Source organism: Neodiprion fabricii, chromosome 4 (assembly GCF_021155785.1).
Source record: "Neodiprion fabricii isolate iyNeoFabr1 chromosome 4, iyNeoFabr1.1, whole genome shotgun sequence".
In the NCBI taxonomy this organism is placed as follows: Eukaryota; Metazoa; Arthropoda; class Insecta; order Hymenoptera; family Diprionidae; genus Neodiprion; species Neodiprion fabricii.
In genome coordinates, this window is record NC_060242.1 from 40,616,844 (window position 1) to 41,770,276 (window position 1,153,433).

At 40.2% G+C, this 1,153,433-nt stretch overlaps 64 protein-coding genes and 3 long non-coding RNA genes across 177 annotated transcripts in view; 33 read left to right on the plus strand and 34 right to left on the minus strand.

Moving 5' to 3' along the window:
• LOC124179919 (palmitoyltransferase ZDHHC5-A-like) overlaps positions 1–7,750 on the plus strand; it is a 13,374-nt gene extending 5,624 nt beyond the window's left edge. Inside the window, exons 2-3 of the mRNA XM_046564794.1 lie at positions 3,109–3,336; positions 6,094–7,750. Of these exons, the coding sequence (XP_046420750.1) occupies positions 3,109–3,336; positions 6,094–7,263 (1,398 nt within the window). The 3' untranslated portion in view covers positions 7,264–7,750. The remainder of the gene's footprint in view (positions 1–3,108; positions 3,337–6,093) is intronic.
• Positions 7,751–24,638: 16,888 nt separating this feature from the next.
• On the plus strand, positions 24,639–31,170 carry LOC124179331 (protein SMG8). Of its 2 annotated transcripts, none has more exons than XM_046563572.1 (15): positions 24,639–24,795; positions 24,922–25,066; positions 25,158–25,432; positions 25,504–25,731; positions 25,813–26,006; positions 26,130–26,233; positions 26,328–26,521; positions 26,608–26,847; positions 26,947–27,150; positions 27,235–27,347; positions 27,570–27,743; positions 27,855–28,119; positions 28,200–28,511; positions 28,611–28,790; positions 30,491–31,170. In XM_046563572.1, the coding sequence occupies exons 1-15, from the start codon at positions 24,755–24,757 to the stop codon at positions 30,609–30,611; spliced, it is 2,790 nt and encodes a 929-aa protein (XP_046419528.1). In that variant the 5' UTR covers positions 24,639–24,754; the 3' UTR covers positions 30,612–31,170. The 2 variants fall into 2 exon arrangements, with proteins under 2 accessions (XP_046419528.1, XP_046419529.1); XM_046563573.1 differs by having other exon boundaries at positions 27,582–27,743.
• Positions 31,171–32,181: 1,011 nt separating this feature from the next.
• Positions 32,182–42,632, minus strand: LOC124179330. Of its 2 annotated transcripts, XM_046563569.1 has the most exons (7): positions 41,334–42,625; positions 39,976–40,807; positions 35,924–39,788; positions 34,960–35,821; positions 34,507–34,884; positions 32,599–33,858; positions 32,182–32,529 (listed from the first exon to the last, which is right to left on the minus strand). In XM_046563569.1, the coding sequence occupies exons 1-7, from the start codon at positions 41,755–41,757 to the stop codon at positions 32,276–32,278; spliced, it is 7,875 nt and encodes a 2,624-aa protein (XP_046419525.1). In that variant the 5' UTR covers positions 41,758–42,625; the 3' UTR covers positions 32,182–32,275. The 2 variants fall into 2 exon arrangements, with proteins under 2 accessions (XP_046419525.1, XP_046419527.1); XM_046563571.1 differs by lacking the exon at positions 32,182–32,529 and having other exon boundaries at positions 33,702–33,860; positions 34,508–34,884; positions 41,334–42,632.
• Positions 42,633–42,752: 120 nt separating this feature from the next.
• LOC124179347 (transcription elongation factor 1 homolog) lies at positions 42,753–43,670 on the minus strand. Its single transcript, XM_046563598.1, has 2 exons — positions 43,418–43,670; positions 42,753–43,323 (listed from the first exon to the last, which is right to left on the minus strand). Exons 1-2 carry the CDS (start codon positions 43,531–43,533, stop codon positions 43,191–43,193), a joined length of 249 nt encoding a protein of 82 aa, XP_046419554.1. The 5' UTR covers positions 43,534–43,670; the 3' UTR covers positions 42,753–43,190.
• Positions 43,671–43,866: 196 nt separating this feature from the next.
• Positions 43,867–47,085, plus strand: LOC124179333 (glycine--tRNA ligase). Its single transcript, XM_046563576.1, has 4 exons — positions 43,867–44,393; positions 44,635–46,315; positions 46,418–46,605; positions 46,748–47,085. The coding sequence occupies exons 1-4, from the start codon at positions 44,145–44,147 to the stop codon at positions 46,856–46,858; spliced, it is 2,229 nt and encodes a 742-aa protein (XP_046419532.1). The 5' UTR covers positions 43,867–44,144; the 3' UTR covers positions 46,859–47,085.
• An 84-nt stretch (positions 47,086–47,169) lies between these two features.
• Positions 47,170–49,036, minus strand: LOC124179343 (proteasome subunit beta type-6). Its single transcript, XM_046563593.1, has 5 exons — positions 48,862–49,036; positions 48,546–48,613; positions 48,278–48,409; positions 47,512–47,786; positions 47,170–47,427 (listed from the first exon to the last, which is right to left on the minus strand). Exons 1-5 carry the CDS (start codon positions 48,943–48,945, stop codon positions 47,300–47,302), a joined length of 687 nt encoding a protein of 228 aa, XP_046419549.1. The 5' UTR covers positions 48,946–49,036; the 3' UTR covers positions 47,170–47,299.
• A 145-nt stretch (positions 49,037–49,181) lies between these two features.
• Positions 49,182–51,527, plus strand: LOC124179337 (nucleoporin Nup35). Of its 2 annotated transcripts, none has more exons than XM_046563581.1 (3): positions 49,182–49,497; positions 49,602–49,712; positions 49,960–51,527. In XM_046563581.1, the coding sequence occupies exons 2-3, from the start codon at positions 49,602–49,604 to the stop codon at positions 50,827–50,829; spliced, it is 981 nt and encodes a 326-aa protein (XP_046419537.1). In that variant the 5' UTR covers positions 49,182–49,497; the 3' UTR covers positions 50,830–51,527. The 2 variants fall into 2 exon arrangements, with proteins under 2 accessions (XP_046419537.1, XP_046419536.1); XM_046563580.1 differs by having other exon boundaries at positions 49,183–49,437.
• LOC124179342 (glucose-induced degradation protein 8 homolog) lies at positions 51,517–53,355 on the minus strand. Of its 2 annotated transcripts, none has more exons than XM_046563590.1 (4): positions 53,037–53,355; positions 52,778–52,905; positions 52,277–52,671; positions 51,517–51,818 (listed from the first exon to the last, which is right to left on the minus strand). In XM_046563590.1, exons 2-4 carry the CDS (start codon positions 52,896–52,898, stop codon positions 51,630–51,632), a joined length of 705 nt encoding a protein of 234 aa, XP_046419546.1. In that variant the 5' UTR covers positions 52,899–52,905; positions 53,037–53,355; the 3' UTR covers positions 51,517–51,629. The 2 variants fall into 2 exon arrangements, with proteins under 2 accessions (XP_046419546.1, XP_046419547.1); XM_046563591.1 differs by having other exon boundaries at positions 51,517–51,806; positions 53,037–53,351.
• Positions 53,356–55,437: 2,082 nt separating this feature from the next.
• LOC124179338 (27 kDa glycoprotein-like) lies at positions 55,438–59,131 on the minus strand. The gene is made up of 10 exons (XM_046563582.1): positions 59,049–59,131; positions 58,625–58,711; positions 58,337–58,493; positions 57,979–58,227; positions 57,112–57,245; positions 56,433–56,876; positions 56,114–56,285; positions 55,834–56,001; positions 55,580–55,694; positions 55,438–55,465 (listed from the first exon to the last, which is right to left on the minus strand). Exons 5-8 carry the CDS (start codon positions 57,149–57,151, stop codon positions 55,836–55,838), a joined length of 822 nt encoding a protein of 273 aa, XP_046419538.1. The 5' UTR covers positions 57,152–57,245; positions 57,979–58,227; positions 58,337–58,493; positions 58,625–58,711; positions 59,049–59,131; the 3' UTR covers positions 55,438–55,465; positions 55,580–55,694; positions 55,834–55,835.
• A 1,016-nt stretch (positions 59,132–60,147) lies between these two features.
• On the minus strand, positions 60,148–66,809 carry LOC124179340 (27 kDa hemolymph glycoprotein-like). Of its 4 annotated transcripts, none has more exons than XM_046563584.1 (6): positions 66,725–66,809; positions 66,601–66,644; positions 65,891–66,361; positions 65,515–65,710; positions 65,387–65,406; positions 60,148–60,493 (listed from the first exon to the last, which is right to left on the minus strand). In XM_046563584.1, the coding sequence occupies exons 2-6, from the start codon at positions 66,638–66,640 to the stop codon at positions 60,351–60,353; spliced, it is 870 nt and encodes a 289-aa protein (XP_046419540.1). In that variant the 5' UTR covers positions 66,641–66,644; positions 66,725–66,809; the 3' UTR covers positions 60,148–60,350. The 4 variants fall into 4 exon arrangements, with proteins under 4 accessions (XP_046419540.1, XP_046419543.1, XP_046419541.1 ...); XM_046563587.1 differs by lacking the exons at positions 65,387–65,406; positions 65,515–65,710 and adding exons at positions 60,628–60,814; positions 60,948–61,154 and having other exon boundaries at positions 60,148–60,513; positions 66,092–66,361; positions 66,725–66,808; XM_046563585.1 differs by lacking the exon at positions 60,148–60,493 and having other exon boundaries at positions 64,990–65,406; positions 66,601–66,660; positions 66,725–66,785.
• Positions 66,810–70,432: 3,623 nt separating this feature from the next.
• LOC124179334 (vacuolar protein sorting-associated protein 33B) lies at positions 70,433–73,667 on the plus strand. Of its 2 annotated transcripts, none has more exons than XM_046563577.1 (7): positions 70,433–70,534; positions 70,654–70,921; positions 71,005–71,216; positions 71,329–71,835; positions 72,072–72,302; positions 72,367–72,692; positions 72,840–73,667. In XM_046563577.1, exons 2-7 carry the CDS (start codon positions 70,764–70,766, stop codon positions 73,101–73,103), a joined length of 1,698 nt encoding a protein of 565 aa, XP_046419533.1. In that variant the 5' UTR covers positions 70,433–70,534; positions 70,654–70,763; the 3' UTR covers positions 73,104–73,667. The 2 variants fall into 2 exon arrangements, with proteins under 2 accessions (XP_046419533.1, XP_046419534.1); XM_046563578.1 differs by having other exon boundaries at positions 70,441–70,921; positions 71,329–71,413; positions 71,597–71,835.
• Positions 73,668–73,809: 142 nt separating this feature from the next.
• LOC124179344 (GTP-binding protein Di-Ras2) lies at positions 73,810–82,634 on the plus strand. The gene is made up of 3 exons (XM_046563594.1): positions 73,810–74,639; positions 77,212–77,430; positions 78,049–82,634. The coding sequence occupies exons 1-3, from the start codon at positions 74,502–74,504 to the stop codon at positions 78,280–78,282; spliced, it is 591 nt and encodes a 196-aa protein (XP_046419550.1). The 5' UTR covers positions 73,810–74,501; the 3' UTR covers positions 78,283–82,634.
• A 1,920-nt stretch (positions 82,635–84,554) lies between these two features.
• On the plus strand, positions 84,555–88,718 carry LOC124179336 (doublesex- and mab-3-related transcription factor A2-like). Its single transcript, XM_046563579.1, has 3 exons — positions 84,555–84,850; positions 85,290–85,491; positions 86,724–88,718. The coding sequence occupies exons 2-3, from the start codon at positions 85,291–85,293 to the stop codon at positions 87,837–87,839; spliced, it is 1,317 nt and encodes a 438-aa protein (XP_046419535.1). The 5' UTR covers positions 84,555–84,850; position 85,290; the 3' UTR covers positions 87,840–88,718.
• A 2,925-nt stretch (positions 88,719–91,643) lies between these two features.
• LOC124179345 (deoxyuridine 5'-triphosphate nucleotidohydrolase) lies at positions 91,644–92,582 on the plus strand. Of its 2 annotated transcripts, XM_046563596.1 has the most exons (4): positions 91,644–91,865; positions 91,991–92,152; positions 92,263–92,466; positions 92,520–92,582. In XM_046563596.1, exons 1-3 carry the CDS (start codon positions 91,750–91,752, stop codon positions 92,438–92,440), a joined length of 456 nt encoding a protein of 151 aa, XP_046419552.1. In that variant the 5' UTR covers positions 91,644–91,749; the 3' UTR covers positions 92,441–92,466; positions 92,520–92,582. The 2 variants fall into 2 exon arrangements, with proteins under 2 accessions (XP_046419552.1, XP_046419551.1); XM_046563595.1 differs by having other exon boundaries at positions 92,263–92,582.
• A 1,197-nt stretch (positions 92,583–93,779) lies between these two features.
• LOC124179332 (proline-, glutamic acid- and leucine-rich protein 1-like) lies at positions 93,780–97,750 on the plus strand. Of its 2 annotated transcripts, XM_046563575.1 has the most exons (8): positions 93,780–94,038; positions 94,611–94,791; positions 94,873–95,271; positions 95,410–95,756; positions 95,841–96,020; positions 96,116–96,380; positions 96,500–96,697; positions 96,802–97,750. In XM_046563575.1, the coding sequence occupies exons 2-8, from the start codon at positions 94,678–94,680 to the stop codon at positions 97,645–97,647; spliced, it is 2,349 nt and encodes a 782-aa protein (XP_046419531.1). In that variant the 5' UTR covers positions 93,780–94,038; positions 94,611–94,677; the 3' UTR covers positions 97,648–97,750. The 2 variants fall into 2 exon arrangements, with proteins under 2 accessions (XP_046419531.1, XP_046419530.1); XM_046563574.1 differs by lacking the exon at positions 93,780–94,038 and having other exon boundaries at positions 94,404–94,791.
• Positions 97,751–98,326: 576 nt separating this feature from the next.
• On the plus strand, positions 98,327–100,908 carry LOC124179341 (protein-S-isoprenylcysteine O-methyltransferase). 2 transcript variants are annotated; one of them, XM_046563589.1, is made up of 4 exons: positions 98,330–98,438; positions 98,636–98,716; positions 98,962–99,441; positions 99,615–100,908. In XM_046563589.1, the coding sequence occupies exons 1-4, from the start codon at positions 98,397–98,399 to the stop codon at positions 99,795–99,797; spliced, it is 786 nt and encodes a 261-aa protein (XP_046419545.1). In that variant the 5' UTR covers positions 98,330–98,396; the 3' UTR covers positions 99,798–100,908. The 2 variants fall into 2 exon arrangements, with proteins under 2 accessions (XP_046419544.1, XP_046419545.1); XM_046563588.1 differs by having other exon boundaries at positions 98,327–98,716.
• A 145-nt stretch (positions 100,909–101,053) lies between these two features.
• On the minus strand, positions 101,054–116,702 carry LOC124179346 (basement membrane-specific heparan sulfate proteoglycan core protein-like). The gene is made up of 3 exons (XM_046563597.1): positions 116,678–116,702; positions 101,660–101,901; positions 101,054–101,568 (listed from the first exon to the last, which is right to left on the minus strand). The coding sequence occupies exons 2-3, from the start codon at positions 101,793–101,795 to the stop codon at positions 101,399–101,401; spliced, it is 306 nt and encodes a 101-aa protein (XP_046419553.1). The 5' UTR covers positions 101,796–101,901; positions 116,678–116,702; the 3' UTR covers positions 101,054–101,398.
• LOC124179328 (basement membrane-specific heparan sulfate proteoglycan core protein) lies at positions 103,790–232,566 on the minus strand. 29 transcript variants are annotated; one of them, XM_046563541.1, is made up of 62 exons: positions 232,026–232,566; positions 183,021–183,177; positions 182,560–182,654; positions 182,338–182,476; positions 182,037–182,205; positions 181,771–181,931; positions 181,229–181,402; positions 180,532–180,807; positions 179,244–179,756; positions 178,350–178,469; positions 150,932–151,039; positions 149,931–150,158; positions 148,460–148,576; positions 147,750–147,869; positions 147,092–147,211; positions 146,678–146,791; positions 145,585–145,689; positions 140,547–140,663; positions 137,909–138,139; positions 136,097–136,222; positions 135,420–135,539; positions 133,978–134,091; positions 132,692–132,799; positions 132,246–132,401; positions 128,489–128,596; positions 128,014–128,283; positions 127,151–127,204; positions 126,845–126,859; positions 124,980–125,207; positions 124,618–124,755; positions 124,254–124,502; positions 123,282–124,176; positions 122,846–122,967; positions 122,573–122,753; positions 122,096–122,306; positions 121,614–121,754; positions 121,184–121,483; positions 120,845–121,047; positions 120,537–120,762; positions 120,022–120,395; positions 119,525–119,807; positions 118,979–119,414; positions 117,363–117,499; positions 117,075–117,255; positions 116,436–116,708; positions 115,799–116,344; positions 115,240–115,651; positions 114,557–114,728; positions 114,148–114,421; positions 113,766–114,029; positions 113,361–113,624; positions 112,166–112,324; positions 111,217–111,489; positions 110,764–110,915; positions 110,363–110,670; positions 109,782–110,254; positions 109,511–109,676; positions 106,577–106,970; positions 106,126–106,513; positions 105,835–106,036; positions 104,835–105,185; positions 103,790–104,198 (listed from the first exon to the last, which is right to left on the minus strand). In XM_046563541.1, exons 1-62 carry the CDS (start codon positions 232,110–232,112, stop codon positions 104,162–104,164), a joined length of 13,635 nt encoding a protein of 4,544 aa, XP_046419497.1. In that variant the 5' UTR covers positions 232,113–232,566; the 3' UTR covers positions 103,790–104,161. The 29 variants fall into 29 exon arrangements, with proteins under 29 accessions (XP_046419497.1, XP_046419495.1, XP_046419494.1 ...); XM_046563539.1 differs by having other exon boundaries at positions 135,420–135,530; positions 180,532–180,861; XM_046563538.1 differs by having other exon boundaries at positions 180,532–180,861.
• A 15,995-nt stretch (positions 232,567–248,561) lies between these two features.
• On the plus strand, positions 248,562–270,809 carry LOC124180158 (PDF receptor). Its single transcript, XM_046565282.1, has 16 exons — positions 248,562–248,590; positions 248,752–248,821; positions 258,580–258,960; positions 259,171–259,469; positions 260,401–260,508; positions 261,186–261,388; positions 262,801–262,904; positions 262,984–263,128; positions 263,560–263,662; positions 264,644–264,761; positions 264,828–264,897; positions 265,599–265,684; positions 266,556–266,739; positions 267,594–267,708; positions 267,859–267,967; positions 269,245–270,809. Exons 4-16 carry the CDS (start codon positions 259,334–259,336, stop codon positions 269,255–269,257), a joined length of 1,494 nt encoding a protein of 497 aa, XP_046421238.1. The 5' UTR covers positions 248,562–248,590; positions 248,752–248,821; positions 258,580–258,960; positions 259,171–259,333; the 3' UTR covers positions 269,258–270,809.
• A 1,718-nt stretch (positions 270,810–272,527) lies between these two features.
• Positions 272,528–276,386, minus strand: LOC124179471 (45 kDa calcium-binding protein). Its single transcript, XM_046563868.1, has 4 exons — positions 275,000–276,386; positions 274,410–274,673; positions 273,585–273,766; positions 272,528–273,494 (listed from the first exon to the last, which is right to left on the minus strand). Exons 1-4 carry the CDS (start codon positions 275,523–275,525, stop codon positions 273,315–273,317), a joined length of 1,152 nt encoding a protein of 383 aa, XP_046419824.1. The 5' UTR covers positions 275,526–276,386; the 3' UTR covers positions 272,528–273,314.
• Positions 276,387–276,597: 211 nt separating this feature from the next.
• Positions 276,598–283,475, minus strand: LOC124179467 (sodium-coupled monocarboxylate transporter 1-like). Of its 4 annotated transcripts, none has more exons than XM_046563858.1 (9): positions 283,341–283,475; positions 279,752–280,171; positions 279,405–279,630; positions 279,251–279,318; positions 278,689–278,984; positions 278,391–278,609; positions 277,915–278,098; positions 277,549–277,845; positions 276,598–277,453 (listed from the first exon to the last, which is right to left on the minus strand). In XM_046563858.1, exons 2-9 carry the CDS (start codon positions 280,094–280,096, stop codon positions 277,211–277,213), a joined length of 1,878 nt encoding a protein of 625 aa, XP_046419814.1. In that variant the 5' UTR covers positions 280,097–280,171; positions 283,341–283,475; the 3' UTR covers positions 276,598–277,210. The 4 variants fall into 4 exon arrangements, with proteins under 4 accessions (XP_046419814.1, XP_046419817.1, XP_046419815.1 ...); XM_046563861.1 differs by having other exon boundaries at positions 283,404–283,422; XM_046563859.1 differs by lacking the exon at positions 283,341–283,475 and adding an exon at positions 281,593–281,925.
• Positions 283,476–283,878: 403 nt separating this feature from the next.
• On the minus strand, positions 283,879–289,469 carry LOC124179468 (putative sodium-dependent multivitamin transporter). 3 transcript variants are annotated; one of them, XM_046563863.1, is made up of 9 exons: positions 289,328–289,469; positions 287,759–287,931; positions 287,090–287,311; positions 286,343–286,683; positions 286,138–286,257; positions 285,685–285,902; positions 285,344–285,561; positions 285,003–285,259; positions 283,879–284,904 (listed from the first exon to the last, which is right to left on the minus strand). In XM_046563863.1, exons 2-9 carry the CDS (start codon positions 287,870–287,872, stop codon positions 284,577–284,579), a joined length of 1,818 nt encoding a protein of 605 aa, XP_046419819.1. In that variant the 5' UTR covers positions 287,873–287,931; positions 289,328–289,469; the 3' UTR covers positions 283,879–284,576. The 3 variants fall into 3 exon arrangements, with proteins under 3 accessions (XP_046419819.1, XP_046419820.1, XP_046419821.1); XM_046563864.1 differs by lacking the exon at positions 289,328–289,469 and having other exon boundaries at positions 287,090–287,397; positions 287,759–287,888; XM_046563865.1 differs by lacking the exon at positions 289,328–289,469 and having other exon boundaries at positions 287,090–287,330; positions 287,759–287,860.
• A 1,355-nt stretch (positions 289,470–290,824) lies between these two features.
• Positions 290,825–293,036, plus strand: LOC124179470 (GTP-binding protein 10 homolog). The gene is made up of 4 exons (XM_046563867.1): positions 290,825–291,068; positions 291,635–291,938; positions 292,019–292,237; positions 292,320–293,036. The coding sequence occupies exons 1-4, from the start codon at positions 291,027–291,029 to the stop codon at positions 292,925–292,927; spliced, it is 1,173 nt and encodes a 390-aa protein (XP_046419823.1). The 5' UTR covers positions 290,825–291,026; the 3' UTR covers positions 292,928–293,036.
• A 12-nt stretch (positions 293,037–293,048) lies between these two features.
• LOC124179469 (probable tRNA N6-adenosine threonylcarbamoyltransferase, mitochondrial) lies at positions 293,049–295,308 on the minus strand. The gene is made up of 5 exons (XM_046563866.1): positions 294,850–295,308; positions 294,485–294,743; positions 293,943–294,071; positions 293,514–293,870; positions 293,049–293,433 (listed from the first exon to the last, which is right to left on the minus strand). Exons 1-5 carry the CDS (start codon positions 295,077–295,079, stop codon positions 293,119–293,121), a joined length of 1,290 nt encoding a protein of 429 aa, XP_046419822.1. The 5' UTR covers positions 295,080–295,308; the 3' UTR covers positions 293,049–293,118.
• A 284-nt stretch (positions 295,309–295,592) lies between these two features.
• On the minus strand, positions 295,593–298,062 carry LOC124181120 (jerky protein homolog-like). Of its 2 annotated transcripts, none has more exons than XM_046567361.1 (3): positions 297,349–298,062; positions 295,937–297,010; positions 295,593–295,831 (listed from the first exon to the last, which is right to left on the minus strand). In XM_046567361.1, the coding sequence occupies exons 1-3, from the start codon at positions 297,704–297,706 to the stop codon at positions 295,662–295,664; spliced, it is 1,602 nt and encodes a 533-aa protein (XP_046423317.1). In that variant the 5' UTR covers positions 297,707–298,062; the 3' UTR covers positions 295,593–295,661. The 2 variants fall into 2 exon arrangements, with proteins under 2 accessions (XP_046423317.1, XP_046423318.1); XM_046567362.1 differs by having other exon boundaries at positions 295,593–295,853.
• Positions 298,063–298,149: 87 nt separating this feature from the next.
• On the plus strand, positions 298,150–310,730 carry LOC124181118 (RNA-binding protein 33-like). 6 transcript variants are annotated; one of them, XM_046567356.1, is made up of 12 exons: positions 298,150–298,483; positions 298,977–299,076; positions 302,412–302,947; positions 303,151–304,040; positions 304,153–304,367; positions 304,449–304,625; positions 304,747–304,791; positions 304,957–305,292; positions 305,376–305,538; positions 305,666–305,781; positions 306,980–307,540; positions 309,973–310,730. In XM_046567356.1, exons 1-12 carry the CDS (start codon positions 298,470–298,472, stop codon positions 310,144–310,146), a joined length of 3,327 nt encoding a protein of 1,108 aa, XP_046423312.1. In that variant the 5' UTR covers positions 298,150–298,469; the 3' UTR covers positions 310,147–310,730. The 6 variants fall into 6 exon arrangements, with proteins under 6 accessions (XP_046423312.1, XP_046423310.1, XP_046423313.1 ...); XM_046567354.1 differs by having other exon boundaries at positions 298,151–298,483; positions 305,663–305,781; XM_046567357.1 differs by having other exon boundaries at positions 298,151–298,483; positions 304,963–305,292; positions 305,663–305,781.
• A 1,414-nt stretch (positions 310,731–312,144) lies between these two features.
• Positions 312,145–315,636, plus strand: LOC124181123. The gene is made up of 5 exons (XM_046567365.1): positions 312,145–312,748; positions 313,135–313,252; positions 313,412–313,633; positions 313,799–314,008; positions 314,091–315,636. The coding sequence occupies exons 1-5, from the start codon at positions 312,594–312,596 to the stop codon at positions 314,145–314,147; spliced, it is 762 nt and encodes a 253-aa protein (XP_046423321.1). The 5' UTR covers positions 312,145–312,593; the 3' UTR covers positions 314,148–315,636.
• LOC124181121 (D-3-phosphoglycerate dehydrogenase) lies at positions 315,186–322,404 on the minus strand. The gene is made up of 7 exons (XM_046567363.1): positions 322,177–322,404; positions 320,609–320,754; positions 318,147–318,298; positions 317,311–317,663; positions 317,008–317,226; positions 316,265–316,696; positions 315,186–315,943 (listed from the first exon to the last, which is right to left on the minus strand). Exons 2-7 carry the CDS (start codon positions 320,741–320,743, stop codon positions 315,696–315,698), a joined length of 1,539 nt encoding a protein of 512 aa, XP_046423319.1. The 5' UTR covers positions 320,744–320,754; positions 322,177–322,404; the 3' UTR covers positions 315,186–315,695.
• A 7,779-nt stretch (positions 322,405–330,183) lies between these two features.
• LOC124181122 (trissin receptor) lies at positions 330,184–403,540 on the minus strand. The gene is made up of 4 exons (XM_046567364.1): positions 402,950–403,540; positions 375,740–375,953; positions 333,602–334,253; positions 330,184–331,355 (listed from the first exon to the last, which is right to left on the minus strand). The coding sequence occupies exons 2-4, from the start codon at positions 375,927–375,929 to the stop codon at positions 330,950–330,952; spliced, it is 1,248 nt and encodes a 415-aa protein (XP_046423320.1). The 5' UTR covers positions 375,930–375,953; positions 402,950–403,540; the 3' UTR covers positions 330,184–330,949.
• Positions 403,541–413,776: 10,236 nt separating this feature from the next.
• Positions 413,777–420,967, plus strand: LOC124179593 (sodium-independent sulfate anion transporter-like). Its single transcript, XM_046564149.1, has 11 exons — positions 413,777–414,128; positions 415,378–415,556; positions 415,641–415,836; positions 418,405–418,625; positions 418,774–418,918; positions 418,984–419,148; positions 419,239–419,400; positions 419,582–419,722; positions 419,895–420,040; positions 420,463–420,624; positions 420,734–420,967. Coding segments are annotated over exons 1-11 (1,665 nt in total). The 5' UTR covers positions 413,777–414,127; the 3' UTR covers positions 420,881–420,967.
• An 853-nt stretch (positions 420,968–421,820) lies between these two features.
• LOC124179594 lies at positions 421,821–427,584 on the minus strand. The gene is made up of 3 exons (XM_046564150.1): positions 427,063–427,584; positions 424,890–425,031; positions 421,821–422,618 (listed from the first exon to the last, which is right to left on the minus strand). Exons 1-3 carry the CDS (start codon positions 427,200–427,202, stop codon positions 422,397–422,399), a joined length of 504 nt encoding a protein of 167 aa, XP_046420106.1. The 5' UTR covers positions 427,203–427,584; the 3' UTR covers positions 421,821–422,396.
• A 50-nt stretch (positions 427,585–427,634) lies between these two features.
• On the minus strand, positions 427,635–435,762 carry LOC124179592 (autophagy-related protein 9A). Of its 2 annotated transcripts, XM_046564146.1 has the most exons (8): positions 435,528–435,762; positions 434,833–434,941; positions 433,012–433,328; positions 432,334–432,800; positions 432,048–432,232; positions 430,929–431,879; positions 430,352–430,732; positions 427,635–429,927 (listed from the first exon to the last, which is right to left on the minus strand). In XM_046564146.1, exons 2-8 carry the CDS (start codon positions 434,884–434,886, stop codon positions 429,772–429,774), a joined length of 2,511 nt encoding a protein of 836 aa, XP_046420102.1. In that variant the 5' UTR covers positions 434,887–434,941; positions 435,528–435,762; the 3' UTR covers positions 427,635–429,771. The 2 variants fall into 2 exon arrangements, with proteins under 2 accessions (XP_046420102.1, XP_046420104.1); XM_046564148.1 differs by lacking the exon at positions 434,833–434,941 and having other exon boundaries at positions 435,528–435,761.
• Positions 435,763–437,582: 1,820 nt separating this feature from the next.
• LOC124179693 lies at positions 437,583–437,938 on the plus strand. Its single transcript, XR_006870136.1, has 2 exons — positions 437,583–437,651; positions 437,822–437,938. It is a non-coding gene; the product is annotated as an uncharacterized LOC124179693 (long non-coding RNA).
• A 564-nt stretch (positions 437,939–438,502) lies between these two features.
• On the minus strand, positions 438,503–448,133 carry LOC124179691 (mucin-5AC-like). Its single transcript, XM_046564363.1, has 9 exons — positions 447,794–448,133; positions 443,554–443,690; positions 443,124–443,475; positions 442,869–443,055; positions 442,451–442,767; positions 442,044–442,356; positions 441,437–441,978; positions 440,689–441,322; positions 438,503–439,938 (listed from the first exon to the last, which is right to left on the minus strand). Exons 1-9 carry the CDS (start codon positions 447,832–447,834, stop codon positions 439,573–439,575), a joined length of 2,889 nt encoding a protein of 962 aa, XP_046420319.1. The 5' UTR covers positions 447,835–448,133; the 3' UTR covers positions 438,503–439,572.
• A 19,356-nt stretch (positions 448,134–467,489) lies between these two features.
• LOC124179692 lies at positions 467,490–473,450 on the minus strand. Its single transcript, XM_046564364.1, has 5 exons — positions 473,249–473,450; positions 468,691–468,865; positions 468,471–468,625; positions 468,237–468,353; positions 467,490–467,983 (listed from the first exon to the last, which is right to left on the minus strand). Exons 1-5 carry the CDS (start codon positions 473,266–473,268, stop codon positions 467,803–467,805), a joined length of 648 nt encoding a protein of 215 aa, XP_046420320.1. The 5' UTR covers positions 473,269–473,450; the 3' UTR covers positions 467,490–467,802.
• A 7,144-nt stretch (positions 473,451–480,594) lies between these two features.
• LOC124180225 lies at positions 480,595–643,602 on the plus strand. 18 transcript variants are annotated; one of them, XM_046565467.1, is made up of 24 exons: positions 480,595–480,873; positions 499,908–505,702; positions 557,784–557,831; positions 578,375–578,673; positions 581,599–581,625; positions 582,097–582,268; positions 582,604–582,814; positions 582,900–583,095; positions 619,311–619,473; positions 623,142–623,267; positions 624,349–624,520; positions 625,168–625,317; positions 626,066–626,208; positions 627,037–627,090; positions 627,222–627,269; positions 627,875–627,964; positions 628,331–628,393; positions 628,901–629,126; positions 629,197–629,316; positions 629,438–629,545; positions 629,873–630,055; positions 630,164–630,350; positions 633,522–633,574; positions 637,576–637,843. In XM_046565467.1, the coding sequence occupies exons 2-24, from the start codon at positions 499,939–499,941 to the stop codon at positions 637,703–637,705; spliced, it is 8,733 nt and encodes a 2,910-aa protein (XP_046421423.1). In that variant the 5' UTR covers positions 480,595–480,873; positions 499,908–499,938; the 3' UTR covers positions 637,706–637,843. The 18 variants fall into 18 exon arrangements, with proteins under 18 accessions (XP_046421423.1, XP_046421424.1, XP_046421425.1 ...); XM_046565468.1 differs by having other exon boundaries at positions 630,254–630,350; XM_046565469.1 differs by lacking the exon at positions 633,522–633,574 and adding an exon at positions 636,821–636,922 and having other exon boundaries at positions 637,576–637,709.
• On the minus strand, positions 583,699–596,882 carry LOC124180230. The gene is made up of 8 exons (XM_046565481.1): positions 596,752–596,882; positions 591,978–592,264; positions 587,948–588,053; positions 585,803–586,017; positions 585,634–585,733; positions 585,230–585,444; positions 584,744–585,130; positions 583,699–584,455 (listed from the first exon to the last, which is right to left on the minus strand). The coding sequence occupies exons 2-8, from the start codon at positions 592,239–592,241 to the stop codon at positions 584,054–584,056; spliced, it is 1,689 nt and encodes a 562-aa protein (XP_046421437.1). The 5' UTR covers positions 592,242–592,264; positions 596,752–596,882; the 3' UTR covers positions 583,699–584,053.
• LOC124180233 lies at positions 608,545–616,878 on the minus strand. Its single transcript, XM_046565485.1, has 5 exons — positions 616,660–616,878; positions 611,759–612,601; positions 611,127–611,232; positions 609,961–610,169; positions 608,545–609,569 (listed from the first exon to the last, which is right to left on the minus strand). The coding sequence occupies exons 2-5, from the start codon at positions 611,948–611,950 to the stop codon at positions 608,874–608,876; spliced, it is 1,203 nt and encodes a 400-aa protein (XP_046421441.1). The 5' UTR covers positions 611,951–612,601; positions 616,660–616,878; the 3' UTR covers positions 608,545–608,873.
• On the minus strand, positions 642,729–647,744 carry LOC124180231 (DEAD-box helicase Dbp80). Of its 2 annotated transcripts, none has more exons than XM_046565482.1 (8): positions 647,543–647,744; positions 646,785–647,005; positions 646,518–646,610; positions 646,216–646,433; positions 645,955–646,132; positions 645,632–645,869; positions 645,287–645,449; positions 642,729–645,190 (listed from the first exon to the last, which is right to left on the minus strand). In XM_046565482.1, exons 1-8 carry the CDS (start codon positions 647,603–647,605, stop codon positions 644,937–644,939), a joined length of 1,428 nt encoding a protein of 475 aa, XP_046421438.1. In that variant the 5' UTR covers positions 647,606–647,744; the 3' UTR covers positions 642,729–644,936. The 2 variants fall into 2 exon arrangements, with proteins under 2 accessions (XP_046421438.1, XP_046421439.1); XM_046565483.1 differs by lacking the exon at positions 647,543–647,744 and adding an exon at positions 647,103–647,232.
• A 51-nt stretch (positions 647,745–647,795) lies between these two features.
• On the plus strand, positions 647,796–649,337 carry LOC124180235. Its single transcript, XM_046565488.1, has 5 exons — positions 647,796–647,973; positions 648,230–648,606; positions 648,717–648,852; positions 648,936–648,992; positions 649,077–649,337. Exons 1-5 carry the CDS (start codon positions 647,971–647,973, stop codon positions 649,335–649,337), a joined length of 834 nt encoding a protein of 277 aa, XP_046421444.1. The 5' UTR covers positions 647,796–647,970.
• A 65-nt stretch (positions 649,338–649,402) lies between these two features.
• On the minus strand, positions 649,403–652,566 carry LOC124180229 (actin-related protein 8). Its single transcript, XM_046565480.1, has 8 exons — positions 652,374–652,566; positions 652,043–652,210; positions 651,209–651,700; positions 650,758–651,102; positions 650,506–650,652; positions 650,136–650,355; positions 649,910–650,038; positions 649,403–649,839 (listed from the first exon to the last, which is right to left on the minus strand). Exons 1-8 carry the CDS (start codon positions 652,401–652,403, stop codon positions 649,667–649,669), a joined length of 1,704 nt encoding a protein of 567 aa, XP_046421436.1. The 5' UTR covers positions 652,404–652,566; the 3' UTR covers positions 649,403–649,666.
• A 231-nt stretch (positions 652,567–652,797) lies between these two features.
• LOC124180232 (vacuolar protein sorting-associated protein 37A) lies at positions 652,798–656,535 on the plus strand. Its single transcript, XM_046565484.1, has 5 exons — positions 652,798–653,107; positions 653,911–654,100; positions 654,186–654,303; positions 654,570–655,109; positions 655,204–656,535. The coding sequence occupies exons 1-5, from the start codon at positions 653,019–653,021 to the stop codon at positions 655,548–655,550; spliced, it is 1,284 nt and encodes a 427-aa protein (XP_046421440.1). The 5' UTR covers positions 652,798–653,018; the 3' UTR covers positions 655,551–656,535.
• Positions 656,536–656,914: 379 nt separating this feature from the next.
• Positions 656,915–669,017, minus strand: LOC124180228 (procollagen-lysine,2-oxoglutarate 5-dioxygenase). 4 transcript variants are annotated; one of them, XM_046565478.1, is made up of 10 exons: positions 668,981–669,017; positions 668,359–668,606; positions 664,123–664,354; positions 663,703–664,043; positions 663,146–663,599; positions 662,606–662,833; positions 658,258–658,579; positions 657,987–658,091; positions 657,705–657,851; positions 656,915–657,302 (listed from the first exon to the last, which is right to left on the minus strand). In XM_046565478.1, the coding sequence occupies exons 2-10, from the start codon at positions 668,477–668,479 to the stop codon at positions 657,018–657,020; spliced, it is 2,235 nt and encodes a 744-aa protein (XP_046421434.1). In that variant the 5' UTR covers positions 668,480–668,606; positions 668,981–669,017; the 3' UTR covers positions 656,915–657,017. The 4 variants fall into 4 exon arrangements, with proteins under 4 accessions (XP_046421434.1, XP_046421432.1, XP_046421431.1 ...); XM_046565476.1 differs by lacking the exons at positions 657,705–657,851; positions 668,981–669,017 and adding an exon at positions 657,524–657,670 and having other exon boundaries at positions 668,359–668,807; XM_046565475.1 differs by lacking the exon at positions 668,981–669,017 and having other exon boundaries at positions 668,359–668,787.
• Positions 658,910–660,715, plus strand: LOC124180236 (immunoglobulin domain-containing protein oig-4-like). Of its 2 annotated transcripts, XM_046565490.1 has the most exons (5): positions 658,910–659,047; positions 659,358–659,550; positions 659,614–659,763; positions 659,949–660,089; positions 660,370–660,715. In XM_046565490.1, exons 2-5 carry the CDS (start codon positions 659,365–659,367, stop codon positions 660,370–660,372), a joined length of 480 nt encoding a protein of 159 aa, XP_046421446.1. In that variant the 5' UTR covers positions 658,910–659,047; positions 659,358–659,364; the 3' UTR covers positions 660,373–660,715. The 2 variants fall into 2 exon arrangements, with proteins under 2 accessions (XP_046421446.1, XP_046421445.1); XM_046565489.1 differs by lacking the exon at positions 660,370–660,715 and having other exon boundaries at positions 659,949–660,363.
• On the plus strand, positions 661,249–662,489 carry LOC124180237 (immunoglobulin domain-containing protein oig-4-like). Of its 2 annotated transcripts, none has more exons than XM_046565491.1 (4): positions 661,249–661,386; positions 661,618–661,797; positions 661,929–662,078; positions 662,173–662,489. In XM_046565491.1, exons 2-4 carry the CDS (start codon positions 661,624–661,626, stop codon positions 662,329–662,331), a joined length of 483 nt encoding a protein of 160 aa, XP_046421447.1. In that variant the 5' UTR covers positions 661,249–661,386; positions 661,618–661,623; the 3' UTR covers positions 662,332–662,489. The 2 variants fall into 2 exon arrangements, with proteins under 2 accessions (XP_046421447.1, XP_046421448.1); XM_046565492.1 differs by having other exon boundaries at positions 661,353–661,464.
• A 763-nt stretch (positions 669,018–669,780) lies between the features above and the next one.
• LOC124180234 (guanine nucleotide-binding protein subunit beta-2) lies at positions 669,781–673,159 on the plus strand. Its single transcript, XM_046565486.1, has 6 exons — positions 669,781–669,993; positions 670,115–670,260; positions 671,042–671,341; positions 671,423–671,624; positions 672,010–672,226; positions 672,606–673,159. The coding sequence occupies exons 1-6, from the start codon at positions 669,925–669,927 to the stop codon at positions 672,710–672,712; spliced, it is 1,041 nt and encodes a 346-aa protein (XP_046421442.1). The 5' UTR covers positions 669,781–669,924; the 3' UTR covers positions 672,713–673,159.
• Positions 673,160–674,775: 1,616 nt separating this feature from the next.
• LOC124180227 (neuralized-like protein 4) lies at positions 674,776–684,724 on the minus strand. Of its 2 annotated transcripts, XM_046565474.1 has the most exons (18): positions 684,474–684,604; positions 684,234–684,369; positions 683,924–684,139; positions 682,651–683,091; positions 682,265–682,465; positions 681,957–682,182; positions 681,729–681,828; positions 681,418–681,594; positions 680,971–681,279; positions 680,606–680,799; positions 680,185–680,474; positions 679,703–680,096; positions 679,306–679,627; positions 678,982–679,175; positions 678,675–678,880; positions 677,125–678,593; positions 676,758–676,910; positions 674,776–676,668 (listed from the first exon to the last, which is right to left on the minus strand). In XM_046565474.1, the coding sequence occupies exons 3-18, from the start codon at positions 684,137–684,139 to the stop codon at positions 676,476–676,478; spliced, it is 5,085 nt and encodes a 1,694-aa protein (XP_046421430.1). In that variant the 5' UTR covers positions 684,234–684,369; positions 684,474–684,604; the 3' UTR covers positions 674,776–676,475. The 2 variants fall into 2 exon arrangements, with proteins under 2 accessions (XP_046421430.1, XP_046421429.1); XM_046565473.1 differs by lacking the exon at positions 684,234–684,369 and having other exon boundaries at positions 684,474–684,724.
• A 589-nt stretch (positions 684,725–685,313) lies between these two features.
• Positions 685,314–689,919, plus strand: LOC124181156 (phosphatidylinositol N-acetylglucosaminyltransferase subunit A). 3 transcript variants are annotated; one of them, XM_046567441.1, is made up of 7 exons: positions 685,314–685,464; positions 685,770–685,926; positions 686,143–686,322; positions 686,471–686,705; positions 686,900–687,197; positions 687,274–687,634; positions 687,710–689,919. In XM_046567441.1, the coding sequence occupies exons 1-7, from the start codon at positions 685,439–685,441 to the stop codon at positions 687,800–687,802; spliced, it is 1,350 nt and encodes a 449-aa protein (XP_046423397.1). In that variant the 5' UTR covers positions 685,314–685,438; the 3' UTR covers positions 687,803–689,919. The 3 variants fall into 3 exon arrangements, with proteins under 3 accessions (XP_046423397.1, XP_046423399.1, XP_046423398.1); XM_046567443.1 differs by lacking the exon at positions 685,314–685,464 and having other exon boundaries at positions 685,769–685,904; XM_046567442.1 differs by lacking the exons at positions 685,314–685,464; positions 685,770–685,926 and adding an exon at positions 685,949–686,057.
• A 3,211-nt stretch (positions 689,920–693,130) lies between these two features.
• LOC124181152 (GRB10-interacting GYF protein 2-like) lies at positions 693,131–705,286 on the minus strand. 5 transcript variants are annotated; one of them, XM_046567428.1, is made up of 16 exons: positions 705,103–705,286; positions 704,386–704,430; positions 703,360–703,591; positions 701,363–701,573; positions 701,016–701,279; positions 699,962–700,175; positions 698,461–699,472; positions 697,995–698,336; positions 697,600–697,911; positions 697,406–697,498; positions 696,623–697,062; positions 696,309–696,507; positions 695,989–696,186; positions 695,328–695,766; positions 693,841–694,073; positions 693,131–693,669 (listed from the first exon to the last, which is right to left on the minus strand). In XM_046567428.1, the coding sequence occupies exons 2-16, from the start codon at positions 704,415–704,417 to the stop codon at positions 693,544–693,546; spliced, it is 4,347 nt and encodes a 1,448-aa protein (XP_046423384.1). In that variant the 5' UTR covers positions 704,418–704,430; positions 705,103–705,286; the 3' UTR covers positions 693,131–693,543. The 5 variants fall into 5 exon arrangements, with proteins under 5 accessions (XP_046423384.1, XP_046423385.1, XP_046423386.1 ...); XM_046567429.1 differs by having other exon boundaries at positions 701,016–701,238; positions 701,400–701,573; positions 703,351–703,591; positions 705,103–705,284; XM_046567430.1 differs by having other exon boundaries at positions 701,016–701,238; positions 701,400–701,573; positions 705,103–705,283.
• Positions 705,287–705,855: 569 nt separating this feature from the next.
• LOC124181158 (transcription initiation factor TFIID subunit 10-like) lies at positions 705,856–706,860 on the minus strand. 2 transcript variants are annotated; one of them, XM_046567448.1, is made up of 4 exons: positions 706,503–706,860; positions 706,373–706,437; positions 706,277–706,282; positions 706,083–706,218 (listed from the first exon to the last, which is right to left on the minus strand). In XM_046567448.1, exons 1-4 carry the CDS (start codon positions 706,620–706,622, stop codon positions 706,152–706,154), a joined length of 258 nt encoding a protein of 85 aa, XP_046423404.1. In that variant the 5' UTR covers positions 706,623–706,860; the 3' UTR covers positions 706,083–706,151. The 2 variants fall into 2 exon arrangements, with proteins under 2 accessions (XP_046423403.1, XP_046423404.1); XM_046567447.1 differs by having other exon boundaries at positions 705,856–706,282; positions 706,503–706,847.
• Positions 706,861–707,014: 154 nt separating this feature from the next.
• On the plus strand, positions 707,015–709,074 carry LOC124181157 (uncharacterized protein C1orf50 homolog). Of its 2 annotated transcripts, none has more exons than XM_046567446.1 (4): positions 707,015–707,166; positions 707,562–707,674; positions 707,868–708,086; positions 708,205–709,074. In XM_046567446.1, the coding sequence occupies exons 1-4, from the start codon at positions 707,154–707,156 to the stop codon at positions 708,391–708,393; spliced, it is 534 nt and encodes a 177-aa protein (XP_046423402.1). In that variant the 5' UTR covers positions 707,015–707,153; the 3' UTR covers positions 708,394–709,074. The 2 variants fall into 2 exon arrangements, with proteins under 2 accessions (XP_046423402.1, XP_046423401.1); XM_046567445.1 differs by having other exon boundaries at positions 707,091–707,447.
• LOC124181154 (dnaJ homolog subfamily C member 11) lies at positions 708,470–712,263 on the minus strand. Of its 2 annotated transcripts, none has more exons than XM_046567435.1 (8): positions 712,072–712,263; positions 711,464–711,593; positions 711,094–711,337; positions 710,699–711,012; positions 710,385–710,592; positions 709,708–710,269; positions 709,448–709,577; positions 708,470–709,345 (listed from the first exon to the last, which is right to left on the minus strand). In XM_046567435.1, exons 1-8 carry the CDS (start codon positions 712,141–712,143, stop codon positions 709,323–709,325), a joined length of 1,683 nt encoding a protein of 560 aa, XP_046423391.1. In that variant the 5' UTR covers positions 712,144–712,263; the 3' UTR covers positions 708,470–709,322. The 2 variants fall into 2 exon arrangements, with proteins under 2 accessions (XP_046423391.1, XP_046423389.1); XM_046567433.1 differs by having other exon boundaries at positions 710,699–711,015; positions 712,072–712,262.
• Positions 712,264–721,327: 9,064 nt separating this feature from the next.
• On the plus strand, positions 721,328–753,091 carry LOC124181155 (forkhead box protein D1-like). 5 transcript variants are annotated; one of them, XM_046567436.1, is made up of 9 exons: positions 721,328–721,868; positions 727,294–728,151; positions 731,466–731,610; positions 749,229–749,867; positions 750,311–750,515; positions 750,822–750,873; positions 751,263–751,341; positions 751,422–751,577; positions 751,765–753,091. In XM_046567436.1, exons 2-9 carry the CDS (start codon positions 728,083–728,085, stop codon positions 751,926–751,928), a joined length of 1,509 nt encoding a protein of 502 aa, XP_046423392.1. In that variant the 5' UTR covers positions 721,328–721,868; positions 727,294–728,082; the 3' UTR covers positions 751,929–753,091. The 5 variants fall into 5 exon arrangements, with proteins under 5 accessions (XP_046423392.1, XP_046423393.1, XP_046423394.1 ...); XM_046567437.1 differs by having other exon boundaries at positions 751,768–753,091; XM_046567438.1 differs by having other exon boundaries at positions 751,443–751,577.
• Positions 753,092–761,869: 8,778 nt separating this feature from the next.
• On the minus strand, positions 761,870–769,776 carry LOC124179729 (coatomer subunit beta'). Its single transcript, XM_046564430.1, has 8 exons — positions 769,435–769,776; positions 768,677–769,028; positions 767,631–768,569; positions 767,265–767,500; positions 766,795–767,133; positions 766,083–766,682; positions 763,986–764,345; positions 761,870–762,129 (listed from the first exon to the last, which is right to left on the minus strand). Exons 1-8 carry the CDS (start codon positions 769,435–769,437, stop codon positions 762,091–762,093), a joined length of 2,868 nt encoding a protein of 955 aa, XP_046420386.1. The 5' UTR covers positions 769,438–769,776; the 3' UTR covers positions 761,870–762,090.
• A 2,375-nt stretch (positions 769,777–772,151) lies between these two features.
• Positions 772,152–774,026, plus strand: LOC124179522. Of its 3 annotated transcripts, XR_006870087.1 has the most exons (4): positions 772,152–772,204; positions 772,715–772,790; positions 772,886–773,138; positions 773,297–774,026. It is a non-coding gene; the product is annotated as an uncharacterized LOC124179522 (long non-coding RNA). The 3 variants fall into 3 exon arrangements; XR_006870085.1 differs by having other exon boundaries at positions 772,715–773,138; XR_006870086.1 differs by having other exon boundaries at positions 772,715–772,953.
• Positions 774,027–783,537: 9,511 nt separating this feature from the next.
• LOC124180052 (aquaporin AQPcic-like) lies at positions 783,538–822,361 on the plus strand. 8 transcript variants are annotated; one of them, XM_046565045.1, is made up of 6 exons: positions 783,600–783,726; positions 787,168–787,382; positions 816,983–817,170; positions 818,847–818,990; positions 819,448–819,900; positions 820,047–822,361. In XM_046565045.1, exons 2-6 carry the CDS (start codon positions 787,220–787,222, stop codon positions 820,053–820,055), a joined length of 957 nt encoding a protein of 318 aa, XP_046421001.1. In that variant the 5' UTR covers positions 783,600–783,726; positions 787,168–787,219; the 3' UTR covers positions 820,056–822,361. The 8 variants fall into 8 exon arrangements, with proteins under 8 accessions (XP_046421005.1, XP_046421001.1, XP_046421000.1 ...); XM_046565049.1 differs by lacking the exon at positions 787,168–787,382 and having other exon boundaries at positions 783,538–783,726; XM_046565044.1 differs by lacking the exon at positions 783,600–783,726 and having other exon boundaries at positions 787,069–787,382.
• On the minus strand, positions 820,990–824,364 carry LOC124180053. The gene is made up of 2 exons (XR_006870196.1): positions 822,692–824,364; positions 820,990–822,591 (listed from the first exon to the last, which is right to left on the minus strand). It is a non-coding gene; the product is annotated as an uncharacterized LOC124180053 (long non-coding RNA).
• Positions 824,365–826,378: 2,014 nt separating this feature from the next.
• On the plus strand, positions 826,379–912,329 carry LOC124180048 (alpha-mannosidase 2). Of its 2 annotated transcripts, none has more exons than XM_046565036.1 (6): positions 826,379–826,626; positions 863,048–863,971; positions 881,207–881,299; positions 894,808–894,980; positions 896,062–896,195; positions 907,177–912,329. In XM_046565036.1, the coding sequence occupies exons 2-6, from the start codon at positions 863,687–863,689 to the stop codon at positions 909,786–909,788; spliced, it is 3,297 nt and encodes a 1,098-aa protein (XP_046420992.1). In that variant the 5' UTR covers positions 826,379–826,626; positions 863,048–863,686; the 3' UTR covers positions 909,789–912,329. The 2 variants fall into 2 exon arrangements, with proteins under 2 accessions (XP_046420992.1, XP_046420993.1); XM_046565037.1 differs by lacking the exon at positions 826,379–826,626 and adding an exon at positions 862,332–862,524.
• Positions 912,330–919,756: 7,427 nt separating this feature from the next.
• LOC124180047 (sterol regulatory element-binding protein cleavage-activating protein) lies at positions 919,757–929,922 on the plus strand. Of its 4 annotated transcripts, none has more exons than XM_046565033.1 (13): positions 919,757–920,351; positions 921,751–921,972; positions 922,191–922,424; positions 922,508–922,688; positions 922,890–923,035; positions 923,131–924,229; positions 924,316–924,589; positions 925,075–926,114; positions 926,212–926,371; positions 926,451–926,634; positions 926,790–926,929; positions 927,080–927,291; positions 927,384–929,922. In XM_046565033.1, the coding sequence occupies exons 2-13, from the start codon at positions 921,857–921,859 to the stop codon at positions 927,561–927,563; spliced, it is 3,966 nt and encodes a 1,321-aa protein (XP_046420989.1). In that variant the 5' UTR covers positions 919,757–920,351; positions 921,751–921,856; the 3' UTR covers positions 927,564–929,922. The 4 variants fall into 4 exon arrangements, with proteins under 4 accessions (XP_046420989.1, XP_046420988.1, XP_046420990.1 ...); XM_046565032.1 differs by lacking the exon at positions 919,757–920,351 and adding an exon at positions 920,520–920,900; XM_046565034.1 differs by lacking the exon at positions 919,757–920,351 and adding an exon at positions 920,520–920,900 and having other exon boundaries at positions 927,080–927,180; positions 928,487–929,922.
• A 3,572-nt stretch (positions 929,923–933,494) lies between these two features.
• Positions 933,495–941,085, plus strand: LOC124180051 (facilitated trehalose transporter Tret1-like). 2 transcript variants are annotated; one of them, XR_006870195.1, is made up of 6 exons: positions 933,495–933,824; positions 937,586–937,812; positions 937,945–938,358; positions 939,498–940,075; positions 940,256–940,690; positions 940,756–941,085. XR_006870195.1 is itself a non-coding variant. In XM_046565043.1 (5 exons), exons 1-5 carry the CDS (start codon positions 933,790–933,792, stop codon positions 940,577–940,579), a joined length of 1,578 nt encoding a protein of 525 aa, XP_046420999.1. In that variant the 5' UTR covers positions 933,496–933,789; the 3' UTR covers positions 940,580–941,085. The 2 variants fall into 2 exon arrangements, 1 of the variants encoding a protein (XP_046420999.1); XM_046565043.1 differs by having other exon boundaries at positions 933,496–933,824; positions 940,256–941,085.
• Positions 941,086–943,343: 2,258 nt separating this feature from the next.
• LOC124180050 (ATPase family AAA domain-containing protein 3A homolog) lies at positions 943,344–947,185 on the plus strand. Of its 2 annotated transcripts, XM_046565042.1 has the most exons (5): positions 943,344–943,418; positions 943,521–943,763; positions 944,295–944,769; positions 944,997–946,020; positions 946,100–947,185. In XM_046565042.1, the coding sequence occupies exons 2-5, from the start codon at positions 943,541–943,543 to the stop codon at positions 946,232–946,234; spliced, it is 1,857 nt and encodes a 618-aa protein (XP_046420998.1). In that variant the 5' UTR covers positions 943,344–943,418; positions 943,521–943,540; the 3' UTR covers positions 946,235–947,185. The 2 variants fall into 2 exon arrangements, with proteins under 2 accessions (XP_046420998.1, XP_046420997.1); XM_046565041.1 differs by having other exon boundaries at positions 943,376–943,763.
• Positions 947,186–948,329: 1,144 nt separating this feature from the next.
• LOC124180049 (neprilysin-2) lies at positions 948,330–968,763 on the minus strand. Of its 2 annotated transcripts, none has more exons than XM_046565040.1 (10): positions 968,479–968,763; positions 955,602–955,753; positions 952,986–953,096; positions 952,665–952,910; positions 952,385–952,596; positions 952,123–952,299; positions 951,530–952,024; positions 951,146–951,437; positions 950,813–951,063; positions 948,330–950,491 (listed from the first exon to the last, which is right to left on the minus strand). In XM_046565040.1, exons 1-10 carry the CDS (start codon positions 968,508–968,510, stop codon positions 950,153–950,155), a joined length of 2,307 nt encoding a protein of 768 aa, XP_046420996.1. In that variant the 5' UTR covers positions 968,511–968,763; the 3' UTR covers positions 948,330–950,152. The 2 variants fall into 2 exon arrangements, with proteins under 2 accessions (XP_046420996.1, XP_046420995.1); XM_046565039.1 differs by having other exon boundaries at positions 952,986–953,129.
• A 15,540-nt stretch (positions 968,764–984,303) lies between these two features.
• On the plus strand, positions 984,304–987,453 carry LOC124179997 (DNA-directed RNA polymerase II subunit Rpb4-like). 2 transcript variants are annotated; one of them, XM_046564941.1, is made up of 3 exons: positions 984,311–984,461; positions 986,796–986,976; positions 987,080–987,453. In XM_046564941.1, the coding sequence occupies exons 1-3, from the start codon at positions 984,398–984,400 to the stop codon at positions 987,252–987,254; spliced, it is 420 nt and encodes a 139-aa protein (XP_046420897.1). In that variant the 5' UTR covers positions 984,311–984,397; the 3' UTR covers positions 987,255–987,453. The 2 variants fall into 2 exon arrangements, with proteins under 2 accessions (XP_046420896.1, XP_046420897.1); XM_046564940.1 differs by lacking the exons at positions 986,796–986,976; positions 987,080–987,453 and adding an exon at positions 984,658–986,774 and having other exon boundaries at positions 984,304–984,461.
• Positions 987,454–993,252: 5,799 nt separating this feature from the next.
• Positions 993,253–1,100,042, plus strand: LOC124181383. Of its 6 annotated transcripts, none has more exons than XM_046567904.1 (11): positions 993,253–993,492; positions 994,167–994,408; positions 1,038,719–1,038,768; positions 1,067,673–1,068,071; positions 1,079,416–1,079,540; positions 1,079,633–1,079,840; positions 1,083,847–1,083,961; positions 1,093,859–1,094,096; positions 1,094,184–1,094,570; positions 1,094,647–1,094,898; positions 1,094,975–1,100,042. In XM_046567904.1, exons 4-11 carry the CDS (start codon positions 1,067,918–1,067,920, stop codon positions 1,096,715–1,096,717), a joined length of 3,222 nt encoding a protein of 1,073 aa, XP_046423860.1. In that variant the 5' UTR covers positions 993,253–993,492; positions 994,167–994,408; positions 1,038,719–1,038,768; positions 1,067,673–1,067,917; the 3' UTR covers positions 1,096,718–1,100,042. The 6 variants fall into 6 exon arrangements, with proteins under 6 accessions (XP_046423860.1, XP_046423857.1, XP_046423858.1 ...); XM_046567901.1 differs by having other exon boundaries at positions 1,038,719–1,038,762; XM_046567902.1 differs by having other exon boundaries at positions 993,253–993,459; positions 1,038,719–1,038,762.
• A 2,739-nt stretch (positions 1,100,043–1,102,781) lies between these two features.
• LOC124181386 (cytochrome P450 6k1-like) lies at positions 1,102,782–1,105,409 on the minus strand. Its single transcript, XM_046567908.1, has 6 exons — positions 1,105,263–1,105,409; positions 1,104,258–1,104,784; positions 1,103,814–1,104,191; positions 1,103,467–1,103,651; positions 1,103,117–1,103,405; positions 1,102,782–1,103,039 (listed from the first exon to the last, which is right to left on the minus strand). Exons 2-6 carry the CDS (start codon positions 1,104,775–1,104,777, stop codon positions 1,102,876–1,102,878), a joined length of 1,536 nt encoding a protein of 511 aa, XP_046423864.1. The 5' UTR covers positions 1,104,778–1,104,784; positions 1,105,263–1,105,409; the 3' UTR covers positions 1,102,782–1,102,875.
• A 1,931-nt stretch (positions 1,105,410–1,107,340) lies between these two features.
• Positions 1,107,341–1,110,103, minus strand: LOC124181385 (cytochrome P450 6k1-like). Its single transcript, XM_046567907.1, has 6 exons — positions 1,109,847–1,110,103; positions 1,109,220–1,109,749; positions 1,108,763–1,109,140; positions 1,108,512–1,108,696; positions 1,108,132–1,108,420; positions 1,107,341–1,108,053 (listed from the first exon to the last, which is right to left on the minus strand). Exons 2-6 carry the CDS (start codon positions 1,109,737–1,109,739, stop codon positions 1,107,884–1,107,886), a joined length of 1,542 nt encoding a protein of 513 aa, XP_046423863.1. The 5' UTR covers positions 1,109,740–1,109,749; positions 1,109,847–1,110,103; the 3' UTR covers positions 1,107,341–1,107,883.
• Positions 1,110,104–1,114,287: 4,184 nt separating this feature from the next.
• LOC124180747 lies at positions 1,114,288–1,124,138 on the minus strand. The gene is made up of 12 exons (XM_046566493.1): positions 1,123,928–1,124,138; positions 1,122,808–1,123,340; positions 1,121,905–1,122,270; positions 1,121,553–1,121,737; positions 1,121,115–1,121,403; positions 1,120,863–1,121,023; positions 1,117,228–1,117,280; positions 1,116,038–1,116,567; positions 1,115,601–1,115,963; positions 1,115,121–1,115,305; positions 1,114,745–1,115,033; positions 1,114,288–1,114,657 (listed from the first exon to the last, which is right to left on the minus strand). Exons 2-12 carry the CDS (start codon positions 1,123,325–1,123,327, stop codon positions 1,114,479–1,114,481), a joined length of 3,120 nt encoding a protein of 1,039 aa, XP_046422449.1. The 5' UTR covers positions 1,123,328–1,123,340; positions 1,123,928–1,124,138; the 3' UTR covers positions 1,114,288–1,114,478.
• Between the last annotated feature and the right edge of the window lie 29,295 nt (positions 1,124,139–1,153,433).

Below are 1,153,433 nucleotides of genomic sequence, written 5' to 3' on the forward strand. Positions count from 1 at the left end.
GTGTAATTTGAAATTTTGAAAAAATGAACATGTAAAGTGTTGTACAGAGTTTATACATGCAGTAAGATCGAAGGAGTGTAGATTGAGAGTGAGAGAGTGTCGGATGTAGGCAATTTATCATCCTTCCGGTATCCATGATTTCCCTGCAATTTTAATGTATCTAGAAAGGACGGAAAGAAATAAGGAAGACGGGTCCGATCGGATCGGGGGCAAACCGCAATTACGAATAGAACGGCAAAAATGTCTGCGGTCTGCAGTTTGCCCGACTTTTTCCCACTTATTGTTAAATGGCTGGTACATCCTATGTATATATATATATATATATATATATATATATATATATATATAAGCGTTTGACCAGTAACGCGACGTTGAATCGTGCCGTCATCGGGAAGCAATTTCTCGTTGACGATGAATAGTTAACGAGTAATCAGTCTGAAGTCACTAACGTTAACGTACAACGAAGCTTCACTCTTAAAAATCATCATAGTTGGGCAATTTAAAAATTACTTTTAAGGAATTGACTTTTCAAAATTAAAGTATATTTTCTTCATAGTGGTTTACCAAAAATCTCGGATATTTCTAAAGATGCGAAGTAGCGGTTTTTCTTAAAACGTGCATCGTTACAGTAACGTTAATAACTTCATTCCCATAACGAATATGAAAAGAAAAGCTGCTTCACACTCAGGTTGTGCGGGAGAATATTACTATGTATATACCTACTAACAATAAGAAAAGAAAAAAAAAAAATGTGGCGACAATGCGGATCAAATATTTTTATTCTTCTTCCTTCAACGTTGAACTTATTTTAACGTTTTTTTTTCTCCAAAATTCCAGAGGTTAGGGCAAAACGAAAAAACAAAATTGCTTCTCTCTTATACATTTTAAATATCGGTATAAATATGTACCGTGCAATATATTTCAGATACGCATGGAACGCCCGTGCGATTAAAAAGAAGCGTCTTTCAATAAGATAAGGAAGAAAATGCGACGGCGTCGCACGGATCAGACCGGCCGCGACTCATTATTATCGGTCGTTCGCTATCTCGAGGGGGCGGCACGCGGTTCGAAAGCTCGACCGTTTCCGCGAGCTATGTTTCGCGGCACGCACGGCACGACCGGACGCTTAACTTATTGGGGAGTGAGTGGGCAAGGGGGGGGGGGTTAGAATTCAGCATCGGATGGTTGAAAAAGGATGGAGAAGACAGAAAGACCGAGTCGCGCGTGGCGCGGCGTGACGTCAGCGGCGTCGGAACTGCGCGGGACCAGAATTCATAATTCCGTTTTGTATTCTAGTCCTTTCGAAAATATGTAAATAGAAAAGATAAAGCGCAAGATCGTGTCGGCCTCCTTTGCGCTTTGCGCGGGTTGCCGTACGGGGGGAACGTCTGTATAATTGTGTATACCGGGACAATCTCTTGAAACTTTATGATGAACCGCGCATGCGCGAGTTTTATCGGCTGTTCGCGCAGGCTGGCCAACCCGAGTTTCAGCTGTCAAACTGTTTCTGCCGGCGATGTGGTTGATACGAATTTTCGAGGTTAGAATCTCAAATAATCGAGGTAGCGACTCGGAAAGGTTTGGAAAGCATTTGTTATCGGGTCGGAAAGTTGATTCTCCAAAGAAGGGTCGGAATTTAATGCTTACGCTTTTTGAAAATTCAAACGTACACATTTTGCGTATACGTTGGCCCGCCTGCATCGCAAGACAAAAATATCGCTGCGGGAAGATTTCGCCGACCAATGAGATTGAAGTATTTGGCGCATGCGCGGTTGATTTTCAAGTTTCAAGAGATTGTCCCGGTATAGGATGTGTATTACATTATAATTTATAATACAGCACGAGCTGCACCCTGAGCATTTCTCTCTTCGCGCGCGGCGCCCGGCACTCTGCCATCCTCGGGCCACGCCGCCTCACCTCACTTCACTTCACTTCACTTCACTTCAGCTCACCTCGTCTCGTCGCGAGGGGGCCGGAGGAAGAAAAAGGCGGACAGTCGGTCGTCGCCCGTCACCGTCGGGCACCTTTCGCGTATCTACCTCCTCATATAATACCTATGTGTGGTGTGCGCCTGTACGGATATATCGTACATAGTCCGACGGACGAGTCGGGAGGCGAGCGCTGAGGCATCGCGACGGCTTCTCTCGGTTTTATTGTTAGACCGTGTGCATGTGTACATACATGTGTTTATGATACATAGGTGTAGGTAATATCATGGGTTCCTAGAACGGCTCGACATCGGCATGCTGCATTTGACCCGCGGGCTCTCCGACAAATATACGACGTCGCAACGCGTCATCGTCGTAGATTCGAATTTTTTACCTTCGACTGATCGATATCGTTTATATATCATACATGTAACGTAGATCGTATGGGTATATATACACGCCGAGCATTGATATATCAATATTCTTTACGGTACATACAAACGTCACGGACGTGTTTAAAAATGTATGTAAAACGACTGTACGCGTATTATATGTATAGGCCGCGTACCTACGATCTCGGCATGCATGGTGTGATAAACGAAGTGAACAATTTTTTAATCATTCTTATTACTTATTATACATGTACACGTTACACATCTATCTCTATCGACGAAAGTTTGATCAACTTATGGCAGTAATTGAAGACAGCATTGTATAGTATAATATTGTCCAATTTGGTGGGAGTTAAAACTTGGAAGGATGAATATTTGGAACGGCCGATATATCGAAATTGTTATTTTCGCATGTTTGAAACTTCGATATATTCCAAATATTCATCCTTCCAAATTTTGACCCCCACCCGTTCAATTTTCACTTTATTTAGTTATACATGTAATTATACGCATCATTTCGACGTTGTAGCTTTGTCACGCTGTGCAGGAACTGAGAACTATATAGAACGTTGAGAAAAATCGTGTTATACTTGCCGTACTTTTTGACCGGTAACAAACCAAAGTTAGAATTTATTCGATTCGTTTATTATTCGGTGTAATCTTTTTTGCAAAGATGCAAACGGTGCAATCAAAGTTACGCCATTCGTATCACCCCGCAATCTTTTAATATTCTTCTCTTCTTCGTACTTGTTGTCAATTTTTAATTTTCATTTTTCATTTGCTTCCAGGCAAACAAACCACTGATGGAGAAGCGACGCAGGGCGCGAATAAACCAGTCGCTGGCCGCGCTAAAGGCGCTTATCCTGGACAGTGCTCGGCTGGAGAACACGAAGCACAGTAAACTCGAGAAGGCAGATATCCTCGAACTAACCGTCAGGCATCTTCAGAGACAGAGATCTCTCGCTCAGCCAGGCCTCTCCAGGTACAAGGCCGGCTATCAGGACTGCTCGAGAGAGGTTGGTACCAAAGGAAAAGAAGAAAAGAACAAACCATAAAGAATCTTTTATATATATTCATTCATACATGGGTATTTATGACGGGAACTTGGGTCACATTCGAGTTCCGGTTTTTTGTTGTTTTTTTTTTTTTTTCTTGTTGCTCGTTTTATCTTCGGTAAAAATTTAGGCTGCGTATATAATTAACGATCGTATTGCGTAAGGATAAACTGGTACATGATATTATATATTTGTTGTACGTCGTCGCTGTAACGACACCCCGATCGAATACCGCGACAGTACCGTGCAAACTAATTCAATACGCGCAGCCTTGAGGACCGGTAAATGGTAATTAGAAGCCGGTGGCGATGTGGCGTGTATACTAAAGTATATAACACGATATGTATATGGATATGTATGTAGCGAGCAAAAGCCGGTTGCACGAGAGCCGAAAGAATTGTTGCAGATGATGAGGGCTTTGAAAGTTATAACACACGTGCCGCGACGTACGTATCGACACCGCGTCTCGGTGATTTTCATTTAAATTCTTGTGCAAAAAGCGCTGTACGAGTTTTAAAGAAAATTTATAAACGACTAAGTTTAAGGGAAATCTTCGTGGTTCGTGAAATTTCGTCACTTTAATATCGTGTCCAGGGTCCTGGAATTGTTATTGAATTTGTTCCGGATTTTTTTACTGGAGATCGTGTTTAGGTTTAAACGGTGGATAATCGATTCTTAAAAAATTGTTGTCTGCGGGAGGGTATAATAACTATAAATCGCGTGATTGATAAATTTTGAACATTTGCAAGGAAAATATTCACATCTGTAGTTTTAATTTGTCAATTTTTTGTAATAAAAGTTTGAAAATTTGGATCAAATCGTTAGATCGAAGAGAATCAAAATATAACGTATAAATATATATTTAGGGTGGCCACGCACTTGAAAAACCTGGAAATATCAGGTTATTTAAAAGGTGCCATGAAAAACCTGAAATTGTCAGTGGCTTTCTAATTTGGTAATTGAAAAAACTGGAAGTATCAGTTTTCTATCATGGTAATTGGAAATAATTGTCTGAGGTAACAAGTTTCCTTTTTTTCGTCAAGAAAACAAATTGGCTTAATCTGATTTATTTTTTTTTTTGTTTTCTTCACACTATATTTTTCGTAAATTCGAATTGCATTTGAACCGAATATAGAGTTGTATAAACCGAACGATTCAGGTTTCAGTAACGTTCGAGAACTGTAGAAATGTCAGAGAAGACTAGATCTTAGGTCCTGGAAAACTTGGAAATGTCATGAAATTTTCTTTCAAAAATATTTGTCGGCCATCCTGTATATAACGATATAAAAGTAATGGAACGGGAATAAGAACGGTCGATACATCAATTCTGATTTTTCGATTTCGTTGCGAATATACAATTGCGAAGCGAATCTGTTATATCGCGTTTGTTTTTCTCGACGCCTAGATGCACCAAGATTTCCGCGGCTTTCTGTACGCGCCGGCACATCTCTCGAGAGATGCTGGCAATGCAAACCGTGACAGAAGTCGCTTGTAATATCGCGAGAAGAAAGAGAGAGAGAGAGAGAGAGAGCCGTTACCGCGTTGCTCGTCTCGACGCGTCTGCGACTCGTCTCGCGAGACGTCTATTTATATACCGTGTTGGTCGTCTCCACCTCTTCTCCCTCCCTCCCTACCTCTCTTTCTCTCTATCTCTCCATCTGTCTCTCTCTCTCGACTCTTCTCTCTCTCACCTATACAAGTTCTCTGCCACCTACGAAACACGGATGGACGGTTTAGCGGTTGAGCAGTTGAGCACGGCTGCAGCCAATTTTATTTTATTATCAATGCCCCCCCCCCCCCTCCCCCCCCCCCCCCCCCGCTATCCTCGTCCTCATCCTCGTCTTCGCGCGCTTCGGGGAATACGGTCACGTATGTTACCCCACATACGTATACCGTATATTATACTCGATTGCCGCAAAGAGAGAACTAGAGAGAGAGAGAGAGAGAGAGAGAGAGAGAGAGAGAACGCCCTCGAAATTTATTGCGATAAATCATTTATTCGAATTAGAATACAGCTATAGATCGTGTTAATACGTGGGACAAAAATCTTTCGGGATGTTTTGTATTTGCGATAAAAATTTGTGCAGATATTACAAACGTGTATGTATAACAATGTACTGATCGGTGTTAGACGATTTAAATTCCAGTTACGAAGAGTGAATTATGTCGTACGCATAGATAAAAATCCTAAATATCCCAGGTATTGATAATTGTTCAAAATCCATTTTTCAAACTCGAAAAATCCTGTGACACGGTTGTATCGCGAAGAAAAAAGGGAAAAGAAATGCCGTTGTTTATACTGTTAAAATTTTAGCCGAGGTGTTGGAAAATTCGTATTTTTTTTTAAATTTATAACCGAATCGCAGCCGCACTCCAGTTCTCGTTACACCTAATTAGAACGTGTATTTCTCCAAACCGATGTAGTATAATTTATTTCCTAACCGAGTGCGTAAAATTCGGTTTTGCACACTCGGTTAGACAAAAAATAACGTTTACACGTAGTTTAATAATTCTGTAATTCAATACGTTTCTATAATTCTATACGTGCATACCCTAATCGGAAAACCATATCCACGACATAAAATAAAAAACAAAAGCGGACCGATTATCAGCGTTTTGACATCACAGTGCAACTCGCACGAGTACAAGTCTCGACAAAAATCTGATCTAAAACGCATCCAGCCTGTCTAACCCCCCATCGATATTGCTTGTCCTCAGGTGAGCCGATACCTAGACGCCCCTGACATAATAACCGGAAACTCTACGCCGCTGGATCCGGCCGTGAAACAGCGTCTTCTACGGCACCTGGACAGCTGCGTATCGGAGCTGGACCTGGACCTCGGTTCCCGTCCGGACAGCGGGCTGGGCAGCAGTCCCGGAAGCGTGACGGACAGGGTGACGGGGGCGGCGAGTCCCGGTCCCCTGGAGCAGCACCACGCGGTGGTGGCGCCCCACTGCAGCGGGGGTTTGGGGGCGGGGGCGGCGGGGGTGGTGCAGATAAAGTCGGAGCTGCCGGAGGTGATGGAGACGGCGCGACCTGACAGCAGCACGACGGCCGGCGACGAGAACAACAACAGCAGCAGGCCGACGTCGGCGTTCAGCCAGGTGAACCCGGGGGGCGTCGGGACGCCCGAAGCCTCGACCTCCGCCTCCCAGCAGAACCCGAACATGCTGTCGGTCGTCCAGGTTATACCCTCCCGACTGCCCGACGGTCAGGTCGTCTTCCTCCTACCGAGCCACTACGTCCAACTTGCGGCGGCCGCGGCGGCGAACGGAATAAGCATCGGGCCCAATCCACCGACCGCAATTTGGGCCGCGACGAACATGTCGCTGCTGAAGGCCACCGACAAACTCGTCGCGAAAAGGCCCCACGACGAATCGGTCGAATGGGGTGTGCCTGGTGGGGGGGATAATCACAAGCCGAGCAAGAGTCCCAGGATACAGGAACGGGGCGATAATTCGGGGCCCGATGGTGTTATGCAGGCTGAGAACGTGAACAACAACGACAGCGACAACAACCATCATCATCGTCATCATCATCATCATCATCATAATCACAGTCGTATTCATTCCGAGAATCAGGGGCACGAACAGCCTCTCGATTTTACCACTTCGAAAAAAGTCAACGGAAATTCGATGACAACGACGTCGACGACGACGACGACGACGGCGATGCAGATCACGGCCGAAAGAACGAGGTGTAACACAGCGGAGGGTGAACGCGTCGATCATCATCATCATCATCATCGTGAGATGGATACGGCGACTGCCGACGAAAGACCCAACAGTAGAAACGAAAGCGAGGGCCTTGCGGCCCCGTCTTCACCTTCCCTGCATCAACCTCCCCAACCCCCTAAAGACGAGGAGGGAATGTGGAGGCCGTGGTGAATTCCTCGCTTCTCGCTTTCTCGTCGTTGAAAGTTTTCTTATTCTTTCTTTTTATTTATTTTTTTTTTCTCTCTCTCTCTCTCACTTATCCCTCCTATCATTTTTCCCTCCCCTGAATTCTATTTCTTAATATTTATATAGTCAACAGAGTGATACGAATGTGAAAAATAAAATGTACAGAGTTGTTATTATTATTAACTGCAGATTCGCGCGTTGATTAGGATATGTGTAAAATAGACGATACGATATGTCCACTTTTCGTCGGTGTAATATACGATATATACACATATGTATGATACATGTATATATATATATATATATATATGATATGTATATGAATGCGAAAGTCAAGAGTGAGAGTTAGAATTTAGAGTGAAAGAAAATATACACCTACCTTTCATTTCGCTGAGATTTTCTTTTCTTTCTTTCTTTCTATTTGTTCCCCTCCATCTTCTATTTATTTCTCTTCTAAAAAATTATATATATATATATATATATATATATATATACTCGTATATACATATAGATAAAGACGCGCGGTATCGCACAGATCATAAGTAAGTAAGAGGTATATACGTGTTATAATAACGAGGCGTTACCCGGTTGTGGTCACTTTCTCTGCAGGCATCTAAATTCCAGTTCTACTTACAAAAAGCTCCTGAAACATACACCGTTTCGGAAATCAGAAAAAAAGAAAAAAACAACGCGTCATTATGTATATAATACTAAATAATTTGTTGAATCGATCAGAGAACCGGTTAAATATAACAATTTCCATTCTATTCTTTTGATATTTGTTTCGTATTCCGATCGAAAAATATCGCATGTAGTTTGTGAAAAATTAGAAATATATATCGAGAACAATTATGAATCAGTCGATAACTGGCGCATCAGAAATTATAATTTACGGCTTTCATGTACGTTTTAATGCGTGAAATGTATAAAATGATGGTAAACAAGTATATATTTATTTATATGTATATATAAATATATAGTTGTTGCTTTATGTACACGTTATATATATATATATATATATACATATGTATGTATATAAAGGCGTGTACATAAAGCGATAGAAAAGATTAAAGAGTATTTAACCCTCGTTGTCTTTTCCGCGATTCTCATTGTAAATAGAATTTAAAAAAAAAAGAAAAAAACCTTGTACCTACACCAAGTCGAAACAATTACTATTATTATAAATATAGATTTATTTTGATGTTATCTATATGCGATAAGGAGAAGGATATTAAGGTTAAATATTTAAAATAACAAAACACACGAAAAAAAAAGAGAAAAAGCAAACAAACAAACACAAATATATATATTATATTACATTAAAGTATTGCCATGATTAAACTTAAGCATACCGCTAATGTCCTTCGGATCTGATCCATATTCAATGTACTTAGTTGGGCGGTCAATAAATCTCTTATATTGATCGCAACGTATAAATATCATTGAAAGGAATCTCATTGATTTTTTTACAAATTTTTACTACCCTTTCATCCTTGTATATGTAATAATTTTTCCAGTATATTTCCCGTCTGTTTGAACCTCGACCGCTGTATCAAAATAAAAAGTCAAAACTTAAATTTCCACTTCATCGATGTAGCGATAAATTTTTCTGCCTAGAAAACGTTTTATTTTAATAAAAAACATATGTTCAGGACAATCGTACGGATATGGGAAAATTCTCGTACGTACCGAACATTGAAAACTAAGGCTGCGCCGGAATTTCTGCAGATAAGTGTTTACAAGTGTTATATATAAATAATACAGCCAGTAAGTATAATGATGTTAATATGGTAATAGTATGATTTATTTTTATATCAAAAGAGCGAATAACGAATACAGTGACGGTGCTTGTAAAATATCTTATCAAATTGTTGGTAAATTTTTAATCACCCTAGAATAGTTTGTAGACAAGTGCGCAGCTACAGTAGGCATCGTAATAATTTTCGGGTCACGCCCGACTAAATTCGTTTATATTCAATTGCTTTACGAATCAACAATTCCGTACAAGCAGCAACCTAACAATCACTAAATCGTCCAAAATATCCTGCTGTCATTATTCAATGATACCTGTGTACAAAATGCAAGTTCAAAGGCACGAGTTTGCGTTTAAAAATTTTTTTTAACTTCAATTCGCAGCTTGTTGAAATATTTTTATATTTCGGATTATTTTGTAGAAAACTTTTGTCGTACCCGAGAAGGTAATACTATAATTTTATCATAAATCTGTTTTTGTTTATTTTTTTTTTTAAATAATCTTCGAATCAATAATAATAACAACAATGACTAAACGGCCGATTTCCATTCACCCCTTTATTCCGCTCCGTTGAATTCCTCTTCCTTCCTTCGTTTCGAGCCTCATTTCTTTCCTTCGCTCCTTCATCCATTCGTAATTCGCAGGGTGCATAACGTAGAAAGCGCGAAGCGCGCCTCGCGTCGAACGATCAGACTTCCCTCTTTATTATTAACGACGCTCCTCTTCCCGCCTCTGCAGGTAGACGTCGGGCAGAATGGATTCCGCCGTCTCCGTCCCGACGCCCTCGACTCGTGTTTTCACCCCTTGGACGCTTCCGGTGCACGAATTATGCTGCAAGTGCTTTCCTGCACCGCTCTGCAGACGACTCATCGATCCGTAGTTCAGACTTCGATGCGGGATGCTGAACTGTGAGCTGAAACCGCGGTTAGAAATTACACGCCTATAAGTCGTGGGCGTTTCATAGACACAGTTTTTTTTTATGAAGTATACGTACGGCGATCTGTAAAAGAAAAACGGAAGTCATGATCAATCCTTTTTTGAATTTCAGCAGGCAAAAAACAAAAAAAAAAAAAATTATAAACGAGAATTTTAGCTACGAAGATCTGCTTCAGCGATCTTTATTCAGACGGTATGACAACAGGAATATGGATAGTTAATTCTGGAGAATAGCCAGTTTCGGTTGAACATGACTACGTCTCAATTCAAGAAAACAAAATTTCGTAAATTTCAGTACATGGTCTGAATGGTAGAAAATTTTATCGATAATTTATAGTTTTATTAAAAATCTTTTCCAATTTCAGAGAAAAATATTCATTTATCTTTCACTGCTCACATCAAATACTTAGTTGGTTAGTAAGACAATGATAATAATTGATATTCTAATCACATAAATCGATATTGTATCGCGTCGTTCATGGGAATGAAAAACAAAAGCCGATTGCGAGGAAAAATGATCGACTGTACTCGATTAATCGAGAAAAAATAATCGATCATATCTGGTAATTCTTACAAAACAGAGAAATCGGAAAAAAATGTCAAAACGAATCGACGTCTAGTTCGAAATAATGAGATAGATTCTCGTTGAGACTCTGGAATCGGTCACGTGACGCCAAGCTTAAAACACCTTGCCGAAATTATATCATGCCTATCTTAACTTCCATCGAGTTTCACGGAGCCTCTCGATTTGGAAAAAAGCCCTCCACTACCCTCGGGCAGGTAACGAGATTTTAATATCTGCGGTTGAGCATCGCGCGCGTGCAGCGAGAATTCTAGTTGGACGAGAAGCGGAGAAGGAGCTTCCAGCTACCTCATCGGGGATCGGAGGAGGCGGTATGCTAATGCAACGCCTCAATTAGCGGGCCGACAAAGGGGCGGAAGATCGTGCCGATTTCTTTAGAAAACGGCGCGTGCTCGGGAAGGCGAACGGGACCTTCTTCTTCCTTCCTGCACACGTCGAGAATATCCGAGCGTAACGGAGTCCAGATTGAAAGCAAGATTGACGCCGAGAGGAGGATGAAACCCCGGACAAAGGACCCGGCTTCTCTTCTCGCCGTTCGGTGGCGGTTGACGGACCGAGAACCACGCCCGGAGCAAACCGGCCCTATCAATTTTCACCGCTCTCTAATTTTACCGGCAACCGAAACGCCGCGAGCCGAGAAGAGAGGAGATCTCGACACCTGAACAATCAGCTCGAAATGCTGCAAGGACGAATCTTCGCGGAGCCGAAATTCGACCACTTTATCCTTGTCTCTTGGTATTATCGTACCTGAGAACCGGAAGTTCTTAACGAATGGATTTTTGTACCGGGAAACCAAGGTTCGTACACGTATCGGATCATTTCTCATGCAGAGAATACGTGATCGGTGAAACTTTATAATTTTTCGATATGATTGAAATTTGAAACCGTCACAAAGGTTCGTAAAACAAGTGGTTTTCATCTGGTTTTAATCAGTTGTTTTAACACACGTGGCGAGATATCATTTGAAATACCGTTAAAAAGTGAGATTTTTCGAAAAGCTCCTTGCGGTATAATTCTTACAAAAGTTTATAAAAATTCCACGGTTATCGGAGGAGCGTCAGGGACAAAGATTGTTGCGATCTAACGATTTACCACCTGATTGTGTCAGTAATTGGCCATTGGCTTCCAATTTTAATCCACAAACATTTGCGTGGATATTGTCAATTGTTGACCAAATAACCGTGGAATTTTAACGAAACGGAGTTTAGGATATTTTCATTAATTGTTGAAATTAAATTCATGCTATATATTCTGACAGCCATGTATGAGCGATCCAGAAATTTTCGCAAACTACTTGAAACCTAAATCCGGCGTTTTGACATTTTTTTAGTCTTTCTCACAGCAGAGAAAAAAAATCTGATCACCGCGATGGGCAAACGTTAGATTTCGACAAGTTCTTTACTACACGTATTCAACTATAAAATATTAGTCAACTAGCAGAATAAAATATTTCACCAACTCTTTCATCTACTGCAACGAAACATTCAATAGAATCAACTGATAATTGTAATAAATTACGAGAAAGGTGCAAATTTTGTTATCACATTCAAATATCACCTATCATCGATATGTTAGTCACTCATCGATTTGATGTACAGCTGATTTCGAGATTACAAACATTTTATAGGACTTCAATACATGTCAGACGATATCAAAATTTTACAAAAAATTTCAAAAGATGGAAAAATATTTCAGACGATTTCAGAAGATTTCTCAACAATTCAAAGATTACAAAAGATTTTAACGATTACAAATCATTTCAAATATCACAAAAGTTTTCAAAGACGAATGGATTTCAAAAGATTTCAATGAATGTCGAGAGATTTCAGCAAATTTCAGGAGATTTCAAGGGATATCACAAAATTCACAGAAAGCTGCGCACCAGATTTAAAGTGTGATCAACCCTTCGCCCATCGTCAATACAATAAAAATATACGTATTACAATGTCTGTCGCATGATCCGCACCAGATCATTTGATTTACAAATTGCAAATCAACTAACATCTACGTTTCCAAGCCCCTTGTGAGCGGCCGTACAGGTTCTCTTTTCGTCGCTTGAAACCTTCTTCCTCCGTAAATTTCTAAAACGTCAAAATTATTCGCACCAACCTCGAGATATAAAAAATTTATCGCGAAGCTGATCACGTCGCACCTGCTTCTAATTTCGCGCATCCGGCGTCATATACGATGCCAACGCATCTCGTTGAATTGGGCATCATCCATCCGGAGAACGGTCAGAACGTCGTCTCGGTCCCTCTTCCTCCCCTCCCTCCCCCCCCCCCCCCCCCCACTCGCTCTTCCTCACGGTTCCGGAGTTTCGTCCCTATCCCCGTATCCCCCCCCCCCCTCCCTCCCTCGTAAACTCCTCCTCACGGTAATCGGGACAAATTGGCCTCCCGCGGGTGGAAGCAGCGAGGCAACCGGGAACCGGGCTCTGGAACCACCCCTGAGCGCCCTGTGATCTGGAGCGGTAATCGGGTGCCGACCCGGTGCAGGCTACAAGGTGGATCTCGCAGCAGGTGCACGATCCGGGAGTCGGGCGAGGAGGAATTAACCGGGATGAGGAGGGGGGAGGCCTAACTGCCCGGGGTGCGGTGGCGGTGGGCTAAATAGATTCTCGTTATCGCGCAAGGCTAACGAAACTTCGAGCCGCGTTCAATCCGCAGCAGCTATACCAGCCTGATTTTCATTCGGGTTTGATGTAAGGGTATTTGTTAGACTGGTAGGAAAAAAAATTGACGATTCTTTTAAAATCCTGTGTCACGTGCTTAATAGTTGCGAGAAGACGAAATGAGACGCCGTTTTACAATTTCAGCCGTTAGTAGTAATGTTTAAATGGGATCCCGAAGGCAATATTCCATTTTCCATTTAATTGAGAAGAGAAAATAATTTTTAACAAACAAATTCTCGATACGTATTTTTGTAAGGAATTTAACGCTCTGCAAAATGATCTTATTCTTTCAAAAGTTATTCAAGGTTACAGTCGAAATCATGTGAAAATTCACTTTTTGCCAAGATTAACAACGAAAATATTAGAGGTTTTTTTTTTTGTTCACACATTTCAACCGTTGTAAGAACATGTCATTCGATTAATTTTCAACCGAAGCAAATTAATTTTGTTGTTATTACAAGTCATAACATGTAATATATGTTGTTTCACTTTGAAAGCATCTTTTTTTTAGAAAAAAATTAATTCCCTTCCTTTAACTATTGACTATGAAAAAATAAATTCTTAATTTTTTTTTGGTACTAGACTAGTATTTATATCTACTCGGAGATGATCAGCCGCCGTGAGTAGCGTGTGCGGATCTGCTGCTTATGGATCCTTAACGTATACCTGATGCCGCTCACGATCAGCCTGGTTCTCGACTGTTTCCAGATTCTAACCATATTTCAAAGCTTTAACCAGCCGCACCGAATTCGGTTCTTTTCACGCCGCTCCAATCACGGGATAACTACGAACCTGCGCTTTAACGCAGCTGTTAAGGATCCATCGGGTTTAGGTACAGTATCGTCAAAATATTACCCAAACAAAAGGATAACCGTTTTTAAAGACGCTGGAAGTGCGAATGCGGTTTATCAATTTGAAGCAGTTCAAGTTGTTATCTCAAAATAGAAAAACGAAGAAACAAAAAATAGGTACGTACCGAAAGAGATCGATCGTGATAGATTTTTCAAAAGTCGTACTATTCTGACTCTTTATCATGGAAAACTTATGCCGTAAATTCAATTTTCATGAATTATTGCTCATTTTGTTTTGGAAATTTATCCGGACTCGAATCCTCATTCTATTTGTTCAATTGACCGCACAAAAAACAACATTCGTAAAATAAGTTAACGCTTCATTTTAGAATGTATTTACGTCATCAGCTATGAAGCTATTTTCTCATTTATTCCTTGAACTTAGGTTATCTCTCTGTCCTAATTTATGTTCAACAAGAATTACTCGATAATGTTTACCAGTCGTATGCAATATCATTGACTACGTACCGAATTGTTTGCAGATAAATTCATGGTTTTCAATTTCTTTCCTCACCAAGGAGCTAGTTTTCTCATAAAACTATAATCAAAACTTATAATTAATTCGTTTATTAAATCTGAAACTTGGATTTAAAAATTTTATATTTCCACACTTTTCGATCGAACTGTACGCCTGATACATCCTTGCGGTGTTGTTTACGATTATCTTAAACGGATGTGCAAGGTGCGCATCCCTATAATTCAACTTAATTACTAGCTGTCGAAGTTAAACGATATCATTATACTTATTCAAGCTTGTCATTAAACCTGGACGGTGTTATCTGTACCTTATACATTGAAAACAAAAAACTTGGTGGTAGAGCCTGAATTTTCATATGTTACGCGTTTTTTCGTGAAACACGAAATTGAGGTTAGGGTCGCGTAATGTCAGATTTCTTTGCGACAGCGCATGCGCACGGAATTGAAATGGGTCTATTCCGCACGCCGCGCATGCGCATTCGCAGACTCACTATAACCTCATAGAAACGGATAGTTTGTGCACGGAAAACACGAATGAAAAGACGCGTGAAACATGCTCGCATTATATAAAGAAATATAGTTAATTTCCATGCCTATGTAACTTACTTAGTATCCTGGATGTAGCTGATTTCGTACCTATCTATAGAAATTGGAAAACTTCCCGTAAACCTGTTGCGAAAATAATATGCAGCTGCCCGTCAATCATGTCCAACCCACGGGTAAGTGTATCACAGATCCAGACTGTACGTATAAGTGGCCAGTGAGAAAAGATTAGACGCTACGACCGATTCGAGAAAATCTAAGAGGGAAAGTGTGCTATTTAGTTGGATACGAACCCCCTTCCTCTTCCATCCTTCGTTCGCCACGCAAACTTCCGATTTGTATAATAGGAGTTTTCCGCCACGCTATGCTTTACAAGGCGTAGTCTCGTGGTCCACGAAATGTGAAGTATATCGGCGCCAGATCCGTGCAACCTAATCAGATAACGATCTTACAATTCGTTCTATGACAGGTATTATAGGTAACTCTAAGGTTGAAGGGCAGCGGAGATTGTGATGTATGGGTATGCAGCATTTGGTATGACGCATTGCGACATTTCCGGAATTTTGGTGAAGTTATTAAACTTTCAAAACCGTATCGTTCTGACAAATTTTTAATATTCTAGATCATAAGAATCTATGATCTGTGTAGCAATAAACAAAAATCTTCGATTAAACATCGTCATCTTTTTAAATATCGTCAAATACGTCCAACCGTTATATTAATTTTCGAAATATTCCAACTTATTTTCGAGTCAATAACAAACTCATGTAATTGTTACAAAGTTGCGGAGAAGATAAAATTGTGTTCAAATAGATATTTTCAAAAATTCAATGAAAAATACTTCGATCCTTAAATCCATCTCGTCGAACGATATGATTTCGTCGCATGTTTGTAACAAAGTTGAAAAAATTATAAATTACTTTTTCACAATTCTATCGAAACGTTCAAACATTGATCTATGCGAAAAGAAAATGTTGTTATTCATAACCAAGTACTTATAATAAAAATACTAAATAATAAGAAGTTTAAAAGCAACACTTCGACGAAACAAAAAAGCGTGATATGAAAAAATAAAGCACTTGGAAAAACTGTACACCTTACCTAGCAAAGCCTTACAATCACCTCGAAAAATCTTTCGAAGAAATAAATAATCTTCAGGTCAAAAGTATCATACACCTACCTGTGCATACCTGTATAGGTATGTATACACCCTGCCTATGGTACGAACGCGTATAAATATATGTGTGTGTGTGTGTACGATGTATAAATATATCCCCGGCACGAGGATGCGGCTGACGAGTTTCTATCCCCGGGTTCGAACCCCACCCACCCTCCTTTCCTCCAGGAACGACCCTCGTCTGACGTCTCTCGCTATCGCGTTTCTCTCTCCTCTCCACCTCCGGTGATTACCGCCCGCCAACCCCCCCGCCCCTCCGAAGCCGGGCTTCCCATCCCCAACCCCCGTCGGGTCTCCGACCGAGCGGCGGCACTTTATCGCCCCCAGCCCGACCCGACTCCAGAGCCAACCCAGCCACCCTTGCGCGCCGTCTCCACCCCGTCTCGACCTCGACAGCGTCCGTGGATCAAAAACAACCCTTTCACGTTTCGGCTTTCTGGGCGCATCCATCATACGCTGGGCGAGGGCGAAAGTGCGGAGAGAAGAAGACCCACGATCTCCTTTCACGTTATACCTATATTCTATCTATATATATATGTATATGTATATACACGCGTGTCCGCGCCATAAACCTTCCGACGCTGCTGCACTGATTGCGGAGGGGTGAGAAGGTGGGGGTTTGTGGGGAGGGGGGGGGGGGGGGGGGAGGAAACCGCCTTCCTGCTTCCCTCGCTAATTGCGCGTTAAGGATCGACCGTTTTCGAATTATATACGACCCCATCCTCCGACGACAATTGTATTATACTGGTAGGTGTATGCTGTACGTGTATATTGGCATGCAGGGTGAACAGATGTAGATTAGGTGAACCTACGCTCGTAGAGCTATTTGGAATACCTAACCTGTTGTCAAATTGCCGTATTTGTTACTGTAAGATCGCGATATCGACGACTATTGAGATCAATTGTGGTAAGGAAAAATCGTACGCAAAATAGAGTATGCAAAGTATCGGGTAATCAACGTCGAAAGATATGACAAATATTTACTTGTATTGTATATTCAACCGAGTGTACAGCTATATATTTTATTTTATATTTTTTGAACATCGTTGGTATATAGTAGTGATGTAACGAATATTCGCATCCGCAGATGCAGAAATCGTGAATGTGATTGTCACAAACAGTTCATAGTTTGCTTACAGAAATTGTGGAAATAGTATTAAATAAGACAAAAAAACATTAGTTTTAGAATGAATTTTTATTATAAAAGTTTATCTTCAAGTTTCAGATTGAAAAATTTCAATTCAACAGGCGCATTGGGTATGGGATACCTAGGGTTGAAGTCGTATTTTAACAATGTTTAATGACTTCTTTTTCATTCTTTCTGTTATATCAACAATACTCTTGTTTTTTATAATCATTCCGCAAACATTATCTTTTTGTACACCGTCTGAGCTTTCGATAGAAAAAGTAACCTTCAAATTCATTAATTTAATCCTTAGATATAAATGATTAAAGACACACGTCTGCGACATACCCATGTGCTTTAATTATCAATACTAATAGTAGTAATAAATAATACGTTATACAGGATAGATTCGAATAACATTTAATGATCATTTTTTTCGCTTAAGATGTTCGTTGTGACAAAGAACGCTTTTCCGCCATTGGGCTATCGTGACGTTCCGTGATGTTCGTGAATTGGGATTCGAGATCAGTCAGGCCCTGTGATTTCAGATGAAGCCTGGCGCGGTGGTACCCCATCCACTTCGAGGGCCAGAGGATCCTCTTCGTCCGAGTCCCATTCGAGCCAAACAGGACCAGCGGAAGCTCGCGTTTCGTGTGGCGCCTACCAAAATCTGGAATTCCATTGACATGTCGATCCCTTCCAGTGACGATCATTCTCCACGAGGGCATCAACTGCGGGAGGATTTCTTCCCGGATAATCGATTCCCGCTTCTCAAAATTCTCCGTGATGGCAGCAGGCGGCTTTGGTCGAGGTATCTGCGTCTCCAGGATCCTCGAATCCTGTGAATAGTCGTGCCATGCGGAAGGTTTCGGGGTCGAAACCGAACGCCGGACGATCCTACGAGGTGCAGAATCACTTTCCCTTAACGAAGGGCCGCGATTTGCGAGTTTGCGGTTATTTTCTATCCCCTTTTTGCAGGGTGATTCGAACGACGGCTCGGTGAGTCTTCGACTTGCAGGCCTTCGCCCCATGCTGAAGGGACTCAGTGTGCGGACCAGCGGATGCCGACTTTCGGTACCGAAACGACGAAGCACCGACGCATCGTCCCTGAAGACGTTCCCAAGAAAGTTCCGACGTCCCGATTGTCCGGGGGCCGGAATTTCCCGAATGATCGCGGGATCGCCGTCCATCCTTTGTCGGCTTCCGCGAAGCCTTACCGGCTCGATTTCCGAGGCAAGAGCTAAATTCTCGTCGGTTCTAAGCTGCCCCTGAGGATGCCGGTGAACCGAACTCCACGGCCAGATTCGGTATCCCGATTCCGCGTCGGTAAAACAGTTTTTACCTGTTTTAAATCCGGGGTCGCACCACAACCTTGCCAGATCCTCGAGAGCCTGCTCGAACATGCTAGTCCTGAACTCGACTGCCGACAACCGTTCTTCGATGAACGTCAGTGCCTCGTTCCGCTTAATGCTTGGCTCCGATTCACTTACACGGGCCGCTCTACTCCACAACGTCGCCTTTTCCGCTTCCTTGGCGTTGTCCTGATCTGCCGAATGGTCGTAACTCGACTCCTCGTCCTCCTCGAGGTCCACCGAGGTCTGAATCTTCCGGGGACCAGTTGATATCTGAACGTTGACCGTCGACTCGTCACCTTGGTTCGTAGTCTCGGTTGCAGATGTGTTCACAGCATGGAATCGGTCTTCCTCCGCGTATTCGCGATGCGCGCTCGCACCGCGGATCAAAATCTGCTGCATGTTTTCTGGGAAATCGCGTTTTTCCCGGTTAGTTTTCCAAACATCTCGAAATAACGTCTCCGACGCGGCCGATGCGCTCATGAGCGACGCGACCGTTTCCTCGTCCACCAACGAGTCTGGATCCCACCTGTCGACCACATTCAACAGAACCTCAAGCTCCGACAGCAAATTTCCGGTATAAACCAGTTGGAACCGTTTATCGTTAATGGAGATCGCGGCTACTCGCCCTATCGAGTTATTCGATGGTAATGAGAGCGTTAATTTATCACTTCTACTCCAACAGGCCTGTGTTCTCTTCATGGTCAGGATAGAATCCATCGTTGCTTGCTCGTCTTTGTTGTCGGTCGGATCGTCGGTAGCAACTGTCGAAGGAGTGGTGATGCTGGTTTCCGGAAAATCAAGCTCACCATGGTAACCTTGGCCGTGACCTTGGTCATATGGACCATCTTGGGTCTCAAACGTTCCGTTATCAGGAACCTTGTTCAGCCGCAGATCCGCCACTTCGTGTCCAAATACGGTAGACAAATCGAGGCTGCAGGTGAAGTTAGTGCAGATCAACCCCTCTTCACATCGGGTCGTCGCAAGGATGATGGTGGTCAGTTGGGAAAATTCGTCGAGCCACACTGAGAGCTGAGAGTCACAAGATTGACCCAATCCTGATGGGGCAGAAAGTAATTTGCAACGTATAAAATAAAGGTTTTCAACTTTTTTTTATCACCATTCGAAGTGACATTCGAAGTTATTTGATGAAACTTTTCAGCATGACGCTACCGCAGTTCTAGGACTAAATCTCCCTGGACTGAATTTCCTGGACAACATCCGCAGAAAAAAAATTAGCCCACTCGGAAATTTCCCCGGACATTAATTTTAATTTATTCATTTATTTTAAGTTTCATAAGTTTCTTTGTACATTGGTTGTTTAATTTATTTGTTTTTTATCATCCTGGAGATCTTAGCCGAGGGGAAATTATGTCCGGGGGGATTTCGTCCGGAAAATTTAGTTCACGGAGATGTAGACCGGACACCGGCTAGCGCAAATAGACAGATTAACACATTTGTACCACGTTGTGCGACGCAGGAGGAACAGCATCCGCAAAGATCTGCTCCCGACAGAGGCTCTTCGTCTCCCTGCAGACATCGAGGTCGGGAACGCAGACGTTCTGCAGCCCGGCATCCGGCGCACACGTCCCTCTCCTCACACCAAGTCGTCAGCGTTTGCTGCGTGGCCTTATCGTGTACTCCAACTGACGACGTCCTCCCCGGGGCTTCCGCCAGAAAGATAAGAATAACTGCAAGCACCAGCGATGTATCTGTGCCTAAAGCCAAAGAAACTTGTACAATCTCATCCACGACTAGACGGTACCAGACTTGTAGAAACTGTCCAAGTCACGATCCGCTCCGAGAAAGTCGCGTCCAAGGTCGAAGCAGGTCAAGTTATCAGTACCAGACAAGGTCAGTGGGAATGGAAAATTGATTCAGGTCGTCTGGTAAAATGTGTGTACGAATTATTCATGATTTTGGTGCGAAAATCGTCAGGTTAACTTGTGAAGAAACTATTACAATGCACCTTGGCTTTGGATCCATTCAACGCGGAAATATTTCAGCTGTACTCACCGAAAGTTAGAACTCCGCATCGGTGCATCTTCGACCACTTCTTAGGACATGGGGCTAGAGAATATGTTCGAGAATGAACGTGGGTGTGATATATAAACTCAGAGACAATGAGTGTTTGCTGAAACAACGCTTGGGTTACAATCCACGCAAAGAAACATCCTCTTACTCGCAAAGTCAAGCATACAGTGAAAACAAATGAAATAAAATAGAGTGGATCAGCTTTCCAGGGTATTCATTACCCTGTTGATATTTGCATACTTCTAATGACTGACTCGATCATCGTTCTACACGATTTTCTTTTCTTTATTCAATGCCAGGCCAATTCGTATCAGAATCGCTGGTGACCTCCTCTCGCATGTTCTTACATAAAAAATGGAGACTCTAAATTTATTCGTACAAATTTCTAATTATACATCGTAAAATTATTTCAATTTGCGTTATTAGATAATTTAAACCATGGATGTCAGTACGCAAACATATTTGGATGACGATAGACTAAGACATGAAAAAATCAACTGCTTTTACTGACATCCAATACCGCATTGTGGTTAACCCGCTGACATGGTGTACGGATAGCTGTCCATAATGGTGCCATGGTAAGAAAACGATTGGTGTTGAAAAATCATGTCTCCTATCCCGCACCTCGCACTCTCGAGAACTTGGAAAGTTTATTCTATGTTTTTCAGAAGTACTTTAGAAAGTTGTGCGCGATACATTTTACGGAGTTCTCTTAGGATTTCACCAAGATCGCTCTAGAATTACCTTAAAATCACATCATTGCGTTCGATGTCAAAAAAAAAATTTCATTACCGTGATTTATTTCAAATTTCAAGTTTCAGTATGCGTACAGTATTTTACGAAATGATTATGAACTCTGTATACAGCATTATCACTGGTTCCTCAAAATGATTAGCTATTATGATCATAGAAATCTGTGATAAAAATTGATTCCATCTTTTTCCTATTCTGTTATAGCTGAAAGCTTACTGCATACGTTATATACCCACAATACATTCCAGTGCAGAAGCATCCCTCTCTACGTGGCAATCGAAATCCTCATCTTGAAGTGAAAACTACTTGCGTTTCGAGGGATTCAACGAGGCGATAGAACCACGTCGATGATGAGCGGCATCGAAGAGGATCAGGAGGAAAACCCGGCTGAGCCAGTTCCGGACGTCGCGACGGTAGCGGAACCTCCGCAACCCCCGGAACCGATCGCTGAGGAGGAAGAGGAGGCGGAAGGCGAGGCGAACACCGGTTTGTTTCCGGCTACCCCGTCACACTTACAATCAGCTCTTCGTACCGCGCCTCAAGTAGTTTCCGAGGGGACGTTTTGCTGCGTTAGACTTCGCTTTCTGTTTTCGTGTCTCGCAGCAAAATCTCCAGCGTCTTCGAGCACGGAAGATGTCGAACTGATCGATGCACCGCGGGTACCCGGAAACGATGCGAGCAAAGATATCGCCGGCGGAATTATACCTCAGAACGAATGGGAGGACAAATTTACCCAAACATTTGTCAAATACACAAAAAACCTGCCGGACAAACGCCTCGTCGAGATAATCAATACAGTAATCGATCACGAGGACAAGACTTTGGTCTTCTACTGCACGTCGGAGGAATTACTTCGAAGTTTCGAGGAAGGATTCACGCCAGGGATAAGTTAAGGAAACACTAATGACCAAATGAAAATCGATTCTTTTCAGGATTTCCGCTTCCAAATTCAATGTACCTTACTACTAAATTCGAAACAATGATTAGAAATGTTTCCCTTACACATAAAAAAAACAACAAACTTTTCAGCAGATTTTTATTAACATTTATTCGCTAGAACTTTCAAGATTACAACGTTTCTTTGTATTCCGGAAAAAAGAAGATACGCCGATCTTAATCAAAAAGATCAAAAAGTGAGTATAACAGAAAAGGACCACCTCGCTGGGAGATCGGAGGCAGTGGAGCCCTTACGGTTTTGTAGCTCGGAATATCTCGGTAATTCAAAGAGATCGGCCGCGTCTGATCTGGACGCATCGTGCGAGGATCTAGAGCCAAGATCCAGTCGGTGTTCCGCTAAATTATAGAGTAGAAACACCGAAAGTGTCAGCCAATTACTAACCAGCAACTTTCGTCTCGTAATCTGAGCTAGATGAGCTACGACTATCTTTTGACTCGTGCCGCCACATACGAGATTTTTGTTGTAATAGACACTGGCGTCAAACTCCGCATAGAAGAATACCCGCATTAGCTGCTTCGTTTTGATTATTCCACAGGAAGGAAACGTTCCTCAACGAGATTGAAATTCTGTTTTTTAACTCCTAGTTTTATTAGTACTGATTTGCGGATATGTATGAAAAAAGTCTCTATAACTTTAAAACTTCTCTCGAGGAGACCTACACGTAGAGTCGTTCGGGTCAAGTGGGCGCACTTAAGGATTTAGGTTCGTGTAAAAATTAAACAAAAAGAAATAAGGACAAAAGAACCCATGCATATGATAAAGCATTTATTGCACTAATAATTAAATTAAGTAATAACACATAAAACGTTGACAATTAGAAAGAAAAAATGGTTAATGAGAAAAATTCAAACGCGTAACAAATAAAAATTCAAAACGGTAAGTGTGCGCATTGTTCTTGAATAGTTATAGTCTTCTTAATAACAAATTATTTTGAAGACTAGATAAATAAATAATGCGAGATCGACTTATTACAATAAAATCACGTAAAATCAAATGCCTAAGAATGAACTTAAAGAAATTTTAGAAATTTAAAAGAAACTTTAAAATTAGTTGATAATTTTACGAGGATTATTTGTGGCAGCGATCACATTCAAAACTACCTCCTTCATAAAAGGTACATTGTTCATGCCACCAATCCATGCATTTAATACATTGTATTCATTCTTCGGTTGGAGGTTTTGTGTATTGCTCCCTGCAAAGTGTCAATTTTTTTACAACAACTTCATTGCTTTCTCACATAAAACAAAGGGAGTAAGTGTGCGAACACGCACACTTACCCGCGCACACTTGCCCCAGACCGAGATTTTTGATAGATACTCATATAACTTTACTCATACTAAACATAACCTTACATTATATACAGAATAGTAAACTTAAATAAATCACTAACATAAAAAAAATTGATTTACCTTGGTAAACCTTATTATATTCAGTTCGATGTGACAATATTTGTCAAGATGACAAAAATTATAGTTGGAGCGTCGAATTCTTTTTATTTTTATTAAAAAATAAATGGACGACACGATGTCGCAATCTTGTAGATGAATTAAGTCTTTGTTACCGTACGTTTCAGTTTCGTACGCACGACTTTCCCTTCTGCCCTTCGTGATATTCTTCATGTAAAAATTGAGACGACTTTTTAAATACGATCTTGATAATTGAGGAATTTCGACCACTATTAACCGATAACTGAATTATTACAATTGAGTTGTCTAAAATTCTGATTGGAGATTACTATTATCTCAAAAAGTTTAATAAATCTGCTTTTTCCGTCAGCTTTCATAAAATTCGCGATGGATCGTCATATCTCTGAAATAAAAGAAGACTAATGAAAAAGCGAAGAAGTTGGGTAATATATCACAAGTATCAAATAATGTTCTTTAAATCATTTTAGTATTTATACACAACAATGTATTTGGTAACCATATTCTATTAAAAAAATCATGATTTTGAATACGGAATTACGCCTTATCACAGGCAACTCATATATCATTTGATATAACATAATTTGGACTTATAGTTTACAAATACTTTGTTAGATAGCGCCACTAGTCGACAAGATTTAAGTTCAGATGATATTTATTATCTTCAGAGTAACAGAAGATAATCAGAATGTTGGTTACAGTCATAAGTTCAGCCGCAATCACCAGCGATGGCACAGATGTTTGAATTCTTTAAACATATAACCACACAACAATTTGAACTCTAACCTAAAACAAGACGACTTACAGAGCTATCAAATAAATTGTAATACGAAATAAAATGAGGCCTCAAAAATTTAAACTCCCATTTAACACGGACAGGTAAATATATTCGATTAAGTTGCGAAAGAACGGAGGCAATCTAATTAACATAGACTTCTTCAACCAGTTGAAACCCTTGTCTGTAACTTTCAAACCTCATTAAATTTGAAATCATTGTTTTTATAGCTTACCAAATGCAGAGAGAAAAGTTGTTGTCGTCTCTGTGTTTGGAAAGTCACACTTTCGTGCCAAAGCATGCAAAACTGAGATGCTCAGTTCTATCCTACAAACGAGTCTTTTGGATGATCCCACGGTGGACGAGGACGACTTGGTATGGACTGTAGCCTTGAATAAACACATGCAGTTCCAACACCGTAATTAGTCCAATGTAAGAAATTCTACCATTTTTATCTATTCCGTAGTGCGAAATAGAAGGATATCATGATGCGAAAGATCGTGTGGTTTACCTGCACGTTCGAGGACTCCTAGACACGCACACGTTGATCAATGCCTATGATCAGTTCATCGACAAGAGCGACAGCAAAGATTTCCTAACTGCTTGGGCTCATATGCGAGAAAAATACTCCAGAGCTCTGCTCGTCCTGTTCCACGTTTCTCATGTACTTATACTTACTCACCCTACCCACAGTTTTGATTACAGCTATGTTCACTTGTTTAGAGCGCTGGATGTTGTCAGGTTAGTTAATTTCTAATAAAAAAATAGAATCTGCAACATGGAATTTTCAATGTCAACGATTTTTGACGCAGGCAGAAGACCTCAGGACAAGTTGGAGAAATTCTAAGTGGAATTCCAGGACTTCCTAAGGATTGGGCTACAAATGCGAGACCATGTTCACCGCGGGTGCTTTTCTACTTTGAAACCTGTCCTTCGTCATTCCGGGATTCAGAAGGTGGCAACATTAAAAAGCTTGAACATTCGCTTGAGGATCAAATATATCATATATTAAGAAAAAACCGAATAGTCACTAATATTAGGTATAGTCATGGTTCATTGTCAATAACGAAAATTTGACGCGGCCAAAGCCTTCTGATTATGTTCGAACTTTCTGTTTTTAGCACAAACTCGCTGTTTGCAATCCCAGCGAATCAGGAATTTGTTTATGTTCACACGGGGCCGACTGAGTCCAGAGACATCCTGGGTCACATGGTCAGGAAGCTAATTCAAAGCTGCAAAGTAAGCTCAGGTGGCGACACTTCCAGAAGCTTAGCCAGCGTGGATTCTCTATTCTTATCGAATGACTTAGAAGATGGTAAAATTGATTAGAAACAAAAAATTCTCTCATTTGTTTTGTCAAGAATTCTTAACAATCAAATCTTGAATATACTACTCATACAAGTTTGCCTTCACCTAAATTAAAATCATTTACTTCTAGAAACACATACCTTCAAGTCGTTCCTTCAGCAGCACATAAGCTTAGCTTTTGCGAAAGGTTTTGACGACAACGTGGGGCGGCTTGCAGCACCTACTCATTTCCAAGTGAGAACAAGTATTTCTGAAATTACAAGGATCGTGTATCCTCTGATAGAAAAAATAAAATTCAGTTAAATTCATGTCAAGTATTATTGAACAGATACCAACGCTGTCTCTCTTCTTTGAAGTTGTGAATAAGCTCATGGATTTCTTTGTCAAGAGAATGGACAGAGAAACTTCAACACTCCATCACTTACTTGACACTGATGTAAAGTTTAGTAAGAGCAGGTGCAGCAAGGTTCTGCCAAGAGCACTTCAAACATATCAAGACGGTCTTCCACAACACTACACCAGGTCTGAATTCTGAAACTGTTTGGTTAAAAGGCTTTACTACTTTCACCAGTAAATTTTCCTCGACCGATTATTGTCCACATTTTCAGAGCATATCACGAAACTAAACTAGCACATGCCATGGCAGTATTTGAGATGCATGCACGTGGCCCACTGTTTGAAGAGTTCAGTGAAAAACTGCAGCAAGAATGTGACAAACACTGGCGGGCAGGCAAACAAATGTGCGAGGTGCTTTCATTGACTGGGAATCCTTGCACAAATCCAATCCATAAAGGTGGCAGTGAAGGGGCAGGAGGTGGAGAACAAGTAGAGCCTAGGGATGATGATGGGTAAAATAAAGAGCAATATCTCATTCACAAGCAGATTATGTAACACCGATCTTGGATTCAGATTGATTAATAATCACAAAACATGTTTAAATCTATCAGCGATCTACCAATAATGGAGCATAGCAGTGGCGTAAGATACGTGTGTGCTTGCAACTGTGGCAGATGCCAAGGGCCAAGAGAGGATCCATTCAGCTTAAGACAGGCCAACTATGATTATTTTCAATTATTGGCCAAACAGTGTGGATGTTCGCAACTAGAAAGCATACAATTTCCAGTCTTTCAGCCCAGCATACACAATTTCAGGTTGGCAGTCTCTCATATATCAAGTATCCGAGTTTTATTGAAATTGAAATGACTAATCAAGTCGCTTTCCTTGACAATTTTCAGACCAGCACAACTATTTCCTGTTACAAAGCGAAAAGACTCATTTTCTCGTATTGAGCTGTCGACTCCACAGGGGCAAACGCAAGCTTGTAGCCTTGGTGTAAATACACTGCATGGTAAGGTCCATATGTAGGTTTTATCAAAAACAAGATCATTGACATCCTTTAAGTTCTGAAATAGAAAAAGACTATCGTTATTAAATCCCTCAAGAAATTTTTCATCTGATTTCTTGTCCTGGATTTATCACATACCCCGACCTTTCTTGCATAGCAGATTTTTCCATCAGATATTATACAACATTATTTTTTGACGCAATCTTTACTTTTCAAAACAAAAAGATGACGTTCCAGTGTTTGGCAGTGGACAGTCAGCGCCTACAAGCGATTTAATAAACGATGATCATCAGAGGCTCAGCAACAAAGCTAGTCTCACTCCGGGCGACACAACTGATGTCCCAGATGCCCACAATGTGGTTATCGAAGTGTGTGATGTAGACCTAGAAAACAACAAAGGTTTGTTTGCGAAGTGATAATCACCATAAATAGATGGATGGGTATTGTTATTCAACTGCATTGCCTTTTGGTTCTTCATTCACAGCAATAATTGCATAATTCTTTTTTTAGAACCTGAACAGTTACATTGTTCAACGCCTGAGGTTAGCGACGCCGAAGCATCAGAAAAGTCGCTTGTTCGACAGCCATCGACGACAGAGTATCTACCAGGTATGCTGCATACAGAATCCCCTGTTGGTCTCCTGCCGCAATTCTCCAGCTGGTCACTAGTCTGCCTTGGGCCTAGCAGTCTTTACTCGCACAACCTTGGACTGCAGCATCAGACCGGCGTATTAGCGACGTCAGCATTTTTACTACCCTGGGATGTGACGGTCAGGTAAATGGGGGACAACATTAAACAATATATCTGTTTATTTAATTTCCTTTCAATTCTGACGAGGTAATAAAATGCTGCAGACTAGAGCACCAGAAGGAGAGAGGATCTCTGTGGCCAATGGTTGGCGACAATCCAAGTCACAGCTACAATCGGGGAGGTAAAAATTTTCAAAATATGAATTCGATACGCGGCCGTAAATCTAAAGGGGGCAAGGAATTTGTTGTCAAAATATTTGTCGGCGTTGAATACGAGTGTCCACGAGGCCACAGGTTTATGGCATCTGCTCCTGATAAAGTCCTGAAGGCCACTGGAACTGGCATTGTCAAGGACAGCGGGAACAAAGTTACATCCAGCACGGCAGATATGCCTCTATACTTTCCGTGTCCCTGCAGGTACTGTTGATGGACTATTCTTATCACATCATATTCCGAATTTCCTGCTTGATGTATTTTTGTTACAATCAAGCAATCGAACTATAAAATCTATTCTAGGCAAACAAAGCCGCTAATGGCACAGTTGATGAGAATACATGTTGTAACGCCCAAGGCCCCGGTCCATGTCACCTTGAATCCACGGGTTCAACCAGGTCCCCCCCCTTGTCCGATTTTCGTCACTGGTTGCGAGGAACCAATAAAGTTATCGCAGAGCGCCTACTGGGTCCTCAGACTTCCGTATCCTTTTTTTCTGGCAATTGTGTACCGTGAATGGGAAATTTCAAATCTTCAATCACGTTGATCAGATGTGTCTCAAGGTTTTCAGAGATCAAAGATTTTTCTCTTTTACAGGTAATCACAGCAATCAAGTTACTTGACAATATTTGAAAATTTTTTGCAAAACTGTTTGAAAAAATATTGGATATACAAGAATTGTTTCAATTTTTTTTTTTTTTCATCTTATCACACACTCTATACCGTGCATATTTTTAGTGACGACAATTTTGCTCAAATAAAATTCCCTGACGTTTGCTGTCAAAAGATTCAGAATTCCCTGACGCTTTTCCACGAAACTTAGGTAATATTGGGCAGCTTTTATGACCAAAAACTCTAGAAGCTAGTCCGGTCAATTTAGACATTTCGAAACACAATAATTCCGACAGAGCTGAATTTTGGTAGAGATCTTGGGTTTACTATTATAAAGAAAAAGAAAAAAGTCCCCATCGATACCATGTGTGCTAAAAAAGTTATTCAAGGTCAAAGGTCAAAATTGTCGGTTTTTTCGATTTTTCTCGTTAACAGTTAATTTTATCAAAAAAATAGCGAAATTGTAGGTCATAAAATTATCCACAAAAATGGTCTCTATACTTTTTTTCCTAAGAATTATCATTTCTGAGACATCACGATTCTAAAAGTCGAACGAGTTACATTCTATATAATATGCACGCATATTATATATGTCACGGATATACATAGTATATATATAGTATATATTAGACTGCCTCAAAAAAAAAAAATATGTTTTTTTTTTGCATCTCCACCTTCATGAAATTATAGTTTATAACATAATATTAGACCTCGTGAAAGGAAATCGACGTGCGATTTTTTTAAGAGGTGCCACATCGAGATTTTGTAATTTCCACTTGATTAACACACAAGAAATCCAATTCTGACGGTCGGAGGGAGATAATCTATGCATATATATACGCAGTATATATACTATACATATACTATAATATATACTATATTATACTATATATACTATACATATACTATGTATATCCCTGACATATACAATATGCGTGCATATTATATAGAATGTAACTCGTTCGACTTTTAGAATCGCGATATCTCAGAAATGATAATTCTTAGGAAAAAAAGTATAGAGACCATTTTTGTGGATAATTTTATGATCTACAATTTCGCTATTTTTTTGATAAAATTAACCGTTAACGAGAAAAATCGAAAAAACCGACAATTTTGACCTTTGACCTTGAATAACTTTTTTAGCACACATGGTATCGATGGGGACTTTTTTCTTTTTCTTTATAATGGTAAACCCAAGGTCTCTACCAAAATTCAGCTCTGTCGGAATTATTGTGTTTCGAAATGTCTAAATTGACCGGACTAAGCTGTATACCTTGAATATATAAATTTGGATCCAAAAAATACATAGTATTGCTTTGTTTCAATTAAAAATTGAACACTACCATTTCGGAAAGTTAACTTAACTGAATTTACGAAGCATAGCAGACGTTTGAATACGGTTAACGAAAAAAAAAGCAAAGTTATCCTTGTGGTTCGTCAAAATTTCCTGACTTTTCCTGGTTTTCGCGGTCCGTCGCCACTCTGATATTAGGTACGACAATCAAGACATGTTATTATACATTTTGATGTTTGAGGAGATGAAATTTTATCATCCTTAACAACTAATGCAGATATGTTTACATGGGCGAAAAGGGGCCTTATTTGGCTCCGAAAGAACCAGTACCTATAGCCCATGGCAGACTTTTAGCTGGAATGTACGGAATCAGTGAAGTTGTTCCAGAAAAGAAATGATCCATGTCACATGAACATCTGTGAAAGGATACGAATTCAGCACGTGGAAAATCTCAACGTGTATTTCAATTCAGAAGTGAATACTACCCAGGGGTGAGACTAATCGGATTGTTTGTACATCCGAGGCTCTGGAAGTTTAATAAATCCAATGCGGGATAGGTGTGTACACGATTGTACACAGGTTGTTTACAGTATTGGGTGATTTTTCCTGTTACTTTTAGTTTAATTCCAGTTTAAAAAAATTTATAGTTGAAGTAACAGTTTATTACACCAAGCATTTACATGCGCAGCTGGTTTGTAATAAGAACTAATTTATTGGTCTGGCATGATTAAATGTTTCTCGTACAGTGAAAATAAAAAATATGTATTGTATGTAATTTTTTATCAATTTTTTCTCTTTCTCTCTTTCTCTGTTTTCAACAATATTCACTAAAAAACAATGTGTATTTTAATGAGCGTAAACAATTTATTTTACATAAGTGGAATACTCTGACATCAAAAAAAAAAGCAATAATAAACGACGATGTATAATAATAAATAAAGTATGAAATGTAAATAATGGGTATTTACAAACATGTAAGTGGCAAAAAAGCTATAACAGAGACAAAGTATTCTTTGCAATCGTTCGTAATCTCTATCCTACAGTGCACCCTATCATTTCAAAGCAGTGCAAATGGCGGGATCATTCTTACTATACAACGTGTAACCGTATGTTCATCGGAAAATTTTGCACAAACCCAGCGTGGTTCTTTTATTTATCACCATGCTACTTGATATTGAAATCATGAAATGCACTATAGATTTAGTATTATATTTACCATGATAATTCGACTATAATATTCTTCTTTAACTAAGTCCCAAGATAGTTATTAGTAATAGGACATTCCTAATTAACAACGATCCTACATGCTACTGTAAGATTACCTATTTTGTTAAGAAATCGTAACGATTGGTAGTAACACGTAGTCATGTACAACTTGCTAACGATACGGTCGATTCTTTACTGGCTTTCAAACTTGAGTGATTCAATACTATTTGTATACTGCATATTGATTCAGTCACTTGTCACAAATGCACCAATCAAGATAATTTTCCTGAAAATGCGGGATGGTTACAGACTTACAGAAACGGTCTCTGAATCATTTTGCATTCAGACTTGAGACAATGACTCTTTGTATTCTATTGGAATGTTTTCCACTTGCAGACAAGTCAGAAACCGACCTTAGATCTATGAGATTTCCAACAAATATGTTTCTTTTTTCAATTTCTGTAAATAACAAAATGTCTAAAACTGTACTATTCCGCATTTTCAGAGTCTCCGTGCATCGGGTATATTCCGTCCAAAATACCGTCGAGAGTATTCCTACTGGTAATTGGCTCGACGTCAAGCTTCGTTCGACACGACTAAAGAACTTTGTTTATCTCCTGTCTTCTCTGACTTGTTTTGTCACCTCGATTTACTCTCGCAGTTCTTTCAAGCATGGAAAATGATAAGACATCAACGAGTGCATCGCGTTTGTCAAACAACAGGTATACATGTTATGCATGTATAAGATCAGCGATCAGCTCCAAGGTTTTCTTCAGATATATTCATTGGCATTCGCAATCTATAAATGTATTCATACAGTTTCTCTTTCTTCGACTTAAACACTAATCAATTAATCCTATTGCGCAGGGGGCTGAGGTTCGCTGGGTAGATTTGGATTCGGATAAGGTGGCAAAAATGAATAATTTGGATATGGTGGTGGCGGTGGATGTGGAAACGGAGGATAATAGTTCGTTGGGTGCGTAGGAGGAGGTGGATAGGCCCTATGCATATACGGATCGGCTGCTGACGGTGGACCGTGGAAAGCTGAGTAGACTCGGGCGTATTCAGCATCGTACGTCGGCCCAGCAAACGCTGGAGGATATCCAGGAGCTGTTGAATCATACGTACGACATTATTTCAACGTGCCTAACGTGTCTACCCTAACGATGTCAGACTTACCACCAGCTGTGTACGCTGAGGACGATCCAGGGGCGGCTGGATAATGCTGCGAGTAAGCATCGTAAGGTCCTGGCGGGTACGGTGCTGGATACCTGGCATTTGTCGGATGACTGAATGCGGTCGGTGCGTGGGTCTCTTCTCTGGTTTTCGCCTCGGGAACATGCGACTTGACCTTGCTATTTATTTTATTAGCATCGTCCACTGATCTGGGATTTGTACTGACTGGCGGCTGTTGGTAGGGAGTTAACGCAGGTGCAGAAATACTCGCAGTTTCTTTGGGCTTCTCGGGTTCGATTCGTGTCTCTTTCGCCGGTTCAGGTGGCGGTCGGAGATTTCCGGTCTGCGGCGATACGCTCGGAAGATATGCTCTGTACGGTGACGCCAGCGAGCGTGATCGCGGATCGGAATAATCGTAGTATCCGGAGTACTGGGAGTAAGGATAAACTTGGGGCGTTGCTTCCGGTACTTTTGGCGGGGTCGGATCGGGTCTGGGCGTCGTTGGTGCCGACGTAATAGAATCAGCAGTATTGTGTGGTCTGTCTAAAACCGGCTGAACGGGCTCAGGTTCTTCTAGTATAATTTCGTCCGTATTCGCGTCATCCAGCGGCGCCTTATGACTCGGGAAGTTGTGTCTATAATTTTTCAACGATGGTTTTTGCGGCTCCGTCACGGGTGCGGTCGCTCGACAGAGTTGTTCGCCAGATGGGGAACATTCTTCTTGAACCTCATTACTGACGCGCGTGTCTTTGTTGTTAATATCCGTGGAGAAGGACTCGTTTCTGCTCTCCTTTTCTTCGGACGGTTTCTGGGGTGTCGGTTCGGAATCGGTGTTCGAGGAGCGATTCGAGTCAGTTCGAGTATATTCTGAGTTTGAACCGGCCTCTGCGACAACATCCTCCAGTCTCACTTCTTCCACCCTTTGCTCTGTTCTCATCTGACTGTCGGAGGAGTTGGAATTATCACCGAGAGACGAGGAGTCTATCGGTTCTTGCTTGACTCTAGGAAGCCGCGAGAGAGAGACCTGGTTCGTGAGGCTTACTTGACTCGAATATGGCTTGGCTGTTGCTGTTGCAATGGGCCTTGGCCTTCTAGCCATCTCTTTATCGGCGAATGGCTTAAAGCCTGTACCGCTTGGCGATTTTCCAAGCGGTGGTCGACCAGGTGATGTCGATGACTTTGGAATGATCGATATTGCGGAATTGTTTCTCAATGGAAACCCAACCTCTGCATTATGCTTCCTTTGCGACAACGAGGAAACACCTATTGGTGATATTCAAGGAACATTAGTACAAACGATCAGGGTTCGATTAAAGTAGAAGAAAATATTGGAGCCCAGCCTGAGTACACAGACAAGCCAACTTTATAAACTAAAAAAACTGCAATAAAAACTACGTTCTCTCTGAAATGCGACTACATATACATTTTTTTAATTCTGAAAAAAATTCATAGCTTGGAAACCAAATCCCGGCCCATGATAAAGTTTACACAAGTTTTTGAATAGTAAGAAAGGAACATCCTCTGAAATTTTTGTCGCAAAAAATTATCCCGCTCTTGAGAAATCTCAAAAACTAATATTCTTTGAGCTTTTACGGGCTTCCAGCGGCCCCAATAACTTTTTGCATAATTTAGCGTTGCAGTATACTTAAAACTGAAACTTTTTCATATGCACCGTTTTTTTATACAATCAATAGTTTACGAGTAATACTTAATTACACTTCGTACGTTTCCGCTTTCCGCACATATTATACCGAATGCTAACATCTAAGCGTCGTCGAGGAAGAATATAAAAAATATCACAAACACTCTCGACAAGTAACAGAAAGTTGTCACAAATTTTAAACAAATTCGAGGAGGGTCAGGCTTTTGGGCAGGTCGATCTGTCGTGGAAAGCCCCACATATAATGTTACCTTTTTTGGGTTCTTCCTCCCGTTTTTGCTGATTTAGTTTCAGCGCTGTCCTAATGGCAATGATTTTTCCCGACTCTAGCTGCATGTAAATGCCTTTGGGACTTTTGAGGACCATAACTCGCTGGCCAGCCTTCAGCACAATGCTACCTTTGTCGGGTGAATTTGTCGGAATAACAACATCCAAAGGTAAAGTCATTTCCTGTGCGCTCATTCCCTGTCTCTGCCAAACCTCCGCTGGAATCCATCTACTTCCACCGACAGTTCGGGTCCCTCCAAGTCCCTCAGTACCGCGTTGTTGCATCGGCCTCACAGAGGCCACAGGTTTTGGAGTTCCGCCTGCATCTCCTCCTCGTATGGCACGGATCTGAAGCCCTCCCGCTGAGAACAAAGTGAAAGTGTTAAACCAAGTCTCTTGGATATTTCTTTTGCTGGAAAATAATGTACGGAAGTCACCTCTACTCGCCGTATTTCCTGGAATGTAGTTGTAGCTTGGCCTGGAACAATTTGCGGCCATCTTTTCAAGCTCGTAGCCGCGTCGCGCTAGCCGTTTTTCGGCCTGGCTCAACTTCTTGTCCTTTCGATCGACAAGGAGACTCTCGTGTCTGAATGGCTGCTTGGTGAGCAGGGATGAGTGCTTTTCTAGAAGACTATGCATAACGGGATCGGCATATCCATCCTTAGCCTGAGAAAAGTCCTGTACTTGACTGTCCTCCTCCCAGTCCCACGACAATGTTGCTGCCTCCTTGAGAGACAGATGGGCGTCGGGATTACACTGATCGACGACGCGGTCTGCCATTCCTTGTTTGCTGATTTGCCTGTCATAAATTTTTCGCTCGAGACAATTGTCAGTGACTAATCTGTATACAAAACAGGGTTTCTGTTGACCATATCTATAAACCCGGCACACGGCCTGCGTATCATGGCAAGGGTTCCACGAGGCATCAAAGACGATCGCTCGATTCGCTCCAACCAAGTTTATCCCAAGGGAACCGGCCCGTGTCGAAACCAAAAACAAGTGTATCTTTGGATTGGCATTGAACTCGTTGATAAGCTTTTCTCTTTCCAGTGCACTGGTGCTTCCATCCAAGCGGTAATAGTTGACATTCTTCATCCAGTCTTCCGTTCTCCCATCTGGATGCTTCAAGCTGTTCCGTGCCAAAAAGTCTTCTACTAAATTCAAAGTGAAAAGTGACTGAGAGAATGCCAAAATTCTATCCCCAAGACGCACTGCCTCTTCTAGGATGCAAAAAAAGATGGACATCTTTGCAGATGCGTCAATGAGCCCTGGGACGTAACCTTTCATGAGATCTGTCGCCTGAAACAAAAACACATTATAGATAAGCATATAAGCCTTACATGTTTATCATAATTTTTTTGCTTTCAAAGTGGTTATTTTCTGTCTAAACATGCCACTTACCCAATCGTATGGAATACCAGGATCTTCTTTTGCCATGGGTGAACTCTTTGGGTCTTTGTCCTCATCCTTGTTTAGGATTTCGTCATCGGATTTTTCCTCCCTTTCCTTGTCCAACAAATCATCCCGCTCGCGTTCTTCATCCTTATTCGAGTCGATCTGCCTTATACTGTTTGTGTTCGGTGTCACAAGCCCATGAACAATATTACGATCGTTGTTTTGTGGCTGAGGAGATGGAGTAATGGGATCGACTCGATTTGGATCTGTACTAGCAGGGTAGCCTTGAGAAGCAGGGGGAACATTTCGTGCTGAGTTCTGACTCTGGGCAGTAATGTTGTTTCCATCTTTGTTCCCTTCTTCAAAATTGCCCTTAGTTTGCACTGGACCAGAGTTTCTAATCGGCCCACGACTTGCCATTTTTCCATCATTATTCCCGACTCCCTCCATCCCTGGGGTTTGGTTATATTCATATCTTTGGCCCTGAAAGCCTTGCGATGGATAATAATTGTTCTGGTATCTATTTGTTACAGTCCCAGTATAGTAAGGGTCTCCGCTAGCATCTTGCCTAAAATTTTGAGTGTAATTATTCTGCTGCCAGTAAGGATCCTCAGACTTGAATTGGCTAATTTGATTAGCATGGGTTCCAGTCGCTGAAGAATAGTTGGGCACGTTCTGTGTCTGCGCAGTTTCATGATTGGGTGGATAAGCTGTGGTCTGATTCCCAGCAGAATTCCTGTTTTGCTGGTCAGCATTATAATCATGCGATTGAGTCTGATTCTGTGGACGTACGAAATTTTGAGACTGATTATCTGTTCGTGAAAATATCTGGCCCGTCTGATTTGACGCATTTTGGCTCTGTTGGTTGGCTGTATAGTTTTGTCCTTGGCTTTGCGTCGGCGTTGGAAAATTTTGATTTCCCGAGGTGTCACTTCGTGGATAAATTTGTTGGTTGACTTGATTTGATGAAGGGGTGTAGCCCTGAACAGGATTCGTCGTTGGGTATGTCGGGTACTCGGACATATTTGACAAACCAGAAGACTGATTAGACGACTGGGTCTGATAGCTTTGTGGATAATTTGATCCCAAGTTAGGAGTGGCCGTGTAATTTCGAGTCTGATCCTGGTACGGGTAACACTGTGTCGGGTAAAGAGATGATGCATTATAAGTGTTCCCTGAAGTGGCATCTGTGCGATACTCGATATTGTGAGAGCTTGGTGGGTTGTAGTTTTGCGTTTGACTTCCAGCAAGTTGATCATTCCCAGAAAGATAGTTTTGGGCCTGGTTTTGGTACCCCTGAGGATTATTATATCCAGAGCCTTGAGGAAAGGTCTGAAAAGACGGGTTGGTGTAACGTTGTTGTCCCTGATTTGAATAAAATTCTCCATATTCTCCTTGCTGTGCATTATTTGTACCCCGACAATAATTGCTCTGATCATTCTGTTGTCGATAGTTTTGTCCCTGTCGGCAATCATAATCTGAATTCCTAGCGTATCCCTGAGGGTATGTATTAGGAACAGCAGGGTTGGAGTAAGCTGTGTTTTGCGGCTGCTGCATCGGGTAGTTCTGATAATTCCCTGTCTGATTCGGATTTTGGTGTCGATTTTCACCCTCTGCTATGTCATTACTGGATGAAGATGAAGAGTTTGGCTGGACACTTGCAGCAGGTTTGTTTTTAATAGTTGCGTTCGCTTTTTTACCCTTTTTAGATTCTCCTTTAGCCTGGCGTGCCTTAGTGCGTTTGGTACCTGGAGCAGGCTTCTCCCCCATGGTTTCTTCGAGGTCCAAATCATCTTCTTCATTGGCCTGACGTTTCTTAAGAAAGTGGTACAACACGTCAGGGTGATTCCATATTTTACAGCACACAGCAAACGCCTTGAGGGGATTGGGAACTGCTCTCGTCTTCACAACTTGTGTCATAAAGGTATCGTAAAGCTTTCGCTGGTGGGGTGTCATTCTAACAAGAAGGATGTATTCTTCCTTTCGCGGGAGTGATATCTGCAACACTGAGTGAGATCTACGCTGGACAAATCCCTCCAATAAAGCATGTAAGACATGTGCCCTATAACGCATAAGCCGTATATCTTGTGGGGTAGAATCAATGCATTGGCCATTCTGGATAGGACGCTCAAACATATTGCAGAACTCACTTTTTGTGCCAAGGTAGTTTGGTCTTACAAAATCCACCATACACCAATACTCAAGTAAATTATTTTGCAAGGGATACCCGGTGAGCACGATCCTACGTTTGGTTCGCATCTGCTTTAGAGCAAGGCTGATACTGGCGTGAGAATTTTTTATACGGTGGCCCTCGTCGCATATGACGAGATCGGGCCCAGGACTGACTAAAGCTGAGTGCATATCGTCAAGAAGTCCTTTGTTCTTGTCATCTTCCTCAACATCCACCATGTCCTTGAATGCCTGTCCGCGTTTTCGCTTGGCTTTGTTAGGCTTCTTGAGGGACAGCTGCCGGTACAATTCGTATCCAATTAGAAGGACACCTCCTTTCTTTTGCCAGTCTTGAATAACACGCGCTCTAGCGGCCATGCTTTTATGAGAGTCATTCAAAATGTGAAGCTGAAAATGGCGTGGACGCAGCTCCTGACCAATAGGTGAATCCACACTGTATGGCGTTTTAACTGTTTCCACTTCCTTCTTTTCCGTCGCCCCTGCAGCAGGCACTTCCTTAGCCGCACCAAGTGTCCCACCATTTTCCTCCTTCTTCACTCCATCAGTGCCCTCCGTTGTTCCACTGCCATCAGTCTTAATCACTGACTCTGTGGTTGGGGCAAATTCCTGCTTTATTTCCCGATCTACTCCCATCATGTTACAGGAGTAGCTGCCTGGGTACATCGGCCCTGGAGAAGCTGCAGGCTTCGACAAGCCGGAATAATCCAGCTCAGATTTGGCCGGATCACGATCAAAGGTAGGTACCGCAGTAGGATGGTTTCCGTACATCATATTCATGGGCATTTCGTTGCGGTAATGAAAGTTTTGGTCACCAGTAGGGTCCTTGTGGATGTTCTCTTGGACTCTACATTGTAGCGAGCTTAATGGATCGTAGCCTTGATGAGGAGTTGTACTATCGATAATAGGCTGGTTGCAGGTACTGTCTTGGGGCATTCTTGGTGCAAATTCAGGATTTGACTGCATCGGAAGTCGCGACGCGTCGCTGTGCGCTCCATTTTCCTCTTTTATTTCCTGCTTGACGTCTGGTTGTGACTCGGATTTAGGGATGGTCTGATTATGTGGTGGAACATTTGCTTCGTATGGAAGCCACATGTTGAATTCGGCTAGCCAATTCTGCAAGGTATTAATTGGCATGATGCACAGAACAGTTTTGGCTGTCGTGCATCTGAAGAATACGTCGCAAAAACTTGCGACCTGCAACGTTTTTCCCAGACCCATACTGTGCGCAAGGATGCAACCGAACCCGGAACTAGTCTTGTACCTCTCAATGCTCTCGACAATGTTGTCATAGAGAAAACGAATCCCACCTATCTGGTGGGGTTTTATAATACGTGCTACTTGCGGGGCCAGAAAAACATCCGGCTCTGTTTCTGGGTGACCGACGTTGACCAGGACTCGACCGTGCTCGTCAGGGACGTTGTAGCGGTCATTGGTATGCATACCCGAATTGGATGGGTCATCTTCATTATCTGTTTCCTCTCCACCACTTGGATCACTCAACACAATGCAGTCGTCATCCGAACTCTCGCTCGAGCTTGATATCGTCACAACATCTTTACCCTTTGCCGGTTTTTGCACCCTGGGCATCCCAGACACCTTCCTCAATGTGTGCATCTGCTTCTCGCGCAGCGCTTCGTCAGCCTCTATGTCAGAGACTTCAGACTCCGAGTAGTACTCTGATCTGCAATGATAAGAGCAATGATTTAACCTATTTTATGCTACAGAAGTCAGAGTTTCACTTTCAAATGCGATCCAAGAAATGACAAAGATGTGAAGCGGAAGTCTATTCCACATTACACTACTAACAAGCTATGATAAATAACTTAAAATGAAAGATCGATGAAAAGAAATGAACACGAATATCACACCTATTATCGACTGGTTCCTTCTTAGGGACAACTGGTGAGATGCTCACAGATGGTGTCATCATCCGAATTCTTTGTTGAAGAAGATTGGTATTTCCAGAACGATTCGGAACTCTAGATATAGATGTCTGAACTCCAGGCAGAGTGCTTCTTCCTTTCTGCCAGCGAGCTGCTTCCAGTGCTTTTCTTTGCTGTTGCTGAGCAGCTTGAGCCGCAGAGCTGCTATGAGTACCTTGTCCTGTTCCAGGTCCTGACGCTGACCCAGACCCAGACCCCGACCCAGAACCAGAATTTAATTTCAGTAGAACGGTGTTAGGCAATCGTACTTGGGATGATGACGATGGCGATATCGTGGTTCCACTTTGGCTCTGTTTCCCTTGAAGAAGACTAATCACACGAGTTTGAGTTTTACTGTTTTGTCTGTTGATAGCAATCTGTCTCTGCACTTCACGAATGATTCTCTGTTGTTCTTGTACTCGTCGAAGACGCTCCATTTCTTGTCGCTGTGCAGCTAGAGTAGCTTCGTCCAATTGATTCTCATCCATTACTTCTCGAATGTTTCGTCTCATATTTGATATTTTCTTCTCAACTTTTGTCTCGCACTCTGGGCCTGAACTGTCACTCTGGTCACCCTTCTTTTGCTTCTTCTTACTCGAGTCAGGGTTCTCTGGATCGCACAGTCTTTTGTTCCCCTCCCCTTCGGCATCTTCGTCATCAACATTGTCATCCATCTTTTCAATTTCATCTTCATCACATTCTGCTTCGTCCATCTCCTTGGACACAGATTTTCCAAGCAGATCTGCCTCTGTCACTTCTTGTCCCTCGATGGGTGCGCCTGTGGAATATAAGTACTTGATTATGATCGGAAGGAATCAAATTTCTAAATTTTAAGCTACATACACATTGCGGGAAACCATGTGGGTATTTACATAAGAGTGAGTAATTGAACTTTTAGTTTTTTCAAATTACAGCAATAGTTTTGACCCTCAGACTTGCTCAGAACCTTACAGAACTGATACAATTATGGTTTACAGGCATCGTGCTTATAGTGATGATATAATAGAAATTGTTTTAATAAATTTGTTACTTCTAAACGAACTCTCAAAACTTCAATAACAATGTATGGTCAAGCCAGTCTTCTATTTCAAGAAATGTCAGATTATAAATAAGAGGATAATCCGTTTCTGTCCAAAATTGATTAGCATTAGTCAAGTATTTGTTTTCAAGAATCCAAAAAAGGTTACAAGAGCCAAGATAATATTGTGATTTTGTACCTGTAAAAAGAGCTGCCATAAGTAAGAAAAATAAAAACAAATCTCAATTAGAATCTAAAGAGGTAAATATTTTACGTGCAGACGAACCTTCCAACGGCAAGCTATCCAAAATGTTGACCCCTTCAATATCTTCTTCATCTTCCAACAAAGTTTGCTGCTTTTCATGGTCAAGTCTGACGCCAATCTGACTGTCAATAGTTTCGTCAAGATCCATGTCATCGCCAGATCCCTCCGAGTGAATCCTCTCAATTTCCTCATCAGGGAAACGGTCTTGTCCCTTCTCTCGTTCCCTGTCAAACGATTCGGCTTCAGAATCCTCTGAGCTTTCATCATTGCCGGTTACATTGGCGGGAGAATTGGAGCCAGGTGGTAGACCCGACGGGTCCGACTGCTCAGCTGACTCCTTGGAGCTCCGTTCTGGATTAACACGCTCTATGGTGACATCCCCAATCCTCGTCAGAAAGCTGTCCATGTCAGAGTTTGACATGTTGGTAGCGGGATCCTCATCCATGACTCGTGTTTAAAAATCACTTTCGCCCCTTTAAATCATTTTGCAGATGGAAAGGGTAAAGGGGTAGGCTGAAATTTGGGGAAAAAGACAGAGGGACGGTGTCGCGCTGTCCGAGATGAGGAAATATCAGGCTTGAGGCGTTCAGCTGTCAGATGAGGAAAGAAGAGGACCGGACGTGTGAGGACGGTGAAAAAGTACCGACTTGGGTCCGTTAACCGCGATTATCCACTGCGGGATGACCGAATATTGTCTATTGGTGGGCGAACTGCGGGCGTGAAATACCGCCGACGACTTCAGAACATCATAGACAGAGCAAAAATGTTAATTGGTAGCACTAATTAAAAGTGAAAAAAAAAAAATAATAATGACACACCGATGGACGCCATAGCGTCGTTGTCGCGGCGTTCGCGGGTGCTGCTGCTACTGCTGGTGCTGCTGGCCTCGCAGCAGCCGAAAATCACAACGTAACTATTACCCCGGTCTCTGGTGCCTTCCCTACGTGTAATGTGCGGTTCATTTATATGACGTAAAATCGAGACGCGCTAGAATTCTAGGGACAAAAGATTTTCCCTTATTTATTTATCTGCCAGCCGCACGCGTCGCTCTTTCTCTCACTTTCCGCGGCATTTTTCATTCCCGTTTTTTACCAAGTCTAATACCGAGACAGAGATCGGACCACCCGCCATCTTGTCAACACCGCGCGTACTTCCGCCTAGCAGACCGAGGAGGGAAGGGAAAACAGAGATCTTTACCAATCGATAGATAGATGCACCCACGGATATACCCTATTCTTCATTCCCAGAGATCGATTAAACGATCCTTGTATCGTTTATTCAATTCACTTTAAAATTATTCAGATTATCTCTACCCATTACGCACGTTTATTGACCCTTGCACGTGTGGGTGACGCATTATTTCACTAATATACAAGGCACTCGCGCGCGCACGCACGCGAAGCAGTATGGGGGCACAATGTACAGAGTTACGGTTATTCATTATGGTTTTGCTTCATTTATTGAAATTCACGCATACATACATTCCAAATTACTTACACTCGTGCATACACTCAATTTGTACCCGCGCAAATTGAAATTTTAAATGTGCAGGTATCGCAACACCAAAATGTCAGCCTCTTTACAGTTATCAATACTATTGCAAGATACTTATGTTTGATTATACTGGCAGAACATTTATAGATCAACAAAAGATCTACGCAAATGTGACCAGTCTCCTGATATACAGCTTGTGTACCAAGAGATGATAACCAGAATGTGGCATGACTCAAGTAAAAGAGGTATCCATGGCCCTTGCATCGTATTTCGAATACCATCGTCAGTTCTGAATCTATAATTTAGTCCATCATGCTTTAGAGCGAAATATAATTTAGTGTTTTAATCTTTGTCTTCCGTTTTTTCTTATGCTACAATTGCAGTTTAGTTGGCAGTCTCACAGGCATCAATCCAATCATTATAGACATCAAGAGGCTCTGATAATAGGTTTATGGTTGTTTGAAAGTCCTCCATACATACACGACACGTTATTCTGGCCGTGTTCCTTGATTTGTCCCTGAAAAAAATTGGCCATTTAATATGATAATCGGTTTTAAAGTGACAAATATATCTAACAACAACGCAATTATCCGTATCTTGTGTTTACTCACATCTTAACCTCGCAGGATTTTTCGTGGTTGCAAAACGGACAATTGAACTGGGTGTCAAGCGGTTCGATCGCCTTTCGTTTACTCGGCGGTTTCCTTTTGCTCTTTCTACGTCCCATTGCGTCTCAATAACCAAAGTCTTTCTTCCAAATACAAATACTTAATGATAAACTCTGTTTACACTTCTCCCCGTTCTTTCAGTTGTCACCGGCTGCCCGCTGACTTATCTGAACGTCGAAGTAGACGCTTCAGTTGACAGTTCTGCCACTACACCGGGTACTAATTTCTCAGCAAAGTACTTCGTACGTTCCTAAAGTATAGCCAGGTACAAAGTGAACTTCGAACAATGACGTCGTATGATACGAATCCAACTCGTATATCCGAACACGCACAACGATTGTGACCGGTCAGTAGCTTTGCTACTGTTTGTTGCACTCAGCTGTATTCAACAATCGCCAACCATAGGCAATCATGAACCTATGCCAATTCCGAATATGATCAATGTAATGCAACTAGCACTTCAAAGAAGGAATAATTATGTCTCTCCGTCCTAATTCCGTTCTAATTATTAGGAAGAAAAAAAAAGGATTTTTCCCATCTACGAAGTCTAACCTTTCCCATTTATTTTCATCTTACTCGTGCTGTTTCCGGTAGAATCTGACAACTGTACGGTAGTCGGTAACCAGCGTGCCAATTCCCCGGCGAAAACTGGGGATCGAGATCGCTGCGAATGCAGATTTTTCTCCATACTGTGCGAGCCACATGCAAGTCTGGAGCTCGGTACGGGATCAAATATCTCAGGTTCCTCGATCAAATTTCAAGAAATCTTGCTGTTAGTTCGAGGTTATATTCCGAAACTCCTCAGTGGGGCTCGAAGAAGAAGCACAGAAAAGTAAAGCTGCACTTTCAGCTACAGAGTATGGCAGATCCAAAGATAGAAGAAGTCCTCGCGCCCCTTCGATCAAGTGTCAAGGAGCAGGTGAGTGCCATATGGCTTCAGATTTTTACTCCAAAAAAGCTTTCATTAACAACACAATGTTTGGAAACTTTTTGTATTTCGGTTTATTCAAGAATTCGCGAAAAAAAATTAAGAAAACTGCATGTATTTCCCCTCTAACAAAATCCGTCTGTGTATTGCATCAGAGTAAGCATGGCTTTCTTTCTTCTTGTCCAATAATCTTGTCACTCTGGCTTATAATTTTCTTTTTTGTTTCTTAAAGGGGGACCTGGTCCGTAAACTTAAATCTGATGGAGCACCAGACTTTGATGTCAAGAAGGCTGTTGCAGAGCTCAAGGCACGTAAAAAGCTCCTTGAGGACAAGGAACTGTCGCTGATCCCATCGGCGTCGTTTGATCGTGCAAAAATGGAGGATCTTCTGAAGCGAAGGTTCTTTCTTGACCAGTCGTTTGCCATCTACGGTGGGATAACAGGACAGTATGATTTCGGTCCAATGGGATGTGCCTTGAAATCAAATTTCCTTAGCGTCTGGAGAAGCTTCTTTGTTTTAGAGGAACAGATGCTGGAAGTTGATTGTTCCATCCTAACGCCTGAACCGGTTTTAAAAGCTTCTGGACATGTGGACCGATTTGCAGATTTAATGATAAAGGATGTAAAGACCGGAGAATGCTTTAGGCTAGATCATTTCATAAAAGCACATTTGGAGAAAGTTTCATTGGACAAGAAAACTGACGAAAGTTTGCGCGCTGAGTGCCAAGACATCATCATCAAGTTGGATGGTATGAGTAAGCAAGAACTAGCAGCAGTTGTGTCGAGATTCAATATGAAATCACCGATAACTGGCAATGATCTAACGGAACCTATCGAATTCAATTTGATGTTTGCCACGCAGATTGGCCCATCTGGACTGATCAAAGGGTTCTTGAGGCCGGAAACTGCTCAAGGAATTTTCGTGAACTTTAAAAGGCTGTTGGAATTCAATTCAGGCAAGCTTCCCTTCGCCGCTGCACAGATTGGTAATGCTTTCAGAAATGAAATATCACCGAGATCCGGACTCATCCGTGTCAGAGAATTCACAATGGCTGAGATTGAACATTTTTGCGACCCCAACGATAAAAATCATCCGAAATTCGAGTCTGTGAAGCACACTAAGATGCATCTCTACTCTGCATGTAGCCAAATGGATGGGAAAAGTGCAGAATACATGGAAATTGGAGAAGCTGTAAAGACAGGGCTGGTAGACAATGAGACTCTAGGATACTTCATGGCTAGGATCCAGCAGTTTTTACTCAAAGTTGGAATAGATCCTGCTAAGTTACGCTTTCGGCAGCACATGGGCAACGAAATGGCGCATTATGCTTGCGATTGCTGGGACGCTGAATGCTTGACGTCCTACGGCTGGATAGAGTGTGTTGGATGCGCAGACAGGTCCGCGTACGATCTTACTCAGCACACTAAGGCGACAGGGGTCAGATTGATCGCTGAAAAGAAGCTGGCTGAGCCAAAAGTCGTTGACGTTGTCGAAGCATTCCCGAACAAGGGTGTCCTAGGTAAAGCATTTAAAAAGGAAGCCAAAGCAGTTTTGGACGCACTGGCTGCGTTGAATAAAAACGAAATCGCGGTGCTTGAAGGAAAAATAAGTAAAAACGAGGACTACGATCTCGTTTTGCATGATGGGGCATCAATCAAAATTACAAAGGACATGGTCTCGATAAAACGTTACCAAAAAACTTTACACGTTGAGGAAATCACACCGTCTGTCGTTGAACCCTCATTTGGTGTTGGTAGAGTCATGTATTCTCTCTTTGAACACAATTTCCGGATGAGAGAAGGTGATGAGCAAAGGACATACTTGAGTTTGCCTCCAGCAGTGTCACCCCTGAAATGTTCTGTCTTGCCACTCAGTGGTAATACAGAATTTACACCATTTATTAAGAAACTATGTAAGTTCCACCCATAATTAATGGGTGTAAGCCAACAATTTTTCACCTTGTTCAGATATCTTTTATGTGCTATCTAAAATTGACCTTATTTTGTCATTTTAGCCCAAGATTTGACTGCATTCGACATATCCCATAGAGTAGACGACTCTTCAGGCAGTATCGGTAGAAGATATGCTCGTACAGATGAAATTGCCATACCTTTTGGCATTACAATAGACTTTGATTCTCTGAAGACTCCGCATACAGCAACCCTTAGAGAACGGGATAGCATGGATCAAGTCAGAATAAATGTAAGTTTCTTATATTGATCAGCCGGCTGTAATGTGCTATACTTTTCTTACCAAACCAAAATTGAGCTTTTGAAAACATCTTTTTTTTTCCATATCTTTAAAACGTTTTGGGAGTTTAAACATGTGTTCTTCTCTGTTTCAGTTGGACGAGCTCCCAACCGTGGTGAAAGACTTGTCTCTATGTAAAATAACATGGGCTGAAGTAGCACAAAAGTATCCCAAGTTTGAACAACAAGAGAATGCAAAAGCATAGAAATCAGCATAATATTTAAAGTAAATTAGGCAATGCATGTTTTTTTAAAGTCATTATGCAAATGCAAATGAAATTATTAAGCCTTGGAAGCTGAATTAAGGGTTAGAAACAAAATTTTAACCTTGAGAATTGACCTTGAATGCTTGTTGGCATAATGGTATGTTATTTTTAAAATGCCTTGATAGAAATTTCATGAACTCCATAAATTATATTCATCAATAATTGAAGCAAGTGTTGGCTCTCTTTCCATGCGAAATAAATTCTTAAGAATACAGCTGGAGATTGTGAGGTGAGTAAACGTGAAAAGTTGATTTCGTTTCCGTCATTTATTTACCAAAATTGAAGGAAAACCAGTTAAACAGATTACAGCTGAACAGCTAAAACAGTACACAGGGCACTTTAAGACATGTAATGTAATAAATGGTTGTAGAAATAATTTATTTATCCCTCGTAGAATTGAGGCAGCTTATTACCGAGGATGACTCGTCTTTCAACGCCTTCTTTAGTTATAACACCAAGTCTTACGACTCCACCACTGCTACCGTCACGTGACATGGCCAATGACAGTGCTGCAAAAAGAAATAAAGGAATGCAGTGATTTAAAGGAGATGAAACACACCAAACATGGAGCAAATAAGAAATGAGTGACTTACTGTTGCTGACCAATTCTATTGTCTGATCCTTGGTCATGTTGGGCTTATAATGCGCATCTACGTAACCGTAAACGTAGCTTGAACCAGAGCCACCGATTGCAATTGGTTGGCGCACGCACATGCCTCCCAAAGGAATGCTGTAAACTTGACCACCTTTACGACGATCCCAGCCAGCTACCAAAATGCCTGCCATAAGGGAGTCTCGATAGTTGTAGCACAACTCACGAAATACATTTGCACTGGTCTCGACTAAAGGTGGTTCACCAAGTTCCATTCTGAGAATTCAAAACACGAATTTGATTATCACAGTGGAATTTTTAGCTTTAATTTCCTCAAATATTTATTGACAGGTCCCAGAGATGAAGAACATACAGCATGTGAGGTATTAACTAGGATCCCAAAGTGATTTTCCCAAGAGTTACAAGTAGTTCTTTCTGGTCCACAAATAATTTGCAGATGTTTTGTTCAATTTCCCATATTTATAAAGTCATTTGAAAGTTTGATTAAAATTCTTCAGCATATATGAACATATTACAAATAATAAGACCATGTGGCTTCAACTTTTTTGTTTCATTTATAAAAGCTTAAAATTATTTGTGGATCATAACGAGTAAAATATTGATTATCCTTATCAAACAGTGCTACAAAACATTTGAAATGTATTAAACTCCAGTTTACTACTCTGAACCCCACGCTTTGCAGATAAATTAAGAATTATATATCTCCAGTAATTCGAAGATAATGTCAATCTCGTTGATAGACTCACTGGTGGAAAGCCAGGTGGTACGAAACTATATCTGAGATAGCTTGGGTGTCTGCAGCAGAGCCTGAACGACAGCAATAAATGTGATCCGTCACTTTGGTGAGCTTGTCTGTGACTCGATTGGCGATGTAAGCGCTGAAAATCAGTCAGTGAAATGTTATTTTGTGCCTGAAGAGGACAAATAACCAAATTTTTTCAAGGTAAATTTACTTCAAGAATCACAGAAAATAAAAATGAGAAGTTTAGATCTGGGTTACATTGAACAACATACCCTGTAGTGGTTCGTGAATCAGCACCGATTACTACACCGCCTTCGAATTCACAAGCCATGATTGATGTCTGGAAAGAGGAATGAATAAATACCAATTTTTAAATGAGGAAAAACAAGATGTGTCGGTTGCTTGTTTTCGGAGGTGCAAGAAGACTTTTCTTAAGCGTTTACATCCATTCAAAATTGAAAATACTAATCATGGGTGATGGTCAAAGAATTACATGCACCGTCATTCTAACCTAAGTGAACGTCATATAATAATTTCAAACTTTCTTGTACGCTAAACGGCTGATTTTTAACTCGAAGGCGAACTTACGCCGGTACTGTGTTCGGCTGAAAGCCAATCCGGCACCATCGAATCCATGGTTTTTGATTGAAAGGGGGCTTCGACAAATGCCATACTCCCAAAATTTATCCGTAATATTTTAGCGACGTTTAATATGTTCTGTAATTCTACCGACAACTCCGTGGTCACTGTTGCGACGCCACGAAAAAAGTTACCCAGATAGATCTGAGAGTCGCTGTGTTATTACAATGACAATCTCATTCTCGCGTAACGGCGAAAACCAGACGACCAATGTCATGTAGTACTTCTACCTAACCGACCGAGCAAACTCACCCCTTTTCTTTTTATATTAAACAAATGAACGGAAAGAGTTCAAATTTCGACACTGCATCACTCTTTCATAGCGGATTTGAGGAAAGTAACTCATACCTGGAAATCGTAAAAAAAAAGTGTGGTTTTTCTTGAAGTATTGTAACCCACGGTTAGGGATATGGAGGGATAAACTCCATACTTCACCGTTTAAAATTTTCGGCTGTTGATTTTGATTGCAATCACTTGTCAAACGTATTTATTTATAGCGAGAAGAATATTTTACAAGAGATCAAGGTATGGTGAAGTTTCAGAAATAGCTCAAGTCTAACATCTGAGCATTTCTCTTTCTACGAAGTATAAAAACTAATTATTATTTAGATTATAACCTCTTTTGTTAGCCAACTTTACCTGTATTGTGTATTTCTGATGGCAAATTGAATGAATTTGTGTATTTTTAGATGGAGCCCATGACCCTTGGATCTCCTGTTGGAAGTCCAGTCCAAACACCAGGAAGTCCAGGACCAAACTCCACATATCTACCTAATTTCCTATTGGGAGATGCTAATCCTGTAAGAATCTTAACAACTCGAAGTCGTCTTGTAACGACATTTCAATTTTTTTTCTCAAAAAAATAATAATTCTGTAATTCGTCAGTTCTGTAAACTCAAAAATTTTTAAGAAGGCAAACCTGTAACCTTGTTCATTCACTTGCAATTTATTTGTTTTGCTGTAAGCCTAGATCCTGTTTGTATTTTACAAGTGCGAATTCTACCAAGCAGCATCTCACTTATTCGTATTTATTTTGTTCTGCTTCAGACCGCTAGATTAAATATAATGAGTCCCCAAGGTACCCCAAGAAATACACAATTCGGATCTATTACCAGTGGAGGCTTATCATCACCTAGTTCGAACTACTGCACTCCAGACTACCGTACGAATCGCCAAAAAGCCATGTTTGGTAACGTAACGAGCCCCAGTGGTCCACAAATCAGCTCACAGGGGCAATCTGGTGGTCCTCCAACTAGAGGACTTTTTGATACACTTGAAACTTCGCAGTCAATGGTGCCGCAGAGTCCCAGTGTGGGTCAGAATGTTACTAGTAATCAGTCGAGAGTGTTGACGGGATCAAATTTGAACAACACTTTGTTCTTGGATAGTCCTGCAAACCTTTCTCTTAACGAACCGTTGCAAGGACTTCAGCAATGGGTCACAGTCTTTGGTTTTCCTCCAAATGCTATAAACGCCGTATTATCTCATATATCCAGCAGAGTCCGTGTAGTTGAGAAACGTGGCGCTCCTCACGCTCAGGGTAATTGGATCCATCTAAAATGTGCGTCAGAGCAAGATGCACACAGAGCTTTGGCGTGCAATGGCAACATTGTTTCAGGCTCTACAATGATAGGCGTTGTTCCTTGCACAGATGAGGGAGTAGTTTTGGGATCAGAAAAAGATAACCTTTCCAAATTGAGTAGTGGCACCAGGTGCTTTTCTACATCAGATAGAATAAATTTTTCATCTCCTGATTATGCGAGTAGTTTACCACCTACTTCGCCAAGAATACAGAATGCCCGTCCTTTAGCGGTAGGCTATAACCAACATTTGAGCCCCCAAGCAGTTGTAATGCCTCAAAACGTGCCACAGAAGTCGACAGGGTTCTTCTCAAAAATTTATGAATACATTTGGTAGCTCGATGCAATTCCACCATACTGCGTTTATCTCGCAACTCCATTCGGTTTTTACTCTTCAATCTGACGAATTTTAGTATAATTTTGTACGGTTGTTTTTTTGTTCGCATCAAGTGATAAATATTAATTTTTGTAATTGAGGGTGCAGTAAAGTCGACTCGTTGTATTCAATTAACCATCTTATACCATCATTGTCACGCTACATCGATATGGGATCGATTCGTATGTTTGAATGTCCAACAATTAACAGTAAATAACAAATGCCAATGTCACTTTTAGAATATAAGTATGTAATTTGCAAAGATATATTTTCTAACATTCATGACGTACTCTATTGTGTAAAGAATTGGACATGAATTTTTCCGTACTAACTTGATGTCATTTAAAGTTACGGTACACTGCTAATTTTTTTTAACTTTTACCTGTAGGCAAACATCATGTAATTGTGTATAAAATAAAGAAAACAGATTTTTTTATTCTGTATATCATTATCCAAGTCAGTCAAGGAGCGTGTATTAATAACTCTTCAGATTTGTCATAACGTGATGGGCAGTGCAATTCAAAATTTTATTAACATTTTTCTGATCCAAACACACACAGGATCTGGGTGTTTAAGAATGTAGTAAAATACCGTGGTGGGGTTTAAAACTTGTAAATATATTTTGCACGAATAAAAAGTTGAGTTGAATACAAGATAAACATTTATTTTAAGACTTAATTTAATCACATTACCAAGGATATTCCTATAAATAAATTTCTGAATTCTGACATGTCTTATAACATCATTTTACTTAATTAATACTACTTTGGATTTTCGATTGTGGCACTACCCAAATCTGTCATTTTGGGATACTTCACTTTCTTGGTATCCAGCTCATCCTGAGCCCAAAGTATCATTTTTAATAAATTATTTAGTCTAGGGCTGGTAGTCTCGCGGTGTTCCATTTTTAAGATGGCGGCATTCAGCTCGCTTGCAATCTGCAACATATATTAATATTAAGAGGACATTGGGTTTAAAAAAAAAATGAAATAGCATGTAAACAGAAGTTTCATCAAGTCATACTTATCTCAAAAAGTTTTTTCAGTTTATAAACATATTAATTTGATGTAGAAATGCTAAAAGGTTAAAGTACTTTTTGTGTCAGTTTAGTCGCAGCTGAAATGACTTAAAATGTGAATGCGGTGTGTATCTGAGCAATTTGCATTCGGAATATACACAAACAAAAGTTTTCATGGTTTCCTACCGCTATTTAGAAAAACCTAGTTGCGTATCATTATTGCAAATAGTATGTAGTTGAAAATATGCGAGATGGATTCAGAATAGAATACAGTCTTCAGTAAGTTCTTAAATTTAGTTCAATTGTAAATACTGTGGGTAAAACTCTTGACTTAGGATATTCTTATTATTACAGATCTTCAATCAAGTTACATGGCTTACGACAATTTACCTTCTGTCTGTGCGTTGGGTGCAGAAGATCACTGAAGGGACTTTTGTGTGGTTCATCGAATGCTAGCAAAGCCAAGGTACGTTCCAGCTCACTTAATATATTGTCATCAGATTCCCCAGCTTCGCTCAACTGTTCTTGAGCAAACTGGAGAGCCTCTTCGATTCGGCCAGTACGTATCAATTCTATAAGGTGAAGTTGCTGCAGGTGGAAATAAAGATATCTGTCATTATCCAGAAGCTCTGGATGTAGCTGATTGACCAGATCAGTGGCTTCTTGAATTCGGCCATTTTGGATAGCATCTCTAATACGAATTCTATCATCCAAAGAATTTAGTTCAACCGTCGGCCCGACTCCAGATTCTTGTTGAAACTTTTCCGCTGCTTCTTTGAAGCCTTCTAAACATGGAAATAAAGTGTGGATTGAGAGTTTGTGTGAATCCCGTACTTGCTTTGGTTCATTTTGTCATATTAAATAAGATCTCAAATCGTGACTTGAGGTTACCTGTGACAAGGTAATTCATTATTAGGTTATTCATGGAAACACGTTGTATGTGGGACCCATCCTCGAGTTTGGCAACCCACTCGTCTTTTGACATGTCGTCCTGGTTGTCTGGGAAACTCATTTTTTCCCTACGAAGGGAAACGCGGAAATAAATATTTTAGGGGTCAATGAATTGTGAAATTTGACAACAATTGAACTGCAAGAATGTACGCGCCACCTGTGACTCGGTATTTTGGTTGTAAAAACATCTTCAACCTACCCGCCAATCGTCGTAACAGAATAAATTAATCGATCCAACTGGTATAACAGAAAATATCGTCGAAATTTAGCTCACTAAAAGGTTTTCGCAACTGTCACCACGCCAGAACGTCATAAACAACGCATTCGGATTTACCAATGATCATAGAAACTATAATCTTTATAGATAGACCAACTACTTTCACCGTTTTTCTGACAATGTGTTCAGTATTCTTCAGTCAACGCAAACACTTTGCAGAGAGAAACCTTCTGCACTTTGCATTTCAGTTTGTGCCTTTGTTGTGCAGAACGGACCCTTGAGATCTTTGCTTAATTGTAAGAGAGGCCATGTCGGGTTTTTCAGTAGCGTTCGCTGACGCGAACACTGATGCTTAATATGGCAGAGTATTGGGCGGTTACCGACCGAGCACATCAGAATCTAGTTTCAATAACCTATTTCGTGTCAGAGGATGCTACTAATTGCGAATGATGAGCGCAGAATATTAGACATATGAAATTTTCCCTCATATCATCGATAATTGTGCAGCCGATCGCGACCACTCGTTCCCGCAAAGCAGTGTATGTAAATCTTAAATTATTTTATCGTCGGAATTCATAACCATAGAGAGTTGAAATAGGCCCGGAATACGGTTTTTATCAATTTTAAACAGTAGCCTAATATATGAACACTGATTATCCCACATCACTGCATATTCTTGATGGCTTCACAACTCATTCTTCCATGATGATATAAATAAATTCAAATTCGTATAGCATGGAAACCTGTACGGATAATGTGTCGGGTAGGAAAATGCATACACTCGTCGCGGTTCCAGAAATGAAATTTTATTTTGCGTTATTACAGGTATTCAACCGATTAATCGCAGCTAACATTGAAGATTATACCAGTAAATATTTTCTGAACGTATATAGGAATACATTGTACTATGATAAATCAATCTTTTATGTAGAACAAAATTTCCATTGGAAATTTCATAGCGAAATATCTGCACTAGAAATTTTCCTAAAAAATGAGTGAAAACTAATTGTAAGGGGTTCACGGATCTTTTCGAATGAATCGATTTTGATAATCGATTTGAACCGATACATAACCGATCAATTCCTGAATCGATTTCATGACAAAAGATCAATCCCGCCAAGATCGAAGTATTTTTGAACTTTTGAAAAATACAAGAAATGATATGCAAAACTCCTCAAAATACATACCACTGGTGAACGAGAAATTAACAAACTCCCTAAAACGATATACCATCAACAATCATTGCAATCTGTAGGATGTAAAGATTATAAAGCACAGGCTTGATCCTTTTTGAAACTGTTTGAAACACTTTTGGTATCAAACAATGTTACCATCCTTTCTACACTTTCGTGCCGGATAGGTGATAAGCGTACTCTTATTATCACGCTCTGAAGTTGCATCAAATCGATCTTCAGCATGAAGAATCGATTCATATGATTAATTGACAGCACAGAATCAGTACAAAATATCAATAATTAGTAGCTAATAAATCGATTGTCAAAATAATCCATTCAGATCGATGCATTTTTGCAAAAAAATGAGGTTACAGTAAAGTATGTTACTAATTGCAGGTTTTCGTAACTGTTTATTATATACTCACAGCTCAAAGCCGTATACAATTTATCGAAAAATATAAAATGCTATTTACAATGTGTTTGCTTATTTACTGACATAGTTATAGCAAAAATATATAAGTGTTATTTGGAGTACAGAATTTTCTCATTTCCGTTTACAAATATGTTCGAGGTTTGCAAATGAAGTGTCTAGTATGGAGTATTACATCGATTACGTTTCTCTTGATTTACGACTCACAATTAATGAACGGGTATAATAATTTTAAATTGGAAAGTAGCTGCCTCCATCGTGATAGTTTATTTGGTCTCTCAGGTCTTTCGCTTTACGAATATGCATTACTAATACAGACTCGATCTGTCGAAAAACTAAAATTCGAGCTTTGACTATCATAGTGTTCGCTATCATACGTCGCTGCTCGTAATTAATGCTGTAAGCAATATCAAATAAATTTACGAATTATGTATGCATCGCGAACGTTTTTTTTTTTTTTTTTTTTGCAAAAGCAACTCCTACAAAAATTCTTTCAATTTTCATTTCAAACGACAATGAATATTTACTCGGAATGGAGTAAAATATATGTTATGTATCTACAAGAGGAATAATCGCTAAAACATTGACTGTTTAGTTGCAATAGATTTATTACATAGTACCATGAACCAACATCTGCGCGGTACGAATGCTATATACTTATGAAGACGATTTTTTTCTTGACCTTGGTGAATTGTTGAGTAATATTATTCTTGGATATGAAGGTCGAGACATCAAAACACTTTTTTATTGTGTTAACGTTTCAGCCCTGATGGGGGCCCTCCTCAGAACAATTTTATTTAAAACATCTGTCACGAACAGAAATAATAAAATAATGTACAACTCCGTTATAACAAAATTAAACATAAGTGGTTTAGATAATAAGCAGGGATGTTTATGCAGATTTAAATGAGAGGAATTACCTAGTGTGGGATGACATTTTCATTTCCCGAAGAACAGGAACCACTAGTAGCATATACTTATCTAGTACTTGTTGCAGTATTAGGGATGATGGCATGCTATTTTAGCATATCACTCCTGTAACATTGTGTTACTTTTATACTTGAGACATACTTCGAGTATACAGTCTAAGTGACAAATTAGTGAGTTTGAGAAGAGTTAATATATAACTTGTAACACATTGCACTTCAAGCTTTGTTAGATTACGTATTCTTACATTTACGGACTGTTTGCAGTAGTATTTGCTGCAATCCCTTTAAGTATCGTTTCGCACCCTAATCCCTTTTTGTAAATATTCCAAAAAGTGTTGACGAATTTCGAAGCTCTCTTTTGTTTGCACTCGTTCAACCTTCTAACGGAACAATTTTGCGCTCTATCTATATCACTGTTGAAGAAGGAATAATTTATTATAAGATTGAGTCTATATTGAAGGGGTGTACAGGAATATTCATACGAAGAATTCACCACAGGTTTGGAATATGTCCAGTTTTACTTACGTGCACAAGATCGCCTGTATGGTGGCTGTTGGAGGACTGAATACCAGTGGAATATTAGTATTATCAATGTGGGTGGTGAAATGATTAAAAACTGAATTGTTGGCTGTACAATCATCATGTAAATCATTCAATTTCTCGTTCAAACATTCAACTGCATTGGTCGCGTAAAATTCTATAAGAAATTAAAAATGCTACAACAATCAATGGTGAATGTTTTACACATACTAACACAACATGCATGTGGTTTGGAAGTATTATGAGAATGAAATTGTCACAATGAATAGTCTTTTCTGTATTCTGTATTCCAAAATTCACTTACCGAAGAGGGAACTTCCATTGTTCTGGCAAACATAGTCCACTGTTGAAAATGAAACGTTCACGTTCAAATCGAGATCCCGGCGTTCCATCAGGTTCAAGCAAGGTTTGATTGTGTTCGCGGTCGAGTTTAGCAAGTCATTTACACTCTGCATAGAACGACAAACCTCTGCGAAATCCTTCTCCGTTTGCCCATCAACGGTAGTGTTTATACTGTTTATTATGGAGTCAATAGAAATTCGAAAGCGTTCCATGCCTTGACGGATAGTATTGTACGCGCTGGGTCCACCATTATTGTTGCACTTTATTTCTATCTGTTGATCGTCAATGTCACTATCTTTTCCATTGAAATGGTGAAACTTCGTCTTAAGAAAACTGACCCAACGCAGCTTTATGCCAGGTGCAGGCTTTGGATCTTCCGCTTGAACGATGTTGGCGTTTTGGATTGCTGTTGAGGAAACAGGTATTGACGAAAATACGCGAATCAAAGATCGTAAGAGCTACTTTGCTGAACAGTTTCACGTAACTCACTGACGGGCAAAAATTTATCAGATTAAATAAAAATGTATGATTCTCAATTTCTAGATGGTGAAGCTAAACGAAAGCCAGAAATTATATTTCATGCAAGGACTATGGATTAGAAATTATATCAACTAGACCTTCATGTTAACGGAGGAACTTACCAGCAATCAAAAAAATCCCAAGAACAATGAGAATCTTCATTTTTCTACAAAGCAGACCGATTTGTCTTTCAGAATGATTATATACGATGCTACAACTCACAGACACGTTGTTTTTATTCTTCGCCGGTCGAACTCTAGTGTGCATGTGGTTTTAAGTTAGAAATTGACTGCATTTTATACTGACTTGGCATCCACAAGCTGATCTACATATCCAAACGTAAACACATGTGTTTATGATACGGATTCTTGCAATTATCGACGAACGAAGAGTCAGACCTTATCTTGTCGATACGTCTATGGACACTTTATTATCACAGTGTTACTACGCTTACCGAGAAAATTTTTGATAGTAAAATAATGACAGTTCGGCTAAAGAGAAAACAAAGGTGATAACAGCCAAGTATGATCAGAAAGTTTAAAGTTCGATGTACTTTGTATGATTGATATCATCTGTGACATATTCGAAGATATTGCTTATTAATTTCCGGCTTTAATAACGAACGAATCAACGTTGAATTGCTCTTGCAGCGTAACAACGTATAGAGCCAGATTTTGAATTATTCAGCTCTCATTCACGGGTCAAAAATGGAAATGCTATTCGCAAATCATTACAGATAAATTTAATTAAAAACTTCCGAAGTAATTGTAACAGTGGGCATCGTTACTCTTGACGAAACTTTAAACATAATACTAACGTTGTTTCAAATAATATGCAGTTTTATTTGTAATGCGTAATTCTCTCTCTTCCATTAATGAAGCAAATTCCTCAGCGATTAAAAATTAATAATTATAGTATTAACTATTCAGTGGTATTACATCGATCATGCAACGTTCGATTCTCAATTCATTTTACATTGGAAAAGTTACCCGGTCTCTGGGGTCTTCCGCTTTACAAATATGCATCACTTCAGACATAAATTCTGCCTGTCAAAAAATTCAAATTCCAATACAGAGTGTTGATTTGTAGTATATCCTGCACGTATTTTATTGAGTAGCGCTTCACAGCCTAATTCTTTCTTGACAATATTCAAGATGGAATTGACGAGGTTCGAAGTCGTCCTTTGCGTGCATCCGTTCAACTCTCCGACGACACAATTTTGTGTAGTTTCGAACTTGCTGCGGATAGAGAGAATAATTCGTTGTCAGTTTGGGTGTTTATCGACGGCATGACAACATCCCTACCAAACAAATCCATCAGGTTCGAAACATGCGGAGTTTCGCTTACGTGCAACTTTCTAGATCTACGACAGAAGTTAGGAAAATCTCATGTCTTCGAATCTCGGCACTGGTGCCGTTGGCCTCAGTGGATTCAGTGGAAGTTGAATCGTCGAGGAAACAGACATCTATAATATCCTCTTTTGCATCGAGACTTTCGACCCCATCTGTTGAAAAAAATTCTATAGAAAATTGAAAATTTTTATACACTAAATATGCGTGTATAAGTTTGGAGGCAGTATGAGAATGTGGTTGAATCAACTAATAATCCTTTATCCATATTGCAGAAGTCATTTACCTAAGAGGTGACTTCCATTGTTCTCGCAAACATATTCGATTATTGGAATTGAAGCGTTTACTAGAAATTCGGCAAACCGGCGTTCGTCTGGAGCAAAACAAGGTTTGATTGCATCTATGTCGTGGATCATCCAGTATTTCAAACTCTGCATGGCGTCGCAAATCACTTGGGCTTCTTGTATTCTGTAAGGCTACCAAGCCTTGAACGGCAGCATCGAACGCAGTGCCCTCACGGAAGAAACCCCCAAATTGGGTGTAAATTCGTACCCCTAACTTTTTTCTTATGGGAAATTAGCATTATCTATGAGTTGGGGGTACGAATTTACACCCAAGTGGGGGGGTTTCTTCCGTGAGGGTGGGTCGGCCATTTTTTTTACACTTTTCCCTTAAGGGTGCATCATCAAATTCTCACGGTTGATTCTCACCTTTTCGAGGATTTCTAAGTAGTCCCATTCTACTGGAAGCTTCTTCGGATCTTTCGCTTGAGCGATGTCCGAGTTCAGAATTCCTGTTGCAGAAGCGAGAATTTACAAGAATGAGTGAGGTGAAAATTGTACGTACACTCTGCTGGGCGAGTTTTATCCGGCTCGTTGACGGGAAAAAAGTCAGTCGAGAAATTTTCATACTTTTATTTCATACCAAATTTCTAGATGTCAAACTCATAGACGAGCGGAAAATACACCTCACAGCACGATTATGGACTAGATACTCGCATTGTGAGGACGTTAGCTACGATGTAGTGACTTACCAAAGACAAAAAAAAAAAAAAACCGAGAGCGATGAGTATCTTCATTTTGCTAAAAAGCGATTAAACTATGATCAACTAATATGTCTTTCAAAACGATTATGTAGTAGAATTTGCAATGCGTCCCAAAGGCGTTGTTTTGCTTCTTCGTCGACCGAATTACAGTAACCGTGTGAGTTTCAGTTAGAAGTCGACTGTCTTTTACACAAGATCATGACCCACAGCCTGATCTTCACCCACCAACTCTAAATATAATACAGTTTGGTAATATGAACATAGTTGATAATAGGTCGAAACCTGGTGGTCGACTTATCTTCAATCGCTGACCCAAAATATACACAAATATTTTCAAACAACAAATACTGCAGACGTATCTTATTTATACGCTGATTGAGACAAGAACCACTGCTGAATTTCTCTTGAAAAAATCGATTTTTCAGGATTTTCAGCAGGACACTATATCCACTATCAATAGAAGATATAATATGCGTGGATCAATTATTTTTGGGGGTATACCTTAAGGGCGGTTCTTACACTTTGAATAGCCGAATTAGCACTATATTTGCCCTGCAACTGTAAATCTAATCTCGGTTGCCGATATAAACATATTTAATAATATCTCCAAACCTGACTGGTTTCAATAGCTGACTAACAGCAGATGAGTTTGTGCACCGAATAAATTGACGCCATACACGTTACATCCAGAGAAAGAAATTTTATAATTCTGACTGTTAAGTTTACAGGATAGATTTATTACATATTCGTATATACTTGTCATGTACTATTTACGCAGTTTTATTCAACGACTTTATATAATGTTACATCAGTGTTTTATATTTAACGGTGTACATGAATCGGTAAGTATTTCTTCCATCACTACTTCAGGTAGGACTGATGATAAATTAGCAAGATTGACAAGAATAATATGAACTGTTGCCGGTATATCATTTTGTTTGTTTCATTGGGTCATGTGGTCTCACATTTACAGAGCGTTCGCAGCCAGTGCTTTGTGTGCTTTGAGAATCGCTGTGCAGCCTGATTCTTTTTTGATGATGTTGAAAATAGAATTTATGAAGTTCGAAGGAGTCCTTTGCGGGCACCCGTTCAACTGTCCGACGACACATTTTTGTATAGCTTCGAAGTCGCTATTGATAGAGAGAATAATTCGTTATCAATTTAGGTGTTTATCGAAGGCATGTCATCCATCCATCTCTACCAAGAATATCCATCAGGTTCGAAACATGCGCATTTTCACTTACCTGCAATCTTCTAGATCTACGGCGAATTCCGGGAGATCGAATGGTTTTGGAATTACGGCACCGGGGCTGCTGGTAGCGACCTCAGTGGATTCAGTGGATTCAGCGGAGGTTGAATTGCCAGGGAGACAGATATTCAGACTGTCACTTTTTGCCTCGATACATTCAATCCCGCCAGTTTCGAAAAATCCTATAGAAATTAAATATGCGGGTATTTCACCCGTTTATAGACACGATTGTATACGTGTATAAGTTTGGAGGTAGCATGAGAATGTGGTTGACTCAATGAATAATCCTTTATCCGTATTGCAGAAGTTATTTACCTAAGAGTTGACTTCCATCGTTCTCGCAAATAAATTCCATCACTGGAGACGAAATGTTTACTAGAAGTTCGATAGCCTGGCGTTCCTCTAAATCCAAACAAGGTTTGATCGCATCCATGGCTTGGGTCGCCCAGTTTTTCAAAATCACGAACGAGAGACAAATTACTGCGAAATCATCAGAAATCAACTCCTCAGAGCTCGAATCATCAGAAGCGTCTGATTCAATGCTGTTGTCCGTTGAATTTATTACGGACTCAATTGTATTCTGCAAGTTTTCCAAGCCTTGAACGGCAATATCGTACGCGGTGGGTCCACCATTCTTGTTGCACTTTGCCTTTACAAGTTCTTCATCATACTCGTCACTATCGTCTTCACTGAGAGGGTTGACCTTCACCTTCCCAAGAAGCTCTACGTAGGTCTGTTTTGCGGGAGGCTTCTTCGGTTCTTCCGCTTGAGCGACTCCCGAATTCAGAATTCCTGTTGCAGAAACGGGCATGCACAAGAATGAGTCGTGTAAAAATTGCAAGTACACTCTACCGCACGACTTTCATTCGGCTCTTGGAGGGGAAAAAATCAGTCGAGAAATTTTCATGCTTTTCATTGATCCAAATTTCTCGAACTCAAACTCAAAGAAAGCCAAAGATTGCACCTCACGTCACGGTTATGGACTAGATACTCGTATCGTGGGAACGTTTAATATGATAAAGTGACTTACCAGCGATCAAAAAAAATCCGAAAGCGATGAGTACCTTCATTTTTCTAAAAAGTAGTAAAACTGTAATCAAGTAATATGTCTTTGAAAATAATTATGTAGCAGAACTTGCGACGCCTCAACTCACAAACGCGTTATTTTGCTTGTTCGCCGATCGAATTCCAGTTGATGTGTGAATTTCAGTTAGAGGTCGACTGCCTTTTATACAAGATATTTTCTTTCTTTTTGTCCCCAACTTGATCTTTGACCTCCAACTGTAAATGTAATCTCGGTGGCTGTGTCAACATAATTAATAATATCTCCAAACCTGAATGGTTTCAAAAGCTGACCCGAAATATACGTGGATAATTAAAAAAAAGAATAAAATATATCAAACACGTATCTCCTTTATATGCTGATTGTAATAAAAACCGCCGCTGAATTTCTCTCCGGAAAATCGATATTTCTAGATTCTTTAAAAATGCCATGCGTTCTTTTGATAGAACCAATTGGACATTATATCCACTATCAATAGAAGATAATACGCTTGCATCCCTTATTTTTTTGAGGATAAACTTTAAGAGCAGTTCTTTATACACCTTAAACGACCGAATCAGCACGTTCAAGAAATATGTCTCTAATGTTTTGCAATGTAGGTGCTCCAACGTCGGTGAAACGCACCTCGGGTGTTTAACTTTAACAGTGTACGGATATACACAATTTGTTATGTGTGTACATCTGTAGATGATTGATTTTATCGGAATGGAACATTCCTTGTCTGAAAAATTAGTGGTGAAGATCATTTTCACGATTAGTTTTTGGCTGAACTCTGAGACACCAGTATTTATTTTACCCCACGTATGTGAAAAATTTATGTGTAGAATTTTTTTCAGGTTATCAGTCAAGTGAAGAGTGTTTTGATTATTTTATCACAAGTCTGGCCTGCAATATGACAAACATTATCTATATTATATGTATAATGTGGTGAACTGATTAGAGGGTTTGAAAAACAAGCGGAATCTATATTCATGAACTTCAGACTTGCATATTTGTTTATCGGCACTTATGTGAACGTGTTTTCTAACACAATCTACCACGCAGTCCACGCAATCTATCCGCATTTCGGTCTCTTCTTTTGACATCATATCAAATAACTTATTGTTGGTCCAAATCAGATTTGGCATAGGGTGGCACAGTAACAAAGTCGATATTTTGCTGAATCTGAAAGATAAATTTCCGAATTACAAGACTCTGTCACAGTGTTGAAACATGCTCGCATCTCTACAAGCCAATTACTGAGCGACAATTTCGGCCGTTTTAGAAAAATACATTGAGGAATAAATCAAATTCTATCAATATCGTTTCATGTTTGCACCATGCCTTGAAAGAGGCCTGCCAAGTCTTACGCACCAATTCAATTTTTCATTTGGATTTCCATCAATGTACGAATTATTTTGTTCGTTATTCATGTTTTATTATCATTTGTAGTTGGGTAAGTTTAGGGTCAGCCTGACCCTAGTGTGGCAGCAACGTGATTCCAGAGAGATGTGGAAGCTAAAGGTCAAGGTCACGTAGTACTCCTACCTTTACCGACCGGTCAAACTCACCTTTTCTCCTTCTCATTGCATCATACTTTGTGACTGATGGAATGGAAATGTATCCCACGAAGCATACTGTTCCGCGTCATACAAATTTTCTCACATCAAAGTAATTGCCAGGCGGTCAGACTCATAAGTAGTATAATTTTTTTACGGTTATCTGACAGGCAACTCTTATTTCGTGCAAAAATATACCTTATAAACTTTTCACACGTTCGTTTCAGATCACGTTCAAATTCTTCCTTATTCATCATCTTGACTGTTTCAACGACTACGCTCCTAAAACCCTAAAAGTGAAGGCATCATTGTTCAAGACAGCGAAGCCACACTCGGTGCTATTTTTATGCCTCGACATTATTATATAGATAAAATAATCGCTACTCATCGATTTATTTCTTACGTTAGCGAACTTTTCAACACTGGCTTTGATATGCTTGACATCTTTTTATTCACATCATATGTCACGCAGCCGACGTATTGTTTACGAAATTCACCAGCTCACGTTATTATCGACCGAGCACGAGCGATCGATACGCTCTCTCTCTTGTGTTGCCTCCATAAGCTTTATAAGCGCTGTGCTTAGCCCACGACGTAGTAGGAAGGAGACTTAACACTCAAGCAGCGCTCGGCTCTAAAGTTGGTCTGTTTTTTGGAGCAACGTAACAGGAATTGTCAGGGTGTGATTTAACCGCCTCTTGCGCAATGTGCAATGGTTGAGGTTGGAAAAGCAATTACTCAGTTTTCACTCACTTAAAATGCATATTTTACGAATTTACGGAGTATATTTATAGCACGGAGGTTTATAGGTTAAGATACCTTCTTTTTTCACATTTTATCGCGAAAATTTCCCTTTTTCAATAAGAGGCGCTCATATCGCACACAGACAATTCTTCTTACGTTACCTCAAAACTGGGGACAAGTTTTATTGCAGAATAGTCTCTTTCCTACTACTCCGTGGTTTAGCCTAATATGAGATATTGTATATAGTTCAAGCGTACGTCCTATATCTAGTCCTAAGGTCTGAAAGTGGTTGAAACTTCTTGATCGAACAGACGATTTCTACAATGTTAGAAATGTCAGAACTGGTACATTTCAACTCTTAGTGCATCGGTCGTATTGATATAAGGCCTAAATGAAAGCTCTAAAAATCTAAAAGCTTACGAAACTTGTCTGATGTCGAATTTTGTCATGAGAGGGGAGGAATATGTGATCAAATTCTCGCTGGATAGGTCAAAGGCTTATGTTCGCGGTAAAAGACAAAAGTTTGTCGGCTCGCGCGCATTTATGTTTTCTTTAACGAACTTGGCGCGATCGGCGATCGCTGATCTTGATTTTTCGTACTTTCAAATATTTATACGCGATTCGTTCATACATATCGTACGTAGTAAAATTTTATCACGCAGCCTTACGTATATTGTTACGTAGTGTTGTAAATGACTTCGACCGCGTTAGACTGGCAAAACCTAATTATAGGTAATAATGTCGATTATACCATACAGTAACAGATGATTCGAATTATCGCTTCTGATCTTTATTACATCATAACTCCTATTTTAAACCCCTATCCGTCATTCATGCTCAACTTATATGAACCACATGCGTGTGAATATTATAATTCGTGTATCACAATCCGTTTGATAATCCATTACGCCATGCCAACCATTCGTAGATCACATTTCTCTTCTCGAATGAAAATTAATTTGTGTACCGCATAAACTAACTGTACATACAGAAATTTTATAATTCTGACTGCTTAGTTTACAGAATAGATTTATTACATATTCGCGTACATTTGACGTGTACTATTTATGCAGTTTTATTTGACAGCGTTACATAATCTGACATCAGACTGTGTTTTAGACTGAACAGTGTACATGAATCAGTAAGTATTTCCCCCATCATTATTTCAGGTAGGACTGACGATAAATTAGCAATATTGAAAAGAATAATATGAACTGTTGCCGGTATATCATTTTGTTTGTTTCATTGGGTCATGTGGTCTTACATTTACAGAGCGTTCTTAGCCAGTGCTTCGTGTGCTTTGAGTACCGCTGCGCAGCCTGATTCTTTCTTGATAATGTTAAAGATAGAATTTATGAAGTTCGAAGGAGTCCTTTGCGGGCACCCGTTCAACTGTCCGATGACACAATTTTGCATAGTTTCGAGGTCACTATTGATAGAGAGAATAATTCGTTATCAATTTAGGTCTTTATCGAAGGCATGTAAACATCCCTACCAAGAATATCCGTCAGGTTCGAAACATGCGGTTTTCATTTACCTGCAATCTTCTTGATCTATGGCGAATTCTGGAAGATCGAATGGTTTTGGAATTACGGCACTGGGGCTACCAGTAGTGGCCTCACTGGACTCAGTGGATTCAACGGATTCAGCGAAAGTTGAATTGATGTGCAAACAGGCTCGAATACCCTCAGTTTTTTCTTCGAGACATTCGATTCCACCAGTTTCGAAAAATCCTATAGAAAATTGAAAATGCCACGCTCGCGTTAAATACTGAGTGAGTTGTTTTACACTAAATGTGCGGGTATCTCACCCGTTTATAGACACAACTGCACACATGTATAAGTTTGGAGGCGGTATGAGAATGTGATTGACTCAATGGATAATATTTTACCCGTATTGCAGAAGTCATTTACCTAAGAGTTGACTTCCATCGTTCTCGCAAACAAATTCGATTAATGGAAACGAAACGTTTAGTAGAATTTCGACAACTTGGCGTTCCTCTAAGTCCAAACAAGGTTTGATCGCATCTACGCCTAGGGTCGTCCAACCTTTCAAAACCAGGATGGAGCCGCAAATCGATTTAAATTCATCTTCCTCCTCAGAGCTCGAATCACCAGAAACGTCTGATTCAATGCTGTTGTCCGTTGAATTTATTACGGACTCAATTGTATTCTGCAAGTTTGCCAAGCCTTGAACGGCAGTATCGTACGCGGTGGGTCCACCATTCTTGTTGCACTTTGCCTTTACAAGTTCTTCATCATACTCGTCACTATCGTCTTCACTGAGAGGGTTGACCTTCACCTTCCCAAGAAGCTCTACGTAGGTCTGTTTTGCGGGAGGCTTCTTCGGTTCTTCCGCTTGAGCGACTCCCGAATTCAGAATTCCTGTTGCAGAAACGGGCATTGCACAAGAATGAGTCGTGTAAAAATTGCAAGTACACTCTACCGGACGACTTTCATCCGGCTCTTGGAGGGGAAAAAATCAGTCGAGAAATTTTCATGCTTTTCATTGATCCAAATTTCTCGAACTCAAATTCAAAGAAAGCCAAAAAATACACCTCACGTCTCGGTCATGGCCTAGATACTCGTATTGTGGAAAGGTTTAATATGATAAAGTAACTTACCAGCGACCAAAAAAAACCCGAAAGCGATGAGGATCTTCATTTCGCTGAAAAGCAGTAAAACTGTGATCAACTAATATGTCGTTCAAAATAATTATGTAGCAGAACTTGCGACGCCTCAACTCACAAATGTGACGTTTTGCTTCTTCGTCGATCGAATTCCAGTTAACGTGTGATTTCAGTTAGAGATCGACTGCCTTTTATACAAGATATTTTTTTTCACCCATAGCGTGATCGTTGCCCTCCGACTGTCAACGCCATTTTGGTTGCTGATATAAACATAATTAATAATATCTCCAAACCTGACTGGTTTCAACAGCTGACCTGAAATATACGCCGATAATTTCAAAAAACAAATACCAAACACGTATCTTCTCTATCTGCTGACTGGGTCAAAAACTACTGCTGATTCTCTCTTAAAAACAACGATTTTTCTAGATTTTTCGACATTGTCATAAATTTTATTGACAGAATCAATTCGACATTACATCCACTATCAATAGACGATAATATACTTGCGTGCCTCATGTGTTGAGGGTAAACTTTAAGGGCGGTTCTTACACCTGAAACGGCTGAATTAGCACGTTCAAGAAATATATCTCTAATGTTTCGCAACGTAGGTACTACAACATCGGTGAGATGCACCTTGGGTATTTTCGTTCAACAGTGTAGCTATATACACCATTTTTCAAGCGTGTGTATCTTTAGATGATTAATTTGATCGGAATTGAACATTCGTTCTCATAAAAAACATTTCTGAAGATTATTTTCACGATAAGTTTTTAGCTATACTCTTAGTCGCCAGTATTCATTTTACCCCACGTGTTTGGAATATTTATGTACAGAATTCTGCCATGGTTATCAATCTAGTAAAAAATGTTTTGATAGCAACAAGTCTTACGTACAGTACGACAAACATCATCTCTATTATGTAATATGATGAACTAATTAGAGGGTCTGAATAATAAGTGCAATCTATATTGATAAACTTTAGACCCGCATTTCTTCTATCATCACTTATGTAATCATATTTATACCGTGTATAATATTTCAGATGGTTTCATCTAAAACAGGCATTCAAGATGTAAATGGCATTTTGTATTCAACATTCTAAATGTTCTCAAAGTAACCATTTACATTCACCAATTTAATTTATATTTTTCAAAGTATATTCTATTTCTCATTTCAAATGTATCTACATATAATATTGAAGCATTTTACATTTTGTCTTTTCGCAATCTACCACGCATCCGATTCATGCACTTCGGTCTTTTCTTTTGACATCATATCAAATAACTTATTGTTGGTCCAATTCAGGTTCCAAGGTATCTCCGCGACGGTGGCGTATAACACAACCGATATTTTGCCGAATCTGGGAGCTATAATTCTTAATTACAAAATTCCATCACAATGCTAAAAAATAAACGCGCACTCATGCAGCCAATTAACGAGCCACGATACCGTACGTGTTATCAGTTGTAAAGAAAACGTGGGGACTGCGACGACAGTTTACGATTACGGGTCGATTAATACGTGAAATGATACGGTTAAATTAATAGATATTAAAATAGATTAACTAATCATTGATCACTTGTGATGCGAATTACTTATAAGTATTGCTCCCAATTTTATTCATAATTCAAATTCATTAGCTTACAGTGTAGGAGGTCATATACTTCGAGAACCTTATACCCTCGAGTGACCGTGACATTTGATTTGAGATTTCATAGTAAGTATAATCAGTATATTATACCATTTGCGTCCGGAGTTGTGTGTATATATGTACATTAGGGTATCCCTTTTTAGGGTGTTGAAGATTTTTTTTCTTGTGCACCTCCCAAAACGACTTTAAACAATTCAAAAACAATTATGTGAGTTTTTCAGATTTTTATTCCATATTTAACTTGTGCCTACAAGAGGGTGGATTTCCATCCATTCAAAATATACGTGTTTTGGACACATTCTCAGCATATATTTTATTGTAAGAGAAATAATTACGTTCAAAAAATCTATAACTGCGAGGTTTTAGTGGACATTAGGGCTACTATCTGAGAAAAAATTCGCACCATACAATCTCGTGCATATATTATATATATATTTAATATGCAAATTGCACGTTCTGTAAATGGAAAAAAGTCACATTTCGAGGGTATGAATTTTTTCTCATATAGTAGTACTAATGCCTACTAAAACCTCGCAGTTATAGATTTTTTTGGAACATTATTACTCTTACAATAAAATGTATGCTGAGAATGTGTCCGAAACACGTGTATTTCAAATGGGGACATTCGCCCTTATATATGGATACGGGTTAAAGTTGAGATGAAAATGTGAAAAATTGCAGAATTATTTGTGAATTATTCAAGTTTGTTTGAGGGACACGCAAAAAACTAAATTATTATTATAATCATATATAATTAATAAATGTCAACACTCTAAATAAGGGACACCCTTATGTACATGTGTCAATACGGTCCATCGAAAAGTCCGTACTTTCCTTATTTTCATTTAACTTTCATTATTCACTTGTGATTATGTACAATATACGTACTTGAATAATTAAACATCTGAATACTTGCATGTGATTCGTTTATATTTGCCATTACACAGAAAGTGTAAATCTGTGTTTTCAACGAGTGAGTGACAATGAAAGTTTATTTCTGAACGTTTACAGGTCTACGTGATACGTATTGTTACATCAATGACGATGAACATTGACCAGTGGACATATTTTAAAATAGTATGTACTTTAGAATGTCATGGTTCGTGCCTATTATAGATTGCAAGGTTAGTGAGATATTGTCGCATGTGTGCGTAATTCGGATATTTATAGCATCGTACTAGCGTTGGGTCAACCTTATCTTGACTGCGATCACGATCATACCGTCGTTAATGAAATGATCATAGTATCAACATCTAGCAATAAAAGCAACGATTCAAGCTCTCCGATATATACATTATACAAATTAACTACAGTATCAATTATGATTTATATTAATTAGGCAATAAAATTCCTGATGGAATCTGTCCTCACAAGGTAAGCAAATATTTCTGATCGCTTAGTTTTTTTTTAGATACCTACTTCAACGTTACAATACTAACGTTTGTAAATTACATCAAGCTTTCTCGAGTGGTGATTACCTCATGCATTTCTTTTAAGCATTACTGAATTGTTTATGATATGATACATTGGAAGGTTCCTGACATTAATCTTTTGATAAAGCTGCATGCGCTTAATGTGGATATTGTTACAGACAATCAGTATATGGACTCATATCCCAAATCATAGTACATACTGATTTATCACTTTTCCGGTAACGGAAACGGAGTTGTCATTTGTCATTGTCATGCCAAGACTCGATACGATATATTTTTTTACAATTTTTCAGAATTTTATTCCAACTCACGATATGTCCAATGTCAAGAGTACGCTATCGTTAAAAATAGCGTATACAACACAAAAAACATGTCAGTTGAATTTCGCGGCTTCATTGTCCTTCACCACGGAAAATCAATCAGAACTCTTTGGTCAGTCCTTTCCTTACGTCACCTTACGTGTCTCGCCGTTTTCGGATAAATTGAGGGTGCGTTCCGAAATTAGCTGCCAGTGCTGTCAACAACCATCTATTTCTTTTCCGCTGCCGAATTCGAGGGTAGCTCTGTCTCTGTCTTAGGGAGGTTTTAACACTACTAGCTAATTTTGGAACGCACCCGCAGTTGGTGTGTAAAAATCAGTGGTCAGAATACAGAGTTTCCAGAACGCAGTCACGTGACTGATTTATTACTCATGAAAACTCATCGTCTTTCCCCCATAGAGAATAATACTTCTATGCTTGTCCCACTTGATGCCTTTGCGTTCGAAGCCTTAACCTATAAATGTGGGGTTAGGATATGTTAACGTTTATCGTTAGTTTATTAAAAAAAGATTTCAGCCTAGGTAAAATAAATTTCTAACGACAGAAACATGCTTCAATGAGAGATCACTTTAACGAAATCGTAAATCGCGATTAAGGCTTTTATTCCAACTACGAATGATGTCTATACTTTAATATTCAGGTAACTCGGGATTGCGAAGTTGTCCTTGTTAATTGGGTATCAGACTAAATTCAAATTAGAAAAGGCCACCCGTTAATACTAGGTAACAACACTGTAGCGGTGCTGAGAGAATGGACATCACATTGGATGATCGCTTAGATACTCTGCAGCAGATAAGTCAGCGAAAGCTTGTTGATATATTGGAGAATGTATCAGGAAAAAAAGACTTAATTATTGAGCCCAAGTTAATGAAAACTCTTGAGTGTTTTATAGGTGTTACAGCTCTCAGGTTTGTTAGTTGTGTACGGACAATCGACACTGATGTGCTGATTAATAAAGTGTGTATCCTAATTAGTGTTCTCATCGTTTTAGGCGTTATGGAGTTGATAAAATCTTTAAACTTGAGGAGGGGCTTAAAGCATCCAACACCCAGCGCATATTTCTAGTATCCGGTGATCTAATCGCTTGCAAGAGAGTTCTTAACCAGATACACGCCGAGTTTTCCCAAAACCGTGGACTCTCGCATCACTTGCTAGTCGTTCCGCGTATTCCGGCTGCTTTGGAACTGTTGGTAGAAGAAGAAGGTGGAGATCAGTATTGTTGAAAGCACAGACTTTCGTTATATTTCAAAGTTTTAACACTTCAGACTTTCATTCATTCCGAACATACTGAGCCCAATATTTCTCATATCCGCAGGCCTCCATGAGCTGGTTAAACTTCGTTCACTGTCCTGGGAATTCATTAGATCTGATGGCAATGTGTTATCACTGGAAACCCGGATGTACGCTGATTTGTATTATCACAGAGATACGAGCCTCTTGCCTGCCATTGCAAAGAACTTGTGGTCGCTACATATGATCGTAGGTCGACCTAAGGTCACCTTGTGTCTTGGCAAATATAGTAAAATAGTTTTGAAAATGACAGAATCAATGGAGGAGTATTTTTCGTCCCAAAATCCTGCCAGCCAGTGTGGTTGCATGATATTAATGGACAGAGCCCATGACTTACCGTCTGCTCTTCTCACCCCTGTTACATATTTGGGCCTAATGGGAGAAATTTTGGAAATTAAGGCTGGCACTGCATACTCAAAGGGCTCCCAGACCAAATTAAATCCAAAGACTGATCAGGTGTACGGGGAAGTTAGAGACAGACACTTTAGTCACGTTTTTCCATACCTTCGTGATAAGGCAAAGCTGCTAAAGTGTAAGATGCATTTTACGCAATACTTTATTATAATTATCAAGTATTTACAATATTATTTACATCTATTTACAATTAGATTGGCTCGAGACTTTCAAAATACTGCTGCAATGTTATTTAGTTCACAGTTTGCAAACCCTTTCGACCATTTACAATCTGCTTCAGTTGAGCGTCAAGTGGACAGTGTAAATTGGAGTAGAATGCAGCTGGTTTTTTAAAATTGAACATCGTATTTTCAGCGGAGCAAGAAGCTACTCAAACTATGCAGCTCGCAGAAATGAAACGCTATGTCGCAACCAGGCTCTCGAAAGTGACAGAAGCCAAGAGACAGCTGGGGTTTCACATTGCTGCATGTGAGACAATAGTTGGAGAGCTCGGAGCAGCTTTTGAAGCTTTGCAGTCAGTTGAAAAGTCAATACTTGAGTGTCGCAGGAGAAAGGAGTGTTTAGAATACATCGAAACAAACATAGGTAGCATTGAGCTCGTTTTTTGAGGCAACAAGATCGACTTGGACTTCCACATTCTCATTTTCAGATAAGCATCCTCTGCGCAGCCTCAGGCTGCTCGCATTGCTGTCTGTCGTTAGTGACGGAGTAACCCAAAGTGAAGTGAAACCGATTCAGACGGCTTACCTACATGCTCACGGTTATCAAAATATCCCCATGTTCTGGAAAATGGAACAGGCAGGACTTATCGCTTACCGAACCGATAACGTTCTCCAAAAACTTCCCAAGTGGAGCAGCGAATGGGCTACTGCTGCCCAAAGACTAAAACAACTCCCAAATCACACGAAACCTCTAGATCTGAAGTCTCCGACATGCTCGAGCTATGTTTTTGGCGGCTCCTATATTCCGACAATAGTTAGTGATCCATGATATACGGCTTTATTTACATATTTTTAAATTTCAGAATATACCTTTATTCCCTTCAATACTCTCCAGTATCTCGATTAAAGTTACTCGAATGTTCGACGGTTGAAGAAGACTCATTCATTTCCTTATTTTCAGGCACAGCTGACAAGGTTTATTCTCAATCAAGAAACCGACACGAAAAGTTTGAACTACTTACACAGTTTGCCGGATTTCACGTTAACCGGGCAACAGGAAGCCGTGCAAACGGGGCCCGTGATCATTTGCATTGTCGGTGGAATTACGTACGGAGAAATAGCGGCTTGCAGGCTGATAGAACAGTCAACCGGAAGCCGTTTCGTATTTGCGTCGGACACGATCTTCACGGGAAATCAACTTCTCGAAAGCATTAAGAATATCTAAGTATAAAATACATCTTACAGTTGCGCTGTATCGTCGAATAAAATTAGGGTTTTTTTTTTTTGGCCATATATGGCTAATGAATTTGACGTATCAATCGGAGTCATAAAAAGTCGTCGATTACTTTCATATAATAAGGCCATGAGTTTTTTGTACAGACGGGTATTAATTGTATTCGGTTGATACTACAACCGCGCCCACGTGTTTTCAGCGCAGGTACACGCATGTAACAGTCTGTGTACGTGGGGCATGAATCGAGGATCAGAATGCGCGTCTCTATGCGGCATATAAGATACGATGTCAACGTATAATAATAGCCGGCATTCGGACGAAACGGTTATTGATTTTTCTCGTTAGTTCTATCGTAGTGCGCATATGCACGTGCCTCCTACTCGAACGAAGGGAGTGATCAACCCGGTCGGCGGGAGGGACAAGAGGGTGCAGCCGTTACATTCGGTTAGCAAAATTGATTGTCAATAATCGAGTTTTGCTGGATAAAATTCAACGCCATCGAATCGCCCTGTAATAAGTAATTTGCGAAACAATAAAACCGGCGATAACATCGTATCTGATTGTAATTATACAGTGAGAACGCACACACGGGGACGTCGTTCGCACTTTATTCTCCTGCGCACGTCCGTTTCGAGGCCGTCGTTTATGCTCCGTCGATAGACAGCTAGGGAGGAAATAAACGAAAGACAAAGCCGGCGGGTTACCGTTCAACGAATTAAACCTGCAACAGTAATCATATAAACCGAAGTGTGTTTGTTGTGTCGGGGTGTTTATAGCCGCGAATTACTGGGAGAATTTGGCGGTAAATAAAATTATATCCTTAATTTTGTTCGGCAGTATCGCGCATTCATCCCCATCAGTCGTGCCTCGTTTATTTGGGTATAATTGAAAAAAGAAATAAGGGTGTAAAAAAAGGCGCGAGGATCAATTGCTGCAAGTATTATTTCATCACATATGCGTTACTTTATCTACGAAACGCGCCCAACACACGTCCGTTATCCGTATATATATAATAAATTTTTGTCCGCATACAGAAAGTGTGAATGAACGAGCGCCGTGACGTACCTGCATCGATCGATTTGCCTTAAAATAACCGCGGCGTGTTTTGAACCCTGCCAATCGGACTGCATGTATACATAATTCGCGTCATAGCTACGTCGCTGAATCGGGGTTGAGGCAGGTCCTTCTCACTCGAAAACCCTGGGCTACGACGCCGCCGGCGAAGAGGATAAGGAAGGCCGGCTTCTCGCCCACCTCGAGACCGGTCGCAGGGACTTCGGAGGGCTTGAAGGGTGCGCACGAGGAGCCGCCACTCGGTCGGCTCAAGTAAAACACCCTAAAGTGACCCCGTTCGCCGGGGGTTAATCCGTCACGACGGCCGATGTCAGGATGCCGGAGCAAAGCAACGACTACAGGGTCGTCGTCTTCGGGGCCGGTGGGGTTGGCAAGAGTTCCTTAGTATTGCGCTTTGTCAAGGGGACATTCCGCGAGTCCTACATACCCACCATCGAGGACACCTACAGACAGGTATGTATTATTAGAATAATTCAACGCCGCTGCAGTTGCCATTTTCCTGCTCTTTCGGAAAGTAATACTAAATACAGTATATATTAGGGTAGTTCATTTTTTACCTTTTTCTAAGGTGCTACTCGAAAAATTAGTGACGAATACTGAAAAAAAAACACAACTGTCGTAAAACCTGGAGGAAGTAGAAAAATATTTAGATGTCGCTACCAATTATTGTAATGTTTTATTTTTATTTTTATGTCTTCACCTTACGGACTTACAAATATACATTAGTTTATTTTTTTCGTATCGTTGTCGAATTGATCATTGTTCGTAAAAATCAGCATTGAAAACAAAACAGGGACGTTAAGGTGTAGTGATATTACTCTTTCGGTAGCAAAAACTGTTGTCAAAATTTCTCCGAGATGATTAATCTTTCGGTTAAAAGACGATAACAGCCAACTGCGGAATTGTTAGGTGTAGTTTGCTGTTGATTGGTGAACGATTAATTGGTCCACAATACAAAGAAAAAAAAACAAACTAATATATATTTGCCAGTGTCTACGCGTAAAAATAAATAAAAAATATTACAATAATTGGTAGCAACCTCGAAATATTTTCCTACCTTCTCCAGATTTGATCATAATTTCTTTTTTCAGTATTTGTCACAAATTTTTCGAGTGGTATCTTAAAAAAAAAATTTTTTAAACCAACCTCCCTAATGTAAATGCATTATATTTGTATCAAACAATATGGAGGTAGCGGAAAGAGCGTTGTCATTGTTGCATATTACACTGTTTCACAGCGATAGATAGAATAGATATAGATATTCAACCAATACATAAAATCGAATCGAACAATTTGAAATTCGCAAGAGATTTTTAGATTTTACTTAACATCGAAGATACTGAAAATGTTTAACCGCGGTCGGTTTCTTCAATTTTTGTTGTTTGTAAGGCTAACAATTGATTAAGGCATGGTCGAGTAAAGGACAAATGAAAAATCATTTTTTAGTAAAAAACATCGATGCGTTTAATGTTACAGTTCGATTTATCGTATTTCTTACTCAATGAAAATTATTTGGAACACAGCTAGTATTCCAGATTTTCACGAGCTTCAAGTTAGTAACATTACTTTAACGAAATATTGGACAAAAAACAAAGAACCATTTTCCAATTTTAGAGTGACTCAATGAGCTGGATTTTTTAAATGTGAGAGAGACTTTCTTCATTATACGGTTTTCTGAATTTCAAACAGTAAAAATTTGCGAAATAACGGTTTTCCTCAATATACATCCTGCATCGTAACGTTACTAATTTCAACGTGATATATTTTCCCATTATCATAGCTTAATATGAAATGACCGTGGTTCGGAGTTTCTTTCGAATATTCCTTCTTATTTACCACTTTCGATCAAACATATTTCAATTTTTATACCAATACCGCCTAGGAATGATCGTTCAATTTCTTCCATACGTATTCTTCGGTTTTTCCACATCATATATAAACAGAGACGAAAATCGAATTGATCGTTTTATGACAATACTTTCGAAAATGTGCACATCTAGTATGGAATCGATATAGATCGTCGTACCATTTGCAATAAAGGCCCAAGATCCATCTGTCGGCTAAATTGTATTCCATCCAAGCGTAATTTAACCGTATTACGTAATTTACGACTATTTGCACGGCTGACCTGACAAAAACCTTTACTACCGCTGGCTGGCGATGCCGGCTTTTCTAATATCTCTGCTTCTTTATCGTTGTACGGTTCACGGATTCAAAGTGTGACTATAAATTATAATTATCATGGCCTTAAGGTTATTTTTTTGTCTATTCAGCAAGTCGGCGAACGGTGTAGGAAATAATTAGGAATGGGTATAGATGTATAGCTGGTATCATCGTGATTCAAGTTTGTAGAAACACTCTTCTTTTTTTATAAAACGTCTCATGCCCCCATTTCGCAAAGATTTATACTCGTATCTTGAATTGCCATATGGTACCACGTTGACTTGTCTGAACTGAGTTGATAACGGCCTGTACAGTCGTAGTTTTCTTTTTCTTCATTTTTGTTTCTAGATCTTTTCTTTTCCAAGTATATACCAAAAGTAGTTAACTCTCAATTATTTTTGATATAAATTTGTGATGGTATGTACATAAATAGTAGCGATATAACGAATATAAATTTTTAACTATTCGCGAATGCTAATATAGATTTTTAAATCTGGCGCCACTTCTCTGCGGCTAAAAGTTGACAATTGACTGACTGCACCATGCAAGTCGCACGCGCCGCTTGCATCTTATTCCGGAAATTGCCGAGCTGATCCGAACCGAGCCGACTGCTTGTTTGATTATTTAACGAACAATTGATAACGGAAATATATTGATCTAGAGGTTAGAGTGCGATTCAAACATGAAGACAAACTTTCTTAATAAACGTTCATTATCAAACCAATGTTTTCGTCTTATTTGATCACATTCGCAAAATATTCGCACGATTTTTGCGAATTAATGAGTGTGAAGATGATTGATAACGATTCAATGAAATAAGATGGAAAAATGAAATATTTCTTCTTTTCTGTTCTATTTACAGGTGATAAGCTGCAACAAAAACATTTGCACGTTACAAATCACAGACACGACTGGATCCCATCAGTTTCCAGCAATGCAGCGGCTCTCCATAAGCAAAGGTCACGCCTTCATCCTCGTTTACTCAGTTTGCTCGAGGCAAAGTCTAGAAGAGCTTCGACCAATCTGGGCAGTGATCCGGGAGCTCAAGGGTCAAGACGTATCTCAGATACCGATTATGCTGGTGAGTATGTTTGATGCGACATATGATTGCTCTGATCGCTAGGAATTCGCATCGATTGGGGCGGGGTTGAAGTTCCAAATTTAAAAAGTTCCGGAAGCGCCTAATTCCGAATTATTTGCTGGCGAAACTTGGCGTAAAGAAATCAAACTCTGAAGAAACAACAAAGTTTCGAATGGTCGGAAACCCGACGCCTCAAAGTTCTAAAATGCAAGCTTCCGAATATTCAAGTGAAGACGGGGCAAAATTCCGAGAAATAAAAATATACTCACACAGTGTAGTTTACTCAACGAGTGGTTGTCAAAATAAAACAAAGAGAGATCAAAGTGGTAAAATTTCACCAAGTCAGAAATTTACAGAACTGAAAATCTTCGAATACCCAGAATTTCGACGTTTCATATAGATCAAAATTCTCATTTTCGCATTTTCGAAAGTTTGACCTTTCGGAACTTTGAGCATCGGATTTCGGACCATTCGAAACTTTGATGTTTCGTCAAAGTTCGATTTCTTTACTTTAGCGCTTTCGGAACCTTTCAAGTTCGGAATTTCTACCCCGCTCCCATCGATTCATTTTCAAAAAATGTAACGGTATCTTTTCTTCACCCTCTTCTAAAATATCAGGTGGGAAACAAGTGCGACGAGAGTCCGTCGGTCCGCGAGGTGTCGATGAGCGAGGGCGCAGCAGAGGCGGCAAATTGGGGTTGCGGCTTCCTCGAGACCTCGGCGAAGACGAATCACAACGTGAACGCGCTCTTCCGAGACTTGTTGACATTGGAGAAAAATCGCACGGTATCCCTGCAGCCGGTTCAAAGCAACAACGCGATAAGCCTTAAGGAGAAATGTGCCGTTATGTAATTAAGTTGTAAGTCGCATTACAATGATAATACGCAAACGGTAAACACAACCGCCATGCGTACGTGTGTGTCTGTGTGTGTACAACACGACGCAACACAGAGATGAGCCCTGCGATTCACCCCCGGATCATCGGTTCTCCCCCAGCCGTTTTCTCCTCTTCTGAAAGATTTATTCCTGTATAAATTATTTCATTTATCCTGCGGATTTACATAACACTTAGAATGTCGCGAACCCCGCGACTAATTGTAAGCAGCGAATAAATATAGTCTATGTTGAGGTAGGTTCTCGACTTCATAGACATACCCGGTATGAATTATTCATGGGCTACCGTGTATACCGTGTATCATATCTTTTACAAACTATGTAGATATTCGATCACGTGCCGGAGTTGTATGCGAAAAACGTATTCGCTGACAGAGCATATAAGAAAAGTACCTATCGGTGACGATAAGTGGAGACGACGACGTTTCCTTGTACTTCGTTAATTAGAACTTGCGGTTTATTCTCAAATTACAAATAATCCCGTCGTTGACTAACTTTTCTTTTTCACATCTGCAAGATATATTTCATTCCTGTAATTTGATGAATAAAAATTATTTGCGGGGGTGTGAATGCGGGGCGAAGGATATACGTGAATGAAATGAAGAAAGAACGCGACTACGTGAATATTTATATAAAATGTTATGCGTATATGAATTACGTGACAGTAATCGGTAGGATAAGAAAAAACCACAATAATAAATAATAGTAATAATAATAATGATACTATCAGTAACAATAGTGATAATAATATATAAGGTAATGGGACATATAATACAGTAGGTCACTCGACATATTACGTAATATTTAATTATATCGTACTTAATTATGTTATAACCAACCCCGTATGAACTTACATGTAACTAGAAACTATCCGACCCAGGTTTAGGCAAATATTGTTACAATTTCTTTCATGAATTATCAATTATTGTGATCACCGCGTTTTTGATCTGACTAATCGATTTCTTATTAATAATCCCTCAACGTTGAGTTAACATTCTTTTTTTTTCTTCAAAAAACTACTCAACAACTCGCGTATTGGGATCCAACATATGATCTTGTTGACTTAATTTTGTAACATCAAGTTGACGTGTTTTGAAAAATGTGACTAAAAATTATCATTACAATTAAATTCGATTTCTAGCTCGAGTAGTGTGTTATGCATACTTTCCACCGCCAAATGGCGCCAATTCCGATATTTTGCATCTCACCATTTTCTAAATTATATTTCTCGAGTAAATAATTTATCGGTGTATTATAGAATAATCGATATTATAACACGTAGCATAGTCGAATTCAGAGACGACGACACAATTGGATGCGGGTAAATTATCATACATGCGTGTCGCGTGATAAAAATTTCGTAGTTCTTCTAATTACTACTAGACGACGAATTCTATTTAACCTGAGAGGTAAAAAAAAAAAATAATAATAATAATAATAATTCCAATCGGAAACACTGCATCATTCGGGTTTAATAATTTATAACGTTAAACGTAGTAATGCATTTTACCCTTGGTCATTTTGGAGGAAAAACCCGCTGTAAAGTTTGAGCGTAAACACTTGCTCTTGTCTGTAATTGTAGTTGATATATATATTTATCTAGCGTGACGTTATAAAAAAAAAGGATAAACAAATAAGCAAAAACAGCGATTATAACAGCGACGCAATTTTTTCCAGTAAATTGCAGTAAGAAGATTAAAAAATTGTTACAAGATTGGTTTTTGTTGAATAGTTGTAAGGTTTTTGTATAATAAATAACGCGCTATTAGGGGTTTCTTATATAATTATATAAACGACATAAATAATAATATTATTAGTATCAATAATAAAATAGTATAAATATAGTTTATGTATTACGTCATAGAATAGAAATTTATAAAATACGTAATTACTACTTATATTTTAAACGCCATTCGAACGCAATAGAAGTATGTAATACACATATATAGAGCGAATTAGCAGAGTGCAGTATAGAGTCTTGAATAGAGTACTGTACCTATAAATACGGACTTAGCGGGCTGTTACGGATATTTAAAAAATTTACAATCTCTATCTTATGCGGTTATTACAGTTTATAAACGAGTCGCAAAGAGCTGATGTGCGGTTATACTAGTCGCTGTATTACACATACACGAAGGTTTACGTAACATGTGGCTTATACGTGTCTGTTAGGTTTCTCATCGTTTTCTCGTATGTATATATTATATATATTATGTATATTATATAGATCAACGTGATTTTTTAAATCTATATTATATATGTATAATATTATACATGGCGTAACATATTTTTAAAGAGCGGACTTCACACATAACGCGACTTAGGTTTATTTTTTATCAATTGCTGCGCTGTATCTACGCTTTGATTCTTTGAAGAACAATTTTTTTTTCTTTGTCCACCTTGACTTCTTACCTGCATAAAATGTTGTTGCATAACTATAATGTACGCATGTACTTGCTGCAATCAAAACTGAAACATGCGCGCGATGTCTTCTACGTCGGTATAGCTGCATATTTGAATTCCTGAATTTATTAACAACGACGAACTCGTTATATTACATATTGTTGTTGTAATATCAGTTCTTTCCGAAATTTACAAACGATGCTATCATATCTTATTACACGTATAGGTATAGTTCTTTATATATACATACAACGTATATTATGTTATATTATACACGAACTCTCAGTGAAAACAACATTTTCAACTTTCATTATTTCTTCATACGTGTTGCACACTTTTTCAACCATATTTGTATGATTATATATTTTATACAGTATACGCGGCCTACAACGTCTATAGAGTCGATAATTTCTATCCGCCGAATGTTGAACTATAATAGTTATTATGAGAACAAGCGAAGGAAATGAAGAACGAAAAAGATAGAGAATCAACGATAAAACATAAAGCGATACAAAAATGAATTTAAAAACAAAATACGACGATTTAATATCTATTACATACATTCATAGATATGATAAATTATACCTTACAAATATAACGCAATTACACGTCGCTAAAGAATGGATTTTAATCACTATATGATACTATTATAGCAAATTAACGAGTAATACATATCTGATAATATTCCGTACCCATTGTTTGGTACCTGCGTGTGCCATTGTACAATTATAGTATTTACTATACCAAATGCACAAAAGAATTAAGAGAACAAAAGAGAAGGGGCACCAGAATTCCGAAGAAACGACGAGGGTGAAGATAAGAATGAAAATGAGTTGCACATGCCAAGAATGAAATTAATTTAAAATATACAGATGTTCTGATCTCGGGGCCAATTGAGAGTAAGGAGATGACGTGAAAAAAAATATATATATATATATATATATATATTCTCGACATATCCAAGGGAGGACCTGCACTACGATATACATATAATATATGCATAGGTATGGAAAATCGCGGGCGCGTTAAATCTGTAATGCCTATATAACTATATACAAATTATTATTATACTTATAAATTCACGTTATCAATATATATTTATACATAATATGAGTAATTGTATCATTATTTTATAAATGGTTTCTTTCCAAGATTATTTATATATGTATTCAGTTTATCGTTAATCTGTGCATACATATAATAGTTACAATATCTGTGTATTATATTATTTCCTCAAACTCAATGCATTAGCATTAATATACTGGATCGTTTCGCGGAAATGTAGCATCAACAATTTGGCGCAAGCAGGGCAAATAGACGCCTGCGTTTATGCAATTCAAAATCAGGTTAACGAAATCCGCCTAAATTTATGCAATTCAGGATGCATTTCACACAAATGTACTTCAGGTTGCATATATGTAGGCGGATCCCCCCCTTGTTAAATTGCTTGTACCTGTGACATTTCCACGAAAATACGAAGTAACCTGGTATCGGTGTGTATATTTATGTTACGTACTCTTGTGCACATCCTCTCCTCATCTTCACGGTATTTTTATAAAATTCGAGCTGTGCTGCACATCGTATAACCCCCCCCCCCCCGGCCCGGACTCGGTAGCGATTATCCCGTTGATTGCTCCGATATCTGAAAAATATCATTTCCGCTCGAACAACATGAAACGAATATACATAGAATATACACAATGCTGAAGCATCACCGTTAAAGACCGTCACGCACGCACGTGCGAGGCATTGGTACGAAACCTGAAGGAAATTTATGTCTCATAGTTGAAAGATTATAAGAACCTTGTTATTGTGAACAGATAGCTGCTGAATATAGTGGAGGTGAAAAATAATGAAAACGATAAAAAAAAGGAAAAAAAAAAAAAAATAATAAACGAATAAATAAACAATTCTATGATCGAATCACTGTATTAATATTATATTATAATATAAACACAAATTGTTGACGCATATATTATCAATTGTTTCTTAAACACAGTACTCATACCTTATTGTACGACGCGCGAAATTTTCAAAGCACAGAGAATTTATCGAAAAATATATGTAAGGTGTAGAAATTACAGTATGATTATACCTATATATGTATGTAGAAATTTTAATTGCACTCGGTTATTCGTGCACTTGACAGTAATTTGAGAAGAATAAATAGAAAAAAAATAAAAAATTTAATAATAACTAAATGAAAACATAATATAGCGGAGAAATAGAACATGGGAAAACTATTCAGTGGTGAAATGGAATAAATTGTTGAAGAAAGAAAAAAACAACAATTGTATACTATAAATATTTCCCTCTCTCGATCGTTAGGGACGATTTTTTTTTACATTAACCCCGGGTATACGAGCGTGTGATTTATTTATTTATTTTTTTTTCTTGTACATACATTTAATTATATATTTATATGGATTTGTACATATTATAATGAACATGCATAGTATGCTCGTTTATTTAACGTTGATTTACCTCGAAACGCGATCCATCTGCGAAAAGTGATGTAACAACATCGAAGAAAAGTAAAAGTTTATGATTAAATGACTATCATTACAATGCTTTCCGACACATATCGATATATCATGGTGTTAGAAAATACGTTATACATACATGCATACATGCGTATAATTTTGTTCGACGAAACCGTAAACTCACGTAATTTGGATGAACACATATTATGTAATTATAATTATGTAAGATATAAAGTTTTTTAAAAAAAATTTTGTAACGGCGATTAAATTTTCTATATATTTTGACTGTTATTCCTCATGAGAAATTGTAATGTGTTAAATGATGATATGATATAAAACGATTGTGAATCGCAGTGGGATTACATATTACATAATATATACTCATGAATTCGATGTTATGCGCTGTTTGAATCAACTTATAATATATGATACATGTAAAATAACTATACTTATGCTGCTTTACTTTTTCGACATTTATGCTCGTTATGTATTATAATTTTGCATTGGCGTGATATAGTATAGGTATATCAATGGGTATACGTATATGTATTATGTAGAGGTATACACATGGTTTGAATATTATATCAACTATGTAACTAAAATATATATATGCAGGTACATATACGGTTGAAAAATTAACATTTATGTGTACCTCATGTGTCTCTCTTAATCTTGCATCGTAAATTTTATCGCATACTGCAGGTGTTTTTGAAAAGTTTTTTAACAAAAATTACTGTATATTTCTCTAAGTTATAACGAATAGGAAGAAAACGTAACGAAGACAAAGCGCTCACTATTACCGCATTATCACGTATTGAGAATAATATACATAGTAGAATTGAAGAAACACATATCACTATAAAAAATCGATATACATATACATAATAAATGTATATTATATATTCTAGTACATTCCATACACAAATGTAAAGATTGAGCCTCACATGAAGTTTGACCACTTATACCCATACGTATACCTATTATATAATATAAATAAATAAATCTATTACACTAGAAAAACTCACTTATATAAATACACAAATATATTAATCTATTACGGATTGTTATTCGCCACGTTCTGTACCGTTGTAAAGTACTCACATTATATAATAACGTATTATCTTGGTTCTTGGCAAAATCTTTATTTCACCATTCTTTAATTTCCCGTACAGTAATTCGAAGAGCTGCACAAGCTTTAATAACGAAGAGGAAGTTGATAATAGTCTCAAAATCGAAAAAGTAGTGGCGGTGACATAGCCCGTGACGCTGGATACCGGAGGGATGGACCAGAACATATGGGAGGAAGTGAAGGTAAACAAGCCGGAGCCAATCCGCCTGCGAAAGGGTGGTCCGCCTGGGGATTCCCCCAGACTTTTGATTGCCGCGGGAAAAACGGCGGGACGAACCAGACAAGGATTGGTGGAATTCTTTGGGAGTTCGGTGGAGGTATCGAAAATTGCACGCGCAGGATCGGCTGCTCCGACACCACCGTGATGATACCCTCGGATTTAACCTAATGCCGTCGAGTCAAGCGGCGGAAGCTGAAAGTCGAAGAACAGACCGAAATATTTAGTATAACGTACAGATCTTTCGTTTGGTTACCGAAGGTCTGGCATACGATACTCATTTTCGAGAGTGCTGTGAGTACGAAAGTTTGTCGCCTTTTTTCCATCCGTATAATTGTCGATCTTTTACAACTAATGCAGTGAATATAAAGTCTGACTGTAGAACGAAAAGAAACTATAAACATTTAACAAAGTGTACGTAACGATGTGCGCATTTTTGAGTCAGACGATTTTCGTTTTCGATAAAAATCCCTGAGAATTTAACATTATTCAAGCAATTTAGAGTTAGTCTTTGAAATTTTTACGATCTTTGCGAAGTGTTGCTATTTATTTTCAAATATGTCAGTTGATCGAGATTTTTTTTTCGAAGACTCAGATTCTCACACATGAATTTCGATTGAAGATGATTTGTTCTGAAATTTGATTATGAAAAGGGGCCGACCGTTACGAGTTTTGATTTAGCAGGATTCATCTGCTTGTTGAAAATTGAAAATTTGTTTTCTTTAATTCACAGAATGCTCCGTGGCAAGACGAAACGTCTTGACGAAGAGACGCGCGATTCCGACAGCAAGCAGAGGAGACCCAAATGCGCCCGGTGTAGAAATCACGGGTTGATATCCTGGCTGCGGGGTCACAAACGTGAATGTCGTTATCGGGAGTGCGTGTGTCCAAAATGCGCCTTAATTGCCGAAAGGCAACGAGTGATGGCTGCCCAGGTATTTCGATTTTCCCTTCTCTGCCTTATAAGTACAACGTCAGCGTTTGCTTGCTAGCGGATTCTGCAGTTTTTTTGCCTTCGTTGCAAAAATCGGACAGCCGATTGGACATTTTATGTTGATTCCTTTAGAAATTTTCCATCCCATTTAAAAATAGGAGAGCCGCGTGTACGCGATAAAGCTATGAAAGCGTCTGAAGAGCTTGTCGGAAAGTTGAGAGTTGAATCCATTAAGCGCGGTGTAGCATTTCGTAGGAATATTACACTGCGCGTCAGTCAGGGGTTTGTGTACCGATAACATTACGACGATACTTGATACTGAATCCACAGATAGACGCGTGAATTATGAAAGGTTGGAGGCAGGGGTTTCACTCGGTCAGGTTATTGATACTATTTAACTGGTATACTGCGCCAATCCTGGTCCCACTATTAGCTCCTATTTATATTGCACCCTGATTTTCAAAACCTTGACAGATATCGTTTACAACTAACATAACGTCATCAAGGCATATATGTTTGGCATTTGTACGAGATTCGAATTTCATACTTATACGGGTCCGAGTTTAGACTTAAATGTATTCAAAGAATCGGTCGTGCACTCTGGTATAAAATTGTCACTGCACGTAAAAATTAGAAACAAGCTTTCGAAAGTGTTGGTAAAAAATGTTTGCTAGGCTGAATGATAGAAAAATAAAATACTCTGGCGTTTACTTCCATTTTCTCGATTGTAATAAACTGTTGTTACGAGTTGCACGGATTTCGTGCAATGGAATGCTTATCATAAAATATAATATTGTGTAACAAGGAAGCAAACTCGGTCTTTTCGGGAGCGTAAGCTTGCAATATAAGTCGTAAGTGAGCCGAAGTCGAATACTGTGAATACGCGAGGCAAAAAGACCGTGGCCTCCTTATTGCACACGATTCTTTACATAACAAGAGTATATTATGCGTTTTTTCACGAAATACGAAATTGAGGTTAGAGTCGTGTAACGTTAGATTTGTTCGCGACAGCGCATGCGCGGAGTGCAGAAGAAACCCCGTTTTTCACACTCCTAGAACTTGAAAGTGGTCTTTTCAGCACTCCGCGCATGCGCATTCACGGACTCACTCTACCGTCATAGAAACGGGTACTTTGCGTACAGAAAACAGGCATGAAAAAGCGCGTAAAACGTGCGCCGTTATACAAATAGAACGAATAATCTCAGAGCTTTATTATCGAACGTATGTTTGAAGGTTGCTCTAAAGCGACAGCAGGCAGCGGAGGACGCGATCGCTCTGAGCATGGCGAAGGTAGCAACGGGTCAAAAACTGAATCGTCTACCGCCGGGAAAAATATTCGGAATGGCTGTGACGGAGCCTGATGCTACGGACCCGATATCGAACAACAACTCTGGCATGTCCAACAACGCAGCAGACAAAGACAAAATTCGTCAGAACGCCACAGAAAATACAGAAAGAAAAACGAGCTCTGCGGAGGAACCAGCTGGTCAGTGTGGAATCCTTCCGATCGTCGACCAGAAGACAACCAAAGCTTCGCGGGCTTCGAGTACCTCGGAAGTATGCCCTGAAGTTTGCCCTCAGTCTGCTGGTGAACGTTCTAATTCACAACGGTATAGAACGCTGCTGTTCAACGTAAACAAAACTCACGGAATTGAGAGAACTGAGTCAGCGGATTCAGGGAAGAAGCTGGAGGACGGAAATGATCCGGGATCGACCGTCTCTCAGGCGTCTGTCCAAACTCTCGCCAATTTATTCCCCAGCACAAAGCTCTCGGTATTGCAGTTGGTGCTTCAGCGATGTGGTCAGGACCTGTTGAAGGCCATCGAGTACTTTGCCGCCCAAACGGCTCTCGGGGCTGGCACCGCTTCCGGTTCCGCTTTCAGGCCCGTGCAGAATCTCAACGGCGGGATTAACCAGCCCACGCAAAGCGTCACTCTGCAGGGAATCCAAGGCGTGAACCACGGCCTCCAGAGCAACGTGCAGCAGCAGACGACCCCGGAAGTCCCGAATTTCTTCACCTTTCCGCCGACGTACTCGAGCTTTCCCCGCAATATTTACGGCGACAGTTACTGTCTGCTCAATATCGTGCCGGAGCAGTTGCAGCCGAAGAGCTCCAGCACGGAAACGGCGAACTTGACGCTCGCTAAAACCGGAAGTCCGCAGGAGGACAGCGTTGCTCTAAACGTTCAGTACAACAACTACTTCAATTCCAATATTCAACACCTTCGGGAACACATGTGCAATCAGATGATCGACCCGCACAGACAAGGCCTGCTTCATCTTCCTCCAATTTTACCGGGAATACCTTGCGTGCAACCCAACTGTGCGCAATGCTACAAATTCCCATAAATCCGCGGGTCGCAGTGTGATATGAACTAGACTTAAGAAGTTAGAGAGTTATTATTGGTACGAACAGATGGAAAAGAGCGTGAATCGTTCCTATTATGTATATTAGGGTGTTCCAGTGAAACGTCAATTTCGATTTTCTACCACCATGGTATCCCTTAAAAAGTTCGTTTGGTTTAAAAGAAAAGTTCTGTCAAAAGATCGCGCTCGGTTGATTTGTCAGCTTTATAAATTTTTTTAAATTTATGAAGTATCGTGTATAATAATTTTGTTTTTTTTATTACTTTCATCAATTGTAATATCACTTTACTTCGCAAAGAAGACCCACACTTGTAATATCAAGACTTCACCTGATATTTGAGAAGTGCGTCTGTGTGACTTTCTCATCATTAATTCAATCACACAAAATAGTTATAATGCAATTTGAACTTTTAATTTAGGAGAATAATATTCCTGGATGAAATATTGTTGTATTGTGGATCGTGATCTTTGGATTGAATATAAATGTCAGGAAAGAAATAATAATTGAAGTGCTACAACGTGCTTCTTTACAAATTCAAAAAAATATGAAATCTTCCACGTAACGAAGAACGCTCATCTTTTCACAGAATATTTCTTTTGAATTAAATAAACTTTTTAAGGGTTGCGACGGTAGAAAATCGTAAATTATTTTTTCTGAAAATATGTATTGACGATAGGTATATCGTTGTATACATCGTCCCGGGCACACATTCTGTAGCTTCATCGCCGTTAATGAAAAATTGTTTCTTTTTGATACTGTATTGTGCCTAATTGGTAAAACTGTTGTGAGTAATTGTTTCATTGAGTGATTTTGAAAATTGTTTTGCATCATGGAAATTGTTGCAATAATACACGACACTCCTCACGGTTGATATAGCGTTTCATTTATATTTATTTCGTGGATTCACGAATGTTAATAAACAAGTGTGGAAATAGAATCGACCAATTTTCTTACCTAATCAAGCTATGGTGAATACTTTTTTTTAGTAACTGTCCTGATTAAGATGTTGTGTCAATGACTTCCAAAGTTGGGTACAACAAATTCTTCTTTCGTTGAATTCATTTTACGCTCTACAATTTTGCAGTGCAAAATACACGAAAAACAATGCAAAATGTTATACCTGAAGAAAACACAAGAACCGGTTGCTACGGATTGGACAACAACGTTTCTTTGTGAAAAAAGTACTGCTAATGAATTTGTCAGTTCCGATAGTTGGGATCGAGGCAATTCAGAAGTAACGACGAATAGTCGTAAGACAAATAATTGATAAGTTTGCATTGTTTTTCGACTATATCTTTTTATCTATTGCAGAACGCAGATCATTATGACATGAACATGGTGAAAAGGAATTCTCAGAAGCAAGCTGATCCTAGTCTTGATTACAATTTCATCATTTTCAATAAAAAAGAATCACATCAATTGCGACAAAAGCCATTAATTCCTTCAGTTTGTTTTCAACACACGTATAGTTTCCTACGAAAATTATTCACACACATGTACACTTCGCGTCCACTTCAAAATCGTTTGAGGTGATTTCCCAGGCCTCTGAACGTGGATATTTAGTAAAACTCGAAGTTTGATTTCCAGGATATCTTTCCCGTAGATGTTTAAAAATAGAAGAGAGCTAGTATTATAATTAACAGTAAGGATCGTGCATTATCTCGCCAGCATTTCTGGAATTCCAAGATCTGCAATATTGACAAAATTATGTTCTTTTATATCGACATTGCTAAAAGATTGTTCATAGATTCTCTCTCTTAATTTTCCCCACAAACTGATGAGAATATAAATTTATATTGAAACTTGTCTACGGATGAACAAATTTCTGGATTCAGTTTTCGATCTGTCACGCGGGGAAATCTTTTTCCATAGCGTCGTTGGCTCGGCAGAAATAATCAACCTCTGATAATAGCTACGGTAAATCCCATCGTAGAAAAACATCGGACTACCCCAACACCCATATACGGCTCCAGAAGTTCGACGATAGAAGATCCTCCACAAATGTAAGAGTAGATCGCGTTTTCCCCTCGGGCGGTATCGGCTTTCGTATGTTTAGTAATTCAAAGCACACCGCAGAGGGTGGATGACTGGGGCTACCTCGTTTTCTCTCTTCCAAAACAAACCCCTTCGGCCATCTATCACTTGATATCACTTGATATGGGTTACTAACTGTATTTACCCGATCAATTGAACTTTTCTAACGCGATTATTTCTGCTCTATTACTTTTACAAACAGAAGCTTTGGTTTGAATTGGCACCGAGCGCCGGAACGCGGATTCGAACCTCGACGTGTTTCGTTTACCTTATCTGATCGTGTTATTCCAATTCTTATTGGACTGAGACGCATTGCCTCGTAGAAAAGCGGATTTCGGATAATACGACATCATTCGAATCATCCTAATATTAAACTGCACCTACTTTTTTAATAAATTAAAGCATTTGAATTCAGGTTTTATGTAATAATGACCGTACAATATTTTGTACAAGATAACAACACGTCATAAATTATACCTATATCGTATCCTGCACAGGCGTGTTGTACCTTTACGTAAGCCAAAACTTGAGCTGTATTTAAAAACTACGACATAGTATTTTTCATATTTTGCTTAAGACGCTATACATATACTGTACATCTATATCTCCTCGTATCGTAATAAGACATCTTGTGTAATGTTTAGTCGTATTTTTTCATTCCTTTTTGTATGCTACTTTGATTCTATTTGTTAATTTGTTAAATTGTTAATCACTGACATCCAAACACTTGCACGAGAATTAAGGCATATTGAATGAACTGTACTGGACTGGGTCTGAAACTGTGCAGCTATGACTATTTGATTTTATTTCCCGAACTCTGTGAAAATTTTGTGCAGATTTTACGTACTTAACAAAATTCGTAGCAAAACAGTGATTTTATTAAAGTATAGGTACCCGAGAGAAGAATGTGTACACATTCAGATCAGATGTACGATATTAATATATGTGATCTATTTACGATTAATACGTGATGCATACTGTCAATTTTATAATTTTCCAGGAGACAAACTAGATTACCAACAATAATACGTCTATAATATGAAAATAGCAGAATTATTTATTTCAAAATGGGACTCTATTCGACATGCGCTCGATGTATTCCACAACATTAATATTCATAATTATTCCAACAACTTTTCATTTGCGCTCTCGATCTTGAATTTACGTAGGCATAGAATCGAAACGCTGTTTTAGCTTGTCGCAAATGAAGTATCTACGTTGGGTAGAGAAGCAGAATTGTTTTTCGTAAAGTGTTCGTATGGAAAAAAATTCAGAGTAACTGTAATACATCACGGAAGCGCTAATTTTGATCGAGATGAAATGTATACTCCGTATATGAGACAGTATTTAAAGCAGTGTCCTGATTTAAAGACCTAACAAGGTGATTGTCGGCAATTTATTTATTTTTTTTGATGCGGAGAGATGGAATGAAGCTTCTTAAAACGTTGAGTGTATTTTAACACATATTTGAAAGGTACGATCAATGAAATTTATTCAAGAATACACTGTTAACTGTGAAACTCTTTGCGATCACAGAGAGTTGAGCAATATCGAATGAAAAGAGTTACCTGCAGCTACTTTCAAATTAAGCGATGCAAGCCGGCAGCGCCGTCAACGGTACGCCAACGAACTATTTTTCGGGGAAATTCTACGACTTAAAAGCTGATTGGTAGTTAGAAAAGCGCGCGAATTGCAAGAAAATATATAATTTTTCATTGGTCCGTTGGATTGCGCCCTCAATTTACGCGCCATCCGTCAGCATTTCTTGATTCCCGGCATCGATTTGTGCGCTGACTGTGTGAAGGGTAGAGGTACCATAACTGAAACTCTGGTCTATCTTGCGAAATACGGATAACTATGCCACCAAGCGGATCAGACGTCGTGAACAGCGTTTTACGCTTCGTTAAATTATCCGACAAGGCCTTCGCACCTATGAAGGGTTCCGCTGCTGCTGCCGGCTACGATCTACGCAGGTTAGCCGAGCTTGTGTTTTCATGAATAATATCCAACTTCCTTCTGTATCGATCATGTTCTGCAATACGAAAATTCCTGGGTAATCAGCCAATAACCCAAATCTGCTACCTTCTGGTCATTGCAGCGCCTACGAATACGTCATACCGCCTAACGGGAAGGAGCTGATAAAGACTGATCTTCAAGTCGAAGTGCCGATAGGAACGTACGGCAGAGTTGCACCTCGGTCAGGCTTGGCGTGGAAGCATCACATCGACGTTGGTGCCGGTGTCATAGACGCTGACTATCGGTAAGTCGATTGGAAATTTTCAAACCGAAGAATCTCCACTGTCAAAGTGTAACGCAACTTTGGCAAGGTGACTACTAGCAGCCTTGCATCAATTTCTATTTATATTGCAGGGGAAATGTTGGAGTAGTACTCTTCAATCACAGCAACACAGAGTTCAAAGTTCTACCAGGAGATCGAGTAGCACAGCTCATCTGCGAACGAATAGTTTATCCCGAATTGGAAGAAGTCAACAGTCTGGAGTCAACGGAGAGAGGAACCGGCGGTTTTGGATCGACAGGAGTGAATTGAGAAAAAGATTTCCCACGTTTTCGATTTGAACCGTAGATACAGTATTCGTCGATAAGATTGTGCCACATCACAAAAAGACTCGTACACATTGTCGTTATCTTGAAACTTTGTATCTTGGATTAAATTTCTTGCGCTTTCCTGACAATGGGTCTATTTTAGATGCTGCATACACTGGCTCATTTTTAACAATCATTACATTAGTTTAGTCAAGTTCACAGCAGCTAGGTTTCAATAATTCCTAATTAGTGTTATACAGTGTATAGCCGCAGAGTACTTCATGTTCAGCCTCTGACATATCAATTAGCCTCTGAACTTTTTTTTCCCTTATGCGGAAGGGCATTTATTTTTTAAAAATATATTTTCCAGTGCACCACTGTTAGATATCGAATGCGTTAGCTGTTTAGTTGTTACTGGAGATTTTCAATCGTAACCCTACAGTGCTTCTGAAATTATTGTTACATTTATCGAGTGATAAAATAATTTATTTTTTGAACATCATCCTAGTACATAAATATGTAATTCACAGTGATAAACCAATCGCCTTTAAGCATATATCATACTTTGAGAAATGTTTATAATGGGATACAGTACAAAATAAAATTTAACGTAATTCGCAAACAATGTTTCTAATTTATGTCATACCGTTTTTTAAAAAAAATTTTTGACTGTATTTGGATCGTCTTCCCACGTCGCAAGAATGCTGAACAAATCATCAAATGACTGCACTAGGCCAGTAAAAATAGCACTTTAACCTCGCATATAGCTCAAAAAGTATGGACATTAAAAAAAAAGTTTCAAACAAAAGTTGTGGGGAATACATTGATCTTCAAAAATGCAAAGAAGCATTTTATTCATTAATCCAATATTATAAGAGTTATCGGCTGAGAGAGAAAAACTCGTTCATTCAACGAGCCATGAATCGTAAACGGCAAGTTTTACAATAGATCTAAAACCTCGGTCACTTCTGCCGCATTTTTTCACCCATAATTCACAATTCGTACATTTTGCACATGAATTTATATGTAATTTGCTTGAGGATTTGATTATCTTTTTGCGATATTTCAGACAAGGCTTTGGAAAATCTATAAAATAATACGTATTGCCTTTAAGGCCAGGTTACTCCAAAAAACGTGATTTTTTCAATAAATTTTATTCATAGTACAAAACATGTTGAGTAATCAACTTTTTTTACATATGAAAGCACATATATGAAATTACTTGAAAAAAACTTTTTTTTTTTTTCAAAATGGCTGTTTCGAAAATCGCTGCTTAAATTCATCTGATTAGTAGATGGATGACATCATTTCTTAGAATTATCTGAAAGCAAAAAACAAAACGGTTTCATGTTCTGTATCGAATTGGCTATGGCCTCAAGCAGAATGAAACATTTTCAATGATAAACAACAAAATGGCGGACTTTTGAATTTTTTTACCCTTTTTTTCACTTTTAATTGTTTATAACTTTTTTAAATAATAATGAATATTTCTGGTTCTGCTTGAGGCCATAGCCAGACATCTAAAGAGTAAAATGCCGTTTGGTTCATATCGATAAGTGCAATAGTTTTGAAATGAGAGTGTCATCCATGAAAAAAAACGTGGTTCGGAGAAAAATCAGTTTAAAGTTTTTATTCGATTTTTTCAAAATTGTTTGGAGTAGCCTGGCCTTAAATGATTTGTACCGTGTATCACTTTTACATACTCCATAACAACAACGTTTCGTTGTTCCTTTTTTTACAAACAACACAATTATAATGAGTGGCAAAAAATGTTTTCCCATTATGTGACTTATTACTTTACTTTTTTTCAATTATTTTACGCAAAATATGCTTAAATTAATAATGTTTTATTTTTAATTGTCATATGCGGGCACTTTAACATGATTGTTTACAAAAAGCAGTACAAAAAAGATGGCTGATGCTAACGCATGCGCACAAAAAAATTTTTAGATGAAAAGGCCTATGAAATAATAAAATGAATCAACAAATACGCGACTAACCTAACCTAACCTAACCTAACCTAATCTAACATAGTTTTAGGTTAAGTTGCCCACTGTAATGTCCACGTGCTTTTTTTAAAAGTGGTCTAAGCGTTAAATTAGTAGTTCAGTTTTGCGAAAACGGGTAGTTTTTAATCACAGTGGAAATATGGGAGAATCAAACTAATCTTCCAGCTTGTGGATCCAGTTTGTGCTGTTTTTCCGTATAAAATCACTGACGTTTATTATTCAGTGATAAAAAATGGCTGATATTCTGAACTTGATTTCAACCTCAAACCAGAACAACGACGAACGATACAAATTTATTCAGGATTTGTTAGTCTACAAGTCTGATGTGCCATTCGATAAGGATGAAGTGAGAACAACTTTTTTTTTTACCCAAGATTTGTCACTCTCACCGCGTGTAACTAAATTTACGTGCTCTTTATTTTCTCAGGTCAATGCCATTCAAAATAGTCTACTGTCTTTGATCAACAACCACTTGAACCATGCGGCGACACGTCATGAAGGTCTGAAACTGCTGTTGAAAACATTACCGAGATGTTCGAGGGACGTTCTGCTCAAACATGCTATGCTGTGGATGACAAAGGCTCTGCAGAGTCTTGAGGCGGTCCAGAACGAACAGCTGCAGGTCACCACTGCAGCTAAAGTCGTTGCTACTTTGGCTATTTCTTGTAAAACGATTCCTGAGCTCCAAAAGCAGATATCCATGCAGAACGTCAAACAGATTATAACACATGCCAATAATTTGCCGGACGCAAGGCGATTTGGTGCAATATTTTACTTAGTTGCCGTGCTCCTCTACCATTATCCTGAACCCTGTGAAAGATTACAGGTTTGGTTTTTTTCTTCAACAGCATTATCTAGAATTTCACATTCTGCGGCATTATTATACTTTTGCAACACTAGTTTATTATGTACCTTTAACAAGCGTGACCAGATGTCTTTTCTAATCCACGTCTTCGTCTTCTAGGTAACCATAAGGAAGTTAATTCTGCCCTTGGTTGATTCTGGACAAGATAACTTGGTCAATGCCGGGGCAAGATGCTTTGCATTGTTGACCGCTGCGACTGAGCGTTCGTTCCAGCCTATAGCAGGGAAAGCAAATTTAACTGCATGGACTCACAGCCAAATTTTGATCTGCAATAGTCTCCATGAAACAATGGATGATCTGTTCAGCGGAGTTGCCGAAATAGAGCACATTGATATCGGGGATAAACTCACGTTGCCAATCATTCCCCAGACAGACATGATGTTGCATTACTTGGGATTAGAGCGTCGGTTCAATAATCTGTGCATATACCTCGGCATAACACTGCGGTGGGCAATTTCACCAATAATTAACGGTACAGAATTCAATAGACTGATTGAAAAAGTGTTGAATATTTCGTCTTATTATTACAGAGGATGTGGATCTAAAAATTCAGTGTCTCCATCAAACATATTCAAGATCCTTTCCCGAGGCCTTTTTATTACTCCCGCTGGGCTGGGCAATGAGAATGCGTTCAGGAAGCAAATTTTGCATTTGATTTTGCCAAATCTACATTCCAGCTTGTTGCATGTATTGGATGCCTTTGTTTTAGGGTAAGTTAAATTTTATTCCAATCATACACTGCCGTCAAAAAATAAATTGCTACGAGTATTGATTAATTGACCAAGAATTTCTTAAACTTTCATAGTTTTGGAAAAGAATTAGTGCCGTATGCTCAAACTATACTCCAATTGTTGCATCAAGTCTTAACATGGACGAAAAAAACGACCGAAAATACAAGAACTTTGGGTGGAACCAGGCCGTTCAAAAACATCAGAATACGGGTCTACAAATCCCTTTCGACATGGTTAATGCATGCAGGAGTTCTATCGGGAGTTGAAAATGTTTGTGAAGAACTTCTATCACATATTTTGAAAGATATTGTTCCAGAAAAAGACCGAGTTGTATTGTCTGTAAGTACAAGTGATCGATTCAATTTAGTACTTAAGTGGTTTTTTTATAATTGTAAAACATTTCTCGATATATTCGATTGACGTCCATACTTATATTCCAATTAATTCATCACTTTCAGGTACAAAAAACGCACAATATGTCTAAGCGAGCTTTGAAACGGCACAGAGAAAGTCAATTTGACAATAACATGGCCCAGACGAACATACTTCATGATTCTAATCCATTGGTAAATGCAGATTTAGTTGACGAAGCTTTGGTAGCTTTGCAAAATATCTTCCTAAATACAGGATGCAGAATGAAAGCATCGTTCTATGAGGTAAATAAATATTCGTTTCTTCTTCTTAATGCAGAATGTTTCGCTCTGTGTTTCACTGTGGTTACAATATTGCGATATTGTATTAAATCTTTAAATATTTTCAGAGTTCTGAGAGCACGTTGGTTGCTCTTCTCCATGATTGTTATCTGGAGACTCATGAAGAAACGTTTTACAAACGGTGTGCAACCTGCCGTCTGAATCTGGTAAAAGCACTAAAAATGTTGCAGCTGAATCCGCATCCTTTGGTACCACCGCCCACTCAGTATTGTTTAGAGATATTCCAAATGGCGCAAAATGACGCAGACACTAATGTGAGCCACGAAGCTAAGATCGCATTGGCTGAAATTGAGAAAATTGCACATCCTGCTGCCCCAACTTTGAGGCTACCGATTGTAGTGGATTTGGGTGACAGGGAAAATGAACCAATCGAACTCGATTTTGCAATGGATTCCAACATGGGCCCAAAAACCGCTCATACATCCAGCCCGAATAACGAAGACAGGGCTGGACACAGTCCTAGTCCTATTCTCGAGGATCCAGAAGACGAGAGCCTTGATACCAGAGCGAATCTTGATGAGACCAATCTCGATACTAACAACGAGAATCAGGAAAACGTTAGTGAGCTAGACAGCGCTAAGGAAAAGAGAATGAGTGATTCGACTGCGGTAGAAATTATTTTAATCAGCATTACGGAGCAAGTGGATGATTCTCGCTCGGGTGACGATAGCAGAGAAAACACTCTGGATGATTCGACGAATAATAAAGGCGATCCTAGTCACGATACTGCTGAAGCAGCGGACGCGGATGAGCCGCAGGTAAAACGGCAGAATATTGAAATTACAGAAAGTGTTTCTGGAAAGACTGCTGATAAACCTCAAGGTGAGATCGATAGCGAAGATGATGCCGCGATGCTTGATTCATTTTGCGATGCTGTGCAGGGGGAAAAATAGGTATCAGTTATGAAGTGGAATGTACGTTATATTACCATATGTTAATACGCGTGTGTATAAGTAAATTGAGTAACAGAAGTACATAAAAATCTTGTCAAATTTTCGCAGTGTTTATCATTTAAAATAACTTAACGTAGGATAACGTAGCATATCCTAATCTCTTTGTGGTAATTGCTTGTATGTAAAATGAGCGCATGTATTAGAACTCTCAGCATTATACGCATCGCGCAATGGACGTCTGATTATAGAAGTTTAGCAGAATTGAACGCCACAAAATCGAATAAAAACTGTCCAAAAAAGGAGTATACAGTGGATTAAAAACAATTCAAAATACTTTTTTGACTTATTTAATGAACGCATAGCGTATTCCGATTGAAAATTTAAAAACCATCAACCTTATTATCGCCTGAAATGGCGACTCTTATTTTAATTTTGTCATCGATTATCTTTATGTACCATAGTTTCGACGAGTATTTAACATTTGTAATGCATTCTATTTCCGTGTACGACAGTCACCGTGTACCACATCTCTCATCCTTGTAATTCCGCAAGCTGCAAAGTAATTTGTAGCTAATATTTGTGTCCCAAATGCTACTGTATCCCTCAAAAATGTGAGCCGTTAGGCCATCCCTCTGAAAACAGCCGGTTAGTATGTTGTCTGCAGTACCGGCAGAATCAACTGATATACTGACACACATTTGCTTTTTCGTTCCTCCTGCAGATGACAAGGGCCCAGCCCTTCACAAGCAATGTCAAAATATCTCACGTGTGGTCGGCGAGCTATTGCTGAGGTAGAAATGAGTGTACAATTCGTTTGAAACAACAGTTTTATCGTCTTGACTATTTACTCAAAGTATTCAACAGACCAGAGATGTTGTGTTACGAAGGAAAAATCAGTGTCTTCACATTTTTGACTGGCGTGATATTTGCGCTATTGCCAAAGTTCCTGTTTAGGTTACAATTCGAGACTTATTCTCTCTATTTTCAGAATGTTTGGTTGACTTATGTCGTATTGTACATACTCCTGAATTTCTTAATCATTATTGCTTTTCGTGGTTTCATTTATCAAGTAAGTATCTACAAATACGTATACACTAACAGTCGAACATTTTTCAAATGTTAGATTAGGTTAAGTTAGAAAAAGCAACGCTTGCAATTATATTTCAAACAAAGATCTTCTCAATTCGTTATTGAGACTCAGATAAATTTTTGTTTGTGACATTGATAAGCCTCGGCTTATCTCATTGGCAATTTCATATCGAAATTTTCACACAGATAATATATTTGAACTGATATCAGTTTCTTCCTACTTAGGTTGCGGTGCGAGCGACGTCGCTGGGTTATGCATTTGGGATTGGCATATTGATATATTTGACAGCACCATCATCATGGCAAATGTTTGGCATTTACACATCAGTAATGGCGACATTTCACTATTCAGAATTCTTGGCTATTACTTGGACAAATCCAAGCGCCTTGTCCCTTGATTCCTTCATGCTAAATCACAGCCTCGAGTATGGAATAGCTGCCTTTGTGTGCTGGATGGAATTTATCATTGAAAGATATTTTTTTCCTGAAATGAAGGAACCGCACTTTGTTTCTTGGATCGGACTAACGTTCTGCGTTTGTGGAGAGATACTCAGGAAGCTTGCTATGTTCACGGCAAGAAAGAATTTTAATCATATCATACAAAGCACCAAAGCTGACGGTCACCAACTTGTCACGCACGGTGTCTACAGTTTCTCACGACATCCCAGTTATGTCGGATGGTTCTATTGGTCAATTGGAACACAGGTATGTCTTCTGAGATTTTTCCAAAGATCTGAACAAGATCTTAGCAAGAAAAAAATATTTTAGCTTGAATGCTGCTGAAGGCGGTAACCTGAAATAGGGGAAAAAGTAATTTAATTGTCATACAGTCAAATTAGGTAACTTTGAAAAATAATCTGACTTGCGTTATGTTCCAGCTGATTCTTCAGAATCCTTTCTGTGCGGTGTGTTACACACTAATTTCATGGAGATTCTTCCAACAGCGGGTATTACTTGAAGAAATGACATTGATAAACTTTTTTGGACAAGACTATGTTGACTATCAAAAGCAAGTGGGTACCGGACTGCCTCTCATTTCGGGGTACAAATTTGACTTGTAGTATAGTACCATGGTGTGATTTCAATTATAATTATATGATACTGTAATTGTGAGATATATGACAATACTTTAAAACTTGCACATCGTGTATTGAAGCTATAAGATGTTGACCTGCGAAATTCGTACGCATACGATTTCACACTGATCAAAATAATTTGAAGGAAAAGTTCAAGAGACTTTATCCTTAGGTTACGGACATTTGAGCTAATTCATAGAAAGTTTGTGATTATTCGATTTGAGTGGGCATACATTGAAACGATTATTTTTTGATTTTTTGTTTTTTTAGCAAAAAACCCATCACATCACGAACAGTAAATACCGTTCAGGTGTAGAAAATGATAATTTTGTCTAACCGACATCTTCAGAACATTAACTTTACTCTGATTATTGATGCAAGTAAAATCATGAGTCACTTTTCTAGTCACAAAACTATATTTCATTTGTAATCAGAGAGAGTACGACTGCCACTAGTTGTGAAAATCGGTTGCGTAATGCTGAACATTAGAATAGGAATAAAAATTTGGATAGCAAATATTTGTTGAACAGTGAATAATGAACTATCTTGAGAAGCGTCGACTCATTGATAACAATCGCGTTACTATGTATTATTAAAATTAAGAATACAAAACGGAATTTTTTGTGTAATACATCATTTTTATGCAAAGTTGTACATATTGTCCAATTTAACGTCGAACGTGACGAATAAACAAGGTACATTTTTTATGGTGAGTATTAATCATGATTTGAAATGAATGGAATGATGGCTTTAACGTCGGATCTATTTCAAATCTAAGATATGGGCGTAAATGAAGAGGACTTTAATCTATTTAATTGGTAGATTATTGGAAATCGAAAAGAAATTCTCACACATTCTAGGGAGAGTGGTTCAACACCTGCGAAGTCGTATTCGAGCATTTGCAAAAGTGGATCTATGTGTGAAACTGTCGCACCAGTTCTCGTGAAATTTCCACATAATACTATTTCCATTCCAAAAATGTGCAAATATCGTCCATCAATACAACAAACCGCTATAGATATATATAATCATAAGATACCCCCCCCCCCATAACTATAAATCAGGCTGGGACACAGTGAAGGATAAGAAAGAGTAGCAAAAACAAGCTAATGCAATTAATCGTAAAACTCATTCAATCACTGATTTTTTTCAAACGAAAGATTGTCAAGAACAAGTAAGTAAAATTGATACACTGACACATTAATAAATGTGATTTATTTGATGAGTGTATACTTTTTCATAGTCCACCTGTTCCAAAAGAATTGTTAATATAAATCGCAAATAAAAATAAAAATCATTATTTAATTTTCGTGCATCAAATATTGTTCAGTTTTCCTGTATTATTTGAATATGTTGATAAAAAAAAAAAAAAAATGAAAAACTATGTTAGTCGAAGATTTCTCCATATGGCAAGAAACATGGAAAAAGTATATTTTTCATTTCATTTCCATCCATAGGCCCCCGCTAATGGTCAGCCTACAAGCCCCCACCAAGTAAATCCGGTCGTGCAACCTGTAATTTCGAGCTTAGTTTTCTGCTGATGGTTTTGGACATTTCCGGTGATTTTTATTTTTTTGTCAGACGTATTATAGGCCATTTCGCACGTCGTACGAGGTATAAACAGAATTTCCGGCCCTGGTCCAAGTGATTGTGGCATCAAGCGACGCGGTGCACACAAGTTGGACAGGTTCAGTGGGGCCACCTACCCATTCGATAGGGTCAATAATTGGTCTGTCTGGTGGTGGCTCACGGCGTTCTGTGGTAGGAGAATAGGAAAATATTTACCATCTCAATGAACAAACTTTCGCTAGGACTGAAATTTCTCGACGATGATATAATCTATTTACCAGTGATGTAGAGAATCGTTCGATGTTCGGTGGTACCGGCACTATTTCGCGCGATACACTTGTATTCATCTTCGTCGCTTTTCCTGGCGGAGGGTAGTCTCCAAATACCATTTTCAAAGGTTGCGCTGGGATTCATTTCACCTCGGACACGAATCCACGATACTTCGGGCTGTGGAACACCCGATGAATCACAGTGGAATTCGGCAGGATTCCCTTCTTCGACCGTCAAGTAACTTGGCTTGGTAATGATGGGGCCCGATTCCCTCACCTCTCAATAAATCTCGTTATTCTATTCCTGCAGCTTGGCAATTTCAGATAGGAACTGTCCGGAAAATTTGGTCCGATCGTCGATATAAAGATCGTCGAAATTACCGATAAGATCAACAACGCAAGTGCGACCTGTTGAAGATCGGGCAAGTTCACCAAAAAAATCTAATAACAATTTTTAAAATCTTGCGTCAGACGCTCTAAGATCGTATCTTTATGGACGATAAAAAAGGCCCGTTCGAGTAATCCCGAAATTACTACCGAACGACGTATTGCGCTCACTCGCTTTCCAATTGTGTATAATTACTAGTATAAAAGTTGAATTGGTCATTCGAAACTGGACTCAAGTCTCAATGAAGCAAAGAGCCCCGTATTCCCATTGGACATATTCCTATTTGACGAGTGTTACAATGTTACATGGTTTATACGTAGATAATCAGATGCGCTTAAGATCTGATTACTTTTAACATACACAATAAATATTATACAATCGGGATTGAATTTTCTTTCACGAAACTCATCATGTTTACGAAAATTATATTTATTGTCTCATTTGATGTCGGAAATAATTATATATTTATTTATACCTATATGTATATATATTATATATTGATATTTATCATTATCATCGATGATAATAATAATAATAATAATAATAGTAATAATATGTAACATTACTTTCAAACATTGCCATAATAATTGATATTACGTACTTTCTTACAGTTTACGATTATGTGGTAAAATACATATCATAATGCGATTTATTTCCGGCGTTTTCGGCTTGTCATTCGTCAGCCGCGAAAAGCATAAGCAGATAATCTGATTTCGGAAGAAGAGTTACTTCCACTTGTAGCGCAATAACTGACTAGCCGAGTAAGATCTATCAAACGACAAAGGAGAAACAAAAATAAAAAATTATTCGGCGCAAAGATGATCGTTTCAGAACTTTGTTGAATTGATCCGTTATTCACTTGTGCATGGAAAAAAATGGCATATCTACCGTTAAATTATATCCACTACAATTCAATCTGCAGTCCAATTTGATTCTTCATTGCTTAATCAATTGTCGGTTGCACAAATCGCCATATACTTTGTTGATACTAAATGGCAAATGGGAAAGAAAGCTGAAGACTAGTTTCCCTGTGCCTTAGTTATGACCTCAAGTGATTTCGTTGATCTTATGGCAACGCAAGCGAACGATGTTCAGGTCAATGTGAATTCTAGCTACATGAAAAAGTACGTAATGCGCATTGCCTGTAACGAATAGCAGCAAGTATCCGTCTGTCTAACAAGTGAGAAAATATAATTATGCGACGCTGCGTATACTCAGAGTTTCATGGAAGCTATTGTAATCTGTTAGTGTCACGATGTATCCTTAATCCGTAAACTTACTACTCGATAATAGTCACAACATCTGTACGTAGCACCAGGCTAATTCAGTTCTGCTAATTTTTCAACAAAAATTTTGGCAGTTCGTATCAGGCATTTCATGCTGTGTCGGTAGCCAGTAATTGAACAACTAAATATCACCGAAGTTACCGAAACGTACCCACGTACTGTACAAATAACATACACCGCGTTGTTTCAACACGACTAGAAGAGATTTCATTTCCGAACCATATCAGTTATCGTATCGCACCGTTATACGATTGCACGAGATTCACATATTATTCTTACAACAACAATGATTTTCCAAGTTCCGCTACCGCACAATGGCTTTGAAGTTCGCCAACTGAAATTGAAGTCAGCTTCGGTATGACAAGATTACAGATTACACTTGGTCGGTTAAAAGCACACTATCCTTGGTAAAGCTGGTGTATAATGTACAGCGGAAATGCGTCAAGTTGGACGAAAATGACAATGTAATCGGTAACCAAATAGTACTATTATGTCTTAAATAAGGTGGTACAAAAAGACTATAATAATACAAAATTACAATGCTACATATGGTATTACATTAGTATAACTATATACATGTCGTACATGTAAGTATCGTGTATGTATGTATAAAGCCTTCGTTCCTATTTGTTCCTTAATACTAATTAATCATCGCTCATCGAGAGCAAGAGAATCCGAATCAGTTCCTTCCCTCCACCACGTAGAAGATGAGTACCATCGATGTTCTTTTTTTCGCTTCTCATCCGGTTTCCCGATCGTCACCTTGGGACTCAAAGTTCGGATCCTTCGGCTCTCAATCGCGGAGACTTACTTTCATTCATCTTTGGACGCGAACTTTTAGATATCACCTCTTTTCGGAACGCTGTCGGGATCGCTGAAAAATGAGTAATTCGAAAAACGATGAAACGACGGGACGATCACGCAACGACAATATACCCCATAATAATTGTACGTAGAATACTCCGGGAATTACCTCAGTCTAATCTTGCAGCTCCAGCCACGAGTGAAGCATTAAATCGTGTGGAAATTTATTTAATTATTGACAATATTAGGATTACGGTCCAAGTTACACATTCTTAGTTGTAGGAATTTTTGAAAAATGTGCAACTTGTACGGGTGATAAAAATTATAATTAATGGCTCTCAGATTCGATTTGGTAAAATTTTTTAACGTCAACTGGAGTAACAAGCGCGTTTCGAAACATCGTAACGACAATTCTGCGCAACAATCTCACGTCCATTGCAAACAGAACCAAGTTTTGGGCAAATATGAGTAAATTGAGGTTTCGAGATCGGACGGAAGCCACGTTAAGGCTCGGCTTTGGGTGGATGATATTTACGGGCGGCGGTGGTACAAAGGCATCGAATATGTCCGCGTCGGCGTCCGTGAACACCAGGGAGGACGGAATCCACCTTGTTCTAAGCAGCGTGTAAAAGATCGAGGAACGATATGAGCCTCGGCGAAAACGAAGCCGTTTTTCTCACCGGCGAACGGCCGAAAATTGGCTCACCTGGTACACGGGTAAACGTTCCTTCCTCTGATCGCCACGTCGCCGATGTATATCGCCCCCGAGTCCTGGACCTCGAGGGTGTAGATGCACCCGGAAAACCCGTCCTGGTACCGGCCGTAACTCATCGCGTAGTCCGGCAGACCGCCGAGGTAAACGCTGCCTCTGGCGTTGAGGAGTTGCTGAAGACCGTCGCTCCCCCCGCTTTCGGTATGCTCACCGTTCAGCTCGATGCTGCCCTCGCTTCCCTGACGCTTCAGGACGATCCTGTGACGTTCCCCGTCGTCCACCCGCTGGGTCGTTACCCTGATCTTCGCGGGTCCCGATCCAAGGTCGTACTGATACTCGACGTACCTGAAATCGAAGGGCATTTATTTCAGCGCTGTTCAGCGACGACTTTCGTCCGGGTTAGGTTGACGTATCCATGGCTGGGTAGCGAAAAGGTGTAACCCGCAGTTTTCGGAAATCAATCGAATTTATCCTATAGATTGAAAAGCGGTGAGATACACCCTTTTGATTCTTGGCACTCGACGTATATCCGATCGGCTTTTGACGAAATTTCGAAAGGTACGTATAACAATAATCATACGTTTCACGTTATAGATATTCTGGTTACTTTTACGTCATTAGAGAAGATACAGAGATTTTACGGATATTCACAGAATGGTAAACTTTTTTAAATAAATTTGTTGGAATTCATTCTGCGACAAATCTGATACTTTCGAAGCATTGAGACTGTGATCACTGCAAGAGTCGGACTGCTTTTCGGCAACGCAGTTTTTATTCAACCAGAAAATTCCCCTTGAATGTTGATTTTTCGATTGGAACGTTCGAAACATTTAGCACGCCCGATTTCGTAAAATATGAACCAAATCTCTGAAAATGTTCGAACAAGGTGACTGCATTTCCGAGTCTGTAACTCGGATTTGCAGCAACTTTCGACGCGGTTCCGAAAAAGAGTATCGGCAATGTTTGTCCGATAGGAAGCGTTTTCGGAAATTACCCGTCGACGACAGCAAGCGATATGTAATCATCGGGCCTGAGATCCGCCGGCGTCTGTCCGTGCCACATGATCAGGCCGGTGCTTTTGTTCGTGGAGATTTCGAATCCCAGGACTTCCTTCTCTTCTTCGTGGGTCATCACCGACCTCTCGAGTTCGAGCCAGCCATCGCCGCGGAAAGCCACGTCCGATGCTATTTCAACGGCTGAAAAAACGACGGTGTTTAGCGGCGGAAACAGTACTGCTGGTATCGGTTACCCGAACAAAGAAATAAATCTGAAACAATGTACTCACGAATTTCGCATTGGAGTCCGTTGAAACCGAGCCGGCAGTCGCATTTGTAACCCCCGTGAAGATCGGTGCACGTTCCCGCGTTTTTGCAGGGGTTCAGCAATTCGCACTGCTTCAAAACGTTCTCGCAGTTTCTACCAACGTATCCGTATTCGCAAACGCAGGAATAGTCGAGGGTCTCCGTCTGTTGGCAGTCTCCGTGAACGCACGGATTCGAGACGCAGGGATCGAACTGCGTCGTTGACGGCGAGGTTGGCGGCCTTGTGGGAGTCGGTGTTGTTTCGTACGGCGGGAAATCGGTATGATTTGAATATTTTCCCACGCAATCTCGGATGTTGGACGATTCGACGACTGACTTGAGAATGTCGATGTTCTGCCCCGCGATGTCGAACTGTTATTGAAGCATTTCACGTTATTCGATGGTCCGCGAGTTCGATGACGATTCTTAACGTACCTTGCTTATGCAGCCTCGGAAGTTCTTGTCGATTCCCACGTTCCTGTTTATCGCAACCCTGCGGCTGTTCACCCCTCCGATGTACAAGAGAGTGTCGAGGTTCATGGTTTTCGAAGAACCTGGCGACCTTCCCTCGACTTGGGCCTCTCCGTTGACGGACAGTTTCCCTTCTTTGAAGTCTCTGCTCGCCCTTACGTGGAGCCAAATTCCTGGCTGCACAACGTGGTTCGATCTTACCACCGCCATTCCGGAGCCCAAGTCGAATCGCAACTCTACGTGTCTGTCCTTTATTACGAGGGCTACAAAGTCGCCCAAACCTTCGTTGTTCTGAGCACAGTACATCAGAATTCCGTCGCCCGAGTCCGATGGTTTAAATGTCATAGCTAGTTTAATCCTGAGATATGCGGGGTATAAATGTCAATTAGTAAAACAGTGATTGTCTTATACGGTGAATTTTGTGAAATGGTTCGATAAAAAGTGTGTGTGAAATATTCAGGACTTTTGCAACTGGTTTTCATTCCTTTTTTCATTTCAAACCGAAATTCCATCTTGATTTATTGATACCATATCACATACTCACGTTAGGCTTGGCAAAACGATATGAATATTTGAGGCATACCTTTGAATACTACATTCAATAGATTTAAACGAACACGCAATAACAATGAAAAATCTCATCTAAGTTCTAAAAAAGTTAATCAAATGATAGTGAAGCAAAACTAAAAAATGGTCAACCGTAAAGATACGTAAGCAGGCAGCAAGCTGTTTAAAGTATACAAACTAAATTATTTGTAATATATACATAATAACTGCCGGCTTCCTCCGTTGACAGCAGTTTTCTTACTACGAATTTGGAACTGTTTTCGTCTTACACATGATTCGTATCTATCTAGAATATAATAGAATCAAGAATTTACCAAATTGTGAAGAACCGAACGGGAGCATTACTAGTCTCGTAAGCAAAGAGATACTGTTACATCAAGTAACTCACGTTTGTGTACAACTGTGATTGCGAAAATGGACGAAAGTGTAATTCAAAGCAGTATAACGTTACAGCTTCCAGCCATAATTCATGCTTGGCATGATTCGAACGAAGTACAGTCCCTTCTCATTATGCGTATGCTCGAAGGTTGGTTTCTCGTAAGTTTTATACAGTATGTACATGTAATTTTACGCTGGCAGAGATATTCGCCAATCAACGAGCGTGAGGGTTTCAGAATTTGGCGATAGTTTCATCGGGAGATTTTGTTACAAGGCCGATTTCAGCTTCTCCTACAGCTTTGAAAACGGACACTTACCGAGAAGCTACCGCACGCGGAATATTCAGGACCAGAAGCAACGAACTAGGATTTTTATTAGACGAAATTTATTCTGAGCAACTGATATATGGAATGAGCGAAATTCGAAAAAAAAACAAAAAAAAAACGAAAAAATTAATAAAACAAAATCAAAATACGTTCACTTGTCACATCAATTTTTATTTTGCTCGTAGATTATTTCTGTGTATGTATATATGCATGTATTGTCAAGTAGGCTTGGCCTAGTGAGTATATATATGTAGATATATTCGAATTCATTTCAATGCGCCAACAAGTATATATATTTATATATATTTTATACATGTAGATTCTTATAGATATAAGTACAAACATATTATTCAAATTCAATTTGTTTCAATTTATTTTGTAAATGTAAGCTAGTTTTCATTTAACATTTAAATGTTCATATAATGCTACCGCGCCATATTATTACAGTTTTTCAATCGCTAAGCCTCGTACGATGTAGTTAAATGCAACTGGTGTGGCAGTGGTTTGATCGTGTCTAACTTAAAAAAAAAAATAAAAAAAAAAACAATAATAATAATAAGTATAACAGAAGTAAGTGGCTTACAGCGACGCGTTAAATGCATTAATTAAAAAGCTGTACAAAACGTTAATTAATAATTAGTAAACTGACCGAAGTTTTTTTATTACATTTATTCAGCACCGTATGATAGTTTTTTGTTGTGAGAAATTATTTTCGCGACACGAATGTGAATCTTTCGAGTACAGAAAACGTGAATTGAGTTGGAAGATAAGAAGGTACTCATGGTATCCCGAAATACAGACATTTGGCGTGTATAAAATTGCGAAACGGGATTTCGTGCATTCATGATACGGGGGCGAGATCCATGTGGTTTTTGGATGAACAATCGTACTCTTATCGGTGAACTTGCGTACATCGTGTTAAAGTGTGTTGTCAGGTAATTTATTATTGTAACCAAATATTTTCTGTACTGCTAGTTACGTATGCGTCGGATTGGTGTCAATTTCACAATTTAGTGTGTCGCTTTAGTTGGTTGTTGTGTTGATTAGCACGTGGTCTGGCTCTGATTTTTTTGAATGAGCGCGGTCGCAACTTGGACCCATGTTTTTTAGGCGTGAATCGTTTACCATGCCTGAAAATAATTTTGCCCAGTTAGGTTCATTTCACGTTATCATTTGGAAGAATTTCCAAAGCGAAGACATCGGATGATATTATGACTGTTTAACAATCTTAGCTGAATATTGTTGTTAGATTGGACGCAATTTTTTCATCCGCTCAATATTGTTTATCGAAAGTCGTGGAGATCGTGCCGTCATCTTTGAATTCGGAATGATAAAACAATTTGCAACATCATTAATCAAGTACGTATGGTGGGTGGATTTTAATTTATGTTAAAGATTTGTAAAAACATAAAAGTAATGAAATCATTCCACTAAAAAATCCTGGCACACCCTGGTGAAGAAAAAGCGAATAGCAAACTATGAAAATAGAAATCAATGGCGGATCGCGCTCTAAGCTGCATAATAAAATGGAAAAATATTGTGAATTAACAACTACTTTCAATCCAAATCTAGGGGATTTCCACACTGTTTTCAACTCAGTTATCAACGTGCAAAAATGTGTACTTACTTGCGTAATGCCTTGGGCGTTCGGTACGCTAAGTATGCATTGCTATCCAAGAACGCTGGCTCGTCAACGCTCATGTCTAATTCGCATTTGTGACCACCCCTGCCAATTGGACAGTCGCAAGTGAAACCGTCGCCTATATCGTTGCATGTACCTTCACCACAGGCCCCTGGGAGTAAGAGAATCACACAGCATGATGGAATTTGTCGGTATCAAAATTTGACACTGACTCATACAGAGCAAACGTAGCAATATGGATTCGTGTTTTGCTTACCTGGATAACATGCCTGTCCAACAATGTCGCAGAGGTTTCCGCTGTATCCTGCAGGGCAGAGGCACCTGTAACCTTCTTCGGTAGCGGCTTCCTGACAAACTCCTCTATTGCTGCACGAATTTTCGACACAAGTTTCGCAGGTAGTAGTGCCGACCCTTTCCAACTGGTCGGTGTTCAAATCGATTTCCTTTGATCCGATGACCAGCCTACTGATACAACCCACAAAGCCGTCGGATACCGTTGCTTCCGAGTCAACCCTTTGGTAGTCGGGAACACCTCCTACGTACAGCGGCTCCATCAAATCCAACGTTTGCAACCTGCCTGGGGCGGTACCTGAGTAGGGGCTTTGAGGATCGCCAACTATCGTCATTCTTCCCTCTTTCCGGCTACGATAGAGCTTGATTGTGTGCCATTTTCCTAAAGTGACAGGATTCCGTGCTCGGATAACGGCTGGACGAGATCCAAGGTTGAACCTATGCAACGCGAACAATCGCACGAAGACGGTCAACGGGTTGTGAATCCTGGGCTTGCTAATCGGATAAAATTCGATCTAAGCTCGATAAAACGTTACGATTGAATACCTGAATTCCGGATATCCTCCGACGAGGGAAAGAGCAATGAAGTCTCCACTGCCGTCGCTCTTCTCAGCATTGTAGAGAATAATACCGTCGTACATTTCAGGCTTGAACGATACTTCGATATCGAATTTAAGCATGGCATCTTGCAGGGGCCGGAAAGATATGTAACTCTCGGGGGCTTGATTGAAGTACGGCACCACGCCAGTCACAACCAGGATTTGCAGTATTTCCACGCTCGTTTGGCCGTTGCTCGCGGTGCAGATGTACGTGCCCGCATCTTCGGCTTTCACGTTCACCAGTGTAAGGTGATTCTAATGGAAAGTACAGAGTGCTGCGTTAAATCTACCCGTCATGGCAGTATTCGAGTAGTCTCACTAATCATCGGTCAGCTGTTTCATACGTACATTCTGTTTTCTACTCTCGTTCGGCAAAATACCTCCAAGTTTAGCCCACTCGAATGCAACCGGTGGTTCTATGTCACCCTTGCAATCCATCGAGAATCCCGCTCCATACGGCACAGCTGTCGTTTCTACAGCTGGTGAATCGTTGTTCCCACCTGGATTGGTGATGAACTCATGACACGGGTATTCAAGTGAACAGGAAGACAAACTTCGGTAAGATCTTAGCGGACATTTAAGACAGAGCACTTAGACGTTTATTACAGAAGACCGTAATTGTTATCTTCGAGAGCGTGACGAAATCGATTTTACTCACCCAGGGAAAATCGGTAAGCAGAGACACAAAAATATGAGTGATCCTGTTAGTAGGTTTCGTTGACTGGACATGTCTTGTCTCACAAGTGAATTAAAGTTTTGCAAAGTACAATTGAGGAAAAAAGTTCCGTTGGTCTACACTACCTTGAACTATGAGATTGTAGTCCTGTTCGGCACTCGTTTCTCGCGTTTCGGCTATACAACGATATACTCCACTGTCACCTCGAACAACATTCGCAAGTCTCAGCACAGGTCCAACCACTCTTGAATTTGGTGGCAGTGATGAATACGTGGGTCGGATCCATCGGAAGCGCACGTCTTGACCACCGGAGCTTTCACACCGTAAATCGACGGTATCTCCGATGTTGACGAGTTCACTAGTAGCTCGTATGCGGAGGGAGATCTGTGGTGCTCGAGCTAGGCATCCACAAGTTCGTTAGTTACGATGCACAGAAAATCGGGCAGAAAATCTGTTTGACCATAAACCGAAGTTGTGCGAGAATCTAGTGATGTAGATTCTCTTTACACTTTGGATGAAATCTCCAGGTTGAAACTGTTCTCATTACAATTTCGTGTAATTGTGAGTCGAAATTGCACAATTTTCGGAATGGACTAATAGATCTCTGTCCTTAATCGTTACGCATGGGTACATAAAAGTGAACAATGAGACCGGTAATGACATGTGAGGTAACATGCGATTGGACAATAAAAGCAGTACACGGGATGCAGAAAAAGTGAAGCAGAGCATGTTTCAGAATCGGAAATAGAAATTCTGATTAACCTCCGATAAACAGAATGTGTACGTATCACGATTGTATAACGGTACGTCTACTCGAGATTTTAGCGAACTGCTTACGAACTCTACTAGTACAGCGTACCTGATCACCGAATAGATGCTATCGTGTAAATTTTTTAGTCAATCCTTTGTACAGCTCGTAGAATCATTAGCGGACTTCAGATTGCACAAGTGTGACGAAACGATCACAAACACGAAAGAATAGCTTGCTAAGAGGAGGATGAGTGTCTAATCAAGTTGGAAGAAATGTTAAGATTCGATCACGGACCTCACGGTGAAACATATCTGTGTACAAACCGCGTTGCCATGGTGGATAGTGACGATATTGTCTGTTATTGCAGAATCGCTCGTCGCTCCCGTCCATGCAGTCGATCAAGCCGTCGCAGAGATAGCGCTTGTCAATGCATTCGTTGCTTCTGCATTGGATTTCGGTATCGCTGCACAACGCTCCGTACACTGGCATGCAATCCGCAAGCAAATTAACTACTAAATTATAATACGAAATGTGTAGAGGTTTTTAATCTCGGGAGCCCTTGCGAGAACTACGGTTGCACGATTCTGCAATGCGATCAGCTGAAACGACTCGCAAATATGTTAAAGAAATAATAAGCATATTGGTCGTCTTATTACGTTGGTTAATGCATGGAAACTTCTAGAGAATAGCGTGATAAGCATAAGACGGTTTTTTCTACTTATTTGATCGGTTTGGTGATTATGATTCTACGATTAAAAGAGAAAATGACGATAGATACAAGCACTGAATCGGGTACAGATTATCGATTTCTAAATTATGTACGGGGTTGTTTATCAAATACTGGCCGCGAATGTGACAGACGCAGCCAATTCCACTCACTAAGGGTTCAACGAGCAATACTCGACAATTAAGGTGACCCGAAGTGAATATTTTTAATATTGGGGAAAGTACGGTTTATTGATCTACCACATCAATTAATCCATTCTATAAGAAAGTGTAGAGCTAGAAATGTACTTTCTATGGAACCGTCCAATTTACCCGGTGATTCAACTTCCCTACTTTCTGCTATGAAACACGCTGCATCGTGACGGTTAGAATAAAAAACAAGCTATCGCATCATTTTAGTACGTTATCGTGTATTTAATACCGTCAGTATCGATCATTATTGGGGCAAGAAAATTCATCAGATCGCATTAAGCGTACTTGCTTCTTGAAAATGATGATCCGTACTGATTTGACAACTAGTGTATTTCAGGCAAGCAATTCAAAGTCCTACATAGATAATCTGTGTATTGAGAGTATTAAAGTGTCAATCTATTAAAGAAAAATCAGAGTTCTCTAGAACGATTAAGGTAACAAAGAACTGCAACGGTTCTACTATTAGTGGTTACGAAAAAAATCTTAAAGATATGGTCATTGAGGGATATAGTGCGATTTATGTAGTAGGGATGATGAACGGTCTCAACGACGGTGCTTCGATTTAAATTCAAACATCTGGATCTGGGCTCAAATACTCACATTCGACTCGTAAATTGACGTAATTCTCGCTTCTTACTCCATAAGCATCAGTGACCCGACATATATATCTTCCGCTATCTTCCGCCCTAACTTGAGGCATTTCCAGATAATTATCGCGTTTGTACGAGTTGGCCGGGAGATCTGATCCTTCCCTACTCCATTCGACAAGTGATCGACTCTGGAATGGGGGACAATCGAGCCGTACGCTATTGCCAACGAATGCGGAAACGTCTCGCTGGGTACTGGTGACAGGAGGCCCGTACTCTGAAACGGAAGATACGCAAATGTAAACGCGAGGAGAACAAATTTATCTTGGCCCACCAAGGGTGAAGCTTTTATACTCGTAACGCTTGTGAGTTTTAGTATATCGATATCTGCCGGAGGTGGTGGAATCATGATTTGTACCTGAAGTGACTGAAACTTCGGCGACCGCTTCGGCACTTCCAGCATGATTTGTTGCTGTGCAGACATATTTTCCAGCATCTTCAAAGGTGATACCGTGGAATTGGAGGACTCCGTCGGTCTGACTGACTCGATTAGAAAGACCCTGTTGACTGACTTGCCACCTAACAGTGATGGGCTGATCTCCTATAGCGCTACAATTCACGAATGGGCTGTCACCTGGCCTCACGGTCTGTCGGATCGGCTCCAACAAAATTCTTGGTGGAGCTAAGCAAAACGAACGAAAATTCATACTACCATTGATCAAACCCTAGGATCAATTCGTGTTTGTCAAGATGACTATGATATATCTGTCTGCATGTACCAGAGGGGTCGGACAACTTACTTATGATTTCTAAATAAGTCCTCGCTTGGAATTCGATACTTCCGGTGGTGCTCGTCCCTTGGCAGACGTATTCTCCAGCCGCTCTACTCGTCACAAGAGGTATAGACAGAGTGCCGTCGCGCACGCTGCTTCCTTCTGGCAAACTTCCGCCATCACTCCTCTTCCAGTCAAGATAAAGCTTCCGGTCACCGTTGAATATCTGACAGCGTATCTCAGCTCGTCCACCAACAGGAATCCTCATTGTCTCGCTGGGAATCTCCACTACAGGGCCACTCTATTCCAGAACAATTAAATCAGTTTGTGCAAAAACATCACCGTACTTCGTGGATTTCATACTTGTACAGTAGAGGTTGGATGCTAGTTTTTCTTTCCAATTGGCGCACGTCTCCAAATAGCGAATGAAACTTACCGGGTTAGGTGACGGTGGGACTATTTCATTATCTTTTACAATAAGCTCGATGCGTTCTTCGGCTATGCCCTCGCCATTTGACGCAGTGCACGTGTAGATACCCTCATCTTCGAAGGAGACTGAGCTTATTTCATGGACAGCGTCGTACGAGCGGGTTCTGCTAATGCCTGAACTATAGAAGTAAGCAGAAAAAGTTACTCTTGGCATTTGTTTGCGTAAGAGAGCAGGAATGTAATTCGATTCTCGACTAATATTGAAATAATAATACACTGGCAAGTCACTACGCCGAGAGCAGTTGTGTGATAAGGTACTTTCACTCATTAAAAACCATTAAGCCAGACAATTAGAAAATGAACGTCACAATAATGCTCCTCATTTTGCCGAACATATTAACAAGAAACCCTAGGTAGGTTGACCCTTCGGATTTTGATCTAGTTCATTTATGTAATCTACTTTGGTATTGGTGGGTGGTGTTTGAATAAGATCCGATCGCCATAAGTTGGAGTATTCAATTGGCTCCTTTGTAGAAAATATTGAACGCGATTTATTTTTCCTGTTTTCATTGGGTGATAACGGAAGACAATATAACTTCGTTGTCGATCGTAGAATGATTGGAAAAGTCTGTTCTCTTCAAGGATCGAAGGATACACCGTACATTCATATAAAAATATGAATAGACTTACTATCCGGGGCCCTTGTTCCATACGACTGTGGGCGGTGGCTGGCCAGTAGCACTGCAGGTGAACCGCACTCTCTGGCCAACTCCGATTATCAGAGGAGTTCGGTTGGATGGTGTGATTGTGATTACTGGTTGTGAGTTAATTTCGAGGACGGCAATTGTAGAGGTCGATCCGACCGCGTTTGATGCTGTACAAGTGAAGCTTCCGCCGTCATCTAGAGTAACGTTGCTGAATCTCAGCACGCCAGAAGATAGCTGCTCTACGTTCGAGCTGAACGGTCTGCCATCCTCTCGAGCCCAGATGAGCTCTGGTGTTGGGATTCCCTTTTCAGCACGGCATGCGAACATCGCTGACCCGCCGACGAGAACGCGTTGCCTCTTCTCCGGGTACAGGGCTATGACTGGCGCCTCTCGAGCTGCAAAAGCGAGACGATATAATATTCAGGTGTGGAACCGTACGGATCGACTGCAAGCATTTCGAATTGTACGGCGGTCTGACATTCATTCCGCATCATGTAATGATTTCAGTCACCTCAAACGATTCCGCGTGGTTGTGTACTCACGTTCTATTTCAATCACAGCGCTGCCCTGCGAACTTCCGCCACTGTTGGTAGCTTGGCAGACGTAAATTCCTCGATCCGAAACGTTCGGTTCGAGGATCCTGAGCGTACTTCCGACAATTTGAATATGAGCACCAAGAGGTTCTCCGCGTTTTGTCCATGTAACAGAAGGTGCAGGGTTGCCCGTCACGACACATTTGACTTCAGCTACTGTTCCTTGGAAAACGGTCTGCCTTGCTGGTTCAATTGTGACGGCTGGAGGTCCGTTCGATGATTGGATTGATATTCTCGCGTTGTTGGTAGTCGTTACTCCTTGGAAGCTGGTTGCCGTGCACACGTATATGCCGGAGTCGGAGGGACTAGGATTGTAAATTGTCAAAACTCCCCCTCGTTCGGTAGCAGAAGGTGGCAATGGTAGGTTTCCGGCCCTGGTCCAAGTGATTGTGGCATCAAGCGATGCGGTGCACACAAGTTGGACAGGTTCAGTGGGGCCACCTACCCATTCGATAGGGTCAATAATTGGTCTGTCTGGTGGTGGCTCACGGCGTTCTGTGGTAGGAGAATAGGAAAATATTTATCATCTCAATGAACAAACTTTCGCTAGGACTGAAATTTCTCGATGATGATATAATCTATTTACCAGTGATGTAGAGAATCGTTCGATGTTCGGTGGTACCGGCACTATTTCGCGCGATACACTTGTATTCATCTTCGTCGCTTTTCCTGGCGGAGGGTAGTCTCCAAATACCATTTTCAAAGGTTGCGCTGGGATTCATTTCACCTCGGACACGAATCCACGATACTTCGGGCTGTGGAACACCCGATGAATCACAGTGGAATTCGGCAGGATTCCCTTCTTCGACCGTCAAGTAACTTGGCTTGATTAATATTGTTGGCTTCGAACCTACGTTACCTAAAGAAGAAATTCTTTCATTGCATCAGATGAGACTTTTCCATCAAATTTTTTCTGTCACGCTGAAGTTATTATAACGAATTTCGGAGAAAAGAAAGGTATTAATTCTACGGCCAAGGGTCACGAAACGGTCCCTTTTTCTGCTTTTCGGATGATCCGTAACAATTCTACGAAACCGTCACGTTTACATTGCGACAACTTTTACGAATCGTGTGTTAAAGAAATACCTGTTCTTCGTAGCAGACTCTTCGGAAATGCTGCATCCGAGAGAAAATCGATTTCACTCACTAAACGTGTTATTTCAGTTGAATTTCACATACGAATACACCATTGTGATTGAAGAGCTTGATTACAATGCTGGCTTACCTTCAACAGTCAGAGACACGGTTTCGAAGGCGACATTGATTCCGTCGCTGACTTGGCAAACGTATACACCGCTGTCGGAGATCTTGACATCTCTGATAATAAGAAGACCACGAGCGTCGTCGTAGCTTCGACCAGGCGGCAGTTCCCCATCCTCCTTCTGCCACTGGATGTCGATTGTGTCCTGTTTGATTCGGAAAAAAACCTCAGGGCGAATCCGTCATTGAAATAATTTCAATTTTCATTTCATGTACGAAAATTCATTCAACAAATTACGTGGCAGGCACTTACGCTGTCCTCTGATCTTCCGGAACAGTAATATCTGACTGTCGTGCCGGCCTCGACGATTTCAAGACCGGTCTGACGGATCGTGACGATGATTCTCGGCGGATTAGGCGGCGGAGGTGTGATCGTGGTGGTGTCTGGGACTGTAATGTTATTGCAAATTTTTTTACTCTGTCCGTCGCTTCAGTTGGGTATTTTTCATCCATGTAGGTACTCATCAAAGTGTTTGTACAATTTTATAATCAAGCACATGTTTTCATATATGCTGTGGCTCAAGTGGAATGAATATGATCCAAAAATTCCGAAAGATTTCGGTTTGTGTACAAGAATTAATGGGAATTAAATTTACGCTGCTTTGCTGTTGTCTTTTTTAAATATTCATACTATTACCAAGAGGACAATGTAAGTTGTATGCAGTAATATATTCTTTTCGTAGTACACTTATTCACGCCAAACAAAAATTAATGTAACCACGATCTTATTGCATATAATATTTAGATCGGAGGTAACACGCCAATTGTAAAGCAAAAAAGTTCGTTTTGACAATAAAGTGAGCTGTGCATTACTTCGCGAAGACAACACAGTACATATTGAACACCGCCCCAATATTAAAGCCGCCGTATTAAAATTATAGTCAGCATAATATGACAATTGAGACGCTACAGTGACAACGAATATTCATTATATGTCATGGTATGGACAGTATGCGTACACAGATACTACACAGTTGTAAAAATGTGAAAGGACCCATATTAGATGCCATCAAACCTGATATTGATGCCACTAAGGTAACGAGGAATGTAATTTCTATCCTGTTCTGATCTGTCAGACTAACGAAACCAAGTTTGGATAGTTTCGGCCTGTGACTTTGCGATAGTTTTTTCGAACCTTCGGTTTTTTGAATTGATTGCATCCAGTGAATGACGTTTAACGGTACCGGATATATTAAATGACCGTGTAGTATATGATTCCGATTTCACCGAATTTCAACGATACCGCGACACGAGCACTTTGGGTACCAAGATGATGATTAGCATCAAACGGATTTTCGAATCATGTTTTTGCGCATAACACAATTCATATCTAGGTACGTGGACGGTGTTTAAGAAGCATGCCGACTTTCATCAGTCACGGATCGTGGATATCTGCCTGACGAATAAGTGCACGATATGAGGATTTGCAAGTCCACGTATGAAGCTGTTTATACAGTGACTAGTCATGATCAATAAACATATGCTCTTGATTCTGTTACAGTGTTTGAGTGTTGATCAAATCGAAACTCGTAATTGTTTTGCAAAAGATATTTTCCGATTCACTTCATTCGAGTTCGGCATCTAGGTCTTGACAGTGAACAAAGACTTGACCTAGGTACGTATTGTGAACTGTGAAATTCTTGTCAAGATATTGTACGAGTGTCCTTATTTGTGAAAGATCCAGTACTACAGTGGCAGTAGAATTATTCAGAATTCGCCACACACCAATAGCTCGGGTCCACGGTGTAATGGATCACCGAGGAGCTCATGAATATTTCGTTGCGAAAATGTATTAGAACTGTAATTTCCAAATTCGCGGTACAAAAAGAAATCCATGATCGTGATACAATGAATTCGCAATTTACTTACAGTTGTATTCGCAGTATGGTCCACTGAATTGCGGCGAGCAGTGACATTTGACATTATCGTATCCGTCGAGTTCGCAGCTTTGTTCGTTTCCATTACAAGGGCAAAGATTGCAGGATCCTAGGATACTGCGGGATCTGTCGTACTCGTTCCTATAATATCCATGGGCGCAGGTTTCGCAGGAACTTCCCGTGTATCCCAACGGGCATCGGCAGACTTCGACTTGAGTAGCGCGTCTGTTGGTTGGCACGTGTTGCACAGCCGTGTCAAGACTGACATCGCTGATATAAGTTGCAATCATTTCCTGACTGTGCGTTGCACGGACCAGAATAGCTTCCAAGTTTGCAAGGACGGTCATGAGATCCACACGAGACGCGCTACGCGGACCATCCTTCGTCAGTCGTTTCCATGCTGATTCAACTAATGGCACGCTGTATGTCTGTGAATGAATTTTAATGCAGAAATTCGTGACAACGTTGCAAAATGTCACCCCCTCTAGCTTAAATAATACTGCTACGAAAGCTGAAAATACACGATGATGATACACACCAGCGAGTAGTCTGATTGGATTTCTTCAGGATTGACCCAGAAGAGAGTTATGCCATTGCCGATAAGAACAACATCTTGATCTTTATCGATCTGTGCGCCGGCACGGGTAGCGATTCGCTGGGTCAGATTTAAATTCCCACCATAGCTCTTTATCTGGTTACCCGTTATGAAAGATGGTAATGACCAGAAAAGTCTCTGGCTCCGAGTGTCCGGATAACGGTAACCGATCTCATTTGTAGCAGTTTGAATGTCGAATCCTTCCGTTATCACTTGGCTTCGTCCGCTGTATACGGATAAACTAGTTGCATTTTTTTCGAAATATTCAAAATATAGATCAATCAGAACGTTGCAGCCTGTGCCAAGTTCGTTTTGTGCATTTAGAGTGGTGTTTGAGACTTCAAGTTCAATCACGCACCTTCGTTTATAAAATTCTATATTTGATAAAAGAAGAATAAAATCAAGCTTTTCACCATAATGGATTAATAATAAAATCTTACGTGTCTGTGAGAGTAAAGCCATGATTGGAATCGAGAATAAGGGTTGGCTTCTGAATGACATAAAGGGAGCTTTCGTGACACTCCTGGGAAACTCCGCTACAGAAACATTCATTGCAACCATCTGGGTTACCGGCGGATAGTCCGAAGGTTGATGCACGGCAGCGATCACATTCACGACCCACGACGTTAGGTTTACACGGACACTGTTCGATGTAAGAATTGGTCCCGAGAGATCCGGCCGGGTTACACTTTGTTGAGTTTCTGGAGGGTAAGTCTCGTAGCTGACAATCTTCAGGAGTTCCTCGAGTTGGGTCACCTTCGTACCCAAATTCGCAGGACTCGCATTTTTGTCCGGTTGTATGATCGCGACAATACTGGAATAGACGAAAGAAAATTGAATATTTCACCCGCATAAAAAGCAAATAAAAGGTGAGTTACTCCAGCGGTGTTGGAGGTTATGGCAGAATCGAAAAGTCTGATTATTGTAGCGTTCAATTTCAATAATTTCAACAAACCTCGCAGACTCCGGTTTCCGGATGGCATTGGGTTGCATGTCCGTAACATTCGCAGGGCTCGCACAAGCCAAGATACAATCCCTCATCGGCTCTGGTGTACCCGACGTCGCAGTCCTCGCAAGATAAGCCTTTGTATCCGACGGGGCAGCTACACTGTTCAACTTCAACCGCGCGTTCTCTGCCGTTGTTTATGCCTACCGCGGTATCCAGAGACACCGAAGAGAGTCTGAAAGGTTCCGACGTTAGCAATTCTTCCAATCGTTTGGGACCTTTTTCTGATCGAGGTTATCCTTCTCTCTCATACTTACGCAGCTTCATCGGTATGTGTGGTATACGTTGCCTTAATACGGATTGCCTGTACGTCAGCTAAAGCCATGAGAAGACTCTCTCGATTAATGGTAGTTCCGTCGATTCGCTGCCAATGTTTCTCATGTATCGGTACCGTGAATTTCACGGAATCGTTCGGTTCTACTTGTGCTGCAGAATAGTATCGAAGTTCGATATCGTTTGACTGCAAAAATCATATGGTCGAAAAATCATCACAAATACGTAGTACACCAAGTGAACAAACTTATTATGTCATATGTCAATGAGAATCTCGTGTACACAGTCTCGTGAAAGAAAATGTGAACAGCTGTATTACTTACGCTGATCAGTTCAACATCGGCAGCATTGTTTCTGGATCTTCCACCCCCTGGGGACGGAACATATCTCACTGTGTACACGAGGCTACCGCCGTAGGAGCCGAGCTGGTCACCCAAGAATTCGCTAGGTAATTGCCAATAGTAAACTTCGTTATTGTCACTGTTGGGAAAAGAGTTGTACACGATTTCTCGGCGTATGGTATTCAGCCGGATGCCATCGACAATTGGCGATGGCTGATTACCATCTCGTGGCGATTCGACTAAAGAGAAATCACGGATGGAGCTGGTAAACTCTGCGCGGATCTGAAACGGATGATTCAATTGTACAGTACCGTTGGCGAAAATTGACATTAGACATGTTTCCGTTATGTGCGGTGTTGTGTTATTGAATCTTTTCCAAAAACATCAGAAAAAAACGACAGCTATGACTTACTTCGCTTCTGTAAAAGTTCGAAGAAGTACATTTTTCAGTGATGCCCATACAGAAGCAACTAGTGCATCCAAATTCGTTTTTGGCGGCCAAGTTGAACGTGTTGGCCTTGCATTTGTTGCAGGTACGACCAGTTGCAGACGACTGAAACAGGTGTAGAATATTATACGCTGCATGTTAATGTTTGTAGCTAAAATTCTAACAAAAAGTACCAACTAGGACTCCTATTTATTATGATTAGTCAACTGTGACAATGCACTTTGGTATACTCACATTGAACATAAATCAATCCAAGTCCATCAGTAAAGGTGGTATGAACAACAAGACAAGTGAAATCAACAATATTGCATCAAAATTGTGAACTCTGGCCATGAAATGAATTTGAATCATGCAATGGTTAAATGAACGCAATGAATTCCCCAAATCGTAAATGCAAAGGTGAGCAGAATGTAGATCAAAGATGAGATGACTAATCAGTTATATACCTTGCAGTCACATTGTCCGGTTACAGGGTTCACATACGGGCTGATGCTGCCATTAGGGTCACATTCACTGACTTTCACGCATTTGTCACCAGCGGTGGAGGGGTTGCCCTGATATCCAGGAGCACACTGTTCGCATCTACGTCCAAGGTATCCTTGGGCACAATCACAGGTCGGTTGTCCGTCCGAGTCGAGGTGACAGGTTCGAGCGAATCTATGTTCATTTAAGAATCAGTTCGTTATAAAAATCATACAAGCACCATAAGGCAACTATCATTATTTCGGTTTTTTTTTTACACTAATACGTAATTGGAATCTAAGTTGGCAACATCGGTGAGTCTCAAGATCGCATGGCTGAAATAACTCGCAGAATTTCAAACACTCACAATATGATATCCCTTCAAGATTAAAAGAAACGAACCACGTTACCGACTCGAACCGTTGTGTGGATTGTATTCTAGATTTTCATTTTGAACTTACTGATTAGATGCCGAAGTTAGCGGGCAGGGGCAAGTCTGGCATGGGATGTTTCTTGATGGGTCACCGTAGGTGCCAGGTGGACAGATCGATAGCCTTTCTTCGTAGCACTGCCCTAGCCATGGGCCACTATTTCGTCTCGCAAAGCCAGATGCACAATTTTCACAGGAGAGACCCGTGTAGCCTGAGCGTACAAGTACAGATGAATGACCGAGACGAGCGGGAGGATTAAATTATCATCAACTGAGTACATTCGTATATCTGACATTAACTTACCAGCTGGACAACGACATTCTTCAACAAATGATGCAGCGTCCAGGTCTATGTTACCCACGTCAGCTGTGTCCATTACTATGTTTATGAGGGAAGTATCTATCGGTCCATCGTCATATTTGATCCTGGCGAAAGAAAGGCGAAGCTTTAAACTTACTAATTATACGAGGATTACAACCACATTGACCACAGCAGGCAGACATTAGTAAAATTAACGTTGATTTATGTGAAAAATATTAGATATCTCTTGTTGGTAATCATTATTCAAACTACAGAGTTGAACGAATTTTTGAGCTCCAATCATATTTGAAACTATAGTATGCGTTGAAATTACTACTTATGATTGTTCAAAGTATTACTCATTCACGAGTATTCTATCGAATCAGTCTCGCAGTTATTAGACAGTCCGTGATAACTTTTACTGAAAGTAATTACTTACTTAATTAAGATGTTATCAACATTTGCAAGTGTCATCATGATCTCCTCTCTTGATGCCAATCTCAACTCATCGTTTTCTCTCAGTTGCCAGTCTCCGTAGAAGAATCGCACCGCTTCGTCAGTCTCGTAGACTCGATCCACATCCTTGGCCTCGTGTAGTAGAACGTAATTGTTACCACTGAGTATGACCGAAGGCAAGCCATTGGGTCTTTTTCCTCGGCCAGCATGTCGGACGGTGTACCTCAGGTATCCACCGTAGGACTTCAGTTGACTGCCATGGTAGCTTTCCGGCATTGCAAAGTAGGGTATATCGACATAATCATTACTTTCAGGGTACGGGTCAGTGACATGAACACCGTTTTCATCGAATGGAAGAACCTCCGGCACTCTACCGGTTATTCGACCTTGGATCCTTGTGCCTCTGGTAGCGTCCACAGCGACAAGGTTGTACTGGTCGAAGGGCGATTGCAGCACAAAGGTGAAGAGGTCGGCGCTCGAACATGTGGTAGCGACTCCAAAGCAGAAGCAGGAGATGCATTCTTCAGGGGAGCGAGCGAGGGAGTTGAACTGTCCCGCAGGGCAAACGCCGTCCGGATTCTTAACGACAAGAATGGTATCGGGGACTGCGAACGTCCATCCTGGTTCGTTTGGTCCCCTCAGACCGTTCATCGCTTCGCACGAGTAAGCGCCTTGGTTTTCGATCGCAATGTTAGGGCACGTCAGAGTCCCGACGCCGTTTACAGAGGTAGTCTTGCACTTGTCCGGTATGTGTCCCCAGTTCAATCGCCAGTTGATTTCTGGCACCGGAATACCGACGGCGGTACAAGTTATCGTAAAGGTTTCGCCTACGTTTAGTTCGACCATCATCGGTGGAGGACTTTGGATGGTTACCTTAGCTGGGAATTGGTAATCATCGTACGTTAATGACGGGAATAGGTAACCAAATAATACGGTGAAACATGAGATTACTCACAGCATCCTAGCTCGTCACTTCCGTCCATACAATCTGTCTCCATGTCGCAGTGGAAGGTCTTCGGAATGCACTGATCGACACGTGTGCATTTGAACTCGCTGTACTTGCAGGGCGAGCCTGGGGGTGAAGGCGTGCAATTTTCTTCATCACTGCCATCAGTGCAGTCTCTGTCACCGTCGCATCTCCATAATTTGCTCACACATTCCTTGCTCGCACACCTAAACTCGTTGGGCTCGCACCCAAGCGGACCTGTACAATAAATTGCAGGGTGAAGCGCACGGTATTTCCTACTTGTGGAGTCTTGAACAACATTACCGCCAACTTGACGGCGATCCTATTAGGTGCTTCTTAGGAAATGACTTACTGCATCTCAATTCATCGCTGCCGTCCGTACAGTCCATCCTGTTGTCACACACCGACGATTTCGGAATGCAATCGCCGTTGCTGCAGGTAGCTTCGTCGTATTTACAAGCCTCTTTCGGTCTTGAAGAATTTAATTCGTCTGTGAAGCCCCCAGAACAATTCATAAGTTATCTCGGCGCAACGGTATGTGAAGAAGAACTTGACAAATTCGCAGATCCAGCTTGGGCCCCGAACAATAATCATTTACACAGATTTGGAAACAGTTTTCATTCGAGTCAGATCCAATCGTCCGACGTCAGATCTCAAGGTAATGACTCGCGTGGTCCTTTAACACTGATTCATCTATGAAAAATATTTACTCACACTTTTCAACTGTCACATGGGCGGTAGCTGTTCGACCCGGTGTATTCACGGGTACTCCGAGCGCTTCGCAGACGTAGTCACCACCGTGGCTGACCTGTATGTTGGGCATCGTCAAACGACCGGACTTAACAGTGCTTCCAGGTGGCAGCGGAGTGCCGTCCTTGCGGACCCAGCGGACCTGGGCTCGACGTGGACTTTCGTCTCGACATCGAATGACGACTTCTTGACCTAGCGTCAGGTTGAAAGAATCAATTAGATTTAATTTGTCATATATTCAGACAGTGATCGTTGCGGTACCCGTAGAAAACAAGCAATCCCAATTAGCTCACATACAAGTAGATGGGTAAAAAAGAGACCATATTTTGAGATTTTCTTTTTCGGAAAATAATTGCTTCATTTGATTTTTTCTTTCTTGGCGCAGAGAGTATGTATCCTTGAATGGTGTGAATTTTTCATGAAAATTTACCAACAATGAATACCGTCGATTGGCGTCGACGTAAACCCCGTTTTGAAAAATATCCTCAGCGGTGTTCACTATTTTGGGTTAACGATTCAGTTGAAACAAAATAAGGCATTGAACACCTATTTAGTTATATGTAACTCAGTTAGCTGCGAGCCGAAAAAGAAATCGCAAAATGGTGGCTACTCGAAGTCAGCCCCCGAATTTTCCGAGTGCAATTGAAGACATTAGCAAAGATTGGTCGCGTGCCCGCTTCCGTGTATATGTCTGCCTGTATCGTCGAAGGCTCGAACGCGACGTTTCATGGTATTTTGTACACTTTTCATTATAGTAACGGCACATACGTTATTCATGGATACTTATACACGAGCTGTTTCTCTGCTATTACAATGGGCTGACGCAAAACAAATTCAACAGTTCTCATAATTTTTGACGTCCATCCGACTGTCTAAGGAAAATCTAGACAGTTGATACAGTGAACAGCGGATTTTACGTTAAATGCAGACTACGTGCAAATTAATTAATCAGAATGTCAGAACCATGTTTATAATGTCAAGCTAGTTAACGCGAAAATTATTCCTCAAATCATTCTACGACTCAAGAATAAAAACCGACGTTAATTAGACATTTATCTTTTATGAAGGTACTAGATTCTCATTTAACATCTATCAATATCATGCATTGTGATCACGTGCCCTCATTTAATTTATCTCCATTAAATAAAATCCCACGTGTTAAAGGAATTCTTTTAGTATGATAATTGGATTAATTTTCACTAAATTACCACCCCTTATGGTATATATTACATGAGTTTATGTGTGACTGAATCTTAAGATATGATCAACGAATTGATGTTCATATTCTATGTGCAATTGTACATGAAGCGGCCAGAAAGATATTCTGGTAGCTATAATCATGAGCATTGTGCCGTTCAAAATCAAAATTGTTATACCACGTGCAGCAGTTTCTGTAAATTAGCGGACATACCGACTTTGTACGTGCGTACATGTGCCTGATGCTCATGACAATAGTAATTACTAATTAGAAAATCAAATTCCCGAATTAGTTGTTAAGTAAATTGCAACTGGTCGTTACATCGATGAATTCTAATTCTTCTTACTAATATTATTTATATAATATTCATGGGTGAATTACATGTGTTGAGGTTGCACCAAAATACAAAATATACTCTTATACAATACTCGTGATATTCGTGCATTAATGACTGCAAGGTGTAAACAAGCAGAAACAACTTGCTTCAACCTGTAAACTTTGAATTCTGTTGCAATAAATATTCAATATTATATGGATACAAATGTGAGACAAATCTCTCCATGAGTGTTATCGTGAAACCTAAATGAGCCCATATAGCATGATGTCAGGCTGCTCTTCGATTAAGTCTTACCTTCAGGTGGCGGTTCTGGCCAGAGCAATAAAGAAACAAAGAATAATACATATGCATTAGTATTCTAAAGAATTTTTCAACATTGTTCTAAGAGTATCTCAGTGCTGCACTAGATGTGCGAATTTTCACGAGTGAAATTTCGACAAGTTAAAGTTACATCTGTACTATTCGATCAGTCGATAATAAGATACTAGCGGCATCATAGCTTCTTGAAAACTTTCTCTCACGTTAAATGACACCGAACTAATAATTTTACCCCCAAAGAGTCGTTTTTAACTTTCAATTCAAATACAAGTGTATACTCACTTTCTTTGATCACTTGGTCCACCGGGCGTACCACGAGTTTCAGCGACTCTTGCGCTGTAACAGTTTTTTTGTTTTCTTATTAAAGCTTGCAACGAATGCAATGGAAAGTAAATTATAAAAGAGGTACAGGAGAAGAGAGAGAAGCCTTAGCCACCTATATTAATGTTGCAAAAGACACTCTGAAATAAAGAAGTCTTTCATCTCCAGATTCATTGGTAAAGCAGTTTTGCATCTACAGCTTTAGTTTGATTCACCGGGGAGGATTTTTTATTCGATTATATTTCTTCATGCCGATCGTTATCATTATACTATTGTTACTATTAATATCGTCGCTATTACAATCGGTTTAATTGCTCAAGCTATATCAGATGAAGGTAGCGAGTTTAAATAAAACAGAATAAAAGTTGTCTTTAAAAATAATCGTTCCGATGAAAGTGTTACGGTGTATATTCGGATTAGGCGACATCATTCTCAAACGCATTCTATAAGTGAAGAGAAAAAAAACAAACAAAAATCCATCTGTGGCTGCATCAGTTAAAAAGTCTCATTCATATAATATAATTCAGCTAGTAAATAATCACAAGTTATTAGGTGTCGATTGCGTAGATTAGGTAATGTGTGATTATATGCGGTAAAAGTTCGATTAACGCTCGCAGTTGAAGGATGAATAATTAGTCTGTTCGTTCGTTCAAAAATTTAGTACGCCAGGGGAAAAAAAAAAAATGATGAGTGCAGCAGGCGTGGTTCGCTGCAGCAGTCGGAAACCTCGTAGCGATTATTCGCGTTGCGCCCTCGCCGTTTGGCAAGCGTGCAAGAATAACTCAAGCAAACTGAAACGGGCCCGTTTTTTTATCTCGACTCACGGAAGGGAGGGTAAGTGGGTCGGGGGCAGTCTAACTCGTCCGAGTTGTCCAGCGGACAGTCGCGTCGTCCGTTGCACCGTTGACTCAGGGCGATGCAGGGCCCGTTTTCGCACCGCCACTGCCAAGGCTGACAGGCCGTCTGGTTGCAATCAAGCTCGTCCGAGTTGTCCAGCGGACAGTCGGGCCATCCGTCGCACCGCTGGTTGATCGAGATGCAGGGACCATTTTCGCACCGCCATTCGCTTTCCGAGCAACTCTTCTCGAAAGGAGCTTCGAAGGGCGTTTCATTTACAAGGGGAAATTTTCAAGGATCTTGTCGTCTCGTCTCGTCATTTCGAGACCGTCCAATAGTCAAATTGACCATCCGAGGCCTAGCATCCATTCACCCGTTTCATTCACCGGTCCAATCATCAACCAATCATCTACTTTCTGCCAATCGCCTGCTGTAATAACGCTTGTATAATTCTAAGCTTACCGCAGTTTTCCTCGTCGGAATTGTCGCCACAGTCGTCGTATCCGTTACATCTCGATCCTTCGCTCACGCAGGCGCGATTTCTGCACTGGAATTCGCCCCGGCTGCAACCTGGGAATATTAAAAACCGGGGGTTTAGCGGTGGCTGAAACGATCGCGGCTGCTACGTGACGAATCAATCGTCACGACGGTAATGTTGACAGAACACAGAGATCCAAAATCTAATTACGATCCATGTATAAATATTCTTTATGCGATATACATACATGTACTAGTTATAAAATATGTAACGATCTAACATTTACGATAAGTGGATAATGTAGGGATGATAATAAACATGTCGTTACGTCATCGCCCGCGACCTTTTTCTTTGGACGCACGCCAGTCTCTGACAAAGAAGTGAAAATTTTATAGCTCTTGTATTTTTACAAATTGTGAGAAAATTTATATTAATTAACAATAGCTACGTTCGCAAAGATTAACGTAGTGTAAGGTGTAGGCGGTGCGTATGAGGGCGGGTAAATTTGCCGATAACGGGGAAAAAACTGCAATTTTGCGATAAAGAGAAATGGTTCGATTTCAATTTTCTTCTTTCTTTTTTCTGTGGCATCATTTATGAAATATGAAATTAAGGTAAGAACTTCCAACAAATGATATTTATACATTACTCTACAAACATCTAGTTAATTCTCGTTCACGTTAACTGGATCCAATCACGATATCGTCAATTAATTTTACTGCGACAAAGATCGCCACTCAAATAAAATCGGATGATGTTTTGGCCAACGGTGGAAACGAATGTTCAGGGATCAATTTATCGTGAACGATCGGAGGAATTTGTGAAAGGTACGTTCCAAAAAATCATTGGGGAGAAAACTAGCTCGAGAGTGAGATGCAAAGTTTGACAAAGACTCAAGGTGTTGGTTGAATTTTTTCATACCGCAGCGAGGTTCGCTCGTTCGCCATGAAATACCGATGTGTCATAAAATTGTAGTTCCGCGTTTTTAACTTTGGCAGTGACGAGCGGATCTCGCTATTCTTTCATCAAATGATTTAGGGGGAAATAGTCTAGCTACGATGTATAGAACAGTGTATTAACGCATTTTACATATTGACTACGAATGTAACGGCGATACTGCAGGCAGAGATGCACTATCGATCAAACCGTCGAATGACCAGCCAATTAACCGACCAATTAATTAACGTTAATCGATCAATCAGTGATAAATTGGTACGTCGCATTGGTTTAGTTACCCTGAAATACAATGTATACGAGGTACACGGTTTATCGTTGGTTCGTTGGCTGAAGTTTTTAATCGTCTAATCATGTAAAATTGCATTGCATATTAAAGTCGATCAACTGGCTACTGAAAGTCAAGCGTATAATACCTTACAAACCTAAACATAAAACTTGTATCTATAATACAATATATTCGACAGCTAACACCGACTGATATTGTGACAGGTAACGAGCTCTGTTCGTAAATTTGGCACTCTAGCTCGGCTCAAAACTCACCCACCGTTGCTCACCTTCATTCGTCCTTCATCTCGAATTATTTTTTTTTTCCCTGGGTGAACTTCTCGGCACGTAAATTTGCGTCTAATACGTGAATTTTCCGATGTCTGATCTTTTTCGGTTAATTTGTGACTTCGGAAGTTGAGGTCCAAGCAGAAGGCATTTTATTTCCGCTTGATAAAATTCAGTCATTATATATGCAAGTGTAAAATTTTTAACCTCAAATTCGAGCCAAATATAAATGGAACTCGTGTAATTCGCGGATTGAAAATAATGTCCACTCCTGTAAAATGCTAGGATTGGTTTTCATTTGAATAAAATCTTGATTCAGAAGTGCGCTTGGGTGAGGTTGAGTTGAACCGGAATGCCGCGTTTTAATTGTATGTGTAGGTGTAAGTGCCTTGGGCCTTATTCGAAAATTTTATTACTTGCGTTACAGGGAAACGGCATCATCGACAGAGCTCAATGTTTTTGGGTTGGGTAATACACTTGTGTCCATTTTCGCGTCACGTAATCTCGCTAATCGAAAAGCGAAACGAGTGTATACATAATAGAAATTTCAATGGATTTATTTATCAGTCTCTTCTGTGGACTGGTGAAAAATTCCCCAAATAAGATGAAAATAATTGCTGCTAAAATCTGACGTAGGTTTCAGAAGGAAGCTGGAATATTTGAGTTCTCAGGGATCACTTACGATGAAGCGATTTCGCAATTATGTTTGAAAAACAATATCAAAAGTTTAAAAGTAATGATAATCAAGTTCACGAGTTTGGAACAGCCGAAAATCAATTTCGAGGTTAGGTTACTTCGGCTGAAATGGTGGCGTAGAGTGCGAAGATACTGCCTAACCTAAAAACGTATCACTTGTGTCGAAGTTCCAGTGCAACGCGAGTTGTGAAATCTTCGAATCAAGCCCCTTGGCGGTGATGGGTAATTGAAAGAATGAATAAATGATCGGAGTCTGACTATGGAACGAGCCTGCCTGACCGAAGCAGTATTGTTCGTCGGTAAAATCACGACAGTCGTAGAAATGGTCGCAGTGGTGAGCCGCGGGGATGCAAGCACCGTCATCGCAAACAAAGTCACCCGCGGCACAACTCCTCGAAGATACGGGAACGGTCGCTAATGTCGTTCTCTCTGGCGGCCTCTCAGCAGAAGAGGTCTTATCCAAAGCTTCTACACCTAGAAGTAACCCAATCTGAACCATAGTGTTATCCGTTCCTCGTTCTCGTTTCCGATCGTTCCCCCACATTCCCGTTTCAACGACAATTTGTCTTATAATCCGTCGCGATTTTTTATGGAAAAACTGATCGAGACTATTTTACGTTCTTACCGAATTACGATGTATTTCACGAAAGACTCTGATTACTTCTTATTGTGTTCTGATTACCTCCACGTAATACTAACGCTATTTCAAAAGTTGTTCAGATAATTTTGAAGCCGAAAAATAGTAATTTTTTTGGAATTTCTCTGACGAATTTTACAATGACGTTTTTTTTTCTAATTGGAACTCTGAAAAAATTTGGTAAAAATCTGGTAAAAATCTGTTGTGAAATCTCTTGGAAAACCGTGAAAGGGTTCGGAACCACATGAAATTTGGGGATATAAATTGGAATAAAATCAGAGATGATCACAGTTGAGATGGAAGTTTTGTAAGAATTCTCAGACACGAGATGAAACGAGAAAGAAAAGCGTCGTTCAAATACATACGACAACAATTTGCGACATTTCCAACACCGTGGTTATCTCCGGCTGGTTGTTGACAGTGTTCGGGATACTTTCAAGATTCTATAGGTAATCAAATGTAACGCTTCTATAAGGTGTTCGTCTGTTTTATATTGATCTCTTGCTCTTGCCCATCTATGAATACTTCAACGCAGACGTGCGGTGCTGACTAACAGGGAACTGTTTCGTATGCGCTTAGAATGAGGATTTGAACATTAATGTCTTTACGCTGTTTGAACTGCGAATAAAAATCGCTCGTGTCCGGATTCGAAAGTAGCCTGCAGGCATGGTAAGTAAGGAAATTGGACAAATTGATGGCGAGTTACAACTTTAAAGCACAGCGTCTGTTCCAGCTTAAGTAACACGTTAAATCCACGTTTCCAAGGCATTGTTCGACAACATCCCTTGTACAAATCTATGGGACAAGTGTTTCGTGAACGCGACAGATTAGGAGGTGAACTTACATGATCGAATGTGTAAAAAATTCCGAAAACGGCCTGCCAAAATTGTCAAACTCACCCTGTGTCGGACAGTTAAGTTCGTCGCTGGCGTCCCCGCAGTCGGTAACGCTGTCACAGAAGGCGGTTCTCGGAACGCACTCTCCACTGCCGCACTGGAATTCATCTTGCGTACAAGAAGGTGGACTCGGTGGTCGAGTCGGTCTCAAAGTGTCCTCTGCGCAAAGTCGAAAAAACCGATTAGATTTTCAATTGCGGTAGCGTCGATCTGCTGTTTCGCTACGTAGCTGTACATATATACATCGGACCCAGGGTGGCTGATAACCAACTTACATTGAGCTGAACTGATTGTAAGGCAGTTATCGCAAATCATATTGAGATATATAACGGCTTGCTTGGGAGTAGTTAATAAAGCCACCCTGAGGTGATTTCACCGGGAAATCGCTCGTCTACGTGAGCTTATCGAGTCTCTACGAGTAATGTGAAAAACGGTTTGGGAAATCTTACGGCAGTTAATCTCGTCACTTCCGTCGTGACAGTCCGTGTGCCCGTCGCATCGGAATTTCTGATAAATGCAGTTTCCGTTTGCACACGGCCACTTGCCGGCAGGGCAGGCTAGAATTCAGAGAATCTGATGAGGTCTCCAAATCATACCGAAACCCTATTTAGCATGAGGTTTGTCAAGAAAGATCAGCGAGGAAATAAACTCAGGCGACACGTACGAGTAAAGGCGTCGCATAAAAACGTGCACGGCTAATCTGTCTCTGCATGAATTTGGACCAGAAATCGTTACTTGTTCTTTTACATTTGGACAAACGTGCGTCATGCGATGCGGGATTTTACGCGTACGTGTCGTTAATTATCTCATGCAATTCCATTTGCGGTAATGGACGTAGATATTCACACGATATAAACAGACGTTTTTATGAGAAAAGGGGTATATGTAGAGAAATTTATATAATAACAATAATATTATGCAACGTCACATCAAACGATTGATGTACAGGTGCATAGGTATGTATATACCTACAATTATAATATATACACACTCAGCTGTAAGTAAAAATAAGTAAATACCAAGATATAATATTTATATATACATGTATATACCTATACGTATAAAAGACGTAGAAAAAACGGTCAAAAAATATGTTAGTAATAAACAGGCAACCTGTGCTGAAAGAGTAAAATAGACGAAAACGATTAAGGCCAAAGTTTTGAGTGCAATTTTGCCGAATGAAGATGATTTCGAACGCTAATATTTCCACCTCAGCAACGATAGAAAAAAGCGCTCTGTTATTCATCTTTATTCAGTTTTCAGTTTAATGTTATCAATCATCTTCAAACTCATTCGTTTTGCAGGTTATATAATTAATAAGAACTCGCTTCAGTCAAGTTAATGATCGTGAAAACTTTAAAGTTCACGTTATACAAGAAGCATTCCTCAACAGTAAGTACATAATCTATGATACGCCTCTGGAGTATCGACGCAGATACGGAACTGGGGTTAGACGATATCGATACACGCGGTTTAGTAAACGATGCAAAAGTTCGGCCGAACAATACGGACGAGAAAACGTTAGAGTATCAGCTAAGAGAGCGATAGGTGTAATTGTGTAGTGAAACACAAAACATACTGGCGGCAGACTAAATTACAGCAAGTAAAGGGAGGCGACTCTTAAGGTTTGTATGTACATTGCAAGAGCCAGAAGACACTGATTGCGAGGTAAAAATGCGAGCCAAAGAACTGCAGGCAAAAGAAGCTAGATTTTCAATTTCAACAATTATCATACGGCAGTTCCTCTCGTCGGATCCGTCGGGACAATCCGGTTCGCCGTCGCAAAACTTAGTCCCATCCAGACATACGCCGTTGTCGCATTTGAACGTTCCCGCCGGACAGTCGTATACTACAATTGACAACCAATTTAGTTTGAGCCGCCTAATCGTCGACCGACAAATATTGCTCCGTTATTCCTATCCCTGCCCTTCCATCTCGGATTACGACTAGGACCACAGACATGCTATGTTACACAGAATTACGCGAGTATCTTTAAGAATATTTGCTGAATACCAACGGTGTTGAAACATTCAAGATCGGTCATCGTTAGTTGTTGGCAAATCTGTTTGAGGATCGAATGTTGAGAGGATTTTGGAGTAAGAAGGTCGTATTTCACAATATCTTTGCCTCTCGTTGGTGAACAACGAAATCGTTCGTAAGTTTTCGGACATCGTATGAGGTTGCAATTTTGCTTGAGCGGTTTTTTAGAGAAGTTCGAAATATCAATGGAAGCGTTGTCGGTATATGCTAGTGGTTGACTGTCAGGTTAGCATGTTACTGCGCAGCTGAAATACATATTTTTTGCGTTTTCCATCAATTTTTCGAGCTTTAACCGAAGACCAATAATTTCCAAAATTGCTTTAAGCGATTCTACCCCTCAGGAGAACAAAAAAGTGTGAAGAACTGAGCTATCTCTGATATCCGAGACATGTTTATCAGTAAAAATCTTTTGTTATATTTTCTCTAAAAGAGAAAATCCTCGAGAGACGAAGGAGTTTGATTTCCAAACTCTGAAATATCGCTCAGGGATAAGTAGGTGTAACCGAAACCGTGTTTTTCCGACAGTCACCGTAGACCATTCTGAACGGTAAACAGCGAGTGAAGCAAAACTGTAGTCTACAAGATTATTGGGTAATTGGATCACCGGATCGTTAACATGTGTAACTGGATTACACGCGATTGAAAGAAGTTAGCGAAGAAAGTATAGGTAATTAAGTACAAAGTGGAATTCAGAAATCTATACCCGTACATACATGTTTAACACAAGGGACAAGACTATCGGAAAATCCTGTATTTTGTGCAAAAGACTCTTACAATGACCGCGTCAAAAGGGACATAAACATCCGGCACAGCTCCAATCCATTGTAAAAGAAAAGGGTACATGGTGTAGATATAGAGGTACGTAACATCAATCATTAGCAGAGTTTGAAAAATAGACGAATGCAAGAAAATACAGACTGATCGTAACAGGGTATAGAATGGGTGTAATGAACGTGCGTGTACAGTGGTAAGGGGGTTCGTTTTTAAAAAAGAGGGCAGACACTGTTGGACTCTGATTCGCACTTGGAACACTCATGGGCTCATAGTAAAGGAGCTGCGGAAATCAAGACAGTCACATGGCGGCACGAACACGGCAGGGCAGGGAAAGACGAAGCAAGCACGTTTAGCACTAGTTACCGCAGTCCAGCTCATCGGAGCCATCGACGCACTGGGTAACACCGTCGCACCTTCCGTTCTCCGGTATGCATTCCGAGCTTCCACACTTCCATTGGTCCAGTGAGCAGATCCCTTTGCGCACTAACACAGACAAAGCTCACACAAAGCTCGGTTTTACTAGGCGCCCCTGGCACCGCGGAAAATCACGGGAGTGATGGGAGAGTGGGAGCAACAGGTGGAAGTCTGGCATACGTAAAAGGAACACGCGACTCCATTACGGTGGAAAAAACTTTTTTGCTACTTTTGAACAAATGTTTAGAAAACTTGGACGTTTTATTCGTAGACTAGATGATTATATCTGAGTTTATCCTGATTCCTAGAAACCGGAGAATTCGAACGGTTTTGGAAATTTGATAAGAAGCTCTACAGAAATTTTTCGTTCGATATTTGTTGAAATACCAAAATTAAAACGTTTCTGGAAACTAAGAATGAATATTCATTTAGATAACATGGAAAAGAAAAAAAAAAAACGAAAACTAAATCGAACAACGACGTTCGATTGGTAACATTTTTTTTCCAAGCTCTTCACGACAGTTCAATCAAGAATTTTCCCATCAGATTTGTTACCGATATATTTCGTGGGTTGGGAACGAAGAACGAAAGCTCAGGGATGGGAGATGGGAGCTTGAAGCTCTTACCGCAGTTATATTCATCTGAGCCATCGTAGCAGTCAGGAAGATCATCGCACTCCCTACGAGCTAAGATGCACTGGCCATTCTTACAGCGAAATTCGGTCTTCGGGTCGCATTCTCGTACTCCGATATCTGAGAATTCGAACCAGAAAATACTGACAAATACTCCCCGTCTTCGAGGTTAATTAGGCGTTTAATCCTACCGGCCGTTATCGCATTATCTCGAGGTCTATATGCATTCTGAAATTTCTCCTCTACGTATTTGTGAAACTGGAGTCGATAAGGTAGATAGACGGTCTGTTTTTGGACTAGGTAGTATTTTCATGTACTAAGGACATCTCTTCGGAGAAAGTTACATAACCTCGAAATTTTTTCAGATACTTTAAAGACTATAATCGATATACGATCATTATTTTTTCACCATCGCAATAGGTTTTCAAGTATGGACCAGCTTTTCTAATCGATCCATAACAAAATCTTCCAAGGTTGTCACTTGCAATTTTTCATCCTGAGGAAGTTTCATCACGTTGTATTTCAGTCAACACTTTAATCCGTGGACGTTTTTCCATCGTGATGAGTTTGTAACATGTTTCATTGTCAGTTAGCTTCGCTTTGAAAAAAACCAAGAATACATTTTGAGGTTGTGTTAAATCTACCGAAAAGGATGACGTAAGCGTACAAGATACTAACTTATCCAAAAACATTGATCTTTATCTGTTTTATCGCCGTTTTATTGTGACGTTTCGGACAAAAGTCCGGAATAAGACTTCTGGGACCCGAGAGCTCGAATACCAAGGACGAACAGACGAGCTGAGAAGGCGAGTCGCTGTCTGGGCTTTCGAGTCCATTTTCTGATACAACAGTAATATATGTATTCAGCACTGATGAATTCTAAAGTGATAGACAACGACGCACCATCACCGCAGTTCGGTATATTTGATCATGGGGGAAACAGGAATATTCAGATTTTGACATCGAATACGTTGGGATTTGTTCAAGCGCTTTAGACACATAAAGCACAATTAGGCTGACGACAGTCATCGTAAAGGTAATTGGAGGTAAAACAAACCTTGGGAGAGGGGGGAAGGATAATTTCAGCTTATACGAATACCGCACGAGTTAGCGTGACACAATGAACTATCTTCACAAACTGAAAACTTGTGTTAACGATTTACATACTTGAGTAATAAATTCTGATCGGAAATTAGCGAAATTACTTATATCATTGCTGTCGACGATAAACGAGAACACCCATCTTTAGCCGACATTTTTCGTCGTGCAACGAATTATCATAACAAAATTTCAATGTGAAAATATTTCGGTTCTAAGTCACCACGTGTAAGCAATCGCACGGAAAAAAAAATGTTGTAGATTTTACATGTCATGTGGTGAATGTACGAACAGCACTTTTTTGGAGTTAAATCTACAGCAACTGTGGAAAGATTTACAAATCCGATGATAAGAGTTAGAAAACCAATAGTAAGGGTTAGTGATTTAACTCCAAAGAAGTGCTATTCGTGTATTCACCACAAAAGATGAAAAATCTACATTACAGTTCTTTCCGTGCGTGTTTCACGAGTGCGAAAATCTGAATATGGGTATTCTCCTTGTTTGATAATCGTCGCTGATGCACATAATTTGGAAGTCTGTAAAATTTCCCCTCTAGAAATTCTGCATCGAAGAATCCATGAATGTGCGTTGTAAAAATGATTTCATGGGCGAGTGTTCGAAATGCTGTTAGGCGGTAACTGGGAACTCGTCAAGTTAGCACAATGACACAATTAGTATATGTAAAGCAACGAGACACAAAAAGCATACTAGTCGTTTCGGTTTCGCCCTCAGGGACGAAGTTCCTCTCTGTAGTTCGGTCCAACCCTCCACTTCCGGGACGATTTCCGGTCCCGATTCCAGTCCCGTTTTCGCTCTTCAGGGGGCAGCCCTCCTCGTCGCTGCGGTCTGAGCAGTCGTTAGTCGAATCGCACCTGTACGCAGCGCTGATGCATTTACCATCCTTGACGCATCTGAACTCCGAATCGGTGCATGGTCTCACTGCGTTGACGGATTTTGCGGAAATACGAATAAAGCGAAAGCACGTACAAACATTTATAATGTTACATGGTCATATGGTTGTATGGTTGTATGGTCATTAGTTACGTGTACTGGACAGGTTGTTAAATCTCGTTTGAGAAACAAATATATAGCGAGTGCAAATTTCCGTGAGGAATGAAGCCAAGCTGAACACGAAAAGAAGAGGGAAGAGGAGAAGGACGAAAAGGAAGACGACTTGGAGTAGAGGAAAAGTCAGAGTAAAATTGACCGAATGCTCGAAGTGGCCGTGACGTTGAGGAAATCTTTTCACTTCCATCCAGCTTCGAGCTTTCGTTTGAATCACAGACAGAATGTAGATAGTAACTAAAATGACGGTTACTGACTGAAAAATATCAGGCACATATGTGTGGAGGACGTAGGCAGATAGGCCTACATGCCTAGGCGGAAAATGCGGGGGCAGAGAAACGTTCCCAGCTTGAACGTGCGAAATCAAACTACAAGAGGCAGGCTATCGATTGCTTGGAATCTGATTTAATTGCGTGCACATTACCTCGTCATCTAATTGAATCAGGGGAGAAGAGGTATAAATTTTTGCAGGACAAGTGACTTGAGTGATGTAAAAGTGTGGCTTGCACAAAGAAAGGAGGAGACAAGTATCCGTATACTTGCCATAGCTAAAGTAGAATAAATTATTTAAAATGGCACATACATCCGTACACCTAATACACATTATGAATACACAATTTTTTTAAATTAGTATAATAGGTATGATATATGCTTCGAGAGGGTGTCGAGAAAAATGTGTACCTAAATAGTTACTGCAAGGCGTGTGAGAAGACGTGTTGCGAGTTTAATCGAGGACTCAGAAATCAAGATCCTTAAGCATGATTTCATAAAGTATGTGCATTATATATAAACGGATACGTAAACTTCAGTTGAGTAGATGCAAATTGAATGTTTACGGGCATATTTACATATCATATTTAGATGAACAATTTATTTACGCTGTATATTAATCGAATTATTTATAACAATTATCGCTGGCAAGTTACATTACATCAACACAGCACAAGGTGGTCAATTTCAAACTGACTCGAGAATTCATGCCAATATGGTATCGTATGAACGAAATAAGGGGGGAAAAAACTGGTGTACCGTCAATTTTTGTTCTTTTGCAGAACAATTGTATTTTGTTTGATGCCCTTATGCTGCGTAGATTTTTTTTTACGGCTCTCTCAATTTTTTAAGGTCTCGATTGATGGTTTTATGTTTAAATTTTATTTCTTAACGAACATTATTCGTCACGCAGTATTTGTCGAGTGATCAAATAGCCTTAAGCTTTTTCCAAGATCAAACGTGGGCGTGACCGACCTCGAGGCGATGAACTCATTCACGATGCATGCGTTTCAATTTGCACACACCACAATTACATCAGGTTTTATTTATGGCTCTACCGGAGTATGATGCGTAGGTGTAAACATATTTATATGTAATAAGTGGTTTACAATCAGATTTATAATAAACGAGTGCCAATCGGGATCGTATCGCATATAGAAGAACGAGTAAATGGTTAAGTGGGTGAATATATACACAGATGCGGGATAATAAGTGTTTTAGAATTGTAAAAGATGAGGGCGTCGTTTTGTATTACAAAGAATCCAGCTTCGCAATTATTGTTCGTCCTTCGACTTGAATCACAACATGCTCAATCACAGGATTTGCAATTTCAGTTTATTCTTATGTGGTTTTCCTTGATGCTGGATTCTTTTCGGCAAGCATCTACTGCGAGGTAACGCATTTATGTACATAAACATAATAATACAAAATTCACAAGACGTGCGTAACTGACTCGGTGAATACTTGATAGAACGATGCAGATAAACATTCAAGAAATTGCTCAAAGGTAAAAGGCTGAGAAAATCAGGTGCGATACTTTGGGACACGAAACGTTGTCTGTACCTGAAACGATTTTATTTCAGCTAATACGGGAACGTTGCAGCAAGTAGCAATTTCTTCTCACCATTTATTCGGATTTGTGTTAATGGTGTACAAAAAGCTCCGTGTTATTTTTCACCGTGTGTAAACAAGTAGATGCGTAAAGCGGTGCGACAGAAAGAGAATGGTGAACAGATTAATGTAACGGAGAAACACGCCAAGGAAGGCTATCTATCCGGTCGTCTTACTTCCGTTTTGTTAGAAAAAATGAAACAAGTTCATCCACAGTCCAATCGTCAGTTGAGAACCTTGCGATCCTGCGTGAGGTAGAAAATCGTGGCGCAGACATCGCTGGCGAGCAGGAGTTGGTTGAAAGTAGCATGTAGCAATTGGCGGTATGCAGGCAGTGAGGTTAATTATGCGTGAAAAGGGTTCATAGCATAGCTGAAAAATTTTAAGGACGTATGTATACCGCAGTGAAGCTCGTCTTCGGCCCGCGGGCAGTCGTCGATGCCGTTGCAAACCGAGCTTTTCGGGACACAAGAGCCATCTCCGCAGGTGAAATCCATCGAGGGACAGTCAGCCCAACCTACAGGTTCGTCGGTAAGCCGGGACAACCAGGAAAACCAAAAACCAGATGGGAAAATAATGAAAAACAAAAGAGCCAGCATAATTTTCCCGCTTCTAATTGTACAAGCGCTCGAACAAACATATTTTCATTGTTTCTTGCTCATTGTCAGTGAGAAATGATTGTTCGAGTCATACAGACAGGGCACAGTGAAAGAGACGACGACGACGGCGTTCGTTCAGCTGCACACCAAGCGAGGCTTTCTATTATAAATGCGTGTTCGGTATGTGGATCAGACATACACAGAATGTCGCTAGTTTTGTCTGCCGGTATACACAAGGAGATCACACAGAAAGCAGCTTGGGTTATCGACAGGCGCACAAAAACCGTTCGAATTTCATTCAAATGATTTTTACTACCCGCTCAGAGATCAACAGCGCGATTTTAGCTACCTCTAGTACTTGAAGCGCTAGTCGTTACGCTGATATCTGATAATCGTACTAAAGAGAACTGCACAATTATATCCCAAGAGATGCTGATCCACCTCAGATACAATTGTCCGCTCACTTTGCTGGTACAGCTTACGTGCAAGTACAGCTATGTACAATGAACGACGCATGTTTACATGTTTTATTACTTGGTGAAATGTTTGATGGAGAAAAAGGAATGTGTTAGGCGTGGTGAAATAAGAAGAGATTCCAATTCCGATGGATCTGCGAAGTGAAGCTATCTCATATGGCGCAAAAATTCAGTGCTCTTTTCTACTAACTCATGGACAAAACTGGTCGTGATATCTTGTAATTAATGGACTAAAACTGATTTGCCACAACGACTTGTCAGAGATGACACAATGTTGGATGAGAATTGAATATCGTAGTCCAATCGAATTGGGAAACTCTTCAGATACATATGTACAGCGTAATGAGGTGATGCTTACGATATGATGCGTGAGATGGATGATTACGTACATACATGGAAATGTCACATGACAATGAGATGTAAAGATAACCCATTGGCGGGACGTCACAAACACGTTTTCAAGGATCTATGAGAAAACCATAAAAAGTATGGGACGTCACATTTTCCCGAAAAATGTTCAATAGATATGATCCATAAACTTCCTTCGAACGACGACATTGACCAACTACGATTGAAAATATCGGCGTTTTGCCAGAATAACTAAATACACAGATCTTGTTCGCGAATTTCCCACAAGCTTTTCAACTGTACAGCAAGCCTGGACATTTGCACCTCCTTATACAATTCGCAAGGTCTACCTTGAGTCAATTTTTCTGCGTTCTTGCACCGATAGCTGTTCCTGGCGCAGTCATTTCGGTCCGGCCAGCCTCCTCGAAAATTTACTGTCTCATTTTTGTTGTTCCGGCTTGACTCGTCTAACCCTCTTAATTTGTCCTCCAAGTCCACATTCTGTTTTATCAATATCTGTGACCACCGGTTCGCAGTTTGACTATGGTGCAAGTTCAGTTCTCTCTGTTGCTCCAAGAGTATTTGCTCCTTCTCCTCTTCAAGCCTTCTTATCTGCTGCTGACGACGCATCCACCGTTGACACAACTTGAAGTCCCTTGGATAATTATGACAGTTTACATTTCTCGAGAAATATGGTCTTCGTCGGAATATTTTGGTATTCGGCCTTGAGAACGATATGTTGTAGGCAAAGTAATTTTCTTTTGGACGTTTCGTCGTTGTGGTTCTTTGGTCAAGTGTCGCGACATGTTTATCAGAGGTACTTATCGGACGATTTTCATGTCCCGTAAGAATTTTTTGTGAGCTATAGTGCATGGTCGACATGGTCACTTGTTCAGCGGAGCTTCCTTCAGTTTTGTGAGTGGTTATTGCCTTCTCGGTTGAATTATCAGAGGGGAATTCTGTCGTGCTTAAGATCTCTGTTGAAGCATTATTAACGAGTTCAAGTTGTCGGTTCTCGTCCTTGACCTCGGGTGTCGTGGTACTCGTTGTACTCCATAGTTCTTGAGAAATTTCATCTGCCTTTTCAGCATTTGGATCCTCAACGACTCTGTTATTCGGTTTCTCAAACGATGAATTGTCCTCCGAATCACCATAATCCGTTGTGGTTTTCTGTTCAGCAGTTAAAACACTGGAGGAATCGTCTTCTGTTGTTTTCGACTCGTCGCCAGTTCCAAAAAGAAGAAAGCTGTTCCAAATCGATCTTTCCGTTGTGGTTTTGACCGATTTTCTTTCCTTCGATGTCGAGCGCAGTTCGGTAATAGTTTGACGTTTGCTCACTTCTGTGGTAGACTGAAAGTTCCCACTTTTACTCGTTGTCACCTCATCGTAGCCACTATTCGCGCCACTCCCATCGTAGTCTTCCTTATAATCAGTGTTCTTCATCTCCTTGTTGAAGTATTCGCAGTCAGCTTCGTCTGATTTGTCCATACAGTCGAATACCCCATTGCAAACTAACGTGTCGTTGATACACATACCTTCAGCACAGTGGTGATAATTGTCCGAACACTTTTTCCCGTTGAGCCTATTCGTCATTGAAGTCTGGGTAGCAGCTTCAACCTGATCTTTCTTCAAACTAAACTCACCGTTGTCGACAAGGTTTTCGTGAGAGTCTTCACCGCTCGACAATTCGTTCTCTGATGTATCGGACTTTATGAACTCATGGTCAAAGTTGGTAATTGAAGTTACAGCAGTTACACTGGTCGAAGGTAAGTCACTTCTCAAATCTGTGACATGGCCTTCATCTGGACTGGTCCAACCACTTCCGTAGTCACCTAAATCGTAATCACGATTCTTCATCACATTCAAGTAGTATTCACAAGACTCTTCATCTGTACCGTCCTCGCAGTCACGTTTTCCGTTACAAACGCGAGAGTATTTCACACATTTTCCTCCGTCGCAGTAATGCTGACCATGGGGGCATGGTTCTTCTTCAGATGTTACGGCGGTAGAAGTCAAGGACGTTGTTTTGGTTGCGGTTGTTTCCGTTTTCGTTCGACAAATTTTTGGAACATTCTTTCCTGGTCTACGATTACACTTTCTGTTACCTCTGATGCTTTTTCCTTTTATTAAAGCCCTTTTTTTATCATCCTCCGATATAATCAGCTCTCCGGATTCTGCACTTACTTTTTTCCTGCCACTTTTGTGAAATCCACGTGGGGCTTTTTTGGATCGATTATCAGAAATTTCTCTTTCGCTAGATGAAACTAGCCTACGCTCCGAGCTGTTGTTTTCTGAAGAATCAACGAGCCCAGAATCAATCCCCGTTAAATTCTCTTCAGTAATTTCAACCGAGATGGACGGTAGTGGATCCTGTGTCGTCGGCTTAATCGGAGTGCTGGTCAGCCCTTCTTCAGAAGTTTGCTCACTGCTACTTTCACCGGATTTTCCGTCGTACAGTTTCATCCAATACTTCTCACACTTGAACCTGCAAGTCCTGCGGTACATTTCCTCCAATGCCCCACGTTCGCGGATCGACTCGTGGCTCCGAAGATCTGCTTTACGGTCTTCACTCTTTTCCGTGGTGAAAGTACCGCTTGAAGCAGCACTGGTAGCAGTGGTACCTTTAACAATACCGGCGGGGAATTCCTCCAATATTTTGTATTTCTTCAGGTAAAAATTTGCCTTCGCACCGCGAGATACTCGTTTCTTATGCTTAGATTTCTTGCCACTTCTGATACCAGAATTAATTAGTTTCCGGCCGCTGTATTGTGGCAGATAGGAGAGACGTTGTGACCTGAGTATCCCATCGACCCAGAAGCAGCTCTGTTCGCTGGTTCGATTTCTTGCATTTTCCAAACAATCTATCACCTTTCGATTCCTGTTCATTTGAAGCCGCATCTCAAGGCTATCTTCATAATCTGTTCTGTCTTTTTTGCCAACCCAATTTCTCAGGCATTTTATCCGGCACTGCTTGACCCGTTCGTTGAACAATTTACGCTCCGCTGGGCGTAGCTTCGGTTTTTTCCTGAGCCTTCCCTTGGAAACAAATTGCACATATTCCCAATCATTGTCCAAGGAGGCTTGATTATCTGGCTTCGTTGTACTAGCCTTTCGATGGACGAAAATTTCATTCGAGTTAATGAATTCAACTTCTGAAGAACGATTATTGCTACTAGATTGAGTTGGTAATGTTACTGTTGGTTCGGAACTGGTAAACACTTCATCGTCCATTTCAGTCTTATCAGTTTCATTTTCATCGCTTCCGGTGTAACCTCCATCAGTCCACCAGGTTGAGTAAATCGGGGTAGTAATAATTGTAGTAGTAGTAGTTATTGTTGTTGTAGCAGGAGTTGTCGTTGTGGGAAAGCTGTCTATACTACTTTCAGTTGTGGTTTGATTTTGAAGGATATCTTTATGGATGACTTTATGACGAAAAGACTTTGTACCGTTCATTCTGGACAGTATTATTGGAAAGATCGCGGTCAATTCTTCACGAATCGAGGAGTTGTGCAGCCGAGCTAAAGACTGCAACTGTTCAATCAATTTCGGCGAAGCGTACTTGTACGGATCTTTCGCGTTATAAAAGTTGACCCAAGAAGCATTGCCTGTGACGTGATGATCGATGAATGGCCGTGAATGCAGAAAATAATAAATAAAATTAAATGAAACGATGATCAACAATTGTTATCCTTTCCACTATATGTATGGTCATGAATGGCTTTTCTGTTCAGTATGGTAATATGAAAGGGGATCTTTTTGACAGTCAAGCAGAAACCACCAACCCTCGGTAAAGATCTTACACCTCACGCCAGAGGAGGAACTAACGATGTAGAGAAAAGGAGGAATTTGCGATAATATGTTGTGCAGGAAGTGTAATATTGATTTCCTTGAAGAGTAGCGAACGCGGATTGTCCCGAGGGGTGGTGGTGGCACTACCTGCCCGTCGCGTGTGGGTCGCGGGGTGCGTGTTACGGGGTTTGGGGAAGTGTGGGTATGACGGATGAGTAATAGTTACCGCAGTCTTCGTCGGAGTTATCCGGGCAGTCCTTGTATCCGTTGCAGTGCAAGTCGTAAGCGATGCAAGTACCGTCCGAACAGCGAAACTCCGTGGCGGCACAACCTGCTCCACACACCATACTCGCACTCTTTATACGTCGGCCGAGTTGAGGGATGGTTTTATGGGTTTTGGTTAGACATACGGGTGTGATTTTGACTTTTGTTAATTATCATTATATTTCAGCTATGTGGGACGTTGGGAGGACTTGGGGTCCGTTACTGTTCTTTTTACTACAAACAGGTGTACAAGCCGTTATGTTAATCACAAACAGACGCGTGGCGTCCTCGAATTTCTATCATGGTTTGCGTTGATGTATGTACAGAAGCAGAAGCGGTATACATAATATGATATGGGGTTTTTGAGACGACAAAGCGCTTTTACTATAGCGAAGCTCATTCGTTTCACGAGATAGTTTGACACTATGGTGGGTTTGCGTAATGAAAGTGTGAATGATTGCGCGTGTCGGGGGAAGTTGATTAGTATTGTTGTAAAGTTTTTCTAACGCACGTTAAATACTTATTTAACATGTGACATGTTCGTTACCCCGCGTCCTGCAAACATCTCGTCACGAATTTGAAACATCGTTACGAGAATTCGATATTTACCCGATGGATATTCAGGTTCCGGTCATCGCGAGGAAATGGAAAATTTAAACTCCGTTGAGCGAACCTGATGAAAGTTTTCAACGTGGTTATAGAGGGGGGGGGGGGGGGGGGAATTCGCTAGCTCTGCGAAATGTTGCACTCAAAGTTTTCCTTCGGCATACGCTTCTGCAGGAAATCGATCAATGTCGATGGCAAGTTTTTCCCATCCGCTTCGATCGGGTTTAGGAGCATGCTTATCAATACGACGACCGTACGCAACTGAGTATGAATCAATTATTCCGTTGCTACATCTTCTGGTCGATTTACTTCGTTGAAGAAGTCACTTGGAACGGTTGCATTGAGGGTGAATGTGAAAAGAGACTTCATGATGGTGTTAAGAGAAATTATTTTTCTTCATTTTACGCTAGGTATTTTCAGTCTTTTCTTTATCATGCTTTTGCACTTACCGCATTGTTCCTCATCTTCGCCAGTAGAACATTCTATGATAGAATTACAACGCGCATTTAAACTCAAGCAGGTTCCATCGTTGCATCGGAACTCTTCTGAACTGCACACTTGACCTGCAAATACAAAGAGGAAATGTTGTTACCTTCGTCGAATATAACATTTAAAGTTTCGTTGTCTTTGGTACTTGATTTGCTCTGTGTTCCGACAAGTTTTTTTTACCAGATGCTGTATATTGTAAGTCGATATTTGACGGACAAATGGCTTCCGATTTCAGAAAAATGCCTCAATCGGTTACACCCGCGAGAAATTCAGAACAATGTATGGTGACCATGAGAAATAAAATTGATCCAGTAATCTGTGGTATAACCAAGAAATTATAATCACAACTTGGAAATTATAAAATAATAAAATACCCTCGGATCCACAGTTGGCTTCGTCAGAACCATCGGCACAATCGAGGACAAGGTCACAGACCTGAGTATCAATGATACATTCTCCACTGAGACACTCAAATTCGTCAGGCCTGCATCGTTCTAGAATCGCGAAAACGAAAAACAAGATAAATGAACAGAGTAAACGAAACAGGTGAAAATAAATGAGGAAATTCATAATTCAAATCATTGCACGGAATCTAATTCACCTTATAACAGTCAATATATGTATCTTAACCCACTACCAAAAACAATTCATTGAACGTGGTTCTTCGCAAAAGAATCTACCGCAAAACTTTGTTTGCATCAGCTTTCATTCATATTATTATCTTGAAAGACTGTATAATGAAAACATACATCTCGTTCCTCACGACACTTAATACAGTTGGAATAGTCGCGGTACCTGGTTGGCAAAATTTAAAGTCAATCACATCACGTATAAGGAGTTGAACAAATTTTGAAAACGAGTCAAGGTTTCGGGAACGTTAAGGGTTATTCGACATGCTTGTTGCCAGGCGAATCAGTTCATCTCGATGGCTTTAGTACCAATAGAGTAGACCACTAATCTCACCAGAGAACTGAGGAATTATATTAGTTGAATATTTGTTCTTATCGCTATCGTGCTTTTAGTCAACCGTACGTGCAGGTGGTGTACAGTTCATCTCGTCGGATCTGTCTTGGCAATCGTTGAAGCCGTCGCATCGTCGTATTTTCGGTACACAGTATCCATTATTGCACCTAAACTGGGCCTCGCTGCATGCTGCAATAGACGTGACAATATTTTTTGTATACGCAAAACTTCGATATTGACACAAATGTCTGAGGGAGAAAGAGAGCGAGAGAGAAAAAGTGAGAGTGAGAAAGGTAGAGAGAACCCATAAAAAACGGCACGAGACGTGGACGAAACGCGTATAACGACAAAGAGGAAAGTAGGCCAAATCAATTTAAACCAGAAGATCATTGCCGAGACTACAATAGACGTACGTTCTTATAGAAGAAACAGACAATCAGGTTATAGAAAAATAAACTTTTAAGAAGTACGAAGAATCGAGGAAAGTCTGTCACGACAGAAATCCAGTGATCGACTCTGAAGGGAATCAACATTATGAGCTGATCAAAGAGAGTTAACAAAGAAAGTTTGTATCCGAAGAAGAAAGACGAAGACACATTTAAGACACAGTCCAGACTCGAGGTGATGGAAGAGAGAAGATAACGAATCGACGAACGTAGCGTGACTTCAGCTTCAGAGGAAGCTGCTGAGCACGAGTGAAAGTCGTAGAGCACACGAAAAGCCGAAGCCCGATTGCGGAAGTGCAGGGCAAGGGTCTTCGTTCGAGGAGAGTGACTTACGACAGATTTGCTCATCGGACCGATCTTGACAGTCGGCGACTCCGTCGCACTTCTGGCTTATCAAAATACACTGGTTGTTATTACAAGTCCATTCCGACTGAGGATCGCAGGCCGTTCCTGGCGGTCGTTGAGTGAATCGTTGGTTCGAAATGGTCATTGAAGGAGATGCGGTCGTTGTGGAGGTTGGGCATGCGTGAGGAAAATCAAAACGTTAGCACTGCGTTACGTTGACTGTTTGCTCTCGTCTTTAGGACGAGGGCGGTGCAGAGTGGTTAAAGCTTATTAGTTGGTTGTTAGTAGCGATCGTGCATCGTGAGCTGTTATTCATCGTTCCAGCGGTGCAGCGTGCTGCTTGATTAGAAGCAATCCAAGTCCCAGCTATAACGACGATAAGATCTCCGGGAGGAATTTGACACGCATTTCAGAGGAGACAACGACACTTCTCCCAACGGGAACATCTTTACTGCAGCATCCACGGTCAATTCTACGAATGTCACACCGTCTGCTGTTCTCCAGATCAAGCGACGCTGACGTCACGCGGTCCTTGGCTATCGGAAATGGATCGGTGTTGAGTCTACACGTGTTTCTGGCGCGTCACTTTCGGGACGAAAGCCGTCACAGATACGAAAGAATTAACGAACACCCCGGGAATACATCATTGGCTGTTACGCTTCTCACTACACCCGTGGCAGTGTTTTTTGTTCTGGATTTTTTCTCTTTTGCTTTTCGAACCGTGATTGTTCAGCCCGCGCGTAATCAGGCCGAATAGGGTATTACGGAGAATTTAAAAGCAGCGGTTGACAGTCGCGCGCGATTTTAACCGTCGGATTAAAACTCGACGAGTTTGCGCGTAGCAGGTGTAACGGTAATTACCGGAGCTTGCGAAAAGAAATTACCCAGAAATCACGTGAACAGCGGGGACTGACAGATCGGCTCGCGAGATTGAAATTGTTACGAATTTATTGTGAATCTATGGAAAATTCGAACCGGATTTTCGTTGAGGAGACGCATCAGTGATACACCAAAAGCTCTTTCGATTGACTGCGTGACATTTTAACCATCAATTAAGGTTCATGGATCAAGTACTTGTCTGCAGCCAGTTTGGATTGATTACACGCACAATCAGTCTATCTTTTACGAATATTGACTCTAAATTCTGGTATGATACAAAACAAACATGGCTATTCAATTTTCAATCCGAACAATTTTTGATATCATGACTACCAAGATACCTGCGTTTTTGGAAAACACAATGAAGTTTTCACACGATTTAAACTAATATCCAAGATCATGCCGAGTCCTGTCAATCCAAGCGACACGAATCTTTACTAATGATGTAAAAACTTCACGTCATCCAAAAACAAGTTTGAAGTTTCAGTCGCGCTACCACTCAACTGGATCGACCGAATTCGCATTTTTCTTCGACGAAACGCACCGTGTTACTTGTTAGTAAATAGGGAAGCATGCATACCACAGCTGTCCTCGTCGGACAAGTCGTCGCAGTCGGGTTCGTTGTCGCATCTTTGCCATGCAGGAATGCACTGTTTGCCAGTTCTGCAGGGCCAATTGTCGATCGGGCATTCGCCCTCGGCCGTCACGATCGACGGACTCCCAACGCCAATCGCGTTCCCAAAGCTTTTATCTAACTCCTCTCCGATCGTAAAATCATAGTCCAGATCGTCGAGACTGGGCCGTTCTTCTAAATATACGCGATGATGCAACGGTCGTAAGACAACATTTTTTAATACCATCGTTCAGCGGTTATTTACGCTGTTTCTTAATCTCCAACTTCTTGACTTTTCCGAAAGTCTCTCGCAAATATGAAGAAACACCAACCGCGCCTTTGATCGTTCGATCGATTCGCGTTTATCGCTGCTATTTTCTCCCCACCACCGCGGGTTCTTGTATGACACATTAAAAAAAATCTATTCGCTATTCTCGACGGTGTTTAATTACATGCGTATTAATCCTAAAAACCATAACAGCATGCAACCCGGACAGCGTGTGGATAAGAACGTTTTGGATATGGATAATACAGCTGTTGAATCACTCGACCAGGTTTTAATCTCGCAATATTGAATTTGATCGAAACTTTTTCAGGAATTTACAAGAAAAAAGCGAAACTGCAACCATTTTTAAGTATTCATAACTCGACAACCATTTGATAAAGGTTTAAAAAAATTCAAAACAGTAAGGTTAAACCTGGTGTTTGGAGTTTGCAGGGAATGCTGTGTACACCATTTTCCATGCTTTTGTCTAAGACAAAATCGATGAAATTATCGTGAAACTCGATGTGGTGGAATAATTGTGCAAACCAATGAGCGTAAATCGTGCGTATTCGTGTAAAATGTTTACGAGTGTAAATGTGTCTTATTTGTTTCACGTTTCTCGATACCGTTAGCATCGCATTTAGCAGCCCTTGGGATCCCTGCTGTAATATCAGAGAATGAAAACACCCGTGTGAATACTTACGGCAGGTGAGTTCGTCGGATCTGTCTCGACAGTCCGGTGTTCCGTCGCACAGCAGCTCCTTCCCGATGCACTGTCCGTTTCTGCATTTGTATTCGCCGTCAGAACAAGCTGAAAGAAATAGAAATAAACAGCGTTACATACACGGAAGACGGATCTTGTTGACTAATAAATTCCAATTATTTATACAATGAACGAAAGTGCCTTTGTATCGTCGATGAAGCGCCGATAGATAACAAAATGCGTATCACGGTCGAGATTCTCACACTAATTGACGAAAGCTGGATGAAAAATCGAAGGGGGCCAACGCTGAGTGGGTCACGCGTTAAAGGACCCTCCTCTTCGGGTCATTGAAAGCTCCCGAGACTGACAACGAGCGGGTATTTAATACTCCTAAAGCTCTCCCTTCCAAAGTTTGAGCGTTGTGTTTCAAAGGAGAGAGAAAAAGCGGCGGGTAGAGTGAAGCCAAGTGCCCTTCAAGGATGGCATCTCGCCTCAAGGGAAGGCCGAGGATCGACCTCACACGATCAGCTTTCGCCGGCATTTGTGATTAAATTAGGGTTATGGCGAGGCGACGGTCCGCAGGAGAATCAGTTGCACGTTCTCCAGAAATTTAATCTCCAAACGAGGTCAATCGTTCCCGAAATATCGGTAAAGAAGCGGGGAGGGAAAAAAGCACGGAGCTTTCTCCTCCCATCGTTTTGAGCTGATTTGGATAGGGAGAAAAGCTTCGCGTAGTTCACGCTCTGCGTATATATCCGGCGTTTATAAATGTACGCGTTTCAAACCGTGTCGCAGGGGGTAAAAAAGAAGGTTATAAAAGCGCAAAAAGCTCCGGTAGCGCGCGAAGCGTTGCAGAGCTTAATATCAGCTCGCGACGAGCCAGCAGCAACCACTCGGCGAATGAAAACATTAACCTCTCGTTTCTTGCTCGTTTACGGGAACCGCAATGCCGTGCACTCTAATCTGTGTAACGGAAGACGCTGTATCCTGCAACTATCAAACTTTCGTTGTCCGTATTCGAGGTTGAATTTGCATTGTTCAGAGGCTAAAGATTCAGCCTCCTGTCGTTCGTAATTCATCGAGGAATTAAGTGATCAGCCATTCGTTAACAGATTCTACCAATGGATTATGAAAACAACCTAAGACGATGCGGATAATTCGAGCTGGCGCTCAAGAAAAATACCCATAAATCGTTTGGACAAACAGGAAACTCCGGACGATCCCGCCGGGGATTTCGACTCGGGATTAAGTTGTATTTATACAGGTATACGAGGGCTCGGGCACTTGTTAAAGCAGCAGCGTATCCCACGAGGTGTAAGTTTCTTTGGGGGATTTGACCCGGTCTGGTAAACGAGACGGAGATTGAGTTAATTAGAGCGATATGTCTAACCGTTGCATGCTTTCCACGGGTTTCGGAAACCATAGACCTGTTGATACGCGTGATCTTCCAGTTCATTGCCGACCTGAAACGTCGGTGAATCGATACAAAGCTCTGCTCGAACACGCGAACAACTACGAACATCAATTATACCTCGATCTGAACTGTGATTCGTTCATTTATTTGCCAAATGGATGTTTTGTTTCGTCGGTAAAAAGTCACCGCGTGATAGAAAAAGATCACTACTGGACCAATGGTGTACATTCTTCCGCACGAGCAACGTTGATCAGTTTTTTAACCCTTTACCTCCTTAAAAATTTCCACGTCATAACCTTGTCACAGCTTATTTACAGCTTCGAATAATATCTGTTACTTCGTATAACCCCAAAAGTCCCCCCGAGTAACAAGTTTCGCCCTGAATCATTAAATTTTGATAGTTGGGATTTAGAAATCATCAAATTCTGACATCAGATTCGTGATCGGCGACTCCAAAAAACCATGGGATAACAAAATTCGCGCGAAAAAGTATTGAGTCGTGAAACGTGCAACTAATCGGGTCAACCTTTGGATATGGATCACGTTTTTACGTGTTGTTTTTTTTTTCTTTTCATCGAAAATTTCGTCTACCACAACGTATCTCAGATGCGTCGGATTTCCAGCCGGATTCTAATTCTGTTTGGTTTTCGTCGAGTGGCTGTCGGGCTGATATTCAAATTACGTTCAAGTACGTTCGAAATGTGCGTCGGCGTCTCTCGAGGTGGTCAAGGAGCAACTGGAGCCGCATCTGAGAGGTCTACTCGATAGTTAACCAGCCATGCGTCGGACGTTTACAAGTAGGAGGGACGCTGTGCAGGCAGCTCTTTCAGCAACCCTTCGGCTCCTCGGTTTCATCCCTCTTAACCGGGGCTCAAGTCTTCCCTACCCCTTCTCTCTCTCTCTTTCTTTCTTATTTCGGCTCACATGTCGGAGGCGAAGTCCTTTCTCTGTACACGCCTCGTTAGCAAGCTCTTATGGTTCTGGAAAGAGGCGAACGGCGAAACGAGCCGCGGAGAGTCTGCGCAAAAAGGGGATAATTCAGGCCTGCGTCAGGATGGGGGTGCAATTTATAAACTTTCCCGAGTTTCCCGCCCCCTTCGGGATTATAAAGAATCGTAAAAGAATCCGCTCTGTAGGACCGTAAAAATGTTGGTGTTCGGTATAATAAACCAGATATTTCATCGCTGCGTGGAACGGTATTCTTATTTGCATGTTGTTCATGGGGTGAGTTGTTTTTTGTGTGCGCGAGTGTGTTTCTTTTTTCTTTTTTTTTTAATTTTTTAATTTCGTTCTACTCCATCCAACGAATTTTCATTCGTGGTCCAAGCACGAGTTTTTTAAAATCCGCTTAACGCGTACATTCGACACATTTAAATCGATCTCATTGATTCGTGCGTGGCAATGACCAATCGACGATAAATAGAATCGAAAAACGTGATCGCAATGTCGAATCGTCTGAAATATTATTACTGTACTGGGATAATACTTCCATTTGATCAATTTCATATTCAACATGTATACTAAAAATTTAAGATATTCAACTCGCGTGCCTTTACTTCAACTTTGCACTATACCAGTCACTGCGCAATGGTTTAAGGAGATAAACATTGGAAAAGTTTCGATTTAAAATTCATTGTACGAAATTTATAAGGCACCGGCATTTAAATTTGTGAACATAATATGCACGATCAGTGGCTTGAAGATGTAAACCTTGTAGTTTTAATATTATTCAAGAAACGTTTACCAGCAAATATTTTCAACCGAATAAGAATTTTTTCCACCAACAAGTGTTTAATCCTGTGAATTTTTGGATTCCTCTTCGTTTTCTTTGGAGACAATAAAACCTGGAAACTTGCTAGAAACAATTCAAAATATCGAAATTTTGGATTCTGGGACAGCAGAGAAGAATTTTTAATTATTGTTGCGAAACGCCTCTTGCGATGGAAGTTTATAAAAAATTAGCCATTATTCCAAAGTTTTGCGTAAATTATTATTCTCCTCACTGCCACGAAGACAGCCGTCAAATTAAACGTGTATTAATCGGAAGCAATGAGCTACCGTATTACGTGACGTACGTATCGGTACCGAATCATTTTCTTTTCTTCTTTTTTTTTCTACTTTTATGGCAAATTAGCGAAATAATCGCTCGTAGTCTGCCCGGCTTCGCGAGCCGAGTTCGGCGAGCAAATTACGAGCGCGCTGTTAAAATGAAAATTAAGATTACGACGGCTTGTTTGCCGGCAAACGGGGCGCATATTTCGCCTCGGTATTACGGAGACACGTCTGCAAGCTCGAAAATCAGTAATCGCTCGCGTGGTGGTGATTTTTTACAGCCGCTAGTATAAGGGATGAATTGACCGGACCGTCTGAATAAAAAGTTAGAACATTGGAAGAAATCGTTTCGAAAAACGCCAATTTTAATCGACCCGATGATGTTGAACAATGACGAATTGTCGACTTTTTTACTCTGTTATAGAAACGAGTCTGAGAAAGTCCGAATAACAGAAGCCAAGATATCAACAATTTGAGACAAGGTTTTATAATTAATACTTTCGAAATAATTAAATTGTACGGTTTTTGATCCGATCCACTAGAAATTCACAGAACTGAAAATGCTCGATCTTTCGGAATTTCGATGCTTCTGGTTTTTAAATTTTGTCATTTTGTCCTTTCGGAACTTTGAGCGTCGAGTTTCGGACCATTCGAAGCTTTGATGTTTCGTCAAAGTTTGATTTTTTCACTCCAAGTTTCGCCACGAAAAAGCTCGCAATTTGAGGCTTTTGGAACTGCTCAAATTTGGAATTTGAACCTCGTCCCATCTCAAATAACACGTCTGTAGTTCTTACAACCGATTCTCCCCCTCCCTCTCTCCGTAAACTTTTGACTCAGACGGTCCGACCGATTGATCCTAAAAGCGCGCGAATATATGCCTGACGACGAATTGGCCGATCGTTAGGCTGACACGGACACGCAACAGAGCCCCGGTAAATTTATAGCTCGTGCGTACAAGCGCAAGAAGTAAGCCCCTAGGGCTGAACCAGGGGGGAAATAAATAAAGGTAGAAAAATAAATTGATACACTTCCGCGCCTCGTGACGCTAAGTCGGTCGTATTAGCATGACAAGCCACCGCTCGGCGTCAAATTGCTGGACCTAAAAGCTGTGGCTGAGCCGGAGGCGACGGGAGCTTCTGCTAAATCGTCCATGCGCTGCTAATGGACTGCGGTGCGGGAAAAATCTTGTCGTTTTCCAGCTTCAGCCGGTTTTTACCGTCCCGCGGACGTTGTACGTTATACGCGTGCACTTTACCCTCCGCGATTTAATCCCGCAACCTTTCCCGGCGCGGAATTATTATCCTTTCGTAAAACTGCGATCAAATGCTGGAAGAAGCTCCACTGACACCTGCGGCCGGCTTCTTTACTGCCCAATATACTTTTCTCCCACCTCGTTAATTAACGACTTTGAAGGATTACTTCATTTTCACTTTCGCCTCGGTCTTTTTTTCTTTCGTCTTCTCACGCCTGTTTCTCACTTCTGAAATTATATTTTCTCACCTTTGTCATTTTTACATATATATATATATATAATGTATAGCTTATGTCAATAGATTCTCGGTACCGGAACTTTGGTTTGTTTAAAGTTATTGTCACATAGACGCCGGCTGTAATATCGTTATGTGAATTAACATCGATTTTACAAACGTATTTATATAAAAAAAAAAAAAAAAAAAAAAAAATGAAAATCCGAACTTCCACCCTCCGGTCATATAATCGCTATTGCTGGTCGATATTGAAGGGAGCTTTCGGCGTTTTACTCTAAACACCGCTGCCGCATCCGCATCGAGAATAATCTGATTTCATACAAATTACGAGGTACTGTGTTTGAAATAAATTCAAAATTTTACCAATTTTTCGTAGAAGATATTCAAAGGCAATGATTTGTCGCATAGTCAGATTGACTTTGTGCAACCATATCTTGTTTCTTATTCTTTGAAATCATTTCAAGCAAACGTTCAATCGGGTTTGAATATCGACAGAACTCGGTAGAAGATAAATAAAAAAAAAACAAAAAACTACTCGCTGTTTCATTTCCGTTCAAATAATCCCTACCTCACCCAAAAAAAAATCCACTCAGGCACTCCAAAAAAAAATGAATCAGCTAAATTCATCCGTATAAGGCCGCAGGCATTAGAACAGTAAATAATGTTCTGACAGTGATTGACAATCTATAACAAGAAAAAAGAAGTGATTCCGAATAACATGTTTCGCCCCTAAAATGTTTACCGATCAAGGTTTTGGAGAAAAAAAATCATACCTATACCTATATCGTCAGAGAAATTGCTACCAGTCCTGTTCTAAAGCAGTACAAAATTTGATAAAATCACGTTACATGTCATACCGTAGGAAGTTATACTATATTCATATAAGCTGTGTAAAACTATTGGAATAAAAAAAAAGGTGTGAAAAAAAAGAAAAACACCATTCTAAAACGAATCGTATTAGAAGGACGACTAGGCTGTACAATTAATATGTCGAGAATGGTCGTGTTAATTCATCTATTGCCTTACCTATTTTGCATATATGACATATCACGGTCCAACGCGCCTCCGCTCGTTAATGTTGCGAGAAAAAAAAAAAAAAAATAATGAAATAAAAAAGGAAAGGAAAAGAAAAACAAGGATTCATTTGCAGTTGACAAGAGCTGTACTCGCGGCGAAGGTGGTGGCTGTTATGATTCGGCCATTAGAAACTAGAAATTATCCTAAACAGCCAACCGCAGGATTCTTACCGAAGACAAAGCGGTAACCTTGGGTCCTGTCGGCAAAATAGTATCGGTCGCAAAGTGATACAAAGTGAGACTATCTGGTAGCTTTCCTTGACATCACAGATGCAAATTTTCCACGTCTTTGTTGCCCGCTGATTGATATATATATATATGTATAATATGCAGTTGTGTAATTAACGTCACCGGCAGAGTAATTAGGTATTATCAAGTCGCGATTCCGTGTTTCTTTTTTCTTTCTTTTTTTTTTCAAATACTTTATCTATTTTTTTTTAGCCCGACCGGGAAAATCCTTCACTCGCGTCATGAATGAAAACGCCCGGCGCGAGGTGAGAAAAGCTTCGGCAAAAGTTCAACAAATTCATTTAAATATAAAGTGAGCGTAGATACTTTTTTTCTTCGACGCTCCCCTGTTACATTTTATTTTATTTTTTTTATATCATCGTTGTTAACGTGTTTCTTTTTTGTTCTTGTTTTGTTTTCGGCCTGTTTTTTTCTTTCAGTCTTTCAATTTTCACCCTCCCCTGTTCAGCTCGTGTAACTGACGCGGGATTTCCTCCTTCCCTCGTTCCCCCTTTTCCAACTTAACGCGACCTCATGCACTCAAGTCTCCGACTAAAATATGGATATCTATGTACCTAACTATGTACATAAAATTTGAATATTTTTTTGCTAAATCGGCGAAGAATCGTGTATTTATGTGCATGTATAATATATAGGTATGTAAGAACCTAGTCTAAAATGTTCAACAAAAACGATTACTCGGACTGTATTCCTTAAGAAATCGGGAGAAACTTCACGGTTCTGTTCGGTACAAAATGAGTAGAATCTTTCTGCCAGGTCAAAATTTTATGAAATAAAAAACGTGATGAAAAAAAAAGTAAAAAAATTAGAGCTCAATTTGGATTTAGACTTGAATAATTCGGCGGTTCTTAAACTTTGCCCGCAGTACGAAGATTTTTTCGACCAACAGCACATGTCACCAGATTGTAGTCTCAACGACACCTTTCCAAATTTTGCTTAGAATATTTTTTGACACGATTGTACGTCCCATACATTCCTACATGTATAAATAAAACTTTCCACCTATCGACGGTCAAATGATGCGGAGGATAATTACGGAGCAATAAAAGCAATCGTAATAATCGTCCCAAAACGTAAGCCTGCAATTATAAATACAACAATAAGTGGCCCCAATCGATTTAACCCAGAGTCTAACCCTCGCGGGGGCAAATTGTTGTCAAGCGTTATCTCGTGCGACATTGTATAAGAATATATGTAGGTACGTCTAGGCGGTGGGCCACCGTAAATCAACAGTTTAGTGTAGCTCCTCTTTTCGTGCCGGATTCGTGGGTATCGGATAGACCGTTTCTCATTGTCAACGTGATACAATAATTGAACTTGGTATCAGGTAGCTTCTGAACCGCGATGAAAATAATCTGCAGCCCGTCTCCGTGACCCTCGCGTGTCGATCGACCTGATATAAGTTCCTCAGCCTTCCTTATTCCCTCCTTAAACCAGCACCGGCTGGTGGATACACACGATGTGTATGGAAAAGAATTCGAAGAAAGAAAGATTCTTGATACGACCAATCTTCGTGCTACTTAGCAGGTTGAACGTCCCACTGCGCATGCTCGAACTTTTTCGTCCCAGGCTGGCCACCTCAAACTTCGTCGATGCGAATTTTTTCAGGTTAAGCAGATCTCAAATCGATGATAAATTGTCGTGATTCGAGAACGAATGGAAAACTCTTATCGTTAACGAACCGATGACTGCCGTGAGTCATCGTAACTTAACGCGGAAGAATCTGACATCTGATGCCCAGTTTCAAATGAATTGGCTGCCCTGCCTTGCAGTCGACCAATAGAGTTAAATTGCTTTGCGCATGCGCAGAACGTCGCACAGCCTGCTATAAGTTTCACCGTTTCCTCTCGGTACGTTAAAATCGTTTATATTCCATCGCAGGGGTTCAACCGTCCTGAACTTTGTAATAATCGTCGAGTGCAAAGATGAATGAATAACGTTCATTGCGAGGTTATTGTATTCTCGTCGATTGCATAAAGTAGGAACACTGGGCGCCGCGTAGGATGTTAAACGTGTGTTGAACGTCAAGTGTAATAAAAATGACGCAAGCCCGCGGTCTGCCAGTTGTAAAATCCCATGTGACAAGGACAAACGTGAAACGGTCATGTCGTATAGTGAGATCATTCCCACATAGGCGAGATTTTATTATACCTATGTATGTAATCATCTAGAGTTCGCATTTGTTTAGCCCTTTTATTTTTCTCGATGCGTGAGCAGCATATATTATAACGCTTCTAAAAGGCGTTTCGTTTTCGTTACAGAGCCATTACACTAATTCGATGATTAACCTTGTAGTTTGAAACTCGTGCAGAGGAGGACGCGTTTTCAAACCGTCGTGAAGCGATCGCCTGTTTCGTCTCTTTATTTGCTTCTTTTTTTTTTTTTTTTTTTACATACCAGTTTCAATTGAGGAGAATTAATATTGCAAGACGGAGGGAATTACAATATGCGCAAGCCTGATCTGCATGAGGTACCGAAGTGAGACAACAGCCGCTATTTCGGGTTAAAAAAAAAAAAAAAAATTCATATTCGTCTCGTACAAATTAAACACCGAGCTCTTTGAATTTCATCTCACCGAGTAGCTAATGTTTCTAATGAATAACAACTCCGCCTTGCGATGACAATAATGCTAGCTTACGTAAAGCACTTCGCGTATGCAGCAGTTCCTTCTTTCCACTTCTCAAGTGATCTCATTCAATTGTGTTATTTCTGTCAAGCAGAATAAAGCTTGCGCTATTTCATTAACTTCAGACATACGTATACGCGATACGTATCGTATGCGATACGCGCTGTAGACAATTGCAAGAATATGTCACTGCACGTTCACGCGTGGGATGATTTAACGCCTGCGATTCCTGCACGCGATTTCACACGTCGATGTCCGCACGATGCGGCGGCGGCATCGTAATGGCAAAGTCTCGCTGATCGGTGACATTTGAATTGTCGCATGGAAAGGTCGCCTCGGAGGATGATGCGGACTGCAGACGACGATGCTCGCGATGTGGGTGCAGGTTTGTTTTAGCGTTTGTGGTAATGGTGCATCATGCGATGGTGCAGATGACGTTACATCGTTTCAACGAAGTGACGTTAACGGGTCGAAGGAATAAATGCGGGGGCGAAAACCGTTTTGCAGGCATGTAGAGTGGGTGGCAAGTCTCGTTTTTCTGCCTCTCCTCATATTTATATTTATTGGTCGCCAAGGTTCTTCTTTCGCAATAATACATTTATTTATTTTTTTTTTTTACTACTCCTGGCATTCCTCCGGTGACTTTTAACGACGATATCTCAAAATGTTTATTAATTGGCCGTATACGTATAACAGCGAGTATGATGTCACGTGTCGATATGCGAACAACTATATGTATACAATATTTCTAGTCACACGATTACTCGTGTCCGAGATGTTTTTCTAACCAAGGTTTTCCCTCTCCCTCACTAGTGTTCGTACCGAATTTCAAACCGCAAGAATGAACGGGTTAAGCGATTAAAAAAAAATTTTTTTTTTTCTTTCGACAATGTTTTTCCATCGACACGCAAACGGTTGCAGGATTGTCCGACGCGAGATTGTCCCAATTGGTGCAATTGGTGCGCTGCGGTATAAAGCAGACACGCGTTTCGTGAAATACTTCACGCTGTACTGATTGTCGAGCTTGACAAGCGACCATAAAAAAGCCATCAGGCCAATTACCCGGCATTTCGCGCTTGTTTTTACAATCGTTGAACTTGTTAAGCTGGCAAAATCTTGTTACTTATACGCGAACGTGACTCGACATTGTCTATAGCTCGACGGTCTTACGGCCGTTCTTCGGATTGGATCTTTGATCTTCATTTCCTCCACAATGGATAATTATACAATTAGCGATACGAATTACAGCCTCCTTCAAACACCCGTCTAATCATGGAACACGTTTTTCCTTGCGGTCAACGGCAGCAGTGCACCGCAACCTTCGTTGGAAAGTTGAGATATGCGCACTTCTACATACGTACAACGGCGCATCCATGGAAAGTTGAAGAGGCTTGCACACAAGGGTCAGAGATAAGGGAGCGAATCGGGTTGCGAGATAGGGGGATTTTTCACGAGCCGATTGCGGGGATCAAGTCCCGCGGTACAACATCCAACACCGATGCGATTTCGTTGTACGTACACGGAGGCGGTTTGATAACGCGCAAAAGTCGAGGAAGGGTGTCTGATTCTTGGTTCGTCGAGTAGTCGACTCTGCACAATTAGCCGTGACGAAGGTTGAAACGAAAAAGGAGAAATTCCGATGCAGGAAAAGGCGAACAAAGATGCGGGCTGAATTCGAGATTGGAAAATTGGTAAATTGCCGGGCATGCAGCGAGCGGACGCAAGGACAACATCCTCTTCCTACTCCGAGTCCCGCATTCTTATACCATTGCACATATTCGTTCGGCTGACAGACTTGCGGCACGATTTCCAACCTTCGTTCAGGATGAGTGGCAGGCACGATGCCGCTCGAATAATCTCTCCGGCTTGAGAATTCACTCGGGTATTCCGTCACTCCTTTAACGGGGTATTAGCCGCGTCTACTTGGAGTGCATTCGTATTATAATCGTTACCACTGCTGCATATATTTACTAGCGGTGCAACTCCTAGACAATAACTCGTTCCTGACATCCGCGATGAAATCGAATTGAACCTTCCATTCTTTTGCACGTTTCCAAGCATAGTTCTACCGTGATTGCACACATTGCGCCTAAGAGTTATCCCCAAGTTTGCATTCCGTGACCGTAGTAGAGAGAAAAAAAAAACTGTTTATCGAAACAGATCAGTTTATGCAAGTGGTTTGAAGACACATGTATGATTTTCTTGATTGGAATCCAGACCAAAAGCACCTTCACTACTAACGTTCAGGGATGAACAGTCGTTTGGTTACAGAGTATCAAGGTTACGATAACTGACATGATCGGCCAATCTGAGTTCAAGATTATGAGATTTCTTATTATTTTGTAACCATTTGGATTTCTTCACAAGTTTTAAGGAAAGAAACTCTATCGAGCAATGCTCGTATGAATAATAGAACGAGCGTTGAGCTCAGCGGGATTGTCAAATTCATTCGGCAATCAATCGAGCAGATATCAGTCTTGCATACGAAACTAGCCGATGTTTGAAGACAAATTTGCAGGCATTTGCGGTGCGCGAGCACAGAAGTGATGAGATCATCATTCGGAGATAAGTCTTCAGGTACAAGAGGATTGTTGTTAAATGCATGAGGAGTCGATGCGTGCAATACGTCGTGATGAAGCTGCACTGTAGAATATTTCCTCGACCTGAGATTGCGTAACGAAGCTGCACAACTGCCGAAGGTGGGGCTCTAAGAGGTCCTAATTCGGCCCGAGTGCGACGCAATTCTTATCAATTCTCCTATGTGTTCAGTCGGCGTTAAGTTCGTCCCTGGAATTTGCAGGTGCAACGCGTATCCACACCCACACCGCTTTCGTAATTGCAGAAACATCTCGAGCGTGTCGCAAACACACACTCGAGCCACAGATAAAACGCACCAAGTCAAGTCAGCCGTGAACGGACTTCACGTCTTTGCCAAAGACAGGAATACATTCCGTCACATACCTGAAGCAAGCCTCGCCCAGCTGCGTGCAGCTAAAGCCTTCTAGGTTACTTCACACGGCCAATGCGTGTGTGTAATAACAAAGTTGACAAATAATTTCATTTCTTCTTTTTTCAATGGTTACCAAACAATAAATCAGACGGCTCTTGTCTTCGTTGACAGCAGAGTATTTTCAATAAAATTTCAAATTTTTGTCGGTACCAAAAGTAAAACACTCGAATCCGATGAATTCATTCGTGTGAATTTGAATTGGAATCAACCGTTAAGGAATTTCTGATGAGTGAAAAATTCCTTCTACCGTGAGAACGATAAGAGCGCGTGTCCATCTGTCGGCGGCAATGAGAAGCACAGCGTGAATGTGGCGGGAGTTTGAACGTTGGGACGGTGTAGAAAATTTTCGATTGAATTAACAAAGAGGCTTATTTATCTCTACATGAAATGTACCTGATTTCGTTTCTCAGAAATGTTCGCACACTGGATTCTGCGGAAAAACGGCTTAAGCAAATTAAATCTCTTCGTTAATTACAGTGTAAACAACAGCAAGAATGAAGCAAAGTGGGGAACAACCGTCGAAAAGTAAACAGCGAGAGATGAGAAAAGAAGGAAAACGTGAGGTATGAAGATGGAGAAAAAAGAAACCGTGACGGCAGATGGGCTCGTAGCCGCAGGGTGAAAGCTTTTCTCTCTCGAGCTCGAGAATTCTCCGCCAATTAATAACCGGGTCAGTCTTATAAGTCGGAATCCCACCCATGTAAGAATATAGCAAATACGTAAGGGAAGCTGCGATTTGTCGCCGGATATTGGAAGCAGTAAATTTGGAGATCGATGGTCCAGCTGCGGAGGATCGCGAGGATTTCGTTGCCGGAATCGTCTTATCGAACAACTCTTAGAAAGGGTGAAAATAGAGATAGCTCACGCTATAGAAACCGGATTCATTTCACCCGCGAATTGGTTAATTGCGTTTTCGTGCTCGATATTAGGTGATAAAAAAATCTGTAAATTGAGATTCAGATTTTACGAAACTCGATAACGTTTATGATCGACTTTTGATTTCTTGGCGACATCTGCTTTACAACGGATCTCGTTAACGAATTCACGGTTTCAAGAGTCACGATGATGATAAATGTTGTTGTAATTTAAATACCCAATTGTAGACCACCAGGCTCGTTGTCAGTGAACGTGGCTCTCGACTGTTAAACCCGTAGTTAGCTGCCAGCGTTTGACGCGGCGGCGCATCGCCAATTTAAAATCGCTTTGGAGAGACGAACGATACGTGGGAGTTTCCGTGGATCAGGGGTTTAATGAAAGGCGCTAGCGAATCGGCAATCTTACGAATAAATACGCTTGCGGCGAATAAGGAACGGCGATAAATTGGTTCAGCAGTGATTAACCGTTTTTAGCGCGGCATTTAGCGCGGCCGACAGAAGCTGAAGCTGCGTTACGCAATGCTGCTTGCTGATTATGCAACGCCAAGTTATCACCGTGCGCCTGTGGCACGGTATCCAGGAATTTCTATACACCTGTCAAATAGAGTTTGATTGTAACCGACCGATTGAATATTCCGCACGTGTCTTCTTCTCTGCGCTCTGACGTCAAAGGAATCGAATGGGCATTTCGAACGCTGGTATGACGCAAAAAAGATACGAGATTGAAATTGGCATCGTTAACGTGACTTGGGTTTGAAAAAAGTCACCATATCGTGCAGAATTGATAATCAATTAGAGCGGTTTTTCCCCCGAGAATTTGAGCGTTTTTCGGTTGGTTTGACGATTCACTGAATTTCACATCTGTCTAGAAGATTCGATACACAACGATTTTTGATAAATAAAGCATATTATCTTGGCGAAAAAATTAATTACTCACGGACAAAGAGCGAAATTGAAAATAAACTTACCAATCATGAGAAATTAATTAACCACTTCACGAATGTAACAAACACACTAGTAATCTAATCACGTATTCTCAAGTCAAATAACGTTTAATTATTTTTCAAAATCAAAGGGTATCGTATATATTTATCGATGGTTTAAAAAATGTTTTTTGCAGTTAAAAAATATTATTGCGATTGTTATTGCAAAACATTTTCACTGGACTGCAGATTATTCTGTCTACATATAATCAAAACTGTTTACGCCCGGAGTTTTAAACTATCATTTCAACGTTATTTTATACTTAGCGGAATTCCATGGTCTGCCACTTTTTCAAAATTCATTTTACACGTCCTAAACAACGCTTTGTAATTACCTACATCCCCTTTCTTTTTTTCAACAACGAAGAAAATGTAGAAGAAAATTTGTCACCAAAATAATCGATAGCATCGAATGTCACTGGATAAAGGGGAGGAAAAAAAATTTACCCTGAGGATAAGGTGATAATAACCGGAAGCGACTTGTAACGTGTCGTTGAGGATATTTTGCGAGGTGTTTAAACGATTTGATCGCGTCTAGGGCGATGGATTTTACGGGAAACACTATTTCCCGGCTGGAGATATTTGCCTCCGCGGTTATTAGATTTGATCCTCGCCTCTGGGCTTGCTTTTCGCCCTTCGACGACGCCGCCATTCCCCAGAAGCAAACACACTTTTCGCGAGGCACACATGCCTTTCCCCCCATCGAATTTATTTATTCCCAACTTTTACTACTACCCACTTTTCTCCTCCTCTTCCTCCCTTTCAAATCCGACCAGCGGTTTCTGCCTTCGGGGCTAAAATTCCCTGAGTCTTATTTTTACTGTTTTATTTCCTCGACCCTGTCTTCACGTACGTACATATGTATATTATATCCATACGTTATTTACCAAACCACATCGTATTCTTTTGGAAAGAAATTTCACTACATCTTCCACCTCCACGCTTTTCTACCCTATATACGCCGTGTGCACGTATCGATATATTTGATACGCGGTCTCGCGCAAGCAAACGCAATTGGACGGTGGAGATTTCGTGAAACCGAACATCTTATTTCGGAAAACCCGTTATTTTGTAATTTTAAGAATTTACTAAATGCAGTAAATTATAATAAGATAAAAATATTTCATTTAATCGTCAAAACTTGGCCACTTGAGTCACTAAAAAATTGCATAACAGTGATTTTTTTTCCCCAATCTTTGGTTTCGCTAACGTAGCTAACTTCAGTCTCACAAACATAATCGTGTGCTTTCTTATTTTCTTCTTCTTCTTTTTACTTTTCGCACGAATTAAGTAATCCCCCGATTGCCTTTCCTGCAACAAATAATCCCCGCGTCCCCTGTTTTCGTACATCATAGACCCGCTTTACGTATCGGTAGGTTTCGATTTATCGATTCGGCAAATGGTTCGCCGAGCAGCGATTCAAGTGTGGAACGGAAGTACATGTCGAGTATATTATATACGAGCCGTATGACGTACATCCGACTTCCGTACAACCCTGTATAGTGTGCATCTACCTTCAGAGGTTCACAAAGATAGTTTCAACCCTCGCGCCAGTCTCCACCACCCTGAAAAAGGAAAGACGCGGGGCGATTTTTCCGCTATATTTTCTCACATAAAAGAAATTAGAAAACTGAAAGGCGGCCGGAAATAGCAAGTAATGCATTATCAATATATAACAAATAACGAGAGAAGCGTTGTAAGCTTGAATGTCGTAATCATGGATAAGTGAATATATACGTAAAATTTGTTATTTTGCTTACTTTTTTTTCATCCCTCCCCCCCCTCCCAGTGTTTTTATAGTGAAATTTTTTTCCCCGAAACTTAACACGTGCGTCACCGAGACCTTATTATCTCAGTTAGTAAAGTCAACTAGTGCCGGTCTACTTGTTAAGAGTATCAAGGGTCAGTGCCGTTAAGGGTCGAGCACATCTGCTAAAGCCATATTCGTGTTCCCGTCGCGTCTGGGCTTTGCGATCGAGAATTTTCTTACCCAACTTAACCAACTTACGTTTTTACACGTCGACCCAACGCGGCATCATCGTCAAGTGTACGTGTTTCGGTAAAAAAAACCTGATGAAATCAGGGATTGCAAAATTTGAACGAAACAAGTGAGAATAAAAGTGTTATTCATTCCAATCGGATGAATAAAAAATATTACACAGTCCCGCGATGGTCCCGCCACAAAATTGAGTAATAGTTTCGGTAGTTATTAGGTACGAGTCTATAAAAAAAATATTTAAAAAATTATGTAGCGTAAATTTTTTGAGAACATTTTTTTTCTGTTTTCTTAGTACTGCCAGAATGGACTTCCATTTTCTGTGTTAAATATATGTATTAATGGTAGTGTTGATATTTAAATATTCATCGACCCTCGGTAGTTGTTGTTTATGGTGATTTTAAGCATATTTAGAGCCACGCAAGTACCAGAGAAAAAAATTGAACAGCAGTTTTGAAGAAAGTAGAAAAAGATATTGCACATATTTTTGATTTGTCTAATTTCTTAAGTGTTGTCCAAGAATCTGTAAATATGCGTATCTTGAATAAAAATAAATCTCGATACGCTGTAAAGAAAACTTGCGCTGTATTTTAATTCAACATACCTAAATACCTAAAAAAAGAGCATTGTTACTTGTTATTGGGGGGCATTATAAGTTATATTTCGCAGGCCTGTGTTATCAGTCGCTACAAGAACTCGATAAAAATTCATCGTTTCAAAATATTTTTCCCATCGCACCGAGAGGATAGTATTGCTAATGAAGATTATCAGAATTCAACTTAGTCATGTTTTTTCCTTGCACGAATTGCGATTACAGACGTCGTGCAAAATAACTGGATTTACATCTGCATCGCATTCTCGCGGCGATTAAGAAAACCGTTCAAGTTCGTCGAGCTTTGTTTTGCTTTAGATAGGCACGATCCGGTTCCATTTCGTTCTTAAGTTCGAGCCGGCGTTTGCAAATATTGAAAATATAGAAAATATCGCTAAAAGAGAGAAAAATACGACAATAGTTTCCACTATATTTATCGAACTTCGCAACCGGATGCAGCTATGGTTATGTCAGCAGGAATTGAGCGGTTAGATCGGTCGCGTGATTTCCTCCGAGAACTACAATAATGGAAAAAGTTCAGACTTAGCCCTTGAGACAGAGGAAACAGCTCGTTTGTATGTCTTTATAATTATGTAACGACAAGTGGTAAACTCTGCGGTGATCTAAGAATCAAGATCGTGATAATTTTCCTGCGAGAAGAGACGTAGACTGATAAAAATGTAGAGAGAGAAATCGACGGGATAATTGTTGAAATTACAGGCGACCCCTGCGATTAATTGACCCAAGCTTTTATTCGTGGTTTGAATAATTATCGACGACAAGGAAAAAGAGAAATACACGGAGTTCATTTCATAGATTATACAAATTTTACATATAACGTTTAAAAATAAGAGAAAAGGAAATTGTTGTAATCGTTAATTTGTAATTGTAATCGGACAGTTTTTTTTTTTTTTTTTTTCCTCCATCACCTCAATTTTTTCTTTCATTCTTTCTTTAACAGCAGTTTCCGCCTAACTCGGAATACCTTACGGAGAAATTCAAACCTTCCCTCCACCCCACCCGTACTGGAAGAATAAGAGGATATTAGAATAATGGATTCAATTATCTCTCTGCAAGTCGGTAATTATTCTCCTAATCGATTTAACCAAACCACAATTAAATCGGCACTCAAATTACTACCGATAGATGTTTCTACGGAGCCGAAGAGCAGCGCTCCAGACTTTACTCGTGCAAAGCTATGAGGAAATTTTCTAAACTTAATCTCACACTCTGGCGGAGTCCGGAATTGGCATTTCGGTATTTTCCGTCCCGTGTTCAAAACACAAAACTTTTGTGTCGAATATAAAAGTTGAATCGAGTTGACGGGATGGGAGAAAAAATGAATTAGAATTTATCAGAGTTTACTCAAAGCTACGGCATAAAGTTTTCTGGTATTTCAAACCTCCGTAAATGCCCGCGAAAATTGTACATTTCATATACGACTGGTTTATAATTGCAGCGGATATTCGTGCCAAATTCTGGTTTTTACCTCTTGGACGAGTCCTGTTTTGCCGTCTTCTTCCCTGAGAATCTACGGAGGAAATGACGAGCAGCAGAATCAGGGCGATGTAGACGAAGCATCTGGATCCTCCCATTTCTCACAATGCTTGAGAGCCCTTGGCCCTTTACAGTTGTTAAGTTTGACGGTTGGGTTTCCGAATTACCACCTTCAAGCGTTCATTTGTTCACTTACTAATTAACACTGCAGAATTATCTCGCCTTCGGATCGCGACCTTATTTATTTATTTATTTTTTTTTTCTTTACTTCAGTTGTTGCCACCTCGGAGAGCGAGTGCAGCGCGACAAACTAGAACTGCAAGCGACTAATCCGCATGGCTTATGCTGAACTTGAAACACTGAAAACAAACGGGGGCGTGGGAAGCGGTTTAACAATTCGCTTCGGTTTGCAATGCGTGCGCGCGATTCGCGATGATCGAGACTTGGAAAATCAAGTTTTCGAACGACTGTGAAATGTCGATAAAATCGACCACTTTGAAACAAGTTCCGTTATTTTCTGTGCCGAGAATTATACGTGGTTGGACAAACATCGAGGATTTTTATAAAAATTTTATGGGATCGTTGTATATGCAATATTTATGAAATTGTTACGTTTCTAAGTTACAGAGATATTTTGAAAAATAGCAAAATAGAATAAAGTAAAATTGAAAAGAAAAGTCTGGATATCGAAGCTTCGTTCCAAATCGATTTAAAATTGTTAAACATCTTGCAGAATCATTCGATTTCATTCTACGATGGTTCATTTTATCTAGAATTAGACTATCTTACGTTTTTAGTAATAGTGAATTCAATGTCACGATTTTTTTTACGGTAATCAATACCGGTGCAATGTTTTGAAATTGATTATTCAACGATGCCAGAATGATGAAAAAAGATGTGACAGCGAATGTTTAGAAATTAGATTTCTGAACGGAATTACTAAACTCTTAACGATTATAAATTGATTTTGACTAAAGCGTCGACATCTATACTGCAGTTATTTATAATCCGAATTCCATATTTTTCACCTCGTAATAAAATAACTGAAAAGTACCGATTTTCGTCCAACCAATCTCTTTGGAATTAGACTTGAAAACTGCAGCGTCTACCGCGGTGGAATAAATGCGAATAAATTGGGTGTTTTCTTTGGTTGCAAGAGCGAGAGAATAAAGTTGAAAATTGGATCACGTAGCACCGGAACAAACACGACACAAAGGCTCTACAGTCTCTATGAAGAATTTAGAGATAAGAGGCGCGCGTTTACGCAAGTTCTCACAAAAGGTTTCAGCGCCTTAAATACACGACACAAAAATGCCGGCTGCGGTACGCGCGTCCGATTTGTTTGAAGCGTTGTGCGTACCTGACGTACTACGTATGTTGTACCTGTGAACGTAACGCGGAACGCAGCACCTGAATAATAAAAGCGTTGTTGTTACTCGAGGTCCGCTTCTCTACTGCGATTTACCTCGCCGACCTGACGCCCACCCGAGATTTTCTCGTTCATTTCATTCTCGGGCTATGCTTCTCTCTCTATCTCAACGCGCGATGATTTCTTACTTTTTTTTTTTTCTATTTTTAATATATCGCACTCAACGTCAGCCCTGCGAATAATATTTCTCGCGCTTCTTCTCCACTTGTGACTATCATTTCTATTTTTACCGCTACGAAGAGAAGTTCACTAAAATCGAACTAGCTCTATCGGTATTTCTCAACTTTGTGCAAGTTCAAATTGAAACCTTATCTTGACCGGAGTGTCGAAAGTCACGTCATACCGCGGAAAACTTGAGCTTGAACTTCGGTGCAGACACTGGCAGTGAAGAACGGTAGTAAATTACGAATCCAACTGTAAAAAGTTGTGAAAATAAAAATTCCACTAGCCGGAAGCGAAGAAACGCCGTGTATAAACGGTTGAAATCCTTCGCTGGTTCAAATTTCCCGCCTAAACTCCCAATCGGTTTACACGGAGTTTGACTCTGGCGCGCTTTCTATTCGAATTTCGAATTCCCGACGGTCTGAAACTTGTCGGAGAAATCTCGTACAATTCGCACGCAAGAATGACGATCAAATTTATCTGTGATAATGTTTTCACGCAGTTGAATGAGAAAGAAAACTATTGTAAAATCAACACGATATAGGGGGGGTAAAAAAAAACTGGTTTGTGTTTTAATTACGAGTAAGAAATATGAAATCGCAGTTAAAAACCGAAGGATTTAATCGCTCTGCCGATTTGAAAACGTACCGAAATACAAGCTGCAAAGCCGAATCGGACGGATCGAGTCAAAGCTCGGGAGAACGACTGACTGACCGACTAACTCGGAGACTATCACCTCGACGACTGACAGCCGCGAGTATGGCAGGCAGCGTCGCTGACACGACTGAGGAGAAGCTCGGTGTCAGGGAGAAAGCGACGATCGGAGTTATCGTCGGACGCATCGCATCGCATCGCAACGCAACGCAACGCAACGCAACGCAACGTAGCGTAACGCAACGTAATGTAACCCCCCGTTGAAACCACCTGAAACCGACCTTCGGCGAGACTAAAGACGCGACCTGACGTGGATTTCATACTGACAACGAACGCTGGGAAACCGCTGATCGTAATCAGCGGCGTTTGGTGCTTTGCAAGCTCGCCTAAGAGCGAAATTCGCTCTGAGGGATAAATTTTATCCACGTTGAATTTCGTCGTTTGTTTTTACAAAGTCTGAGATGGGAGCGAAAATTTATTTGAGAGTTTGAAATTTTTTTATGAAATTTGGTCTTCGTGAAAGAAAATTTGATTAATCAAGCCTTTTGAGAAATGAAAACGAGATGGTAACAAAATTTTCGAAAAAAATTTAAGAACTAGTGAGAATTCTTTCAAATAAATTTCGTCTTTACAGTCTTTGGAAAACAGCATGTGAAAGTTGTACATTGAGTAAATGAAGCCTGATTTCTTCAAAGAGGTAAATTTTTGAAGCTGCTGATTTTGTTACCGATTTTTCGTCGGAAGTTCTGCAATACTTTTCATAGTCTGCAGTAAATGAGTAGATTACACATTAATTTATGTATAAAAATAAAAGTTCAATTTCAAGACTGTTTCAAGAGATCTTCGAAGAAAAATTATCAAAGTTGCAAAAATTTGTTTGATCTACAGTTACGAAGGTGTGCATAATTAATAAACAGCATTTCGGAGAAATCCGAGAATTGCGATTTATTGGAAAATTGTGAATGTCTCCGTGATACGAGTTAAAAGATTCTTCTTTGTGACGCTGAGATGAATTCACTGTAGCGATAACTCAAGAACCGATTGAGATATCAGAATAAAATATAGGGGACCGAATCACGCTATCGGTGGTTTTCGACAATAGCTGATACGTTGAAATTCGGTTTCGTCTTATTTTACTTCGATTTCAAGGCCGCAGTTATTTGAATACTTAATTTTTATTTTCCCCCACTCTCTTACGCAATCTTTTCAAAGTCTGATACAGCATAAATTTTCCACGAATTAAAGAGTCGATCACATCGTTTCAAAATTAACGAAAAGCGAGTTGACAAATCTCACGATTTCGCAAAAAAGAGTTCCAACGAAACAAACAAAAAGTTAAAAATCACACAGAGGGCTTCAAAAATATAAAACCCACTACAGATAATAAAAGTTTTTGTCGTATTTTTTTTTTTTTTTGTTCATGTGCTTTCAACCGTTTCGTACTGAATTTGGATAATATGTGAACTACCGTAACTGCTTGTCACAGAAAACACATATTGATTTGATCAATCTAACTACAAGACGCGTATTGGATTTGAAAAAGACTTCGAAACAGTCCAACCAAATCACAAACTACGCTGTACAGTGAACTTTGAATTTCTGTTGCTGTTTAGTACCACGAATACTCTCGATTCTCGTCTAATCTTAAGTCTGAATACGTAAACGGACACCCGCGCAAGGAAAAGCTACCTCTTGACCCTCGAAGCAAAAAGCTCAATCCGAAACGCGTGGCTTGACGTGAAAGTTCCGTGCGGCGGTAGCGCGACTGACTTTGGCGCGCTGAGCTTTCGGCCGGTTTCGTAACGGCTTTGAAAGACTCGTGCGAGCGACTAAAGCCCGTCGAAATGATCGCCGAGGGCTGCGCGCGCATCTTCGGCTCGCTTTTTCACCCCCGTTGAATTCTCCCGCGCTGCGCGCGTAGCTGATCCTCTTCGAAACTCGTTGACGCGCTCGACGATCTGCAGACGAATGCCTCGCTAATTATTAACACCCGTAGGAGCGCCAAGGGACGGCTGATTAAGCCACCGCGATTCCGGGGAAGGAGATCTAGTTCACTTCTTCTTCTTCTTCTTCTTCTTCTTCTTCTTCGATTCTCGCTTTTTACTCCTCGCTTCAGCTCGCAACGAACGGAATAGATTAACGCCTAACTAAACAGGATGGAACTGAACAAGTGGAACGGGCTGCATGCTCTATTCTTTGTCTATCTCGTGCAGAATATCCAACTTCCAATTCCAACTTTGGTTGCTCCGATGCTCGGCTTTCCGCACAATGGAAACTAGGCCTCGGATCCGAGAAACTCTGTATAAGTTACCGCTCGCTAAGTAGCCGCATGCAGCTGCGACAGTCTCCATAATTTTACCCGGCTGTGTGGCATCGTCGGCATCCTGAAATCCCTCGTCTTCAATTATATCGAAATTTCGATCGTACCTATTGGCGGTTTTAGCCGGGACCGAAAACTAGACAAGCCGGTGCGGTGTGACGATTTTTTGTTACATCCTTTAGTACGACGGAGAAAAGCTCGGCGTTTGACGAGCTGCCCGCTCCAGGGTGAGAAATTTACGGGAGCAAGAGAAGTCGGAAGAGCTTGAATGTTTATATTCAAGCCGAGATTCTCGGCCACATTTTCATACTAATGGACTTCTTCAACTCGTTCGCTGAACTTCTTTCACCTCTGGTTGTACGTACAAGGTTCAAGACGCCTATAATCATAGTCTTTAACGGTAAAGATTATACTCTGCAACCTCGTAAGATATACGAATAACGAATTTTTCTAATTACCCGGGCGTAAAGGCAGTTACCTAGAACATACTAATTCCGTGTTGGATTTTTCCCCGAAGTTAGCTGCGTGTAACTTATTCTTCAACGTTAATGCGCATGTTACAAAAACTCTGCAAAACACTTGCTGGATGAAACGAGGTAACGACTGCTATTCGGAATTCGAAATGGTGAAGAAAAAAACAAAAAAAAAATCCTCTGAAAACTTGAAGATGATAAAGAAGTTGCGCTTTGAGACCGGATAACTTGAAGTTTCAGGACGATCAAGTCTCGACTTGCAAGTCTACCGACAATGAGAGTCCGATCGCTTCCTAATCCCGAAAAAAGGTTGAAATGGACTGAAGAATTGATTCCCCGGATGGATTCGAAACCGAAACGAATTGTGAGCTTGAAAGCTAGATTGAGCTGCTGATTCGGGAGGCGCTGGAAAGCGGTGTAATTTCGTGAGGTTCGCGATTGCTGGCCGCAGCTGGGCGCGAACGACAGAAACACGGGTAAAAAAGAATATGGAATGGAAAAAATGGTAACAGAGCAACAACGCAGCCACGGAATTACTCATGGAGCGCAACAACGAGGCGGGGAATTGTTGACGCCCACCAATCCGTACCCCGCTGGTTTAATCCCGCGGTTACGACACTCGTCGAGGTGAGCACCAAAAATCACGTTCTCAAATGTCGGTGAGTTTAGCTTGATGAAAACACCCAACACTTGCAGAGCGAGCCGCGCTCAATCGGTCTCAGCAATTTCGGTCGCCGCCCGTTTCTCATCCGTTTCAACGCTTGAAAGTGCTCCGATTCAGGCGGGGTTGAAATTCCGAATTTGAAAAGTTCCGAAAGCGCCGAATTCCGAATTTTTTGCACGCGAAACTTCAGGTGAAGAAATCAAACTTTGACGAAACATCAAAGTTTCGAATGGTTAGAAACCTGAAGCTCAAAGTTCTGAAAGTGCAAAGTTCTGAAAGGACTAAATCCCGAAAGGGCGCAACTTCGATAAGTCAAAGTTTCGAAAGTGAGAAGATGAGAAAATTAAAAAATCTGAAACACCGAAATTCCGAATGATCGAAGATTTTCAGTTCCGTGAATTTTTGGTTTGGTGAAATTTCACCACTTTGATCTTTCTTTCTTTTGGACTTTCGATATTTTTAAGTTCGGAATGCTGGTTGTTCGGATTTCATTCTGTTAAATTCACTGTGCCGAGTTCTATGCCATATCAAATTTTTGTTTCAACGTTGTCTTGATCTTGACAACAATTTTGAGTATGTTCATTGACACAGGGTTGGCTCAGCTTCAATTTCTAGCTTATTGACGGCCGTTACTGACATTCCGCCAACTCGTGAGTAAAATTTTTCACTTGTGAACATTACGTCGTCTTTAATTAATCAAACGATGGTCGGCGTTTGGATAAATGTGCTACCTGGGTGATAAGAAGACTGACACAGATGGGATTAGTTTTCGCTGCAAGTTGGACCGATGTACCGATAATAAAGTCATGCGTTATTACGGCGTGTCATAGCGTGCGAAAAATGCTCGAATCGATGACGGATAACGTCGACGAATCGCACGTGAAACGGAACACGACCGAGCTTTGATAGAATAAAAATTACAAATACAGGTTACGTGGAAAAGGGTTTACCGTCCGCAGCTTCGTGAAAAGCTCTGGTTATGCATGTCTGTGTGTGCGTAACGACCCGGCTGAAATGTATTCCTGAGGGATAATAGGGTAAATAAAACGAAGCTAAAGTAGCACGAGAACAATGCCAATTATTTCTATAACAACGGGAACGACCCGGGTGTAAAATCGATTTAGGAATACGATCTTTCCAGGGAGATTATTGCTTTACGGTTTAACAATACACAGAGACGTAGAATTATGGCCCAAATTTTCTTATACGATTCCGCATGTAATCTCGGTGAAATAATTTAATCGACCGACGTCGCTAGTCCTAAATAAAATTTTTCAAATCATGTTGTGATAGGGGTAAATCACGTCAGATCAAACCAAACAAATTAATCCTCTCAAGTAGTAAAGTAAGATTGTGTGTCAAGCATCGTTTGCACTTAGAAAAGAGTTCCATCTTGTTTCGCTAAATACCATGAAATTAAATGAAATAATTAGAGTATCGCGATGACGTTGATATTTTGAATATTGTGTGAATTACAGGGAAATCTGTGACTAGTAATTATTTAGTTTGATTGTAGTTGTGAATGCTACATTTTAAGGTTGTCGTAACGTCAGTTTGTAGATTCGATTAACTTGTAGGTTTCTTTGGCCTTCATCGAATCATCGGAACAGTCGTAAAAAGAGGATATAGTAGCTACCACTAACTGTACCATAAAAAAATCTAAACACAATATACTACATTTTTTGGTTATACAAACAATAAGCTAAAAGACTCGTTATTATGTTTCATCCGGAATCACATCATTTTTATTACCGATGATAACACAACTGTAAGAAATTTGTCTCCCCAAGTATTAGCTCAAAGTAAACATGACATAAAGCCGTTTAACCCGAGTCGAAAAAGCCTCACGTAAGTGCGGACATTGGGATAGGTCAGAAAGAGATCAGGACTGGAAACAAAAAACGATGGTCCGCGAACAGTGCGGGGAAAAAATCCAGTGATAAATAACATTTCTCGAACGGTTTACTCCCCTTCCTCCCTGCGAACGATGCGCTGTGCTTGTTCAGTTGGGCCCGGAGGAAGGGAAGAAGGGAGAAAGATTCACCCTGAGTAATGTCCCGAGTCGTAGAAAATGACGTTTGTCGTGGTGGTGCCTAGCGTGCGGCGAAATGCCGACTCCCCCCTCCCCCACCCCCCCCCCCCAAAAAGCCTCATAATTGTCCTCATCCTAAGCCGGTGGGTTATGCCTCCAGCTCTGGCAAAAGATCCTCTATAGGAAAACGGCGAAAAGGGGTAGGGGCGAGGGGGGGGGAGGGAGGGGGGGGGTGGAGGAGGGTAAATACTTGAATATTGATTAAGCATGCAGGTTGGAACGACGATCGGAAGAACACCACCAGCAACGAGCGTGTCCGCCGGTATTTATAGGCCTTGTAAATTGTACTATGCACGTGTATAATATAATGTATACAACACCGAGGAAAATAGAGCGTAAGACAAAGAGGCGAACGGACGTCCGTCCTTATCCTCGTAATCGAGACGTGAAATGAGTCTGCGGGCAATCGTATAATTTGATTTATACAATGAGCGGCGTCGGTCGTTGTTATCTTTGGGTCGATCACCGGTCGTTGACACACTCGGAAAAATTGGTAGTATCTACTTGATTGCGGAGGTGCTTTTTCGCGGTAGCATACTTTTTGTTTTAATTCAGCAATTTTGATTTATTTGTTTATTTATTTATTTCTTTTTTTTTTGCTATTCGTTTCACTGCAATTTCAATCAGAACTGATATCGTGGAACGTTTAGATTTTCGAGACTGCATATTATAGCGATATTTAATTGAGTAAATTGGAAATAAATTTGCACAGGTGAATATGTGAAAAGTAGTATTTACAAAGAAAAACTACAGGATAAATTTTGCAGGAACTAGAAACCGCAAGGCCTTCCTTGAAGTGAGCGAAAAGCTGTGGGAGAACGCGTGGAACAGGCTGGGAGATTCCGGGCTGTTGACTAGCCGATGATCCTCCAGCCCACCCGAACCAAAAAGAGCGTAGTCTGCTCTTGAATATTCACGAGAACGCCCTCGTTGCATAGTTTTGCATGACCTTTTTTCACTTCGCACACGTATTAGAGAACGCCGGTGATCAAGGCCTCGTCACGAATGATTTTGGAACTCAATTCCGCATCAATGCAGACCTTCTTCTACGCGCGTCGAAAACGCGTGTGTCCACTTGAAAAGCTCACGCAACGAAGTCTGAAGCTTCTCGACAGATGCCGGAGGATCGGGTTAACGAATAAAATCACGTCTCAAGATATCAAGTTCTGTGCGGCTTGTAAGATGAAGTTCGTAAAGACACGCAGATATACTGTTGCAATATCTCAAAGACAATCCCCGAGCTTTACTGATGCGTTTAGCGCTGAGTAAGCTTGGAAGATTTTACTCTGCTCGTAGGTCGAAGATGTAAGTTTATCGAACAGCACGTGAATTAGTGAATCTTATAGAGGTATATTGACACAGATCTATTCAATAAACTGAAACGATCAATTGGAAGGAATCCAACGGCGTTGGACTCGCTTTTTGCTAGTTTGCTAATCTCGCGAATTTCACCCTTGAACCGTATTGGGGTGAACGCTTACAAATGTCGATAATACAGGGAACTACTGAAAATCAGTGACGGTAGCCTTGCTGTTTGCTGTTTTAGCCTCACATCATACCGACCGTCAAATGTTTCGCTTAACCGACGATGTGTCAGGGGGATGCAAGTCAGTACCACATCGGTTGGTAACTGTACCGACATGATGGTCGGCGACTGCTTCGCAAGGAACGATATCAAATTGCATATCGAATTCCGCAGGGAAGCGAAAAACAAGCGTAATTAACGAATGGTAACTTAATTGTGATAGAAAATTGCAAAAGACTCACGTGGTGGCTCAGGACAGTTGTTCTCGTCGCTGCCGTCCTCGCAGTCTCTGTTGAAATCACACCGCTGAGATGTGCTGATGCACCTCGAAAGGTCGCAGACGAACTCGTCGATGCCGCAGGCTGGGGATGATCATACGAAATTTAAAGACAGCCATTCGTGAATTAATTATTATCAAACTCCTGATTCCATTCCATAGATTTCATCGTTACTCAATATTAAAAACTTTGAATTATAAACACACAGCCCTTAATCCACTAAACACTAGACGGAGTGTGAAATCCTTAATCACTACTGTCAATCTATTACACAAATGGTGAGCAATGTTTGAGGATTATTTGTTAAGAAGCCAGTTAATAACGTTGAAATAGGATATTTGAACAGTTTAAGTCCACCTCAAATTCGTTCGTGAATCGATGGTAAGGACAAGCTAACGTTTCCGAAATTTTCATCCGTGAGTTTATCAACTCAGTATATACTTCCGCAGTTTTAAATATTTACCTGACTTAAATAAACTGCTCTCTGATCTCATGGTTATTCTTGAAATCTGAGCAAGTATCCTCGTTTTGGAACATACCTTCAGCCACAAGGACTTGGAGTTTCACCGTAAGCATAGAGTAAACAGCAGGCCGAGATAAAAGTTTCAAGCATTTTCGGTAATAGCGGGTGACGATTGGTCACAGCGAGAAGACGAGATAAGACGTAAAGAAATTCGACAGAAGACACGCGTAGAAGAGAAAAAATAAATGAATAAATAACGTAAGAAAAATGATCGAGATTCGATTACGAGCCCTGAAATCGGCTGCGTGGATTTGGATGGATTTGGCCATTCTGGTTGCGGTCGACACAGCTTCCGAAATTCACTTGTGGTTTTAACTCTGCGATGTTCTCCGTACCTTCGTTCGAACAATTCTCTTCGTCACTATAGTCATCGCAGTCCGGTCTGCCATCGCACATCTGTGATCGGGCGATGCATTTCCTGCCATCTTTGCAACGGAACGAGTCGTCACCTCGGCATTGAACCCATTCCGGGATAGGCGAAGGTTGTGATAACCGCGTCTCATCTTCGCCACCTTCTTCTGTGCCCGGCCTAGCTGCTGGGGTCGTTGGGTTTTCATCTACTGCGACGCCTGTTGTCGGTACGGGCTGAGGCTGAGGTTCGAACAACTCTACGTCATTACCTTCCTCTATGTCTGTGTTGGGTGTTAAGGTGAATCGGGTTTGGCTTTCACCCTCTCCTCCGGAGGTTGGTTCGCGCACTTGGACTGTCCATGGGTCGTTCCGACGTTCTTCTGCTGAGGTTGATTGGGTCGGGAATAAATTTTTGAATAGCTCATCTTCATTCTGATCATAATGTTGATATGGATCCTCGGGCAATAGCTCTCCGCCTACTCTTGGTAGATTTGGAACTGCCCGTCCCGAATTTCGGTTCAGATCGATTGGCGTGGTCGAAGAACGGACCGTGGACGGATGTGTCGAGGTGAAAATAGAGACAAAAAGAAAGAGAAAGAAAACTAGACAGTGAAAATGATTCGTAAAGAACAGAAAATTTCTGGTATGGAGTATACGTTCGTACGTGAAATTTACATGCTTGCGGAATGAAGTCTGACTTGGCATTCGTTAAAATGCCTCAGATTAAGGTGAAGAAAAAAACCATGGGTGGTGATGAAGAGTTTTTCATTCCGATGCTTAGCCCATGAGTGATTCCTTATCATTCATTACAGAAGTGGGGCATCTTTTTCTTTCAAATGATTTACGGTGATTCCCATGAGACTGAAGTATGTTTATCTATATTTATCACTGCGAGCGGACGAAAAGTGGTTAAATTCAATGTTATAAACTGCCATTCAGCTGTCAAGGAAAAGGAAATAAAGCTTCAAGGTTATTTTACGCGGATCAATTTTCTTCTTACTCCCATTTACCATGGAAAACACCTGAGAACAACGAAGTTTCAACTTGATTCTCAAAGAGGGGCAATTTTCAGGGGCATTGATCCTTGACTATAGTTAAGGCAGACACGATTGCAAGAATAAGATGCATGCGGAGTGGATTAATTCGAGAGCAGAAAAGCTAGACACTGAAAGACAAGCCGATGTTTCATATTGGTTTTGTGATAATTGGATGAGTCGATTTTAATTTTTCCCTGGTCCTATTTGTGTTATTGCGTCATGAAGTTCTTCGTACCTCTCGGAGGACAGCCTTCTTCATCGCTGTTGTCGGTGCAATCTGGATTTCCATCGCATCGCTGTGCACCGGCAAGGCATCCCTTGCCATCTCTGCAGCGGAAGGTATCGTCGCCTCGACACACGATACCCGGGTATGTCGGAGGTGAGGGAGTTAGCAGCCCAGGTACATTCAGACCCAGCCGAGCCTCTTCTTCTTCCAGATCAATCACGGCTCCGTCTCTATCTAAGGTGGACCCCGGCCCATCTATGCGATTATCAGCTTCTTTCTCATCAACTGAAATTCCGGAATTTTCCACCGTTCTTGATATCGATGGCTCGATGTTCCTGTCTGCGATTGTTGTTGCAGTTGGTAGTTCGATGCGCCGAGGTGGAAAGAATGAGAGATAGTGTAGAAGAAGCAGGATCGGTGGAAAGAGGTGAAGAATTTGAAATAAATGGACGGATAGTTGTAGAAAAGAAGAGAGAAATTAATAAAAATACGTGTACAATGTTCAAGAATGGTTGTGGGTGGAAGAAAAGTAATAACTATTAATGTAAAGTAACAATAATATCATTGATTCGTTGTGCATACACATAAACTCGTCATGCGTGCAGTATGATTGGAGAACGATCAAATTGAAGTATAATTCCATCGAAAATATGTGAATATGACTGAATGATAATACCATCAAATCAAAATCTGAAGGGTATCTTACCTTTAGTGGTTGGCGTGGAGGTTGTGGCTTCAGGAGGGTTACAGTTCTCCTCGTCAGATCCGTCTGCGCACTGTGAAGTACCGTCGCATCTCGAGTCGATAGGTACGCATTCGCCGGTCATTCTGCACTGTATTTCCACCTCATAGTCGCATTGCAATTCACCTTGGTTTGAGGCTAAAGCCGATCACAAGCCGTTGAATGGAAGAAGATGCAGCGGAGAGGGATGGATTCAAAAATCGAACCAAAAATGTAAGTGCAAGATCGGGAAGAAAAGTAAACGGATAAATAACTTGATGAACATTGAACTACGTGTGAATCTACTACTAATTATATACGCTATTGCACTACGCTACGGATAACAACGTCAGTGCGAAGTACGTCATGCGTGATTCTTACCAGATTTCTCTGACGTAAGCCTTCGAGGCTATTTACTATGTACACTTCCAAATCAAAGGTTTCTCACTCCCTGACTTTGGCCAGTATTAAAACACGCTAAGGTCATAGCGACGCTGTGTTAGACATCAGAGGTATTCTATACTCACATTGCATGTTTCTAAAGCTGAAATCCTCTGGATCGAGCACTATGGCGCCAAGAGAATGGAGATTGACCTGTTTTTCGAAGACCGAGCGGACCTGATCCTCGTTCGAGTCGTTCGACACGATGTCGAGGGTGACCTGCGTCGTGAAGCGGTCGGAAGTTTTCCTGAAATATGAGTCGTCAGATAAAAGCTCTGCTCCATTGGACCGTAGGCTGACGTTAAATCGCGAGCCGAGGTGGCCGCGGAAGGATACCGGTGAAGATACTCACGAGAATTTGAGGATGGCGGTATCGGTATCGTAATCGGGTAAAGATCGTTTGTACAACCGGTTGATTTCGACAATCAGCTGTTCGCTGAGATTCTTGAATTCGGGTGTTCGTCGATCAGCGAACTCCGACTTGAAAGGTTCTGTGATTTTTACGATAACTCGGTAGTAATCTGCAAGAGATCAAATTGAAGTTACTTGTATTGTCCCTGATGCAACCAAACGCTTGGGAAGCCATTGTAGTGATGCAATCAGGAAGTTGGGCGGTCAAGGCTACTTATACGAATGATTTTTGCTTTACTCACATGTGCCGCCAATTGGTTTTGATTCTGTTACTGAATCTGGTTTAGGAGCTGGTATACTCTCGGTAATGTCGTTGGTGATCGTGTCACCGCTTCCGGATTCTCCATAGTCCTCGTCATCGTCCCCGCCGTTATCCGAAAACTGTGAAAACGTGAGAAACAATCGTGATCCATTCCTTGCGTACTTTACCCTGATATCCGATTAGAATGGAGTATTTTTCTTACCTCATTTTGGTCAATGTTGTTTTGACGAGGCGTTCTTCGTACCGATCGCTTGAATCGCTCGTTCCTTTCAGAATTGTCAAACAGCGAATTGACTTCTGGAGAAATTGGAGAAATTCATAAGCTCATTATTCTCGTTGGGTAGTGATTGGCTAATACTAATTGTCTTTCGAAAGAGATTTCGAACGAATTCCACGACTGACGTACTGGTAATTCGCAAAGTGATTTTTGTCCTTTTGCCAAATTGAAGGGTGAGAAAATCGGAGCAAACGACCTACATCACCTGACCTGCCATGGCCAGGCGATGAATACATCCCGTAACTTGATGTAAGGGAGCAATTATTATACTGTACCATGATTCGTGAGATCTTTATTCGAATCGTAAAGCTCTTTTATGGTAGAGTCGCGTCTAAGTCTGGTTAAAAAATAATGCTGTCTAATAAAATGAGCCTAAAATACTGTACCATAGCTCTGCTTATCCTCTTCAACCGATTCTTCTTGAGAGCCGCGGAAGAAGTCAAACACGCTTTTTTTTATTCTGTGTATGATAGAGGGCTGGTAGTGCTTCTGGATCATAGGAAGTTCAGCACGGTCGGCAGCATCGAAGACCAGATCATCGTTCTGCAATCAGAGCGAAAGAAGGTCGATTAGAAGAAAAGTCGACACTGCCGTGTATTCGCCAAACTTTTGCCTGCTTCGCTGAGTGCGTCGAATTTCCCGGGGCAAAGGCGTAGAGTGCTCCATAAGGCCAATTTGAAGAGAGATGAATAATAAAAGTGATTTGGATCTGTTCACTCGGCCCCGCAAGGTCGTTGTTTCTCAGCGCCATCGAGGTCTATTGGCTGTTTGCCGAGTATCACCCAGTGCTCGCACGCTTTGCTCGTAAACTACCAATTCCCACCTAAATACGCGATATAAATTCAGGATCAGAATCGAGAGTCCTTTCCCACCCTTCGCCCGCCTGCGCCCGTTACCCCATACTTCACGCCTAATGCACCAAGATACAAACCACGTGGTTTCTGAAACTGCTTCAAAGATACCGAGCATGTAAACCGACCATCCTGAGGTCAGTGACGCGACGCCCAGGTGCTACGACCCAGACAAAAGGTTCTGAACCCCACCAAGGATCAAGTAGCTGAGGCCAAATGCTCAGGGGATTCCGGAACGTATATTGACCGTGTCGAGGACAAAAATCGTTTCATCTAATTTTCAGTTCGTTAAATCGACACTTGTTGCGGCTTACGATTAAGATACTCGAGAGGAAGATAAAGACATGAAACCGGACTGTCTAAGAATTGAGAAGCTAAAAAAAGGCACTTGAAACACGTTTATTCTCAAGGAGTTTGAACCACTTAGAAATGTTTTGCCGTTCAGGTTGATGCCTGTGCTTAGATTTACACAGTTAAAAAGGTTGCTTTGGTCAGTTAAACGTAATAGTTGTACTATTCGTAAATCGTTGGATGAGTTCGTTCATTGCCAGCCGTTGTTGTAACTAGCCACTTCAGTTAGCACACCACAATTGCGATATGAGCTGCCTACAGCACAAAAGGCGTTTCATTGAACGCTGTACCTACAAAGTGATGGAACAATATTACACGACCAATATTTGTAGACCATGTACAAAGAATATAAGGTGGTCCGTCAAAAGGCCCTCAAGGTAGCTAACGAGTTGTCAAACAAGGATTGTTAGGCACGTTAAAAGCAGCTCTGAACTACGTCGGCGAGTTCTGAGCATCGGGGCACGTGGTTCAATTGCGAACCAGTCCACAAATGGATCGTCCTAATTTGCATATATATAACACGTGGCTTGAAGTTGCGCCGAATGAAGATCAAGTCGGAGGGAAGGTCGTCTTTGGCGAGACGCGTTTCGTTTCATGCAGTTAAGAGACATGATAAACGAGCAAGGCTGAAAGCGGTTCTGCCGACGCTCAATGCGAAATCCACCGAGCTAAGATTTCACTCACATTTGTAGTTTTCATTTCGTCTCCGTTCTCACCGAAGAGCCTTTACTGTCAGTTTCGACTCGAAGTCGCGGGATCCGAGCGGCGCCATCGTCGAAATACAAGCACGTAGTTGTCCGAAAAAGATCGTAGACCGGACTTAGCGCGAAAATCCTTTGCAAAACTCTTCCGGAATAACCAAGTTTCGTCGTCGTCGTCGTCGGGGAGTCAAGAGTCGAGACAATATACCTACCTACTCGCTGTAATGCCTCCACGGGGGTGAAAAGGGGAAAATGGGGGCGGATATGCCTTCCGAGGAAGGCGAGCGCGGAGGTGGGAAGAAATAAAGAGGGAGACACAGGAAAGGCATTCACCAACAAGCCAAATCGTGCTTGGCCTCGATGATAACCGCAGCGTACTCGCCTATCGCCTGTATAAATATATGTACACAAACGGATAGGGTGCTGCCCGTGTTTATTGGCCGACGCCTTGTGACACCACCTTGGAACCGGAAGTGGCTCAGCAGGCGCACCGTTTGAAAATGACCGGGAATTCGGAAGTTGTTTTACCCAGCAGTAAATTCTTACGAACTGACTAGTGACGATCTGGTTCCTTGAAATTTGGGATTTGGTCGATGAAAATTCACTCCAATTTTAAGACACAAGATACTGCAGTAAGGGAAGTGTACCAGTTGTTGACCCTGTCCCAATTATTGATATTTTTCGGTTGTATCTGTCTGATCGTTAGTTCTAAGATTGCTAAAAAATAAATTTGTACCGTCTAAGCCTCCAGCAATTGGTTTTAGTCATCGAGAAATTTACAATTTCTGCCGTCAATTTATAATTTTGAAAAATAAAAGGGTTGGTAATGGATCTAAATGTGTCAATAACTGGTATACTTACCTTAAATATTACAGTGCTTATGATCAAAGATCTCCTTCCGAAAATCTCATTCTTAGTGGAACTTTATTCCACAAAAATTATCGTCAAGTTTGTTTATTTTCATTTTTGTCGAGATCAAACCCAACGTTTATACAGCATAGCGGAAGGAAATGCAAAATCATGGTTTTAACGGGAGATGAAAATATATGTAAATGAATACACGCGCGGGCGAAAAGTCTTGTTGGAAAACGAAAGCCTTGTTCAACACGCTAGGCGCTTGGCATATTTACTCTCGGATTTACGGCACTCTACAAAAAGGAACTTTCAATGAATTATAAAAATGGCAGTGAATTTTTCCGCGGATAAACAACATGCTGCGGAAATCGGGTATCACTCGCCCATAATTATCAAAAACAAATCTGTCAAGCGTTTACAGATGATTCGAGGCGTGGGTGGGCAAGCTGCTCGATATTAGCCGCCAAATCCGGTCGCATTTTTGCATAAATTTTCGTAATAACGTATTAGATTTAAATTAAGATTTAGAATAGAAATCGGAAATTTTGCGTTACGTGCGCGACACTCTGGAATTTTAAATGAAATCGCGTATGATAATTAATAAATATAAGTAAATTTCAACTCGCAGAACATCAAACGCACCTGATATCTGGATCGAGTAGAAATGTCGGAACGTACGGTTTGAAAAGCGAATCTCGTGAATGAAACCAGCGCACGGGCAATTAGCGAAGCGGTGTCACAGAATTGTGCAAAAAGTGGGAACATCCACGCCTTTAAATGCCAAAATTTTTACATTCGAGCTTACGGTTTAATTCAAGAGGAGAAAGGTCACGCGAGATTTTATGAATGGTGTTCGGATTCTCTCTGTACGGACATACATGCTATTAGCCGTTACCGATCGGAATACAATTATGGCTAAATTGGACTTTTAGTCCAGTAGAATTAGGAAAAAGGGTGGTTGTGATTGGTGGGAAGCCAATTTTTTGTGGAATGGGTTCCTTTTACATATAGAAACATATTCTGAAGTTGCGCCATCTCAAGCTTTTCCGCACAATTATTTAGAGACGTTTATATATTCCAATTTCGGGATTTTCTCCTTTTTTAGACCATTTTTCCTCTATTACTCGTAAAGTATCGACCCTACGAGAAAAATGTATAGAAGCAAACTTGTTCAAAATCAAATTTTACACACAGATACGTTGTTTAAAAAAATAAAAAAAAATTTTTTCATCGCCAAATTAACGATTTTCGATGATTTCTTTATCGAAAAAAGTACTTTTTTCACACGTATTTTGCAAACAATTGAAATCGAACAATCTTTCTCTGGAGGGTCAGAAAGAGTACATCAAACCTTCATGAAAAAGCATGCGCAGCCCGATCGCTGTGCGCTCGATAGTTTTTTCCGAATATCATTGTTAATTAAGCCCGATTCGAGAGTTGCGTTATCGTAATTGTTAACGTGAGCCAAAATGAGGCCTTCTGAGTTGCTGCCGATTTTTTTACAGATACCTGGGACCTCCCCCTAACGTGTCCAACAAGTTTTACCATCCTATTGCAATTATTATGAACTAGGGAATTTTCCGAAAAATGACTCAAATTTGACCCTTAGCAACAAATGCTAATAAGTTCGTCAATTATTGTCGGAATCGAATTCGGGAAAGTGGAACAGTTAGAGCAAAAGAAGACGCAACTTTTGAAACAAGACTCATGGTAATCGGACAGTTTGTTTGTTAACTAGAACACTTCAAAGTCGAAGTGACTTTGTTAATTAACAAATTACGATTTCGACATTTTACGAACGCTATTGTCTTCTTTAATATCAGTACTTGATATGCCAAACAATGTTTTTCAAGCTTCTAACTGATTTCATATCGAAAATCAAGTGAACAACTTAGCTTGTTGAGGCAAAAAGTGCGCGGCAGACCGTCGGGCGCCGTGGTGGGGGGAGAGACCCGCCGCAGCCGGCAGGCGCAAAAATCGAATTCACTGTTTCAATAACGTGCGCGCGTTTTTTTTCGACAATATCTCGGGTTCTAATTAACGTATTTTGATGATTTTTTTTTTAAATCGATATGCCGAGTCGTGAGTAACACGAATATCGAATCACATTCAACAAATTCTTTTATTTAAACACTCAAAATCGGACGGAAGTATAAATCTCGATTTTTTTCGTTGCTAATCATTAGTTTATTCATGAAAATTTAGATTTCCATGCTGAGTATTCGTTCACTTTATTATTCATCATTATGATAAAATGAACAAAATACTCCCAAATTTAAAAAATTTAATAATATTATTGTTGAGTTTGTAATATGTTGCAAAAATCAGTATTATAATAAGTGAATTATTGTTAATTAATCAAATACAATATTATTCATTCATTATGTAAATATATATATATTTTATCATATGTAAACATATATATATTTTATCATATGTAAACATAATAATGAATAATATTGTATTTGATTAATTAACAATAATTCACTTATTATAATACTGATTTTTGCAACATATTACAAACTCAACAATAATATTATTAAATTTTTTAAATTTGGGAGTATTTTGTTCATTTTATCATAATGATGAATAATAAAGTGAACGAATACTCAGCATGGAAATCTAAATTTTCATGAATAAACTAATGATTAGCAACGAAAAAAATCGAGATTTATACTTCCGTCCGATTTTGAGTGTTTAAATAAAAGAATTTGTTGAATGTGATTCGATATTCGTGTTACTCACGACTCGGCATATCGATTTAAAAAAAAAATCATCAAAATACGTTAATTAGAACCCGAGATATTGTCGAAAAAAAACGCGCGCACGTTATTGAAACAGTGAATTCGATTTTTGCGCCTGCCGGCTGCGGCGGGTCTCTCCCCCCACCACGGCGCCCGACGGTCTGCCGCGCACTTTTTGCCTCAACAAGCTAAGTTGTTCACTTGATTTTCGATATGAAATCAGTTAGAAGCTTGAAAAACATTGTTTGGCATATCAAGTACTGATATTAAAGAAGACAATAGCGTTCGTAAAATGTCGAAATCGTAATTTGTTAATTAACAAAGTCACTTCGACTTTGAAGTGTTCTAGTTAACAAACAAACTGTCCGATTACCATGAGTCTTGTTTCAAAAGTTGCGTCTTCTTTTGCTCTAACTGTTCCACTTTCCCGAATTCGATTCCGACAATAATTGACGAACTTATTAGCATTTGTTGCTAAGGGTCAAATTTGAGTCATTTTTCGGAAAATTCCCTAGTTCATAATAATTGCAATAGGATGGTAAAACTTGTTGGACACGTTAGGGGGAGGTCCCAGGTATCTGTAAAAAAATCGGCAGCAACTCAGAAGGCCTCATTTTGGCTCACGTTAACAATTACGATAACGCAACTCTCGAATCGGGCTTAATTAACAATGATATTCGGAAAAAACTATCGAGCGCACAGCGATCGGGCTGCGCATGCTTTTTCATGAAGGTTTGATGTACTCTTTCTGACCCTCCAGAGAAAGATTGTTCGATTTCAATTGTTTGCAAAATACGTGTGAAAAAAGTACTTTTTTCGATAAAGAAATCATCGAAAATCGTTAATTTGGCGATGAAAAAATTTTTTTTTATTTTTTTAAACAACGTATCTGTGTGTAAAATTTGATTTTGAACAAGTTTGCTTCTATACATTTTTCTCGTAGGGTCGATACTTTACGAGTAATAGAGGAAAAATGGTCTAAAAAAGGAGAAAATCCCGAAATTGGAATATATAAACGTCTCTAAATAATTGTGCGGAAAAGCTTGAGATGGCGCAACTTCAGAATATGTTTCTATATGTAAAAGGAACCCATTCCACAAAAAATTGGCTTCCCACCAATCACAACCACGATCTGCCACTTTTTGACCTAATTCTACTGGACTATTTGTTTGTCTGGATTAAACGCCAGTAAATCGGTGTTGAAATCACGCGCGTAGAAGAAGAATTTTTACACTTAAAGAAAAATTTTGTAAATGGAACGAAAGCAGGCTTGAGACAAAAGAAAAACCGAATCAAACTAAGAAATGTAAAAAGAAACTATGTTCTTAAACTTGACCAAGTGTGAATCAAATTTCAATAACTCTTCAGTGGTCAAAAAGACGAGAAGTTTGCCATAAAACACACGTACCGAATTTTCGTGTGTAAAACAACGCTGTATAAAGATTCGCAATAACCTAACTGCAGTGAGAAAACATGATGGAAAGAAAAAAAGAAAAAAGATGAAAACCGAGTAAAGAGTTTGCCCCGTCCGTTATAAAGTTGTTCAGCTGTTAATTCTGCGGGGCGTCGAAAAGCGCCCGGTATTCTTTATGCAATATACGCCAAGACTCTCGTAATTGTTGGCAAAGGTTTTGTCCTGCCAAAGAGGAGTAGGTAGGTATAAAAGTTCTCAAGTCTCTTAAGCCTCGCGTCGTCCTCTAAGAAGGACTGCCAAGTTTATCCGGTTCAGAGCGTGGAAGCGTTTACTAAACGGAAATGCCGTTAAAGATCGGCTTTCAACTTCCGGAACACTCTGCACATAAGCGATGCTGCATATTTTTTCGTGGATTGAAAATCTTCTACTAAGATACGAAGGGTTTTAATTGCTTCCGATGTACAAATCACGGTTTTTTACCCTCCCCCGCCCCCCCCCCCCCTCCCTTCCCTCCGTGGCCTGTAATTTATTCACCGAGCATGTACCAATTTAATTAACGCCACGAAACATTCTTCTTATCCTACTTTGACGCTATCGCCAGGATTGCATAACTGTTATGATTCCAAGAAAAAAGTTGAACACGTTTACCAAAAGATTTTAACTTTAACCCCCCGACCCAAGGAATTGGAGCTTGCTAGCGGTAGAGGTCAACCGAGGTAGCTAGGAGATATGTTTATCTCCGCTAATCGCAAAACTGAAGACAACGTCGCCGCCGCTGGCGCCGTGATTACCGAATCTCTCGTTGACCTTATTCGATGCCGCTACTGGGTCATCCTTCATCTCCGACTCGTGAACATCGAGTCTCGTTTCCAGTCACGTCAACGGCAATTCAGATATTACTTGAATGAAAATTTCTGTACGGGAAGAAGTTAAAATTGCCCGTTGCCCAAATTTTTGGGACAAGAAACGCGTTACAAGAAATTACAGAAAAAAACAGAAGCACAAGAATTTTACCCTGAGTTAATTAATGAAGGAATCAAGTCATTAGTAAATCTGTAACCGAAATAACTGCGATGGAAAAATTTTTTTGATATCATGAGATGTCAGGTTTCAGAAGTTTTGATTTTGCGCTTGATTCCTCGTACCCACGTTTCATGAAAAAACAAACAAAAAAAAAAAAACCGTGAAAAACGATAAGAAACCTGAAAAATTTATAAGCCTGTAGCGAGAAATAGTGCAAGAAATAGCGTATAAAATTTTCATATTTGAAATACATTTACGGTTGTGAAGTGAAGATAGATTTTCTTTTTTGGCCTGCATATTTGAAATTTTTTAACCGAAGATGACAGCAAAATTTGAAAATCTCTTACGACACGATATCGTCGTTTATACAAGTTGACTTCGTAACAAAATTTCATCTAATAGCTTCTCTGGAATTCGAAACATCGAGGCAAATGATTAATTTGTCAATCGAATGGATTTTTTGCTATTGAAAAATTGTCTCTACACTTGTGCTGATAGTTTATTATTCTGTATAACTTACAGAGGTGCCTTAAGGATTGCAAATTGTTGTAATAACAAGATATCGTAACAAAATTTAAAAATCGAAAAAGATAAGACTCCAATTCACCGTTTCGATCCGTCTAAACAAACGTACCGAGTAATTATTCATAACCGGTAACTTTCCTTCATTTTAACGCTATATACGTTACTTCTGGAAGAGGTCTGGAATCCGGAAGGAAGTGGCAGGTGGTGTTGGCATCGCTGGGGTGAAAGGGGGGAGGAAAGATGGTCAGAGGGTGTAGAAAAATCCCCAATTTAACGGACTCCTCGAGGGCGTCAAGTTAACGAAAATATACGTCGAGTCGTCGGACGTGCGGCGAGTGCCGAGGGAAGGAAGAAGAAGACGAAGAAGAAGAAGAAGACGAAGAAGAGGAGGAGGAGGAGGAGAAGAAGAGTTCGCGGCCGATCGTCGTCGTCGCTTTTGTCTTAAGCCTTGGTATATTAATGCGAAGAACATGTTACAGGAGCGAGGAGCGCCGGGGGTGAGAGAGTCTAACGCCGGAATACTAAAGAGTTGCCCCGAATATCCGTGGAGCAGACCTCGTCTAACCGCGCCTTTGCATTTTAACAGGGCCTCGCGACGCGCCTGCTAAACTATCGCCTCTTCTTCGCCTTCCCTGTTTCGCCGTAACCGGTGTTGCAGGCCTCCCAAAACCGCCTAAATAGTTCTCGAGAGCCTCCCTTCGAATCGAGAGGCTTCGGTGAAACGAACCGATTTCCGCATCTTTGGCAATAGCGGCATTGCACGGCGTCAGAAACTCACAACCGTGATTGCGCTCTTCAATTTTGCATTCGAATGATCAGCCAAAAGTTATGATCCAATGAATTTGGCGAATTGGGCGTTTTGTGAAACCATTTTTTTTTCTTTTTTTTTGACAGAAAACTGTCGGTTATTTTCAATTCTAACTACAGATAACGATTTTTCACAAAAATTTCATAACCGGGTAACATTTGACGATTGGAAAAATTTTTTTTTAACCGTTGTTTGAGATGGTAAGATTTTTTGAGATAATTATCTTTTTATCTTCTATTTTGCGGAAAAACAAGTCGTCCGTTTCCAACTTGTGCGAAGCGATTGTCTCTGTGTCTTAAAAATCGTTGAGGCTCAAGAAAACTCGGAATTTCGTTCTCGAGCAATAACGTCGCCTTTTCTCTGAACGTAGAAAAGCAGAAACTTAATGAAGATAAAAGGACGAGAAAGTTAATCGGTCAAAGCTCCGTCTTCGACAGAAGTTGTAAATTTAATTCAGGTATTATCGCAGCTCATTGACATTTAATGGACAACATATCGAGAGCCGTTGAATCGTCGACTACACGGAAAAAAAAATTCTGTTCGGCGAGCTGTATTCTACAGCTCCAGTAACTATACGCACTCTACGGTCTATCTTGTAGTTACAGCAACTATATATTAGTCAGCTCTGATAGCTGCAAGTTGTTCAGCTCTCACAGCTGAATGGTTTTGCTCTAAGAGCTGTAAGTTGCGCTGTGCTCTGGTGCGTTGACATATTTCATAACCTTCAAATTTCATGAGTATGATTTAAATACGGTTGATAGATAATTGTTTAAATAGTCCATTCAAATATGTAAATGACACTGAATAAATAATGATAATAATGATGAAAAATAATAGTAATAGCAATATAATTATACTATTTAATAATAAGCGCTGTGAGCGGAGCCGAAAGATTCTGGTCTAGCTCTTCGAACGAAGCTGTTCAGCTGAGAGAGCTGAACAACGTACAGCTATGACAGCTGACTAACAGTCAGTTATACGAACCATGCAGTGCTCTTCCAATAACAGAACGTTTAGTTCGACGAACTGTTTACAAGTAACTATCTAATATTTAGTTCCACGAGCTGAATTTTTTTTTCCGTGTAGGCTCAAATATTAAGAGGACTCAATTATCGCCTGGAGTCCAAGAGCGCGAATTAAAAACGTAAGCACCAAATTGTATGTAGCTCTTCAAAGTGTGTGTTTTTTTTTTTTTAAATATACATAATTCAGAGGCTAAACTTATAACCAATTTTCAACCAGAATCGATATCGCAAAACGGTTTATTCGAACCAATTAAACCCGCAAAACGATGATCGTAATTTTTTGCAATTTTGCCTGGTACTTTTCTACGTATATTACGTGTATATAATTTTGTAGAAAATCGAAATTCGGAAATCTCGAGTAGCTCGTCAGAAAACGAGGGAGACTGTGGGAAGAAATCCGTCTAGCCATTCCAGCTTATCCTGTACCCTCTGATAATATGAACTCCTATATAACATCCCGAGTAGGCGGAGGAGACAGTGGTCAAATAATCCGGCGACAATCCTCCGCGCCGTCGACGTCGTCCAGCTAAATTGCGGAAACTCGGGGCTCTGATGACTTCCTCTTTTTCTCAACGGGTTGAGAAAAGAGGAGAAAAAAAAAGAATGGAAAAAAAACTAAACCACCAACCATCCGCGAATTTCTCTCCATTTGTTTGTATCCACTGAGTATTTTTTACCCACGTTTAAAAATCGAACGAAAAATTAAAGTCTTAGAATATGTACTATATCAAGGACGGGAGAACGACCTTGCCCAACTAACTGAGATGAACGGCGTAAGTCGGGGAATGATGACTAGGGTGATATATTACCGCGAAGCTTTCTTCGAGGAATACTAATTTCGGCACAAATCGAGGGGCCATTTACTCAACGAAGTTATCATCTTATCAGTTGAAAATCAAATTGTAAATCAGAGGAACGTCAATGACGAGAAGATTCTTTGAAAGGACGAGGAATCGTTTGAAATAACCGAAGCCATTGTGAATCTTTTGAAATTACACGACGAGGTTGAAGAAATCGTTGCAAGTTTTGCGGTAAACGACAAATGGTTTCGATTCGTCAATATTCTATCGTTTCCTATCGTATAATATGCTTTTCTCTATTTCCAGTCTGGCAAGTGATTATTTCCAACGATTCTGTGCAGTCCCGAAATCACTTAAAATTGAACTTACAAGAAAGGTATTCGAGGTCGATCCTTCCAATATGATTTTTTTTGTAATATGTTATAGTCGACTAAAAACTAAATGAAACGTGTTTTTTTATCTGCCATTAAACACTTCAAGATGATGAAACCACCCTTCAAAGTGAAGCATGTTAAGGGACGATTTAGCAGTTTTTTTTTCTTCTTTTTTGATGGAGAATATAACGTTTTTCATTTCTCGTTATGAGAAAACTTTCCCAGTTGAATTGTTTAAAAAATATTATGTTCTTGTGGGTGAAACTGCCAAATCGCCGCTTGGGATACCTTCCTTGTAAAAATGTTCGGAAGGCCATTGAAATTCAGAGGTGAGATTGATGATCAATGGAAAACACTCGAAATCAACACTAATGAGTTGGAATTACTCAGATTTCGCTTCCGTTTCATTCCTTCCCTTTTTCCTCTACCCTCCCTTCGACTCGTCATCCTCGTCATAAGTCACACGTGGTTCCTGAGCGACCTGCCCGTCCGGCAGTATCCGCGACAGAAAATCAGGTTGTAACCCGAAGCGGTAGCGAAGTGAGTGGCCGACTCGACAAATCACAAAACTCACTTATCACCTTGCCCTCTCTCTTTCTTCGCCTTTCAGGGCGGCGCGAGCTGTTCGAGTTCACGAAGCAACGAGGAGGGAGGCGAATCCCGAAGGATACACGTCCGCGGCGCTCATGTTACCCCAGAGAATATCTAAGCGACCCTAAACACCCTTTAAACACCCTTAAACTCCCGTTAACAACTACCGCCCGCAGTCGGGACCCTGGAACTCTGATTTTCTGGCCTCATGTTTCGTCACATGTTATGGATACGGTGTGTTAAAGAATGCCACATGTCACCGTGATATTCCAGCTAGAAATGTCGATATATGTCCAAGGACATTAACGGTAACGAGATAAATATCAAGGTGTATGTAATTTAAATTTTAGTGATTAAAAAAATAATTATTCCACAGCTCTTAACCTTTTTTCCGCCATGCATTTATTTCGGCATGTTCTTTTACTGAATTTTAGGTATGTCACGTATATCCTGAAAAGCAGAGCGCTTGATGCAACAGAAACATATGGTGATTATAATTTGACGTTGACATCGAGAGAGAAGAATATGTTCCCGAAAATCGATGAGGTAAGTGTCGGAGGCTTGAGCAGTCAATATGTGCGAACCTCCGTAAATGTTACAGGTATAATGTGCAAATATTTAACTAATATCGTTTAGGAACTTGGTGATTATTGCGTAACCGGAATTCCACGCTCAAGATATGTTGAACTTGGTAAAGAAAAAACCAGTTCCCAAGAATATCCATTCATTTGAATCGATCTTGGACTTGTTTATATTTTTAGTAGCAGGTTTTAATTGAAGCGAGTTGAAAAATCATATCAGGCAAGTCGTACAAAGTGGAATCCGACTACGTAAGCCAAAACCCCTGGTGTAAGCACTCGGATTTCTCGTTCTCAAAGTTAGAAAATGATTTATCATAGGGCCAAAATTCGCGGTGAATAAACTGCACCCTCAGTCAAGTCACGTTAGTATCTTTACAGCTATGCAGTCACGGATCCATTAGAGAGTTAGATGTCGGCCCTGCGGGGCTGCCGCAAGGCGGAGACTAAAAATACACGAAGCATCCCTTGTATTTTCAACTTCTTCGAATAATCGAGGACCCGTTTATGGTTGGGACTGTGGATAGCCTTTCGGTGTCCCGAAGAGCTTTGCAAATGGGATTCGGTTTCTCGGACTCCGGAGTCCGCATGATGTACATTTTTCGCGTACGAGTTAAAACCTTCCCATTATTTTCCACCCCGCTAACTACGGTGCTGTGTCTGAAACTTATTGTTAGTCACTATATACTCTAGACTCTTGTTTGCCGAACGCAAAGACGTCAGCTGGGCTGATTTACACCAACGATGCAGCCACCTTATGTATAGAAAAAGGACTTCCGTCCTGCGATCCCACCACCGAATCTCCCGAGGTGTGTAAATAACGCGTGATAAAAAGAATTCACTAGCAAAACGAACCGGAAGCTCCTCGAGTTGGGCTTCACGGACTTTTGTCCCGAAAACTTTGGGCTAGAAGCGACGTTAAAAATGTGTCTACTCTTCACTCCTCGGTTGTCTAATGATGAATGTCTTCGAACTGCATACTAAAAACCCTGATTCTAAACGACGGTAAGGTCAAGCTTATTTGACAAAGTTTCTGGCAATGTTTTCACGTGCAGGCTTAAGTCACAAACAAGGCAATTGAGGCCAGTGACAAGATTGATACGACGTTTAGTTGGGTTTAAAACCATAACGGAACCCCCGTTCAAAACCGTTCATTTGTTGAACCATCACTCACCGTCCGCTGTTGGTTTCATGCAGACCCGTCAGGGAACGACGATAGATAATATTCATTTGTGAGGTTTAGTTAGCTGTCGCTTTAGAAGTCGGGGGATCAACTGGTCTATCTTTGGAGATCAAGTGTCAAATCGAATTCCGTCGCCAGGCGTGACTGCCAGGCTCATTTTCATTCGCCAGAATTCATGGTAGTGGAGTGAATCACCGCCTGCAGTGGTATCCCCGACAAGTCGTAACGATTATATATAAGATACGAATTTGCTGCCGTGCGATGTTTTCTGATCGTTAGAATTATTGTAATTAATGTTCCTCTGAGAATCATCACAGTGATACATTTTCACTGGCACCATAACGGCCTTTGGCAGCGAGGTGATAAACATTCGTATCGTGATGCAGAGAATAGCGCTTACACACAATAAACTGTGTCCGAGAAGGTCGACGAGGACTTGATTTACGTCCCCCTACACATTAATATTTGTGAGAGCGTGCTCCGTGACATCATTCTGTACAGCGATAATTTCTTTCCAATTCGGTCGTCTCGTTATGCAACCGCAATCTTAAACTTTGAGCGTACGCTGCCAGCGTGTGTGCGAGTAGCCTATGACCGAAAACGACCCGCCGAGTGTTCTGCGTATGCCTCAGAGTTCGGATCAACGTGGCAGAGTCGTTTGCGTAGTATGTGAGCGTGTAACACTGTACGTATTTCGTTTGACGCCAAATATGTCGACCCGTTAATTTCAGCCGAATATTCTCCATGCGGTATGTAGACATGAATTCATGGATCCGAATCTCCATGGTTCCCATGGTTTGCACGTCATTCATACTTGACGAGATCGAATCTTCCATGCCATCGCATTACCAATGAAAGTCGCGAGAAATTTGCGCCAATTATTATATCAAGCGCGAAACGACATTTGTTCGTATCAGTTCGCGTATGATGGTAAACTAATGTGCTGACTGGATATCCCACCGCGTAAATAAATCCTACAAACGGAAGACGTGACACCGCGAGCTGCTGACACTCGCGAAAACAGCTCGAGCTGTTGTTCCATAGCGAAAACAAGTCATGGGCAGGTGGATATAACATATCCAGGAAAAAGTACAAGAAAAAAATTTCATTCCTTCAATGCTGACTTCGGTCTATAAGTTTAGATGTTGTTCCAAGACTCTGATCAACAAGACTGCGATCCTTTTACAGAACGTTTACAATGTGCTCGCCGAGTTGCTATCAATTTTTCCTTGTCTAATCGTCTTCCGGTAGACGTAGCCCGCCGTTTCAGCTAACATTTTACGTAGGTGCCACCTGGTCTTGGTTACGACGGAATTGACTTCACCGAAGATTTCGTTTTGTCCTTTCGCCGTAAAAACTAGTGCTGCTTTTAAAACAGAAGAATCGTGTGATGATTCATGGGCAGTTGCAACATTGAAGCTGACCATGATTCGCAGATGCGTTCTTGCCGTCAGATTTCGACTCAGATCTCACGTAAAGCTGGAGTTGATAAGGTTTCTGCTTACCGAAGCAGAACGCGGTTCGTAACTAGATGATTGCTCTTATGAAGAAGCGTCGTCGCTGCAGATTGCGAAAGGCGATGTACACCAAGCGGAATGTGTAGAACGACGGGTGAAGATGGAAAGCACAACTGTTGCACTTCGGATCCAGTGGAAAAATGCAGTCTGCACCTTAAATGGTCGAAAAACGCGTGAACACTGTCTGTTCAGTGCTCTTCCCTGAATATTTGATGAATATTTCGGTGATGCTAAAGGTACCTGTAGACTCTGCATTCCGAATAGTTAACATGTAAAGTTAGTCGAATCCAGGGGATTTATTTGCAAGCTCGAAGGCGCGTCGAGAAAATTGGGTCCCAGCTGTCAAGGGGCATTAAATTCCAATTGATCACGTCGTCAAGGCACGGGAATGAATCTAGAATACAGTTACAATGGAGCGTGTGACAACCGGAAATCACCGCCTCCACCCAAACTGTGAAATATTAATACGTAGTTGGTTGATTTTGTGAAAGAGCGCCAGGTTTTGAGGTCAGCCGCGCTGCCAGCTAGACACATTTTTATTATACCTTATAAGAGCAGCGGGATATTCATTTGATTCGCGCTCCTTCGCCCTTCTACCCGCCACACCGCCGTGCATGGGACCATTTATATTTCAACACGCCGGCGCATTCATCACGCATCGCATGCACAGTCAGTCAGTCAGTCGTCGTCGTCGTCTGAAAGACCCCGCCACACTGATGTTCCCTCTGAATGACACAAACTTTTCCAGTCATCCGCGCTGCACACATTATTAAGCCCCGTGCCGCTGCATGCCGGCGTTCGCATCCTCGTCTGTAGCCCGTTTGACGTACCTACCTACCCTCGTTTTCACACCAGCTTTAAATCGAGACGGTTTTGTAAGGGATCCTCGTCCCTGCACCTCAGAGTGCAGACCAAAGCGTCACGGGATAGGATTGCAGGGCATCGATCCGTCGCTGTGTGACTCCGCGGTGTACTTGAAAGTTTTAAGATTCGTACTCAAATGAGTATCGACACCACGAACTGATCTGGTCAGGTTCATTTTTCACTAGTAGAAACTCCAGACCCTGAATATGAAACAAGATTAAAGACCCTCAATGATTTCAGACCATTTCAGGATCGCAGAATTGGGTATCGCGCGGTATAACGAATGTTTCTATTCCTCCGACTCTCAGACACTTCGACAACGGACCTTTTGTTCAATTCAATCGCCTCTTCAACGAACGTTTCCATTCCGAACTTATTTCCATTATGACGTCAGTTTAGGCGTGCCTAAGACCGACCAGACAGACTGTAAACCGTGGTTTATTACTTTGTCGCGCCTTCTAGTGCGGATTTCGTAATAACATGCTTGAAAGTCGTAAACCGTGGAATGGTCTCTGGGATATTTTTCTTCTCACATCGCGAAAATACCTTGACATAATCATGTATGGTCATTCAATATTACGAACATGCGCGTGACGCCGGTTTTTAAGAAGAAAAGACCATTCGATTCCATGCGGTGAAGACGGGAAGGTATTGCAGAGATCTGGAAAAAATCATCTGACGTAATCCAGAATGGCCCGTTATCATCCTTCGACTGAACGCCGCGACGCGAAGTATGCAAATTTTCCGGACGACGCTGAATGTCGAACCCATTATCTTGGCACCAAGTATTATTCGACACTCATGTATACCATGCAGGGAATCGCGCCGAAACACGCGCAATGAACATTCAACATTTACATCATAATAGTGCAGAATAATACCACCAGTCAAACAACGTTCGAACGAAGGACATTCGAAATCACATTACCGCAGACTCGAATCTTGCTTTCTGAGTCACAATTCCACGTGTCTGGAGAATCTACGTCATCCGTTTCAGAAGCGGAAGCATGGGCTGAGAAAAAAAAAGAATCTAAAATCTCCTCGACGGACGTGATCCACGACTGTAATCCACTGGACAACAGAAAACCTGCTGAACCAGGCTAACCTTTCATTGGGTCAACGACCGGGTCTCGAGTCGACCGTGCAATGCATCATCCAGATATTCGTGCGTCACTAAAATGTTGCGACAAATTTACGGTGCTCACTTTGCTCGCGACTTACATTGTCTTCAACATTCATCTCCAATGGATGTAACACGGATATCTAGGATGGATATACAACATCTCTATTGGATACGTATATGTGAACTGCCATGATGTTTGATAGATCTCCATTAGAATTCCAATCTGTGTTCGCTATTTGTTCATCCATACCTACTAGAATGTTACGAATATGTGCGACGGGTATTTATCACGGACATCCAATGAATATCCATCATTGGCTTTGATCAGACCATGGATAGCGTGGATTTCTTTGGAAGCTTGTCGAGATCCACCATGGATATGGATCTGTGGATCCTCCACGGATCTCTATTGGACCAAATGTTCCGTGTGTCGATGCTCAGGGTCACGTATTGGCGAATTTCGAGTATCAGTCGCAGCGTTGCAGCAATGCAACGAGGATAAAGACAGGTTTTGTGCTTTCTGATGAGGATCGAGACGCCCGCCAAGACAGACCGAGGATGTCAGACAATGGACTATTAGGGCGGCGTGGGAGGTTCGGCGGTAAGCCTCTTCGCGAGTCGAGCGTTGAAGAGGCCTTCGCCTGGCGAGGGGCGGGCGGGGGACGGGGGGGGGGGGGGGGAGAGAATGGGTGGTACAAGCGTTACAAGCTCGGGATCCCGTCGCTGCTCTTCAGCCTCTCGTCCCTTTGCAGTGCGCGTCAGAGTTGAGGGTATTATTTACCCGTTAACCCCCCAAAGCCAAAGACTCCCGGATCCCGTCGCCCGGTGCAGTTGCAGCCCTCCCGTCCGAGAATCCCTCGCCACGGCTTCCGAATCGCATGTTTAAGCTCCTCTGAGAACCAATCTTGGGGTGAAGAAAGGGAAGAAAGCAACGCGTTTGAATCCATGGACGTAAGTGCTGCTGATTTCTGGTCAGCCGTAACATTCAAAGCCAGGTGACCTGCATCGTTTTGTTGAAATCGGTAAAGAAGTACGTAGGGAATTATAGATATAAGTACGAAGTTGTCGAGTTCGTACCCAGGAAATCGTGCCAAGATACTAGTAAGAAAAAAAAATTTGGCAAAATAAACTTTCGGTAAGAGTTTTTTTTATCTGACTCTACGTCCCACGGATCGTTCAGTTTCTCGCGTAATTTCCGAATGATTACTGGCGGACATTGAGCAATCTAACTGCTTGATAAATATGTGATGTAAAAATTCCGACATTTGAGATAAAAACAGTTTACGTTACGCCGCGCCACATACTTTATGGTGTATTGGTTAAACAGTTGGAGCTACATCTCAATCTCTGCTGAGAGCAGAAGAAACGTTGCTAGAATACGTATTTACGTATTTTGCTAACGATCACGTAACCGGCGGTGTGCTCATCTATTTTTAGTCACTACCGTGCCAACGCTTTCTGCATTAAATTTTCAGCCGTACTTAACAAGTATACAAAAATCCCTTCCGTATCCATTAGAATCGATAACTTCATAGATGAAGAGCTTTGATGTTCCTGCCTCTATTCCTATGCCCGTCGTGTTAACGTTAATGCATAATTTTCCAGGAAGTCCCAGGTAAAAATATTTCGACCAGCACGGTGTTTATTTCGAAAATAAATTCACCACAAAATGCTGCAAACGTGTGATAATTGCCTCACTTTGTCACACTCTAATCCAGCCGCAAACGCCGGCAGCTGTGGGTGCAGGAAGAAGGCCTTCCTGGTTCACAATTGGCGCTAATTCATCCGGGCCGTAAAAGCGGCGAAGCTGTCCGAAGGCTTCATGAGAAAAGCGATTTTTCCCCTCCTAAAACGCGTGGGATAAATGCACGCGCGAATTTTCTCGAAAATTTGTTAATTGCTCTCTCAGAATGATGAACATAATTGTGAAGCACACGCGCGGTGTCTCGAATTTCCGATTACCACCCTCTACTCCGTCTTCCCCCCATGTCGCCCCGTCGGAGAAAACTGACATAGAATATAATGTATCGATTCCGCTTGATGCTATGCAGTTTCCCGCCCTTCTATCCCCGATAAACGAACCTAATTCGGCGCTAGGTAGTTTCAGGTTTCCAATTATCATCCAATTATTATGTATGCGAGTTTTCGACGCCCACGCTGCCTACCCGTCGTTGATAGACTCGTTCTATCCCCGTGGTAAAGCGTTAATTACAAAAGGTTCTTCGCTCATCGAAACCGGTTCATTCGCTGCATCTCGCCGCTCAGATCTGGCGGCCCTTTAACTCCCTGTGGGTTGAATGACTGGCGAAAATCGGAACTTCGGCTGGGGTCAGTCACTTTCGACTTTCGACAATCTCTGGAGAAACCGAAAGGTCAGAAAATTGATGTGAATTAGAAGATACCGCGAGGCCCAGTAATTAAAATACAGTAATAATTTAACGAGAAAAAGATATATCACACCATTTGTGAAATCGTAAACTTTTTATTGCAGATATATAATTTTTCCTGATAAAATATTGTCTTGAAAATTTTCCACGAACTTAAAAAATAAGTAAGACATTTATTTGAAGAAATCAACGTTCCGATAAAGTCAAGTGAATATATATTCTGCAAGATATACTAGAACAATATGTTATAGAACAGACTAACATTAAGTACGCACGAATTGGGATCATTATATCATTAGAGATGTTTTTACAATACAGCTAAACAATTTCTGGTTTAATAGTTACAACTATAACAGAAAGATTCTTTGGCTAAAATGAATGAAACATTTTCATTGGACAAAGTAAATGGAAGTGAAATCCATTTCACCTCATCATCATCATCGTCATCATCGTCGTAGACCGTTGAAGATTAGCGCAAAACATGAGAGTTTGCACCCTTGGATCTTGGACAGGATTGGACAGCCCGAAGGTCAGCGACTTAAAGGCACGCCACACCGGGAGATAAGGAAAAGCTTTTCCTTTTTCTCGTTCTTCATCTGTTGCCAACGCTTTTATAGTTCAAGTATAGAGTTTATGGCGTAGCGGCGCTAAGGTGGGTGGATAACGCCGACACATTAACGGGCCTTGTACACACAGGCCATACATATTACACGCGGCTTTGTTTGTGGAAGAAGAGGCCTTACGTCATCTTGGGAGCCACGCAGTGACATCATCCGGCTTTTACCGTCGCGTTGCGTTGCGTTGCGTTGCGGCGCTCCGATCACGCGAAGCTTATAAACGCACAAATATTCAAATCATCGACCGAATAAATTCCACCGCGTTCCCCATGCCATCTTTGTATTCCCGACCCCCATCATCGTACGTGTCGAATCGCGCCGAGCAGTGATCAAGAATAAACTCGATCGTCTGTCTCTCCATCTTCAGGATGCAAAGATGCTTCTTTACTCAAGATCGCTGGTTGCATATTGCTTACCTATGCACCGATCATCGTGTAACATCGTCACTGTCAATCGGGCACCTTCCAATTCTTCCTATTCTCCTTTCCACCACCATTATCTCATCCATTCACCACGTGCACTGTACGATCGATCACGACATCTTTCGTTTACTGCTTAGGAAATTGCGAATTGAAGCATTTGTGCGAGAAGGTGAAGAGGAAGAGGAGGAAACTAGCGATACCCTTGAGGCTTACGGGGTACAGCTTAAACGGTCTAAAATCAAGTTGTTCCCCCCCTCTCCCTTAGTCATGATCTGACCACCCAGTACTTCATTCGATAAGCCTTGGTGTGCGGTATATTCAAATCTGTGGACAAGATGTCTACGTCTCTTGGTCAGTAAGAAGTAAGTCGCATCGCCGAAGGGGAAACGGCGATTCCTGATACGGACAGTCCATTCGCACCTCTATAAGTGACCACGCGGCGAAAATTACTTAGCGTTAGAATGTACAAAAATTACCAATACGGCGACACTAATCGATTGGCCAAACATGCCAAGCTGCAGAGACGCCGGAGTATGGGGAAAAAAATTCTTCGCCTTCCTTTTTCTCCGAAGTTTAATTTATTACAGACACGTGTAGTTCTATCAGCATGATGCACAAGCTGCTCAGTGGAATAATAACAACACTAGCAGTCTGCGCTTTCACCGTCTCGGCAAGTTGTCGCACAGCATGAGGCGATAATAAAAGAACGACCGAAAGGGGGAGGAGGGCTGGTTTGTTTCTAGCATCTAGATCTTCGGATGCAGCTTACTTTAGATCAGCTCGCTTGCGGAAAGCAGATCGAGGAGTAAAAGGTTCGTGTCACATTCGAAAATACTAAACAATAGACGTATTATGCGGTACTGTATGATTCGGTAGCCACAAAACTACAGCAAATCCCAATTGGCGGGCTTGGCACGCTTCGTTATAGGATTTATTTAAATGGATCGTACGTGAGTGCGATATCGGTAAGAAGAGACGTGGGAATAAATGGCAATCGAGTGAGTGTGTTTGCACCGAGATTTGACGTGGTGTTCTATAATTAGGTATAACATAGCTACCGAAGAAGACGCCGGCTAAATTGTAAACATCAAACATGCATATACGGTACGTGTGGTTAATATACATAAATTTATATCAACCGAGTACGTGGAACGAAAACCACAGGCTATATTGTACCTTGGCTTATAAAAAAAAATATATAGAAATATGAGTAGCGAAGAGGTCGCCGTAAATGGTATGGTTTTGCATCAGGCATATGGATACATGGTTACGAAATGTCTCATACCTACCTTCGCTTCGCGACGCGTCATCGCGGGCTGCTTTCTCTAAAGCAAACAAAACGAGCACCCTTTAACTCGTAATCTGTGCTCTTTCTCGGAGCTTTCGCCAGGAGCTCGGACTAGCTTCGCTTGTACGAACGATCCGAAAAGGGTGAGAAGTCGAAGCGAAATATGGAAGAAAGGTTTCTTCGTCTTGGCCAAAGACCAAGTCGCAGGAGAGTACGGACAGAAACTTGACAGAGAGAAATGCGAGTACGAAATGAGATAACTTAGATTGATAAATGAGGCGAATGACATCGTCGAATCATTTTGCAGAAAGATTCCCAAAAGTATGAAGAAAATGGTGTCTGCAGTCGATGAATTACATTTCAATGTGATGATTGGTCATCGAGTGGCTCTTGAAGATAAAATAATACTGTAAATCATAGTGATACACAGGCGATGAGATAAGCCGAGGAAATTGAAATCGCTAGTGGTCGGATAGCAATCGTGAGTCGTTAGATTAGAAGGAGATAAACCAAGTCATGAGAACGTTTCAATGCCAGTATATACGTCACGAAGAATTGAGGATGCAGCGAGACGGGTGTGAAAGATGGAAATAAAAAACTTGGGTCAAAAATAAAGGGCACGAGGGAATTCATCCGTGTTAAAAGCTGTGCGAGGAGGAAACTTCTGCCACTTAAATGCAACCCGTCCGTCCCACTGCAGACGATGATGAAGAACTTGTGGTAAGTACATCGCTTTCTGAGTAGCGCAAAAACTCAGGGACAAATGAGCTCTGCAGCTTATCCGTGAGATCCGTTTTCATTACTGTAACAAAGTAAGTCAGACTATGCAGACGATATGGACAACTCGAGAAATGGTTTTGAAACTCATGAATATATTCTTTTGTTTCTTGCCCAAAGTCCACTGATAATATTTGATGGTACTCGTCTGAAATGGTCGAAATTTGGGCTCTCCAGTCGTATTTCATTCATATCGGACTAATTGCTGGGCATGAATGTTCTTCGCCACTTGATTGCCAGTATGGTGAGACTTGAGAATGGAAAGATTGATACGAGGTACCACTAAAGAAGAACGACTCATCAATGTCACGGCAAGATTACGTGGTTTACAGATAATTGTTACAGGGAAGATAAACCAGTCTATTATTTGTTATCCTGGTTCTGGTGACACAGTCCATTTCCGGTACATAACTTATATAAAATAAGATCATCGCGTGGACACAAAGCTATCAGCCGATGAGATGCGTCGGTCGTGTTGGGGATTTGCGACTTTGATTACACTCACTTGCAATTCCTCGAACAAGTTGTAGTCAGCCACATGCACTCAAAGTGATGAAAGAAAAAATTAAGTAAAATGTATGTTAAAAAATAAGAGTTAACGTCCTCGCCTAAAAGGATTTTAACCGTATTTCCTCGAAGCCAACAAACGCGATTTCGTCATCGGTCGTTTACTAGCTTATTGTTAGTATAATATCAGACTTGCTTACACTACCAGCAACCCATGCGCTAATTCCAGAACCAGGCTTCAAACCGCGGGGCTGGCGTGATATAATCGCGATAAATAGATCGTCTGAATCACTTTTGTAGGTATATACGAAAGTGGAACAACCATTTTTTTTGTTTCGATCTCTCGCGCATTGTTCTCGCTCTTCTGAAGCACTCTGTTTCGGATCGGCTGATGATTTCAAAGCTACCCAAACAAATCCGTGCGTACATGGGTATTCTGATAATGGTTTTGGGAATAGATCCAAAAGTGGTGTTCTCGTGACAAAATGCCCTTGGTTAAGCTCTTCGGAGCAGGGACGGCTTGGTGAGACCTCTGAATGTATCAGGCAGAATGACATCATCTTCCAGTCGCGAGACACGCCTCAGGACGGGTTTCTTGCCTTCGGAATCGCGGCTGCATGAGCCTAAGGTCCAACTTATGGAGAATGCCTACCACATTTACACTCTCCATGGCATTTAAAGCCACCCGTACATGTGATAAGCGCTCTCAACTCGTTCCCCCGGAAATTTTTTAAATATCTCGTCTCTCTTCGCTAGCCATTCGCGAATATCAGCGCATTCCTGTCACTTCTAAACACTTTTGTGTTTTTTTCTTTTCTATTTTTTTTTTTTAACTCAAATCGTGGAATTAACTTGGGATCTAAGGAAATCGGAGAACCCAACCGTTCTTTATAAAAATAGTCGTGACCATTATTATAACTCGATGAATAATTTATGATTTTACCCGATTTCAGTTTTTACTTTGCAATTGGTGGTGCAATTTAGGTCGAAAACGTATTTTTTTTTTTATCACTGTTGTCGGTAGCTCGTGCTGGCCAACGATCTTTAGCATGATGCGACGACAAGTAAGTTGGGTTCGGTGAGTCTTTCATTTCGCGGATTGGTATTTTATTTGACGATGATCGAGTGAATATCCCTGCATTTATGCAATTCTGGGTACATTTTCACCAATCGATATTTGTCTCGTTGTAAACAATTGGCCAACTTCTCACTGTATCTCTCCAATTGTCACTGCAATTATGAACCTCGATGCAAATGTCAATCGGTAAAATGTAACCTGAATTGCATAAATGGAGGCAGACTGCGAAATAGTTAGTCTAACGTACAATGGACGAGTTAGAAACGTATGCGTATGAAACGTCCTCTCTAAATAACGAACTTTCTATGGCCGACGCCAACCGGCATCAGTTCGTAACGAGACGCGTACTGTGAATAAATGTCAAAGCCTATTATTCATCAATAAATATTATTCGTTGTGTACCGAACACTGCTGTGGGAGTTTATTTGCGCCAGATGGGCGAGTAACCTCTTCAAAATACACCACATCCTGAATAACTCAATGCCAATAGACAAAATCCCTATACACAAAAGTCCCTAGAAAATCGGTGGTTAGATTTTCACGTCAAAATCATCTCTCTCTGCATTTGTTTTCAAGAAATTCTGACTTATACCGACTTTGTGCAAATCTGCGTTCATACAACTACGGATTTGGACCAACATGCGCATTTTTTTTTTTTTTGTTTGCGGATGCGCGAGCATTTGAAACGTTTATCGCTCGGTATGAGCAGATAGTCATAGTGATACCTCGAGTCTCGACGGTTTGAAATCGAGACGTGAGCCCGCCGCGGTCGGAGACCGAGATTGAGAGGAACGCGTGCGTTATCACGGGGTGATTCTATACGCGTGCGCTGCGCGCCGGATCGTCGCGCCGATTCATCTCCTGTGACACGTTGGAGCTACGCGGCGCTCGTACGCGCCGTTCCACCTCCCCAGCGTGGTATTGGTACAGGTGAGAGAGAGAGAGAGAGATTGAGAAGGAGAAGGGCGCGAGACGGAGACAGCGTCTGAATTATAGCGTTAGATAAAACGACAATTAAATGACGTAAGCCGGGGCTACCTCGTGTCTTTTATAACAAATATAACTGCTATTCACTGAGACTCTTGTAGCCTAAATTTCGGTCTCGCGAAAGATTTTTCGAGATATCGCACAATTTTTAAATTCGAAATTTCAAACAATTTTTGTCACAATTTTCATTGTTGAGAACCAGTAATTTTTGTTCTGTTTTGATTTAAGTCGAGTTCCCTGCACGCTTTTTCACACAAAATTTACATACTAGCTTCATGGATTTTGAAAATCTACACGAAACCTACACCGTATCCTTAAACACTGAAAGTTCAGGCGAATCGAGGATTAAAAAGTCCAAGCATTTAAAAACTGTAAATATAAGATACATTCTATGTCAAAAATGCAGATAAAACAGGTTACGAAATTTTATCATCTAAATTGTCCAAACTTTTCTTGTAAGCAATACAAACCTGAGTAAATTATACGATTAATAAAGATTTTACAAAATCGATAAACGCTCTGCTATTTATTCTCTGTGTTTATTTTAATTTCTTCGGGTAATAACGTCAAGGTGAAACATGATATTTACGATCGATGTAAATAGCTACGGCTGAGCTTACCAAATTACGGTTACATCTGTACAGACTATCGTAATGTGGTGGGTTAAATTTCACGGATGAGAAAATAAAAAAATTAAAAACCTCTGATCGCGAATTTCTCTTGCTGCTGGAATAATTAGAGCACGTGGCTAATTAGCTGCGTAAGTTGCCACTCCGTGTCAAAGGTAATCGACATCGAAATTTCAAGAGCATTTATTGTAGTAACCGTGCACAGATAAGATCCGCACGTGTTACGTTTCCTAAAACGCTACCAAATTTATCGGAGAAATAATAACCGAATAAACCGTGAAGATGTTGAAATGAAAGAAAACTTGGCACCAATTAGTTGGACCGAGAATAAACCCGTTAAAAATCTCTAGGAAGAATATTACAAGCGATTCAATAACGAATTTCACACCTTGAATCGAAACGAGATCATTTAAATGGGTCATCGACTCGCCTCTGACAATGAGCCAGCTAGCACAATCGCGATTTTATCACGATCAAAGGCAAAGGTGATAACACTTGGCGCTGAACGATAAGCGAGAACGTCTATCTCGTCGGTTTGATTTCACTCGGTGGGTAATTCGATCCGCGTAATTGTTGCGTAAGCGATACTTCTCAAAAGTCAATGAAACCAAGGAAGGTATGAAAAAAATTTGTCGAGCAATCCATCGCGCTGTTCGCTTTCCGATTGTAATGCAGATTTTTTTCCTCCAGGTGTCCGAGAAAAAGGATCGTTGGATCGGATCCAGAGGCCAGCTTTAAAGCTCTCGAAGCATAACTTCGGTCAGTAGACGCAAAGTGCGTTAACCTGGCTGATATCGCCGACATCATCGCGCACACCCAGAGCAGAAGATATACACGCTTGTACAATGAAAATGGTTAATAGTAGCGAGGCCGGAATATCTCTGTTATCTAAAAAAATGTCAACAAAAATCTTCACCGCGTGATAAAAATCGAAGAGCGCGTGGCCCGCGGTTACACGTTGATAATACAGGTTCTTGGATGTGAGGAGGCGTCCAATTTCCTCGTCAAACTCAAATTTGGGTCACGTAATAATAACGAGTAAAATGGACGGTTAGTTTCGTTTTTATTTTTCTTCTCTTTTCAGCATAATTACAAAGCAGCGCTTTGTGCAATGTTGTGACTAAATAAAAATGATGAATAACTTTTCTTAATTAGATACACATTTTCGTACGGAGATGTGAAGCTGTGATCTGCAGGCGGGTTTATATGCACGCTGGTTGCTCAATTCGGCCTGTTGCAGAGGAGGAAAAGAGAAAACGCCATCAAAGAGTCTCTAATTCATTCGGCATCGGCGAGTCTGCTCTTCTCGAAGAGGAACAAATTGCCAAACCCAGCTAGCAAGCCAGGGCCAACAAGCTCGGAACGATCGTAACGATCTCCGATTACAAGTTATTGTAGGTATACAAACTCGACGAGAGGAATCGACGGGAATAGATTCACCTTTGATATAATATGCATATTTCCGTCGGCAAGTTATGGGAATATTATTATTATGTTCTAAGGATTTATGGGACGTACGATCGAGTCGATAATTTGTCGAAAGAACGTGACAAACGAAAGAATTTAGAAGTTTAATTGAATCAAATTATAATCAAGTTAAATTTAATTCAAAAGATTACTGAGATAAAAAAAATTTATTTAAATCACTAAATTTCAATTATGAACGTCTGTTATTGACGAAATCATAGAAATCACACTATTTTGCTATCCTTTTAATCAAAAAATCAATACAGTTCATCCGGTTTTAATTTAAAAAAAAAAAAAACGTAGTTATTTTTCTTCCGAATAAATGAATTCCCAACAAATCTACATCAAAGTTTTTTTTTTTCGTTTTCTTGAGCTTGTCAGTTGGTAAAAAATTTCTTGCAGATGACAAACTTGTCCGATTCAGCAAGAAATCAATTGTGATTTTTCAAAATCTAACCGAGACGATTTATAGATTATTGATTACAAAATCAATTATAAATTGAAGTATAATCTCAATCAGAATCGGATAAGAAATACTCATTTTGACCTTGACCAGAAAATCCGGCCTACCCAATTCTCAATGTCTATAAGAATTCATCAAATAGGTCCAATATTGAGGAAATTGATTTACGAAACTACCGGAAAATTGAATGATTATCGGTATTGTGCTGTTATTAATACATGTTCGCCTACAGTCCGGGCTCAAAGAAGGTGTACGAAAATAATAAAATGTCAGGTGTGGGAGGTACCCATTATGGTAAATTATGGTAAACGTGATTCGACCATGGACTGAATGTTGTACATTTCGAAAAATGTTACGTAAGCCCGGATCGTGATGCTCCCGGTATAATATAGCGAATAAAACATAAATTTGAATGTCATTTTGCATCCAATACATCGATGGGTGCTAGATTAGATATTTTTCTCTAATAATCATTAGCAACGATGATTTTGTACCGTTTATACGTATACGTATGCATGTTTCTTGATATTACACGATCGATAACATCTGCGGTTAGGTAATTAATTTATAACCCAGGATCAGCGGATCATTGTTTCCCGACGTGACAATAATCCGGATTTCATAACTCAGCCCAAATCTTTGTATGCGTGTAGTTGAAACGCTTAGACACGACGATTGTGAGATATGACGGAAGAAAATTTCAATACCAATATATGCGAGAGCGTCGTTAGGAAGTAATAAGCACGGGATAAAGATAGACCGTACAATCGGAAAAGAGCACAAGTGAACAGTTTCTTTCCTCAACTTGTCGCATTCGCGTCGGTATTATACAGCTGCTGTGCAGCAGCATCTGAATTCTGAGACGCGACGATACATAAAACGGATATAATGAGAAAAAACGAATATGTAGGTGGGTGTAAAAAAAAAAGAATAAGACATTTAGTTACACCGCTGGTAACACAAAAAGCTACAACCGCGAACGAGATTATATATTAAACACAGCTACATCTGTAAACCGAGCGGAGAAACCCGTGTAATTTAATTTCACAGTCCATGATTTTTCTTGCATATAGTTTTAGTTTCTTCTTTCTTTTTTTTTTTCTTCCCTCCCGACGCCCGAGAAAAAAAAAATCGAGATACGCTGACGAATATAAGACGCTTCGATCGAACCACGAGACAAAAAGGAAAACGAAGCATTTGGTTCGACAATGTAATTTTTAGACGTTATTGGAATGAATCGAACATTTTGCAGAAAAAATTTTACGCATTTTTATTTTATTTCATTGTTTTGGAATATACACATATCTGTCTGGTTTCTTGATCGATGTTCTTTACACCTGTTACTCTTCGGTTTATCAATTTTTTAACATGATTTTTTAATTTTTTTTTTTTTTCTCTACCTCCTAGCAATCGCTTGACGCAACGATCGAAACGATATTCGTAGAATCGTCAATAACTCAGGGTTATTCATTCAAAGGTACGATTGTCTTTGCGTCTTATTCGCCTCTTCGACTTCTTTTTCGCATTTATAATTTGGTATACAGAATTTAAAAAGCTCCGTTCTGCGAATAACTCAGATTCCGATATGTTTCTTCGACAGCTGCTTTTCTCTTTGTATGATATTATAGTCAAACAATAGTATAGTTTATCAAAGGTACAAGGTGTAAATATTATTCGCGCGTGGTATACGACACAATGAAATCTAGTCGATAATGTCGGAAGACGGCGGTCGGCCTGACAATGCAAGACGCGAAAGAATCTTTTAAATAATAGAACGATCGATGATAGATCCACGGCGTTCTGCTAATAAACTTGATGCGGGATCATCGAGTTCTGCTGCATTATACGACACATAATGACGAGCCTCGACCTGATGTCATAAGCTATATTTAACCCTAGCACGTTTCTTCTTTGCGGTTGCGGTATTAGAAGCTAATTCACCTCGACATTCCCTCCACCTCCGTTTCTGCACTGCACATGTTCATACATCGAATGCATAATCTCGTGCCAACCACTCGCCCACCCGATAACAGCACCTGATTACGCGACGAGACTGCGAACAGGCATCAGGAAAGAGATTTCTCTTCGTTCGTATGGTCTAGTGAAAAAATATGTATGAATTAAAGATTTCTTATACCTTCCGATACCATAAAAACTTCGGGAACTCAAGTCTGAAGTTTTTTTTGAGCTGCATAGCCGGCGTTAAGAGAAAACAGAAATATTTCATGTCGGAAACGGAATGGGTTTAACAAATTAAGAAAGAAGAAATTCTACTTATCGATCGCGTCTAGGGAATTTTGGTGAAATAATTTCTTTTTCAGCAATTTGTTAGTACGACTCTGTTTCCGATATATGAGCACATAATTTGATTTAGAATCTTCCGCTCTAGGCAATGGTCAAGTCATTTTTCATTCATCGATAGCAGTTTTTGAGGTAAACGCAAAAAATGTCAAATTTTACTGTTTTCGCTAAACGCTTGCTACGCAGCTCAAAAATAATTTCGGACTCGAGTTCCCGAGGGTCTAAAACCCCTAAACTCAAAAATGCAGCCATATCCCGAACATTTTTAAGTCAAACCTAATTTGCCTCAACTATATGTATAAATGAACAGAGATCTCCTTCATGTAAAAAAAAAAAAAAAAAAAAAAATGCCGGCTGGGGATCGAAAAGAAGAATATGGTTATCGAATAGAAAGGTTAAAATATCCTATTATCAAAGAAACAAAAAACCTGATTCGTGTATAAGAGTTTGAAAACATAAAACGGTAAAGTATATTACATAAATCACAGACATGGGAATAATCGTCAGAATTAATTGCTCTGCACTTTGAATTTCAGACGGAAGAGTGAATTAGAAGTCATTCAATTACCTACGTCATAATTATTCACACACACACACACATGATTCAGTTGCATTGGAAAAATCGCGGCAAAGGTTGGAGCCACGAGACGTTTCTGAAAACTGCGTGAATCGATAAGTGTGCCACAGAGATAGAAAGAGGGAAAAAGAGAGAGAGAGAGAAAGAGAGAGAGGGAAACGGGAACGGAATAAGAATTAAAAAAGAGTGATAAAAAGTAACAATTATAATAAGACCGATATAAATAATGATAATAAATGACGTCGTTATTACTGCGAGTTCGTCGATGAATCGACGGGTCTGTTTCACTTTCATCGAGAAACTTGTTTCTGCGTCTGACCTCGACGACCCACGCGAAGAATCACCGCGTCCAAGTTTTGCCCAACGCATCATGACGAACTTAAAGTTCTCGCATGATCGCGGCTTTATTAGACTTCATTGTACGGAGAAGAAAGAGGCTGTGACTTGCAAAGCTGTTGCAGCCAAACATCCGTTTCACGTCCGCGTCTCTGTTGCATTTTCAAGCTTGTTTATGCGTTTCAATACGCTTTCAACCGATCCTGCAGTTGGTGAAACTTGCAAGAACATCAGACGTTATGTTTATCGTGTCAGCAAATTATTATACGAACCTAACTTTGACAGTTTGATTTGATATTAACAAAGTTGCGAGAGAATTGAAGATCAATCTTTTTTTAGATAATCCATTTTTGAGTGTTTATCGAATTGGTGTAAATATTCGTCAACTGACGATGACGGTACTTCTGAAAAAGCATAAGCAAAACACGAGCGTCAGCTTAGACGTCGACTTTTCATTTCAATATCGGTTTGAAACGAAAAATCAGTGACTATAGTACACATTCATAGAGAAGTCACAATCGTAGCTCACGATCAACGTATTAATTTTATGAATTGTAAAAAGAAAATTACCACTTCGTAATAAAATTTACAAGAAGCTTTGATTTTCTATCTCATTTGTAAAAATCAAAATTCAACAATCTCTCGTCAAACCATTTTTCTGAAAGTTTTCTAAAACTCTGCCCCAATGTTTGAAAATTTTTTGCGAGACATCCATATAAAGTCCATTTAAATAACATCCATTAAATTACAACGAGCAAATATCAGAATTTGTAAATTTTTAAAATCCTCTGAAATATCGTCAACAAACTGTAAGTAATATTTATTCATCGCCAGGATTAGATACCCGAATGTTAATGATCCGGGAATTCCGAAACATCGTACGATGTCAAAAAATTCCAGACAATGATTTTCGCTGTCGTTGATCAAACCTTTTTCTGCACGAGCGTAAAGTTCGCTGAACTCCTTTATTCGGCTAATTCCTAGCCTACAATTTTTGTTCGATTCTCAAATTTCGCCTATATAGAAGTCGACAACGTCGGCGATCAGGCGTGGCCTTCACATGCTCGAACGATTCTGAAAGGCCCGAAAAATATCGGGTAAAGAATACCGGATCATATATATATATATAGTCGGATGGTGCAGAATATCTGAATTACGAGTTGAAGATAAGAAGGATTTATCGGTTCCACCTTCATTCTTCGCGCTCTGCAGAATTTTCTCGCTGCATCGCGGAGAAATTTGGGGGGGGGGGGGGGAGGAGGGGGAGGGGGGAATTTGCAGGGAACTTTGGACCAGGCAAAGAAGGACTTTACACTCGAGCCTCGCGGCGGAAACGATAAAAACATTGACCAGGATCGTACGTTGACGAAAGAAAGCAAACAGCAAGCTGCGTTGATCAATACGGATTAACAACAAATTACGTAACACGTACGTTAACCGACTTACAGGCTCGTTTCCTGCGCATCGAATATGCGTAATATTTGTATAATAAGTTGTGTGTAATGTGTGGAAGTGACAAAAACCGAGAAAAGAAACTTGAAGTAGTAAAAACAAGTATTTCCACGGTATTGTTGTTCAGTATGTTCTCTGTTTTATTTCTCTATGCCAAGGACGTTTTTACTTTGTGCGACAGAGATTTCTGAGTACGTGCAAGAAATATTGTACAAAATGTGCGATTCTATGAACTTCATACATCGTGAATATACAGAGTGCTTTAGTAACGACTGCATGACCGACCGTCGACTGCTAAAATTTTATGCGCATGCGCCATAATCCGAGAGCAGCCGTTTGCCAGGGTGACCAACCGTCATATTAACCTCTTCATGTTTATATTTTTCCTTACATGCGATTTACTTGAAATTTTACATACACCGGGTTTTGGAGTCACTGATTACGAATCTGAACTCGAAATTCGAAAATTTAAAATGGCGATTCCAATATGGCGGACAAACAAAAAGAACTACGAGAAATTTTTTTTTTGTGTGTATTAAGTTTGTGTTAAAATTGGCATTCGGATTTTCATGGCAGATTAGCAGAAAATACTTTTTTCCATGGAAAAGTGTAGATTTCGACCATTTGTTTACATGTGCTATTTTCACATCAACTAAACAGTTGTAACCAGAAAAGTAGTAGGCAGTTGTGCGGTAGGATTGTAGCGCGCGCGCATTAAATTTAAGCAGACGACAATCCATGCAGTCGTTAGGAATTCACTCCGTATGTACACGATATGGATCATTCCTCGTCGATGATGTATTGAGATGGAAAAGGATTTGATTGTGCGTCTAATTGCATCCCCGCCTCTCGATTCTTTCCGCTTGGTCGTTGCGTATTATATGCGTGATATATGACATGTCTAATCGAAGCGTCGACGACTGATCGACGAAACGAGCAGAACTTGAAGCCAACAGCGTCGTAGAGACTGGGGATAAATATATGTTCTCTCACTGCAGTCGGCAATCGCTAATCACCGGTTCCATTCATGCAGCCGGGGCTACTCTTCGGTCCTTTCAAACGCTCTCGAAATAAAACGGTCCTTGGACCTTCGCGACGGCCGATCGCCGCGAGATGACTGTTTGGAAACATCGATTAGGTAACACGAAAAAATATAGGAGAGAGAAAAAAGGCCGAATCTCAATTATACCTGTACTCTGACTGATACTCATTGAGGGGAAATTGCGCGCGCGTTACACACTTCGAAAATGATTGGATCGAAATTTTGTGCGCTTTAAAAAAAGTTCTTCGAAATTTGTGGCGAAGGTTTGACGATAACTTCTTGAGTAGGTATCATAATTGTCGCAAGGAATGGAGAATAGAAGAAACGTAATAATTTCTGATATTCCATTTTATAGAATTTGAAAAATGCAAAAAGTCCAAGTATATATATATAGAAAAGTGAAAACATAGAAAGCCACAATGTAGGATACTCGTAATGAATAAGAATAGAGTTGAATTTTAACCATTCTCCATTATGATTACATATTATACTCGATCTTTCTATATTCTTACTTCTATATATTTAAGCTTTATACATTGAGAAAATTCTGTAGGATAGATGTTCGCATCTGTGAAAATTTTATACTCTGCAGTTTTAACTGAAGAAAACAGTTCCCTTAATTCGAGGGGAAAAAAAACAAAAAAAAAAAACTTTAGACACTTCAGGAATTAATAATTTGAAACGGGTTACATTATCGATCACCTTCTGGTCATAATAAAATTCGTATACTTTGTCCAATTTCAACGAATATTGGTTATTTTAGTCGTAAATGAAGTGAACGTAAACAGCCTGACATGAATATTTCATAAGATGGATAAATTCCGAGACAAATTAATCGAATGGATAAATGAAAATTTGACTTCGGTCGACGAGATCCCGAGTGTTGCAGAATTCTTTCGTCATCGTCGAATACGTGCTAATTGCAATTCGCAAAGCAACGACTGCACTTTAGACCCCGGAATAAAAGGTATAACTAACAAGTTCGTCCGTCCACACACGTAGCGTATTTATGTTATACCGATTCGAAATGAACACGAGCCACAAATCAAAGTCAAACTATCGTCATGAAAAATTCAAGTACGCGGATCGCGTGATTTTTCCTCAGACTCGAGGCACGCCCTGTACTCGGGCATAAGGTTATCTGTCCACCTTCAGGGGAAATCCCTTTTCCCTACTTTCCCCTGCACCCCGCAGTCCGTTCAATTTTTCTCTTTTCATAGCACCATAACACACATCGGAGAAGTCCGATTTCCTCCGATTTCCAACCCGACAAGCGCCCTCGCTGAATCTCTAGGATTTTACGTCTGATTTCCTCTGCATTATTCACGCCCCGTTTATGAATCCAGGATTCGTTCGACGTGGCAGTCGGTTAAAGTCCTTCGCGAGTCTTTCCTAGACTCACAATCGGGACCCTGCAGCCATTTCCATTTTTTCATTCCAGCGCAATTGTGCAAGTGAATTAAGTCCTGAGCTTGCACTCGAAATCAGCCGTCCTTGTTTGTCATTTGTATGAAAGAACAACGAGTAGGAGAAACTCATTCCTTGTAAATTTATACACCGAAACTTGCGAGGTTATAGTCAGTCTTTACCGACAGAGTAAAATGTCACGTGGTTTTGACCATAGTTAAAACAAGTGACGTTTGACTCTGTCGGTAAGGTCTGCGGGCTACAGCACGATCTCAACAGTACATGTCCCAGAGTACAACTAAGTCCGGTGGTGTAAGAAATTATAATTATTCTCGTAGTTAAAGCCGCAGCATAAACGAGGTCAGAGGGGCTGACTGGTCCTCAATCTTCAAAATTTCTGAAGGGTGAGCCTTGCAAAGGGCGACGGGGAAGTTTCCGCGTTTCGAAACAAAAGAAGAAGGGGCGAAGAAAGGAGGGGAGAAACTGGAAGTCGGGACGCGGCTGCGCGTTTTCAAGTCACAGAAATTTCATCAAGCTGCCCCCACGGTCAGCATATATGTTCATGCGAATGCGTTAGAGCTCGGAGCTTGTCGCGTGTGGGCGACGAGTCAAACTGGTTTTGCGAAACGTCGCTGGGAAAAAGGGGGAAAATAAAAAAACGGTAATAATAAAAATGATCGCTGGCAGAAACTGGTCCTTATAACCTCTGCTGCCGGCTCTCTACATTTACCCGTTTTATAGTCCTTGCTGATGTTTGAACGTTAATGGGCGATTAGAAATCCACGAATTTGAAATCGGCTCATTTGCATTGGCACTACAAATTCTTTTTTTTTTCTTTTTTCTATTTCTATTATTCGAAGGCGATGTTTTCACGCGAAACGTAACGGATTTGTTTCATGATATTTCGAGCGTCTTTAATCGAAGTAATCGATCAGAAAAAAAAATCTTGAAATTTTCGTTGAAGAGTTTGAACAAACATCAACGTAAATGAAGAGATTGGTTAGCCAAAAATCTGTACCTTTTATTAAGCCTACAATTATTACATGATCAAATATTGTGTATTTAAAAAATTATTACACTTGTAAGCTACGAAGATCGCTTTGAAAATACAAAAGTAACAAATACTGGAATTATGAATGAAATATTATCGCTAGGTATCGATATCTTAGTTCAAATATCGTAAAAATTACTAATAATTGGGTAGCTGAGTACATCGTAAAGTGAGATCGAACAAATCTATTATATTTTCAACAATTTTCAAGCAACAGGAAATGAAGCATTGATATCAACACTTTTGCTTACAAGTCCACTGATTTCTATTCTTGTATTTTTAAAGAAATTTTCGTAACTTACGAAAATGTATACATACCTATAATATATTAATTTGATGAAAAAGCAGCGGACGACTATCTGGTAATAAAATCAATAGAAAGTATCGACCTCTAGCCAATCAACCTTCTCAATCGGTAAAATGCTTTCAATTTTGCATTTAAATCCTGAATGTCCAAGCTCAAAAAACAGTCTAAAAAATAATAGAATGGTAATACGACGAAATTGAATAAAAACGCCCATTTCCGGAACCTGCAGAACGACGCCAAGACCCAAGACGACGCAACCTCTCTTACCCAGGCGTCGACATTCCTACAGGGAATAATTGAAATCCTTCGAGAGCTGCAGGACAGCCGCGTGGAGTTCAATACGGGGTGGAAAACTAAGTGAACAAGGGAGGTGGGCGTTAGATTAGGTGCGTTAAATTGAGCAAAAGCGTAAATGCTGATCAGCTTTTGGTTGAGGCTCTGCAGAATGACAGGAGATGCGAAAAAATATTGAACCAAGCTAGCCGGAAGAATGGGGTTGAATTTTAGTGTGTGTGTGTGTGTGTATTTTTCCACCAGCCACAGACAAAAACGTTTTTTCACCGAGATATTTTTTTTTTTTTTTTTCGCCACGGTAGTATAAGTTTCCTCCCGATATATATTGGATTAATTTTAGTGCCGGAACGTTGGCTCGGGGGTGGAAAATAGGGGCGAGACTCACCCGCAGTTTTCCTGTATAAATGAGCGGCCGAGAGGGGATGATAATATCCTTAATATTTTAACGAGGATTATACGAAAAATCAATTAAAACTGATCCTCCCTCTCGCTCTCCGCTATTCCAACATTGATGCAAAATTGCGAGCAAAGCTCGGTTTTTCCAAGTCCGAAACCCGATCGACGATTCTTTTAGCGTTCGATACTTTTTCATTTGGAAAAATCGGCGACCGATGGTGTTACGATCAATAAGACATCGAGGCACGTTTCTCCTTAGTTTCACAATCAAGACTTATCTATTTATACTTGACCCTTTAATACACGCAGCTTTTTTTTTTACTACTAAGTCCGATGCCAATTTTTACGCAAACTTAATACATATGAAAAAATTATACAGAGTTTTTTCGAAATTTTTCTTCTTGTTGCTTTTGTTTGTTCGCCATATCGGATCAGTAATTTTGAATTTTCGAATCTCGAGTTCAGATTCGGAATCAGTGACCCCAAAAGCTCACGTATTCAAAATTTCGAGTGAATCGCATGTAAGGAAAAATGTATGCATGAAAAGATTATACCTCACACTTCATGGTCGATGGAATATCGACTCGACAATCTGAAATCATATTCCATACGCGTTTGTATATTCGATCGGCCGCAGGCACGAGAGAGACAAGATAGAGTAATTAGACATGCTCTGGTAAGCCGAAAAAGATTGGGCACAGGTATATTGACTTGTTTAAAATACACGTGCAGTGTCGCAAGGAGTTTCATCGAAGATACGTAACAAACATGGTTTATACTTATTTAGCGATGACGAAGAGTCGGAGAATCGAAGAAGAGGTCATTTCTGCAGAAATCAGAGTGGAGCAAGGGCGCGATCAGCTTATTTTTATGCACTTGGCGTTTTGATACGATGCTAATCGAGCGCAGGCTGTCTGCATCATTTGTTTCAAGTTTATCGTTTATCCTGCATACACCCACTCGTGGAAAAATAATCACCCGATTGACACTGGCGGAGACCTTTGACCCTTGCCGATGAACACCGTCGCGGATAATTAAAGCTGACCTCCGATCTGCTGCACCAGCCGTTTAAAAGTATAAACAACGCGATGCTCGTTATTCGCTTTTTCATTTCACCAACGACTGTTTGCCCTCCTTGCCGTCAAACGTGGCTTTAATGGGTCTTCAATGGGCTGACCCGCGAATGAAAATAACGCATCTACTCATACTGCGAATGTGAGACGATGATGCGTGTATAACCGCATTCGGGTGTACCAAGAAAAACCAACATGATATATCTTGAGAGAAACGAATCATGAACAATACTTCGAATAGAAATATTAAAACGTACATCGTCGATATAACATTTCTGAGAAGACACATTTGCGAAGATTGGAAAGGCGATATTAATGCATTATTCACAGCTGTTACGGGCGTACACTGAAATGTCGTCGGCGATGATAATGCAACGATGCGAGAAGATGAGGACATTGCTTATTCTGTTTCTTATTTTCACTTGAAAAAAACAAAAAAAAAATGTTTAATAAAGTGCCTCTTTTGTCGTTAAAACACAATCACGTATACCTACGCCTGTTAGATAGCATATGTAGAGCCAGAAGAACGAATTGAACGCTGTGACCTTGACTACACTATGTACAATTTACCAACATAACGATTCGCTGAACTCTCGTGACTCGCGGCAAGGTTTTTGTACCCGATAGTCAATTTATCTCGAACCTGGCGCTCGGTGGACTTTTTACAGCACTTGAATCGAGAACGGTAAAGAGCTCGCGATACGTGTACAGTAGAACCCCGTTCGTTTGCATCAACACGGCTACCCCCACCTGAAACTGAAACAGCTGACCTGATGCGCAGAAAGCTGCGCCGATGGCGAAAACACGGTTGCGCGCTGCTCGGGGTTCGACTGTGCAGTTATTCGCTTTATCGCTACCTGCAAACGTGATTGAAATTCCCATTGAGCCTTGACGAACGAGGCGGCTAGGCATGAGAGACGAGAGGTAACGGCCGTTCGACAAGCACTTCCTTCCTGCCACGTGAATGGATTATATTGAAATCGATGATTATTTTGCAGTTAGTGGTTATAGGATCGATTCTCGATTATGAATACGGGTATATGAGACGTATGCGTATGATGTGAGAAATCATCGACATTACGGTTTCATGATATTTCTGAGAAGATGTTCCGCCAAGATTAAAGTTATGATTAATCGATAACCGGTGGAGGTAACCTCGTGTTTCACGAGTCCACTAAGTGTTCGGAAAAAAAGTACTTCACCGAAGGGATTATTCGCCTTGTCGATAGGTAATCCCTAAAAACTTGGATAACCTGTAATAACGTGTGTTTGGAAGGCGTTGGCGTGAACGTGAAACATTGTTTCCTTCGTTTCCATGAAACGGTTTGAATGTTGTCACATATGTGATTCACGGTTGTGGAAACAGCGACGTTATAGTCGAAGGTTTAATCGTGACTGTAAACGAGTCACGAATCACCATGTATAAATATACATAGCGCACACTGACTCGCGACGTGGCTAAAAATATACAACTCGGTCTTGTCGGTAGGCATAAGCGCACTGCATGGTCCAGCAGATGTACAATGTACTTCAACACCCACCCGAAGAAAGTTCGAACCGAAGGCAAAGGCGGCATTGTTGACCGTTGCTACGCGCTTCTCGTTTGCCAGGGCCGTAAGAATCGGGAAGAAGAAGGGGCTGAGAGCTCCGAACTGGATTACCGATAAAATAACCTAAAAAAAAAAAAAAAAAAACAACCTGCGACCGACAAAAAATAACCGTTACATACATAACCTATAAAAGGGAAGAAAATTATAAATCAGATCATGTAATAATAATTATAACCAACTCTCAAGTTTATCTCAGAGGATGGTGTGTTGTGGTTTCGGATACGCCCCTGTTATACGGAGGCCGAACTTATTTTATAACCTTGGAATATTTAACTTAGGTAATATTGTCCCAGGTTATTATTTACAGGTTATACTGACTCTGGTTATTTTAATTAGGGTTATTCTGTCATTTCTAGGCTATTTTATCGCAAGTTATTATTTGTAGGTTATATTGACCGCATAATCTCTGAACTAGGTACCGGCAGGCAACTTTCTTACCGATCGAGAGATCCGAATCTATACAAACGGCAAGTTTTTTAGATCAAGAGCCGAAGGAAAAAAAAGTAGGTTCACAATGCAATCTTTTTCAGAAATGATTTTCTTGTTGGAAAATGTTCTTGCATGACCGTACGAATGTAAATTCAAGTGGTTCGACGTGTTGAGAGGGGAGTGGGGGGGGGGGGGGGTTGGGACTTTCAGCCGCCATCTTGGAAATTACGTTTTATCAAATAACTCGCGAACCGTGCATCGTGCGAAAAAAATAATATTCATCGCTTTCATGGATAATGAAATTCTCTACAACTTTTATTTGAAACTTTTTTCTGTATAGTGCATAGGTCTTATTTATATCGCGCCAAACTTGAATTTACATTCAGGGGACACCGCTGCACATTTTCCAATAAGAAAATCAGTTCTGCATAAGAGTGTAGAAAAAAATGTATCTAGCTCTTGGACTAATTGGCACTCTTGTGAGGAGAAAAAATAGCTCGATTAATCAGAAATACACAATTGTATTATAATACAGAGAAGGCTTTTATGCGATTTCCACCTTATCAATGATGTTCCGAATGCGTCACTGCTTATTGAGGCGTGTTTAAACTAGATAATCGTAAGGTCACGATTAAGCGTGTACAGTTATTGGTTACAACTGTTCCGATCGACGCCAAGAAAAGAACCATTATCGCATCTTCGTCGTGGTGAAAATTTATTCATAGTAATTACACGTACGAATCAGCCATTATAGCGAGAACTGACTTGAGTCAAGGAAAAATGAGTCAAGAGGCCGCTGGTCGCGCTGAGAAAAAATACTTACCCACTATAAACTGTAGCTTTGGATGTACATATGTTTTGAGAAGATTATATAATCGGTGTAAAATAAGACAGACTTGCGAAAAAAGAATGAGAAAGTAAAATAACCCTGTCATAAATCGAGCGGTTCTATTACATACAATATACACTATATTATCTCGAGCTGATGTCACCGCTGCATTATATAAGATGAAAATAATCATAGTTCTATCGTGTTTGTCATAGTCTTATGTTACCTTGTATATTTACACTGCTACAATAATTACGGATCAAAATTTATGAATGACAGGACTGGGATGCCTGCTGGTTCTACGGTATCTTTCTACAATTGTGCAAACACAAATAATAACCTAAAATTCGTATATTTTTTATTCTACCTTCGGGTTATTATACCTTGCACAATGTAACGGGACGACAGGATTCGGAAAATTTATTACCTAAGAGTCAATTAAAGTCGTCAATTCGTTGTGTCCTACCTACTTGGGCTCCCTTTCATTCCATAAAAAGCCGATGTTCTAACAGCTGAACACACATGGCTATTTGTAAATTGTTACTGCAAGCTGTGCAACGGTCCATGATAAGGAGGGACCGTTAAGAATGGATCGGGTGTATCGTCTACTGAAAAAGTGTAAAAACTGAGAAACTGAGAGACAAACATATTGAATAAATAACTGAATTAAGTTCCGATCAATTCTATGGGAAGAGATATAATATCATTGGCGATGAAAAGAACAGAAATTATTGATAACCGTGACCGATGATATGAGAGGTTATGTATCGTCGGGGATGTTTCGTTGATTGATAAATTCCTACAGTTGGTCCAAATTCAATGCATACTTTATCATCTCATTCCATTAGTAACTTGATTCCACGTAATCATTCCACCTGGAACTTCAACGACGCTTGTATATTTTGAAACGAGGAATTTGTTTGTCATACGTAACCGTTATTGATTTTAGAGAAATTATATTCGGCCAATTTAAGAGTTTTATAAATATTTGAGTTCGGTCGATTCGTAGATAATTCATTTACAAACAAAATGGGCTACGATTTATTGAGTTTGGCTGTCATTTTTCATGAACAAACGTCAGAACAGCACAATTTCCGAAAAGTTGTTAACAACCGGGCTTTTTCCTGTGTTTGAATATAAAAGAAAAATATCGTTTCAAGTCTCAATTTAGTGATTCTTTCATTCATCGTTGGTCATTGTTATTTCAAACGAACTCTACACCTGACGGACAATCCTTAAACGAGGGTTTTGGGTTCATTTTCAAAGCAAGAGAAAGAATCGTTTCAGAAAAAGAATATACAAATATAAAAATAAAACTTCCAGCAGTGCAGAGTGACGAATAGATCATCGACACCCGTTTATTTTCGAAGCAGGCGAGGGATTTATTCGACTTAAAAAACCGGCGGACGTCACGAGTGCTCGTTATTCATTTGAACTCTTGAGAGTTAACGGTTGATATTCCGAGAAAGGTGACCACGGAGTCTGCGGTCCTCGCACAACGAGACACGACTCGGATTCTCCGACAAAAGTTACAACGCATCTCGAGACAATCCGAGAGATTCGACGGTCCACTCGGGTTGGACTGCGTGGGCGGTGATGGAATCGGATTCCCGACTTTTGCGGGACAGAGTAAAAGCTCGGAATACGCAGGTAAAAATTTGCAGACACCTACAGGACGCGTGGTTGGCCGAACAAACGATATTTTCGCACTTTGATCAGAAGACGTGGCAGAGACGATTAAAGGGTTATAATTAGTCGGGATTTTTCAAAAATCTATTCTTGTGTCTTAATTTCATTTTCGTAATGTACGTATACTGAAGTATGTGCGGAAAAAATTTCATGTCGATCCGACAAGTATTCTCGAAGTTACGCGCAAATTTGCAAAGACGCCCTCTGAGCTTTTGGCAGTGCTTTTGGAACTTTGAACGCATTTTTCTCAAAACTATGTTTTCAAAGTCGGTGAGCAAGATTTCTCGGAAACGGTTGAACCGATCAGTCTCAAATTTTCACACAAGCTGTATGAATATATTTTTCACTCCTTGATCGAAGGTTTTTTTCACGCCGGTAAATATTTTCCATTTTATAAGCAACTTGGGGCGAAAATTTTTATGGAAAATCGAAATTTTTTATTGAGAAGCCACTGTTTTGTTATAAATTAATATTTCGCTTATTCTTTCCATCGAAGACCAGACAATACCTCATATTAACTAGATCTTTTTTGTTTTTCCATTTCGGTTGTTCCAGTCCAGAAATTTTCACCGCAAAACGCCTTTTTTCAGAAGTGCTTGCGGAGATCGGCTATAGCAGCTTTAAAAATCACTATTCTTACAAATAAAAAATATCAGAATCAAGTTCAATGCTACCCCAATATGTATGTAAATTTTTATATTAATAAATTCAAATGTCTCTTGATAAAAAAAAACTTCAATAAATCGCTTTTATCGGCCTCCTGATTAGGTATAAACCCTTAAAACAGACAATGGCTCTACGGCGACCGCGAATTGCGTCAGATTGACAAAATTTTAACGATTCAGCGAATAACTTGTGCGAAGTAAAACCACAACGGTTCGAAAAGTTCCATATCTCGGAATTTTATCACATATCCAGCTACGCGTGAGGAAAGCTCATTACGTGATTCTGTGGTTGCGTAGTTGTACATACAGTGAGGTCATTAACTGCTTTGATATTACAGAGAACACGGATAGATGTACGTCTATAAGAATTTGACTGATTTTACAAACTTCATTCTGAATTTCGTCATATTTCAGAGGTTTTCTTATAGATGATATAAACTGACCAAAAACTCAATCACCCTTTATTAATCAACGAAATAACATCTTCGCGCAGAGTTTATTTCGTGAGTTGAAAATTTTCGAATACACATCGAATTTTAAGACTGTTGAGAATTGTAAATAAATTTAAAAAAAAATGGTAGACAATAATCAACGATATAAATACGAGCTCATTATAGGTGGCTTCTTCTTGATTCTCTTTTTCGTACTAGAGAAGAAGAAGAAGGGTGGTGCGAACAAGTTGCATAGGTAAAAAGAGATCGAGAAAAACAATTTATAAGAAATAAGTTAAAGAAGCATATCAAGTGCTGAAAAACTTTCTTACCGCAAGTATAATTGAATCGTCGAAGATGAACGGATTCTTCGCATCTCGTTTAGTTCTGAATTCACGTATTAAGTTTGTTTTAATCTACCCTTCGAGGGAAAGAACTGCGTTTATATTGGCTCGTAAATAACTACGTGTTATGGATAAGCGATTCGTCCTACGACCCGGTCAATAAAAGCCCGGATAGTAGGGATTTTGCGATTTGAGCGACGCAAGAAGAATCGCATTCAGAACGGAAATCCTAACATTGTGTCTCGAAATCACCATATTTTTCATAAGATAAAATCTCCGTTTTTTATTGCATTCGTATAACATAAATCAAATCTTTGGTTTGCAAAAACCGTTCATGAATTTCAAGCTTCGAATTCTCTGCCTTTCAGTTTTTAAATGAAATTTGTCTAAAATCAGCCAAGTCATTCAACGGCTTCAGCACAAACAAAAAGTCCGAGAATCCATCAATTTCGAAATTCTTGATTTCTTTTTCCTTTTCAGTCCGAAGGTCGTCGCACGATTTTTATTCATCGAAACTAATACTTGAAGTACCTACCGATATATGTCGGTATTGATTATAATCGACAAATGACGATTCTAATTGTCCTCTGCAAAAAAAAAAGTAAATCCGTTTCAGTGATTTCAGAGGAGATGGTATTTTGATTAAAATAAGGCATCGGTAATTCTAACCTTGTATTTATAATTCCAGTATTTTCGGGTTTTGTTATTTTAAAAGGTATTCGTAGCTTCCGAATATACATACAACAATTTGATGAATGTCGCGCGCATTGTGCGACTATCAAGTTAAAAAAATTAATTATAACTATCGTATTCTGGCCAACCAACCTCCAGAACTCTGACGTGCACAACTAATCGACGTGACTCTGATTTGGAACGAATAATTGTTCGGAAGAAGGTGTCAACATTTTACGGACCGGCTCATAATAGCGACGATCGTCGTAAGCATAAAATAATAATCGATGCGTCGATTAATCGAGTCGAAAAAAATAATCGAACACGACTCGATTGAATCGGTAAAAATTAATCGATTGATCGATTTCTTCGTATTTTTTTTTTTTTGAAACGGTGCATACGAAACCACAAATTTCCTAAATTTCAGCACGTAGTCTTAATAGCGGTAAAGTTTTTTGATAATTTATAGTTTCATAAAAAATATTTTTCAATTTCAGGTGAAAATATTCATTTATCTTTCACTTACTATATCAAACAGGTACTCGATAAGTAATACTTGGAATAATAATTGATACTCTAATCACATTAATTGATATCGTATTGCACCGTCCGTGGGAGTAAAAAGAAAGAAAAAACGGTTGTGACGAAAAATAATCGATGATGATCGATTAATCGGGAGAAAATGATGGATTTCATCGAAAATCGATTGTTTTGTTGTAATTCTTAGCTCGTGCATTGATACCACAATTATTGCAGCCTGCAGGGCTGCCTGGAGACCTTTATCCGTCAGACTGGATGAGCGACAGGCAAACCCAAACGTGATCCAAGGTCGAGGCGTTTTACGAACACAAACAGTGCCAGACTTGGGGTGCAGATGCAGGGCAGCATCCCGTCTCGCTTAGTTTCGTCTCAAATTTCACATGGAAACATCTCCAAACTCGTCTCGATCCATTCTCTCTCATATGTACGCTTTCGATTTTTCTTTCCTTCTTTCTTTCTTTCTTCGCTTCGTCTGCATTTTCCGTCGCTTCTTTTTCCGAACGGGTTAAACCGCAGCTTGTTTCTCATCGCTGTGATTAATCTTTCCGTTTTACTCTGACGATTGCGGTCAATTGCGTGGTTTTAAACGGAGTCCTAAGGATGTGGTGAAAAAAAAGTCCTATCCGAGGCGACCGATCGTCAGCTGATTCGATTTTGCTCTTCTTTTCTTTATTACGGATTCCGACGTTTCTTTTATTTTTTTTTTTTTAATTTAAAATTTTTTTTTTTTTTTTCAATTCCCCTTTTTCCCCGGAACTCTTTTCCTTTTCATTTAATTCATCCCCGTATTTTATGTCCTGTTCGGTTGACGACCGAGGAGGCGGGATGTGACAGTGTGCAGCGCAGGGTTAAATGACGGATGTAATTCGGCTAATTGAAAAGTTAATTATAAGAGTTGGACCGGTGACAATAATTGGGACCTGGATTAGGTGCCACCCCCCCCCCCCCCCCCCCACTCCCCCTACTTTCTTGGATCACCCAAACCGGCCGAATAATATGCCATTCGAGTCGAATCGCTGTACGTGCGAATCGCGAATATAAAAATCCATACCTAACACACACACACACACACATATATATATATATATACATACATAACGCAAATATCTATATATAGACTCCGAAAAACGATCTAATTGAATTAAACTCGAATTATCGCAAATGTATAATTCCAGGCCGCATATTTTCTCTCTCCTTCTTCGTTCTCATCTCCTATCATTTTTTTTTTTATCTAATTACACCGCCAAAATGTGGTTCGATTACACAGGCCTGCGACGGTTTTCTCCCCCTAGAAAATTGAGTAGTAATTTCTGTAGGTATTAGGCACGAATCTATGAAAAAGATATTCAATAAATTCTATCACGTAAATTTTGTTACATTTCTTTTCTGTATTCTTCGTACTACTAGAGTTCACTTCCAATTTCTGTGGCAATTATATGTATTAATGGTAGTGTTGATATTTAAATATTCGTCAACCCTCGCTAGTTGCTGTTTATGAGGACGTTAAGCATATTTAGATCAAGGTAAGTACAAGAGAAAAAGATTGAACAGGAATTTTGAAGAAAGTAGAAAAAGATGTCACAAGTCTCTTAAGTGTTGTTTAAAACTAATGCCATTAATTTTATACTTAAAAAGTTTTATATTTGATATATTTTACTTTTTCATAAACATTGTTCAAAAATTTACAAATATGCGTATCTTGCATAAGAATAAATCTCGATACGGTGTAAAAAAAACTTTCGCTACATTTTAATTCAGCATATCTAAATACCTAGAAAAAAGCATTATTACTTTTCGGGAGATATTAAAAGTTCTATTCCGCAGGCCTGTTATCTTACCGTTGATTACGAAAAAGCTACGCTTCATGGAACCTTATTTTAGCGAACGAAACTTCAACGGTATAGGATATTTCGAGGAACGAAATATGAGAGCGAACTCTTTTTCTTACCTATTTTATATTTGAAATCGGTATTGATTACACGCAGACTAAGATCGAAAATAAAAACATAAATAAGCAGCTCAATTCCTCAATTTCTAAACATTATCGTTCACGATCTTCGAGATTCTTAAAATAGCATAAAATCAGATGAAAATATCGGATCCAGCTGAACGAATTATGCAATAACACTGCGAAATACTTAATGAGGAAGACCAGATGTAGCGAGTATGCGATATATATGCTATTCCGTCTCTGACTCGAGTAATTTCCGTGGGCCAATTTTCTGCCCATCATGGAAATTGTCTAATTTTGACGATCCGTCGTATTTCGGGCAAATTAATTAAGGTACATTATCAAGTATCAGACAAAGAAGAAACCTACGCTGCCTACGAGTTAACATGACACCAACCGAGCGACGTGCTTCCAATCGAGGTAAAAGTACTGCTAAACAAATTGCGGTTCACAACAATCAGTTGTGAACCGCGTTCTCCGCAAAGGTATCGTTTCAATACCGTCGGTTTTAGGTACTGGGCACATGTTGATACAGATGTTCACGGCTGCCACGCAATGGGCGTCTCCGTGTTGTTTGGGAGGTAAATCCCGAGCTACCTGTCAGTCGACCTCGATATCCAGAGGTTCACCAGAAATGCCGGACGCACGTGCTGCGATGCACGCGAGAATAAGACTTCCCCATTCCTTCTGTTCCTACGTGATTTTCCGGGTGGGGGTAGAGATTCACAGAGATCCATAAAATTCAAGGGTCATAGGGCCAAGATTTATTTTTATTTATAGTATTTTTCAAACCCATAATGTCGAAATGTGAAAAGATCAAAGTACAGAACCAAACCACGATGCAGAAACGTCAGAATGACTTGGAATACAGCAGAATTTTCTACACATACTTCGAAATCATTGTATAAAATAGATTTTCGCGTTTTAGAGAAACCGATGCGGTAATCTTTATGATTTCTAACATTTTATCCCCACCTTGCTTTTCCCTTCTCGTTAAGTAGAAGGTACCCACGCATCGTAACGATCTTTCATCTCCGAACTATCATCGCGAACTTGTTTCGACGCTTTGTCAGTGTCTCCGGGAATTTTCGCACTTTGCTACTTCCGGTCGGAGACCAGGGCTGATCCATCAGCGACAGCCGCAGGATGATTGGATGAAGGAAGCCTTAATTCTGTTCAAACTCGAGGGTGCGTCGAACTTGATGCAGTCCGAGACGTAGAAACGGATACCCCTGAGTGTGTTACACTCGAATTGCTACGACGGATAATCCGAGTTCTAGACTATATGTGTCGATACCCTTCACGTTGCCGTCGCGGCTCGTACAACGGAGGCCATTTGCAGACGTGTAATCGCAACAAGGATTTCTGCGATTCCCAAATCACAATCGCTCGGATCCGTCATCGATAAAACGAAAGCACGTGTGATTGATAGCCCCGCAGATGTAACCGCATCGTTATCGTCCGACCTAATAAGCGGCCCAGTTACCTCCTTCCCCTTTCCTCATATTTTCTATCGTACGATTCTATTTTTAGTTCCTTTTCGTCGTGATATATTGTAAAGTGATTATACAGCGGGAATTGCGATACGGTTACGTTAAAAGAAATGGCGCGGATACTCGTACTATTCAATTCTTCATATTCTCAATCGGTTTCAACCTGTTTCTAACATCTCTTTGCCTGCACTTTCGGATGGGAATAGAGCGAGACGAGTACTTGGTGGGTGATCGATTATCAATCTCTGATATTTAACCGATACCCATGTATGCGCAATTTGACAAATTTGAAAGAACAATTTATTATTCATACGGATATGGTTCTCAGGAACGAAATGTGATTGAACGCAAACGTTGACTGTTGGGTTTAAGAAGGACCCGGCACTTTTCGAGGCAAATCGTGGGGAGGGAAATACAGTATAAAACTGATTATCGATTTTCTAAAACCAGACTTACAATTCTTGTAGAATCATCGCGATGACGGTATATATACCTATATACACATACATCCATCAAGTTCTATATCGATGAGAAACGTGTGTAATGAACTCACCTCGTCGAAGGATGCCGAAGCGAAGGAAGCGGCGAGTAGCACTGCGAGAAGAGCACTCCTGAGTAAAACACTGCCGTTGGTGGTCATCTCGAAAGGGCGAATTACCGATCGCCGAACAGCGAACGGTTCGACAGCCTGGTCAAAGGTGTTATTTCTGTTTCTTTTTTATTTTTTTTATATCTATTACCGCGACAGCAGTACGAAAAACCGTCGATGGAAACCCGCGCGATGATTTCGAACCGTCAGTCGAAACTTTTCAGCGACAACGGTTCATGGTTGACGTATTTTCCTGTTTACTGGTCGTTCTTTCGTAACCGTTTTCAAATTTACCGCGCCTCCTAATCTACCCGCCGTCTCTACCTTCTCTCTCTCTCTCTCTCTCTCCACCCAGCTCCGTAACAACCCCGCGAATTTTTCGCTGCAGACCTGATCGAATCCGACTCCTTAGAACGAATCTCTCTACCGCAGACGCTGCTCGTCGTCACGCTCTGCAGCTTCAACGATCACACCACACCGTACCGGCGTTGGGTAGCGTCTGAGAGCCGTGCGCGCCGGCTAAGATAAAACATTTTCAAAAGCCCCGTGTGGTGGTTCCCTCTCCACCCGTTTCGCCTCCCCCCTCCTCCCCCTCGCCCCTTGCGGCGAACCGCCGAGGTTCAGGTTCGGCTGTGGCGCCCCCTCCTTCGTCCATCCCCCCTTCCCCCCCCCCCCCCCGTCGTGCGCCACCTCGCAAGCATCGCTTTTCGCTCCAGGAGTCGCCCCGCCGCTCCGTTCGGCAGCCGCACACTCGACGACGCGACGGTCCGATCCGATCTGTTCTGAACGCTCGGTGCGCGCGTTGCCGGTTCGGCCGGTTGCCGGTCAAGGTGCCGGACGATCCTCTTCTGTCCGGACCAGTTTACGCCAAACGGTTTAGCACCGACTCAACGGGTTCGTTCGTTCGTTCTTCGATCGTTCGATTTTCGCAACGTTGCGGAGGATTGAATATCGAGATTTTTTGGAAACGCTTTCACGGAGCATTCAACAAATTGTTACGTTCGTAAGCTGCGATGCTGGTTATTCTAGAAATTCAACGAGCAAAAAGTTGCTGAAATTATGAGACACAATTTCGATATCGATTTTATGAAAAATGTTTTAGACTTGTTCAATTTCACGCCCTGACGATTTTTTTTTTTTTTCGTTCTCGCCCTTTGAAAAATCGTTAATTAGAAATTTTCCGAAGTGGACTTCTTTTTTGTTTTTTCTTTTTTCGATGAATGTCCAATTTTTAATTGCTACTTGTTGAGCCGAATCGATGTCAGATCGGTATTGCGGAATTACATGTTTTATGGTACCAACGCGATAAGGAAGCAAAAACTGTCACGGTGGGGTTGTAGCGAAAATTGATTTCAGGATAAAATCACTCGTCACATGCAGAGTGGAATTGAAAGAATACACAAAAATTTTCGGTATCTTAAGGCAATTCGATGTAAAAAATGGTTACCTATCCTCTCTTTTGAAAATTATGTTTTACTTCTTCGAAAAAATCACCGTAATTTGATAAACACGCAACGTGCGACCAATTCGTAATAAAATTATCAGCAAGTACTGCAAATATTTAACTGTGGAACCTGCTTAAAATCACTATTTCAAAATTCATATCGGAATAGATTCCAGCATTCCGTTTCAGAAATGGATATCTTTGGATTCACACGTGTGATTTACGCTCATCAATCTTGATCCACCTATAAATTGTCATCAATTTTCAAGCTTTATAAATCCTCGTCGATTATCTATTCCTCTTTCAACTGCGCCGTGAACTATTTCAAGTGTCAAGTTCTAAACGTCTCAAATTTGTAACTGTGCAAAATAATAAAAAATAAAAAAAGATCATATATAAACTGTAACTATAAATCGCCGCTCAATCGAGGCGATAAAATGTTCGTGAAGGTTCAATCGTAGAGTACCACTATAAAAATAACTGCAAGAGCAATACTCAAACTTCGGGAATTGTTTCCGAATTAATGATAATTGTAGAGTTTGGAACGATAATCTGACCGCTATTTTAATCCGTTTACCATTATTCATACATTTATTTATTTACTTCTTCATCTCGATGGAATGCCACTTTGTATAGTGAAATCGTATAGATGATATTCATAGATATATCGCCATGTGTATTATACAGAAGCTGGCTGCCGCATTGAACGGCGAGCGTGAAAACCTATACGGCAGGCATTTAATCACCTACTTGACTGTGGGGCTAATATTAGGTATAACGTACATAGTTTTACCAGTGCGTCAGCCTCGCCTAAGAATCGCGAATATAAGGTACGTGGACCACCGCGGACGCGAGGATTCCGCGCGTGCGGAATGGCGATTTTTTTCACTATACTTTATCACACATCGGAGTTGAGCCCGAAACCGCGCTCGAAACACGCGCCAAAACTCCAGGCAGACGTGAACCAACTTCACAGCTATCGATGGTTGTTATCTGAACCGCCATATTGGATTTAGGCGCTGATATATGGGGATTGTATGAATTTTCGAACACATTCCATACAGTCAATTTCCACTTTAGTCACCTCAACTTGTGCAGAAAGCTTTTTCATTTACCGTAGAATCCATCTCAAATTTGTTTGCAATAAATGAATGCGCAGAAGCCGTTGAAATCTTAACCGAAACGTGAGCTAGCGTTCGCTTTGTGGCAAAACATATTTTACAGATTTGATAATAGTTCATTGATCAGCAATCAAGTCTAATTTGACGAGCTTCGATCTGTATTAATTGCTAGGTGTATAAATGATAAATAATTTAACGTCTAAGGTAACGATACCGAAAACCGGTTACGAAAACACGAGGGCGTTGTATCTATAACCTCAAACTTAACGACATTATACTCACATTCCGTTAATTTGTTAGGAGAAAATTAAAAAGGCTTTCGAGAGATGAATGTATGAATACAAGCTCATAAAAATAGGGGAAAAAGTGAGAACCTAGCCAGACAAATATATATATTAGTACTTTTTGATCGTCTGATCGATTTCGCTACTTTATTGTTGACGTACAGTTGATAAGTTCATCCGTATTCCAAATTTAGAGTGTATCTTACTTTTCGCGTATATCACAATTAAAAATGTGTCGTAAAGATATTTAAAAAAAACTTATTGCCTAATGGAAAGGTTACGAATACATAATTGTATGTTCCGATTTCATTGGGTCATAGAGAATTCAGAGCTTAAGAACCGAGGGGAGTGAGACACGAAGTTTACGATTACGTCTAGACAAGTTTATTGCCCAGATTTGTAACTTGGGCATTATCTTTACTTAAAAATATGCATACACGCGCAAAATACACTGGTGAGTAATAATTAAAAATTATGCAAAAACTATATCTATTCACCTCTATATTTGAATATATGCACGGTAACACCTACCGGCATTTTTCACCGATCGATATTCGTACGACGGGTTGTAAAACGACGAGCGAGATAATCCAGTAGAAAAATGTATAATTAAACAAGCTATGAACATGATAAAAATGTATCTTTATTTCTTGGACCTTGACCCTCGAATAACGGTGTTGTGCAACCAAAGTTACAACTATCTGCTACAAACATGATACATGATATAACGAAAGAAGAAGAATCATTTACAGATTCGACGAAAAATACTAAAATCGCGTTTTTTTTTTTCATCTTTCATACTGTTTTATGCCAAAAAGAATTGGCTAATTACCAGGAAAATTATACGAATGATGTAACGTTCGTTATTTGTATGAATTTTATGAAAAAATTTACACCGATGTTAACGATGCGAAACACATTAAACTTCATTTTAGTCTAATTAGGAATTAAATTGTGAAACTAATTTACCAGCTTCTGTTCGTCGCTGCTACCGCTGCTGCTACTGCAGTTTCTGGCGCATATGCAAATTTTCAATTGAGATACTTTTCAAACTGTTTATGCGCGTGTACGTATACACTAATTTGCACAATTAACATCGAGAGACGCGCCGTCCTGCACTTTTATTACATACAATTAAACCCGGTGGAAACATCTTTGCTCTTATTTCGGGTCATACGCGTCGGGCAAAGAACTGCACTTTAGTGCATGTGCGCCATCGAACGTTGCACATTGATAATTGGATGACGTATGCGTCATGCCACCGTCTAATTGTTTGCTCATTCGCTCCTTAATTCGGAACTTTGACATTGCGGTTAAAGGGCTCACTCAGCTGTTCCACTCCCCTTTGACAGAAATGGTCTCGCGACGCTCCGACTTTCGGGAATTATCTTCGAGTACTTAACCCAATTCATGATCGACTAGAATTCTTCTTTATAACCACGCTCGCGCATTCATAGTTCTTAGACAAGTTTCAAATTTCCCGCGGCTCGTCGAGAACGATCCGCGAGTCGCTAGTGCTGAATGACGTTACGACAACGGCGCGAAACTCAAATTTGAGCAGGTACAAATAGGCGGAAGCTCTGTGTTTGAGAGCCTTTGTAAGCGCGCGAGGGATCCTGGTCTTTACAGAACCGTGTCACGACCTGACGACTCGCATTATTAAGTTTTACAGCGACGAATCGTAAAGTGCGGGAACATGGACACGAGAAATGATCTAACCGTTGTTGAATAATACTCAACTGGTTCATTACTCGCGTGCATTAAGCACGCGTACATCACCATATGCCCAAGACGCAGGTCTGAAATTATGTTGCCATTGCATAGATATATTTTGTCACACACGACGCTTAAATCGTTGCGTTGGACCGTTCGATGTGTTTATTACACATCCCCAGCCCCGGATTAGTTCGCGTCATAATCGAGATTTATCGTTGACATTTTCGATTCATAGTGTCAACCATTTTTACGACTTTGACACGGAGTCAAGGCTCCTAATTCTTTCACAGCCTCGTTCTTACGTATACGAAGCTTTTAAAATTTAGGGTTACGCTCGTGTTTCCAGGCCCAGTTGCCGCTCCGCTCTCCTCTCTCCACCCGTCTCCATGACTCACTAATTCTTACTTTTATTTCCTCTGTTTCTCGCCTACCTCGCACGTTTAATATTTGCAAAAAAATCCACACCGGACGTGCGAGCCCATCGATAATATTTCTCCGGGTGATAAATCTCAGGTGAACAAATATACAAGAATAAACCGTTTCGTATATACATAGATTATGAACAATTAGCGGAGGCCTAGTTACCGGACGTAAAGCACAAAGCGAGAACAGAAAGAAATTTGTGTATTTTTGAAGGAAAAATTTATTCCACTCTGCGTACAAGAAAAGAACTAAGTACCTCGGAAATTATGCCATCACCCATGTGTCATGAATACGAATTGTTTATTTGAAGTTTCAGAAACTACACGTGCAGATGAATGTAGCATCTTTTTTCTGTCCATTCGCAATTAACACGGTATATCTATTACAAACTTTCAGATTACAATAACGTATTTTATTGTACGGGATGAAAATTTTGCCCGAGAATACAAGTTCGAACATAATTTATTGGCATTTTTTTCTTTCGTATAAAAGTAAGTACAGATCGTGTAGAAAAAACGTGAAAATATACAAGCGCGAATCACAATGCTCATTTATAAATGTAAAATGTCAAGTATTTTTTTTTTTTAATTCCTCTCCCTCGGTAACAATTACAGGCACATTCTACATATCGAGGTACAAACCGCCGAATGGTATAAGAAGATCCCGTCGAAATTTCCATTTGCGTACGTTGCGCAACAGATGCAAATTATTTGCCGCCAAATATAGATGCGGCCCAAAGTCCTTATGGAACCTGGTATGAATTACAGAGAGGGAATTGGCCATGATGTTCATGATAAAGTTCGAGTCTTACAGAGACTGCGAGTGTCTGTCCTCAATACATGCATGCATCACACGCTTGTGGCTCACATTAGCTTCTCTTTTGCATACACAACGATCAGCTCGTCTTTTTACTCTCCTTCTTTAATCTCTTCTCTCTCTCTCTCTCTCTCTCTCTCTCTCTCTCAAGCCGAGACGTCGCGCCCGCGTCGTTGTGCCTTTTATTTAGTCTGCCCTGCACGCAAAGGCTGTAACCGAGGTTCTCAGAACTTACACTGCGCCATGCCATTCGTCTCGACATGCATTAACATACATACGCATTGGAAATCTGCAACACGTATTCCCCGGCATGTGGCCGCCGTCTGCAACGTGCAAACTTCAAACCTGACCCGAATCACTTCACACGTGTGCAGTGGGTTTGGGTCTCTCCTCCTGATTCGTCATCTCCGGACAATTTTGTCCGTCAAGATCGGCCCTCGATCCTTCAAACAATCGAATCTTGAAGCGATTTCGAAGAATACCGGAAGAAAATTTATTAATATGGCGTTTCAACCGTTACATATCCGTGCAATTTTTACATCGAAACGATGCCTAACTCGAAATTTTATAACTCGTTTAAACCTCTTAATCCTTTATTCGTTTATTGTTGAGATATGCCGACTCGAATCTAGGTATCATTTACACCCCGCAGATTCCCGCAACTCAGGTTGACTCAATAGAACCACGAAGTTCTAAATATTCTAAATCATAGTTGAACACAAGAAAAGAAAATTTCATGGACTAATTCATAAGTAAGCCAAGAATATTGCAACTGAAGCTTCTGAGGGTCAAACGAGTCTCAATTTTTTTGGTTCACCTTAGAATCTCCAACATCGAAATCGAGATTTTTGCCCAGTCTTTGAAGTTCAATAATGAGATCCGAAAATTCGTCTCGGGTAACCGTTGCAAAAAATTCTGCCGATTCGCTCTACAAAGAATATTTGCGAGAGAACTGAAATACGGAAACGCGACGTGATATCTTTACAGGAAAAAAACTGTAAACGTCGAAGAACAGAGCAATCTGGCATTGTACGCGCCGATTAGAAGGACTGCGAAGCATAACTTTGCAGACTTTTCCGGTCGACGTTCCGAGTATAGGCGGTGCCGCTGAACGTAAAGTTTTGCCACTCCGACCGTTCGTTCAAATGAAAATACACGAAACGTGAAGAGGAAGAGAGAAGAGTAGAGCAGTAAGTAGGTCGTGTTTTGAGGATCTCTTATGGCCGGGTATTCTGATCATGTTACACGTAACCATGCAGAGTTCCTCATTCCCTCTATTAGCTCGTCCATACAGAAACCTTCATTTAACCGCTGCCGTAGAAAAGCAAATACGCGCAAAATATCGGACATTAATTCTCTCAAATTTTTTAGATCCCCTTCCGATATCGTAGGAATAAAATTCGAGAACAGAAAGATTTTGGAATGAACTCAACGAAGGCATCGCCATCAAAATGCTTCGTCTATTATCGGAGAATCTTATTGTTAGTCGTGTAATAAAGAAAATGAAGCAGGAGTACATAATTCGTATTCTACAAGTTCATTAGTGGAACAGCGGAGTGGCAGGCTAGTCGAATAACACGTCATTTGATATTTCCGCCACCTTTTATAGCGGCAACGATGTGCATCTGCATCTTCCTGGCGCTGCAGTATTCCTGGTACGTATATACCCGTATAATATATATTATAAATGAGGCATGTCCGCATCATTCGACACCGGATTCAAATATCACTGTTATTTCCCGCAAAATATTTCAGGCATTTTGCGAAGCAATGACTGGGCCGCGTTACGGCAGCGGCAGTTTTACTTCTGTGCCAAATAACTTGCGTGAAACTGAATCTGCGTGTTTATCGCAGTGTGTGTTATCCGTGATCCATTTGTGGTTCAGGTTTTAAAAATACAAGCATCTTTGAAACTCAAGGGATTCCCCGGGCTTAAAACTCGATAGTAGGTATTTGCTCCAACGATGAGTCAGTATCCTGTGCGATAGTCGAACCAGGGCTAGTTTTGTCCAATCTACCTTACCGATTGAAGATCAGAGCTGGCGATACCGACGGCAGCGCAACGCCGCGGCCGATAAAAAAGCCGCCAAATTCAACTTGCCGCTTAAGTCACGGTCTTCATCGCCTGGATAAAAGCCGGAAATCAGTAACATGCCGCGTTTGTTTGGCCGTTTAAATACCTAACCGAGCATTGCTGCATAACCATCATTGTTGAAGAAATATTCAGGTACTGTATTCATTAAGTTATCTCATGGAATTTGAATTTTCAACTAGGATTAGATGATCGAGTTTCAGTTCTTTCGTTGTACGTTTCATCGTCATCATGTTCCGTTTGAAACTGCTACTTATTCCTCGTTAAGCTTTTTGGCTGATGAAAATTCTGGTCAATCTGTTCGCACCAAATTTTTGAACAGCATATCCTAAAAGATTTTTCAACGTCGACCACTTAGACTCAAAGCTCGAACTTGGGATCCTTGGGAATTAATGCATGGCAACTACTCAACTATATGTATGAAAACCACAACGGATTCTGACTTCCCCCAAGGAATGGGTTTGCTGCTTTGATGTACCGTGGAAAATTCATCAGGGGTTATGAAGCGGGGAGAGAGTGAACCTTCACGAGTGTAAAACATTCATATTCACCCGTAAATAAATAGTGGCGTCATCGTTTTTTATGTACTTTGCTGGTTTCGTTTTATTCCTCAGGATTTTCAAAAATTTGTCAAAGTCAAGTTAAGCTAAGTTACACACACTATTCAAACGTAAACATCACACCTATCCAGATTTCTGAGCATCTAGCGTTTCAGAGAAATTTATTTGCAATGCTTAACTAATTGTTTTCCTGCCAAATTAAGCAACTAAGAACGTCGTGTTTCAGTTTTTAATAATCAGTAGTCAACTTTCATTTGATATTGAAGTACTGATTAGAGTATTTCGTCCATCCCGATTGTCAGATATTGTTGGAGAACGGGATTGCCAATGACTACATAAATAGGATTTGCATATTTGTGCAACTCCACGGTGTATAATTAAAAACAATTGAAGCTCTGGCAGTGAAACAAGCTGGAACAGCTAGATTCGTACATTTATGTGGAATATTGGTTGGGGTTAAAAATAATTCTTCGTATTTTAATCTCATTCAAAACATTCTGGGAATGGCAAACACGGGAAATAGATACGAAAACGTAGGAGTGGTTATACTTGCTCCGCGAAACAATCCGACCCCGTTATAAACCTACATCCGAAATTTTTTATCTTTGTCTTATTTTTTTTTTTTATGTTCCCTTTCTATTATTCATGTGACAGAAACGAAGCGGAGGCTCGTCTCCGCACGACCGAATCCACCCTTCGCCCGGCAATTCTTGTGGGTGGCGTTACATGTTGTGTTTGCACATTTCATAGCGGAAAGTCGAGGGTCACGTAGCCAAATTGCTACGAGATATTTCGCGCACTTCAAGCAGGGAAGGAAAGTAAGAAAGGACGAGAACATCGTGGCTAACTCGCTCTCCAACTTTTCCAAAATTGAAAAGACTTCTACCCAGACCTAACGGAGCGATCATTTCAAGAATTTCAAGTTGATTATACAAACTCCCTCAGAGTCTAAGCTATTATTGTACATATTTGTCGAATTTTTTTTCCAACGCGGCTCCTTTTCTACGTAAAACAACTCATACATGCACCTACCAAGTTACCAATTATATAAACGAACCGGAGCATATCGTCAGAGTTGGATCACGACTGGTCTCGACACGCGACGTCGAAAGGAAACAGTGAAAAAATTTGTCGCAGAAAAAGAAACCGCTATTCTCAGGCGGCGGCACTCAAGTCAAGAGGATGCCTATATGACCGCCAGGATCCTCTGTACGATTGTGAAAGGACCACCACGAAAAGGTCAAGCATTATCCAGACTCTGCATGAAAACCGTGAACCATTCGATGTAGTTCTCCTAGAATGTCCGCAACGGGTGCAAGTTCTTTGTGAACGGGGCTGAATTTCCTTTGTCCAAAGTCAAAAGAGCCAAGACATTGTGTTCGTATCTTTTCCCGTGAAATTCAGAGCATCTGAAGTGCACGTCTACACTTCGTACGGTCGCGCAAAAGACGACGAAGACCTTTATCGCCTGATTTCCAACCTTCTGCACTATAAGTTTCATTTTTATTCCGTTCATGCAACATGTCTGCAGCTTGCACCTTGAAGAAACTGCCATAACTCATCGTTGCATCTATCCACCAAAGATCATGGAGAAGATGACTAAGTGCTGTAACCATTGCTATGAGGTGCTGGTACAATTTTAGCTCCAACTGAGCTTGGTCTCAAATTTTATGATCGAGTGTAATAGGAAGTTCCTTGAAAAGTGTCACATTGATGATGACTTAAAAATAAAAAATAAACCCTGGCCATGTGCTGCTCGCAGCAGGTTGCGCAACTTCATTACATCGGGAAAATTCGATCACGTTTTCGGAGAAAAGAATAACGAGTATTGTTGCAGCTGGGTAGAGTCTGACGGATGTGAATTTGATTTCCATTTATTTAAAACGCGTTAGGGCTTCTTTCGTATTTCTGGTCACCAATACGATACGAATGAATTCTCGTTCCAGGTTCAGTTTCCAGCTGTTTCCGCATTGATTTCGTAACCTTGAAAATCTACTATGGTACGAATTTCAGGGCTTCGGGAGGGTATGTTTGTGATTTCGATTTGTTGTCAATTGCCGAAGTTAGTAAATTCAAATTCCATGATATTGTGTTCTGCGAGCTGAACGTTTTCGTTAGCTCAGGTGAAATCTTCGACGTCAACGCGAGGCTTCCTTTAGAAAAAAGTCTTTTCCACAGTGAAACAGGCACACTTCTTGCGTCTTATAACTCCAATTGCGTAACAACACGCTTGAGTTATACGTGAGGCTGCAACATCGTCGCTCACCTGGAGTAAAAGGCTTCACTACCAACGTACAGCTACCATGTTACGTAAGCATAAACGCAAACTTTTTTGAAACCCAGAGGCAGCTTTGTAGTAAACAGTCCTTGGATTGCTCTGCAAAAACATTAACCATCTTAAATATAGAAATCATAAATCAAGACACTGATAACTCGGGTGAAAACAAAAAAAAAAAAAATAGCGAAAATTGTAGCGAATCTATCAATTTTGATCACCCATCTACATTTCTAGAATCAGTTTATTGAAATTATTCGTTATTTTATACAAACGATCAACTTATAATTCAAAAATTCTGGGAAGAGTTGCGGAACATTCGAGTAACCTTAAGTCAGAACCGGCGTTTCAAAAAAGTATCAACGATTGCGTCGTTGCACAACGTATAGGTTAGGGTGGGCCAAAAAAATCGAATATTTTTTTTTCACTTTATACTCCGAAAACTTGGTTGGTAGAGGCCTCAAAAATATTCTCTCCAAGTATGAGCTCTTAATTTTAATAGGAAGGTCCTCCGCCTCGCAGTTTTCTATTTTTTTCTTATGGTGTGGAAGAAAAATACATATCTCGGTATCTAATATTTATAAAAAAAAAATTCGTTTCGCATTTTCGTAGGAAATTGAATTCTCTGCAAAAAAGATCTCTTACAATTTTTCTGTATACCTCAATGTTCAGAAGTTATTGAAGGTTAAATTTTGATCATTTTAAGGTAGATGTCTTCTATTTTCTTATGAATTTTACAACTCTTCAACAAAAAGTCATTACAATACGCGCAACTCATGGTTTTGTCGGAAATTTACTGCTCTACAATAACGGTCTCTTATGATTTTACTTTTTTTTTATGTTGTAAAATTTCACAAATTTGTTTACCCGAAACTCATGAATTAAATTGAAATTGTTTGAATTATTAACAAAAAACTGTTAAAAATAGTGTGCATTGAAGTTTGACGGTGAATATCTTCTGAACGGTTAATTTGATCGACTAATCATAAGAGACCATTATTGTAGAGCAGTAAATTTCCGACACAACCATGAGTTGCGCGTATTGTAATGACTTTTTGTTGAAGAGTTGTAAAATTCATAAGAAAAAAGAAGACATCTATCTTAAAATGATCAAAATTTAACCTTCAATAACTTCTGAACATTGAGGTATACAGAAAAATTGTAAGAGATCTTTTTTGCAGAGAATTCAATTTCCTACGAAAATGTGAAACGAATTTTTTTTTATAAATATTAGATACCGAGATATGTATTTTTCTTCCTCACCGTAAGAAAAAAATAGAAAACTGCAAGGCGGAGGACCTTCCTATTAAAATTACGAGCTCATACTTGGAGAGAATGTTTTTGAGGTCTCTACCAATCAAGTTTTCGGAGTATAAAGTGAAAAAAAAAATATTCGATTTTTTTGGCCCACCCTAGTATAGGTGTGTTGTAACATCGTTATAATAGGATTTGGATTGACGTCGTTAGCAGGTAATTGACAATTATCTTTTATCGAAAGCTCGTGTTTATACCTATATGGACTTGTACAATGAAAGAAAATAATAACAATAATAAAACTGATTTGAAATGAATTCTTCGAATTATGCAACCCGAGTGAACTTCCCCCTGTCATTCAAATCACGTGTGGGTCTTCTTCGTGAAAAGTCAATTTCGTACAGTTGAAACGTTGACTGCGAGGAAACGTAGATACATGCAAGGCTCGATCTCAATAGTGAAAGTGATACACTTCAACCCCGCAACAGAAAATATCAAACAGAACAAAAGTGCATTATTTCCATATTGCGACTGGATTCTATTTCCCGTATTATTGTAGATAATAATTGCATACCGCGAATTTAGTCGTACAAAACCAAGATCGATGGACCCTACCTGTTGGCTGGGAGACAGGATCAGTTGATATAATTTAGCCCAAGATTCAATTCTTACATAGAAACACTCGATCGTGTGCAAATAAATGAACAAAGTTATTCGCTTTACAGAACGATGTAGCCGATGAACGCCATTGTCATTTTCAATGGCACAACAAGCATCTCGAAACTTCTCGACGTAATATACCAAGTTCGATATGCTGTGTTTATCTTGTTCCGCACGAGTATTCTTGGGTTTACGTTATACAAGCTGCCTTTATTATGAATTACATCTACTCATCTCATACATTCTTGCCGATTGAATTGCCCTAGATAAGTATAATCTCTACGGTCAAAACAAACATGGCCGACGTTTACCCACCTCAAATTATATTTTAGGGGTAACAACGTTACCGGCACTCGTTAGTCACCGAGGGTGATTTCGCGCCAAGAGAAATGACGGCAGGCATCCTGTGTGCGCAATTTCATCCACGACGAAAACCTAACAGCTGAGTATCTGGTTTTCAAAATTCAGATGAACTGGCGGATACAATATACCAACTTGTGCATGTACGTACGGTTCATGCCGGAATACGAACTTGTTAAACGATAGTATTACAATGCCGTTGACTTGTGTACTCGTATTTTTATCAAGCTAGGGAAATCGTTCAACATTTCCCGCAGACGGTATAATGTCCGGGTATACATAACCTGGTTCAATACTCCTGTACAATATACCCAGTCTGACATCGACCCAACCCCTCAACGTTCTTTGTTTACGCTTGAAATTCAGTTCCACGAACTGTGCGAGGAAATGAAGTCAATCTCAGTCAAACCGTTTGTTCACGGACGGATTGAAATTAAATCCGAAGTACCCGAATGGCGGAGAAGTTTTTACGCGACCTCAAGACGCAGAACACGAGTAGCGATTCACGTGTACAACACGATCGGCTCGCGTTACCATGGCTCTTACTTGCTACGAAATTTCGAGACAGAGTCGGGGGTGGGAAATCTCGTTCCCGAAGTTTGTCCGACGTCGCCCGACGGACTGCACGCGTGCCTGGGAAAAGCGACGCTAGGCGTCGATCCGGTTTCCGCACCACGTGGAAGCTCCGGTCGCATGATTGGGTCACGTAGATCACGTTGTTGCCGCCACACGTGACTCAGCCAGTCCGCTCAGCTTTCGTGAAACAATCGCAACTGGTGCGCGGCGGTTGTTGATTAACAGCATTCACGGCTGCCCTCTGTATTCTATAATAATACCGCGTATTAACGCGAGGCCGAGTCCTACCGATCGTAGATTAATTTTTAATATATTAATTACACTCTCCATTCTCCGACATAGGATTTTCAGTCAACGTTCATTTGTCCGTGATACGACGAGCAATTATCCTTCCGAGTACAAAATTTAACACGCGCTTACAGACGTCGATGCAAACCTCACGCAGAGTACAACACACGTGACGATTCGGGTTTAAACTTGATTGCACTAAATTTTTTACACAATTTGTAGAGCCACGTTGCCAGATTATCCTGCTGACAAGTTGTACCCGTAAATTTTCAATTGTGTTATTGAAAATTCCGCAAGCTTTCGTAATCTTCGTATTTACGTAGACAATGTTGCGTGTAAATTTCAAGAGAATCGAGACCGGCCACCTTTGCAAATTTTTGATTTTTTGTTTTCAAAGACAATAATTAGCTGTTCGTAAGATGGAAAAAAATCAAAGAAATTTTCACCCAAAATTACATCACAAACCGAACAGTTTTCGTGAGGATAACTTTTTCTTGTGACATCCGGCTTAAAAACAGGCGACTGTCGTAGGAAGCATTCTTTCACAAAATCGTAACTTCCGAATCGGAAGTTGAAAAAATTTGAAAAAAATTCAGAGCTATTCTGTAGTATGGGGCTGTAATGAAAAAAAAGACAATCTCGAATCAAAACACCGGATCAGGGTTCGCAACCGTTCGAACATCTTACGATGAAAAACTATCCCATCTGTATTTATAGTACAGGAGAAAAGAAAATGTTGAGGTAGTATTCGTGGGACAATCACTTTTTCTCGGTATCTTCTGTTTCACTGTATATTGTACTCGTACGTTTTCATTGTGGTTATCTGTGCTATGTACATGTCAATAATGTTCATTGATCCCTGCATTCGTACAAATGAATATTTACAGTTTCACCTTGCTGGGCAATAAATATCTATTCTCGTCGTATACCGTTCCAGCTATGTCTCAGATGTAGGGATAAAATAGGTTCGTAGTACTAGAGAACTCATGAATAAATAAATATAAATATATATATATGTGTGTGTGTATGTGTATAGAGATAGACAGAGAGATAGAGATTCGATTTGATTTGATTAATTTATTATGCCTCGGCATGCCTTTGGTAAAAATGAGAAAGAAAAGATTACATAGACTGGGCGAAATAGAATAACAAAAGTGAGTAATAATAAACGAAGAAAAGTAAGTCCAGCAGGACAGTGACGCAAGCAAATTATATGACTGACGAGAAAGGTATCCCAGATCGATATCTCCGATTTCATTTCTTCTGTGATATGTCACAAGTAGACTAAAAACCACCCTCCAAAGTAAGAAATGTCAAGGGGTGATTTGGCAGTTTCACCCACAGAAACACAATATTTTTTAACCAATCAAACTGGAAAAGTTTTCTTATAACGAGAAACGAATAATGTAATTTTTTGAATTAAATAAGAAAAACAGCCGCCTCTCTTGTAAGTTGGGAGAACATAAATATGCAATAAGCAAGAGAGAGAGAGAAAGAGAAATAGAAGACCGGATAAAGAGTTGAAAAGAGGGTGAGTTTATTGAGATCAATGTGTACTTTGTGTGTAACTGTGGAAAAAAGAAATTTTCTTTTTCGCAAAAAAATTTCAAAGCGGTTGAAAAACAAAAAGTAATGATCCACAGTTATATCGAAATCGTTATAAAAGAAGATACCGCCCAAGATAAATGAAAATGAAATAATTAGTATGATTGAGCGAGCAAGTTAAGGGGATCCCCAACCTTCGTTTCTACATGGGGTATATTTCACGCAGAATTCAACTATAAAAAAATACAAAATGAAACAATTGTGGAATTTATTTAATACACTGTACTTCATTTATCCGCATCGCACCGATCAGTCGTAAAAAAGAAAGCATTCTTTGTAATTTCGAAAATTTAGTGCATAAGAGACGGAGGAGCAATAATTATACTAACGAAATGAGAGATGTGTCGAGGTGTGAATCAAACACAGACGTTTCGGAGATTTATAAAGAACCGCAAATCGATCACCGGCTTTAGAATTTTCATGCGTATAATTTAGATATTATAAAACGTGAGTCGTTAATATCGATGTGGCCGTTTTTGCCGAAAATCATCCTTCCCGTGCATGCAATATTCAAAATGTCATCTGCATATAAGATCTATGTCAAGGTTCGACTGTGACGATACAGGTTATAGATGTCAACGTATAATAAATGTTACCGGAAACATGAGTAGGCAGTAGTTAAACGGTGTGTACTTCGAGCGAAGGAAGAACGTTTTAAAGGACGAAACACCAAAGAAATACATTCGTGAAAATTACATCGAAAATGCTGAGTGAAAGAAAATATTAGAGACGAAGATCGGGGGTTCCCTTTAATGGGAATTCATACCTTGAAGCATAGAATGAGAATTAAACATTCCTCTTCTCAAATTGACGACAGCCAAATTATCGCTGAACGATGTTATAATTATAATTATCGCGTTGGATAAATATTGCACGCCAGGGGATTAAGCAGGGGGTGAAAAGGAGTCCACGTGGCCGAGGGTGGGAGGAGAGGAGAACCAATGCAGAGCGTCGCGACGCTGTGAACACGAGAGGAACGAGAGGCCGCAAGAAGCGGAACGGAACGGTTCTGCAGTTGCTGCGCGCCCTTTAACGCGACGAGACGTTGTACCAAGGTAGGCTCATTCGCTGTCAATGATCCTTGTTGAATTGAACATAATTAAAACGAATGATACGCATTCAAACGTACGAGTATAAAAATAAAAGACGATTTTTTACGCAAGAATTTACCCTAAACTCGACCGTCACGCATTACATGTTTATTGTACGTTACAAGTGTACGAGAAGAGAAACGTTACGACGGAAGTCGAGTGTGGAAAGAAGCCAGAGATAAATGGAGAAAAGAGGTATATCAAGTCGATGGTTTGTTAATTTTCTTTTCTTCTTTTCTTCTTTTTTTTTTAAAATTACGAATAATACAATGTAGAGTAATTAGATGTTTTTTTCACTCTGGTAGTTATCTTGTTTCTCTTCCTTATTCATTTACTTTTTACTTTCGCTAACTTAGAACCATACAAAACGTTTTCAACAACTGTGACGGAGAAAATTATCCCGAACATTGATTTGCATCGCGATTTAAAACACGTTGACCGTTGATAAAAGAAAAAAAAAATAATAAATTACGACTCTCGTAATTCAGGGTAGAAAATTTTATTGCAACAATTTTAAATTTTACAAATGAACTTCGAAAAGCCGACCAATATTTCTCGTACATTGGGCAGAGATTTTTATTCACTTCCCGACGAAGCTGAACAAGTTGTCATTGGATACTGTAATTCTTGTGTAAATAATCGTTAATCAATTATTTCTGTTGGGATAATTATATCGAAGACTTCGTTAGATTGCTGCAACTCCGCTTCTCTTTTTACGCGATCCTTTACCCTTCGCTTTTTCCTCTCATTTCGTTTCCACCCCTCCCCCCCCCCCCCCCGCCCACCCTTTTTTTTTTCTTGCCTCATATCAGTTTTGCAGGTATAGGTATAACATTCGATGTTCGTATTAAAACGGTAAACCGCGGGTCTGTATTATGAATGAAAATTGATTTTCGGTCAAATATTTTACGGTATTTACGTCCGTGCCTCATGATTTAATTTTGCCCGTTTAATCGTACGGTCCGCAGTTTAATTCGCTTGTATATTTTCCATCACGTTTAATTTTTGTCTGGAACACCGAGCCGAAGAATTGTCGGGACCAAGGTAATTTTACAAAATAAAATTTGAAGCCTAATTAAGTTTACGATAAATTATCGTTGATGAATATTTCCTGGAGATATAATTTTGAATCCGTGGATGTATAAATTTACCGTCGTTTTTGAACGTTTCCTGGTAAATTTCAGTCAGGATAATTGCCGCTGTCGCATCGTCTAGACGCTCTTTAGACGACACCCGGTGCGTTGATATATCGAGAATACAATCCTGGATTATAGGTTCACGGAATGACGATAATTTCAATAATTTCGAGTCGCAAATTTGCATTCAGATTTCTACGCCGTCGTTTTACAGGACAATCTTTGACAATTTCGTGAAACACGGTCTTGCGGGGTTCGTTAAATTTCGTGACGTACCTGTACGGCAGATTTTTCAGACATTTGATACCCTCCAAAAATCTTCTGAGACTTTCAACGTTGAACCTGATCAAACAATGGGGCGGCAAAATGCTTTTTTTTTATTTTACTTCTTTTTATCGCTCGAAAAAAAGGGTGCGTGGGAAGGTGAAGGACGACTCGCCGGATAATATCACCTCGATTAAGAGCGATCGTCGACGATTTTGAATCGCGTAATGGTCGGCGGATTATTACTATTCGAGAAATGAATCGAGCCCCCAGATTTCGTCTGAATGAAATTTCAAGGGTATGGCTTTGAAACTTGCTGGTGAAATCAGTCTATTCAAATTTGACTAAAAAGAACAATTTTTGTAGCGCTAAACTCGAACTCTGAACATCTCATCCAATCAACACTATCGAAGATATTAATTTCGTATTCATAACGCTTTTTTATTTTTTATTTATTTTTTTTTTTTAGTTGTTATAAACAATACAGTTGATTTTATTTGTAATGAAATTTTTCACGAACAGTCTGAGTGTATAGATCTTGAATAACGATAGTCACACGTATTTCTTGCTGCAGGTATCATAAGTTTGTCAAAATATAAATTTCTTTTCAGTTTTATGCAAAGCAACGAATTTTGCTGAATTTTCATTTTTTTTTTTTTTTTGTTAATATTCTTTTTACATATTCTACCCGCGAGTTGAACATTTTTCGCAAACATCGTGTATAGAGGGAAAAATCTACTTTCGTGACAAAAAATTTTGTTCAGACGAAACTCGGTACATTTTTGAAAATCTTGCCTTGCGAAGGCTGAAAAACGTGCCTCAGACCGAGTATATTATTCACATCACGAACATTATTACTAGTCATGTCTGTTCTACGTGTACCGACAACGCAATTGAATTTTCTCATCGGTATCGTCCGATTTCTCCGAAATCCGAAATCCTTTTTGCAAGTCTTACGTGTACCTACGCTGTACGAAAATTCGCGATACATTAATTTCATTTTTCGATAATTTTAGCACCAGAAGAAAGTGGTGAAATTCTACGTTACATTTTGGGTTTTGAAGGGTAAAAAAAAAAACAAACAAACAAAACGAAGCAAAACACATTTTCTATGATTTTTTCCCATTATCGTGATAGAATTAATTTATTATAACTTTACGAATATAAAAGAACAATATTTGAACGATGTTTTATAAAAATTTTGAAAATTCAACCGTTGAGACCTGGTTTTTGGAAGAAAAAAGTATTCTCTCGGTGGCCAGGATAAATCACGATTATTTTATCTGAAATGGAAAAATTAAATACTTTCTGTTAGTAGGTGACTACACCTAGTGATTGAACGAAGGATTTAAAAAAAACAATTAAATTTGTTTTTTTGGCAGAGTTTTGTTCAAAAAAGTACAAGTTTTGGTAAAACCTAGACCGTGTGTTCTACACCTTGTAGAATAAGTCGTAATCAAAGAAAAAAAATAAAAAATCCTTCGTTCAATCGCTAGCTATACTCACCTACTAACAGAAAATATTTACCTTTTCTTTTATCTCAGATGAATCTATCGTGATTTATCTTAGCCACCGCGAGGATACTGGTTTTTCCAAAAACTACTTTCCAGCATCTGAATTTTCAAAATTTTCGAACAAAAACTCGACAGAATATGCTTCAATTGTTTTTCTTTTATTGTATGCTTAAAATTTGAATAAAAAAAAGAGAGAAAATACGTTTTTTTCATGCCTGTTCGAACCAATGAAACCCCTTAAAAAAATATAACAGAAAAACTGTATTTTTTGTTCGAGCAAAAATGTAAATCAATGCGAAGTACAATATCCATTTGTGACTGCGAGGCCGGTTATCGGGAATTTTTAATAACAACACGTTTCACGTTGCGGTTTCGACAATTGAATGGGTATAACGATTACAGTTGGACAAAAAATTGTCAAACAGCGGTTTTCGCATGGCCCGAATGTCACTTTCATGTTTCAAGTTAAATTTCTCCGTTCTTCTTATCGGTGGTTTCTTCCCTCTGTTTGTTTCTCCATTCCCATCGGTTACACAGGTTAAAGGATTTCGCGTTTTATCTGCAGCGACTTGACAACAGGAGCCAAATCAATTCCCTGTTATGCAAGCATTTGCATATTAATGTCAAATACAGATGCACACAATTTTCGTAACAATTCTGCGAATTTCACGGGCTTACGTAAAGCTGTATCACCGAAGGAACGCCGTCAGGTTTACGTAAATACGACGCAGCGTACGATATAATTGCAAAATCGCGTCGACGATTCGCTCCAAAGTTAATTTTACAACAAATGTGGTAAACATGGTGAATTCGCATGAATTCTTCACGGCTGTGGTCTGTTTGTAAACCTTCCGCTTCTCTGGTTTCAGAGAAAAAGGATTTTATTGTAATAATCTCGGAAATGAAAAGTTGACTTTTTACCAGATCTCAACGTTTCGAGGTCCGAAATCACTCTCGACCATTTCCGGACGATATCACGAAAGCGAGTTGCCGGATTTTGATTAGACTCTGATTTTGATCGGTTCGGTACTTTGTCAATTATTTAGGTAACGAAAGTCCGAGAAATCAAATAAAAATTATGGTATCTTGAATGGATTTGAATGAAAATTCGTACCAAGAGGTTTTTTGGGTCGCTGATCGCGAATCTAAGGCCAGATTTGTAAAATTTAAACTTGACGTATTCGATAAGCTGAAGAAAAAAAAAACTAAAAACATTTGTATTTTGATGAAAATTCGTACCTACTCATCGATATCTTGAGTGGCTGATCACAAATCTGAAGTCGGATCGATAAATCTAAAATGGCGATTCATTACGGCGGAAAAAATCTAAAAATATTACGATTTTGCTAGAAATTAGTAGATGAAAGTTTTTTCGGTCAGTGATAACGAATCCAGGGTCAGACTTTCAAAATTTGTAACGGTGAATCCATTATAGTGGTTAAAAATAAAAAAAAAACGCCATATTTTCACGTAATACGGCATTCGAGAGCTTTAAAATCGTTAATTACGAATCTGAATTTGTATTTCGAAATTGGAATTCGATATTATTCTTTTTTTTTCTCTATAAAATTGAAACGTGCAGTGTGAGAGCCGGAAGTTCGTCAGCCGACTCGCGGCGAGTCTAAAGCCGCTTGTTTTATCTTGTATTAACTCCAAGGTAAAGTCCACAAGTTTTTCTCCCCAAAATCGAACGATTTTTTACCTGTGTAAAGATTTAAATGAGAAATTAAAAATTCCACCAGCCTTCATATAACAAACCAAAAACTGCATTACTCGATTAGTCTACAAATGAAATTCGGAGCAAATGAAAAGACAACGATGATTGAAATTTCATTCAATCTACGTATTCGATCAGTCTCGCGATTACTTTCGGTCGACGTGATAACGTCACCCTTTAGTAATGACAAGCCAGATACAAAATTGACCTTGAGAGTGAGGTGGAACCGTTAGATCGCAAGCTCTTTGATTCCTGATAAAGCACGATGGCAGGAGTCCGCCAAGACGGCGATTGACGTCGAGGGTTGACGCAGAAAAAAGGAGGAAGGAGGCGGAAAGAGACGCGTAGAATCCCGGTGTCCAAAATTCTTGGAAATCCTGCCTCGATAATGATACCCTGGAAATGTATCACAGGGATCGTTCGATTCCGAGAGAGAGATTCTTCACTCATGGAAATCATACATTCAACAGTGGGAAATCAAATTTTAAATCAAATTGTAAATCGAAGAAATTTGGGTAACTCAAGCATTTTTTAAAATAACGAGAAATCAATCAATGTGACAAGGACAGCTATTGGAAATTATTTTTAATCACTTGAAACCGAATAACAGTGTTGAAGAAATTATGGAAATCTTTCAAAAATTTGCGGCGAACGCTAAATGGTTTAATTAAGTACATAAATATTCTATTGATTCATACAATTTTATTACGCACCCACTTTCGTTGATTTCCAACAATTATCCGGTGTATAAATTGATTTCCAGTGACGTCTTTTGATTTCTTGTGATACTAGCCAATTAAACAATCGAGCAAAATCGCTTAGAACGCTGGGTAATCATTGGTAATCAGTGAAAATCACATAATGAAGTAGATATGAATAGAAATCACTAATTTTGAGATTGCAAAATATGGCTTTTTTAGAAACTCGGCCCAATTTCTACAGCGTGGTACAGAAAACAGTGAAAACAGTTCTATCGCCAAGCCCAAACTCCAGACCATGGAAAGCACAAAAACCAAACTCGAAATAAGTGGGTGTTGAAAATTTCATCTGCTCTCACGGTTCTCGTTTCTTATATCTGAAGAGTCGAACACCAAACTCAAAACATCAAATTCAGATCAACGATAAACTCGATAGTCATGAATCGCTGCAGATGATCGGTCAACCGAAATGATGCAATTCTTTGGATGTAAAGCATTACAAAATAGAAATTCCCGGATAAGTGACGTGAAAAATGAGACTTTTTTCACCCCCGGCAGACATATTTAATCGGCGTTTTGGGGCTGAATCAAATCGCACTCGAGAAGTTGGACGCGATAGTCGAAATGCTCCAGCTTTTGAGAGTCCGGATCGATCGATTGCCTACCTGCCAATTTTCCATCGCTTCATCACGTTCCAAGTGGATTCGCTGCTCTCAGATCCCTGAAAATCGCCATTCGATTCTACGAAATCAACGATCAGACTGATTTTTATTCATGAGCGTCGATTCGAACCCCCGTCAAATTTGGTACGTGGCTGCGATCCATTCGGTCAATCAATCGCAGTTCGTTATTTACTAGGAAACTTCGCTTCATCTTCGATTGTTCCAACTAAATAAATCCCTCAAACTCACCGTCCAACTTCTCGTGCAATTACGGCAATAAGTAGGCACTTCAACCGCTCTGCACTGCATTTACAGATCTAAACGCGACTGAAAGCAGCATTGCGATTTCATTTTTAAGGATCTATAGGACGTACAGTCAGTTCAAAAAAGACTTGAAACAAAAGAAGTGATGAAAGAATGATTTAAAAAGTGTCACCGGATCTAATTTAGTGATATTGATCGTGTGAAAAAAAGGTCCTCGTTATAAAGAAAAGAAATTTGAAATACCAAGTTCCAAGTTTTAACATCTCATTATGTAAACAACGTCATAAAAATTACATTATTCCACCTAATAATCCGTGTTATAGACAGTAACTGGTTTTTTTAGCAAATAAATTCTACAAAAATCGTCTGCATTTTGAACTTCGGATAGCAGTGACGTATTTTTTGCTGAATCGTGAGTTTGTCGTCTGGAAATTACATCGATCATCGTACACGTCAAAATTCTTTTTCACGAAGAGACGAGCTCAAGAAAAAATCCGCCTCAAGCGGTTTCTAGTAAATTCATTCAGGAACGAAACGAGATATTTTTCATTAAAATCGGGCAAACTACGAGAATTTTTCAACGGAAGAATAATAAGATGACGCAATTTCTCTGACATAGTTGAAGACAAAAAAATTGTTTACAATAGACATTCAATGTTTGAATTCTTTCTTCCGAACGACAGGAGCTTTTTCAATATCACGAGCTTAAGTCGCACTTCTGGAATATTTGATTCGTAACGTTTTTTTGTTGCGACTGATTTTTGTCCCGACTGTACTCTTCTTGAATCCGTAAATCGTGCCACACGAGTTATTTCGCGTATTTACACACACGCCAACACATAAAAACGTTCTCGAGTTTTGCGTAGGTACTCGAGAGCAGCGGTTGGCTTAAGGGAATTAAAATTTTCATCATTTTTCGAATTCTTCAAAGCCGGAGAAGCTCACTACAAAATATTAAATGCAATACAGAACGCAGACCACGTCTAAAAATACAATATGCAAACCTTCGAGGAAATAAGCCAGTGAAATTCTCCCCGTTTCAGTTCAATTTCTGCAAACTCTGTACTATACAACCGAAAACGAGAGGGAAACAAGAGAAGCGCTGAATTGGAATTATGAGGGTGCTTATCGTACATACAGTGAGGGTGAAAGTTGCAGTGAAAAATAAGAATGACCGGAAATAATCGATTATTTTTAAAACTCGACTAATCCACCGACTCGATTACTTTTCCTCACAATCGTTTTTTGTTTTTTACCCCCACGAACGACGCAATACGATATCAATTAATGTGATTGGAGTATCAATTATTAACACTGTCTTACTTACCAAGTACCTGTTTGATATAACAAGTGAAAGATGAATGAATATTTTCACCTGAAATTGAAATATAGTTTCAATTAAACTATAAATCATCAAAAGACTATTCCGCTATTAAGAGTACATACTGAAATATCCGAAATTTGTGGTTTCGTGTGGACCGTTTCAAAAAAACACGAAGTAATCGATCAACCGATTAATTTTTACCGATTCAATCAAGTCGTCTTCGATCATTTCTTTCTACTCGATTAATCGGTACATCGATTATTTTTAGCTTGGTAGCCATGGCTTGTGAAAAATTTAAATCAACAGTATATCTCATGTTTTTCACCATGTACTTCACCTATGTATATTTTACCTGTATCATCAAACCTTGATACCCGAGTGTTATAACGAATTATCGATCATTCGTGTACGCGTGTACGCGTTTTTAAAAATTGCTGTTTGCAATTTAAATTTCTGATGACCCGTCCGAGGGCACGAGAATCGTGTATACATTCTCCTCATCTTTTTACGTTATTCCGAAGTTGACCAATCACGAAAAGCTCTCCCACCCGAGCTTTATAACGCTTTCCTTGGAAGTCCGGTCCCCAGATGGAAACGGAATCATACCCGCAATACGGTTGAACAAGCGACACGGTTGCTTGAGTTTAATTGACTCGAAGCCTCGGACAGGCGTCGAAATTAAAGCTCGTGTCGGTGAGCGGCGAAGAGGGGCGGGGGGTGAAGGACGATTTGCCTGCCTGGCCACTCGGGGCGAAGGAAGCCGAGGCGAGCCTCTTTACACCTGCAAGCTCGTCCCATCGCCGATCCTTCAGCTCTGTGTACTCAGCAATTTCCCCCCTTCTTCGCACTCACGCACAGCCTCGTTGTGAATCGAGCTTTGCGTGTGGAGAAATTCGGCTGAACCTGAATCGCTTACTCGAGGAATAAGCAAGCGGTATTCTGGATCGGAATGAACAAACTCGAGTCTTCGATCCGCGACTCGAAACCCCGGGAATACTTCCATTTTACTTTGGGATGAGTGCGTTTTGTGAGACGATGCGGGCATCTATGAAGCGCGGTTTACAATCGATTCAAAGTAAATATTGCCCGCATATCTGATTTGTTCAATTGATAATTCGTGTTGCGGGATTTCTGTACAAGAATTTTATCTTTCAAGCATTGAAATTTTAACCGATTCACTTTAAAGTGATAACTTTCGCTTACTATGCCTTTGTTAGAGTAAAGAAATACTTTTTTCGGAGGGTTTTGGAGATGTTGTGAACGCGTTTCAGAAGCGTTGAGCTTCTTTGTCTTAGAATTCGCGTTTTTCTCGCAATGTGAGAATAATCGTGCAAAATAAATAGCGGTAAGCGATTTGTCAGAAAATTATAGCCCCATTTCATATACTTGACGATTATATTTAGCGTGAAGTATGCCTCGAAAAAATCGTAAGAAACGAGAATCAAGATTGTACCGTTTTTTAGTTAATTAGTTGTAACGATGTCAAAGACAATTGCGGATTAAAAAAAAAAAAATCGGAGAATTTCGAAAGCTATACAAAAATGACAATACATAAATACGGTGAGTCGCTGAATTTGACCGAACATGTGAAAAAAAAAAAAAACGGACCGTTCTAACATCATCGTGATCGGCCAATCATGATAAAGTTGTAATGTTTGCTTGCTGAAAGTTTATTAAATCAACTTTTCGAACTCTGTTCTGCAAGAGTCCGTATCACTTCACATGAATGCAGCTGTTGCTTCTTTTCTTGGACGAAGTGAAGCACGGTAGCTTCAAGTGTTCAAAAAGAAAATTGAAGCTTGAATAGCAAAGGGTTACGAAGAATGTTACATCAGAGTTTCGAACTTCTCGCAAAATGGCTTCTGACGCTTGAAAAAGTAAACTTGCGAGTTGCGCAAGCCGCCTCCTGATGTAACTAATATCAAACTAGCAACCCATCGTCTTCCTACTTCGCGACGCTGCCTTATAGAAGTTTAATCATTACCTTCAACTACTTTGAACACTTTCAAGGAGCAACGATACTCAAATAGATTGTTCGTTGACGCGTGAGTTTCGACTGAAGCACCGTTCTTTTTCCTTTTCCTGATTTCATTTCGGTTCCAACTAATTCTCTTCCACGCTCTCATGATTACGACTATTTTTTTGAAAGGGATTCACCTCAGCGTGTCTTTGCAGCTGCCTCCTTTCTCAATAAAGCACCGCGAATAAAGCTGGGAAGAGAAACTTGACAGCCTAACTTCTTCGAATTCTTTCCCTCTGCCCGATCGAAATGTCATCCAAAAGTGAGGACTGAATTTGGGTGAATTAGGTGGATCCACCAAGGGTTAACAGATCTTTGCGAACCGTAACTGAACGCTTTGTATCCTTTATGCAGATTTCATCCACGTTTGAGGAAGATGCACTTCCGGGGAAAATGAAGGTTCCCTCGTATCGGTCGAATCGTCATCGTCTTACCGGAGACTTAGTGGGCCTATCAAGGATACAATCATACGAGCTGGAGCAAAACGTAGGCTGAGCTATCTCCATTAGCTGATCCTCAGAGTCCCTGCACGCATCGTCGCTGACGACTTGTTGATCCCAACTTGACCCGCGGTAATCCTGCTGCCCGTGGTGTAAATTAAGACGGCCCAACTCTGCTGAACCAAAAACGAAATTATAGAGATAAAATGTTGGTTGGGTTCAAGGATGCAGCATCAAGTGTACAGTTGACTCGAAAAACGTCAAAATTTGAAAAGTCAAGAAACAGAGGCTCAGGGTCAGTAACTTGATCGACTTTTAACCAGTTCTATCCATTACAGTAATCCCTTTGGTAGAGAAAAAAAATTGGGGCACCTGAAAATTTCGGTTTGAGTAGTTAAGAAATTAATGATCTCAAACGGGTTACATTATATCAAGCTCATCTTACATTTGTTCAGTCTTACTAAGGACGTCAAGTTTTTAATGCATTCTACACATTGCGGATCAGTTTTCAGCTGTTCTCGATCCTGGAGCCGCGGAATTTAATCAATGCCTAGATAAAGACAAATAAAAAGCGAGAAGGTTCCTTACTTTTGAAAACTGTAACCGAGGTAGAAGTCCAGAGTCTCGGAGACTTTTGGCAGTGTCGTTATATCCGTATCTCCAATCGGATGATGGACTATCTCAACAACATGAACGCGAGCAGGACGGAGGAAAGTGGAGGAAGCCAAAACTTCCGCGACAATCAAACCGCGTCTCAGGTTACCTGCGGCCTTAGATACCGTAACTTTCTGCTACCAGCTGGAGGTGAGTAAGATATCGTTAATTCTCCTTGACTCGTCCTAATTTCATACTTCATTGAAGTGCGAAGAGACGTCGCTCATCCATTCGGAGTGAAACTTTGATTGACATTTCGCCAAACTTTACTTTCACAAGTATAATATGATATGAAAATTTCACACGGTCGATGCTTGGATGACGAAATCCAGTAATGACCGAACCAAGTTATCGTAGTCTCGATATCGGTATGAAGAACACTGCTCGCAAGGAAGGTATTTCAGATCGATCTCTCCGATTTGATTTTTTTTTTAATATGTTTTAGTCGATTAAAAACTAAGCTACACGTATTTTTTTTTATCTGCCATTAAAGACTTCAAGGGGATGAAACCACCCTCCAAAAGTAAGGCGTGTCAAGGAACGATTTGGGAGATTTTTCTTTTTCGTCTTTTTTTATTGAAAAAATTACATTTTTCAATTCTCGTTGTGAGAAAATTTTTCCAGTTGGATTGGTTAAAAATTATTACGTTCTTGTGAGTGAAACTGCCAAATTGCCCCTAGGCGCGCCTTACTTTGGAGGGTGGTTTCACCCCGTTAAAGTGTTTAATGGCAGATGAAAAAAAACACCTGTCGCTTAGTTTCTAGTCTACTGTAACGTATTACAAAAGAAATCAAATTGGAGAGATCGACCTGGGATACCGTCTTTGTCCATTGCATCACATATGAAATCGTCCACGCTTTTTACGATCCTGAAGAAAAAAATTATGCATTATACGCGGCGTATTTTCTTCTCTCAATATCCGAGAATGATTGTCATGAAACGTTATAATTTAGGGCGTGAAAGTTAGTGATTCTTATTAGAGCAAGACTTTGAGCTCGGCAAATATGAACCAATAGTGATGGTAAAAGAACGATTTGTACCCAACGGTAAATCACGGGAACGTTTCTCATTGGGTTTCAGAAATTTGGTGCAACTGGGCTTGGGACTCGATCTTATGTTGGCCACCGACCAAAGCTTCCACTTCGGCGAGGCACAGATGCCCGAGGGAAAACGGTATAGATACAACCAGTAAGTTCCGCAATATGTAACCTCGCAGGCAATCTCACTCTCTCTTTCTTTTTCTCCTTACTCAATTCTCTCTCTATATATACTCTTACGATTTGTTTGCCTCTTATCTGCATTTATCTCTTCTATCTTTAGTTTTTCTCTTCACGTTTGTTTTTACTGTATGCATACTCGACCTATTACGCCAATGTGTCATCTCTATCTTTCTCTTGCTTCTATTATTTCTATTATTTTCGTTTTCACGTTACCAACTTTGTATGATTTTTCTCCTTCTTACACCGCGGAATTTCTGGGGCATGTTAAACTATCGTTCTCTCCAACTTTCACCGCATCCAAATTACATCCCGCAGCAACAGACTACTTCGATTAAATTCAAAGGATGTTTACAATCCCTCCGTGTTTCCATTATTATATTTACCTGGTTGCCCGTTTGACGTAACGTCAATCAAGTCAAACACTAAATGAATCTACCTACATATTCTAGCCTTGCAGTAAGGTTCAAACTTGATTTCTGGCATTGATTATAATGTGAGCTGAGCACTCATAGCCGGCTACCCACTTCCAGTCTGGCATAGAAACTAAAGTTGACCTCTGTAATCGAACCAAAGCATTCAACCTAAACTCAATCCACGGAGCTTCGGATTACTTTATCACCAAAAAAATGTCTCGTTTGTTTGCAGAATTCGTGGAAAAACGGTGCGGTGAGGACGGGCAGTGGGAAGGTCGAGAAGGATCGTTTGGTGTTCGCGGTTCCCCGGTTTCGGGGGTCCCCGACAACGTTCATGGCGAACCCCACGGTTGGACGAATTACACGCCTTGCTTCACCCCAGAAATGCTTCAGCTCATTCGCAAGCTCTATTCGGGAAGCGAAGACGCTGCCAAGGTACACCATCGATCACAGACTGAATGTGCGCGTTGCACGATGGAATGGCACGTTCCTCTAATAGGCTTCTAGGTGTGACCCAAACAGATTCTGTGAGGTTCCCCCCTCTTTCAATCTTCGCTTCGCATCTCGTCTCTTTTTCGGTAAAACCGCGGTTCATTTGACACCGTTTTCATTCCAATGAGATGTTTTCGTCGCTGTTCACGTAATGCGGACAGCTTTCCAGTCATCTGGAGTTTTTCATTACATTATGTCCCGTAAAGCACAACGGGTAAAATAACAATTGAACAATTTGATTACATTTAAATAAGATGCAAGTACTAATTCATATTCGGATACGCGGAACATCGAGTACTGTCTCCAACGCTGAGGTTCGAACCATTTCATCAGCATGCCTCAAATTGGCAGCAATCAAATTTCACCCTCTCTGATACGTTTGACCGCAGACAACTGAGTAAACGTTTGCTTTTCGAAACTGATTTCATATCATGTGAATGTGCTTAATTGCACGACTCGACTTTTAATCGCGTATACAAATGTAACATGGTAAATCTCTTCAATTACACAGTCCTGCGATGGTTTCCCTCTCCCATAAAACTGAACACTAAGTTCGGTAGGTATTAGCTACGGATCTTTGAAAAAAAATTTTTAAACAATTCTATCACGTAAATCTTCTGAAACATTTTTTTTCTGTTTTCTTAGTACTGCTAGAGTTGACTTCTAATTTCTTTGTTAATTATATGTTTTAATGGTAGTGTTGATATTTAAATATTCATCTATCCTCACTAGTTTGTTGTTTATGAGGATTTTAAGCATATTTAGAGCTACGTAAGTAAAAGAGAAAAAGAGATTGAACAGGAGTTTTGAAGAAAGTAGAAAAAGATATCACGAGTCGTTTTGATTTATCTAATCTCTCGAGTCTTGTTTAAAGCTAATGCTGTTCATTTTATACCTAAACATTTAGTTTTATCGGAGATTCGATGGTTTGTAAACGGTATCAGGAGCCAATGACCGAGCTTAACTGGCCCGTATGAATTACAGATTGTTGAAACGTTGCGTGTGTATATGTTTATGTACGCATCAAATACTTTACCCGGACATGAGTTTTACAGGGTTGTCCATGCCGCAGGGAAAGTTTCAACCTAGTTGACAGTCAGCGATCGATGCAACGTATTCATGGCTGCATGCATTTTAGGGGTCAACAAACGACCAAGTATGCGAACGTGCACCCACGGGACAGTCGACAATTTTCCTTTGATCCTCAAAGTTGATTCGGGGTCCTGCATGCTCCGACTTTTTCATAGTCCATGCGAATGCTGGCTTAGAAGTAACGATGAAAAGCTCTGATGTGACTAATGCAATCAGTCTAGACGGGCGGAAGGCGACTGTTGTTTATTCTTTGATGTTGACAGGTGAAATTGGACATCGCGCAGAGAACCAGAAACCTGGAAATCGTTGGATTCAGCGTTTCTCTCGCCGCATTGCTCGTGTCTTTGGCGATATTTTGTCACTTCAGGTGAGTTTCCACGGACTTTTCTACTTCTCGCTTCTGCTCGAACCTGTCGTCGAAGCTCAGATTTTCAAATCGATTTCAGGAGCCTGAGGAACACCAGAACCCGCATCCACAAGAACCTCTTCGTGGCTATGGTGATGCAAGTCCTAATTCGCCTCACCCTGTACATAGACCAAGCACTGCTGAGGACCAAGGCTACCGGAGTCAGTCGTGGCATCGAAAACACGGTAATAACTTCAAGTTGAACAAATAAAGAAGAAACTTGACGCGGCTAATTAACAATTCGTAGTATCAATTGACGGCGGTAAGTCTTGAAGCGAATCGGAAGTAAGCAATGTTTCGCGATACGGAGCAGCTGTCGTGAATCCTGAACCTTGTTAGAACTTGTCAGGGAGCAAAACTTGTTCCTCTTGACCCGAAGCAACTCTGAACAAGTCTCTACTTCAATGGTCCTAACTCGCGACTTCGCTATGTCCAATTCGTTTCCCCCACTCATTTCGCGAAGCACATTGAACGCGTAGCGAAAGTTTGCGCGAGCAACTCTTTCGCTAGGGAACAATTTCCCCGGCACTTTGCTGCACTCGAATTGCAAGCCGCGATAACGATGCGGAATCGCAAAGGGCAGAGGGAATTTATAACGAAGACCGAACGCTTCTAGCCAGTCCTTTGCGAGGCGAGCTACATCCTCCTGGAATATGCAAGAACGGCGGTGTTCCTGTGGATGTTCATCGAGGGTCTTTACCTGCACAATGTTATTACCGGTGAGTGAGCTTTTTCCGTCTGCACTGCAGTAAAAAACACCCTACATGGCCATAAATCACGACGGTTCTCGCCGAAGTGGCGTCTTGCACAAAGAACAGGGCAGAGCGATGTTCCTCATTACCGAGAGGTCGCGAGAAACATGCACCTCTAAGAATCTCCTATTACGTGATCCACCCCCACCCTTAGACTTCGCCGCTCTTCGCTTGCCGCTGGAAACGAGCCAAACGACTTGTTGAGTGAAAATCAATTCACAAAGTGCTCGAAAGCTTCTCCAGCAGGAACCGTCGTGACACAAAATTTTCTCACGTAGTCATAAATACTACCTAATGGGACATTCCGTACCCAACGACCCGGTATCGTACCGAATTTCACCATTTCTAATTTGCTTAAAAGTTTTTAGGTGATAGAACACTTCTTATAGTCGGTATTTTTTTTTTTTTTTCTTTTATTTTTGCTTTTGCTTGAATCGAAATTCTTCGAGTAATGAATATTCGAAAGTTTTTTTTATACGCTTCTGTTTTTTTTTTTTAAAGCTCTCAAAACCATTCCCAGAAATGGCAATATTTAGGATCAATTTTTCGTTTCCCTAAGCTTCTGAGCACTTGAAATTTTTTCACCAATTTCAAACTTTTATTCTTTATGAGAATCGTTTTAAGGGCAGTTCTGGAATCGAGTCATTTATTATTATTTATTTATTTATTTATTTTTTTTTCTTTTTAATCGTATAAAACTTAAAACTTCAGAACATATATAATGAAAATAAAAAATAAAATTTATGATAAATATACCTGAATTTTGGAAAAGGGGTGAAGTATGAGAAAATTTTAACACTAACGAATCGAAGATGTTTGTACGAAAACAGAATGCGTTAGAAATATTTTTTTAAGTGTTACCTTTATCCGAAAAACTTTCAACCAAGTTAGAATTGCAGTCGTCGAGGTTCACAGCAATACGACAGCAATTTTTTTTTTTTTTTTTAGTCACCATATTCCAAGAGACATCCTACTACCGGATGTACCGTTTCGTCGGTTGGGGTTGCCCGGTCCTAATGACCTTGGCTTGGGCTATAGTAACGGCATTTTACTACCACCCCTCAAAGTAAGTCCCATCACCATTCAGTCCCCGTGCATTCGCCAAACTCCTCATGTGCGTTTTCCGTCGCAGATGCTGGTGGGGCTACAACCTGACCCTATACTTCTGGATCCTGGAAGGGCCCAGAATGGCGGTTATACTGGTAAGATAAGTGTTCTTGAATGAGATTCATATGAATATTTATTGTGAGATGGTACGATTTTAGGACTAGAATAGGTGCGAACCCCAAAACTATCGTTACGCACCCCTAAAGAGGGTGAAAGTAATCCTTACGCATTGAATTTTGGAAATCTAATGACCATTCCGAGATCTCTGTTTGTCAACCAATGAATTCCAAGCATTTTTAACACACATACGTTTATTATCAAATTTCTGCGCCAACGAATTATATTCACAGAAATACCATTTTTTCATACGTTTAATCATACCAATTGTAAACAATTATCGATTCGCAAAAAATTCTAATCATTCCAAAGTTTGTTTTTTTTTTTTTTTTTTTTCCCAAGTGAAAATGCCAAAAAAATCAGGATTTCGCATGGATAAATGAAGGGGTGAAATCGACCAAAGCACCACCTTAAACACCCCGCAAACACAGAACCAAACCTTAGAAATTTCCCGCCCTTAATTATCACGGAATTCACCTTCAACAACTTTCTTGCGCCTTTAAACTTCGCCGTGGATTTCAGACTCAATTCAATTAACCAGCACATCGTGGTTAACCAACTTGCAAATCGCAATTAGAATGTCCCACTGCACAGTACAAGGGATGACGGAAGATAATTATAACCCTGCACCCCATTCTCCGTAATTTAATCCCGCTTATCACGATTTTTCCATTCTTAGCTGAACTTCTTGTTCCTTTTAAACATCATTCGAGTCCTGGTGGTGAAACTGCGACAGAGTCACACAAGCGAGATCGAACAAGTTCGGTAAGTTGTATTTTCTTGATTACGTATGCGGACTTTACGACTTTGTAAAAGCGAAAGAAAACTTAATCAAAGTGTTTGGAAAACTTTTACCGCCAGATACGATTTTCAATTCAAGTGTACACGCGATAGTGATGAACGTTGACGTGAAAAATGGACGACGCGTAGAAGAAACTTTACGATCGTCAAAGTCTCAGAAGTATTTCTTTTTCTTCTCCCAACTGCACTACCTTACAATCTTTCGAATCCACTATTTTAACTTTTCTTCCCTCCTTCAACTGTAATGGAGTAGAATCTGTTCCTTTGTTTCTTTTCTCATCTCTTGTGTTTTTTCCTTCTTCTTCTTCTTTTTTTTTTTTTTTTAAACTTTCCGATTCGTTCAACAGAAAAGTTTCCGGACAGAACGGGATCGACGCAGACGAAGTCCGAGACTCTGCCAATCGGTACAAAATTTAAACTTAGTCGTTGTTTATATTCCGCGATCTTAGGATGAATCCGGTGAAAGTGCAAAAACGGTTGAAAAAATCTCCAGCAACGTTATTTTCCCCAATGATAGTGTAAATACGAATGAAACAAGATCCCAAATATGTAATAGTAATTAATTTTGAACAAATCCGAACAGCAGAAGCGAAGCAATTTTATAATTATAAGCCTCAAAATGATCAAGCCACGGTGGTTTCGATCCGATCTATCCGATTTCAAAGTTTTCGTCTACGTTTAGACATTTGCACAGCAGTCGTGTGAGAAAAGAAGTCTTTAAGTTCGTGGTCCACTCGGTAATAGGCATGATATTGAATTTTTTGATTATTTTTCGTCATTTTTTCGCCTCTTCCGAAACGCAGTCCCTGATCTAAGATTCGTTGTGGCATTGCAGGAAGGCTGTGAGAGCGGCGGTGGTCCTGCTTCCGCTTTTGGGAATCACGAATTTGATATCCATGGCAGAGGCGCCACTGGATAAGGCGGTGTGGGAGTTCGCATTGTGGTCCTATTCGACCCACTTCCTCACTTCGTTTCAAGGACTCTTTGTCGCCAGCCTTTATTGTTTTCTCAACGGCGAGGTGAGCCCGGCTCTTGAAAGTAAGCGACGCTTTAAACTCTCCTCGAAGTCAAAGCGATCCACCCGGTTTCCGGCAGACCTCCGTTCAACTTTTTCAACCTCCTGACCACATTAGTCAATAGAGGATCAGACCTTCAAATTGACGTCTACTCTTCTTACCTTCGACCAAAAATTAACTGTCAAATTCTCATGTATAGCCACGATTCAGACCTAATGTACACTGGGGTGGTTCGGTTTTTATAATTTTTTTTCCTTTTTTAGCGTTGTTTGAAAAGTTTGCGACAAATACTGGTCCGACTCGTGGTCCAATTAATCATCGTTCATAAAAATCTGTACCGAAAACGAAACGGGGACATCAAGGTGATGCGATACTCCTATTTCGGTAGCAAAAACTGTTATCCAAATCTCTCAGAGACGATTAATCCTTCGGCTAAAGGACGCTTAGGCGCAGTTTCCTGTCGATTAGTGAACGATTAATCGGACCACGATACAAATAAAATGTAAGTCCGTAAGGTGTAGAAATAAAAAGAACTAAAAAAATATTACAATAATCGACAGCGACCTCTAAATATTTTGATGCCTCATCCAGGTTTTACGAAAGTTTCTTTTTTCAGTATTTGTCACAAACTTTTCGAGTGGCAGCTTGAAAAAAGAAAAGATTGAAAGTTTGAAAATAAGTAACGCAGTAACGGTATCCGTTCGATGTACTCTGGAAATTCGAAAGCTCGGTAGTTTTCGAAGTTCTCAAAATACAATCCAACTCGGGCCTCTCATGGATGTTATATTGGACGTGATCCATGACGTAAGCGTCGATACAATTCGACGAGTTCGTTTTATAAAATTTATGTAATTCAGGTTCGACTCGCGCTCAGCAAGACAATAACAACGTACCTATCGTCGAGAGGAACGGATCCTCGTAACAGGAGGCAATTAGCGTACAGCGCCTGCCAATCTCATCGCATAACGGCAGGTATGTCCCATTGTTTGAAAACGAATAAATCGGTGATTTTGAAACGGTACCCGCAGCCAATTACGGCGAGGGTAAAAAGCCGCGGATGTTCCTCAACCCTTGAAGATTAATTCCCCCTCGTCTTCAAGTCTCCTAATTAACTGTTCGCAGCGATAGAATTTGAGGATCACGAGAAGACAAAGGAGCCGTTGAATCGAAGGAATTGGACACGCCTTTGCTGCCGAAAAGGTGACGTTTCGGTGGCCGAGGAGCCGGCGGAGTGAGTTGCCCATCGATCGTTTGCCTAAAGTATCATGCACGCAAAAGCCGGGCTCCTATTCAATTTTCGGTTGCCCACGAAACGTAAGCGGCAAAAACTGACTAATCGAAAACGTTGTGGTGAAAGTGGGGCTCGATTGTTCCAGATTAATTCTCAGACCAAATTGTCTTGCAGGGAATCGTTAAATCTGCATGAACGGTCCGATTAATGAACACACAGGATCCGAATTTGCGGTTTCCACCTCGGTTGCTAATTGTTTCTTTGTTTGTCTTTTTCCTACCCTGATCACGCAGCTGGAACTGAAATGATAAACGTCTCAAGGTCCGCGTACCCACGTTTAATGAACAGAATCGCGTCAAGGGGATTCAAAACAGACAGAAATGAATAAATTAACTTTACCTCAGCGATTTTCACCTTAAGGACTTATACGCAAGCAGGATTATTGTTTCTTCGTTTCTTTTTTGTTTTTTTATTCTATTCTCGTAATGTACGTATATTCAAGTATATACACAGAAAATTTCATGTCGATCGGGTAAATATTATCGCAGTTACGCGCACGTTTGCAAAAACGCCCCAGAGCCTTTGATGAAAGTGCTTTTGAAACTTTGAACGCATTTTTTTCAAAACTATGTTTTCAAAGTCTGTAAGCAAGATTTCTCCGGAACGGCTGAACCGACATTACTCTAAAATTTTAACACAAGCTTTATGAAAATATTTTTCAGTCAAATTAAACAAATTAAAGCGAACATTTTTGTGGAAAATCGAATTTTTTATTTGATAAGCCGCCGTTTTATTAAATATTGATATTTTGCGTAATCCTTCGACCAAAGATCAGATAATACCTTATACTTACTAAATCTTTATTTTTTTCTTTCATTTCGGACAATGCAGTCCTGAAATATCTTGCTCACCGCAAGACATCAATTTTTAGAGGTACTCCAAAATCCATAAAAAAATCGCTTTATTTCGGCCTCCCGACTGCGTATAATCCCTTAAAAAACTGTTAACAGTTGTTTCTGTTTTCACTCATATTTCCAAATTCATACCCGATGGTTAACCCTGGCGTGTGCAAAATCCTCGTGTCATTTTTCGAACGCAGCAATAAAAAGTTCCTGCTTAAAAGTATTCCATTCCGCACAATTCCTCACCCTGTGATTCTTCACCAAACCCTGTTAAACGACCTTCGCTCCCTCCTCCATTTTCGCAATACTGCGTCCGCTCTGATCCATTGTTCAAATTTACACTACTGGAAAGCCGCGTGGCGTTTTGTGTTCAAGGACGAGGGTCTGACCTCGGTGGTGCCGTGGATGGTGCTTCGGAAGGGGTTGGGGTTGGCGGCACCGAGTCTACGTGGTGGACGGCCTTCAGGGCTGAATTTTACGACTCTCATCCCGACGAGGAACCGCAATTGCGAACTTGAAGAGTGGCAGCGATTTTTTTCACTGATACCAGCCGCCAGTCCGGAGTCTCTTGATTATCTGCAGGACGAATGAACGGACGCCGGTAGATTTTCCAAAAAGCTACGGGAGTGAGTGAACGCGTCCTTTCGCCTCAAGACTTCGAAGGTTCGATACGCGCCCCCTCAACGTGATCCTTCCGCAGCTTTTGAAGGTCGCTTTTAAGTCGCTACGACGTTTCCAAGATCGATGCAGACGGACCGACGTCGTTGGGGTGACAAGTTCTGCTCGATTTATTCTGGACCCGAATTTCCACTATCTGGTGGTCCGTTTCATGACGAAGATAAAGAAAAACCGAGATTACATCGTTCATCTTCGAAATTGGCCCAGCGAAAATGCACCCACCCTGCGATCATTAGCCAGTCCGCAAAAGCTCCGTGGAAATCGTCGAGTCTAAATATAGAAGGGAAGGTACGCGGATACTCAAGGAATCAATTCCGAGAAGCTTTCGAGGGTCAAAGTGGAGGATAATACGATCATTTTCAACCCGTAGTTGGTCAGCTAGGTCCCTTTTTTGCTCGCGGCATTTATACGCAGCGACGACGAACTGTTAATTAACGACGATACGAAAAATATCCCGACCAATCTACATACATGTAACACGTAAAGCGTCAATTATACGTAAATGGGTGTTGTAAACCCGAATGCATGATCGCCTGTAGCTAAGCAAACACCAGTACTTGATTATTTTTTAAATTTCCTACGTTTCGCCGGCATTAAGGTATAAGATTATATAATCGATATTCATGTCTGGAATGAATAAATTTGACGAGGGGATTGATATTCAAGTAAGAATAAGCGTACAACACTCATCGTAATCGGAATGTATTCCATGATTGGGGGAAAAAAGTTATTCTCAAGTAAAAACGTTCTCATCGCTCCCTCAAGTCGATTCGGCACTCACATCTCATCTGGCTCGGTCTAATCAGTCTTAAATTGCCTCTAAATTGGGGTCAAGTAGTGTTGAAATTGAATCGAGGATATTACAAGTACGTAACTAACAGAGGCATGTTTATTGTCATGAATTGTCAGTTGATTACAGTTTACAACTCAGTGTCAAATATATTTTCGAACGATCTTTTAAAGTGTGACGGATATAGTGTATTATATTATTAATTAGAAAATTATTTTTTCATACATGGTAATCGGAATGAGTGTGATAATGTGCATTGGATAATGCGTCTGAAACAAGGGAACACGATGTTACATGTTGAAAATAAATTGTTTATTCTGCATCGCGAATCGAGGTGAATAAGTAACCACGTTGCAAAAGAGTCGTGTAGTTTAGGACTAAGACGTAAATAATAAGGAAGAAATCGATACTACTAGCAGATAATACTGAACACCGAATACTGCACATCAACGATAAATACTCGATTAACATGTGCGCAGTTGCAAAAAATAAGGTGTGCGAGCAGCCCTGACAAGGAAGGTATCCCGGAACGATATCTCCGATTTGATTTCTTTTGTGATACGGCATAGTAGACTAAAAGCTAAGCGACACATATTTTTTTTCATCTGCCATTAGACACTTTAAGGGGGTGAAACCACCCTCCAAAGTAAGGAATGTCAAGCGACGATTTGGCAGTTTTTCACTGAGAAAAATTTCAGTCGTTATAATAACTAGAAAAATTCAGTAAGACAGGTATTCTTAAAAAAAACTGTTTGAATATTGTTGGGATTACGAAAAACGAGGTACGCGTAACCATTTTGCGCTATCGTCGATCCTTTTTTGGTTATTACAACGCAAAGTCAGTTTGTGAGGTGTACTCCACTTTTTTAGTTAAATAAGGCTTTAACATCGATTTATTGTTGCACAAGCGTTAAATTTTCGCAACAGTTGTAAGAAAATATAGTAACAGTGATCGTGATGAGAAAGAATAGTAACGGATACTAGACTTTCCGGAATCAGCTACAAAACTAAATTTCATTTTCTACCTAGAACTGTATTTCTCGATTATGGTAAGAAATGCAAAATAGTTAAGAACCGAGCGGTAACCGCAACTAAGAATTTCTCTCAGTGTTTATTGAGAAAATCGCATTTTTCATTTCTCGCTATGAGAAAAATTTTTTATTTACTTGAATCGGTTAAAAAAAAATCATCTTCTTGTGAGTGAAACTGCCAAATCGCCCCTAGACATGTCCTACTTTGGAGGGTGGTTTCACCCTTGCAAAGTGGTTAATGGCAGATAAAAAAAACACGTATCGCTTAGTTTTTGGTCTACGATAACATATTAAAAACGAAATGAAATCGGAAATATCGACCTGTGATGCCTTCCTTGTAAGTGAATATTGATGTGTTGATTATTTTCGATGCCTATAACTTGTTGCGTGATGATTATGATCACACGTTGAACAACCACGTGCTTTTGCAGAATGAGCAACGCATCCTCTGTACGTACGCTAAAAATATGATTACAACGTGTTTGTTTCTTCACTGGGGAAACATCGCTTCTTCGGTAAAAATTGGACGAAAACGCTGTTTCAAGAGAAACATCGTTCGTTAATTATACCTCCGAGACCAATTAAAATAGGTACAATGTACGTGTACATACCTACAATGTACGACGTTAATCTCGTGCTATTGTTATAATCTTAATAATATTAGTTAAAAACGTCCGGTTCAACCTCATTGATTAATCCCATTTCTCATCCTGCTTACTTGCACCAAAAAAAACTCCATGCTACTCCATTCAATAGTTGTATGAAATGGTGATATTGTATTCGGAAACTTCGAGTCACAACTCGACGTGAAACTGGTTTCACGTTACGTAAACGAAGAAGACTCGTGTCCACGAAGTTCATTGACTCTATAACGCGTTTGAGGTGATAATTTATTACTGCAAACTCTTCTTCGCTTCATAGTTAACAGTGTAACAAACGATGCTGCTGGTTTAGTTTCACTTTAAATTAATTTATTCTGACAAAGCCTTCGCTTTCATTCTCTATCCCTTTGAAAATCGGACTAATTACAGCTTGTTAGTCAAAGGTCAATTCATTTAATCTATTTCCATTGAAAATTTGTCCACGAAATCATTTGCCCCACACGAAATAAGTACAGCTAGTCATGATTCGTTCGCGTACAAACTGATATTGACCAAAATTATTAACATAATTTATTCATGTACAAGGATATTTGTAACTCTTACTAAAATATATAGATGTATTATTAATTTACAACTATTTACCCGCGGTAACAAAGATTAGTTGGGGTACACATGTTATCATTGATCATCAAATGATATGCATGTAATATTATGTAAATACTGTAGTAACTGCTACGTTAACCAAACTATCACAGATTTGTTCTACGAACTTCTAATAGTTTTTTACATGTAATTTGTAAATTTCCTCATTTTTAAACAACTTGCCTTCGTCTTTCTTGTCGAGTAACAAGATTTATAATTTTACAAATGACAAGACCGACTCGTTGCAATAGCTTTTGGCTTAATTAACCGGTGTCACGTGATAAATTCGTGAATACTTCTTGCTTCCTTTTATGGATCAACGTACTTAATTAACAGTCTAAATTATGAAACGTCTGTATGATTAGTTGTTTGTCGTTATTATCATTAAACTCGATTACGCATCTATTCAATACGCTATAGGACAGACGAATTATTGTTACAAACGCGTGCATACAGCTGTCACCAGTATTTTCTCGTTACCAGCTTCGTCGGTAATTGGAATTCCCGTTAATGATCGGTAGCCAAGACCAAGGAAGAATGGCGGTCTGTGCTCGGGCACAATACGGCGACGATGACTGATGAACTGATTGATTTCTAGGTCAACGGTTCCAATATTCTCCTCTCGTGGGGTCGAAGTCGTCTTCGGTGCCGTAATTTTCCTCCCCGTCTGAAGAGTGAAAGGAAAAAAAAGCTCCGCACCAATTATCGAAACTCATCGTGAAAGCTCTTTTCCGTGTCGACCATTTTACTACCGAGGAACAAGTCGATCTTGTTCAGTATTTCCGGGAGACTCAAGTTCCCGTCCTCGTTCGCGTCCGAGAGCGCAATCAGCTGCTGTGCCTCTTGAATCGCGTGACGCGGGTTCCTGGGATCGATGTACATCTGCGGAGAAGAAGGGGGAGAAGAATATTAGCGAATTTCGCGGTTCGATGGTTCGGAAACCGACGAAAATTGCTACCAATTTATACCTACCAAAAGCTCGACGCGATCCGCTCGCCCGTCTTTGTTCTTGTCGATGAGGTGCTTGAACTCCTTTCGCCGGTCATCGCTACCCGGTATAGGCTTTTCGTGGTCATCGCCGAGGTCCAGCCCCACACCGTCGCTCGGCAGGCCGGCAAACTCGTCCTCGGTGAGCTGCTCGTCCCCGTCGCGATCTGACAATCAGAATTAAGGTCACGTAGTGCTCCTACCTTTACCGACCGAGCAAAGTCCGGCTTTCTTTCCTAATTTGAATAAACAAACGAACGGAAAGAGTTGAAATTTCGACGGTGCATCGCTATTTTGTAGTGGAATTCAGGAACGTTACTCATATCCCGTAAGTAACGATTTTTGGGATATGAGTAATTTCCCTGAAATAATATTTGATTCTTCACCCAACTTTCATCCAAATCCATGAATTCAAATTCAGTATAGATTATTTCTCACGCACGTACACAGACGTGTCTTGAAAACCGATTTCAAAAAATGGTTCTACGAGTGACGGAAATACGTGTTTCGAAGTGCAATTAACCCTAATTGGTCATTTGACGTGAATATCACCCCAAACATTTTTTGAACTCCTCGTAGAGTCCCTCAGTACTCTAACTTTTCCGATGCTTTACAATATCTATACAATCAATTTTGGCTGCGAAAACCGAGAGAGCTTTTTTTACGAATCTTAAACAATACCTAAATATTTTTTTTAGATTTTTAAAACTCATTTTTGAAGCAGGATATCACTTTTTCGGAACTGAGGTGAATTTCACCCTGTGTGACCGTTATGCGATTCTTCTGAAGTGTAACCGATATATCGTGTACCAAATTTCTCGAAGAGGTCCTCGACCATCTGCAACAGCGCTCGATGGCTGCTTTCGGGGTGTGTGAAGGCCAGGAATTCGTCGAGGGCCAGTCGTTCCGGGTCGTTCCTCGCGGCTTCAGCCCATCTCGCTCTGTCACGCATTATGCTCTCCTTCAGGGTCCTCGACAGCTCGGGATGCCGCTTGTTATGGGAGTTTATGTACTCCTCGGAGAAACCGTGGGTCTTCAAAAAGTGCGCGTGATACTCGTCCCAGGATACCTCGCCTGCAATAAAAATATTACCGCATCTTTTGACGGCGATGTTCCCGAATTAAGGATGCATCAGACGTATAGTCGTGCAGTAAAAATGATCCACTCAAGAACTGTATCACTCAGGTTAACCAAGTTGAATCAAGTTATTAATTATCGAACTAATGCGCTAACAATTTCTAAAGAACTAAATTATCGTCTATACCAAGGGGACATTTTTATGATAAAACTGATCGGGGGGGTTATTCAGTGATTGATACTAAACTTCTTTCACAAATTTTTCGTCTTGACACTCTTCTGATTGCATGGTGTATCTAGTTAAAGAAAAAGCCGCCTTTTACCATTTCTGGGATTATTGTCGATGGCAGTGAAGAGGCCAATGTTATCGGTCATGGCTCTGTTGACGTGTTCCTTGATCTTTGCGTGGATCCATTTGGCCAGTTCCCGGATGTCGAGAAGCTGGTTTTCGTCGGTGTCTGCCCTTTGAAATATTTCGGTCAGTAAATCTTTGGGCTCCTGGAGATTCTCGAGCTTCTCAACCTCCTCGATGAGTTTCTCGTCTCTCTGGTCGATGCCGAGGTGCTTGTATTTTTTTTTCGAATTCTTAACCCTACCTCCGGAACTGGTTGCCCCAGTGGACGAGCTTCTCGGCTCATCGTCAAAAGAAATACTTTGCAGTTGGAGTGCTTCGCCGGTGTTCTTCACCGCATCTTCCAACGACTCGAGACTCTTCAGCGGCATTCTTTTACTGTAATTCACGAAGAACAGGGAGAAGTATATCACAATGGGTATCGCTATCGTCCACCTGAGAAACACCAGACTGAAAAAATTCCCCCCCCTGCAGCATAATCCGCACCGCGAAACCATCTTCGAATCTCTCCTTCACTCTCCTTCACCGGCAATCAGTGAGCTATACGATCCTCGCACGCATTCGATTTTCGAATTCTCCACGACTTATGGCTCGAGCCACTTTCATTCCGCGCAATGCTCTCCAAATGGCAAATCATTCACCGTTGACAATCCGGCGCAAGGCTATCGCGCACTTTTAATATCCACACTGTCAGATCATTCCTCTCTCACCAATCGGAACTCAGCACCCCAATCACTCTTTCAGCCGCACATGATTGCCCCGGAATCTCGCATTGAAAGACACATCAAGTTTACATTTAATTTCCGCTTGAATGTTGTTTTATCGACAAAATTCGATGACCTTTCAAATTGATAACACGTTATCGTCTCAGTCGATCACGACGAGGATCCTTTCCAGAGCCAAGTAACAGCTGGCGGAGCGCGTTCACTACGGTTCTTTCGATTCCAACAGTTCCGTCATGGCACCGGCGTTATTACCAGAGCTGTAGAGAGTTTCCTGCGGTACCGTAAACCAACACGGCTCACAACGGTTTGCGGTTCACGATATGTACCGTTTACTTCACGCCGTGCACACGAGCGTTGCCCCGGCCAAGGAACGAGCATGTCCTATCGATTCACTTTCACTTGGAACCCAGAGCCGACTCTCTAGCTCATATACCAACAGTCACCAATCCTGCGCATGGCATCGACGCCTCTTGCGCCGTCGCACGATCTCTCATGGTCTCCAGTGCCTACATGGCACTATTAATCTGTGCGATATTACCCCAATTATACCCACATTCTTCGTTATGCTAACTATAATGATGGTAGAAGACCCCGTCACGCCGGAATAACAGTCAAGTCACCTTGTGGATTTTCACATATTTTCTTCATACCAACCGAGCATCGAAGTAGCTGACTCTCCGTAACTTCCTGTCTTTGGGGTGGTACTTTCTTCGTGGAAATGGTAAAACTGATTTCTTCCACGTCGTGTAATTGAATTTCGTAATAAAAAAATGAGAGGACAATAGGAGGATGCAGAAATGGTGAAAGGACAAAGCGGGTCCGAACCTGCACTAGCAGGCTACGGTTCTTGTTAACATTTGCATTTAATGTGAACATTCTCTACGTGTATAACAAGTGTATGAATAGCATATATGTACAATAAATAAGTACGTATTCTCGCAGTATCCGTTTGAATAGCAAACATATTCTCACTCTTAACATTACGATTATCGTTATTCCATTGTCGGTATTTAATATTTAATTTATCACTCGAACGGAGACCAGCGTCTGTATGTAGGTATGTATATACGTGTAAAATTAAATAATTCTTGTGTCTCTGCAAGGGCCGAACATCTACAGCGGCAAAGCGACAACGGGACTATTCGTGCTTAAAACACAAACGAGTTTAATGTAATTCAAGGAAATTTCACAAATTTTGAAAAGGGTAATGGACGATAGATAATGTGTCTGATAAAAAATAATATAGCACGTGCGTACGTGTACGTATATACATATTCTCTACCGCGCTTGGCGGTTCGATTTCTGGGCACATTCTGGCCCCGGTCCAGCGGCCATCATTCCATGCGGAAAAACGACTTCCGCAGTTTCACCAGTAGGCAAAAGCGACTGTGCGTGGACGCAGTGGCAATTGTAAATGTAATCGAGACGATGAACGCAAGCCGACTTTAACTTATTCGTTACTTTGAACCTCGCTTTGCACTGATCTTCTCGTCCTCCATGTCCAGTGCGAAGTTCGATATTCCCTCTAGATTTTTTTTTCGCGATTTCCCAAACCTCTTGTTCACCAGTTTCTGCACTGGCGGGCTCAGCAGATCGTCGTTCAGTTCATCGAGATTCTGCGGCCCCGTTGCGAAGCTGACCATCACGCCAACCACGATCGTAGTCAAGCAGCCGATCATGCTGTACCACAAGTAGCTCACCTGCAGCAACAGACAATTTACCGAATTACCGAATGATCGATCGTCGATGGATCAGCCATTTTCTCCTGGCATATAAATTGATCACGAGCACTCACTCTGTACAGAGCGAAGACCTCATCGTCATTATCCTCGTCGTCTTTGTCTCGTAGGAAGCTAGAAGTCGTTTTGTTTAACGCTGATGAACAGTTGGCGGTTGACACTGGCTTCGACTCGACGTGTATCTGCCCGTTTAAAGACGCGATCTGCGCTCCCAAACCAACCCACAACACCAGAGTCAGTCCCGTCAGAGCCCCGGACATCGCGCCCTTAGCGTTTGCCCAGGGCACAAACATCCCCAGGGAGAAGAGACCCAGCGTCACACCGCCCACCATACCGTTGAAGGACAAGGCCACCTGAAGAATACCGATGTGCCAGTACACGGAACGAGGGGAATTTTGGTACTTGGCATTGGATGTACGTACCTCCAAAACACCACCAAGCCTCTCGACGATGAAGACCAGAGCGAAGCTGACCACGCCGAAAAAGATGCTGATCCACCGGGCGTAAACGGCACCACGACTAGGCGGTAAAGCGATTCTAAACAAGCCTTGGACTATATCCTCGCATGTGATCGCGGCTAGAGAATTTAGCGCGCTGGCTACGGTCCTGCAGGGATTGAGAATGGACGAGTGAACGAACGAGTGAATGAATGTTCATTAATTGTGGCAGTAGGACAACGCATCCTCTAAGGCCACGAAAATCTGGGGTACAGCATCGCGGGGATTACAATAAGCTACTATCTCACATCTTACTGTCCAAGGATTCCAACCAAAGGCACGTGTTAGTGAGGATAGACATATCAAGATGGCCCATAAACGAAACATAGAATAAAGTAGTCTAGAATACGATGGGTACAATTATCATGGAGAATGGTGTGTACTCGGAATATCTCACTCACCCTAAAGAGGCCGCGAATATTCCGGCTACGAAGAACCCGGGGACACCGTTAAGCACTCCCATGAAGTTCATCACGTAGAACGGAAGGAGCTGATCGCTCGCTGTTATGTAGCCGGCTTGGAGCGGATCGCAGAGTTTGTACACGCTGTACAACGTCATTCCGGTTAAAAAGTTTACTGTATAGATTAAGATCAGACCGGCTGAACTGACCCAGAGTGCCCTGTGATAGAAAATGACAAATTCAAGTGATTGAAAAACCGGCTTGCGATCTCCTTGACGACAAAACACTGCACGCTTACGTTCGCGCCTGGCCGATCGTCTCGACGCTGAGGTACTTCTGGACCGAAGCCTGGTTGCTGCAGAACATTGTCGCCCAGTAAAACGTCCCGCCCACAACGACGCTCCAGAAACTGTGACGAACTGTGGGCGATGGATCCATGTTGAAGAACTCCAGCCGACCCGTTCGCTCGCTGTCCTTCCATATCACCGCGGGTCCTCCAGCCCAAGTCATCCCGTAACCAAGGATCAAAAATATGGAACCCAGAAGAACTCCGGCTTGGAAGGTGTCCGTCATTATCACTGCTTTCATACCGCCCTGAAACACTCGGCTGAATTACTTTGATCTGGTGGTGAGGAAATGGTTCTACCTTTAGGGGAGAAGTACAATGCACATAGCAAGCTGTACTAATGTCAGTTGGAATCAATTGTGGATATCTGATGCTATTTGAAGGAATGGTGAGCATCAAGCATTGGGAGAGATCGTCATTGATAGTCAACTTAAAGAGTGCAATGGGATCGGAATTCAAGGTCTCTCAAGGTATCATCCGAATCGCGATCTACACTTCTGACAATGAAGCTTACCTGAGATGCGTAAAAGATGCAGACAACGTAAACCACGGTGACGGCAATGTAGGTGTTGAGTCCCGTGACTGGAAAGTAAACAGGCAGAAGGTAGTGAGAAAAAGTGCTAGTGATCAATTGATGAAAGTGAAGAATTTTTGTATGCAAAACTCACCGCGGCTTAAGGCTAACGCAGGTGCATAAACAGCCACCGAAGTGTACAGCACCATTTGCACCATATACAAAAGACTGGCCAGCAGTCTACAGTGCCTGTTGAACCTTAAATTCAAATATTCGTAACTCGAAGTCAGCCTCAGCTTCATGTAGACGGGGAGGTAAAGCTGCGAAGTAATGGGAATCACCAGCACGAAGGCGACCGAAGTCATCCAGAATTCGGTTCCCTGCCAAAGTAAAAGGGTCATATACGTAGATCGAATAAAGATGAAAGTGAACATTTTTATACTGTATTACGGAGTCTCATTATCGCCGTATTGGCATTTTGACAAGGAAATCGTCACCCACCTGACTATACATCTCGGCAGGATTTCCAAGAAGTTCAATAGCAGTGATGAAACTGGCGGCCAGAGACATGGCCATGGGGAAGGTTCCCATGCTGGAGCCACCGAGCAAGAAGTCTTCGCTGGTCTCTTGTTTCGTTGTGAAGAAGCCATAGAACAGTCCGATGCCGCAGGAGACGATGAGCATCGTGGCAAGGACGGCGTAATCGGCCCAACTGAAGTAGTGAAGTAGCTCCGATCGCTCCTCCAGAACGTGACCGTCCATCTGTGGCGAAAGCCTCCGCTGCTCGGCGGACGACACCGAGAGTCCAATGAAGAGAATCAGTAGCTGTCGATTGATCTTGGCCATTTTTTGAAATTACTTTGCCGGTCCGTCAGCTCGACTGGTCTTATAAGTCCGGCTCCTAATCTCTCTATGGGCTTCCTGTAAACATGAATTACCCACATCATGTTCGTCTTACGGAGTGGGATTTCGCTCGACGGGATATCGCCGTGTTTACGGACGGATAGAAGATTGTATAACTTTGCTTCACGTACGCCATAAACACGTACGTTTATGAATTATCGTTTTATTTCATAAACTAAGGACTAAGAGTGTTACTTTTAACGGGTTGAAAATCTTTCCAGACGCTTTTCCCCCATTGTCCACATCTTCCATTTTCATCCCTACGTCCAACCCTTATAATGTTCTTTCTCCCTTGATTACTTTTGCCGAAATGGGCACGCGGTAATTCCAGTACCCTAAACTCGGTGGAGTCTCGTTTCCAAGAGAATCTTCCGCTCTTTCAGCCTCGATTTCAAGCTTGATAATTGGATCAGATGACTCGGGTGATTTTGTGAGAGAAAAAAAAACCTCAGATATCCTGAGTTGTGACAGTAATCGTTAGGTGATGCTAATTGCGACTATTAAATGGCGGAGACAAATTGCATTATGTTATCTTGTGTCGCTGCAGCTAGACAGGGTGTTTACTCGAAAAGCACCGAGCAATGGCGTAGTTTGCAATAATCATTCTTTAACAGCATGCGGATAAGATCAGCGTGCAATGTCGCCAATGCGTCGATCCTTCTGTTATGAGTTGCACATTCTACAGAGGGGCTGAACGACTTAATTCTAACCGGTCTCAGGCGGATCGAACCGCCGTAAACCAGCCGAGAACAGATGCATGTGCAACTATCGAGAATGCACACTATGTATGTTCACGTATTTCTGATATCGTAGCGATTCACAATTATCGTTTCATTCTATTCTATCGTGGAGGGAGGAAAATTAACGGACACCTGGATTCGAGCACTGCATAATTAAACACGAATGATCGAAACGTGCAGTTATGAACAACGCACAATATCGCGTTGTATTTACTATAGACGTTATTATAACAATACAACTTACTCGCGCATGTGTCAAACTTCGGATACTCAAGCATACCTCGGTTTCATTTGACCATGTAATTTTTTACCGGCGCATTAGCCACGTTGTACGTAATACGTTATACGTCGTATCCTGAGCAGTACAATCTCAAAATGCATTATACGAATTACATATCAAGGACGAAAAAGATCTCCAATCTCGAAAAAGTGCCTCGACAACTTGTCATTAATTTCAAAATAATTCTTCTATTGTATGAAGAAATAATTACACAACTGTTCCGGAAGTTCACCATATCTGCTCACCGGTTAAAAGAAAAAACTTTGCTAACTTCGAAATAGACGAAACGCAAAACTTGCACATAATTTGAATATTATACCTGATTTATTGTCTTTTTTTTCGAAGTATCAAACCGTGAGCAAACTGCTACAAACTGTCTAGTGACTTCACTCCTGTATAATAATTTGGTGATACTTTACCTTTCGAAATTTTGTCGTTCACTTGCAGGATTGTTGTAAAAACAGTGATTTCCTAATGTGCCCGTACACAATTCTGTTCCTACGCTGAATTACCTGCGAAATTCTATCAGAACTGAACTTTGATTGCATTTACTGGATTTCTTAGCACAAAGCATAAGCGCATACTTTATAAATGGGTTTCGTCGTGTTTTTGGGAAACGGAAACGAAAAAAATATGCAATCTGGCCGAATGATATTCAGAAAGATATTCACTTGGATAAAACTATGCACGAGACGGAAAATGAACGAATGAAACTTTAGACAACAACGGGAGGATTAAAAGAAAACAACCTTAAGACTGATGATCTTAATTGCCTTGAGTTGGTCTTTATATACCCGCCCCGGCGAGAAGGCATCTTCCAGCCATAACTCCACAATTAGAAACTTTAATCGAAATGCGTCTGTGGAGACTGTAACGTTCCTGTAGGTCCGCTATCGCATTAAGCTTATAGTTTGTCACACCGAACGGGGAATCGCATGGTGACAACTCTTCATTTCGATGTAGCTGGAGCCGCAAATTCTTAGGACCCATGATTACATACTAGCTATTAAAGAAAAAAATGTAAATTCAGTAACAGCTTGTGTCATTTTTGAAACGCGGCAAAGCAAGAATTCTGACGCAGTACGAACAAAAACCAAGCAAAAACAGAGTGGCGGACACATGTTGAGCTCGCCTTTATCATCATGTCGAATATTTCAAAAATTTCATACATGCGAATATATCGAATCAATCGGCGTCATTGTGTGTACGAATTTGAAATATCAACTTATGGACAAAATCAAACAGAGTGACAGTAATAATAATAACAACAATAATAAATTGGAGTGGTTGATGGGTGTATCCTAAATGTGAACCTGAATGAGCGCACGACACACGTGCTTCGAATTAACGAAATGAAATGACGTAATGATCTTGTAATCAATTGACGTCATTCTCATGTCCATGAAGTTAAATTCTTGGAATGCTAATTTTATAAGCAAAGCTTTTTGTTTATGGTACATGCGATGTTCCTGAATCGTAATCATAATCCTTCCGCGGTCATCAATAATTATCTCACATCGGCACTTGACGGCATTTTCATTGGTCCAAGGATGAGGAAGGATAACAATGAATAATAACAAGCAAATTTCCGGGTAATATCTCGAAGGTACTTTTTATGGTGTTATTTGATCATGTTTTTTCGCTGAGGATATGAAATGGTATATTTGTTAAAATTGATGATCCAAAAGAGTTGGAAAACGGAGAAAGCTCAAAGTGCAATGAGCATTGACCAGCGTCGTGCATATACATTGTGTATGTGTGTATTGAATTGAAACTGGTTGTATCCAAACTATACCGGATTAGTCCGGTTGACGCAGACCCGTAACAGTTCTAATTACTTAATTTGTAGCAGCCGGAATTCGCGACGATTAATTTTAGGACCGTATTTCGATTAGCCGTTTAATCCCTCTCACAACTAACTGCAATCATGTTTGTAAAGGCGACGATCTGAGTACACACAATGCGTGGCACCATGCTTCCACTTGATGGTGTGTAAAATAAAGAGCCGCGTGTTTCGTTCTTTCACCTTAGTTCCTTTCTATTTCGAACATTCAAGTAAAGTCAAACCGACAACTTTGCTCAATTTGTGTTAGCAATGTTTGCCTCGGAAAGAATAATCAAACCACGTAATTGAGTAAATCAGTGAATAAATAACCAAATTACTTACCTCGCGAACTGGAGGAGTGTGAAATAAAATCAACACGGGTTAATTACGAACTAATCAACTTACTTGACAGCTGACAATGTAATTTGAAAGTATAGAGAGATGTGCCTTTGTCACTAAACATTTCCAGACTAGCGTAGGTCAGTAATTTGAAAACAGAGGGATATAGACACAAGGATATCAACAGGGCACAAAAGGTGAAGCAGAGGTTTCAATATTTCGAAATATTTGGTATCCGAGCGCGTAACATTTGGTGTTAGTTCCATTAATGAATCAAGTGAACATCGAAATGCTGTCGGAGATTCTTTGTCTCTTTATTTTAAGGAAATTCTGTATTAAAATAAGTTAAATGAGTCAAATTTTTGTTAAGGCAAATTAGCGCACCGTGTTATAAGAAATAAATTGTTGGTCCGGCTTCAAATTCCAGTTTCTCTGCTGTGGTTTTGAATGTAGACAAGCATGTTTATACTCATCCACTTATTCCGAAACCTGAGAGTGGATGCTGGGAACAGTGCTGGGGAAAAGGTTACAGATTTTTTAATACCTTAAAAATTTTGACACCTTATTTTCGCTGATTGCGTTACAAAACATTAATATAATCGGTATAAATTCATATTTACCTGATATTATAACCTGATTCTTATAGTTAACAGACATTTAAATTATTATCATATAATTGATAATATTCACAATCACACACGCCAATCACAGCCCGTATCATACCTATGCAATTATAATATTTGAACACTAAGTAAAATGACCGAGTCGTTTACCCTTCGTTGGAAGCAATATAATTAATTGTAATCAAAAGTACAGGTCTCTAATTCATACTACGTAACATGTTTTCGTGCATTGAAAAATCACTCCACATGCTCGCCTTTGTTTGGATCTAGTCCAATTTTACAAGTCTCTAAAATCTCAATTCGTAGGGAAAAAACCATAATTGTTCCAGTAGTATTTAAGTACACTTTGCAATAACTCAAATTACGTTATATTCAAAACTACATCAGCAGATATAAAATACGTGTAAATTTTTCTAAACCCTGACATATTTTTGTACGTACGTAAGATGCATAGAATGAATAATTATTAAGAACAGATAATCGAGTTGAATCGACAAATGCTCGAATATTATATCAGCACACCGTATACTTAAATCTATCTCTCAAAACTGGAAGACGTGAAATTTAGTGCATCCTCGAGGACCGGCCTCTGATGGAGTCACCGATTAATTTCTAACTAAAACTCCGTGCTTCTTGGGATCGGCGACTCTGATTTGTCCTCGTGAAAAGTGTACTTCGAAGTGACGCTGCGCGGCTCAAGAGCCAGCTTGTCGAATGACGGTAAAAACCGCAATCGTCGCTTCCTTATGCGACCCGCTAACCAAGGAATAAAGAGATCCGGATCCAACTCCGGTTGTTCTTCCTTCATGACGATCCGCTCGACGTTGCTGACGAGCCACCCGACGAGGAAAGTCACCAGGAAGCCAATGGCACTGTACCACATGTGCGAGATTCGGTAGAGATAGAAGTAGCTGGCCGGATCGTCCTCGGTGGTGGCGTTGGTCCTGCAGGATGTTAAATGACGTGAATTTTTAAACCTCATTACTGCACCACTCCAACTGCCGATGAGGAAGAAAATTGGATGCAGTAAACGGGCTCATACCAGGTCGCTAACGTTGTCGGTGCCTCAGTAATTGTGGCATTCAAGATTCCCGGGTAAGTTGCATTGCAGCCCGCATCCGTTGTCGATAATCTTGGAGCGCCTGGACGAGGCTGGCCGAATCCAATCCACAGGCAGAAAACCAAGGCCACAAGAGTCCCGGTTATAGCGCCTCGCTGGGTCGCCGATTCGGTGAACATTCCGAGGGTGAACATGCCGAGCAAAGGACCTCCAACCACCCCGAATATCGTCAAGCTAGCCTATGAATGGTACGAAATAGCAAATGTCCGAAAAGAGTATTTATCTGTATCACGTATTCATCTAACAGTCCTTTCAGACTTTACCTGCAAAATACCGCCCAAAAACTGAGCCAAAAATGCCAGAGCGATGCAAATGATGCCGAAGGTGAAGGCTAGCAATTTTCCGAACAAAGTTGACCTGGCGAGAGGGAAATCGGCGCTGTAACATCGCTTGTAGGCTGGTTTTATGTAGTCCTCCAATGTTACCGCGGCCAGGGAGTTCAGAGCTGCGGATACGGTGCTCAACCCGGCGCTGAATATCCCTTTGCATGAGTAGAAGTTGAAGTTTTTTAATTTTGACACTACCAGCGAGATGTTCGATTGTTGTCTCGATAGTATAACCGCAAGTTTTTCAGTCTTCTACAGCAAAGCTTGATCAAGCTCACCTGCAACGTAAAGCCCAGGCAGGCCAGGCACGTGGGACATCGTGTCCATGACGTAAAGGGGCATCAGCATATCAATATTTTTGATTCTCCCCTGTTTTATGGGATCACAGTTGTAGTATCTGCTATATATCGCCAGACCAGAGAAGCTGGTGCTGAAGGAAAGGAACATCAGAATTGGCCAGTTCAGCCACAGAGCCGCTTGCGCAGCCTTCAAGCTCCTGAAAGAAACACAGAAGACATTTCAAATCTTTTCAATCGCACTAATGACTCTGCCAGCAGAGAAAATTTGTCAATTTAATCCCATGCTGGCCGGAGGGCAGTGTTCTTCAAATACTGGACAGTGGAAGTAATTCACAATATTATGTGACTGGTTGAATTGTTCAAAATGTCAAGATTCCAGCAGGAACCTTTTCCGGGAGTAAATTTTTCTGCCTGAGACGATCGGTAGCGTACTTAACGGTCAACATGCGCTGAACTTGAACCTGGTTCACACCGTAGAGAGACAGGAAAGTGAAGAGACCGCCGATTATGAGACTCCACCAGGTGTGCCGCACCGTGGGATCCGGCGATATGCTGAAAATCGAGATAATGTTCACAGTGCCATTCTCTTATCTATAGCTCTTTATTTTCGTGCATGGGGTTTCAACCGATCGCCCACCTATCAAACTCTATTCGACCCCCCTCTTCGGCGATCCTCCAGATCTCGGACAAGCTGCCAACGTCACCGACCGCAATGCCGATGACAACGAACACAGCGACGAACATCAGGATGCTCTGGAATACGTCGGTGATTAGGACGGCCTTAATGCCGCCGATACTCGAGTAGAAGGCGCAAACCAGTCCAATGGTGATAATGCTCCAGGTTTTCGAGATGCCGGTGGTTGCTTCGAGCGCCAACGACGGAGCGTACAGGACGACTCCTGTGTACAAGAGCAGCTGGATCCAGTAGACGAAGCTGGCAAACAGTCGGGCACCGATTCCGAAACGTTTTTCAAGGTACTACGGCATTTGTCAGAAAGAAGTTTGTTTCGGTCAGACCATTTCGAAGAGGCAACCACTCCTCATGTCGGGTAAACACCGTAGAAAAAAGTCCTGTGATGTCTTCGAAGTCATTTAAAGTCACGTCAAGTCTTGTGAAGTTACCGTGAACTCATCAGCAGTCATGTAAAGTCTTGAAGACCTGAAGTCAGGTGGTCAGATAATTTGGAAAAGGTAACGGCTCCTGACATCAGGTGAACACCGTAGAAAAAAGTCCTGTAATGTCACTTGAAGTCATTTAAAGTCACGCAAAGTCGTAAACTAATCTGAACTCATGTAAAGTCTTGAGATCCTGAAGTCAGATGTGTACCCAACTTCAGAAGTGGTTATCAAGTAACGCATAATCAAGTCGATGATTGAGCTTTACCTCGTAGGCACTTGTGGCTTGTAGTTTGAAAAATACGGGAAGGAATCCATAGGCAGCTATCGGAGTCCCGATCCCGTAGGATACGTTGATGACGACAAATTGAGTACCGTAGGTGTAATTCTCGGCGGAAACGCCGAGGAGAGTGACGGCCGACATGAACGAGGCCATGAGAGCGATGCCCACTGGTATTATGCTCATCGATCCATTAGCAGTGAAGTATTCCTGTGACGAAAACTTCATGCTGCAGTAAGACGATAGGTGCATAAATCGGGATAATCCCGACCCTGAAGCTCATCTCGCGTATGGTTCTTATCAACGGTACATAGACATTAGGCTGCTATTAATTACAGGCTGTTTGAACCGATTTGCGTTATCAATTAAGCGCGATAGTGTAATCAAGGAGATTTCATGCAATAAAATACCTAATCCTCCAGGGTCGAATCAGAGCAAATATTAATCGCATGGCACAATGAAATAATCGATGTCTTTATTTTTTACTGTCTCGATTTTTTCGTCTCTTCGATCTAATCTGCGCTTGGATCTATACTCAAAAACGTGAATGTAAGCAGAATTTATACTCCTACGAATATCGTGTCGTAATTCCCTAACTAAATATAGAAAACGCTGACTTATTGTTACAGGCAACGTGATACCGGCAAATATTCGCACCTGCGTGGTTTTCTGACGACCGCCTGTAAATCTGTAATAAATTCCAATTCCAGCGCTGATTATCAACATCACTCCCATCACCGTGTAATCGGCCCATCCCAAAGTTGGAGTCATTTGTCTGTCTGTTCGTTTTACTGACGAGTTGCTATTGGGTTGCTCCTTCGTTTTGCAATCTGGAAATTGAAAGAGATAATATTTAATGGCATCGCAGTGAAAATTAGCAGAAAAATCTGCATTATCCGTTCCTGAAAAAATATGATATAACCTCAGAATCTGGCGTAAATTCTTTGAACCGATTTTGCGTAAATTATACCTGGCCGAACTCCTTTCAGATAGAACGCAACGAGTTGCGAACTTACATTATTTGACACCGCGCCGGGTCAAATTAGCTAGTTCTATATACACAGAACAAACATACTAGTTTATAGACAAGGTTTATATTAGGTAAATCGTGGGTAAATCCCTCGTGTTAAGATGTCTGCACTGTATTTTTCATCTGCCCGGTTATCTCGTGATAACCGGTAAGGTTTTTAGACTTTGCTTATGTACCATTCAGAAAATACGAAAAGAAACTTTCGACCTGTAGAAATACGTTGCTATAATTGTTTGCACTGGACAGATTCAAGACGGAATAGTCTCATAATCTTACGGTTCTTATTTTTTGTTTGTAATTGCACTGTTTCGCTTCAACAGGAGCATGACCAACACAAAGCTGTACAAAGTCGGATGCGATCAGAATAACAGACGTCTCAATTATGTGCTCTAGATATTTTGATCAACTTGAATTGTCTTTCATTATATCTTGTGCATGTGAGCAAACAAATTGAAACCTGAATAATCGTTATGTTCTGTCCAAATGTCAGTAGATTTCTTAATGTTTAACGTAGTGTTGACATTTAATTTTTTTGACAAAATGTCAGAGAATTTCTTCTTTTTTTTTACAAAATGCAATGAACCTGGTTACAAAAACGTACAAGAAAACGTTGAAATCAATGTTTCGAAATCTTAACCATTATAGGTCCTATGACGGCAGGTATAACTGTTTCATTTTTTAACTTGATTAAAAAAACCATGCCCATCAATTCCATAATCTTGTACCCACCACACAATCATTTTCGTTACTTTTACCGTTTCTTCTGAAAAACCTTCAGTTGATCAATTAAGAATGTTCCCACTGTTCAACGAACGCGCACAATAAATATCAGCGCAAAGTCCAGGATTGCAGTTATGGAACACGTGATGTATGTGTAAATTTTGAGGGCTCCCATAAATGTGATGTTTGACGTACAGTTGATGTATCAATAAAAACGAAGTGCAATTATTGCCTATCTCAAAGAAAAATCCGAACGCGCCGAGATTCGAAATCCACGTGTAGAGTAATAGCGGTAAATTCATAACGGTGAACAGAGAACACTTGTGCAATGTGGGTTTCTACACGATCAATATTACACGAACACACACATGTACCCAATCGTGTGTAAAAGAATGATGTAAGAGAAACACGAGAATAAGCCGAGCGGTAAAACATTATAATGGAAATGAAAACATATCGCAGATTAATTATCTCACCACGAGCCTCGATCCGCTTGACAATTTTATGTATTCTGTAACTGCATCAACGGGAGTCAGTAGTAACAGACAGAGATGGCCCAGAGTGGCCGACCTGACTCTCCTCTAAGCTCCGTCTCTACTGGTCGTCTGGTGGTCTGACCATGCCGACCTAACCTACGCATTCTGTGAGCACCTCCAGCCGAGGCTAAGTCGAAGGTTGATAATTATCGCGCATGCGTTCGTTCTCTACATTTTTAATTTCGTTTTGTTTTTTGCGAGAAACGCTATTCGTTACAAATTCCTAGTTATAAGGTATTGGTGTATGTATGTTGTACATGCTTGCAGGCATGTCATGCCGCCAAATTTAAGCGATAAGAGACTTATCGGGTGCGGGGATAAACATGAGGCGGAGAGAAAGTGAAAAATTATAGTTTTACTATATTGATTATCGTCGGAGAAGTACAAATACGCTGAGTTTTATTACACTTTATGAAATCAAGTAAATCTTAACATAGGCAAATATCTCTCGCAGTGATATTAATAGTTATATAGATTTCTAGATTTCTGAAACTACCGAAAATCATACAGTATTATACAATCCACCAAAATTTTTTTTTTTTTTTTTTTAGTGCTGAACTGATATTATGCTGCAATATGAATCGCCCCTTAGAGAATACGAGTAGTTATGTACGACAAAACTGGTACTTCGGAACAAATCGGTAGGAAATAATTTGTGAAAACGAATTACGGTATGTTCTGTGGGTTTTGAAATTTTTTGTCACTTTTCAAAGCAGTGAATCAACATTACTGCGAATTAAATAAAAATGTCGATGATGTTCGAAAAATTATACATTTCTACTTAATTGCATCGAAATGGTTAAAAAAAATTTAGTTTCTTTCATTAGATGCGTGAAATTCTCAACATTTAGTTGTCATTCATTTTCATCATCAGCAAATTGTTTTTCAGGTATATTCGTTTGAATTAATGAATTTTGGTGTATACCCAATAACTTCCAAACTTCTGCGATAACGTCAACCAACAGTAAAAAGTGGTAAGACGGAAGCAAGCAGACAGATTGCACAATGATAAAAAAAAATACCCACCCTTTTATTTTCTGTACAAAATAATATGAAAAATAGCCGATGATATTAAAAATGTTGACAGCTGAATCATATAAATTTCTGATGTAGGGTCTCAAACACATTTTTGCATCAGTACTTTAAAACTTCACAGGAAATAGTTCATAAGACCTCGTGTTGCCACTTACGAAAGCTCGGTGAATGGATTTTAATTTTAAAAAAAGCACGCTGTGAAGTTGATGCCAATAAGCATCGGATAAAAATTATTGAAGATAGGCAGCCTTATGGATCTTGATATAACATGAATCTTCGGTACAGAAATTTCCACCGTTACCTACCTAATTAGCTGTGATGTCACAGGCCAGTCGGTAAGTGTAGAGTACTGTCATTACTTCATCGTCCTTTCGCCTACATCAAAATAACGTGAACAGTTGGACGTCTTTAACAATCAACAATCAATGCTGTTGACAACAATTTGCAAAATATCGCAAGCAAACAAACAAGCAGAGAAGTTGTGTTCCGCGAATTGTACAAAGCTGAAATTATAGACGTTCCGAACATGTTACGAAGGTTCTTTGCAAGCAGATGTAAAGTGTGCATATAGTTGATATTGATTTCCTGCGCATCAACGTAAATCATGGTCGTCTTCACACAAATTTTAGGTTATGCCGCACGTCAGGTACAATTTTTTGCGCAACCATCCAATTTTATACTTTTCGTCTGTTTGCATCAAGCCGCTTAGTAAAATAATCAGTTCTGCTTTTCACATGTGCTTCATTCTCGAGTGGATTTTCGCTCTTGCGCATGTTCAATTCGCGAAAGTTGTTCACCTTTTAGGTTATATTAGGTTACATCAGGTTAACGAAATTTTGATTCCAATAGATAAAACTAATTTGAATTAGATTGTGTTTAGCAAAATAACAAAATCAGGCTGAATACTTAGATCAGTTACTCGGACATTGCTGAAAAAAAACATGAAATACAATTTCGTATCGTTAATGTAACAACGCATTTTTAGAAAAAGTCCTTATTTCACAGCTTCAGGATTTTTCGAAATTCAATAAGCTGTAACACTGCAGTACTGAGAAACTGCTGTTTGGCAAATTTGACATTACAGGTTATTCTGAAGTTGTACAATAGCGATTTATATTTCAACATTTCGTTACTTTAACACCATTACTTTCAATCTCATGAAAAAATTGAAATATTTTATCTTTTATGTTAACAAACTTGAAATACTCCTAGGTGTCGAGAAACTATCTACGTGGCTTGTTTATGGACTCGTTGCGTCTCCATGTAAAAGGTGGAGTGGGTGGGATGGGCCTGCCTAGATTTGGAGGAATTGGCGGTCGAGGTGGTCACGTATATCTGGTGGCCAAGGAGGGCGAGACTCTAAAAAATCTTTCATCCAAATTGAAAGTGCATAAGATAATTGCTGGAGAGGGCGGTAATAGCTCACAAACACAACTTTTAGGTAAACTTGGGGAAGATATGACGATCCCGGTGCCTCCAGGCGTATCTGTGATTACCGATCAGGGTGTAAAATTAGGTACAAAAAAAAAATTTCATTTTTTCACATTATACAGATCTTCTCAGCTCACTTTATCGGGAATTTTATTATCATTTCAGGAGAATTGAATGAGCCAGGTTCTAAGCTGATCGTAGCCAAAGGGGGGATCGGGGGATGTCGAGAAACAGGATTTAGTGGGCAGAAAGGAGAAGCTCTGCATATTCATTTGGATCTCAAGTTAATCGCTGATGCCTGCTTAGTTGGCTTTCCAAATGCAGGAAAAAGCACACTTCTGAAAGCAGTTTCCAGAGCTAGTCCCAAAATTGCATCTTACCCATGTAAGTTTCATAGAAAGTTTTATTGAGAAAATAAATTTTGATCCCTCCACTTATGAAATTAACCAAACTTCTCATATTTCAGTCACAACGCTAAGGCCACACATTGGTATAATGCAATATAAGGACTTGAGGCAAATCTCTGTAGCAGATTTACCAGGGCTGATCGAAGGTGCTCACGTAAATATAGGAATGGGTCATAGATTTTTGAAGCACGTTGAAAGGACGCAATTGATGATAGTTGTGGTAGATATTCAAGGTTTTAGATTGTCGCCCAAACACTTGCGAAGAAATTGTTTAGAGACGATAGTGTTGCTCAACAAAGAGCTGGAACTTTATAAACCGGACTTACTAAACATGCCTGCTATTCTTGTTGTCAATAAAATGGACACAGAAAACGCCACGGAGAAATTAAACGAGGTGAAACCATTGATCAAGGAATACGAACGGACTTTAGCAACATTTTCAGACGAAATACGTCCCGAAAAAGCCTTTGTATTCGAAGCCGTTCTGCCCGTTGCCCTCCGCGAGAGGAATGTCGATGAAATCAAGTTGCTTAAGGAAAAAGTACGAACTGTGCTAGATCTACACGCGGAAAAAAAAGCAATGAAAATGCGAGGAGAATTCCCCGACAGTGAATTAATCGAGAAGCTAAAACAGGAGACTATGCAAAGGATACCAACGCTTGTATAGATTTAAACTATAGATCGACCAATAACCTTCAATGCGCCGTTATTTTTTCCAATTTGGCAAAAAAAAACAAAAAGCATTGCCCAATCTTATGTAACATCTTATACTTGTACAGAAATAACTTTAGTATCAGTTAATTTTGTAAATAAATTATTGAACCATTGTTTAAATCAGACGTATTTTATTGCCTAATTTCAACTCTTTCGTGTTTTAGGATAAGGAAGTTTTAATTTCACCCACTGACATCTTACGTGCGCGTTAGCCACCTTTTCTCTCCAATCTTCACCGAACTCGGTTCTTGCTACCACTTGGACATTTTCTATCTCTTCGCTATCTCTCAAAACACCTCGGTCAGCTAACCACCTTTCAACTCCATTCCAGGCGATCATAATACCATTGTCTGTACAAAGTTTAGGCGGTGGTCTGACAAATCTGTATCCCATCTGGGAAGAAACTGTTTCTAGACAGTTTGCAATGAAATTGTTGCAGGCTGCGCCACCTGAGACTACCTGTGGAAAAAAAATTGTGAAAGAATAATTAGCAAGATTGAAAACCAGCATATCTCGACGAAATTGTCTTGTTCACGTACCAAAGTCCGATTTTTTTCTGGAATGAGATTTTTCAACTCAATAAATTCCATGGCGCGTTGCGTTCTGTGGCACAAATGACGTGTCATGGCTAATTGGAATCCAGCGCATAAATTATAAATATCTGGTACTAGTTCATCCCCTATTATGCCATGTTTTTTCTCTTCTCTCAAGGTGTGTTTCAGTATAGCATTTTTCAAGCCTGAAGAGCTGAAGTTGCAGTCCTCCCAATGCACCATAGGTACCTCGAATTTGAACTGTTCAGGATCTGTGGCTCGACTAGCGGCCAATTCTACCGCCGCACCTCCAGACAGTTCAGAGAATTCTGGAATATTTCGCAACTTGAGTCTTCGAGCAGTCTATAAATACACCAAGTTATATGTGAAAATGTTGAAAATAATTTAGTAGTATGCAGAACAGTTCAAGCTCACTTTGTCAAAAGCTTCGCCAGGTGCATCGTCGATCGTTGACCCTAGCAGATAAAACTTGTCCACGCTTTGAGCTATCGCCAGTAAACAATGACCACCAGATATCAACAAGACTAAAAACGGGTAATCGATCTGAACAAAGAAACAACGTCATCATCAAGAAACATCTTGACGCAAATTCTTGCTTCTTGCTTAGACTGTTTAAAGTAACGAGGCTGCTGTTAGTAGCATTAACATATCGAAACATTGAAACAAAAATTACTACTTTTGCATCTTTATAATAACTGAAGAAATTTAATTTACAAAACCTTTATTAACGGTTTACCAAATTTCAGGTCATCTCCTAGGGTTGCAACATAAAGTTTTTCTAAAGATGTATCATTACAATAACGTTCAAAACTTCAGCCTGATTTAGAGTACTGATCTATCCAAAGAAAGTAAGTATTGCAGCTGATGTTGAGTAGAATACTTGAACTTTACTTAAAGTTACATTGTTCAAAAGTGGAATTACGCTTGCATCAAGTTTATATGTAAAGCCAACCAACGTTTTCAACCATTCTCGCAGTCAGAGCATGTGCTTCCATGTGATGTATAGGAATAAATGGTTTATTTCCAACTCTGGACAAGTACTTTCCAAAATTAGTACCAATCAACAGAGACATAACGAGACCTGGTTTGACTGTCGCAGCTATGGCATCGACGTTTGTTAACCTCAAGTTTGCGGAAAGCAGAGCCTTTTCAACGACTTTGGTAATTTTTTGCCTATGTAATTCTTGGGCAAGAGGTGGTATTATTCCACCGTTACTGAAACAGTAAAATAAAATTAACACACGTTTTCCATCGAACAATTTCACAGCTATAAATTCTATTTTTCTCATGCTTTCATAGATTTCATGATTAAAATACTAACTCAAGGTGAACGCTCTGTTGGGAATGCAAAGCTTCTCCAAGTATCGCTCCATTACTATCGACAACTGCACAACCTGTATCATCACAGCTTGTTTCTATTCCGAGTATTACCGCCGGTTTATTATTACTCAATTTTCTAATGTTTTTTCCCACCAATTTTCTTGGAGAGAAAATTCTTCCCACGCATTTTAACCCGGCTTTTGAGGTTAACATTTTGTGCAATTTGTACATAATTCGATTTCTACGATCGAAGAATATTCTTTCTTGTAAACAAAGTATATTTACAAGTTTACATATTGTTCGGTTGAATGACTCTACGATCACATCAAATCACCGGATACTTAGATACACGTGTTTACACGAACTGTTTCCACATTTTCCAATTCTCTATTTACATCGTTGTGCATTGTGCCGTGTGCAACAAGGACAGCAATTATGGGTAAAGTACTTTGCATTACCAGCCATTCATAAGTTCCAATACTCAATGAGCAATATCATTGGTTGCATACAATGGAAAGTACAAGGAATACAATTTTGTGATTGGTGTCGGTTGGAAAATTGTGTTACTTCTGTCTGAATATTTAAATGTTGAAAATTTTCATTCCATAAGTATATTCGTTACTATTTTCATTCGTGATGATAAGATTTTGCTTGTGAATTACTATCCATTGAAAGGTAATTTCAAGTTTCATACGTTGCAAATTTGTGATCGTATATAGATATAGGAAAGTACAGTCGTTCATATTTAGTTTAGAACTTTATTTGAAAATTACTTAATATGTACAATATTTACATAGCCTTAAGCAGTAATGACTAAATTTGGTTTTTTATCTGGAGTATCTTTTCTTTCACTTTTCTCAAAACGGCCATATCTGCTTTCGAAATTGCTCCATTTTGCTGAAAAAACTTTGTAAGGCATTCTGCTGCCCTGGATGCTTGCAATGGTGAAACTTGACTTTCTTCAAAGTTATCGGTGTCAGATTCTGAAAGTATTGAGAATAAAACCTATTTTTAGATACTCTAAAGTCTGAACAGTAAGTAAAAAATTGAAATCAGTTATTCTTCTCAGTCACGAATATCGACTGTACCATTTTCACTGTTATGGTTGTTCACTGCTTCAACGATGTCTTCATCGGATGGAAAGACTAGCGAAGAATCATCATTGTAAATCCAATCATCTATTACATCTAAACTAACTTTTTCCAAACTTTTTATTCTATTAGCAATTTGGTGAATTCTTTCGGAAGTTATTTCCTCTTCTGCTTCAAATGTCACATGTAATTCCTTTTCAGGAATATCCAGCATCAAATTTTTCCAACACTTTACAATTGTCTCCGAACTGGTTTCATCCCAAGCTTCACTTGCCCAAAAAACAGCATTCTTAATGTTGATTGATTTCAATGATTCAACCAACTCTTTGCCGTCACATTGGTCGTTCAATATATGCATGAGAAGTTTATTTCTGTATCTTCTTTTTACATTCTCTATAATGCCCTGATCCATAGGTTGAATTAAACTTGTGACATTAGGTGGCAAAAACCTGGTTGTGATATCGCCAACAGTTAAAACTTCCGTTGATGGATGAGATGGTGCATTACCAATCAGAAGCATAGCTTTTTGAGGCAAGCCCTTCTCCCTTAAGAAATCAGAGACTGTCGGTACGAATTCCTCTTTGAACCATTTCTCAAAAATTGCGGAATTCATCCAAGCGCTTTTTTGGCGCGTATAATAGACTGGTAGCATGTTTGGCAATAAATTTTTTAATCCTTTAGGCTTCGACGATTTCCTAATAATAAGAAGCGGTATTTTGAGCGAGCTGTCGGCATTGCAACAGAGCATTACTGTTAATTTCTCTTTATTCTGATTGAATCCAAGTGCAGGTCTTTCTCCGTCGTTTGTCAGTGCTTCATTTGGCATAACTTTATAATTGAGACCCGTCACTTCGGCATTGAATATTTGACTCGCTGTCAAGTTTTCATTTTTAATTTTTTTCGTGAACTGAGACTTAAAATTATCAGCAGATTCAGAATTAGGAGAGGAACTTTCGCTTGTAATTGATAACTGGCGGATGCCATACTTTTGTCTCCAATGACTCAGCCATCCGTCGCTGGCATAAAACTTCTCCTCGGCGCCGAATCTTTCATGGAATTCAAGAGCTTTTCCTTAAACAAATATAAATATCTAAATAATATTTAGTCGAGCTAATATGAACACTTGATTTCGTAAAATTATGATATTTGTGTCGAGAGTTGTCACAAACCCTGAGATCATTCAATTACTTATTATTCGATGAATTAAATACAAAATTACACTTTAAACTGTTTTATCACTAACTTTTACTAAACTTATTAAGATTTGGAGACAAAAAATTTATTTAAATCTTGCAATAACTAAATTGCCAGCTGGGGGCAATTCTATCATGTTGCTGCGATAATCGCGCGCATTGATGTTCGATAAATTTTGAAAAGCCGTAATTGTGAACTGAAAAGTTCAAAAATACCTTTTATAATTGTACCAGTTACGGGATAACCCTTGGCCCACATTTCGGTGAACCACATGTACAGAGCCTCGTTAACTTTTTCGGCGCGGCCAGAACGGATTCGTTTTGCTTCCGTTGATATTTCGCTACATTTTTCAATTTTCTGTCGACTATTCCTCCATTTTCTGACCGTACTTGTGTCCACGTTATTTTCCAAAGCGACCATTGTAATAGAAAAACCTTCATCTATTTTTTTCAAAATATCCAATTTCTGCTGTGCTGTAAAACTGGCTAGTTTCTTTCGTCTTTTGGAATTGCACATATTCGTCATATTATCGCTAGTGACATTTGAACGATTCTTTTCCACCATGGTTTCCATTTTCGAATTACGTCAAACTCTTTTGTTTATGTCACGTGTTTTCGCGCGTCGTTTGGAAAATAGTCGAAATAGTCGTACATAGGTCAACGTAATGAAAGCACACCTGCTTTAATTTTCCTACGCGTACGCGTTGGCTGTAGAATTAGTAGATTTTCAAACATATTCGAAATCCTTATTAATTTAACAGCATTTTTCATGCCATTTTTGCCGGTGTATAAACGGAATTTTGACTATGCATAAATATCGTGCAACAGGCGTAGAAATGTTTTCGACAAAATCTTATTCCGTCACCGAATTAGAATTAATGTTATCGTTCGTTGAACGACAAGCAGCCGCCATGATGTCGCTGTTGCTGCTCGCAGCGCCACCGTCAATATTACACACTAACGATCAACAACGAAGTTTGGACTTGCGCGAAGCGAACTATCCTTAGAAGTCGATATTGCCTCGGCATCTGTAAGCAAGCAAGCGTCAGCTGCGACACAAGGCGTCCCTTGCTCGGCCATTGATTCCGAACTTTTATACACGAACAAAACGTAAGGTTAAATCAATCGTGTACGTTATTACTGAAAAATTTTCGCATTAAAGGGTTCGGCAAGTTGTTGAATAGTTATAAAACGACTGCCAAGTTTAGTAATTGTGGATTAAACGGGCGTAAGTTCACTTACATTCAATGACGCGAGCAGCTGCAGCTATCGATACCAAAGCCTGAATCGATATATGGTCAACGCAAGAAACAGAAGCCAAGGGCTAGCTGCGTACGATGTCTGAGCAGTGGTAAGTATTATTTCATACTTTTTGGCTAAGGCGATAAAAATTCTCACTCATATTGTTTCGCCGAGACTTTGCGCGTCACTCGTATCGTTCGGTACGACAATTTTGCTTTTTGGCGTCTTCAAATTCCCACGGCTTCTAATCGTCGGTTGGACTTGGTCATTAAGGTTAGAACCTGCGGCGCTTAATGGAAGGCTCAAACGTATATTTTACCTTTACGTAGTTTATTTGAATTTATTTCGCTGGAGCTTTTAATATTTGCACATTACTCCGCTGATCTGATTGCTGTAATTATACTTTTCCCAATTCCATTGGCTCAAGTTTGATGATAATATGCGCGTCGGATTCTTGTGAAGGAATTCTCCATTTTTATTTTTTTAAGTGTAACTGATGCATAAGCCGTTCTAACGAATTTAGCTTCGCAGAAATTTCAAGCTTTACTTGAAATAGCTTGGAATATGAATTTAATGGTAATTTTTGGGCTAATTATTTTCAGTGACGAAAACTTGCTGGATGAGGATTTTGGAGATGAGGAATACGAGCTGGGAAATGACGAAGAGGAAGCGCTCTTAGCGGATGACTATGAACTTGAGACGGTGAGCTTGAAGCCGATCTACTATTTTGTAATAAAATAATTTCACTGATTACTGTTCAACATAACAGAATGTATGTATACTTTTATAAAATCAATGGATTTTCTTATTAAATGTCGTGAAACACAATAATCTGTGACACAGAAGTACAGAAGAATAAATGGATGGACACAGGAAAATATCGATGCTGCATAACGTCAACAATATCTTTAATCTTGACTTATTGAAAGTATATATAGATTCTGAAAATCCTTTCTTGGAACAAATTTTCATCATCCATAAATGTCTTACGTATGTATTACATGTTGCTAGTTCAACCTCATAAGTGTAAAGAAAAAATGGTCGTACGTTGTGTTACCGAAAGTATAGAAATACGGACAATCAAATATTCGGCCAGAGGAGAGGCTTCCGCATTTTGGTACCCATGGAGCACGGAGATAGTTTTCTGCCACCATCAATTGTTGCGATTACACATAAATGCTTGGCAAATCGATGCGACGATGTTGTCGCATCGGATGCTTTCACTTTTCCCAATAGCGAAGTATTTATATGGCATTTAGGCACGCAGGTCAATACTGATAGTTTCAAAACTCAATAGCCGCCAAGAATCTGTTGGAGCGTATCATATGAGCGAAACAAGCTGCGCAATAAAAGCCACAGAATACGTTATTATTAAGCTGCGCAAATGCTGTGTTGATTAGTGTTAATGTGACGGGATATAATTTTAAGTATGGCTGTACACCATCTTCGCTATACTGTAGTCAGTAGATTGTTTTCAGCCTCGTCTATTTCGTCGACCAAATGTCTCGTCATTTTTTAATACCGAGAACATATCGTCCCTTTACTCAAATGCAATTAAACCCCTGTAACTGATGTAAATCTCATCGATTAAGCTTCGCATCGATGCTGGATTGTTATAAAATATAGCTCCGCTTTTGAATCTATATAATTTAAATGACAATGCCGTGGTATATGCTAATATTGAATATTATTACCTCTGACTATGGCCATGACTGTTAAAACTGAAAAAATTACTCGTATGAAGCTTGGTTTATATTATCGTCTGTGAAAACAAGGTGCTCTTGCGAGTGTGAAAAAGTACAGAGAAGTAAACATGATTGCAGTCGAACAATTGTATTATTATGTAGGATCAATTGGATGTAGAGAAATTATGAATTTTGACTCACTTTATTTTCACTGTAATCGAGTAAAGTTTGAATATCATTGATACATTGAATGTACGACTGTCGATCCGCTTACTTCTGTGATTTAAACTTTTCATGCAATCGTTGGGAAGTATTTTCACTAATTATTAAATATGTATTTGGGATCTAGTGAGCCATGAATGACAATTCGTCGATTTGCTGTAAAAGTCACGTAGATTCCAAAAGAGTTTAATAGATCTCTTTACACGTACTTCACAAAGCATAATCATTCATTTTATCTGTATGCCAATATATTTATCTCTGCCAATGTTTTCAATATTATGAAATTTTATGAAATTAGTTACTTTGAATTTCGATAGTCCTAATATTTGACAACTAGTTTTTCGAATGTAAACACTTTGGAAATTACAGACATTAGGGTAAGGTTGCTGTCGATTGACCGTTAAGAAAATTATGTCGTATTTCTGTCATTTATCCTAACCAGATGAACCCAATCTTATCCTAATCTCATTTAAATTGCACTTTTTAGTGATTAAGCAATAAGGTTTAGTACATTAAATAATGCGGATAACAATTCGTTTCGTTAATTCACTCCATCGTTAAATGAAGAGTGTCGAATCACAAATGATAGTAAATCTTGGAAATTGTTTTAGTTTGTAATTCGTAAGTGAAGAAAGGTAAAGAACATTTCCATTCAATCAAGCGCTATCAGAGGATAGACTAATTCTCTTCTCACACTATAAACTTTCTACCAAGTTTCACAAAATATAGCTGTAATGATTACGAATTTCTGTAGTTCTTTGTATGAGATGTGAAGCCCAATATGCATGAGACAACACTTTGTGCACTTTAGGAATCCGTTGCCTTTTACCACCACAATCTGTATTTGCAATCGCATTCACAATACAAAAATCACGTTTTTAAATTTGGAGACGAATTTTATTTCAAATAGCTTTGCGCAAATACACCTGGCACAGCAGAGTTACTTGCGAGACTGGAAACTTCAGAGGTCTAACGATAGCAACATTATCCTAATCATAAATGAATTAAATATGTTAATTTCCGATTTATGAAAAGCTATTAATTTGACTATAGTTGAACAATTTAATTATTTATGAATACTCAGAACTAGTCAGTCCCAAAAAAATAAAATACCCTTGCTATTATAATAACAAAATTTGCGGTTTCTATATAATATTGAATGCTGAAAGTAACAATCTTCATTGAAATAAGCAGGACTAGACATTGAAATGGTGGTTTTTTTTGATAAATTATTTAGTCATTACGAACAAAACAGTACATAATTTAATACCGTAAACAAGTGGTTTATATCGATGAGTTCGAACTATGCGATTCGTTGAGGACAAAGTACAAATATTAATAATGATGTGTGAATTCTCGTGTATAAATTTCAAAATTTTTTATATACTTTAGGATTGTTTGTTTTCATTTATAAATTATCAGAAAATATCACCATTAAGCTAATAAGTTTTCAAGAGACTTGTCTCTATGTAAAACCTATTTGCAAAAAATTTTTATTAATTTCAATGGTTGGTAAACTTTACGAAAGTTTATTCAGTACTTTTAATATCCCAAGCATACGTATATATTGATTATGTTTTACAATAATGTTAAATTATATTTGAATATGGACACTGAGAGATGATAATCTTCAGTTGATTCGATTCGATTTATCCATTAGTCGAGATTATTAAGAAGAAATGAAGAAATACTTCACAGATTAGGACAATTATTAGGCTTTATTATCTCACGTTGTAGAGAATTAGACTAAAAAAAACAAAAAATTTCATTCCATACTAACATTATTATGGCATGCGATATCTGAAATATCCTATAATTGCATTGCTGAGAATATTGGAGAATATTGAAACCAATGTAACTTTCACCAATTGTTACGCTTAATATGTAATGCATGCAATAATTTAACGCGATAATGGAAAATTATTGAGGAAAAAAAGGGGAAGAAGAAATTGAGGGAAAGAGAAAATAGTCGTACGCTGGTTAAAGATATTTGAGAAGAAGAAAAGGAAAAAAAGCAAACAAAGAAAACATACATTATATTATTAATTATTGTTAGAGTAACTAAAAAAAAATTGTATTTGAATAATGTAATTTCATTACAAATATTTGGCTATTTAATTCCCCGAGCAGCAGAGTAGCTATAAGGGAGAAGAGGAAACAGATGACGTATTGGATTTAGGCGTTACCGATGCTCTCGACGACTTAGAGGGGGAGGAAGAAAATGTAAATTATAGCGGTGTTACCGATAACCGTAACCATAACAACTATTATGAAGAGCGACACGAGAACGCGGTCATTTATCATTACGGACAGCACGATTATGAAGAGAATGTCGGTGGTGAGAGTGAAAATGTTGGAAGTGTGTCCAACAAGCCGGATCTTAGAGAGAAATTACAAAAGAGTGCGCAAAAAGATTTCTACGTCGGTAACGGCCAGGGAATGGAGGACGACGACTGCGAAGAGGCCAAAGAACGGCGGAACAGATTTCAAAACGAAAGGACCATCATTTCTCCAAAGATGAACAACGAGATTCCAGATTCATTGGAAAATGTCGTCACTTCAGAACAGTCACGCCCATTATTCCGGGGCAGGGGCAGGGGCAGGGGAATCAGAGGCAGCAGGGGCGGCAGGTTTATTGTGCAGAATATTCAAACGTTCAATCCAAGGTAAGCATCGGTATTTATATTAAACTCTTACTTTCCTTTATCTCTTATTTCTCATTGATTCAATATCGAATTTTGTGTAATCTTGGAAAAAGAAGTACTTGTAAGAAGGAGAAAAAAGATTGAAAGACAGTCGTGATAAAGACAATACACAAGTTTTTTGAATTTACGTTGCATCTCTGAGGTTTTTCTTTTTCTTATTTCAGATTCAATGGCCCGCGAGTTCCAATGCAATTCGAAAACCAACGACCGCAATATCGAGCGCCGTTACTTGAGAACAGACCACAGTATGCGCCTCCCGTGCCGCGAATGAATATTCCAAATCAGCAAATAACGCCCTTTCCCCAAAATAATGCTCAAATGGTTCCACCGTACGGGCAATTTTCAATGAACGGACCTCAGCAACACCCGAGGCCGCAATTTGTAGAGAATAGACCGCCGTTCAATCCTAATCAGTTTCAAGGGATGATCGGACCACCGGGTCCGAGGTTAATGGGACCGAGACCAGAGTTCGACCCTCGCGGTCCGCTGCTTGGTACCGCGCCCCAGCAAAACTATCCGCCTAATCAGCCGCCTCCTCAGTTTATTATACACAATCAACCACAGCATTTTCAAAACCAAGGACAACCGATTCCGGGAAATCCGGGACCCATGCCTATGCAAGGAAACCAACTGCCTGTTGTACCGGTTAATCAAGGCCCTCCGATGCAGGGGAATCAGCGTCCCATGATGCAACCTCATCAGGGCGTTCCTCTTCTCAGAAATCCCGGATCGTTGATGCCGGGACATTTGCGTCCGCCGATTCACAACCAAATTCCAGTTATGCAGAGCCATCCTAATGCCCCGAATTTACCCAATCCAGTAACGTTTGAAAATGTACCACCTTATCAAGATCCGCATTTCTGTCAGGAGGCTAGACCTGTTTACGATTCGAGACCAGTATACAACGATCAACCTCCGCCAAATCAGTATAATAACGGACCTCCTGTACCTCCTGCGCAGCCGACACCTGGAAATGTGCCCAACCCACTTCCGCCTGGTCACAAAATATTGATCAACCCACATTTTCGAGGCGCTGTTCAACCAACACAAGATTGTAATTGTCATTCTTTTACTCTAGTTCTAGTTCTGCGATCAGTTGTAATGAAAATTGCTTGAGATCTAGTACAATCTCTGCGAAATAATAATACTCACATGTTATGACGCAGCACGACTGCCATGGGATTCGGCGACTCAACAGCAGCAACCACAGCAACAGCAACCACCACCTCCATCAGTGTCTTCATCGCAGATCGTCAACGAATCGTTCATCCACCAACAATCCTCACAGTTTCAAGATCAACGGCCCTACAACCAGCCATCAGCCCCGTCTCAACCGCAACGGGATTACAATCAGCCAAATGTTCAACAAAATAAAAGCGACGTCAGTATAATTCCTGGTTCCGTCAATCTTCCTAATTTGCGAATCGAATGGAGTATTTTATAACGCCATTTATGTTCTTAGGATCCCTATGCGTACTTTTCTGACGTCTGGCAGGAAAACAAACCACAAAAGACGCCATCCGTTAATCCTAGTAGTTCATTTCACAATGAATCTAGTTACAATAAGGACAATTACTATAACAATTTTGATAACAATTACAAGTCACAGAACCAGTGGGATTCAAGAGAGAGCTATCAGGTAATTACCTCTTTGGTTTGCTAGTTTGGCGTTATATTCGCGCTTTCGGTCGTACAATTATTGTAAAAAAAAAAAAGCTTGCAATCTTTTAGTAACAAAAATTTTTTTGAATTACGTCAAGACATGCTGTTCGCAAAGCACTCACAATGTTATGGACTATTCGAATGTAAGTAGTGTATATGTAGACCACTAGTTGTCACAAATTACTCATTTCCATGGTGACTCCATGTGCTGTGTTGATGTTCAACTGAAACTACCACTTTTACCTGACGGAAAACAGTAAATCGAAATATCTCATCTGTTGAAGTAACGATTACTCATTTATTCCTAGGAACAGAGAGAGCACCAACCAAGCTACCGGGAAAGGGACGTTCATTCTCGTTCAAACACAGAACGACCTCGCGAGAGTCGGATTCCTTCGACAAATTCTAGTTATCGTAACGAAAATTATGACCTTAATCGTCAGCAAAGAACGTCAATTGGTAGCAGAGCTGCGCCCAGCAGTACACTGAGAGGAATCGTAAGGTCACAGCAAAAAAGAAGTCCCGAAGGATATTCGGACAGAGGTCCGAGGGAATCAAGTCCGAAAAGACCGAAGTTAAGCAACAGAAACTTGCACGAAGTGAAAACTGTCGATACTCTGCCAGGCGCAACTGGTGATAAAAAGGTATAGACACTTATCTTATTTGCGATGTTTGCTTCGATAATACTGCGAATTTTGTAATACAACGTAATTGTTTCGGTTTTTAGACATGTGAGCCCGAGGGTCCAGAAATGAGGGAGTATCGCAAGAAGCTTGAGGAACAGAAACGTATGAGGGAAAAATTTCTACGGGAAAAGGAGAACAGGCGGAAAATCGCAGCTATGGAAAAACAGTACGACAAAGAAAAGGCCGAGATTGCCGCTGACGCTGGTTAGTATTCGTTATTATTTCAGTATTATAAAATCTGTACGAAGCAAATTACATTTGCATTCGTAGAATCCAATTCATTCATATTCACGCAAAGTATCACGCTTTTTTTTTTTTTTTCTTACAGAAGAATCTAACCAGGAAACAATACCAGTGTCGGTTATAACAGGCGTCACCAAGGACCTTAAAGTTCGTCCAGCTGTCAGCAGAGGCCGAAGCCGCCCTGTCGGTGCACAAACCACAGAGGTATAGCTCACTCCGCATGTAAAATCCTCATATTTCTTATAGTCTAGACCACTGGATTAACTTGGAGTGATGACTTATTGAGTACTACTAGCCAGTGATCTAGAACCTGTCAAATCGCATAACAACGTCAATAGAACTGAGTAATAACATTCACATTTAATTGAGTGAAATCAAAAAATACTTCAATTATTAAATTTTCTCAAATTAATCGAATTTTTTCAAAAAGAAGAAAAAAGATTAATCAAATTTTGCGTGGCTAAACTCAGTCACCGTTATACACGCGATTTGTATATCATTAAACGCAATACAAGATTGAGAAAGAAAGAGAGAAATGAAATCTTTAAATCAAAGATTGTGATTTTATTCGTATATGTATATATACGGACATATATATATATATACATATAATATGTATTAACTACTATGTTACTCTATTGTTTTATCCTGTTTTAATGCCAGATCATACTTTGTACATGTTAATTTATAATATCGTATACACAGAAGAAAAAAAATTTCAAATAAAGTATTTCCATTACACTGTGATCTACCGTACTTCATACATATTAGGTATCTTGTTCATTTAGTGTTGTGTGATGCCTACGAGCATATGCAACAGGCCAACTGCCAAAACGTAAATTGTTTCAATTTTTTTTTCTTCTTTTTTTTTTTTTTTTTTTTTAATGTTTTATTTTTAATACTCTTTACAATTCCCCCAGTATACAAAGTTATATTGCGGCAATATTTGTCGTGAGTTTTTTTTTCTTCAACTTTTTATGTATTCTTTAATATTTATACATATATGTTTAAATAAAATATATTTATAAGTATACATTGTTTCATTTATTACCTCTATTCTATTTTTACGTACATTTGTGTGTATATATATATATATATATATATATATATATATATATATATATTTGAATTGAATATATACATATGTGTATGTACATGTGTATGTATGTATGCATGTATGTATATATACACACACACATATATGTATGTCGTATCGTATATAACGCCAACTCCTCGATTTTTTGAATCTCCTTTCTTTTTCAATCCATTGTTAACGATTCGATTGATTGTTGAAAACAAATTACTTCCGAGGACTAATATTTTTGGTTTATAATTAGCATGAATATATGATTGAAGACACGTAATTTAGAGGATTTCTTGTTAACATGTTCATGTATTGTAGGGATTGGAGAGATCATCCGGTATGCGAATTGTGCGGACAATTCAGACCGTACAACCAACTTTGCAACCGACTGTCTCGAGTAAGGATGGTGAAAAGAATACGTCTGCTACGTCTGCTGTATCTACAATTAAAGTCAACGATGGAATTCTGAAGAGACAAAGCCCTCAGCAACATGGAATTCGAAGGGTAGTAATCCACAAGACACTGCCGAACACACAAAAGGTTGCCACTACGATACAGAAGACTGTGTCCAATCTGCAAAAACCGGTGCAAAAAATTGGTGGCAACGCGACGGTTGGAGTTCAGAAAACCATTTTGAAGAAAAATCTTGGAGGAAATGCGCAAGTGTCTGTGACAAATGCGAGCAAGAATTTAAATATGAACAACCCGAAGGTTGTTGTTAACACCCAGAGTAACCAGAGGGTTGTTCTTCAGAAATCTCCACAGCAAACAAGGAAGTTAACGGAGATCAAGAGCAACGTGGTGAGGATTGAAAACTTGGCTGCCAGCACAACTGAAAATCAAATTCGACGGATGTGTCAAGGAATTGGCACGCTTGAGGTGACTATATTTACCTGAGAATGCCAAAAGGCGAGAGTTACCTTTGCCATTTCATTTACGTGTCAGAAATGAGGAACATGTCAAATAGAGAGTAGAAAAACGTTACGTCGTATGATTTTGCAAATGTAACTCGAAACTTACTTAGATCTCTACTTTTTGTTTGCTTGTTTTACGTTGACATTTATATCATCTTTTTGTAATGTACAAAATTTGCTTACGTATAATGTTTGTGATAATCGTATTAACTCTGCTTTGTAGTGTAATTTTTCATCAATCTGTAATCAAAATCTACAGAACAAACGTTATTCAATGAGTACCCATAGACAGTTGATATAGATTCTCTTCATCTAGCATTTATTAGTTGTGAAAATTTCTTTCACAGTGCATCTATTATTGTTTGATGAGACAAAGCCAAAGCCTTTTATAATTTAATCGGATAAAAATTCCATTTGTGGTAAAATATATCCTGATAGTATATATTATAATGATATAAAATAATATCAGAATAACCAGAGTGCAATTGATCTTTGCAATACCAAACTCTGTACTTATTTTTATTTAGTAGAGAGCAATCGAATATTAATCTTTACCATATTTTCATCTTCGACTTGTTTCACTAGTGTTTAAAAGAAAACATTAAACTATGTATTGCGTTAGCCAATTGGAAATACTGAAAGGTAGTATGCGAGATGAAAAATCAATCTATTATCTCGTATGAATCTAATCTTGAACAGCTTTCACGTGCTTCGGTTCCTTTTGTTAATGTAATAATTCACGGATTCATGCGCGTATCTCATTATTTCATTTTTGTTATTTTCTTCTGGACTAAAACAATTCAGATTCAAATTTTTCGTTAAATTCACTGCGGTCAAAGATCCGCAGAAGTGTAACACACCATTTATGGATATAATGACACCTCTTTTATTTTGAATTCTTGTCGATCGCCTTTATATCAATCATATAGCAATCCTGTATGTGTTATGTTATAATTATAGAAAACGATTCAATTCAGTCCAGCACATTAAATATGTTTCATTTTGACCGAAGATACTTAGTTGCCAAAACTCATATAATTTCGAATCATTGACCGTTATTACATTTAGGTTATTTCATATTCGCAGTATATATGCACTCAGTATCCACCTTAAAATATTGTTTCAAAATTCATCATCATTTTCTCTTTAATCGAAATCTAAGGATATTTCGTATTTTCCTCCGAATTTTGTTTCATATCGTAGAATTAAGACATACTAATTAGATCTCGTCGTTCAAAAATTTCGGTTGAAAGTTATTGAATTTATTTTTGAATCATTAGTTATAAGAAATACACGATACATATTTCATAGTCTTCTGAAATATTTTTGTTATCATTTTTACAAAAGATTTTATTGTTTTATTTTTCTTTCCTCACTTATTGTATATCGTATCTAATTTTTCTGAAGCAATTGAGTAGCGAGATATTAACTTACCATGTACAACGTAACGCAATGATTATTGTGAAATACTATTGCAATGCAAAAGTAAAACAAAATGTCTACGCTGTTTATTCATGCCACCATTCATGCCATAAGGCTGATGTTTAAAGATTAATTGGCTTTCCAGACTCATGCGATCTTGAATTTAGATAAAGAGACTTATAATGTAATACTTGACACTCAATTTTTACTCGAATTATTCATTATGAACACATATTAATGTTTTTAACAAAGTAATAAAATTTCGACGTTGTGCATATTTTTTTTTTACATCATATCTGCATGATTGTGCATGGTAACATTTTTCATTCCTTTTATCGTTTTAATTCAAATTTTTGTAGTCTATACAAAAAAAAAAATTTACAATGCTATCGCTCATGCATTGTGTATATTATCGTACGGCATGAAATTTTTATACTTGGGCTGGATTTCTACCTTTGAAGATTGTGTGAAAAACTGGTAATTTTACTGCAAACATAAATGTAGTTATGAAAGGAGTTATGAAAAGCCTGAGAATAGTTAGCAAATTTGACAAAGTCAATCAAATCAATACTTTCAATATAGATACTTGATACGGTGAGGCATTGTGACGGAATTTTTTTTTCTTATTTTCAATTTCACAAAGCTTTCAATTCTTATAAGTATTTGTAAAAACGAATATTTGATTTTCAATTATTTTCCTTGGACTCATCGCATTGCAATAAATTGACTTGAAATATGATGATAAGATATTTAATCACCGATCGAATAATATTTTATGCTCAATTCAGGCATCTTGTAAAACAAGTACTGAAAACAATTTTTTTTATATTTCATACCTACTTTTAAGTACATATCTATGGTTACGTTTATTTTTTCAAGTATTAAATAACCTTCATCTCTGAATAAATACAGATACTAACAGATTATTAATTTGTGGATATATATATTTTTTTTTCTTACATTTTCGTGTTGTAGAGCATTCGCATGACCGAGGGCAGTGCTACAATTGTGTTTAAGACGCAGTCTGCTGCTCTTGTCTTTCACAAGAAATACCAACGTAAAATGCTCGACCTTTCATTGATAACGGTCCACCTTGTCCCACAAGCAACTGGAAACAGGCCGATTCCTACCGTTGTAAAAAAATCTTGAACATTGAATTATGTACATTGAGAAAATTTACATTCTATGCATTTTGATATGTAACAATGCAAACGAATGAGTATGTCTATATGTGTCAGGTCATGTAACTGTTTAATCCGTTCGACTAGAGAACGAAATATTATTTCCATTTTCAAATACATACAAGAAAAATGCGTTTAATTACACTGCGCTACAATATGATCAATTGGTCGAAGGATCCAGAATCTTGCATATGTTGAGAAAAAATTAGGAGCAACGGAAAGTTTATGGTCATATTTACGAATTGAGATTTTCCAAAGTGCGGGTATCGGTTTCGTGGTAGTTATGAATTGATTTTGTCAATATATGAACCACAGTGAGTTACAGTTAGTTATAATTAAGAAATATGTATGCTACACGAATATTATTGTCACAAAGATGATTCTATAAAAACAATAAATATTGGTACAGAGAAAAAATATTGTGAAATGAATATAAAGAACTGTGAACAATTTAATAAAATAGGAAATCCGTGTACCCGATACAAAGTATGTATCCATTCAATTGTGTACAAGTCCTATATATTGAATAATATTGAAAAATATTATTTTATGTTTGAGTATAGGTAAATATTTGCATGTCTAATTTTACCTGTTATCGCTTTATATTATCCAATTTATTTTTTAACGTTTACATAATATATATAATATGTAAATTTGAAGACACGTCTTTTCTCCATCTACATAGGGTATATTTGAACACATGTATGTATATAACAGTAAATATACGACAACACCGTGTTACAATAATCACTTACAAGACTAGAAATGGATTATTTTATACTCGGACTATTTTCACCTAAGTAATGTACGTACTAGTAAATTTACAATTATGATTTTCTAATGATTATGAAATTTCAAGATCTGATTAAATCGGAACATTAATTCATTGAGAAAACAGAAAAGAAATACAGTACATCAGTAGCTGATAAACGAGCGAATGTGAGGCAAAACATTAACATGCTCTCGGCGGAATCAAGTATAACGTAATATACGATGTAGATTATACGTTTCTGATTTATGATTATTATCAGCGATTTTACCGCAGGTAATGTTAAGCTATTTTAACGTTACAATAGTGTTGTAATAGTTAGCTAAGTAATAAGCTGAATAAGCATATGTTCTATAATAAATTATAACATCAATTTGAGAATTTGTTCGTAAGAGGAAACAAAGCAAGAATTTATTGTAATAAATGAGAATAATTTAAATTAGAAATTATTACCCATGGCAGAATACAAATTGCTGAGTATAATTGCATCTTTTGTTATTATTAATTGGGGTAGATTTGTGCCTATGTAGATGATACAAGAAACAAATAATAAACAAAGAGATAATAACAATAAACCCTGAATCATGGTAGAGGAAAAATGAAATTGCTTAAGGTATCTTTCAAACATATTATCAACAAGCACTATGTATATTGGTGAAGTTTTATTGAAGGGTAGTAATAATATCCTCGGATATGCAAAAAAGACATCTACAGCATCATATAAAACCGATAACTAAGAAAATATCTAGAAATTTGTTTTCCAGCTGCATATTTTCATATTTGCTGTTTGCAGCAACTCCAAATTATCATACGTAATATTTATGCCTTTCGAAATCATGTTTACCTACTAATTGTGAATATCAGTGAAAACTTATGTGATATAATTTTTTTATTTCTCTGCTCCAAGTGTCGCGACCTGTATTATCTGAGTGACATGGGAACATATTGGTATAAGTTGTTGCAACCGTTTCTTTCCGAAAGTTTACGAAAAGATATGAATCCAATTTGTTGTTTCTGATTCTCGGCACAACGGAGTAAGAAACATGAAAAGCTGTAACGTGTGTATATTTTTCATATGCGGGGATATCTTTATTAGTAAAAACATCATCTGGTAACACGATCCCTTATTGAGTTCACGTAGCACAAGAAAATCGTTTCAGACTTTCGCAATAATTTCTTTTTAATTATTACAGAATGTCGTCGAAGAAGTCTGAAAAAGAAAATATGTCATTATTTTTCGACCTAGGGAACCCTTCGGGATAAACATCTCCTGAATGCATCAAGAAACTCGATCCCTAATTAATTCATCGCATTACCTAAGTCTATCAAAACGAATTTTCATATTAAATTAATAAAGAATGATCAAGGACTTTGTTGCCTATAATAAGGCGTAATGGGGGATCGGTTAAAATTAATGATCTGTTGCGCCTCACTATAGGCAACACGTTTTTATTCGAATACGAACCTAGCGTAAAGTTTGAGAAACATATCCATGTTGGGGGATGTGTGTATTGTGTATTGTATTGTAAATGCTATAAGTTGTGTTATACAGCGATTGTTCGTAACGCCCCGGCAGATTGGGCGCTATTGTCGAAAAATACTGGACGCAACTCGGCTGTCAAACAAATTATATAGCAGATGAAAAAATGTCCGTCGACAATGCAATACTACTCATATTTGTAACGTTTTTATCATTAAATAATGCGTCCGGAGAATGCGTTGCGTCGACGAATTGCAAATGCGTTATGCCAAACGGTGAAGGTTACGACTTTTCATCAATTCCTCCTGGTGCATTCAACGGGTGAGTAACAAAATTATAACCTCTTCGTTTTTAAATCATGCGCAATAACAAGCACATAATATACGTACATACATACAATTTTGATTTGTCGTATAATTCACACCACTTTAATTTATGATAAGAATTTATTCCAAGCAAAAGGGGATATGCTGTGAAATAAGTTAGAGCATTTCAATTTGTCGTACATGGTTGTTGACGCTACACCTGAAAATGCCAATACCAAGGCCATAACCAATCTATCCTAGATGTTAATTACTCTATCGAGAGTTTGGAATTCACTTTATGTACCATTAATTGCGCACCGCCAACTAGCCAGTATCTGAGCACAAGTAGTCAGGTTTGAACCAAACCGTTCCATTTCTTTAGTCCTTCATTTTCTGTTACAGTTTCATCGAGTCGACAACGAAAAACAATGTGACATTTTATTTTCACCCGTGTAGTGACGCTTCTCTTAATGTTCCCGGAAAGAATACAATCGGCTGCATTAGTCCCAAGGGTGTTTCGGTAGGAACTTTCTCAGATCTGCACCCCTTCTACTTTAATCGCAATTTTTTAATATGCATCTGAAATTTCCATCGAATTAGCTACAATTAAGCATATTTGTAGATTGTTTATTAATGAGATTCAATTGGGGTTACGTAATATTTTATACTATAATTTCAGTTATGCATGTATAATGCAACCAACAATCAGTCCATAAGTTTGGCTACTGCTGACAAAAGTAGCCCAATAACATTAGCGTCGAACAGCGAGCCGCAGATACTCTTTCCCTTTAATTTAACTGATGGAATTCAAAGGACCGCTACCATCAATTTTCTTTGTCATCACGTCATCGATATCCCGACGGAACTGGTATTATACAATATAAGCAAGGAATTAAACTTTGTAAGTATATCAGCTACAAACCCGATTGCACAAGGCTTTTAAAAACTGATTTTCATCTCATCATTTATAAAGCATCTCCAAGAGCGAAGAAGCTTGAACAAATATTCGTTTTAATCTTCAAAAACTCTAACGTCATTTTTATTCACGTCAATCTTTTTTTTCCAGAAACTATATCTTCTTTCACCAAAAGCTTGCAAAATAGCAATGCATGTGGGAGGCCTTTCTACAGGGTCAGTACTAGTTATAATACTATTTATATTCAGTGGAATATACTTCTTGGGTGGAGCATTAGCTTTGAAACTATTGAGGGGAGCAACAGGTTGGGAAATGTTACCGAATCAAAAGTTCTGGTTCGATTTACCCGCGCTAGTCAGAGTAAGTCGAAAGAAATGTTTACAATATATGTTTTGATTTTAAAAATACATGTGCTAACGATTCTGAATTTGTTTAATTTCAGGATGGTATTGCATTCACGTTTAATTGCTGCAGAGTCGTTAGCTACAATGAAATATGAGCATCGTACCTTTCTTTTTCACTTTAAGGAAATCAGAAACACAGATTTTCCTGTGTTTTAACGCTTATTATCAATTTCAGGTAACTTTATGTGCAGAGTAGTTTAATTTTCTTCCCGTTATTGCGATTGATTAAATTATATTTTAAATATTTGCGAAGTTTATTTAAGTGGCATACATTCTTTTTTTGCAAGAAAATTAAGGCAGCACTATTATCGCGTCGTTTTGAGGCCATTCTTATCTGAGATTCGTGGAGGAATAAAAAAAAAAACATGACTAAACTAAATACGCTTATGTTCTTGCGTATATTGCAATATGTATTCTTTTCTTTCTTAAATTTGTTTTTCCTTTCTTTTCCTTAGTTTACATTTTTCGCTACGATAGGTTATAAAAACAGTTGATATGTGTATATGGATATTATATAAGTATTTCTCAGAAACTGATATCGCGAACGCAATATTGAAACATCACTTAGAAAGAAACACCAAGGGGTTTTATAACAGTATTAGAAAAGTTTGAAGAGATATATTCATCCTTCCTCCGTTATGCTGTTTTACCTCATATCAGAATCTTGTAGCTAATACAGAGCTGTTGCCAAATTTCTTGGTGTCTAGATTTGAATCTTGAATGAGGCCTTCTCTCTGTACGTACCCTAAGCACAATGTCGCACTTAATAGTTTCATACGTATCGTTTTACGTATAATATGGAGTTTTAAGCATACTTTGTAATTACATATAAACACAAACACATCAAACGAAGAAATGATGAATTTCGAAGTATGAGGAACGTACCAAGGCCTTGTTCTAAAGTTTTGCAGGTCTTGCTATTTTTTTACAAAACATCTAGACACCTTAGTTTTAAGAAATTTCGTACAACCGAGACATATTTGTATATTGCAATAAATTTAATATTCTATATTATCAATACAAGAGGCCTTTAAATTATTTTTCCCTCACGCACGTTGTATTTATCCCTACTATTATCCTATAATTTGATCGTTGTGAAATTTGATATGGATAATAAAAAACGGAAGACAAGGTTTCGCACTTGTGCATTTATTCGTTAAAAATCTCCCGATAAAAACTGTATGAAAAATTTTGTTTCAACAAACTTATTTAACAATATTTGACACTTAATTTCTTAAAGAATTACAAAGTCTCGCTCCAAGTGTATATCATCTATACTTAACAATTAGTTAATAAAAAGAACAAAAATTACGGAGACGAGATTAATACACGCTGAATATTGCTCGTCTATTACAAAACCGTAACAAAAAGTCTTGATTACGTGATATTTTGGCACTGCCAAAAATTTATCGTACAACATTCAAATATGTTCTGAAAGTACATACAAGGAATGTACGGTTCGCGATGAATCGATAAATGAAGAAAGCTTCCGATCCCTGAACGTTTCCTTCGCGTAACTCACAGGCATGTTAACGATTAATACGTACGGAAAAACACGACCTATCACATCACGATCTGACAATACTGAATCACAAAAAATTCTTCAGGTTGCAACTTATTTTATAGCGAGAGCTCGAATCAATTCAAAAGTTCTCGACGCCATCAACATTCACAGTGATCTCTTGATTCGTTTGAACCGCGAACCATTTTCCGGCTGAGTTCAAGCTTTGGATTTGAACTCCTTTCGCCGATAAGGCTGTTACGATACTCGCCAGATCACCAGGTCCGCTTCCTCGGTACAGCGAGAGATTATCGACGAGAGGAACGCCGTTCGAGAAGATCGCGTCGTCGATGGAAATTAGCAGCGGCTCATTCGCTCCACGTACAGTTCCTGATAAACGAAAAGAAATAATGATGTGAAGACTTATACTTCTGCCCGAAAATTTGATTTAATTTATATCACAATAAAGACGATAAGAAAATGAAATTTGATTAATAGTAATGTCTAGACGTTATCAATAAATTGTATAAACAAAATATCGTTTAAAAAATTTTCAGGGAATGTTTTCTTTTGTCATGTGAAATGAGTACGTTGATTTCTCTGAATGCACATCAATATAGTCGATGAGGCTCACTTATCGTTGAGAATGCACAGCCAACACATACTCAAGCATGCACAAACAAGTGATGTAGCAAAGTGTTTCTCTAATACCTTTGACTTGGTGTTGACCAACTTTGACGGCAACCGCGTTTTCGCCATCGGCGTGACTCTCTTTAATACTGACGCCGATATCTTTGGCGAGAATTGGCGCGTTGATAAGATTCAGTCCATTCTTCGTCTGCCCGGCGAGTATGCCGACCAAAACGGCCGTGTGTACGAACTTTTTCTTCTCCATATCGGAACCGATCGTTTGGCTTTCGATGCTGATACTTCCGGACCCCTTTTTCAGGAACTTTCCACCTAGTTGTCCAAGCTTCTTCGACAAATTTATCCACGCCGCATTCACGTCCGATAATGCCGCCGTCAGGATTGGCGCGTTTACTATCCCAGTCACCGAGTACGCTGTCGATCTACCAGATATTGCTAGGAATTGCTCTGCGATTTCAACCGCGACCCGCTGCTGAGCCTCCGTTGTGCTTGCGCCTGTTGATCGATTCGAGAAATTATTGATATTACTTGAAAGGGACACAAAGGCACCTTCGAAAGGATCAGGAGTCACTTGAAACGATTCCTCTTCGATAAAAAAAGTTATACATTGTCGAATTATTTACTCGTTTTGAAGTTTTTTAAAAGAAAAAATTAATTCTACCTCAAAGTTAAATTCTCTGTGCCATTGACTTTAGAGGTTCACAGTTTCGTGTATTCAATGATCAAGCGCGAGGGAATTAAAAGAGCCGTCGAGAACATTGATGTTCAACGATCAGATCAAATTAGAATATGCTTCAATTGCTGACCTAAGTGAGGAGTCCCGATGACATTCGGATGCTGAATCAGTTCCAAGGTGGCGGGATTCTTCGGCGGTTCTTCGACGAATACGTCAAGTGCGGCTCCCCCGCAATGTCCGGCTTTCAACGAGTCCAGAAGAGCCTCTTCGTCGACGATCCCACCACGAGCAACGTTTATCACTCGCACTCCCTTTTTGCTTTTCGCCAAAGTTGTGGCGTTGATCAAATCTGCATATATTGAGAAAATACCATGATAACTATATTCCCCTTCACTCTTCCGATCTCTTTTTCCCGGAAAAGTCTTACACTTACTTCTAGTCTGTGGTATGAGGGGTGTGTGAACTGTGATGTAGTCGGCAAGGGGCCAAATTTGTTCCAACTCCATTTTTTCCACGCCAAATTCCTTGGCAGCCTCCGTAGAGGTCATCGGGTCAAATCCGATCACTCTCATCCCGTAGGACTGCATCCTTATCGCAACTTCCCGACCGATGCGTCCTAGTCCCAGAACCGCGAGAGTCTTTCCCGCCAGTTCGTGCCCCGAGTATAATTTTCGGTCCCATCGACCTGCTCTCAGCGACTGAGCAGCTTGTGCGACGTTTCGTGCCAATGATGTGATCAGAGCACAGGTCATCTCGCAAGCACTTATACTGTTGCCACCTGGGGTGCTGCGAAAATAAAAATTAACGCCAAATTGTTAGCAACGTGCGTTGATTCATAATACACATGTACCTGTACGTGTCAAGCTGAATTCTCAGGATTTAGAAATTCCTCGAAGGTAAAACCGTACCACAAACTATTCTTGCCATTATTCTCTTTGGCGTAAAATATCGCTCTATAATTGGCTAGTTTTGAAAACGATCGTATGTCGAAAACGAAAACGCAGGTGAGACAACAAACGGCGGCCATGTTGATTTTATGCCAGCATTTCAATTTACACTTTCCTTATCCTAGTTCTATGACGTTTTGTGCCAATCTTTGAATCTAAATGAAAATTTCTGCAGCACTACAGGTTCAAAGAAATCTTTTTTACTAATATGCGGAGTCATGTTCAAAGATTATATTTGTTTCGGGATTCCGATAAAATTATAGAATATAAAAACCCAAATGATAACTAAACTTAAATACTTATGTCGAGGCTTTCTACTCACTTGAGTACAACGATTCCTTTACGAGTTGCAGCCTGAAGGTCAATGTTATCAACGCCGGTTCCAGCACGACCGACGACTCGAAGACTGGAGGCTGCTGCTAATACTTCAGCGGTAACTTTGGTGTCGGATCGAACAATCAGACCATCATGGTGCTACATGAAAAAAGATAAATTTTATATAAATTAGTTAGCTCAGTTAGTCATAGTCAAGACTTTCGTAGTAGCGGCATATCAGAGACGATTCAAGGTCAACTTTTGGTTTTCTTTTAAGGGGACTGTGGAGTTTCGAGATTTTGAAACTTTGCGTGACTTTGATTGTTTATAACAACGGTACAAACGAATACAACCGGCTCATACTTTCCGAGAGGATCGATAGAGAGGGGCCCGATAAAAAGATACAGACAATGAGACTCCGGATTGGTTTACCCTTTCGGTTGGAATCCTGGTAAAACTAATTTTACCTCGTTGGACTGATTGCGTTGAACCGTCCATATCATTGACCTGGAAGCCATGCCATACGATATAATAATTTAAAAATATGCCAATAAACACTCCTGAAAGTATGAGCTGGTTATATTCATTTATACCATTGTTATAAACAATGAAAGGCACGCAAAGTTTCGAAATCTCGAACTTCCACAGTCCCCTCAGTTACTCCTTCCGTCAGACTCTAACTTTTTTTCAATGACCTTTTACGTGTTATGTATGAAAACTTGCATCTTATGCACACATGTGTTCCCGCAACGCCGTGTTATCGCGGCTTGTTTTTCATTTCGTTTATTATTATGCTTGGAATTCAACTCTGTGTTTTGCTTGTCGGTTGTATCGAATGTTATGAGTATCTGCGATAGCTGCCACAGTGGTTTGAAGAATTCCGACGCAAGGCTTTGGGAATTTCATGAAGCTAAATTATTATAGGTATTTTCAAATACCTATTAAGATATGCCACTGCGTTCTAAATTTGTAAAAAAAAAGAAAAAAATAGCTGTACGAAATCTGAAAACTTTCGTTTATGATCATGACAGGTTAAACCGACTCTAGACCCGAGCATCTAAAACTCCTACAACGGTCCTGCTGTAATACATGCACACATCATACATTGCATGCAAAAGCATATATGCTTCCTGCGCAGACGTTTCTATTTATATACGTTTCATACGTACGAGACGAAATGAAGGAGGAATTTGCAAGGTAACAGAAGCTAAAACATTCGTTCAAGTAATGTGGAAGCATACCATGTTTGAAATTTTTTTATATGAGGACGTGAAAAAAAATACAAATTCATTGAATAATAATAATGATAATAATAATAATAATCAGAAAATGTCGACCCGCTGAAATTTCACTTGTCTTTCAATGACCGAGAGCGTCTTATTTCAATATGCAAATCAAACATCTGTGATCTAATCGAGGTCGCAAATGAGTAACGAGTAGTCGGGGAGCTTATCTAATTAATGAGCGCAGCGGATAATGTGGAACGTACATACATACACTATGAAGGGAAGGAGTTTTATAAATCTGTTACCGACAGTCACTCTGGCTAAATGGTCTGTGCGAACGGAATCAGCTTGGGTGCGTGTACAAGAATCGAACAAACATATATATTTACGGAAGAGAGAGGCACACGAGAAGAACGGCTCGCTGGAAAATAAGAAAAATAGTACATTGACCCTCGTTATTAACTGGTTCTCGAAGCCAGACAACTGGTTATAACCAGATTGCACGTACGTTGCATCGGCTAACTTCGAGGCATTCGGCCTACATAATAGGTGAATTCACATGTACACGTACGCATCACGCGGTTTCGATCACGCATACAATCTGACTTACGATTAGCGCGAGGTCTGTTTATGTGTATTTTATACACGATCATTTGTCCGTCTCAATCCGGTCGAGTCTGAGGGATTACCATGCAACTGGTGGATGCTCTATTGGTGTTTACCGAGCAAATAATACATACACGTCGTTTCTGCTTCAACGTCATTACATATTCCGCGATTGTTGATTGTCTTCCAGTTCGAATTGTACGAAAACATTGTTATTCTCATGTAATTGCTCGAACCTTAAGCTTAAGCCTGCACTTAGGTAAATAACATCTGCCTGCCTATGAATGAATTTTGCGCAGCCAGTTTCTCTGTTCTCAGGCGTTCGTTGATGATGAAAACACAACACAGGCGTTCTTGCCATTATTTACTTCGCGCTGGAACATCGTCCGGGAACTAGCGAGTGTTGAATGCGATGGTACCGGCGAAATGAAATTGCAAGTGAGTCAACTGGCGGCCATATTGACTGTCGGACTTGTTACCCGATCCGTACTCGTGATTCTCATTAAATATTTGGACCGAACAGGTAGCACCGTATCTTTTTATTCTTGAGAAAAGTTCGCTCTTAATACCAAGATTTACGCATGCCCAATTAAAAAACGGGTAGAAATGATCATAACCTGTATTTTTTTACACATACTTTAATCTCTTGCAGAAGTTCTTCCTTGGACATCTTGTACTTTTTTGTTACGGGGACCCCATGGCTTGTTAGTAGGGCGACGCAGGCGTCGTCGACGGCGTCGCTGATCAAAACGCTTCTCAATGCTATTGGCATCTCGGCAGTATCTGCAGGAAGTAAAAAGTTAGATAAGGCTCTTAATCCGAAACTCTAAGATTGAGTTTCTGTAGATTAATCGTAATTAAACTGTGGCGATTAAAAAAAAAAAAAAAAAAATTAATAAAAACAAAACGCGGAATGAAGACACACAAGTAATTTCCGGCTCCGAAAAACTGAAGCGGACATATTTTCCAATTCATTTCCTGGGTAATTTATGGTCATTCCGCAGCAGGCGGCATGTGGACATTTTTTTTATTAAATTTAATTGAAACTCGTTGCGTTGTTCGCTGTCAGACAGCAATGCTGTATGTCTTGAATTAGTAAACTGCAGTACGGCTCTGCGGTACGGATTGCGAAACTTTTGCATGCAATAATGCGGTTTAACAATCATAATATTATACTGAGCGGGCATGGTGAATCTAGGCGCCTGTCGCAGCAGCAGCAGCTTGCAACTGCAAGGCTGAATCTATTTGGGTTCGTTACATGAAATTGTACACCTAAACGATTTTATTACACGAGGTTCGCTATACGAGGTTGTGCGAAGCGTTATTTATTTATTTGTTCAAATTGTTACCGTTGCATTTGTACCAGAGAAAACTTGTTGAATCCGTGAGTACAATACACTATAAAATGTGTATTGAAATCCGCGAGTGGAGTTTAAAGAAATTAAAAATACAATTTTCTTTCTTATCGAACGAGCTGAATAAAAATTTTCACAAAAGTTAAAATAAACGTTGACTGAATTTCGTCCCTCGTATAAAGTGTGGCAAAGTCGAATGTTTTTTGCTCGATCCAATAACAATATCGTATATAAACAAGCGAACATGACGTCATGTATTTTCTTTAAAGCCGAGTTTATTTAGTATATTCAAAATACTCTGACACGCTACAATCACATTTCTCAAGTGTTATTATGTAATATTGAGAGTGTGCGATCAAAGTTGTACGTAGGGTAGGTAGTAAAAAAATGTTACCCTTTCGAGGGTAGAGAAAAAAATTCATTGAAACGAATAAAAACAAATGTAGAAACACAGTAATTGATGGTTACAAAAATGGAATTCAACAGCATAATTCCATAAAGCCGCGACAATGAAAATTGGATGTCAATTATCACCTCTCAAGTTTTTTTTATCGGTTCGTAGATACGACTTATAGAGTTTTAGACTATCGATGAAACCCGACGCTGTCTGACCATTCAAGCGTAGGCCAAAACATTAAGCGAAAACCGTTGGTCACTCCGAGGTATTATATGCGAGACTAGACTTTGATCGGCGCACTTGTTCGAAAATTGAAACAGACGTCGACCCCGATATTTAGCAATCTAAATATTTTTACATAAACTTTTCACGTCACGCGTCAAATTGAACGAAGAGTAATTTTCGGTTCCCACCAACGTGCGTATTTAAATGTATAGGTATAAAAAATCTCACCTTTCAGATGTATATATGTATATATATATATATGTATATATATCAGCTTCTTATCGAGCTTCTAATTCCTTCGAGTCAATCAGTTTTTCTCCAACACAATTTTTCATCGACAAATGACTCGTCTCGCTCTAATCACCGATCTCAAGTGTTGTTTTATTGAGTCTGTAGTTCCAAGCCGAACGAATCAACGTGCTATCTAATACGATGCGGTACGTATACTGGCCTACTATGGTCCCCGGTGTTGGTTATATACTTACAAGAAGGAACTGCCTCTCGCTCCGCATTTCCCTCTCCGTTCGCCGGTTGGGCGTACCAGGTCAACCAGCGTGCATTCGTTACACGCAATGCGAGTGTGTGCGAATCAGTTGAAAACCGAACGCAACGCGATTTTTTTCCTTATTTTTCGCCAACGTATGATTTGTTTATTTGCTAATATTGTTGGCCCACGGATTTACCCCAAAGATGCTGTTGACAACGTTGGATTTCGACGCCGTGACGCTCGTACGCAAACACACACGACTCGTATTTTTTTCACAACGCTCAATTGCCACTCGACTCCGTTCATCGGTCGACCGATAACCGCTAATCAAGATTTTGACAATAACAATTTACGAAACGAGCCTATGTCGTTGTGAGACGATTCTGTTGCATAGTTTGTCAGTAAATTGTTTAGTCAGTATTAATGTTATTTCAACAAGAAACGTTGCTACAAACCTGTTAACGGCATCTGGAGTTACACGTAATAGGCGCAATCGTACATGGACGTCATCGCGTGTCGGAGCAATCTGCAAGTTTCGTCATTGTATTATATGATATTGCAAAAACGTCTGCAATAGCGTTCGTCGAAAATAGACCACGTATATTATTGTTTGCCACTGTGAAATTGTTGTGAAACGTTCGGGCGATGTGTTTGCGGAAAAAATAGGGAATAAAAATAATTCACGCGAGTTGAAATATCGAGGAAACGAATTCAATGTTGTTCTTGAACCTGGTCGATGACGTTCGATTCAAATCCGTGCATCTTCTCCCGCGGTTTTTTCAGCAGCATATGTTTCAAACTCCCAGAAATTTCAGACCTTGCTCGTTTAGTCTGTCTCGTGGATTGTACCTGGAATTTAATAATTTGAAAGTAGTAGAAATGATGAGAGACGGTAAGTATATAAATTTATTCAAGTGATAGCCGAACAAATATAAAAATAATACATTGGAATGATCGATTCGCACCGGCTGAAATCACTTTCGTACTTTTTATAAGTGTAGAGACAATGATCGTTCGATGGAAAATAGATGCTAGACATTAGGCATAATTTAGATAAGTACGCCGCCTCTGACATTGGGTTCTGAATTTTTTGGTATTTACCCCAGGCCCTTAGGAATCGTTGACGCATTATATATTTACATGAAAGTCAATAAACAATGAATACTCGCACTGTACAATCCTCGATGCTAATATTGCTAATAATAGAGTCACTGGGGACGCGGGTTGTGCACACGTCAAGGATTTGATCGGGTACATAATCGGGTCGTTTGAATGTAAAATACAGATATTTCGTGGACAAACTAACAACAATTTGCTTCAAATTCCGAATTTTTTGTGGCGATATTTAAAGTCAAGGTATCGGACTTTGATGAAACGTTAAAGTTTCGAATGTCCCGAAAGCCGACGCTCAAAATTCTGAAAGTACAAAATTGTGAAAGGACGAAATGCCAAAAAGGCATAACTCCGACAAGTCAGGGTTCCGAAAAAGCCAAAATGAGAAAATTAAAAAATCTGAAGAATAGAAATTCTGAACGATCGAAGATTTTCAGTTTTGTGAAATTCTGGCTTGGTGAAATTTCACCAATTTGATATTTCTTTGTTTTGGATATTCGATATTTTTACGTTCGGAACCGTGGTTATTCTGATTTTCGGTTTTTCTCATTTTTCGCACCAACTCGTTGAGTAAACTACGCTGTGCAAGTATATTTTGATTTTTGGAATTTTACTCCATTGAAACTTTATTTTTCGAAACTTTGCTCTATCATGACCGGAATTTCCGGAATCTTGCATTCGGAACTTTGAGCCATCGCCTTTCCGACCATTCGAAGCTTCATTGTTTCTTCAAAGTTTAATTTCATTAATTCAAGTTTCGCCATCAAATAATTCGCAATCAGGCGCTTTGGGAACTTGTCAAATTCGGAACTTCAACCCCCCTTACTACATTACTATTCGTAGCCGAGGGCTGAGCGCGTTTGCTCTTCAGGCCTCGGTTAAATTATTTGAAACCTCCGTTTAAGCTCGAGCAGCTCTCGATTCTCGGCATCGACGTTCATCGTTGTATAACCTAGACATAAAACCAACGACTGCACAAACCAATGGACGAAATGAAATCAACAACGACGACAAGTCTTACGAATAATCTGCAGTCCGACCACAAACAATAAGAGCATATGTCAATAACAACTCGATGTCAGAGATCGTCTGACGCAACAGCCGCGGCACTGGGCGATAGTTGCTGGGGGTCTCCCACGAATGCGCAATGTTTCCATGCTTTTCCAACTGTATGTTCAACGCCGAGATAACTCGATGCTCTTATGAACCGCACGCGTATCTATACCCAGTTTTATTCTTCGATTACTTGAGCTGACGTAACTCGTGGAGACGCGGCCCCGTGTGATCAATGTTGCCGGTGCTCAGGGTGAGAGGGAGGGAGGAAGTCGAAGATCAGGTGTCGCGATTGACGCGCGGAACCCCCAGCAGAGAATAATCTTATCTACATGTATTGGTTAGTAGTGTAGTATTGGTACGCGGATGATTATTTTGCGCGGAAAATAACCGCTCAGCGACGAGGGAGAGATTAAAGAAATTAATTATTCGTCGCCGCGTCGATATTCCAGGTGATATCGCTACTTGACCTACCTGAACTGTTCAAAGATTTAATGCTCTGCGTGTAATCGCTCGTTTCAGTCAAATTTATCTTAGTCAGACGCAGGACATGTTCGTTACAAATTTAACGGTGAAAATATTGTTGGAACTAGAAGACAATTAGGTGGTATCGAAAATTGTAGCCGTCGATACTGTGCAGCATTAAAATTGATTGCTTAGTTTGGTAGATTTTTTTAGCCAAATTATACGGCCTTAAATCAATTTCTTCCTACACTGACATCAAATTATCGCAAGTGGTACAACAAAGTACGAGTGGCTGTGATAGAAAACATAATAATAATGATCAGTAATAAATAGTATTAGATATAGAGATCTTTTGGTTAGATCTACTAAAGTCATTTTTATTTTGTACCCAGATCACTGTTTTTCGATAATAGTAAAAAGCGACGATATTTAAGGACTGTATAATAGTGAAGACATCTAGGAATTTCTCTTATTGTGAGCTATTTAACAAATAGAAAGGTTATTATAATCTTGTTGTGTTGATCTTTGGGATATTGAGGATGTGAATTTTTTTTTTTTTTTCACTGTCCTCCAAGTTTTTCGTTTGTAAAAATGACATAGGCATAATTTTAATGTACTATGCAAGAACCTTGTACCTGTAAATGGTAAAAAAAGTTGGTAATTTTCTTGTAAAATATGAATATATTTTATCGCCTTAGGACTGTTTGGACTTCAGATTAGTCGCGTTACAGACGGGGAGGTTTTCAGAGTGTGAATCGCGTCAACTCGAGATAAACATGCTTGTCGGGTCGGTGTTTTGCAGCAATGCGCAAAACGCCGTCTCAGATTGCCTGTGTGGTATCATAACATCCTACCCCCAGCAATGCTATCTCATCGGTTCCATATCTCTATTCCCCTGCATTTACATGCCCAACGATAACACAATCCACGATGCGTGATTGTGTTTGAAAAATGTGTGTTTGTACGCGTAATACGTGAAGGCTTGGGTCACGGACGTGCATAAAAATTGAATAAAAGCGGATATTCTCGCCTTAATTTATATTACGAACGACGAGTTTTTCGGGGCGTGAAGTAGAATCCGTATCTCCGGTTTGATGAATCTGTGACACGTCAAATTTCGCGGCGATCGTCGGCAAATGGACGGAATGGCGAAACCATTTGGGATTAGATTATGCAGAAGCATGTGATGGTTTGCAGGGGAATTACACGAGAGTAAAACCCAGACGTCGAGAACCGGAGCTCTGGATAAAACTGGTTCGCCGACTGCGAGCCGTGACCTCTTGGATAGCGTTAAGAAAAATACGATAACGATTGAACGGGGCCGCATGTATTAACAAACAGTATGTTGATTCAAGCAGCGAGAGAACAGCTGACGGGATGTTGCATAAAAAATGCGGCAGCAAAGTTGGAGATTTTTGCCATATGAAAATACGGGATAATACAATGACTGCAATAAAAAATTGGTGAAAAATGGGGAGGGATCTATAGATCTCGCGGGGGATGTCTGAGGTGGTTGTATGATGAACAGCTCCTCGGACCCGGTGATCGTAGCGAGATACTTGGATCCGTGGAATTCTGTTCAGCGTGGGGTTATTGGTTGACCCGATTGCTCGTTTATCACCATTCTGAAATATATTAGGTTTTGCGGGGCCCTCGGCTTAATAGCCCTGCCTTCCCGAATTTATCTTCCCCTGCAGTGCGGGATGCTGAAAGATTAGCGCGCTAACGAAACGGTCAATGGTGATCAATGATACCGCGTTAAAGAAACGTGATCGAAACAACGCTCGCGTTCGTTTTGCCACGAGTCTAACTCTGTTTTTTTTTTTTTTTTTTTTTGGATGAAGAAACGGGGAAATAGTTGGCGAGGAATGTCGAAAGAAAGATAAATTTTCCCGCTTGCAAATTAATTGCTGAAATTGCTTGGATCTAATTTTACAGAAACACCTGCAGTATCGACCGATCTAGACGCCACGGTAAGTCAGGCAGACTTTGTTACCGACGGTACAAAACAGCAAAATTTCCCTACACAGTGCACGTTGTTCGATAGACCGATAAGCCCTGCTAGTAAAAAATCAGCCTATTGATTATTCCTCGATCTTCGAGAAGAACTTTAGAGTTTTATGTTAGACGTATCGCAATTTTCATCCTATCACATGTAAGGGCGGCATCGCCACGCTCGACGATCTTGAGACATAGACATGAATATTTTCGTCAAGGGAAATGATGTTCTCGGATGGTCCATAAAGTTACCTCAACCTACGATCTGCAGGCTTTATCGCATCCCAGAAGAGCACATTACGGCCTTACTTCCTCAGCACCATATGCCACCACACCTTGCACACATCCCAGAGTGTAAACCCTCACACAGTACATTACCTGCACCTATGTGCACCTGAAGAATCTGGGATTTAGTACCTCACATGTTGTAGACGGTTTAAAATGGAATGGAAAGCCGGAGATACCGGAAATTCTCGTTTCAAAGGTACCATTATTTGCAGTTCACCACCTCCTGAATCACAGGATTAACCTGAATTGGTTTATCCAGATATAAAAACAAATAAGCTCGTCATTAGTTACAGGCATAGAAACCACTGATCGGAATAAATTACCTGGTCAAATAACGAGAAAGAGAACATCATGGTGGTCTTAAGGTAAATCGTGAACGAAGACTTAGTCCGGATTCTGCCGGGAGCTGATGGCGAGTATTTATCAATTCGAAAATTCTATCGATCGAGGATATTTCTTCTCTCTGAGGGAACGTTTTTAAAAGATCTAATCGTAACTTTTAAGTTACGTACCTACGATACGTATATGCTACGAAGCCGCTGTTTTTTTTTGTTTTTTGTTTTCTTTTTTTAATCGGTTTGGACAAGAATTGATGTCCCATGTCGAAAAACAATGCTGGAAAAAACTTTGATATTTTCTAAATTGATATTTTTGAACGAAGAAGAATGAAGATTTCGCGGTAATTACTTTTTGACATGGGACATCATTTCCGATCCAAAACCATGTACAAAAAAAAAAAAAAAAAGAAGGAAATCAGCAGCTTTATAGCATATACCTATGTAACGTAGGATTACAATTTCATTTGCGGGTCGATCCCCTTAAGCAGATAACCGCAGTTTTACACAACTCAGTTTATTCAGACTTTGCGAAACCGCCGGCCGAGCCGTTAATCAGTGTACAAATATCACTGCCGATAGCTAATAATTCGAACTGGAAATAACCGGGTAAAAGATATTCACGTCAAGTTCTATCTTCGGCAATAACCGGTTCCGCAGCCCTGCATCGAGAAACTTGTACGATACAGGCATGAATCGGGGCACGTGCCGTATCTTATCTTGCGCAGACATTTCGTTCAAGGTCAGGGATGTCGAGGGAAGACTTGTGATTCGATACCTAGAGAGGTTCGTCGCCGGTTAAGCGTCCCCTGAAACAAGCCTGAATATCACTGACATTCCGTACCCTCTGGCTCGGCCAGATGTTCTCATCTCGCCGAATCTTATCACTCAATTTATAGTCCTTCAGATTGACCGTATCGACATGTTTTTCTCTGCCGCAGGCAATTAATTGGGCACAACCGTTTTAGTCAATCTATTCCAGATATTGGATTTGCCAGAGGTTAGAAGAAATTATAAAAAAATTTTCACGCGTTAGAACATTTATAAATACCGGTACATATCAGAGAAGAAAACGATCTTTTACGTATTCAATTTATCGAAAGTTAATAGAAAGTAAACTAGAGCTAATACGCGGTTTTGAATTCGCGCCATTTCTCTAACCTCATTTAAAGTGAGGTTAGATAATTACGGTATACTGGATAGTGACGTCACGATAATGGCGGGAAGTAGCGACAGTTTCAAACATGTCTTGATTTCAAATCGGCAGTAAATTTTACGTTTGAGCTACAATAACATGACAAATTTTGACAATTCTTACTTATAAACCGAGGTATCGTTGTTTCGAAAATTATAATAATAATAATTTCGTGGCAACTCAAAATTGGTGGAATGGTTAGAAAATCTAAGGAATAACAACAGTCACGATTCTCTTCGCTTACGAAAAAAATACTTCGTTTGACAAAACTCTTCCTGATCACTTGTTTGTTTTCTCAAGACATTAAGTTGCACACATAAAACGATCAGCTCTCACAATCAGTTGAAAGGTTTTGCCTTTGACTTTGACTTTTCTTCTGAAATTGTTTCTTTCGGCAACAGCTTTGTTTGTAATATTTCACTCACAGCAGTGTTTTTCTTCTCATGCACGCAGCTATTCACTGCAGGCTTGAGTGAGGTGAAACCTTCCCGAATACCACAGAAAGAAATTCGATCTCGAGACCTGCGTCTTATTTTCATATTCTCCCGAATTACCGTATTCTTTTTACTTTTTTTTTTTCATATCAGCATAAGATTCGGTTTCCTTTTCAGAATCATCGCCGCGGCTGTTCTCATTTTCTTATTTATAATTTTTCCCGTAGAAAAATATCTCTTCAAAGTTTTTTTGGGCTTTCGTTACTTTTGAAGAATCTCCTGTTTCTGTTCCGAAATGAATGCTTTCTTCTTCTTACTTTGGTTTCTTCGTTTTACTTTGAGGCACGCAAAGTGTTCCATTACGCTGTTCGAGCGATGATTAAGTTGCGTAATAACGGCAATCGAGGCAGCCTTGTGGGGCCGTAAATCACAGACATAGCAGCCTTTAATTGTAACCATTTCCTGCAATTTCAGCTGGCTCCAGCATCGAAACATTTCTCTAATCGCAACCTCGGTTTTCCGGCCGAGGATGATTTACTTTCACTATCGTTCAATTGGCAAGAGCAGGGGATTATTTTCCATGTGAAACACGTGCCCGAAATTCTTTTCAAGCTCTATAATGTTGAATTTGAACGAGAAAATGACCTACACCAACCTTTAAGTGTTCAAGTCTTTAAGCCGTGCACGTAATTCTTCTCAAAAGTCAATCAAGGTGAGGAATAGGAGTGGATTTTTGCTTTTTTACCGCAGCGTTTCGCTTTCTTGATTCAAATGAAGCGATGAGACGGTAAGTCGAGTCAACTGGAAACAAAAATTCTGGACGACCGAATGAATTTTGTACTCTTTAATTGTTTAAATCAAGGATCTTAAACGTCTTACAACTTAACAGCTATGCTTTTATATATATATATATATCTATATTATTATACATATACATTACTTACAGCGATACAAATTATTCAACAGGGGAGTAAATTAAACAATTTCCAACTTTAGCTCATCCCTTATATAACCTACTCTTAGTCGTTGTACATTATAAAGCCAACGTAAATATTTCACAGCCCACTCAACGATTCAGTTTCAGAAGCCTCGAGATTCTCGCAGAATCTGAATGCTTTTCAGAAGCATTTTTAAATAGGCTCAAATCAATACTCATTGAAATATTTCAACAAAGTTATACGATCCGAACAAATCACCTAACAGAGTTTTAAAATTTGTACACATATTTGCAGGTAGGTAGAATCTTGAGTAAAGGAATTCGTTAATTTTCGGACGGTGAAACTTGCAGGCAACAAAGTTTATGCTAAGATTTTTCTTCCGTACAGAATGCGGGTGTATAAAGTTCAGCCTCGAAGTATTCCTTCAAATGTAAAAAAGTACATTCCTTGCGAAATAAGACAAACAATCGTTCCGTTACCTTTTGCATCGAAGCTTCGACGACGCGTAAAAGATCTGCTATTTGCGCGAACGCATATCGCAAATTTGGTGAGACACTCACATCACCGTTTAACCGTAACAAAAGTGATGAAATTCCGAATCAATTTAGAGCCCCTAAAAGAGATGTGATTAAGCACCTAAATTACACGCGGATGAAAATGTAGATAAAACGGGTACGCGTCGGAGGCTCCTATAATCAGGTCGAGGAAGTCCTTCCGAATGTGTTTTGCCTCGTGATGGTCTGCGTGGTGTGAGTCGTGTTCGGACTGTCGTGAGCCGAGCTCAATCTGACGACAGAACTGTGGGGCAGGTTTGCGTTGTGGCCGTTTTCCTTGCGGCCAGTAATGCCAAGCCGGCTGCCCTGGCCCCGGGGGTTGCAAACCACCAGCTCCCTCATCCCCTTCCTGAAGTTACGCGAGAGGAACGCGTAGAGGAGCGGATTCAGGCAGGAGTTTGCGTAGGAGATGAGGAACGTCGAGACCGTCAGGATCGTGCTGAAGTCCGAGGTCCTGTCATAATCCGGATCCCAGTGAAGCCAGACGATCCTTGCATGCTGTGGCAAGTTGCAGACGGCGAACATGACAACGACTGCGATCAGCATTCTGCAATCACGACAGAGGGAGCCTCCGTAAATTGCGTCGTAGGTTTTTTGGGGGGTATGGAAATTATGACGTCATATGGAAAAAGCGATATTAGCATACGTGTACAAAATATTTCTATTAGTTCGGTCTCGCTCAAGTGCTGAGAGTCGGGACTGGTGTGGCTCCAATAAAGGGTAACAGATTAAGTTTCTGTAATGCGTGTGGGTCAGTCCGCACCATTTGGACCTGGGTCTGACCCTTGACCTCTCGGTTTGACTCGCAATTTTTTTATACGAATGGTCTCACTCTGAAAGACGCTCGTTTTTGTTTTGTTTTAGCTTTTCTCGACACGGTTTGAATTTTATACAATTTTTTAAAACCTATATATTATTGATCGAGGCATGGCAGTATAAAAATTTGAAAAATCGTGTATCAGATATAAAAAACTTTAAGCCTAGAGCCGGAGTGGGGAGATAAAAAAAAAATCGAGTGTCTTTTAAAGTGACAACAATCATACAAAAAATCGTAGGCCAAATCTGAGAAGTCAAGGGTCAGACCCAGGTTGAAATGGTACGGACTGCCTCATTTACTTCCGTTCATTATGCTTGTTTTAACAAATTTTGAGCCAAGAAATTGTATTTCACGCTTAAATAGGAATAGGCGGAGGGAGGGAGGGGAACAAAAACCCTTAAAATTCGACGGCGTAATTTATGGACGCTCCCAAAGGCTACGCTCGATTTTGACGACTTTTTTTCCATCCGTGAAAAACATTCGTACATCGAGATTCAATCCATTAATCGGAATATTGATCGAGATTAACTGCATCTATATTTTGGTCACGCGAAAGGATTTCCTTTGACTTGACACCTTATCCACCGTTCTTTGAATAAAGAAAATGAACGAGACTTGTATTTGGCTCGTCTCTCCGTCAGTTTTTAACGCGCGAATTTGTTTCAACGTGACGGAAATGGAAATTTTGTAAGAGATTGACGTGTAATTATATAGTAGAGTTAAGCTCGTGAGAGGTGGCAATGGGTGGGTCGTATCTTGCCGCGGGGTTTCCGGGATCCAATTTACGGTACAGATCCGGTGTAATATACTCGAGGGGGTGAACTTTGGGCGGTCCCTGTATCGTGTGTCATGCTGAAAATTTCTGTGCCCATGCAAAATTGGATATTATGCCCGTACACCGCAGAAATAGAGCGTGTGAATATTGCGTGCAAACCCCGATTGTTATAGTTTCCGATAAACTGTTCCTAATCCACACGCTATTCAACCTGTAAACAAGCCTCAGATTCCTGGCTCATTCTACCCGAAGAAATAACTCGCGTTCGGCAAGCCAACATCAACTTTCAAACCGGTATAAATCACTCTCTTCCTTTCACTGTTTGAAAATTCAACTGAATAATTGTCATTCTAAAATAAGTGTAGTGCGATCTAGAAGAAAGAAAACCAAAGTTTTTTTTTATTCTTTCTGTATGGATGCGTAACTCGTCAACTCATGCTTTTTCGATATCACAGGTCTGCATTAAAAATGTAAAATTTCAGCTGCAATGGGATGTTTTTGGTAAATGTTTCGTTTTTGATTGTGTTGAATCCCAAAATGACTTCCGTTTTCCTCCATCACGTACAGTATTTTTGCAAAATACAATGTGTTTGCACAAAAAAAAAAACAGCATAAAAATAATGAAAAAACCGCCATTTCATTACAATGAAATAAACAATATTATTTGTAAAATTAAACAAACAATTTCTTAAGAAAAGTACTTAATGTTCCGTCCTTATACTTTTTGCCTATGAAACCTTTTCTTCTCATCTTTGATTCATCTCCGAGCACGCTTCCGTTTTCCGTTTTCTGTTTCCATGTTTGTATTTATTCTCAACCCTCACCCTAATACATATTAAATGAAAGTAAGAAATCACTTTTGCATAGGATTTTTAGATTCGAGAATATGATACCAGATTTCGAGTTAAACGTGAGTTTCACTCTGAACAAAATTACAGACACGAGTTCAAGAAAAAACCTTACGTGATGGAAAAATCTGTAACAAACTGTGCAGTTTTTTGGTTGCGGAATGCCGTGCATAGCAAACGTCCGAGTTTAAAGCGTATAATGTTGGAGTGCCGACTGCGGAATGAGGTTCACGAATAAAACGACGAAGAGCACGAAAAAAAAACCTTTGAATTTGGACCAGCGATCGCAAAGATCAAATTGAACACTCCTCTCCAACTGACCGCGAAAGGCGTCCTCTTTACCGACCGATTACCTTATGACGCCTCGCCTGGCCCTGAGGACGTTCCTGCTAGAGGTGTGCACGTGGTTGACCCTGCCGTTTCTCGCCCTGGCAACAAGTCCGGGTCCTCCGAGGGCGGCACCGCTCCTCCAGAGGCCAACACCGATCCTGGTGTAGAGGCAGCACATGACGACGAGCGGCAGGAGGTAGAGGAAGATGACGTTGACGGCGTCCAGGACGTTTTTGTTGTGCTTCTTCATGTTGGCTATGCATATCACGTCGACGCCGCCGGTGTGCAGCTGGTTCCGGATCGTCTCGACGTAGATGAAACGAGGCGACGCGTAGACAGCGGCCAGGAGCCAGACCAACCCTATGACGACGCGGAGCCGACTCCTGGTCAACATCGCCCTGCATTTTATGGGGTGGACGATGGCCAGGTATCGTTCCGAGCAGACGACGACCAGGATCATTATGCTCGCCGTGTAGGAGAGAGCGTGGACGAACATGTAGACCTTGCAGAGGAAGTCCCCGAGCAGCCAGCTGTTCACCACGTAGTTCGTCAGCGTCTGGTAGACGCAGAATATTCCCACGCAGAGGTCGGCCACTGCCAGATTTGCCAAGAAGAAATTCGTTATACTTCGGAGTCGGCGCGAGAAGGAGACCACCAGGATGACAAGTAGGTTGCCTGGAACGAGAAAAGGACAATTTTCACGTCTCGTGTTCGTTGAACTCTCCACCTCTTCTGTCGTGTATATTAATTGGTGAAACGACAGCAATGCAACTGTTTTCCGCAGCAGTTACATCGGTAGGTAACGTAGAGTAGAGAGATGGTTGGTAAAGATGTAACGGAACAGTACATATTGCAGGACAGGGAGCAAGACTAATCAAGAGATAGGAAGCGCTGGAAGGAGAACGTTCTAGAGAGAGAAAAGGTATATAAAGTGGAAGAGGAGAGACAAAGGTGTCAGTCGGTGTTCGGCAAACGATATGTGTAAACGTTGAGTGAGGGTAAAGCTGATAAAAGAAACAAAGTGTCGTATTTATTTTTTTCAAAATTAATAAAACATAACGGGCGCAAACCTTGTGGAGTCGAGTTATTTATGACAGTGGTACAAGGATTTCGGAAGAGGGAAGCATCTCTTTCCGATATTGAAAAGTAGCGTGTAAATTGCTAAAGGAGGCAAACTCGGTCTTTTCGGGCCCGGCGTAAGTTTGCAATGCGAGTCGTAAATGAGGCGAAGACGAATATTGGATATACGCGATGCGAAAGGACCGTTTCCCCCTTGTTGCACGCGACTCTTTGTGTAACAAGAGTGTGTTCCGCGTTTTTTTCACGAAGCACGAAATTGAGGTTAGGGTCGCGCAATGTCAGATTTGTTCGCAACAGCGCATGCGCGGGGTACAGAAGCGACCACTTTTTACTTCTAGGACTTAAAAGTGGTCTTTTCACCAGTCCGCGCATGCGCATTCGCAGACTTACCCTACTGTCGTAGAAACGGGAACTTTGCGTACGGAAAACACGCACGAAAAAACACGTGCAACATGCTCGCGTCATGTAAACTCTTATTTCTATCCCCGAACACAAAATCAAACGGACTGTAATACCTTCGGTCTGCGTTTTTAAAATTCATTTTAATATCCCCAGAAGCTCTTTTTCACTGTCCTGTTCATTTCCCGTGCGAAATTTCATATGGTCAATGATGTTTAGTGAAAGTTTCATTCGTACGTTCTGATATTGTCATAGCTGCGGTGAATCATAGACCAAAATTCTTCTTAACATGAGACTTTACTACGACACATGTGAGCGAAAAAAAATTTCGTTTTTGTGCAACGGATAATGACCGAAAACTTTATTTCTTACTTATAAAGTTTGCTTTTGTCATTTTTACGTTGATAAATAGGGCTTCAAGTTTTTGGTTGATAGCTGATATGGGTGCTTATTCAGAACAAGGAAAACGTTTTCACCCTGATGTGATGGACTTTATCATCATTAACGTTATGAGGGGCACTATAACGAGAACATGATGGGAGATTACGTTTGGGGTTTGATACGAGAAAGCCCGTACGAAAATAGAAGAAATACGAAAAATATTCACTTTTAAACTTTGTTCGTCAATTCCATTACATTTGTTGTTTATTATTAATCATTATTTTTGAACAATAGTGATTTAATCGCATAAATGAAGTTTGTTTGATTGTTATTTACAATCAATGTTTGAGAAAATAGGTAATTTTACTTAAAATCCGAAATATCGTTCTGGTTTCTACAAAAACAAACTTCATTTAACAAGACTATTTCTTCATTTATTAATTACATAGAAGAAACCAAAATTTGAGATCTAGAATACAGATTCAAAATTCGTGTTAACTTCTGTAACCATTCCCGGGCTGTGATCTAATCACGATATATTATCTGGTTAAGAGACTCTGAAGTTGTTAGTATAAAATCTTGGACGGCTATCGGATTTTTAAAATCTCATTCTACACCAGTGATGCTGTTACAACATGAACTTTTTTTTTCCACAATTTCCCTCCAATGGCCACCCAAATGTTTCTCTATTTTTCATTTCGCCCGTTTCGCCAACGTTTACAGGCTTCAGGTAGCATAAAAGGTAATATCTGTTTTTCACGCACATATTCGCGCATTATAAAAGCAATTAATTGACGTACCGTTACCCTCTATTTGTATTACAACGCCTGTCGAAAAACCGAATACCGCCCAGATTCTCATCTCGAGGGTATTCTGGCCTAATAAATTCGCAAATTTTTTTCCCGTAGCAAACTCTCGTTAATCGAGAGTAACTACGAAATACTTCTTTTATGAATTTTTTCACCGTAGAGCGAATTGAATTATATCCATAAGTATATAGGTATGTACAATACGCGTATCCATGTAACGTAAGTTTTGAGCCAATTCTTATTCGTCTTATTCGAACATCGAGGACAAAGCTTCACTGGAGAAGGTAATAAATTGAAATTCGAAATCTCTCTAAAAACAAAAAAAACAAAAATTCCTTCTTACCGAACAGTCTTGTAATTCGCCTCGGGGGCATATTTACGGGTTTCATTTTTTTACCCGCCAAGAAATTCAGTAATTGCCGATCAGTTATTTTCTCTCTTCGTCTTTCTTTGTTCGAATATATATTTTTCACAATTGACGGAAAAATTTGTATGCTTTGGAGAGAATTGTCCGCTCTCCGTGCCTCGTAAATCAACGTCCTGTGATCAGCCGGCGGGAGTAATAAAAAACGTCAGTTTGTCAGGAGCTTTACGTAAGTTTTGAGATCGGCAAGAACCTTGCTAATTCTACCCGCCCATCAGTCTCGCCTTTGGAGTGAAATTGAATTGAGCTCATGATGCGGCTTGATGGGCATTGTTAAGCGTTGTAATTTCAATCTTCAGCTACGCTCGCAGTCGGGGATGAAAAATTTCTAATTTATTTCCCGCAGGTAAAATCCTGGGATTTATTGACACCGCTATACATATGCGTTTGCTTTATTTACGGTCCGTGTCGTCCTTTCAATCTTCGGCCGCACAGTTCGACTGACGATGGACGGAAATATGACGCCCAATTTTTTTAGTATTGGTCTGCTATCGACATGAATAAATGATATTCCCCCGAGTTACAGCCTTGACAAAATATTGATGCAGAATATCGTTTCGTCCTGTTTTTTTTTTTTTTTTTTTATTCATATTCTACGTTTAATATCGTATCGGAATCTTTTATGTATCTTTCAACTTTTTGAGCAGGGTAAATTTCGTAAGCTTATAGACTCGGGGTGACATGTTAATGAAACGTCAAACTTTGCCGATTGGCATGAAATTGTAACCACGACGAATAAAGTTTCACAAAACAAGTATTTCTTGGCAGCTTGGATTGATTTTATTTAGAATTTTCCTTAAAGATATTGGTTTAAGTACCGTTGAAAATCGGTAATCTTGAAATTTTTTTTCGAATTTTCAAACAATTCTGATTATTAGTAAAAAACAAAATTACATATCCAAACTGAAGTCCCATTATTAGCTAAAAAATTATTCCCCTTGTTTGCAATTTTTCAATATCCACTCAAATTATACACAAAATTGTAAAAATTTTTATAATCTCGAAAAATTTTACTTCAAAAATAAATTTGACATCTAATTTTAGCTTATTTATTATAGTATTTGTAGTTCAACCTTATTTGAAAATCTTTCGCCAAATTTGACAGGTGATCGTGGAATCGCAAATTTTGTTCCTCACACTACCAGGATAGCTGTGAATCTGGTATGGAGAAAATTTTTCGTCCACGTATTCTCAATCGATCGATCGATCGAAACGTTAGAAGGCACGGCTATATTCTTACACTTTTGTTCTAAAAGCGTACCTTATAATAGACCGCCAGCCCTTCGTCGGCTTCTCGAAAAATGTCAACAACACGCCTCGGGCCTTAATTATATCACCAACGAACGACGTACAATGTGATATTATCACACCGTCTGAGAATTTAATAACGAACGAATAAAAAGTTGATTACAGAATGTACGAAACCTAGCTAAGCTATTGTTCATTTTGAAACGAAGAGTATAATTTCGCCAACATCAACCCCATCTTTAATTGAATCCATTCTTCCTTTCGTTCGGCAAATTTATCAGTGGCTCGAATCCGAGATATTCCACGGTTATCGAGAATTTAAGCAGAGTACGTCGTTAGATTTGATGCGAAGTCAACAGGTGCCAGAAATTGCTTATAGATTTTGGGTATTGCCGGTTGTCTGGGGTCCAAAATGTGTAATATAATATTTTGATTCAAAGCAAGAACGCGACACGGACGTTGGACTAGCCATGAGCCCAGCCGTCGAATTTCCCGTTTTCACACCGCGGGTTCCAAGTTCACAAAGAAAAAGGGAAAGCGAAAAAACGGTGTGAAAATACTTGTACTTAATTAAGATTGATGTTAAACGAATCTTGCAGAAGTTTCTTGGCTTGCATGCATTCTCTCGTCGGAGTAAATTGATTTTGCATATTGTGCCTCTATGGCAGCTTTCTCAGACGTGATTCGAAGTGCGCCGATCATAGCAGGCTGGTTATACGATGATTGAACGTCGCGTCGCGACATGGTTACATAAAAGCTATCGGCGATGTTCGAACGGGAAATATACATACATGGGTATATGAAGTAGAGGGTAATAACGGCTGTATTGTGAATCCCTTAAAGGTAACAGACAACGCGTGATTGGTCGAGGAATAATGAGATGGTCTTACGGTGATTACATCAGAGGTGGAGGGGTAATGAACGAAGTAAGTACCGTACTCGAGAACTGAGTTAGTGCGTGGAATAATAAAGTTATCGAAGCAGAAACGAAGATGGAGACCAAAAAAATGTATTTCACTTTCTCCGCGAGGCACAAATCCATCAGCGAAAATCATATTCCACAAGGGGAACGTGTAAATAAATGAGAGAAAAAATAAATGTAAAACTCGAGAACTGTTCCACTTCACACTGCATAATGTTGGTGAGAAAGGAAAAACAAATAAATCGGTTATGCGATTAATACCAACTTGGCCGAAAAGCTGAAAAAGTTTCGCTATATGATCCTTTCTTCGGGTAGATGAATGAGAGCGAAGCCTCGCTGCTGTGTTTTGAAATTCAAATATAAATTGAAATGAGATTCGCAAAATTTACACCGCGGAAACTTTCACCCCTCGATAATGTAGCTTGGATAACGATAGAAACAAAAAACAAAAAAACAAGTTCACTCAGGTGTTCTCTTCGCTTTTGTTCCTTGGACCGTGTAATTTTAATATATTTACTTTATTCTTTTAGACCGAGCTTTTCAACCGTATATAAACAATGCGGACTCTAATATTGAGGGAAGTACGAAGGGCGTGCTCTATTGAAACAAAAAGTTAGATGAGAATATTTAAAAAATTCATAAGCACGAACCGACGTATTATATTGATGGTCGGAATTTTTTGGCTAAATTTAATCCAGCATATACCATTCCAGAAGAATTATTTATTACAGCTAGCCGACTTTCGGTTGAATTCCAAGTCTGCAGTTACGACTATGAAAATTTCTCAACGTTTTTCTTACCTCCGAATTATTGGGATTATCACTTTGAAATGGGTTATCCGGTGGCAAAAAATCAAACTATTGCAAGCAGGCTGACAACTGACCATTAACAGTGTTTTTTCGCGCGTGGATAGTAGAACAGGTACATTATTGATTACGTTTGATTAATTTATGTGACACGAGTAATTTCAAACCCCAAGAATTACGATTTGTCTCCATTAAAATTCAAAACTAAGGTTATCCGGTGATAAAATGGCGCCGACAACCAGACTCTGATGTCATAAGGACATTTAATTCTAATAAGTATGTGTAATTATTCGATCAGGAATACCAGCTGTGCCGGAAAATTATCGCTGAGGTTCATCCTCTGGTGGCTCGAAATTTTCCCCGTTAATCAAACCGCGGAGATCAGCTCGAACTGTTGCGGATGGTGCATGGCATAGATGCGATAAACAAGCGTCGCAGTAATTCTTTTGTTACGGGCACACAATCAATGGACGCATAATGCAGCAGCACACGCTGCGACATGGTTTATGGTTTACCTATTAGCGGTATAACGTCACGTTCCATCAGATAATTATAGAGCCATGCTTGGTACGATAGTGAATCATTTTTTGTTTACGCAATTTGTTTTATCGAAGGTAGACTGATAGAACGCGTGATAGTTTCCTGTACAGAGCACATTCAAAACTGTGGTAGTTAATTCACCTTTGTAGGTTATTGAAGCCGTTTGGCGTCGGCCGTGTAATGTTCGTTACTTAGAGAGGACGTCTCATACACAATTGTGTCTAACTCGTCCATCGGACCTTGGTCTAACTATTTTGCATTCAGGTTACAACACAATAGTTAGATAAGTACTCGACGACTCAGCGTGACGCCATCGGGTGATTAAATTAATCCAGGATCTATCTTTGTGCAGCCCACCTGCTCAAATGCAGAAACGGAACCGGAAACCAGGAGTGAAAAATTTAGCCCAGATTCTGGGCGGTGAAGGTCAACTGCCGGAGCAACTGTCCCGGTTTCCTCGCCTAGCCGTCACGACGTGCCAGAAATGCTAATTTGAGTAGAGCAGTTCGCCTGCTTTGAGGGCGGATCTTTGAACGTCGAGCTTTACGTGCATCGATGTATCCGGGGCTCGCGCTGCCGGTGTAGCGAACGTGCCTTTATTAAGATTCCACGCATCCTTCCACTTCCCTTTCACCGCCCCGAACCTATCTATAAGGGTAAGAATTCTCGGGGTGTAAAGTATTCGCGCAACGCAGCGTATCGGAGGAAAAGCTTGAAGACAAGTTTGAAAAACAAGCGTCCCACCGCTGCCACCAAATGTTACGCCTGAAGTGAATTTCTTGAGCACAGGATCTTTTCATCGGTGCTTTTATTAGATCCGTGGAAGAACTCGAACGGATCGTAAGATCCTTCGACTACTTTCATCTTCCGGGAATACTGAAACAATCACAAGCCGCATGTGCGAAGATGATGAACGGAGTTGCTTATCCGTAGGGTGTGGCTTGAGTGTGAAACTGTTTCGTCATGCATCACCTGTGAATAGGAATGAAGCCTCTCGCCTGGAGCGGAACTTTGGCGCTAAGATATTGGCAACAGAGGTGTCGTAATTGTTCAGGCAAAGTGCCACTGGCAGTGTTTACATTGAGCAGAGTGAGAGCACGTGGCCGTTTATTTAGAGCATGCGAAAATAAAAGTATATTACGAATTTCATTTCTTCGAGTCGATTCCAAGCCTCAGAACACTTTGTGTAATGAGGAAGTCGATGGATGGGACAAAAATTCACTCCTTGAAAATGAAAGGTGTATTCGTTCAAACTCTCGTTCCCGAAGAATGAAAGAAAGTAGTAGCAGCTGCACGATTTTAGAAACGTCGTTGCGGGCTCAGGATGATACTAATGAGACCGTCATGACGAAGGGTTGACAGTAATCCATCAAGAGACGTTGCCTCTAATGCGACATCGCGCAGCCTAACCGATGTTTTCTTCTTACTTGACTCTCTGTCTGTTCTTTCTGTTGCTTTCGCCGAGAGACGGAAGCACTGAAAAAGTATGAGAAAAAACCCAGGCTGAAACTTTTTCTCAGCGTCGTCGTCTGGTCGCCTTATCCAGCGGCAGATTATGATACCTGACTTGTTTACTACATACGAATCTCATAATCAGGTCTCAGGGAAACGGCTGTGGCAACATTGTTAGCGGAAAAGGGTCTTGGGATGTGGATCCGAAGTGCCGCATTGTAACCCATATCTGTGACAACACCTTGGTAGTAGAGATTTCTGGGTAGTCTGACGGTCTGTACACTTTCGTAACAATTTGAACTGCTCCCGACCAAGTAATTGGATGTATGGAAGAGGTTGCGAAAAAAAGAAGTAGTCAACAGCCGGGTGTGCGGGAAACTTTGGGATGCAGTTTTGGGTTCCGCGGTCCAGCAAAGGCCTTAAATTATTCTTGAATATTATATTTTAACTCGGATTTGACTGCTTTGTTTCAACGGGTATCTGATTCATCGCAAGAAGTAAATAAAGTATGGTGAAAGAGCATCGTAGAAGAGAAGCAAGGAATGCGGTAGTAGATCAAGATCTGAGGATTTTTCTGTCGTAAATGTTAGGGTATCGTAAAAAGTTCGTAACATTGTAAGTGATCGTAAACAAAAGAGTGGGCAAGTTTTACTGCCGATAAGAAATTCCTCATAAATTATGCTGCCGTTAATCTTAACGCGGGAACTCTCTGTTCGCCCACTACAGTAATTTGAGAAGATTTTTACCCTATAAATAATTAAACCAATTAACTCATCATCCTGTGGAAGAGTAGGTGAAAGTTTTTGCTCTCGTTCGTTTACTGAAAAAATGATACTCTGGTGAAGGAGGAAAAAAAAAATCGATCACGGTGTACATTGTGGCTAGAGAGAAGATTTTTTGCTTGTGTGAAACTTGAAGATAAATGACCTCGGTTACCTCTGCAGTAAATTTTTGGTCAGTATACACCGTGTAATCTTCACGAATCGTTGGGCAGAGCGAAGGGCGTTGTTGATGTTCAGGAGTAAGTTAAGTTGGTAGGCAAATATAGAAAAGACCATCCCTCGAGCTGGGTAGACGCATAAAATATACGGTCTAAAAGTGGAGAGTTTTCGAGCAGTGGTACGAAAATTATCTTCGAGAGGGATTGTCCATGGAAACTATTTGTCTGCTTTAGATGGAAAATTATACATAGCTGCTCGAGTTTTGGAACTCTAAGAAAATTACAATGCGACTACTGCGTAGAGTTTTTTTCGTAGGAAGCACAGAGAAACTAATTTCAGAGAAATGAACGAAGGGTGGGTCGAAGAATTTTTCACAGGTACCTGAACTACCGCGTATGCTTATCAACCCCTGTGAAATCTCGCTTCTGTCGGAATAGTGTGAGAAATAATAAACCGGATGCAAAGTTCTGTATTCCGCAAAACACCGCGAGAGGCATGATAAGTAGAAGCAATCTGCGCCCTGTCATGGAGACAACAAATTTCACGAAACCACTCGCGAAAGCTCCTCATTGCAGGATTGCAGACGCATCCGATTTCCTCATCCGTTCCTCGAGGATTTCCCAGTAATATCAAGCCCTCGTCCAGCCCAACTGGGACTGGAAATATTTCTCCGTTCTGCGACCTCCGCCTCGTCGCAAGAGGTCTCTGAGGACGACAAGGTGGACTCGCTGTCAACCTTAATCAGATTATCATCCGCGTACAAACGCACACGTGACTGATTAATAATTTTCCCGCGAGCATTGAAATCCCAGTCCCACATACGTGATTGTTAATATGCTTGCACTTGTGTATCGCTATATAAACTTTTTACACCATAATTTATTCCAACGAATTATTATGTTATTCTTCTCGCTGATGAATTAATCTCAGGACTTGTCTGTAAATTATTCCATACGGAGAACAGGGTAGGTCCTGAATTTTTAATCCTCGATCACTTTTTTATCCTCTTCCGATTCCCACTGTTCGAACCCAGAATAATATTGCAGTACGACCGTTGATTGGTGCCGTGATTGGTTTTCGATACGTTTGCTCCGCATGATCAGCGAATCTTAGCATCCGGTGAAAGGACCTAATTACGTACAACGGCTTCGTCGCTGCATAAATTCCCGCTTTGTGTACCGGACGGCGATACCTACCGACGTAGGTATCGATTTGCGGTCGAAATAAAAACCGAGACCTTCCCTTATAGCTGCTTCTCAAACCTCTTTTCGACGCATCGCTGGTTTCCATTTACGGGATTCCGTACACGTCGGTGAAACTTCGGGGCAACGATTTCGATTCCACAAATGCTCCGGTGCTACGTGTCGTTGCGAGATCGCGTATACGTAATTACACGTTACACGACGTGTCTACTCTTGTACCTAATTATATCCCTCGCACAAGCTATTCGATAATCAGTTCGGAACAACTTTGAACATTATATCCGAAAACTTTTCAACTTCGGGGTGAATGCTATCTCAAGCTAAATGCAATATCAATTACATAATTTACCGAAACTTGATGGCTTTCTTCTGAACGATTCACCTAAGCCGGTAAACTTTTCTCCCGTAAGTGTTCGGAGCATAAACTTATGTATCTCCAAGTTTGAACTTCAACGTCGATTGGGTAAAAGTGTATCCAATATTGCCAGTTATTGCCATTTCGATTGGGCTTTTGCAGCCCAGCTAACTTGAGATAAAAGACAAAAGTCCGGGATCGTGACTCTACGTACGATTGAAAATATTAAAATTCAGTCGTTGCAGATTATAGAATATCAAAGACCTCATAGATCTGGAATAGCGACTTTTTATTGATCGCATGACGACTTTTTCCCCTGGTACTGTGCAGATGATTTTCACAGCAGCGAGAATGGAATTAATCTCAAGTTTTAGATACACTCCTTTGAGATCTCGGGATGGTTAACTTTCTAGGACTTTTCATACCGGAGGGCAAAGGTCAGGGTTGAAGTGTTCCTGAGAATCGTTCCGCAACCCTTCGATATCGCCCGTAGCGAAATAAGATTTTTTGCCACGGCTGTCCGCCATTCGTCAATGCTGTTTTATACAGAAGGTACACCTCACCATAACCGGCTAGACCGATTTTCTGTTAGCAGCTGTCAGACGGGAGCATATTAGCTTCGTAATAACATTGTGATAGAGCCGGAACATTTGTTATAAAATGTAACAGTTCTATATCCTCTCGTAGGAACATGCCGTGGATCATATAAATGAGTGCGAAATTCATCGTGTAGCATAGCCCGCCTTGCGCGCTTGGCTTCCTTATCGGCAGCAGTGCTCAAATTACGCGATTATATGCACTTTACATGCACTGTCGCTGAGCCCGGCGAGAGGCCGGGTAGCCAGTCTCAATACTGCTTCCCGGCGTAACGCACGCTTAATTTTGCTTGTACATAAATTTAATACAGAGTTAACGCCTGTACTCACGATTTTTGTTATCAATTATAACGTAATTCTCTATATTTTGAATAAACGTATGAATATATATATTCGCTGCGTAATTTTCGCATGACAAATTAATCACATCTCGCGGAGTAACTGGCTGGATACCGTTAGTGCAGAAAACAAACAGTGAAAAACAGAATTGGCGTCGAAAACACGGAGAGACGATGTTTATCGAACCTTGGACTCAATCATTAATCTTCGGAACACTGCTAATCGAAACGAATTTGGGATAAATGTGTGCTTCTCAGATCCCGAGAGCCGTTGGCAAGCTGCGCTTTGAAACGGTGAAACTGGTGTCAGCGGTGGGATGGGTTTGGGACGGAAACTAGTAGTGAAGCATCACTAGCACGCCCATTAGCTAATTAAAGGGTCCAGCCTTGTGGCAACTGTATACGCACGATGAAGCACTGTTTTCTCATCAATCTTTGAGCTATAAATATTTTACAGGATTCATCACTCTAACGATGGGCGCGGTGGGAATATTAACCAGGGAATACATTCTCCCAAGCAAAATATGTGCCTCCGCGTACGTGACGTACATGCCTTTGCTAATCGCGTTGGAACATAATGTGATCACATGTCGAAAAAATTGTCGCCAATAAAATCCGCTGATATACTTATTATCTATCTCCTTTATTTACACTACTCCAGCCAAGGAGTACAATGTGCTTACCTTAAAAGAATAATCGAAACTTGAGAAATTAGACTGAATTCATAATTGGGTCCTGTGAAAATTTCTTCCTTTTGTGGTTTAATTATAATGTACCTTCAAACGTAATGTAATTTGCGTTTCTAATTAAACCTTTAGCCACATGTTGTACGAGTAAGTCAGTGTTTCATTATTCGGTCAGTGATCATCTGCGATTATAAAACAACCTTCCCAACTCGCAGGTGAGCGTTGGAAAAGTTTTCTGAGTTACAGCTTATAATCCGCTCGTGCAAAACAAGCCCACACGCCTCAAGCACTGGACTTTGCGAAGTTGAATTTTGCAATGTACATAAACACGGGAAAAATTATTTCCAGCTTCTAGTTTGGAACTTACATCATGAACGCTGTGCGAATTTGACAATAATAAAAGTCAAAAGTCGGACAGTGTTCACGAGGTTGAATTAATTATTACACCAGTCGACAACCGCTACGTTTTATTTTACGATATAGTTCGCGGGCAGCAGGCTATCAGGATGATGTTTTGTTTCATTTAAATTAGCGGAGTCCCTTTTTGGCGAAAAAAAATATCCTCTCTTCAGTAACGAAGCTGAAAAGTTATGACTGTAAAAAATTCTTTTCACGGTGTAATTATTAAATTCTGTCGACTACTTGTAGACAATTGGCTTTCATTTTTGTTTTTTCACGCCAGTTCACGTAGCTCTATTAATGTCAGAGTAAATTTCCGCACGCTAAAGTACCATCGCCGTTAATTATCTTTATTTCCATCCATTCTCAGTTCCCTAGCATCATCTGAAAGCTGCGGATAAACCGCGAAAGCAATATTTTTCAGATGACTGCCGCTGGCGCATCAAAAATTATGTGCACCCAGTTTTATCAAAGTAAAATAGTGAAATTACTCATTTTAAAATAAAATTCATTGAAATTTGAACAACAGATGGCAGCTTTGTCATCAAATAAGCGAAGTCCACTGAATTTTCAATGCGAAAAAACCATCGAAAATCGTTGGCCCCTAGTGTTACCGGTGCGGAAAGTGGGCGATTTCCGATGATTGTGAAATTTTCAGGGTGAACCGAGACAAGTGTTGTATAATTATACGAGTCAGGTATCATCCGTCCGCACGTATGACACACACCATTTTTTCCAACACCTGTGACGCAAAGATTGATTTGAGAAGTAACGAAGGTGTCACTGACGGTGCTTAAAATTGAAGTTAAGTAACTTACATTCAATGACACAGTGCGCAGAATTGAGTTATTCGAAAGTGCGCATGCGCCAAAGAAAGCCACAGTATGTGAAACATCGCAGTTCAGTTGTGCGCATGAGCCAACGTCGATTTACCGCACTATTCATCAATGCGACACTTTACTCACGTTCCACAGGCTTCGAAAGACGAACTTTTCAAGTGGGTGTGGGAAAAAGTTGGTTTTTACGAGTATCTCAGCCTGCTGTTCGCGCAATCTTCAGAGCTGAGTGATTTCGCAGTTTCATGGTCGAACGGTTGGTCCCTGGAAGCGAAGACTCGCGGAGCGTTTGGGGTCTACGGCTCGATCAACGCGGGTCCGAGAATTCGGTCGAACAACGGCTAAGGGTGATTGGCACATCGCCGCAATTTTCCGGGGCGTAAATAACGACGCTTTTGGTGAACCAGAAATCGGCGAATCTTCGCGTCACCTCTCACTTTTAATTGAAAGCTGTATTTCTTTCCCTCGACGCTCCAGCCCTTCATCACCAAGCCCTAGAAAAAGTTACGTAGCGCTATTATTCAACCCGGTAATTATCCCCGTTTCTCCGGTTACTCAATCTCACTCGATTGATCACTAATTGTAAATTAAATCCAATTCAACCGTGAACGCGGCGCTTTGCCGACGCTTCTTCTCATTTTTCAAACGGAGCTTGCAAAGGACTGATCCAAGAACTATGTACATTCATACATCCAATAACCATATATTCCGTATATCCAAGCCATTAATTGGTTCAATAGTGAATAATTCTTTGGTTCAGTGACGAAGTGATCAGTCGGAATCACTTGAAATCATAATTTCCACTTTCTGAATCAGCGCAGTCATATTTCCTTCTCGTTTGTTATTTTTTTTTTTTCTTCTTTGTCTTTTCTTCTTTCACTACACATTCGTACAGTCATGAAACTGTAACGTGTGCGTCGAATGGTTAAATAATCGTAACTAATTAAAGTTGCATAAGTATTATAAGTTTCAAATTTTCAAGCACATCGTTGTAAATTTAATCGGAGATATGAGCTTTATTAGGGTGTTCAAAAGTCACTGATAAAAACAGAGTCTTCATCTGCTTCGAAGATTCACGAAAAGTTTGAACGTTAAAATATAGTTTCGCACATATTTTACGGTGGTAATTTCCTATACTGTATTACTCCCAAGCTTTTACTAAGCTCTCTTACTAAATTGGGGAAGTCAAACAAGTTTGAAAATATTCGTCATTGAGATTGACAATGAGATGACGTAGAATATTTACAGTTTGACTCTTAACGTCATTCTAAATACGACGGGTGGTCGATTTTCCACCGAAATTTCAGCCTTCAAATATCTGTGAAACTTTTCCAAGAATCCCATTCCTCGTCTCTTCTAGGAGAATTTTGGCAAAAGACGTTCACTGGCTCTACAGCAACGGCAAAGGAAACTCGCAAGAAATGCATCAACAAAATTACTGAGACTGAAGAACTGGCTTTGAACGGAGACGATGCGATGTGTCGAGCCATTATTCAGAGGGACAAGTAGGAAAAGTAGACTTTCCGTTATTTGCAAAATTGTTAAGAATTTTTGACAGTTAAATTTTTGTACGTTTGACAACGATTTAAATGAAGCCAAACTAGTGGACCAAGTTTGATTCAAATCGGTTCAACGGCTACCGAGTTTTTGTTAGACAACATCATTAACGTCTTGAAAAATAGCCCAGGAACTTGTCGAATCAAATATTGATTAAGACACCAGAACGTCGTTCATAAAAATGATATTAATGATATTCCATGTACCGTAAAACGTCGAGAGCTAGTGAAAAGTGAACTTTTCACTTTCGGGGTGATTATAATAACAGCTCCTCATCCGGTTTAAATGCGGATGAGCTGGAGGGTAAAAAACGGGACGATAATTATTGGAAAGAAAAAAGTTCGATTAAACTTTTCACAAGTTTGTACAAGTATGATAATATAAAGTTAAACGAGATGGTGAAAAATTTTACAAGAACACTCGGGAAAGTCGACTCGAAAGACGGTGCGTGAGCTTTGTCGTTACTTCATCTCTCTCATTCTCCTCCCCCATTCTTCTTTTACGTTTTCACCATCATCGTGCATCGATTAATCGAACACGACTCGATTGAATCGGTAAAAATGAATCGATTAATCGATAATTTCGTATTTTTTTAAAACGGTTCATATGAAACCAAAATTTCGCAACTTTTAAAAATATTCACTTATCTTTCAGTTATTATACATCAAATAAGTAATTAGTAAGTAATACAATGATAATAATTGATACTTTGATCACATAAATTGATATCGTATTGTAACGTTCATGGGGGTAAAAAACAAAAACTGATTGTGAGGAAAAATAATCGATTGTACTAGATTAATTGGGAAAAGATAATAGATTTAATCGAAAATCGATTATTTTTAGTCATTCTTAGCTCGGTATAACGTCTCGGTGAATTGTCATCCCTGTTTTCTTTCACGGTAAACGAGGTAAGTGCATTCAGAGTCCTCTACGTACGTTCTATAATTCAAACGCAATTCCAGCCTGCACGTTGTGCCGTAAATACGTTTTACATATGCAGACAGGCATCTTGCATATACATGTGTAACACGCCTTGCCGCCTCGCTTTCTCGTATCGCCCGCTAAAACGTTCACTCTGTTAACTCGAAGGCTATCCCTCATCCTGGTAATGGGATTACTATAAAAGGAGCTTCGCGACGAAATTTATTCATTGTCAGACCGTCTAAATTCACAAAAACACGACAACGGTTTCCCATTTCGAGAATTGACAAGTTTTTAGCGAAATTTCACGAAAATAGAACACGAATGAACTGCATCTGAATGACAATTGTGTTATAGAATCGGGAGAGAAATAAGACTTTAACAAATATACAATTCCGTCAGACAAATCGAAGGCAGTATGTGAGAACGTGACATCTCAAATAGTGAAAAAAGAATGTGACATCTCAAATTTTGAAAGAAGAACGTCACATATTGACCAAGGTCAAATTTTTCATTGATACGGCACTGGAATTTTTATCGAATAGCTTCCATAATTGTTTCAACCATTTTCTCATGGCATTTATATAGCCCTCGTAACGAGGAACCAGAAACTTTCACATAACATCGAACAAACAAATATTCTTCAATTCCAATATGTTAATTACATTGAATTTTTCAATTTATGAAATGAAAACAAAAATTATATTCATTGCGGAATTGAAATGATATTTACACAGAACCCTACATTGGGCTTGCAGAATGGTCAGAAACTTTCACGTAAAATCGAACTCATTATGAAGGCTATATAAATGAGAAAATTATTGAATCTGTTGGGTAAAAAGTGCTTCGCGTAATTCGTGCGCACAAAATTCCGGTGCCGCATTGAAAAAAAATTTAACCCCAGTCGAGATGTCACGTTCATGTTTCACAATTTGAGATATCACCTTTTTCTGGCGCAATTTGAGATGTTAGGTTCTTCCATACTGCCGTTGAAATTACTGATCCATCTTTCGATTCGTCACGTTTTCTTTTTTCTTGTGTTTTCCATTCCGCATGATTTTTCGGCTTCGGCTTATCACCGCGTAACCTAAATTCTTAGATTTCATTAATGCGAATCGTAGTTTTTTATTTCTAAATCACTAATTTACACATGATAATTGAAGCACTCGTTGAACCAGCCACAAGTGTATAAACGCGGTTTGAGGTTAGCTGCCAGTCTCGTTGCGCAACAGTTTGATTTTAATCCACCAGATGGCGCATGGCGAGTCGGTAATCCCAAAGTCAAAGTAATTCAAGCTATTTCATTTATACTATCTCGAATACTTGTTCAGTTCACACCGGTGAAAATCGGTGTAATTTATAATCGATTTTGACGGGCGTTAATAGAACTTCAGACGTTGAGTAAATACGAAAGAAAAGGGATGAGACGAGAACGGTTACCCGCAGAGTGTCCAAACCACTCGAATCGCGATAAAGCAAGACAATGAAAGGAAATAAGAGGGTGAGTTCGGGATTTTATCGGAACGAAATTACTCAGCCGATCAGCCGGCCGCATCGATCGCCGAATTTAACGTCCAGCTTCGCAAAATGACCCGATCGGTGATCACGAAAAGCTGAAACCATTCTCGGCAACGAGGCCGATAATCACGGGGTAGACACACGAAGAGCGTCTGTCTGACAGGGGCGTAACTAAGAATTTGTGGCCTTGGGTTAAGGGGGCCCCCAAGAGAAGAGAGTAAAATACGACGCAATTTCATTCGGATTTGAAATCGCGATGTTTGGCTCTTTTGTTTTCGTACTGTATTTTTAGATGCATTCTGCATAAAAATTTGTTTCATTATTTACCCAGGGGGCCCGATCTGCGTCCTTGCTCCCGGGCCCCTGAACGCCTAGTTACGCTCCTGCTGTCTGGCTGGCTGGAAGCTCCGCGAATTACGTTTCGCGGAGGTCGAATTTATATCGGCAAGAAAAACGATTAGACGGTGAAAAATTCGCATTTCCGGTTTATTACTTGCTGCGTGAAAAGTGATTAATTAAAATTCTGAGAGAATACAGGGAGTTTGAAAGGTATCGGGATGATAATGAAGATGGCGACTCTGCCAAATATGCGGGTGCCGGAATAGCGGTTGGCGAACTTTGTTGATGGATTTGACGGAAATGGATGAGATGATATTCTCTCGTCTTCCTTGTTCGGCACATGTCACTTGTCGGCGTGAACCGAGCGGAACTAATTTTAATCAATCTTGAAGATGGCGAGGATCAGGGCAGCTATAAAGTTCGACAATGTCGTCATAATTTACGTCTAATTATCTACTCCTTACTCAAAACTTTATATTTCTGCTTTTTTCCGTTAAAAAATCCGCAGAACGGATTTTGGTTTTTTAGGATTTTCGTTCGATTCATAATCGGTAAAGTTGCGATTGCTTTTGGAAAAACGAGTTCTTTTCATGGTGCAGTAAATTAAGTCGTCAGTGAACCGAACTGATTTTCAGCCTCTATCGAACTCGATTCGGGCTATTGATCATCGTCAATTTTAAATTACTTCTTATAGATCCTGGAAAAAGCTCTAGAATGTATGGAGCATTCCCTGGCGATTCGATCAAGTTTTTATCTCACCATTTTTCATTCGGTTGAAAATTTTTCGGATTATAATAGAATCCCTGGAGATTTAAAAATTCTTGACATTCATCTTGCAACATACTCAGAAAACGTTCAAATATTTAGTCTATTTTTTCCTTTTTTTCAGCGGTACGAAAATTTTGGGTTTTTCAAAATGAACGATCAAACCTCTTCCACTATTTAACAAAGAATTCTACAATCGTATTTCGGTTCTATAGTAAACTGCATTTGTCAGGTATAACAAATGAAATTATTTTGTTTAAAAATCGTTTTATCATATTACCAGAAAATTTAATTCGTAATCAATTAAACCTTCTACTTGATTCGAACATTTTTATTTACCGAGTGGAAAATAATTGTGAATTTTTTCAACATTTATTATAAAATTAATAGAGTTGAAACGGGATGCTTCCTACGTGAGTTATCCATCAGGCTTTTTCTAAAAGGTTTGATAATCCCCTTAGGCGGTATGGATCCTTGAAATAATTCAGGCCCATGGGATCCCTTCATATATAATATAGTCGTATAAATTTCAACCCGAGAAACGGGCGCGGAATCAACTGCTCAGATTAAATGACTGATTTATGAAAGCAGCGGCCACAGGACGTGAGGACGTCATGTTAATTTGAATGGATGACGGACGTAACGTTGCGGATCATCTCCAAGGGCCCATAATGGGATTTCAATTTTCCTCGCTTCCTTCAATCGTTGACAAGTGTCGATTGATCTGCGATCTGCGGCTCGACATCCAGATAAGGAAAAATTACATAAAAATATGAAAAAAAATTGAGTATAATGCACATATTCGATGAATAAATAACAATGCCAGTCCATACTCGAGTGGCTCGAAGATTCTTTGACCAATAAATCATGGAGCACTTATCCCTTAATGTTTTCAAGAACGAGCTTCGCCCCCATGCTTGGGATCAAATTCCTTTTGGAAGGGAGCGAAAGCTTCTTCGTATAAAAAATGCACGATGAATTTACCACCAACGTTATTTGCGGTGTTGGGGTTGTTTCATTTTTTTTTTTAAATTTTCAAAATTCAAGGCAAACAAGGTTGGCTAAACCGTTTTTGAATCCCAAATTCACACCCGACGGTAAAAAAAAAATTCAAGATCGAGGTTTACCCTTTTTTTTTTTTTTTTTTTCCTGAACATCGTTTCGTAAAAATATGTATGTATAACACTCGTTGAGCGCTAAGAATACCGGGGATTTCATCCCCCATAAAATCTCCACACCAATAACATTTCAAGGGTGAAAGTGCTCTGTGGTAAGTGCGAAAAGTATATTATACGTGTATACGATTTTTCTTACCCTACTCGGTATAGGTATGGAGTTTCGTCCGTAAGCGTTTCACAAGTATGCATTACTGTAGCAAATGAAAATATGAAAAAAAATTGAAAAAGAGAAAAATAAAGGAATTCATACGTTTGTTTTCTTTTTTCTTTTCTTTTTTTTTTTTTTTTTGTCTCTCCAGACACGACGGCTATTCTTGGTGGGAGGATAACGAGTTTTTGACTCTCGTTTCGCCTCACCTCTTCACTTTTTTACACGCTCTTTATACCCCCACATTATCTCGGTATGGTTCAGGCGGTGCGGAAAATCACCAGTCAACGTTAATAACGTGTTAACTTCCCCCGCCTCCGCCGCTTTGGAGAGACGAAAAGAAATATTCATATCGTGAAATGAATATTTCCATATGACTGTGAGTTGTGGTGTGTATTACGGTGGTCCTTAGAAAGCTCATTTTTGAATTTCAATCGGCTTACTCCCCAAACTACTTCCAAGTAATTCAAAAATAGTCCCCTTATTTTCCTAGATTTTCATCTCAACTCTAACCCCTGCTCCAAAAAGGGAGTCCCTTGAGGGGTGCATTGAATCTACCCAACGGATTTCGGTAAAATTTGGCGTAGAAGGGTTTCTCAGGTCGCTGATTGCACGTCTGAAATGAAAATTTGAAAATTAAAAATGGCGGATCCGATACGGTCGACCATAATCCAAAAAGTCACTCAATTTTGGTGAATTTCGGTACTCGAGAACTTTTGAATTTGAAATTACAAAATTCAAAATGGCGGATCCAATAAGGTGGACCAAATTCCCAAAAGTCACTGGATGATTTGAATTTCGTAATATCCAGTTCAAATTTGCAATCAGCAGCCTCAAAAATCCTAAGCATCGAGTTTTACCGAAATCGAATGACTGGGTTTTGGTCCGCTGTATTATATCCACCATTTTGAATATTCAAATTTCGAGTTCAGATTCGTAATCAGCGACCCAAGAAACCGCCCCTTTACCAAATTTTATCCAAATCTGTTCGGTGGATTTAAAATGCCCCTAAAAGGATTGAATGGCGAAATCCACCCTCTCACAGATGCGTGTCAGAGTTGAGATAAAAATCCGAAAAAATTGGGGAACTATTTTTGAATTATTCGGAATCGATTTGGAGAGTGAGCCGGTCGAAATTTGAAAATAACCTCTTGAAGGACCACCCTAGTGTAGGTATGAATATATATACATATATATATTATTCATGTAAAACACAATGATTTCGCCGGAAGAAATTTGTTCAGCAGTTTTGGGCCCAGTTTCTCCGGGACGAAATCGATGGTGAGTGGAATTTTCCAAGTGAGCATTAAACATGAATATTGATGAAAGTCTCGAGAGGCTCCGGGATCAAGTCGACGCGCGACATCACGTAGACTTGAGATACGTGACTGAAAATTTTTGTTCCTTAGGAATATTTCAGAGCGATAGGTATATGAACTCTCTCGAGAGATATTTGTACCACATACGTGTAACGATTTGGAAATTCTGCGGTGCCAGACTCGCGAGATTGAGGATATATTAGATATGCAATATGCATACAGTCCTTTGTGAAAAGTTGGAATGCGGAAAAATGGAGTAACGCAGGTTCACAAATGAAATACTTGCGTTTATGATTAGCAAACTCTGATCATTAATTTTTTTCCAGCACAGAATATAATTTGAAAATCGTGAATTTAGATTAAAACACTTTAGTGTAATTATTAATCAGTGTCGAGTTACGATTTTTAAGCACGTTTTTTTTTATGTCAAATTAGTAGAGTTGGTCCAATTACGGTAACCAATAACTCATTTTGTTCGCTGAGTTTTTTAAATGATGAATACATGCATTTTGACGTAAAACATTATAAGTTTATTTTTTTACACGCAAACTGTGCTGATTTCATACGAGTTACATTTTTGGGAAATTGAACAGCTGAATAAAAATAAATTAAGGTTCAAAATTTAGGATGAGATGGTTTGTAGTACAAATTGATTTGCGAATTAAAAATGAGCTGCGATTAATCGAAACTTGTAGTTGTACAGTTGCCGGTTTTTTTCGTTCAGACAAAAAGGTCGAGTGACACAAAGTCCAAGGAGTTGAAGCAAATTGAGATGAAAGCAAATCGTTTGGATGTTTTTGTCCCGTTTCTCTACATTGATGGGATACCATTTTGACATAATCAAACTTAATTACCCTCAATTTCAGTTTAGCTCAGTCTTTACTTGGTTACCCTTTCGTTTGGACATAATTGTTTTGTCTAGACTTCACATCAGATGCGTTCTTCGGTGAAGATTCTACGTTTTACCTTCATTGACTGGAAAAGATTCTCATTATTATTATCCTTACAATTTGTTTTTCGACGCTCCCGAAGCTGCAGACGGTAAAATTTTCTCTTTGCATCAATCTTTGAACACTCGACTCGGCTGGTGAAAAAAAAATTCTCCAGCAGCACTCGAGGCTGAGATAAATTGCTTTGTCGAAATATCTAACAGCTAAATATCATCACCCGCATAAAGACGGAAATTGAAATCCTCTGAGAGACTGGAGGCTCGTAGTCGGTGTAATTTGGAATTAACCGACGATAACTTTTGGCAGCAAAAGTATTTAGCCCGACACCCGATAACCGGACGTTATTCAATTAGCAACATCCTTGTCGAATTGAAATACGACAGAGTTTCGTAATTGCCAAAGGGATAATTAAAGGGGGCCGATACATTCCGGGAACGCGGCTAATTGCCAATGACGTAAGAATTTAACGGAGAGACGGAGTTGCTGTTACGACGTCAGCATCACGCAGTCAGTAATTGACATTTCCTTTTTTTTCCCCGCGAAGTTGTTGATTTTTTTTTTTTTTTGTTTTCACAAAAGAGCGGTGAGTTAATATCGTCTAAAATTTTATGGAAAGTGTAAGTTCGTTTGCAATTTATTAAGGGGTGCGAACAAAGAAAACAAAAAAAAAAAAAAGAAAAAGAAAAAGAAACAAAATTCTTCTTATTACGCCTTGCGTAAGGAAAATCAGAGGATTCGGGTATAGAAATTGGAAAAAGTTGAACGCCGAGCCTTTCTCTCTTTAATTATTATTTTTTTTTTCCTCCCTTCATACCGCGCTCAGGGATTCCGTAACAGGGGAGAAAAAGTTTCGTTAGTTCGCACAGCGACTCAACCGATCAGCCCTGATTTATTTTTAACCTCGAGATCCGTAGAATTGTTTTTAATTACCTTCCGTGGCAGAGAAACGTGCCCGAATAACGAAGGTCGGGTAACAGATGCGCGCCATGCGAGCTTTTGCCTCAGCTGTGAATTCCAATTGCAAGTTTCGCCGGCTGAGATTAAAGGAAAAAAATTAACAACCTCGCAACAGGATTATTATTTCAACACGCCCGGCAAAATCCCGCGGTGAGATTAATTCCTCGGCATTTAATTTGCAGTAATCCATGGATTTCATCTCAGCCCTATTTTTGCTCAAGGTCTTGTCGGAAAAAATAATATCCGACAAAAAAATTGCGAGATAAGGACTGAATAAATCAGGCTTATGTTTATCCGGTCGAATTATTGTAGATAAGAATAATGTCCGAGAAATAAGGAGAAATGAAAGAGAGAATCTACAAACTTTTGAAATAACTGTACCGCGTATTCAATTTCAAAACTCATCACTTTTTTTTTTTTTCATCAACGTAAATCCTATGAGCTTGAATTAGCTTTTATTCAACCCTTAATTTTCCCGAAAGCTTGAGCAATTACGTAATCAGCAGAGGTTGCACGAAGTAAACTGATATTTTATTTGATAAATTTGTGTATAATTTCTTGACGAGCTAATGTCAATGGGCCGTCATTAATTCAAACTAGAAAAAATGTGCGAATTCTTCGCTATTTGACCGTCAAAATTTGAACCTTCTCCGTTCGTTTGGTTATTTAATATAGAAAGAAAAAGAGGCGAGCCTACTCGGTCGGTAAGGGTAGAAGTACCGCATGACCTTAACCGCGAAGATTTGACCGAACTCTAGGCGAGGAAATGGAAATGGAAATACCGAGCATCAGCGACAGTTGGAACCAATCGCGCAGCGAGATCGAAACGGGCGAATTGGTTAACCAATAACGATAACGTCTCGGTCGTAAATGGCCGAGACACCCGAAGTCGTCGAACACATTTTCGCCAATGCCAATATGAAATCAGGCGAAAGGAATTAGCAAAGTCTCGCTATCGCGACTGTCGTCTTCTTTCTTTTCGTCATCGTCGATTTCTTTCTCCTTTATATTCCACCACCGTTTCCTAATTTCACCAATTTTCCGCCTCTTCACGTGGCCATTATTCTCCACGAAATTTCCCCACAGAGAAAGTATAATTCGGAATAATTGCCAAGCCGTGTAAAAATCAAACGTGGGTGTTCTTCATTCATTTTTCCCGGAAGCTTTTTCATCTCGACGATATCTTTTTCCTTTATTGCTCTTTTTTTTGTTTTTTTGTTTTTTCATCCCCTTTGATTCGTACGATATTAGGTACAATTCGAACAAGATCTGAAGAATCGTCGAATCAAAATTGACGGTTACATGATTTTGTTTCTTATTCTTGTGTTCTTTCTTGGGTTAATTTAAATACGAAGGTATCTGACCACGAATTAAATTATAGAACCGACGTGAAAAAAAAAAAAAATATCCAGGGTATTCATATTTACGTGCATACTCGGGGAATAATGCGTACTACTTTACTATCGCAATGTGTTCTAGTTTTGTTGCTATATACTCGCGGTATTTATCAACGAAATCTAATTAGAGCAACGAGAGCAAATGGAGAATGTTAATTGAGAATAATATATGTATAATACAATTGCACGGTGAGGAAAATGCGAAGGAGAGTAATAATATCGTTGAGACGATGATTGTTGTGTATTCAAAGCAGAGAAACAATCAAAAATGAAATACAAAATCAGTTTCCTTTGAAACGGACATAGAATGAGAATGTAATCTCATTTAAAGCACAGGATAATTGTTTTTTCAGGATAGGCCGGATGTAAGACGTCGAAAAATAAAAGAAGTAAGTGTAGAGAATAAATTCAGAACACACACAAATTGCGATAAAGGGATGATGGAAATTTTGACGTCTATAATTTTATTTGGAACATTTCGAGACAATTTGAAGATATTTAAATAACGAACAAAAAATGTTGTGAAATGCCCTCCTTCCTTAAGTTCAAAATCAGGAAATCAAACTTTCCGAGAATTCTATGAATAATGAATCATGATAATTCAAATTGAACTTAGCAAAGTTACACGAATCGGCAAGTGATTCCGTCTGCATGGTGAGTGGAGAAAACGAGTCTCGAGTTTTTGCCGAAAACAAGAAAAGACCGTGAATCTTCGTATGCTAATATTTCTGACTCCGTATGCAGAAGTTCAGAAAGAGAATACGATTCGTTCATAATATATAAGGCATATTATTCACATGAATTTCTTCGCGAACAGCGAGTATTCGGAATAAATAATCATTTGCTTAAAAAGTAGCGAGTGAAAAATAATACATGCGACAATTTCGATTTAGCGAAAATAGGCGATCCTGATCCAAATATCTTTGGGTTGTTCGGATTTATACTTGCTTGGGTTGCACGTCATGATGTCTTCCGAATATACGGGACTTAGGAAAGGATTCCGGGGCTTAGGATTTAAAGGCGAACAAGTGTTCATCGTTCCGTGAATGATCCGTCATCGGAGGTAAAAGGGCGCAGATATATCGAAGAGACAATCCGAGACGCGATTTCTTTATAAAAGAAATTTCTGCGGCATGAGAAGAGACGAGAGAAGATCAGCCGGTTGCCTCGTTCGAGATATCGCCTTATTAATATATCGTTTGAAGGAAAATTGAATATTTCAACAAGCACCACCTGCCGTCGACGCGGAATTTTTCCACGATTTTGCGGTCTCGATAATGCTACAAAAACACGAATTACCCTAATAACGCGATTTTCTTCTTTTCGCCCCAATGTTTTTTACTCATATCTCAATCGCGTTATCGCACATTATTATGCAATTTATCAGCGATAAAAATGTGCGTCCTATTTTACGTAATGCCCAACAGCGAAAGTCTGGTCGAATTTTATCGCGACGATAAAATTGGCTAACGAAAATTGAAACTAAGGATGAACGAGACCCGGAATATAATTGTTTGTAAAATTTCTTTGATTCCATATCCGGAGATCTTTTGTACATGGTGAATAAAATAAATCGAAACGGATATTAGAATCGTACGAAAAACAGCCGGGTTTAATTTTTCATTTCGAAAATAACGATTATATCGTGTTTTCTTAAATTCTACACATGTGAGCTTGTGTTGTTTGAGTTCACTCGTATTTATTTCATGTCATTCATCTTTAAATATGAGGCATTCCACTCCAAAGCTGCCTACGTCTGACCCTCACCATCAGTGATTAAAAGTTTTTTGAGTATATCAAAAAATCTGAATCTCGGTGAACGATGTAATTTTTTGTACACTCCACACCATACTTAAAAACATAAAAAAAAAAAAAAAAACGTTGCCAATGGTTAGGGTCAAAGCTAGGTCCGTTTGGATTGGAATGCCTCATATTCAGCTCGTGCTTGTCAAACATTAATTAAATGATTATCGCTGCATCGGAAATCTCCCTCAACTCCCAGCAACAATGAGCCGAGACACGATACGCAGGGCGTGTTGAGTAGTCGAAACGAGGCTTCGCGGGTATCAAGTACACAAACCTTATTAACAGAATTAGGTTACCCTTTCACGACCCACATTCTCCTGCCCACTTCGTTGCGTTTCAAAAGTTCATAGGGTGTAACGCGTGACTGGGTAATTAACTACATTGAAAAAAAGCAGACAGAAACAAAAACATGAAAGAAAACCACGGCAACCAACACTAATTCCATTTACTTGATTAACCTAACGATGGCACAATGTTGTTTTATACAAAATGTGGCTTATTCTGTTGAAATTAAAATCAAGGATGCATCAGACGTACAAATTATCGAAACAATGTCCGAACGGAATAATTTTGACGAGGTTGATAAAATTGAATTACATGGGAAAACGTTAGAATTGAAAGTGAAAAAACAAGAAACCAGCAACGAATCAGCATGGAAAGAATAACTCAGACGTAAAGTCAGAATAGGACTTGAATTTTCTGTGTACGGACACTGGTGCGAACTTTCAAATATAAAATAAAGGTAAGCATCAAAAAATTTACAGAGGAATGAGCTGCGAAGTTAATCGTTTGAAAATTCTTCCCCCAGAGGCGAAAAGACAAAGCGCTTCTAGTCGAGTCACCGTCGTCCGGAAATTTCGTTTGTTTGTTGTTCTGAGGTAGGAAAGCCCGAACCAGCTCGCTCGGCGATGGATCTCCGAGATTCTAAAACACCCCGAAGGTGTGCGAAATCGAGAAAACGGGACGCGTTCAGCTATAAATTTCAGAGAAAGCACCCGCATGGTATTCGTTTTGAAATTGAGACTCGGCTCCTTTATTCGTCTCGTTATTCCGATCCGCAGATGATCAGGATAAAAGAAAATGAGCGTGCATATCGAATTCGGCGCAGACGCTTTCGCACTTCCTTAAAAGCTTAAAAGCTGTCGAACAATGCCCGGCACATGCAGGATGCTTACAAGTGAACTCCACAGTATGTTGGATTGCCTACCACTAAGGGGATTAAACATCGATAAAACAGACACACCGAGTCATTATCACTTGAGTCAAGTCAACTTTAACGCACTAGAGTTCAGTGCTTTAATGTGACTCCTGAATGCTTTATCATAGATTACAAACGACGAAACAATTGCTTGGCCAAAGCCACACAGTTTCAGCTCACTCGCGAGGTTTTTAAACGCGGTATATTTACCGATAAGTCGGTAGGTTTGCATTACCGATATTTGTTCCCCTCAGTGGTAGGCAACCCGACATTCTGCGGCGTTCGCATGTTTGAGAAATTGCGACGGAGCACGTTTTGGTCGTGATTTTGTCGGTGAAATTGATTTCGTTAGCCAGACGATATGCTGCAGCTGTCGAGCGGGAAATAAACTCGGTGCTTCCGGACTACTTCAGACCATAATTGATGCCAAGAAACGAGAAACCGAATCTCCGTCCAAGTCAATTCCAACGCTGAAACGTATTGGAGAAGCTTCAAGAACCTCGTCTCGATTTTACGGAGCTTAACGGCCATAGGCAGAAACATCGGTGACGTTCAGCTCCGACGTAACATGACGTCGCGGTTGAAACTAACGCCGCCTAACGACGTGATTCCTGCGATTCCGTTACTCCTTCCTGGAGATTTTGATCCGTGTCAACGCTTTTTACGGGATTCGAGGTGATGCTGCGTCGAGTAAAGTGCAGACTCCTTCTTTTATTTTTCCGTCACCCGTACTGAATTTTGTTTACTCGGTTGGTAAAAAGGACACGACACTTGAATTCAAACTTTTTCGTTTTGCACGAAATCCGAATTATCAATAACGTAATTTACGAATTAGTAGTTTTGAAAAACTCCTTGAATTCTTCTCATCAAAATTTATCATAATTTCACATATATTTTTATATCCGATTTATATTCTCATATTATCAATCAAATTTTGCCACTTACCTGATACACTTGACATAAATCGGAAAGGGAAAATAGTTTCATGATGAAGAAAGACTTTAGGTAAGAAACTACCTGAAATCCCAGTGTATTGATTTTGTTTGTTTACGTTACAACTATTTTGAAAAAAAGTTACATAATCAGATAGATAATCGTGAAATCATTAACTGCCCATGGAACTGTTTTATATTTTTATTAAAAAAAAAAAAAAAATATTCTGACGCAAGAAGCTTTCTGTAGGATACATCAAGATTTCACACTGTTTCAACCGATATCTGGCAACATGTTGAATACAATCAATTCAAGCAGGCCGGAAAATACATGCTTCGTGAAAGTTTATCGATAACGAAAATTTCATCTTAATCGAATGAGTTTGGAGTTTACCTGCCCCGTCCCTTTAAGATTCAAAGTTCTTGTTGTCCCAGTACGAAATTCGGCGGAGTTTTTGTTTGGCGAAGATACTAGTAAGATTGAAGTGCAAAGTTTACCGTATAATAAACTTTCTTCCTTTTCTTGCAACTGTATATACAGATCAGTTTATTCGCATCGCGAGTTTGGGTTGCGATTTTCCCACGGTATCGGAAGATTCTTCGGAGCATTACGTTGAGCCTGAAATACCCACTTTGCCTTGCAATTTTTTCACAACGGCACCAATCCACTTTTTTTCGCCTTCTTCTTTCGCCCACGAGAAACAAAACCTGTAGAATATTTGCCGAATTTCCATGTAACGGCCTGAAAACGAGCTTTGAACAAGGGGAAAAAGTCTCCGACAATAAGTTGGCCTTGTCCAGACAGCACGACAAAAACCAAATCTCAATTCGATAACTGAATTCCGGAATTGAATAAAACAAAGGAGGCTTTCGATTCGCGACTTCCGGTTTAGAGCATCTCTTAAGGGTGTACTGGCTATACATTCTCAATAAAAAGTGAGTCTCGTTGACAATATTGAATACTTTGTGATAAGATAAGAATCCGGAAACGCTGTATTTTTACAGAACTATTCGTCCAATGCCCCAAAAACTTCTTAATTGTAATGTACGACGTTTTTACGAAACATATCGAAAATTCGCGAGTGTTTTTCCATTTTTAAAAATTACGAATTTTCGAAAAGGATAATTTCAAAATCATGAGAAAATTCTTCAAAAATTCGTGTGTATTTAGAATAATTAACGTATTAATTTCACACGACAAAAAAAAAAAAAAACATTCCCTAAAAATTTGTTGACTACTGTTTTGTTTGAACAGTTTGTGGATAACTTTGGGCATTGTTATTAATGAAATTTAATTTTCTTACCATTCTAATTGCCGTTGATTATCTTCCGATTTTAATCTCACCACAAAAGTATTCAATATTGTCGACGTGACTCACTTTTGGTTGAGAATGTATAGCCAGTACAATGTACATCCTTAAGTTCAAGACTGAGATAACTGTCGGCGAAATTTTGAATGGCAACTTCACCCTTTCGTCAGGTACACAAAGATATCTTTTGAAACACTCGCGTTGCTGGCTGTTGAACAGTGTTTCATCCGCTCGGATGGTCACAGAAAGTTTTTCAGCCCCTTGTGTCATACCTTCGCCTTCAATTATAGCCTTGCCGTTAATGGCCGCCATAGGAGTATGCATTGAAATATAATAATACTGTATCCCAGTCGGAGGATGACAATAATGTCGTTTCTGCCTGGTGGCAAAATAACAAACTTCGGATTTAATTTTCCATTCGCAGTTTAAGTTTCCACGGATAATTGCGTTACGTAAAATAGTTGACGCGAAGAAAAACGAGAAGCGCGAAAAAAACCACATAATTTTCATCGCTGTACGAGCGAAATTAAAAAATAACAAACGATAATTCATTTGGCCCGTGTAGCAAAAAGCAAAGAAAAGAACGAGAAGAAAATATAAAACAACCGTGGGTGAAAACTCATTCGACAAAATATACCCCGAATTGCATAAATACGGACGGATTAACCAGCTACCCTCCGTTCAATTACTCGTCAGACATTTTCACGAAATAACCCGGCAAGTTCAACAGCAATTTCACGGTCAGATTGAAAATCTGTCAAACGTGAAAATGAAAAAGAAAAGAAAAAAAAAAGAAAACAAAGGTTTAAAATTAACGAAAGAGAAACTGAACACTTTTTAACCAACAGCGTCAGAATGATTAAATTATTCAAGTACTTTTTCGCCGAAAAATTTGTGCAGTTTGTCTGATTCCAATGAGAAGGGGAGCTCCTTTTACTCGGAAATGACTTCCCTGCAAAAATTCCTCAGTCTTTCCAAGCTTCTAAAATGATCACACGCCAGATTCTTTTTTCGCTGGAAACGTGATATCTCTGATTTTTCGTTTATACAATCCACTTGCCTATGGAATGTTTAATTTCATTTAATTTCATGAAACTTAGTGCGTATTTTTTGAAGAAAAAACACCTCTCAGGACGTGAAAAGGACTTTCTCGCCTGGAAAAAAATGCAGCCAAGTTGGGATTCGGGAGTCAGGGATTTTTTATTTCAAATTGACAACGAGCTGGTTCTACCGTCATTGTCAGAGATTAAGAACTTGAAAGTCGAACGACTCGTCGTTAAAAGCACTCGAAGCGAAGTACCGTTGGACAAAGTTGAATTGCACCAGAATTGTCCGAGGGTAAATAAATTTTCCTTAACAAGAATATAAATCGACGTTTCCATCGAGATAAACATCGAAATATCCGATCGCACAAGTCAGTAATGCCTCGTCGAGTTCGCGTGTCCTTCAATTTCGGGCAGGCTTTAATCCACTGATTGTCTGTAATAATCTTCAACACGCTTGACCGATACCAAAAAAGGTCGGAGCAATTTTTCGTTGCGCCGTTCGAGCTATGCTGGACTTGAAATTCCCGGCCCTCTTTGACTGGCCAACATTCTAGATAATCAGTGTCGAAGTTTCGGTTTCCCCTGCGGCTGAGCTTCGCCCGTCCCATCGACCCGCTGCCAACTTCAATTTGGTAGCGAGACAAATACCCTTTTTCAGATTTAGGAAAATGCAATTTCCGTTTTCGCGATACGGCTTTGAACAAGAGTTCCGTGCCTTCTTCCTAACTTACTCTTAATAACTTCCCCTGACTTGGAAGTCTTTAAAACGTGACTTCCTATTCACGTAATTCTCGTCTGGATGTAGTCGACTTTTGCCGCGATTCCTGTAACTCAATTCTTCCATAAGTAGTCGGAAAATTTTGTAACATGTATACGATATGGGGCATTTTACATAAAATTAACAGCCCATGTACCTCACCCTTTTCGATTTTAATCATTTCTCATTATGATGTTTATACAGACCTAAAAAGTTCTTGGAATGTTTTTTTCTCATTTTTAACCACCGATGAAATTTGTAAAAAATCGAAAAACCATTTCCAAAAACGGCATTTTTTTAAATCTGGAAAAATTCACACAGATTCTATGATTCGAAACGTTATTCTTAAAGTACCACAAGATTTTTCGTAAGTTTTTAGTTTTTCGATGTGGAAATTGAAGTTTCGTTTTTTGTTTTTCTTTCTATGCCCAGATCTAAATAGATTACGGAATCATGAAAATAATGTGATTCTGCAATCTATTTAGATCTAGGGATGTAAATAAAAAAACAAAAGAAAAAAAAACCAATGTCGAAATGGAAAATCTTAAAATATTCCCAAGACGCTTTTGCGTAGGTAAGAACGCGGTACTAAAAAATGATCAGCGTCGAAGGGGGTGAGGTACATGGGCTGCTGATTTGACGTAGAACACCCCATATACATTACGGTTTTAAAAATCCTTCCAGTTTGGAGATTATTTTCACTGAATTGTACATCTGATACAATCGGAATTTTTCACAGCTCGGTGAACCTTGATATTTAACTGTTTGAGTCGACGTAATTAAAACGCAGCCGGGTGTTCAAACGCGGACAAAATTTATCGTGGCACTCTAGAGTTGAGCTCGGATAATTAAACGCCAGGTCAACCGTGGTCAGCCTGAAGTTAAATAAAAGACAGATTTCGTAGGTAGAAAAGTTGCGCCGAAAATGACGAAGGGAGAAAGAAATCAATCAGAACGTGACCGAGCCCAATTTTTTCCCCATTTGTCAGAAAGTTGACCAACTATCGAACCTCGGAATTTCGTCTGCCCACCTCGGATGAAGGTCGTGATTATCTTCTCAAAGGTTTTACCTTGGCTGGAAACGCGAGTGGAACGTCACGTGATGTGGGAAAAGCTGCGGAGCTGGAAAATCGGAAATCTGTTAGCAACCCGCAACTTGCGCCAATTGATTAATTAAGGCGAGCGTTGTGTAAGTTTCGGAAAGTGGAACAACGTTCGTTTACACAACGCGGAAGCAATATGGAACCGGATGATGGTGAATAAATTGAGGGAAAAGTACTTATATTGGGGTATGAAAGTTTGTATCGGTCTTCAGCCTTGATTCACGGTTTGATCTACACAAAAGAAGACTGTTTTTGCCACTTTCATTACCAACGGTGACATTTTTGATGGCTAATTATCTTGACCTTAAACGAATGTCGGGGACATTTGTTTTATTCTTTTTTTGTTTCCGATAAGATACTTTTCTCTCAGCGTAATTGGCGCAGTGCTTTAACGAAGCTTGGGAACTATTCCCGAGCTTGTTCTTGAGAAGACAGACAGATGTGCTTGGATGACTCGGGTTTTTTTTTTTTTCAACGGCGATCTCGTCGGACAAAAATTTTACCCATGTTTCAGTGGCTCAGGTGTGATGAACAAGAGGTGACGGTTTCACTGGCGATACTAACCCGGAATTTGTGCTTTCGATTACCCCAAGTTTCAATTAAACTTTAAGAGGTCGGGTCACTGAAACACCGAAATTTTTTGCTTTGCGGAAAATTTCACCTGTATCAATAAAGTTTCTGAAAGCAATTTCAAAAAGTTGCAAAAAGTTTTTAAAAGACTCGATTGTGTTCGTTAGGTTCTCGGAGATACCGGTACTTCGAATAACGTTGAAAATTTGATGTCCTCTGAAAAGCTCGTTGCGTAACAACTTTTTCCATACAGATGAGTAAAAACTCGTTTCGCGAAACTTTTCTGATAATGAAAAATATCCGAATCGAAAAGTTTTGGAGTTTCACTCACATGTCAGTTTACTCGACTGGTTTTATTGTCCCTGCTAACATGATCAAACTGCAAATCAGTCAGTCATGCGCAATACTCTGGCAAACTACAGAGCTTTAAATCGCCGTAGAGTGATTAACAATTGTAATTACTTTCGGATTCTGGTCGGAGACAAGACATCGATCCGACTAGATTAATCGCGTGTCAATTTGCTTTGATGCTTTACGTACCGATCATCCAATATCTTGGTTAGAATCAAGCTCAAATAGCGCCGAGTATTGACAATCTGTATTTATACTGTGAGAGAGGAAATTGTGAAACTCGGTAAGTCGAGCGATCGACTGCGCATGCGCAAAACAATTCCACTCTATTGGTAGGCCGGATGGTATTGCAGGGATACTCTTGTCTCCAAGGCAGGTCTGAATCGAAACGATGTTACGATGACTCGTAGAATTCATCGATCACCGGTCAGCTTACGATAAAAGTTCCTAAGGTTAGCTTAACCTAAAAAAATCGGTACAACTTTTACAAGCCGCGTTTGACACCTGAAGTTTGAGTTGTCAAGCCTGCGCGAAAAGACGTCGAAGCTCGCGCATGCGCAGTTAGACGATCAATCTGCTAAGAATAAGTTCCACCGACATTTACTCTCGACGTATGACAAGCAGCTGAATTTATTACTGTACTCGTTCAACAAGTTTGTACAAATTTCGTCAACTTCTCGCCGCTGTGATTACACATTCTGCTGATCCGTTCAAGGAGCGACGTTGAAGCAGCTGCAAAATATCAAATAAAGTAGAAAAAAAAAAAAAAAAAAACAACGACGAGTCCGAACAAACTTGTCGAAGGAAAAAAATCATCGTCCATGCGCGATCCGCAAGGTATTTTCAAAATTTCATCACGATTGCGTCAGCATGTTTACGAACAAAGTTTGTCACCTGAAAATAACGGTGAGGAACATTCTGCATGGTCTTTTGCACCTAAGTCACATTTTCGAGTTTGTGTTCGCAACCCATTTAGCACCATTGACACCTATCGTTCACCGTGAGCCTTGATAAAGGTATTCCGTATGATTTCAGCCGCTTCTGCTATCCTTGTTGACCGTGCAAATGGGAATGAACCCTGATAACGAGCAGCTACCCAACCTTTTGAACCCTTCAAATCCGGCCCAAGTGTCCCACATTATCTGATAACGTATCCCGGCCGCCTCTTGATTGCTGGTTCAAGGGTCTCGGTGGAGTCTCGAGATCAGCGAGACTTTTATTGTCGAGTTTTCCGACGGTGACTTAGCTTCAAAAATTTGCATTACCTTTGTTAATTCTATTATCTTAAGGCACCGTGACGTATAATTACACAGCGATAAAAGACGACCGAAAACGAAACAAAGCGAGTTCACGGTGAAAAGTTTTTTTAACTAGATTTTTTTCTGACTTTGCACCCGCACTTCTGTCGTACGAATTAATCAGGGGACTTCTGACTACTGACGTACACTGTCCACCAGGTTTTTCAGAAGTTCATTTTATTCCAAAGCAGCAATGCTTTGTACTGTAAAAACAAATAGAAAAAGAAGAAATAGAATGAAAAAAACAATTAACTTAATTAAATTGCGTTGCACTTGTTGAACACTTTAGTCTGCCCAGAAAAATTTTATTATATCGTCCGTATTGGTAATGATTAAATTCTATGCTCTAGGTATTTTTTGTTAGCTAAAGGTTGCGTCATTCATGTTTATCAGTTTAGAAAACGCTAATGCTAAATCAAGTTGTTTCGGTCTTATTCACATTCTGGGTCGATATTATTTTCAAAATCGCTTCTCGCGTACCGTTAACGATTTATCGTTAAAAAATACATGATCCAGTAACTGTATTTTTCGCATATTACTCATTCGGAACTTTTCCTGTATTTCAAATTAATAATATGTCAACCGTATGACAAACGCCAATACAATTTTACATACACAGTTTGACGAATCGTGGGTCGAGGATTAAAATGAACCGTTCGCGACATTTGTCATTTGCAAAAGCCTTATTGATGGACCAGCTGAACCACTGTGGCTTAATAGATAGGTTTTGGGATGGAAAAAATATTGCGATTGATATCTTACGGGATCCAGCCTTAAACGCGAGACGATAAAATCAGACAAAATCTCCAGATAAATTTCACAATCATTGTAGACTGAACTGAAACTTGGAAATTTAATGTGAACGTTACACCCCGAGTACTCAAAACGTCAGGAAGATATTACAGTTCTGAAAAACGGTTCAAGTTTGTGCCTATAAAAAAAGTCAGCTCGGCAAGAATTTCAATTCTCGTGAAGCTAATTCATTGTATAATTTGAGAGATATCACTTCGGAGACCAAGTTTTGGCGGCAGAATTTTATATTTGGATACATTTTTTCAAAGCGATAATAAGGTCAACAAAACTCTAATTTTTTTATTTTTTTTTTCCAAGCGAAAATTCAAGCATATTTATGGACTTGCATTTTTTTCAAGTCCTCAAAAATCATTAAAAAAATTCAGTTTTTGTACTGCATCATTTATTCTTCCTTTTTTTTTTCAACTGGTTACAAAGTCTTACATACTTACAAAGAATGTTAGAACGGTTTTAAAATACCGAACCAATAATCAAATATTTTTCACAACACTATAACAAGCATCATATTTCTGTGTCACCAGATTCATTCTTTCCTACAAAAAGGTTAAGAATGAAAACAAAAAAAAAAAAACGAAGAACAGAAAGATGAAATAAAAAACTACCCGATCCATATTTCCGGCCTATACGCAGGCATAACAAAAGACGATCTCGTTAGTATTTGCAATTAAATGTGCGAAATGTGAATATCCAAATGCCCTAATCTGTGCGGTTTGATTATACCTAATGAATTGGTACCTCTGTATTCATTATCACACCAGCAGCCTTGAGTTAGAGGGAAATTAATAAGTGAGCCTTTGGCGAATGGCAATCCAGGTATCTGTATACCTGAAAGGATCGCCCTTAATTCCAGATTATCCCCAAAGCTTGCAAGCCCAGATCTTTCATCATTTCCGGCATGTTATTACTTCCGGAAAATCTCGCCGCTGCTGGCGTACGTTTGTTATCAGAATGTTATTGGATAAGGATTTTATCAAACGGATAAAAACTCCCTGCTGCTTGATTACACGTAAAGCTACGAAAATTCCGTTGCATCCGACTTCCAATAAATTTCCCGCATTGCACAGTAAAGAGCAAGCGGCGATCAAAGTGTTCTTCTCATTGTAAAACCAGCACAAGGATTTATATTAATCCTTTGATTCACGCTAGGACGATCAGCGTCCAAACTCTTCTTTTTTGCAGCCTTTTATTTACTAAACTACTTTTTTGGTAACAGCTGCCGAATTTTTGGTTCCACACGATTCCGGAAAGTCTAAAAACACGTGAAATTCATTTATTTATTCATTGAAAAAATAGCACCTGTAAAAAAATGGTCAAAATTCGTATTTTGCCTTTTCTGTTAATCTGCGATGAAAATCCAAATGCCAATTTTTACCCAGACTTAATACACACCAAAAACCTTGGAAATATTTGTTTCAAAACTTTTGCTCTTGTTGTTTTTGTTTGTCCGCCATATTGGATCCACATTTTGAATTTTCGAATTTCGAGTTCAAATTCGTAATCAGCGACCGCAAAAGCCCGCAGATTTCCAAATTTTAAGTGAATCGCATGTCAGAAAAAATGTATGCACGAAAGGGTTATGCATATAAAAATGCATGCATATATTAGGTATGGAAAATATTACTCGCAAAGTCCGCAAACCAAATTGAACATGTCCACTCTTGCGATATTGTATGAGGCGCTAATGCGGATTTTGCTTAGCCGAAAACGGGGCGTAAAAGCCGGTGAAAAGCTTGGGTCGTTTGGCAACGTAAAAAGCTGAGAGACTCCGGGAGGCTTGGGTCATGGCGTTACTGCATTCAGGTCGGTTCAACTTTAGGGGCGGATCTAACAAGTTTAGAAATACAGGCGGTGATCCGCCGAGGGCGGGTTTTTGCCCTCGGCGATTTACCCAGTCGTGGAGAATTTTCGAAATCAGTCAGCGGTCCTCTTTTATAGTCCCGCTTATCGGTATTCAGAGAATGGAGGTGGATTTATCAGCTGCGCAATCATCCCGAAAATGAAAATTTCAGTTCGTACTATACGTCTAGCCTTCGAATATTTTCAGACCAACGACGTCTTATCATCGGATCAAGCTGGTTGGATATTGAGAAATCATTTCTGCGGTTTTTCTCTCAATTCCTTATTTTTCGACATTAGCTCAAAGAATTTCGTATTGAAAACAGAAAAATGTACAACGCTAAAACAATTTTTCAAGTCCATTTACGTCGATCGAACCCTTCAAAACCATTTCAATAAATACAAGAAAAGGACTAAAAAAGAAAATAAAAAAAATCGCCGTCCCGCGACAAGGGTTTCGGGATTTAGAGAAGAAAAATAGAATAAGAGGATAAATTTTACGACTCTAAAAACTTCATGAATTCTCTGAAACGATTTGGAGAAATAGAAAAACTATACGAAACGCTGGTCGCGTCGGCACTGAATGACCCATATATTCCTATTTCGGAAAACGGGGAACGAAAAGTTTTCATTTGTAGCCATGCTGTAATCGATTTGACGTCGAGAGATGTATTCCGTTATGAGGTTAGGATACATTTCTTAATAGTTTTCATTTTTCACTAGGTATAACTGAAAAATATACTTCTCGTTATGGAATTAAAACAAATTTTGACGCTGTACACAGTCGGTATAGTACATACACTTGGGGACAATGAATCTAAGACGGCTAATTTTTTACACCAGACAGTTACGTTGGCAACACAGAGAAACCTACAGCGCCACAGTCGGCCGAGCGCGAAACTAACTCAATCTCAATAAACACAACATAACCCGTGACCGTCGAATCTAACCTTAGAATACCACGGGGATAATGACTTGTTGACGTGTCAATCAAGAAGTCGTTATCTCCGCGGTATTCAAAGACTAATTTTTGAGGTTATATACATCGCGGTGAACTGTCGCCTAAATTTGCGGTGGTTGGTTACCCTGGTAAACAGTTGCTCTCGGATCGTAACGCATCCGCATTGAATTTTAACAGACGACGATCTTGCATTGCTTAGGAATTCACTCTGCGTCATAAGAATGACCAAAAATGATCGATTTTCGGTTAATGTGATTAAAGTATCATTTATTATCATTGTCTTACTAAGTACATATTTGATATAATAAGCGAAAGATGAATTAATATTTTCACCCGAAAGTGAAAAATGTTTTGAATGGAACTACAAATTAGCAAAAAAAAATTTCCGCTATCAAGACTGCATACCGAAATTTACGAAATTTTGGTTTCATCTTACCGTTTCAAAAAAACACGAAATAATCGATTCATCGATTATTTTTAGCTTAGCGGTCTTCGCCACTGTGTGATGTTTTCCGTGTTTTAGGGATGAAATTGAAGAAAAATACAAGTAAAAGAATCGCGTCCATCGGCCGGCATCGCGATCCTCCGATACTGTGCCTCCTTCGTTTCTGTCATGGTATTTAAATTCGCCAGGATACAGAAGCGAAGGTTCTTCGCCTTCATCCCCCAAATTTTTGCACACTCGGCGCGTCCCGACTAATCTATTTCCACCCCACGGATCCGCAATAATAGCGATATATGTCAGGAGGATTCGGGTTTATTTTATCCCTCGCTGTACCCCGAGAACACAATAATATACCCACCAGAGATTCGAGTCAATACCGACGCTATGAATTTAATCTCGCTTATCCCGCTCCCACCGCATACCAATCGATTATGTTCCACACCATGAGAGACTCGGGTTGTCGGAGAACCTGAAGCTCGGCTTAATAGCTTTGAAAAGCCCCGGGCGAGCAGATGCTGCGTTTCTATTTTCCTGCGGAACTACCGCTCCAGAATTACCGATAAAACGGAATTTCTCCGACATTCCGTTGAATTTCAAAAAACGACAGAATTCACTTTATCGCAGCTTGACGGAACTGTGATCGACAAATATTTTATTCCCGATCTTTTTCTCGATTTTACCGGTCAGAATCAAAGCTCCATAAGTTTACAGTGCGCAGGACGTGCGGTTAAAACTTCGTCGCTTATTCGCTCAGCTTCTCGCTGTGTCATTGCTTCTCTTTTTCTACTCGTCTTTTTGCATAAACAACGGGACAGACCTCGAGGTTGTGAAATGTTTCTGACTCGCATGACCGCCCGTCGACCTGCGCGTAGACTTTCAATTTTTGCAAGACATTGGAAATTGGATGGAGAAAACTTCATCGTCGAGAGGTAAAGACTGAAAGAAACTCGTAAAAGACGTATAAACTAAGTATTGTAAGTAAGGAAAAAATAGAAGAAAAACCAGGCAGCGAAGAACTTGTATATTAAATGTTCGGTAGTCGGTTCGGACATTTTGATTGCGGTTTTGTTATAACCACTTCGTCGGTTTTATCACCAAAGAAAAATATATGTCGCGTGCAGTTGGGTAAAAGTTGTAGACATACCTGGTATACGACGGAGTAAATATCCGTCGAAGACGAGCTTTTAAGCTGTTCATTTTTTTTTTGTGTATCTATAAATAAGTACAAGTATTTACAACTTTGCTCGAATTTACAGGTCGATGCGATAATACGTACCTATATTGTATATACCGGTATCAAAAATTTGGAACACATAGACGACCCAAAAAAAAAATGGGACCATGTCAAAAGTTGAACCACCTAATTTCACCCTCAAGTATACGCGTAGTAAAATCTGAAAACCTCTATGAAAAATGAGATCGGTGGACGGTTGATACGCAGCTGAATTTTTGGATGGATCTGGTGTACAGTCCGGTAACAAAAGCGTCGATAAGCGAAGACTGGAGCAGATCTGTTAAGTTTTATAGTTTGAAATAAAGCATTAATTTACCTATTCCGTATGAAACCTGTATTGATTTTTAAAAAAAAATTTTTTCTATCAAAAAGTTGAACAAATTTGAAGTTTCAAAAATCCCTGGCGGATTCCGTGAAACTGAAATTGAACCGAAATTTCAATTAAATTTCACGGTACGGTTTAAAATTTTTTCCAATATATTTTCATTGCAATTGCATTAAAGCACTCAAGTTCCACCGAAAAAACACTGAAACAAAAATTCTCGTCTCCACCACTAGAAATAACACTGAAATCGAAAAGATTTCTTACTCCGCTGAAATTATACTGAATTCCAAATTCCTACTTGTCACTAAAATCACACTCGAAATCTACTAAAATTAAATAATGAGGAAACATTTAATTAAAAAAAAGAAACAACTTATTAGTGATATTTCGGTGATACCAGAGTGAATTTTCGAAGTGTAATTTTGGTAAAACCGGAGTGAAAAAATTTCACAACCACACCGAAGAATTGATTGGAGTTTGAGTGATTACCTGGAATAACAGTCTAATATCACTGGTTTTACGATCCACTGAAAAAATACTTTACTAATACGGATCTCATTCAACGTAAATCCACTATCCTTTCCCCTTGTTTCATTGTATTTCTAGGACACTGTTTCAACATCATTCAACCTGATCAGCTTCGGTCGCACTTGTTCACTTTATACTTATTCGTGTAGATGCCTTGACTTGGACATTGTTTTTACGGGACTGTACTAAGCCTGATACATCTTTAAGCTCGATGTAAGGAAAGCCATCAGCTTATCGCAGGGCGGGTGGTAAGGTCGTAAGACTGGATGGGTGCTTCCGCTTTACTTCGAGGGTTAATATTATATTTGTGCCTTTCGCGATGTAGCAGGACCACGTTACACGCACACCGCGAAGTCTGCTTCACAATCAGATCGAGAAGCGACGGTTCATTTTTCCCTCGTACTTTTTCTATTTTACATCCCAAAGGATGCATCATCCTCAGGTGAAACGGCTCCAGACAAGCATTGTTCGTTCTTGCTTTTCGCCGTTTCCACCTTTGCTGGAAGCAGAATTTTAAGCTTTGATCGCCGGGGGTTGAACACGCTTAATCCCTCTGACGAGACAGAAGAAGAAAGGAAAATTAACCCCGAGTATAGGGTTCGTACAAAAAATGTTTTGTTTCTCTCATCGTCTCCTCTGAAGCTGAAGGTACGTACGACTCTGCCGGAAAGCAAGTTTCCATTGCAGGAGACGCTGAATTGTCTCGTTCTTGTAACCTTCCAAGTAACGAGTCACGATTCGCCGCGAGGAAAATTAACGATTTCGAAGAATTTTCGAAACATTGACAGATTCTCATTCGTGTTTCTCGAATAATGGCGTCATATCGCAAGCCTTTGATGGTCTGAAAATTGCCGCTGGTGATTCGGTTGATTAAAATTACCTTGACAACCTTTCGGCAGAGTGAAAAGCCTAGCGACATTGACATGAAAAAAAGAGCAAGAAATTTTAGATTAACGCGAGTGTCCCAATTATCAACTCTGTCTGGTTGTATCTGTTTGATCTTTACTTCCAAGATTACCAAAAAATAAATTCTTAGCATCCAACCCTCCGCAGCAATTGGTTTTATTCATCGACAAATTCACAATTTACCGCCGTCATTTTGCAATTTTGGAGAATAAAATGTTCAATAATTGGGTCTAATCGTGCCAATAACTGGTACACGTACCTTGTAGCCATGCTTACCGAAAAAACAGCAGGCGAATACTATGGAGTAAAGAGTGATGAAGATTACTCTGACGTCCGTTCTGTCAAAGATGTATTCCTCGCTGAGGGATTCGTTCCAGGCAAACGAACGGTTTTCAAATTTCATTTCCGGTCCAGGATCGCTTGCCATCGAGTGATTCCGGTAACCGGCGTACAATCCCAGCGCCATTTTTCACGCCCGGAACAACACTCTCTGAAACAATATGACAAGTATGATTGGGTGACGGAGGTTCTGAATATGAACTGCAGCGAGTTCCGTAGAAGAACCGGATTTTAGTTGTATTTTGTACTTGAAATCCAATCATAGGTACACTTGGGGATAATGAATCAGATACGGCTAATTCTTTACCTTAGACAATTATGTTGGCACACAGAGAAACCTACAGCGCCACAGTCGGCCGAGTGCGAAACAAACTCAATCTCAATAAACGTAACATAACCCATGATCGTTGAATCTAACCTTAGAATACGTGTCAATCTAACAAGTAATTATCCTTGTGGAATTCTAAGGTTAGATTCGATGGTCATGGGTCATGTTATGTTTATTCGGATTGAGTTTGTTTCGCGCTCGGCCGACTGTGGCGCTGTAGGTTTCTCCGTGTTGCCAACATAAATGTCTAGTGTCAAAAATCGTACGTTTCAGATTCACCTAGCGACAAGAAGATATTATGAGAAAGAACTATTTGAGATTTAAATTTCGAACGCAGAGGATCCAGGTTAATCAAACAAAAAAAAAAAAAAATTGCACTGAATTGCTTCAATTTCCATGCCAATTTTTGTAAGAAGAAAATTACGGGGGCTAAGAATCTTTTTTATCCTCAAATTAGGTCCCCTTACAGACCTCGGACCACTTCGCGTTTCCGGCGGCACGGCGAACCGCAATTCGTGAATAAATACGCGGTCCATTTGTTCCCACTCTTCTCCATCTCGCCTCTTTTGGACTGGGAAATTTGGCTTGGAACGTCTCTGCCGCTACTCGTGCTGATTTTCTGAAACCTCGCTATGGTAGAAATCAGCTATCGCTGATACGACAGAAACAGCGAACGATGTTCCTTTTTCTTTGTCTTTTTCTTTCATTTTCTTTCTTTAATCGACTGGATATTATAATTTTTTTACCATGATCAATGCCGGCGCAATGTTGCAGAATGTAATATTCAGCGATGCCTAGGCGATAAAAAAAAGCGCGCTTGAATGAATTTTAAGAAAATTATAAGTCTGTTGAACGAAATGAGCCGTAGTAGAGTGAAATCGAACTAACTTGTCAGACTCTTAACGATTTTTAAGCGATTTGAAATGAAAAGTCGATATCTTCTTAAGAGTTTTGTTATTAATTACTGTGCGATTAGAAAAAATTGTAGCTTACGAATATGAGAATTCGACAAATACTAAACTATTTCGATAAAAATTCGCAGATTTCAATTTCTTTCGTTTTCAGATCTGGGTGATAATCTTACGACCGGACTGCATACTTTACATGATATATAACCCTTAAGGATCTCAGCGTATGTACAGGCTATATGTTTAAATACCTTAAATATTCATATTATTCAGGCCCATAAAAGATAGAGGTTAAGAGATTACGAAAATCTGGCGATACGAAGAAATTGGGATACTGCGTAATATAAATGATCTGAAAAAAAAAAAATTCGTCCAATTTCAAGGCGCCAGAGTTTTGTCAACCGATTGACAAAAATAGCATCCCTAAACGTGGCTTCACCAAATTTCATAAATCTAGGATTATTTAACTGTAAAACAAACACATCGACTAGCAACTCGGTGAGATGTTTTCAATTTTGTCGAAATAACTATGAAATTTCGTGCGATCATCAAGCCGGCGATAACATGGGAGATCAACCTCCTCCCTCAACGAATCCTCCAGGGCATATCCTAGCAGTTTCTTTTTTCATGGCAATCCATTGAGGCGATAAGGGAAGCCATGAAGTCGGCCAGAATACTGAATGTGCCTGATCAACCTGCAGAAGTCGATACAGTGTTGCCAACAGAGATCGTCATTGTCTCACTAGAGAGTTTCACGGATCCTACTAAAAGTCACTAGATTCTTCCTAGTTCCCAACCATCATTTGATCAACGATTTCACGATGAATCCATTACTCGCAATCTTTGATTTTGTTTAGTGCTAATCTATGTGTCATTTAATCACTGGAATAAATATCAGTCTAAAATATTACCTCAAAAGCACAGGACCTTGGATTCTGGTGAAGTCAATCTCACTCCTCTTTATTCTATGCCTATATTGCTTGGGGTTTTTTTTTCTTAACCAACAGCTTTCAACATTGTCTGTCCCTTTTATTTGCCTAGCTACTTCATTAGAACCAGATTTTTGTAAACTTCTTGAAACTTGAATTAAGGGAAGGGAGGTTAGGTTCGAAAAGTATCTGACATTCGAGATTTTTTTTTCCAAGGTTAAATTACGCTGATCATTCTAAGTTTTTTTTTTTTTTTTGTCACATCAAAGCACTCATGACGAACAGAAAATAAACTTTTAAAAGTTCATTTTGATTTTCTTTACAATTTTTACAACAATAATCAAACAAAAAGCTTCATCAGTATGTAAGTGCTATCTTGCTATGGAGTATTTTTTTTCGTCCAAATTGACAAAATGGCGATGGTTTGAACAAAAAATATCAAATTGAGCCTATTTCTTGACAGTTTTTCTCTAAAAAAAAAAAAGATGAAGATTTAAAAGAAAAAAGCTTCCATAGCAAAACAAAGAATGTGGTGAAGAATGCCGTGTCCAAATTTGAGACGGATACCTGGAGAATTCTTCCTTTGAGAGTGTTCACCATTTTGAAAAACCGCGTTACGAGAAAATCGTAAAAAAAACGTTCTCTTCTTCACGAGTGCTTCAATTTGACACAAAAAACAAACAGACCGATTAGCGTATTTTAACCATCGCAAAAAAAAATGTCGAAAATCAGCTACTTTTCGATCTGTTACACTAGCACGGTCCCTTAAAAGTCCAAAGACTAATCTCCGCATAAAACTATCATTCGCAATTATTTCCCCACTCCTAGGGGAATTCACCAAATCGCACGTCAAAATCACCAGTTTTTGCTATTCCTCGAAAAAAAATCTCTACGAAATCAGCAAGTTGGTAACACTGGACTCCGTTAAACGCCGAGCATATCGCCCTCGGGCTGCTTAACCCATTGCTTCGCACTTTTTATTCTGTCGCCTTCTGCCTCGATAGCTGCACCACCGGCATACAGATTTGTCTGCTTCGAAGAGCTGGTAAAACGTTGAGTTAGTCCTTTTTTCTATCCGTTACTTTTTATCTCGGTTTTATCATCCCTATATTCATATATATATATATATATTTATATATATATGTATACATGTATACATTTCTTTCTGTTATTACCTCAGACGTTTGTCCCTACATCTTTTATCATGCCATCCCTGACGTCTGATTCGATTTTTTGTATTCAAAGAGAAGAGAGGAGAAGAAAAGAAAAGTAAGGGAAAAAAAAAAGATAAACAAGAAGACATCATTTTCCTCGAGGCGTCGCGGTCATTCGTTTGATAAAGAATGAATGATATATTTTCACAATTTCGGGTAAAAACTGTCTCATTGTTGTACGCATTCATACTTAGGTGCGAGTTCTTGATACGGCGATTAACCAATTTTTTATACCTATTGGAAGAAATGCCTCGAAATTAATGAGGAAAAAATTTTAGCCAATATCTCAGGCTACTATCTCTATTCAAAGTTCTGTCGAAAAGACTTGGAATTTTTTTATTTCAATAATATACGATTTTCCGCATTCTGCGGAAACTTCTTTTTCCTCCAGAACAAAAAAAAAGTGCAATCAGTTTCATTTTAACTAAAGCAGCGTAAAACTTGAACGAAAAGTACAAAAAAAAAAAAAAAAAGAGGGGAAGCTCAACTCCGAAGTTAAAAAACCTTTTGAAACTTGATTTTTCATAGAATTTAAAAAATTCTGATATCTTCTCACCGTGGTGAAATTGCAATAATTAATTGTTTCGTTAACACAATGATTTTCAAACTTTCGTCTCAACATTCTCAGGTTTTCCGACGTTTTTTACGGAAAATTTGGTTAATATTTCGCACGGCTTGGATACAATTTTCATTCATACCCGAGGCTTGTCGGTAATAGCATGGCCTTGCAGATATACAGCACATCAAGAGCAGTGATCTTCTCTCTTCGAAACAATTTCCTCGAGAAATTAGCGACGCTAGACACGATTGTTTCATTATTGCGCAGTTTGCAGTCGACAAAGAGCGGAGCGTTCGTATGATAATAATTTACTCGTGGAAGGCCGAGAAAGACGTTGCGTCGAATACTCAGATTAAAATAAAAAAGAACACTCACTTTGCGTAGAAAGTTTTTATACAAAGTCACTCATCTCAATCTCTATTTTTAAACGAATATGTATTATACATTGAATCAAACAGTCTGGTGGAAAGAATTCACCATTTCTTTCGGTTAGAGAAACATTTTTCTTTACGATAAAAAAGCATTGTCTGTATTCCCAGATGAGGCCAGAAGATTTTGATATGCAGAGTCGAAGGGGAAAGGAAAATCGCTGATTCGTTTCTCGAGGATTGACGCGATGTACGCGAACGCGATGAAAAAGGAAACAAGGTGTGGATTTGTCGAGCGAAAGTAAGAGAAAATAAAACAAAGAAAATACGTTCAATAAGAACGAATTGGAAAATAAAAAACACTGTCTCCTTCATGAAACGTGAATCGAAAATCCTTCGGCACGTAAAGTTCTATTAGCTAAATATTTTCTGTCGATGATTCAATTCGACTTCGTCTCAACGGTATTTCGCAAATTATTTTATCCGTACGGAGGAAAAAGAGAAACGAAAGGGGGAAAAAATCGTATTTAAATGTTACTACGTCACACTATTCCAGTTTTAAATATGACGATTTTTTTTTTTTTTTTTTTCAAATCTTAAACCACTAATGGATTCACCATTACAAATTTTGAAAGTATGACCTTGGATTCATTATCAGTGACCCAAGAAAGCTCCTCCAACTAATTTCTACCAAAATCTGGATATTTTTAGATTTTCTTTCCACTATACTGGATTCGCCGTTTTCGATTTCGGAAATCTGACGTCGGATTCGTGATCAGCCACGCAAGAAACCTTCGAGTATAAATTATCATAAAAATCCAAATGTTTTTTGATTCGGTAGGTCTTGAAACATCGAGATCTAGTGAAAATTATACCGTTCATTTTCTGGGGGATGAAAATAACTTCCTTTTCTCTCTGAAAGTAGAAAATCGGGAGGTTAAAACGTCACCGGGGATCCTACGGAGCCTTTTTTCTACGCTCGAATTCCCACCTCGCGTTATTCGGATGAAAAATTTCCCGATACATCGATAAATCGACGCGAATTTACGTTCTTCCAACAAAATCAGGCGTTCCTCAGGGAAATATTCGCATGTGTGTGCAGTGATATCGTATCGCGATTGGAATTGTTAAAAGGAAGTTATCATTCCGCGAGAGATGCGTAGGAGAGTTGAAGAGTCGGTACACGATCTTCGAATAAACGGAACAGCGCATTGAAATGCGAATATCGAATCAATATTATCCCCCTGCGGTATTTCATGTCTTATATACATACGTATATACAAAAAGTACGTAGGGGGGGAGAATCGAAAGAAAGTAGAATAAAGTGAATTACATAATCCGGTACGAAGAAACGAATCGTATAACAAACCGTAAAGTTTTCAAGAGTCAATTTTCCAACCGTTATGTCGGCATTTTAGGAATACGCGAAAGAAGGACTTTGAAGAGAAGGAATAAGAAAAAGTAAAATAAAATACCGGCTTCAATCAAGTCGTCGTTACTTTTCAGACGAATAACGCGCGTAACACGGAAAGTAAATTTTCAACATCCGCATAGTTTTTCCACCGCGGTGAAATTCCCTCTCAGCAAACAAACTCGACACATATTTAAACTTCACCCCCCTCTTTGCATAAGTATACGATGTATATTTTTCTATTTTATTTTCCAGAAGGTTGGCAAATCTCGAAACCACTCACGACGTTGTTTGCCTGACGATCCGCGGATAGATTTACCCTTCAATCCGTCCGAGAAGTAGCAGAGATAAAGAATATTAAAGTTAGTAACTTTGTCGTAACCATTCAAGCTGAGGAAAAACCGCAATTTCGCCATTTTCGAATGTTTCATATTTCGAAATTTTAGTTACTTGAAAAATCATTCTGAAATCAAGAAACCAGTTGATTTTGTCTTTACCAATTTTACCAACTTCAACCTCGTAGAAAGCGAGCATTTGTGAAGTCCAAATCGGCCTTTTGCATTTTTTTTTTTTACTTTGCTTTTAATCCATTTAGTATATTCGAGTCTATTCAACGTATTATAATTGGAAAAAGCGTGACTTTAGAATTATTCGTAATAAAATTGCAGCGCTGCAGAATTCGCAACAACATTTCAAAGGGTTTCGTGCTTAACATTTTTCTACAAAGTCAACGTCAGAGTGACGAAAATGTGAAAAGATTGCTGGCTTCAGTCTTTCAGCTGAATCCGTTATACAAAAATTCATATCCAAGGAGATCTACCGGCAGAACTCTACTTAACGTTTTAATTTTTAATGTAAATTTTAATTACCGGAGATGTAGCTGCATTCCGAAGTGAATTGCTAATTAAGAATATCGAATAATACGAAGCTATAAAAAAGTGCACAAGTAAGTATAATTAATGTAAAAGATGAAAAAAAAAAAAAAAACAAGGTGACAGAATTTTTTTATTCAAACATTTACGAAAAGTTAGAAAATCCTGGACGCTTCGGGACGGCAATTTTTTTTTCCCCCTCCTTCAGATGCTTGCATGGAAACGAATTTTTTTTCCAGGAACGGTTTTATCTGTTCAAGACGTAATTCTATTACCTTCTTCCTTTACGACGCCCTCGAGACTTTTGAAAGGCTTAACTTATCAATAGGTAGAAAATTGTAGATTTACCCTCGAGAAAGGAGAAAAGAAGTAGCTTACAAAGCTTCGACTGTCGATTTCAAACGAGTTCCGACTCGTTGCGGAATGTCGTAAAACTTTTCAGTTCACGTATCTTCGTTTAAAACAATCTTGCCACTGTACTATAATATTTCCGAAACGCTTCGTGATGTCGCTTAATTAATGACAGAAACAGATCGCACAATCGAACCCCGTGTATTTTGTTTTAAACAATTTTCTTGTGTTGTTTTTTTTTTTTACCTTCATTTAATAGATCGTCGCTTATCACGAAACGCGCAAAGAAGAGGAGGACGAGAGTGAAACAAGCAGAACAAAAAGAGAAGTAAAATTTTTCACTCCGAGCGAAACTCGCCCTCGTTTCAACGGCAATAACGTTGAATATTTCAATTCTCTTTTAGGCCAAATGGAGTCACGTAACGTCAACCCCGTCTCCTCAGCTTCGATATTGCTTACCCTTCTCCTCTTTCGTTCCATTCGAAGTATGTTTAGGAGCATACGGTTTATATACCCATAAGGAGGTACTATTGCTCTTACGGTTGCTTCAAATGAAACGTCAAGAACAACGCGATGCCCCGAGAATATGCGTGTGTATTATATTGAAAAAATGTCCAACTCGATGGAGAAAACAAGGTTAAAGGTTACGCGGTGACTACCATGCATGAAGAACACGTCACAGGCTATACTTACCACGATCAACTGAAATTATTTTCTCATCAATGTTTGCTGAAGAGAAATGAAAATTTGCTACACTTAAAGAGGAATCGGTATCGAATTGGTAGGGTGAACAAAAAAAAACAAAAACAACCGATAACGAGTACACTTAGGAACAGCTTCTAGAATTCATTGGGAAATCAGTTCCTTGGTTTAGAAAATAATTAAAAACTATGAATTTTCATCGAAATCCACAATTTGAGATCGCTCGGGTTCAGTGAATAACAGCTTGTGTGAAAATGTTTTTTTCATAAAAGAAAGTGACAATACAAATACGCGTTTTTGAATAAACCATCTTGGATTTATAATCCGAAGCCTGTATTGATTTTAATAATTGAAAGCGCTGAATGAGTATTTGTGTTCAGAAAATTTCGAGATAACCCATTAACGAACAAAATAAACTAGGACTTATTGAAAGAGGTCGAAAGTTACTGTTTTTATTCCCGACTCGACCGTAAAGTTGACTTTTTTCACCTCAAAAGCGGGACGAAAGTGGCAGATTTAGCCTAAAACGCATTTGCGGGAAATAAAGTGCTATATGTAACACAGGGATAAAAGTCAACTTTATTCCCTTGGTACATAATCTACTATTCCATTATTAAAAAAAGCAGAATACGACATGTATTAAAAAATTTATCGATCTTTTGATCTTTTTCTCATTCTCTACATTGCGGAAGAAAGTGGTTTTCATCCACATCAACTTGATCAATCTCTCGCAGTCGGACTTATCTCATCTTTCCGTACACTTGAAAGATGTTAAAACTTTTTCCCAGCAGCTTCAAAGAGTCGAGTTTTCCGCTGCCAGACTGTACGAGTTATAAATTTCAGTTGAACATGAAATTTCTCCACGTCCACAAGGTAGTAAAAAAGTCTTCCATCATACACGTCGCAATGCAAGCAGCTGCGATTTCTCGGCCGCAGAAATTTTAGCATTTCATAGTTTATAACGCAACATCCCGGCAATATTGTACATCGTATATTGTATTTTTTATGTATTTATTCCAAGGGAAATTTATGCGTGCCTGTGACAAAGTTACACTCAACGCGACTTAAGAAGTTGAAGAAAATTTAAACCACAACTTTTTGCATAAAATAAGAATTTAATTAAGCGAGACTTGATTAAACGGAGCGAGTTTTTATCGGCGGTTTATAACGCGTAATACCTCAGTTTTCAAACACTAATCCAGCGCTTGAAGCTTGCGCCCTTAACTGCAGGGAAGAAAACGCGAGCTTAAACGACGTTGATTAACGCAGATGCATCCCGGGCTTTGACCGATTGTTCGGCTCGCGTCTTAAGGGGTGGAAGGATTGAGCGAAGGGCTTCTCTGACCGTCGGAATAGCCGGCCAAGATCGTTCGTCTTATTCTCTGAGTCAATTTTCATCCAATCTTGACAAGCCGCCGCTGCTGCCTGCCGAGTCTCCTAATTTCGAGATGATGTTTTGCTCCGATATGAACACCGGGTATATACATATCGAGACGAATCTCTGCCTCACCGGACGAATAAGCGTCGGATTTTTTTTTGGTAATTATCGTGCTTTCGAGTGTCCCGAATTCAAAAATTACTTCCATTTCCAAAATGCAAGGTGTTAGCACAAAAAAAAGGCATAGCAATAATGAAAAAACTATGATTTTATGAAATGTAATTTCTTTTCATTCTCTGTTAATTCGTTTTGCCTGTAAAACCTTTTCTTCTTCCATTTGATTCTTCTCCGAACAAGCTTCCACTTTCCATTTTCCGGTTCCCTGTTTGTATTTATTCTCGATTCTGACTTTAATACATGTTGAATAAAAGTAAGAAATCACTTTTGCGTAGGATTTTTATAATCAGGAATACGATACCAGGTTTCGAGTTAAACGTGAGTTTCACTCTGAATAAAACTACGAACACGAGTACAAGAAAAAACCTGATGTGATGGAACTTTTTGAGTATTTTTTAGAAACAGTGTAAAAAAAAAAAACTTGTGCAGTTTTCTTACTGTGTAATGGAATTGACGATATTTTACATTTTACAAGGGCTCAAGCTTCGATCTGAGTATACTTCGGTTGTCTACCGGGATACGAAAATTTTCCAATTTTACGACGAGCACGTTGATAAATTTTATCACCTTTGCGAATTGAATCATTGTCTTGGAATTTTCACGACTTCCTGCCATAGAAAAAGATACTAGTTACAGTATTTTTCGTATAAAAAATTTTGATCCTTTAAGATGTGAAATCCATCTTCATGTGAATCCTCAGGTCCTACTTCCGTTACAACACGTTTATATCGAAATTTGTAGTCCTGCACGTATGAAAAAATTCTAAAAAACTAATTCCTTCTATTTATTTTTCAGTCTCTAAAACCGTACATTTTGAAGTATACCCTGTTACTTTTACATCGGAAATATGAAAATGTGATCGTAATAAATCTGTAAAAATATTCCGGGGATCTTGAATTCTCCGAACATATTCTAATATCCCTAAAAGCGATGTTTGCGAATTCTACTCGATGAAAAAACCAGTGTTCGACCAGTCTCAGGAAAATCCATCGAAGAAAAAGGAAGAGCCTGATATCGGATGACCTTTGCTTTTCTCATTCCCCGAGTTGATCCGTCATCGGAGTTTCGCGCAAATGAGAAAAGCCATCTCGTTCAGGACGTATTCGACAAAGATTACGCTCATCCCAGTTTGAAACCCGGAAAGTCGATTGACGACTTAACGCGACATTTGCGTGTGTTCCGCTTTATCCCAGTTCACGCTTCAAAATGACATATCAATCATCTCGGCGAAATGAGACATCGAGTTACCTTCCCTCATATTTTTTTCCACCGCGTCGCTGTCACGTAATACATTTGTACATAATATTCATGGGTCGTGATAACGCAGGGAAAATTCTTGGTGAAATTAAAAAATATCATGGTCAACCACACACACATATATATATATATATATATATATATATATGGGGCATTCCATGCCAACTCAGTAAACGGTTGAACGTGAAATTTTTTAATATCGTCAAGGATTTTTCCTACCTTAGTACGATTCCTGAAAAGCTTTCGAAAAATGTCTTCATTTTTTTCATCACTCGCCTTTACCCGGTGATTTTTTAAACCCATCTCAAAAACATCCAAATTGATTTTTAAAGAACAAGAAAAAAGAAAAAAAAAAAAAAACTTGTGGTTTCCGGAATTAAACAATTTCACTCAAGATTCAGAGTCGGACCTTTTTTCTATTTTTTATAATCGTTTTCTCTATTTTCATACCTGTTGAAAATTTATTACAATACATACCGCGTCTGGGATTTTGTTACTGATTTTTTAAATTGTTTCTCCAGTTCTAAAATACAATCTGGATTTTTTTTCAAACGCGCAAAACATGCTATTTGTTACCTAAAATAATCTTTTTTCATTCACAAGGAGAGTATCAGACCTCCGGTTCACCTGGGTAACAATCATTTTCATTCGCTCGTGTCTCTCATTTGGGCACTAAAAAATAACATCGAAAGCCTTTCTTTTGTTGATATATAAATTTTGTAAGAGCGATTTCGATTTCTCTGACCAAAGCCAGCCGGAATAATTATCATTCACATAATTTTAATGTCCCTCGGTTATCCGTCAATCACATTCGTCGAGGCTTTGACCAGGCTTGATTTTCCACGTGGTAAATTGGACAGGTCACAAATCCAATTCCAAGGTTTTCGGGTCTGTCGATGAAGTTTCCCTCTTTAATGCAGATATCATAGACATGTGAAAGTATTTTTTGCATTGCGAATATTAAATTATCGAACACCACAATCGATTCACGCCAGACGGCTTTATCGGCCGAATAATTATTTTTCCATCAACCGCATTCCGCAAATACTTGAAAATTCACCCTACGCCAAGATTACTTGTTCGTGTTTACGATTTACGTATCGTTGGAGAGAAAAATCGATGCGACTGGCTCTCGAGAGCTTCTTTTTTTCCGATCGTTAACTCTCAGAATCTCTTTCAGCTTCTGGATTCAGAAACGAAACTCTAATAGTCCCGGTTAATTCACGAGCAAAGAGCTTTCTCGTGATTTATCGTTGTTAAAAGAAAAAGTTAGGCTTGCAAAGCTCAAACGAGGCGTGAAACGTGGAATTTTTTTGACCACGCAACACGAACACGGACAACAATCTTTGCGACAGAGAAAAAATCGCCTTGATTTTACTCGAAACAAATTTATCGGCAAACTCGCACAAGTCGTAGTAAAATGCATAATAAAAATCGTTCCTATAATGTGTTTTTCTTCTGCGTGAATAAAAATTTTCGATAAAAGGTTTTGTGATTTCGGCAGAAAAGGAAAAACATAAAATAATAACTCGGAGACTGATTGTGCTCAAAATTTATCGATACAGTTTCGATTTATAGTCGTACAAAAAAAATTTACGCATTTGCAAATAACTCGGAAACAACTCGGCCGATTTTGCTCTATATCTAATCAGCTCCGAGTTGAAAAAAAACCACACTGATTAAGACCGATATTACAAAAATTCGTTTATTGGCTTTCGAGATATCGACGGACAAGAAACTACTCAGACATCCAGAGATGGATTTGATCGTAGTTGGAAAACTTTGAGATCTGCAGTAAAATCCGAACATTTCATTTACGGAGTGACTAAAGTCTGCGATAACTTTTCCCCTTCTCAAGCAAAAAGAGAATTATTAGGAATTGTTGATGGAAATAAAAAAATAAAAAAAAAAAAATAATAAAGCGTACGATTCGGTTCGGATTCGTGGGGTGAAAATCCTCCCCGCTGGATTCTCAGTCGCTAGTTGTCGAACAATATAAAAATCGACGCTTAAAAACTTGGTCGCTCTGGTACTTAGCTCGCACATCTCATTTTCCCCAACGGATTTACAATCGCGGCTAATTTTATCACCCCTGCAAGTTTTTCCACTCTTAAAAAGTTATCCCGAAACTTTCGTCCTCCAGCGGCACCCTCGACTGTAATCTCGGCAAGGACATCAACAGATCGGCCCTGGTATCGTTGACTATGGCTGTGAAGGATGCGGAGCCGTGAATCACAGGGCTAACCGTCATCCACACCAGGCTAATCATGTCGCATCTTCGTCCAAACAAGAAATTGCCCGCTAATTACGCTCGTTAAAACCGAAAACTCTGTCGGCTCTGCAGAGAGGTTATTAACACCGTCGTAAAACGCTCACCGAGGGATCGGTAAGCGGCTTAAATCATCGCATCTACACGATTTGAATCAGGGGTTCGTTTTTTTTTTTTTCTCTTTTGCTACCGGCGATTTGTCTAGCTGTGAATAATGTTTGACATTAAATGAAAAAGCAAGTGAACGAAAACTCGAGCTTGATTAAGCGGTAAATTATCGTATTAGTTATCTCGTTCGGTATTTTATCCTCGACAATTTTTTTTTTTTTTCTTTTACAACAAAAATACGCGTCGACGAAGTAAATTTGATGTTTTAAAATTGTTTTTCGGATTACAGAAATTTTCCTCTTGAACCAACCTTCGACTGTACTTTCAAACCTGTATTTTTTCGTGCTTGGGTTTCAACGCTATTTGAATTTTCCGTCAGGGGAAAATCGAGAAACTGATTATCCTCCTTGTTTGACTTTCAGGGTTTCGTGGAATTTCATCGATTCGACGAACTGTCCGAGTTTTTTTTGTGAAACTTGTTTTTCTATAATCCGGGGTTAAAACTGTTCGGCCCGCGGAAGAATTCCAGGCGCCGAATAACGATCTCGAGCGAATAAACATCCAGACGCGTCCGACTCGCGGCGATCCTGCGATTCGAAACGAGAATTCGATTCGTTCAACGAGATCGAAATAAGCGTGAAGTATAAAAACCGCCGATGAAAGAATCGGAACCCAAACCGCCCACGAGTCGTTTCTAACAAGACGCGCCTTTGAAGCGTCTGTTTTTTTTCCCTAAAAGCGACCGGAAAGTGGATTTAAAAATAAAAAAAAAAAAAAAAGCGCGCTGCGAGTCTTTCCGGAATCAATGAACGCGACTCGATCATTGCGAAGAAAGCTCTGAACGCGAAAAATTCTCGACGAGCCCATTTTGCCTTTAAGAACGGGAATGAAATTACTGCAGGCCTTTTTTTTGGCTACTCGCCAATATTGTTATTGTTGAAAATTAGACGCCACGGGTTGTATGCGAAAAAAAGAAATTACAAGAAGAAGAAGAAGAAGAAGAACTCGCAGCATCCTCGGCGGCTAATCTATGCGTGAAAAAGCTTTCTTCGCATCGTGCCGATGAAGATACGCAGACAATTCACTCGGGCGGTCCAAAGCCGGAAAATTTGAGCTCCGTAAAAGATGACGGGATGTTTTATTCAGGACCTGCAAGCTCCTTTCTCATTTTCGTCAGTCCGCTCCCTGACGTAATTTTCAGCAGCTTTCTTTCCGCATCGCTGTTTTTTATTACGTTCACGCGATGTGATGATACATCACGGAGTCCCGTCGTAGATGACTGCCGGAATGGTTTGGGAATGACGGATCGCTTCCTGGTTCATATTAACGTTTAACGCTGTTAATATGGCAGAATCACGTTGATTGAAGAAGATCGATGCGCTCTGCTCAACCTTTACCTGCCACCTTTATCCGGTGTATTACATTACTCGCACATTGGGGTCGTTGAAGACCCCGACAGAAAATTTCTTGCTGTAACGAAGCAATTCGATATTTTGACTTGAATTTATTTTTTGGGTATTCACTTGAGTGTGTTTTACGAGATAAAAAAGGTCGCAACAATAATCAACCATTTTAAGATAGTAAAATACTATAAAAAATATCGTTTTTTATTAAGAAAAAAAAAAAGTAACAACTTTTTAATTTTCAAGATACAGTCAAGATATGGTACTTTTAAGAAAAATTCGGGTTTATTATGGCGGCCGAAAAAAGGTATTTATTTTGACAAATGGGAGGAAAATTTTTTGGTCTCTGAAAAAAAAAAAAAAAATACTCATTTCTGTGAAAGATGTGCACTCATTTGTTAGAAAAAAAAATTTCGTTTGACACGGAAATTGTTCGAAAAGCACAATGGAAAGTCGAAGGTAGATTATACGATATTTAAAATAATGAAAAAATAAGTACACATAACTGCACAGAAAAAAAAAACAATTCCAATCGCTTAAAACACCAGATGATGACTTTTTCTGCAAATAAATCTTGAAAACAGTAAAAATAATTCCGAACCAAGATACACTTTTGTAATACTGAACTCAGTCATATTTTCAAACTTGCAAGTTAACAAAATCTCGATTAAAGACCCTTGAGTCACAAACGACCCCAAAGTGCTAGCTAAAGGTTGAAATCGTCTCCCTTTTCTAGTTTCTTTTCACGCTCCGTAGTCGTTCGCGTTGATTCGCGAATCGACGAGCCAATCAACTAATTGCGACCCGAGGCGAGAGCGTGAAACGATCTCTTTCTAGAAAGCAACGTAGCGTTATGCTCGTTTGGAGCCAGAGATAACGCTACGAGAATTTTTCTCACTGTCGGATAAAAGGCAGGCGCGAAGAAACCCAGGCGCATAATGTCCTGAATGGTAATTTTCCCGCCTCGACCCGAAAGTCCCAAAGAACGTTAAGGTAGTCGAAACGACGGAAGAATTTTCCGGAGGGGCAAATGCGAGGTGAAACACTTTTGGGATCGTGAATTTGGGATCTTTGAACGAAATTATCGGAGACTCGATTATCGCGCGGAATCAGAGATCACGGAATTACGGTATCAAGACCGAACAACTGCAACGTATATGTATAGATTGATCAAGTTGAATTGGGTAAAAACATCGTTTTCTCAACATGGGGGAACAGAAAGGAGTAACAAAAAGCAAGAGAACGTATCATTTATCAACAAATTCGAAGGTTTTATACTATTCTTTCTTGATTTCGTTTATAGCAAAACGTTACCTATTCTTTGTCAATTTTTGCAGAGGAATCGAAGCTGATTTTAGTTTTTCACGTACCTACAAATCAGTTGAACTAAAACTTTCACTTTATCCTTCAATTGAGCGTTAAGAACGGCTTGTTCGACATCAACGAGCTGGCCGTTGAAAACAAGACCCTAGGCGACGTTGAGTCGCTTATCGAAAACGGTCCACCTTGTGGGATGAATTTAATAGATTGAAGTTAGGTGCGGACGGGTGGATGGAGAAATGGAAGGAGCGAGTCTCGCCTAGCTTGATGGATCCTGAAATGAATCTCCTTCAATCCTGGTTCACCGTGATTGGAAACTGACCTCTGACCCCGACTCCTGGCCACTCGACTGCTTCCAAATCTCGCCAAGATTAATCGAGTTTCGTACAACATGAATTCGAATCCTCAGACGCCTGGCGTCGCTCACCATGCATATGAAGAGTTTCTCCCCCATCGGTTAACCCTTTCATGCATAAATTTTTCCTCGCATACGATTCGCTTGATATTTTGCATGCATGGGCTTTTGGGGTCGTTGATTAAGAATCTGAACTCGTATTTCGAAAATCCAAAATTACGGATTCGATATGGCGGACATAAATTCAAAAAGTCATTTCATTTTGACGAAATTTCATGTCACATGGTTTGTCGGGTTACTGATTACGAATCTGAACTCGGAATTCGAAAATACAAAATGGCGGACTGACAAAAACAGCGAGACATTTCTTTAACGAATAAGATTTTATACGATTCGACACGGCTATTTTTTATCTTTCGCTCGAGGTTTCGGCGTTTTTGGAAAACAATAGCCTCGTAAAGTTTCCAAATGAGTTATACCTGCACCCTCATTGCTCGAAGACGACTCGAATCTAGCTGTGAAAGAGATGACGCCATTATGGCAGAAAAACAAAATTGTCCAACCGCGATAAAAGTCCTCGTCTCCTTTTGTATTTTCTAAGGCTATTCGATCGCTGGTGAAATCGTGATACATATCAGTGCTTTTCCCGCGGGGCTTATCTTTGTCAAATTAACTTAGTCAGTCTCAGATTACAGAACCTTGGACAAAACTCGGTAGCTGAACGAAAAATTCGTGTAACGAATTCGAAGCTCGATCAGTTACGTTCAAAGCGGACGAAACGAGCTAATTAATCCCTCGAGAGTAATAAAGGATCACCAACGGCGGTCGGCCGATACCTAAATTTGTTTTCACCCTCGTCCCCATCGATTTTCACTCCATTGTGTGTACAAGTTTGATCCCCGGTGCATTCGACGATTAGCGAGTAAACGCCGGATGAGTAATGGCGTTTTTAAACCGATGGCTGCGCCGAGTAGGTGTTCCGAAAATTTTCATTTTTTACTATCGATCGAAAACTAGGGAAATCGCACTCAGAGCAAGTTTCCTGAATTCCGCTAGAAAAGAGCGATGCACCGGCAAAGTTTTAACCCTTTCCGTTCGTTTTTTTAATTTCACATCGGAAGAAAAAGGGGGAGTTTGCTCGGTCGGTAAAGATAGAAGTACCTACGACACAGCCTTAGAACCGCAATTAGTCAACCGTGACCTGGTGATTTTTAGTACGCGTTCCGAAACTAGATGGCAGTACTGAAACTCCCTAGGACAGATGCAGAGCTAGTCACGAACTCGGCTGCGCGAAAGAGATAAAAAATTGCTGACGGCTCTAGAAACTAATTTCAGAACGTACCCGTTACAAGTGAGAGGTTATGGTTAATTGTTACTTGTCAACCGCTTGATCCTAGGGAATTTTTTTTTTTTTATGTCACCAAATGTTTGCTCGAGGCCACGAGCACGAAGGTCAGCCAATCAGAATTAAGCAAGTTGAACTGCGCGCGCTGCGAGCATCTCCTTTTACGAAAACCTCTCGTTATATAGTTTTTATGTAGTTATTTTAGTTGAGTTTACGAATATATCCTCACTACAACCAGACTCACGTCTTCTAGTTTCTCAACCGCGTGTCATGTAACGTAAGTATCAACCAATCGTAAAAAAATACTTTACTATCATAAAATTTTTTCGTAAACACGTCGAGTTCAAAGTGAATCACTTGCCGAAAGAACTTTTCCGCCCTTTTCCGCCACCGTCACGTGAATTCGGGACCGGCTAATTCGTACGCATGTATACCCTGTTCTTATACAAACTCGAGAGAGTCGTGGCAATGAGACGACTTTAGTAATTATCGCATAGCCACAGTAACAACTTCGCCAAGTTTTCGCTGCGGTCGCGGCTATGGGGGGCCGTAAATCAAAGCATCCATACAGCGAACAACAAAAACGACGAAAGCCGCTTCGTTATAGTTGCAGGCGGCCCGTTTATCCTGCGAGAAACAAGCGCATCTGTAGCTGCGCATATTGCGTCCGCATGAATTTCCACCTGACGGATATACGGGAGTCGAAAAATAAATTCCCAGCATGACAGATGGGCAAAAAAAAAAAATTAAAAAATATCCCGTCGCGGTAATGCAGTCGTTACATTGCGCACTGCAGTGTATTTGCATAACAATATGTAATATGAGGCAAAACGCGACTCTTGCCATTTTTGGTTGGGCAGTTTTTTTTTTTTTTTTTTTTTTTTTAGTAGCACATCCGAGACCCCGATTTATTTTTTAAACATTTTTGTACCGAATCATTTTGAATAATATACGAGTATACGAACCTTGTGACGATTGAACCCTTTTTTTGCAGATTTTTCAAATACGTATAAAAGTTTCATTTTCTTGTTACAATTGTTTCAACATTGATGACACGATGGTAGAAAATTTTTGTTATTTCTTCCCGAGCAATCGTGTTTTCGAATTGATTTTTCGCGTTTGCAGCATAGCAAAGCAAAATTTTGAAAAATCTTGCTGCTCTGTGACAATTGTGTAAAAGTTGGGGTGAAATTCATGTTTTTGGAATTTTTCCAAATTCACGAACAAGTGGAAACTGAATTGTAAAGTTTGATCAATCGATGAAAATCATCCAAGTGTTTCGGAGAATAGAAAATCGTGTAATTTGATGTATCTCCAGATACCTCGCAAAGCAACTTAAATAGAGAATATCAGTTTTTGTCAGTTAATATATTTTTACTCGATCTGCGTGAATTTGGGAACAATGTTGTTCCGCCATTTTGTCTAAGTCTGTTTTGTTCATTGTCTAACTTTGTTCTCGTCTTTGCCGTTTAACGTCTCAGATGGTTGTATTCTGTCCGTTGACTGAAGCGATTCTCACTTCTCTGCTCCGAGTCGGGATTTGAATGAAGAATGAAATGCAGGGGGAGTTTAAAGAGTCGCGATTGGTGAACAATGTTCTTAGATACGTCAGTGCGGGACGATTGGTCTACAGATATTGTGGATCGAATGAATAAAACACTCGGCATGCTCTAACAAGTTGAACGCGTTTATTCAAACGATCAAACATTCAATGCTAATGAGACATTTCCATTCTGAGATAACGATCAAGATTTCAAGCAGAGGCTGGAAACAGGGTTAACGACTTAAAAACTGGTGCTTTCGTTTTCTTAAGTTCAATAAAATTCTAGTTTTATTCGACTAGGACCAAGCAATGAAGCGCTGACGGAAGTCTTCCGTTCTAGGAAATGGAGTTTGTAGAAGTGTTTGCGATTCCTTTTCTCAGGTTCCTCGCGTTTTGTATTAATTTCAAAATTTTCTGATTCGATCAAAAAAAAATAGAGTGATAAAAAAATCGTTTTACAATAAAACTTAACATGACCGAGAAGAAATTGAAATTTTTCCGGCATTATCCGTAATTTAAGAAATGAGCGAACTTTGAGAAAGTTTGAACGCTTGTCTCTTGAAAGTGATGCCACGGTGTAAATAAAAAAAAAAAATAAATAAATAAAATTGAAACAAATTTGAAACAAATTTGCGTTTCAGAGATCAATGCTAATTTGAGACAATTGGTATGTAACTTCGTAAAGAAGTTCTTCGTTTAATTAGACTCCTCATGCTGCTAACTCATCGGAGGAACGATTTTCATTCGGCACGTACATCTGGATTACATTTAGAGTTGTACAAGATAATGAGTATTATTATCAAGATGAAGATGAGATCATTCGTGTACCCAAATTCATCTAGATAAGATGAATGACAGTTTCTCATACAATTATTTCTACGAAATATAAGATTATCCTAATTTTCATCTAGAGAATTAAAAACATATCGATAAAAATCGGAAGATTTTTGACGTACCGAGAAAAAAGAATTATCGATTTCATCAAATATTTCTTTCGACGTGGTGAAAAAAAACATATTGTTGTTGCGATTTGTTTTTTCTTGAGACAGCCAAATATTCGGTAGAATCAACCAGAATCGGTTGAGATTTTATCGTGAACAACGGTAGAGTTGGTTAGGATCAAGTCAAGTTCATTTCAAGTAATAAAAAATTTTTTGTTTGTCCCAAGCGGTCCTTTTACTCAGTGATTGTAGATTACGCAGAGTTTCTTTCAGAAATACGTTTTCATTGTACTATTTATCCAGAGTTTTGTCTCTTTTGTCACTTTATCTTATCTTTGTAACGTAAAAAAGATACCGATAGTCGGTAGATTTATCTAGACGAAAATGAAAGACGAACTTGACTCAGATTCAATCTTCGTAAGATAAAAGATGGCGTACATTTACCTGATATGATTATTTCAGATAATATTATCCAGATAACGTAGAATACCAGACTTACTTATACGTGTGTAAACAGCACTGGAAACGTGACAGGCAGAAATTATTCGACACAGTGAAATGTCGGAGAGTATTTGTCGTAGAAATTTAGGCCTGATTACGGACGAGTTCACGCCACTCGAGTGCCTCTGATTGGAAAAATTTCAATTGGGTGTACAAAATGTTCACCCTGAAGTGAAACGCGGTTGATAATCGTTCCGTTCGCTACGTCTACTCTTCCGTATAATTGGATTTTTTTTTTTTTTTGATTGGAGTTCAATGCGACTGATCATGCCGAGAATTCCCTGGTAAGCGAAGATAACGAAATCTCATTGGCTTCCAGGGGTAACTGTGCTTTAAATTCGTTTTGAAATTATTCGGGGAAATTTTAAATAAATACCGGACGATTTGTCTAATTTTTAAATTACTACAATTCGAAGGAAAAGGAAACCAAAGGATATCCAAGGAAACTGTCCCTTTTCGAATATGTATGCAGATACAGATATACTTAAGCGAGATCCGCCTTGTTTCAGTTGTAAATAAATTATACGCCCGATTAGCGTGAACTTAAATTTTTATTAAGGTCCGATAAAATTCAGCGAAAAATAATTCATTTTCAAAATCTATACCTGTTATCGAAAATCCTTGTGCAGAATAATTTTTCGATGATTCATTGACGAACAAAATGAGCGATTATTCATCGAAATTGCTCGATAATCTGACCAAGTCACGGGTTATCAATCACTGAACTATTTCAATGAAACTCCGCGGCTTAGAATTTTATTCCATACCGAAGCGAAAGTTTTTTAATAAAGCTTATCAGAATCTGATCAACAATCAGTTATCGATTTCAAACTTGTGTTTTTTTTTTTTTTTCTCTTTTCCAATTATTCCGTCGCAAGACTGTTTTTACCGGCCTTGAAATGTATCTGAAACGTTTTTGAAAAGGTGAATCTAGTCTGATAACATTGACGAGCCAGCGTTTCGCAATTAACCTTTCTTCGTCATAGGTATAAATGTCACGAAGCGATTCTCCGCAGCGATTGTTGTGCCAATCCCTTCGTATTTGATAACTGAGAGAGCGTCTCTCACCTATTAATAATCACTCCTCGGGCTTTATCTCACGGTTCGGATACCTCGTCGCGTTCAAAGAATATAATTATCACCCCCTGACTTGATACCAATTATTCTCGTCCCTTACCACCATCCTTGGATATATTTTTCCCGTTGCAGCATCCCGATCACTGTCACAGCCTCGCTCTTAAGGAATTCAAATTTCATATCCCAGCTGTATAATCCGATGAGTAAAATTTGCATTCGGATATCCTCTTAATTGTTTCCCGGGCCTGAGGGCCTACCTAATAATTATTCGCGAATAACAATGGATGGTTATACACATTTTCCGCTCCGAAATTAAAATTCCACGAAGATTTAGAGGGTCAGCATGAACATGGTGTTATTAGAGAGTTTTTTTTTCCATTGGATTCTAAAATCAGTGATATTAAGAAATTTTTACACTCCTGGTATCACCAAAATATGACTAGTAAGATGTTTTTTTTTTTTTTTTATCTTTTTTTTTTTTCAATCAAACATTTCCGCATTATTTAATTTCAACAGACTTCAAGTGTAACTTCAGTCATAAGTATGAATTTAGAATTCAGTGTAACTTCAGTGGTGCAAGAAATCTTTCGATTTCAGCGTTATTTCCAGTGGCGGAGACGAAAATTTTTAATTCAGTGTCTTTTCGCTGGGACTTTGGTATCCTTTCAATGCAATTACGGTGAAAATAAAGTGTGAATAAAAATTCCGAACCGTACCGTGAAATCTGAAGCGAAATTTCGGTTCAATTTCAATTTTACGAAATCCGCGAGGAAAGCGAGGATTGCCAAGCTTCTGTTACTAAAGAATTGAAAGTGTCCTCCGATACTTTGGCCGAAAAAAAGAAAGAAAAAAAATTCGGCTAATCTTCTCGTTACTTTTCTCCGCAAGAATCGCTTCGTCGAGTAAATGCTTCGTTCATCTTCACCGAAACTCGAACATGACGGGTGTTAAAATCGACCTCCCACGATTAAAGTAAATGGCAGAGACGCTATTTTTTTTTTCTTTTTTATTTTTCTTTCCTTTCAAATCTATCCAGGGTCGGCTTCGTGCCGAATAAAATATCCCGAGTAAGCTGATCGTGATTTTGGCCTTGCGATGAAAACATGCCGATATTAAGTTTCGTCCACCGAGCTTTGGCGGCTCGTTAGAAGCGTCAAGGCTCGTTATAGGCGCGGTCTGCATTCGAATGGCTGCAGACTGATCGAAAGCCCCAATTTGTTGGGGGCTCGATAAAATTCGGGTGTAGAATTTAGGGAAACCGGCGTCGCGACGCCGCATCCTCGCCGTCCTTACGACGGGACATTGATCCTATGGTTCGACCTTCGCTCGAGCTTGACCCTGACCTTGACATTGAAAATGCGTGTCGTTTGGCCCCGTCGACTAAATCGTTTCCACACTTCCTACTTCTGGGTGCTCGGAGAAGAGGGGAAATTTTTGTAAGGCAACAGGTCTGCAACGAAAAAAACTGCGCAGGTTTTTCGTACCGTTTATTGTAGATTTTCACTCGCTGAAACCGGGAAATATGCTCGAAATGTTCCATCGGGTCAGGTTTTTTCTTCAACTCTTGTTTGTGGTTTCATTCGGAGTGAAAATCCCGTTTAAATCGAAATCTGGTATCATATTTTTGATTATGAACGTCCTAAGCAAACGTCGTTTCTCACTTTCGTTTGATATGTATCGGAGCGAGACTCGAGAATAATTATACAAACAGGAAAACGGAAAATGGAAAGCGGAACCGTCTTCGGAGAAGAATCTAATGAGGGAAGAAGAAAAGCTTTCATAGGCAAAAAGAACGAACACGGAATATTAAGTACATATCGTGGAGAGATAGTTTGTTTAATTTCGTAGGAAATATTGTTTAGTCCATTGGAATAAAATCATGGTTTTTTCGTGCAAGCATCTTTAATTTTGCAAGAATACTGTACGTGATGGAGGAAAATGGACGTTGAAAAAAAACAGATGGATTGATTTGAATGAAACTCAGGGGTCCATTGATTCAACTTCATTCAACTCAGAATTGGTCAGATTTTGAAAAAAATAATCCGGGCAATTTCTTCTCTTCCTTTCCAAAACCCCTATTTTCACAAATAATGGTCTTTTTAGGTCAGTCCTTATTTCCCCTTATCGATTCATCTTCAATAAAACTGTTTAGTTTGCAGTTACACGATATTCCAAAGGTTAAAGTTTATCACGCAATCCTGAATTCAGGTTCTCTCTTATTTTTTCTCATGAAAAATTCAGGCCAATTACAGACAAATTTTATTTCGCTCCTCCAAACTTGGTATAAAGTTCTTTTTTTTTTTTTTTTATTCAATCACTGATACGATCAGTTAACATTTACACCGTTAACCGATGATATTAATCGTCATTTTTTCTCTGCACTGTTCTTACTGTAAATAAATTGTATCCCAAGGTTAAATAACTTTTTAAAATCCAATCGAATAGGATTGATTAACCAAAAACTAACTCTAGGATTATTATCTGAAATCGTTGCGCAGACTTGAATTTCAAGATCCAAGATCCGTCGGATAAAACAACGGAACTTTGAACTTTTGATCAATGCAGGAAGCGTCGTACTTGGCGAGGCAATTTCATCCCTCTCAAAAGTGGCCCATAAGAAAAAAAAAACAAAAAGAAAAAAAAAATTAAAACGGTGTATAAATAAAAATGACGAAATACTTTGTCCAAAAAAGTTTCTCTCAGAATCAAAAAACTTGCGTCCGAAAAACTTACGAGGGAAAACAATGATAACAACGACCATATTCGACGGTACACAAAACAATTGCGCGAAAATTTCACTCCGTAAATGCAACGAAGTTTATTCAAAGTGCAAGGTATCCTTTTTTTTTTTTTTTTTTTTGGAAACTTCTCTAAGAGCGGCGGCGACGCGCGGCGATTAATTATCCCGAAAGTGTGCGGCCTAATGGCAGAGACATTGTCGTTAACAACTTAGTCCGTGTAATTTGGATTAGAAAAAAAAAATGGTGTCTGCGGTTCGAGGGCCCGACTGTATCACTTCTCCGCAGCTCGAGGCCAATTTTTCAACCCCTTCAACAGCCAATCGACACGCCGTTGGATCACACTTTTAAAAAAAACCCAGAGCTCCTACAGCCTCTGGAGGCATATTAAGAGCCGTGACACGCAGATATAATTTCTTCTGAGGGTCGGAGACGTCAGCGTTAAAAGTTGCGAAATTGCCGGTGGGAATAACTTTATGCCAAGGATGCTGGAATAAAATAACGTCGGGCATCGCATAGACATGGAAACGCAATTTTGGTCCTCGCGATTTTCTCTGGCCAAAAATTTGATGCTCGTAAATTTTATCAAATCGCGGGAATGCTTCGTGGATTTTCATCTCACCCTAACTTTTTTCCTCTCATTTTTTCTGTTTTGTTTTGTCTCGTTTTTTGATTTTTTTTTTTCCCGATTTTTTTTTTTTTTTGGCGCAGATCCTTGTCACCCCGGGAACACAATAATCCCTACATCCATCAGCCGGGAAACGAGGACCTGATTTCCCGGTGCTTGAACCGGACCAGTCCTCGGTCTTCGGTCAATCCCGCATAGTTGTGGGAATGATTCACGCGCTGCAAATTTTACATTTTACAAGCTCTTCGCGGAGGCGTTTAAGCCTGGCGTGAGATGAAAAAAAAAAATTTATAAAAATTATGTTCACCACCGTGGAACGGGTATTTTTCTTTCACGCCGCCGCAGATCGAAATATATTATTCTGGCTGGAAGAGATGAGTTTCGGTCTCTTTTTCTCAGAGAAAATAATAAACATCATCGCTGATTTCGCGATCCAATCGGCCGGATGGAAAATACACCGGAATAGGCTCGGCGAGGAATTATTTAAAATGAAAATCGCGTACAACTATTTTTTCAAACCTTGTGTAAACAACAAGTGCCGGAATAAAATCTGTGATTCATATACATATACATGTGTATTGTATATCTTATGCCTGTGAATATTTTCTCAGGTATTATAAAAAAAAAAAAACCCTAATATCGTCTATAAATTTTAGACACGTATGTAATATATTACAAGCACTGGGTATATGGCAATAATATCAATAAACATTCAGCGGTTATTGCCACGCATTTTAATGCTACTCCACGACTTTCGATCCGCGTAACTCACGGTTGAATTGTTGCTTTTGTCATTAACGGATGTCCATGAAAATAATCAACGTGTGAATCCTCCCACCGAATTCCACGTTCCTTGCTCGATATCATTCTTGTATTTCAAACCAATGTCGATGAATCACCGAAAGTTTCACCGATCGATTATTCAAAGCCGTGCGGAGGTGTGAAAAATTTTTTTCCAAGCTTACCACGCAGGGAAATTAATTGAATAATCTGACCGATTCAAAAGCTCGGCCCTGATTTTTTCAAACCTAATCAGGCGCGAGTTTTGCAGACGATTTATTTACCCAAAGGATAATTTCGTTGAGGTTGAAGTTATTATTATTATTATTTATTTATTTCTATTTTTTTTTTTTTGCTGCATCTTGTAAACCTATCGTTTGTGAATTATAACAATTTTACGTGTCGACATATTTTCTTCGTACCAACTGAGGAACTGAGGAAAAAAATCTGTCTTCGGACGATTTGCACGTTATTCATTTGTAAATCGTGTGAATTGATTTTCATTGGAATCGAAAAAAAAATAAAGCAAAACTATACCAATTTTCTGTTTAAAAAAATTTTTACCGTAAGTTACGACACGTTTTTAATAATAAGGTGTTTGCGATTGAAACTCAGTGTAATTGCATTTGTTTTCTACGTTACAGGCACAGTTCTAATTTAACTAGATTTAACTCTGTCAGCCTTTGCGTTTTTTAAACATCCAGTGACCGATGAACGAATTATCCTTGTTCAGTTCTACGACAACTTTTTACCTCTGCGAAAATAAATACCTGGAAAAATTCAACCCTGTATCCCCAAATCACGAATGATCGATTACGCGATTATACGAGCTATTCCTCCGGTACATAAATTTCGCTTCACACATCTGGCTCGGCTTATTGCTGTAACATTTTTGTTGGGCTACCTTACAAGCCGGGTAAATTTGTCTGCAATTCTTTTTCGTCATTTGAATAATGATCGAGACATGTAAAGGAGGTTTAACGGACCGCGCGATAAACTCGATCGCAACCTTGCGTAAGGTCGTCGAATCGCTAATTGGCGTATCTTGATCAGGTGGTTTATTTCTTAACTTTGTACTTTTTCTCAAGGCGCCACTCGAAAAGTTTTTTCAGAAATAGCGAAAAACTAACCGTCATAAAATGTTGAGGAAGTAGGAAAATATTTAGAGATCGCAACCAATCATTGTAATATTTTTTATTTACTTTTATGCGTACACCTTACGGACTTGTGTATACGTTAGTTTGTTTTCTTGCATCGTGGTCCGATTAATTGTTCACCAATCAACAGCAAACTGCGCGTAACAATTCCGAATTTGGCTGTCATCGTCCTTTATCCGAAATATTAATCATCTCCGAGAAATTTGGCCAACATTTTTGCTACCAAAGGAGGAATATTTTCTTTTCGCTAGCTAGATTTTTATTAACGATAATTAATCGAACCACGGTATGAAAAAAATAAACTATTATACACACGTAAGTCCGTAAGGCGTAGAAATAAAAATAAATAAAAAATATCACAATAAACGGTAACAACCTCTAAATATATTTTCAGAGACAATCTTTTTTCCAGCATTTGTCACAAATTTTTCAACTCTTCACGCTACGCCTTAATGTCAACGAGCGGCGATTCGCTTCAAAATTTAACGATAAAATCGAGTTGAAAAAACTATTGCAACGAGTACTCACAATCGGTAAGTCGATCCTTGAGCTGCTGATTCTTACCCACTAAAGTTCTTCGCCTTTATCTGACCGAAGTCCTTTACAGGATCGAGTACCTTGAAGCTTTTTCACTATATCGTTTACCGCCCGCATTTCATCGCCTCTATCGCTAGGCGTCGAGATTTTTATCGTCACGTCTCACCGCGTTTGTCAGAACGACGAAAAGGACTCCTCTGGTCCTTTCTCCATCTCTACACTTTCACACCGTTCGTCCGCAGATCCGCGCTAGATTAAATTTCACCCATAAAAGCGCGGTCGAATTTAAGGTAAGACAAATCGTCCGGTATTATTTCCCAATCTAAGAAGCGCGTCGCTTAGCTTCAATTCCGCATCCTTTAAAACCGCTCTGCGGAATACACGTTCCGGGAAGAAAAGAAACGTCCCCCTTGTCACTGGGAGTTTCACTAAAAAATAGGGACGCGAGCGTGCGAAAAGAAAAAAACAACGTCCGGAAAATAGGGAAGGGGTGGAATTATCCCGAAATTTTCCCGCCTCCGAATTCATTCATGCTTTTCCACACCGGAAGGATCGGCTCCTGAAAGTCCTGCAGGTTTGGCCGCGCGGCGTCTTCGCGTGGCACTGCGATGCGCTTCGCGGCAAGTTCTCTTCTTCATCGGCAGAAACATCGCCGCGGGAACGTCGAGAGACGCAGGCGCGTTTCAAAAAGCACAAAATCACTTGTGCGCGATGACGTAACGAGGCCGCAGGGTCACGTGGTGGCCACCGATCGTCGAAAAGTGCCGGGCTTGTTTTCCCAATTTCGCAAGCTCGGGACGAACGGTCCGCCTTTCACCCACCGTTATCATTTTTTTTTTTTTTTTTCCCCTCCAGCAATGTTTCCCGGGAAATGTTGCAACGGGACCGAGAAAATGTCGCGTCCGCGGAGCAGAGAGAAAAAAACTGTCGCAGATATTCCGAGGATACGTCGAGTATCTCAATTCAACAGGTTTTTAAGCCAGCAAGCCAAACCTTCTGATATTCGTTCCCGTGATACAGCGAAGTCCAAAAATCAATATTTTGTCAAGTACTTTTAAATATCCGATACTTATATTAGGATTACACTGAACCGCATTTTTGTTTTTCTTTTTATTCACAAATGTAATTGATTACCTATAATCTATTCTATTACAATAATGAATATACTTAATATAAAATAATTCTTTCTTTTTTTATTTTGCAATAAAAGGAATACAAGATGAGGAAATTTAATCAAACGTTTCGATATCAATTTCCCAAATATCATGAAATAAAAGAGTGATTGACGGATACGAATAAAAATATATGATAACTTGTCATTGAAATCGAAATCTCTCGTCTCGTTTCGTCGTTTCAATTCCATATCTCATTTTCTTTTTCTTCCTTCTTCAGCAAATTATGTTTTCGTTTTTATCTTTTTATAAATTGTACGCACGTGCGGGCTTTGTTAAAAAATTAAATACATGTCAAACTTTATAGTTTGTTTTAGCCAACTACACACAATTCGCACAAGTCGTTTAGTCGTTATCGTAAAATTGAAAGCGAGAGTCGATGCAGACGAAGATCGCGAACGACAGAACCGAGGTCAAGCCTTTACCTGTGTTTACTGAATTGGTTAAATTATATCTAAGTTAGACGGACTTATTCGAATCGTGTACAAAAAGTTTAACACATTTCAAATCAAATCAAATCAATCAAAAGAATTCTTAAAATTTGGGTAGAAATTTTTTGTTACAAAATTTCCGAACAATTTCGCGATTTCAATCCGTTTGTTTCACACAGTGGCAAAGAGGAGATAAACCAATTCTTTGAACGGGCCGTTTAGAATTGCCGATTACGAACTCGCAGCACAAAGGTAAATTCCAGTTCGACTGACCCAATTCTCAACCGTCTACCAGATGGGATCAAAACAATGTAATAATAAAGCTTACTTTTTTACCACTAACCGCCATTCCGGCCTAACGAAATTTGACAGGCACGCCCTTTGTTTGTCGCTAAATTGTTTGCATTATTTGCCTTTAGATGCGGAAATGTTTTTACGCGAAGAACGAAAGTGTTTTTGTAATTTTTTTTTTTTTTTCAAATTTAGAATTAGCGATCCGAGAAGGATAATTCGAAGAATTGACGTACGTCAATCAATCACGTTCCCTGACAATAATCAACTTTGATCCGCTAAAGATTGTAACAAAATTATGTAATCTTCGTTCACAAGTCTGGCTGAACTTTACAAAACGATGAAATTGATCGAGAAAGGGTCGCGAAATGCGTTTTCAAAAATCCCAGGCGTAATTGATTTTGAAAAATTCCTGGATTCACGTTGTGTCACGAACCGATTAAGAATGATAAAAAATAATCGATTTTCGATTAAACGTATTATTTCATTGCGATTAATCGAGCATGATCGATTACATTTCAAACTCGATCAATCGACCTACACGATTATTGTTTCTCACAATCGGTTTTTGTTCTTCACTTCCATGAACGTTGCGGTACGATATCGATTTACGCGATTAAAGTATGAATTATTGTCATTGTCTTACTTACTCAAGTACGTATTTGATACAACAAGTGAAAGATAAATGAACGAATTTACCTGAAATCGAAAAATATTTTAAATGAAACGATAAATTATTTAAAAAACTTTTCCGCTTTTAAGACTACAGATTGAAATTTACGAAATTTTCGTCTCATACGCATCGTTTTACAAGAATACGAAACAATCGATTAATCGATTAACTTTCACCAATTGAATCTAGTCGTGTTCGTTTATTTCAGCGGACTCGATTAGTCGATGCATCGATTATATTCAGGTTAATTACCGTCGCTTAATCGAACGAATCACACGATCTCAATGTCAACTTTAACGGTGAGTTTATGCTCACACAGGAGTCTGAGAATTATGCCGGCTTTAGCTCCGAATTCCTGCTCAATCGACTCGACTCGTAATTGGTCTCATTCGAATTTTATGCTAATGAGATAAAACTCATTTCACCCCGATTAAAATCAGCTCCCTCGTTTAGCCGAGAACAATTGAACCTACGGTGATACAGAAACGCGAAGATCTTGATAATCCGCTTGTCACAGCCGTCTGAAATGTCTGTTCCGGACCGGAGCGCGATGTTAAGAAGGGATTTGGAGCGTCTTAAAGTGGACAAAATGGATATTCCAGTTGTTGGAAGGACTGACAAGAGATCCGGATTTCCTCTCGGATTGTTGCGATCGGTTCAATGCTTTACGGAAAAGCGACGTCGCTCTTTGTCTAAACGCGCTCAACCAGCGCTCGGTTACAACAATGCTTAAAGCTGCTCGCTGGGCGAATTCGAAACTCGCGTTGCCCCGAAGCAAACAATGTTTTCCAGTGAAATGTAAAGTTTGCGGTTGGATATTTCGCATCGGTTCAATATTCGTAAACGCTCGACGTTTCTGCAAAGCGCGTTATTCTCGGACCTCGATTTTCATCGTCATTTTTCCACAAATCCTCTTACGTCGAATATATCCCTTGCCTTCATGCCTACGGAATGAATGAGTTTTCCAAAATTTTACACTGAAAAATATGCCGCGAATTTTCCGAAAATTCAACGTCACGTCGACGCCTCTTACGAAAACTTGCTGGGTATAAAAATCCATGAAGACCGATTTAATCGTTCTCAATAAAATGTGATAGTTGTTACACTTTTTTAGACAGATTACGCGCAGCTTAGGTTAGAACTACTTGATATAAATATAATAAGACCCATATCATATATATATATATTGATAAAAAAATCTGGAACAAATTTAAAACATCTGTAAAGAAGCTGTTGAAAAAAAGCACACATTTTTCTAAGATCCGCATCGACGACGCAATTTCGAGGATATTTATAAATTTATTTTGACGCGAATAAACGCACCTCCGCATCCGCAAATTGACTTTCATTTCGACTATGGGCACGCCTTGAGCCTCGCAGATCAGAATGTGATTCAGGATTGTGACAATTTCTTCGCAATTGTACCTTACCTGTGAGTATAATGCAAAAGTCCTGAGATCCGTTGTGATTTTGCGATACGATGAGGCACTCGGGAGTCGATCAATCTTTAGGTAAAGCATCGCTAGTTACGGCTTTGAATAATTGATCAACTTAGCTCGGTTTCAATCAGGATGGAGCACACTTAGCCTGCTCGGATATTCCATGAATCCATATCTGGATTCGGGTGGTTAACTCTTGCTCAACATCGCTTTGTGCATTCGTTATCGTCCTCAGGGGTAAAATATTCGTCCGTATCGCACGCGAAGCTTGCGGGAATTACGACCTTAAGGAGAATGAAGAACGAAGAAAAAAGCTGATACAAAAAATGTCAGATCCCTCTGAAGTGTGAATTAAGAGCGAACGTTCTAAAATCTTACCTATTTTTTTTTTTTTTTTTATAAGAAAATGAATATACTTACAATTAGGACAATTTGAGTTTGAGGGCTTTATTATTTAAAGTCTGAAAAACATTTTAGAACTTTTTTTACCGAAATTAATAACAAAATGGCGGAATGGTGTATATAAGTAGCGAACGACCACGTTTTCAATTCGGTGGCGAAGATTCCTCGGTCAATTTTTATTTGACCGACTTGAAATTTAGACACAATGTTAAAAATTTGTTTATCGATTCGATCTCGCGGCTAGATTTTTCAATTTCAATCATAAGATTTTATTACTAAAATTTTGCGGTTCAAACGTTACATCCTCCAGACCTCGTATACTTTACCCACAATCTTATAATCACTTTACACCCCGCATCCTCTTCTTATCTTCACCGAGTCAGCAGGTACATTTCTGAACTGCAACTAACGAGTTTTCTACCTTCTCTTAACTCTTCGCTTCCAACCTAGTCACTTATAATTACATCTCTCCATGCCAATCGAAATCCTTTTTCCAAGCCGACTCCTTCGCACTGACCATTGTTATAATTCAATTACCGAGTCAACAATAATAAACCAACCGTACCATTTATATCGTCTACTTCCCTTAAAACCGATCCCTTTCTTTTTCCATCATTTCCTGCATTTGGAGTAGTGGCACGTAAGTGCATAATCGGTGTATATATATGAAAAAGAGTTTTTTTTACAACATTCGGACTACGAGCTCGAACCTGAAAAAGTATTTTGACTCAAGAAAGTTTTTCGATGATGTCAGGAGATGCGTCACCTCAAAAGCCCTCGAGTTCGGAGTCGTTCGCTACTCACATGCGCCATGCCACCATTTTGTTATTAATTTCGATGACAAAATTCTAAAACGTTCTCGAAACTGTAAACAATAAATCCCTTAAATTAAAATTGCTTCAAGTGTTTCCGTTATCTTTGAAAAAAAAAAACAACTCCTGAAAATAGGTATGACTTTAGACCGTTCAAGAGTCGTCGATAGACTCCTGCAAGGAATCTCGACGCTCTCTTTCATCGTCAACACCGTAAAGAAGGAGATGAAAAATGAAACACCAGTCGTGGGAAAGTCCACCTTCAATTTTCCGTCGTCTTAAACTTCTTCAGCCGCCGTTGACCTGAAGAAAAATTCTCTGCACGTTCGCGCGGGACGCTCTTGAAGAAAAATGCCGAGTAGTTTTCCACCTGCAACGTGCATTCTGGCTCGGTGCAATATCGTTCATCCTTGGAGGGCTGCACATGCCGTCATGTAACCGTAAAGCGATCACCCGAATCCACTCCCTTATTTAGAGCTCTAGAGAACTGGAGAAATTATAATCCAGCCGAGAAAAGAAGACGATAGAAAAGCAGCTCTGTTCATGCTAAGGAAGAACGCGATCTGCCGAGAAATGGATACGAATTTAAGCGCAATAAGTTCCATGCTGTGCTTCTTGAATGCGAGTGTCAAATGCATCGCGATTGTTTCAGCAGGATATCTCCCTGCTGTTCGTGCAACGAAAACGAATCGTATATCACACGACAATACGTCGGGCACTATACCGGGACGATCTTTTGAAACTTGAAAATCATCTGCGCATGCGCGCGTTTTATCCGCCGTTCTGCGCGCAGGCTGGCCATCCCGAGTTTTGAGCTGTCAAACTTTTTCTGGCAGCGATGTGGTTGATACGAATTTTCGAGGTTAGAATATCAAATAATTGAGACAGTGACACGGAACGGTTCGGGAAGCATTTGATATTGGGTCGGAGAGTTGATTCTTCAAAGAACGGTCGGAATTTAATGCTTATGCTCTTTGAAAATTCAAACGTACACATTTCGTGTAGGTTGGCACGCCTGCATCGCGGACAAAAATATCGCTGCGGGAAGATGTCGCCAATCAGTGAGATTGAATTGTTTGGCGCAGGCGCGGTTGATTTTCAAGAGATTTTCCCTGTATACTCCGATAGTCGTTGGCCGATAGCTGTTGCAGTATATTTCATGGCCAAGTCGTAAATTTCACCGATCTGCAATTTGTTATATTCCGATTTTGCGATTGCAGATCAGTGCTGGCCGAGTTGTTTTTGGATGAAGTACCTTGTTAACTGTCACAACACGCCGTAAGGTTTGGTTAGTTTTTTACCGTTCGTGAACATCGTAACGCGACGATATGAATAACATTTCTGCTCATCCTCTGGGCTTTGAGCTGATGCTTTGGCGCTCAAAACTCGCTGGAAATAATTTGTGATATAACGGCAACGTGTACAAGCAGTCGCTAGGCTAAGTTAAGCTCAGCCTTTTGATGTTCAGTCAATTTTCGCCGAATTTATTGACAGTAAAGGTTAATTGATGTTCAACCTCTCGTCAATTTTTACGATCACGTTTCCAGCTTAGTTGAAAGTATAACGAATTTTTCCTACGGGTTACGCGGGCTGTTGAAACGCTCGGTTTTTTTCCGGATTCCATGAAAAGAAATAACGAGTGCTGCTCTTTTACAGGTTTAACCAAGGGGTTCGACACACGTGATATATGGTGTACACTTTTCCGGAAATCTTGTAAAATCTATTGAAATCTCTGAAATTTTTTGAAATCATTGAAATATCTGAAATTTTCTTATGAAAAAATTGTTTGTAATTCCATGAAGTCTCTTTTAATCTTTTAAAATCCTTTGAAATCCCTGAGATCTTTTAAAATCCCTGATATCTTCTAGTCTTCTGAAATTATCTGAAATCTCTTGAAATCTTTGGAAATTTGTCGACGACTTTTGAAATCTTTGAAATCTTTTGTAATTCCATGAAGTCCCTTGATAATGTTTTGAAATCTCTTGAAATCGTTGTAATCTTGAAATCAGATCTACATGAAATGGATGAGTCATTAAACCCGCGGATTTAAAGACAAACCAATTCACGGGGATCGGGAGCATCAATTGGCTGATGTTTCAAAGTCCTAACGTGTAAATATAACTCACGAAAGACAGGAGCTGCGTAAAACGTTTTGTTCTGAAAAACTTGGAATGTCATTCCAATATCGTTCAGGCAGGTAGTCGCAGCATTCCTCGAAAATGAATACTTGGAAAAGCTCCAAATATTCGACTGCAGTCCTTCGCGTGCAGACGCTTGTCATTCCATCTGCAGGAACGTTGAAAATGGTTGAACCAAACTCTGATTGTAATCCGAGCAGACAAGCTGCTCTGTCCGCGTCTCGCGTTAAGCTTGGCAGGTATGTTTCGCCCCGAGTTTCTGAACGTTCAGGGGCAGCCTGTAGAGTGATTGGACACCGGATTATTTGGCATCGGTAATGTCCTTCGCCTGTCCGGCTACTCAGCGATCGAACTTACTTAACGGTCCCAACGAGGGGATGCTGTCCACCACCTATAGTGCGAGAACTCGCTAAAAGCTCCCCAACGAAAAAAGCTGGCTCAAAACTTTCCTCATACTGTGCAACAGATGCATGCTTCCGCATTAGCTACGAAATTGCGGAGTTAAAATTTACTCCCGAGAGCTGCAGCTTTTTCCTTCGAGATTTCATCAGAACTTGATAAAGTATCCTCATTCATTATGCACGTTCAGATTATATCCAACCGGTTGCAAACTGTAATATAAATCAGGTAGTCGGAAAAGCACATCGGGGGCGATGAAAGTTCCTTCCAAAAGTCCAACGACTCCTCGTTCGTGTCTAAATTTCGTTCTTCCATCTCACGTTCGTCTTTAATAACTTTCTTAGCACGATCAGCACGCGTTAGGAAATTTCTTTTTCACATAGGTGTACAAGGGAGTTCAAACGATGCGATCGTAAAGTGCAAACATACACCATCAGCAATTGCTGATTGTAGGTACAACTGCAACAGCTCACTGACACATTTTACGAGATCAGCGAACGGTGGACAAAGTTCCGAAAATCGCCTTACCACCAAGTTTACGAATCGTTTAATGACACCGTAGGTTGGTTCATTCTATATTTCGTAAGACCAATTCAGGAGCATCGTATCATAGAAAGCAACAGGTTTGCGACAACATCGATTGCTTTAACATATTCGATTAACGTAGTGTGCCTGTCGTGTAGTACAGTAAGATACGTGTACCAGTTATCGACACGCTTAGACCCAACGATCGACCCTTTTATTTTCCAAAATTATTAATTGTTGGCAAAAATTGTGAATTCCTTGACGACTACAACCAATTACTAGAGGCTTGGACACTACAAATTTAATTACTGGTAATTTTAGAACTAAGGATTAAACTGATACACCCAAAAAAGTTCAATAAATGGTACACTTACCTTATACCAGTATAACCGTATTGCTATATTGCGTCACGTTACTTCCGCTCATGCACAATGCGGGGAGATTATTCAGCGGTAAGTGAACGAATCCGAGTGTGAGCCGGGAATATTCGAGATAATCATGTAATGCACCTTGTCAGTGTAATTGAAAGGATTAAAGGGTAGCAGTTAAAAATCCGATGTTCATTCAAATGGATAACCTTTTTCGCGATAAATTTGTCAGAGCTTCAGAATTTTCTGCGAATCTTTAATCGCATGGCCGGTATTACGGGGTGCTGAATGGTGGATTATTACAAATTATAATACCCTCTTTCTGTGCTCGTTGAACATCGAACAAGTACCAGACAGCTGCTGAGCTGGAAAAATCGCGTGACCGTGGAACTTGATTAAATTGTCTCTTCTATACATTTTCTTTGTTATTTTTTTCCATCGAATCGTTTTCGATACCGCACAAGTGGGTTAGGATTTTTTCTATAGGTACTCCTTCACCGCCACATTCTAGTCCCTAAAACGTCTTCAATAGAAAGATTAAGGTGGTCCTTATTCAGGTTGTTGATAAATTTTTTCGGCCCCATCCTCCAAATCAACTTCAAATAACCAAAAAACACTTGATAACAAAGTTTTTCAGATTCTTACCTCAACTCTAAGACAGCCCGCTTTGTGATCGAAGTTTCTTGTGGAAATAAAATGGGAAAACATTTCTTTTTCGGTATATATTTTATTGTGAGAGTAATAGTGTTGAAAAATATCTGTAACTGCGAGGTTTTAGTCGGTATCAGTGCTACTAACGGTGTGAATTTTTTTTCGGACAGTAGCGCTGATGCCTACTAAAACCTCGCAGTTACAGATTTTTTCGAACACTATTATTACTTTTACAGTGAAATATATATTGAGAAAAAAAGTTCTTCCCGTGTTATTTCCATAACAAACTTTGATCACTAATTGTTTTTGAATTATTTGCAGTTGGTTCCGAGGGTGATGCGAAAAAAGTTCGATCACACCATAATAAAAAAATATTCCCTTCACTGTTTGCTATTTCAATATCACACCATTACGACCATTTTCGTTGTACATACCTATGGGTACCGACGTAAAGCATACACCTCTATCCTTGGCGGTCTCTTCGTCCCACGCTTGTTTCTAATAACGTTAACTAGGTCCCATTTCCATCCTCCCGAAGTTGGGAAGATCTTTACCCTAGTTGTTCTTGGCATTCGGCGTTTCCGAGCAAAGCGGAGGCTGGCGGTTACGGAGTCAAGGGTGCGATTAAGCCATGTAATATAGACGCGGTTGCCTTGTATACCTTACAGTGCGTCTAGTGCTCGGAACACAAACAGCCGGCAGGCAGGCAGGCAGGCAGCGCACCTAAATACTAAAATTTTATCGGTAACCGATGCTGCAGCATCCGTTATCGTTCCGGCTTTGCGTTAACCGCCAACGCTACTCCACAAAGGATTTATCCTAGACCGCAAGTTCCACCATGCACAGCAGCAAAATTATGTTCAGGTGAAATAACTGGAGAACGAAACGCTGTGATTTTGAGAGAGCAACGTTTCACGGTCCGTCTCACTCTTTAGGCACTGTACGTGTAACGACGAATTCCATTTTGGGTTGTATGGATTTTTCCAACCAAATGAAAATAAAGTCCAGGTAACGGATCCCGTAGATAAATTGAAATTCTAAACAGATTCCAGATCGGTTGATTCCGCAACTCTGGCACGCAACTTTGAGCGTTAAATTCGAGGATTGAGAGTTGGTATTGAAATTGAATTGCGCCTTCAGAAGTTCCCTCGACTTTGGTGGTAACTGATTAAAAGTTTCAATGCCAGTGTCGGGATTCTCGCCATTCTTGACACCGGGTCGAACGATGGATAAGGAATGTCTGCAGAGGGTCAAGGACGACGTATCCTTTGTCTACAAGCGATTCCTCGACGATCAAGCAACCGGATGATTGCCTCTTCAAGTTGATGAATGTGTGAAATTTAGCTACTTTGACTGATTTTCAGTAGCGAGCGTTAGCGAATTATCGCTCCAATCTTCGTAACCTTTGGACGTACAGACACGTATTGATAAGTGTTCGTTTGGAAAAGCTGTTCTTTGTACGAGATAAATAACCCCGATAAGCATTAAGGCTACATTATTTCTCTCGATCGCCTCGTCGATACCGAAAGCTGTAATTGCTGTATTGAGTTATCGTTATTCACTTTACGTCATCTGGTTCGACTTGTTTGGGAGAGAAACTGATACTGTGAAGTTCTCGACGATCAACCCTTCTGATGGCTTAACTATCAGCATTGGGATTCCGGCAGTGATGCGTTAATGATGGTGCGACTCAGATACGGTTACGCAATTGGTTATTACATGGTTCCGCGTTAATTGCAACGCACATCCATCACGCAACACGTCACAAGATTTAGATAGACTTAGATACCCGGTCAGAAACTCCGTTGTCACTACGTCCCAAAGAGCGTATCAACTTCGGTCGAAGAACAAACCGGACATTCAGCGAAAGTGAGTATACTGGTTTTGTTTTTATTGCTCAATTACAGTCCAAACAAGAGTGTGCTACACTTTTTTCTTCACACAGCCCATACTTGCTGACAATAGAGCCAGTCATTTTTGATCACCAATCCGTGCACACTGCGGTAAAATTGAAAACCATCGCGACTATAAGCAGTAGAACTTTATTTAGAAATTACCATTGATTGATAAATTACACTGATTATCAACAATTAACCGATTTCATTCGCCTGATCGAGTTACTGTGAATATTACCAACAATTGAACTCCTCAATGTGTCTCACCTCAATCTTTCCTTACAAACGATGAACCGTTTACTCAAAATTAAGTTGTACTGTATAGTCAATCGATGATATGGAGGAAATCGATCGATTGAAATATTTACCAGTGTATTCGAGGAGTGTAAGTTTATTTGAAGAGCATTAGAAGGATGGAAACGATTATTTATAAATGGCTGGAACGAGAATGAAATGCAGACGCTGGATGAATTTTTTTGTCAGTCTGTCCCCCGAGGTTTATACATCCTTCGTTCGAGCGTGTCGCCTTTGAAATATTAAATTATAAAGGAACTCTGGGAAACGTAGATAACAATAAAAGTTTTAAAAAAGCCGGGTCACTCCGTGATGGTTCTTCTTTTATGCCGGCGAACCTTCAGGTAGTAAGATTGTCCGAACTTTTAACCCCGCGACATTATATATATATATTGCACCCTCGTGCCGGTAACATCGAGACTTTATTGCCACTCTAAACTGAAACTAAAAAATGTAGAGATGTCGCGATTCGGTCCAAAGTGAGAAAGTCCAGAAGAGGATGTAAAGAATCTCCGTCTCGGAAGGTTCGTGCCACACGTAAACACTTGTTCATCCTCAACTTTGGACAAGGGTGCACGGATATAAGGTCCGATCCATCAGACGACGGTACCAAACTTCTCGCTTTATTTCGACGAAACATATGCCAGGTGGTGAATAGAGACGTACGAGCATTGGACTCAAGAGCAAAGGTTCCAAGGCACTTCGGTAAAACACATCCCTCAGTGTTTCGCTCAAGTTCGAAGCACTTTGGGAGCGTTAGTTGATTTTTCTCACCCTCCCCCTCCCCAACCGAACCAAGTAGGGATTTCCCGAGTGTATGGAGAGGGTAAAACGCTTCGATAAAGCAGAAACACGTTGTTTACCCGCTTTCCAAGGGAACAATGTCCCTGCGGCTGAAGCCAACTCACAAACATCTTCGACGCTTTCAGTGAAGCTCGGATGGACGCAATTAGCGAAATACGGTAAGCGGCGGCTGCCCATCCTCGCCTGGGCACCGGGTTACAGGCCAACATGGATCCTGCAGGATATGCTGGCCGGAATCACAGTCGGACTGACCGCAATCCCTCAAGGCATAGCGTACGGAATAGTGGCCGGTCTGAATCCAGAGGTATTATCATTGAGAGCGGATTTTTTCCGCAACGTTTCTCACGCGAGGTCAAGTAACACCCTTACGACTCTGCTTCTCTTTCAGTATGGCCTCTACTCGGCGTTCATGGCCTCGTTCGTCTACATATTTTTCGGTTCCTGCACCAACATCACCATCGGACCCACCGCCATCATGGCCCTCATGGTCCAGTCGATGGTCGCGAATTACGGAGCTGACATGGCGGTTCTGATCTGCTTTCTAAAGGGCTGCATCATCACCGTCCTCGGTATCTTTCACTTGGGTAAGCAACTGGTTTCTAAACGAACAGTGAAACGGGACTGACACGATATTCGAAATTGGGCACAAATCATTCTCACACCAGACGCGGGAAAAAAAGCGCGCAACGCGAAATCGTTGACGATTCGTTTTTTGCGTTGTGGAAATAGGCGAAGCTCGAATATCGAGTTTCGACGAAATTTAATACAGCTTCACCGAATCACTCAATTATATTATATACCGCAAAATCAAATTACACCACGCCAACACAGTTATTTCTGTATTACGGCCCCCATTACGAGATGCTATAAGCCAATTACGAGCGATTCCGAGGATTCGTCGAACGCGGTCCAATTAATTCCCATTCGATTATTGAACATCTGCAGCGTGTACCCGAATCGAGACAGGTGAGGTTTTGGTGTCCGTAACTAAACAAGGACGGAAGTTTAACGAGATCGCGGTCAACCACCCAAGGACAGAATTTCGGTTCTGTTTCTTCGGCTAAAATCAGGAACACATTTATCAATCAATCCAAACTTCGTCTGCGAGCTTACAATTAGACAAATTTCCTGGATTCTCTTTGCTGCGCTGCAGAGCGAGAAACGGGAGTGAAAACTTGCCACAGCGGACAATAATTGCGGACCGAAAAACAAATTTTGAAGAAAATTGAAAGCAAACATCTAGTAAAACTCATGACGTGTAATTTTATCACTTGCACAGCCCTTGACTCGTATTCGGTCCTCTTTATCATAGAATACATCACTTTTTTTTTCCTTTAACCTCACTGTCATTTGGAAATAATTCACGATTCTTTACTTTTCTGAGGTAAATAGTAAAAAAATGAATGTACAAATAAATAAAAATTTTACTCTTACTTGCCACTTGGGGTGTAGACTTTTTTGTCGATAATTAAATGAAGTTAAAATTAGTATTAAAAAAAAAAAGAATTTTTGTGTGAAAATAGCCATTTTTTTTTTGTTAGTTCTGTTACATTTTTTTTTTTTTTTAGTGTACGTAAATTGAATTTTTTACCATACGAACTGCGTGATTCTTGGAAGTAAACTGTCGATGTATTTTAAAAAAGATAGTTTTTTTCTATAACAATTTTTGTCACCGGGATGTGAAGCAAGCCAGTCTGACAAGCACGTGATTTTACAGGAGCGTGGCAAGTGAAGGCTGGTAATATGATTGATCGAAAATGAAATAGCAGAAGCGAAACGTCGAAAAACGAACGAAGCGTAAGACAAACGTGTTTTTTTTTCCCTCGAATGATTCCGGAGAACTGATCTTCCCTTTTGAATGATAGATAAGTAGCCCCAGTTTTTATGGACGACAGCTGAGTATGGTTAAAAAATTTACGTGACCTCGATCAATGTTTTTAGCTCGTTCACTTCGTAAATTTCAAGACTAATACAGAGCGAGGAAGTCAACCAGTCTGTTTCCGAACTGCCGTTTCGAAATTCTCCTTCACCACTAATATTCGATGTCCATTTTCTCGATTAAGACCATTCAAACGTTAAAGAATATGTAGTCGACGATGCAAAGGTTCGACATTTACTACCAAGGCACAAAAAATGCCCGAGGGATCGACAAAACGTCCATAAAATCGTCACGCCTGTGCACCAATATATGTATTGGCAATTGTATTGTTCAGTAGAATCAATAATTCCGCCAAGGCACGTAAAGTTATACCCTAACGAACCTATTCAAGTTCTTCAAATACCAAAGTCGAGTACGGAAGTTCGTTTAAAATACCCACACTGACGATGAGTGATTAACGCCTCGAGAATTCCGCGGAAATTCCTTCGTCCAGAGTTATCCTTTGCCAGACAAGACCTGAAACGCTCCCTGCGAGATAGTTGACTCGAGTTTCATGAAAATATTCTCTAGAGAATTACCTTGAGCTTCTGAAGAAGAAGAAAAGTGGAAAATATTTACAGTGAATCCGTCTTTCCCGTTCCCACAAATCACTTCCCCTCTCGCCTCTTCTACCTATTCGGTCGATGTGTCTTGTACCATTTTTTGGATGCCGTAAATACCGTCGATTCCCTCGCCGCAACCTTCCACCTTTCCTCCGAGGTACCAGCTTGGCGATATCGGTTCGGGAAAAACATTCTCGTAAGCTTTAAAATTCATCGGCTCTTTTTATCAGTGGAGATGTATGGGTATTGATCGATGTCGGGTTGTCCCTGCAATTAGGCAAGGATCAAAGGTCCTTTTTAGGCTTCCGTACCTCAAAAGGTAGAAATGGAATCCTTACAGGATCAAGTCGTTGTCCGTTTGTCAAGACTCCTTTTTCAGGAACGCGTAGGCGTATCAATTTTAAATTAATACCAAATGCTAAGATTTACGGCCCCGTGGAGGTGTAAAAAATTCAAGCTTCCAAGTCATCGCGATAAAAAGATACGACCATTTAGGCCACATGTTTTGATACTTGCAAACTCATTCGTCAAAACCTACAGGATACTTCCCGTTGACCTAGAACCATGAAATTTGGAGAGAAGCAAGAAGTCTTTACGTAGTCCTACTTGCACTTGCATCAATTCTGACGAAATGACAATCGATATACCGATGTAATTATTTCTCTCCCAAGGATTTCTCCTGGACTTCATTTCACTCCCGGTAATTACTGGCTTCACCTCCGGAGCGGCGGTGACAATTGCCTCGTCTCAGTTCAAGCCGATTTTGGGGATTCCCGGGCCGAGTTCTTCGTTCATCGACTCCGTCGTCTCGGTGTTTACAAATCTGGACCAGATAGGCTGGTGGGACACACTCCTGGGGTTCGGAACCGTCGGAGTTCTGGTCGGCCTTAAGGTACCTCTAATTCCGCACGATTAATACGATAGTACCCGAGGGTGCGCAGCGTCCGTCTAATATTACGTTTGCCAATTTCTGGCCGGGTATGAAACGCACCCCGAATCCGAGGGCAACGCAGTAATGATATCTCGTAAATCGCAATCAGAATCTTCCGGGACGAAGGAACGGGACTGCGTGGCAAAAAGTCATGTGGATGATTGGTCTGGGGCGAAACGCGATTGTCGTTGTTTTCGGCACTGGGCTGGCTTACGCTTTTTACGTCTACGACATGGAGCCCTTTCGGCTGACAGGTGAGTGATGACTCGCTCTCTTCGAATCCCCGAGATCAATTTCACCCTGTCGGCATCTTCCACAGGGAGTATGGGCCAAGGATTGCCACCCCTTTCCTGGCCGCCCTTCTCAACGGAGTTTGGAAACGAGACGCTGACCTTCGTCGACATGGTGACAGGGATGGGTACGACGGTGGTAACCATGCCGATCATATCCACCATCGAGCACATCGCCATTGCCAAGGCTTTCTGTGAGCTCATCGATTAACTCGATTATTCATCGTCAGAAATGCTACCTAGGTAATTTTCATCAACGTTGGTTCTTCTTCGTCTCTCTTCAGCCATGGGAAAGTCCCTCGACGCGACCCAGGAAATGCTGGCCTTGGGGTTGTGCAACATATGCGGATCTTTCGTTCGGTCGATGCCGGTCACTGGGTCCTTTACAAGAACTGCCGTCAATTACGCCTCAGGAGTGAGAACGCCACTGGGAGGGCTTTTCACGGGTGAGTTTTTAATCTTCACCGACTTCCTTGCACCGTCCAACTGGATGTACTCCAGTCCGGAAAGCAATTTCCGCCGAAAGTCAATTTTGGCATACCTTCTAAACTAAGTCTGGTGTAAAATTCGTTTCCACTTCCAGCATTGTTCAGTCCTTCGTAATATAACGAAATTACTTTCGCTTAGGCATCCTGGTGCTCCTGGCAGTCGGTCTTCTTACCGGCACCTTCAGATTCATCCCTCGAGCAACGTTGTCCGGTGTCATCCTCTGCGCCATGTACTACCTGGTGGACTTCCCAACCTACGCCTTACTGTGGCAAGCTAAGAGTGAGTACCGCTGTTATACCTTCGGTCAAAATTCTTTCTCTCAAACCTCGTCTTAGGATGGATTTTTACTACTTCATCAAAATATCCTTTACCATATCCCCCATTTTCTCGCCCTGGATGGGCCCGGAGTTCCGGTTCATTTGTCGTTTATGTCGACATTCGTTTGCTTCAGAGGTGGACTTCGCAATCCTCATCGCAACCCTCGTCGCATGCGTCTTCCTAGGCCTCGAACTCGGCATCGTCATAGGCATCGTTCTCAATCTCGTACCATTGTTCTATTACTCGGCTAGACCGGAGGTTGAGATGAGGGTCGAACAGGTATGAGAAAATCTAATGGATGAAATTGTCAGTTAAAACAACCAATTGGGTAAATGATTTTTCAACTGGAAACGTGCCGTTCAATTTTTGGAGTTAAAAATCTAACACGATTCCTCGACCAGAGTTTAATTATTTTTGACTTTCTAGCTATCAAACCTTTTCTCAATCTGCTGACATCCTTAGATCGTGTTATTTGAATTTTCTCATGTTCATTTCTATCACACTGCAACGGGAATATTGTTTCGCTTTCGTCCACCATCATTGGAGCAAATAACACGACTAAAAAAAAAAAAAAAACGTTAAACGTTATTTTCATCCTATTCCTGATTTTTTATTCAAACGATGAAGGGTTACACTCAATTCCACTGTATCTTAATAAATTGTCAATAATGATAAATCGTTTGATTTACGTGAATCTTCAGATCGAGGAAAAGTCGTTCATCCAGGTGATGCCCGAGGAGACAGTGTCCTTCCCCGCGGCTGAGCATCTGCGGAACGGTATTATGAAGCTGTCGGAGAAAAATAGCTCGGACGTTATATTCAATTGTAAAAACGTGAAGAGGATCGATACGACGGTTGCAAAGGTCCGTGTGATAGATTTCGTATCTAATTTTCACCATGACAAGGCATGACAAGAATGGTGGACGGTGGACCTTTCCCGACTCAATTACCAAAAGCATCCTTTCGTTGCAGAACATCAAACTCCTCGCGAAGGATCTCTCGGTCAGAGGACAAGAAGTCACGTTTACTGGTTGCGCCGAAAACGTGAAGAGAATCCTCGGAACCGTGGCTCCGGAACTCACGAATCGATTCACAAAGGACGAAGGACTCTCCGTTTGAATTTCAGGCTCACTTTTGTTGCTTGTAAAATATGTTCACAGGCCTGATAAATGTTTTGATTACGTGTCTCGGATGGTCCGCGATCCATGACTTGATTTCGTCCTTTTGATTTTCCATATTCTCACGCACTTCTCACAACGTTCGCTAATTTCCAGTTCTTCATCTCTGCGCTGAACCTCCGATGATGTACAAAGCGAGGTGCCGTGACAGGTCAGAAATGTCAACTCTCTGTAGAGCGTACAATAAATTATTACGCCGTGTAATTTCGGCATGGTACGTTACACATTAGAGTGATTATTTATACACGTTGCGTACAAAGTGCATCGCTTACACTTTGTCAGAGTGTACAGCAGGAAGGAGATTAGCGACGCAGTATCAATTCTTAATTGTAATTACCTTAAGTATTTCTCGAACGGCACCTGTGTACTAGCATTGTAACGAATGTAAGTTTGTCAGTATTCGCGAACGCGAATGCGGATGCGAGTATACATTTTTAAATCTGGCGCCATTTCTCTACGGCTAAAAGTCGACGATTGATTGAGTAACTGGTACAACATGCAAGCTGCATACACAAATTAGCGCCACTTGCATCTTATTCCGGAAATTGCCAAGCTGATCCGAACTGAGTCGATTGTATGTTCGATCATTTGACGACAAATTGATAATGGAAACAAATTAATTTTGAGGTAAGAGTGTAATTCAAACGTAAAGACAAACTTTAATAACAAATTCTCATCAGCAAACTATTTTTTTTTTTGTCTTATTTAATATTATATTCACAAATTGTATACGCAAAATATAAAGTATTTGCGACAGTCGCATTCGCACGGATTTCGCGAATGTCAAAAAATATGGGATTATTCGTTACATCACTAGTGTGTACAAGCATCGTTAACCGAATGACAGGTTATCGAAAAAAATCATACAAGTATAAGTTCGTTGAAACAATATTTAAAAATTCTGCAAGCACTTTACACATTACTTACCTACAAACTAACATTTAAACTCTTAAAGGTTAATTCACGTGCCGAGTTTACGATGCGGAAAGTCAAATAGTTACCAAATTATTATCACGATCTGTTTACCGCACTGTGATCAATTTTTTATACATGCATATATATTCTACTCGATTCGGCGTAAAGGATATACAACGACTAGGAATAATGAAACGGTGATTTTGAACTAATCGCCGAAGGTTAAACTTATATATACAGAGTGTTCCAAGTGGGATTGTTAAGTTGACTTCAAAGGTATTCAATGGTACTTTACATGATACGCGGATGAGTGGCATCAGCACGCGTTGTGAACAAGACCGGCCCTGGGCTGGGTGTTTAATTTCTGCACGTATGAGTAGTTACGTTGGCAACGTTACACTCAGGGTTCATGGATAATTATTCTGAGAGTAAGCCCGGAATATCGTACGAGATAATTAACACGTATAACACTCTGAACAAAGCATCCTTAAAGTTAGGATATTCCACATGTGCTGGGAACTGCGTTGAAGGTGGGGGAAAATTCACCGGCGAGGAACAGAGACAGACGGATTTGGGACGGGAATTGGGACCTGATGTGCTATCTGGAAGTGCTGCGTCATCGTTTCCTCCGGTTTCAGGATCCAGAAACAGGTGGTGCAGTAGGTGCCGCAATGGTACTTGACGTGGGTGGACAAAGACAGTCGCGTCGCCAATCGCTCCTGGCAGTAATTACATTGGAACCGCAGGATCTTGCGCTCCGGAATCTGCTGGACGGAAGGATAATCGTTAGCTGAAGGTTTCGATGATGGGATCCTAATCACCCGCAAACGAGATTTCAGGGATACCCAAGAACAAATGAAATTCACCTATTCGTTAATTTGAATTTAAGGAGGAGCTGGGGATACAGCTTGGGCGGACTAAAATCATGCCTATTTTTAGAAGTTTTTTTTTCAAGGAAAGGAACATACTTAGTGCTATTTGACATCGGGGGTTTTATCATTTATAGTTTCAAGAATATTCTAGAATTTAATCATTGAAATTAATAACGAAATGGTGGCATGGTGCATCTTCTGACATCACTGTCCAACTTGTAACACATGGATTTTTCTTTCAAGTCAGCAGCATTTTTTTGGATTCAAACTCGTAGACCAAATTTTCCAAATACATACGGTTATGAACAAAATATTAAATTTTTCTATTACGTCCAGCGTTCCGCCACACGTCTTTCCCATCTTCTTCGACCACTTCTTGTCTCTACCTGCTAACTCTTCCACATTCCTCATGATAACGTTATAGTTTCCATCTTGTCCTATTTCTATCCAGCCCCACGCCACTCGCTATCACCGTTACTCTGCTAATTATATTCTCCACTGTTCTGAATTCTCGCACTTTTGGTCGACTCGTACTCTTTGCCCCAAGACACTTGTATCCAATCGTCCATCAAAGACAATTCTATTCCATCCTCTATCAAGTCTACTTTATTTCCAACCTTCGTCAAATCAACTTCTATTCCTCCGTTCGTATAATCGACTTCAACTTCAACTTGCAAGTTCAACCTCAGTTCCAGTCTAAATAATCATTTCACGAATTCCTAATCGACTTCGCTCGGTTACGCAATTACACATTCCTCATTTATAATGAAGCCTTTGTCAGACAAAAGGTATACCTTCTCCATCTCATTATCACTCCTTCTATCATTCCCGGATCGAGGACAACTACGAGACCGGACCTGAATTACCCAAATAACATCGTGGGTGGGTATAGAGGTGGTTCGATAACCGCTCGTCGAATCAACCCCCCTCTATCCCGTAACATTTTGACCAGAAAATCGTTATAAAAGTATGTATAAAAAAATTTTGCGATTGAAATTGAAAAATCCAGCCACGAGCTCGAATCGATGAGCAAGTTTTAAAGATTGTGGCAAAGTTTCAAGTCGATCGGTTGAAATTTGCGCCACCGGATTGAAAACGTGGTCGTTCGCTACTTATATGCGCCATGCCACCATTTTGTTATTAATTTTAATCAAAAAGCTCTAAAATGTTCTTGAAACTATAAATAATAAAGCTCTCAAACTCAAATTGCTCTAAGTGTTGTTATTTTCTTTAAAGAAAAAAACTCCTAAAAATAGGTATGATTTTAGACCGTCCAACCTTTACCCCCCCACTTATATCTCCACGACTTACCCCTCAATCGATGACTAAAATTGGTACTTGGTAAACTTTGTTAATTGAAAGTCACTGCTCACGTTAGTCAAAACCATTAATAATACGCTACTTCGGAGCGAATTTAAATTTTATTTTTTTTTTTTGTATTGTCAACTATTAGTCGTAATTCGCGTAATCCGTGGTCAAAAATTTCACCAGGGACGCATTTATTATTGAAATTATTCGAAGGGAGAAAAACACGCATGTTTTTGAGTGAATGAAAACAATTCGCTCAACTTTTCGCCACAAACACGGGTTAAACGCGATAAATAAACGAACGTTGAAAGTTTGAAATCTACCGCGGCTTCGCGTGCGGGTAAATTTGCCGTAAATTTGTCCCGTAGATTTTACTGCTGTGGCTAAACTTCTGTTATACCTTATAGCTGTACAGCTTCTCGCAAGCGTGTTTAGACAAACACATCCTCATGCCTATACGTATACGCGTAAACTTTTCCGATAAAGTCTAAACGGGCTCTACGTTCCACCTAGGCAGCTTGAAACGCTAGTAAGTTTTTCTGGATGCGATGAATTCGATCGAAATTCAGTTGAACGTTTCGCCAAATGTTCGAAATCTAATAAGTTAGTATTTATTTTATAACGAGCCCATTTCGAAAAAATCAAACCCAGTATTTGAGTGAAAAAATTGCTAACGCTTCTATATTATATACTCGTAAAAAAGCTAAAAAAAAAGTATTTTGTAAAATCTTATGGGAAAGAGAAGATGCTTCACGGTTCTGCGGAGAGAACCCAAATTCGGATAATTCTGAATGAACGCGATGCTGAAATTTCGTAAATTCGAAGGGTTCGTTCATCAGAGTCCCCAATTCGAACCTGATCAGCGTGAGGCTCGGCGGATTCATTGATTAATTCGAGTCCCTCATTGGTCGGGATTACCGCGTAACGAGGTGGTTTTGAATCTGATCCAAGTTTCCTGCGAAGCTGAATTGGCAGGACGATCTGCCGGCGTATTTCGGTCTCTTCATCGGCCCCTGCAATTTCCTGTTTCTGAAGAATTCTTGCCAATCCGGATTGTTGGCCCGAACTTTTTCCACTTGTAATTTGTAAGTTCCGCGGCTGAATCAATCTCAAAAGGCCGACAGGATTCTTGTTTAACTTTGTCGCACTCTTTGCAGCACCTCTTACTTGATTTTCGGCAATCGCACTCGGCGTTATAAAACATCTGAAATTACTGCGCGGTTTTTTCAATCCTGACAGTAAACATTTTTCCTGAAAAAAGTTAAAACGGATGAAATAAATTACACTTCAATCTTTGCAAAAATTCGATAAATTCACTGCTTGGTGAAAAATAGTAATTTTTCATCAAAGCAGGGTGCGGAATTTTATTTTATTCATCCTTATCCGTAGACAATTATTTTTATCAGCGGTGAGGAAAGGGGATTGTGAAAGTGGTATAATATCGATTGGTTTTGCAACGGCATACTAAGTTGACTTCCCTGTTATCCCTAATTTATACCAGCACATATTTTTTCAGCAGACCCTCCGAGCCTCCGAACAATGTTCGGCTTTTAGCCTGGCGCTCGTTTTACATGCCTGTACTTAAGAACATGTTTATGCATAAACATTTACCTCGAGTAACACGATATCACCCCTGCTATTTCGGTTTCGAGTTTTTGACACTTCAGCAGCGTTGTGTAATGATTTAGTGCGTTGATGTAAAAGCCGTTGAACTGACTGACGTTCTTAGTCAACTAATCGAATTTTCGATATTGATTTGGCTCTATCTCTCGTCATCGGAAATTTAACGTAAAGATGTACGAAATGAATTCCGATCGACTACATTATGGAGAGTAGAGGTAAGGAGGACTATCTTCGTGTATAGAAAGTAGCAATTTAACGAATGTAAATTTTTAAGTATTCGCGAATGCGAATGTGCATTTTTTAATTTGGCAGCATTTCTCTATGGTTAAAAATTGACGATCGATTGACTGACAGGTGCATCATGCAAGTCGCAAGCACACATTAGCGCCGTTTGCATCTTATTCTGAAAATCGCGGAGCTGATCCGAACCAAGCCGATTGTTTGTTCGATTATTTATCGACAAATTGGTAACGGAAAAAAATAATTTGGAGGTTAGAGTGTGATTCAAACGTGAAGAAAAATTTTTACAATAAAAGTCCATTGTTAAACTAATGTTTTTTTTTTGTCTTATTTAATATTATTTTCACAAATTTTATACGCAAAATATGAAGTATTTGTGACAATCATATTCGAAAAATATTCGCGCAATTTTTGCGAATGCAGATGCCCTGCGTATGTTAAAAAATAGGCGAATATATGTTATATCACTAACAGAAAGTGTCCATAAAACAGGGTACAATTAAGATGGCGTTGCTGTAGCAAAAGTTTCACATCTAAAAAAATGCGTCAATCAGATTGAATCGTGATTGTTTATCAGCGCCATTCCGGTGACTTGTTGAACTACTATTTGCCGCTTTTTGACGGACATTTTTTCAGTTGAAAACCCATATGAGATACTTCTCCTCACCTCTACCCGCCATAGACTACATGGCCCGTCAACTGTTACAATTTAACGTGAACGTACTTTAATTTGAGAGCGACTGTCTGCCAGGGCAACCAACCGTCATAAATTTAGACGACCGTTTGCCGCGATGCATGCAACTCCGAAAGTATTGACAGTTGACGAAAAATTTATGAGGTTACATTTATGACGGTTGGTCAACTTGGCAAACAGCCGCTCTCGGATTATTGCGCGTGCGCATTGAATCTTAGCAGACTACGAACCATGCAGTCGTTAGGAATTCACTCTATGTAATTATGGACCGGGAAAGTAAAGTTAGAGAGCAAGAAGCAGAAATACATCATGCGCAAGAAACAAAGAATTACTTGATCGAAGGAAATATTTTGCATCTACAAGAATAAGATTTTAAGCTGTTACAACAGGACTGAACTTTGATGATAATTGTACAAAAAACATCCCCCTTTCTTAACTGCTTATAAGTAGAGTGAAATTCGGAGAAATCATTTTACCTTTCTCATGAGTTGAAACGGCGCCGGTATGTCGTAGACGAAATCTTTTTTGGTCATTTTTTCGCTGATGTTACGGTTACACCGTAAATTGTACTTGGACGTGTCGGTCGGTTTTAGATTTTGGAAATTCTCCATTTTCCTTTCTCAGGTAGGCCAAAGCTGTAGTCGCTTTTCAATATCGCGAAGGGAGACTCGCGTCGCGTTATTCCGACTTCAGTTGTTGTTGTTACGTGTTAATTTTGTTTCATTTACATTGCAGTCCGTCAACGCTCACCATCCGCTCGGTTTGTGCCAAATGCGATATGCGATGCTTTTCTATTGTTGCGAATCATAAATTAGCACGATATTAATATGTTGCGGTGAATAAATCCCCGAAGAATCAGTCAACGGAAAAAATTATCAGTGAAAAGATTCCAATGCCGTTCTTGGCTTCGTTGTCACCTAAAAAAATGTCGAAACAAGAATAAAAAATGCGAAAAAATATAATAGCTTTTGATAGCGTTTTTCGTATTACTTTCATTTTAAGGATCGAAGAAAAGCATAATGTGATGAAGATATAAAGCCGTATTATTACGAAACGTATTATTTATCTATACATAATATAATCTTATACAATATATGTGTACAACCCTTATTGCATTATTTTATCTACTTTACATACTACATCAGTTAAGTCGTTTTCAAAAAATCATTATACTATACGTATAGATATACGGAGAATTCGTTCGGTTAGAAAATAGCTTCGTATGTTTTTACCATGAAAGCGATTTTCACTTTCACTTCGATTAATATACTGTAAACATCCCTACTATGATAATCGACGATAGAGTTACTGTTTCCGATAAACAGTTTTAATTTACATTGTACAATCACATTTCTTATCAAGTCGACAAGATAATAGCGTATTATTTTGACTAAAATAACGGAACAGTATTCATGCCGTCTTATAAATATTGAATTAGTGACAAGTAAGTTTCGCCGTCTTCAAGTCTCGTTGTAGCGGAAGCAAAGAAAAAAATACCAGTAGCATAATAAAATCGTCTGTACAAATTATTTGACGTTTTTTTCTTTTAATAAAACAAACAAGTTTCAAGTAGAGTATGTCGAACCTTAGAATATAAATAGAAGTATGGATAGTCTAGTATTTCCAGACCAGTGGATAAATCAAAGGTGTACATAAACCAACACACACGTGTTTCATGAATTCATTTACTTCTACTATCCGCATTCGCATCTATCCCAGATGGTAGAACTGTGAGAAATCGTACCGCTACTTACGAATTCCCGGGTCTAAAGTGACTCAAGTCAGAATTAAAAATTAAATAAACATCGGACGGGGTATATTTTTCTAGAAAGCAAGCGCTTCTGTGAAAATAGCTTAAAACATACTTTTTTTGTTGGCGTTTTATTTCAATAAAATATGACGATTCATATTCACGTTGCCCCTCCAGTTTCCTGTCAATAATTATCAATGCTGATTTTTGTATGCATGTTGTACGCGGTATAAATTAGTATTTGAACAAGTTTTATATACATAGCATATATATAATAAGCCGCGATACCCTCCCGCTCGATTCCCTGTCTCTCGGCTCCTTTACCAGCGGGCCTGGATCGTATTTTTGTACCCTCATTCATGAAATCGCACGGCATTCACATTACGTGACGTATAACGTTAACTATTATCATGACTAGAGAATCGTGGCATTGTAAAATTAAGAAAAATTAATATGTCATCTAACGTAGATAGGTGTTCTCTTTCAACACGCATGTAGGAATATACGAAAGATTAGGTCTTAACAGCAATACGTTAATAGTAGTAATAGTAGTCGTAGCAGCTGCAGCAGTAGTAGTGTAGTAGTGACAGTAGTAGTAGTAGTAGTAGTAGTAGTAGTAGTAGTAGTAGTAGTAGTAGTAGTAGTAGTAGCAGCAGTAGTAGTAGTAGTAGTAGTAGTAACAGTAAAGTAGTAGTAGTAATAGCAGTAGTAATATTACACATCGCAAAAACGTAGTTTGTAGATATAATTGTCGAAAAATGCTTGGAATCGGATCGTTATTATAAGTTTTACATAAATATCTTACAACCAGTCACAGCTGCGATTCGTAGGCATAATATTTGCAACCAACAATGATCGGATAAATCCTTTGTGCAAATAATATCAATATTGAGAATAATAAGCGCAATAATAAGCAAACGCGTGTATAAAAGAATGTATTTTTTTGTTTTTTTTTTCTGTTCCTTCCTTGCTTTAAAATTCGACTGCCAATTTCTTCAAGGTTTTCTAAAAAATAAAACAAAAGTGAACAATATGTATAGAAAATAATCTACGAGGTAATCTTAAGTCTGAAATTTTTGAAAATTGTTTTCACATACATACGCGGCGTTTGAGCCAGTAAAATTTTGTCATCGTTGTGTCCAAGTGATGTGGTGAAATCAATTTTATCAGCTCAATGCAAATATAACCCGCATACTGTATGTAGTATATCGTTAAGTGGGTAAAAACATTATCGTTTTGTTCGTTTAAAAATGATACTCAAGATTTTCTTTCACTTCTTTGTTTGTTTTTAATTACACAACGCGGCTCTATACGTTATATATATATATATGTGTGGCCTACATATACACTAGGCGTATCTGCATTGAGATGGTGGTAAATATCATACACACAGGCGTGCGCGCGTATTATAAGAGAAATTAAATATTGTGCTAAGAATCCTGGCCTGAATTTCTCACGGAAGAATCAACGTGACGTAGCAGAGGCGCTCTCTCCTGTCTCACTTCCGAAAGAGTGGCCAATTCTTGAACTGGGCTTCGTTGCCATATACTTCGGGTTGCCATTTCTTGATAGCCTCGTCTTTTAATCTGAATTGAGTGAAATGTTTATCATGTATTGTGTTTATAAAAAATAATTATTAAACACATTTTTGGGCGCAAATAATCTTTGAACATCGTCTCGTATTTTTGCAAATCTAGCAGAAATTTGTCCAACCGTTGCATACAAATACTTTACAAATTTTATTATTATTTTTGTTTTTGAACAGTTTTGAAAGAATGCTTTGATAGTTAAAATAAATATGTTCATCTCTCAATCAATGTTTCTCTATATTTTTTTTAGCAACTTCACAACCATGGAGATTAGAATACTAAGAATATTAGGCACTAAGTATTTTGATTCTTGGTAATATTAACTTTATTTGTCCCAGAATCAGTGGTAGAGAAGTCAAAAATCGCGCAACGAGCATAGCCGATTTTTAGACTCGTAACATTGTAAATAAAAGCCACATACTTGTCTATGATGAAGTTCGTGCAGGTACAGTGTAGATAGAGACATATCAGCAGCGATTAGTTCCACTGGAACAGTAACTTCCGACGACAAATCGCGCCCGGAGCCAAATACCGAAGCCCCGAGCGACTGGTTTGACAGTCCTTGATGAAGACTGTGAAGGAGACCTCGGTCGTTGTGGAGGGGTCCCTCGGCTCTGTTCAGGCCGCCGCGAACAGCAGGTGACGCTGCATCGGATCTAGGGTCGTGCAGCGAATCCTCGGCACCTCCAAAGGCACTTGACGTTCCCGGCTGGGTCATGAAACTCGCGTTTACTCCAGACACGGTGTTTTGAGACTGGTTCAATAACGTGCCGTGTATTATGCTGGATACTAAATTGTTGTACTGAAAATAGAAGACTTTCATTTATTTTGTTACCACGTCGAGGAATTCAGAAACATCCGTGTTTGGTTCATCCCAGGGGATACAAAGTTGGACAATATTTAATAACGTATTCTCTTTGGATCGTTTTCTAAGATGAAAACTTGGAAAATAGTAGCCAAGATCTGGCATACCAAATTGTTACGTCCTTTCAACTCACCCCAGCCCCCAAACTGGACAAGCTGTTCAAGCTGCTGTAGAGCGGATTGATGTCGTTTGGAATGTCGCTGGCATCTTTCTTGGCCCTTTCCCTAAGCCCAGTGACGAAAGTTTCTGCGTGACTAGGAGGTCTCCACTCCGGATTAGTAAGAGTGAAATGTATGAGAGAGAGTTCCGTCTTCCCGTCTTCAGCCTGAGTGTACTGATTGGACATGGGAACGTGAATCTTGTTGAGATGGTCTCCGTACTTGTTGTCAAATCCGATATTACGCTCCTCGATGCCAGGGGTCTGAGGAGCGGTCTGCCACATGGGATTACCGTGCTTCCTAACATCCATTTGAGCAAAGCTGCAGACGTCACCGACGCCGGTAACTTCGATGGTAAAGTTTCTGTAGAAGTCAACGATGTCCAGAGCTCGTGGTCTCATTTGAAAACAGAGAATAAACGGTGTGAACAGCGGCGACAACAGTTCTTCCAGCAAATGTACGGCTCTGTATTGGAAAAGCTGAGCTACTTGAGCTCTGGTTGACATAGTGTGAGCGTGTCCTCGCCAACTGTCAGGTCTGTAATGGGTGTGAGCCAAAACTGCGGTGAGGAGTTGCTCGGGACACCAGACGAGGTTTTCGTCAGGTATGAACGCCCTCGCGCCGGCAACAATTGCACCCAGCATAGTCATTGTCGTTAAAACGTGTTCGACGGTCAGTACGTCCTCGTCGTAGATCGTCAGTATCAATAACACGGCAAGTATGCTCCCGGCAACGAAGGCAACGTTCTTTGCGATCACTGTCATCACAGGCGACGTGAATATGCTCATATACCTCGACGCCGGACGATAGGCACGGTTCAATCGCGCGTTCAGCTCGTGGTCAAGTTCGTTGAAATGGCGAAGGTACAAGCGACCGTAAAGAGACCACGTTCGAGATCCGAGAGTGCCTGGTTCCCTCTTGATTATCTGTTGAAGAGAACGAGGTTGTTAGTAATTTAAGAGTCTTTTTTGACTAATGCCAGTGAAAAGTATCATTGATTACATGAGTCACTGTTGTTCATCTGGTGTCATTGTATCAACATATGAAAGCATTTTATACTGAATCGAAAAGTTTTTACTAAAGAAACTTCTTACCTCTCCGTAGTTGAAGAAGGAATACAATATTTGCCAGAGAAAAACTAATGGACATAAGATGAAATTAACAACGCTGACCCAGAGTATGTGCTTGGATAATGTTCTTGCCAGTTCCTGTCTTTTGTTCAATTTTTTGTAGTCTTCTTTGAGGTGCCAATTGTTTTCAAAAGGCGACCACGGCCCCCCTGTAATCAAGGGAAATGGAACAAAATGATAAGCATTTTATCTATTTTTCTTCTTCTTTTCTGATAGGGAAATGTTGCAGGTGAGTTATTCGAATGCTTACAGAACAATAACAGCTCCATATTGTATTTTAGACCCCGTGTCATAAATATGACTTCTCCAATTATTGGGAAATTGAGTCTGACGGGTAAGAGTGACTTGTTGATCATGGCTACCATGTAATTTTTGAATCTCAATATTCTATGGTATATATCTAGCTCCGACAGCTCCCGTTTATGTATGCACATCTGTTGGTCGATTTGAACATCCCTAACACGCCTCTGGACTTCGTGCCACGTCAGATTGTCCAATTCGCGATCTTCGATTTTCAGTGCTGTGTTGAAAAACTGCTTTATGTCCCAGAATTGTGTCAGGTGGTATAATACTTTGACGGCACGCAACATCCAGAAGATTACTGCGACTAGAATGCAGAGCCACGTTATCAGTCCCATGGATGCTGCACATTTGCTTGGAGAGTATATCGCATCGTTTATCGATGTTTTGTGCGATGTATTGTTCGTAATGTTGTCCCTGAAAATATATAATTGAATTGAGAAAATGGCCCGCTCAAGTTTTTGAAACTATGGACGCCCTAGCGTTTCTCGCAAGAAATACCGAATTTCCTGTGGTCCGCTGATGGAAACAATTGAGTATTTGTGATGAAGCACTGTGGTCAAACTTACTTAAAAAAAATACAGAAAACATTGAACATTATTTCACGTCGTTGAATCATATTTCTTACCTAAATAAAATTGAGTAGTCAACGCAGTGGAAAAGGAAAGTTGAAAACGTAACTACAAAGATGAATTGTCCAAGTTCTAAAGTCTCCTGAAGAATCATACAAGCGAATCCATGCTTTTGGTGGTAATGATACATTCTAGTGAAGAACGAGTCCAGATCTTCTATGTGATTCCATCTCGCCTTGCCGCCTTCGGGGACGACGTGTATCATGACCCCCGATTCTTGCGGCGTTTCTTCCCCATTCCCATCCCGCGCTTCATCTTCACCTTCCGAATACGTCTCGAGCTGCTGATACCTACCATCCAGCACTGTTGTCATCTGAAATTTATTTTCAGCATTAACTTATTTTTCTAGAATGGATTTATTCCTCTTAAATTCAAAATAAGGAAAAAACTGAAAGATACATAAAATTATCAACGAGCACGAATACAAGTAGGCAGATACATGTAAATTAAAATTACACCATGAGACACCAGAATATTCACAGAAGATGATAGTTTTCGGTACACTGCTAAGATGCAAATGATACGGCGAATGAAGGAGGTAACGAGTAAATTGAAACGGCTATAATGATAGTTAATGAATGAATATTGATTTATAATCAGGATGATTAGGTGAACTTTTTTCGATTACGTTCCTTGCAAAATGGGAATTCAATGCCATTGCCAATATCAGGAGGAAAGCGCATATGAATTGGATGATATAAATACATCTTTTCAAAGATCCGTAACATTCATACGTGATAAGTTAATAGTAAGAATGAACTCCCCGAAAGTCATGTGACGTGAAAAATGAGACCGAAACAAAGCTGTTATTAACAACTTTTACAGACACACAGGCTATTTCTAATCTCACGATTCTTTGCCTGCCTCGTGTTTAGAGCACAACTTTTGACAAATAGGGTCTTCTGTCATTTGTCAACTTATGGACGCCTCTCAAATGTAAAATTCGTTTTCAAAGCTTTGTTCGTGGGAGGAGAGTGTAGCACTTTCAGATTACTACCAGTAGTAAATAAGATTGCAACAAATGCGAGGCAAAAAAAGAGCTGTAAACCATTGTCAATATATTTGCTCAGAAGTTGAAACTTTGATTTTTTTTTCAATAACAAAGTAGGGTGAAATAATAACTTTGGTATACGATGATACTCGAGACTGAAGCTAACAGCCAGAATTAGCAGCTAATCGTTCTAATGTTCATTCGGATAAAACTGATCTACATTTTTTGATTTCCAAAAAGTTTAAAACATTTAGCTGCTAACTCTGCCAGCTAGCTCTAGCTTCAGCTTCATCGGCGATACTGGCTAATTTGCAGACATGTTTTTATTGAAGACGCTATCTGCTGGCTACACAGTGCCGAGAAATTTACGCAGTATTTATCAGAAGATTGAAATTTATTCAATTAGTATTTCGAACATGTATTTTAATCCATTCTACTCAATCCTACTCGAAGGATCTACGTTAGTACAAAATAGGCGAGCTGTTCAAGTGAAGAATCAGAGTCAAAGGTCAAAGAAAGTGAGACAACGAGGGGATCAGTTTTCAATATAGTGAATATCGATTTTAAGTGTGCCGTTAAAATTCTCTGTCATGTAATATTTACTACCAATAGTGCTTTAGACTTGACACGTAAGACTTTGTATAAGATTTGCATATAAAACAACAATTATGGATTGCTTTGAAAAATGTAGAAAATTGACGATCGACTCGATTGATTCAGCATCTAGACAACGAGTGGTGCGCAGATTCTAGCACATGCATTAAAGCTACAAAAATAAATACATAATAATGTTATGCAGCGAGCGATGAATACTGGTAACGATTACCGTTTGGGCTCTGCGACTTGGCTCCAGGCAGGTAATAACGGTATCTCGTTTCATTCTTTCATGTTATTAAGCTCATTTAACTACTAGCCAACAGGTGCGCTCCAAGCATCTAGAATACATTTTGTTAAATGTATCGATCCCTCTTCTTTCATCCTTGTTTGTGCATCTCTTGCTCCTCTCAACATTCACATTGTAATCTTACGCTCTGCGCAACTCGCTTTATTTTCAAAACAGCATATTCGTACGAGCTACATCGAGGAGTATGAAAGAAATGAAAACAAAGAGAAAACTGAACAAGACGAATCATCATCGCGAAAGTTTTATATTGTTAAATATATTTTTAGGTATGTGTGTCACAACAAAGAGACCGATCGAGTAAGTGTTGCGGCAGGTGAGGAGGCCAAAGACCTTGGCAATACAAATGAGGATGAGGAATTCGGCGAGAATTTAGTTTAATATCTGCGTCAACGCGCAATTATTGGCGGCTGATAATTTGTGGCATGATTTATCGCATATTTTTTATTATTAGGTCGACTGATAACGCGTAATTTAGAAATGACCTTTGTACGACGAAAATAGAACGTGCGATAGATCTTAGATGGCGGGGAGGGAAGGGACGAAATCCGTAAATAACACACGAATGTACGCCAGGCTGTGACACAGCTGATCTTCATAAACAAAGCGAATCGTCTTACCTTTATCATCGAGTTTCGCTCGACCACCGATTCTGATTTAGGTTCTATCTCACGAAATCAATCACTTCGATGGTCAATCTCACATGTTGAACAACGATGTGGACGATCGTGCACTGCTAATTTAGACTTTTGACTGTTAAAACCGTCCGGACTTCGTCCGCCTCGCCATTTTCGCGTACTTTTTCATCACTGCTGTTCTCATTTTTCCATTTATTTCACCACTCTGCCGTTTTCTTCACTCTTTTGTCGCGACGATTGCCACTGGCTGCAGCGACACTGCCGGCCAATATCGAAACACTGTCGGTAACACAGCTACGTTGACCTACCGACTGTGTTCTTTTCGGTCGATGGTAGACGGAGTCTTCACCTTTCGTTACCCACTTAGTCAAGAGCGGAAGCTTCGCCAGTCACGGATTGCAGACTTTGTAGACAAACGTCGCAAATGTTGGAGAGTCGGCGAAAGAAGAAGGGTCACGTTTTCAACTTTTCAAATTTCATTAGTGCTGGCATATTTGATCTCAACCACCGAGGGGAAAAGATTTGTCAAGTCTCGAGGGGTCTTTGGAATTCTTGACATCTGGCTAAACTTACAGCCCAGAGTAATTGGAGCGAGTTATTACTTGAAGTTAGCACAGGTTGCAAGTATTGAAGGTGAGTTAGATGTGCAACTTTTGCTTCAGAAAATTCATGCCTCTGCACGGGGGTGTTGATTTTTATTTTTTATTCATATCTTTATCTGATTGTGAGGATATTCAGTCACACTTCTGCCTGCTTCAAATGTTAACGTTCACAGGCCGCTTACGCACTAACATAGTCTGTAATTAAATATCAGTACACTTATGCGAAATAAACAAAACCGTACGCGAGACGGACGGATTAATGGTTTGAAAATTATTGCAACGCAGTTATATGTCACATGGTTTGATTTACCGTCATTTCTACGCATGAAAAGATCAGGGTATGAGTGGATGATAGGAGGAACGGTAATCATTCGAGCATCCAGAGATGTGTTTTGGATTATTTCTTGCTGTTCATTGCTCATATTACCGGTACTTGTAAAAACTTTCAGTATGCTTCAATTATTGAAATAATATTTAAGATTCAATTGCGTTTATTGATTTTGAAAATAAAATATTAACAAAACGTTGCCTATTACTTGATTGCAGGGGTAGACTTAGTTGCACCATTTTTGACCGTGGTTACTGATAATCTGATGTGAATTAACCTCATTAATTAATTAACTCAAACCTGCACTGCTTACTCTACTCAGGCAACACTCTACTTTCTCCCCTTAATTTACGAATATAGTTGTAATGAATAAAGTGAAAACACTGTGGTAACTAAATCAATCACACATCAGTGAGAAGAGTGACAAAAATGTCATTGAGATGATCATTATCTACCATCAAGCTTTTAAATTGTCAATACATTTCACTCCTACATTTTAAATGGCATTAATTTCTTTTCAGTTATTTTGTGTACTCGTATTCAATAACCAAGCACTTATTTGTTCTCTCTGTTATCATTTACGTCTGTAATTCAATTATTCATGCACTACAAGCCTCTGTAATATTCTAATAAATTGTATCACTGAATGTTTTATTCCGTTTTTGTTTCAGTATTGAAAGTGTGACAGCAACGTTGAACCCGAATTGCTGGTACGAAAAACATGCCTAATCTGTGGAGCAACTTACCAAGAGAGTATCAGACCTTCGGATCATGGATTCTGCTTAAACTTCTAAGAGTTTTTCTTGGGTTCAAAATATGGTACTACTGATGCGTACTTATATCTACTGGACTCTTCTTCACACAGTTTACAATAAATCAGGTCGTCTAAAATTCGGAGTTTACACTTCATTATAGCTCTATAATAGTAATGCATTTGAAAACTTCAACAGAAAACAACAAAAATGGATGTTTAAGGTAAAAATATACAACAGATTTCATTTTCCATAGCATTTTACTTGCCAAATTACTGATATTATCAATTTTATCCAGAGTGAAGAAAAGCTTATAAGATGGAATTACAAATCACTGGTTTTATATTTTAGGCCAAGGAAATACGCCTAAGAGTTCGAGCAAAATCCATGCTCCAAAGGTCCGATACTGACCTTGTTGGAGGAGGTAAATATATTTCTTCAATAATTAAGACCCATTTATTTGTTTTCGAATATTTCCCTGTGCGAAACTTGGAGTAGATCAATATAAGAAAAAACAACAGTAATAATAAATTTCGAACCTGCAGATCTGTGGTAAATAATTTCCAATTTTATTTTTTCTTTTTATTTTTTCAGAGTTGAGCAGAGAGTAACATCTGAGTAACTTCTCTATGAAACGATGTTTTTGGTGAGTTGCATGTGTTTAGGTTACTGGTGTTTTTATCCGGGATTCACGTGGCGGAACGGCAATAATTGTTACAAAAATCTTCGATTCATCAGCTGCGTGGAAAGGCTCTTTTGCGATCACAACCAAGCTAGACTTCCAATTAAATAATTTTTTTTTCGCCATCGATTTTGTTAACGCTTATATGTCCCTAGAAACTTTGCACGTTTCTGTAAGTGGAATGAGCATCGCGACCGGAAATCAGTACTTGTTGAGTATTCGGGAAACGGAATTAGGTCGCAGATAATTATATAACGTGAATTTGAAATTACTAATTTTGTTGTTTAAGTTGTGGATTCACCAGACATAATTACATTCACTCGATTGTTCAATCAAATTTTCCGGGTATGGCATAAAGTAACGTCACCTCAAATTGCATGCCAATTTCTGAAATGTTTTTGTATAACTGAGAAGGTATCAATGAACTTATACAGGTGTAGTTCGTTTAAAAAAATGTCGTTAAGCATACAAAATGTTTCTAACCTGTTATAGTAAATGTTCATGCACCAATAGTCCTTCTCTAGCAGTCTTTAAAATGATATGGTACACCCTAACAATAATGGTATAAACTTGGTTTCCATGTTATGACAGAATTTCATAGTTTACTGTTTTACGTATATTTTTTATCGAAATATTTACAGGATTTTGGGGGCATTACAATTAATAATAGTGTACAACGGTAAAACGTACGGTGTTCATTACAGCGTCGCGCGGTTTCTAAAAAGAAAGAATGCAACAAAAAAATGAACTTTATGTGTAATTGAAACGCGTATCATTAAAAATTAGTTTAAGTACAGCAGTGCATATGCAATATAATAATTGTAAAAATTAATAATTAAATAGGAGTACACACACATTTCATATCGAATTAAATATACACATTAGGTATTGTAATGATCACACTATTAAAAATTGGCCCAACTATTTTTCGTAGTAAAGATTTAGTATTTTCGTTTTTTTACTCTATGCATTTTACATGTAGTTTTTCAATCTGCGTATAAAATAAGGGCCAATGAAGTTGATACGTTTAGTTTATTACAAATATCGTGATTACACTCATATGTAACTAAAATTAGCATAGTTATTCATTCTTCTTCCTTTTTTTTTCTTTTGCTATTTTCATCATTTATGAATTTTGTATACACTAGTAAAAACAGTTTGGCATGATGTATAGCATTATAAAAAAAAAATAATAGATGAAATCACTCATCGATGGCGATATACAGACGGAAAAATTTCTATTTTACTAAAACGTAATCGGTGATATAAGTATAAATACTGGTGGACGGAAAGAAGAAAGAAAAAGAAAAAAGATGATTAACATTAAAATCCATTTCATGAGTATTTCAATGGTACCTACCACCCTCATTAAAATTTGATAAATTCGGAGAGCATACACTGCAAACAACTACAGCTACAGACGAATCGGACCTCTAAGTATACTATAGATGAAAAGTAATTAGAAAAACTCCGTAGTAAAAAACTAAAAATATTCGACAGATTTAGCTATCTACTTCGAGATACCGATCAGGCATGGGTAGATGCGCATTTGATATCGTAAGCTCTCTGGTTCCGGTACCATACTAAAACGGATTCACGCCACAAGGGGTCATAAATTAGGAAATGGTACTTCGCGGTGCGTTGAAGTACCTCCTTCTTTCGCTTATTCTCTAGCGATGAGCTGTCCAGGGCGTCGAGGTGCTATCCTACGCCTCGGAGCCAGGAGCCCACTGAGACCCCTGACTTCCTCTTGTTTTTGGCTCGCGGCTGTGCTGGATTCAGTTTCCGCTTCCTCGGTTACCAGAGACTCTGCATCTTCGGACTCCTCTGCAGAGGCTTGCTCGCTGGCGGCTTCCGTTGTCGGTGCCTCCGTTGTCCTTCTTCGGGGCAAAAGAGGCGACCGCCTTGGCGTAGCTTGCGTGACCACTCGGGGAGCCTTCGGTTGAACCTGTATTCTGTTTCCCTTTCTCAGCCTCGTTAGCGGGCTTTCGGGTGTCGTAGGCTGCGGCGGACTCGTTTCCGCGGGGGCCTGAGGGTCAGAAAATTTTACCGGGTGTTCAATTGAGTAGGGTTTTAAGTCATAACGAGACAACATTATGAGACACAAAGACGCAACAAATTTATCATCATTTTGAAATCGAATTTGAGTACTTATCTATTCATCTTGAATCATGGTTTATTTCGATTATCCAATGAAGTAAGTATAAGTTCTGACTATCCAGATCTTCAGCTCTGATTGCGTTTAAAAGGATGTATTTCATTAGTGAGACACTATACTTCGAAGGTGACCTGCTTTCATAAGAAGTTCGAAAAAAAATGGCAAGAGCCAAGTAACGGGAACTTCTTTAAAAAGTCGTGACCAAAGTGAACCTTGCAAGTGACTAATTTATTTGAAATCTTGATATTACGCATCGGAAAGTAGGTATGCGATATGCCCGTACAGTATATATAAAAGTTCATGCACAGCTGGCGAGGTAGAATGACATTTGAAAAGGTCAATTAGTGAAAGTAACTGCGCGATTATCGTCTTCGGTTGATGCCAGATTGCGTGATTCGAAATGCGAATTATCGGTACCAGCTTTGCTTTTCGTAATGACAAGAGTACCCATCGAGAGATGGTATCTCGTTCGAATTATAGTTAATTTTGGGCAAACAATTTCATGGAAAAACTCGTCAAACGGCTGCACTGCTGGCATAAAAGTGAAACCGTTCGAAGTGGATTCCCGTACAAAACGCGATGAAAAGGTTGATTTGCGAATAGAAGCTGAGAGCAGCTCACCTCGTGAGATTCTTCTTCGGTGCCAGCGCCATCGGGTTCTTCAGCAGAGACTTCTGCCGTGCTGGGTGCCGCCGTGGTGGTTGTCTGCAGCCCGGGTCTTACTCGAGGGTTGATTCTTGGTCCCGGTCTGAGGGGTCTTGGTCCAGTACCAGGGAGTCTCGGTCTGACGATGGACCGCGCAGTGGTGCTGGTAGCTTCCAGGCTGCTGGTTTGTGCAGTTTCCCCTGACTCTTGGGCCTCCTCGCTGGTTGCGGGTGCCGCTGTCGTTGGTCTTCCGCGTCTGCGGTTCAGGTTCAGTCTGTTTAAGGATGGACGAACCACTCCGCGAGTCACTTCCGCGGCCGGAGTCGACGATTCTTGTGAACTAGAAACGGCTGGGGTGGCCGTCGTCGTCGAAGACCTAAGCCCAGGTCCGCGGAATCTATTGCGACTTGGAAGGCTGGGTCTCTCGGCGTTCACCGAGCCACTGCTTTGCTTCTGAACTTCTTCCTCCTCAGCTGATTGCCGTTGTCCAGGTCGTGGTCTCTTGAAACCTCCGCTCGTTGATCCAAAGCGGCTGCGAGTACGTGCTGGTGATTGCTCAGCCGAAGACGATGACTCCGTTGTCGTCGAGGTAGACCCAATGGTCTTGAATCTGATACGTTTTCAAATGAAGGATTGAGGGTGAGTTGGGTCTCAGGTAAACTTAAATTTTTTTCAAATTCAAGGCGAACCGTGAAGTTCATTTCACGCCTGAATCAGGACCTACCTGTTCCTAGATCCAATGCCTCCAGGTACTCCTGGTCTTCTGAATTTCCCTTTTCCAATCGTCTGTTGAGTTGTGGTGGTCGGTGGTTCGGTTGTGGTTGTTGTTGTTGTTGTTGTTGTTGTTGTTGTTGGTTCTGTCGTGGTTGTGGTAGTTGTGGGCTCGGCGGTGGTTGTGATGACCTCCATTGTCGTCGGGACGTCAGTTGTACTGTCGTCTTCCGACAAGGTGGTCGCATCCTCGACGTTATTTTCGGCGGTGGCGGCATCGACTACATTGTTCTGACCCTGAAGAAGGAAGGCGTAAAGGTCCAGGGCGACTTTGTCCATTGCTGAGGGGTTTTCTGTGGTCGGAACTTCGGTTGTCGTCGCATCCGGGTGATCCTGATCCTTTGAGGCGCTTTCCATGCTGACAGAGTCCTCGTAAACTTCTTCCTCCACTGGTGCGGGAGCCGAGTTGCTAGCTGGAACGATCAGTTCGGCTCCTCCTTCTTTGTTTTCCTCAACTGCAGTCGTTTGTTCATCTTTGTTCAGTTCAACTTCGACCTGAAAAAGTAGATGCATGTTGCACCGATTTCTCCTCCAAGTTCTGTGGCTTTCGATTGTCTTACCTCGGGATTGGCGGCTGCAACAGGTCGCCGTCTTTGCGGCACAACGGCTTCTTCAGAGGTTTCCTCAACGGGTGCTGCTTCCGGGACCTTGGAGGCTTTTTGGCGGGTACGGAGGGCAGGCTTTTCTTCTGGTTCCTCATTTGGGGTGACTCCCAGGAACCTTAGAGGCCCCTTGGGGAGGTTTTGCGGGAACTCCGGTCCTTCCTGATGGGTTCGAAAACTGCTGGAATCAACGAGGTCCAGACTAGGTCGTGGGCGGTTACCTCGCGCTCGGCTAGGCTCCGTTGTTCCTGTGTTGTGATTCGACCTTGACCTAGGGATAATTGCTTTCGACAGTGACCTCAGAATCACAATAATTCAGCATTCCTAAAATGCTAAATGTGTTGATTGTTTCTTCGTCAATTTACCTGGGTGGGAATCTTGTGTTTGCGGGCAGTCTTTCTTCCGGTACAGGTTCTTCGGGCTCAGCGATCTGTCTGTTTCGCGCGTTGGCGCGGCTTGGGATCACCTCATTGCTGGCCGGTTCAACGGTTGTCGAACGTTCAATAGACGAGTACTTGTTTTTGCCGGTCGACGCACCGCGTCTTGAGACTGGCGATGCCGTCGTCTTGGCCAGACCTTCTTGAGTGTTTGTCTGGGAACCTGCTTTACCTTCGTCCTCTTCGTCGTAATAATAGTACACGTATTCGTACTCGTAGTCCTTGCCGTTAGGTCCTTTTTTCACCTGATTTTAGGGGTTGGAAAGAGGTTAGCGTTAAGGAGTCGAGAAAACTAATGGGCTTCGAATTTTTTTCATTGTTTACATTTTGCTCTCAAATGGCTTACCTGGATGCGGGAATTTGATCCGGCGGGTACAAGGCTGACGTCACTGAGGTCGCCGAAGTGCCGGTCGGCGAAGGGTGTGTAAGCGTCTTTGCTGTCCTCGCGGATGATGTTGACAGGCACGAAGTCAAAAGCACGAACCTCGCGTGGGGTGGTTAGAACCGGCATCATGGTGGTCGGGTTCTCCGGGCTGATAAGTACAGAAGATTAATAGATTTATGGTTGATTTCACCGCTATGCAACTTCCGGGATTCTTACCTTACTTCAACTCCAGGGATTATAGAGTCGCGTTGAGCCCCGAAATTTGCTTTCACGATTTCAACCTTCTTGACTCCATCCTCTGGCAGGACGCCAGAGTCACTGAAATTCTCGATTTGTATGCGAGCTTGCCTTTTAGGGTCGTTCTTTTTGGATTTCACCTCGTCTTCGTAAGGCTCCGACGTTTGTTGAGTTACCTTCTTCTTATCCGTTCGCTTGTCGCGGCTCTGAACCGCTCGCTGAATCACTTCCTTAGCGAGTTCTACCTCCATTGCCAGCTCCGCATCTTCTTCATCGTCCTCGTCTGAGGGCTGCTCTATTTCTGCGGGGATTTTGTGCGCGGTTACGAAGTCTGGAAGAAAATCAATTTATACCATAGGTCAAGGGTTTTGGGGCTGTCAGGTTTACAGGCCAGGGCTCCTGGACTTACCTTCTATGGGAATCGCTCGAGCCTTCAACGGCGCCGAATCACCGAGGATGGAGTCGTAATGTACAACTTGCTGACCGGGTCGCGCTCGAGTCACGATATCACCGTCGCCCAGAACTACAGCTATCACGCTATACACCCTGGAAAACAAAATCGAGAATTTGAAGAGCGTTAAGATGTTCTCTGGAATCGCCTATTTTTAATGGTGAATTGATAATTTGCAGAATCAGTTTTTCCGTAAGAAGTTATCCTAAAAAACACGAATGAAGTGGTGATTGAAAGTCCGACGATTCACTGGCGTTTCTCTAAATACTCATTGTGAAAATTCCTGCGAATATTTACCTAGTGAATAAAAAGAGTACAGCTTCAGGTGAATTTTGTTCCAATGAATACTATCCAATGAGCAAGGAGTAGATATGTTAATAATTGTTGTAATGTAACTCGATACTAAACGCCAAGAAAATTGAATATTTTTGTATCGGTTCATGATAAACCGTTGTGAATTTATTATAGACGTTACTTTCACTGTCAAAATCAGTTAAAAAAAAGATAACTAGATTAAAACCGTAGAAAGTTAAGCCTTCGTTGTAATTAAGAGCGAGATGCGTCGTGATAAATCACGATGATTTTTCTTCTTTTCTGATCCGCGATGCCGGTAGTGCCAATTATCCCAGACCCACCTTGTGTGCCGAGCAAAAATAAATTATTCAAAAAGCTGGAGTATAAGCGCGTTAACGTAGGCGATAATTTACGAACAATTACGGTTTATTATATATAGGAATGAAGTCGGGAGATGTGAAAATTAATTCGAGCGTAGACCCTGCGGGCCTCTTCGACCTTGATCCGTCCTCCTGAAATGGGTGTATTCGATTGGGATCAAGGTGGAAAAGGCGGGGATCGACGTTACCGAAGGCTCCTGCTTCTCGCCAAGGGAAGTGACGTTCTTGTGACGTGACAGCGTGGCGGACTGGCTTCTTCGAAATATTCATTCCGTGAACGAGTCGAGTCCTTGCTATAAAACCGCACTGAATGCGGATAACGAACAATCCGCCGGTAGCCGACCTTACTCTCGTTTCACCGGCAGCCTACTACAGAACAATCCATTGTCGCCAAGTCGATCGTAATTCAAATGTGTATCCGCCTTGGCACGAGACAATTATACGTATTACACAATGACACCAGAATAAAAGAACTTCCTCCAATCAGCTACGCGACACGATATGGCGTTCGCTGTGCAGCTCAAGTACGAAGAATACGACAATAAATTATGCTGTGAATAACTGATTCCATTCTTGCACTGAAGACTTTCTTTAACCATTTTGTTCCAAATTGAAATTCGGAATCTACCCTAATTGCCCAACTTGAAGATAGAGGCGCGCTTTCTATACATGGAATGACTGATTCTGAAGATAATCAACTCACTACATCAGTTAACAGCATCAGTTTTCTCGACAGAAATAGAGGGAATCTGAAACTTGAGAGCGTTTACGACGATGCGTTGGGGATGATTTCGAATACATTCGAACCAAGTTGAAGTGGCTCGAACGAGTGGATGCGCAAATCCTTGATTTCCCCGATAACCAAAGAGCGAAATTCTCTCTTGTGTGCGCGTAAAATATCCACAGGTGGTGTCGGATCGTTCGTATATTAATATACACGCGTGGAATTCATCGAGAAGAAATCATACGGAGAAAGTAGTTTTCTACACTACAGAGGCTTGGTTGGTGCAGCCAGCAGCCGCGGCCCGGGCATACAGCAGACGTCTATCGGCGGACCGGGTTACGCAAGTCGCACAGCGCAGCGTCACCGCAGAAACCGCCTCTAACCAGCCCACAGATGTTTTAACGGCTATCTCAAAGGCAAACACACGTACGTATGCCTACAAATGTGATTTTTCATCAGCTTTTACCGCTTCGCTAGTTTTGTATCCACCTTCCTAGTGGTGAGCTGATGGCGACCGGCTGCCGGTCCTCATCGGGACGCTGGCTGGCCTCGGAGGGATGGCCAGGCCCCCGGGCCATACTTTCAACCGTTCGGCAGTCGAATGTCAAATCGGCGCACGTTACTATTGCGAAAGCTGTGGCCACGGAATGTCGAAGTGCCTTGTTACCGTAGCTCATTTCCCCGGCTACCGAGCCAGCCACCCCTGGCGCAATTTGCCCCAGGGGAACCCCATGTACGATGGTCGCGTAGCGAACAAGTAGAAGTAAAGTAGCAGCAGTAGCAGTATTAGTAGTAGTGACGGGCTGAAGTACCGTGAAACTGAGAATTGGAAATAAGTTTTGCGAGTACGGAGAGAAAGAGAATAGGTAGGCACCATGGGGTGGTCAACAGTGACGTGACAGGAAAGTTTGAGGTACCGTTATTCGATTCGCAGATATGATCGATCATTTAGCTTCTATATCCTTGGGCTAAGCTGTTCTGAAGTCTTCTTTGGGAAGAAACAGGATAGTCTGCATAAAAGATAGTAGAAAACTCCGTTTGTGATTGAATAAAATCCAGTGAAATCGGAATGCAAATTTGCAGCTTGTGGAAGTGGTATTGAAAGTTCAAACGACGAGTACATCAGTCGTGGTCCTTGAAGAAAACTTGAAACCAACATTCTGTGCATAAATTTCTTAATGACTGAATGCAGACATAACGGTTTATTTTACGCGATTGGTCTTTTTTCTACTGCCTACACGCGTTTCAACGTTACGTGGGTGAAGGGTGGAGAAGAAAATGTCTCTGACAATATTACGGTGTGGCTGCGAGGAGGAGGAGGATAAGAATAAGTGGACCTCGAGACGCGTGACTCACACGAAGACAAGCAAGCCTAACGCAACATGCCAACGAGGACTGCAGGAATCGAGTCATACACATATGTTTAGATCCTCTATTTTCTCTAAAGCTATGAAAGTGGTCAGGCTCGTCTTCCAGCGAGAGGCTGCAACTGATCTGCAGCACGCTGCTGGTTTTAGAAATCATTACTCCGCCCCATCATATTAAGCGACTCTACAATCAACCGCGATTGGTTAAGTGGACTGTTCAAACATTAATTAAATTTTAAAAGGAGTTCAACCGAAATATGATGATCGTTGAAAATATATGATGTAGACATGCTGAGAAAGAGTCGCGAAATATGCCGTATAAAATGGTGTTTTGGGGTAAAATTTGTTGGTAATTTGGAGGTAGTGATATATTGATATTGAATTGTCTTTCATGTCGCGTACAAGTTTCGGTCGAGCTCACGGGGCTACATAATCTCTACGTTTGTAAATTTATGTAAATTGTTTTGAAACATGATCGTCCGCTCTGTTGCAACATTCCATATATATATAATATTTATACATATTTATATATATTTTCTAGAAAGTAAAATTTGACAAGCATATAAACACGCACAGTTTAACGACTTCAAGTTATGCAGGTATATATGTAATGGCTAGCTTGTGTACATAATTAGTTATAACAGTCGGTATGTGCAAACATTCACAAATCCCAGGTAGTCTTGTGTGTTTACGATTATGTATATTAGAAGCGCCTAGTGCATTAACGAAACTGCGGAATGCCGATGGGCCAATGAGTCTATAATAGGGAGGGAATTGCTGAAAGAGAAATAAAACAAAAGCCGAAATGAAACGAAACACCGCGACATCTCGGGTTATTTGCACGACAACGAACGTACCTACAACGCGGTAAAAGTTACAGCTTCGCTGGAACTGTAGGCACGATAACTGATTTAGGACAAGCCGAGAGTGAAAGATTTCTATGCACATACGTAGGCTGTCGATCAGCAATCGCGTGGTTGTTTGTCGGTTGCATCATTCACGAGGGGTTTGTGAATGCGAATAAAAACAATCAGGGTCTCTCTACAAGCCAGAGGCGCTTTCCCGTCTCGCAGTCGGACGTGGAAGAACTGAACGCTCGCGTAGGACATGAAATTCCGCCATTTTTTCAGTACACTTGCAGAAGAAAACGGAATCACGACGATCAGTGAAACGAGGCTTGTACGCTCGGCTTTGTTTTATGTCCTATTTTATTCTCAGATTTCTTTTTCTTTTTTTTTTTCGTTGAGTTTGTTGCATCAATACCGCGAGTATATACCAGTTAAAAAAGTTGCTTAACGAGGTCGGAGATGACAGCCGTAAACTTTAAACTTAGGATCAGACAGTCCTGGCATATGGCATAATGTGAAGAGTAAAAACGAGTTTGGAGTTGCGAGAGTTGAACCGACTTAAAAAATTATTCCGATGGTACTTACAGGACGGCACTCTTCAGCCACATGATATTTCCGGGCCTCATTCTGCCCCGATTCTTCGTCAGTGAACTTTGAGCGAAGTTTAACGTTTAAATGATCGGTGGCACCGAGAAAATCACTTCAATCAATCTAACGTCACTGGTCACTGGCCCGCATTGCTGTTTCGAAAGCACTCGCCGAATCCGGGCGGCCCCTCTCGCACTCGGTGTTACTTCGGTGAATTCGGCTTGTCTCGGTGATCGGCGACCCCCGAGATTTAGGAGGCGGAGAAGGAGGTCGTGAACACAAAGTGGCCAAGTTTATCGCGACAGCCGGACGCAGAAGGACACGGTGAGGGTATGAGGACGGCCGCGAAGCCAGACCCCTACTTATACGCCACCCACCACGTCGACCACCGACACCCCACCAGCCTCGAAGAACGGAGTACCGAGTGTCGGACACCTCTGGAGACCGTTTGCAGCAACTTCGATGCCGCCTTACCTCTGGCCCCAGTCGGGCTGCACGCTGTCTTATGAGGAATCTGTCTACTCGACTGGATGCAGCCCGGCATTCTCGGCACTCGATCCAATTCCAGAGAATTCAAATTACACGAAGATTTACGCAAGTTACCAGCAAGTACAGTGGAATGGTCGAGATTCCCGAGAGATTTACTACAGACGAACGACATAAAAATCGTTTTAGGTATAAGTGGTATCGACAAACTTACCGCAGTAGACGTCTCATGTGTTGCTTCTCTGTGAATTTAGAAGAACCGAAATTAGGCCTAATATAAAGATGTTCACAGAAACTAGTTCTGTAATTTCCTCAAATGATATTTATTTTTGTACGCTTCTTTTGAAAATGATTAATCTTTGTCCGCATACATTACACTGGCTTGAAAAAACCTCGGTCCTTGACCCCTGGGCGGTATGCTTACTCAGGAGTTCGTTGAGAGTTCATTTGGGATTCGGGTTACAGTTTCCATAGATTTCAGTCATTCGAAAGAATTTTAAAAAGTTACTCTTCAGGAGTCGATGATTTTCATCTATCGTACAACGCACATCGCGGTGGAAATAATGAGAGGCGGCGTTTATCCAAGAATTTTAGAAAGGCCTTTTGGAGTTTATCGTGAAGCATAGAACCAGAGCAGAAAGGCGTTTTGAGGAAGTACGTTGCCGTGAGGTTTCATACGAGTTGTACTTGCTGAAATTGACTAGATGTGAGTCAGACACAGGTTATTTGGCCTGTGGTAGACCCTCGTGGTGTCAAGGTCTGTGAGAGTTAATGCGGTAAGAGTTCGATCGGGGTAACCAGAACGCCGTTAGACTGGCTTGCAAGATTCGCTGTGACGTGACTAATTTACGTAATACCGAGGCTGCTCCTGGAATCAGAGATTCTCAGTATGAGTCTGAACGTCTTAGCGAAATGGGGCTAGAAAAACAGAGACACGTTGTGAGATCGAGTGGAACTAACGACTGAAACATCTTATAATGCAGTGGCAACATCCAACAGAGCTTGTTACTTGTAAGAACTATGTAACTTTCAGTTTTGCATCATCTTGGCAATACTGTTTTTACATTTTCCATTGCTCGTAGTATTCTATCTTACTTCAACTGTTGTTTCGTTATCACGAATCTTCGAACATTTCGTTCTTAATCCTTTCAACTGCTTTTTATCGATACGTTTTAGTGACGTCGTCAGCCATGAAAATGCGACTGCGGTTCAGGGTAGGTCATGAGACCATCAATTATCATTTCATCATTGAACTCCTTGCAGGTGGGTATTGACTGTCAAGGTAAAATACTCTTGATGGTTTTCAAGGAAAAGGGTTTATTTTTTATATTTTGGTTACCAAACAATAAAATTGAATAAAAGTGATCGCAATTTTCAACACTGTCATTGCTTGAAATCTTTTCCAACGGCATAACTCCTGATTCACGAGTTGATAAATTTCATAATTTCGTTCAAGGATCACTTTCATTTATGCTCATAAATCGCCGTTTTTATAGGTGCTAAGAAAAGATATCAACTCAAAACATCGTTAGCGGCCACCTCGAATCACCATTACTTGAGAACTGGTCATTTTCGACTTCGTGGCAAACCTCAGCTATCATTCTGTGAAATCTCTCTTACACATCTGAAACAGAAGAATTGACTGTACGGGAATACCGGTTTCAAATTCTATTCGCAGAGAAGCGAGCCAGCTGAAAGGTTGAAATGTTTAGAATAATTACTTCCAAAATGTCAGCACAGGTAAATTTGTAAGTAAATTAAGTTGATCGATGTGTCGTAAAAGAGTGTCTCGAAGATATCACTCCTCGTGTATGCTTGATTCTTTTCTTTTTTTGCTTCAATACACTCCTCACATAACGGTTGCCAACTTCTAATTAAACTGCACAAACTCAATGGTTTTCCGTTTTTCTCTCGCAACATAATTGATTAGAGATTTGAGGAACGAAGACGAAAAGATTAATTCACTGGCGATTTTCATTAATTCGAAACTGTGACCTTTAATTTCACATGCATTTCCTCTTGACGACTGGCTGCAGCGACAACTACGAGCACTCGTAAGCCTTATAAGCCTCACTGTGGTTTACGGTAGATGAAGTTCCAAACGACCATCGGTAGTTGTACTCACCTCGTAATTGTAATTCATTAACGCGTCTATCGTATCCGCTGCAGGCCAGTGTCAGTGCCGAGAGGCCGAAAGACTGGCCGAATAAGGATGATTAGTGTAGGGAAATAAGACCCGATAAGGTCGCTGGGCAGCTATGCATGAGGTCGGTCGTTGATCTGCCCGAAAGAACGTGCCCGAGCACAAGATGGGGGCCCCGAGTCACCTTGAGTGAAAAAAGAAAGAATGAAACAAAGAAAAGAAAGGATAAGTCATGACTGGCAATGAGGAACCGAGTGGATCCGGATTCACTCTTGTTTTTACCCTCTCTCGAGGTTTCTGCAGCCGAGGACGACTAAAAGCCCAACCAGTCGATCCTTTTACTCAGGCCTCGGACTTGGTATTGGCGATTAATAAGCACATCGTGGCGTGTATTCACCTTCTTATGATTTAATCCAGCAGCAGATTGTCTATTGCCCGTGACGCAACCGCCATCCGATGGTCTCGCTGTTGTGAATTATGCTGTTGCCCTGCTCTGTACCAGTTCAGTAACTGATCTCATTTGAGTCACCAAGTCTAACCGGATACGAGTCGAGTGGACGAATGACAATCGCGAGTACCATGACGCACGTCAGAGGATTGGGCAATTTGATGGGGTAGGGTTGTTAAAGTTAAGCGATTGCAGTTTCTCTCAAAAATACCTAATCGAAACAAAGAGGAGCGGTGTGAAAACTGGTGACACCGGTGGGACGATCTAAAAACTCCTTGCCTCTTTTCTCGCGTTCTTGTTCGCTGTGTTCAACGACCAAAAAAGACCAGCCACAGTTTTTTGCAGTCGCGAAATAGGAATGTTCTGAACAAAGAACCATGCTCGCCCGATTTCTTTTCGTTTTATAGTCACAAATTCTGTGAAGATCAGAAAAGAATAAAAACATCCAGGGTCGGGTTTAGCCGGCTTTGAGCCACTCTTTTTTCACCTTCTTTTTGAAGGTGAAAGAAATTCGGTCGGAAAAAACTGCAGTGGAACAGTAATGGAGTTTTCACTTATTCGGAACGACTTGGAGTGACTCGACTCGACGATACCTGTCAAGTTTACTAGTTTGATTGTTTCGATGATTTGCGTCTGTCTCTTCATCTGACATTCTCGGCGCTTTTTGAACCAGACAATCTCGACGTGGTGATCAAATACGAGCAAGCTGCGAATGCGCCGTGCTCGTCTAGCTCGGTTATTCTCGCAATCGCTTCCATATATTTTGATGATTGAGAATTTATTCGGCTGACCAGTTGCGGTTTGAAAGGAAAAGGAAAAAAAATTAATCCTTCCCACACATCGAGATAGGAATTCAACGAATTCTTCATTATTTTTATTATTTATATATGAACGCGATGAGACGCCCTTGAGACTCTTGCAAGAAATCCCTTCATTCTTTCAAGGCTCACGCAATTTACTCGATGGGAGTCTACCTATAGGGACTCTCCGTGTTATTCTATAGCGTATTTGGTTGCAGCCTCAAGGACTCGGATAGAAAAATTCCCCAGTGTCAAATGGCTTGGAATTATGCTGCTGTGCATTTTTCTAACCATAGCAATCGACGCCTGTTATAGTATCGTGACAAACAAGTGAGCAGTCCTAGTAATTTCACATCAGTCGTTCTCGTCTGATTTGTTGCAACCGGTTATAATGTAAGCACTTTAAAGCGAAAGATAAGAAGAAGAAAAAAAATCAATCAAACTGTGCAGAACGAAACCGAGGAATAATAATTGCTGTCTAATGATGAGACGTTTTTCCAGCCTGCGTAATTCACTCCGGTTAGTGATTATCAATTCTAGGATTATAAACCGCGCTCAAATCCTGGCCAGGCCCAGGAAACAATAAACAAAGAATGACGTGGCTGCCACAGTCATCGACTTTCGCTGGTTTGTTCCTTTTTCTCCTCTCTCGATCGCCGCCGCTACCGCGAGGGCAGAGGCTGTTAAATGATGGAAAACCGTAACCCGCAGCTCAAGCTTTAGTCGTGAGTCATTCTCAGCGCGGGGCACGCTAGCAATATTCGAGACAAACCTCTCACCGTCGAATTGACAATGAACGATGGCGCTGTTCGATCAACGAAAGCTTCCAAGCGCGATCAGGAACTGCCACGAGCAGCTCTGCAGTCGATCACGTTGCGTTGCTCTCATCACAAAGAGGAACGACTCCCGGTAACAATCCTCTCCTCCAGTGCACCGCGGTGACAAAAGTCGAATGCGTGGTGTCGAGGTATTCAAGGTGCGGTCAAAGGTACCAAGGAATCTCACTTCAGGGGCGTGTCTCGGTTCCCCCTCAAGGTGCATTTTGGTGACGCCTTAATTCACTCGATGACGAGCAGTGGCTCGCTTTGTATTTCGAAGGATTCCTCGGAGTGTTAACGAGCTTTTCGACCGCATGAAGAGACTTACGATCAGAATTTACAGCAACTGCGGACAATATTGCACCGCCGATCGTGACAACGCATCGATCGACTTCGTTCGGGAAATTGCCGAAGTTTGGTCATGCACTTTCGAGAATACAGCGCAGCGCACTCGCCGTGCATTCAAATCATTCAACCTGCATACTTTCAAAATTTTACGTTCTTACCACTTCTCTGGCGCTCCGGCTGCTGCCGCCCTTCCACATCGGGAATGTCGACCTTGGGTCTTACCATGCCCCCAGGCTTGCAACCAGCGGCGACTTTTCTTCCAGAGTGGCAATATATTTTTCAAATTTGATATGTAAACTCTTGGTTGAAAACTGCGCAACTTTATTGGATTCAAATGACGTATATAGTCTTTTTACGAGTAGTGATTCATTAATTTATCGCACAAGTTTGAATTCGACAAAAAACAGAGCATGCATTGTTCGATTTTGGCAAAAAGAAATCGAGAAGTTGTCACCTCGGTTTTGAAATCAATTACAAGATCTCATCGTTGCCTTCCTATCACACCACAATTCGCAAGACTAGAATCGAAGACAAGTTTTCAACTCGCAATAAGCACTTGGGAAAAATACGTCCTCGAATATACGTGACTCGGCATTTTTGACACACATTATGTGCATGTTCATTGTCTTTATGTTTCCTTGTTTCTTGGAACGAGAAAAATAACACTGCGTTATGTGGCGTCCGAAGGTGACCACTTTCGACTGTCGATCGCCTCGAGACCACTGGAAAAACAAATATTTTGAATTGAAGAAAGAATGGAAAATCGACTAAAAGACATAAAGGAACAACAGCACCGTATCGTCTTCGCGTTACGCGGCACGTACGCGCTGGAACTATGTGATGGGTATTTTCTCTCGGGCATGGTGGAGACTTTGAGTGTAATAAAGCGAGTCGGGCCGGTGGGCGGGTCGCTGGGTACATGGATCGTATCATGAAAATTCGGATCATGCGTGATCCGACCGTCAGATAGCTGCTACCTTATAATGGATATTTACACACGCTCGTGATCGAACGTGTGAAGTCCATAGAGAGTGAATTTGAATCTCACTTTCTCCGCGGCTTCCTTCGAATCTCTATTATAATTCCTACCTCTACACACGTACGCTCTCGTTCTTACTGCTGTGCCTTCGTCTGAAGAGCAAGGAAGAAGAGACTGGACTAAACAAACAAGAAATATCGATTTCCCTAAAAGGACTAGTTACGGTTCTGCAAACGAGGCGGTATTCGCTTTTTGATATCGAAAACCACTTTGGAAAGCAGTTAGTTTGAAGTCGCTTGAAGTCACTTCAAATCAATTGAAATCTCTCAACTGTCAAACGATCTATAAGTGAAAACCTCCTTGCCTACAAATTTCCGTTGTTACCATTTGTGAAGAAATTTTAAATGATGTTCCAAATAGAAGAGTTTTATATTCCTGAAAAACTTGGTCGATTCTTGTCAAAATCCGGCCAGTTCTCAGTTATATTGATCGAAAATATAATGGATTAACTTACATCTGAATCGATCCATCCGTTTACAAGTTAACGTCGGATAAAGATTCAAGATTTTTGACAATAACTCAAAAAGAGTTAAAATTAAAATTAATCAAATATCGAGGCGTCGTCCTGAAAATGTCCGGAGATGATTCTCCAAAGTTGAAAACATCGAGATTTTGTTAATACTGAGCTCTTCATTTTTGGGACGATTATACTTAACACCTTCTCCTCGTCTCTGTATAGAAAAAAAGGAGGAGTTGAACATTTCTGGCGCCTGTCTGGCGACGGCATGTCTTGTGTTATTGGACTTTTACTTTCATTCGTGGATGTCGAAATATGGAAGATGGAGAAGATTGAAATGAGCTGGAACTTCCTTATCGACCTCTTTCAATGATTGGAAAATTCATTTCCAAGCTTCTCGGAAGTGGGTAATAATCGTTGCACCCAACTTTTACGCGGTCTCGCACTTACTTTCTCTCTGCGCGGGTGGATTTCAGGTGACAAACGATCGTGCAGGCTGGCATAGCAGGCGAACTGATCGTCGCTCGCTCGAATACTCAAACAAGGAAAGTTAGCCGGACGGGTTTCAATGACCTTGACTAATCCACCACGGCTGGTTGTGTGTAACGGAAATAGGCACACTGTGTTGTTTTCGTTTTTGACAAGTTTCATATTCCGGACGCTTAAAAAGGCCCAAGAATGTTCTCGCCTTTAATCCATAATTCAATCTGCTAGGAGGATATGGCATGAAAGAACTATTTATGCAAAGCATCTCGTAAACTCCGAGATCTTAAATCGCGAGAGAGGAAAGAATTCTTCGCTTTTTTTCTTTGTCCCGTTGTTGTCACGTGCCGACAAAAAGAGAGAACAAAATGTACCAGAGCTGAGAAAGAATTATAGGAAAAACAAACGGCTGAAAAAAAAAATACCCATCGTCGCCGCCGATTCCTGTGGCTGCATAAATACAATTGATTATAAAGAACCTAGCCTCTTTCGGTTACTTTTCAATTATCTACGGATTATACGATTCGTTCTACTGATTTTTAACTCTTTCTTCTAATCACCAATTGCTTCGTCAAAGCAACAAAGAGGCGTTGCACAAAAACGACAGATCAACGCTGGCGCAACTTTTTCATTCGAGAACCGTGAATTTCTTAAGGTGGTCAACCACCCTCAAGCTCTTCGTCTTGGGAGAAAAATCACTTCCAGTTTAAAGTCTTTGCAGTTTTAAAATCCGAGAATACGAATAGCAGCTGCACGCGAGTTGCTTCGAGCTCAACCGGGAGTAAATCTAGGTTTCTTATACTCGACACTGATTTCTAACAACGTTCACAATTCACGAACGTGCAAGCGACGTCATGTTCACCTAGCTCTATAGCGTAGCGCTTCCGTGTTTCAAATTACGAACTCCAATCGTGTCCAGAATCTTGCCTGACTAAATTCAACACTGGCATTGAAAATTATGCACCCAATGGCGCGATTTGGATTCCGGTCCGCGAATCGTCGTGCAGAATATGAACATCGTTCACGTATAAAGGCTGCATGAAAACAGCCGACCGCGTGATGCATACGTCATTTTGCATAGAGTTCAAGAAAATCTGCGTTTCGACTGGAATTGTTAAAATTGCAAAGGTCGCAGCAGCTACAGTAACGGACCTTGAACGGCAGTGATGAATTCTGCATAGTTCGCGAGTCTCTCGAAGAGTGAAAGGATCCTATAAAATGTCATTTCTGCCTACATTATGAGGATGTATCAAGTGTACAGTCCGGGCAGAAAACTTACAAAACGGAAAAATTGAGAAACAAAGGTTAAGAGAATCGACAACTAATTGTGAATTGAGTTCTGGTAAGTATTGTCATAAGACTTGATCGCAGAAATGTTCATCATTTTGAGACGCTTCGCATCGAATTCGTATAGTTTGCCCAATTTCGATGAATAATATGGATTCTTGCTAATTCTAAGATGAACAGGTTTTCGAATGTTAAAGCGAAATAAAATAAAACCTTGGTTTATCATCTGCAACCTGTATTGATTTTACATCAGTAGTGCAGAAGCTCAAGTTCAGGAATCTCGCGGATAATCGATTCGCAAGCCCAATGAGACAAGACCCATTGAAACGTGACGTAATTAGGCAATGTATTTCGTTTTCAAAAACGGCATCAGAAATAGTGCGATGACTAAAAAGTTCTCAACAACTGGGCTCTCTTCAGACAAATCCGTTGATACTATCTCGTTTCTCCATACATCACGATCATTGTTTTCACCTGATTCGACTTGATTAACCTCACATCCACTTAAAATCATCAGTCTTGATTTCGTAATTCCGTTGTTCAGACACTGTCTCAGATGGACCGTTCGCCTGATGGGTCTTCGATTCGTAATCCGTCAAAGCCTGAGGCCCCCAACGATTGAGAGATCGGCGCGAAGACAAGTAGCCGCAAAAAGCTGCATCACAAGCGGCGGCGCTGAATCTGCTCGAACTTTTCAATCATGCCCAGAAGCGACGGGAGTGGATCGCGATCCAGTCTCGACAGAACCGGATGTCGAACTGACCCAGATATGGAGGATAGTAAAGAGGCTCGTTGTCTCGTCCGATCGCTCGCTCGCTCACTTCGCTCGCCGCGACGCAGGAGAGAACCGCGGATGTAGTAACCTTAACATTGAAAGAATGGCCGGCCACTCGCTCCTCCGACTCCTCAACCTGGCCACTGCAGCGTTGCTGCCTCTGCGACTTTTGTCCCTCGAGCATAACCATAACGATCATGAGTGATCGTTGCGAGACACAAGCGCCAATATCTGTGCCATAGTCGTCGTTTCTACTTCGCTCAAAAAGGTTTCTGTTCATCCGCGTTCTTCGTGCTTCCGAACAACTTCCACTCCTTGTTTTATGCGACGATCTCTAATTCATTTTGAAACCGGATCGTCGCTCCAATTTCTTTTTACTTTTTCTTGTCTACCCCATGGAGTCTTTGTTCTTCGTAAATTTAGTGACGGTCTAGACGATACGTTATGCCGACTGTGCTTTCAGTTAACACCTACTAATACAATATTTAACTATCAAGATTCCTTTGATCCCGCTGATTAAGTTCATTTAATTCGACGTAAAGAAATCGTTAATCACTTCACATCGTTTTCTCCAATCGATCAGCAACATTCATTTTTTAAAATTACTTTACGTAACGGTGTCTGAAATGACATTTCTTCGGCAACATAATATCAGTAAATCATTCCTCAACTTGATGAAATGATTTATCACTTCGTAAGTTTACTCCAGTCTAAGAATAAGACTAAATTATATCGCGGAATGGAATGATCACGATTATAAGCGGTTTTAGCGATACTTTTCCCTGTTCAGATCGCTTCTGTACATAAATTCTCGTATAACGAGATCATTATCAAACTTTCGCAGGGAATCGGGATCCCGGTTGCAGGTTTAGTTCAATCTCGATCGGCGAGCTGGAAATCGAAGCGGTTTTTATTTGCTCTTGGGATCATGCGCCACTGAAATATTTTGCTACGGTGACTGCCGAGACGCTCTTAAAGCCGCCGTTTCCACATTCACAATCATTCTTACTATTTTTATTTCCTATGAAGAAAGATTCGACGTAGGTACGCGTATTTTTATAGGACTTTTATGCCAACTTTACTGTTTACTGTCAGTATCGATTTGCGCATCGGTACCTATGACACAATAACTATCCTCAGTTGACGATAAATTTTCGAGTAGAAAGCGGAGATTTCGTAGGTTCAGATCCACCCACTACTGACATTCCAGTTGCGTAAAATTGGCCGAAGCTTTTTTCGCGTCGTAAGAGCATGTTTGCATGTTGGTTATTCGCAAATTATGTTTAGGTATCGTTTGGCAAGCTCATCGTCGTGCAGGAATAAAAGAACGCAGAAACTTGGCAGTTTTTAGTTGCATGTGGAGAAGATTTTCCAAGTCATAAGTACCTACCGGATAAATTCAAATTCTACTATCCGAAACCTTCTTGTCATTACCCAAGGAGAATTTAATGCGAGGCGATTTTCTGTCTACCTACGCATATAAGCTGTCAGCACGCGATGTTCGTCCAAAAGTTTTTGCAGTCTTTCGATAATTATGATAATCCTCGGTCGGCGCGACGCGGGCGAGAAACGTTCGTGTAAGCAACTCCTTCTGGTCTGTGTATGCAACACACCGTATACATGCTTACGTACATCCAGCTATCAGGGAAAGCGTGTGTAAGGATTTCTGACCGAGTGAAAGTCCTCGGATCTCTCCCTCCCCTTATACTTCTCACCCCCGCATCGAGTCATCGTCGTGCGCTTTGCGATTCTCTGCGTACAGTATTATATCTCATTTACTCGTCTTGAATACGGGTATAAATACAGGTTTATATATACGAGTGTATGTATATATGCAAATATATATATATATATATATATCGTGTGATACATTGCATAAAATAATCATGCACGCAACTAGCGACATTAATTTTACACCCAACCATGGCGAATCGTTGACCACGCCAATTTTTACAAATAATATCAATTAAGTAGAACGAAGCTTGCGCTTTCCTGCCTCTGAGCTTTTCATGTAAATACGCATTTTTATGTGCGATTTAAGGGATCAGTCTAGGATTTTGGTAAATTCGATTTTACTTTTTTTTTTTTATTTCAAACAGTATTTTAGTGTCATAACAACAATATCCTCTTGGTCCTGTAATGAACATTTTCTTTTTTTAAAAGTTCCATTCTCGATTTTACTACAGCGCTTTGGAGCGCACGCTGAGCGCTTGTAAAACTTTAAACGCATTTTTCTCGAGAGCACTTTTTTCAAACTGGGAGGACGAATTACTTGAATACCGTTGCATGGATCGATTTAAAATTTTGACACCAGCTTCACAATCATATTCTCTATGAAAGTGCCTGGCCGTTTTTTTATTTAATCGAAACACTTTTTTTTTAATCAATAATTTGCTGCTCATTATTTGACCACAAATCGGTTCATTTTTTTAAACGTGCACTATTTCTACAAATTATGATTTAAAAAAATGAAACCTACGTAGTTCCATAGGCAATAGTATATAGATTATAAAAATTTTTGGTTCTTCGTGTCAGATCTTATACTTTACGAGAAATCCGTCCTCCCGTGAAGGAGTTTCAAAAAAAGACGATTTCAAAGATTGGCTCTGTCGCCGCCATTATTCATCAAAATGATAATAACTTTTTTTGCCATACTTCAATATGTACTAAGTAAACCCTTTGAAAAGAAATCCTATTCCTTTTTCCACACTCCCAAAATAAGTCGTCGATCAAAGTTGAGCCTTTTTCTCGACTGTTAGAGTGATTTTTTTTATTTCACCCCGTAAGTAATGAAGGAAATATTGCATATTGACCGCAGATTTAGGTTCCCGAAAAGTTTTATAAACTATTAATTCTAGTTGATAAACAGATTGTTGTATTTCTGGAATGTCTATTGAAAATTTGTTTCAAGTCTGTGTTTGAACATCGACATACATTCTTCTTGTTGCACGTGATCATTCCGACTAATTATTGCACCGAGTGATGATCAGTATTTATTGTTAAATTTTTTACCAATTTTATCTTTGCCAACAATTTTTCATGTATCGAGACGCGTTAAAGAGAAACTCCAAACCTTTTCAATCGACATGAATTTTCGAATGATTTGAAGATGTTTCACAAAACAAGAATTCTCATACCTGACTTGCTCGATTTCTATTTAGCACGTAAAGTAGTTGCTCCGCAAAATGCTCTTTGCGTCATAATTTTGCCATTCAAAAATTGACACAAATCCACAGCTATTCTTGTAGCGTAAAGCGAACGAAATGAAACCCGATTTGCAATCCGCTTATGAAATTATGCCCCGTTTTAATATTACTTTTTCGAACTCATCCTGCTTCGACAATTTCACCGTAGGCGTGAGGACGGATGCCTGCACGCCTTCGGCATCTCAAGAGCAATTAGCTTGCGTTAACTTGCACAATTTGACTCGTGGGGAAATAATAAGTACGACGAGAAGATGCGCATACGTCAAAAAACAGGCGAGACGACAATTCTCGGCACACGTGCCGCGACCCATAAAACCAACAAACTTTTCATAATTGTTTCCTAGTTTCGCAATATACGTGTTTGCGTCAGGTTATTTTCCTCCGATTTCGCCTGTTTTACATCGAAGCCGTGTTGTTACCACACGTTGTAATCGCAATTCCTGTTTCCCAACTGCTCGAGTCCGAGGAATTGTATCATCATTTTGCACAACGCAATTAGAGGTCGGAAGAGCAGAAACAAATATTCTTTTCGCAACTGCGTGAATTTTTATTTCTAACTCGCATTGTTCGAGTACCCGCGACGATCTTCGGCGAGTTTCCGGTTCGCAGCCAGCTTCTTTCCGCCGTTTGTTACATCCTCGCGATACTTCCAGCCGCTGCGGTAGCTGCGACTCAAAATAATACGGATATCAGTCGCGGCTCGTTGCTCGATTATTATAGGTCGCGGTTATCCTCGGAATCATTTGGCGCAACTGACGATCTGATGGCAAGGCGGCAGGCTTTCGGTTTTTAATATTACAAGACGCGTTACGGAAACCGTGAATGAAATCGAGGCGAATCGATTACCGCGGGAATTATAATTTCGCAACTTTGATTTGCGCAGGGCAAGATGCGACACTTTAATTTTACCGGTTTCCACTAATGCTTCTAATTTTCCACTATTCTCGACGCATGCTACTATTTGCCTCGATTTTTTTGCCTAAATTGCCAATCAACGCCACTGATCGTGACTTTGCTGGACAGAAAACTACACTTCTACTCACGTGACATACAATGTGTCTGGAAAAGTGCAAAGAGAAAAAAACTATTCTTAAATTGAGAATATTTTTGCCCATTTGTACGGAAATAATTGTCCATAACGAAGCCCATAACTTGTTGCAATCATCGATGAAGTAAAATATTGCGTAGAAAGTTGAGAATACCTTTTTTCTCAAAGATTTTTTTTGTTTAACGACCTCAAATAACAATTGATAACTAATTTTTTTCTTTAGATTTGAAGTTTCAAGTTGAAGTTGAAGTTTATCAATGACCAGGATCGGATTATTAACCTTCGGTCAGTGTTTGAAAATTTTACAAAAAATCAACTTGCGGGATAGGTCGAAAAAATATTACATATTATTTTTTTACAGTTTTCTCGAAACGGTGAATACTCTCATAGAAAGAGTTTCCAAGATACCTGTCTCAAATTTGAACTCAACATTCTTCACGCCATTCTTCATCTTGCAATGGAAGTTTTTTTTTTTTTTTTGAAGTCTTCATATTTTTTTAACGAAAAGCTTTTGAAAAAACAGACTAAATTCGATACTTTTTTCAAACCACCACAATTTTGTCAATTTTGATTAAAAAAAAAAAACACACTTCCAGAGCACGATAGCGATTTTCATACTTGTTAATGATCTTTTAATAAATTTTGTATCAGATAATATTTACGGCCACAACCGTGTTCGCCATGGGGCCTCCTTGTTTTCAAAATCATTTTCAACCTTAAAAAATAAATTAGATTAGCGTAGGTATTTGAACTATCGAAAAATGAAAAAAAAAAAACAATCGACAAAACAAGTTATTTTTCGAAACGTTACAGTAGGATGAACCCTCGTCAAGCACGTCAGGCACTGGAAACCCTGGTAAATATTCGAGACCTTGGAACTAACGCTAGGATCACCTCGAAACCGGCCGGTTTCTCGGAAAAAAGAGATTCCGCAGGCCGCAAGGAAACCTGCAAGCGGAGATTCATACCTCGCGAAGCATCCGCACATCAGGTTGACATTAGCCCAAAGGTCAGAGAAACCGCGAGTCTTGCGCGACGCGCTGGTCGATGGACCTGCAGCTTCGGGCCCCGCTGACACGAATACTCCTGCACGAGGATTTTTATTCGTCTGCTCGTTGTTTCGCCCGTCCGTTTTTTAAATTGCGATTGGGTAACGCAGCTGCGGCAATTTGTCTTCGAATTAACGCCGGCTTATAGCTCTCAGCTGCAATTGGGTCAGGTGGCTTCTTCTTCTTCTTCTTCTTCTTCTTCTTCTTCGTCTTCTTCTTCTTTTTCTTCTTTGCGATCGGTCGTTGCCACGCGATATTTTGAGCCCCGAGTCGTTTCGTAATCCCTCGATCGATCCTCCGTCTTTCCTTCGTTCTCCGGCAGAGACGTCGGAAAGGTCAGGTTGGAGGTTGCAGGCGTTCAGCTCCGACTCGCCGTCATGCTTCGCTGCTTTTTCACATTACAAAGTTACACTTCCTTCTGCGGTTGAAACTTATACGCGGAATCGCTTGAGCAAAGGACTTGTTTCTCCTTCTCTTTCTCTCTCTGTCTCTATTTATTTATTCATTTCTTTGGCGTCAGTCCCTTGATATGTGAAAATATTCGGTAACCAGAATGTAAATCGGTACGAAACGGTGGAAATCGATTATTAATGGAAATCCACCGCGACTCTTGAACTTTGAACAACGCTCGTGGCGGGAAACTTGTGAAATCAACGGAAATATTGGTCTGTAAAAATTGTTGGAAGCGTATGTTTAACGACGCTAATATGACTTTCAAGTGAATTAAGCACCTCCGTTAAAACTCTTGATTATATTCGTCCATTTTTTCAAGTGGAGAATCGGAAGAATATCATTTTTCTTTTATGCCCCTTTGTAATAGTCTAGATTCTTGATTTTTTTACCACCATTTTTGGTTTATAGATATTCAAGCTGTCTTATAACCTTCGGCAATATGTATTTACCGAGTTCTTGAAATAAAATGTAACTTCATGTCGATCCAAACATTTAAAAAAATAGTATTACTAAAAACAAGAAAAGAGTCTTACCGGTTCAACGACATAATTTTATTATTCTACTTTTTCGCGTCTTCATTTAGTTCTTATTACATTAATTCCATTTAAAAAATTTTGAAAACTTTGAAAATTTCCGTATCATTTTCAAATCCACAACAAATATGTTAAAATCATAAGAAAGGTAAAATAGATATTAGAACGAAAAAAATTGTCAAAAGTACAATTGATCAGAAATAGTAAACACAATTAATTCTACCTTAAACTACGTAATTTTAAAATGTCTAAAACTATTCTTGCGTAGTCGGTATCATTATGTATTCGAGACCTTTTTTCAGACTTTCTAAAACATAAAATTGCCCAGTGTGCCGAGATAAAGGAAATTGAAAAAATGACGATTCCATCGCCGAAGCGATTTCCAAATGATAGCAATAAGAAAAGAATAGTTTTTCAAAAAATTTCAAACAAATCGAAAACGGCGAGTCCAAAGCTCGGTCGAGTTGACGCGGAATGCCCTGTACGCATATATCCTCTGCGGCACAGATAGAGAAAATCTTTATTCGCCCCGGTCTAATTCCGGCTCGTTACTCGCTGCACCGCAGCAGCGCCACCGTGCCAACATTACACTCGCATTACCGGTAATATAATGGTCCCATGGGCTCATCGCATTCTGCAGCTCTCGATGTTCACCGCGATAGCGGCTAGTCCTTATGTATAAGTGAAATGTTCTTCTCCGCGTTTGCCAAGGCCGACCACGTTCCGTTCCTCTTACTTTCATTCTCCGTCAGCGTGATTCGAGTTCGCGGCGTTTCAACGGCGACGATTCGAGCACCGGGATGACGAAAATTTAAGAACGAAAAATCATAAAGCAAATGCCAATGCGGAAGGGTCTTGTTGATTTGGGAAGGAAATTTTCCGCAGAAACCGGGATTAAGGTCTTGTTGGACGGATAGTCTCAATCGGAAGTTGAGTCTCGGTGAGAATATTGAACGCTTCGCGATGTAATTGAAAAATAAATAAATAAAAAAGAGAAAACTGCAAGCAATTTCATCATAACCGAGTCGATAAGATAATTCGTTTTGAATAATAATAATGCCAAAAAGTTGCCGAACAAATCTGTAGTAAAATTTGTTTTGTTTCATATAAAACGAACTCACTGATTTTTCTGAACACCTATGAATTTTTTGGAATTTTTGCCGATTTTGAATAATTCCGTTTTCCAAAATTTTCTAACGATTTATTCGCGAAACTATTCGTTCCGTGTCTCTAAAACTTCTCGAGTGTAATGTATAACCGTTTATGAAAACCTGTCCAAAAATTCAGGACTTTTGATCCATTTTTCAAAGTTGAAGAAATTCTCGAAAACGCCAAAAATTTTAAACGAATTCGCAAGTGTTCGAAAAAATCAACGAATAATTGAAATTTTCAATTAATAGGGTAGGAAAAAATTAAACGATCTTGGAAAATTGATTCTCTAAAAATCACGGATCATTGTAAATGTTGAATAAATGATTCAATTCATTCCAGAACCAGGAAATATTCGTTTTTTAGTGGTGATGTGATAACATCCCATCATCGATATAAGCCTCGAGCTGGATTAGATTGCTTTTTCGATTTGACATTAAGTGGAATTCTAATGGAATTAGAGAAAGGAGGATCTATTATTCGATTATATTAATCACTTCATAATGACAATTGAAATTGATGTTACATAAATATATCACGATTTTATAATCTGTAGAGAAAACTTTTCAATAAAAATGTTCGAACCGAGCTGGAGAAACAGAAGAAGAGAACAAAATCAATGTTTTCCCGGATACGGAGGATCTTAATCGATCTCACCATGAACTTTAACAAATGAAATAACGAAAAACGATAACGGAGACGAACGGAAAAAATTGGTCCGTGATTCGTCAAATCTGATTGTGAGGTTATTGAGTAATTCGAAGCGATAGTTGAAAGCCGTTTACATTGAAAATAAAAATGGTCAACCTGGGCCTCGGGAATGGGTTTAATAAATTTTGCATATTTATCTTCGGAGAGACGCGCGTTATCTAAGATATTACGTGGCTCTGCTCTTCTCTCTTTTAGCGTCGCCGTGGTAATTGGCCCTACAGATATCGCATACCGTCTGCCGTTTCGGACATTCACAAGTTGTTAACGATTTTAAAGTGCAATTCTAAGTTCAAAGGTGCTTTCGAATACTCTGAAGCTGTCTTCAAGCCTCTGGCAACCTGCACGGCCTTCAAGGCTGCCGGCTTGCCTGGATTCTGGCGCTAATCGTGTCTATTCAAATTACGTTCCTCGATTCGCATCGCCCACGGAAAACGATCAAATTAATCGTATTCATCTTTATTCAGTAATTATCGATTTCACGGAATTAATGACGTGTCCTCGAAGAGCCTAAACGTAAATGTGAAGTGCTTAGAAACGTTTCAAACTCCTAGATAGTAGTCGGAAATATATTATCGTGTGATTTTGAGTGTTTCGAAAACATTAACATTTAAAGTTCACCATTTACATTCATTATTCAATAAAATACTAAATTCAAACTGTCTGCGAAACTGAAATTGTGCGAATAGTTTCAGTTTGTTGGATTAATTTTTGCCTTATGAAGAAAATTTTGCCTCTACCGTTGCTGTGGCATTCCTTAAACTCTGATAAATTTTGAGATAATTCGATTTCCTGAATTCACAAAATTAACATATGTATTTTCATATATATTGAGCACATATGCGCGCATCAATTTTAGGTAGAGTAAGAAAAATCAAGATGTAATTGATAATTTGAATTTTTTTTCATACTTTTTTTATTTTCATTAATTTACATTTGTACAATATTTTATGTTAATCAAAGAAGGAAAACTACTGTAGTCTCCTATTTACACAAGATTACCGAGTTATCGTCATACAAATCGCACGATTAAAAAGTAGAAAAAAATTGTTCTTTGGAGCTTACGCCTTAAGAAACGATTTAAGTTATAGGGCCCGGTATGGAAATTATATGAGGAGTAAAATCAAGTGTAACACGAAAACTTGAGGCGTTATAGAAAGAGACAAACATATATATCGAACGTGCAAAAGAATGAAATGGAATACATTACACAGCGTATCCTATACTCGGGGTCTCCTCTTTGTGCGGTGCTTCGTAGTCTCACTGTATAGTTCACTACTTCTGGTCTGAGAGTTGAATGTGTGCGTATGTTTGTACGTGTGTGTTGTGTGCCTGCGTATGAATTTATAAGACGTGACGTTATCACGTCAAAATATTTGAAAATATGGAAGAAATTGATTTAGATGACACATGGATGCGGTTAATTGGTAAGCTTATCGTTTACATTTATGAATAATATACATTTCAAATACGAACAGCTAGATCTTTTAATTAGTGTTATTATTTTTTATTAATTGATTTAATATATTTTATATTTATATAATATTTTATATTACTTATATTAACCATTAGCGGCAGACATTTTTCCTTACTTACTATCGACTTGAATTTTGTACTCAAGGGTTTTTGGGGTCGCTGATTACGAATCTGCATTCAAAATTTGAAAATTCAAGATGGCGGATTCAATATGGCGGACCAAACGTGCAAAAACTCGTTTGACGAGAGCAAAAGTTGGTACTCGGGGGTTTTCAGGGTCGCTAATTACGAATCTGCACTTAAAAGTTAGAAATTCAATATGGCGGATCCAATATGGCGGACCAAAACCCAAAAAGTCGTTTGACGAAAGCGAAGGTTGGTACTCGGGGGTTTTCAGGGTCGCTGATTACGAACCCGCACTCAAAAATTAGAAATTCAATATGGCGGATCCAATATGGCGGACCAAAACGCAAAAAGTCGTTTGACAAGAGCGAAAGTTCGTACCTAGAGGTCTTCGAGGTCGGTGATCATGAATCCGCACTCAAAAGTTGAAAATTCAAGATGGCGAATCCAATATGGCGGACCGAAAATGTAAAAAGTCGTTTGACGGGAACGAAAGTTGGTACTCAGGGGTTTTTGCGGTCACTTATTACGAATATGTACTCAAAATTTGGAAATTTTTGAAGTAATATGAATAATCCGAATAATTACAGATATATGTTTGTTTCTCTTATCATTTTGGAAAATGCGTTCATTTACCCTCTTTTTCTATTCGATATATATCATAATTATCGTTCGTGAGGAGTAAAAAACTCCAGTCGTGCATCGGAGCTGACACACACATTATTTTTTTTTGAATTCTTTATTCCATTTGTTCATTTAAAAATAACTTGCAATCTATACTTCGTGTACTCCCTAAATGATTATGGTCATCATTGTATTCCTTGTATTTTCAGTTAAAGGTTCAGTCGAAGGGGGATAAGTAACTTCGCGAAAATTATATATATTGTACATTATTTAGTATACATGTATTCGATGATTGCCACTTTGACTGCTATCACAATTCATACGACACGTCAGATCTATTATAGAATATAAAATCATTTACGAAGAGTTTATGTAACAGTTGGGGATTTTCAATTACCAAAAATAGGTATATAAAAAAAAAAGAAGATAAATGTAGAGGCTTCAGTCAAGCCATCACCCCACCAGTACTTTGGGGCTGACTTTTCGCTTCAAACTTCTGTCTTCGTTATTGCAAATTGATTATAACAACGAAATACGCTGCTTGCACGCTTGTTTAACCTCTACGGAACGGCTTAGGCTTCAGTTCAACTTCTTCCTGCTGGGTTTCTTCCTCAACCTCTTCTTGAACGGGCTTGGCGGTGGCTCGTGTGGCTCCGAATCTGCCTCGATTTGACCTTGACGCGCTGTCTGCCGCTTGGCCACCTCGGCTTCGACTGTTGTTCGACGAAATTGACCTGAAGAAAGTAAAAGGTTAGAATCATCACCCGGTTTTCACCCTGATTGTTTGTCATCGATAACGACATCTCGAGGTGTTATTTATTTCTCTATAAAGAACACTTTCGACTGAAGATACCGCTGAAAAACTATATTTCCGTTCATTTTGGGAAACTAATTTTGATGAACTTCAGAGTAGACCTTCCGCTGTAACAGCTTATAAACTCATCGATGCAAATGACCTCACAGTCAGTAAAAAACACTCGAACTCACTTTGGCCGTTGAGTTGTTGGCTCAGCGGACTCTGTCGCGGGAGAGTCACGAATGCTGTTGGTGTTAACGACCTGGGCTCTTCTCCTCTTCAGAGCGGCAAGAAGGTCCTCGTTGGATCTGAAATTTCGATACATGACGTAAGAAATGTTCCGTTGTAAAAGGTGTTGTTTTAACAGCATGTCAAAACCATGGCTGATCAGCCGAAATACCCTGAAGAGCTCTTCAGTGGCTCACCTGAAGGGTCTGACGCCTCCTCGAACCTTCTTTGGGGCTTCGGTTGTCGTGGTCTGGACCTCCTCTTCCGCCTCTTGATTCTCCGCCTCGTAATCTTCAGGGGTCCCCTCTTCTTCGACGGGTTCTTCAACGGGCTTGGCGGTCGTTGTGGTGGTCTGAAAATGCCATACATTAAGAGTGTGACAATGGATGACACAAAATCAGATCCCGGAATAATTACCGCCGCAGGTTTCCTCCCGGTGGGACCGCGTCCTCTGGTCAAGAGAGCCAGACGTCCTGCGTTCCTCGCAGGCGCCGGAGTTACCGGAGCCACTGGGGCTGCTGCAGGCTCGTCATCGTACTCGTAGTCCTCATCGGCACAGTTACACGCGGCGATCAGGCAAAGGGCGATTAATCTGAAGCAAGCATGGAAGGGAGTAAGTCTTGTAATCGATGTCACGAGATGTGTTAATGGTGTTCATGACTGTGTTCTGATGGACGACACTCATTGCGTGTCTGAGCATTCGGTCGGCTTCAAAATTTTGGAAAACTTGTACATTGTCAACGGAACATGATGCGAAGCATTTACTGATACAGTATGAAAGACTATACTTATACTTCTAGAATTTTTATTCTCTGTTCTGTATAACTGAGGTGAATAGCGACGTTGGGTAAGATCCTTAGACAGGCTAGACGATGCCTGGAAGTTGACGCCGAATGGAAAACTCGTCTCAGTGCCATCATACCGCTAGTGTCATTGTAATTATGAAGATTGAATCGCAGCCTATAATCTCGGCGCATGTCTAGCGCCGCAAATGGACCTACACATAAAAAGACAACTGTGCGGATGCCACGATCTATGTATTACGCGACTTATGCTGATGCATGGTGCAATAAATATGTTTGTTCATCACTCTTCAAGTGGCATTTAGATGTCAAGCCAGATGATCACATTTGACGTTGCGTATACTAGGACTTGATCGTCAAAAACTGCTGAAATAGCGGCTGAACTTTCGGCTGAGTATATTTCAATTTATTGGCTAACTAACATGACGATTGGAGACGCAATCGTGGTCGTGCCGTTATAAAAAATAAGAAACTGTAAAAAATAAATTTTTCGACTGGATGTCCTTGAGCCTATAACGACCCCATTTTCATATTGCTTTTCCACACTCTGCTCTGGGTTGGATCAAAGCAATGGTCTCATGACATGTGGATAAATGAAGAAAAATAATTGAAACACTCTTTACGTCGTTCCTGACGTGGACGAGCGTACAAAATGTTTGGGTATCGATATTCCTCAACTGCTTCTGCATAATTGTCTGCATTATTCATGGCCCAGTCTCGACCAACGTGACTTCTTCAAAGCTATTCACAGACTACAAAGAACCCGTAGATTCGTAACCACATAGAAACCAGATTCCTTATGCCCTATGACATTCACGTACCAAACTGACTTTCTCTGCCAGCTAACTCGGCACTATGCAGCCCCGAGCGATTCTCCGGTTCGTAGGATACGAAGAAATCACGAATGTCACCGAACTCGTTTGGCTTGATCTTTGTCTAATACGATTTTCCCAAACATCGGGAGCCAAGATTCACTTATGTTGCTCGCTTCACAAACCTCTTCGGTATCTCGAAGAATCAATGTAGCTGGTTTCCTGATTGGTCGAAACCAAATATCCTTGACATTCTACATTTATACCATACTTTCCAACAAGAATTTTTTGCAACTTATTCACACATTGGTGCACACTAATCCTGACGATGCCTTTGATGCTTCTTCCATTGTGTCGCGTGGGATGTCAGAAAATTTGGAGTCTTGAAAACGAAAACGACAAGTCACTAATAGCAATGCGTTTTCCGAAAGAACGAATAGAATGTGGTCTAGCTTCAAGGTCTCTGAGTTAGAATGTGATGAGGAGCAGCTGAACGTGGTCAAAACAAATTATATTTGAATAGCCAAAACGCCAGTTCCAACCTCAGGTATAATAACTTCTCACCTATCCTCTATGAAGCGGCACGTCTGAAACTACGTTACTGCGGCTATAAATATTCAACTTCAATTTGGATAACCAGTTCCTAGATTTCTGCACTATGGCATTTTTCATATCTCTTCAATTCTGAAATTCGTACGATGTATCCGATCCATTCTGGTTCTCACCGTCAGTTCCAATCCGCTTATCGTCTGCATAGTGTAGATAAAATACCTTCCACTTTGAAAACGAACTTGTAATCAACCGATCGGTATGAATGTTGAAAAGCGTCGTATAGCGCGTCCATTGAATTTTAAATACTGTATCCGAAAAAAGAAATGCGTTCTTCCAGTATGTCGATACCAGACCTAGGAAAGTGATGTTCCATACCAATCTATACCAAAAAACGTGGATTTCAGCTGCAGTGAACGTCGTAGGCCCGCTATTACGGAATTCAAGCAGGGTTAAATTACCACAAAACTTTTTAACAATGCGATAGTTTTTGTTTACTGTTTAATCGAACTAAACCAATACATTTTTTTACCTCAAGCATGCCTCGCGTTTTTCAATTACCCGCAACGTGGTGCGGTAAGAAAGACCAAGCGAAGCTTGAACGTGGCCCGAGTGGGACTCAGTGAAAGTGAGGATCTCTGGAGGCGGCTTAGCGCTGCCGGGTTCGAGGTGGCCTTTGAGAGATTCATCGAATGAAATCGAAAGTAGGTATTTTCGAAAGAACTTAAAACTGAGCACCATGCGATAATGAGAAATGTAAGTAGGTGCTGTGCACGAGGCAATAGCAAATAGGTTCAATAAGCGACGAAATAAGGAGATTGCGCCGATCCGATGAACTCGGAGTCACGTTGCGCCCCTTGGCGATGAGCCAATTGGTTGTAAGAAAGTTTATGTAACCGAGAGAGCATACTTATATCCCTCTGCGAACCCTCCCCCTTCTGCTGAGTCCTTACGGTTTGCCAATCGGGATTTTTGACTGTCGTCGGTTCAACAATACCGAGGAAAGGATCTGCCGTCAGAATCCTTGAGCCAATAAGTGTTAATATTGCTTAACCAGAACGCCATCATGCCATTGTCCACAACTTAAATCCTCAACTGAAAGCATCGTAATTACATGCAATCGCGAACTAAGAGCATAGTCAATTATCAGAGATTTTTTCTTTAGCAGTTTTGTAACCAGGATCAACAGGCAACGGTTCTCAGCTGCCTCGATCAGACCATCTCAGTGCCAATATTTAGCGGCCTGCGGACTCCCTTGTCTGCAGAATGCTTTGCGGAGACTTCTTCTTGGTCTCCAAAGACATTTTTCCCCGTCGTACATATCATTCAGGCAAACCAGTAACTCTGTTGCGTGTTTTCGCGCATAACGCTGATCTCAGACACTTTCGGTTGACCCCGATCAAGTGAGCATTTGGCGCTTGTCATAACCGGTAACCCTTCACCAATGCGAGAAAACCAAACTTAATCCAAGCACCGGATTTGAGCTAGTTTCTCGCCTCGATACGTAAATAATACCACGTGGTCGAATAATTGCACAAGGGCTTGCTCATTTTTTCGAATCAAGTTTTGGTTTATTCGAACCCAGGGAGAGTTCGTTGCGTGATTCATCGAAATTTTATTGTTATCGCATTCAGCTCATCCCGCTGCGTACAGATCAGAGATTGTGGTACAAATTAGCCGTTTCGCTTACTCGTTATAAGAAATTTTTCGATCTTACGCAACATATGATATAACCTGTAAACTATGCGAAACCGCATCATTATTTGTTCGGCTAAAGATTTACGGCCAAATCCGGATAATCGTCGTCTGACTGACCACGATCTTTTAATAGCCTTCACTGTAAATGTAGCCGAGACTCTTACTTGAATATCGTCGGAGCTGATGAACGATAATTGTAAACCTGTTACTTTGCGGTCGTTCGAAGCTAAGCACCGATTTTGAAGCAATGTAGCAAATTATACTAGCTCGTATAAAAATCTTGGAACCGTGATTTCCTGGGTCATTATTCACTGGTACGCTGAGAAAATTCACAAGTGAAATTGAACGCTCTGAATACTTTATTTCAGGTCATCAGCATCACATCATTTTATTTCTGATGAAATCGAGAGGTTTGGGGATTCGTAAATAGAAAGCAAGGCTCAAAGAATATGTTTCAATTATCCCGTTGTTCAGTATTTTAATAGCGGTGCCATCGTCAAAATTTCTATACTTGTTCCGGCAATCGAATTAGCCTACAGTTGTAACGGGCAATTTCAAACCGAATGATTAAATTTTCTGCCAATACGCACTTTCCATTTTGCACGAGCCACCAACCAGCCACCATATGTTTTCTCTCGATGGCCGTTCACTTTTGTAGTTTTGATCAGGTTCCCTTCCAATTACTTGCTATCGTGCATTCACATTCTGAACTGTAGCGCCATATCATTCGAACCCACGTATTCGTTTATCATAGTTTATTATTGGCTGATATTAAAAGGAGACAACAAATCGCGAATATGAAAGAAGTAAAAGAACCCTAGTAGAAATAGTTCGTTACGTAAGTAGCCGCTTTTCGAATCCTGCGGTGCAATGCGCACGGAGTCTGGTAAAATATCTGACTGACCGACTGGCCTCCAGATACCGGGCGAAAAAACAATCCATGATTATCCAACCGTGACACCTTGGTAAAAAGTCGCCAGACAACAATCGAAGATTACTACGATAGTAGAAGCTCAGCACTGATCAATCACAGATTTTTACGGACTCGGAACACAACGAGCTTCGTTGTCGTAAGGACGTTTACTTGCAGATGGTTTGGGACCATGTACTCACGTGACAATGCGGAGCCTCATCTTGGGCTTCGGTGTGTTTCGGTGAAGTCAAGAACTGCAGGTTCTCCGGAGATGTGCAGGACCCGCGGATTTCGCTATCGACGAGAGGGTGATGTCGAATAGATGCAACAAAGAACGTACGATGGTCGGAAACACTACAGACGCGGAGACAGTGTACTGCGAAGTGCACCGCTGGTTCCCCCTTCCCTCTATATATATGCCACTCTCACTCTGGCACCAACCACGCATACGTTTCCGTTCGCAGCTTGTTCGTTACACGATCGTTCCAATCCTGAGGGACTAGCGGCGCACAGCTCAACGACCACCACCTTGCCTACTGCATCGTTTCACGTCTCTGGTACTCACGAGCACGTGGACCTGTCAGAGCGCAAGTACAAGGGCTCAAAACGCTCCTCTTTGATGATGCGTTCGGGAAGAAACGAAAATTGAACATTTGGACGCGTAGCAGCTGATTTTCTGACCATCTTTACTGACAATCCCAATCGTTTCGTCCGAGGGTTTATTTGATGAAACGATTTAATCGGTGGTTACAGACTCTGCAACATTCTTTTTGAACTATGCTACATAAAAAATATAGCGAAGGTATTTTCTTGCTGTGAGAAATTCGTAAGAAGGAAATTACGTGCCTTAGAGAATATTTCGTTACATTGAACTTTGAAGCGAAGATAATTAATCGGACAGTGTTGTTTTCGAGTAATTTTATAGTTATCTGACTTGCTTACCAAAGCAACATTTTCCACTTCATATAAATTTATCAAAGATTTATCGACGATGCGAAGAAAGGTTGCAGTTATTCTTGCGTCTTCACATAAGCTTCCATCGTAGTATATATAACCTGACCTATGGAACACCGTCATGCGCATTGTAAAGTACACTTGAATGTAATAGATTTTGAAAGTAACGCTTCGTCGAATTTGTTACCACACCTTGAACTCCGCCTGCACGATTCGATTTTTATTAAATCGTTATTGCTTGTCTGGAAATTATTGATAATCATTATTTGACTACCTGGTCGTGTGGCGTAGCATGTGGTCTCGTAGTCTTTCGAAATAATTTTACGCCAAACCGGAAGCGAATGCGAAATTAGGAGGTGTGATAGAGCGGCTAGCCTTCGATTCTGATCATGTCCTTAAGTCACATGTGATGAATAATTGAACTGGGTCAAAGTTTTCTTTTCTTAATTTTTGTTTTTTTTTTTCACTTTATATTTCATTCTAAATTCAGTTTCAATGACAATCCGTTCATAAATTGTTTATGATTACGAATTTTCCAAACGCCCATGGCTTAGGCAAGAAAATTTTATCCTGTGAATTCTGAAAACTTCACTAATTTATAATCGTCTGAACTCGATCTATACCTGCATGAAAAATAGAAAGGAAGTTTCACCGACATAGCTTACCTATGTGTAACTTGCAAGCGGTAAGTATAAGCTAAACACCTGAATTACGCATTTGTCAATTTTTGTTTTACGTTCAGTTTGCACTTTGTCATATGCGCGAGGATCAACGTAATCGTTTGTGCCAATAGATTGTAACGGGCTTCCGTGTCTCGGACATTTGGCTCTTACGAATCGGGCACATCGTCTGTTAGGTGGGATAAGGTGTTTCGTAAAATAAATAAAAACCCATTTATTCCTGCTGCACCAACAATTAGCTTTCAATTATGTAAGCTTTCCCCTAATCCAACAATAATCAACGAGACAGTGTCGTTTTACGATTCTTTACGACACTGGCCAAAATCTGTAAGTTGTTTTACGAGCCACGCTGAGCATGTATTGCTTTTCCAAACACTTTCTCCCTCTCTCTATTATTTCGAATCACTTATGACCTCATGACTATCATTAAGCAACAGACAAAAATGATCCAATTTTTCAGCAATTTCGGTAAAAAAAAAAAAATTTATTTATTTATGTTCGGGTATTTAACCTTTGCTTAGTTTTTGGTCTTGCTTGTTCTACCCTTGTTCGTACCCATCGCTGAAAATTCCTTCAGCAATTACGCGGGGCTACTTCGACCTGCCTCAACCCAGAGGGAAGCTGTTCGAAGACAAAAGGAAGGTAGGTAAGTTAATTAGTTTTGATGAAAAGTTGACAATGACTCGATTACGTTACAACAGCCGAACAAATTTAGCGTCTGTAATTGTCTGATACGATTTATCCAACGCTTGCAGGTAATAAAGAAAGCGTTAAACACCCGGGAAAATTATCATAGTACCCGACGGATCGAATCAGTGCAGATATCACGAAAGAATAGTAATGAAAAAGTATCAATGCGAAATGAAAGTAAGTGTGACTGCTTCGGGATGATAGGTGAAAAGCGAAAACAAAGGGGGCCCAGAATTCGTGTCGTTACGTCGGCCCCCGATCGGATCAAGGCGTGAGTAATACTCTCGAAAGTACAGCACTCATCATTGTCAGAGTCAGGATTCAAATTCCACCCATATTTGTTGTGAAAAAAGCGAAAGTATTCGTGGCCCAAGTGAGCATAGTATTATTGCCGCTTTTACAACTTGGCCGACGTAACGCGTGGATGTCGTACAGAGTCGAGCGATGGAAAACCTTGACATTTCAACAGGCGTACGATAGGATAATCGCTGTTCGTGGTTTGTTTCTATTATTTTCTCTCCATTTTTTTGTTCATGTTCCTTTGTAACTGAAATAAATTATCCAACTGGACAACGAGCTTCTCGGATCGACAACGGGCAGTGAAAGTAATGCTGCGACCTCGCACCTAGCTGAAGGCAAGAATGCCGGCGTCTCTCGTTTCGTTACACCTTAGATATACATATGCTCGTACTATTAAAAATTTCAATATTTTTCCCCGCGCACGTTCCGACTTACGCTACGCGTCAGACCTTGATTCGATCATATCAGTTAATTGATTCACTGTCAATTGCTCGCCAACCATTCCGGAAAACATGCAAAGGTGTTCTCTCAAATTCTTCGTTTCTAACCTTATAACTCGTACCCTGTTATACGACTAATACTTCAACAGCTCAAAGTACCGAAATGTATCTTTGGAATAAATCCGTTGCGGAAAGCCTCCAAGGACAGGGTATACAGGTTGTACCATCCGTCCTTGGATTTTTTCAACGCAGGTTGTTGGATAAGATGCACAGCGTAACGCGTACCATTATTATCCTTCTCCATGACGTACCTGCGCTGCTAAGCTGTTGGTAAGAAATCAATTAACGATCAACGTTGGGAAAATGTGTCACGTTCTTTTTAAACAAAAAATTCCACTGCCGAAACGGAATCTTAGGTCAGTTATTCGGCACTGGTGTAGGTATTAGAAGTTGTTAATCACTCGTCAATTTGATGTAGGCACCTGATTTCAATATTACAAAGATCTTAGAAGACTTCAGTGATTTCAAAAGATTTTAAAAGGTTCCAACAAGTTTCAAAATATTTCGAAAGATTTCAGATGATTTCCGAAGCCTTCAAAGATTTCGGAAGATTACAAGGATTTTAAAATATATCATAGATTTCAACAGATTTCAGAAGATTTCGAAAGATTCAGATTTCAGAAGATTTCACGAAGTTTCACAAGATCCCGGGAAAAGTGTACACCAGATTTCACGAGTGATTAACCCCTCGTAAGATGTTCCGATGACGCATGGTGAAAGAATATAATACGTAGCTTTCTTGACTAGGTATTAATGTTCAAGTGACAATTATCGACATTTCATGCTGACTGCGTGTTCGCGCAGCTCATCCACCGTTTATTTTTGCCAATAACGAAGCCCGATAGTGCGGACCCGCAAAATCTTGGAGCTAAACAGAGGCAATGTGACTTGAAGGCAAGAAGTGTTGTGTGAAAGTGTGCATATGTTGCGAGTTATTCTACGTAGCGTGCATCCGACTGTTCAATCCTGCCTCCCGATTATGACCTTTTCCCAAAACCTGCCATTCTGCACAGCGCGCGATTTCGCAAACCACGATAACGCGCGGCACGCGACTTTCTTTCGTTAATTTATCTCCTCGAGTCCGTCTTTTAATGTCAACGCGCAGGTAATCCAGTTGCAACTTCGATTCTGCACACTTTCGGAAGATCGAAAGTGACTCGAGTTGTTGAATTGATTTGAATTCATCAAACCGGAGTAGTCCTAAAAACGTTTTCAGACGTTGTATCTCTTCTTGGAAAGCTTCGCTCGAGCGTCGGTGAATACTGCCTGAAACTTGTCGGGACACTGTAACGACGATGTCTTGATAATACCTCCAACGAAGGGAAATCATTTTTTTTGTTTTTCTTTTTTTGCAAAAAAGACTCCCTATGGCAAGGGGGATGATGGGGTCAGAGGCGTTGGGCGTAGCGAACAAATGCGTCCCTATTTAATTGCTCTCCATGACGCAAGGCGTCTTTGGGTCCCGGGAATGCTGGGACTGGCCTGTGTCACACGTGCATGAGTCGCTACATCTACAGAAGTGGCAACTGCCGTGGTATGTCAGCACGGCACCGTTTGCGTAATCGTTAGCAGAACAGCCTCTGGGTTGCTTTGCCTTAAATTCAACGGGACCGCATTCCTACCGAGGTGGACCTCTCAGGCGCCATTCCTGACGGGAGCCGAATTGCCACGACCAATTGAATCGCAGCTTCGAAGCTGATGGAGATTTAAATTATCAGTCGTATAACACGAATTGTTATCTGCGAGTCCGACATACCCAGCAATGAACGCCGGTATTCTCATCAGATTTATCTGCGGGCCCCGAAAAGAAAGTCCTCGATTCCGGCTCTCCTTGCTTATTTCGCCCTGTCCAGCTGTCCGTGAGTCTCTCCGTTTGCCAGGGAGTGGCCGGTCCACACACACGGTACTTCAATAAGGTCAGGTTCAATTTCTCTGGCCAAGTAGCGAGGGCTACAAACGAACGCCAAATTTATCGGGATTGTAAATAGCTATCGAAAATATTGTGTTTTGAAATATTGTTTCGCCATTTCCAGAAAGTAAGGCATGGACGCATTTACTCCAGCAGTAATCGAGCGATATCTTTGGTCAAAGTCGGTTCAGTTATGGTTTTCATATCTTTCCAATATTCTTAAAAATTTAGATTTAGTTTTGAATTTGTTCTAGCGAATTCGACCAAAAAAAAAATTCCTCAGCAAATAACTTAAAATTGTCGTATATAAGAAGTTGATTAATTGGTACCTGTTGTTTGTTTCCGAGCTCAATGCCTGTACAGTTGCACTAACATTTTCTAAATCCTAGTCAATTTTATATTACGGTTATTTATTTCATGACCATGAAGATGCTACGATTCTCTTGCAGAATGTTCTTCAACAGTTCATACCATTTAACAAAGTATGAATCCTGAGTAGATGCAGTCGATTATTGAAGGTGTACAAACGGTTTCGAAGCGCAAGTTCTTGAAAGCCGACGAAGGGTTGATTACGGGTATTAGGAGCGAGTGAGATTGGCAGGAACCGTCTGGTAAATACAGTCGGTTGCGTCTAACAGTATTCATATGTTGGACCTATACGCACAGCTTGCAGCGAAAGTTACTGTATATTACAATATACCTATAATAATGAAGTATATAACGCTGCTATCTTGACTGTATGTATGTATGTATGTGTGTATTTACGTACACATCTATGTACAAGCCACACAGAGCAGTGTTGTATAATACGCACGGCCTGTATTGATATTAGATTAACGCGTAAGAACTTGCATAACAACTAATATCACAGGCGATGGAATTGATTTCAAGTTTGTTTATTTGAAAGAAAGGCGATCGATATTGATACCCGAGCATGATGAAAGTAATATTCAAATCATGGCGTGTTACTACACGCTTGGGTCACATTTTGTTGAGAATTGAAAGCACATGAGGGGAAAGGAGTTGAGAATAATTTTCTTCTTGATTTTCAATATTGAAATTATATATACCTATCATTACTCCACCAACGTAGATTATGATCGATAATATAATATTCAGTGATCAGAAACATTTTCAAAAAGTAAAAATTTATAATTCGTTCGCTAGCAGGCTCTGTTCTGAGACAATTTTATAAGATCTTCAAATTATTTTTAATACATGGTTTTTCATTGGTCGAACGTTACCGGAAGATAAGGAACTGAGTCTTATTTTGAAGTAAGCCACATTAGAGGTTCGAAAAGATCAGTAAATGGAACGCGAAGATTCGGATTCTGATTATAAAATACGTACTTATCCCCATTCGGTTATACCACGAAGTTGAAGAAAAATGAGGCAAGACAGCAGCCTTGAAATGATTAGTTTGCAAAAAATTTATAGCTTCTGCAGTAAAATAGCACTGATTTGCCAACAACTCAATTTAAATCGTCAGAATGATGAAAATGTGTACAATTTTGGGTCGCTCTTAAATTGAAATGAAAGAAATCGAATCTAATAACACAGGCTGCGATAGTTTTTCCTTGACAAAACTGAATAGTAATTTCCGTAAGTAATCGGTATGGTTGTTTAAAAGAAAAATTTTTAAATTCCATCTTGTAAATTTTCTGACAATTTTTTTTCTGTTTTCTTAGTACTACTAGAGGTAACTTCCAATTTCTGCGGTAAATATACGTATCAATGGTAGTGTTGATATTTAAATATTCATCTATCCTCACTAATTGTTGTTTAGGAGGATTTTAAGCATACTTAGAGCTACGTAAGTAAAAGAGAAAAAGATTGAACGGGAGTTTTGAAGAAATTAGAAAAAGATATCACAAGTCTTTTTGATTTATCTAATCTCTTAAGTCTTGTTTAAAACGAATGCTGTTCACTTGATAACTAAACATTCAGTTTTACATTCATGATACATTATTTTTTATAAAAATTGTTAAAAAATCTGTAAATATGCGCATCCTGCATAAAAAGATATGTCCATACGCTGTAAAAAAAAAAACCAGCGCTATATTTCAATTCAACATACCTAAATACCTAAAAAAAAAGTATTATGATTTTAAGGTAAAATTAAAAGTTATATTTCTATTGGCTGTGTAATCAATCTGTTATGAACAATTCCGCGCGGCATATCAGACGATAAAGGTGAGATCTGATATCCGAGAAAAATCAGCTTCGGTGTCGAGATCTCTGAGCAGCTTGGCATAACTGATCCAGCACCTTCAGCCTCGAGATCTTCTCGCCTCAGCCAGCCGGTTAGAGAGGATCGAGAGGAATCTCAACGGCGCAGCAGGCATTCTTCGAATCCGTGGCTGGAGGATGGAGGTTGGTGGTTTGGGCTGCGGTGTACAGAATGCGACAAAGGAGTTGTCGGCGGGTGGCGCCGACGGGGAATCGGAGAACTACCGAGCCGTTCGTGACGTCGTCAGTCACTTGTTGCGTCGCCGTGCAGCAGCAGTCGCTCGGCTCAGCGGAACAGCGCGCCAAGATTCTACGCTTTGAGTTCACACAACTCTCCAGCCGCGTTCGAACTTCGAATGTCGGAAGTCAGCGCAACGTCGCTTCGGCGCCGCGGCTCGAAGTCACGGTAAACGGCCGACGAACCGCTACAAGATGACGTGTGCTCTGTGATTTCTGTGATTATTAACCAGAGTTTTGTGACCGAGGAGATACCCTTACCCCCTCTTACCCTGACAGAGATTTGTTTTCTTCGTCTTCGGATCGTCGCCGCCGGCAGAACAATGGTGAGCTGCTCTTAGCATCTAACCAGTATACTCTTGTGATTTACTTACCGCGACTCACAATTAAGACCCCTATGAGTTAGGGTGTCATGGGGTCTTGTTTATACACTCAGGCACAACCCTCTGGGGTTGATGTATCCCGTTAGGCTGTGATACCGGGTGTTTATTATATTGGCATCAAGAACAGCTTGCGGTATGCCCTTCTCTGCTTCCGCATATGTTTTTGTTTGTCTCTTGTACCTTGAGGCTACTTTTTCACCGCACGGTGAAATTGGATGAGACTGTTCATCAAACCATACGCTTGTTTCGTACACCGTGTTGTATTCCTCGGGATCTGCAGATCAAGTAGTTTTCAACTTCACTTTGACCTGCTGCACACATGGTGATCCCGATACTTTCGTGACAGCATGAAAGTGTCATCGTGGGGTAATCTTTTAATTACTAACCCACGGAGGAGATGTGATTAAGTATCTCATTTTCGATAACGCAAGAATGAAATCTAGACGTAATGAGGACCAGAAAGAAGATAGATTACTTCGCGTGTGGAGATAAGAGAGCAGAAGGGTAGAAAAATACTCTTTTAGACGAAAACTAAAACAAGAAGGGGGAAAAAAAACAGTCGTAGCATCGGGAAGTCGAAGATGCGTTGCATGTATCGGTCATTAATGAATTGATATGCGAGCCGGTTGGCGATGGTCAGTTTCAACCTCTTATCGGAGCTACACTACACGACTTGAATTGTAAATAAAACGTACGGTCATGTCAAGCTCGGATCACGTGCTACAAGCATCGAGGTTTCTAAACTTTCCTTCGATCCCTAATATCAAAGAATTAGAAACAGACATAACGCGATCCTCGCTCTCCCGATTTCTCATACAATCAATATGTTCAATAATTACAAGATTGAAGCTGGTGACTGGACAAAACATTGACGGACAAACTACTACTCTGCAGATTTAGGATGATTTTGAAGGAACTCAGTGTGCAAAATTTGAGCACGTTTTCGCTATGTTACGGTTTGCTCAATTTCAAAGACTCCAAAAGTTACGAAAAATGATTCTTCTTACAAATTTGAGCACCATCTGCGATTTCATGACCATTCAAATTATCTAAAATGAGATATGATCGAATGAGTACGCTTATTATTTAATAATATTTGGCGCGATGTATAAATCCTTATTAGGTTATAAAAGGCACCAACTGCGTAGCGATGGGTTGATGGTCGCTGGTACAGAAATTAAGAGGGGAAAAATAGAACAGTCGAAAAAAAAAGATGATTATTACGGTAAAACAATAAGAAGCCGCGAAATAAGCGAAGGGTGAAGGTTGTTTGCATTGACATCACGGCTTACGGAAACTCGCCTTACAGCCCGATAATTGTCGGAATAATGAAAAACAAACAGAGAGGCTGAATAATTAACGACCATTTAACGGTACAAACCTGATCAAACAATGTCTGTAAAGCATATAGACAGTGGGTGGTAGGTCTATACGCCCAAACGTATATGAGAAGTGTACACAAGTACTCGTCGCACATGTGTAATAACATCCTGTACTTTATTTTATCTCTCGGCAACAATTGACGAATGAACCAAAAACCTAAAGCTAAAGCAACGAGAGAAAAAAAACGCCACATATTTCACAGCTGTAGGATGACAGCGAGCCGAAGGCTTCGATATTTGAGACACTCGTTGGAAGTTTTACGCTAAACTTTTGATCGGCAACTTGCGGAACCGGATCGCAACGATCGATCGATTTGTCGACGTATATATATCGTCACCTGTGTTAGAGCACAAACGTGAGACTCGTCTGGCTCACTGTTTTCTTTGCGCACGCAGCACAATGCGATTCTTCGAGTCTTCGTCGTCCGTAGGCGGAGGCTGCTTCTCCGCTCCAAGGGGCCTTCTTTGCTCCTTGCTCATACCTGATCTTCCGACGTGTTGCTGTACCTGTATCGAGGTACACTTCGCGAATTCTATTCAGTGCTCGGGTCGTACAGTCGGTATAAAATTTTTTTTAAATGAAACGTGATCATGGTGCCTATTTGTCCTGGAAATGTCCTTGAATTTTCCGTGTCTTTCAAAAGTCCTGGAAACTATACTTGATTTTTTCTTGTATCCTGGAAATATTCTATTTTTAATTTTCTTCAATAACCCGAAAATGTCCTGGAAATGTCCTTGAATTTTTTACGGATTTATTACTGGAGACTTTGATGATGAAACGAAGGTTTGAAAAGTACCGAAGAAGCTAATCCGCTGTTACGTAAATAATTGAGAAAGTACCGTGTCACAGGAAAAAGTTTTTAAAACACTGAAATTCAATTCTCCACACTTCGGTGTATCAACAACATCGTAGAAGTTACTATGATGAACAGTCTCTTACAAAAAAATCCGTAATTGTTCTTTGTCATTTAAAATCTTTTTCATACTCTTAGATTGAACTTGTTTAGCTTTAATTGCATATTTCAAATCTTATTCTTGTCACATATTTTTAACCTGACTGTAGCTCCGGTATATCCTGGAGCTTTTGGGCCGGTTTTGTGTCCTGTGAGTTTATTACAACACATCTCTGAGATATACTTAAATATAGGTACAGTAAGGTCTTTTTTTTCTTTTTATCCGTTTAAACATCCTGCCAGAGCGTTTGTGTGTCGAGAATTTCTATGAAGTCGAATATAGGCGATTGATGTCCGTCACATATTCACATTTTGCTTCCCGAAAGCGTTGCGTTGGCGCGAATTACCAAACCACGCGAGTCTGTATTTCCATCCTACACCTACATTTTCGCAATGCCCGTATGTGATATGTAATAATATGATAGCAGTGAGCTGCTCGTGTTTCATCTTGAGAACGAGAACGAGGTAATCAACAAACAGAACCGCGATCCTTTTTTTTTTTTCATTCCACAACCTATACGTTGTCTCACAACATCAGCAAATCTCTAATAATTATTCATCATCGGGACAAAAAAGAATGTTGTCTCGCTAAAATGGTTCCCAGGACGAAGAGGATTTCGCGTCCTTTTCGCCTTTATAACTCGACCCTTCGTATCACGCCATTATTATCTATTCATTCGTCTGCTTCGTGCTGCAAATACTAAATACTAGACTGCGTGTATCCAATAGTCCGTACCGCAGCTTTTCTCAGAGCTAAAGGAAGGGACGGAATCGTTAATAAAAGACTTCGGGCCTCCGCCACCTACGACGGAAATAATGCTTTCTCCCCGGTCTGGAGGCTGGAACTGAAGACGTAGAGACGGCAGGCAAAGGCGCTTTATAAAGAGAACAATTCGACGCGTGCAGCCTAGGGAAACTCTGTCGACCTACACGCGGACCGAAATAGCGAACTAAGAAGATCGGCGCACCTTCTCGCAAGCTTCGCTTCTTTCGGGCTTCCCCGGGGATCGATTCGTCGCTCCCCCATTCACAAAGGGATATCCATAGTGAAAGAGGTGCTGGAGGCTCCTCAACGCCTCGTGAACAACTTCTTATTATATCTCGCGGATTCGTTGTCGGTAATACAATGGGTACATTGGTACAATTTGGCTTAGCGAAAATTTGGCAAACTTGTCATTGAGGAAATAGACGTTGATGTTGCTATGGGTTCAAAGACTGGAAGCTTCTTTTCGAAGAAGATTCTAACATCATTCGAAATCAGATCAATTATCATAATTATCAATTGTGATGAAAAGTGTTGCGATATTTGTTCTCTTCATAATTTTACAACTATCGTTAACTTTCATAACGGCCGCTGAAAAGTAAACTGATATTATTTTCGTCGATCTGAAAAATTACATTTTTCAATAATAATTCCAATGAAAATCCGTATAATTTGGAGAAAATAGCGCTCTTTAAATCCGACCGAATTTGATCTGTAGCCTCGTTTCAACTTGCGCTTCTCTGTGGTTATTATAACCAGCCTTGATATAAAAATTTAGGTTTCCTTCTAGGTATTCAACCGAGTTTTAGATTTTGTTTTTTCTTCCATTCATGTTATTTTCATCTCAATTAACGCGGCACTGCCTAAATTAAAAATGATAAAATTTTTTGTCAAATCAGACGACCTGCTCTCAAGTTTTTCATGCAAATAAAAATATTTTTCTTTCATATCCCCCATAAAATCCTGGGTATGATCCTCTTAGCCGAGTCGATTTTTTCCACTTGTTTCGTATCATGCTCGTCTAGCCGAGACCACGTCTAAACCGTCGGACGATTTATACCTGCACTAGGCCAGGTATGATACCTGCAATAATTATCTCGTATTGTCACTCCGTGCCTAATGTCTTGCCACCTGCGATACACGACGGTTGTCCGAAAGATCTAAAAGCTGGCGGTAGGTCGTCGCGCTGGCTGAAATCAACGCCACGACCGACTGTGTCGTATAGATATGCGTTAATTATCCTGCCTACTTCGTAAATAACGTGTTAACTCTTTCATGAACAGAGCCACCGGGTCTGATGGCCGCAGTTTCGTCGCTCCCTAAGGACCCTGGCCACAATGTGCAGGTAGCCATCCCTCCTTCTCGGGCACCATTAGTCCCGTGCTATAATTCGGGTGCTAGAATTTTGGACCAACTACCCGGCAGGTGTTGGGCTGGCAGGCATGCTATGGTGTATACGTGCCCATAACACAACCCTCCCTTTCCCATAACTGCACACATACCGAGACTCCGTGTTGGACTGAAAATGAAAAGCCTTCCTATCCCCGTCGTCGTTCGGTCAACGCGGTTATTACTTCTACTTTTAGTATAACGTGGTCAATTTTTGATGCACGGATATTTCGAAAGATTGTTCATCATTTCGGTAAAGAAATGTGCGAGGAACGATAAATTATGACGTCAACTGAAAATATGTGTGAACTTTTTCAGAAAAGTATGAACAGCCTTCGCTGTTAAAACGGTTTTCTAAGCCAGCTGAAATTCACGAGATTTTTTATACATTGAAAAAATTCTACAACCAAGATTTGAGGACAGGAAACATTGATCCGCGATACAAGTCTATCTGATCTCTGATAAAGGATGAATCAATGGTTTTATAACGTGAGTCGGTTAATTTCGTACCTTGGTTAGATATAATTTTTCATGCATAAGATCTAGAAGTCGCGCGCTTGTACAACGGTGGCCCGATATTAATATTTTTTAAAGGTATCGGAAGTTAGCTGCACGAGGGTATAAAAGAAAGCAAAGTGAAGATGGAAGCGCGCGGAAGCTGCGTTTACATAAATCGTGACATGACTGCCATATGGGCAGAAGTCGGGAAAGGGCGGCCAAAAATAGTCACCGTTTTGCTGCGCAGTGATTTTCATATACACGAACGAAGCGCAAGACACGCGGCGCGCTCGGAGTACACGTGCGCTTCTTTACGCCGGTTCTTCTGTTCGCCGGATTTAAATCAAACCACTTCATCACCGCATCTGTAAGGCTACCGAGTCCATTTTCGACACTGCGTGTGTTGAAAAGAAATCACTACATTTGCATGGGAGCGAAAATGCATGAATTGATTGTCCAGATAGACAAATTCTCGATTTCCAGCCTAGGCAAAGTCAAGAATTGAAATGAGCAGGAAAGATTGGATGGCATTCAATTTTTTTCCGAAATACACGAATTCTTTGCAATCGAAATGAAAGCTTTAGACAGGATTACTGAGAATCTAAAAAATAAACCAGTGACCAATTCTCAAAATGATGAATGAAGTGGGAAGAATATGATCCTTGCATGTAGCATGTTATACGAGACATCTTGTGTGAACGGGACAAAACCTTGCACGAATTTCCGAGAGTTGGACCGGGTAATTTTCTTGAAAGGAAAACTGGGGAAAAAGGAAAAGAAGGAGCTAGTGAAACATCTGGCGAGCGGTATGCAGGTCAAATCTTTGTGGACAAAGGATCACGAACGAGCGGACGGGCAGGATGAGACCTGTTCTCGTCGCTGGAAAATTTCATCATAATCCCAGCTTCCAACCAACTTCCCACGCGAATTATTTGGATGCGAATTTTGATACAATTTGCCTAGTTCGAGTCGTGTCTTGACCAAACTCCTGACCAAGATGATTTATCCAAGGATTACTTCAAACCCAAATTAAGGTCAATGACTTTTCACTCGAGAAGGCAGGTATCGTCTACAGTACCTCTTCTGCAACATAAAGCTATTCGACCTTGGAGAAGATCGTCGAGATTAATAGAGTTTGACGCGTGGAATCGATAGTTGCGGTTCGTAATAATATATTCAAACGACGAGCTTGGGCATTATGCCTCGGCGGGTTCCAGCAAGTTCCTGGTTTAAACTTGCTTAGCTATTGTCGTGGGAACAACGTATACCTGTTTTCTCTCTATTCGGGCGGTTCGCAGCAGTTGGAGGGTGTTGATATCTTTCAGTTGTTGTTCACAAATTAGAGACCATGGTAGTTTAGTAATAAGATTTCCTTCCCAAATGGCGTGACTAGCGACACCTAGGGCAAAAAGTTGTTAGGATTAACTTGAAGATGGTTGGCGGGTGCTTGACCAAAACGTCGTTTTTAAATACACGTTTCTAAGAAAATTGAACTTCCTCCACGAATTGGATTATTATCTTCCAGACAGGTTCTAGACCTTCTTTGTGTCACCAAGGTAGAGGAGGCTCAGGTAGTTCAGATTCGTTCGATACTCGCGCTGCGGGTACCATTGCAATCGTCGTTTGAGTATTTAGGAGGAAAGAAGGCACAGCTTGGACGGTCTAAAATCTTACCTATTATTAGAAGTTTTTTTTTTTTTTTTAAGAAAATGAAAACACAGAGCATTTCGAGCTCGAGGGCTTTATTATTTATAGTTTCAAGAACGTTTTAGAATTTTTTCAGTGAAATTAATAACAAAATGGTGGCATGGTGCATATGAGTAGCGAACGACCCCGAACTCGAGGGTTTTCCTGGTGGTGCATCTCCTGACGTCACTGTCCAACTTGTAAGACAGAAAAATATTCTGGAGTTATACACCTTTTCGGGCTCGAGTTCGTAATCCAAATGTTAAAAAAATTCTTTTTTTCAAATATATACGATTATGAAGAAAAAATTTCGTTTTTGATTCAAATAATTATTTAAAAAATGTTATAATCAGACTTTGGGATCGAAATTCAAAAATCTAGCCGATCTTATAATACCTTTTTCGAAGATCCTTATATGCATGATCTAAATCATCGACAAGTTCTAAACAACAGTTCCCTCATATTTGGTTACCACTTTCCTCTCTTACCAATCGAATGGTAGTCACGACGATGAGTAGCTGGTGCCCGTGTTCTCAACAATTTATCCTCATCGATCGGGTCTTCCATGCCATGCCAAATGAACGAACTCCGAACCACCAATTATCGGCCAACTGTATCAATAGTATTCTAAGTGTATCTACACAGTAGCTGACGCGGCAGGATTACGTATCTTTTCGTACAAGTCTGGCGCTCCACAAGCGCGCCAACAATCGAATGCGTGACAACTTGTAATTTATACACAGCATAAACGAGTCACCAAGCTCAGACTTTGAAATGTCACAACCGTCCAGCTGTTACCGGATGTTTCGGGCTTCGGATCCACCCGCAAGTGTTTCTTCGGTGGAAGCATTGCATCGTACCGCGATCCATATTCACCTTTCAGTGTTCTTGGAAGTACAATGATCGAGAGGTGTCTTGGCATATTTTCTGAGAATTGTTTGCATCCATTTCACGGTCTCTTGGCCCATGAATATTAACCGAGATTTTGACTTGCTGGCCCGGTTATCCGGAACCTTGTCAGACGACCGAGCCCAAATTGTTGTCTTGACAATTATGACGTCAGCCAGCGTCTGAGAAAAGGGAACGAACCGCTTGTGTTAGGTTTTGTTTCATTTGTGAAAGCCGACAAACTTCTTGGAAACTGTTCGAACAAAGCAACTTCAGTCCAAGTACTAAAAAAGAAGAATATCAAGATAAGCGAAGCAAAGAGAAACAGTGAACGAAAATAATTTAGTACTGCATCGCGAATATCCAGCGTTAAAAAATAATAACATTCCGAAGTCAACTAGGGCTTCTGTCTAAAACCAAAGTTTTGAAATGCCTTTCTATTCTATTAAGTCTTCGACGATGTTATGCGAGATCCATTAATCGGCTTATGGACATTCTACGGTAGCGAAAACTGTGTTAAAACGCAATCGCCTCGGTATGTCTCTGATTCAATCTGCATGATCTTACGTAATTACACGGTATATCCAATCTTACCATTGTGTAAATAATTCTCTATATTTATATCCCTGCAATAACCATTGTGGAATTATGGTGCTTATACGATATAACACTATTTACTTTACACTATTATGACTTCCGCACCTGCACCGACCATTCGAATTTGTGTAATTCAAAGGATTACAGAGAGAGCACATAAAGTTCTTGGATTTGTTATCGTCGTTCTTTTGTTCGAAAAGTGGAGCGCGTTGCTGCATGATTATTCCGCGTATCGTGAAACTGTCGAGCAGTTTCTATGAACCATTTACTATCTTCCAGAGTGTACATACAACGCACGTATGTGTACGTCGTGAACGTCGTGTTTATGACGTCCATTCAGTGCGCCCCAGCTCGCTGCAACGACCGACTGAAGAGCCAATTCATGCAGAACTGCGTCGATAAGAATAGTCACTCCCTGCCGGTTATACTCAGCATACAGCAATAACAACGGGACTGAAGCACCGCGGTTAGATTTTTGAAAAATGTAAATTGATTCTTTCGCTGTGTCTGGTTTTACGACTCTGGAAACGCCCTCCTTCTGAATACACGCCGTTGAATCACGTTATGCACAAGTTTAATCGAATAACCAACTTTGGAATTCACATTCATCTAAAAACAGATGAAACCCTGAAGTAAATTCATTCTGTTCTTGAGATTCTGCTTGCAAACTTTGCAGCTTTCAAGATCAATTGCCAAAAGAGTAATTAAAAGTCTAGATCTCTTTTCATAACGTCCAGGAAAGTAAAATGTCTACTGCGTTATATTATGCCAGTGCTATTGTGTATCCGATGAATTCTACATCGTATTACAGACGTTTTTGAGACTCCTTGTTCGTTCTAGATTAATTTTGCCGCCTAATTGACTGTCAGGATCAACGATCTTCAGAGCTCGGTGCTCTGCTCTACTTTACCAACGACGCCCAACCGTGAATCCTGAGTTTCGTTATCATCGTCGGTCTGTCAGTTGATTTCTCCACTTCCCGCAGAGATGAAAATAAAACTAGCGAGGGAAAGATAAGGAAAGATCGAGATAGAGAAGTAGGAAGGAAATTGAAGACAGTTGTATTAATCTCGAGGATCCATATATGAATGCTAGTTTATGCACAAGATTAATCCCTACAGTGCTGTTGACCATTATTCTCGCTGTATAACCGTAAACAAAATATGCAAAGTATGTGTGAAATGCATTATACGCCCAACCTCGTATCGTAGATCAGAATCGCAGCGTGAAACCGAGGCCTCTTTTCTTCTTTAAGCCACGTGGCAGTTGTAATACTATCTCCACATTCACTTTTTTCCTTTTCTTCGATGAAGCTTTGTTCAAGAAGAAGAGCCATTCCATTCTGTCATCGAGGTCGAGCGTAACTAAAGAGCAACCAAGTTCAGGGTCAGGTTTAATGAATAATTGAACAAACATCTCGAGTAGCTCTCGTCTCCGAACTAATCTCGATCGTAGATTTATTTCTCTGCTCTTTTTTCACCGCGTTGCTTCTCCTAAGGAAACTCATTCTTTTCTGCCTTTCGATACTGTAGTAATTATCTCGTATTCTTGAGGCGGTTATGTGTGGTTTTTCAGTTTGCACGTATCGTGTCTTTCTGCGAATATCCCATAGATTTTCCCATTTAGTATAGAAGCAGTTTTTCTTCGTTTGTCCCATTTCTTTCTCAATCAAACCGTACTGAGCAAGTATACAATTGGTGTTACTCATATTGTAATTTTAAATTCTGCCAATATTTCTAATTCACCATTTGACGAGGTATCGCTAACAATGACGGTCAAGTGTGTAGCTGCGTTGTAATGCTCCACTCAGTATCATCGCGTTTGTCTCGCTTAGCGCTCCTACATATGTACTACAACAAAACTTCCCTATCCGAACTTCTGTTCGTAGGTAAGCCTTTCTAACCTAGCAATCTCGTAACTTCACGTGCCATCAACACTGCACAAAGACCAGCCGTGATCGGAATACCAACCAGCACGAGAAGAACGCTTGGAAAATATTTCTTGCACGCCACCGATGCGGAAGAGTTTCATACCACGTATAAGTATAAGAGATGCATCGATAGATTGATGCGATAAAGGATAAAATTCAAATAAAGCCGACCGTTTCTACTCGGTATACCATCTAGAGACGTGGACAATTTCAAATTTGGTACTACAGTATGAGGTATCGCTCATTCTGATCGCATACACACCACCAGAGGTCCAAACCACTCTGCCACACAACTATACTTTTAAAGTATTGGGTTTCAAAGCGATCTGCAGAATTGAGATTTGAATGCATTGGAGTTGCTGGATTGAAGCATTCTTTATTGATACCGAACATTGATAAGGATAAACCAAAGAAGATCCGCAAAACTTGGCTGAGATATATTTCGAAATCACTATTTTAATATCCCTATTCGACTTTGGTCACGAAGGAAGTTGAATAACATTTGAATTGAAGAAAAAAGAAATGTACAGGAAAATTCTAAATTTACTGGCAAATTTTGTATAACGATTAGCGTTCTGAGCCAGAATAAAACAGACAAAAATTAATTAATTCGATGCAACGATCGGATGTGAAATCCCGTTGATTAAAGAAACAAAGAATGAAGTCTGACTTGTTACATGATGGCCGTGAGCTTCTCACATATGTAATCTTAGCCGAAAGTGATAAAAATATTATTTCTTTATTCTTTGACGGACTTTATACTTCTTCTTCATTCGCCGGGGTTTCTTCCATGTTATATGCTGGAACCGCGTTCCAGTCCTCTGGTTCAATTCACTACGACGTTCAACGAGAAATAGTTTCAATCACGAGTTGTATACCACAGCTCTTTCAGCTCCTTCGATGACTCAGCGAAAGAACACAGAGGAACGAAGAGAAATGCACTGGAGAAGTTCAAGTCAGGTTAACCCGTTCCGTCTACAAACTCAAAGCTTCCTGCTTGCGCTCTCTTCTTGGCTCGAAGAAAGAGAAAGAAGCTGAGGCCGTCATTCAAGACCATCTTGCACTTCTACTGAAGCGTTCAATGATCACCTGTGAACCGCCGGATATACATATAAAATAGCCAGAGACTGAAGCTTCACAGAAAAATTTCTCCACTAGGGTTTGTACACAAAATTTGATGAAACCTGATGGTTACGGGGAATCGCGAGGTGATGGTTAGGTAACAAACTGCAGCCGTCATGCGTCAGTCACGTGATCAGGGCTGTAATGTGATGGAATATAGAATGAATCTTGTAGAAATCGAGACTCGCTGGGCTAGCGAAATCCGACACGCCATGTGTAACGTAGAAACCCTGGTGTTGCACCTTGTTTTTGATGTCCATACAGTTACGTGCATTTCACTAATCATTGAAACCGTTTCGCATCTCTGTTTCTCTCCGTTCTTCGTCCTTACGGATATCAGACGAGAGTAAACGTCGGCGCGTTTTCGGCGTCACAGTTTCTCACTTTCTTGATTATCTTTTGTTCCCTGACGATGCGACCGGACGTCGGCCCCGTGTATTCAGCGTTGAGCCGAAAGACCGGTATGAAAGATGTCGTGATTCGTAGCTCCCCTGAGTCGTGACTTACTGAAAAACTGTACCACTCAAAAAGGAGTGACACAGCTTCACGCGATGACACAGAAGAGAGAAGGGGCTTCGATGGCCAGACTCTGATCCATCCAATTGTGACCGAGTCCTACATGCATACTAATGCCTGCTCCGTTATACATTTACCGAAATTAAAGCCGTCTCTTCGACATATCGTCACACCCACTGTTTGAACAGGAAAATATATCGACTTCTCTCTTTCACGTCTTCTTGCTTAGTTTCTCAAGCCGAAATAACATCCAACTTTTACCATTCCATGGTCCAAACCGTTCGAACGTTAATTTAATCCGGTGGCTATCCGCAGTACGGTCGAAAAAAATAAAAACCAACTGCTTGGTGCTAAGATTGAATAAAATCTCCGTGGGCGTGCTCTGTAATCATTATATCGACATTTATTTAACCTCAATTTTTGGTCAGTCAATGCATCAATAATCCCCGCATCTGATACACCGCGCTGCTGTAATTGTCTTTCACAACTCTTGTAAGAAATGATTCTTAAGTGTCTGCCCAGTCAACGACAATTTTCCTGCAATAGCTATCTTCGGAAAAAAGCTTTTCAGTATTCCTTTAGCTTTTTCCTTCTTATATAATTACGTTTTTTATTTGGTAGCCTACAATTTCAAACTTCCTCACCTCTCTGATCTAGAAGCTCATCGAATATGAACATCTCAATTTTTGTTTCTGTCGCGCGATCAAGCTTTTCTTGAGGTTTAGCCTTGTCGTGGACGAATTCTTCTTACGTTAACCATTCTACGCACGATGTGCGTATTTATTTTCACGTAGTGTACGTCACAGTTAAAATAACAGATGCCTACCTTCGTTTCATTCCGATAAGTTATCGTTATCAAGAGCCATCCGTATCGATGTGTATGTTTGTGCCTATACAATCACGTTACGCTAGCCAGATAGAATGAGGCACATGTCTCCTTATCGTGACATGATGCTTACCTCAAAGTAAAGAATTTATCTGGGTAAATTTGCAGGATATATTATACTTTCCTCGCAACGTGCACACTCCAAACTTGATTCTTTCAAGTTTTCCGAATGCAAAGTTTTATATAAAAAAAAACGTAAATGTTTGCTGTACCATAGATTCACCATTCTTAATGTTATTCAATGTTTACATCCTCATCAATTGCACCGGATTAGGAAGAAAAAAAAAAAAATTAGTGTTAAAATTAGACTGAGAATGTAGCATTCGTTGAACGAGGTTAGATTTACTTTTTTTTTCACATTATATTGATTTCAATTGTGATTATGGCGTTGATTTGAAGTAATTCCGACAACACGGTATCTTTCGGTCTAATCGGTTTTGAACCAACTCGGAATTCCTGATACAGATCAACGCATGGAACGTCGATGTGCCTTTTTTCATAATTAACTTCTAGTACCTTGGCCGAGACTTCCCCGCCGTGTTTCGCTCATGTAGTAAAGTATTCTACACGTGCATTTTTATACGCCGGACTCATCAACGTTTATTTCAGTCCGTTACATAATACGCAGTTTGCCTTGCAATGAATTTATGATAATATTCTTTATATCATTCGCCTTTCTAACCGTATAATCAGCAAATATCGGTGTAATATGGAAATGTGAATTGTGGGTTTGTTGCCTACAATCCATTCAAATTATAGTCGTTCCAACCATGGCCAACATCCATCATCACAATTGAAGAGTACATGGAAAACAAATTTTTTGACATCCTATTCGACTTAGTTTTATCGCTTACAATGCTTTTTATCATCTCCAGACCAATTACAACTAACGAAACAATTATGCGTTTTACCATGATAACCGTGATAGTCGACATAAGGTATATGATAAGGCCAAAGACGAGATGATAAACGCCGCACAAAACAACTTCATCGTTCCCTGTTACATATAGTAGATTCGTAAAATATATAGACACATTTTCTGAAGTTACATATTATTTTAGAAGTCAAGTCCACATCATTTCCACGCACGTACAGTCGGGTCACCCACCTCTTAATCTGTACCGAAAGAATTATTTCCTCGTCAGTTTATGTTATTCCAGAAGTTAATTAGGTAAAGCGAGTTTCGGAAATCGTTACAAAATATCGCATCAACGAAACTGGGGATACATCGTTTCTGGATGTAAGTAAAAGATGAGTTTAATCAGAAAGAAGGGAAGACGGACAAGATTGCCTGTCATTGTTTCTCTGCCCCAATCGGCACAGGGTCAGTCAGCTTCACACATTGTGTAACGCTACAACGGTGCAACGGCACACGGACAATGAAGTAACGAACCAGACGCGGGAACATAAACACAGGCAGACTATAAATATGTACTACTTATACGATGTTCATGATAGTGCAAGAGCATGCAGCAGCAGCAGCAGTAACAGCAACAGCAACAGCAACAGCTACACGGATTGATAGGGGTTCACGTATGCCTGCATCAAACCACCTGAGAGGTGAGAGGCGAGTGAACGCGATGGAGGGAGTTGGAATCTCTGGAAGGGGGCATGGAGAGGTGGGGGTTCACCTGTGACGACGCCAGTTCTTATCAGTCTTATTCAACCCGACGCGGGACCAGCACTCTTCACGGTTCTGTTCAACGCTTTCCGCATTTTCACGCGTGTGCTCGTAACTTTGTCTCATGGACTGGAGGAGACGGAGCCCTGCTGCCAATGCGCTTGTGATGTATGCATGTGGGCTCATTTGCGTTGGAGGTTCGGTGAGAGTCTACGTCCGCCCATCCATACTGACTGACTGACTGACTTGCAGCAGGAGTGGAGGATACTCAAGAGGAGACTCGGCTCTCATTCTCGCGTGCGTGCCCTGCCTTGCGGTATTGTGTTCGGGCTCCTCGCTGTGTACGGTGGTGTGCTGTAATTTAACGTTGTATGATGTGCGGTCAGCCAAGTCTGTGAAATCGACAGCAGGACGAGAGTTTCTGTTCGGCCGATTTTGAGTTTTTTCGGTTTGAAGTGCTCTGGTGTAGGTTGTCTCACTCCTGAAGATAATGCTGTTGAGGATTATTTGGTCAATCGTCGACTGACATCGTTGTCCTGCCATCCATCCTGATCCACGAGGTACTGAAATCAGATTCATTTGTTAACTACACCGTCTGAAGTCTTAGTGATACGCCGTGTCGCTGGAACTTTGGCAAAAAGACGTGATTACACTTTTGACGCATCATAATCATTTACGATGAGTTTTTTTTCAACACTTTGAAGATCCGTCAACCTGATAACTCTCATGCTTCCGGTTTCATTTTGGCATCCCACGGTCAGTTCTTATTCCTACTTTGCGGAGTCGTCTAACCTAGTGAATGAAAAACTTTTGACTACGGACTAACCATAAGTCATATTGCTGTCAGTTGGAGCGATATTCATCAAAGGGGTAACGTACCTCAACTGTTATCATTGGTCAGACCACTCTAACAGTCAAGCAATCCCTGTAGTTTTAACTAAAAAATCAGTGAATTGCGCTTAGAATTGTATTGATTGTTGAGTTGCAATTCGTTGAATTTCAATGTGATTATGGAAGTAAATTTTTATTATTCTTCTCAGGAATTAAGAACTCGTTCGAAAAGCACTTTGAAGATTATACTGTCACAATTCGTTTGATCCTTCGCAAGTACTTTATGTTAAACTTGAACAGTAGGATTGATCGGCTTGAACAGATTTCAGTTGAAAGCAAATCAGTCTTTTCATTTCTTACTCCTTAGCGTACTTTTGTACTCGACTGTTAGATAGGAATCATTTTGAAAACAATACAATCTTCGTTTCGATGACTTATGGAACACATTATAGGTAGTCTCGATTTGTTTTTTTTTTTTTTATTCCTGTCTACTAAGATTTAGGTGAACCCATTGCTGCAATTACGGAAATTATAGATTCACTTTCGCTCGAGAATATTCCGACTTCGTCGAAGGGAGTATTAGAATTGATTCAACTTATATTAGTAATATTATAAGGTGAAGTGAGACTTACTCATAATCCTCGACAAAACTGTTCCCCTTGACTGTACACCAAGTATAACAAGAACCAAGTTTTTTGTCGAAGCTAAAATTTTACCATGGGCTACTGTAGTCCGTAAAATCGTTGTTACTTTATTACCCATGTATCGTACAGGCTCGGTCTCTTGCACCGTTTAAGTCACGTACCAGCTTCAGTGGCTTCATAAAACGGTCGTCTCAACGGTTCCGTCAAAATCATTTTCGGTTTTCGGGGTGATCGTTCGGTAGGTGGTACCGCATGCGTGTGCGTACCTATATTTAACAATAGATATCCAGTTTCCAGCCACTTTGTCCTCTCTCTCTCGCTCTCTATACTTTTCTCTGTTTCTGCCAGCACACGCAATTTTAACCTTCTGTGAAAAACCCAAGGAAAGAAAAAGAAACGGAGAGAAAAACAGACCTCGCAGCCAAGTATTTACCGTGTTCAAATTACCTTCACCAGTCCCGCTATCGTCTTGTCACGATCAGATCGGCTCCCAGCAAACAAAGTAACCTGCACCGGCAATGTCAACGTCACCATCTATAAGGTGTAACGCGGCACAACGTTGGGCGGCAGCTATAGAGCTACGCTAGCGGTGACGCAATGCTTTCTAATCTGTCCACGCCGCGTCTGTTTCTCTCTATCCATCTCGCCTTTTGTCCACCTTCATGAACTCCCCGATTACAACGCTTCCCATACACGTGGACGAACCGCAAGCAGCGTCTGGGATACGCGATGTACCGTTAATCGCGCGCCTCCTTTCTTTATGATTGCGTTCCTCTCTAAAATAACGTCGAGCGGTGAAACAAGAGAAAATAGGAAGAGGTTGCAACGGCGGATGAGAACAGGTTGAGAAAAAATTCAAACCTTCGCATCATGGCTTCGGTATTTCAGCTATTTGTTGGTGCAAACTTTAATATCAGGTTCAATCGCACCGCGAGTTTGGCCGCATGACAGTGTGAATTATTATTAATACCGGCTGATTTATAGGCGCAGTCTGTGGGCTGTAGGCAACTACGTGGTATAATCCGATAATGGTTTGATTTATTCAAGAAACTGTGGATCCTTTGTCTGACGTATAGTGCTTGAATCTGTTGGATATAGGCATCGCGTCCTCTGCAAGTGTCGCAAGTATGAATAAGATCAGCACTCTCTTGAAGGAAACGAACACCCCACAAATGCGCACAGTTCGTGTTGTGCAATTGTCAAAGAGATCTTCATGCATCTACACACAACCATGATCGTCGAGCAGTGGTAAATTTGTTCGAACTCTTTGTCGGTGTAGCACAGCTTCATCCTGTATCTACTTTTTCAGAAGCAATCGTCCGCTTAATTGCAATCGAACTACGAGCGAATATTGCGTGCTTGACTGGACGCAGAACGAGTGACCACACTTCATAAGCTCATCGCTATGATGAAAGAGGAAACGAGAGAGACAGACACGACAGATTTTTTCCGAACTACATCCTTCCAGTTCAATGAATTTCTTGCATTGAAACATATTCGTGAAAATAAATAATTTCACCATAATTCCTCAATCGATTCTCGTGTAAAAATATAGCATAAGTCGTGTCTATGTACTCGTAGAACAGAAATGATTCCCGGAAAAAATAGTCCGAATCGATATCTGTGGTTATACGAGTACTAACAATTCATTATTTCTTATCTTTATTTCTGAGAATGGATTTAAAATCATGTTCAGACATATATGGACGAACACTTAATACTGTACTCTTACAGAAAGTGAGGTGCGCTACCGAGAGTGTTCATCTGTCATGTTAGAAGAGGCGTAGTACCGTGATAATTCCGGTTTTAAGTGGAGAAATTTAGATGATGAAAATGACGCCGTGCCTGCAGGAGAAATGAAGCCTTACATTATGCGTATGGCTTATTTACTTGATGGTTAGCTCAGCCCAGTAGAATTTAATCAGATTAACGGTAGTCAGCGTGTAATGCACTGAGTGGCAGTGGGTCGATTTCGAGGAATTGAACAAACTCTCCATTGTACCAATGCTTTTATTAATGAAGATTATCAGATCGGTGGATTCAATATTGTAGTATTACGTTGAGTTCTCGCATCGTAGGAGATACGCTGCACGCATTTTATAACACATTTATTTCATTCTTTTATAAGAAATAAATATCCAACGATAATCTGAGTTCAAATAAAGGCTGACAGAAACCACGCACTAGAGATAACACGTTCATGAGGAATGCATTATACATATACATATATCTAGGCATCACACACGTATGCTTATGTAAACATGATACAGCATATAGGCTCGCAATGAATACTACGATGAGAGGGACAAAATGTCTAATTGAAACGTTCGCGAAATGAGATTGTGTAGAAAATTTTATAATGAAACATATTAGTAGGTTCCATCTAACCAAAGACCGATAAATGAATGAGCGATGATTCAATAACTTCGGAAATTTAACGATAAAGTCTGACTCTGATCGCATTAGATTTCAGATATTGAAAAAAAACAGAAATCGGTGCTGGAGATTCTTCAAATAGCTAAATTCTAATCCATCTAAGAGCGACGGTGATTATTAATTATCAGGATGGATCTACGATCGGATTTTGAATCATGCGATATGTCAAGCTGGAGCAGCTGGAGTTTAATTATCAACGAAGAGACAAAAACCGCTCATCGCTGGCGCAAGGTCAATTGAGCGTAATTGCTCTCTCGTATTTGTTTCACGTGTCTGATTTGTACCGGTGATTCGCTGGTAGAGCAGCGGGCTTCTCGGTTGTTCCCACAGATGGAGCCACGTAGGAGTGTCTGAGATCATGCAGGGGTCGTTTACCTTCTACTGCGTGATTTCGCGTAGGTACATACAAACGTATCCCGTATCGGCACATGCAGCAGAGATCCCGACGGACGGATGGATCGAATGTCAGTTTCGCTCGACGCCGCTTTGTCACAATAGAACGGGCCAATACTTATCTTGGCCTCGAAGCTATCTACCTACTTCCAACTCCTTGCGAAACATACTTTTACTTTATAAAATACATGCGTATTTACATTCTAATTCATTTTCGGTCCTGAACTTGTTAACGTGGCCCTGACCCGTTCGTTTGCCGCCTGGTTCTCAGAACGCTGTCGGTAATGCAACTCGCTGCACCATGCAATTGTACGAATAACTGAACGAGAGATGACGACTAAAATGATAGAGTGAAGAACTTTATTTATTTATTTATTTTTTTCGACAATCGATAGAGAACCCGAAGAAATTGTCGTACAATGATGTCTCTTTGTATTTACAGGCGACCCTGAGGAAAACGCCACGGTGCGAGTATGGAGGATTCGCCCACGCCTGAGGGTAAGGATACCTCAACGACGAGCACAGAAGAGAGAGAAGTGTCAGTTGATAATCGAGAAGAGATTGTTCAGCCGAATGACGGGGTGAGAGTTGATTTCGTAGATAAAGTAACCATTGAAAAAATAGTATTTGCGGAAGATGGTCCGAGAGAAGACCTGTTGACAGAGACCGCAAGTTTGAGAAAAAGCTCTGCCTCCAAGAGCGAGAATAAGGCTGTGATTGGGGCTAAGGTGATTTTGAAAAACACCAATGAAAAGGGAGAGAAGTCTGAAAAGTCGAAGACCACAGCTAAGGGGTCGCTACTCAATGGTCTTTCGCGTTCGAAAACGAAGCTGAATTCTGGGCAAAGAAATTCTCAATTACCAGTGTTGAAGGCAAGAAAAAGTGGCAGCGTCTCGTCGCTAGTAGAGAAGCGAAGCAACCCGATCAAGCTGACCAAAAGTTCTTCCATTACTAGTATTAACAAAGAAACCAGAAACCCGAGACTCTCGAGCCCGCCGAAAGTTTCTAAAGTTCCACCCAAGGTGCCGGCGAAACCGAAAGTAAAGCGGCAAGCTTCTGCCGTCGGCTCAGGAGCCTCTTCAGGATCTATTTCTTCGGCCCCCACTTCACCAGTGACGAAAGTTTTGAGCTCAGGAACTCGGATCGCGATTACAGGTGCCGCGAAATCAGCTGCCACCAGGAACTCAAAAGGTTCGAAACTTTCTAATCCGAAATCTACCTCAGGCGTAGACACGTCTCTGCCTCAGAGGCCCAAGTCGGTTGATGGACTGGTCAAGGAGATATGTTCGACGAATGATACCGCGGAAGCTAACGCGGCTTATTTAGCAGCACAGGCCCATCTACGAAAAAGTCAGTCAAAAATCGAAGAGCTCCAACAGGGTTTGCGAACGAAGATAAATGCCGCGACCTCTGCGACCTACAAGCAACGACTTTCGAACTCCCAATCTTTTGCGGTTCAAAGTCGTCTGGTAAAAAACTTGGATCTTAATGAAAACGTGAGCCGCGAGAAGTTTGACGAGGAATTTTTAAAGAAGCATAATTTTGACAAGCAGCTTAAGATCGAGGAAAAACGGGTATTGGAAACGGATTTGGATTACGTTTCTGACACTGAAAAAGCTGAACTTTGCTCGAAATCTGAAACAACTCAAGGCAAATACGAAACTGAAAAAAGACGATACAGTAAAACTGTCTCAGAAATTGAGAAAAGATGGTCAGGTGAATTTCTCGAGGATCATCTCGATCTCAACTCGTCGGAATCGTCCAAGTCTTCGTACATCGAAGAACTCGGCAGCATATCATCCCACGAAGACTTGGTAGACGACAACAATGCAAAGTTTATCGAAGAGATAAGAAAACGATCGGAGGAACTTCCTGGGGTGGCTAAAAAATCTTCAGTCAAATCAAACTCCGAGGAGGTTATCGAAGACACTAACAGTACTGTTGGCTCGAACTCTTGTGTCGAGGACAGGATCAAGGACATCGACGGTGATGTCGATGCGGTGATTGCAAAGAACGAAGAGTCCAATGAATCGAAAGATAGCACGCTGAAGAATTCTTCTTCGTCAACAGTTACGAGCAACCATTCCAGCACTCCGAAGCATACTACCTCAGACAAACTGGTGCCATTAAACATCAAGGATACGACCATCGGCAAAATCTTAGAACGTTTGAAAAACGTGAAAAACGAAAACGTCTCTGAGGCCGTTGAAGAACTCGACGACAACGAGAATAACAATGTCAATTCGCAGCTACATCCTGAAGTAGATCAATCTATCAATAAAAAGGTTGCGCACAAAGAAGTTACTGAAATCGGCGTACAAGATCGACTACCCAATAAAGTTACAACTTTCGATCGTCAAATTTTCGATAAAGACGGCTACGCGGACTTCATCAAAACCTTCACAATGGACGCTGGTACGTCGAAACCCCCGAAAGATGAGAAAAAACGCAAAGGGCTGCGTCGGCTACTTCCAGGTCTCTTCTCGCCGAAGGACTCGCGCAAAGAGTACAAGAAGGAGCAAAAAGAGCGAAAGAAGCGGGAGGAGAAACAGTTTGGCCAGTACCAGCAAAACGGAAACTACACACGATCCCCCGACACGATGAACCTCAACGAAGACATCAAGCGAAATGTGAAGCTAAACACGAGTTTGAACAGTTCCATAATCGAGGAACGATTAAATGAAATAAAGCAGGAATTATTCCCAGAACAGGGCCTAACGACGAGCACTCCGGATCATTTTCTGCAAGCTGATCGGATCAATATGCCACGAAATAGCAGGAACCAACGATTCTACACTGCCAATTCATCATTGAGCTCGATCGCACCTGAGGATAAGTGGATCGATCAAAATATCATAAGTGGTTCCCCGGACATGCGAAAACTCAAGCAAAGGCCAACAGCCGACCCGAAATGCAGCCTGGAGAGAAAACATAGTCTTCAGGAGCCGGCGAGTCAAGCAAAATTCTTCAGGAACCATGGGCCATCCGGCAGAATCTCAGCACCACCAAACGAGCGGTTTCTCATCAGACCGAGAGCCGTGCATCCGGTGGACAGACCACTTCCGGCGATACCTCAAAAGGTCGAGTTTTCAGACTACGAAAATCACCACGGACTTCATAATTATCCCGAACGACATCCTGACGCCGAAAGTTACTCGCGCGCGCAGTATCCTCGCCAAGTGCAGAACCATCCGCAGGACGTCGGTCGGCTCTACGACGACACAAGCAACTTGGACAAGTCTGAGCAGAAAAGAAATCATAGCATTGACTCAGGCTTCAATCTAACCCCAGTATCGGCGCAGGTCAAGATCACTCGTCAGCCGGTCATAAACCAAAATCAGAAGGCTCCGCTTGTGAGACGCTCACCAAAGTACTCACCGAGCTCGAGTCAGAAGTCCGGTGACTACGCGGATTCGAGTTACACGCCGAACTCCAGCCAGAAGAGTGAGTTCTCACCGAGTAGTTCAAAAAGTGGCGAGTACTACCTAAGCTCACCACAAACCAGCGTGCAGACGTCTCCGAACGACAGCTTGACCGAGAAGAGAGAACAGATATACGAAAACAATCGCCAGTCGCCACAAATTCCGTACCCGGTTGTCTCACCTGGTGTTAAAACTGCCAACCAGATGGACCTGGTCTATGACGTCACCTTGACGCCAGAGCGAGCAAGAAACCCGCTGGACAGAGCCAGGTCACCGGTGACGTACGATGACCGTGCGCCAACGATTTCCAGGAACTTGAAACCAGGGTCTCTCACCGTCCTTCCACTCCACGCCACTTCTAACACTCCAGAGCCAATCTACGTGCGCAGAGGCTCACCGAACATTCCACTATCAGCTAATCTTGAAAAGCTCAATGCTTACGCTGAGAACACGCCAACCTCAAGATCACCGAATCTAAATTCGCCCGCTAGAAGCTTGGACTCATCTCCCAGGAGCCGGACGATGTCTCCAGTGCGAAATCACTCGCCGGCTTCACCCCAGTCAACCGCTACGCGATCCTACTGCGGATCTGAACAAGCCGCGGCTTCTCCGACGCAGAGGATGGCGTCACCTCTTAACGTCCTGCCATTGAACAATTCCGGTTCCCGATCAGCCCCGAATTCTCCCGCCGTCCAAGCCAGGCCACCGCTTTCTCCGCTTGCCAGGCCCATGTCCCCGAGCACCGGAACTGCTGGCAAAGAGTCTGACCACCTTAGGACACCGACGACCTCGCCTCGCATGAACGAGACTAGGCAACGAGGCCCCGTAAGCGGGCCCTACGTCCCAATGGCCTCGCGACGCTCCCAACCGAGTGAGCAGATTCTTATAGCCTCCCCGAAGAGAGACGCATTCTACGAACCGCAAATCCGGCGTCCGACCAATGCTAAGATTACTGATTACCCAGCGTCCCCCGTGCCCATGACCGACTCTCCAACCATCATAGTACAAGCCACTGTCACACCTGGAGTTTCGGATTTGGCAGTCTACAATGCAACCGATAGTAGAACAACTTCTCCCGTGGTGATTCCTAGCGGATCGCTGAGTGATGATCAGATACAACTCCAGGGCCATCCTGTCAGAATTCAAAGACCGGAGCCGGTTTACGGGCAGAGAACAGTTTCGCCGTCTAGGACGCACATCTACGGACAACGTGCTCTTTCGCCTGCAAAGAGACAGGAAGCTTACAGCGACGGAGATGACCAGAAAAGCGGAGTTCCTTCGCCGAAGACTCCGGACAGTCAATTCATATCTCCAATTCAAAGTTCGAGGCAAGGTACTCCCGAGCAAAGGTCGGTGCCAAGATCCCAACTACCTATGTATTCGACTGCATCAGAGAGTTTGTCAGAGAGTCAACAGTCCATATATTCCGCTAGGCAAACGTTGGGTTCAGAGCCTGTTTATTCCCCTGGAACTAACAGGCAACCTTCGCCTTCGAAGAAACAGACCATGCAGCATTTGGAGGCCTTTTACTGGCAGCAGAAGGCCCTTGAGTCTCAAAGGAAGTCAAACTCGTCTCCGTCGACTGGCTCGCGACAAGCCGAGCCCAGGATCGATCATCCCAAAATGCGAGAGGCGATCTACTGGCAGCAGCTTAAGAAGCTGGATGAAGAACAGCAGCGGAAAATATATGAGCAAAATGTTCGTGACGAAAGAAACGACCCCCTTTACTGGCGTAGGAAACTTCAAAGTCCCCCGACCTCGCCTTCTACTGTCATAGCTCCATCCAAGAGTACTCCTAACCCGAATCATCCAAACGAATATTCTCAAGGCTCCCCCGCTGAAATATCGGAGAATATTTACTGGCGGAGTAAAATTCAGCAGCCGAAAGCGGCAGTAATCAACAAGCCACCAATAATGGGACAAAAGGGTCAGAACCAGCCAGTTCTCGTTGTCAGGCCACAGCCTGTTCATCAAGAAAAGGATTTCGATAACCGCGAAACTTACACCGGACATAGGGATTTGAAGCGAAATCCGCCGCCCAGGTCGAAGAGTGCCTCACCCCTATTCGCGAGGGGTGATGAACGCCGTAGTCTCAGTCTACCCAGAAAGTCGGAGACTGATGACGGTGGCTTTTTGAGAGGGGGCAGGGAGAGAAGTAGCGTTGCGGCTTTGCGCAAGCCCGAGACACCGCCGATATACGAAGAAGATAACGAAGGTGACAAGAAACCGCCGCCGATTTTCAAAAGGGGGAGTTTAATCAGCAATTCCAGCAATTCTGTCGACTATGGAACCGGGCAGAAAAGAGTCAGCTTTTCGAATCAAACCACCAACACTGATATCGGCACTGGTATCTGGCCCACGAAACATGGTATGGCACCCGAACCTCCGACGAGACAGCACCGGCTCGATAGAGCCTCGACAACATCGGAAAGTGACTCGGTGTTTCTTCACGATGTGGAGAATCAGAACAACTCGAACGCGAACGTATACGGAAACGTCTTGGCCCGCTCGATATCTCAGACCGGCGAATCGTTTTATCCCAATTCCAAAACGCGTGCCTCCTTTGACACAAACGCGGCAGAATACGATGCCGACAGACCTTTACCGCCCCCACCACGAGAACCACTAAGATTTCTACGGCGGAGCAACAGCGTCAGAGATCAACCCAGAGTAAGCCCAGCCAACTCCAAGGTCGACTATCCTCCAGATGCTCGTGGTAAATACGGTATTAATCGACGCAGATGGCCAGCTGTCAGCGAAAGCGAGAGCGGAAGTGAAGCCAGCGAAATTCAACGGATACTCAGACGCCGAAACGGTGAGTTTTCTTTTATCTCTCATTTTTCCAGCATTCGGATACTGTGTCTATTTATAAAACTACAAATACGAAATCGAAGTCGAGCTCGAACCGTGCCTTTGAAGTTTTATTCGTTTTTCGATTAGAGTTTAAGCGATAGCTAATCAAAAACCGGAATATTAAAAATGTTCACGGTCAAAAATGAAGACCACAGATAATCACATGCTACTAAATGTTGCAATCACAAAGTTGTTGTATGCACAGAACAATGAGTAGATGACTCTTTGCTTAAAACATTGAGCTAGTGTAGAATCAACGGTAAATGAAGCCGATATCGAAGTATCGTTTCATCCCGTATTTACCTCATGTTTCCCTGCACAATTTACGTATCACTGTGCAAACACGGTGGCAGCGTATGCCACCGCATTCCAATGAGCTTCTTGCCCAAGCGTCTGGAAGCTCCTCTTGCACCTTGCAAGCTAAACAAGGCGCAAACAGACTGTCGCGGTACTCTCCTCCACCGCACCCCTGGGCATCACATGCGCTCGCTCCTTCTTGCCCTGCTTCATTACCTTCAACGGCGTGCCAACACATACAAGTAAACCATAGCAATGAGCAACACCTCACCTAACAACCGGATGGCCCTGGTCCAAACATTTACGAGTGACTTTGGCCCTTAGGATGAACACTGACGGCCAAATCTCTCTATCGTAAATATTTGTTCTGTGATTCGCCCAGCTTCCATTCTCTGTTTCTCTTGGATTCGCATGACAAATTGTTCCTGCTGATTCACACATCTTTGATCATTCGATATCTGGCATTGCAAAAAAACTGGATTGCAACCTTTTAACCATTTGTATTTTTCGTTACTCATATGAAACTTGATCTCGTGCAAATAGCGGTTTCTACTTCTCTTTTCATGAATACTTTTTGGCCGCGGCTCTAAGTGTTAGCTCGACTCTTAACGGGCATTCTTTACACCGCATCTCAAAAGCATTTCCAATATAGTTGAAAAGTATCTAGATACACAACGCTTGCCTCTTGGATCTTGCCACTTGGCAGCTCACTCATCCCTCTGAGCGCCTCTAGAGAAAGGTCAACCTGGTTGTCGAGAGCACAGTGAAAAACACAGCCCTCTCGACCATGAGTTGACAAGAAATTCCGATCACTGTTCAGATTGAACTTCGAGACATGCGGCATTCGACAAAAGCTCTAGCACCTGAACATTTAGTTTGTGTTACTGCATGCAGTACTCATTTTTTTTTCGAAAAAATCTCATTCTTCCTCGATTATGATTGTGACTACTGATTGCTGATTGCCGGTCAATTTGCTGGACAAAATGACGAATCAAAAATTCGATTCTGGTATAGCTGCAATGTTAAAAGTCAAAGATGCCTACGCCACTGTATATCTCCACCTGGCGGCTTCTAGGGTGCTGAAAAGGGGGGCACGAAGGAGCGCTAGGCGCGAAGAGCTTGCACATTAGGTATACCTTTTTCTTCAAAGAACCTTTGCAGTTTGCTGCTTATGTAACATCTAATATACACACCATACGATCGTGCGCTTTTGCATCGAGGATACACACACTTACAGACAACTTATGCAGGTTCATCCATCTATCTATGGGGTGTCCGAACACTCGGCTAAGTATTTTTCACGCTGCCATAGTCAATCGCACCATTTGGTAGACGGATAAATGAGCTAAAGAAAAATCAACTCTATTCAACATGGCAGATCATTCCATGAATCGGCAAAAACAAGCTCATTCAGCTTAAAGTGCTTTTTTGATGATACAAGTTTGTTCTCTTTCTCGTATTCTCAATTTTTAGTTTGTAGCTGAACTCATTGGTAACCAAGTAGTACTTGTGAGGAAACAAATAAAAGAGTTTAGAAAATAGAATGAAAAAATTCAGGTCAGCGATACAAGGCAGGAATATTGTGGTGTATAAAAAAGCGAAATGTGAAAATCGCTTGGTATAGACAAGGCTTTGCTTTGGTCCGCGCCCGCGCGAATCTTCGAGCAAATGTTATCCGAGGAGAGAATAGGTTGGTCCAGGTAGGAGAGGCTATGTCTGGTGAACGGTTAGTAGGCACGAGGATGTTCGGGGATCGATCCCCGACTCCCGTGACGTCACGGACCGGGACACGGCTTCTACAAGCACCGGCACGACGCGGCGCGCACCTCGCGCTCTCGAAAAGTTCCTCCTGGACCCGGTGCTGCTGTCCTCCGGTCATCGTAAAGCTTACCGCAAAATGTCTGTGAAACGGCCGCGATATTTTTACTCGTTAGAAGCGACGATCGAGTCCGACCGCGCGTTAGGATTCCTCCATTTCGCGCTCAGTGGTGAAAAACTATAAGTGAGAGGATTCGAGAATGACGCGTGACTTATTTATAGACGGGGTAATTTCGCACCTCCGTAAATCCGTCCACTTCGGTCTCTTCGTTCAATTTTCGTGTCTCATACGAGCTATTTCGTGTAGCCCCGTTGAGGATTTGCTTTCGGTTTCATGCTTGTGTTTCTCAGTTGACTTTTTTCCCATCCCCTCGCTGTTGAAGTGCCAATCAATTCAAGTAGCAATCACTACTTGATGAGAAACTCGCAACCACCCCCAACACAGTCGCGATTTGCATCCTGATTTCCGGGGTCGAGTGTCACTTTCTCGAGATGTTATCTTTGTCGAGTGTCTCGAGATTCACGGTCATTCGAATAAGGATTCGTCTTCAGTCTAACAAATGGTACCAGCTGACGAGATGAGGTTCATTTCACTTTCTGATTCCCCTACTGACAGTGCATTCTGTGACGAGTGAAAACGTCGAGTTGATTCTCGAACTAGTCTCTTCAGCTTTCTCTGCTTTTGTTTGGGCAATCGCATTTGCCTTACTAAACACGGTTATAACTAGTGCTCAGGCTGCCTTTCTATGATTAATGGTTTTTGATGAAGTCGGGAATCACGTGCTAACGGAGACAGTTCTGCCATTCTCGTGATTACATTGAATATCAAAATAATTAAGAGTTTGACCGGTGACAATAGATATTTTCTGGCCAGAGCGGTAGAATCATAAATAGTACCTGGTAAACCTAACTGCGTTTAACAAGTTTGATTTCGATCATTGCCCTATAAGGTTAATTGGAATAGACTAAAGCTGAGCCGATCGGAGACCGAGAAGTCAAGATTGATAAAAACTCTCTGCTTGAAATTGTTTTTTTTTTTTTTCTGGATACGATATGTATTAACCACGGACATTGAAAGCTATAAATTAGGATCAAAAGATTACGCACAATGTTCCCACCCCACTATATCGCTCCCCAGAACAATCACCGACCTCCATCCCACCCCAAACCACAGCCCAACTCCCGCCCTTTCATCTCTCACACTCTCCCTCCGTATCCTCACGGTTATATTTTACAGGGTGATTGGAACAGTTTGAACGCTATTCCTTTAAATCCAAGACTGGTTACAGTAAGTGGCGATGAGTGATTCAGTCAACGGTCAGTGACGACATCGTCGCAATCTCAGATTCGGAGATATTGGTTAATCAAGAGCTGATTAATTTAACGAATCGAGCATCGCGCCCCGTTTCTCACTTCTTAATAATCAACGAAGCTGTGTACAATGAGAGGAAACTGCCTCGCGGAAAGGAGCAGCGATTTTGTATTTACTCCTATTCTTATCAATCTAATTAGTGCACCACAGTTTTCAATATATTGTTGTCACCCAAAGTGGGTATGCATCGGTAACGTGGATCTCGGTCGTGAACTCGAAAATAGTTATTGGCGTCTAATATTCACAACCTTGATTGCATTACTACAACGGATTGTTTTTACACGCGGCAATAACGATTCAGGCGTATTCCTCGCCATCTTATCAGAGGTGGTGAATCCTCCAGAAATTGAAACCTAGTTTCTCTATTCAAAAAAAAAAAATATGATCTAATTTCCCCTCCTCGAGCGAATTTTAATCCTGAGACTCCGTGTAGATGCTTGAGGTCGATTCGAGCCCCCATTCAGTCCTGATCCACCTTCATTCAGTCCTTCCTTGAGGGGCGAGGCGTTCGTTGAGGCCACGGCTGGGAGATGGCGGCGTAAGCGCTGCGCTATTCTGTCCGCGGATTCTATTCCCTCGTAGAAACAAAATTTGAACATTTTTAACCCATTAACGGTGTTAAGCTTACCCTGATATCAACTAATCTTCTTACGGTCACTCCAAGTGTCTTTTCTCCTTATCCGTCTCCCGCTTGGCACCATTTTTCATCTTTGTTACGAGAGTATCAACGACCCAATTACGCTCTGCGGCGGATGATTGACAATTTTCAAGAGTTTTCCTTACCTTATGCTCCCTCCTTGATGCCGAGTGCGAAATTTCTCGTCCGTAAAGTTGATCGAAACGTGAACTTTGATTTCTAGTTTCAGACTAATTATACGATGATCAGTTTGACTATGACAGTTGTCACAGCGACGATATGAAAGTGTTTTGAAAACAGCGTGCGGGATCAGGATTGAGAAGGGTGTTCTAATAACGATTACGGTGGTCTAGATTGTCGCTGAAATGATACGGTAGGAATATTGATCAACGAATTTTACTCGAAAGATGCTTATCCGGTGGAAAAGCAAGGACAAAAGTTCCGGCAAGAGTTCATCTGGGAGTGGGAGTGGCAGCAAAAAGAAGCGGAAGTTTGGCCGAGAAGGTGAGAAGAAATCAATCAATATCTTTGAATAAATAGAGAGACTGGAAAAAAATCGTAGTTTCAAGAACGGTCAAGCGGCTCCTTGACAGAGGCGTCATTAGCGGTGATTCAACGAATTTTTTCTAGGCGATTTGCGCTAATGCAGTTCAGACAATGGACCGGACCACTATAATGCGGAACAAGTGCCGTGCCTATAGATAGACAAGGACTAAAGTACCGTTCTCCGGTGTTATAATCTTCCCTCAAGTTTATAGAAACGGGGATAAAACAATGAATTAAGCCACCTCCCCCCCCCCCCCCCCCCCCCTCTGCCGACATAATTCGTACACCATCTAATGAAACAGTGATTAATTTTCTATCAGTTATACAAGCTGTCAAAGTTGAATTTTTTGTACTCAAATACCGATTGACCCGAAATTTAATCGGCACAGATTACCCGAGTCTTTTATAAAGACGTAATTGAAATTCATTTAAGAAGTCACGGTAACTCCCTGATGGTAGCACATTTTCATCCTAATTGCTTCTTACCTTGACGCTCCCAAACATTTTTATCCTCTGGAGAAATTGATCGCCCCGTATCACCCTGTTTTACCGATATCGGTTGTCAACGGCGGTCGTTACCCGATCTCTGTCAGTAACATAGAAAACGAAATTCTTGAAATTTCCTCTCCGAATCGATCGGTATTGCTAGGATATCAAACGCGTGGTTATAAACCACATAAAGAGCTTGCTTTACCATTTTCTCTCTTCTTTTCTATATTTTCACTTTACGAAAAAAATTTCTCGTAGCTATTAAATTCAATCCTACAACTGAAACTTGCCATTGAAATATTACGCAATGTGTTTTCTGTAATTAGACCAATGAAATGAACACAAATCTCGTGTAAACTCGAAAAACAACACCTGCATCTGTTGACCAGAGGATTGTTACCCCCAGTTTAGGGGCTTAAATTTGAACGTTGCACTCGAAAGCTTTATACATAATTATGTCACGTGCTTAATCAAACTCTAGGTCACGTGAAATTTGCACTGCAGTCGGTCTTGCAGCAACTGCTTACAGTTCTATCAGATTACATATTAGAAATTGAAATTTTTTGAAACAGAAAAATTAGAAAAAAAGAGTTGATCAATAAGAGGTGATACTCGATTTACACATTGAGTAAAATTCACAAAAAGTTAAAAATTTTTCGAAAACGCAGTTTTGGAGAAAACCCGATTTTTTGCGTTTTTCATTGAAAACGATTACTTCCGATCTCAATAAAATTGTAAAATAATTATTTTCGACCAATTTAAAAAAAACCGGAATTTTTTCCCCGTTTACAACTTCTTCGGAAATGCACAGTTTTCGAGTCGTGGAAGATGAGATCTAAAATACCTACTCCCATACGACAGATGGAAAAAATCTGAAAAAATCAGAAAATGTATATTTCGTGGAGTAGAAGTGGGAAATAAGTTGGCGACCCATTCGATGGCGGTCATGGTCAAACCTTGTTCAGGTTCATTTGGAACACATACATCCCACATACGTCCGGGAGCGTCCTGAGATTGTAGTGGAGCCAAATTTCAAAGAAGTGAAGGAAAAAATAAAAACCGAACCGAAATCTGTACAGTAGAACCTCGCTTATCCAACCTTCGATTAACCGATGTTCCCGCATCATCCGAAACGCCCATCTCATTCCAGCACTTTGCATTGGCCGAGGTGTATCTTCGGATAATACGGAGAATCTTGGACAAAACGGAATAATCCGTTTTGCCTTAAATGTACAAAATAGTTTTGCGTCGCTACATTGTTTGAACACGTATAGACTTGTGAAACATTCTTGCGATTTCTAAGTACATTGGGAGATACAAACGTGAGAGTTCCGATTCCGGAGCCAAGGGGAGAATATCGTAATGGCTTTGATTGTAATGTTTTCCGTATCATCCCAGATTTCACTCATCCGAGGTTATGCCCTCCCCTTGTTACCTCGGATAAACGTGGTTGTACTGTACTTTGAAAGTTCAAAAGTTGAATATCATTCGACAGTTTTCAAGTGCCGCGCCGGTAGGTTTCGGCGAGGACCACCTTCGTTCTGTCCCAGTGCCTTTAGAGCCGGGTCTGATACCTGCTGGGGCCATTATTTTCCCAGTTGATTTGGAATCGCAGGAGAGGGCGCCTGCTTCTTCAAGTCGATTCGGGGATAGGGAGACAAGAGGAAAGGAGAAGCCTGGGCTAGTTGCCCATTGGGGCTCGAAACCATCAGAAGAAGAACAACCAGTGGAGAAGAGCCTCGTATATTTTTCATCGAACCCCACCTTCGAGGCCAGGTTCTCGCGATCAGCTTCCTCCTCGGACCACTTCGTTATACGTTTAATGACTCCTCGGTTTGTTATCGGTAATGGCTGACTCTATAAATTTTCGATATGCTTTCCAACGCTAGGATTCCACTGAGATGGTAGAACTGTACCGACTCAGTAATTAAAACTGACTCTCAGCGAGGCCGGGAGACAGTTCTAACTTCGACTATATACGCTAACTAAAATTGGTTGGGATTCTCAACCTCCCTTTTTCCGCATCCATCAATCGCATGGCCTGCTTAGGTACCTACTATCGAATTAAATGACCCTTGACGACGGGCGTGTGGTCGCGACGAGTTCCAATCTCGGGACGTGTCGACGAATATTTATTTACAAATCTGACTGCTAATGTGCTTTCTGTGTTAACTCTGCGGACGTTGTGTTCAACACTCAAGGGACAGCCTTTGGGTTGAGGCTGCGGGAATTATGGGATATTTAGGGTACACGGACACGTTTCTGCAAAACTTCGTGAATATGTTTGCACAGAGGTTTGTAGAATTGTGTCGATATAAACATCGCAAAAGAGCCTTTCAACCAGTGAGAGCTGTTCGATTTTTCATTCCATGCGAACGGTAAAAGCCGACCGTCAACATAAAGAATTGCTAAGTTTTCTTATTCAAATACCAGGAAATTTGTTTCGCTGTTACATTGTGGTATATTTTTAACCTTTTGAAGGAATAATCAAGTTGAAATAATTCTGTCGATAAGTGGACATTCCATCATTTCTATTTGTTTTTCCAAGTATCGTCAATTCACATTTCTCAAAGCCCTGTTAAGAATCTTTTAGAACCATCAAAAGTACTTTCAAGATTTGTACCAGGATTCGTTTGACAAATGCTAAAATACTCGGAAGAGTCCGTTAAATATCCGTCCGCTCCAATTACGAATGATTGCGACATTCAATGCAGGTACACAATTTTCACAAGTCAGTTTTCAATTTCCTCAGTAATCAAGTGACTTTAGCATATTCATTTAGGTTATTTAATTCTTGAACGTTATTATAACGACACGTTTTAGAAAAATTCGTTACTCTGCCACTTCACGCACATAAAAAGGATTTATTCACTTATCCAAAAATGTCGTAGTTTTCTTCTTTTTAATCAGACATTGAATTTGGTGAGCAAAAAAAAAAAATTGTTCAAAACAACTACAATTCGTGTCATCTAGTGAAAGCATATTTTACCCATGTTGGAATCAACGAAACATTTCTTTCACATTTGGTAAATTGACTAAAATTTGGTAAACCGCAGTACAGTAGTATAAACAAACTTGTTATCCATTGCAAATTGAATTGCTTAAAATAGATTCCGAAGTTATGAAATATGATTATCTTCGAACATTCCGCCATATTAACCTTACCGATGTCAACCTAATCCCCATTTTTTACAAACTGTCTTTTCACAAATTAACGAGGTATACCACGCGTTTGAGTCCCCGTTTTATAATAGGTACTATAACGGACTAGGCGTTACAGAAAAAACTAATTATGTTCCATGAGCTTATTAAGCAAAATTATGTGTTTGAAAAAATGATCAAATGTCAAAATGCGCGATTACGGTTCAAACTCTGGAACAAGACTGTTTTTACAATAATGTTTCCAGGCGCAGCGACCTTACTTGTATTTTAACACATGAAAGCTTGATGCACATTTTATCTACGATGACTGCCAGATGATTACAAAAGGGTGATTTCACCCTTCGCAACAATACACCGGCACAACAATATCACGAGACGAAAATCATCCCCGCGGTTGTTTGAATTAAACCTGCGACGAAAAGAATATGTTTATCGGTAATTGAAAAGCAGCAAAAACTACGACCTTCGTTCCCATAGCCGGTTATAAACTTGACTGAACTCAGCCGCGCATCGGGGTATACAGGAGTACCTACTTAACCCAACTGCCCGGGGGGCAAAAAAATGCATTTCGATGATAGAGCCTGACGGCGAGGATGGTGCAGGGATGCCGAGGAAGGGTGTCTTTCGGAGGGCGTGGATGGGGCGGCCAGGGACCAGGGCAGCACAGCCTGAGCTGAGTCCTCCTCGAGGCATGCGCGGACGACGCGACGCTACGCGGCGACACCGTGGCATAACCACCCTTCTGTTGGGACACACAGTACCAACAAAACACCCCACCGCGACAGATCATTATCGTTTTAACCCTCCTGCGTACTTGTACATATACACGTACACGCACCCACATATATGTATATACGTATGTACGCATGTATATCGCATGTATATGTAAATATACATACATGCATTCGTGTATGTTTGCGCGTGTCCGACCGTCAATTTTAACGCGTGGTAACGTCAGTTTTAACGCTTCTCTCATCCCCCTTAAGTAATCCTATTCCGCCTCTTCATCTCATCTCGGAGTATGATGGATCGGTGAAAGCGTTCTTCTGCCTCATTTTTTCGCACAATTATACTTTATATCATCGCTGCAGTTCTGTTCTCCCTTTTTTTTTTTGTTTCGTTGTTTACACGCAGTGTTCTCGAGGTGACCCTTTTTTGACGGGGATGAGAACATTTAAGACAATTAACGGGATCGACGATATGGGACCGAAAGATATATATATATATATATTTTTTTTTTTTTTATTTTTCAAACAGTACCAATTTGTTCCGATAGTCGATCTTAATATCCTTTCTTCTGCATATACTTACAGGCATGGGAATTTTGAACTATACGACGTAGAGTATAACGTATTACATATAAAGAAACACGTACGAAGTGGAGTTAAACGAATATAGAGTCTTGTGAAGAACGGTGAAAATTTTACACACGTAGTAAATATATATTTATATTTTCTAACTATGTAAAGAAGAGAAATATTTTTAAAAATGAACAAAACGTCGAGTAAGTTGTTGTTGTGCAGAAGCTACGGTGCAATTTCTGATTAATTAGTTATTGTTCGTCCGGCGCGATATCCGTGAGTAAATCTCTCCGCCTGTTTAATCGCCCTCGTTTCAGCATCGACGATTCTTGTTTGATTATTATTATTATTTTTGTTCTTGTTCTTTTCATTATCTAGCAACGCTTCGTGTACATTTTACGTCTGTTGCACACATATCGATAATTTTTATTTCGCCAACTATATGGCTGTTCTATAATTCGCGCGCGTGCATTTGCACGTAATTCGTGTATGGCGGGAAATTGATACGCGAGAAAGTGTGATACGCGTAAACTACGAATGCGAATTGTCAAATTGTGAATTATAGAAGTGCTATCTCGTCATTCAACGCCCAGTGAATCGCGTGGAATTTTGGTGAATAATGAATTTAAATAAAATAACAACATGCAAGCGAAAGGAAACGAACGTTGAAGTGAAAACAAATTATACATACTTGTATATCGTAACTAAAGTAATATTGCAAATTTAATATATATATATGTATATATAACATATAGTTATATCTGTATACATATTTATAATACATCTACATTTTAACAGTTGATGGAACGTTTATTTTATCGTAAATATATATGTGTATGTATATATATATTCATCACAGATCGGTTGTATAATAATCGTGTAACGCGTAATAATTGATGATATAATAATTGAGATTGTATCATAGGTATATATGTATAGCTTAAGGTTCTCCGAAAACACACATACCTGAATAAATGCTCAATCCGTGTAGATAATATATAAATAAGTTAACATTACGTAATACGTAATATCGTTTAAATGGTGCGAATTTCGTCCCGGGGACCAATTTATAAATCAAATGATCTACGAGTAAGTGATAAATAATAATTAGTAAGTGAAATAATAGTAATAATAATAATACTGTCAAAGCTTTGCCGTGTAACGTACTTAATGTATAAAATAACAACCTAAATCGATTAATTGTTTAATACGTATACCCATGTATAAATACTGTGATATCAGTCGACCTGTTAAATGGTATTAACACGCTGTTAGAATTCAAGTATACCTGCTAAAAATATTACACGCAAATACCGCTTTGAAAAATTTATGTACACGTATTTGTATCGTGCAAGAGAATTGAAAACATATTAATAACAATAATAATAATAATAATAATAATAATAATAATAATAATAATAATAATAATAATAATGCGAATGTTTGTGTGGAGACACTGCGTTTCGCTAGACGGTAAGAGAAATTGTCTTACATTATAACATATGTCCGTCAATTATGTTTGTATTATGTACGCATGGGTATCATTTGAATATTTGCCGAGATGATCAAAGACGGTTAAAAAAAAAGTCCTGAGACCTGTAATACACAATTCGAACGATCTTTCAAATATTTTTTTTTTTTTTTTATCAAGAAGACAATTGTAAAGAAGAAAATGAAAATGACTTGTCCCAATAAGGACATTATTTTCGGTTAATAAGTTACCTATCAGATGGTTATATTTTTTTTTACTCTTGAAAATATCGTCGAATTATTGATCCAAAAAATGAACCCAACACCTCCGCGCTGTTTCCAATAAATGCGAAATCGAACACATCAATCGGCCCGAAAATGTTTGCGTACCAAGTCTTAGGGAAGGACTCTGCATGCTAATCTCTCTTTCCGAAAAGTATCTACTGCGGTGGGCGTCAACCCTTTGAGTATTGCATATTACACGCGCGTTTTATACGACCATAGCCCTTACATGTATATGTATATATAATGTACGTACGTACGTATGCGCCTGCCTTCACGTATTTTTACAAAAAAACCGCGGAGGGTGTGGGAGTAAAAAACCCCGGGTCGAAACATGGAGAATAGATACTTTCGACGACCAGTCGTTTTCCGTACGAGCTTCTCCCGCGGGAACGAATGGGAAGAGGAGGGAGGGGAGGGGTTTGCCACCTGTCTTAAATATTTGATGCCCACGACTCTTTCCCCGAATTGGCTACAGGTCTATTTTCGTTGGTTATACCGGTATTTTTTTCCCCGAAATTTCACTCGAGCCCCGCCGGGGGGCTTCCGCGAAAATATCCCGAGTTAAGCCCGATGCCTCGGGTAACATTACGCGGAGCAAAGTCTCTTTTACAATTCAATTGTCCAATTTATATTAATTTTTTTTTTCCTTTTTTTTTTTATATTTTTCTCTAGACCTTTTATTTTTTCATTCCCACGCGTTTCTCCCCGTGACTGTTTTCCTAATTTTCTTTATTGATTTTTTTTTTTTTTTTATCCTTGTAATTCCATCCAGAAAGGAGGTGAAAAAGAGATAAAAACCAATGTGTGAATATTCAGAGTCAAATCCGGCATACCTAAAATTTCCACGAATATATGTACATGGATATAGTAAAAGTGAAATGGAAATAAGAGGGTACTAAAACAAACCTCGATGGCAGAGGAGGGAAAACAAAGGCAACTGCCTCATTCAAGAAATCGCTAGATTTTTCCAGGCTCATCTTTTTATGCCGAAAGTTTGTTTTAGTCGTCTTCGGTTAACCTTTTCGTGCGTACATTTTTTCCTTACATGTGATTTCACTTGAAATTTTGCAAACATCGACTTTTCCGGACGCTGATTACGAGTCTGAACTCGAAATTCGAAACTTCAAAATGGCGGATCCAATATGGTGTACCGGGAAAAACAAGAAAAATTTTGACATAATTCTATAAAATATTTTTATGTGTATCAAGTTTGGGTAAAAATTGGCATTCGGATTTTCATGGCAGATTGGCAAAAAACACTTTTCATTTTTTGTGGAAAAGTACAAATTTCGACCATTTGTTTACATGTGCTATTTCTGCTCTGCAAGTCGAGTATCAAAAACTGTTCGTTCGATCAGAGTATCAATTTTCCTGAAACTGTTGTTACTCGCGGAGATTTTTCTGCATTTTCGATAATTGTGCTGTTATTGTTGTTGTCATTGTTATTATTATTGTTAGTGATACTGGCAATGGCTTGAAAATTGACGAATGAAAATCATCTGCCGTAACTTTTTCCTTGCTTCAGTTCCCTGAAAAACGCGGTTCTGCGTTCGTCGATCTATTTATGGTAAAGATATTCCGTAATTCTCAGAAAGTGAAACGATGGTTAAAAGTCAACGCAATTATCTCTTTTTATCAGGGTTTTGCCGAATTCGAACGATTGTTGATCAAGTTCTGCTCGTCGTTGTTTCATTGAATCCGATACCACCCGAAATTCGGGTCGATCTATCTATTTGGGTAAATCTTTGACATTCACAGTTCCAGGATTCAATTTTCAGAGAAAATACGAACATGTGCGTGATTGACGAGCTCAACTGTTACGTTTTTTTCCGTAACTTCGCTTTTTTCGAACGCTCTTATTCATTACATCAATTCTAATGATCCTTTAGTGCTGATACATATCAGGTGTACATTCCAGTCGAGAAAGTGTCAAAAGAGAAACATTGCTATACACAGGCTTACGTGTAATAATTGAATCAAGCTCTGATGAGCGGCAAAGCAAAAATATCACTTCTACATATAAGACAAGTGAAAACCGTGAATTTTGAGCGCGATAATTTAATTATAATCTCAGGTGAATTGGAAAATTATAGACCAGCGTTTGTCAGTGAAATTCTTTTTTTTTAACTCGTCCGATTTTAACGAATTTAATACAGGCTTGCAAAAAATATTTTATTACATCTGCATGGAATGTTTTTGGTAAGTATTACGTTTTCAAGGTAAATACAAGGTGTTTGCATGAAAAAAGTATAGCAATAATGAAAAAACCACCAGTTTATTACAATATTTCTTATAAAATTAAACAAGCAATTTCTTTATAAAATGTACTTAACATTTCGTGTTCAGTGAACAAAAATCTACAAGAGACAGTATAAAAATAACTGTGCCGTTTTTTGTTGCAGACCTGTGCAATAGCTTATTTCGTTCGCAAATAAATTTCGGAAAAATAATCAGATACGGATTTTTGATGGCGTAAACATATTTCGACTTCGCTAACCCAGGTTGCACTTTGCGCTTCTTTCGCTTGGACATTATTTTCGGTCTGACTGTACACCTGATAGATCCTTAAATTCTTAAGCTCTGATGTAGGGGAGATATGAAGAATGGTAAAAGCTCAAGGGAAGAGAAAGTGCTATCAAGGGATGTGGGAATGCAAGAAGTGGAAAACAACCCCTGCAAGAAAGCGGTGCGGAATTAAATGATTAAAACATTTAGCAAGGTATCACGTAGGTACAGGTATAACGCCTCGGGGTTTCTACACTACACGCGCGTGGGAAAACCGGACGAAACATGGAGCTAATCAGGAAAACCACCCCTATTCCTTTGCACTGCAGCCTCGTCTGTATAATGGAGAAATAAAAGCTTCGTTCGTTTCGATTTCATGTACTTTGACGTCCTGCGTTATCTATTAGCTGCTGATTTTTACCATTTGAAAAAGAACCCGTAAGACGAAACAGAACGAAGAAAAAGAGGAATCGGTGATTATCCCTTATTCTGGTTTATCTCCTTCTGCACTTTGTTGATTCTGTTTTTTTGACTTGACAGAGATGTTTTTGAATTTCTATAGTCTCAGGGGTTTAAACGCTTTGAAGTTGATTGAAATTAAATCGACAAAACTTTCCCGAAAATTTTAGTTCTTTATATCAACTCTGAGATAGTCTGCATTGTGATCCAAGTATCGATCAACTATCTTAGAGTTTATATAGAGAGATCGAATGTTGAGGGATTTTGCATTTCATCAATTTAAAAGTGTTTAAGCATTAAATTAGAAAAAAAAAAAACAACCCTATCAATGACCACCCTAACAATAAGGCACCTACTTCAATTTCCAATAACTGACATACTTCAAAGAATCGGTAAAAATGCGAATTATTAGTACGAGACCGAAATGGATGTCGATGCGATTGCGAGGGTGAAGCAGAATCTGCGATCTGCCTCTGACGGATACTCGATGATCGGCCTTCGAATGGACGTCGTAATGAAAAAATCGAAAAAACCCGTAAATTACGTATCCCTTTGAAATATCAATCAGTATCGCCTATCGCTTGATGTCCTTGATGTCCTGAAAACTCAGAAAACGCATTGCACGAAAGCGATTGCAACAAACTCTCCGTAACTTCCTGCCCTCGGTTTATGGAGTGGGGTGTAGTTTTTCTATGAACCCGCAAATTGCCGGTAAAGTACCAACCCTCCATACTCCGGAATTTGAATAACCGATATTTTCCATACCGCGTTCGTGCAATGGTGATGTTTCGCCACGGCGTGCCGATGGTGTTGGAAATTAGTCGGGCGTTAAATTTAACCCTAAAAGTGAGACGCACCCTTCCTGGTGCGTCAGGGCAAAGTTTTTGAGGGAGGTTCAAAACAAGAGACTAATGAAGCACCACTCTGCAATGACGCGGTGCCCATAATGCCCACGTGGCGGAAAGCTCGTTCTATTTTCGCGGAGTAGACCACCCCCCATTTCGCCGTGTGAAACTTTGTCGCTGCCTCGGCGCAACGTCATTCGATGGATGTTCCTGACCACAATGGCCTTTCACCTGCATCGTTGGTCCGATCGCTTATACGATGACGCAATTTTTGCTAGAAGTTACTAGTGATGTAAATTTTTAAGTATTCGCGAACGCGTATATGCATTTTTAAATCTGGCGCCACTTCTCTATGGCTAGAACTCGACGATTGATTGACTGACAGGTACACCATGCAAGTAGCAGGCACACATTAACCGCCGTTTGCATCTTGTACCGGAAATTGCCGAGCTGATCCGAACCAAGCCGATTGCTTGTGCGGTTATTCAATGACAAAGTAATAACGAAAACAAATCAATTTTGAGGTTAGAGTGCGATTTAATTTTTGTCCTACGATGGCTGGACAACGAATCAATAGATTTCTATGAATCTTAAGATTGGTCGAGCTATTTACGAGTTGTTTGCGAAAATTTACACTTCGATTCTTACCGTGTTACCTCGTTCAACTGAAAAGTTATAAAATTTTGACCGAAATCGCTCATTTTCTTCCAAGGTTTAAATCTATCTGTAAAAAATTCTTATCTTCGTGCATAACGAGAATAGCTCGAAGCCTTAGGACTGCTTTATTTATACCAATCGATTTTTCTGTCTTGTTGTAATTTGTTTATCTCCTCATTTTTTACTCCAATTACAATGCATGCAACATGTTATGATTTCATGTGTCAAATATTTCAATCGTGATTCTTGTAACCTTATCTTTGAAAAAAAAAAATCGAATCTTACCGATAGTTAGACGGTGAAATTTTTGCGAAACTCGAACAAACTCGAGATAGTTTTATACGCGGTATTATAGTTTCGAATAATGAATATTCCTCGCTGCATGTTGTGAGGCTATATTATTCAAATTCTTCAACAAAGCTTTTCCCCTTTTTTACTCGTCTCTTTTCTTCTCGTTTTGCCATCGAAAGCCTCCCTGTACAGTGGGCGAGAGGGCGGAGGAGGAAAAAGAGGGGGAGAAGTCGGCTCGCAGGTAACGATTCAAAAAGAAACTCGTTCGCTGTGTTTCATTAAGCAAACTTGGAAAAGTTGAATTGCTAGCTTTCACAACGTCGCAAGATCGAAACTTGCAAAGAAAATGCGGAAACGATTCTTTCAAGAGAATTGGATGAATAATGGAAATGAGAAATAAAATCTCATCTCGTCTAAATACAATTGACCTTGTTCGTATCATGTAGGTATACATTCTAAGCATATATTTGCCTTTAATAGTGCGTCAAATTTTCGCGCCTCTTCATCAGCTGCATAGAATAATATGCGTGTATACTTTTTTATTTTTTTTTTATCGTAGAACGCATGCCTATAATGCGACCGTGTTTGTACGTATATGTATATATGTTGAGAAATTAATTCTTGCGGAGTTTGGAAGTCCGGGCCGAAAACGAGGATCAGGCCTGATGTATTTACGAAATACGTTTTCCGCTTCACCTGGAGTGTGCGGCCGTTGCCAGGTGAGGAGAAGAAGGAGTGAAATCTGCCTAAATATTTAAATGTTCTCCTCCCCTGGGATATAATTTTCCAAAGTGCTTTCTTCCCCGGTAAATGTTTCATACACATCCGCCGCGTTGTTGCTGTATGGCGCAGTATATTATAACAATAACAGGCTTTGTGAAATTTCAAATCCTCGACAACGAGAGAAACATTTTTATACCCCGTATTATACCGCGCGAATATTCATTTGTACGGTGATAGCAAGATTTATCGCCGAAACGAGGCGAAGAATCGAGCCTGAAGCTCCTGGATGTCATTCGAAAATGTCCGGCAAGAATTACCCTCGATATTTCGATCACAGGAAGCATAATTCTGAAAATGAATCGGGATGAAGTGGAGAGAAGATAAGAGTAAGAACACGAGGCTGAAGTTAGTAACGTTAATTTAGCGAAACATTGCAACGAAAATTACTGTTTTGCACTTTTTAAATAACTGAAGAAGTTGAATTTACAAAATCTGAGTTTGTTGATGCTGTTTTTCGAAGGTTTTTGGGGCATTTGTTCTTTTTTTTTTTTTTTTTTAACGCCAACCATTGAAATACAATTTCTGATAATTTTCACATTATATTTATTGATATTTAAACAAACTTTGTGAATTTTTCGGAGACGAAGTATTTATAATGCATATGGCCTGATAGGAACGTGTGTAAAAAAAAAGTGTAGACGTGATATCTAAAAAAGCACTGGATCGATTCTGCTCAAATTTTTACAGCATCTCAATTATACCTATTCCTATAGCGTGAACTGGGACAATCATGCTTGCTCATTTTGCTTCTCCCAACGTTTTGTCATGCTAACGTTACCAACTTCAACCTCACGTAAGAACTCCAAAGTGTAATTGATCGAGCCCGTCAAGCAGAAGCCGGATGTTTGTAGTATCGGGTAATCAGGCCGCGTACACGCGGAAAGGAAACCACCCTACGCTTCCGATTTGCTTTCGGGTATCCTGGTGCACCTGAAACACGATACGAACCGCGTTCTCCTCGATGATCCTCGGCTTCCCGAAGCTCCTCTTCACTCCTGGTTTACAAGGTTGTCGGCGTAAAGTCGCGGCGCGATCCTGCGGGAACATCGACGCTCGATTCTCCCTCTTTTGCATCCCACACGTAGTTTCTGCTCCATTTCGCAACCTGCTTGCGTCACGGGGTGAACGGAACATCGTAAAGGGAATATTGCGGTGCTGGGAGTCGGCATTTGCGGAACGTATGGGGAGAAAATGTGTACTTCTTGCGTTTTCTAAAATTTAAGTGTTTCTCAGATCATTGTAGGTGCCGGTGATCTTTTTGAAAACCTGATATTGGCTGGCGATTTTTTATTTGGTCACGGAAAAAACTAAAAAATACGAGTTTTCTATCAAGGGATTTAGAAATGATTTATTCAGGTAAAGAGTTTCTTTTTTTTCATGGAGAAAACAAATTGGCTTAAACTGATTTTTTGTAAATTATATTTTTCTTCAAAGCAAATTGAATATGAACAGAGTATGCAGTAGTACCTTACTAGAAGTGGGAAAATGTCAGGGAAAACTAGATGTTGGGTCCTGGAAAGTCAGGAAACGTCATAGAATTTTTTTTCCCCAAAAATTTGCGGCCATCCTGATTTTTTCATTTACGACGATAGTTTCGCGGACATAGGAAATAAGCAAATGATCTTCTTTAGTGTCGTCCGATTTTACCCATTTGTCAGCGTCGACTCACCCCATGGTCTCCGATGAGTTTGTGGGCGGCGGGGCGGAACGTAGGGATGAGTTTTTTGGGGCACTAATGAGGGAACGCGGAAGAGTATCGATTTTTATTCAATTAGGGTGACGAAACTTGCGCAGCCTGCAAGAGGATTTTCGGTGGGAAAGAATGGGGTAATGGAATTTAGTTAGTAAGTGAAATTTCGCCGAGGTCAATTCGATACGGTAATATTTCGGGTCTCCCTTTCACCATTTTTCAACGTTTATTGTGTACGGGGCATTCCATGATATCACGATCAAAATGGATCGACTTGGGTTTAGATTTTGTCCAAAAAAATTGTGCAGAATAATGACTGTTTAAAACCAAAGTACCATTTTAATTTTTAGATTCCGACCATCAAGTGGTTATGAAGTATAATTAAACTTGTTGACTCAAAAACATCCACTACGTAAAATCCGAGGAAATTTAAGAAAATTATTTAAAAAAAAGTGGAACGAAATACTGGAGCGCTATTCGAAGATAGAAAATTCATAGAAGTAAAATATCAATTTCGAAAATAATTTAGATTAATTAAATATTATGATCTATCTTCTAGATTTTAGATTCACTAAACTATTTCTGCAATCTTTTATATCCGAAAAAATCGATTATTCTCATTAGAATCCAATTATTTTAGTTTCGCTGTTACGAAATCGTCGTTTTCGAGTAATGCTTCAAAATATCGTTTCTCAAACGAGCGTTTGTTTTAGGGTGTACAAAATTTGATTATATCTCAAATACGCACGGTGAAAAAAATCCTCAAATATCCTGGGACTCGATAGTTCAGAAAGTGAAATGTTATGGGAAATATTACATAACAGCTAAAATATCATTGACCGGTCTTTGCCGATTCGTGATGAAATGCCCCGTATATATATGTATATATATATATATATATATATATATATATATATGTATATATTCGACGAAACTATAAGTGACGGTAAAACTAACTCAAGGGTGAAAGCACGCCGGGGATATACGCGGAAAGTTTCGATGAACATTTTCAATTAGGATGAATAGGAAGTTAGGCGAGGCCAGAAGTCACGAGATTAAGGAGCTAGGCGATCCGCCCCTGAAGCAGAAGCTACCAGCCTCGCGAAAACATTTCCGCATCAGAGCACAGCTGCCTGTTACGGAGGCGGTAAACTTGTTTTCCTAATCCCAGTCAGTTCGCAGGCTATACGTAGGTTCGAGTGCGCCCACCAAGCAGATTGTCTACGAATCCTGCACGGCTACGCCTTTAGCCTCAGACTGTAATTAACCTGAAATCCACGATCCTTCTGATGGCAAGCAGCTACGCACGTGCCTGTAAACAATTTTGTCACCGATGCGTTCATCGAACATCGACCATGTGATATTATTTTCTCCGACGAACAAACTTCGCCCACCTCACTTGACACGATCTTACCTTTCCGGTAATGATTGATAATGCTGTTAACTGAATCATATCCTTGAATGAACCTTTAGCAACTGCCAATAGCGCCAAGGGTTGAATTTGAACGAAACTGAGCCATGTGATTACGGCAAACAAGGTTGGTTCCTGATTTTCAAGAAACATATGGATCTTCTAAGAACACGTTTCAGTTTGAGATCCATTGTGCGGAATCGGGGTTAAAAAGTTTTCGAACAGATCTATCGAACCCCTATCAAATCAAATTTCACTATGAAACATGCTAAATCGACGGAGCAGTTGATCAACGTGACACGATTCTGTGATGATTTTACTCAAGCTTTTTCTTGGAAAAATAAATAACAACTACGGAATCTACCAAAACGGCGCTGCAGAATTAAAGTAGAAAAATATTCATTATCTCCGTTGATACCTCACAGGCTGCAGGGAATATCAAATCGGAAAAAAAGAACCCAACCGCGTTCTGTACGGTCGTATTTTCTTTTGTGTGTCGCCTTTCTATTCTTACTCTATTTGCCCATCAATTTTATTCTCTAACAATGAAAATTAACGTGGAAATTCTGACGCTGCGTGTCGTGGAAGAATTACGGTATACGAAGTACGAAATCTTTTTCACGGTGAACTTCCTCGCGTTCATCCTCAGCGCGGTTCACTCGCGATGGATTTACCCTTGTAAATTAAATCCTCAAACCCGTAAAGTTCTATGATACATTCGTCCACTCGTTGAGACGTTGATGGACTCAAAAATGTTTCAAGAATGTTTTGACTCGGACCCGTTATTCCCACGAAAAAGGGTTAGGCCAAGCTTCGGTCAGGAGAGGTGTGCACATCGTTTTTCCGGTTGAATATTTTACACGGAACAGCGCTGATGCACGCTGGCAAGAAGCCGAGGATCACCCCAATGGTAATAAACAACGATTCCCCAGAGGAGTCGTTTCGCTGTCGCGACGAAATACCGCAAGAACAAGAAGTAGGTACGCGTTAGAAACTGCCAGCAGGCGGATCGGTAAGGTAGATCCCTCTTGTGGTAAATACAGGACACCTACATTACCGACGGCACCGCTGCCGGGCGCCGGTAGTTCGAAGCACAGCTTTCAACGCGACGCGAGATGAACGGCTGACCAAACTCTGCTTTCACTACTGGTTCTTGGCCTACTGCGAATTTTCATATTTCACCACACATGTCACTGAATAAATTCGTCGGAGCCTTGGAAGTTAGAATCCTGGAAAAGTTCAAGAATTTTATGCTACGGAGAAAGGGAAGTTTTATATACAGAGAAGGAAAAATCATTGTGACATATGTAAATCGATGTTTTGACAAGGTCCATCATTCTGATGGATTCATTTATTAACGAGGAAGGTAAAAATAAGGTGGAATATGTCAAAATCTGTGGGACCCTGGAACGTCAAATTACTTCAATACATTTCATAATTTATACCATTGTGATTCATTGCTGGATAATAGGAAGAGAATGTATTTTTGTTTTGGAATTGAACAGTTTAAAGTTATAACAATCAATGCCTGTAAAGAGAATATTTGTATTTACTCTTTAAGGCCTTATTAGACGGACGTTCCCAACCAAAAGTGGGTTTCAGTGAGAATATTGAACACTTCGCGATGAGATAAAAATTTGAAAAAAATCAATCATAACCAAGTTGGTAAAATAATTCGTTTTGAACAATAATAATAATCTCGAAAAGTTAATGAATTGTTTAAACAAAAATTTGTATCAGAAATCTCTAGTGAAATTTGTTTATTTCGTACAGAATTAATTCATTTGACATAAAATTAAGAAAATTTCACTACATATTTGTTACACGAGTTTTTGTTTAAACAGTTTATAAACAACTTTTTGGCATTATTATTATTCAAAACGACTTATCTTAGCAACTTGTTTATGATTGATTTTCATTAGATTTTTATCTCATCGCGCAGTGTTCAATATTCTCACCGAGACTCGCTTTTGTATAGGAATATCCGTCCAATAAGACCTTAAAAAAATGATACTTCAATTACCTTGATCGATAAGTATGTATAAAAGTAGTTGAATTCAACGGTTTGAAAAGTATCGTGGAGAAAAGTGAAATCTATAAACGTCAGGAAATCTGATACGCCACATAAAATGACGTAAACGGGCTGTGGGCGTCCGCCTGCCGACTGCAATTTTCGTCTGACTCTCACTGAACGCAACTACTAGAGTCTGACAAGCAGGGCGCGCGCCTGTCGCTCTGCTTCTACTGCTGTTCATCTGTCTGACAGCTCGGCCGCTACTACTGCTGTCCGAATACGAATCATCATTTTTCACTAGATTCAGCGGCTCCGCACAGCCACGCGGGTCTGACTAGTGCTGAATATTCTACTTGACCGAACAAACCGTGGCATTTTTACGCAGCCAATATAAGGCTTACTTTCAGGAGTTATCAAACAATATCTGCAAAAAAGTTTTCCCTGCTTCAGAAAATTGCTTCTGCTGTATGTGGTAGTTTTAGATTTAGAAAGGTGGTGAATGATGAATCAATACATTCTTTAAATAATTTTATTGTGCAACGTAACACGTTCGTTGAGTAGGTATACAACAAATTTATACATTCTTAAACCACGGTCAATTTTTAAAAAAATTCAAGAATAACAAATTCTAAAATTTTAACCACAATCCCAAATATCGATTTTTCTATTTCGATCAATTTAAAATGCTTGTGAGTGTAATATATTCGTTTGATCTCACTTTGCAGTGACTAATTTTGCTCAGAAAACTATTTGTCACAATCTCACTAAGTCACTTTTACTTTATCACGTTGATGTCGTTGAATGTTCAATATTCAAAGGTTGCCCTAGTATTGATTTTAATCAACAATAAGCAATTATAGAAATTGGTTGTATTAAAATTAAAAAATTGGGTTAGTTAATCTGTGAAAAATCGTTATCTCAAACACATAAATCATCGTGAAGTAACTCAAACGAATCTGCTGGATTTTTTACCATCAAAAGCGATTAGAGATGAAATTCTAAATCCCAGCTCTTGTTCATAAATTCAGTATTTTTATTCTTCTCGCTTTTACGAATAAATCAATTTCATAAATACTCATCGTGGGTTTATCATCCAATGAAATCAACTAAAAGTATTGAAGTTCGGTTAGGTTCTACAACAGACGTGATTCACCTCGACTTTATTTACTGTATAAGCGCAATTGTTCTGAAAAATCAAAACCGACATATATCTAGCTACTGCGAATGAAATTTCAGTGACCATATTACATATACCTGATACTGACACGAATAGCTATTTGGACGGGTTAAATCTACCGGTTCGACAGATCGTTGTACACATTTGCTCTGAGAGAATAAAATAACATGTCAAGCGCAATGATGCAGCGCACCCGTTTTAGCTTGCAAGTATGCATAGCACACACTGTTCGGTACGTAAATATAACATACAGACGTATATGCAAAACTCTGACCCCGTTAAAACGCATTCAAAGCGTTATATTACCTGCCGGGAATTGCACACCTGTAGGCTGTGCATATGTGCCTATACCAGACTACTTTTTCCAACCTTTTTCTTTCCTATTATTTCCCCATTTAAACTTTATTTTCAGCGAACCGAAGCCGCTCGCCCATTTGGGATCTACATCAAGGCTTCATTTCAAACGAGAAATTATTGCGGATTACACAGTAACCACAAAGGCAAAAAATGTGGAAAAATTGATTCAAACTCATAAAACATTCATTTGCATCTATAACAATAACGACCGTAGATGAAGTGCTTTTATGTACTATCGTGTGTAGTAAATCCTCAAGTTTCAATCTACGATATTTAAAGTAAGCTAAATATATGAGAGGACAAAGTCCGAAATTTTTTTTCGGGAAGGATACAACATGTGTTTTGTTTGGAGGAGTCCAGTTCCTCCGAATTTAATGTAAGACCCCTGAACTTAATCGCAAATATCTCGCCGGAGCATCTTGATTTGGTAGTTCACAACTCCGCCGCGCGAAGTTTGTACCTGCAGTCTACCCCGCGTTGCTCCCCGGAATGCGCGCATCGTGCGCGTTTTCAACGAGTGCGCAACCACTCGGCGCAGACTCGGGTCAGCTCGCCGGCGCTCGGCGAGGTTCGGCGGTCACGTGACGCTGGGGCTCGCGGCCGAGCCACGCCCACCAGCTATCGACCTCCCAGCCCGCCATCCAGGAACCCGGAGTCGCGAGTTCAGCGTCGATGCGCCCGCTCGCTATATGAGACACGGCCGTGCAGAAGTAGGCGTCATCCAGAATCCCTGCACGACACGATAATTCTCGAGCTGCAGAAGAGTCAGTCGGATGCTTTTGTTCAGGCTCTCGTTCGAGCAGCTGTAATTGGCGGAAGTGCGACGTCTGCGTCTTTTCTTTTTCTACTTTGGTTCGTTTCCTTGATTTTATGCTGCGAAAGAATGGCTTCTCGATTTTTCTTGTAGGTACCTTTTTTCATTTTATCACTCAACCTGTCGCATCGTGAAGAAAAAATGATCACGTTTTTACTGCAGTCCAAACGTCTTGACCCTCGTCAGTTTCAATGCTTTTTCATCACACTATCTTCTCCGAAGCTTATCGGTTCTAACCCCGATCCGGCCACCTGTTAAACTGACGCAGAGGTGTCTAGCGGGTCTTTTAACTCCATTCTAATCAAATCCATGACTTCCGACTAGGGTGGCCAAAAAAGACACGATTTAATTTTTGTTTCACGTCAATTTCTCCAGCTTGCGAATCAATAAATAATCAAGCAATTCGATAAGCATTCCAGACATCCAAGAATTAGACTGAGTTTTGATTGATTAATTAATCCTCAAGTTCCAACAGGATTCGAAACCCAATTCTAAATTTCTATAATTTTCAAATTCCACGCCACGTTTCGCGATCCGATCCTGCTTTTCGAATACGGGTATACTCGTCGTCTTATTGCCTGCCGTAGCCAAGAACTGATTCGAAGCTTTTCCGCACTGTGAAAGAATTGGGTCACCAGTGCAAACGGCAAGCCGCGACCCGCGATGTCAGTTTGTTTCGAGCCGAGCTCCTCATCCTAGATAAACCAAGTTCCATTTCGGTCAGCGATGGAGGTCAGGAGGGGATCGGCTCTCGAACGGCGGTTCAATTTGTACAGTTTTTAATTCCACGAAATTACTTGGCAACTTTTTTGCCCCCCGCTCCCCACCCCCCTCACATTCTTCAAATCCCTCGGGAGTATTTATTCAGTCTGCATTACAGTTGGTGGGGTTTGATTCCCTCATTTCTCCCTGCAGGCTGCTCAGGAGATTAACTGCGGCTTTCTTTGCCGCTATTGTCAATTTTTCGTGACTGCGCAGTTCGAGACGCGGGAAAAGTTTTACTTGCATTACCCGCGAGGTTCGACCCGTTATACCTATTTTCACTCAGCTGCTACAGCCGAGCACAAAACGAACTTTTGTCTACCGGGATGAATGCTTCTCGGTTCTGTTATTGTTGCCTGGCTGCACGAGCGCCATCCTCGATCCGACTTCTGACTCTGTACAGATAAATTTCCCGAAGTTATCTATAGACGCTGGTTTAATAAACTTCAGCTTCGATTGTCAGCCGCAGTGCTTTTGCCCTGTTTCTTTATTTTTATAATATCGCTCCCCGTTTCAACTCCTTTGATATTTCTGATATTACGCCGTATCCCTGCGGTTCTCCTGTCCATTGACAATTATAATCGTATATTACTATCTGGCTATAATAGAGTATAGAGGAGTGACGATAATGAAATACGTCCGTAAAAACTTCGATAAAAAATTGGGTCGACGAGCATGAAATTACGGAGAGTCTTGTGTATGTATATTTTTCTCTCGTTGCAAGTCGAGGAACTTAATTTCAACTTTGCATTATTTCCGCGTTCCGGCTCTCTCATTCGCGTTACCCGCACTTTCCCGCCTACATTATAACTACAACATGCCTGCCTCATACCTACACACTGATAGAAGCTTTATTCCATTATAAAAGTTTGTCGAAAACTTTACTCCGGAAATTCTGTTCGTCCTCGTCATCGTTAACGCTTCAGGTATGTAAATACAACAAACTGAAATTTTCGCCAGATCCAAAAAACTCGATACGCCCAGTCCACCCTCAATATCTACGTCCGCACGTATGTATGTGCCTGTATACACGTAGATATATTTTATACATGTATATAACGTGCACGATGTGCAGATGGGTCGGAGGATTGATTAATCTCCGCGAATTTCCGCGAGGATTACCAATTTCTGGTTGCAATTCTCGCAAGGCTCGGGGCTTCGGTGAATCCCTAGTTTTGCGGGACGAAACGACGGCTTTCCTCCGCATATGAGGCATTCCGTGCCAAGTCGACCAGGATTCGACCTCACCATTTTTGTATAAGTTGAAACTTAAACAGGTCGTAAAATCCCCGATTATTTTATTTCACATTTTTTCGTACGGCCGGTTTTGAGTCACGAATATTTAAATATTTTTTCACAGTTTCGCCAGGTATTTTGAAATTCACATAATCAAGCATGATAAAATTATGTAGAATATGAAAATAAATTTGTCACTTTTTTCAATCGGGTTTCGAAAAATTCTTATATCAAACTGAAAATGACACAAGGCTTAAACCTGGTCGAGCAGGCATGCAGTGCTTCATAGAATCCTCTCCTTTCATGTATGTCTGATTTCCGCCTCCGGTCCTGCACGGAATTTTTCTCGTTTTCTCATACGACCGAGCGGATATATGACAGAAACAAGAGCAGGAGAAATAAAAAGGGCGATAACAATCGCTGCGATTTCTGCAGCAGCGAAAGAGGAGGAGGAACACTGCAGACCCGAATAGATACGGGAAACCATCTTCCAATTATCGTTGCTTGCCGAACGGGAAACAACCCGCGTTATCTACGATTAGACAGGAATAAAGATGCGGAAAAATAAAGACGAAGGTTGACTCGAAGTTCAGGATGATTCGGTTACTTACGGTCACCGTCATTCCACCCTTAAAGGGGGGGATACAGCTTGAACGGAATAAAATAATCCCTAATTTTAGGAATTTTTGGAAACACTTAAAGCAATTTGAGTTTGAGGACTTTGTATAATTTATATTTTCAAGAACACTGTAGAGTTATTACATTGAAGTAAATAACAACATGGTGGAATCGCGCATGTAAGTAGCGAACGACCACGTTCTCGATGTGGTGGCGTAGATTCCTTTCTTTGGAAGAAGAAGAAATTTAGAAACAAACTAGATTTTTGAATTTCACGTCACAAAATTTTATAAAGTTTTTTTTACAATTTTGTAGTCGACAAATGAAATTTCTTGTTCATAATCGTATATATTTGAAAAAAAATTTTCAATATTTGGACTACGAGCCTGAACCCGAGAAGGTTCTTTTAACTCAAGAAATTCTTCTATCAGGTACAAGCTTGGACAGTGATGTCATGAAATGCGCCAACGCAAAAACCGTCGAATTCGGAGTCGTTTGCTACTTATATGCGCTGTGCCGCCATTTTCTTAATTATTTTAATGAGAATATTGTATACTGTTCTTGAAACTATAAACAATAAAGCCCACAGATTGAAATTGCTTCAAGTGTCTTCATTTCCTTAAGAAAAAAAAAAAAAAAACTCGTAAAAACGGGTATGCATTTAGACCGTCCCAGCTTTAAAATCCTACCAAGCTATTACTCTTGAGCATAAACCACTCATCTTGTCACCCATTCGGAAAAAACGTTACTTTAACCCGAATAATAATCAATTTTCGTCTTGGAAGCATCAAGTGACTCGATTCTAATCATGGGAAATCTTAGCCCGCGAACACGATTTAGGACAAAATATAAAACGATTTTATACAATTCACAATTTATGTTATCGATTACAGATTGTTGACGGCATTGTATTTTTTACATCCCAAACTATTCATCGTAATACAAGATGTTGATAAAATTTAATTCTTCTTCGTCTTATCGGAACATGACTAGTCGTACCTGCAAGTTGATCTTTGATTGTTCAGGATGATGGCCACTCTTCCAAATTTATGAAATATGTAGCAACGAGATTCTTCTCCGATTTTTCGTAAACGAAACAGACGAGAGTAGGTGTAATATAATAAGGAGAAGGATAGATAGACAGGAAATTTATCGGCAATTTGTGTGCCTGTTACAGACGCCGAGTCACTTGAGTCCGTAACGCGTTATATAGATCTACATCATCGCGACCGATTTAACAGGACGATTTTCACGGAGGGTGTGAGGATTTATTTCACCAAAGTTTCATTCAAGTCGCACCGAAGCTCGGCTGCTGCAGCTCGCTTGACAAATCGCGATAAAAGTTACGACGACGCAGACCCTGAGCCTTCCTCCCCTCCACCCCTGGCTTCCAAAAGTAGAAAGTCGGTGCCCCCCGTGAGCCTCGAGACGTGACTCCAGCCTTGGTTCGATTCTTACCAGTTTTGACGCCGACCGAAACTTCCGGAGCGGTATTGAAGACGCTGGGAAGAAAAGCGGGGAAATTTACTCGATCGCCGTCCTTTCGTGATCCTTTTCTCCTTTCAGCGTCAAAACGACGGTTTTCTTTTCAAATGAGAGACACTAATTTGACTAGTCTACGAAAATTTCGTCTTGCACGCGGAGAGTTCGCCTCAGACGTTACAGATTTCGCTAATCGTACGGCATGTGTTTTTGAAAATGGTCGTACGATGGAAAACAAACTTGTCATTCGTGAAATGCGTTTTTTTTTTTTTTTCTCACCAATACGAAGTTGTCCTGCTTGACAAATCTACTAACGGGCACTTCGTATTGCGATTTTGCCGAAAAAGAGAAAGAAACACCGTCCTTCGTTGGCGCCGAGTAGGCGAGGAGCATTAAGGACGCACGGGACGTACAGTCAAGCCAAAAATTTGTAAAAACAGAACAAAAAAAAACAAGGAAACAGAAGTTTAATCCTTTGAAGGGCAGTGGGACGTATACGTGTATATTTTTGCACTTTTTATATGCGCATAAACAGTTTTTAGGCTCTTGGGTGCCTGAGTCATTGAAATTTTATGCAAAATTGCGAGAATTTATTTATTTGTATGTTTTTTTTATAAAAAACTATCGTGAAACAGCTCGTTTTTGTCTAACAAAAACCATTTTTCTTTTTTTTGTAATATATATAGCTGAGGCTTTGAAATTTTTTTTTACATATTCTTCATGTACACTTTTATAATATACATATTTGTACGGAACTGTCCGTACACTAGTTTAAAAAAAAAAAAAATTTGGAAGTTTCGGAAAAGGAAATTTCAATTTTTTTTTTGTAAATTACGCAAAAAACGCAAAGTTAGCCCAACGCAGTGACCATATTGAAACCACCATTTTCAATTTCGTAATTCTTACTTCAGGGGATCGATTCTGTAATTTCACTTTTCACATTTCCTACCATCCAAGCATTACGATTCGTCTGCAAATTTTAGTCAACCAATCAGAATGCTTGGATTGTGGGAAACGTGAAAAGTGAAATTACTGAATCGATATCCAGAATCGTAGTCAGCGACCCCGAAACTCTATAGATCACCTATGATTTTATAAATATGTTGAGTAAATAAATATGCCCCTGAAAGGGTTAAAACGTGCACAAATGAAGATAATCAAGTTGAACTTTGAACGTAACTAGATAAGATTCGTGAGACTTTTCGTAGGATTCTTTCATTACCTTTCGGTTTTTCGAGTTTTTCGAGCTGACTGTTCACCGCATTATTATACATCCTTAAACAGGGTGTCGTGCGGATGCCGTGCCAGGGAACCTTTCGGCGTCCGCATTTCCTCTGGATCACGTTACACGTACGTTGTATACACGGTACTAAACACGTATGGGAACATTTAATATTTTACGTTCGTTGCGTTTCTTCGTTCTCTGCGTTGTCGGCTGCACGCGTTGGGCGCGGACCAAGAAGCAAAGAATCGGACAAAAGTGGGCGGAAGGCGTAGAGAGAGAAAGGCGAGAATGGAGAAGGAAGAGATACCCAATCCACCGGCGGAAGTTGGCCCGCATCCAACTTTCGAGTTAATACCAAACGCGCTCGAGAATCTCTGCAGCCGTAGGAACCACTCTGGAAATCTCTCTGCCCATCGCGTTGTTAGTTTTCTTCGTTATTCGCCGGATCAGGGACCACCACCACCGAGTTTTGATGTCCTCGAGTAAAATGGCTGACGCCAGAAATACGAAAACTCAAATGTCGCCCTTCGTTTTTCCCCTACTAACGGCGATCTTGGGCGTGAAGACTTTCGTAGATTTTTAAACGTGGATAAACATCTTTTTCCCCTTGTCTTTTTTTTTTTGTTTTTTTTTTTTTTAAATAAATTTTCTACCGCATTACTTTTTTCCCATAATTTTGCATGTTATTCTCTGCCCCGGTACCTGTATAACAAAGAAATTATTTTTTATATGCAGATTTCCACACAGTCGAATCTTCAAACGTTTGGTTGTCGAGAGAGAAAAATATACCTCTAAATTGGAATTACGTCACACAGTTGGTATTATGGTGTAGAATGATTCTATCGATTGGAGTAAATTTCAACTGATAAAGCCTTTAATTAAAATAGAATACAACGAATCGTATGAAATTGTTTTAAAATCTCATTCATCTTGAGTTACAGAATTGACTTGCAATTTTTTCGATTTTTGGAAAATAACACGCTGGCGTTGTGTTTTCGTTTTTTCGTTTTTTTTTTCCCTCGCATTATATTGTACAAAAACCAGAGAGTTCTCGGATATACCCTCATCGACAAAATTCGATTTCTGCACTAGAGGGAAAAAAAGGAAAAAGAATTAACCGGCAAATTTTATTTCGAAATTCACGTCGTCGAAGTTTCTTTTTTTTTTTTTTTTTTTTTTATTGCTCTCTCGCTTCTTCCTACGTAACACTTCTCCCTTTCCCTTATCTCGCGAAAAAATGTACAGCCTCGGTGTTTCTTCCCTCGTTTGCCTCCGGGCGTAATGGAATCCTTATACGCGTAGTGACGTCACAGCGCCACTTACGCACCGACACCCCATTCCGCGCCTCTTTCTTCACCCCCTCCTCGTCGTCATTCCCCTTTTCCTCTTCCTCCGCAGCTACTACTACTACGATATTCCCTCGCAGCGAGAAAATTTACGAGCACCAAGTGCAACGCCGATGTGAGAGTTAGTTGACGCTAAAATCAGACCGAGAGCAGGAAAAAGCTCGCCCCCTCTTTTCTTATTTTTACATCTCTTCCTATCTTCTTCATCCCTTTTTCCGATTTATTTTTCCAACTGGATTTCACCTGAGTACCGTAGACGTCTATCTGCCACGGTTGAAACAGGTTTTATCTTTATTCTTCTTATCGTCCGGCTTATTTTTCTATTTCAAGCTTCTTCACGAAATTTATTCACCGAAACAGTTTGTCCGTGTCTCCTTACACCCTGACATAATATAATTTATTTCACAGTTCGTATAATATGTGATACTTATACTGAGCACGAAAAATTTCTGCGCTGTGTGAAGAAAAAAAGAAAAAAAGAAAAAAGAAAGAAAACGTTTCGGAGTAGCGATATATCATAAGCGGTAATAAATGAACCAATTACAACTTGTCCAAGCTAAATTCGACCTGCGGAGTTACAGACATTTTTTATCGGATTGTATTTTTGAAATTATGCGTATTGCAACGTAGCGAATATTTCAATTCGTCACGCATGTTACGTATCAATTACATTATTGAAGTACAAAATCGTCGTCGTCTGTGCGCGACGTTAATTCACGCGTGTATAATAATTGTCGGTTTCCTCGGCTCCTGCAGGGAGTTTTTATTAAGCGTAAAAAATGTTATAATGTTCGCACGTTCTACGAGCTGCAAGAGGGGCTGCTGGATAGGCGGGGGATGCAGGGGTGAGTGACGGCGCATTCCCCAGGAAGTGAGTCTCGACGTCTCGAGGATCCCGCCTCCTCCTCCTTCCCTGGCAAGAACGTTGCCGTCGTCGTCGTCGTCGTCGACAAGTCTGTCACTAAGGCGAATTCCCAATTATTACCCCGCCTGGGCAAATTGAGCCGGCCAAAAAAGCCCGCAGCAAAAACTGGTCGGAAAGTCGACAAAACACCGAAGCTCGCCTTTTCCGGCACATGTAACACAAGTTATCGACAAAGATTTTTTTTTTTTTTTTTATTCGGATAAATAAATTTAAAGTGGAAAAAAAAAACAAAGCTTTATTTGTCACTTATAAAATTTGTTTTTGTCATTTTTACGGCGATGAATAAGTCGTGGAGTTTTTGGTTGATGGATAATATGGGTGCCTGTTTGGAAGAAAAACGAACACGTTTTCACCAAGATGTGATCGACTTTATCGCTATTAACGTTATCAGGGACGGTGTCATGAGAGAATGATGAGAGATTACGTTTAAGGTTTGACACGAGAAAGTCTGTACGAAAATAGAAGAAGTAAGAAAAATATTCATTCTTGAACTTTGTTTATCAATTTTTTCACATTTGTAGTTTATTATTAATGATTGTTTTTGAATATAAGTGATTCAAGTGCAAAACTGAAGTTTCTTTGTTATTTCGTATCAGTAAATGCTTGAGAAAATAGACAATTATTCTTAAAATCTGAAATATCGTTCTATTTTCGACAAAAACAAACTTATGTAATAAAAATATTTTTTCATCCATCAATTATTCAGAAGGAATCAAAATTGCACATCCAGAACCCAGGCTCAAAATTTGTGTCGTGATCGGTGTAATCTGAACTTTGTACTCACCTGGAAAAATTTATCATTAAGAATGTAGAAATACTGACAAGTAGAATAGTCACATTGTGGAATTCATAAAAACCTGACAATCTGTTTTGTATAATGTTTCAAATACAGGATACTGAAATATTATAGAACAAACAAAATGTAGAACGATGAAGTACGGAAAATCAGAACATAGAATCGTCAAAATTCTGATGTATTCTAAGTCACTCTGACGTTTCTATATTATGGTTTTCTATCGTATACTTTGATATTTTTGCATTTTCACCCTCACCTTAGAAATTGAAAAACTTGTTCAGTGCAGGGGATGATTTTATAAACTCCGATGCACGTGCAGGGCTCGAGAAGAAAATGAACCCCAACTGCTTCTCACCCCGAAGACCTGCTGGGGTATATTACCCTTCGGCGATCGACCTCCCCATCGATTATCGTTTATACCAGACATTTGCAAGAGCTGCTCGAGTCTCTCGACGTTTATTAGGTAGCCAAATTTTCAATTCACCTCTCGATTAAATTGCACTTTTTCGATTGTTCTTTGCAGCGCTGCAATACAGGTCGACGCAACAAAGTAAATTCCCAATATTTCCATCGTATTACGGGGACAATTTTCGATACAGAATATTCCTGCAAAATTGGTATTACTTTATTCGTAGTATGGTTGTTTGCCAGCGAACGAATTTGAAAATAGCTGGTTTATTGGGTGCCTGGATAACCTGGTCAACTTGCGAGTTTCAAAGTGGCGAAACTGTGAATGGCACCAAAGTTTGGTCAGATGATTTCGGAGGGTGAATCCGCAATTCCCGCGAGTCAACCCCTTGCTTGGATTTCAATTAAATCGATCTAATTGCTCGCCCCAATCACCAGCTTGCGATTCCAAAAATTGTCGGGATCCTATCATCCAGTACCAGTTTCGGAATGAGGGGAAAACTAAATTGTGGAAAAACGACATTCCTTAACCGCGAAAGTAATATAAATCGCGGTGATGAAAGCTTCTAATTTTCGCAGCGCCGAAAAGCTCTTCGGTACAGATCGCAAACCAAGCAGCGATATATCAGTCAATAGGGTCCTCGATTTTTTTTTAAACGGTCAAAGTTCGTTAGACTTTATGGGGACTGATTATTATTATTATTGCTCTGTGTTTATTTTTTATCGTCGCAGATGCAGATATCTACCGCAGCTAAGGACGATATTGTTAGACGATTGCGAAAGATCCCCAAACGAATTTTAGATGACTTCTGGCAAAAGATTAAACGATTTAAAAGATTTTCGGGATTCCAAATGACGTCAGAAGCGTTCCACTGACTCTGGTTTACATTGACAGAGAGTTTTAATACTGGCTAATCCCTCGTTATCGATATTTTTTGATCGTTATTGTATTCCGCGAAATATCAAACCTGGAGATAAATATAACAGAGAAAGACGATTGAAATAGCGGCAAAGAGGAAACAAAAAACGCTGGGTAAACAAACCTCAATTATTTTTGTACTAATCGAGTCTGATAAAAATTCTCTTCAATTTTTTTCGAGTTCAAGTTACCGTCACTGGATAAATAGATAGATTTAAGTGAGATTTATCAGGTGTACAGTTTATTCGTAAACGTGTCAAATTAAACAAATCACGCAACGGAAGCTTAGAAGTAAGCGCTGAATTAAATTCTGATAAGTTTGATCGGGAAACTATCGCCTCGGTACGGAAAACATTTAAAAACCACGAATTCTCATCGAAATAGGTCAGTGTGAGACACGATGTTAGACAAGTTAGTTCTTCCGTTGGTACGATACATAAAAAGTTATTGATAACTAAGCTATTTCCGTTCAAATCCGTTATAATTATTTAGTTTTTTCTGGTCATTTTACCAAATTTAGGGAACAGGAAATCTCTTTTATTCAACTTGACTAAATAAACCTGAGCAAAATTTGTTCGGTACTTAGTCCGAACATTGTTTCCGACTGCATGGGAACTCTTGACCTGTATGAATAGTTCATTGTGTAACAAGGAGGAAAACTCGGTCTTTTCGGAACGAGCGTAAGTTTGCAGTGCGAGTCGTAGGTGGGCCGAGGACGAATATTGGAAATACGCGAGGCGCAAAGACCTTTGCCTCCTTGTCGCACGCGATTCCCCATACAACAGGATTATGTCGCGCGTTTTTTCACGAAGCACGAAATTGAGGTTAGGGTCGCGCGATGTCCGATTGTTTCGCGACTGCGCATGCGCGGTGTACAGAAAAGACCACTTTTAACTTCCAGTACTTGAAACTGGTTTTTTCAATACTCCGCGCATACGAATTCGCCGACTAACTCTACCGTCGTAGAAACGGATAATCCGTTCACGCAAAACACTCGTGGGAAAACCGTGTAAAAGTAAAACGTGCTCGCGTTTATGTAAATAAATTTTTCCCACCGAAGAAGAAGCGAATTCGATATAACAGAGTATCCCTGCACGGTAATAAAATGAAATTCGCAACTCTGAAACCGGGAAATTAACGAAGCTCGGTGCAAAGGGTAAAACGAGCAGAAGCCATAAGAGGAATGAAGGGTCCTGGAAGGGGGAGGTGGGGAGGGGGGGGGAGGAAAGGCAGAGGAGGCAACCCCGTGCAGGTGTCGCGTATATTCCAAGGAATCCCCAACTTACGCCGCTCGCCGTCGGGTCTCGCTTTACGGCGCTGGCGTGCAACGTCAAGAGTGGGCGTGGGGGTGGGGGTGGAAGGGGGTGGGGGGGGAGCCGCAGTGCTCGCCGAGACCAAAAGGGCGGGCAGTCTGCTAGGAAGACTCGACGTCGCTACGCGTCGAAGGTGACGAGGGGCGCTGGTCGCCTGCAGATAATAAAGACGCGACGGTCATCGAGGTATCGGCGTGTCTGAAAGTGAACCATTCGTTATTTAAGTGTGGAGGAAGTGTTCGCCGTCCAGTGTTTTTCGCAACTCCTGTTGGAATCCTTGACGAGAAGGAAATTATAAAAAAGAAAAAAATTTACGCATATCAGAAATGATCGAGATTGCGAGATGAAACGATAACGTCGCATTTTTTACGCATCACATATATCATGTATATTGTTATTACGCATCTGTGTTTATTTTTTATTTTTAATTTTTTTGCGCCTGCGTATTTGGGGTGATTAATTGTCGTCGTCGATTTAACGTCCTTGATGCACAAATGCAAAATCGATATTTTAATAATTAATCATCAGACACAGAAATAAATTGATCTGTTGGAAGAAATTTTTTTGCTCAACAAGAGAATTGGTATCTGTCTAACCGGGATGGAGCTGCGTCTTGTTCAGAATCCAATCGCGGATGCCTCAAAGGCCTTAAGATTTTTTCTGGGTTGCGAATGAAGTTGAGAATTCCGCTGTCAAATTGTCCGATTAAATTTTCTCTGCGAAAAAACACTTTTCTTCTTTCTCTCCGAAGTTTCAAACACTTGATGCAAAAGTTGAAATATAACGATATTTTCATCACACAACTATGCGATATATCCCAATGTCCGATGAACGATATCATGAACCGAATGATTACCTTGGTTCGTAAAAAATTCTGTACCAATCACTCAAAAATATCGCTAAACTATCCGAATCTCGAGTTCTTCGGTATATATTATTAATTATACACAACGAGTGCGATTACAGACCGAACATGACTGCAAATTATTCGATATTGTCATTTTTCAAACTAAATTAAAACTTATATATATGTATATATGTATATGAATATGAATACCACGTATCGTAATATTGCTTGCATCGAGTGTGCGGTGAAGCAAGCTGGCAAACGTGCTATACCCGTATCAGCGGGGGTAAAACCGGTGACCTTTGACCCCTCGAGCAATAACTCATACAGCGCGGGTCGCGACTCTCCTCTAAACTCTATGTACACTTGTACATAATGTATAAACCATTTATATACACTCTATATATATATATATATACATACCTGCGTGTGTTGTACGACGAGAGCGGAACGAAAACGTGTAGGTAAGCTCCGTAATAGCTTCCGTTGCCACACTGACCTACGGCTTCTTCTTCCTGGAAACGAAACAGTCGCCCGCTTCAGTTGCACAATTCACCTGCTCTTCCTGTCGCTTCCAGGTACGGGATGAAAGAAGAGAAAGAAAAAATAAAAAAGAAAAAAGAAGGAAAGAAAAATCACCAAGAGAGTAAATTATTCAAAGAAACACGACAAGAAAGAAAGAAAGAAAGAAACGTTAACGGTACAAGAAGTAATTGTCCGCCCTGCTGGAATTATTTGCCTCACTTCCTAATTGAGCTTTTGAATATTTAGTCTCGCGTTACAGCTGTCGAGATTCGAATGTTTTATATCACGTACATATGCGTGATTAGATTTTCTTTTTCCGCCAAAAAGAAAAATAAAATAAAATAAAAAAGAAAGGAACAAACAATCATGAAAGCTCGTGACACGTGTGCCGGATTTGTTAAAGAAACGCTTTTATTTAACCTGTTTAGAGAAGCGTCTTGTTTGCTGTTCGCCTCGTCTCCTTTCTTATTTCTCTTGAAATTACGCGACCAATTTGTCTCGAGCTCGTAGAATCGAGAGAATCGCGCTCTGCTCCTGATGGCATGATGCGTAAGGACTAGGAAAGTTGGGGCTGGAATGAATGATATGGTTAAGATATAAGACCCCCGCCTTACGTAGTGGGGAGAAAGTTACGTGACTCGGGTTTATATGAGAATTAGTCTTGCAGCCTGCAGCGGAATATTCGAGCGTCGATTATCACGGTTCATCCGGATTTGATATCGCATCGGGCTAAATCGACCCGAAGTTGCATGTAAGAGGACGCAAATGTTGCGGACAGAGATCCTTTCATTCTCATGTCCTTTTGATTCTTCTTCTTCTTTGTTTTTCATTCGTCGACCGAATCACCAAGTAAAATGACGCTCCGCTATTCGACGATAGGAGAAGCGAACGTAACTTCAAGCTTCATCTCCTACCACGAAAATAGGTCATGGCTCTCACGGACCTTTTTTCCGGCTTTCATTGGCTTCCGGAGAAACGACGAATGCTCCGAAATAGAAACGAGCGAATATCGATACATGCCAACTGATAACGCGATCGCATTTTATCAGATCATTTAAGGTAAGTGTACCAGTTATCGACACGTTTAGACCCAATCATTGACCCTTCAATTTTCCAAAATTATAAATTGACGGCATAATTCTTAATTTCTCGATGATTAAACCCAATTGCCCAAAGGCTAAACGCTACAAATTTATTATTTGATAATTTTACAACTAAGGATCAAACTGATACAACCAGAAAAAGGTCAATAATTGGGACAGGGTCAATAACTGGTACCTTGATTCAGCGCGTTGAGCAGAATTCTTGTATTTCGTCTGAATCGCTGGGTCGTATTCCCTGGATAATGATAACCGATAAAACAGAGAGAGAGGAAATTATCCCTGAGACATAAGAAGGTGGTCCGTTCTTTCCTCCGTCGATCGTGATCCAGGCAGAAGGGATACACGGCAATTACTTGGTCCACAATGTTCCTCTCATCCCTTATCCTTAGTCCGAGACGAAGAGGACGTCGATTTTTCGTCGATTCTTGTTGCCCGAGCTTAACGAAAGCTAGAACCTGATCGATGTTTCTTTAGGATCCACTCTATGGGAGAGAGGATGCGGTGACTGGGGAATGAATGGAACGGGGAGTTTCCTTTGCTCTTCGCATACACGCCTATCGGTAACCCAGTTTGCTTATCTCCACTCGGTTTTGGGGAGGCCACCCTGACTTGACGAACCGAATGGTCCGCCGTTTTCGTGGAACCGTAACATCGAGAACATTCTGACCAACTTGCACGTCTCGAAAACCGATGGGATGGATACGCGAGCTTCTTCTTCGTCGTCTTTTTTCACCACCGGTTGAAGTGAGACCAGCTCTGATGAAGACCGATCGCCTTGTCAGAGTGCGAAAACATGCAGCCCAAGACTTTTACTACTCCCATTTTCTAGCTGCTTCGTCGTAACTTCGTTGAAATTTCACTTGTTTACAGTGAGACTTCCCAATATCGGACACCTTCAGGACTAAAAATATTCTCTCTCATTGAGGAGTGTCCGTTATTCAGAACAACGTTAACGTGTAAATTTTGGTGCTGGAGACTTTTACACTCTCCGTTAAGAGGAGTTTCACTGTATTCTGTTGCGAAATTCAATATGTTTTGCAACACGGTCAGACTCGTGGCTTCGCGGCTCGTTGCCACAACTATAACTATTACGTGATTAGCTCCTCGTTGCTAATTATAAACTAATGGTAGCCAGCAGTCGAGTTTCGTGTGGTGATTTCATCGTTAGAAGTCGCGTGAGATGTGCTTTCTGGGAGCGTGGAAGTGTATAATATACATGTCCTATACAGAATGTTGCGAAAAAGAGGAGCAAGGCTGCGCAGTCCGTCGCCCTCAAAGTTGTACTCGACTAATGGTCTTCAAACAGATCCCATTTACGCCCCTGGTCCGGGTCGATTTGGCCTTTCCTCCGGCTCCTACAGGCATCTTGTAGAGAAATATCTGCGGAGAGGGTGATCCAGGATACCCTGCGGAGAGAAAAAAGGCTTTCGTCAACCTTTATCGTCAATCCCTGTTGTCGGCTTCGTGTATTGAACAACCGCAGCCGTTACAGTCGAGGCTTGTACATAATAACGAAATAACGCGCGCGGACCGGAGAAAAGAATTAGTGGTGAAAAACTTTCGTGGTTGAGGGAGGGCTTGAAAAACACTCTGCCGGAATAATCTTGCTCGTTTTATCTTTGCACACCACCTCGGATTCACCCGAGTCAGTAAAACCTTATTTAGCCAGAGGTGCTGCGAAGTTTGCTTCAGGGGTGTGAAACGTCCGGATCAAAGTGCTCTCCCTTTCTCTCCGCGCTTTTGCTTTTTCCGAATTTCTTTTTTCCCTTTTCTTTTATCTTCATTTCCATATTTTTTTTTCCTCTATTTTTTTGGCTTTTTACCTTTAACGAACCGCCGGCACGATTCGGCATTGAAACTTGCAACTCTGGATGCGGTAATTTAACCGAGTGAAAGGATCCCTCACCGCTTGTCTTCCTTTCCGTAATGTGGTGCGGGCGTTCGGTAACCGATTCGAAACATGATATTTCTTTCAACAAAATCTTGTTAAAATTATCCGTTCCACCAGGATTATTTCGTCCTTTCTCCTCTGCCGTCAAGCATTGCGTGACGGGTCTTTTTCTTCTTCTTCTTCTTCTTCTTCTTCTTCTTCTTCTTCTTGATATCTACGTATATGTATGTAAGCTTCAATCCATCAAAAAAGAAAACTTTTAATTGGATCTTCGTTGTCGTATCGTTATACATTTCGTGCCATACATTGTGCGCGTTTTTTGTATACCGATGTCTTGCAGGTATTCGTCGCTCGCAAACCATAAGCCAATTCTTCGTCTACTTCACCTCTTAACTTTTTTTTTCTTTTATATTCTTTTATCTCCTCTCCTCTTCCAGCTAAGGATCGTTCAGTCGATACAACCAACCGTATCTCTCGGGAGTTTCGAGGGTTCCAAGGAGTTGGTCCTTGTCGAAACGCCGTGGGCTGATTTCTCCGTTGATCCTCGTCAGATCGCCCAGCCAATGAAACTACCGCGTGAAGCTTCTTAGATGTAGGAAAATGCCGTCGGTGTTGCTGACTCGAATAACTGAATTGCTCCGCGTTTTAATCGCCATTTAGGGAGGAAGGAGTCCCCAGAAACAGCCGCTAATACGCCGGTGAAATTTGTCGTCAATTTATTCATCCCGAGGCGAGGATTTGAGATAAAAATATAGCTCGGAAATTGAACGGTCCCGAGTTGTTACGGAATGACGAGATGGAAAGAGAGAAAAATGTATAAATTAAACATTGCTTCCTAAGCAGCTACCTTTGCGATAGCTGAGCAAATTTTCACCAATCCCCGCATATTGGCCAAATATAAGTAGAGGATAAAAAATTTCAAGTGTAAATTTCAATTTTTTTTTCTTCATTGTGTTTTATTCACTGTTATATTCGTTATCAAATTCGTTGATTATCATTCTTCCATGTTCAAAATAACATTGACTTTCATATTGACCTTGAGACGTCGGAATCCAGTAAAAACCCAACTTTCATTTTCTGGGATAATCACAATAACGTCCCTTATTTCTTTATACTTTGAAAAAAAATGTTCTTGTGCCGCGTGGCTTTTCCTTGTTTCGAAAATTCTGGACCTCGCGGAAGCATCGTATTATTATAGCTGGGTTAAATTGGCTCTCCTACGATCCCGAGGCGGGTTCGCCACGACCGGGTCATCAGGCGCTAGTTAAACATTTACACTTTGGCCGAATGTTGACGCGGGATCGAGCCTCGAATAGGAAGCAGTTTGAAACACAGTTTGAAATAGTGGAGTGCTGCAAGGCAGCACCGAGCCCTGGCTTCTTCCGGGTTACCTTGGAGCTTGCGCGGAGCTTTCGCGAGGGCGAACCTGGTAAATAATGCAACGGTCCACGCGCCATCCTCCCCGAATCCCCGGGGATGAAAAGGAGACGTCGGGGCAAAATCTATCCCGGTCTTGTCAGCCCCTCGAACGCCATGCATTACCACACGTGTCGAGCTTTTCGAACAATCCCGATAGTCTTATTTCTAATTTCGACGAGGAAGATGCTTCTAAAAAGACGCTGCTTATGTCGGCCTGGAACCCCGACAACGAGATTGATTCACATCCGATCTACGCTGCATTCGAATTTTATTTATTACGAGCCTTTCAGATTCGGATTAGCTTTTTCCCATACACGGAAAGAAAAATCTGAGAAAAATTACCCTGCTGTTACTTTTTTTATTGATGCATGTTAGAAAAATTATGGGTTTTTATGAAAAAAATTACTACCTTGCTTAGAAACCATGTATTTCGGCAGCTCAAAATTTAAAATGTGACGACGCATTTTTCTGATGCAGCACGGTAAAAACCGCATTAGGTGTCTTTTACATCGCGATTATAGTAACAGCAGGGTAATTTTTCTTAGATTTTTCTCTCCGTGTACAGTCTTCGAATTGGATTCTTTTTGTTTATTGTATGCTTCGTTTTCACAAACTCTTCGCGCTGCGGGGAGAAGTAATGAATAGACCTCGGTCGGCTCAACGAACATCTCCTGCAAGTTTAACGAAGGTTTTTCTTTCTTGGCCTCTACAGCCGAGCCAAACGGTGTTTGAAATACGTCGAAACGACGTTTGAGGAAAAAATTGAACAGCAATCAGCGATGCGTTCTGCTTGAAGTTGTTTCGAGGAGTCTGATTGTGAGCGGATATCGAAAAGTGAGCTGATACAATGGGGAATTTTCAAATACGCGGAAATCAAATCGGCAGCATTAAAAAATGGCTGAAATCTTTATGTAAAATATAAACGTAGAAGTAGAGAAAAACATGGGAATGCAAAAATCAACCTACAATTTCTGTGTGCTTACTCGTCTTTATTTTTCAACCGTGCGACGTCTAATAAAAAGAGAAGTAAAAATACGGCACAAAACGTTTTGAATTGTTCTATAAATTCTCAATATTGTGACCTTCCAATCGTTGGACGTTCTACGTTTGTACCTCTGCTCTCCGGTGTTTGCTCATGGATGAATCTCCGCTAGAAGCAGCTTTGCACAGTACCGTGCAACTTTAAAGGGATGCTATTCTGATGTAACACGGACGGAACCGTGATGTCGAATAAATTTCGAACATTATTCCGAAATCTAGAACACGTAGAAAGCCACGCCACCTCAAATAAATTAGGACAAGCCAATGCGCCTCGATCCACCGTCAACGCGTTTGCTTGCTTCGACCTGTCAGCATCTTCAGGATGAAAATGCCAGAAATTTTGTCCCTGTAAGTCAGGGTCATATATAACACAGGCTTTTCTCGAAAACCTTGACAAGAAAAAATTTGAGCGCCTTCTAAACGCATACCATATACCTCATCCTTTTCGCGGTGAATATTGTGCTAATTAATAATTACAAACCATGAGGAAAATTAATAACGAAAGTAAAATTTGACCCCATCATCAATCTCGGTACAGTATACACAACAACGTTATTGTACACATAATCATAAACAATTCCGTCAGCAAGTGCAAGCAGATGATTACGCTCATGTATACCTGTAACGTGATTTGTGCAGAATGCAGAGCGACGGTAAATTTCGCTGTAAAATTGAGTGAAAAGCTTGGGAATTCGAGCTAAGTAGGCGAGGCGCAAAGTGTAGATGTTACACACACACACGTAGGCATATACCTATAGGTGTATAATGTCGGTACAGGTTCTCGCTTGAGAAATTACGATCCTAGCTGTGGGCGTGGAATGTACGCCGTGTTAACCGATATGTACACATGTACATACCACGTATAATACTTGCACACACTTTCTCAAAGCCACCCGCTTCCCATAAAGGCGTGTACATTTCGCGGCGAAGGATAGAATCCCGGGCTCAAGGCACGTACGACTTACGCTGTGCGACGGACGATGCATCTTCCATTTACACCACCTCTCTCTCTCTCTCTCTCTGCACTCGCAGCACGTATAGGAAACGCAGTCTATGACGCCATGATCTATATCCATCACCTGTTTTACCGACACCCTTAATTGTCGGTGATGCCGCGACCGGAATTATCGACGTTCCTTTCCTCGCATAGTCCAGCGGTGTTCCGAAACGCTTCAAATCCATTCAACTCCGATTATTTTCGGTTAGATTATGAGAAATATCACCCGGTCGTATAGTTACCGATTTGGATTATTTGATCGAGGATTTTTGAAAATTTACTGGCATCGCTGGAAATGCGAAAACACTAGTAAATTCGCGGTCTGCCTTACCAACCGTAATGGAACAGCGATCGGTAAACTAAGAAGGACTAACCGATGATCCTCAAACCCCGTAACAAGACTCGCGGACGTTTTCCTTTTCCCGAGCAAGCAGGGAAACTTGAAGAAGTCCGTGGGGCATAGTACATAATGTACAATAACCGAGTTACATATATACATATATTCATACGCGTCTTGTTTGCTAAGTTCCCTAAGGAAGATACGCCCTCCTCCTGCTTCCAAGGCGTTGCGCACCTGCGGATCCACCGCCTCCTGTAAGCTAATGTTCAGGAAAACGCGCGGATGCATATGCATAGGTACCTACACGTAAACTGTTGTCGAGAAACAACAAAAGTTCGTCCCCCGTTACGTTATGATAGTAAATATTAGCTCGGCAGAGCTTGACGTCGAGAGAAAGAGAGAGAGAGAGAGAGAGAGAGGGAGAGGGAGGAGGGGGGCAATCTTGCAAGGTTCTCTAATTAGAAATGCTTTAATAATGTTAATTAAACCTCAATTCGCGACGGGACGGCCTCGACGGACTTAACCTACTTACACCCGTACAAATAACCCGCTGCTCGACGTGCGGTAGGTAGCATATTATGCGCGATTCTTTTCACCACTATTTTCACCTTTTTCACCAAAGTCATGACGACTATACGACAAAAGCTTAGCTGCGTTGACTTCAACGGAGCTCCGTACGTCTTGCCGGCGTCAATTGGAAAAGATTTCACCGCCTAAGCTTGAGCTTTTCCTTCGTTTTTACCACCCTCCCGGTCCCTTTTGCAACGAGAATTTTATTGTTACCAATTTAACCGAGATTTGCAGACCTTTAACGGTCGAATTAATTATACAGTGTCGCCCGTGACCGGTTGTTTTCTTCTTCTTTTTTTTTTTTTTCTTTAGGAAAATGGCATTCCATGTTGAAATGTTGGTCCGATTCCAATGTTTCGGGATTGCAACTTTGCGGAGAAGGAAATTTTTCTGCAACTGTTGAAACCCGATGATTTTACTGGATTGAGGCTATCGATTCGACGCGAATCAACTGAATTAATAAACAAGATACGAGTCGGATAGTACTGCAATTCTTCAATTATTAAGCGTGTACACGGTCTGAGCCGATGAAGCTGTCGAGAAATTGAGGACAAAAATGTCGGAAAAGTGTGGCATAAAACTGAAAAGGAGAGAAAACGGAGGATCGGAAAATGATCAATTTGCGAGAGTGGTTCAATTTCGCTTCGTTTCGCACTCTCCAATAATGTTGAACGTTCCCGGGCCGCGAAGCCAATACGCCGTTCATTCGTGGGGTGAATTATATTGAAAGGCTCGGTGTCAAACAGTTCAACTCGGAAAGTTTAATTAATTCTCTCTTGTCCCGTCATCCGAGTTCTCATTGACAAAAGGATAATAGAAATGAGCCGTATCGAGCTGCAGGCGCGGAATAACTTGGCCGCTCCTTTTTCAGTCGAAGGACGAGTTGCATTATCGGATCAGGATTAAAACTGCCGCCGTTGATCCAGGACTCGAAGTATTCAACCTGAAATATTCGCTTTAATCAAACTTTCGGAATTCACCCGTCATGGGTGAAAATTTTCGCAAAAGAGGATCCACCGATTCGTTGCGATTCCAACTCTTTCCGCTGTGTGGCTGCGAACTATGAGAAAATACTTTCATGACGCAAAGTTTATACTTTTGCAATACGTTGAATGACCTGCGATTGCGGTATGCAAATATTCAGTATTACATAGAATATGGCGTGGCTGAAAATTTCTCGTCGCTTGTCACGACGATCCAATCCAGATTGACAAGTTATCTCCGCGCATAATAATATTTATTTACTTTTTTTTTCTACCCATTTCAAATCTTGTCACCTTTTTATTCTTCAGCGCGATGTTTCTTGCGACGGCAGTTTGACGTATAATATTTGATTTGCAATTTACGTCGAATACTGCTTTCGAAGATCCATTTGCTCCGTATAAATTTTTTTAAAACAGTTTTAACACCCCGTTTTGTAACTCCCTTTTCCAATTTTCGCGGACGGTTACGTTCGGTTGCAAATTTTTCTCAACGAAAAGCTTCGAAATGCTGCGGAACGATCTTATAAAATCCGTACCATTGACCATCTCGCCAAAGCGATTGGCTGGATGGATGGATGGAACGACCAAATTGGCGGATGACCGTTCGCTGATAGATTCAAATAGCCGTGGGTTGAACGGGAGCTTTATCGACCCCCGCATTCCGGCTATCGGTCGTTTAGTTAACAGTTCTGCAGCCGGGCGGGGCAAAGCCGCCGAAGCATCCCTAGGGGAGCTTAAATAGAAGCTTTGGAAATTTGGAAATCTAGGATGGGTATAATATACGTGTATGTATATTCTACGTGTTTGGGATAACCGCAGCTGAGGGAGATTTCAAACGTGGGAGGCCAACTTCAAGGCGATCATTGGATCCGGCAGTCGCGACTCCCACGCGCGGTTACTGACATGAGAGTTATTAATTAATTAATTAATTAATTAATTAATTACTTATTATACATTCACCCGAGTTATTAATTGTCGGACATTTTATTATTGATTCTTTCTGTTCTCGTCGCGATCATTTGTAAACGAATTCACCGATAGATTTTTAGTTATGTGTGTAAAAGAAAAGAATGAGTCTCAGAATTATTTTCTTTCTTTTTTTTTTCAATCTTACCCTGAAACATTATCGTCAGGCGAATACAGCGAAAGGTGAAAACGTGGAATGAATTGCTTTATGGACGTACAGCCTGGTCAAACATGCGTCGAAACAAAAACGCGACAAAACGGACCTTTTAAACGTGTAGAAGAATCAAGTTGAATTTAATTTTAAAAAATGGCTCTGTGATCCTCAGAAAAAAATTTTATACGCCCGATCCCGACTGTGAATAATTTAGTTTTAACAAAGTCAGAGAAATGACAAAAATTTTGTTATCTTTTCGAAGAATAATTCGTATAGTCAGTCCGATTCTAAATAAAAAATTACCCAATTTTTCATTACAATAAATTAAATCCCTGCAAGTCGTCGGAAACATTTTTCTCCTAGCGTTTATTTTCTCCCTCTGCTTTTTTTCTCCTCTATTATACATACATGTATAAAACTCAACCTTTCTCTGTCTGTCTGTCCGTATGTTCGCTTACAACTCCAGAACTACTGAATCGATTTGGATTCGTTTTTTTTTTTTTACTAAGGGTAGCTAGAAAGAAGGTCTGGCTAGGTTTTAGGCAATATTTTTTTGCAACCAGCTTAATAGATTTGGTGTCACAACGATATTTGTAAGCCAAGTCAGAACGAGATGACACGTTTAAGCGAACGCTGACTAAACTCTTACAGACGGAGGAAAGTTATGCTCAAGAGTTTCCAAGGTCTCGATAACCTCTGGAAAAAAGTTTGGGAAAGCATATGGCTGTGTCTAATAGTTTTGCCACGAAAACCATTTGAAAATATTTGCGGTCGGATCCTCCACGGGTTTCCAGACCAGTGATGTTCGCGTTCGCATTCGCATATTTCATGACATTCGCTTCCACATTCGGAAAAATCGTGCGAATATTTTACGAATGTGATTGTCACAAATACTTCATATTCTGCTCATAAAAATTGGAAAAATAATATGAAATAATACAAAAAAACGTTAGTTTGATAATAAATTTTTATTACAAAAGTTTGTCCTCACGTTTGACTCACACTCTAACCTCAAAATTAATTTGTTTCTGCTATCAATTTGTTGTTATATAATGAAACAAACATTCGAGATTAGTTCGAATCAAGATGCAAACAGCGCTAATGTGTGCCTACGACTTGCATGATGTACCTGTCAGTTAATCAATTGTCGACTTTAAGCCATAGAGAAATGTCACCAGATTTCAAAATTTGTATTCGCATTGGCGAATATCGATGACAAATATTCGCATCGGCATCCGCATTCTCGATTACTTGAAAATTTACGTTCGTTACATTACCAGTACACGCATATAAAGTACGTTTTAGCTGGGGATGGTTGGGTGGGCAAAAGCTTGCGTATCGCCAAAGGCGAACAATCGAGATTCGCCCCTGTGGATATTCGGCAAATGAAGCGAATTGCGAACTCTACAGTTGAAGCGAAGCTTCGTTCTTTCGTTCCTTCGTTCCTCTGTTCCTGCATTCCTTCGTTTCTTTGTTCCTTCGTTCGTTCATTCCTTCGTTCTTTTATTTCTTCGTTCCTTCCTGACTACTTTCGTTCCATCGTTCCTTCATTCGATCGTTCCTTCTTTCCTTCGTTCCTTCGTTGCTTCGTTGTTTCGTTGCTTAGTTCCTTTATTCCTTCGTTCCATTATTCCTTCGTTCCTTTATCGCTTCGTTTTTCCGTTCCTTCGTACCACGTCAGGCTAGCTGCTCTTCCACGGGTCAGAAGCCCATTGACCGTCGTCTAATGCCGAGTGACTTTTCGCTTAAGCGTAATTGCAATTAGTTCAAAGCCCTCTGCTGGCCCTGGCCTTGCTCGATGACCGTGTCAGTTTCTCGTTCAAACACGGAAGACGTTCACCGTTTTCCCCTCTGGCTAGAATTCCTCTTTAGAGAATTTTTACCTTCTTACGAACTCCATAATTCTGTTCAATGATCAGTTTTCCCGATACCGCAATTCGACGCTTTATAGCGATCATTCGAAGAGTATCGGACGAGTAACTCACGCGGCAGCGATCCACATTTTCATCCTGTCGTTGTAACGTCAACGCTGAATATCGCAGAAAATACCCTGATCGAAAAATATCTAACCACCCGTACCCACAGGTACAGGTAATTTTACGAAACGATCTCTCCGTGCCTTTTCACCACCGATCTAAATCAGTCCCTATTTATCCGTTGATCTCGACATGCCGAATCTTTTTCATCTAACAATAAATAGGAGTATATTTTCATCGACACGGTTTGCCGTTTTCTTTTCATCCCACTCATGGCTAACTACCTACTCTCAATTCGCGAGTGACGATAAAAATTATGCAGCTTAGGAAACTCTAGAGAATATTGCGTTACGGACAACTTTAAGTTCAATTAAAGACAAACGCGAGGCATTTTCTATCCCGTTGTTTCTCCGCAACCGAGTCTTCCTTATTTTTTCATCAAAAAGCAGCAGCTGCACGCATTCATGCGTGCAAAAATAAAAGGCCGTGTTTGCAGGCTGGCTGCTATCCTCAGGGGATTGTGTATATTACTTTTCTATGACGTTTCGCGTCAACACTACCGGGATCCGCTTCCATTTCCATTCCACATCACGCTGCGGGCGAACTCGACTCTCCTTTTTTACTTCTAGTCCAATTAGTCACCGCATACTTTGTGCACCTATGGTATTATGGATTAGTGCATCTGCGATTCCAGGAGAGTAGTTCTTTTCTAACTTCTTCCCGTCTTTTCTTTCCCATTTCCAGGCAAAACTCCGAACAAAAGCAATGAATCATTGTAAAAACTAATGTAACGTTAATAAAGACTGCATAAGTATAATAAACACGAAGAAAGTAATCAAGTGACAATAAACTGTGGTGAAAAAATTAGCAGTCTAATCGATTACAATAAACTGGTGATTAATTTGTGGTACAAAATCAAAATAACGATATTTATTCAACGATCTAAAATCGAAAGAAAAATAAATTTTTAGAAACTGGCGGAAACTCTGCTGGGATCAAACGTCGAGCTGGTTTTTACCGTGAGGTGAGAAAACCCGAGGCGTGTGTAGACTGACAAAATAATAAAAGATAAAAAATGTGCAGCAAGTGCAGCGAGTGTTGCCAAGGCTCTAGGCATAGCGTGGATGCCAGTCCTACGCCCGGCTCCGATTCTGACCCTTCAGGTAATTAATACGAAACAATCGCTGCGCCAAGCCGCGTTCCTGTAACTTGATTCCGGTTATTTAACCGGATCACGTTCCTCTGCCTGCCTGCCTGCTTGCCATCCTTGCATATCGGGGAACAACCCAGCTTCACGCACCTCTCCTATTCACTTGTATCAAGTTATTCTCCACGGTGCTCTGTGTAAACCCTTTCCGGTTTGCCTCTTCGTCTCGGTTTCGTAACGGTTAATGGGAACGAGAACGAGACCGTCCAGAGGATAGAATGTGATCGGAAAAAATTTTAATCAACTGTTAAGCACATTGCTGTATCGGACAAATTTTCATTTAATATTAGCGAATTGCTTGGTCCCTGAATATTTGTTCGAGCATTCGATGTATTGTATTGAACGAATTTCGTGATTCGATATAATTATTTATGGGATATTTGACTGTGCGGTTGAATAATTACTTTTGTGAGTCGATCGTAGGATTCCCAATGCCGACTGAAAAAAAAAAAAAATAATCCACACGATTTGAAAACTTGTGAAATATTTTTGAAATAACGAACTTCTTGCCTTGTGGGATGTTTTCTGGATACCAAAATCGTTGTAGGGTTATTCGAAACTACGATTTCTTGAACCGTATACGATTCCGTTTAACTGAGGAATCTATAATCTATAACTCGATTATAGAAAAATGGTCACCAGTGTTCAAATAACTCCACTTCATCCCATGCAAGTTGATAAAAAAAAGCAGGTGTCTCAGCTTATATCTTACAGCGTTTGAGAGAGAGAAGAGCATGCCGCGGAATAACGAGGACTCGGATTCACGTCAATAGCGAATAAAATGTAGTAATATCTTTTTTCGAGAAATTTATTCCCGCAGGAACCGAATTGATCCCTTAAAAAAGATGCGCGGCAGATATGATATCCGCCATTAGAGAGATTTTCTTTTGTCGCATATTTCGGGACCGAGAACGGAACCGGGAATTTTCCCTTACAATTCGTCATTTTTATCTCCTCTTTTCGTACAAGCCATCACTTTTCCCCGTACACGTCCGATGCACCGTCAATCTGTGCCTATTTCGCCCTTTAACGTAGCCTACTTCCCTCCGAGCCCTTCGCCTTCACGTCCGATAATCACCGCGAGCTTTTAACGAACCCATATAAGTTGCACGCCTCGATAATCTTTTAATTTCAGCTTTTCATCGATCTACGTTCAGAATAATTCTTAGTAGTCTATAAGTTACTAGATACAGTCTTTAATTATTTTTCATTTCCTTCCTCATAAACAAAAAAAAAAAAAAATATGATTCTTTGCAATAATATTGGGTTACTAAATTCTTTTCTTTTTAATTTAATTTTAATTCGACGTTTGTGCAACAACAAAGTGAAGCTGAAACTTTTTTTGACTGGGAAAATGCAAACTTGACAAACGGACAACATTAACGTGTTGTGATAGCCAGAAAATCTAGTATTGACAACTGTAATCACAACAATGAGATACTTGTATCACGTCTTTTGCTACAATCCAACAATATTTTAAACTTATGTAGCACATGTATGCATATTCTGGTGTTTCAAATGAAAGAAAAATTTCAATTTTCCTACAACCAGATGAAGGAATATGCTTGATCCCAGTATAAAAATAAGCCTCGAAAAGACTGGACACTGGGAGAAAAAATTTCCTTCATCTGCTCGTAGAAAAATCGAAAATTATTTTCATTTGAAACACTCTGATACATATGTGTATGCATGTATAGAGTAATCGAAACTGGTATAATTTAAAAAATTATTCGTTCGGATTTCCCTCGTGCGAGAATCGCAAGTTTCAACGCTTCCCGGAACAATGCTGCTGCAGATATTGCACCATGCCGAGGGAAATTTCCCGCGGGAACTTGTTTCGATCGGTTGAATGTAGAGGAATCTCACATTTTTTTAGCAATTGTAGAGCGGGCCAGAGGGACTGTCCTGCTTTCGATCTATTCGCTCGATCAGTAACCGCATTTTTCAACATCTGTCGGTAGCGACGGAACGAATTTAACAAATTCGAGAATTTTCCAGCGGAATTTGGGAATGATTTGGAAAAAGCGGAAAAGCAAAACAGCCAGGATCGAAAACTTCAACTGGTTAAGACTCGTGCAGAGCTAGCTGGTTAGATTTAATCCCGATACTTTTCGCTTTCGAAACGGTATATTTTACCGACGGCGCTGCTTCGTTTCTTAATTAATTAAACACGCCCGTTTGTAAAGTACCTTCCAGACGGTTCAGACCGTTAATTTTTCTTTCCGTAAGGTAAAAACTCAGTATTAAACGAGTTACGCAGTGTCTTTGAAAACCGACAATTAGCAGAGTTTAATGTATCTGAAGCGTGTACATTGCACCCGCGTCCTGCACTAAAGTTTCACGATTTTCTGCTTGTGAATTGAATCGTTTGCCTGAAGGGGATGGAGATGGGGTGAGGGGCGGGGGGGGGGGGGGGGGGGGGCGAAGAAAAAGTTGGGGACTCGAATGGGGACTCGAAGTCGGATTTCTTACGGTGTACGAGACGTGCAGTACAGTAAAAAACAAAAAAAAAAAAAAAACAACACCAACGTTTATCTCAATTTACCATCTAGATCCAGAAATGTGTGTCCGAATGATCTCTAAACATTTTTTTTTCTTTTTTTTTCTGTTACAGAAGAAGAGTGGAACCCCGATGGCAAAGGACGGCAATCGAACGACACGGGTGAGTGAAGTGAAAAAAGCTCATATTCACGTCGTATGCAAAAAGGCTCAAACCCTTTGCGAAACACCGTCTCATATGAGACACCTTTTTTGAATCGGTTGTTCCAAATTTACATTCAATTTTTTTTTTTTTTTTTGCATAACAAGAATCCTAAGATGTTGATTTTCATGTTTTAAAAGGAATCATGATGATTTTGCAACTATAGTGAGCGATATAAATAAACGAAGTGTTGAAAATGCTTGTGCTTAGAGAATAAATGTAATTGTCGGAAGGTTCATGGGGGGACTAAAAAAGTGGAACTCGGTAATCTTGGGGTTTTTCGGTCGCTAAAAACGAATCTTACGTAAAAATTTTGAAATTCAAAATAGCAGATGCAATATGGCGGACTGAATATTTAAAAATAGATCCTATTCGCTTGAAATTTGTTACTTGGGGGTTTTTGGGGTCGTATTTGGTGGCCCAAAAAACCCCTGAGTGTGCATTTTCGAGCCATTCCGATCAATTTCGCATTTTCAGTCCGAATTTTTGAATTTTGTAAATTTCTCAGATCCGACGCCATTTTTGAAATCGGTGACCTTGAGAACCTTAACATCCCAGTTTCAAGGAACTTGACTGCAAGGAAAAATATATATGCTTCAAAGGGTTAATTATATTAAACAGGAAGAGATAACATCGGAGTATTCCGCAATTCCGTCCTTCGTTTCTTCCCTCGCATTTAAGTGTAAATTTGATGGGTTTTGAGAAATTCGTAGAACCGCAGACGCATCGCGATTAGGAGAGGCTGAGCTTGATCCATGGGGGATTAGGCGTGTGAGAAATTTGAGCTCGTTAGACTGCAGAAACGTCGTCTAGACTCCGGGTGGCGATTATTCCCTCCTTGTTTTTCGTTCCGCCTTCCTCGCGCGGTTATTTTTCTTCATTTACCTCGTCCGTGGGCTGCTCTCGTTTTACGGCCCGGTAAGATTATGGCTAACGCCGGCTTCTCACTCCCTCGGATAAAGAATTCGCGGTTAATCCGGAAGTGAGGGCGAGACGGAGGAACATCTGCTTATCGCTACGGCCGCAGGGCTGTAAGATGAAGGCCCTAATCGCAGAGGGCGAAGGGCGAAAAGGGTGAAAATTATAATTAAAAACGGGGAAAAGACGGTCTTATTAATCGGCAAACCTGCACGTCAGCCGGGGAATTGAGGGACTCGGGGTTACGAGGTGTAAAAATTATTGGACCCCGTGCCATGCCGTTTATTACGCCTGATAATTTTAATCAATTTCTCGAGCCCGCATCCCTTGCCGGAATATTTGCCGCTTTCCGCATTTTCGCGTTTCTTCGTCGCGACGAGGGTGGAAATATATATATATATTACTATGTGTATACATACATACATATATATATATATATATATATATATATATATATATGTATATATACAAGCTAGACGACGCGACGACGTGAATCACGCCTGCGATTCGAATTGCATACCGCCTACCCGATTCGTGATTCGATTTCTGCTTGTTACACCGCGAATCGACCGTTGATTTTTCATCCCGTCGATCTTACCGCAAAACGAGCCGTTGTCAGGCTTCTGGATCCCCATCTTTGGCTTGTTGCCCCGTTTACTTTATCGCTTTGATTTCAGACATCTACGACTTTCTAATTTATACTTTGTCAACCGCCTCTCGTCTCCTATTTTATATCGATCATTTCAAAGGATCATTGAAAGACGGATCTAACGAATGTATAGCACTTTATTGATTACATTCGTTCACTCGGGATGTAACACGTGATAATCATGTTTAATAACATTAAAATTATCATTTCCGTACACAGCTTTCACGGTTCGCCAAAGCGATCGTGCTCGTTTTATTTTACCCACGCTCGTTTCACTTAAACTCCTTCGATTATCATCCTCACCGCGAATTACGGGCTTTTCAAATCTGCCGAGGCGTGTTTTATCGAATAAACAGTGTTCACCGTTCGGTCGGAACTAATTCAATAGCAAATGGTTTGGAATTGACGGAAAAACCGACCGAGTTTGCACCACCAGTAACGCCGGACGAAATCCGCAGGTGAAACGCTGACATTTTACCCAACGGACGTAGCTGTGTAAACTCTGGTGAAGAGAATGAATAAGGGAGAGATGCAACAGAGAGGGAGAAAAAACAACTCGGTAGATTTTTTTTTTTTTTTTTGTTTCTATTCTATCTTTTTCCCACGCGAATTTAATCGACTATCGATTTATGGCCTTTGTCGTTTTTATTGTCAGGAAAGGAAGCTCGCGCTTCCGGGTTTTTTGGTGTCTTTCACTTATCTCCGCTTTTTTCATCTTCTCTTTCGTTTTTTTTCGTCGTAAAACCTCGCGGACTAAAACCGCGGAAGAAGCTTGGTTATTAACTTCGAAAATTACCGTTTCACTTCCTGCAGCCGGTCGTTCAACGTTCTCAACTTACATGCCTGTTAACTTATCGCTTATGAACTGTATTCGGACAAGACGGGAAGTTGCTGTACTTAATCACTCCGGAAATTAAAATTCAAGCTTTTGCTGGATCTCGACGTTTTAAGGTACGAAAAATCATCTCCGGTCATTCCCACAGAACGTATAAACGGATTTTCATCATTTTTAACGAATTTCCCCGGGCTGCTCGCTCCTGAATTATTTATAGAAATGTTAATTTATTTGTCTGACAATATTACGGGAAACTTTGCCCACTTTAATTGTCTTCGTTCAAACTCGGAGCTGGTCAGATTTTCAAAAAAATCGGCCAAGCAATTTCGCACAATCTCTCGAGTTTTTCGCGGGAATATTAAATATTGTTTGCTTAAAATGATCAAAATTTTGCAAACACGGGGGATAACGGAGAGCATAAAGCGGGGGTGCTTTTAGTCCAATTAACTTTTCCCGCTTCTTTTATTTCGTACCTCTTCATTTTCTTCCGCTCAATTTCATCCGAGTAATGAACCATGAGTTAGGACCCAAGCGAAAATTCGAACGCAACTTCAGACCTATTCAATCATTCCAGTCATAGAAATTATGAAATGACACGCGTCAGTGAAACGGAATCGGAATATTTTATCGATATCGTCGCGACGAAAAGTGGGGATAAGTCGTCGAGCCGTCTGCAGGGTGTCGAGTGTCGCAATGTTTAGTGTAACCAACAACTACGGCTACCCTTTGTTTTTTCCTTACTTTTTTTATTTTTCAAGAAAACATACACGTGCCTATATGCATGTGTATACGCGTAGGAACTTACTTATTATGAGCTTAACTTAACCCCTCGAATCAGCGAGGTCGTTGCAGGGTTTCGAGGGTTAAATTTCGCCCCCTCTCAGGTAGGTAATTGATACCGTGCGACATCCACGAGCCCTTACATCCCCCTCGATAATCCCTTCCTCCGAACGCTATGAATTCCTTCCTGCACTCTGGCCTCTGTGTCACCTCGCCTCGCCTTTGCTTTGTCGCGGAATTTCGTCCTTTGAGGATGGAAAATCTAGAAATCGTCGGTATCAATGATAGGGGCACTTGAAATTCCTTTGGAAAATCAGGAGAAACAGAGAGGAACGTTCTTTTGTAAACCCGAAAATTGAATTTCATACAAAATATTTAACCAGAACCAAAGTCAATATTTGAATCAAACAATTTCATCCGGTTTCGGATGAGCTTTACAAGTTCAGTCTCGCAAAGAATTATCCAAGTTTTTCCACGACTGACCGAGAGCCTGATTTGAATTCTCAAAGTTCGAAGCGTCGGGTGAAAACGACTTGAAGGCAGAACCCGTCGGAATTTCAAGTATGGAATAAGAAAACTAAGTTGGGCTCTCGGTTTTGTCGGATATTGATGAAAAATGTCGAGTGAGTTTTTCGGCCGTTCCGCATAATACGTTATATCACGGTGGGCTGATCTCGCGTCAAAGTCTAGCTGATTTGACAGGGCTGTGTATCACGCCCCGTGGGAAGTTTACACACCGCGCGATGTAAATCACGACAGAATCCGAAGTTCGAACTCTTCCTCAAACCTGCACACGGCCACTCTCCTCTTACACTTCCACTTCCGTTTATGCTCGCTTCGGTTACCGCCAGCCCAAAATTGTCTCCCGCCGATGCAATCAATAACATCATCCCCGTGATTTACCACTTTGCGTGTAATTTCCGGCACCGAGCTAAACCTGCCCTACTAGTATGCAGGAGCTTCGTGTATTCGCGGTACATTCGTGTGCTCGCAATTACGGCGGCAGATCAAATTTCACTCGACGTGAGAAGAAATTTATGCTCATTATCGATCGGTTCGTGTCTCGCCTTACCGTCTGATGGTAAAGAAAATTGTTTTCCGTATCGGAAGCTCGACTGCTCCTTAGAATTCTTCACGTATTCACGGTACATTCGCTCGGTTGCAATTCTAGCAGCAGCTTAAATTTCCCTCGCCGTGAGAAGAAATTTATGCTCATTATCGCTCAGCCCATGTCTCGCCTTACCGTCTGAAGGTAAGGAAAATCGTTTTCTACATCGGAATCTCCGCTATGCGTTCAAGTTTCCTCGGCATTTTTCAGCTCTCTTGATCACCTTTCACTCCCGAATTCCTCGAATCCCGGAATCCTGCTCAATCAGAACCGTTCATTCGCGCTTCGGCGGCGGGATCGCGACTTCCGTTCCAGTCGCCGAGATCCTGGGGCACAGAGTAGCGTAATATCCGGACCCGGTGTTCGGTTGCAGGGATGATGAATGAATGACAGCGTGCCGCCATCTCTCGTTGAGCTTTTCTACGCTTCGCGTGCTCTGTCGATGTGACACGCGTGTATCTCGGGAGGATGCGGACTTCCTTACCATCTCAGATTTCGACGGGTCTAAAGTGAAGTTGCTTACTTTCACCATCCTTAAAGTCCAGTCGAAACAATACCCGAACGAAAGCATTTGTTCGATCGAAAGAATCGCAAGATCAACACTAAACGAATTAAACATTGCTCTTCGTAAAATTGAATCAACGACCCCGAAATATAGAGAGAGATGAAAAATCAACGAATCTTACGCACGGAAAGGAATCGGTTATGAACAACACTACAGACGTACTGTTTTACCTTTTTTTCTTTAGTGATAAAAATTGACGAGAGGGAAGAAAGTGATGAGAATAATATGATTTGAACCAAATTGTTACTTGTAAATTTCATAGATTTAGTTTATGTGGATAAAATTTCTATACTAGATTAAAGTGTGTTGTTTATGAGAACAACTTTTCTCCGTAGTACCTCTGCCTATGCGTATTCATATAACATGTCGGTGTGCGTAATGAAAACTTTTCTCGCATGATGATCTATGCGCCGCGGTTCTTCTCTCCTAGTCTTTTCGCACCGGCTAAAAACAAGACAATATTGTCAAGCTTATCCCGACGTTTTATCGGATTTATGGACGTTAGGCACCCGGTTTTATTTAATACGTCGAAATATGCGGATGCCGCCTATCATGCGCGACCTATAAATTTTTTGTATTACTCACAGCGCACCGCATGTGCGTTATATATGGTAAATGTACACGTGCCACGGATTGCTTGTCCCTTTTTTTACTCTCGCGACTCCACGCGATAGCATTATTTATACTCTGGTCCTGCAGCACATGCCGTAGAAGCAACTTATTGTTAGTTAGGAAGAGATTTATTTTTTCAAATTCTCGATCGCAAACTATTCTTCTTGCGTGATATGACGGTTAATTTTGAATTTTTTGAAATGTTGGAGTAGGTTATAAACATGTTTCACATAGATTTGAAAAAAAACTCGCATGAACAATTGCCAAGTTGTTACTTCAATATATTAAATTTCAGCATATCTGAAACGAAAGCATCTCGAAAAGCGTTTATTCTTACTTGTAAGTAGGGAAAATTCTGTGGCTTAAGAAAGAATTTACCGAAATAAATTTCTTCGACAATGTCCGATGTTGATCGAAAAAATAATCAAATCAATTGTGCAAAAGTTTAAATGATTTGCACGTTTTGATACCGGAGATATTGGAAGCTTCAAAGGCGACTGTGCTGAATATTTTCTGAAATGTAATTTTTACTTTGTTTTTCATTCAGACCCGTAAACTTATGAAATAAAACGATTGGAGCTTCAATAATATCAATGATAAATTAGGATTAATAAGGTGTTGTTTCTTCCTACTTAAAGATATTGGCGCATTAAAATTAATCATTTTTTATCAATTTCATCACGAGGTAATCGCACATTGAGTATCTTTCAAAATAACGTGTTCGTAAACCACGTTGGTTTTTCTAAAAATTCACGAAAACTAAACAATAAAATGATATAAACCAGAGCTTAAATATCCATGTGTCATTTCAAGTTCGTTCTAAAACGACAAAAAACATAGTTCTATACTTTTGTTAGATTTCTTTTTGCAATTACTCACTTTATTTAGAAGACCCTAATGCTCTACAATCTCAGCAAAATATTTATTCTCATCACCTTGGTATCGTGGATGATTTAATTTTTCAATATGACACTAATATTAGTTTTGATCAATACATCGTGAAATTGAATCGAGTTTAAAAAAAAAAAATGTATTTCAATAGATTTGTGGAAAATAGTTTCCTCTCCGAAAGAAACTACCATGAGAGTTCATTGAACCAAGTCTGCGAGATTTTTAACCATTTTAAAGTGACTTGAAATGAAAAATCAATGTATTAACTCTGGTTGTTTATTTAAATGTTTTCCTTTATTTTTTGCGCATTCTCAGAAGAACTATCGTATCACACAAATATATTTATATTGGAAGTCCACTGAGAAAAGAGTTTATTTACTGCGAACAAACGTATATTTGGAAATAAATTTTTCGTCATTATGTATTAAAAAATTTCAGTTGAACCAAATACGATTTGCTAAACATTAACAAAATTCTATCGATCATGATTTCGCCCAAGTAAAATTGGATAATAATAATAACGAAACACTTATTACCCCGCATCCAAATATATACGTTCGTTGAAAGTAAATGAACTCGATTCTCAGCGAAGGTACTGAACACACGACAATTTGTTGTAAATAAAATTTGAAAAAGAAGAAGTGACTTCGAACTCAGCAGCCCCCTTGACTCTCGATCGATAATTAAACACCCTGCAATAAACCGCCTCTGTGACCGTATCCACTCCACGGGCCGTCCGACACGCACAGTCCTTCACTACTCGACGTTTCCCCACGCGGAGGCAACCTTCAGAAATCGCGTGCAAGCGAGTGAAAAGCTCCGACCGGTCCGAACATGTTTTGTCGTGAAAAGTGAACCCGGCCGAGTGGCGAAGGGCGCGAGTCTCGCCCGGCTGGTCAATATTTAACCAGGTGTCGAAGGGCGACGTCGGTTGAAAGCTCCGGTGTCAGATGTCGCCAGCGCCTCGCGGAATCAGCCTCTGGCGGACGCCGGCGGTACTCGGGTGTGTTTTTAAAGTCCGAGGCCGCCACACCCAGCGTCGCGTCGCCCCGAGAAACGCGGAAAGGATTCGAGGAGGAAAAGGCTCGGGCGGAAGAACGGAGTAAAACTGAATAGAATGGAGGAAAAAAATCGCGGTGGAGGGAACAACGACTCGAGGGAATCGGGGATAGTTTTTTAATCGTCGAACAAGTATAACCGGCGACGCTCGCTCTCCCGGAACCCATCTCGTGGAGAGCTTCGATAGCAGACGATATTTTCCCGATACCGGCAGCGACACCAGACGGATCTTAGCCTGACTAATATTGATTATAAAACCGTGAGGTGCTTTTTTTTTCACTCTCTACCCGGCGGCGGCAGTGCACGCGGCTGCTTTCCGCTCGGTAGTTCGGTTCTTCTCTCCTCGGTGGAATTATAATCGCGTTTCCGGTCAGTGGATCATCATCGCAGGCACAAGTGTCGCTCGTTTGAACCTCGATCCCCGATACTCGGAGCTGTTAGTTTCTTTCTTTCTTTCTGTCTTTCTTTCTTCCTTAAAATTGTTTGTTTCAATTCGGCGATTCGTTTCGACGGCTTCTATTTCACGACGGTACTCTTAGATTACTACTTATTATCACTGGAATAAACCACCCTCTTCCCTTTCAATGTGAGTATATAAACAACTTTACTATACACATATATAGTATATAGACACCTATCAATTCGCAACCATGTTTAATTAATTGATTATTATATGGAACAAGGTGAACGTTGAAGTCTGTAATCGTACTACTAATTGCAAAATCAAAAATTGTCGTCCGTCAAAAATCACACAGTGTATGTATTTCTCTCATTATTCGGCAATGAATGAAGGTGAAAGAAAATGAGGCAAAAAAAAAAAAAAGAACCACGGGGCAAGGTGGAGATTGCGCGGATGAAGGCTGGGGTAAAAAAACGAAAAAAAAAAATCAGCTCACGATCCTCGAATTTCTTCGATGGAATTTCGCGGTCTTCTTTCTCGCGCGTGGATGGATGGATGGATGCGTGTAGCGCTAAGGGTGACGACCCGCTCCGATTTCGACCCAGGCCTGCGACCCCCGGGGACACGGGGGTAAAACAATTCGGAGACCTTCCCAAGGCTCGAGAGCGGATTTTATTCGCAACGGGAAGGAAAGGGGACTCGCTGCTCGGGTTGTTCCTGCCGATAATTTGCGAGTAATTGTGGCTGTGGCTGTAGCCGTGGTCTGACTGATCCGAATGCCTTCGCTCAGCGATACGTCATGCCCTTCGACTCCCTCCTCGGGGTCGTAATTCACATCCCGATTTCGCGAGGGTGGCAAACTGCCAATCGAGGACCGATTCCTTTCTTCCATCTTGTGCCTCACTTGTGTTCCACGCTTTTTTCCTCCTTCTCCTTTCATTCTTCCCGCTTATTTTTGTCTGCTTGTTATGTTTGTTTGCTGACTTGCTTACTTTTCATGCGGCTGAAGCTTGCGACGTTATCGTAGTGATCTACTTTTTGGAAAAAATCGTTATTTCAGACTTGCAGGGAGGATTTTGAAGACTTGAGTACTTCAGAGCCACTGTAAACTTGCAAAATAGTAATCATTCCTCTCAATGGTCCGTCACGTTAACGTTACTAACTTCAGCCTCGTTACGTTTCGCTCCTTGCCTTTTTTAGGGTATCATTTTGCATATATCATGTACTGTTCGATACCGAAATATCGCAAGTAAAGATAAAAATTATCAGACTTGTAAGACTGACATCAGCTAATTTTCCACTCTATATTATCGAATTTGACGAAGGTGTATAATTCAAACCTACGTCACAGTTTTACTAATTCATCGTATTTGCTATCTGGTTTAAAATATGGTTCATAGTCAAACATGAGGTGAATCGAATGGATAAATTCGGTATTAAATTTTGTTCGAATATTTTTTAAAAAATGGTGATTCCTTCACTCCTAAGCAAAATACTGTAGGTTCGATTTTCTCTTCCCTATACACCTTGAGTTTTCATTTGAACGATTACAGCGTAGCTTGGAGCGGACGAGTCGTAGCAGCGTTCGCCTTTTTCGTCGAAACCGTTTGAATTACTAATGATCTATCACAGCGATCGATTATATTATATGTGTCTACACTTCTTCCGACGGTGGTACTGACCTATAAGTATTGATAGAATCATGTCTATCCCCGACGCTTTTACTCCCTGCAGTATATAAATGTGTGTATAAATATTTCACGAGAAGCATCTTCGGCGTAACGATTTTTCTACCTTCGAGACTCTCTCTGTGAGAAATAGATATATATAGAATTATAGATAATGCATGTGTTTTATTTTAATTTTATTACTAAAAATCCATGAACGATTAAATCTCAAACTGTCAACTTTATGCCATAAATGAATACAAATTTTATATAAATATAAATATTACTCCGATTCTCGTTGAATAATTGATTTTGAAAAATTTCAAAGTGCTGATAAAGTTAGAAATCCGCGACAAATATAATGACAAACTGATTGCGAGTTGGTAAAATGTTGTATTGATGTTCGAACAAGGAATATCGCTTTCCTCGTCAATTTATTCTTAACTTCGTGCAAATCGATTATAAATCGAATGCAAAAGAAAACTGGAAATAAATATTATTAGTAAAGTAAGTAAAAGGGAGTGGATTTTTTTCAAACAATTACCGCTATCCTGTAAAAAACACGCTTTCAAGAATCACACGTGCCTTACGAAGCCTCTGGAACTTCAGTTCTGATAAAACGTATCTCGGTTTCCTTCGACGACGTTGCAAAGCGTCCGAAATAAGTTCCTCCGTTATCGAGGGTTCTAAATCGTACCGGCAACAATAAATAGCATCTCTTCAGCGTCCATCACTCGTCCTTTGAGTTCGCGCAGCAAGCCCTTATCGACATCCTCGATTCTCGGAGCAAGCGAGCAAAGAGATCGTTGTAAGCGGCGAAATATCCGAGTAATTATAAACTGCGGACTTTTAAGACTCACGCTAATTTTACATTCAATATACATTTCTGAGGGAAACGGAAAAATGCGAGTTGAATCCTGATTTTCTTTTTTTTCAACCTACCGCAATAATCTAAAAATACAATAATCTTCTCGAATTCAATGCTTCATTTTTCTCACGTGCGTGACTATTTCTTACAAGTTGTAAAAAAGAAAAGGTTTAATAGAGATTTAAAAAACCGTACGCCTGTTTCTTCTCTGACGGCGATTGCAGCAGGAGAACTAACAGAATCTTGTGTCTCTCTCTCTCTCTCTCTCTCTCGTCATTTCAATTTGCCAGCCGCCCCGTGGCTTCACCCTTGATTTTCATCCAATAATTCGGTCCCTTCAAGTTTCCCTCCCTCGAACAGTCCCGTCGAACCAGCAAATTCGTCTCGCCTCGTTTCGCCCGACGTACGAGGTTTTCTCTCCCAAATGTCAGCCCGGATATTTCGTGTTTTACGTTTACTTTTTTCGCCCCATCGAATTTCCCGAGTTTAAAACAGTTTGAATAAAAATAAGCTTCTTCAGATTTTGCGAGGCACCGGAAATTCCTGATCACCTGCTGCTTTTACCAACCGAATCAGAAAACTGTGATTCAACAAAATTAAACAGTCGAATCCTACGGAAGGAAAATTGAAGCTAATAGAAAGTTTGCTTTTTATACTCGTATATTATACGTTTTACCTTGCCTTTCAAAAGATTTGGTAATCACTTTAACGCGAGTGGATTTCTTTCTCCTTCCATTCGACTCCCGCTTCTAAGTCCCCGGTTTCCTCTCGTGTCTTGCGATTTATTTCCCCCAACGGTTTTATGCCGAGAATTTCGTGCCGGTGCAGCTGAAACTATTATTCGGTGTGAACAATTGAACTCTATATGTCATTGCCACTTTAAACGGGCTTTCATAGAACCGAGTGTATTTTCAAACCTTCGGTAAATTGATTCGTTCCGTTGCAAGTGGTACCAACTTTACGGTTCGTTCTATGCTCTTAATTTTCACCCCCCGATTTCAGTCACGTCCAGTTCCGTTTTACAGCCAACTTGCTGTTCCTTTTTTTCGGCCTTCCTTTTTCGGTACACAAATTTAACTTGACTTGAGGAAAGAGTAAGGAAAGGAAAAAAAAAGTTTGACACCAAAATTCTGAGGAATTATGAAAGGAATGTGAAAGAGAGATGTGAGTGGGTTTAGTTCAGCCACTCTGCGAATCTCGGGGAAAATTAAAATAAAAACACCAAACACTTTTTAGTCCTCAGTCGTGAAAATTTATTCCACTGCAAAGAACCATTTTACATACACATTTTACGTATACATGAATAATTCGGCAGTCGCTGGATGTCCCTTTCTTCTTCCTCATTCAAATTGTCGTCCCACCTCATGGTCGGAAAAAATGATAATTATGAATTCGTTATAAAATAAAGTATATAAAGAGAGATTTGAAATGTTTCTGCCAGGCATGTAAATACATTTGAGTATTATTTTTCTACAATTAGTCTAACGAACGGTAAATCGAGTAGGTACTTTTCAGAAATCTGGAAAAGCGGAAATTGTCAGGAAATTTGCACGCGTCTGAAAGAACCGGAAAATGTCAGGGAATTCGGGCATTCGCCAGAATGAAAACGTTATCTAACGTCTAATTGTTAACTAATTTCCATGAAAAGCAAGTGAGTTTGTTTTTTTTTTTTTTTTAGTAAAGTTAGGTTGAAACAAGTTCTGGAAAATGTCTATTCGCGTCTGGAAAATCGGGAAATGTCAGGGAATCTCAATTTATGTGTCATTGACGTTAGACGCGCCGATAGTCGATAGTCAATATATCGTTATAGCTGTAGAGGCAGAATTCTGCTGGAGTGAAGTCGGAAGTGGCAGGAGGGCTGAAAAGCCGAGAGAGAGAGAGAAACTGCTGCACTGAATCAACCGAATCGATAAGCGCGTTGCAAGGCCCATTGAGACAATTTAGTGTCAGTTCGAAAACAATAGTCCAATTAGAATTCCCCCCGATGTCCCAGCCGAATCCGACAATACTTAAACGATCGAATGAACGCGGCAGGACGACGTGCGGAGCAACCGTCGCAAGAGCCAGCACCTCTTTCGAGGGGGATTCGGACAATTGTTTAACGTCGACCGCGCCCTCACCGAGGCGGCGGCGTTGGCTTGTTAGGTAGATTAATACGCAGCATCAGCCATATGCCACGTTTTTCTCACAGAGAGGAGTAACAACTGGCCGTCGCGTCTCGGACATACCGGCGAGACGCGCACTCCTCCATGAATAAAGTATCTGGATGATGCTTGAGAGTGTGATTGTTGTTATTATAATTCTATTGAGCCCTCGTGGCATCCGGAAAAGCAATCTTCCGGAGCACCGCGTTTGCACAGAGGGTGTGCTAGCCTCGCTTTGTCCCAGACCGAATGCGCCACGACAACTCGACCTGTGTTCCGTGTGGACACAACACTTGTAACCAGGCATATGTGATACCCGACATCAACTCTCGCCGGGATAAAAGGGATCCGAATATTCACCCTACCTCCTTCATGTGGAGAAAGAAAGGACGTCCTTTCACGCCACCGCAGCAAAGTCGAGGAGAAAGGTTCCCGCTGATTCGGTAAAACGTCTGGTACAGATTGTTGCATTACCTACCATGAACGTCTTTCGAGTCCAATCGTCTCACCGAAGAGGAGATACGGGCAGGACAGGAAACGGTGACGAAGCGTGTACGAAGAGCACAAGGCAGGAAGAAGTGTTTCTTCCACTTTCCTACGTTTTTTTACCCATTTTTATCAGCAGAGCTCTTCTCCGGCCGCAGTGACCCCGTCAGGGTAAGGATGAAAAATGCGCGGCTGGTGATGCTCAAAGCTCGATGACGAGGAGAATCGGGCCGCGAGTCGGTGCGGATAGTGAATTGAATCGGGATATATCTTATCGTTGGAGATAAAGTCTCATCCGTATTTCAGGGATAGTCGATCCACTACGACCTGAAACTTGATGGTCCGTAAAACTGCGGGAGAGCAGCTGTACGTTCGAGCGTAAGTGGTATAACTTGTGATCGTTTAACTGGAGGAATATTAACCGGGATTCTCAGCAAAGCGTGCATGTGTAATTGCCTGACTCATCGTGCCAGTGACCTTTCTTCGTTGGTGCTTGTTACACGGAGTGGTCCAAGAACCGAGCAGCGCTGATCGCAACGTCTAGGTTTTGTTGACGGTGAATTGCCGATCTAATTATAGCACCCTTAACGACAATTTGGCAAACGAGTAAAAACCGCGTACCTCGCTTTGCCAACGCGTCACACGGTGCAGCTTTTGACGCTCTGACGGTAACGGTTCTGCAAATAACAGGAAGAATCAGAATTGAACTGCTGGAAGACGCGCATTCTGCATCTAATGCAATATGTATACCCTGCAGGGAAACGGGCCGTCGACCGTATTGCCCATTCAAATTTTGCGGGAACCAAGCCAATATCAATTCGGCTCTCCTACTATCCGACGCATGGCCATCGACATTGATTTAAACGACGAAGAGGAGACCCTCACCATTATTCTCACTCAGGCTAATCGATTGAATATATTTTTCTACAGTACTATCTGGTTATAAGAGAACTTACCCTTGGTTCTCTTATAACGAGGAGTGCTGACGATCATCGGCTATGACCCAAGACTGCTTTGTTTACACTGGTTGTCATCCAGATGCTGAATTCGCGTAGTTGGCATATGCATGCGGCTCGAACAGATGCAGAGGGAAAATTCTGTCGTGACCTTGACGGTGCAGATTTCGACACTTCTTCAGTACCCAACGTCCCGTTGTGTACAATACGTACACGGCGTATATATTAAAGAAGAGTGCAAAGTTGCCTGAGATGCTTCTCGTTGAATGTGGTAAAAATGACGAGAACAAACCGAGTTAAGCTTTAGACAACCTGACTTTTCACCCTCGTGATTCTCGTACCGGTGTCATCAAGTGGTTCAAATCATAGAAGACGCAGACATATCGGATAATTTTCTCTGAAACAGTAAAATTCTTGGTTGTTTATCTGCGCATATTTCTGCTTGTAGCTCCGATCATATAATGGTCCGATATCTGAAAAGCGTTTCACTATACGTACGTCCAGATCATGAACCGAACCACTTTTCAATCTTCGTCTTTATCGCCTGTTCGATCACTCGCATGGAATAGTGAATAGTCTGTGCCGTAGAGCTGGTTCGATAAGCGTTATCGATGATTATGTACACGTTCGTATGTATACACTTTAACGGTTGCGTCTTATCTTCTTTTGTGAGAAAGAGGAGGCCCAGTGTGGAATTCATTTTTCAGAAGGGCCGCAAGGTTCTTCGCATACACGTAGAGATGTGACTATGCTTAGGTTAAACGATCCTCCGAACTATATCGTTGGCATGAAATCAAGTCTTGCTCATACTCGATTCGCAGAATTCAACTTTGCACCCCGAGAGTAAAAAATTCCAAGACTAAACCTACTTACGGTTCAAGTCTTATTGAGAGAGACGAAACCACGCATTTATGAATCAAGGAGAACTTATCCCAGGACCACGATCCGATTGATAACAGTCCCGGTTAACTTTCGATCCTCTAACAGGATTTGCCTTCACTGATTATATTTCATTGTCTTGGCAAAGTTTGAATCGGAGAAAAGGTATAACTATCTACAAAAATCCCCCAAGGTACATGCACCACTTATTGACCCAATCCCAATTATTTATCTTTTTTGGTTGCATCTGTTTGATCCTTAGTTCTAAAATTACCAAAAAATAAATTTTCAGTGTCTAACCCTACAGCAATTGGTTTTAGTCGTCGAGAAGTTCCCAAATTGTACCGTCAACTTTTAATTTTTCAAAAACAAAGTATCAATAATTGGATCTCAATGTGTCTATAACTGGTACACTTACCTTAGTTTGTAACTTTTCAGTTGATCAGTGTGCGTCTCGAGCCTTACAAAAACCTCAAGTACTACAATTTTTGCTGTAATTTACGCTTATCAGTCAACTTATTGCCTAGCAGTTATGCAGATTCATTAGCAACATGACTAGATCGAGCAGTGTCTGGGCTCAGTGTCATCCATGTCATACGCGAACGCAGTAAATTGACATACATATGTGGAATTGTGGCAGTATGTGCAAACACGAGGTTCATTACGACGGCAGCTTGATTGACTCGGCGTAGCTACTGGTCCGAGTTGATTAGGATTTGCCTTCCGGATTTTGCGTTTGTCTTTGCCGTCTGTTAATTCGTTAATCTTCTTAGCACAGCAATTATTCGAATTTGCGTTAGTCACGGTTCGACGAACCCAACGATACGTACCCGTTGCCTCAGCTGAACTGCACTGATCTACCTGGGCGAATCACATCCCTCTCGAGTAGGGTGAGAACGAGTTCAGGGAGAAAAGTATACTGGAATGGATTCTGAGATGAAAGTGGAAACTGTAATTACCGCTCAACGCCTTGCATGGAAAAGAAATTCAATCTGACAAGAAGCCACGGGCCGCTCCTTCTTCGCAATGCGCTTTAGAACCTCACAGAGAGCTTCGTCCGCTTATGCATCGGTCCGGGAATTCCACCTTAAGCATTTTTACAGCGTATATGTATGGAGCCTTCCATACCACTTCGACCTGGGTCTGACCGTTGACCTCTCGGATTGAGCCTGCGATTTTTTTATATGATTGTTCTAACTTTGAAAAGCACTCGGTTTTTTGCTTTAGATTTTTCGAACTTTATTTGAATTTTCTATAATTTTTTAAAACGATTTTATTGATGATCGCCACTTAATTTTTTCAGACTTTTGAACTGTGTCGGATCAATAAAATCCTTTTAAAAAACCATAAAAAATACAAGTCGAATCGAAAAAATCTTTAAAAAAAAAATGAGTACCTTCCAAAGTGAGAGCAATCATATACAAAGTCGCGGGCCCAATCCAAGAGGTCAAGGGTCAGACCCAGGTTGCAGTGGTATGGAATGCCTCGCATAGTACCTAACCGTACGTTGCGAACTAGTTCTAAATCCGCGTGAATACCTTGCATTCTACATGCCTGCGTCCGATCTTAAAACTTAAATAAACTCAACGATCGAACTAAAATACTTTCTGACTTGTGATTCATTCCGAAGACCGTGAAGAACGCCCTCTTGGCGTTTATATGCTTATAGCTAAATCTTGAAGGCGAGCTTACGCGGTAATGGTTTCAGAGAAAAAAAAAGTTTTCAGCGGTTTTACACACGAATGTACAATCCAGGAAGCTCTCTTTACAAAACAATTACCAGATATTTACAAGTGCGAACGATATTTTTAAATCACTTTAGCAGACGTTCACCCGCACGATCACGCGAAAGCTGTTAGTTTAATCCACCGCCATTTTTTTGAAAGCGCCAGGCGGTAAATCGCTCACCGCAGCACATCGTTTATTACATTCTACGAAAAGATGGAACGGGTCGAAAAGTAAGGAATATGTAAAACAGTACGCGGTGGGTGGAGCAATTCTCTCGTAATTCGGTAATCGATGAAACGTACGACGATGACGCAAGAGGATCGTAAATAAGTTTTAAGAACCCACACACTGAACTTGATTCAACCCGAGAATCGTTATTAGGAACAGAGCACACGCAGGCCCGCAGAACTTTCTGGGGTAGATGGGAAGGAGGATGAGAAGGGATTGGTGGATCGTAAAACGCAATCAATTTTCTATCGCCTTATCTCAAGTGAAAAATGCGAGAAGAGCCGCTAGAGAGAGGCTTGTGGCCCGGAGAGCGAGATGGAAAAGGAGCGGTGTAGGTATATTTATATTTTTCACGCCCTTCAGGCACCGTGCGGAATGCGCCATGCTCGATCCTCGGCTCTGCCCTGAAACTTGAAAGATTAAAACGTTGCAGGCAATGGAGATGAAAAAAACAAAACCAAGCCGCGATTACTTTTCTTGGACTGGTTAATCCACGCCCCGAGTATGAAGAGGAGAAACACCAAAGGAACCTGTGAGATAGACGGGTCAGAACATAGCTGGAACATTTTTCACTCCTCAGAAAATTGCGAAGGCTTGGCGATGATTTCACGACGATTTCAGTTTTATATTTTAGTGCGACGTGCGGGTTTCACGTCACACTGTCTTCTCTAATATTAGACCAGTCGGATCAGCTGCTACGCTGACCAGAGTATTTTCAATGGCTTGATGATACTGGATCTATACGATCTAATATTACCCTGAATGCGATGCCAGAAGTAGGTCAGCAGCCCCGATACCAACGCCAGTCGAGTCGAGCCTTCTGTTCCCCTGCATTGTTGTGACCCCGCTTGCATGAATAGCTGGCACATGCTCGTTTAATTAACGCTCATTTTTAACGAGATGAGCGCCGGAAATTATCGGCTAACGCCCGCCTGGAATTAGCCTCGGAATAGGTTGACCGAATTTCATCCAGGGTGTTGAAAACTTGATTTACTCTCCGTAGGTACTCAAATTTTCACCTTTTGACGTGTTCCTCGCCTAAAACTTGATACCTACCAGGAAATGACAAACGACCAGACGTATTTCGAGGCCGAGATTAGAGGGCCGCGATTGCAGGGGTGTTCATTCGATGGTGAAACGCTAGGACATGAAAGGGAATTGCGGAAGAAAAAAAAGCTTCTATATGCAACAATTTCGGACCATGATTGTGTTTTTCGAATTGGCGCTTCCTTACAGATAGCTCTTTTTTCATTCCAAGCAATCAAACGAAGCAATCGTCGACTATTGGGGTCAACGACTGATCGACATGTGGCAACTGTAGAAGAGATACACTTGAGAGTCGTTCCTAGATTCGTCAAGGAGGTTGATTTTATCTACCCGCAGCTTCTTGGTCAGGCTAATCGATCGAACGTCATCCCTCGCGCAATCGTCAGGAACTTCCATTCTGCCGGGAATGGATTCCTCCTCGCTTTCCAAACGTCTCGAACTCGTAAATCTCCACTCACTCTCCATGGCTCGAGAGGTCAATTGCCGTCATTTGCGCATCTGAATCTTGACTCGATCGGTAATGAAATCGGGAGGGTTCTTGGAGTTGCTGCTGATACTCTGACCCTCAAACCCCTAAATCCAGTGCCTCTTGGTGTGTTTAACCCGTATGCTATCATCTGAACCGTATAGACGTCAGGAGCGGAGTAAGTCGCTTATTTTTAGAACCAGAATCGGTGGTGGCTGTTCTTCTTTACTGACACCGAATCTGTCAAGTCTAGATTAAGTCAACGTTCCTGCTGTTTCCGACACCCAACTCTGGTCACAAATTCACACTTTATTTTAAAAGTGTACCGAAATTGATCAGATGTCAAACTCTGGGAAGATTTTTTACAGAAAAATATTTAAACTTGGTGCTTGAAGCTGCGACAGAATATTATCGGAAACAGAAACAGAAACTTCCTCAAAACGTTTTGTCCTTTTAGTTGCCTTGACCACGATCAACTTCCTCGAGCAAACCAACCTTCGCAAAGTTATTACTTTCTTTCTGGCTTGTCTCTGTCTGCCCGATGACTTTATTGCTGTTCTCAGTTTCCGGGGGTTGAACTTAGGCATGTAGGTATCTACAAACCGGCAGAGCATTACAAGTAAATATAGGAATGGCGTAAACAAACCAGTCAACACACGATCGACAAACCTATTTCAGTATTCTCCTTCCGCGAAGGGTTTATTTCTGGACGACTGGGTAAGCCTTCTGCCAAATAGGCCGAGCTGCTCACTAGCCTAAAGTCTGTCTTCCATAAGTCGGCTAAAGTGCAGCTTACCGTCAGTGTAACTAACGCGTGGTTTCATTTTACAACCGGAAGTGTCGACGTAGTTATACCACCGGCATTTTTATTCGGTGTTTATTTTTGAAGTTCTTTTTCTTTATTACTTTCGAATCTTTATACATGTACGTGGAAGAATTCGCAGATATTCCTATCACTTTACAACCTTTAATTATGAGCGATCATCTCTTTATTCTTATGGTACAACACAACTTGTTCGTTTAATCTCGAATGAAACGTTACGTTTTAATGCGTTTATTTTACCGAAATTCATTGAACCATTCGAAATCGAATGGATGTTTTATTTACGTTAAGAATGCGATGTTTGGCTCGTGTAAATTATTTACTTGTACATATAATGCCGTCAGATATAAAACCAAATACATTTGAAACGAATTCTACGAAATTACCGTATTTGACCGAACAAAACATTCGTTGGAATACAACATTACACCTATCTTGGAATCAACGAACGATTTGTTTTCTTCAACAACAAGTCATTGATCAATCAATTTGTTTATGACAAATATTGGGTTTTCCATACAGTGAAAAACTAACGTGGTTAACCCAAGAATTTAGTGAACAGTTTTCCAACTGCCAGACATTTTTCTGAGCGTGAAATTTATAACAATGGTTATGGTTTTTCAAAATACGATCTTCCAAATTCTTGCAGCTGTATAAATGAACGACCTTCATACATCACTGATCTTGATAACCTTTTCAATCGCACAAAATTCCGGATAAATTTTCTAGTCTAAGTAGATAAAGAAATAAATGAGTAGTAATCGCAAATTAGACGAAAAAGTTGTCATGAAAACAAGTCTCAAAAATCACTAGTTTCCGAGATACAGGCTTCGGAAGAGAGGTGTCCAGATTTCTTACATCAATGAATTTCTTGATTTTCATGAATTACAAAGCTTCAATCAAATATGTCACTCAAAAACTGCGCAGCCGATTCACAGAGACTCCGCAGACGCGTGAAAAACAGAACAAGTCTGTTATTGCGAGAGTTGGAGGGTCTCGTTCTTCACGCAAAATCCGACGTTGCACCTCCTTCCGGTAAACCAGCGAGTTAATGGATGAAATCGATGCATCGATGGAATCAGTCACAGCTTCCTGCCTATCTTTGAGAATCAACCGTGCAGTGTTTCGAGTGATTTGTTTGATCTCAAGTACCCTTGAAGCTTTATAATTCATGAAAATCACGAAATCCACGGACATCAAAAAATCTCTACACCTTTCTTCCGAAGCCTGTATCTTGTGTTCAGGTGTCCATGACAACCTTTGATCGGGAGGATGTGTACCGTAACATATTGAAAATCCTGCCAATTTCCAGAAGGATTTACTCGCTGATCGGTAGCGCCTTCGCTGTCTTCTCACCTCGCGGCTCTGCGAACTAACAACGTCTCGATTTTACAGGTGGTTCCGGAAGGGGCGAAGGTGAGGGAGGTGCCGGTGACCTTCCGGGTTCGGGAGGCGGCGGCAGGCGTCTCGGCGTCGCCGGGGTCGGCGGAGGCGTCGCCCGAGGGGGCGGCGGAGGCGGCGGCGGCCGTTCGCGAGACGAACCTCGTCGCCACACTCTCAGCGGCGACCATCAGCCGTCCCTCCATCACCAGCAGTTCAACTCACAGCTTCACCCGCTTCATCCTCATCATCTGCCTCCACCTCACGGCCAATACGGGCCCTCGAATCGACACGCGACCACCATGGACCTCGAGGTACGATAAATTGGTCGAAAACAATTTACACTCCTTATTCACGCTGCGACGTCATGTTCACTATGAGAAAAAATTACGTTCAAGTCGGTATAACGTTGACCTGACGAATCGTCGAAAACGTTCACCATTTTTTCAACTCTCGTTAAGTGTAAGACTGTGTTTTGATTTAAGTGGCAACACCACGAATATGGGCCGAAAAAAGGCCTAACTTTTACCATTTATTTGCGGAGTATGGAAAGAGGAATAGGATTTTATTCGGATGGTTTATTTGACACATATTGAAGTATGCCTTTTTTTAAAACTCCTTCACCGGAGGACGGATTTCTCGTAATGTGTAGGACCTGGAACAAAAAATGAAGATTTTTTATAATCTATATACTATATTACCTATCGAACTGCGTAGGTTTTTTTTTTTTTTTTTTTCAATCAAATTTTGTAGAAATGGTGCACTTTCAAAGAATGAATCGATTTCTGGCCAAAGAACAAGTAGTAAATTGTTTATGAAAAAAAAGTTTACATTTGATAAAAACAAAAACGGCTACGCACTCTCAGAGAGAATGTAATTGCGAAGCTACTGGAAAAATTTCAAATTTATCCATGCGACGGTGTTCAACTAATCTGTCCATCCAATTTGAAAAAAGTGATTTCAAGAAAAATGCATTTAAAGTTTTACGAGTACTTAAATCCGTGAAATTTTTGGTCTCTTCAAATTGGAGCATTTTCACTTTTCGTATTTTTTTTCACCGTAGGACCAACTAACTATCGTTTTTATGATCCTAAAATATTGCTTAAGCCTAAAAAACAATTGAAATTTGCAAAATCGTAGAGTCGTGTTACTCCTTAATTAGCACAATTAGAATATCCCTGATGTTTAGCAAATTAAATAGCATGACTTAATTATTTCGCGTAGTGATATAACCGACGGGATTACAGAAAGCTCGCGTTCAGATTTTCGAACCACGAAACGTAGGTTTGAGATGCTTCTCGGATGAGTATAGATATATAAATAAATCATTCTGGGAAAACATTTTCGTATTCGCTTGGTGAGCAAACTCTGACCTTCTGGTCTTCAATCTACCATAACCGAAAACGTAACGCCATCTTCATTTCATTATTCCGGGTATCTACGTGTAATTTTAAACCCTGCAAATCCGATATTCCTCCGCCGAAATTCTTTAATCCGCGCTTTCAGCAAGAACTGGTTATTCATTTTTCATCCATAAACTGTCGCAGCCAATACAGGGGGGAGTAAATAGAGAGAAAAATTAACTGTTTAAATTTATCATATTAATGCTTGTTTTGAACATACGCTAAGCTGTCTAAAAGTATTCACAGAATTTCGCAATTTAAACCAACAGCAATTCCATCGCATCCTTCCGCGCGAGTTGATTTAATTAAACTAAAACTTGTGAACAAAATTCATTTCACAGTCGTAGATATGGGTATATAATTTGCGTAACTAAACTCTTTCTAAACTCCGTACGCACTGAAATATTTCCTCCGTGCATAAAATTCTCGGCTGACAAACGAGAAACAAATATTTTTTTCTCTCATGTTTACACTCGATTCACCGGTCTCCATACATTATCCAGAAAACTGCGACGGAGAAAAATATGTATATACCCATGTCTCTTTTTATCTTCTCATTTCCACACTACTTTACTCCGACAAATGAAATTCAACGAAGGAAAACTGGGTTACCGTTCACCCTAGCGTTCACTGGGGCGAAAAGAAGCCACGAAAGACACTTTCAGCTCTCAATTTATTCCCATCAGTTTTTTTTTTTTCTTGTATCTTTGCTTTTTTTCTACTTTACAATTTTTTTTACTCTTAGATATTCTTCGATGCGGAATTGGCATCGTCCGAATTTCTCAGCTCCCGCGTTCATTGGATTGAAAATTTTTATACCCCGGTTTGTTAAATTACAATTCCGACGAGCCCGATGTCCAAGTATCTGTGATGAAAAGCGCACATAAAGGAAGGCGAGAAGATATTGTTCGCAATGTGATTGGTTCAGCCCTCCAGGCATAATATGGCTCGTCGATAATCGAGCAATCGAGCATGTTAAGTGGGTCAAACTGTTGGACGAGGAAAGTGAAGCTGGGCGGAAATCTCATTACCTGCAACCCCGTGCAGTGCAGGTTGCACGGTGCGTCCAGGAGGGCGGAGGCGAGAAACGCGCAGGGCTGATTTATACTTATCATGCAGAAGTCGGCGCTTCGAGGAGGTAGAATGTTTACCCGCAAAGCTAAATAAACTTAAACCATCTGTGATCCTCCGCACGCTCCGACATCTTTTACGGTACGAAACATGCTAAGCGCGTTATGGAAAGGAGTTGGAAGAGTCACCCTGCGCCGGTTTAATAGCTCTGATTCTTCAAATCGAATAACTTCGAGTTTTCGTTTAGACAATTTTTAGAAAACTTTGCCCGGGCGTTGTAACGATATTAACGCGAATCCCTGAGCGGGATCTGAAATTATACGGATGACACAATTCAGCAATTATGCAATTATTCAGCGGCTGGGAAATTTCGCGCCAGCGAATACGAGAATGGCCCAGTTTTATGATGTGACATTCGTAAAACCTGTGTGCACACAGCTTCGCTTCGGCTCAATTGCGATAGCAGTTAAAATAATTTAAGGTACGACAGCCGTTGAAACGACTTTATGTGGTTATATCTAGTGAGGAGGCTGAAAGAAAGCAATTTTTTATGGATTTTTTACGAAGAGACATTTCAATTTATTAATGTACATATGGGGGTAACATTAAACTTCGATTTAACTACGGCTTGAAAATTCCCGTTTGTGATTTCCTCACGCTCACTCTAACTCCGCGTATGTTTTGTCAAGCTTTGATCACCGCCTCTCTGCTAATGCAAACTCTAACCAATTTATTTGTGTGTGTTTTCGTGATCCACGCTAACAGATGGGGACCAAGTCGCGCCAGAGAAAGGTAACCCTGAGGTTCTACGATCTTTTTACTAATTATAGAATGCCGTAATTTCCTTATATTTACAATTCCTTCGAGTTACTTTCCGATTCTTAGTCAAATAAATATTTGTGAAACAAACGGTGCACGTAACACTTGTCAAAGAATTTTGGACAATTTACTGATGCTGTGCAAATTTTTCTTTACGTGTATGTCGAATATTTCCAAGACTCTTTATACCAATATTCGGATAAATTTTGTCCGCAAGGCTGAAGGTAGCAGCAATAATCAACTGCCAAAAGTTATAAAGTGCATTCGAATATAAGATAGTGAAGTCCTAAAATCCAAATTTTGTAAAATACCTTGAACCCCGACACTTTCATAGAATTATCAGGATAAAACTGAACTACACTTTGTTCAATTCCAAAAATTTTATCTTTTTCACGCTTCTTCGCATTTCACGAGCGTTGCATTTTTGACGATCGGCTTTTTCAGTCGCCTCTGCCACGAGGATATCCTCCCCCGTCAACGGCCATGCTCTTCGACGACGACCCGGGCATCATGTCCGAGGTGGAAACGTCCAGCACAGGATTCCGTCGCGGTGGGAAACAGCGAAGCAGTCTCCCCGTCGTCAGAACACCAAGCAAGACCCTGGAGCGTCCACTAGGTAACTTACGATCGATCGTATTACTAACGCGTCCTTTAATTCATGCGATACGTTGACTGAAATTTTGGAAAGCTTCGTGGCCCGGTGAGGGAAACGGGTTTGTACGGATTGACAAAGGTCTCGATTTCATTAAAATACTCTACTCATTAAAGTCCCTCTTGTTTACTCCCCCTGAAAACAAGCAGACACTGCCGGTTGCTCTCTCTCTTGATTTCCCAACCGCTGGACTCGGATTCGCCCTGTCTTCCGGTCGTAGTGTAGTCCCTTGAGTATGCGTAGTGACCCGAAGCGATACCGAGATGTTTGATCTCTGACAAAACAATGAATTTCTGTGGGCGCATCCCTAGGACTGGTCTTCCTGCAGTACAGGAACGAGACAAAGCGAGCCCTGCTTCCGAACGAGATAACGAGCATAGATACCGTGAAAGCTCTCTTCGTCAGGAGCTTTCCCAAGCAGCTGACGATGGAGTATCTCGACAGTCCGCTGGTCAAGGTCTACATCCACGACAGCAACAAGGACATGTTCTACGAGCTGGAAGACATGCGGTGAGTACTGCTGTACGTGACTTAGAAACGAAGACGGGATGAGGAAAAGCCCCGTCTAAACGTCGGAACGCGTTTATTCCTCCAGGTCACACCTCAGAGACATCAGAGACAGGAGCGTTCTTCGACTGTTCGAGAGCACCGACGGGGTCGCCGGGATGCCGGGACCTCTGGGAGCTCCTGGAGGTGGGGGAGGACTCCCGCCCCACTGGGAGGATCAGAGCTACTTCAGCGAGCCGGAGTTTGACAGCGAGTACCAGCATCAGCACATCCACAAAAGCAAGGTGGGTGAATAATTAGGGTAATAGAATGGCCTCGTGTCGAAAATTATTCGTTGTTTAGAGTAAACGGGGAAGATTTTGGGACGGCAAAGTTTTGCTCGTCGGAAACTCTAACCGAAGACACGCAATGTCAGGGGCTCTCTTCGATGTCGAGTAGTTGTCTACTTAAAATTTGGAGAACCCTCGACTCGCTAATCGGTCATCCGGTGTGACGGGCTCTTCGGTACGGTATTGATACTGAATGAAAACGCAACGAAGCATCTCGATTTTTGTCGAAACGTCAGCTCAGAAACATAAAAGTCACCTCGGAGTTGAGGCTTTCGGCAAAAATGATTACGCGTGGTCGCACTGCGACGACTCTGGTAACATGTACATATAAATTTATTCATGAATTATCTTATATTACACTGGTTACAATTGCATAGATGGATGATTAATCGTGCGCATGACTCGAAGTATGATATAATTATCTTTACACAATATAAAACGGCGCATGATGAACGATAATAATTCGTATAAATAATAACTATTGATTTTTGAGCTTGCGGTCCGCGGCGACGTCTGTTTTCTTTTTTCGTTTCGTTGTTTTTTATTGTTTTTTTTTTCCTCGACAGAGAATATTTCAGTGACGAAAATTTATAACAGTGGTAAAAAACGTCATCGCGAACTTTTATGAGTATTAATATATATTCTCGACATCAAAAAGTCACTCGTCAGGTGTAACGGAAGTTTTTGGCGAAAGTATTGATTAACTACCTTCTCCGTTTGTCTTTATCTCGAGGTTTTCGCTCGCAATGAATCGAGAGAGTATATTGAGAAACATCTAATATCTTTCGACTTCCCGTTCCATTCTTCGAACCCCATTTTTATTGCCCTCTTTCTTTCTTCTCTCTTGTATTAACCTTCTGACGATGAGAATAAGGAAATCTAGGGAAGAACCGTCGTCAAATTGCTAAAGGATCTAGAATGCTTTGCACGTCTGGGCAGCGGGCAGATACAGAGCGCCGGAGTAGAGCTTTTTCGGCACCGATCTCCAACCAAGGATTAGGACCTTCTCGAAGGGATCATCGGCGCAACCGTCGCAAACGTTCATCACCTGTCTGACTTCGCCTTCGGCCGGTTCGCGCTCCTCGTCTTTGGTGTGGTGAACCGGAAGCTGAATCCCAAAGCTCGTTAACCCGGAGAAATAATTATTCTCCAATCCCTGATCGCCGAGCAAAGCATCGTTTAAAATCGATCCGTCAGCCAGCTGAATCAGACCTCGCTTCCTCTTTTCGGAATCGCGTTTTCGTAGCGCCTTTCGAACCGTCGACGTTGATGACGGCGAGAGACTCGCCTCGCCTTTCGCCGTGACAAAGGAGACCTTTCAAAAGAGGGAGAAAAAGACTTCATTATAACACGGCTGTGAATTCCTCAAACGAATCTTGTTATCCTTTATGCGAACAAGTTTTTTTTTCGCTCTCTCTCTCTCTCCATATCAAGCTGCGACGATCTTGTTTTTTTAGATCCTGTATAAAAACTCCTCGCGGATTTCAGCTTTCCCAATTAAATCGAAATCGAAGTTTATCGACACTTCGATGCAGCGTTAAAGACGCAGAACGATAGCTTTTGACCGAACATTTTCGCTCTCGTATAAAAATTATTCACTCACCTTGTCGTCGGGGATTTGAGCCTCCCTTTTAGCGACAGTCTTCTGAATGTCCTCGAATCTCGTCCCTTCCGATTCCTCGTTGCTCACTTTCGCCGCCCGTTTATAAATCGTCGGATACTGTTCGTCGACGTAAGAAAATCCAGCTTCCGGTTGTGCCTGAATTTGAGAAAGTTGGGCGACCTGCGGGATTTGATTACCGAAATACTGAGTGGTCCTACGGAGCTGGGATGCGTCCAGGGCGGAAGCAAAACCGCCGGAAACTCCAGCCGCATCCTGATTTACGGGAGGAAGTGGCTGGAAGGATGTCTGCGACTGAACGATGTTCGGATGCCTCAAGGTCACTCCGTTCTGATTGATCTGAAGTGGCGTTCCGGTATTGATTTTCACCTGTCAAATAAAGCCGACACCTTTATGCTTGCACTTTAGCCACAGTTAACAGGGAGTTCCGGCCATCAGGCCTCTCTGAAGTCTAAAATCAACCCCTACCTGGTGGTTTATTTGCCCTGCGGTGAGGAACGGGCTCTGGGGAAGCGGCCGTCCGGTAACTGGCGCCTGAGTCGTCGGTCTCGGGGTGTTGTTGCTAGTATCGTGCTCCCAGTGATGGGCGTGATGATGTTTGTGATCCTTGTGCGCCTTTCCGGCCGTCAGAGCGACGCTGTAAAGCTGAAGCATCGTCAGCTCACCCAAAAATCCACCGGACCCTGCGAACGGTGAAACCATTAAACCGGTCATCGCTCAGTTTTGGAACTTTAACACTATTGAAAAAAACATTTGCCAGGGAATGCATTTCTTGTTTGAACCCTCAATGTCAGGCCAAACGAAAGAGTTCGCCGATTGCGACTTCGGTTCGTTAAGTTCAATTGAGTTAAATCGATGTCCTCTCAACCCACCTTCCGGTGCATCAGCGCCCTCCAGAAATCCACCACCAAGTTGGCGCTGTTCCTGTCCGGAAATAGCGATTCCACCTCCTTTGATGACGTGCCCTACCAACTTTACGTACAAAAGTTTCGTTAGCTTCTACTTGGATCAAATGAAGTGGGGCTTACAACTTCGACTTACCCTGTTGTTGAATCCTCGTCCAACGCGTTCGTCGTTTACCCATATTTGCCACTCGCCGGTGACACCGTTCCAGCTCTGGCAACTGTGATACCACTTGTTCAATCTGAGAGGATAGTTCAGTCGGAACAAATTGTGACCGTCTATGTTCATCATGAAGTACGAACTCCTCGCAGTGTTCGCGATCCAGATCAGTATACCGCGTGGCTGACCATCGACTGTAATTTATAACGGACTTTCATTCGAACGCTCGTAATCCTCGTGCATGTAAAGATTATCTCGGAATCAATCATGTTTATACCCACTCTCTTCACCGCTGACAACAAGCTGAAGTGTTACGACAAAAAAAAAAAAAAATAAAATATACAACTTGGATGGAAAAAAGTGCTGCGACAAAGAATGAATATAATGGACCGTGCATAGTGAACAACTTTCTACTGTCGCACAAAAACGCTGTATAGGTACTCTGTATGCTATATTAACTCTCGAGTGGAACGCATGATGTATGCTTGGTTTCGTGCTGTTCCTACACTGCTCGCAGCCATTGGTGATCCAGAGAAATGAAAAGGCGTGCGATAATTTATCTTGACAGATTTTTATGCAAAGTATGTGTATGAAATTGAAGGGAAGTTCTCGGTGACAAGTTTGAAGACTCGCGACTCTCTCCATGTCAAATTCATGTTCAACCGATATTAGTTTTCGTTGATTAGTATCGGTTCCATTTCTGCGCATATATTCAACTCTCCGTGGAATTTAGTCACGAGACTTGCTTTCTTTTATGTTACCCTCGCTCTCCTCCGAATCAAAGTATCAGACAGGAGTAGACGAAACTCTCGGTAAAACGAGAATTTCTAACAACAAAACAGAGCAAAACAAGCCTTGCCAATTTATTAAATAAAATGGTAATAACAAGCGCCGGAAAAAATGCGGATACAATTTCACTCGTTAGTTAGTTCCAGCCGAGGGATATAACCGCATGTACCTATGTCCCTATGGTGCATGCGTTAAATTTCACTCCAACGATAATCTCGAAGGAGGCCGCAGCCTGCAACGTCGACGTTTAACCGTTAATTATATATATGTCTTGTGCCTAACTATATTAACGATCGATAATTAACCGGCTCGAGCTACACGTGTATCTATAATTAAATTGAAATTGTGTGAATATTGCCTGTGCATAATATACATGTTTTTATCATTCAACTACCCCAGCGGCGTTTGTCTAATAGCCCGTAAACTGAATTATATTTATGTAATATCTCCGCGTAGGATGGTCATTCTTTTTCTGAAACCCTGGAGTTCTAAGTTGTGTCCGAACCTTTTTACCGCGCTTGGCCATGACCATTAATCTGAAAATAAATCGTCCGAAACGATTAATTTCAAAAGAACCCGGACACGCGTAGGTACAGCGTTGTAAGCTCTAACGACTCACGACGAAGTAGAAAATCCCCCGTTCCGGGCCAGCCCCGAGAATGACCGGCTTGTTTGAAAAAACAAGCTTATAGTGTCACAGTAAAACGCGGCCTTGACGAGCTTTCAATTTTGCTATTGCACCTCTCTTCGTTCACATTCTAACATCACCCCTTCCTTGCAATTTTCTCATTTTTTTTTTTTGTTTATTTTTTTATTTTTTCATGCTCAAATATATCATTGCAAGTACGTACATAGGTGACGTATAATTTATGCACGGATTGCAGAAACTGTTGGGAACTCGTTGTATAACACATTATGGAGATTTGTCCCATGCGAGAATACCGAGTCATGCCATTTGCCGTGTTTACTCTTTCACTATTTTAGGCAGCTTGCTGCTGCCGGGAACCGTCCTGGTAACTTGACGCTTGACGCATGAGTATTGAGCACGTGTCTCTCGGCTGTAACGTTTACCTAAGAGGAAACACTTTCCAGTAGCAACAAACCGCATTTCATTACACGCTCAGACGTGTATGAACCTAGACGCATTGCAAATGACGCGTCCCGTTGAATCTTATTTGAATTTAGACCGTTTATCTCGTGAAATTCTTTTAGATATACTTAGAAGGACGGAAAACCGTTTCCATTGACATTCGGTAGCTTTTAGATACATGAAATGTTGGCACTTCCAACATGCAAATAGTTTACAACGATATTTTGTTTGGACGATAATCATACCTGCGTAGGAAAAGATCGGATGGTCGTTGGTGTGGTTGTGGAATTTCGTCCATGCGCACAACGTGAACTCTTTCATGTCTGGTAGATCGATTTTGTAGTGGATATACTGCAAACAGATGAAATAAAATTGTTAGAATCCAAACGAATTACTTCATTCACAGTCTTTACTGCTGAACACTGAATAGCAATGCAAAATTTCTGTTGTCGGTTCATTTCCGTCGTTCCTGAAATCTGAATTTTTCAACATCTGTTGGAAAATCAACATGGCTACCCTTTGCGCGCTTCGGATTTAATTCTTACTGTACAGTTTGTTTCGGGATTTTCTAGTAATCGAGTGACATAACTCGCCACAGATAATTACGGCAAGAACAATTCAACCATGATTTCAGTTTCGAAAAAATTCAGAGAACCGAGAATTTACCTTGCGAAATTTACTGACTGCACGTGCTCACGTGACTTATTGCCACGGTTCGTTCGTTAATTGTAAAACCGTATCGTTAAGGTTGCGCATTGCCGTTAATGTGCGTGCTTTACGAGTTTATAAGGCGGCCTATGTCTAGTATTCCGATTAGCATTAACGTCGTACGTTGGCCAAGAAATGGTGTTGAAAAAAAAGAATTGAAAAATAAAGGGGGGGAAAAACTGTCGCGTGTTGTGTTTCGTTTGTTACATTCAAGTGTGTAGTGAACATTTCTCCTACTACTCGTAATCAACATGCCTATAGCCTCTGAGGAGGATCGCGTGATTATAATCGTTCGGTTGGCCGAGTTTATATGTTGTATTCCGGTATAATTTTTTACCCACTTGATTGTGTAATTGCAAGGCGAGTGCTGAAACCGCCGCGAGGGTCGGGAGCTCCTTGTGTTTTGCATAATTCTCATCTACGCGGTCATCAGGTAAATCATGAAGCCATCGAAAAGCGTTCAATCAATTTGACGAACATTTAGTTCTCAAATAATTATCGTTAATATAACGCACAGTCGTATATGGCTGCCTCGTGTATTAGTCACTGGTTATTAATTATGACTGCAATAAGGCTTAATTATCGCCTGTTTCATTGAGGAATATCAACGGGCTGCGAGAAGTAAGTCAAAAGAGATGGAAGAAGCTTCGTGGATTCCGGAAGCGAGCGTTGAACTTGAGAAAGAAAGTGAGACTTGTGATTACGCGAACACACGCTTGATGCCCGGCAGCGTGCAACGAGCACTTGCCTCGTTCCATCCTGTATACCTTTACGCCATTATACCCGTACAAGGAGAATCACGTCAGCGCAAATTACGATGTGCCTACCTGCTTATTCTGGAACTCCTGCAATTTCTTCCTTACAACCCATACACACGGAGTAAACGAAGTATGTGTACATTAATACTTATCGTCAGCCTCTCGTCCCACGGTCAGAAATGCCTGGTAAATTCTACTAAAATTTCCCTGATTTACTATCGATCTAGCCGAGAACGGACTTTCGCCTCGTATGCCGTTATTTTTTCTGTTTTTTCTTGGTTGTTGTTTATTTATTTATGTATTTTTTTTCCTTCTCTCTTTTATCGAGGGCTAACTTTTTCTCTTCTCTAGCTGAACGTTTTCACCGCTGATTTGACACGAGCCCAGTTGATGCCTCGTCACGCCACGTGTGCTATACCGTGATACACAAGGACTTGGCCTTGGCAATAATCTCACATTTATCCTCCCCGAATCGGATAAATGTATGGAATGCATGTGAAGAACCAGTGTAACTGAGCCGATTATACGAATTTACGATGCATAAGCCTTGACGGTGGCTCCGCGTGGATTCTACTTCATACTTCATTCCGTTAGTCCCATATTTCAAACGCCTCGGTGGGTATGTTTTCAAATTATTTACGATCGCTCACGTTCACGTTTCACGCGTGCAGCCACCGAGTGATTGATGGGCTACGGTTTCGTATAAGGTTAAACGGGACGTAGATCGCACACGGTGCCTCTCTAAAAAAAGAATGTTTCGAGGATGACGGTTGGCCAACCTGCATCTCGCGCGTCTCAAGTATAACCTCCAAAAATAAAATTCTTAATCTGCTTGCACAAGTGATTTGCTTTTAGCTATAATAACACCGTGTATTCGGCTGCACTAACAAATTGGCTAATTAGTTGAACGACGAGTTCAGGTCACTTGTGCCAAGCGACACGTTCCTTTTTAACCTCGTTTTTGGTACAGCGATAACGAAACTGTACGCGCGTCAGTGTCATTTGGTTCATCGTTTAGTTTTAAAAAATTCTTCGCAATCGCGACGAAGTATGTAACTATTTCGAAATTAAATTACGGCACCAGGTTTTCTCGATAAGAAATTCTACCGCTCGCCCATGACGATCTAATCTATCCCTCAAAGACTTTTAAACCGTCGTGTTTTACTCTGCAGTAAACGAAATTACGGTTTTCATAGCTGGATTTCACTCCCAACGTTTAAAGCGACGGGCACGCACGTTGATGCATTATACATGTAGGAACCTAGTCGGATATATTTATCGTTTTGCAAAGCACGCAGGAGTTGTTTCCGTACGACGTACGACGGGTCGACCGCATAGGTGTGATGGCCTGTGTTTTCTCCGACTTTCATTAACAGCTGGCTTTTTGCCATCCGTTTCGCGTCGAGCTCTTCGAATCTTCGCCGATTCCAAGCCGAACACACAAAGCGACCACTGCCTTAATTCTAAACTCTTACTTTTGCAGTACCTGTCTATGCACTTTTAAGTTACATCGAAAGCATCGCAGAATAACATGAAACGGGACCTAAATCCATGTCAGGATTTCAAACGTTCCGTTGTTGTTCGACTTTCGTTTTCGACGTGCGTCGATTATGCGTGCTTTCTTATTGTTGTTATTATTATCCCGGCCGAGAAGTCTCGCTCGAGTTTCTTGTAAAAAATATCTTCAAACCCTGCAAAAGACGCGTCAAATCATTCAATTACACCATAGTTAGAAAAATGGGGATTCGTTTACAAAAACAAGCAATATCTTCGGGACGTGCTTAAATTATGCGCGTCATTGTACGTTCCAGGTAATATCGTCCGGTAGCTGTATTGCTTCAATGAAATATATTTCTTGTCCCTAAACTTGATTGCAGCACTTTCGGTGATCAAGCCGTTACGTTTATGCGGTAGTAAAATCCGAGGACTGTATAAAGACTAGGTCACTCTCAATAACGACTGCTCAGGTTGTTCAATCACTTCGGTGCAAAAGAGTGTCCAAAAGACGATGGTAAGTTGTTTGGGAAATACAGATACTTGTGTTTAAAAAATTTACCACGAGTCTAAAGTGAACATGGATCTAATCCTTTGTCTGAATAACGGGTGTGGCGAAACCGGGCGAGCAAGAGAAGCCTGACCTAAATCGAGATACGAGAAGAAAAAGAGGTCTCGTTTTGCGTAGGCTGCAGCACTGCAGGATATACGAGCTCGTGTGAATCACGGAATTTCGTTACGCAAGATGGAAAGATGGATAAGTCTACGTTTTGCGCGTGACGTTAAGTCAAGAGGTATAATATTAGCTGCACGGATTCATAATACTGTAATTTGCTTCTTCGGACAATCTCGTCTTCGACGCACCGAGAATCGAATATACCTATGTGTGACGTATCAATCATTTTCCTTCAATGATCCATCTGGCGAGTCGATATCTCGCTTGTAATTCTCACGCACCAAACGTAGATACATTTATTAAATCCTTGCGAAATGCCGATGGAAGATGTCTCGCAACAGATTCACCCAGAGTTCTGTCAATCATTTGAATAGAAGCGTCGCATTGTCACCCCAAAGTTGAACCAACCGCGAACACTAATTAACTATACATCGGAACAAAGCCGTGCGGTCATTTCGCGCGTTAACAAAGAAGAAGCAACTCTGAACTTGTCCTTTAGCTGGTGATGGCATGAAAATAAATTAGTTGCCCGGAAAATCAATTATCACGTATCGATCTTTTCATCCCTAAAATAAGTCGAAGCAGTTTCAGATCTTGCGTTCCTCGCGTCGCGAGGATCGTCGGAAAAGTGACGCTTACCTCGAAGTAGAGCTGTTGATTCATCGAGACCTTGTACAAGGCGCACTGGTCCTGTTCCTGCTGGGCCAAGGGATGCGAAACTGGCTCAGAGTCCTGGCTCAGGGGATATTGGAGAAAGGGTGACTCGTTGTTGTAGATCGCAGCTTCCTGCTGCAGAATGCCTCCGCCTCCGTGAGACGGAACGACCGGAGTCCAGGAATTGGATATGGCCATTGAGCCGGAGAAGAGGGCGCACATGAGAAACAGCATCCTGTTCCTTTTCATGTCGATCCAGATGCGGAGCGAATCTGAAAAGCGAAGCGTGACAAGTATTAACCCTTTCAGTCACAGTGGAATACACGGCGCCTCACATCGAAAATATCATTCTCACTTCGTATAACCCCAAAAACCCCCGCGTAACAAGTTTCGCCCTGAATCATCGAATCATGCTTGTTTTTTTTTCGATTTTATATCCGCCATATTGGATTCAACATCTCAGATTCGGAAATCATCAAATTCAGACTTCAGATTCGTGATCAGCGACCCCAAAATCCCGCGAGTAACAAAATGCGGGCAAAAAATACTTGGTGAAAAAATGTGCGACTGAAAGGATCAACGATAAATTTCACCTGACGGTAACCGTTATGTCCAACAAAGAAAAAAGAAGATTCTTATACATGTACCTTTGAATTTTCTTTGCCGGACAATGATGTAAAAAATTGTCGCGTTTAAATCGTTGTCGTCAACTCGGAAGTTGGATTGACACCAAATTACAGGCTACAGAAATCAGAGCCGCATTTTCTCCCAGTTATCCGTTTCCAGCATACTTACAGAAAATTCTTATTATCTTATTATTATACGGATTAGCAAAGCGGCCGGTTTCGCGATTAGAAAATCTACTAAGTTAGCTCCTGTTACAGAGGAAAGTCTTTGCTCGGATCATGCAACGACTGGATAACCTTCTTGCCGATCGGGTATCGACGATCGCTTTCCATCTTTGAAAACCTGCAGGTATGTCTGCAAGATTTTACGCTCTGAGTTGCGTGGAAACCGTTCCGTAAATACAGTGCCCGCCAATTCGCTGAGTCACAAGCCACCTGCTTGTCCATACAGAATCGGAAATAATATTTTCATCCGCAATTTGCACAACTTGGCAAGAAACGTGTCATTAAAAATTCATGTGAAAGACGCGAGAACGCGAACAGTACGCACAAGAAAAACTGGGAAAACTGAGGGAAAAGTTACCGGGAATTTCGAATTGCAAAATGCGTACGAACCCTGATACATTAGGATGGTTCATTTTGTAACTTCTTTTTTTTTTTTTGAGTTGCTACTCGAAAAATTTGTGACAAATGTTGAAAAAAAACTCGTCGTAAAACCTGGAGAAGGTAGGAAAATATTTAGAGGTCGCTAAAAATTATTGTAATATTTCTCATTTATTTTTACGCGTACACCTCGCGTACTTGTATAAATATATTAGTTTATTTTTTTCGCATCGTGATCCAATTAATCATTGTTCTTGAAAATCAATACTGAAAACGAAACAGGAACGTTAAGGTGATGTGATACTTCTCTTTCGTTACAAAAAAGAAAACTGTTATCCAAATTTCTCCGAGACGATTAATCTTTCGGATAAAAGAGGAAATCAGCCGTTAATGCGGAATTGTTAGGCGTAGTTTGCTGTTGATTGACGAACGATTAATCGAACCACGATACAAAAAGAATAAACAATTATACATATATAAGTCCGTAAGGTGTACACGTAAAAAAAAAAACCAAAAAATAATACCATTATCGGTAGCGTCCTCTAAATATTATTCCACCTCTACCAGGTTTGATTACAATTCTTTTTTTTTTTTTTTTCATCGTTTGTCTCAAATTTTGCTAGAGGCAATTTAAAAAAAAAAAAAAACAAATCAAACAATCAACCACCCTAGTATTACACGCTTCTTTCCAAGTTTCTTTCCATTTTCCTTTTTCCCTTCGCCTTCACATCGTATCACAATCATATATTTGCGAAATTTCCAGCTCACGCAAAGACAGACAGGTGTCTGCTGCAACTATGCAGTTCACACGCAACAAATTGAAACAGTCAATGGTGGTATTGCGCAATGGGTTCGGGGTGCGTGAAATCTCACTTAACGCAACTTCGTTGTCGCGTCGTATCGTAACCCGAGGAAAAACTTGAGTTATAGTAACCAAACCGAGCGTTGCTCATTGAATTTAGCGTGTATATAGACCGCTTATAAGGCACGAACAGGCTACAATTCAGTCGACTCGGCTGCCTGATTACTTGCGTCATTTGCATCATACCTGCGACTCCGCTATCATGCTTTCCCTCTTCCAATCTCCGTCTCTCTCTCTCTCTCTCTCTCTCTCTGTCTCGCTCTACTTTTATTCTCATGCTAATGGATATTTCATTTCGTCATTTACTTTTTACCAATCTAATCGTCGGTGATTACAACGCTCTTTCTCCTGCAGTGTCTCCACCTTTCTTCTCACTTCCTGTCCTTTACCGCCAGTTTACGGCCGTGTCAGTTTACTTACCGGAGCCTCGATTCGGCCGTTAAATTGCCTTGCGCTAATTATCACACGCGTGCTACAATCAACTTTTAGAGTGGTATTTTATTTCGGGAATAACCGCGTCCGTAGATTTATCCTCACCGGACGAATTTCACCTTAGGAATACACGTTGTACGCATACGTAAACGAAACTGCGGTATTGACGAGGAAAATATTCATGAGAAAGGCAAAAACTCCGAGTATACTGGATTAAACCCGTATTTTATGGACCGCAGGTATATCGAATCACTTTATACCCGCGGAAATTGTTACTACCATGAACGGGCGAAAGGTTATCGAAGCATCTTGAGCGATGATGAATAGTGTTTTGAAAATGCGCCGACGTATATACGCTATGTCGAGATAATCAAATCTTGAAACGCGTTATAAATTTCTCGTCCTCGCTGCGTACAAAACTCAACACTTTCTCTGGATATTCACAACACCGTTCGGAGGAATTTACATAGATAGATATGTAGACGATCGTTTCGGACGGGATTCTCATTCGGCTCTTCTTCTTCTTCTGTGTAGGTGCCGAGAGAAACTCGACGATGTTAAAATAGCAACTATACGTGTCAAAGAATGTGTAATAAATTTAGAAAAAATTCAAAAATTGTCGATAAACGACATTGAAATTGTGAGAAAAATATTTCAAGAAATTTTCACACCAACTTCACGGTGTGTCGTTTTTTATTTCCGATCCGAGTGTCTACGACGTACAACTGAGAACACTTTACTTTCGTTTTCGCAAAAGGACAAAAAGTATTGCGTAACCAAGAGCCTGGCGGAAGTGCGAATCGAGGAACGAAGCCCGGGTTACTTTCGGCGCGCAATCTTGATATGATATTCGAGAAGATAACCGAACCCGGCTTTTTTACCATCATATAGATACATACGTGCGTAACTGCCGGTTCTCTCTTTTTTTTTTATCCATTTACTTTTCCTTTATTTTCTCGCGCATCTCACGCTCGATTTATTATAGATTAAACGGCCTGTAATCATGCAGTTATAATAATGCCAGAGCAGTGAAAAATGTGCGAACCGTGAACAAAGGCGACAGATATACACGGATAATATTTTCCTCAAGCCAGTTTACTCCGTCGAGCTGTTACGGAAGATCCTGCAGATACAATGCAAATTTTTCTCATAACTCGTCCCGTATCCGCCCCATTCAAGATCTCCGCTTGCAAACTGAATCCTCCCCGTTGTCTACGAATGGACGCTCGATTCGATGTGTGAATTTAAAGGCGGGGGTGGGAGGGAGAGCACCCCGTTTATTTCGGTGCCAAATAACCGTTTGAAATTTGCTTTACACCCCGCGGCACGTATTTATTTGTCAGAGGCGTAATGGCGTTCCGATCGATCGAAGGAACGTGATTTCATATGTACATTGTACATACCTGCAGGGAGTTCGAGAGCGCGAACATCCGGCAACTCATACAAATCGATAGTCGATGTACAAAGCAAATTTCCTCCACCGGGTTATCGGGCGGTTTACTCGAGTAAACATCGCAACGGTTCATGAAACTCGTTTATAATTGGCTCGCACGTCGAATCATTCCCTCAAATTTTACAATTTTACGTCGATACTATTTTATTGATAGACAATCTTGCTGATCGTTCGTAGATTGTCACATTTGTGATTCGAAAATCGAAATTTTGGTCGAAAATATTTCAACTAAACTCGAAGAAAAAAAAAGTCCTCCTTCCGCTTCGTTGTATTCCGGTTCCTCGCACGCGGCTCTAATTTATTCAATCGTTAATTAGTACACCGGATACCCCGAGGTTTTGGTATTAGGTATCATCATTACCTATACGTATTGTTCTACTCTCACTTTGCCATTTTACAACAAAATCAAGCTCGGCTTTCACCGTCTATGAAACTCGATATCAAAACAAATAATAATAATAATAATAATAATAATAATTACCATAAATATTCCATAATTGCCATACAAGCCTAGAGTTACAAGACCACCGAAAACAATTACCGTTATTATTACGCCCCAGAAATAAATTACCCCACTCAGTGTTGTTCCAATTGTTATTTAATCCCCGACGTAACGTGAAAATGTAAAAACTCCCCACTCGAACCCTTCACACGAAATTTTGAATGACGAAGAAATAAAAAAAATAAAAATAGAAAAAAAATAAAAAAAAAAAAAAAACACCCCAACGAAGGAAGGGGAAAATTCTTGTTTCGGATCGTCGAACAACAAGGCGTGAAACTTACCCCGGATTGATAATTGGCGCAAGACCGACGTCGGCGATGAATACGTAAGCACGATACGATATTAAGGATAGGTCCTCGCGATGTCCGGACGAAAATACAACTGTCTATTCCCCTCGCTAAGCATACGCCTCGTAAGCTCCTTCGGAGAGCAGAGAACACCTCTTTCTCCCTCCTCCTTTCGAACGGCCCACTCCATTCCACTCCACTCCACCCTCCTTTCTCATTTACTCCTACCACCCACCCTTGGGGTCCAGCAGCAGGCTGCAATCTTCAATTCTCTGCATTCTCCGTCGGCTAGTAAAACCGGAATTTTTATAGCGTAAATTAATTATTAGGTTGACGCTGACGGGCGAAGGTTCCCAGAAGTGAACGTTAACCGCGAAGAGAATAAAACCACCGATCGTTTCTGTGAACCCAAAATACGGCGGTAATTATGTAACTGTTTCAATTCCACCAAAGCCAAAAGATTGGATCCTCGTCCTTTTCCCTGGTGTGGAAAAGCATCAGTATCGCACAATTCAAAAATGACTTTCAAGGAATTGGCTTAACCTAATTGAAGTATATTTTTCTTTTTTTTTCTAACTGGTTTACCCAAAATCTCGGACATTAATAAAGATTATGTGTAGCGGTTTTTCTCAAACATGCATCGTTACGGTAACGCTGCTAACTTTGTCAACATAAATAAGCCCGGAGACTGGTGAGAACCGCATTCCATTCGCATAATTACTTGAAAATGACTATCGATCGATATTTCCTGAAGAGAAAAAGAAAAAAAAAAACTGTTACAGCACACATTCGAGGCTGCAAATCGAACACGGGCTGATTATTCCATCGGATGGAACAACTTTGGACGGTGCGTCGAGTTCCTCCGAGTAACTACGTACAGGCAAATGCTTTCACTTCGGTAGCTCGTGCTCGGAGAGTCTCGAAGGCGAAGGCGAACCGCTGATGACAACGGCCGAGAGCCACGCGATATAATCGGGATTAAATTGGAGCGGAATTAACGCTGTTATAAGATCAGCGTTTCGAAAAACGCGATGCGGAGTTGTCGAGTTACCGAGAGTCACTCGGCACGCCGAACGAAATCGAAAGCCGTTGCAAGGTCTTATCGCGTATAATTCTACCGGTTGTTTATCCAACCCTGGGAATCGATTGGAACCCTCGATCATCGTCGGAGTCTCGAGGAACACCCTGCGCGTGGATTTAATTCCCTCCCCCGAGGAAAAAGTTCGACTATAGATGATCAATCGCTCGCGGGAATGTCCGTGGATCGGGGTAAAAACTTGCAACGGCCGACATATCGAAATATTAAACATGCGAAAGTAAAATGACGAAGATTGATGAACTGTTCGATATCTTGATTTTTGAAAGTGTCACTGATTAGACAGGCCTGATACGGTTTCCCTTTGCAATACCGAGTAGCAATTTCTGTAGGTATTAGGTACGGATGTATGGAAAAAATATATTGAAAAAATTCCATCACGTCAATTTTCTGGGTGTTTTTTTTTTTCTGTTTTCTTAGTACTGCTAGAATTGACATCCAATTTCTGTGTTAATTATGTGTATCAATGACTGTGTTGATATTTAAATATTCATCTACCCTCACTACGTGTTGTTTACGAAGATTTTAAGCATATTTAAAGCTGCGTAACTAAAAGAGAAAAAGATCGCACAAGGTTTTTGAAGAAAATGGAAAAAGACATGACAAGTCTTTTCGATTTATCCAGTCTCTTAAGGTCTTGTTTAAAACTAATGCTGTTCATTTTATACCTAAGCATTCAGTTTTGTATTCATTATATATATATTTTTTCCCATAAAAATTGTTAAAAAAAATCTGTAAATACGCGTATCTGAATCATAAGAATAAATCTCGATGTGGTGTAAAAAAAACTAGCGCTACATTTTAATTCAACATACCTAAATACGTTAAAAAAAAAAAGCATTACTGCTTTTGGGGGGAAATTAAAAGTTGTATTTCTCAGGCCTGCGTCAGGTGACCCCCACCATGTCCGTGACGAGGAAAGCCGCTCCCAGACATATTTTTCATTCACTTTGGTACCCGTAGTTTCGTTTTTTATCCACCCCGACCGCGGAAGGCGGAATCAAAGAGTTTGCGCTCCCGTTTGTCGGCCGAAGGTTAAACAACAGCCGCCACATGGCTGATTTATTAGTCAAATACGGACGCGGATTTCCAACTTCTTTCTACCCTGACCGTGCAAACTAATTCCCAGTTTCGTCGACGACGCGATAGATCCGATCGCGTCACTGTTCCGCCTCGATTTACTGAAAACTTTGTAGTGCCTTTTTCACCCGAGGCGTCAAATTAACCACTATAAGCCTTGTGAAGGGGATTCGATTACCGCGAGAATCGGCAATCGGGTAATCGAGCCACGGAAATCTTTGTCCGGTACCCGTGTACCTAATTATTACAACGATCCGTCGCGACAAAGACAACGACTCGATCGATCCTTCGCCACGTTCTTCTGAGATTATGAAATGTGATGAGATAAGAAAAAAAAAGAGCAAAGAAATATAATCAGTTTCCACAATTCATTGACCAAGAATAAAAAAGTCTCAGCATTTCATCGGGTTGCGTCTTTGTCTCAGAGGCTCTTCGCCATATCGAATAATTGAACTTCGTCCGTGATTGACGAAGTGGAAAAAATTCTTCGTGCTTGCGTTGGAACGGATTTATATATACAGCCGTTGTGATTGGCACTTGGCGTAAAGAAACCATGCGTGGATTTTGAGGTACATGTTTCGCAAGGTAGACAGGCGGGTATACTTACAGGTATAAACCATTTCTGAATTACGATATTCAACCGTATCTCGGCGCCATTGTCGTAGCTCAAAAGCTGACCTGCATCGAGGATTGTTGCCCAACCCCAAACAATTCGACGTTCAACGAACAGACCGATAAAAGTATCGGACCGATTCTACTTCGGTTCTAACGATTCTTTTACGCCCGTTTCACCATTTTTTAAAACTCGAACAATTTATCAACATCGCATTGTCCTCCAATCCGCGCACATGGCTATCGACGCGATTTTCGCTTCCTTTGTCCAATGGCAATTCAGGCGGCTGAATTAGCCAATCGGCAAAATTCCCCTCGGGGATCGAATAGCCTTGTCAATCGCAAGGCTGATAATGATAAACCGATTATAATTTTGTGTTACGCTCGCAAACTCGAAGGCGATACGAGGAACGGAATCAAGTTTTCCACTGTTAGGTATCGATTCCCCTGCGGAATTAAAATTATTTTTAAATCTCGCGTCAATGTCTCGCCGATCGTATTTCGATCGTTGCAATTCTTTACGCAATGATTGAAATTCTTACGTATATCAAACCGGCTCGCGTTACCTCTTATTATCTAATCGATGTGGAAAATAATATTTAAATTGTATCACGAGACTATCACGTAACAGAGCAGATTGATCAGGCCTCGATATCCAGCCGAGGAATATGTAATTTTGTCGATTACGTAAACTGACGTGTGTCAAAGATGTCTGTAAACTTTTTACCCGTTTTTGCTCAGTTTCATTGTAAAAAATGTCAATATAACGCGCAGTGTCACGAAAAACCGCATTTTAATTTAATCCCGTTGCCGATCCAGATGTCAGCGAATTTCTCGCAAAATTCTGATTGCTCTTTCTCTCTCTATTTTCAGGTGAGTCTTACCAACCACGTGTCGATATTTTTGTACTACTTGTTGCGGACGAGGTGAGTATTTTCTCGAGTCACTTTTTCCTCTACCGTTTATCACCTTTCCAACTGACAATGATAGTCGATATCCCGTTACGTATGTCCATCTTGGATATATACACGGATTTTACATCCACAATTTACACACGGATTTTACATCCTCGAACGAACTGAAAGATTCGAAAAATTGTATTGAAAAAATACAACAACTTGACGCAACGTTCGTTCGCTCTACAAAGCTCGAGAATTCGATGTAGATAAAAACCGTTTGCCATATAAATTGTTGAGTAACCCAGCGCTGACGAACATTGATTAATTAATCCAGCTTGAAAATGTTTTGCAACTAGTTCGACGAGATTTTTATAACGGTAAAAATATCGCAACTATGTACGCGGAATTTCGATCTCTCGCATCCTGATTCAAGAGCCTGCGGTCGTTGCGATTTCTGCACTTAAAACGCTTAATTGCCGTGAATTTTCAACTCACTTGGTGAGATCGAAAGTCCAGTTTCCGCGAACCGATGACTGACAAGGAAGTTGTCACAGGTCGATCTCTCCGATTCAATTTCTTTTGTAACATGTTACAGTAGACTAAGAACTAAGCGACACGTCTTTTTTTTTTTTTTTTATTTGCCATCAAACACTTCAAGAGGGTAAAACCACCCTCCAATTAAGGCGCGTTGAACTCACAAGAACGTGAAATACTTTTTAACCAATGCAACTGGAAAAGTTTTCTCACAACAAGAAATGAAAAATGTCATTTTCTCAGTTAAAAAATAATAAAAAGAAACTGCCAAATCGCCCCTTGACCTGCTTTACTTTGAAGGGTGGGGTTTCACTCCCTCTGAGTGTTTACTGGCGGATGAAAAAAAAAAAAAAATAAATATCTGTCACTTAGTTTTCAGTCTACTGTAACATATTACAGAAGAAATGAAATCGGAAACATCGACCTGTGATACCTTCCTTGTTAGAACGTAAAAAAGAATTTCGGTGAATAATTCAAACCGATGCTAACGCCTTTGTTCATTTTATTAACGAACTGCGTCGCGTCGTAGCAAAATTGAATTTAACCGCGATCGCGATATTTGCCTACGCTGTATAAGCAACCCGTAGTAATTCCACACCGCCAAGCCTTAACAACTTGACGTTACCTTGCACTTGATATTCATGCACCAGAAACGCAGCGGAACTCCGAACCGGCCGCCAAACGGGTCGTTGAAACCAGTTTCATCGCAGATCTCGATATTCAAACACTAGCATTTCGTATTTATCGGCATTATTATTCGATCAGAGAAAAAAAAATGTTCAGTCACAGTTCCCCAACATTGCGCAACTTTGGTTAAAATAACTTTTTTGCGTATCTTCTTTCTCTCCATTTCATTTTTTTTTCTTTTTTACTTTTTCGAGGCGCTGCCCTGTTTTATTATCCTCTGATTAAATAACAAAATTGTATTAATTCGAGCTACGTTGACGAACACGTTGATCGGATTAGGCGATCATCCATTCGCTGTGTCGACTGTGCGTACACGCGTACACATCAAACTCCCAAGAGGCTTTCACTTTTTCCTGTACTCATGACTCGCAAGCATCTCGTCGCTCCGATTTGCTTCTCGCATTGACTTCAGGCTTGATTTACTCTCTTTTGCGAATCGTACAATGTAAGGAACAATCACCGCACAGCTCGTACTCTATCCGTATAATTTAATAAATATAATACTCTCGTTTCCCCGAGGCTCGAGTCGTGTAACGAACTGCAGAGCAACAAAATACCAAACGGCGAACGAAAGGCCGGAGTTAAAATCGGAACAAGCTTTATGATCGTGTAATTTTCTTGCCCAAAAACTTTGGACACTTTGCTGTACTCTGACTCTTGTCAAAAACGGCAAAAAATTTTCGTTTACTCTGGAGAGTCCGGAAAAGAGTCGTTGAAAAATGATTAGAATTCTTTCTTCTGGCTCCTAGTTTAATTGCTTCATTCTCACTCCGAGCTCCAAACATTTCAATTACCGGTTTCTGAGGCGGCCGAATGAGAAAGGCTCGAACTTCGGTCCGCCTCCGCAGAAATACTGTCCCTTTCGCCAGGGGATATACGCTGTGAAAAACGTAAGACCATTTATCTCCTTCAAGTCGTATCTCGGTTTTAACGCGTTGTAAGTTCTCACTTAAGGGGGTCGTCTAGTGTAAAGGCTGTTTCTTTGAAGGTTTTTTCAATATTTTTTTAAGACAAACTATTGAAATAAAATTTCTCGTTATTTTCACGCTTTATTTATCGGCATTTAAACAAACTATATGAATTTTATCATACAGACGAAATATCAAATATAACCTAATTTATGCTGCCTGATAGGAACGTATGTAACAAAAAGTGTAGACGTTATATATCTCAAAAAGTACTTGACCGATTCTCCTAAAATTTTTGCAGCATCTTTATTATACCTATATCTGTATCCGCGAAAAAAAATTGAAATTTTGCTTTTTCTTTCATTTTTTTAACTCGTAAAACAAAAACTACCAACGAAGCGATCGCATTTTCGTTTACAGATGGTACTTGACTGCGGTGTCTTAATATCTTCATCCCACGTCCGATCCCCGAATTGCTTCGGTAAAAGAGTTTGCCACGGTCGTTGAAAAAGTTTCGCAACCCCGAGCCCTCGGCTTTTACGTATCCCCTTTACGGAAAAACTTCTACTACTTTGCTCTGACTCACGGTTCCACGATTAAACATTTCATTCACGTTTGATCGATCGCCTTCACAGTCTCTTCTCGTCATAAACCGCACGACGTTGAAAACACCGAGATCTTGGAGTCGTGTATGTACTCGCTCAATTCTTTCCGTACGATCCGGTAATTAATCGTGACTCTGATACGCGATTCTCATCGCGTGATGATCGATTCTCGGCTAACCGATAAATACATCCACCATAAAAATTCCGTTCTCACGCAACAACGACACAACTGTAGTTAGATGCTCTGACTCTTCGTACCTCCAGCGTATCGTCAGATTTTCATTCGCGCATTGACTCGACGTTAAATGCACCTGTCAAATTATGCACTTGGCTTGGCGCTGAAACTGAGCGGTTGAATTTGTTGCTCAACTTTAAACCCCGCGGACAAACCGTTCGTTTTTAACCCGGTTTCGTGCACGCGTAACTTTCTTTGCGTTGCATAACGGACCGAAACGCGTGTTCGCCTGTATCGATTTATTCATTCTCGCGTGTATGCCGGCACGTTATAACCGCCTGCAGTCAAACGCTTGACACTTTGATAATCGATATTTACGCGTTGTACGTACACCTGCGACTTACACAGAACTCGACCAGCTCAGCTAGCTTTCAGGGCAATTTATTTAAGGCCGGTTTCAACATTCGCACGCGTCGGCGATGAGCTCGATGACAACCGTCGAGTCGTTGCGAGATCCTCAGATCTGGATAAGACAGTTGGGAGTGAAAAAAATAAAAACAACCACGATTAATCGCTCTCCGACGATTTTATCGGTCCGATCGGTTCACGGGACGGTTTAATGACGTCGTAACCGTGGATTATGTAAACTAATATCTATGAGTATACCCTAACTGTTATTAATGATGTTTCGACGTATATCCAGAGCCACTTTACAGGCCTGCGAGGCTGACGATTAGTCGGTAATTTTCGTCTCGATGCGTTTGTAGCTTCGATTTTATTTCCAGTCTTAAGGGATTCGTCGAAAGGATTGAAGAGACGATAGAGAAGCAATCGAGCAAAGCTTTTCGCAATTCGCGAATCTCAGAAATTCAAATCCCCCAGATAAGACAGAGTGAGAACGGGTGGAACATGATCTTGGTTTGGAAGTCGAATCGGAAACGTACGCGGTGAGTCTTGGTAACTGAATTATTTACGTTCGGCAATGATCGTATCACAACCGGTGACCTTTCGTTTTCGAAAAACTTGAACCGACATCTTTACCACGAGATATCCGCGATTAATAATCATAGACGGCCAATAATATCATCCGTTGAGAATCGTTGGCTCGACTCGCAGCCGAGAGCAAGTTGCGGTCGTTAAAAAGCTGCATTCAGAAGTTGGTGAAACTCTATAATCGTGCTGATGGAATTCAGTGTTGTTCGCATAGGCGATGATTTCTAAATTCTCTTTATCCTTTATCGGCCCAAAAAAAAAAAAAATAATAAATCGGGCTGATCGAAGAAACGATTTCTTCAATTCCCAAGCAATTATTTCAGAGAATCGTGGATCCTGCATAAATATTGAAGAATTACCTGACATGCTCTGTAAGTGTGCCCACAATTACTAGTTCCATGGTAGGTTAATAGCGTTTTACACCCGAACGAGAGCTGCAATATATTTCCAAAACCTCACAAGTTCCAGCCATTCGGAAGACAGAATTTTCGTTAGGAATCTCATCCAAGATTCACGAAAACAAAATCGCACGTTCGGTATACAAGAAGGTGCCATAAATCGGAGGTATGTTTTTTGGTGAAAGTCATCCGGCCACCAGACTGCAACATCTTGCGGTGAAATTGAGGCCTATCCCCATGACCGCATAATAAGAGATGGACGGGTCGTCGCCCATGACGAACCATCGCTCTATAGGACGTTACTTCGACCCTTGCAACGATGTCAATTTCTTCGTCCAGCGCCGGGATATATTCTCAAGGACAATGTCAACGTAGCGACAAGTATGCGACAGCGATTGTCACGTCGTGAGAATTTTCTTCGAAGACGAGTTGAAGAAAATGACAACACCCAATAATCGCAGAGCGTCGGGAGAAAGTGGATCTTTTGGCTTTTTCCACGATATTAATTGATCGTTCGATCATCCGTCCCCACTCGCCGAATGGATCGGAGTTTAATCACGATATTCAGAGACTCGATCATCCGTTCTAAACTTGTTTTTATTCGACGCTTCCAAATATATTATATGTATACATATATTTCACAATCAGGTCCAGCTGTTTCAGCTGTTTTTATCTTACTCCCCTCCCCCCCTCTCGCCCTCTATCTCTTTCTCACTGTCTTTGTCACGCAAATTGGATTCATAATCGCCGTTGCGTCCGGCGCTCCTTCCACCGTTACAACGTCCGAAACTCCAAAACAACCAGCCCCCAATCTTTTGAACGGAAGTGCGCATCTTTTGTCTTTTCGAGAGATTCATTGGCTGCTTCAGATTACTCGACTCTACCCCGGACATCCCAGAGTTATTCACTTCCTTCACTTTGTCCGAAATCAAAGTGAGTGAAAATCGAAGCTCCGCTCTGCCGGATGTTACGTCGCAACGTATTATCAACCTACGGAACATAGTTTCGATAAAAATAAATCAAAAAGTTTTAAGGTTTTTAAAAAAAAGAAAAAACCAAAAAAAAAAGAAAACCGTCCCTGTCCTTGGCCTGGATGAAACATAATATCTGTGAAATCGTTTGGTCGGTAAATTTCTTTCCCTTGGAATAACGCGTAGAGAAGAAAAATCCACGGCAAACTTCTCGGGCAAATGCAGAGGAGCGTGAAGTGAAGTCTGAACAACAAGTCGACTGTTAAAGACATTGCTCATAGTTGCGAGGTAAGTTGTCTGCTTCACAGGCAAGCGATTCCAACAAGCATTAAGTACAGGTATTAATATTCTTGCTCATGTCATGCATCTTTATTTATACGATCTACGAGCACTTTCTCGCCCATCGATTAGCATCTCTTCAACGAATTTTCACTCCCGTTTCCGCATCGGCAGACTCGAATGGCGTTGAGTGCTCGTAGGAATGTGCCTGTTTATCATTTTCCTCGGTAAAAACTGTTTCACGTTTATCGGAGTCTTTGGGGAAAAATATTGACCGCTAAGAAGCATTTCGCGTGTGGAAAAACCTTTCTCACGACTTCTTCCTGACTGCTTAAATCCGTTACGAAACTAACAGCACTACCCGCTTCCTCTCGTTTCAAGTTCCGATCTTTCGCCGAGTGAAGATTCGACGCTGACTCGACGTTCGGTCTGACCTTTACCGTGATCTTGGATTGGCTCTGGAAAGTTTAGATGGTCAGGTTGGAACATGTAAATAATGGCCAAGGTTCGTGCTGGCGGCCAATGCCGGAGTTGAAAGGTGTTTTAAATTCTGAAATGAATATTTAATACGAAAATAAATTCACGAAAGAAACTGACGGGATTTCGCAATGGCCAGAAGTGTTCTTCAAGCCATTGACTCAACAGACTTGACCCACAAAGAATTTTCACGACTTTGCGGAATTCCGTCATAACTTTTTGCCTCAATTTGTATTGATGACGATCCGCCCGTCACTGGGTTTAAAAAATTTGGTCCCAGACATCGAGATTCTAGTTCACGGTTCTTGTTGTGACTACGCGATCCGGTCCAATAAATCGTCCGTAACTTTTTTCTTTCGTTTTGTCGAAGCGGTAATCGGTCCGATTGTAGAATAATTCGTTGCTTTGAGATTCTGCAAGGTGATAGTCCCAGTTATTGACCTTTTTGGTTGGATATGTTTGATCCTTGGGTCCAAATTTACCAAAAAATAACTGCGAATTGACTTGGTTAGTGCAAAATTTAATGAAATAATCGGTATTAACTGAGAAATAACTGAATTAGAAAATTAAGTCATCTTGATTAAAATTTATTTGGAAAAAATAATTCAATTGAAATAAAAATAAAATTACATGAATTAACGGAGGTTAATTTAAATTAACAAGAAATACAAAAGAATGAATTGTATTTTTTGGAGTCACTTGAAATAAATTAAATCATCGAGAATTATCCACAAAAAAAATTGAAATTCGTAAATCGAAACGAATCAACTGGAATTGAAAAAATTTATCCGAATCGGAAAAAAAAAAATTTGAAACACCATAATTAAGTTGGATTACATGAATTCATTTAAATTGATTCAACTCAAAAAATTATTGTGTCACACGACGGACTGACCCCAAACTTATCCAATTACAAGTGACAATTAAATATTAATAAAAAATAAAACAACTCATACATTGATGAAAATCTAAAAAAAAAAATTAAAATAGTAAGTGATAATTCGCGAGTCCCTTTCAAGGCATGAAGCATACATGAAACGATGATAATAGAATTTGATTTATTCCTCAAGTACCACGCACTAATTGAATAAGTTCGGGGTCAGTCTGATCCCAGTGTGGCAGCAGTGTGATTCCAGAGAAATGTGGAGGCTAAGGGTCAAGTTTCAATCATACTATTATTGTGAATTAACAAACATGTACTTGGTGGTATCATCTGGTTTGAATATTTTTTTGTATGCAATGATTATGCGCATACATTTTTGATCAGAAAAAGTAAAATTTTTTTGGATAATGACATTTTTAATGTACTTGGCAAAAGGTTTTTGCACCAATGGTGTTTTTGGGGCGTTCAGATCATACTTTTACCATTCTCCAATATGTAGTCCTCGTTTACACTGGACCTTACGTCAGAAAAAAAAGAACACAAACTGTGTTAATTAAAATGGTTGCGCGCTTGTCCGCGTAATGATTATCAAATATAACTCAATAAACTCTTGAGATGAGCCAACGAAGGCAAGCAATCGGTCTGTAACAGCGAAAAGAACGGGTGTGAAAAGTATTGGCAAACTAACGAGAAAGGCTCGATGATATAAGGACAATGCCCGCTTGTTCCGTAAATAAAACACTTTCTTTACACGTCGATTGCATAAACTTGAGTCACTGGTTCATGACGACAGGCGCGTACGTGAAACTCGGCGTTAAACCAGTAAGTATGAAACTGTCTGTAATTAAATAACCATACGTGTACCACTGTGATGATTATGTGTACAATGTCGATAGAGGAATTCAAGGGAACCGGAGCGATGCAAATCGTTTTCGCATATCATGAACAATCCACATTTTCGGTGTCGTAGTAAAATGTAAAGGAAAATTCTCTGAATACTAACCTTACACTTTTTTGGTACGAAATGTCAAACTTCATACTGTCTTCCAACTATCAAGAAAACTCCACAGAGTTTTTCTTATTTTTCGCAGAACTGGAATTGGATACAAATTTGTCACAGATTCGACGCTGCATGCGATGAAAAGAAACCGGATTTTGTGGATTGTATTAATTAACTACTACCAACGAAGTCTTCGTATAAAATCTTTTATTACAGCTAAGATATTAGTACTGTTTGACATGCTAAGTACAAGAATAATTATATTCCTTAATTAACTATTTACAACAATTCGTCAAATATGTAACGTATCGTTTTTCAAATAACGAGGTATAAATTATCAAGGCGTACAAAATCTATGGCATCGTTAACGATGCACAAAGAAGCAAAGAATCTAATGTTCACTGGTATAAATACTACATCCACTATAACGGTCAAAGCGATCATGTGACTATTCCAATTGCCTGAAAATGATTGCCGATTTCTTGAGGTAGCTGCAAAAACACCTTTGGGTTTGTCGTGTTAAAAGTTCCCGCAGGAGCTCTTCGCGTTTTTCACAATCGCGCCTCCGAAAACCTTGACCGGTGTCCTGGTCCAGGATATCAACATCTTGGAACCTCCGATGAAGGGACTACCTCTGCCGATTTCGCAGTGACTATAAGTCAAGTGCATCAGCTGTAAGCCGAGAGGCTCTTTTCCTCCACGTCGCTTTGTTCGTCTCCGCATCGTTTGCCTCGTGTCCCTTTTACTCCTGTGAACAATTTTCACTGCCAGAACTGGCCGTTGCTCGTCGCCCGTCTTCACGAGGGTCCCACCAAACCCTCCCTGATCTCCGAGATACTCCCTCAAAGTGCTTTCGAAAGCCCCCTCGCGTCTTTCGTTGACGATTTTCTTCGGATAGTCGATAAACCGGTTTGCCGCCGGTTTTGCGGTCAGCGTCTGACCGGTTCCTCCGGTCCTCCGGAAGTGATTGATTTCCGGACTTCTCTTGAATGCGAAATTCGAGTTCAACGATCCTGCGTCAATCCCATAACCCGAAGACGACAGGATCGAGTCTCGCCCGTTGTGAAAACCCTTCAGTCTGTCGAAAGCCGAGACCAGGAGAAGATTGAAGCCCACCACCGCGCCCTCGATTCCCTCTTCCAGTCCCTTGTCGAAGTCGGTGTACTCCTGACCCACGACTATGTCACCGCCGCTGGGTATCACACGACCGGCCAGCTACGAAAACAGAAAAACATTATACTTCCAGATCATCCGATGATGGGACTTCCGACATCGTCGCAGTCGGTACAAACACTGCCAAGTCATGCCAGTTTACCAACCAGCTGAGCGAGAGATTGATTATTGGGAACGTCTGCGAACCCGACCAACTTTTACGCCTACAGAGATCAAGACGAAAAGCATCCCGAGACAGTTAACTGACCCTTCGGAACTGCGGGACGAAGCTTTTCTCCTAACGCCTCGGCGTCAAAGTTTCGGATCTGAAGTGCACCATCGCACTCGACTGATCCTTTGATCCCTGATCTGTGAGGATCTAAGTTCGCCGGGTTCTAAAACGACGACTCGAAGGAGGAAGAGCTTAACCCGAATGGACGGAGAGTCTGCTGACCTCAATGGCTTGGCCCTCGGTCGCCTTCTGCCCATCGATCCAGACCGCGTACCGTCCGATCTGGTTATCCCAGCTCTGACAGACGTGGTACCATCGGTGCTCCTGGAAGCGGGTGGGATGCGCCATTATCTCGACTCCCCCGACCTCGAGGTGCATGCTGCGACCAAACGGCGATATCCAAGAACGCACCAGCCGCTCTGACTCGTCCTCTGTTTTGACGGAGAAAATACAAGTTGTACACAGTGAGGAGATAAATACGCTTCTCGCAAGGAAGGGTATCCCAGGTCGATCTATCCGATTTCATTTCTTTTGCAATATGTTACAGTAGACTAAAAACCAAGCGACTGGTATTTTTCTTTTATCTGCAATTAAAGACCTTAAGGGGGTGAAACCACCTTCCAAAGTAAGGCTTGTCAAGGGACGATTTGGCAGCTTCACCTAAAAGAACATAATATTTTTTAAACAATCCAAGAAACTGCCAAATCGCCTCTTGACATGCCTTACTTTGACGGGTGGTTTCACCCCCTTAAAGTGTTTAATGACGGATAAAAAAAAATACGTATCACTTATTGTTAGTTTTTAGTCAACTATAACATATTACAAAATAAATTAAATCGGAGATACCGACCCGCGATACCTTCCTCGTCAATGATTCACGAAATTGCAACAACGCGAACTCCGTGCTCCAAAAATGTTTGACTGGCCTTTTGTTCGTGCCCATTGTCAGTCAAGGCTGCACTTATATTAAGCAATTTCGAGCCGGACTTAAAAGGTACTGTTACCACATACTGCCCGACTCCCACGCGAGGTCAGGGCTTGGAAACAGAGCGTAAGTTACTTCTCTTTAATCACCTTAGAGCAAATCTCGTCATCTAGTTTTGGCCCCCTCTAATTCCTCGCTAAGCTCATGAGCTCAGCTGTCTAACTGTACCACCGCTTACTCGACGCAGGCAAATTGCTCTTTTTGAATTAACGATAGAGCAAAAGGAGAGCTAATCAAATACCGTTAAGTCCTGATACTATCATTTTTTCTTTTTTTTTCTTTTGCTCTTGTCTCGACGCGTTTTTTCCGCTGCGACTCGTTTTCCATTCGAACGGCTGGTAGGCTTTGCGATTAGTGACTCACAGTAACCAATAATACATGTGTTATATATTTTACCACTTACTTGAGTACGAAAATATCGAATGAGCGTACGTCAAGTTGAAGGACTTGACCCACAAACAAAAGGTAAATTCTTCGATTTCTGGTACCGGAAGCTCCCAGCGTAAGAACTGCAATTACATTACAATTGGTTTACTTTATACAATGAAAGTATACAAAATCGTCAACACGTAAATGTCAGATGGAGATAATTACTGCTGAATGAAATTATTTGAGTTATGTACTTTTCGTACCTCGATATCGCGTTACAAAACAAATGGATTCTTTTGTTCCACTGAAAAATTCAGCGTGCGAGAGTAATGAACGTTTTTACTCGACCGGAGATGAGAAGGATAAGCCGTTGCGTATTTTGAATCAGATAAACGCCCTCGCACAGTCAATTAATGAGTTTCGAGTAGATGGGCACGATTCTCGCTTCGTTTCGAAACACCAAGTCCGCATCTATAAAGATAAAAATCGTCACCCGTATTCTCCGTGTATACCGAGTACACACGTGGGTGTCATTCAAATTTCACAACTCCGTTCAAATCGTGCGAAGAATAATGCCCAGTCGGCTCTCTCGCTGCAGTTACTCTCATCATCGTCGACGGATTTCCCGCTATTTCTTTTTCGTCGTACGAATATCAAACAGCTCACCTGTATGTATCCCCTCTGGGTGAAGAGCACCTTGTGCATAGGCGTTTGTCGCTTCGTCAGGCCAACCGTGAAAACGTCGGTGATTACCGACGGGCTGGAAACGTGGTCGAATTGTCCCGCGGCTGGATAGGAGACGATCACGATCAAGGTCTGCAACCGCAGAAGCCAACCGGCGATACTAAACTTTCGCATTTTTACACTGTTGATTCGATCCTTTGTCCACTTTAAATATTGCGGATCGACGACACGAAGCACCGTTAACACTCGTGGCCAATCAAGTTTGGAATAAAACTGGGCTCGAGAGTCGGCTGTTATAATCGCGGCCGGAACTCCCGGTGTATCGCCGAATATCACCAATTCTCTATTGCCTAGAAAGTCTACAGTGAAAATAAGTCTATCTTTTTTTCTTCCTTCTTCTTATTTGAACTCGCCGATTTATTTATGAGGTTATATTTTCGCCAGATTCGTTTCCTTATATTTGCACAAACCAACGGCGATATGTCAATATCTACTTCATAATTGATATATAATGTATATCCACTCGCGAGTGGTCATCGTCCACCTCGTTGATGGATCTATAGAATAATCGATGGAATTTATCTCAGTGTCGTTTCGTAATCAGGATCCGAAGGCCTTGTTTTATTTTCAGTCCTGTTCAAGTCGGATTCACGTCCCAGTTCTTTTTTTTTACGTATGCAACGCACGAACCAAGCCTTGTTTATCTTCGCTGGATATTCTCGTTTCACTCTCGAGGCACGTCAACTCCTTTTCCGGAACGTTACGTCAGGCCAGCCAATTATTTCCGCTCTCCGTCATTCGGTCCATAAGTTAACCGTTGATCACCTGTTGGAACACTGAGTTGAAAACTGAGACACGGTCACGATATGGTGAATACGTCTGGAGTGACGGATGTTAAGGAGGTGGATGTTACGAATCGGGATCGGATGTTGGTCGATTTGTCAATTGCGGCAACTCGAGGCGCCGGTTTCCGGTCTCACGGTTTACCGAAGAGATTTACAACTCCCCAACGAATTGCGAACCTAACAATTCTTTGGTATGGGATCAAATTTCTAAGGTTACGAGAGCTCTGCGAAGCCCGTCTGATGATCATTTACTATCGGACCTTGAAAAATGACCGTGGTCAGAAACCGATCGACGGGATTTGATCACGGCGCCTTGATTTTCGATAATATCCCATCGATTCGAAAATTGAGCAATTTTATAAGGCGTGGCCGAATTGGGGTCGTGGGAACTGGGGAGAGGTCGACAGGGGTCGTAGGTCAAATCGTGAGTACGTTGATGTCGAAATTCTCACTCATTAGAACGGTTCTTTTTCTAACTTTTTTTTCAAGGTGCCATGCGAAAAGTTTGTGATAAATACTAAAATAAATGAAAAATATTACAATAATTGGTAGCGACCTCTAAATACTTTCCTACCTCCTCCAGGTTTTATGAAAATTTTTTTACAGTGGTACCATTAAAAAAAATCAAGCACCCTAGTACCTTTGGGGATCAAAATTAGACTCAATGTTATTTCAAGTTTTTTATTCACATTTCTTCCTGCTAACGCTGACAGATTTTTATGATCAACTAACTGTCCGGGATACAATTTAGGATCTGGAGACAATTTTTTAACCAGTATAATTTAATCGCTTCGATCTTTTTCTTTGTGACCCGCTGCAGGTAAATTTCTTCCTCTATTCGAAATTCGCAGACATATTTTTGGCACAAAGAAATGAAGGCGCGGTGAAATGTTTTGACATAAAAGAGGAGAAAAAGAAAGTCAATGTATTATGTACCGGATAATTCTTGAAACCTAACCGATCCGCCTAAACTTTCCAAATCTTGTGATATATCGCGTATACTCTTGCAGTATACGATTGTGCAGTTTCCCTAATTAGTCAGGATTTATTGGGTTGAAATGAGGCGAATACCGGGGACTTTACATCTCTTACGGATTTTCAAATCCTCCGAAGTTGGCGAAAGTGGGCCAGATGAATTCCAGGTTCAGTTTCGGAACACGGAAAAGTCGCTTGATTCTCGCGCAACGCGGGTGCAAAACAACTCGACATTGCTGTTTCCTCTTGTTCGATTCACGCTTGTAATACTGCGCGATTTCTTTCCCAGTTCGATCAAGCCGCGACCCTTTGCTACATTACGCAACATTTTTCTAAATCTCTCTTAAACACCTCGACCCAGTCTCTGATCGTAAACGACGACGAAATGCCGTCTACGATACAAACGCGCGTTAATATCTACGACTGTTATACGTTGTTTTGACAAAAATGAAACAATGTTTTAAACTTTTTTAAATACCGTTTCAACCGTCTTCCAAAAATGAAAGTTTACCTACTTTAACGAGAGACGTTTTCACACTGCGTCTGAAGTGAGTCCACTTTTCACCGTTGGGTCACTCGCACCTTCGATTCGCGTGAAAACCAGTTGCGAGTAAAACGAACCGAAGGCACACATACTTACACGTTCTTCTCCGTGTTGTTGTTTATTTTTATTACAGAGTGCCGGGTTATGCAGCTGATTTCCAACTTTTTTTTTTTTTTTTTTTTTTGTTGCACCATTACGCTGCTTCGACACTGATTCGATCGGTTTTCGATTTCGGTGTGGAGAATACTTGCCGAAATAGTTTGAATGACAAGGGATACGCGTATATCGAACAAGGCAAGATCGAGGCGTTCTAATCGCAAATTAGCCACTTAAGCGGGACGTGTCCCAAGCCGTAATCGATAACTCGCGGCTAAAGTGCCGGAGGCTGCGGAATCGAGACCTGCTGCAACGGCCGAGTGATCACATGCCTGTAAACGGCGATCGATTCGACCAGATTGCGATATCGGCCTGACATCAACAGATCAGTGGACGGAAGTAATCGATTTGCAATAACCTGAATGTATCGCTTTGGGAGTATGCGAATATACGCGGTGACCCTTCATCACGAGGTTATCGATCATCGGAAAGCTCCGCCTCACGGAGGAAATGACAAACATTATTTCAAATTACCGTGTTTCGGTGGGAAAAACCAGGGTACGTAAAAGGGGATTTTTCCTACGTTGCTGCGATCCCTTAAAAGCTTCCAAAAAAAAGTTTCAAATATTTTTTATCACTTGTATCAATTGAAATTTTTGTTGAAAGGTTTTCAGGGATCGTACTAACGTAGGAATAATCCTTGTGGTGGAATTAAAAAATTTTAACGGTCTACCGATTACTGAGTTGACGTGGAATGCCCCATAATTATGTCGAAAAGTTTTTGCAACATTTGTAATCGAACTGAGTGACGAAATTCTAAAACGGCGGTATATCCACAAAGGGTTCTATTTGTGCGAATAGTAGTTTATATCATTTGATAATTGGCATCGATCGCAACAGACTTCGGTTCTCCGTCACGATTGAGCCGATCGTAATTACGCCTTCCTAACAAGAGCGTTAAATTGGCAAGCCGCCTGCTCGTACAAACAACTCGTGCATACATACATACCTACGTAAAGTTCTGGTAACCGGTAATCTGGGACCGCATGCAGCGGGCCGTACATTGTGTAATTATATGAAACCCGAATGCCCCGCGGAGCTCATATTAGCGTGAAAAAAGTGAAATTTTATCCGCTTGATCTCGTAAGCGTAACACCCTGGATTATACGGTCTTCCGAAACTCTGCTCTTCGTCCTTGAATTGAACGAGCCTTGCTCTTGCTCTCGAAACAAAAATTATCTACTCACGCAACGTCGCGGGCTCGTTATTATTCTCTGTTATATACAGTTAGAAAGTATAATATAACTATGACGACGCTTCCGCCTAGCCGAGTAAACAATTTCTATTGTAATTCTGTGTTTTTTTATTTCGAATACTGTTTAAAATTTTGAACTTGCCGCTCCTTTCCAACTTCCAATAATATTCTTATTCTCTGTCGGTAAAATCATTTTCGCGCCAAAATCCAGCCGTCCCGATTCGGCGGGAGTTTTAAACTCGCGAGCATGACGCCAGAGAATTAGCAAAACGTCACGTCACATAATCCGCATCAATCAGCCGTCAACTTTTATACCTTAATTTTTATTCACGCTCGGTTGATCTGTCTTATAACATCCAAATCTCCTCTCCATATTCCGTAATTCTCAGAAAAATATGTAACTTGTAACAATAATAAAATAAAAGCACAAAATAAATGGACCGTTTTAAAGATTGACGAACGCACTTCAATCCGACAAAATCGTTGCAGCGTATTCTTTTTTTTTTCATGTTTGTCTATTACACTTACACAGTTTCGCCGAGAGACAAGAAATAAGTGATAAGAAATTTATCCACATACGATTTTCGCAATGGTTGAGCCGTTTTTCCTGCTCCTTATATACTTGTAGCCTAATATTTTTCGTGTTAGGATTATTAAAATTTAGATTACTGTTGTAACAAATGGTAAAAAACAAGGATAATAATAATAATAATAATAATCTTATTTCCTGGTCAAATTTAATACATGATTACAGTTATTTAAAATTCGTTTGCAAGTACAATATCTTCGTCGTTTCTGCTCCACGGTCAATGGTTAATGATACTTATAATATCCCTAAAACTGACAGGTTGCAGATAAAAAATACGTACAAGCGTGTATGTCAGAGAGAGAATAAACATGATAATAGTTTCTATGTTGGAATGATATTTACCGAATACGTCAACTGCGGAGTTAAAAATAATTATTGAAACGTGAAATAGGATTCAGAGTACGACCGGATAGCTAGTATCAACGACCGGAGAACATTGACAATGGAATCGAGAGGTGTCGCGAATGCAGATAGAAAGATATCCGATCGCGCGACAATGACACTGAACTCTATTAAATATTGATCAATAACCGTGGATCCCGATTCCAAAAGGTATGCAATTTGTCTGGATAATCTCACCTTTCAAATCTCGATATATGCGCAGTGCAGCTTTCTTCTCGGTGGGAAAACGGACACGATGAATGGATTCGTTCGTTGATACGACGAGTAGAGCCGCGATCACGTGAACGCACTAACTCGGAGCACCCGATTTTCACCTCCGTCGATTAACGGAGCTATTCTTCAACTAAACGGCACAATTTTAAGACAGGAGTGGTTCAACCTCGACAGTCTAGGCCATGTCTGACACTCCAAGGTTCGAGACTTCGTGGATTAGCCGCGACTATCTCGCCGGGGATGACCAACGACTTGAGTGGTGGGGTTCGACCACTTCGCCTTACAAACGTGCTATGGTGAAAAAAAAATAAGGAGAAAATTTGAACGAGATGATATTTGCTGATAATACGTAACAACACGCGAAACGCACAACGAAACTAACGAGTGACGAGTAACTTTGATATCTTGTCAAGTGGACAACTGTGGTTGCAAGCCAAGCTCTTCCAGCTCTTCCGAATGGTCCTGTCATTTAACAGAAAACTAAATGGTAATGTGAGTGTGTCTACATCGACTGTCTGCAAGAGTCTGACTTTGGAGAAACGCCTTTTATGAAGTGGTGTGAAATGATGATGCCGATGGGTGCATATCCAGTATACTCCTTACGCCAGTTGTTGGTCTCAGCGTTACTGAACGTGACATTACTTTGCATAATCGTTTCGTTCCGCGCATTCTATTAGTCTTAGCATTCGCGACACTCGTTGAGATTATTCTGTAGCTGTGAAAGCTTCGAAAGCATTGTTGTAACGCGAAGATCGTAGATTCCGTACCGTCAATATTCGAAGGAACTCGACAATTCTGCTGACTTGCTTAAATATTTTTAAACATGTTGATGGAGAATTTTAGTAAAGGCTTTCTGGGTCTAATTCAATCCCGAAGGGTGGGTCGTTGCTTGTCCGAGAAGTTATTGCATCGCAAATAATGTACCCCTTGAGCTATGCAGTGACGCGATCATAAGATCGAATTATGACTCAGGTCATAGTGCGGAGGGTTGACGAAGTGCAAAAGGGGAAAAACCAATTAGCCAAGTTTCGAGTAAGAGACGAAAGTGTTGACAAGCCTGTATAGATCGACCAGTAAAATACAAACCCAAAATACCAGACTTGTCTTCCATTTCGACTTTCGAGGGCATAACAAACGTCACTTGCGAACGTATGTTTCCAAGTTTATTATCAAGTTCAACGATTGCTCAATATTTTCAATGCTGAACTCGCCAAAAATCGGCGCATTAAAAAAGAAGAAACACGCTCCGGGATGGAATTTTTTTGCTTTCGGAGATCGTCGACTCGCAATTAGTCGCGTGATCTACTGACTTTTGCGCAACAAACCATCAGAACATTATCCAGGAATACGTATTATGCTGCCTCGAATTTATTGCAAAATTTAACCGACGTCGCACAATAGTTTAGATTTCATCTGAATAGAAAATGCGTTTGTCATTGGCGTGAGAAATTGTCTCAGGCCCACGCGATATGATTGCAAATTGCAATACAAAAGCCAGACGTCGATGAATAATAAGGAAAACTTCAGAAGAGTTTTTGACCCGGATTTACACTAAGTATGTTTTATTCTACAAAAAATTTTTTAGCGCGATTCGGAGTTATTCAATGCGGGAGTTAGAAAGTACGGTGAATAATATATTAGGTAGTGGAACTGCTTACTCTTATGTAATTAACTAATAGCATATACGTCAAATCTCCAGTGTGCTGCGATGGATTTCGAACAGTTTGAATAACGGGAACCAATAATTCATATACCACCACATATTTATTAATATCAATCTTTCAGAAAATAAATTATTACCCTCCAGTATCACTCGTATTCGTGTTTCTGTATGATTTATCGTCGAGCAGCATCAACAACGATCATATGCTTGAGCTGTTAACGTTGACAAATTATTATTGATACACAGGCGTGATTTTATCGCGTTGAATTGCTCCCTGACCCTGACTACGTATTAATTAACTAATGTATCGTACAACAAGTGAACGTAAGTCGCGTGTCTGAGGCCAGCAACGCAAACACTGTGAATTAATGCGTGTATACTTGAAGCATGGAAAGTTAGCACGCGTTTCCCGGATTACCTTTTTATCAGCCCATTAAAATTATGCCGAGATCAGTCAACAAATCATGTAACAGATTATTGATTGGTTGAAAGTATAATAATTCTTTTTCGTAATAAGTTTGAACAATTGCGAACTACTTACAGATGGATGCATACAGTGACTGACTGATGGAATGTGGGAATAAGTCAATTTTAGTAACTAATGACAAGTCTGACCTAGAATGTCAATGACTAACCTATCAATAAACTCAAATCTCAACCGTGATATTAATCCTTGACTCGTCAGAACTGACGATTATGAAATTAGTGAAACATTAGCCGGGTATTTATTATTCGTCAATGTTTGTTATACGCACGAAATTGCGGGAACACGGACCACACCTCCGAAATTCCACATCCTGTTACCGAATTAGTTCAATGATAATTTGTTTACAACGTGTTGCTTTACATGCACGCAGCCTTGCGGAGAAAAAGCTGCATTCCATTCATCGATCTCTCTGGGAATCGGTCACTTCAAATTAACCTGCCATTTATTTATCCTCCTTTGTTTCAGACTGCGAAAAATTCTACTTCCGGTAACGGGGGCTACTACATGGGGGGCAGCAGCACTCTGCCTCGTGGGGGACCCTTGCTGAGGGCCTACAGCCCTGCTGCTTCTTCAGCTGTCTCAGGCCCCAATGCGAATTCAACGCAGTCGAAGGCCCTAGGAACTCCAGGTATAATTATCCGCGTATTTTGGATTAAATTACAGGCCGTTTGTGATCTTGTTGCTGGCAGCTAAGCTTCGACGTACATATATTGCTGTTTTATTATTTATATATTTTTATTATTAATACAACCATGGTGCGTGCATGCGGGTTGTATGACATTTGCCATGACGTGTAGCAATTATAATAGTCAACACTGTTTCGTTTCTGGCAGCTTTGAAAAAAAAAAAAAAAAGAAAACGTCTCGAAACATCATACAATCATGTTTACTCGGAAAATTGACGTAACGAACCCGCCGAAAAACCTTATATCAATACCGCATCGTTGCCAACCCTAATGAAATTTCTTCGGATCTAAAGATAGTAGAGTCCGTTCAAAGAAAGAGAAAAACTTGTTTTTTTTTCATTAGAAATTTTGTCATTTAAGCCGGAATATGAAGAAAGTCTGAAAATTTCTGACGAAATTTCAAAACCGGTAGCAAAATCAATAAATATGGTCTGTGAAATCGAAACAGCAGACTAAAAATCAATCCATTGTGAGGTTCCTGAGAAAATATGCACCAATTAGTTATCGTCTGCAATTTTCAAACGCACCTATTTGACAAGCTGGTGGTCCTAAATATTAAAAATAAAGATATATTATTTAAATAAAAGTTTCTCATATCTTCATACTTACAATTCAGATTCAAGAATATAATTCTGTCTGTGTTAGCTCGATCGGTAATTATCATTATATATTTCGAGGAAAATTGTCCATGTTATAAAGCGAAAAGATGAAATATATTATGTATTTCTGTACTTATTGAGTTTCAATGCGGTCAAACATCACTGAGACTGAGAAATATGAAAAATTATTGTGGGGCTATCTAAATAATAAATATAAAGAATGGTTTTGGCGCCATTTAAAGAAATATCCATCTGAGAGGTTGGCAACGCTGAATTCAGGGGTTGAGGTAAACCGTTCTAGTGCGCAGTCGCCACGTTTCTCGCATCCCGTTGGCCAAATGAACCACCAACTGGATTTCAACAACTTACGCATGCGCAGTTGAGCGTTAACTTTCACTAGAAATTCGTTCCGTAACGGCGTTGAACTAGTTTTGCGCAATTGAACGGGTATTCTTTCTTGATAGTTATGTTCGATAATAGCTTATAAACAATCTTATTGTTCGTGTAATATGCTATACATTTAACGATTTATCGACCTTGCTAACGTCGGTAATTCGCCAATTAGCTGAACTAAACTGAAACGCACAATATAATTAACCGTTGACTAACCGTGGCAAAGATTGATGGTTCACCAACACCGTTACGCTAATTTGTTTGATCTTGGCAGGTGGGATGGTTGTTGAAACTTTCAATGAAAGGTCTAATTAGACCGCTCGGTATTTCAGGCTACACAATGATCAAGTGACGGTCTTGATCGTTTCATTGCGGGTTCCTAAATCCACGTGTATGGTAACAATTCGGTATGCATGACGTGTTGTAGGAACACCTAATTTTTATACAGTCGAAAATTACGGAGGCTGATCATGTAAGGCAATTTATATTACGGTGGTGAGAAATACAGACTCGTGACGCAATTAATGCGGCGGCACTTATTACACCCAGTTAATTCCGTACGAATTTACGCCGAGTATGACGTTATCAATAATTTTTATCGCGGTTTCATTTGGAAACGAGGATATTGTACGGTCACCTTATTGCCGCTGTAAACCCCAAAACACTATCTTTAGTGCAATTGCTTAACTTTAATTGGATGTAAAAAAATTCAAACATCCAACTTTGCAGTTGTTCTGAGCTATTAACAAAGATGTAGAAAAATTTAATTTAAACTTCGTAATAGAACGTAAAAATTTTTTTTTTTCTCAACCGCATGATGATTCACTTTATCGCGTCTGTAGTAATTCTTGAGAAATTTCTAGACTATTTTGACGTCAAGTTAATCCTATTTACGCCATTTAGACTGCGATATAAAGCCCACTGTGCAATTAGAGCACAAAATTGAAGTGATTGATGTTCCGTCGGTTTTGATGTTGACCTCAATACGCTAGCTATAACGAACTCTTTTCGTTATGACGCGTAACTCAGCTGAAGTTACCTACTTCTGCACTTACGTAAAGATGATGTAGCTTTGTACATACATACGTGATTTTGTAGAAACAAAAGGAGTGTTAATCCACTACACGCGGTACACGCAAGAATTTTAACACTTTTCAGCTGAATTTCATAACGGTTTCAATTAACGTAATACGCGTGATTGCCTATCTAAATGATTTGTTCCAACACGAATAACGCCGTTATACTAAACGTTGCAACTAAATTAGTCGTAACATTTTATTACTGATAATTACTGTCTTGTGCCTATGTAGATCGAGTTGGTTAATTAATTCTAGTCAGTTTTGCATGAAACGACCCAAAACGCATGCCTGGTAATCGAATGTAACCTTACGTTGAGCAGGTTCACTAGAAATAAAAAAATATGAGGAATATACCCGCTTGTTTTTATTTTATTTAGACTTTTTTTTCAGCTTCTAGCGCGCGATGTTAAACATATGTTTAGTTTTATTGGCATTTTTTTTTCTCGTTCATATGCCCCATACTTACATCATAATTTGCAGGCCATTAACCGCGACATGAAAGGATCACCTGAAAAGTCGGTTTTAGAATTCTCATTGAACATCGTATAGCAATCTTAAACCTGAATTCTGGACCATTTGGTTCATTCCGAGTGAACCATGTACTCAATTTCCCACAAACACAAATACACATTATTCAAAACTTGGTGACACGAAGTGAAATTAAATATTTAAATGAAAACTTGACGAACGTTATGAACAAGAAACAAGGTTCGTCAAATATTTCAAAAACGAACTCAAATACTGGCACAAAAGTCAACATGGCCGCCATCGCGATCCGCTTCGGACTTTATTTTCACTATTACTTCATTATCAGCGCTCAACAGCCAATGAACGACATTTTACGCGCAACAAAATTGCGGCAAGGATAATTTCATTAAAATTCCAATTGCACAGAGAACTTAAAAAATGAGAATCCGACTTTCAAAATTTGCACGTACGTGTGTGTAAGGGTTGCCTACGATTGACTGCCAACGTCTAGAATAAAGAATCAACAATATTGTTTTAAAATTATCCCTAGACACCGCTGTTTCCCTTACATTGAGCTGTATATTATAATTTTGAGTTTTGAATTTGTATATATACCTTGTACGTAAGAACTTTGAAGCCATATAAACTACATATTTTTCGACAAACCGTGCCATATGTGGCTACTCCGACATTCATCAACAATTTGTGTATCTTGATTCGTTAAAAATACCAAATTCTCATTTCAAAATAATCTACCGCAAGAAATTACGGAATTTCTCCCGTAAGGCTTGATATTTTTTTTAATTCTAGTACAGGTTGCAGAATTCTTGGATAAAATTTGTTGTGAAAACCGTTATGCCAGGTTCATAATTTCAATATAAATCTATGGCTACGCCAGACATTTTCTTGGCGATGACAATATCGATTGAAAAGTACACGCCTATAAGGAAAGCAGATTGTGATGTAACAAATCCTTGACTAACCAGAATGTAGCCGTCCTGATATTGAAAATAACTGAGCTTTGGGTGACGGTTATTGGATACAATGGTTTTGGTTTTGATGGGTTGGCTAGGTGGAGGCGGAGTGCCACCTGCAAAGCCGCTTCGCAGCTACCAATGTGGTAAGAGTCCCCTCGGCAGCCTTGGGGGCTCCGCACGCTTCTCTAGAGACAGCTCGGTCTCCCTCTATAGTATACCAGGTCAGTGAAATCCTTAGCCTAGGACAGCGACCGGCTTGAAGTGTTCCTATGACTTAACGCCCATTAAAATTAACATTTCAATTACCGATATGCTAATCCCATCAGATCACTAATATAATCTGTAATCAAAGCTCGATATTGAAAATGAGTTATCGCTGTCTGCGACCATGATGAATTGATATTATCCAGTTTTTATTTGTATCCCGATGGCAAAGGACAGGCTACAGGCAACTTAATTCAATACATTCTGAAGACCATGCACAGCTTCATCTCCTTGGCCAACCTACATTAACAGCCAGTAATAGTGTAACAGGGTATAATTTATATTGCCAAGAGATATTTTCAAACGACTAATAGGATTTAAGATCCCGTATAATTGCCGTCTTTGACTTTTGCTCAAATGAGGAAACAATCTGACAAAGAACGAGAAATTAGATTCGCGATTTAATATAATAAGTCTTATATCATCTTCAACGATCAGGACATACGTTATAATTTGATATAAAAAATTCATACATTCAATTGATTCTTCATGATTTGTTGGTATATTGTATATATCATTGTGTGATAATTGGAATTTATTCATTATTATTTTTTGTGCACGTTCACAATGGATATTATTTACATCATGATTATTATTGTTTTGGTGTCGGTAAAAATATATAAATATAGACAGTAGTGATATTTACACACTTGTTAACGTAGATTTTTTCGTAAGTCTTCCAAAATTCCTGTACATGCTTTTCGTTTAGATAATTCGATACCTAGATATAATTACTCAATACACGTTTGAACAAACATATTATTCTTTCGTTAAACATGTACACGGACATGGCACGTATCAACAGGCAAATGGGATACAGGTAAAAGTCATCGGTATTTGGACAACTAGTATCTGAAACTTTCCAAAATACTTATAATCAATACCACAGTACCAAAAATTGGTACATAATCGGACACTTTCAACAAACCTGGTTAAAAATAAATCGAGAGGAAACAAATAGTTGAAATTTATCAATATTAACAACCGATCAGAAAACGAATAAAATCCTCTTAGTACTATTATGAAATATTTCTGCAGATCGACTCCATGGAGAAAGCGGATACATGAGCAGTCCGGAGAGGACCGGTGTAGTCGGTGCTGGATCTGGAAGGTATTCGGCGGGGCCGTACAGCACAGGTAGCAGCTATGAAGACCCATACTACTCCCAGTATTCTGGAACCGTAACACCAGTTATTGACGAAGAAGCTAGGTAGGCTGATGCGGATTTCTACTAACCACAATTTTACTGACAGTAAACAGCATTATATATTGGATTATCATCATATAACGCACAACACACCGCGCCGAGTGGCTTTAAATGTTTAATCAACCGTCGATATCAGACGCATTGTTTTAGTATTGAAGTTCATTGATTAAAACCGTCCGGTATGGCTATACGAGGCATGCATATGCACATACCTTTTCGCTTTCGCTTCACCCAAAAATTGCACGCTCCAAGTTAGCCACGGCGTTATTACTCTGGGTTCGAAGTGTTCAGAAAGACAAAGTAAACATGCATGAGGATCGAAACACTCGCTAAAACCACTCCAGTAATTCTTTCAGAATTAGAAAATTGGCAAAATTAACTTACTGTAATGGGATCCCGAAGTAAATATGCAAGACGTTATTTTTATCCAATAATCGAGTAGATTTTCGACGAATAATATCGAGATCTAATCCTATATCCCTCGCGTAATCGTGGTGGTAAAGGATCGAATAAGAAAGAAGAAAAAAAAAGAAACAACAGCCATCACCTCCAGTAGTTTTCTGCATCACCTGGATGATCATAATATTAGGGAAAACGGATTACTTCTGGAACTCTTGATAGCTGATAGTATGGATGTGTGTTTGTTGTGGGTGGTGCAGCGATACGGAGCTGTTGGAGGATTCTTACAGCCTTTACGGTGTGAAGCCACCTGGTCGCCCTCCGACTGGCCCCCCACGATCCCCATTTCCCCCCGGGGCACCTGCTCTGACCCCCGGTGGACAGCCTTACGACGCTACCCGGTACAATGATTCTTACAAATGACCTCATTATATGCAATGCCTATGATGTCTGTGCCTGTTGCATAATATTAACATTTACCTCTACTTGTTCTATTACGTCAAAAAAAAAGCATAGTCTTGCTTTGCTCTTGTGTTGGTTTATTTCTTTTTTTTTTCGTTCGAAGATGGCATGGGATTTATTTTTTAATGTTAATAATTACCTCCTTATTATTCACGATATATGACGACGCATACACGTAACATCGACAAAAAAAATCGCAAAACTAATTACGCAAAGTAACTCCACAACGAACTTAATTTAACTTTGCCTGTTGTGCATTATAGACGTTGTTCTTTTCCCAAATTGCGTAAAATTAATTGGCAAAAATCATCTGGAAGCTTACAAAGTGTAGGTGCGTCGTCGACCATCAATGAATCGAAACGTGTGAAACTTTAGCGAAACCTTGACTAGCCTACATGGAAAAAGAGGGAGTTTGCATCTTTAGTGTGTGCTTAGCCAGCTTGCAAAAATATATCTATGTGCATCGTACATGTAATCACACATGTACCACGATATGCATTTGTACGTAATGTAATGTGATAATGACTGCCCGGATCGATGCCTTAAATTTGCTACAGTTCTACAATTTATTGTTGAAAAATATTCATGGACGATGCTACAACGTGACTTGAAAACGCATGTACAAAATAGGTTTTCCGCCATTTTATGCAAAGACAATTATGTAATTCAACGTCCGATTTTCAACAGGATAAGGGTGGAGCACATGGAACGACAACTCGCTAATTTGACCGGACTTGTGCAGAAAGCTTTGACTCATGCTCCACACGCCAGCCCCTCGCCGAGGGACTATTTGCAGGTCCCCGCGCCTCGCGATCCCTACAGAACAGCAGGTATGGGTCCGTTCGATATCATTTCATATCGATACATACTATAACTATTACTATTACTATTACTATTACTATTACTATTACTATAGCGCAAAGTTGTTGACAAAACTGATAACAAAGATAATTTTTCACGAGTCTCGCGATCCTTTCAAACTGATCGTCGAAGCGAAAGATGATGAATGAGAAAGCATGTCGAATAATTTGAATCTACCCCACTCATTGCAATATCAAGATTAGACACTCGTAATTAGTAGTAGCTCATAATTAGTAAGATGATATCTCCTGGCTTGCATTTTAAAATGACAATGGCCGCTTCTACACATCTTGAGCACAAAGCAATTCAATATATATGAATTATACAAACATTGTTTACCATGCACGTGAGAAAGTTAGAAACGAAAACAAAAAATATTGACGATAATCGACGTGTAAATACACCGAGTGACATATGTATGAAAAAATTTTACTGTACAATCTAGAATGCATTTCGTCGTGATTACTTGCCGATGTGAAATTCAGTAATACAGGGGAATGTGATAGAGGTACAAAAATGAAATATTGACATTTTAAATCTCGAACCAGATCACAATTTAATTTAATAGCATATCTTAGATATTTCCACAGCCTGTAATAATTGATACGGAATTTCCTCGCTATAAAATATTCAGCTTCCCAAGAGCTGAACTTAACTAAGCTGAGGCATTAACACACGGTATATTTTTATTTGTCACTCTATAAACTGCCCAGCGTACGATAGTGTGGCTCTTTGGGCGAAGCCTTCTTAATACCCTGCTGTACAACTGCTTTATTATTCCCACTAACGCACACCAGGCGCAGGAGACGAGTTCGACAAACATTCTAGCTCCAGCTCCGCCTCATTGCCAGGTGTGTCTCTAATCTCTAAGACCCTGTTCTGTCACCATATCTTTATCATCATCATAGCTACCTTATTACATACGTATTAGTATCACCGTCATGTATTTTTGTCAATAAGTGTGTCTCACATCGCATTACAGATGACTCATACTTAAGGACTGATGTTAAGCCGCCAAAATTAGGCAAAGGTTCGCTTACAAAATTTTTCTGCGTAAGCATGATCATTCTTCCAAATCCAAACATTTTTTTCAACTTTTTTCCTCCCACCCCCCCCGATCTGTTCAGCTTAAATATATGTGTTCATGTTTCGATATGTTATTTAATTAATTGAATTACGCCCTCTACTTGAGCATGACGATGGTATAATTTCAGACAGAGTTTCAAATTTTGTTTCTTTCTTCCAGTTAATATAATTTCCACGCAATAGAAACAGCCAATTTTTCTTTGCATCGATTTATTCTTATACGACTTATAATCCACAATTAAAAAATCCTGTTACTACAGACATAATTGTCGTACCGTCAATGTGAACAATGCACAATTCAACATTTTCATTGATCATTGATTACATCGATTTTCTTTCGTTATACATTTGTTTTATTTTTTTTTGCATGATCATCTTGCAGCTTATCTACGTCGACATACACCTGATTTTTTTCTTTGATTCATAATCTTATGGCACATTAATCAAAGCACAATATGGATGTTGTTGATTTTATATTAAATAATCAACCATCGCAAAATGCGCAAGAGAAAGATTCCCAAAGAAAATAGTCTTCAAAATTTATTCCAGACAAGTCGGTGTCATTTGAAAAGTCAGTCTCCTTCAGTGACGAGCCACCAGATATGAACTCTCCTAAACAACATTCCCCGCAACACGCAGGTAAAAAAACTGACCGGCTTTTCATCGCTAACTAGTCTAAATCACCTTCATTTCAATGGGAAAGTAGCAAATCATTATTCGGAACCTGTGTTCAAGTTTTCCCATCCCTGCGGTTAGCCTTCCATCATCGGGAAAGATATTTTCCTTTTTTAACTAAAGAGGATGGATTCATTTCTCCAAATATCTGCTACTTTCCACTTATTGTATAACCGTAGTAGTCGAAATCGTATTAAACGCTACAAATGACTACGTATAAAATCTTTGAAATGTATTAAATTTTGTTGTGGCACTGCGCGCGGCCAATTGTAAATTGTATTTTATATTTAACACGCTGTTGTATGATTGTGTGCAATGCTACCACACTAGCGGACACAAAGCCTACAAAACCAGCTATAAAATCATCCACACTGCCAAGGATGTCATCACAAGGTAACATGTATTTACCAAATTTGTTACAGCATCATTTTGATTTATCGTCACTCAACATTTTGTATCAACACTCGTCACTATTCATCTTCAAACAATAATTAAGCTGCCAGGGACTTGCGCCAAGACTGCAGAAAAATCCGTGATCAAATGTTTGCTTTCACCTTAATACTTCTAGAAAATTCACAACTATAGAGCTACAAATGGTACCGATTACCCATCGGAATAGTTCGAATGTGTATAAAATGGATTTCTGCAAATTGATGCATATTCATTCTCTTATGCTTCCTGGATGCTCGGGGCTTTTGTCTATACCGTCACGAAATATCGTTCCAATGACTATACGAGATGAAAACTTGAATTTTACAAACAATTAATAACAGTCAATTGATGCTGCACTTCAAAACGGTTTACAATGCAGACAATTTACGGGATAATAATTGCTTCTTGTAGCGAATTGAAATTTACAATGTTCCCATATCTAACTGCCTTTTAAAAATATATTTACAGAACGGGAAAGGCATAAGCCGACGCCACCGCCAAAACCAGCTACTCTGGCAGCTGGTCAATACGTTTATAGAGACTTGACTCTCACTCCTGAAATGTATAATCAACTTAGAGGTCTGCAGAAAAAAGCAAAGGATCTACGCCAAGAAGTTCGAAACCTTAGACGCATGTCCCAAGCTCAAGCGCACACAGTCAGAGAGACTATCAGGGATACATTTATCACCATCAGGTAACTCATTATTGATTTCAATCCGCGTGAATTTATTTTCTTTGCATTACAAGTGCCTCGCTTCTTCCAGGGCTGTGCTGCTGTCCGGCGGCGACGCTGCCTGGGCTGCCGGAGACACAGAAAAAGCAAGATTGAACCGCGAAGAAGACCTCTACAAGCAAGAAATGATTAGGCTGGAAAAAGATCTCACGTGAGTGCGCATATTGAATTACACGAGACGAGTTGCGTCATGCGTGTAATCAGTTACAAATATATGTATATTTAAATTCACACGGATACAAAATACATTCAATTGAATTAAATGTTCACAGCGAGCTAGAGAGCACAGTAGAGGAGCTCCGGGGCAATGTCATAAACCGAAAAACTAGAGTAAACATGTCCGATGTAGAAAATATGGCGCTTATACTGAACAAATCCAGGTACTGTTCTGCATTTATTGAATATAAATTAGGAAAAAGGTAATCATTCGTCAGATATTCTATTGCGATAGGTTTTGTGAGCTGAGCGTAATCGTTCTGTTAAATCACATTTGTGCAATCTAACGTGAAGATTCATCAACATCTCTCCGACACTTTTCCTGAACAGAGTTTACTCAAAAATTGATAATATTCCTGAACTTTTCTGCTATTTCTCTTTTTGTTTCTGTTGTTATGTTTTTTTGTCTTAAAAAATTTCTGTGTCTGATTACGACGTAACAGAGACAGCTGTACTGACATACGTATATTTTTTTCATTGCAACGCTCTAGTAAAACAGTGGCAGATCTAAAAGTCCGCTTCCCGAGTCTCCAGGAAGGCATGAAGGGCCTCCTGAGTTCCGAAATGGAAAAAGTTGTACGCGAAGAAAAGTTCCTAAAGGAAGAACCAGAACGACTAGAATCTGCACTCAGGCGCTGTAAGAAGCTTACAGGAACCCTCGTCACGCTCAAACGGTAGGAGAATTGTTTACAACCATGTTTCCCATAAATCTCTTTGCATTTCCTCCAACTAATACATTTTCCTATAATACAGCTGACGAATTCTTCTGTTCTGAACATTAGTAACAAAACATTCAGCGATTGCAGAATAATTGACGGATACTTGAGGGTGAAATTTCAGAGTGAAAATGAATGTCTTGCATTTCCCTCCAGCTTGGCGTCGGTGCAGGAGCAGCGATTACCGAACGCAGCGAGCGCGGAGGCTGAAGAAACCCCGCCAATAACACCAACATCGGGGCAACATTCTAAGGTAATCGAAAGCCCTGCTTGCTATCCTAAAAACCCACTATTCACACCCAACGCCTCGCTAATTCCTTGTGTGCAAGAACCTTGTTGCATGATGATGATCCTGTCTCCGATAGCTTGCGTAACACTTAATTATTCACTAATAATTATCTAATGAAGATGCTTCAGATAAAGTTATGTAGACACATTAATATTATATTGTAAATAAGTATATTGTCACCGTGTTTTATGATTATCACGTACAAAATAATGCTATAAATCAATAATTATTATCGCGTATTTTAAAACAGTTATTAATACGTAAGTAATTCTTCTTCAAGTAGGTATATGTTTTACGTTTCGTCTTACACGCATAACTTTTATACACACCTAATATTAGGTATCTCGCATATCGTTAAATATGAGAACATTTTTATTATCATTGTCACGCTTGGGATTCTTATCATCACATCAATCAACTTAAATTTTAATCAAAATTTAACCGTAAAAACCGTAGCAATATATTATACTCGTTTTATCAATGTTATAGTTGTCGTATATTATCGAAATATCGGCCAAAAATGCCGCGTGCAGTTGCAATTAATATCGCACCCTAGATGATCAAGTTTTACAACAATTTTAAAGGCTACTTTCGCAATAATCAAAAATACGAAACTTGTCTCTTTCATATCACTGAATGAAAATTATGAGGAAAGTTGTATCAAACTTTTCCCAGCCATAATTCTTTTCTTATAGCATATCCCAAATCTTACAAAATTGTACAGTAATCTTCACAATCGCAGATTTCATTTCATTTCATTTCCGAAGTAGTCCGCCTGGAGCACTGATTGTTTCACCCTGCTTAGTTGTTGATCATATTATAATAATAAGCCTGAACCAAAGTATTAATAATGGAACCAAATTTCCGTTTCGTACGTGTGTTCTTTGTCTTTGTCAGTACAATACATCAGAATCCATATTTAATCCACGTTTCTAGTTTCAACATTCGTGTAAAACAAACTATCGTAATGTAATCATGAGGAGATCCCCAATTATTTTCGCATGATACCTTATTCAATATTACGCGACAATTCGCATCTAAATTATGAACAAAAAAAAGTAAAAATGCGGGTAAATCCGATCCGTATCTACTTTGTATCACAATGTAACACCTGGCATTTACCAATATTAGAAATTTCGTAAGCTCCAGCTAGTTTCCTGAAAGTGTAACTCGTAAAATGAATAGTTAAAGGTGAATTTTCCTGTAACTTTTCTCATTGTCTTTGTTGCTTGCGAGTAACGTAACAAGTTCAAATCCGTCACGACGAAAGGGCAGAAACTGCGAAAAAGAAAAAAATGCTTGGTTTACATTGGAGATATTGTTATTCTATGCAATTGGACAAAGCGTGTAAATTATCTATGGTATGAATAAGCGACGCATACAAGCAGGAATTATATATCGAACCTCTGCAACCCGTAAAGATAATAATTCTGTTAGACTAGGATCAGATGTATATGTACTTGAATCATTTTTATTAAATATTCGGTAATATTTGAATTATGATTCTGATGGAACGTTTATTACCTCATACTTGGTTAATTTAAAACTAAACGACGAGTAACTTCATAGTGTATTGATTGAGTTTAATTTTATCCCATGCATTATTCAGCACTTTATCTTATTTAACATAAATAATACATAAATACGAAATCTAATGTAAACCTTTTTAGATGAAATCCCCTGTGATTAAGAATTTTTTATTTTCATTTCCCTCCCCATTAGATCAAATCGCAAAGATTGGGCACATTACGCACAGTTATATTATCCGTTACATTCAAATTTAGATTTTAACATTATGTTTTACTTCAAATCTTATTTAATTACCTGGCTGCCGCTTAGCCCCGCCATTAAATCTATGTAAAGCCTATCCTGAATAATAGCGTTTACATGTAAATATGAACCTGCTACCACTTAATTTAATCTAATCTGCAGCAGATGAGCAAACCCTGTAGAATACACAATTGAAATTGAAAATCCAGAAATTACTGACGTTTGGTGTACAGGTGACTAATATCGTAATGGAGCCGTTCTTATTTATATTATACATTGTAGCGTACTTGGCTCTAGGTCAAAAAGTTATTCGTAAACAATAATTGCGATGAACGTTCACACCTTTTCTGCATCAGTTATACTATCTAAGGATTTTTTTTTTACACACCTCCACATATCGGGAGAGAATATACAAGACCTTATTTTTTCATTATTACCCAGTGGAGTTGGTGTCTCGATAATTCCTGCAACTTGTGTCTCGGTCAACTTTCCCACCCTCATACCTCTGAGTACCAGTTTCAGTGTTTGCTGTCTCCCCGATAGAATAGACATGTTACGCCTGGCTCAGATAGCAAAATATCAGAAAATGTCCTGCCAACGATTTCACATGATATTCCGCCCCGTTTTATGATGCCCAAAACAGATTTCATGTCTCCAAGACATCGTAAAGTCGTTCAAAGTTCTTGACCATCGTATTTATAACGGGACCGCTTTTGCTATCTGAGAGCCCTTGATTTGACAAAATATTTCATCGATCAAATTTAGTATTAATTGAAAGGAACTTATCTCTACTCTGAATATAATACACACCTCAAACGATATTCATCGTCATTAATGTTGTATCAATTGTTTTGTCATATTGATAAATCTGAGTGTAAGAGAGAATATTTGTGTCTAGGTGCTTATTGTTTGAAAAAAATATGATTCCCTCAGATCAATCAACGTTAAAAATACGGATTCTGTTACATTGAAAACGATTTTGAGTAATTACTAATTACTGCGGACTAGCAAGCCGGATGTTTTGTCAAATCAGTCTGTGTTAGTTGTGCCCCCCCCCCCCCCCCCCCCCTGAAAATTTAATCTATGTAATACATTCTAAGACCTAATCGTCGGCAGCAGCAGCAGCAAAAACAACAGCAACAGCGCTTTTGTATAACGCAAAATCACTATTGCTGCGATCATCGATCAGCCTGTATTACAGTATAATATGGCAATTATATGATGCAGAGATGTAATGAAACAATATTATATATACATATACCGGATTGTTAAAGAAACCTTAACGTGTGTAATAATTTAATAAACTCGAATCAATCCAATTATGGCAGACAAACGAGGTACATGAACGTTTGTTAATTTTTGTAGTATGGCTGGATGTGGAGTACTAACTTCAAGGAGGCCATACAGACCAGTCACGAGTAATCTTTAATAATTCATATTAATTTATTATTATTACTCTATACTACTCTTTATATATATTATATATATACTTCTCATCATTCGATATGTCTGATTCATAAATCATATACGAAATCATGATTCATCGTTCGTAAGCTCATATATACAAACCATTCTGGCTAATGGGTTGAATCCAGTTCGCAGTATACGTTACAGAATTGACTTCAAAGAACTTTCGAACCTCTTCGATTTAATTACTTCGTCGCAAATCGCAAATGAATATCAGCTTCAGCTGTAGTTGTCTGATTATTTTTACTGTTGCTAAAAAAAAAAAAAAAAAAAAAAAAGACGAATCAGCTTCCGTCATTATTTCCAATGAAAAAAAAAAAAAAAAAAAAACACGAAACAAACGCTTAAATTACAAATTGAACCGTATTTAATATTTCCTTTACTTGCAACTAATGCTGTGAATATAATGTCAAGTCCGTAATTGAAATTTGAGTGTCCGAGTAAAAAAATTATCAGCTTAAGCATCATCTCCCATTTAACAGAATGATTTGAGTCATTTTTTACAATAAATTGTACATTACACATGCTGCAGTTATTTTCATATCTTTACATTTATTATTCCTGCTTGTTCCGAAATTTCTTTTCTAAAGGTCTTTCTTGTTTCTTATCAATTTATCCAATAATCAAATAATGTTTCAACTTTTGTATCAATTAATATCCTCTCGATATCGCTTTGCTACATATATATATACTGAAAAGTTCGTTTACTGAACACAAGCATTTTATCATATCGCAGCGACGAATGCTGCCGTTTGAATAAAAACTGTCTGAATAACTAGAATAGTAACACATTGCATTACGGAACAGTCGAACTGTGAAGCTACTTGTCGAATTTAGCGATAAACGCTTATTAAATGGCAACATTTGCGCTGATTCTTGGATTCAAAGTTTTTTTCCAATGTGCATATAAAATTTCTTGGTAAAAATGTTCGCTATTTATAATCTACTTTCACGCCATACTTTATATATGTCTATAAGAAAAAGAAACCAAAATTCTATACTTTGCAACATCTTCAATTTTTTGCTATCTCTCCTGGTTGGCCTGTTTACAACAAAAAAAAAAAAAAAAAACACAATTTATCTCTTCCATTTCGCTGTCAACTGTTACATCTTGATCAGTGCGTGCGATTATATACAACTTACAACACTTTTTTTACACACATCTTTATTACTTCTATGATATTAATTTGCTAGTTGGCGATTCTTTACCTGATTTCTATAACCTAGCATTGTTATCGATCAACCGAAAATGGGGTCGTTCTGGATTGTCACTGATCGCTGGAACTTGGATAATGGGGTGTGCAGTTCTATGCGCATATCCATTATCTCTTACATTCTTCATAATATTATCACATTTAGCAATCCAGAAGAACCTCCACCACCAAAAATCAGTATACATTATATTATGCTCTTTCACTAAGACACACGCTCCAATCCACTTCTTATAGTAAGGTGCCAGGACGTTAAAGGTTTACATTGGATTTCCCAAGTTAATGGCAAAAATCCCATTATTATTATTACATTATCAATTATTATTGATGCGTTTTAATCTCTGATACCGAAACTACGTATTCCTCCTTCTCTTCTATCCATTCTGTATATCTGTGCTCTCATTGACAAACCAAAAAAAAAGACAATAATAAGAAAGAAAAAATTGGCATTATTAACTAGACGTATTATACAACCTTGATGATTAACATGAAAGTATCAAATGGGTGGCTAATGGAAATAACGTCGTTTGCCATCGGGTAAAAAAGTAGACCAACGATGATATTTCTTGCTGTTCACACCCTAATTGTTACAAAAAGAAAACGTATCTAACTATTCTACATTATTATATGAATAAATACTGTAAAGCTGTAGAGTAATAGTATAAATTATTGTGATTAATGATTAATGATTAATAATTTAATTGATCTTGTAAAGTTAATTGATTGATTGATTTCCCTGTATGATTTTTATTATTTCCTTAAGTTTCTTTTATAGCTTCTCATGTCTCAGTTATTTCACCATAATCCACTCTCTGTGGTTCATTTATTTACAGTTAGTATCTATGTACTACTACTGTCACTTAATTTTCCTTGTAACTCTTGTGTATATTTTACTCTTATATATAATTACAAACCTACCTGTATATTAGTTTGTCAGTTTTTATTTACGCAGTATATATATATATAAACATTTTCGTCTTTCAAGTAACTGTCGCAAACAACAAGTAATAGTTATTTCACATAATTAATTGTATAATACATACGCATATACTCGTATGCATATGTATTTATACATCGTAACACTTTCATTTCGATTAATATGTACTATATACTCCTTTTTTTCTCTCTCTCTAATTCCATAACTACTGCCTTACTATAAGGATTGGACTGAAGGTTTTGTCTATGTATTTTATGTTGGCAAATTTTTTTTTTTTTTTTTTTAATATTTTTTTTTTTAATTAATCTTTTTTTTTCAATTTAATTCAGTTATTGACGAACTTTGCGCATGTCTGTTACAGCATGTCGTATTTTCTACCTAGAATTAGTATTCTTTGTTGTGTTGTGAAAAAGTGATAGTTCGTTATTACCTCGGCATGAACGTATAATATCTATCATTCTGTTTTTCATGCAAATCTTTCGTATCGAAAGCATGTTAAAGTTAATGACAGGAATATTGGTTTCGTTCTAACAATGTTTACAGGGTATCAATGAAGACTCTTTCAATATTATCTGATCCGTTGCACTTGTTCGACAATTTACATCTATTTATAATTAAGTTTCATCTGTCTTCAAGCTTCTTTGCTACTAATACAATGCGTCTATTCAAATTCACCTCTTATCTACTTTATGTTTTGTTATAAGATCAGCGAGATTATGATATTCAAATGATCAAGATAATAGCATCTAATCTTTGACCTCGTATTTTAATTATACATTGCAGGTCAGGATGAAGAACAATTTAGTAATTCGCTCGGTTGAAATGATTCAATCCAGGCAAATTTAACAAGTGTGCTAATTACTATATCGTGCGTCTTTCATTAATGCCCTGGAAATGAGAACCCCTAATTCCTCACAAAACCACCGACTGACAATATTGTAGGGCTGAATTTAATATGACTGAATATAGAAAATTGGGGATTTACAATTATATTTTAAAAACGACTCGAGTTATTCTAATTTTGGTTTTTTGGTTTTTCATTTTTTAAGTTGACTAATACCGGACAACAATCGATGCCAAAAGTAAAAGAGCACCATATGAGTACTGACTTGTAACACGCACAACACACAAAACATGATAACGTACCACAGGTAACTATCTAACCGATTTTTTTTTCCATGCATAGTTTTTTTTTGTTTTATTTTTTTTTTTTCCATTCCTTTCGATATAAGCAAACCATTAATTTCACAATTTATCTAATTTCTCTAACTCTGCCTCCGTTTTTGATGCATGTGCGTTTGCACACAATTTGTTCTTGCATGGTCATTAAAATGTTGCCATATAACAAAAACAAAAAAATCCGCGATACATAAAAGATGTTGTCAATATTTCACTTCACGAAGCAAAATATATTTGAGAAACTTGCTAAGAGTAAGCACTAAATTAATTGCCTTAAAACGTAGTCTTTTATTTATCGCAAACACAAATTACCTCAGGGGCAAAATATGTAGTAAAAAGTTTGCTGATAGTAGAGAGCGAGGCACATCTTCGATAATATGTTTTGCACTGGTTCAAAGTAACAATTAAATCTATTACAGGAGGATAAAATTACAAAAAGTTATTATCAATACATATATATATATATATATATATATATTGAAACTGACAAATTGTTGAAATGTTTTGCCTCTAACGGTGGTAAATAAAAATGATCAAATAAAATGAAGGCTAATGCAGATTTATCGTTATAATAAGTTTTCTTGTATGAAAAAATTGGAAAACGTTTTGGATTTTTGTGAAACAGACAACTACCCCTACGCCAGCGGAACGCACTGTCATGGGGGCAGCGGGCGTCGTCGGGGGAGGGTCCAACGCTCTCGACTCATCCGCCTCCTATCAGCAGCGTCCGGAGAACGCACTCGACGCTCTGCTAGATGAACTCCAAACATTTTCGAGGCCGGCGTCGCAGCTTAGCCAAACGTCCAGCATCGGCTTTACCCCAAATTTAACCGATATCGGACGATCGGCGAGCCAGATATCGCAGATGAGCCATACCCCCAACATGTCGGACATCGGTAGGAAAGGCAGCATAGATTCGTCGACGAATTTATCCATCGCTACGACCCCTGGACACACGAGTACCCTCAGGAGGCTACACTCCTATCCTTCCAGTTCCGACACGGATACCTCTCCGCCCATAGCCAGGCTACAAGTATCCGACAGCTCGATGCCACCGTCTCAGAAGCCTCCAGTGCCGGAAAGAAACGCCGAACTACTTCAGCTGGCTACTGCGAGACGAGTTCCTCCACCGCCGCCTCCGAGAACTAGTTCAAGATCCCCTCTTGCAAGTCCGACGAGTCCTCAATTGCCACCGAGAAATCCTACGGGTACGTTGCGCAGAGGACGGAGCAACTTGAAGGAGAGCGGAAAACCACCTATGGCGCTGCCGTCGAATGCGAATGAAGGTGAACAGCCTCCGTCAATGGCTCCCAATAACATATTATCGGCGAGCAATTCTAGCTCTTGCGAAAGTATTAATTCCCAGGAGGGCTTGCAGAACAAAAAGGGGAGGCAGGAACAATTGGAACAACGCCACCAAGAGCTCCTTAGAAAACAAAAAGCGCTTCAAGAACAATACGCCAGGCTGCAACAACTGCAGAGAAATGCATCGGGATTGACGACAGTCCCACCGGCGCCTCCTGATCTTCTCAAGAAAACCGGCTCCGAAAGTAATCTGTTAGCTAAGATGGGTCTTGGGTTGAGCACCGCCAGTTCTGGCTCGCTAACCAGTCTGGCGACCCGACCAGAATTGAGCACCGCTCCGGCACCGAATGCATCTGCTAATCAGACAACAACAAACAAGATTTACGAGACAGACATTCTGTGACCGAGAAATATGATATTTCCGTTCGAAAAGAATCTTGAATGTATACTCTCGGGAGGAGCAGCTGCAAGTTAACATCGCTATACTAAATAATTCTCTCGCGTGATAATGTTGTGTTTCTCTTTTAAGAAAAATACGGTAGTCCTGCAGTTAACGACGAGGCAACGTTGTTGTCCTTATTTATTTATTTATATAAATTTATATATATTTATGTACACGCGTATGTAACATATGTATACGTGTCCTAGATATCGGTTGAAACTGTTTCCCAACGCTTGGTTCAAAGTGTCTTGAGGTGTGAAAAAATGTGTTATCTCGGATCTTCTTTGACACGGCGATGTAAAATAGTGGAGATTGATAACTGGAACGCACTGTATCCGTTATCTTCAGGTAACCATACCGCGGAAAACAATGACTGAATATATTACCGTGCCAAGGTTTTAATTCAGAACACTGTGGTCGTGAAGGTAAATTTTCAAATCTATGGAACAATGATTAGTTGATTTTTTACTTACATGTATATATCTCATGTGCTTATTACTAGGCATCGCGCTGTTGAGAAATATGGCTGTACGCTGTTCAAACTGACAATGAGGCGTAAAACTTGTGTGTGAGAATCGGAGTGGAAATGCATGAGGCAATATTATATTGACAGTTGGGTGAATGCCAAATGGTCGACTTGCGATTTTTATTACGAGTATAACATTAAAATTGTGCACGAGTATTTTAAATTTATAAAACGAGATAAGCGTTTACATTACGATAGCAATCGAGCTGATATTGCGAAGTATTATTAAAATTGAAAGAGACGACTGGATACTGAGATTCAAGATTTGGAATTGATGCAATGATATATAAATATAATAAATACATAAATATATATATATTATACATATATAATGAGCCAACACGTTGAAATACGCGATCAATAATTCCGATATCAAATTGATATTGATGTTAATTATACAAAACACTCCTCACGTAAATAATAAAAGCACATACACATTATACACAAGAATTCTATAATTACCCTAGAAATTAGCAGATCATGCTTAATAATGAAATTGAAACAAGTTAGAAATATTTAATATACACAGTAATCGTAACTCTAAATAACGAATTTAAAAGAAGTCAAAAAAATAACAAAAAAGAAAAAAAAACGTAAGGTGTTTAGTGTAAACCATCGCAAAGAGATATTGCTCGGTTTTGGCTGTTATATTATTAGATACATATGATACAATATATGTCATGAACGGAAAAGAACGTGTTTCGTATTAACGAGTTGATTCTTTTAAAACATTATCCCATATGAGTTCATGATACCGTGTCTTAATATCAACGAGGATACTTACAAGAATATTTCTCCAAGTGCTAAAGCGAATGGACTTGCTCGTAACATTGACGCATCAAAGAAAGATTACATTTTGTTCAGCTTCCAAATAAATAAAAATTACAATAACCGCGTATAATTTTCGTACATTTCTTAATTGTGATTTGGGTTTAAGGTACGAACGTTTAGAAGATGCTACATTACTTAATGACTTCATTGTATTTGTTGACGTATAAAATAATAACTGCGCAACCTGAGCTGCGAGGTAATGATGAAGCATTTAAAAGAAAAGATAAAAACTCTGTCTACATCCGCAACATTTAATTTCAACAACAATCTCACTTCGTTAGGAATAGAAAAAAAAAAATAAAGAAATGAGAGAAAAAAAAATATACAGATTTTATTAAAAGTTTACAATTATTACTCTATACATTTATTAAAAGTTATTAAAAAAAAAGAAAAAAAAAAGAAGAAGATATTTGATAAAGTAAATCCCACTGACTTAAGTAAATTCAAAAAAAGAAGAAGAATGAAAAACGAAAAAAAAATTAATCCGCAGTTAGGTAATATTTGAAAAAAAATATTTATTTAGGTAATAAATAAAAAAAAAAAAATTATAGATCGGTGAACTCGCAACCGCAATTCGAGAGTTATAGATATATTATATACATATATACCTATAAATCTATACACACCACACTTTCGATGTATCGAAAAGAATTCTTCGGCAGTTTTATGAAAACCTATACACTTAAGTATATTGACCGTCATTTGTTAGTCCTATTGTGCCAAGAATATTATTCTATATTTTTGTTTTAATTTTGTTCTTTTGTTTATCGAAGTTCTTCTATAGCTGTTATCACAAACTGCTGATACATTCGCGATTTTTTTTTTTTATGTTATAGAGAACATAATTATATTAAATTAAGGACAATTAAGATAAATATTATAAATATGATATAAAAACAAATTATACATATAGATTACACTGTCAAAATCGCGACTTTATAATATACATTTACATATTACAATTGATGACTGAGCGCGCTTTAGGTTTACACATGCATTTTTCATGCAAATTGAAATATATTATTAGCTTGTGCGTTACTGATTGTTTGAAAAGACTTACGACTACTACGTGAAAACCGTTGTGGGTGCGTCGAATCGTTTGAGAAAAAATTTTGCCAAACCGGACTTACATACATGTATTATAGTATAAAATCTTTCACAGCATTTCTTCGAAAATAAATCAGTAAAATTTCCCTGACTATTGCTACCTGGAGGTTGAAAATCATCTTGGATAACAGAAGAACTCTGCGAAAGAATTCATCGTCAGAGAGATCAGTTCCAACTGTTTAATAACGTGGTCTACAGCCAAGCATCTTGGCGATGAGCTTAATTACTATTGCTGTCGGATCTACTCAAAGGCAATAGGGAAAAAATTGAGAATTTTCCTAACTAATAAATAAATTTGATGAGTAAAGAAAGTGAAAATTTAGCTTTAACTGTATCGTAATATAAACTTAGGCGTTGTCTTCGTTTTAATAACAGTTGTCAAATGTTGAATGAGGCATGGAAATTGTACGAACACGTGGGATAAAGAACAATTCATGATGGTTTTGTCATAGCTAGTAAAGCTTGTAAATACTTTTTAAACAATAACAATATTCTAGCCGTTTAATTTATTTCTTCTTTTTCTTTTCTTCTTTTTCTTTAATCGCTAGACTTGAAATAACATTTGTCATCCAGCACGTACACTTCTATTGCAAACCATGATCGATCACACGATATCTATAATTCATGACGAGTCGTCCTGGGAGCGTCAAACAATAAATTGCGTATAAATAGGCAAAACTGCATTTGCTCAATAAAAGTAACAACCGAAACGCAGCAAGTATTATAATAATATATAATTACCCTACACGTATGTATGATTGAGATCGCTCGTCGAATTTATTGATTATGTATGTTTAATGACGAATTAATATATGTGTGAACTCTGCAGATTTACCGGATGAACTTTCGTCATTTCGGGTAAATTAAGTATAGTTATACTATGTATACATCAGAGTTTCACACCGCGAAATCGCAAGTATCACGTATCATGAATATACAGAATTATTAACTGTCGTTGAATGCACTAATTTGTATTATACATAAAAACACATAACATGTATATGAATGAAATTTTCATAGAACAATTAATTACTCGAAATTAATTTTTAGCAAAATAATAATAAAGATAAAAAAATTAATTAAAAAAACTTTAAAAAAAAAAAAAAAAAAGAAAAACGAAAAAACAAAAGCGGATAAGAAATATATGTAGGCAAATTTTTAGCTCAATTCTCAAAGGCCATTTTAATTACATGCAATGAATCGCATGATAATATATAATCAAGTATACTGGTTACAGAATTTAAAAACGTTTTTAGGTAAGAAGTTTAATTCGAATGAAAATTCATATTTTACATTTTTAAACATCTTTTAACGATTTAAAGTATTTGTTACAACCGTTATTAATTTTGGTATTTATAATACTATTAGCAATGTTATGCAATTCGGTTACGTTACACAAAATTGTCAAATTATTATATGTACAATACGTATGTTTCATTATAAATCCTGAGCAACTTAAAAGCGCTTAAACTTGTACGACGAATCGAAAAAAGGACAAAATCTAAAGCTGTCCAAGTCTCGAGATTTATATTATTTACAATTAATTTACATTTCAAAGTCTTTTTTCATAGTGGAGAACGAGAACGAAGCATTTGACATTGCCAAAACATTGAATTTATTTCTTTTTGAAAAAACGAACACCGTCACCGAACTTACAATAACGTATTATACATACGTACAAGCGTAGTAAGATTAATTTTATTTGAAAGGCCTATACGTAGTGCACAATCATTCATTTTTCACTTTGAGGATCATAGCTGAAGGTTTTATGTTTCATGTTTCTCTGATCGTTATTCGTCGTTATCAGAAATTTCCCTCTGTATCAATCGGCGTTGAATCGTTAAGATCGTTGATAACATAATCATCAACTTGAAGAAGTTGACTGCAGTTGTAACAAATATTGATGAACAAATCCGGCGTATTAATATGTATAATAATAGCTACCTAAAAAATATGGATATTTGATTAATTTGGTTCTCTGTATGAAAATTGTAAAATATTTCAATTTAGACACTCGTTATTCATTGATATTTAACTTGTACAAAGCTAATTTCTGGTGCATGCCTGTTTGCTCCTCGAAACACGGCCAATCCCCAACCATTATATTTAATTATATTTCGTTTATTTATTGGTAAACACTTTATGTAGAGACATCAGGTTATCGGAAGATTATTGCAGGTATTCACACGAACCTGTGAGTTTCAAGTAATTAGCTAAATATTAATAAGCGATCGAACATTACGTAATAAGCAGAGAAGGTTTTTCTTTTCGCTTATTTTGCTCATATTCGTATTGATTTGTTGTTTCTATCGTATAATTAATAATGATTATATGCATTGTAATTTTTTCCGACTATCATATACGCCAAATATGAATTGACTTGTTACATTTGTAAATGTTTGTAAGTAATATATAATAAAATAATCAATTAATAACCACTACATTGCATTGTTGATGCGCATCTGTCATCAATACTAAAAACACACCTTACATACAACGAATAAAGAAAATCGTGTCATTGTCAAATTTAACAATGATTTTGTCATTCATTTCCTTCAATAAACTACGACTGATAAGACATAATTGGATCATTCGCTGAAATGAATCGTGGTTTTTATCCTAAGAATTGAAAAATCTACGATTGTTGATCGAGGAAGTGTGAACAAACTGAGAAAATGAAGAAGTGAGAAGGAAATCGAATAAAATGGTAGCAGTTTTTCAAGGTAAGAAAGTCTAATTCATTCTCGTTGTTCCAGAATCGTGCACTCGTACACAATTAAGATGCCTTTTCATACGTTTTTATTACCATAATGCATAGTTCATACTAAAAATATTTCGTTGTGTCCAGGGCGTTTCTTCTGGACAATAAACAATAATAAAAAAGATGTCGATACTTGATTCATTTCAATGCTTTACATGTATAACGATTCAGCACGTATCAAGAGTTACAACCGATAAACGTAATATTCCTCTGCCGTTGGTCCTACGCTCTTGTTGGTTTTGCTTTTGCATTCCTCAGGGTCCAATTTAGAGTACATGCTCAGATTAGACCTTATGGTACGCATCCACGAAAACGCATGGTACAGTGGATAAGAATCTATTGCATTTCAAATTCAGACGTAAAAATCATAGAGATCTTTGGTGCCTTTAATTTACTCGAATGCTACTTGTGGGTTGTAGACCCATTGTTCATCGTAACTGATTTGTTGTTCAAAAAACTCAGGAATAAACATTGTTTACGAAACATATCTTTATTCATTTATTCGGAATTCACACTTCATGTAAATAAATTTATGATACCGCTTGCAAGATCCGACATGCTAAGGCTGGAATAACTTTTACAAAACTATAATTCCGGAGCACAGCTTGTTTTTCAAATTTTAATACATCAGTGTAATAACTTGGAAAAACAAAATAAATAATATAAACCTAATGTCCCGTACGTGTGTGCAATACACCTACATTATTCGTATCGCACAACATATCACACAATCAACTGAATCAACTGTTTGAATTATAGCGTAACTAACTTATCACAAAATTAAACGTTGCCCGTGACGTTACATCGCCGTATCGTAAGTATTTACTGTTTAGAAATTCTTGTGTAACCTATAGTTATGTTATAATGGTAAAATTGAAACATTCCTCACCATTCAATAGTCTCAAATTATAACAAAGTACCGTCCTGATATCAAAGTGTAAAAGTTTCGACCATAGTCTTTCAAGTAGGATAATATTTATGAGCTATTACACCTTATACACGTAATTCTATATTTTATGCACCGATTTTTTCAATTTCCTCCGCATCTTCTGCATCCAAATAGTGTATCTTTTTTCCAAAGTGTTTCTCTATATCTTGACAGACTTGCATCGCGTGCGATGAATCCACTAGATTAATGGCGATACCAGATTTTCCGAATCTGCCCGTGCGCCCGATCCTGTGTAGATAAGTTGCACAATCTGCTTGGCGGTCTTGGTCAATTGGTAGGTCGAAGTTCACAACGATTGTTACTTGCTCAACATCAATTCCTGAACATTGAAAACCAATTTTTCACATGAAACAAAGTCTTACCATGATCAAAAGCAATACATATGACGACTTTCCGGGCGTTTCTACTTTCTTACCTCTAGCCAAGACATTTGTGGTGATGAGAACCTTTTCAAGACCCGCTCGAAACCTGTCTAAAACAGCAATGCGTTGCTCGACAGTCAGGTCACCAGATAAAACTGCCACAGCGTGACCATCTTTACTCATCTTTTCTGCTAGCCAGCCGGCTGTTTTTCTCGTCTGCATGAAATACAAAGTTATACAAGTATATATTTAAATTTGAGAATATTTATATAGAATATTTTAGCTGAAGTTAATTGTCGAGTGAATATTTCTTGATAAGAGAGGAACATGATTAGAAAAGATAGTACATAACCAACGTAAAAAAAATTAAAATGCAAATGTGTACACAATGTATTTACGTGACAGAAAATGATAGCTTGTCCAATGGTGATCACGCCATAAATATTGGTGATAGCTGTGTACTTTTCGTCCATGTTCTTGCACTTGACGTAGTACTGTTTGATGTTGTCCAAACTTTCCTCCTCTTTCAGCAAACGTATTATCAACGGATTGCTCACGATTATCTCAGCAAATTCCATCACTGCCGTTTCATACGTCGCAGAGAAAAACATCATCTGACAAGTGCGAGGCAGCAACCTAAAATATACAAGAGAGAATTCTGCTAATAAACTTAGTCAAAATAATAGATGGAACGTCTTTTAGGTCTGGCTAGTCATCTTACTTGTGGATCCGGATGCATTGATCCTGGTGTCCTTGAGTGGCAATCATTACATCTGCCTCGTCCAAAACAAAGACCGAGATTTTTCTCAGGTCGAAAAATCTGAACTTTATAGCCCAATCCAGAACTTTTCCCGGAGTTCCAATTATTATATGGTCGGTGATTTTCGTACCTCGAGCAACTGAAATAAAAATGTAGAGATTTCATGTAACTAGCAGATTCACTGACCAAGTTGAACCAAGAATATACTAGATTCTAAATTACTTTCTTCTCCTCGAACAGCATATTTCAGCTTAATTTCTGGACAAAATTGAGACATTTTTGCTGCAACTTCGCCAGTTTGAATGGCTAATTCATACGTAGGTGATAGACAGAGAACTTGGGGATAGTCCTTGTTGGGGTCTACTCGGCTTAGCATAGCTAGAACAAAGGCTGCAGTCTTGCCGGTACCAGACTGTGATTGCGCAATCATGTTTTGTGGTCTAAGAAACATAAGAAAAACTTGATCAATTCTTTATTCCATTGAAAAACCAGTTCGCATGTTTAGACTACTTATCGAAACTTACGGGTCTGCAAGTAGTGTTGGAAGAGCAGTCTCCTGAATTTTTGAAGGCGCGTTGAACCCCATTGCGTAAACTCCTTTCAAGAGTGCTGGCTTCCTGAAAAACCACAAGTTACCAGTTATTTGCGGTATCATGTATGCGAGTATAACTACTCAACATGGTAGTTTGGCATTTGACATTATACCTACTCTAATAGTGAGAATCGACTTTACTACGTAGTACATATTCTCAACTGCAACATGTAAGAGATGGATACCAAACAATACTAACAAATGGAGTGCTTCGAAGGTCTTAATGCTGTACAAAGGGGATGTGGGATCTTTTCGTTGAATCTCTAGATCCTTGGTGGTCTCAACCAGCCCTTTTCTGATAATCTTCTGCAGCAGTGATTTTTCTGCTGGTGATATCTGATCCTCGGTTTCATCGCTTTTCGACGATTCGCTTCCATCCTGTGGTGTTGTAGTAGGCTGGGATATACCCAAATTTGTCACCTTGATGATAAGTAAAAATAAGATTAATATATAAAATAAAGCTAAGAGAAAAAAGCATTTTATTCCAAGTAACTGACAAGAAGTAAAATTACTCCACAGTGAAATTGTCAGTTCCTTTAACATTTAGCACTTTAGTTTGCATATTCGTATGACACTGAAGCTCTGGCAACTGAGCGGCTAGATTGTCATCAGATATTAGCTAAGGTTTGTGCGTCGGACCTTCTCACCTACTAATTCAAGCATTTAGAATCGTGGTTAATAATTGTATACTTGGATGACCAGATGGGCGAAGTATAAAGTACAAAGTGACAAAAAATAGTTCATATGCAACAGACTCATGGAATTGTGCGAATAAAACATTGCGAATACCCATTGTGAAACTATTTTGTACGAAAGACAATATTATCAAAAGCATTTGCAGGAGAAATGCATTAGTTGCGAAAGTTTACTTCGCCGGGTTTCGGAACGAAATCCTTGTCAAGCAAAATAATGGGTTTTTAGGTTATGCCGGAGTTATTGAAAATATTCGTACGTTACCTTGGAGGCAAGGCTTTCTTGCTCGTCGGTATATTTGGCCCAATCCACTTTCGGGGAAGCCATAATTGGGAAAAATCGTTAATACTGCTTGGAAAAATCTACCTCCTTCTCTCTCAATTCAAAAGCCCTATTTTATCTTATTTTTTTGTCACTTGCAAGCGTGCCCGCAAAGATCGCCCAAACAGCGACCTATTTCGACCTATCGCCACACTATCGTTTCATGGCGTATCGTGTTCAAAAATTTTCAGATCACGGCTAGAAGACCATGTTCCGTTCAATGTTCCGTTTTAATGTGAGCGCCATGCGTATTTGGCGTGTATTTGGCGGGAACACCGCACAAGTTGTATAACGCTACTCCAATTTACTTATTGTTAAATTATTGAATGCGCCAGATTAATCGTTAGATTGACAGGATCGCATATAAAGCCATGGTATGAAATTTCTCATTAAATAACCTTACTAACCACATTGCAACGAACTAAAGCGTGTGTTTTCAGAATGTAAGCGCACAGCAACCCAAAATGTAACGCACAACAATACAATTCCATAATATTTTTACCATAACCACCCTATAGTGAATTATAATAATTGAATATCTTAGAAATGCTGCTGCGTTTGACTATCCACAACTTTAATACAAAGCGGAATTATATACTTATTATCATGAATTTACTTGTACTGCTGCAGGATGAATCAAGTAGCTCGTTGGATTTCTCATTACACAATGCAAACCCCCAGGATTTTACTTTGGAAGATACGTTGGGAGTATTGATGGATTTAAAATCGGAACGAGATCAGGAATTAGAACAATTGTACGATGTGCAAATAAATAACAAGCTTTTCGATTCGATCGATGAATCGAGAATCTCAGAAAAACGTCGTCAATACGTATCGAGTTTCATAAAACAGATATCCAATGATAAACCTGACGATTATCCCATTCCAAATACTTTGGATATGGTTTCAACCACTGTTGCAGCATTAACTCAAGAAGTCCAGAATGCGCAAGAACAAGTTAACATTCTCACTGAAAACCTAGAACGTACGGAGAAAGAAATTAGCCGGTAGGCTGCTTTACAGTCTTTTCAATTTCACTCAGGTTTTCAATATTTCAATAGGGTGTCATATGTATGTATAAAATATATTAGACAGAATATCAATTATAAAATTGCAGATTGAAGGAAAAGAAGCAAGGTATTGAAAAAATGAAAAATTCCTGTTTAGCAGCCAATAACATCATAGCCAGTAAAACTTGGGCAGAAGAACTTCGTATAACACAGCAGATATTTAAGGAAGTTAAACAGGAAACGGTGAGCATAATTTCTAATAGATTAGTCATTCTGTAACTCTCACAGATGTATTATCAAGTAATGACGATTTTTTTATATTACAGCAACAAGTCGTAGCAGAGATCTTTCCAGATAATGACCATGTGAAGAATTTTTTAGCAGTAATATTCTCAACTTTATCAAATAATGTCAATATAGTTTATTATCTAACCATGAAAGAATAATACTGATTTTATACGTTTCAGGAATTGTGTTCCGCGTATTTTTCCAGCGGTGACAACGTATATGTAGATTTATTACCTGAAGTTGCAGATGCGGCTAATTTTCTGCTTGAAGCAGATTTAATTGTACGTCATCGATATGATGAAAATAAAGTGAGGCTTATTGACCTGTATGTGATCTTAAATTATTTTCATCTTCGATTATCCCCTGATACATTGGTATATATTCCAACTCAACACAAAAGTTTAAATACAAAATTTTCGCTTAACTCAAATGGCCAGTAACGTTCACTTCTTAGATCTAACAAATATTACTATAGTCATAATTATAGAGAATTGCAATCCCTACGTATTCCAATATTACTCCAACAAAAAAGTATGAAGGGTAAACCTAGCATGTCAAATATTTATACACAACTAGTGGTCAGTAACAAGTGGAAGGCTTACATAAACTTAGCGTAAATATTTACAACGTTTTATAAAAACGAATATGTTTATCACAGACTCAATCAAATTAGTTGAATCCAAACAGAATAACTGTTCAGCTGATGTATGGATGTCGTGTTTTGGGACTTTTTCTACCAGAACGAACTCCATTGGTCAGTAACAAGTTTTCACCACATAAATGGGGCTCTCTCTCTTAAAATTCTGACACCAATTTGCTCCCACTCTTGACGACCAATCCATAACTCTTGTGCTGATTCTAAACAACTCAATATTGCTGCACCCTTCCAGGCTGTCATCCCTGGATCCATTTCCTTGGGTTGTGTTATAATGTCCAGTTGCTCTACAAAAGAATAACAATTATTCAAACCGAATGTTGAAATTCGAAGACAAATGTTTGTAATGTAACTCACCAGCCCTGTACATGTACGGAATTTGCAAGGATATTCTGTTATGCAGCCACATTCCTATTCCCTGGAACTTCATTCCGGATCCAACGACCAATATGCAGCTGTACATTTTACGTTTCAAGTCATCAGTCGCTGCAGATGAAATTTTTCGAAAAATTAAAGACACTGGTATTATTTTGAAAAAAATCAATTGCTAGATATGCTTTATGGCAAGTATTTATAGACGTACGACATCGATCGATACTTTGCAGAACAGCGTGATCGAGCCCTAATAGTTGCTGGGGACCAACAACGAAATCGCGTGGGGTATCTAAGTCGCGAATTCCCAAACTGATGGGTGCTGAATCAACGGCATCAACGACTACCTCTTCCTCGCCTGTCACAGCTGGTGTAGCAACTTCCTCAGGCAGCTCTAATGTCTGCTCCAAATTCTCCTTTGCTCCGCGTCTCTAAATAAGGTGAATATGTTGAAACAGACATTTTGTAAATGGATGGTACTACTCTATACTTTATTTGAAAATTGGCTCTTATCTTCATACATTCTTGCAATTTGTGCCAAGCAAATCACGTCAATATATATGAAATTTCAACTTGCTTACGCTTGTCTCTCGTAAATAATTTTCATCATGCGGATCTTCTGGATCTCCCATCGAGCGTTTTTGTGTATGAACAGTGTGCATTCCAGTAACTTTAAACAACTCTGGTTGAAATAAACTCAAAGGTGCCACCAGGCATTCATCGCCAACCTATAATGTGATTTATGGAATGATTAAATATTTGTTCAGAAGGAATTTTAACCATGCAAACAACAATAACATGATACATTCCTCCAACATTTTTTTGCATATTACCTGCAATGTGTACTTCTCGGTTGGGATTTGAGGTTGTCGAACAATGAATGTCTTTTCTTGGGATCCACAGACATTCAAATCGACGTGACAAAAGTCCTTTTTCAATTGGTCTAGAAGCAATGCATCGAGTCTGTTAGATGCATTGCAAGTTTTATATGGAAATGCACACTTTTGTAATAGCCAGAAGAACGTTTGTGTAATATCTGCGCCTCCAAAGTCCATCCGTACTCGTGTATTTCTGTGAGAAATTCCATCTTCTACACAGGAGACTGAAGTTTTCTGATCTCCAACATCAACAACGCAAGCATATCCTAAACCAGCGCCAAACGTAGCCGCTACGTGATCCTAGCAACATTTGAAAGCTCTTAAAAGATGAAATAACTTCTGAGTAGTCGTAAAATCGTACATAAATGGGTTTTCATATCATATGCCAAACTGAAATTATAAGAACCTGTAACAGAAAACATCCTCCGAAGCCCATTTCACACAACAGAAGGGTTGTCAGTTCTTTCAAGTAATGTCTGTTGTAAATATCGGGTATAACGAGCACTGCTCGATAATGGCGTAGGTCTTTCAAGAGGACGTTCATTTTTTTCGTTAAAACATGTTCCCAGATTATCTTTAGATTTGCTAAAACAGCTCTAAGACTTCCTCCGGGTCCCGAGTGAACATTTAATTCACCTCTCTTGTATGGGAAATGAATATTGAAATCTGCCTCTGGATTGAGGGATAATATATCATCACCCACAACCACTTCTTCATCAGTTTTTATCCATTCTCCACCGGACGGTGAGAGGGTTTCCGGATTCGATCTTCGATTGAAAGCAGCTATTTGCTGTGGAGGTGTTGCGTACCTTCTTCTTCCATCAGATTGCAAACAGGATTGTAAAGTGTGAGAAACTTGAAGGCGAGATTCTTCCATTGCTTGCGTGAGCTCTTTCGTCTACAAAAAATGGACAACGCTTATACTAAATAGATTATTGATAGTCTTGGTAGTAATTTATAGCTCCAAAATAACAGATATATTCAAGACAGTGTAAAGTCGAGGCTGTTATCAATACATTCTACACAATCAATAATGTAAATTTAATTCATTATCTTCTAATTCAACATTGATAGGCGAAGTTTTAGTTGATGTCACAGAAATTGTTATATAACAAGGAGGAACAAAATACACGAAGCCTCTTTGAATGTAAACAGCATTTTTACGATGTAATCAAGGCAAAATTTTAATTTGCACAAATAAACTTAACTCTAGTAATTTGTTTCAGAGCTGATAACTTACTTTAGGAACCTGAGATGGAAGAATGGGATCTTTGTATTCCAATCCTCCTTGGAGCCTCTTTCTCGCGACAGCATTGAGGAGAACATTGGGATTCAGATCAGAGGCTCGCCCCATGCGAAGATTCATCGATCCTGGATGGATAATTATTATCGTCTGCGCCTGTATTTGCTATGGCAATAAAAAATGGGTTTTTTGGTATTTTCTCATTTATATAAGTAGAACATCTTCTGATATAACGATCAACTTCACACTTTTCTCTTATGGAATAATAAATTTGTAACAAAACCGTCATGCACATTCGAATACGTAAACGGTTATGTAGACGACTTACCTCAGCACATGATTCCTGAAAAACTGGCATAACTGTTGTATGGTGCTCAACCAATATTGTCCATACACGGAATATAATTTATGTATAAGTGTTTCAAAATGTTCATTCGCTGATTGTGATCACCTTCTCGTAAGGTTATGTTTTGGTTTGTGTTTGGATCGTTTGAACGCCGCCAACTCCGCAACCGTGATTTCGAGACATAAGGTGCGCTTCTGCGCAGCCATCTCCAAGAACCAATCTCCAAGAACCGACCATATGAAGGCCATCCTGGATTTTGAACCAATCACATTCGGGATAATTTACTAAATGGCTTTAGTATGGTCGGCGCAGAACGGAACGAAAATGCGTCCTCCAGAGTAACAGACCTGTAAACAGACTGTAAACCAGCCCCCTGAAGCACGCTGTTAAAAGCAGAGATGATCTCTGCTCTCAACCATTGTCAACCAGAGAGAAACCTTGTCAACCAATGTCAACCATATCTCTTGATGTCATGAAACTCGAAACGTGTATATCGATATTCGACAGACCCTAATGGGGTGAAGTTGGTCACCATTACAAAACATATGTTCCGGATGGTTGGTTTGACGGTTTTGACAGTGGGATTGACGGATAAGCGAATGATTTATCCGATATCAAAGCATTTAAATGTTATCGCGAATATTCCGTGGAGAAAATGAGAATGCCTCTGTTAAGAGAAAGCGGCAAATTGACACCCTGAAAATTTTTAACGACAAGTAAGAAAAAACTTGACTAGATAAATAACGTAACCTCGGGTTAACCTCATCTATTATTTTTTTTCGATCATCCGCTACGTTTTGTTAACAATATAATGCAACCTCTTATTACGATATATTGCCATCATTACCCAAATAACTTTATTTCAACACTTCCATTTCCTTCGTCATATCATTTTCCGAGTATCGCTTAATTCCCATAATATTTCATGTCCCCACCTACCTGCCAGTCGTCATTTCAATTGATTCATTGTTTCAGTAATTGGCTAAAAAATTTTCAATTCATCAATCGATTTCAACTATGAATTATATTGCAGCATCTAGCTCAACTTGTTCTAATTCCGTTTCTTTGTAAATTGATCTTATCCTGATAGACATACCTCCTATGAAAAATGGTTGAAAATAATTAAATAAAAAGTAACTGAAACCCAAACAAAAGGTTCTCTCAGCAGTCCAACTATATTTATAGGCATTAAAAATTTCATAGGGATAGACCACGAGCAGTAATGTCAAACCACTGAATTTCGTTTTTAGATCAAAAAAGTCTATCCATGCATTGGATCCGACCTTCTCAATTCTAGTCCCTGTTCTTTCGTACGTGGAATTATTGAATTTTATCATCAATATCTTTTTGTGTCCACATAGCTTGTATTGTTTAATCATAAGCGAAAAACAATGTTTGCTTAAAGTAATCAGTTCGCCTATCAGCACATGCTGAGTTCAGTTCATTGAATAAAAGTCTAAATATATATTTAACCTTGGTTGAAGTTGTTGGGATAATTGTTGAGATTGCGAATTTTCAGCGTAGTCGAACTGAGAGAGGATGTGGAGTACCAAGTTCAGTTTGATGCAGGGGATAAGCGAATGGCTATCATGGTCTCGCTCTCGCCTGAATTTCCCCTAGAAAAACCTGTTCTCAGAGTATCTCCTCCGATCAATCATCCATGGTGCAACGAGCACAATGAAATCGTCAATGCTCCGGGACTATTAAATGTAAATTATAAACTGCTACTTTTACATCTAATATATTAAGAATTAAGCTTTGAATACAATTAAACTGTTTCTGTCTCTTATCCAGTTTACGGTACACAGCGACCTTGGCAGGGTCGTCCAAGCCATCATTAGAGAGTTCAGTAAAAACCCACCAAAGCTTATCGAAGATAGTCCACTGTCAGTCTCTTCCGTATGCCACAGAGGTTTGTATACATGTCTTAGCACCAATTTGGAATCTAGGTTACGAATTTGCTTTGCATGAATGCATTCACCACTGTTACCCTTTCAATTCAACTCTTTGGTACCTAATCAAAAACAATAGCGTTAAAGCACTGATTAGATTAACAAACAATGCATGTATGATAAAGGTCTCTATTTATAGTGTAGAAAAAGGCCAAAAGTAAATGAAGTAGTCTAATCTTTAAAGGCAGTGATAAATTGTGAAACTTTAAAAACAATACTGTTACAGATTTGAATGATAGAGTATCGCCGTCCTATGCCCTGCAACAACAATACCCTGAGATACCGTCGACTTCGTATAATTCTTATTACAACACCCACTACCCGCAATATTCGTCGTCAAGTACAAACACGAACAACACAGGTTACAATTATAACTACAAAAACTCGGGTAACACATATGCGATAGAGAGTCAAGCTAAGTCCTTTGCTTCGACTTCACATCTTTCTACTTATTCGCCGAGTTCTACCAGCAATTCTTTGCACAGTACTAAAGCTCCGTGTTATTCCTCCAATCAATATGCCAACACCCCTTACCTCAACTCGCATTATGGCGGCACGAATTATGGACAAACGGCGCAGACTAACGTCAGGTCAAAAACACCTCAGTGCTCGGAATTTCCAGAATTAAACGATCTGAGTACAGAGGAACTGCAAAAACTCGGTGACAATGTCGATAGATTAGACGAGTTTTTGGAAAAGCATTCCCAGATAAAGGATCTCAATACCACAGTAGAAGACGCCATCGATTGGGTCGAAAATACAGCCAGTAAGTTGGAATGAATAATACAGTTAATGGTATGTCTTATAGGTATTTGGATTAAAGACTGTCAATATTAATAACCTGTCGAATTGTTACTCAGGGGGAAATCTGCTGAAGGAATCTGAACTCGAAGAACTTAGAAATCAAGTAGCCGAAAAAGCGGAAAGAGTAACGATTCTAAAAGCTAGATATGACCAGCTTAATCAGAAGTACAATAAATTATCAGAAGTGTTCACGCCAGATCACATAAAGAACTGCTTAAAACATGCGGCTGACGAAAGCCATGAAAAGAGTGAAGCGATTGCGGAAGATTTTTTGAACAGAAAAATTGATGTCGAACGTTTTTTGAGCACTTACGTAGAATGTCGAAAGCTTGGACAGGCACGGCGAACTAAGGAAGAAAAGTTAGCTCACCAATTGAACGAACTGAAACGGGCTGGTTACTAACAATGTTATTAACAAAAGTGTAAAATTCCGTTTTTCTATCTAACCCAATGAACTGTACATAATATTTAGTTAAATTAAATGATAATTGCGAATTTGAAATTGTGCATTTACATACTATAAATCATACTTGTCAGTGCTGCTACTAGCATCGAAAATAATTCTAAAATTATCGAACACACGATGTGCTACAGAAGGAAAGTTATCATGTTATGTGATAGGTTTCAAATTAATTTGACTCAATGTCATAACCATCAATTTGAACATCAAATTAATTTGAAAAGTGATTTGGCGATGGCTTGCAATGTATTTTTTACTACGTAAATATCATGAAATACATACAGTCAATTTTATTGCATTACACGCTCTGTCGTCTGGTTTTGTAAATGTTCCTAATATTGTAATAGTATTAGCTAATGCGAGAATGTTAAAACATGTAGGTTGAAAAAAACCTAAACCTTGCTTTGACCGACGTCAAGATGAAACACAGAAAAGACACGGAGCTCTGATAGCAGCATTCATTCGTCCAATATACTCATTTCATATCTAGTCTATCGAGTGAAGTTAATTGATATTGACTCGGAGAAATTAATCAACTCGTAAAACAGGTGACTCATTCCTTCATTACTTACATCGAACTGATAATGATCATCCCAAAGATTTGATAGTATTCAGTTATTTTTTTGAACTTAAAACAGCACTGCATATTATATGTCTATAAATAACTTGCACTCATACAGACGAATTATGCTGCAATCGAAATTCTGTCATAGGGCCACTCAAGTGGTGTTGATAGTTCAAAAGTAATAAAATTTTCAACACCAGTTGCTGGTTCGTGAGCTTATGTTGAGTTGAAAAATGTGCATTCTTGAAACACGCATTATGCTTCACATTGGTCTTGCATTGCTGTGTCTACTATAAGGATTGAAAATCTTTAGTGATAATTGTATCATACTAGGATTTCCGAAAATATAAACGATTATTTATACTCACTAGTGTATTCATTTCTCTTACAAAAGTAGGTTCAACAGACACCCAACTTGAACTATAAAAAACCAAATTTCGCACCCTTCGGTTTAGTTTTATTGGTGTCTTTAATATTTACAATATACGTCTGTATTGTATAATTATTTGGGTCAATAGATTTGTAGATTTTGATACAAAATGCATATAAATATAAAAATAATATATTGAGACTGGTCAAGTTTATACTTGATATTATTACCGTAATATCAATTCGTAGGTGGAGTATTTTCTTCACGTTTTATTTAGCTATCAAATAATTAATCGTATATTTTTCTATACCATTCGTTGCTCATCCAGGATGATATACTTGAGAATCGAAGGTTTAATTAGTTACTATCACGAACAGAAAAAAAGTTTTCCTTTAATATCATCATTTTCCCAGATCTTTTCCATAGGTGTGAATAATCATACTTCGTAATTAATAATGATAGAAATACGATATGTTCAAGGATCGACGAAAGATATCATAATATATCTTGTACCTTTAGTTACCAGCAAACCTTCGTGATAATGAGTGAGTCTTCCAGGATGCATCAACATCCATCCAGGCTTTGTGTCTGTTACGGAACAGTTGTAACGAATGAATCTGCAGCCACCTCCCTCGTAATCGATTCCTGCTCTATTCAGAGCAATGTTAATTGTGTAAGTTGAAGAATCATGATGAGGACGCAGTGACGGCTGCTCGTCGGGACGATATCTGACCATGAAATTCATCAGGGACCTCGGTGGCTGTACATTACATGATAAAATGTAATTAGATTCACTAAAGAGGGAATGGTGCTTCAATAGAGTGCATGTGCCAGGTTTTTCACTAATCCTACAAGTGCCTACAAAGTAAAATCTTTGAATTCTATGCGTAACTAGCTACTAAATCACAATTAACAAAGAAGCCCAGAATCCATTCCACCAGTAGAACCAAAACCGCAAGTCCCTAATATCCTATCGCTTACGTAATCCTCATATCCCAGATAAACCATTTTCTGGAGGGGACTGACATATTCCTTAAGAAACTCTAGCCACGTCTCGTCAAGACCAACTTGACTTGCGTGAATGTCACGTGTCGGCACAGCCTCGTAACCCCCATCGAGTCGTGGGTCCTAAAAATATGTAACATGTTAAACGTATTCTTACGTCGTGGAAGTATCCTGTAAAGACGAGTTCCTGTAACGGCCTGACATATTCCTTAAGGAAGTACAGCCATTGGGGTTCAAGGTTCACTTGATTTGTGTGAATGTCCCTTGTCGGTACATTTTCATAACCACCTGATAATCTGGGATCCTAAAGTTTATACAAGAACAATAATCAGTGAAAAATGAAAGTAAACTTCACTTTCGCATACTGGAAATTGAATAAATCTAGTATTGTAAGTATATTATTTACGTAATTGTAAAATAAATAGCCGATTTAACTTACAGAATTTGTACCATCGGACCATTGACCGAATGCTTCCATTATTTCGATCAGTTCTTTTGTAAATCGAGTCGTAACAATTGGAAACCAGAATACATCGGGACAGGGCTATGTGAAACAAACAGAATTGATTAGTAGAAAAGAGTACAAGTTATTCACTCGAAGAGCTAATTGACCCTCAGACGTTTAGACGTAATAGACGTTTAAATGAAATATGTTTTAATCTTGATTACAATTTATCGAAAAATACTAGCATGAAGAATTTTGGTGTTACCTGGATTGGAGTCTTATTGGGATTGAAATTTTCCGTGTAATTCTCATGAATGTATCTCTTTTGCCAGTCTAATTTGTTATCGAATATTTGATATAGGTCTGGGTTCGTCAGCTTGGTATCAAAGTTATCAGGACTAACTAGATGCCCGAATTCAACCCTGTTGCTAACATACATGAAGATATCTTTCTCCCTGTTGCTGTAAGCGAAGGACATGCTCACGTCCAAATCTCCCACGGAGTATGATGGCCGCGTCTCCTTATTATTTATAAGCGAAGCATTTATCAGGTAACAGTTGCTGACAAATGGTACGTTCCACAAGCCTCTGAAAACGTACAAAAAATCCCTGTCAAAGTATTTACTTTTGAAGTTGTTTCTCAAAAAATCTGGCAACAGACTCGTTGAGATCGTGCGATGGATGCTCATGACATAAATTCTGAGGATCTGCAAGGCTTATTTGCCATATGATTTAAAATAGAAATAGTCATAAACAGTGTGTGCGTGCGATCATAGAGTGCTTTTATATGGAGAAGTACAGACAGCTATTACTCTGTTTTTCACAGGACGTTATTTAATGTTTTGGCGGGCAGCAGCCCTGATACCGTGATTGGCCAATGGAGTTACTGGTGATAACTAATATATAATTATCCAATTGAGATTCATAACTCTTGACACTCCGGTGACCGCGAGTCTATCGCGCCTGGTTCATTCATATTTTTGGCTGGAGAGGCGGAGAGAACCTTTCTCCAAAGGGATTAACATACAGTCTGCTTAAAAGTATCCAAATTTTCTGGTAAGGAAATCTCCGGTATATCTGATTATTATTTACATACGGTTAATTGTTCCCTTAATTCCATTAATTTAAAAAATTTTCATATCTTGTTACGATAGGATATTCCTTCTGAAATGCGATCAAGCATACTGCTGAATAAATAAAACTTTATGAACTTGAAGTTGAAGAGTGTATGTAATTAATAATAATATTTTCCGAGAACAGTTACTGGTAAAGGTGGTAAAATATGTTTACGTCGGGGAGTGAAGCAATTTCAAATTCAACATCAGTTATCGTAATAAATTACATAGTTGTGTAATTCAAATTACAGCAGTCAAATGAGGAAATGGTGGTTGATCCATTTATTCCTATTGATGACAGCCTGTACTCCAGGCTTGAACGCGGCGAAAGGTGGTGGTGGAAGAAGGGGCGGCAGGGGACGTGGAAGATTGTACGGTTCGCGTATGCCAATCCTAATTCCACACCAAAACACCGCCAGTACTAATTATTACGAGAACAAAGATGTGGGTATTTTCTAGTAGCTAAGTTGCAATATCTTGAACAATAGTAATCTGCTCGAATTTTAGGGGGCTAAAATTGTGAAGGCTTCGCATTTCGAGCTGGACTACATGCTGGGAAGAAAAATAACTTTCTTTTGCATGGCGAGGGGTTTCCCAAGGCCAGAAATAACTTGGTTCAAAGATGGTATCGAGCTCTATCACCACAAATTCTTCCAGGTAACTTGAACCTTTTTTTTCTTCCCAGTAGTACGCATAATCTTACAATCTAATGTAATTTTCGATCTGTTAGTATACGTTGTCCAATTATTACGCTGTATTATATCTGAGCGTTTGTATAAGGCGAGAGTTTATTTGAAAAATGTTGTTTTTGGCGAGTAATTTGTTTCTGAATCCCGTTTAAGGTGCACGAATGGCCAATGGGGAATGACACGATGAAGTCAAAAATGGAAATTGATCCTACGACACAGAAAGATGCCGGTTACTACGAATGCCAAGCGGATAATCAGTATGCCGTTGACAGACGTGGATTCAGAACAGACTATGTTATGATCACCTACTAAATATATTTATTTATTGAGTATAAGCCAATTTATGTGAGAAAGATTTGTGAATATCGGCGAGACAATGCTTTTCGAAATTTATAGCTCACTTCGATACTTCTTGGAACCTAGTCATTTTAGTTATATATATTATTATACATACACATGTGTACAAATGACGATATTCCATTCTGTTCCTGAATCTGTACGTGCATTTTGGCTTATATTCAAAAACAGTAAATTTATGTATAAGAGAAGAAAATAAATTATTTCTGCATTACAGTGACCCAAGAGGCAAAATACATATTGTTTCAAAATTCGCACAATGAAGAAAAATTGCCCTACGTGAGATAAACGCGCATACAGAATTGCGACGTGTGGAGAATGATTGAATTTTGTAAGACTGATTCGTTCCAATTACTAGATTATTCGTGTTTAAAGTGTTTCATCTGATTTACAGTTAATTTGTATTTTCTGTGGTTAATGTGATTAAACTCTGTTAACATAATTCAAATTCAAAAATTATATGTAATGTACGTTATTCAAACAATTCAAAAATATGGTACTGCAAATACTATAAACCAGCTGCATTTGTTTACTTTTAAATAATTAAAACTGTAATCAAACAATTGTTACTTTATTCTCTTGACCTTATTGACATTGAGAATTCAAGCAGTTACTGTAAAAAACAAGAATAATCCTATCAATATTTATTCTCACAATTCCAAGTTCTACAAACGGTAGCTATAGGACACACCAATTCCTGTTGCTCGATAGGTCCCCCTATTCCTATGTTATTAACAAATAATTGGCCTGGATGAGGATGATATCATTACAACTTGAACAGTTGAGCGAGTATAGCTGCCGACGATTTGTTTCAGTTATTTTCCAGAACAATTTTTTGTTCCGCGACGAACAATTCGTACAAAGTAGTCAAAATTTTTGTAAAATACAATGTCGTGGAATATGTAATTGAAAAATGATATATCCTAGAGCGATATCGAGCGATTCAAAGTTAGGGTAGACAAAAGTTTTCTTCCCCCAGTAACGAGAGATCATTTCACCAATTCTGAATTAATGAACGCGGTCAATTTCGCTGCCGCATTCAATTTTACCATGATTATTAATTGAGAAGAATGTTATGCAAGACCAAAGCAGAGATTATGCACATAATATAGTTAGATACTATCTGGAATACGTATGTAATAGATAGGAGAGGACACTAGGGGAGTAATGAGTAGGTGAGTGGCTGTCAGTTGCATTGCTGTTCTGTACCACCGCTAAACGTTTCTTTGGCACAGTGAGTAGATATTTACCGACCCACTAACTATTTGCTTTAAAGTGGTGTAAAAAATATCGTAACATTCAACCTAAGCGGGTGAGAGTTTGCTATAATGATTAATTGCTCTCGTATTATAGGATTTTTTAAACTGCTTTTTGCCCATTGTAATTTTCCATTTTCTTTATCCTGTTAATTTATTCGGCAATCTGCCACTTATAAAACATTCAACTTACGATTATCACTTTACAGGATACAATGAATTATTCAAAAGCTGTAATATTACTAGCAATCATTTTTCTACATTGTTATGAAATATCTGCAAGAAGAGGTCGAGGAAGAGGCAGAAGTAAATCGCGAGTTCAAATTGGACTGCCGATCACCGGAAAATACCGAGATCGAGAAAGTGATGAATATTATAACAACAACAATGTGCGTATTAGAATATATCCGCACTCAATTTGACAGGCTGTCGAGCACAGCAGCGATCGAATCGATGCATACTCTGCCGTTAGTATATTCGACGTCAGCAGTAAGAATTGATCATAATGTCGTTATTTCAGGGTGCCAAAATCTTATCGTCATCGCATTTTGACTATGAATACGTTTTGGGGCATAAAATCGCATTCGTATGTTCCGCTCGAGGTACTCCGCGCCCCCACATTACATGGTTCAAGGATGGTACAGAAATTTACACTCACCTATACATGAACGTTAGTATAAAGAAGTTGTCATCTTCTATACATTAATACGACGACTGAAGTTAGAGTGAAAATTTTTATTCGTTCAACACTTTTCTACTTTTAGATACACGAATGGCGAACAGGAACTGACAGAGTAAAATCAAAACTGGAAATCGATCCAGCAACGCAAATGGATGCCGGGGTTTACGAATGCACAGCAGATAACATGTATAGTATCGACAGACGATCCTTCAAGACTGACTTTTCTATTGCATTTGATTAAAGTTTTGCGTGAGGTGGAATTATGTAATGTGTCACTTGCTCGTCACGTTTTACGTTGAAGAAAATATTTTCAATGATCTTCACCGGAACGCAGAATGTGGCCAAAATACAAATGTATCGTAGTTTTTAACAATATTAACGTACGAGGATTAATTTTCATCCCTTGTCCAATTAATCAAATTTTATTTCCTATTAACGTAATTCTTTATCTCCTCTTTCCTCTTCATTACCTCTATCACGTCTACAATCAAATGTGTGTACATTGTGAGTCTTACCTTCGTTCGTTCTGTACGATTTCCATGTAATCCGAACTTCTGGCATAAAAGCCATCGTCTGTAAGAGCGCCCCAAAAGTTGCTCCAAGCTTTGTAAGGCCTGACGAGTAGCGGCGCTACTATTCCTCGCTGTTGTTCTACCAATAATTTCAATGCATTCTGGTTGTCCAAGTGAGCTTCCGAGTCGATTGAAAGTAATCCAGAACATTTTTTAAGCAGGCAGTGTTCACTATTCCAGAAAATAAATTGCACTTAAATACGCTTATCTCTTCACATAAATGGCAAAATAGAACATTTATTCTTATCAAAATTTGTGTCTCATTTTACTTTACTAAAAATAACTCTGTAAGATTTTAAATTGAGCCTCGACAATATCATTGGTTGTTTTCGTCATTTCGCAAATTCGGGTTCTTCAAAAGATAAGTTGAATGTAAATTAAATTTGTGATTCCCTTACATTTGCAAATCAATATAAATTTGGCGAATAAAAAGAGATTAAAAAGTATTGAATATTGGAAGTGAGATATTTTATGCATACTTACAAAGCGAAATCTCTAGCTCTGACTTCGGATATATCATCTTGTGGTAATATTTGTTTTACGCTTTTGTACTCGTGTGCGTAAGATTCGACGAACTCGTTAATAAGTTCGGAATGATAAGGAACATTGTTGTATATGAACAAATGAAGCTTAGACTTAGGGTAGGCCTGTTTATAAATTTTCTCAAGAAACTCCTCTAAAAACGGTGTTGGGTTGGCCAAGAATATAGAGATCATTATCACAGGATAATTCTCAACCTTTGCCTTGTCTAATTCGATCATTTCGTCCCAACAGTTTAAACACCCTTCTTCGGGACTCCAAGCATTTGCTAAGTAATTACCAAGAGCATTTAATACCAATTTACTGCGACCATTCCCATGAAGAATAAGCGGCACAGTGTTGTAAGCTACGTTCTGTAGATAAGCGTCATTTCCTTTGAATCTCAGCTCAACGTCAGCTGAAATATAATTTAGATGAATAATTTTTCAACATTTCAATTATTCTGTCTTTTGCTTGTTTCTCACGATAGCTAATGTTACAATGCTAAGTTCGACGCTCACCAACTCCACCGAACAGATTCTGGAATATTTCTGATCTGTGATCCAATTTCATTTGATGTTTTTCCCTGAAGTCACGATCTAGGTACAATCCGGTATAAAACCTTTGATCGTCATCTCCGTCGCTGAGCTTGGAGCTGGTTAAAATTGCGTAAATATCTGATGCATAGCCAATAAATCCACCAGAATTTAAGTACCGTTTACCACGACCCACACTTGGATATCTTGACTCGGCAGATTTATCAGGCCAGCAATACTCCTCCGCAGAAAAGAGAACTCTGGCACCAAATGTCCTGAATTTTTCCACGATAGCTTCAAGACTACTGAGAAATATAACGTCATACCTGGAAATAATATGCTGGTTGATTGATTCATTTGTTTGTTAACAGGGTGAGTAAATTGTTTAATTTCATTGACAATTACCCGTCCGTAAATAAAATTATTTTATCCTTATCATCCTTGTAAGGGCGCAGCTGTTCCTTAAATAAATTGACCTTAAATCCTCCACCGACAGTGCGATGTACATCGCCTCCTTTCCATGTTTCACCTAATCCAAGCACATGGATCTTGTCTCGAAAGCCGTTGACAACGGCTGATCGAATATACCTCTTGTAACCATCAGTCTCATTGGTTGCCACAGTAAATACAAGGACATCTGAAAGAATAGATTAAAATATGTTAAAGTAAAAAACTTGTCGATATGGTAGATTCAATTTTGCGTGTCCTACTAGGTATGAAAGTTTAGTCGGGAACTTTTACAAAATCGAATACGACATAATGTCGTGAAAGACTCAATAAAACAGATGCTGTAATAATGTAATTGCATCACGATTGAGATGTACCCTCAGTGAAATGATAATAATAATAATAGTAATAATAATAATAATAATAATAATAATAATAACAACAACAGCACATGCACAAGCTATAGCAATAAATCCACGTACATTTTGTGTAGGAGGACATTAATATGATAGTAGATGTAAGTCCACGCACGCATATTCATTCAGATATCGGGGATAAGAAATTGTTGATAAACTTGTAAATATTTATAGTTTATAAATAAATTATCGTATGTATAACATAATTGCAGTAATTATTACTGTATATTCAAATAGTTCGCGTACATTTGTCGGATTTGTCGTGATTGTATGTATTATACGCAATGCGAACAAAGTATAATGTATAATTGATAAAAGTGTCCAAGATATATTACTGTATCTACCCTGTGTTTTAACAGAACTAACCATATCCCTTTATAAAATTTCGTATATAGACTAGGATAGAAAGTAGAAGAAATGCTATTGAAACGTACAAATTTGCATTGAAATCGTGTAAGCTTCTGTACTTTTCAATATGGTTTTCTATTTTTGCTATGCGAATCTAGACGTTTATTTCAACTAAGGGTAATTAGAATTACAACAACCGTACGAATAGTGTCTATATAACAATTATATGTAACGTGGATAACATGTAATATAAGTACAGGATTATAATGCCAAAATTATACAATTATATATTGTATGTACAGGGGATAAACTATATTCGATTTATTACATCAATCAACTGCATGGCGATAATCGCAGAGCTGTAAGAGCTACACGTCATAAAGGGTAAAACAGTTAATTATTGATGCAAAGACCAGAATGCATGCTGACGTCATCCGGGCACCGAGACGCGGAGGAATAATATTGTAAATGTGGTGAACGTTATGTCATCCCGCGAAAGAATACAGCGGCTCTCTTGTGACTCGGTTCAAACGCCGAACGACTCAGCGCCGTTCTGCGTCCCGGCGCTTTCCTTACACATATATTGTGATTACTTATATCGACACGCGTCTTAATTCCAACTACAAGGTACGCTGACATTAACTGGTAGCTATAATGTGATCATATCGAAGTTAGTAACGTTATCGTAACGATTCTTGCCGAGGAAAAACGGTTACTTCACGATTTTCGAATTATTTGAAATTCAGTAAATCGTTATAAAACAAAACACACTCATATTTAGAAATCCTAGTTCCTTTAAAAGCGTTTTAAAATCAGGAAAATAGTGATTTTTTATCCCCGATGTTTCGTTACGATAACGTTACTAACTTCAACCTTGTATAATGCGAATGCAGATTACTACGCCTACGATTTACGAGTCAGCGAAAGTACTTTGAAAACGAAAGAATGCCAAGTCAATGGTGAAGCGAATTGATGATGCTAGCAGGGCTACGGATATTTTATACGATGAATTCGAAAACACAGCAAATTGCATTTAATTCTTTTAATAATTAGCGGTATATATACGAATACCGAAAGTATTCAGATTTTGGCTATCGGAGGATTCTTCTTGAATGAATTGAGTTATCTGCGCTCTGCGTGTATTTCTTTATCTCTTATGCATCGCGCATCACGACCGGAAGAATTGAAAGATTACATTATGCTGTGTCTGGTGTACACGTCGAAAGCGAGAAGATGTTCGTGAATGGCGCGAGAACGTTCCAGCATCACCTTTCTGTAGCCCCATAATTTTATAAAACTTGATGTAATATTAGGGGAATCGAAGCTCGAGTCGAGTAATGCGTAAAATCGTATCGGCAATCATTTCTTGCTGCTCGGAGCGAACGGCGTATACTTAGGAGGCGAAATATCAAGGCACGACAATCGTAATTTTGAATGATAAAACCGCAGATTCGAAAGAGAGATTGTCGAGGTATAACATAGGAAATGAGATATTTGAAGAAACAGCCACAAGATTATTTCAGAAAAGATCAAACAACTTTACGGTCCGATTACTAATCTACGCGCGTTACAGTATTTTGGTCATTAGTATAATCAGACAGTGTCGACTTTTGAACCGAGCCCACGATAATGATGTGAAAAATGATTTTTCTATGGAGTACAAAATCAGGAAATAAGAAATACTTGGATATTTTAGCTTCACGTAGATACCCGCAAGGAGTTCAAAACTTGCAACCGACGAGAGTGAAAGACTTACGAACACCTGTAGATTCGCAAAAAATCTGTTTTTCTTTTTGGGCAAAATCGTACTTCACGCTCGTTCGATTGTTCTGTTATGTATTAGAAATTGATTTCCTCGCTTTCGATTTCACTTTCTTAATCCGGAAACGAGTAGGTAGTGCGCGACGAATTACTGATTCATTGTGTGGCTGCACGAATTTCTCGGTGATCGATCGCAAAAACGACGAGAAAATTCGAGTTCTAGATGACTGCGTCCAGGTACTTTCGCGTCAAATGGTATAGAGTTTGATACATGCATAGTAAGTAAGATACCGTAAACATGGAATTTCCGGAAAAAACGATAATCCTCGTTGATAAACTATTCAAATTTTCCGATCAAACGATAAGCGCTCATTACAATAGTCGCAAGTCTTGTATCATTTCATGGTGAGGAAGAACCGTTATGTCGCAATTTTGGAACAGTTTGAAATTCAGTAAGCCGTAATAAAACAAGACCTACTCATATTTTTCAATTTTAGTTTGTTCAAAATCATTGTAAAAATAAGAAACTAGTGATTTTTTCCCAATGTTTGGTTAAAGTAACGTAACTATTAACTTCAACCTCATAAGTCTTTGACTTAAGCGCGACAGACGAATCAAAATAGTTAAGTATATTTAACAATTAGTGCTTTACAATTTATTCATAAATTTTTCGAAACTGTTCATAAGATTCTGTTTGTTGTTAGAGTTGCACGTATCGAGAATCCAGGCCGCATAACTTCTGTGGAATGGGATCAGGATAAGCGATGGAATAGTCGCGATTCGATAATTGCATTACAATTAATATTCGGTAATACAAATGAAAGTGCGATTAATTTACCGTCGTCTTTTTCGGCCGAGCTGACCGCACCCAGAAGGAAATAAAATAGGAATACGAACTGGAGCAGCGTGGTCATTTTCCTTTAAATTTCAATAACGACTTTTTCGAGAAACGTGCATAAGATAATATGCTGTTCACGACGAACACCGGACCACTGCGATTTCGACCGGCATGTAGCTCCGACTGAGATTCACGTACCACGAGAGACTACTTGCTACAATCGGATTCATCTCTGACTTCAGCTGGTTATTCCTTGCGTGCCGTGTTTACTCTACGAAGAACCACGCATCTCGGGCAACAGAACTATTACTCGTCTTACAAACATTCGGCCACAAAGCATGTTCGGCTTAAAGTCTGGTTTACAATAGACGTTAAGACGCGTAGACGCAGTCCAGCGCGCATGCTCTTAGTTTTCTGCATAAAAGCAATGATACAATCTTGATCGGCTAATCAATCATTAACTCATTTAAGAAAATTGATCTGCTTCCCGGCTACAATTATTGACATTTCAGTTTTCTTTTTTTTTGATCGAAAATCTTTCTCACGCAGAGTGTCAAAATATGTGAGATTGTCGAGGAACGAACACACGCACTTCATCTGCACGTATGCGTAGAATGAAATTATAAATATATAACTCAAATAAGTTCGAATCAGATGAGCATTTTTATCAAATAAGTTGCGACACTGCAGGCATACATCTATTGTACTAATTTAGCATGTAAGTAACGGTTAATAAAATTTTCTAATGACATATTTGTTTAATTTTGATCACCCCTCCCCCCATATAATATTTTAGTGATGTGAAAAAACACCGACGGATTGCACGCGTACCATTGACATCGATGTCCGCCGTGCTTCTACATCTTTGGTTTTGGGTATACATTTGGGCGGCAATTTTTGAACTGATATCACATTCGCAGCCAGGATGTTCCGAGTAGTTGCTCAGGTACATGTTTCGCGAACGTTGCACTTTAATCGCACAGGCGTCAGTATATACTTCAGGATCTTTGCCGTTAACCCAGGAAACCGTGAATCCCAGTAGTAAAAAGCAAAGGCTAAAATAGGCGCTCAAGTTGCACCTACAATTTGTTGGTTGAAATATTTTTCTTACGGTTTCCCCCATGTTTTCTTACAGCGAGTAAAAGCAAGCGTAAATTAGAAACAACGGGTTCGAATCTTGCAAAAATTAAACACCCTTGATTTGAAGATTCTTTCACAAAAATACTTGGATACTTTTACACGGTAAATGTATCATTCGTTTTTTAAATGAGACTCAAACCGTTGTCACGCTTAAACTTTGCTTCTAGATGCAGCGCACTCGTCGAAACCCGAAACAACAATAACGGCATTACGGAGAAATTCGATCGTTTAAACGTCAAGAATCAAGCACGTGAAAGTTGTAATAGAATAGGTGGAAGGGAACGTTTTGTTAATAATGCAAGAAATAGCGTACCTGGTTTCCGCTAAAATCGTAGCAAAACCAAAACCAAACGTCGTTGAACGGCGAGGATTTCACGGATCAATGCGTATAATTGACGCTCCATCAGAGCAAGATGCATTTGATTCGGTGGTAAAAATTTCACCACATCGTACCTAAAATCATACCTATTTTTAGGAGTTTTTTTTTGTAAAGAAAATGAAAACACTGATAGCAATTCGAGTTTGAGGGATTTATTATTTATAGTTTCAAGAACATTTTAGAATTTTTGTTTCGAAATTAATAACAAAATGGCGACATGGCGGATATAAGTGTTTTAATTATCTTTAAACAAAAACCTTCTAAAAATAGGTACGATTTTAGACCGTCCAAGCTGTTCTTACCCCCCTTAAGACAATCATTTTAGTCGCATAGATCTTTATCAAACATAACAATTAATCGGTGCATTAGACGAGCGGTTTGTAGCTAAACTGTATAAATTGCAAAAACACCGTGCAGTAATTTTTCCCCAATACTGTGGTAGGGAAAGTTAAATGAAGGCATCGACGGGTGCAGCATGGCTTCCGTTTGCCCTATTTTCAATACTGAAGGTCGGTACAAATCGAAATTTGGGTTTCTCATTGGGGCTGCATAGCGAAATCTGGCCTATTTTCGATTGGCTGTTTGCCCGAATCGCGGTTTCACGTTATAGAATTTTTATAATAAGAGAATAATTAAATTAAGAATACCGGCTGGTATCGGGCTAATGCCAAGCAAACAAGATCAAGCCCGAGATTTAATGTGATTACTAGAGCAGCAGTTCTGCTGAGGTTTCTTTCGCATTCCAGCAAAAACTGTCGGTCAGTCTCTGTTAATCATCAGACCGTCCTTCTTCAATTTCTTCAAATCCAACGAGTCGAGTTTTTACGTGCCTCAGAGAAGTCGCTTTACATAAAGTTTATTTGTGAAACGTTAAAAAAATGGGCAAAGATGACGCAGAGACTACAAAACTGAAGCAAGAACTCGAGGACTTGATCAACAAATGCAAAGTAGGTTGCACAAAAAAAAAAAAAAGTTTATCACTCACCCTTTATTACGTCAATAATACGCTTCAAAATTATACCTGCACCACTTCAAAAACACGGTTCCTCATCCTCTCATACGCTGCAGGAAGACCAAAAAAAACAGCAAGACGCAACTCTAGAAGAGACTTGCAGCGGATTGGCGGACGCTCCAAAAGTAAAGCTGACCACAAAGAAGCTGCTTAAAGGTCACATCAACAAGGTCAATTCTGTCCATTTCAGTGGAGACAGCAGGTCAGTCGGTGAAAAAAATTTCTCTGCGAATATTACGAGTATAATTAGTTGACCGAATGTCATAACAGTGAAATCGATGATTATAACACCGGTCAACACGAATTTTCGGTTTGGGTTCTAGATATGAAATTTTGATTTCTTATACGTAACTAATAAATTGACAAATAGTTTTATCAGATAAAGTTTGTTTCTGTGAAAACCAGAACGATGTTTCGGACTTTAAGAAAAATTACCTATTTTCTCAAACACTTATTGTTAAAAACAATTAAAGAAACTTCAGCTTTGCATTAAAATAACTTTTATTCAAAAGTAATGATTAATAATAAACTGAAAATGTAAAAGAGTGATAAACAAAGTTTAAAAAATAATATTTTTCATACTTCCATTTTCGTAAGAACTTTCTCGTATCAAAGCCCAAACGTAATCTTCCATCGTGCCCTCATTATACGGCCCTTGATAACGTTAATAACGATAAAGTCCATCACATCTTGGTGAAAACGTTTTCGTCTTTCCTCCGAATAGGCACCCGTATTATCTATCAACCAAAAACATCACGACTTATTAATCAATGCAAAAATGACAAAAACAAACTTTATGAGTAACACATAAAGGTTTTGGTTACTATGCAATGTATAGAATCGAAATTTATTCATCTCATTGTCAATAGAAACTCAAAAAAATAATCATTTTTCTCGTTGACCTGTGTAATTAGTAACACGCGTCGTAATATTTTCGTAAATATTTCTCCTATTATGACTTCCACTCACCTTGCAACGCTAAGACATTGCGTGACGGGATCGTTGGATGGAAAATTGATAATATGGGATACCTGGACCGGAAACAAGGTGCAGGTAATTCCGTTGCGCTCTGCGTGGGTAATGTCCGTGGCTTTTGCACCCTCGGGTAACTACGTAGCCTGTGGAGGAATGGACAACATGTGCACCGTTTACGACGTCAACAATCGCGACGCTACCGGGGCCGCGAAAATCGTTCGCGAGCTTCTCGGCTACGAAGGTTTTCTTTCATCTTGTAGATTTCTCGACGACAAAACCATCATCACTGGATCAGGGGACATGAAAATGTAATCACACAGTAACTAAATATACATCAGCAATTAACGTCCGTCAAATTATACAACAACGATGATAAATGTATTTTACAGATGTATGTGGGATCTGGAAGCAGGAAAGAAGACGACAGATTTCAATGCCCATAACGGCGACGTGGTTAGCATAAGCCTGGCACCCGATGGTCAGACATACGTTACCGGATCTGTCGATAAAACTTGCAAGTTATGGGATATGCGGGAAGAAAAAGCGAGACAAACTTTCTTCGGTCACGAGGCTGACGTTAATTCCGTTTGCGTAAGTATACTATGTACCATTCGCAAGAACGAGTCTAGTTGTGAACGAAGAAAAATGGTTGAATAACAAATAAACTATCGATAGTTCTTAATCGTTTAACGACCAAGCGTCGTTTCCGTTAAAAAAAAAAATCATTTTTCTCAATCAAGATTTTTGTTTCGCGCCTAAATAGAAAAGTTTTTAAAATTAAATTATTCAGTGAAAACTTTCTTCAGGGTGCATTACTATTTTTCAAATTATTCCAGGATATCTAAATTGAAATTGAAGAAGGTATTTATAAAAATAGCTCTGGTTTCGACATTGTAGCAAATATGCTACGATGGTAGAATTGTTAGGTCTGATGTTTTTTATACTTGAAATACTTAAACATGTGACGAATTTTCAGTACCATCCGTCTGGACAGGCCTTCGCGACGGCATCCGAGGACAAGACTGCGCGTCTTTGGGACTTCCGTTCGGACCAACAATTAGCAACGTTCAAACCGCCAAACACTAATCCGGGTTTCACGTCTTGCGGATTATCGCTGAGTGGGAGGTTCATATTCTGCGGTAGCGACGACAATTCCATTCACATATGGGACACCCTGAAGGTTCAACACAACGGTAAGAAAAGAAAAAAGAAAAATTTCACACGTATAACAATTTAACGAGTTTCAAATAAAGAGAACACAGATTCGAGTGAAAAAGCGCGGAAACTTTCTTGGGTTCTCAGCTGATCATTTTAACCATATCACACAAATATCAGGGTACAGATTAACTCGTGCAAGTTGTCACTCGTTTGTTTTGTGACGTTGAAATGATGCGGGGTGAGGAATATTCGAAAAAACGAATTTAGTTGGTAAATACGACTCACTTGGAGTAGTGCACCTTTTGCCACCAGATGGCGACTTCCCGCACATTGGATTCGAAGAGAATATGAAATTTGTATCATTGGCACGAAAATAAAAAATATTCTTAATTAATATTAACGTAATATTCACAGGCGTTTTGGCGGGACACGATAACAGAGTGACATCGCTGAGCGTTGCCGGAAGTGGAATGGCCATAGCGAGCTGCTCTTGGGATCAGCACGTCAGAGTTTGGGTGTAAAAAAATTTCGATCCGAACGACTTTTACCCACAAGATGTCAGATTCTTATTTTCGTCTATTTTTACTATCGCATCATCCCCTGATCTTCACCCTGAAAGGATATTTCGTAGTCAGTATTTTGTGATGGATCAATTAAATCGACGTGTTTCCGATCATTGCATAATTAGTAGAATGTATTGTATATAAACTAAGAAACTCAAAATTATTCGTCACATGACCGAAATATTAAATTAGTTTTTCGATCCGAGATAAATAAGTTTCGAATTATTAACTTTACGTTCATGATGAATAATCTTCACCTTTTTCCCATCTTTCCTTTCAATTGTAGCATACATAATGTTGTTATAGAACAAATTACTATTTTAGCCGTCGCCATGGCAGTCGAAAAAAAAAAAATAAATACATAAAAACAAAAAATAAAATAGATCGTACATACGTAGCATTTTTCTACAAATAACGCAAAATAAATAGCGGGCATTTGATCGATCAGTGTTACACGCATATGATATAATTTACGTACTAAACAAACATCTTTTTCTAGACAAGCATGCGGGCAGCTGAATTTGATCTTTTTATACCTGCTCGTATATCCGACCTAAGGTAATCCCATTAAATACGACGACGGATTTAATACTTTACGGTATCCCTTGTAATAACTTTTATTATACAATTTGTTATTGATGAAATGGTCGTCATTATTACTGAATACCAACTATCATTGTGTCATATTGTTACATAAGTGCTGTTTATAGAATTACGAACTAGGTATATCTATGTAGCGATGCAAATGCGTTGTTCAAATTAGTATAATAATGACATGGCCTTTATATCGGTATCAGAGTAGTTTTTCTTTTTCAAAGATGACGATAATAATAATAATAATAATAAATAATAATAATGGTCACAAGATATAGCTATTACATCAACGATCACATTTCATTAACAATATATAAGTATAACAACAACAAATCAAGACTATAATGATCCCAATTGTCAAACCATTCAATAATTATCAAATTTCTAATTGGGGGATACTTTTTTTTTATGAATGAATCTTAAACTTAACACGACCCGAGTATATTCCAATACAATCCGTATGTACTTTTTACAAATCACACGTTCATTTATAAAATTGTATTATATTCCTAGTTCCGTATTTAATATCGACCATAATATATATCTTATTCAGCCGTGACATAGTCACGAACTAATATTTTCTGACACGTATAATAATAGAACTCTGTGTTTTGTCAGCTTATGGAAAAATATCCCCGTCTTTGTTTATCTTTACCTTTTTCTCCCCATCAGCGATATTCCAAAAATTGAATTTAAATAATTTTATGCATACATATAGTGTATTCAGCATACGTACATACATACATGCCGTGAGTTGTATGCGAATGGTATAATATTCTGCAATAATATCACATAATCACTATAACGGTGAACAATAATTTATATATTCCCCTAAGCAATGTACCTACAATTTTTTTTATCTATGATATAAATCAATGCGAGCTGAATTTATGTTCGATTCCAATATTAGAAACAATACCGGATTAAGCATTTGCACTAATTTATAAATTTAATTGTCATTTCCTGAAAATCGATTATCTAACTAAAACAATAATTCTGATGTTTTTTACTTTGTGTCAACAACGTTGACCTCTGTCATTTCTTCTAGTACTTTTCTATTAGCCGGTAAATGTAACAACTATTCATCTAATTCCGAAAAATATTAATTTTATTATATTTGGACCATAAAACGGCTTGTTCAAAGTATTTTTTGTTTATATAGTTACAGTAGAACCTCGATTACTCGAATCGATCAGGACTGAGCCTAGTTCAATTAATGGAACAGTAATGTCATATCAAATGATGCTGCATGATAAAGAATATTATAAACATAACGCAAATATTTTTATGCCACCTTCACACGCATAATGTGTTGCTTTAGCACACTTCGCATCATTCCAAATATCCTTGCGTGCGAAGTTGAATAAAATATTAATAATTTCGACATGGGACTGCAAATGGGCAGTCTCCATTTTTTTTCCTAGCAGAGTGATTGTTTATTAAAAAAATATCAAGTCTTCGTTCCGATAACAAAACCTTGAAATAAAGTGAGCCATAGTTCCGACGATCGAGGTTCTATTGTAACTGTCAATCCGATTTAGGCATATTCTGTTAAAATTAAGTTAATTTCATGAGGATTACGAGTACTAATTTTGAATATCAAACTAAAACCATTTCCATATGCCGAATTTATTTTTGGTATTACGCCACTTTCTGAAACATAGATCTGTGCCGAAATCGAATAGACATATTGTAAACACTTGTTAAATGCACTCCGGCACTAATCGTATGCACGGAAATCGACAATGTGTGGTTCTATCCTATAAATTATTAATTTTCTTTTCTTGCATAATATTTTCTTCTAATCACTACACATAAATATAATTAAGGGCGGATCTAGCCAAGGCAATCGCTAACGACCATTAAATATTTCAATACAAAGTAGACGTGTGACGAGCGACTTTGTCCTATTTTGCGTTTTTTTTCTTCAATTGAATTAAATCCACCGAGAAATATGTAAACGTCCATGCAATTGCCATGGCTTGAATGAATTTTTCAATTTCTGATACATACTTGTAATGACTAGATGTGATCTATGCTACATACCTATATCTTTCACAAGTCTATTCAAATTAGTATAGTGTCTAAATATATCGCTAATTAAATTGTATAAGTCTTTCAATTAATATCTAAAAAAATTTGCAGGCCATCTCAACTGAAGATTAAATTTCACATGCATATACACGTAATGATAAGGTGTAAAACTAAATTTGGAATAATTACTCTAGCAAACTGTAGAAATCAATATCGATAATAAAGTAATAAAATAATGGTAATTAAACAAGTAGACAGAAAACAAGGTATTCCTATCGCAGTCATGAGTAAAAATACAGCTTTAAGTAACTCGATGGTGTGATGATAACGGAAGTTGGCCAACATGTTGTGCGAAAATGCAGTAAAATTTATGTATATAATGTAAATAACGTATATGTATAGGTATCACAGAAAATGCGTAAATATTAACAGATAAGTAGGCTTCTCAGAACTCCAAAAGACGTATTATATTATATTATGTACAATGTTTTCAAGCATCAGTATTATATGTATAATTTTTGTCGATATCAATATAATAAATCAGTAAAGATTATTACTGCAGTACATACAATACTTGCATAAATCAATAACGAAATTTTTAATGTACAATTATGTACTATATCCGGCATTTCGTAAAGAAATCCAGTACAACAATAAATTTATAAGAAGCTTGGAAAGAAAAATTCGAAAATGTTTACTTTTCTCAGAAAATTATCAAAAGTTAACGAAAGCTTTGTCTGAAATTCTTTCCTTTTTTTCAAAAAGAAACTTTTAGTTGCACTGACTGTTCAATATTATACAATTTTTCATTTTTGTCGTCGATCAATGGGTGACATGAAGATAAATTAGCTGATTATAGTTTTTCATATGAACTTTTAAAGAGTAACGGTTCAGCTGGGAGTATCAAAATATACCGTCCACTTTTTAAAAAGGATTAACAGCAACGAGAAACCCTTTAATTACAAAAATAATGCAAAGAACAAAATGCAGAAGCATAGAGGATGTATGATATATATATATACAACAAACGTAAATTGACAGAAAATGAAATAAATAAATGATAACAAATCAGATAGAAATATTCTTTCCGTTTCTAAAATCCGTCAAGGTGTACAAGAAATGCTATGATCACTGTGGCACCTCCCTCCTTGGTTGCCCATTCTGTCGATTCCAACTGTGGCTCGGAACAATCTTTTCCTGGGCCCATTGTATAGGAACCGGGCCTGACCAGTAGTTGGAATGCAGTGGTTGCGTTCAGTTTTTTATTCGATTGCGTATCAATGTACCTACAATAAATCAACATGGCGCGGTGATATCTTTTTCTACGCAATTGAATTTGCCCGTGACATTCTTGCAAGTAATGCTATATACTCACGCGTATTTGCTTGCAAATTCCTTGGAAGCGGCGTATTTAATATTTGGTGAAAAAACAACTTGAGGATTTTGATCATCGCTATTTATAGTCGTAGTTAGATTGCTTGTGTCTAATTGCTCTTTGGTCAGCAGCTCTCCCCTATCCAGTATCCACCTAAAAAGAATTAACAAATTTACATTAGAAATGAGTTGTCGAGAATAACTTTTAACGCATGTCTGAGAGTTGTTGCAATTTTGAAAATACAAGCTTAAAACAAAAACGTTAGAAAATCAGATCACAGCCGGCGATATCGTACAGGACTCACAGGCTTTTGATAGATCATTAAAAGTTCTACAGCCGAATGAATAGATTGAGATGTGCTTCGCACCTAACAGCATCTAATCGTGTCCCGTAGAAGGCGACATGCCATTTATCCAGAGTGTTCTGTGGTATTTGGATGGCATTGATGGTTGGCTTTAGTGGAAATCTGACCCATCCAACTGGAAAGGCAAATTCGGAAGGTGGTTCTCCTTTCCTGCATATCACTCCGTCGCCTTCGGCTTTAAAACACGAACTGCAGTAGCATGAAATGTCTTCACCAGTAAAAAATTCCTCTGGTAATACGAGGGATTTTTTAAACCTAAGGCAGGCCTTCAGGTACTCGCATTTCTTCGCCGAAGTGATGTGCACCGCTAGTGGACTGGACGGCAGAGATGTGATTGGTAAGGATGAAAATGAAGATGAATTGTGAACAACATGATGAGTTTCGTTATGCGTGTTAGCGACAAATGAATTCGTTACAATATTGTTTTGCGTTTGATTATTACGATTTTGATTTGCGTTACTGTCTTGGGAACTCATCGACACGTTAACTTGGGAACTTGACGAGAGATGGTTTTGAGAGGTTGGTGTAACGCTATTCTGTGACATACTCAAGGCGTTGTTGGACACGTTATTCTGGTTCGAACTGTTGGAAGCGATGCTTTCATTTATTGCGTTATTGGCATTTGTAGAAGTGATGGCGGTGCTTAAATTAGACATGTGGCTACAGTTTGCGGCGCATCCATTTTTAATATTAATATTCGTTGCATTGTTTATTTCTACGTTTGTACATTCGTTAGTAATACTGAGCATATTCGTAACGCCGTTACTTTCACCATCATTATTTTCATCATTTGTGAGATTCTCAATACTTTGAACACAGTGATTCGGCGCCGCTTTAATTTCATTTGCATTATTCGCATTAACGGCGTTATTCTTTACCTTACTATTTTCTAACTGATTGGTCTTCGCTTCGCTGCTTATTTCTGGACAGGATTCTAAATTATTACTTTCCGAGTTGATGCTGCTCGACATGCCTGGTTTGCTCTGAATCGTGTTACTCCCTAAACCTGAATCATTGTTGCTCTGAGATGAAATCGGGCTGAGTATGTTGACAGCGCTCTCGTTCTCTGCCGGATGAAGATTACTCTGACTTGGAATATTCAACGACAAGTTCGAGGGTGTCGCAGGAATGGCATTTTCTTTTTCATGGCATTCCAAGTCAGCCTTTTCTCTGGAATTCTCTATGTCCTCTATCTCCGTTTCTGGTTGTTCAACGGTTGTTAAGATAGCCATGTTATTTGTATTGTTATTACCATACGACGCTGCCTCTGAAATTGGCCCAATTATGGAAACTTGTTCACATTGGCCGTACAAGTCTATGACAGCGTAAACATAAGGAGGTAAATCTGTAGCTGCGATGCCTTGATCGGAGCCATTTATGTATAAGTGCAGTCTTGAGTCTTCGTCTATCAATAAACTTACGATACTTCCTACCTGAAGGTTTTCTAAATTCATTCCATACCTCGTTATTACCTGAAACGGAAAATTGTTCAATCAATCCATGAACAAGAATTGCAAGTTTGATTACGCTCAATTTCGGAATTCTCCTCTTACTTTCACACCGTTATGCGATATCCAATCGCCACACATGATCCAGGAATGTTTTTTGAAGCCTAGAGCAGTTAATGGAAAACTGACTTTGTCTGGAGAGATGCAAGTCACTCCGCATAGCATGCCCGATACCCAGCGATCATTCAATTTTTCCACTCTCACTTGAAACGGTTTTCCTTTGACTAGCGGGCGATGAGACATTACTACACCTAAATATTAACAAGACAATGATTGATTAACAGTCGATTAACGGAGTTGATCGAAGTTTGCCTATCAATACGAGTAATAGATCTATCTTGTTTAATCTTACCTTGATTATAGCTGGCGACTCTTCGAGCTGTAGTTTTTTTTTCAAGTTCAATATTTCTTCCACGGTTTTCGTGGAACTCATAATTCCAATCCGAATCACCCGTGGACGTGGTAATCGGCTGTGTCGGCGTGAGTACCATTTCGTTCAATAGCTTTCCCTCCGAAACGTCTATCGAGGTATCCATCCCGGCATCACTATTTGAATACATTGAACAGGTGATAGGTGAAATGTCTACTTGCATTAAACAAATACTTCGATATCAACCAGATTTGAGAACACTCTGACTATAGGACAGTTTCGGTGAAGATATATTTGTCTACTCACTTTCTCATAATTGGTGGCATTGGATCCAAGAGTAATTCTAAGGAGTCTTGTAGTCTGAGGCTAGCATTTGGCGATATGATTATGTTTTGCTGTTTACTACTCGTTGCACAGACGGCAAGAGTACTGCCAAATAATTCTATGACAACATACACTGCCTCGGGAATATTTGTAGCAGCTACTCCCATATCTTCGCCATTTATATAAAACTTCAAGTTTCCATCATGCGTTCGTTTCACACCAATTTTATCACCAGATCGAAGCCAGTCCAGACTCGGACAGTAATTTGAAGACAAAACGTATCCCTTGTGTCGAACTTGGTTCCCTTTAATAATAATTAGAGCAATTTAAATGTAGTATTGAATTTCATCAAGATTTCGTACAAGTTTCCTATACTCACCGATTAAATACCAAGAATCCTCTGGTATAGAAGTCATGCCAGGAACTAAATTCATCGAAGTAAACCAATTCCCATTGTTGTTGGTCATTACACCGATTCTCAACGAGCCGCACCACTCTTGAGCAACTTCTTGGATTGAAATTTCGAAAATTTCATTACTTTCCAAGGGACATTCGCTGAGCAATATTGCATTACAATATTCTCGGCAACGAGCAGCAACAGTTCGATCTGAATTCAGCTGAATATTTGCACCGACAGACTCGTGAAATTTGTGAATTATCTCGACCTGGGCTTGTGGTTGAATTACCGAGGTAGGTTGCTGGCTCGTACTATTCTCGGATGGTAAATATTGCTGTGTCGCCGTGTCTCTGCGCTCAGGCAAGACGATAGTTACCTAAAAAATTTTTACTGATGTTAGAAAATAAATTTCACGTACAACATTACAATTGTAAAACTTATCTTAGAATATTTGGATTACTTACTTGCGCACATCGACCATACAGATCAATAACGGGATATACATGTAGTGGTAGTCCAGTGCATGCGATTCCCTGATCTACTCCATCCAAGTAATAGCGTAAGCTCGTATCGGCATGCCTCATTATACCGATACGATTTCCTTCTACGAGTGTATCTAAGTTACAAGCATAATTATTGCGCAATGTTACACCGTCTCGCATTACGTTCGGACCGGATAACATCCACGTATCGTGATCTATGTCTGTCATTGTTGAGGGAAATTCAAGTTCATCTGGTCTTATTGCTGTTACACCTGTAAATTCGTCAATTAAATCATAACGTTAACAGATATTTATTGAGGATGCGTAAAGAATTCATGAAGAGTTACAGGAAGCTTCTTATGGGTGCAAGTTTTAGTCAAAATCGTGAATCCGTTTTGCATACCTGCTTCAATCGCACCTGACCATCGATCAACCATTTTATCAATAGAGACTTCGAACATTTCACCATCGCGTAACGCCCTATTGGCAATTACAATTGCTTCGTTAAACTCTCCTAAAGCACGAGGCCTAGCAGCTGTCAAGCCATTGTTCATTATTCGTGCATTTTTTCCATGTATATGATGAAATCGTAAATCACTGTTAGAAGATCAATTATTAGTCACTAAAGTAATAAATGCAAATAGTGAGTCCAAAAACTTTGGTACAGTTTTGTTTACAATGTGAAATGTAAACTTAAATTTAATTATAAGCATTTCTGTAGATGACAATAGGTGCCTGCAATTAGGTAATATGGTTGCTTGAACAAACCTGTATAACGTTGTGTTGCTAAAGCTGGAATTATTTGTTGTCGGGCTGTAAAAATCTGTGCCATCGACTATGGTTGCTTGAGCTGCCTGCCCATATAAATCGATAACCCCGTAAACTCTTTCTGGCACTCCTGTGGCAGCTGTGCCAAGATCAGCTCCATTTATATAAAAGTGTAACAAACCATCGTCGTTTCTCATTACCCCGACACGATCGCCGACTTGTAACTGATCCAGATTTTGTCCATATTTATCTATGATCGTTGTGCCATTATGCATCACGCCTTGTCCCGTCATCATCCATGTACCAGACCTGAAAGTAACGATTTTGTACCATCAAATGAAATTTGTATATTTGATTTAAAACGGTGCACTTTGCACTCCCAGCAGTGAAAGAATAGAATATAGTAATAAGTATGTAGAAGTTAATTCTTCTTTACAGACAACATACCTTACATTAGTCATTGTGAAAGGAAATTCTAATTCAGTCGGAGAATGAGTAGTGACGCCAATTTCAATCGATCCAGCCCACTTTGTAACTATCTTGTCTAACTTAACTTCAAATAATTCATTTGGACGCAACGGTCGAGAAGTCAGTACAACACCATTGTTGAAGTCATCCAGAGCGCTGCAAACGTATTTTTATTAATACGATGGTTTGTTCTCATGCCATTATAGATCTGGATTAATAAATTTTTCTTTTCCTTTCTTGTTTCGCAATATCACTGAGAAATCATACTATTGTTCATTTTATACGCTTACTTGGGTCTATGAGCAGTTCTTCCATTATTAATTACATCCGCATGTGTCCCACAACAAACGTGAAACATCAGTCTATCTATCGCATCATCGTCTATCATTTCTACAGATAAATGAAAGGATAAGTTTACTTTGTCATAAGGAAAACTGGATATAGTTTAATTACCATTAAAGTACACAATCATGAAGCAGTCGATAGAAAAAGTATGCTGAAAAATAGAAGAACTTTACCTTCGCCATTTAATCCCTGTAGATGCAGAGTGTTTCGTCTAGTGACTAAATTTTGTTCTTCTCTCTCATCCCGGTCGACGATGGTTACTTTAACAGTCATCCCGTAAAGATCTATAACACCCCAAATACCCGAGGGAACCTTGGCGGCGATACCTTGATCCAAACCATTTATAAGGTAATGAAGGTTTCCGTTACTTCGCCTAATCATTCCCACCCTGTCACCCTCCTGTAATATGGAATCCATATCAAACTTTGCAAGCAATACCTTGCTTCACTGAATTCATTTTATGCCATGGATTTAAACTTACTCTCAACTCGTCTAAATTGAACTCTCCGTACTCACGCTGAGTACCCTTGCCATTGGTCAGAATTCCACAGCCAGACATCATGGTTGTTCCAGATCGCATGTTGGTCATCGTTGCGGGAAATTCTAGTGCTGTCGGACTGTGAGTAGTAACACCTACTTCGATACTTCCTGACCATTTGTCCACTAATCTGTCTATTCGAATCTGGTTCACATTTGAAAAATTTGATTAGATTGCCAACATTCCTCACTACAAACTTCAAGCTAATGAATCAATCGATTCGCCGAGGCAAAGTATAACTCAACACAGTGTATGACACATCAAATACTTTTTCAACTTGAAAACTTAAAATATTAGATCGCGGTAAGCCAAGGTGTGAAAAGTCTTACCTCAAAAAGCTCGTTATCTCTTAATGCTCTGTGCGTCATTACAACACCGTTATTAAATTCATCAAGTGGTCTTCGTCTCTCTGCCGTTCTAGCATTGTTAGACAATTTAATGAGGGTTCCGACTCGCTCATGGAACCTTAATCTGTCCTCCCGTATAGCAGCTGCGCTTGGATTCTTAGGTAGGTTGATATTTACATTAACGTTAACGTTCAGATTGGTAACTAAGTTTGTCGTTGAAGAATTTGACGTCTGTGCAAGTGCGTGATCATTGTTGATTTCTGTCTCATTTGTTACGTCTGTTATGGAAAGTGTTGGCCTCGGCTGAGAGACGCTTACTTGGACGCAGTTACCGTACATATCAATTACTGCAAATACTCGTGAAGGGATATTTGTAGCTGCTACACCTTGAGACATTCCATTTACATAGAACACTAGTTCGCTCTGAAAATGAAACAAAATATTTATTTGACTAATAATTGTTTCAAATACATGAATTTCAGTTTGTTCAATTTTAAAATGTGTCGTCATAATTTCAATGACTGGATTATAAATATCAAAAAATAATGGAGTTCATTAAATCTTCTCTGGTCAATTTTTGACAAACATTGACGGTTGGGAGTTTATTATTGAACGATTCTCAAAAATGACAGAGACAGTATTGAAGAAACATTGCATTATTTTTATCACTTTATAAAATCCTAATTGGAATATAATTCTTCCATTCCAAGAGATGTTAAAGTTTATTCATGTAACATACAAGTGACGGATGCATGGAAATCAGACAATTCTAAATATAATTTCCAAGTGGAAAAGCAATTCATGAAAGGTGCGTACCTTGTTAAATGATTAAGCTAGTTGTATTATCCAATAAAATTTAAGTTATCTTTTTTTTTGTGCATCTATTCGTAGAAAATTGGTGCACAAGACGAAGCCAGTGATGAAATTTGAAGAAAATGATGTCCTACTTCGTTCTTTTGATCTCAAACTTTGAAATAAATATAATGAAAATACGATGAATCGTCAATTAGTATCTAATTTTGTTATTAAAATTCTTGTTTGGTAACAAAATCCTCTTAACATATCGTCTTAAAATGTGTGTTGTTAACCAATTTTTAATGATAAAGTAGGTGAAGAAAAAGAATAAGTTCAAACAGTTAGACGATTCTACATTCTGGCCTTTTCATATTCTGCTCGGTTCAAGATTCGGTGCTACACATAAAAAAGTCATCGACAAGAAAAAGAGAAATGAACCAAATACACAGTTAAGACTAACATTTGAGGTCCTCATCACACCAAGAAAATCTCCTTCCTCTAACGTTTCAAGATCTGTCCCGTACAGTTCTACAATTGGTTGTCCGTCACGAATAATCCCAGAACCTGACATTATCCATGATCCAAGTCTAAGCTTATTGGCACATGCCGGTAACTCCATACTCTCCGGATCACATGATGTCACTCCGATTTCAATGCTTCCGCTCCACGATACCATCTGAAAGAAATTAGCGTGAAGAAACAAATAGGCAAAGAAAGAGTAGAAACGATATGTTGATAGACAAGTAACGAAGCGAAGAATATTGTCTTGCCTAGTTGAGGAGGGCATTATGCAAGCACGGGGTATGCAGGAAACGGTGTTACAATTAAGAAACTGCGTGAAAGATACGGATTGGAAAACCGAGGTTTGTCAACAAAAATCATGGGCGACGAAAGCGTGATGAAAACCTCTAAATCCCGGAGATTTGACAGTTCGGCGAGTAGATGCAGTGGGCGACAGGTACGAGCATGGAGAACTGCAGCATAACGTGTCGAGTGGTGCACATCGTTACCTTTTTATCGATGCGAACTTCGAAGAGTTCGTCATCCTTGAGCGGTTCGGAGCTTAATACGAGCCCGTAATTATATACAGAGAAATTTCGGACGGCGGTACAGTTGTCATTTATTAAATTAACACGCTCCCCGCATCTTTGGTGAAACATTACGGCCATTTGTGTATGTATACACAACAGCAGCAGCAGCAGGGCCTCGTACCCCGAGGTCCCCGTATCCGATATCCAATCACATCGTCTCGCGTACCAAATCCAACCAAACCATCGTAAAAATAATCGATCATTTTTTCCCGATTAATCGAGTATAATCGATTATTTCTTAAACTCGATTAATCGACCGACTCGATTGTTCTTCCTTACAATCGGTTTTTGATTTTTACTCCCATATGAATGATACAATACAGAGAGAAACCTTACAATACAATATCAATCTATATGATTAAAGTATCAACAATTGGCATTGTCTTACTTACCAAGCACCTACTTGATATAATAAGTGAAAGGCGTATATGAATATTTTCACTTACAACATTTTGGTTTCATATGCATCGTTTCAAAAAAAAAAAATACGAAATAATCGATTAATCGATTAATATTTACCGATTCAATTGAGTCATGTTCGATTATTTTTTTGGAACTCGATTAATCGAAGCATATAGGATGACACTCGGTGCTAGTGACAGCTAGCGACGAGAAAAATACGCCCGAATGATTGGTTCTGATGTACCAGGTCCCACCTTATAGGAGGGGTTTATCATTTCAAGCCAATGAAAAGGCTTCATTTCACCTATCGCACCGCAACGTCATCACATCATCAGCCAATTGAGGGAATTCAGTTTGGCAGTTATCGTCTGCAATAATCTGGTCAATATCCACAATGATACTCGTTGATAAACACGGGGGTTGTGAAACAGGTTAAATCGAGGTAATTGTGTAAAGAAAACAACTCGGTTTCAGATGTCAAGATGGGACAAACCCGGCATAAGATATGGTGAGCATTAATTCTATTTGTAAAAATATCCTTATATCGATGCCCACTGCTTTCGACTATTCTAACCTATAAATTCCGATACAAAAGCAAAGTGAAAGTTTATCGTCAAGCTGAACTATATCAATTATTTGCAAATGACTTGTAATTACGAAGTGACATCTGTTTCCTTTATTTGAACTCGTTATCCATCTTGTTTTTGCAACATACCCTACCTTGACTACAGCAAACTGAGATAACATTTGGAATGAACTTATCTATTCATATTTTAGCAAGTTACAATGCCATAACGTGATATTTTCTTTCAGTATGGTCTCCGACTTCTTTTATCCGAACATGGGTGGGGTGGAAGAGCACATATTCAATTTGTCCCAGTGCCTATTGGGTCGAGGACACAAAGTCGTAGTGCTGACGCACTCTTATGGTGATAGAGTAGGAATACGGTACATGACGAATGGCTTGAAAGTACATACTCTTCTTTGCCCTGTGATTAAATTTTTTGTTTTTAATCCTGGATGCTCATTCAGGGTCTAATTCCTCTGCAAAAATATAGAAAAAACACTGTTTCAAGTCACTCAGTTCATCAAAATCTACGAGTAACTTCTTATTGTAGTGTTAAATCAACTTTTTGTGTTCCCACTCACCACTACCATTGAATATATTACTTTTTATACATTTCAGGTCTACTACTTGCCAATAAAAGTATTTTACAATCAATGTGTGCTGCCCACCATGATCTGTTCTCTCCCATTGATCAGATACATCTTCATACGGGAACAGATCCAAATAATCCATGGGCATTCGGCATTCTCTGCCTTAGCCCATGAAGGGATGTTGATAGGGAGGCTGATGGGATTGAAGGTAAACTGCGGTCGCATTTCCAGGTGTCTTGAGATATTCGTCGGACATACTATGTCACGTAACTGAGAGGCCTGGAAAAGCAATAAATGAAATTAGCAATGAAAACAGTTTGAATTATGTTAAATCTCTTGTACGAATTCTGTTCTAGACTGTATTCACAGACCATTCATTATTTGGTTTTGCTGACGCATCTGCTATCCTGACCAACAAATTCATAGAGATATCACTGTCAGATTGCAATCACTGCATATGCGTATCGCACACTGGAAAAGAAAATACCGTATTAAGAGCAAAAGTACAAATAGAGAGGGTGTCAGTCATTCCAAACGCAGTTGACACTGCGCTATTTACACCTGATGTTAGCAAGAGGAACAATGATTTTAGTGAATATATTTTTCGATATTATAACAAGCAATGTCTAGCTGCTTGATTCATTAGTCCGCTTTGCTGTTAGATACTTCACTCGAGAGATGAAAACACTTTGGCTTCATACAAGTTGCAAGATGCTTTTATGCAAGGTGGTTATTTGAATCTTTCACCTTCTTGCACATGCAGTGAATCAAAGCTTTTTTTGCAGTTACAATAGTTATAGTATCCCGGCTAGTCTATCGAAAAGGGGTGGATCTCCTAGCCCATATTATTCCCGAAATTTGTGCAAAGTATGAAAATGTACAGTTCCTGATTGGAGGCGACGGGCCAAAACGGTGGCTGATAGAAGAGATTAGAGAACGGAATTTACTCCAACACCGAGTTACGCTGCTCGGTAGTCTCGAACATTCGCAAGTGAGACATGTTTTAAACAAAGGGCACATATTTTTGAACACCAGCCTAACAGAAGCCTACTGTATGGCAATCGTGGAAGCTGCTTCTTGCGGGTAAAGCAACCTTCGAAAGATTTACTTGTGCCAAGTTTTCAGATTGGAAGTTAATGTTTTCTTTAATTTCTTCAAGATTACAAGTTGTTTCCACACGAGTGGGAGGAATACCAGAAGTTTTACCACCCGACTTGATATATTTGGTGGACCCAACAGTGCCTGCTTTGGTACAAGGCATTGATTCTGCGATAGCTGATTATGTCACTGGCAAACAGATGTGTCCTTTCAAGGCGCACAAGCAAATAGCTTCATTTTATAACTGGTTCGACGTTACCAAACGGACGGAAGTTGTATACGGGCTGGTTGAAAAAGAGAAGCAGAAAAATCTTGGACAACAGCTGAGCAGCTACATTCCAACCGGTGTCTTGCCATATTTGCTAGTTGTTTCATTGTGCTATATTATTCTCTACATTCTGGAGTATCTTGTGCCTAAAAAGGTATGTTCATCAGTCACTTAACATGTGCCAAAAAAGTATCAGTTACCACGTATGCAATATATACATTTTTTTTAGTACATCGACTTGGCGCGAGACTACGGACAATCACAGAACGAACCACATGTTCACACCAAAGTGCCAAGGAAAAAGAGAGGCAGCAATTCATGACGCTAGTATTATGTTCTGATTCTTAAAAATCAGTATGCTTACACTGATTGTTGTGTCCATTGTTTACCAAAGAAATTACAAATTTCTATATTTGTAAACGTTCGCCTTATCAAGGTTATTACCGAAGTATCCAGATTTCAGAACCATGCTAAGCCTTAAAAAAAAAAAAAAGAAACGAAGTATAGTTCCTATTGCCTGAATTGTTTTGCATATTTGTCTGAAATTTTATATTCGATATTTTTAGCTCATCGCGAAAAAAAGGTTTTGTAATGTTACTTGGCGGTGTTAAAGATTTTGTAAAGGTTGAAGGATTGCATAAGAGTTCTTGAATTTTATTGCGAAACTTTACTCGCTTTCTGTAATTGGACTTTTTGTATCTTGCAATGTTGTTTTCATTTAAATTATTTCCAAAAACAAATTCAACAAATAGTTTCAGGAATACATTTACTGTTCGTTCTTTCTTTTTTTTTATATCAAATTTGACTACTGCTAATCATTCTTCGTTCCTTACAGTCATTTTGGTGATACATGTTCGTATAATGTAGTCTACAGTGAATTTTGATAATATGAATTTTGTTGGTAAATTCTGGAATATCAGAGGCATTGCTTCAATTACAAGTTTAAAGAATGATTCTTATTTTTGTTTTTTATAGCTACTAGATTAATTTATTTGTACAATTGACTTGATTTAGACAATGAGTGAAGTACAGAAAACTATGTTGTATAGTGAGTTAGGTAATGATTTCGAGCCTTTGCAGAAGAATTCAGAAACAGGAATATATAATTTAAAGTTTCTTGTTCTCCCTTTTTTTTTTACACAGAATGTGTGGTAACAAGAATATGTGCAGCTTATGTAATTGTGATACAAAATAATGAATAATGCATAGTGTCTATGTTGTTAATACGTACCAATAATTGTTGAAGTGAACATACAAAGTTTTTGTCGAACAAATTATTCATAAGACCATATCATGTGTAACATTTAATAGTCACTTGTGTGTGACACCATAATAGTGTGACACTCGATTATTTTCAATATTTCTCATTAAAATATTTATTGAAACACAATACCGGTCATTTGCGAAGCGCCAAACTAGTACAGTATTTATTAAGTGCTTGTATTTGATGAACTTTATTGTGTTATACCAACTTGTAAGTAGACTTTACAGTATTTTGTAACTATAATTTAATACTTTTATTTTCAAACAAGCCTGAAGGATGTTTCTGTTACTTTTATTTTGATAATTGTGTAAAGAAAATACAAAGTTCAACTATGAGTCTATGAAGGGATCAGACTTTGAACACTTTTCTTCAAAATTAAATCAACTGTGTGCGTAAGGTAGTCTCACTATTATAACAGTCTGTATTACTATTTTGTGATATGTTATGAATGTGAACAGGGTGTGCATGCATGTGTATGCGCTCTGACGATCATACCATATCGAATAAACTTAGCTTTCGGGCAGCTGAAACGCACATCAGAAGTTTTCCAGAATGCCATGAAATTCGGCGAAAACAGAATATTAGCAAGAAAATGTATCGTGAAATATGATTACTGGCGCTTTGCTACCAACCCCTTTAATGCGATATTATTAATCATCAGTCAACGTAAACTATTAAGAAAACCAGAGAAATTCTTTGTACAAATTCAAGGCAGCTAAAGATTTTCTAATTCAATTTCTTTATACAGTAGAAGCTCATTGTTGTCGTTCACTTGGATCTGGTGTCGACGAGGAAACTTTGCCCCACCGATTCACAGAGCGCTAGTCAATTACAGTTTTACACATAACTTGACAACCAGCTTCTAGTGTAAAGGTTTATACATAGGGATGGTATTATTATATAACAACATAACAATGAATGAGATGAATATGATACATGAATATAATGAATATAATTTTATAATGTCTGGATATTCTACGTACAATTAACAATAGCTTATTTTTACTATAAGAGACAAATAACTTTGTTGACGTGTTAAGAAGTCTATAAAGTCTCGGCGAATTTTCAAAATTCGTGAGATTCTAAGGTACAAATAATAAATACATGTATACGTCATGTAATTATAATTAAAAGCAATATTTTAATCGAAATCTAAATACCTAATTATTGCTTATCACCCCTTACAAAAATTAGAATATTTATTATGCTTCAGCTCTCGTGTCGAAATCAGAGAACCACCTCTCAGTGGTAATTTTTTCCATGCTGAATCCGATTTGTTATTGAAATATATTTGAGAAAACGTGAACTTTATTCCATCACTGGTATAACAGATTACTTAAAACCATTTGCATTGATTTGGTAGGTTTTTTTGTTTTCTTTTTTTTTGTTTTTGTTTTTTTTTTTTATTATTATATACAAGTCATGAGAATCAGCAATTATTTATAATATTTATAACGTGCACAGCATCAACATCGCAGACTCTCACACGAATCAACTCACAGTTCCGTTGATACTTGCTCTCTGGTGTATGCAATTTCATTGCATATTATTATTGTTATTATTATTATTATTATTACTACTAATTTATATCTCACAACTCGGTAATTTATACCTTTCAGGCAACTATAACACAACATTTAATATCTAAATAAAAAAAATTGTCCTGTATCGAATACAATTTTTCTTCCTCTTCTTCGTTTTACCAGGAGATGGCCTTTCGAGATAGATGCAACTACCAAAGATATTCTTTTTTTTTTTTTCCACTTTTGTCATGGATATTTGTATTTTACCTTGAAAAATTTGTGTAACAGTAGACCTACATTGTCGATATGATTAATTGGTCACTTAAGAACAACCAGTCAACGATGAATTAAATATACATAGGTATATCTTTGGATCGCCAATTACCCGCATATATTTTATGCGTATGAAACAGCTGGCGGTGAGTACAGCTCTTCCGAACACTCACAGCTCGATATGACACTTCATGCATAACGATGGATAATGAATTATACATCACAAGAATTCATACGAAATTACAAATACACTTGACTCTGGGTTCACTGAAATCGCCTCTCTGTTTATCAGCATTACATTGTGATTATAATAAACTCGTATTATCACCTTTACGTAAGTACGTTGGAAATAACGTATCTACCACTGAAATCCACTGGACATCGAAAATGCTACAAAAATTTTATGTACGTACTACAAAACTTCCTATTGTGTGTTCAATTTCAAATCTATTCCACACGTTACTACTATTTCCAATCAGCATGTTCAATTCATAGTTAGAATTTGTGAAAATTTTACTGTCAATAATGCGAGTAGATAATGTGAATTGTAATGAATTTTGGGAGAGGATATTTCTTACAAGATATAGTGGTTGCGCAAAAATTTCACCATAACGTATCGAAATATGTTTCACAATACGTGTCACATTTAATGCAGATTATCATACGTATGCTATGTACGTAATAGTAATATTAGTAATACTATCAGTAATAAGATGTAGTAACATTTCCTAACACGTACAAATTTTTGGGTGTAAAAAGTTTTTAAAAAATTTAAAAATTCTGTAATTCGTATCAAGAACACTATAATATTATTTCAATCCATCAAGTGCATGGCCACGTGTTAAAACCGTTTCGTTTTTCGTGTCACTTTTTCCGAATAATTTTTTGAAAAATGTGAGAAGAATAATCGATCCAAGACAATTTCCCTCATACATTTTCACGAGCTTATTTTCTCTTACTATACATCAGTTGAAACGCTGATCGGTTACAGTGCGTTTACATAATTTAGTACAAAAACATCCTCTCTAAAATCAACTTGTAACAATATGCTAGAAGCAAATCGTGAATCGCGTATTTACACATCCAAGCTATATGGTGGAATAGTCACCTATGTCGAAGAGAATTGCCTAAGAAAACTTCTAAACACAGTAAGAATATTCACAAGTCTTTACGATATACGTCGATCTACATAACAGGTTTTTTAGCACTCCCAGCTATGATTAATGACTTATCTTACAATTTATTCATTTGATGATTCTAAAAGCAACATTTGATATTGTTTAAAAGTGTTTGAAACATTTAAAAAATAAATGAATCGAAATGAAAGCAACCGAATCCAACTTCGTCCGAATTTTTTAGTACATAATTAAAACAACTATAGCCGAAAAAAAAATAAAAAGTCTGAATTGAAAATATAGTAATGTTTATTTTATTATGTTGTACGTTAGATACAATTGTAATAGTAATAATACAATATCAATCATTCTGGTTTTTTTTCGCTTCTTTAATCATCACTGTATTATTTTACAATTCCTAGTTACATATAAATCTTTCAGATAAGAGCCATCGGACTTCCTCCTAAAGCGACATTTTTCTCGCTGCTTCACACGTTAGTTGGAGTCCGTCAACCCTCGGTTAACAACATTTACATTATTATGAACGATCGAAACTGACGGCGCTATTATCCTTATCAAAGCTTGTCAGAGTTGTGTTTCATGCTCTTAATGACATTGGTCAAATCAGGTATCAAATCCTTTTCAATCTGTTCAAATTTGTGTGTCTCGGATACGAAAATAAGCACGGACAGTCGGGAATTGATTGTGAAAAAGAAATAATGCATATAGAAAAGGTCACAAATACATATATGTTATAATACACCGCAGTCAATATATTTTACTGTATTTTTCATGTGTATCATTCAACCATCATAGTCAAACAAAGTCACATCTTTTAATTTACAGATATGAAGAGTTTTCAACCGTTTCTTAAGATATTCCACGAATGGGTATACTCACATTTGGCAGCTGTGAAATTCTCAAAAGGGGCACATTCGTCTAAATGAGTTTCATACGCAGAAAATACGTTTAGAAAAATGTGCAATTTTGCAAATCACAACTTAAACGACTATAGAAAATCTAGAAATTATTTTTTGGGACGCAATTTATGAGTCATCAACTTATTGGGAAATAAAAAACTTGCAAGGCGCTGTTCGAGAGATTTTCTAAAATCGTAGCATTTTCAAAAGACGAAAACTCAGCTACTTTGAAACGAGGATTTCGAAAAATTGAGTATTTTCTTATACATTTCAATGGGACAATCCATGTTTTAAAAAATGTACAAAGAAAGTTCAAGTAGACGAAATGATTTAGTGTTTCATAAATTATAGGTATCAAAGATCAGAAGAATATTATGCTAACCGAAAAGGTCGTTCTTATTCTGCGCTTTGAACTGTAAAGTAGAAAAAAATAACCCCCCCGATGTATTTATATATCTGTAAGCGATTTTTAATGGAATAATCGTATCCAAGAGTTATATCCAAGTCGTCAAGTGTACAATAAGTAAGAACTGATAGATTTAAGAAACTGTTTGCGTAAGATTACAATATTTTCAGAAGACATAATTTCACACTACCGTTTTTTTTTTCTTTACTTTCCTCAGTTTTTACAACATCCACTTTTGTCCCAAGAAGTATTTTTTCATACAAGCTGAATATATCAACTACAGAGAAAACGAGGCTGCACAACGTTGAATGAATGTTTCTAAAACTTTCGTTAAAAACATAAAATCACCCGAGACGTTTTTCAAAAATCTCATATCAATTTCGTAGAAAACTTTCCTTTTTAATTTATACATAAATTGAAATATTTTTTAACGAATGCTCTAGAAGCCGACTGGATGGACTTAATAAATAAATAACGGTCTGCTGAACAATTGTAGGTGCGGCATAATTTCCTCTCAAGTTGTATAAAATTGATAATTAGCAGATTTCAGATGACGTCGTATTCAAACGCCCTCTCCGTAGTCGCGATCACCAACATTGATGCGATCCGGTGCAGCAGTGACGCTAAAACCAAGGATCGTGCTGTCCACTTTGTACATTTTTCCTTTTTTTGGCTTTTTTGCTTTTCCCTACAAAATGTATATGGACAATTTCATACACTTGTAGACATGTTAGCATGTAGTTAAAGCAGGAACGAGAAACGAATATTAGTTATCAACAGGGAAACATTGAATAGAAATAGAATTGTATGGTTAATTTTAAAGTAATTTTTAATACCAATCAATGAGCCAAGAATATACCTTGACTTCCTGAAATTCGGTCGCTGTCGCGTTAGGGTTGACAGCAGGAGCAGGCTTGCAGAGATCATCAGCTTGAGGATGAGGACGTTGAGCAGATCTCCACTTGCTACGCTTCTCGAGAAATTGTTTCGCAAATTCGCTGCACTGCTTATTGTCACCCAGGTACAATCTAACGTATTCCTTCACCTCGTAAGCTGACTCGATGTCTCGTAAGAAGCCAACGAATGTCGGAACTAAGCATGTTCAAAATGATTTTTCTTTTAAATAAACATATTTGAACAATTAGCAAGAACAAATTTGACAATTCATAAGCGATTAAACAAATTAGATTATTATTTTAGCGTTTTGTGTCCCCGTCTTATTCATTAACACTGTTAGAATCAATTTCAAGATCAATACACAAGAATAATTCTAGAATTTACATCATGTTTTTACTTTTGGTTAGGTAATTATTAATTCTTGGTTTCACCCAGAGTAAATGGTATACTAAATTTTTTCTTATTCCTTAAAAGTAAATGCAAATAAAATGCTGTCCAAACTTCGAATCTGGGTTTCGTATCTGAAGTTTTAACCACTGGATTGCCTGATGGTGAGGCTGAGTAAGACGTTATAAAATGGTCCAATTCTCGCGATAATTCATGTGGAGGAACTTCGTATTTCACCTGTGATAAAGACTTCTAAGACGAAGTGTCTGTGAGACGAAACTGCTTCCAAACAGAACGAACACTCTCATGGTGAATCTTACACGGATTACCGATTCTTATTTCCAGGACAGCCCATTGCTATTAGTGATGCAAAATTGGGGGAGTTAATAACGTTCAATACTGCTTGTTTTTTCAAAATTAATTTTTTTGTCTTAAGCACCATGATTAGTCCATGCGAGATATTTTAAACAGCGATATTTCTTATTCGCTGTGTCTTTCGATAGAATTTTTTCAGAAAGTAGCAAGTGTTAAATGATACGGCAGTTTGATTTTATTTCGAATAATTTTTAGTGAGGCGATGTTTCTTGATTACAAAATTTTTACTGGAGGGCATTTAAAAGATTGTGATTCAGCTCTAGGCTGCTGTAGTAAGATTGTATTGCTGAAAAAATCCTTCGATACACATCAGTCTATAAGAATCACAAATTTTTCATTCACTATATAAAAATTATCTACGCAATGTTAACGTAACCGAGATCTGTGAAAGGGTATAAAATCTTATAAAATTCACAGAGGTATTTTGAAACTTGCCTGACTTTTCCCAGCTAGCAAAAGTAACGTATTGTTCTCTACTTGGACTGTCAAATCACTAATACGCCGTATAAATCGTAAAGTTCGCCAGGTTCCTGGTTTTGGTATAATTTTCAATATTTTTCCATGTTGCAACATCCCTGTTACTAATTTTCACTGGGATGACAACATCAATTATAATGCACGTGATATTCGGGGCCTCGTGAACAAATAATATAACTACGGAATTAGTAATTCTATTAGAAAACTTACTATCAACAGACGCCTGAAGGCCACCCAAGGCTTTGTTACACCACTGAGTGAAGTCGTCTGGCTTGGCAGTATTTTGTTCGAAGATTTTCTTGACCAATTCCCCTTCTTTTTTGTTTTTACTTTTGGTGGGTTTGTTATTTTGTTGCTGCTGCTGTTGTTGTTGTGGTTGTTGAGGTTGCTGAACGGTATTTACAGGGGCTTTGATGGTTGCCAATTGTTTAGCGGAGTGTTTTGGTGTTGGATTCATCTTCGCTGATATAGGATCATCCCAGAAACCGCCAGTGGTAGTATTCGTGCTATTAGACCAGGCCTGGTTGTTAGCGTTCGTAGCACTGTTCCAGTTCAAAGACTGGGCAGCAGTGCCCCAGATACCGGCGCTTTGTAGTGGCACTACTGGTTCCTTTTGCGCAGCCTTTTCCTGTCTTTCCCTTTCTTGCTGCTGAAATACAGAAATGACTTAATTCTACGTAATATTTCGGAAAATCAAGAGAATTTAAACCTCGCAAGATTAGCTGGTCCTGATAGATCCAAATTCCGTAATTTATAGATTGCTGTAAAGTTTCAAAATACTCCAAATTTAAACAGTTTAGTATGTAATCGCAGCTGCTTGAAAAAAAAAAAAAAAATAAAAAAAACAATTCGCCACAACAGCTACTTTTACCTTGGCGAGACGCTCTTGCTCTTCTTGTTGAATCTGCGCTAAACTTTTTACCACTGGCTTTGAGACCGGAGCTGCTTTTTCTGCCCATTTCAGTTGCAGACCTTTCGATATTTCTGCCATTGCTGCATCCTGGGCCACTTCTGCAGTTCTTTGCTGTGCCATTTGTTGTTGCATCAGTTGCTGTACCCTTAATTCTTCCTGTAAACAGCAGAAAGTAAGAAAGGTAGTAAACATACATATTCGCACAAATCGTAATCACTATTTTCCACGAATTATGTGGTAAAGAGTTTTATGCAGAGACATAAAATGAAAAAACTTACAGCCTTCTTTTCTCGTTCAAGCCTTTGTATCTCAGCAAGTGACGCGTGAGAAGATGGAGCTGGAGCGTGAGGAGTCTGAGCCCAAGGAGCCTTGCTGCGCTCTTGCAATTTTCTAAGTGCCTCTGCTTCCCGCCTCCGTTGCTCGGCTCGCTTTGCTTGCTCTTCGGCTTCTGTCTTTCTGCGGGCCTCCTCCTCTTTCCTACAATAATCATAACCACTTAAATTGACTAACTTACGAGTCAATTTCATTCGGGAATTCTGCATAAATTAGAACTTCTAATTAAATCTAGTTCGATTATAAACGGCTATCGTACTTAATTCGTTCTTCTTCTTCACGTTTTTGTTCTTCTTCCAACTTTTTTCTCTTCTCTTTCTCCTTTCTCTGTTTCTCTTCTTGTCTCTTAGCCTCTTCCCTCTTTCTCTTCTCTTCCTCCTGTTTCTTACGGTTATTTTCCTCATCTTGTTTTCTCTTTTCCTCCCGCTTTCTCTCCTCCTCTTTGCGCTTTTTCTCCTCCTTCTTCTTCAGTTCCTCCTCTTGCTTGCGCTTCTCTTCCTCCTTTCGTTTCTTCTCTTCTTCTTTCTTTTTTCTCTCCTCTTCCGTACGCTTTGCCGCCTCTTCAGCCAATCTTGCTTTCTCTGCCTCCTCGTCTTGTTTCCTCTTAGCGCTTTCTTCATCCGCTTGTCTTTTCAATTCTTCCTGTTTCTTGAGTTGCGCTTTCTTTTTCTCCTCTTGTATTTTAAGTTTTTGCTCCTCCTGAAACACGTGATAGTTACACTTAGTGTGACCTCAGTTTGACAGTACATTTCAAAAATGAAAATCGTTATGCAAAACAATAAATTGAAGTCATCTCTGCTAGAGCTTCACTGCAAATCACTAACCAAAGACAACACTTGTCTCATGTACACATTCATAGAGTCTGTGTAAAAACCTACCTACCTAAAAGTTCATATTATTCATTCGGTGCATTGATACAAACGCCAAATCGTCAGCAGTTTAAAGGAAAATAAAAAAAAAAACATGCGCACTTGTGGAGTGATAGTTAACCAGGGAGTTTTTTTGTTACCAATTTTCATTACCTTATGTAGACTTTACTCACTAGTATCTGTTGTTCAGTCTTCATTTCTTTAGTATGTAGATCCCAAAGTGAATTAGGCAATTGGCCAGGGGGCATGGCAGGAATAGGGCCCATCTGAAATTCATTACAGAGATAAAGAAACGTCCATTTCCGCTAACAGCGAAACAATTCGAATTCCACTTAGCAAATTCGCTTGGGCATAACTTGTTCCTCACCTGGGATTGCCAATTCGGATTGCCAAATTGAGGTGGTGCCATTTGCGGTGGGGGGGGATGAGGCCAGACAGACTCGATTTGTGTGGCTTGTGGGTGTCCATTAACATTGAGCTGTCGCAGCAACGATTTGATGGGATTATCTTCAGGCGTGCTGGCAGGGGTAGGTGTCATGCTGGGCTGCTGAATGCCGTGTAAATTTTGTATGCCTCTCATTTGTTGCATAAGTTGTTGGACGGTGTCTATCGTTCCGGGATGGGTTGGCGTCGTCGGATGCATAGTTGGCGGGAGGTGATTCTCAGATTGAGTTTTTGCCTGAACATTTGAAATGTGGGCATTGGTGGATTCATCAAGTTTTGTATATTTATAACGCAATTTGGAAAATTAATCGTCATTACCTGTTGCATCTGTGTGAATAATTGCATTATGGGATTTGCTGGTTGGGCAGTGAGCGTAGGTACAAATGGATTAACAGTCATTGGGGATATTTCTGCCATCTCAGGTTGCTGCAGCATGTGTTGGAGTATTAATTGGTTTTGGTCTGCAGGACTCATGGAAGTCCATTGTTCAGACTGTGACAGCTTGTTTATAACTGCTGAGCGCACGTGTCGGAAAAGCAGTTGATTTTGAAGCAAACACATTTGTTGGTACTGATACAGGACCGACGGATCCTCCATTCCAGCTTTCGGAAGGGCACCAGGAATTGCGACGGGTACTGGAATTGCGACTGGTTCCGTTACCTACGTGAAATTCGACGTAAATTGTATTGGCCAAAGTGCAACATCGCTCGCTATTAATTGTTAATACTGTCGCTATCACGTGTCATGTATGAGAGCAAAAATTTTTAAAGCCAGTTCTAAATACCTTTAAAGGAGGTACGGGTGGACCAGGTATGAATGGTATTCTGCCCCACATTTTGATGAGATCACCGAGCATGGAATACCTTTCGTCGCAGGCTCTTCTTACAAGTAGATTAACGTTAAAGTATCCAGCTTTTAACCATTCCGACATTTCGCTAGCCAAAAATGGTCCCTGAACTTCACCTTGAGGGTCTCGGTAGAACCATTTCTCTTGAGTGGCCGACGCGATACTGGGAACTGGGTTGTTCGCCGAAGGTGGAATATTGGATCGTTGATCTTTGTGGGTTTCTTCATCAGCCATTAGTTTAGCCACTAACGCGTCTGCCTCTTCCTTCATCCTATCTAAATCGTCCTCAGACTTTTGTCTAACATTAGTGACAGATATCATTCCTAAAGTACTTTTACTCTTTTTTAAACCGGAATGTAAGACTGGCTTGTCATTGTTACCCACAACAGATGATTCGTTTATCGTATTGTCCGTTCTGGCCTCTTTGGCCAGTGGTGTATCCCCAGGAGTTTTGTTAGAGTTTCGTGTATTTTGCATAACTGGATTCTTGTCCGAAACTTTGTCTAAATTGGTGGCACTTTGAACTTTTCTTGGTAACGAGTTAACCACAGGCGATGAACCTTTCAACGGAGTATTACTTTGAGTAGGCAGTGGTTTTGAGGGTGATACGCTACGTTTATCCTGCACCTCAGGACTCTCTTTGTCCTCAAAAGTTTGAAGGGATTTTGGTCGCTCTCTAATCCCAGTACTACTGGCAGTTATGTTAGCACGACGATTGGAAGTTTGGGGAGTTTGTCCGTGGTTAATAGGCAAGGGTTTTGAGGATGGTTTAGAATTGCTTAAATTATTTCCTTCTGACATGTGACGGATCCTCGATTCTCGATTACCCCCAGCGCTAATTATTCCGTCTTCGTCGTCGTCCGAATACATCCCTCCGTGAAATGCTCCCGACGCGTCGAAGCTTCCGCCGCTCTCGCTAGGATTCTCCGTTGCCCTGCAAGAGTAAGACCTTCATCATTTCTAAATGAGGCTGCATTAGGACCGATTTATTAAGGGCAAATTGCTATCACAAAGCTTTCGTAATTTTACTCTTCGATGAGATTTACTGTACGATATGAAAAACCTTCAAGTACAATGTACATTATAATTGCACATTTCAAATAACAGTCATTTCATTTAATGATCCGAAGACAAACGTTGACATTTTGCGCCAGACCCAAGCAAACCATGCAAATTGTGAATTATTTTTATATCGTATTCAATTTATAACAACACTGCCAAGTTCCATAATCTCAGACAGAATGAATCGCTCTCGTTTACTTTTGTAGTCATAACACTCAAGGCACTGAGTTTGCAGAATTGCAAACCGGTAACCGAATGTTAAGTTTTGGCTAAGTAGTCATCACAGATAGGAGCTTTTTTTGCAAATTACTTGGCTGGTCTCGTACAGAAACAAAGAAACAAGTCGCCGAATAATTTTGAATATCTTGATAATTACCACTCAGGTAGGTTGTCATGGTTGTCGTGATGGTTAGGTTCCCAAGTCCGAAGAGTTCGAGTCGGTGGATGATGAGATAATTCGTGAGAGGACCTGTGGCTAGCCCTGTGCTCCCAACGTGTACCACTTCTCACCTCTTCTCCCTCCACGCCATCAGGTCGTTCCAATCGATCGCCCCTCTCCGAGCCACCACCATCACGCCAACTGCTTCTAACTGAAATTGTAATTAAATGATTTATTTTTATCTACTTTGTTTACATGATCACAAGTCGACCTGTAAACCAGAATTGTTGGACTCTGTGCTAATCCTTTTCTAAGATCCTCCGGAACATTTTAAAGGAAAGCGTTACTCTTAGGAGTATTGGAAGCATTATTTATTGATCAAATTTTGTAATGCGATGCTGTACCAAAGAGCAGGATTTCCTTCCCAATACAGTATTCTGGTCTGTCAAGTGCTATGATTTGATCGATACTTACAGACACAGAACTCTCAGCTGGTTCTTAAAAACAAAAAGTAACGCTAAAATGTGGTGTTTGAATAGAGAGTATTAAGACAGTTGAAATCTATATTTTTGTTTTTTATTCACACACTAAATACTAATTTCCCAATGGCAGTGTAATTAGTAACAGTATAAAATTTTAAAACGATAAGTACGGTTTTCAATATAAGCGACAAAAAAAAGTAAAGTTTTTTTGTTCTTGGAAGTAAAAAACAGTAAAATATAATTATCGGTAAATAAGTGAGTAAAACTGAGAAAGTGTGAGTCTTGGCGGTCGAAAGCCTAGTATGATCTATGTTACTTTTTGTGTTGCAATTAGGTTCAAAGGTGTCAATATAACACAGTTCCGTAGAGATTATCATCGAAAAACTGATAACGAAATTAGATAAGACATGAATACTGTTATCGCGTGTTATTAAATATGTTGAAAATAATTAGATAACTCCAGATGTACACAATTTTGTTCAAGCGCAAGTAAATACAAAAACGTTAATCAATTTGAAGAATATTTTGAACTGCAGAAATCTATTTGAATGCACAAGATATCTACTGACCCCATTTTTCACCACGATTACTAGAAGCCACTCTCCATCCATCGTCGTCTTCGCCAGCACGCTGGCGTCGCCAGTTCCCTTCCACGAATGACCCGCCGCCTCCACCTCGTCCTAATTCTTTTCTGGGACTAGTAGAACCATTCCAATCTCCAGGTTCAGGTCCGCCATTTCTCTCTGACCAACCTCGTTCACTCTGTGATCTGTCGAATGGTCTAGTTCTCCCCTGAGAATTGAAATCAACGGTGCCATGAAACTGCTTCGAAGCTTAGAAGGTTGCAAACACTTGATATTAAATTCTCTTATCAAAATCATTGGCATTTGTTCACAGCTACCGAATTGTCACACACCTTCATTTATTCTGTTAAGAATAAAACTGAGATCTACCGGAAAAGGTTGTGGCTCAATTCTCGGTCCATCGCCTGGCTCGTCAAAGATGGCTCCTCGGGAGTAATGAGTCGGATAAATGCCACCTCTCCCACCTCTGCCTCGTCCTCCACGATCAACGCTGCTCCCTCTCCCTCTGCCCACATTGTTTGTTAAACCACTATTCCAGGAGCGCTGAAATGACGGATACAGTCTATCAAAGCATTCCAACACTATTTTGGTAATCGGGTAAAGAATGTGAGAATAACGAAAGGGTTTACTTTCGGTATTGGTTTTGTTAGCTGCATGATAGTCTACCGGAGTTGAGTAGAATGTACGCAATATTTTTTTTTTTTTTTTTTGAGAAAGCGATTAATAATATACTTTTGTTTTGTTCCTATGTTTTTCAAACTCTTTAATCCAAAAACATGATCCAGTAGCGACAAGGGGCCGAGTAAGACTGAGTAGGATTTTGTTGCAATGAAGTATTTAAATAGAATAGTCTCAAAAAGTCGATTTGAATATTTTTTCCTAGAGCTCTGTATGTTGCAGAAGTTTCTAATAATACTGAGTCTTCGATATAGACATGTGAACTCTTTAACGGTAGCAGTCAGCGGTTCACTATCACATTATCACTGATTTTATGTAATAAACTTACAAACGCTTCGTTGCTACAGAATAAAAATTGATCAACTTCGGCTACGGACATATCGATTACCGCAATAGAGATGAATCTTTTTCACGACAAGGGAAGGCCAAGCAATTGAAGTGCAGAGGCTTATACAAGCCAGGAAGTTTGGCGCAAGGGCTCCAGAGAGTGGCTGTATATTTTTAGAACACGACCAAGAATGACACAGTTCCCAATATAAGATACGACACTAATACAAGACGATACAAAAATATATGTATGTGCACATATTGAATCGCATTCTATCTCTACTTACATTTTAGTCAAATATCGATCTATTCGAAATAAAAATATTCTTACATCTTCCAAGCCATGTAGCAGTATCCATAAAATCGTAATTTCAATTTTATCCAACCTACATTTTGTTTGCTCAAATACAAATACCGTGATTCAAAGTTCAAGGTCATATCGAGTTTGAAAATATTTAGCATCGTATATATATGCAAATGGAATGTTAAATATTACGTCACACATCATTATATGCATTAGAAGAATTCTTTTTGCCAAAGTCAATCTCATTGAACATTACATTTCTTACCATTTATCGCCATGTATCATTGTTGTTATTTTTTTTTTTTTTGAACAAGTCATTCGGATGTTTTCTGTAAATGATTTTATCAAATTTTCCACAAGCGCAGCAATATTTCATAGTATATGATGTGTGTGTGTGTGTGTGTGTGTGTGTGTGTGTGTGTGTGTGTGTGTGTGTGTGTGTGTGCATGGGTGTATATATATTCAGTAGATATATTGACTTTTTGCATTGCAGAAACATGTTGATAAATATGGAAAATGTGCGCATATATATGTATATACATTTTCCATAATTATCACCATTTTTCTATAATGAAAAAAGTTAATAGATCTACTTTTATTTGTTATAATGAATCCAGGTTTTACTTTGAATGAAACATAAGTTAAAGTTACACAAAGATTCTACTATTTACCCGTAAAGTTTAGTTGCTTACTTGTAAAATTTTTTCTAAAGTTATAACCATCAGACCGATTCAAGTTGTACTTGTACATTCCAAAAGACACAACACAACGAAGATAGATTTTCAAAAATGATAGCAAAGCAAATATTCCTAGTAAGCATATTGCAATGAGATGCATTGGCATGGTGTGTAACCTTAGTGTTTACTTTTTTTTCATTTCTGATTCTCAATTTCGAGAAGAGATTCTAACAGGAAACGAGTCATTGGGACAGAAAAGATGAGCAGGAAATAAGTTAGGTATATGTGCGGAACGGGCAGAAATTATCAAAAATCTGATGATAGTAATAACAACCACATTTACCGCTTCTTCTTCTGTCATTGGTGTGAGTGCCAGCGGTTGTTGAGCTTGTATAATGTAGAGGGCAGGAAAAGAAGCGAGTGGTTCGGGTGCTTTATAATTCCGGTCAAACAGAGCTAACATCTCTTCTCGACCGTATCTATGCTCAGCTAGCTGGTAACGAGGGGTGGTCAGGATACTAGGTCCTCCCCCTCCTCCGCTGGTATTGCAACCGTCTCCTGACAAGTTGCGCAACCTGTACAATGGCAAAGTTTTGTCAGAGAGATGTGAGGAAAGGAAAAAACAGGGAAACAGAAAATAGCTTACCATGCAGCATTGATAACTTATGCGCTACATTTATTATAAAATTGTGCCAGATTCAATTCTTTCTTCCTCTTTTAATCCTTTAGCTACTTTATTTATTATTTTTCAGATTCAGTTGTTCGTAATGATGCGACTAAAATATTAAAGAAAAAAAGAAACTCGTTTTGTTACGCAAATGACAGATTATACTTTTTGAGTTGATCGTGTTGTCTTTCATGATACACAAAAATATTGATTGTAAATATTTAAAAATTTCAGAGTATCTTACGAATTTTTTATGCTTTATTAGTTTTTAGTGGAAGTGGGTTTTAAAGTACTTTTCAGGTCTCTAACTGACTTTGCATAGTAAAAATGTCAAGTGTGAAATGCACTATCTTTTCATGATGAGTAAATACCTTTACTTTCGACTTTTCAATAATGACAAAGTATAGTGTTATCTAAAAATCATCATATAAATGAAAGCAAATGTCAGACAATGGTGAAAGAAAGATTCATTTATAGTTATAAAACCATCGCTGCAAAATGAAATTTTTCACTTAGATTTATCAAATACCAATCACAAGATTACCAAAATTTTCAAATGCCAAAGAATCTGTTTGCAGGATTTATTTCTTAAAATTGTATAAATGATAGTATCTCAAAATTTTAATGAAAATTTAGATTCTGAATGATAAAATCTGCTGCCAAATCATAACGTCAGTGAAATTTTTTTAGGGAATAACTTACCACTCTGGACCAAATCTCATTGATTCCGTCATCTCGCAAAGTTAGCTGAAAAATTCGATAAAGTAGCATGAATACATGTATTTGTTTGGCACAAACGGTCAGCAAAGAAAAAATACAATAGTAAATAATAAATAACAGTCTTTATCCGGATTGTAAAAATATAATATTTAACTGTTACTTCACGTTTTGAGAATTTTTATTCAATTTCTGTTTTACTTACACCTTGGACATTCGATAACGCGGTTAAAGCTCGAGTAATTCGCGTATTGGGATGATTTCGCGTTTGAAAGGATTGATGAATTAGAACACGAAACAGATGATTTAGAATATACCTAGAATATACAATAGATGCAACAGACTGGAGAACGTAGAGGAGCCGAAATTAGCGTCACGAAAGTGTCGAGCAGCGGAAAATGAAACTGCGATATCGTTGCGCGGAAAGGAACGAATACCAGAATTGAAAGACGCGAGAACAGAAATATTCTTCCCGTTTATTTACGACATATTTTTTGACGGAGCAGAATCTACGTAGGTATGTATGCATGTAGTATCCCACAGCAGCCAAGGTGGCAATATTAACCAAACTTTTTTCGATTGTAGAAATCACGATATGCCACCGGATCATCATATTCTTTGATAAAAGTTTGTCACCAATGCTTTTGTTGCAATATTTCACTGCCAGTAGCGTCTAGTTTGCTATATAAATTATTGAAATACCTTATTGGGGTTCGGAATTATTGGGCGAATGAAACAACACACCAATATGGCCGATGGGTTTTTTGAGATAGAACGCTGAACGCATGCGTAGTGTTTTTTGTCACGTGATCAGAGATTTAAAGCCAAACCCAAATCCCCGTACAAGGCGCCACTTGTACGAAAGTGGAAGACCTCGGAAGATCTTTTGCTTCCTGCTTTTAAAAAGTACCTTTTATTTGCCTAAACGAAAGTTTTGAAGAAAAAACTGCAGATTGGCTGACCTTTGAATACCGAGTCGTTATCGAGTTCTTCAACTCTTTTGTTTTCGAAATGTGGCAAGTAAAATGAACCCAGACATAGGAACTCATTTCAACCCAACTCCGGTTTGTGTATCAATTTTTTTTTGACAGATTATATCATCAATTTTAATCCTTCCACTTACTTATGTCCTAATGTACGTTACAACTGTGACGAAAATATCAGTCTGATATATTACTTTCCAACACAGACATTCATCTCAACCGACCAAGTTATTTTACCGTTCCGCCTCTTTGACTTAACCGACTCCTGATTAAAGCCATATATGGTTAAAGCTGGCTGTAAAAATTAGGAAAAATTTAAGAAAGTTTCAACTGATACTGACAGATTTACGGAATATGTTTTGAAATCGAAAACAGCTATTATTTTCATCGTATCGATTTGTAGTACTATAAATCTGAATGGTAATTAATTTCTCTTTGCAATTGTGTCTAAAGGGTAAGAAAGAGACTCTTATATTTTAAGACAGTTTATTCAAAGGGATTTTAAGTCGTTACAAAGAATAGTAACAACAAAACGTTCTTCTTTCCAGATCTGTGCAACCGGCTATTTAAGAGTGAATCATTTGAGCTTAAGCAAACTGCATGAAAGAATTTTTTTAGAAATCCACACCTTTGAGAAGTCATTCAGATACAGTGTAGAATTAAGTTTCTCTCTGATAAAGGGACTCATTATTATAAATCAGACAAAGTAGTGCGGCTTCTTGACCACTATGCCATATTCAGCAACAGCTGGTGTCAGGTCTTCCATTGTTAACGTGTAGCGGCGATCTTTTCCTTTCGTCTTAGTATTTTGATTTGCTCCTCTCGTCTTACAGTGCTGTAACGCATCGTTAGCTATTTCAGAGATGAACTTTTGAGCCGCTAAGGAAACTAACCTGACACTAAAACAAAGAGAATAGAATTGTTCCATGAGCAATTACAAACCAATAAATAATAAAATATCTAACGAATAATTCTCGTTTTACTCTTACATTCTTGGATCAGTCGTGTTGAAACCAGCTGTATGGAGATAGTGAGCGCTGATCGCATCTGGAACCTGAAATAAACTGCTCGTTTTACAAAGATATAACTTCTTCCAATATCATACAGCGACTTACGTACAGTCGGAGTATAATCTTCAAGTTGCAGTAGAAAATCGGATAAAGGTTGCCCAGCTGATCGAGGTTCTTCGTTAGTTCCCGAATATATCGGAGGTGTGTCTCGTCCGTAACCTTCTGCCATTTCCGTAATTCAGATTTCGTTAAATCTGAGCCGCTGCAATTTCTCTAGTAACGAACGATGTTTCGATTTCTCGTAAAAACGGTTACAAGTTGTGGCTTTAGTAGCATGAAATTATTTCTAGAGGGTAAGATTATCGTGGATAGATGAAAAAGGTTAATTTAGATGTAAATAAATATTGCGATCCCTCTCTCTTGCAGTACAATAAGCAGAGAGAAACCTTCGAAAACTCCAGACGCTCCAGACTAACGACAAAATCACTAAATTGGCGACACTGGTGTCGCTCGTGGGTAGTGAGTGAAGTTGGCGGCGGATCAACGCATCTCGAATCTCTGGAAGCACTTCTGCACTTAGCACTTTAACAGACGACCTTGACATTACCGATCGGGGGAATGAAGACGTTACCGATGACTCAAGCACAAAATAATTACTTATCCGTAGTAAATATATGAAAATAAGAGTTGTTCGACGAATCCTTAGATAAGATTTGTCACATCTTAGTTGGAATCAGTGGTTGGAAGCCCCCGACATTTTATGAAATACGCGAGTGCGTTCAGTACAGATATTTTCATTTGAGGTTAAGATTTTCAGCACATGCGGTAAAAATCAGTCGCTGAGAACTTGCGGCCGGAAATTGTTTTTTTTTTCACATGTTAATTTTGCGTATTTATCGCGCCACTTTTGCTTTTAATTATTTCGTGAACAATAATCACAATAGTTATTATCACTCTATATGATCTTTTCTATTTTTATATTCCGCTGAACGCATGAAACGTGTTCACGCCGCGATGGAGCTAGAAAATTATAGTAACATTCCATCGTCCAAAGGTATGCAAATATTTACATGACATCAATTCCATCAGTAATATATAATATAAAAATATGTTTTTTCAAGTCATGGGAATCATATTTTCTATAGCTGCGTCATTCTTTACTGTGCAGTTCGTCTTGTGGAACGAAATGTTACGCCTCAAGGAGTTACATTGGTTAATCCATCGGCTATTGCAAAAAAAGCACCGAATGATTTAGTGATGCTCGCTCTGGAGATACAAAAGGTAATTTAATCTATGCGTGTCATATCATCATAATTTGTTGTTGAATCATTTTGCAAAGCAAAATATGTCCAGCATTACAATAGTGAATATTTACTACATTTCACATCGATGTTAAAGATACATTATTCAAAAAAAGGCGCTAATTAGAATACGATCAAGATTCTGTGTAATAATTTATGTACGTCATTAACAGGCGGACAATTTTGTCAAGGCTAACGCCTGCAACAAGTTACAAATAATCGCTGAGCAAATGAAGTTTCTTCAAAAGCAAGCCGAGAATGTTTTATTGGAGGCGAAACAGCATACGTACTTGCATCACGCAGCTTGTAATTTTCGAAAGCAACCAGGACACATTTACCACGTTTATATGAGAGAATCTGAACAGACATATTTCTCTATGCTAAGTCCAGAGGTAGGACAAACTTCCTCACTTCAAAGATTGATGGCATTTCTATAAGAACTGTGATTCTATTAATCGTTTGTATTTCATTTAATTTGGTAGTCTAAATTAAACTAATTTTTTTTCCCAGGAATGGGGTGGAGACGGTCCGCCACATTCCTACAAAGGATCTTACAGATTGGAGCATGATCAGTCATGGACACCGGTTTCAAAGATGAAAAGCAAGGATGACGAGCTGCACATGATTCATAAAATTTTAGATGCAAATCAGGCCTTTTCAATAACTGATGATCCTAACAGAATGAACATAGATAATTGATTTTGGAGAAACGTACTCGTTTAGCATAACTAGCCTCATGTAAAGATTATCGAAGGTAATCTTTTTTTCCTGATACTTTACCAGAAAAAAATGTTAGTCTCGGAGTTCGTCTTTGAGAATATTCTAGTACTTGGAACAAGCACCGACCTCTGCTTGACTTCTTAATCAGCTATTACAATTACCAATGAAATGTGACGGTAAAATATTAATTTGTCTATAAATATATGATGCACTCACCGCCAATGTGGCATCAATGCAGCATCGATTGATGTTTTAACAATTATGTATTTTCATTTCAAGAAACAGTCGTTTTTGTATAGTAACAAGTGTTCCTTTCATAACATTCTGCCTGGTGGCAGTCTAACAATGTATGCGTTATAACTTGCTCTAAAGAACTATTTATAGAATTTACACACCAATGTCCTGCAATGTGAACTGAAGTTTGTGTTCGATAATCGCGTGCGTCGTTGATCAACTATACAGCACTGCAATTGTCACACATTGGTGTGAATTTAAAGCTAACAGTTTCTAAAAATATTTTCCTATTCATTTACTCGGGAACAAGTGATGACTATGTAAAATATGCATAAAAATTTGATGAAAGATCAATTCATTCATGGAAGTACAATTTATATTATTTCATCGCCTCATATGCCAGTGAACAAAGTTAGTTGTCTCTAGCGAAGTTAGAAAAAATTAATCTTCCACGCTTGTAAACGTCAAATATAAGATTAGATCTTCGAATTGAATAAAGGAACGTTGAATTATAATACAAGGCGTTACTAATGAATCGTTACTAAATATTCAATGACGCTACTCTGTTTCTCGCAAATTGAACTGTCAGTATCAACAAAATGTCAAGAAACTAACGTGCATTACCACCCAGCTTTACAGTCACTTTTTTTGACTCTGTGTTGGAGTCTTTTGCGTCATGTGGTGTTCACTCTGTGCGCTGTAGAAAAAAAATTTGTTATTTTTTTCAGTGACAATAGTTGTCTACGTAGGACAAAGAAGAGAAAATACTTTCATGTTAACATAACTTATTTTAACTCACATTGTTTGGGTATTCTGAGAGGCTCAGCATCTTTTATAATACACTCATGTGTTTGAGCGTGGAATAAGTATTGCAACAAGAGCTGTTTGTCCTCTCCAACACAAGGATCGTAGAATCCTGGTAGCTGACTCTGTAGCAGTGACATTTTTTGTTAACACGATTATGGGCCTTGTATTTCAATTTCAGGCTTAATTATCGTCATAGTTTGTTCTTTTCTTATCGAAGTTTGTCAGGCAAACGAGAGTAAACCGAAATGTTACCTTGGACGCGTTGTGTAGTACAAGTTTAGAGTCTTTGACTAAACATTGAAGAGGAATAGTAACATCTATGACTTCGTCTCTGGGCCCATTGTCGTCATCCCTTGGAGCGCGTTCTTGTGGGTAGACAAATCTTCCGTAAAGTGCTTTAGTAATGACAAGCCCCCGTTTGGCTTCCTCCTCTGATCTAATTCTGCTAAAAGTTGCCTTCATGAGATCTATAGCTGATTTGGCTTCGCGTTGCTTTTCGAGCATCCTAGTCTTGTTCAATTCCTTCTGCTTCTCTTTGTCTCGTTCTTTTTGCTCTCGGACAACAGGATCTATAATTAGCTTTTTAATCACAGTCCAAGTTATCAACGGGACGACAGTTGCGTAAAAAACTGGAGCAGGTACAACTTCCTCGCACAAATGTATGGGAAATGAATATGTTTGTGACGCTCGACTCAGCTTTATTTTCAATATCACTCCAGTAGGTACGCCAACTGAGACAGAGGCTGACAGAGAGCTGTGCTGGGACACTTTTTTTTCAGCACCGTACTCGAGAAAAGCCCCAAAGGTACCAGCTCTGTAAAATTATCAATTTTGTATGGATCAGTTCATTGCATCATTGGACATTATCAAAAAAAGTATAACATGTAATGAATGTAGCGTATGAATGAACAATAGGAATGGACATTTACTTAACACATCCACGTAGTTTCAGCTGTCTTTCTTCCATTTTATAAGTATAACTGAGACTGATGTAAGAGTGAACCATCCCAAACTGCATTGTAAATGATGTATGAGACATAGACGTGTCTCTCACAATCATTGTGCTCATCGCGCTTTGTATTCCAGCTCTGTACGTGAGATATCCAACGGCATGCTTATCCAATTGCATTGCTAAGGCTGTGAGTAAACAACAATTCTCATACAATAAACCCTCATTCCTACGCGGAATTATCGAAAATAACACGGGTGAAATAACTGGGGTATCGCTAGTTGATCGACTCACTTCCTACAAGACCGGGCCTTATCCCATGAGCCGTGAACTGGAGAATAGTGGCGCCATTGCAGAACAGCCTTTTTGTTAACGTTCTGAACCCCTTGAGAGATAACATCGGCCCATTACCCGCACCAACATCCAACTCAAGCCAACCCTTTGATGATATTAATCGTCTTGCCGAAACATTCACAGACCCTGTTCCTGTCCCATTCTGTGTACCCAGCTGGCCCGACATAGTCACCGTATCTCTAAGGGTGAGAGGAGCCTCGATAGACTGGCTGAACGACATCCCACTGACCTCGATTGTTGGAAATATTCGGTCACTGCTGTTGAAAATGGAAGGATGTTAAGTGAAATGAATGATAATTAATAAGTAATGTGAATATGTTCAAGTAAGTACAAACATGTCGTCGTATTCGTCGTCATATCTGTTAAATATATCCGTAGCATTGATGTTGACTGTGACATTTCCTTTTGGGTTTGTCCGTTGTTGAAGCCTCCTTTCCTCCCTTTCTCGCGCCAAACGTTCATACTCTTCTCTTATTTCTTGGGGCGTTTTAGCTCTTTGGACTATTTCCCAACCTTCAGTTTCCAGACCACGCGTACCAAGGGAATCGTAAATTGCTCTTTGATGCGCATCGCTGAGCACTATTTTAAAAATGTAGAATGTTTTTTAATATCAATTTTATTTTAACTATACATCACCGGAATTTTATCCACTGCTTCTCTTTAAATTGTTTGTAATTTAAGAATATCATAATATTCAGCACTGACCTTCGTACGCTTTTTTCGTACGAGTAAAGAGAGTTTCGGCTTCTCTTTTCAGGACTGGATCGACGTGCTTGTCGGGATGATAAAGTCTGCTTTGTCTGCGATACGCATTATTGATTTCCTCGGCAGTTGCCTGAGAACATGACATATTAAATCCGAGAAAATTAAACAAGGCATTCCTTTTTTACGATCAATGAAAATCATGTCTCAAGATCTGGTCATCAACGAAATAAAATTTGAGTGGTTATTCTTGTTATATACTAAATTCTGTAAAATGAATGCAAACTTTATCCCATACAGAAAATCTCAAGCGTTGAAACATTGCATTTTAAATATTCTTATGGCTTTTTCTTGCAGGTGCTTGGAATGCCTGAGTTGTTTTCGTGAATAAACGGTCAAACGTTTAAAATTTCAAAAAAAAATTCCTAATTGTATATTAGCACCAAAAGATATCGGGACTGCTTTAATTTCAATTCGGAATTTAAATTCCAGTGAAAATATGTAAAACTACCCGGGTTGATGCAATAAATCTGAAAATCACGTGGGGGTTTGAGCAGAGATTGATTCGCCTCCAGCGAGGACTTGGGAGACGTAAAATGATCAATTCTTACATTTCTTGGTACGTTCAGAAAAGTGTAAAAATCTTCTTCGATCACATTATCTTGATCGCCGTCGTCATCCATTTTGAACTTTTCAAAATTACAATTAGCCCAAGTATTTCTTACGGCACTAGAAGTATTATCTATCTCCAAGTCTTCTGCTGAGTATCGTAGGTTACGAAATCGGAAATATTCGGAGACCGGGCCTGCCGGGTATACCGAGTTTCACAATTCCTGCACAGGTGGCGCTACTGAATAACTGCAATGCCGACAAAGTAGACGCTTACAGATTCCTGAAACCATTCTTGAATAAATGCATCTGATTAACAACGATTCACAAAATTTTACACAGCATGGCCATTTTCGATTATTCGGAAATCTTGCAGCGAAAGCTACTGTGGTCAGTAACTGACGAACGGTATTCATTCAGTAACTATAGTCCCACAGAGTCGGAAGACTCTCTTGAGAGAGGGGAGCCGGTTAGAATGCACTCTGGAGTACCGGCATGATCGACAGTGATGATTTTTCCTTTACCAACTGACCCGCGCAGAAATCACAGAGGACGTTACGCTACTAAACAATCTTGGCTAACATCTTCATTTATAATCCAAATCTTGGAAATTAAGAAAGTTAGTTTCTCGTTTAGCTCATTTTGCCGCTAAATTCACGATGTTTTAAAAAAATTGCAATGGCGGTACTCGAAATCTATTGTTTATTATATTGGAATCAATATCTACAAAGATGCTCCTTACAAAGTGTATTCGATAAGTATTTTTAGACGTCACTGAGATTTTTTGTTTGCCGGACTCTCCATGTCAGAGACGACTCTAGGTATAATATTTATTTTAGAAACTGACCTCTATTATATCCTGCAAAAATAAGACAAGAAAGAAAACTTTTCCACTCAAAAGCTGGGAACAAAGTTCAGCTCGAGAGTAAAAAGTAAGCGTGTGATCAGACATCGCGAACGCGGCAAAAAGTTGTTTTGATTTAAAAATGTGATAGTCCTGCTGCTCTCGTTACGTTTCCGAGTCCTGAGTTCTCCCTTTATCCTCCTTCTCTATGTATATTTTCTCTCACGCCATCTTCATCCTCTTCTTTGTTCTTTGCCCTACGTAATTTTTTTTTATCGCTATTTTATGGTTCTTTGTTTGTTCCCATAGTACTTATATTAGGCGCGATTATACCAGAGGATTATAAATTCGCTGCAGCAAAAGGGTTTACACGCAGGTCTTTCCAAATTGTACAGCCATCGAACCGTCACATGATTTCGGAAAACATTCTACTATCTACTGAAATGTGAAATATTTTATAGAAGTCTTCGTACGGTTGAACGCTGTGAACCATGACAAACTACCACAATATTTCAAGTCAGTGTTCCCTAGTCCAGGGTATAATTTTTTAACTCTTACAGCGTTTTTTATATAATGCATTATAACGTACGCGGATTATACATTATATTTTTCTTGTACAACATACGCGTTTTATACTCTTCTTAATCCCGTCTCCGTTAGACTCCCGAGTCGGAACATGCCGCAGTTAAAACCGAAAACTTAATACGGCACGACCGCCTTAGCTAAAAACGCTCGTAAATTAAGGCGCCGCTGTTTAGGTCGCCACGTTTATGAAACCCACACCCACATCGAGCATTCGAGCAGCTAACAATGCTCTTGCTCTTGGTTCTCCTCGAATGACCGACCATCGAACGATATTGCCTTACACGCCGACTTTCAAACCCATGCGGTAGCTCTTGGTCTTGGATTTACAAAAAAGTGTATCCCATAGGGTATCAAATCCATTACACCAGAAGACGAACAATTTAAACATGAAATTTCGAAAGGAATTAGTATCACGCGGTTTCGTTGACCTTTTAACCGGTAACCAAGAATTATAATTTAATGATTTCATTCCAATCAATATACCGGCGTAAGCGTGGAAATAATGCGCGTAAAACTGTGAGTCGAAACAAAATCAAGCAAGCATTTAAAAAAATTGCGGAAGGATGGATGGAACAAAGCGTACGGGTCAAAATATATTTGTACACGTACGCTAAATGATTTATCAAGTTGGGATACATATAGTATGTTATGAAACTTGCGGTTGTCTGTTTGAACTACATGCCAAGCTAATGCATTGCAATAATAACACTTTAGGGCAGTTTTTAAACAGCGTATTAAACACTGGCGAATTTTTTGTCAGCGTTTATTTATCGTGTTCCGTTTCATGCTTATTATAGGTTAGTGGTATAAGTGGTTCAGTCTGGAGGAATAAATAACGCTGGGAAATGTAATTTTTCTGAATAACATGAGTGAGAAGGTGTGAAAGGCCGATCAAATCCATCAATCTCGCAAAATTCACCGTAAAACAATCAAGTAAAAGGTAGCGTGGATCACTTGCTGAATTCTTTTCAATTCCGTATTACACGCTATAATAAAAAATGAAAATAATGATCTCAGGAAAAGGGTTGCAGAACGGATAAGAAATGGGCAAGAAAGATGAGAGGTTCGGATTGAAGCTGCCGTATGGGTAAAACACAATGGCTTGGTGCGTGCATGAACCGAGAGTGCAGAAGCGTATAAACAATAAAGTTAAATATAAGGTGGAGAGAAACAATCGAACAATCGAGTGGCCATGTTGGAAAACACGCTCATTGTGCGAGACTAACAATGCCCCTCGTTCTTGCCAACATTGCCGAGGGTAACTGCAGCTTTTTTGTCAACAATCTGCGAGCTCTCAAGTTATCCGACCGTGTTGAAAAATATCCGGCTTGGCCGCTGACTTGCTGCCTATCGCCATATTCTACCACTGCGCATAATATTTACGTATCAAATGACGAATCGAAATTTCCCTACTACATGTACGTTGGGGTGTCCTTACTTAGGGTGTTGATGATTTTTTTTCAGACCACCCCCCAAATCAACTATAAGTAGATTGAAAAACCATTTTCCTAATTCTTTCAGATTTTTATATCAATTCTAACCCGTGCCTGTAAATGGAGGGATATCGCCATTTAAAATACACCTGTTTCAGATACATTCTCAGCATGTAATTTATCGTAAGAGTGACGATGTTCGAATCAATCTGTAATTGCGAAGATTTAGTGAGTATTAGTGCTACTATCTGAGAAAAAATTCACATCATCGTACCAACCAATCTCGACGAATTGCACACCCTAGAAGTTTGACTTTTTCTTTTTATTTATAAAAAATACAATTTTCTATATTACCTGGTACGATGATGTGAATTTTTTCTCAGATAGTAGCACTAATGCTCATTAGAACCTCACATTCATGGATTTTTTCTAACATTATTACTCTTACAGTAAAATATATACTAAGAACGTGTCCGAAACACGTGTATTTTAAATTTCGGAAATCCTTCCTCTTACAGGCACGGGTTACAGTTGATATAAAAATCTGAAAAAAATTGTGAATTGTTTTTGAATTATTTATAATTGATTTGGTGTGGTGATCCGGAATAAATTCGTCAACATTTTAAATGAGGACCACCCTAATGTACGTATATACATGTATATGCCAATTACGTTTACTATAAACTATAAATGACAAATTATGTTGTATCAAAAAATCGTAGTCATACGATAGTTATTTGATGCCCCCCTCAAATGAGATTAGAGATTCATCATCTGAAGGTTGGTAACTAATTTGTACTGTACATAAAAAAAAAATTTCAAATAGTTCCGCATACATTTAGAGAAAATAAAATAGAAAGTCTTCGAAAAACTACCACCATAGTCGAACGGAATAGTTTCGTTCTATTAAGCGGACGAAAGTAGGACGATCTGCGAATATCTAAGTTTGGAATTCGAAATGTTGAAAAGTACAACTTTTCGTAAACTTCAGGTATTCTCATAAAGGAGTATCAATTTTCACGTATAATTTCGACGATCGACAATTTTAGTATTCAATTTAGATCGGTAAGATTACGAACATGTACGAGAAAGTCCGAAATATTATTTTTGAACCACCGCTAGATGTCGCATCTTTCTTACAAGGAAAAGTTATTGCAGACAATTTAACTTCCTGGCAAAACTCGGTTCCGTGTCCGGAGAATAATCTTCTCATTTGCCGATCGTGAGAACCTATGATCTAAACGGATTTGGGGAATCTGACATTTACTTGTGAACTCACCTTATCTTAACAGCCGAGCCTTAGGAAAAAACTTACGTTCGCGTTAACAATGTTCATGTTACCAACTGTACCAGGAACCCTGGTGAAAGTACTTCCGTGAAGTTTAAACAAGCCTTTGCAAAAGTTGGGAAAAAATTTCTCCAAAATCATTCAAGGTTATTTCAAATAAATCTGCAATATATTTCAGTTATGCCAGGGTTGAGAATCCATGAGAGTTTACTACAATGACGTACGTTGTCAGGAGGAATCTGACTCTAGTAGGTATAGTAAACACGGTGTGGGATGTCGGTGTCTTATGTCAACCATCTGTAAGTTCGTTTCGTAGTTTGATCGTCCGGCTACTTACAATCCGCGAAACCGAATCAACAACCTCGAGTTCCGCGACAAGGTGCCGGATAACATATTTTGAAAACATTTCCAAGAATATTTGGTATAAGATATCGATTGTACAGGTTCCTTCTCTACCTTCTCTTGACGCTTGCCGATCTGCACTCTTGTTATTTTTATTTTTTTTTACGTCAAGCCTGGAGAGGCAATCAGATCCTCAGCTGATCGTTGTTCTGCAGTCAACATTTTCAACCCTGCGCTGCCAAACCATCGCCTTTCGAACTGACTCACACTCGTCATTATCCTAAAATACGAGTTTAGAAAGTGTATCAATAATCTCGTTATAGGAAACGGTCATTATAAAATATATATTAAATTGTTTGTCGAATAAAAATTTTAGAAAGAGAACAAACGATTGTTTACACGGCTGACGAATGATCAAGTAATCGGATAATTTAGAGGAATTTATAGATCTCGGTGCAGTGATTCGTAATTTTTGGAATCGCAGAGTATTAATGACTTCAGTACTGTCCATTTTTCTTCCTACTTCCAAGTCAGAACTCATCAAACCGACTTTCCTAGAGCAATGCGCGTCAATAATAAGATGTCAAAATTAAACTGATCCAAAACATTTGTGCTGCAATAAAGTTTTGCAAAATATCGAAGTTAGGGATCTACCTGATCGGCAGGTTTCTTTGTTAGTATTTTAGCGACTGTACAATATTCGCAAACAAGAACCTTCAATTCGTAAAATAAATTTTCGAAATCCTGTTCCGACGAATTTGGATCTGGCTCGTAAAACACAATCAGAACACCATAGGATTTACTGTAAAAAAAATTCTCTATCTTCTGTCAGCATAATGTATCTTCAGAACGCGTTACATACATACACATGTATACATATGTATGTAAACTTGAGACTATAATTCGCTATGATGTATCCCAAACGAATACGTTGACAATGATACAAAAAACAACTTCAAACATTTCAAAGACTAATTTTTTTAGACTTTTACCTCAACTCTTAGGATAGTCCGCTTTGTGATCGAAGTTTACTATGAAAAAAACATTTTTTTTTCTCCGTATCTATTTTATTGTACGAGCAATAACGTTGAAAAAAAATTTTTAACTGTGGTATTTTAGTGATAATTAGTGATGCTATCTCAAAAAAAATTCACATCATCGTATCAGGCAATCTCGACGAATTGCACACCCTCGAAATCCGAGTTTTCTTTTTATCCCGAGAAAGTGCAATTCGTCTAGTTTGCCTGATACGATGACGTGAATTTCATTCCAACATTATAACTCTCGCAACAAAATATATACTGAACAAAAAAAAAAAGTTATTCTTTAATTATTTCCGTAAAAAACTTCGATCTTACGGTTGAGGTAAAAATGTGACGAAAATTTGACAATTGTTTTTTAATTATTCAAAGTAACCGGAAATAAAAATTTCTCTCGACGTAAGCAAGGAGCACCATAAAGCTACGCGTATCAAGCATCTTTACAGCGATCGAACCGCGTCGTTCCATATCCGATGAACCCAAGCGAATTGGATCGGGAAAAGTTGGACGCCGGGCGTCGCGGGGGCGGGCAGGCAGGCGTCGCTTCGAATCCGTCGTCGAGGGCATCGGAGGTGCGTCCAATCCTGGGAACCGAGGCGAGTTTGCCGCCGCCCCATCATGGCGTCCGTTTCCGTTCCCCACTTTCTCCATCCGAACCGGTTCTCGATATAGTAATTCCCACAACCCCCGTAGCTCGAATCTCTAATTTCACAATCAGTTGTATCCGAGTCGCTGCGAATCTGCTCGTTTCATCCGGAAATTTTTTCACCCCTGTTGCAGGGAAGACCCGATTTATACGTATGGAATGGTTCCTGTAAAGCCTGCGTGCGGATATTGAGAGAAAAGAACGAATTCCGTCGAAATAAAACGCGATTTTTTGCATTTACTTTGCGCGGTTCAATTTCGTCGGCTTATCGTTTGCGTCATTCGTAGTTATTACGAATCGTTTTAGGCACAACACGCGGAGCTTCGTTGTGCAATTTATTCCATCGGCGCGATGGGCATGTAATAACGTGATTGCAGGAGTAGGTACGCGATGCAAAAGACCGAAAGCGAGTCGTTCTTGACCTGAATAATTTTCTGCAAAATTCTGGGTACCGCGCCGCGTAGGTATATTTACCAATGAAAACACTCGTTGCACAATAAGCGCAACTTCAATTCGCCGGAATTTCATGCGCCAACTGCATCCGTAAGCAATATTACTATATATATGTATAATATACAATATGTAACCTGCTTGCGGCTTGTACGTGTACGCTTGTATCGATTGCCGCTTAATTACATCATATAAGTATATAATATAGGGTATTACATGCACACGGTTAAAAATTATTGTGTATTTACCGTACAAAAGACTTTGCACTGAGAGAAATTTTCGGTTCCGGTTACCGCTCGGTCCTTAACTATTTTCATTTTTTACCACAATCGAAAAATATAGTTCTAGGTTGAAAATGAAAATTAGTTTTCTAGTATCCGTTGCTATTCTTTTTCATTACGATCACCGTTGCTATATTTTCTTGCAACTGTTGCGAAAATTTAATGCTTGTGCGACGATAATGTTGATAATCGTTGCGATGAATATTTTTGATTTTACTAAAATTTATGAGAAAAATGCCAGAAAAAGTAACTTCAATTTACCAAAATTCTGTGCAGGTAAATTTATTGTGTTTGCGAATTGAATAAACGGTAAATTTACGGTGAATTCACTGTTCCGTATCCGAACAATATACCCACTTAAAATACTGCCATGTGTACAAAATTTAACGGTGTATGTAAAACGGACACGTGGATCCCTCGGTGTTAAATAATATATATAACGATTTCTGCATAAATGCAGGCGTTGTCTTTTATCTATATATATGTGTATATACCTCTGCAATAAATTACTACCATACATATACAACAATTTACTGTATTACCTAATTATATCGGTGACCGCGTTTTGCTCGAGCTAATTGATCCACTGATCCAGATTTCGTTCATTTTCCCACTTTCGTTCAACACTTGCGTAATTCAAAGTTGAAAAGTAGTAAATTTAAAGTTATACGACGCGCAATTTTGAACTGCGAATTTCTTAAAATTCTTTTGCGAAGCTGAAAACAGCGGTTATCTTTTCAAGTTAATTTCTTACATAATTTTAGCACTTGACTTAAATATTTTTAAGACGAAGTAACCTTCGTATAATAATCCGAATGCTCGTACGTATGCAATATACATATGTATGCAGGAAAAGTTCCTTACCGATTGGCACGAAATTTGTACTGTTTGTATATTAACCTGTTTAAACATACATATTACCCTCTGCACTTCCGATTGCAAAATGGCCCGACCACCTGAATTTAAAAAAGCTGAACACTTTCCGAAAGTCTTGCAACAGCGGCGAATTATTCAAACTTTTGCCTAATACGTACATTAAATTTCTGATGTTCGTACACATCGACGTGATTGTTATCCTTCTTATGGGGCTCCATACCAATTAATAAAACCAATTAATTCGTTATCACAGCTTCTTCGAGGAATTTTTAGGGAAATTTAGACGTTTTGTACAATATTGTACGAATTTTCACGAATATTTGGGATGATCAACAATTTTAGAATTCACTTTAGATCGGTAAGATTATGAACATGTACGAGAAAGTACGAAATACTATTTTTGAACCGCCGCCAGATGTCGCATTTCTCTCACAAGGAAAACTTGTTGCAGAAAACTTAACCTTCTGGCAAAACTGGGATCCAAGTCCGGATAATGATCTTCTCATTTTCTGATTCAGTGTTTCCATGATCTAGACGGATTTAGAGGATCTGACATTTATTTTTGAACTCACCTTATCTTAATAGGTGAGTTTTAGGAGAAAACTTACGTTCATGTTATTCTATTAAACCAAGGATCCCAGTGAGAATAATTCCATGAAATTCTACAACAACTTTTACGGATCATTACTGATTCGTATTAGATTTCGTAACAATTCGTAGCTTTATCGTAGATTATAATCTTAAACATAACCTTAAATATTAATAATCTACGAAAAAGCACGAATTGTTACCAAATGCATGTTCAAAAACTATGAATCTGCCGAAATCCTTCACTTTAGGCATAGAAATTTCCTGAAAAATTCTTAGAAATATTCATAGAAATTCATGGAATTAATTTCAGCAAGCTCGGTTCTACATCCGAACGTTGTTTATTCAATCTCATTCATTACAATCTACGAAAAACTACGACAAACGTCGAAAATCTTGAGTTTAAAAACTATGAATCCTTCCAAAATCTGCGCTTTTGCGTAAAAACTTCCTGAAAAATTCACATAAATATTCATCGAAATTGCCAGAATTATTTTCAGCAGGTTTCCCAGGAAAATTCGGTTCTACGTCCGAACCGTATCTGTTAAATCTCAAATATTACGATCTGCGAAAAACTACGACAAACATCGAAAATCACAAGTTTAAAACTTATGAATCCTTCCAAAATCTGCGCTTTTGCACAGAAGTTTCCCAAAAAAATCCTAGAAATATTCGCGGAAATTGATAGAATTACTTTCACCAAGAGAACGAGACGTCGAAGCAAGCACGCGTCGCTTCGCCTCTCCCGATTCCGACTTCTCCTCGGTGGGGACGAGATGTCGAAGAACTAAGCTCCGCCCCGAAGCATCCTCTCCTCCGCCACGTAAAATCCCCCACGCTGTTCCGCCGGTTCTCGATGCTTGCGGCTACCGCGACCTCGACTCGCAATCTTCGCCGAGTTAGAATTGACGCCGGTTGTTTGCGTCCCGTTCCGACCTTTTTCCACTCTCGAGGAAGCCGCGCTTTTCGAATTCGCGCGCCGCCGTCGCTGCGGCGAACACTTCCGGCGCTCACCTGAAATTTTCCTACACGATAATCAAATTCGAAAACACGTCGCGATAAATCGGGAAAAATTACACGCGATAATCGATTACACAATTCTGCGCACAGTGTATTACAGGCAAAGTTTTTACGTACTCGGTTAATATTGTGCTCGTTGTTGGTGTGCAGCGGTTCGCATTATTATTATTTTATTATCATCGTCATCATTATCATTATTATTATTATTATACCTTGGCAGTAATTCGTGTCGAAGGGAAAAGTTTTGGGAACAGGGATTTTTTGAAGTGAATATTTAGTGCTTCGCGGGACGAGAATTGTCCTCTAGCTTCTGTTCTCCGTCCAAATATTAACAACGGCTGAAAAAAGGATCGAGGATTTTCTGGCTGTGCCAGCTGCCATGACTCGCCGGATATCTTATACCCAGGTAATTTTTGATCGATAACTGTAACTTTTCTCGCCCTTTGTACTTACCGATCGAGAACCACGCGCGGCTCAAGATCGAGACGCGTGATCTGACTTCTCGTCGCGCGACGGCCGCGAATCGTCGGATCGATCGTTTGTCGTAATCGTCGTGGCTCGTGCAGCAAACGAATTGAACGGATTAATCAAACGCGTTTGATAATATACCAAGTACCTTCACGAATGTTGAAAAAGTCGAATTTTTTTCTTCAACGATCAGTGTTAGATCTGTAATGAAAATCCCGCTAAGCGACGGTCGATCAGCGTCGAACCGCTAAACGGAATTCGGGTTAAGTACCATGTAATTTTGTTATTTTTTATACTTTGCAATTTAACGGCATTATTTTGTTCGGCTTGACGGTATTTTTCATTATACAGACTACAGTATTTATATACATCGTTCTTCGGCCGAGTGCAGTGGTGATGAAATTGTGAAAATTGTCCGAGCCGTTTTTTTTTTGAACCGCAATTCTCTGGCCGCCGATACTCTTCGAGTGCGTGAAAACAGGGGGTTCGTATTCGCGAAGAGTAAGACGTTACAGTAGAACCTCGATTATCCGAACCTCGATCATGCGAACGATGACTTTGTTTATCCGAACGTTGGCGCGAAATATGCATTGTTGCTCGCTGACAACGCCGTGAGCAACAATGTTTATTTGCGAGTGTTACGGGCATTCGTCAACAAAAAATTGACCATTTTATAAAAAAAACATATATATATATAAAAAAAGGCATTCGACTTGTTGCAGGGGTTTAAAATACACACATATGTATATATACCTATATTTCAACGTGAATATGTGTGTCAAATTTTAATATACATGTATGTAATGTACTGTTTTTATGCGAAAAGGTGTTGTTTCTGATCTCGTCCCAAAAAACCCACGTTTCGATTATCCGAACTAGTCTCGGTCCCAATCGGTTCGAATAATGGAGGTTCTACTGTATTGCAATATTAAATTGTTCAGGTGACCCTTTGCATCTCGGCACTGTATGCAACCCGACACCAGACTCGGTATGCATGTACCCATTATAGGTATACATTGGTTCGCATTGCTTTGTTCGAGATTCTGCAGAGCTCGGCGAAGTTCACCGTCGTATATAACACGGGTCTGCAGAGAAAATAATTTTTTTTTCAGCTGCGCGGGATGGTTTTTGGTGAATATTGCGTTTTCGAGTGCGCTGAAGCCAAAAATCACTTCCATTTCCATTCCATTTAATTATAACGAACTAAACGATATTACTTATAAGATTAAACGAACAGTTTCTTCATGAAATGTGCTTAACATTCCGTGCTCATTCTGTTTGCTTATGAGAACTTTTCCTCTTATCTTTGATACTTCTCCGAAGACGGTTCCGCTTTCCATTTTCTGTTTCCTCGTTTGTATTTATTCTCGACTTTATTATCAACTTTGGCTTTACGCTAGTTGAAATTTAACGATTTCAGTTTCTTTCACATCGCGTAAATCATCAAATGCATTGCATGTGCAGCGTATCTTGGATTTGATTTTTGCGGCAGTGCAGCCGTCGCACCGGTTGGATTTCTCGATTCATTCGTCACAGCCAAAGCGAGAAGAATTACACAGGTCTGACACCAAAATCTGCATAGGTTTTTTATACCTGAAACCGAGAAGAATACTCGAAAAAATTTCATCACGTTAGGTTTTTACTTGAACTCGTGTTTGTAGTTTCATTCAGAGTGAAACTGTCGTTTAATCTGGTATCATATTCTTGATTCTAAAAATCCTATGCAACGGCAATTTGTGTGACTCGAGAATAAATCCAAACAGGAAAACAGAAAATGGAAAGCGGAAGCTGTTCGGTGAAGAATCAAAGAGAAGAAGACACGGTTTCATAAGCAAAAAGCATAAACACGAAATGTTAAGTACGTTCCATGAAAAAATTGTTTGTTTAATTTGAAAAAATATATTGTTTAGTTCATCGTAATAAAATGGTGGTTTTTTCCTTAATGTTATGTTTTATTCATGCGAACACCTTGTATTTTGCAAGAATACTGTACGTGATGGAGGGAAATGGAAGTAGTTTTTGGATACATCGCACTCGAAAACTTAATATTTACGAAAAATATCCCATACCGCTCAAGTGAAATACTTTTTTGTAGATCTGTATTATTACTGCCGATTTGTATCGTAGGAGTGATCGGTATTAAAAATCTTCCCCCCTGTCAGATAAGTTTATATTTAATATAATGATAATAAGGTTGGACTCTCTCGGTAAGACGTAATATAGTAATAAACTCTGAAAAACATTCCTATCTGTATAATCCGAAAACTTTTATAACCGGCGTCTAATTTTTGTTCACTTTTTTTCCGCTTTCGCCCCCGTCGTTTGTAGAAGTTTATTAGACGTGCGGGGTCGCGTTAGTTTTGGCATCCCTGCCATGCCTCGACCTATCCTCGTAAATTTTATAACGCGTCTAGGTCTGCGTACGACACGTGATTTCGGAAGCATTTAGGCTTTGAATGAGACCGAGTATCGGAGTTACATACACGAATATCCATTATGTGTATCCACTGGCGGTATGACATCTATAGTTACATGACGAATAGTTATTGTTTGTAAGCAAAAGTTTTCGTTGTATTCCCGAGAGGAAAAGTTTTTCGAATCGCGTATATACAGTATTTAGATCGATTTTATTAAATTTGATCAACTTGAATCTCAGTCTTGTGTAACTGGTTTTATTTTTTTTAATTTTTTCAATTCCCGCAAATTGCTTAACAGCCACATATTTCAACAATATTCATACATAATTTTAGTACGCATGATTATATACGAAAGATTTTTAGCCCGGTAGTAGAGTGCATAATGCAGATGTACGTAGATCTATTTCAAACTCTAGATCTACATAGGTCTCATGCGTTAGATCCGCGTAGATATGATTTTTTTTTCCCTGGGATCAAGCTATGTGCTTAATAATCGTAGAAGTGGGGTCCGTGCTTCTGAGTCACTTAATTTCATGGACAAGTCGGTTAGGTTGGCAACGCAGATTCAGCCCGCAGCGCCACAAGCGATCAACCGCGAAACAGGCTCAATATTTCTAAACCTAACCTAACCCATGACCGTCGAATTTTGTATTTTTAGGTTAGATTCGACGGTCAGGGGTTACGTTACGTTTATTGAGATCGAGTTAGTTTCGCGCTCGGCCGACTGTGGCGCTGTAGACTTATCTGTGTTGCCAACGTAACTGTCTGGTGTAAAAAATTACATAAATCTGTGAGTCCCCTGGTGAAAATCATTTCCACGATTTTCTAGGAATCGTTAGAGGATTGGAACAATTGGTAAAAGTTTTCGTGCAAAAAATTGTTTTCGTAGAAAATAGTAGGTAAATATGCGTAGTTTCTCATAAAAACTTGTAGAGTTTCATGAAAATTGTACTTATTTCAGCAAAAAAAATTCTTCAATTCTACAGTTTAAAAAAAAAAATATAATACCAAATGTTACGATTTCGGTGAAAATTCTTCGTAGTATAAATTTTCACCAGGGTACATGACTCACAACATTTCCAACAACCATAGCCGGCGGTTAAAAAGTCTGCGTTAAAATTTGTCTCGATTAATATCGAACAACGAGTTTTGGATATAATCAGGGCTAGTTGGGGGATAAATTTACGAGTCCGACGGGCCGGTGCGGGAACCGAAAGCGTCGCGACGGTGCAACAGGCCGGCGGAAGTGTCGACGTCTCCCTCGGGAGCAGCGCGGCTTCCCCTTTCTTCCCCTTCGAGCGTCTAAGTGCTCAGCTGTTGGATACTTGTCATTGGGATTGCAGCGGCGGCGCTTTTTCGACGTGCAGCGACAGAAACCCGGGAGCCCCGAGCCGTGTGTCACTGTCATTTAAAACACATTAAACCCACGTTTCGATACATACACGCGCTGTCTGAATCGCCGCCCCGTGATATCTTCAACCCCCGCCGCAACGGCTTGAAGCTCTGCAGTCCTCGGCTTCCCTTTGCCCCTCGAACTTCCAAGGAACCAGGAATCCCCGGGGAATCCCTTTCTCCCGATGCGTGCCTTAAACCTATCATAACCATACCGATGCTCATAACACTGCAACTACTGTAATTTGTTCGACACAGCGGTTAAACTGTCTTTGGAGATCGCAGTTCGAATCCGTTATCCAATTTTTATACATATATGTATATGTATATATTTTTTTAAACGCGCTTCGATATTTCGGTAGAGTATCTCAAATAAAATATCTTACACGCCAAATATGAGCTCTCAATGTTATTATTTAGAGGTGCCTATTTTAGTATGTATCCATTATCCATTTAAATAACACGTCAAAGAAAAAATATCGGAGATTTATTTTTTTTTTCTTTTCGCAAACACCTTGACTTATAAAATATCTAATCGTAAATACAGATCCTTATAGGAAATTTCACGCTCTGTAAAAAAATACCGAAGTACAATGTTCCTAACTCTAATCGATTGAGAAATATTTGAAATGATTCAATGTTTGTAGGCTGTTTTTTTTTATGCACACCCTAATATATCAGGCACATACCTATATAGTATGCTTAGAAAAGTTTTGGTCGTCGAAAAGGTCAAAACGATTTATTACCTCGGTCTCACGTGTCAATCACTTCTGCGCATGCTAACTGCGCACATTTCAAATTTCCCGCCTTTACACATGCGTTTTTATATCGAGTTAGAGACTTGGTTTTGTTTTACGGTTTTTACTGGAGCCTGTACTATTCTTTCCAATTTTCGATATCTGTAATGCCTATTAAATGGTATCAATCTCGTGAGTTTTTCCGCCAAACTTGACGTCTAAATTATGACAGATTTCATGTTTTTTTTTTTCGATCTTCTAACTCGAAACAAAGTATTTGGAAAAATACGTCGCTGTACGAATGTTCGAAGAATGTTCACATAATCACATTTTTTTCAAAACTTCATTTTAGAATCGATATAACTTCGGCTACAACGAGTTTTTATATTAATTTGTAACGTATAATTATGATGTTTTTTTACAGAAGCGCAGAGCTTACCGAAGCATCGGCGCATAAATTTGAATAACACGTGTAATAAAGATAGTAAAAATATAACTGCCCCGCGGTTATCGCGAACGTTTGGAACTTTTTAAACGTCTTCTTTTCCACCCTAATATAATACACAGTGAGTTGAGCTGTAAAAAAATTTTACGAGAAAGCTGTGCAGCATGACTGTATAACCGTAGCAGCAATTATAACTCGTGTTGTAAATCATGAGTCAGTTATGTTGCGCGTGAAATATGGTAATTTGATATTATACCGAAAACGCGATATCCGCGGATAGATAAAAAAAAAAAAAACGACGATTAACTTATTTTTCAATAAATCACAGGATAATTTTTTTCTTTTTTTTTTTTTTTTTTCCCCGTGTTTCAGACCGGCGAAAGACGCGGACGCAAAGATCGAAACTGAGCTGCAGGATTGCGGACATTTTTTTAAACTTCGAGGAAACTAGAAGAGCACCGAAGGAAAACGAATTGTGCAAATGAAACGTAAACCGGCTCAGAGAATTAAATCTTTACGTTTCGTGAAGCGTATGCGAAGATTCCATTTCCGGAGGCTGCAGCTAATCGGCCGGTCCAAATCTCTGCCCAAGGATCATCGACAGGTCTTCATACATTCCCGAATTCATCACGTGCTCCGTACGAGACGTGAAAACGGCGCAAGTCTGTTAAAACAGAGCAACGAGCCGGAGTTGTGCGATCAGTTTTATTCCACATGATCTGAATAATGGTGCGAATGTATTGCAATTGATAATTGTTAAACAATCAGTCGGTAGAAGAAGAATTTTGCTGCCTCCGAGTTGTCGACTGGATTAAAAATCGTGGGAATTATCGGTCTGCATTTTATTCTTTTAATCCTACGTCGCGCGTCGTCAGGGTGAAAAGTTTCAAGTGTTTAACGCCGATGATGAAAATTGAAATTTCGAGTGTATAATTTTTGTACGAATAAACACGCCGCTAGAAAGTGTGAAGAAGAACTTTGGTGCGCGTGTGGAAAAGTTACTTGCATAAGGGTGGAAATACTAAGGAGAGGAGGAGGAGGAGGAGGAGGAGGAAATAGAAAGGCATATCTGCAAGGGTGCGAGAGGAATCGTTTGCAGTGGAGGGCCTGGCTGCTTACTGGGGCGACGTTGTTCATCAGCACCGCGTCAATGCAATATTTATGAACTACGGACTGCATTCGGTCGCCGACAGGACGAGGATGGTGTCCCACCTGATTCCGGTTGCCGGGGTGAGTTTGCACGCGACATTTTCTCGTTTCACGTCATTTCTTTGGGGCGGGGATGAAATTACGAATTTGAAAAGCTTCGAGAGCGCTAAATTCTTGATATTTCAGTCGCGAAACTTGAAGTAAAGGCATCAAACATCAATGTTTCGAAAGGACGAAATGTTTCGACAAGTAAAAGTTCCGAAAGTGCGGAAAAAAGAAAATTTAAAAACCTGAAAGATCGAAATTAGGAATGATTCAATATTTTCAGTCCCGTGAATTTCTGTCTGGGTGAAATTTCACCACTTTGATCTTTCTTTGTTTTGGAATTTCGATATTTTTACGTTCGGAATCCTGGTTATTCTGATTTTCGATTTTTCTCATTTCTCACACCCACTAGTTGAGTAAACTACACCGTGTGAGTACATTTTAATTTTCTCAAATTCGGAACTTCAACCCCGCCCCATTTCTACAATCGTAGAAAATTTGTCCTCCTTGTGCGGACTAAAATGATTATTTCCTGCAATGCGCCCACGATTTTCGTACCGATTTCTGAGTCGAAGCGTGCAGCTATTTAGACGTATTAGAATAACCTAAAGCCTTGACACGGATGGCGATGTTGAAGCAGCGTAAACGAGCGCTGCAGTAACGCTAGTTACTCTTCGGTAAAGATAAGAGGGAATGATAGAAAAGGGAAAAAAGGAGAATAAATATCGCGTGTATGAGAGCGCGGCGAGGGGGGGGGGGGGGGGGGAGGGGAAACGAACCTTGAACTACTTTTCTATTACAAGTTTAATATTATTATCGCTGGTATTATACAATATTCATTCTGAAAATTATCGTATAATAAATACCTTATTGATATACGTGTAACAATAGATTCCCAATTATTTTACAAGTCTCAACTCGATCAGGTCGTATAAAATTGTAATTTTCCAGTTCTCCGGAGTTTTCGATTGGTTTATTTACAGGTAATACAATCACGTTAATACATGCATACGTGTAGCGTTTGGCGGAAAATTCAAACGCGATAAGAAATAATTCATGAAACTTGTATCGTAGGGAAATTGATCGGTAATTATTCACAACGATCGATAATCTACAACCCGCACTTATACTTTTTAATATTCTTTTGTCGGAGTATAAGGTGGAAAAAAAAATCTAAATTACTCGGAGTAAATAATGCGATAATCCTGGTACTACGCAATTAATTACATCCGATTATAGGGAAAATGATGTGTTGCGGACTTTTTTTCTTATTTCTGCATCTATGAGATATACAGTAAAATTATACTCCATAAGGATAAAAATTGAGCGGTGAGAAAGGAAACTTTTATATCTTTATACATAACATAACGAACGTGTCCGCGTACGGATGAGATGCGGCGTGCCAAAATAACGATAATAGCGATAAGTTACATCGATTTATACGAACGCGGTACACACCGATATACATGTTAAAACGGCGTTGTATAAATTTACGTAGGATAAAGTGGCGATATAACAAACGCGGATGATAAACCGTGGCAACAAGTGTCGACTTCGGAAAGGCGCACTATATATATCCGAAGAACTGGCTGATTATCAACGATCCACAACGATCTCAGGGACCGACACGCGTGTGTTGATTACAATGCGGGTATGTCGGATTCTCTTGGAGCTTAACGAAACTTTCAAATTACAAGTCGGCTAGTTTCGTTGGAAATTGAGTTGACGGAATGCGAGAGTTGAAACTGGGAAAAATGGTGCTGAAAATATCACGGGCCTGCAAAAGAATATTTTATTTCAGCTGCATGGGATGTTTTATGTAAATATTATGTTTTCGAGTGCGCTGAAGCCAAAAATGACCTCCATTTCCCTCCATCACGTACGGTATTCTTGCAAAATACAAGGTTTTTGTATAAAAAAGTATATCAATAATGAAAAAATTACCATTTCGTTACAACGAACTAAACAACATTTCTTATGAAATTAAACAATCAATTTCCTCATGAAATGTGCTCAAAATTCCGTGTTCATTCTTTTTGCTTATGAAACATATTCTTCTTCTCTTTGAGTCTTCTCCGAAGACGCCTCCGCTTTCCATTTTCCGTTTCCCTGTTTGTATTTATTCTCGAGTCTCACTCTGGTACGTATTGAATGAAAGTAAGAAATCACTTTTGCTAAGATTTTCTAGAATCAGGAATAGGATACCAGATTTCGAGTTAAACGGGAGTTTCACTTTGAATGAAGCTACTAACACGGGTTCAAATAAAAACCTGACGCGATGAAACTTTTTGAGTATTTTTCCTGGTTTCAGTGAGTGAAAATCTATGACAAACAGTATACAAAATCTGTGCAGTCGTTTAGTCGCAGACCTGTGTATTTTATGTCAAGCTTCCTGATCAATTACGACTTTGATACTTCTTAATTCAGGCTTAACACCGTGTTCAGCAATTAAGGCTAGAGGTAAAAGTGTATCGCCAGGCATATAATATCTGTATCATCGGTAGGAAAAACCGGGGCCTGAGGCTGAGCGATAGCCATGCTCGAAAGTTTAAACGAGATCGCGGCACGTGTAAAAGCTCGCGTATCGCACTGCTAAGCGATTAATATTTCTTGCCGCTAAAAATACTTAGCACGCGAATACAAGCGGCGAAGTATATAATCCGGGCGAATTTCCAGCTGCACGGCAGCGTGCGCAGATATCTTCTCGGCGGCAACAAATTACGGCTAATTCTGACCATGATCCGAGCAAACGTACTCGATTAGCCAAATCGTATTCCCAGCAAGGATAAGCCGAATATGATCACCGCGATATTTCAACTTCTTGGAGTCTCGTTGAATGCCTGGTCACATTTCACTATGATTCGTTGCAATTATCATTTTCCACTTCTATACAACCTGCTTATTGCGGTTTGATTTTAGAACTCGAATTATTGTTATGCTAATTCTTGCAGCAATTTGATTTTTGGTGTTTTGAAGAAGCGGCCGTAAAGCGGATCGCAAATTAACGATCTAGCAAGACCGTAAGTTTTCGTTGGCATAATGCGCTGTCACAACACGTAGCTTTTGTTTGTAAGCTCGCCGAGACGAGACTTCAAACATACCGAGCTCCGCCAAAACTGTTTTCACAAACTCTCAACACAGAGACTTGCACCTGCATCCTGCTTATTTTCCGATGGACTAGAAAAGCCGTTAATTACATCGAGTTTCTTCACCCCGCGAAATCCAACCGCGATTTTATTTTCTTTTTTTTTTTCTTTTGTTTTTATATTATTCACACGTTTATGCTCAAACTTGATCGTTTACTCTACCGTCTAACTTCTCCTCCGTTAACTTTACTCTTCATTTTCAAGGAGCTGCAACAGGGCGGCGGGAATTTGGGAGGCGCTGGTCTCAGCGCGAGTGTTCTGCACGGCCAGGAATCCCCGCACTCTCTCAAGATAAAGCAGGAACCCTTCCAGTTGTCTCCCACCTCGGCGCTTCCGCCGCTTCATCAAGGTAAACCGGTACAACATAACAGTGACGTGACGAATGCCAATTTTTGAGCATTCGCGGATGAAAATGCGGATGAGAATATTTGTCATCGAAATTCGCGAATGTGAATATACATTTTTAAATCTGGCGCCATTTCTCTATGACCGAAGCTCGACGATTGATTGACTGACAGGTACACAGTGCAAGTCGCACGCACACATTAGCACCGCTTGCATTTTTTTGCGGAACTTGCCGAGCTGATCCGAATTAAGCCGATTATTTGTTTGATTATTCAACGACGAATTGATAATGGAAACAAATTAATTTTGAGGTTAGAGTGTGATTCAAACGTGAAGATTATTATGAAACTAATGTTTCTTGTCTTATTTAGTTACGAATTACGTTCGCCATTTTTACAAGGAAAGTATAAAGTATTTGTGACGGTTTAATTCGCAAAATATTCGAACGATTTTTGCGAATATGGTTGCAAATGCGAATGTCAAGAAATATGCGAATATTCGTTACATTACTGGTATAAAAATCTCCCTTCGCTGCTCGCTCAATTATATCATGCTGCATCCATCAGAGTGTACAAACGGTTAAAACGGCCATCCGAGTAGCACTTGAAGAGGCTTCGGTGGACTTGAAGTGTTTCCGCACATATTTCTTTCGAGAAACGAGTGGTGATCATCCTCTCATATGCGGCACAAATGCGTCCGCAGGAAGTTTCCCTGCACCGGAAATCAGCTTGCACTTAAATTGTATAAACAATAAATAAACATACCATCAGCAACACGGGATCCTTAAGGTCACGACAACATAGTGCCGGAGTGTTTTCGCAATTGTAAAGACTGAATTCAAACTTTATCCATGATTCGAACGATTCGGAAGGGGTGGGAAACTTTTTCTATCAAGCATTCGAGTGGGGGATGCAGAATTATGACTTTCGGTAAGGAGAAGTAGCACTTTCTCTTCTACAGATCTGGTTATCCCAGCTAGGCGGTAACGACGCGACGCCGTGAGGAAGGGCTGCGGAGAGAAGGAGGCGGCCTCTTAAGTCGCAATGCTCTAAAGAGCCGGGTAAAAGCTGTTCTAATAATACTGAATACGGTGCGGCGGGGCGAGGGTGATAAACAGCCGGAGGCTGCGCTTTTGGTTCAGGCCTCTCAGACCGTCGAGTTGCACGAGCACGCTCTCGATCAAACCCCGAGCCCCCATCCCGTTGATCCAGGATCCTGGAACAGGACGCGAGAACTAAAATACCGGGGGTCGAAGGGTTCGAAAACTGAAACGGTGAAAAACTCGACCAACCATTCGAAAGCTTGGACCACGTTTTAGGGAAAAACAAGCTATTGAAAATGTCCTCGTAACCTCAGAGACTGGTTGTCGGCGCCATTTTATCACCACATAACCTAAGTTTTTTATTTTAATGGAAGCAAATCGTAACTCCTGGGATTTTAAATTATTCGTGTCACATGAATTAGTTAAATATAATGAATAATACACCTGTTCTGGTATCTACACAAGAAAAAACACGGTCAACGGTCAGCTGTCAGCCTGATTGCCTTAGTCTGATTTTTTGCCAGCAGATGACGCATTGCAAAATGACAAACCCAATATCGTACCATCAGATAAATCCTATCACTGATCGATAGGAAATAATAGGGTGAGCGATGGATGAATTAGTTGGTACCCTGTAGTCTACTTTCCCCTAAAACAGAACGATCCGTTGTATTGCATGAACACAATAGGGAACCTGCATGCATCTGAAATCTCTATATTCCTCTATTGGACTCGAAAGTAGGATGAAAAATAATGAATTTCCCAAGACAGTTTCTTTTTTCGAGCAACATTAACGCTGCAATAATTTTTTATTTTACACTAATTTTTCTCGGTAAATTTGAACCGGCAACTATTTTGCTGGACCCCTCTATCAGCGCTGCCAGGTGACAAGTTCGGGCACTGTGCTCGGCTGTAAACACCGTCTGCTCCGAGCAAGCCGGAATCCTAACCTGCAATATTAATATTTTAAGCTCTGAAGCATAGTTGGCGTTGTCAAAGTTGTAGTTGTCTCAGTAAATAGCTTCTAGTTTGGTTAAAATAAAAAGACAACAATGGATCCATCAGCTCCGCAACCAAATTTAGATTGGTACATGTATTGTTTTGTACCATCTTGTAAAAATACAACAAGTTCAACTCCAGAAAAGATATTTATCCGAGTGCCAAATAATGTATTAAAACGGAAGGCTTGGTGCGATGCAAACTACATTTACATGGTGTATAATAAAGTTAGGATTCCGGCTTGCTTGAAGCAGACAGTGTTTACAGCCGAGCATAGTTCCCGAACGTGACACCTGGCAGCGCTGATAGAGGGGTCCAGCAAAATGGCTGCCGATTCAAATTTTCCGAGAAAATTTAGAGGACGAAAAATAATTTTCTGGCGTTAATATGGCTCGTAAAAAAACTGTCTTGGTGAATTCATTACTTTTCATTCTACTTTCGAATAAAATTAAAATTAAAAAACATGCAAATTCCCTATTGGGGATCAAAGCTCTAGTTCCTTCCGGTATCCGCGGCTTGCATGTCCTTGATACGGAGTGTACGAAGGAGGGACATCTTAGGGTTATAAAAAAAGCTCATTTTTGGTGCAAATAAGGGTGGCGCTGTCAAACGTAAGTTTCCCGTACGTGTAACTATATAACTCTATACACTCCATACGTGTAAGTAACACTGATATACATATTTAGCAAACTTTACATTCAGTTTAGTATATCAATCAGCGCCAGGTCGGTTATTCTATGTACCCTTATTTGCCTAAGAAATTTGACCACATTTTGAACACGTCGTCCATTAGAGAGTGACCTCCTTCTATTTACTTTACAGTTCTTGATTCACGGTGACGCCATGACGTATGGAAACTTTGACTTTTGCATAACACTTCTGCAATGATGACCATCCTGATGTATCGTTCCTTTTAGCCATTATAGGCTGAGACACCCCGACACAGCTTTGAAGTGTCGGAGTGTCTCACCCTGGCTGTTGTACACGTGTCAGCGACAAGTGTTTCTTCGCCTGAACTCGAAATACAACTTGAAGCTTATTCATTCTGGAAATGTCCCTTCGGAGTCCTGGTTGATGGTTGAGTGGCAAAGTTCGTTCGAAAAAAGATTATTCACCCTCGATAAAAGACTTTCGTGGTTCATTTCAAGGTTCAAGCTTGGTCAGCGAGGATCGCTTTATTGGTCCGAAGGTCAGTCCAAGGTGAATAATTTAGTTCGAACGGCGAGGTTGAGATGCAAAGACGCAGTTATCTCGCACGAATTGAAAACGAGTGGAGCTGCGATAGGAGCGAGAGATTAAAAGAGAGGTAGAACGAACCGAGGCGAAGACGGTGTCGCGTTTCATCGTGTTATTGTTCGCTAATCGTTCCACGAGAATGCCGGGAGATACGAGCCTCGCGCGTAGCACGGTGATGTATTACATACACACCTTTCGACCATGCCCGATTCGTGATCAGTGTTGCCACTCTGGTAATTGAGAATGTAGCAACTCTAGGAGCAAAAATACAATATATACCAAATAGCTAGTAGAACGTACCGAATGGAGTTCAACTATTGTGAGGTTATGTTTTTTGCCGCCAGGCAGTGCTTTCATTGTTTTCTTCGCACTTGTCAGTGAAAGGTCTCTTTCGGCAGGTTCATGCCTCGTCTAGGTTACATACCGTCTAGATGCTCAGGTTATGATGTTGAACCGCATGGAGGGTAATGTACGACCATTATAGTGTGTTCTATAGGGAATTGTAGGATATTACATTGGCATAAGCAGCATGTTACTACATCGATGTGGTGTTAGTTGGAAAGTCAATGTTGCCTAGAAAAACCGCGTGTCAAAAATTGTATCGAAAATCATCAAAGCGTACTAAATGTACTAATAATCATAAAACTGTAGCTGTGTATGTATTAAAAACGGTTGAAATGTACTAGAAAAATACAATTCTACTGTAGATATGGCAGCACTGGTTGTGATCGCAGCTTCGATAATTAGACACCGTCTGACAAAGAAAAATTCTCCTACATCGTTAGATGAAATTGTTTTCTTATACGCAGCAAAATCGCGGGTTTAATATACTTCTGTTACCTACTTCAGTATATATATATACTCTTCAAAACTGACTTCCTGCACCGCAGTGTAAAAGATAACGTGTATTAATTTGACAATTTTCAAATCAGTCGACGGTCACGTTTTCCCCGTTTATTTGTGAACTTTATTTTTCGACTCGCCCCTCTCATCCGTCCCGTGTTCCCTCAATTTATTTTACAATTAGCTTCGGGGGGTTGTGGCGCAGGAAATCGAAGATTTTGACTTCAAGCCGCGAGTTTGTTGACACAACCCTTGCGAAATCGGGGCAAAACTGAGAAGGAGGAACCGCGTGTTGTTCCAGGCGTGCGTGCCGCCTTTTCGGGGCACGTTGATGCAAAATCAACCCCAAATAATCCGATGCACGAGGCGGTACAAACAAGGGGCTTGAGTCCGGTGGTCATAAACACGCCACAAGTTCCTTGCATATTGCATCCCTCTATTTTGTGACAAATGCTTGCCTTTTTTATTGCCGTGTAACTTATTAACGCAACAGAAGTTGTTCATCATTTTTATTGTTTCTTGCTCTAGTTTATTATTTCAAATGAAAAATTTCAAATTTCCAAGCATCAGCAATCACGCCCTAGGTTGTAGGCGAAACCTGCGTAAAAGTGAACGCGTCTTCTTATAACTTGGGTCCGGGTTAATCTGGGAGGAGACTGCAGTCTGACTCTCGAGTATTTTGACTTGCCGACGACGTTGACGGATCGTCTCGCGCCAGCTTTCAGAGCCTCGAGGGCGATCCTTTTGCATCCTTCTCCCCCTAACCCGGCATATTTTTTTCTCATCTTTTAATCTTCGTCTCTCTTCGCTCGATCCCTCTAATCGCAGTCTGCGTGCACACAAGCATCGCGCTGCAGTTATTTGGTTCACAAAATTACGTAAATTTGGGTCAACTGGCTGTTCACAGCGTGGAGGACTAAAAACGTATCAATTGTCGCATAGATCATAATAATATGTCAGATTACACTGGTATCTGTATTAAAGTATTTATGTTATGTATGTGTAATAACCCTACTCTCGGTCTTTTCATAGATCGTCATCTCTTGACGTAATAATATCCGATCGCCCTTAAACTGTGCTCTTGTTTACCATTATTTACATTCACGCGAGTTCAAGTGGGTATTATGTATACACGACATACCTATATGCGCTAGTTTCCAAATGAATTTGTAACATACGTACGATACAGCGCACGTGACTTACATGCATGTGTATATTCTTGTTACAATCAACAAGATTTTGATTATGACGTACACTGAAACGGATTGGGACTCTAGAACGATTAGATTCATGGAAATATCTGCTATCTCGCTGATCCAGAAACGACACTGATACAACGAACGAATATACTTATTGATCTGATTCGATGTGTTCCGAAAACTTGGATTGAAATTGAGTGACTTTTTGAAACTCAGGAGGTACGCAATCGCGTAATTATCGTAGAGTTCCCTCGTCGCTTTACCGTACCCTCAAACTACTGAAAAGGATAAAATTTCACATTTATACTCACGACAATTCCAGTGGATCATGTGTAGATTTACGCACACACACACATGTGCAAACCGATAATCAGTTTAAGAGGTTTAGACTGAGGGAGGAAAGAGCTGCTTATGTCGAGGATGGTTAGGAAATTCATTCATTCCGCGAACCAGTATCTCGGTACCATTCTATACATATCCGTCACGGACCGCGATATTGCCACACAATTTCTCTCTCGTTGTAACAAACATCCCGCGATACGCGAGTGCCACGCAATAATCATATTGCACGATATTATATTTATTTATTTATTTATTTATTTATTTACTCATTAATTAATTTAATTAATTGATTATTTATTTATTCACGTATCTATTTATCTATTTGTTTATTTATTTTCTATTCATTCGGTTTGTTTATTTGACAAACGTACTTCTATGTTGTTATGAAAAGTTAGCAACTTGTCAAGTCATTTTGGAAACATGCCTAAATTTTGTTTCATCGTTTGCCAACCTTTTTGCACCACCTTCAATTTTCAACGAACACAAATTTGAATTCAATATTCCAGGACGTTGCATAAAATTTTCGAAAATAAGCGAAAGCAAAAATAATCAAAACGTTATAAAACGTTGAAAAAATATTTCAATTGATTTTGTTGCACCGCGATTCAGAGGCTTAGTCCAAAATGGGTACACTGTTAGAAAACTTTAACTAAACGTAATGTTCCAGCAGGTTTAGTTTATATTAGTATTATTTGTCAAATTTCTGTTCGCAAATATGACGCTAATTACTATAATTTATATACTTAAATTGTCGTATTAACATTTAATTTGTACTTTCTTTTTCACTTATCGTTAGTGATGCATTAAAAAATGCTTAAATCACAAATTTTAGTGGGATTGCTGGGACATTTTTGTTAACCGTCTATAAGTGATAAATTTGAAAAATCCGAGCTAAGCAGGGTTTCGTACTTTATATCTGTCCTCTATTAGAGAAACAATCGTTTGTGTCAGGTAAAGTTCGACCGCGTCATCTATGTGAGCATTGTTGTAGCCGGTCACTGAAAAGTTGAAATCGCTTGGTGCAAAAAGGTGTAAAGAGGGTATAAGTTCAAGGCATTGTGAATATGATTCAATTATTCGAACAAACAGAATTTTTCGTATAAAATAGTGTACTATTTTTCAATACATTCCAATGTATAAAAGTCCTCCCATCCTTGCGAGGCATTTTGAAAGGTTTAATCATTTTTAACGTTAATATCTCAAATTGAGCAAACATGCACTTATACCGGGGTAGGGTTGAAATTACGAATTTGAAAAGTTCCTAAAAGGCCATATTCAGAATTTCTTGGTTGCGACACTTGAAGTAAAGAAATCAAACTTTGACGAAACATCAAAGTTTCGAGTGGTCCGAAGCCCGAGGCTCAAAGTTCCGAAAGCGCAAAATTGCGAATCGACAAAACACCGAAAGGGCGTAACTCCGACGAGTCAAAGTTCCAAAAGTGCGAGAATGAGAAGATTAAAACATCTGAAACATCGAAATTCCGAATGATCCAAGATTTTCAGTTCCGTGAATTTCTGGCTCGGCGAAATTTCACCACTTCGATCTTTCTTTGTTTTGGATTTTCGATATTTTTCGTTCGGAATCCTGATCATTCTGATTTTCGGTTTTTCATTTTTCACACCCACTCGCCGAGCAAACTACGCTGTGTGAGTGTATTTTAATTTTCACAATTTTTCTCAATCGGACCTTTACTTTTCGAAATCTTGCATTTCGGAACTTTGAGCCGTCGAGCTTCCGACCATTCGAAACTTTATCGTTTCTTCAAAGTTTCATATCTTTACGTTCAAGTTTCGCCGCCAAATAATTCGGAGTTTTTCAAATTCGTAACTCCAGCTCCACCCCCTTACACCCTTTTGTCTCTAACCGTTATTTCTTTTTCCTATACCAATTAAATTTGATCACGAATAATAATGTAGTAAAAAAAAAGCAAAATGAAAAAATGTAAATACTGCAACGCGGTGATCGGAGAGTTGACTATACGTGCCCCGCAAATAAGGTTGTTCCCTTCATTCAAATCAGCATCTCTTCGACACGCACGCTATTTACAATCCGCGAATTACCGCGTGAAAACGACGCACACACCCAGTGTATAATTATACCTTATCCGCGTATGATACAGTTATAGTAAACATGATAACGATAATATGTACATATATTACAAGAAGCGACAAAAACTGAATCGTGATTTATCGCCGGGGTTTTTTACCGCGACGTTACGCCGTCCGTCGGCCGACGGATAGCGGGTTTTAAATTCGCGCGGCTCGCGTTAAGGCGATTCTGTGACGCGTTGGCCCCCCTGCGCTGACGTCACGCCGAGGTCGAGATACCGCGCTGTGATTGGCCAGTGCCGGAGATACGGGCCGATACCCTATCGCCTGCACCCGATGACCCGGGTTACACGCCGGGAGCCTCGCCGGCAAATAGATCATCACCCTGCTTATTCCTACAGCCGCGGAGACGTTCGCTATTAAGTCTTTATTTACGCCGCGGTTTTATCGGTAGCTCTCATTGGCGTTTGTGTTTTACACAGGATACACGTGTATACGGGGCATTCCGCGTCGAATTAACGGCATGTTCGTGTATGTACGCGAACTTCTTCGATTTTAATGATTTTTTAGCGTCGTGTTTATGTCGACACTAAAAGGTAACGAATTTTTTTCAAGTATATTTTGGCCACCGGTGAAATTTGAAAAAAATCAGAAAACCAATCGCGAAGACACTAGTTTTTTTAATCTGAAAAAAGTTTTAATTTTTCCACGTTGGTATTGGCCTTTTTTTATTCGGGGTGATTTGTCGTTTATTGTAATCAACTTGCAGATATTTATTATAAGAAACAAAACACCGTGAATCAAAAAAGGCAAGTCGAAACGAGAAACATTCAATTTTACCCGTAGTAGCTGTAACACAAAAGCTAGACCAGATCGAATGAAAGTAAATATGGTTTTACAACGAGGGTAGATTATAAGTATTTCAAAATTAATGAACACTTTCCTCGTTACAACCTCATTTTTGTTCATAAAAACTGTATTTTTGGAAAAAACTACAAAATATCATATCACAATAAACCTATTCGTACAAAAAAATATTCTGACATCAATTCCATTATACTGAACCTTGTTCCTAACATAATCAGTTAAAAGTTTTCACGTCACACACAAAAAGTGAATTTTAGTTGACCAGTGTTACCTATTATAATTATTTTTGCAAACAGAGAGCGAAAATCGGGATAACCAATTATTTTCTCAAAAATATTTTGAATTTGAAATAAATGCTGGGCCGATTTGCGAATCGAAAGATTGTACCGATCCTCTATAGTTTTACAATCTTGACGCCGGGTTCGCAAGTCGAAAAAAACTTTTCGCCAACGATGCTGTTCTGTAGCCCGAAGTTAGCCACGAGCAAAGGAACTAACTGGCATTTTGCGACGGTGTCGCATTACGCGGCAAATGCAGCGGGGTCCCTTCGTCAAGAGGCTGCCGGAGGCATTTACAGGTACAGAACCAAAAACCGCGTTCCGAACAACAATCGCCAATACGCAACGGTATTCCTGGTCCCTTGTTCGCCTCGATCATGCCTCCGGATATTCTCTGGGATTTGCACTACGGTGGTTCATTTTTAAACTTTTTGTTTTTACGGTATCACTCGAAAAATTAGTGACAAATACCGAAAAAATTAATTTTTGCCGCTAAACCCGGAGGAGGTAGGAAAATATTTAGAAGTTGCCGCCAATTAGCGTAATATTTTTTATTTATTTATACGCGTACACCTTACATGATTGGTAGCGACCTCTAAATATTTTCGTCCTACCTCCAGGTTTTACGATAATTTATTTTTTTTTTTTTTTACGCTACATGTCACAAATATTTCGGGTGGCACCTTGAAAAAATCAAAAAAAAAAGTTGAACAGTGAACCACCCTAATGTGCAGAATTTCTCGCCACATCTTGCAGGTTTTCATCAAATACACAGAGCCCGTCGCAGTAGTTCCAACATTTTCTTCCGCAGCAAGTGATGCCGAAGGGATGGAAATACACTGATCGGTGCAGTCAGCTGTGCATTCCAATCGAGATCGCCATGAGAGAGGCTCGTTTCAAGCACGTTCCACCATCCCGCGCATCGCGATATCATCGACCCATGCATCCATACCTGTACAATATGCGGTAAACTGTTGCGAGAGAAGAACAGCGCGTTTTACTCGAAACTGCGGTAAAAAGAAGGATTCGTCATGTTTTTTTTTTTCTTTCTCAAAAAATACCCACGTCAATTATACTCTTTTACTCTCAAACGTTGCAGATTTTAGTCCGCGGACAGTCCAGCTTCCACCGTTTCCGTAGAGTAAAAAAAAAAAAAAAAAAAAAAAACTCCCGACATGTCCATCCTCTCCTGGGTAGTACGGTTTTGAGGACAAAATCCGCTCTTTTGTTCTCTCGGTACGTTCGCAAAGAAACAAAACACCTTTACACACACACCCTGCACCGTCGGAGGCTAATTGCGCACGTCGTAAGACCGCACGCGCGGCTTTTGCTGCCCCCTGAAAAGCTATCGGCTTGCTGAAATACGTGCCATCCGATCTCCGGTGCTTAATTGATTAGAGCCAGCTATATTACAGCTGCAGGGCGCAGAACCATCTTCTTGCCCTATCGCGTTACGGCCGTTGGTACTTCACTCTCTCATTCTCTCTCTCGTATTATATTTTTATCCTTCCTCTCTTCCTCCTCCTCCTCCTCCTCCTCGTCGCGATTGGGACGTCGAGTAAGCAGCCATGGAGCGAGCAACGCGATAAAAGGTATAATCTGAAATGAGTGTACGTATACATACATGTATATATGATATATATATATGATATAATTATAGGTATGGTGGGTGTGTTTGACTTCACGCTTCGCGAATACTTACACCTACCTACCTACTTGTTACGATAGCCTGTACAGTGTACTTATTGCCTCTCGCATGGCGAGAACGAAACGGTTTGCAAACTCACACCTGACCGCAATCGGAGACGCAAGCCATGCGACACCAACGTGTCCAATCCATCTGGGGAGTATTATTGTATTGTATTGTTTTGAATATTCCGTATACAGAAGTTGCTTTGTACTTGTAGCATATTTTAATCTCGTTATATTCACCGTTTAACCCAAGGTCGAGTTTACTGAATATATATTCGTGTGTCGAATCGCGAGGTGCGTTTTCAAAGAATTAAGCATGTTATTTGTCGAGTAATTCATCACTTAAATTCGACGAAATATACGTACAAGAAATTTACCTAATAAATTACGAAGGCACGAATCGTCAGCAACACTAGTTCATAAATCATACTGTCAACTATATTTATACAGTGATATATACATTGTTACAAGAAATGCGGTGTTGAATGTATAACCGAAAATACTCTATAGAAGTCCACAAGATTTTGGTGCTGATTTTAAGACCACCTTGGTGTCAAGAATCCAACGATTTACACCGACGATGTTTAATTTTACACTAATCGGTGTGGACTTTTATTGACACCGTGATTTTTCCAACGGTGTATCATTTTTGATCCAGCATATCCGGTGATTCGTATTTTTATAATTCACCGCGTGATTTCTTGTATATTTTATTGAATCTGCAAGATACAAATCGTGTAATAAATTATTTTTGTTTTATCATTTTTACACCCTGAATTCTTTGAAAATACTTTACGATTCGACGCATGAACATTATTATTATTATTATTATTATTATTATTATTATTATTATTATTATTAACTAACTAACTGACCGATGTTGCAAATCGAACACACAATTAGATATGTCCGGAGTTGCGAAGCATTGTATGGGCTTGAATTGTGAACTGATTGTAAGAGAAATTGAAAAAGGAAAAAATTAATTAGGAAAAACTATTAACGATTTTAATCTGCTATTGTAACAATTTAAGGAGTAATCCTACTCTAAGATTTTGGGAAATTCAATGTTTTTGTGGGCTTAAACAATATTTTTGGGGTCATAAAAACGATATCCAGTTGGTCCTATAGTGAAAAAAAAATGTTTAAAAGGTTCAATTCTCGATTTTGGAGGACGGATTACTTGAATGGATCGATTTGAAATTTTGACAGTAGCTTCGCAATTACATTCTCCGTGGAAGCGCGTAGCCGCCTTTTTATTTAATGAAAACTTTTTGTTTTATCAACAATTTACTGCATATTTTTTTACCAAAAATCGATTTATTTTTTCAAAACTGTACCATTTCTACAAATTTTGAAAAAAAAAAAGAACTACGCAGTTCCATAGGCAGTAGTATATAGATTATAAAATTTTTTGTTTTGTCGTTCCAGGTCTTACACCTTATAAGAAATCCGTCTTTCCGCGAAGGAGTTTAAAAAAAAAAGCACTTTCAAAAATTGGCCCTGTCGCCACCATTTTGCAACAAAATTTTTCCATACTCCCAAAATAAATCGTCAAAGTTGTGCCGTTTTTTCGGCGGTTAGAGCGGTGTTACCCCTTGATTCAAATAATTACATTTACGTAGATTACGATGACAGGATTTCAACATTAATGCTCAACGTCTTCCCATAATACATTCCTGCATCAGGGCCGAAGATTTCAACATGCAATACGACTAACACAACGAGTCCGTTATTTCACACATGCAGGAAACATCGGCATCGCAACGATTTCAACGATTTTTAGACTGACTCCATCAGCTGCGGTCTGCATAATTGCTACGTCGTTTCGTTTCGAATTTCTAACGGTGCGCGGACGATGATGTAAACTCCAAGCTGTCGGTGTCTTTCGTGGTATACCCATTACGACAATACGAGCTGACTCTTTTCGCCTCGGCACCTGGAATTTACGTGACGTGACGTGAAATGACGTCACGTTGGACGCAGAGCTCAGGTTTCGCTGATCGGTGCTTTGTTTCACCAAAGAAATATAATTACGGTGCCACGCTACCTCAGGGTCAAGTTTTCTTATTAAAGTTCAGCTCGATTCGATTCGGGCGACTTCTTAGCCTGAACTTTGCGAGACCGATAACCGCGGTTTTTTTTTCACATTTTTTTACCGTTTGTTTATTGTTAAAGAAAAAGTACGGAGAAAATTGACCGATATATCGCAAACGGCTTTGATTTTTTCAACACTGATCACTTGTTTGTTGTCGTTATCCCATTTATTTTCCTTCGCCGTTAAAACAAATTTTATAAACAATATGATATGCCGATTATATAATAGGCACATATCGTGAGTCTTATCCGCGGTTTTACTTCGCGAGTTTATAATGTAATTATTTTACGATACAATTATAACTTGTATGTATTGTAAATACAAGGAGCATATTTAACAAACTTTGCGATATTGTATTGTTCAACAAGTTAGCGGCGGTGTTGAACATGGTTAAATTGTATACACGCATACGGTATACGAAAAAATTATCAAGATTATTGTAATACAACGCATTCAATTTGTTTTCCGAACTCACCGGTGACGATGTAGGATTTTACAGCTCTTGCTATTTTTTCATTCAACCAGATTCGACAGATCTTGGAGAGCAAATCAGAACCAATTTTGAAGAATAATTCATGAAAATATTTGTCCGATTACTCAAATGAGATGACTCTAAAAAAAAAAAAAAATAAAAAAATCTTGCGGCTATTTTGTAGAAAATTTAATGCTCTACAAAAAAGATCTCTTGTCAAATTTTCGTAAATCCAATATTTATCACGTTGTCAGCGATAGAACCGTCTTCATTTTTTCGCCAATAAAGTGGTAAATATCAGATTTACAAAAATTTTACAGGAGATCTTTTTTTTTATAATACACACTTTTAAAGCGATCAACAGTTTTCGTAAAAAGAATTTCAAATACTTGGTAACAGTTGACGAGTCTTCGTTTTCCGGAGTTGAGGATCAGATCCTGTTGTCCCGTGGAGTACAGCATGCCTGAAGACGTGTTACAGCGATAATGGAATCGATGTTACATCGGCTCGAGTCGATGAACGAGAAGTAGCAAGTCGTAATTACTTTTTCTGTTGTATCTTTTTTGTCCTGAAGCGAACAGGTCGTGTTTACTGGAAGGAAGGTAGAGCTTAGACCGTTTGTTTATACGCTGGTAAAAGCGTAAAACGTACCGAACATCACTGGGATGACGATGAGTTTAGAAAAAGAGAAGAGAGAAGAGTGTTGTGGGTGTGCCTGTGTATAGTATAGTGAAGAGAAAATAAGGCGGTGAACATGTTTCTCACCGAGTACAAATCTATTTTACCAGCTCTGCGAAAGTATTTTTCGAAATCATCCGCGCAATTCGTTGATTGCACAGGTACGAAGAAAAATATCTTATTTCAGCTGAATGGGATGTTTTTGAAAAATGATTTCCGTTTTTTTCCATCGCGTAGATTATTCTTGCGGAATACAAGGCGTTTGCATAAAAAAGCACAACAATAATGAAAAAACTACCATTTCATCACAACGAACTAAACCATATTACTTATAAAATTAAACAAACAATTTCATTATCAAACTACAAACGCGAGTTCGAGTAAAAACCTGACGTGACGAAATTTTTCGAGTATTCTTCCCGGTTTCAGTTAGTAAAAATCCATTAGAAACGGTATAAAAAAGCTGGGCCATTTTTTTGTTGCATACCTGTGTTAATGTCTCGCACTCCACGTGCGGTTCTTCTTTATAGTTTAGTGCAGGATGTCGTCATGTGGTCCGGCAATAAGTAAATCGGGCAGAGTGCGCGATATCGACTTCCAGAAGGTATACATATATTGTTATAAATGTTTATACAACAATATGCGCCGTATGAATTACACATATTATACAACGTACATCGACAACTCATCCGCACACACGCCAGCTATAATTACAATAATTATTATATGTATTGCTGAGTTCGCACCATAAGTGGATCACTGAAGAAATATACGTAATCGTTTTATGCAATGCAGCGCTACTGACGACGAGCAATCCGGCAGTCTCGTTTCACTGTAAGTCGGACATGAATTTACCATATTTCGTAAATTAGCGAACACTCGGTGAATCGTACGAAGAAATAACGATCCAATAAAATAACCACTGCACAGAGATATTTAATCTTTCCACAATCCTGCGACTCGATCGAGTTTCGACTCTGCGGAATTGCTTTTTTGTTTTATCTCGGACAATCGAGGGAAATTTAAAAGATACCCGTTTAATCTTATGGAAGATATGCATATTTACAGATTTTTTTACTATTTTTATGAAAAATTAAAATATGATTGGTATAAAACTGAAAGCTTAGTTTAAAAATTTTTAAACAAGACGTAAAGAGACTAGATAAATCAAAAATAATTGTCATATCTTTTTTCAATTTCTTCAAAACTGCTGTTCAATTTTTTTCTCTTGCACTTACGTATCTCTGAATATGCCTTAAATATCAATACTACCATTGATACTAAATACGTACAATCAACACAGAAATTAAAAGTTAACTCTGGTGGTGACAAGAAAAAATAAATAAAAATTCTCAGAAAATTTACGTGATGTAATTTTTCAAATATCTTCTTCGTACATTCGTACCTAATACCTCCGTTCGTTTCAGATGTTCGTCTCGCTTTCTCTCATTCGCTAATTTTTTCCCTCTACTCCGCGCGTCCTGAGCTCAAGGCCCGATCATCAAGAGTCGAAATCAGCGTGTTGCCTAGCGTCTGTTTTTGTTATCGAGCTCAAGTATCCGCGGCGAGTTCCTTATCGTTGAAGTATCAAACGTCTAATTTACAAACCTAATACGCCAAACACCGTCGGTGGGCCCGAACGCCAACGACTTCTGAGACGCGGTGTGTAAAATCCTGTGTATCCGTTAGCCACCCCAATTGTTTATGCCGTACGGAGGATTCTCAGAAACGGTGTCCAAAAACGTATATCCGTATCCCTGCCGCGCTCGATCGATTATTCAAAACGAGCTACAAGCCGCTTAAGGGGTTATGCCTGGTCAGGAGGCCGAGAAAAAGATTGATTTTTCAAAGATTTTTCATCAAGAGACGGTTAAATTCATTGACGTAAAAATTTATACACATCTTGGGGTAGCGTTCAACTTCGTTCTGATATTTTTTATTTGCCAAAATAATGATTTTTAAAGCTGTTATAGCCGATCTCCGGGAACAAATCTAAAAAAAAGGCGTCTTGCGGTGAGCGAGATGCCTTTGGACTGGATCATCCGAAATGAAAAAACAAAAAAGATTGAGTTGACGTAAGGTATTATCTGGTCTTTGATCGAAGGAATAAGCAAAATATTAATTTTCAACAAAACGGCGGCGTATCAAAAAAGAATTCGATTTTTCATAAAAAATTTTCGCCGTACTCAAAGTACACTCAACGAATTGGTTTCAGGTCACTCGTTACATTTGCACGTTTCCGAGAACGAAAAACACACCGGTACATGACGGAAATCGAAACGTAATATCTTCCCGCCCAAAGGCATCTCCGGAAATATGAGGAACCAGTTCTTTAAATAGGATTTGGGCGATTCCATCCACGCGCATTCGCTTTCCATCCTCAGCTTAATCTTCCGTGTCTCATATGATAAATGCCACCGAGGATCGTAGTCATGTTCCAATACGTGTAGGTACATGTGTGTACAACGGCACGAATCGTACAGTAGGTTGTGAATGCGGTAAACAAGTGCGCGGTTGGTGCCATTGTCATGTTCTCGGGACCGTTGAATGGAACCGTTTAGAGGAAAAGTTACAGTCGACTAAAGAGAAAAAGAAAAACAAAACGCAAATAGCGAGAAGTCGAGCGACCTACCTTGAATTTCAGCGTGATAGGGGGGTGGACGAGCTTTGAGCTTTATGGCGGCAGTCTTCGAAAAGGCGAGGCGACGCGAAGACGCCTTTTTCCGAAGAGGCGCAGCTGCATTTGTGTCTGCAGATGTTATATTACTATACGAAAATAAGATAAAAGAAAGCAATTTATTACATATACTTAAATAGTTCCGGGAAACGCGAGAATTCTGTCATACAGGCTATATTGTACCGTTTCTTATTTTATACTTTCTTTTTCGCGTTAAATGCGAACAAAGCTGCGACACCGTTTAAAGCAAGGTACATACGTGTAATAAAAAGCCTGACAATTTGCCAAAGTTTCTTTGGAAATCCGAAAATATTATCATTGAAAATTGAAAAGTGTTATTATTATCTGGGATACCGTGAAAAACATTCGCAAATTATTAAGCTACGTTATTGAATGGGAATGGTGAATGGAAATGGTAAAAATATCGAATTTTCAAAGAACGGAAAACTCGATTTATGGAATGTATAAATGTTGAAAGTCGCAGTATGGAGAAGTAAAATGTTAGAATTCAAAGGTCAGAACATATAATGCCAAACTGTAGAAGATTCTCGATTTTGCTGTTCCATGTTTTGATCTTTCTATATTTTGTTTTTCTGTACTTCAACTTTCTATATTTTCATTTTTCCATGCTTGAACTTTCCACATTTTTAAATTCTACACGAACACAATTTTCGATATTCTAGTCCTTTTATCAATCGGCAATTCTAGTTTTTTACCCCTACCCAAAATCTGACGCGAATTAACCAATCAGGGATATATAATGAATTTTTTTTAAGGGGATTATTCTCAACCTCGTATAACGTATGTAAAAGTAACGTCTCTTCTCCTCGTCGCCAATCCGATTCGCAAAAGGCGTCAACGGATTTTTCCTCCCGTTTAATACAATCTTTGATTAATCACCGTACAATAAAATGTTTCCCAAAGAACACTAAATAAATAAAATTTCTTCACTCTCAACATTCTGACGACGACCCAGCGCTTATTACAACCTTGTTTGTTCCTACGATACATATTTTCAAATTTTTCAGCCGATGCCTGTTTTTCACGTATGAACCCCCCCATGAGGACCGAAACATCATTCGCATTAAAATTTTTTCTAAAAAATGTTTAAATACAATATGATCCTCACCCCGATTATCCTCTCCGTCGACAGTGAACAGTTTCGTGTCGGACTTGGCAAGCGGTTGCATGGGAAGTTCGGGCAAAGAGGTCGATTCTTCGGGGTCGAGTTTGTCCCGTACGTTGCCGGGGCTTCAGAGCCACCACCACCACCACCACACCGGGAGTCACAATCTGCACCACGGGCATCACGTGCACCACCATAACCACCACCATCACACCAACAGCCAGCACAACCATTCGAGCCCGACGTCGGGGGCGGTTGCGATGCACTCGAGCCATCATCACCTCGACGAGAAGGGCTCTTCGCCCACCGGGGCCATGCTCAGCTCGACGAACAGCAACGTATCGACGCCCAGCGCGCCCTCGACCCCGACGACGGGATCCGAAGCCTCCCTGACGGTCTCGGGGTCGAACGGATCCGCCTCAGGTACCAGCACGAAGCCCCCCTTCAGCTACGTCGCCCTTATCGCCATGGCCATTCAGCACAGCGCTCACAAACGCGCGACGCTCAGCGAGATTTACGCCTACATTACAGCCAAGTTTCCGTACTTTGAGAAAAACAAGAAGGGCTGGCAGAACTCCATTCGGCACAATCTGTCACTCAACGAGTGTTTCGTCAAGGTACCAAGGGAGGGCGGTGGCGAACGGAAAGGAAACTATTGGACCCTGGGTATGTGTTACGTCAGACGTTTTCAACTTTTGAATCGCTCTTTCATCGTCCGTCATTTCGAAGTTTCATTTATTCAAGAAAATTGCTTCATGCCTGTTTCACAGACATTCGCTGTATCCGTCTCTCACGAGTCGGCTTCCATCTTCTCTCCGTTAAATCATCTCCTCTTCAAGACGGACGTTATTCTTTTACCTTTTTTTTTTTTTGTTTTTCTCATTGAGAACTCAATTTGTCTCTTTCGCTTGTTCGATGTACCAAACTTCAAAGTCAAAGATCTTTGGGATGGTCTTCGGAAATGGATCAGTCGTCTGATGTCTGTCTGTAAAACTTCAATAACGAAATCTTGACATAATCAATCAAATTAAAAGTCATTCGAGGGTCTCTTTGAACTGGGATCAACGTATTGATCGGAAGACTTGATCAGGATAAAATATGTCTTTCAGATCCTCAGTACGAAGACATGTTCGAGAACGGGAATTACCGACGGCGACGAAGAATGAAGCGACCCTACCGTAGCGCACCCTACCATAAAACCCTTTTTGGCGAACCCTTCGCACCTACTCACGTTCACGTTGGAGATGCAACGCGAAATCTTTTCGCTCATCCTCCCCCTTCGTATCCACCAGCCTACACGCGTTACGATCCAAGGTAAGGTGCACCAGAATGTCGTATATAATGTGCTCCGAGTTCATTCGAAAGTGTTGTTGAGGTGATCATTGATAACGTGTTCTTTTACGCATTCATCACCCGAAGTGATGGGACGCAATTGTAATTCGAATACTGTGATCACATCCATAATATATATACATACCAATATGATTCAGTGGTTCGGATCATTGTTTATCCGGACTGAATGGCAGAGTTCGATTTCGTCACAGTAATGTGCGTTGTAGCCGACGGCAGTGTTTTATCATTAGGAAAATTTTCTTACGAGCATCGTTTCTCTGATTACAGTGCTGCGTGGGGTCTGCAACAACCTCAGCTATCGTATTCCCCCTGCCAGGCGGTAAGTAGGATATCGCTTATCTTCGTCGTGACCATTTAAGGTAAGTGTACCAGTTACTGACACGTTGAGACCCAATGATCGACCATCTTATTTTCCGAAATTATACATTGACGAAACAAATTGCGAATTTCTCGATGACTAAAACCAATCGCTAGAGTGTCAGGCACTGCAATCAGGATCAAACGGATACAACCAAAGAAGGTCAATAATTGGGACAGGGTCAATAACTGGTACGCTTACCTTAGCGGCACATCTTGAATCCCAATAGAATCAACCATTTCGAACCATCTCGTCGTATTCCAATCTTGCTACTCGCGCGCCACCACATCGTTTCTTCAATTCCATCCCGCTCGTCTTTACCTAAAAAATATCCGTTCTGTGTTTTGTAGCTTCAGCCGCAACTGCAGCCAGTCCAATCAATGCAGATATCGACGATGAACGGATACAGCCAGCTTAGTTCCTCCCTGAGTAAGTCTTTACCCCGATCCAGTTGACCCTCACTTTATTCCTCGATCGTCTATCAAAGCTGTTACTAGATATCCTCGAAGGTAATTACCTGGATGTTCCAGGCGCCGGGACAAACTCTCCATCATCCGTTGGAGGTGGTTCATTCGGGAGTAGCTTCACCGCTTGCGTCAGGAGGCACGACACGGGGATGACCTCCAACCCCATGTCCACCAGATATCCTCCCTATTGGCCGGATGGTAGGTATCCATTAATGGAAAAAATCCTAGCGTACTAGATTCAGTGCTCTTACACCACCAATTTCTACACATGCTACGAACTCTGGGAAAGCATGTCTCTGAATCGTCGGTTTTTGGATACTCGGAAATGGAATGAAAGACAAATAAATATGTTGTTTGTAAATTTTCTCACCCTGCGGTGTTTCAGTAGTCTGTGTCAAGGAGGAGCCTGGCAGTACAACGGGGACGTCTAGCGGCGTCGGGACGGTCGGCGTCGGCGGAAGCATGGTGGGATCGTCGACGTCGTCGAGCGTCTCCTCCTCGGGATTTACCGGAGTCGACTTCCCGTCCCGTCAAAAGTGTTTCATGTGAACTTGTAGACCCCAACGTAACCACTATACATGTAAGTTATAACGTAAGAAATAGATATCACTAATGCACATGCACTTCGTCCGTATTGTAATAAGTTGTAGGATAGTTAGTATGGCCTGCAGATGAGAAAAGGTCCGTTAAATCATGTCTGCCTGTGGCACTGCGTTTGCTCTTCCTGAAGTGCGCGTCTTCGCATCCCTGAGTCGGTGCCCGGTGAGTCTACATCATTGAACATTTATCGGAAAATTTGTGTTCTCATTTCCTATAAACGTAAATCAACAGATCCGTTTCATTCGAAGAAAAGTTTCTTGGTCAGTTTCGACACGGTTAGGTCCAAACGAATTGTCTTCCATCTATACATAAGTTCTACTATTCCAAAGAACCAAGAGGCGTGACACCTATGTTTTATGAAAAGTAAAAAAGACTCGAGGGATAATTTCAAGTTTTTGGCCAATCAGGTGTTGAGAAGATGCGACTCGCCCGTGGTCATCCTGTTACGTGTAATGTGTGTATATTTATTGTATATGAATGTATAATATTTGAGCAGTAGAATGGGTTTGATACTGAGGATCGTCGGGTATCAGTGTTGTTATGGAGAAGGAAGGCTAATTTCCTAACATCAAATAAAAATCAGTGAATTTCGCCTTGGCTGATTTCATATCTCGTATATATCCAACGTATCCTGAATAGAAAACTGTTAGATTAACGATAAGTTGGAGTATAAATGTAAATTTATAGAATATAAAACGTCATTCACATCGTAATCGTTTCAATCACACTGAGATATCGATGTTGTTATACGTGATGTAACGTAATATCAAAGATACTGCACATGACGACGCAGCTGGAATGATCGTTAACGTTAAATTAAGTTGAAATCGTTAGTATATAAGGGTTAACATTAGTAAAACCTAACACAATCATCTATGTTATCGTTATAGACGCGTCCGTTAAACGCATGCTAGGAAATGTTTCTTGTCTTCATTCATCGTTTAAATAGTTATTATTGTCTGCGTCAGATGCAGTTACTTACAAACATTCAACATAACGAACATATAGAAAAAAATTAAACATTTTTCATGCGACATGTAATATCGCAACCGCCAGCCATTTATAAATTAGCGATAAGGGTATACAATAAAGTTCAGATTATTTATCGTGAAAGGATTATAGTAGCCTCCTCGGTGTTTGTTTTAAATCCACCTCCTCCCCCTTTCCGTTCCATGTTCGTCCATATCGTGAATAAAGTGAATATACGAAGGTATTGTAATGTACGTATCTACACTGTATCGCGTACGCATTTTGCAAGTTACTTCTCACCCTCGGGGTTTCTCTTATCGTCGTCTTAATAGTTTTGCAAGAGTTGTTTAATGTTTCACTGCAGACCAACTACCAGACGATGCGTTGATTGAGGTACACGAATTCACGGTTTTATCAGGTAATGTATACACTCACGGTAGACGTTTAAACCTTTCGTACATACCAACTGGATACTCCTTTCGATACAGTGATTATATTGAACAGTTTATTGACTGAAAAATCGTGTTCTGGTCGTGATAAATTACATAAATCAAATTAACAATATATTGGTAAAGAACGGCCGTTGTTCGTGCTAGATATTAAACTTTTCTCGACTGATTTCAAATGGAAAGTTAGTGCGACCATATCTTAATCGATAATGGTACATAGTGAATGTCTGGATGAAGAGAGGACGTTGTGAGAATGGTACCTGAATATACATGCGAACAACTATAGCGAATAAAGTCCAAATCTGCGAAGGAGCTGGAGGGATTAATTGTAAGAGAGAAGCAGGAGGAAGGAAGTGAAACCGAAAGGCTCGATTCGTGCAAAAGTCACGATCGACGCGAGAGAGGGAGAGAGAGAGAGAAAGTGAGTCAGTAACCGTTGGTACGTTGGGCCGATTGCGAGTGGGCCGATAGGTGGGAGTGTTTATAAACCGATGTTTACCAAACACGTGGCCTCGTAAAATTTATATCCTCAATAAACGAACAACACGCAGCCCTCCTGTGTCAACACCACGTGGATACGCCCGCAGATTGCACGCTGATTGCGTTGTAAAATATTGCTTAATTAAGTATAGGTGTAATCGTCGGTTGTCACCGACGCCTCAAGATCATCTCCTTGTTCCAGTGCTCCTGTGTCATTTTTACCTTTTCCCTTTTCTAATTTTAACTTCCTCCTCTTGACCGCCATCTTCACCTATCGCAACAATTATACACCTGTAATCGCACGATAGTTGACTAAAATCGCGACTGAATTGTCAAATGCCAATGACGGTTTCGGCGCCTCGATTGCGTTTCACGATTAGGAGGTCTACGGTATCTAAACGACAACGATTAGCCGACTCCATTGCTATCTTTCCGTGGGCTTTCCCATTGGCTTCAACTGATCAGGTACACTTAGACGGGGGTTTAGGGTCATGGCAGGTGAAAGTGTTTCATTGGTGCGGCCGACACCGCAGGAAGAGATACCAGTTCCAGGTGTAATGGCTGACTGATGCCCGTTCTCTTTCACTGGACTGAACCTCGAAGAAGCCTTGATGTGGATACAACAGCTCCGAGTGTTTTCATTTTCTTAAAAAAAAACAAAACCCGAAGACAGGTATGATATTAGTCAGTTTAAGCTGTAAAAAAAGTCACCGTGATCCCTTCAACTCGTGCTTGACTCGCTGGAGAATGTACAAAGATATCAAACTCGCATAACGGGGCTGGACGCTTATTAATGGATATGCCGTGTATGCAATCAAACTAAATGGGTGGCATGTTTAGGCGGAAGGTACAGGGCGTCGATCCAATACACATAATATTATATACGCACGGAGGTGTGAGTTATACGTTGCAAGTCATAACGAACACGGTCAAGAATTCATATTCCGATTCTTGGAATTGTATTTCCGACTTTCCCTCCAATTGTTTGATAATTATGCGGCACTCCGAACATAAACACGTGATAAACACGGGATAGCTTTAGTGCAAGCTTACACAAATATACGCTGCTCTCGCCTCCTTCTCCTTCCTACAGCTTCAGCTTGACGCCTGATCCCTCGATCCGTTTCGACTTCTCACGTCTTTCCACGGTGTATACAAAGTAGGTATAAGTAAACTCTTTCTCTCTCGAGAGAGAGAGAGAAAGAGAGAGAAAGAGGGCTCGTTAATGGTGAATCGTTCCGAGGTGCGACCTCACAATCTAGATAAACCCTTCACCCCCATCTCCGCTTTCACCCTCGGGATCAACGGGTTGAGGATATTTTCAAACTTGCGAGATGTGCGGATTTCAAGGAATACAAACAAGACCGGGAAATTAAATATTAGAAAACGGAAAACAGAAGCATCGATGCAAACACGAACGCTTTTGTCTTAATTACCGCCAATTTATCTTATCTTTGAAAGCATATTATGCCGTTCGCCGACATTACTTGCAATACGCTGGTGTTCAACTCAACGGTGATAGTTTTGATTAGACTTGTTTTTCCATATAATTGTTGGATAATTTGTTGCAGTTGCTTTGATCCGCATTGCGTACATTTGTGAATAATGTAAGGGGGAATAATCTTGACGATTGTTTGAAACGAAGTGGGATGTTGGAAAATTGGAATACGGGCAAATTATTTTCGCTGTATTGAAAGAGTGTTAGATTTAGAGAAGCCATTATACGTTAGGTTGTACCTATGAGGAGACTGCAACGATTACCAATTTTTTTACGTTCATGGTTGAATTCAAGAAATGTAATTTAAAGAAATAATCATGTAGTTATAACAGTGATGGTAATAATTGCCGTACGGTCAGTCAGCATCAGACTTCAAAGAACTTTGTAAATTGTACCATAATCACAGGTGTAAATATCTTCTTCCATCCTTTCACCAATTATACATATATGTTCTCGCTTTTCCTAAGTAGAAACCGAATTGATGACAAACTCTTTACAATTTATATACCACAATAGAGTTGAAATTCATTGTATTCGCTTCGGCTGACGGTTCTATTCTACCCTGAATTTATCCACACATTTAAACGGGACGGACAGGTTACTTAATGCTACATAGCTAATGGCCAATTTGACGTGACAGTATTTTCAGCTTTTTACCGTTGCTCCTATACGAACAGCACGCACGGAATTATTTCACTTTCTTTTTGGTCCGCTTTCCGCACTCTCCGGAGTTACGTCGCGACTGTCGCAGGAACGGAAGAGAAGCCATCGGGGTCGAGAGCCAAGTCGTTGAAGGACGGCCGACAGCTGAGTGAGAAGAATGTCTCTGACTCTGATCTCGGTTTTGGATCGCTGGGACTTTTCAAACTTTACCAAATCCCGGGGAGATTAGCAACCGCTGTCTGCACGCCTTTCCACCAACCAACCAACTGCAATTGCGCTTGATTTTGCAAAAATACAGCTTTGTACAATGATTTTTTGTTTTCCTTATCACCAGTAAATTCGTTATACTAATTTATATTCCACGGGTTAAATCGAGGGTCGAAAATAAGGATGTGAATCTTCGAGCTGATTATCTTCGAAGGCAAAGGGCGCGCGACTTTGACAATTTACTATCATTTCCAAATGCTCTCTCTCGAGGTATACGACCGTATAAATATTGCCTGGGGTAATTGACGCCGAAACCGAGTGAAGTGGAAACCGCCGTTCGTTTTCAGACGTGTATTTTATATCCTTGTCTCATCGAAATACGAAAGAATCCCTGGTGAAAATGATTTCTACGATTCTCTACGAATTTTTAAGGGAATTTGGGACATTTCGTACAAAATTCTAAATATGCATAGTTTCTCATAAAAATTTGTAGAAAAAATAATCTACAATGTACTATAATTTTTAACGAAAACTATTAACGATTCCTTACGAAAAACTGTACATGCATGTTTACAATTTTGTAAGAAATAATGCGAAATTATCCAATTTCTGTAAAAATTCTTAGTTTATAGTATAGAAATTTTCACCAGCGAAACTATAACAGAAGTCTTAAATTGCAGGTATATTTCTAGAGATGTCGAGTATCGCGACTATACTTATGTTCGTGGTATAATCGTTCGCCGTAGCGGAGAGTTTGAGAGGAAAGAAGAAGAAGACGAAGAAGCTGCGGAGTCTGAGGACGAGGCTCTCGAGGTGAGGGCAGAGTGACGTACGACGACAGGCAGGCGTGCGGACCGTTTAGGCGACTATTAGCTGCGACGGGATTCCACGCAGTGCACGTGCGCCTCCCTCTCTCCAGATCATTCTCGTTTCGTCCTCCCCTTCGCCCTCTTCTATTTCCTCTATTTCCTCTATTTCCCTGGGCTCTTCTTCATTTTTCTCTTCGCGGCGTCGAATCCGGAGGTGTCGACGTTGGACGGAGGCTCGTTGCCGCCTCCGCCTCGCCGATACACCGAACATCCTGGAAATGTTTTGGATTACAGGATCGTGCAGCACCTCGACTGCCTCGGGGAAGACGCGATGGGATCGAGGGTCGCCAGCCGTCGGGGATAATAATTAATTGAGCTCACGAAACGAAAGCAAATCCGGATCGCGTGTCGCTCGTATCTGCACCCTCGGAAATCCGGGTGACCCGGGATTCGGTGAACCGTGTAATGCGAGCCGAGCATCGTCAGGATACGTAGATATTAATTAACCCCGGGTTCGCGTCACTTTGCCCCCGTTAGCCATTATTGCCCGGAGTGCACTCAGGTCCAAATACATTTCCCGCGAAAAATATACGGATTTATCACCGGATTGGAATTTATTTTTTACTTGAAGTAATTTTGGTTTGAGCTTTATTATTCATAGTTACAAGAACATTTTAGAATTTTTTCCATTGAAATTAATAACAAAATAGCAGCACAGCATTATCTCCTCCCCCCCCTACCCCCCGTTTCGGTTACTCTCATTTTTCATCTTTTCTATAGAGTGACCGCGTCAGTCAATGAACAATGTATGAAAAAATCTACCTCTGCACATGACACAGTGACATTAACATGACTCCCATAGTCTTAATTGCGCGAATCGAGAAGGATCTCTTTTTCAGGTTTTTACAATAATGTGAAGAAACTTTCGGCGATATACAGTTGCAGATTATTCCTTCACGGCGAGAGGAAACCAATCCCCCTTCCCCGTGACGTCACGCGCCTTTTTCCTCGACGCAGTCTCCGGACTCCGGGGTAGTACAAGGAATCACTGTTCCTGATATTATATTATATGCTCCTTCGTTGACTCTGAGCGCATAACAGGGACCATAAATAACTCTCGGACCGGCCAGCTTCGATATAACGTATTGGTATACATACAATATTATATACACGAGTCTAGCTCAGTGGATTTGTTTGTGGAGCTGGCCGGGATGTCATAACGATACACCGGCGTCTAAACGCGTGGCTAAATATTTACGAACTCGTAGACCGTACGCAGGGTGTACTACGGCACGAAATATACGGTCGCTGCACTTGAACGTTTAACGGAAATGCAGGGACTTTTTTTTTTTCTTCCTCTTCTTCATCTTCTTCTTCTTTTCAACTCTCATATGAGGCAACTACCGCCTTATAGAGCCCCACGGGACACTTAGACATGTGACTATCGTATATGGCTTCACGATTTATCGACGCTTTATCGGTATAGGTAATATTTTCTCTCGTCGTTAGATTTCCTTACACTTCATCACAGACTTCTCAGTTTCTTTTCAATTGTCAACAACAACCGAATGGAATATTATACACAGGTGGCGTCGATGAAAGCGTTCCCATAGATCGAACTTTGTTTATGAAGATTTGGTCGAACTGATTCTTGATTTTTCTGTTTCACACGAATTTCCGGTTCACCCGTCGTTCCCTGTTCGGAACACGAGAAGCAATTATACAAAATGACGAGGTGAGAGTAAATTAATGCTTCGCATCGCGTTGTTAATTGTTGTTACAGCAACGTGAGCTGTTGCGATACGATTTGGATTTTTTCGTAATTGTTTTGTTTCGATATAAGAGTCTAACGACGACGCGACATGGATGCGAGAAAGGCGACGAAGACCAGGACATTGGGGAATTGGAAAAGGGAGCGTAACAGACAGGCAGCATGTCCCATTCGTCCGTTCGTCGCCAAGCCTCTACATATCATTACGTCACGTAGTATTAGTTAATTATACTAGCGACATCTCCTCTGGCACGAAATTTCTCTTATTAATCTCTTTCCCTCGGTAGTCGACGAGGCAAGGCGAGGCGAGGCGTTGCAATGACGCGGGCAATTTGTAGCGGGGTGTCAACGGAGCTATTTCTATTTTTGAGTGCGGGCGAACGTTACTTCTTCGTTCATTCGTTCGTCCGTGTTAGTTTCCTCGTCGTTGAAGCCTTTGCCTTTCTTTTTCTTTTTTTTTATTTTCCTTCCATCTCTTTTTCATTTTGTTTATTTCTTCAAACGCGTATATTCCTTCCAATTGTGCCCGCTGTCGAACGGACGATTTTGATCCCTCCTCCGTCACTCCCACAAAGAATGGAAGAGAAAATAAACAAACAATAAAGATATAATAAAATTTTAGAAAGAATATCGCTCGCCATGAATCATCGAATCGGTTAGTTTTTATACATACGTGTATATTAGCGATGGCCACCAAGCTAAAAATAATCTATCAATCGATTGTTTCATGTTTTTATGAAATGGTGCTTTTAGAACCAAAATTTCGTCATTTCGGTATGCAGTCTTAAAAGCGGAAAAGTTTTTTCACAATTTATAGCTTCATTCAAAATATTTTCCAATTTCAGAGAAAAATATTCATTTACCTTTCATTAATTGTATCAAATAGATACTTATTGGTAAGTAAGACAATGATAATTCATACTTCGATCACATAAATTGGTATTGTATTGCGTCGTTGATGGGATTAAAAAACAAAAACCAATCGTCAGGAAAGATGATCGAATCTTGCGGTTAATCGAGTTTACAAAAATAATCAATTATACTCGATTAATTGGTGCAAAAATAATCGATTATAGTCAATTAATTGTTTAAAATAATCGATTTAATCGAATATCTTTGGTCATTCTTGACATACATCTAGGTACGTAAACCGAGAACCGTGGATACACTGAGAGAACAAACGTCGCCGTTGCAATATCTTTTCCCACTAAAATCCAGATGAGTTCCGACGGTCTCATCGCACGGAGATTATGATTCATCGAACCTCGTTTGCAGTTTCCTGCGATTGCCTTATAAGCACATAAGTGCCTTGTGACGTGCAGAAAAAAATATTCAAGCGAGCCTCGAAAGCGCGCTGAGTTCCAGTATGGAAAATCGCAGAATCAGCAGACGGACAGCTCACGCCTGGCTTCGGGGGCCTGCCCGAGCACCCCGATGACCGTGGCTGCGGCAAACAAGCTGCGCCGACGGCCCGGATATTTCTGCAGCGCGAGCACTCCGGCACCCTGGGCACCTCGCGTGGCACGCACAAATCCTCTCTGGCCGCCTATTAATTTATACACTTTACCCGGGTACCAGGCGTGCCTCGGTGCTCCGTTCGAGTTCTGCTCCTCCATGCTTTGCCCGGGTATCGAGCACGTACGCGTCGTGCTAACTGCACTGTTTTGCCAGCCGTGCAACTACCGGCTCCCGTTCCGAGGTACATACGTACATACATCCATCTGCGTAGCTTGTGTGGGCCTGTACATGCCACGTTTTATATTTACGGATTACAAAACCTACGCAGCGCATGCCACGGATACACGCTTCAACGTTTCATTCTGTTTTACAGATTTGTAGAATTTCCACGATCACCGCAGCTTGACCAATTTTCGCTCGAGTCGGGCGCGATGATCAGGGGATAATATTCACTTCTGAAATCGATTCGAGATAATTGATATTCTTTTGCGGTAATGACGGAGGATTTAGCTGAAAATCACTAGAGTCCAACGGAAGAATTTGATATCACATGGATTTGCAGTGTTATCGTGTACTTTAAACACGGGGCTCCTTGGGCGCAAGATTATTGTATCGAAAATCTTACAAAAAGTACGGCTAGAGAGAAAATATGAAATAAATATTCATGTACCATTGGTCTAAAAAATGGTTCACTTCAGATAGTTCGATTCTCATTGTTATTTCGATACTGCGATTACGTAGTTTCCTGTATTTTTTTCTGGAAATTTCGAGGCATGCGATTCTAAAGTTTACACATATTTACAGTGCTGGGTAAAATGTTTCAATACATCCCTTTAAAATGAAAATTTCTTAAGAAAACATAATTTAAATGGGTGAATGTAAATAGTTACTTTGAGAACGCTTAAAATGTTCAACGCAAAGTGCCATTTACATTGTAAATGCCTATTTTAAATAAAACCATTCAAATCAAATATTAGGCAGTTAAATCTTTTTCAGCATTTCACGTTTCTTTCCCCATCATATTACCAGGGCGAAACCTAGTGTTAAAACACCGTTTAATAGTGTACCATGTGATAGCATGTGAGAAAATTGTAATTCTTTCGCGATCAATCCTCGAGAATATCGTCATCGGGAGCGGAAAGAGATATTGTACGAAGCGTGTAAGTTGCGGTATAAATTGTGACGCCAGGTTACCGAAGACGTTTGTTAAACAAACATGCAACGCATTGTACGGTTTAATATTATTTTATAAACAGCCAGGTAGGTGTATCTGTTACAGAAGCCTATGTATTCAAAACACTTTAGCCTCTATCCAACTCACCGGAAGTCCCAGAAGTTTTCTCTGGCTAAAGACAGTGAACGATGCGTTTATGAAGACAGTCAGAACAGTTTTTCAAAATGAGAGTGGCACTACATAGACTATAGAGACTTGGAAAACTTCAACAATAAACACAAATTTATGTTTCCGTTTTTGATAATTCCTTGTTCTCTCTCTCTCTCTCTCTCTCTCTCTCTCTCTCTCTCTCTCTCTCTCTCTCTCACTCTCTCTCTCTCTCTTTCTCTTTTCGTATAACTATCTTCCTTTCGCTTTGGTAAAATTTAATAATTATTCATATATTATTACGTGAAAAATATCTCACATACATTTATTGTACAGTATATTATATTTTCTCTAAATTAATACTTCAAAGTGCTTGTAGCAGGGAATGAATGAGATGAGTTCACCTCGGGGTATTCTGGCAGAGATGTATGTAAAACAATTTGAAGATTAGCGTGTGCAGTTGCAGAGGATTCACTTTTCTTCTATCTAGTCTTCTCCTAGCAAGTCATCGTCCAAATTTACATCCTGAAAAATAGTAACGAATAAAATTTTAGAATTGCAAGACAATTGAGTAGTCAACAAAAACAAGCGCAACATAAGTAAATTATCTGAATTACAAAGAAGAAATTCACTGGCGACGGCTTCTCAAATGGAGGTCGTAAGAATTAAGAATCAGATAATTAGAACCATAGCAGAGCAGGTAACTGATACAAACGAGGCTAAAAGTATCCCAGACTTTCTCCTCTATATGTTTACTCGACGGTAGTCAAGGTATATTTTGTTTACAGCCTTGTTTCCACAACAACCCACCCTTAAGGCGAAGATCCCGTTTACCTTCGCTAGCCTATGTTTTGTCACGCTCTGCCCCACGTTATTACACCGAGGTTTCTCGATACGCACGAGTCACCTAGTCACCCGGTCTAATAAATCTGAAGAAGAATAACGTCAAACCCCAAGAATTTCAATTGCTAAAATTATCTTACCTTCTCCATCGTCTTTTCTGATTTGTTAATTGAACTAAAGCTGTATTTGATTTGGCAACGATGATAAAAAATAAGAGGAGAAAGGAAAGAGGAGTTTAAAAGACTATGCAGATTTCTATTACAATTTAAGACAATGAGCTACCACCATCCTTTTTTTCCTCGCTGTCTTGGAGCTAACTGCAATTAATAAATCTTTTATTACTCTGGAAGAAAAAAAAAATTGGCTCAGTTAACACGAAACAAGAGTAAGACAAATCCTGCCACTAGATGAGTAGAAAAAATAAGCAAAAATAATTGGAAAAAAGGAGCACCGTGTTGATGACGGAATGTAGCACTGGACGTCTGTGTATATTTTTATTTTTTTTTTACCTCACCTTAAAGTCGCAGGTAGGCAGTAGCTTCGTATAGGTTTGCATACCTGCTTCTCCTGGTCAGTACAGTCAGTCTGTTTTGGTAATTCTACACCCTTCTAGCGTTACAGCAAAGCCTATAACGGCATTAAAGGCACTAAAACATCGTTTAATTGCAGACTCTTTTTTATTTTTATTTTCCTCTCCCATTCGCTAGAACTGCTCAGGACTGGGAATAAGCATGCAGGCAGTCCGTCACCTTATCCGGTCACTAATTCACCTCAGTGACATTTACAACTCATATGGAAGGGGGTGAGGCGTAGGACAAATTGTTTCAGTCATGCGTTTTGCTTTAGCCCCATGGGTTGCTAACTCAGATCCGGTTAACTTGTTGTTTTGACAACCAAGCTGCATGAAACTACTCGTAATGGTTTTTTAATGGTCAGAAATTGATCCGTTTCGTTTATGGATCGCTAGGATACCAGGTGTTGATGCTACTTTCATTTTCATTTCGGGTTTGAGAATCACTAAAGCTTTGTGATACCATGCATCCTAGTATTTCTTGGAAATTAGTTTCATGGAATCGGATTTCATCTCTATGCTATAGGCGTTTTGTACGCACAAGATTTTTGAGTAAAGAAGCCTTTGCGCTTTCTCCTCCTTCTTGATGCTTGAAACCTGCTGTTTCAATGGTTCCACCACTTCTGCAAGGGTCTTATTACACGAGCAGGCTGAGTGGGTGATAGAATTTTCGCATGCAGTGAGTAAAATTGTAATTCTTGACATTTTTGAACGAGAGTTTGCGGCACTTAACATTTTTTCGTGTGCGATATGAAAAAGTTGACTGCTCGTTGGAATAACTTGAAATTTCCATTTCTGAAGAAAATGTGTCCTGTACCCATATGCAAATGAAAATCTGATTGCAGTAATCAGAACTAAACACTTATATTCCCTCTGTTACAGAAGATGGCATATGCTCAACTAGACCAGATTTCACGGAAAATTAAATCAAGGATAATATAACAGATATTGAAATAGCAGTACTCACAGTGGTATCGATATTTTCATCAAGTTCGAGGTCAAAATCTATGTCGTCGTCATCATCTACGGTTAATGGTCTTGTCGTGCTTGCTGGTTTAGTGACTTGTTGCGGTACCAGAGGTTGTGCGGCTACAGAGGGTTTCAACGGAGCAGCTGGAAGGCTTGTCGGAGGTTGGTTTGTGGCTGGGGCAGGGATGAAAGTTGGCTTGCTAATATCAAGATCTACCAGTCGATTGGCCAAAAGATCACCCGAGTCTTTGAGCTCGGGCTCATCTGAAGCTCCTGGAAGTAGTTCACCTCTATAGAAGAAGTTGCCAGCCTCTTCGGCCGCTTGCATTTCGTCCAGAGGTTTGCGGGCGACATTTGGCTGTAAGAGAAAACAGAATCGTACAGTGAGTATTTCGCTGTGAAGTGGCTCCCAACCGAAGATACAGAAAAACATAAAGAACGTACATTAGAGAGCTGCGAAACTGTTTAGTGGACAATTTTCAATATAAAACCTATCAACTTATTACGGTATTGTCAAGTTTTTGCACGTTACAAGGTATGAACGGCGGGATAACGATTTTAATGTTCAGGCAACATGAACTAGACGGCTGCGTTATTTGTCTTTGGGCATGTCGTGTTTATCAAACACGCGATAATGCGCAGCAACAAAAAAGTTTATTAGCTGAATGGGGGTGGTAGTCGAGAGGTGGTGACAAGTCGGTTTGAAAGACATTGAGCTAAAAAAAAAAAAATCCAGCCTGCTTCAGAGTTGAAATTTGCACACCTACTTTTGAATCCATCAGTAATATACAGAGATCACATAGAGCGTATCTACTGTCTTTAAAAAGGGTAGCTTAGTGTTAACATTTTATAACGTGGGTATAAATGCCTATAAAAAAATCTTATGTGATCTGCAAAACAGCGAATTCTTATTGTTATTATGTTTATGGCCAGAGATTTCAGGTTGATTGGTTTGGACGGTAGGTTTCTTTAAGTGAGATGATTTGCGCTACATAAGTATAATATCAATTTATAGTCGGTACAATCACCATAAACCAGTTCCCAGCAGTTTATTTCGTCATATCTCTGATGGCTGATACTGCTAGTCAGGATTCATTATACAAAGTCTCAGCACTTTACATCTTTGTACTGTTCTTGATCAAGAGCCCGTTTATACATAGCCTGACTTTCTTAATTTCTGGTTACAATACACACGATATTCCAAATATTTATGGCAAATTTTTTACGATTATATTACGATGTTTTTGAACTGTGGCATCATAGAGTCCAAGTTTCCACACCGATAACTTTGTTTGAAACAGTTATTGAGAATATTGGCCTGACATTTAATATGAGTGATTCATATTCATTTATGTAGTTTGAAATTTCCTTCTATTTTTCTTTAATTCATATCGGTACATAGAAATGCAAACTCACAAAATAGCGAATTGCAAATATCGGTACCTTTCCGTTAAGACTTGAAGTCAAATTGGCATGACGCCTTAACTATCCTTGCAATATCAAATTGGTGCTTGACGTGCAGATGTATAAATAAATCATTATTTATTGTTGATACAATCTAAAATATATTTGTTTTAATTGGATTTCGATACGTGTGGGTTAAGTTTGAGATAAACATATCGCTACAATTCAATTATCACTAGTATCGGCTCCGTGACGGTGAATTCAGTCCTGCAGTCATGTCTTTGGAATTATTATCATAATCATAACGTTGTTCATATGTACCAATATTTCGCGAATTTATCACACACAATTTAAAACTTTTCATTTTTAAAATAAATCGAAAGCTTATAAATACCAGTTGATTTAAATTTCTCAATTTATGTAAGATTTCCTACTACTTGTTGAATGTTAGAATTGAAGGACGTGCTAACGTACTTGAGAAATACTGAAACTAAAATTATGACGGGCAAGACAATGCGAAGAGATAGACTTTTGAAGGAAACTCGATAATTTCAATGCTCACATGTGTGATCGTAACGTTTCTGCAATTTTATACGAAACAGCTAACTTTTTCAATGTAGACATAAGAAAAGTAGGTAGTTGGACTTTGTCGCCATATCGTTGCGCAGTTTGACACAATTATAGAGTTTACCTTGACTGACGGGTAAGCGGCTGCTGGTATGGTCTGTTTGGCTTCGTCCCTCAAAAACTGTTCAACCTTGAGACTTTCTCGAAATCCGGGAAAGAGATTCTCGTATTGTTCTGGGTCTGCCAGGCTCTGTCCAGCCTTTTCGCTCACGATCGATAATTTTTCACGCCACAATTTTACCACAGAAGATATTTTGCTGGGCGCATAGGCTCTCGCAAAGAATGCAGCCTCGGGAATCCTATCAGTTTTTATCAGGATATCTAAACACTTGTCGATATCTCCAAGGAGGAAATTCGAGAGAAACGAAATGTTGTTTTTTCCTGAATCGTCGGCGGCTTCGCCAAGTTTTCTTATCATTCCAGCATTGCCGGTACTTGTAGCCAGTAGTAGAAGGCCACCAAAGTCTTGCGCGTGGTGCAAGCATTCTTGAGCCAAACGCAATTTGCCTTTTTGAGTGGCAAGGGCTGCAAGCTGTCGCCATTTCTGTTGACTACTAGCTTCTTTTGCTAAATCATGCGCCGTCCTAAGGTCACCTAGTGCCAAAGCTAATTCGAATCTATGCTCTGGATCCGTAGAGACTGCCAGCGCTTGTTCTTTGAAACCCTGTGAAAAAATTTTGGATTATAGAAACTGGACTCTGCTGCTTCTTTTCGTTGTGCATAGTAATTGTGAATTAAGATTTCTGAGCTTGAGAAAAAACGAATGAGAGTATTACTTGTTTCTCCAAAAAGTGAGCCACTCTGGTGCGATGCTCTTTTGGTACAGTTGGCAGCACTCTGTCAGCGGTTTCAAAGTCTTTTCGCATAACTGCGGTTTGGTATTCCAGTACGGATAGCAAGAGAGAGTATGAAACCACAGAGAGTTCCTTGTCACATAGGTAAAGCCTGTTGTCTCGTGGAACGTAACCCAACAGATACATCGGCCTGTCCAAATGTGATATGGTGACGACTTCGCCTCCGACAAAGTAATTGATTCGATTTACGCTGTTGGTGTAAATGAAGCAGTCGCCTACCCAGAGACCAGTTTTCACTGCCTCACTCATTTCCGCGACCATCTGAAAAGTTCGTATTCTCATTTAGATAAATTGACCATAATTACGGTACTTGGAACATCGTTATAATTGGATATGATTAATGCTATTGTAGCATGAGGGTGAGGTATTGATTAAAAAACGTGTGAACTTACCTCGAATGCATCTTCGATATCTTCAGTGTTTTCTGGCAGATTATTAACAGCATCTGCATGGAATTTTAAAATAAAGTATTGATCGGCAGTCGCTAGCGCTACCAGTGATGCGTTCTCTGCCCAGTAGACGTGCGTCGGCTGAATGTCGATGCGGCGAATCAGCTTTAGGGAATCCCAATCAAAGAAGGAAAGACCAGAGCCGGAAGATACTCCCAGCATAAATCCACCAAAGATGCCTAAAACAATAGGAAATTGAACGTATAGGAGTAATTTTGGGATTATTCAAAGTATATAGTCGTTTATTTTACTCGAGGTCAGTGAGATTACGAAAAATCTATCCATAGCTGATTCAAGGCGAAAACTTACCATCGGCTCCAAAATCGGGTTTGAAGCTTTTCCGTTCTTTGAAATTCTTGAAGATTTTCACAGAGCTTGTTCCTTCTCTAACAGCATACTGACTCGAATCAGCAGCCCATACAAATTCCGATGCCTGTCCGAAAGCCTTGTTTCTCAGAGCCATCGAAGTGTAAATAATGTATTCACCATCCCCGCAAACAACCAAAAATCTCCCATTTGGATTGTGTTGTATAGTTTGTGGGTAAATTTCGCACGCTCCCATATCTTTGACAGCCAACGGAAGCCGCTCTCCATCCTGGGCCTCTTCTCCCAGTGCTTTTAGGTTTACTTGTTGCACCTCGCTATGTCTTGCCCATACAATTTTCCCGCCCAAAGAATCCATTGAAACGGCAGGCTCCTCTCTACCGACTTTGACCATTACGCTACCCTCGTCATACCCTAAGGCGACGTTGTTAGATCCCCGCATGCAGGAAATCGTCCAAACTCTTTCAAAGCCGTAGTTAAGTGACGACTCTAGCCTGTATGTACCAGCATGCCAAATTCTAACTGTCCCATCTTCTGAACCGGTCAAAACAATCGGCAGCTCTGGGTGAAAGCACACTGCAGATATATTCTGTGTGTGTCCTTCAAGGGTTTGGACGCAGGTTTTATTTTGGTAATCCCATATCTTGACGTACTTATCGTCAGCTCCGGAAATAAGGTAAGGCTTGTCACCTCCGTGATAATAATCTACGCAGTTCACACCCTTCTCATGTCCGTCGAGGGTGAAATTTGCCGTCGATGAACCGAGCTGCCAGACTTTTACCGTGCGATCCAGAGATGCGCTGGCAAATGTGTTGTTGTCCTTCGGATTGAACACAATTTGCATGACATAGTGGGTATGGCCCTCGAAGACCTGCTGGCCGAGCCAAGCTTTGTCCCAGTTCCATAATTTTATCAGCATGTCGTCTGTAGTTAAATATAATAAAGATATTTTGAACATTCAATGATTTCATCTACATAGACTTCATTAGTCAGTTTAAGCGACATAAAAAACTTGATGAAATAATACAAACCACTGCTGGTAAGGATGAACGGTTGGGTGGGATGAACTGCGATAGATCTGACATAATCGCTGTGTGCTTCGAACGCATGAACACGTTCCAATGTGTTGTAATTAAAAACTCTAACTTGCATATCATCAGAGCCAGTGACGACCCAATTTTTTCTTGCAACAAACTTTGCTGTTCTGACAGGTAGGTCGCAGACTTCGAAGGTCTTTGCCAAAGTCTGTGACTCGTGATTCCAGATGTTGACATTTCCCTGGTATAACGAACACAGCATCCATGGCTCAGATGGATGAAGATCGACACTCTTTACTCTGTCTGATCTCGCCGTCAGCTTGCGTTTAATGTCTAGTCGCAGCGGCTACAATTGAAGAAGTTACATTACAAAAAAACGAATGACGCCAGTATTCGAAAAACGGCTGGTATGGCATCGAACACAAATTTTTGCAGCTTTCAAGCGTCAAGAGGTCGTACAGGGGATTTATTCTCAATCATAAGATAGGTGAAATTTAGTGAATCCATACTTGAGATTTGTTTTTGTTTTGGGAGTGTTTATCATAAATTGAAGAAAGATTTGGAAATCGTTTTGCAGGTGCGAAAATACATTCAATTGAAATTTATAGCGGAAAAAGCTGTCAGAAAGGTTTGACGTGTGAAGTGCAGAAAAGATTGCGGTGAAGGGTTTGTCAAAGGATAATCGGCTAGCATTGGTTCGACGGCTTATAAATACATTTTATAGATACAAACTGAACCATTATTGAACTTACCATGTTTGATGATTGTTGTAATTGTTTCGGTCTTTAGAACAGGGATTAAAATGTCAAATGAAATATACTTATTGTAAACCTAAACACGAAGCCGCTGCCATGAAGTTAGGACGTGGCTCGAACATGGCGCATCATGTAGCAGACGGTTTTACTTTCTGATGAAATGATACAGATTATTCGATAAGATCAAAACGGTTTCCAAGCATCCACAGGAGTGAAAACTGTGATTTTTATTCACCATTTACAATATTGACGAAATGTAATCTTCATTTGCGTACGTTGGTCAGTTAGAGGGAATTATACGTGACATCGAGTGCCGTCGTGGCCTTGCGCGTGCGGCTATATCGAAAATATCGAATCATATCGAGTTGAGGTCGATTTGCTGTGTCGATTTTTTCAGCATCGATTAGGACTCGAACGGCTCACTTCACACCAGTCACGGTGCGTACCAGGGCAGCCTGCTCCGCTTATGATCCGCTTGCTTCAAGGCTCTGTCGCACTTTGCTATGGTAACACAGATTTCTGCCTATATATAGAAGTCTGTGTATGGTAAGAATATACTCTGTCACTCAGTGCTTTCGCGACGCTAACTACGGTAGAAGTATGGGTAGATAACCGACCTGCACTTGCCGTGCAAGTCATCTCGAAAATGAATTTCAAAAATCTATTTTGCGTCAAAGGGCGCAGCAAATGAGGCATACGCGAGTAAAACTGGTTTACGTACTCACTCAGGTTTCTCTTTACGCGGATGATTTTTGTCGGCTAGTAAAGACTACGAGATTGTAATTCTAATATTCAGTTGCCATTTTAATCGGATGGTCACGACAAATTTGACGGATTCTTATCAGGCAGGTCTACATTACCATCACTAACAAATTTTCATTTTGAATCACTGGAGTAGCAAATTGTTATGATGAATGGCATGCTCCGCATTAACGACTGTTTTCCGATGGTAAGTAAGCGTTAGCTATCTGATATGCGCCAATCATCAGAAATGCTTTCCGCTAATACGAAAAACCGGTATATAGCAACAGTCGGTAGACTAATTTATTGAACGCCAGATTGCTGACAACCCAACATACGTTAATATGTATACTTTGCATATGTCTTGGAGTATCTACCGGCAGTTTCTATCACTTTGGTAGTTGGACGACATTATCTACTTTCGCTTAATTGTAAGACAATTAGAAAAAAAGCCAATAAGAAATCGCACAAATTACAAAAGAATTTTAATGCCCGTAGTTTTGTAGTATAAACGGATACGGAAAATGGTCGTCATTTTTGCGAACGTACATATACGTCTACAATCTAGAAATACAGAATCATATCCACCGAATTTCCCGCACAGCCTGAAATTTAAAGGATGAGGATATGCCACGTGAGATGCGATTCGATTTTCAGCAATATCAAAAAAGTTTGAACCAGTTATGAATTTAAGATTGTTATTTTGATGGTTAATTTTTTAAAATCAGTTCGATATCCTTCTCAGAACGGGTGCATTGAAATCGTGATCGGACAACGATGATTAATGATCCGTTGTTACTTGATAAAAACTATTTATGTAAACTACCGGTTTGCAAATAGTTGCTTCATTCCTAGATCGAACAATCTCAAGATATGCAAAAAAAATACGGCCAGAGTGGAAAATCACGTGTTTCACACAGAACACACGATTTTATAAATATTTATATGTTGTAATCATTAGAGGTTCTCGCTATGTTTTTGCGATTTGTCAAATTATTTTCACAAAACTGACCTACGAATACGTTTGATGTCAAGGCATATCGATGTGTCGTTGAAGCATTGCCAACATTTTCAAAAATAACATTTTCCAGTATCGACACAAAACATGTTTGAAAAAATTTCTACCGTTAGATTTCGAAGCGGATATTTTAAGCGGGATTAAATGATTTCAAAGCACCAAGTTGGCGGTAACGTGAAATTACAATAGCAGCGTATATTTCTATCCTACAGTTTTGAATTTGGGTATCTCAACTGCAAATACACCCAGTACAAAAGAAGCGTGAATAGACCTTGTTCAGGAGTAAGTGAGTGATAAAAGTTATGCAGTTTCTCTTACTGCATCAGTGCTCGGGTATTTATGTTAAAAAATGGGAAATTTGATCGGAGATGAGTCTTTAATTCTCAAGGGATTTCGAAACGCTTAACCGATCACATCCCGATCAGGTGCCTCAGGCTAAACAACGAACATTAGTGACTATCGTCTGACAGTATCCACTTTTGATCGAAAGTCCTTGACCGGTCTACTTGTAGCGAATTAGCGTCTGCTTCAAGTCGTGGCGCACACTTTGTACCTCAACATGAACCTGTTGTATACCACAACCTGAAACACCTTTTTACAGTTCGTCAAACAGATTAACTCATCATGTTGGCATTCAGGATATTATCAGACCGTACATTGGCAACAGCTTTGGGTGTATCCGGTTCGGCACATTCACATGCCGCAATTCGTTGTGTCACACAGTCACACCTTGGCTCACAATCAGCATGAGAGAACGGCATAGAAAAATTGATTACCCTATTGTATACAGTCGCAAAGAAGGAACAATCATCCTGTACGTAAGTTCTTGCTGCGGAATTGACGTGTACACGCAATTCGGTTATGCTATTTGCGACAGATTACATTCGTTAATCGTCACACCTGTCGTCGGAGTTACTTCACAGCTCGTAATGCTAGGTATGCACATTACCATAACAATTCCAGCTGTTACGTGTGGAGCATTGGTAAGAGTTTCATCTGTAACACAAGGTATGAATAGATATTTTTTACAAATTATTACACATTCGTGTATAATTGCGAATCCGCGATAAAATGCCTGACAGATGCGTTAAATAACTGGTACTTGTATTAAGAAGTAATTTTTTTGATGGTTTTTCATTTCCAACTTCTATACGCATTGGTTATACATGTCGCACTGTAATGAATAAAATAAGGTCAACCATGACGAGAGATTGTAATTCTTGGTATTTTACAGACAGTTTGTTCAAGGAAACAGAGTTTATAATTTTTTAAATTCTCGAACATTTTCCTCCTGGAGAGCTCGCTGGTTTTTTTTTCGCTTCATAGAAGTGGTCATTTATATAAAACGATGTAAAAGCATGACAACACGTGGCTTATATGGATATGAAAAACAATGATCACAACTACTCTTATTCACATACCCTTCAGAAATTCAAACGGTTCCAGATGTTCCTATCTCGTTTCTATTCATTTAGGTGTAACAGACCCATTTGTAATGTTTTACAAATTTCTCTCCAGGCCTAGCAACTGACTTCATCTCCCGGCACTAATGAATCCAAATCGTGATCAACGAATAACAAGAAATACATTCTGGGTATGTTGGCCGGGCCGTAAAAAAGATGTAGAAACACAGCAAGGATATTCGGATTGAAATTGATGTCTCCGATAATTCATCTCCCGTTTCCCCAGGCACTTGGAGACGTCGGTATAAATACTTCCCCGAGGACGATCATTGTCGTCCTCCGCAAATCCGACTTGTACGTACAATACCTGTAATACAGTGCGTGCACGACTCCTGCAGGCAAAGATCAGGGTCCTGCCGCAAAAGGGATCTCACCTAATGACCCGTTTCAACCTTGTCTTTGGGCACGGGGTCATAAATTCGCCATTTCGATCCGGGGCTTCTTTGTTTATGCTTGACGATTAAACGCCGAGTCCAGAGGTCAAAAATAAAACTTTCGATGATTACCGATTACCGTAGTTGTCTTTATTTTTCGATTGTCATTACAGAGAAGGCGATTTCTCTTCATTTCTCTTGTCTTTTTTTTTTTTTTTTGTTAAAATGGCGTGGAAAGTGAAAGATTGTTTTTGTTTTTTCAGTATTCACCAGAGAATCACCTTATACCTTCGTCATTCTACTTGGTGACTAATTCCTCGACAGGATCACAGAGCGATACTTTTCTCCGCAGCAAAGCGTTCATCGATTACTAAGCTCGGTGTCATGCCGCGTTACCTTCGGAATGATCGCAGGTCATTATCCCTCGTTAAACTGGTATTAATTACTCGGTCGAGTGTTTATAAGAGTTCAGAGCATGTTCCGACTGTCGGTAGATGAGTTTGTATCAACGGCTGTTTGACTTAAGCTCACTGTTACGGCAGTGACAATTATCACGTCGTCGAGTAAATACCGTCGGAATGATGAAGTAGAAACAATTTACTCCATTTGTTTCGCCTTATACTTGACCCATATTTTAATAATTTTTTACCTCACTGCCGTTTATGCGCAATACAAGTTCGACGGTAATTAGCCGTGAATTCCATTCGCGGTCAAAGATTTCCATCTAACTTACTGTCGTGTAATTAGGGGCTACGGACGGCAAGACGCCAAATGAGATGTTGTGTAAAAAAAAAGAAAAAAAAAAAACAATTTCGCCAAAGTGGGCATCCTAACGAACGCAGTTCAAGCATCAACAGTTTTCTAAAAACCGATTTGCTTGGTTCGTGCACGTCCTATATTGCATACTTTGAACAATTAGGTATAAATTTTTTAGAAATTATAAAGTAAAAAAGAAAGGTGAAGAGTAAAAAACATTGGGAAGTAAGAAAAGAATCGGAGAAATTAATACTAACAAGCTTACCTACTTCAACTGAAAATGATTTTTAATATATAACCTTACATAGGAATTGATATTCGAATTAGTTTCAATTTCCCTTCCCAAAGATTCACTCCCTACAGGACTTTACAAATAAAACACTTTTAAAGAACTGTTGCAGTCGACCGAATATCACGTCATCGTCTACGTCAGATTACCGTGCAAGTTTTCAGTACCAAAAATTTCACTGGTAACGGCCATGAATTTTTTGTTCAGAAAATTGTCGTAACGACGGAATGCGAGGTCTCACCAGAGATCCCGAGTTTATTTGATCACCGTAACAAAACCAGCCGGGTATTATATCACTCGAATTAAACCGCGAGACTAGCCCGGAAATAGAATCTCTTACAATTAATCCCGCGTGTCGGTTTGATGGGCTTTTTTTTATACAGAGTCAGGTCGAGGTCCTTGCTGTAATACTGTGTGCATAGGACCGCTTTAGGATCGCAGGACTCGCACTTTGTGCAAAGGACGGGCGTGGCAGGTGGTTAAAAAATTACAGATGATTAAGAGCCTGGATAACCGATCCGAGCCAGACTAATGACATCGATTTATATCGATTATGAGAAAGAAAGAAGCAATTTGAAATTACCGCAATGAGAAAATTGTAAAACTATTGTATGTTAATCAGATACTGCTAAACTGACGTTCAATTTACGAATTGACCATAATTTTAGCACCGCTCATTTTTTGCAACGTATAATTTTGTTTTCAAGCAATTCTTATCCGAGACACAGATTTGTACTTAAACTGAGGGGTAAAACTTGTCCTATTTTGGAAAATTGCGCTGTAGTTTGGTCAAGAGGCCTTTTTACAAGTGTCCTTACAAAGAATGGAGCCTCCAGGGCTTCTCCAAGGCTTTTTCATCAGTCGTGTTTCTCGGGTCTTGAGGTGAAGGAAATGCTGCGGCATCGCTGCACCTGCATTTTGCGGTCTTCGTTGGGATTGTCGCTTTGCACCGCGCCATCTGGTGGACAAAAATCAAGCCAATGGAAACAGGCTGACGGATGATAGTCGACCGTGTTTTTGGTAGATCAGGTATATCATTGATTATGTTTAAATAACTTACGTGACACGAGTGATTTGAAACATCGAGAATTACGATTCACCTGCATTCAGATTGAAAACTTGGGTTATGTGGTGACAAAATGGCGCCGACAATCGTTCTCTGAAAACGTCGTCGCGAAGACGTTTTCAAGTACGCAAAGTTTTGGTTCTGAGAATCGATTCGAGTATCCGCGATATCTGCGTGGGTATTTTGAAGGAAGCAGCACATTCTAATTCGCAACGTTTGTTCCATACTTGCAAAAATATTGCACAATAAAATTGAAATAATTGCGTTTGGAAAAGAAAAGTCATTTTTTGACAATATACGCGTGTTTCGTGCTTATAACCTTTATTCCAGTACTGCAAAACACTCGATATAAATATGATTATTACAAAGACACGCGCCTAGAATAATAATAATCGCATTTATATTCGCCCAAAACGCCCGACACTACGCCATGGTCGCGATTATACGACACATATGAAATAAACGCATTACGTGGCCGCGATTCTTGCTTGTAATTTAATACGCGATATACGTCGATTTGCACGGATGACCTTTAATTAGCCTCCCAGTTTCTTCTTCGTTAATTTTCTTATTTAAAATCGTAATCGTTGAATCTGTAATAAATCGTGACACGTTAATAGCGAAAAAATCAGCGCGGGGCTAAAATCAGTCTCATCGCCTGCAGTTACACTTACAGTGAGTAAATATGCTGCAGGTTATAACATTAACGACTCAATCAATCCTCCTCGTAATTACAAGATTTTTATACCCTCAAGCGTGTCTCGAGTGCATTTTGTCTGTACCGAAAAACCGAGAAGAGGTTCGAATCTCTCGCTAACGAGGTTGTTACACTCCGTTATGTACATACACGAGAGCTTTTATCCGGCATGTAAATTATTCCGAATCCTCGTTGGCGGGTAGCCAAAGGGAATAAAAGGTGTGGCTCGTTTGTTTGCTCACGTATCTAGGGTATGCAGGTACAGTTTTTTCCGTACGGAAGACGCATTTCACGACCAATTACCATCCTTCGATCGAACGGCGTATCGAAATGTTCATTGTCAGGCTTCTGGTTCGCACGAGGCAGCAACCTGGAACCCCTCGTCGAGCACCGACTTCCGGTAATCAAACCTGAAAACCCCCCTCGAGTTATAATAATTGCAATTTCGGATAACAGCCGGGGTTAATGAATCTGCATTAATAAATGTGAGGCTGCCCATCGCAATTTTCAAACACTTTAGTCGGATCAATTATTGCTCCGCTTTGAAATTTCCTGACAAAAGATTGCACAACGCGAAGTCGCGTCGCGTCATGATAAAATATCGTTAAAATAACTCAAACATATCGCATCAGACTTCGATGCTTTTTTTCTTATACATATACGTGCAAGATTTATGAATTTCAGTACATTGTGATAAATCAATCACTAGAATGATAAGTAAAAGTTAAGTCAAGAGATGCAAGAATAAAAAAATACAAAAAGAAATTTGGCGCGATAAAGTCGAAGTAAGATAAAATCTTTGTTTTTCAATTTGACAGCTATTGTAAATTCCAAGTCGAGATTTTGATTTACATGTCATGCTTAATTAAAACGTCTTTCTGTAATCGAAAGATTTACGCTGGTGCACCAGTATTGAATTGTTTGATGGCAGTAATTAAGAAACAGATTTCACGTGTCTCTTCATCGCGCATATATATACATATATATATATATATATATATATATATATATATATATATATATATATCATTCAGACAAAGGGAAACATGAGCAGGGCATTTTATGGATGTGATACTGAAAATCAAATAATAAATTCAAATACCCATAGAATTTGAAATATTTTCATAGATCTGTAATAATCTCTTGTAGCAAAAAACCATTACTGGATGGTTGAATTACGGTTTTACGTGTGGGCGTATAACCGGAAACTATTGTAAATACAGGAAATCATTACATAGTAAATTGCAACTGAGTGTCAAAAACGCTCGTGAATCAAAAGTATGTGATGAATATATTAGTAATTAACAGCCCGTTGCGGCACCACTCGCGAATATTTTCAAATGCTTCTCGTGGCGAAGCTATTCGACACAGTCATACACTGTTAAAAATGTCTGTATGGAACTTCCTACACTGTATCGGAAGTTTTATGCTGTTACAGAACAGTCAATGCACCATACATTTCCTGTTTATTCAATTTACAAATGCAATAAATTTACCACGCGATTTAGTAAATTTAAATTACTTTTTTGTGTTCTTTTACTGTAAATTTTTACTAAAATAAAAAATTTTCGTTGTAAATTTAAGACAAATGATATACGTCGCTGCACCGATTTTGTAAATTTAATTTTTTAAAAAACATAACTCGATTGAATAGGTAAAAATTAATCGATTCATCGATTGTTTCAAATTTTTTTGAAACGGTGCATACGAGACCAACATTTCGTAAATTTCAGCATGTAGTCTTAAAAGAGGAAAAGTTTTTCGACAATTTCTAGGTTCGTTAAAAAAATATTTTTCAATTTCAGATGAAAATATTCATTCATCTTTCACTTGTTGTATCAAACAGGTACTTACAGTAAGTGAGACAATGATTATAATTGATACTTTGATAACATAAATTGACGTTATATAGCATCGTTCGTGAGAGTAAACAACAATAACCGACCGCTAAGAAAAAGTAATCGAATCGATTGATTAGTAGAGTTTGAAAAGTAATCGATTATACTCGATTAATCGATTACTTTTCCTCATTGTTACGAAGACAAAGAGAACAAGGAGAAGATTCCCAGTCATTTGGCCGCCTGTGCGTCAAGTTCTACGTAAATCATGCCACAAATCGCTAATCCTTGATCAATCATCGGATTAATAATTCCGTCGGCGAGTCGTACCTGCGTCAGGTTATACGGATGGAGACGACCTCCCGCGTGTCTCAGCCGGGTTCGACGTCGGTCATTTAACCGTCTTTGACTGTCCAAAATAACGTCAAGTACATCAGTTCCCCCCCCCCGTCATCGTCCCGATGTTTTTTCTTTTCTATGGGTTCCTCGTGTTCACTGATACAACCCGAAGGTAATGTCGCATCGGACAATCAGGCAAAGCAAGCATACCGGGCATTCCACGTCAAATTAGCAGCCCGTGTAGGTACACCCTCTTCGATTCCGACAATTTTTTAGTCTGACTTTCTTACCAACCCAAAAAGGTCTTGCAATTTTTTTCTTAGATTTCTCCAGTATCAGTGAAATTTGAAAAATATCGAAAAAAACTAATTCCGGAAACGTCATTTTTCAAAATCTGAAAAAATTCACACAGATTCACAGAATATTAGATATATTTTTCGCATGGTTTTGGTTATTCAATGTCGGTATTGGAGTTTTCTTTCCTCTTGCATTTCACGATCTAAATAGATCACGGAATCGTGAAAATAATCTATTTAAATTAAGGCATATTAGGAGGAGAAAAAGATAATTCCAAGATGGAAAACCTAATGAGGTACAAAAAAACGGAATAAATATTGATATCCCGTTATCGAGTCATGCTCAAAAATCACATTTCAAATCACAAAATCAGTGCGAATTTTTTCAGATTTGCAAAAATAGTATTTTGGGTATTGACTGTGCAATTTTCAAAAAATTTCACGTGTTTGTAAAAAAATCTGAAAATGTTCGCGAGACTCTCTTGGGTTGGTAAAAACATCATACTAAAAAAATGATCAAAATTGAAGCTGGTATACATCGGCCGCTAATTTAATATTGAATGCCCCATATACAGCTATAACAAGAATTTGCCGAGATGTTCCGAATATTCTCAAAACCGGATTGGGACTCGATGAACGTCTATTGGGATTGTCACTTTTGCAATACGTCATCTGGTGGGAAAATATCAAACTAATGCAACGAGGCTGACATCTGACCGTTGATCGTTTTCTTTCGCGTCTGGATAGTAGAACACGTTTATTGACTATGTTCAACTAATTCATGCTACACGAGTAATTTGAAACATCAAGAATTACGATTTCCCTCAATTTGATCGAAAAACTTAGGTTATGTGGTGATAAAATGGCGCCGACAATCGATCTCTTACGTCACGACAACATCTTCAAATGCCAGGCGTACTTTTCAGCTGTACGGACGTATATTTTATCCAGCTGGTGCGGTTAACGAGGAGCGAAACGACGCGCTGATTACCGATTAAACTTTCATTTACGCAATGGCAAACGGAACCAACGCTGAAATCAAACGGTTCGATTCAAGTTCTCTAAAAATCTCCGGATAGGCCATTTCCACGGTGTTCTTCGTTATTCTCAAGCCATCGACGGACCAGGAACAATCGACTATCGGACTACTCGCGATGCGTGCAAAGGTACGTTGAGGAGGTCTTTCCATGCACACCTTGCCTTCCGAATGGATGCTATAATCGTCCTAATGTCACGCTCGTGCGATGTTACGTACCTTCTCTCGGTTCTTATTTATTTTTTTTTCAAACGACCTTCCTCCTTGTGTTTCGTATCGCGCCAGTAGCTACGTGATTTGTTGGTCTAATTGCCCCGGCAGCAATGTGCAGTGGTTTACAATGTAACGTAATTCTGTTCGTCCGTGTTACAGAGTTTAACGATAAGCGTTACCGATAGATCGATTAATCTCTAGTCATCGTTTAACACCGTGTCACAAGAAACTTTCTTCAGCCATTCGCGTACTTTTATCTAAATCTCCCATCTACGCCGTACCGCAGGTGTTAATGAAAAAGACGTTTGCACTACTAGATTCCATTTGGAGCAGAACGGAGAAAATTATTGCAGCTGGCATTTTGTACGAGTGATGTATGATCGGATGGAGTGGAAATCAGGCCGTGTATCGATCGATTTATTTGTTTTTCCTATTTTTTTGTCACTGTAATAGCTATTTACTAACTTTCTTTTGAAATATTCTGTTTATTATTTTTTACATTACGGCATCTTGGTTCTCCGTTGGGAATGTTTTTGTACCACATGAGCTCGATCGGCTGTTTTTACACACGTAACACGGTGTTGTCATTATTATTTATTATTATTCCGGATTAGGTTTTAAAATTTACAGAATCATGCGACCGGAAGTGATCAACTTTCGACGCTGTAAAGGTTTATTCAACTTGCATATACGTACGTTGATTCTCTCTGTACATAAAAAAATCAAAAAATATTTCAATTTACTTTGACGAGATTGGATAAATTTTATACAACTCCCGACGGTCGATTTATTTTCTCTCTTTTTCTCGCATTGTCGTTGTAAATTGAATCGATACGTTGTAACAACGTATACCCGCAGCTCATAAATTAAATATAAATTGCGAGACAAAAATTCCGCCGCGAAAGTAGTTGACGATTGTGTTTTACAGAGTGTGGAAATTTGTCGTGATCAGAGTTCTCTCGATTTGCGGTTCAACGGTATTATAATACATTTGCTGTAACGAGTTGCGAGTGAGCTTGAGCTCGCGAAATCGTTGTGCAATTTCTACCGCTTGGTTGCGTAATAATAGTCAGCAGTTTCGGTCTTGCTCCCGCTATTTGCAGCTCCCGTGGGAGTAGCTTTGATACTTTCCTCTCTCAGCGAATTGTCTCTCTAATCGCAATTCTATCCGATCTTCCATAATTTCGCATTTCTTAGTAAATTGCGAATTTTCTTTAGAAATTTCAATAAATCTCCGATCCGAATGTCAGCCTTTTGCGTAAATATAATTTCCCTTACGGAGATCCCAAGATTTGGACACGAATCGATTCTCGGTAGAAGAAATTGTTAAACACATTTCCCGATTATTGAAATCTCGATGATTTTTACACACATTACTACATCTTTGTCAACTTTACTCGCAGTATTTTTTCTTTTTTCTTTACTTCACTTTGTGCTTCTCCTCCTCCGATCAGTGTTTGAAATATCGAACGTGTTAAAATTCGTGTTAAACCTAAAAAAAAAAAAAAAAAACGTGGGGCATTTACTAAACCATCGTGCCCGAGGTCATTTGACCGGTTGACGCGATCCATTTCGTGACAAAAATTAAGAACGTCACGGAAATATGTCACTAAGACGTCGCACGTTTGTCTCGCTGCAAGGTTGCACCGTTAAATTCAAGTGTAATTCAAACGTCGAAATAATTCAGTGATATCACTTCTGTTTCACGCTGTACGGAATTATATATTAAAATTGAAATCCCAGCACTTGATGCCGTATAAAAATTATCAGAGATTCGAACAGAGAAATGCACCGTGGATTCAATCGCTCCGCGGATCAAAGTCACTTTGGTCTCGTTTCATTTTCGCAGAGAAGGATTTAATTTCTTTCTCATCAGACGCATCCAAGTATAATATCGGTAACATGTGTACAGATAACATATCGTCAGCAGATGGCGAAGAATAGAAAATTGGCTAATACACGTAATCTTTGCAATCGATTGATTATCATATCAATGCATCATCGGAATATCTTTTCTGCTTAGAGGATATCAATTGTATCTTTTAATGAATTTCTTATCACATCTTTTATGCATACATATTACAAGTAGACCACGGATCGATGAACGTGAATTCGCGTTTATAATATCTCGAGTTTTACAACCAATAACTCAAGATTACGCGCTTGATATACAAAAACTGTATTCCTTTGTGTAGTAATATTTTATCTGAAATAGAGCCGTAAGACAGCCGGATGTAAACGATCGTTTATAGCCTCGATTTAAGAGGCAAGACTAAACAAATACAAGTAAAACCATGCGATGCGAAATTCATTTCTGAACTTCGCGTGTACAACGTCTACTGTAAAATTCGCCGTGGAAAATGTTTATACCCGCTGATGGAGTCGCAAATTTTATCGCGGCTTACTATTAGATGGGAAATATTCTCACATCGCTGATAAGATAAATACAGGGTTTAATCCTTTAGTTGGATCTGGAAAATACCGTTACAGGTTTATCCGGGTAATTAGTAATTAGTGCCAGTCGAAATGTGATTAGATTAAATCTGTATCACCGCCGTGGAAAATTGTCTAACAGGCCGATGCGATCCGCGAATTAACCTTGTAGCGCTTATACGACTGACTAACGAGCGAATTCAAATACGCGAATCTCGAACTATGGATGAATTTTTTTTTTTTTTTTTTTTGACAACACGTTTCCGCTTCTCAATCGATTGGGATTCTTAATATTTACTACACATTTTAATTTGAGTTTAAAAAAAAATATCCAAACAGTTTATGGAATTATGCACATTTGGACAAGATTGGAGAAATTAAATATTATAGAGAGAAATCGAAACTTTTTTTTACATTTTCTTGTACACTTATTAACCCTAGAATGGTGACGTTGATCTTTTTATTTGTTCCGATAATGGGGGGCGGAAAAAACGCCCCAATCTTGTAAATTCCATATGTCGGGTTACAGATCATATCGTAAATGTTTCTACAGGGTATCGTTTTCTTCGTTCTTTAATAAAGAATCACGCGGGCCAAAAAAGGGTAGGTTTAAATTTTACGTGGGATGTTATTTCACCATTCACAATTAAAGTGCTTGAGAGGGTCCTACGATCAATATATGCGTATAATAATCGAAATGTACAACATTTTACTCGCAGCGTTATCGGATGAAAAAAGATCACAGATCTCTGAGATTTTTTTCAACTCGCCTCATACTCAAGTAGATACAGAAAAAAATTACATCAACTTCATCGTATCTTAACGTTAGGTTGATTCTTCATGAAATTACCGTGCACTCTGCGAAAATTTCAAAACGTATTTGGCTCTGTACCTAACGATTACGAAGGCAAATTTTTGAATGACAGCCAAATGTTAAACGATTATCGACCATCGGTTTATATTAATAAGAATCGAGGCGACCCGGTCTTGAAAATAACAAATTAATTCACGACAATCAACCCGAAGGAATGTATAAAACTGGTTTTGTAATGTTTTCATCGATTAATTATAGTATGCGAAGGATCGGATTTATCGAAATATACAAGAGTGCTTTATTCGTTGAAGCGTTGTTGTTGTTGTTGCTTTTTTTTTTCTTCGTCGTTGTTCTCTTTTGCGCTGTTACCGTTTTTGTTACTGCTGTTTTTCTTTTTTCTCTCTTTTTTTTTTTTTGTTGTCGCCGCTGTTGTTGCTGTTGCGGCAGTCATCCCTGACAGATGATTACGGTCGAATCGATTCATCCGAGGCACGTATAATAACACGTGGTATCCTTTCGACGCTCCGTCGAGATGCGGGTCAGGCTACCCGGGGATCCGGACCTAGGGGTTGATATTTCGTCATAGGAGGGTTGCGGCGGGTCGGCGATTGCGCGTCGCGCATGTCCTTGGAATTTCGCCTCTGTGTTGGGGTTGGACCAGACCAGCTGGTGCTGCGCTCCGAAATATCCGATCGCCATCCTCAGTCATCCCGGAGTGGTGGGAATGCCAACTGCGACATCGTCGAGTACAGATCGCAACTCCGACATACGCACGATGAATTCGCGAGTAGACTTTACCCGGGAATCAGTAAGACTTTTTTATTCACCCTGCAGATCATGCTTCAACCGCGAGTCCGGGAACAACGCCGAGCTTCGGGGCGGATTGACAAAGTGATGAAAGTGCCGGAAGCATCAAGTAGGTACTAGAAAGGAGGCGAGAAACTCTTTTAATCGATATTTAAATACCATCTTGATACAATTTTACTATTCAAAGCTGACGTGGAGTCGACCTGAGCGTATAACTTGAATCGATTCGGAATTGTCATTTCTTTTTTTTTTTTTTTTGCACTTCACGGGAGCTTTTGGTAACTATGAGTGTAGACGGGCATCAGGACATAATTTCGGCACTGTTTTTACGGTGGATTTCCGAATTTCGTACAGAATCGGGTGTGTTTGGTGACGAAAAGTCATTGCACTGCGTTTCAACATTCATGTATAGGTACGTAACAGTTTAATCTCCAACTGTGAATCGACAATGATTCATTATGCGATAGAAATTCACCGAGTTACCGTTGGCATATGGTCTACGATTATCGGCATTAGCGTGACTCGAATAGCCTTATTTATTCTACTTTACCGCCGGCAATGAATTGCGAATACGCATAGTTGCATTATCCGGTATTTGGAAAGCGCGGAGGAAATCCTTCTTCGGTCGCAAGTCGATAAAATAAGCCTTTCCTCGCGCCGAGTCGAGTGATTTGACTATTTTAAGGTCGGAATGCATACCAATTTGAATCGTTGCTGTTTCTTGGCGTCGAAACGGTGCACCATCTGCATGTGACTGCGGAGGATGGTGCCAGACGTCGTTTCGTTACATTGGGAGTGAATTCGAGCTTGTGGCGGCGGATCGGAAGTATGAATTCGCTGCACTTAGAATCATGATTTATACGCGATAACCGTGATTCACTTCTGAGCCAAGAGAAGAAAAAAAAAAAAAAGTAAAAATCTTCTTCCAACATTGCTCAACTTCGCATTTTTCGACTTTCTGCGTGATCCAGGATTCACGTCTGACCTTCACGCCCTTAACTAGTTACCTGTCTTACGTATCGAAGCTTCGATTCCACTCGACGGTGAGCATCTTTTTGTTCATCAATGCTTGTTGGTTTATGGAACTGAATATCGGTGCCGCGGAGTGTCTCGGTCAATTTAAACTAACGAAATGAAAAGCTCGGTTGGATCGAATTCGAAAGTAGAATTACGCGAACGTCTATCGTACGATCTTAGAGTAAGCTCTTCGACTTATCGGGTCACGTTTTACAAGACTAGACGTCGAACACATCCGACGACTGTCCAAGAAAATCATCAAATCGCGTTTTTCTCGTTCGTAAAAAAGTGATGAGGATAATTTCAACCGCATCACAAGATTTGACGATTTTTGTTTGATCCGATCGACAGATGACACAAAGAGCTTGCGTCGCTTTACATGAAACAACTGTAGTTGAAACAGTCAGGAAAAACGTGGTAGAAGAATAAAGTTCAATATCAGTTCGTGTAATTCAAACAACAGATATGTCGTACTTGAGCCAATTGAATAAACGTTGACTTATCGCTACGGTGTGTTCCAAATCGATGTACGGGTCCTTATTTGTTTGATTTCAGTACCTATTTAAGGCCACGACGTGTTTGCGCGATAGACCAACAGTGACACCTGCGATTCGCTTCTTCTTCGCTACTTCGACTCGCAAAAAGATTTTGCCACGGGAACAGTTGAGGTTTATCATAGAGAGTGCAATACTTACGGTAATTATTTAATATACCGGTAATGAGGTTGTGCTGTAAATCCAGTGTTCGCGTTCCGCTCGTTTCAAGCGGAATGACGCGCCCCATGAATGGTGAAATTTAAAACTGTCTTTGTACAGAGAGACTTGTTCTCCCATCTTGACTGACACCTACAGAATTTTACGACTGCCACGTCTTCCGAGACGTCTTCGTCTGTTGGTCGTTCTCGAGTTATAAAATTGTTAAATTATATTCTTAAAGAATCGCCGGGTCTTCGCTATTCAAGTTCAACTTTCCAATGTTACTTTTTACAATTGGTAAAATATCCGGTCGTCAGCCGTTGCTAACTTATGGTTGTATCGCATTTTACTTCCGAAAATGGTAAATGCCACGATACAAATTAGTTCGGTATTATCCGATCAATACGCATTTTGAGCAGATTTTTTTGCTTTTTTTTTTTTCAATCCATACTCGGACAATCTTCATTATTTCTCTGATTTCAGTTTTGATTTGATTTTATTCGATTAAAAGAAACTCAATTAATTTCACAGGTTTAGAATTTATGGTAGAAAATATGGTCGAGGACACGAAATAATCACAATAACTTGCACGGTGTATAAGACAATAATGTTTATCCAGTCTACAAATTATTCAGTCTAAACGGCAAGTCTTGATTATACATAACATGCAAATCATATGCAAATAAACTGTTTGCTTCGGTTATCAAATTCGTTTGTGGATTCAAAGAATCGTTGGTTCAAAAATAGCGATAATCAGTCGCTCATAATCAGCAGCTCTCTTTACTTCTTTCTTTTTTTTTTTTATTTTCATTTCACTTTTGCAGTAACCGTTGTGACAAGCGACATTGTACTATAATACCCATTACAATTAATCCATTCGCTTTTTTAAATGCACGAAACAGGGGTAAAATTTTCTGAAAAATCGATTACCGTGATTAATTTTCTAAAATTAAAAAAAAAAAAAAAAAAAAAACACCATCAATTTCAGCAACGCGTCCGAAACATCTGAAAATCGTTGAAAAAAGTGTTTACCGTACTCAAATAAAAGCAAGTTCGAGTCGATATTTTCATTTCAAATGAAAACCGATTAAAACGACAATATTATTTCAGCGGTATTGAGATCCGTGTTGGTATGAAAAAAAATTTTTCCTCAGAAATTAACAACGCGTTAGATCAGAACCGTGATTTCGCATGATCTCGTCCGTGTGTAAAAAAAAAGAAACAACAAAAAAAAACGGCCAATACGACGATCGTCGAAAGATCGTCGTTATCTCGTCGGGGGTGCGCGTCTCCGATATCGGTGGAATTTATTTTCGTCTAATCCATCGAATAAGATTTCGCGGCTGCCGGTGGACAGTGTAATCGCTGAGGTAAAAAATTGCGAAGGAGGAAAGCGGCGGCCGGCGGTGGGTTTGCAAACGTCCGACGAAGCCGACCTGCCTAGTATTCGAGACCGCGGTTTGCACCGAGTCTCGATCTCGCGACATCGTATAACAGCGCTGCTTGCTACTCGCGAGCGATCAGTCACTCGCCGAACACGCGGCTCGCCGTGCACCTCGAACGCACAATTGTCCGACAACAATAACAACAATTCTGCAACACCGCGAATCGGTCGCGAGCTGAGCTAATTTGCGGTGAGTTTCGCGCGCGGGAAACACGAATAGAACTCGTTGGGTCGAATCGTCGGATTGTTGGTTTTTTTTTTTTTTTTGTTGTTTTAAACACTTTTATTTTCAACAACAACTGTTCGCAATCGTACGAAATATCAATTTGCACAGAATTTGCATTTCGGAATTTTTATATCGCACCTGTTGCAATATCGTATGTATATATAACAGAAGAGAGGAGAGCTTTGGGGGATACAAGGTTTCTTAGAAGAGAATCCGAACGATGGAGGCTGCCGGTATTTCCATCATCTCTGCTTCGGCTATTGCCGATGTCGCCGCTTCTCCTAGTCGGAGATCGAGGAACATGAGTCTGAAAATGGGGAGAAATCAAGCGGCCGGGAACAAGATACACGCGGAAGAACAAACCGTTAAAGAAAAGCCGAACTGTGAGTAAATATAACGAGCTGCACGTTTTCGCACATTGATACTTATGCGTATGTACAATACGTGTATACATACGTTATGCACGTGTGTATTTACTCGTCATTTACGCTGGTTTGGTTACGAATCAAACCGGATACGATCCGACCTTACGAACCCTCGGAACCCTCGACGAATTATCGAGCGAATCATCAAGCGTTTGCAAATTTTAATATATTCCTTTTGGCGTTATCTTCTTTTCTCCAACAGTGCTTGAAAAACCGGTTTCGAAAACACGCGTTCTTTTCGTGGTCGTCGTTTATATATATAATTGTGGAACGATATTTTCTTTGTTTTTTTTTTTAACACTTGACATTAGCTTGTTGAGAATTATTTTTCTTCGGACGTTATACCGAGACACGTGCCCCTCTCAATCAATTTAGTGCTGAAATTTTTCTCGACGAATCTGTCTAAATATAAAAGTAGAAACGATCATACATTTCTTCGTTTCAGAGTATTCGATGTGAAACTGACATTCCACTTTCAACGTTCGTTCTACAGCGTATAATAGAATGGAATACAATGAGAGCAAATATTATCACAAAGATCCAAGCATCGACCGCATATATTTATTCAGTCGATAATGTCTTTTTTTTTTTTTTTGTGAAAGATGGAACATCGGACTCATTGTCTGGAATTTCGATAGCAGATTCTTATACTTGAGAAATTATGGCAGAGTCAAAGTCAATTTTACAAATCAATGCACATCGCTGCCCCGTCTTTGCTTTCAGGGTTAATTTATTGTTAATATAATTACGGTCGCGCAGTTGCAGGACGCCGTCGAAAGATGGCGCGCCTCGCGCCTTTGCTGGTTTAAATTGTTAGAGGTTAGCCGTGATTTGGCAACTCGAATTCGTCTTGATTCGAAAACTGCGAGTGGTAAAAAAAAATTTCATCCTCACCTTATCCTTTTTCTTCTTACCTGTCCCTCGAAAACTTAGTTTTCAGCCCTCGAACGAAGGCTCGTGAAACCAGAACTCGGTAGTAAAATTCTAAACGGTGACTCGTCTGGTTTGAATCTTTCAAATACTCGAACCGAAATATCTCGAAAACTGTACAAGTCGGCAAGCTGTTTTTGGTTTTGAATTTGTAGATGGTAAAATTTTGTATATTAAGAAAAAAAAAAGTTTAGACATTATTTGTATCATCTTATAGAACTGCGTTCATTTATTTAATGCAATGAACTTTAAACGTTCGTATCGATTACATCATGAACATTTAGGCGTACGGTTGTCTGCACCTTTTTTTTCTTTTAGCAGATTTCATCATCTACAAAATAAAATAAAATTCACGGTTAAAGTTCATTGCGAAAACCGATCGACGAACACGTGATGCCGTACCTAGAAACTCGTGACCGTATGCTGATACAACTAAGGATCTCTAAAGTCTGATCCCCCCTCCGATCACGTCAAAAAAAAAAAAAAAAAAAAAAAAAAACCACACGAGGAATTTAAAAAGGATCAATATTGAGGACCGTATGTATCTTTGGTTAGAATTATATATCAACTATGAGATTAAACTTTCCGCTAAGCTTAGCGCGGATATTAACTATACGATTGTTAGATCTACACCAGATTTTGATCGTGCAATATTCGACTCGACAGCAACCCTAAAGCGAGCATTTCTCTCGGCGCGGAAAAGAAAGTCGGATTTTACGATCCGTTGGCTCCAGCAATGTTCACGATCGCGTTAGTCAGGCCTCGGTCCAACATTTTTTTATTAATTTTCCACGCATCACGATCCGTGCGATGTTGCGCTAATGAAATTAGATAGCAATTAGATATACGCGACTCTACTGTATTGGATATGTCACACAATTCGAAGCTTGACGCGGTACGAAAATCGTCGAGCTTGTAACGGAGAGGAAGAAGAGGGCTGATGGGAAAAAAGCTTTGTTACAGAATTTCACAAAGTGCCGACTGCCGCGAATAACGAAATCGAATTATCGCTCTGTGCACGTGACAAGTCATCGATAGACTTTCTGTTCATCCGTTGTGATAATCGATTTAAATTTTCCACGCCCCTCGTTTCTGTCATTTGACGTCATTGGAAGATTGCTGCGAACAAATTTACTCGACTTGCTTGAAACCTTGTATTGAGTAACACAACACCTCGCTTTAACCTTTCCTGGCAGATTACATTTTTGTTTTTTTTTTTTTTTTTGTTTGTTGCAAGTTTTAGATAAGTGAATGTAAACAATTGTCGACGGTTTCGTTTCGAAGCGTACACTTCGTCGCTTTTTTTTCAACTCTGCTTTCGAACATTCTTTTCGGATTATCGGGTTAAGAAATTAGTATTGATAAAACGTCGAAAGATTGTTTCCTTTGCGCTCCAACCATAGCCGGTTGTTTTTCTAATTCAGGTACGATTTTTTTCATCAATAATTATTGAACTTTGAATTCTGCAGCTCCGTTGATAGCACTAAGAGTGAATAAACTGGCGTGCAAATTGTCAGCTTCCAAAACATTTTCAACTTATATTTACTTTTTTCTTCAAATCTGAGAAATAACGCGTGTTTTTATTGCATCCGAATAGCTTCGGTAAATTTCCAGATTCGGTAGACAACTTTTGTGCATGTGTAAATCTGAAAAAAAACATTCGACGGTACGTATCGAAAAATATTGTAAAAGTTTGTATGTACATCGATTCTAATCGAAACTACATAAAAATATTTGGGAAATATAAATGTATTTTTTTTTTTTCGTTACTCGTATTTCGCTTTTTCAAACACCATTCAAATAATCTACTGATTTACTATTATAGTCGTAGATTAAGTCGGCGAGGATCAACATGAGGATAAAGTTCGGTCCGGATTATTTTAAGCCATCTTGAAGTTACGCCCATACGAGGCTGACATAAGCCACATTTTTACGAGCGAATCACCGAATCGAAGGCCTTGTAAAATTCGCCAAAACCTCATTGCCGGACAATTTGCACGCTTCGTACAATATTCGCGCGTTATCTACACGGCTCGGGTATCAGTGATATCAGTGAATCTTCTAATGATCCGGGATTTAGAAGGATTTCTCAGATCATCGGGCATGCACTCGATCTTCAACGACAATTAGTGCGATATCATCCGACCCGACCTCCTTATCTTAACTTCCATATCTCATTCACGATGTAAACAAAAACTCGCGTACTTGAAGCTTTATTTACCGTTTTCACGATTCTTTGAATCACAAAAATTTCGTTGTCAGTCAGAGACCACGTGACCTTTGCTCCTCGATTAGTTTCAAAATTTTTCGAGTCAATTTTGCCGTATAAATTTTTTGCAATCGACGTAAAATACTTTGAGTTAAAATAGTTTCTGAAAAAAAAAGTTTTCCACACGCATCTCGACGAGCGTTCGTTTGTAATTTGTTCCGCGCTGGAGTTACGCAATCGCATGAGAATGTCGCCGAGGAAATTTCATCTGTTGCCGAAAATACTTGACTTCATTTCTCTTTGAGTTTTGATTTATCAAGGGCGTTTGTAACGGGTGAATCGTTTTATCGAACGATGCCGAATGAAACACGGTTGAACAAAGGCAGCGTGTATTTGTTATTCATTTTCATTATACTAATATTTTAAGATAGTCTGAGGCTTTTGTGATACCTTGGATGGCAAGATACGAATTTCGGAATGTCGAAACCAAGAATGGGAAACAAAATTGAATGACAGATTATATAAACAATAACGAAGAACAAACGATTGTTTCAGTTTTTTATTTTTCTCGTCATTACCTGAATAGGTATGCCAGACGTAAGCGACGATTTGCAATCGAGTTATCTCAACGATGCAAAACACTCGTATATCATACTGCAAGCAAACAAATAATGTTTTCAGGCTGATGATAAACAGTTGTCATATTTATAAATATTACAAGATGATTATGGTAATTATTTGGATTGCGGTATTTCTCCTTCGAAGCAAGCCTTCTTCCTTGCTTCTTCAACATGAAAATCTATTTCATTTCGCCTATTTCCTGGCGTTGAGCGACCGGTTTCATAGAAAACTCCCGACACGTATGGGGCATTCCACGTCAGTTTGACCAGGGTCTGACCCTCACTCTTTTGGATTTGCTCCGCAATTTTTCACATTGTTCTTCCAACTCTAAAAGCATTCCAATTTCCTTTCAGACGTTTCTACCGTTCTTATGACAATGACCGCGACATTTTTGAACTCGAAGAAAAATTACGTAAATTCTGTGGCCAGAATCAAAAATATATCATTTTGATTTTTTTTCTGAATTTCCAGAGTTCGATACGTCTTCCCTACCATAACAATTAACAATCTGCAAATTTTAATTCAAATTCAAAATTCAATAATCAATATAACTGAAAAAGAATGATTTTGTAGGTTGACATTTTTTTTTTCTTTGAATTTCTACTGTAATTTACAAATAGTTGTATCAAAGAAGATATTTGGAACTCTATATCTCCAAAACAAAAAAAAAAAAAAAACAATTACTAAAAAAATTTTCTTAATTATTTGAAAAATAGCGTTTTGCTAACTAATCTTCATTTTGGTTGGAATTGGCTATTTTTGGTTTTGGCCACAAAATTTATGTAATTTTTTTCATAATTTACAAAAACGTCGCATTTGTGGTCAAACTATTCTCATTTAAGGAGCTCTGACCCTACTCGCATTGACGTGGAATGACCCGTATACGTCGCAATTTGCTCAGGTAAAACTCGACGCGATGAAATAGTTTTAATCTCTTAATCGGTAAGAGAATTGATTGAAATGGGATTTCGACCTTCGTAAAGAAATCGTCTGCTACAATTTCGACTAGACATATATCAACCTGCTTTCGCTCCCTGTAACCTCTACCTTTGCCTTGCCAGGTCATCGTTCAGAAAATGATCGCGATTGAAACTTTATAGTAACGCCAATTGTTCATTGGATTGCACAGAGACGTAATTTTGTTGTACTATATTGATAAATTGTGTCATTTCGTGATATACATTGTGCAAAAATAGGTAAAAATTTTATTTCAAAGTCTTGAAACTTCTTCTAGTTCCGCTTGATTTTCCCATTTCTCGTTCATGCCGATGAACGTGTTTCGCCAATTTATCGGTCGAGTAGATAAGCGTGGATGAATTCCTTGCGGCGTTTTTATTATACTTTCGTTTTAATAGAATAAGTACAAATCTTCGGTGTGTCGTAACTGCAGCCGTAATAAAGTACAGTACTTTGTAGATTTACAGTGAATATCTTGGAATTCAGTCTAAAATCTAGTGAATTTTTAGAAGACAGGTGATTATCGCTACCTTGTCATCTTTCTGCACTTACCAAACTTCCTTATCGACGGATTATTGTCCACCGTTTGCAAGACGGATAAGTTCGTGTCCGATGTGTACATTGTGACAATCCGATTCTGAGTTAAATACTTTTGCAAATACAAGAGGAGCGACAAGGCGGCAATTTATTGCCGAGCAAGATGGACTCACTGTTGACATTGCTCGAGTCGTTTCTGCTTTTGCAAATTTATCCTCATATTCATTTCACACAGTTATTACAGCAATCGGCGAAACGCCTGCAGCAAATATACCTTGTTATAATATCCGGTTTCTGCCGCACTGTCGAACTGCATTAGTCGGTTTTGTTTCATAAAATTTCGCAGTCAAATCGAACCTCGAATCGCACGTGCTGCGAGGCAGTATTTGGAATTTCGATCGGTCCGAAAATGGAACGACTTCCTTTCTCTGCTGTAGGGTTTACCAGATCTCAGCCTACTCTCGATCAATTCACTTCTCAAAATGGCCGTGACACCCAAATTGCGAATTTGATTTTACGAAATGATCGGCACTCGCTGGCGAAATCGAAACCCTGCCATGTTTACCAACATCTAGAACGAGAACGGAACCGTTGGGCAACGAGTGAAGGAATTGTCAATTTATTTTTGAAAAGTAATTTAGGTGTAATTATTAAATTTTTTATTATTCCAAATGATTTAAAAATTTAATACCAGTTGATGTTAGTATTATATTTAAAGTTATTTAATTCTTATGATAAACATGTTTATTAACATGCAATTCACATTTTTACTTTCTAAGGAAGTTAATTGTAATTCCAAATAAAACAGGAACCCGCAAGTTAGCCGTTAAAGTTGGATGAAATTTAATTCGAACGACAATAAACAGCACGTGTACAATCCAACGCTGTCGGGCAGTATTTCAATTCTCTGGTCAATTTCAATTCTGACGGAAAAGTCCTGACGAATTTCACGCCGATGTTTCGACGGGGCGTATACGAAAGGTAGAATGTAATCGGAGATCGTATAGCCGCGAATATATAAAAGGAAACGCCTGTTTTCCGAACTTTTCCGCTCTGGCATGGCGCCGAGTTTCTTACGAGTTTCAGACTTGTGCGAAAATCACTGCGTGTCTTGTGGCCGGTGACGTCGAAACGGTGATCATCCGGAATAAACGTTCGTTATATACGCATAGATGGTACATGATGATAATAATATACACCATAAGGATGGTATCGATCAAACAAAACGGGATGAATATTTGTCACGGCAGTGTGACGTCATAATTGGTGTACAAGCTTTCGTACTTTATATCACGATCATCTTGATTTAAGCTTAAATCAGTTATGATAATTCGTTCCGGAATCAAAAACGCCGGTATGCAATCGAAGACTTTGTCAAACATTGTCGTGTGACTTACGTCTTGCAAGGAAGGGTATCTCAGATCGATATATCCGATTTCATTTCTTTCCTAACATGTTATAGTATAGACTAAAAACACTTTGAGGGGGTGGAATCACCCTCCAATTTTTTTGTTATTTCTTTTTTAAACTATAAAGTTACATTTTTCATTTCTCCTTATGAGAAAACTTTTCCAGTTGGATCGGTTGAAAAATATCATGTTCTAATGCAGGGAGTTTACTTTAGAGGGTGGTTTCACCCCGTTAAATTTTTTAATGGCAGATGAAAAAAAAATACGTGTCGTTTAGTTTTTAGTCTACTACACAACATATTGCAAAAGAAATGAAATCGGCGTGATCGATCTGGGATACCTTCCTTATTAGTGGAACATGAATACGACCGTGAAGAAAATGTACTACGAAAATAACAAAAGAACGATGATGGAAAATCTGTTATCTTCATTTTTCCGTCTTATCACGTGGTGGATACCATAATATCGACCCCTGTCGTAACTCTGATTCTTTGCAACGACTCACCGTTGGACTACAGAGTCATTACACGAGATCTTACACGTCGACGTTGGTAAATATGTCTTTCGACACAATTTGAGATTTCGTTTCACCTCAATATAACAATCGTCGCGCAATCGCACGAGATACAAATCTTTCGTGTGTAATCAGTGCCGCAGAGTCTCGACGCCAAGGTGCATTCCTATAACATCTTATACTCGCGACCCTCTGCTATATTATTTATAATCAAATAAAAAATGCGTATCGTATTCAATGATGCAAGATCAAGACGACGGTGACGAAAATCTCAAGTGCAATATTTTACACAAAACACTTGTCACAGTTTTCCCCAAGGTGTAAATATCATAAGCGTCGACTTGATTTCATCGTTGTTAAAATCCCTTTTACGAAATCAGTCGTATATAATTATGATACAATGTCACGTGGTCCGATGAGCCAGCAAGTAGTTGAACCAGTTCTGGTATCCTTTGGATATTTCGCGGAGCGATTCGTTTCGACCGATATTAAAATATGCCGAAAACAAGACTCAACGATAAATCTTAGGGAAATCGTGACGCAAAATCTGAGAATTGACAAAAAGAGGAAATGCAATTGCTGATTTTATCCGTCGTCGATTACACGAGAAAGCACGGTGATCGTCGTGGGAAAACACGGGAGTAGCTTATGCGGAGTGCGTGTTTAATTCGCGTCGAGAAAAATGCACCCAGAGAGAGAGAGAGAGAGGGAGAGAAAGAACAAACCATCTGGTCGACAGCCAACGCCACAAGCATTCGCGGTCGTTCATCGCATCGCGAACTTGACCCACTGTCGGTGTGTATGATATATATATTTGTATAACTTGTTTCGCTTCGTCTCCCCTTCTATCGTTCCTTCGACCACGTGGCGCTAAACGACGACGACTCACAATCAGAGGGACGGGAAATGACGGAACGGAACGGAACGGTGCCGGTAATCGCGGCACGAAACCACGACGACAAATAACGAAAGCCATATTCCGCGATGAGGATGCGATTATGTGCGAATCAAAAATTACTCCTCTCCTGGAAAGTATAAATTATTCGTTATTCAGGGAGCCGGAAATTCAGTCTCGAATTGTAAATAGCTGATCAGAGGAGAACGAAAAATGACTGTTCAATTAAACGTGTGTTCCTTCATGTTCAGGTGTTCAATTAACCCCACGAGTCACGCGTTATTGGGCCGAGTCAGCTTTTGTAACAAGATAGTATTTATTATATTGTTTTCGGGGTCGCTGATTACAAGTCGGAAATCAAGATTCAAAAATTCAAAATGGTGGATCTAATACGTTGGTCGGAAATTTGAAATTTGATCGAACACTGTCAGAAAACTTTACGCGAGAGTTTCCGGGTCGCTGATTGGATTCGCCATACCGAATTTTCAAAATCTGATATCAGATTCGTAATTAGCCGCCCCAAAACCCCATGGACAGAGTTTCCTCTCCGGATTCGATGAAAAAAAAAGGACAAAAATAGGTGGTAAGAATACTTACCACTGTTGCTCAAAGGGTAATTAAAACACTGTTGATGCTACTTGCCGACTTATTTATCATAACATCACGAAACGCGTGACTTATTATAAGATCCCAGCAACTGTAGACAGCTTTGACAGTTCTCTAAATAGAATATGACAACCTGCGGAGTGGCCAATATTTCCTCTAACCAAGGTCACGCTCTTGGATGGAAAGCTCTTTACTCACACTCGCCCGTTTTCCCGACTTTACTCAGCGTCGCAGAGTCGGTTAGTTTCCTGAAACGGGTGTAATGGCACACTTACGACATACGTTGACCCGTACACCACGTATAATCCATTCCTAGGATCTCTAATTTACTCACTCTCCAGTACAGTGTCAAAGTGAAAGTTCAATGATTCAGTTTTGGGTAGCGCGAATTGCAGCAAAGCAAAGCGATTCATCGCTGAAAGGCTGAAAAATACTCACGTTTCTCATCGCGAAGCTTGTGCCAAAGTCTCGTGCCAAGTTACAGATCAAGGAAGAGAAAAGAGATCCGCCAAAGTTCGTCATGATTGCAGGGTAGCCGGTATGCGAGACTCGTTTTCTCCTCCATTCGACGAAGCCTGCAATTATGGAACGACGGCAACTGAACCCACATATCGAAGTCGGGAAGAAGTTTATCGTATCTTTTCTCCCCTTGACTCGCAAATCTGTCATGCAGTTGCAGAACGGTATAAATTCGGGACAGTTTACAAAATGCTGCGATCCCGACGTCACCTTGATCCTCACTTCCATTTCCGCCCATTCAACGGTTATACTTGTTTCATGGAATTAGTTCCATACTTGGCTATACGTCAAAGTTGAAGTCAATTTTTTACCCCAAGTTATATCGCATTCGAAAGCTGGTTAACTCAATTGTTCCGGGCGTACAATAATATCGTTAAAAAGAAGTACAATCGCCGAATACTTTAGGTATGCATGAAATACTGCGGAGGTCAGCCGATTACTCTACTTTTTGCCACTCGTGGCCTGATTCCAAGTACAACACTTGTTTAATGTCGCCGGTAGAATTCTCGCAAAAATAAGCCAATAAGACGGAATGCAAGAGTATTCTTTTTTGCGATGCTTCGAGTCGTGCGACGAATCGCATTTCAACGCAAAAAAGATGAATTTAAATGGGTGAGGAATGAAAAACGCAAAGTCGTAATAAAGTGTGCCGGTCGTTCACCCTTCGTCCGCATTGTTTCTCTGTACATGTGCAAGTATATGCAACCGATCATTTCACCTGCTGTTGCACTTGGCTTTCCCACATCATTTATAACCGTTTTAAAACTTTTACAAAATACGTGTGATAATTTCACCGGATAATCACCAAGTGTCCCGACTTTGATACGCGCGGATTTCACATTCATTTTTTTGCCAAAAAAAGGTGCTTTTAAAGTGGAATTACAAATATTACAAATTATTACTTGTAAAATGTTCCGATGTTTCGATTGCTGCAATTACAGTCCGGGAAGGAGGACGAAAAATATGATGACAGTGTAATTGGAGCAATGAAAGAGACGCGGCGTGTTGCAGGAAGACGTTGCGTGATTCGAAGAGTCGAAACGAAACGAGACTTGGGAACGGTTTATTTATTTTTTTTTTCATCATTTTACCTCTTCTCAACTACTTTCACCTGCAGTTCCTCCACCCGGAAATTCACAAGAAGGAAAAGGAACTGCGGCTGCCCTGAAGTCGTTTGGCTTCGCTACGCGGTTTAAACTTCTCCTCAGTAGGGTGTGAATTTTTTATTTATGGAAAAGTTTCACCGAGAAATGCATCGCGCATGCAGACGACGTGCGATATTCGCGTTTATATACGTTATTCTCAAATCGTTGGGAAATTTATCTGCCTTTAATTATCGATTGTTCTCACTTACGCAACGCCAATTCATTAACCATTTCAGAATATAATTAGGTATTTTCGCATCTCATTAGGCTCGATGAGACTTATGGTATCTTTTTTTTTTCATTGATACTATAACGCAGACGGGGAATCGATTCGTTTAGATATTTACGAAAAAACAATTGCTGATGGATCGATCGATACATAATTCAAGATCCGAGATATCAGATTAGATTGGAACTCGGATGCAGAGCATTTGTCGATGACGATGATAAAGCTACAACAACTATCTTCAAGAGCGCCTCGAGAGATGAGAGAAAAATTCGTCTTATTCTTGCATTCGATACTTCAAGTCATCGGTAATTTTCGAAATCCAAACAACGCAATGTAATCTTTTCAATCTTATTAGATCATCGGATTTCGGTACGTATACGCTGTTTACTTGATCGTAAGCAGGTAAAATTGCTTAATAAAGTCAATTGAAGCCCGCTGATTTGTCGAAAGATTATGTCATCAATTGCTCTTATCTCTACACAGAGATAAAGAACGCATAATAAAAAGTAAACCTAGATCTTTAATACCATTCGAGACGTGTGCCTATGAAAAAGTCGTATTTAATTAACTAGTATAATTTGAATGCTTAGGATGATAACCTGAGTTTATCGAATCAGCGAGTCCCACGCATAAAACAAAACATCGCGAATACTACGCAACGCTAAAAGTAATTTTCACATTAATGAACACAGTTTCTCTATTGCACGCGTAACTTCTTGGCAAACAAAATTTAACAATTACATAGTTTAATAACGTAGAAAACGGACTTACAACCTAACAATTAAATCGTGGAATTGCTGTCAGATTTGACAATTATCCACCTCGATATAACGTCTGCATGTGACGTGCACTAATCCAGAAATATCAAGCTTACAACTAGAGAAGAGAAATTAATTTCACGGACACTGTACAATATTGCATGTATATTGTATAGTTTAGTTGTAATATTATCTAGGAATGCGGAATCAGAAGAAACTTACAACACGGTACGTGAAGATACATAAAGCATGGAATTTCGCAAATAAACTAAAGACGAGTGAACAAATAAAGACAGCACAAAGTCGATCTTACGGGCATCATGAGCTGTGGTAAGGATTTCAATTTCACGGTCTCTCACGGTGAATTTGCGGTGTTGAGAAACTCGGAGCTCGTTCGGTAATTATCGAGTATAAAGATACCTACCTTACCGCTAGAACACACCAGCATGTCTGCACGATCGATCGATTTACCGAGCAGCAAGATCGGTTGAGTCGACGTCTGGTTTGAATTCCAATTATTACCGACTGTGCAAATATCACCGGAGATAATCGCCCAGCTGCGGCCTCATTTCGAGAGAAAGCGTTAACTCGAGTCAACGATCGTAGAGATCGGAACACGTGGACCCAACTTCTAGTCGCTTCTGAGCTCCGGATTTGCGCGCGAAATACGAATTCAGGAAACATTCAAAAGAGTTTCTTCTATTTTTGCACGTGCAGATATTCTTTCGATGACTGTGATTGCTCCTGATCGAGACTTTATGACGACCGTTGAATTTTCCAGGCTTTGTATGATGGAAAAAAGAATCTAACGAACCGAAGTTTCTTTAGATGAGAATCTGAGTACAAAAAAGTCCCGTTAAGCAAATCAAATTTGAGTTTGAAATCTAATTTATTACCTTGTACGGCTGCAAGTTGGGCTGAAATCGTACTTCGGAGGACAGTTTTTGTCTGCAAGTTTTTATAGTAGCAAAAATATGTCCCGTTTATTTTTTTTTTTTATTTCCTCATTTTCATTTGTTGCTATTTGTGAGAAGGAAGGGTTTCTTCTCGCTAGATAAGAAACGTGTTTGGTGTCAAAATAGAAATCTTGTCAGTGATATAATCGTACGATGTCGTTATCGGATTTAATCTTCATCGTTAGAATCATTGGATTTACTTCCTCTTAATATTCCGGAATGCGATAACGTATCATAGAAAAATAGGTTACCTAATGAAAAGAATAGTCCGTGACCTTCGTATCAGTGAAAACATAGTGATAACAAAAAAAAAAAAAACGAAAAAGAAGTACACTGCAGCCGATTGACAGACGTTATCTTATCCCTTAGTTAGCAAAGGGTAAAAGCTTTCTCACTGCTTATCCCAAGATTGTTTTTTTTTTTTTTTTTAATAATTTGTCAGAAAACATTCTCATAGAACAAATAAATACTGAGAACAAACTGTAAATATTGTGATGAGGTGTGAATGACTTCATAAATCCGTTGGATCAATTACTCCTGTAATGAGATTAGGCATAAATAGGTAGGCAAAAATTGTTTTGACAGGCTTAAAACAAAACGGTGGTGTGATTCTATTTCCTAAAAACGATTGTCATCTACGCAGATATTGCTTTCAATAACGGGGTTACCATTTTTTCACTCCATGATAAAGAACTGAACAGCGAAAATCATTACTAATTTCATCAAGTCATACGACATTAAGGTGGTTTCAAGGCGAAGTGCAGATGAACTTTTAGGCGTTAATTACCTAAGACATCAAGCAAATCCTAAAACAAATTAATCATCTAACTGAGATGTAAATTTCTCAGCGAATTCGTGCCTTTCCTGAATTATTTGAAAAATATTCACGAGTCTGCAAATTTATTTTTCAATTTGCAAGCTCGCGCTACTGCGAATATTGACCAATGTACGTCGTTCAGTGTTCCGAGTATGTGCAAAACGTATAGGTATTCATATGGGGCATCCCACGCCAATTCGGCAAACGACTGACCCTGAAATTTTTTAATTTCACCAAGTAAAAGCTCGCGATAAATTTTCGAATTGTTTTTTTATCACTCGTCTTTACCTTATGACTTTTTAAACCCATCGCAAAACCACCGAAATTGATTCTTATTTAAACAAAAAAAAAAAAAAAACATTTGGTACCTGAAATGAAACATTTTCACTCAACAAGCGGAGTGGAACCCCGTTTTTTTCTCATTTCAATTTATTGTTTTCTTTTCACACGTGTTAAAAATCTATTACAATACATACCGTATCTCCGATTTAACGAATGTTTTTTTTTTATTGGTTCTCTGGTTCTAAAACACACTCGCGTTTTGTTTCGTAATTTTGAAAAAGAAACGAGGTCCCACTTTGAATGTTTCATTTCGGAAAGCAAATGTTTGTTGTTTTTTTTTTTTTTTTTTCTTAAAAATTAATTTAGGTGTTTTTGTGGCGGGTTTAAAAAATCACAGGATAAAAAAGACGAGCGATGGGAAAAAAATTGAAAAAGTTTTTTGAAAGCTTTTCGGATGTCGTACTAACGCAGGATCCTTCCAAATCCTTGGTGAATTTAACGAATGTCACGGTCAACCGTTCACTGAGTTCGCGTGGAAATGCCCCATATGTTATACACGTGAAGGTAGTCACGTGTTATACATACACATGAAAGTTCGACTATTATTAAATCGTGGTCTGAATCATCCGAGGAATGCCATATAGCGAATCATGCGAGTAGGTATTTAATACGATAAATACGGAAGTACCACCAGGTTCTAAACGAGCAACAGCCTTGCAGTATGAGATCAGAACTCGCGGACGAAACCTGTCGTTGAATCCTATTTCGTATATCCATATGCGGGAGATTTATGAGTACGACATATTTTTCGATGCGTAGGGCCGTTGATAAATAATTTAAAATAACACGTTCCTTGCCCTAAATTCATTCAACGCTTCTTTTTTCCCAAAACAGTTTCGGCACGTTATCGGCATAACAAACTTCGGTGAGGATTGTTGCGTGCAAATTTGATATCATGTTTATCATCGTTGGTAAAATTAATATGCATCTTCGTAATTTTTGATCAGATTTTATTCTCCTTGTTTGCAATAACGATCTAATTTATGCGATTTTTTACGACCTCTTTATTGTGGGACCAGTCTCGAGTGAAAAAAAAAAAAAAATGTGATCTACGTTCATCAGTCCAACCGTCAAGTTAACTAATTAATTTAAGTTGACAGTTAAACCGGATTTTGGATTTTCCCATAATTTAACCGTCCAGAATTAGACAAGCGTGCTTCAGAGTGTTGGAATTGTAAACTTTCCGATATTCACATGAATTATTTCGACGCGTGAATTACGGCAAACGAGGCTTCTTTTTTTTTTTACCGTATCCGAGAGTCAATTAACGAGAAGAGACGAATCGACTGTATTGTATTCTATCAGGATGTAATTCCTAGCGATATTAAATAATTCTATTCCGTACGATGAGAATAAACTAATGGAAATCCGAAACCTAATTCACGCGACGGACACGATTAGCGAAGTAAATATCGCAGCTCGTTGCGTAATCGCAAAAGTCTCTTTGGATTAGCTTAAGCATTATAATCGAGAAAGAAACGATCATCAACGATGAGGATGAAATCAATATTTGTCCGAGAATCACGGTTCGTTTCGATTTTGGCGAGCAAGGAATCGCCTCCTTTTCACGCTATTTCAACGAATACATATTCGTACAACTTTGGCATTATTTTCTACGCTGGTATATAACGGCAGATATCTTGAAAAGTAACACATGTGGTTTGCCTAACGATTTAGTTACACAAACCGGGTACAAGGTGCATACATAGGAATTAATGTTTACCATCGTCAATTGACACAAGTGGTGAACTACCTCGCCACCCTGCAGGTGTGAGGATGAAAATTTGCACACGTGTTAAGTGATCGAGCACGTTGTACGCTTCTTGCTGCCTTATCTCAAAAGTTTACCGAGGAACTCGACGACGTATCCATGAATTAAATTTAGCTGCGTATTTAGCTGCGTAACTACACGACTTAGGTAAGTCAAGATAATCGCGAGCATTCTATTTTCTAACTCTTATCAACGGCATTCGAGTTTCATTGTCACGTATTTTCTTTCTTTCGTTTAGCGGCTGGGGGAGGGGGGAGATTGGACGGTCTGACATCGTACCTATTTTTAGGAGTTTTTTTTTTTTTTTTTATTTCAAGAAAATGAAAACCCTTGGAGCAATTTCAGTTTGAGGGCTTCATTATTTATGGTTTCAAGAATATTTTGGAGTTTTCATCATTGAAATTAATAAGAAAATGGCGGCACGGAGCGTATAAGTAACGAACGACTGCGAACTCGAATGCTTTTGCATCATCACTGTCCAATTTGTAACGGATGGAACAAATTTTTCGAGTTGAAGAAAAAAAAAAAAAAACGCCTTTCCGAGTTCGACCTCGTAACCCAAGTCTTGAAAGAAACAATTTTTTTCGAATGTATACGATGGTGAAGAATAAAATTAATTTTTCGACCAACAAATTGTTTAAGAAATGTTTATAAAAAAAAAAAAAGATTGGACTGAAATTCAAATATTTAGCCACGAGCTCGAATCGATAAACAAATTTTAAAGATCGTGTCAAAATTTCAATTTCACTTTCGATCGGATAAAAATTGACAGAGGAATCTGCGCCACCGGATTGTAAACCTGGTCGTTAGCTATACTTTTACGAGCCGTGCCGCCATTTTTTTATCAATTTCAATGAAAAAATTCGAAAATGTTGTCGAAACTATAAATAATAACCCCTCAAACTCATATTGCACTGAGCGTTTAAAAAAAAAAAAAACTCCTGAAAATCATAGGTATGATTTTAGACCGTACAAGCTGCTCTTTTATTAAAAATCGAGTTCCTCTTCCCCTAAAAACCGCATAACGCGTATCCGGAATCCACCAGCCAATAATTTTCGCGTATTTTCGCACTCCTGGAGGCTCGATTCGAGTCTATAGCGACACGTATTGACGTTAGATAACTTCGGGGGAATTAGTCACTGAAATCGAAACCGTTAACACCTTGGATTATCCGGCGATTTCACCCCCCCACGAAGGTACAAGTTGATAAGGTTTGCACGCGTCAGTTTGCCGTATCTGCTGCATTATCTCTTGGTGATTAGAGGCCAAGGTTTACATAAATTTTCGGACAGTAACGCGCGCAGTTTCATCAGCCTTAGGATCCTGAAGAAGTTTATACCGATACGAAGACGATTTCACTTTCGGATTGTGCGGTTTGAAGTTGGAGTGCTACTGCAAATTCACTCGCGAAATTTCGCCAGACGCTAGTCGTTATCTGCTTAGCTGAAATAATTCGAGAGATTGTAAATTTTTTCAACTTGCTGACGGCTTTTAAACGTAAAGTGAGATAACAAAGGTCGTCTGTTACTCTGTCGCTTCGAACTTTGTGGATTTTACGATAAAGTGAGTTCACATTTTTCTGTTTGTTTATCCTGACTTTGTTGAAGACAGAAGAACGTCAAAGTCATTATTGCCCAATGGCTTAGTTTCTCAAAATACTTTTTTTTTTTCACGCCTACTTTCTATCATTTATTATCGCGCGTCTGATCTGGCTGGCTTAAAATTTACTAAACGCTTCTTTTTGCAAAAACATTTATTTCATTCGATTTTCCTCGTCAATTTCAAGATTGTCTTTGTTTGATAAATATTCATAGTTTCCTTATATCTTCGCGAACAATCGATTCGTGCCTTACGAAAAAAAAAAAAAAAAACGCTCCAGTCTAATCGCAAAGTTTTTCAAGTCTCACTGTGAGAGCAACTCTAAGAAATTATGTTAAATTTTCAATTCCTTGAACAGAGATTTCTTCATTCAACATCCATACTTTCATTAATTGGATATCTCGTGACTTCAACGATTTCATTGTTCTTGACTACTGACTACCAGACTGCGATATCTTTTCTGTTCCTCTCTTTTAATCCGTGCCCAAAAGAAAAAAGTAACTGTCTGCAATGTACAATCACTTCGATCCTTTTCGATAATTTCTTAGATCATCCGATGCATGGATCATAATTTTATCGCCTGCAAAGCGAGATGCACGAGTTGAAAAAGCTTTCGCGCTTGATAATCGTCGCATGTTATCTAAATATGTAAAATGACAAATCGCCTGAAGCACCCTTCAAAACCTAAAAAGTTATGTTTCAATCCAATAAGTTTTTTTTTTTTCTCTAAGATTTCTATCTCACCCCGTCAGGCTTGCTAGATCAGACCGTGTTAGATAATTGACAACGATAGAGATTCTGCGGAAAATAAGACAGATGCTAATATTTCTCAGCTTTTCGTTTCGTCTTAATGATTTAAAAATGAAAATGTCTGGTATTTTTAGTACGCAGGATTGTTGTCGGTGAATATTAAGATTCGAGATTCGCCCGGGCGGAGGTTTCGCCATTCCGGAAGTTCCAAAGAGGCTACTAACATGGTGCACATCATCGAGCATCACCGCAAAAGTAATTATAAACCAATAACGCAGTAAATACAGATCGTATTTAGAGTGAAATTGCAATTGCTTTTTTATTATTATTATTATTATTATTCATAATCATTACGTTGATTGAGAATTATGCGATACATCTCAATTTTTGACAGCTGCTTTGCTTTCATTATCGCTTTTTAATCCCCTGGCGATAAAGTGAAAGAAGAAGAAAATAAATTTAAAATGGCAGCGAAATTTGGGCTATGTTATCAATATTACAGCGTTATACATATAAACTGTAGATCGATAAAAAATGAAGTCATATTATACAAAGAAAAGATATTTCTTTGGGCTTGAAATGATATTCATTTCGACTGTCAGCTGATAAATCTTCAACACACTCGGCACACTTGGCTTGAACGATAATTTATCATTATATTCTGACTAAATTTGTTCAGTTGATTCAACAAATTCTATTCTTACGTGTAATTCAATGTTTACGTACGTACGCGACATAGATTTCATAGAAGAAAATATCTGGCTGCTGGAAATTAAAAGCTACGAAAACACAAATTTTTGGTGACCGAGATTCGTGCACTTGATGTATAATAAATCGTAGTTGTCCTGTATATCAGTCGTAGTATAAAATATCCGTCTGCCTTGCTTGTACATTTGGGGCAGACGGTTTTATTTTTGTAAATATTGCAAATCAACATTTTCTTATATTCCTAATTTTCACAGCAGTATTGGAACCGTCAAAGCATATATACAGGCAAATGGAAATGTGTGGGAGAATTTTTCATAGTAAAAACTAAACGATCTAGGACAATGATGAATTTTCATCATATCACAGTATCGTACGCATTCAGACCAGCAGTGAGCCACACATTTTTAGCAACGCGTAGAAGTATTGATAACATTTGGCATCGAATTCCACGAAATCGCGAATTTTGTTTACTTTATCTTCTATATTCGTGATTCTTTTGCAACAGTCTAATTACGCATCAACTTACCCTTTGACATTTTGATGTTATCAACGAAGTGACAAAACGAAAAAAGAAGAAAAAAGATAAATACGCGAATACATGCAAGATAAGAAGTACAATTATTTATTTACAACAACAAGTTGTAATTTAGAATCTAATCTATGACGAGTTGTACGATTTATATACGCTGCGTTTTATCTGTCAAGTGCATCATCATTAAACTATAACTTAAAAAACATATAACATTTCAAATAGAACACGATTTCCCCGCCTTTTGTGTCTGAAATCTCATAAAAACAAGTTTAAATTACATTCTCTTACAATTAGCCGTGTAACCATACAATTATGTACGACAACCTAACACGTGAAAATTTTGATACACCGTTTTCGATCACTCGGCCCTTCCGCCTGTTTTAAAATTCGGTCAATGTCGAAGCTGAAAAGGTATGGGAAAGGTTTTCTGCATGTCATCGCTTCAGAAACGATCAATGATTATTATTCATTTATTCACAAGGCTCTGAACAGGAAGTGCAGACCAAAAAATATGGAAAAAGAAAATGCATCTGCTCCAAGAAAGTTGTTTTTTTTTTCATCCACGATCGTCGGAACTTCCTCACCGACGTATCGATAATTAATTTGTAGCCACCGAACCGCACTCATTGTAAAACCGTCGACCCGATTGCACGAGGCCGATACTCGATAACTTCCTGACGAGCTCGATTCCGAGTAAATATTCTCGATACACCTAACTGTCGAACTTTGACACGGTTGCGTAATGTGTAAGCATACGATTGCGGCCAGAAGCGTATTATATTATAACATGTAGACGACCTTCGCCACTCTCGTGGACATTCCGATGTCCGAGACGAAATTTTACGATCGGAAATAAAAGGGGGAGGAGATGAGAAAAGACTCTTCGCTCGTGTTGTTTGACTATTTATTGCCAGAAATCCAGGCTCACTTGAGTACTTATGCGAATGACTCGACGTGTCGGAAAAGGCTCGAGATAAGAACCAGTCGGTCGGAAGTGAGCGGGTAAATTTTGTCGTGGAATCTCGTAGCCGTAATAAACTAGATGCGATCAAAGCGAAACAGTTTAGTACGCCATATTTTGCACGCGCGAAAAGGTCGGAGCTCTGTTAAAAATGTATGCTCAGCGCGCTCGTGTTATCTGATTACTGATTTTTGCAATTTTTTTTTCTTTCTATTCTTCTCGCAAATGTGCCTGCAAGCGTGGTCTAAATCATTCAGTCACATTCGTATGTGCAGTACAGTGTAGTGTGCGTATATCTAGTATATCGCAACAATGTTACATTTCGGGAGAATACAGGATTTTTTTAAACGTTTATAGAAGTGATTTTTCGTTGATTTTATTCATGATATACGGTGGCTGGCGCCTCCGGGACGATGGATAGGTTTGTTTATTACATTCGGATGCAAAAAACAAGAAAAAAAAAACAAAAAAAACAAATGGAATAAATTATCGAAACCGAGCCCCCATCTTCCCGTTGCTGGATAATACTAACCTTGGAATTCAACGTCACGGTGTGCCGTGCCTCCTGGCTGCTCGTGTGCGTCTCTTTCGTATCTAATCCTAATGAGGATAAAAAGAGAGGGGAAAGGAAAAAAACGCAGACAAACAAGAGAGAGAGAGAGAGGAACTAATCGAGGCGGCGAATAGAAGAAGAAGAAGAATGAAAATAAAAAAATAAAGAAAAGGAACACAACTAAACAACAAGAAACAGCGTCAAGTTATCGTGACGTTCGTCTACCTGACTTATAAATAAAACTGTCGACTTAACTAACCTCCGACTGATTTCGTTGGCGGTGTTCATTGGCTCGGCCGACGTGCCTCCTCAGTTTATTATTATTGTACAATCTCTTCGGGCCTGTGCACGCGTGTGATCACGTATATGGGTAGGTGTACCGAAACAGATACACGTGCGAAATATACCAACGTCGCCAAATTTTCGCACGTAGGTTTACGTAAATATATCATGTACATACATGTGTGTATATATATATGTATACATGTGATTCGCGTCGGCTAATTTTTTTGCAGCTTTAAATATACGCATATCTTTGAAAAAGTAATATCAAACTGCGCATGATCCTCTCATTAGTCCGTAGTCCGTTTGGTATTGAGTAAAGCCGCGTTGTCGTTCAAATAGGACCCAGAGAGTGGTTTGATGAAAATTTTCAAAACTTACCGCTAACAAAAAATTCACACACATGTTCCGTTTTTCTCTGTTTACACTTGAATTATATCTTATTGACGTGATTTTTCTCCCTACATACGCAATCAACTTCTTATCTATCTCACGATCCAATGATAGGTATAGTACTATGAAATTTTCGAAACTAGGCGAAGGTCGGATTCATTCCTATTTGGTCTAACTTAAGAACACCTTATTTACGATGTCACGGAATTTAAGCATAATTCAAACGCTTGTCAACGACTTTTTTTCGTTCGATTGTCACGATTAAAAAGTTGCAGATTTTCTCAAATATTTTTTCGATCAATTCATGATATACACGTTGTTTCAACGGTTGCTACACCGTCTATTTCGAACGAACTTATTTACGGCTATTCGTAGCACGGAAATGCTTATCAGTTGTGATTTCGCTCGTCCTGTCTCGACGTACCATTTTCCTACAAATTACCTCAAACTGAAACGTCAATCCGGCGATTGAAGAGTTGATCTGAATCAATAAATCAAGACTGACGTTTTATATTGTACCGAGACTCTATCTCGTGTCAGGCGTTGTTGTATCACTCGACGCTTGATCTTTGTGGCTTTTCTCCCTGATATCGCTAGGTGTTATATGCACATAATGTAGATAACATGCCGTACATTACATACATGTGTGTACATTGCACCCGCGACACCGATCGATAATATTTTGCCTTATCAGCACGGCGAGAATTTTGCAATGTTTTTTGCTTGTGTAATGCTCGGGAGTTAATTCCTCGTTAATTTCGACTTTTCTCGACTTGCGACTCACTAATTGGCACTTGATTAGACTTTTCTTTTTCATCCTCGGTATCTTATCGACGCCTATACATCGATCAAGTTGCATTACCCAATAAATGAAATACACCTCGTTATCGATTATTGCCAGATTTGGACGCCGAGTGGTAAGATTCTTATTGCGTTATTAGACGTGACGCTCTGCGATACGATGAAAAATCTTTTCGGCATCGTCACGTTTTAATGCACGTGAGACAAAGTTCGTCGTTGTTAAAGTGCATCGTTGCGTAATTTTTTGCACGATCGGAAATTAAACGTTGGCTGGACGTTGCTAGAATGTCTAAGCAAGCGAATTAGAAGTATGGAATTTCGTACCTGCTACGCCTTGTAACTACGGTATTTCAAATTTGCGAATTAAAAAAATTGTCATTTTACGACGCTTGTGTGTAACGTGGCTACACAAATACACACCGCGAACGAAGCTATTAGCTGATATGCTCACACGTTTTAGAATCTTGTTGAAAGAAAAAACGATAAAAGTAGAAAGAAACTAGAAAACAAATAACGAATAACCGTCAAGGATCGGTTGAGCGTGTGAGTGAATGATGAAGAAAAAGAAAAACGATCAGTCAATTCTCCTACTTTACGTAATATGTTTGTCGAATTCCGAATGAACTAAATTAGCCAGTGACGTTAATTTCTAGAGATTTTTTTCCTACGTGGTGGCTGAAAAAATGTAAACAAATATTGCAGCCTCGACTTTTGTATAATTCAAGAAACTTCGCGCAAAACGTTTTTGCAAATGGTTTTTTTTTTTTATCACTTTATAATTCGTACTCGGTTACGATTGCGATTTATGCACCTGCGTGCGTACCGAGAATTACATTTTCAACCTTCGAAACCATGAACAGAGTTTAGAGAAAACCAGTTTCACCCAATTATCACCGAGCGCTTGAAGGGACAACAGCAAGTCATGAATTAGTCATGAATTTTCAAAGGTTACGGATAAATCTCGAATCGACGTAACCGTGCAGTCAAGATTTTCATCTTCGTGTCTCTATCGGCATTGGAAAAATATTGTAATCGTGTCGCGCCTGCTTAGAAAAAAGTTACGCAGGCATTGCTAGAACGTTTAATTCGTACTCAATGCAGACTTTCACTTTTTATCACCTTTTCGACACGAATAAAGGGCCAGACGTTATACCTTTCGGCACCTTCTTGGCGAATTGGTCAGTTGAAATTCGGGGCTTATCTTATTTCAAACTGAAGCAACGATCCAAAAGAGTGAGGGAGCTTATCGCGGTGTAATAATATTATTAATTACGCCATATTTTTTTTTACGCAATTAATCCTGAGGCTACGTTTGTTCGTAGCAACGGCTTACCGATTTTCGAATACAACAACTTTCTATTCAAGTTTATGATAGAAAAATTTAATCACTTAAATCGTCGTTCAGTCAGAATCCAGACAACTCGATTGATGAATTGGTTTATAGAAAACATAGAAATTTCAGTCCAAGCGTATTCGGTTTGTCTCGTAAAATAATATATGACATTGTACAAAACAAACTAAAGTCGTATCGACTAACCCGCTTGTACTTGAATAAAAAAATACGTTTGTATAATTCTATTATTCATTGCACATATGAATTCAAGTTCACCAAATTCAAAGGGCTCAGGTATAAATATCTCTGAAGTTGCTTTTCATTACATCATTTTCATTTATACCAAAGAATCAGAAATAATATTAATTTCATAAAACTAGATACCGATTAGTTTGTTTGTAATATGAGTAAAAAGCATCATTATAGTAGTCAAATCCGAGAAAGAATTATTTTTTCCCATTTTGTGTTACGGTAAAATGTAAAAATATTTTTTTTCAAGAAATGTTAAACTCTGGTCCAACAGATGAACGTTTGTTTTCACGCAGCTCGCGTTTCTTCTATTCAAACGACGATTGACTTCATCGTATGGATATCAAATTTGAAAAACATAGTAGCTCAATCCTAGGTAAACAATATTCGTTTCCTTAATATACATATCGCTCGAAAATGTGTGTTACATTTAAATTAATGCATAGATCCTGTTGTTCCAACAAATGCGTAATAGCTTCGAAGTAAAAAAAAATTTCCTCGTTAGGTTTGACGATTTAATATCTTTCTTTGTACGCAGACGTATTTATATAAGCAACACTCAAACAAGGAAGGATCGTGCATTTAGTTATTTTATTTCGATTTAAAGTGACGATGATCGTCACTCGAGTGCGCGGATATAATCCGATCACTTATCGAGCTAATCGAATTAAATTCTTTTCCTTCCGTCGCAATAATTGCGGGGGAATAGGAGGATAAAGAAAATCAATTAACTAACAATCGTCGTTTTGAAAATATAATGCATTCGTTGTAAATCTTCAGATTGAGCGTCTTGAATTGTTCAAATGAAATCCAACCGTTCGGTCGAGATCTGAGAATCTAATCTGCCCCGATTATGGCTCTCAAGTGTTCAGATTGCATCTGAAATCGCGGGTCTCGACTAAAGCGTAAACAATAGTGATTTTGAATGAGGTATGGAGGGGGGACGACGGTTCGCCTTGTGAAAATATCGTCTCTGCACATAATAATACGTGCGTATAAAACACGTGGTTCACGTTACAAACCTACGTTCGCACAAATTTGTTACAATGTTGCATAAAAGCTCGGCGGTACAGGTATCTGATTTTTGTTTTTTTCGTCGTTTCAAAACCGCGCGCGATTGATAGCGAAAAACAAATTTCTGGTTCACTGTATCGGCGAATGATGCCAGCCTGCTGTAATTCATCGCGTACGAAGTATTGCACAAATCATTTATTATATCTATACATATTGAAAATAAACGTCGGAGGGGAGCTCGGCAGCCGAGGCTTATCGTACGTACGCCGCGGCAGTTATGATAAAAGCATCAACCATTTGCCCATCATCACTCCCGGAGAGACAGAGCATGGCCCTGTTCTCGCGGTAGTCAGTAGGTGGTGCGAACTGGCTGGTATCAGTAGCGAAATAGCGGCAATAACTGCGGGCAAAGTTTCTTTTTTCATACCTCGGACGTCATCCCCCAATCGTCCAGGAAGACTGGAAATTTTTTGACCGAAAAACGAACGGTACCAAATTACGCTTCGTCGTCGTCCGAAGATCGGAGGGTTACAATTTTTAACCGACCATGTCCCGCCGGGGTTCTACCGAAGGTAAATATTTCCTCCTCATCGCCACGCGAAGAGAAAGAATTTGAATTTGTCAAACGCGGTGAAAGAGGAACGTGTTTTTTCTTCTTCTTCTTCTTCTTATCCATTGCAAACAAATTAATGTCGTTTGATTCAACATAAGAGTGGATCCCTAAAATGATTTTCGAAATCGTATTTACTCGAATCAACGGTATATTTTTTTTGCCACATTGGGTAAATTGAGCATAAAAATTTTTATTCATCCTCTTTTCTTCTTTACTGTGTACGCAGATGCAATTTATTCTCGGCGTCTTCCTGCCACATGTTTTACCTTCCGTCCGGCTATTGCTTTTTTCTTTTTTTTTTCTGACAGACACACTCGTGCGGTGTATGCGTATACAATTAAAACAGTACACCCGTGACGTTTTCGATTATTGCAATTGGTCCCTCGAAATGTAATAGCGAGACTTACGGTCTGTGTTTGCACATAGGCGTTTACCTGCCGAGTTGTCGTTTTGTTTTTTTTTTTTTTCCTTCTTTTACTCAGCTAACCAGAGTTCGTACATATTCGCACCGCATTCCGGCATTCTGCAGGCTGGCCTTTGCCGTGAGAACTCGAAGCGACCGACGACTCGCTACCGGCGTAGTCTAAAGTGGGAACTTTCGGCAAGTAGGTGTTCAAAGCCGAGGTGGTCGATCAGTCAGTCTGCAGTCGTCGGTCAGTAGGAGTGAAATTTTGTTGTCCGTGGGTTCAAAAATAACCGCGCACTATCCAGTTGGTGAAACTTACCGCGGAATTAGCCCGTGCCCGATTTTCTGGTAAAAGGCTAAGGTCGGTTCTGCCGGGTTTTCGCACGTTTGGTAACCGAGAGAAAAGAGAAAGAAATAATACAAATAAAACGTAGGCACAAACAGTTTTAAAAAGTTGGACTTGACTCGACGCCAAGTCGGTGTGAAAAACTTTGAAGAACGGCGTAAGCGCCGGGGAGTTTCGACCTCAACCCTGAACTTGCAGCGGTGGAGAAGAATTGGAAGAAAAATATTCGGATCGGTTCGCCTTTCGAATTTTTCTTAAAAATAAAACGGCATGGCGGACAATCGGAATGTTCACAACGGGTCTCCTTATCATCGAACAACGTTCGGATCGCTGGAAACACCAGACAGTCAGAGCTTGCTCGAAGAATCCCAATCACGTAGGGTGATGTAATGTGTAATTTTTCGAGCTTAATTAACAACCGCAATCCAGCCTGCACGCTTTGCCGATCCCTTTCTTTCTTTGCTCGTGCCACTCGCTGATCGATGCAGGTGGACGAGATGATGAAATTGAATTGAGAAAGAGCCCTTCGAACGATAAGGAGAAAAAATATGCCCTACCGTCCCACGATTTCATTTTTAGACTCCGTCACGTAACGAAGCGGCGAATTCGCGGCTTAGGATGGAATGAGAAAAAGTCGCGGCTATTTTTGTCCGAGATTTCACCGCGAGGTATAAAATTAGTCGCTTAATGTTCCGCACGAAGTAACGTATCGCTGATTCGCTCATATCAGGCATCCTCGGGCTAGAATCGCACGATATGCGATAATAACAATCATTGCAAGTGCATTTCGAAGACGCGCTCTGCATTCGTAACGACCAATTAGACAATTGGGTGATTTTCTTCGAGGAGAGACGATAATTCTTCCCGCGTTTCCGTACGGCTAATGGATAGATTCCATTCGTACCTGTAAACACGCGCGGCATTCAGCATGATAATGTAATCGGGATTAACGATGCGTCTAACAATGCGACAATAATGCTGCACAGTCACTTGATGTCATAACTGAAACGATAAGGCCGTTAGCGCTGACAGTGCATCTAACACAGGTTTTCGACTCAGGTGAATTGCAAATAATTCATTCATGTTTTGGGTATTATATTAAAATGAATAAATTTTTATTCCATACATCGAATAACGAGCAAAATCTTTGTTTGATACTTGTAAAGTTTGTTTTCGTTTTTTTTTTTTACGTCGATAAACAAGCCTCGAAGTATAATCAGCACGTTGAAATAAGAAACAAACCTCATCGATAACGAAACTACTTCTTCCTTCGTTAGTAACGCGGAAGTAATCAAAACTTGACATCTAGAACCCAGCCTCTGAATGCGTGCTGATCGGTGCGATTTGTGACAAGTTGACATCTCGCCGTCGAATGTTTGAAATTGATAAATACAAGCAATCCCTCTATAAGCTACCCTTCGCCCGAATGATTCACTGTTTTCGAATTCGGCCTGACGGCCAAAAGTCCGCGGGCATCACGTTTGATGCGCGTCCGCCGCGTAACGGCGACGAAAAGAAGATTCCAGTCGAATTCGAATAGCCCTAGTCGTCGTCTCGTTCAGGTATACTTCGCCGGTGATGAAGAGACCAACCAGACGAGCAAGTCCCCCGGTTTACTGTACTTTTCCACGTTCCCCCTCTCCCCTCGCGAGTGGAAGCTGCATCGGCAGTGAAGTGGACCGGGTCCCAAAGGAAGGTGATGTATTGTTGCGAGGCTGCGAGTCTCACGGACATCCGGCAAAGGTTGCAGGTATGCCGACGTTCTCGTAGTGTTCTCTTCCCTACCATTTGTAATGCCCAGGCCAAACAGAGCCGTCAGCTCGACACGCTTCTATTTTATCCCCTCTTTTGCTCTCCTCGTCGCGTGGAAAAGGTCTGGGATAGAGAGGAGTGGAAAAAACCAGCGAGACGTTCACTTGCTTACCTTGTGGGGTACTCCGGAAACTTCGGTTCGGGCAATGCCTAATATCCAAGATAACCGGGAGACGCCAGGATACCTCTCTCTGTCTCTCTTCTTCCCGGCATTGTACCGAATTAGGCTGGAAAAGATCGTTAATAGCTCTGCGATACGCCGAGGAGATCGTTCCAGGTCAAACGCGGTAACGGTCTTCTTAATTGCCATGCCTAACTGCCTAAATGTTATCGCTAATTTTCCAAATACATTTTTCCGAACATGACACCACCGATTTTTATCCATGAATTCAGATAGTTGTCATTGCCACTTGTGTTTACGCTGTTACAACATGTAGGGAAACGAAGCGTGTATTCTAGTGATGTAACGAATGTAAATTTTTATGTATTCGCGAATGCGGATGCGAATGCGAATATACGTTTTTAAATCTGGCGCCATTTCTCTATGACTGAAAGCTGACGATTGATTTTTAGCGCCGTTTGCATATTATTCCGGAAATTGCCGAGCTGATCCGAACTGATTGTGAGCTGATTGTTTGATTATTTTTAACGACGAATGGATAACGGTAACAAATTAATTTGAGGTTAGAGTGTGATTCAAACTTTTATAATAAAACTTTATCATCAAACCAATGTTTTTTGTCTTATTTAATATTATTTTCACATTATTTATGAGCGAAATATGAGGTATTTGTGACATTCACATTCGCAACATATTCGCACGATTTTTCTGAATGCGGATGCGAATATTCGTTACATCACCAGTGCGTGCACTTACATGTTGCGGCGATATTAACATTTTTGTTACAGTCGAAAGAACGTCGTTTGAGAATAAGCTTACGATACAAATTATTGTGAACTATATTCGTCACATATGCGTATAAGATCATCGGTTTCGACGTTACTTTGTGCAATAAGACACAGATGTTAACCATTGAAATGTAACGTTTATAACATTGTTTCTATTCAGTTAATTTGTCTTGGCACTTGCAGTATAAACGATTGTAATTTCTGTTTACAACTTCTAAATCTGTACAAGAAGAAACGTATGAATTGAAAACGAGCTAACGATCGGTATGGCATTATTGCGATTGTAATATCAAAACGCGATTTGCCGCAGCTGAGGCAGCTGCATCAGATGTGTCAAATGCCAGGTTACGTGATGCTGCGTTCATATCGCGAGGTGACTTTTGTTCAAGTATTTCGTCACGCTGCGCATGAAGTTTACATACCTATAGTGTATAATAAGTCAATACATGAACGTCGCAAGCGGATTCGGTTCGAATATCACTGGTCACGTGACCTCTTTTAACTGTATTGCGTCACAAGTTTTGAGTGCTTCTTAACGATCGGTTACACGGTAACTCAAACAAAATCTTACCGGTTTTTGAGTTGACGAATGTTCTTCGGATAACCCTCGCACTGGTACTCAAGACTTGATCGTCAAAAGAATACCGCAAACCCGTAATGAACTTTTCTACATCGCTGTATTTGAATTTAAATGGATTTGAGAAAACAATATGCGCCATGCGTACGACTGACAATGAGTCAACGTTGCGTTTTACATGGAAACGGAATTTTGGTTAGTTCGCAATATCTGACGGCAGGGAACATCTTTTTATCCAAAATTGACCACCGATTACAATTGCTAGAATCGGGGTTTGAGTAGAAATTATCAAAGGCGTTGCACTGCTGCACGTGCGGATGTTTTCAATGGGACAATCAAGCCAACTTTTTGTAGGAAATTTTCTTTATCTAGTCCGAGTTTAACTCGTAACGATTGGCTTGCACGCGAATAATACGGAACCTACTAATCACAGAAGTACATAAATCTTGCTCAACCAATGGAATAGCTTTGCTAATCCTATGTATTTGTCAATTCTGTTCTCAGGGATCAAGCAGTTGCTGAAGGATGAGGCATCATGGTCGCAAACTCTGGTCGCGGGGCTGGCTGAGTTCTTGGGAACGGCAATCCTCATTTTCGTTGGTTGCATGGGCTGCGTTGGTTCCTTGACGGATATTCCTAACGCCCTTCAAACTGCCCTGACATTTGGATTTGCTGTCACGTGTGTCATCCAGGTATGGAAATTGTTATGTAATCGTCATTGTATGCTACCAGAGTGACAACTTTGATCGAAGTGTTGGAACAGGAAGTCGTCCTTGTTTTGCTTGTTGCTTAGAAGTAGAAGAATTGAATGATTCGTTAAACATTGCAATTACCACTTCACTATTAGTTTCCGATGATGGTATCATTTTGTCATCATCGTCCGAAGTATCTGTCTGAAGAAAACAGTCGAGAACTAAAGACAGTTAGAGGTAATTTTGCGTGGTTCTTTGAATACTCGGAATTTCAATTTTGCTACATCTTATATATTACGTTCGCGTAGAATGTCTACGAACAACAGGAAAACTTGGCTGTGCTTCGAAGAAAAGAAACTAATATTATTATCATGACTATTTCTTTAACGCCGTAGCTTTAACGCGGTACATAAAAATAATTCTCAAAATAAATAGTAGAAGAGAGAAATAAACAAACAAAAAATAATAAGAATCGAAGGACGAACGAAATAGTTGAGTGAATATCCAACTGGATTATTGTGAGATCATCCGGGTCACTTATTTATACTTGAATATGAGAATTGTACGTGTGCGTATACTTATTTTGCAATATTTCTGCACGATTCACTTTCATGTATTGCTTAAAATGCTTACGTGCCGTCGTATGATAAGTTAATCAGGGAAATCGCTGAAACTATTCATGGTTCATCGCTACGGTTGGTTTCAATAAAAATATCGAAAGCTTGTAACTAGTAGCTGGATTTCAATTAATCATTTGATCATTGTTTAATTTCCTTGATAGCGAAGTTGCATCGTTGCATTTCTCAACAAGCTTTTGTTCTTGAACTACCTTCATGAAATATGAAGCGATCCTTAACGGGGTTCAGACTTTGCAAGTTCACAGGGTTATCTCACGCACGCACTCGCGTAACAACCGAGTCAAGATAATCTCGTTAATAAGGCACGCTTACGAACAGATGTTAATAAAATCATGAAAAGCTATCGCGATTTGTTTACGCAGTTAACGTAGTCAGTAATACCGTTGTTTATAGAGACAGATCGCTGACGTGTTGTTCCATGTGTTCAATCTAAGTCGTAGCATTGTACAGAAGTAACTGTAGACTAGAAATTTTATAACAATAGATAACAGAGAATCAATGCTATTTGGGACAGAGTTATTGGATAGAAATTATGCATGGCTTAGAAATGTTCAGTAGAAGATAACCGCACTCCGTTTCATGATTTTCGAAATATGAATGGACAGCACAGAATGAGAACCTGTGTTTGACTTGTGAAGATAAAGCTTATACCGTGGGATGAACTCTGCAACTGTGCATTCGCGCTAACTGTTAGATAAATCATCGAGTCACCGATTCTCAACGTTGATTCTTGAGCATGAACTTGGATTAATCACGTTTCCGCGTCAGTGTTACACCATTGGTGATATCAAGGTTCTCGAATGAAACACGCATGGCGTCCTGATGAATATAAGTTAATTGATTCGAAGAACCGGGCTAATGGTGGCACTATAAAATGTTGACACCGTGTATTAAACGTTAAGTGTAACTTTTTATCGCGTTCAGCGAACTGTCACCGCTCATTCGGTCATCGCCTTCAAGAGTTCCTTTAGTAATGAACAAGTCCTCCAAATTTCAGGATACTCTATAAGCTTCATGATTTTTTTTTTTATTTGGCAGATCATCGGACACATCAGCGTCGCCCACATTAATCCTGCGGTGACGGTGAGCGCAGTCATACTGGGCCACAAATCTCTTCCCGCAGCTGCGGTCTACATACTAGCACAATTATCGGGTGCTGTAGTCGGATACGGAATGCTGAAGGTTAGTAGAGATCCTCATAAATAAGATGTTCCGAATTCCATATTTCCTTGATCCCAAGACATGCGCCAAGTGGATAGTTTGCATCGTTCTCTTGTTCAAGACAATCATGAAGACTACGTAAGGAGACCGATCTTCATGTAAACAAATAGCTACCTCAAAATAAGGTGGCAGTGAAAAATTTCTACAAATCACATTGCAAGATCATCGATTAGTCGATTTTGGTCATCCCCGCAACCGATGAGACTTCGGTGCAAAAGGATTACCAACGACCCTGGTAGTACTAAAAATAAACCTAACGCGTACGATTACTGTGAAAAGTTTTGTCAATTCATCCATTTGAGTTTTTGCTCTTTATTTATAGTCTCCTCTCCATGATCACGATGATCGTCGATGAACATGCTTCAGATGACGTGGTCTGATGGTTTCTTTCCTAATAATGAACGTTGTCACTTTACAGGCTATAACCCCTACTGAACTTCTGCACAACGGTGATGATACAAGTGCAAGTTCGTTTTGCGTGACCTTGATCCACTCGAAAATATCGGTGATCCAGGGCCTTATAGTGGAGACAGTGACCACCGGAGTCTTGATCCTTCTCTGCTGCGCCTCTTGGGATCCCCGCAACGCGAGGAACAGCGACTCCACTCCAATCAAGTTTGGATTGACTGTCACCACGTTGTCGCTGTCGGGTGGACCTTACACCGGGTGCAGCATGAACCCAGCACGAACGTTCGGTCCTGCTCTTTGGAACAACGCGTGGAGCTCTCACTGGGTATACTGGCTGGGACCAATGGCTGGGTCCATTTTGGCCACCCTGGCCTACAAGACTCTGTTCTGGCCACGGAAACCAGCCGATAAAGACATACCAGAGGCTGCAGCGCTTAACTCCGTTGCAACTGAAAAACAGGAGGTGTGTTGAAATTACTTGTATACATGTAATGCTGAAATGTGAAACGTTCTGGTTTTCTTCGATACTGGTGAACTTGGATGAATAATGAATAAATGAGGCGTGCCCCGGGGTATTAACACGTGTGGTATATTCTTTGGTTTTTTCAGGTTAACTGAACCCAGACGGCCGTACAGTTTCTGACGGATCGCGATACGAAGATTAGACCCTTCGTATTGATTGTACTCGTCTGGTAATCTTACGAAACGTCGCTGTTCTGCATTCATATTAAGAGTTTTCGAATGCGGGAATGCAAGAAGAAAGATGGTGAAGGAGGAAGATAAAGAGGAGGACAAGGTTATCGGAGTATATGCTGGTGACTTCGAAGCGTTGAAATCAATACCAATGCTATCAGTGTGATACGTATGCCGTAAGCATTCGTGGATCAGACTAATTACAAATACGGAACGTATGTACATATTTTTGACAAAAATGAAAATATCGCTTGTTCGTATAATGTACAATTCAGAACGATGAAAATTCGCTTTATGATTGTTCTGCAAATCAACCGTGTCGTTCACAAATAGCTCGACAATCGGTCGATGATATATTAAATTGATAATGCGAATGCTCTGTATCTATAAATTGTAAAGTGTAAATTGGATTCGAAATTAAAATTCATTGCTTTATGTTGATGAAGTGAGACGAGGAAAAAGTCGACGGCAATAATTAGTTGTATTTAATGTATAAATTAACCACAAGTATCAAGCTTACTATTATGCTGGATCAACGTGTCTTTTGTCTGTAACTGCGTTATTAGTTTTCTCTTACAATTAGTCTTTTTTTTCTAATCATTCTGTAAATAAAGTAACCAAAGCTGTACATATCTAAATTTACACGTATCAGATACATATATATTTTATTTAAAACAAATGTACTGACATATATTAGTACAGCTGGGTGTTAAACAAGGTAACCAGTATCGTGTGAATCGTGTCGCTCCAATGCTTCTCAATTGTAAATTGTTTTCAAAAGTTGATTCGAGAAATCAATGGTTATTGGTTGTAAAAGTGAAAGGGATTACGTAATATCTTTCTTTTTTTTCCATCATCCCAGTAATCGTATGTAGACCAAGCACATACGTGCCCCACTGTATGTAATTTTATTATTGACAAACTAAAAGTTCAAACCACTATACGTACTTCATGTATCGCTATACCTATGTTATTAATATTATTATACCATTATCACGTCCAGGTACTATTAATTACTGTAATGTTATTATTACTTACTGGTGCAACAGTGATTAGAATTGCATAGCGTAGAAAGATATTATAACTGTTATGATAATTACTATCAATAATACTGTTGGTGTTGGTGTTATTATTATACCATTGTCAATATTAAATACCAATGCTACAACTATCGTTAAGACAACGATTATTATTATAATTTTGAACATTTGTTTAGAATTGAAAAAAAAATTTAGGGGTATTGGATGAACGTTCTGGTACTAGATATTCTCGACGACGGTGCATGAATTTCATAATGTGATGACTGTATAGGTGATTATTATTATAATAAATCGACATTAGTGATACTATTAATATGATTAGTATGTACTGCAACAAACGGTGTCTTATTCCCGAAAGTGTGAAACGAAAGGTACGATTTTGAAATATGTCGTGATAAGTAGAAGTGTTTGACAATGAGAGCAGGAGTTGACTGACGATGGCATTCGATAATCGGTGGGTGAAATTTCTCACCCGCTGTTTGGTCCTAGTTCCTGACAGTCAATTCACTCGCTCAGCACTTGCGTTTCATTCGAATCATACCCAGTTATGCAATTCGAAGTTCTTCTACAAGATATCGAGACACTTACATTATATTATATATATTTAACCTAAGCCTATGCTCATTGGGAAATTTTATACTTTAATGTAGAATTGGCATAAGTATAATATTGCACGGTTAACAGATAACCCGAGACGAAATTTTAGACCTCATTAGGACCTCAAGAATATTTACGGAAAATTCCGAGTAAAAAATATTTCAATTGAACCTTAAAATTGTGCTAATCGTAAGGCCTGGTGCCCATGTCAGGGGCTTTAGTGAGATCCAAATTGGTTCTTATTCAATCCTCGTAAGTCGCAGTTGCAATATTCCTGGTTTAGATCTCTAAAACTAATGCTTGAGTTTTATTTTCTTGAGTTCCGCAGATTCGAGGTTCTATTGAAGTGTCATAGTGAGCTGTGTGGATCTGAAAAACGTTAATGAGATACAAATTCGAGTCAAATCCGAGTTGTGAAGCAATAGAGTGTTAAGAGGCTTAACAGGGTTATAAAATTTCGACTCGGGAACCTAGAATGGTTCTAGAACGAGATACGTGATTTTAATATTAAGATTTTGTCAAGGTTAGGAAACAAATAAAAAACAATGTCCGACTATGTGATACGAAAATATAATTTAAACAATAATTCATGCATACCAGTATAATAGTGATTTTGAATCCCTCTTCAGCAATATGACGAGTTGACTACTTTCCGATTTTAGATCGAATCTGCGCTCTGTAAATCGTGGAAGCGCTGATTTGATGATTGCTTTTTTTCTGCATCTATGTCTGCTGTATTTATAGTATCAGTGTTGCTGACAACCGCGGATCATTTCCTGTTCCACAAAAATTACGTGTTCCACGAAAACTCCGTAGGTACCCATCTATAGCATTGAGTAAGATTATAATTATTGTTACCCATACCTTAACCCTGGTACTGTCATGTGAATCTTAAGCGTTTAACGCAATTGAATGGATCATTACTCGAGAGTGCTCTGATGTTCACTGGCGAAATCCTCGAAACTCCCATTCTCGTCTTCATCGGCTGTATAAGCTGATTTGGCGCGCTGTCAAGCACACCCTCCGTATGCAAGTTTCCATTATCTTCAGTTTTTCCATCGTCGTTGCTCTTACAGTTTGGAGTTTTCGATTTTTTCCCATCATTTATGCCTTTCTTCTTACTTGTTCACTGCAATGGAATGTATAAAATGCAGAATTGTCACGTTTTGGATAATTTGGCGAGAAAAATCGGACGGTGTCGTTTCGATGTTTGCAGTTCTATGAGCACATCAGTGGTCGTCATGTTAATCCATCAGTGACGATAGCTGCTGTGGTATTTGGCAAAACGATTATTTCCATAATGGGTATTTTCATACCAGGACACTGCATCGGATGTATTCTTGGCTATGGATTGTTGAGAGTGAGTACGATTCCCAATACTGTACAGTATAGTGCAAGCTTTGAATCAGCTCAGCAATCTTAAAAACAAGCTAATATTTTTCTCCGAATTACAATAGAGATGACTCGTTAAAAGAAACGCTTCTTTCGGAAACTCGAAGTTAGAGACACCCTACGGTTTCCGTCACGACAGGAGTCACCTCGCAACGCCCAAAACCTTGTGTGGTAGCCTGGTTGACAAGAACATATAAACCACCCAGGCTTTAGTTGTCTAATTGTAAGTCCGCCACTTGGATCTTAGTACTCGTCTGCGACACTGTCTGAAATCGACGAGGTGAGTTCTGGGCTGGAAACATTTCCATCAAGTTTGATATAATTGTTTGGTTGCTGGTCCGGCCATGGTAATTGGACCTTGTTCCAGACGCAGTATGAATTCTGATCGATCTCTGGAACCCACGTTATGGATCAACGGTTAGAAAGACCATTGCGTCTCTTGGGTCAGACATACCATTAGGTCGACTTTGAGTGCTGCGAATCATTTTTTGTACTTAACGTTCATGAAGCCGGATGGCGACGAAGCCCATGCTAACGAAGCCTCCGAATTTGACTAACAATAAGTAGCTGGAAGTGATGCGGTTTGGAGATGAATAAAGTTGACTTCCATTACTGAGTGTTGCTCGAATCATTATTTTTTATTGAAATTCCTTGCAAAACATTTGATCTTCACAGAAGTCGATCGATAAATGGAGTGTGTTCCTGATCGGCGTTTCTACTAACTGGGCGGATAAGGAACGAGATTTGATATCGCTCATAACCCTGGGGGTATATCATTATTTTAATAAACGTCTACCCCTCGGGCGGCAATATCGGGTAATATTCGGTAATATTCGAGGGATGGGGGTACGAACGAATTCTCCTCTAGCCTCCAATATATATGGATTGGATCGATGATTGACTGTGCTTTTTCGAACAGGGTTTGGTTATTGACAGGGCTTTCATAACCATATCAGCTTTCCGAATACAAGCCCTTGTGACGCTCAGGGTCCTCAGCTCCCCTCCTCTCGTTCAGGAAAATTATGATTGAAGATCTTGCTGGAAGCTCTGCAGCGCTGTTTGACAGTCAAACCTCACCTTTTTCCACCTGGTAGAGCGATCCGTTCCATTTTCAGTTTCATCAACACAAGTATCGCGTAATTATTCTTTCTCCTGTTTGTCTTTGTTTCCAATTTTGTGTTCCAAGTTCAGATACTTCACGTACGAAAGAGTGTGGGAAACGCGATGCAGCATGCATTACTAATATATAAACGTGAATTAAATATAAGTCAACGTTCTCGGCGCGGCTTCAGCGAAAATGAATCGCGTAATTTTTCCTTTTAATAAAAACGTCAACGATGCCAAAGAGGTCACCTTATTCCTGCAATATTTATGCACTTTTCTTAATAAGTCAATTTTTAGTCTGATTTTACTACTCTCTCTCTCCCTTTCTCTCTCTTCATACATCCGCTAATATATTACACTTTAAACCACGTCTGTTTTGCAGTAGTTTCTCACTCTTCTGACAATTGCTTAAAGCTTACTAAGATGAGTATGAAGCGGCAAGGCTGGAAAGTTTTGCAATTTGTTGTTAATTCAGTTGGTTTCTTATCTAAGGGGATTTTGGAAAATGGGTACCTATATGTTCATCCCAGCTTATAAGGTGTGGTTTGAACGTAACTCTACAAAGCATAGAGCCGAGCCGTAGTATTTCATGAGGGTGAATTTAGTAACGTTGGCGTGACAAAACATTGGGGGGAAAATTCACTATTATGCAATTTTGTAGTGACTTTGAAGTGTTATGTTTTTTTAGTGACTTTGAAGAGTTCTGAATATACCAATTACTTTTGTGTCATTATAATAAGCTGCATCTAAAAGATTCCTATAATTACGAAATAACGGGTTTTGCGAAATACAAATCATTACAATAACGTTACCAACTTCAGCCTCACGGTATTCCAAGAATTAACCAGGCGACTGTTTAAGTAAAAGTTTAATATTAAATGTATGTTAGGTAGTACAAAATCCAATCAAGAAATATTCGGCCGACTTCGCTCTCCCCTGTAATTAAATATAGGATTCCTCGGTATGGATGAACAATTGATTTTACTCAAAGTTAGTCCTGTGTCACTTTAAACAAGTGGCATAGTTCTGTACAGAAACTTGGCCATGCAGTGCGAAGAGGAACCCATTCGAGGAATTCACGAACTGTCGGCATTACGCCTCCATAGTAACAAACATAATTCTATAGAATGATTTCCACAAGATTTCTGGTCCAAGAACTTGTATCTTGATGTTGGCTTGACGATAAAATTCATAGCAGTGATAATATCTCGTAATGTTTTTCCTTCCACCAAGGTAAAAATTTTCGGCATTGCGAGAACATCCCATTAGATGAGTACCGCAGTTATTGTGTCTGGGGTATAACTTATGACGGTAATTTCTTCGCGATGATGTGTGAAAAAATTATCGTGGTAAGGTAGAGAACGTGATTTCGTAACTGGCAGAGCCCGTCTATTAGCGCCTCTTTGGTCAGCTCGTAGTACTAAGCGACTTGAACTGCTCGATGGTAAGAGGAAGGATCTTTTGTCGGTGATTGACCCGGATGGTCCAATATATCAACCCCCACTCGACGACCACTCACTTTCATCAGCCGTTTAAAACCCAGCGAAATCCTCATTACAATCGACAACACGTGCCGCATTAAACTCGAACCTACGACAATGACTAGTTCAAGGCATACCAGCTCACACCTTTCAACGATCCGACTCGCATCGAACGCGCAGCCTATAGGCAGGACTCCGAAATCAACCGATTCACATGCGGTACATTCACTATCCGTGAGATGTGGGTCGAATTTAGCGATGCGTCCGGTGTAACTATCGCTGACAACGAGCGGCCAAGCCATTCAGCGGCAACGACTTCCCGGCAGGAGTGTGGAGAAGACGCGAGGCGAGTGATCCGGGTCAACTCGACGCCGGAAATGGGTCGCGACCCGAGCAATGGGTGTAAACAAGCAGCTTAGCTCGTTTCTTCGTAAGCCGAACCCGGCAGGCGCCAGGCGTCCGACGCTTTCCTGTCAGACTCGAGATCCTCGTCGACTCGTCGGATGCGCAGAATCGTTGGAAAATCACGGAGCCCTTCCCTCCGGTCTTCCTCCACTCGGCGTCCCTCCCTCCTCGACGTTTCCGTTGGTTCGGGCAGTTCGGGCTTGGCGGGATCTCGTACGAAGCAGGGAGTTTCGACAGAGGGAACGGCGGACACGGTCGGTAGTTGGTTCGTTCCGCGTGGGGAGGTCGGCTCGTATCGGCTCGTGTTGCGAAACTGGGTGCGTTAGTGTGAGTCCGTTGGCCGTGGTGGTTCGACAAGATCATCGGTAGCAGTCAGTGCGCAAGGCGGGAGGTTGCGGTTGACGGGTCACCGGCGACTCTTGTCACTGAAAAATCAGCGCATCCTATCCTATCGCCAGTATCATCATCCCCGGACAGGTGGGTAGACATCTTTTAACTTTCGCCGTTGCGTACCGGCGCTTTGCCGCGAGATGTCGGCCACGTTAACTCCACCGTGTTTCACCCCTAGCTCCGTTCGAAACGGGGTGGGTTTGTTGTTGTTCCACTTCAACCTAGCCGTACCCTGTCCTTGAAGTAGTCGGGCTCATCCCAGAGCTCACGATCAACGAATGCCGTAGAAATGTTGTTGCAGAAATTACGCGGCTTTGATGTACAATCAGATTTTCAGCTGTCAGAGAGCTATCTCGTTGTCGAAATTTGTCGGTTGATATCCTTCGTGAAATAACCATCGATACGAACCCACGCAAGGTAATATGACTTCGGCAGGCAACACCTCGCCAAATTTTAATCAGCTGTCAAGAATTCTTAACGCATTTCTCTCAGGCTATGGGAATAATTTTCCTTACTTAAGGGTTGCCGAGACGTAATAAAGAGATGATCGGTATACGCACGGAAAGTTTTGTACATCACGATACTGGTCTCAGGAATGACACTGATTAGGGAACCAATGAGAATGTGCCACTTAAGAATAGTTAGCGTGGAAATTTTATTCTCGTCTACTGTTATTCCAACACTTACTTCTTGACCACGATTGCCAACGAGGTTGTGGTTAGTAAGTGTGAATATAGAAAATATATAATTTTTCAAAATTATACGTTGTGGTTAGTAACGTTATCATGGGAAAAAACGTCGCTATCTTCTTACTTCGACAATGATTTTGAAGGAACTAAAATTGCAAAATATGATATGTTTTGTTCTATTACGTATTACTGAATTTCAAACGTTTCCAAAATCGTGAAATAACGGTTTTTTCTCAGCATGAATATTTGCGGCAACGTTACTAACTTCAATGCGACGATTGCCGGCGTGGTGGGGAGCGAACTGACACTGTTGTTTCTACGGTCGGACTTTCGATCGTAAAAACCGTGTGATCCACGAAAAGTCTAGGCGTCTTTGTTACGTTGGACGTTAGTTCCATCTCGCATTTTTTTTGCTGTTGGAATCGTTCAGGTCCGTAAAACTACGTAGCTTTTTCATTTGAGATCTGGTTTGTTTGGAATGCTGCGGTGGAACAGAAATTTTTGATTACCTCCTCTAACAGCCTCCGCACCTTGGACACTGATGCATATTCAACGAATCTAACAGTCCCAATTTATCGTATTGTACGTGAAACATTCCCGCGGTATGAACTTTGACGTTTTTCAATCATTTCGGTAATATTTATCTCACCGAATCCGGGAGAACGAAAAAATTCGAGAAGGATAATTGAATTAAAAGCAAACGAGAAGATCAAACAAGACAAGATTAATTATTTTCTGTAATCAGACGTGAACGAGCCGTGCTCGATCCATTTTCCGCAAGCTGTATACCCTTTCTCATGTTCCGCAATCAAGGATGCTCCTAATCTAGGTACCTGCCTTGCGTCGAGAAGTATAAATTAATATTTCACTACTGCCGTGAGCACTGCTCAATTCCAGAGTGCTCCCGACTATATTCTCGGTTGCTGGAAAAGTTTATCGAGAAAGAAAAGAGCCGAAAGTTCAGGGGTTCGAGTTCTTTTCGTAAATTTTAGTGAGCAGTTTTCCCACGGGAACAGGAACACGATCTTAAGCAAATAATTAGTATTCAGCCCAGGTCCGCAGGTCGCGTTATAATTTTCTTCTCAACTCTATCGCGTATTCTCTTCAGGGCACGAGGATAATAATTAGGAGCTTGTTCTCGAGAATATATTTGACCTTCAAATTAGCAGTTTTTTTACTCATAAAAAGTTATGCAAACGGTATCACGTATCGCATCGCCGATGATCATCAACGCCCGCCTAGAAAACTCGCATCTATGTTTCGGAACAGCTAAGGCATAATCCACTTCGTCGTTAAGGGGTAACGCCACTGTAAAAACCCAAACAATTATTAACTTGACAAGATAATAATATTTGAGGAAGATATGAATATTTGCGGATAATAATTTTCTGTATTTTACCTCAATACATGCCTAACGAATTCCTTAAATATTATTATGTTATTACCTTTTCTTCCATCCAAAAACAAGTGATCAAAAAAGCGCTGTTTCTTTTACTTTTACAGCGGTGTTACTCCTTAAGGCATCCCCTGCTCTAAAATGGCGTAGAACAGAAAATTCCGTCGCATGTGCGAAGCAATTTTCCGGACGACGATAGTCGAAGCTTGTTTTTTGTTTATTTGACGAGGCAATCGAAGCTGAATCTTGAGTCATCGTGGCGTGTCGATTGTCACGGTTCACATTGCGTAACCGGAAGGTGCGGCTGTAATTTACTGTAAATATAGGTGTATTTGTAATTTCAGTTCGCCAACGTTAGTGCCAGGAATAAAATACACGTTCGCTCACGCTGCAATTAAGTGTGTTTCGTGAATTTCCAGGGTCTTTTTTCTGCACGGATGCAGGACGTAATATAAACTGCACTGCTGCAGTGATTTTCCCGCAGGTAATTCGATCCGCACCTGCAGTTGCACTTGCGCCATGTGCATTTGACCTTGCAGGGCAAATATCTTCAGATAGTTATTATATGCGCGTATCCGCGGCTTCAGCAACAGTTGTGTATATGTGCGAGTATACCCTCTCAAATGAGTTCGCGGTGCTCGGAAAACTTTACCATTTGAGTCACACGTTATTTTACCGAGTCAACTTTTATAGCAAGATAGTATTCGGTGGTTTTTGGGATCACTGATTACGGGTCTGTGATCAGATTCAAAAAATTCAAGATGGCGGATCCAATATGGCAGTCGAAAATTTCAAATTTGATGTAATCTGGTCGAAAAACTTTATGCAGTGTTTTTTGGGGTCGCTGATTACGAATCTGAAATCAGATTATGAAAGTTCAAGATTGTAGATTCAATGTGGTGGGCGAAAATTTGAAATTTTATCGAACATGGTCGAAAAACTCTATGCAGGGGTTTCGGGATCGCTGATTGAATTCGCCATATCGAATTTTCAAAATCTGATTTCAGATTCGTAATGCACAACCCCAAAAACTCCTGGACTGAGTTTCTTCTCCGGATTCGACCAAATTTAAAATTTTCATCCGCCATATTGGATCCGCCATCTTGAATTTTTAAAAGCCGATCTCACATTTGTAATCGGTGACTCCAAAAGACGTATATTTTACGTAAAACATGTATACGTGTAGAGGGGTAACTTTCTCGGAAATGGATCATGGCTTCAATTTTCACGATTTCCTTCAACCAATTTGTTTCTAACAATAATAATTTACATCGTATCGCAATAATTACTCTCGAATATTGAAAACCTATTAATATACCATCGGAAATAGCAAAAAACCGCAAAGAAATAGGTTGAAAAGTTCTCTAAATATACAAAAAATGGATATAAAATAAATGAAAAGAATACTTACCACTGCAGGGATCAGAGAATTAATAATTCTCTGAAGTTAATATTGTTAGTATATATAATATTACGTAGACTTATCGAAGAAGCAATCGGAACTGGGTCACTCGATTTTTAACGAAGCATTCCTACTTCGTGCTTTCTAATTATCTGAAAGTGCGGTAACCGCTTAAACGGGGCATACATTACACCCTTGTTCGCAATGTAACGTATGATATTTACGCCTTCTTGCTCCGTGAGGATTTCTCAATATTTCTTCAACGATTTCGTTCTAGATTCAGCGGACACTTCCAGTATCACACTATCAGCTTGACTGTGCTGTAAATTCCACGGTGCTGCAGATACGGTGAATAATTAATGATTTTTCTAGTCCCGTGCAGAAATTTCCAACGATTCATTTCAGGTTTTTCATACATGCATAATACATACGTAACCACGGGTACTTTCATCCGATATTGGAGTTCGTGCACATTGCTTGGCATATTGCTTTTCGAACCTACACGTTTTCGCGCGTATATTACACAGTTCGTTTTTCTTTCTCCATTTTTCGTCCCTTCTGCCTACATCATGGAATATCCAGTTTCATTCAACCGAGAGTTGAATTAGCAACGCATCTTTCATACACTTTAATACTTTGAGAGCCTCGTTAGCTCTCTAATTGGTAATATCGTCCATGGATGTCTGCAGTGAAATTTGTTATATCGATGGCTGCTTAAGCGGCGTCTGTCGACGCGCGTAATTGCCTGGTGATAACTTAGCTAATTAGCCAGAGTACGGGACTTTGTCCAAAAAAGTCTCGTATGGGCAATTGCCTACAAGTTTATACGCGTGTTATACTCATGGAAATACGGCACGAGTACAAACCGGCGACGCATACCAATTAACTTCTGCCTACTGCTGAGAAAGAGTCCCGCACCGCAAACCCTGATAGATAGACATCTACTGTGTGTTTATCACAACGCGACGTATAATACGGCTGGATACTCCGTTTAATTTAGCCTTACACAATCGTGGTAGATTCAGTGATTGATTAGCTTTTATATGCCAAGCCTTTGGCAAAAAAAAAAAATAAATAAAATAAAAATATGTAGGAAAAATAATACGAAAACGAACAAATTAACACGACGGTGCCGTAGAGTAGAAAAGTTTGACAGAATTAGTATCGCATGCATCGTAAACCAATTAGAACCTAACAAATAAAAATTGACCGCGGGATCCGCGCCACCGGATTGAAAACACGGTCGTTCGCTACTTGTGTTTCCCATGCCGCCATTTTGATATTAATTTCAACGAAAAAAGGTAAAAATGTTCTTGAAACTATAAATAATAAAGCTCTCAAACTAAAATTGCTCCAAGTGTTCGGCATGTGGGTGATTGGACAAATGAGCGTAGAGACGACGCTTAAAAGCTTTGAGAAGTCTCACGTGTACAGAGATATTTTCACCTAACTCTTAATTGTATTTGAATGTCTCCTTTGCCTTGCGCCTTCTTCACCTTTCTGATTTCTTATTCGATTTACTTTATTCGCCGAGTTAATTTTCACCTCTCAAAGTGCAGTGCGAATGGCTGGGGGCTAATTTCAGATTCAGTCGGGATACTTCTGGCAAGTGCGTGTTAGAATGCGCGGCAATGCATTACGCATAATCATTACCCCTGATTTTGAAACCTCTAGTTAATTAATTCTGTCCTTTCACGAATTACCGACTCTTCTGAATAAATCTTAATATTGCAAACCCATCTTTTGAAGAAGCATAATATTATTACCCAACGAACAAAGGCAGAGAGGGACAGAGAACGTTGGTGGACACGAGGATGAACGTTAGTAACGTTACGAACAATTCATAATTCGCACCTTTATGACTTTCCGAATTTTAGTAAATCCATTAATAACAAAATTACCGAAAGTCATCCTAAAATTGCCCAATAATGATTTTTTTTCTCCTGACGTTAATAACTCCAGTCTCATTACTTTACAATTCCGTAATAACGTAGCGAAAAGGGGAGAGTTATTTTTTCTCCCCTTCACGAAGCTTCAAAACGCAGCTTATTGTCACATCGGGTATCCGCGTCAGGATTACGGATACCTTGTGCCCCGAGTAGTCCTGGATCAGCATCCGCGCGGGGGAGAAGATAATCGCGGAGAGCAATTTGGCAGAAAAACGGCCCATGATTGGACATGAATACCGTCATTAAACATTTAGTCGTACTTGTACTTCGGGGGTATGTATACGTATTACCTCCAGGTATACGCGAGAGACATCTGCGCTCGAAAAAGCTCGGGGGACCCCCTCGTATACCTGCACGCACACGCTTTGTATGTACGTACAGGGGCTCGGACAGAATACCTGCCTACACCTCGTTCTGCGGTTCTCGTGATATATTGCGCTTTTTACTTCTCACTCTTTTGGCGATCAGTTGCGTACTGCAACATTCTTGCAGCGACGCGACGCGACGACGACGACGACGACGACGACTACCTGCACAGGTCTGCATACATGGCAGAAGTCGGAGGTATTTTCCTTACCCCAATGATGTCGGTATGTCCATGATACACGAGGTGTCCGTGAAATAACTACGCTCCTCGAAGTACTCACAAGTCGAACATAAACGAAATCTTTACTCTCGGAATCGATGCAGCGATACACGATTAGACGAAAAATGTTCCAGCAGTTCCACTAAAATTTTTTGCTTGATTTAACCAGTTTTTAATATAATTACAATAACTTGTTTCTTATTTACTAACAGAGATTTAACAAATAACTCAAACACAAAATGGATCTGCTGGGACATTATGTGTAGTTAAATTTTTTTTAAGAGCGCATGAGATTACAATGTACGGACCTCGTTACCAGCCATATTACTTTGTGGAATATGTTTTTCTTCCAAAACATGTTTTCTTTACGGTCAATTATTTAGATTCCTCTAATCAGCCGAAACGAGAAGCAGGTACATAACCCTTGTTTCAGTTCCGCCTGCTTATTCACCCTCCGGGGTTTAAAACCCTCGGCCGATTTTCAGAACGAAAAATTTGACTTCTCTCGAATCCGCGTATCATGAACATGAAAATCGGTCATTTGAAATATTAATATACCCACTGGGAAAAAGAAAAGTTGTACACGAAAAAGAATCTTGAGGCGTACAGCTTATATAGCTTCATATTTATGCGATGTACACGAAAAATATTGGGCGTGGTCTTTCTTTCTTGAAATACTACCCCGGTAAAAAAAAAAAGACAAACATAATCAAAGGATTTATGTGCGAAAATAGTATAGATTAACCAAAAATTCTTCCGTAGTGTTTTTGTATATATTTGCTGAGAATTCAGAGTGAGCCATTTCAATAATAATGTAAAAATTTTTGGAACATCCATAACACTGATCCTGTATGTTGAATCCTTCAAATTCACCCTTAAAATGGGAATCAGTTGATCAAAAAAATCGAGTGCCCCATGGTTGATAGTTTGAAACTGGCCGCCCTGTATGAGACTAATTTATAAAACACGTATATGCACGAAGCGCACAAGTATGCAGACAGACTTACAAGCACGTACATTCGCCTGCAGAAGAGACGAAATCAGTCGCGGGTCGGGAGCATCGGATGCAGAGAAAGAGCCGGGTTTCGATGCGGTCAAATAGCATGTGACAGATGGTTCCCTTTATAGCCAGACGCGTAAGAAGTCCTCGAATCGTGAGGAGCGGAGCGGGACTGGATTTGGAAGCTGGTGGGGCGCAATTAGTATGTGCGGGACAAGATATTCCCAATAAACGGATCAGTCAGGCAAGCTCTGCAGATCCGTGGAGTATTGAAGGAAGACGAGACTTTGATTTAGATGAAAAGAGATGAAGAGTATCGTTTCAGTAAGTTCCTTTATTCGGAACCAATGGCATGCTTTGAAGGTTCGTGAAGAGTGTTCCATTGCATTGGCTAAATAATATTTGTGAAAATGATGATCCGTTGTTATGAGAATTTGATCGAATTCCTCTTGAATTGCATCAAGTCCTTCCACCCTGAGTTTCATGGTTTGATGCAAGCCTGCAGAACAATTGGAAGAAGTTTAGTCCAATAACACATGTCGTCGTAGAACATTACAGAGAAGCAGATCTTCTGCAGTTTTACTCGCTAAGCGTGATTGGTTTTTCACTACATATTCCGAGCGTACGACTTCGAAGAAAGATTTGATTGATTTTGTTGATCGAGAAGCAAAAAGAGTTCTCGTAGAATGTTGAATATTAAAAATCGAGTGCAGTCGACCGGATCCCGGATTCTCTGGTTTTCCAGCAGCGGGATCCATGAATGCATTTTCTAGCGCCCTGTCCTCAATATCGGCGTTGAGATTTCCTAAACCGATTCGGTCCCAGCCTAAATGTCAAAAACAGTATGGATTTGGCGCGCCAAAGGGGATTTGGAAAAGCGTACAGCGTCAGAAGCCTTGAAAACGGATGATGAAGGCTCGGTAAACGCCGATATTATCGAGACATTGCCTAGCAACGAAATCCGATAGCCGCGTTCCGGGATCGATAGATGTGTCGCTGTAAACCCCATTTAACGTTGGCACATCTCGCGTGGCGCCAATTCCATCCTCACCAACATTCCCAGTGTCGCCATTGCAGACTTTGCACGCGCGTACAAAAGCCAACCGCGTTTTTACTGACGTTGCATTACATTTGCCTGCAGGATCCATCTATCGGTACAAAACGTTCGCCATGCTTTTCGCGCCGGGTCGGTTTCCATTTACTGAGTTGGCAATATCGAAGAGGATATCTTGACGCTAGCCATGATGTCATAGGATTGCCAACATCACGCGGTTGAAAGTTATCTTCGTAGATTCGTTTTGCCCGGATTACAAAATCAAGCTTCATGCCAGAAGTGACAGGGTTGTTACCGTCCAGGATTTAACCCTAGAACACATGTATCACTTTATCTACCTTTTAACTCATGAGTGGGGTCGATAGCGACCCCACACATTTTTGTTCGTAAAATCGTTTTAAAAGCGATAATGAGACTCGTTAGTACATAAATCTTTTCGGTTTTTTAAACGAGTGGTGGAGAGAAAGTATAATTTTATTTAAGTTTCGTTTGTGAAAAATTTAATCAACTACCAAAAAGTGCTAAAAAACGGTAAAAACGCCATTTTTCGAACAAAATCTCATATCTTTTTTTGTAATGAACCGATTTCCAAATTTATTTGGGTATTTGAAAATAAGAAGAATACGCAGTACGAAAAGAGTCAATAAAAATTTAACAAAAAAAGTGTTTGTAAGAGGTTTGCGTATATTGTCAAGTTCTGATATTTGACATATAGCATATAATTAGTGATGATAAATTCAGGAAGGAATCGTATAACTCATTCGACTGTAGCAGCGCAAAGGCAACAATGTGCCGTTCGGTATAGATAAAAATAAAAAATATGTAAAACAAGAACTTGGAAAGTATGAAAACGGGACCATATCAGCACAACATCCTCACCGTTGATCCTGAGTTACGCAGAAACTGATTGATATTGAAAAATAATTGAAAAATCATTGAAAATTGAATATCTCGCGAAGGAGATCAACTAAGATTTTACGGTTTGCGTTTTTTTCATTTGTGAACAGGCTGAAAACTTCCCGCGCGCACAATTGTCGGATGCATGTTTGTTCGACCATGTTCAACTTAAAGCCCGCCGTCAGTGGGGTTATTAGCGACCACAGCTGTTTTTTTTCCAATCATTCTGCGGAACGGCCGGCAAGCAACTGATGCTACCGTTGGCTCAGACTCACTGCCAGATAGTGAAAATTAATTATAGCCATGGTCATCACCGGGTAATGTAAATTTTTAGTTTACGAGCGCAGTTCGAAGATCAGGCCGGGGTCGTTTATGACCCCTGAAATGTGTTCCAAGGCTTAAGGCGTATCAGGTACACGCATGCGAAACGTCGTGATTTGCGAATTGGGCATCAAGCATGGCGGTCATCGGCAAAATGGTTGCAAAATACTCTGTCAGTGTAAGAATCACGAGATAAGATGATTCTTAACATCCTTCCGCTCAAATCTCAGAGCCGTTAGAGTGGATGTTGCAGAGCTCGTCACGAATCGTGACGAAGCTTTCTCGCGTCCGTCATCGGGGTCTTCTGCGGATGCGTGGAGTGCCAAGCCGGTCGAAAGAGGCCCCGAGCCGACTGACTCTTGGACGATATTTCCACGCGTCGTTTCTCCCGCACACAGTGTTTCTGAATCGAGCCTTATTTTCACCGCAGGGCATTGTCTCCCTTGCGTGCGCACGTGCTGCTTATTATACCTGCCTAACCGACGACCGTCTTGCATGGGTAACCGTGCAATTAATTATGCCATTCTTCTACATGTCTCGTTGTAACGTATACTCTCGGATGGTGTACCGCGGTACATGCTTACGTATAATATGATTTACCGTGTGTACACCTAATCAAATTCATATCGCTACGAGTGTTTGGCTGGTAACACAGGTTAACAAAAAAAAAGAAATGTTTTTTTTTTTTGATTGAGTTTCTATTGGGATTGTTGATGTATGTACTATACATTTATATTGTACACACATCACTCTGTAATGTATAGTGACTTTGAGGCAACCGAATCTGACCTACACGTATGTATGTATTTAGAGTCAAAGGTAGTCGAAAACAAGATCGCAGAGAAAGCGCCACGAATGTCAGATGTTGGCTAGAAAATTTGAAATTTTGTCCTAACGTATTTCTATAGATTAAATATACTCATAGAATTATTGGAGTCTCGTTTTTTCCCAACCATTCTAACATGGTAGCAGAGGTCCGTGGTTCCTTCTTGGCCTAGAGTAAAGTGAGCGTATGTGAAACGCAGAAAATTCGAACATGAAGGAACATTCGAGAACGTTGGAGAAGATCCAAGATGGAGGAAAAAAGGACCACCATACCAGTGTTTGACGGGGAAGACTATAACATGTGGAAGAAAAGAGTAATGGTGTTCCTACACGGAAAAAAAAATTCAGCTCGTGGAACTAAATATTAGATAGTTAATTGTAAACAGTTCGTCGAACTAAACGTTCTGTTATTGGAAGAGCACTGCATGGTTCGTATAACTGACTGTTAGTCAGCTGTCATAGCTGTACGTTGTTCAGCTCTCTCAGCTAAACAGCTTCGTTCGAAGAGCTAGACCAGAATTTTTCGGCTCCGCTCACAGCGCTTATTATTAAATAGTACAATTATATTGCTATTAGTATTATTTTTCATCATTATTATCATTATTTATTCAGTGTCATTTACATACTTGAATGGACTATTTAAACAATTATCTATCAACTGTATTTAAATCATACTCATGAAATTTGAAGGTTATGAAATATGTCAACGCACCAGAGCACAGCGCAACTTACAGCTCTTGGAGCAAAACCATTCAGCTGTGAGAGCTGAACAACTTGCAGCTATCAGAGCTGACTAATATATAGTTGCTGTAACTACAAGATAGACCGTAGAGTGCGTATAGTTACTGGAGCTGTAGAATACAGCTCGCCGAACAAAATTTTTTTTTCCGTGTAAGAATGAAAAAGTGTGATGAGGTGATAAAAAGAAAAAAAACAAGTATAGATAAAGAAGAATGGGACGAAAACGATCTAAAAGCGATCAACTATATTTACAGTGCAATTTCAAACAAGCAGTTGGAGTTCGTGTGCGACGAGACGTCGGCTCACGGAATTATAAAAAAGTTCGATGAAATATACTTGAAGGAATCTACGGCGCTACAAATTGCTTATAGAAATAAACTAGAAAAAATGAAGCTTGAGCAATATGAAGACTCGGCGACATTTTTTAGTGAATTTGAAAAATGCATGAACGAATTGAAAAGTGCGGGCGCAAACGTAAATGAAAGAGAAAAATTGAATTACATGTTGAATACGCTACCAAGTCAGTACAGTTACATCGGTGACTTGATCGATGCACTGAAAGAAGAAGATCAGACAGCAGCTTACGTGAAGAATAAAATTCAAATAGCAGAAATGAAGAATAAAAATGATCTAGGAGAAAGAAAATCGAATGTATTTGCCGCCAAAAAGGAAAAAAGGGAAGGCTGTTTCAAGTGCGGAAAATTTGGGCATTTCGCACGCGATTGCTATGCGGGACAAGATGGCGTCAGCTCCGGACGGAGCAACGGCAGTTGGAGAGGCTCGCTACGTGGTCGGACCAGAGGCAGAGCAGGAAGAGGAAGCTATGGCAGAGGGCGCGGAAACTCTTATCGGCAGGGAGCCAACATAGGTCAACAACAACAACACAGCAACGATTCGGGCGCAAGCGCATGGGTAGCGACGGCGCATGCGGCGCAGGGCGAAGAGTTATGTAACAATGAAATTTTGTGGCTACTAGATAGCGGATGTAGCGATCACATTGTCAACGATGAGAAATATTTTGAAAAGAGTATAAAACTAAAGAAACCGATTGATATCTTCTTGGGGGATAATAGATCAATAAAAGCAACGAAGATAGGGAATGTAGTGTGTTATTTTAATGCGTATGGAACAAAAAATGAAGTGAATATGAAAAATGTATTTCTCGCGGAAAAAATGCATGGAAATTTAATTAGCTATGGAAAAATAATGGAAAAAAACGTAATTGTCTCAAAGGGTAATACGTCGGAGATTATTGATAGTAATAATAAAGTAATTGCCGTAGGGTTCAAGGAGAATAAAATTCTGAAACTAAAAGGTACATTAAAAAATAAAATGGGTAATGTTAACAATATCGAATGCAATAATACATATAAAATGAGTTTAAAAGAGAAATGGCACAGGAGGTTAGGCCATGTTAATTTTGGGTATCTGAACACATTAAGTAAAGAACAATTGGTAACAGGTATCCCTTGTGAGTTGGAATCCGAATACATGAAATGCAAAACCTGTATTGAGAGTAAAATGCACTGTTTACCTTTTAATAACAATAGAACTAAGGCTAAAGACGTATTAGAAATTATCCACACTGATGTTTGTGGTAGTTTCAAAACAGCGGGTTTGAACGGAGAAAAATATTTTGTTTCCTTCATTGATGACTACAGTAAAGTAGCTAAAGTGTATTGCATTAAAACCAAGAGTGAAGTGTTTGATTGTCTAGTTCAATACATTAATGAAGTCGAGAACATAACAGAAAAGAGAGTAAAAATTTTGAGATGCGATAATGGCAAAGAATACCTAAATAACAGATTTTATAGCTATGCAAGAGAAAAGGGAATAACACTAAATAATTGCCCACCCTACGTGCATGAACTAAATGGTACGGCTGAGAGATTTAACAGGACAATAATGAATATGGCACGTTGTCTGTTAACAGAAGCAAATGTACATAAAAGATTTTGGCCTGAAATCATTATGGCAGCAACGTACTTAAAAAATCGTACCTTGACAAACACAGTCGAAAGAAAAACACCGTATGAAATATTCTTTAAGAAAAAACCAAATATAGAGAACTTGAGGGTATACGGGAGTAAAGTTTTTGTGAAAAGGCCTGAACAATGTAGGGATTCAAAATTTGATAAGAAGGCCGAAATGGGTGTATTATTAGGTTACAGTGATGTTGGCTATCGGGTCCTACTCAATAACAGAATAATAGTTGCTAGAAATGTCGATATAATTGAAAAGGATGTAAAATGTATAGGAATTGACTATGATGATAATGATCTGAATAATAAGTATGATGCTAATGAAGATGAGAACTCAGATGATGACATGTTGAAGGATGAAAATGAGTTGAATAAAACTATAGTTGAAAGCCCAGAAAAAGATAATTTGCTAGAATTACAACTTCCACTTAGACCTGCGCGTGAAAGAAAGATTCCGGTAAGATATCCTTTAAATAGTGCACATAGCATTCAAGTAAATTCTTGTAGAGTCGATATACCTCACACATTTGAGGAGGCGATTAATAGTGAAGAAAAGGAGTCGTGGGTTGAAGCTATGAACAAAGAGATAGAAAGTCTAGATGAAAATGGAACATGGGTCCTGGTAAATGAAACAAAGGATATGAAAATTTTAGATGTAAAATGGGTTTATACGAGGAAATCTAATGGTACGTATAAAGCAAGATTGGTTGTATTAGGATATCAACAAACAAATGTAATTGACGATATATATGCACCTGTAGCGAAAGCTCAAACTATGAAGATTCTATTTTCCTTTTGTTGCCAATATGGATTAATAATTGAACAATTAGATGTAACTACTGCTTTCCTTAACGGCTTAGTAAGCTCAGAGATATATGTACGTCAACCTAGAGGTTATGAAGATGGTACAAAAAGAATATGTAAACTGATTAAAGCACTGTATGGACTACGTGAAAGTCCAAGAGCTTGGTACGAATGCCTGGATGAGTATTTGACAAAGTTAAACTTTAAAAGGAGTGAAATTGATAATTGCTTGTACAGTCATGGAGTGGGTGAAAATATTATGTATGTGTTAGTTTACGTTGATGATTTACTGATTTGTTGTAAAACCGAGAGTAAATTAAAAAAAACAAAAGTATTGCTGTCAGAAAGATTTAAAATGAAGGATTTGGGAGAAGTCAAAGAGTATCTTGGTACAAACATAGTGTACGATTATAAAAGAGGTGATATGAAACTAAGTCAGGAAAAGTATATTGAGTCATTGGCATGTAAATATCAGCTAGAAGGCAGCAGACTATACAGCACTCCTATGGAAACCAATTTGAAATTAGAAAAGGCTAATGATTGTGAACCACACATCAAATATAGAAATTTGATAGGTGAGTTGTCTATGTGTAAATTATTTAAGCAGGTATCAGAATGAATATAACGAAACACATTGGAAGTATGCAATGCGTGTACTGAAATACTTGTACTTGACTAAAAACCTAAAACTGAACTATAATAGAAATAAGAATAGTGAAATAATTGATTGCTTCGTAGATGCGGATTGGGCTGGAGATATTATTGACAGAAAGTCCACTTCCGGGTATGTTATTAGACTGTTTGGAAATGTGATCGACTGGAAATCAAGAAAGCAAAAAGGTGTAACGAAAGCGTCAACATATGCTGAGTATATAGCTCTTTCAGAGGCGGTGAGCGAGATAAAGTTTGTCAAAGAATTGTTAAATTTCTTTAATGTTAAAATGTCTGAAGCGATAAAGATTTTTGAGGATAACACTGGCGCGATAAATATTGCAAATTATGGGAACTTTACAAAAAATTTTAAGTACATAGAAATTCATTACCATTATGTACACGAGAGCGTAAAAGAAGGACTGATCGAAGTATGTAAGATCGATTCTAATGAAAACATTGCGGATATATTCACAAAGGCTTTATGTAGGGAAAAATTTGAAAGGTTTAGAATAATGATGAATATCGTATAAGATAAAATGAAAATGATCAAGTGTACAATACAAATGTAAGGAGGCGTGTTGATGTATGTACTATACATTTATATTGTACACACATCACTCTGTAATGTATAGTGACTTTGAGGCAACCGAATCTGACCTACACGTATGTATGTATTTAGAGTCAAAGGTAGTCGAAAACAAGATCGCAGAGAAAGCGCCACGAATGTCAGATGTTGGCTAGAAAATTTGAAATTTTGTCCTAACGTATTTCTATAGATTAAATATACTCATAGAATTATTGGAGTCTCGTTTTTTCCCAACCATTCTAACAGGGATAAATAAATTTTTATTCTATGCATCGAATGATAACCGAAACCTTTATTTGTCACTTATGAAGCTTGTTTTTGTCTTTTGTTTACGTTGACAAATAAGTCTTGAAGCTTTTCGTTGATAGTTAAAACCGCCGCTTGTCCGGAAGAAAAAGGAGAACGTTTTCACCAAGATGTGATGAACTTGATCGATATCAACGTTATCAGGGGCGGTATAGAGAGATGACGGTGGAAGATCATGTTTGGGGTTGGGAGAAGTACGAAAAATATTCAATTTTAAACTTTGCTTACCAATTCTTTTACATTTGTAGTTTAATATTGATTATTATTTTTCAGCAAATGTGATTTAAATGCAAACTTGAAGTTGGTTTAATTGTTATTTAAAATAAATGTTTGAGAAAATACATAATTTTTCTTAAAATCCAACATATCGTTCCGGTTTCTACGAAAACAAACTTTATCTAATAGAACTATTTTTTCAATTATTAGTTATGCAGAGGAAATCAAAACTTGACATCTGGAACCCGGACTCTAATGTTCGAGATGACCGGTGTAATCGCACGAAATATCTTGCACCAGGGTTAGCAACAACCAAGCTATTCCACAAGCTAACTCTGCTCGGTGATGATACAGCAAGGTTCGAATAAAAAAGATGATCCATGCGAGCAGCTAGACGATCAATACTCGTTTGTTCAACTCACAATCAGTCGCCTATCGCGTTTTGAAGTTATGGATCGCGTTGCCGGTTGGTTGATCGATTTGGACTGCCCGCTCAGTCCGATAGCCGACCGTTTGTATTCGTTCATTGAAGTAACAGAAATTTGACGTTTTCGAAAGTCAAAATTCTTCGAAGAATTCATTTTTCCTTGCAGTGAAGTTCCTTGAAACTGCGAATATAAGGATTCTCGAAGTCGCTGATTTCAAAACTGGTAAGATCTGAGAAATGTTCAAAATTCAAAATGGCGTATCTAATGTGAGCGAATCGGATCAAATTTTATATTTTGAGTCCGCTATATTGGATCCGCTATTTTGAAGTTTTGAAATTTTAACGTCGAGGTCGTTTTTAGCAACCCCAAAGACCCATGATTATCGAGTTCTACCTTTCTAGCCCCCACAACCTTCCCACAATTAAATTTATTCTCATTAAAAACAGGCATTTTGAACACTTTGTTTATTTATAGCGCTGACTATATTCGCGGAGTCGTCATGATACCTCTTAAAACATCAACATTGTCATCCGAGAAGTCTAATTGTGCAAAAAAAATGTCAGCGATATCTCAAAAATTGAATATAAATGTTGAATAACCGACTCAAAAAAGATGTCTCATGTATGAAACCCTGTGCCGGAAACGGCTGAAATTATAGTACCATTGTTCGCTTATGTTTGAACTACGTGTGTTGCTGCTGCTTACAAGGTTTGCGAAACAATAAGTTGCATTGCAGACAAGTACACACGGGTACAGTGATTCTGGGACGACTAATTTTTTGGACATCTGCATCGCCAACGTAACCGACTTGTCCAAAAACTTAGTCGTCTCAGAATCGCCGTCCCCAACTGTACATACATTCTTACCCAAGTACAAGAGACGAGTTTCGCACTATTACTACATACGTTCTTATCGAGTTCGAAACGTTGTGAGCGAATTATTTATATATTAATGGTAAACGTGTGGCATGCATTTATGCCTTTCTATGGGTATTCACCGTGAATCTTGATATAGAAGGGAACGGTAGGAAACAAAGAATAAAGTGTCGTTGACCCGATGGACTTAATTACTGTCTAAGAAAAATGGAAAAAGATTTAATTGCCACGCAACTATTCGCTGCTCTGCGACGAAGGGGGGAGCAAAAAGAGGAAGAAAAAGGAGAGGAGGTTCATCGCAGGGCTGCACGTACGTTCTCGCTAAATCACTTCGGGGAAATTAGACCGTCTCTAATTCTCTACCGACAGAGTAGAGATCGTCACTCTCCTTTATCACGGCGCAGGGCTTAATTTTGGCAAATTTCCTCACTATTTTGGTCACCCGGCCGTGATCTTGCAACAGATATGCTGATGTTACCAGACCTATGTACGTACTCGCGATTCAGTGTGAAACTCCGATGGTCAATGTTCGTTGCGTACCTTATATACACAAAAGTGCTCGACGTTCGATTTACGCTTCAAACTAAGTAACATTTTTTCGAAATAACGAACGAAGTAATTTAAAGCCGCGTTTTTAATGAAAATTCTACGTGAAACGAAAATTATATCGCGGTGAATAGCTCTCGAAGCTGCTACGTGACGAAATTCATTGAAACGAATGGATTTAGAATGAATTTGAAATTCTTTTCGATGCTTCTCTTTTGTCGCTCGCTGTGTTTGTCTTTGATGAAAATTTGCGATTCAAATATCGTTACGCTGTGCCGTCGTTCGATAGGGCGCGAATTTAATTCCGAATTCCGAATCGTCATTTCGCTTCGATGCGTATGAAAATTAGCTGTGGGAGGTAAAACCGAGTTAAGAGTCTATTCTTATTTTGTGTCGAAAAATATCATGGGTGTTAAGTTGGCGGAGAAGATAAGAGGTTGCGTACCTCATACCTACCGAAATCCGTCGTCACACAAACTGCGAAACGAAATATTCAATCCAATTTCTGTACAGGTTTTATCACCTACATATATAAGGGAGATGTAATCCGGTTCTCTATGCATTTGAAATACGAGAGTAAATACGAAAAGGCCTGAACTCTGAAGCAGGTGTAAATAAAAATCATTCTGTAGGTACCTCGGAGTGATTTCAACTCTCTTTCTGCGCTCTGCTTTGCTGCATCCTAAATTCAAACTTTTGTAATCAATACTTCTGCAGGAATCGAAGGTGGCGAGAAGAGAAAAAGCTGGTTTGCGGATATCGGAAATTCCGTTGTGTTTCTAAAGTTTTTGTGTTTGCACAAAGATTACACAAAGTAAACGTGAAGAAAACGCGCAGTTACAAAGGACTTTGTCTTCGTTTCCATCCTTCAACGTTAAAACCTCGACATGGCAGATGCACGATGATCAGACTGGTCATGTGACCCATCTGCGTTGCTTCAACTCTCACCGCGAATCAAATAAATCGTTAGATTTAAGGCTAGGTAGCTTGGACGGTCTAAAGTCATACCTATTTTCATTGAAAAAATTCTAAGATGTTCTTGTAACTGTGAATAACTAAAAATAAAATCGCTCCAAGTGTTTTTATTTTCTCTAAAAAAAAAAACCAAAAATAGATATGATGTTAGACCGTCCTAGTTGTATCCCCTCCCTCCTCCCCCCTTTAAGCGGACCCGGTGACCCTCAGGGCGTAGTTCTTTCCGAGAGACCGGAATTTACGATTGTTCGATCGAAGAAAGTGTCTGCGGAACCGTTTCATTCCCGACTCTGCCATCGTGGTTCACGTTCCTGACGCCTTCGTTTTCGGCGACTTTCGCGTACTCAGGTCCAAAGGGTGCTGTAGGATATTAATTCTGTCAAAAAATGTGCGGGTTTTTTCCTCAGGGTGAAGGAGGAATCGATTTCGATTTAACTGAAATACGTAAAATATTCAGACAGGAATTTTCATTCGATCCGACGTACGATATTCAGGATGCTGAGAGTCGAGCCATGAAACGTACCGACAGCCATGAATCCCTGGAAAAATAATCCGGGGAAGAATTCTGCAGCGATATTCCGTCGACAAATGATTTCCAAACAAAAGTTCGTCGTCGCTTGGATCCGGCGAACGCAAAGGGTGGGGTAAGATACGGAAATCCATCCTTTCCATCATCCTCCAGCTCCTCTAGCCTAATGCATCCTGAGTGGTCTCTCTAATTGATCGGCACATAGCTCACGATTATATTTCGACGACCGACGCCCAAACGAGTACACGAGGCTCAAGTCAAAGTTTTTCTTTTTTGAAGTTGTTTGCAAAATAGGAAGCGTCGTCGTCGTTGTTTTTTTGATTCTTTGTCATGAAATTGATACTCGTTTTCCTGCATCTCGTGCATTTCACTCAGGATCAAGCAAAGTTGTATGTCACTCGTATTTTCTCTGTACATTGGTGGGTCGTGCTTCAAGAATCCCGAAGAATCGAGCAATTACTAGCCAGGAATTCCCGGAGATCTTGTCAATTAGACTTGTTCATCAAATATTCGCGGGTTGTATTGAGGCTTCAAGTGAATCCAGCAGGTTGAATGACTTCCACTTCTGATCTTGTTATCCTTTTTGTTTTCGGAAAAAGCTTGACAACAGTAAGAAGAAAGAATCTCCCGACTTAGGCTCTAAGCTTAAAAATTTTGATAGCTGACACACGATTTTTAAACGATGTCGATCGATAAAATCGTTTTAAAACCCAATCCGAGAGGTCAAGGGTCAGACCCAGGTCGAAGTGGTATGGAATGCCCCATACATATGCAGATACAGCATTAGAAAGAAGAGACAGCGAAGTCCACTTTCCCGCACTAATGTCGTCCGAAAATTCTGACAGAGGTCTCGATGTTTTTACAATTTCCGCATAACACACTGGGGCATTAATAGTGGGGGATGGCAAACCTTTCGTGAAGACCACGCAGTCCTTCAGGGTGAGAAGAGAGCGGTTCGGTCTGCGCCTCGTGTTAAAATTCTACGGCATGATCCTAATAAAAGATATTACGAGGCTGCACGAGTGCTGCAAACATGCGGTAATGTATTCATATTGGTGGCCTCTTCCCGCCGCCCCTTTCTTCCTTCCTCGAATATCCGTTCTTCCCTTTCCTCCACACCCTTCGTCTCGCCACACAACCCCCTCCCTCCCCCCTTCTAACCCCTTTCCCAGGGCCACCGTCTTTGAAATTTGACGCCGGCAATCTTACGGTGCCTGCCTGTATATATATATATAACATATACTTCGACATCTGTGTACACCCGAGCGAAGTCGATTCTTACCAGCCTCGTAATAGCCTGTCAGAAATAAGGTTGGCAGCACTGGCGTTGAATGACGCACGCTGCGTCGACTCGATGCGCCGCTGCCGCGCTGCCATTGGTTCGAGGCTGCTGGAGCTAACCTTATTTCTTACCTGCTAAAACTACGGTTCGAAGTCGACTTCACTCGAGTCTTCTTACCTGCCTGCAAGGTGTCAGTTTGCCTTTCTTTCCACCTGCAGCGGCATCAAGGATATTCATTGAGTCCGAGGCCGAGGGATAGTTTCCAAAATGACGCTTCGTTCGATGAGGGTATAATAAAAATCTGCGGGAGTCTGACGCGTCCGTTAATATGAACGTGTATCTACGCGGGTGTGTGGGTATAATGTCACTGCCTATATGTATAAGACGCTGGCTGATACCATCATTGCTTTGACCTCGTCGTAAAAGGTCAAATTAGACTGAGCCAAATTTGGAGATTATAAGTGAGTCAGCATAATTTTTCAACTCTCGAGATTAAAATTTTCTTGCAAGCTTCAATAACGAGAATATATCGCGGTGATGGAAATTCATCGATATCATTTCGGTTTGATCGACAAAAAAGAAGGAAAACTGATATTTAGGTTAGCGGATGTCACGGGGAATTAAATTTTAGTCCATTTACTGTCACGTACTACCTATGTATAAGAAATTCGACAAAACATTTTTAACCATTTTTACAAATTCCGACCTCCGGCAATTTATATAGCTGTGTATTTTATGTGTGTATTACTCATTCGCTTCGTTCGTGTAATATGTCGCACCGTTGGACAACAAATTTTATGAAGTTGATCAGAACATTTTTTTACGCCCTTGTCGTCGTGGCGGTGACCTCGTAAAAACGGTAAGCGTTGGGGCTGCCTGAACATATTGAAATCCTTGAAGCCGTGGGAAACCTCTAGCCTGCACCTCTGTGAGACCTGTAATAAAATAAAACGCGCAAGACGTTGATATGTTTCACATATGTATATATATACCAATATGCGGCAAGCTCCTAAATATTTTATACTAATGTTACACGCAATCGGCTCCACTTTCATCAATATTGACCACTTATTCGTGTAGTTATCGATATTTTTCTATTTTTCATAATCGCATCGGAATAAAACAAGACAGAAAAACAAGAAGACATCGATTGTTCGCAGAATCGAGTGTTCATTACTAATACCAAACGTATTAGCGATCACCACAAGATTGGTAGCAAAGATAATACGGCAAATTCGGATCGCATAATCGAGAAAAAAAGTAAACGCAATAATCCTCAATCTAGACCCTGTATGGTACTTCGAGTAAAACCCTATAAGATTATTGTTCTTTTTTGTTTTCCTATATTTGGGGAAAAATATATCGTGTATATTATACATATATATATATATGTGTGTGTGCGTATGATCAAATGATGACAGTGAATTTCCTGTTCTTCCTATCCACTTTTCTCTCAGTATCGAGCCCCCGGGGATAACGGGCAGAGTTATTTTATTGGAAATTTTCTCATTGTTATAGCGGGAATAAAAGCTCGAGCAGAGAGAGCAGTTCGGATGCTGCAGCCCAGCGAGAACGGATAAGTGTTAGGCGGGAGCCGATATAATCGGTATTATAACCCGTCCGCGCTGCGACGACGGTGGTGTCGTCAACGCCTCCGTTTCCCATTTCACTCCACATTCATCTCCTTCTATAGTCCGCCGAGCTGTTATCCGAAGCATGAAATATTAATTAAAACCTGGGTTTTACTTGCAAGTCGTGATTCATTTTCCTCATTTCAAGTGCGACGGCTCTGGGAACGTAACGTTATCTTCGCAAACCTCTACAGCATCGCTAAACAATCACTTTATCCGTTTATACGCATCACAACCCGGATTCAGATCCTGGACCAAAGATTCGATCGAATTTGTCGTTTTCTATCACCGTGTTTACACTTGTACCACTTCTGATAGCAAATTTTATGGCACGTAAAGTCGTCCCAAGTTCAGAAATTCATATGAGGAAATGATTCCACTTGCAAGTAGAATTATATTGCAAATTTTGGTAAACGCTTTGTGGAAGAATGGTAAGAAGAATTACCTAACCGTGTTTCGAAAGCCTCGACTGGACACCCTGGGCGTGGTTTTTCAGAACAAATCGTTCCTATTAATTATTTAGGTCGATTGTAACAGAAATAGATTCTGACAAGTTTTCGATTCACTTCTTGTTTCTGATTGTGAGCCTCCGTGGCATGCTCGGAGGATTTCTGACAAATGTTCATGTCTATCACTGTTTTACACATTGTGTTGGTGCTGGATCAAATCGTAAGATGTACAGTATTGCGTTTCGTTACGGACTTTGATATCGACTTATTTACAGATGATAGATACGTCCAAGGGATATTATATAAGTGCTGAGATCGTGCGAAGGTTCAAGTTGAGCAACTGGAACTAGAACGTTCACCTTCCTCTCTGTCTCTAGCTACTTCCCTCTCTTTCTTTCGTCGTGCATAGACACGTTCCCGTAACCTGAGAAACGGAAAGTTCATTTTCTAACCGCAATTAACGAAGTACGAGAAGGAGAAGCGGGCGTGTAGATATCCCGTCTCTTCGCATGGGAAGAACAAAGAAAAACTCAAACTGGGTTCGCGTTTACAAATTTTACAATGAAATAATTAGCGATTGACCGCAAAGGTTGCAGCCCTTAAACGGAGGCTGAAAGGCAGCCCGAGCACTTCCCGGCTCCCAAGCCAGTTGAAACAATAAATTTCTGCGGACACCGTCATTAAGGAGCAATTTAGCGACCTCCGATGTAACTGTATACCGTTACACACGTGTCTCGCTTATGTACAATTTGAGAGGCATGCACTGCTTTTTCACTCCGAATAATGATAATATTCTGCGGCAATGGAAATCACTCAAGGCTTCCATCTCTTGGATACGAAATGTTCAATCAATTTGCAAATCGCAATCACCGTGGGGCAGCCAACCGCCAACGGTTGACCGTGATACAAGTATCTCAATTTCGTAACCGCGATTTTGAAAATCGTCAAAAAAGTTCACCAGCTCTCCAAACAATACAACGCAGCCAGGTCATTTCACGTTCATCTATCATACCGACTCATTTTATCATCGAATTCGTTATGTTACCCTCGGGCAGAAGACATTTTTGGAATTGCAGTGACACATCACGTTCGATGGTACGAGTATAAAGCAAGAGTATGCGTTAGGGTGGTCGTTAAAAAGGTAATTTTTGAATTTCCCGCGACTCGCCCACCAAATCGGCTCCACATAATTAAAAAATAATTCTCTAATATTTTGAGATTTTTATCTCAACTCTAACCCGCGTCCCAAAGAGGGTCGATTTTCCCATTCCCAATTTCGAGTTTAGTTTCGTAATCAGCGACCTCGAAAACCTCCGAGTAACGAATTTTATCGAAATAAAATGACTTTTTGGATTTCGTTCTACCATATCAGATCCGTAATCAGCAACCTAAGACCCCCCCCCCCCATACCAGATTTCATCTAAACCCGTTCGGTAGGTTTGATGTGCCCGTGAAAGGGTTGAAAAAGGTTGAATGAAATCCGTCCTCTTTGGGGCACGGGTCAGAGTTGAGATAAAAATCTGAAAAAATTAGAGAATTAATTTTGAATTATCTGGAACCGATTCGGTGGGCGAGCTGGTCCAAATTTAAAAATGAATTTTTTAAGGACCACCCAAGTATGCATCGTTAGTTCAATCTCGAAAGCTGTTTGCTGCAACATCCAGGATCCTTACCAGTTCCATTTAAGGTGAATGACCACTTTGAAATATGCTGTTTCCGGCAACGAAGGCACAGACAAAGTGCATCAGAGACGAAATCTTGCGTATTTACGTCGCCGGTTTGACCTCAAACATCCATCGTAGTTATGGTGCACGAGATCATGGAGTTAGGTCAACAGGTGTTGGCTGACTCTGGTTATTGGGAGTTAGTAACGCCGTGTGATTGCGGCTTTGTCCTTTCAACGTGGGACTCGGGTAGCTTGAGGACGAGTCGACATCCAAGCCCCATCAAGCTTGTGCGTTAATTATACCAACGCGTCTGTGTGATTTATAGTATTTCGTTTCAATCCATCTCCTCCAACTCTTCAATGTTTGAGTTTCGAGATTCATGCTCTTTTTTGTCAAAGTCCATTTTCCATACAACGAGGAGGATTGGTCCGCATTGCTGCTGTAGCTACAGCCGCGTAGCTCACACCAGACGGTATTCGGAGATGTTGGTACGGCGTAATTTTCGATCTTATTGCTCTCCGTGTCTGGGATTCGGCTTGGTTATAATCTCCCGACGCGTTCCGTCCAATATCGAGTTCAAATATCGAAAGCGATTGAATTCGAACGGGGTATAGGGCGGGGGTGAGTTTCACAGCGCCGTACATGCCTTGGATATTAAAAAGCTCATGACGTATCCAAGACGAGCTTTTGCCTCGTTCTTTACCCGCCTTTCATCATCAGTTTCAAAGTACAAGATCCGGATGCTGCAGTAGTTGGATTTCTATTCATTACCCAACATGTTCCAAGCACCATTACCGATTCACATAAGATCGTATGAACTTGACGGAAATACTTGGCAGGCTTGTACGGTAATATTCGACATTTGCGTATCCTTGCAGTATGTGGATTCGTGCAATTGGCTGTTACGCGTATGCAGTGTCATCGACCACTTAGCCGTTTATCGAGTTAAATTACTCCATCCTCAAGGGAGGGATTAACTCTCGTCGCACGTCGCGTCTCTTTCGTGGCGAGGCCGCGTTGTCTCCTGTGTCTTTCTCTCTCTCTCTTCCAGGCAAAGATCCGATTATAATAGTCTCCATTGCACTAAACTGTTCACTACCCGTCACACCAGTTTTCCGCCTTGCAGGTCATAGCATTGCAGAAGAGGCAAAGGCGAGAGCGTCTTGACGGCATGAAACCGCTGCTTATGCTCAATTGCAGTACGGACAATCGCTGTACGAACAGTCGGAAGCTCTGACGATCTATTTTAAAGGGTTTTTCAAATATCGATTTTTCTTTATTTCAACTTTGTAATGTACGTATATTCGAATATATACGTAGAAAATTTCATGTCAATCCGACAATTATTCTCTAAGTTACGCGCACATTTGCAAAGACGTCCCGGAGCGTTTGAAAGTGTTTTTGAAACTTTGAACGCGTTTTTCACGAATCTATGTTTTCGTAACCGGTGAGCAAGATTTCTCGGCATCGGCTTGTGAACCAATCGGTCTCAAATTTTTAACGAATCTTTATGAATACATTTTTCAGTTCTCGATCGAAGGTTTCGTCTCGTTGTTAAACATTTTCCATTTTATAAAGAAAACAAGGAGAAAATTTTCATGTAAAATCAGAATTTTTTCTTTGAGAAGCCACCGTTTTATTAAAAATTAATAGTTTGCTTATTCCTATGATTAAAGACCAGATAATACCTTATATTAAATAAATCTTTTTTGTTTTTGCATTTTGGATTATCCAGTCCAGAGACATCTCGCTCACCGCAACACGCCTTTTTTTAGAGATCGGCTATATCGTCTTTCAATCATTATTTGTACGAATAAAAAGTATCAGAATGAAGTTCAATGTCACCCCGATATGTATATCAATTTTTATATAAATAAATTGAAATGTCTCTTAATGAAAAATCCTTGAAAAATCGCTTTTTCCGGCCTCCCAACTACGTATAACCCTTTAAGCCCTGTTGCATCAATTCCAATAGGCCATGTTGTCCATTGCACCGCGTTAGCCCGACGTTTGGCTATTAGAATGGAAACAATGTAGCGCTCTCTAATACCGCTGGGATAGGTGCTGTTGTAAAGTTCATGATAGGCGGAGGTGGAAACCGAGGCTGTTTCAATGAACCTTTTTTTTCATCTATTCACTTTCATTGCAATTACAGGATGTACATGCGTGACACTGTAAACTCATACCATAAAATGTCTGCACACGGCGCGCCAACGACTCGTGGCAAAAAAAAAAAAAAAAAATGACCTTAATTGGAAACTGGTTGATGTCCTGGCGAAATTATGTCGAACGACAATTTCTATTTCAATTAATTGCAGCTACACTGTACGGTACGATACAGGAATGGTCACCATAACGTTACCTAATTGTAAGTGATCTACTCGTTCGTGCCTATTTGGATTTCTTGTTGAAAAATGTAACAAATTTGGTGATCGCCACGTAAAATAAAATGACCGAGTTATTTTAGACAAGATGGAATCGTATATCTTATTGATTACTATTATTATTATTATCATTGAACTTGGATTGATCGTAAAACTGACAGTCTAATATTGGATTGTAAGACGAGGGTGCGAAATACAAGGAAAGGAATGAACTGTAAAATTTCGCAACGGATAAGCCAGCAGCCTTAATGAATTTAAACAAAGTTGTGTAACTAGCGCCGCTGGGTAGAGTTTGTTGTTGGTAAAATGTGCAGTTGGTTTCAGCAGCGCAGCTGCAGTGACAGCAGCGTAGAGCAATTCGGGGTCGGACAAACCCCTACTGGCACGCTAGTTTCAGCGGTAGAGTTTCGCGTTAAAAAAAAAAAAAAAAAAAAACGAATCTGTACAACTGAATTGAAATAAAAGAGAGAAAAGCTGTCCTGCTTGTTACCTTTCTAATTAGTCCAATTTGCTGGATGGTTGTTAGTATTGGTAGAAGCACACGTAAATTCGTGCAGGCTTGCTTTTTCCGTCTGGAAATTTAAGCTTAACGGTTTCCGTCGTCTCCGGTTTTCAATTGGCACAAAAGTCCCAACTTGAGCCACTTATCGTTGACGACACGGTAATTTGAGCCTCGATTAAGCTAACGATTGTCTAAGGTCTCGCCGTCTCTTCTCTTGTTGCCTCTTCGCTTCTTCGCTCCTCTCATTTTCCCTTCACTGCTATTCTCTGCGTGCTTGACGCTCTTCGAGATTCGGGCTTTTACACCGACAGCTGTTCCTCCTTCTTTTAAAAAGGGTAGGAAGATAGAAGGAGAGAGAGATAGAGAGAGAGAGAGTGATCTGTATTTGCTTTCGCGCGGACGAGAGTGCGGAACGATGTACCGGATCTAATGAGGACGTTATCTCAGTTTATTGCCCAGCTAATGATCATCATCGATCGATGCGGTATTTGAAACTTTTCCTACTTCTTAGGTCGTTATCTAGACGCAACTAAACGCTGATTCCAGGTGTCAATAACTGTGACATAACTTGAGTCATTCGGCAAATCTCGGCTACGCAAAAAATTTTCATCTTCACTTTTTTCTTGGGTTGCAAAACTCGATTTTTACATAATCAGGTCTGTGATGAAACGAAGAGAAATATTTTTAACCAAAGCCTTCGACGCAGGGAAGTTCTAATGACGTTAGTAATTGGATCGGAAGGTGTCTGTCTTTCATCCTCCGATTCTCGTACGTACGTCTTGGCTTCCTCGTTCACTTCGCGCAATTACTTTAATAACGCGCAGCATCTCCTGCTGGAGTTGGTATATATATATATATAGATATTCTACCTGTCTACCAAGATCCAGAACAAAATTACGATAACACAGTTCGAAGTTTCGAATTTCAAACTTTCCACAACTGTCTTTTCTTTCATACTGTACACACACACACACACACACACACATAAATACCTACGTATCCATCAGCTTCTGGTGTCGCATCACCATCACCTGTAGCCTCTTTTTTCCCCGGACACAGCATTTATATCCATTCCACCACGGCAGCATCACTCGCTTTATCACTGTTTGCAGTTCGCGCTTCCTTATGTTCATCCCTTGTATATTATTTTTTTAGAGTGGCACGCTGGATTTAGTGAAAAATCATCGAAGTTTGAAACTCAACATTTCGTATCAGACAAAACGAAACATTTTTTTTTTTTAAATCAACAATGTAGAATTTTTTCATACAATTTTCTTCAGTCACTAACAAAAATAACATCATTTTTCCGACAAACTTGAAAACGTTTTTTGGGGGGTGCGTGCTTTTTAAGGGGGATACAGCTTGAACGATCTAAAATCATACTTCCTTTTACGAGTTTTTTTTTAAAGAAAATGAAAACACTAGGAGCAATGTGAACTTGAGGGCTTTATTATTTATAGTTTCAAAAACATTGCGCAATTTTTTCATCGAACTTAATAACAAAATGGTGTCATAGCGCATATAAGTAGCGAACGACTCCAAACTCGAGGGTTTTTGCGGTGGCGCATCTCCTGATATCACTTTCCAATTTGTAATAGATAGAACAAATTTTTTGACATAAAAAAACTTCTTGGGGTTTGACCTCAGTGCCAAAATGTAAAAAAAAAAAACAACAAATTCAAATACCTACGATATTGAACAAAAAATTTAATTTTTCGACTAAAAAATTGTGAAAAAAAGGTTGTATAAAAAAATTGTGGGATTGATATTCAACAAGTTTTACAAATTGTGTAAAAATTTCAAGTCGATCGGACACAAATTGAACACGGAATTTGCGCAACCGGATTGAAAACGTGGTCGTTCGCTACGTATATCTGCCACGCCGCCATTTCGTTGTTAATTTTAACGAAAAAATTTCAAAATGTTCTTGAAACTGTAAATAATAAAGCCCCCAAACTCAAATTACTCCAAGTGTTTTGGTTTTCGTAAAAAAAGAACTCCCAAAAATAGGTATGATTTCAAACCGTCCAAGCTGTAATGCCCCCCCCCCCCCCCCCCGGTCTACCCGTGTATACCTATGTGAAGAGAGGGGAGAGTGAGAGTGGCGAACAGGAAGTTCTTGTTGGCTTCGTTACAGTGATTGCCAAGGGTCGCTAGTTGCAGTCAGGTTCCACCGTTGACGTTCGTCGGTCCATTCGATTCACGCTGCAGACAGAACAGCCTGAAGGGTCACCGAGTAATTCGATAACGAAAATTTCGAGAACTTGAATGGCGGAATGAGCCATCCAACTAACAGAACACCGCCGGCGGAACAGTAGCTGCGTAACCAGAAATTGTAGCGACTACGTCTGCACCTCCGTATCACCGCATACTCGGACCGTTACTCCGTCTTCTGTCCGGCTACTCTACACTTCACTTTCGAATCATGTTTCTTCTCTTTCTAGGTCAATAGCCGAGACGTGTTGATTCACTTAGCCGTCCTCTAATCCCGGGTTAGAGCTGTAAGGTTCAGGCCTTGCCAGACTAGTGAATTAGTCCACATTTCATACATGCCGGTGTTGGGAATTTCAATTTTTTGGAGATCGACGCGGAATGCTACATTTTTTATCGCTCATCATGTAGCCAAATTTAAGAACAATACATCGAGCTCAAATTCGTTGTTTTGGATCAACTTATCGTGAAATGTCGGGCCATTCAAGCGCTTACTGTTACTCTCATTCGTTTAAGGCGTTACATGGGTTTCGAAGGTTGAAAAAAGCATATTTTTGCTCATTTTTTAAAAATATATTAAAAGAATATTTGACTCAAACTTAAGGCGTATAAAAGAACATTATTTGAACGATATTTCAAAAAAATTTCATCCTAGAGTATCGCAAATTCAGCTGTTTCAATAAAATCGATGCGTTAGCTTGTGAAAAATCGTGTTCATCGACTTCAAAAATATAGTTTTGAGAAAAGAACGATTTACGGTCAAGCCTAATGAAAGGAATTTCCAAAGGCTCACTCTCCTAGACTTTCACTCCAATTGACTTGAAACTTTGGGAAAATATTTTTCACATGTTGCACTAGTAGACAGAAATTAAAAAAAAATGGATATTTATGAAATTTCCAAACCCATATAACCCCTTAAGTTCAATCAACATTGGTGAGTCAAAGGTCGTTGGATTCGATGGAACGTTGGGAGCAACATGCCAGTTGAAAAATCATTCTACCTCATGTTCATCGAATGATCATTACGTTCTTTACGTGGAAAAAATTCTTGGCTAATGTGTATGTCGTTCATTCTTCAACACGGCTGCATTCGTTAACGTTGATTTCATATGATGCCATAATCATTTACTGAGAGGATTATTCAGCGCTCGGTCTCGAATTACGAGTAGATTGAATGATATATAGAATCAGCGGAAATCATGGACTATTTTTTCAGCTTTCATTAACCTGATTGCCCAGGGAGTTTTGAAAGTCGTTTACCTACTCACCGCAGAGTAATTCCTGCAGCCCGTTATCAAAATCGAGAATCATTCACGACCAATTTATTATCGGCGTCAGTTTATACCACAGCTGAGTTCGTAATTTCAAATTCGATAATGCAGGTCCACCTGCCATTGAAATGTTCGGTTCAATCGGACGTTTCACATTCACGCTCAATGCACGTTACAAAACCATTGTAAAGTAGAGCGACAGAAATGCCAATGGAATAATGCAAACCATGCTTAAACGCACGAATACTCCTCTGTAACAATCGCAGACGTGTGTGTTGAACAGATTAGATTGAATACTCTGTCGGTAGTTATACTACCTTCATATTTTGATCGGTTAACGTCATGGAATGACCATTTCAAGTTTTAGTTCAGTTTAAGTGTCCGGTGCAGAGGATAACGGCTCTTTCCTAAACCTCTATTCAATGGTCAGTCAATGTTATGCGTATCTATTTACCTTTCAGATTAACCCAACGATCCTACCTATGACATCTATAATTCCAAGGAATGCAGAGGTATTCGATTCTACCTTCAGTTCATAGTAAGAGTTCGTAAAGCTTTTACCAATTCGATCAGGTAGCGAGAGCTCTGACGTAATTTAGAGAAACTCGGATCCCTGATATCTTCAGGGCGATGTCCGGCCCGTCTGGGCCTAAAATAGTCAGAGTAGGTCATAAGAGTGTCGCGTGCCCAGACGCATGGTGATCGCAAACTTGGCCAAACCCAGATACCCTCAAGATGATCTCGGCTCCAGGCTGGAATGGTTTCAATCAGCAGGGCTCATTTGTGATCGCTCATTGTCAGCCAAATGAAATGTTAAGACGGAACAATGTACGGATCCGAAGGTGAATGCATTGGCGGGTTGTTCTCGCGTACCTAATACCGGTAATGTTGAATGTTACAACTTAGGTATATAGGCGCTTAATTACACGGATTACTTTAATGGATGGAATTAGATTTCTAAGCTGTATGTTCTGTGCATGGTATTACGGTATAACGAACGTTCAGTCCCAGCATATACGCACAATTGCGGCTTACCTTCTAATTTACATTTCGACGCACAGAACCCTTCTACTCTTAAGAGTTTAATTATTTACTCGGGATAATTGAGTGGCGGTAGAATTAATACTCGGTCTCAGACGAGGGCTTTTCCATTAAACGTTACATCCTTAAACCATTGCGCATATGTATCTTTGTATGTTTTTATCGGTGCATACTCCGCAGTTGCATTACTAACTGACTGTGTGGGGTGTCACTATCACTGCTGTAGAGTAAATATCACGCCGAAATGTGCATCCAACTTCATAACCTTTATTCCAACGTGTCAACCCCGGTTACATTATGTCTCTACACAATAACCAACTTTCTTTTCGTATTGCAAGCTCCTTACCACGAGTACTCGGATAACATAGGGCAGAGGTCAAAGGGTAGAGGGTGGAGATCAGGTTCCCTCGGTTTGCGAGGCCTGTGGCTTGAGACCAGAGATTCTCTATAGATAAGTGGCGAAGGGGCGTTCTGGTTCCGGCCTGAGGGTGGTTAGCAGCTGATTTATTTATGCGATCCGGTCCGGGCGTAGAGCTCCTGAAAAGTTGGCAAATCCTTCGCCCCGACAGTGGTGCAAAACAGCAAAATGTGCCGCTAAGGTGCATCCGATCAATTATTTCGCGTCCAAGATCTGCCTCTCCGTCTTAAAGACAATTATCAGGAGGTGAAGCTGTGTTTATGGAAACTCGATAAGGTCGAGGGATCTCCAGAATTGTTAAGTACGGTTCTCCCAGTTGGGAATATTAGCAGAACTCTTGGAAAAGTTTCCTACCGAAAATTTAAGACACGCCAGAGACGCAAGTTCAACTTTGTTAACCACAGCCACGTAGAAGTTGAGTAACTTCGAAGGGTGAATTGCTTGCCCATTGTATATCCTGATGATTCCGTCTCCATTACTTTCTTCACCATCCTTTTATACAGTTATTTTTATTTCACACGCACACCAGCCGCCGAGCTTTCGATATTCTTTCCGAGGGAACAGAAGAAATTCTCTAGAGACCCAACGTAAGGCGTACCTAATGAGTTTTAAATTTCCGGGGCATACAGAAGAAAAGATTATTCAGCTCTTTTGGGATATCTTAAAAGAATACGATCGTATATTCGAAAACGAAACGGTGAGATAATGTCTTTCGAACTTCCATACGGAAATGCGGAAGATCTAAGAGCTTCTCTATACTGGATTTGAACTCGCTAGAGCCAAACTATTTCCATTGTTCATTGTTCACTACTGCCAAAAGTTTTACTTTGGTTATATAAGTTATACGCATGGTATGTAGAAGTAGATAGATATTGGTTTGTACGTAGAACCGTAGCAGTAAAAGATTCCAAGTTTCTGCTTACTCGAACAATTACGTATTATACTATGGCAAATTCGCCAATACCCTATACATTTACCTTAAACCGTAATTGCATTATTATCTTCAAACATTTTCGGCAAACATTGATAAAGCAGCTTCTATCGTCTATCTAGGTAGGGACTAAGATAGTTAGACACATAGTTAGCTACAGAATCTCCTTCAAGCGCAGCAGAGTATCTATCTATAAAGACGATGGTAGGTACGTTGAACACGAACTGGTGTAATAATCGACGTAAGTTGATTGCGGTTTCTATGTCACCGTGCGCGTGTACCCAACTCGGCTTGGGGTCTTTGGACATTCGATATCCCATTGTCGGGCGGACGTTGAAGCTTGGAAGGAAGGAACGGCTATTGTCAAAGGCCCTCTGAGGAAGATGGTATTTCGTAATCGCATGGATACTGGATGGGATAGTCATATTACTGGAATTCTTTGTCCCCATTGAGCCGAGATGCGCACGAGTGTTTTATCCCAGTACTTTTTCTTTGTCTCTCCCGCACGTTTCAGTTGTCCTTCTTTCTCTGCTCGCTCGCTTTCCGGATTCTTCCACGTGGATTTGAACCTGCCTCCTCTACCGTTTCTCACCGCTTCGCACACTCTGAACGGGCTTTTCTCAAAGCTTTTTCCCTGCCCAGTTGTCTGGAGTTGAACATTCCACCTCAAAGCAATCCGACAAATACCTTAAATTGATTCTATCGATCTTAACGAGGCCCCCATTTTTTATTCAGCATTTTCATTCTCTCCGTACCTTGGTGGCGTGTTCCATATTGAAAGTTTGCGAACTCCAATCCTGCAGCGATGGACTATAGAACCTTTGTCAAATCGTTCGCATTCATATTTTCAAGCCCACGCATCCAGAGAGCCCTCAGAGAGGAGACTTTACGAGAATATTAAATTTTCAAGAAAATACCGTGAATTTTTACATCGAGTTTTTTTGTTATAAAAAAGCTGCCCGCTTTTTTCTGCGTCCTATATCCTCTACTTCTGTTGTTTCTCGGTCGATATTAAATGCCTGAAATATAATACAAAATCTACCCAGTATTTCGTTGGTAAATTGATCGCTGTACGAAAGAGGCAGGAAAAATCGGAACGGATTTTCTTGTAACAATCGAACTCGCAGGCGGGTTGATGTACATCAACCTTGAGCCTGAAACCTGCTTTATCAGACGCGGACCTTGGGGACGGAGACATTTTGTCGAGAACTAGTGGATCCAATTTCATTGAAACCGACCGCGTTGGAATTTCACAGAGACGAGTAAATGTGAGTTTCGAGTGGATTTGGTCCGTACGGTCGTTTCGATGGAGATTGAAATGGAAAGTATATCTACGTCGCTTCTCACTTTCGTTTTTTACGATCCCTTTGTAGGCTTCTGCAAAGAAACTTCCTCAAATAATTGTTCTTCAATTTCCTTCTTTCTTTTACGGCAGACCAATATTGTTGCCGGATAATGAATAATGTGAAAAAACAACCAAGTACAGTAAACTCGGGAACTAGCTAAATGAAAATAAAAGGAATACAGTGCCAAAGTGTAAAACAAATATATTCACCTAAAGTAGTTCGAATCACCACAGTTGGTTTCTCTATCGGAGAACGGCATTCGCATCTCATTATATTACATCGTTACCGTTATGACACAATGTTGGTTACCTGCCTACGCACTGTCGTATCAAATTAGCTACGCCAGTGGCAGCACAGTATTTAGGCAACAGTTCGGTAACCTTAAACAACATTCGGATCACGTAGCGATATATTACCACTGAGAGTAAAAGGATATGGTTACCAATTGCAATAGGTAGCACACGCTGAAAACACAATCACAATATCTTCGCTCCGCTCTTACCATTAAAGGTGCGGACTTGAGATGAGGCAATTTATTTTTTTGTACAAAGAACCCCGCAGAATCCTTATGGAAATTAGCTCTCGGTCGAATTGGCTGGATTTTCAGTATGTTATAGCACATCTCCTCCCGATGAAACGTTCGCATGGATATAAGTCCAAAAAATCAGTAGTTTCCGAGATACAGACTTCGGAAGGGGGGTGTATGGATTTTTTGTTACTTGTGGATTACGCGATTTTTACGAATTATAAAGCTTCGAGGGGGACTCCAAACTAAATATATTACTCGAAAACTGCGTAGACGATCTGCAGAGACTCCGTGGACGCGTAAAAAACAGGACAAGTCGATTATTGCAAGAGTCGGAGGGTTTCGTTCTACACGCGAAATCCGACGTTGCACCTCCTTCCGGTAAACCAGCGAGTTCATGGATGAAATCAATGCTTCGATGGAATCAATCGCAGCTTCCTTCCTACCTTTGAGAATCAACCGTGCAATTTTTTGAATGATTTCTTTGATTTCACGTGCCTTGGAAGCCCTACAATTCATGGAAATAAGGAAATCCACAGATATCGAAGATCTTTACACCTTTTCTTGCGAAGCCTGTATTTCGAAAACTGCTGATTTTTGGGACTAGTGTCCATGAGAACTTTTGACTGGGAGGATATTTACTATAACATACTGAAAATCCAGCCGATTTGAGAGCTCTTTTTGATGCGACAGAAAGGCTCCATCCTTGCGGTCAATTGTTCAACGAAAACCCGCAAGTGTCAAAGACCACAAATAGAACTGGTAGAAATTAAAGAATCTCTTTAAGTTTGCGGTTCCATGAACCTGAGAAAGGCTCGCTACGAAGAGCGTACCGTAGATGTTTCCACCTGAACTTGTACTCCACACAAACTGATGGATTTTAAGTCCCGTTCTTTCTGAAATCCAGTTGATCCCCGCTTTCAAAAAATTCTTATAATCCGGAGAGCAGGATCCGCTGCCTTGTGGAAATCCTTGCTCCGCGGGCTGTCGCCCTCTCCCCGTCATCCGCAGACAGGGTACGCGGGGCATGGATGAAGCAGAAAGGCATCAGGTTGGTAGGTAAGGCTGCTGCAGGAGGAGGCCTGTGGATTATCGGCACATGCGCAGGGTTCGGTGTGCCTCGCTTGGGACTGGAAAGGTGGATATCGCGAGTGGCGGCGGCGTGTCAAACTCTGTAGTTTGCCGCGGTCGACAGTTTGCGCCGCGTGACTATCTCTCTCTCTCTCTCTCTCTCTCTCTTTCTCTGTCTCTCTGTCTCTCCCTGTCTCTTTCCCTCTCTCTCTCTCTCCCCCCTTCTCGTCGGGCAAGAACTCCTACAGCTTGGTAGGACGCACTGGATCCATCCTCACTGCATTCGTCGCGCGTCCCTCAAGGCCCAACGCCTACTACACGGCGTTGCTTGGCTCAGTCGTACGCTGCTCGTCGCGCGTCTCGCGTCTCGTTTTCATGTTTTTTGGTCCGTCTTCGAAAGGTTTTCGGACTCTGCTTCCCATCTGACTTTGGGGATTCATTCCGGTCACGTGACAACTCATGAGCACAACTGGCAGAGTGTGTTCTTTGCTGAGGTAATGCGAGTCATGGTTGCCAAAATATTCTGAGAAGCAAACTCGGTGTGCCAAGGAAAATTGTGAATTGACATTATATGGTCACTGTTCGTAATATTTACCCACAAAGTTTCTGACAGTTCAACGTTTGTTTACGTTCAATACTTGACAAAGTTATTGTGTACAATTTTTTTGAAGGGGTATGTGTGCAGACGTTCAGTTGCGGTCTGTTTGAAAGTACAGATAACGCTACAGCCTCTACGCGTGACACAGTCTTAGATCACGTACAAGTACCAATTTAACAATGGATTTTACGGTTTTCTTTCTCTAATTCATCTGCTCGAGACGGGTGGTTTCCAAGAATTAATTGTGTCTACTTGAATGATGTAGTGGTTTTTGTGTGCTTATAGTTTTCAAACATTGTAGGATCATTTACTGATAACAGTGTTGAACTCAGATCCATGTTTGAAAGTTTGAAAAATTTCGATTCCTCTAAACCTCCAGCGTTTATACTAATGTGGTTTTTTAATTTCTTTTGTTCCAGCGAGATGACGTGGAAACGTTGTTAGAAAAAAGGTAACGGGAAAAAAACTCGGAGTAAATCCATGTGCGTCATAGTATCGTCGGAAAAAAAGTGCGGATTCTGGAGGAAACAGTTATCAATTTTCCCTAGGACTGGTACAGGGGAAGGAGGTGAGGGGAGGGCTGATTGAATTTCACGCAGAAAATACCCTCGGGAGGAACTAACGAAATTTGAATCATCACTGGCCCTCGTCGAATCCAAGGTCTCAAATTTGTTTATAAACGAATAAAAATGTATAAATTTCTAAGCGACGAGTAAGAAACGGGTGTAATTCAAACTCTGGACTCAAATCAGTTATCGGAGAGAAGAAAAACCGTATCAAACGCTGAGGCAATTAAGCCCCCGGCTGAGAAACTAGATTACTGACTGAAGAAGGAAGAGAGATAAGGTTAGATTTTGGAAACAGAGCGAAAAAGCTTATTCTCTGAGTCACAAAGGCTTTCGCTGAGGAAGCGGCTGACAAAGAAAAATACTTCAATATTTCCTCGCCTATGTTATACCCGAACGGTTTTTCCGGGGATTTTCTTACGCTGTTTTGTCGATCATTGGTTATTGATATTGGCCGGGGAAATCTGATGAAGCCGGGATAAAGGTACCGAGATGTACAAACTCCTGAGACGCGGCTCAGGGCGGACCTTCGCGCTTTGCGGGGTCGCCCTCTCCCTCCTCCTATGCATTTACTACGTCAGTCAGGCCCAGACCCCCCCGGCTGGTCCCACGAATGTCCTCAGCGAGGGGCTTCGCTATGACAGAAGCCCGACCTCCGTACCGCCGGACCCTAACGAGGTGCCCGACGCCAAGGTCTCCTCTGAAAGCTGCCCGGTCATCGTACCCAAGGAAACGGACATCGACACTCAGGACATATTCAAGAAATTCGACTTCCAGGTGAGAAATACACGCATCTTCTTATGCTATCCATTGTTTTCGATTCTTTTCTTATATTTTTTTGAAATAAACAAACTGCACGAGATTAGTTAAGGTGAAACGATAACACAGGCCTGCGATGGTTTTCCCCGGACAAAACTGAGTAATAATTTCGGTAGGTATTGGTACGATGCTAGAAGACATTTTTTTTTTTAAATTCTATCACCTAAACGTTTTGAGAATTTCTTTTCCTGTTTTATTAGTTCTGCTAGAGTTAACTTGCAATTTCTGTGTTAAATATATGCATTGATGGTAGTGTTGGTATTTAAATATTCATCTACAATCAGTAGTTGTCGTTTATGAAAAAGATTGAACAGGAGTTTCGACGAAAGTAGAAAAAGATATCACAAGTCTTTTTGATTTATCTAGTATCTTTACGTCTTGTTTAAAACTAATGCTGTTCATATTATAACTAAACATTCAGTTTTATATTCAATAAATTTAATTTTTTCATAAAAACTGTTAAAAAATCTGTAAATATGCGTATCTTGCATAAAAATAAATCTTGATATGCTGTAAAACTGCCAGCGGCATATTTTAATTCAGCATACTTAGAAAAAAAGCATTAATATTTAGACGGGAAAATGAAAGTTATATTTCGCAGGCCTGTGTGATTATTTCGATAGAAGCAGCTCAGCTGACTGGGTGAAATTCACTCGCGCATTTATACGAAATTTGTCACGCTTCGTTACTGGAAAATGGCCGGGGGATGCTTTCTGCCGGATGATTGCATCCTCCGTCTAGCGTCTGACGTTGGTCGAGACGTAGATCCGTCTCTACACGTAACCGTGTCTGTGTATTCGTCTCGGGGCACGCGTCTGTAGGGGTGACTTTTAGGGGCGAGTTCACTCCGGCTTTCAGAGGAATGGGATGCCGGAAGTCAACGCCCTGATTGAGGAAAAAGTCGTTGCGATATTGCTTGTTTCCAGATATATTGATTATGCATTTGTCCCTAACAAGCGAAAAAGTTGTGACAGCGGTGGGATGCTACACGAGCTTGCGAGAAGAAACGTACGCGTGATTGAACAGTGAGTCGGAATTTTTTTTAACCTCACCCAAAGCAACTTTTCCAATACGTACCTTCGCGTAGGAGGCTTCGAGTTTATTCCTATTTCATTTGAATACGAGCCGGCTGATTTTCGAAGGGCTGACAGCGGAATATTTGCTGGCGCAGGCTTGCCAAGCTCGCTTGCTTACGTACAGATGGAATCAAGAAATCCGGCAAGTATTACGCGCTCTCCGCGTGCCGCGAATCTCGAATGAATTTTATAGAAGGTAGAAGGGCGCATCGGCAGCCTTGTTTACCATTCTTCTTTCCAAATTATATAAACTCCTCCCTGTATTACTCTAACCTTGTCAATTTACCCAAATTCTCTCCATTCGCTCTCAGATTACTTTATTTAACAATAATTGTTACAACGCAGTATTAATCGATATTATTCATTTCTTAACATTCCGACTCTAGCTAGCCACAAAAAATCTTTTCCTCTTCACAAAAGTTTTTTCGCAACTAGTTCGCGATGACAAAGTTTTTATAGAATCCATTTCAGACACTCGTGTGAAACGACAAGACATTTTGTTGTGAAAATTTTCCAAAGAAAAAAAAAACACTACAAAAAACCGATTGGTTTCAGATCGGCTGATAATTTAGCCATCCTAATTGTTATTGCAAAACGAGTTCAGATCTATAGTCAAACTTTGCGCGAACCGTTTGTCACTGACTAATTCGTAGTCAGCCGAGTCCGTGTCTAATTAGTTGCTCGGAAATTTGTGTCGCTAGGTCGAGATGGGCGTCTTTACAAATAACTACCAGGCCGCTGACCCTAATTTGTCAAGTTTGTAGGAAAAATAGTGTGGGAGGAGATTAATTAAGCGATGTTACCGAACTCCCTTCGCTATGCCGTTAATAAACCGCGCTGAAATCGGACTTGACAGTAACGGTTCAGTGTTAAATTCAACTCATCAATCCTTACCGACATTCGCCAACACGCCCTGTCAATTCGGCTCACATCACGTTACACTTACGCGGATGATTAACGATCATTCGGTTCCAGTGCAGTTTGACACTTTGAAATGGTAGTTTTACACCAAAAACTGAATTGTGAAGCTGCCTGTCACCGCGATTATAGATCGATTTCTTTTCCATTTGAGTTGCTCGTGACCAACGACCCAAACTAAGTACTCCTCATCTCAGCTGTTAAAGATTCAGCTTCTGAATCCTAATACCACACCAGCCATAACGAGTGTATTGTAAAATTAGAGTCAAAATTTCGGACGAAGTAACTTTTAGAACAAGATTTAACCGTAATTCCCCCAGCTTTTATCGAAGTAAGTATTTTGTTACCGATGGTGGTCGAAGGCTGTTTGTCCGTTCTGCTCTCGACCCAGTTCTCGTGGGAAAAATCCCAGAGCGTGGAACGTTCCGGGTAACGAGTTCCACTGCACTTGAAAGCGGAACCGGTGAACTCGGTGCGGTGCATCTGCCTTCGGTGAGACGAAAACGACGCATTATCTGTGATTCAAGTGTGAAGTTTCCGCACCGCGGAGTTATCCGTTCATCTTTTGAAGAATATATACCGCCTTCAAGTTTTGGTTGGGTCATGTCTTTATTCGTAATATCAACAAAATATCACGATCAATTTTACAGACAGAAATTGGAGGGCTTAATTATTAAATACTTTGATACGATCGTAAAAAATGGGCTTGAAAAGAGGGTTTGATTTAGCCGAAGGATCATGAGAGCTTTTCGGAGTGAATATTCTATGGGGTGGAGATTTGTGGAGATGGTCTGAGAAATCCCGGGTAGAAGACGATGTATTAAATATCATGCGAAAATAAAAATAGAGGGTTTGTTCAAATCTCGGTTAAATTTCATCTTCCCGCTTCACCGAGCTTTATACTCTCCTGGTCGTCTTATTTTGCCGAAAGATTTAAAGCACCACCCACGATCGAAGATTACGGTATAAGAGAGTGAAGCTCGCAACGATCCGCTTTTAGGAAAAACCATTATTTCTCAATGCAGGATCGTCTCAAACAGAGTAATCCATCTTTAAGAAGCAGCGTGTATTCAGTTATTGCAAGTTAAACTCCTTTAAAGTTGTTCTAAACTTTCGAAAAAATTATTGTAATTTCAATATTTCGTTACATTTACGTTACTAACTTCGATCTGGTTAAGGTGTATTATCTTTGCTGCATCTCTATACATGCTAGGGTGGTCCTTATTTGCGGTTAGAAGAAATTTTCATTGGGATGCCCCCAGATCTGTTCCAAATTATTAAAAGAACTCTGCGTAAAGTTTCAAGCCTCTTCGTAAACTGGAGCACGTGTCTCTAAAGTCCGAACGTTTTAAATGTAATTTTAATACACGTAGTTTTGATAACCAGTTATTTCGTTTTTTATGTCGTTGGTATACATAAATTGAGGTACCGATTTGCAATTTCGCAGAGTTGTTGCTTACAACGATAAGAACAAACCCTGAAAATATCCAAATTTTATAATTATTGGTCCCTTACACCTGTATATAATTCTAATAAAAGTGACGCTACTAAGTTTACATGTAAAAAGAAATATAAAATATTATAAAATTATGATAAAATTTTGAAATTTTCAGTGTTCGTTCTTATCGTTATAAGCATCAACTTTTATCGACAATTTTTCCGACTCCCCCAAATAAGGAATATCCTTACACATACGTACACCTCAGAATTTGCTTGAAGAAATATCATTCGCGGAGTGAGAGAAAGAGATAACCTCGCTTATCTCATCGACGAAATGGAAACGATGATGTCAAAGTTAACCTGCGTATCATTTTCACGTCGATTGTTTTCCCCGGAGCATGCGAACACGCCATTTTTATTATCATGCACGGCGATTTTGATAATTCTTACTTGCCTATGGATATCAGCCGTCGCTGCGACATTGGTGACGTCATATGGAGCGAAGGGAGCGAAAATACGTGACGGTAAGAGTCGAGGGAGTTGGCACGTGGAGGAGGCATATCCTCTGCATAAAACTCGGGATCCTCGAGGGGTTTCTCCCGCCCTCAGGAAGTACGGAAGGATGGAAACATGACACGGAATGTTTCGGTGACACGCGAATCCCGAGAACGGTGACAAGAACCACTTGCTAATGCTTTCGACTCGCGTATCGCCTTTTCTTGCCCCAGATCCAGGGATACGTTCGTTCGTTCGCCGGATAGTGAAAAGGACGAAGATGAAGAACGAATGAGTAAAGAAAGACTGAGGGAAAGGCGTGCAAAACGGTTCTCCTTGTGTTACCCAGTGATGGGAAAATATACTAACTTCGCAGTTACATACGTTTGGAACATGCGAAGTAATCAAGTTGCGCGGGTCGACGACGTGATATCTTTAAGGAACCATGCCGGTGTGATGAGTAGAAAAGTAACCGATTTTCGCCATTTTTTTTTTCGATGATTGAAATAACCTGATTATTTTTATTTTTTTTAGTGGAAAATCAAAGCACTCATGAAGAACGGAAAATAAATTTTTAAACTTCTATTTCTACTTTCTTTATGTTTCTCTCTATCTAATAAAAAAGTCCTGAACAAATGAAAAAGAAGTAGAAACAGGTGAAAAAGATTATAATAACAATAGTATACGCATGAAGTTGGCGGTGGAGTGAGATGGCGAAAACAAAACAAAAAGCATCTAGCAAACAAAACTTCCTTTGACAGCTGTCATCGGCTGTTTATGACAGTCTTTGACAAATATCTTTATACGTATCTGTTTCTGACACGCAAAAAATAAACATGCAAACGAGAATTATCAAGATGATTCCCGACGGGATTTGTCTTTTTCGCACGCTGGCGTATTGTGTATACGGCACTCAAGATCGACACGCAGAGGTGAGACTGAGTATCGTTTCAAATGTATCATACTGGCAAACATGTCAGCAGAAGTAATGAAACAGAACTCGAGGAGAGTTATGTCAGAGAAGAAATAGGTTTTTTCGAATCCTGTAAATCCTTGATCCGGTTAACCACTAAGTAAGGGCCTTCCCAGTTTCTTTGTAGTTTCTGACATCGTCCTTTCAGTCTTCGAGGTTGAAAGAGCCAGACGGAATCTCCGGGATTAAATTTTATATCCCTGGCTCGAATATCGTAACGAGTTTTTAATTTGTCTGAAGCCATAGAAATTCTACTTACAGCAAAGCTATGAATTTCTTCTACTATGGGGAAAATAATAACTATAGCAAAATAAGTCGCCAAATGCAATTGGGAATGCATGGCATCGGGGGTTTTGTACATGCGAGTGGATTCGTTTACGAAAACAATCTGAGCAGACCTGCATAGAGAGCCAATAGCAATGTCGGGAGTCCTCACGGTGTACACGATTGTGGTCGTGAATATTATCTAAAACAAAATTTTTAGAAAGATTATTAATCGGTATGAACAACGTTACCTTGTTATGGAGGTGTTTTTTTTTTTTTTTTTGTACCAAAATTGACAAAAGCTGCGGTTTGAACAAGTATCGAATTTAGCCTGTTTCATTGACAGTTTTTCGTTCAAAAAAGATGATGTTTTAAAAAGAGAAGCTTCCGTAGCCACATATAGAATGGCGCGAAGAATATTGAGTCCAAATTTGATACGGATAGCTTGTGCAAAGCCACGTTTTGAGAAAACCGTTAAAAAAATGTAAAAAAAATAAAAAATTTATTTTCTGTTCTTCGTGAGTGTTTTGATTTGAGATAAAAAAAAAAATCAGATTGATTAGCGTATTTTAACCATCGAAAAAAGAATCGTTAATGTAGCAAGGAGCATGATTCAATGTTGTATTTTATACTTTAATGTGACGATTATTGAACGAGAGACGAATGATGATTAAAAATGAACTTATTCGTTATGACGTAACGTTTCCTTGGATAGAAAATACCGAAATGATAATAAAAAAAAGTTCAGCCTCCGTACAGGCCTCATTAAATAAAACTTTTAGACCAACGTGAATTTTTCACACACACAGACACACACTTATGGATGTTAAATACTTGGGTGATAAAATAGATTTTTGTCAATTATCGTCGTACGGCACGGTGTTAACGAGAAGAGTAATTGCACTTTTTTTTAACATGGAATCTATTCTCGCCTCTGTATATCGGCTAACTGCCGGCGAATCCGGTAGCTATTTGTTTGATTTTCACGCCTCCATCCCCAGCGGGGATTGTTGGCGAGCCAATTTAGACTCGACTGAGAGCTTAATGGGTAGGTATCCTCTTCTTTTTTCTCTTACTCTCACACCCGATTTTCCAGGCACACACACACACACAGGTTTCCCTCCTAAACCACCATACTATGCACGGTGTTGGTATTACAAAACCGGTATTGTTGGTTTTTCTTTTCTTCTTTTTACTTTTTCTCATTACCTGCACGCGTTATAGCGCAATCAGTAGCCAAAGCTCCGGTCTCCTCCGCTGCGTTTTGTCCTTTTATACGTGCGTGTACGATGTCTGGACTGACAATGCGTCATATCGTTCCCCTCGTTCAAATCGTACTTGTCAGAGTGCTTCAAGGGGACGTATCAAGTGTCCCGGTCTATGGGACTTGAGAACCGTCAATTAACTGTGAGCCCAATCAAGAACGGTTAGCGCAAATCCCGCTATACTGCCCCCCCCCCACCCCCCGTAGAATATACAAAACAGTCGTCGCATTTTGCAATTACATTTTTGAAAATTTAATATCCCCTCGTTGAAATGGTTCGTTTGTTATGCGGATTACGGATCGAATCCATTGATCCTTGGTTTTTCATTTATCGATTGATCAACTTTTGTGGAATTCATAAGGAGATGTACCCGACTCGAGTTGTACCTAACACGCCCGAACACGTCATTTCAATTACCTGCCATCAATCACTCGAGAGTAAATTGCTTTCTGTATATTGCTCGAAGCGAAATTCGACCAGAATTATGCGGAGTAACTCGAAGGGTTTGGACACACAACGTGGTGCGAGAACCGACAGCGTTGTACATAGAAATTTTGTGTTGCTACGATAATTTCGTTCTCGTTTGCTGTTCGGCCATTCGGTAAAGGAAATCGAAATCCATTTTGGTTATTTTTTTAATCACCGTTTGGCAGCCAAATGGGTTCCCGCGGAAATAAGTCCTGGAATTAGGTAACGAACATGTATTTCATACGTCACAGAACTACGCGGTTGACACCTAAGCCTTCTGCGAGCTTCTCTCAAACCTAGATATTCTATGTATCTTATTAAAAAAACGTATAATAAAAATTGCGCAATTGAATAAATCATAAATGGAGTTCGATTCCGTCAATTGCGAAAATGTAAAAGAGTTTGGCAGGTCGAGTTTCTAGGTATAATACTTTCAGAAATGCCAGTAAAATACTTGAGGGGCGTTTGAAAAACTGCTCGATAAGACCTGAGGAGACTTCTTATACCTCATGAATAAATGAACTACGAAATGTCTGGCTAAATGAGTAAATGATGGGATGTTTAATATACAACTACTGAAACCCGTCAATGCTATCCATAACTGCTTCGTCTCATAAGTTCTCACAATTACCAACTGGACATTCCGACATTCTCAACGTTGCTTCAACAACGCATTAAGGGGGGGAGGCACGGCTTGGAGGGACTAAAATCATACCTAATTTTAGGAGTTTTCTCGAGAAAATGGATACACTTGGAGCATTTTGAGTTTGAGGTTCGAGCTCGTCGTGCAAATGTTGAACATTTTCTTTTTTCAAATATATACGATTATGAACAAAAATGTTCATGTTTCGACAGAAAAATTTTACAAAAATTGGGACTGAAATCCAAAAATCTAGCCACGAGCTCGAATCGATAAATAAGTTTTAAAGATCGTGTCAAAATTGCGAGTCGATCGGATAAAAATTGATCGAGGAATCTGCGCCACCGGATTGAAACGTGGTCGTTCACTACTTATATGCGTCATGCCGCTATTTGCTTATTAATTTCAATGAAAAACTTCTAAAATGTTTTTGAAACTGTAAATAATAAAGCTCGCAACCTAAAATTGTTCTGCGTTTTCATTTTCTTCAAGAAATTTTTTCAAAAAATGGGTATGATTTTAGACCGTCCCTTAAAGACGAATACTTTTGTCGGCTATATTTAGCGTTCAAGTCCATCTCCGGGAATCTTTTTACTCCAAATTATGCCCGTCGTTGGGGTCTGTCATAGACAGTAAACACCAACGCTTTTGCGAGACTATAGAGCGAACCGGTGGAACGAACCAGAGACGAGGTTAATGGAGCCGTTCAAATATTAAGGGTGGTGTCGCAGCCCATGCGGTGACGTCCGTATGGCCAGGGAGCGTGCCAATTAGGAACTCGCGAACTAGTCCTTCATCCATCCCTACAGCTTATACGATTGTAAACCGGACATCCAGGCACCGGATTACTCTCCGCCAGAGGTTTGAGTCCTGGAAGTTCGTTTAAGGACGCGTTTCTGATGCTTGCATTCGTTCGATGCCTGGTTTCATTCTCGACTCTGTAGACCTGGCACTGATGTTGCGGGAGCTCTGAGGAGTCTTGCTTCCACCGTTCTTTAATGCCAGCGATTCCTCCTAAATTGCCTTTTACGACACCCCGAAGACGCCTCGCCTACGTGGTTTTATACCTACAGCCTGATGGCGGTCAGCAAGAAGTTCTAACAAACTGTACGAGCATCTTGGTACATGCTGAATATGGCTCGGACTTAAAAGATACCCGGGTTTTGTTCTCCAAATTATCGTTGCTGGGGCCAGACGGTCTTCGGCGTTCTTATGGAAGCTGAAAATCGAGAGTGGCGATATCACTATCGTTTGCACACAGTGTCCCTCAAGTGCGATAAAAATTTTCGGGATAGAGGATATAAAGGTTCATCTTTACGACTGGTTACCTATCTGAGTAAAAAACATTGTGCACAATTTATAATCCACTTTTTTTGGTCAATTCTTTCTAGGAATACTTTGAAATTTTCTGCAGTAGTTCCACTTTCGATCAATAATATTAACGAAACGTATACACTCGACTATATTTTTGTCCGTGCAGAAATTTTCTCAGATTTCCTTGGAAACTCCACCTTCCAATGGTTACAAGAAGCACTTTGCACGCGGTTCCAGACAGCTCGGAGAGCTGATGCGCGTCGCCGATAATTCCACTCGGGTAAAATTCTTTGACAAAAGTACGTTCGATACTTCGACTTTTCTGGTACCTGCGTATCACTTGTGTCACTTACGTTATTAGTGTGTAATACGGTAATTGTGACGTCAAGCTGCAACTGGGATTCTGCTCGATCGGTAACAGCGTCAGCGCAGGTGCAGCAGTGGATACTAGTGATCTGACGAATGTAAAATTTTAAGTATACGTGAATGCAAACGCGAATGAGAATATACATTTTCAAATCTGGCGCTATTTCTGTACGACTAAAAGTCGCCTATTTATTGACTGACAAGTAGACCATGCGAGTCGCACATTGATAACGGAAACAAATTACTTTTGAGATTAGAGCGTGATTCAAACCTGAAGAAAAACTTTTATTATAAAAGTTCGTAATCAAATCAATGTTTTTTCGGCTTATTTAACATTATTTTCCCAGTTTTTATAAGCAAAATATGAAGCATTTGCGACATTCACATTCGCAAAATATTCGCACGATTTTTGCGAATGCGGACGTCAAGAAATATGCGAATATTCGTTACATCACTAGCAGATACTAAACTGCTTTACCGATGAATTTCGTCTCCCGCCGCCACAAATATCCATTATTCATCGTGCGTCCGTTGGCTAATATAAATGGGTAAAATTTCCGTTATATTTCTGCGTTGAACCAACCCCTTTTTTTGAATACATCCACGCCGCTGCTCGTATTCTTTTCACCCGATCTTTATTCCCCGCTCGATCTTCTCTCTGGATCGGTTCTCCGTTCGCTCCCGTTTATTGTGAAGACGTGCCATAAAAAGAAACCATTGGAAAGTAGTCCAACACCCTCGCGGATGATGGAACTCTGGATATAGAAAACTGGAGCTGTATGATCCAGCAGATTATTTGAAAGTTTGGATTTGATACACTTTGAGAATGGTTTGATTACTAACCACGTCACAATTGTCACCATTTTTTTTTTTTTTTTCTTCTTTCGTCGTTCAACATTCATTTACGACGAATGAACATGCAAACCGCTCGTTTTCACGTACATCGTTATATTGTTGTTCATTGTAGTCACGATAAATATCCGTAAAAGTTTCTTCTGCTCATTCGTACCTAAAGTTAAAAACTTGGTCTGATTATCCTTGTCCGTAATCACTCCGAACTGTTTTTCGCCCTTTCAGTTTTCCGCGATGCCACATAAATTCATGAGGATGAAGTTAGTAACGTTACTGTAACGATGCATGTTTAGGAAAAATCGTTACTCCGCACTAAAATTTAGTAAACCCTATAATAGATAAAATATACTGATATTTTGCAAAGCTAACTCGTTGAAAGGCATCATAAAATTTTGTGCAATAATGATTGTTTCAATGATAGTTCGTTACGTCAACGTTACAACAACTTCAGCCTCATAAGGATTCGGCATTATGCTGCACCCTGAGATAAATTTCATTTGTTATAGTAATTAGAAGAATTCAGTAAAACAGGTATCGTTAAAAAGACTGTTTGAATATTGTTGTAATTACGAACAACGAGGTACGCGAAATCATTTGGCGCTATTGTCGATCCTTTTTTGGTGATTGCAAGGGAATATCAGTTTGTTCGGTTTAATGTACTTTTTTAGTTGAATAAGGCTTTAACATCAATTTATCGTTGCACAAGCATTAAATTTTCGCAACAGTTACAAGAAAATATAGCAACAGCGATCGTAATGACTTTCCGGTAACAGTTACAAAACTAATTTTCATTCTATACCTAGAACTATATTTTTCGATCTTGGTAAAAAATGAAAATAGTTTAGGACTGAGCGGTAACCGGTAATAAAAATTTCTCTCAGTGCAGCATTTTGATCAACCTTGTCTTGCGCATGTGAATTTGCCATAATATTCTATCCACGTATATAACTCGATGTTAGACATTACCCTTAATAAATTTATGGCCCGTTTTTCACAGGTAATCGTACAATATTGCTTGAAATTTAAAACTTTCATTCATCACGGATAAAACATAACTACAGGAGGAAACTTGAAAAACGTGTCGACACGTTAATCAGCCTGTGCGAGTAAGTTGATCGGTATTTAGAATCCTGAACACTCTGACAAATGGATATTAACAGTTTCGAGGCACGAAAGGTTCTTGCCGATGTTTATGCAGCTTGCTTATCTACGAGGAGAAAAAGACAATGTTAACGAGAATTGAAACCATGGAACGGCACGGCAATTCATCTTATACAATAATATTACATACACAAATATAGATTTCCGTATACGAAATGATTTTCCCCTGTAATCACGGTGATGGATCGCTCTTCGTAATATAATGCGAGAATAAACTTTCACCCCGATGGAAATTCTGCGGGTGGAATGAAATTAATTGCCCATCATTTTTATCACGATATCGATCGAACTTTTTAATCCTCTGTTCTGTACTTTATTTCTTTTTTTTTTTTTTTTAGTTTTTTTCCTTGCCATTGGCTCACCCAATGGACGAGCTAATTACATGCGCCTTTGACTTCGGGCGGTGCTTGAGGGATGAAGAACCCTGTGTACGGATATCGGGGTATAAAAAAAAAAAAAAACGAGGAGGAAGAAAAGAAAAAAAAAAAAAAAAACGGCAGCAACCGAGTGATGAATGGATTCCGTCACTTTTTGAGCGACTAGCAATTACAGCGGAGATTTTCGAAGCTTATCGAACAAAACAGAATTCACAGCATGATCAGAATTTGGAACTGAATTTACCGTTCATGTTCGGAAGGCAGATATTCACTCCACAGTTAGTCTTGCTCGGGAAGAGATTGTGAATTATGCACGATGAGAGGTAGATTTTACATATTTGAGATAAGCGAAGTTAGTTCTTGCGTGACGAAATTTTCATTTCAAGAGCTGTTGGAGGGCGAAAATCTGGAAATATCTATAAATAAATGCGACGTGCGTAACATTTGGAAAAAGTTTCAGGCATTCTTACCCTCGTTGGATTTTGGCACTAATTTGACGGACGCTAGACAATGTTGTCATAATATTACAGACGGTTTCGACGATTTAACGTGAAAAATATCTAGCCTGGAATTAGATGGTGCCCGTTCCACGTAAATTGTGTGGCCTACTTTTTTCGTCCCGTTATTACGGTCACAAATTGCAGGTACCTCATATGTTACTCGACCACGCTGTCGGATAGAAATTGTTTTATTTTTATCTCGCTACGCATAGAATCGTATGGGAAGCACAAAATTGGAAGCCTGCCTATAATGTATTTCACAATAGGTGAATGCTTGCGATTAGAAATGAAATCATTGAAATAGATCCGCATCGAAATAACATGATTCATTATACATGTACAAAATGCTCCCTTCATTATCTTCGCCCCCTTCCCTGGCACGAATATTGTGCAATGATGCCCAGGTAGGATCCTGATAAAGAATAACTCGAATCACACTCTACAATATCGTTTTGCAAAAAAAGAAAAAAATTTACAATCGTCTGACACAATTTTCGATTTCCAATTTATTGTATCTGTTAAAACGAACGTTTGCTGGTAAATGTTTCCTTTTACTCATGACTGTTATACAAATACCTCCATTTTGCAGGTAATGTTCGGTAATGGGAAAAAGTGACTAATGCATGCGACCCGCCTCTATCTTGTTTTCTGTCGTCCGTCGAGCATAAAATGATGGGGGGGACTAAAAGGTGGATGAAACGCGAAGCAAAAACAAGTAGGAACTGAAATATTGTCTTGATATGAAAATTTAATATCGGAGAACTTATCGCGAGAGAGGGACTGAGTTCTGTCACGCCAGTCTCTGCGTTCGTATGGACATGACGTATACTGCATGCATACACACATGTGTGCACACTCTCCACCCAGGACCATGTACCCTGTGCACATTCGCATCGAATTACGGCCACCCTACGTACCCATGCAGACCCCCACCTCGCATACATATTCATGTAGGTATACGTATACATCATCTTCGTATATAAGCTGGTAAATAGGTGTAACTATCTGCGCCTATAGACGTGAGTGATATAAGCTATGAGCATGATCCTGTCTTCTTACTCGTAAAATAACCTCTCTTGGTTTCGTTCTATGCTGAGGTGGATTTTTTTTAATCTTAAAAACTCTGTACGTCGTTGATTGTTCATTTATAAATGCAGCGGTATCGTCGGTTACTGACAATGAATTCCAGAAAGTCTAACCGCTGGTTTATTCGTACGTTGAGACCGTTCCGACATGTAAACAATTCGGAATTGAGTCTAATTAGCAAACACGGAGTCTGTACCATTCAGCTTCGTTATTACATTCTTATTATTACGACCTCTAATTTTTTAATAAATATCAAGGTACTCCAATCTCGAGGTGAATAGGTAGGCACTTAACGTGATTCCATTCGTAGGATAGAAATCTGTAGAATATGAGTAGCTGGGAGAGTGTAATGAGGTACTTGAGTATATCTGTCACAGCGGATTGCATTTTCTTAATTAGTTTTTCTTTCCACTTTGCTCTGGTATACATCGTTTAACAAAAGCAGACACGGGTCGACGTTTGAATTATGGTACAATTAAGAAATCTTACAGAGGATTATGCGGCGTAGACGTCGCTCGCTGAATGTCGTCGAGTAAGATTTTTCTTTCAAGTGAATTCATTCTATCGTTGGAAACAAACAGCCGTGAGCATCAGACGATCACTCGCTCTTGTACCTTCGCTTGGTTTTTGTTCTTCTAACAACCTGCATCTACCTTTCACCTTCCAAGTTCAATCCTTTTTCCCGCATTCATCGCTGACCAGACACCCGCTTTTAACCCGAATTCTGTGAATTTTAGTTTCGAACCGTATCTGGCAGACTTCTGTGGTTCCTTAGATTCAAGTGGTGAGGTTATACGATTCTAAAGTAAATTGATTTCTGGTATAAAAGCAACACTGAAGTCGCCGAGAGAGCAAGTTGATTACGAATCCGTTGCTTGAATGGTTCTTCAGCTTTCGAGAGGCTGCAGACGAAAATTGAAATCATTCGTCCTCGAGGACGCTGGGTGAAAGATTGAACCACGCTTTTACGCGGGACTACACGATGGTCTACTTAGAAACCGACTGAAACTCTCCGGAAAATCCTAGCCATCGGGACGCGTATTTGCAGCAACACAATATGTGGCCTAATGGATAGTCGATATTCAAATGCACACGATCCTACCATCGTTCGACCTTTGCGTGTTCTGATACGGTAATACACTGTAGGTGTGCCTACACATGTGCCTATGCAGGATGGCGCTGGTTGTTACCCAGTTACGTATCCGGCATGTACCTACCCCTGTGTACAATACACCGGCAAGGACGACTTCCGGGGACGTTCAGAACAGCCTAGTTCCTCTGACTCAACACCAGAAAGTGTACAAAATTTGAACCAGGATCGTCGTTCGAGTCCAAGTTGTACAGCCGAAGCCAGTCAATTAAGGTACAATGTCGCCGTTACGGAATATTGAGACCCTGAACCCATTGAATGGTTCATACGGCTTCGCTTGCTCAACGTAACGAGTTTCGTAGATGCTTTTGGGTACTTGTTATTAACGTGAAGTAGGAAACGCCACAAGGTCTGCACATAGAGTAGCAGCCGCTAGATGCTCGGATAATTCCAGATCGCTGAAATGGCGAGTACATATTCGGCCGCATTTTCGTTCTTAAATACCCTACGGGTTGTTTGTTTCAACTTGGTGTATCCAACCCAACGGCCCGCACATCCGAAACCTGACAGAGTGGGATAAAGTGCCACGCTGTTATAGACCCTGGAACAAAGGACCACAATTGTTCACCACCGTCTGTCGATCATTCACCTCAACAAGTTCCCTTGCATGACACTCTCTCTCGTGTGTGTGTGTACCCACATTTTTCTTTCGCCTTCCTTACTTACTCTGCTCTCGAAGAGTCTCGGCACTATGTCGCAGGAAGTAAAGCGACAGGTCTCGAACGCTGTTGGCACCAACCTGTCGAGCCTACTTGTCATACTTAATTTCATTCACACTTGGAGACATGTTTCTAGTGCCTGTCAGTCCGGATCCTTGAAACACTTTCACTGCCAATATGTTAATTTTACAATAATTGAGCTGTAATTACTGTCCTATAGTCGTGTATGATAAACTCACGTACTCATATCATCGACATCTATTTTTCTTTCGTAGAAGTCTATCCGTTTAAGCCTTACCGTCACTCATCCGTTCATTTTCTCTCTGCTCTAATATCGAGTTGATTTCTTTCCAATCCTCCAATCCTCCTTGACCCATTCACCGACGAATTCCGTTGTTCATTGATTGGGTAAAATACATTAGTTCGTCATTATAATTTATACATTCATTTTTCTGCTCGAACTGTTACCTCCACATACCCATTCTGTCTTCATCACCAAACTACGTTACCTTGCGATTTTCCTCAACAGGTTCTTTACTCTGTTCCCGATCGAAAACTTCCATTCAGCTGCGTCTTCTCCACACTTTCGCTTGCGACCGAATACTTGAAACACCATGTCGAATGCATTTGCTTCACACGACTGGTCGACAAAACGGAAATAGCGGATCACCGAGAGTACCAGAAGTGAGTGAGTAGCCTCACCCGGAGGAACCGATCGATTAGGGACACGCTGTCGGTGATACCTGTCTCTCTATCCAGCACCCATCTGCATAACCCTCTCCACATCCACTCTGCCTCTCTGGCTCTTTCTATGGTCAGCTCATCAATCGAGCTTCCGTGAGCCCATCTATCAGCCGCCCGTCGAGGTGAGGCCATTCATCGTGGCAGGGTGGGAACAGGCCTGCACAAGTTTGACGGAAATGTTCGGTCACGGTGCTCTCGCTATGTTGGAATAGGAAGGCCGTTGTTGCACGCCGCTTGATTTTGCCATTAAAAAAGAGGGAAATATGCGTGAAAAGAAGAAAAACATCAGGAAATAATGGTAGTGGTTTTCTGAAATTGGCTTTGAAGCCATGAAAGTCGACTTTCTTCCTCTAGGCACCTCGTTCCCAACAATCTACCTGCGATGTCCTCTCTTTTCGTTTTATCCGAAGGAGAATCGAAAACTCGAAGGGACACTTCTATAGCTTTGAACGTCCGAGGAGTCGGCAGGTGTTTCCGAAGGCCAGGAGATGCAACCGAGATAAACGTCTGACCGGTTCAAAGAGCCGAAACGACTGCCTACACTTGCCTATTTACATTTCTCCGCAGGTGCTTGCTGTCTTCTCTTACATACGTACCCATCGGATTTACCTATTGCCGTTTCGTGTTTTACTCTTATTGAATTTTACCAAACTGTTCAGGCAGCTCACGCGTGACGATCGATCTCCGTGTGCGTAAGTATTGCTCGCTTTACGCATCGGTGCTTTCCTCTCCTCTCTCTCACTACGCAACGGTGCACTAATAGGCATTAACGAACCGCCGCTTTGCTCTGCTCTCTCCTCTATTCCGTAATTCAATTCCATTTCGCATGTAAATTTCAACGGTTGCTTTGCGAATTTCTCTACGCTCCGCGGATATTTACAGTACTCTGTAAGCTCCGTTCATCAGTGACTTTGGCAAACTTCGTTGCGTATAGTTGTTTGTTGTTTTTTACACGCACGGTCATCCGTCTTTTCCCATCTCGGCCAATCTTTCGTTTTCTCTCTTTCTTCCTTTCTCTCTCTCTCTCTCTCTCAGAAATTAGTCACCAACCACAGGCTTCGGCCCTTTCTCCGTGTCTCCGCCTTTACGAAATACACGTTATAAGCTTATTGGCAAGACGGATCGGTTGTCAGTCTCGTTTCGGGAGGGTCGTAGATAACAAATCGGCTGAAATACATCCTTCCATACCGAATGAAGGAAAGGGTAATTTCGATATGACGGTTCTACCCTCCCTGATCATTCGTTTTCAACGCATTTTTTCTATCCCACGTCAGTTATCACTTTCGTCGTTGATGAATTGAATGTACTCGTACGTGAAGTATTTTTACCAATTGCAATGATCAACGAATCGCTAGTGTTGAGCGAAACGATCGTTCTTAATGAACACGGGGACATTGCTCGATATGAATCTATAGATTACCCATTTATATTTCATTTGTTTTCAGCCTTCCTGGATGAGGAGTCGAGAGTACTGGGATGACGGCTTTGAGGAACGCTATGCAAAATTGATGAAGGACGATCATCGCCCTCCACTGAAGGTAGGTAATCTAAATTGGAAAGGATCATTTTTTGTACAATTACAGTTTCATTTCCTGACCGATTTCTTTGGCCTTTGAAGAAAAAATAAAGTAATCGAGATATTTCTGGTAGGTCTAAGTGAATTTAGGACGATCTTTGCAAGCAACTTGTCAGCCTTTGTGGATCTCGTCGTGGTCGCGTTAGTCGGAAACTTTTATTTCCCCGGGAAGAAAAGTTCTCCTTTCAGTTTGTCCCTTGAGAAAATTGTAGCACTATATGCTTTGACTTGGAGACTTCGCCGAGTTATAAGACCTGCAACGCCCTCCGAATAGATACGACAACACCAAGTTTTCCTCTATTTTTTCGTCCTCCGAACTCATCGAACTATATTCTGAAATTTTTTCCACAACCCGATCGTACGTGAAACAGTCCAAGTACATATTATTTTACAAAGGGAAGACGAATCCGTTGAAGAATTGGATTTCACGGATGTTCTCGCAAAATTTTTCAATCTACAAATGGATTGGATACCGGCACTGGATTAATTGTGAATTTGATTCATTCATTGATAAGCACTATGGTTTGATATGGACAGGATTGAAGCGGGGTATCGATAAACTCGGAATCCTCGATATTTTCACCGATAATCAAACGATTGTTCGATCTACTTTATTCGCGTCTCAAAGTCAATGAATAAAATAAAATATCCGAAGACGGTGGTTCGATACTGTGAGGAGGCTACGAGTACATGCGCATATGAGTAAATGCATCCTCGTCTATCTGGGTCATATGGATCGAACAAAGGCACGCTACGACGCGATGTATACGAGAATATTAAATTTATTGAAAACCCATCTTGAGGTGGGTGTCCGAAGTTTCATCTTCCTTGTTTTCCAATCCATCGCCGTATGAGCTGTGACGACGTTAAATAAGCATTCACCTACGCTTACACACGCTTCGTAATACCGTGTATTGGGTGTGCAGAAAATTTCTTGAAACTGTACGTTTATTGAAAAGCGTTCACCTTCTCACCTATCGATTCACCTTTCACACACTTACGACTCTACCCCTATTACGCTTTTGTTAGACCCATCTCACTGCGCAGCCTACATCAGACAATTCTAATAATAAGTTGCAGTTTCTATGACTAGCCTGAAGCTGGGTTTCTATGTCAAGTCAAAAAAAAAAAAAAACGTAACACTATGTCGATACCTGACGTGCATGACATACAACGAGTATCTATCTATATGCAAGTGCAGTAACTTGAGGAGTAACGGCCGAAAAACGGCCCAACTTTGACGGCGTATTTTGGTATTATGGAAAAATGAATAGGACTTCTTTTCAGAGGGTTTATTTAACACATGTATTGAAGTGTGAAGAAAATTTTTTTTATTATCATTTTGATGCAAAATAGCCGCGACAAAACCAATCTTTGAAATCGCCTTTTTTTTTAAATCTCCTTCAGGGGAGAACGGATTTCTCGTAAAGTCTAAGACCTGGAACAGAAAACCAAAAAATTTTATAATCTATATACTATGGTGCACTTTTGAAGAAATGAATCGAATTTTGGTCAAAAATAAATGAGCAGTTAATTGTTGATGAAAAAAAAGTTTACATCAATTAAAAAAACGGCTGCGTACATCGTTACATCGTACAACGCAACGGTCCGTTCAAGTAATCCATCCTGCTAGTTTGAAAAAAATGGTTTCGAGAAAAATGCGCTTAAGGTTTTACGAGCACTCAGCGCGCGCTCCGAGGCACTTTGGCAAAGCCGAGAATGGAACCTTTAAAAAAATGTTGACAATAGAACCAACTGGATATTGTTTTTATGACCCTAAAATATTGTTTGAGCAAAAAAAGAAAAAACAAAAATCGAATTTGCCAAAATCCTAAAGCAGTGTTACCTCTTAAAAGGAATCGCACCCCTTGCTACTCTTCGGAAGCAATCAACTTCCGATTAATACAATATACTAACACGGAGTATAATTTAAATCAAAATCAGTAATTTGTCACGGATAGTGGAAAATACGGTTTCTCGCATAACTGTATACGATTGTCTTACTTTTCCTCTTCGAATCTAGTCGCAGCCTTGACCTTTTGCCCCTTTCGAGCTTTGGCTTCTGTAATGCGATTAGCAAAGAGATATATCGTTGGGCCGACAGAAGTATACAGATCATTGCCACCGCATAGAAAGATACCCAGAATCACGTAGCTTACGGTTCGAAAGACATCTTTTTCGGAGTATGATATCCCCATACCCACCGCGCGTAGCTTGTGAATCACGCATCTGACGCTTCGGTTGCATGTACTAAGGCGTGAATTGAGTACACATATAGGCCTATTGTATACAGACTGTACGAACCGCCGGATCCATTGGTATTGAAATTCCCAAGACAGAACTATTTCTCTTGGACCCGGACCGCGCTGATGAATTCTGGGACATAATTGAACGTCAGTTTGAGAAACTAAGGACCTCCAGGAGGACCTCGATATTGGATATATGTTTAAGGGTTTGAAGACGCGCCTGTACGATTACAAAATTGAACATGCAATGTTATTAATGTCACTTTCGTGAACTAAACTACTGCCCTTCAGTTACAGAAGCCTCTACAGTGGCACCCTTCTTTTTTTTTTTGTCATTTCTTTTCTATTCCATTTCAAATCCTGAATTTTGTTGCATTTTCAAGTGAAAAAATACTCAAACCTTGGAATGATTAGAATTTTTTTGCAAATCCATGATTGTTTGTAATTTGTATAAATAAACATGTGAAGAAAAAAACGTATTTATGTGAATGTAATTCGTTAGTGGAGAAATTTGACGATAAACGTGTGCTAAGAACGCTTGGAATTCATTGGTTGACAAACAGATATCTCAGAATGGCCGTTAGATTTTGAAAATTCAATGCATAGGGGTAGTTTTCACCCTCCTGAAGGGTGCATATAAATAGTATTGGGGTTTGCATCTATTCTCGGCCTAAAATCGTACTGTCTCAAAATAAGTATTCATACAAGTCTTATTCAAGACTGTTGTGCAAAACAATGTTGATAATTCACTTGTTTTCACCCAGGTCTAGAAGTTGTTTTCGGTTTTAATAAATTTTGACATCAGATTCGCATTCAGCATTGTAAAGTACTCAGGAAACGTAAAATTTGCACTTCCAAGACAAAAAAATCAAAAAAATCTTATCGTCACATCGGCAAGTTCGATGTCACGATTTTTATTTCCACCGTGTTTTTGAAACGCCGGTTCAACCAGAGTTTTAATCCTACCGATCCAGTGTAGTACTATTAATTCACCTATTACATTAGCGTGACATTCGCGATTGTGGTTATTGGACATGATTATTGATCCGTGCGCGTTTTTAAGCGTGTCGCATTCAGAGAGCGGAGGCTGCCAACCATAGCGTTTTAACGCTACCTCGAAGCAGCGCCAGAGAAATTCGGATTAAACTAAGACGGCCTTCCCCCTGGAAGAAATTTTGCCGCAATTTAGGCCAACTACATCCAACCCAATCTAACTTGTCAGTTACACTCGGAGCAATAGCGCTCACTTTTAGAACGAATCGGTGCCGACTTAAAGTTAGATTTTCTTAAAGCGACGTCGCTACTACCGTGAAAACTAATTCGCAGTCTCATCTCAAGACTCAGGAGCAGCTGCCGCAGGCCTACCATGCGGCTAAAAATTTAAACCCCTGGGGATATTGGGGATGAAAATCGCGCGATAGGCTCGCGAAGACGCGAGTCCGATAAGACTTCGCCGACATTCTCCAGATTCTGGGACTCGATCCTCCGTGACCCTTGATTTTCGCGTCCCTCCCAGAGGTCCGCACACTGCCGCTGCGGAAGGTCACAAATCTCGTCAGATTTTAGGAGCGAATAAAGCGATTCGGGTCTCGGCTCGATATCATACACCCAGCGCAGGAAAGTGTCGTTTTTACGAGGCTCCTTTCACCCGTATAGGAAACACCCTCCCTCCCTCCCTTAACACTCTGACTCTCCCTAACCGTCCCCTGTCCTGCAAGCTTGACCATTCTCGCCTGGTGATTTCGCCTTTCCTAACCGATGAGCATTACGACCTGGATAATAACCGTTTTCCCGTGGAACTTTTAACGCCGACGAAGATATTCCAACTTTCGTTGAACGACCACCGCTACCCTAAAGGATAACGACACTAACTGTCCTCGGAACGACCCGAATATAACCGGCGAAATGATAACAGTCAAATCATTCCAAAAAGATAAATCTCAGGGTGTTGCAATAGGTGTAAGAAAAAACGGTTGTTGGAGTGAGCTGATTTAAGTTAGAGACTTATGTCAAACTAGAGTTCGAAAAACTCGACTGAAGCTAATGAAGTTCAATCTTGACGACTTTTTCATTCGGAGAAAAAGTTTCAAAATATGCAATTTCAAGAGCGAACACCTTGTTGTTAACAAAGTCAAATTTTTTCATCCCAAAATCAGCGTATTTATATTCTGATTGTAAAAGAAACTGACCCATCTGATATGTAAATGAGTTTCTTCGTAATAATACGAAGCAATTCTTTCACTGAGCTCGACAGTATATAGTTAAAAAATATCCTGCGTGCACAACCGTTACGATTCAGAGAAAATAAACTTACGATACAGAAAAAAACACATTATCGTTATCCTAAATCTAACTCGCGATCAGATATTGTATGGAAAATCCATTTACGATCATTTTTCATTGCAATTCAACGAGTAGTTGGGATTTTCCAGTGTGAAAAATGGTAGAGTAATGTTTTTTATTTTTTCTTATGCTGTACTTGCAATGAAATTCAGTATTTTAAAATTTGGTTCTATAACGTGATAGACACTTTTTAGCTACACGTGAGAAGATGATCTTGAGTGACACTTTTCGAACCCTTGACTAGACACTTTTTTGACCCGATTTTACATCCCATAGATCCGTAATTACTTATGCATGTGAAGCCATCACAGCTTTCTTGCATCTGAATTTGCAATCCGTTGTGCGGGCATCTGCAATAGTCAGATTACCGAAGTTCTGCAAGCTCAGCGGGAAAATATTCCGGCATGAAACGAGGCAACCCTTAACAGAGGTTAACGTCTGTATCTTGAGGGAAATAGGGAACGGGGCAGATGGAGACAAAATGGGTACTTATCTCTCGTAACTAATGTCTAGCCGTTAAGCACAGCTGACTTGTATTTCTCGCTGCGAACAATAACCGTAAATTTTATCCCGTCGGGCTTCTTCTTCTTCTTCTTCTTCTTCTTCTTCTTCTTCTTCTTCTTCTTCTTCTTCTTCTTCATCTCTTTTTCTTTTTGTTCTGCCATAGAGTTTGCGACCACCTAGGCAGCAGGCTATTCGGTACAGTTACCCATAAGGTGAACGAGCTTTCGGGCCAAGAGATTAACCATTTCGACACTTTGTTATTAAACGAAGAGAACAAAAGCTCCCGACTGACTACATTTGTCGCGAATTATCAGCATTTGCAATATTAAATTTCGTCAACACTTCGCGTCGTTCGCGGTAAGAGTACAAGACCATGCAGATCGAACAATCTATCTCGCAGCGTGAGTACAGGAGGTAGCTTGCCGTTACTTGGCTGCTTCGATTTGCCGCTTTCATGGATTCACAATGTCATCCTGCAGCGAGGTGGGGATCCTCTTGTGGAAAGATTGAAGAATATTGTCGCGTTTATGAAAAGCGGGAAAAGCTCCCTCCGTATACGGTGAGAATATTTCAAGTGGTTGTATTATACCTAGTCGGGATTTTTCGAAAAGTGACATCCTTTTCTGTTTCATTTTCGTAATGTACGTACATATATTCGAGTATATGCACAGAAAATTTCTCGTCGAACCGAAAAATATTCTCCAAGTTACGCGCACATTTGCAAAGACGCCGCAGAGCGTGTTAAAGTGCTTTTTGAAACTTAATTGAACGCCTTTATCTCAAAACTGTGTTTTCAAAGTCGGTGAGCAAGATTTCTTGAAAACGGCTGAACCGATCAGTCTCAAATTTTCACACAAGATTTATGAATATATCTTTCAGTGTTAAAGCGAAGGTTTTTTTTTCTATATTTTTTATTTTATAAACAAATCAAGGCGAAAATTTTTTTGGAAAATCGAATTTTTTTTTTACCACCCGTCGTTTTGTTAAAATTTAATATTTTACTTATTCCTTCGATCAAAGACCAGATAATACCTTACATAGACTAAAACTTTTTTGTATTTTCATTACGGATGATTCGGTTCAGAGATGTCTTGCTCACCGCAAGACGCTTTTTTTAGAGATGCTCCCGGGGATTGTCTATAGCATCTTTAAAAATCATTATTTTTATATTAATAAATTGAAATGTCTCTTCATGAAAAATCTTTGAAAGATAGTTTTTCTCGGTTTCCTGACCAGGTATAACCCCGCAACTCCACGTCAATATTTTCTGAACATCGCTTGAACTAGGCTTGAAAAAATCTCACCGACTTATAAGTAACAATAAAAAATATCTTAACTATACCAGGCGTATTTGAAGTATAAACATACGGCATTGATAATCCGTTACTGAACAACGGAGCCGTTCATTTACTATTGTATGCATGCTATCCAGTTTCAAATTCACAAATAATTACCAAGTACGGATCAAGCGCCGGAAGTGTGTCTATTCAATCTCAATTAACCCGATTAAATTTGCATTCGAATCTTGTCCTACGAGAACGTGGCGGGAAGCTCCCTGAGAATTTATCGACGCTCGTTATCGGTTAATTCCTTCTAATATAAGCCATACCTAGGCTTCCGTCTGCAATTTTCCGCTATCGTGGTTCCCTAATTGCCAGGCGTGACTCGAGAAACTTGAGATAATCTTTCGTCGTCAGCGCAGCTGCAGACCCCGCGGAGTATAATCCCCCAGGATCTCGCTGTATATGAATGTATATACGATACGATTACGGGATCCGGCTGTGAATCGGGTGAAAAAAGCAACAACGCGAAGGGCGCGTGTAACGTTCAGCGACGTTTCTTCCTGGTTTTTAGACAAAAAATCCTGCAGCCTTTTGTCTCGTTTCGGAATCCAAGATAAAAGCGACGATTTCGACCTTACCGACTGCGGTTACGATCAGGCTCGACGTAATCAGGGACAGGCGAGTCTGAGTTCGGAAAAGGGTTGCAGTAGGTGTAGTATAGGAAAGTCGGTGAGATCGGCTTTCGTCGGCTTATCTTGCGGTACGTTCGACCAAGGGCTGTGTTTTACATCGAAACTTGTATCAAACAAGGTAATCAAGATAGCCGCCTGTGGTAGTAACCGAGAGGCTTTGCCTGCCTCTCCTGGTTCGCCGCACAAACTTCGATTTGGAACGTCGAAGCCTTCCGCGATGCTCAACCGGGGAAGGGATCAATTCGCAAGGTATTTGGGGAGCAGAGGTAGAACCGCGGGCATCGTCTTGCCAAATTATAATTGCTCGAATATTGAAACTGGCGAGACGTACACAGACGCACGCGGACGCGTAGATATGGGGCATTCCGTGACATCTCGATCAACATTCTACGTCGATGAGATTCGTATGAAAGTTCATGACGAAAAACAGAATTTTTCAATCCAGCGTATCCGAAGTATAATTCTCATGTAAAAAATGCAAACCAATAATAATAATAAGGTTATATTTTTTTATTTATTTATTATTTATCTTATAATTTTATGAAATTTTCATCTTCTAATAGGCGTGAAAAATTTTGTTATATTTTACAAGATTTTTCTGAATTTTTTCAGGCTTCAGAAAGTGGTTTTTTTTATTTTCAAGTTTTTAAATCACACGTCAGATACGCCGGTTCGAAAATTTGTAATTGCGTGTTTCGTCATGTATTTTCATGCGAAAAAATTATGAAGCCAATCTAATTGTAAACATCGGCGTAGAATCTTGATCGAGATGTCATGGAATGCCCCATGTACGTATATTTGGGGACAACGAATCTGAGACAGCGAATCTGATGTTGGCAACGTAGAGAAACCTACAGCGCCACAGTCGGCCGAGCGCGAAACAAACTCAGTCTCAATTGAGTTAGTTTCGCGCTCCGCCGACTGTGGCGCTGTAGGTTTCTTTGTGATGCCAACATAACTGTCCGGTGTAAAATATTAGCCGATTTCATTCCAACACTTTGACATATCGGTCACTCGCGTGTATTGCCTGGCACGTACCGTGCCGCGAATGTTTTAATTAATTTTTTTATACGGACCGAGGTTTCGAAATTATTTTTTGGTCGTCAATTTTCGACTCTGACGTAGGTACGACGACACCGAGGAAAAAGAAAAACGGAGATAGGCGCGGAGATAATGCAGAACGCGTATCGCCTGACGCGTGTAACAAAAACCTTTAGGTACTCGTTTCTTGCTTCATCGCGTAAAAGGAAAAGGAATATATCCTTTTGCGTAGTTTATGGCCGCGACTTCCGGAGAACCCGTTACGAGCACCTAGAGCTAAAGCTCCCAGGATGCTAGACGTAAGAATATTTACGTCACGGCCGTGCTGCGGCACGTTAGTCGAGCACTAACCTACGATTTGCTTTTAACCCTCCTTTAACCCGTTTTCAACATGCAAATGTTCCATGCTCATATACATTATACGTCTTATTTCATTATAGGTATACCTATAAATTACCTAACATGTTCTCGGGTAGGATAGGGAAGCGACTTCGTCTCTCTTCTAGACTGCAAATCCTGATCCGAATCACTAGACGTTCGATAAAGTTCTGATGGGCGGGATTCAAGTTTCGGATTTGAAAAGTTTCGAAAGCGCCTAATTCCGAATTATTTGGTGGCGAAACTTGAACGTAAGGAAAACAAACTTTAAAGAAAAAACGAAGTTTCGAATGGTCGGAAACCCGACGACTCAAAGTTCCGAAATGCAAGATTCCGATAATTCAAGTTACGATAGAGCAAAGTTCCGATAAATAAAGTTGCAATGGAGTAAAATTCAAAAAGTTAAAATATACTCGCACAGCGTAGTTTACTCAACGAGTGGGTGTAAAAAATGAGAAAAACCGAAAATCAGAATGACCAGGATTCCGAACGTAAAAATATAGAAAATCCAAAACAAAGAAAGATGAAAGTGGTGAAACTTCATCTAATCTTCATAAAAATCTTGGATCATTCGGAATTTTTATATTTCAGATTTTTAAATTTTCTCCATTTCGCGCTTTCGGAACTTTGACTTGTCGGAGTTACGCCCTTTCGGCATTTCCTCCTTTCGTAACTTTGAGCCTCGGATTCCGGACTGTTCGAAATTTTGATGTTTCGTCAAAGTTTAATCTTTCTTTACTTCAACTTTCGCCGCTAAAAAATTCGCGATTCAGTGTTTTCGGAACTTTTCAAAATCCAAATTTCAACCCCACCCCAGAACATGATGACTGATATCGGAGTTTCCGCGGCAGATTAAGTTCATCGAAAAAATTCATATCTTTCGCAGTTTCACCGCATGCCAAAAAGCACGGTAAACTTTTTGCTCATCACGCGTGTGAATTGTGTCGATCTCACTTTGCGCACTTTGGCCCCAGGTAGAAGAGAGCCTTTGAAATTCTCGTTGCGTCGCGTCGCGTCCCGTAGCCTTCTTTGAACGTATTCAATTCATGATCGACGATCGAGAAAACAAGAGTATCGAAAATCGACGTGGCTTGGTTCGGCGTGCCGGAAGAGAGCAGTCAGCACTCGACCGAGTCAGTCTCCGTCGAATCGCTGCTGGCTCGACAAAAAGGTACGTCTAAGGAGCGGGCAGAGCGCCTGCACATCCTGCTTAAGGATTCCGGACGTCGCTCTCTATGCGAAGAAGCTTTACGAGTGGTGGGATGAGCGCGCGGCATTTGTTTTACGGATTGGCTCCTCCGGCGAAATGGTGTTGGTTTGTTTTACCTTTGCCCTTTTTCTTATCCAGCTCCCTTCCTTCATCCTCTTTTTCCAATTTCTCTTTTCTCCCCTCTCCCCCCCCCCCCCCCCCCCCCGTTTTTTCTCTCTTCCCTTCAGTCCTTTTGCTATTCAGAAACGGATCATCCGAATTCGAGACGATCGGAAATCGATGTCCCTCGCTTTAGCCTTCGTCCTGTATTTTCCTCTCGGTTTCATCGTTGTGTATACCTATGTATGATGGCATAGCCAGAGATGAAGAACACTTGTCGAGATAATCTGGATATTGATATAACGATGTCCTTTTAGTATTGAAAAGTTTGATGAACGGCCAAAGAACAGTGCCGATGAAATTTCATTGATCATTCAAATTTCCCAAAGACGGTCAAATTTTTAACGAGACGTCAGGAATGTTTGCGAACTTGTTTCACGGTACCTTGATTCCACTTTTTTCTCAAACTCCTCATTTTTCGTGTTTCCTGTCGTTTGTCTACTTTATTTTTCCGCAAAATTGCTAAATGTAATATTTTTCTACGTGCTCAGTTTCCAAACCGAATGATGAAATTGTCGAACGGAAATTAATTCCGGTTATGACTCTGCCGATTGTGCCGAGCGTATTACAGAATAAAAAATAAATGTCCCGCCTATATAATCCATCCGTATCGCTGCCTGCAGTGCAGCACAAACGACTTTCATAAAAACATCGAGTACTCAAGTCAAATAACGATAAGTGGATTTATCCGTTAGAAAAAAAAAAAAAAAACAATCGAGTGCTTTATTGTGCCGATAGAAAATTGACATCATACCGTAACGTCGTCATTTCCCGCGCTGTTGTATCATTACCAAATTACTTGATAGCAATTTGTACACCGGTTAATCAATATACAAGGATGAGGTTGTAGCGACAACTTTGTTTTTTTTTTTTTATCCTCGGGCGTGGATATTATGCCTCTTACGAAAATCTCGGGCAATAGTCGGAAATTAATTTCAGTATACGAATAACGTGTAAAGACAATGGGAACTTGAATGTGTGTTTAATTTCTAATTATTTCGTCTTGTGTCGTGTTAGGATAGTTCGTTTTTTTACTTTGCTTTTTAAGATCCCACTCTAAAAATTTGTGAGAAATACTGAAAAACAAATTGTCGTAAAACCTGGAGGAGGTAAGAAAATATTTAGACGATGCTACCAATTATTTTAATATTTTTTAGTTATTTTTATGTGTACATCTTATGGAGTTATATTTATATAGATTTTACTTTGTTTTTTTTTTTTGTATCGTCTTTCAATTAATCGTTTACAAATCAACAGCGAACTGCGCCTAAAAATTCCGCAATTGGCTTATCTCGTCTTTTATCCGAAAGATTAATCGTCTCGGAGAAATTTGGATAACAGTTTTTGTTACCGAAATAAGAGTATCGCATCACCTTAACGTCCCTGTTTCGTTTTCGGTATAGATTTTTATTAACAATGATTAATTGGACCACGATACGAAAAAAACAAACTAACACATCCGAATACAAGTCCGTAAGGTGTATACATAAAAATAAATCAAAAATATTACAATGATCGGTAGCTACCTCTTAATATTTTTTTACCTCCTCCAGGTCTGAGGGTAATTTTTTTTTTTGTTTCAGTATTTGTCACAAATTTTAAAAAAAGAAAAGTTAAAAAATAAACCACCCTAACGTCGTATGCATGTCGAGTGTTAGAACCTTTTTAAACTTGAGTAAAAATCGACCCCGAAGTTCGGACATAGTCAGGGAAAGATGACGATAAAGATAAGTGGCGTTCAGGCTCTGAATAAAGGGAGAAAGAGAGAGAGAGAATTTCAAGGATTAGGGAACCTTGGGATCCTGGAATATCACCAGATACTCACAATCGGGATCATATGGGATCTCGGGATAAAACCCTGCGCCTCCCTCCGTGTATCGTAATTGCCAAGAGAGGATTGTTGCGCTGGAGGCAGAGCCATAAAATAAAGTGGAAAAATGAAAAACAAGAGAGAAGAAAAGCTGATAAAATAACCGAATGAAATCTCATCACCGCCTAAAAGTCCAATGCTGAAACACATCGCGGAATTGTCGCACAATTCATCGACTTTTTTTCTCTAGGTATACCGGTAAATTTCACCCAAGAGCTGCGCTACATGCTGTAACGAAATATTTTCCAGCGTGAATTTCGTTCTGTAGGTATGGGAAGATTTTAAAATCAATCTGACAGTGAAAAAGCGAATCGTCTGCGTTGACGTCGATTAGTTATTTATTTGCCAAAATAACGCACATGAAAAATAATGTTTCGTTCATATTCCTCTCATTATTATTTCGATGTATAGTTGCATTCATTCGCACAATACATACATCAACGAGTACCTACTTATAAACAATTAATGAAACTCTGGAAATTTCTACAACGTTTTGATAGGTAGAAGACAATTATTTTTACATTGGAATGAGTACAAGTAAATTAAAGACTCATCTTTTTTCGAAAGGTGTTGTCGTCGACTCGGACATGTTCCATTTTAAATTTATTATAATAATATTCCCGACAGGGTTCGTCGATACTTGAAACTATACAACAATTATATCATGAATATGCGAAAAAGGATATTGTAGAAATTTTATGCAGTGCTTGGCTAAGCGTGACAGTTACAGACCTCATCTTAGAAGTTTTAACGACCGACTGATTAGCTGGCCGTAATCCTTGCTCGGCTAAAACTCTCCTTCTCTCTTATCTGTGTGTGAACACATTCGTATTTTTCCTTAGAAACCGCCGCGGTTAAACTGAGACCCAGCCAGGATTATTCAAAAATCGTAATTTTTCTAAATTTCATTTTCATAATTTACGTATATTCGAGTACATACACAGAAAATTTCCTGTCGATCGGACAAATATTCTCCAAGTTACGCGCATATTCGCAAAGACGCGCCGGAGCGTTTGAAAGTGCTTTTGAAACTTTGAACGCCTTTTTCTCAAAACTATGTTTTCAAAGTCGGTGAGCAAGATTTCTCGGAAACGGCCGAACCCATCAGTCTCAAATTTTGTCCCAATCTTTATGAATACATTTTTCAGTTCTTGGTCGAAGGTTTTTTTCTCGCCGATAAATATCATCCATTTTATAAACAAGCTAAGGCGAAAATTTTTATAGAAAATCGAATTTGTTTTTTCAGACGCCGTTGTTTTGTTAAAAATGAACAATTTGCTCATTTCTTCGATTTAAGACCAGATAATACCTTATATTAACTAATACCTTTTTGTCTTTTCATTTCGGATGATTCGGTCCAGACGTATCTTGCTCACCGCAAAACGCCTTTTTTTTACAGAAGTCTCCCTGAGATCGGCTACACGAGCTTTAAAAACCATTATATTTACAAATGAAAAATATCAGAACGAAGTTCAATGTTACCCCGATATGTACATCAATTTTTATGTTAATAAACCGAACTGTCTCGTCGTGAAAAATCCTTGAAAAATCGCTTTCTTCGCCCTCCTGGCCGGTCATAACTCCTTAAAAATTAACGAACTGTCGGATTGCTCGAGAGACTCTCCGGACCAGTACCGTTCAATTATTCCGAAGAGATGTTCCATCCGGCCATTAACGAGGTTCGAAAGATAAGGTTCATACGGCAGAGTGCAGTCTGCAATAACAATCCACCTTTCCGTTGCAGGTATTTCTCGTCCCGCACAGCCACGCCGATCCAGGATGGTTGAAAACGTTCGAGCAGTATTTCCATAGCTCGACGAGGGGGATCCTCAACAACATGGTTACCAAGCTCCAGCAGTGGCCCAACATGACCTTCATATGGAGCGAGGTTTCGTTTCTGTCGCTGTGGTGGGACAGGTACGTTGATTGATTAATTTAAGCGGCGGTCCAGCCGCGTCTTTATTTCAGCTGACGTTCCAGCAAGCCGCCATATTGTCGTCGAAATAAAAGGGAAAGGGAAATGAAGAGGGCCTCGATTTATCGGACCCTCCAATTCCCCTCCGACGTTGGTCTCATTTTCCCGTCTGACGTGCGGACTCGCCCTCCACTAGGATTGCAAGAATTTCCGGAATCTCGAATTCTGCGAGTGAAAAATGTACGCGAAACTCGGGGGTGAAAAATTCATTACAATTTGCAGGCCTGCAGCTATTTTGACCGTTTCAGGGCGCGCCGATCACGGAACAAAACGCCGTGCCGAATGTCTTGCGAAATTGCGAATTTCGCTGGGCGTAAGTTTCACGATAACTGTAACGTGTGAGTGTGATGAAGAAAGTTGAGGAAAAATAAGAAGAGGGGGAAATAAGAGAACGCGAAAATTGCCCTTCCTAGGACGGCGGTCGCTTGATCGATGCTCGCCGGAGGTTTTTTCTTTCGGAATGCAACCGACTAGAGCGGGGATGCGGAATTCTTGCTTCCGGTGCATTGTCGTTTACTGTATTGTACGAATAATACACAAGTGCAGCGACCCGGTGTTACTCTGCTTTTGTAAAGACTAGACGGGCGATGCTGGGGAGAAAGTTTTTCGGGACTGAATTATATTGTTTACTGGGGAAAGAGAGAAAAAGAAAAGAGGGAAAAACTCGACCGACGATAATGGCAAGGGCAGACTTTCCCCCCGTGTTAAATCTTGAGCCAAGATCCATCCACCGCAATAATGGCAGAGAAAGAGAAAAAAGTATAATAATAGGTGAAAAAAATTAAATGACCTTTTTCATCCGCTGACTCTTTTCTCGTCTCTCTTCTACCATTCGTTTGCTGTTGTTGTGCTTCATCTATGGCAGTATAATGTAACCAATATCGATAATGGTGCTATGGTTCATCGGCCGTTGAAAAATGTATGCTGCGTCCGAAAGAACTTTATGTCTTCCAGTACCGAGTCGAGTTTACAGATTTTTTATTTTATAGATCTAATAAACCTTTGACGATTTGTGCTTTCCAGCGCTCATCCGACTAAGAAAAGAGCCGTGAAGAAGCTGATCAAGGAAGGCAGGCTGGAAATGACTACAGGCGGTTGGGTTATGACCGACGAGGCGACCTCCCACGTTTACGCGATGCTGGACCAGCTTATCGAAGGTAAAATTACCCTCGTCGTTTCAAAAAACTACACATGTTTTTTATACCGTTTCCTACAGATTTTTACTCGCTGAAACGGGAAAGATACTCAAAAAGTTCCATCATGGCGAGGCGTCTTTACTTGAACTTGTGTTTGCACTTTCGTTCGGAGTGAAAACTCCCGTTTAACTCGAAATCTGGTATCCTATTCTTGGTTCTGAAAATCCTATGCAAAACTGTTTTCTTACTTTCATTTAATATGTATTATAGTTCGAGACTCAAGCATAAATACAGAGAAAGAGAAAATGGAAAGCGGAAGCGTGTTCGGAGAGGTATCAAAGAGAAGAAGATAAGGTTTCATAAGCAAAAAGTATGAACACGGAATGCCGAGTACATTTTATAAAGAAGTTGTTTGTTCAATTTTACAAGAAATATTGTTCAGTTCGTTGCAACGAACTGGTGGTTTTTCATTATTTTTATCATTTTTCTTATGCAAACTACTTGCATCCTGCTAGAATACTGTAGGTGACGGAGAAAATGGAAGACATTTTTGGATTCAGCACACTCGAAAACATAACAATTACCAAAACCATCCCGTGCAGCTGAAAAAAAACAATTTTTAAACAAGCTGCGTCATTCCTGAATTTTATTGCCCCTGCACTTCGCTCTTTTATGTTTCGTACGTTCCTCGTTTATTTCAATTAACGGATATTCTGATGAATTTTTCCCATCGAAAGTATAGAAGGAGGGGGAAAAAAATGAAAAATAAATTATGAAGCCTCTCAAAGGTTGAATATTTCCATGTATTTCAAAGCTAGAGTAATTAGCTGTCTCTCATTTCCGGGCTGCTTTCCTCGATCTTCGGTCCATGTATTTTAATCCCTTGAATATGAAATTTTTTTCAATTACCATCATCTTTTTTCCCCAGAATATCACAGAACCGAGCAATTATCGGACAGAGCAAAAAAGTTCCTACGTAAACGATTTTCTTTTCAGCGAGCGACATTTTATGCGATAATGCTTGCGTATTACAAGTAACATTCAAACGTGCCAGTCTTTTCCATTATCTGGAAAAAAATGTAGCCGAATATTGATGGAAAATTGTTCTGTTCCCTTTCTCTGCTATTATTTTACGATTAATGTGGAAGAATTTTTAACGCTCACGCTTAATGACAGTGTGTGAAAATTCACTTTTTTCGATTCCATAAAATATTCCCATTCCTAGTTTTCGGATTCATTCTCCGATTTCTATGAATTTCAACGGTTCACGTTCTGAAACTTTCTCCAGAAAATACGAGAGCTTAAATACGCTGCATCTTCCGATTCTGTGCTTATTTTTTTACCAAGAAAATTATTTTCACCTACAACTCTGTTAGATCGTTGATTCCAGGCACCGATAGACATGCAAGCCTGCAATTTTCAGAATTCTGCGTCGTATTAAAATCTGGGAAACATGTATATTACACCTGAAAGGTAGCGCGCAGCGTAGCGTAGCGTTAGAATAACAAAGTGTAATTAAATTCCAGAGTTCCTTTTTCATCGGGTGAAAAGAGGGCAACGAATCTCATGCATATTAATACCACTCCAGTTTTGCGGATTGGATTTCAGAAGTCGCGGCTTTTCTCGCAACTTCCTTCACTCGTCTCCGGCATATCCACTTAAGTTGAAAAAAATCCTCGCGACTCGGTACTTTTCTCAACCTGTCGCAAGTCCCGTTCAGATATATGGAATAAAGAAACGTTAGCGATATTTACCGTGTAAGGGGGTAAAAAAAAAAAAAAAATCCTCGGGGACTTCGTTTTATCGTTGAAAATATCGACTACAAGTTTACCATATCAAATTCTGCGTAATTGCAATTATCTCAATTAACCGGTAATTTTCATTATTACGTTCAAGTCTTCTAAAGAAACTTTCCAACTGGCGTCGACCAATTTACATCAACATGGAAGCGAGGAAGGGACAAAAATTGTATCGGTAACTATCTGCAATTCGAACCCAATCGTAATGACAATCTAGGAATATCGAATATTGATTTAGATATCCAGGTTTTGATTAGTTCGTCAAGGAATCGGACCTTTCGTAAAGATGAGAAAATCGCCACCGTCGTCGATCCGTGCAAAGCTTCAGAGTCGTCTTCTTTCAACCTGCAGCAATAAAAATCCCGTGATTCGGGATTGCAGCAGCGAGGACTTGGAAGTACTTTACGTCCTTTGCGGTTGATCAGGACTCGCGTCGTTACCACGAGATTGAAGCGACCCTCGATCGTAATCTCCTCGACAATTTTCCACCCTTGGCTGCACGTAGCTCATTGTAGCCACATTTTTTGGCCCGAAGCCTGCAGACGGAGGATTTTACATTACCGAAAGAAATTAAGCCGGAGGAATCTGCAATCACTTTGCCGGATTTACTCCACAGCTTTTTCCACGAAACACGTTAACCCCGAAAACGAGGCTTGAAAATGTTTCAACGTTTACACTGAATCCGCTCGTTTTCTTCTCAGAAAGTATACATATCTCGAAAAGGATATAATTCATGGTTTTCGTGACACGGCGTATATACACACGAATTATGCGACAGGTTTTTTCGTTTCTGCTTACATTTGAGGAAAAAAAAAAAAAATAACTGAAGACTCTGAGGGGCCGGTTTTATGACTACAAGCCATTCCTCGAGTGCCGCTTTTCCTAAGTTACCTAAACGGATTACGTGGCGACACGAGGTGTCTCAACGTGTCTCGACGAATCCCACGGGAAAACGATGCCTACAAACTTGCCTTTCTTCTCGCTGACGAGGTGTAAGGTTCTGAAGGAACTTGGAAAACCGGGAATGTGATGAGGATGAAGAAACTATTACAGGCTCTCTCGCGAAACAAGGAATTCGTAATCAAAATTCACCATCGTGATGTCTGTAAAAAAAAAAAAAAAAAAAAGAATGGCACACGTTTGCAGAACAGGCGATAAAGAAAAAACGCAATGTATGCTATTTTCATAGGTAAAGGAGGAAAGGAGTTTCATCTTGTTTCTTGCCGTATCACTCTCAGAAGCTTGATATGAATTTCGAGGATGAAATCTTTCTCCAGCGGTGGGGCAAAAACCGATGAGACGAAACGGGAGGGGGGGGGGGGGGGTGAGCTTCTTAATTCACTCTCCCAGTTGAGTATACATGCAGATATATTTGTATAGTATATACATATGTATAACGTATATGCATATACATATACTGCATAGTTAAACGAAGTACGAAATTCTAATTCGACAATTTTGTTGAATTATTTATACCCACCCTCTGCTTCGCTCTCTCCTTCTTCTCAGTCCTTATCCTCGAGTTGAACTTGAAATAATGAAATTTCCCGATTGCGTTGCCTGATGCTTAAAGGCTGACGGTTCTCTCGCTGTTAAATTCTCCCTCGGTGATTCTAAGACCGCCTTTCAAGATATTATCGGTGTGAATATCAGATGCAAAAGATCCGACTGGTAAACAGAGCTTTTAAATTCAGGCTCTTGAAACTTATTTTCCAGTAAAATACGTGCTCTATTCATCGTTGCTTACGGAGTTTTTAATGCTTCCTTTTAATAATTATTCACAACGAAACTGCCCTACTCCGATGGATTTCATAGCATTGAAATCGCGATACTCCCCCTTTCGAAGATCCTCGAAAACCACTCGGCGTTGAGATCTTTAGAGCATAACTGAGGTAATAATAGATCACTAAAATCGAAGCTCGTTCTTACGACGATAGAATTGGTCCGTTTCATCGAACGAATTATAAACGTGAATCGATATTAATTAACTATACTACTTTCACCTACTTATGTAGGCGACATGAAGCTTCCGTTGTACTTGCAATTAGCGAATTCGTTATGCTTTTGTGAAACAATACGATGAAAATAATGCGAAGCATCTGAACAGGTGTAATTTCTTAGTCCACGCTCGTGTGCATTACGACGATTGAAGATATATTGATAATGATATTGGAAGTGAAAATTTTAAAAGTACGCCGCAATCGCGTTGACTATGTTAACTAATAATAAGTCATGTCAAATCATAGCGTTCAATGGACCCGGAAGTGTCCTTGAATTTTGCTTGTCCTTCAGTAGTCCTGGAAACTATCCTTGAATTTTTCTCGTGTCCTGGAAATGTTTTATTTCCAAAGTTCTTGAATACCCTAAAAATGTACTGGAAATGTCCTTAAATTTTGTTTGACCTTCAAAAGTCCTGGAAACTATTCTTGAATTTTTCTCGTGTCCTGGAAGTATTCTATTTTTAATGTTCACGAATAAGTTGAAAATATCCTGGAAATGTCCTTGAATTTGCTAGAGATATTTTACCGAACGCCATGCAAATGGATAGGTGCGAGTAAAAAGAAATTCAACGAATAACAGAGCTGAAATTGACTTGCACAAATCTCGGAGTCTCTAAACAACAAGAAAACGACCGGGTTCCTCACGTTCTGAACGAGAACACAGTTGCGCATTTCGATTACATTGCACGGTAGAATGCAAATGGGTTAACGTGTTCGATTTTCCTCGGTCGCTGCTATTCTTTCGGCACCGAAGCGTACTGTTCGGAAATAAAGTTGGCCGTACTTCAACGTTTATTATTATTGCTTCGATTCAAAAAGTCAAGCTCTTTCACCGGCTGTAGCTGAACGTGTCAGACCACAAAAAAAAGTATGAAAATTTTTGCCTACCCTCAGGATCAACCGGTTGATTCGGACTTTGAACGGTTGGATGTTCATCCCTGCAGAGCGTGGCTCAAGTGTCAGATTATCACGGCGTTATGAAAGTTGTTCCGGCAACGATTGCTCGCGGGAAATAAAATATTTAAACCTCGCCAGAGTTCGGAGAGTTGGAAAATGGCGCTTATTTGATTGTGAGTTTGAACTTTGCAGACGGCGTTCGTTCCGTCGTGTCCTCGAAACCTTTGCGGTTAGTGTAACGAACCTCTTGAGCGAGGCGAGTTCGTTCGATGAAAGCTCCAGTTACCGCGATAGTTAAAACCCCAATTTGGTCAAACGACGACGTGGCATGTCAATTATTGTCCTTGCGAATCGAACCGCTGTACGCTCGATGCTTGTTCCCACGGTGAAAAGTTTACCCAGAATAAAACGATATCGGGTCAACTTTGAGCCACGGAAACCACCGCGACGTCTTGTTATCAGCTTTGAACAATCACAAACGCTACGGATAGTTTATTGTCGGAACTGTTTTCCATCTACGCTCATCTCACTCCAGTGGCATGTAATTTGAAGCTTTTACGAGTAGCTTGACCCTTTAATTCACGCTGGGACGCCTTTTCTTCCACAGCTTTTTATGTATTAAACTACTTTTTTGGTAACAAGTCCCGATTTTTTTTGGTTCCATATGATCCCTGAAATATTTCCAAGCCTAAAAAAAGGCGAAATTTGTTCCTTTGTTTATTTACTGGAAAAAAAAGTATTTTCTGTTAATATACCACGAAAATCCGGATACCATTTCTTACACTAACTCAATACGCGGGAAAAAATTTTCTTTTTATTTTTTTTTTTGTTGTAAAAAACAAATAAAAGTACCATGTACTATGTACTAGGTCAAAACTAACAATTGTATTTACTAATAACTTTCATTTCGAGAGTTGTTGGCATTCTAATCTGATGAAAAAGTTGTGTAATTTTAGAAATTCAAAACGCTGGAGCCGATGGTAAAACCAAATACATATACAATTAAAGTGGTTTCGTTGTTCGAAAAGTTTTTCGTTCAGATTTGCAAACAGAGACTCTACAAACGCCCATTACCGGGTTTCACTGAAATCGAGTAACATTGTGTCTTTGCTTTCGCCACAGTAAATCTGCCATTTCGGTTCTACACTTTCCACTCAGTGAACCAAAAAATGTTGAGCATCGAGTTTCATGAAAATCAAATACGTTTTAGTATTTTAGTCGCCATATTTAACCCGCCATGATCTCAGACTCGTAATCAGCGATCTTAGAAACCATCCCATGCTAATATCAAAATCGAATAAATTTTTGTATTTACTCCTTGTGCTTGAAGAACGCGCGAATAGAACAATTCGCATTAGCTGCGCACTTATTGATTTTAAATTCAGATTGCCTAGATGCCGATCTATTATCGCCTACTTTGCAAATCCTGCCAATGTGGCAACTTTTCAAAGTATCAGTAAATGCCAATTAAAATCAGAGTTAATTGGATTCCATTATCCAACCTCGGCGCCATATTATCCGCTTCGAAGCGATGATACGATTTCCGCAAAGTCCCGGCTTGTCCCTCAGTTTTCTTCTCTTGTACAGTTCGAACCGATTTACAGGATTGTCTCGAAACGTTTCGAACGATCGGTCATTCACACGGTCGCTTTAAAAACCGTGACAACCTTACTGTGAGAAAGTATTTTGAAACATTAAAAAAATAAATTCAGCCAATGCAGCCACAAAAGTTTCTGCTCTCGTAAAATTATCCAGCCGGCTTTGCCAATCCAATTATTTGTGTCTCGTCAAACTGAAAGAACCCAAACTGTAAACTCACGGCTGTAACGCGCGAGAACAATTTTCATTGCTTGTAACTCACGGTGATAATATAACGTCATTTGAATTGCTTTAGATTGGATAATTAAACGTGGAGTAGAAGGAGGGAGACGTAGGTAGTCACCGAGGGTATAAAATGTTGGGTATAGGAGTTGCTCGGCTTTAAAACTGAAATGAATTATCTGAAACGTGTTTCGAGTAAACATGAGGATTTAGGGGAGTGAAGCGGTAAACAGTCCCAGGGAGGTTTTGGCTCCGAAGAGTCTTTAAAAGTTTCGCTTCTTCTTTTCTCCTATCCCGCGCGATCTCATTTGAATGCAAATATCTGCGGCTTCCTCGGGGCAAAGTGACAGAGAAGAATTCTTGCTGTTCATGACGATATTGTATGTACGGTACACATCATACGTTCGTACACTGCACACATGCTCAAGTACTTCTATGGGAGGAACGAAAATTTAATAGTTTTCCATAATTACAACTACAATACGGTGTAAATTTTCCATCAACGATCGGTACGAAAATCCTATTGCTCTCAAACCGACGCCTCATACGAAAAGTCTCACGTTGCAGATTATTTTTTTACAAAAACTAGCGTGTTTCGACACTCACCGCGAAAAATGAAACGTTTCAATACAGATCAGTAAGAGTGTAGTATTTATTGCTGGGTATAAAAATCCAAAAAGACTGATTTAGTCGATCTCCAATAAGATGAAATAGTTGTTACACTCTTGTAGAAAAAATTACGCATAGTTTAGGTTAGGACTACTTGATGTAAATATAATCAGACCAATTGACATTTATATTGATAAAAATCTGGAACAAATTGGAAACATCTGTAAATTATTTTGACGCGAATAAACGCATCTTCTGCATCCGCAAATTTACTTTATTTACGACTATCGCACACCTCACAAATCTTCGGAAGATCCTTATTGCACTAATCGAGACATGACAGTTTTCACGGCAATGACCGAAACGTGCTAGTTTTCGTAAGAGGCGACGAAACATACTTGGCAATCGTTTGGATAAACGGAGTATACGAACGCTTTTGGGAAGGCTTTTTCAGTTCTGAATTTTATCCACATACAGTGATACCCTCCCTTATCTGGACCGTCGAATAATTCGGAGTAAATTTTGCCGCGTAAGCCGGGTTCGATTGGACGAAAGGGTCCCTCGTCGAGTTAGCATTTTCAATGCCTACACTAACACGGGGTCCACGAATCCACGTTGCAGGTAATCGGCAAAAATATTTCCACGGACCAGTGGGCAGCCATGCGATGTCGTTTGCCCGGATTAACGGGAGGGGAGAGACTTTTTGCTGATAAACAAGGACGATTACACGATTTTTCCACCTCCTCCTTATCATCATTCTCGGTTTATCGCTTCGCGAAATCCCTCAGATTGTCCGCACGGCATGGGCTACAGGACGAAACACTTGAAAAAATCCACCCTCGTATGATGAATGTGCTAAATCCTCTCCCAGATCATTAGCCGTGATTACGTGTCCAACGTACATTCACCCCAACAACCTCTAAAAGAGACTCACTGTAGCCAGATTGCAAAGTGAAATTTCGAGGCTAAGCCCATGCCCTTTAATCCATTTTTAGTGTCTTCCTGGAGGTCTTGATGGAAACTTTCGTTGTTGGTGAAACAGTTTTATTCGAGGGTGGAGAACTTTCGATGTAGGCTGAACCAAAAGTCGGTAGAGAAAAGTTGCTGAAAATGTTCGCAGCTATAGTGTCAGGACGAGTAGAGTGATTCGGTAGTGTTTTAGCGCGACGAATCCAACGTGGACGGAGATAACTGAAACTAGATGGTGTTACGAAAGTTAACCGAAGAGTGCGAAAAACGATCAATCTAATCCCCGCAACTTTTTCACCCCCCAATCTGTTCCGAGACAGAGTTGTAACATCGGGGCGTTGACAACGACTGTTGTGCCTCTCATACCAATTTAGGTATACATTCTGCTATATTTTCAACTACGAAACACAACAACGTGTGAAGTCTACGGTGCTTAAACGATACGGCAAACCAAAACCACAGCGAATGAAATCGAGGAGAATCTATTAGTGACCATGATCGGTTTGAGTCGAATTGAAAACGGACGGTTAACGTGTAAAATTGTGTCGCCTCTCGAAAGAAAGAATACTCACCATTTTCGAAACTACATGTTCCACCACATTGCAGACCTTCGACCGGATTATTCTTGATCCGATTTCTCAATACGTCTAAAACTGTGTACGGGGGTAACCGTGTGGGATCCGAGGTACAATCGGATAAGCCGGGCAGACGTTGAATTCCCCAAAGATCGACATCCGAGAGTTCCAAAAATCCAAATGTCTCAACTCCGACGACGGCTTCGAATAAATTGCTGCCGGATCAGTGACCCGTTTGCTCTCCACCCCCGCAGAGATCGAACCAGTCCTACGGTGAATACGCCCCGGCACCCACACCTTCGACGGAGTCCTTGGGTTCGATGGGTACCGGGATACGCCGCCTAACTAGCGCTGACTTCGGGTAATTCTATTACCTGCCGAGACATCCCGCAGGATTAATTTTGCGGCTTCCTCGCACTTAATTCTAATGACAGCGCCAACCCTGCCTGCACTGCCATTCTCTTCTCCCTCCCCTCCTTTCTGTGGGATCTCAGTCGAGGAGGCTCATTCCCTATTTCCTTGAACAACCCGCCTGGAATTACATACGGTTAGCGGGTGTACAGTCCAGGGTGGTCCTTAAAGACGTCATTTTTTAATGTTGGCCGGCTCTCCTTCCCAAATCGTCTCCAAATAATTAAAAAATAATACTATAATTTTTTCAGATATTTAAACGGGTTTCTTGGGTCGCTGATTTCGAAACTGAACTCAAAATTTGAAAGTTCAAAATCGCGGATCCAATATGGCGGAGCGAAATCCAAAAAGTCATTTGAATTCGATAAAACTCGCTACTCGGGGATTTTCGAGGTCGCTGATTACGAATCTGAACTCGAAATTACAAAATTCAAAATGGTGGATCCAATCCGCAATCTCAAGTGCCTTTTGGGGATTTCCTCTACCATATTGGATTCGCCACTTTGAATTTTCAAATATCGAGTTCAGATTCGTAATTAGCGACCCAAGAGACTCCCTATACCAAATGTCATCTAAATACGTTTTGTAGATTTTACATGCCTCTGAAAGGATTAAATTGGGAAATCCACCCTCTGCGGAACACGGGTTAGAGTTGAGATAAAAATCTGAAAAAATGAGGGAATTATTTTTTAATTATCCGGTGTTGACTTGGAGGGTGAGCCGGTCGAAATTCAAAAATGACCTTTTTAAGGACCACCCTGGTATGCACGTATGTATATATTGATACGACACGCCGGTATAATAGCATGTGGACCGAAGGGGGGGGGGGGGCAGGCACACGTTACACGCACACGCAAACGACTCATGTGTATGCGATTTAGCGAAAATTAATACCAGCTTTTCCCCACGTTTCGCAACGGAGAGACCGGAATTGGGGACCGAAGGTGGGTTGCTCGTGCAATTGAGCTGATCAAAGGACCAGAGCGGGGGTAGAGCGCAAAAATTTCGAATACCAATCGAGGTTTGACGGTGCAGTTTGTGCCGCCGAGAATTCATGCCGTAAACAGCGGAAACGGTGATTGAAATAATATCGAAGAAAACAGACCGGGACTAAGATGGGCTGACGTGATATCGAGTCTATGCGCCTAATCAGACCGATGATCTGACCTCTATTATTCCAGGAAAACTCGCTTCGCGAATGAATAAAACACACCGCGATGTAAACGAGAACGTTTTATGATATTGCTTCGATAGATTGCCGTCCCGGGCCGTATTAATCGCTCAAACTACCCCGCAAGCTAACGATAAGGCAGAAAAAGCACGGGAATGCTCTTCCTCGCATATTTATAATTCGCTTATCTTTTTTCGATGATCAGTGGGTATAACTAGTCGTGAAGCCATGTGAATCGATTTATCGAGAATGTTATTCGAGCCCAACTCTCACTCTCGGCAATGAAGCTAAAAAAAACGGAATCCAGTATCCATCCCTGCATTTGATGTGAGACCATGCTCGTGCTTGTGCATTGAACCGGTTCAGTCTCTCTAACGAACGGCCGGTGACCCCGCCCATTTAATTTGACCCTGCATTCATCCCCTGTGCGTGACAGAAGCGTCGATACGTTGATCAGTGGGCGTTGAAAATACTCAACTCCGCTCGCTAATCGCTTCGCGTAAACAGCCAATTCCATATCACACGCGGAAAGTGAAAGGTAAATACAGTTGGAAATATTAATCGCAGGCAGAGGCAGCTGCTGTGTCAGTTTATCGTTCATATTCACGTGGAACGTGGATCGAGACGAATGTAATAACAGATATGGTTGCCAGTACTCGTTCGCTGTCCTGGAAGCTCCAAAATTGAACGTCGAATGTAATCTTGCCCTGAACATTTGTGCAGGCGCTCAATTGTCTGCTGTTGTTGCAGGTCATCAATGGCTCAAGACGAACCTTGGGGTTGCACCAGAATCCGGATGGGCGGTGGATCCCTTCGGTCACGGAGCGACGGTCCCGTACCTTCTCAAGTCCTCAGGCCTTTCGGGGATGGTGATTCAGCGGATTCACTACGCCTGGAAGCAGTGGTTCGCAAAAAAACAGTACGGTGATTTCCTGTGGCGACAGCCTTGGGACAAGAACGGAGCGACGGCCATGCTAACGCACAATCAGCCCTTCGACATATACAGCATAAAACACTCATGCGGTCCACATCCCCACGTCTGCCTGAACTTCGACTTTCGAAAGATAAATGGCGAGTACACCGAGTATTCGGTACGAGCGGTGGACGTGACGAAGAACAACGTGAAGCAGATGGCTGAACTTCTTCTTGAGCAATACTCGAGGACCGGGTCACTCTTCCCCCACAACGTCGTTCTCATGCCTCTCGGTGACGACTTCAGGTACGATCATCCGATCGAGTGGGACCAGCAGTATACCAACTACAAGGCCCTCCTCGAATTCATCAACGAACGGAAGGACGAGTACAATGCCGAGGTTGTGTTCGGAACGCCGAAGGAGTACTTCCGGGAAATTGAAAAGAGGTATCAGGAGTACCCGACCCTGAAGGGTGACTTTTTCGTCTACTCCGACATCTTCAGCGAAGGCAGACCCGCCTACTGGAGCGGATACTTCACGACGCGTCCGTACATGAAGATCTTGGACCGAGAACTCGAGGCGAATCTGAGGTCGGCAGAGATTCTTTACACGGTGGCATTGAACGTCGCCAAGCAGTCCGGTCAGGACATAAAACTGTTCGAGACGTACTTCGAGAAGCTGGTCAAGGCCAGAAGGAACTTGGGCCTCTTCCAGCACCACGATGCTATTACGGGCACGTCGAAATCCTTCGTCATGAAAGACTATGCTCTCAAACTATTCGAGTCGATATCTGACATGACGAGCCTGCAGAGTTTCGTCATACAGTCTCTGGCGGTTACAGCACCGAAAGGGAACTCCATTTACGTTGTGCCAGAGTCGGACAGGGACAGCTACGAGAAGCTTCCCAAGAAGATTCCGATCGCCGTCAACAATCTCGAGACGCGTCAGATCCTCCTTTTCAATCCGCTCGCTCAGACGCGGCAGGAGGTTGTGACCTTGAAGGTGACGTCTCACCTGGTCAGGGTCTTAGATCCCCACAAAAATCCCATTCCGTATCAAATTCTACCGGTCATGAACGCCACCAGCATAACGCACGATCTCTACACCGTCCTCTTTGTGGCGGAACTCCATCCGCTCTCGATCGCGGCTTATCACCTCCAACACGTCGAAAAGGTGTCCGCCGACGTTCTGTCGGTGGTATACTGCAGCCGGTGCGGAAAGGATCCGCTCTTCCCGATAAAGTCGATGCAGACGGGAGACGTGCAGCTGGAAAACATCAGGATGAAGCTGCTCTTCGATGGTCAGACAGGATTCCTAAAGACCGTGACGAAGAAGACTTCCGGTAGGATAATGCAGTGCGGGATTCAATTTGCCGCTTATCCTTCTGCCCAATTTCACAGCGGTGCCTACCTCTTCATGCCAGATCCGAATCTGCGAGACACCGACAAGGACATCCTCGAGGCTTACACTCCTCATCAGAAAATCTACATCGTCTCTGGACCGCTGAGCTCCAGGCTTACGGTGGAGTACGGCAAGCTTCTGGTTCACCACGTGTCCATTTACCACGTGGACAATAGCCTTGGTGAGGCGATCTTCCTGAAGAACGTTGTGGATTTTGAGACACCGCCGAAGAACAGAGAGACCGAAATGTTCATGAGGATACAGACCGACATACAGAACGAAGACCCGCCCGAGTTTTACACCGATTTAAACGGTCATCAGATGCTGAAGAGGACAAAGATCGAAAGGATCGGTATAGAAGGCAACTACTATCCGATCACCACTATGGCCTACATCGAAGACGCGACCCACAGGCTTACCCTGCTGGTCAACCACGCCCAGGGTGCCGCCAGCTACCAGCCAGGGTGGCTCGAGGTGATGCTGGACAGGAGAACCCTCTACGACGATTCCCGGGGTATGGGCGAGGGTCTTCTGGACAATCGCAAGACCGTCTTCAAGCACTGGCTGCTCCTCGAAGACATCAACGGGGACGGGGACAGTTACTCTCGGGCGTCGTTGTTCGCCAATCACATGAGCAACGCGCTCAACTATCCAGTAAACGTCTTCGTTTTGTCGGTCGACGGTACCGAGCAGGAAGTCAAGGTCAGTCCGGAGACCCGGCTGGTCAGCCAGAGCTTTCCGTGCGACGTTCATCTGATGAATCTGCGTACCAACCATGACCAGAAACTCTCCCATTTTCCTACCAACACCGCGTTGATGGTTCTCCATCGGCAGGGCTACAGCTGCGCCGTCGGTACCGACACTGTATTCAAGAATTGTCCACTCGGCGACCGATTCTCACCCGCCACTTCGTTTTACACCCTCAACGCTAACGTCACCAAGACATCCCTGACCGGGACCAAGGTTCACAAACAGTTGAACGATGGGTTCAGAGAGATAGATATCGTCCCCATGGAAGTCGAGACGTACAGTATACGGTTCGTGTAACAACGTGGTCTCGCGGATGGCCTTTCCATGACCACTGATTCAGAGCCTAAACGTTAGCGACGAGTGATTGCTTGCCCCGATTGGGATACAACATGATTCGGGCCTGGCCAAGAAGTGCGACTGTTATTGTGTTACATTCAGTTTTCGTATAAAGACTAACAATAAGAAATATCACGATAAATAAGTGTTATCTTTTGAGTATATTGTACCTCTTGCCACTGAATGCGGGCGTCTTCCGATATGTTGGATGCCAGTTGGGGCTTGGAACTCATAATTGTCACATGTACATATCAGCCTGATCAACTCCACTATATTTATATCATACTCTGCCCTATTGCGAAGATTATATTATACCTACACAACCGAGAAAAGATAGGGAAATAAATCAAACCTACACAACTGAGAAAAGACAGGGAAATAAATCAAGTATTCTTATTAATCTAACGTATTTTCGTATAATAAACGGGTATATAAACACGCGGCGAGAGACATAATCGATGTACTGTTGCAGAGAGTGATGTGATATTGTCGCGGTTTGGTACCACTAACCATTAAATAAATTATGATTTTTTTCACCACATATCTGATTCGCTTCCGTTGAATACTTTTCAAAGCCACCTGTACCAAGTCAGATCTTGCCTCAAATAAATTCCAATAGATCTTATTCTGTTCCTAAGCTACTTTGTGCTTTCGTTTCTTCGTGGCTGACTGGTAAGGAAAATCACAAGTTTGCAAATGGTCGAGCGGCCAATTAAATCTCTCATTAATTCTGTTCCGATCTACACGCGGTTAAAGAATCTGTAATATGTTGTTGTTTATTTGCGTATTTTCGTACACCTATGAAAGTTGCGGTGTATCGCAGCAATAACAACAACAGCAGCAGCAGCACCTTGCATCCAATTATATAAAAAAGAAAATTACGAAGAATCTTGTATAAAATATATTTCATTTACACATGACATGTATAATAATCATAATGCAGTAACGTTCGATTTATGCCCGGGAGTATTATATTTCAAGACGAACCCGAATACATACAAACGTTCTTCCAATTAAATCCAAACACCACGGCAGAGGCTCGGGATCCCCGTTAATAATATCTGTACGATAATTAAATTCTACGATACATCGCACGTATGCAAAACCAGCATCCGCGACGCATAATTAACGCCTACCCAACGGCAAAAGGACACGTCGTCATAGCTTAAGGTTTCATTTAACCGTATTGATTAACGATCAATGACACTACAGCAACACATTATTCGGTACCTATTTAATACAGTGATCGCTATTATTAATAAACGAATGCCAAAGTCATATGGTATAAAATGCGATGAAACACCGATGGCCTGGGTTACGCATGATATTTATTTGAACGGATTTTAACGCGAATCAGTTATATGCTACAGCAGTTTGTACAAGAACTGGTAAACGATTAACCGATCCCGTTGTTATTATTGAAATTATTATTATTATTACTGTTATTAATGTGAGTATTATTATTAACAATGGATGGTTATTGATGGTATATTGTAGTAAAAATGAAAGACAAAAAATACGTAATTTGTATAAGTTATGAAGGAGAAAAATTGGAACACACTCAATAAACTCACCCCTGTGAGTGCGGTTAACATACATTTAGTATGTCTAGAAGAATTATTAGTCGAGAATATATTTCATGCATAGACAAAAGTATCTTATTTATACACCCAATTTTTATGTATTAGTCTGCTTTTTTGTTAAATTGTTTTCTAGAAAGAGACTGACTTGATTGACTGAATCTTAGAATTATAGAATTAGCTAATTGATTTTGTATGATTTTTAGTTTTTTTCTTCAACTCATTTCACAATATCGATTTGACGATACATAAAATGGTTGCTTATTTCGTTTGATATATGAATTAATATTACGTGAATACGTAAAAGTATACATTTGAAATTTTCGTCGCTACAAAAACGTTATAATCACCGCAAATTATGATCATGTGTACGAGTTACGACCGAGAATTTACTTGATATTATTTTTCATAAAGATTTCTATACGTATACAATACACATAGGTACATGACATGACGTAGGTTTAATCTGTAATATAGAAAATATTGAATTACGAAAATGTATATGTATAAGAATTATAACTATTTAATTACATAGGTAGATAGATTATACTGTAATATATTCTATGTTTGTGCTGTCTTTAGAGAAAAAAAAAGATATATATATATACATATATATGTTATAGATATATTATGTATATTAGGTGCGTGTAAGGTATGTAAAATAATTAATAAAACATGGTTTGCGCCATGGAAATTTTTAAATTCCAGATATTCTTGCACGTTATCGTCAACTACATTACGAACGCTCAATTAGACGCGAATGAAAAATCATCAATGAACAAATTATTTATAGCAGTGTGATAATTAATTATACACATGGTGTTATTTATGTTGCGATGTAATACAACTATATTTATTATCTAATTACATTAGAAGAAAAAAATTCGGAAAAAATGAATTATACACGTCATTACCTCGTCAACGTAATTTCTATCTTTCATGTATTGCAGTGATTTGCTGATACATCGTCAATGACAAACAATAAGAGGACGCATGCAGAATACGATTCTAAACAATAACCGTGAAAACAATATTTCAACTTGCTAAAGATTTTAATATGCAACTCGAGAGATTCGATCGATTCAATTGGGCATACCGATGTAATTAAATATGACGGGGAAGAAAGAGAAAGAATAAGCTGCGAAAGAAGACTCAGGTGTAATGCTGGTTGACTGGTATAAATGTGCAGTCGCATACGATAATCTATGCACTTTTCAGAAAATGCAATGCTCGTCCTTCTTTACCAATTCTCGACTGCCTCCGATTGACAGAAATTATTATTCGGTATAATCGAGTAACACAAAGCGAAACTGTGTGGGTGTGTATGCGTCAGATAGATGAAAGTGGTTTTCAAGTTTGGGGGGATGAGATGAATTGTAATTTCAAACTTTCGCGAACTCGTTGGGATTGAGATTTCGTGACTGCGCATATGGAAGAAAGCAAGAACTTGCGGAAAATACAAAGAAGAAGGTGGAAAGAAAAGAGGGTGGAAAAAATTGAGACTAGAATGGTTTTTCGAGTTCGAAAGTCAGGCGAAGACTGTTTACCAATAATAAACTTGCCTCGCCCGCCAAGTTTTTCAAAGTTTGCTGGCGTATTCTTCGGCCAATCCTCAGTCAAAAATTTTTCCTCCCTTCATAACAATGTCTTCTATTAACGAACAAAAAATCGAGAGGCGTTAAACGCGGAGGAGGATGAGCAAAATTATAAGGGCTTAAGGCGTCTCCCGAATGGGGATTAAATAAAGAAAACAAAAAACAGGTGGAAAAAAGGTTGACAAAAGCGGGGGCGGCGAGTTGGAGATCTGCTTAGGGGCATTCGAATGTTTTTTGTACCCTTCAACGCGTTTCCCTTCCCTTCTAAATCCCTTCGCGAGGCCGGCACAAGATGAATTACCACCCCGATTGCTCTTTCGACCGTGATGCCGTTACTAAACCAGACACCCACACCGAGCCTTTTCTTTCTTTTATTAAAACTTCGAAATAAAGATCGAGCACCCAGTTTATCGACTAATTATTGTTCCATCTTGAGACGCGTGGGGCAAGCTAAGGATAGCATATTGTGCCAAAGACATGACAATACAAGCGGCCTTAGGCTGACCGTGAGTCATGCCATGTTACATGAAACGATTACGATTTTTTTAATTTCAACCACTGGATCGGATCCACCATTATAAATTTTGGAATTCTGACCTTGGATTCGTTATCGGCGACCCAAAAAACCTCGGTATACTGATTCCACCAAAATTCAAATGTTTTTAGATCTTTTTTTCCACCATATTGGATTCGCCAATTAGGATTTTGCAAATCTGATTTCAGGTTCGTGATCAGCGACCCCAAATCGTAACGGTATCAATTTTCACTCGAATTTGTTCAACCATTCTCAAGATCCGGTAACTCGTTGTCCAGATGTCGTCGGTGAAAAAAAATTGTTCACATACATACATACAGTGTACACAGATGTCCATCCGAAAATGGTCGGAGGTAATTCGTCGATATATCTAGAAGTTAAAAATCTGTTTCATGTAACGCGAGCATGTTTTACACGTTTCTCCATGCGTGTTTTCCGTAGACAGAGTACCCGTTTCTACGAGGGTAGACTGAGTGCGAATGCGCATACGCGGAGTATTGAAAAGACCACTTTTAAGTCCTAGTAGCCCAAAGTGGTCTTTTCTGTACTCCGCGCATGCGCTGTCGAGCACAAATTTAACATCACGCGACTCTAACCTCAATTTCTCACTTCGTGAAAAAACGCGCAACAAGGAGGCAACGGTCTTTTCGCCCCGCGTATTCGCAATATTCGTGTTTGGCTCACCTAGACGCATACCTATATTGCAAGCTCACGCTCGGCCCGAAAAGTCCGAGTTTGCCTCCTTGTTACACAATATATCTACTATTTTCGGTCGCAGAACCTTTTCAAATATGCTCATCACTGAAAGACGGCGGTTTTCGTTTAGTATATAAGTTGATGCATAACTGCGTATACCTGCGCAATCGATGTATACCTATATAGGGGTGTGTATAATAAATGTGTAGGTGTACACGAGTGCTATTGAGAATATTGGAAGGAGGCTGGTCACCCAATTCCGTCAATTTGCCAGCCCCTCGTGACGAATGCGGGAGTAAAGAACGCAGGAGGTCCGTTCGCACGCATAACCTTTTCACAGGTCGCAATCGATTCTTCAACCAGCTTTGAATCCGGAAACGATATATCACGGCAATCGTCACTGTGCACGCTCATTCTTTCCGACCCAAAATCAACTGATTCAAACAATAATAATATTCATGTTATAATTTCCAAATGTTTTGCAAAGTTAATAACAGTACGTATCTGCCGTCCAGAAATGTCGGAATAACGTGATACATTGCATTCTAATCATACATTATTATACACGCATGTGACATATCATGATTAAGTAAAGCTCGAGCCATTTTCAATCCATCCAACCCGAAAACTATTCGGATCCTTGGAGATAAAAGCACTCACATCCTCCCAGCAGATAATAGCGTTCAACGTACACCAAACCTGTACGAATACTACGATGAAGTACGTTCATAGTTCATGCCAATGCGTGAACATCCAGCGCTTTATCAAGAGGTGGCGCCACCTGCGGCAATGGTCCGCTATTTACTTTGCAAGAATCGCGAGTCCGATTGCGCGCTAACAATAAACGGTGGCTTCGTAAATGCACGCAAGGGCAGCTAGCGGTTTTTTTAATTTTCTTTTTTATTTCGTTTTCAGGAAGGTACGACCGTTTCATGATTATTCCTTTGAAAATTATCAACTCTTACAGTTGCCTTGATTTGTTGAAAAGTAACGCTTGACGTTACGATTATACACTTATTGTATTGGCATTCAAGTGCAGGCAGTAGAGAAGACTTCTTACGCTTATTTTTCACCATTCGTTTCGACATACATCATTATGCATTTTTACGGTACTCGACCTTGGAATTTATGAAAACACCGCCATGACGATAATCAAGCTGATATTGGTCGTGGAGCGAGAAAAACCGCAAAGATCGAGCTCGTTCACAGAATTTACACGTCATCGCTATCTTGACTGTTGAACTTTTTTTTTTATTCCGACTCTGAAAGGTGTTCGCGCGCTGATGAAATATTGTTTAAACACGTTTTACGCGCTTCTTCGGAATATTACCGATCGCGGAGCGTTTCAATTTATGTACATAATTTCTCTACCGTCAACATTACAACGAAAGATACATTTCACAACGAATACTTTAGGTATACCATAATTTTTCACCGTTTCCCTACTAGCAAATTAACCAAGTTTAGTATAATTGTTTTACAAAGTAATTAATACCTCTGAACGTAGGTATTTTAAAAATTTCGACCCCAACCAAGAGAACAGATCGTTCTAAGGTGGAATTCTACTACTAGACTTATACATCACATTTTCACTAATAGACCTGTTTCCCAACAAGTTAGTGTATACCATATGTTCCTCTTACGATTAATATAGACTTTTTTTTCTAAGATAATTATGAGTACTACAGTACAAGCGGTATTCACAGCGATATATATGTTTGTATACATATAATTAACCTTTTTTTTCTTCTTATTTACCTCTCGTAAAGTTAGTTTTTAGCCTCAAACGTAGCCTCGTGAAACCGGAACTCGGTAGTAAATCTCTAAAAGGCGTCTCATTCGGTTTGCATTTTTCAAACGCACTAACCGAAATAACTCGAAAACTTTACAAGTTGGGAAGCTGTTTTTTTGATTCATTTTTTATATAGTCAAATTTTCTATAAAAAAAGCTCCAGACTACCATACACCTAAGGGTTCATCTTGTATATATTCGATGCGGACGTTTAAAGTTGAGTGCATTGAATAAACGAATCAACATGCTTATTACCTTGGAAATTTTTATCTCACCAGTGTTCTAAGCAGATACAAATAATGTCACGCCAATTATTTCATAGAAAATTCAATTATTTACACGCTACGATAAAAAGAAAAAAAAGTTTTGAAATATCGGCCTAATACATAGAAGTTGACATTTTTTATTTGCTCCTAATTTTTTTTATATTTTTTGACTTTGTGAAAAAGAGCTTCATGATTGTTCCTTATTTTTTTATCCAGCCGTTCACGAGATATGAAATTTACAAAATTTGGAATTTTTTTTTTTAGAATGCTCATAACGTTTACAAAAATACATCAATTTGAATTTTTTTGTTTTTCAAATTGTGTATTTTTCAATGAATTTTTCACGAATTCGATACAAAAAAATATCAAAAAATTATTTACCAGACTTTTTTCAATTCATAGATTGAAATCTGATTTTGAACACTATTTATATCCTTCAATTTTTTTTTTGATTAAGATATATATCTACAGCTTTCGCAATCAGGATGGCAGCATGTAAATCTCCTTACACAAATTACGACAGTTTGGCCTTGACTTTGAACTCGAAAGCGAGCGTGCACAGACCGTCTCTAAACAATAATGCATAATTTTTTATTACGTAATGGCCATGCACTCTGTAACAAAAAATGTAAATCACGAGTCACAACTCGCGCGATATATTATAAACACACGTACATAAATTGCATTCTTTATAAACAATGCTCCGCTTCTTACACTCCGTAGCCATAGACTTATATTTTTATAATCGTTCACAGTAGAGGCATCTGACCCCATTTTTATTGACGATTCTGCTGCCCCTTAATCAACATTAATTACGCAATTGATGCAATTAGATGCGGCAATCGGTATTAGTACAAGTACAAGACCCGCGCATCGAATCCCTCAGTTGATCACTCTCAATCTTGCATCTTGTATTACTTTAAGTCACAAGGCGTGTGAGAATCATAACGCATACAAGAATGAACAAAGTACAGATTTACAAATTGGTGCGGCTGATTTAATTGGCATTGGGTATTCGGCTTCGAGTCAGATGCCACAGACGGCATATCAAACTTCATCCTACTTCCCAGTGTCGCATGCAGCCGCAGTTTTTCTTTTTTTCAGTTTTTTATACAACGCAAACTTTCAAGGCTGCACATTATGTGTGATTGATTGCCGTTTGCTTACATTTAGATAACTGATTTATTTCCTGCAAGTCAGAACTTATTATCCGCATGCAGAAACTCAAGTTCAATAGAGTTGAACCGAAATGAAACATTTTTACCGAAGGTGAAATCACGATGGAATATAAAGCCTATACGATGTTCATTTTTGGGGAAACGAGGAATTTTCATTTTGCTCAACAATGCAGCCAAGTTCAGCAAAATTGAATCCACTCACAATTCACTAAAAGGTTCCGTTGACTTGGCTCTTGGTCGTAAGTTGTGTAAGTTGATTTCTATAATACAACGGCCTCCTGCTGTAAATTATAGCACTTGATTGTTAATCGGAAATTATAACGGTATTTGGTTTGATTGGCCTTTATTATTTATCTACCCCTGGAGGACTTCGGCATCGGGTCTCCCAAATATGTATAGAAAACTTGTGGTATAGATATCGGTCCTAATCGTAAGTGAAGTAATGCAAACCTTACTTTAGTCAGTCGCAACTGATTGCAAAAATTCTCGCAAAATCAAGGCCGCAATTTACTGTCCGCGTACGCAATTCTATTGATATGATTCACTCTGGACTACACGAGGATGATAATATATCTGTTAATGTGTAAAATGATAAAGTCCCCAGATTATCAGGTTATGCAGATAGATTGGGTACTCAAGAGATTCGAAATATTCGTATAAACATTGTTTTCAGTTCAGGGATAGGTCAATACTTGAAATAATCCAAAGTGTCGTGCATAAATCATAAGTAGTTATGTACGAATTGATTATTCTTATGCGAAAAAAGTCTTGAGAAATTGAAATATTTCCACCTCTACTACATTCGAATCACTGTGAAGCAAAAATTGTACCAGGTGTTCATCATTTTTTTCCAGGACAAATATTCCAAATTTTTTTTTGTTAAACTTCAAACACACTCCGATACTATAATTCGTAGCATACAGCAACAAGCCATTCGCTTGAATAAATTCGTTTTAGTCTACAAATTTCAATGCATCGAAAGTTCATATAAAATGAATGTATTTCGCATGTAATCATGAACACCTGGCCACAATAAAATATGAGTACGGTACCAATGTAAGGAATAAAAAGATAGCGGAGATAGATGACCATGTTTTGCTTTCTTTGTTTGTTTTTTACGCATAGATCTATTTCGCAAGGATTTCCATCTGCACTTATGAGTGCGTGCTTAACGGAAAGTTATCTCGAAACCCGCACAAAATGAGGCAAGAAGACGTCGAAATTGCATATTTAACCCTTTAATTCACGTTGGGACGCTCAGCGTCCTATCTTTTTTTGCAACTTTTTATTTACTAAACTACTTTTTGGTAACAACTATCGATTTTTTTGTTCCGCATGGTCCCTGAAATATTTCCATGTATAAAAAACAATGTATAATTTATTTATTTACTTATTGCAAAGATAGCACGTGTAAACAAATGGTCGAAATTCGTACATTTCCACGAAAAAAAAACAACATTTTCTACTAATCTACCATGCAAATGAATGCAAATTTTGTACACAGACTTAATACACACTAGAAAGTTCTACAGAAATTTTTCAAAATGTTTCTTCTTGTTTTTGTCTGTCCGCCATATTGGATCCGCTATTTTGCATACTCGAATTTTGGATTCAGATTCATAATCGACGACCCAAAAGCCCGTGTATGTAAAATTTCAAGCGAATCGCATCTAAAAAAAAAAAAGAATATACGCATGAAAGGATTGAAATACAGCAGAAGTCTAAATGTTTCTCGACTTCTCTCTGAACATCGATCAGTGAAAAATCAGTGTATGCACAGTAAAAAAATTGTCACTGGGAGTCAGTGAATTTTCACTGATTCAAATATACAGTTCCATTTATTCTGAGAACCTTTAATAGTTAGGCACTATAGAACAAACTTGTATTGGCACCATAATTTCAGTTCTACCAATATAAATATATGTAATTAATTATTTCCCTCATCTTTCTTGCGAAGAGGATAGTTTATTGCCTTTCAAACAAAATCTAACAGCAGAAGTTATACCATTCGGATTTTATAAATCTAAGCGAGTAGTCTGACCTAGCCCCTGATTGATCGCCACAATCGTACACGCCCCTGACGTACTTGGCATGATTTTTTTTCTCGATCAAATAAATCAATCCGCGGTGAATTGTTTCCTCTGTGCGTAATACCCACATAACGATGCACCGAGTACGAACGCTTACATTGCATATCAATATAACGATCTACGAATGCATCGATGTATGAAAATTTTGCCTTGCCACCGTGCAGGCCGTTGTACGTACGTATGTAGTGTAGATTTGACCGCTGCAGGTCGCGTATCGATAACTATACAACGCGTAATTAAAATAACGTACGTCACAAGCAACGCACACACGCATTTTCTCGTAAATAGGCGGGATCTCGCGTGAAAGGCGAGAGGCGGTAACATGCGTGTGTCAATAAATCGTCGCAGTTGGTTTCGGAGCAACGGCAACTAATTCAGCAGCAAAACCGAAGCTCCGAAGGCATATTTATGCGTCGCTTCGCGCCCGCTAGCTACTCGCGTTACTTAATTTTATCATTCGGGCGTTAACGTGCAGTTGCGTTTCATGCCTCTACCGATTCTGAGGGCACCGATTCAAGGTTCTACTTTCATATGCGTGCGTTGCGTGCGCGTGTATTCACGCCGTAACGTGCGTGCGACGAGGAGTGATTCGATTGAATATATTTGTCTCTGTCACTGGGAGACAAAATTATCCTCCGATGGTTTTCATTTCGGTATTTCCGCACCTTGCACGCGGTGAATATAGTTATTGACGGTGTTTGTGCGCGGACGCTGCTACTCGTCACAACGAAATCGGACTTCTCTCGTGCCTGATAAATGGTTTAAAAATAAATGACTGTCGGTGACTTATAGGTATGATACAGGTGCATACCCGACGTACAGTATGTATTCCGCTACGCATGTATGAGTCCCTATTACGGTATTTCGCCTCGGTGCACGAGTGAAGTTTCACATTGAATATTGGCTTCTTTCCTGTGCGGTGCACTTTGAAAGTCCAAGTTTTTAAACTAACTATTCACGCGCGGTGACACACGCAGTAACATACGTAATTGGGCATCTTGTCACGAGCATCGCGTCGTCGTAGCTCGGCGTTTCGCCGAATTAAATATGACGTCTTCGGTTTTTAGACATAGTGGAAAATTCATACGGATGAAGACTGAACGCGTTAGCTTTATCAAATGATTTATTAGTGTGCGTTTTGTTCGAGCAGACTTGCCGTCGACGGTTTACTGCCTACCGCACGGCAAGCATACCTGGTAACATAACACAACATAACCACACTGCGAACATAACCTCAAAGCGGACAACGACGGATATCTCTCTGTCCCAGTGGCGGAGAAAAGTTTGGAGAGAATACGTGTCGCGTCGACGTTTTGTCGTCGTGGGGTATTTTTAACGCCTGTAAGTACATTTCATCCCTCCTCCCTTCACCCGGATTTTCTCTGCGTTTAACATCGATAGCCGCAAAGATAAATCCGCGCTCCCAGCGATTCGGATTCTTTCCACATGTATATACATATAAACGTTATTTCGTTTTTAATACCCGAGGCGAAACGTAATTGCGTCATATTTAGGTTTTATTCAGAACCGGAATCCCAACGGATTCCAACCGAGCCTAACTACTTTATCACTTCTAGACAATATTTGACTAACCGCAATGCAGCCCGTCGAGGATGTTCCACTTATTCAGCTAAAAGCTCCAAAAATATCTACGGATTTAAAGTGGTTTACTTACCTTGTGACAATTTGACCCGCTGTAGTTTTCTATTTTTGTCAATATCGATGCTACGCTTCACTCAGAGGCTTTGGAAAATGTTGATTTTCAATTAACGCTTCAATGTATGCAATGCTCTCGCTAAAATCACTTTTAGTCAAAAATTGAATTTTGTTCGAAACATAATATTCTTTAATTTAAACTCTTGTGTGTGTGTGCATTTTCAACCAACGTGCCGGCTTCTAACCCTGTGAGTTCAATAATTTCTTCAGAATCTCGTAACCATGTGTGGTATTCTATCAAAATGCAATTAAAAACAAAATATAAAACGTCACTGAAGATTCTCCTTCCGAAATTTCTTGTATTTTGTTAATATAAGTTAGAGTATTTCCTAAGAAAGACATAACATCTTGAAGTACACTAATTCAATGAAAATTTATCTGATCATTCAAGGTGGGACGATTGAACTGCAGTCTTGCCTTGTTTGTTTCTTCTATTTTTAAATAATCGCCAAGTCAAGTAACTTTTTTATTACAGATATTCAACAAGTCATTAAATCCAAGCCTATATGTTATCAGCGGAGAAGTGACGCTGGAAATTTGTCTCTGCCTAGGATATGTTGGCAACGTGGCCTTAATGTGAAATGTCCCGCAGCCTGCCGGACAGAGTGGCAGGGCTTTATTATGCCCACGGCCTATTCTGTTCATCGCATCCCGTTGCCGTAATTTCATTGGCAATATCTGTCGTTTTGCTATGCTGGTTAGTCATTATATTTATCATTCTGGTATATCTTATCGGTAACATAATGTCATTAACAGTTTGTTGAAAGATTAGTCCAAGCATGCGGGGCAGAAAAAAAGTTTATCTGCTTGTCCGTATCTGAATGTTTGGAAATACTGCATATCGAGAAACTGATATATAACAAATGTTTTTAACAAATCAGTACTACGATTGATATTTATGCAATTTTCTTGTAGCTATCCTCTAGTGAATCTTCCTATGCCAGGAAATGCTCCTCGAACAATAATAAACCAAACAGAGGTGCCTGTTAACGGTTCGGAAACCCCTGCGTTATACGTGCAACAAGTAACATTGAGGGTGGGAGTTGTCCCATGGACCGAAGACCTCAGCTTGACGGATGCATTCAGAGGACCGCTTTATGAAATATTTAATTTATTGGAAATCATCCGAAACTATCAGGACCCAGAAACGTAACGATGCAACTTTATCAATGGATTTCGTTCCTACAGAAAAGATTAGTTGCCCAACTTTCCATCCACATTTATTATTTCAGACTAAAGACCCTTGGTCAGGTTTGCCTCCACGTCGAGGCTGTGAAACGAAGAAATGCCAAAAAACCAGATGTTCTACCGGAATACAACTGCCTTGTTTTGTCACCTGCAAATCTATGGCAGCAAAGTTTGGAGCTCTTCAATCAGGACACCAATCTTATCAACACTATTTACTCGTATCAGGTAACTAACTATCAAAAACTCAATCTTTTCCTTTCTCACGCATGTCATATCAGCGATTGAATCTAACTCTCCGGCAAGGTTGGGGGCTTAGAGGAACTTGTGAAAAATGTAAAAATCTCTATCTATATCCCAACAATACTGGTGCAACCAATAGCTTGAAATGATTGACGCTTGAAATATAATTCTCTAATGTTTGTGTAGAATTTGCAAAAGAGCAAGATCAGCCTTGCAGAAATAATGTTTGGCATGAGCCTGAAAGAGACCGGAATAAAACGTTATCCTATTCGCGTCAGGCAACGAGTAATTCAATACGCCGTGACAATTGTTCTCAAAGAACACGATCCTCGGTAAGTAATGGAGTTGATTATTTGAAACATTTGGTATCCAGATTTTTTGTTGAATTTCAGGATAAAACTAATAGTTTTCAACTGGTGATTTACAGATTCATAAAAGGATTGAAACATCGACTAACAATGTACTATCCTCTTCATCAGTCGCCAGATAAAAATTCATCATATACGCTACCAGTTGACGAGACATTGCACATATTTTATCCTGGTGAATTCAATTACTGCGATTTCTTTCCGCTTGTCATGACATTTTTTGCCTTATTTTTATACGTTTATTTTTCTGTTCGTAAAATCGAGCTGATTAAGTCTAAAATTGGGATGGCGTTCAGTGCGAGTATTACAGTCGCTGCTTCCTTATCAATGAGCGTTGGACTGTGTTTCTTTTTCGGATTGACTCTCAGCCTGAGTGGAAAAGAAATATTTCCGTACTTAGTTCTGGTCGTTGGGCTAGAGAACGTACTGGTTCTGACAAAGAGCGTCGTTAGCACACCGGCTCATCTAGACGTGAAAATCCGCGTTGCTCAGGGCTTATCGAAGGAAGGCTGGTCAATAACTAAGAACCTATTAACCGAGGTCACTATCTTGACCATTGGATTATTTACATTCGTTCCGGCCATTCAAGAATTTTGTATTTTCGCCATTGTCGGATTACTGAACGATTTCTTCCTTCAGATGGTATTTTTTTCCACCATTCTCGCAATAGACATCAGGAGAACCGAGCTGTCAAGCGATACGTCAAGATTTCATTTACCAAATGGTCCATCGATGCGTAGACAACAGTTCACAACATTTCAAAACAAAAAAGGCAACATGTTTCGCTCCAAATCACATCCAAGATTAAATGGCCTGGTCAGCAACGGCCCGACAAACGTCGTAGCCCCAAACACTCAAAACACTCCAACGCTTGTAAAGATACCAAAACGCTTGAGGCTTGTTCATTTTTGGGCAAGAACAAGGATTTTTCAAAGAGCATTCATGGTTTGGATGGTAGTTTGGATCAGCATGATCATATACAACTCGGGTATCATTGAACACCTGATTAGATTGAGCGATCCGTCCAAACACGAAGCCGACATTGACGGATATACGCTTGACAGGCCACGGACGGTGAATAATTACATCGAATTCAACACTGTGAAACCTTTATTCACCTCGTCTTCGACACTTCCGCCAAATCATTTGAACGATCAGGTGAATAAATTAATTGACAAAATACGTATGAGCGGTGAAATTTGTTTGCAAAAGAATTCACTACTAAAAGTAATCATTTTTCTCAGAGTCCGTTATCAAACAATATTACCGAAGAGCTCAACAAGTTACGCCCTGTTGATTTTCCACCCTGGAATCGTTTGTCGTTGTACCACTGGTCGTCGATTCATTCATTGTACAATATATCGCTGGCTGGTGAACAAATATCGATACTTCCTACTATCAAGCTGGCTCATGCTGTAAACCCTCAGCTGGCTAGGCAAATAAGCAATCCAAATGACATACAGCAGTTCCAATGGCAAAGCCTCGCGACAGCTGCTCTTGACCCCTTGGATTTTTCAGGTGAGCAGTTTCTATTCAATATTATAAATTGAATTAATTGCCCGATTGGTTGTCTAATTTTTTTTTCTTATGCAGAAGCACTCTAATGAACTTTGTAGTTAATCACGTCCTAAAATCATAGGCGGTAATGTTATTCTAGACAAGTCTTAGACAATGTTTACTCATACTCCCATTATTCTAATTAATAAGTATATTAACGAATCGACATCATAAAACTTGTCTCAATATTTAGTCTAGCCTTTATGATCTCTAATGCTACGGGTAAAGATTCCTACGCTGAAAAAATTGATTTTGATAAGAATACGCTCTTGACATAGTGTTATTGACTTATCATATAACCTATGACCTTAGCAAAAATATATTTGAATTATCTTCAAAGTGGCAACCATCGCTCGTACTCATTGGCCTTCAAATTTTTTTTGTTTTGCCTAATTCTCGATTACCCCAACTTCCATAATCTACTCATTAAAATTTGATTATTGCAGATATGGAAGTACCAACCAGATCTGAAGGACGAGGCTTTAATGCTCCTTTTGTGCCATCTAGTCCGATGGAAATATTTTTGGCAGCTTTGCTATGCCTGATCAGTGTAATAGTCGTCGCTTATACAATGGTAGTTCTCTATCGTTGTATTTGCAGCAGGAATTATGCAGAGTGGCGGGCTAGTTGGCACCAGCAAGAGAAGTCAAACGATTCCGTGACTCAACTCGTCATGGAAGCCGTGCCTTTGGTACTGGAAGGTCATACCCAAGAAGTCGAATGTATAGCAACAGACGGAAACACGATAGCCAGTGTATGCTTGGCTGGGCATATCAGAGTTTGGGATTCGATATCGGGAGAACAATTGGCTCACATAGACAGAAAGCAATTTTTCGGTAACTCCGCAAAGGATTTGAATCAGACGATTCCAGACTCTGAGGAGTTAATGTCAGATTACGAGAGCGGTTCCCCTCCATCCAGGGGCGAGATGGAAACTGCTAATTCGTACGGACTTTACTCAAATCTGAGCGGCGCTCAGGTGAGAAAAAGGAACGAGGGCATGTCGTACGACGTTAGGCATTCCCCTGGCTCTTCGCTGGACTACGACTATCAAATAAACGAATATAGTCCAGAAAAGCAGAGTGAGCTTATGCGCAGAAGTATCGACAGTAGCTTTAACTTCCCGGATTTAAGGTCGACCATAAACACCAACTTCTCTGCCATGAAATATTCACCCGTTCAAAAGAATTACGAACAGGGTTTTGACTTTGGCGATCGATATAAGCAACTGTTCGAGGAGCACAGGAAATCAATTGACGAAATTCAGAAGTCCGAAATTTCAGATCGCCTTACTTTACCCAACAATCGATTGAACAATACCGAATCGATTAGCAGCGTCAATTCATTGGGTACAGATAAAACGGTACAAATCACATCCCAAAACGTATCCCCAATTTGGTGCATCGATTATCAAGAAAACCTCATTGTAGTCGGCTGCGCCAATGGAAATTTGGAGTTTTGGGAAGGAACTACTGGTTTGCTCAAGGTATACTAGGTGTTATATGATTTTCATTAGCTAGTCCGCCCCATTCTAGTTTATCTATATTAAAAACTGTTATTAATCTAATAAACATTTTGTACAGTGTATATTTGACGACGGATCAGGACTTGGAATATCTGCAATTAAGTTTATCGGCAACAGGGTAGTAGCGGCAAAGTTGAACGGATCCTTAGATTTTTTTCAACTTGAAATATACAACAGAGGACAGCACATGGACTGGTGTACAACTTCGTACAGAAGAAGTAAGCAAATTTTTTATATTCCTCATCTTCTCCATTAACTTGAATGAAATATTCTGATCCACGTATACTTTCTTTCCAGCACACAACAGAACACGTAGCGCAGGATCGCCTATGGATATGGATAATTTCATCCCTACCGAAGATAATCTGCGCTGTATGAAAATTGGCTCCCATAGAGCACACCAACAGCCCATTACAGTTCTGGACAGCGAAGGCGGTAGAGTTCTTACCGGTAGTCAGGATCATACGCTTAAAGTATATAGGTTCGTAATGCTTTAATATGAGTCTACAACAATTGACTGCTTATCGAATTTTTTAGACCCTCTTCGAGAGTTTGACCAAGATTGAACTAATTTCCGACATTCCATTCTTCCTTTGAGTATCCCTGTAACAACAATATTCGTTCACTTTCTTCCAGGTTAGAAGATCAATTACCCTTGTACACCCTGCACGGTCATTGCGGGCCTATATCGTGCCTCTTCATTGACAGGGTCAGTCCAATGACCTCTGGAAGCGGATCTCAGGATGGGTTGTTGTGCGTGTGGGACTTGCTGACAGGTAAGAAGTTGAACAAAACACATAAGCGAAGATTTAAAAGTTTGCCATTTAAAAGGGAATAGTAATTACCTAATTTCACTTCCCAAGCAACACGTGACACTCGGAATTCGAAACCATATTCAGGCTCAAAGTCTATTAAATTCTTTGCAGGCGCGTGCATGTACAGCACGCAAGCTCACGACGGAGCCGTCGCAGCTATAACTTGCTCTGCTTCGTATGTAATTAGTATAGGAACCGACGAGAGGCTGTGTGTTTGGGAGAGATTCCAGGGACACTTGTTGCACGCTCTTCCGGCTCACAGGGCTGCCTACAGTCCGCAATTAGTTATGCTGACCCATCACCTGCTCATTACAAGTAACCAGGTACCAGCATCGACAACTTTGCCATAACTCTATGTACGAGGAACTCGGATGAATTGTCTGATTAAAATATCGTTTGCAATATTCTCTTTCAGGGATGTTTGGTCGTTTGGGACGTGAGGACAGGAGAGGCCGTAAGAGAAGTGAGACTGGGTCACAAAGACAGTTGCATCTTTGTTAAACAAATGCTGGCGCTGAGAGACAGTGTGGTTTGCGACTTTAGTCGACAGTTAAGGATAGTCAGGTTTCCATTGGTATACGATAAGGTAGACTAAGGATATGTACAATGCGGTCTGTACATAGTGTTAATTCATTTTTTTTTTTTTTTTTCGTTTTTAATCATGTATATTACAAAGCGTTTCCATCGAGAATGACGGACGTGGCGTCGTTGCATATTTCCCTGGAATTTATGAAGGACAATATTCGAACATTTTACATAAAAACATGAACGAGAACTTAATGCTTTCGCTCAAAGTAAAATATAAAATCAGTCGGTGGTTTTATGATTTTCAGAAGTCTAGCTCGACAGTGAGTTTTTTTAAATTGCTTCTTTTTTAGTCCACTATACTGCTATTTAAACGGTTTCTTGACTGGGATTTGTTAAATTTGATTACAAAAAGATTGTGTACCGAAGTTTTGTCTCGGTAGGTGAAATTAATTTTTAATGCTAATACGTTGTCCATTTTTTCCCAAACCCTTGCAAGACGTATTTGTCCTTTAAGCGATTAAAAAATATATACATATATATATATATATATATATATACACACAGTAGATAAATTCGGATTGAGCAGTCGATTTCTTATTATTTTCGTTTGGATTACTGCTAAAAACTAAGACTGATCCAGGTTGTACCAATTGAAATCGGCGATCTTTGTTCCTTATTCACTAATCTCTATTCGATCGTAAGTGCATTAAAGTAGAAAAATTTTTTCTTTTTATTTCACACAATCTTGAATCGTTCGCAATATTACGCATCCGGTATCACATCGATTTAGGTATATTTGTACGTATATTTATAAAGATTTACGTAGTTGATTTTAGTAAATGAAACTATATATACATGTATACATTTACACGTACAGGTATATCATATATATTTATGTACAACTAGAAATAATAACAAATTAACAATTTAATATATACATGATATTGTATGTTGCATTTGCCAAACCGGTGCTGTTCATAAGAGAAAGAGAGGGAGAGAGTGAGAGAGTGAAAGAAGGTAAAAACAATTGAAAATGAAAGACCAAAAAAAAAAACAACTTATTTTTACGTATGAATGATATTTTCAGCGTCATTTGACTTCAACCATAACAAATTTTACAGTAAGTTTATCGTTGACGTGGTCAAGTAATTACCAAATTGTTTCAAGTTTTAAAATTATAAAAATCCTTCACGTCCCCTTAGAGGGACTTGGATGGTATTCTGTTAATGTTAAATTAAACGTAATTGACGCTATTCTCTCAATGGTCTTAACCGACGAATCCTCAAATATGTTGATGTTGAAGTCTCTTATTGTCAGCATAAATTTTCCGGTCTCACGAAGTTCATTGACGAATGTCCAGTCCTCTTTTCCCTTTTGACAATTAATGTAATAACATGCATACCTACACGAGTGCCTTCGATTAAACTGTATTCATTGTTGTTGTCTTTGCTGCCTATCATGTCTCATGTATGTTTTGTCTTGGCACAAATAGAAACAAACACGAATGGATCTGTATTATCAGTTGTGAGGATGAAGACGAACAAGTTTCGTCCCGAATCATGTGATTAATTTCATTTGTAGAAGATTTCGAAACACAGAGAATTGAACGAACAAAAATTAAATGCAAATTTGTTTTTAAAAAACCTATTTAAGGAATCGTGGTGTTCATTCCTAAACCTATGATACTTGACGAGTTGAAACATTAGACACGAGACTTTGAAAGTAGGGTCTACGGATATTTTTCTAATTTTTCTAGTATGCTTGACATTCTAAATGTGAAATGGCAACCATAGCTTCATTTGTGATGTGATCCACCTCGGAACTTTGGCGTTAAAAAATTCACGTAGCCGTGAATCGAGATAAAAATAGAAATTATTGTCTCGTACCTGAGGTCAAAGTGCCATAGTTCATATGGAAAGTACTCGAGGTGTATCTCGCTCATTTTCATTATTCTATGATATGTCGTAGTGTACTGAAAACTTTGGAAACGTTTTTTTAAACGTGCTAATTCGTTCGTTTGAGGGTAGAAAAATACCTGGGGTACTTTTCAAGTTACTAGCATCTTGGAGACAGAGTCACAAAAGCCTTGAGTCTTAACGTGTAGACTGTAGATTTATCTAGAGATCTAAGTATAAGTAACGGCTATTTTTTTTTTTTTTTTTCTTCAAATTTTCCCGAAATAGAAAGGTATTTTAGATATGCTTCATTATACAATTATACATATACGTATTGAGCCGTAGAAAGTGTCACTTTGAAGAACGAAAACAGGAAAACAGGCGTGAGAGCGACATTTTCATATTCATGCCAAACAAACATCGTAAAGGCATCATTATGACAGCTAAGATAAGAAGCGTCAAGAATTTTACACAAAGCAGAAGGGAATTCGAAAATATCGAATTCGATACGTTGATACGATACAGGTATTACAATCAAAACTGGTAATTCTTTCATTGGTATACATAATGACAAAACGTCAAGTAAACCTATAATTTATTTACTAATTGCAGATATTTACTTGTATGTCGAGATTTCTCAATTATTCTTAACATTGCTGTAAACATGTACGTATATTAAATTACGAATGACCCGGACAACCTTCATTAATTATGACAATGTCGTTCTACATAAAAGTTTATTTATTACTTTATTTTTCATTAAAATTTACAAAAATAAAATAAACAAAGTTAGATCTCGGCACGTGTAGCATTAGACCAAATCAATATTATGATAGTAATAATAGTAGCAGTACTTATTTTAAACATCCTAGAGATGATAATTAAATTATTCAATTTTTTATATCTAGCGAATCAATACATGTACGAAAATAAACGCAAGCCAGATTATAAAATTAATTCTAAAATGCCACATCAAAGTTGCGTATGATTGAATAATCATCGATTGTCTGAAAATGAACCAAAGTACATTGCATTTGCGTAAAATTCATTCGCTCTAATGAATCGTGCAACGTGAATATATATGTAAAGTGAAATGCGTTTATAATACGAAGAGCTCACTAATGTCAAAAGTTATTAAATCCGCGTAATTTTTATAACTTGTGTCATACATATATTACATATAGTTTATTCGAATAATATAAAACACGTTTTCAATCAGCTTGTTCGGTTATTAATAAATTATCGTAATATATACCTATTAATCCTGTCAATTGCCTCCATCACATCCTTCTTCTGATCACCTATTTCGAGCATAAATTACATTCCATAACGTTTAAAACAAATGGTAAAAAAAATTATATCGATATTGATACCATGCGCACTTGGCGTACGTCTCGCATTCGTATTTAAACCAGCGGTTCTGTGCATAATCTTCACTGCTGACTACTCGAATGTGAAATTGAAGGCAGAGGCTAAGATAATAACATTATTAATTTATACGCGTACAACGGCGATTTTATCGGAGCAACGGTGTGTACAACGTGTGTGACATGTAAAAGTCAGGGATGGCCAACTTAATTAAATCTTGAATGGCCAACTTAAATCAGTCCCGAGATCCACTAATCTCAAATGTCGACCACCCATAGAGGGAAAGAATTATATTGCGATATTGTGACTTTGTATCACGGAAATGTGCGATTGAAATGACTAAAAATTTTGTTGAACGCGCCTTAATCCTTTTATTTTAAAAATATGAAATTGTTGTATAAAAATAAATTAAGCTTGTTTCTAATTCATGTTTTTTGTTGAGTCAAAAGTTCAATGGTTGAAGCAGTTAATGAATTTTGTTGTTACGACAATTTTTTGTGATTACCGAACATTAGAGTTCACAATACTTATTCATCGGATGATATCGTTTATATTTCGCCGGGCCAAATCATTTTGACAAACTAATTAAATCGAAATCGTTGAATCGAAGTCATCGTATTTTGGGAACAAATAAGGGATACTAGATTGAAGCGAATGGACCCTAAAAAAATGTAATTCGTTGGTTTGAGAATTCTTTACCCTCCGAGCCGAATTAAATGAAAAATTATACTTTTTGACAGAGTCATGTACTTTTTATAGCCTTGCATCGATCGATTGATCTAATAGCCACGATCGACCGGTTGGCAATGCCTGATATCGGCTAATGCATAGATCCGGCTTTCACGAATTTAAAGATGTGCCGTCTCGACTTTGGAGCACTGGTTAACGTTATCGGCTCATGCATCGTGCAATTTATTGAATAGTATCCGTTGCCCGCAGTCTGCAGCAATTTGAGTTGACCTCTGAGTATAATTGAATCATATCAAACTTGTTTGAGTTGAATCAATTTAACGAGTGCGTCTCGAGTCGTATGGCGAAGTAAATTAATTAATCACACATAAAAAAAATCACCGCTTTTTGCCGCAAACAAAGGTCAGCGTTAGTCGCGTGCACAGATACGCGTCTCAATTAATAATAAACAATCACACGGAGCGAATGAATACATTTCAATCGAGACATTCTGTATACTCGTTTTTGACACGAAAGTTTTTATTTCATCCGACGAGGCAAGATCATCGCAATATTTTCTTGAACGTCAATACAAACATCACGCAGACTGCTTGTATAAATAATACGTGCATTTTCTTCGCCTTGCGAATACGTTTTCTACGAATGGTGTAAAAAATTGCAAAATTATTTCCTCACTGGTATCGCCCTCCACGTATACCTACAATATACGTTTTTCTTCATACGATTGTCTGTAATTAATTTTCATGGTTCTCGCTGATTAAGAGTAAAAGATATTCGTCGTCTCAGGACGGGTTTCCACGTGTGCATATGCAGTTATAAATTGCAACGTCAAGGTTAATTAAAATATGTAAACAATAGCGCCAAACCGTTGATTCTTACTCATTGATATGAAAAAACAAATATTTTTCAATTAATCCGCACTACGCGAATTAATTACAGACATCACTTACACAGTGATCACCTATCTAACGAACCAAAATTTAAAAACTCGGTAAACGTATCCGCGACACTCTTGATCAGCCACATGCGGACAGAGGCTTGGTTTTTAGGTTTCTTGACAAAAGTTGTACTGTAAATGTTTATTCTAGAACCACGCGATTATTTTAAGCGTGTCGTATTCGATATATTGTTCAACGTACCAGGTCAGGTTAGTGTCGTCGTAATTAGGTAAACCAATCGTCGTATAACCTCAGACTCCTTTACTTTCACTTGTATTCCGCAACGGCCACGAAACCTTTTACGTTGTCTCTGTTTCTTGCGGCACATAACGCATTCGTTATCCCTGCATGTCTACACACGATATTTCAGTCTTGAGTTCCTTCTACACCGAATCTCATCATTGTAAACTCTGGGTTAACGGTGTATAGAAAATTGGTGACCATCTTTTAAACTGCTCGGAATTTGCGGGTTCCTTCAGCGCCTCGGATACATCTGAGTATCTCGGGAATTCGACTGAATCGCAAACAGTAGCTTTCCAAAATTGTTCTGGTACTCATAGCGGCTTAAGAGTAACTCATTCAAAATTAAAATTTTTTTTATAATCATTCACTAAAGATGACCGAAGAGTTGGACAAGCGATTGTTTTCTCGTTTAAACAGAAATTCACGGTTACTTTGATCATTCCAAGCAAATTATGCGAGTATCCAGTCGCAAAAAACTTGGTCTATACATTTGGGTTTTTATTTGGTGATATCAAGACCAGGTTAAACACTATTTCTTAATTGGATTATATGTTATAGGTTCGCTCTCCCGGAGCAATAACATTTTTTCAAGCACATGGTTTTTTAATTGGTCTTGAAAAGTACTAGATTCCGATTCTGGAACTAGCCGATGGCTCGTAGCTCCATGAAATCCAACTTTGCCGCTGACCACGAGCTTCGAGAGCTATAAGTAAGAATACGCCGACGTCGCTGAAGAAGCGTTTTGAAAACACCTTGAGAATGGAACGAAAAATTGAATGAAACGAAGACTACCGGAGTGGGGCAGAAGAACCATTTCTTAACGTATAGGTACGTAGATAGTATAACAGCCGGCGTGAGGTGAGGTAGTGGAAGTTGTGCCGATGTTATACAGTGGCGAATTTATGTCAGTATGCTCGTGGATTGTGAACGAAGTAAACGGAGTGAGCGAAAGATTCAGCCGGAGTCTATTCCTCTGCGGTCTTCGTCTCTACGTAATTTGAGACGTATTCATTTCGCATCGCATTCGCGCGATCGCCAAACAGTCATCTGACTTGATCTATTGTCATGGAAATTGTCTGAAGAAATTTCTTATAACGTAGAATCACGAATTTACTGCAATTGTCAAACGAGAAATCATTGGCGCTACCGCTTCCAAAATATGGGACCTTCCTCGAACCAGGATCAGACTATAAGGTGGGTGAGAAGAATGAGCGTTACGCAGATTAACTTGACAATGTATAGAACAAATTATTATTACATCATATTTCACGTTGAAATCAATTTTTCTATCTGTTGTCTGTGGCTATTTTTTGGTAATGCACGAATGCCAATTCTATGCAAGATATTTTAAATCCAAACTATTTTATCGATTTCAATCCCGTGCATATGCTATATTTCGAATCGTACAATTTGACGATGCGGCTGGTCGCGAGCCTTGAAATATACACATATATATATATATATATATATATATATATATATATATATATGTATACACAAATATTAAGTTCCAGACTTTACACGGTCTACAGAATATCGGATTTACTTAGAACGGTCATGAATTGTTATTCGTGACGATAATGTATATTACTATCTAAGTCGCCGGTATAATCTCAGAATGTGTAGAATAATTCTCGATCCTTCAAGTTTTTCAACACGATTCTAAACTGCGTGTGATAGATGCATGAATATTTGTTACAGTTTTCACAAAGTAAACCTCTTATATAAAATCATGTTTGTATTATCGCGCTTAATGCTGCTGATACGAGGCCGGTTTATCGTGTATTAGAAAATTTTTTTACCAAACCTGAAAAAACGCAGGCAATTTCATTTGCAAGAGATGATTAAACGTAGGTTGCACAATGCTGCTACGAATATTATTAATAATTTGAATACGAGTGAGTTAAACTAGATTAGTTATTTGTTTATCATTATTTCCGTGGATTTTTATTTCGTCATTATACATGATTGTGAGTGTCAGGATCTTCAATCAAATTTATTTAATAATCATTTTTTAATTAAACATTTTTCTTTTACACGAAACTCATTGCCAGTAGCAAAATTAGTTGACACGCATCATACGAGCACGTGCATCCTGGCACGCGTTAAAATTGACCTTAACAGTCAAGTGTCAATGATTATTAATACGCGATATCAGGCTGTTATAGAATAAAAAGAAATATGAATGATCGTGGTCGTAAGATAAATATCGAGAAAACGTAAAAGATTGAATAATTTTCTAGTTCTGGAAAAAATTCCTGTCACAAATTTCTGGATCGCGTTGTCATCAACTTGATGATCATTTTTTCGAATCCAATTATCAAGAGTATTGCCGCATCGCATGCTGTACTGAAAATTATTGTAGTTTACAAAGAGATACCACTAGGAAAAAAATTGAAGTAATTTTCACTTTGAGGAGCTGTTAAGTTAATAGATTATGCGACATGAATTCTGGAAAATGTGATCCCCAAAGCCGCTAATTGTTTTCTGTGGCTTTTGAACACCGGTTACAAGTCGTTGTGATCTATATCGAACAAATTCATGATTATATTGTCATAAGTTGAAAAATGAAATACAGAATTTTTGGGGCACGACGGGTTTTCTCCAAAAATGATTTAAACAAGTATTTTTTTTTCCAACGACTCTGCATCCTTTAATTCTGCCTGTGTCGAATGAACCATTGATTATCTATCAACATGTACAACAAAAAAAATTTATATTCCCTTCGTCTAAGATATCATTTTTAAAGAATCTTGTATAAAAATTCGTTTCAGTCCTAAAAGAATGTTGCATACTTTAATTAAATACATATTTAACCAACCTCTAATAATGTCTGAATATTGGAAAGAAGAGATTGTTTTTTTTTTTATTTTTATTCAACATTTTCCAGGTGGTCCATTGTACCCGACGCAACCCGATATATTTATAGTTTCTGTTATCGTCGATCGAAGAATACAATTCTAAAAGCTTTTCATAACGGCGACCGACATATGGCGGCTATCAATGAAGCCACCGGTCGTCTGGATAATCAAAGCTACCGCTGCAGACGATGACCCGCATCGAATGAAAGTCATTAAACAATTGCAGTACATCGGTGAATGGCTTCCATGTATCGCTTCACTCCTAAAGCAGCCTGTAGGTCCATTGTTGCAAGAGCAACATTTATTTTTTGGCATATCGTATCACGTATGACTGATTGAAGTAATACACGCACACCGCGTCGTAGTTGTATTTTTCTATTATGCTGCAAATGGGGATGCAGTAAAATTGTAATTGTTTGAGTAATCGCCGTTAAATGCACTCAGTGTAGGACAAGGCTACCCGAGCTCATTGTCGGTAAGAGTGAAACACTCGGCACAATTCTATAAGTACGTAGTAAATTGACGCGTCGCTGCCGCCTAATCGCTTAATATTGTTGTCTCATGGTTATCACATTCTTCTACAATACGCATGTACCTACCTTACGTTTATACACGAGATTTTTGAGACTGACGCTGATTCTGGAAAAAAGAAAAAATATGATACTGATTAAAAAACTTGAATATATTCACGAAGTCTTTATTCCTCCACGTTGAAAACGTGAATCTCTGCTATGCGAGATAAAATCATTAATATACTTTGTTACATGGAATATTATTGTAATTTTTGAATAATAATTAATCTTAGAGTGTGACATCCGGTCGTTGCATCATGACTAGTTGTAAACATGCAGCATCGCGGCTCTGCACGTCACCTGCATTGCGGATTATTGCCACCTGTATAACGATGCGAGGATTATGAAAGTGTCGCGAGCTTAATGACCTTCTTACAGCAGTAGAAGTGCACTTGACTGTCCACCGTGATATAAGTGAAATAGTGCGCTAATTACAATTGTAATACATATAAATCAAGATCCATACATCCTCTTATATTCTCATTCCAGCATTGCAGTCTGTGATGGGATTGCGCAGTTTACGCCAGGTCGTTGTACTAGGATATATTATGCCAGTATTAACGTAGAGCTGAGAAATGAAATCGTTTCACAATGCAAATTATTATTTACCTACCTAACCAATAAACCGGTTTGAAGGGGATTCTTCATCGTGTTATACGTCCTGCCGTATACCCGTTATTACACATACATATTTATTTTTCGACGCGCAGTACGATTGCTGCTCAGCAGATTACTTGTCGGCAGAGTAATTACGGGCAGTGCGATTTACGATCCTCTGTAAAAGTTAAATTATACCTACAACAATTGTAATATCCTCGGTGTGATTTGCGAGGCGATAAAAATGACGAAAGGACGCGTTTGACTGAAAGAAAAATTGAAAGAAAAAAAAAACAAACACATTGTCGTACGAATCTAACGACTCACTAGTGTGATGGCTATCCGGTGTTACACAAGCAGCCGTATTATTTGACTCTGGAATATTTTTTCCTCGCAAGGTCGATATTGAAACAGGACGCCTAATGTCATAATTATCTTACGAACGAAACTTCAGGAGCTTGAAGAATATCCGTCTACTGATTGTGAGAACCAACGTGCCAGGCTTTGCTATTCAGAATTAAGCTTCGTCACTGCGAGATAGTTCACCGGTAGGTTACGAATTGTCGTAGATCATGCATATAACGGTTAGCTACGTGGTAATAGGTGAAGGTTGTAAGCAATAAGGAAGGGCAAATCCAAGCGTCGAGTTCGTTCAGCAGGAAATTAATTGATTGGTCCTCATGAGAGGACTGTATAACGGTGTATATCAAGCGCGACGGAGCTACCGCGCTATCTTTTACCACTGAATAAGTTTTAGGAGGAAAGATAAATCATACCGGCCCCAACAGGTATCTGTAGTAGGATTCGATCGAATCGTTCATTAACACCGAGGACTGCGAAAAATTTCAACAATATCTGAAGTCAAAGTTATTCAAAGAGTAAAAGGATACGAAACCCTAAAACTATTATGACGACAATGTTTCAGTAACAACCGGAAATTGCCACAAAACGAGCAGAATATAAGGTCGGGACCAGAGGTGATACCGGTCTCAAAATCGAGACAAGCAGCTCCGCAGGTACTGGCAGTCGGTGCAAAAAACCTTTTATTACTGAGCTATGGTTGTACAATTGGATTTAGCACCATTCTCCTTCCTGCTCTGCAGAAAGCGGAACCCGAAATTGATGTCACCCTCGACGAAATCACGTGGATCAGTAAGTGACGCGATCATTGCGAATAGCGCACTAATTATGCTAAATATTTTAATTACCTTGAACGAAACCGGTATTAAACCTGAACAAGGAACCGAAAACTTTTAGGCCATTAAATTTCATCACTTTATTCAGGTAGTCTCAACTTGATCCTCGTCCCTGTCGGATGTCTGGGCAGTGGATTAATATCTGGTTACCTTGGGAGAAGGAAGACGATGATGATATTAAATGCTCCGTTCATCGCTGCCTGGATTATGTACTATTATTCCTACAACTCGTCGATGCTTTTTTGTGCCTTAGCCATGACGGGGCTTACCGGTGGCCTCTTGGAAGCACCGGTGCTAACGTATGTCGCAGAGGTGACGCAACCACACCTTCGGGGCATGCTATCAGCGACTTCGACCATGTCCGTAATTCTCGGCATCTTTATTCAAATGCTAGCGGGCAGCTTGACCACCTGGAGGGTGGTCGCTCTCGTAAACATGATTTTTCCGATATTGTGCTTCGTCTTACTGTGTCTGATTCCCGAAAGTCCTCATTGGCTCATTGGTAAGGAGAAGGAAAAATCATGTAACGTTTATTTACTACTGCGTCCGTCCGCAGTGGATGCACGGAGCGAAAGGAACTCTTGAACCAACGAAACAGATTTTATTGGTGTGCATTCACTTAAATCCGGTATGCCTTATTTGTTCCAAATACGATGACTTTGATTCAACGATTTTGATTTGGTTAATGTGCCAAAATGAATCAGTCAAGCGAATTCCTTGATTCAACAAAAGCCTTTCTTGTCGCGATGGTGTGAAGTATTCATCCGAGTGAACCTGTTGATGCGTTTCCGACATTGAGTCAACTAAATATGATCTCATTTCAAGTTTGTATGTTGTTCCTCCAAGTCGCATGTTCGTTGACAGAAACAATTAGGTATTTCAAATGAAATATGTACACGAATCTAGCCAAGAAAAAATTAACATCGATCGAATGCCATACTTTGTTGATCTAGCCGGACCTTGTTTGGCGTAATCAACTGGTTCAATCGGTTGCACCAATTTGTTTACGAGGTAAATGAAACACCACATGCATTGAAAGAAGTACAGAATATATTCATCGTATACGTCAGTACGTTAGTATTATAAACGGCCACCAGGCGGTGAACTTTCTCGCTATGGAAGTAACTTTGAAAATTCTCATAAAACTGGGTCGTCACCTTGAAAGTCAGAATTTGTACATCTACGTATACAACCATAAGGTTTCAGGTATCATCTATCAAGTATCGGGATAATGCCACAAAATATCGCGTCAACGGAATTACAAATGATATATCATGCGATGAATACGTCTTGTGCGCTTGACTAATTCTAAGTTTTAGCCATCGCAAATGATTTTTGTAACAAAAAAATTTCATTACTTGCTTCAACGATTGAACTCTTGACTCAACAAGAAAACATGAACTGGAAAAAATTTAATTTGTTCCGATACAACGATTTCATATTTTTAAAATAAAAACGATTGCGGTGCGTTCAATCAAATTTTTAGCCATTTCAATACGAGGTTGAAGTTGGTAACGTTATCGTAATGAAACATTGGGGAAAAAATCACTATTTTCTTAATTTTACAATGATTTTGAAGAAACCAATATTTCGAAATACGAGTGCGATATTTTTCGCTCATATTTTCTGGGACTTTTTCAGAAAAGGGGCGCATGAAGGAGGCTTTAAAGGCGTTGCGCTGGCTTCGGGGATGGGTGCCTGCCGACCACGTCCGGGAGGAATACAACACCGTCTGCGAGTCCATTCAAAAGCCGCAGCAATTAGAAGCAGCGGGTGAAGAAAGAGCCTGGAGGCACTACACGAATCGCACCTTCTGGGTGCCCTTTTTCTTGGTCAGCTGGGCCTTCATTGTCGGTCACTTTGGCGGCATGACGCCGTTGCAGACGTTCGCAGTGTCTGTCTTCGGTGAACTTCATGCGCCCATCGAGCAATTCAAAGCCACGGTGTTTATGGGCGCTGCTGAACTCCTCGGCACGTTGTCTTGCGTAATTCTGATACACTTTACTGGAAAACGGATTATCGCCTTGAGTTCCATTCTCAGCACGGCCGTCTGTTTCTCTATCGCTGCGCTTTACGGTAACTTGATCCAGCGAGGCCTCGTCATAGGCGAAGACTACTCTTGGATTCCAACTTACGCCTTGATTGGTGCCGCTTACCTTAGTCACTTCGGAATTAGATTGCTGCCCTGGATACTCATAGGGGAGGTTTTCTCATCACAGGTACTCTTGCACGATTATCCATGTAGCAATTTGTCTTCCATCAACATTAGTTTTATGATTTTTCAAATCCATTCTTATTCGAGAGCATGTTATATGTTTATATCACCTGCCACTTCGACGGATTTATAATAACGGATAGATTTGATTTGACGTTATGTTAATAAAACGAAATGGTTTCAGGTCCGGAGTGTTGCAGCGGGTGCAGTCAGTGCTTTTGGATATGCGTGTGGCTTCGTCGTGAACAAGGTTTACCTCTACATGAAAAATGGAATGACACTGGCCGGTACATTTTGGTTTTACTCGGCGGTCGGGTTTGTGGGGGCCATCGTAATCTACTTCATTCTGCCGGAAACGGAGGGACGGACGCTCAGAGAGATCCAGGAACATTACGCAGGAACTCATGATCTAAAAACTAGGCCGAGAAAAGAAGATCTACCGATTAAAGAAAAATGGACTGTGTCCAACCCGATTCCAGTGGTCGATGATGTGGAAAGTAAGCTCTAAAGTGAAAGTCAAGGACTTCCTACCTTTAAATGGGTAACGGAAGTCAGAACCTTGATAATGTGACGAGTATTACGAAACGGTTGTGAAACTCAGAAGACTAGTTAGTTTGAGGTAACGAGTTCAACTACTTTAAAAATAAACAAACACGTTCTGCGGTATTTATTGTGTATTTTTAGTTGGAAAGATTTTCAAACACTCGAACCTGAACTGATGCATAAGTTTGCAAGGCATTCGTACAAGAAAGTGGGACCAGCTGCATGTTCATCGTTAAGAGTAATATCAAGCGGACACATCCTCAGATTTACCGTATCTATTTTTAATACACTTAGAAAGTCATTTTTTATTTCTGTGAACAATTATTTTGTACAAATCGTCAATGTTATTTATATCTAACGATGACATTGAGGTAGCCATAGTAATTATTTGTATAGTATATTTGACCTCCTGTTGTGATTACTATAATGATGTACCGGTAAGATAAAATTTTTATCAAGCATAAATATATTGTCAATGATTCCATACGGTTATTTCATATTTTGCATTCATCTACAGTAAAAATAACGGTTCGTATAACGACGCTCTAGAACCCATTCCGCACAGTGGAATGAAAACTACTGTAAGCGACACCGGGCCAACTTTGAGAGAATATGGGGCAAAGTATCCTTCAACATTTATCTCAGTCCACATCTATTTCTGAATCAGTTGGTTCGTTTAATTCTTTTATCGATGTTTCAGTTTTTTATTTTAGTACTTGACGTACAAATCGGCCAAAAAAAGTTCCTGAATATTGATACTTCAGAAAAAAGTAATAAGATTCCAAAAATCGTAACGACACTGAAGCGCAGGAATGCTTAAGTTGGTTGTTTGAAACAATTTTGGAAGAACGATGCAGACATTTTTAGACTTAGTCTTGTATTAGTAACCAGTGGTAGTGCAGGAGTTGATAACAATTTTTGATTCTACGGTGTTCTAGATGTCTTTTTTTAATTCCTGGAGGTCCAATTAGTGGAACGGGGATTTTCTAGATCGATTCTGTGCCGAATATTGCTAATTTCGAAAATCGTAAAAAAGAAACCCATTTGTATTTTCAAGACTTGATATTTCATATTTTGCCGAATGCTAAAATTAATTTATGACCACGTTCCGATGTGATTTTGCGAAGGAAGTCAGGTGCGGGTAGCCTAAAATAAGTATGATCAAAAGCGGATCAAGAGTTTACACAGTCGATGAACGAAAATTTTTCACTCATCTTCATCGTAATATTTCAGCTGTTGATCGTACGCTGTTTTCGAAGTCTTTTTTGGATTTCCGAGGATTCAATTAGGCATTGAAGGTTCCTCAAAATCGATTCTCAGACCAAGAATTTCTTACCTTCAAAAGTTGCAAAAAAGGAAACTGACTAACTCGTTTTCATTTTTTGAGCTAAATTCTCGTGGATTTTGAAACATGCGGCACTAGATTTATTCTGACCCACTTTCGATGTTCTACGAGAAAAACGTTTGCGCCTAGTTCCAAATTACTACTAGGAAAGTTATTATGTGTTCTGTCGCAGATTTCATTCGAGTTGCCCATGGGTCCTGTGTTGCTTTCGGCTTTTTTTATGGTATGGCTCCAGGTCCACTACCTGGAGAAACGCGACTTCAGGAGCGAGCGCTCCTAACTCCTACCACCTCCAAACACCTCTTACCATTTTCTACCACCTCCTACCACCTTCTGTTGTTAACGAACACCTCCAACCACCCCCTAATACCTTCTACCACCTCTTACCACCTCCTACCACATCCAACTACCTCTTCACACCTTCGACCAACTCCTACCACCCTGTACGACCCCCTTGCATCTGGTATGGTAGGGTATGAGATAGGGTAAGGTGGGGTAGGGTAGGGTAGGTGCTAGGGGGTGGTAGGAGCTGCTAGAAGGTGTTAGGGGGAATTGGACGTGGTAGGAGGTGGTCAAAGGTAATAAGGGGTTGTTGAAGGTGTTAGGGGATGATTGGAGGTGTTCGGAAACGGTAGCAGGTGGTAGGAGCTGGTAGGAGGTCAAAGAAGGTGGCAGGGGGTGGTTGGAGGTCGACGGAGATGGTAGGAGGTGTTTGGTGGTGGTAAGGGGTGGTGGGAGGTGTTTGGAGGTGGTAGGACGTGGGAGCGCTTGTCCCTGAAGACGAGTTTCACCAGCTAGCGGACGTGGAGCGCAGAAACCAGGGAGCGCAGAAACCAGGGAGCGCTTGTCTTGGTATTCAAGTTTCATTAATTAAATCACTGTTTTGCCAAGAATTTTGGAAGAAATTTATTGTCATTATTAATTTCTTGTATGACCGACGAATCGTTAAGTATACACAGGCTTGGGCTTACCACTGCGAAGACTGTGTTATTCGGAAGGTGAATGCAGCCAGCATCATGTCGAAATCGGTAACTCTCTGATGTTCTGCAACAAGTTCTCAACTCTACCGTTGGAACATCTCAGAGGGCGCAAGCGCACGACGATTTTCGGTTATCACACCAAAGCCCATTACGATAACTGTCTTTATATTTTTCAGTGAACGAGACAACCTACATACATATTCATTCATCTTGCGACGTGTCGGTAACATGAAATTGGTAGATAAGGTAGAGCGCCCGTATCAAGAGCACCGTCAGCTATTGCATGCACAAATTTCGGTTTCTAGCGTCATCAGCAGAACATCTTGTGAACTATTTTATCCGGAAGTGCATGTCTGCGCATGCGCTGTTCCCGCATCATCGTCTGCTAGTAATGACATCCGGTTCAAGGTCCATGCAAGTCGTCCCATTGGCCATTGATTCGTGCATCAGTATTCCGTATCCACGACCCTCGTGCGCACGTGAGTAGTTGATTTGAGGAGTGTTGAGGTCTCAGATTGCGGAAGCAGAGCCGAGCCGAGTTGTTCGCCGATACGTTTTAGGACTTTGATTACTCTCGGTAGTGTTTTGTGCCGGCTGAGCGATGTCGTGGTTGTTCGGATACCGTAACCCCCAGCAACCCCAGGACTTCTCGCAATTCGCACAACCACCAGCCTTAGGAGGTGGACCCCCCGGCGGCGGATCACCCGGCGGAGGGGGTGACCAGCCTCCGAAAAATTTAACCAAATCACAAATGGAAGCTTACAGATTTGACTCGAGCGCGCTCGAAAGGGCCGCGGCTGCTGCCAAGGAACTAGAGAGATCAAGTACGGTAATTTTCCCCTCAATCTTCATTCAAAATAATCACCATTATGTAAGATTACGTAATTCTCAGAGCGGGGTTATGTCTTAGCCATGCCGGCCGTTGATCTCCCCCCATGCCAAAGCCTGGATGATGAAAGAGCTTCTATTATGTCGTGCGAAGAATCGTTCATTGGATGCGTTTTTTATTTCAATTTAGCTTCTTGCGATTAAATCCTTTGCAATTGTCGTCTAAAAATGGCTATGCAAAACTAGCCATTAACTAAGTTACACTTCCCTCTGTTTTTGCTACAATAATCTTCAAATTTCCTTCGATCAAAGTATCGTTAGGTACCAGAAAACATTGTCACGAAATTATACAAATGTCGAATTCTGGAGCAAAAAGCAAATGTTCTAATACCCAGAGTAACTACAAGATCTGTCCGCCCTTGTTTTTGCATGTATTTCTTAGGGATAGTTTTACTCGATATATTTTATCCCACCGATGCCATGCGCCAGTGAAATACGGTGTTCTTGACTTTACTCTACATTTGCAGGCCACGCCAAAGATGCTCTCGAGCTATCGAAGCTTCAAGAAACGACGAGGCAGGTGGAAATGCAGACCAAGCTGAAAGAGTATGAAGCTCACATTGAGCAGATGAAAGCTGAACAAAAAAGAGTGGAGGGTGATGAAAGGAGAAAAACAATGCAAGAGGAGACGAAACAGCATCAAATGCGGGCTCAATACCAGGACCAGCTAGCAAGAAAACGTTACGACGATCAGCTGGGTCAGCAGCAAAGAATGAATGACGAGAATCTTAGGCGGCAGGAAGAGTCTGTAGCAAAACAGGAAGCGATGAGAAAGGCAACTATTGAACACGAAATGGAATTGAGGCATAAAAACGAAATGAAGAAATTAGACGCTGAACTTAGAGCGAAGGCAAAGGTTGACCGAGAAAACCAAGATTTAAATTTAGAAAAGATTAGACTAAAAGCTTCTGAGAACAGGATTACAGTTCTAGAATCAATTAAGTAAGTATGTTCGAGATGTGATTTAATTTGTGAGGAAGAGAGACTTTTCAAAAATAGAAATGTATAATACTCAAAAGAGTTACAGTGCTGTGTAATGTTAACTCGTATTAGACTCTAGATAACTGTTTCACCTGGTGCTTATGTTCGGTACTGGCACTTCATTCACATCGACGTAAGTCAATAAATATCACATTTTATCATATTCAGTAATATTTTGTACCTTTCAGGACAGCTGGTTCAGTACTTGGTACAGGTGCAAACGCACTGCTACAAGACTGGGACAAGATCCTAGCAGCAGCTGGTGGTTTGTCGCTTATAGCACTGGGTGTTTATACTGCCAAAGGAGCAACGGGGGTTTCTGCTCGTTACATTGAATCGCGTTTAGGAAAACCATCTCTGGTACGAGAGACGTCAAGGTTTTCAGTCCTTGAGTCGTTGAAACATCCGATTAAAACTGTGAAACAGCTTAAGGAAAAGCAGTCAGATGCATTGTCAGGAGTAATCCTGGCTCCAAAGTTGGAAGAGAGGTTGCGTGACGTTGCAATTGCGACAAAGAACACTAAGCGAAATCAGGGAATGTACAGGAACATACTTATGCACGGACCGCCTGGTACAGGAAAAACTATGTTTGCCAAAAAGCTGGCCAAACACTCGGGAATGGATTATGCTATCCTGACTGGAGGCGACATAGCACCACTAGGTCGGGATGGTGTCACTGCCATCCACAAAGTTTTCGACTGGGCGTCGACTTCTCGGAAAGGCTTGCTCCTTTTCATCGACGAGGCTGATGCCTTCCTGCGTAAAAGATCGAGCGAGCGTATATCTGAAGACCTAAGAGCAACATTGAACGCTTTTTTGTATAGAACCGGAGAGCAAAGCGATAAATTTATGCTTGTTCTCGCTTCCAATACCCCGGAACAATTCGATTGGGCAGTTAACGACCGACTGGACGAAATGGTTGAGTTCAATCTGCCTGGCATTGAGGAAAGAGAGCGCCTCGTGCGTTTATACTTTGACAAATTCGTTCTTCAGCCAGCTACTGAAGGCAAGAAGCGGCTTAAGGTCGCTCAGTTCGATTACGGCGCTCTTTGTACCAAGATGGCAGCTATAACCGAAGGAATGTCTGGCAGAGAGTTGGCCAAGCTTGGAGTAGCATGGCAGGCTGCTGCGTACGCCTCTGAGGACGGTGTTCTGACGGAACAGATGGTTATCGATAGGTGCATGGATGCCGTAAGACAGCACAGGCAGAAGGTACGCGCGATATCGAATTTGAAGGTCTTTAGAAATAAACAAGAAAGTCAAATGACCATTCCAATACTTTATGTTTCAGGTGAAATGGCAGAGCGAACAGGAAAGACAAGAATCCAAATCAATATATTCCTCGGAGAAAGAAATCTCTATGAGTCCGTTAAAGCCGAAAGAAAGTGCAACGACGACCGAGCCGGACACGGTAACTACCGCCTAAACACGCTGTGCAAATGAGAAACATTCGCGTAATTCAAAGGTATCCATGGTTTGTTTTGAGAATAAATCTCAAAGCAACAAGAAACGAACCACGGCTATAATCGACCGAGTACACAGGAGTATTTTGGGTCATTACAAACCTGTACCTGAATGGGGAAGGGAGAGAGAATGTCGTGGTTGATAATTCCCGCAATCAGTTACTATCTGCTCTAACTATTCAGTTATACAAATATTTTTGGAAATAATTTTTGAAATGATACTTAGATGCTATATGAAATTACGAGCCGCTGACTAGAAACTGTCTTTGAAACTGCACATGTTGTAGTAATTGAGAAATATCGTACGGTTTCGATTTTATCTGGTTGTCAGATTAGTCGTAGATTAATACGGTATTCCGTAATGGTAAAAAATCTGGAACCATATAATTCTCCCATAAATTACAAGAAACCGAAAGAAATCCTCGTTTGTAGGATTCTGTTCTAGTCAGATTTATACAATTACATTTCAATGGTACCAGATTATTGCACAGGGATTTACTGTATTCTTCAGGCAAATACAAGTGCTTAATACACGTGTACGAATATACCTATAATAGGAATTGTTACTGTAAATATATGTGAGTTACAAGTTATTCCTAAAAAGAGTTGGAAAATACGTTAATCGGAAAAATAGAAATAATGGAACCGAGTGAAGGTAGTTTGTTGATGATGTATACATATATGGCATTAAGTAAACGTTTCAATTGTTTATTTTTCAACGAAATTTCGATAGTACTGCACGCGCTGTTATTGCACATACTTGTTGAGATGTAGCATAGATATACAAGTATAACTAAAAAATGACTAATCGTTTAGGGGCATATTATACTTTATGTTCATTATAGAAAGTTGTAAATTCACAAGATCCATTTCTTTTTGTATTATTACAAAATATAAGCCTGGATTTTTTTTTACACACTATCAATAACAAATCTATCCTTCCAAGTTTTTCTTTTTTTTTTTTTTTCTCTTCAACAGCAGCATCGGCACCATGTTTAAAAAAGAGAAGCTCTTTATCAATGAGTAATCCATGCGACCCGACACTCGTCCCAATTGATGATGCTCACAAAATATCATTTACCGGTGTTCGGCTGGAAAGTAGATCAAGATAACATTGATTATTCCTTTTAACTTCGAGCAAGCGAATGTTAGGCAAAGTTATACATGATACCAATGATTAATGAGTCCTTCGTCACCTTCGTCAAAGAGGGTGTGAATTAGGTCTCTGCGTCACGCGATTCCACTTGGAATTCGGATATTATTCGCAAGAAGATTGACGAAAAATAATCGTTTTTCGATTAAATCGATTATTTTTTCCCGATTGATCAAGTATAAACGATTATTTTTCAAACTCGATTAATCGACCGACTCGATCATTTTTCCTCACAGTCGGTTTTTGTTTTTTTACTCCCATGAACGCCGCAGTACAATATCAATTTATGTGATTGAAATATCAATTATTAACAGTGATAAATGAATATTTTCACTTGAAATTGAAATATATTTTGAACCAAACTATAAATTATCAGAAAACTTTTCCGCTATTAAGACTAGGTACTGAAATTAACGAAATTTGGTTTTCATATGCATGTTTAAAAAGAATTCGAAATAACCGATTAATCAATTAATTTTTACCGATTCGAGTCGTCTTAGATTATTTTTAGCTGAGTGGCCATCGCTAATTCGCAATCGTAAAGGGCACGCTTGGTTCTCTTGTTATCGATTGCGCAGACGCCCGTAGGAATTGGTCGGCATTGCTTATTAAAATAACATCTCCGGGTCGTCGTCTAGAGGAAAGATATTCGTTGTTGAATAATCAGCGTAACGGGAATAAATTAAAATAATAACGGAATGTTTACCAACGCCGAGATAATAATTACCTTAAAAAATTTTGGCTAGCCGGAACCTGTAACGTGCGGCTTGCAATTTTTCGGTTGCTAAAGCGTATTCCGCATAAACAGGTATTTTGTAACAATAAGAGACCTGACAGCAGTTTATACTAGTTCTAAGGGTTGTTAAATCAATTCCTATCAATGAAAGTATACACTTGCAATAGTCGAAATTTGATCTTTGAATTTTAATATTAAAATTTGACATTCAACAAATACATTATATTAAATATATATTTATGTATACGTACAATATTTCACTAACTTAACCGTAGAATAACAAGCAGTTGTCATAAATACGTTATACCATGGTGCATGAAGGGTTTGTTAACAATCTATCAACCTAACTGGACTCGCATCCCATATTTTTGAATTAATTTGATGAAATTATATGTATACATCGCAAAGCAGTTGATAACGGTAAATTACGTTGGCCATACGTTACACTCACAACAACACTAATTAATACTACGTCGACTAAGTACTTTGTAAAAACGACAACATTACTGCGGTAGTCATTATCTATTCAAATGTATTATATTTTAATCGAGTCTTTCAGTGACTACAGTGAGAGTGAAAACATTCATCAAATATTATGTACCGCTAATTTTTTTTTTTTTTTGTTTCTAACATAACCTTCTCTCGAGCACTTGATGCTCGATTTCCACGTTGTTTGGCGTGTATATCGTCAGCGAAACTATAGAAATGATAGTCGATTCATATTTCGAGAATTTTTAGGATATTCACTTCGTCACAAGATTTTTATCACACCCAATGTCCTTCAGCATGATCATTGCAACATCATTAAAACTGCTGCTTATGTACCAAAGGAAATTGTTCGGATCTTTAGATGGTCCATTAAAACAGCAAATTCAATCTTGAATATCCTCAACGCGACGACCTCTCGCATGATCCAGCACTTTGAATTGTTGGTAAACAATTATGTGCGACAATTATTTGCATTAGGGGTTGTAATAATACAACGCTCGTTACAGGAAAAAAGAGAAAACTCTTAGACGAATTGCAAATGAAAAATGAATATCATGTAATAAGCCCTGGCGTTTTGTTACAATATATAACTATTCAAACAGTTCTATATGTACATAGATATGTTTATCCGCGAGAAACACCGCTTTTCTTTTCATACCTGTTGTATAGTTTTTTTTTTTTTTTTTACATTTATAACAATATTTCTTAGGTTAATTTTTTCAACCTGCATTTATACACATACGTATCAGCGATGAGTCAAGCAAGAATGAAAGTCTCATTGTGTTTTTTATTTCTTCACAACGGATAGTTGGAAATAAATTCGTACATTCTTGAAACACCGTTATTTGACCGATTGTGATCTTAAGAATGTTACAGTATGAAATTGATTATTCAGTGATTAATTTTTTTCGAAAAGACTTTTCCGAGTTTCTCGACTTTACACGTACTTAACCTTCGGTTTTTTAACACACCGGGCTCAGTTACTCGGTGATTGTCTAAAACAATTTTTAGAGCAAGAGTCTAATTGTAAGCGGCGAACTGTGCGTCAATTGCAACGACAAACACGGACGGATAACAGCGCGAAACTCCCGTCAATTTTGCACTCCGCGACAGTGTCGATTTTTGTGCAAAAAATTTGAACCCCTTAACAGCTTCGCACTATAATATATGCGTGAGTAGCAGGTCGTATGTCGCTCTTCTCATATCAAATAAGTTCATTTCGACACCCAAATGTAGTTCGTTTGAAATTAGACCCTATTTTTGTTTAATAAATCGTCGATATTCATTGTTACAATAAATAATTCCCGATTACTAAGCCTGGTTTTCCATAGTTAATTATGAAAAGTAGAAAATAAGAATGAACCAATTTCAGTGCTTCAGACACAAAAATTTTTATCTTCAAGGAAAAATGAAGCTTGTTAATCGGGAAATTGACGAAAGCTGTAATTTTCTATAACCAAATACACAACACTTCGTGACTTGCAAACGAATTACCGTCAAGGTCTACCAAACTGAACATTTCTGTTCCGGATTCATAGGCGAACCTGTCGGGCAGTTGAAATCCGCGGCGAATTCTTTCATGTTAGATAACGGTCCAAGAACCCTGAACTGTCCCGGACTGTGGAAGCCAGTCGTGATGCGGAGCTTCATTGCTTCCGGTCGGTACTTGCTGCACCAAGTGTTGGCAGCGCTAACCCAGAACATTTGCTCAGGCGTGTACTTAAGACCCGGCAGCTTTGGCTCGGGACCGTTTCTCTTCACCCAATCCTTGTACGCCAGGTACGCTTCTTTGATTCCACCGTTGTCGGCAATGTTCTCACCTTGCGTGTTGATCCCGTTCAACTGTGGGGAACGCAGCGATTTACGGCATTTGTGCAAACGCAAAGAATCAATTTTTGAACGGAATTTAATCCGGTATAAAATCCGTGGGTTAGAAAGAAACGTGGCCGAAGCTAGCAGCCAAACGTTCCAACGTTCGTTGGAATAAGGCAGTGGAGTCCAAAATGAAAGTTTTGTGAAATACTTTGAGCGCCCCATACTTTCATATAATTACGAGGATAAGACTGAACTGCATTTTTCTAATTCGAAAAAGTTCAACACGTTTGGCTGCTAACTCTGGCTGGTAGTTTCAGCTCCATTGGAAGGAGCACAAGCAGTACTTACGTTCAGTCCGACAGATTCCACCGTGTAATTTCCGTACTGATAGATGATGCACTCTGCTTTCTCCAAGTACCTTTCCTTCGTTTCCGGCTGCCACCAGTCCACCAGATTTCCCTCCTTGTCGAACTGCCTACCCTGGTCATCAAAGCCATGGGTTATTTCGTGGCCGATAACGAAACCAATTGCACCGTAGTTCATGTACCGCGGGCGGTCGTTACTGAAGAATGTTCCCTGCAGGATACCAGCCGGAAATTCTATGGGCGAAAATTAAAACCATGGGTTCATTGTTTCTGGCTATGGATAACCAAGTGAATGTAATCATATTATGATACTTACGAATACTATTCTCGATCGAAGAATAGAATGCGTTGACAATCGCTGGACGGCCATGGCTGACCCAGTCACTTTTGTTGACAGGTTTCCTTAGCCTTCCGAAGGAATACTCGGTTCCAAACAGAGTCAAGTTAAGGATGCTACCGACGTAATCATCGGGGTTGAGTTCCAGACCGTCATAGAATTCCTCGAGTTTCTTATCGTCGAGAAGCTCGTCCGGATAAGCGATGTGAGTTGCCATGGACGCAGCTTTTTCCAGAGCAGCCTTTCTGGTTTTCTCGTCCATCCATTCGACCTGAAACATCGAGGAAAATATGTCTTAGAATATCCTGCAGGCAATGAACGGCAGCAGATTCGATCAGAAACTGTGGTCAGATATGAACCAACCTTTTCAAGGATCTTTGTGAACTCCTGCCTAATATCAGCCACCATTTCAACAGCATTCTTCTTTGCGTCTTCCTTAAAGTACTTCCTCACGTAAAGTGCGCCAGTACTGCTTGCCAAGCTGCCTGCAACGATGTCTACGCACTCCTTCCACCTTGCTTCTCTTTCTGTCTTACCACTCAGTGCCGTGGCGTACTCTAACTGTCTCTTCCTGATGTGTTCGTTCAGGTAACTGACGGAAGCTCCCGCGACTCTCCACATTACGTAATTTGCCTGAACTTTTTTTGGGGTATTCTTCACGAGTTCTTCGAAGTCGCTGATGTATGCGGGCACATTCACGATCACGATCTCGCCGTCATCGACGTGTACGCTTCCCGCCAGCAACTTGTCGATGTACTCCTCCCAGTCTACGCTGGGGTACTTCTCTTTCAGCTCTGCTACTGTCATGGGGTTGTAGAGGAGAGTAGCGTTTCGACGTTTCTCGTTAGGCAGTGAAATCTGTAAGCCGTAATATACATTGTGTTATTATCGATCTTATTATACTTCACTCCGAAAAACCTTATTTCTACTTCAGTTCAGTATCGATTTGTACTCACATTTGCCAGCTTGATTTCGAATTCTAGTGACTCGGAGAGTTCCCGCGTTGCCACGTCTTTATCGGCTCCTAGGATCACCGCTATGTCAATCATGTACTCGAAGTAAGCCTTGACTATTTTGTCTTCCGGACCTTTGGATAAATATTCGCGAGATAGACCCAGCGAGGCTTGATCAAACTGTGGATGGTAAAGGAGTTCCAGTTTACTGATGTTACAGTTCCATTTGAGAGATAAAACTCACTCGTCAAGCTCTCATACTCACGTCAATTACACGTTTCGTGCTGTTCTTTAAATCGACGCCGATACTGAAGTCGATAAAGTAATCCACCGAGTAGCCGACTTTTCGAAACCTGTAAACACTGTCCACCCAATTGAAGTCGTTTTCGTTCCAATTGTTTTGCTCTATTACGGGCCATCCCCCGAGTTGTTTCAGAATTTTCTGAAGTGGTTCCAAACCGGCCTTTTCGATAGCAGCTAAAATGAATTGCTTGTTTAATAAACCGGGAAATGAAAAAGTGACGTATCACTGCGACTGGGCTTACTTTTGTTCATGCAAGCCTTGTACAAATTCTTCACAAGCTTGAATGGCTTCGGCTCATCGTCACGAAGCGGTTCTTCTATACTCGCTCTCAACTGTTCCTGAAGTTTATCGCTGATTACGGAGAATGTATTGACGCTAGTTTTGTCGTCAGGGATTATAGTCGAGGCTTCGAATCCTCCACAAGCAAACTCGTAGAAATTATCACAGGGCTCGACCTCTGGGTTCATGTTTTCCAATACTTTGGAAGCTGAAGAATATCATTTAAATCATGAATCAAATAACCATCGTTGGAAGGCTGACAGGTGCGCACGAAATAACTCACCAGTGTGAACGCATCCCGGTGAGAAGCATATCGCATCTTTGTCCTCATCGTCTCCTTTGGTGAAGATCGATGTCTTTCTAGACGATGGGTCAGATCCCAGGGCCGCTGATGCTGTGAACGGTAGCATCTCTCTGTTAGCGACCACTATTTTTGTTTCAAGTCATGAGGTGCAGGTGCATGAAAGAAATGCAAAGCGTGCGTTAGAGATCGTCTTTTACAATTACAAGAGGTGAATTTGCGTTACTTGACGATCATCGACCTACTGTAATTTGGGTACAAAATACACACGTCTGCAAAAAAATATTTTCGTTTCAGCTGCACTGAATGTTTTTGGTAAATGTTATGTTTTCGAGTGTGCTGAATCTAAAAATGACTTCCATTTCCCTCCATAACGAACAGTATTCTTTCAAAATACAAGGTGTTTGCATAAAAAAATAGTAATAGTTTTGAAAAAACTACCACTTCATTAGATTGAACTAAACAACATTTCTTATAAAATTGAACAGCAAATTCTTTATGAAATGTAGTTTCGTGTTTATACTTTTTGCCTATGAAACCTATTCGTCTTTTCTTTGATACATCTCCGAAAATGCTTCCGCTTTCCACTTTCTGTTTCCCTGTTTGTATTTATTCTTGAGACTCACTCTGATATATATTTAATTAGAGTAAGAAATCACTTTCCCTTAGAATTTTTAGAATCAAGAATATCATACCAGATTTCTAGATAAACGGGACTTTCACCCTGAATAAAACTGCAAACACTAGTTTAAGAAAAAATCTGTCGTGATGGAACTTTTTGAGTATTTTTCCCGGTTTCAGTGAGTAAAAATTCTTAAGAAACAGTATAAAAAACTTGTGCAGTTTTTTGATTGCAGACCTGTGCAAGCCGACCCAAGTAAAACTCTCTACTGCTTATTACTCTCTACGCACGTAAACTGTGTGCTCATTAAATTCGCCATGAAATTTCAACTGCCGAGCATGCAATGGCGAGTAGAATTGCACTTTTTATTACTGTACTATATGCTTAGTTCAGATTGGCCATGATACGATCATATATATCAATAAAGAAATCGGTTTGATCAACAATGTGTATTTTCGATTAAATTACACAACCATTTTCTGGCTGGACTTCAATCGCCTTATTCTTATTGCGTACGTCAGGATCATATTGACTATTGTCACCAATCTTTCGGCAAGCGATAATGAACAGGATGTATTGAATTGCGTCAAGTATTCTCATAAAAAACGGGTCTTGTTACGTTTTAATGATCACACGATGGCATTTGATACCCGGATATCATTTACCGTGCGTAAAATTACGAGTACCACGTTGGGTTGGATCATTACATATCTCCGGAATATAGGAGTGCCCGGTGTTCACTGCAGTTCATTCAGACGCTTTTCCGGTTTTAATGTCATTTCAGAGTGCAACTGTAATTGGGTAACCGCAGCGATTGGTTATGCAACAGGTACGATTACAAAGCCCACAGTTGTCCAAGGGTATACGAATGACACAGAAATTTAAAAACGTGATTTACCGGGATGAAAATGCAGAAACGACAGGCTACTTAATTTTGGCACTCGGTCAAAACTAAAAGAAAGAAAATAATAGATTGACCAACTTTACTGAACATGGCGTCGAAATGCGGCGGAAAGAAGATTGATTTGTAATTCACATCAACGCCGAGTTTTACTTGACGTTAAGGCCTAACTGTTCTGAACAGTTTTTTCCTCTCAACAAATGACATTTCTTCATATTTAGTAAAGGCAGCGAATCCTTTCTCTGTGTACAAAGGACCTCAAAACTCACGTATCCACTTGAGCACTGCTCGGACCTACCGCGGATGATACTTGGCGTTACGCAAGGAAAGAAGTTAGCAGATATTCGCTACGTGGCATCCATATAATGGTTAATTACAACACGCGCTTTCTCAGGCTGTTTATTACGTGACGATGATAGATAAGTATTGGGTATTAATTCGGTGGTAGGAGTGGTTTTCCTCCGCACGCTACGCCAGAACGAAAGACTTGATGCAACTCTGAGAGGAGGATTCACTGCATTTAGATTGACCAATATGACGATCCTTATACAATCATCATGCTGTACTTGCTGGTACAAACTATCGGATGTGTTCGGACTCGCAGCACGATGCTATTAATTCCTGACGCACATGTTGGCCGTGCCTCGACATTTCAAGTCAAAGCAACTCCAATGCCCGTTCTAAATTCTAGTAATGGCGGTCGCTTTGCTGTACCAAGAAGAGTTCAGCCTTTGGCTAATATCCAATCCAGGCACAAGAGGATCATGTCTGAACGGGCAAACTTGGCAAGAAGTTCTGCAAATTACTGAACACGCAGCGTGGATCAAAATTCGACTACCAAGTGCGGAACTAGCGACTGAATGCAGGTAGTAGTCTGAGAATTCTAGCCACGATTTAATTGTCAAGGCGATTAAAGCGATTAGTGTATCTATTTTGGTGCGACTACGTGAGCAGTGCTGGGGCTCTTAAGCATCGAATTTTTGACATGCTGAACTGAATCCAAGTGACGGTCTGTTGCTGGTCTCCTTCGGAGGTGACACATAAAGGCCGAGACACAGTCCGTCTCGCGACTCACCAGAATTTGACGTCGAGATGTCACAAGGACCTGTAGCGGTGGCAACTACCGCGAGTCCCACGGCCAGAGCCACGCAGAGAAGAACTCCGGTCACGGCCACGATGGTCAGGCCTCGCTCCATCGCCGAGCGCCGTTTCCACCATGTTGGATTTCTGAAAATGAATGAAAATAACACGAAATTTAATCATCAATGAGCTTCGGAAGGTTCGTATAATTTTGCACAGCGTTGCGTAGTCATACTTCGATTTGTCGTAATGAACAGATATTTACTTTGCTCGGATTTAATTGAGTGATCCGATCGCAAATCATTTCCAGTACACGATAACAGACAATGCAAAATGGTTTTCTTATTTCAATGAACACAATTGAAAGCATTCGGTTGTGGGAACATTTTTTCCTTCAGCAAACCTACACTCGATATCGTTCCAACAAGAGTCTGCAGTTACTTTACGATCAGTGTTCATTTCAAGCATTCGAGTAACATAACTTCGTCAACGTATCAACTTAGTTGCGTTGTTGCAAGTAAAACATTGATTTTCTTCGCGCTAACCTTGAGGATGTAAAAGAATATGTCATTTCCAGTGTAGGTATATCAAATCGCATTGTAACGACGCAGGCATAATATGCACGGGGCAGGTCGTTTCATCGAGAATCGCCATTGAAGGGGATGCCGTAAAGGAGTAGGGAACGTTGTCACCCTTACGGTTCGAGGTAAGGCGATGCAAGCCGGCGGGATGCAAATGGAGCCATAAAAAGACATAACAGCTTGTCAGAAGAATTCATGAAGGTACCGTGCAATACGCTTCGTGTATACTGCGTTACCACCTTACGGGCACTCTCAGGTTGTTGTTAACGCGTCTGCTATAAGATGATAAAATACCACCGTAAGAACGCATCACTTGGGAACCTTGGAAAGGTAGGGTGAGAAGGTGAGAAGTGAACTTGCAGAAGACGTAAAGTGGGATACGATACAATCACTGGAAGGCATCGACGGCTTGCAGGATCAAAGTTGGGAAAAGAAAGAACGTTTGCATCCGATCTTTATAGTCTCTGATCGATTCTCATAGCTCGTCAGGGTGATTGTCATAAATTTTTAGTACCTACCTACGAATGTACGACAAATATGAAGGGAAAGTCTGTTTGCGGTGTCGGTAAGCCGAATGTCGAATGCCAGCGGCACGTTGCCTGCACTTGCGAAACGTTTCAATTGTGTTCCGATTATGCAAAGCTTGACGTCACGGGTGACGACGATTATACACGGGCATGTATAGCAAGGTGCACCGATCCACAACTACTCGATTCTATTGCAACATACGCATCTTTGCGTGTAGTTATACCGAACCATTATACCTGTCAGGCGCCACTGTTGCCCTCTTGCGTCATACTCGAGGTCGGAAAAATAACTGTCACGGAATTAACCCTCCGTTGGCCATGTGCTTTTTTGTACACACCGTTAGCCAACGTATACTAATTCGTCGACAGCTGTTATTTACCCACTTGGAAGCAAAAAAATACTTCCCTAACCATTTAGGTACTTGCTTGGAGGTTTCTTTTCGACACTCCGACAGTTGGATTATGAAAATGCTTGGCAATTTATTAGTTAAAAATTAATTAAGAAAAAAAGATCGAGCCGAGCGACCATTTTTAGTCAAGTCAGATTGTGGACGAATTCGTATACGTTGACCAACAGAGGGTTAAGAGTATCCATGACATTTTGTGCTTAGAGTTTCAGGTATCAGTAGCCGATTTTGCAACCGATTTGAACAAATCGTCATCTGCAAGGAGTCAACAAACATGTGACCATTCGGCAACCTGCCATCAAAAGTACACCCGCAAAGAAACTGCAATGGTGACTTTCCGTCATCGATAGGAAGTGTGGCCCAACTTTCGCGTGGCTAGTTTAGCTGTAAGCTAGGTGATTGGGAGACAGACATTAGGGACTTTACATCCATACTAGCGCCGGTCGTGTCATCAGAGTACAGTGCGTAATGTCGGGAAAGACGGAAACTCTACGTTGACGATATTCGTGGGGATGGATAATCGTGGAATCCTTTGTCTTCGTACTCGTGTTTCTTATCTCTGGCTTACCGTTAAAGAAAGAGACGTTTTCAGACCGGGTCTCCGCTGTACTTCTACGGCGGTGCAGGTTCGTAACAATTCAAAGGCCGAGTGGTCGGTTAACTTTCTAATACGAGATCCATGAGCTTGGCTTGAGGTCAATAGACTCGCTCTGTACGTACAACCATAGATATCCAATGGGACTCGGCGTCTGCTGCACCCTCGTGCTCGTAACCTTTCTCTTATATTCTCTTTTACGCTCTCGTTTCTCTCGCCGTCTAAACCGCAGAGTAAATTCACTTGCGGTCAAGTTTAACTTGCTAAAAGCTTTCGACTTCCACAAATCGTGGTTATACCCAAAGAACCTCATCCTCTAAATGCATTATTGCTAATTTAGATAATTCTACCTCTGCTTTCAGACTTGGTGGATAGAGATAATCGAAAGAACGGGAACCTCTTTCCTCCTATTTCCATCGTGCAATATTTTCTGACGAGAACTTTGCGGTTGCGATAAATGGGTAAAGATGATCGTCACTGTTTATTTAATTTTTTTTCACAATTGCCAGATGTGGAAAGTATATTTTTTCGTCATTCAAATTCATGAATTTTTACACGCTGCACACTATCGAGGTTCAACACCACTTGATCAATGCTGTAATTCTCCCAAGATCAACTCGAAATACATCTTGCGCAATGCGATCACTTCAAATGCCAATCTTCCCAACTCGAGACGCAAATGATACTTAAAGAAAATCTAGGCTCGCTTGAGCCGCGGCATCTGTTCTAAAAAGCAAATAAATGCTTTAGAATTAGTCTTACGTTGATAAAATGAGGAAAAAATGTCCGCATAACGGCATGTAAGACACGTCGAATGGAGAACCTGGTAATCATTTTATGAAAGTTGGACACGTGCCAGAGTATAAAAAATGTATACACCCAGTTTAACGAGCGATAGGAATTATTGTAACTTTCGAAATTGTAGCAATTTCGGGTCCGTACGTGTGACAAACGGTAAAATTCAATGTTCTCAAACCACACGTAAGCAAGTCTGCACACGTCTGATCGAATGAAATAGAAAATCGACAAAAACTCAATCTTTGCCAGTTCATTGAGCATGGTTTCGCTTTCGACGACGGTGCAACAGTCTAACGCCGATTTGCTAACTATATACATTGGAATACGTCCGATGGCGGGCAGAACTAACGAATGAATCATTGAACGCACAGATAGTGTTGGTTGCTGAATAGTTGACGCTAAGTTCCGCACTTTCAGCGGACAGAAAATTGGTGCGTTACATGAGACGAAAAAACTTTTGCGCGATAAGTAATACCTTATACCTTTGTTTAACGATTTAGGGATTTCTAGGTGGTTGCAATTTGAGCAAATTCTTTCTTCTGGTGAAAGGGGCAGGGTTGAAATTCCGAATTTGACAAGTTGCGAAAGAGCTGAATTGTCAATTTTTTGCTGGCGACACTTAAAGTAAAGAAATCAAACTTTGACCACACATCAAAGTTTCGAACGGTCCGAAACCCGACGGCTCAACGTTCCGAAAGGACAAATGCCAGAAAGATGTAACTCCGAAAAGTCAAAATTTCGAAAATACGAAGACGAGAAAATTTAACAATCTGAAACATCGAAATTCGGAATGATTCAAAATTTTCATTTCCGTGAATTTTTGAATTGGTGAAATTTCATCACTTTAATTGATCTTTCTTTATTTTGAATTTTCGATATCTTTACGTTTGGAATCCCGGTCATTCTGATTTTCGGTTTTTCTGATTTTTTACACCCACTCGTTGAGCAAACTACGCTTTGTGAGTATACTTCAATTTTCCAAATTTTACTCTATCGAAACTTTATTTGTCGGAATCTTTCGTTTCGGAACCTTGAGTCGCGGGGTTTCCGATCATTTAAAACTTCATTGTTTCTTCAAAGTTTAATTTCTTTACGTTCAAGTTTCGCCATCAAATAAGTCGGAATTAGGCGCTTTCGAAACTTTTCGAATTTGGAACTTGAACCCCGCCCGCGGTGAAAATTGAAATTAATTTGCAATCAGAAACACGTTTTCCTTCCTTTTTTCATTCGTCCTGTACATACATGCTAAAGTCAATGCTGATCGAGAAAATCGTGGTGCTCTCAGCGCGGCAATTGATATTTCTTGAATTACGCCGGTAAGTAATATTACACACGGGTAAATGTCATTTGCATCGACGGTATATGGCTGGTGAAAATTTATCATGTTTGCCCGAAGATGAAGACGAGAACGAGGGGAGCTCTCAATTTTGCGGTATTTACCCTCGTCGACGAGTTATGTAGGATATCCAAATTGGCCACCGATCGAACAAATTTCTCGCCCCAATACCCAAACGACCCAATCCCACCGAAGACACCCTCGTGTACGCGTTTCAAGCACGATCTAGCCAAGATCCCGGAGTGATAAACTTCGATCAACGACCGCCCGGAGTTTGCTTTTTTCGCCAATTTATGCAGGCGAATATTAACGCCTGCCAAGACAGGCACCGGATAATAATGGATAATGATGGAAAAGTCAAATAAAATAAATTGGACCTCGTTCATAGTCAGGGGCGTAAGAATGAATTTTTTTAAAAGACACTGATCAGCGAAGCTACTCCGGAATTCGCTTCGCAATCTAATCCGAAGGATATCGAACCCCTCCGTGGGAATTCCAAATTCCAGGAGTAAATTTCCAAGAGGTATAACCCTCGATTGACTAACCGTTTTCCAATTCGGAATAATACCTTTGAACGATCAGCATTTTTTTTTTACATCTCGCATAAATTTTCGGAGGGATTCGGGCCTTCGGAAGACGCTATCGGCGTACGTTATGTATATATATATATATATTTTGTTACTTTACGTTCGATCCACTGTGCATGAGAGACTTTCCACATCGGATCGAAAGAAAAAATTCGGGTTTTATCTCTGTCACGAAAAATCGGATCCAGTAATCCAACGATTTTACGATTCCAATTATAGCTTGAAACTTAGGAGACGTGTGTCAAAAATTTTCATCGTACAAAAGTTTTGTTATTTTCTACGTAGCATCCGGTAGTGATTTTGAACACAAATTCCTTTGCAGTTAGAGTGCAGTTTTTGCTGAAAACCGGCGTAAATTATTCGTATTAAATACGTGCCTCGATCGGTTTCGCTAAAATTTCTACACGGCAAGGCTTTTTCAACTCGAAAGTTGATACAAAATTTTCAAAGTGCGATTGAACTGTTTCTTGACATCTAGAAAACAAGTAGATTATGTATCATGTGACGCGGAGCGAAGGAAAATATCAGATTTGACTTAAAACTGCAGAAAAAGAGGATGCGTCAAGATGTTCGGTAAAAAATTCCCATCGCGACTACATTTTTTACTCCTCCTTCCGAATGTTTTTTTTCGGCTTGTTGATTGCAAAAGTTAGAGAAGCAACGTCTTTTATTTTCGTTACCTCGATGCAACACCGCGTTTACATACATCGTTCACACTTTGATTCCACCTCTAAATTTGAACTTCGAATAAATCTTTCCCCTGCAATGATGATAATTCACAACGTTCAATTGAATCGAGGATAAAACCGTTTCTCAACCAAACGAAGGTGAAGTGGTCGATAGCAACGTGACGCAACCGGGATCAAAGAAAATTTAGTACGAGATGCGCGTATCATTTAGAAGTCGATCCGTTAATTTAATCCAGTTGCCTCGAGGCGCATCCTCTTCTTCAACATAAATCGCGTCTGGTGGTCTGTTTTATTTTGTGCGCGATCTATTTCGACTATTTCAATCCTGTATAAGCATGCTCCTGGGTATTACAGCATATTTCTGACCCTAATGTTGTGCCAAACTATATCTCGTCATATCGAAAAACAAATTTCCATCGCATGTTTGAATTCAGTCAAGAAGGTATCAATCGGACGGTCAATCTAATTTTTATTTACACGTCTTACCCGCTGATGTATATTTTATTTCCGGAGCCCAGTTTATTTTCAAATAAAACCTCTCAAGAGTATCCATTAGTCATTTTGACGCCGGTTATTTGTCGGAAATGGAAACCTGTCAATTGATAAAAAAGAAAGGAGATGGAGGAGAAAAAAAAAAAATACTCGTACAACCGCGTGATTACGGCGAAAGACTGAAACGCGGTGAAAGTTTGCCCAGAGAAGGCAGAGACTGTCGGCAAAAGAGCATTTTAGAAAACTGCTCGTACCGCAGAATTCGCACGTTTATGTAGATATACATACGGAATTGTGTCACCTGCTTTAAACTCGAAGCTGAGCATCTCGCGACGTATGTAATAAGGAAATATCAGTTCCCGAACGCATCGTCAGCCGCGTAAATTGATTCTCGAAAAAAAAAAAACAAAACGGCGACAATTATCTCAACGAGAATTTCTATCTCCCGTAAACAGCACATCCTGAGAATGAAAAGGAGGAAAAAAATAGGAAAATGTGGCGATTTGACAATTTCGCAAAACGAAACTGTCCCGCAGTATTTTTACTTCCTTACGACGTATTCGAGGTAGCGTTTTATTTCGAAGGAAAATCTTCAGTCGTCGATGTCGCCTCGAATGGTTCAAATACTTCAATGTCACGTACAAGTGCTGGTTTTTACTTCAATTTGAAATCTTTACAGAAGGCTTACGGCACGTAATGTATGCACGCATGCACGATAACGAGAATATTGCACAGCGATCAGTGTTCTGGAACAGCTCAGAACCGTTCGCTGCTACACTTCATTCCAGTCAGACCCGAGTACATTTACACAAGAAGGAGCAGTTTTTCAGCCGTTCTGTCGTAACGGAGATCGATAGACTCGTTTCAATATCAGCCAATTTATACTTCCATGAAGGGATTTAGTTCCTACGATTTGAAGATGACGAAGGAAAGTATGAGATATAAGTAAAGACTAAGAGAAAGAGAAATTCAATCGAAACATTTAGCTGTCGTGAACGTTTAAAATTGTTTAAACGAAACGTTGGCTAACAAGTTCTTCGGGAATGAGTTTTATTTTTTTTTTTTTTTTGTCATGTGAAATAAATTCGTTATTTTGAAACTTCCGTTTTCAAAAATTTGTAACGGCTGTATCTACGAAACTGTTCGTTCAAAGCCCCGAAAACTTCTTGACTGTAATTTACATCGATTTTACGAGAACATATCCAAAATACACGATTTTTTATCCATTATTCAAAATGTAAAATTTTAGAAAAAAGAAATTTCAAATAACGAGAAAATTTGTTAAATATTCACGTGTATTTAGAAGAAATCAACGAATTCATTTCAGATGGAAACAAAAGTTCCCTAAAAATTTGACAAACAATGTTTTGTTTAAACAATTGCTTGATAACTTTCGGGCATTATTATTATCAAAATTCAATTTTCTTATCGTCTCTATTGTCGTTGATTTTTTTCCGATTCTTATCTTATCACAAAGTATTCAATATTGTCGACAAGATTCACTTTTGGTTGAGAATGTGTAGCCAGTACATCCTCAACGTTATTGTGCAAATTAAATTTACCAAGTAATTTGGGGGGGGGGGGGGAGGGGTCAAGTATAACTTTATTTCGGATATTCCATCTGAAGGACTGTGCAGGAACAACTGACGGAAACGAGAAATGATATTGCGTGATTAATTAGAGTAATGTTCATACGTGATTAGCCTAAAACTGACCACAACGTTATCAGCCCGTGCCTAGAGACCTGCTTCCGGTTTGAAAACACCGGAAATTGTGGTTAAAGACGAACTTGAAAAAAGTCGTTTAAGGAATTGAGCGTTGCCTGCATACGGTGACTATAACAACGTCTTAGAATTAGAATTATAAATTTTGTTCCGTTACAGTCACGGCTGCCTGTCGAACAATAGATTTTTGTTATAATTTAACAACTCTGTGCGAAATGCAGCGTCAAATTTTATACCCACTTGTTGGATTATACGCTCCGTGCAGCTTTACGCGACGCTAGTGATAATTGGTGTTATTGTTCATACAGCGATTCAAAATATTTGCATACAACACGTGCATTAACGAAATACATAGTAATGTACGTTTGAACTGCATAAATATGCAATCAATGTACATTGTACAGCGAATCGAAGCAATTACACCGACATAGCGATACCTGCAACTAAATCGCAATGTCAGTATTCAGCGTTCGCCTGCATGGTTTTGGACCTGTCCACACAACGGAGAACCTACGGTTATAACTGCAAATTTCATATCGGGATACAAATATCGACCTGCAACGTAGATACGTGAGCACGAACTCGTGACATTTATTGTTCTAGATATTATACCTCGTTTGCTTTCGTTAGACCTTAAATCAGCGAATGCAGGAACTTTATTTTGTATTCGTAATTATACCGAGTGCAACTGCACGAGTCACGTTTTGCGTACTAAACACGATGATTGATTTATTCATTTTTCACTCCCGTACGAGCCTTTACTTGTCAGTCATTTCACCCGCAACCTGCGATAAAGGAAATACGGGGGGAAACGATTTACAATTCATTTCAGAAAAGACGGTTTAATTACATAGGTTTGACTCGCGCACGTTTGAGAAATATTGTTGCATTGAAAGATGGGATAAAATCTAATACCTCGTAAAGTGTGAACTGATCGACACTCGTAGCACAATTGAAATAACGTTTATCCTACAATAGCGTGTAAATAAATTTTTTATCAGAGCTCCATAACTGTCCGGTTTCTATGGAAATAGTCTTTGTTGACGGACGATAATTTTCTGGTATTAATCGAGGGATTGTTTGTGCAAGAAACGATAAAAATGTGCAATAATCGATGGTGCAAACTTGCTCACATCTAGTCGTCAAACAGAGATCCGAAATTTTCGATAATGATCTGTTTACATTGGCGTCTCGACTTCTGCCGGATGTAAAATATTATTGAAACAATCCAAACATCTCCAGATTTGATCAATTATTTAAACTTTGTTTCAATGTCTGAGAAAAATTCCGAAAAATAAAAATTATCGGGGTCAAACGATACGGGCAGGCACGAAATTTGACATATCTTTTTTATTTGTCAAACAACAATTAGTCTTTCAAGACTCACGCGTGTTTTTTGATAAAGTAATCGAAGAGCAATGAATGCGGAAACGATCTTGCGAATCGCGACGAAATTCACTCAAGGTTGAGGATAAACCGAAGCTGATGTGCCGATATTATTTCGGCTTCGGGTATGATGTATACGAGTCAATAAACGGCTTAGCACCATCGGTCGTCACGTTCGGTCAAATGTTTCTCCTCAGGAATTCAGTCACTACAGCCTTACGCGTACGCAAATTTCTAACTATACGGTACTCAAACCGATACGTAAACAAGATTTATACGCCCTATTGCGGACATGTGATTCAATGGATAAGGATCGTCACACGCCCGGTTATCGCACGAATTTGATGTTCGACGTACGGTGAAGAGAAAAAAAGAAAGTATAGATATCTTGATACAGCGTATCGAAGAAATATGGTAGGCATCACGGACACGGGTGATTTGAAACGCTTAATCGTCCTTCGGTGACGTCATAAATCGCGAGCAAATGGGAAAATTGAACCAGTGGTCAGTTGGCCAGTGGCTCTCATTATCGCGTCACGGACAGCCGGCCAGTTTCGACACATCTGACCTCAGACAATGCAAGGTCTGGGCTGTTTACTTCGGAAATTGTTCAACCGAGAGAATGCTCATTCTTGAGAAATCTGATTGCTTTCAGAAACCCTTCGTTGATAATTATTTACAGGTATACTGCCAACTTCTGACCAAATGAATCGCAAAAACGGCGTGGAAATTAGCTCGGATCAAATCCACAGGGTCGTGCGATCAATTCACCATGACGCCGAGTTCACGAATATAAATTGATCGATAATTTTTCATGGGTGACAGAAAATTACTTGGACATTCAAGCTGAATTGGATCAACGAAAAGAGACAATTTTTTTTTTCTCGTGACAAGAATTTGAAATCACGTCTGGTTGAACTAGTTATTCATCTCCATGTAATGCGGATCTATCGGTGATTGCAAGTTCGTCCTTAAGTTTACAATACATCGGTGTTAAATGATATTACGAATATTGTTCATTAAGCACTCCGGAAATTTTATCAAATATGTAATAGAAGGTTCGAGGATCAGTGAAAATATAAGTTCCACAGACATTATTATTATAATCATTTTTTTTTTCTTTACAACATTATTGTTAAGCTTGGAAAATTTTGAAGTAGAGTGAAACCTGAGTTATACGTTTTGCAGTTGTACTTTTTCTCGTTTATACGTTAAATTTTCTTGGTCCTGGCGATTTTTACACTCATAAATCACGTGAAAATATTTCGCTCATGCGTTTTTCGCACTTGTATGCTACGTATTCCGTCCCCTGTCGCTGTTTTCTGTTCAGTTATACTTTATTACAGATGACTTTTAGGTCGAAACTTCCGATTTGATGTTCAATTTGCCTACCGCTAGACGGTGCGCGCGTTTCGATGTTTCGTGTGCTTGTCTATCGCTGGTTGGCGTAGCTTGACAAACGTTCCTATTCCTATCCCAAACACGTTCTGACAAGTTCAGGCAAGCGCGCCATCCACAGGAAGATTCTTTACTTGCGGTCACTGGATTAACCTTAACCTTTTCGCTAGAAGTGAATGCTCATATGACAAGATGAAACCTGTGGAACCTCGGAAAATTATAAATCTTTCAGTCACCAATCACGAAGGTTTGCAATATTTAGGTATTTCGCTTTAACGTTATTTTCATTTATACGTCAGTATTGCCATACCTCTTGAGAAACGTATAACTGAAGTTTCACTGTAGTTAGAACTCTTCGTAACAGAAGTTTGAAAAGACAGTGTGGCATGAAATTGTATATTTTTTAATACTGCTGACTTATGATATTGGCTTTGAATTTCCAGGTTGCGTATGAAGTTGTTAAAGTCGGCTTATATATATTCTGTGAAGTCGTCAAAAAGTTATTATTTTATGATCAATCTGTTTGGTTACTTCCGATGAGCCGCGCCGAAGAAAGTAATTACCTCGATCTGGAGCGGTGCGTTATTCAAAGGATAAAAAAATGAGACGAAATAAAAAATATTTCCATAACTTCAATTGGATAAGAGACTTACCAGTATCAATATTTTTGCTCTCTCAATTCGATATTCTGAGTCGTACTGCTAACACCGGCATCATGGCATGAACCGAAAAAAAAGTTACGCAACTGTAACTTTTACTGAGAATCAAATTTTTTTCTCTCATACAAGTGACTTTTTTATATTGAACATCGAGCAGCGTCGATTTGGAATTTTCTTTTCGCATTTACTAGAGAAGACGGTGAAACAGAATAAGATCTTCTGTAATATCGTTAATAAGATAAAGCACAGCTTTGAATGTGTAGTATTTTTGTCACGGAGTAGATTTTATCACCATACATCTAACGCTGTAATCTTCAATAGGCGCAGAAATCGACGAGGAAAATCCTTCCTTAATCGTTTCTCCCCTGCAGCAGACCCTCTTAAGAGCCAGGTATGAGATGGAACTTGTACACAAGGTATAAAAATCGCCGGTGCTTGTGGCGGGAAAATAATACAGAGGTCACATTGGTAATTTGAGGTTTATTATGAAATACCGACAAGCCTGACCACGGATGTAAATTACACGAGCTTTGATCGAGTAAAACCGTTCAAACCGGTATTTTATCCAAGCATTATCGAGTTTATACACGAGACAGAGAATGGAAAACTTTGGACTATTACCTACGTACGCGTCTAGTCGATCATTGCCTGAACATAATACCCGCGAATAAATAACAGCAATAATAATTGCCAAGCAAACTACCTGTATGCTGGAAAAAAAAAGAAAAAAATCAAAAACAACAACTTAGCAGGATCGAAACAAAAACAACAAGTTATAGTTATGAGACGTCAGATTTTAGACCCGATACGGTGCCAACTGTAAGCTGGTTTTATTATCTAAAAACTTTCTATAGCCAGCATTCCGTTTTTTATTCGACTTTTCTTTACGTCACTTTTCCATTCTCGATTCTTCGGATGAAAGGTGGATAATGAGAAAAGAGAAAGCAGTTCAACCATTTTTCTCAAATTATGTAACAGAGTGTATAATCTGAACCAGTTCTGCGACGTTATTATATACTCGGAAAAGAAGCCAAGTAAACTCGTAAGCCGATGATTATTCAAGTCGAAATCAGTGACGCGAGACGTTGTTTTCCAATTTTGGTCAAAAACAATGCTTTGGCAAAACAAAATACGTCTCGCATCGCGTGAAGTGATGATATTCCGACATTAAGAGGATGAAGGCGAACCACCATCTCGAAAAATCCCACGTGCTGCTCCAAATCATTTCCAAAAAAAAGCATTGCCGGACAAACGATTACTTCTCCGGATGTAAAATTTCACGGTCACGTAACCAACACCTTGTGACTAATGAAAAATTATGGGAACCCGATACGTTGCGAACCTCAAACGATCACAATTGAACCTTATCGCGGTTCATCATCCTCCTCAGTCTTGATTTTCATTATTCAAGATGAAAAGATCAAGGCAACGATGACAGGTATGCAATTTGTAAACCAACGTGCAAATTGAAACAAGTACCGACAAGCGAGTTTGGCACCCACGCGACATCTCCGACCCAGCGCGCAGCATTTCCAATAAGTAATACGGTAATTGACACCTGTAAAAATATGCTTCCCCACAGTGAGTGCGTGAAAACGAATGTCCGCGGGTGTTTTAACGAATACGGTAATGCATAACAGCGGATGCATTTGGGTTACGAGTAAAAATAAGAGAATCTGGAATGTCAACTCACTTTATAACTGTCTGCTTCATACTGGTTGTCATTTCAGCAGTGACACTAGTACATAACACTTGCTGCACCAGCGGTTAGTCGTTGGTAATCAGTTACCACGACGAAATCTTGGGAATTCTGGGTGATGACAATCGTCCCCGTCACAATTAGCCGATCCGTTTCCAAAAATTATCACCCCCGAGCCTTCGGGAATTCCTCTGGCTCTTATCGGCTATTTGGTTCGCGCGGTTTGGTTCCACTGTTTGTTGGGATCGGATCGGACTCTGACTGCCGGACTGGCCCAGCGCGCGCACTTCACCTTCTATATAAACTCTCTCCCTCTCTTTCCCCCTGGCGTTCTCTTATTCTCCTTAACACCCACTCCTCACGCTTTGGAGCTTAGCTCTGTTCCACGACCTATCTTGTACTGGAAAACCAGAAATCGTATCAAGTAGGCCAGGCCTGACCGATTTTACCAACCACCCGTGTTCCCCGGAGGAACTTTGGACACTTTAAATTCCTTCCCGAACCTCATTTACATGGTTCTTTGACAATAGTATCGTAGACACGCGATTGCCTCCTGCAACCCTACTAACTCAACGCAATTTCAAAATTTCTACTCCGGGAAAAGCATGACTGAACTGTCGTTGAGCATGAAAAACCCAAGGCATAGCGGTTATTCAGAAATTAGAGCAAATGCAACACCGTGGTCAACCTAATCGCTAGACTTGTCATTTATTTCAGTAACGTTGCAATTTTTCCGGTTTCAGTGACTTTGCAGAAGACGTGATTCATCGCCTGACATTCTTGAGCCACGTTTTTCATATAAGGAAAAGGTAGGAAACGGATTTCGTCCCTCTGAAATTAATACGAAGTTACACTTAGATTTCACGGTGTAGTTGAGGATCTTTTACACGGTCTTTTCACTGCGATTGTATTAAAAGCAAACCAAAGTATCACCGAAAAATCCCTGGAATAAAAATTTTCGACAAAGAGTATAATTTAATTCTAATTTTAAATAAGCGGAAAATTGAGTGGTGTTCGAGTGACTACCTGGAATGACGCTCCAATATCAATGATTTTACGATTCACTGAAAAAACACTAATAACATGGTGAGACCGAATCTGCCAGAGTCTCTGACAACCCGTCACTCGGTTTCAGGAAACACATCGCTGTTTCTGCTGATTCTATTTTACGCGATTCGGCACGTTCAAAAGTGCTCTGCGAGTATAGTCGGACCTCTTTCAATACATCATGATTGCTTGGCTTGCACGATGTGATAGTTATTCACATGTTTGTGGTTCAGCGAAACCTGCAAATCGGATTGATCGGATGGTGAAAAGATCTCGGTCCGTATCGAGCTTACATCATTGACCAACACAGGTGTTTCCATTTTTCGCAATTTTTTTCAACCGTCAATTAGCGCGTTGGGGTCAGATGCTTCGTGCTGACGTGGGCATGTCGCTCGGTCACTGTGGATTAACAACAAAGGTGATAATTTTCGTCACGCGCCAACGTCAAACGCCTCGACGAACATGCGCTTCGAACTTACGTTTCTCGTCACTCACGTGCGCGATTCGCGTCCTCTTCTTCATTCACCTTGTACTTTGTAATTGACACTTTGCTAGTGAATGCCGACGGCGAAGGATCTCGGGGCATCCGCTGATTCTCCCCTTTCGATCGTGGACGCTCGTCTCGTTTCATCGTCAGAGACGCCAGCGGTCAAATACCTTCTCAATCAACTCGTCGATGGCAAGAGAATGATTTTGTGTCTATAGTTGGGAAAGCGGCTTCCTCGTGCTTTCAATTAAGTATGAAAAGGGTTGCGCATTTTTCTATAAATATCAACATTAGTATACTATTATTAGGTCACGGTGTATATCGTAACGAAGTGCGTCACTGGCTTACACCGTTAGGATATTATTCGAAATGTGGACTTAACGAAGGCCGGTTGTAACAAACCAAAGAATCATGAAGCGGATTTACAAGAGTAACCCTTTCCAAATCAAGGGACATACTGGCGAAAATTTTCTACGCCAAACTATGTCAATTTCGTACGATTTTCTACGTCATTCGGAACCTTTTCGTAGCTTTGACGTACAATTTTTTACATATTATTGTAAATTTACGTAATTTATCGTAGTCTTTTTTTTACTCCACTGTAATCCTGTGAGGTTTGAATTTCGTGACTGTGTTTCTTGTATGATTGAATTGTTGTCGGTATTAACAGTCAATGATGACGAGATGCAATTCATGGAACGATGCTTTTATTAACGACGTTTCGGCAGGACCCCGCCTGCCATCATCAAGTTTCTTAAAAAAATATTATACAGAGAATTACAAAATTAGCTAATTTGAATTTAACATATTTTACAATTTGAACTTTCGATTAAAATTTTTTATACATAAATGCCATTATTTGCTATACTTGTTATGTTGTCATAAAAGAATAAAATATTATACACTCACATCTTTAGACATTCCTTAGTTTGACAGTTGTTTTTTACATGGAGTTATAGAAGGAAGTGAACTATCCGTCTGTCAAATTGACCTGCTTAATGTTAGTTATCATAACGATGATATAATGTCATATATTTATCTGTGCGATTGTTGTTATACTGGACACTTTGTTTACATGACCTTTAACAACGTATGTTTTTTGCGATATTATAAAATGTCTACGTAAAGCTGACTTAGATTTTCGATGTCTGTTCTTTTGTTTACAGTATCATTTGTTGATATGTGTATCATTTCTTTTACAGTTCTTTTATGCCAGTTTGTCTCCTTGTCTAATATTATTACATTTTCAAAGTTGAACTTGTGTCCTTCAACTAATCCGTGATACGCTAATGCCGATTTTTCTGGATCATGTGTTTTGATGTCATATTTGTGATTTGCGATCCCTTTTTTTAAATGTTGTGAAGATTGGCCTATGTAACATTTTTGGCAATCTGTGCAATTAATCTTATAGATGATATTAGTTTGTTCGAGCTTTGGTGTTTTAGATTTTAAACATGTGAATAAATTATTTAAAGAGTTGGTGATTTTATACGACACATTAATGTTTTCTTTTCGCAGTGTAGTTTTTATGTTCTGCGATAGGCCTTCAATGTATGGAATTGATCCTACGCATTTATCTTTGTCGTTTTCACAATAACCAACGTTAAAATTGTTGTAATGTTTATCAATTCTTTCTTTCTGTAAGTGTCTAATCAGTTTGTTAGGATAGCCGTTTTTCTTTAATGTTTCGCGTACTAGTTTTAGATTTTTTTTTCTCCTAAACTATCCATTTGAAAGTGCAATGCTTCTATCTAGTAAACCTATCGCGACACTTTTTTTGTATTGTAGTGGATGGTGTGAGCGGAAATTGATGTATCTAGCTGACCAGGTTTGTTTGTGATACCAATCCGTTTGTATTGTTCCCTCATGATTAATTATTCACATGTCTAGGAAGCTAATTCTGTTATTATCTTCTAACTCGTGTGTGAAATTGATGCGTGGATGATATGAATTAAACGCATCGACTAGTTTTTGAATATTATCCTTGTGTACGCATGTAATGATATCATCAACGTATCTCTTATAAAATGTTAATTTGAAGGGTAAGGAGTTTATGACTGACTGATCAAGGGTTTCCATGACCAGATTAGCTGCAACAGGGTTGATAGGTGACCCCGTGGCAACACCATAGATTTGTCTATAAAAACTGTTTTCATGTGTAAAATATGTGGAGCTTAAGCATATATCCACAGCTTGGATGAATTTTGTTTTTGGAAAGGCAGTGTGTTTTGATATGAGCGCCCAGTTTTTCTTAATAATGGCTATTACTAAATTGGTTGGAAATTTCGAAACGTCGTCAATAAAAGCATCATTCCGTGGATTGCATCTTGTCATCATTGACTGTTAATACCAACGACAATTTAATCATGTAATCCTGTGGTCGTAATTTCTGTAAAAATTCATTATTTTTCATAGAAAGTTGTAGATTATCATAATTTTTCGTAGAAATTTATACTCCTTCTACGAAGAAGAAAAAGATCGTAATGTTTAGGTGCAAGATTGAAATTGTCTTTCATAAAAGGTCGTAGATATTCGTAATTATTCGTCAATCCGCGTAGTTTTCTACGAAAAAAAAAAAATTCAATCTACTTCGAATATGCAATTTTTGTTATTTTTCGTACAAACTCGTAGATTTTCATAACTTTTCGTAAAAGTTTCTACCGTTCTACAAAAAATACTAGGCTTTTGACGATTATCTGAAATCTTTTACGCTTTCAGCGTTTTCCACAACCGGGAATTTTTCGTAGTTACGACGAACTCAATGTTACTACCAAACATTATTACCATCAGCATTGGTAATCGCAATCGGATTGGCCAAAGTAAGGCAGCTCACTGTCGTCGAACGGTCGTTCCGAACCCATTGGCCTTTTTGAAAATCATTCGGTAGCATCCATTTAACCCTTTGTGCCAACCTCTGTCGAAGGTTTATCAGTAATTTGCCGTACCGGTAACGCGTGTCGAATGATGAAACGATGATACTTTTGCGCCGATAGCCGATATTCAGATGCATCGCACACCGCCAGAGCGTGCGGCTTCAAATTCAAAGTCGCACCGTCCTTCTGGCGGTATTTGCGTGAAAACGACAAGGACATTTTCCCTAGACTCACGGCTGGTGGGCATGTTGCAGACAATGTGTTCAATTGAGTAATTATTATCGTGCGTCGTGCCAACGGAACTCGGTGATTCGCTTCACCTCCTCACTCCGTGCTCGGGCACAAGTTAAACACCTAACGAGCCGGTCGAATATAATCCCGAGAATCTAACGTTTCCTTAATTCGTGCCTACGGTTCGTGTAATCTTCTTGGTCCGCGTCTCCGAAGCCTCCCACATATGCGAGCGTATGAGGTGTCGGTTTACGAAGCCTCGTGCCTAAGCCAACGCACGGGCTTTGTACGATACCTCGGAGCTGGCTCGTCATCGTGGGAATAGCGTGTGTAGCTAACGTAGACGTACGAAGCTTCGCTTCGATACGAGGAATTTGCAACGTGCGGGAAACTTCTTATCGGACTTCCGAGATGCGCGTGACTTCGAGCCAATTGTTGCTATAAGTGAAATCAGTTTTCATTCTCTCTGTTCCCAGTATGCACAACGTATTTTCGCCTGCTTGTTATCAGCTTTGTGCTGCGATTGGTCATAGCGCAAAACTCGAGTCCAAGTTTCCTCTCCAACCAGTCCTAGATTTCTGTTTTTTGGTTAGTTTTGCAAAAATTTGGAAATCACCATCGTACACGGAAAAATTAAAAGATTGTAGCTCCGACGAGGCAAGCTTGGATTTTCAAAAGCGTGGGGTTCCTGAAAAAAGCACCGGGACGCTTTAACCCGCATCTGGCAGTGTTCAACGTGTCTCAAAAGGTGCGGAAGATGTGCGGTTAGACTTTCCGGAATCAATGCTCTGTTTTTTTCCTCCACAGTATCCGCAGATCGTTGTGAAAAACAACAGTTTCTCCCTCCCTTCATGGACTCTTGGTCTTTTCCGGTTAAAGATCCAAGTTGGTTATAGGATAAGTCCTTCCCGTATTCGCGTCAACTTCCAAAGCTTGCCACGATTTTCATGTAATTGAGTTGGAGAAACATCGCTTTGTGTCTTGAAGCCAAATTTGTCACGTTAACACGTCAAGAGATTAATTCTTTGAAATTGCTTTCAAAGTCTTCCGTTATACACGCTCGTGCACCGTCCCCTGCAGTCTGCTGTGCGTGACCGCCTATTGCGCGATTTGGAAGTCGCCTAATTAACCGATGCAGGTAACACTGGTCTGTAACCAAAAACTGAATAGGTTTTTTATACTGTTTCGCATAGATTTGTCACTCATTGGAATCGGGAAAACTAATGAAAAACTTTCATCACGTCGGGTTTTTTCTTGAACTCGTGGTTGTAGTTTCATTCAGAGTGAAATTCCCGTTCAACTCGAAATCTGGTATCCAAAAGTGATGTCTTACTTTCGTTTAATATTTATCAGAGTGAGACTCGAGAATAAAATACAAACAGGGAAACGGAAAATGGAAAACGGAAGCGTCTTCGGAGAAGTATCGAAGAGAAGAAGAAAAGGTCTCATAAGCTAAAAGAATGAACGCGGAACGTTAAATACATTTCACATCGAAATTGTTTGTTCAATTTTATAAGAAATATTGCTCGGCTCGTTGTAATGAAATGGTGGTGTTTTTCATTATTGATATGCTTTTTTTATGCGAACACCTTGTATTCTGCAAGAATATTGTACGCGATGGAGGGTGATTGAAGTCACTTTCCGATTCAGGCCACTCGAAAACATAACATTCAACAAAAACGTCTCGTGCAGTTGAAAAAAAATATTTTTCTGCAAACCTGTGTAATTTTCCCAGCAAATAGTTTTCATGGAAAATTTGTATTTGTATAGTTTTCTTTACCGATGAATTACCCATTCCATCGCATCGTATCGTCAACCCTGTACTTCCAACGTTCTATCGTCTGTAGTTCATCTATTGTAACGGACAATAATACTTCTTCTCTTTTGTTAATTATGAATCTTGTGTTTCGTACCGTCGACTGAAATTTAATCGAGTATGTTGATTATGCCTAATAATGCGGTGCATGAGGCAATTCTACACGCGTCTACGTGTGTTAGGAAATTCAATGACAATTCGCACGCATACTCAAGCGATGACAAGGAAATACGTCCGTCCTTTTTCTCAGCTTGTATGAAAATTGCAGTGACCAGAGAGCTGTGGATACATGAGAAACCAGGTGGTCTGCGGTGGAATTCGAGGAGATCGAGTAAAATGCCTTTTGCATCACTTGTCCCTCGTCTATTAAACAGGCCTCGAGCAAGAAACGGTAAAATCCAAGAACGAGGGATCGTGAACCTTTGGCTATTCGTGTCCGGAGTTTTACCATAATTTTCCAATATACATACAAGATTTGCTTTCTGTCTAATAAATGCCGACAAGAAGCGCGAGGGATCAAATTGGCCAAAAAAATGTGTTCTATTTCGTAGAACATATCAGTTCCCTGACGATACGCAGAGGCGAGAAATGGAAGTCCGTAAGTCAAGTTTCTAAACTGGCGGCATTTCTGCGCAGAAAATTGGCAGGGCAGCAACCGTTGACCGTTGTACAAACGCGGATTGAATTATATTACAGAATATCAAGTCGTACGTCGGCATCGTGCATGATATTTCTGCAGGCTCGTCTTTAAGGTGTGGCCGTCGCGTTTAAAACATGCACGGTTAAAAATTATCCGGATTATCCCGTTAGTCTCTAGGCATTCGATCCAGGCCGAGCAGCTTATCGACGATCAGCCATTTCGTGGGGTCATTTTGTTCATTTTTAGCTACCCGCCGACAAGGCGAACATTTCCAATGACATGAATGATCGGAGGAGTTCATAAAATTGCAACAGGCGCCGGCTAAATAACCGAGAATCATATTCGAGACGAGAATTTGCGCGTCAAGTCAGGTCAGTGATCGCGGTAAATCGGCGCAACGTCATTGCGGCACCGTCGGGCATTTTCTCAGTTAAAAAGTAACGTATAATGTGTCCGATTTTAGCACGTGCGATTTTTGAAAGCCGAGATGAAAGCCTCCAGCGACGATTTATCAAGCTTGTAGATTTCGGTGCCGATTTCCGGTCACTCATGTTTGACCCAAAAACCCACTTTATAATTGTTTGCGGAGCCTTTGTTTTTCTATCATAATCAGTCACGGAATTTAATGATCTCAAAAACGCCGGACACTTTCGCAGGCCTGAAGACGAACTTGAACGATCGTACAGCGGTGATTTTTTGCGCGCGGAATTAAACGAGGATTTCACTTTGAAAGTCAAGTCTATTAATCTTCGACGTCGGTAGATCGGACAAAAATCTTTCCCTCGATCACTGGCACAGGCCTGATCTTCAAGTCCTTCGGCTGATATTAAGGTTTAGTTTGAGATTCGTACGTCTGCTTAATTTCTTGAAGAATACTCAAATAGAACCCGAAAATTCTATCGCAGGCGCCGATGTACGACTCCAGAGAGATATTTCATTCGTACCTGTATTAACTGCATGACTTAGTTAGCTACTAATTGCGATGCAAAAATAGGTGGCGAATCCGAATGTGAAAGGCCTTCGGCACTTAGTCGCTTTTACAGTTAGGGAAAACGGTATGCATACATTATTGAATTGGACTCCTCAGAGACATATCAAGCGTGTGGAGGGCGGTTATAAATAACATTACCAACTACGCGAAATTCTTGATTTTTATGTTATTGCGTATAGCAATGTTTCACCTCATTTGTATGTATTCAGACACAACAATGATAGCCGAGATTCAAAATTTATTCGAATCGTGGCCCTGCTTTTCGGTAGGCCAACGCTTATGAAATTCCAAGTCCTTGGCGCGTTTGCGTCGTTTTACCCACCTGAGGTTACACTTAACGTACCCAAAACAACATTGCGTTTCGCATGAAAATAGATAACATCATTCGGACGTCCGACCCGTACGGTATGAAAAATGACCAATTACAAGAGTGAAAGAATTAGTGTGAAATGTCAGCCGAGCAAATTGAAACAAATGGGCCGAATCAAGATTTTGAATACGTGTAATTAGGAACGACAAAATTGATTCTGATGATTCGGACAAAGTCTTTCTTCGTGTAATATTTTAGCTTCAATTTATCAGGCGATGATTTCGCTGTTACGATGGTAGGTTGTAAGATATTGTAATGCGAATGAGAATCGAGATGCAGAAAGTAACAATTAGTAACGGCCGTCCAGTTCGTCCGTTCCGCGGTGACGATAAAACGACGACTCACGATTTGCCAAATAAATGTCTTTTAGGTTACGGTGTCAAGATCGAACGTACGTCGTGTAAAACAGACCATTTCCTTGCGGAGTACGCTGACCCGATGAGTATTCCCTGTCTTTCGAAAGCAATTGTGTTCGCGACAAAGTCGAGTGTCCGTCTGACTGCTCGAGAGGTTTTTTTTTTTTACGCGATATCCGTAGTTTGTTGACCGCGGGATGACGAGAGTGAAATTAACGAACTTGTGACTGAGTTCGGTCAATTGGAACGCAATTGTAGCCTAATTTTTTGCAAACGAAAGGTGGCAAGGATCGAGTTGTTTTGAGGAAATGTTATACTAGACTTTGACGTGGACTTTTGAATTAGATAGCTTTGAGGTCGTGTAGTGTTCCTACCATTACCGACCGAGCAAACCAAAACTTTTTCTCCCTATATTAAATGAAAAATGATCGGAAAGTACGATCCGAAATTTGAACCCTTTACGTTCGTTTGTTTATTCAATATAAAAGGGTGATTTTACTCGATCGGTAAGGGTAGAAGTACTACATAACCTTAAATATCCTAGTCCACGGATCACAATCGCAAAAAAATGTATGAAAATCGGAATCTAAATGTATTTCTGAACGAAAACAGACCAACTCATTTTGGTTCTACGCAAGAATAAATATACATGATAAATTCGAGACAGTGATCGCCATCTCCTATTTTTCGTGCGATTTTTTATTTTATTTTTTTTATTTTTGCGTGAAACAAAAATGTATTCGTATATTTTTGTTCGAGATTGCACGTAGAACACGACTGCCATGTCTTTTTTTTGCATTGCGATGCGCATCTGCCTCTGATAACAGCAAGAATAGAAGACACTCGACGCAGTCGGCAAGGGCTGATTGTATCATCTCCTTAAGCTTCCTTTTAAGCGTGTCTGAGCACCTCGCGCCTCTTACGAATATAACTCAATACTCACGATTAACGTTCGGTTAGCTAGCACTCGTGGTTAAATACTGCAAATTAGGATCACGCTGATCATGCGACAGATGAGGCTATGTAAGTTATATTTCTGTTGGTGACGAATATCAGGGATATCATACGTCGATCACGAGAGGCGACGTGTTGACGTTATACCCTGTGATTTAGTTGATGCAAAGTTTGTTACATTCGAATAATTTAGTTTCTTGCCAAGCGCGTGCTGTTAAAAAAATAAAACCAAGTTCCATATCTACGATGCGCGTGACGTCGTGTGTTGATCAGTGAAAAATCAATAGCGTCGCTTCCTGTTCTTCGATGAGCTTCAATCGTCACGAGCGCGAGAACAAAAACATATTAGGACAAATTAGCCGATACATCGCACACTTTTAGTCATGCGTGTGTGTGTTACACCTATACGGCATTGAGCAATGCTATCACTAATCACCGTGTAACTCGACCCCTCCTACACTGCCACGCCTATATAAACTAGTGTTTACATTACGCGTAACTTTTATGTCTTATTATTACTACCTTCGACCTGAATGTACATGCGCGTGAGTACGATGTGAGTAATAAGTCGATTTAAAAACTGTAACATTTTTTTATTGCGTAGATGAAATTGTAATAGTCCAATAGATCACCTTGTCAATATGGTAAAGTTAACTGTTGTCGGGCTGGTTCAACAAAATGTTATGCTATAGCAAATAAATTCGAGTATACTCGCTTATCCACTTTCGTAGTTTATTCAATGCTTTCTACGAATCTTATCTAAAAATTTGCAAGATTCCCAAACAGGCTGAAAATATTTACATATTTGAATTTCGATTAAAAACTCGATCCGAACTGACCCTTGCTATCTTATTCCGATCTTGGACGTTGGAATCTTGGAATCGAGTTGAAAAACTAAAATACTTAATGCGCACGTGCCATAAATTCTATTTTCTGCGCTACCTCCCGTCAAAAACTAGTCGAATTGTTGTCGATGGTAGCGCCGAAAGTTACACTGGTCTACCTGCAATTCGGATTCAAGTCAGGCGTGAAAATTATTGCAATGTGGCATGGGAAGCCAAAGGCGCCAAATTGTCGCGAAGAATCGCGTGGAACGGTTCGTATTTACACGTAAGAAGATAGACGCGAGTGAGTATTGTATGCCGATAAATGTACGAGAAGAAAAAAATCAGGCATTGTGAAAGAATTTCGAATAAAACGAGAAAAAAAAAAGTTACTTTCTTTCATACGCGATTTCTCCACGGTTGAGGATGAAAAAAAAAAAAAAAATCATAGATACATGTGAAGTCACGCAACTGCACAACGACAATTGGATTGCAACACTATTTTAGGAGATAACTTTGATTTACAACCGTGACCGCAGCTGTTTATAAACTTACGCCGAAACATCAAATATTTATTTGAAAGGGTCTCGTTTTTTATAAAACAAAATGAAAAATGAGAAAACAGAAAGACAACAACAGCAAAACCATACTTAATGGAACTGTAACGCGACAATATAAAGCACTGTTTTGATTCTATGACAGAAAATCGAATGAAATCCAGAAATTTTTACGGTGGGTAAATGCAGATGCAAAATTGTCTGTCCAAATACACAAATCATAGTCCAAGATCGTTTTTCATTCCGTGATATGAAAAAGAAGACTATGACTTTGGACAAAGGCTGTCTAATTAATTCACAGGTAGACGGATTGCTTATACCTTCAAGAATCAGATGGAAGAGAGGACAAGTCGTAATAAGTATGTGCATATCAATTTTATTGTCTACGGCGACGTCGCGCCGTCCGATGCCGGTGAGTTCAATAAGTTGTCGTCGCGCTCTTGGCTCACACAATCGGCGAATCATGGCTACACGTGTAACCATGAACCATGGCATGGACGCCTGTGACTTTTTTGTGCCTGCTGCTGCATGTATGCGACAAAATTTCTGCTCGTGCATTGAGAGGGGATACAGGTTGGACGGTCTAAAATTACACCTAGTTTTGGGTGTGTTTTTTTTTTAAAGAAAATGAAAACGCGTAGAGGAACTTGAGTCAGAGGTCTTTATTATTTATAGTTTCAAGAACGTTTCAGAATTTTTTCATTGAAATTAATAACAAAATGGCGGCATGGCGCATATAAGTAGCGAACGACTCCGAACTCGAGGACTTTTACGGTGGAGCATCTCCTGACATCACTGTCCAACTTGCATTAGCATGTAGAGAAAAAATTTACAATTCAAAACACCTTTTCGGGTTCGAGCTCGTATCCCAAATGATAATAAAAAAAAAAAAATATATTTCAAATATGTACGAACATAAAGAAAAAATTTCATCTTTTGACCAAAATATTGTTATAACAAATTTCATAAAAAAATTTTGGCATGACATTCAAATTCGATAAACAAGTTTTAAAGATTGTGCGAAAATTTCAAATCGATCGGATAAAAATTGAGCGAGGAATTTGCGTCACCCACTTAAAAACGTGGTCGTTCGCTATTTATATGCGTCATGTCGCTATTTTATTAGTAATTTCAATGAAAAAATTCTCAAACGTTTTTGACACTATAAATAATAAAGCCCTCAAACTCAAATTACTTTAAATGTCTTCATTTCCTCTAAAAAAAATCCTAAAAATAGGTATGATTTTAGATCCAAGCAGTAACCCCCCCCCCTGAAGCTAACGAATCGTTAACTGCAAGTCCAAATGTCAAATATTTTAGAACGACGATGTTAAACCGAATTATTGAAGAGCAAGAATCACAATTCTATTTTCGGTAAGAGTGAATTCGAATCGAATCGTTTTTCATTCAAAACGAATCATTCTAGCTAACCTGAAAGCTATAAAAATGTGGAATGATCCGTGTTTTAGTTAGTTAATTAAACTGCGCTCACCCTTCGACCGTCGTCAGCTTGTAGACGGTATCGAACATATTTTTCCTAGCAAAGCCGAATACCTGACGTCCTTCCGTTTTGCTATCGCCGACGTTGAATTCGTGAAAGTGAAGAGTTCGGGCGTTGGAAAAATCCGGCTGCTCAGGCGACGCCGTAATGTTCATAGTTTTCTATTACACTCTACGATTCGGTGATTTGTACGATTCGGTCGTTGATTATTCTAACGGATCAATGGAACGAGCCGATGTAGGTGCTAGAGAGGTAAAGCCGTCGTTTAATTTACGTCTGGTTCTCACGCAGAATCCGCGATGAAATCCGACGTTACGACAGTTCTGTTGTTTACATATCGATGTCGAGAAGATAACGTTTCGCGTTTACCTTCACGAGGATGAATAAGACGCTGTATTTTATCGATGGATTCGTAAGAGAAATGATGAAGGGTTCTGATGACTGCGTTTTTGGTACACCAAGTTTTTCAGTCATGCAAACTGTTGATCAAAATTTTATCTACAGCTTCGATTCTCAATATTCACTAGTAGTGCAATACTAAATACGGATTTCGGAGTCTTGTAACAGCGATTGACTTTGACAGTTTGTCAATCTGCGATCTGTCAAGTGCGAGTAAACACGTTTTAATATTGCTCGGCTTCAGGCTTGCAAGGAGTTACCCTGGATGTTTACCGTTTGATTCAATCCAATTTGGAGCCTGTATTTTATGACACGAAGAATTCGATGCGTATAACAGTGCAAAGAAGAGAAGAGTCGTCAAGTCGTAAAGGTATGTGAATCCGAAATGTAACATAGGTCTGAAACCAAAAAACTGCACAGATTCTTTATTCATTTCTTATTGATTTTCACTCACTGAAACCGGGAAAAATACTCGAAAGGTTACATTACGTCAGGTTTTTTCTCCAACTCGTGTTTGTAGTTTCATTCGGAGTGAATATTCCGTTCAACTCGAAATCTGGTATCCTGTTGTTGATTCCAAAAATCTTATGCAAAAGTGATTTCTTACTTTCATTTAATATGTATCAGAGTGAGACTCAAGAATAAATACAAGCAGGGAAATAGAAAATGGAAAGCGGAAGCTCGTTCGGAGGTGTATCAAAGAGAAGAAGAAATGGTTTCATAAGCAAAACGTATGAACACGGAATGTTGAGTACATTTGATAAAAAAATTGTTTGTTTAATTTCATGAGAAATATTCATTAGTTCATTGCAATGAAATGGCTGTTTTTTCATTATTGTTATGCTTTCTTTACGCGAACATCTTTTATTTTGCAAGCAAAAATATTGTACGCGCTGGGGGGAAATGGAAGTCGTTTTTGGTTTCGGCACACTCGAAAACACAATATTTACTAAAAACATGCCATGCAGCTGAAATATGATATTCTTTTGGAGATTCGTGTGATTCACGCACCTGAGGTGGATGTGGCGAATCGGTCGGATTTGAAGATTATTTAACCGCATCACCTTTCTGCTCCTTTTGATCACCCTGTAAATGAAGTCTTAATTCTCGACATTGTCACTCGTGCTACCGGATTCTTTCCCTGCAGATACGTTATCTGACATTCGAGGCAAGCACAAAGGCAACTACAATTATAAAATATACAACCTCGAATTTCGAGGCACGTACGGCATACTTGTAGGACGTCTAATCGTAAGAATATGTATGTCCACGACACGATGTACGAATACTGCATCCGCAAAACCTGGATCACGTCATAATCGACTCTTTGTTTTTTTCACATGAGATGAATATCGAGTAAAGATTATAACCGAACTAAAAGAAGTTTTTGCTAGACACATGGCGAATTTTGATGGACAAATGCAGTTTTCAGACACGCAGTTACGACTCTAAATCTTTGTTAAAATATCCTTTGTATCATTTTATTTGACGTGAAATGTTGCTGGATGATGGTGGTTGCGTATTCGCAACTGTTTTATTGCAAAACTGAAATCGCCGGCATGTTTATTTCATTTCGGTAATAAAATTTTCTGGCTGTTGTAAAATACTTTACGAATAATTATTGCATAACTGTACATCCCACTATTCAGCCGTTCTACGATATTTTACACCAAACTTTTAAATCCAACCGACAATTTTCGCACCACAAGATTAGAAACTACTATGCTGCTTTCGAAAATTCCTCTGAAATAATTCTGCACTAGAATGTTTGCATTGTACAATCGTACAATGTGAGTATATGAGACAGCAATTTATTGAGTTCGTGCGAGCTTGATTCGAGTTTCACGAACAAATTGGAATATGGTAATTGGCTTAGCATGCTGGAATTAATTATTCAGTTGCCGAATCATTTTATCGAATATTCTGTCGACACACAGCGTGACCTCAGGCCATTCTACATTTTATGTAGTATTTATAGGCCGTACAACCGTTGCATAGACTTTACGCGTTTCATGTGTAAATATATATTATAAGGAATACATTGCGTCCCATGGAATTTAAGAAAGAAAATCTTTCGCTGAACTGGAATCAAAATTTGCCAAAATATTACCGATGCGAGCTATGAGGTATATATACTATACACTGTAAATTCTTCTGGTAAGCATAATTTTATATCTGTTCATCTCAGATATTCATTGTGCTAAAAAATACTCGTTTGGATGTATAATATGCCCGACTATTATACATGAACATCGACCTACGCAGAATAATAATTTCGATGCATTTTGGTCAAGGCTTCGCCTGCCTTTGTTCCAGTTTCATTATCAAGGCGCGAAACCAAATCGCTGTATAAGATTCTTTATTCGTGGAAAAATTGTTGATTTCGGAAAAGTTATGAAATTTCATTAATAATTTTTTTCTTCCTTCATAGATATACCCGTAATTTCATAGACACCATTGTTGTCAGACACTTCCCAAGAAGTTTTGTTGAGGGTATGTGAATAATTGGAGTCCCATAACGTGAATATTCCGAATACTTAAATCATTCAAACAATTCGAATCTTCGCACCATTCTAATGTAATTCAAATTACTCGATATTCAAATATTCGATTCAATTCGACTGTTGAATTCCATCGGTACGGTAGAATCTGCCTGACGAATTCGTTGCTAACTTCGTCGATAATCTGATGGGACGAAGTAACGTTTTGACAGCCAAAAAACACGCTTTTCGTTAAGTGCTGCTCTCTGTGAGAGGATTAGTCAACTTCTTCCAACGCTTATCGACGGTCACGCAATTGTGCATTGTGTGTAAACAGCGTTACTCGTGCAAAGTAGTTCGTTGGTATTTCTCAATAAAACGTAAGAAATGGCTAATACAAATGTAACGGATATGACCGAAGAGGATGCTGCAGACCTCCAGTTTCCAAAAGGTGAGAAAATTGTAAAATTTTCTTTGAAATTAGCGGCTACTTTTATAATTTCGCGAACAATTTCACGTCGCAGACATAACCTAAAACGATGGGGCTTGAAAGCATTAAATGATATATGGAAAAAAAATACCGTTTTAAGCAACTAACTCAGTCATCCTTGAACAAAGGTCTCGAGTAACGGTTTTCTTACTTTCAGACTGTCCGTCGAGTTTTGCAAATGAGTCGGAACACGACGTCGATCTCGAAGTATCAGTCGTGAAGGAAGAAATCCTTACTTCTGACCCCGCGTGTTGTGTGTGTAAATCGACACTGTACGAGCCATACATAAAGTGCGCCGAGTGTTTGAACATAGAAATATGTCCCAACTGTTTTTCAAACGGTGCCGAAATTGAGGAACATAAAAATAACCACAATTACATTATAATAAAGAACGAATTCCCACTTATACCCGGTTCCAATTGGTCTGCCAAAGAGGAACTCGAACTTTTGGATGTCTTGCAAGAGTGTGGATTTGGCAATTGGGACGATATATCGAGGAGATTGCAGAACAAGTCGCCGGATGAGTGCAAGAAGCATTACCTGCACAATTTCATAGACAATCAAAATTTGCCTGGATTACCAAAGATAAAAGAAACCAAGGTCAGCTTGTTTGGCTCCGAGGCTGTACCGTACCTTTACAAACTTCAAGATCTTGAAGACCCGCCAAGATTTGCCAGCAATACGATAAACTACAAATTATTGGCCGGATACAATGCAGCTAGGTCAGATTTCGAAGTAAACTTTGACAATTATGCTGAATTGTTAGTCTCAGATTTAAAATATGAAGAATTCTGTCCTGCCGACAAGCATTTGGAGCTTGGAAAAAACCTCCAAGTTGCAATAGTAAATGCCTACAATCACAGACTCAAAGAAAGGCAAAGGCGTAGAAAAATTGTACGTAATCATGGGCTGATTTCGTTTCGTAGAACCGTATCATGGCTTCAAAGGTACGAATCGACTCTTACCAGACCTTTGATCGAAAGATTACTAACATTCATGCAACTTGTCAGTGGGATGGATTTTGATTACATAATCGAGGGTCTTCACCACGCTGGTGAACTAAGAAATTATATTAGAAGATTATTTGAATTTCGCCGAAATGGTATCACAAGATTTCACTCAGTACCGATGTTTCAAAAGTTGGCCAAGCTGCGCATGGAACATGAAAAGGAGAGAAAGCAGTATATGAGTAATACGGAATATTGCTGGCAGACTGTATTACCTGGCTGCATTGTAAAGACTACACCTCATGTTGCACCAAATGTTCCCCAACGTAAAGCACCGCCGCCTCTTATTATTCAAGGGCTTCCTGGATACGACCGCCTTACTCCTGCTGAACGGGATCTTTGCTCAAATGCTCGTGTTATACCTGAAAGCTACTTTGACTTCAAAAACCTGTTGATAACAGAGAATAAAAAATGTGGGAGCTTGAGGCTTGCTCAAGCCAGAGTTCTTCTGAAGATTGATGTTAACAAGACGCGAAAAATATATGATTTCTTGGCAGAAGAAGGATACATCAATAAACCTGCTCAGTAAGACACGCCACTGGTCAATTGATTCGTCGCAGTTATATGTGAATATTTTTCGACATTTTAATGTCATTGTGATATTAACACTTTGTGACAGCCCATTTGAAAAGTGAATTAATTTTTATGATTATGTGCTGGTTAAAATAGGCTAAGACTTCATTATTTATTACAATGTACAAACTCAAGTCTAAGTCTTTTGTTAGCTTGTTCTTTTATATACGAATAGAAATGTTACTATTTTTGTGAATTTATGCCAATTTTACTCTCAATAAACCCTCCAGTATTCCTATTCTGTCATTTTTAACATGACCGACAAAAAGGATTGACAGAAATTTCACAAATTTCAATCATTTACCATCTATAGAGTTGGCTTTAAAAATAAAAAGTCCATTATACTAATTCAGACGAACAACCCATGCCAAACTAAAATTCAAAAACAAACCAATAACTGATGAATTTGTTTATCCACGTCTCCTTACATTCTCAAAGGTTTGAAGACGAATGGAACGTTCATACAATAACATTTATTCGTCCTTATTCCTCGCATCATTATTTAATTCTATTTCAACCTACTGTGAAAAACTTTTTACGTGCTGGCAAAAGAAAAATTCTCGCAAGAAACGAATTTTGAAGAAATACTTGATCGCGTTTTTCACAGAATGAGCTTGCAATTAGAGAAACCTCTCTGCATTCGTTTCCAGGAGGAACTCGAAATAATTTTTTTTTTCGTACATCTATTACAATACTATAACTCGTTATTTGACAGAGTTTGAAAATGCTGAGACGCTGTTGATATCTGAGGTTTACATGCTGCTGGAACACAGGAAGGCACAGAACGAATCCGCAGAAGAGGAACAAGAGTTCTCCGAGGTTTTCATGAAGAGTTTGACGTACACTAATCGATTTCGCAAGTTCAGGAATAAGGAGACTATCGCTGCGGTTCGAAAGTATGTGAAGCAGATTGAGCTCATTGCAGTAGTAGAACAGATTCATTTCGTTTGACATTCTGTGCAATTTGGTTTACTAATACGCGTTTAATTGTTTTTACAGTTTACTGATGCAGAAGAAGCTCCATAAATTTGAACTGGCTTCATTGGCGAATCTTTGCCCTGAAACACCTGAGGAGGCCAAAGCATTGATACCAAGTCTCGAAGGACGTTTGGAAGATGACGAAATGAGAACTATTCTGGAAGACATTCAGACCAAAAGATCACTACAGTACTAACTATGCAGTTTGCTTACAAATCCGACGGACATTTTACGTCGCACCCAATTAATTATATTCCACTTACCAGGCCATCTCAAATCGCGGCATACGTTCTCTGAGATCATCGATTGATTGTATATTGATTGTTGAACAAATGCCAGATGCAACATTCATTCCTATAATGTACTCTGATTATAAATATTGAAAACACGCATAACTTCCATCTCGTTTTTAACCCAGCCCAAAGTCGTTCCTTGGCACGATAACATGGATGTCAAAATAATTGACAGTATTCCCTACTCTGAGGGTACTTTGAGAACGTATCATTGCGGTGGTTATTGAACACAACATCGCGAAACTACTAACTCCGAATAGTAGACGTAGTTCTGCTTCGGACGAAAGTAACGCCCTATAATTCTGCATACCCGAAACATCTTTTTTTCGTTATCTTTTACGGAGTAAACAGCTCTTGGGCTCTGGAAGGAAAGATGTAAGTTGGCGTGATGTAACGGCGGATAATATCATTACGGACTTCTCCGTTGTCGGAAAAATCATGCGTTACATCTCGTGTAAAGTTATTAAGCCTCTTCAGCTCTTATTCTGCGTAACTGTAAATTCTTGTACATGCGACAGAGCCGACCATCTCTATCGTGTCATGGACATGGATGAAGGTTGTGCTGTCATTAGTTTCTGCGAAATGTCGTGTATGGATTTTTATTCTCTGTGAAGGGAATCACAACGCTATGGCGTCCCATACCCTCAATAATTACCCTTAACGGCCCAACGACGTCTACCCAGTCTGTTGTACACTGACCCTCTCGACTACGCGTTGCCGTTTAAAAGTGGGGTCAGAATCCAACACGCACGTATGGTGTACGGTGTACTTCACCTCCGGCCTGATTATCTACCGGCCCAGCACCGGTTTTCACCTGGCAGCCGGCAAGGCAGTCTGCATTCCGAGCATGGTTTTGCAAAATAATTTGCGATTAAGATCAATGATGATAGCTTGGTCGCTTGGTTACCGTTCGAAGGCGACGAAGATTCTTCACGACGTGCTCTAATGGGTGCCTCTTCGCGTCACTTATCAAGTTCGCCTCTCAATACAAATTCACAATGTGAATACCTGCACTTGTGAATGAAGGATCAATTTCCTAGAAAGAACGTTTTGATTGTTCAAGTTTTGTCACCTTTTGATCATATGATTATCGTGTGGGGCAGGAGTCGCAGTCCATCAGTTTTTTTTTTTGCGGGTTGTAATGCGAATGACATCATTATTTCTTACACGTATTTGGGGTTTTAGAGTTCTGTGATTAGTTTTACGATGGAGATTTCGTTGCAACCAATCAAGTTATCATCAGTCACACTTGGTTAAATAGTACCCTGCTCGATGTCTATTATTTTGTTTCTTTCTTCCCGAAACCGGGTATTTGGATACTGAACCTCCAATAGCAAATTTAACCACATGGGGGGTAAGGGAAGTTCTGCAGTGGTTTGAACGTGACAACCGTTGAGCATGTCAATATCAATGGACACAATAATCAATTCGTAGCCTTCGTTAGATTCGTGGTCAGTGTTACTACGGGCACTTCTCCAGTGGATATGAGACGTGCGTTCAGCAGTATTTGGAGGGCCTTGGCCGCCGCACGATGTGCGGGCAATAACGACAGAAACGATGTCTGATTATGGCACTGGATAATCTCTGTCCATGAGGAGATTTTGTAACACATTTTCACGTGATAATTATTCAGTTTTGATGAAGTCGGTACTTCACGGCATTATTACTTTATCATTTTATTGGGCCATAAACCCATATGATTTACGACTTCTCGTGGCTGCCTCGCTTACGAAACGCAGTTTCGCATCGTATTAAATAGTGTCACTCGACTTGACAGTACTGAACTGTTGTTACCGTAAAATAGCAACCAGTGGACAATGGCAGTCAAAAGTACTTTGCCATTCATTGTAATTATACGTAACACATACTGCACGATGATTATAGATTGCTTCGCTTCATAATCATGGTAACAATGAAGCGATTTGATCGCCCCCCCCCCCCCCTCTCTCTCTCTCTCTTCCCTCTTGGCGGGACCGACTTAATTTTCATTGTTTTTCGTGACAGCTCACATTTTCGTTTTTTTTTTTCATATTTCCCTCAATTCTACTCTACCTGTTATCTCTATCTTTAATTTTATTTTATCTCATTCCTTGTCTAATTTTATTTTATCTCATTCCTTGTCTGAAGGGCGGTGGGTACATTAGAGAACGAAAAAAAACGCGGATCTTTTTTTCTGTGATTCTATTGCATTTGTACTATCACTTTTTTTATATAAATGTACACATATTCAAGTAGGTATATATGCTAATTTTTTTATCAGAAAATATTCAAAATGGCGCCCGTGGCAGCTGGTTGAGTGGAAAGCCCCTTTTTAGCGCTAGACAGCCTTCCGGCTAAAAGGCTCGTCTGAACAAAAAAAACGAAACCTCATTTTGAAGTTACGATATGAAACTAGAACTTCAGTCAACTAAATTTTTGAATTTAGAAAATTTACAAAAATGGCGACTGTATGAACAAAAGACGCAACGATTTATCACTTTCTTGCACAGTCAGCCGAGTTAAAAAAGTGGAAAAAGAAATTTATCAACAATCTGGCCGACTGAATTCCAAAATAAAGGAATGAAGCACATGCTGTCCAAATTTCAATTAATTTGTCAAATAGTTAACGAGTTATCATGTGCACCGATTTGAAAAACTTGGATTCCAGAAAAACGCGTTTAAAGTTGCAGGATTGCTTCATTACGTCAAAGCATCGGTGTTTTTTCAACTCACCACGAATCCGCAAGTACTTATTTACAAAGAAAACATTTACGTTATTTACTGCGGTTGACATGGTAACCTGGTAACAAATACCTCTCACAATACAGTGGCGGATAGCCTGCATCCTGCTGTTCGGGGTTCGAATACAAGATTCTTTGTAACTCCGACATTTAAAAAAAATTTGACCTCATGTTTGGGAAGGGATTAAACAAAGGTCGAAGCATCGTGAAAGTGTAAAAAAATTTTGAAATTTTATCACTGATGTACCCACCCCCCTTAACCCATATCAGTGTACTCTCTACTGTATCTACTTTAATTTCTTTTCATTGGGTTTTGATTTTATCTACTTCAAGTTATGTTTCGTCCGTTTACTTGCTTCATCTGTCTCTATATTTCCTGTATCTTGTATTAACTTTGTGCCATTATGTGCTTGTCTAACATCGCTATGGACGTAATAAATCTCTTATCTATCTACTTATCTATCTATCTTTCGACTGCTGTAGCAATTTGTTCACTTCCTCTTCGACAGTGTCTTTAAAATTGTGGATTCTCGATGGTGAGATTAGCCAAAACAACAGGGTAACAAGCAACATTGATTCAGATCGAGCCGTTAAAGGTTTTTTTATCGATCGCCTGTCCCGGATAGCTTCCAAAACGTATACATATATTTGAAAGTCAAAGATACGCTTTACCCATTACGCATGCTGTATAATCTCGCTATCTCTCGCCATTCCGAAGAGTTCTGAGGCTAGGTTAGGTTCAGCTGGCCGAACCCGACACGCGTGATGAAGCCGGGATTAGAAAAACGGTCAACACCACGTCTTCTCGCGCCTAACAATAAGTCATACCAATCGATAACGTCAATTTGCATAATGCGTATCGAGCGCATTACCCATGGAAGGTTGCTGGCGAGACTATAACTTATAAGCTATTTTGGTTGGCGGAGATTTCGCCCCTTCTCCCTCTCACCTTTTGCAAAAGCTGCATAGGGCGATCGGGTGGGTTTATCGTTCAACTGCACCTCTGGACTTGATTGTTTTCACTGATCGCCCCCCCCCCCCCCTCCCTCCCCCCACATGACGTACTGCACTTACGCGTATTAGTAGGTCGGACCCCGAGTTCCGACGCAAGTTCAGCCCTGGTCGCCAACAGATTTTGTTATCGTACTCGCTTACGCTTAGCGTCAGATGGGCGAATCTCACCGCTATGTCGTATAAATTACGCAGATCAGGTGTACCTCTCCCCACGCGGGGTGGCGCACGCAAATGGCACTTGGAAGTCCAAAAGTTTCAAGCTACGGAGCCAGCGAGCCAGCCGGCTAACAATAAGGAGTACCAGAAGTGTAACATGTGCCAGTCGAGGACTTTGTTCAACGTTTATCGGACGAGTAGTAGATGGAACGTGTGTTCTCTCGGGAAGGAGCCGTCAGCCGCGGTCGGTCCATTTGACAGAAGTGCATGGCACACACCGTCCCGTCTCTTCCACGCACGTAGTCACGTACACGCGTGTGGCAAGTAACGTACACTCTCGAATCTCCTCTCCCATACGTTCGCCGAGTGTGGCTGATCGTGGGCCTGAGACACGGGTTGCATGTCGGTGCGGTCGTGTGGTGGATGCGTAGATCCAGACTGCATCGCATTCACGCGTGTGTCGGCGGGGTCGCACACGAACTATAACGAACATGCCGGAGAGTTGGGTTGAGGCCGGAGGCGGAGGTGTACGGTGGATTAGTGGCTGGACCTGGTCAAGTCTCTTGGTTTGACTGGTGTTTCTCCGCGGCCGCGGCGACGCCGGTCCTTAAACACTTGGGTATACGAGCCACAGGGCTTCTGTGTAACTTACCAATACCCAGTGGTATTCCTGATAGGTAGCTGCAGTTGCGGGATGAGGAATCAGCCACGACCACGTTGCAGTACTCACATCCGTATCTACGGTACAAACCCAGCAGGGTTTCACCGGAACCGATGCGACGGTCACTCCTCGCAGTCTGTTCGCTGTTCGCACATGGTGTCCCCTAAGGACAGTCGAACCGTGGACATTAATGGTACGAATACCTAGCATCTTCTTGGTACATATACGTGTCACCATGCGTTGGATCGTGATCAGCGCCTGGAAGATAATGCAGGAGTATGGAAGTGACTTTTGTCCCCGGCTACCCCAATCTCTCACTTTTGCTCCCTTGTCCCGATCGCTCTCGCTCTATCTATACATCCGTCTATCCACCTAGGCATCTATCCGTTTGCTTTTGCCACGCAGAGTTGGACCTTAGATCGAAATTAGTCCGAACTTTGTCTGGACCAGGGTTTATATTTGCTTGAAAACCAAACCGGCTGGATCTCTACCAGAGTTCCAGGTAAAAGTTTTTAATAACCGCAAAGTGTCGATCCGTAAGAGAATGGTCCTGGAATCTCGGGACAGAACTCAAAGTACAACGACGATGAGGATCTTCGTGGAAGGCTGTTCGCAAAGCGGTATATACCTATAATACATCACCTTTCGGGTTCTAATTTTCACCTCTATTTTCATTCTTATACGCTTCTCAATATTGTTATGCAAAACTTTGTATGCTTAGCTTGCAGAAAACTGGTTACTAAATGAGAAATACACGCAGAGGTGCCGTTACGGTACCTACACTTACAGGTCCACGGGTGAAACATTGAACGTATTATAAGGTCGAAGCTAGTCAGCGGGATGTACAAATCACGATTCATTGTTGAACGCGATCATGCGGATGAATTTAATAGAACTCGTACTCGTAGTAACGAGGGGGGCAATCCTATCGCGTAGCGATTTTTCCACCCGTGCAGCGTTTATCCGTTGATTTTACTCTTCGTTTTCTCCGTCGTTCGATTTCAAAATCTCGAAACAACGTCGCTGACTCGTGCGAATCTCCGGTCGAGTGTTTTCGTTTTTTTTTTTTCTTTCATCTCTTTTTCTTTTTTGTTTTATTTTTGGCGAGGTTATATCGATAGACCGAGTGCAGAAAATGAATTTTGGCCCCCGAGTCACTCCGACGGCGGTCGAATCGTATCTCCGACTCTTCTCTCCCTCCTTCTTCTTCTCCTCCTCCTCGACCCCCGCGAGTCGAACGCGTCGCGCCGACCCTGGGACAGATCCCGAGGGTCCCCGAGGTTCGCCGAGGCGAAGCACCGGCGCTGCTTCGGGTCAAAATATATTCAGTATATTCTAAACAAGCATGCGGCGTGCTATCACGTTTGTGTTTGCTCGAATGCCTCTGAATATTATTATTTGATAGACCCCGCGACGGCTTCGACTTCACCGTTTGTGCACATATATGCATGTGTATACATGCGACGATATTCGGTCGGCAGTAAGTGCGGATTTTGTAAAATTTGACGAGGCTTGTTTTTTCCCTGAATCGACGTTTGTTAATTAATTAAAACTTGTGTAAGTTGAGAAATTAAAATTTAGCAACCGTATGTAAGTACAAGTCGTAAAGATGAGGTAAAATTCAAGTTATACAAAGAAAGAAAGGAAACGCGGAGACGGAGAGAAAGTGAAGACGCATCAACGCGTCGCGTCGTGATTTATTAATTTGAACAAACGCGCCAATTCGTCGATCGCCTGTCAGCTGTCTAAGAAACGTGTGGATTCCTGTTCTTTATTTGAAAAATATTCCAAACAACAGAAGCGCGTGATAAGTCGACGTAAACCACGCTCTTATTATAAATAATCAAATAAACGTCCGCTCGACGTGTGTGCACCAATCGCGAAGTAATCGATGTAGCATAACGTACAAGTTACATGTTTGCGAAAGAAACAACCTAACCGACAATATCGAGATCGTAGGCAGCTGTAGGGTTTAAAATCGTTTGAGAAACGCGCCATATATTTGAAAATCCGTTCAACTTTTACCGAAGCCGTAATAACGTCGCGCCGCCCCGCGCAGCACACAATATATTTCAACGTAGTGTTATTATCGTAGTAAAACTTTTCTCCCTCATTCCTGTGCTCGTGTGTGTTGTATAATTTGAAAAAAAAAAAAAAAAACAAGTTCTATTTTCAAACTTTCCCCGCCCTCTCCAAGATCCCCCGTTTGTCTTGATTTTCAACAACGTTCAAAGTTTAACAACAGCCTTACGTTATTGTTTCAGAAAGATAACAAAGAAAGTCCAAGCATAAGTTCCGATATAAATCATTCGTATACGTTCAAGTAAAAGTTTGTGCATCCGAAGTTTGTGGTGGACCGAATAGTGCATCCACAATATCGACCAATACGTACAACTGTCTGTACTTTGGTGCGTATAAAGAGACGATACCTTGCTCCAGCGACGTATCTCTTTCTCTTTCTATTTCTGCTACTCGCTTTGTTCTACGCGTCGACGTTAATTGATTGGTAAGTATTGCCGAGATTACGCAAACACTTATACTTTCATTTCGCATTCTCTCATCCTTTGTAATTTACTTTTTTTCCCACCATTTCCGTTCCATCCAGACACGTTAGTGAGTTTGAATTTTTTACACGGGAACTCGTGTGACTTGCAGCTCTAGAATCTAGCGCCAAGCCAGCGGCACTTGGTGTTAAGTTTCTCTCTCTCTCTCTCTCACCTCTATATCATTTCAATCTTTACGATTCTCACCGCGATATTCAATTGTTATTGTAGGCGGACGAATCGTTTGTATACGTGCGTAATCTAACTGCTGTGTATATATTTATCGTACGTATAATCGGCGTATTTGCATATCTCTCTCTCTCTCTCTCTCTTCGTGCACGCAGAACATAATATACTTGATGGTGCGTTACTTGCAATTAGTCGATTCTCTGTGAATGATTTTGAAAAATGTATAACTTGTGTACAACTTAACGTCAATATGTTCTGCATATACTGAATAAATATTTACCGTCTTGCCAAATTATCTGATTATCTGAAATTATCTTCTTTTCTTTATCAATTAAATTTCGTTTTTTCAACAAAAACTGGCCGAATGATGCCGCGGGTTTGTCTCTCATAACACGGATCTGGAAGAAGTTTGTCTTTCTGAAATCGTGTTGATGTTACAGTTACGTTATTGTAACTCTTTATGCTAATGAAAAATGTTTACTTCGCGACTTTGGAATTGTTTTTTGAAATTCCTTAAACCGTAATAAAACAAGAGATGTTTATATTTCGAAATCTTAGTTCCTTCAAAGTCCATGTAAAAATAAGAAAACAGTGAGTTAAAATAATTAATTAACAGTTAACAACGCTACAAACTTGAACCTCATTCTCTGAAAACTTCTCAACTATTATTCCGAAATACGTTCCTATTTGCATATCTGAAGAAATACGTATTGTGAAAATTCAGCTTCGTAATTTTTCAAAGAAACGTTCACTCACGCTCACGTGTCAACCTCCTTTACACGGTGAATTACAGACCTCACTACCGTCCTAATTTTCTTTGCAATTTTTGTCCGAATCCTCAATATCGATGAAAAATTTCCGACCATAAGATACCGTTGCAAAAAGTTATGGAATTCCCGACAAAGTTACACATAAAACTTTCCCTGCCAGGGTACATAATGTAATTTTCATTGACTCGCCTGACCTTTTCAAGAATGTATTATTCAATATTTCCGCTAGGTTGTGGTCAATAATTTTTCTTCTTTCCGCTGGCTCGTTCTATTTCTGTTTTATTGCCTATACACACAGACTATACCAACGCTTATCTCTTCACCCGCATCTTGTGCGGTAGAAAATTTTACACCTATATCTATATCGGCGGTAAAATTTCGGGCTGTCAATCTCAGCTCGACGTATCATCAAATAAATACCTACTGCCATAATACGTCTTAAACATCCCCACGCACCAATTTCAGTATGTACCTTATTTATCGCCGATAACGCGCGTGTCTTATATAAATCACTGCGAGTATCGATACGTCTGTTTCAATTTATTATTACACACGTATATCCATCGAAGCTTATCTGTTCCGCTTACCAATGTTTCGTTACACGCCTTTAATCGGTAAACAGAACTTTACTTTTACAGTTGTCAATGCAAGCTGTGCAGCGCTTTAATTCCGCGGCGGCGCCGAGATGATACGTACTGAGATCTCGGTTTATTTTCTCTCTCTTTTCCATTTCTCCCTCGTGAACATCGGTGATGGACGCGCGTGTACTCGTGTAAATTTTCCACTTTACCCTGTGCCGTAATACAATCCCTTCGAAAATTAGCGCATCTTCATTAGTTACGTTTCATTTTTAACTCTTCATCTTTTGCATTAACCATCCTTTGCAAATTGAAGGAAGTATAAAAGAAGAAAACTTCCGTGTATACTGCAGTAAATTTATGAATATCGATGGCTGCCGATACTTTTGTTTCGTACATTCGTCCGATTGTGAGCGACTGCCGGTTATCCATCACGGCTTTCTGGGTAATGATTTATACCTGGTGGTTGGAGGAACGGATACCGCAGCGGCTTCAATTCGCTATCGGCAATATGTGAAACCTGTACGTACGTACGACTAGAGACCCTCCCGATTAATGCTTGTACACCCGTAAATCAGAGTTTTACATGACAAAGATGAAAGCGTGCGACGGAATACATCCCCATGTATATATACAGCCACTGTCTGATTGTGAAATAAGGGATTGATACATCTCTGGTGGGATTCGCCAGTGTACTTCGGTCACGGTACGTAACTCGAGGAACGGCGCAATTCTCGGGGAATTCGATGGAAGATGTCAGAAGGTCGATATTAATATTCAACTCGTAGTTCAATCTGCGAGTCGAGATTCTAACAACCCTTGAATTCGTTTCTGACAAGGAAGGTATCCCAGGTCGATCTCTTCGGTTTGATTACTTTTGTAATACGTTATAGTAGACTGAAAACTAGGCGACACATATTTTTTCCTTTATCAGTCATCGAACGCTCTAACGGGGTGAAACCACCCTTCAAAGTAAGGCATGTCGACGGGCGATTTGACGGTTTAACCCAAAAAAACATAATATTTTTTAACCAATTTAAGTGGAAAAGTTTTCTCATAACGAGAAATGAAGAATGCAATTTTCTCTTGAAAGTGCTCGATGGCGGTTAAAAAAAAGAAATACGTGTCGCTAAGTTTTTAGTTTACTGTAACATATTATGAGAGAAATCAAATCGGAGGGATCGACCTGAGATACTTTTACATTTTTCAACGTCTACGCAAATTTACAACGCCGCAGTCACTTTTTGACGCTCCTGTCGCGTAAAGAAAAGTCCTTCTTGCAAAATTTCGCGGTGGCGAACGTAACCAACATTAGCACAAGTGTCTGAGGGTGGCGAATACGGCAATGAAAATTTCGCAATACGGATGCTAAAAGGGATGCTATAGTCAGTCCTTAACGACTGCGTCAAATATTTGCCACTCTGGCTAATGTCAGAGGCTACGCGCAGCAACGCGTAAAACAAAACCAAAAACACACCGATTATGCAGAAATGTTCAGAATTGCATGTATAAGAATTCGACTGTCATGTCTTTTCTTGCGTCGCGAGGCATACAGCCTCTGACATTAGCCGAAGCGGAAGACATTTAAGGACTATATCGTCCTCTCAAGGATGACCGCGGAATGTATTGCGCCGGAAGACATATCGCGGAGTATGACTTGAACTAATACCGTTGTGCAGCGTACTATGAGTCAGACTGCGGATTGAACGTGCAATTAATACAAATGAGTGATTAACGAATTACACTATTTTACCGTGTCATTCGATCAAGTTTTATTATTTCGTAAGTCGGTTTACAAATGTTGCAAATATTGGAATTTAAGGGGTAATACCACTGTAAAAATTTAAAAAATGTTCGATGCTTTTTTTTGAATGGAAGAAAAGCTGATAAAATAATAATATTTGAGGAAGTTGTTAGGCATATTTTAAAGTACAATACAGAAAACTGTTGTTAAAAAATATTCAAAAAATGGCGACACTGGAGCCATTATCGCGAGACATACGGCTCGCAGTGTAACACTGGTGGAAATTTGAATTTGGAAAAAAAAATCACTTAATCTACGTATTATTAACTAAAGAAATATGTCGGGGAGTTTCGATAAGTTAATTGAAACATTGTTTATTAAATTAACAAATAAGTGCCCTTTCTTTCGTCAATAATTGAAGATTTTCATTCAAATACCCGCAAATTATACGAAAATCAATATTTTTAAAACCCCCTACGTATTTTTCTCGCTACAAACAATTAGATTAAGTAATTATTTTTTTCTAGATTCAAATTTGACCCATTTACACTACGTGCCGCAGAATTCATCATGTCTCGCGATAATGTCTCCAGTGTGGCCATTTTTTCATATTTATTGACAACAATTCTCTGTATTTTACTTACAATTAAATACACGCTTGATAAATTCCGTAAATATTATTGTCTTATCAATTTTTCATCCACCCAAAAAAAGAAACGAGTGGTCAAAAAAGCGCTTTTCTTTTTCTTTTTACAGTGGTGTTACCCCCTAAGAGAGGATTTAAAGAAAGAAGAAAGTATACGGGAGAAAAGAAAACTCCAGCGTGCGGTATATCCAACACCCCATCGTTTGTAAATATTGAATTATATTCACGTATCGTATATTTCTAGCGGTAGGTAATTTAGCGTATCACTTACGTGGGAGATACTCTCGAATCTAGTTAGGTACGCCTTCGTACGAATACGAATAGACACGTGAGTAAGTTTAGGTTTGAAATCGATGTGAAATTGAACCGGGATCTGCAGCTCGTTTCTGTTCTTCGGATCGGACGATTCAATTTTAATGGTGGATATGCGTAGCAGCGTATGCAGAATACACGCTGCAACGTATCGGTTACAACGAACACGGTGTCTCCTCGCTTACTGCCTCGCTTAGCACTGCAGGATCATCAAAATTGCAGATTGGACACACGTGTAGCAGTCAATTATATCGCGTGTCTGATGGTACGGGGACGTACTATTGCATTTTTTTTCTTTTGTGGCATTAAATTCGCGACGAAAGCAATCGAAATGCATATCTACACAAAAATTAAGTGATAGAATAAATAGAGGTAAAAGACTTTATGTTTGGCGGATACGTCCTTCCAACACCAACATAAATGGTACGACGTCGTATCCATCATTTTTCTGTTTTTAAAAATATTTTTTCTTTCACAAACGACGCGAAAACGTTAAAAACGTGATCATTTATTCATTTCAGAGGGTATTTCAAGAAACCTCATATTTTCTCAAAAAATGATATCGAAACGACGAAAAAGCCTTTGAAGTGTAAAGATTCGTGGATTTTGCGGGAGAATGTTTGAAAAAAATTATTGCATAGAAAAAGATACATGCGAATGTGATTATTTTTCACAAAGTTCGCGGTTAAAGGGCATAACCGACAGTACTTACTACCTTTCACAGTCAATTGATCCATTCTTCAGTTTCAACTTTTTGAATGTATCCTCATGTTTTTCGCGTAAATACAAAGGGGGAAAAGGTACGACTTTTCAGCTTTACGCGTGGTAAAAGGTCGCATAATGGCGCATACGTTTTTATACCATTAGACGCGCGATATATGCTTGTACGAGAAACAAGCATACGAACAGAGAAGAAGTTGATCGATAAGGTTGTTTGTATTTTAGCCAGTGAAAAGCTCTTGTACCATGCAATTATAATACATACGAGCATAAATTGTGCTTTTATAAAAATCGGTGAAATCGTTTCGAATTAGGTTCAACGAAGCGTCGCAATAAGGAGCCTCCCGAAGGAATTTAAGGGACCGTGCTAGTGTAACGGGTCGAAAAATAGCTGATTTTCGCGACTTTTTTTTCGTTGGGTAAAATAAGCCGATCTATCTGATTTTTTTTTTTTAATCTCACATCAAAGCACTCGTCAATAACAAAAAATAAATCTTTAAACGTTTATTTTCACTTTTTTCGTATCTTTTTCAATGGCTTCCTCGAAACCTGGTCTTTCAAAACGGTGTACACCCTTAAAGATGGAGTTTTCAAGTTATTCGTATGAAATTTGAACTCTTTATTCTTCACGCGATTCTTTATCTTGCTATTGAAGCTTTTTTTCGGAATCTTCATATTCCTTTTAACGAAAAATTCGTCGAAAAAATCGGCTAAATTCCGCCATTTTGAAAATTTTGATTTAAAAAGAAAAAACCTCGATAGCAAGATAGCGGCTTTCGTACTGATTAATAATCTTTTTACAAATTTTGTTTTAGACAATATTTACGGCCTCAATCGTGTACACCGTGAGGATTCCTTTTTCTCCAGGTCATTTTCAACCTTACAAAATGAATGTAAGGAAGATGAAAATAAACGTTTGAAAATTTATATTCTGTTCTTCGCGAGTGCTTTGATTTGACGTAGGAAAATCATACCGATCAGCGTATTTTAACCACGGCGAAACACAGTTACTCTTCGATTCGTTACTGAACCAGCATGATCCCTGAACTTGGCCGTTCGTAATCGTACATAGGATATTTGTCACCTTGAAAGTCTTTGCGAAGCACATAAGTAATCCCTAACGTACAGAGAGCGGAAAGAGACAGATAAACCAAATTTACGATGATACTTTAAAGATAAAAGCTGATCAAAGAATCGTATCGTGTGTAACAACAAAGAAACTTATTTCGCCGTTTAAATATAGACACGTGTGTACGAAAATCTTTAAATTTCTCGCCAGGCGAGAAAAAACTTTTGTAATCGCACGGCTGTTGTTACACAGGTATACATGTTGTATTTCAGGTTAATCGTCAAGCATATATGTACGAGGGAGGTAGTATCTACACCGCGCAACATGGAATAATATAAAAGCTCGACTCGCTTCTGCGGGCACCGACTATAAGCATCCCACCCACAACGGGGCACGGAGACAAATCTTTTGATTAGCGCACGCTGAGATTGCCTGTACTTATCAAAGAGAAGAACCACTTTTGACTGGTTCGACCTTATTGCCGACCGCGGCAATCACCGAGGATCGACCCTCGGCCCATGTCGGGTCGAGAGCCGGACCTTCTCATCTCCATCTTGATGCGTAGCTTCGATTTCGACCGTGCAAAAGCAGTCGGTCACTCGCCTTTTATTTATTCTCTCTCGAACTTCCCGGCTAAATCGCTCTCCCTCTCTCTCTCTCTCTGATAGTCAGCGCTACGCGGTTCACTCGGAGCAAGGACGATAAGCCTTGCGCTGACCAGACGTTGAATCAGCATCGAGTTCTCACCGGCTATTGACGGTGGTCATTGATCGATGCAGGTGAAATCCGTCATGCGGGGCTTATGATAATTTCAGCAGAAGTGAAAAACAACTAGACGCTCGGAACTGAGGTTTACGAAGCGACGGAATTGAAGTGTGTGTATGAGAGAGAGAGAGAGAGAGAGAGAGAGAGAGAGAGAGAGAGTGCGACGTGGCCGACAAGAAGATCGTCGATTCGGATCACAAGACAAAAATTTTTCAGCAGTCATATACTCGCATGCCTTAATAAGGGGGGGTATCCTGGTCTAGAGCTCTGAATTTCGGGCGTTTTTTCACACGCCTGATTAAAAAAAAAAAAAAAATTCCTCATCATCTGTTTTTCCCGGAATTCTTATTGATGCTTAAAGAAATTTCAATTAAATTTTTCTAAATACAGTGGTGACAAAACGTAAAAAAAAAAACCGGTTGAGATGGTTGACGCGATTCTAATGCTTTCGGTCATCGGTAACAGAACGACGAACTTTTTTGATTGATAAGAACGTCACTATAGCCCGTACCAAGAAGAGAAAACAAAAAACAAAAAAAAAAAAAAAGTAGGAAAATGGCGACTGTTTAAAGAAGAAATTAATTTTTTTTCGATGATTTTCAATTTTTTTTCAATAGTTTTAATAACAATTTCGCAATGCCTATAGTACAGGCTCTAGAGGGATCTGTACTGAAGATTCATACCAAATTTCAAGTCAATCAGTTGAATAGAACTCGAGATTTTATGTCAACCAGGTTGAAAAATGTAGTTTTGAGATAGACGCAATTAAAGATGATGCGTTTCAAGTCACGACCTCGGTTTTCACGCTTGTTTCTGTATCAGCTAGAATGGGTATTTTTCTTATCGTTTATCGGCGATTCCTGGGGCATATAGAAGGCCTTCTGCCGCATTCGCAGCTTCCTTACAGGCCTATCTTTCTAACTTTGGAGCCAATAAATTTCTCGAAGCGCACACCGAGCGGTCTTACATCGTTTCACTCAAGTGCTCATAACCTTCTCAATTTTTGGAAATTCGACATCGACTTTGGGCCAAGATATTCTTGAAAGATGAAGCTATAATAATATGAAAAAAAAAAATATATAAAATGAATCGATATCTCCAAATCTCTAAACCAGAATACCACCTTAAGGTAAATTGGTAAATTTTTATCAGGGTGAAGTTTCGAGTTATTCCATAAAGTGCAAAATAGTAATTATATCTTCGAACGTGTGATACGGTAATCTTACTAACTTCAGCCTCGTAAGTTTTTCGACCGTGAACGTAGATCAACCATCGATCAGAAGGCATCAGTTGCGATCAGATATAACATAAAAGAGTATTATATACGTATACATGTACGTACAACTGTCGCGATTGATAACCATCTGCAGAGATTACGTTGCTGCTAACTCAATTTACGGTTCGTTATTTACATGTTTAATACACACACGCCGATCATGACACTATATGTTTGCAGCAAAAATTTGATACTGCGCAACGATGCAGTAAACAGTATTTAACAGAGTTTATTTGACGAGTCAATTTGCTGAGGGTACAAAGAAGTTTGAAAAGTAACGAAGATGTTGATCGTTCGGCATTTTGAGTAAAGATATTAACAGCAATTGAACAAATTATTTTTACCAACAACGACGAATCAAAATTCATCCGATTCACGGCCACGAAATGTTATCAATGAAATTAATAACCGTAACTCAAGTCATTGTCAGTGGATTAAAAAAATAAAATTCATCTATTCCGAATCGAATTATACCGATTTGGAAACTGCTCTTACTTTGACCGTGTCCTCTATGGTGAGGGAGATTGGTTAGTCAATCCTGATTCTCGGGTGATTGCACTTGAAAAGATCAGTCTTATTTTCACGAACCATTATCACCTACCGAAAAACACTGACTCTAGGTTTAGACCGAAGATTGACCCTTTTATTTTTCAAAATTATAAATTGACGTCGCAAATTGTGAATTTCTCGATTACTCGAACCAATTGTTAGAAGATCAGATGCTGCAGATTTATTTTTTGATCATTTTAGAATTGGCGGAAATTTTTTAAGTTGCAATCCCATACGACATACTTGCCTTTGCCTCTACACTCCGTATTTCAGGCTTAGGCCTGTAGGGTCGTTATTGGTGAAAATATTTTGTTCAATTCCTGTTAATATCTTTACACAAAATGTCGAACGATCAACATCTCCGTTACTTTTCAAACTTATTTATACCCTCTGCAAATTGATCCGTCAAAAAAACTCTGCTATCCAGATAGCAAATGACTCGAAGACCGCATGCGCAAAATTGGCGCCCCCTGGGAGGCGGCAGCGACGAGCTCGCCTCTCCCGGAAGATGGCGCGGTCGGTAAAATGCAGATTAGGTACTCCTGGAAGCCTCGGGGCCGAAGCCCGGATTCGGAATAGGATGGTAATTTGAATGTAGTATTGGCGCGGATTCCTCCCGATGGGTCAGCGTTGCAGCGAATCCCCGACGGCCAAACGGCTGTCCGATATCCATTCGCGGTCCAGGTTTGGTCACGAACTCTGGGCATCCGCAACCTGGATACGCGCTCGGACCATTTTTACACTCGGCATCCTTGAGCCGGCAGGGGGCTAATTACCTCGTCGCAACTCGCCTCGATGCTCCAACACCTGGAAGTCCCGCGTTCTGCGACGATTCCACACCGCCCTCCGTGTAACCTCGGCTAATAAGTAGGTACGCGTACGTACGTACACTTGGGGACAACGAATCTGAGACAGCTCATTTTTTTACACTGGACGGTTACGTTGGCAACGCAGAGAAACCTACAGCGCCACAGTCGGCCGAGCGCGAAACCAACTTAACCTCAATAAACGCAGCATAACCCATGGCCGTCGAATCTAACCTTAGAATACCGCGGGGATAACGACTTGTTGGATTGACACGTATTCCAATGTTGGATCCGACGGTCATGGATTACGTTACGTTCATTGAGTTTGAATTTGTTTCGCGCTCGGCAGATTATGGCGCTGTATGTTTCTCCGTGTTGCCAACGTGACTGTCTAGTGTAAAAAATTAGCCGTCTCAGATTCATTGTCCCCAAGTGTACCTACCTACTGATAGTACCTGTTCCACATATCAAGGCTATCGTGCACGGTGCGAGTTTAATTTCAATATTATGGGCAGTTTTTCCTCCTCCCTCTTTTTTTTCATCTCCTTCTTACGTCTCCCTCTCGCCGTATATTTTGTGAACAAAAACTCACGTAACCTCGGTTTTTTTAATTTTTTTATTTTTTCTTTTTCTTTGAGTCCACAGACCTCCGTTTTGAGTGCGTACCTATCTCTTAATCGTAAGGTAAAGAGAGTCAATCAGGCAAAGTTCAGAAAGTTGCGGAGAGTTCGCTCCAGGTGGAAAAAGCGTTTCAACGGCAGTTAAATTTTGTTGAAGTATTATTTACGGAGTCGACTCTTGAAACGCGAATCAATTTCGTTGTGTATTTATGTGCAAATAGCGGTATGTTTCATAAAATATCTCACCTCGTCTACGGAGGTTTCTCGCTAAAGTACTACAGGGAAATTAAACGTTGGAAAATAACCCCCGAGAGACCAAAAATGTGCCGGTAAACTGGTTCGTTGTATAATATTGAAAAATCGTTGGAATTCCCGGTATACAATGCAGATAAAAACTCGGATGTGTCTATAACTTGATTCGATTGAAATATTTTTCAGTGTAAAAAATGGGAAAAATCCAATTATATTTTTCATACAATGCACAGGTGTATAATTTTTTTACCTGCCCCCCCCCCACCCTCCCTCTTGGTATAGAGTTTTTGTATTAATTTGATTCATTTTTGCGTCCGCTGTAGGCGTATGATTCAGGGCTTTGCGTATTTACCGTACAAAGAGATAAAGATTAAGCAGAGGACTTGAAGAGCGAACTCCTTGAGGGTAAAGGTCGAGTTTCACATGCAACCCGTTTTACGTTTGTCCGACAGGGCCAAAAACTTTGACGGTTATAATTTACAGGCGACTGTAACGGTGTATTTAACGAAAAAGCAAGCGACCCGAGACCTGGAATAAGTATAATTAATCCTTTCACGGAAACATTTTTCCTTACGGGAGATTCACTGGAAATTTTGGGGTCGCTGATTATGAATGTAAACTCGAAATTCAAAAATTCAAAGAGGCGGACTCAATATGGCGGATGTGAACTCAAACAGTTATTTGATTCTGATAAAGCTTAGTACGGGATGATTTCTAAGGTCGCTGATTACGAGTCCGAGTTCAAAATTAGTCGCTATTATAGTTTCGAAAAGCGTTAAGAGCGAAAAAACCAAAGTGAACACAACGCAACCATCCGGAATTCATAAACTTTTCTAACAACGAAGCAATTTTACTTTTATCTTGTATTCGGGTTTGTCATTGTTTCCGTCGTTTCGAGGTTCTAAAATTATACAATTTTTTCTTCAGATTCGAATGCAAACAACTCTCGGAATCAAAGTTATCAGTAAATACGATTGTCTCTTTCGACATAGTATACAAATTACGGTATTTTTATTTTTCGACAAAAACCAAATTAAAAAAAAAAAAAAAATATATATATATTTAAAAAAATTCTGTAAAATTTTTTGGTGTGTATTAAGTTTGTACAAAAATTGGCATTTGGATTTTCACCCTAGATTAGCAGAAAATGCTTATTTCCGCTACGAATGAATGACTAAATTTTATCTTTTTTTTACACTTATAAATATTTCGGGGATCACGTGAAACGAAAAAACACTGCAGTTGTTACCAAAACAGCAGCTTAATAAATACAAAGATGCAACAAAAAAAGGTTCGACGCTGAGGGTTCTAACGTGCATGAAAGGGTTAAAGATATAGGAACATAAGAATTATTCCCCTTCACGGGTGTCTCGAATAGTTGAAAAATTTCAGACACAGATATGGGTCTGCAGAAAACATGCAAAATATAAACATTCCGTCGTACGTTAACTCTATTTTGAAGTAGCAAATCGCATGACACCTATAAATATTCTGTCATTGGATAATTGATTCCCACTAAATTGCCCGCGTAAAGAATGAACCGCATCAATTCGTCTCCTGCTTTAAAGTTGACGGAGGAGCAGTAACGAAGGAATTTACGACTAAGAAGAGAGAGAGGAAAAAAAAAACGTCAACAAGAGTTAAGGAACAAGCGTACGAACCACCATTCGACAAAGGATGACGTGGTTTCGAGGAGGCATATAATCAAAGCTTTAAATCGCGACGCGAGCTAAACGTGAATGAGGTACGACAATAGGCCGCGTTGCAAATGTAAGACGTGGAGTAACGCGCCCGCTTTTTTCGCCTTCCTTATCTCCTAATTCGCATAATTCCGCACTCGTCATGCACGATCCACGATCGTCAGTCGTGACGGGGTCAGCAGACGGCCCGCCATTAAAAATAAGCCCCGCACGGACGAGAGTTTCGCACAAACTAGCGGCGCGGGTGTGTTTGTAATAAGGCACCAGCTAAGCCCTTATCCTTCAGCCGCGCATTTGCAAGGAAATAATAATTTTATTTCCCGGGTCTCACGCTGGCTCTGTTTCCTGTTTGCCAAAAGTTTCCCATGCCTTGCTTCCTATATCTCACCGTTGCCTCGTTTCGCCCTCCGTCGCCGAGCCGACGACTCTTTGTCAGCCGATAGCGAAGTGAATTACGATCGTATAATCTTACGGTTTATGAAGCGCTGCTTCGTCGCTGCGATAAAGGGATATCGGACTGTCAATGGGGACGATTTTTCCTCGTGAAGCGGTCGACTTCGCGACTATACCGGGACAAACTCTTGAAAGTTGAAAATCAACCGCGCATGCGCCAAATAATTCAATATCATTGGTCCGCGAAATCTTCCCGCAGTGATATTATTCTCTGCGATGCAGCCGGGCCAACGTACACAAAATTTCTACGTTGGAGTTTTCAAAGAGCATAAGCATTAAATTCCGACCGTTCTTTGTGGGATCAACCTTCCGGACCGATAGCGAATGCTTCCGAAACCTTTCCGAGTCTCTACCTCGATTATTTGAGATTCTAACCTCGAAAATTCGTATCAACTACATCGCCGGTAGAAACAGTTTGAGAGCTGAAAACTTGGGTTGGCCAGCCTGCACGAATACCCGATAAAACTCACGCATGCGCAGTTCATATTCAAGTTTCAAGAGATTGCTCCGGTTTTCAGTATACATGTACCAAGCAAGTGTACCAGTTATTGCCAATTGTTGACCCTTTTATTTTTCAAAATTATAAATTGACCGCTCAAATTGTGAATTTCTCGATTATTAAAACCAATTGCTAGAGGATTAGACGCTGCAAATATAAAAAACAAAAAAATTTTCCTTACTTTAGAACTAAGGAATCAACGGATATAATAAAAAAAAGATCGATAATTGAGACAAGGTCAATAATTGATACACTTGCCTTGTAATCGGCCGATGGCGGCGAGGCAGAAATTACAATCGAACTGCAAATTCGATTTTACCCACACCGTTTATTTTGTAGTCCCCTTTCTTCCTTTTCTTCTCACACGACGACCAAGAAAAGTTAAGTCCTTAAATTACGCTTAAAAAGTTCGTTACCACGATATGAAAAATTCCATTTTAATCGAGAAATCAGATGTTCACGGTATAATTGTTTTGTAAATATTGCAAAATGATTTTGAAATGAAACAATAAGCTAAAAACAACCGATGCATCGATTAATCTGGTCCAAAGAAATAATCGAACACTCCTCGATTGAATCGATAAAAATTAACCGATTAATCGATTATTTCTTATTTTTTTGAAGTGAATTTCAGTATACGTAGTCTTGACAGCGGAAAAGATATTTGATAATTCATAGTTACATTGAAAATATTTTTCAATATCAAGTGAAAATGTTCGTTTTATTATCTTTCACTTATCATATCAAACGTGTACTCGGTAAGTAAGAGAATGATAATGATTGATACTTTAATCACATAAATTGATACTGTATTACATCGTTAATGGTATTAAAAATCAAAAATCGATTGTGAGAAAACATAATCGAGTTTGAAAAATAATCGATTACACTCGATTAATCGGTAAAAATAATCTAATTGATGAAAAATCAATTATTTTTTGTCATTCTTAGCGGTCTGCGCCAGCTTTTGCAGAAGTAATTCATCGGTCAGGAATTATTATTACCCTTCCTAGCGGCGCCGGTGTGCACATGGACTATTCGCGGTGGTCCGAGTAATCGATAGGCGAAGGACGTGCTTTACGGGAGGCTCTTTCCCCTCGTTTCCGCTTGCAGGAAGGAGATCAGCGTAGAAAAAGGATCGTCTATAGAACACGGCGGCCACTACGGTGCCTGATGCGAAATTTTCCGGAAACCCGCGAATCTCGATCAATTCGTTCACGCGTCTCCCACACGTCCTCGATCGAGGTTCAAAATATCTACAAGTTTTTTCTTCCCTTGCTTTTTCGACTGCGGAAAGGCGACGCGTTTCTCGATTCATTTCCTGCGCCCCCAAGGGTCAGATTTACACTTCAAAAGGCTCGCGACGAGATCCGTGAAGGCTGGATCCTTGGAAAAGTAAAAAATCGTTCTTTTCGTGCCTGTGTGTGAAGTAAAAATCCCAGGAAGCTTCCTGGTGGAAAAACGTTTATACACGAGACTGAAGTTAGTAACATTGAAGCAACATTGGGGGGAACTATTTTGCAAGTTTATAGTGACTTTGAAGTAGTCAAGTTTTCCAAAATATGAATTATGCGTTTGGTCTTGTTATGATTTATTGCATTTCAGAGATTTCTGTAATTGTGATGTGTAACGATTTTTTCGAAACTTACAATTAGATCGTTACAATAACGTCATTAACTTCAGGCTCATGATTTCAGACCGTAGATATCGACCGCAGTTTGTGCTTCAATTTTTCCAACTTTCACATTCTCTCGATTCGCAAATCATTGTATTATACTGATTTACGTTTCATCGAGTGCATTTCGCTGGGATATCGTCCCTGTTGCTGTTCAAATTCACGATCCGCTGCCTCGCGCTATAATTGAAACGGTAATGGTGTCGGTTTGGTCCGGAGTTATCGAGGAAAATTAATGGAAATCGATGAAAATTAACGCGTCGTTTGTCACGCCGATGTGGGTAGTTGTATGGATGCGAGATGTTGTACGACGCGTAAAATGTGCTTCGCGTGCTTCGTTCGTGCCTCTGAATGCGATTCAAAGTAGTTACGAAAATTTTCACTTCCCTAATTTGAGACTCCGCGCGTCAAGGATTTCTCCTGTAACGAAACTCACATTTCAGATATCCGTGTAAAATAAACTCCATTTCACAGCGTATAAATATTACATCGAATTTGTACAAGACCGTATTTTCCCTAGCAAGATTAATTTCGCAAACGGATCGGAGTTAGCAGCAATTCTGGATCTTGACAAATGTCAGTATCTGTCAAGAATTGAAATTTACATTTCCTGTCGGAGAACAAGAAAAGTAAGAATAAAAAAAACGAGGAATTACCCTAGCATTATTCACAATAAATACAGGACGAAAACAGATGGAATTGTAAATATTGGTTTTTCTTTATCACGAAAGCGGAACATGCCCGACGAACTCTTTAACCTATAAATAACGGTCCTCGTTATTATAAGTAAATACGCGAAGTTCGAGCACATTATTATTCCATCAAAATTATCCAGTAACAAGTGCAGAGTGATGGTATATATGTATATATATATATACAGGGGAAAGTCGGGTAAACGGGGAGAATCGATATAATTTGGCTTTTTCTGTGGAATCGGACATCGTCTACTCGTATCCGTCATCTGTGTACCTTTATTTGGCTACGATTACCAGGAAAAAATCCCCATTTCGCTGGAACTTACGGGTAGGACGGGGACCATAGAAAAATGATCAAAACGATCATTTATTTAAAGTTGTAATGAAATAACTTATTCGGTATAATTTTCTTCCAAATTCTAAGTATAATGTTCTCCAAATTTTTCTGTTTTGTGTGTATCGTATCTGATTTATCTACTCTATTGTTGGTATTTATTTACATATTTTCATGGTCGTTTTATCTAGTATCACTTACGGTCTCGAGCTATTTAACGTTATTTCAATTGCCAGGAAATTTGGAGAAAATAATTTGTTATCCAAAAGTTATTCCGCCGTCTTTGCAGGGTGGCGCTATTCAAATTTCTTAGAAAGTGAAGAAATAAGAACTTTGCTCGGTAAGAAGTTATTGTAATTATTCCAAGGCTGTGTACGCCAGGAAGAAAATTCCTATCAAACTGACGAAAGTACGCCACCAGCAGCTTTCTCCCATCCTCCTTAAACCCGACTCGTAAAACGCCGTTCGACGTCATTTGCGCTTTGCCCCTTCCGTTGTTTTCCTCTTTCAACTTCTAAGACTTTTCACACGCTTAAAGAGACAGAGACGAGATGAAAACGGTTGAAAAAAGACCCGGGAATCTGGAATTGACTTGAAAATTTTCCAACGACAACCAAAGTTACGGCATGTTTAGGCTCGCATAATTATTTTGTCAAGTGCGAAAAAGAATTTGTCCGACTATAAAATCGATTTACCGGTTACGCTCTGAGACGAAATACTTGGAAAGGTGAAAAAACGTTTGCTTACTTTTTGCTCGATGCAAATAAAAATTGAATTAGTTTTACGATAGAATATGGGTATTTCTGAACTGCGAATGAATTCATTCCTGCCATATAAACGATTTAATTTGCATAGCCGAGGTCCGGATGCTCAACCGGTTTCTGTTGGTAATACTAAACGTGGCTACCATTGTCTCGGAGTTTGCTTAAAGAGCAAAAGGCGGTTCGACACAGACACCGAACAAATACGCGCAGACGATATTTGATTTTTACAACAGGCTGCACAGACTAGCGATAAGAAATTTTCGATGATATATGTGCGCTTATCTTAACGCCGGCACACAAGTTTGCCGTGGCTTTCCGTACGCAACGTCGAGCCTTTCATTTTTCAACCCACAGTCACTATCGTCTTATTCAAGGCTCCTCTCGAGCTCTCAACCTCTTAACCTTTCAACGCCTCCGAAGCTCGTCGGTGATTTTTTGCCAAACATTGCACACGGCTTTCTGGTTCGGATCCGATCGAACGGACAATTTCCGTCGGATCTCCGTTTCAGGATGGCGATAATTGTAGCAATACAACTTTATCAAAGCAGGTGATTGTAGAAATTGTGAACGAATCTTCTTTCTCGCGATTTAAAATTAGTAGTAAAAATTGCATCCACGAGACACTAAAATACGATGTGAATTTTGTGTCTTTCGGTAATTTTTCATTCTCAATAAGCTTTGAACTCCCTTCGATTAAAAATATATTCTCGCCGGCCAATTATTATTAATTAGGTGTTACAGTTACCGGCAAATTAATTTGGCCAAGTTATCCTGTAACTTGTGACAACTTTTTGTTAAACAACCAACAAGCCCTTACAATTTTTTTCGATAAATCGGCACTTGAATCTCCTGTTCTCTCTTTATTCATTTTCGTGTACTTCCGTCGTTGCTAGATCCTCAGTCGATAGATCGGGCATTTAAACTCAGAGTATTAGACATACACGGCCTTTCAATCATCCACCACTTTTTTCCATCTACGTTTCCCGAAGCTTTCGGTGAAAAATTATTCTTTTTATAATTTTCCGATCCACAGTGAAATTGGACCTGCGGTATTATTTTTTCAAACATTTGTCAACGATAACGTGAGAAGGCTTCGGAATTGAAATTGATAACCTTGAAAAAATCAGTAATCGTTGAAAAATCGATGCTCGTGCGTCAAAAAACGAATACACGGTATTAAACGATGAATTTGATTTGTTTGTGAAAATTAATGCAATTCACTCAAGAATTGAGCGGCAAATTTCATGCTTTCGTAAAAATTAATGCTTCACTCAAAATTTGAACGGAAATTTGTCTTTTTTCTTTAATGAAAATTAATGCTTCGATAACTATACGACAGACGTGCGATACAACACATCGAAGCAATCACAGTGCAGGTATATCAAATCCATTAAAACACAAAGAAAAAAAGTGCTGCTTGTAATTATGTTACATCGCTGGAAAATAAAAGTAGAAAAACAAATAGTTTGTGATAATCGGTAATCCGTTGTTGATGTTTGAGAGCTTTAAAGCGGGAAAACGGACTTTGCCGTTAGAGTAGCGTTTCATTGCGTAATAATTCACGTCGCGTTCGTATTTCCATGACGTATCGATGTTGCGGATATAGACCTCGGCAACATCGCGGAAAATAAGAAGCTAGAGTGTCTGTTTTACGCGATATTCCATCTATACAGCGTAGCGTGCAACATGAATGTTGGGATCGGAGCCGCTTTTACGACCCCATAAAGCTGAGCTTCCACCGTCGTCGAATACGTGGCTTTTGTGCCGGACATTTTACGGCTCGATCGATGCGCCGATCGAGACTCCCGGTTATCGTTCAGGACTCGCCCCCCTAGGCCTACAGGACTTCAAAGCACTGCAGGACTCCGCTGCAGCGCGAGATTCCCGAGTTCGTTAATTACCTAATTAATGCTACGAGAGTTGTTCGAATTGTTGTTACCAGCCTCCTTCAACCTGCCGCACCGGTTACCCGGCATGCAACGCGGCGAGCTGTAAGGTATACCTACGATGTACTTAGGAAGCTAATGAGTGCTGCGGTGCACACACGAAGCCGCGCCATCATGCCCGAGGATCCTTCTCTTCCTTCTAGTTTCGGAACAACGTGGAGAACGAGAAATAAGGGATCTAGCATTGCAAAGTTATCAAACTTCCGGATGGCCAGAGTTCGGACAAACCATTCGACACCGAATGGATCAAATTCTAAATGGTAAAAATCTCGAACGCAGGGTAGACGTGCCATTTTCGGCGACATCGATAGTACTTGAAGACAACTGCCTGGCCAAAATTGGTACAAAAGTGTTTGGCCGCTTTTCAGCGCTGTGAAATCAAAGAGCCTGCACTGACCCTTACTGGGGAAGATATTCTTCCGATTGGATCGATAACCGGACAGATTTTTAGTACCAGAAACAATCGAAACGCTTTACTCGACTGGCCAAGGATGGCGAACCGCGACCACAAACGGAACCTCTGCCCTAATCGTGGTTTGTCTGAACTTTGACCGTTCGGAACTTTAAACCGCACCTCTATCGAAAAGCTCCCCACAAATTTGCGGAAAGGATTCCGTCCCTTGATGCAGATATTAGCAACGCAACAGGGCGGGGCTGGAAAAAGCTCGTAAATCGGTACTTCGTACAGACGACACAGAACCTCTGCAGCAACGTTTTCGTCCCTAGAGACATCGAGAGAGGAATCGGGACGATGTTCTGCTCCGTGGCGGAGAGCGCGAGTTAAGCGGGGAGGAAAGGTAGACCCTATCAGGCAGTCATTTGAAAGTCAAATTAAAGCCGCCAATCAGCTTGAATTCATCAGGGATGTAATTGTTTTTCACCCCCCCCCCCCCCCCCCCCCCTCCCCCCTTACCATTCGCTCCTTTTCTTTTTATTACATTACTTCTTTCTCCGTTTTTCTATCGAGTGATCATTTGAATTGATTTGTATTTTTGTATAACATTAGTCCAGCAAAGCGCGATAAAATCGACTCTCCTCCGCCTCGCAATCCACCCGAATGGAAAACGTCGTTTAATTTATATTATGCATACTCAATATCTCAGGTCTGTATACATTCGTAGCCTATATATCTTGGAAGCAGGTCACTCTTGAAATTTTTTTCTTCTGAAACGTATTTTATCAATAAGACTTGCTTTACTCCTTTCTTTACACGTCGTCTTTGAATTTGTCCCGACAATACGTTCCTCGTGAGATGGATGGAAACATTTCCATTGGGGGAAATAACAATGGGCTGTTAATCTGATTCAAGCAGTTGTACATAGTATATTCTTTTCTTCATTTCCTCCGCCTAGGTAATGTTGTCGTTATTTTTTATCTAAAAAAAAAAAACAGTCGTGGAAACATCGATTACGGTTCGGAATTCTGACTCGCTGAAAGGCGCCACTGTGACCTTGATGTGACAGTTTCATCGGATCAAGTTCAACGTTCGCGATCAATCCGTATTACGCCGATCTGTTTGACCGACAATTAACCGACCGAGAGAAAACTTTTACGTTGCGCGTTGCTCGGTGATCTCTCGCGTATTTTCCCCTCCGTGTGAAAGAGGATCCTTTCGAACACGCGAAAAGTTCACTCGAATTTCAGTGAATGATGATCGGGCGCATTTTTTGGCGCACAATATGTAAAATGCTCCGGCTTTGACGTCGCAACTCGTATTTCAACCGCGACTAAAAATTTTTTATTTTCCCTTTTCTCCCAGACAGGGTTTAATCCCGGGCCACGGTACGCGAGCGAATATTTATCCCTCTGCCTATGTCGCGTTTTTATCACGGCACACCCTCTGCTCCGCGCAATTCGGAGGGAATCGAGTTCCCGAAGGAGTTTCGGATTATCTTGAAAATCGAGTGTTCCCAGTCCCTACAGGCACGGGAGAAATGAAAGAGTCCCGCAAACCTTTCCTACGGTAACAATTTTACAAGTCTCGCGAATAGTCGGAGGGTTTTCTAACCAGTTTTCAGTCCCTTTCATATTTGCATTTCGTCTACCGTGCTGAACCGGCTCGCTCGAAAACTTTTCCCAAATATTTCGCAGAGCATCGAGCCATCGAGGCGGAGATTTCTCTTGTCCTCCTCTCATATCGCGTCATGCTTTCCAATTTTCTCCCCCCTCCCGCTTCTTCTTCCCCGCACAATCCCGCCCTTTGAGCTTCGAGTATAACTTGCTATAAACCTGCAAGTGCGGTTGAACAAACGGATTCATCCGTAAGGCTATAATTACACAGGTACTTCTATCGGAGTTGGCGCAAGCAAAAGCACAGAAACCTGTACGAGTCGCGGTGATTTTTTGCAATTTCTTTTTTTCATTTACGGTCCTTTTTTATTTCCTTTTCTTTTCTTTTTGCTCTTTTCACCGTCGCAAACTTACCGGCTTCTGGCTGGCGATTGAGTTTCTTTGATACGGCGCGGCTCTTTGACTTCCTATATTTGGTGCGATTCCTCGTCTCCGTACCCGTGTAGGTGTACGCAATATCACCGACAAATACTACGATATTAATTCATTGAACGAATAGTGGGCGGGAAAAAGTAACCCTCTTACGATAACTGCTTCTTCGGGATTCGTTCTTCGTTGTTAAAATCAAGGGGATGCCTGGTAGATTGCTACGTTCACGTATATATCTAAAAATATCGAAGTTCGCGTGTCCCAAACGGGAAACGTCAACGTCGGAATGAACCGGCGCATCCCCTTGTGGTATAAAAGAATTCATGTGAATTTCCATGAATGAATCTAAAAATTGACAGCGCAACTTTTCGCAACAAATAAACGATAGCCGCAAACTATCAGATTTGTAAATCGCTTTATACGGAATTGAAAATATACTCGATGAATGTATGGTGAATTTTTGCAAGGGCAGGAAGTGAGTGAAAAACCGTCAAATTCTACCTGCAAAATACTCAACGCACGGAAATCTCATGCCAGACGACATTCCATCCATAACCGAACCTTACACGATGACGAAACTATTCAATCAGAGACTTTCCATAGTAGCTTTTCCAAGACAGACAGGCGCTGGCGATTGATTGGCGTTGAGTTGTTACTATAAGTCGAACATCTGCCAGCCCTCGACCAGTAGTTAGTGGATTAAAACCGATCAATCTACTTTGGAAACCGAAACAGAGACAAAAGTTCGTCCAATCTTAAGCTCATGTAGTACACCTACCTTTACCGATCGAGCAAATTCACCTTTTTCTTGGTTGGTCGTGCACCCAGCTGATCTTGAGAGCATCTTTTATTTACGAGATTATTTTAATTCCTAGTTCTCGTCTAGCGACCTTAATTTTGCATGAAAACAGTCTCACGATGGTTCATTTTACTCCTAATTTTTTCCGAAATTGCGCAAAGTATCTCAGATATGCACTTTTTAGCCCCTAAAATGCGGGAAATGTGGGAATAGTAACACGTGTCAAAGAACCGCACATTTTTTATGACGATTTTCAGGATATGAGTAACTTTCCTGAATTCCTGTACAACAGAGCGACTCGCCGTCGAAAATTGAACCCTGTCCGTTCGTTTGTTTATTTAATATAGGAAGGAAAAGGTGAGTTTGCTAGGTCGGTAAAGGCAGACATACCACATGACCTTAATTGTGATTCGCGCAGTTGGTTCAAAGTTCGTTCAAACCACGTGTTCATTGGCGAGAAACCGCGATCAAATTTACCGCGTTTGTTTTACGAATGGTCTTCGAACCCTGTACGGGGGTTGCTTGATTAGAAATTCTACGCCAGTAGCGAGGGTGGGAGTCAAAACTTGGAAGGATCAATATTTCGAATGGCCTATACATCGAAATTTCAATTACGCGAAAGTAAAATAACGAAAGATAAATCGTTGGACATCTTGATTTTCGAAAGTGTTAGGTACTGATCAGAATGACGTATGATCGGTGACTATTTCGAAAATCAAGATTTCGATATCTTGTTTTCGCATGTTTGAAATTTCGAAATGTTCACCCTACTAAGTTTTGACCCTCACCAAGTAGCGGGCGAATGATGTAACAGCGTTGTACGAACCTTGATGGTTTCCGGGGGTGGAACGCCGCCTGGTCTCGGTCATGGTTCCCATGGGGTGTCCGCAGCCTTGCGGTTTCCCGGGCGTGTTTCTCCTTCTCCGACTCGGCCATAACCCTCGCTCCGCTGTCCGATGATATTTATTGGCACGGTCCGAGGCGTAATTCATGAATCCATTCAATACGCGAGCTTAGCGCCCACTTCAGAGCAAAGCAAAGCCTGTCGATACCTCGGATAACAAGCGTGTCGCTTGCCCGACACTGAACCGTGATATAGAACGCCGAGCGTAAGTATACTTATGACTAGGTATCTCAAACAAGGTTGCCACCGACTTCGGCTCGCTTCCTTATCTCGATAAGCGGACGCGACGGCGATGCGGATCAGCCGTCTAACGGACTACGTCTTAAATTCTTTCGTTTCAACCTTTTTCTACGATTCATTTTTACAACATTGCAAACAAAAACTCAGCTCTGGATTTCCTTTCACCGCTGTTAGTCTCCCTTAATTGACGAACACTTTTACGCTCCCTCTTTTGCAAAAAGGGAGTTGAATGGTTCACTGCGACTCGAGCGTCGACAGAAGTGGAGCTCAAGAGCAAGAAGGAAAATGCCCGGAGTGAAATTCTGCGTAATTAATTCTTTCTCTAGCTGCTCGTCGGGTCTCAACGAGACAATCTTGAATCCGAGTATTGATTCCCTCACATTTTATATTCTCTTCTTACCTCGCTCGAGCTGAGTTTTTATTTCAAAATACGTTCTCACACCTGCCTCTGTCCGCTTGTAATTCAATTTCCCACCTGATATCAGAAAGATACTATGCATTTTTCGACACCGCCTGACCGCTCGTTTACTACTGATTATGTAAGATTACAATTGTACAGGTGATTCGACGATCGAGTAACAACGGCCGATAATAGTCGAACAGATGACAACGTGGTTTCGTCGCGATCACAGGCTACATGCCTTCCGGTTGCGCTCTGCCCGACGTTTTTTGACGCTGTAATTCGTTGAACAATCAGCTCGCGATAAAAGTGATAAAGTTTCAACACGCCGCGGAACGTGTACTCGCTGTATGCCAGTCAAGTGGATCCAATCGACCTGGACCATCTGCTCGATCGAATCGACTCTGTGGTTTCGTGATAATATCCAGTAGTGTTCGCGATAGACTGTGTCAAGTGTTATTTATATTCTCTCTCTATTATCTCGGTCTCACTTGTGGTAGGTACGAATTTTCAGTATCAATTACACCTCCATTCTTTTCATACTTGATCGTTTCCTCGTCTCAATTCGCTTTCATCGAGTTTACACTTATTCAAACATTTATTGCATGGCGGTATGAAAATTTTTGACGACCATCCTTTTTGTTGTTAATTGTATTTTCAGCAAATCCTCAACATGACATCACGTCAAATTTACGAAATAAGCACGTTGTTTCTTGTCCTTTAGTTGATATTTTTTCCATACGTAGGAATTCATTTTCTTCAGATGTTTTTTAATAAGGTAACTTATAACACTTGCTTCGTTCGAATCCAGCTTAACTAGACAGATTACACGTACTTATTTATCTAATCTAATCCGCAATTGAATTATAGCCGAGCATAAGTCTGCCTGTCACTAAGTGATGCGTATTTCTCACAGTTATGAAATTGGCGAAACACATGGAGATAAGCTTTCTTCTTACCCTATCGGAAAGAAAACTGTCTTCTTTTACAGTTCACCTATTAAAAATTTCGAATTTTCTCGCATCGTAATATTGTGACTACGTATCGTGGCCTTTCGCGAATGTGATGAAAATTTTTTTATATGGTGCAGATTACTGAATTTATTGTCTATACTAAAATCACAGAGTCCATGTGTACGGAAATTTACAATCCTGCGTGTGTTTGTCAGCGGAATCTCTTTAAAGTGAAATAAATAATGATTGGATTATCTTATAGTCACATGAATTACTGGATGTGCCGTTTCATCGAACTAGATGCTCCTAAATGTCCACGTTGTAGACAGAAACGTGATTTATATTACAACGGTTACAAAATTGACCCCTGCGATATCTGTCAGTCGTATTTATGAATGCTGTTCAATCACTCTTTCTGACAATCCCCAATAAAGCACAACCTTGTCCCAGAGTGTTTTATGCGCAGGTTGTCCTTAAAAGATGTAGCGGAAAAATGGCGAAAACCTTCGTCACGAAAAATTTCATCGAGATATTCCCACCGGAAATGTGTCAATCCTCCCGAAGCCGGCGAGTCCGTATCCCACAAATAGACAGTGTATAGCAAGATGGTAATTCAGGGAAATCCAAACGATCATCTACCACTTTGGCACGACCTGTGCCAGGAAATCGTTTCCACTTTCTGATCCTTTGTTGTGCGAGCCTCAAAGCCGATCGAGGGAAACCAGACCCAAATATCCCCAACGAGATAAAGATTTCATGAGGGAGTAGAAAGAGTGGATGTTGTGAATCTAACGCGAAAATCCGCTCTCACATTATTGGTCAAACTGTGACAATTGAGGATGAAGCTTCGGAATTACCGTGGCTGCAGATTTAATGACTAGATAAAGTCTCTGCGGTATTATGAAAATATATCCTGCAGATACGTTATCCAAAACCGTTTCAGCCTTCCCGAAATCAGAGGGAATTTTCATCCTCGAGCGATAGTGATCGTTGGCTCTTGGATAGCACGGGTCTGTTCTAAAGGTTGCTTACAGAAAATTAGTTGAGTTCATTATCTGGTCGTTATCTCATTCGGAGCTTCGTTATCGTAGTGTCCAGTGGTCCTGGAAGTCCTTGAGGTCCTGGAAATGTCTTTGAATTTTTGACGGATTTTTTTACTGGACACCATGGTTATACCCAAAGACGGAGGAGGCTGGTATTATTCACTTAGTTTTTCCAAAGTGTGCAGCAAGTGGAATTTTCGGATCACATCATCGAGGACAAAGTGCGAGTAGCTGCAGCTCATATCAGCATGGGACAGGGAAACTTGAATCCAACAATCACACGTACCTCCATTGTACCAATGCAAGTATCCTCTTTTTCGTTTTTCTCAAAGTATTCAAAACTGAATCCTTCATTTTGGAGTTGCGACAAGTAGAAAACGTTCGGAATGGAGGCATTCCGACGTAGACGTGTTTCTTGTAAGCACGTTTCAGACGGCCCTGCTACCAATTTCTTTATAAAGAATCTTCACATATCTGTAGCTTATGAAGGAAGACGTGTCACCCTGGGATACAGTCTCCTTTATCACCGTTCTCGGTCCCTTGTAGTGAAGAGTACTCGTGCATGATGTCGTGAAAAATTGCGAAATAGTTCGCAATCCAATATTTCTCTCCGCACGTGGATTTTTCCACCCGATACACGTTGTCCAGCCAGTGTTCAGGGTCGAAGGGACAATTTAGTCTTCCGGAAATTAAAAATCACTCCAGGCCAACTGCAAGTGCAGTTTGATCAGAAACATCCCGTGAACAACTGATCAATTGTTATCGTTAGTGCCGTATGTCTCTCTCTCTCTCTCTCTCTCTCTCTCTATATATATATGTATATATATATATATGTATGTATGTATGTATATATATATACATAGGTATATATTTCTCCGGTGGTCCTTGAGGCCGATGGTTTCCATGACTATTGGCGAAGACATCGATCGCCTTTAACGCTCTTCTTGCCGAGAAGGGTTACGGTTACCTAGATTTTACCTGCAGGCGCATAGCGGTCGCTGGATCAATCTTCACCCTCGTCCTCGTCCTCGTCTTCGGTCTGCTCTCGCTCGCGCTGACATCTATTGGCTTCCATTCATCACTCTCGTCGGCTTACGTGCTTTCCTCTGTAAGCCTCGACTCGAGAGAGTGCAAAAACGCTCAATGACCTTTTCTGACGCAGCTATAGGTCTCCAGGCAGAGGTATTGTTATTGGCGAGCAGGTGTATCGGCCTCGAAGTAATACGAACACAACGGAGAAGCTTCCCCTTTCGAAAAGCTTTGCCCCGCTGTCTTTTCTCCTTCATTATTGACCTGAAATTTTGCAATTTCTACCAAAATCGAAACAATTTGTAGAACAGAAGTTCTATTTTTTCAATCCTCCAACTGTGAGCATCGAATCCCGGCTTAGATGTCCGTGGACAAAGTTTAATTAGAGAAAAATCTGGATTCATTGAGTCCGGATGATTAATGCGTTCGTTGAAACGATCTGAGAAAAAGCTGGATTGGCTGGATACGGTGCTGCCGGAGGCCCTTGGTACTTATTAATTACTTTACGATAATATAATGATCAATTAACCACCTCCGAGCAGCTTCGGGAATCCCTCAGGCACCTTACCACTTTAACAGCTTGGGCTGCGGTTCCAGCAGTGGTCGCTTTTTCGGTTGACCGACAGCGTCCTGTGGTTAATAGTCGCGGTGAAGCCCTCATATTTCAGAAAACCATTTTTAGTCTGGTAAACGGCCGCATAACTGTGCAGCCGTTTCGGGAAAATGAAGGTTAACGTTCAATATCCAATTTGCAATTTGCCTCAGCTGATTTTAGACCCTTGTGGTTTGGTATAAAAATATCCTGACCCAGTTCCTCCATCCTGTTTCTTCTTTCCGAACGTTCTCTGCAGTAAATAGGATTATTAAGCCTCTCTGGTACAGCCTCTCATACATGAGACACCTTTTTAGAATCGGATTCAAGATTGACATTCAATTTCTGAGATATAGCTGTTTTTTTTTCCATAATTAGACGTCTAAGATGTCAATGTTGTGTAAGTAACGTGGAAGTTTCCATAGGTGTAAGCGACCAGGGTTAAGGACCATGAGAGCTTCGAAAAGACTTGCGATTATACATTATCGCGTGTCGTACCACATGTAAGTTTTAATTACTCGGAACACGCGGAGTCCACTTTTAATGCGTTGGAAAGAATAATACCCCGCGTACACATAACGAGACAAGAAAGAGAACAAGAAGGTCAGCGTCTCCGGTGTAATGAATTTAACGGGCACGAGATTACCGGCCCTTGGCAATTTTTACAACGTGGCTAACAGACCCCTCGCAATACCCTCTAGTAGTATAATAAATTTTCCAGGGAGACTTGCATTGTAGATCTGGATCTCGTGCCAGGATAGCGTGACGCGCTTACTCGGCTTGGGGGTAAGCAGGAGCAGGAGGGTTGCTCCGGTTGGTTTAAGTCTCGTTGGGTTGTAGGTGGCGGTCGAGTCTAGCGACGTCAGACCCAGGCGGGAGAAAGGCTTTGCGAAGAAGGATGAGGAGGAGCCGGAGGATCGTTTCACCGAGCGGTTTTCTTGCGCGGACGAGGGTTTACCATCGCCGACGTTTCGTCAGGATTCTGCCGTTAATTCGTTCGAAAAAATGGTAGAATGACCACGCGATGAATGAAATACCGGATGTGTAAAGAGGGTGAAACGCATTGGGTCGTCTCCCTTTCTTCTTGTTTCTGGTGATCTTGTTCTGCGCTTCACGTCCGTGTCCAACTACGAGGCTGAAGTTGGTAACGTTAACGTATCGAAACGTTGAAGGGGTAGTCTGACATTTCAATGACTTTTCTTAACAATTTTTTTTCTCAGTTAAATTTATTTCATAATTTCAAACTTTTTACGCATAAAAGATGAAGTTATAAAGTAAGGCGGACATTTTTTTTGTTCGTTTTTGATCGTAAATCTCGCTGGTATGGCTGCCTGAAGTTACCCCGGTTTAAATCTGGCCGACACGATATCCCAACTTTCATCCATCCGAAAAACAAGAGATCATCAAAGTGTTCATTTGACGCTATCGTGTGAAGCACCATCAATATTACTAATCAATATTTGAACCATTGTTTCAACAATTTAAGTTGAAAAAAGAGGTCTAAAATTTGAAAAATCCGCCATTACTTTTTGCTTCAGACGATAGCGACTAGTGTACTTTTTGATAATCTCTTTTTTTGTTTTCTTCAGTTGCATGCAAGCTGAGAGCGAGATCAATGATTAAAACCGAAGAAAAAAATTTCCGCATTACCTTGCAACTTTCTTTTTATGTGTTAAAAATTTGAGATTATAAAATGAATCTTACCACGACGAAAAATAATGATTGAAAAATGTTGTTGAAATGTGAGACTACCCCTTGAAACAAAAAATTACTACTTCGCGCCTTTGGAATAACTGAAGAAGTTGAATTTATAAAATCTGAATTTGTCGATGGCGTATGAACAACGGTTGAGTAAATTGCAGTTAATCCTAAATTTGCAAAATAACGAATTTTTTCTAAAGATTACAATAACGTTACAAACATCAGCTTGATTTTGCCTCTTTAGTCAGTATTCAAGGTGTTTTTCCTCATATCTCGACGGAGTTGTTCCGTATTGCAGTTACACCCGCATGATGTTTCATGATCGATAATTAATAGCTATATTCCTGCGTACCGGTCCCTGAGAAAGTACCCAACCATTTTATATCAAGGTTTCGTAAAATTTTCCAGGCGTTCAATACGATTTCACACATCATTACGCATCTTACAAGCATTTCACATCATTCCATTGTATTTCATATAAGACTTTCCCAACCATTTTACAAGTAGATACCGATAATCGCGAGGCGACTGTCAGGAAAGAGAGTGAAAAAGGGGGAAACGGCGATTCTCAGCGTCTGGCGTCGCGACCGTCGGAGCGATTCCTCGATCGTACGACTGACAATAGGCAAGGTAATTCCGACGCCGTGCTTTTATGTACACACCGAAAGGAGGACGGAAATTCTCATCACGTTCCAACTCGGTGCTAGTTCTCTCGCTCACTTTGCTCCGTATTATGTACAGATAGAGCGACGAGGCGAGGTGGTTTATTCCACTCACTGGATTGTTTAGACCTCACCGATTACGAGTTGGGTTTCGCCCATTTGTCGCGAGATTATCGCGATACATCCTGATTACACGCTTCTTCTTCTCCTCTTCGCTGTCTGTAGGAATCGGGAACAAACGTTCCTCCCTCCCTCAAATTATCAACTTAACGAATTTTCTCGAATCTTGTTCACGATAATTCCGAGTAAATGTACTAGGACTTCCCTAGTTACTTAGGAAATTCCCTCATCCCCATTTTGACCTATTGTTACGGACACTCGCTGGTGTCGCGAAAAGATGTGTTGACCTCGATGCGATGAATAATTTTAATGCAATTTCCGTTTTGAAATGTTGCAAGCAACGCAATAATTGATACATCAAAGCTCAGCTTTGAATGAAATCGTGGAAAGCTTGTAGTTGGCGAGAAATGAGCGTGAACATCGGTCGTAAGACTATACATATAATGATATAACGTAGGCGACAATAATTAACGTCGTTTCAAGCTAATAATTATAAGCTGATAGCGGTTTAATTACGAGAACCGTTTCTTCATAACAGCTACTTATTATTGCGATCACGGCATCGGCGAGTAGTTTATGCGTGTTTATAATACGAATTGTTTTATTAATTTACCGATTGTATCGACGATTATTTATTCATCGACGCACGATCGTGCTTCGGCTTATTGCTTTGTATCGAGGAATTTTCAACAATGATAATAACAATCGTAAGTACCCAGCAACCCTCACGCGTCGCGCGTCAATATATTGTAAGAAAAGAAGTTTGACCGCCTGCGAAGCAGTTCGCTAATTAGTTCGTGCGTATGCTTTCGCACGCGTACTTAACGATCTTTTTCAAACAATTAATTATTTATTATACCGGCTGAGCGAACGGCTCAACATGTTTGTCGTGGATAATATCTTTCGTGCTCATTGTGAATTCCAATTCTCCCAGCTGTAGATAATTATTATATTAACAGTTATCATCTGCAACATAATAGCAGTTACCGTAACTGACGGTATAAAATACTTGCGAATTTTGTAATGAAAAATTCAAGCCCGTGATTGAAATTAGTAATATCGAAAATAATTACTTACCCTCGGATGTTGTTGAATGAGGAAAAATAAAACGGAAATAATATATCTAATAAGAGAAACTTTGTTCAGTGAACTATTAATTAGTATTTTAATTCATAATTATATTTCATGACGTCCGGAGACACTTTCAGAAACTCATTCGGCTGCCAGGAAACTTTGTGCCAAGAATAATTTATTCCTCAGGGAAACGGTCTCTCCCCTTAATTGATCCCCCGACCCCCCCTCCCCCCTTCTCCCTTTTTCTCTCTGCCTCCCTTTTCTCACTTTTTCTCTTGCTTGTCTCAACCCTAAAACGTAATCGACTATCATTCTTCATCGAGTTCTGCTAATTTATTTATTGGACTGTACGTCACTTGCACGATGACAGTTCAAGTTCCTCTTTTTTTTCCTCTAATAGCTTTGCGGAAATCATGCAGTATTCACAATTCCAGAAGACCACCCACCTGTAATAATCAATTTAAGACGGTTACTTCGTCCAGTCATATTTTAATTGCTGCCGTCAAGACGATTCTTACGGACATGAGGTTCGGGACTGGAACTCGTTAAACATCCATCGGCTCTTCGACGACATATAAATCGTTTGGTAGCCTCAATTTTCGCGCCCATCTGTTACCACCTTCAGAATACATTCAGCCATCATACTCTATACGCGTTTTACCTTTTGCTATTCTACGTTAAGCAGCGGTAATTAAACTGTTTTGAGTTGTCTTGGTCGCAGGAAACGAACTTCGTTCAGTCACGTTGCAAAGTTTGAAATGGTATGCTTATGAGGATTTGATACTTGCCGCGGATGTCTCCAGGCGTGAAATTTCGCGGAATTTTGAATTTCGCGACGTTTCGAAAGGTTGCGCATTATCATACGCGACAGTTCTGAAATGAATTCTCTACTTCTTCCACACCTAACGGAGAAACTCCAAGCGCGTTGAAGAATGTCTGGAAAAATTTTGATTGTAACAGAAAGGGTGGAAATAAGAAAAAAGGCATTAAATTGGTTGGCAGGCTGGTGATTTAGGGGAGAGGCTTTATACGCCTGGGAAATGTTTGTAATGTAAAAGTTTTCCCGTGGATGATATTCCTCTTCCTTTTGAACCCCGCGGGTTGTTCGTTGTCATCCTCACCTCCTTTTCCGGAGACACTCATAGCCGGCGGCCTGATTTTTCCAAATCCGTTTCTCTTCTCTCCTCGGTCTGAATGTTGTGAAATGCTTTTTGTTTCTGGTAAAATGATTCAGTGAAATCGTACACTGACACGACACATATCTTCTCTTCTACCATTTATACCAAGACACAGAATGATCTCTTCATAAGACGCCTGGTCATGCCTGAAAATATGTTATTACTCGATTTTGTCATCAATTTCTCACAACCACCCGAGCACTCGGATATGGCTTCTAGGCATGGCAGATCCTGTATCCAGGTGCGTGTTGAGCCCATCTTATTCCGCGAGAAAGGCAATAAACGTCTTAATCGTGGCGGCTGGGTTCAATTGGTTCAAATTAATTAACCACTATTTGACTCCCTCATTAATCTGATCCACGACTCCCGACCTCGCCGAGTAATATGTCTGCGGGTAATGAATAATTTTAATTGTAGAATCCAATTTATTACCAAACGACAATGACGCGACGCGAATCAGTGCTTATACTTGCCAGTCAAGAGTCTCTAACGATATAATCCGGCATTGGCCATTAAAAGTTTTCGAGAAGCGACGATGCTTGTACAAAGTGGATATCTCAAAGATGAAAGATAGAAATTACATTAGATTGAACTTCAGTTTTGTTTGCCGTGTGTTTTGATTTTTTCATATCTGCGACCGATTTGGGGCGGGGTTGAAATCCCGAATTGGAAAAGTTCCGAAAGCGACTAATTCCGAATTATTTGGCGGCGATGTTTGAAGTAAAGAAATCAAACTTTTACGAAACATCAAAGTTTTGAATGGCAACTCCGAAAAATCGAAGTTCCGAAATTGCGGAAATGAGAAAATTTAAAAATCTGAAACATCGAAATTCCAAATGATCCAAGATTTGCAGTTCCGTGAATTTCTGACTTGGTGAAATTTCACCACTTTCACAGAAACCTGTTCACTCTGATTTTCGGTTTTTCTGATTTTTCACACCCACTTCTTGAGTAAACTACGCTGTGCGAGTATATTTTAATTTTCGGAATTTTGCTTATATCTGTCTATCGGAACTTTACTTCTCGTATCTTTGCTTTGTCGTAACTTCAATTTTCGGAATCTTGCATTTCAGAACTTTGAGCCGCCGGATTTCCATCCGTACGAAACTTTATTGTTTCGCAAAGATTTGATTTCTTTACTTCAAGTTTCGCCACCAAGTATCTCGGGATTAAGCTCCTTCGTAACTTTACAAATTCGAAATTTCAATCCCACCCCACCAATTTCACGTTGAACTCTTACGCGTGAGCAGTGCGTGAATTCAATTTTTCACTCCTTATCCGCTGCTACACGTAACCCTGAGTAGTCGGACCGTCTTAAATAAATTTCTTTCGTCGCACGTTGGCCAGGAAGTTGAATAAGCGAATGGCCAACTTCCGGACGATCTGTGCAGACCCCGTACAGGTCTTTCCGTCAAAGGTGATTGAAGCGGCGCTATTTCTCATCGACAAATCGATCGTATTAGGCTGCGGGTGCCGGTGAACAATAAGCCATCAAGAGATAATTCTGCGATTTGTAGTCGACGATCTACGCTGCACTTACGCACGTCGACGGCGATCTGGGATCCCATGGTTGTGGTGCGCAGCACCAACCACACCACCAGCACCACCACCACCACCAGCACCATGCCATCGCGTTTCTCACATGAATATTGATTCTCTCCTGAGCCAAACCAGCCCTGACACAGTTGGCACGGTTATTCGACGATTGTCCAATCTGGCGAACACGGGTCAACAGGTTGCCTCTTCCCTCGGTCTGGACCACTACGCCAGAAACAAGCTCCGAGATTGGAAAATAGAGGTCAACGGATAGGATAGATCCGGGATGCGAGATGTGGAGAACATATCTTTCCTCTTCTGCGGGCCTCCAGAGCTCAAAACCAGTCAAACAAATTCGCCGGGTATACGATTACTAGCTTAGGAAGGTGTCGCAAATCACTCCTTCCTAGATCCCTGAAGCTAACCGCAAAAATAATTGGTCTTACCCAATTGCTTGGATTCGTTCTTTTCGTTGTGCTCACTTGCTTCAACATTGGACAGAACAAAACCATCTACTTCGTGTGTTTCACAATAGAATGCACGTTGGAATTCACTCATCACGCTGTTGATCGAATTAAATTACCACTCGAAGGTGCCAAATTTCCACAGTTTGACGATTTATATGTATGTATGCGATCCATCTTAGATGTTCAGTCAGTAAAACTACGCTGACGGTGTTCCTTTATATTTTACTTCGCGTATTAAATGCTTCGAGAATCGAGTTTCCTACTGATTGGGATATCATAAGTGCATTGGAATATAACTTAATGGAAAAGCTTGCAATGGAAAACGGACGAAGAAGGTTACGCTCCGTAAACAGCGGAGCTACTCGCTAAAAAAAGGTAGAGAAAAAAGAGCCTGATAAAAATACAGGAGCTGGCTATACCCTTCGTAATGTGGATGAGTATTTTCGTTCTCTTATCTCGACGATAACTCATTTCTTTTTTTGTGCTTTGTTAAACAGACGCTTGTGAATACATTTTTACCACGGTCATAAAAATATCCTTTATGAAATAAGCCAAACAAGGGGAGAGACCGCAAGGTTTTTTTTCCAACTCTTTAGTCTTGACATTGTAAAGTTCCCGAGGAATACTGTGAAGTTGGAGAAAAGAGAGAAAAAAAAACTACAGCCGCACCTTCGACAAATATCCTGCGCCAATGCACATACCGTGAGGTCGTTTTTGTTCCTCTAAAGTATGCGGAGAAATTGAAAAAGTGGTGAACCTTCGGTACGTTGTGACTATTTCTAGCGCTACTGGCTTATACAGACATAGAACCATTACTGAAGCGAGGGATTCTATGATTAAGACCGTTACTCACAATCAGGATAAGAAAGAAAAGGATGTTGAAAAAAAATTATATTACAGCCAAGACCTTCAAAGAATAATCATACTCACCATCAAATTATCACCCCTGTTTACCATAGCGACGCTGACTCTCCCAGTCTCGATAATATTGAAGGTGGTATTAGTCGTCGCCATCTTTATACTCGTGCCGTTCAAATATTTCGATATTTAATCCACCTTAAGAGAGTTTATTCACGACGTCTTTGCTCGCCTGTATAAGGCGGTTCGTTTTCAACGTTTTTTTTTGTTTTCATCAATATGCTAACCGTTGAAAAGGTGGCTTTGCCTGCGTGACATCTATTCCCAGAAAGAGGTCGATTACGTCCGATGAACTCTGTAGCTTTTTTCGAAGCTTGGCGTATTGGGTAGCATCTACTTGTCGAAGTCGCGTTACGTCGCGATTCGGAGTCAGCTGCTCTTTGATCGTCCCGAGAGAGTTTTCGGGCTGACAAAGTATCACGGGAACTTTTTCTCTGTAAATTTATCCCGAAGTCTTCGCAAGATTCCTCAAAGGAGCTGCGACCTACGTCACTCCACTCCGTTTTTCCTCGTAGAGTATCCACGTCGTCAGCCAAGTTAATTCCGAACTAGACTCGAATTTGGCCGGATCCCTCAATTCCAAAAACGACTCTTGGACTCCAGCTAGGGTGAAAAGGTCCTTGAAAAGGCCAGGAAATTGAAGCAAATAAGTGAAATCCTCGCGTGGAAAGAAACACGTCGATGCTCTCCTTCTAAACATACCTCATTGGGCTGAAACGTGTCTACCACTAGGATGCATGCACCTGGGTTCGGACATGCAGAGTCTCGGATTGCTTGTTATTTTGTGACGATCATCTACGTCCTTCAACCTCCGCTACTGCAGTAAAATTCATAGGGCGTGCAAAGTTCCTGCCATGGCCGTCCTTAAAAGGAAAGTACCCCAGGTTGGTCTCTACGATTTGATTTTTTTTGTAATATGTTATAGTAGACTACAAATTAAGTGACATTTATTTTATTTTATCTGCCATTGAAGACTTTAAGGGGGTGATATCACCCTCCAAAGTAAGCTATGTCCAGAGGTGACTTGGAAATTTCACCCACAAGAGCATAATATTTTGCAATCAATCCAACTGGAAAAGTTTTCTCACAACGAGAAATGAAAAATGTTATTTTCTCAATTTAAAAAAAAGAGAACTGTCGAATCGCCCCTTGGTCTACTATAACATATTATAGTAGAAATCAAGTCGGAGAGATCGACCTAGGATACCTTTGTTATTAGTTTCACGGAACTGACGAATGGTCACATTGGTTATAACATACATGGCAGGTTGTCTTCGAGAAAAAAAGTGTAAACATTATTTTCCATAAGAAGATATCTTTGTCGGGGGTTCCGATGTGCGAATTGCGTCGAGCCGCATAGAAGTGGAAAACGCCGAGCAGATGGGCTTCACGTGATAGTAACGTTCTTGACGTCACACAAGCATCCTCGAGGCGAGGGTGGAAGCCGGGTTCAAGGCGAGGGCGTGAATGTCTAGACTCTAGACGTGGTCGCTCATCGCTTTTTTCGCTTCTTTCTTTCGTCGTTCCTAATTTCGGAGATATTTTTATCCGCGAAATCAATAATTATAACTTTTATATTTCCTAGGTGCTATGAATGGCTTCTAGTATACATACATGTATTATATAACAGTACCAGAGATCCGAGAGCACGGTAGTCTAAAACTGGAACAGGCAGTCAAGATTTGGTATCATCCCGGAGCTCATTGTCAGCCCTTGACAACGTTCCACTCTAGTTGACAAAGGGTTATTGTGAAAAAGGACTTCCGCCAAGAAGTTAATTTCGGGACGGTACGTGACACAGCGCAGACGGGGATTCGGATTTCCGACATGTTCCCGATACCGGAGAGCCAATGTTTGAAGAACTTTTGAATTCTGATTCAGAAACAGTTCGAGTTAGCCTTGTGCAGTTAACTGGTTCTTTGGATTGCTATTGATCCAAGGATTCCAAGCGCCTGCGCTCGCAGTGAGAAGTCACCTAGTGCCTCTCTATGCACGCTTGTGAATTTTCCACTTCCATGTTCATTCTACAATTAGCCAGGCGCTAAACGACTGCAGTTCCACCAGCTCCAGGGTACACTGGAGCGTTATTCTCCGGTATTCCACCCGTGCATGTGACCACGTGTGAATGCGTGGCATACACACAAAGCGTTCGTTCCAGGTCTGCTTCGCCATATGCTTTGTCGGGCATATGCAGCGTTTCCCCCTCTTCTCTGGCTCCTTTAATTAAATCTGGTTAATTGTAATTGTGGGTCACGTAACACTGCGGTTCTACCATACTACCCGTATTCCACATGAAAATGGACGTAGCACTTGGCGCGCATCTCTTTTTTTTTCTCTCTGCCTCTACCTCTTTCTTCATTGCCGAATCCCTGCGCAAGTACATTTTTCGTCGCTTTTTTATCATATCGTTATCTTGCAAGGTCACTGAATCAATGGCTGTTGGCGGTTATTATCCAACCCTTATTCTGATCAGCCTGTGCAATGGCCTGGAATTCTCTCACAACAGACTTGGAAAACCTGAAAACTGTTAGTAACGGTATCGTAAAGATGCGTGTTTGAAAAAAATCGTTACTTCGCACCTTAAGGAATGCCTGAAATTTCGTAAGCCATGACAGAGCATACTCATATTTTGCAAAGCTAACTCCTTGAAAGTCATTGTAAAAGTGCGCAATAATAATTTTTCCATAATTTTCCCTCTGATGTTTCGTTACATTCATATATTACTAACTTCGTCCTTATAACTATATTGCATTTGAAGACCATATTTTATCTTCTCACGGTTTTTGCGACTCTTTTCTTCTATATCGAGTTTCGAATAAGCGTTTGAAGCACGATAAACGTGAAAAATCCGTTTCTCTCTGTCAATCCTGGAAACCTGAAATTCTCAAGAAATTCCAAATTCCTCAGCCAGTAGATATCTTCTTCGCTAGAATTTTCCATTCGATACCAGCCCTCAGTTCACCCGACATATACGTGGCGGTTCGCTGTCTAATCTGCTTCCGCTCGTATTTTTCTCTCTCTTTGTTAACGTAGTTCGAAGTTCTGCCGCGGAAAATCCCTGGGGGACGTATTATGCGCATGTATTTAGAGTTTCTTTACTGAACTGGAAATTTACGGTATGTACCGAGTCGTTAAATTGACTGCTTGCAGTAGTACGGTTTGCAACGTTAAACGGGACGAAGGTAGATTAGTCACATCGTTGAAACGCAAAAAGAGCTGCGAGGTTGTTGGGGCTAAAGAGGAATACAAAAGAAGTGAATGGAGAGAGATAGAAGTAGCAGAAAATCAGAAATGAATTTTTGGACCGAACTTGGAATAATAAGTTTTCACGAATGGGACTAAAATGGCACCTTATGCACATGGAAGCTTGCCACCATTTGGCTGGGACAAAATGTAAATTTTAAGAACCATCTCGCCGCCCAAGCCGGCCCGCTCTGCCAAGATCGTTCGAGCAACAGATGGGTCGTATAGATTTATCGTGTACGCCGTTGCGGGTCTTCATCAATTCTCATATTCTCGTGAACATAAAGTGGCAGCTACGAAAAAACTTGCAACTCTACCACATCGAGGCGAGAGTATTGAAAAAGGGGGACATAAGAGAAAAGGGAAGCGAAAAATACTGAAAGAAAGAGAATTATTTTTGCGGTTTGACATAATATCATTCCGCTTTTCTTTCATTCTCCTTACCGAAACCGAAAAAGGTATTAGAGCTGATGTCCCGAGGAGCTGATCCTACTTTACTCTGAATTTCGAGGACTTTCCCTGTAACGAGGCCAATCGCATTTCGCCTTCTAAGTCACGTCGTTTTATCCTCGCATGTTGGTCTCGATGCCAAGGGACTGCAGAAATACCTGCACGGCAGTAAAGCATATGTTGAAATGTTGAACGAAAAGTCGATCAGGCGACAGCGCGTGACGTACGTTAGGTCATTTCCGGCTTATTTCAGAACCAGCTGCCGTCAAAATCCCGAGCAGTCAGTTAGCAAAAAGTGAAACGAAAAGTGACAATCATAATGTAGAAAAAAGTCAGAAACATACGGAACATCACCTACTACTGGGTCAGAATGATGTATCGTTTCGCTATAAAGCTGTTGTATGTTACCAAATGTGCAAGGAATTTATAATTCAACATCACAGTGTGACTAATTAGACGGCTTGCAAGTAAACATGATTATCTTACCACGTTATGTGTAACTGCCGGTGTTATTCTTCAATTCATGGTACTCTCCTTATTTCATCTCCTTACCAATCGAGATCCAAGAGATCCCTGAGCGAGCTCAGTTTGCTCAGGGTACGTGTTCATATTTGCAGATGGTTTGCAATGGGTTAAGGGAGCGCGGTTGATCCTGAATTACACGAATCGTTAACAGCCATAGAATATTCTGAGCTGTCTGATCCCTGCGCTACGCCCAGTTTGATTACCAGAAAGTTCACCATTAAAGGGTGTAGATCCAGTATAGATGTCCACCACAGGTGGCGCTTACCACACATCTTCGGGCTATTTTTTATTCGTCGACGAGTCGGTCAGGACCGAGAGATTGTTGATGTAACGTGCAATCTTCTCAAAAACCTGTGACAGAAATTTACGTACTTTGATAAACATTACGGGACAAATGCGGGCGCTGCAAATTTAGCTCACTTTTCATCAACTCACTTTGCTGGATAGTGAAATATAAGTCTGGGTTGTCGCATTGTTTAATTAGTCCCCAATTCACCGCAAGATGACCCGCGCTTCAATTTACCGTTGAATGTTGGATCGTAGTGGCTCCAATCTACACCCGATCGCCTCAACGCGACGATCTATCGATCATCACACACATCCATGGACATGCAAAAAATGATGTAATAAATCAGGCTGAAGAAGGAATGAGTAGTTGGAAGTGTCGAGAAGAGAAGAAGGTCCGCGGACTGCGATTGGGCTGTTTGTTATAATACGATGCTAAGAGCATCATTTGTATTCAGTCGTCGAGGTGCTTCTGCGGGTTGCGGGTTCCGCTCGTACCGCCACCACAGCCCAGCCTGCTGCTTGACGGTTCGCCGCTGTGCGCTGTTTCTGCTCACAATCAGTGACGTAATGTTCCAACCTTAGGGCGGCGGGGGTACAGCTTGGATGATCTAAAACTATACCTATTTTTGAAAGTTTTTTTTTTTTTTTTAAATTATAAATAATGAAGCCCTTAAACTCAAATTGCTCTAAATGTTGTCATTGTCTTAAAAAAAAACTCCTAACAATAGGGATGATGTTAGACAGTCCAAGCTGTACCCCTCCTTTAAAAGCATACACCTCAAACCGTGGTTTCTCTGCAACGGCAATATTCTCGCTATATGTAAGTCCTAAAACTTTGTCGATCGCTGATGATAACGTCGTCTGTTTGTTCAACTTCACCAAACACCGGTCAAAGTTCAAATCGGCTTACATCGAACCGCAAGTCCATGCTCGCGCATCCCTTCGCTTAAATGAAATTTATCTTTGACCCGAACGGAATGGAAGGTTTCTCAATTGCTCGAAGTATCGTATTGATCGAGTATGGGCAATTCGCAAGGCAGGAATAATCTTCTGTACTAGTACAGAGCTCATCTTCTTATCTTTCGTGTGTTGAGTTTCTTTTCGAATTTTTGGGATTTGTATAGGAGAGTGTTTGTGATAAGACGAATGGTTTCGGTTTGTAAAAAATTTCATCGACACTTCAATTTTCCATTATTGGTATTCTTGTTAGTTGAATTTTTCACCTTTTAATCATGTCCAGCACTCCACTAAAATCCAGGTGAAAAAAACTTTTGACATCCAGGGTGATCAACCGAAATTCACCTCCATCTTACCGTCTTTCAGGCGACGATATTACTTAATGTCCATGAACTTGTCACGTAAATGACTCATGTTTCCATGTTTGGCGATCATCCTGGACCAGCCACGCATCGGGGTTCAGTAAAAGGAGCGATAAGGAGCGTCGTTAACAGGATCTTGGCGGAAAGACCACCTGCAGTTTCGTTCGCAGAGTGGAAATATTTCAAGGGGTCGGCTGTGAATTGAAACCGTTATAAATCCGACCGTGCGAAGTCGAATATATCCGGCTGTCACGCCTGTCACACCCTCATGGCACTCATCGTTTCTCGGCGTTTCTCCTCTTCGCAGTACGACTCGCGGGCTACGGACAAACGCCTCCATTAGCAAAACTCTTATCGAGCAATTTGTAACGGCTTGCCCAGAGACAAGCCTATTTCTCACCCTGTTGTGAAAAAGAATTGGATCATTTTTGGCTCACCGTTGGGGAACTATCTTCTTCTCGAAGAATGTGTACAGCCTCGACCTATTCGCGCCCCGATCAATATCGCGCCTTTGGATTTTCCTGCACGTTTTCAACCGACGCCGAAGGGGGCGGTATGAATTGTTGAACTTTTGCCTGCAACGTCGATAGCCCTTTAAATAATAAATAAAAATATAGGAAAGGGAAATAGATTACTCGAACCGCTACTCGTTGATGAGCAAAGTGAAGAAAATGTAGAGAAAAGCAGACTTTCTACAGGGATTTTCCTTTGTCGGTTGGGCACGTAGTCGTGTGTCTGAGGTCGGGTCGGTCAGTCACCCTGTCTAATTTATGGTACCTAGTCTGATCACGTCCCAAACGATCCTGGGTCAACCTGGGTCATACGGGGTCATCCAAAATGGTCCGGAGAGCCCTTTACTCGGAGAGCAGATGGAAAGAAAAGGACCGTAAGGATGCGTCGTAAATCTAATATTCAAGATAACGCTCATTGATTTCCAGTGATTCCAAGATCCCGAACGAGATAGAGCCCAACAACATATCCGCACAAATGTCGGTCGGGCGAAGTAGTTTCACGTGACATTCCCAATGCGTCAAATCATATTTTTATCCATGTCAAACCGTTCTCCAAAGGAAACGAATTTGTTTCGGAAGCTTAATTATTCTACCTCGACAGGAACGATGATTACAGGCAACGTTGACGACTTCAAAGATATTTCAGCCTCGCATTAATAAGTACCTTCGGCTTTCACCGTACATGCAATGTCTGTGTGATTCGAGCCTTGACCTTTTATTTTTGTGCTTGTTTCTTTTTTTCTCTAATATGGGGCAAACAACAACCTTGGCGAAGGGCAATGGAATGTAACATTCCTTTGAAGACATGCTGTGGCTATCGTTTTGTCTTTCGTGCACTATTGATCAAAAGTTTAAACTCAATTCTTGTTTGGTTAGAACTCTGAACCCAAGACAATAGTCTAATCATAAGCTTCACGACACGTGCAGATACACTTGTACCGAACGTCCGTATTATTGTTGGCGAACAGTTGTACAAACCATATTAGAAAATTAGTCACTTGTTCTTCAATGAATTCACAAACTGGTTGGAGAAATTGACTTCCATCGCTTTAATAACCTCACTGGTGTACAGAAACGATGTGCACTTCACTGATGCCGAATAGCGAACAACTGATTCACCGACTGCAATTTCTGACAATAATTTTTTGGCGTAACTTTTGGAATCAGTGTTAAGTCTGGAAAACGTCAAATTTTCGTTAATTTGAACGATTACTTCGAGAATGTGATCCGGTGCATAATCTTTTGGTGAAACGGTGGTTCGCCGTCGAAGACTAGCTTCAGCATCACACGATGTGGAGAGATTGAGAGAATCTGAGGGAACTACGTGTAGCCAAACCCATAATATATCGCAGCATGTTTACCGAATACACACTAGCACCGTTGGTGAACGATTTCGATCGTCTGCCCTTGTCTCCTGTTCGTTCAATCGGCCAGAGGCTGTCTGTCTGCAGCAGCTCCAAACGCTCGGCCCTGAGCTAAACGTAAACATCATTTGATGGATTGAAAACAGCGTCAAACCACCAGTCCGAAGGCAGTCGCGGTAAGGAGCAGAACGATAAGGATAGCTGTTCCCCGTTCTTCAACTGACAATGAGGTGTCTCCGTTGTTGGATGACATTATGAGCAGAAGGTGTCGAGAAAGACGGCATTGATCAGTCGAGATAACGAGACTGGCGATTCGCTGATTATGACTCTTTTATTCTTACGTTAACGGGAGTCTACGTCGCAAGTAATTAGGAAAAGAATCGGAGCAAATATAAAGATAAGGTGAACAATGGGCCGATTTCTTCCTAGGAATTGTCCGCTGCTCGTCTGGTATATTTTTTTCTACGCCCTTACGGACGAGTTGGCGAGCATATAAGGCTCGTGAATGGAACTGACGTGTTGTTTAACCGAGTGAAGCTCTCCGACGAGTGATAAGGAAGTAACAAATTGTCTAGCTGGGCAAGCTCTCGATTGTAGTACGTTCTCCTCTCCAGCTCTTTACTCTATATTGATCCTACGTCACGTTCCCCACGTGTGGGTGCACGCCCAAGTGATCATACTCGTACAGTAAACGAGCCTGTGGAAATGGCAGGGTGGAAGGACACTGAGTTTGGGTGAGCACACATCTATGATAACCTTTAACGCGTCATTGATGTCACAGGTCTGCAAAAAGTATCTTATTTCAGCTGCATGGTAGGTTTTTGGGAAATAGTATATTTTCGAGTGTGCTGAAGCCGAAAATAACTTCCATTTCCCTCCATCGCGTACAGGATTTTTGCAAAATCCAAGATGTTTGCATGAAAAACGCATAACAATAACGAAAAAACCACTATTTCATCGCAACGAACGAAACGGTATTTCTTATAAAATTACACCAACAGCTTCTTCATGAAATGTACTTAACATTCCGTGTTGATTCTTTTTGCTCATGAAACCTTTTCTTCTTCTCTTTGATACTTCTCTGAAGACGCTTCCGCTTTCCATTTTCTGTTTCCCTGTTTGTGCTTATTCTTGATTCTCACTATAATACATATTAAATGAAAGTAAGAAATTACTTTTGCATAGGACTTTTAGAATCAAGAATAGGATACCATATTTCGAGCTGAACTGGAGTTAGAAAAAAACCAGACGTGATGGAACTTTTTGAGTATTTTTCCGGGTTTCAGCGAGTGAAAATCTACAAGAAACAGTAGAAAAAAACCTGCGCAGTTTTTTCGTTGCAGACCTGTGTATTTGTTGATTTTATCGGTGACCTTCCGAACCTATAGTTTCAACTTTTGCTAAATTACGCTTGATTGGTTCTTTGCAATCCAGACTTGAGAGGTCACATTCTCCTCGCTTACGGCGGCATTTGCAAAGTCTGAGCCACCCTTACGAAGTAATTGAGACTTTTTGGGCTTTTCCTCGGGAAACGCCAGAGTGAAAAGTCCTTAATCCACGGTTATGGATGTTGTCGAGCGCAACTTTTTCCGTAGTAATTAAGCGATTCTTGCAAGGCGAGCACCACTCGAGGCGGCGCTGTAACCCCTGCAAGATTGAACAACGGGGCCATTATACGTCTACAGCCCTTTACTGCTGGGCTGGTGTCGAACGATAAATCAGTTGTTCGCTGTTCACCTTTCCCTTTTCTTTGTTTTGTTCCACTAGTTTTTCATCTTTTCATTCAGATTTTCTTCAGTCATTTTTGTTCCACCCTTTTTATTTTCTCTCACGAAATTTAACCGGCGAGCCGTAACCGCCAGCCGCTCTACGCGGCCGCAGGACCCCGTTTAAAATTTAAAGGTGACACCTTTGAACCCTTTCATGACTGATGCCGTATTGCCGTGTGGCGGATTTTAATTCTAGTAATGCGAGAGGTTATACACGGAGTTGAACATCGCGCGCTTTTATTACCCCGAACTCGTACCTCGAGTAATGAAAAGTGATTCGATTCTGAATTTCGTTTTTTTCAACTCCCCGAAACATGAAATAACTTTCAAAGTGAAAAGCTACGCTGTGGAAGTAACGAATAATCTCTTTTTATTTTCATTTCCAGATACGTCTACTTTCTGCCGCCTCCATATCCCAGCACCTCAAATGGTAAATGTACTCAATTTTATTCGTATGTTTTTTTCTCCATCCATCTTATACAGGCGATCTGTAACCCACTTTTAAACCAGGTATTAGCAGCTATTCACTTGTTGATATTTCTTGCATGCATCTTTTTCCAACTCCAGAACTGCGAGGTGAAATGCTGCTTTTATTATCGTTCGTAATAAATGTAGGCAAACAATAAAATAGTAGATGCGTGTAAACACGACATTTCAAATTGGTATGACATATAATATGCACTATACATATGAGCGTAGGCAACGCGACGTCGCGAACTCGTCCTGAATTTGAGATTTTATCCAGAGCATTATAATTCTAGGAATCGACGGACCGTCGTGATTGTACGTTTTTTTCTTTTTACTGCAACAACTTCCACGAATGCATCGTCATTCGTAGAGAATCACATGTAGAATACATTCTGGACGCGTGTTCTTCTGAAACCGGCGAAAGTTTATTCGGCTTACCGATTGGCGAAAAAGGGTATTATTATAGGTAACTTATCATGCGCGACGTATTGATCGGATTTTGTAAGAATCGTAAAGCGAATTAGCACGACAGATTTTCTCGCGTGCAAGTTGATTTATAAGATTTTTGATTATAGTCAGGCGGCTAAGTGGTCACAACTAGTCGCTAATATTCCTTTAGCGATGATTCGGGGACAAAATCTTTAAACGTTTCAAGGACGTGCGGCTGGAATGACGGCAAATAAATGGCCAAGAAACGTACTGCAAAATTATCAGTTACATCTATTTACATTTTAGCGACTAGTGCCAGGTGTAATTTGAAATAATCCCGTGCTTCCTTAAACTAAACACTACCGAGGGCTTGGACTGTTTAAGGATGTATTCGCTGTACAGTCTCAACCAAAAATTAGTTCCGTCGACGGTATTGAATACGATATGATGAGATGAAAATCGAAAAAAAATCAACCACGGTACAGACGATAAGAAAATTAAATATGAATAGTAATAATGCACATAAGTTATTAATAAATTATTTAAACACAGCATTGTTTAAAAAATTTTTACGGAATGTTTTTCTTTTGCATGTAATATGAATTTGTTCATTTTTCGGATTAAACATGAATTTTTAATGAATTTTCTCATCATTTTGAGATTTCCGTTTTCGAAAATTTTGAATTTCGAAAAATGGAGGAGAAATGACGAGTTTTGGACATGCTTTCGCAAAATCATCGTACATTACAGTCAGGAAGTGTTTCGGGGCGTTGAACGAATAGTTTCGTAAATACAGCTTTCATAAATTTTCAAAAACGGAAATTTCAAAATAATGAGAAAATTCTTTAAAAATTCATGTGTATTCAGAAGAATCAACGAATTCATTTCACATGACAAAAAGAAAACATTCCCTGAAAATTGTTTAAGCTTTGCATGGAAAATGTCTTTGAAACTTGAAAATCGAAGCTGGATTGATTGGTATCGAAACAGAATATTCAAAGATACAAATCTAGTAAAAACTATGAATTAGGAATCCTTGATTTGGATTTTACTTCAAGTGCCGAGTCCTCGTGTCGGGAGTACATCACTGTGTGGGATCCTCGGCTCTTTGTCCAGCGAAAGTTTGAAGAGTTTTTTTGCAATACGCACCGACCGAGCGTGTAACAACTATATTTTCATTTCCGTTTCTCCTTTTCATACAAACACAAAGCTCCGCCGCCTCGGGTGCTGATAAAGTTCGAGCTTTACCCTCGGCAGAACTTCTTACGTATGTATACGTTTGAAATGAATTTACTCGTCCATGATGGTTGCGAAACTGTAGAAAAAAGCTCCGTGCAGTCCAACTCGAGTCTCAGATGCGAGACTGCAAACTTTTGGTCTCATTGTACGAAGCTTCGCACGGAAACTCGCCGCTGGTCGCTACTTTCAAGCATTAATGCTTCGTGCCTGCTCGTCGTTCCCTCGGCGTATACCAGGAATAGTCGTAAGTGGATTCCCAGCAAATTGATCTTTAATCTCGTTTCTTCTCGGTCGGTATCCCCCTGGCTTCTCAACTACCGTTCGTCACTTATTTTCCAGCCTGCCTTCCTCCAAATAACTTCTTACGTCCAGCCGGTGATGTATTAAAATTTTCACTTCCTTCTTTTGTCTTTTAAATATTTACCGTAGTACGGTAATAAACTGTCCTTTTCTCGTTTTCTCTTGACTTCGTACCCGAACTCATCTCGTCATCTTTCAATCGTCACATCGACGCCTCTTGCGAAAACTAGTATGCTTCAGTCATTGCCGTGAAAACTATCACGTTTCGATTAGTGCAATAAGGATCTTCTGAAGATTTGTGCGGTGTGCGGTAGTCGAAATGAAAGTCGATTTGCGGATGCAGAAGTGCGTTTTGTTCGTGTCAAAACAAACTTATAAATATCCCCGAAATTGCGTTGTCAATGCAGATCTTGGAAAAATGAATGCTTTTTTTTCAACTTCTTTACAGATGTTTTAAATTTGTTCCCAATCTTTTATCAATATAAATATCAATTGGTCTTATTATATTTATATCAAGTCGTTCTAACCTAAACTACGCGTAATCCTTCTACTAGAGTGTATCAACTATCGCATCTGATTGAAGTTAACTAAATCAGTCTTTTTGGATTTTTATACTCAGCAATACTACACTCTTACCAATGTGTATGATAACGTGTTATTTTTCGCGGTGAAAATCGAAACGTGCTAGTTTTCGTATGAAATCTGGAGCGTGCTACTTTTCGTAAGAGGCGTCGACGTGCTCTCTGTCCAAATTTACCGATCGGCATACAGAAAGTTGAAATTTCCAGCAACCAGAACGTGAAAAACTCTTATCCCGGAAGTGACTCGATGTTGCTCTTGGCAATAGTTCCAAGCCTCTGCGCGTATCTCACATATAATATTCTATTTCCTGTACTTTCCTCGCCTCACGTTCGTCTACGCGGATCCTCTCTGTTGCTTCTCAACGTCCACCACGTCACGCCGTGCCTTGTGCTGACAATTTTTTCTCCGGCATCATATACATCTTTGATACACCCTCGACACCTCTGGCTTGCAGGGGATTCAGCAGAGCTGCCATTGTGTGACAAGTCCTCTTGTTTGCCAACGGCAGATGTCACGAGCTCGTGCCAGCTGGATTGAACGGAGGTTCATTCGAGTCGCAATTATACCGTCTGAAGGGAATCGACGATATCGCGGATGAACCGGCACGGAATGAGTGAAATATTTTTCAAAAATTCGCTGATTCGTTGGGCGATAAAAAAGAGATCAGGGATTCAAGATGTGTGGCTCGGCTCCGTCACGAAGGAACGTTTTTCCTCGAACATCCTGGCGCGGAATATCCTTTCTCGTCCTAGTTTCGGCCAATCATATTCGCATTTTAATTCTCTAGGGCGGCTCCCGGGAATAAGTGGGACAAGTAGAAGGCTGATTCGAGTCACGTAGCCTCGCATTGGGATCTTACTGGGCTTCTAGGCAGGGGTCGATACGGCAATTACATTTCAATTTGAAGGTACAAAGGGTCCTTTGGATCCAAAATGCGCCGTTCGGGGTCTGAGAAACTGGCGGTGTTTAACAGGCTGTACAGCTGCCATTACGCCTGTTATATTATGCTATATATTGTAAACACAAAGCCGGGTTTTGATTTGTAAGCTCCCTTCAAAGCTGCGGGGATTGACGAGCTTGCCGAAGGCTTTCGATCACCAGTTGGAAACTATACGTAAACACGGCATTTAAAGATTTCCGGTGACGGAATGAAATCCGCTTGGAAGGCTTACTTACCGACCAGGATATTCACAAGCATTTCTCTAATCCCAACATCAATTATCCAGCCGTTTTAATCCTCGAATACCGCCCATGATTCAGAGAAATAATTAAAACCGATTGATATTTTCTGTCGATTTTAATAGGATTTCTATCCACGATATTTCCCATTGAATTTCTATCGGAACCGACCCGTTGTATTGATCAATTTTTATCGGATTCTATCGTTTCTTGTAGAAAAAAAATTATAACATTCTGATTACATCTCATTCAGTCCGATAAAAATTGGTATAGTTTATTGAAAGCCACTCGTTTTCATTCATTTTCTATCGGCATGGGCAGCCGAAAGATAGACATTGCTTCACCGATTAGCCCAGTTAAATCCGTTTGAATTCTGATCGGTTTTTCATCTTTCATTTCATTGATCGATTTTAACCGTAGAAGCTGTAAGTGTAATCTGCTCCATATCTGTTCTCGCATTACCAAAACGATCTTTGTCACTTCCTACGACGCACTTCGTTCTCGGATTCAATATTATGAAACCTTCAAGATTTTTTCGCCTCATAAAAACTGCGGTAATAAGTAATGCAAAATATAACCCCCAGATTCTACTTGTTACAAACGAAGCGCTATTATTCGATAAAAAAAAAAAAAAGGTTAGCAACCTTATCCATTATTTGGTTACACCGGAGATTCAAAGAGTCTAACTACAAGTTTTATCTGCGAAAGAATTCGGCTTTCTTAGCAATCAGAATCCATCCCTTGCGTCTGTTGTCCTAAGATATGGGGCTATTAAATACTACTTATCTCGGGTTAGCTCGTGCAGTAGCTATTTGCCAGGTGATTTATCAGGTCGGATTAGCCTCCGCCCAAAGCCTCTTTATCTTCTCGGCTTTGTGTAATCAAGGAAGAAATATTCAGTTCCTACATTTGTCCGCTAGTGCACGAGACAATTTACCAGGTACGTATCATCAACTCCCAACTGAAATGTTCGTCTCGTGTAGTCGTCGCGTTTGATCCTAAAGCTGAAGACTTGAAGATCGCGTGATGCCGGAACGGAACGGACGCGTTGCTTCCGAGCCATTGACTGCTGTTTTGTCACGCTATGAGGGCACGTATCGTGCAGGAACACACGAGGCGAATACACGGAGCCATAATTTACCCGGGAGGCGAGTCGAGCCGTATCCATAGGTGGTGGAACGGAAACTCGGGAGGGAGGAAACGCCTGTGAAGGAGAAAAAATATGTTCGTATCGGCCTACTCGTTGTAGCTTTTTATTTCCGTTCCCTTGCCTCGCTTTCCTTTCCCATTCTCGTCCCATTTTTTATCTCACTCCTTCGCATTCGTCTTTTCGCCAAAACCGAATTTCCAGCATCTTTTGCTCGGCGGAAATTTTCAAACGCGCAGTCTGACGATACCGGTGTTATCGATTCGTTGCTCGGAAAAAAATACAGTCGATGCTGCTTCAGAGCCATTTCGCGTTTCGAGGAGCGTTACAAAGGCTTCGGGCCCCTCGTCACTCCGTTGCCTCCAGATACGCGTCACCCGAATTCTAACTGCCCCTGATTTTTCAATTTACTCCGGATAAAGGGAGGGAATGCATCTTTTACAGATTTAAATTCTCGTATCTCCTCTCCTGGTATTTTCGGAAACGAGATGTAAATTAGAGTTCGTAGATTCACGAGCTTTGAAGTGTCGATTGAACCACGATTTCTCGTGGGAAAACTTTTCACACCGTGTTGCATCGATTTGCCAGACGTAATGGAAAGGTCATTTGTTTGGGGAAACTGGTACATATCCGACGGTCCAAATTCGACGTTCATATATATGTGGTAAAGACTGTGTTATTTTCATTTAAAAAAATTTCACTTGACGTATGGCACCCCATTTATTGAATTCGAATGAAAAATGTTGGAGAAAAATTACTTCTCTGTTCAAACACCTACGAGGATTTACAAGCATAGAATATTTCCTCTTCAGATTTCCTCGTTCTTTGTATTTTATTCATAAATTTATTGTCGGATTATCTCAGAATTGTTTGATCGGTGTAACGAATTTGCCCGAGAGTAAGAGGAAAAAATGCGTATCTGGGATATGGTTCTGCAAACAAAGCGTTGGGTATGTAAACCAAGCCATGTTTGAGATTGTGAAATTGATTATTCTTCAATCAGGAAGTTTTTGAGGCAACAACGTCCGCGAATGACAGACCTCGAACCGACTAGCGTTAAGATGATATGGAAACTTCTTACAGGTACGGACGAAATGAATGAAAGCCGAGCTTTCGTGCTGGACTTTGGATGAGAAAATCAGATCAGTAATTCGACGAGGAAACGCATCTGAGATGCAAAAGATAGTCGCAAATGAGTTAAAAGAAAATGAGAGTTGAGAACGTAAAGTGGTAAAGGTTGTTATTATGCCGCGTTAGTAATCCCAAACGTCTTCGGATTAAATTCTCTCGCTTGTTGGCTCAGCGAGGCGCCATGCATCTTTGGTATCAGCCGGGGGACGAGAAACTTTTAAAACTTCGTTAGCCGGAGGAATTGGATTCAGCGCATGTAGGCAGCTGGGTGTATTTGTGCGCTTGCATGTGTGTCTGTGACACCTCCACTGCTAGTTTCATAAACACAACGCGATCGGAACGGAATGGGCTGTATAAACAGCAGTAAGTACAAAGTGCCTTGCAGTATCCTTGGAGTTGTTTTCCAGTTTCAGACGCTCCGTGCTCTTACGATGCCTTGTGATAATAGTTTACACGTTATGGCATAAATTCATGAATACGCTTGAGAAAGAGCAATAGGAAGTGAAATCTCAAGCTCAACGCAGAGAATGGATTCGACATCTGTTCAAGCGCGTGTTGACCGATAGCCGTGCATCAAACGCAAAGCGACCTCCCTGGATTCGTAAGCAACTTTGGTTTGGAATCAATTCGAGCGCCGAACGCAGATTTGCTGATGGCGCAATTGGACCACCGTTAATTAAGCGGAATTAACTTCTCGCCCTGGCTGACAGTGTGACGGAGAATATGGCAACAGGGAGTGACAGTAGGTGAAAAGGGGAGATAGTGAGAGAATGGGAAAGTGAGCTGCCGGTGAATACAGTAGCACAGTGTTTATCAACCTGTAGGTCGCAAGCCGGGTGAAAGTGAAAAGCAAGGGTTGTATGTCTTACACTGCATTTTTGAGACTTGAATAATCAAATCATTTTCTAATTGGAGCCTATTTCTCTTCTTAGCTTCTATGTTTACCATTGAAAATTAAATACGTCGTTTTTCAAATAACTGACGTAGTTCTATTACGGACCTAAAGGGTTGACAGATGTTTTTCCACCTGTAAAATGGCCGCGAATTCAAGAAGGTTGAAAAAAAATTTCCGAGTAACTTCTGTCATCAGTATTACTGCTTATTTACTGGATACTCCAGATTATTATCTTAAACCTCGACTCCTTTGGCTCGTCTTCCCCCTCGGCTGTGTCATTGGCTAAGGTTCGTCTTCGTCGTAATTGTCCGAGGTCTGCAGTCCCTAATAGCTCGTTTGATGTCGGCCGTGGACGAAGAAATGGTGGGACGTATGCCTCAAATGTCTGTCTAGTCCCTGCGCGTGTGCGAAGCTGCCGAGGAGTCGAAAGCTCTCTGAAACTTGGGTCAACCGATGGGGGAACTGCCCCCTTTCGAGCCAACCCTCGCCCCTCTCCACCTCTCCACCTCTTCATCCCTCGGTGACACTCGGCGGCGATTTATCTTAATAAGCGGTTAAATCTCGGCTCGACGAATAACCAACGACCAGCGTATGCGGCGTGAGCTGAGAATTGAATCGAATTAAGCGGATTAACGTCTTTGCGCACTATCTGACATATCAAGTATAATGCTCATAGAAACTTGTCACCTTATTCTCACCTTGAACCTGCAAATTATTGTGTAACAGATATGTAACGAAGAACTCAATATTCTTCTTCGAATGATGATTTCGATAGTAACGTTTTTTTTTCCTTTTTTTTTTTTAACTATCGTACAGTTGCATCGGATTAGAGTTATGGGCGTGTGAATCGCAGCTGTATGACCAAACTTCACCCACGCTTCTCGACTATTGTCAGGTGTAGGCTGGTGGCCTGGTGTCGTTTCCTTTTGGCGGGCATGTAAAGGGAGTCGCAAAATTCATGCAAGAAGTAGTTTTGATAGAAAACACAGGTTTATAATTGAAAAATTGTAAATTTTTTATTTATTCATAGAGCATAGGGTATGTCAAGGTTATGAATGGAATAGCGTATCGGGTAAATGATCTCTACGGCTTTGCTGGCATACACGTCTTTGTCGAAATTTTCCTACACCTTCGATTTTCCGTTTTGATGATCAGAATTGGCCGCCAAGATCACATGATTTAACACCGTTGGACTTTTATCTTTGAGGTTTTTTAAGGTTTAAGGCTTATGCCGACAAGCCCACGACCACTGACGCCCTGAAGAAGACAATTGAGCGCTGTATCAATGAAATTCAGCCACATTCGTGCGAAAAGTTCATGGAAAATTTCAACAGAAAAGTGCGTATGTGCCAGCGAGCCGTGGAGGCCATTTACCCGATATGCTATTCCATACACAACCCTATACTGTGTACTTTACGAATGATTAAAAAATATGCAATTTTTAATTATAAGCCTCTGTTTCCTCATCTGAATTTTGAGAATCACTTTACGAACGTCACAGCCGCTCGCTGCAGGAACAATGTTCCCGAGTTTCCGGTACACCGCATTATATGTTTTCATTGAGCAGAGCCTGGAATCAGCTTCTTTCAATTTTGAGTTGCATGGACCGGGTATGTGTTCAATGAAGCCGCGAGAAACCGAATGTATGGGTGAGAGTCAGCGCTCGCGTGTGCTTTTCGCGGAGCAGAAATCCGAGTCCAGTAACAACGCATGTCGAGGCAGGTAAACAAGCTGGCGAATCGCGAGGTGGATTAGGAACCACGTTGTGTTCATTGCGGTGTTCACTGATGCGTGGAGTTAAACTTTGGGTAAATTTGAACTAATTGATTCTCGTCAGATTAGATAACGACCGGTATTTACAGGTACGTGCGTGCGGGCGTTGAGTTGGAACCTCTTATGAATACGCATGGCTAGACACAAGACATCCTCCGCGCCTTATGCTCATGTGGAAATTGCAAAAGTTTTAGCTCGTCGAGTGCCAAACTTCAGTCGCTGAAGACAGCGTTAATTGGACGGCAGTCGGCATACTTGCACTGTTTAACGTCTGGAGCTTCCAGTTGAGCTGCGAGTGCCGCGTTGGTGGGGTGAGCGTTTTTCTGTCTGACAGCTTTTGCACAGCTGCAGGAAACCGACGCTTCACGGATCTTCGACAAGCTACTACGCCCTTACATTGATGAGAATATATTTCAAGTCCTTCAAGTCTTCACCGATTTCGGCAAAGGAAATGAATTTCAACGGCTAAGATCACTGTTAATTGAATCAAAGCCGAGTGCAATCCCGTTTTCCTCTCCGGATGTATCTGTCATAATATTTCTTGCGCAAACCAGTCTCCACAAAAGATTACTATCATTCTTTGAATGAATGCTAATTTTTGATAGGTAGGTACAAATTCTAATTGTCTTTCCTTAGAGAGAAATTACGATGAAAAGTTTAATTTGCGAATGTTATCGCGGGTGAAGGAATTAAGTTTTAATTTACTGGCGAATCGATTGCTTCTGTGAAATGAATATCTGTACGGTCTGTGGAAGAAGAAATGAATCCGTCCTCGTGATGCCATCGCGTGGTTATTTCCACCTCCGGAGCAATCTGAGATTGCAGGACAAAGTTGGAAGTGAGGGTGGATGGTTTTTCTTGAGTTTTCCAAATCGATCGAGCTTCGAAACGGTCGTTGATGTTGTGCCAAACTCAGGCACAGAGCATAAAATTATTATCAAATCAAAAAATTTTAATCCTTGTTCGCATTAATTTACAAATCTTAGTCAACGAATGGAGAGGTAGAAAAGAAGGAACATAAGAGGGAAAACACACCTCGCACTTCTAAATGGTTATGACAGAACTTTTATATTAAACTTCATGTCAATTTTAAGCTCTGGCTTTTGTACATAAGGTTAGTATTCTGTCAAACACGCTTGCTCCTTGCATTCGACATAGTCAACCTCACTGATGTAATATTTTTACTATTCAGCATTCTTCTCTTTTCTGGTATGTATAAATGACGATGTTTATCGAAGAGCCCCCATATTTCTAAATGTTGAGATAGATGTTATATGAAGCAATGGATAATTAAAGTCTCCACCAATCATAGTTTAAAATCTTACTTAGTTCAGTTGTTTCTTTTTCCGTTATCATTGTCCCACTGAGATTGGTGTGTAACTAGAAGAAAATTTTTTTTTTCGTAAGTGGATCTACATTTCCAAGAATTTTCCGCGTAAAAATTTGAGGTCAAGATCTATGCTACACAGAATTTAAAAGCTTGATCCTCTGCCCAGCAGCTCTGTGCTGCAGCGGCGTGGCCCTTAAGTCTATGATTGGGTCCCTCTGAGTAGGAAGCGCCTTGTCAGTAATCCTATTGTCTTCTTTCTGATCCAATATAGTTAGCCGCGAGTCCGGCACGGCAGCTGCGGGGCGTGCTTCTCTGATGCCGGCTCATCTAGCTCGCAATCTTTTTCCTCCAGGTCCGTTTTACTCGGCTAAAAGTATACCGCGTTATACGGAGCCCCTCGGTGCGGCTTATTACCACGGGACGAGTCAAATATAATATCGTCATCAGGACATATTATACCGTGATAATATTGACTTGGGCTGAGTAGAGCTCGGCGCTTCTGCACACCGAGGCAGAAGCCATTTCTTTGGGAGGGAATTGACTTTTTTATCCTCGTTCCTCGCCTTTGCGCGGTACAGACATTCTCGTTTCCCGGGAAGACGTGTAAGTGAACATTTTGCCGAAATATGCGTGCACTAATATTTGTGGAGTGCCCGTTCTAAAGCTCTGGTGTTCTTTTTTTCTTTTTTCAATTTCTTATGCATGATTTCAGATTCGGGATCTGTGTGTATTCTTCAGCTTTGTCAGCTGAAGCGAGCGTCTCGTCAAATCCAATACAATGCCAGCTGATCCAATCCCCCGGCTTTTGTTACGCAAAAACGTAGCGACTCACTCGCCGGGGTACGCGAGAAGTGAGTAGCGATTGTAAAATCATATTCCATCCAGAAAAAAACATACTTTGTTCAGCGGCTAACTCGTACCGGTGAAACCGAATGAGTCTCAATATTTTTTCGAAGAGAATAATAGATGCAATCTATCAAAATCGAGTTTGGAAGCCAATCTAACCTGACTTTATATCCAATGCTCCCGCTTTCGGCAAAACAATAAAGTAGCGAAAACGAGTGCCAACATGGTAATTAAATTCTACCATTCGGCCCTCCAGACGCGAGGCAATGAAACGCGTCGTAAAGCTCGACGTTTAACCTCGTAAAGTTGAACTAATTTCGTGTAGAGGTGTCGGGACGACAGTTTCGCGTGTACCACCAACGGCACTCAAAGACGTCGTATTGAAAGCGAAAAGTGATGTCACCGTAACGAGTATTTGTTCAAACCGTCGAATACTCTCGGGAAATTCCGCGTCGCGAAAGTCGAGGGGCTGGAAGAACAATCTTGCGACGGCTGGTGCACGTGAGGTCGATTTATTTTCGACGTCCATATCCTGAAGCACAGGACCGAATGGATACCGTGGTGGTAGCCGGAGACAAGGACGATGGTGTTTCGACTGTCGTTACGTTGATCGATCTTTCCTTGAACGTCTTCCTTCTAACGTTCGTCGAATGTCTGCCGAATACCGGATGCGTTTTCCGTCCTTTAGGATGCCGATCCTCACGGGCAGTTGAACCGTCTCTAAAGCGATCGTTAACTTTTGGCTACGTCGTATCTAGTTAGATTTAATTCTGCGGAAGAACGAACCTCTCCCTGTGTAGCCCATAACCGATGCATCAGACTGAAAGGATTGAGCTGGGATAAAGGGACGTGGCGTAATGAGAAGAAGATGAAGAAGCAGGAAAGGAAAAAGACGTGGGATAACCTAACCATGTGTATAGACGAGGACCGTTCTTCTTCCGTATCGATACGCCTGTCTCTGTCACTTTACTAACCACTCAGTAAAGCTCGAGCGGTTTTATCCATTTTCTCGTTTCCAGTCTCACCCCGATGATATTTTCCCAAATTAATGACCTATGGGATTGATGATCTATCCCGACATCCCTGACCTTAAACACATTGGACACGAAGAAAAAAAAACCGGACAACTACGAGTAGAACTCGCGCCTTGACGATTCCGTACAAACTTGGTTTTTTTTTCTATATGTTACACATAACTACAAGTTAACTATTATCGGAATTTTTTCTTCACTTGTACTGTGAGACCTTGCTTCTCTCCAAATTTTATGATTCTTGGTCACCGGGAAGTACCCTACAGGTTTTGGCGAGTGAGTTTGGTAGTATCAAAATATGTGACATGAATGGCGGTATGTTTGATTGCGTTCATTTCAAAGCTTGAATCTTTAACACCTCCTAGGGATCGTAGACGTTATTGTTCGTGTTTGATATTAATTTCAACTTGATACGTCTACGTGTTCCTGAAGAAAAGGGTCTTGGCAGACGGACAGATCGACAAGGAAGTGATCCTACAAGGGCTCCATTTTTTCCTTTCAAGGTATGGAACCCTAAAAAACACCCACGAAAATATGTCTTGACAAATATCATGTAGGCACTTTAGATAACGAACGATTTCAAGTAAATGGAAGTGTCAGAGAGCGGCAGGAAAATAGCGTCGTTGGTCCTCCATCACGGTGTGGGTCCGTTTTCGAAATTGTTTTTTCTGGCAAAAGTGTATCGACGATTGATGCTTGATCACCCCAAATGTTATGTCGTCGTAACCCAGTTAACCATGAAGTTCTCCCCCGCACCATCCATCTTTCATATAGTGAACCACCGCTCTGTTCATAAACCGTAATAGGTCACTTGGGGTGAATTTCACCCCAAACATTTTTCAAACTCCTCGTAAAGACCCTTAGTCGTGGAAATGGGCTTTGCGGTGCCATTCTTCATGCGGAATGAAGACCTTATTTTTCGTCATTTTTGGCACTTCCTTCAACTTTGCCGACGTTTTACAATATTTAAACAAGCAATTTTGGTCAAGAAAACTCACGGAGCTTTTTTCCGATCCTTAAACAATACGTAAATTTTTTTTTCTTTTGATTTTTAGAACTCAATTTTGAAGCAAATGTCACGTCTGGGGTGAATTTCACTCAGTGTGACCGTCGTGCGTTTCTACCGAGGTGTGACCACCAGGGCTAGCTCATCTCGTCTCTGACCATTACGATATTCCCAATTCTTGCCAACTGCTGGTGATGGGTACGTTCTGATTCGCGGATCTCCTACATTGACCTTGAAAATTTTCAGCGGTTTTCGCTGTCCCCAGCAGTCCTCAAGGTTCTTTGTCTAGGTGCCGCTCATCCCGCGGGAGAGTTTCCTTCTGCTTTTATTCAACTCAATTTAACCGTGATTTCCGTCACAACACCTGTTCATTTCCGGAGCTCATTCTTTTCCGCCATTGTTCGTCGTAGATCCTCGTATTTTCATTCTACACTCGCATTAAAACTGTCGAGATCGCGACTTATGCATAAAAAAAAAAAAAAATTCAGTTCTACCGCTGATAAAACGCTAAGGCAGTTTCTTCGTTTTCGAATCACGGATCCGTGACGGGTCTATTCGTTACTCCACATCTTGTCAAGTTTACAGGAATCCTCGAGATTGGGAGTTCAGTCAACCTTTATTAAAGGGATGAACGGTTCAGCTTTCGCCGATCAAGAGTCGCCTTCTCGTACCTTCACGTATACGCGACTCGAACAGCACTGAATATTATATTTTGAGAAGATTGGACATCTAGGCCGCTGTCTGCGTGTATCAAAACTCGCTGTTTGATGTGCGACTGCACGCTTCGCGAAAATTTCCAGCAAATCGAAAACGCCACCATCCCCGTTACGTCAACTCCACGTGTACGTTCCTCATCCATATGCATAGCGTGTAACTGATCGCGCATGTTGAAAATTGACACTGACGCCTTTTCCTCGTTTATTAACTAACATCACTGACTCTGAATGCAGGATGGCGTGACTGAGTGAGCTGGCGGATTCGCGAGTAATTTTTTTTTACTCCGAAGTAACTTGGTACGGGAGTGACGTCGAAATGAAAAAGAATGCTCATCTAATTTCGTCCGCTTTGTTGCGAGAGCTTAGGCGAAGATAGGCTGACAAAGAGTGGAATTTCAAAAGTGGTACGTAAAAATGAATTTAAAAAAAAAAAAAAACGGTGGAAAATGGAGGAGTTTTAAAAATGGCATGTGGAAAATGAATTAAAAAATGTGTCATTTTTTTTTTCCTGGAAGTGTATCACGGCCCACTCAATTGTTCAAAATTTAATTTGTAATAATTAGTTTAGTTTAGCGAACCGCGTTCTTGGGAAGACCTGATTGGAAGCAAGTTCGTAGCGTATTAGACTTGTCGATATGCGATACATGGAGGGTGCGCAATACCTTTTACTCTGCAATCACTATTACTCGTCAAGAGCAAAAAGCAATTTGCACTCGAAGACCACGACAATCGATGGTTGAAATGCTTTCGCCGCATGCATCGCGTCGTTGCTGTAGCCACAGGCAATGCAACTTCGATATAACCAAGTGAGGCGCGAAGTAAATGCATCGAGTGTTTTTACGCTTTCATGCTCTCCTGCCAACCCATTTCTTTTTATACTTTTTTTCCGTTTTCAACTTTTAAGGATCATTCATGTAGAGGACATGGCGAGTAGATTTCGCTTTTACCAGCTGATGGTATTTTTCGCAAATGGCTTCCCCGGTGCTGGAACTTCGACGTTCTGCGCTATACGAGTGTCTGTCAGTGAAAATTTTCAACGGTAGGTTTGGGACTTGGCATCGTTGCATCAATAACCGTGAATCCCTGCTGCATTACGGTACGTTTTTGCTTCGGAAAAATTTTAATTCTTCTTTCATCGTCGTCCCCCAGCGCGGCTACAACAAATTAGAAATTGTTTTTCACGAAACGATTTGCATTTATAGTAACAGTTTACTCGGAGTACAAAATGCATTCTCATCTGGTTCAGAGATTTGAGTGAAGGATCTGGTCATGGACGTGAATGCAAATACAACATGTCCTCATGGCGCTGGACATCTCTGCATTGTATTGATTACCGTCTCATTAGTTGTTGCAAGTTCAATCAGTGTCACACCTAATTATTGCTACATGTTTACCCAGCATACAAATCGTACGTGAAAACAAAAAAATTTCCGTTCTTCGTGAGATAAGATGTAAAACAGGATCGGATACCGTAAGATTTTTTTTTTTTTTTTTGTTTTTATATTTGGAGTGTACTTGAACACAAGAAAAATTATTTACCATCAAATTGTTGCAAAACGGCGCAGTCATTATCTGACCAATGAAGTATCTCGCCACTGGCATTTCGAATTGGCAAGAAAGATGAAGTGCGCGATTCGAGAGTATTTGTGCAAATTCGAGATTAGTGAGCATCAAGGAAAATGAATGACGTGCTCGGTTATCCACCCGAACCTATAGATATCTGCGAATGTTCGTATGTCGCATCGATTTCGTGAGGGGATGGCTGCTCAGCGCGATAAATAATACATCACAGGGAGACAGAGAGACGGTATGCCTAGAATTCACGAATGTTCAGGTTACCTATCACACGACTTAGAGTCCCTAAATATTTGAAACACCCTCACAGCGAAGGGCCCGACATTGGCTTTCCAGAAGCACTTAGGATTACCTTATCGCCTCACCTGCATGCGAAATGTACCGACGAGGTCACGACCACAAAAGATTGCACCTTCGAGTTATTATGGTTCCAAATAACGCAAGTATTTGCAGTCACCTTATCTGAATAAAAGAAAGGAAGATTGAGAGGGCAGAGTTCACGTGGAGAAACTTAAGGGACCATGCTAGTATAACGGGTCGAAAATTAAGTGACTTTCGCGTTTCTTTTTGGATGATTGAAATACGCTGATCAGTCTGATTTTTTTTTACATCAAATCAAACCATTGACGAAGAATAGAAAATGAATTTTTAAACTTTTACTTATATTTTCTTAACATTTATTTTACAAGGTTTAAAATGACTTTGAAAAAAGAGCTCTCACGGTGTAAACAATTGTGGCTGTACATTTTATCTCAAGCAAAATTGGCAAAGAGATTATTAATCATTATGAAAGCCGCTATCTTGCTATAGAGTTTTTTTCTAACTAAAATTGACAAAGTGGCGGCTGTTTGAACAAAGAGTATCGAATGTAGCAAATTTTTTACACAGTTTGTCGTTAAAAAAAATATGAAGATCTCCAAAAAAAGAAAAAAAGGAAAACTCTTAGCACTATAAAGAATGGCGTGAGGAATATTGTGTTCAAATTTGAGACGCATAAATTGAAAACTCTTCGTTTGAGAGTGTGCACCGTTTTGAAAAACCACCTTTCGAGAAAACCGTTACAGAAAAATGTTAAAAAAAAAATAAATACAAACGTTTAAAAATTTATTTTGTGTTCTTCACGAGTGCTTTGATTTGACATAAAACAAAAAACAGATTAATCAGCGTGTTTTAACCGTTGCGAATATAAAAAAAAAAATTGCGATAATCAGCTATTTTTGTAGCATGGTCCCTTAATAGATTGTGTTTGACATTAAGGAACAGTTGCGTGATATCAACGACAGTGCATTTCAAGCGTTCCCGGCGGATCTAACGCTTCGTAACAAAACATAAATTGAATTTCGTGGATGTATAGCTGTAGTCCAAGTAGAGTTTCCAATCTACTCCGAATAATAATTGAGTAAATTTCTCGGTTTATCTCTCTTATCAAATCTACAGCTTCGCGATGATCGATTCTCACAGACTCGGAGGATCTCAGGGGACGCGTTCTCCCATTTTTTCCGAGATCGACAAGGGCCCGTTTTATTCGTTCATCTTCTTAAACCTCTTCTCGGAACATCGAAAACCCAAGAAACCCGAGATACATGATTTGTGAGCACATCTCGAAGCGTGTGCTTGGATGATTTGACATAACATCGTGATTTTTTCCCTCGTCTCTACGGCAAGTGTGTGGGCACCGGAAAATACGAAACACGTGTATGTACATATACACAATATACGTACAAACAAGATACGTATTATACGCTATTTCGACATGCGGCTAATTGGTTGGAAAAATCGAATTCGAAGCCCCAATCTCAGCGTTGCTTTCCGTAACGGTATTATTATTTACCTAAAGCGAAGTTGAAGGAAGAAGAGAAAGGGGAATTATTTTAATTAAAATTCGGATGTATAGGTTTATATTTTGGTATCGGTTAGATAAAAAGGAAGAAAACATTGTGTATATTTGATTTATTCGACCATACTGATGATGTTAATCAATTCGACACAGGTATAGTAATACGAAGATGAGCTTACAATCATTCATTCATCTATACACTTTGAAACACGCCGATCAGCTTGGAAAGTGTAAATTCCGTGATTAAGTTTGTTTCAATAAAGTTGATATTTGAATTCGACGAAAAACAAATAAATAGGTAACTCTGTTTAACAGTGACGCTAAGTACTCGAACGAGGTTGGACGCTAGAAACACAGGATTCTCCAAATTATGATAATTTGATTACAGTTAACGCGTTCGTAGATTTATAGTACTTGACTCAAGAAATTGACGATGCTTACTAATTGTGACGCAATGCGACTAAAACTTGTAATGGCAGGTGGAGATGTTTGACGAGCTGCCTACGTGCTTCGGAGTTGACGAATGGTTGTGGATAACAGTCTTCACCGTTGTACCACAGGATCCAGAGTTAATTGATGTTCAATATCATGACATTTGCGACATGATTATCATATTACGCTGAGAGTAGAATTGATCCATAACTCGTAGACAACATCTACAATAACCCGGGAGGCCAACCTCTGAAAATCCGTCATCCATGACTCTAGTCGCTCTCATAAGCGGTTATTCGACACTTGGCTGTCTCTAGGTAACATTGTTTTGACTTATTTTACTCGGATTGCAGATGTCGCCGTAGGTACCTGTAACATTGCACACACCACCTGCTGCTCGTATTATTGCTGGAGCTTCTTCGCCTTGAAAGGTGAAAAAATATCCCGATAATAAAATCTTAGCCGTTGATTCCCATCTTTACTTGCGGCTTGGGTTCGACTCGCCTCAACCAAACTCGACTCTATTATTTATTGATCTTTCGGTTCACGGGGGATTCGACACTGACGTGATGATCGAATCCATTCCTGATCCGAACAGAATTACATTGCTGTTGTTGCACGTGTATACTTGCAGGGCCCTGCAACTGTTGGGTACCTAATATCGGTTTCGTCGGTTCGACACGCGGCGGTGTGTTCAGAATTTGAGCGACGGAGGACAATCTCCATGCAGCTATAACAATGAGTGATGCCTAGCATGGAGCTTGCATGAGGTCGGCGCCATTGCCACACACGTTTACGGCCACCCCGTACCGTATTATACGTACAACATGTTTGCGAATGAAATTATACCGAACGTAATTACGTCGTGAAGATAATGATGTTACGATAATTAATAACAACATAACGACGGAGATTACATCGCGGCGTCGAGTTGACCTCTGAAATAGTTATGCGGGGGGAAATATAGATCGCGTCGTTGAAAAAAACCAGTATTTGTAAATTTGTAATTAATGTCTTGCTAACTGCGTTTATCATATCAGTGGTAATAAATGACCGTTCAAGGCTGCTAGGGATCATTTCACTTCATTCATCATTTGCGATCGAAGACGCAGTTGCGTGAAAACAAGCGGGCGGTACATAAAGAAGATGTAAAGCTTGACTCGAAAATTCTTAAACGGAAATAAACTTCGCTGTTTCACACGGCTCTTGATCTTCATTGGCGAAAATATAACTACGTCTATTAGCTACTTCTTATAATATTATATGCATTGGGTATAGTGCGCTGCTGAACTGCAAGAAGAATGATCCTAGAATTTCACCCATAACTATTAAGAGGTTATAGATAGTCAGGAGGTCGAAAAACGCGATTCTATAAGGATTTTTCATGAAGAGACATTTCAATTTATTAATATCAAAATTTATATACATCTTGGGGTAACATTGAACTTCGTTCTGACATTTTTTATTTGTAGGATGTCTCTAGACCAAATCATCCGAAATGAAAACGCAAAAAAGATTTAATTAATATAAGGTATTATCTGGTGTTCGATCAAATGAATAAGCAAAATATTAATTTTAACAAAACGGCGGTTTCTCAAAAAAAAAAAAAAAAATATTCATTTTCCATAAAAATTTTCGTCCTAATTTGTTTATAAAATGACAATATTTATCGTCGAGAAACAACCTTTGATGAAGTACTGGAAAACATATTCATAAAGCTCGTGTAAAAATTTGAAACTGATCAATTCGGCCATTTCCGAAAAATCCTGCTCACCGATTTTCAAAACATAGTCTTTGGAAAACCGCGTTCAAAGTTTCAAAAGCACTTTCAAATGCCCCGGGTCGCCTTTATATTATAAATGGGCGTCTACCTTCAAGAATATTTTTCGGATCGATATGAAATTTTCTGTGAACATTGAATGTATGTACATTACAAAAATGAAATCGAAAGAAAAAAAGAAACGGATTTTTTAAAAATCCTGACTGGGTGAAACCCTTTAAATACTGCACACAGTAAGAAGAATGAATGCTGATAGAATACAGACAATGAATTCTAACTTAATGATGATGTAATGATAATATCAGCGCGATATAACGTGAAAATGTTACGTGACAGGCTAAACGAGGAAATAAGGGGCTTGACTCAAACGTTGTGGTTTGTACGACAGTCAACCCAAATCCTACGTAGCCACCGTTCGTTTCACGTCGACTCGTTTGAATCGGCGCACCGTATAACTACAACTGTGCGAACCCGCCGGGGGAAAAATAGGAATAAATCGATACATTGATTTGCTAATACGTGTAGCGCCGACAACCAACGAGAAGCGGCTTCCCGGGGGCAGGCAGTTCAATAATTTATTATACCTTATACTCCCAACTTTCCGGGAGAAAACTCGGCGAAAGGCATTGCAGCTTCATTGTGCTTTTATGTTGCCGAATTGCTGAAACTTCATAACCTCGTCCGCATCCCCTTCTGGTATACGACTTTCAGTGCTGCGTTGATCCGAATTATTTTCACGATTCACGAAGTTACCAAGCTGTATGCACGACGTGAAATCATTGATCTCGTTGTACCGGGTGAAATTGAGTGAACTGCTTTCTTGGTTACGGGTTTTGGCGGCACGGTAAAGGTGCCCTCACACCGATGGTGTAACAGTCTTCGGAGTGTCCATTTCCAAAACTCTGCACGTCTTCCACATTCACGATGAACATTGACAACGCAGGGTTTCCGCAGTCGCGTTTCTCATATTTTGTACCCTTCACTCGTTTCAGCAAGTACTCCACCAGTCAAGACGGAACACAAGGAACTTTATTTGCATTTATGGACAATGAGATATCTAAAAGCAACAATTGTCACACCCATGGGAAAATTTACTCAACTTACAAGGAAGGGATCCGAGGTGGATCTCTCCGATTTAGTTTCTTCTGTAATATGTTATAGTAGACTAAAAACTGAGCGAGAAGTATTTTTTTTAATCTGCCATTGAACACTTTGAAGAGGTGAAACTACTCTCCAAAGTAAGACATGTCAAGGGGTGATTTGGCCATTTTCTTTCCCTTTTTAAGTAAGAAAATTACATTTTTCGTTTCTCGTTATGAGAAAACTTTTCCAATTGGATTGGTTAAAAAATATTGTGTTTTTTTGGGTGAAACCCCCAAATCGCGCTGTGCCATGCCTTACTTTGTAGGGTGGTATCGCCCCCTTAACGCGCTTGATGGCAGATGAAAGAAAGTACGTGTGCTTAGTTTTTAGTCTACTATAACATGTTACGAAAGAAATAAAATCTTAGAAATCGACCCGGGACACCTTTCATGTTGGAAACAGAAATTTCTCATCGTATTGTTTCCCACGTTATACGTCCTAGTTGGCCATCTCTTCCATTTTTGTATCCCGATTCACCGTGTGCAACCCGCATGCGTTCGTCGAATTGACGACATCGACTGACACCGGAACGTAACGCTGGAGCGTGGTTTGAATAATCAGTTTACGCCACCAGGCTTAGCACAATAACCAATTAATTATGAAAATACAGGTTGATTGAATGAAGCTCGCGCCACGCGCACCTTTGCTCTAAATAAATTACACCCAACCGCTGTAGCAGGTGCTCGACAGGCTTATGAACACGCCTTCATTTCGCATTCGCGTGGTAGCTAACAAACACCCGTTAATTCCGTGCCACTGCTACCCGGCAATGCTGAGCCCTCTGAGAATCCGCGTAAAAGCCGGCCAGATATCGGGATGGTGTTAAGGGGGTGCCTTAGTCGATTTCGACGATGACGTATACATATATCTCCAAATATCGAAGTCTGTGTATCTCAAACGCGAAAAAGGGCTCAACAGCCCCATTCTATATACAATTCTGAACAAGAACTCTCCAATTTGTCTTCATTTGACGCAGAAGTAAAGATGTGTCATGAACTCTACGAATTTACTATTGCGTATTTCGTTTCTTTATTCATGCGTCAAGTGAAAATGCATACAAATGTTTTTGTTCAGAATTGTGTATAGAATGGGACTATAAGGCACTTGTTCGATTCTGAGGTACGTGGACTTTAATATTTGGCGATATATACGTCAACGTCGAAATCGTACAGGTCACCCCTTTATGGGAAGGATAAGCTGTATTTTCCTTTCCTGTAAAAAAAAAAACTCCTAAAAATACGTGTGATCTTAGACTGGCCAAGCTTTACCACCCTTTTAAAGGCCCTTTTCCCAAACTCTCTGTGCATCTTCGTAATTCTCAGCGCGGTGTTGTCGGTGTGAGACGGAAAGTGTCGAATGCATTTGTCGATGTGCGCACACGTGTTATGAGGGAATTAAAAGCTTTGGGAACGAGACGAAGGGTTGACGAACCGACGCACGTAGCGGAAGGTGGAGAGGAGAGAATTGGAGTCCTGCTGCCGATGAAAGCGCGGAGCGAAGACCCCTAATCGCTCGGACACCGGAGATGAGCGTGGGTGAGAACGTCTTGGCAGCTTCCTTCGGTGACGTCGCGACGATGATGCGACGGAAGTTCCCAGTGCTTAACGCCGCATAAGAGGATGTCGCAATTGGTGGCGAGCCGAGACCAGTTTAGTCGCGCTGCTTCCTCTTCCTCTGACGGCACCGACACCTTTCATTTTCCCGCATGTCTTTCTCTCGGTTTTACATTTCTCGAGCCTACTAGGCTTCGGTTTGAAAAAGTCAAAATACTTTGCTCACCTTATAGAGGAATCTGGGTAGGATATATCTTTTTCTGCAGTCGGTTCATTCCGTAATCGTTCCTTCCATGGCTTCGTCTGGTAATGTGCAGTAGAGAGAGTGGGAGAGAGGGGAGGTGCTGACAACGATCCTCACCCACTTACTCTCACATGTCAAAACGCCACCATGAGAACAGAATAAAGATGACTTATAGCTGAAAGCGAAATTCTTTATTGGTTGGTGGGTGAGAAATGGATCAAGGGGAGAATGAAAAGCAGCAGTGAAAGGGGAGGCGTCTACCTTAATAACTTGTGCGTGGATCCCGTGGTCGCATCAGAAGGGTGTATTGCATGGCTGTGGCGAACATGAGGGAACGATCCTCTGACAATGAGCCCTGGAAGTGAGTAACGATCGTTTACCGAGATAATTGTTTGGTGATCGATGAAATGCGATTGAACAAATCGATTAAGCCAGAAAATTGAACAAACTGCAAACCGGGCGGCAGAAGATAAGACGCGCTCAACGTTACATCATCACGTAGTAGACGGAGCTGGATCTCGTTGCGGTGTTTCGCTTTCAAAGCCACATGAACGGTCGAAAGAACTAACATAGTTGCGAGTCCAATGTTTAGTACGTATCAGACTATGGTTAATACTTGCTTTTTGAAATTCTTGTTCCTCGCGTGACGTACAATTATCACTCAGGGATGAATTTAAAGCGTCGAAACGCGCTATACGGAAGAATTAATAGAACAGACCGCAGCGCGAATGACGCGCGTACTGATCAATGGGATTGATTTGCAGTGCCAATCAACGGTTTGACTGTTACTACTGCCCTCTTGGAGCTTTGAAGCTGAGCTCAAATTTGCAGTGCATTCATTGCCGGACTTTCGACACGTGACACAGTGCAAATATTAACGCGCCTATACGATGCATGCACAAGCGACGATATGGAACCGCTGGTCATGGACCCCGATGTAGGATTGAAACGAAATGTGTTCACGCCCCGTAACGGCTTTTAGCATATTCATCAGTCCTTTTCTCGCAAATTTTTTGCGAACCCTGATCACGCGTATAGGTTCAGGCGAAGTTTGACATAAATCGTATGATTTGAGGAGGATGGGTACATTAAAATGACAAAATTTCGCATTTCTTCTGCATTTTCACGAAGCTCAGATCTTTATCTAACCCCTTCCCAAATATAAGGTCAAAATGAGGTTTTAAAATGACAGAGTTACAAAGAATTTTGTACCACACTGTATGGTGCGAAGCATTTGTTACCAGGTTACCATGTCAACCGCTGTAAATAACGTTGATTTTTTCTTCATAAATAAGTGCTTGCGGATTAGTCGTGAGTTGAAAAAACCGATGTTTTGCATAACGAAGAAATCGTGAAACTTTAAACGCGATTTTCTCGAAACCAAGTTTTTCAAATTGGTGATGATATGATAACCTGACAATTATTTGACCGATTCGCTTGAATTTTGGACAGTATAAGCTCCATTCCCTCATATTGGAACTCAGTCGGCCAAATTTTTCATACATTTTTGTTCCACTCTTTTGACTCTAAAGACTATACAAAAATATGATGAATTGTTGCTTTTTTTTTGTTAATGAGGTCGCCATTTTTTCAAACTTTCGAAAATTAAAAATGTGCTCGACTGAAATTCTAGTTTCATATCTTGACTGCAAAATAACGTTCGATTTTGTTGGTTCGAACCAGCCGTTTAGCCGGAAGGCTGTCCGCCGCTAAAAAGAGGCTTTTCATTCAACCAGCTGCCAGGGCACCATTTTGAATATTTTCCGATAAAAAAATTTGCATATGTACTTGAATGTGTGTACATTCATATAAAAAAGTGATGTATGAATGCAATAGAATTACAACAAAAAAAAATAAAAAATCGGCGTTCTTTTCGGTCTCTGATGTACCCACCTCCCTTAACCTCGGTTCTTATTCATTGTTAGTTTCTTAAGATTAAATTTAACCCTGGCACAGGCAGAGTACAGAGCTGATTCGTGCACGATACGCATCTCCGGCTGTTTCTGCACCAAACGAGTTTCCTTGCGTACCTACGTTTTATTCACCGTAACATTGATTTTCAATAAACATTATACGGTATTGGCTAGAGCGTGAATTATTTATGGAATATTGCGAGGTAGGCAGGTACGAGTGACGTTGATAATCTGATAAAGGTGCACTTGCCAGTTTTACTGGGCCTGTGATTGCCACATTGCCTCCGGCACGTGTACAATCGAATAGTGTGAAAAAAAATTTGCGAACCAATCAGAGCTGCCAATAGCCTACACTCGACCGGACATAAAATCGGTTCTGCCTTCTCCATGCCCCGCGTCACCTGTCGCGCCAGATAATTGTTCCTCGTTTCAATCTGCGAAAATCTCTCGGGTGTCAATATCAGATTAAAAACCCCCAGATATATTTGTCACATTTAATTGAAACTCCCTCCCCTTTTCCTTCTCAGAGGCGGAGGAAACATGCAGATCCAGGTCGATTTTCCCCGCTCGTGTTTCTCTCAGGCTCGTGAAATACGTACATTTATACCGAGAGGTTTTCTTGAAAGGATCTACTCGAAGCGTGCGCGATTCAACTTGCTTGGTTTTAATTGGCTTACATCCATGCTCGCAAACTTTCACTGACAACAAAAAATTCCCTAGAATCGACCGGTTGACTAGTAACAAGTAACCATAACCTCTCGCCTGTTAAGAAGGGTCGGCTCACGAAACAGTCGCGATCCACATCGCATCGATTACTCTGCCTTCCATGTTAGTAACATTTTTACGAAGTTGGCTACGCATATAAGTTAGACGGTTAGCAGGTCGTTTAAACAAGATCAAAATCAAGTTTTTATTGACTGACATCCGTGTTTGCAGCCTGAAGCAAACGTTCACTGTCAAAAACGAATTTCCTAGAATCGACCGGTTGACAAGTGACAGTTAACCATAACCTCTCGCCTGTCGAGAAGGGTCGGTTTTCGGCGCAGCCGTGATCCACGTCGCATCGATCACTCTGCCTGCCATGTTGGTAACATTTTTACGAAGCTGGCAACGCGTATAAACTATACGACGAGCAGATTATTTCAAGAAAACCTCTCGGTATATACCGTCGGACAAGTCGGAGCCATTTCGGGAAACAGATGAGGACGAAAGAGCGATGGGCGCGACAAAACACGTAACGCTGCCCCCGTTGGGTGGTGACTCGCTCCACCTTCGCTTACAATCAGACGTGGAAATCATTCCCCGTTAACGAACCTACCTTCCAGTTCCTGGAGAGGCTCTCGCCCCTCGGCAAGTTACGTCACTTACTAGCCCCCAGCCTCGCACACGACTTATCGATTGTCGGCTGGGGATTTGCCGTCACGACTTTACACCCCGCACACCCTCCGTACTACTTTCGACTTCTCACTCTCCGTAACCACGTTTCTGGGCCCGGGTTGCCGATACTCGACGCCTCTTCGAATCGATCGCCTCGCGTGGCCGCTGCCGGTCGAATTATGCGGCTGCCAGTTCACGTGGACGGTGATGGTTCCTTTCGAAACTCCTGCGTAACGCCGTTGTACTGGAGGTGAAATAATATGTTGGAAGAATAAAAATCCACGAATTACAGGCCGCTTTTTCTCCGTATATTTTCTATTTTTTTCCTCAATTTAAATCGAATAAACAGTCATTGAAACGTGGTATGATGTGGGCATAAAAATTCTCAGTTCAATGGTAGCTTAATAGAAGAACGTAATTAGCGATTCTCGCACAAGAGCTTCGATTTGATCCAGGTTCTTGGTTTAATTTTTTTTATACTTGATTGGTTTTTAACAGGAAAAAAAAAATAAATAAAATAGGTAGTGAGTTAAAATATTACCAGATTGAAGTCGGTAATTTAATATAACGAAATATTGAAACTAAAATCATTGTTTCGAAAGTTTAAAACGACCTTAAGGGTAATTTCTAAAATCTGAATACAGTTCGCTTGTTGAACATAGATTACTCAATTGGAGACGATCTTAAATTTGCGAGATTACGATTTTTCCTAAAAATGAATCGTTACATTAACGTTACGAACTTCACGTCCAAAAAATTACTGAGTGAAGCCTGGCGATTAGTGAATTATTCGTCAGTATGGTAAACTAATGTACAAGATACTTGAATGCATTCGGGTTCAACGGGTAATTACTTACAAAACTCATATTATACATGCATTTTATTAACAACGCGCAAGCCGAGTGGAACTACACCAAACCCAACATTTCTTTGCAGCTTACTAAACTTATGCAACGAATATAATGCACGATTTTAAATCGTGTTCAGAGTAATTTTTTGGTTAACTGCGTTGCTTATTTGCCAAAATTCTCCTCTTCGCAAATCTGAACTCGACGGTTTGCCCAGCGAGAAGAGAGAAGAATTTTGTACGTTAAATTAGTTGCTTCCCCTCATCGCATTGAAGCTCATGTCAGGGCCTTCCACGTGTATGAATAATTTAGGATTCGACGAGCCGGTAAAAAGTTTGACGGTGATCTATGACTGCTTGTCGGGCAGGGCTGACGATGCTCGCCACTTTTGGGAACGCGGAATCGCTTTCAAAATGAACAGCGTGCAATTAGTCCTCCATTTTTCATGTAACGGAGACAAGGCAGAGGATTTTAACGAATTTTTGCTCCAGTCATAGAGCGTGCATCACAATGTGCCAAATAATAAATCGGCCCTTGAATTTTGCACAGTGCTCACCTGATTCTCGGGGACGAAGATCTTCATTTTTATTTTCATCGGTTTTTCCGCATGCAAACAGTAAGATTTCACGTGTTGAAAATCACACGGAGATTGTAGGTAGATATTTCGTAGAGTCTGATCGCCGTGAGACGGTTGGTAACTGCGGATAGAGTGATCTGTATGAGAAGAAGAAAAAACAGTCCGTGAAAATCGAAGCGAAGCTGCTTGTCACAATCGTAGGTATACGATCTTCGCTTGCTTCATCTGCTATTTCTTTGACGTGGAACATAACAGATATCGTAAATAATTCCTTCCAGCAATTTTCGCAAGTCGATAATTGTGTCGGAGTGTTTTTTCATCTTCTCTTCTTTTTGGTGCCGATCTTCATCCTTGACTCTGTTGTAATTTTGCAAGGGTATCTCGCTTAGTCAATGAGAATTGATCACCTCAGTACATAATGACACAATCCAAGCGTAAAACCAAGCTGGGTCTTGGAGTCCTTGAAAAAAAAAAAATCTTCCTCGAAGCTACGGCTGAAATTCGCTTTCGGCAAAACTTAAGTCGTCAATCACGAGACGTTCTCTTGTGAAACTTAGACGAAATCGATCGCTTCTCCGTAGTTGAGATCAAAGAAAGTATCAAAAAAGTTATTGCTGCCCGGTAACTCGGTACACATCACTCATTTTCACAATTCTCGTATCACTAATTCTATCTTTCTTCAATATCTCTGCACAAACACTATAAGGAGAAAGTAAGCAGACGACGAGGTCAGACGTTGTACCGATAATCGGTGGAACACTGCTGACAAAAAGTACCACGTCAGGCAAACCGGATGTAGCCGGGACTTGTTTTTACTTCTTTTTTCATTATTTGGATTACGCCCGTGGGGTCGAACTGAGAAGGTACAGGGAGGAAGGAAGCTTTTCGTTATACCAGGCCCACGCAATTCTTTCGCGTATTTTGCCCTGAGCAGAATTTTAGGATCCGTATTTTATTGAAGAATGCCCTGAGTGAAATTTTTCAAGAAGACTTGAGTAGGATTTGACGAGTCGAGTATCACCGAATGAAAACTTATCAGATGCCTCTCCGTCATCTTTACAACGCGAAATTAATTCTAACGAGGTCCTCGAAGGGTCAAGCCTTACATTGAATATCGTTTTATCATCCTCATTGAAGTCGCAAGGAATTTATACCCCTCTGGCAGAAGTATAAGGAATTATTAATATCCTCGCCGTTCCACAGTGAGGGGAATTTCAAAAAAGTTGGTCAAAATATCAAGGTCTCCGTGAACATTTGTGAAATTTTGCAGTCGGAAGTTTGCAAGGTCGCTCATTATGAATATGAAATTGGATTTTGTTTAAACAATTGGCGCCCAGAAATAGTGTACGAATATTATCGCAAACAGCTTTATCTACGTTAAAATAACCATAAAGGGTTTTTAAGATCGCAAATCAGGTAGATGCTGGTAGATCTCGGTAGAGGTTACATTTTTAGGTTACGGAACTGTTACTACTTATTTAAATTTGAAGGCGGAGCGATACGTAGCGCGAAACTTAGTGATATTTCTAAGTAGGGCGTGTCTAGTTTCGCAATTTCTCAAGTACTCGTGAATATCAATAGTCTACCCTTGGTTGCAACGAAATTATTTATAAATATATATTGTCGAATTCATGCATTAATAACCTCCAGGAATACCCTTCATTGCGTAAACCTGCGACGACACTTCGATGAATAATTTACGAACACCTGCAACACTTGCAACACTCACGTATTCCGAATATGACAATAAACAGGGTTCAAGCGGTGACACTAAATGATAATGCAGCGAACCGTCCTATCGACGTAAGATGTACCAAGGATCCCTCTAAAAAATTTCCAAGTCTCACACGTTATTCGAAGACCATCATTTTTCACGTATTTGCCAGCTTTTCTGAATTTCGCCCCACCGTGCGTTCCCTCGCATAAAAAGAACCCGATCCGAGCCTTTTCCGCAAATGAAACGAGCTTTTCTCCTTCCGAATGTTGCAGCTCCCGTGATGACGGCATGAGGTCTCCGCGCAGCTGGAAGCTCTCCTTCGAAGGGACGTCGGTCGCCCGCGGTTCAAGGTCATCGGTTTGCTTCAGGGACAGTCGAAGAGAGGCGCTCGAGAGGTCGGCCGAGGCAAGAGGCGCCCGGGGTGCCTAGGTGGCGATGCGATGAGCCCGACGACCGGCGGGCAACCCGTCACCCAAGTTGACCCCCGTTTTTCTAGGACGAGGACACCGCCGGGCCCATGTCAGCTCGGGCCATGGAACGCGAGCCGCGCAACGGGACCACCGGCAGTACCGAGAGCGAGGCGAACCTTACGAGCATCTACTTCTTCGTCGGCGATCGGTGCGAGGTCGCCTCCTTCGATCCGGACCGAGTCACGCACAAGGAGATCAAGGGTGAGTCGCCGCCGAGGGTTGACCAGGTATTCCCATCACGTCGCGTCATTTCTCTGCATACGGTGGAGAGTTCGTGACTGTCGCGCAGGTGCAGTAGGGTTGTTAATTTTTTAACCTCTGTTCTTCTTTCTTTTTGAGCTACTGCTAGAAAAATTTGTGACAATTATTGGGGAAAGAAATAATGGCGTAAAACCTGGAGGAGGTAGGAAAATGTTTACAGATCGTTACTGATTTTTGTAATATTTTTTTAGTTATTTTTATGTGTACCTCTTACGGAGTTATATTTATATAGATTTTACTTTGTTTTTTTTTTTTCTTTGTATCGTGGTTCAATTAATCGTTCACCGATCAACAGCAAACTGCGCTTAACAATTACGCAGCTGGCTGTTCTCGTCTTTTATCCGAAAGATTAATCGTCTCGGAGAAATTTGGATAACAGTTTTTGTTACCGAAATTGAAGTATCGCATCACCTTAACGTCCCTGTTTCGTTTTCGGTATTGATTTTTATATACAACGATTAATTGGACCATGATACGAAAAAACAAACCAACATATGTATATATATATAGAAGTCCGTAAGGTGTACACGTAAAGATAAATGAAAAATATTACAATAATTGGTAGTGACCTCTAAATATTTTTTTACCTCCTCCAGGTTTTACGAAAAATTTTTTTTCTTTATTTTTAACAAACTTTTCAAGTGGTACCTTGAAAAAATAAAAACAATGTTAAAAAATGTTCCACCCTAAGGTGCAGTTATGATCTGTAATGTCGGATCTGTTCGGTGCAGAGACTCTCCAGAGTCCTCCATTTGCATACAATTACCGAAATTATAGGTACTGTTCAGGGAAATGATCTTCAGCAATGTTTCGCAAGATTTACACAAACAGATCAAGAACACGAAGTTTCGTTTACTTGCGAAATTTGCCTTTCCGCTGTTTTTAACTGTGATTCACATTCTCTCGACGCAATTCGCATGCTTCGAAACTGTTTCTACTCAAGGAGTGCCGTTTTCCTTTCTTCAACTGTAACACGAATGACGACAAAACGCAGGTAGAATTTCCGCGATGTAGTCTATATTGATAGCTTCAATGTTCACCATGATCGGGAGTCGAGCTTTTATTGAAAATATGGGAAAGTTCTAACAGGCTAGTAAAATATAAGACCCTTGATCTCGCAATGATGTCCTCATACCCTATACTTTGACGTAACGTCATTATTTTATCGCGTTCGTTAATACCCTGATTTAATGGTGGGACTTGCGTCAACCTTTGATTACTTTTTTCATCTATCGAACTCATCTCGAAGAGCTTGATTACGTGGGTGTAAGATACCGGGAGAAAATAAATCCCCAAGCAGCCCGCAGTTATCTATCTACAGATTCATTATTTCGTCTCCGCATAAAAATGAACTCGATAAGCAATATCCTAGCCAGATTTAGTTATGAATTTTAAATCTATACGTGGTGAAAGTGAGGGTTCTACCATTTGCTTGCGGCAACTGTTGTTCATGGAAGTTCCATTTGGAAACGGAAATCGCCGACTTTGTGGTGAAGTTTCGCGGTGAGTCGTCAATCCATGCGTGTATACGACGACGAAATTCATCGTTAATTACACGCTACCCGTGAAACTGGTCCCATCAGAATAACACGTATTGATTCGAAACAGCGTTTTGGTAATCGAATGAAATTATACCGTCATGCCGCGCCTAAGTACAATGTTGAACATTATGTGCTTATGTGCCGTAGAGCCAAAAGGTCGATTAAATTCCTCCGTTTGTCCAACCCGGGACTTGATACTGCGGAGCGTAGCGTAAATTTTATTCACTTATTCACTTTGTTCCGCTTTACGAAGAGATTCAGTCAACGATTGGATATGACGCTAAAGCTAACCGTTGGCCACTTGAAGTTGCACGGTGCTGCCCGGAACCAAACATTGTTCATTTCGCTTCACTGGTAGCTCATGCCAAGTAAGGAACATCGTGAAATCATGTAGAAATAGTGTACAAGTAAGTGTTTGAACACGAGAACGAAAATTGCACTTTGGTATTTTTCGCAAAGAGATAGAGCTTTTAATGTCTGGCGAAGTTTCATTGGTCTTCCAGAACCAAAAGCACTTTGGAGATTATATGATCTCAATGAAAAAGACGACAAGAGTTGTTTTTGTTTGGTGTTTTTTTTTCAGAAAAAAAAACAAACCATTTTCGTTCGGCCGAGCTTTAATCAATGTTTATTACGTCGCGACGAATCGTCTATGGGTGTCGATATAATCGATCAGTCTCAGACCACTCGGGCCTCGTTACTCGTTAATCGGTTTGCTCATTTCTCGTTCCCTAATGGAAGTGCCACACCTTCAGCCGGCACCATGGACGATGTTTCTAACTATTCCCATCGGGGTTAAGGACACTTGATCTCCTCGTCTCATTGCAGCTAAGTCCCGACGAAAAGTATCACACAATTAGCATCGTAATTTCAACATGGAACAACATCACTTCGGTCTAATGAACATTTTTCGGAATTCACTCGTGTTTTAAAGTATATAAATTCGAGGGTGAATTCAATACAGTGTCATTTAGAGAAAGGTAGCCGCTTTGTAAGTTGAAAGGTTCACCATTCCGTGCGTCATACATATAATTACCGCATAATTGAAACTGTCGGCAAAGAAGTTAAATCACATTTGGCTGGCTGATTACGGCATCAGTGGTGGTGAGAAGACGAAAAAAAAAGGGAGGATCGTGTAGAGAGTCGAGAATTCGGCGGAATTCGAACGTGGCTTCAGGTGGTAAAGGGATTAAAATCTACGTGCCAACTTGAAACAGCCATAGACATATATCGCCGATAACAATCCCCTTCCGACAAGTGAATTTTTCTGAATCTTTTTTTTTCCACCTTCTGTATACCCAAGAAGCAATTCCGCGTTGGTTTCAGGGTGGCAAAATTGTTTTATTTTCTTTTTTGTATCAAATTACTTAAATAAATTACGAAGAAACAGGGCTGCAGGTAAGGGGTGAGTTCAGATTACACGGTTGACGTGGTACTCCAGATTTATATTCGTTGTCACATCGAAAGTATTCGCGCAAAGTTTCAAGCGAATCAATCCAATGTTTATGTCAATTCTGACACACTGCGAGGCGTAAAGATAGTTTTTAGGGTTCGCTGTCTTAAATCGAACATGTTGAATCACGTTCGAGTCTTATTACGTCGTTTTCTGTCCGTTTGAAAATTTGCAAGCCTGAAGTACCTTTTTTTTTTTTAAAAAAAAAAAAAAAAGCTACGTTACGTTAACGTTACGAAGTTCAGCCTCGCAAAATCATACCCTACGTCACTTGATCCGGCAATAAGCTCGCGCGGGCGTAATGCCAGCACGATACGTGCAGTCGAGCTTGATTAGATGCCTGGAGCAGGTGAACCAGATCCCGGTGCCGTGGATCCTGTTTGCTCTAATAGCCAGGTGGCAAACTTCGGTTCGTTGACCACTCAGAACATTCGTGCACAGATACATATTCGGTGTTACTATCATTCCAAATGCGGGCTGAAGAACTTTGCAAGCTTTAATGGACTTTCGATTTGACACGGTTGCCAACCTCCGAACCTTATGAAAATTCCTAGCAGGTACACGGTAAAAATCTCGAAATGGATCCCATAAATTTCATCCTCGCTTGACGTGGACAAGTTTATCGGTAATATAGGTATTTTTTTTATTTTTTTTTTATGTACCCTATTTTTTTTATTTACCCTATTTAATTTAGGGTGGAATCTGAAAAAATTAGGGATTTTATTTTGAATTATCTGGAGGCGATTTCGAGGGCGAGCTGGTTTAAATTCAAAAACGACCTTTTTCAGGAGCACCCTAATTATATATACATGTGTGTGTGTAATACTGTGTATGGCACATTGACACGCAGGTCACGGTGATTAATTTTTCAGCGTACTGAACTCATACGCTGGGTTCGCTGAAGACACGGCTGTATTATCCGTGAATCTTGTTCCTCGTAGACAACGCGGCACATGCTTATTGTACGTGAACCACGTGTGTCGGTATAACAGAGAAGACGTTTAGCCGCAGCAAATCGAGACGAAGAACGTCGCGATTCAAGACTCGTTATCCCATTGAAGGCAATCATATTTTTTGTTCTTTTCCACTCGGATGCGAGCTGATTCTTCATTTCTACCTCGCTGCTTCGTACCCCTTGAACGCCACTCCGTTCCATTTTAAACAAACTTCCTTCCGGTAGAAGAGACTGATCGGTAGTCCGATTCTTTGAATTCATTGCACCTTCACCTCGTATTTCATCCCGCGATTTTGAGTTTACTCGATTACTCTTTGCCCTCCTCTGTTTGCCTTCCGTTCGGTAGGCAACATCGTGAATATTGTTTCTAACCCGCTGTAATTTTCATCCGATTATTTCGCGCGGCGTACGAATCGCAGGAAAGATATTGCAATTGTTTCCTTCCAATGGCACAATAAGCCCGGTATATTCACGTGCCTGGCTTCTCCCCCCGCCTCTCGCGTCTTCCTCGAAGTAATCGTACCCCACGTTTCAATAATTAGCCAAATTCAGTCGTCGATATCGATTCCCGCATCAATCAGGCCCTCGTAGTTTCGATCGAGATGCGTACTTGCTTCGGCCTCGTGATGCAATTAATTAAAGGCTGAAATTGAGAAGTCGCCCGCCGCTTCATCATCGCCATTTACAGCGAAAGGAAGTACCACCCGGAGGTTCTGCCCGCTGCCTTTCATCATCGCGACTCATTGGCCGAAGGAATTCAATAATGAACGAAACAGGAAAGTGCAAAGAAAGAAAGAAAAAAAAACGAACGTGAAATGGGGAGACGGAAAGGGATTACGCATCTGACAGAATTCATGAAAGCATAAAGATGACTTTGTAAATATTTTCGACGCCCGGACAAAAGTTGACATCACTTACTTTTTATTTTCACGCAAAATAATAATAATAAAAAAAAAAAAAACGTAACACATACGAGAGAAATTAATAACCTGTATATGACGGACATAATTTTTCTCTTTGCTTAGATAAGAAATGAGTGAGTGCGTGCATGACTGTGGAAGCGTTCGAGAAAAACATGTCGTAATTTATCAGTTATTCACGGCTTTACTCGCTACAGGTATTAATCTGCCGGCAAAAATGTCAAGGAACAACATGGAGGATAATAACCAGCGCGCACAGGTGCAGAGCTAGTAGAGCTGTAGCCCTGATTAATTTCAAGACAGCAAAAATAAAAGTAACATCCGAAATTGAGTTTAAATGGTCGCACGAATGTGAGGACGCCGAAAAACCGCAGAATCTAATAAAAGTTTCATTATACCGAGGACCTGCCCGAAATGAAAAAAACTCTCTTCACGTTTTACTCGGCGACCCAGCGTCGCGACCTAGGACTGCGAATTCAACCAAGGGGGGGAGCCCTCGAGTGTGACTTAATTCAGAGGGATGTGCGGAGCTTGCGAAAGATTTAACGAAATACGAAACACTCGGGTTTTCTACTATGCACAACATATTCATACTGAAAAAACCGTCCGCTCGTTATCTCTTTACCGCTGGAAGGGAGACATTGACAGACACGGACTTCATGGACCCAAAGAAGTCGATCGATTACCTACAAATCGATCGTGTTGATTCGTTTTCTGTTGATGGAGAGACCGAAATTCATTCTTGTCGAGCTGCATTCGTAACACGGATCTCCAGATTTGACACGATGTTGGCAAGATCTGTATTTTTGTACAAAATTTGTGACGCACAAGCAATCGATTACTTATCGCCAACGGGGTTTACAGTTTGATTTTGATTAACGTTATACATTTGTACATTCGAAATATATCGATATTATTTATAGACAATTTTTCAATAAAACCAAAAGTAGCTTGAAGTTCAACGTTTTGTTTACTTCCAATGGAGGCTCGATTTATTTCCATCACCATTTTTGCCCGAATATAAAGGATCGCTGAGCGAATCAATCCAGATACTATCATTTACTAAGATATCAGTTTTCAACCTGCAAAATGAAAAAGTGTCCATACAGCAGCGCAAACGCTGGGATGAAATGAATAATTTTCAATAAAAGAAGTCAATTTTTGATGCGACGTAAATGAGTGAAATATTTTACAGACGTACAGATACGCTGGAAGTTCGAGGCAACGAGCTACTGACTCAATCATAACCTTCGAACGTCTTTAATTTCATTCCATTCAAGGCTTCGCCCATCGATAACGCCCTAATTTTCCCATGCATGGAAACTCCACACCCAGCTTACATCAAGTATGGATTACCGCATACGGACCATACCGAAGTCGTCGGCGGTGATGAGCACTAAGCAGGAACGAGCTCGCGACCGGCGGTACTCTGTGTCTCGGATTTTTCAAGCAACAAATTGCTTCCGAATGACGACGTTGCCGTCGGCTTGCTTCCTACGCGCCCATCTCGCAGCTTGCGCGCATTGTTTCATCCGAGGGAGCGTCGCGACGTCGTCGTCGCCGTTTTGTTTCGCCCAGTCGGTCTCGTGTCGTAAAATATTCACAATTCGAGTGTATTAAGATTAATGGACTCCATCTCTCGGACGGGCGGTGCCATTACGATGATTGCGTCCGCGAGAAAATTGGATGAAATGAAAATTTGACGCGTATTCGAGTCAAGTCGATAACACAGCCTGCGATGGTTTTCCCCTGACAAAACTGAGTAGTAATTTTTGTAGGAATTAGGTACGAATCTGTGAAGAAAGTATTTAATCGTACCATCGCGTACTTTTTTTTGGCAATTTTTCATGTTTTCTTAACACTATTAGAATTAACTTCCAATTTCTGTGTTAAATATATGTATCGATGGTAGTGTTGATATTTAAATATTCATCTACCTCAACTAGTTGTTGTTTATGAGGATTTTAATTATATTTTGAACTACGTAAGCACAAGAGAAAAAGATTGAACGGGAATTTTGAAGAGAGTAGAAAAAGATATCGCGAGTCTTTTTGATTCATCTAGTCTCTTTACGTCTTGTTTAAAACTAATGCTGTTTGTTTTATAACTATTTTGTAACGTGATATTCTGCTTTTTCATAAAAATTGTTAAAAAATCTGTAAATATGCATACCTTGCATCAGCATAAATCTCGGTGGTCTACATACCTAAAAAAAGCATTACTATTTTGAGGCGAAACTAGAAAATTACATATCGCAGACCCGTGTATTTCATTTCTCATCCGACGTGGGTGAATCCTATAATCGCAATTCTTGTAATATTATTCGTGCGAATTTCATCCCCGTCGGCAAGACATTCTCCCCGCACGTAAAGAGAGACGAATGTTTGCAGCAGCTTAGAAGCTCGGGGTTTGTAAAAGTGGGATGAAACACTTTCGGAACAAGATTACGCCAGTCGCCGAGTCGGAATCGATTATCCAACTATCAGACTCAAATTAAACTTATTTCAACGCTCGATCCAGATTCTCGAAAGCTCTTAAACCCCTAATTCCTAGATGAACAGACTGCACAGCTTTACTTCTTTCTTCACTGACTCCGATGAACGAGGAACGGAATTGCCAGGAGCATTGAAACGTCTTATTCCTGACCAACTATCCGTGAACGATCGCGAGGTCGATCACGAAGACATGATTTCCGCATTACACGCCTCGTCAACCGTCTTCCCAATGAATTTCTCAAAGCGTAAGCGAATAGTCGGATCTCGAACCATCAAGGCGCTACAAATCCGCTTCTTCTCATGACAATGAGAATGACAATGGCCGATCAGATGCACCGCGAAAATCGGCAGCTGCACGTAAAGCTCGCGAAACCGATCGATCTGCAGGAGGTGAGAGACGCTTGACGCGACGAAGTGGCGTTGAGTTGGCGTCGCTACAGGGATGTAGGGATGATACAGCTTCACGGATGCTTTACGATTGCTCTGCAATTCAACCGGTCGGTGAACCTTTGACAAGGAAGGGTATCCCAGGTCGAACTCTCCGATCCCGTTTCTTTTGCAACACATTATAGTAGACGAAAAACTACGCCACACGCATTTTTTTTTTTTTTATCTGCTATCGAACAGTCTTAGGGGGTGAAACTACCCTCCAAAATAACGCATGTCATGGGGTGATTTGGCAGTTTTTTTTCTTTCCCTTTTTAATTGAGAAAATTACATTTATCATTTCTCGTTATGAGAAAACGTTTACAGTTGGATTGGTTGAAATATATTATGTTCTTTTGGGCTCAACTGCCAAATCGCCCCTCGACACGCCTTTTTTTGGAGAGCGGTTTCACCCCTTTAAAGTGATTAATGGCAGGAAAAAAAAGAATACGCGTAGTTTAGTTTTTAGTCTACTGTAACATATGAAAAAAGGAAAAAAATTCGGAGGCATCGACCTGGGATACCTTTCTTGTCAGTTCGTCGCTGTAGCATCCCGCCTTTCCACCCTCCTCGTATAATCTATTATACGCACGAATTTCCGCCACCTCTTCGTCCGCAAAAAAAGGATTTGGCGAACAATAAGAGTCAAATAATTGTTGACGAATAAGGAAAGTAAAGCTTCCGAAATACCGCGGACGAAGAATAATCGAGCTGTTTCTCATACGTCGTTACTTATCCTAACGTAATTACCTCGTCGCAGCTGTTGCAATTACTTTGGTTAAAAATGATTAGCCTGACACGTGAACGAGCTCTGGGAATGCTCGGGGATCGATGATTGGGTAATAATCCCGGGATGCCCTGCGGAGCTTTCAGCATCGGTGGTGGCGTTTTCAATGATTTACCGCCGGCGTGCTCCGACGCGTACGAACCAACATCTCATTTCCTCGATGCTGAAGGCGAGGTAACCGCAACCTGCCGCGGTAGCCGCGACGACGTGCTGACACAAAGGAGAACTGACTAGACTAGAATCTGATCAGACCCGAGTGGAATGATAATTAAGCCCACCTACGTAAGATTATTTATCGCCTGTTTAGCCGGGGTGATTCATCACCCGGAGAATTATAGATTAGACTGTCTGGATCGGATTATCGTCGTCTTACTTTTCCCTATTCACGCGATCTTCTAATTAGCGGGAAATACTTGGTTGCGAATTTCACGTTCGAGACGCGTTGTAAAATCGTCCCAGTGAGGAGCTTTCGACTTTAAGGGAGGTATACAGCTTGGACTGTTTAAAATCATCCCTATTTTTAAGATTTTGTTTTCTTTTTTTTTTCGTTTCAAAGAAAATGAAAACACTTCAGGCAATTCGAGCTTGAGGGCTTTATTATTTATAATTTTAAGAAAATTTCAGAATTTGGTCATCGAAATTAACAACAAAATGGCGGCATGACGCATAGAAGTAGCGAACGACCACGTTTTCAATCCGGTGGCGCAGATTCCTCGGTCAGTTTTCATCCGATCGACTTGAAATTTTTACACAGTGTGAAAAACTTGCTTATCAATTCGAGCTTATGGCTAGATTTTTGAATTTCAATCGCAGAATATTTTTTGTGAAAGCTTTTTTAAGTATTTTTTGCTCGAAAAATTAAATTTTTTTTTCATAATCGTGTAAATTTGGATTTTTTTTTAACATTTCGGCTCCGTGTTTGCACCTGAAAGTGTTTTAATTTCAAAAAAAAATTTCTAACCGTTACAAGTTGGACAGTGATGTCAGGAGATCCACCACCGTAAGATTTTGTTATTAATTTCAATGAAAGTGTTCTTCAAATTATAAACAATAAGGCCCACATATTGAAATCACTCCAAATGTTTTCATTTTCTTAAAAAAAAAAAAAAAAAACTATTCAAATACATATAATTCTAGACAACCCCTCCTCAAAGCCATGCTTCGAAAAATGAGCTTCGATTTCGTCAACATCTTACAGCGATTCTTCAAGTTGTTTCTCTCGTGATCGGAAATTTTCTGTGGAATCAGCTGATCGGACCCCAGAAATGATGCCGCGTTGCAAATTATTTGTTCGTCTCGTACGTCTGCGATGTTTACGATTCCTAATCTACGTCGGAGCGTTCAATTAGCGAGATTATCGCGGTTCTCGCAGATATATGCGGAGGTTCCCTTCGGCAGTGACACGTGCGTCATTTCAGTTGAATTAGTGATCGGTACATAAGGCTCAATAGAATTTCAAGCAGTCGAAAGGCAAGCGTCGAAATACTTTCGCGGAATACTAAATCTTATCGAACAATGACACCCACGACGCGTGGACACTCTGCATTAAAATTTACGTGCAGGTAATAATCGGTATGTGCATATTACTGCGTATAACAGACCGGACGTTTCGAAGATAATCGTGACTCCGGTACAAACTCGTACGAGTTTTCATTTCGCGACGCCTTTTCTCCGAGAAAATTTTTTACAACCAGAGATTAAAGAACAAAACGGTAATTCGAATTCCAACGAGCCAGTGAATCTGTTTTTCCGGAATGTATGATGAAATACTTGAAATGAGTCCAGCGTTAGGATTTTTGGAAAGATGAATTCCTGGCAAAACTTCCTCGCAACAAATTGCATGATTCGTTTGGCAGTCGTTGAACTCATTCTTCTCACAGCAGCCGTGAGGCGAATGAGGATCATGCAAAACGCGATTTCACGATCGTCGGGGTTTCATGAAATAAATAGAAGTCGCTGAAATGCGAAATAAATCTTATCGCACTTACACCGCTGCAGTTGCGTTGATGAATTTAAAAGTTTTCAAGCTCTGCGGCGGTGGCGGTGACTCGATAATTTTTGTAATGGCGCAAGAGCTGTTATTCATCTTGTTTCGCGTATTCGTAAGCTCCTAAAACTTTTTTCCCGTTATTAGCCGAGCCCTTCAGTGGAGAAAACAGACGGCGTGAGTCGACAGACCCGCAAATTGGATTGAAAACACGTTATATTTTCCGCTCCGCAACTCGGCACACAAATCCCGTGACAAAGAGCCGGAGAATTTTTCTTGTTTTTTTTTTTTTTCCATCTGGGAGGTTTGAAAATATTCGTTGCTTTTCCTTTCATCATAAATTTCACCCACCTGGCATTAAGGACCGAAAATATCCCGTCAGGTGTTTTTTCAGAATCATATATTTGTGAACTCACGGTTCGATTCAAAAATAAATCATCCTACGGGGACGCAAGTTTTTGATATAGAGCAAAACCGGGTTCCGATCCATTTCGTAACTCGACTGCCGATTTTGCATGGAAATGACACGACGATATCGCCACCCTTTGAAGTACGTACAGTACATCTCACTCGTTACCGAATGGCAGCTAATTTCGCCCCCGGAGCTGCGGGCAAAGCGCTCGGGGCACGTTTGGCTCTCATTGACCTCGTTTAAAATCGCAAATCGAATGATTTCCCTGAAAATAATATTAAACTGATTGTCGATATCGGTGTTTGCAGAACTCTTTCGAAGCGCGGCAGAGGCTGGACCTCTGGACATCGTGAAGCTTCGCCAGGGAGAGAAGCTCTTGAACATTTCGCCCCACCTCCCATCGAACACGCCGGAGACTCCGTATTCGCTGCAGGTAACTTGCCCAAGGATTATTGATCAATTTTCTCGAGTGCCAACCAAGGCCTTCCTCCCTAATTCCCCTCGCGTGTTTCGGTTATGAACAAGGTGGTCGGGGCTCATCCTGGGAGCACCGGAATGCTGGACGCCGACTTGCTCCGCGCCCTCGAGCGCCGGGTTTCCGCCCTGGAACGCGAGCTCAGGGAACACCAGGAGATCGCCGTTTCGGCGCCGCTTCTGCCGCTCAGGGAGCTCAAAAGGCAGGTCGACGCCTTCAGGAAAAAGCTCGAGACTACCGAGCACCTCAGCTGGCTGGGTGAGCTTGCGCTCCTATTTCTACGCTCACGCGATTATCGCATCTTGAGAAATTGCACGCGTCGAGGATTTTGAGAGAAAACGTTTTCGTTTTAAAGGAGATCGTGAGGACCGTAGTCTTCGAAACGGCGACTACGAAGCTGAACTAATTTAGAGAACGACGGTGTATAAACGATCTGTTTCGATGAACGGAAGCTCGAACAAGTTTAAATTAATCATATTCCTTGTTTAGAATTATTTATCTACTTGCGAGCAAACCTGCCCGAACGTATTTTAGTCCCGGTTTGTCGTAGAGGGTTGTACTCTCCGACCGGTAACGAGACAACTTTGGAAAGTTTCGACCCTCAACGATCGCCTGTAAATCAACGAAAATACGTATCGAATTCCTAAACCTACGTACCGAGAGAAAGTGGTGAAAGCTAGCGGGGTAAGCGATTATCTACACATGAGCGAGCTTTTTCGTCTTCTCGTGCAGGCAGCCACTCTAAACTTCAGCCGTCAAACGCGGCTTTTGGATCAGGTTACGTAGCGGATCTCATATAATTGATGCAGTGGATTAAGGGATTATACGCAGTTAGGAGGCCGAAAAAAGTGATTTTTCAAGGATTTTTCATCAACAACTATTTCGATTTATTGGTACAAAAATTTATACACATACTGGGATAAAGTTGAACTTCGTTCGATGACATTTTTTATTTGTAAAAATAATGATTTTTCAAGCTGCTATAGCCGATCCCCTGGAGCAATTCTAAAAAATGTCGTCTTGCAGTGAGCAAGATGTCTCTGGGGTGGATCGTCGGAAATAAGAAAACAAAAAAGATTTATTTGATATAAGATATTTTCGGTCTTTAAACAAAGGAATAAGCAAACTATTAATTTTGAAAAAAACGGCGGGTTCTCAGCAAAAAAAAAAAAAAAAACATTCAATTTGACATAAAATGTTCTGTGTGTATACTTGAAGAATGTACGTGCATTACGAAAATGAAATAGAAAAAAATCGATTTAAAAAAAACCCTAATCGCGTATAACCTCTTGAAAAGGTTTGGCACTTTTATTATCAATTGCTACGAGTCATCGTAACGACACAACCTCAATTCGCCATCGACGATGCGAAAGATTTCACTCGGCTGGTGCTCCGTCTCAATTAAGTTGGCTCCCCTGATCTCGCTGACCAATCAATCGCTTCAATTATCTCGCGCATGCGCAGTCGGTCACTCAGCCTTTAGCCAACTTTCACCATTTCCTCTCGGTACAATCGCGCCCGTCGCGATATTCCGCAGATTCATCCCCAGAGTACAGTATTACACGCTGCAGGTGAGCGGATAGATATAATGCACAAATCTCCCATTGTGCGAGTACGGATACTCGAGCAGCCAGACGAGCCCTGAAATTGGTTAGTCTGTAGCATCGAGCGCTGCTCTACGGCCATTGTGCGATGTATGACAATAAAACTGGTCCACAGCTGTTATCTATCAAATCGTTTCGATCATTGCACACTGGCAGAGCCATTAATTTTTCCCATTCGTCAACCCGATACGTAGTTAAATAGAAAAGCGTTAGGGTCATGAGAAATTGAGCCTCGCTCAATCGTAGGTACACTATTCAATTTCCAATTACACGCATCACGACCGTTAATTACATCTGTTGTTTGCGGGATACAAGTTTATCTGCATACATATTTTATGCCTCACTGCACGTTTTCAGAAAGGTAACCAACTGTTAGAATTGCCTCGAGGTAACTCAATCGCGTCTTAGTTTAAACCGATAAGAGGAAGATATGCGTGTCTCCTCGTGAAAACGTTTCCTCTCTTCGAGCATCAATTTATCCCCGGGGTGGTTCGCGTTCTTGGTTCGCTGAGCGGAAGCTTGTCATCTTTTTGAAATAGCAATAAATCGCAATCGAGTCGTATGGAAATTACGCGTCGTTTACAGCGTACTGCTTGGCGGATACCGATCGAGTTGAAAAACGAAAGAAAACAGAAAAAAAATTGAGAAAAAAAAAGTAACGGAAAAAGACAACAAAATTTTTTCACGACGGGTGGAAAATCGCCAGAGAAATATTTCCACCGCATGGCGCGATGCGACGTGTTTACCAAATTCGGTCGAGATTGGTAACTACATAGGTATATTCGAACACGTGAAAGTACCAGAGGTGGATGAAAATTCCCGCAGGGCTTGTCCTCCTTCCGATAGATATGGAAATACCCCCTTGAATCGCGAAAAAACCCCTTAAAACGAAGGGTGGGCGAGTTGGGCGAGCATTTCACCCCTCGGAGTTGTTTTTCAGCGAAAACAATATCCATGTCGAAACCTTGTCCCTATTTTGCGTGAAGTTATTACTTTGTAAAATGGGCTACGATATTTTCGATTTTCACAGATTGACGATTCTTTGAGCGAAAAAATTCTTAATCAACAGGTGCCTCGTTGACGGTTTGAATTATGCATGCATACGAAGCTCCTTTCGCCAACTCTAGTGTTTATGCAAATTTATTAAAAATTACGCAAATTGTCGAAGAAAACAAGGAATACTTCGTTTGCATCGATCTTCCACAAATTTTACTTTTTAACACTCGGCGTCATCTGTGGGGATGAAAACACGCTTACAATAAAAATGTTTTCACCGACGCGACGTGGACGACTCGTGAGAATCGAATCCGCGGGTTCCCTCGTCGTGTTGACGAAATCCTTCAGGGATTCCGCGAGAGAACCTGACGGATATACGATAGTGAGTAAATAACAACAACGATCGTAAATATACGAGGTTGATGCGCTCTACCGGTGAATAAATATTTGTCCACGTACGTCGCGCGGTTGAAACCGTCACGCAACATTTTTTTCCCCGCTCATCCGTCGGTGCCAAATCCGGGACGGATTGAGACTCTGTATCGTCGCGAAGCTCTGCCAAGATAAGCGCGAATAAAGTAAGAAAAAGTAACGACGAAAGTACGGTAAACGAGACCAAGCAGGAGAATTAATTTAATTTCCACTTTTAATCCTCCAAGGATTTTCTCTCCTTTGCCGCGGAGGAAATTATTTTTTTGTTTACGCTCGGGGCGATGCGAATTTCATTTTGACCATGACGCGCGGGATTCGGAAGCGACGTTACGGAATTTTCTAAAAAAGTGGAAACACCAGATGAAATTTAAAAAAAAAAGCGCACACGAGGTGGTAAGATGTTCGAAAAACGCTGAGCTTACATTCCTCGAAATGTTTGGGGTGATATTTCGTTCGAGAAAGCGCGTGAACTCGAGACTTTTTGGAGAGCTTGAAGACTCAATGTCTATTTTCGTAACGACGGCCTATCAAAACCCGTCAGTTTAACGACGTCGCACGTCAAAAGATTGCCTCAGGTTAGGATCCGTCCCCTTGAACGCGTGGGTCGCCATATTTATCATATCGAAGATAGCGAGGTTATCGTAACGATTCATGCCGAGGCAAACCGTTATTTCGCTATTTTGATAATGAAACGAAACACAATCATATTTAGAAATCTTAGTTCCTTAAAAATCGTTGTAAATTTAAGAAAATAGTGATTTTATCCCCAATCCTTCGCGACGATAACTACGTTACCAACTTCAACTTACGTACATATTTCACTAGTCTTATATTATACAGCGTATTGCGTCCTAAATGCGGGAGAATTCTCTCAAATGTTAGTTTCGCAAGAAGATAGCGAGGGGAATTTTTGTACTACAATGTAATACTGAATCGCACAATAAAATTACGCTACATGTGCCGTGCATAAGAATTGCATATCCAAGCTGTAGCTTGCAAATTTAACCCCTGCGAATTTACATGTAAAAGATATTCTCCTCGCGTCGGCTCGTTGCCGGTACCTTCGCTTTTATTTTATTATTATTCTCTGCCGCATTCGTCCGAATGATTTCCACCCACACTTAGTAGTAGTATAATTCAAAGTTCTGTGAATTTAACTATCTGTGTTAAACTCGCTGATGAACAAAGCTTAAGCTTGACCTTTATTTATATTTCTTGTCGATTTTCCGCAGGGTTCTATAAGCAGCTTCCAGAACCAATTTCGACCGAGGCGTGTCGAAGACTTCAGTACCGGCGGAAAAGCGATACGGTCAAACGAACAGTCCGTGAAAAATTCCTCAACATCTGGTGAGTTCGATCGATCGAGTACGTGATCAAATTATTTTACCCTCCAATTTTTCAAACCTTCGTAATCTTATTTCCGCACGCACTGCGCAAATATAAGGTAAAACTATATAACAGTCACGCGTTGGGGTTGAAAGAAAAACCGGAAACGGAATGATTTCATCATTGCCGAAGAGTTTGCTTATTCGACTCGGTATTACTGAAAATCATAACGATGCTGGGAGGCGCAACATTTTTCAGAAAAATTTTAGACCCTCTTGAAAGAAACTAAATTATTTGCCTGTAGTTTTTACACTTGTATAATATCCCAGGGATTTTTCTCCGCATTATCATATCTCAAGGTACAAACTTTTTCACAAATATTCTTCTGCAGATTTATGAGCGGAAATATTTTACCCCGATTTAATTATACTGAAATACTTACTCGGCGTTATTATTTTTATGCGATGAAATCTCCTCGATAATATCTCCGGGACAGAATTCTCCCGGATAAAATTTCCCCAGATAGATAAATGAATAATTTTACGAACGTTAATAAACGTACAATAATATTGGGGACGGGGAATTGTATGGAGGGGGGGATTTTATGCAGGGGTGGGCGGAGTTGTCCGGGGGCATTTTGAAATTTTGTTATTTTATTCGAAGGTGTTCAGTCAGTACGCGTAAAAATAAAGTCTTTTTAAGTCGCGGAGCGCATTGCAATGTAACCTTTTTTTCGTCTCTCAAAGCCGCAGAGCTGTTGAAAGAATATCAAGGAGAAATATGATGTTTTCATTTTTGCCTGCTTACCTATCGCTGAAAAGTTTTCAATATTCCTCGACCCTTCCTTACAGTAAATCGCTTCCAGTGGTCAGAATCAGCTTCGACAGGCCGTTCTTGTACGAATATTTCTACGCATCGGTGAGATTGGAGATAGCGAGGAATCGATCGCCCCGCATAATGCGAGTCTGCACTGAGAAAAGACTTTATTTAGTGCTGACGAACGTATATTTGGATATGGCGATATAAATATTACGTTATTATTATTATCAAATTTTAGCTAAGCCGAATATGATTTGTTAACCATTAAAAAATCTCTATCGATCATTATTTGTGGCAACTAAAATTTCATAATAATAACGAAAAATTTATTTCACCATCACCAGTTATACGTTTTTTAACGGCAAATATTTGTCTTTTCTCAGTGTGGAGTTTCCGTTGGCACTGAAACGTTTTCTAATTTCCCGTTATCGATCTATTTACCATACCGCGATTCAGACACCGTAAATCCCTGTATCAAATATTTAGCAAGCCGCCATCCCGTGCCCCCGTTGTTCTGCTCTGGATTAGAGGGGAATGGTTTTAATGGACGTGCGGTTTTTTCCCTCTTCCATACACTTCTTTCTTCCACCTTGTATTTTTCTTTTTCCTTAGATTCACTTCTGTCGCTCGTACGCACGGCTTAATTTTCCAGAAATGCCTCCGGGCAGCTAATTACACACCAATCTCCGTCGTGTTGTAAGGCGCAGCGCGCCGTCCAATAACGATCTTCAAAAACCTTTTTAACTTCCCGTTCCTTCATTTTCAGAGAAAACAAGCGGCGTTAGGCTGGCTGTGAGCCAGCCCTCGAATTACCCGTTTTCAAACTGCAGGTTCCAAGTCCACGGAAAGAATAAAATATGAATGTCCAATTTAAATTTCGAGTTACGAATTCAGATTCGTGATTAACGATTTAAAAGCACTCGGGTACCGTATTACGTGAAAACGTGACCATTATTTTTATTTTGAAATACTGTTACGGATCCATTATTACCAAGTTTGAAATTCTGATCTTGGATTCGGTATCGGTGACCCAAAAAAACCTCCGCCTACTAAATTCTACCAAAATCCGAACATTTTTAGACTTTTTTCCAATATATTGGATTTGCCATTTTGGATCACGCAAATCTGACCTAAGATTCGAGTACAAATTTTCATCAAAATCCAAATATTTTTAGTTTTTTCCAGCCTATTGAATACGCCAAATAATAATTTTGTAAATCTGCTTTATATTCGTGATTAGCGACTCAAACAACTTTAAGATACCAATTTCCATTGGAAACCATTATTCATTTTCAAGATATCATTATTATTTTATTTTTTGGAATATTGGTATCGAAATAATTGTAAAAGTACCCAACCGATCAATGCCAAAATTCAATCAGTTCTGAGTTTGGAAAAGCCGCGTCGGTTGAGACCAAAATCATTGGAATCCGGTTATTCGTTCTCAAAATATCGTCGAACAAAAAAATTGATCACTCACATACGTTGTACGTACATATATTCGCTGAAACGCAAACTTTACATTCGTCGCAATCGCCAACTTTCGTCTCTTTTTATACAATATACCATTTCACGTAAAATAACGAAATTAACCCACTTTTTATCATTACAAGCTGATGATGCATTTATTTTCGTTCCCGACAAAAGATTGAAAATTTTTTTTTCTTTTTGCTTCACCATCTCTGTTCGAGGTAACAAAACTCGTTTAAATTTCCAAATTCTTAGAGAGCGTAATTAGTAAGGTCAAAAGGGAAACTATGATACAAGATTGCATTGTAATTACATTTCCGTATAAAATCAACTCCATCGCATCCGCAATATTCGTTTTTCGCGTTGAATCGCTAGTATCAAATCGAATAACAGATTATCGAATGACCGGTGAGCAGCGGGATAGAAAAATCAATAAACCAGAACGCTGAGGTAGAGGAAATCTCTTAATATCATTTATTAACTAACTCCTGCCGTTACCTCTGCCTCTTCAACTTCAGATCCGAATGGTTGCAGGAAAAATTCATGGTCGAAGCGAAATTCTAATCTCTACCTCGTATATCCCGCTGGGCTTTTCGCTTTGCTTCACCTTCCTTCCTTCGTGGCGCTCGAGGCTTTGGCAAATTAAAATTAAAACTCACGTGCAGAACGAGCACTTTCCACGAAAACATACCGGTAAAATGTAAATCGTAACGTCGGCTATGAGAAGCACCTGGATATACACGTACGCGCTCTCATTGTGATGAAAAAATTCAATCCGGGGGTAAATCGGATCGGCAGGATCGTAGAGCCCGAGGTAAAAATAGATTGAGACGATTCGATGGGCCGGGTAAGGCGAGCCGACTAACACTTTACACCGCGACCCTCCGGAAATGACATCTTGCCATTACATTCCTGGGGCGGGGTTGAAATTTCGAATTTCGAAATTTCCGAAAGCGCCAAATTCCAAATTCTTTACCGGCTAAAGTCGAAGTAATGGAATTAAGCTTTGATGAAACATCAAAGTTTCGAATGGTCCGGAACCCGACGCTCAGAGTTCTGAAAGGGCAAAATTCCTAAAGAATATAATGCTGAAATGGCGTAACTCCGACTAGTCAAAGTTCCAAAAGTGCGAAAATGAGAAAATTTAAGAACCTGAAACATCGAAACTCCGAATGATCCAAGATCTTCAGACCTGTGAATTTCTCAATTGGTAAAATTGCACCACTTTGATCTTTCTTTGTTTTCGATTTTCGATAACTTTATTTTTGTTACCTACCTAAATCTTGGTCGTTTTGATTTTCGGTTTTTCTCATTTTTCACACCCTCTTGTTAATAAACTACGCCGTGTGAGTATACTTCAATTTTCGGGATTTCACTCTATCCGCACTTTACTTTTCGGAGTTTTGAGCCGTCGGGTTTCCGACCATTCAAAGCGTTGTTGTTTCTTCAAAGTTTGATTTCTTTACTGCAATTTTTTCCACCATATAATTTGGAATTGGGCGCCGTCGGGACTTTTCATTTTCGGAACTTCAACCCACCTCCACATCCCTCGCCGATCGAAGAATCTGTCATTCTTCTCCATAAAAATTAAACCAGAAGTCGATTCCAACAATTTCATTAGGTAGAGTAGCTCAATAAAGGGAAGTTTTTTCCGCAGCGTCCGAAGAGCAGAAACAGATAAACTACAGGTTACTTGAAACAGACGAACAACTTCTACAAGGGAAGAAGAAGGGAAACTAAGCGGTGTTGCGAAAAGTTGCAAAGAGCACGGTTCAAAGTGCCCTTCTTTCTCCTTCCGACAAAGTGTACGTAATTCCTTGTCATTTATTTCCCACTGAGTTGTACACCTTCGGGAGAGAAGAAAATTGAAAGTAATAACGATACGACGGCGGGCTGAGAACCGAGAGAAAACTATTCGAATTAAATAGAGGTGGTAGAAGCAGAAACTGACGTCTGAAAATGGAAGAAAAGACATTTTTGGTAAAGGGGTAGAGCATAATTGTTTACGTGTTGCGAATAGTCGTAGGTACATCTGGATAACTGGATCGAGAATTTTTCATCCTGTTGTTCGTGCTACAGTTATAATCCCGACGTCTTCCACAAGCTAATCTCAGCGGCATCCGTAGAAAAACTTGCATTATAAACTCGTATCATGCATTTTGCATACATTTGGAAAGTTTTAATCCAAGCGTTACCAGATCCTGAGGACAGACTGGAATATCGGCTTATTGCCACCCTCGGGTTGAAATGATAAACTAAAATCCAATTCGCCCTGTTTGAAAGGACAACCGCTGGTCTGCGCACAAGCCGTGCGGTGAAGAAACAGCAATGAAATATTGTGAGAATGGAAGGGAAAGAACACGTGTTAACATGCGGAGAGAGAGAGAGAGAGAGAGAGAGAGAGAGAGAGAGAGAGAGAGAGAGAGAAAGTGTGAGCTGTCGTCATTTCCGCGTGTAAATATCAGAGCGTATGGCCGCCCCTAGTTTGTTTGTCTTGTCTCAATTTATTCGTCCGTTAATTCGGCCGTCCGTTGGTTGGCCTAAACGAGGGCAGAACAGACACGTGCGCCTAGAACGTGTTGCCAGTACCGTCACGAGTCCTTGCTTAATAGCGTTATTCGGAACTCATTAGTGCAGAAAACGCAAACAGTCGTTAAAGTTGAATCATCAAAGATATGCATACGTAGCTACACTCTGAGGTGGAGCCAACGGTATTGAAAAAATACACCGGCGACAGCGTTGACCAAGTGTATTGTAGAAAAGTTCGATGTAGACTTGTTAATGTCGCTGATGATCATTTCGTTACTTCTGGTTAACGAGCTTGCAAGCGGCTTGACGACTAAGGACCCCGCAGAACTCTTATGGCAATAGGATCCCTGTCAAATTAGCTGGATTTTCAGTATGTTGTAGTATTTATCTTCCCGGTGAAAAGTTCTCATGGACACAAATTCCAAAAATCAGGAGTTGTCGAGATACAGGATTCGGAAGAAAGGTGTACAGATTTTTTAGTATCTATGGATTTCGTGATTTTCATGAATTATAAAGCTTCGAGGGGTCTCGAAATCAAACAAGTCACTCGAAAAACTGCACCATTGATTCTCAAAGACAGGACGGAAGCTGTGATTGATTCCATCGATACATTGACGCCATCCATGAACTCGCTGGTTTACCGGAAGGAGGTGCAACGTCGGATTTCGCGTGAAGAACGAGACCCTCCGACTCTTGCAATAACGGACCTCTCCTGTTTTTCACGCGTCCGCGGAGTCTCTGCGAATCGGCTGCGCAGTTTTTGAGTGACATATTTGATTTCAAGTCCCCTTTGAAGCTTTGTAATTCGTAAAAATCGCGTAATCCATAGATATGAAAAAATTCATACACCCCCCTCCCGACGCCTGTACCTCGGAAACTACTGACTTTAAAAAGTTGTGTCCTTTGAGCGGGAGGACATGTACCATAACATACTGAAAGTCTATTTAATTCGACCTTCAGCCAATTTCCATAAGGATTCTGAAGGGTCTTTTAGTAATTATCCTCTATTTGGCGCGGTGTGAGCAACAACAGTAATGGGAAAGAAGGAGAATGGGAGCGAAGGGAGAGAAGAGAACCTAACGAGTAAAAACGGTAACGGAGCCACATTGCATGCTTCTCTTCCAAGGGGAGCTGTAAACCTCGAAGTAACACCTCGAAACGTCTTGCCCAGCAAGGGTCTGCGCTGCGAGTCCGTCGGAGTGCGGCGATAAACTGAATTAAAGTCAAGCCAAATGAGTGAGGTGCGGTACGAGTGCGCGTGTAGCTTGTACACTTGGCTACATACATACGCGTAGCTGGGTCGAGGTGGATTCCTGATAAGATGAGAAATATTAGAGTATACGAGCCGCAGCTGCTTCGAAAATTAATTTCTGCCCTTGGCATGGCATCAACGCGGAAATCCACGTCAGGTTCAGGTGCTCTGTAAATCATTATATGTTCAAGAAACTTGTTATATTTATACATCTTTGTGTGAAGATGAGCACATAGAAGTCTCATTTCCTCGGGCACGTTCGCATCCAACCCTTAGGGTATGGTACTTGTTGCCATATTTCATTTCAATGTAATTTTGCATGAGAAAACAAAACTGGTTGCGATCATCTGTTCAAAACGGTAGTAGAGCACTGGAAACTCGTACAAGATTTCATGATGTTTGGTTGAACTTTTTTTAAGGCCTCCGAAAATGGGCTCGGCGACAAAATTTTCCGGGTTAAACAACAAAGGCTGGGGTTATACCCTCGGAATATCGGATATCACCCTTATAGCTTTGAGTATAACCCTGAAACTATAAATGGTTAAATCTAACTGCTTTTGAGGGGCAGATCCTCAACTTTGAGAGAAACCCTCAAATTTAATGGCGATATCCAATTTTTTTCAAAACCGATCCGTCAAGCTTGCGAATAAACGCTAACAATTTCCGCGGTAAGCCTCAACATTTGGATAAAATTTGTACCCCGAACTTTATTCAAATTGGGGATAAATTGAGAATGAATTTAGAAAGAAATTTGAGGCTTCTTTTCTACGGAAATGGGTAACGAAATACTACACAGCCGTGCGGCCTGGCGGGACTGTCGCTTATTTGCCACAGATCGATTACGACACGACAGCTTTTGGCAAGGGAAGAGCAAGGAAGAGCCGAGCTTTCGCGGTTTACGGTTGATACGTTTGGCCTAATCCGGGGTTACCCGAGTAGGTGTGTGCCTGTATACCCAGTCTTATTTAATTAACCCTACCCACAAGGTCACCTCAGCTGGGGATGCCTATGTAAATTGAATAAAAGCACAGCCCTCAAATCCTGAATCCTGATCCTGCGAGTCGAGCCGCCAAGATTGAGGGCGTCTCTCGTTAGTCTGACTTGAACTTGGGTACGCAGACGTTGGGAGAAAATTGGAAACGACAAAAGCTGACATTCTCGGGACTTTTTCTCCTTTCTGTGATGGTGCGGGGCTTACAAATTTTTTTTACCGACAAGTTACTCACCGAAAATCGTTGTTGTTCAACCCGTGCATCGGGAAACAGAAATGAAAGGGTCTGCTGCCTGGAATTCATACCGTAGAATGGAATATTTTCAACAAACGACGGAGCAATTCCCAAGCAACGACGAAGTTATTTCCTAACTGTCACTCCTGACGGTCCGATACATTCAGTTTTCCGTCCATACGATCATAGCCGCAACGTGGAACTTGTGCTTATGTTTCCTCTCGCGTTTCGTGCATAGAATAATGCGGACAGGACCAAATGGGATTTATTGCGATAAATACTCAGCCCGGATTTGTCTCGAAGGCGTCTGTCGAACTGAGATTGGGTTTCGATTTTGCAAGGACAAACCATCGCGGACTGCAGCCCTGAATTTTATAAATCGTCTGACAAACTGCAGCAGTTGTTTGGTGCAGGTCAACAGTGTCAAAACTAATGTAATTTATGCACACATACATATAACATAAGTATTTTATTATTGTACACGGTATACGTGTACACTCGTTTTGCTCATAATAGGCAATATGATTATCTCCGGTACATTTGGCTCGTTGAATTTTGCACGGGCAACGCGGCACGGTGCGTTAAGCAGAGCGCTCCATCGCGTTAGTTTACTCATAAAGCTTCGTTTATCGTTACGAACGGTTATTGCTGGGATGTATGAATGTATCGCTTCAGCGGCCCCGGTTCCCGGCTCAACACACGCGTTGCAGCTCAATTCTGTTGCACCATCTATTTCGCATGGTAATCCCTGTGGGCGCTGATATCATATAACGCGCCTTAGCGCCGCTCGACTGGTCGCCATGTTTTTTATTTTACTTATTGTTAGTTTTCAGCCATTCCCGTAAAGTTGAGTGCTATAACATATATGGGGCAATACAGTCGTACTATTTTGACCTGGGTCTGACCCTTGACCTTTCGCATTTGGTCGCGATTTTTTATATAATCGTTCTCACTTTGTAAGGCGCTCCGGTTTTTATTTTTTAGATGTTTTCAACACGTTTTGAATTTTTTACAATATTTCAAAACTATGTTATTGATCGACGCAGTTTAAAAATATGTAAAAATTCTGAAAAATCGTGTGTCAGATATCAAAATTTTTAAACTAAAAGCCGGATTTTTCGCAAGACATTTTTGTTCTTCTTTAGTTTGCTAATAAAAAAAAAATTGCTAATGTTAGAATGGTACCGAAAAATCTGGTCAAGTATATTAAAATGATTCCCGCTTGTAATTTTTTTAACTTTTTTTTTTGGACGAAGGTTGAAAACAATAATAAGGAAACATCTCCTCACTCCGGTTCTAAGCTTAAAAATTTTGATACCTGAGGTTCAATTTTTCAGAATTTTTCCAGTTTTTTAAATTGTGCCGATCAATAACATGGTTTTGAAAAATTGTAGAAAATTCAAATGGTGTTGAAAATATCAAAAAAAAAAAAAAAACAAACGGAGTGCCTTTCAAATTGAGAACAATCATATAAAAAATTGTTCGTCGTCACTGAAAAATATTCAGTGATATAAAAATATAATCGTATTATGTGTTATGAGAGTGTGCGGGCGCACTGAATCCATCATTTCATATATTATACTGCTAATGGAGTTCTAATCTGCAAAGACGAAAAGCCAAAGGCCGTAGGTAGTTGTAAATATTCATTGGCGAGTGAACGATAGCGGTTCAGTATGCCAGTGTAATATCTGGTTATAAGCGATTGAATAGTATCTTTCAACAATCAGGGCAAATATTAAGCTATCTCTACGCTGTCAGGTACGTGTGGACAATACCTACCGTTATGAACCCACCACCAAGAGGTATTATCGGCGGCTTTATGTATTCACGTAATTCAATGCACAAATTCAAGTAGGGATTACCAATTACGCACCGGCTCACTGAATCAATACATGCAGGGCAAAGAATTTCTATATCTACTTGACTTCATTACTTCACATTTTTAATCGAACTTTGAAGAAGTAATACCCTCCGTAAAGAGCTTACCGTTCCGAAAGTTCGTGCGCTCTGCGTTCTCTCGATGAAAATTGCCCGAGCTCTTGGAGCTAGATCAGATTTTTGCTTTTACTTTTTAGTCATTCGTCTTTAAAGCTCAGCTTACGATTTCACGAATTTTCTCATTCATGTACCAATCTCGGAGCTGAAGCCTTGCCGAAGATAACCAATCTTCACATGTGTGATACAGTAATTATGCAATGCGCGCATACGGTTTTATTGCAAAACCGTCAAATTCGCTTCAATGAACATAGAGGGGCGTATTTGCCCTTGTCAGGGAGTAAAGCATGATTCCCGGCATTCGACGAGCTATATATAACCTGGAGGCTGGCCGCCACAGATCGATCCATTACTACTAGGATTCCAATTGCTGCACTGCGTGGCTTTCAAGCTGCACGTGCAACAGTTACGTCTGCTCTCGAGTTTCGGCAGATTACGTTAACTCGGCTTCTGCGTATCCTCAATTGCCACCCGGAAAACTTCTCAAGGTTCCAAGATCTGCGACGAGAGACCTGGCAATACATTTTCCCTTCTTCCCTCCCGCCATATTTACAGAACGAGGCTACGTTCCAACATAAAATTCAAGCCTCGGATAGATTTATGAATTATTTCACCGATATATTTCAGCGACGTGTCTGTGTCGTCGAGTGTTCGGCAGTGGCTTCGTTCCCCGGCATTCGACGCGCGGCAGTGGGAAGACGAGGAGCTGCTCCTGATGCTCCAGGCTATGTTCGTCGAGCTTGATCTTCTCCAAAAATTTTCCATACCGCTGGCAACGCTTAGGAACTTCCTCTATGAAGTGTACAATAACTACAACGAAGTGCCGTTTCACAACTTCAGGCATTGCTTCTGCGTTGCTCAAATGGTAGGAAACTCTGTGCTGGCTGAAACATCGGCAATAGGGTACAATCGGGCCTTCATTTATGCGAATACAACACTTCATTCGTTTCAGATGTACGCGATAGCATGGGCTGCGAATCTCCCCTCAAAGATCGGCGACCTCGAGGTTTTCGTCCTGCTGGTGTCCTGCATTTGCCACGACCTCGACCACCCCGGCTACAACAACATTTACCAGATTAATGCTCGCACGGAGCTGGCGCTCCGGTACAACGACATATCTCCTCTTGAAAACCATCATTGTTCGGTCGCCTTTCGCGTCCTCGAATCACCCGAGTGCAACATTCTCGCTTCCCTCGACACCGCCACGTTCAGAACCGTTCGCGAGGGCATCATACGATGCATTCTCGCCACGGACATGGCCAGACACAACGAGATACTCGGTCAATTTAGGGAAATCACGCCGGAGTTCGATTACTCTAATAAAATGCACACCAATCTAGTGAGGATCAGCTTCAATTTCTATACCGTCTACTTTCGATAACTATCAACAAACGATCCACCATTATTTTCCGCAGTTGACAATGGTCCTCATCAAGGTGGCGGACATCAGCAACGAGGCGAGGCCGATGGACGTGGCCGAGCCTTGGCTCGACAGGCTCCTCCAGGAGTTCTTCAAGCAGAGCGACGCTGAAAAGCTCGAGGGACTTCCGGTCACACCGTTCATGGACCGAGACAAGGTGACCAAGCCTTCTTCCCAGTGCAGTTTTATCGGGCTGGTCCTTCTTCCGCTCTTCGAGGCCTTGGGAGAACTCCTTCCGGAGCTGCAGGTTCGATCCATTTTTCGTTTTCTTTCCAATCCGAGTTGCGAATGCCAGGAAATTAACGACCAGCTTGTCTCTTCAGGAATTCATAGTACGCCCGGTACGAGACGCCCTGGAGTACTACCGTCGATTGAACGAGGCTGCGAAGGACGAGCGAATGCACCGCAAGAGCATAGTGGACCTCGGCGAGTCGAATACGACCTCGTTATCGACGTACGTTGTCAAGTCCTCGTCGGCGCAGAGCGTACGTTCGAAAAGGTCCGGATGCACGCTGAGGTCGAGGTCGCGCTCGATCGAGGACTCTACTGAGAATCTGACGATCGAGGAGGTCGAGACGGGGGAGAGTTCGGATCCCGAAACGGCGACGGAGGTCGAGGTCAGCGAGAAGACACTCAAGTTCAAAATATCGACGGAAGGCAGCACCGCCGGCAGGAAAAGCTACCCGGGCAGCCGGAAGGGCAGCAGGGATCGGAGCACCCTTGACTACCACCACCACGACCTGGCCAAGGCCATGAGAGAGCACGACCGTGACCTTGAGAGGTACGAAGTGCATCGCGGCAGAGGCGAGAACCTCAGTAGCGACATGAGCTCGCCGGTCAGCGCAAGGTCGTTGGACGACTCGAGGATCGTCGAGGAACTCGAACGCGACGAAACGGAGATCCAGGAAGGGAGGGGGAATGGAAATGAGAACGGAACCGTCCTTCTGGACGTCACCGCGACCCCCGAGAGCTGCTCGTGCAGCGAGGAGCGCGACAAGTCCACCCCGAACAATCACAAATCGCTCCTTTCGAGGCTGCGGACGTTCACCGACAGGCTAAGCATCAGTTTTGACTCGAGGGAATCGCCGAGCGTCAAGCAGACCGGGAAGAGTGCCGGGAAGGGCTTGAGCAAGAGCAATTCTGTAACCGGCACCAGTCCGGCGAGAAACATCGGGGCGTTCTGCAAGCGGTGCAACCTCACCAAGGTCGATAAGGTCCTCGAGGAGACGAGGGAGCCTCAGGAAACCAAAGAGACGAAGGAGACGCGGAAGGGATTGGAGGCGAGTGAAGTTGCCGGGGAGGACAAGCGCGCAATGACCCTGCCGAAGGCCAGGAAGAACCAGGAGGGAAGGAACAAGGGCTGGAAGACGGTCTTCGCAAAGGACAAACGACCCTCGGTTTCACTCGAAGCGATACCGGCAACAGACGCTGACGTCGCGCTCGCCAAGCATAAGAGAAACTTCTCGAACCCGGAGGGGAAGTTGGCAACGGTCAAGACGAGCCCCAAAGAGGAAGAGTGGAGTAAGGGGTTCAACGCCGAGTTCAAGGGGATCGACGGAACTGTGCGGACCAAACCGGAAATTGTCCTCAACCCGAGCACCAGTACGAACCTCCTTGACAAGGACATTGGAAAGGTGGAGATACGGCGGAGCTCCGCGAGCATGGAGGACATAACGAAGATCACGATGCAGAACGAGTCGATATTCCTTGGGTCTCAGAAGAGCAAGGATGCGGAGGAGCTTCAGCACACCGGAAGCCTCGACTCAATGCTCCACAAGGAGACGGACAAGGCCTGCAAGAAGACTCTCGCCTTCTCGTCGCCCGGCACTTCGAAGAAGTACAGTGCCGGTATATTCTCACGGTTCAAGTCCGGCATGAGCATCGACAGTGCCAGGAGTAACAGCGGTCCTCTCAACGACCAGCAGCAACAGCAGCCCCAGCAGCAGCAACTTCAAGGAGGCTGGATATCTTCACTTGCAGCTAGCTTCAGGCCTAAGAGACAGGGTAGTGAGGCGCAATTCTCACCCCAGCGTTCCCACTATCCTAATCACGACGGATTCAAGTGATAGACTGGTATCAAATATTGGTAAAGATAAACGACAAATTAAATTAGGTACGTGTGGTTTTAATGGTGGGCTGTGTGCCCGATGCCGTGCGTGGAATACGTAAGTTTATCGATTGATGATACATATTCGTATTTCGGTGAAAATGTTTGGTCACCTTTCGAAGGGAAGATCAACTTGTATCGGATCATTATCGCTTTAGCGATGCAATCGCACGATTACAGTTCACCGAGGGTTCACGAACATACAATCGAGAGTATACGCAATGGCCCTCGACAAATTTATTGATGTTAAGATGAAATTCATGGGAAAACCCGAATCGGTTAGTGTTATCGATTATATTTTTTCTCTCTCACTTCGACTCGTGCTGCTAACCACTGTAGACCATATTTCAAAGAGGTTTTCAACTTCGTACCAAAGATAAAGTGTTTAGATACAAAACTATCGATCAGAGCATTTGTACGGACAAGAAGAGAGGAAACATACTCGAATCGTAATCGTAGTTGTATTTGCCGTCTTGAACATCGCGAGAAGATTTCATTCGAGTGACGTAAGGCGATAAGTTAACATCAGAATGGAAATCCACAAGGATCGTACGACTGCTCTTTCATTCAAATGGTAAATTTTTTTTAGATATTCTTCCTCCGCTCAACGGTTGGACGTCACCTATACCTACTTCTTCACTGACTATTTTCGTAATACGTGCTCGAGTCTTTGCAGTAGATAACTAACACAAAGTCTATTTAAGAATCACATTAAATTTTTCCAAAGATTAATTTAATAGCAATTCACTGATAAATAAAAAGACAGTCATCTTAAAATGAAACTCTATTCAGACAATTTTTGACTGTGAAGAAAAACCGAAGGAGAAACTGAATCGTAATTTAAAAATTATCAAGGTATTCTCGAAATGCTTATAACGTCGACGTTAACGAAGATTAAGAAAAATACGAGGTTTTGAATAGAAATATCCTGGCTACATCAAAACGAACTTCGTTTCACACGTCACGTGGCGTTATGTACGGTTCTTTTGCCTTTAACTTGTCCTCGAACTGAGGGATTACATGACGGTTAATGTCTGGAGAGGTATCTAAAAAATAAATGGTTTTAGCTACCGTTCGAATGAATGTTCACTGAATGTATTACCTACGTTTTGCAATCACAAAAACATACATAGATGTGTATCATGCCTATAAATGTGGGAGCGTCGGGAAATCGATTTTCACACCAATATCGAGGTGGCATGTATCCCCTGAAACGGAGAGTGCTTATTTCGCTTAAACGATGAAAGATCGAGAGCCGCGGAGAGACGTGGTTCGGTTTATTTCTCGATTGACGAAGCATCCCTCGTAAATTCGGGGGTCGTGTGCCGCTGCCAAAAATTTTAATATTTCATTACGGGTCGTTGGATCAAGTTTTCGCTTAAATGAAGTATAATTTGCAAAAAAAAAAAAAATGAAAATAAAAATACAAATGGTCAACTTCGATCTCTCGACGCGAATGAATAATTACATTGAATACAAAGATGATAAAAAAAAATCGGCCGAATTCGCCTCGTAATTTGGGTATTTATTAATTGGCAGAATATAGTATATTATATTATATTATACATAACACAATAATACATATAGACTATTTTATTTATTGTCCAAAACCTATAATGACGATTAGCCTAATTAATAATAATATTGATAATAATAATAATAATAATAATCATTAATGTTGTTCGTTAAATATGTGTAAAGTATAATGATGTTGCAAATATGCAATGTACACATCGTATAGGTACCTGTATAACGTATATCTATATACATACTATCTATATATGTATATATATGGTGATTCGGAAAAATCTTACACTAGGTGAAAAACTTTCCGAATTCCATACCTTGAACCTGACCTATTATTCGGATCAGTTGTACGTATAAAAAAACCCATGGCGCACAGTCGAGCTAAATTCTTGGTTGTTCCTCTCATCATTCAGCCCTTAAATATAAAATGTACACGATAGGAGATTCATTTCATAGGATTGTCAGTATTTACAATTTTATATTAAACATACCTCTCATTGAAGACAAACATATTTTTCCTAATCAAGGATTAAATCACCTACAAATTACGTTGTGTGATAGAAAGTTCGTTACCACTATAAACTCGACAATATTATGATCCCTGATATTCTTTCATTGAGTCGATATTTTTCTTTCAAATTTCCGACAAATATTTTTACACCGATTTCATTGAATTAATAATTACTCACTTATCGTGGAAAGGAAAAGGATTGCCAATTGAGAGAGTATTAATACTATAGTCTATTCGTTGACGAATTTCACTTTGAGTAAGGAACGACCTCATAATTTACAATTAATGCATTCGCGAGCGAGAAGAATAGAATTTCACAATTGGTACGAGAAAGCACGGATCCTTCGAATGACGTGTGAAAATAGTTTCACTCATAACGCATATCAACTGCATATTAATACTGAGTTGTAAAATGGTACCGTCAATCCTTGTGACCTGCAGCCACTCGCAGCAAACCTTATGCAACAAGATATAATCTGTCATCATATTTCTTTTAGAACCGATATTAATTTATTACAATTATACCCGCTCCCAAATATAAAACAGAACTATCGCTGTGCTTTCGTCTCTTGATGTTTATATTTTTATACTCTATATCGATGTGTCTTTACGCGCGATCAAAACGCATGTATTGTTGAACTCTAGTCTTACGTTATTTTCACCCAAATTATTATTTATTTGGGATATGGTTCATTCGTCATCATCATCATCATCATCATCATCATCATCATCATCATCATCATCATCATCATCATCATCATCATCATCATCATTATTACAAACATCACCGTTCAATAATTTATCGTTTTCATTATTGTTTTCATTACTTTCGTTTATTTTTGTTGCGTTAATTATCAATTTTATCAAATAAATTAAATCATCGTATATCTAGAATTATGTATTCTATCTATAGGTATATAACTGTAACTCTACGTATAGATTGACAAATAAATTAGACAAATTCTAATACATATAATAATAAAAACTCCGTAATGTATATTAGTGAATTTTTCTATAAAATTTCAATTATAAAATTTTCAGTAATTTCATATTGTTTTATGCGTCACGTGTGCGAATCGATCATATCAGGCGAGTGATGTAAAGTTTAGACGGGTGCAGAATTGAGCACGAACACGCATGAAACAAGCCGAGAGAATTCGTGCTCATGATCAGTGTAAACCTGTCGGAATGAATTCGAAACGTTGCCTTTGCTTGCCACATGCATGTTCGTGTTATATATATATATGTGTACACATATTGGGCAAAAAATATCGATTATTTTTTTTTCACTTTGTACTCCGAAAACTTGGTTGGTAGAGGCCTCAAAAATATTCTCTCCAAGTATGAGCTCTTAATTTTAATAGGAAGGTCCTCCGCCTCGCAGTTTTCTATTTTTTTCTTATGGTGAGGTAGAAAAATACATATCTCGGTATCAACTATTTATATAAAAAAAATCTGTATCATATTTACGTAGGAAATTGAATTCTCTACAAAAAAGGTCTCTTACAATTTTTTTGTATAGCTCACTGTTCAGAAGATATTCATCGTCAAACTTCAATGCACACTATTTTTTTTATATAAATAGTAGATACCGAGATATGTATTTTTCTCTCTTACCATAAGAAAAAAATAGAAAACTGCGGGGCGGAGGACCTTCCTATAAAAATTAAGAGCTCATACTTGGAGAGAATATTTTTGAGGTCTCTAACAACCAAGTTTTCGGAGTACAAAGTGAAAAAAAAAATAGTCGATTTTTTTGGCGCACCCTAATACATATACTACATGTTATGTAGCGATAATCTTCAAATTTATTCAAATCAAACCAATCTTATCGGAATACCGAATTCTGAAACTGTATACCTATTATAAGTCGAATTGACGAAAGACTTTGTAAGAAAAAAATGCTATCAAAACAAAATAGAATATATAACAAATAAAATGAAGAATGAAACGATATTAAATAACTAATAATAATAATGATGATAATGATGATAAAAATTCAATTACATATTAATTTTTTTTAATTATGTTCAATCACAGTCAAAATGAATAAATTAAAAACGCAATTAGGTACGAAAATTTCGGGAAAAATTTCTCACTCAAATATTTGTTTGCTTCACTTTGCTCCGGTCGCCACTGATACATCATCGTGTATTTTGTACGTGATCGAAAATACACGAAATGCAAAATGCAAGGAAATATTTTATATACAGTTTACAGCCATAATCACACGTTGTAAAACACTGTCTGTGCCTGACCTGATTGTCATTATACATTTTACATTTGTTGGTGTGTATATTTCGTTTTATACGTGTATGGAAAGATCAACCTTTTCTTTTACATTCATTTCTAATATCAAATTTGTCTATGCAAACGTCAATCTGCATCTTTGATCCCAAACTGTTGAATACAGTAATGTAAAATAACATTCACGTTTAATTGAGATATATACCTATATGTATATGTATGCGTTTAGATATAGAATGCGGTCAATTGAAAATGTTATTTATTCACGTCAATACTGCCCGTGTTAGGTATATTACACATATAATATACAATTGCTGTATCAGACTCGCACGGGAGCTTGCCGAAAACCGCAGCGGCGAATGTGTTGTGAAAATCAAAAAATAAATCAAAGCAAATGAAATATTCCATGTACGCGAATACCGCGCGACTCGTATACTGAAACTTCCATTTATAATGATCTACGTTTAACGTTAATTATAATAGCAGGTAAGAGTACCGCATAATTGTAACGGTTAATTATTATTAATATTAATATTATTATTACCATCATCACAAATATTATTATGAAAACACACGAAATTATATTGACAAGAAATAAAAATAATGAGCAAACAAACAAACATAAATGATAAAATAATCGAATGGAAGGTAAATTGATGGATGTAATATATGCTCGCAGGCGAGTGAAATGAATCGATATATGCATGTAACTAATGAAAAACCGAATGTAGAAAACATGTATGAACATTAAATATGTAATACGTAAGAGGTATATATATATATATATGTATGTATATATATATAGGACAAATTTATCGACGGTCGTTGATGGCTTCTCTTCACATTTCACCCATCAATTCAATGTAGAGAATAATAAAATCTTTGAACAGATGTTAATAGTGTCGGTTTCAAGACAGCGAGAAGTATGAATGTCAAATTATGATCAGCAAGGCGGAGGACCCATTTTATCGGTTGGACATATTCACTAATTCTTTTCTCTTTATTTTCGCAACGATGTTGAAAATCAATTACAATCATCGAAAAAGGAAGTTCTATCGGTACAATTTTTATTAAGCGATCCAAAGACGAATTACGGCGCGACAATTCTTCTTTTTTCTTTCCACTATGATTATAAATTTGTGTGGTTCGAATGTTAAACCATTCTCATTTGACTAACATAGGTGTAATTTGTGCTTGAAAATAATCCTGTACGATGGTTGAATGCCGAGAAACTGTTTCAGTCATCGTTAATAATTAGTTGTCACATAATCCGAAGACAGTGGAAATTATAGTGAAATCATTTCGGTAATTATGTTATCTAACCACGGGTTGTCATAACATGATGGCAGATCATAACGAACGGCACTGAAACACTTAGTCATGAAATTACTCGTGTAACGGGATGATAATCCAGATTTGACGGGTGTACATCTAACATCACGCTCTGTAATGTATGACGATGGTCGCTGCAATATCTCTCGAATTATCGGTCTCTAAGTTTAATTACAGAGTTACGTCATCATTAGTTATACGTCTTATTTCTCGGATGATATTTCTCGGTATCGCGAAACTTACCAATAGCGGACATCTTCGAAGCTAACAATATTGGCCGTTACTGAGGAGTGTCCGCTGTTCGGAGCTATATTAACGTGTAAATTGTGCTTCTGGAGACTTTTAGACTGTGTGTTGTAAAGAGGAATCCGTTGTTCGGAGGTGATCGTTAAGAGAACCTTCACGGTACGATGGATACAATATTTAAACACAAAACATTTTCCAGGGAACAATCGTCATAAATGCTTAGCGTCAACAGCATTTCACTTAATACTATCGACTTAAATTTTTCGTACGTTCAAATAGAGACCGCCATCCGATGACAAAATAAGGGCCTTCGGATCGAGGCGCATCGGGATCAGGGTTCGCTCGCAGGGCGTCACCTCGTACTTGGAGAGCACCTTGACGAGGCCGAGTTTCGCTTGGAGGAGTCCGAACCGAAGACCTTGAAGTAAATCAGAGAAGCGTTATGTCATGTCGCACGGCGTCGAACCGAGCTCTCCATTTTTATCACATCCTTACCGATACAGTTGTGAGGACCGTCTCCGAAAGGCATGTAGATACAAGAGGCCCGATTCTGCTTGTTTTCCTCGTTGAACCGCTCTGGGTCGTACTTGAAGGGTTCCGGAAAATATTCCGGATCATAGTGGAGTCCGAACATAGGGATGTAAGTCGGTGTTCCCTTTTCTATGACGAGGTCAGTCCCCGGGACTTTGTAATCGACCATTGCTACCCTGTCGAGGAACGGCAGAGGGGGATATTTGCGGAGGGTTTCCTTCACGACCATATCCAGGTACGGAAGATTCATTACCTATAAATCAGTCGCGGAAAAGTAACTATCACATGTTAGTGAATCCAAGGAATATACCCACCATATCATAGCTGAGCTTTCCTCCACTCTCATCGAGAGCTGAATTGATCTCGTCGCGAAGTCGTCGCTGAAGATTTGGCTGCAAGGCCAGTTCGTACATCGAGAAGGACATCGCGGTAGACGACGTTTCGAACCCTGCTGTGAAGAAGACCGCTGCCTGGGCCACCAGGTTGTCTCCGTCGAATACTATGAACAGAACGAACATGTATGTATCCGAGAGGACGAATTGCAGTTTTTATGTACTGGTTTCCGAGGCAAAGTCAGGAACTAGGAAGTAGTTTGCATCTATCCCAGGAAATCGGAACCATCGAACACGCATTGCCTTAGCCAGGTGGAAAACGAACTCACTGAACGCGTCAGGATCTTTTTCGTCACTCTCGGCCTGGGCTTTCTTCAACTCGATGAGAGTGTCGATGAGGTCGTTTCTGCAGTCACCGCTCTTCATCCTGTCGTCGATGGCGCCCCACAAAGCCTTCCGCAAAAAGACTGAGCAACTCTGCTCAAAGAATTTGAATCCCAATGGCTTGACGATACCAGGAACAAAAAAGAATGTGGATACCTCTAAAGCGCGTCTGTAGTTGAAGGTGAATACTTTTCTACCGTATTTTCTGAACTCCGCTTCCGGATTGTTCAGGGAATTAACCTGAAGGCCGTAGGCGCAAGAGCCGACCACGTCTGTGGTGTACTTGGCACAAGTCTCTTTCAGCTCGATCACTCGGCCTTTGCCTTCGTGAAAAAGAGAAGAAAAAATTGAACAGAGGTCTGCGAGGAGAAGGCTGAATTCGGACCTACCATGCAAGTTCAGGGTCTCAAGGTGAGTGTCCAGATCCTCGGCCACGGCAGCCATCAAATAAAACATCTTTTTCAGCTTTCCAGAGCTGAAAACTGGCGTAAGTTTGTTGCGCAGAATCCGCCAATGCGGGTTTTTTATTGAAAACAGATTTGCGGTACCCAAGGTGTCGGTGTCGCTTGCAGCAACAAATCGGTCCGAAAAGTAGTTGAAATCTTTGATGAGCACATTTTTTATTATCACAGGGTCCCGGATGAGGAGAGCTGGTTTGTCGAAAATGTAGAAGCCCAGGTACTTCAAGCCCTTGCCCTTGTCGTAGAGATCTTTGAGAAATTCGCCGGCTGATCTCCGGAAGAGCAAGCAGTCCTTAAAGTTCCCGACGAAGGCTGTCGGTTGTAGTTCAAACACTCCTTGTTTCTCCCAGTATTTGAAGTTCCGCGTCATGTAAAGGTACGCCGAAAATATCAGCGACAGCAATATCAGGATACCGTCGAGTGCCCAGTACCACGTTAGCAGAGCCATCTTAGTCCTGTCCAATGACGATCAAAACACCAGTTTATTTCCATTTTATTCTAAATATCTCACCGAAGTGAAACTTTCATCGAAGCGGCGAAAAAAGCTGGGTGCTTAGTGAAAATTAGTTGCACATTGGATTTGTAAGTACTCTCTACAGTTTCATTTATCTGACATAACTTAATCACCAGTAAGTTGTAACAAAATTATGAAGATATTGGCAGTTCGACGTCACGTAGAAAGGTGAGTACAAGATTTGTGTTTAATCGTATACAGATAATTAGAGAAATATTACCAGCTAATTGAAGTCTACTATCAAACCCGGAAACGTCTAAATAGTGGGCGTCGCTTATTTCCGGATTTTACGAATCTTTCGAAATTCTCGTTAACAATCAGCGTGTATACTTAGTCTTTTGATATTAAAGATCCAAAGGATGTAAAGATTAGTGAATTATACTATCCGCAAAATGCAGTAAGGCTTAAGATGCACTTACCTGAAATAATTGTATTGCACGTATCGAGTGAAAATGAGAGCAGAATTGCCAGGTTCGAACAACCCAAGCCGCTGTGAAACTGAAATGGAAACGCAGTTTTCTTACTATTTGAGCTGCATTAAATGAGGGGACCGGTTCCTTTGCAGCGTGCAGTTCCCTCTCTTCGAGCTCGGATAACACGAAGCTGTCCTTCAATCTGCAATAACAAATAACTAGTATGTAGCAGTAGCAAGCGAGTACGCAAAAATTGCATGTTGTTATCTGTTCTTTCACAGCGTACGTGCAACTGTTCCAAAGACATTGTTTGTTCTCATTTTAAGAATGATAATTGTGTTCATTAAATATGAAATAAAGAAAATTGTTACCATGAAGTTGTGACCTGTACCGGAGGTATAGTAACTAACAGCAAGAGTTAACATAAATATATGTTTATAACCAAGCTCACGATAATATTGTTATGTTCACGATACTTAACCCTTTAATTCACGCAGAGATGCTCAGCGTTCCACTTTTTTCTTTTTCTAGCTATTTATTAATTAAACTACTGTTTTGGTTCCACGTGGTCCCCGAAATATTTCCAAGTCTTGAAACAAAAATACAAAATTTTTCTATTCATTTACTTTTTACAAAAATAGCACATTTAACCAAATGGTCGAAATTCGTACTTTTCCACGGAAAAAAAAACATTTTCTGCTAAACTGCCCTTAAATCCTGAATTCCAATTCTTACACAAACTTAATACATATCAAAAAATCGTACAGAATTTTTGCAAAATTTTTCTTCTTGATTTTGTCTGTCCGCCATATTGAATTTATAATTTAAATTTTTTTAATTTCGTGTCAAGATTCGTAATCAGCGATCCCCAAAGCCCATGAATGCAAAATTTCAAGTGAATCGCATGTAAAGTAAAATGTTTGCAGGTAAGGGTTAAACTTCCTGTGACTACAGAATTTTTACTTTACAATCAGTGTGTCTTTGGAGTAACGTTACACGTTTCTGTCAGTGCGGCTCGAGATAAAATTGGGTGAACATATTAGGAGTAGAACAGTATCAGATTTATGATTCCAAAATCTTCAGTTCAGCTGATTACTTCGATCATATCGACGCATATCTTCTTATTTTCTTAAAAATTAATTTGCATGTAAATTTGACTTGGAAGTATAAAATATTTTCGTTATTGAAAATACGTAAATACATTTCAGTCTGGACTAAGGAAATCCCTGACACTGTAAGGATTCAGAATTATCGTTGGTTCAAATCATCAAAATTATACGGTATATGCCGGTGTTTAAACTAATAATAAGTAATACTGAGCATGCATTGGTTTGCCAACTTAGTTTTGGAGAAAATAAGTGTATACTTAGATATCGTATTTTCCCGTCTCATTTTAAGATGATTCATTACATTTCCGATACGTTGATATATGTATATATGATATAAAAATCTCGATACTCTTGTAAACATGACAACAACGTCCTTGCCGACTGGCTTAAGCCAGGATTTCTTTTTTTTTTTTTTGACAAAGTTCAAGGTGTAGAAGAAATTGTGTTGAAGACGTGTCGAACTATCTGACGATGCAGATGTAATTTAACCATCGCTGTCGGAAACATATGTAGGTATATCACACGACTACACATATGCGTCCTGTGTTTCTATCTGGGACCTTACTCATTGTCTCGTAGCGACGCGTCGGGTGGATAGCAAGATGAACTTTTGAACTCCCTTCAGAAGTAAAGCGTCTAATTATTACTTACAGCATCAACATAGCTACATGTTGATAGCGTCGGGATCAGCCCGATGATTCGTTTTTTCACCCTAATTAATCCTGGAACAAATTCAATTTCAAATTCTTATTGGACTCGGAATTATAATATTATTTCATAACAATTTTACAGCGACTTATAACCAATAATCAAACACTGGAGATACAGAATATAATTACACTAAAGGTATTAAAATTAACATTTGATTCAAATGTTTTTTTTGTCATAGTCGGCTCATAAAGAGAAAACGTTCATGTTTTGCGACCGTGAAGTTGGCTTTTATGCCTAGTGGGCGTAAAGTGAAAAAAACGACTGTACTGCTATATCAATTGTTTGTATTGTTATTGGTAGATAAAATATTTATCATTGAATTGCTTTCAATTATTTAAAAATTATCATTAAAGCTACTGTATCGAAAATATTCAATTGCAATGTCACAGTCACATTAATATGTGTTTATTTTTCGGGAATTCGTAGTTTACATAAGAGTTTAACATTGAAGACCAAGATTTAAAACTCATCTTGAACGGTATCAACAATCAAGTAGATTCTGATACGAGGATTCAGTGTTTTCGTATAGATCAACATATTAACAGTATTCTCTTTGATGATACTTGAAATTCGTATAAACACTGGAAATTCTTCATTCAGAAAAATTCAAGTTCGTGGTAGCACAATCATGAATGACCGTGCCAAAATGATACCATGATTTTCATGACAATTTCTACGAATATCTCGCGCTGTTTTTTTTTTTTTTATCCATTTACTTTATAGCTTTTCCTGTATTTATGTATTATTTGACCGTTTGACGACCCCTGTTAGAGAAATAAATGCTGGGTCAATCCTCAACGACGTGACTCAGTCATCAATTTTTTGCACTTTGAGGAACAGGTCATGATCCATGGTTGTGAAAAAAGTCCTTGGATTCAGTCGCAGCGGAATCACAGTGTCCTTGCTCGGAAATAACTTGTATTTTGATACTATCTTGATGAGGCCGAGCTTGAGCGATGCCAGTGCAAAACGTGACCCTATCAAAAAGTAAATAAGAATGGTACATTCTCATCATCGAATCGCGGCTGTACCATATAATCGTGAACAACCGTTACCTATACAGTTATGGGGACCATCGCCGAATGGCATGTAGGCACGAGAGGGACGCGTTTGCTTGTTCTCGTTGCTGAATCTCTCCGGGTCGTACTTTTCAGGGTCCGGAAAATATTCTGGGTCGTGATGAAATCCGAACACAGATATGAAGATTGGCGTATGCTTTTCAAGCACCGTATCACTGCCGGGTATCTTGTAGTCGGTGTTAACCACTCTGTCCATGAACGGTACTACAGGATACTTTCGAAGCGTCTCCGAGACGACCATGCCGAGGTAAGGAAGCCGCATCACCTGTAGCGGGGTCATTAGCGATTGAACAGTTTATTGATAGCGGTGCAGTAGCGGTTCGACGAATCCCGAGCACATCCAAGAAAATACTCACCCATTCGTAGTCGATGTTTCCTCCATTTTCCTCGAGAGCCGAAGTTATCTCCTCTCGCAGTCTTGACTGAATATCCGGTTGTAGAGCCAGCTCGTACAGCGTGAAGGCTATTGTAAGTAATGTCGTCTCAGAACCCCCAGAGAAATAAATGGCTGCCTGGGCGGTCAGATTGTCGCCGTCAAACTCTATGATCGAAAAACATCTAGCAATATACGTGGTCACTGGTTAAGATGATATCGGGCAAAACTTACTGAACGAGCCTTCATCATTGAGGTCGGCCTCGGTTTGACCATTCTTCAGCTGGATGAGAGTGTCTATCAGATCATTCCTGTGAATCCCATTTTTCATACGTTGGGTAAGAGTGTCCCATAGTACCTTCCGTAAGAATTCACTGGAAGTTCTCTCGAAGAACTGCATACCGAATAGCTTCGTAATACCCGGTGTGAAAAAAAATGATCTCAACTCAAAGGCGCGCTTATAACTATCGTTGAAAATCCTCTTGCCGCACTTTCTAAATTCAGCATTAGGATTATTCAAACAGTTGGCTTCGATGCCGTAAGCGCACGTCGCAATTACGTCAGTCGTGTACCTTGCGACGACTTCCCGCAGCTCGATCACTCGACCCTCACCTTGAAAAGAACCGGGCTGTTGGGGATTTAACGGTTCCTTTATATCGCAAGCTCGATAAATTTGTACAATTCAACTGACCTTCTAATTTCAAAGTCTCGAAGTATCGGTCCAGGTCCTTGCCGACTTTGACCATCAATTGGAGCATTTGCTTCAATTTCCCGGAAGTGAAAGTCGGCGACAGCTTGGTGCGGACAGTTTTCCAATGGGGATTTTGTAGAGTGAACAAATTCGCTACCCCCAGAGGATCGTCACTGTTTGACCCGCTGTATCTGTCACAGAACGCGTTGAAATCCTTCACCAGAATACGATTGACCAACTCCAAGTCCCGCACTAGAAGACAAGGCTTATCGAAGATGTAGAAGCCGAGTTGATTAACGCTGTTGTGCTCGGCGTGCAGATCCTTGAGGAAGTCACCCGGAGAAGTTTGAAGGGCGAAACAAGGAAAATAGTTGCCGAAAAACGGTAACGGCTTTTTCTCCACTATGTTTTTCTTTTTCCAATAGTTGAAGTTCCGCGTCATGTAGAAGTACGACGTGGCCAATATGGACAGAAATATGATGGCGCAATTGACCAACCATATTGGCACGAAAAATGCCATGTCTTCGGCTCTGGAATGTACAATTTTTCGTAATTACAATTATTTGACGCTGTGGATATTCACTTCACTACAACCCGATCATCATTTGATACTTCTGATTTACTTACAGTACGTTCTGTTTCCGATCTATCAGTAAGGCTGAACTGATACGAAAAGTTTTTGAACAGCCGTTCAATGGCTGTGTAATCGTTCCGGTTAAAAATATTGATGAACGCACGGTTTAATATGGAATCGGTATTGGGTAGGATAACAACTCAATTTATGCGTATATGTTCTCTACTCGCCACACCTTGACCTTTCTTTTTATGTATGAAAACCAATCGCATTGGCCTTCTTTGACCCCGTGCCACAGATTACAACCTCGAATATGAGCGGCTGATTAGATCGCGTGGCAGTAGCGTCGATTAACAATTTTTTTGCCCAATATGGAATAGCCAAGTGCGTACGTACCGTTCGATAATGTTTTTCATTTATCGGATGCCTACAGCGAAAATCTTGGGACTTGTGTACCAGTGGTTAATTCCTAATCACGTTCAGTTTTCAGTTCATTTCGGAGCATACAACGGATGTCCAATTACACGTTTCATGATATTGCTGTTTACGACGAAGCAGTGAGCGCATCAGTGTGGATTGTCACGATTTAGATATGTCTGAGACAAAAGAAATAGACGAAATAAAACTAAATGTGGACAAAAATGATGTAGATCAGTATAAACGATTATTGATTTATCCGTGAAATGATTTGGAACTTCGTGTCATTCAATTTTTAAAAGCAGTAAAAATGTCCCTTCTTGTCACAGGTAAACAAACTCGGCCTGATAGTTTAATATATGTATAACATTAATCGACATCAAAAATGTATAAATGGAATCGGCATAAAAAAGGTGATATGCAAAATGACATGTAAAATATACATTGAGATTAGAGCGTCTTATTTAAATATTATAGTAGAGAGAGATTGATTATTATTGGTGTATTATACTTTTTGTTTTACTCATTTGGAAGACTTTCGATTTTGTACATGTTGAGTATCGGAGTGGCTTTGTTTTAAATTAATTTACTTGATCATGACTTTGAATTATTGAAATACACTTCACGGATTATCCGGTTTTACACAGATTTATCGTAAGAAAATATCGGAATAACCCGTTTGTACTTTGAACTCTCTCTTTCTCTCTCTCCCTCCACAGCTCCAGGACATTTCTTAACCTGTTAACCGTGAAATTCCCTTTTTAAATTACGCAGCATATAACGGGCGCGAGCTCTTTCACTAGGATGTGTCAGCACGTCACACCTGGTTAACAGGTTAATAAACGCTTTTCTCTTTCTATCTCTCTCTCTCTTTCTCTCGCTCTGATATTTCGTTTTAATGCATACCTTGTTTATCTATTTGTTTCTCTTCTTTAATTTTGCTATTTTATTTTATTTGTTTTCCTTCATTTATGCTGTCATTTCAGCTTATTCATACTTTTGTTTCATTTATTTATTTTCTTTCTTCAGTTATACATTTCATTTCCATATTTATTTATTTTTTTCATTTTTGAATTCTAGATTTGTTTATCTTTATAACATTTCACCTCTAGTAGAGAAATGATTCGCTATTTCCCAACGCGTTCGTCATTTATTGTGACACAGCGTTTCTTGTTCATTTTCAGCAGACGGCTAAAATCAACTAATTTTGTATTCTTAGCGTGAAAAACATCACGTGCATCAAGTCGATAATGTACCTGCTTTCGAAAGGGGTTCTTGATTATGTAAAAGTCAGTTTATTTAACGAACTGCCATTTCCGATTCCTATATTCGCCATGGCAAACAGGAATTTGTTTACCATATTTTGGAGCTAAAAGTATAGCCACGAATACTTGACTGACAAAAGATCACTGGATCTTTGGACCAAGCACGGTATTTACGGTTCGAGAATATTAAGTCGAGGTTGAGTTTGAACAATAGCTTCGAGCAAAGAGTAAGCTCCTCAATTAAAGATGGATTGGAGTAAGGAATTCGTGGTTACCAGTCGAAATATAATTTCATCTGTGTATGCATATTGGATTACCAGTCGAATATTGAACATCTAGGTCAATTCAAAATTCTGAGGTACAATAACCTTTTGATATAAATCCATTTCTGGACTTCCAGCTTGAAGTAACGGCTTCTACGAAGGAAAGGCAGCGAGAATGAAAATGTCTCGGAGGTTCGTCGATGAGTAATGATCATACAAATAGTTTCCAGACTCGTTAGAATATCGCGTGACTCCAGTCATGCTGCTATATACTGATTCTAAACCCTTAATTACACCGTGTCGCAAATTCATGAGTTGACATAATTTGTAACAGCTATTGCATAACAGTGTTTTGTATCGTGACACTTACATCTGGGATTGGTACTGATGTTTTCATTTCGTTTACAATAAAGTAAATATTTTTGTCGATCAATCGTTTGCATCTCAACACGATCGATGTTTTAAGCAATAAAAGTATGGTGTGCAAATTTTTTGCGTGAAACATGCTTGCGTTATTATACCCTGAGTTTTCCTAAACGCGGAACGATCCGCGCGCCTGATTCAAGCAACCGGAGTTTCAGTCCATGTTCAAATTGGGCGTCGTATCCCGCCACGGCCGTCCCAAACGTTGTCAAAAGAAAAAGTATCGTAGAATATGACCTTCGCAATATTTTATTGACAATGAGTAGTATAAGACTAGCAAGCCGTTAAATAAAAAACAAATCTGAAGGCGTTGAATTAAATGAAGATTGTAACAATGGAGCTGCTATGTGATCCATAATAGAAATGTAATCGACGCACAAATTCAAGTACCTACTCACTAATTGCTTGGGGATTAAGTCGATAAGATCATTCAGGCGGTTCCCAGATTTGAAAAAGGTGTCGAAGGGCTCCAAAATGCCTTACGGACGAATTCTGAGAGGCTGTCTTCAAACGCTACAAATCCAATATGCTTAACGATTCCTGGATGGTATGGAGAAGACCGTCACTACTTCAATAGCGCATCCGTAGGTAAATTCTATTCCTTCAACTCTACCACCCGCCCGTCACCTTTAACATGAAACAATTAATCAGTACTCGGGTTCGGAATTTCTTACTTTGTCAAAAAGAGACGAATGCTTATTCTGAACTCGTCAGTGAAGGACAGCCTGCACGATTATCATCCAACATGAGGCCGTGAAGGTGATTATCTGGGTTGTTCCCGACCTCGGTAACCAGCGAGAACATTAACCTTATCTTACCTGCGGTACCCATCAACGTCAGTTTTTGGCATCAGGTTTTCGAATCTCATTGGTTGGTGAAAAATAAACTTGCGTATCCAATCAAGTCTTTAAGATAAATATCAATATCACAATCGTAAGGTGTAGATAGAAGAAGCCATAATAACCCGAGTCGAAATTTCGATTGTATGGGCTTCTCACTGGATTCACTTCGAGTTATTACCATCGCCAGGACGTTCGTTTCTAATCACTTTGCTATTCCATACCTCGACCCTTCCATACTTCTCTGTTCGTGAATAGAACAGTCACGATTATGCTATTTCATCATCGTTTATTTGAACAGTACTCAGCGCATTTGGAACAAGATCAGTAGATCATTGGGATTAATGACCGTCCGATTGTCTTTTCTTAGATGTATGCGTGGGATAGATGTATTGTTTCAAAGTAGTGCTCATTGTTCTTTCGCATAGTTCAAGTACAGCCTACGGGGTTAAAATCAATTTGGAAATGAAAAAAATAGGGTTGGCGCAGATGTTGAATTGAAATTTACAATATTGATGGAGGTCACATATCACTCTTGTTTTGTTCACAAAATATGGTAGAACTGGAGCGTGGTTATGATGCCAGAAATGGTTATCCACTACGTGAACGTAGTCTAAACAGCAAGTTTTTGTGCTGTGATACGAATTATTTACCCATCAGAATGTGCGTTAATGCCTTTATTCGGGATGCACGGAATATGGAAATAGAGAATCGATTATCATACCGAGAATTTCTCCCTTGGCTTGCATTTTATCATTTTAGTATACGTCGTGGCATTCTTATTTTACAGTTCAAAGTTTGTTTAACATTCTTAACCTCGAATGTATTTCTGATATAAAGATTCTCTCTTTGTAACGTGGCCTTACACCTTAGACGAATGGTGTATCGACAAACGTCTCATTGTACTTTTAATTATGAATTTAAATTACAGTCAATATTCGCAAACTCATCACCTAACTATGTTCATAAAAACTTCAGTGATTTATTCATTGTCTTATAAAAACTCGAGGGATGATAAAGGTTTCCAATAGTCTCCACATAGGCCATTTCCCAAGCATCGGTAAGCATCAAAGTTCTTTATGGTCTCTCACAGTCTCATAAGATTAAACATAGGATATAAATTTATTTATTGAACAATAAAGTATCGAACATAAAAAGTGACAAACAGGAATTATGAAACAATTTATTCAAATCGTAGCAGTCGAGATAGCCTCTACCATTTAATTTTCACTTGGATGATGCAATAATTTCCTGTCACCACGCTGTGTTAAATGATTCCCCATTTTGTTCTTTGTATAGACGTTGAACATAAAAAGTACTATACTGTTTTACGCATGTGTGATCAAATGTATTCGAGACGCTATCTACCATTCACTTAAGGTGGGTTAATTCTTGAATTTGACTTTCTACTTCGTGGCGTAAGCATCGTGCAGATTACTAGGCTTATACGAGCAACGAATGGGATTCGCAGTTATCTTTTACCCGGCTGTCGTCGTGATTCTTCGTACTCGATGGAACAAGCCACCATCCGACGAGTAAGTGAGTGCTTTTGGATCTACGCGCATGGGGTTGAGGGTCTTGTTACACGGAGAGACTTCGAACTTTGAGAGGATTTTGATGAGACCAATCTTTGCTTGCATTAGTCCGAATCTAAGACCTGTAAATAAATGGAATTTATCTCGCGTTGGAAACAAATATCGACACGAATTACTAATTAGCTCGACGATTTGACTCCAACTCTTACCAATGCAGTTACGAGGACCTTCGCCGAACGGCAAATACGTAAAGGCAGGTCGCTTTTTCTTGTTTTCTTCACTGAATCTCTCCGGATCGTACTTGACGGGATCAGAGTAATATTCCGGATCATAGTGAAGCCCTACTAATGGAATGTAGACGGGAGTTCCTTTCTTGATTAAAAGGCCAGTTTTTGGAATTGTGTAATCGCAAATAGCCTCTCTGTCCAAAAACGGCACCGAGGGATATTTTCGAAGAGTTTCCCAGGCGACCTTGGCCAGGTATGGAAGGTTCTGCACCTGTTGGCACGATGAAGAATTACAATAATTATAAATACATCATCAAGGGTTGAAAAAATAATGCTTTTTTTCTGAGTATAGGTTCACCAGGTCATAGGACAGCTTTCCGTCGCTTTCTTCCAGAGCTGTCAGGATCTCTTCACGGAGTTTGGTTTGCAGCTCAGGTTGCAGGGACAATTCGTGCAGCGTGAAAGACACCAGTGTCGACGAGGTTTCGAATCCTGCTGCGAAAAAGATTGCAGCCTGGGCGACCATGTTTTCGTCAGTAAATTCTAGATCAATAAAAAAATAACCCCCGTCACAAATCTCATAGACGTACGTCTGAAGCAAACTTCAATCCTCCAAAATTTGATTTTTCCTTTACGGAATACTGTGTTAGTTATTATGATTGGCCTTGAACTTGGAAAAAACTACATTATACACTACACTACTACATTCGTACAACGAATGTTATTCTGAAAGTAGATTAACCGTACGATCGACTGTAGATAAGAGTTTTAATTGTCTGTCCGAAAAGGGTGGAAGCCTTCGTAAATAAGCGTAATGGATCGATGTCGATGAACTCACGGAACAAGTCGTCGTCCTTTTGGTTATTCCTCAGCTCTATGAGAAGGTCTATGAGATCGTTGCGCTTCAAGCCAGTCTGCATGCGGGTCGTCAAAGTTTCCCAGAAGACTTTCTTCATGAAATTCGAGCTCTCACCCTCGAAGAGCATGGATCCGAAGAAATTTGTGATCCCGGGAATAAAGAATACGGCCATCAGTTCGGCGCCGCGTTTCCAGGTGAAATCAAACATCCTTCTCCCGTATTTTCTAAACTCAGCATTCGGGTTTGCCAACGAGTTGACCTGCAAGCCGTAAACACAGGTGCCTATAACGTCGGTCGTGTACTTGGCGCAGATTTCCTTCAACTCGAGCACTTGACCCTCTCCTGTAAGAAAAATGATATTTGGTAATCGAATCTCCATTATTGTAACGATGTCTTTCACCCTTGTGACCTTGTACCTTCCAGATTGAGGTGCTCGAAGTAGGTAGCCAAATCGTCCCCGACAGCGTTGACCAATGGGAACATCGCCTTCATCTTTCCCGAAGAAAACACGGATGTCAATTTGTAGCGCAGGTTCTTCCAGTCAGGATTCTTGATGAGAAACAAGTTGTTATTTCCGGTGAAGTCTTTGCTGGATGCAGTCCCATGTCTGTTCGGGAGGTTCTGAAAATCCTTGAGTAAGACGCTCTTGATGACCTCCGGATCACGGAGCACCAGAGCTGGCTTGTCGAATATGTAGAACCCCACGTAGGGCAGGCCCTGGCCCCATTTGTAGATTTCCGCAAGGTACTCGAATACCGATAGCCGGAAGAGAAGGCATTGACCAAAATTTCCAACAAATGGGATCGGCGTTACTTCCGTCACACCTTTATTTTTCCAGTGGTTGAAGTTCCGTGTCATGTAAAAGTAGGCCAACACGAGGGCGGTGAAGAAGAGAATCGCGGCACTCAAGATCCAAGATGACGTAAAGAAAACCATTTTGTGATTTCTGGAACAGTAATGGAATCGTAATCAGACTTTGACACGTTAAAAATCGTCGACAGTTCTGACTAAAATGTAAGTTGTATGTTGATTTTCTCCGATTTGCTCTTGTGGAAGAACTTTCGAATAGTAAGAATTTTATTGTGATCTTTTGTAAATCCGAAATAAAATATGAGCAAGTGGTTTTTTTCTACCGGATGTGATTCGATAGATTCTAGAAATGAACCGTCGAAAATTCTATCCGAATACTATCTTCCTCCCTCAAGATACAAAACAATACTGATATCAGAGACTATTGTGATAAATTTGCTCATTACGGCAGCATGTATTTCAGAAGTTTAACTGTTAACGTGGTTTATCTTAATCATTGCTGTGGGTAACGTTGCATAACAGCAATTAACACCAATGAAATCCGCACTGATCTGTGAGATGTTTTGTTCATCATCGTGACTGCTAAAAAATTGAATGATAACAGATTCGGTTTGTCTGAATAATTTCAGAGGCATTGCGTAATAAAATTGCGTTGTTTATATTGTCCGAAGATTGCTTTGGATTCATCACTCACCACGCGGAAATATACTTGGGATAATTACCGAATCCTATCAGATTAGATATCAGCTGTATCAATTTATCGCAAATCATTCAAACATAAACGAATTCATCTTGCAAGCAAAGGTCAGGCCGAGGCGATAACATGTTCTTGAAAATCAAATAAGAATCCGAAAATTATTTCGATTTGAATAAATAGATACATGTATGTATGCCTTCTGGATTTCTTTTGCTGCCGTATTTGATGAATTTGAAACAAGACTGCTATCTAATAACCCTAGCAAATATTTATTGTAGGAGTGTATGCATTTTTGATTAAAAAAATCGAGTTAGACGATTTGTTAGTTGTATTTAAGAGCCAGCACCACTCTAGGATTTTGGAAAACTCAATTTTCTTTGGGGGGGGGGGCTTAAACAATATTTTAGGCTTATAAAATCAATATCCTTATTTATCGAAAATATAGTCTTATAGCGAAGAAATTTTTTTAAAACGTTCAATTCTCGATTTGAAATGCCTTGGAGCGTGCGCTGAGTGTTCGTAAAACTTTAAACGCATTTTTCTCGAAACCACTTTTTTCGAAGTAAGCGATCATCCACTTTTGTCTATTATGAAAAAATTGTATTACTTATCCGGCTAGTTACACCTATGGTTTTTAATTGTTTACTTACGAGAGTGTCACTTCCGTACGCACTGCTGTCGCGGCCTACAACTCGATGAAGAAATCGTCACCAGCCACTTCCGACACCTCAATCGTGCAAGATCTCAATCAGCACTTTATCGCCGTGCCTGACGAACTTTGAGGTTCCATCCATCTTAATCTGTGCTGTCCCCCTCCAGTAAAATTTGCTATCTGAAGGTTAGCAAATTGCACCACGTGGTCGTAGGTGGTGTGGCCAACAATTATCTAACATTGTTCGAGTTATTATGTACACATCAGAATGTAAAAATAAACCGGGCAGTCAAATTTTAATAGTAATCATTGAAACAGTAAAACTGTAAATCACATGTATGAAATTTATTATGCGTACACTGAGATAAAAAAGTTGTCGAATCGACGAAATGTGCGTTGACGGGCGGTGAAATGAAATGACTATGCCTTGAAGAAGAATCATACGCATAGTAGTCTGAATAGAAAGTTAAAACCCTGTTAATATCGATTGGAGAAACGATTTCTTTAAAAATGTTTCGACATAAATATGACAATTGATCGATGAAATTTGTTATGCAGTCGGTTGAGCCATTAATTTCAAAATTGAGCCGTTAGCGAAGTGCTTAAATTTTATCGATATTATGATTAGTATCTATTTTTAACTTTCGTATCGTTACGTTGTATTGAATTTCGTTCTCTCAATCGATTACGAAAGTGCAGCGTTGTAATTTGTTGTGATTTGAAAAAAAGAAATGACAAAATGAATGTTATGATTGAGACGACATTCGTTAGCTAGCTTACTGATACGTCTTTTCTCCACGACTCTTTCATTAATTGACTCCGTGCATACATTATCTGCACCCTGTACTTGTACGTGCAACAGTCGAGTATCAGAATTGGAATTCTCACAACGTTGAACCTCAACCGAAAATAGATGACACATCTCAACAGAATGTTTTTTTTTTTTTTTGTTGAGTTCGTATTGAAGTGAATAAATTTTCATTCTATACATCGAATGATAACCAAGATCTTCATTTATTACTTAGAAAGTTGTTTTTATCTTCTTCACGTTGATGAATAAGTATTGAAGTTTTTGCTTCATAGTATAAGCGGCAGGTAGCAGAACTTTGAAATAAAAAGCGAACTTTATATTATAAAACGATTTCTTCTCTTGTTAGTCACGTGGAAGAAATCAAAATTTGAAAATTAACACCCAGACTAAAATATCTTGTTGATCGGTGTTGTTATTTATTATATTACATCTATCCACGATTTGTTTATAATATTTACCTATTTCTTCTTTTCGTGTGATTTTTCTCCAACAAAAAAATATGTGTTGGCATAATAAATTACACGCATCTGATTCATAACTTTACCGTTGTACTTATTTATATTGTATCTTAATAATCTTATTTAAAACTTTGTATCCGATACACCATGCCTATACAACCACGCGAGTTATGAAATCGAAACTTCGCACGAATTTGCCGATTCATCGGTGCGCCAAAAAAGAAAAAAAAAATTGTATCTCAGGTATGAGCACGCTCTGCAAGTTTGATGATAGATACTTCTTCGATATTTACGAGAAAGGCAAAAACAGCGAAACCCCAGTTTCAAACTCTTCATTTTTTCTGATTTGTTCGAAATTTTGGTTTCAGACGCACCGTTTGAAAAAAGTACGAAGTGATAGATTACTCGATTAATTTTTATCGATCGAATGGAGTCGTGTTCGATTATTTTTTTGGACTCGGTTGATCGATGCATCGATTATTTTCAGCTTAGTGGCCTTCGCCAGTAACGCCGGCTATATTCACAGTTAAGTACAGATGCATCTTGCATTTACATTCGTGCTAAAATAAGATGCAGGCGAAGTTTTAGCTCCTTCGTCGGATCTTCACCGCGACAATCCTTCGGGCGCCGTAATAAAATACAGTAAATTATGCACAGCATGGATTCAAACTGAAATTATTTCAAGGATAACCACTCGGTTATTTAACTTCCGGGAACGAGCACGTGAACCGTGAATATCTATTATATAATTTTACGAATATTTTCGTAATTCGTGTGCCACATGCAAGGTGCCTCTTTCAACGGTGTACGAATATAGCAGTATTCACACGTTTCAAAGCGTTTGTCGGTATACCTTCTATCCTCGTTAACACCTCAGTATTGAAACACGTATGGATACTTGTGAAGAACTCGCCTGTCATTCTTGACGCAGCAAAAAAACTACCACGTTTCGGGTTCTGGGGCATGGTCGTTGACCAGTACCTGACGGTGAAAAAAAAAAGAAAAGAAAAACGTTCTGAGTTCTACTTCACCGTGCGGGATAATTTATTTCGCAACTCGACTAATAAGAGGGTTATCACTTTTGCCAAATCATTCAACCTCCGTTCATCACGGAATGGCCGAGCATTCTCACGACACTCATACATCTCGAAATTATTTCGAAAAAATAGCGCTTTCAGCCTTTCGTAATTATCGTCTTCGATTAGGTCAGCGTCTATAATTTCATACGAGTTCTAGCTCAAGATAATTAGTAAATTCTGACAGACTGATTCCAAAATGTGATACATGGGACGTGACAGCGCAGAGTCACAATCACTTACACCTTTATCGGTATAATTATATTCATGTATTCCGTAATTTACTCTTTCATCTACCAGATCTTAATGCACGCCTTACAATCTTCATTGTTTCTCGTTAATAAAGAATCAGTGACAATTCATCAAATTGTCGGGTAAGAATAGGAACTTCCACCAGGTCTACCACCAATACAAGAGACGATGATGTTATTTTATGATTTTTTAACCAATGTACTTAATATTAGATAATCATGATTTAGTGCCCTGACGCACTAATATTGTGATTGCATTATTCATCTCCATTTCTGATACATATATATATATATATATAAATATTCTAGCGTAAACGAATCCCTGTTAAAATTAGATATCTGCATCACAACACCAGGTTTGAGAACGATGTATATTCTGGGATGAAATTATTCAATTTTATTTTGTTCGTACGTCTGATACAGAAATCCTTAACTTTCACGTGGTAGTGAATTATATTTTTTCTGCAGATTCTAGGGTGTTTAGGAAATTTTACGGGCACGAAGAAACAGACCACCGTCCGGTCCCGCGAGGAGAGATTTTGGGTTGAAGCGTAGAGGGATCATCGTTTCATCGCATGCAGAGAGCTCATAGTTCGATACAAATTTGAGAATTCCCAGTTTCACTTGGAGCTGCCCAAACCGAAGACCTAAAAACCAATTTATTACGTCGATAAGTATATCTGCAAAAGTCCTCTGCTTTATAAATCGTTAGCGACTTATTCACTCTTCGACCCTTACCAATGCAGTTACGGGGACCGTCGCCGAAGGGCAAATAAGTGAAGGCAGGACGCTTCGCTTTATTCGCTTCGGTGAATCGCTCTGGGTCAAACTTATCAGGCTCGGGGTAATATTCTGGGTCGTAGTGAAGCCCAAGGAGAGAAATATACACCGGAGTTCCCCGCTCAATGACCAGGCCGGATTCTGGCAGTTTGTAGTCCGTGTTTGCAACTCTGTCCAAAAAAGGGACGGATGGATATTTTCGCAGAGTTTCAGAGACGACCTGGTCAAGGTATTCAAGACTCAGCACCTGTAATAAAAGTTCGGTCGACAATTGTTACCAGTGATCGTATATCGTCTTTATATTTTGTGCTATAAATTGATCAAGGTTTCCGTGACCTCGAGGTGCTAATACTAGCATCAATCGGTACTTTATAATGGCTCTGATTACTCTTTTACCATTTCGTAGGTTATTTTCCCTCCATTATTCGCTAAAGCTGATGTTATCTCTTCTCGAAGTTTTGATTGGATATCTGGGTGTAGAGCAAGCTCGTAAAGGGCAAAAGACAGGGTGCTTGATGAGGTTTCAAATCCCGCGGCAAAAAAGACAGCCGCTTGTCCAACCAACGTGTCTCCTTCGAGTTCTACCACGAGAAAATGTTTTACATCCCTATTTAGCGATGGAAATCGCAGAAACGTGGAGAAAATTATTATCTCACAGAAATTAAGCAGTCCGCAAAATCGGCTGAAAAACCATGAAAACCCAACGTGAAAACAAAATTTACACGGTATTTGGCGGTGGCGAACTTACTGAAACCTTGGGAATCTTCAGAATCGGACTGTTTCAGCTGAATGAGCAGGTCGATAAGATCTTCTCTACGAACATCGCTGGTCATTCGCGTATTGAAGGTTTCCGTGAAAACCTTTCTCATGAAATCGGAGGAGCCCGTTGAGAAGAACTTCAAATTCAGCGGAGTGACTAGCCTTGGAATAAAAAAGAAGGCGGCAAACTCAGCACCGCGTTTGTAAGTGAACTCAAACATGCTTCTTCCGCATTGTCTGAACTCTGCTTTTGGATGGTTCAAGCAATTAGCTCGCAAGCCGAAGGCGCAGGATGCGATAACGTCCGTCGTGAACCGGACGGCAATCTCTTTCGCTTCGACGATGTTTCCATTCCCTGAAATTACACGAAATTGCTATTGCTACTGGAAGCATGTGGTGGTGTGCGAATTGGTGATGTAACGAATGTAAATTAAGTTGAATATTCGCGAATGCGAATGCGAATATACATTTTTAAATCAGGTGCCATTTCTCTGTGTCTAAAGATTGACAATTGATTAACTGACAGGTACACCGTGCAAGCCACGCGCACACATTAGCGCCGTTTGCAACTTATTCCGAAAATTGCCAAGTTGATCCGAACTAAGCCGATTGTTTGATTATTTGACGACAAACTGATAACAAAAACAAATGAATTTTGAGGTTAGAGTGAAATTCAAACGCGAAGACAAAACTTTATAATAATATTTCATTATCAAACCAATGTTTTTTGTTTTATGTAATATTATTTTCACAATTTTTATAAGCAAAATATGAAGTATTTGCGACAATCACATTCGGAAAACGTTCGCATGATTTTTGCAAATTCGGATGGGAATGCGAATGCGAATATTCGTTACACGACTAGTATGAATACTGGCCGAGGAAAGCCCACCTTCCAATTGAAGAGCACTTAAATGAGTGTCGAGATCTTCGCCTACTGCCAACATCAGGTGGAACATCCGCCTTATTTTTCCAGACGTAAAGATAGGCGTAATTTTATGGCGCAGACTCTTCCATGCTGGATTTTTCAAGAGGAATAGATTTGCGGATCCTATAGGATCGGATTCCGCTGATTTTGCATATCTGTCGACAAAGTAACTGAAATCCTTGATCAAAATCCGTCTATTGATTTCAGGGTCTCGCAACATCAAAGCCGGCTTATCGAAGATGTAAAATCCTATGTACGGAAGACCTTTCGCCTGTTGGTAAACTGCGTTGAGGCATCCGGAAGCTGATTGTCGGAAGAGACAGCAGTCGAGGAAATTTCCAAAAAATGGTTTTGGCGGGACCTCTGTTACATTTCTCTTCGGCCAGTAATTGAAATTTCGTGTCATATAGAAGTAGGCCAGCACGACCATCGAAAGAAATACGACGATGACATCGAGGAACCAGTGCAGAGTTATGAGACCCATTGCTTTTTCACAGCTGAAGCACACATTACGAGAAAATATTTTCAGAATTCGATGTTGCGGTACAAATTCATCTCTCTCGAAATCGTGAGTAAGGGAAACGTACTTGACAGTCACTGAATCCAAAAAGATTAAATATTGCAGGCCTACAAGAATAGTCGATCTAATCGTTGGAATGAAAACTTTTCCAATTTGCCGACCGAAACGAAGTTAAGGCAATAATATGAACTCGAAATCGAAATGAGAATCTCGAAATCATTTCTATTTGTACAAGGAAATTCAGTTCCCCTGGATTGTCATTTGCTTGTGCAAATTCATGACTTTGACAATTATAGTCTAATAATTACAGAAAACATTTTGTGTAGAATTATTTACATTTTCAAATCGATAAATAAACCCCGGTGGTTTGTTAATCATACTCGATCGATTTAAAGCAAAAAAAAAAATTAAAAATTCTGGAGTTGGTGAAGCCAATATCATTTGAATCCGATCCTTCTTAATGTAATACGATTTGAGCGGGATATTATGATTAAAATTGAAACAAACAATTTTTTCTCTAGCTTTGGCAGTCCTTGTTTGTATGCTTTACGGTTATTCACTCACCAAGTAACACCTTTGTGTGTGCTTTGATCACGGTACCGTCTAAATGAACAACTAGAAATAATCACCTCACACTTTGAACGCACAACTGAATTTGAAGATCAGTTTCGCTTCTAACCAGTTTTTGATCATTTCGATACACATGTATATCTATACGTGGTATCCACTTGTTTGGTAACTGTACCGCATGATCAACAGCGTCGTAACGAAAAATCTGAATTAATGACACGTATGGAGGGGATTCTTTATCTATTTTTGCTTTGCTACTAAACTTCACTTTCAAGCAGCGGCACATAACGCCGTGACTGATGTAGGTATTACAGAGCACAGAACTTTTATCAATTCACCGATAAGTTATTCTTAAAACTCTCTGATGAAAAGATGCCGGAGCCTTTTTATCTCGAAGATAATTTACGACATACTTTGAATTACGTACATTTTTAATTCCAAACTTGTCTATTTCGTCAGCTGTAAGCAAATACAATGCTCGTGATTCTTGAAATAATTGCGAAACCTATGCTGTAAAGTTAGCTCAAATTATGCAAAATCGACTTCAAACCACCACTTGCGTCTACTTTTTTGTAAGTGTCTCAGGTATCGAACATATTTTGAGAACTTGATTCTGATGAATTCTTTAAATAGCTGGTTAATGACAAATGCTGATATATTTAGTGAACCCTGTAGGCATCTGCACAGCTGTTCATCATACGGCGAAAATGAAAAACATATAGCAAAATCAAACTAGGAGATCGAAGTTAAGCGTCGGAGTTTACTATCAGTACTTCTTGTGTCCAGAACGTCTTTCAGCGTTTAGATTTTCACTGTTAAACTTGCATATTTATAGGACTCATACTTGCGAAGGGATGATTACTGGCCTCATCTAGGTAATGTTTTGATATTGTTTTAATCGGTAAAACTGTTTGAATTTTTTTATTTGATGATAATTTTCACCACCCGTTATATCTGCTATGTTTTCATATTCAGAAGTACGTTTGAGTTTCACCTTAAAAATCTGCGAACGTCGTTTATACTATTTTATGAGGTATTTTTTGGGCTTTGCATAGAAGTGTTGATCTTATAGTGTTTCTATGAATGCTACCTACGAAGACTTTCTTAATTAGATGGAGAACGGTTGGATCGTTTTTCCTACTTGATGCTCATCGCTGTTTGAATAATAAACAATCAACAGGTTACTTTGACAGAAGGTTCGCCGAAATTCGAGTTCCCTTTTTGCGCGAAGTGTTTAATATGAAGTGGTTTGTACTCTCAACGCCAGTCAATATCGCCACTCGTAATTATCAAATCTATACTTTTGCATTATATGTATGCATACGGTATGTGTGTACCACGGACATGGAGTCGACATCTCGCTCTGGACATAAGATATGTAATTGTATATTTTCGCGTTCGACGTGCGCAGTTATTATTCGGCACTTGACGACTGGCGGTTATCTCAGCCATTTCGTATCTTGTTTGATACTTTGAACATATGATTAAATAAGATCCATCGTGTATCCGCACAAAATGTGACCTCGAGTCCGTGGATAATGTCAAAAGTAATAGCACACGTCTCGCCATAATTATTTAGAGACTACCACATACAAAGTATTCGTTTGTTGACCCGTATAACCTAATAATAACAATGAAGCTAAAGAATAACTTGTTTTTTTTTATCCACTTCTTACCACTTGACTTGACTATCTATCTTAATTTTCTTGTTTCAAATATTCCCAGCTGACACAATACATAGGTGAATGATTCGCTAATATTATTTCAGTTATTCAGTTATACGCTGTGATAAATTTTTCATCCAATTGATTAGCATTTATCGGGTACATATTGATGACACTATGTATCAAGATTTTTTACTTAAACCTCATTCAATAATTGGTCAGTTGACTTTAAAAATTTACAAAGACTTGTTCCAAAAATTAAACAAAAACGACAGTAATGAAACAGAATCTGCAGGAATATGTTCTCAATGATTGATTGTTTTTGCGTAAAATTTAACATCTATGCTGTAGGAGGTACCTAGTAGTCAATGTTACGAAAAGTCGATATGACCCGTGCTTGGGTTAAATGTCTGAAACATCTTCGGTATGAAATATATCGAGGCCAGCCAGCTTTCATTCGTCCAACAGCCTCAGCAAGCGGCAGGCGTAGAATATCTGCAAGTGGTCGAAATAACAACCTAGAGAAGAACATCCTTACCATCATCAGCTGAACACTCGGCACTCGGAAGGATAAATTCGTAACTACCTTACCAGCTGCGGTTCGGTAGTGGGTTGCCGCCTATAGATAATGTCGGGATTTATCATAAGATTCCAGATTTCTACGGTCCGGCATATTTTCAACCGACGATCACGGAGGCCGAACCATTTGGCGATATCAGTAATATCCCAGCGGCGGTCGATATGTAACGTCCGGAGTGTCGGTACGTTACCATCAATTGACCTCGAGAGTCATATTCTGTATCCTCAATCGAATCACGAAGTATTGTACAGCGAATCTTATAAATCTGATCATCAAGGCTGTAAAAGCAAGTGAATAATGTCCTGAAGTGAACAAAAGTATTTCTTAGTGCAGTTTGACAGCGTTGAGCTGTGCGAATTGTGAGTGATGTACTTTCGATTATTTCGATAATTTTTTCATATCGAGATGACATATCGATAGGTATAGTGAAAAATACTTGAAAATAGATTGAGTGACTTATAAAATTTAGATCACACTTTAATACACGTTTCCTCGTACAATTCACAGTTATCAGAAGTGTGAAATGTTCCGGTGGATCATAGCTGTCGGCGGACTTTGGCTCAAGCGATGACAGAGCTAAGCAAGACACCCGCTTTCATCAAAGCATGCATTGTGTGTATTGACGCCCGAGGGTGAATCCACCGACTCGTGAATTAAGCATGAGGTAGTTAATGAACATCTTCCCAGACTATGCCATCCGTAATAACACATGATCGGATCGCTTTCCCTCCCCGTTCTGTTCAATTCAGCCTGTGGTTATTGGCCTGAGCCTCGCCGTCTGTGCTTCACCGATCCAAAACGTAAAGATTTGGTAACGCGGGAAGCACTCGATTTCTGTCAAAGCTTCATTTTTAACAGCCTCGCATTGCATTCCTTATAATTGGAAAGTGTGAATAATTGAAAAGTTTCGATAATATGAACAAAACAGTCGTGACAGAAGCATAGTTAATTTAGGTGGATGCCACTCTATCATATATGGTTCTTTTCACGAAGGGGACACAAGATTTTTACATCTTAGAGTAGACAGAATTTATGAATGATAAAGAATTTTTTATATAAGCAAAAAATATAAAAAAAGAACGGCGTTAGAAATCACCAAACAATGTCATCAACACCCTTCGACACCCTACGTACGATACTCGTATCGTGTATCCTACTCTACACTTACCAGCCCAAACAGACGGACCAGCCCGCATAGATATATTAAAAAAAAAAAACACAACAACGGAATTTACATAATAGTTTTTGAAAATCTTCTACAGTGATGAAATTCACCCGTTGAAAAAAAGCGTACTTATTAGTAAAAGCATAATTATTTCAATGGATTTATAAAACGAATCTGACAACGTTCGACAGAATTTTCGTTAACGAATTTGAAATCAAACACCTTGTATGCCGCTGTAAACACGTGACGAGGTTATCAGCTAACGTAGCAAAGACGTCTGTGTCGTCATTGTCGAATTTTGTGTTCTCAAGTCGACAAATTAAGATGTCTGAATAATCACGAACAGTGTTCGCCGGGGAAATACAGCGTCAGGGGATTATTGGGGCGATTTTCGTGTTAACCGTGAATGTTTGGTGGACGAAATTGACGAATCGACCGCCGCGTCTCGATGCCGTCGTCTACGTAGCTGGGCGCCCGGGATGCAAGGGGGTAGCTGTAAGATCGCCATTAGACTAGATTACGTTTCAGGGGGCGGATCGTGGTTGGAAATTACACGAGACCAATAACTGTTCCCGTCGACTTCGTACGACGTGCTCTTCGACGAATTGTGGATCCGAGGCGGAATATTCCGGCGCTAGGTTACCCGCTACGTGATCCTCGAGGCCTTCGAATCTCTAGCAGCGTCGACTGCGTCCCCCTCTTCCAATTCCCGACTCCCCAGGCACCTACATCCACATGCATGCATACCACGAAAACACACCCTTCACGGGTATTATCCATTTTCCGGAAATTTTCTAAATTTTCATCATCAGAATTCGATCATTTGTCACTCGTTCGCCGAAGTCTTTGTTATTTTTTTTTTTCTGGAGTGACCAAGTCAACGTTGAATAAAAGATGAAAAATCAGTGCTTGTTCGCTGACCAGGGCAAATCAGATACGACCATGACTCTTACAATTAAAGTTAGATGAAAACTTTCATCCAATATCACGCGCAATGTTTTTTTTTTTGATGATATATTCATTCCAAGACTTCGAAACACCATATTCTCTAAGCCAATCCTACGAAACTTTGGTGAAGCGAAAGTGTTCCGGTGCTTCGGCTGGATTTCTTCTACATTCTATTCGGTCTTCGATCAGTCGGGTTCCCAGTAATACCCAGTCTCGCAGCATAGCTGAGCAGCTTCAATCTGTCGACGCCTGGCAGCGAAATATGATATTCGGTCTGTCCTGGACCAATTCTGGTGAAAGTTTGTCGATCTGGCATGGGAAACGAGACCGAGTATCGGTGGGGGGGAAGCTCCTCAGGGAGCGCGCGGATCTCCAACGCCCTGACCAAGTTTTTTTTTGCCGGTGCAGGTGGCGTGACAGCAGTACGAAAATTCCTAGGTAAGTCAATATTTTAAAGGCTGACCAAAGAGCAACGAGCCTAAATAATTTCACGCGAGTAGAAATTGACGCGGGGAAGAATTCGACGACTCTGGCAGGACCCTCGGCCCTCGGCAGAGGGCGATAGGGAGACACGTACGCGCGCACTTAACATGTATACGCAACGAGACGACCCTTTTCAAACTTGGGATGAAACGGGCCTTCGGCGGCTTACAATTTTCATTCAATCGGCGGATAGACACGTGTAAGTTGCCGCATCTTTCGGACAACTGAGAGTCTGAATTGGCTTGAATCAACTCGTGAATTACCGGGTAACGAATATCGTGGTCTTCTGCCACCGTATCGCCGATCCGCCCGGCAATGAAATGATAAAATTTGAATTTGAATCGAAAGGCAAGCCCCGACGAATTCTTTGTCGAATTGAAGGATAGAGCTTTTTTGGCGCGGTGTTATTGTTTTCTTTTTCTCATTCTTTACCGGACCCGGAAGAGAGCGCGCCTTGACCAAAGGTCCTCGGCCCTCGCTCGAGCAACCCTTTATTATTCGACCCACCCGACGATCACCTCCTTCTACCTGCATTCAGCTCCGGTCCACGCGCTTCTGCGATGACCCTGTGACCCGGTACCCGACACCCTTGTCAGCTGCATTGTCTCGAAAAGACAACTTTGATTTCGTTTCTAACGGTTTCGCGGTCGTCTTTCCGAATCCTCCTGAAAATCTTTGTCTACTTTTAATTTCAGACTTGGCTCGATTACGAATTAGTTTCAATTCAGAGTAATTCAGTAGCTTAGGTTATTTCAGCCTTGCGTTCATTTTACGCCTCTGCGTAGGGCCGACCAAAGCAGCTACAGTTTTCGCAGTGTACAAGTTTTTATGCGACCACAGACAAAGCTTACTACTTACTACTTTGGGGAGTGACGCGTTTTCTTTTTTCAAGTTACTACAATTCTTGTAACCGTAACCTAGACTGTCGATCCAATAACTGGCCGCATCACTGTAACAGTAACTTCAACAGTCCTTCAATTTCCCGGATATTGTAGTGAATCCGACAGCATTTTTTCCCATCGTTTATGGGAAATTCAATTCAATCCGATTGTACAGTAACATTTGATAGTACCAATTCTCCTTTCGTCCATCAAACGATATTCATTTTGGCTCTGACAGCTGGTTCCCGTGGTATCGAGGCACGTATAGGTACCCGATCGGTGGCCGTCGAGTCGCGTAACGCTCGTCCGTTCGACAAAGCGAGCTGTAGGGTATATTTGCAGTGAATCGAGACGGACAGAAAAATACTATGTATCCTTCGTCGTGAGATACGAGGATCAAACGAGGGGTTTACACGTACTAAAGTGCCCTTACGAATCGTATCTAATTTCTGCCAGCAAGAGTTCACATGGGCCGAAGGGTCAGTCCGACCGTCGTCTTGGCCGCATTGGCTCTGCGTAACGCACGGCTGCCCGAAAGGGTGACTAAAATTTATAACAGAAAATACACGCAATAAAATGTGTCGCAAGGACGTGCGGGACACGCAATATCTGTACCTGGACTAAAGGGGGGCCCGTTTCGGACCCCGTGCAGGGGCCGGCCCGGAGGATCGTTTAAATTCCTCTTTGATTTAAATATTATCATGTCAGAGGGGTGGAGGTAATGCATTTATAATTGTATACGGGGGGCGGGGTGGGTCATCGGTCGGACATCACTGACCCTTCGAGTGACCCGTCGAGTGACCCGTGGATTGACCCTCGGAAGCGACCTGCACCCAGTCTTCCGGCAACCCTACCTGCACCCTACCTTGCAATATCGTGTAAGGCCCGTGGCACGGGCCCCTCCCTCTCTCCTCTGCAGGTTCCTTCGTATAGGGGGGGTGATGCTCTCATTTTCTGCTTCGGGAATGAAAGCAGGAAACGGATTATTGGAAGGAAGTCGCCAAAGAGTACCTAGATCTGTGTCTATGGGTACCAGCGAAACTTGGACCTTTGACGCAAGTTTCGTATTTCTTTTCTTTTTTTGTTATGCAATCTGTTGTTTTAACAGCGAATTTTTTTAGCAGGCTCACTAAGAGTATGCTGTTTGATTTTTTGTTTTTTCGTTATCGAACGTAACATACGGCGATAAAATATATTAGGTATGCAATTTGAAGTGAAATTTTCTTGCGACTGTTTTCCTAATAAAAAATTATGGCAATGGTGAAACGTATTTCGATTTTGCACCAGGCTTTTTCACCCTCGTGTGCCGCAGGGCTGAATCTCATTTCGACCTGACCACTTTTCGCAAGAAAAAATAATAATTTATAGAACTTGACCCGCTTGGCCAGAGTCGGTCTCACGTGAAAATCGGCATGTAAGTGGGAAACGGAATGGAAATAGACGAGGCAACTCGGTGGATCCCCGCGGAGGGAAGTCCGAGGATCGGACGGTGAGTCGGAAAAGCAGTTCGAGCGTTCTAATTTCCTAAGACGTTGCAATATAACGGTTAAAATGAAATTAAAACGGTACGAACCAACCCTCCGGCTCCGGATCTCAGCGGGTCTTTCTAATTGTTTGGGAGGCCGACATGCATACCTCGTATAAATTTGCGACCGTCCATCGTCCTGCAACCCCTTTCCTCGTCTCTCCCTCAGCGTCCATGCACGCTCACTCGCACGGCTGTTCCTGCGTACACCCGGACATACATAGATACGAATGTATAACGTTTTCGTACGCGTAACGCGCACGTAGACGTACACCTTGATACTATTATTATTGTCCTTGCATTATGATTATTATCATTATTTTACGCGGCGTCCAGGCTCCACGGGGTGGGCAGCGAGGCTCGGCTTTGTTCTTCTAATTTATGCCCAGGTCTTTGTCTCTTTCTCCTATCCTCTCCTCTCCTCTCCTCTCCTCACTCTCTCTCTCTCTCTTTTGCTCCAACCCTCCCTTCCTCCCTTGCCAAGTGTCGCGCGCAATGCCTCATGCATGCCGCTTCATACATCACAAGTGAGTTATAGAGTCCAGCGCACTAAATCTTTCCTCATAATTGAATTATTGCCGAATTTCGGCCAACGAATTACGAATGACCAGAAGCGAGGTGCTGCGGGACTCCCTTTTGTTCGAGCCAAGAATAGCCCTACAGATCACAGATACGCGTTGTGCTAATGTTTATTTAAAACTATAGCCTACTTCCCTGCAACCGTGGTTCCCTACTGTTCCCGGAGTCCCACACTCGACCATCTATCTCTCATTTTCATTCGCCCAGAATGGCAGTCAGTCTGGCCATTATAGGCAAAAACCCTTTCCTTGGTCTTGCCCGTACTCGTCCTCGTTCCTTGGAATCAGGAGCATTGCATTGTCCAATTGACCGTTCAGCCTGACCGAGTCAATCCTTGACACCGACATCTTCGGATCAATTTTCGCGTCGCAAACATCTAGAACACAACGGATTTCGGAATGAGCCTAAAACTAGTGTATGCGCAATATGTACGTATTCAGTCGATGTCGTCGGAGGGTTTTCGGGCCCGAAGGTGATCCGAGTTTGAATAACGGCCGTGCGGCTGCGCGGACAGACCAGACAGTGGTTAACACAATTAAACGTCTTCTTCGCCTTCTCTTGGACCTGGTGACCCTAGGGGCAACCCGAAATTAATATTCAAATCCTTAGAAACCACGCGCGCACCGGGGCTTAGAGCGAACGGCGACCATCTCCAACGGCCAAGTGCCTCCGCCTTTGTAGTTGCGAACGTCCAATGGCTCTGCCTTGGATAGCCAGCCGCTCCTCGAACCTTCGTCGAAGATTCTCTCGCCCCGGCGATGCTTTTTTAATTTCGTTATTCTCTCACCAGAGGCCATCGGTGACCTATACCAACGCTCGCTGTAACGTTCAACGCGTTTTATTGTGCGTGAACACTCTTTAACCCCTTTTTTCATCCCGATTCTCTTTATACCCTGCTGGTATTGCCTGCCTTGCATTGACCCTTTTATAACGTTTTCGGGACATCCTTCGGACGTCGGTGAAGCAACAACGGAAACACGACGTATGTCCGTTACTGAATTTTACCTGTAGTAGAGGATTTGCTCGATGCGATGCAAATGGCGCTGACACGCTATTCCCAGCGCTTTAATTTTTTCTCACCTTAATTTCCGCCAATCCAATACGTCGAGTCAACAGCAGTTATTCTATGAAGTTCAACGGGTAGCCTAAGGTTTGCCTTCCGTGAGTTCAAAACTGGGTGAGTTAAAAACTTGTATACCGGCCGCAGTTCTCTTCTCTCTTTTTTTGGTTCAGTATAATATATATATATATATGTTTTTTTATTTTTTTTTTCTACTTATACGCAACGTTTTTACGTCTACACACGGAAATAATGTATAAAATGCCGTTACGAATTCTGTGGATTTCGAGAATTTCCACGCTCTTTTATGGTAAGGATCACGTCACTTGATCCTCAGAGTGATATTTTATCTCAGAAGCAGATCGAAATAAAGGGGGGAAAAAACCAAAATAAGAAAAACTATGAGGAAAAAACTGCCCCATTAAAGTAAATATCGGACTGTATTTACGGTCATATTGCGGACAAATGACCACGTCTCAATGGCGATTCAGCGAGGGGAGAGAAAAAGTCAGGTTACTTTTCATAAAATGATTCTTAGAGGAAAGAAAAAACATTTGAAAAAAGTCGAAAGTATAAAAAACTGCTCGGTTGTAGAAGTATAATCGTAAAATGGAAGAAAAAAAAAAACGTTGAAAAAATCGAGCATTGTCAATGTCGTATAGGAAATCGTGAAATACGATCGCTTTTTAGTAAAAGGAGACGCAAATGTAGGGTATCGAAGTTCCCAAACCCCAACCTGACAAAGACAGACCATGAAATGACCATTCAGCTTTTCCAGTTTTTGCATTGTGGTCGTGTTACATGAAAAATGATCATCTCTTAATGCCTTAAGATCTTACGGGGACGCCAGAGGGACCGAAGACTAAAAGTGACACACGTGCACACGAATGTAGATCGTTCGATTCAAGCATATCCCGAAAATCGACTGTGAAGTTCATCCCAGAATAAAACACCCCTGCACGACGTATTCTCATCGACGCATATTTTTCTTTTCATCCATATACACGTCTCAACCGTGATTGCAGCTGTGGTTTCTCTGTTCAGTAAGGTAAACTCGACGGATTTATAAAGTTATTGGAATACCTATTTGCCATTTCAACCGCAGCCAATTTTTTTCCGAACAAATTTATCCAGCAAGCGTTTGAACGTACCTGACGAATATCTCTTCGACGACTATCAAGATAGGCTTTTTTTCGTTCTCAGTTGATAATCGACCAGATTCGGAGAAATGAGTAAAATGTAAAATCCTCGGTAACAATCGTTACTCGTGTTTTATCACGATTCTATAATCACTGGAAAATTTATCCACGAATATTTTCGTGATTTGATTTCCACGCCCCGAAATCTCTGTCTTTATGTATAGTTTGGAAGGTATAAGTTGGATGTAAATAAGAGTTCGTACGTGAGTCAACAACTGATGTGTGGGTGAGAGATGCGCGTGTGGGTGTGAAAACGGGCAGGCCGAGCTCCTAGCAAGCGGTATATAATTGCAGGGTGGCGTTCAAAACTGGCCAGGACCCACCCCTAACTAGCAGAGGTTCCCTGATTTCTTCTTCGCTTTTTCTCTCCTTCCCAGAATATTGCGGAAGCTTTGGGTTCAGCCATAACTCGGAATGGATTGGAAATCCTCAAGCTATAAGCGCGTATCGCGTGACGTCAATCGGCTTCAGTACTACGGTGAAACCCTGCTTTTAACTTCCTTGATAAAATCCACAGCTGCGGAATTTCTTCCTCTTACGGAACAATAGTTATGACCCGAAATCCAATGATCTGTGGATGCCTCTGCAGAGTTTCTCCGCCGTGCTGGTTGTTGGGAATTCGAAAAATTTCATCGGGGATAGATACTCGTTAACTTTGCTCCGACGATCGCCACTTGTAGCCGTCAACCTTTAAAAAGTCTTCCAATGACGCCTGAACGCCTCTGCCGCACGCATAAAGAATAATTCCAACAGGTAATTCGAGTGTCGGCCGATCCTCGTTCCGCGCGAAAACGCCGTTGGCAGTAATCGCTGGCTACTTTTCTTGTACCCTGGCAAATCTCGGAACAAATTCTTCCGCCGAGTCCCGAGGCCATTCTAAGTGAGAACCTCTGCTAGGAATCTCTTTCCACCTCTGCTCCTTCCCCCACACTGTACAGTCCACTCGGCTCACCTCGCAGCCTGGAAATTCTTTTTCTTGGAAATGCGCCTTTGCCCTCTCCGAAAATGCGCATTGGGATTGCATCGCGGTCTTAGTTGCCGTTCCATGAAGCCCACCGCTGATTGACTGATCGCGTTTGAACCATCCAATTTATCAATCAATTTCCAAGAAACGGATACAATGGCGTCTAAATGGAATATTACAAGATCTTCTTTGGCATCGCGGAGTCGGAGTTTCAAAAATCTGTTCTTGTGGGAATTCATCACCGCGTAACTGGCGGCGAAATTTTCAGAGTTGAGCAGAATTCGGTGAAATGTTTGAGAATGAAGAGGCCCGCGATCGCAGATTATTTACTATCTCTATCGATTTCTCGTGGCACCTCGTACTTTTCGGGTGATAAATTCGCGGACACTGGTGATTCGTTTGATGATTGTTCCATTCGCTCCTTGCTACGAAATTTTCCTTTTCCAATGTAATTGCCTCCTCGACGAGGCAGATGCAGCATCCCCCAGCTCTTTTGGAAAATGCAATGGCCTTCCCGAAGCCCCGGTGAACGAGGATCGTCTCTGTAACTTCCCCCATAACTCGAACATCCCCTCGGCACGCCGCAACGCAATCTTCCCTTTATGTAAGAGACATACGAAGAGCTATTCTGGTCCTGGGAACGTTTTTTTCTTTCTCTTCTTTTCTTTTCTCTTCTCTCTTTCTTCTCTCCCTGTTTTTCGAACTGTAATTATTTTCACAGCTTGGGTCTTCTCGCACGAGATCGTACAATGGGATGAATCGATCATTGTAGTACGAGTACACATATCGTACGTCAACTGAAAACGTCGCGCCGATATTTGGTGGAAGCGCGTTTTCTGAGTTAAGTTCTCCCTTTTTCACCGTCTCAGTCGTTCAAAGTTCAGCTGGACATACGTTGTTTCTATTAAGGAGTGGGTACAGGTTGGACGGTTTAAAATTATATCTATTTTTCGGTGTTTTTTTTTTTAAAGATAATGAAGATTTGAGTTTGAGGGCTGTATTATTTATAGTTTCAAGAACATTTTAAAATTTTTTCAACAAAATTTATAACAAAATGCTGGCATGGTGCATATAAGTAGCAAACCACTCCGAACTCGAGGGCTCTGCGGTGGCGCATCTCCTGACATCACTCTCCAACTTGTAACAGATAGAAAAAGTTTTTGGAGCTATAAACACATTTTCGGATTCAAGCTCAAGCGAATAGCTCGAGTGTGAAACAATATATCCAAATATGTACGATTATGAAAAAAAAAAATTCATTTTGTGACCAACATGTTGTTTAAAAATTTTTTGTAAAAAAATTCAAAAAGTATAGCCACGAGCTCGACTCAATGAACAAGTTTTAAAGATTGTGTCACAATTTCGAGTCGATCGGATAAAAAATGCTACTTATACATGCCATGTCGCCATTTTGTTATTAATTTCAATGAAAAAATTCTGAAATTTTCTAGAAACTATGAATAATGAAGCCCTCAAAATTGCTCTAAGTATTTTCATTTTCTTCTTCTTCAAAAAAAACAAAAAACACCTCCATCTCCTTAAAACCGTATCGATTTCGTACACTCCACTACGATCTTAGGATAATAAATGTTGCGGGTAATTTTTCCGCGGCGTCGCGGCATCAGCGCTTAACTAATCGCGACGCCTATAAGTGGGGTGGTTACGACACGGCGAGGCCGCGAAGCATCGAGGTTCGTCGTCAGTCCGGGGTGACTCAAGGAAGGGACTCAAGGAAGAGCCGGGAGAAGGGCAGCGGCACCAAGAAACTATGTTAATGTCGCTCATAAACCTCGGCAACAGGTTCATTTCTCGGGTACCCGCGGCTGCTGCGAAAATCTTGAAGAAATGCATTGCTCGTAAGCGCAGCAATATCTCAAACGGACACCTGAAAAATCCTTACGCGGTTGAAATTTCTCGTCCGTGCTACGGTCTCCGCTGAATTCGCAATATCCTCCGACCTTTTATTAATCGGGGACAAATTCTCCCTGCGACTTTTTGATCCGTTTTTTACACTGCGAGATTTGTCAAACGGAACAACAGAGGAGGTCGCAGATTCTCTAACCTGCGGCGTAAGCCACCGTATCCAGGACCAGCATCGAAGGTAGAATACGAGTATATCGCTTGCATTGACGATTAGTGCGAAACAACGGTGAGCCTTGTACGGTAAAACTGTCCGCCGATGAAACCGATCTGAACGTTATTACCGACAATGAGACGTCGAGCTAGCGGAAGATCGAAGAGTGGAAAAAGCAGATGGGCTTCGGTGCAGGAGTGGAGGATAAATTTAGCGGGGGTTGCGGCCCAGAAGGATCTTCTCATCCTCGCTCGTTGAGGTGGAGCGGGGTAAGAGAGAAGGGGTGTGGGAAAAGCTACTGCGGAACGAGTATATAGGCTGCGGAAGAACGATTTCTACCAGTGTGACGTCATCAGATTTTCAACGCAGCTGGCTTCTTCTGCCGGGGCTTCGAGATTGATCGCGAGATTAGTCTAAGTAGCTGTGTAGAGGGGGTTTGGCTCAATGTCTTCTAATGAGCTCCAGAAATGCTCACCGAATGTCTGCCGTGTCACGAGAGACGTTCAACGCGTGGGATTTCCTTCACGAATTCATTTCAGATTCATACGATTATTTGAGTTGCGATTTTTGACGATCGACTTTCAAAGCGGGATCGCGACATTATCAACTTTTTTACTACTCTCATCGCTCTTTTCTCACGTCAAACGAAAACGGTAAATATCATGCGAGTCACGTCATTTCTCTATGTTGAATTAGGACTCTGTTGTCTCTCGTGAGTCGTGAAGTCGTGAAAATTCGGACAGTTCTTTTTACGGAGTTTCAGATTCTCTTCGAAACGACGCTTTTCGAAAAAAATTTTATTGCCTGTTCGAAATTCAATATAATTTTTGAATCACGCGAACGACACGTTTTCGGTGAATAATTTACGATCGTAGAGGACCTAACAGCGGTGTCGTAAATGTAGCGACATCTTATTTTGAGTAACAAATCTGTTTTACTGCCAGTTTATAATACAACATGTCGTTGCTGCTGTTTGACCACTTCTGTTTTCACCGTCAGCATCGTAATTCGTCGCGACAATGACGGGGGTCACGTCTCACGGGTCAAGATCATTACAAAACTATTAGCTCCGCTCTTCACCTTATAATCCTCTGACATATGACCCGAGTGACCGTCCCAAAACCAGATATCACGGCTTACACTGGCTGAGCTGGAAGCGAGACGCGGGTTATACCTTCTCGACGCGATACAGCTCGTGCATTCCTTGCTCGGTGACTTCTTCAGATCGACCCGGCCTCGACCCTGTCCACGCGATGGCGATCACCGATCATGACCCTGACCCTGACCCTGTTCAACCTGTCCTTCGGTTCGACTGGCCGTTACGCATCGAGAGAATCCCGTGCTGGACACTGGTCAATCTGGAAGTAGATCGGCGGAAAGACGGAAAAGGTACGGGGATGGGTATGGGGAAGCAGTTGAGTTGTTATAAATAATTGTAACAAAGGTATGCGCTTGACCCTTAGCGCGTGCTCCGATTGTCGGAGAGGTCAACCTGATTTCTCTCTCTCTCTCACTCTCTCTACTTGTTTTTCTTGCGACAAAACTGGATTCCGAAATGGGTAAGTTACGCTGACCCGCCCGGACACTTCTGAAAGAGTTCATATATCCCGTTTGACCGATGTCCCGTCCGTTTTTAGACGTACCTCGACATATGGACGTGTCGTACCCCGCAAACCTGACTCCGACGACCCGCTGCTCCCACGGGACGATCCCGTTCGCCAACGAGGTTTTAACCACCGTTAACGACTTTATCGCCAATTGTATCTACGACAGTTACGGGAATTTATTCATTCGAGCCGGGCTAATCTTCATCTCAATTACCCGTCCGTACGTCAGTGCCTACAAAGAGGGACCCGATCTAAGGCCAAGATCAAGATAACCACCTTTACTTCGTACTTATTATAATTACAGCATATCAACAATGACTCGTTTTGAGAATACAAGATCAGAATATTCCGACTGAACACTCGAAGGTGCCTGAATAGAGTAAAACCTTCGACAATCCATTTTCGATACTACTCACTTTTCATCGTAGTTGATTTTCTAAGCATTATCTGATTTCATCTCAATGATGCACGATGTTGGGTGTAAATTTTTTCAAGATGTGATTGACGGAAATTGACAATGAAATCAACATCATACGCATTCACGAAACGTGGTGGTTGACGTGTCATTGATATAGTTATTGCTTATCCTCTGACGCTACGACGACCTATAGTTGATGTGAGAGTAAATAAGTTGTTGAAATGCAAACTGTTCATTGTGCAATCCTCTTCGTCGGATTCTCTCTTACAGCTGGTATAAATTTAAACAGCCTTCATATAAATCAGCGGAGTTGAGCACAAGAATTAAGTCGGTAAAAGTGATTCTCGGAGAACGATGAACATGTACGAATATTTGCGAGCCACCTTTACTTTTACATCGTAACCGATATCCGAGGTTCACAAGGCGAATAATTATTTCAGTTAAATCGCCATGCAGCATGGATCTGTATATTCGACGTGGCCCTCCTCGAAGTACCGATACGGAAGCCGACATCGACGAGGACACGGTGAAAAGATCGTAAATTTTCTCAGAGATATACATTACACGTTCTTTCAGACTGGCGCGCGTTACCGTATTTGCATAGGTCCGCCGGTGTAAAAAGCAAATGAACGCCTCCCGGGCGCCGCTCGCTGCGTTTCTACTCTACCTTCAACGTTTACCTCTTTACCCACCGCTAAAAGGATTCAATTCAAAAAGTGGCGATTCAAGAAACTGGAACTCCGAAACTAGAACTGGTAACGCGCGTATTATTGCCCGGGGTCCCGGACACGAGCGAACTCCCTTGAACCGCCTGAACCCGGGGCCGCAGGCCGGATGACCCTTCCGAGTCTGCCTCCCCCTCCCCCCTCCTGCCTCCCGGTCGCCGCCTCTCCTCTCCACTTCCCCCTCTTACTCCCCACCATGCACCGCGAATCTCTTCACTCTACTTCTTTGGTCAAAACTTAATCCTGAGAGAAAAATTCCAGCTCGATTTACATGCGTATGTATGTATGAAACGAGCTGCATGGTCGGCCGGGAAAAATCCGTCCTACGCCAGGCGTATAATCCCAACTTTACTTTACATGCTCGGTGAATGTGATTGGCGTTTCAGCCGTAAACGGTTCTTTTTTCACGTGAGGTTGGAAAATTAATCGTTGTAGTTTGGCGCTGAACGTTGCCATCGAAAAAAAATAAAAATCACACGCGGGAGCATATTTTTAATCAGCAATCGCGGTATACGAACAGAAAATACAATCATTCGACAGAGCAGCGCGTTATTTGTACTCATGATAATTCGGAATCGTTATAATCTTAAATTTTGTAAGGACGAATCGCGAATAATCGGCCATTGGCTGATTGGATGACTACGAAAAGGCTCGCGGTTTGCGTGGAGAAGCATTAGTAGGTATCGTACGATCTGTGGCCTGCAGCAGAAAAAATGCCTGCCGAAGGCGGAATTTGAAGCAAACCTGCAAGACGAAGGTTCAACGTCTCCTCACCTTCCGAAGTCGACTTTCCACCCCGAAAAGGACTTGGTTCATTTTCCGTTCGACTTTTGGTCCCATCCGCACCTGCGTCTTCGGTAAATCGGGATTTCCAGGTACGAAAGTGCACCGATCTCTCCGCTAGGTAAAGAAGCTTTCGGGCAAAGAAGTGGATGGTCGGTTTGTTGTGAGGCTTCGGCTATCTAGGACAAAAGCCCCCCGCCGAAAATCCCGCGGGATTTCCTGACGGGACTCCACTCGGTCTATACCGGGATGTTCTCTGCCCGGCCCGAAAGAAATATGCCCCAACCGTTTTCCATTATGATCATCGTCGAGATCCATGGGTATCAAGGGGGTATCGCAAGGGGTGAATACCGTCTCTCCCCTGTTCGCAGACAAACTGCAGCCAGCGGTGCGATCGCACGTACAGCATGTGCCACCTTGTGCCTGATTCAGCCCTAAGATTTCTTTTTCTCCGGCACGTAACTCTACGCTCGGATGCAGGAGCCCGCGAGATGAGCGAATGGGTGCATGGCGGTGCTGGCTGGGGGGATGGGAAGAGCTGTGGGAACGTTCTCACAGCCTCGGGAGATCACCTGTATCCACTAAAGCATCCCTAACCCGGGGCGGAATACTCCCTTACCCACTCTGGCCCGACAGGATAGCGGAGATTTCTTCTCGACGAGGCCCAGATGCAGTCTGCCTCGGATCTTCACGTTTAGGTAATTCGTTAACCCCCCGCGGAGCCGCCAATTACCCACAACCTTCGGCGACCCACTAAGTGGAGAGGCTTTTCGTATTATCAGTCGAGCTATACCCGAGACGACTATCGAGTTTGACGGGATGAACGAATCCACTTGATCTTCACATCTACGGATGGATAAATATGTTATATGAACTTGTCGGACCGTGACGTTTTACAAGAAACCCAACTCTTCGTCGGGATCATCGGAAACGATTCTATAGTTGCTCTTCTGTTCGGTCTGTAGCTAGAATTTTAACCATATTTCAACGTTGATGTTATGCACGTTCTATTTTATTCCGCTCGTGGTAGGTTCGTGATAGAAAGATATATTCCGAAAAAACTAGCTTCGAACAGGTCGGACAAATGAGAAACAATAATAAACCTCAACCGTTTGTCGAATAAATAGGAAATAAACCTAGCTTTGGAAAACTACAGATACAAGTATAAGATTAAATTATTGTTTGTGCCTTGCCAGTTGGGAAAATATTTATTTTAGAATCTTTTATCTGGTTTCATATGATTGGTATATGCAGGCATACATAAATTATACGAACTCGTTTACTTATTGATAGTCTGGGGCTGTCGATTGTTGTTTTGCATGTTGCAATAACAATGGTAATTAGGTGTACGGTTATTTCCGAGTGAAAAATCGCATCTCACTATTCATATTTACCATGTAAGAGCGCAGGGATCATTAGATAACAGATAAAGGCAGTACAAAGTTCCGTTTGCGTTCGAAGCGAAGCGAACAGACGGTAAGCGAACTCCTGAGCGTCTTCCCCTTTTAATTTTAATTTCCTAGCGAAATCCCCCTTCTGTAAAACGATAGACGGAGGTAGAGGAGGAAGGCAGAGAACGGAGGGAGAATTTCGTCCCATTTTCCACGCACATCTCATCCCTTTTACATTTTAATTTTATCCCCTTTTTCCCCTTTTAGAGCCGTCGCGACGCTCGGCTTTTGAAAAGTCTGGGGGTCCGTCGCGCCGCAGCCGTGGATAGGTCGCATCCCTTTAACGTTATAATTCTTTCGCGACCCCCCTTTGCGCACCGATTTATAGGCTATATAGACGGTGAATTTCTGAAGAGAAATGTTATGCTTCGATGGGGAATCAATGCAAAACCGTTGGCAGAGTGCACCCGGGAAAATTCTGAGTGTCGGTCTTACGGGGATTACTCGCTTCTTCGCCATGCAAAACCATCTCCTCAACTCTTTCCTTTTCACGCCACGACCTGCTTTCGCTCGTATCAATACCTTTGGCCAACCTACCGGAGCTGCGATCGGGAATACATTAACGGTCGCCGCCAAGCTGCACGGGAATCGGATCAACGTCAGGCCAATTCCAATATCACAATAGGCTTATGATATGTCCCCCGGTTCATGCGTTTCAAACTTCGTGGACTAGAACGTGCAAGGTAGACGCACATGCAAAGTAGGCAAGTAACGGCTCGAAATCATAAATAATGGTTTTAATGTCGCACAGTTCGTTCGATCACTATTGAGAGCAGTTACCTCGAAACTTCCTGCGGGACGCTGCAGGGGTCAATTGGAAAGGGGTGAAGGGCGAGGGGGGGGGGGGGGGGGGGGGGGGGGAACGCGAGATTACAATGGTCTGTATCTCATCTGTAACCTCGTCCGCGGGTTAGGTGGCTCTCGCGGCAGGCATATCCGTCTATATGGACCTCCAGGTTCATCCCGACCCACCGACTACTGACCACACTCAACGGACAAACAAAAAGGCGTCGTGGAAGACCCGAGCACGTGTCCAGCCCGCATGTCTTAGGATTAAGACAGAGCGCGGCCGAGGCCGAGCTACAAACACCCGTTAGATCCCTGTCCTAAAGAAGTCGAACGAAGAAGTGCGACAGAGACTCGCCGACCACTTGTCAGGGAAGAGGGCAGTGTGAAAAAGTCGGAATAAAAAAGCAGGAAGAAGGCGGAAAAAGTACATCATTGAAAAACACCGGCACGCGCCGGCAGTTACACCGATCTCGAACGGAAGATGAGGCGTTGAGGAGCTTGGAAGGTGTCTAAATATGTGTGACGTACTTTTCACAGGTACCGAAATCTTTCAACAGGATACAGGCATTTCTTTATCCGCGGTTTTCACGCATCCGCAAATATCGGAGCTCCGTAAAATATTCCAATTAGTATATCCCTCAGAGCGTGCGAGCAAGCAATTCATAAACGACGATCAAAACTTGAGCTGAGAGTATACAGGATACAGGATAAGAACCACTCGGAAAAGTAGTTGCGTACCGTTTATAGAAAGTGAGTCAGGTGTTTCGTGAATTCGAACGTGATTGGTCTCATTGAGTGGCCTTGAAATTTGACCTTGTTTCATGCTTCCGGACATTTCCTCTGATGTTCGAGTTGCCAGGGTCGAAAGAGATCTTTCGACCAGTATCATTCGGTCGTCGTTGATCATGATCCCAGGTAAGAAATAACAACGCAAATGGGAAAACCATGGGAAACAGTGGAGAGGAAATAATCGACCGAAGAAATCAGTTTGAAGTTAAAAACACTGGGATTTTTGGACTGCGATGAGACCGAAATGGAAATTAAATTCTCGGTGGAGTTTACCCCTTCGCCGAGGTGGTGGAGTCGCACGGTGTTTGTGTACGTATGTGTGGAGATTCTACGTACGTACAGGAAGCGAGAGGAAGAGAGCGGGAGAGGAATATAGAGAGGGGGGGAGAGTGGACCACGGGTCACATTTGGGCGTTGCCAACTTGAGGATATCCAGTTACATTCGCAAGTCGCGCAGGCTACTTGTACCCAGCACCGGCCACTGGTTGAAGAATTTTGATGTGCCGACACTCGCACACCGGTACATTGATAACAATGGGTGCTCTCTGCTTGTCGTAATACTGAATTTTTTTCTTCGATTCTTCTAAGCTGCGAATCAGTGTGCGTGACTCTCGCCGGCCCTTCTCGACCACCAATCTGTCTATTCTAGCCTCTTGCAGGTCTTTGCCTCGGTTCTGGACTTCGGTGCGAAATGTACGTTACGGGTCTTCGAGCAACATGGCGGAGAAACACGGTCAACGGGCTGTATCTATCACGTCTATGACCAAGAAAGGCTTGTGTACGTTAGGTATAATGTTAGGTCACCGGTGGAAGTTGTCCGTTACGTTAGGGAGGTGTAAATCTTCCCGTGATATTTTTCAACAATTTTCTTGACCGCGATCAGGTATGTCTCGTACTCAAAGGACGATTCTTTTCAATGACTCGGGTATCGTACACGATGATGAATGTGATTGAAACGGTAAAATAATATTTGAAATCATGTTTTATTACACAGGTATGTATAGCCAAGTATATAAACTTCCATTCACTGTACTGAAACCGGATAAACCGCGTACGCGCAGAGATCCTTGGCACAAATCGTTATACCCATTTTTAATCAAGATTTTCACTCGTTTTACCTTATCTCTAATGTCCTTGCTGGTGACGTGCTAAACAAACGAGCCTTTTTTAGAAAACTGTATTCCTAAATGCTGATCTCACTGTTTCTGACGAAAACCCTGGCTGCAGGAAACGCTCCTGTTACAAAAGTACCTTCTTTTCTTTCTTCGAGGAGAAAAAGATGTTTGCCACAGTCGTCCATCTCCGCGTCGTCAATTGATTTTTAATGTAAATAAGAGTGTGTTTTCTTTCGACCGATACGTGATTATATTTCCGCGTAATCCGTGTGCGGTGAATTGTTTTAAAGATGAAAGTTGTAACCGGAATGACAGCCGACTCAATACAGAGGGTCGTGTTTGATGTGAAGAAACCACAGAAGCGCTTGTAACCTCAAGTGCCGACGAGTGGTCGCGCTGACCTCCGTCTCTGCGTAACCCTTGTTCTACAGGCACTTAAAAAATGACTTTGTAGCTGACCTGAAGCCGATGATTAATCAGGATTAGCCGAAGATCTGACCCCTGGCGTACGTCCAGTTGTCCGTCGAGCGTTGAAGTGGTCATGCGACGTCGATCGATCACAGAGAATAGACCTCGGTGAGCGCTGACGTCCCCCGGGTGTCTTAGTTTCGCTGCGGTCTACGATGCGTCCGTACGTTACATGAAACTATGGTAATCCAACAATCATTATATCGTCGTTAAATTTGACGAGCATGTAATTGTACCGGTCAGAGGTTGCCGCGAAAGGGGGAAACGCGCACCTGACTCGTTTCGCGTCCCTTCACCCGCTGATGACTTTTCTCGAATTAGGCTTCAATTAAACCTTAACGAGATAATCCCAGTTCGCAGTGATTTCCTCTACTAGTTCCATATTCAGCCATGCGGAGAAAGCATGCCTTTCCACATATACGGAAATCGCAATTACGTCCAGGCACTAGCGATTAAATACGAAGTTTCGAGAAACCGCAAAGCCAGAATTGAAAATCTCCCACAAGCGTACCCGTCCTCGTACCGCAAGCGGAAGGTAGAGGAAAAAAAGAGACAAAGGGAAATTGATCGCAGTTCCGGGGACTCGGGGATGATGACGACGAAGGACCAAGAGCCAAGGTGTCTGAGACCAACGGCCGAAGGTTCTAGACGGACTGTTACGTTACGCGGACTTGGGATTACTGGGCTAGTCGTATCATTCCGTTATAGCTATCGGTGTTTTTGCATGACAATTAATCCTCGAGCTTAATGGCCGTGGTCCTGTTGGCCACCTGGTCCCGACGTTCCGACGTCCCGGACGACAATACGTTCGGTCCTCTGGTCGCCTCAGTTTCATTAGGGACAGAGGGAGAGAGAGAGTTGCGGGACACGAGATGATGACCTGCATCTTAAGTCCCGGCATTCCACGAGGGCGCGGTAATCCCACGTTACATAATAACCGACTGCGCCATCGCATCTGCCCTGCGGTTTCCTCCATGCCACGTTGGGATTGAGATCATTTCCTTTATTTTCGTTTTTTTTCCTTATCTTTTCTTGATTGCATCACACTCTCGTGTACTCTACGGTTATCATTCCATAAAAGGATAAGATGTTTGGAAAAAGAACGACGTAGATGTCCTGTCAAAGAGGAAGGGGATGAATTCCTACAAGAACGATGTTCGCAGCGAGAAACGTTAAATATGAATGGTGTACTTTTGAAATTCGAATTTCCGCTTGAGATTTGTTGTGAATATGTAAAGGGGAGATATTTCCTGACGTCCATGGACAATGTCCGGTCTTCCGCAAGCATGACGAAGGACGGCGTTAGCTCTGCACTTCTGGTCCTTCACAAAGCACAGAAGCATCCTGGATATCGCGAAGAAATATCCTGCCTCTTGAATGGCAAAAATCGGTGGCTGTGCCGTATAAGAGATCACGTGCGTTTACTGGACAGCTTGCAGAAACTCCGTAGCAGCAGCAGCGTTCCCCGGGCCACTCTAATATGGGCACATCGCTTTAAACCGGCGAGGGTGAGAGCGGATGGGCGGATGGGTGGCCGGAGGTTCAGGAGGAGGAGTAAAAGGAGGAAGAGGAGGAAGAGGAGAACGGGGGTTGGTGATTCTAAGAGGTCCGGCGCTCACACACGGCGGCCTGGTGCGTGGCGCGGGCAGCGGGGGCATCGGGGTGGCTGGTCCAGGGGGCGCCAGTATTGATCTCGCGGCCCACCCCCGGTCGGATGGAGGACCGGGTGGATAAGATGTCAGCGTGCGTACATACAAAGTAGCCTCTGCCTACCACCGAGGGCCAGGAGCGACGCCGCCTCTGTACGGACCAGCCGTCGCGTAACGTCCGCCGCGGCTGGCCATACGCGGACCTAATATCCCGAGGTGGAGTCTTTGCCGGTTCGTGCGAGGCAATCAAATACTCCTTTCTCGACATCGAGGAACTCCAAGCTAACTACCTACGCGTCAATGTCAGACCCGCGAGACGATTGACGCATCAATCGCTGACGCTGCGCGTTGGGGCTGCGGATATACGTCGGTCTAAAGAGTCTAATCTCTGCTGGCGATACGATGCCAGGGACCAACTCTCGGCCAACTTGGACGAGGACGTTTTGTCGTGACGAACGAAACTCTCCTATTTTGGGGAGTGATCGACTCTTACACTTCTCATACTTCAAAGAAAATCCTGATTGCGATACGGTTACTCAACTGTAACGTAATAAAGGTTAGGTAAATCTGAGCCGGGCGGTGAATGTACGAGGTAGAGAGGATCCGGGAAAGATAGTGCGGAGGGAAAATGGTCACGGGAGTCGAGAGTACCTACGACTTGACAATCTTCGGGGTCAGAAAAGCGGCGCTCTCGGCATTCTTTTATTGTGATCGAGATAGCCCTGGGGATGTATGGGGTGCCGCTAAGGGTTATACCGGGGGCCAAGAGCGCCGGGCGGCAGTTGGCGAATATCTCGGCACATTATTACGCGCAGAATTGATAATAACGAAGAGATTGACCGCCACGATAGGCTGCGAAAGAAGGTCGAACACTAGCTGTCGTACACCCTGCGGCTCTTAACCTTTTTCCTGGGACCGGTCTAGTTTTTCTGCGCATCGGGAAACTGGAATAATTTCTACCGAAGTGACGGTCGCTCGGAAGTTTTCCCAGCCCCATTTTGCGACCTGTACAGTCGATCAAAAATCGCGACGGAGAATTGATCGCGTCGTCGGGTATCCTGCAGTGACAAGTGACGTCACTATCAATTTCTTCTCCGTCCGGGATAGGCGTCAGGAAAACTCCGAAGGCCCTTGTATGGAAAGGGATGAATTCGGCCCGACGACCGTCGTGCGGATCGCTCGCACGACTCCGAAGCAATTTACAGGGCAGTATCTCGCCGCTGCGTCTCATGGGGGATGCGCAGAGACGCGGGGGAGGAAAGGCATTGTAATTCAAGTAATGTAAGCTTTATGCAAAATACATGTTAGTTAGTTGTGCAGGAGATAGAAGCGCGGCTTGCTGGGTGGATGCGGAGGAGCACGGCGGGGGACGCGAAAGCGAAGGCCTCAGCCTCCACTTTTGCCCGACCACCTCTCCCGAGGGAGAGCCTGGACAAGGCTACTTTCTCTTTCTCACTCCCTCCACCTCTCCGTTTCTCTCCCGCTATCTCCTCTCCCTTGCTTATACGCCTACGCCAATCCCCTTCCAGCTAAGGGTGGTGGACTTGGCATTGGCGTAGTGGACACTTTAAAGAAGGTCCGAATTATTCCACCAGTGAAAGTGGATCCAATTCGAAAACTGATTCACGGTACGATCACTCCGAGTTGACTCTCCGCAGCACGAGAGGAGGAAACGAAATCGAAACATCCAAGGTACGCAATTTTATTGCTTCGACAAGTACCTACCGTGAGAAATGTAATCACTCCGGGTTCAAAGTCACAGGATTTCTCTCATTGACGGATAAATTATCCTCTTCAGGGACCGATATCGAGGTGAAAAAAAGCTGGCTGAGAAAATAGCTCGCGTCGGTGAGGAGATAATGAAACGCTGTGTACGACGGGAATCCGAAAGTGGTGACGTTGGAAGTCTTGGTGACTCGAATTTGGGGGTCATTCTCGGAGTTTCTGCGCCATTGGACGTCAGAGATGGCCGCCGGGGTGTCGACCACGTCGGCCGGACGCTGTGAACTAACGGGGTTGAAGCTCTCCGCTCCCCGCGGTTCCTACGTGTGTTCTCTTCCTCAGGAAAATTTTAACAAAATCCACGAGACTTGATGCGATGATTCCGGAGGGTCAAAATCTGCGGAAACAAAGGACGATCATGGGGTGAACCTCTAACCTCACTCGTCTCCAGCATCCGATCAGCAAATGCATCTCTATAAATCTCTGGTAGATCGACAGAGCGCTTTTATTTTTCACGATCTAACACCACCGTTCAGATCGCTTGCTCCCGATTCTTGGAATCGATTCAGCAGCCATCGGTCCGATTCAGCCGAGATAACCTTATTCGCGAGCTTATTTCGTTACATGTCAGCCTTGATGCTTAATTCGTTGATATCTTAGCCAGACTTATCGCGCGGAAAGAAGAATTTGAGCTTCTTGTGTATGAACATTTTATACAGTTGTTAAGAGCCAGCATTTATTCCTAATGATGCCAAAAGAATAACAGCTGGAATGGAGAAACGCCGATAGGATATTACGCAGGAATCGGATCGCCCGACCGGATGTGCTGATCGATCTACGGAGTTCCTCGATCGTATGAGAAGAGGAGTAGTTTTGACCCTCGGCAGCTGGGATTTCGGCATTTTGGCATCAGTATTCACTCGCGACTCGGTATTGATCCTTTCGACGACCGGCAAGTCTAAAATTCACGCCCTCTCGCCCCGAATCTCCCCCGCTGGCCCATAACTCCCCCTCCCCCCCCCCCCCCCCCCCAGGCCGCTAGCGCTCTCCACGCCTGACCAGTCCCCCGACACCCCCGCCGGTCATTATTTGGTTAGTTAGAAACAAGCGAGAAACGGCCAGTCCAGCATGCATCATTAGGCTCCGAGTTTACTTGCATCCCATCCTCCGGCCTCCGCGGTTCTCGGCTAACCCTCGCCTCGCCGCCCCGCCCGTTAAGGCTTTACCCCGATTCCCCCTTTACGCTAATTTATCTTAATTACATTCTACGCGCGTACGTGAGCGTGTGTGCCCTCGACTAGCGCGACCAGGGTGAGGAGGCGGCGGGGGGGGAGGCGGAGGGGGAGAAGGGTTTAATCTCTGTACCGGGGAATATCAGCGAACCTGGATGACACGTTTGCCTGCCCACCCTCCCCCCTCGGAATGTAGATGGTACTGTCACGGCACGGACATACACGTTCGAAGTTTCGCCGAGGCCGGGCGGAAGTGGAAGAGACCGCGAGGTCTCAATTGATTCGCGCCTCCTGCAGGACGCGGGGGTCGCTTCAGCGCCGTTTTAACTGCCCCTCGGATGAGGAGGACGTCCTCCAAGGGATGTTCTCCGTCTTTCTCCCCTGCTTCCCCAACACGCAGCGAGTGCGATACTCACAGTTTAGCTAGTTTAATTTCACGGGCCCAGCTAGGCTCGGCGGCACAGCTCCTGGCTGTATAGTCCTGATGTACAACGTTAATTATGGGAACCTCCTGGCCCCCATATCTCGAACTATAAGATCCCGCATCTAATTTGCATGCCAGCTAAGCCAAGCTAAGCTAAGATCGCCAAAACGACTCCCAACGCCACGAGGCTCCCCGGATAGCCACGTTCGCCCGCGGGGAGTGCGGGGACGGGGGAAGGACCTACTCCCCTACACCTACCTCCGCCCAGAGATGAGCTACGGGCAGTTCTGGACTTCCTCTTGCCTAGAAATTACCCCTTATCTCGTCCGCGCCCCGGCATCCAACGGTGACTCCGCATCCTAAGTCTCGATCCGGAGATAAACGTCCTTGACACGGGACCCGCGGCTGCAGCCTCTCCAGAAGCCATCGTTAATTACAGAAATATTCAGGAATATCAAGACGGCTAATCCTTCCTCTCTTCTCAAGGCGTCGCTGAACGAGATGCGTGTGGAAAAGAAATAGACTCGGCGAGGATGCAGCATTGGTGGGGGAATCAGCCCTCGGATACGGAGAAATCTCTGTAGCGAAGGGGCCCTGGACAGTTTCCAATTTTAGCCGCTTCGGGGTGTCTAGAAAGTTCTCGAGGGCATTGTGCAAAGTTATACAAGTCCCGAAACCTCCGGTCAAGAACAGACAACGCACCACCGGGACTTTGCCGACTCTCTTGCCCGTCTACCTATTCGTCTCTCTCGTCAGAACACCGCCTCCAGGGTCACAGTCTTCGACGTGTAAAGCCGACTGGCGTTGAAAGTAACGCGATTGGTGTCCCCCCCCCCCCCCCCTCCACGCACTTTTCAACAAATTTTTGATCCATTCCGTCATACCGTGGATGTGTCTGCTACCGACCGAGTCTTAACAGGCCAAATAAACTTCTGCGATCGATAAATAATGATTTAGAAGCCCATCAAGTACGAAATTGTAACGTTGCAGAGTCAAGCGGCACAGATTACCGCGTTAGGCAGCTTGTGAATCTTTTATCAAGTTCGTAATAGTGGTAAGAACCGTTTAAAAATAGGCGCATAAATTGTATGAATTTTTAAACGATTCATTCGCATGCGGTATTTGCAGTACACTTAACCCCTCATTGCATGAATAATAAAGGAGATGTAATAAAAAATTTACATTTACTCAAATAGTTTGAACAGTTCGTACGTACCATAAGACACAAAAAACACGTTCCGTTACACGAAGAAATGTACAATTATTATTCAAAGTTGGTTTTAAACTTGAGCAGCCAAAATTCAAATACGGCTTTGTATGCGGTAAGGGGTTAATTAAACCGTGATTCGCAATCCGGTAGACAAAGAGTATTCGTGAATAAAACTTGAATTATTTTACATTGAGGAATACGTTTACCGAATTTCTTAACGTGTGGCAGGAATTCTCCAAGCGGAACTGTATTCTAGTAAATTTTTGACAATGAGCGAACGTTCGTGGAACGGCGACGCGCGCAGTAACGTCTGTAAAGAAACGGTGAAAAGTCCGACGAGTGATAACTACGTATAGCTGGCATTACCGCAACATATTTGCGAATCTGGAGACGAGCAGACGTGACACGACCCTTGGCCCCCTTGGGCGACGAAATCTTACTCTTGTTCGGCGGTGATGTTCGGACGGTGAAGACCCGGGCGAAACAATGCCTCCGGGTTGCTGCCGCTGATGGACGCTTCCGATAGGAAACCTGCCTCCCCGGTTTCTCTGGCCATTATATTATTTAATTAATTAAGTTCGCGAGGCTCCCCCGCCCCCCTTGCCATTTGCCGCCGCCTCTCGCCGCCCCCCGCGCGCGTGATTAATAACATTGTACGCCCGCGAAGCAGTGCTCGGTGCTTTCGCTCTTGGTGCGCAACTGACTGTACGTACGTACATAGGCATGTGTAACATATCCATATATATTTATATACGCTCAGGCATGTACGGTGCAACCACCGGCCAAAGCCACCTTACGTTCTCCCAGCGTGTAGGCATATGTAAACGTTCGAATCCCGAGCGTATGGGTAAGCAAGTAATCGTTGTACGCACTCGCGAATATACCTAAACGTATGCACACATTTGTGTGCGTGTACGATTCTCGTAGAGGAGACGCCAACGGCTATCCCGCGACGGTAGCCCAAGTGTGTTTTTGCTTCTGGGGCGGCGTCGGACCCGCAAACAAAACCGGCTCAGCTCGTAAAACACACCATTTTTGAAACGAGATGCACCGCTTACTTTCGCCTCCGGTTATTATTCCCGTCTCTCTTCCTTTGCTTGGAATGAAAATACGCGAAAGAACGGTCACTTGTTTCGTCGCTTTTTAATCTGTCTTGCTTGGAAATTCAACTCGGAATTAACGCCGGTTTCGATATTGCACTTTTACTCGGACACAATGTCTCTGCTATGTCAGGATCCAAGCGATGAAAGGTCAAATCAGCAGTCGATCGTACAATTATTTTGCGCTAGTAATATTATGCAGAAATTTGGAAGAGACCTTTTTCACATGCCAAACCAGCCGTGCTTGTACAATTGCATGTCATTTCGCAAAAACTCCTTTACAGATTCGATCACGTGCACGGACAAGAAAAATGGTTCCTTTCGTTTGACAACGGGCCCAGTTTCACTTAAGTGCTCGTTAAAAATAGTTTCCGCGTTATCTTTACCTGACTGAAAAATGGTTCACAGAAAAGTAACCGCGAGAGACCGTGGGAAAAACTTGTACGTATATACCAATCTATATACACAACCTACACAGTGTAGTTTGCTGGAGATAGCATTGATCGATATTAACGATACCAGGCATCGCTTTTAAAATCTTTGTAGAAGTTTGCGATTTCAATATATTATGGCCTTTCACGGACAAGAAAAAACTATTTTTCAAATACACGTCCTGATGACCTCCAGCGATTCATCGTTGAACTTATCTGATCGGTTACCAAATAGAATCGTATGGTTGGACTCAGCTTAATATCCGGACGTTTTAAGTAACGCTTCAAAAAGGCAGATAAGCGTGCTCCAATGCAGTGAAACAAATTTTTGAACCTTCCACGCGAAGACCCATTACGATGGGGGGGGTTTGACACATACGAATAAAAATACCCGGAGAACTACAACATATCCCTCAAAGTTAATTCTGAAGCGGCATTTCAACTACGGTAATTGATTTTACAATA

Excerpts from the sequence above, each read along its gene's own strand:
- LOC124181152 (XM_046567428.1), bottom strand. The coding sequence starts at position 704,417 with ATGACGGAATCAATGAGATTTGGTCCAGAGTG. Across the intron at positions 698,337-698,460 it reads CACCCGTACCTCCTTTAAAG|GTAACGGAACCAGTCGCAAT; the intron begins GTATTTAGAACT and ends AATTTCACGTAG. Across the intron at positions 697,912-697,994 it reads TATTCACACAGATGCAACAG|GCAAAAACTCAATCTGAGAA; the intron begins GTAATGACGATT and ends TCAAATGTTCAG.
- LOC124181121 (XM_046567363.1), bottom strand. The coding sequence starts at position 320,743 with ATGCCAATAGCATTGAGAAGCGTTTTGATCAGCGACGCCGTCGACGAC. Across the intron at positions 317,227-317,310 it reads CCTCATACCACAGACTAGAA|ATTTGATCAACGCCACAACT; the intron begins GTAAGTGTAAGA and ends CAATATATGCAG. Across the intron at positions 315,944-316,264 it reads TGGTCAACACCAAGTCAAAG|GAACTGTACGTGGAGCGAAT; the intron begins GTATTAGAGAAA and ends TTCGTTTATCAG.
- LOC124179330 (XM_046563569.1), bottom strand. The coding sequence starts at position 41,757 with ATGGATGAGGATCCCGCTACCAACATGTCAAACTCTGACATGGACAGC. Across the intron at positions 35,822-35,923 it reads CTGGTATTCCATACGATTGG|GCGACAGATCTCATGAAAGG; the intron begins GTAAGTGGCATG and ends TTTTTGTTTCAG. Across the intron at positions 34,885-34,959 it reads AGGAAATACGGCGAGTAGAG|CGGGAGGGCTTCAGATCCGT; the intron begins GTGACTTCCGTA and ends CTTTGTTCTCAG.
- LOC124179469 (XM_046563866.1), bottom strand. The coding sequence starts at position 295,079 with ATGTACAAATTGCACAAAATGTTAACCTCAAAAGCCGGGTTAAAATGC. Across the intron at positions 294,072-294,484 it reads CTGCGAGAATGGTTGAAAAC|ATCGATTACCCGTTTTTAGT; the intron begins GTTGGTTGGCTT and ends TTCTTTGTTCAG. Across the intron at positions 293,871-293,942 it reads CTGGCGAAGCTTTTGACAAA|ACTGCTCGAAGACTCAAGTT; the intron begins GTGAGCTTGAAC and ends GTGTATTTATAG.
- LOC124179346 (XM_046563597.1), bottom strand. The coding sequence starts at position 101,795 with ATGAATCCCAGCGCAACCTTTGAAAATGGTATTTGGAGACTACCCTCC. Across the intron at positions 101,569-101,659 it reads AACGATTCTCTACATCACTG|AACGCCGTGAGCCACCACCA; the intron begins GTAAATAGATTA and ends CTCCTACCACAG.
- LOC124179341 (XM_046563588.1), top strand. The coding sequence starts at position 98,519 with ATGTTGTGTTACGAAGGAAAAATCAGTGTCTTCACATTTTTGACTGGC. Across the intron at positions 98,717-98,961 it reads TTCGTGGTTTCATTTATCAA|GTTGCGGTGCGAGCGACGTC; the intron begins GTAAGTATCTAC and ends CTTCCTACTTAG. Across the intron at positions 99,442-99,614 it reads ATTGGTCAATTGGAACACAG|CTGATTCTTCAGAATCCTTT; the intron begins GTATGTCTTCTG and ends GTTATGTTCCAG.
- LOC124179729 (XM_046564430.1), bottom strand. Across the intron at positions 764,346-766,082 it reads CCGCTTACCCGTCAGTCAAG|CCAAATGTCGCCCGCAAACC; the intron begins GTAAACTCTATA and ends TTTCTCTTACAG. Across the intron at positions 762,130-763,985 it reads ATGAAAATATCGATACCACT|GATGTAAATTTGGACGATGA; the intron begins GTGAGTACTGCT and ends ACTATTTTTCAG.
- LOC124179467 (XM_046563858.1), bottom strand. The coding sequence starts at position 280,096 with ATGGCCAAGATCAATCGACAGCTACTGATTCTCTTCATTGGACTCTCG. Across the intron at positions 279,319-279,404 it reads TGCGTTAGCCTTAAGCCGCG|TCACGGGACTCAACACCTAC; the intron begins GTGAGTTTTGCA and ends TTTACTTTCCAG. Across the intron at positions 278,610-278,688 it reads ACGATCGGCCAGGCGCGAAC|GGCACTCTGGGTCAGTTCAG; the intron begins GTAAGCGTGCAG and ends TTTCTATCACAG.
- LOC124179997 (XM_046564940.1), top strand. The coding sequence starts at position 984,398 with ATGGCTAATACAAATGTAACGGATATGACCGAAGAGGATGCTGCAGAC. Across the intron at positions 984,462-984,657 it reads AGACCTCCAGTTTCCAAAAG|ACTGTCCGTCGAGTTTTGCA; the intron begins GTGAGAAAATTG and ends TCTTACTTTCAG.
- LOC124180237 (XM_046565491.1), top strand. The coding sequence starts at position 661,624 with ATGAATTATTCAAAAGCTGTAATATTACTAGCAATCATTTTTCTACAT. Across the intron at positions 661,798-661,928 it reads AATATTATAACAACAACAAT|GGTGCCAAAATCTTATCGTC; the intron begins GTGCGTATTAGA and ends TCGTTATTTCAG. Across the intron at positions 662,079-662,172 it reads ACACTCACCTATACATGAAC|ATACACGAATGGCGAACAGG; the intron begins GTTAGTATAAAG and ends TTCTACTTTTAG.
- LOC124179691 (XM_046564363.1), bottom strand. The coding sequence starts at position 447,834 with ATGAGGCCCGGAAATATCATGTGGCTGAAGAGTGCCGTCCT. Across the intron at positions 443,691-447,793 it reads TGGCTGAAGAGTGCCGTCCT|GGTGTATAGCGTGATAGCTG; the intron begins GTAAGTACCATC and ends TTTGTTTTCCAG. Across the intron at positions 441,979-442,043 it reads TTGCAGCCGCCAATCCCGAG|GTCGAAGTTGAACTGAACAA; the intron begins GTAAGACAATCG and ends CTACTTTTTCAG.
- LOC124180048 (XM_046565036.1), top strand. The coding sequence starts at position 863,687 with ATGTACAAACTCCTGAGACGCGGCTCAGGGCGGACCTTCGCGCTTTGC. Across the intron at positions 863,972-881,206 it reads TCAAGAAATTCGACTTCCAG|CCTTCCTGGATGAGGAGTCG; the intron begins GTGAGAAATACA and ends ATTTGTTTTCAG. Across the intron at positions 894,981-896,061 it reads CTGTCGCTGTGGTGGGACAG|CGCTCATCCGACTAAGAAAA; the intron begins GTACGTTGATTG and ends TGTGCTTTCCAG.
- LOC124180050 (XM_046565042.1), top strand. The coding sequence starts at position 943,541 with ATGTCGTGGTTGTTCGGATACCGTAACCCCCAGCAACCCCAGGACTTC. Across the intron at positions 943,764-944,294 it reads CAAGGAACTAGAGAGATCAA|GCCACGCCAAAGATGCTCTC; the intron begins GTACGGTAATTT and ends CTACATTTGCAG. Across the intron at positions 946,021-946,099 it reads TAAGACAGCACAGGCAGAAG|GTGAAATGGCAGAGCGAACA; the intron begins GTACGCGCGATA and ends TTTATGTTTCAG.
- LOC124179343 (XM_046563593.1), bottom strand. The coding sequence starts at position 48,945 with ATGGCATTTGTCGAAGCCCCCTTTCAATCAAAAACCATGGATTCGATG. Across the intron at positions 47,787-48,277 it reads TACCACCTGGCTTTCCACCA|AATGGAACTTGGTGAACCAC; the intron begins GTGAGTCTATCA and ends TTGAATTCTCAG. Across the intron at positions 47,428-47,511 it reads AATAGAATTGGTCAGCAACA|CACTGTCATTGGCCATGTCA; the intron begins GTAAGTCACTCA and ends TTCTTTTTGCAG.
- LOC124180229 (XM_046565480.1), bottom strand. The coding sequence starts at position 652,403 with ATGCCAGTTTTTCAGGAATCATGTGCTGAG. Across the intron at positions 651,103-651,208 it reads GAGGATGTTTTCTGTTACAG|GATCACGTAGCGGCTACGTT; the intron begins GTTCTTATAATT and ends AAATGTTGCTAG. Across the intron at positions 650,653-650,757 it reads CCGAGAAGTACACATTGCAG|GTTGGCGATGAATGCCTGGT; the intron begins GTAATATGCAAA and ends ATCACATTATAG.
- LOC124181156 (XM_046567441.1), top strand. The coding sequence starts at position 685,439 with ATGGGACAAACCCGGCATAAGATATG. Across the intron at positions 686,706-686,899 it reads CAAGAGGAACAATGATTTTA|TTACAATAGTTATAGTATCC; the intron begins GTGAATATATTT and ends CTTTTTTTGCAG. Across the intron at positions 687,198-687,273 it reads GTGGAAGCTGCTTCTTGCGG|ATTACAAGTTGTTTCCACAC; the intron begins GTAAAGCAACCT and ends AATTTCTTCAAG.
- LOC124179470 (XM_046563867.1), top strand. The coding sequence starts at position 291,027 with ATGGTCGTCTTCACACAAATTTTAGGTTATGCCGCACGTCAG. Across the intron at positions 291,069-291,634 it reads TAGGTTATGCCGCACGTCAG|GTGTCGAGAAACTATCTACG; the intron begins GTACAATTTTTT and ends AAATACTCCTAG. Across the intron at positions 292,238-292,319 it reads CAAAATTGCATCTTACCCAT|TCACAACGCTAAGGCCACAC; the intron begins GTAAGTTTCATA and ends CTCATATTTCAG.
- LOC124180236 (XM_046565489.1), top strand. The coding sequence starts at position 659,365 with ATGAGGAAATGGTGGTTGATCCATTTATTCCTATTGATGACAGCCTGT. Across the intron at positions 659,551-659,613 it reads ATTATTACGAGAACAAAGAT|GGGGCTAAAATTGTGAAGGC; the intron begins GTGGGTATTTTC and ends CTCGAATTTTAG. Across the intron at positions 659,764-659,948 it reads ATCACCACAAATTCTTCCAG|GTGCACGAATGGCCAATGGG; the intron begins GTAACTTGAACC and ends ATCCCGTTTAAG.
- LOC124180231 (XM_046565482.1), bottom strand. The coding sequence starts at position 647,605 with ATGGCTTCCCCGAAAGTGGATTGGGCCAAATATACCGACGAGCAAGAA. Across the intron at positions 647,006-647,542 it reads AAGAAAGCCTTGCCTCCAAG|GTGACAAATTTGGGTATATC; the intron begins GTAACGTACGAA and ends CTTATCATCAAG. Across the intron at positions 646,133-646,215 it reads TGCTGTTCGAGGAGAAGAAA|TTGCTCGAGGTACGAAAATC; the intron begins GTAATTTAGAAT and ends TTTTTATTTCAG.
- LOC124179593 (XM_046564149.1), top strand. Across the intron at positions 419,149-419,238 it reads CGCCATTGCCAAGGCTTTCT|CCATGGGAAAGTCCCTCGAC; the intron begins GTGAGCTCATCG and ends GTCTCTCTTCAG. Across the intron at positions 420,625-420,733 it reads TCGATACGACGGTTGCAAAG|AACATCAAACTCCTCGCGAA; the intron begins GTCCGTGTGATA and ends CTTTCGTTGCAG.
- LOC124181118 (XM_046567354.1), top strand. Across the intron at positions 299,077-302,411 it reads ATGACTATGAACTTGAGACG|CAGAGTAGCTATAAGGGAGA; the intron begins GTGAGCTTGAAG and ends TTCCCCGAGCAG. Across the intron at positions 305,782-306,979 it reads TCGGTGCACAAACCACAGAG|GGATTGGAGAGATCATCCGG; the intron begins GTATAGCTCACT and ends CATGTATTGTAG.
- LOC124180158 (XM_046565282.1), top strand. The coding sequence starts at position 259,334 with ATGATGGACTATCTCAACAACATGAACGCGAGCAGGACGGAGGAAAGT. Across the intron at positions 259,470-260,400 it reads CTTTCTGCTACCAGCTGGAG|AAATTTGGTGCAACTGGGCT; the intron begins GTGAGTAAGATA and ends ATTGGGTTTCAG. Across the intron at positions 267,709-267,858 it reads ATCTCATCGCATAACGGCAG|CGATAGAATTTGAGGATCAC; the intron begins GTATGTCCCATT and ends AACTGTTCGCAG.
- LOC124181155 (XM_046567436.1), top strand. The coding sequence starts at position 728,083 with ATGAACTACGGACTGCATTCGGTCGCCGACAGGACGAGGATGGTGTCC. Across the intron at positions 728,152-731,465 it reads ACCTGATTCCGGTTGCCGGG|GAGCTGCAACAGGGCGGCGG; the intron begins GTGAGTTTGCAC and ends TTCATTTTCAAG. Across the intron at positions 751,578-751,764 it reads TCCTCCCTATTGGCCGGATG|TAGTCTGTGTCAAGGAGGAG; the intron begins GTAGGTATCCAT and ends GCGGTGTTTCAG.
- LOC124179345 (XM_046563595.1), top strand. The coding sequence starts at position 91,750 with ATGCCACCAAGCGGATCAGACGTCGTGAACAGCGTTTTACGCTTCGTT. Across the intron at positions 91,866-91,990 it reads GCCGGCTACGATCTACGCAG|CGCCTACGAATACGTCATAC; the intron begins GTTAGCCGAGCT and ends TGGTCATTGCAG. Across the intron at positions 92,153-92,262 it reads GTCATAGACGCTGACTATCG|GGGAAATGTTGGAGTAGTAC; the intron begins GTAAGTCGATTG and ends TTTATATTGCAG.
- LOC124179328 (XM_046563538.1), bottom strand. The coding sequence starts at position 232,112 with ATGACCACCAACGGCAGTGTTTTACTCAGGAGTGCTCTTCTCGCAGTG. Across the intron at positions 147,212-147,749 it reads GAACTGTACACCACCTGCAC|AACGATGCAGGCCTGACGAA; the intron begins GTACGGTTGACT and ends TCGCGATTCTAG. Across the intron at positions 110,671-110,763 it reads ACGAGAGTAGAAAACAGAAT|AATCACCTTACACTGGTGAA; the intron begins GTACGTATGAAA and ends ACTTTCCATTAG.
- LOC124180051 (XM_046565043.1), top strand. The coding sequence starts at position 933,790 with ATGGGACCTTCCTCGAACCAGGATCAGACTATAAG. Across the intron at positions 937,813-937,944 it reads CGACGAAATCACGTGGATCA|GTAGTCTCAACTTGATCCTC; the intron begins GTAAGTGACGCG and ends CACTTTATTCAG. Across the intron at positions 938,359-939,497 it reads AAGTCCTCATTGGCTCATTG|AAAAGGGGCGCATGAAGGAG; the intron begins GTAAGGAGAAGG and ends GGACTTTTTCAG.
- LOC124180228 (XM_046565476.1), bottom strand. The coding sequence starts at position 668,650 with ATGGGGGAAACCGTAAGAAAAATATTTCAACCAACAAATTGTAGGTGC. Across the intron at positions 664,355-668,358 it reads GGCGGACATCGATGTCAATG|ATGTCCTTGTATTTACTGTG; the intron begins GTACGCGTGCAA and ends CTATTCTTTCAG. Across the intron at positions 658,092-658,257 it reads CCAATAAGACTCCAATCCAG|CCCTGTCCCGATGTATTCTG; the intron begins GTAACACCAAAA and ends TGTTTCACATAG.
- LOC124179340 (XM_046563584.1), bottom strand. The coding sequence starts at position 66,640 with ATGAAGATCCTCATCGCTTTCGGGTTTTTTTTGGTCGCTG. Across the intron at positions 65,711-65,890 it reads CGATGGAAGTCAACTCTTAG|GATTTTTCGAAACTGGTGGA; the intron begins GTAAATGACTTC and ends AATTTTCTATAG. Across the intron at positions 60,494-65,386 it reads TGACCTCGAAACTATGCAAA|AATGTGTCGTCGGACAGTTG; the intron begins ATTGTGTCATCG and ends AAGCTATACAAA.
- LOC124180747 (XM_046566493.1), bottom strand. The coding sequence starts at position 1,123,327 with ATGGGTCTCATAACTCTGCACTGGTTCCTCGATGTCATCGTCGTATTT. Across the intron at positions 1,117,281-1,120,862 it reads TTCTTCGTGCCCGTAAAATT|GATTCTTATTTGATTTTCAA; the intron begins TCCTAAACACCC and ends AAATAATTTTCG. Across the intron at positions 1,115,034-1,115,120 it reads GAAAGCTGTCCTATGACCTG|GTGCAGAACCTTCCATACCT; the intron begins GTGAACCTATAC and ends TCGTGCCAACAG.
- LOC124181157 (XM_046567445.1), top strand. The coding sequence starts at position 707,387 with ATGAAACGTGTTCACGCCGCGATGGAGCTAGAAAATTATAGTAACATT. Across the intron at positions 707,448-707,561 it reads TAACATTCCATCGTCCAAAG|TTCGTCTTGTGGAACGAAAT; the intron begins GTATGCAAATAT and ends TTTACTGTGCAG. Across the intron at positions 707,675-707,867 it reads TCGCTCTGGAGATACAAAAG|GCGGACAATTTTGTCAAGGC; the intron begins GTAATTTAATCT and ends CGTCATTAACAG.
- LOC124180234 (XM_046565486.1), top strand. The coding sequence starts at position 669,925 with ATGGGCAAAGATGACGCAGAGACTACAAAACTGAAGCAAGAACTCGAG. Across the intron at positions 670,261-671,041 it reads CATTTCAGTGGAGACAGCAG|ACATTGCGTGACGGGATCGT; the intron begins GTCAGTCGGTGA and ends TGCAACGCTAAG. Across the intron at positions 671,625-672,009 it reads CTGACGTTAATTCCGTTTGC|TACCATCCGTCTGGACAGGC; the intron begins GTAAGTATACTA and ends ACGAATTTTCAG.
- LOC124181120 (XM_046567361.1), bottom strand. The coding sequence starts at position 297,706 with ATGGAAACCATGGTGGAAAAGAATCGTTCAAATGTCACTAGCGATAAT. Across the intron at positions 297,011-297,348 it reads AACTGGTACAATTATAAAAG|GAAAAGCTCTTGAATTCCAT; the intron begins GTATTTTTGAAC and ends TATTTGTTTAAG. Across the intron at positions 295,832-295,936 it reads CAACCATAACAGTGAAAATG|AATCTGACACCGATAACTTT; the intron begins GTACAGTCGATA and ends CAATACTTTCAG.
- LOC124181158 (XM_046567447.1), bottom strand. The coding sequence starts at position 706,622 with ATGGCAGAAGGTTACGGACGAGACACACCTCCGATATATTCGGGAACT. Across the intron at positions 706,438-706,502 it reads TTGAAGATTATACTCCGACT|GTTCCAGATGCGATCAGCGC; the intron begins GTACGTAAGTCG and ends AGTTTATTTCAG. Across the intron at positions 706,283-706,372 it reads AACACGACTGATCCAAGAAT|TGTCAGGTTAGTTTCCTTAG; the intron begins GTAAGAGTAAAA and ends TCTTTGTTTTAG.
- LOC124180230 (XM_046565481.1), bottom strand. The coding sequence starts at position 592,241 with ATGAAAAGGAACAGGATGCTGTTTCTCATGTGCGCCCTCTTCTCCGGC. Across the intron at positions 586,018-587,947 it reads TCCGATCTTTTCCTACGCAG|TCGATGGTCAGCCACGCGGT; the intron begins GTATGATTATCG and ends TATAAATTACAG. Across the intron at positions 585,445-585,633 it reads GGGCGCTGATGCACCGGAAG|GGTCCGGTGGATTTTTGGGT; the intron begins GTGGGTTGAGAG and ends CACCGTTCGCAG.
- LOC124180233 (XM_046565485.1), bottom strand. The coding sequence starts at position 611,950 with ATGCGAAAGTTTAGTATCGCCGGTTGGCTTCTGCGGTTGCAGACCTTG. Across the intron at positions 610,170-611,126 it reads TTCGATATTTTCGTACTCAA|AGGACGAGTCAGAGCGGCTG; the intron begins GTAAGTGGTAAA and ends CCGTCAAAACAG. Across the intron at positions 609,570-609,960 it reads CCGAGGGCCAAGCCATTGAG|CTGGCCGGTCGTGTGATACC; the intron begins GTCAGCAGACTC and ends CTGTTTTCGTAG.
- LOC124181386 (XM_046567908.1), bottom strand. The coding sequence starts at position 1,104,777 with ATGGCTCTGCTAACGTGGTACTGGGCACTCGACGGTATCCTGATATTG. Across the intron at positions 1,104,192-1,104,257 it reads TGAGACCCTGAACTTGCATG|GCAAAGGCCGAGTGATCGAG; the intron begins GTAGGTCCGAAT and ends TTTTTCACGAAG. Across the intron at positions 1,103,406-1,103,466 it reads GAAAGCTCAGCTATGATATG|GTAATGAATCTTCCGTACCT; the intron begins GTGGGTATATTC and ends ACTGATTTATAG.
- LOC124179333 (XM_046563576.1), top strand. The coding sequence starts at position 44,145 with ATGCAGATTTTTCTCCATACTGTGCGAGCCACATGCAAGTCTGGAGCT. Across the intron at positions 46,316-46,417 it reads ACCATTTATTAAGAAACTAT|CCCAAGATTTGACTGCATTC; the intron begins GTAAGTTCCACC and ends TTGTCATTTTAG. Across the intron at positions 46,606-46,747 it reads TGGATCAAGTCAGAATAAAT|TTGGACGAGCTCCCAACCGT; the intron begins GTAAGTTTCTTA and ends TCTCTGTTTCAG.
- LOC124179338 (XM_046563582.1), bottom strand. The coding sequence starts at position 57,151 with ATGAAGATTCTCATTGTTCTTGGGATTTTTTTGATTGCTG. Across the intron at positions 56,877-57,111 it reads TGGGATTTTTTTGATTGCTG|CAATCCAAAACGCCAACATC; the intron begins GTAAGTTCCTCC and ends TTTCCTCAACAG. Across the intron at positions 56,002-56,113 it reads ATACAGGCGATCTTGTGCAC|TGATATAGATAGAGCGCAAA; the intron begins GTAAGTAAAACT and ends CTTCTTCAACAG.
- LOC124180052 (XM_046565045.1), top strand. The coding sequence starts at position 787,220 with ATGGAGGCTGCCGGTATTTCCATCATCTCTGCTTCGGCTATTGCCGAT. Across the intron at positions 787,383-816,982 it reads CGTTAAAGAAAAGCCGAACT|GGATCAAGCAGTTGCTGAAG; the intron begins GTGAGTAAATAT and ends TTCTGTTCTCAG. Across the intron at positions 818,991-819,447 it reads TCGGATACGGAATGCTGAAG|GCTATAACCCCTACTGAACT; the intron begins GTTAGTAGAGAT and ends GTCACTTTACAG.
- LOC124179692 (XM_046564364.1), bottom strand. The coding sequence starts at position 473,268 with ATGAGGCTCCGCATTGTCAC. Across the intron at positions 468,626-468,690 it reads CCGGGAGGAAACCTGCGGCG|ACCACCACAACGACCGCCAA; the intron begins GTAATTATTCCG and ends TGGCATTTTCAG. Across the intron at positions 468,354-468,470 it reads GGAGGCGTCAGACCCTTCAG|ATCCAACGAGGACCTTCTTG; the intron begins GTGAGCCACTGA and ends TCGAAATTTCAG.
- LOC124180047 (XM_046565033.1), top strand. The coding sequence starts at position 921,857 with ATGTCCCGCAGCCTGCCGGACAGAGTGGCAGGGCTTTATTATGCCCAC. Across the intron at positions 924,590-925,074 it reads TGACCCCTTGGATTTTTCAG|ATATGGAAGTACCAACCAGA; the intron begins GTGAGCAGTTTC and ends TGATTATTGCAG. Across the intron at positions 927,292-927,383 it reads TGCTCATTACAAGTAACCAG|GGATGTTTGGTCGTTTGGGA; the intron begins GTACCAGCATCG and ends ATTCTCTTTCAG.
- LOC124180232 (XM_046565484.1), top strand. The coding sequence starts at position 653,019 with ATGTTATCGCGAATATTCCGTGGAGAAAATGAGAATGCCTCTGTTAAG. Across the intron at positions 654,304-654,569 it reads CTCTTCCGTATGCCACAGAG|ATTTGAATGATAGAGTATCG; the intron begins GTTTGTATACAT and ends ATACTGTTACAG. Across the intron at positions 655,110-655,203 it reads TTGGGTCGAAAATACAGCCA|GGGGAAATCTGCTGAAGGAA; the intron begins GTAAGTTGGAAT and ends ATTGTTACTCAG.
- LOC124179342 (XM_046563590.1), bottom strand. The coding sequence starts at position 52,898 with ATGAGTTTCCCAGACAACCAGGACGACATGTCAAAAGACGAGTGGGTT. Across the intron at positions 52,672-52,777 it reads AATGAATTACCTTGTCACAG|AAGGCTTCAAAGAAGCAGCG; the intron begins GTAACCTCAAGT and ends TTCCATGTTTAG. Across the intron at positions 51,819-52,276 it reads ACCCAACGCACAGACAGAAG|TATATGTTGCAGATTGCAAG; the intron begins GTAAATTGTCGT and ends TCTTAATATTAA.
- LOC124179331 (XM_046563572.1), top strand. The coding sequence starts at position 24,755 with ATGAGGCCTCAAAAATTTAAACTCCCATTTAACACGGACAG. Across the intron at positions 26,522-26,607 it reads CTTCCACAACACTACACCAG|AGCATATCACGAAACTAAAC; the intron begins GTCTGAATTCTG and ends CCACATTTTCAG. Across the intron at positions 27,744-27,854 it reads AGACCTAGAAAACAACAAAG|AACCTGAACAGTTACATTGT; the intron begins GTTTGTTTGCGA and ends TTCTTTTTTTAG.
- LOC124179336 (XM_046563579.1), top strand. The coding sequence starts at position 85,291 with ATGCTCCGTGGCAAGACGAAACGTCTTGACGAAGAGACGCGCGATTCC. Across the intron at positions 85,492-86,723 it reads AACGAGTGATGGCTGCCCAG|GTTGCTCTAAAGCGACAGCA; the intron begins GTATTTCGATTT and ends GTATGTTTGAAG.
- LOC124181123 (XM_046567365.1), top strand. The coding sequence starts at position 312,594 with ATGTCCGTCGACAATGCAATACTACTCATATTTGTAACGTTTTTATCA. Across the intron at positions 313,634-313,798 it reads TAAGCAAGGAATTAAACTTT|AAACTATATCTTCTTTCACC; the intron begins GTAAGTATATCA and ends TTTTTTTTCCAG. Across the intron at positions 314,009-314,090 it reads ATTTACCCGCGCTAGTCAGA|GATGGTATTGCATTCACGTT; the intron begins GTAAGTCGAAAG and ends GTTTAATTTCAG.
- LOC124179332 (XM_046563575.1), top strand. The coding sequence starts at position 94,678 with ATGGCTGATATTCTGAACTTGATTTCAACCTCAAACCAGAACAACGAC. Across the intron at positions 96,381-96,499 it reads AAGACCGAGTTGTATTGTCT|GTACAAAAAACGCACAATAT; the intron begins GTAAGTACAAGT and ends CATCACTTTCAG. Across the intron at positions 96,698-96,801 it reads TGAAAGCATCGTTCTATGAG|AGTTCTGAGAGCACGTTGGT; the intron begins GTAAATAAATAT and ends AAATATTTTCAG.
- LOC124180049 (XM_046565039.1), bottom strand. The coding sequence starts at position 968,510 with ATGACAACCAGTATGAAGCAGACAGTTATAAA. Across the intron at positions 952,911-952,985 it reads ACCGGGATGCGTTCACACTG|CTTCCAAAGTATTGGAAAAC; the intron begins GTGAGTTATTTC and ends GATATTCTTCAG. Across the intron at positions 952,597-952,664 it reads CAAGGCTTGCATGAACAAAA|CTGCTATCGAAAAGGCCGGT; the intron begins GTAAGCCCAGTC and ends AATTCATTTTAG.
- LOC124179471 (XM_046563868.1), bottom strand. The coding sequence starts at position 275,525 with ATGGTTTCGCGGTGCGGATTATGCTGCAGGGGGGGGAATTTTTTCAGT. Across the intron at positions 273,767-274,409 it reads GGACCTCTTCGAGAAATTTG|ATCGCGACGGGGACGAGCAG; the intron begins GTACACGATATA and ends TCTGATTGTCAG. Across the intron at positions 273,495-273,584 it reads CGGATCGCGTCGAGCTTTTG|ATGTACATCGATCCCAGGAA; the intron begins GTAGGTATAAAT and ends TCTTCTCCGCAG.
- LOC124181385 (XM_046567907.1), bottom strand. The coding sequence starts at position 1,109,739 with ATGGCATTTTTCGTGCCAATATGGTTGGTCAATTGCGCCATCATATTT. Across the intron at positions 1,108,697-1,108,762 it reads CAATGATGAAGGCTCGTTCA|AGTTTGACGGCGACAATCTG; the intron begins GTAAGTTTTGCC and ends TTTCGATCATAG. Across the intron at positions 1,108,421-1,108,511 it reads GAAACATCGACTACGAATGG|GTGATGCGGCTTCCTTACCT; the intron begins GTGAGTATTTTC and ends ACCCCGCTACAG.
- LOC124181383 (XM_046567904.1), top strand. The coding sequence starts at position 1,067,918 with ATGTCAGCTCGGGCCATGGAACGCGAGCCGCGCAACGGGACCACCGGC. Across the intron at positions 1,079,841-1,083,846 it reads CGAGCACCTCAGCTGGCTGG|GGTTCTATAAGCAGCTTCCA; the intron begins GTGAGCTTGCGC and ends GATTTTCCGCAG. Across the intron at positions 1,094,097-1,094,183 it reads GCTTCTGCGTTGCTCAAATG|ATGTACGCGATAGCATGGGC; the intron begins GTAGGAAACTCT and ends CATTCGTTTCAG.
- LOC124181122 (XM_046567364.1), bottom strand. The coding sequence starts at position 375,929 with ATGGCGCTGGGATTGTACGCCGGTTACCGGAATCACTCGATGGCAAGC. Across the intron at positions 334,254-375,739 it reads ATTCGCCTGCTGTTTTTTCG|GCAACCTACTTGTCATCCTG; the intron begins GTAAGCATGGCT and ends TTCTCGTTCCAG. Across the intron at positions 331,356-333,601 it reads GCCAGGCGAGGCGTCATAAG|AATGCTGATCGCAGTCGTTG; the intron begins GTAATCGGTCGG and ends TCGTGATTGCAG.
- LOC124179344 (XM_046563594.1), top strand. The coding sequence starts at position 74,502 with ATGCCGGAGCAAAGCAACGACTACAGGGTCGTCGTCTTCGGGGCCGGT. Across the intron at positions 74,640-77,211 it reads TCGAGGACACCTACAGACAG|GTGATAAGCTGCAACAAAAA; the intron begins GTATGTATTATT and ends TTCTATTTACAG. Across the intron at positions 77,431-78,048 it reads CTCAGATACCGATTATGCTG|GTGGGAAACAAGTGCGACGA; the intron begins GTGAGTATGTTT and ends CTAAAATATCAG.
- LOC124179337 (XM_046563581.1), top strand. The coding sequence starts at position 49,602 with ATGGAGCCCATGACCCTTGGATCTCCTGTTGGAAGTCCAGTCCAAACA. Across the intron at positions 49,713-49,959 it reads TATTGGGAGATGCTAATCCT|ACCGCTAGATTAAATATAAT; the intron begins GTAAGAATCTTA and ends GTTCTGCTTCAG.
- LOC124179334 (XM_046563577.1), top strand. The coding sequence starts at position 70,764 with ATGGACATCACATTGGATGATCGCTTAGATACTCTGCAGCAGATAAGT. Across the intron at positions 71,836-72,071 it reads TAAGGCAAAGCTGCTAAAGT|CGGAGCAAGAAGCTACTCAA; the intron begins GTAAGATGCATT and ends TCGTATTTTCAG. Across the intron at positions 72,303-72,366 it reads ATACATCGAAACAAACATAG|ATAAGCATCCTCTGCGCAGC; the intron begins GTAGCATTGAGC and ends TCTCATTTTCAG.
- LOC124180227 (XM_046565473.1), bottom strand. The coding sequence starts at position 684,632 with ATGGCCGTAATGTTTCACCAAAGATGCGGGGAGCGTGTTAATTTAATA. Across the intron at positions 679,628-679,702 it reads GGATTCTTGGTATTTAATCG|GGAACCAAGTTCGACACAAG; the intron begins GTGAGTATAGGA and ends TTATTATTAAAG. Across the intron at positions 679,176-679,305 it reads ATGCCACCAATTATGAGAAA|TGATGCCGGGATGGATACCT; the intron begins GTGAGTAGACAA and ends GTATTCAAATAG.
- LOC124179468 (XM_046563863.1), bottom strand. The coding sequence starts at position 287,872 with ATGACTCCAACTTTGGGATGGGCCGATTACACGGTGATGGGAGTGATG. Across the intron at positions 287,312-287,758 it reads GTCGTCAGAAAACCACGCAG|GAATACTTCACTGCTAATGG; the intron begins GTGCGAATATTT and ends TTTTCGTCACAG. Across the intron at positions 286,684-287,089 it reads AAGCCACAAGTGCCTACGAG|TACCTTGAAAAACGTTTCGG; the intron begins GTAAAGCTCAAT and ends CAAATGCCGTAG.
- LOC124179592 (XM_046564146.1), bottom strand. The coding sequence starts at position 434,886 with ATGAAACGAGATACCGTTATTACCTGCCTGGAGCCAAGTCGCAGAGCC. Across the intron at positions 431,880-432,047 it reads CCTTCTTCAACTACGGAGAG|ATAATCAAGAGGGAACCAGG; the intron begins GTAAGAAGTTTC and ends TCTCTTCAACAG. Across the intron at positions 430,733-430,928 it reads TGTCCAGTTTGGGGGCTGGG|TACAACAATTTAGTATCCAG; the intron begins GTGAGTTGAAAG and ends TTCTATTTTCAG.
- LOC124179347 (XM_046563598.1), bottom strand. The coding sequence starts at position 43,533 with ATGGGACGTAGAAAGAGCAAAAGGAAACCGCCGAGTAAACGAAAGGCG. Across the intron at positions 43,324-43,417 it reads AAATCCTGCGAGGTTAAGAT|GGACAAATCAAGGAACACGG; the intron begins GTGAGTAAACAC and ends AATTTTTTTCAG.
- LOC124181154 (XM_046567433.1), bottom strand. The coding sequence starts at position 712,143 with ATGGATGACGACGGCGATCAAGATAATGTGATCGAAGAAGATTTTTAC. Across the intron at positions 711,594-712,071 it reads TTCTGAACGTACCAAGAAAT|GCAACTGCCGAGGAAATCAA; the intron begins GTAAGAATTGAT and ends TCATGTTCTCAG. Across the intron at positions 710,593-710,698 it reads AAGGCCCGGTCTTGTAGGAA|CCTTAGCAATGCAATTGGAT; the intron begins GTGAGTCGATCA and ends GTTTACTCACAG.
- LOC124180235 (XM_046565488.1), top strand. Across the intron at positions 648,853-648,935 it reads AGGAAGTTAAACAGGAAACG|CAACAAGTCGTAGCAGAGAT; the intron begins GTGAGCATAATT and ends TTTATATTACAG. Across the intron at positions 648,993-649,076 it reads ATGTGAAGAATTTTTTAGCA|GAATTGTGTTCCGCGTATTT; the intron begins GTAATATTCTCA and ends TATACGTTTCAG.
- LOC124179594 (XM_046564150.1), bottom strand. The coding sequence starts at position 427,202 with ATGGAGAATTTCCAAAATCTAAAACCGACCGACACGTCCAAGTACAAT. Across the intron at positions 425,032-427,062 it reads CAACTCATGAGAAAGGTAAA|CGAAATACGCCGGCAGATCG; the intron begins ATGATTTCTCCG and ends CGATGAAGAGAC. Across the intron at positions 422,619-424,889 it reads CCGAGCCTCACGCTGATCAG|ATTCCGGAGCGCAAGATCCT; the intron begins GTTCGAATTGGG and ends TCCGTCCAGCAG.
- LOC124180225 (XM_046565452.1), top strand. The coding sequence starts at position 499,939 with ATGGAGGATTCGCCCACGCCTGAGGGTAAGGATACCTCAACGACGAGC. Across the intron at positions 557,832-578,374 it reads ACGGCAATCGAACGACACGG|GTGGTTCCGGAAGGGGCGAA; the intron begins GTGAGTGAAGTG and ends TCGATTTTACAG. Across the intron at positions 627,965-628,330 it reads ACATTCCCCGCAACACGCAG|CGGACACAAAGCCTACAAAA; the intron begins GTAAAAAAACTG and ends CTACCACACTAG.